Consider the following 1,081,076-nt stretch of genomic DNA (forward strand, 5'->3'; position numbering starts at 1 on the left):
CGAAATAAGTTCTGAACTTGTGGTATGACATGTTCAACTTTCTTTGGTTTAGCCCAAAGAAGAACCTATGGAATGGAAATAAACTCTAATTCTAGCTCATATCTTTATTTGTTATGGTGAGAACAATGTAAAATAAATAACATTAATAAAGCAAATATTTAAGAGTGTATAATAAAAATGAAGCTATTTGTTTCTGCTTGTTAAGTATAGAAATTTTTGTATGTCTTTGTTTTTAATAATTAGTTATGTATACTGCCAACTGATGGCGAGTCTGGGTGCAAGACAGTTTTCCATAACATGTTTATTATTTCAGTGGTTATTCGTCACTATTTTTTTTCTCTCCATGTAACCAGTGATTTAGTTAGTCTTGTTTCTCGAAGTAGTGTGAATTGTGCTGCGTTCATTAATGGCTAGAATTTGTTGATTACTTTGTATAAACCATGAAATAGTGCTCATAATTGAGATTCTTCAGAATTGTGTACACAAAATAACGTATGTATTACTGTTTCTTTTCTAAACTGCATTCTAATTATTTTCTTTGTTACTCTTGTCAATGCCAGAGCAGTAGAGCACATTTGTGCTTATGGTTTTCAATGGTATTTTATAGTTTATGTTTTATTGAATTTGTGGTTTTTCGTTTAAATGGACTGGAAAAATAAATGTAATTTGTAATCTACACGTTTATATTATTGAGGGTCCTGTCGCATTTCTGTTTAATAATAAGCCATTGAATATTTTGACCTTTCCTGCTTGACGGCATTGTCAGTAGTGACTGACATTGTAATGATATCGAAGTTTGTCAGTAAATCGCTAAATATCGTACGAGACGTCAAAAATGAGTTCAGACGCCTCACATGACTTTCGAACAGCAGTAATGTAAACATTTAACAGTAATACGTAAAGCTTGTGAGCAAGGAAACGTTATGGTTTAATTGATTGGATCTGTTGGGCACAAACTGTTCGAAGGGTTTTGGTAGTTCGTACACTCGTAACATGAGGGAACAACATACTGACATTAAATGTGTGAGTAAAACTGAATGTCATTATGAATTTGCAATGCATATGTTTTTTGAAGGATTAAGCGAGGTTATCTTGCAAATATATTGATGATGTGAATTAGTACAAATTATTATTAAAGTTGTGAGGTGTGAGGTGCTTAAAGCAGTGAAGACAACAGTTTTCTTCTGGGCTTGGACAATGAAATGTCATTAAAGTTGATTTTGAACTATTTTACACAGGATTTTGCAAGAGTTCAATATATTTCTCAAGTGCTGTTCTTGTATTTGTATATTGTAGCTCTGTGTGCTTCGAATGCTTTAAATTAGATTTATATGTATTTTAATTTTTTACTGATGAACTTCAGTGAACTGTGATTCAGTTCAGTGCATGGAGGCAGTCATATTTAATCAGACATTGAAAGAAGATTTGTATATTATCTGTGTAGAAGTGGTGTCAGCATTGTTTAAAGTTCATAAAAGATCTGTTCTTTTCTGTTATATTCATCATCTTCATTTTCTTCATGCATGCGAAAGTAATAGTAGCTGAATTTCTGTGTCCAGGTGTTTTGGTGGTTTCATTTACATTGATGAAAAAGGATGGAGTCTCAATTTTATGAAACTATTAAAATATTAGCTAAGGTCCCATTATACCAGTGCGGGGCATGGATATAATGTGTACTCATTTGGAGAGGCAACTGGCTGTTGACTGTACTGATATAAGTTTTGATTTACTGATTTGTGAGCTTTAATTAGTTTAATATTTTCTTGTTAGAATGCATTGATTCAGTACTGTTGAATCAAAATTATACTGTTGTCTTTATTCTGTTCCAATTTAATGCAGCCGACAGTATCACAACTCAAGTGCTGTAAGTAATGCAGAACTTGTGTTATGTCTTGCCAGTACTAATTATGGATGTGATGCATATTAATATTGACAATGAAGATTGCTGTCTTCTGGTTATTGCGCCATATAGTGTGGCAGATTTCCACCAATGTTTCAGAGGTGTTACTGCCTCTGCCCTGATGACAGAGGCAGTATGACATCTGAAATGTTGGTGGAAATCTGCCGGACTACACAGCGCAATAACCCAGAAGACAGCAATCTTCAGACTCGCCACTGTGAAAACCTGAAATCATACATATTAATATTGTTTTGCATGTATTATGGTAACTTCCACAGTTTAGGAAGGACATTTGGATGGTTCAGCATGATCATAGTTTGTTATTTTGCAATAGAATGTAGAATGAAGGATTAGGTTAACAAAGTGAATACTACATATTTTTGATACGAAAATTATGTTGGTTTAAGGTTAGACAAGGCAGCAATCCATATTATTTGAAGGTTTATTTTTGAATCATAATGCATTAAGCTTCAGCTTGAAATTATATATATATTTGTTTGTGTATTTTGAGTTAGTTAACCAGTATTACTCCGGCCGCAGTGGCCACATGGTCTGAGGCATGGACCTCATGCACCTGGCCGCTGAAACCGTGGGTTCGAGTCCCACTCAAGGCATGAATGTTTGTCCACGTCCCCTCTCTTCCAGTCTGTTGGATACAGACTGGCCATGGAAGGCAAGGCAAAACCACTGTGGTATCTTTGCAAGAAACAACCCCAAAATGGGGTTGCTAACCAATCCTAGGATTGATAACCAAAAAAAACCAGTATTACACTTTGCCATTATTTTAAGTTCACAAGGAGAGACCATCTGATTTGGGTTAAGGATTTCAGTGAAAATGATATCAGTGGAAAGTAAATTGAATAGAGAGGAACCTATTTTTCTTTTTTTGCAAACAGTCCTTAGTTTCTGAAGTATAGGATTCTAAATTTTTCCATTTGGTAAGTGTAAAGTTGACTAATTTTCAAGTGAGGCATGGTAGCCAAGGTGATAAGGTTGTGGACTTGTTAAGTGGGTGTCAAGGTTTGATCCCATATGCATTTGAATATTTTTTTCTCTTTTGCTCCAGTAAACATTCTAGAAACTATAAAAAGTCCTGTATATAAATTTTATATGTTTGTAATACTGATAGAATCACCCATGTCAACTTGATGAAGTTTCAGGGACCATCTTTATCACCATCATCAGGGTATATGACGTAGCAGTGGAAGCCAGCTGTCTTTTATCTATACGTGCCTTGGGCCCATGTTTGGATCTGTCCCACATAGACCATGCTGCACTCTCAGGGCACAGTATACCCCTGAAATTTAGAACCAGATTTTCTTTTTCAGTTTAAGCATTCTGGAAAAGGGCCTGTGTAGTTTAGCATCAGTTGGTATCACTTTGTTAGGGGTGGGGGGGGGCATTAACTGGGCTTGTCCCCAGGGGTATCAGTGTCCAGAAGACTTCTAGTTACTCGGGGGGGGAGGGCAAAGCCCATTGGGGACTGTCCAGGTTATCTGGAGGTCTACTCTCTACCAGAGCATCAGCAATTTGGGGGGGGGGGGGTCCCCCCAGCCCAGTGAAGGCAAGGCTAAGGAATGACAATAACAATTGGAACAACTGTAACAGTAGGAATGGGGATAGGAATAACAAAAAAGTAAGATCAGTAATAATAGGATTAACAATAATGGTGGGTTCCCTTTGTAGTGAAGCTGTTACCTCCAATCATGCACGTTGCCTACCTCCAAGTGAAATGCAATTGATAGGCAGACATACAGGCTAGAGCATAAAGAACATCCAATAAATTAATGGTGGCTTCTGCATTTTTTGCCATTTCACCCATTTCTTCACAATCTAGTGTGAGGTAAGGGCATCTCATGGGCCCGTCCATATGTCTGTCTGTCGAGTTTTTTGACGTAAATACGTCTATAAGGAAGGGTCATTCGGCAAAAACGAAAAAGTGTAACAATGGTTACCTAGGGAACGTCGTCTGTTTACTCGGCATTATTGTTACCTACGAAACGTCGTCTGTTTACTCGGCATTATTGTTACCTACGAAACGTCGTCTGTTTACTCGGCATTATTGTTACCTACGAAACGTCATCTGTTTATCAACAAATAGATACATTACCTTACCTTACATTACAATACATTACCTTACCTTACCTTACATTACATTACATTACATTCATCTACCACAGACCCATCTTAAGCGTAACTAATTCAAGTTGAATAAGCAATGTCTTAATCACACTTTACTCAATTGTAAAGCATGTATAAAGGAAATATTTAGAATAAAGCCAATATATAAACTTCCTTTCCGTATAGACGTATTTACGTCAAATTCTCCGGAACCGTGGTTCCACTGACAACTTTTTTTTGCTGTGAACTAGGGAACCCGCATGACCCTGCGTCATTGGAACACATTGTTGCAACAGTGGGATCTGTGGTCATTGAACACATTGTTTCAACAGTGGGAATCTGAGCCATTGTCAAAACATATTTTTTGCAAAAATGTCAGGTCATTGTACTCCTCGCCAAATATAATTAGATTAATGAAGTAAAGAAGGATGAGATGGGCAGGGCATGTAGCCTGCATGAAAGAGATGAGGAATGCATAGTTTTGATGGGCAAACCAGAAAGAAAGATGTAGGTAGGAGGATAATATTTTAATGGACCTGAGAGAAATAGGATGGGGTGGTATGGACTGGATTAATCTGGCTTACAACAATGAACTCGTCACATCGCAACAACGACCTAGGATACCATTGTTGTCTTTAATAAATAAATATACCGTGAACGACATACGGAGATGTGAGCATAAACGCAGGTGGTGTACAAAGTTACTTGTGACTTGGAGGTTAAATAGAACTTTGTTAATGAAACCTCTGAATGGGTTTGTAGCTATGTGATTAGTTTGTAACATTATTTTTAACGGCATTGTCAAAGTTTCGATATGTTATGTTTTGGTGGTAGGAATTTAACATCAGGTCTACAAATAGGATTGTCAAGGCGTGGTGGAGAAGTGGGGCACCCTGCCATGGACACTTGTGTATTATTGTGTGATATTGAGACGTTTCATATCAAAGCATAATTAGATTATTGCTCTGAAATAACGTGCAAGATCTACAGATTTATAAAGGATAATGCCTATCAGATATAATGGTTCGTCGTGACAGTTGCTAGGGTCAGTTCAGTGACACCGAAGTTAAGATATGTATTGTGGCGTGGTGCCCAATCTCAGCACGAGCTATCGTGGTGTCTACCACAATGCGTGCAGAATATCCGCCACTGATTACAGACAGCAATTGCTTTCGAACTTATGAGCTGGTCACGGTTAATTGTAACACTTCCAGTGATTCACCATTTTTCTGTCCTTATTTCGAAAATTTGCAGGAAGTTTATTTGGTTTGAGAATCGTCTAGGCTACCACTTCTTGCCATTCCTGTGTCGGCACGCTTGGCTAGTGCTTGTACTGTATGCAAACAGTGACTGACGTCAGACTTTTTTCGAGAACGTCACAGGAAACATTTGCATTTTACCAGCATCGGTAAGGCTAAGTTGCTGCATTTAATCTAGAATTTAATGAACTGTCTTGCGACTGTCCGAACGTTTTACTTGAGATGATTTTTTAGTAATTTGTCGTGCTTATTCAGTTTTAACGTGAACGATTTACACTATATAAGTATTATTATACAAGGGGTTCCGAAATTTTAAATAGCTAATGATTCTCTTCAGAAGAACAATGACAAGTAAATTTATCTGGTTGATTTACTGATGTAATGTAGAAATGTCGTAACAGCACTTCTTAAACTTGATTTAACGTTTAGTTTGTGCAAATGGGTCTTGATTTTACAGTTATTTATTTCTAAGTACCGGAACGTTTTTCAATGTGTTGAAGTGCTTGAATAACAGTCAAAATGTGTGAAACTAACATGTCGACCACCAACAACTCATGCCAAATTTAGTGCCAAATAGAGACCGAATCCGTTTATTGAATTGGTCACGTTGTGTGGGATATGTGCCACCCCCACAGAGTAGTGTAACATCTCCAGTTAAAATTTTGATGCTGCTGTAACGACGTAGAAGCAACTGTAATGTGGTTGAGGACGTGAGGTGGAAACTAAAATAAACCTAGCCTCAGTTAGCTGGAGGGCTTGACTAATATAAACCGTCCCGAGGTAAGGGAACCAAAATGACATTGAATGTTTTCGGTTTCGCTATTGTAACATACAAGAGACAGAATTAATGGCTGTCTGTAAATGTGATAGTGTTGCCGCCAGCTCGATCTCCTGTTAAAGTTTATCCATATTTTGATGTCCACGACCAGAATGAAATTCCTACGTTCGGGAAGAAATTAAGAACATATTAAATTCCCGGAATGACTGCTGCCATTCTGTTCAGAATGTCTTGTTCTTCCGTGTGGTACCTAAAACCCAATGATTAAAACACACAGGACTATAACTTCATCTATCGTTGTATGTGGGTGTAAAACTAGGTCTCTCACTTGAGGGGCAGAACATAGATTGTGGGCGTTTGATAGCTGGGTGCCGAGGAGGATATTTGGTCTGAAGAGGTATGAAATAACAGGAAGTTGGAGGAAGTAGCTAAGTGGGGAAGAACTCGCACTATTGACCAGATAGTTTGGAGGAGGATGAGATAAGATGGCTGTCTTCTGGGTTGTAGCGCCATGTTGGCTTCGTGTTAACCGCCGTGAGAACCTAAAGTTCACTGATTGAAAGAGACCGCCTCGGAAGGCTACAGTTGTACCATTTAAAGCACAACGCAACAACAGTTACGATACAAAATTTAAACCAGAAATAGGTTTACCCCGTGTTATTATACTCTCCCAACATCTTCCGTGACTCTCGAACAAGGTCATCCTGATTTATAGGCCTTTCGTGAAGCATTTATCAATGACAAGGAAGTACTGAGTAAGACAGTACACCGACTGGTAACAACATGTCGGAACACAGTAAAGGTTTGCGACAGGAAACGTCAGGCGTCAGATAGTGTTGACAAGCGAAGGATTGCTGGTTTCAACCTGATGAGTCGACGGCCCACACTGCGAATATAATTGCTTTACTGCGTGAGTTCTCTGGCGAGGGCAATGTTGGGTGTGCCCTTTGAAAACTGTGATCTTCAGGCTTCACTCCACCAGACGTCTGTATGTGGGGATGTCTCAAAGAAGGAGTTAATTCCAGTAACACACGGAGGAACGGAAGAACTCCCAGTTTCAAGCATTTGCCCAGAAACATTGCCTTCAGTACTTGGAAAGTATTTCTACAAGCGATGGCCGCAATACGGTCGAGAGGGGGATATTAAGAATGTACTATTATATTTCCGTTCCCTTATGAACGCTTCCCGGTCATGTAACGGAATCCGTCATTTAACGTGTTAAGGTATTTGAAATGAAATATTTATTCTATTTACTGTCAAAATAAATTATTTACGTCATTAATGGTCTGTTGGTTTACCGATCAGACATGATTATATGCGACGCCACTGCTGGCTGTTCCACCCATATCACAGTCCGTTACTGCCTATTCCTTCCGTTTCGTGCAGCGCTTTCTCTAGTCATCACGCGACACTCTTGAACTTCACAGTCAGCTGTGCGAGGCCAGAGACTGAAATTCCATAGGTCTTGCAATTATTGTAGAAAATAGGAGATGTTTCCAGTTTCTTCCACCATCAGCCAGAGGGTCACTCGTGAAAAGTCGGGATGCTGCATGTACAGGCCGACGTCACTTGTCAGTAATAGTCGAGACGACAATTTGGAAGCGCTAAAGTTAGCTAATGAATTGGTTTGTGAGCTTTAAACTCTGATTTTTACCTTTAAACCGAATTATATTAGAAATGAAGACCTTATTTAGGATTTGAGGTTTTCACTGCGGTGACTCTGAAATGTTGGTGGACTTGTACCAGACTGCAACAACCCAGAAGACAGCAATCTTCAAAGGTGCGCGACAGATGGTAAATGTGAAAAGTTATCTGTAGCTTAAGTGTCTGGGTTTGATATGGTCGATAACAGTATCGGAGAACACGTTTGTTCTCCGCTTTGATATGTAGGAAAGTATCTGATAGTGCATGAGGTGTGACAGTTAAAAAACCGGATCGAATCTTTAATATGAAGCGTGCTGAAAAAGTATTGCACTGCGCAGGGACTTGGATAAGATGAACGTGTTTTATGCTCAGGCATGGACACAATTCATTACATTGCTTCAGTAGTTCGTAAAAATCGTTGATGTCAGAATATTTTTGTCATGTGTCGATGCTAACGAGAACACAGAACAACGCACGTGGTTTCAATTTAGCTAAAGATCGGAAAGACTGCAAGTGAATATTATCAATTGGCACACAACAAAAACTGTTTGAGTCTGTAGGCTTGTATCTGATTTATTTTGCACAAACCTGCTGAACATTTTTAATTACGGGCTAATAAATATGGATAAACGGTTGACCCAGTAGAAATTCCCTTCTTTGCCAAGATTGGGGAGAAAGAATATTTGAATGGGGAAGCAAAAGCAAAATTATGCTGGTTATTTTCTTCGATTGTGCGGGTGTTGTGTACCATGAATATTGTCCACAAGGTCAAATTATTAATCAGCATTTAAGTTTATAAGTGCTGCCACGTGTACATGATATGGTGTGTCGTAGGCCTCAGACACGTTTCTACCCAGTCAACTGCGACAGTGTTTAGCCAAACACGGACGGTATTCCACAAGTGAGACAGTTTCCGCGTCCATCACATTCGGCTGTAGTCAGTCACTAACGTGATCTTTAATTTGATACCCATTCCAGTTCCTTGGCTGTGTCTAGAAACATAGCTAGAAATCGTTTTCTTAATTCCGTTCCTGCCTCTCATCACATTAAGTAGGATTGAGGTTCTAACGACGGTGAGTACGAAGATGGTTGTAGGGCCTTGTAGTCTTGTAGAAGTTTACCAACGTTTCAGAGGTTGTCTGGCAAAATTATGCCAGACCACACCTCGTTACAACCCAGAAGACAGCCGTCTTTATCATCACATTGTCATGAATATCTTTCAGGGCTCTCAAATTACGTCGTTTCAAGGATGTAAAACAGCGTTTTTCAACGATTGCGTTTATATAAGCGTTAGAAAATGTCAAGGCAGAGTGAGTGACTATTTGACTTAGAGGAACAAACTCATAAGGTATGATTTTCTTGGCATAAAACCGGCAGATCGCATGCTTGTAACATTTGATTTTGATATTCTATGTTTCGATTCTGCCTTTCAGATTTGGATGCTATTTTTCAGGGCCGTGTTTGAAGACCTATGTTTTCACCAACTATAATTTGTGCAGCGAAGAAATGCATGTGACGGCTTCACAAGCCTATAATTTATCGTTAACTTGATATCACGTGGACCTAATCTCCACCTCAACTTGATATGAGTATGGTCACACAGATACCTGCAGTTCGGCAGAAATAAGCGTGAGAAAAATTGAACCCCAAATGAGCTTGCAAAGTTTAAAAAATACAATTAGGAAAACCCTAGGTCTGATATCGTCGTTACTTGACTTAGATATTTACTGTTCGACAGTAATAATTGTGAGAAAATTGGAAAGATCGTTCAGTGATTTCACATTTGCTGCCTGCTGCAGTCGTTCCTGATACGTTCGTCTTCAGTTTCTCTCCCACCCAAATACCATTTTTAAATAGAAATCATTCCCATCTCAACACAGAAAAGATCAGCAGCCTACAGATCACGGTCTTGAGTATGTTCCTTGTTGAATCAATGAAGTACTTGAATGTTCAAAACGTCAGAGAATTTGGTTCAAGGCGGATGCACAGGCTAAAGATAGATTTCACGCTACTAGCAGTTGGATAATGCACAGATATTTTGTTCCTTGCAGTGTGACCTATAATTTAAGTCAAAGTTTGAATTGTTTATTATATTCAAAGGCTGTTATTCCCATTGCGTATTACAATTCTGTTTCGAAATTGTAGGCCAGTTTTAGTTCAAACCTTTGAACGGCCTGTAATTCGAATTTGTTCAAATTTCGTAATATCTGAGTGTCTGATGTCAGTAAAATGTTGAATGTAGTTGCTGTTTTATAAATCACAAATTTGTCCCTCTGCTTACACATCACGCCATTAAGATATGAGGGTGGAGTCGACGCGTTCTTACCGTCGGCACTAGATGAAGATTGGTAGTAACGTTTACGTACCGGTCGCAAGCTTTGCCTCTGAGGTAAAAGCCACCAGTAGAGTTTCCAGATCTAATCTGGACACAGTGGTGAAGAGACTCTCCCTGTCTTTGCCGAGAATTGAACTCCAGTCATGCATCCTGCAGCCAGCAAGTTATTTGGACTCATTTCTGATTCCACATATATTTATAATTTCAAATCAGAGTCGAGCAATTGTGAACGAGGAGAAATTGTTGTGCTGTGCAAACAGACTTTCACGAATCTGATACAGCGCAGGGAGCCATCTCTAAATTTAGGTGGCGTTTGGCCAGTAATAATTTAGTTTCGCATATTCTGACCCGATAATCTTCGTTTTATAGGTGGCATTGTGCAGTTTATGAGTGTTGTGACGACTTGTCAACGGGATATTGTTGGTCTGTTGTTTTTTTATGCAATTTCCGTAAACAGAGTCATTTTGTCTCTGACTTGTCGAGAATGTGTGATTGTACACGCAGTCACAACTCACATTATCCGATAATCTGTGAGTACGATGGACTAGCTAATAAGACTTGATTTTCTGAAGATGACATTCCTCCCCCTTCAAAACTGCTCTGTCACCGTTGTGTAGTTAAAAGTTGATAAAGTGAACTGCTAGTCCCTTCATGTATCACCCATTCGCTGTAGTGGTATTTTCCAACGCAGTAATAGTACGTACTGTAAAGTGTGTGAGTCCTGCACGAGCTTAAATTATCTTTGAAGCCAATGTTTACAAATTATAGCTTAGACACGTCACAGGCACTGATGATCATGAACATAGCCAACATGAAATTCGTAATCCCAACTTACGGCCGAATGGTTAGAATTCCTGCTTTGTATTCGGGAGGTCCTGGTTCCGATATCGGGCCCGCTATCCTCACTGAGGTTTTCATGGGTTACTTTGGTCCCTCCAGGCAATTTACTAAAATTTGGCAGGGGCTTCTTCCTTTCATGACTTTTCCAATTCATTGATCATTATTCGACGCTATATAGTCGGAACTACTGACACCGTCATTAAGCAGACCATAAAGCCATCAAATGCTAATCTGCTCTTTACATAATAATGACTTAATAACCATGTTGCTTCTTTTATGAAACGATCAGATGTTTATACAAAATATGTGAATATGTGTTTAATATAAGTTATATCAACACTTTAGAGCTCAGTGGTTAGCAATATGCCCCACCTTTGTAACACTCAGTAAGTTGTAGGATTTGAGGTTTTCACGGCGATGAGTTTGAAGATGGCTGTCATCTGGGTTGTTGCGCCGTGTGTCTGGTAAAAGTTTACCGACTTTTCAGAGGTCCGTACTGCCTCCATCATCAGGACGATGATGGACGCAGCAAGGACCTCTGAAATGTCGGTAAACTTTTACCAGACTACATGACGTAACAGCCCAGAAGACAGTCATCTTCACTCAGTAATTTGCATTCTCAGAAGCTGAAGTGTTTTTAGCAAAAATTTACTGAATTACCAACTTCCCAGAGTTGGTCGCTTCCTTCCGGGATAGTCTGTGTATATGTGTGTCTGTATATAATAGAAATGTTCCAAAGTTTATGCTTCTTTACAGGAACTGTGGGAGATTTCTAGAAGCTTGCAGGCTGCCCAATTAGAGGATGTCTACTCACTCTGCAGTGGACAGCCCCAGTCAGTGCCCCTATATTGGTAAGCCACATATCGAAGAGTAAAATGTTGAATGTTGCATGCAGTTTTGAAAATCTGTGTTCTGTTTTGGAGTTATTTATGTGCTGGAATATAGCTTTGAATTTTAGGGTGCTTTTCTTTGCCCACAACAAGGAAATCTCAGGGCCGATATTTGAACCCGGTCCTCCAGAATACGAAGCAGGAGTGTTAAGCACTGGGCCGGTTAGTTTCCTTTATTACCATAAATCTATAGGATCTGCCATCATTTTAAGACTTGACTGTGTCATCCTGTAAAATGATTTAAATCTATCATTCTCTGTATAACTTCCTGGGTACTATAAACTGCCAAGTTCACTGCTTTTGGTGAAGGACGTATGCATCCTGTATTTTCTCGTCGCTGTTTCCTTCGGTAATCTGTTCCATCAGAAAGCTAATAGGCCTCATCTGATGACATTTCGAATAGCGAAGTGTTGTGTGTAGTCATGAGTGGATCGTTTTCTTTGTGGTAGGGCCGTATTGTGTATTACCGTCATTGCGTCACCAGAGTGTAGTGCGAGAACGTTTCCACTTGCAACATGGTAAGTGTAGTATCTATGTTATATGCGTGTTGGATGTAAAGAAATAGCTCTAACGGTATAATTGACACAGTTTCTGCAATCAGTATGCACCAATGATACCTTTAAAGCAAATTTCGGAACGTATGTACCGCAAGCTTGTTCCATTGTTCCACCACATTGGACGAGGTCCAACGTGCAGGGAACTTTTCAACGTGAATAGGATAAAAATGGGATGCATATTCATGTTACGAAGCAGGCACATTGCACCGCCAGATTTCATTTACACGTGGGGGGTGGCAGAGTCTCAGAGATGGGAAAATACGTTATATAACATATTATCTTGCACAGGAATACGTACACGTTGTGACAGTGCATTCTGATAACTGGCTGTTATTGCTGCCATTTAAAATCCTTGAAGTCCGAAGGAGGAATTTGTTGTTGAGCAGGTTGCTTTACCTGAACTGGAACAGGGACAAGAATTACTTGAACGTGACTATCTTTTTGTGGTATTTTATTATATGTACTACTGCTGCTGCTGCTGCTGCTGCTGCTACCACCACCACCACCATCATCATGTCCTCTCCACATCTTCATTTTCATGGTCATTTCACCATATCTAAAGCTGCTGTTTTTGTATTCATGATGTTCTCGTTGCATAACATGGTCAGCTCAGTCTAAAATTGAATTCTGTAGTATTTCCTTTAAACATCTTAAGATCAAACTGTAAATTTACGGCTTCATTCCCTATTCTCTGTCTCTTGTGCATCTGAATCACTTGCAAAGAATTTCATATCAGCAGTATTGTACAGTTTCTCATATTTTGCCGTGATCAGTTTCAGTTCTCTGTTGTTATTGTTATAAACTTGGCTTACAAATATTTCTCAGCTGCTAATTTTGTTGTGTCATTTTTTATTCTCTTATTTTCCAAGGTTTTATCTGAGTAACAAAGATTGTCATTGCATCTCAATTCCCCACTTAATACAAAATAAAATCCCAATATGAACATAATGAAGGTACAGTTTGAAGAGCTCAGCTTCCCCCCCCCCCCCCCCCATATTTATTTGCATGTGGTTTTTATTTTATTTTTCTGAATTCAGGTTTGCTGATTATCACAGTACAGAGGTAATTTCCCCCTAAATTATGGAGGATAGGAAACAACCTGTCCCTCAAGAAATTGCTCTTGCATCAGATGTGTTTGATCAGTTCTGCAGTTCCTCTACACTGAAAGGCATCTTAGGTCATCACAGACAGCTGTGTGAACTTCTACGCATCAAGCCTACAGTCTTCCCTCATTTCTACCCGAAACTGAAGGTGAGATTTCTGATTTGATTTGATTTTAATTTTTGTATGAACTAGTAGTGCCTGTTTGCATAAAGTCTGCAGGATCAGTGTAATTAGACTCAAATTGGTAGCAGTAAGATGATTAAAACAAAATGCATGCCACTGTACTAGAAGAAGTTGTAAGGCTAGTCTTGAAACATGCTTAAATCATATGTACAAGCATCTACTCATGTTTTTCTTAATTATTGCATGTTCTCATTAATTTATAGTAAAATATTATATACTTTTGAATAATATAATATCTGAATACAGAAAGTATGTTGAAAACCGAATCTAACAACTTTTTAATAATGATATATTGAATTACATGACAAACTGAACTGTGTTACCTGCCCTCATGGAATAGACTGAGGTTATGTGTTTTGAGTGTATATGGGCCTTTGTTCTTTTGATTATCTTTCACATGTGTGTTTATATTGCAGTTTTTATGTATCATTTTATTTTATGTAAATAAAAGAGGCACCAAATGTATAACGGAAATTCATTATTTATGGTTTATTTTCGTACAGGCAAAACTCCGCTCTTGGAAAGCACAAGCTCTTTGGGCAAAATTTGACAAGCGAGCTAGTCACAAATGTTACAACAGAGGTAAAGCTTGTCCAAATACTCGAGTAAGTATGAACTAAATTTCGTATGTTATGTACTTCACTAGGGCAACAAAATGTAATCTCAGTTCTTTCATTCAGTGGCTATGTTGTGGTAGATGGTGTTAAAAACTGTCATTAGTATACATCAGATTTTTATGCACTAGTAACTGACAAAATGTGTATTCATCTGTGTTGTAAGAATTACAAAGAATGTCATCTCAAAAGGTAAAAGTATATGTACTTAACATAACATACATAAGTTGATGATAATGTCTCCCTATATAGGTTCTTATCTTCAAATTTTTTCTGACCTTAATTTGTCTTGCAGTATGTTACATTGTATTTTTATATGTTTTGTAGAAGCGTTGCAGTAGCAAGAAGGTTGCATTTTCTGTTTTATTAATGTTTTTCTTTAGGTACTGAATTTTTTAATTGCTGCTACATGGTACTTGTATTTGAATGTTGTTTCAGTTGATACATTTTCTGTCATTAAATTTGTTTTCTGTGTGGTTGGCAAAGTGTAACATCACAATAAATGCTGTGTTTTCTATTATTTCTAGTCCACTGTGTTAAATTTTGTTGCTTGACTTGATTTTCAAAATGTTAATAAAAATAACTGCAAGAGTGAAAATATGTACTTCCAGATCTTTGCACTATTCTTAACTGAAAATTGTTTATACTCTGTTATGTTAGTGGCTTAATGTTGACAAATGGCCTGCAGTAAAAGGAACAATATGTCAGTGGGGTATACAGTGCTGTTGAAATGTGTTTTTTAAGTAGTATCTTAGCTTTTTCTCTCATTTTTGATTTCTAGTGCTTATAGTGTGTGTGTGTGCGCTGATGTTCAGATTGATTGTACTCATATTTTTTCTAGTATTTTGATACATTGAAGGTAAATAACAGCATACTGCCATAAGGTAAACAAAAGTGTTGATAGTATGAACTCTTGAATCATAGTTTTGTTGGCTGTAGGTTCTTATTATTGGAGCTGGACCATGTGGCCTTCGTACTGCTATAGAGGCACAGTTGTTGGGAGCAAAGGTTGTGATAGTGGAAAAGCGTGATCGTATCTCCCGGAACAATGTACTTCATCTATGGCCCTTTGTAATTCAAGATCTTAGAGCTCTTGGTGCTAAGAAATTCTTTGGAAAATTCTGTGCTGGTGCTATTGATCATATCAGTAAGTATGTCATTAGAAATTGTGGTGTTTTCATGGTGTCATAAATAAAAATAAATTAAAGCTTATTTATATACCTTTTTGTTTGTTCTTTGAATAGGTATTAGACAACTTCAGTGCATTCTTCTGAAAGTAGCCCTTATCTTGGGAGTCGAAATCCATGAAGGAGTCAGTTTTGAACATTTGCTTCCTCCACCTGATGCACAGTCAGATGAAAGTATGTATAAAAAAAATTAATGCTGTTTTAAATGTATTTATTGTATTGTAAAACAAATACCACTTATTTTATGTTTCGTAAACTATTGTCTTCTAATAGTCAATTTACTTGATGGAATTTGGCATTTACCAGCAATATAGACACTACTTAAAAAATGTCCATTTGATTTGCATCTCTGCGTCTGAGTACACATATTAAAGGAAACTAATGTATGTATGTGTGCTTTTTTTTACCTTACTATTTGATACAAAAGAGAAATAAATAATTTGTTTTTAAGCTTGCATTTCTTGAGATTGGAATTCCTTTTATTTCTTCTGTTTCCCAAATGTGTTGTATTTCATTCAAGTATATATTGAACAAAGTTGGAGATAGCGGACATCTTTGCTGTACTCCATTGATCAGTGAAGATACAGATAATTTTTAATTAAATTTGATCTTTATTTTATTTTCTGTTTAAATGTCTAGTATTTTTGTCAGTAATCTATTTGGCATATACTTTTTTCTCAATATGTCAAATAACATGGGTCTCAGTTCACTGTCAAAAGTTTTTTCATATTCTGAAAATAGTAGATGTGTTTCTATATTATATTATATTCTCTTCTCTTTTCAATTAGTAGTTTGAGACAAAATACAGCATCAATGCAAGAACAATTTCTTCAAAAGCCATTTTGGGCTTCAGATAGGAACTCATCAGAAAATTTTTATAACTTTTTATTCAAAAGTTTTGCATATATTTTATAGCAGAGAGATTATTGTATTCTTTAATTTGCTTGTGACATGTACATTATTATTCTTGTAATAGCTGTGCAACATAAAGATAAGAGTACCATTACAGATACACTCTAAGGGACTTGAACATCATAACATAGTTCTCACAGCTACATGGTGTTTGTGTTCACAGTTTTTCAATGGCAATTTCTCCAATATCCATTGATTTTTAAACATCATTTTGTGTACTCTATGAATGTACCAATGTTCATGTTCACATGTTTTGGGACATACCATAGAAATTTATTTTTGTAGTTTTCCAGTTGTTTCTGTATATTGTTTTGATTCATGTCACTCAAGTAATTGGACGTTAAATGATGTTGAATTGTTACACAAAATAATAAGTATATGTATTCATTTTATTAATAAAGTAAGAACAGATCACAACAGATTTCACTACATTTCTTCATTTCATGGAAGTACAACACACAGAATTAATCCAAAAATTTTACTGAAATAAAATCCTAAAGAACTAAGATGAAATCACAAGTAATGGTATACTGATGAAACAGTTGAGGATCATGCAAACAGTGGTAAATAATAACCTGTTACATCTCTGGTATGGGAAAGCATGGTTAAAATTAATATTAAAGTGCAGTTATTTACATTATAAAACATGGAATGAAATCTTTCAGAGATTGGATGGAGAGCAAAAGTGAGTCCTTCAGACCATCCAGTGAGCCAGTATGAATTTGATGTCCTCATTGGTGCAGATGGAAAAAGGAACACATTAGATGGTGAGATGAATTTCTTTTAAACTTCCACAACTTATCAACAGAGTATGGATATATGAATTTTGAAGTTGAATATTACGAAACCAGTAATAGGACGTTGCTGTTATACTTATATGTTGTGATTTTCCATTCATCCAAATTCTTCATATGAGGTGCATGGTTTATAACAGTAACTTCTTAAAATGTATAGCAATGTGGCAATGTACCCACACTGCTATATCGATTGGAATACTGGATACGAAATAAACAACAAGAGAGCTGAATTTAAATAGCTGAATTTAAATTCATAACAACTGTTACATGTTACAGGAGAACAGACTGTGTCAGAAACCAAGCAGCCACACAAGAATTAAGCATGTTTAACATCCTAGATAAAAATAGCTGAACACCAAACATTGGTTTCACCACTTAGAAAGAATGGATGAAAGTAAATTTCCTCCTAGATTTTACCAGTATACCTCAAGATTAGGAAATAGGTGGCAGACCATATAAAAGATGGAAGGACAAATTCTCAGTTGAACCTTGGATTCAGAACTATCCAATAAAACTGATTTTTGTGGTGGTTGTGATGAACCGTTATATGATACTTGGTGATCATCAATATTTATATTAAAATTTACAGGTACTGTTGTTGAGCCGCAAGAATATCTTTATAAAAGTTGTTCACAGAAATATTTATTTTTTGCTTGTCTGTTTCAAGGATTCAAAAGAAAAGAATTTAGAGGGAAGCTTGCCATTGCCATCACAGCAAATTTCATTAATCGTCGGACAGAAGCAGAAGCCCGTGTTGAAGAAATCAGTGGCGTTGCTTTCATTTTCAACCAGAAATTCTTCAAAGATTTATATGAAGCAACTGGAATTGATTTGGAAAACATAGTATATTATAAAGATGAAACACATTATTTTGTCATGACAGCCAAGAAACATAGCCTTATTGATAAAGGAGTGATTTTACAAGTAAGGAAAGTGTGACATTTTCCTCTAATTTTTCTTAACCTTGTAAGAAACCAAGTAGGATTTGAGGTTCCCACAGCTGTGAGTATGGAGATGACCATCTTCTGGGTTGTAGCACTGTGTGGTCTGGTAGAAGTTTACCAACATTTCAGAGGTTCTTCCACCCTGATGATGGTTATCTTCTAGGTTGTTGTACTGTGTAGTCTGGTAGAAGTTCACCGATGTTTCAGAGGTCTTTGCATCATCAGGGTGCCCTGTTGATAGATTTGTTATAATGAACTTTAATATAATTAATCGCCATAAAAATCATATAATGTAAATAAGTAGTGGGATTGAATGACGTGCCAAGTATTGTTGGCTAAACCAGCCCCGATATATGTTTGCATATGTGAGCAAATAAAGCAAAATGAAAGGTATAAAAAATTCATTGAGTCTGAGTTTACTCTCAGAGTAGTGGAATATATTTATAAATGGTTCATTAGCAACAAAGACTGTTCATTCTGAGGTGATAATTTATGTTCTTTTTCATGTGAATTTTCAGCAGCATTTTCATATTGTAAATTCTAATGAATTGTGGGGTACATTTCTAAGTTCTGTTTTGTTTTAAAAATGTGGAAAAATAATGCACAAATCTTGTTAGCTTATGTATAAGTCTTGTATATTTGCCCAATTTTGGAAGTAATATAGTTGCTCTTTGTAAGTGACATGTCTTCACTGTTGGTAAATTTCTCATTTGCTAACTTTCAATGAATGTTGGGAGTACATATGTTCTTTGTAAAAAATAATTCACTAACTCCATGTAGTTTGTTGGAAGTTAAATTTATAGCAAAGGGCAGTCTCAAAGAGTCACTGTATCCACACAGTGTTTACATGGTGACTAATAATTGGAGTTCAGGCTTGCACAGGGAACAGTAAAATTATGGAGGTTGTGTGTGGCAGAAGTGCTGACTTCTGAAAAGTTATTTTCTTATTACGCTATTTAAACATTTATAAATCATCATATTTTCTTCTAAGTGTATTGACTTAATATAGTGATATCCTGTATATAGATTGCTTTGTTTCCTGTACTTGTTCAGGTTTTTTTCCTTCTATTAATATTTTTGCTAATTCATTTAATTTTCTTAAGAGTTTGTTGAGGGTTATGCTCATAAACTGCATATGCTGAATTGTACTAGTGTTGCCGTATGTAATAAGTGCTTTCTGGTAAGAAGAGGACTTTTCTACTGTACTGTTCTTAGAAAAAAAAATTCTGTAACTTTTCTGCCATGGCAAACTTTTTACTACATATCCTAGTAATTTGATCTCAGATAGTTAGTTTTGTCTTGATTTAAATTGTGAAAAATGTTACTAAAATGTGCTTTCCTATTCTTCTTTGTATTCTTACACTTCTTTCTGATTGTAACTTTTTGAAATTAAATTTATATGTTTAATTTTTTTATCCCTAGGACTATCCAGATACAGCAAAACTCCTTGCACCAGAAAATGTTGACAAAGATGCCCTACAAACGTATGCCCAGGAAGCAGCTGATTTCTCAACTGAGTATATGCTCCCTCACTTAGAGTTTGCAGTGAACCATTATGGACAGCCAGATGTAGCCATGTTTGATTTCACATCGATGTTTGCTGCAGAAAATGCTAGTCGTGTTGTGGAAAGACATGGGCATAGATTGTTACAAATTTTAGTAGGAGACAGTCTTTTGGAGGTAAAGTCAGTTTTATGAATGCGGTGATATAATATATATGGTTCCATAAGTCTGTTTGAGAATTGCTTTATTTCACCTTCAGTATACTGGAAGAAAGTTGTTTTTACTTTCCTTTACTGGCATTATTTAACTGGTATGGAAACATGGCTTAATATGGGTATGTGAGATTTATCATGTTTCCTTTAGGTTTGAAGGTATGTGTTGGACTTAGCAAGTGTCTGAAAGTGTAGTGTTTAACATAGTAAGCCTGCCTTTATAGGATTTTATGGGATCAGCTGTAAAACTGGAATTATCGAGTTAGTTTATGAACCAAACCAGCTCATAGTCTCATAATAAGTAAAATAATTATGTATTGAATTTTTGTGTGTGGTCTCAGATGAGTCAGATTTGAAAGATCTTAGATTCTGTTACTGGTATGTACATAAAAGTCCAAAAATATTTATCATTTAGGTTCAGTCTGACAGAATTACAACACTTGACAGGTAACACAAAGTGTGTAAACTTTTTTAATCCTGTCCATATTATGTTCATTTTGCATACTGTGTATAGGCCTGACGGTTATGTTCTAATGCAACATGCCCCCACTCTTTGTGGTGGATAAAGTGGCACTGGAACAAGGTTTTCTCTGAGTTGTTTGTTTTTTGTGTCAGTATCATTCCTAAAAATACTCTATATTCATTCATGTATCATCTGGAGATGGACAGTGGGCACACTAGTGGTTGTAGTCCCATGGAGATATAGTCTTATCCCATACAAACAATGAAAAAGAGTAGCATATATTGTTTTAGTACAGATTTACAGTTCAGAGTTTTTTCTTTTGCGAGAGACTTCGTTTGATGTTTGATGGAACAGCATCGGTATGATTATAACTTACAGGCTTGAGGCTTTGGACAGTAATATGCATGTAATTGCACATTATGTGAATTTTAAAGTGGCTTAATATAATGTATTGGAAAAAGGTAAATACAGTTGTATTGTAATGGATATTTTGAATTAATTAATAATAGATTGACAAGATTTGCAGCACACTGCAGAACAATATACATTGCATAGTGTAAGAATAAACCATTCTGTAACTGTTCAATTTATCTTTCTAAAATTGTTCAACACTTTAGGCATATTTTGTAGATTAATTTTCATGTTCATTCAAGATTTCTATAAAATATTAGTGAAATTTGAAAGACAAGATTTCACCTTACTGCAGATTAATGTGGTAACATTTTATATTTCAGCCTTTCTGGCCTACAGGATCTGGTTGTGCTCGAGGTTTCTTGAGTTCAATGGATGCCTGTTGGGCAGTGAAAAGCTGGGGTTGTGGTCAAACAACACCACTTGATGTTCTGGCTGAAAGAGAATCTATATACCGACTCCTGGGTCAAACAACACCTGAAAACCTTCAGAGAGACACAGCTTCATACACATTAGATCCTCACACAAGATACCCAAATCTAAATATAAGATGTGTTTTACCAATCCAGGTGCGAGGACTATATGATTCAGATGACCCAGCAAGTGTGGAACAATGCTTGGTCTCTATTGCAGCTCAGGAGATGCCGAAGAAAAGGCGGAGAAAGGGTAAGAGCTATTTAGTAGTAATTACTGCTATTTTGATACCAAAAACTTTCATGTTGGAACTTATTTTCAGCCTTAGACTGATTATTTTGATCAATGTGACACCACTTGCAAGCTGTTTTACTGCCAACAAGAAGAATATTTAATGATTACAAAGATTACAGTGATTTTTGTTTGCTTGTTTTGGAGTTTATTTTCTCCTGTAGTCTGAATGTGTATGCTATTTATTTATACAATTTATCTATAATAAATACATGACTGTAAGTAAATAGATTTGGAAGTATATATCTGAACTTTTAAAAGATACTTAGTCTTCTTTTGAAGTTTCCTATTAAAAATTGGCATTTCTCTCCTTGCAACTGATCATTGAAATGCCTCAGCATATGATGATAACAGCTGACAAGTCGGGGCTAATGAAAAGGGTGAGAGGGACTTGAACAGCTGTTACCATTCTATGTTGTTTCCTTCTAAAATTTGCTTGAATGAATTGGAAAGTGTATATGGACAAAACTTGTGCTTTGCCAGCTAAGATTCCAATTCTGAATTTAATTGTTGAGAGGGTCTTCTTCTTCTTCTTCTTCTTCTTCTTCTTCTTCTTCGTCTTCGATTTCTTCTTCCTCTTTCTCCTCCTCCTCTCCCTCCTAGGAATATATCCATGGAGTAGATCAAGTGGATCTTAATTCTGGATGTATCACATTTATCTTACAGATATAAGATGATTCCGTTTCACAGTTGAAAGTTTTGAGGAATAATAATGTTATTTAGTTGTCCAGATGAAATTCTTTGGCATAATTCTGGGGCACAAATATAACCCTTTTCTTCTTTTCTTTTCACAATGGCCTGTTCAATAAACAGAATGGTCTTCCAGTAAACCTTCCTTTTAGCACTTGTTCTTTGCCATCTTTCCATTGTCACAAACTGGCTCCAGACAGCTATGAAGTCTCTTATGCATATTTGATAACACTTAATATGCAGCTCATGAGAACTAAGAAATTTGTGGATCAAGAGATGTTTTGCTACCGTGTGTCCTTCCATTATAGTATGGGATTTATTGACTTTTGTTTGATGTAAACTTTTAAAACAGAAGTTCTAAGAGAAAGAACATCAAACATGTAACTTTATTCTGTTTGAAAACAATATACATTTGAAACTGTGTTTTTATAATAGCAGATTTTTATGTAAATAATACATTCTGAATTATGTATGCCATAAATTTTGTTTTAAGTGTACAATTTTATTTTTGTGTGAGACACTAAGAATGAAAACAACTTTCAAGGTGTTCTGTTCACACAGGAACACTTAAAATGAAGTACATTTATTCAATGAATACAATAAAATCTTTTAACACTATCATGAGCTAATCATGTTCAAATACTGTTTTTTTATTCAGCTCATTAACCTACCATATATAATTATAATTATGACAGTAGTAAATATCAAAAATTTGGATTGTACTTTCACTTAATTTTGTTTTAAGTAGAAGATATAGAAGTGAAATCTAATCAACTGATACACCAAATATCTATCATAAAAATATATCTAACATGGGAAGGCACATTTTGAGCACTTATTTTTGTTGTCCATTTCAAAAAATCTCGACTTTAACAAAATATCCTTGTTTGTATGGTGAGTACTCAAACTTGTGTTACTGTATTTTTTCCCTTGTCATTTTCTTCTTTACAACATAATGAAATTAATATTTGTTTTCTTTTTTATGATACCTGGTAACCATGATGAACTGACTCCATTTTGGTGTGTGGCACATATGATTCACAGTTAAGGGTGGGTGTCAGTATCTTATGTTTGCCAAGCATGCCGTAAAACTTTGTGATATTCTTTATTTTAAATCTAAAAATTATAATTTTAAGTTGCATGTTGATTGTGTTCTGGGACATTGTGCCATGTGGTCTGGTAGCAATTTACTGAAATTTCAGAGGTGCCTACATTCTCCATTATCAAGTTGGTGAGTAAGCCACACATAAAAAAGTACAGTAAAGCAAAATGCTTGCTATGGGGCTTTGTAGTCCTCCCAACCCACTTGGAAACATTAAGTATGAGGAATTCTCATCTAGTAAAATCCTTCACTTTGTAAAATTAAAGGGACCAAAATTCTTTTAAGTTGCTGTTTGAGAGTCTGTTCTATAAAAGCTGCAGCTCATGCAGCAGAGTAGGAAAGGTTATGATATATTGCCTGGCCAGGCTTCTACCTTTTCCAACCTGCTTCTGTATCACAACACACTTTCTCACCTGGAGCTTGGTCATTGGCCTCATGGAGGAGGAAGTAAACATCTCTGAAATGCTGGTTAATTTCTACCAAATTATACCCTGCATATAACCAGAAGATAGTAGTTGTCTTCATATTTGCTGCTGTAAGAACCTGAAATCTCATCTGTATGCGTCATTTTAGTAGTTTTACAATTTTATGCTTGATAGTAACAATGGTGGTGTTGTTATGTGTGATGTTATCCATAGGTAATAAATCTTCCTGTTTTATTGTATGAGCTGCAACCTATATAGAATGGACTCTAATACAGCAATATAAAAGAATTTTACTCCCTGTAGGATTTTTATGTATTGTTATTTATTATACCTACTATTATGAAGTTGGTTGGGTCAGCTTCTAAGCCCCTTAGCAAATATTTTGCTTTACTGTACTACTTTCCAAATACCTTTTTTCATTCTATTGATAGATCATTACAAGGCAAGCTGTTCGAAATAAGTGACAGCATTTTCCCAGTCTTGAACTCTTCTATTGAAACCTGGTAAAATTGTTAAACATATACGGAACATATTTCATACAAAACATATGATCTCTGGTCCCAATGCTTTCAACATTAAATGGGGATTATTAAAAATATAACCATCAGTTTTTTCAGTAAATACTATGAGACTGCTATTGCACTAAGAGAGTTGAATTTGGCATGATTTGCAAGCATTTCAAGTTGTCTTTCATGTGCTGAATGACAACCCTGGATTAATGAATAGGCCTTCATTGTCATGGTGGCAATTTTTCGTCCTCTCAAGTCTACATGGTAATTCATGGGAAATAGCTTAATTTTGTATTGAATTAATAAGAAACTTATTAGAAGCAGTTTATATCACAGATACATATTATGTCACACTTGACTGTATGACTGCCCCATTTGTGTGATGCAAAAAAAAATTGAAATTAAGTTTTGGGTTTGGTGACTGATAACAGAAAATTTAAATGGGACTATGGTTGTGCCTGTGGTGGGATTTGGTGGAGTGTTGATTCTGGAGACAGGTACATTGGCTTTTTGTTGATGCGTTTGGCAGAAATCTAGCTTCAGTCACTGAAAATGTTCTCGCATTTAGTTTAGTTTATGAAGAATTTTTTTAGATTTTTTACTTTAATTTCAATTTTTAAAGTTAATGCTGAAATATATTGTATTACTGTTAAACACAAAAAAGGTTCATTCCCATTAACTCTGATGGATAGTACTATGCTAGTAACAGTAGAATATGCTGCAAACTGCAAACATTTTTCCAACAGTGTCTGAAAACATATTAAAATTGTAATCATGATTTATAAATCCCCTTCATAGTGGATGATTCTAAATTACAAATGTGTTAAGCAAGTGCTTAAGAGTTCTGTTTTTTTAATCCATCTTTACAATATGGTGCAGTATGACAAATTTGAGAAAGAAAGAAATCCACATATTATCACATTCTTATAAATTGTGCTCTTTGTATGGTCACCTGTTGCACCATCCTTTGCATGACTGTGGCCATAGTAATAAGGGTATGATTATACACTGCAGTTTGTAATAAATTGCATGTGTGCGGCTTAGAATGTTGCATAACAGCATTAATGTTGTATTCATACATATAAACATTTGTTTTTTGTGGTATAGTATGAAGAGAAAATTTGGTTTTTGTGGCATAACATTATTTTAGGAAATATTTATTGGAGTTTGCCTTCAGAAGTGTACATACAAGAACATTGCTTTTTGAAAATGGTAACACATTGCTGTTTGTATGGTTAAATATTAATTCTGAAGTAATATTTTGAATTATAATTGATGCTGCAATTTAAACAGTTCACTTATTTCTAGTCCACCCAATCAAGAAATTACATAATCGATTGTGGTATGTTTGTGTCCATACATGCTGTAGTGGTTGAGACTTACTAAGTTCAAGAAAATCAAGAAGTTGCATAATTTTTTAAGTCACCAAGGTATATTGTTTGTATATTAATTAAAACCTTAAATCTAAATAATGATTACATTTCAGATTCACAAGTTCATCCAGATACGTTACTTCATTGGTTGAAGAAACAAGTTGCTTTGTATGACAATGTGCATGTTGAAAATATGACTCATTCTTTCAAGAATGGGCTCGTCCTTTGTGCAATAATACATCGCTACCGACCAGATCTCCTGGATTTTCATGCCCTGTCAGCAGAGGACATAGCTGCAAATAATCAGTTAGCATTTGACTCTTTGGAACGGGAACTAGGTATTCCTCCAGTAAGTACAGTAGTATATTGATATGAGCAGATTTCTTGACTTAGGTTTAAATGGTGGTTGATAAATTAATGTGGAAGAAAGTTTTGAAATGCTGCAGATTAATCTAAGTATATTTAAAACTGAAATACTTCAATAGGATATTTTCAGATATAGACATATTTCTAACCTAACATTTTTACAAATAAGTGTGAAACTAATTGTGATATTTCCTTTTACTTGTAGGTAATGACAGGGCAAGAAATGGAACAGTGTGATGTACCAGATAAACTTACAATGCTTTCCTATCTTTCACAAATCTATGACACTTTCCGTGGGGAAATACCACACATTAAACATCCAAAATTGGTGAGATTTTGGTTGCCAGTTGCTTCTTTTTATTGTTTGAAATATATGTTGCTGAAATTCTATAAAATCATTTTGTTCTCTACATACAGGAAGAGTCAGAAGTGAAAGAGGACCAGTCTCCATCTACCAGGATTGCTCAGTTACGCAATCTGACTCCAGCACACAAAGTCTCACTCGTAGGTCGCATTGTGTCGCAGCAACATCACCACCACCATGCACGTCCTGTACAGATTCGCAAGCCAGTAGGTGTAATCAGTTCTCCAACAATTAATACAGGGGAGAAAAAAGTTGATTCCCTTCGCCGGCAACGTAAAAGAAGAAGCAATGATAAGGACAGAATAGGAAGCATGGACAGAATAGGAAACACAGAGAGACCTAGAAATGTCACGGTAAGCCCACAGTAATAAATTTGATCTTACCTGACTCAGTATAAATATATGTCAAAATTGTAAAATCCTAAAATAGTGGAATATTTTTGTCCCAATTTTTTTACTGTAACAGGAAACAACAAAATGACACTTTTTATGTCTTGTTTAATGATAAAAATTTTAGAGTTTGAAATTATGATTTTTGAAGAAACAACATTTAAGCCACCAGCGATTTGTATAATTTTCCAAAGGTCTTGTTCTTGTTCAGTTTTGCCTTTGCATGTCTTATTAGACATAATACTATTCATAAAAATGGAAACTTTCTTAACACAAATATAAATTGTATGTAGAGTTCTTACAGGCAGTATATTCATGAATTGGTAGATGTCCTAATAATGAGTTTATTGCAGTTTGAAATTGATACCACTGAATCTTGATGTTGTATTAATATTGATTTAGGAAGTTTGGTCGCTAGCTATAAACTTAAAACTTTTTATATTACAGTGAAACCTCGATGCATCGTTTTCGGCGGGGGTGGGAAATAAAAACGATGAATGCGGGAAAACGATAGATGCAGGAAAGCATTAAAAATTTTAAAAAAAAAACAATGTTTCTCTTTCAAAGTTACTTCTTTTTACCAAAAAAGTCTTTAATGGACAACTGGTTTGTCGAAACTTTACGTTTTAGACCAAACAGAGCACTTTCCACGTTCAAAATGTTTTCCTCGTCACGTTCACTAATATTAAGCGCATAAAAGAACGACTTCACTTTCGCCAATGCAGTGTGTGCTTCGGCAAAACTCGGCACAGCTTCGGGCTCGCATTCGTCGTCTTCCTCACCACTCCCACCCTCTTCGCGAACAATAACAGGAAGAATGGAAATACTATTACTGCCGAACTCAACGAAACGTAGCTGTAGAAGACCCAGAACCGCTGGAAACGAGATGAACCAGAAGAATGAAAAGTGCCGCCAGCCTTTCCTTTGTACTTGTAATAAAAGCATTTGTGAAGAAATTCACACTGCACATGCCATCTGGCATCGCTGGAACGAAATATGAGTGCACCCTAATTAAAATCGTAAAATTTCTGACAATGAGCACCGTCATTCACTCCAACTATCACCCCTGCACCGCTGACCCTCATTCCAAAAGAATGTGCTGGTTGGGCGACATAACAGGTCACAGCTACTGCGTATTCCAAAAACATTGTGCGTGTTTCGGTATTAATTTATCTCAAAACCCAGCATTTTAAATTCTCAGAAACGATCATTGCGGGAAAATTGTGGGCCGGGACTAAGATTTTTGAACGATCGATGCGATAAAACGATAGTTCGAGGAACGATAGAAGTGGGAAAATGTAACATTATTTTATATGGGATGTATTCGGGACCGAACAAAACGGACGATGCATCCGGGAAAACGATAGTTCCGGGAACGATGGATAGAGGTTTCACTGTATAACTTCCAAATTTGGCTTAAAAGTTAGGTAGTCTTGAAACTGTTATGGGAATCTTAGTATTAAGATTTTACTATTAGTATTTGTATTCAGGGAAGCCATTTACTTTTAATATGCTTATGGTGAAGATTTATGGTGTTATATTCTATTCATCTTTAGTTTATGGAGAGCTGTTACACTCTGTTCCCATTTGTATTAATTACATTTTTGTTATAAGTTTAATGAAGTTTTCAGGTAGTTTGATAACATGAATATTTGTAATGTCAAAGAATGCAATATAAAGAAAAGCCATAGATTTAGGAATAACACATGCCACGTACCCAAGTAATAAACATACAAAATTACAATTATAACAAAACACAATTCATCAAGCCAACTATTTATTTCTACATTGTGTTTCTCTGGAGTTAAAGCAGCCAGGGCTTGAATTTGATTATTCACCTCTGTGTAGTGCTGAGATTAAGAGAGCATAGATCTTTATCACCACTGTTCTTGAACAGCTTCATAGCATAATGGTTGTACACATTGTCATATTGATCAGTCTGTCAACGTTTACATCTTTAACCATGTATTATAAATATTCCAATATACCTGGAAACTAAGGATGATTGCTAGGGTATTAATTGAATACTGAAAAAGAAAAGATAAAGTGGGTGAAGCTGAAGTCTAATGGCCACAAGTTTTTATTTTATTTTATTTATTTTTTCATAGGACTGAGTACCTTACATTACCAGAAACAGCTTCTTAATTTGATAGCAAGTGGCATACAGTTTCTTAGGATAAAATCTGTGTTGTCTTGTGATCCACAGCATTAATATTTATGTTCAAAAGTGTCATGTCTTTGCTATAAAACATTAAATAGATCCTGACTTTCCTTCTACTCATTCTTTTCTAATGAATACATTTATCCTGATTTATGCATCAGTTTTATTAGCTGTATTTATTTTGGAATTTTAAATTTTAATTTAAAAAAATATAATGTGTATATAGCTTTTCTTTTAATTAACTGATATTTGGTTCTGTTTTGAGACAAATTATATTTGTTAATATTATGTAGGAAGAACAGTGGCAACGCTGGCAAGAGATCAGGCAGAACCGATCAGAGAGGCAGATGTGTAGGAAATACATGCTTGAGCTTGCAAAAAAGCACTTACATAAAAGTATGCAGATGCTCGAGACAAATGCTAAATGTGAAGACTCTACACCTTTTGAGGACTATTCTTTATTTGTATATCGTCAAACAGCCCCTGCATTTCAAGATCGTGTCAGAGATTTGGAACTGAAACTGTTTTATCCTGTAAGGCAGTTTGCGTTGTGATTTATGTTGTGTTCATGGCTGAAGCATGTTACTTCTATATAAAAAACTCCCCTATGTGCATTGATGTTTCTAATTAACTAACCAAAACTTAGGCTGTCTTAAAATATGACTTCAGATAAATGAACCAATTTCAGTGACTGATTCTTAATTTCATGAATCATATCACAAATGTTACACTTCCATGTGCAATAAAAATTACAGAGAAAATGTCAAAACTACATGCACAACTGTTGGAATTATTTTGACAACAATTATTTATCAATAATGTCCCATATCATCTTTCAGTTACAGTGTGGATATTCAAAGGTAAAAATTACTTTTGAGTCTTATGTCTGTGTCATGAACCCTTTTTTTAAAAAATGGAATTATTTGAAAAGTTTTGTACTAACATTGAATAAACACTGCTTACGTACTATCATATGAAATTTGATCTACATTAGCTAGATATACACTGGAATTTTAACTCATGTTTAATGTACATTGTAATTGAGATCAGAAAAAGGAAACATTAGACCCATTCTGAGTGCATTTAGCATGTATTCAAGATGCTGAAATAGTCTGCAAATGAGGAATTTAAGGATGTTATAGAATGTAATAATCAAATTTTTTTGTATGTATTCAGAACTCTGTATTTTTTGTGTTTGTGACAGCTTTATACAATTAACATTTTGTGTTGAATTACACTTTGAATAAAATTTTATCTCTTTGCCATTGACAAAACCTAGATTTGTGCTAGTTTAGTAGTAAAGTCATTAATAGAAACATTAATTTGTTTGAATTATGACTAGTTCTCATGTGTGGGACATGGAGTAATAATTTTCATGTAAGTCATACACATAACAAACTTTTGTTGTCTTTAATGCAGTGTAATGTATACTGTATATCTTTATCTTGAGTGGGACAGACTGTGTTCACAATCAACTTCAGAGTGAATAATATTGTTTATGGTTTAAGAAATGTTATGTAGTTGATAATTTTCACAGTAGTTGGGCACTGAAAGGATGGTTTTTAAATTTGAAAATTATAGTTATTTTCTAAGAATAATATGTGTTTTAAATATGCATGTGTGCTTTTCTGTTTTTCCATTTAATTGTGCAAAACTGACTTATTGTCATACAGAGTGATAATATCTGTTGTTGAACCATAGAAAACATAAATTTGTTTTTTGTTTCAAACAATAGGATCAAGAAACAAGAGTATTACTAGAAGCTCGCAAGGGTGCTGTGGATAAAGACTTATCAGGTCGTATCAGAACTCTGGAGGAGAAATTGAAGGGTACAGCTGTTGACAAGAAGCCAAAAGACCTGCGACGTGCAATAGGTACAAAACAATGATAATACCATTTATGTTATTTTGCAGGATATGCAGTATTAATGAAATCTAATTTACATTTCAGGAAAAATAGAAAAGACAGATTGGAATGTAAGAGAAATAGAGAAGAAGATTCTTGAAAATAAGATGGGACATAGTGTAAAGCATGAAAGACCAGAGAAAGTACCCAAGTGGAGTCGTGAGCAGTTTGATGACAAGGTATATTTCAACACAGAATTCAGATGTTGCAGATACAATATTTAATAATTATGCAGCATATGTAAATTAAAACTACAGTGGTTTGGTCTGAATATACGAAGGTTAATTACACTTAATTTATGAGAATGATGTCAGTTACTTGTTACTGCCAGTGTTTGTCTTACGTGATGGATATGAAAGAAATGTATATTGAGGGCATCATGTCATAAGGACATACTAACATATTTCCATAATTGGAGATATTTGGTCTAATAACATAAAGTAATGGGATGTATGTCATGCCAGAAGGGCATAATGCTGATGCTGATCTACATAGAGATATAGACATTTACATTTGGGTGTATGAACACTAATAATATGCATATGTCAAAACAGTAAGCATAAGAATTTAGTCTGTATAAATGTGTCATTAATACAAATTGTCTCTCCTTTCAGGTAATGTGAACCTTTAGAGCTTTGAATGTATGCCTTACATTGAATGACGTATGGCAATGAAATATGTTATAAATTTGTCTGTCATTATTGATTTTGTAAGATTGCTTATGTATTTAATATTAGTATTATTGTTATAATTTTATGATAAATCTAAATAATTTTTGTGATACTTTTGTAGTTTCAAGCAGTAAAATCAAAACTTCAAAGGAAAGGCCATGACAAGGAGACTCCAAATAAATATGCTGATATTGATGCAAGTTTCAAACAGTTGGACAGAAAGCTTAAGGAAGGAAGTGTTGTGCAAATGGGACCACGTGGCAATAACAAGGTTTCAGCCATTGCAGAACAGCTTTCTGGGCGGAACCAGGAACCAGAGAAGCCCAACATACAGAGATCGGTTTGTAGTCACAATTACAGATACAGAGAATTGTACTAGATGTTGCTTGCATCTTAGAACAATTTTATTTGATGTCTCATGAAGAAAAGTGGAATGCAGGATAATAACATTGAGACTTGAGAATATGACAGAGATAAACCTGTACTCAGTTGACACTTGCCAGTCAGTATGCAGCATTTCATTTTTCTGCATGTACTTTATTGTGGGATTAACTGTGAAATTGATTTTGATTTATAGTTGTAAATGTCATTGCTAATTGCAAAACATCTGCTGAATTTTATTAATTACATGAACTAATCAGATGATGTTTTGCAGGAGTGAGTGCTGCTTTTGTATAAGGGGTACTAAGAAGTAGAATTTTAATTCTTATAATTGAATTATTTTTAACACTATCATATAATATTTGCTTAGAAGTGTTTTCAGTTGTCCAGTGTATTACTTTATGTACATCTGAGCTCTGCTTCTTCTAAAATGTTTCTAGAATTCAAAACCTGCACTCTTCCTGCCCACTCAAGGTGGCTCTGAGTCTTGTCACTTCTGTGGGAAAAGAGTTTACCTCATGGAGCGGCTGAGTGCAGAGGGTAGGTTTTTCCATCGGGGCTGTTTCCGTTGTGAATATTGCAGCACCACCTTGAGACTGGGTATGTAATTCTTGTAGCGGTTTTCTGTTTTTTTTCTCTTTAAACTCAAGTGAAGAATTGTGATTTAATTATTTTTAACAAGTATTTCTCTAGCTTTTCTCTGGTCTATTATTTAATTTTGTCTCTGTAGGAGAGATCCAACACATCTAACATAGAAAGAACTTGCTTTTAAATAATGCGTTCTTAAAAATAGTAGTAGTAGTGGTGATGGTGGTGGTGGTGATGGTAACAACAACAACATGCATTTATAAGGAATAACTAATTCTGACTCAGTTTCATGCTTTGTCCATTTATGCATGGGTTTAGTTTGTTAACTCAAGAACTAATTGGCATTGTATTGTTGGATTATAAACTTCCATTATCTAAGTATAACATTAATAACACAAGATAAGACTGAAAGTCTTCGCTGTAGGAAATTAAATTTTGAGTTCTGTCTTTATCTGCAGGTTTTCTGTATGTACTAATGGGCAAGAGTATTGATATACAAACTTAGCAGGTGCTATGTTCTCATACATTTATTCTTGTGTGTTCATTTTAATTTATTGTTAAAAATTATTATATAGTTTGCAGACATCAAGGGTTTTATCTGTATCAGCTAGTTATTAATTTAATTTGACTAGGCCAAGAATATTATGCAGAATATTTAGAATGATTTACATTACATATAAAGAATATGAAATGGAACAAATGAGAATTCAGGATCTTGATTCTAATTTTCATAGCAGCTAATGAAAGTGACATATTTGAAAAGGAATTCAGATTATTGGTATGAGAAAATGTGGAATATCTAAATTAAGCAGATGAAGTATGATTAACTGTATGCATAAGATTTTTTTATGTTTCTGTTCTTGGTCCATTTTGCCTGCTCTGAGGCATTTATTATTTTGTGTTTTTTGTTTCTTGTTGTATATATGGACTAAAGTGTCATTGCATTCTGTCAGATTTCCATCTACTTTCATGTGAATTAAACAAACAGGAGTTTACCATGGAAGGTCTTGTTCATACTTCAAGAGAAACTAAGTATACATATATGATAAATCTCATTAAAGATGGTGTTTCAGAAGGTCATTTCAGCAGGAGAAAGGTTCTTTGAAAGCAATTAAGATTTTTTGAACTTTGTGCAATACAAAGTGTGAGCAAATGACACTTTTGTAAGGAATTTGGAAAGTTCTTTTACTCTATCAGAGGGCTATGAATGGGTCACCGAGACAAGTCCCTTCTATTGGACTCTCTGATGAAAAGATAGACTTTATGAAATTAAAAGTATATGCAACAAAATTTGAATAAAAGAGATGTGGTGTGAAATGGTAATCTGCCAAGGCAAATCTATGGCTACTTCTTCCTTGAACCAACCTGACTCAAGATTTATTATTATGCCAACTTCTAAAATATCTTAATAGGCTGCACAGCAGAAATATTCCTTTTTAGCACACATTTGTTGTAAATATGTGTGTGTGAATTTTAAGTGAATGATTTCTGGTTCTAGGTAATTATGCATTTGACCGAGAAGGTAAATTTGGAAGTAGATTTTTCTGCATGCAGCATTTTGGTCTTCCGGGGATGCAAAGAATGAAGTTGAGGAGGAAGAGTGAAGAATTTAGATCTGGCCTTGATAAAGAAAACATCCCTGCCGAAGCATCACCAATAACACCAGAGAAGGTAATTGTTTTTTGTTTTTTTAACACGGTGACTTTGGGTTTATCATCCCAATTTTTCCGCTATGCAAATAACATTGAAATGGAGTAGTAACTGCATTAATGTATTTGGAAATATTTTGTTTAGTTTATTTCACTATTGTGTAAAGAAGAAACCCAGGCAGTAACAAATATATAAATTTTTTATATTTATTTTCTGAGTTAATAACTTTTTTTAGTGTTTATTATTCTAGATTATAATATGAGTATGAACACTTGAATCAAACTGCAAATATTTAATTTTCTTAAATGTGTCTATCAAATATTCTAGTTGTTTGCTGAAACTTTCACGTCCACGCTTTTCCCTTTTGAACTATCCAGTTTTTGTATATTTTAATTGTTTAACTTTTCAAAGGAGGATGAAGTGATGGCGGCTGGGGCATGGAGCATGCATGAGAGAGATGCAAAACATGAATAGAATTGTTGTTGGAAAGCCTGAAAGGATGACACAGGTCAGGAGGGTAATGTTAAAATGGATCTTAGGGAAATTGGGTTTGAGGATGTTGGATTGGATTCATGTGGCTTTGGATAGGGATGAGTGACTGGCTCTTGAGATCAGTGCTGAACCTTCAGGTACAATAAAATGCAGGACATATTTTCACTAGCTGACCATACACATAGCTTCTCAAGGACTCTAACCCATGGAAAAACAAACATAAATAAATACAATACTGTAATTAAATATTTTGATTTCCTTCAGGCAAAATCCTTATCAGAGACTGTGGACAGAATGACACTGACAGGACTGGATATATTGGATGCAAAGACAACACCAGAGCGAATAGAGTTTGAGAATCTGACAGCAGCTTCTTCAGATATAGAGGAGGCTCCAAGTGAAATGGATGAAGATGAATGGACTGATCGTAATTTTGGGGCATCTACTGTTGAAGGGTCCAGTGATTCCCTTTCAGATCTAAGGTATATTCTTTGTATCCTACTTCTTGATCAACCCTTCAGCTGCATAGAACATTTAAATATTACTCACTCCTAGTGATGGAGAATATTTAAGTATATCTCTTTGGCTTTGCAGTTTTGTTCTGTGAACCATTATTGTAATATGATTTGTTTAAGAAAGTAGTGTGGCTTAATATTTCATTGTATACCTCTAAAAGAGTTTAAAGGTAGAAATTTGAAGCTTTTAGGACTGATTAAAATTGTTCGCTATTATGTCTATGCCAGTTTGCATTTTCATACATTGTTAAATAACTAATAGTCAGGAAAAAGAATGGCATGTCAGTTTGTACACCACTGGCAGTTTTATGGTCTCTTTTGCTTTATCTGTATCCTTTAGATCAGGGGTTCTAAACCTTTTTCACTGGCATACCACTAATTTTAATTTAACACATTAAATGTACCACTAACCAAATGTGTTCAAGGAAAACTGTTATTTATGTTAATATTAACTTTTGATTTTCTTACTTCGTTTGCGTACCACTCAACATTGGCTACAGTGGTACACGCACCATAGGTTGATAAACGCTGCTTTAGATGATAGCAAATGTATTGGAATCTCTTTGATGATGTTTGGTAGTAGTATGAAAATTGTAAGAATGGTACATAAGAGCTGTACACTAATAATGCACAGCCATTTTTGGTTATTTGATACATCTGCATGTTGTTCTTCCTTTTGATTCTTATCACATTCATACTGATCAATCAGAGTGCATCTACAAAACACCACTAGAAATTCCATAGTTTCAGTTTTTATTATGCATATGGTATTTGCTACTGTGTAATGAGATATAACTGAACTAACTAACTCCCTGGTAGTAGAACCTGCAGATTCAACACCGACAATACCAAAGCCCACCACCGGCCACGATCCTGAGCCAACTCCATCCATTTGCCATCCTCACAGCTCACCTCCCTAAGATCCATCATGATGTTATCCTCCCTTCTCCTTCTTGGTCTGCCCAGTGGTTGTTTTCCAGAAGGATTCCCTACCAAAATGCTGTATGCACCTCTTGCCCCTTGCCCCCCCCCCCCCCCCCCCATGTGTGCTACATGTCCAGCCCAATGGAGCCTCCTAGATTTCACTATCCTCACTATGCTAGGTGACCCATACAGTTCACACAGGCAGATTTTTGGACCAGGTCCAGGTCTGAGGCTAGTTCAATCAACCAGGGGGCCCAACAGACAGATTTTCTGCCCTCTTCCCCTATTTTCTGTCTGAAGATGGAAGCAGAATGTAGCTTTCAAAATGTAGCTTTATTACCTTATAATTTAGACAGTGGAAAAACAACAGTTTTATGTTGGTTTAGTAGAGTGCTCCAAATCTGTGTTCAGAAACTACCTTGTTTAACTATTCACCTCATTACAGGCTGTCCTGGCTAAGGTTTCTTGAATTTATCTTCAGGATAGTACAGTTTTTCCTTTTTCTCATTTGTGTGTTATGATACAGTATGACCTTCGGAATAAATTTGCTCTATTATTTATTCTCCATTCAAGTGATTCTGAAGAAGAAGCAAATGAAGTTTTTGAAGAGGCGATTGAGCAGCCATTGACTTTAGATGAAACCCGCCGCCTGGCTGAAACATGGACACTGCGGTATTCAAAGACTCCTGAAGACAAACAGAATGGTGATGGTAAAGGAGAAAGACAGGAAGGGGAAGAAGAAGAAGAAGAAGAAGAAGAAGATAGTGAAAGTTATGAATATGAAGAGAGTGATGAAGATCTCAGCTATCCAGAGTGTGAAAGTGAAGGTAAGCTGTCCTGTGGGTGCATATTTATAGAGCATGTAGGTTTGAAAGTTTCTCCCCTGCACTTAATGTGTTTGACTTTGTAGTGTCTTAGATTAACAACTTTATGTCAGCTGCTGCAAGATGAACAGAAACTAGAAATTACCAAGGCTAGTAAGTTCAGTTTTATTGTTCATAACATTATATCTTAAAACAATACATTTGTTAACCATTGGAGTGTAACTTTATTATATGAATTATCTGTACTCACATTTCATAGTTCATCCAGACTGTTTATTCATGTAATATGTTGTACATTTAATTTTTTAAAATAATAATGACCCATGTTTTCAATTGGTTGATTATTTGCTAACACCCAGATGATGAAAGTGAGACAGCGACTGAAGGTGAGGATGAGATTCGAGCACGTGAACTGCGGAAACAGGAAGTACATCTGGAAGTGCCGGAGAGACCAAAAGGAAAACAAGACTCGGACACTGGTTCTGACACTGAGGTGAAGACCCAGAGCCTTCTTACTCCATGCAGCAAAACTAAAAAATGCAAAAATAAGAATTGTGCTCTGCAGTAATCTTATATGATGTAGCACTGTGTAATAGATGTCAAATTACCATATGTATAAAATTTATAGGAAGTATAAGTACAGTGAGTTCAGTATGATAATTAAACTATTTGAAATATGCATAGTTCAAAAGCTAACTTAATGTTAAGTAAATTCCTTTCAGTTGTGAATTTGACACTTTTGTAAATTGAATAGGTAATGTGTTTTATATATTGGTAATAATCTCATAGAAAGTGTCCACATTGAAAACCAATCAGATTAAAAGCTATCATGTTCTTCCTTGTACTGTTTTATTTAAAATTTTAATGCTGTGCATTTTGTAAGCTGCGTGGTGGTTGTGTTGAAGTGATTGTTAGAAACAATGAAGATAAAAGTAAAAGATACAAAGGTAAATATGATTTATAATTTTGAATGTTCCTTGTTTTTGTGTGGCTTCATAATTGGTATGAGCTGTTTCTCTTTTTTACATTTAGTGTTTTAACATACATTGCTTTCTAACAAAACAAAATATATTCATATAATTTCCAATATGTTCTAATTTTCCTCACGCCACCACCAGCTAACAGTTCCACTGCAAGTGGAGAAGAAGTGCTCAGTTTGTGTTTTAAAATTTACTAACATGAGCTATGCATTACTATTAGGCAGTTCTGTTTTATTCTTGATCATTGCACTGATGCTGAATCTTTTACAATATGTTTTGTTGTTTGTTGACAAATCTTCTTCAATATTAATTTGGAATTTAAAGTGAAACCAAAAAGGACTAAAACTATCCGGAGATTGTTCACCACCAGAAGTCACTTCTCAGTATGGATAAAAGATTTCCCTGACAAAAAGATGGAAACTGAAGTTTAATAGTAATTAATAACATCCCATTTTGTGTGTTTAGTTTATAATTTATGGTAGAATCTGGTGTTTAGTGTGTGTAGTCAGGTCTGATATGTTTTAATAGAATAAACTGTGTTGTACATGTTAACTGATTTTACTTGTATGAAAGTTTGTCAAATGGGTATTAGGTCTGTTAGTTGTGCGGAAAATGTTTCTGTGAACCAATTCAGAGAATAATTAGGAATAATCAGTAAACTTTGAAACATTAATGATAGTAGCACAATAAATTTCTGTAATGTGTTGCTTGTTTGCATGATTCTGATAAGTCACTTTATCCCACAACTTTCATTAATATAATTTTTGCAATCATGTGTTAATGCTTGATCATTATGTCCAATTGTTAATGGGATTTTTACAGGGTGTTTCTATTTTACAATTTTTATAATTTAAGGAAATTAAGCATTGACGTAAATAAAATTGCTGTCGTGTCTTACATAAATTATCCAAATAAAGTAAAATTTGTACACAACTTCGTCAGATAAGGATAATATTAACGTTTTAAATGTAAACTGTGTTTGCTTGACTATTATAAGTTATGAGCATACAAATCATTTAATATTCTTTGAACACAGTGATAATGAATAGATGAAATGGGGAGGTGTGTTTTGTAATTCAGTATATTTGTAATAAGATTCTTTTTCCTTTGTCAAAGGTTGCTTCTGATGATTATACATCAACTGAATCTGAAAGTGAGGAGGAGGAAGAAGAAAACTCTGCAACAGAAATTGAGACAGATTCTGAGTTTGAACATGATGGGACAACTCCAGCACATCATGATGTTCCTTCCATCTTGATAGATGACAGCAACATCACTTACAGACGCCATCGACGTGTGGCTGAAGAAGCCAAGAAGGTGCAGGTCCGTACTGGACACATTTTACGCCCCATAAATGGCACTGTTCTTAAAGCTCCAGTTATTCAGAAGCAGGTACATGGTGGAGTGAAGCTTGAATTCTCTCCTCTCCAGCCAGATGCTGAGTCTGGCAAATCTGCAAGTCTGTCCAATCTGAATGCAGGAAATAATATTGATAATAACAACACAATCAGAACACTGCCTGTAGTAAAACCCACTCCTCTCATTAATCCTCGTCGAGGCGACTATTTTCTTAATAGAACCCACTCTACAGAAGGTATTGCTTCAAAGATGTCACTTGAACTTAAAAAAAAATACCTTCTAGGAGCTTCAGGACTTGCTGGCTCTGTAAAAAAGTCAGGTTCAGCCTCCACTTTGGACTCAAAATTTAAGAGCTTTGTAGATATGATCTCAGAGCACCAGAAGCTTTTAAACCCTGCACCAGAACCAAGTCCCACAATGCAGGCATTTCTTCAAGGAACATCCAGATTGCATGCCTCCCCTGCTGGTTATCCTCTGTCACCACCATCTCCCACAGTTCTCAGTTCTCCATTGAAGCTTCCACCATCACCATCTCAACAACCAGCACTATTGTTACGCAAGCAGAAAGTGTTGCCTCTTAACGGTGATGGGTTTGAGCATGTTTGTGGTTTGGGTAAAAGAGAAGAGGAAGTGAAAATATCAGATGTAGAAAGTCATGACAAAATGAGACCAGTTAGTGTGACAGGGGTTAATCTTAAATTGTCTCATGGGATTGCCACTAGTGACAATGTAGATCAATGTAGGACTCCTAAACTCAGTGGCGCAGAAGGTGAAGAAGTGAATGCCTCCTCAGAACAGAATCTTCCAAATGTTAATAGTCTAGAGAATGGTACTGTTCTCGAAGTGGAAAGTAAATTGAGTGCTGATATAGAGGTTATGGAACAGCAGCCTGAGGAAGAATTTGATTGCCGGCCACGTAGTCCAGCACATGAGACTTCAATAGTAGTACCTGAAATACCATGGAAAACTGTTCTCAGTGATACCAGTTGTCATGTCAGTGGTGATGATAATTATGATGATGATGATGGTGGTGATGATATTGTAAGTGATTCACTGTCATCAGGTAGCAGTGTTAGTGATTTGGAAGGTGGTGAAAATGAGCATAAAAACAAGTTGTCTTCCAAAGGAATTGTACATGAACGAACTCCGCCAAGAGTAGAAATTCATGATTCCAGTGGTGAGCTGATGACTGAGGCATCTTTTGAAGAGAGACCCAAGACTGATGAATTCAGTTGTGGAATAATGAAACCAAGTGAAACTATTTTATCACAATCTGTAGACTTTATCAGTTCTGTAGGTTCTAGTGCTGAGGGAGGCAATAGAACTACTGAGACTGCAGCTAGTGAACATAAATGTTCTAGCATGACCAGTGATCGAAGCAGTCCTTCAACTCCACCATCTACAAGAGGTGACGACTCTGAATCCTATCACAATGAAGCCACTCTTGCAGAGACAGAGTTGTCTGATTGGGCACAAGATGCTGATGCTGTTGTTTCAGAAGATCTTGAGGACATAGAATTCAATATTGATCCTGAATATGTTACAGTTCGCCGACACAGGAAGCCAAAAACCATTAGGAAAAGTGACAGTGAATTGAGTACATCTGCCAGAATTGCTAGAAGTGAAGATTTTGACTTTGATGATGATCCTGGACATATATGTGGTATTAATAAAAGAATTATAACTGGGAAAGAGCTCAGTCAAGAAATCTCTTCTGATACACCTTCACACCTTCTTACAAATGTGGATAACATTGAATTTATGGACACTGGTGAAGAAGAAAGTGAATCTGATTATGTGTTAGGTGCAACAAATAAGGCACTTCTGCACAATAGTGGTTATATACAGTTTGTAAATGTCATTGATGATGAGGACATTTCAACACCATTAGTCGAAACACCAACTATTGCTCATGAGCTACTTTCCACATCCACATCCATTCCACCATCTCTTGTGGTAAGTGAATGTGAAAGAGATAGTGACAGCTTGGAGGCCATGGATGTGCTTAGTCAGGTTGAGGCTGTGAACAAGGAAGTATTGGTGGCATCAGCAGGTGAGGATGAAGAAAGTTCTCTCCAGCCAGAGGGTACCACCACAGAAGAAACTACAACCAGTGAAATAGTTACAGTAAAAGACAGTCCTATAGATGTTCCACAGACTGAGACCTCTGGCAGAGATGACATATTTTACACACCTGTACAAGAACCTATAAAATCAACAGATGAGACATCTGTTGGTTGTGTTACATCAGATGATCCTACTGGTACAGTTTATGAGGAGTATGTACGTCGCCTGCAGGACCGTATATCTCCATTTAGTAATGTACGAGACTCAATAGATGTTAGGAAGTCTAGAAGACGGAATAAAGGTGTGCAGCATCACTCTGGAACACAAGTACTCATTGCAGAAGAAAGTGAAGGTACTTCACCTTCACGATTTGTTGGTACAGGTTTCAGTTCTCCTGGTATATCAAGGAAACTTGAAGCAATATCAAGGGAGAGATCCAAGCAGAAAGACCTTATTCATGAAATGGTCATGGACAAACTCCTCACACAAAAAAAGTCACCTCAGGAAAAGAAAAGTAAGAGACATACTCGTGGACCCTTGAACTCTTTTACACAACCACAAACCTGCCAACCTGATACAGAGGTAACTTCTGAGGGATTAGTAGGTTTGCCCAAAGAAGTGCCTGAAACACCTGGAGATGTGAAAATATCAGAAATCGAAACAGATGAAGATGTAGTTCTTCAGTCACCATTTGTGGGAACAAAGACTGATAGTGAACAGCATCATAATGTCCATCAAAACCTAGAAGTGCCTTTTGCAGATGATTTAACTCCAGCTGGTGAATACACTGAACAGTTCTATACACCTATGACATCCTTTAAGAAGCAATCAAAATATTTGCAGTTTAGGCAACGACCTTTATCTGTTCACTTATCATTCAGGTCTGGTGAACATGCTACAGGTAGTGTTTCAGAAAGAAATTCCTCTTGCCTCCCCAAAACTCCTCTTACAAATCCAGAGGCATTTTCATTACCAGATATCAGGAAAGCTTTGTTCGCCACTTCATTTGAAATGTTAAAAATTCCTGTAGTACCAGCGCGAACACGAAAGGAAGAGACCAGACGTGCTGTTGAGAGGGAACAAGTCAGGGAAGAAGCCAGAATAAGGGCCCAACTCAAAACTGATGAAGAACTGGGCCTAAGCCCTGAAGATTACATCAAGATGTTGAGGCAGAAAGTTCCCAAACGGCACGCTTCTGATGCAGGCATTAATGCCAAGCGACATCTTATACTTCGAAGTCTATCTGAGCCTGGTAAAGAGCTCAAAATGGATGATTGTTGTTCTAGTTCAAGTGTACAAGAAGAACCTTCTCTATGTGACTCCAAGGAACATTCTTCTTCTACTACTCCAGCTGTCAGTAGACTTTCCCCAAGTCCTGTTGATACTTCACTCTCAGCTTATCAACAGCTGCAGACATCACCAAGTGAGGCCAACAGTGGTGCTGCTTCACCTTCAAGTGCACCATTATCCAAGGTAATTAAGGAATATCAAGTAGACTTGCATTAATAGTTTCACAATACACAATAGACTTGTAGTTAATATGTAATCAAGTAACACTTTATTTGCTGCTCTATACCTTAGTCATAGGGAGAGGCAAAGGAACAATATCAAGTTGAAATTTCAAATAGGTTTCAAATTTTAGAGACAAATGAAGATAATGAAAGTGTGGACATCAACAGGGAGTGGGAAAATGTCAGAAACTGCATCAAAATTTCAGCGAAAGAGAAACTAGGATACTACAGGAGAAAGCAAAATAAACCGTGGTTTGATGAAGAATGTTCTTAATTAATAGATCGAAGGAAGCAAACACAATTTCAATGGTTGCAGGACCCAAACAAAACAAATGCGGATAATCTATGTAACGTGAGACGTGAGGCTAGTAGAACCTTTAGGAATAAGAAAAGGGAATACCTGAAGGGCAAAATTGCTGAACTTGAGACAAATAATAATAAAAAAAAATATCAGAGACCTGTACAGAGGCATTAGTAACTTTAAGAAAGGATATCAACCCCAGACCAATTTGGTAAAGGATGATAGTGGCAATTTGCTTGCAGATCCAATAAAAATTGTGAATAGGTGGAAAAAAATTTTTAGCGAGCTCTTAAATGTTCATGAGACTGGTGATATTAGACAGATTAAAATGCATACAGCTGAACTGTTAGTGCCAGAACCTAGCTTAGATGAAGTGGAACTAGCCATTGGGAAGTTGAAAAGTTATAAATCTCCAGGTATTGTTCAAATTCCAGCAGAATTAATTAAAGCAGGTGGCAAAGGGTTGCATATGAGGATCCATAAGCTTATTCAGTTAATTTGGGATAAGGAAGAGATGCCACAACAATGGAAGGAATCCATAATTATTCCTATTCATAAGAAGGGGGACAAGACTGAGTGTGGTAATTACCGAGGAATTTCGCTGCTATCAACCTCATACAAAATTCTATCCAACATTCTTTTGGCAAGATTAACCCCATATGCGAATGAAATTATTGGGGATCATCAGTGTGGGTTCAGACGAAACAGATCAACGATTGATCAGATCTTTTGCATTCGTCAGATACTAGAGAAAAAATGGGAGTTCGTACATCAATTATTTATAGATTTCAAAAAAGCCTATGACTCTGTGAAGAGAGAAGTGTTATATAATATTCTTATTGAATTTGATATACCAAAGAAGCTAGTGAGTTTAATAAATATGTGCTTAAATGAAACCTGTAGCAAAATTCGAGTAGGTAAATATGTATCTAAGACATTCTTCATCAAGAATGGTCTAAAACAAGGAAATGCTTTGTCTCCCTTGCTCTTTAACTTTGCGCTAGAATATGCTATCAGGAAAGTCCAAGATAGGCAGGAGGGTTTGCAATTGAACGGGACACATCAGCTATTGGCATATGCTGATGATGTTAATTTATTGGGGGACGATATGAATACAATAAAGAGGAACGCAAAAGTTTTACTAGAAGCTAGTAGACAGGTGGGGCTAGAAGTAAATTCAGAAAAAACTAAGTACATGGTAGTATCTCGTCATCAGAAGACAGGCGGGCAAAATTATCTTAGGATAGCTAAAGGGTTACAAAGTTCAAATATCTGGGAACAACAATAACAAATCAAAATGACACTCATGAGGAAGTTAGGAGGAGATTAAATTCTGGAAATGCTTGCTACTTTTCAGTTCAAAATATTTTGTCTTCCCGTCTGATTTCTAAGAACCTGAAAATTAAAGTATACAAAACAATAATCTTGCCTGTTGTTTTGTATGGGTGCGAAAATGGTCTCTCACTCAGAGGGAGGAACACAGATTGCAGGTGTTGAGGAGGATATTTGGGCCTAAGAGGGAAGACGATGGGGCATGGAGAAAACTGCATAATGATGAGCTTAAAAATCTATACTGCTCCCCCAGTATTGTCAGGGTGATTAAGTCGAGAAGAATGAGATGGGCTGGGCATGTAGCTCGCATGGATGGGACAAGAGGTGTGCACCGGGTACTGGTTGGGAAACCTGAAGGGAAGAGACCGCTGGGGAGACCTAAACATAGATGGGAGGATAATATCAGGCGGGATCTATGGGAGATAGGAGTTGAAGGAGACTGGATTTTGTTGGCCCAGGACAGAGTCCGGTGGAGTGCTTTGGTTAATTCGGTGATGAACCTTCGGGTTTGGTAAGCCATCTAGTTAGTTAGTTATACCTTAGTCATAAAGAAATTTTGAAAAGCAAATCCCAAGTATTACATGGCCATTATATATATGACTTTTCACATAATAATATAAAAATTAGGTAAAGCACATTATAACAATTTTCACCTGCACTGTAGACTTCCTTTATTATTACAGAACATCTGTTTTGGATTATTGTTGAATTGTAACAGTGCTATTGTTATTTAGAATTTTTTTCTGTATGTGTGTATAAGTCGCTACCTTGTTCCTCACATCTTTGGCATGAATTTTACCTGCATGTGTAAAATATTTCAGAACATATTAAATTTATGTTGTTGAAATCAAAATGAGTGTTTTGTATGAAGGAAAGAAATAGGTTTTGTTTTTGCTAAGGTTGAAACAATTTTGTTGCTTGTATATTTATGGCTTTAAGTCAGTGACAGACTTGCTGGAATTTGTCTTTCAGTTAACCTGCAGGAGCAATCAAATCTAAATATAACAGACCCATCAGAATGCAAGTACATGATCATTTTAATTTCAGTTCAGTTCAGTTTAAATAAAATAAAATTAGCATCTTTCTTAAAAATTATGGAACATGTCTGCTTGTAATATCCTTATTGTTATGTTCTTTGTTAGACAATCAGATCAAAGCTCATTCTCTCAAGTGTAGTGGTTTAGCAGAATGCTAGTGTGACCCAGTCAGCTGGGTAATGCTTAAGCTGTGGTGCACCAAAGATAAAAGTTAAACCTACCCCAGACATTGGATAGTGTCCAGTATAAATACAGTGTATCAGAGCAATGTTGTCTAACATAGTAGTTGTTCTTGTTGTTACTAAGGGTATATGGTGCATGACTTAGTCATTTTAGTAGTGTATATAGTTTTGTTTTGTAGAGAAAAAAAATTAAAGTCAATTGATGGAGTAATTATAACATCCATTTATAACATCATTGTGTATTATTCAGTGATTTCTGAACTTTTACCTTTTCTATGAAGTATTTTAATAGCAAGTACAAACATTTTCATGTTTCTAAACTCATCGAGTATGTGACTGCAGTAATTGTAGGCAGTTTACTAGTAAAAGGTACCAGAATTATGTGCATGCTGTCTTCTGGTCAGTTACTACATCAGAGGCCTAGGGAGTAAGATCAAATGAACACAATAATAACCAACTTGTCTTCAGTGCCTTGCTTCCAAATTTTTAATTTTGGAAAGAGTAGGCAGGAGTGGCCATTGAAACTTGAAAGTATGTTTGTTAATTGCCATGTTGGTATTTTTCAGCACACAAAAAAAGGTTTAATTCAAAAGCAGTAGCCTCTGGCCATTCTATGTGTCATTCCAGTTTATCTGTGCAAATCTGAGATGCAAATAGATCACTTTTACAGTGACTGTAATGCCACTTTCTTCTTTATAATACAATAACTCTAACAAAACATAACTATGTTTTATAGATCCTGTTTTGGTTTTTCTTTGCTTTCTGCTGTATGTGTTTTGTTTCTTTGTTTGTTATAATGTTAAATTTTTTTGTTTTTCCCAAGACACACTTCCATTTGGAGCCAGATTCCATCGTGTGTTTGACACAAAGTGAGGGTGCAAAAGATACAAGAAAAAAGTCCAAGGACCGTGAACGTCGAAAAAGTATTATCCAAGCTGTTTCAGACTTCTTCCATAAAAAGAAGGAGTCTTCTAGAAGTCCATCCCCACCCAAAATACCTCCGGGAAGCAGTCATTCTGCTAAAGATAAATTTTCAAGATTCCGGTTAAATAAACATAAGGATAAAGGGAAAGTGAGTAAAACTGCACATTCATATTTTATGAAAGAATTTAATGTATGTCATAGTTTTAAATTTTTCTTTGACAGAATGTATAAAACAATAAATAATTCCACTTATGCTGATTAGGCTTTTTTAAATACATGTTCTTATTAAACAGCAATTTTTTATGTGGAAAGAAAGTATGTCTGTTGATGTTATGAGAGTGTATGACCATTAACCAGCAATGACTTACGTTGTGAGGTGGTGTTGTCATTATTGGAATACTCATCATTTGCTCTTCTCCATGCATTGTTTGCTAGAGTTACCATGTTTATGGCTGGATGACAGCTTTTTTTTGTGGCCCTCACACTAGCCAGCAGAACAGCTATGCCAGATGTTAAAACTTGTAGTTAATTTATTTCTTGGTCATTATCAGTAATTGATGACTATGTGTTTCGAAGTTTGCAGTTGAAATTCCACTGGCGTTCATTGTAAGATCCACCAGAGAGAAAATTATTAATACTAATCCAAAAATTCTAATTCAAATTTTAGGATAATCATCTTTTTTAGAGAGCCATGTCTGTATGTTTTCTCCATAGTGGTTGTGCCAATGGTATATTCACCATGCCAGTGAAGAAAAATAACCTCAGGAATTGCTACTCATACTGTGATTCTAGTAGTATGACATGCTTAGTTGATACAGAGGACACACAGTTGTATCTGTGATCATAACCATTCAGCTTAAAGGCTGCTGCATTAGACCACATAATCATGTACACAAAGCTTGACTTACTGCATGTCTGTGTCAGCAATACGTGAGGCTTGAACCATCCAGTACTACACAGTGAACAACACTTGCTGCCAACTCACCATGTTATCACATGGAAGAACTTTCTGTTACTGTTACTGGTACAGATATGTAGATAATGCCTTTGTTGTTTAGGCGTATGGAAAAGAAGAGCTCCAGGGTTTAAAAAAGTTATAAAGTTTCCACTCTAACATCAACTTCACAATGGAAGTCGAACAAAACAGTATACTCTCCTTCTTAGATGTCCTGGTAAGCAGAAGACAGATGACTCATGGAGTCATACCATATACAGGAACCCTACACACACACACACACACACACACCAGTATCTCCACGCAAAGTCTGCACACAGTCTGGCACAGAAGCAGGCAGTACTTAAGACAATGGTTTACTGGGCAAGGACTATATGTGATCCAGAGAGTCTCCATAGCGATATTGACTACCTAAAAAAGACGTTCAAACAGAACAGATATAGCAAGTGTGCCATGGCTACAAGACAGAGGTCGCAGACACAGAAGGAGAGACTGGTAGGCACAGTGATGATGATAAACTAGGCTACTGAGATCAAGCTTTTACCCAGGAACTTTAACAGGGAAGGAGGCTTCACACTTGCTCATTCCTGGGATCCATTGATCAACATAATCAAACAGTTCAGAGATCCACCATTCAAAAGAAAAGCTCAAGTGAAGGAAGCGATTGACTCTGACCACTAGCCCTCCCATTGGCTTGCACTTAGATCTGTGCACTAGCAAAAGGCAGGTATATATGTGTTGCTTACAACACACAGTATGAGTAGCGTTGAGGATGAAGACAGAGATGGTCCTCAAAACATCAGCAAGTTTTAATCATCTGACATGGCTGATGGCCCAAGAAGATTTTATTTATGACTAATAAAGCTGCAACTCTACTTCAGATTATATTATGCCCACTTTTTAGTCATTGCACATTTTAAAAAATTACGTCTTAAATGTGTGTCTTTTGCAGAAGGTGTTTAGGATTCCCATCCCTTTGTACTACTACATTTATAAATTATAACCCATTATAGTAGTACTGTTTATATTATTGTGCATCTTCTCCAACAGTTGTGATTCTAAAATGTCCTTTCAAATCTGCTAGTATGAAGGTTTTGCACTTATTACACATGATACCTTACTTTATGCCTCGTGTTTCTTTTAATTTTAAGTTTCAGAAATGGTATTTTATTGTTAATAGAGTAATCACATGTAAAACATAGCCTTTTTAAATAGTATTGACTTGTAGAATGAGATAAAAATGAAATACCCACACTTTAGGATTGCATAAAGTAAAGATTCACAATTACTGTTTTTATTTAAAAAAAATGATGAATCTAATATGACACATCACACCATGCAACAACTACAGGATGACTACTTAAAGAGAATATTTGAACATATCTTCCAGTGATTGTTTGTTATTTATCCTGTTTGTATATTCATTTTCTAAGCCCACAGTAGCACCAAAGAACACCATACTTATATACAATAATCAACAGTATCTAAAGCATTATGACATGAATATGAAAGAACTGTTGAACTTCTTACAGCCCTGAAGACATAAAAGATCTTAGTTTGGTTTTTTACAAGACACATTACCATGAACATTTAGGTTTGATCAGTAACACCACATGGAGGCAATATATTTCAGCTTTAATAGGATTTGAGGTTCTCACAGCAGCAAATATGAAGATGGTTATCTTTTGTGTTGTAGTACTGTCCTGATGATGGAGGTAGCAATTACCTCTGAAATGTTGGTGAACTTTTACCTGACTACATGGCACTACAACGCAGAAGATAGCAATCTTCATATTTCACCTTTGTTTGAAAAAATGTAAGATTTATTGCTGAGTATCACTCTTCAGCTGTATTGAAACATGGATTTATTGTTTACCTAGTTAGGTATTTAATGCCTTCCCAATTTTTTTTAGGTGAACATCCTGTGGATTGTGTTTGGAACAACTTTAGTTTTTATTAATTTAACTTTCAGTATATGCAGTATTCTGAATAAAGAATGTCTGCACAAAAATTTTGTACCATGTTGACTTCTGGTCAACAAATTATTTTTGAAAGGATGATAAGAGATACGTTATATTAAAGTTAAATGTAATGATTTCTTCACCATGGTGCATGTTTGGGATATAAATTTTGGCATTAAGAACTGTTAAAAAATAGAGCATAACTTTGAGCAACTAGTCATTGCCTGTTTGAAGTTAACTATATTTAGTTACAATGTTGTCAGTCACGGTTGTCTTATTTGAGCATTTCCACTGTATGGCTACATGATTACTTTCCCCCTCTTCCCTCAGTCACCAGTTGTTTTTCATGATCTGTAATAAAAATTGGTTGTTCATATAAGAAAAAATCTAATTCATTCCGTGTTATATACAGGTATTTCAAAAAGATGTATACACACAGGGTTAATATTCCGTATTGTAATGTGTATACATCTGTTTGGGACACCTGTATATATTGGAATACACAATTCTTTGATCACAAAGCATAATTTGTTGAATTTTGGTGGAAAAACTGTGCATGACACTTGGCATATTGCATTATATTGCTTTCTCACCATAAGTTTGCTACCAGAATGTTGTTTGAATTATATTAATTAATACATATGTTTTTGGAAGAAGTCATTTCTCGTTCTGCATTATATTTGTGTGTTGAGGAATTTTCAGTGTTTCCATATGTACAATACACAGTGCAGTGCTTGTAGTATATTTTTATTTAAGATAAAAATGACTGGTACATTCAGATATCTTTTTTCAGTCAGAGAAAATCTCGTGGTCGGATGACTCAGATGTAAGCATTATTTCATTATTTTTCTTCTTGATTGTAAAGGTCGCATGGAAGTATTAGTATTTTTAAAATTTCTGTTTGGGTAGTTCTCATTGGATTTGTTCAGATAACCAAACTATAGTACTGGTGAGATAATTTGAAATGCATGATGTGTTATGTATAGTATCCATTATTTTCAGAAGTATGTATGAATATCTTTTGATACTGTAACTACATATATGATTCTACCTCTGACATTATGTCTACAATATGATCTTTTATTTATTTTTGTTTACATACTACATTTGGTTGTACGGAGGTATGTTTTGCACCATTTCTCATATACTTTCAAATTCACTTGCACTATGCTGTAGAATGTATGATAGATTCCAACCTTATTGCATATGTTTTGTGAGTATGTTATACCAATCAAAACTCTCACCTGAAGAAATAAGTAGTTCCTAAAACTTTACATTTAGTCTAAACTTATTTACCCATGCACCATGCATTTTGGCTTCCATGCAATAACAATGAACCTGTGGAGGCTTCTGATTAAAGTAAAAGTATTATATTTACTTTTGTAAAATTCATTTATAACCCAATGATGTCATTAGAATGTGAATTGTGGTCTTTTTCCTCTAAAACATTGGCAGCCACTTACATGACTGTGCACTGTGGCACCCGAGAAAGTCACAGTCCACATTTTTACTGCCATGAAAACCTCAAATCTCACATGTATATTAAAATATTCTTAATTAAGGCCCATTTTACACCTGAGCTTGGCAATGTTTTAAGTGTAATAAATGGAATATATGTTCATGTTATGTATACAGCAGGAGAAAGCCCCACTGGTGCCAACTGATAAGCAGTCCAAAAGTGTTGGTGAGTCTACTAGCAAGCGTCTGGGTTTTATTGCCACTGATGGAGCAACTCCACCACCAATTCCACCACCCCCTGTCAACTGTCAGGGTGGATCTATTCCAAGAGTCTCAGGTTTGTCTGGTGTTTTGCCAAAAATTTTATAATCACTGTTTATAGGGGAGAGATGGGTAGCTCAGGCAGTATAGTGACTGACTGTGGGCTGGACAATCAGGGTTCGATCTCTGACAAGGGACAGAGGATTTACTTCTATCCTGTGCATTTGTACCAGCTCTGGGGCCTGCCTAGCCTACAGTGGATACCAGGGGTCCCTTCCCCAGGGATAAATTGTGCCTGGGGCATGATGCTGACTACTCACCCCCATCTAGAGCTGAGGTTGAAAATGAATAGGAGCTATATGTTTTCTCCCCTCGAGCGCCTACATGGTGCATAGGGGGATAGCTTTACTTTTTTTTAACATACTGTTTTATATGTCAAAAGTTTTCCTTATATTAAAAAAATATGTGAGTGTGAAAGCAATTCAAAATTTATTGCTTACAAGCTTGTTGTTTGTATGAAGATATCATTTAGCTTATAGCATCTGTCATTTTCTCAAGCATTGTGCTGTAAAGTACTTTATTTATTTTTCATAATATTAGCATTAGTAGATATATTGTGAATGTGAAAGAAAGTCCCTTTAGCAGTTATTTTATCACCACAAATTCCTTTCATTTGCAAGTTTTAGAAGGGATTCCAATATGTAGTAATCATTGTAGTCTTATGAAAGTGTAATACAGGGCTAAGTATATTTGGTCCCTTTAGAAGACAGTTACTCAGAGCCAGAAGAAGACTCACATGCCACAGTCCTCTCTACTCCTACACATGACACAGCATCATCTGTAGATGGGACTGCAGCAAGCTTTAACAGGCGACATTCAAGGATGAATCGACGCATGGCTCGCCAAGTTCAACTTAAAAGGTAACATTTTTGCTTTCGTTATTGCGGCAAGAGCTGAGCTGTGATTTGCTTGTACAAGAAGTGCGTCGTGGAGTAGATAATTTTGTGCTGGTAATTTAAAGTAATGTGCCTTACATTACATTACCTTACCTTACCTTACATTACATTATTTTACATTATATTCAGCTACCACAGAGCCATCTTAAGCGTAACTAATTCAAGTTGATTAAGCAATGTCTTAATCAAACTTATCTAAATTGTAAAGCATGTATAAAGGAAATATTTAGAATAAAACCAATACATAAACTTCCTTTCCGTATAGATGTATTTACGTCAAATTCTCCGGAACCGTGGTTCCACTGACAACTTTTTTCTATAAAATATACATTTTGTCTTGTCATCAGTGAAGGTGTATTTTGTTGCAAGTAATTGGTGTTTTAATTAGAGTTATATTCATACCTAGGTTACGAATGGCTCAAGAAATTCAACGTCAACTGGAAGAACTGGAGGTCAAACAGAGAGAATTGGAGCAGAGAGGAGTCAGTGTGGAGAAAGCACTGAGAGGAGAAGGCACAAGTACATTTATTTTATTGTAACTGTGAATATCAAAAGGTTGACAAGGAATGTTTGCAGTATATAGCTCTGTTCTAAATTTGTATATGCAGTAGACATCAAGTTAGTTCTAAATGTTCATATGTCTGGATCTTACAGTGGATTGCTACTCACCAGCTGCTTAGGGGCAACAAACAAGTGTGTGAAACTGTAGGATTTCTTTTGTGGAGGGTGGTAGCAGGCCTCCCAACCAATACCCTGTAAACACCCCTCCCCTTCTCCATGCATGCTGCATGTCCTGCCCACTTCATCCTCCTCGATTTAATCGCTCAACAATATCAGGTGAATACAGGCCGTGAAGCTTATTATTATGCAGTTTTCTCCATGATCCTTCTTCCTCCCTTTGGGTCCAAATATCCTTCTTAACACGCTGTTCTCAGAGACCCTTGATCTATGTTCCTCCCTCAAAGCGAGAGACCAAGTCTTGCACCGATACAGCACAACTATGGATAAATAAAATTAAACTTATTATTAAAGAGTTTTCTTTTGTTAATGTAAACAACACTGACTAAAGCTCTAATGAGAGCTGTTCTTCTAAAAGAATGGTTATATGCATTGTTCTCCCAGGTATTTAATTTGTAGACCTCTGTATATAATCAGATCAGTTCTCTAACTGAAAGTGAATCAGATCATACTGAGATGTGGAGATTTACATAGCCAGGGAATCCTTTCTGTTGTAAAGTGTGACTAATGTCTCTTAATTGCCACATAAAATGATGATAATGGTATTTAAATTATGATGAAAGGTAAGATGCAGTTCATTGGTACCCTTTAAATGTGGCTCTATGATTATGAGGATTTCTATACCAATGATAGGAATGTAAACTTTAATATCTGCACATCTTTGTGTTATTTAATTAGATCAGTGTGAAATGTGGTTAATTAAGTTATAGAATCTAATCAGCAGCTTTGGCATATGATTTTAGATGCTGAATGTAAAGAAGAATCAGAACTGTTGAGAGAATGGTTTGATTTGATGAGAGAACGCACCGAATTACGACGCTATGAGCGAGAATTGATGGTTAGAGCTCAGGAAATGGAGTTAGAAGACCGACATGCACGACTTCAGCAAGAACTTCGAGATAGGATGAGCAAAGATGGTGAGAAAAGTACTGTACTTTCAGTGTTTGGTCATGTGTTTGGCTGGATGTCAGAAACAAGTTGCTAATGCTTGTAAATATTTGAGTTCCAACATATGTAGGTTAAGGGAGAATTAGGCACTACATTATTTGAAACAGCAAATATTATATTTACATACATAAGTAAAGTAAGTGGCAGTTTTAAGGCCAGTTGAAATACGAATATTGTGGTTTAGTGCATGTATGATATTTCTTTTAGACGATGGAACATGTTATGACCATTTGCACTCCTCTAACCAGCTGAAACTGAAAGATAACATAATATAAGACCTACCACTCACCATCAAAGACACAACTTACCAGCTTCATAACTTCACCCCCATTGTATTGTGTAAGGCTGGAATCAATTAGTATGTTTTATTAAGAGGCTCTGCCACAACTGGCTTATAACCCTAAGTCCTGTTATTAAAGTGAAGTGTTGTATTTTTACCCATTTAGTTTCATAAAGAGGGCATTACAAGGCTAAACAATTGTTGCCAACTACACTAAACACAATCAAATCTGGTAGAAGTGAAATCTAAATAGATTTATGTGATACGGAGTGGGAGTTCCCCAAGGGTCAATTTTAGGGCCCTTGCTTTTTATAATATACATAAATGACCTTCATCCAACAATAAAAAAAATACTTTAACAGAACCCATAATATTTGCTGATGACACAAGTGTCATAATTTCTAATAAAAATTTTGATGATTTGTGTTCAACATCAAACATAGTTCTGTATCATATGAGTAAATGGTTTACTGCTAACAAGCTGGCTCTAAATCTAGATAAAACGAATATAATAAAATTTATAACAAATAACTCGCCACAATACGCTTTAAGTATTGGTTATAATGGGAAGTACAGGTAAACCTCGATTTGCGCCGATTCAGAGTAATGCAGCTTTTGAAACCAGCAAGTCAAAAAGTGAAAAAAAAAAAAAATTACTATTATTTGTAAGGTTTTACAATGTTTCTCGTACTGATTCTTATATTAAATCGTAATTCTTACATCGCTGATTTTGAATAAAAATTATACATACAGTCACCTCTGCACTCATTGCTAAGTAGTTGCCAGATAATCTCCTAAAAATCTGCCAACATTGCGCAACAGTCACGTGAGCATTGGTCACTCTTCACGGTGAGTCATTTGCGTTCAGCCTGATGAGGGAGTAAAACAGTCAATGCAACAGGCTACGAGAGTAAGTGCAACGCAAGTGAGTTGTAGCAGAAGTAAACTTTTAGAAAGAATGGAGAAATTACTGTTGCTATGGGTGGATCACATGAATCGAAAACACATTCCCTTGACTGAAATTGCTATCACGGATAAGGCGAAATCAATTTTTGAGGAACTTAAGTTGTCAATGTTTGGGTGCCAGGAACGCATGTCATTGACTTCCCATTGATTTACATTATGAAAAGAGTTTCAATTTATGCCGATTCCATTTACGCCGGTTCGTCCAGGAATGCATCCCCATTGTAAATCAAGGTTTACCTCTATATACAGGAGTCAATAAATACAAAATTCTTGGGTTTGCAAATTGATAATCACCTAAATTGGACAAATCATATTGATAAACTGATACCTAAGTTAAGTGGCACATGTTATGTAGTTAGATCTCTGTTGCATGTCAGCAACACTGACACACTCAGATCAGTATGTTTTGCCTATTTTCACGCTATAATGAAGTATTGAATAATTTTTGGGTAATTCATCAAACAGTAAAAAGATATTCACTTTACAAAAGAAAATTATAGATTATTGGCTGGTGTCAAACCTAGAAATTTATGTAGAAGTCTATTGAAGAGATAAGAGATCTTAGCTCTATCTTGTGAATACATATTCTCGTTAATGAACATTATTGTAAATAACCAAGAACTCTTTCAAACTAATTCTTCTGTACACTGTCAACACAAGGAATAAAAATCAGCTTCATAGACCAGTTGCCAACCTCTCATGCTTTCAGAAGAGTGCATATTATGCAGGAATCAAAATTTTCAATAGTCTACCATCAAGTCTCACAAGTCTTGTAAATAAGAAGGAGCAATTTAAGGTAGCATTAAAAAGATACTTAATTACACACTCCTTTTACTTTGTCAATGAATTTATGTTGTTTACAAATAAGTGATAAATTTTCTTCTGTGTGTAATGGGTAGATCTATTTGTAGGTTATCATTTCTTTAGGTGAACCCTTTGTTTTGTATTATGTGAAATTTATATAATAGTACGAATTGTACTTTATAATATGTATTGTATTATTATTATTTTTATTATTATGACTTTTTCCACATCCTATTGTCATCTGACTGTCTTATGGATCCATGGAATGTAATAAAATATTATTATTATTATCCCATCTCTTCACCACTTTATGGGGTATGTACTTCCATGTACCTGAGACAGACCTTATCCCTAAGGTACATAGGGCAGCAGCTATTCCGGGATACATATTGTTTTTAGCAAGTGCCACATGTATTATATAATTTTATTTTATGAAAGCGTCTTTCGGATGATGTTTGAAGTTCCCAAAATGGCGGTCTTCTGCAGTTCCCTGATGTCATGTTCACCTGGGAGGTTGGCCAAATATTTTCTGAGCGACCTGGAGACAGTTCCTGTCGCTCCTATAACTATTGGAATTATTTTTGCTTGAACGTTCCACATTCTCTGTATTATTGTTATTATTATCCCATCTCTTCACCACTTTATGGGGTATGTACTTCCATGTACCCGAGACAGACCTTGTCCCTAAGGTACATAGGGCAGCAGCTATTTCCGGGATCCATATTGTTTTTAGCAAGTGCCACATGTATTATATAATTTTATTTTATGAAAGTGTCTTCCGAATGATGTATGAAGTTCCCAAAACAGCGGTCTTCTGCAGTTCCCTGATGTCGTGTTCGCCCGGGATGTTGGCCAAATATTTCCTGAGTGACCTGGAGACAGTTCCTGTCGCTCCTATAACTATTGGGATTACTTTTGCTTGAACCTTCCACATTCTCTGTATTTCTATGAGAAGGTCCTTGTATTTCAGTATCTTCTCTGCTTCCTTCTTAATCACATTCCTGTCAGTCGGTATTGCTATGTCAGTTAAGAGGCAAGTTCCATTTTTGTTTCTGATTATAATGTCTGGTTTATTATTTGGGATGGTTCTATCTGTTCTGATTTGTTGGTTCCACAAAATAGTTGTTGTTGTTATTATTATTATTATTATCCCATCTCTTCACCACTTTATGGGGTATATACTTCCATGTACCCGAGACAGACCTTGTCCCTACGGTTCCTGTCGCTCCTATAACTGTTGGGATTACTTATTATTATTATTATTATTATTATATATAATAGAATGTCTGGAAAGTTTTTCCACCATCTGTGTAGGGAGGTAATAGGTTTTGGGTTTGAAAATATCAGTAATGCAATGATCAAGATTTTAATCAAAGAAGCATTGAAATTAAAATCTAAAGGTAGAATTTTTTAAGAAATATGTATTAGATTTCATTACACATAGAGACAAATGTTTTTTTGAGATATACTGTTTTTGACAAATTTTCAGTATTATGTATTTTAATGGCATGATTTATCTTTCTTATAAGCAAAAGAATGGATATATATGAGTTTTTGTGTGTGTGTATATATGCATATGTTCATTAGTTTGTATTCTTTGCTATACGTTGTAGCTAAGGACTTGCAGAATTATTTTTCTCTCATCTTGTAGATTCAAGCAAGTCCAGTGAAGATGTTGTGAAGGAAGGTCAAATCCTGAGAGAGATGCTGGAAATTGTGGAGCGACGAGATTCACTAATTTCACTGTTGGAAGAGGATCGACAAAGGTGTGGCCATCCACTGAAGCATGGATGTTTGCAACGAAGCCTGTCCGGTCCTACTGTCTTACAACATTTTCAGACAGCCCTGCCACAGAGTGTGTCCTCTAAAGAAGGCTTTTCTTTAATTTTCATATTAGTGGTTTTTGTTGTAATGTGGGCCCTGTCCTATGTTGTAGTTGGCTAATACTTCTCTTTCTCTTTGGCAGGGGACACACTTTAATGTTGCATGAGGCTTGCATTGTGTTTATTTTTGTCTTTAATATTGCTTATTTTTTATCCTTCCGTGCTGTTAAAATTAAAGTAAAAAACTGTATTTTTGCTTTTTGTTTCATTGGCAATGCATGTAGTCTAGTCATATGTTTATAATTGTTTTTTTCAAAGATTTAAAAAAAAGAATTGGTGAATACTTGAAAGATGACCATGTTACATTCTTATTTCATAACCAATCTTCAGGACTCAGAATTTTATTGTATTTTTTATTGTTAGATCATATTTGTCCATACAAACTTCTGGAAACTTTACATCTTGTACTGACTATATTTTGTCTTTCTTTAAAAATTCTTATGCCAATGTTTCTGTAATTAATAATTTTCCCAGACTGAGTTTTGGCTGTTTCGGTCATAGTATTATGTAATTTAGGCAAATATGGAGGAATATAGAACCCTAAGTAGTTGTCCATTTCCCATGTGACATAATTATGATCCAAAGCAGTAAATTTGTACAAAAATAGCCATGAAAATTATGGATCCGGCAAGCATTCTGGTTGATAAGTCTCAAATATACTTCTTATATGTCTGTATAAACGTAAATGCAGTCGCTCTGAACAACAGTATTGCAAAAAGAATCTGTGACTTTTGTTTGCAAGAATATAGTGCTGTGTGATTAACCTAGTAAGTGCTATCAAAGGTACATATCAATAAAATTTAAGTGGAGGATTTACCAGTGTGGTCCATATACAGTAGACCAAATCTAGTACTGTGGCTTTTGTGCATCGTCCAAGCTTTTTCCATTCCAGGACAATAGAACTTTATTAGTACAATTTTCATAGAACTGTGGTAACATGTTAATGAAAACAGGACACTGAATATGTGATTATACTTAAATATATTAAGTGTGTGCGAATTAAGGAGTGAAGTAGTAATGATTTGTGTTTAGGTGGTACCAGCTCAGAGTCTGCGTTAGGTCATAAACCATTCTATTGATTATATTTTTCTTACACCCTCCAGCTGAATGCTGTAATACCGGGTCTACAATTTATGAGGCTGCGGTTGTGCTTGCATGCTTGCATTGCATGGTTGGCCGGTGCTCTGTTGATGTGGGCGGGAGTTGTGCGCGTTCTTCCGGTGGGTGACCGGTGAATCAGTTTCAGTGCCGCTACTAACAGCGAACTACGAATATTTCTCATCACTAATACATGTTAGTACATTAATTGTTCTTACCTTAAATCACAAAAGATGTTCTAAGTGACTTACTTGTGCTTGCAGGCAACTTCACATTTCGTTAACATGTTTCGAAATACTTGACGAAGCTCTTCTTGGGAAATTACCGAATATTTTCTTTAAGTGCTTCTGCAGTGTGCGGATTGTTTACGTAAACTTTGTTCTTCAGCATACCCCACAGGTAAAAATCGCACGGGTTTAAGTCTGGGGAACCACTGATCGATAACTTGTTCACCAAGCACTTCTCTTAATGCTAACATCGACTGATCAGCTGTGTGAGCTGTAGCATTGTCTTGCATGAAGAAACCGTAAGTCTTTTTTTTTTCGGTCATTTCTTGGAAAAAGGGTCTAACTATTAAATTTACATAAGGTTCACAATTTATCTACACACTGCAGAAGCACTTAAAGAAAAAATCGGCAATTTCCCAAGAAGAGCTTCGTCGAGTATTTCAAAACATGTTAACGAGATGTGAAGTTGCCTGCAAGCACAAGTAAGTCACTTTAAACAACTTTTGTGATTTAAGTTAAGAACAATTAATGTAATAACATGTATTAGTGACGAGAAATATTTGTAGTTTGCTGTTACTAGCGGCACTGAAACTGATTCGCCGGTCACCCACCGGAAGAACGCGCACAACTCCCGCCCACATAACAGAGCGCCGGCCGACCACGCAATGCAAGCATGACTGCAGCCTCATACATTGTAGACCCGGTAGTAGTATCTTGGTCACTTGTAAATAATTTCAGGAACTAGCCAGTGATCACTTTTTATTTTTGTGTCAGAATTCTTTAAAGATAACATTTTTATGCTAATATTTAAGTGTAAATCAATTTCTTTCAATGTGTAGAGTTTAGATTGTTATAAATTAGTTTTTAAACAACTGTGGCATGGGTATGAGATGGAAAACATCAGCTTGTGAGAAGTACATTATCAAGATCTCAGTCTTTTTCATACTACCCCATGAGACTACTTTGTTTACTTTTGTATGAGAACCAAATAAGTTGAGGTTGAATGGTTAGGGTTGTTGCTTTATTTTTGGGGTGTGTGTGGTAGGTACTGGTTCAGTTTTTAACGTGGATGCCAGCTGTCTGGACTGAAATTTATTATTTTCATCATTTTGTTCAGAAAAAATTGATCACAGTCACTTTCTTTCCATTTCTTCATTAATATCTGTCTTCCGATTCAGCACTATCTAACCTTTGAAGTTGAGAAAGTAATGTTAAATAAAGTAGGAAACATGTTTTTCACTTATTCAAAATTTTGATTGCATCTGCCAGTAAGTTCCCATTATTATCTTTGCCAAATTAGTCTGATGTTGATACCCTTTCTTAGAATCATTCATGCCTCTGTACAGATCTCTGATATTTTTGTCCTTACTGTTTGTATCAAGCTCAATAATTTTGCCTTTCAGATATTTCCTTTTCTTATTCCTAAAGGTTCTGCTAGCTTCATGTCTCACGTTACATAGATTATCCTTATTTGTCTTGTTTGGGTGCTGCAGCCATTGAAATTTCATTTGGTTACTTCTAGATGTTCCATATCTATACATATATTTTATTTATATTTTACTTGTGATGTTGGGGTAAAAAAAACAGGATATATTACCTGTAATCTGTATGGTTGTAAGTCTTATTTTTATTTGATAATTTGTCAGTCTGTAAATCTGACACCTGAGTGAATTGTATTAATGTTTTGCCTAACAGGTTTCAAGCTCTTTTTCTGTGTCTGTTATCTGCGTTCATTCCCAGACCATTTCTTTCTGATAATTCATCAGCATAGCTGATTGCACAAGTCAAAAGTATATTTTTTATAATAATTTTAGGAATATGTATGTTTCATGATGGTGGTTGTTGATCTATATTATAACCACTGCCACTTGTTTATGGAAATTTACAAGTATTCACTAACAACAAACAGCCTGAAAGCCACTACAACTAGGCCTTGCATGCATTACACTTGTTTTTGTACAATTTAGATATAATAAGTAAAGACTCTGTGCTTAATTAAGAATTGCAGTGAAGATATTGGGGAGTAGAGGTATAGCTGCATATGTTCTTTTGTAGTATTTAATAAGTCCCTTTAAATTATTTGTTATTTGGCATGGCTGTTTGTATGTTGCATGCACATCAGCTAAGCTCACGTTATGAGTAAGTACTGTACTTGCTAGCAGTTACCATGTTGCCTGCTTAGCAGAATCAATCTTTATGTGCATGATTTTTATTGTGCTCTATTTTGTTGGGTAAAATTATGAGCACTGTTTCACATCTATTTTGAAGAAAGAATAATTTCTGGTGTTGTATCTGCACATTCAAACCAGTAAAATCCTAAGCGACTATTTAATTTGTATATTAGCTATATTTTCTACATTTCCACTCTTGCATAAGAAATAATAATTGTTAAATAGAAACAGGTAAAAGAAAGTGATTGTAGTGAATTTTTATTTGGTATCGTACACTTCTATTTTAATTTGGAATTCTCCATCAAGAATGTAACTTCCAAGTTTTGTCAACAATTGTGTGCATGAATTATAAGAAGCAAATTAAAATAATGTTGGTTGTGTCTCCTGGGTTGGTATGCCATGTAGCTATGTAGGTGGTAACCTACACTTTCACTACCTTGCGAATTTAATATCTCAATTGAACACAAGTTTGTAAATGATTAGGGAGAAACATAGATTGCAGGTGTTTGAGAATAGGGTGTTGAGGATATTTGGGCCTAGGAGAGAAGAGGGTGGGGATTGGAGAAAACTGCAAAATGATGGGCTTAAAAATTTGTACACCTCCCCCAGTATTGTCAGGGTGATTAAGTCGAGAAGAATGAGATGGGCACGGCATGTGGCGCGCATGGATGGGGCAACAGGTGTGGAGAGTCTGAAGAAAACCATAAAGAAACTAAGAATATCTAGAAGCCAAGCTGAAATTTAAATCAGTTGCCTCCCAAATAGAAGTCTGGAGCTTTACCACTACACTATCCATCAGCTCTAATTTCCAGTTTAATTTCTACATATTTGTAATTTCACTTTCTGTGTCTTTGCTACAGACCTGTGGAGTCGTGATAATTTCAGGGTGATAATGAATCATGAATTAGTGAGGAAGAGAGTATTACTTCCAGTAGTATCTTTTTTCATCTGAGTTCAGTCAGTAGTTTATAATTGGCTTATCACATATCTTCATTCAGTGAAAGCAGCCATGTAGATGACAGTCCATCACTATTTCTCCCATCCACTACATTTATGTAATCATCTTAACAATCATCTTCTGTCTCCAGTAGTACCATAGTAAGGCATAAGGTGTTTTAAGTATGTGAACAGTATATTCATCTTACATCAACACTGAAATTCTATAACATTCATGAAGGTCAGACTATAGTTATGTTTGACATTGTAAATTTTCTGAAGTATATTCGATTTTCTTTAAGCTGAGTGACTGTTACCTTCTTAAGTGGGATTTTTTTTCCACTGAAATTAGTTTATAAGTATTTGCTTTGCCACACTTTTGAGTGTTTCATTATCTAGTTTATAGTATGCAGAATTTTGTGCATGTGATCTGATATTTTCAAAGCAGCAGGAATTCAGATTGTTGTCTTATGGGTTGTGATCCTGTGTAGTCTTGTAAGTGGTTTTCAATATTTTTAAGAAACCTGCTACTTATATCTTCCGGATGGGCTATACAGATAAATTAGAAAGGGAAGATGGAAGAATGAGGCTAAGAAGATGGGCCAATCAGAGCCACAGAAGGGATAGGGGCATAGAGTATGTAACTTCTATATATGTATCATTAATTGCCTTCAAGGTATAATCCCCCATCTATGCTTCATTTAACTGGTGATTTACATCTTTTAAGAAAACTTCTGAAAATGTGAATATCATTACATCTGAATTTTTATTGAGAAGTGTAAAACATGAGGTGTTGCAAAATTAATTTCTTCAATAAGCAGATAAGTATTTAATATGTATATCATCACAGGTTGTGTTTAATTTCAACATGAAAGTTGACAGTTACTTGAATTTATGAAGATGGAGGAGATAATGAGACTTGGTTGATGTAGGATTTTTGGTTTTCATGGCAGTGAGTCTGAAAATTGCTGTCTTCTGGGTTGGTTGAAGATGTTATTGTGATAAAGTTCAAAGCCCTTGAGACATCAAAAAAAGTTTCAATTTGAAGTATTACCTGAGACATATTTGTTTGTCCAAAGCTTATAACCTGAAAGTCTGATTTCAAATTGTAAGGTTCTGAAGTCATTTTTATGAATTATATAGTCTTCCATATACCGGGTCTACAATTTATGCTGTAACGGCCTTGCTTGCATTGCGTGCTCGGCCGAGTGCACTGTTGGTGTGGGATAGAGATAGCGTGTTATTCCCGTGAGTCACGGCGAATCAGTTTCAGTGCCGCTAGTAACAGCGAACTACGAATATTTCTCGTCACTAATACATGTTATTACATTAATTGTTCTTACCTTAAATCACAAAAGATGTTCAAAGTGACTTCCTTGTGCTTGCAGGCAAGCACCAGTGTCAGGATTTGTGAATCTCTGAACAACAGTGGTCTTATATGGTCGCAATTTCAGAAGTCTCGTTGCTGTGTGAGCAGATCCCAATGACACGCCAGATTGTGCAGCTAAACGTGCCAAAGATTTCCTTGGACTTTTTTCTAAGAAAGCCCCAATTTCATCCAATTTCTCTTCCGTCAATACACTCTGTTTCCTGTTCTTCTTTTTATCCAAAACTGATCCCGTACTACAAAATTTTTTTATTAATCTCTCTATCGTGGGCCTGCTAGGAACACTTTCACCGGGAAAATGTCTGCGATATTTACGGCGGCATCTTCCGTAGGATGAATATTTGGCATATGTTTCGACTAAGAACACACGTTGCTTAATACTGTACACCATATTATCAACGTCAATCCGCGACGAGAGACGCAATGAAACTGATTCACCTGTGACTCACGGGAATAACACGCTATCTCTATCCCACACCAACAGTGCACTCGGCCGAGCACGCAATGCAAGCAAGGCCGTTACAGCATAAATTGTAGACCCGGTATTATAGCTGTTTTATGAATAGTAATGTGACATCACTTATGGTCTAAAATATTGATATGTTTATTGTAACTCACACTGATTAGTAATGTTTGTGAATATAAAAGTATATACTATTTTAACTTGAAGTAAGATTTTTATAGTTAAGGTGAAAAAGAAAATTGTTTTGGCCATTGCCATTTGAACATAATAATTCTGAATCTGCTCAGTTGTTTACAAATAAATGCTTCTTATTTCAGGTACCAAGAAGAAGATCGGGACCTTGAAGCACAGATGCTTGCAAAGGGGCTTCGACTGACACCTTTGAGGAAAGAATCGCATGTGTAATTCTATGCTGTGTAAGGGTTTACTTGCCAAGTTGTGAAATGTATGTATTTTTCATGTCCTAAACATAATGCTTATATTTTCCTTAAAAATGAAACCATAGGAAGTTTCAAGGATTATATATCCCTTTTTGTGATAATGTGCAGCATGGATGAAATGTACCATGGCATTGATGGTTGTTAAAGATTCTGAAGCCATAACATAATTACAAACAAAGATATAATTAATTAGTTTTAAATAGAGGCAGAAAATATTGTACTTGAGGAATACATACTTCATTTGTTATAAGGCTGCATATGTGTATATGTGTGTGTGTAAGGATACTGGATAACACACAATTCTAAAAAGTTGTGAAACATAATGTTGTGTTGTCCTTCATATTATTTTGCTTATATTTGTGACAACTGAACAGAAATGATGGCTGAGCACACTAATTCTGCAATTGTACAATCACAGAATTCAGCCATTTGTTATAACAATAGATTTAATTTTCATTACCTAATGCTACCTACTGTCATTATAATCCAAATATATCTCTCTATAACAAACTATTATGTGAAGCTATACTTGCATTACTGCATTTATCCTTTTATCTGTCTTTTTTTTTACCAAGATTTAAAATTAATTCCCATTGCCTTGTTTTGATATGCGCAAAGGGTTAGCTGTCAAAATGTATATTTCATTATATTCATAATTCCAGAAAATGTGAGTTGTAGAACATGCATTCATATAACAAAATTAGTAGTTTTACTATGTGAAAAATACAGGGTAGTGAGCGTGTGTGTGTTTGAATGTCTGTTCGCCTGTAACAGTATTGCAATATTTGATAATATTCCAATTGAAGGTTTTTCACAATGATTTTATGATTCACAGGTCATATGACTGTGCCCATTATTTGTGCTTACAGAAATTCCTACTAACATTTGTAGAAATTTTCATCAGTTTTGAGTCCTGCAGATAAATAGTGTCTCATTCTTGAATTGGTGTCAGTCAGTCTTGATATCTGGCATAAGAGTAATTACACTTTAGAGTGATGAACTGTGAGAAAGACTTGAATGGTTTGATGTGGTAATATAGATAAACAGTAGCTGAATATTGTTTCATTGAATATGATCAGCAAAAAAAATTACAGGTGGAGGAGCAAAATATTGCTGTTGGGTTTTCTTGCTTGTAAACCATCATTGTCTTTGAAGAGGTTAATTCTGGTATTCAGTTTTTTCTCTCTGTTCAAGAATTTATGCTGTTCTACATAATGTGCATGGGACTATTCTTATCTCTGAATTGCAATGTGGTTACTACATTTTTATATATGTATATATTGACAATGGAATGAATTTAAATAACTCTTGTATGGTTCACTGTTGCATAATTAATACATTTAATTATTTTATTTTATTTGGAGAAAAATGTCTCAATGAACTTAGAATTTTTATGACATTTAAAGTGAAATTCAACACTCTCATCACTCAGTGATCTTTATTATATTTTATTTGTAACAGTAAAGTCCCAGTGAACCTGCCCAAACTAATTATTTTATTATACAATTTACAAAACAGAGATGTTAACAAACATTAATTTGCTGTGTGCCTCTTTTTTTTAGAAATTAAGCATTTCTGTAGGAACTTATACAATTTCTTTTTCAGTTTTCACTTTTAGTACTTAATGACATAATATGCTAACATTTGTATTTACTACATAGTGTAAATTTATTTATAGCAATACCAAGTGTAAAAATAATTTTTCTGCTCAGAAGTGGCACTCATGAAGTATGTGCTCTAAGAAAGTTGTATAATGAAATATTGAAATCAGTAATAAAATCTGATTGTTTTGTTTATGTTGTGGATCATACATGTATGATTTTAAAAGTTGTATTGAAGAGCAGCTTTGTATATTCATAATTAAAACATGCTAGTCCGTTTCATTTTTTAATGTGTTAATTGCAACTCAATATTTTTAATCAGAAACTCTTTAATTTTTAATCTGTAAGGTCATTACAAAGTGCTATCACATAAAAGACTTGTAACAAGTGCAATTACATCTATTTTACTTTTCAGTTGTGGTGTACTAAATGATACTCATATTATTCATCTTTTTTATGACTAGCTGTAGGAACAAGGTCTGAAGAACAAATATGTGCCCATCTGTTGTGATCTCAGCATAGCTATGTTCTGCCTGTGCTGTCTTTTCCCCACTTATTATATTGACACCAAATATTAAGTATGCTTAAGCCATTAAGTGTGGAGATTAAAGAATCACTTACAAAATAGTTTTTTGTTTATATATTTTTAATTTCATGAAAAAGATATTTAACATTTAAACATGCCACTTTTTGTATTATGTCAGGTGTTGTTTTTATGTACAAGAAGAGTTAGATCTGCTGATTTTGTTATGTCTGGTTATCATACTGATGATGATTGTAGTAACTTCGTGGTTAACTCTTCAGTGCCAGCCTTCATACCTGATAGACCTCAGTTTTATCACATGATACCAGCCTGTATACATGGTGTAGACCAGGTATGTGGGGTTTAAATCTCCTGTGTCACAGGGTAGGACACCATTAAAATATCTGCTATTACTGAAGGGTTAAGGAAGCCATAGTAAATCGCATGTAAATTTCTCATTATCCTGTATATAGAATATTTGCTTTATAGACCAGTATACATGCCAACACTATCTATAGACGTTATGAACAGCCCATGCAACATTCTAACCCAGGATGTGATACTTGAAATTGACCAAAGATGATGTCCCAACCAGTTTATACTTAAAAATTCTGTATCTGTTGTAGCACATCTGTAACGTTTTATCAGCACTGTAGTTCTAGGATGCAACATCTTAACATATTTGTAAATGTAAGTTTTCTGTACCATAAAATTAAATTTTAAATTCCCTTTCCATTAATCTGTATATTGAGTACATTGCAGTCAACACTTGCAAGTGCGTCTACTGAACCACTGCCTTCAGGCACACCAATATCATAGCCATGCACATTATTGAGATAAAACGTGATAAGCATTAACAAACCTTAAAACTTTACTGATACAGTGAAACCTCTATCCATCGTTCCCGGAACTATCGTTTTCCCGGATGCATCGTCCGTTTTGTTCGGTCCCGAATACATCCCATATAAAATAATGTTACATTTTCCCGCTTCTATCGTTCCTCGAACTATCGTTTTATCGCATCGATCGTTCAAAAATCTTAGTCCCGGCCCACAATTTTCCCGCAATTATCGTTTCTGAGAATTTAAAATGCTGGGTTTGGAGATAAATTAATACCGAAAGACGCATAATGTTTTTGGAATACACAGTAGCGGTAACCTGTTATGTCGCCCAACCAGCACATTCTTTTGGAATGAGGGTCAGCGGTGCAGGGGTGATAGTTGGAGTGAATGGCGGTGCTCATTGTCAGAAATTTTACGATTTTAATTAGGGTGCACTCATATTTCGTTCCAGCGATGCCAGATGGCATGTGCAGTGTGAATTTCTTCACAAATGCTTTTATTACAAGTACAAAGGAAAGGCTGGCGGCACTTTTCATTCTTCTGGTTCATCTCGTTTCCAGCGGTTCAGGGTCTTCTACAGCTACGTTTCGTTGAGTTCGGCAGTAATAGTATTTCCATTCTTCATGTTATTGTTCGCGAAGAGGGTGGGAGTGGTGAGGAAGAGGAAGACGACGAATGCGAGCCCGAAGCTTTGCCGAGTTTTGCCGAAGCACACGCTGCATTGGCGAAAGTGAAGTCGTTCTTTTATGCGCTTAATATTAGTGAACGTGACGAGGAAAACATTTTGAACGTGGAAAGTGCTCTGTTTGGTCTAAAACGTAAAGTTTCGACAAACCAGGTGTCCATTAAAGACTTTTTTGGTAAAAAGAAGTAACTTTGAAAGAGAAACATTGTTTTTTTTTTTAAATTTTAATGCTTTCCCGCATTCATCGTTTTTATTTCCCACCCCCGCCGAAAACGATGCTTCGAGGTTTCACTGTATACAGTGTAACACATGTTTCATTATGTGTTTGGACACACAGTTGGACTTTTTAAGGATTAAGAACATTCAGCAGATAAACAAGACTGTTATGTAAATATTGTGAAATAAGGGAATGATAAAACATTTTATTTAGCATAAGTTTTTATTAAATGTATAAAGCATTCCAACTGAATGTTTTAGCCATAGTAAACTGACTGACATTCTCATTGAGATGCATGTACTTTGTAATATACTAATTTAATTATGAAACTGATTGAAGACATCTAATATTAAACTGTTAGTTTAAAAAATATATGTTGTATTTCACTGAAAATGACAGTCATGTGGTGAAACACTTAGTGACTTAAGAAGTAAGATTTATATGTGGGTAAGTTTTGTATCAGTAATGTTTTAAGGTCTAGGTTTATTATTAATAGTATTATAGTTAAAAAGTATGAGTATATTAAAACACAAACACTGTTATTTGCAGATTTATTGGTTCATAGATCATTTAGTAATACTATATCAACTGCATAGCTAATTTGTGCTGAATATAATGAGAAACTGAGTATATAGAGTAAATTATAAAGGATGTGATAAGAATTGATTACGGTCTGTTTTTAAGGTAGTATTTAGGGCATGCTGCCAATTTAACAAAAGGCTTGCTCCAGCAAGCCATATTTTCCTTTTCATTTTGAATAGTTTTAAATAAAATCTGGCATTTGGAAGTAGGGATAGGCAATATATATATATATATATATATATATATATATATATATATATATATATAAACATTTTTATACAAGTGTATTATTTGTATCATTTGATATTTCCTGTACCAGTAACAAAGGGCTTTGATAATTAACCAAAAAGTAGCTAAGATCTATTCATGAACTCCTCCAAGTCCCTGCAGCACATGTCTGGTAATATTCCAGTTTTAAATTGGAGGGACTCAGGAAAACAACTGAAAGCTTTTGTCAAGGTATTCGGTTCTAGACCAGGATTTAAATAGGATGCCTCTTAAATGTGAGTCACATGCGTTATTACTACTCTTCATCGCATAAATAAATATGAAGTTGTATATGATAATAGAGCTTTAGAAAAAATTAACCTTCTGTTAACACACTTCTTTAAACAAAAAACAATAATTCATTACTTGTGTAATATGTAGATTTTCTTCCAAGATTTTGTTATGATAATGAAATATTGGAGCTTCAGTGGTGAAAATCTATATCATTAGAATTATGAAAATCCAACACATTTGGTATGTAACCTTTGTTATGTGCTGAACCTTGTGAACTTGTAAAGTCATGTGAGATTTGAGGTTTTCATGATGGTGATGTTGATGATGATCTTTTGGGTTCTGGTATCATGTGGACTGGCCGGTACATGACAGAATTTTGGATAAGTGTACAGTCTCCATCTTCTGGGCTGAAGTGACAGTGCCAGGAATCAGAAGGATTATATAGGTTGGCAGGGACAGAAGTAGTCTGAAGGAACAGGTCAGTCAGGATGGAAAGTGGTAAGAGATTGAACCAGGTCAATGGAGAGCCCAATCACTGGAGGAGTAGGGGTGGATGGAGGGGAGGGGTAGGAGGGAAGAAGACACTCCTTACAAGGGCCACCACAGGACAGGACAGATTGCTTGGTGAGAGAATGTGCCATTCCTTCAGGTCTCGAAAGAGAAGAAGAAAGGCTTCCATGCCCAACTAAAGGAGAAGTTCAGGATAATGTTAGTTACTTACACACTTTAATGCAGCTTCTCTTTCTTCCACATAGCAACTGTAGAGTGCTCGTCCAGACTAGCATTCTTTGATAATCGTATCTTCTTTTTATATATTAAGGAAGATGTATATCAAGTGTTAATCATTGTAACGTCTCTTACAGTTACATTTATAATTATAATGCAGCTTATGAGGGATATATCATTCATTACTGGATACATGATTTCATTGAAATATAAAAGTAGCTAAGTATATGCGTAATTGTCTTTTTTTTTTTTGTAAGTTGTGTAGAGTAATTCATTCAGTTGCTGTATTTGGCTAATAATGAATAAAATGCTTTTATACTGTTTTTAAAACAAATATACTGCATTTGTTTTGGGATACCTACCCAGTAAATTAATAATATACTGCAGGCTATGATAGAAAGTTTCTTTTTATAAAGAACTACTTACTGTATCATTGAACAGTATACTCCACTTTGTGGTACACATATTTTTAATTTGAAAATTATGCTGGCCTTGATTTCATTGAATACAGGTTTAAGTATATCTGCACTGACAGAGCTAGCCAGCAGTGCAAATACTATGCTACATAGACTCAAGCTTTCTGTTGTTGATGCATAGTGCACTGCATACAGGGATAAAAAATTGTTGCTTGTATTTAATTGATCTTAACTGTATGGGAAGAGGGTATTCAATTTAATGTAATAATTTATTGAGTTCTCTAAGCATGTCTTACTCGGTTCTTATATTAAATTTATTTTGAAGTTACTCTGCAAGGAGCATTCTTTAGGCCTTTACATAAAAAGGGCTTAACAAGGATGAAGGGAATGGAAGTTTTATATGGAATCTAAACTCTCCAACATGTATATACTAGCTCACAGGTGGTGATGTACTTTTCTTAAACAAGTTAAAAAGCATTTTAAATTATCTTTGTAAACCTATAGCAGAATGTTTCATTTATGGTGACATTAGTAGTAATGATCTTACCACAATGTCTAAGCTCCCTCCTAGCATCTTCCAATCTCATGTCAATAGTTAACTTCCCCACAAGAATTCAAAATTACTCCACTACTGCCATTGACTGTTTTTGCAGACAGTTCCAGGAAAGATCATATTTCTAGTGAATTTGTGGTAAATGGACTATCTCATCATGATGTACAACTTCTTGTTATAAAAAATGCAGATTCAGTGTCCAATAAACATAATCGCAGGAAACAGGTCAGACGAAAATAAAGATGTTAAGAAATGAAAACTGGGACTCAGCATTAAATGTCCATGATATAGATTCAAAATTCAGCTCATTCTTAAATATCTTTTAAGAAATACAGACATCTTTATTACATTCCATGAAATGTTGAAGCAAGCAATGGACATGTCATATAAACAAAACAAAACATGTCAAAGGACTTCAAAATATATGTAGAGGTCCATTTAGGCACATTAAATAAAATTATGTGAATGAAACTGACGGTAATATTAAAAAAGAGCCAGTCTCATCATCACCTATTAGGACTATAAATTTAAAAATATATACATACAATTCAGCTAGGTTCATCATAAAGAATTAGAATGTTTAAAGTGAATGAAACTCGCACATTTCTACTCATATAAGAGAAGTACCACATATCAAGTTATATCAGAATTTGGAAACAGGTAAGAAATACATAAAAGTTTTATTTATGCTCTCAAAAATGAAGTGTCTGACTGCCTGTACCATGAAATGAAGAAAAGTGCCCTTTTATTAACCAAACGTACATACATTTAATTGTGTTCTATTCTACTAAACCAAATTGATATTGCTCAACAAAATTATTCTGCCTAACCAAATTCAGAGTCAACCCAATAATTTGATCTGTGTTGTTTCCAGGAAGACGGACATGATAAAAGTAATTAGTGTATTTCAAACGCACCTAAATTGCTGTCAATACCATAGAAGATAAGGTATTTTGACACAGACAACAGCAAAATAAAAATTAGCATGTCCAGTTCGTTGGTATGATGTGAAATGAAATGGTAGACAGCACAGCCGATTGAGTCATCAATATCGGCTTTTACTGTTATTTCTCCTTGAAGAATAAGATGGCAGCACATATTACACGTGGGTCAATTTGCGAAGATGGAGTTACGTCCGTTTAGTGAATAGTCATAGCATCGTAGAAAGTGGCAAGTGACGTGATTGTAGATTATTAACAAAGGAAGTAATGAGAAAATGATTCGTTGTATGCAGTTAATATGCATTCAGTTTAAATACAGGCAACCTATTGAGTGAAATATTCTGATAATGGAAGCAGATTATCAACCAAAATTTAGTCCATCTCGAGCTTTGACAGGTAGGGTTCAGAGCTACGTAAAGGTTAAATGCTGTAGTTGTCTTCGTGACGTGCGGTTGTAAAATATTATATGTTTGTGTACGTTTTCTGAAGCACTTTCTCCACATTTTAAGGCACGAAACTTTTCATCGATTGTACTCTTGCAAACGAAAACTTTACAGTCAGATATTTCTGTTTGACAAATTTTTGTTGTACCAGTGGTAATGCCAATTTGTGATTATTCCTGTGTTTGTTGTGTGTCTCTATTGCGTCAGATATGTTTTGTTTCTTATGTCAGGGATACTTAATATCTTCTGCTTTCTGCAGCCACTCATAATGATCATGAGGATCCATATCCCAGTTTGTCTGACTACCATGACTACGAACCTAATTTGGAATTTGATGATACAGAACTTCAACATGCAACGGTCACCAGTGGTAAGAGTGGCATGCTTTGTTTAACCCTGCATTGCTACTCTTAACTTTGTTAACTTATTTGTTCATGTAGAGTTTTTGAGACTTTTTTTTGCTAGTATTTATAGTGCATGCAAAATTACTAGCATATTGCTTAGGCCTGAAGATTTGCTGGTGCAGGTCACTAGGCTATGCTCTTGGCATTATGTGGTTGTGGAAGGATCAGTACCGTATGTAAGTTCTGTAACTGACAAATTCAGATTTAAATTTCAGTATCAGCAGCCTTGGCTGCTCTGCTTCTGTATTGTCTTATCCTCCCTGTTTTCCATCACTCAGACTTCAGTGGTTAAACTCCTGTTTGTCCATGTGATACAGTTCGTGTAGTTTATTTTACAACATGTGGGAATGAAAGCAATGATATATTTCTCTTTTATGGTATCTGTATTGATATTACCTATGTTGCCACACAATTGGAGACATTAGTGGGGCTTGGTGAGCACTGCAGGAGCATGGAGAAGCAGCTACTTGCACATGCAATTCTGGAATTTTACTGCATTCAGAATTTATTGAACATCTGTGGAACATATCACATCCTCATTGTTTTTAAGAGTGCTAACTAAACTGTCAAATATGAAGTAACATACTTTATTTTTGACCTTATTTCATAATTTTACTCTTATCAATACTTCTTCTGAATCTTTCAGTTCATAATATCTTCTTGTCTTTTTCCATATTTTCTTGCTTTTATATAATACTTTTGGGTAGATTAAAATTAGAATAAAATATCCTGTTATTGGTAGAATTTGAGGTATTACCTTTCATACTAAACATAACATGATATCTCATGTAAGATTTGAGGTTTTCACAGCGGTGAGTATGAAGATTTCTGTCTTCAGGGTTGTTGCGCTGTGTAGTCTGGTCGATGTTTACCAACATTTCAGAGGTCATACTGCCTCCGTCATCAGGGAGATGAATATTCATTGCCCTGATGATGGAGGCAGTATGACCTCTGAAATGTTGGTAAACATTGACCAGACTACACAGCGCAACAACCCAGAGAACAGAAATCTTCATACTCATCGCCCTGATGACAGAGGCAGTATGACCTCTGAAACATTGGTAAACATTGACCAGACTACACAGCGCAACAACCCAAAAGACAGAAATCTTCATGATATCTCATGTCAGAAATCAGCCCTAATATGGTTAAAAATGTCCAAATTCCATGCTCTGAACTTTACCAAATGGAATTTAAACGCAGCCTTCCAATACCAAAATTAGGCATCAAAGAGACAAGTCTAGTCATAAACTGACTCAATGGAGGAGATTCCTGTCTGAGATGCTGATAATTGTAAGCTGGTCAGGAAATTCCTCGCCTTTATGGAACCTGAAGGTTCATTACATTGAAGATTACTGTCTTCTAGGATGTTATGCCATATAGTCTGGTTGAAGTTTACCGACATTTCAGAGGTGCGTACTGCCGCCATCATCAGGGTGATTACATTCCTTATGATGAAGGCAGTAAGTACCTCTGAAATGCCGGTAAATGTCTGCCAGACTACATATCATAGCATCCCAGAAGACAGTCTTCTTCATACTTACTGCCATGAGAACCTGAAGCCTTACTGTTAATTACATTGTTCACAAGAGCCCACAATGAGACCCTCTGTAAAATATTAATACACTTTTTTTGAGGTGAGAAGTTGTTACCCTCCATCCAGTTTGAGGACCACTGCTTGTTGGCTGTCCATGACTATAATATATTCAGTATACCCATGGCTCCCTCTGTATCTGGACCAATTTATGTGGATTGATCCCCAAACGCAAACATAGAAAGACGGGGAAGATGTGTTCTGTATGTTGTTTGCAAATATATACTTGGTATGTGTCTTCCTGAATTTATCTTACCTAATCTGACCAAAAAGGGGCACTTGTGTAGAATTAAAAGCTGACCAGAAACAGTGGAAAATTCAACAGTATTGGTAAGTACTATATGTATGTGAATAATTGTTACATAAAAGGCTGTGACTGTATAAATGATTTGGTGATGGGGGGACATAAGGTATGTGGTGCCTCTTCTTCCATGACCATGAGGTTGTATTCTGTTTATTTGATGCCAAATTTTCTCCCATGACCAAATTGATTTAGAAGGATAATTTAATTGGCATCACATTCTTGAGTGTGTGGTAGTAATGAAGATATTCTGGATGTATCCCATGAGGTTTAGGTTAAGTCCAGATGTGTGCAAAGGATTTTAACATTTTTATTGAAAATAATGTCATTTGTGACCTTGATTTTTTAAATGTAATGAAATGCGTCCAGTAGATGAAATATATTGGAAGATCTGAAGGTTCTTTTCCAAGTCTTATTTCTCCACAAATAATAGTTAGGAGATGCCAACTCTTAACTAAAAGCAAGTTTCTGAGTTACAATTAAACTTCATGCATTTGTGTTCATCTTTTTAAGCGAAACAGTTACATATAGTCATCCTTCCAATTATCCAGAGTTTAATTGCATTGATTTGTTCTTTCAATAGTTAGAATTATAATAAGGAGGTGTTTCAGGAAATATACATATTTTTTGAAACTTTGTATGACTGATCAGAGTTTAAAGTGAACACGCTTCGCTGAGGTAAAAAGCCATGGAGGTGTGAGTATATATATATGATGGAAATTCAGAATTTATCTGGAATATTCATTGGTTTTATGAAGAAAACTGTAGATGTGTATCATTTCACAACCCTGAAGACCATGATCCACATTTTCACCTTTGTGGAAACCTCATGTATAATTGTAAGAATCTTAAGTATGATACTTATAATTGAACAGTTATTCACTTTGGCTGGTTTATGCTGGCAACAGAAAACGTTTTATTATTCATTATTTTTCTTTCTGATCTACCACTAAACAAAAATAATATGTAAAAATCTCGAAAAAAGTTGCCCCAGAATTTGAACTTATCACTTTAATGACCCTTCACAATGACTTTTATTTTTCTGGGGAACCATAAAGCTATCCTCGCACAATTTAATAAAAAAATCTGAAGGGAAGTTTTCTCTGTCTTCTAAGAAAACTTCAGTATGTAAATTAGACCTTTTACAGAACCTCAGGAATGCATGCCTTAACCAGGGTAAGTTTTAATTTGAGTCTAGATTTATTGAATCTGATAGCAGTCCTAATCTTTTTGGGCCACCATGATATATGGGGCATGTGACTTTTCCACATGAAATTTTTACTGATTAGTGGGATGCTCGAAAATAGTCTGTAAAATAGTCTGTTCATGGTTTTGTATGCAAATAATTTGAGTTTATCTTGCACAGAATGTATTTCTTATACGAGGCTCGTCCACAAAGTAAGTTTCCCTGGGGCCGTTTACAGAAACAAAACACAATTTCATGGAAATATTTATTGCAACAGATACAGCAAGTGTCCAGCTATTTTTCAACATATTCGCCACCGGAATTGAGACATTTGTCATACCGTGGGACCAACTTTTGAATACCTGTGTCGTAGAAGTCTACCGCCTGGGATTGGAACGCTGACGCTGACCGGACAGGAATTTCTTGAGGTGTAGGAAAAGATGGAACTCACTGGGAGCGAGGTCCGGGCTGTAGGGTGAATGATTAAACACCTCCCAGCTGAACTCCTGCAGGAGACTTGCTGTCCGTCGAGCCGTGTGCGGTCTAGCGTTATCACTGACCGCACTTCACAGTCGGCGGGAGCTGGAATAAGAACCTCCATCTTCAACAGCTGCAACGATGCTACTGTGAGAACGCGGGAAGTACCGTTAGTGCATGCGCCATGCTACGTCATTGCTCTATCACGTACGCACAGTCGCTTCGCGCAATATAAGGTTTGCTAGCTGTGGGACGAGTGGGAAACTTACTTTGTGGACGCGCCTCGTAGTAACAAAGTTACAGAAGATTTTTGAGGATGCTTTTATTCAGTCTGAATTTTCTGCCTTCTTCTCATAAGGGTCCTTAATGTTTTGCCTTTGTTAAGCCGTTATTTTAGATTGATTTGTTGAGACTAATAATGTTTGAGTAATTTTTTAGCAGTAAAATGGTTGTCAAGGTCAATTGGTGAGATTGATGCAAAACATTTTTAGTGTGTTTTCTGCACAAAAATGATAATAACATTATTATTTGTAGCTGTTTAGAAATAAAACAATTCTAGTTAACCTAGTTTTTTATTTTGTATATACACTTACCAGCTTTTCTGTTATATAAAATAAAGTAAATGCATTGTTAAAGGAACTAATGGACTCACTGGGTGGCCAGAATACTTTCATATTTAATTTCTTGTAGATATGGAAGAGAAAATTGAAGCTAGTGGTCTGGATTACCTTGAGTCTCCTGTATCAGATGGCACAATTGAAGAGAACTTTGAGGAGGAGTTGGTTAATGCTCCGGTAATTGCCACAGGGGTTGATAGTCTATCTTACGCTTTTATGGATGATGAAACAGAGGAAGATTTCTCAGAAGTTGCCAAATATGGAATTGTGGAAGTTGTGGGAGATGACACATATGGTCGTAAAGTGATTGTTGTTTCAGCTTGTAAGCTGCCTGGGAACAAAGAATTGGATCATGCACTTTTATTAAGGTAAATAGTTTATATATTTTTAATAAAACAATAAAGGGTTAGTTTATATGCTGTGATTCATCACATTTTTATGGTTTTCTTTTTGTTCCAACATTTCATAACCAAAGCTCTGGATGCATGACTTATGTGAGGTTTTATAAAAATGGTCTGCCATGGAAAAAGAAATCACTGTCTCATTTGAAAGTGAAGTATCTGTTCTTTGAAAAACTTACATGAGTCTTGTACTTAACATGAGATTTAAATCATACACTGTCAGATTTCCCAGAAACAGCCCATCATACAAAAAATGGACAGGTTGAATTAAATATATATCTTTAAGATCTGTTATTTGGATTTATTTATGCATTTTTATAAAGTGTATATTTAACACTATTGGGGATTATCAGTCTGGATATTGACATAGATCAGTTACTGAACAGATATTCTGCCTTCATCAGATATTGGAGAAGATCATGGAATATAGTGGCACAATACTTCATCTGTGCATCAGGAATGTTTATGGTTCAATTGGGAGAGAAGTATTGTACCATATTCTCATTAATTTCATAGACATGTAAAACTAGTTGAGGTGATTCTGTTGTGGAGTAGAAACCTTACTGTTTATAGGGTCTGCAAGTTATAGATAGCCTTACATCTTCCAGGAAATTAATTCCAGAACAACAAAGAATGCTAAAACACAAAATGCATTTGAAAATTACGTATTGAGAAGTATTGGTTCCCACCTTCGTTTTATGATGTAAAGATGCCAGTATGTTGTATGTTGTAGGTACTTGATGTATACATTGGATAAGTTTGTTGAGGAAGACTACAGCCTTGTATACTTTCATTATGGCCTGACAAGCAAGAACAAGCCTCCATTATCCTGGCTATGGCAAGCATACCGAGCATTTGATCGCAAGTACAAGAAGAATCTTAAAGCATTGTATCTAGTCCATCCAACCAATTTTATAAGAGTGATATGGCAAATCTTCAGAGCAGCCATCAGGTGTGTTATTATCAAACTAAAGACTTATAATATTTTAATATTGATTTTTTTATTTTCACTCAGTGTACAAAAAGTAGACCTCTTTAATTAGTAAGAAACACATGAATTTCTCCAAGTTCTTGTGTAGTTCTCTGTGACTGAAGAGTTTGTATCAGCATTAGTCCATATTTGTGATATATTTGTATGTATATTTCAGAAATATTTACTCTTCATGTATTTTAGGTACAATATAGACTGGAAAGGATTTACAATATAATTTAGTCATTGATACATTTGTGTGTTGGTGTTCATAGGGCATGCCTTAGAGTAGATTTTATCTTTATTATTTTTTTCAGCGCAAAATTTGGTCGAAAGGTTATGTATGTCAATTATCTTCATGAATTGAAACAACATCTTCACTTAGATCAGATCAGCATACCACAGCCTGTTCTGGAGTGAGTATGTTTTATTGTGCTGTGTTTGACAAGCTGCTTGTTGAATGGGATAATAGTTATGAGTAATGAATAAGGAAGGATGTTGAATGAAGGAGGTCATGGTGCATTTTAAGGTATGATATTAGTATTTGCATTGAATGACTGAGTAAAACCATGAAAGAATCTTACATTTGTTCTCTGAACTTACAAAGCCCTCATTGAGTCAGTAAGTCAGGACAGTTTCCATAAATTTGTTGAACTTACCTCATTCTGTGAATTAACATCGACAGAACTTTTGCAGGTGGGCCTGTAAAAAAATTTTGGACATTCTTACACTTCTGTTTGAGTATAAATTGTGTAGAGTTACTACTCTCACTAACACCGGAATGTCCATTGGGCGTTGCCAGACACGGAAATAAATAAATATAACATGGTCCTGTTTATGCTGGTTAAGCAGAAATACTTTGTATTATGGAAAAGAATCAAAAGCTGATATATTCTGGTATTGATGTTTGTGCAAGTCAGTTGATTCAAATGGTTAAGAACAGAAATGTGATCCTGCTTCTTTTTTCTTTATTATATTATATTTATATCAGTGAGTTTTCTTAATATATGTTTTGCAGGCATGACGAGCGACTGTTACAGAAAAACAGCCGAGTGGTACAACCACCATCAGCACCTCAACAAAATGCCAAATTTCACACTCCTCTACAAACACAGCAGTTTGGTGTATCACTTCAGTTTATTAAAGATAACAATAATGGGGAAGTGATTCCACCAGTAGTAAGACAGTGTGTGGAATTTCTGAGTCAGCCAGATGGTGAGTGAGTAAGTGTGTGTGTGCGTGCGCGTGTGCGCGGGCACACACACGTGCATAACTCATATTCTAGACCCTTTTCTTTCAGTTTGAAAGGCAGTATTTTCCATAGTGCTCACCAATAATTTTTTTGTGAGTGCTTTGTCACTGCACTTTTTTAGTATATGCATACATGTTTCAGCTCCACATGAATGCATGTCACAGTTAATCTGTTATAACTGCAGTTCCTACGATTTTCAGACTGTTAAGAAGTATATAGTAAACCAAATAATGTGGCTAAATCAGGGAATGCATGCAGATGTTTGATGGGAAGTCTGTTGGAAAATGGCCACTTGAAAGACTGAGGAAGAGGTTAATATTAAGATGGATCTCAAAAGAAGATAGGTTGTTTGGATTAGAAGTGGCTGGAACTGTCTCAAGATCATGTCTAATGGCAGGCTTTGATATTAGTTATGTTGAACCTTTGAATTGTATTACCATGGTGTTAGTCAGTCAGTCAGTCAGTTAATTAATTAATTGGTTACCGATGGTTCATAGTAAATACATATCAGATCAGTATGAAGTTTCACATGGCCCTTATTCTTCTGTTTGGTGTGATATAGAAATTTTGAATTGCTGCTTTGACTTTTTCTCAGTATGATTAAACATAGACCATTAGAGGTTTGTTATTAGGGTTATCATATGTATCTGTAAAATAATATCAGTGTATTATGATGTTAAACACATTTTATAATGGAGGCATTTATAAATTCATATTCAGCAGCTTAAATATGAGAGTAGTTTTTTTTTGAGGTGATTATCCTACTCAAAATGCAGTTAATATTCTTTTATTTAATCTGCATATTTGTTCCATGTATAAGTCTCACTCATATAGAAATTCTGAACTTGCAAGTTAGATCAATTTTTTTCTTGCTCCAGCTCTGGAAACAGAGGGCTTGTTTCGGAGATCAGCTAGTGTCCAGCTTGTGAAAGACCTGCAGTCAAAATATAATCAGGGTCAAACAGTGGACTTTCATGGTGATGTTCATCTTGCAGCTGTTCTTCTGAAGACGTTCTTACGTGAGCTAGAGGAACCACTTATGACCTTTGACCTTTATGATGAAATAACACAATTTCAAAGTAAGTCATATGTATGTTATTTCATCATGTCCAAACATTAAAGGTGTATTTATTTATTTGTGGTGAATTTGATGCTGTCAGTAGCACCTGCTGCGTAGTGTCAAATGTGAATAATGGATTAGAAAGGACATGAAAGGAATTTATCTCTATTTGCCTGTAGGGACTGTACATATTTATCATATTCCATGGATCCATAAGTAAGTAACATGACAGTAAGATGTGGAATAAGTCATAATAATACAGTAGATATTTATCAGGTACAGTTCAACTTATTATAAAGATTTAGCTTAGAATAAGCAAGTTTTACATGAAGTAGTGATATATTACAAGTAAATCCACCCTTTACATACAACAGAAAAATGTATAGTGTATAAAGACAAGAAACCGTGATGAATGTTATGAGTTATTTGTAAACATTAGAAATTTAACAGAATATAAGGATTGTGTAGTTAAGTATCTTTTTAATGCTACTTTAAATTGTGCCTTTTTATTTATAAGACTTGAGACTAGATGGTAGACTGTTGAAAATTTGATGCCATCTTCTGAAAACATGAGAGTAGTAATTTGCCCATGAAGCTGATACTTATTCCTTGTGGTGACACTATGAAGTTTATTAATGAAAATATGTATTCACATGTAAGAGCTAAGATTTCTAATCTCTTGGACTTCTACATGAATTTCTAAGTGTGACACCGGCCACTAATCTGACAGTTTTCTTTTCTGAAGTGAATATTGTTTTTCTGTTAGATGAATTATACCAACAAATTATTCCATATTTCATTATAGAGTGAAAGAAGCAAAAATAAATTGATTTAAGCATGTCATCGTTGTTGACATCCAATGTAGATCTAAGTGTGACATGCTCCACTTTACATAGGAAACAATTTATCGATGATTTGTCCAATTTAGGTGGTTATTAATTTGCACTCGCAAGAATTTTGTATTAACTTACCCTTCTATATACAGTGGATTCCAGTTAATTGGGACACATCGGGACTAGAACACTTTGTCCCAATTAAGCTGGTGCCCAATTATACGAAGTTCCGCGTAAAGAGTTAAAAAGATTTGTTCTTTAAGATTTGTCTGAAATAAATGGCTGCCCCGATTTACCAATGGCCCAATTAACTGGAATCTACTGTACTTTTCCATTATAATTAATACTTAGGTGTATTGTGGTCAATTATTTGTTATAAATTTTATTATAGTTGTTTTATCTAGATTTAGGACCAACTTGTTAGCAGTAAAATATGTTCCTCACCTAATAACTTGCTTGCCTTCTGTAAATATTATGCATCTATAATGCGTTATTTTATATATGGTACTATTGGTATAGGAAGCTGAAAAGTTATTTACTTTTGTGACTGCTGACTGCAATGGCTCATTAAGGAATATATTATCATTGCTCCAAAGCTTTGTTTTCATGCCAATTACAGATTAAGATCAAAACACCACCAACAGATGAAGTAGATTTTATAAAATATTGACATTTTGGAAATAGATGCTTCTGTGATTCTTTTTACTGGCAACTGAATTAAAATCTCATGATTTGTACTCATTGTGTTTACTGTATGTGCATTCTTATACTGATCTTGAGTCTGAAATTTTTATAAACCTTTTCAGGTATGTCAAAAGAAGAGCGACCACGTCAAGTTAAGATATTAATATTAGAAAAGCTTCCAGAAGATAATTACCAGATTTTGAAATATATTGTACAGTTTCTTTCAAAGGTTAGTATGTGATTCAAGTACTGTATGTAGTGTTAAATAGGCAAGTCGTATAAAGTGTACTCTTAATCATTCTTATTATTAATTAATTAATTAATATAAATACAAAGGAGGATGAGATGAGTGGGGCATGTAGCACACCTGAAGGAAAAAGAGAGCTTACACATAGGCATGGAGAGGAGGGTAGTGTTAAAACAAATCTTAAAATAGGGCATGGGCTTTACAGTCGGTTACCAGATAGTATAAAATACAATCTGTTTGGGATGGCATGGCCTGATTTTTATAGTTTTTTAATATTTTTGGGACTTTAATTTAAGAATAAGCATACTAACATGTTCTGTATAACAAACATATACCCAAGCAAGATGTAATATGTTTATATCATAACTGCCATTCAATTATAATTTTTAGTAAATTAAGGCTGAACTGTTCATTGATTAATATAATTTTTCAATCTGTTTTCTTATAGAAACATTTGTTACATAAGGGCCACAAATAATCTGCAATTTAATATCCTTCACCTTACTTTACATAAACTTAGTTACATAGAAACTTGATCTGCAGTAGTTATTTCTTCAGCTAATATTTTAGCTGCGTACCATTGCAGGGATCTCCTGAAGTAGTAAGCTTGTCATAAATTATGCTGTCTTTAAGACAGCCCCTGTTCTTATATCAGATTAATTCTTCAATGGATGAAGAATAATATAGTTCACCAGTACTTTTCACAAATCATGCATTGGCATGTTGAATTTAACAGCCCTTCTGCTATATCCATGGTTATTATAGGTGTCCTATATTAACCTTAAATATTACTGCCTTGTTGAGGTTGCTCATATCTGGATCCGATTTAGAAAGAACTGTTCTGTCCATGTTGTTTCCTCAGACAGGAAATGAAGAGAAATTGAGAGTATTTGTTGAAGGAAGTGTTCTGGAGGTATAAGAAAAATTATCTCTTTCTCTTCTGTTTTAGGTAATGGACCGAAGTGATTTGAACAAAATGACTTCATCCAACCTTGCTGTTGTATTTGGTCCTAATCTGGTATGGGCACAAACTGGTCAACTTTCATTATCTGCCATTGGCCCTATTAATATGTTCACTGACTTTGTTTTAACACATCAGGACCAGATCTTTATCATTTAACTGGTTGATGAAGGTATGTCTAACTCTCTTCCTGTGTTTCTGTGCTGGTATTTTGAATCATTACTGGTAATAACAGTTGATTAACTGAAGATCTAAAAGTCACTTTGTACTAATACTATAATAACAAAGTGACTGCAGTCAACTAAATTTTTAATTTATATACCAAAAGAGAGTCTTACCTCAAGATAATTATTGAGTGAATGATGGCAGGGACTAATGTTTCTTGCTGGTTGCAGCAAAAGTGTGATGTACAGGGTGAAATTCATGTTGGAAAAATATGGCATGGATATTTTAGCAAGGAATTTTGTATAATGAATTATTAAAAAGTCTAGTTGTATAGCAGATTATTAATGCCAAAGAATTGCTAGGGGAAAAGGTTATGAACTATTACTTCACAAATTTATGTATTTGTAATTAATCATTATACAGAAAATTATAACACATTTAATGACTTGATTTGTACATAATTGAAACATATTCTGCAGCCATTTACAAAGTTGCTATTTTTTCTTTCATTGGTAAAATAACATATCTTGAAGTGTTGATGTGTTATTGTGACTGGAATAATTTAATGTCATTGAGGCTACACTGAAATATATTAAATCAGTTTACAAATACAGTAGAAACTTGATTAACTGTTCCAGAAATTAGTCATGAGAAAGATGGATAATCTGGATATTTTGTTACAGTACAGGTAGCATTGTTTCTCCATTAGGTCTACAGATAAGCTGTGTATTCTCATGCTTTGCTTTAATTTGCTGCATTTTTTGGAATTCTATTCAGATTATAGTATTCAGTATTGATGTATTGTTGAACTAAACTAATGCTATAAATATGTTGAATTGTGCTTTTAGCCCTTTCGTATGCAGTATCAGGACTTCTGAAAATAAGTTATTATTTTATTTTTATTGGTGCACTAAGTGTTATTGTCAACATTATTTTTTTAATTGTTTGCTGTTCTACTTTAGGTTAGGTCTAAAAGAATTTGAAAGAGCAGCGCTAGAAGTTATAATTTCCTTACTCCAACTTTTGTAACTGAATGTTTTAGACTTACTGCACCTGTAAATCTTTTCTAATGTGAACAAGCACAGTAGTTCTTAGTGTGCATAATATTCCCATGCTTTGTTTGATAATTGATCATTCAGTGTAATTAAGAACACTCTTGCTTGCAACATAGATCAGTATAAATGCACAAATATTGGTTCTCTTCATTTTATAAAAACACTGTGGCTGGTGAATCTCCAATGGATTGAGTGACTTACAAGATGTCAGCTCGTAGACGGCTAACATCCATAAACATCTGGATAGGATCATAAACCAGCTTACAGCTACAGTTTACTCATAGTGAGGGAATGAAATGCTTTTTTTTCATATTACCTGAAAATCCCCTATCTCAGGACACTGCATCCAGAATTGCATGATGAAAATACTATATTTCGACAGAAGAATTTTATGACAGTAGTTTTTTCTCCCCATTTTTCTGCTGTCTATAAGTAATAGATGTATTGATTTGGGGGGTGGGAGGATGTGTTAAGTATCTTAATACATTTAATATGCTGCTGTCTATAACATGAGCTGACAAAAGACAGTCATCTTTATACTCTGTAAGATTTGAGGTTTTTACAGCGGTGAGTATGAAGATTTCTGTGTTCTGGGTTGTTGCGCTGTGTAGTCTGGTCGATGTTTACCAACGTTTCAGTATGACCTCTGAAACGTTGGTAAACATCGACCAGACTACACAGTACAACAACCCAGAAGACAGAAATCTTCATCTTTATATTCATCACCATGAGAACCTCAAATACTGTTGGGCATATGTGAGTTGTAATGGACAAACAAGTTTCTACTGTAAGCAATGCAAAGCTTAGAGAGTGAAGTCACAAGTTCTGTAATGTATAAAATGGAGTAGGATTAGAGTAAATATCTCACATTCCTTCTGTTTTGTCCATAGTTACCATGACCACTGAGTTCTATATTACATTATAAAAAGAAAATACAATTTTCTTTCTCTTTGTAATTGGAATGCAGATGATCTTTAATGTATTTCTTTGCATAGTTGTTAAGATTGTGAATGCACACTTCCACTGTTTGAACATAAAATGGAGGAATATTGTAATGTTTGAGTAAAACATGTTTGTGTAATAATACAGTCCTGATGGTAGTTGTCACCTAATGTATTGCTGCCATGTTGAATGTTCCATTTATTTTTTATATATGTATGTGTTTGCAATTGCAGCATTTTAAGGTAAGAAAATCATTTTAAATTATTTTGTGTGTGCTACATTTACTTGGAGTTGAAAGTTACAGAAAGAATTAATTGGTTGTTGGAGAAGCAGTAGCTCTATACTATACAAACTTAGAAAAGAAAATGTTTGGTGTTGTTATGCTTGTAGATCTTTTGTATTCAAGGTCACTAATTTAATTTCCCATAATGTAAAAACAGTATGAGTCCAAAATTGTAAGATGAATTAAAATGAAAATCCAGGTACAGGTGATTTCTCGTAGACTGTTTCGATTCAGTGCAGTTATTAACTGAAAATTTTTATAAACTGTAAGTTAGAGATTGAGGAAGGAAATAACTCCTGACTTACCAGCCAAAACATAAATGGTTCATATTGCCAAATTTATAATTGAGACGTTGATTGCTAGCATTTAGTAGCACTGCCAAGCAGTAACACATAAATGACAGAAATGTGTGCATTCTTTCACATCTTATATGAAGTATTAGCTATAATGCACTTTCATGGCAAATGCTTAGTTCATAAACATGCCCACAGCTAACTTTTAATTTACAAATGGGCCCATGACCAATATTTTGTTCGTCACTGAATCAGCATATAATTTTCAGATCATTGTGGTATATGTACACTGCTTTTTTGAAGCTTTGCAAGTCTGCATTTGATATTAACTCAACTCTGGAACGTTGGATTTGATATCAGCTTGTGTGAACATGTGGATGCTGAGACTTAGAAAAATCAGTATCAGTATTCAGCAACATTAGGTCCCTTTAATATTGATGGTAAAATAGGAATATTTCTTCCACCTAACAATCACTTTCACTTGTTTTGCTAGTCTGTATTTCATTCTTATTTTGTGCTTTGCTTAATTATGAATTTTTAATATTCTGCAAGGTGACATCATGCAATATCATGGACATAATGGCTTCACATTGCTGACAGGAATTTTTACAACTGTGGACAACTTCAGTCAGGAAGATACTGACAGTATTATTTGGCTAAAATATTGAATAGGTTTGTTCTGCATTGTCATATCTGACTGGCATTCAGGAGGCACATCTTGGTTGTGACTGATTAATCTGAATGTTCTCTATTTTGCATCTGCTCCCTATTTGCATTGTCTTCAGGCAGGTCTGTGGCAGTTCCACAGAATAGATTGTGATATTACATAATTCTCAAAATGAATACATCACCATTAGATTCTCTATGCAACAATCACATTTAGCTGCCATAACTACTAGAGACATTTTTTCTAATCTGATCATGATGGAATCATTCTCCACACAATATGCATTTTCCTGTGGATGAATGGTACATAAATAAAGAATTCAGACACAATTTTTTTTTCTAAATTTTTGTACTTCCGTCTATTACTATCCATTACGTGCACAGTCAGGAAAGCAAGTGAAATTTGGCCTGTATGTAAAATTAAAACCTAAACAAATTGTTTTTGAGTTTCATTTTCAATATAGTATATTATAATTCTGATTTCACATTTATTTTCATGTATAAAATTCACTTAATTTTTTTGACTGCAAGAATTATGACAGTCTTTTTTGTAAAATTAACCGTTTTAGGTTTGTAATTTACAGCACATCAGGAGATATGATTTCATCCATACAAATATTGGAATATTAATAGCAGTTATGCAAGAATTACAAGTCCTTAAATTCATTAATTAGTAACAACAGTTGCTTGTTTAAGACTAGTACACAAATGGAATACATATCTTCCATTTTCACTGGTCATATTTTAATTAAAATCTGAAGAGTAATATTAAACATGTAGCAGTTACAGCTTGCATGTAGGAAGACATTATCTTGCATGCAATGTTAAAATTATCAGTGTTAGGTCAGCTTAGACGTCAATAACGTTATGATTGTTTGATTACTCAGTTAAGAAGCTTAATAATTTGAAAAGTTGTAAAACTCAACAGAGAATAATTTCTAGTATACATGCTGTGGTAATATTTGTTTCCACATTTATTATCATAAATTATTTGCATCCCTTTGAAGACCATTTTTTTTCAATACTGGTATGGAATCTGCTACATATTCAAAATTATTTAGTGTTTATGACAACACTGACCATGCACATTCATCAGTATGACTGCATTTGCCTTCCTTATTCTGATTATCTTTGACTGAATATGTTATGATGTAATTAAGTGCTTACCGTGACTTACTATACTATTATACATAAACTGGCTATGGTAGTCCATAGCATCAGCCTCATTTCTGTTTTGTATTACTGCTAGTGGAACTGCATTAAAAGTTTAAATACACTGAATGCATAGTACTGCTGATGATATAACATGTTTATTCTAGTAAGATATCTTCTCAAAACATGAATTGCATATGACCCTTGATATTTCAAGTGGTAAGTATGAAAAGATACTCAAATTATCTGGATAGAGACAGTACTGCTTTAATTCACATGAAGTACAAGTGGAGGTAAAGTATTGCAGACTTTTTTAATAAAAAATTTTAAGTGTATTTTTTTTTATTTTCTACTTATTGTTTGTATCTATAGTAGGTGACCTGGGACATTTCACTGTATTTTGCAATAGTAGTAATATAACAATTTGGATATACTCCTAGCAGGTCATTAGAACTTGTTATTAATATTTTCATTTGTTTTGAACTTATTATAATAAATCAGTAAACAGAAATTAATATAATAATAATAATAATCATTATGATCTTTGATTCATTCAAAATGGATTGCAAAGGCAGTATACAGGTAGGTCTGCAATGAGGTGGGGAGTTACAGCAAACTAGTCACAGGACTACAGTATACTGCATTGTTCTTGTATAATGTATTGCTCTTCATATATTCTTATGATTCACTAGTATCATAACTTCTGTCATGTATCCATAGTTTGTCTGTGTCTCAAAGGTGACAATCACCATCATTCTGTCAGTGGCTGTGAAAAAGGATTTCAACATAGCAATTATAATTTGGTGTAGAGGGTAGGTAGTATGTGGGGTATGAAGTTTAATATGTCATGAAAATGGAAGACCACAAAATATTGCTTTTTGAACATTGTTTTCAGCTTGTACTGAGTTAGTTTGACCGGATTTTGAAAATAATAAAATGCCACTCACTTATTAAACTATGTGCAAGTTGTTATTTGTTTTAGTTTCATTGTATGCATTTCATAATAACATTAAAGAAACCCATTTTTGTTATTTCACATATACTTTTCAATCATGTAATAGTAATATTAGACTGACTGGCTTAAAATGGTTGTGATGCAGTAGTACTTTGCAATGAAAGAATATTTTTGAATTCAGAACTCTCATGATTTAATTGACTAGATTTCTGATAACATTTCCTATCATAATAAGTGTTTCATTCAGAAAAAATAAATCATTACTTATGGGACAACTGATGTCTATTGTTTGTCAGAATATGACATTTAAAAAGGGGTAAAGGCAGAATCTCAATAAATGTAGGATGTCTGGTTACACTTGTCAAATACAATAATTTTGAAACTATTGCTTTCATACTTGGTGATAACTGCTGAATCTTCTGTATTAAGAATAAAAATAATGGGAACTGCTGAAAGTTATTTCTTATCCAGAGTTTCTGTTCCAGCTGAATAATATAATGTCCTGCTGATTCTACTCCACTAGAAAACAATATAGAAATAATTTTGTTTTTTAATGTACATTATTTAATTTCCTGAACTGAAGATATTTTGGTTTTCATCATGTTCTTTAAAGGAATTGGTGAAACATCAATTCATTCTGTTGCAATGGCAAGACTTGTTCTGCAAAAACCAGTGTACTGCAATCATTGTATGTTTACAGATTTATTTGTGCATATAGAATAATATTAGGCATGTAATTATATTTCTTTTCAATGTAATGAATGTCTTCAGTCAAATTTGCTTTACTATGAACATATTATGTGAACAGTTTCATTCCATTTTTATGTTAATATTTTTGTTGCTATCTATTTTAAATAAATTGTAAATTAACTGAATAAGATATTTTGTTGTATTTTCTGTATACAGTAATACCCCGGTTAACGCTGCCCCATTTAGCACTATTTTGTTATAGCGCTCATTGGCAACTCCCATGAGCTTCTGCCATTTTAACTTCATTGCTAACACTCATGTGTATATCACAAGAGTAACAACCAAAGTAAAATCACTAGAACCTTGTAATGTCTATGAGTCACAACAGTGATCTTTGAAGCACATGAAATTTGAGGTTTCTATGATAAAACTGTGATTTATGGTCTTCTGGGCTGTGTACGTAGGTTTCAGAGGAATGTATCATCTGCATTTTCAAAAATAATTTTGAATGCCTGGTTGACTAGACATTATGTGGTGATAAACAAAATGACTTTACACATTGCTCCAGATATAGTATTATATGTCTGAAGTAAATATTTCCAGCATATATACCCAGCCTCTTAACAATAATGAATGCATTCAAAATAAATTACTTTCACTTTTAAAAGAAGGTATATTCAATATAATTTAATCTAGACTCCATTCAATACCTGAACTCATGTATAGCAAGACACATCTGCATAACTGATTCATTTATGTGATCAGACCCTGCTGATGTTCAATATTACAATGGTATTTTGAGAAGGTAACCAAAACTGTATGATAAATGGCATGTTGATTCAAAACTAATAGCAGGTACCAGAAACATCACTTTGGAGTAAGCTGAGAAACTACAGCTCCAGTTTACACAAGTTTACTTTGTGAGATATGAGGTTTTCACAGATTTAAAATAGGAATCACAGGTTTTCCCCAGAACTTCTTGCTTTTTCATGGGACATTGCAGGTATTTATTTCTGTTGCAAACTGAATGTGTTTTATTTTGGTTCACTGGTGTGACAAAGTTTCATCACTGGCCACCAGATGTATAAGTTTCTATTGAACCTTACTTGTACATGAACATGTGCATGCCCCCACATAATGTTTAAGGGATTAGGAAGTTTCAAATATTCATGTTGTAAAACACCTTTATTTTGAACATGATTCAGAAGTTACATTTTAAGAATTCTGTATTTTGCTTAATTTGTCTCTCAGAACTTTAACTACAAGTGCCATGTTTGCCCTGTTCTCTGTTATCTTGGCAACTTTTCCAACAAGAGAATTAAATACTTTAGTTTTTCCAGCACAAAACTGTTCCACCAGCCTTGGATTTTGTTCTATCACCGCTGTACAAACATCCTCAATTTCACTTGAATCAGTGATTTGAGCCCATCCATACTTTTCCACCATCTGCAATCACATATAAAGGACAAAGTATTATTCCTTATTAAGAGCTCCACAGCCTTCTGAAGCAGTGAAAAGTCAGGGGAACTGATTGTTTCACCTACTAGCATAGCAACGTTATTATAATTATTTGGTCTAGTATTGCTACAGTTATTAAAATTAAGGAATTAAATATTACTCTGTTTTTGGTACACCCAACACACTCCCATGATGAATTCAGTGCAATACCAAGCATATATGGAACTGTAGTGTTAGGTACAATACTTCTTAAAAGTATTTTCCTGAAGTCCATTATGTGTTTCAGAAACAAAATTTACAGGTCCTATTCAGTGACATGCCCTGAAAATTTCTATTATGTGACGAATAAAGTAACAGCACAAACCTGTAGTGGTCCATTTTTATGTTTTTATTTATTTCTGGAATTACTTTATCATATTTTTGTTCTTTCCATATATCTTAAGTACCTATCTGATGTGTTTGATAAACCTGTGGTAGAACATATTTCAGACAAGTATTTTCATATTCAAGTGTTACAATGACTCATAATGAACCAAGTCTCCAAACAGCTAAATGAAGGCATGGTGTCCCAAGAACGTGCACTGTACATTCTATTGTCATGGATGTATTAGACACTTCTGGTGTAATGAATATTTCAGTTCTCATCAGTATCCTTAAGAAGAATGGGTTGGGTAGGGCTGTAGCATGCACAGGAGAGATGAGAAATGAATAAAAAAGTTTTGTTAAAAAATCTGAAATGCAGAAATTTTGTGGCATTCAAGAGGAGGAATAAGTAGTCTTACAGCACCCTTGCATTTTTCCACTCGAGGCCACAAAAAGGTGTCTGATTATGGACTGCTTATCAACTGGTAACATGATAGTGAAGCATCAAGTTATTTCTTTCTCCAAGTATACTTTTCCAACCTGAACTTGACAGAATGGTTATCATTATTCATGTATATGAGTACTGTCTACCACCAATGCTAATGATACATTATGAGCCTGAATCACTAATATTAAGGGCATTTGTGTAAATAATGGTAATAAAATTGAAGAGCGACAATCTTGTATGAATTACTCATATTATCTGATTGGCAAAGGAAAGCTGAGGAATGTTTAAATGTTCAGTAATGAGTAAAATAGGCATTGAGGTTAAATATACAGTGTTTAAGTTTTAAAATAGCACTAATGCGGCTTTTTTAATTATGATTTTGGCAGAAGAGTGCAGTCCCAACAAAATAAGACTGATAATTAAATCCACTCTTCTATTTTGCTTTCTGGTGGAGTTTATTTGTTAATTTGTGTTAGCTCATGTCTTCCATTCCACATTGAACATTCTATAAGTGAAATTTCCACGTCCATTAAAATAGTCTACAAACTTGTGTGTACAATGTTAACATTCAAGTCTTATAACAAAAACAGCGCTATAAATTAACAATTCTTTGTGTTCCTACCTCTGATGGAGACTGAGGATTGCCAGAAACAATTTCCTGAAGTAACTTCCGTGCAGTAACCAGATTTACTTTCTTACTCTGTAGAAGATCCACTACTTCTCCTAGGGAATAAGATGAAAATGGACTGCAAAAATTATTCAGAGAGCTGTAGTTCGATACGGTATGTCAAATTCCAGTGCTTAAGAACAAACTTCATAAAGACCAGAACAGAGTTACAAAGTCAGACATCAGAGTTAACAATAACAATGGCCATCCTACTTCACAGACTAAAAGACAACCAGCAAAGAATGTTTATTACAAAGATTTATGTGGCATGTGTGTAAAATAAAATATGCACATAAAATCAACATATGAAGAAATCCAACTTTAAATACACCATGTACTTGGTTTAGAAACTTTCTACATCTTAATGTTCCTATTTAATAGTATGTACATGAATCCTGCAAAAAAGAGCCTGTGTTTAAATATCACATAACTCTATTATAAGGTTCTGAAAGTAAAGAGGCTTTATGAAACTTATACCTAAAATATTTTCCTCCACAATACACTAAAAGTGAGGTAGTGCTGAATCTTGTATTTCTTCAAGGAATATTTAGTGAACAAATCACTAAATTACATACAGTGTACTTTTAAAATCTTACCTAGTTTCCAGTGATAACTTATTCTTATTTAATATAGTAAGGAGTTCCATGATTAGAATATTTGTTGACAGTTTTGGGTCACGACTCTTCTTTTCCCCCATTATACCATAAAAATGTTTCAACAAATTGTTTTCATTCTGGAATATAAAATATAATAATCAAATATTTGGAAATGTTTGAACCAAATACTCTGAGGTTATTACCATTACAAGTCATCACACAATGCACCAAATGAAATTGTAATAGGTAAATAGGAGGGAGAAAGTAACAGCCAATGTTCAGTACCTCAGGTTCTAACTCATGTTATATACAAATAGCATCAACCAAGTACCTGCAGTCTAGTCCACTCAGTCACTAGGCTTTAAAGGATAATATTTATGAATAATGATAGACATCAGCTATTATATTAGAAGCAAATGTGTGTTATTATAACCTTTGCCAAAGTAACTTATGACTATGTGTTTACTATAAATTTTCTTATCATTTTTGACAAGTAATTTACAACTTCACTCATAACATCTGTATGGAACGGAAAAAGCTAACAAGGTTACTGAAAAAAGACAGTATGTGCAAGCACAATTTTATTAACTTACCATTACATGTCCATGATCATCTTTTACAATGAGATAGCATTATAGTTTTCATTGCATAGTTCATTCAGTACCAGGTTCTGTATTAAATGGTTGACATGCTAACCTGTACGGGATATGTACATTAGCCTACAGAGGATTAAGGCAAACACACATGCCAACACAAAAGGCAGTTATGCTAATTCACATGAAGGTCAATGCAAATTAATGTATCAGCTTGCAGCCAGTTGCTTCTGAATATGATACTAATACTACAGTAGCTGGTGTCTTCACTTTTGTGACTGAATTTCTTCAAATTAAATAACAGCCAGTGATTTAAAGATATGATATAATAAAAAAAACATATGTGACATACAACAAACTGATGATAACTGTAAAAGCCTATAGTGTTTATTTAAACTGTAACTTTCTAGATTAATTTAATTCTGAGAGTTTACATAAGAACATTACATTATAGAAGACAGTAATTTGACACTAAGTTATACTCACAACTAATATGACTGCAGATTCTGCTGATATTCCATATTGGTTTATTAGCTTCTCCCTGGTTTCTCTAGGCAATTCTGGCAATTTTCTTCTCAAGCAATCAACATTTACACAATCCTTCTTAATGTCTGGTATTGCATGTTGGCCATTCAACAGAACTCGTAATGGAGGAAGATTTGGTTCTGGCATGTAGCGGTAGTCCTGTTTTATTCAAATGCGTTATTATGTATCTGAAATGTGGTCAGTAGTTAAAACTGACAAATTAAATTATCTACATACATACAATATGTATGACACTACATGATAAGTTTCATTTTCAAATATAGAAAAATGGAGATTACATGTAATTTAGACATATGGCAACTGTGACATATCCAAAATATTTCCAAAATGGTAATCAATAAATCTCATTATAATTAATATAACAATACACAATTTATCCAATTATATATTTCTGGAGCACTTAAATTACATCTGGTGGTTATATTTTTTAAGTTATTTTATCACAGTACAAATTCCACCACGTGCAGGACTGTATGTCCAAAATATTTATTACCAACAACAAAAGAGAAAGTTTCATTTTCAAATATAGAAAAATGGAGATTACATGTAATTTAGACATATGGCAACTGTGACATTTCCAAAATGGTAATCAATAAATCTCATTACAATTAATATAACAATACACAATTTATCCAATTATATATTTCTGGAGCACTTAAATTACATCTGGTGGTTATATTTTTTAAGTTATTTTATCACAGTACAAATTCCACCACGTGCAGGACTGTATGTCCAAAATATTTACTACCAACAACAAAAGAGAATGGTATTTGAAGCAGAAATATTTTTGCTCAACACAATTGCTAGATGTTGCTTGGTTTGTGGATGCATGTCTATCCTTTCTGGATATTAAGAATTAATTTAAGGTGTGAATAAGTATTAATACTGAGCTGAACATTTATACATAATTAGCGCTCTTTGTTAAAAGAATTCTAATTTCTTATAGAAGTGTTTACCGTAATTTTGTCTAGAAAATAAACTGTTAATAAATCATGTGACATGATCATGAGAGACCACACAGAAATAAGACAGACTCTTGCTATGACTCATTCTTGAAAACTGCATAATGACAATTTTAAATTAGCAGTCATTAGGTATGTTGAAAAGACATCAAAAGTTACAATATTTCTGTGGTCACTGTCAGGAGATGAAGGAAAGCCAAAGAACAATGACTATGTGCAAGTTTACCAGAAAAGTAGGCTATGGACCTAAAACAGGCCATTATGAGGTGATGTGAAAAACTGTTTGCCAGAGAAGTGTACTTAAAGACTTCATCTGGTATGTAATAAAATAATTGGTCCTTAAAATTCTCCACTGGGAAAGGGGAACAGTTGGGCACATATGGTATCACAAACTGCTACAGAGAAATCCTGGTAAGAAATTGTTGTGGGCCAATCTGAAAATTACGCAAACCATACAATAATATTTCTTACAGCTGAAGGTGTGTGGGCTTTCCTTTGTGCATATATGTTGTTTTATTCATCTTCCATGTTCTTGTAGAACATTATATTACACTCACGATCTCATTCTTTGTAATATGTTTCAAATATCTTATATAAACAATCATAAATACAGTACACATAAGATATGTATGAGCTGGAAAGAATAAATTACTGTTATTTATGCTTAAATGTAATTCTGTTATTAGAATTGTAACCTGTTTCTCTTCCTTGTCTCGCATAGGAACAGTCTGCCGACTGTCAGTATCCCATGCACGAGTTTCATTAACAACAACTCCTCCTGATTCAAGTGTCCTAACTTGGCGGTCAATTTCATACTTGACAGCATGTGCTACTGCCCTTATACTTCCAATATTCTTCACCTCACTCCGCACACCTAGTGGTTCTCCTTCACGATGAACTGAGACATTTGCATCCACTCTTAAAGCACCCTCTAGAAGAAAATGTTAACAATGAGCTGCAAATTCTCCAGGTGTAATACATGTGAACATAATAATTTTTTACTTTGTTTTCTGTATAGTTCTCTTTCACATTCCTTATGACATTATACTTGTATGTGAAAAGAAAGGTTATTATTTTCCAACTTCTAACTGAATTTCTAAACAATACATTGTCTTATGACAGTTTGCTTGTTTCTAACCATGCTACTACTTGATATTCCATGCTGAGCTTGCTGAAAATGCTGCGTACCTTCCATTTTACACGAACATGTACCTAAACACTGCAGAATGAGTATCAGTTCTTTAACCAAAGCTGCTGCCTCTTCTCCATCCTCAAGATCAGGTTCAAATACAAGCTCCATAAGAGGTATTCCTGCACGGCTCAAATCAACCAGGCTCCTGGTTAAAGAAGATTAATTTGTTTCAATATGTACCATGAGTCCCACCTCTAAGCTTATTAATACATGAAAACTTCAGATTCTATAACTGTCAAGTCATTCACATACCTACAAGCCTCTTCATCATGAAGTAACTTGCCACTGTCCTGTTCTAATTGAAGCTGCTTGATGCAAGATTTCTTAATATATGGCTTATGATGGACATCAGGAATAAAAACATGAAACTCTAATTCTCCTTCTTGTGCCAGTGGAAGTCTGTGCTGTGTGATTTGATAGCCAGCCTACAAAAAACAATCTGTAAGAACAGACAAATAGATTGAGGGACTGAAATTTAAATTCTTGCAAACTTAGATTTTGATTTCACTTCAGTTCAGTAACATATTTTGATGTTTGTTATTTATGTTGTTTACCAATAAATTGAATTACAAGAATAAATCCTATTTTTCTTTTCTAGTGGTTTAGAGCTGTGTTACTTTCACTAGACTTTATTATCTTCACTGACTACACTAAGTAAATGAAGGGAAACAGACACATCACAGTGAAAACTATAGCATAATGAAAGTCAACAACAACAACAAAATCCATGAAAAAACATAAACAAGATTGGAAAGGTGTTCACTATATAGTCAGATATTGACTTTCATGGAATTTCCACAAATGATTAAAATAAATATTGTAGATTATAATGAGATTTATTATTATTTATGTCATGTATAAATTTTGTTGTGCAATGTGTCATTTTGAGAACCTCAATAAAGTTTGATCTGAGCTCCACAAAAAGTAGGAACCAAAATTTCAACAGAATTTGTTATTTCAGATGAAACATAAAGATGGACAGACACAGCCTCCATTTATTTTATGTACTTTGTCCAAAGAATACATAACAATTAGTGATGAAACACAAGCAAAGCATACAAACATTAAATAAATAATGATTTACTTGCACTTATGAAAATAATTTTTGTATAAATACATACAGGAAGATCAGCGTAGAAATAATGTTTTCGGTCAAAGACAGAAACAGGATTCACTCTGCATGAAAGAGCTAAAGCTGTTAATACTCCAGCCTCAACACATCTTCTATTCAGCACCTGCAGAATAAATGTTGGCACCCAATTATGTAATATAGGAGGGCTGTTTAATAAAGACTGAGAATTACTTTTTATAAAGTTTTTGTAAGTCTTGAGGGAATGTCCATTTATGGTGGGTGGTAGCACTGACTGGTATGAGTCAGCATCTGCAGTTACAAGATGCTGCGTGTTTAGTTGATTACAAGCTACACCTGTCTTGTCTCCGAAGTCACACATCTGTCATAATGGATGTTAAAGCAAAACAACATGCTTCACTTAAATTGTTACCACTTAAAAAAACTGCAAGTGAAGCACACAATTTATTAATAGCTGCTTATAGGGATGAGGTTTTGCCTCAACAGCACTTTGATGGTTCCAAGAATTCAAAGGTCAGTTGTTCAAGAAACTGGGTGGGCTGGGAGCTCCTTCAACTGCAATCAACAATGTAACTGTGAACACCACTTGTTATAGTGTATGAAGATTGATGAGTTACCATTAGAGAGCTGTCTGATATGCTCAGAATATCTGTAGGGAGTGTACACACTATCATGAAAGATCATTTGATCATGTCCTGAATTCGTGTGAGAGAGATGGATTCCTCGACTTCTGACACCTGAGCAATAAACAAACCACACTGAAGTCCTCCAGCTATGAAAATCTTGCATTGCAGAACAGAGAAACAAGTGGTTACAAAATGTTGTAGCAGGTGATGAAATCTGCGTTAGCTGCATGATCCTGACAGGAACCAGCAAAGCACCCAGGAGGTCTCTTCAAGCTTACTACAACAAAAAAATGCTCTTAAAAATATATTAAAATTGGCCGTCAATCACAATGTAAGATAATTAAAAGATTAAAATATCGAGTACTCGATAAGGAACGTAAAATGATATTTTAATCTTTTAATTATCTTACATTGTGATTGACGGCCAATTTTAATATATTTTTAATATCGAGTACTCGATAAGGAACGTAAAATGATCTTTTAATCTTTTAATTATCTTACATTGTGATTGACGGCCAATTTTAATATATTTTTAATATTTAATAAATCACAATATGACGCACTTACAATATCTTAAAAAAATGCTCATGTCTCAAAGTTATGGTGACAGTGTTCTTTGTCATGGAATGATTTACACCCACATAATACCACCTAAAACAACTGTCACTGGAGCTTACTACTGTTCAGCTCTCAAAATCATCATGAACCACATCAGAAGAAAACACACAGTTAATTAGACACTGGATGCTTCGTCATGATAATGCCAGACCACATATTGCAAACACTGTCATTCAATTTTTGACAATAAATGAATTCAGTGTATCCTGTACCCTCCCTACAGACGATTTAGTGCCTTCTGACTTTTAATTTTTTGTTTCCACACATAAAGAGGAAATTTCAAGGACGGCACTTCCAGACCACAGATGCTATAACCAAAGTTGTGGAGGCAATTTTAAAGGTGATGTTCAAAAATGGCTTCAACCATGTAATTGATGAGTGGCAAATATGATAAGATAAGTGTATTCAGTTCATGGGAGCCTATTTTGAAAAGGAATGCAATGATTCAGAATGAAGAAGGTATTTTTTAAAAAGATAATTCTCAGTCTTTATTGAACAGCCCTCATAGTAAACACCAGTTAAAGAACCTGGGATTAAGAATTACAAAACAAGGAACATGTAATGGCTTGCAAACTTGAAAATACAGAATAAAGATATGATGAGTACAACATAAACTGTGAGAGTATAAAGAAGCTTTGAAATCAATCTGCCTCCAGGCCAGTTGGGATCAGGTCTGAAATGCATTACATTACCTGCTATAAATTATAAAATTTAGCCTATGAAAAACATTGATAGGATCGGAGGCAATGGGAGGCAGAGATGGTTTGGGGTGGTGATGAAGAAACATTCCTACCCTGTTTGGAATCAAACTTGTCACAGTGCCAAGAGCTAGTCCTTCTGCTGACTGAGCCTTCCCATTCTATATGCAAGTTTTAAAATATCTGCCACATTAAGCAGTCTTAATTTCTGTGTGAAAAACTTTTTGCTTTCCTCATCATGGGAGGGGGAGCAATGTCAAGTAGGGGGGAACTGTGATACAACAGCTGGTGAAGCTGCAGCAGGTAGAGGAAACTGTTTTTGTAACATACTACAAAGCCTCTGTAAGAAACTTTATATGATGGAGGGGAAAAAAAGTGGATACATCATAGGAAGCACAAATATGTATTAAGCCACTTATATCTTCAAAAATCAGCAGCTCTCTTTTCTGCTTCACTTAAAATATCCTTACAGGTTTGTATTTATATTCATTAAAATTTCCTAACTTACAAATTTCATAAAATGGATTAGAGAGATATTACTACCACAGATGTTAGTAGATAATGGATGGACAGACAGGGACACACTGACTGTGGTCATATGGATTTTGACCCCATGTAGTCTTGTAGGTGTTATGAATGTTTCTGAGGAACATGCTGCCTCCATCTCCTTGGTAGCCTGAAGATGGAGGCAACTAGTCCTTCAAAACGTTGTTTGGATGAATGTTCAAAAATAAAATGTCCTTACAGGAAGAGTGCCAGGGATGGCAGCATCAAATAGTGATACATTTGTATTCACTGGGGCACCAAACTCTGTCCCAGCTCCAGAAAACAGTTTGGATGTTGATGTAATCTGAGCATGAACTTCTAGTCCAACAACGGCCTTCCAATGTGACCTGAGAACATAATCACGCAGGAAACTGCAAGTGAATTTCGTGTAATAATTCATATTATCCATTCTAACGTCCGACAAATTCTGAAAAATTAATAAACGTAACATCTTGCCAAGATAAACTAAAAATAAATAGAGATAAAACCACACGACGAGCAGGTTGTGGTCAGATTAAGTTACTGGAAACGAATTAACGCACACTTACCGCGTTTTATTCTTAAATATTGCTTCGTTTGTATATCTAGCAATTTGAGAACTGGAAGGCTTAACATTGCGTAAAATAAAGTTTCCTGAGTCAGTGCTTACATTAGTGGTACAGAAGCTACACCTACGAGTGAATAGTGTGGTAATCGCAAAGGCAAATGCATATTTCCTTCCGTTATAAATTACAGTCATAATTGTAATCACTTGTATTCGATGTTTGACATTTTAAAACAACGACCAGAAAACATACTTTCTATATCCAGCAATTAAAGTCCTTATCTACGCATGCCGAAATAGTTATAAAAAGTCCTACAGGTCTTATTACAGAGTTTGGCATCATCAACAAGGCTATGATTCTTGGCGTATGTAGTCTACATGGAATCAAACTGTTATGAAATTAATTAACAATATGTATTGAAAGAATTGTCGTTGATCCATTAGTAAGTGAAATTAAGTAGACTAAATGTACGTGTTCAATAATAAGTATGCTTTACATTTCTTTGTGAAGGGATATATTGATCGATTAGTCATGCAGTATTTTGCCACATTTTAAAGCCCGCCATGTTATGTCGATGAATCACGTGACTGTACAACATGTCATTGGAGTGAATGTGCCGGGTTAAACTATCCAAATTGTTTTCAGTATTTAGTTCACATTTTATTTATAAACTCTAAAATTCTTGGAAAATGGATACTCGAAAGTTGACAGATGTTTTGCGTGCCACAATCGATCCGAATCAACGACAGCAAGCGGAAGAACAACTTAGTCAGGTATGTACTAAGACATGTGGCTCTAATGACCTTCGCCATGAATGAACGTATGGATGATACCCAAGACAATTCCAAAACTCGTGAAAATATTCATCGCAATTTTTACAATATTAACTTTAGAAGAATCACCCGGGTTATAGTACCCGTGAATCGCAACATTATAAATGGACTTTCATCCACAGTGTCTTGCACACTAATTTTTTTAGCCTGTGGCACACTTCTGCAGAATAATTTTAAATTTTAGTGCCTAATTCATATACGAAACTTGTTTTTAGTTATGTAGCACATTTTAAAATAGCCAAAATTTCACAATTTTTTTGAGCTATGATGGACCACGTAGGCTGCATTATGGATGACCATGGTTTGACTCCTGGCAGGTACAGGGATTTATGTCTGCTTCAGAGCATTCATTCTAGCTCTGTCCACCCAGTCGATACCCACTTTCCACAGAGGTGAAGCAGTTGGGGTGTGAAGCTGGCCAGTCACTTCCATCTGATGCTGATATTAAAATGCCAGGAACTGTACATTTGGTGTGCTTAATTAAGTACAAAGATACATTTGTATGGTTTTGTAAACACTTTGTTCAGTATCTGTATATTAGAAAATTCACATATAGATTATTTGTTTGAATAATAATATTTACAAATGCAGAACTTGACCAATTGTCACATTTGTTTATTCTACCATCATATTTTTTCACAATAATGTGGTCTTAACTGTGTGTTATGTTTTAATGTGGTACTTTTCAGATTCACAAAATTATTGGTTTTGTACCTTCCCTGTTGCAAGTTGTTATGCTGTCTGATGTTGACATGCCTGTGAGACAGGCTGGTAAGTTGAACTTTTAATATAAGGGGGTTAACCTTTAAGTTATATAATTGTGAATTCATTCTTGATGAGATGAAATGCTTATGTATACCTCTTCAATTGGCATAGTCTTTCCAGGTACATTAACATGTATTTAGTACCCAGTATCCTTTATAACAGAATTGTTTATTCACACACTATGAGTTATGTGGAAGTATATGTGTATATAGATAAATACAAACAGTTAAACAAAGGATGAAACACCATCCAGCACCAAGGACCTGTGTTGGTTCCCTACCCCAGTTTCCAATCCAGAAAAAAAAAACCCAGTTTGGTCCGAAATAAATGCAAGCGACGTGAAGCTTGCTACCACCAGGCAGAGATTGACTCACACTGGTCCCTGTATAACTTAAGAAAACAACAGAACACCAGGGTGCACTCTTATGGGGAAAATAATGAAGGTTGGGAACAGGTTGACACGAAGGAAAGTAGGTAAGGTACAGGGTGACAGGGAAGGAAATGCCACAATGTATTGTCATTTAGAAAACATTAATTCCTTTTAAAATGAATTTGTTGAGGTTAAGGTAAGTGTGAGTCAGCATTTTAAAACAGGGCCATAATAGCAATGTGCCAACCTTCCCACCCACAGTGCATCTGTACTCATTTTGTGTGTTTGTCATTTCTCATTGAATTTTATATATGTATGAAGCTGATGCTAATTAAAATGTATTTAAATGAAACCCATATTAAAGTATAACAGGTAAACATTTCCTGTTCAGAGTTGCCTGAAACAAATCATATGGCTTAATCTGCATTATTTTTTATCTTTGCTTTAGGATATACCATCGGGAAGATGTGAGAAATGGAGGGATTAAAATTGAATGGAACAATTCAGCATCTGGTCTATGGTCTGTTTATTGGGTGAAAACATAAAGAACAACATAGTTCTGTTAGGTGCTAGTAAGGAAGTTGCTCTAGTATTAAATGCAGAGAAAATTAAGTGTATGTTCTTGTTGTTGACACCAAACTGCAGGATAGATTCATTATATGTAGGTAGCTAATAAATCCTTTGTGGCAAAGTTTAGATATTTGGGAATGGCAGTTACAAATAACAGAAAAACTGAGCTCATGAAGAAATTAATAGTAGATGGAAGTGTTGTCTTCCATTTCAGAATATGTTATCTTCCTATTTGCTATCTAAAAATGTAAACATTGAAATATACATAACTGTAATTTTAGCTGTTGTTGTTGACTTAATCTTTCACATTAAGAGGTGAACCCAGATTTAGGGTTTTTGAGAACAGGGTGCTTAGGAGATTATTTGGACATCAGATGGTTGATCTTGAGAAATTTGCATAATGAGGGCCTCTATAATTTGTATTCTTAAGTAGGTATTATTTATGATGGTCAAATCAATGAGGATGAGATGGATGGGGCATGTAGTGTGCATGGGGGCAGGTGAGAAATGCTTACAAAATTTTGGTTAGAAAGCCTGAAGGGAAGAAATAACTTATAAGACCATTGCTGTATTATTTACCTCTGTGGCACTGTATAATGAGTACTTTATGTATCATAAGACTGGTAAGAAGTCAGCTTACAAACATATGGGTTCATAAAAGGTGGGCAGTATATTGCACTGCTGAAGATATGGTGATGTTTGTAACTTTCAGCATATATAAAACATCATTTACTGCTTAAGCTATGTTCTCTATCTCTGTCTTTACCACATCAGGATATTTCATACTGCCTCTTAGAATGAATGTGCTCTTTATTTGTTTAAAAACAAGGTGTAATCTACCTGAAGAATCTAGTAACACAGCATTGGGCAGACCGAGAGGTGGAACCTGGTCAGCCTTTACCATTTAGTATTCACGAACAAGACCGAGCTATGATCCGTGATGCCATAGTAGATGCCGTTGTTCATGCACCAGATCTTGTCAGGTAGAAGGAATACCTCTTAAAATTAGATGATTATTTTAAAACCAGGTTTTCATTTGGAGTAACATTATTCTGTTTCTTAAAAGGAAGAAAGGCAGAGACCCATCTGCTGATGTCACTAGTGTTACCTTTGTTTCTCCCTAGTTTATAGTAGTATTGTAGAAGATAACATTAAATGAGTAGATAATTTAGATTGTCCTATTTATTTGTTGGAGGTTGACATGACGTATTAGTTATGTCCACTAGAGAAACGTTAGTTTGGTGGAAAGCAGTCCACTTTTGTCAGAACCAACTCATTTTAGTAATATTGATGTAAGAGACCTTCCAGGAGACACATGGGCTACATTACAAGGGAAGACATTGACATCAAGCTACTCTGTTGCCACAAAGGTGGCTTCTCAGAGAAGTTGCAGAAGCATGTAATGCATGCATTAAAGGAACAGAGAAAGTTATTGCAGGCCAGTGAAGGTATTGTCACCCCTTGTTGGTCTTGAGGCCTGTATCTGTTTTCCCTTCATTTAGACTATTTTCCTAGTGTTCATAAAAATATAAAAATGTTTTTGTTTTCCTTTTTTTTTTTTATTCCTTCCCCATTTATTCTGATGTCATCCTATTATCAGTATAAATGCACCTCTACCCTCCAGTCCTTGTCATTTCTGCCCTAAAGACTAGATGTTTGGTTCTTCCAAAGCATTGGGACCTGCATGTCATTGTAAGTCAGATGACTAGATTTTCTTGGGAAATACAGGGCTCATTAATGAATTATCATTAAATTACATTTGAAGTTGGAGTGTGATGTGCCTACAATATACAAGACATTTTGGATGATTGTTACATCTGCAGAATATGTATCAGACAGGTACATAAGACAGATTGTTCACACTTTTTAATACCTTACTGGCAAAGCAAATTAGTTTGACTGTTTTCAAGAAACGGTTACATATATTACTTGCAATTCTGGATGCAATATGTTTGTCAGTGGGGTTATAAGTCATTTTTAGGTCTTCACAGTTAAATTATTTAAGTTTTTGTAAGTATTACTTTTGGGGAAGTTTGAATGTTATAGTATATTACAATAATTGAAATTTGGAGTATGAACATGAAAGTATCATAGAGCATCGTTGTCAAACCTTAAAAAAAAACTCGATTTAATATGTCATGCAGACTGCCATTGAATGTGCCATAATGTGAAACCACTTCTGTTACAGTTGCATCTCACTTTCCTAATTGTATTAAATGAATTTCTTCTTCTTTTCAGAGTTCAGCTTGGTATATGCGTGAGCAATATAGTAAAACACGACTTTCCTGGACGTTGGACACAAATTGTAGATAAGATCAGCATTTATTTACAGAATCCAGATGCAGCTGGTTGGACAGGAGCACTAATGTGCTTGTATCAACTAGTGAAGAATTTTGAGTAAGTTTTTACACAGAATAAGAAGATGGAATCACATCATGTGAAGGATTGTTTATAAGGCTGTGTTATGATAATTTTATTTACTTATAAATGTGTCACACTGGTGTACAAGACTGTCTGTTGGTTGATATACTTAATGCTTATGCTTCTACCTGTGAACTTGCATTTGGCTGCCCTTGTATGTGAATACGTGCCTTTGTTACTTCTCAATTTTTTTTAAGCCCTCATACTTATATTTTAGTAGTACATGTGGTAAAAACCCATTATGATCAGTGTCACAGTAGAAAATTGTTAGTAACAACAGTTGTTGACTTAGTGTTAAGTATGGTTCAGTTTATGTTGCAGTTTGAGTACATAAAAAAAGTTTTTTTTATTATATAAATGGAGTCATGTTATCTGCTTGTAATAGCCACATATTAGAGTTTGATCAGATTCTTCTGCATGTATTGCCTCATGATTGACATACAAAATGTGGGCTGAAAATATTGGTGACATTATACATTATCCATTTCATCTAATAGGAACATTACCCCATAATTAGGGATTCGTGTATATGAAGTTAAATTTGTTTTAAAAGAAATACAATTCATCTTGCCTAGGATGGGGACCAGTGGCTCTTATGATTGTAATAATGGACATTTAGGTTCCATAGCAGGTGGATTTCATGATGAGTATAACATCTGTTATCTTCTCAATAAGGTCTCTGTTCTATGGAGTTAGTGATTGTGACATGCTAGTTTGTAAGACACATTTTTTCAAATAGTTATCTTCATATTAAGGCATGAAGATTGGTATCTGTGACATTGATGTAACATAAATGCTGTGTTAATGGTACTGACAGAGGAATCTGTATTTATGCACACAATAGAATTTGGAAATCATGACCACAACCTTTTATGACTCGTTTTCCCATGATGTATTTTAGTTTGTTATTATAATAGCAAAGCATTGTACAAACATTTTTGATACACATCATATCATTATATTATCATCGTAAATAAACATGATAATGTGTGAGAAAGTGAACTGATACATAGAAGTAAGTTATTTGGTTTAATTTATATGTAATTAAATTATTTACATTCTCTGGTAGACAAAGTATAATTTGAAGCTTTACCTTGAATTCTAATGTAATTTGATTTTCTTACAGGTACAAGAAACCAGAGGAACGTGGTCCACTGAATGAAGCAATGAATCTTCTTTTCCCTATGATGTATCAGCTGTGTGTTCGCCTACTTCCAGATCAGTCGGAACAATCAGTTTTACTCCAGAAACAAATACTCAAAATATATTTTGCATTGACACAGGTATTCCTACAAGACAGTGTTGCCAGTTTACCATGCAGTTTTTTAACTTACTAACTGTTACAGCTAGGCTTATGAAAATTCATATGGTTATGGTTACTCTGTTTACTGTCATTTATTGTGGAAAACTTGGACAAATTTCAAAGAAATACAGACGTACACAATTTAAACACAAGCTGTAAATATGACCTTCATATGCCAAATACTAACCTCATCTGCATTAAAATATTACCTCTTAACTCACCGCTACTCCGTAGATGAGTTTATCTCTGTTGAAAATGCTTCTGCTTTATTTATATCCATATGTGAAATAAATTCTGTGTTTGTATTATGACATGTTCCACATTCTTTGGTTTAGCCCAAATAAGGATCTATGGGATAAACATAAACTGTATGTAACTAACAATAAGGTCACATTTACAATTTTTTATGGAACATACTTTTGTTTTGAAAGGGTCAAACATTGAGATTACATTTTCAGTAGAATATAAACCTGCCTTTAGGAACTTTTGACAGACTCATAAAGTGTGTGTGTGTGTGTTTGTGTACGTATGCACATGTGTGGTTGCACATGCTTGCATATGTATATAAAAATCAGTCTGATGGACATTGTTGTACAAGACCATACATACTGCTTTAATTAATTCTGATGATTTGTTGATTTTGACAGGTCCTTACATGTACTAATTCTGTGATTGCATAACACTTTATTGCAGTACTCACTCCCATTGGACTTGATATCTCGAGAGGTATTCTCTCAGTGGATGGAAATTGTGCGTGCTGTGGCAGACAGACCAGTTCCAGAGCAAACCAATGTGGTAGATGAAGAAGACAGAGTAGATTTACCATGGTGGAAATGCAAGAAGTGGGCACTTCATATCCTCCATAGAATGTTTGAAAGGTCAGTTTCTCTTACACAGGTGAATAAAGGCTAGAAGTCCATTGTAATGAGAGTTCACTTCATTCAGAAAGAAAATACAGTATGTTTGATCTGAATGCATGAGTATAGCAATGCATTGTGCTTTCATTTAGATGCTAAAATATTTTAATGTGTTTACTTTTATTTGTTACTAATTTAATTCATAAGGTATTCTATCTTCACTTTTAGATATGGTAGCCCAGGACATGTCACCAAAGAATATAAGGAATTTGCGGAATGGTACTTGAAGACGTTTTCTGCAGGAATTTTAGAAGTTTTACTGAAAATACTGGATCAGTATAGAAGAAAAATATACGTGTCACCACGTGTTATTCAACAAACAATCAATTACATAAATCAAGGGTATGCAATTTAATATGTTTAAGTGTAAGTTTAATATTTTTTGTTTCTCTATATGAAGAATCAGCACTATCATAACCACATGTTCAGAGTTGGACACAACAGGCATCTTTTCACATGTCACTGTTACGTTCTTCTTGCAAAACACTTTTACGTTGTGCGTAATCTTTATCATTCACTATGTCAACATTTATGTCAGTTCTGTGACTGTTACAAAAGAAATCAATAGTAAGGCCATCCGAGACTTGTTAGCTGGGTGGATGGGCCAGGCATCCACATCTCAGAGATGATGTCAATTGAGCGGGTTGCTTAAACCTTTAAAGGAAAGAAAGTAGTACTGAGTTGTTTTCCTACACTTGTTTTTTCATGGTATTTAACAGAAATATGATATATTTGGAAGACAGAAGAACTGAAGAGACTGGAAGCAGAAAGTTGTGTAAGTTTGTGGGAAAATGCTTATTTCAGTGACATGAATTTAATTGGAGTTAATTGTCAGCTTGTTACTATAGTGTGTTTTATGATAGTCTTATTAATAATTTCTCTCAACTACTATGAAGATTTCACTGTGGTTTACCTCTGTAAGTACTTCCCTATTCCATATGTCATTTGAATTAAAGTTGTTGTAATTTTATTTATGTTTTGATTACTTTCAGAGTTAACCATGCCTTCTCCTGGAAGTTCCTGAAGCCACATATGTTTGCCATTGTTCAGGATGTTCTGTTCCCAATTCTGTCATACTCACAGGCTGATGAGGAACTATGGAACACTGACCCATATGAATACATACGAGTAAAATTTGGTAAGAACATGTCCTGTGTATTTCTATGTACATTACCTACTTTCATCAGATTGTTACACACACTCACAGAGGATTGTCAGAAAGAAAAATTAACACTTATCATGTGAAGTAATAAACTGATTGTGCTGATTTTTCTTTTGGAATATCAGGAAACTCAGATTTGATAATTATTTTCAGTAGACTTCAGTGTTTATAGACAGTATTCTTATCCTAACATTTCTTAAAGGTTGTTTTTTTAATGATGGTCATTCTTCACATTTCTGTATAACCCTTACAATATCTAAATTTTGTATTGACGCTGTATATAGTACAGCTCTATGTAGTAATTCCATTAACAACTTGAATACTGTAATATTATGTCTGTAACTAATTTGGTGTTCACTGTTACAGACATATTTGAAGACTTTGTATCACCTATAACAGCAGCACAGACACTGCTCCACTCTTCATGTAAGAAAAGAAAAGACATGTTACAGAAAACAATGCATTTCATAATGCAGGTTTTAACATCACCAAATGCAGATCCTAGACAGAAGGATGGTGCTTTGCATATGGTGAGAGTAATTATTATTGTAGTTGTCTTTAAATGTAAGTCCTGCAAAAATGGGTGACTTGTTGTTCCTTTATGATACATAGATTTTGGAACTGTAACAAACAGAAAAATAGCAACTCTCAGTTATTTCTGTGTTCTTTACATGAATTAACACAGTCATCTATCTAACCGCATATAATTCCAAAGTAATGAATTTCAGTCAGATGTGGTATTTAGGAGTCTATGCTAAAACTTCTGTGAACTTAATTTTTGTTTAATCAGTCTAATATAAACCTCCTTTATATGAAGCTCAAATCAAGCTTATTATTTTTGTTAAAACCTTCTACATGCAAAAAATGTTTACTTTATATAAAATATATATGTCTAATAAAAACATATCAAGACTTAATTCTTATCTCAGACAAGTTATATTGCATAGAGTACAGCTGCCCTCACATGTCCCTGTGTATCTGAGGAGTGTTTTCAGCTCATTGCATTGCTTCTGTCCTTCATGGTCATTGTTTAAAATCAGGCTGTCATATGTTGCAATAATGTCAAAGAGTACAGGACAATGCATATGCATTATGTTATTTCAGATTGGAAAGACAGCAATCAAAACTTGGCTGTTTATGCAAATGCTATTTGAAGATGCAACAATAATTGCATTCTTGAGTGGTTATGTTATTTTAAATAGGAATGAATATACATCAAAAGTGATGAGTTCCAATATTCCCTACAACCAACAGAAATGCTGTGTGCAGGACCTTAGATTTGTATCTTTAGTAATAGATTAGTAGTATAGTATATAAGTCACAGGAAAAGGTAATAAATTGTGCTGTGTAGTATGAATAGTTTTTCAGCAGTAATTTGTATATGTTGGTTATTGTTAAAAAGTTAGATCAGTTCCATCATTATTTCCAGTTGCTTTGTGTTTTAAGTAGTGGTATTAAACTTTGGAGACAATGTCAGTCACCCCAGGCACTTGGCCACAGGTAGGTCCATTGTTTACCCCTAAGCTTGTTAGGATCCTTCAAAGAGTCCTCACTACATTTATAAATCCGGTACCAGAGTGACTGATGTTTTAGGTATACTAGCTAATTTGTTTACTTCTGGTTCAGCTTTGATGGAGGATGATTGCTGTTGGTGGGAAACTAAATTTATATCTGCAATAGTAGATTTGTTTGAATGGTACATAAACACCAAAAGAATTCAGTATCACAAGGAATACACTTCAGATATTTGTGTACTCTAGTTTGTAGTACACCTTTCCAGTATTCCATAATCATTTGTAATTGTAGTTTATGATAATGTTGTGAATCAAGGTTGCTGACTGCCTCTGATATGAAGTGACTCATAATGAGCAATTTTCCCTTGTCTTTATTTCTACTGTTACTTTCAAGCACACCAAGGCTAATATATTTTTGTAAGTTAATTGCTCTATTCCGTCTGACATGATTAATGATTTCTGCAAGCATAATTTCAAATGTTTTATTGAATCATACATTGTAGGTTGGTACCTTGGCAGATGTTTTGTTGAAGAAAAAGTTCTACAAAGAACAAATGGACGATATGCTATGTCAGTATGTTTTCCCTGAATTTACCAGTCCCCGAGGGCACATGCGAGCTAGGGTGAGTATTCGAGTATTTTATTTGGACATAGAAAATATTATACAGTGAAACCTCGATGCATCGTTTTCGGCGGGGGTGGGAAATAAAAACGATGAATGCGGGAAAACGATAGATGCGGGAAAGCATTAAAAATTTTAAAAAAAACAATGTTTCTCTTTCAAAGTTACTTCTTTTTACCAAAAAAGTCTTTAATGGACGACTGGTTTGTCGAAACTTTACGTTTTAGACCAAACAGAGCACTTTCCACGTTCAAAATGTTTTCCTCGTCACGTTCACTAATATTAAGCGCATAAAAGAACGACTTCACTTTCGCCAATGCAGCGTGTGCTTCGGCAAAACTCGGCAAAGCTTCGGGCTCGCATTCGTCGTCTTCGTCTTTGTCTTCCTCACCACTCCAACCCCCTTTGCGGACAATAACAGGAAGAATGGAAATACTATTACTGCCGAACTCAACGAAACGTAGCTGTAGAAGACCCAGAACCGCTGGAAACGAGATGAACCAGAAGAATGAAAAGTGCCGCCAGCCTTTCCTTTGTACTTGTAATAAAAGCATTTGTGAAGAAATTCACACTGCACATGCCATCTGGCATCGCTGGAACGAAATATGAGTGCACCCTAATTAAAATCGTAAAATTTCTGACAATGAGCACCGCCATTCACTCCAACTATCACCCCTGCACCCCTGACCCTCATTCCAAAAGAATGTGCTGGTTGGGCGACATAACAGGTTACCGCTACTGTGTATTCCAAAAACATTATGCGTCTTTCGGTATTAATTTATCTCCAAACCCAGCATTTTAAATTCTCAGAAACGATAATTGCGGGAAAATTGTGGGCCGGGACTAAGATTTTTGAACGATCGATGCGATAAAACGATAGTTCGAGGAACGATAGAAGCGGGAAAATGTAACATTATTTTATATGGGATGTATTCGGGACCGAACAAAACGGACGATGCATCCGGGAAAACGATAGTTCCGGGAACGATGGATAGAGGTTTCACTGTAGTTGGTATAAGCATGTGTGTCCTCACTCATGTTAAACTTCTGGAATTCATAACAGTTTTTCAGGATGTTGAGAGAGGTGAAATTGATTGATTGTTTATTTCAGGCTTGTTGGGTTCTGCATTACTTCAGTGAAATAAAATTCAAACAGGAAGCAATCCTTGCAGAAGCCATCAGACTGACTACAAACGCTCTCCTGACAGACCATGATTTACCTGTTAAGGTGGAAGCTGCTATTGCTTTACAAATGCTGCTCAGTTCACAAGAAAAAGCACAGAAATATGTGGAACCACAGGTACAGACTTCTAAATTAAGGAAACAAGTTCATGGATTTTATAGTTCGTTTCCTAAATGTGGATATGAACATTCAGATTGTTTTATGTGTATTACTATGATAGTAGGTATCATGTCAAGCAAGTACTTTCTGACCTATGTATATACCAGTATCATAAAAGGTGCAGGCTACCATTTTTACCTTTTTAGTGTTACACTTAAGTGCACTATATGTAATCCCTGAATAGTTATTAATTGTTTATGGTAATCTCCTGTAGTATCTCAGCTTCAGTTTTGTATATCCCACTACTAATTTTATATGACTTTTTCTTTTGTTGCAGATAAAACAAATAACTCTTGAACTACTGACAATAATCAGAGAAACAGAGAATGATGATTTGACAAGTGTGATGCAAAAGATTGTGTGCACTTACACCGAGCAGCTAATGCCTATTGCAGTAGAGATGTGCCAGCATCTGGTAAAGTATAAACTCCTATGGGAAATAGTCACACTGGTGAAAGCATTTAATACACTGCTACAAGTCAGAATCATTTTTGGCCTCTTGATGTTATTGTCACAGTTACATTTTTACACACATAAATTTCCACTGTAGTTCAGCGCAAAATGAACACTTGCAATAAGAGTGGGAAGTAATGTGTGTAAACAAGTGACTTCAGTAACAATATATGTTAACAGTTGTACTAAACTGGCTTTTCTGTACATCCAGCAAAGTTTAACTTAAAGATATGAAAGGCCCACATTGAACACGTTTCACTGTTGTTATTATACTGGTGCAATGAGAATGAGTGAAAAACACAGTTTCCATCTGAAACAAACTGTCACAGGTATGCGTATTAACATTCTGTGATCATTTAAATGTGCAGAATTTGAATGAAATCCTGATTTGTAACTTAATGAAAACATATAATTTGTAGGAAATTAAGAATGTGTCACTTTCTGAACTTCAAAAAGTCCTTCTGGACATAATTGTATTTTACATTATCTGCTTATACATTATGCACCAGATTTTTACAGGGATTCTTGTCATCTGTTCTGTTTTCATTCTTTTGAGTAAAACATAGTCTAAGTATGAATTACATCAAATAACTCGTGTAATTCTGAGTGAATAATAGCAGTCACTACATCACTATTAGTTCTGGCTATTTTTCATCATGGCACCTACTCAAAGGAAAATGCATTGATTGAAGAATAGTCATGTTTCTTAAACCAGACTTTGGAAAAAAATTGTTAAGTGCATGGAAGCACAGTATACTACTAGTTTTGTAATGTAAAATAGGGAACAGCTATTTTACTAGAGGGAGTATTATGCAGGTAAGTATGGTATGGAAGAAATGAACTTGTGCATATTATTAGAATACAAGGGAAGGTAATAAGAAGAATTAGGATTATAAAAGTGTTGATGTTGGTCTTCTGGATTCATTCCTGAAGATGGAGGCAGTTTGTTCCTCTGAATGTTGGTGTTTATCTATTAGTCTACATGTTGTTATAACCAAGCATCTTCAGTGACTTGAGAACCTCACATCTCATCCATTAGTATGAACATATTTATGGAGTAAAAAAGTTCATAAAGCAATATATCAGTATATTGTAGACAGTTGAACCTACAGTTTTTCAGCTTTAGAATGTAAGCTAAAAAAATTTGTGTCCACCTGTAGTATCTTAGGAACACATACAAAGTAACACACTTCCATATAGATAGAAAAAAAGAAATAGTTCTGTCAAATCAACAATAGCGTACTGTATAGCAGTATGTAAACATTACATTACAATCATTCAGTTGCATTGCCACTGGCTGGTTGGGCTGTTTTACTTCTTATGGTCTTGCAATTAAACATTTTTTCCAGTTGGTCTTTAGTGATTTAATTACTCATATGAAAGCTTTTTTTTAAGTGCATTTCAATAATGCTGAAAAGTTTAATGCATTGACTTCCTGTTTTTGAAGGCAACAACATTTAGCCAAGTGCTAGAGACTGATGAAGGTTCAGATGAGAAGGCCATCACTGCAATGGGCTTACTGAATACTATTGAAACATTGCTAACTGTGATGGAGGACCAGCCAGAGGTCATGGCACAGCTACAACCCACGGTACTGCAGGTGGTAGGACATATCTTTTCTCAGAGTGTTATGGGTAAGTATTGCGTTTGCTCACTGTTGTGGTGTTGAAACCCTTGTCTAATTATTGGTATGTTCCTTTACCTCCAGACTTCGGTAATGCTTATAGCTTTCTCTTGATTACAGAATTTTATGAGGAGGCACTGTCCCTAGTTTATGATCTAACAAGTAAAAGTATTTCACCTGACATGTGGAAAGTCTTGGAGCTCATGTATCAGGTAAGTGACTGACCAACTCCATGCAGCAGAGTTCTTGAGAAGCTAATATTTGGTCAGTCAAATTCTTCAGCTTTTATGGAACCTGGAGTATATTTACCATGTTCACGAGTTCGCTGTCCTGAGCCAGATGAATCCAATCCAGATCCCAACAGCATATTTTTTCCTAAGATCTTCAAGTTCCCTAATAGGCAAGGAATTTCTTCACTCTGTAATAAATGAAGTTAGTACATTAATTTACAGACAGGCTCAATATTTTTATATATGTGCACAAATCTGGAGATTCTCAAACATCACTCGATTGGGAATAAAAAATTATTTAGGTTTCTAAGGATTTTCTTTTGTTTCTTAAATCACTTTATTTTAAAAATTTTATGTGAATTTTGTGTGTAAGTCTGCCTTATGAAGTTTACATAATAAATTTCATAATGTCTTTTCTCCGCTCATAACTCTGATAGCACTTCTCCTTGGCCATTACTTCTCTTGGGATTTGTATTCTAACATTCTAAAATAAACTTGTCCTGGTCTAAAATTTAATATTTGTTGCATGTTTGGAAGATGTGTGTCAAGATACAATTTACATGCTAGAAATATTATGCAATGTATAAACATGGAGTATGAACCATTTTTCAACTCTTGCTTCTGCTTGAATAAAATGTTCATTGATCCTGTTATTCACATGTAAGAATGTGCAGTGGTAATTGTATTTTATAGTAGTCATTTCATTTAACCCTGAAAAAAATAAAAATCTTTTGTATTTGCAGGTGTTTCAGAAGGATGGTTTTGACTACTTTACTGACATGATGCCTGCGCTTCACAACTATGTAACAGTAGACACACCTGTCTTCTTATCGAATGAAAACTATGTATTGGCTATGTACAACATGTGCAAAGCTGTAAGTGTCTGATAGCACTGTTACTTTAATAAGTACAGGTAAACTGATTTATGCCGGGAATGCGTTCCTGGACGAACCAGCGTAAATGGAATCGGAGAAAATTTAAACTCTTTTTATAATGTAAATCAATGGGAAGTCAATGGCACGCATTCCTGGCACCCAAACATTGACGACTCAAGTCCCTCAAAAATTGACTTCGCCTTATCCGTGATAGCAATTTCAGTCAAGGGAATGTTTTTTTGATTCATGTCATCCACCCATAGCAACAGTAATTTCTCCGTTCTTTCTAAAAGTTTGCTTCTGCTATAACTCACTTGCATTGCACTTACTCTCGTAGCCTGTTGCATTGACTGTTTTATTTTATATGAATTTTTCATTATGGTAGTCATTGTGGAAGGAGGCAACTTCATACTTCTGCACACATTACGACGGGTATCACCACCTTTTATTCTACGAATTACGTCTATCTTATATTCTTACGCAATAGACCTACGCAACTTCTTAGCAACACATTCACTTCTCTTACCAGGCATGGTGGCTCTTCTACAATTTATAAATATAAAACAGTTGCTACTGCAGAATAGTGGTCGAACAACAACACAAACACATTTAGCACACAGTTTTCAGCACATTCAATGTGTCAACAAGAAGCGAAATGAGCGCATTTTTCCTTACTCCCTCATCAGGCTGAACACAAATGACTTGCCGTGAAGAGTGTCCAATGCTCACGTGACTGTTGTGCAATGTTGGCAGATTTTTAGGAGATTATCTCGCAACTACTTAGCAATGAGTGCAGAAGTGACTGTATGTATAATTTTTATTCAAAATCAGCGATGTAGGAATTATGATTTAGTATAAGAATCAGTACGAGAAACATTGTAAAATGCTATTAATAATAGTAAAATCTCTATCTCTCTCTCTATTGGGGGGGGGGGGGGGGGCCTTGATGGTTTCAAAAGCCGTATTATTCTGAATCGGCGCAAGTCGAGGTTTACCTGTACTGTGTTTTCCAGTGTATAAGGGTACATTTTCTCTTCAAAAATGCTCAAAAAATTTGCCCTACATTTTGGATATCCAAGGTTCCTCTAATGTGGTAAAAGAGTCCAAACATTTTCAGTACAGTAGAGATAGCACACAGACGTGGATGTTGAAAAATTATTTTGAGTTTTGAATTAACTATGTGTTAAAATGCCACTGGCATCTCATTGTCCCATGAGATGTGCCATAGTCCTGACCAAGCAGTACAAGTCCTGAGTTAGGCATTTACTCTTTGACCTGGCACTTGGCTTTATGTGGAGTAATACTAATTTTTAAAGATATGTATATAGATAGATAGGTTCATTGGCTGATAGATAACGTACTTAGATACAGAGATCAATTGATACAATCACGTTACCACCTACTGTTATTTTCAGGGGGATTTTTTTCTTTAATATTTTACTGATGTGTATATCCATTGTAATATGAGTATATATTAAATACAGCACTGCAGATTCACCAAAATATGGTTGAGATGCTTGCTTTAGAAGTAAAGCTGCAGTGTGAAACTGACCAGAGGGTGCAGCGTATGGTCAGGATGTATAAAAATTATGTATATCGTGCAGTATTTGCTATTCATTGTACAGGTGATCATAAGTTTTGAGTTTGGTCAGCTCTCTTTTTGGGTTTGGGGGGATGGCAGGGTTATTATTCAGCCTGCTTTATTGTGCAGATGCAGTAACTTCATGTTCGAGTTTTGGATTCTGTGTTTTATGTTACATTTAATGTAAGATATTTGTACATCACTGTTTTCAGATCCTTACAGGAGATGCAGGCGAGGATCCAGAATGTCATGCATCTAAGTTGTTGGAAGTTATCATCTTGCAGTGTAAGGGGCATATTGATCAGGTAAAAGCAAAATTATTGTTTTGTAGCAGTGTGTTATGTTCAGGTACAGCTCCTCTTCATAGGTGATTCCTTTCAAATTTGATGAAAACATTAAATTGTGTTATAATTGTAGCTGTTAAGGGAATGCAATGAAATTGTGAATTAAATGTCACTCATTGGTATATTTAACTTAACTCAATTTCTGTGTTTTACTGGAGTATCATTTGTGATATGGTGATGTGTTTTCTTGTGAAGAATGTTTCCGTACCTATGTTTGCTCTGAAGTAATATTCATACTAATTTGTATATATTTATTGTAACTGTTTCAGAGGAAAATTTGTTTTATTTCAGTGCATACCGTCGTTTGTTGAGCTTGTTCTACAAAGACTGACACGTGAAGTGAAAACATCTGAATTACGTACAATGTGCCTCCAAGTTGTTATAGCAGCATTGTATTATAACCCTCAGTTGCTGTTTGAGACACTGGAGAAACTGCAGTTAGCTGTGTCTCCCACAGAATCCATAACATCACACTTCATCAAACAGTGGATTCATGACACAGATTGCTTCCTTGGGTAATGGTGTCATAGATTTTATTACAGATAATCAGAGGTTTATTAATTTTAAGTTGGCAAATTCATTCTCATACAATTTGGGGTTTCCATGTGTAAACAGTTTTGTTTGTATGCATGATTTTATATATTTTAGATAAATATTCAACACTGCATGGTATGCAAGGTTTTAAGTTTCCACGTGGGTCTTCTGGGTTTGACACTGTGTGGACTTGTGTGTAGATATGTGTTTTTCAAAGAAACATGCTATCTCTATCTTCAGCCCAAAAGATTCAGACTGTTTCTCTGAAATATTAATTTTCTGCCTATAAGTCTGCATAGAATTACAAGCCAGAAGACCAGTGTCAAATCCTTTGTGTTCACTCTATTATACTTCTCAGAAGTATTACAAATATGAAATGGTTTTACATATTTGCAGTTTGTATTACGTAGATTTGTTTGGATGTAGAGAAGAGTGTGTTGCCTATTTTAATGGCATGGAAAGTTATAAAAAAGATAAAGTAAAACTGTCCCACTAAATGCCATGTAGGCACTTGGGGGGAGAGGTGGTATAGCTCCTACTCATTCTTGATCTTGGCACTAGATGGGGGTGAGTGGTCAGCATCATGCCCCAGCTGTGCTTTACCCCAGGGAAAGGACTCCGGTACCCATTGGATAGGAGGCTGGGTGGGACCCAGAACCTGTCTGGACACAGAGGCTGGAGGAAAAGTCCTCTGTAGCCAGTCACTATACTGACTGAGCTATGCAAGCTCATATAGAAAGTTACATTGATTGTTAAATTTTTCATGGAGCTGAGATGAAGATACAGGATTTTAACACAGGACAGTCAGAAGAACAAATTTAATTTCCAGTTTCTAGTACATTGACAGTTTCTTTCCCCCAGGAGCTTGAAAATTTGAATCCTGATTATCAAAATGTCTGTAAGTTAATAAAGTGTTCCTTAATATAAGTATGCAGTTTAATACATACAATTATTTTGTCTTCAACATTTATCTCAACATTGATTATTTGCAGCCTTGTAGTATTTTTCTTCATTGTCACCCATGTGTTTGTTCTTCATGTTATGATTGCTGAAATATATACTGCAGTTCAGATTATGTATAGTTGTGAGTCGTCGGCAATAGGAACTATTCCATTATTTCAGCTTATTGCATTTATTCAAAGTACTCTGGATAATATAGTAAAAAACTTATATACTTGTCTGTAATGAAGACCTTCATACAACAAAGAAAATGCCAAGTAGGGTAAAATACTATATTTACTCTGGCTGTGTGTTCCCTATAATGAACTTAATAGAGAAGTTAAAAATTGTTGGTCCCTCAGTTTTTATCACATAGATTTTGCTGTCTTTATGTTTCAAAACATTATTTTACATATAACGTGGTGTTTTAGTTTGGTCATTAAGAACTGGTAATTTATGTATTCAGCATGAGTTATAGACTAATGGAAGAGGCCTTTTGGAATTCAATGGGGAATGATTTATTACACACATATATCTACTTCCCCTTTCTCACACCTTTCCCTTGATGTTATTTAGAAGTCTTTGTCATTCAAGAAGTATTTATAAACACTGCCTGATGGTAGCCACACTTGTAAAATAGGACATTCTGCCATCTGGCATCATAATTGATACCTGTAGGCCTCTCAGAACATAAGCAAACACAACCATAAACATCAAACTGTTCTTTATATCAGTACAGTATAGATTAAATAAATTCTGTATTTAGCCCTAGTATGCTACTTAACTAAATTATTTATTCCTTCCGTATGTTTATATTGCTAATTTCTTTTTGACCATTAAATTCCTTTTTACATTACATTAAGCATTGTATGGTATGTTTGTTTTTTACTGCAGAAGCAGCGATTTTTTTGTGTGTGTGAGAGAGTTGTATGTTTCGATAATTATCAAAGTAATGTAATTAAATTTAAGGTGTTGTTTGCAATAGCCTCCATGACAGAAAACTCTGTGTGCTCGGTTTGTGTACACTTTTGAACTCGTCTGCTGCTCGACCCCTTGCAGTGAACGAGTGTGCTGCACAGATCATTCCTTCACTCATCCTCCTGTTTGATGGCCTGAAGAGAGCATATGTAGGTTAGTTACATTTGTATTTGTATATGCATAACAAGCACTATGGCAGCTCAGATGCATAATAAAGCACTGTGGTAGCTTGAAAGCTAATGTTTTTTAATGTGTACTATTTTATGTTGCAGCCAAGGCCCAAGAAGGAGAAGAAGAGGAGGAGGATATAGAATCTGACATTGATCAAGGTTCATATCAGATTAGTTTATATTGTTTGTTGTGTGATGTGTTATACACTGTTCACCTTTCTATTGGTAAGAAAATTCCATGTGAATGCTTTGAAGGATTGACCGTCCATATATATCTGATGGAAATTTTGGTGGATGTTCTGAAGAGTGCATGGTAGAGGAAAGTGGCTTTTGTCATGAGCAGTACAAGAAAATGTTGATTGGATTCTGTATTACATTGTATGATTTAAAACAAAACTGGATGCATTAATACACAAAATGCAAAATTTTGAGTTATGCAGGATTCTTGTATCACAGTTCCAGTTCAACCACATGAAGATACTTTCTTGTGTAGGTCATCTATTTGAATATTCTACCATTTTCATTCTGAAGTTTGTTTCAACCTGTCGGCAGCAGAGGATTTAAACAGCTTGGGGTCAGATATAGCAGGGCTTCAAGTCCACAGAAAGTCTATGCTTGGACTAAATGGCTGTAACTTCTCTGATATTAAGAACATTTTGTCCAAATTTTGTAGAATTGTGCTTTTTTGCATTGTGCTTACAAAAGGAATATTGTTTCTTTTTAGCGAAAAAATAATTTTGTGGCTTGCTCTGTATGTGCACCACAATATGATTAAGGGCATTATCCACCACGGTAATATTCTTCCTGGCATACTTTGCATAAGTTTGTGCCACCCATTTTTCAAAGTTTCTAGAAACTGATTTTGAGTGATTCTTCCCTGGACATGACAGACTCAAGTCACCTGCTGTTTTACAAAAGTCTTGTCACAGTCTGTTCACATGGAATACAGAAATTTCTTGTAATTACATCACGCTTAACTTCATTGGCTTGGGTTACTTCATTGCACTTATTAGTGAACTCCTAGTAATTTCTCTTGGGAGAGGATTTTTTTTATTGGAAGCAGCAAAATTTACTTTTCTAAGTATATATATATTATGATTCTACAATTGGTTTATGTTAAGGACTTGGTGATGTCAGATCAAATATCTGCTTATACTCTGAATGTCAGTATACATGATATGAAACCCCAGTTTTATTGAAGGCCATATAACAATGTTATTTCTGTTTCAGAAGTTTTGTCAAGTGATGAAGATGAAATAGATGATACGAATCAGGAATACCTAGAAAAATTACAGGAAAAGGTAACAAAAGGCAGAGATGGTAGTCCATTCAACATAACGGCTTATATTCAGGTATGATCTGGTATTGCATTCTTTGAGGAAAAATTGCTGAGTAGATTACTACAAACAGTTTTTATTCCCTATGCAGGTTTGAGAGCAAATGCTCACACATCTGCTTGATAGATATGAAATACATCTGCCTAGAAATTGAAAATTGTGGTTTGTGTCCCATCATGGGACATGTTTTCGTTGAACGTTGAGCACAGTATTGCATATTTGGTTATGAATTTAGACTGCATTAATTAAAAAGAATAATCTACTGGAACTCATTAGTGCCATTGAATATTGAACAGAGTTCAGCATGTAAGCCATGCTGAATGTATTCAAAATTGAAAGGACATTCTTTAATAAGATTATTTGATTGCCAGTTGTTGGCATGTCTTACCCATATTTGGGAGTATGTATGCTTTATTCTTGAAGCCAGCTGTTCTGACTGGTTATTTTGTTTCATTAATTTTTTTAAAATATTTGTTTGGTGTTTCCACGGTCAAAATGCTGGGTCATTACCTAAAAATAGGCCAACATTGTTTCTCTCATATCTTTACTGAATGTCACGTGTTCAGTGCTTTCTGCAGTAGCATAAGAATGGTATTATAAAGTCTGTCTCTGAGCTGTTATGTTTTTGGATTACTCTGTGGATAAAATATGTTCATTAGAAATATTTTGAGAGATGAATTAGTGTTACACTCCATTAATACCACAGTTATGTTACACATTGCCATTTGAAGCACAAGAAAAGTATGTCAGGGTGGTATACATTCATATTTATTTATGCTATAGATTCAAAAATTTGATATTTTTTTGGTATACATGCATGTCCTTTTACTTAGTGCATGGTACTTTGCATTGAAAAGGCAGGAGACAGGAACAATCAATTATGGCATCACCACCAAGTGAGTGTTCAAAGAAACGTTTGGTGAGTATGTGGAAGATGTGCTCCTAATTATAACACTATTGTTAGTAGTATCAGCAATTCTAAGATGTGGAAAATGTTGTTAAAGGACATTTATCCAACAGATCAAGGACATCACAAGACAACATTGAACATGTGAGGTAATCATTTTATTTCAGCCCAAAAGAATCCATCCAGCAGACCAGTAGTCTGTTAAGCATATGAATGATCATACGTGGTTCATGTGTATTTTCAACTTCTGTACATTTAGTTGAATGTCTGAAAATCTCAAGTTTGTGTCATTTGTGCTGGAGTAGATCAGTGCAAATGTGAAGTACTTCAGTAACATTATTTTCAGAGTTGAGGTCACTGCTCTTTAGAAACAAGTGGTGTTTTGAACCACAACTACAAATGAGGGAAGAGTCTTATTTTGATAAATGAGATATAACTTTAACATAGCAAAATGGTAGCTATTATTGTGAGCTTTATTTTGAAATGCTGCAAGTAACATAGTTATATCTTTTGCAGAATAGTATTGAAAAATGTGTTTCACTGCTATTACTATTGTAAAGCTGGACATAAATCAGTTCAAAAAAAAGTGATAGTGGAACCAGGGTTCTGGAGAATTTGACGTAAATACGTCTATATGGAAAGGAAGTTTATATATTGGCTTTATTCTAAATATTTATTTTATACATGTTTTACAATTGAGTAAATTTTGATTAAGACATTGCTTATTTAACCTGAATTAGTTATGCTTAAGATGGGTCTGTGGTACCTGAAATATGTTTTAAATTTGTGCACTTTAAAGTATCAACATTTCGTGCAAACACCATATCTATACAGGATTTTGATCTAGTAGTACTACATTCAGGATTTGACATCGCCAAACGTTTCCTCCATAAATGTGACAAAGCTTTGATTTTCCTCCTTCTTTAAATCAATGTTAAAATCTCCTGTCCATATTATCGGCATTGTATTAGGATCTTCAGTGACCATAACTGAAAACATCTTTGTATAATTTCTCAAATGACTCAAAATAAATCTCTTACAACCATCAATAGGTGTGTGGTTACAAATATACAGGGTTACAATTAAAACTTTTTCACCATTGACCATACACTCTGCCACACATATATCACCTCTGTTTTCAGCTGCAGCTATTCTGTAATCTACTCCATCCTCCTTAGGTAGCTTCATCAACAGATGTGGGGTAGCCATGGTAGTTGCTCCATGTTTCTCGTACATAGCCACTCCGCCTGCTCTTTGTTCCTCACGCATAAATTGCTTATGAAAATATTCTGTTGCATTGTCATACCTTGGTTGTGCGATTCTTGTAGGAACGCTTGTACTTGCTAATGATGTGGAAGCATTAACTTGCACTAATTGCTTCTAGCGATTTCTATATTACCTTATACGTTCAGCATTAGTTTTTGGTATTTCTTTGGGAACCTTGGGTTCATTATCTAATACTTCTATTTTTTTTACGTTTTCTGTACTGTCTCATATATTCTGCTTTATGGAGTCTTTTAGCATCAATGTCATCCATCTTGTACATAGTATGACACAACAAACTAACGCAACAACAGATTACTTAATAATTCTTATATAAGATAAGTACTTATGATATTGTAAAACGTTTTTACCAGCACACAATTATCTACTCCACGACCCATTTCTTCTATAAGCGATTCACAGCTCAGTTCTTGCCGCAATAACGAAAGTAATGTAACACAATGCCAAGTAACGTTTCCTAGGTAACACAACAATGCCAAGTAAACAGATGACGTTTCTTAGGTAACAATAATGTTGAGTAAACAGACGACGTTTCGTAGGTAACAATAATGCCGAGTAAACAGACGACGTTCCCTAGGTAACCATTGTTATTGGATCTTTTTCGTTACACTTTTGCCGAATGACCCTTCCTTATAGACGTATTTACGTCAAAAAACAACTAGTGTATTGCCATGGATGGTTCAGAAGTGCATTAAGACAAAATATATGGCATGGGCAGAAAGAAACTCTGCATTCACAATGGCTGTAGATTCATGACACCAGCTACATCTTCAGTATTTTCTTCTTCCATCCCAAAGAGGGAAGTTTGGGACGAGAAATGTTTCCATTTACATTATATGATATTTAAGTGTTTGACATTCAATATTTTTGGGCTGTTACTTGGCAACATAACATTTTCTAGGTCTAAATTTATATTACTTTGTCGTTTTCATTTATGTAATCTAGATGGTTGTGAAACATGGAGAAGAACGCAGATTACAAGTAATTGAAAACAAGGTGCTCAGGAGGATATTTGGACTTAGGAGGGGTGAAATAAGTGGGGAATTTAGAATACAGCATAACAAGAAGCTGTGTGAATTTTACGGGTTACTAGCATAGTGAGGATAGAGAAGTCTAGGAGGCTTCGTTAGGCTGGACATAGCACACTCAGGGAGGCATCCCTTGCATACAGAATTTTGGTAGGGAATCCTCCTGGAAAATAACCACTGGGCAGACCAAGAAGGAGATGGGAGGATAACATCAAGATGCATCTTAGGGAGGTGGGCTGTGAGGATCGCAAATGGATGGAGTTAGCTCAGGATTGTGACCGGTGGCAGGCTTTGGTGTTGTCAGCGTTAAAGCTGCGAGTTCTGTTACCAGGGAGTGACTTAGATCATTGTAAGACTGCCCACTTTTTTACCTTCTTTTACTTCTGTATCATTCTTCTCTTTCCTCTAAAGAGTATGTATACCCAAAAAGGGTTGTGGAGACAAATAGTTTCTGAAACTCTGCTTTGTAACCTCCATAACTTTACAAAATCTTGTCATTTTTTGTATCGTTGCTGGTAGAGATACATTTTGAACATGCACTTAAATTAATCTTTTGAAGATGTCTTAAATATGTTATATATTACAAATAGTAATATAAGTGATTTCATGAAAAAAATACTTATTTTCTCTCTATAAATGTATTCATCATTACTTACACATGGTTATTCTTTAACAGGACGAAGATACGGATGATGGTAGTGATGATGACTATGAAGTAAATGAGGAGACTGCTTTGGAAAGCTATACAACCCCTCTAGATGAAGGAAATTGTAATGTTGATGAGTACATTGTATTCAAAGAAGTTTTGCAAAGTAGGTATTCTTTAAAAAAAAATATTGTAGGTGGAGCTTAGTCCTACCAGAACTTCTCAATACCAATGACCTTAATAGGCCTGTGAGGTTCATTGTTTCACAATTTCTTAACATAACATTGTTTTATAGGCTGCTCAGTTTTTTCAAAGAAGGATATGTCCATAAAATTTCAGGTGCTGTCATTGTGTGTTTTTCAGACATTCAGGCTAGTGATCCTGCATGGTATCAGATTTTAACAGCCAACTTGACCACAGAACAGCAGAAAGCACTACAGGAAGTAATGGTGCTTGCAGATCAAAGGAAGGCAGCTGCTGAAAGCAAGAGGATAGAACAAAGTGGAGGCAAGTAATTGTGGAAACAATTTTTAATTTGTTGCATTGAATATTTCATTCTGTTGAAAAATTCAAATGACATATGAGACAAGACTTCCTAATCCTCATACCACAATGTATTGTTGGCAGAACCCAAAGTTCAGCACCACAAATACAACCCTGAACTAAATCAATCCATCTCATAACCTATGCCTTAAGATACATGTTATAAAATGTCCTTGTTGGTCTTCCAGGCAGATATCCTACACTTACCTACAAAATCTGCTTGTATTTCTTGTCTGCCCCATCCTAGCCCAGCCCAGACAATACTAGATTATGTAATATCCTAATTTGGCCTCATACTTTATCGTTCTTAGGGCCAAAAAATTTTCTCAGCACTTTGTTTTCAAATGCCTGTAATACAGTGAAACCTCTATCCATCGTTCCCGGAACTATCGTTTTCCCGGATGCATCGTCCGTTTTGTTCGGTCCCGAATACATCCCATATAAAATAATGTTACATTTTCCCGCTTCTATCGTTCCTCGAACTATCGTTTTATCGCATCGATCGTTCAAAAATCTTAGTCCCGGCCCACAATTTTCCCGCAATGATCGTTTCTGAGAATTTAAAATGCTGGGTTTTGAGATAAATTAATACCGAAAGACGCACAATGTTTTTGGAATACACAGTAGTGGTAACCTGTTATGTCGCCCAACCAGCACAGTCTTTGGAATGAAGGGTCAGGGGTACAGGGGTGATAGGTGGAAATTGTCAGAAATTTCACGAGTTTAATTAGGGTGCATTCATATTTCGTTCCAGCGATGCCACATGGCATGTGCAGTGTGAATTTCTTCAAAAATGCTTTTATTATAAGTACAAAGGAAAGGCGGGCGACACTTTTCATTCTTCTGGATCATCTCGTGTCTTCTACAGCTACGTTGAGTTCGGCAGTAATAGTATTTCCATTCTTCCTGTTATTGTCCGCAAAGGGGGGCGGGAGTGGTGAGGAAGACGATGAATGCGAGCCCGAAGCTGTGCCGAGTTTTGCCGAAGCATTGGCAAACGTGAAGTCGTTCTTTTATGCGCGTAATATTAGTGAACGTGACGAGGAAAACATTTTGAACGTGGAAAGGGCTCTGTTTGGCCCAAAACGTAAAGTTTCGACAAACCAGTTGTCCATTAAAGACTTTTTTGGTAAAAAGAAGTAACTTTGAAAGAGAAACATTGTTTTTTTTTAAATTTGTAATGCTTTCCCGCATCTATCGTTTTCCCGTATTCATCGTTTTATTTTCCCACCCCCGCCGAAAACGATGCATCGAGGTTTCACTGTATATGTTGTCCCTTCAAAGAGATCATTTCTCACATCTGCACAAAATGACAAGTGTGGCATTGCCTATACCCATATCTTACACTGTTCCAAACACCTGCACCTGTCATTGTGACTTCCACGTGTTTAGTCATGACGCTGCTAAAGGGCCATAGATTTTGTTTGGGTGATGATGTCAAAGCCACACACATGGTGCAATGATTCAATAAAGAACTCCCTGTTATGTATCAGTACAGTAGCAGTGCATAATTGTTATTGGGTCGTGTTTTAAATGGTAGATTCTGTATAATAGATATGGGTTTCCCTATGACTTTGGAAGTTTTTAAAATTGTGAATTGAATGCATCAACACCCTCCATATAACTATGTACACTTCTCTTGGTATCATGTATTCAATTGTGGAATATTCATGCCTTAATGCATAAATTGTTTCTTGAGGGACTTGCAAGCCTTTTGTAAATAATGACTGGAAGTTTAACCGTGTACTTGGTATTATTTTTCTATTTCAGGTTATGTATTCAATCAACAGACGGTGCCTGCTTCTTTTAATTTTGGTGGAACCCCCTTGGGACGATAGAGTATCTTCTGATGATAGTGACAGTTTATATATTGGACATCTGTGACAATTTGCAGCACTTTTTTTACTGTCATGCAAGAGGGAAATGTGTTACATGTGCATAGATCCTAGTGAAATTTTTGTCCATTGAACATACTGTAATTAAATTAAAAGTATGTAAAAATACATTCACATTGTGCAAAATTTAATACTACAGTAAAAGTATACATTCATGTTACTTCTGAAGTGCAAATATAACAGAAGTCTCAAACAAGTGAAGTTTCATAAATTGAAAATACATTTTAGAAGAATGTATAATACTGAATGTATCAGGATATTGTAACATTTTCCAGTGTGTCTAATTATTGTCCACTTATGAATGTTTATGCATGGAGTTTAATGGCTTTATATTATTTTTCTCTTTGAAACTGACTACTTGTAACAAAACAAAGTATTGGCTCCCTGCAATTTTTAATACTCAATTGCCACCCAGCATGTCATTTTTGCCATTGATTTCCCACTTACATCATTCAACACAGATTGTAAATTAAGTAGGTACTATTAACTTTGAGATCCTAGTACCTAAATTTGTATTATTTATTCAGTCATATTTATTGTGGAACTAAGCCTGAACCAATATAAATGTAGAGGCTAAAGGATGAATTGGGGTTAAATGCAGGTTACAGTTTGGGTTCCTATATCTGAAAATGCTTCATAAGTAGTTTTAGTCTGTGACAAAGGAATTAGGCTTGAGGTTGTTTCCACCAATATCAGAGCCCAATATGATAAAAGTGTACAAACATGGTGTGATTCAGGTACTCAACATGGTTGCTGACATGCTTAAATAAATATGTTGAAGGCCTGTTTTAGAATCAAAGGAATGTGCCTTGGATGAGACACCACTGTATAAAATTAGAATTCTGGACCTTATACTAAAATACAGTTTCAAAGTGAAACTGTAGGTCGGAAAGTAGGAGTACTTGCAAACACACCACTAGGAATATTACATCTCCACCGTACATGGAGTTATTCCTGTTATATTTAAACATAGATTGTTTAATAAGAAAATATTTATGGTAGATCACTGGTGTATGGTGCTTCAAAATTTAGTTCTGTAAGGTTTTCTACTTCAAGCCTATACTAGCTTGACTCTTTTAAGGACCCCCCCCCCCCTTTTTACATAAGTTGTATCATATCATAGCTGCATTGAACGCTTTGTCAGAATTATATAATTGGCACTTCTTAGATGTTTCTGATATTCAATATGTCTTGCTTAATATTATAAATTTGAAAGAGGGTGAAAACCACATGCATTGGAGTGATAATTATGCTTAAATATCTATTTTCTGAACTGTATAAAGTAACTTTTATCCAACTGGCTTTATATGTGTGCTGTTTAAATGCCAAAACATGGTGAACATCCATTATTAGTCATGAGGTCTTGACACTTGAATAGCTGTAAACAAAACATTGTAAATGGCAGGATTCTGACAAGGATATCATGGATCTGGACTGAGCTTTTACTTATCTGAACATAATAAACAAAGTGAAACTAAACACCCTGTCAAACTTTTATCACTATCAATTTATTTGGCAGAATAAATTTATGAAACAGCCTACAATGTACTAATTAGTAGCCAAAGAAATGCATTAGCTTTGGTAACAGGCTCACTGAATTTTGACAGTTTGAAGCTAAAACAGCAGATTGAAAATTCTTTTGATAACAAAATCTTAACTTTATTCCAACAGAATGAAATCCTACTGAAACAACCATTCATTCTCCTGGGGAAACTACAGACCAAGAAACCACACAAATATTAAACAAAAATTGTTCAAACACAAAGACCATAATTTTCATAAACATAATTAAAATTCATTCAATAGGGATGCAGCATTTGTGTGTGCAAACTGCTTACACACTTAAAAAGGCTTTCTTCATTGCAGTTTATGTAAGTGAATTAAAAGTATGCACAACAGTTCTGTCGGTCTTAACTTAGAAGATGACATTTCCTAGTGTTTATGGTTCAGATATTATGTGTAAAGCAATTATATGCACAAATCCAATACTGCTCACATGTATCATCCTGCAATGGCTGAAACAGGCTCCCTTCAACCTCTAAGAAATAAGTTGCAATTTCCTCGGGTAGAATCTTGTCAGCCATCAACTGTCTTGAAATAGTTCATTTTCTGTGTAATACCTATCACTTTAAACACCTTTCAAAGTACACTGAACCAACATAGCCACCCCTCATTGCTTTCTGAACATTTTGTTCAAAAAGGCGCCTGTTGTTCTGAAGCACTTCTGCAGCTTCCTTGTTCAGTGGATCCTCGGGATTCGGCTCCTATGTGAAAACAAAGAACTGTATAATTTACCTTTCCTTTATGCGTGCTACATTGTTTTTAACTTAAGTAATGTCTTTCCTGAACTGGTTCTGAATTCTAATGTATATGCGTCTTAACCCTTTCATTAGTGAAATTTTTTCCCATTAAACAGACTGTCTGGAAAAAGTAATCAACTTCGATGACTTACCAAAAAACAAGAATATAACAAATGTCCTAAAAGATTATGTACACAGTAACGAGCAAAGTATAAACAATCATTACATTTATACGAATCACAGAGTGTTATATGTAATCCAGGAATGCTGTTTTATACTAATCACTTTTGAATTTGGTAGCAGTGAAAGCACTTATGTAATTATGAAAGAGAAATGGATTCAGTTTTGAGGAAATAAAGTGAATATAATTTCAATTTATCATTTTATACAATATGAATTATTATTAAATTTCATTAAGGCTTGATAATAATTAGCAACTAACTGCCTGATTGATTCATACTTGGGACTGAATAATGTGTACAGCAGCAAAATATGAACTAGCATCTGCTTCCTTCCCTGTATAAGCATTTTAATTAATTTCTCTTAAAAATATAAATGCATAGATACAAACTGACAGCTTTGTCTACCCTATGCAGTCAATTTAACATCAGAATTTAAAACATTATGACATTAATTTGTTCATCTAACAGTATAAGTGTTATGTAAAGTCCTTTTTAGCAGTAGTCTGATAAAAATCTTGGGGATGGAGGAGTGGCAGCAACTGAAATATTAAATTTACATGATAACCATAATAAACAGGGTAAAGTGGGCTTTGCTTTTGGTGTAACAGAAAATACTTTCAAAATACAATATTTTAATGGTACAGTGAATCCTAGAATACTCCATTGAAAGGAGTTGGCTGTGACTGTCACTATATAATTTGGACACACACACCTTCAGAGTGTTTTTTTTTAATTTGCTCAATCAACTGATGCTCATTAATTATACATTTACATTTTGTTTTCAGATGCTCTTTTGTCAAAATATCCTATACCATTTGTGAAATCTCTGAATTCTGTATGAAGTATATTTTTACATAAAATGTTCTATAAGAAAGAAACAAATGTGCTCAGTAAATAGCAAGCTATAAAAAAATGGTAAAATACATAACCGTACCGTGTGCATTGCTGAACAAGTTGTTATCACTATACTGATATAGACTAGTTTAATAAAATATAATATATGCAACATTCATACATGTTAATTGTGTTATTATGTTTCACTCTAATATGAGGATTTGTTACATATTTTTTTACTGAATTTAATGTTCAAAGTTTGCTGCATTTGTTCAACATTTCACTAGCCAGAAGTGTCTGACACATCTTCCAGTTCTTGCCACTCAAGAATTGCATACTCCAAGAAGAGTTTTATGGAACACAGGGCATCTACAGTTACAGTCATCATCAAGCTGATGCAAATAATATGATAAGTCATTTCATTCTGACCCAAGATGTTTCCTGAAAGAGCTCCATGTTTATGAAATGCATGTTGATATGTTTGTCATACCAAAACAAAGAACTATACACCATATGAATCAGGATAAAAATGAATGGCAATAAAATATCACACTTCATTTGTTCATAAAGTTACTTACAAATCAATATGTTGAACCTTGCAAAGAAGATGTAAAAATTATTTTCTCATTCAGAAATGATATTGGTTTTGAATGTAAATATGTAATTACTAATTTTATTTCCACTGATAATTTATAAATCGCAAAAAGAAAATTTAATATTCAAGAACCCCTAATATGAGTTTCTGTGGAGTAAACTGTATGTGTCCTTACATTGTGAAAGTCATTTGCCAATGACTTAATATAATCTGTCCTTACAATAAGAGAAATGAAATTACATACTCAAAGTATACTACTTACTGACCTTGTCTGAAATGTCTGGAAACTTGATATATAAAATGTGCACTGAAAGAAGATACTAGCTACCAGAGCAGTATCTTCTTTCTGTCCCCCACTTAAGTATGCCATTGAATTAAAATATAGAAGGACTGTAAATACTATTTACGATATTAAGTTGTTTAAATCGTATCAATGGCTATATTGATTTCCTAAAGTCTGTGACAGTTATGTTATGAAAGCTGTCCATTGTCTCCGGCATGTTTGAAATACATGACATTTTTGGAGTTGGTCCTGATCTAGTAGTTAGTGTACTAGCCTACTATACTAAAGTTCCAGGGTTCAATCCCATCACCACTAGTAACAGAATAAAGAAAGTTGTCACTATTACAAGCAGTTGCATGAAGATAGGGGCAGAGCAACATAATATTGATATAATAGCTCTAGTATAATGTAATGAGTCATGCTCCATCTTTTAATGTTATTAAATACACTTTTGGAGGCAGTGATCAGTATTGGGACTCATAAATGGTGAACGGCACCTAAAATCTTATTCAAAGTAGGTATGTTCTTAATAAACTGGATCTACAACAACGTGATTGAAAAAATCATGGATTTTCTTGCACATTGGCATCACTCAAAGTTAGTGTCTTTAAATAATGATCACAGAAAATTAATAAAGAGTCCAGCTTTTGTTAATATGCTGTTTTCTAGGGGAACAAAGCAATTTTCACTTACTAAATTTAAATTTGTGTGCTAGTAGCATTATTACAATATAAGTTGTAGCACACAAAGTATTAAGTTATAATTCTGTCAACAACAAATAATTTTGGTGTTTATATGAAATGGAAATTGTAATGTGGAATGAGATGTATTCTTTTCCCCTACATTTTCTGGATTGTGTGCATAATTACCAGACTTTTTAATATCACTGCATGTACTCTATCCAAACACAATGTAGGTAAAGCTCTAAAAATTTCAGAATTTAGCAATTTTTACAAAAGCAGGGGCACCTATATCCTTTATCCCCCAATACCTACTAGCCAGGATAATGGATCATCCCATGCCAGAAATCCAATAATTGCACTACCCTATCTTACTCTCATTCAGTGTAGCCAATCGTATGCTTACTGTTCAGACTACTGTTATGTGCTATATACGTATATGTCAAAGTCACACTGATCATTTACATTGGAAATTTTTGAGAAAAATGTATTACTTTCAAAGATAAATTCTTATGCATAATCCCTCCTTCACAAGTTTAACTTTTTTCAGTCCCTTTTTAGTGGAATATTTTTCTCTTGGAACGTCCACCTTGTAATTGTTCTATGTCATCCTGTTACCACATAATGGCCCTATATCCTCAATGTCCCATAGTTATCAGTCTTTAGCATACCTGATGACCATAACTGACCATCCTTTCATAAAATGTAACAAAAATGTTTAAGCACTGATTAAACTTTGATCTGCAACTTATCTGTACACAAATTGCAAGTTGTGACAAGTTCAAAGCACCTTTCCTTCTCTTTTAGTTAAAGTACAATGCTGCAAAAAACAATGAAATTCAGATAATACAATACAAAGATTCTATTGAACGTTGACATCTGTAAAATATTTTGCCCATTGCCCTTCCCAGATCTCTCCACCCTGCACATGCAGAAAAGTCTGGTGCAAATTAATATGAACAGAAACAGTGTGTGTCGTTCTTACTGAAAGATCTCGAAGCTAGTGTGTCCTTTAGCTGGTATTAGTGATTATTCTGAACTCAAGAGGAGAGAGACAAAAGAAATACAGTCTTTAGAATGTGCCAAGTACACATTGGATTATTCTGAGAACACAGCTTATTTCTAATAAAGCTAGGCACATGCATGTACTATAGAAACTAGAATTTTCTGCCACTTAGTTGCCAGAAACTTGGTATGCAGAGAACAAAATGATACCACAAATATTTTAAAACAGAATTTCACAAGTTAGTATTTAAAACATCTACCAGTTATTTTTAAGTGTAAATCTTGTTCATAATATTGATTTATCCACTATACTACCTTACCAGAAATAAATATTGCAATCCATAAACTATAGAGTTGATTGTGAGTACTGGTTTCCAGTCTTCTCTCAAGATGTTCAGACAAACATTGCCTTCCAGGTCAATGTTTGGATGGTACACTGGAGTTTCACATTTTACTTTCGGTGGTTCATGTGGATAATTTGGCCCAACTTTGAAGCTAAAAATGAAACGTCCTCCTCTGTAAAAGCCCTGAAATTAAAGAATTTTATCAATAATGCAATGAAGTACTTACACAGCCCTTAAAGTTTTGTTGCGGATTAACATATTCTGAAAAATATATTTTAAAGTTTCAAGCATGTAAAAATATAATCTTATCACCTCAACTTTACCATGCAAGCAAAAAATAATTTTAATGATAGTTTATTCTTTGTGGAGAAACATTTACAATTCTAACTGTGGTAATCTTTATTTAAAAAAACTAATAAAATAAAACATACGTATATTCCTGAATATATGTGTTCAGGAGTTTGAATATGTTACCAGTCAGGTGCTGAGATATTCAGTTCTGCCTTACAGGTACATTATTTTGGCTGCACTAGACACTGGTATAGCCATGTTATGGTTAAACTCCAAAGTCTGGCTAATGTTGAGGTCTTGCTGGATGATGCTGACAATGGCCAGATTGTTTGGACTATGTCCATGAAAACAACAGACATAGGGAACTCATTATTTAGCTGTTTTATGTTGATAGTAGCCAGTAGGACATAGATGAAGTCGACCATGTAACATTATTTCCTCTATGCATGTGCTGAAAGTCATGATTCTAAAGTTATTCAAAGTGCACATACTTAATATAGCCTTGCCTAACAGCAAAAGCAGTGGGGCAATTATGTTGGTGTTATTACACTTCATGAAACAAACTGGATTTATTTATTCATGGGGTTACCATTAATTATATCAATGAAATATTCATGTTGGACAACACCCACACTGGTAAGGCTTATGTTAAGATTATGTGGATATCAGACTCACATGTCTGCCATCTTGTTTTGAACATTACCTGTTATTTTGGCTGATGCTGACACCAGCTTGCTGGATGATCTTAATATTAGCAAACTTTTGAGTTTATCCGTAACATCCATATATGTAATAGAGAGGTTACTCTGTCACTCATTACAGTAATATTAAATAAATTCTGCTAAAATATATCCCAGTGCAATGTTACAAAACATTTCACAGGACTGCCAAAGCTATGAGTATTAAAATGTATAATCTGAATAGGAACTACATATTGATTATATTCAGCAGTTGAAGAAGCATTAACAATCTGTGTACTGGACCTAAGCAAAAGATAAGCCCTAACTTCTTATTGTAAGTTATGTGTAATATTAGATTTTTCCTGTATTGTTTAATATTTTCCAGGCTGCTATGATAATCCCAATGTCCCAAGTAATGTAATGGTGGTGAGACACTTTTAATTGCAAATTATATGTAACTTGCATCACCTGTACACTTCTAAGTCATTTTCGTCTTCCTTATTGGGTCTATAATCATGTACTGGAAAGGTCATTCACTCAGTATTTTCAAACCAATCATTTATTTTTTCAGTCACTTGTTTTCAAACTGATCTGTGAAATAATGTGACCCGCAATCAGCATGATTTGTCTTTAACCTTTGGTAGGGAACTCGAAAAATGGGCTGTCATTGCTTTCACTGATGTATTTTTTTTCCTCCATTGATGTATCAGGAGCAAGGATCATGATTTTTACTTATTCACTTGCAGGCCAGTCTTTCTCAAGTTTATAAATAAATCAATATACTGTAATGTGGGACGGCATTGCGACCTTGATTGTCAACCCTGATTTATTCAAGCCAAATTAAATCAGTTACAGAGGTCTGCACATACAGTCAACTCTCTGCCACAACAACAGTATCCGAGTCTCTTTTCCCTGTACACACACATGTCAATAAACAGACAACTAAACTGTTTATTGACATTGTTGTGCTGCTCTCACGGCAACACGTCATAATACTGTCCTGGTGGCAAGAGATACGTTTTATTTTTCAACTGGTACTTATATTCTTTCTTAGTTTGTTGCTATGTCATTTGCATAGGCAAAATATGTTATTATTCACATGTTCCCCCTTTTCCATCATTTTATGAGTATGAAATACATTTTATGTTTTTAAATGATGTCCTGTCACTAACTGTGTAACTACGTGAAAGACTTGCTGCTCAGGAATATCCATCCATAGAATATCATTCACAAGCCGAGAACATTCATGTCAAAGCCTTTACATAACTACAAATTCTCTGTACAAAATCAATTAGCAATGATATGTTTTAACAATATGTTTTGTAACTTACCTCGTCTGGGCATATAATAAGCTTGAATGTCAACAAATCATCTGGATCTGGAAACTCCGTATTACATGTCTTGGGTAAATTAAGTTCATTTATATCTGAAATTGAACACTTTAATTTAGGTGATGACATAAAACCCACTTTACGGCAACGATAAATATTTTGCAGCACTGAGGTTTCCAAGATTGTATAATACATACAACTTCGCTGGACTTAATTTTAGACTGCTACTGGAATGAATCCACCCACCTTTCGTAATTCGTAACTGGGCTGCTGAAGCTTTCTTCTGGTTTCCAGTTTTTGGAGCTGATTCACCATCTTTTTTCTGTTGCTTCAAGGAAAACAATTTTATCATTGTAAAGAAGTTTACAGTAAGCAGTTACACTATTGCTGAGGCATACGCGACTATATTCACTAGTCCAGTGCCACAACGAAATAAACAGTTATTTTCTAACAAGCAAAAATTTTCGTCCTGAAAGCACTATATGGAGAAACAAAACACCAACTCCTTTGGCAAGAAGTTGGCGGTGAGAACCTAGTGTCACACTCAGTGTAGCCAATGTAGCCTGCCCATGAAATAGCATGAATTTAAAGTTTCTTAGAATTCGAATGTCATCGTATTGTAGCCTGCATTTTAATATATTTCAGTTGTACTCCCAAATTTATCTATATTTTATTTATAAATATGTAATGACTGTAACAGTTTACAATTCTTGCTTCCTATTTGCAGCACTGAATTAAATCAGCTGTTTGCATTTCACGGTTATTAGAGAGGACATGCCATCTCTTGGCATTTCCCATACAGAAAATTTACGGCATGTGTAGTGACATCTATGAATCTACGTGTGATATATTTCTCTTCGTCAGGACATCGGCGTTTTCTGGAGTGCGCCTGTCTGTACTCTCTACAATATTTGTTCTTTTTTTTTTTCTTTGTGACTTGGACAGAGCACTGATGCTTGATGTCTCTTCCAACCAAAAATACTTCCTGTCTTCCTTCATACAGTAGAGTCCTGATTATCCAGCATTCCGTATTATCCGATGTGCCGTGTCGGAATACTCCATTTAACAACATTTAGCTCAGCATACAGCGGAATAAATCACTACCTCACCACGCACCGCCTACATTTTATGAGCTTGGTGTGCATTCGGTACTGGCTTCGATTACACAAGTGCAGTTGTGCTTTAGTTTTTGATAGAAGCTACTAATTTCTCACAAAGTAGTGATTTTTTTAATTACGTGACAAGTCAAAATAGAAAGTGGTTGTTTCCGTGTAACAAAAACAAAGACTAGATAAAGACGAAACAATGAAACAAAAAATTGAAAAAGAATATGGTGTCAGCCGTGTTACCCTCGTCTTTTTTTAATTAGTCTCCCGTTTTTTCCGACATTTTCAATTATCCGACCATCCTTCGGTCTCGTTTAAGCCGGATAACTATGACCTGCTGCATACTCATTTCGGTTGTTTCCTTTTTTTTTTTGGTTAATATGTTATTTGCGATTGTTTCTTATGCATAGGTCAGAATGGGCCTGATAGCACTTTAATTTATTCTCGCGTTTGGTTGACTATGTAAATACTTCTCCATGTTACATTATTTGGGTATTGTAGTTCATGTGTCAGTTCTGTTTGCTTTATTTTCCTATTATACAAAATAGATATTCTGCTATTGCCAGTCCTGTGCCTGTATGTGAAAGGAGGATCGTAGATCCACTATGTAAAATTGATCTAGTTACTAGACTGAGTCACTGCAATTTTACCATTAATTCTAATACTGAGGAAATTCAGTATTCTGCCAGAACATATTCTGCTGAATTTGGCGAAATTGGGTTCAAATCGTTTCATAACAGATTTTCACTAAATATAATTGTTGTTGAAATGAATATTAGTCGTCACACATTTCCAAATTTTACTTATAAATGCAATTCATCAGATAAGAGTTACGCATCGTATCTTTCTTGGGGTGACTGCTAGAGTGATAGAACTCTTAACGCGTTTTAATTGTGGGACAGAAGAAATGGGAATAATAGATGCTTGAGAAGAGAATTAACTTCTTCAGCCATGCACTTGGGTCAGTGTCTAGCACACAGGCTTCTGACTTAGTGGATCCTAAGTTTAAGACCCGTTTGTGCCACGTGAATACTGTGGTGGTGAAGTTTTCCTTTCCTACGTATTTTCATTCATTGCCCCAGTATCATGAATGCCAAATTGCTTTGGTAGTAAATACAGAGTCTACAAGGAAGCTAGCTGAGGTACGTCGACGGAGCGCTGTGGTCAGAGCATCGCTAGTGGCTTACGCTCTCTGCCTCGAGAAACTGTGCCTAGAGCAGCTGAGAGCGGCTAAATCTGTGTTGGTGGGATATCGGACAGGCATGTAGGAGACGGGAGACGACCGCCGTCATGGGCAACACCCCGACCAAGGGGCCACAACAGAAGAACAGGCGAAATAAGAAATATGTGCACTGGGAGCAGGCAGGTGAGTAGCGTTCTTTGCGTGCTACCGCTACGTACAAAATACCAAGGCAGTGCGTGTGTATATGAGGCACAACGTTCGTAAAGTGAAGAAATAGTTCACTCAATTGCCTATTAGTTCCGCTTACAGGATGAAGCGATGGAAATTCTTTTCTGCTCTTTCTCGCTTCCATTACGACGTTTATAAACTATGATTCGGTTTCGGAGGGATGTGAGATTTTTCAGTCTGCTGCAACGTAATATTTTGCCCCGAAGGAACAAAAGTACAAATCCTTTAAAGTCAATATCTACTTTTATTGAGCGTAGGTAGTGCTAACAGTAATATAGACCAACAAACCAATTACGTAGAGCAGCGTCCTCCTAGACAAGTTGGTACTTCCTCAGATGGTCAAGAAATTTTATTTTGTGGGACTCGAGGGTTCACTACTGTGTTCTTAAAAGACAGCCATTGAACCCTAACATGATGCAGTTTAATCCAATCTATATACACTCTGTTTCTTTACGTTTTTTATTATCCTCGATTAGCAATGTGAGTAAGGTAAAAATATTTCACTGAAACATCTGTGCAATCATCCGTGTATTTTCAAGTTAATTAGTAGTTTCCGAACCCGACTTAAATGTGCAAAAATAGAGCTAGAAATAAACTTATAGAACGAGAGAATTAGCAAACGTAGAGTATTGTTAATAGGCCTATTTATTATTTATTTTAGTGTTCTGTCTGACGACAGGTCCATATGAACAGGATCCTTCCATCCTTTTCTCGGACTGGGACCTGTTCATATACGTTCTTGGCAGATGATCCAGAAGTGGTTTGCCATTGCCTTCGTCTGTGTGTGTAATTGTTGGGATGCCACGGAGAAATCGGGGAAGCCCCCAGAGGAAAACTCCGTGTTGCCTAGACCACGGCTGTAATTTTGACTAGCACTTTTGAAACTGAGTCCTGCTTTATTTCATTGCCACGTTATAAATAGGCATTATAAAGAAAGATTGGGATATGCGTCATCAATAACGAAGACAGACTCCAGTTTCACTGCAGTAAACAGTAAAAATGACGACCTCGAAACGACAAATTATTATTATTATTATTATTTAGACAGCTGAAAGACCGAATGAAGCACGTAGACAAATCACAGGACTGTCGGTTATTTGAGGTGGCTCCCAGTACTGCCAAATCGGTTTGGAATAAAATACTGTATTATCCAAATATGTACCAGTGTTGGCGTAGATTCAGAAGTTTTGTTTTATAATGCAGTTTCAGTATCAGTTATCCATGTTTCAGTAGGTGTGAACATACGCTTGTGATTAAAACTCCCTCTTCTAGTGGGAAGGCAGAGAAAGTCGCGAAGAGAAAGTTCTGTGAATGTAACAGTAAGAAGAATCCGAAGCCAGTTTTGTAATACCGCAATGATTAATGCTGTATTTGGCCTACTTCAGTTATCTGAAGAAATTATATTTTGTAAGAGGCAAATGAGGTGTATTCATCAAAATTAAAAAGAATTATTGGTGCAATGCATTGCTGTGCGCTAGGTAGGAGTGTCAAACGGGTTGCTTTTTTGAGCATTATCGATCCTTAGACGTGAGTGACCAATTTTTAAACAAAAGACAGCAAACGGAAGTAAATTTTTATACGTTTTAATCCTTAGGATTTCATGTGTGTTTATAAAGGCCTTACATACTCGTTTTTCGTCGTATGTATATGCTAACGTTAAAGTCGAAAACAAGATGACACCTGCGTGAATCGCATAGACTGCACCGCCTAGCATGTACGTCAGAGATGTAGTATCACTAATTGCCATGGAGAGAGGAAATTAGGTTATGTGATGGAGAGGGAAACACTGCAGGTAAAATTTATTTGCAGATTCAAGTAGCATTTCCGGAGGTGAATTTCGTATTTCTCGCTTCAAGCTTATATTGACCACCAAGACAACGGCTTCGGGACGAAGAGGTTTGTTATTTGGGGACCTTCCGATTGCATATCGCTCATACCAACGTTAATGAATGTCAACGTCACAGGTGATGGCGTCCATCCTCCTTGTCGGGAGTACATTTTCCGGAGGTAAAGCCGGCCTAGCATAAACGCAACGACTCGCCTGAAATCAGTTCACGACAAAACTTAGAATAAAGTAGCAATTTAGAATTATCGTCTGCTCATTTAGCCCATAACCAAGTCTTTTGTAACATCGTGTTTATGGGGAACTAAATACTCAACATGTATTTTAGTTCCTGTATTGACATTTCCTGAACGGGCAACTAAAATGTTTCGATAATACGCCAGTTCAATAGCATCTTGTGAAATTGTTCTAACGTGAAAATCTGCCATTCAGACCTATTACACATGCTCGAAAGTACTGAGTTAGTACATACTTTACTTTACTTTACTTAATCTTTATTCTCTTTTACCCGCAGGTGTCGAGGTTTGAGTTAGTACATGCTCCGTCAAAATAGCTGCGTATTTTGTACAATCGAGATAACCAAATTGCCCACAGTGTAGCCATATTAAAGCATCAACGACATTAATATTTATGATTGCTTGAATTCGTAACATTTATGTGAATGTAGTAAGGCCTATATGAATAAACTATCCGCCTGTGCCTCCTGATAGCTTTAAGCGTTTTAGCAATAACATAATAAAATTTATAAATTAAAGTAGGGTTGGGAAATTTTGCCTGTGTGCTTCATTTTTGAAGTTCTGTAAAATTTGCACTCCGGTAACTTTTAACCTTTCCGTCAAGCCTTAAGAATTACATCTTTGAAATGTTCAGCGTCATGGTTTCTGAAATTTGAGGTTTTCACGGTCGGCCACTTTGTATTTAGGTAGTTATACTGCGTTCCAGCATTGTTAGCCCCTGAACTTTGTGAATTGGAACCTCAGAGCGAGTCAATTACCAGAAGTTCACTCGAAGGGATGGCAGCAGGCCACGTACAGTACATTCCAAATAAAATATCACCACGGTATGTAACACAGAAAAGTCGATTTTACTACACTACACATCACTAGAAAATTAACACTGCTGAAAGTTTTAGATAATTTTATCTTATTCACAACTCTTCGGTCCTCTTCCAGTTCTTCCACTCCTCACAGACCATCGCTTTCTGACATCACCTGATTCATCGCTACCGCTGCTGCTGTTCATTCCATTATGTTCAATTATATATATTATATAAATAAGTGACAATGCGTAACTAGGCGTGACCTCCTTTCAAAGCGTGACAAGAGGACACCTTAAGTGTTAAAACACCAGGATTTTAAAAGTTTGACTAAGCGTGACGTACTATAACAGCGTGACGAGATGTGGCCATAAGTGCCGAAACGTGACGAATATTTTCAAAACGTTACCTAATCTAACAAATTAACCTAACCTAACTAAACCTAACCTAAACTAACCAAACATACCCCAACCTAACCCAATCCAACCTAACCCAACCTATCCTAACCTAAACTGTCGTAACTTCATCTAACGTAGTGCAATGTACCAAAAATTAACCGAGCCGTAAGGAACATGACGTAAGCGTGCCGAAACGTGACTTACTCACCACGCGTGTCCAAGCCTGACAAAGCGTGTCCAGGCGTGACCAACTTTAACCTCGTGACAAGAGATCACCATATGTGTCGAAACGTGACGAAGATCTACAAAGTGTGCCCAAACGTGAACGAGCGTGACAATGCGTGACAAAGCGTGACTAGGCATGACCTGCTAAAAAGATGTGCCGAGATGTCACCATAAGTGTTAAAACACGACGAAGTTTTGAAAAGTGTCTAAGCGTGACCAAGCGTGACTAAGCGTGACGCATGGTAAGAGTGCGACGAATTGTGGCCGCAAGTGTCAAAACGTCACAAAAATTTTCAAAACGTTACCTAACTTATCCTACCCTGTCCCAACTAAACCTAACCTAACCTAACTTAACCCAATCCAAACTAACCCAACATAAACTATCCCCAACCTATCCCAAACTAACCTTTCATAACTTCATATAAAGTGTTGCAAGGCAGCTAAAATTAACCGAGTCGTGCGTAACATAACGTAAGCGTGCCGTAACGTGATTTACTGACCACGCGTGTCCAAGCGTGACAAAGAGTTACTAGGTGTGACGTGCTAAGACGGGGTAACGTGAGGTCACCATAAGTATTAAGATATGATGAAGATTTGAAAAGTGTGACCAAGCGTGACTAGGCATGATCTACTGTAACGGTGTAACTGGATTTGGCGACATCTGTCGAAACGTGACGAAAATGTAGAAAGCGTGACAAGGCGTTAGTAGGCGCGTCGTGCTGTAACGGCGTGAGGAGATGTGGCTTTAAGTGTCATCATAAGTGGCTTCGTTAGCATGATACATCGTTCAGTTACTAGGCGAATAAGCAGACGCGTGGGAATGCTGAAGTCTGTAATAAGTTATTCTCGCTTTAAAAATGCATGATGTTTAAAATATGTTAGTTATTATAGATACTACTGTGAACTTTAAAATTGTTTTTAATATAAAGTAACGCCATTGACGCCATGTAACTATAAAAATTGAAAGAGTGTTGCTAATAAATGAGTAATTAACTAATCACGTGATCAAATAAATAATTTAAAATTGTGGGGTACTGGTCTTTGTCCCTTATCACATTTGTTAAATTCCGCAACAGATCTATCCGTAATTAATAGAAATTTCAGCCATATTGAGGAAGTCTCGCTTTGCTGAACACTGGGGAGATGCTAGGCGTCTGGACGAAGGCAGAAGCTCGTTCTGTTACACAGAGCAGGTCCCGAAATAAACGGCGCTTTGGCATCTACTGTAGCCCTAGCAACACGAGGCAGAACTTCTCCAACCACTATCACGACCGCTGTTACTTAGCCAATACCAAGATTAACTTGAAAAGTTACATTTCTACGAACAGCGCGTTTGCAGATAAGTAAAGCAGTTTACTTGCTCAGAGACACGCGGGTTTTAATGATAATCTCTAACTGCTTACATGAACCTGACAACCAATCCGTTTGCATAATACCCGTAGCGTTACTAAATACTCCACGTTGAGACAGTGGAACGTAGTTCGGAATTTAGTGTACTTAGCTGGACGCTGAATTGTACATATATCGAGGACTGTCATACCACTCAGAAAAAAATTAAAAATGGGATGTAGTGGTTTTCCTGTCTTATTCCGGTTCATAATTTGAAGCCCTAAAAACTTTTGATACGTAACCTACTTAAAACTAGGATCATACAAGTTTGCCACGTTGAGGTGGCATGTTTGTCAGCTTCCAGACCACTTACCTAATTCCGATAAAATGTTTTATGCCGAGGGGCTGATTTAAATATTTCGGGATAATTTTCGGTTGATAAGTTTCCGAGGACCATAGCACCTGATTTATAAGAAGTCCAAGCAGACTTTTATCAGATTCCCCAGACAATTCTTAGAACATAAACGTTTGTTGCGATACAAAGTACAGGTGTAATCGAGACCTTTATTTGTAGACATTGTTCATAATGGTAAATAATATATAAAATGCTAGATAAAGGATCTTATAAAAGTACAGAATATGGAACACGCGAGCACCACACATATGAGTGTGAGACATACTGTTTTAGTTCTTTTTTTGGCTTATCTTTGAAGCAATTCAATGTTAGGCAACATAAATATTACGTTAGGTTACAAATATAGGTACATTGGTGACGTCAGGCTTTCCGTTATTCGTAACGCTGCTGTAACCTGTATAAATTTTTGGCCAACTCAAAGGAACAGTGCTATTTGCCAACAGGCATTACAAGCTTTGTTATGAATGAAAACTGACTGCTTATAATTTTCCACTTATCATTCTGTCTGCTTTACGAAATATCAGATATATCAATGTAAAGCCGTAATTTTGTCAGTGATTTTATAGACAATCGGTGTGAAACATAGACTCTGTCCTTAGTGGTAAGAACGTGAAGTACAACTGTTTGGAAAAGTACTTGGAGCTAAAAGTGATTACGTAATTGGGAAATAGAATGTAACGTAACGAAAAACGCAGGAGTTACACAGGTTAACTATGTTGCCAGTTTAAGTAGGTTACAATTAGTTGGACATGTATATGGTAGAACATGCATATAGGTCTTTCTAAGAACCCCTGTGGGAAACGATCACTTGAATGTCCGAGATGATGAGAGGAATTTACGAAGGAAGGTGTTGATACATTCTATGTTTAAACTCAGACCTGTCGAGACTAGCAGACGTCTAACATAAATCAAGACCTTACTGGATCCATAAAGCTAGGCCTCTATAGATTTAAGCATCCTACGATATTAATTATAGCAATTCTGAACAAACGAGTTCTTCGCAATTTGGCATTATTGCCTTTAATGTTTATTTACTGCTGATATAAATATATAATTTTAAATAGATTTACACCGCAGATACTAAACTGCACAAAATCACTATTTTACGTCACATTTTATGAAATGTAGGCACTTCTCAAACATTTTTTCCCTTCATATTTCTGTTTTTGTAGGAAGAGTCGCTTTTTAAAAATGTGCCATCGTGTCATTTGATCTTAATGTCAAGTATTATTAGCATCAGAACCACACAGACAAAGTACAAAATTCGTTCGATCAAGTTTAGATAGTCCCTTGCACACCTCCAATACTAAATCACAAAAAATCGTCCAGTAGTTATTTTTGTAGTTGAATTGTGCTGATGGACAAACAGATGCACTTATAAACGTCATCGACCTTTCCATCACCCTCATGATGGAGGCAGTAAAGACTTCTAAATCATGGTCAGTGTCCCAAAAGACAGTAATCTTCGTGTAACGTTTGTCTGTTTTTCGAAACCAGAACAATGCGAAGGAATATTACTGTTTCTGCGAGTTGCTTTCTCCTTTACAACATGAGCATAGCCTATGTGACGTCATACGGTTTCAGTTCCACCGTGGCCACCCGGGAAACCGCACCTCGTCCCAGGCTCTCCGAACAGCCAGCCCAACGTCGTGACCATTCGGTGGGACCCACCACCTGATGATGGAGGTGCCCCCATCACAGGTAATCACGGATACATGTTATTGTTAATTTCCTTTGGTCATATAATTATCTTATATTTTTGTGTTGCGTTTTTATGTCTCTTTTGTTGATTAAGTAAATAAATCTGTGACGATTATTCCATTTTAACTTAAGTGCCCATACCCTTCAGGATCTAAAGTTTCATTCAAAGTCACTGTTTATGTATTTCCTGTATTTGTTCTTGTTTTCCTGTTGATCTGTTTCGTGATCATTTATTCAAGCTTTTGACCAGATTCCATAATTGGCCTTCTGGCTGTTCAGTCAACACCTTAATGTCAAATAATTCAATTATCACCCTCTTATTATTCCTGTGTCTCACACTGGCTCTCCGGAGCTTACATGTAGACCTATAGAGAAAACAATATGGCTTATTTTTTACGAGACTGGTGACAGAGACCCTTTTCTCCTGAGTTGTTTTTAAAATAGGCCTAAAGTGTACTGAAGAATAGGAAATCCCTTACTTTTTAGGCCAATCTTTGTAAGAAATATATAAGCCTAACCTAATTGAAAACTCAACATGCTTACGTAACGCAAATTAACTAATTCGCCCATTCACTTCCACATCTACACATTCGATCAGTGGGTGAGTTAGAAGAAAAGACAACTGAACCCACTTCCTAGAATATAATATTTTCTGGGTTAAACGTTAGACAGAACAAACTTTGCTGACAACTTCTCAGAATCTGGCTTCTACATTTTCTAACAATTCGCTTTAACGCTGTATGAACTTCTATCTTCTGTGTAAGTAAATTATAGGTTAATTTTGTTTCGTTACATTCCATTCCAGTAGATTGTTATACAACTAACTGTATCAAATAACCCACTGAAATTACAGTGTGCTAACTGTTATGTATAATTTAAAGTGTTTATCAAAATTCGTCATAAACCACCGTAGTCTCATAATCCGTTTTCTTGTTATGCTGGTTCTTGGACATTCAAAGGTATTTCATGATTATTCGAAAGCCATTGTCGGTGCTTAATTCGAAAAAGGTTTTCCATTGTTATGTCGAACACTGCATTATCTGAAGTATATTGATACACATGGTGTTTCCGGAGTCCGCTCTGCTCTCTTCTTCGGTTGATTTGTTACCATTACACCGACAGATATCTCATTATTTTTTATTTTAAGATTAGTTTTTGTTGGTACTGTAACCACTACACAGGACGTGCGTACTTGCAGGGTACGTGGTAGAGCACCGCAAGACTGGTACGCCGCACTGGATGCGCGCGACCACGGACCTGGTGCTGCAGCCAGAGGTGGAGTTGAGCGGCCTAGAGCCAGGGTGGCGCTACCAATTTCGGGTGACTGCAGAGAACGCAGCGGATCTCCTTTCGGACCCTGGCGAGCTTTCGCAGCCTCTAACTGTTGCCAGGGCATACCACCCGGCTACTATGGCGCCACAGTTCAGTCTCCAGCTCCAGGACACTGTAGCCCTCGAGAATGAAAAGGTAACCTGTGAGGTCGGAGGTAGATGAGAACTCGGAAATCTAAAGAGATGCTGTGTTACGGATTCTGAGAAATGTTGTGTATGAATAATCTTTATAATATTACAGACACAGAAATTTTCTAGAAACAACAGAGAAAGTTTATTGGGTAGATGGTGCTTAAATGCGACTGAGTATCAGCTCATAAATAACAAATGTTGTAGTATATTTCCTTTTCAGGCTGAGTTCACAGTTAATTTCCACGGGATTCCCACTCCCAAAATTGCGTGGTACAAAGACAGCTTTGAGATTTTTAGCAGCAGGCGAATGCGAGTGATCGTTGAGAACGACCTGAGTGCTCTTATCATCCACCAGACAGCATTCACTGACGAGGGAGAATACAAATGTGCAGCCACAAATCGGGCGGGTCACGTTATCACCAAGGCCAAGTTACGGCTAGAAGGTACGGAGGTAGTGATGTGTGGTTTGTTAACAAGATAACTTCACCTAACACTAAAAAGCGTGTGCCTACGAATTGAACACTTTCTTTTTATATTACACGATACTTTTCAACTTTATGAGCTCCTTGACATTAGTAGGATTTGAGGTTCTGACGGCGGTGGTCGTCTGAGTTGTAGTGCCGTGTAGTCTGGTAGAAAATTACGAACGCTTCAGTGGTCATTGCTGCCTCCATCGTCAGGGCGATGAGTAAGCCACAGGCGTAGAATAGGTTTGAGATTCAGGGGCCAGTTAATCAAGGAGAATAGGGTCAGGATCGGCCTTGAGCCTGCAGGAGAGGGGGAACCACAGCCTGGCTAGAAGGAGGGAAAAGGATTTAATTAACACATCTGCATATTTGGGAGGTTCTCATTCGGGAAGTCATCGCTTCGATTTTCGATCCGGAGGGAGACTGTCCTGACTACGGCATTTTGTAGAATTTTGCACACTTCAGCATTCACAAATATCTTTCCATTCGACAATAATCTGTGTGACTGAGAAAGTGTCGTTAACAAAATGTTATGCGATATCAGTCAGTCATGCTAGGGCCTATTTTGCCGGCCGTGAAACTTACCTCCTGAAGTCAAAATGAACAACAGATAAACCTGTAGTAAACTTCTGTGAAAGTTTGATAGTATTGGGTAGACATTTATCTTTAAATTTTTAATTTAATGTAAATATATAAATTTTTATTTATTTTGTGCTGTGATTTTGATTACTTTAAATATTGTATCATTACATGAAAGTAGCTAAGACGAGGCTTTGCCCGAGAAGTCCGAAGTAAGTGCAAGTGCACTTAAGTGGTGGGTATGACTTCTTTTCTTGCTTGTTTCCAGCGCCTCCTCGCATTCGTATACCTCGCCAATACGAGGACGGCCTAATATTTGAAAAGGATGAAGTTATTCGCTTGAAGGTGTCAGTGGCAGGGCGTCCTTTGCCCCGGGCCACGTGGTACCACGACGGTGAGCCGATTCCTTTCGGTGGGCGCTACGAGGTCAGCAACACTGACCGCTCCTCCGGACTGCGGATCTCCGAGGCTCGACGAATGGACCGCGGGGAGTACCAGGTGCGTGCTACGAGCCGGCTCGGAGAGGATACAGTGTCCTTCCTGGTCACCGTCACAGGTGAGGAAACCGGGAGCAGAAAATTCGGCTGCTGCTGTGCCGATCGAATCCCGCTCAGAGCATGAGAGTTTTATTACCTTATTCTCTGTCGCTTTTGGAAGAGGTCTTTTGATGGGCTTATCCCCTTCATACGGCGTGACGAATGTATTTGCTGTCTCCAAATTGATAATGAGGTGAAACAGTTCAGATGCCTTAATCCATGAACATCGAAGGAGAACTTGTTAATGTAATTAAATATTGTGTTTTGAGTCTTTAAATACTTTAATCCGTCGAATCTTGAGCAATTCAACGCCGCCTTTCCGACTGAAAAGGTTGTATCATTAAGAGTAGTATAAGGACTGTGTGGATTGGAAAGAAAGTGGAGATGAGTGGTCGTGGCTTATTTAATCTACTCTCCCAGAATTTGCCTAGGCGGAATGAGAAAACCCAAAAGGAGCCACTGTCAGAATATCCGGCCTTTAGCTCAATATTAGAACCCGGGACCTCCAGAATATAATCGGAAGTGCTAACCACTATACCTCGCCCTTCGGTTGCTATTATAAAGTCTTGTTACACACACACGCACATGAAATAACAAGTAAAATTACAGACATAAGCTTGTACTGAACATAATAGCCGAGGTGTTAGCACATCTACTTCGTAGTCTGAAGGTGCTGGGTTTAAATATCGGCCCCGAGACCAGTTAATTTGACGAGTTCTTTCGTGGTTTTCCTTAGCCCCTCCAATAAAACGTTGATTGTCTTATCATTCGACTCTGTGTATGAGCTACTGACAGCGTAGTTAAAAAAATCGCATGACTATATATTTTGACCCTAAGTTTTAAATAGGTGACGGGATGATGAAGGACCTGGAATTGAGTGGTAGAAACTTTCGCCGAATTTAATTTTCCCATAAAGAAGCTAGTGAGTCTAATAAAAATGTGCTTAAATGAAACCTGTAGCAAAATTCGAGTAGGTAAATATGTATCTGAGACATTCTTCATCAAGAACGGTCTAAAACAAGGAGGTGCTTTGTCTCCCTTGCTCTTTAACTTTGCGCTAGAATATGCTATCAGGAAAGTCCAGGATAGGCAGGAGGGTTTTCAATTGAACGGGACACATCAGCTATTGGCATATGCTGATGATGTTAATTTATTGGGGGACGATATGAATACAATAAAGAGGAACGCAGAAGTTTTACTAGAGGCTAGTAGACAGGTGGGGCTACAAGTAAATTCAGAAAAAATTAAGTACATGTTAGTATCTCGTCATCAGAAGACAGATGGGCAAAATTACCTTAGGGTAGCTAATAAGTCCTTTGAAAGGGTTACAAAGTTCAAATATTTGGGAACAACAATAACAAATCAAAATGACACTCATGAGGAAGTTAGGAGGAGATTAAATTCTGGAAATGCTTGCTACTTCTCAGTTCAAAATATTTTGTCTTCCCGTCTGATTTCTAAGAACCTGAAAATTAAAGTATACAAAACAATAATCTTGCCTGTTGTTTTGTATGGGTGCGAAACATGGTCACTCACTCAGAGGGAGGAACACAGATTGCAGGTGTTTGAGAACAGGGTGTTGAGGAAAATATTTGGGCCTAAGAGGGAAGACGATGGGGCGTGGAGAAAACTGCACAATGATGAGCTTAAAAATCTGTACTGCTCCCCCAGTAGTCGAGAAGAATTAGATGGGCTGGGCATGTAGCGTGCATGGATGGGACAAGAGGTGAGCACTGGGTACTGGTTGGGAAACCTGAAGGGAAGAGACCGCTGGGGAGACCTAGACGTAGATGGGAGGATAATCTCAGGCGGGATCTATGGGAGAAAGGAGTTGAAGGAGGCTGGATTTTGTTGGCCCAGGACAGAGTCCGGTGGAGGGCTTTGGTTAATTCGGTGATGAACCTTCGGATTCGGTAAGCCATCTAGTTAGTTAGTTAGTTAATTTTCCCACAAAATCATCGTGAATACAATGAATTCTGATTTCGTAGTGAAATGGTCATCAAGGGGTGCAAGAAAAATAATGCATTACGATTATACAGGTACACGGTCATTTCAGGTACACTTTTACCCCCTTGTGTCTTTCGCTCTATAAGTTTTTGAATACTGTACTGCAATCGGAAATTGTTTTCGTAAACAGTATTTGGTCATTGCTCGATTCTTCTCCAGACCGACCAATGCCACCAGGAAGAACAGAAGTGGTGAAGGCTGCAGGTCGCTCTGTGACCTTGGTTTGGACTGAACCAGCTGACGACGGTGGCTGCAAGATTGGCAACTACATCGTCGAGTACTATAGGGTAAAGTGGGATCAATGGAATTATAGATTTTGATTAATTTTAATGTAAATGCGTAGAAACTGAATGCGACTTGAACATTCGGCATGCACTCTACAATCTATTGACCTGTATTTATAAGTTTTATGATTTTTGGAGATCACTTGTTTAAATGAATTATTTAATTAACAGTTAAAATACAGAATATAGAGTAAGCAAACCAACAACTATTAAAACTATAATAAGACACCATTGCCATACGCGTTTCGACCTCAAGGGGTCATCATCAGTGGCATCGGGGAAATTAATACATTTAGTCAAATGGTTCAAACTGGATTCCGAATTAAAAATGAAAAGGTATTTGACAACATTTTTTGAAGTGACACTGCACTAGATGCTGTTATTCACAGGAGTAAAACTTGCACTTAGCTACTGATCCCGTTGTTCGGTGGCCGTAGCTGGTCTCGGCGAGCTATAGTTGCGTCGTCTGTACCTGTGAACTCCAGAACCGTGGGTGAGAGCTCTCACCCATTGAAAACGGCAAGACGTCTAAACTTAACAGATCTGTTATGACGTGCGTTCAGCAATGAGTTTTAGTGTACGATGGAGAAGAGTAATTACGCATTCTGAAAAACCCATATGAAATTAGGAATAAGTTATTGAAGTCCTGGGAACTTCAGGCACTCGTTTTGTTCACAGCTTGGATGGAATGTGTGGCTGAAGGCTGCCACCTGCAGACATCTGACAGCTGCCTTGTCAGATCTGATAGAGGGCTCCGAGTATAAGTTCCGGGTGAAAGCAGAGAACCCTTATGGTGTCAGCGATCCAAGTACTGAATCAGAAGTTGTGTTTATTCCTGATCCAAAACGAGGGTAAGCGAGAGAACCGTGCTAATAAAACACTCGCTGCAACACAAACAAATTGAAAGGCAACAATTAAATAATTCGTGCAGTATATTTGAAACTGTGTTTTGCCGTACATTGAGGGAAGACATTGATTACGTAGGTTTTTTTATTTATAAATAATAGCAATTAAACATTTTTACCTTTCCGGTAACGGAGCAGAAACAGAAATGATGCGTGGATTTCTCTTTGCCTTATTTATTGCTACTTTGAATGTGTCTGCTTATTGATGACTGTAATTTATTTAAGTTGTTGAAATGTGTTTTTGTGTCGCTCCTAGGTTGTTGGAGCGCCCTGTTCGAGCCATCGGAAGCCAGACTGACATTCCCCTTCCTGACCGACAGGTTGACAAGAAAAATGAACCTTGTCACTCAAAAGACTCGAAGGATTCCTCAATGGGAAAACATAGTGAGACAAAAGAGATTAAGAAGAAGAAAGAATGTGACAGGAAGAAGTTAAAGAGTGAGTTGATGGAAAAGTTACAAGATAGGCATTCTGTGATACAACACGAAGTACCAGACGTTGCAACAAGACATAATAAAGAAAATTATGAGAAGAGGTCAACTGAACTTCCAGAAGATTTGCCAGAAATTAAGAGGCAAAGAAAACCCAGTACAGGTGAACTGGAAGTAGAAGGATTCCCGGCATCGCTGTCGTGGAAAACTCCGACGGAGTCCGAGAAGAGCTTGAAGGCGTCATTGCAGTTCTCACTTGCCAAGCGAAGAGGAAGCTCTGGAGAACATGATTCTGGTGTGTCGGAAGGAAGTTTCAGTGAGGGCAAGCAGAGTTTCATGTCACCGCCCCTCCTGCGTGAAGACGACAGCCTTCTGCATGGTAGTTCGGAATTGATGCTGGTTCTGCTGCCAGAGGCTAGGAGCATGCAAAGAGAAAAAGGTAATAATATTGACAACAACTGGAATAGTTGGCTTATGTTTGTCATGCAGGATGATATAAGTACACAAAATTACATAAAATATATCCTTAAATAACAAATGTAATCAGACAAATTCCAAACACGTGTTCAATACAAAGGAACAATATACCATTGAAGAAAGCTCGTCACTAGCTGCCACAGGATCTACAATAATGAGGCCAACTAAATCCATCAGCAGCGCTAAAATACAGAGAAAATACATTTTAAATGACAAATACCTCGGAAAACGAACTTTATTGGATTAAAGGAATAATCACTGAAAATGTAAATTACAACAAGCCAATTATAACCCCAACTAGAATGCAATAAAACATTTCTGACAGAGATATCTGCACCAAACAATAAATGGAAGCCTTTGACAAAAGAACCAGGAAAAGTGGACAGAACCTATACCACCATCAGAGTAAATAAAGCAGTTGTGACACAAGAATCGAGTACGCATGGTTCCCATGCTTCTGTCTTTCACTGGAAGGATAAAAATCTCTCTTCAGTGAAGATGGCTGTCTTCTGGGATATTGCACTGCGTAGTCTGATAGATATTGACCGACGTTTCAGAGATTCTTTATTCCGCATGGTTTCGAATTTATCATTCACGTATAATTCTCTTATTCGTTACTACAAAATCCGTGCAATTTAAGTGTCATAAAATAAACCAAGAATCAATTATTGATTACATTTGCTGCAAGTAGCATTACCAAAATAGAATTTTAAACAATTTTATTAATAATATTCACTCAGTTCAATTCCATAATTCAATTATTTATTTTATTCAAAGTATTTAATAACAATTCAATTCTTTATTATTAGTGTGCTGTATCAAAAGCCAGAAGGCCAATTACAAATACAGCACAGAGATGAGCACACGAACACAATAAGAACATAAAAGGTAAAACAACAACAATAATAATGACTGTATGAAGGAAGGAGTGCAATTAAATTTTGTTTGCAGATGCTGAAGGCAACTCAGAGTTCGCTATATTTGGGGACTCCAGCGTGCCGCCCCCGCTGTCTCTGTCAGCTCCAGAACTTGGAAGTGGCGAGCCCTGGGCAACATCTTTACTGCGAAATGCCGTCAGCTCCACAGAACTCCTACATGAGCAGGCAATGGAGAGGTTCTACCAGGCAGTAGCAGAGGAGGAGGCTGAGAAGAGTCGGAGGAAAGAGGTGATTACGGATCACAAATCAGTAGAAACGCCTACCAGGTCGACGGAGACGGGAGAACTCTCGAGGAAACTACGAAGAAATAGTCCGGAATCTACACACGAGGAAGAACACGCGTGGCACCAAAGAAAGCACAAGGAACTGCAAGACAGGCAGACAGACAATTTCGAAGCCGCACTTCAGGTGAAAAGAGCTTCACGACAGTCTGAATTCAATACGGAGTCGATTCTAAGGCGAAGGGAGCCCGTGAAACTTTCCAGTGCGGAAGAAGAGCGAACCACGTTTGAAAGAATGCGCATGGAAACGGTAACAGAGGCCGAGGAAGGTAAAACTAAGGAAGAGACAGAATTGTACGAAAGAGAAGAAGAAGAGGAAATTCAGGAAGAAAACGAAGAAGAGGCAGAGGAAGAGGAAGAACTAGAAAATGATTCTTGTGATAATGAAGAATTAGAAGAAGAGGAATCCTCAGAGGAAGAGAGCAGTGAATTTGACGAGGAAGAAGAATTGTATAAGAGTATGGAAGAAGAAGAAGAAGAGGAAGAAGAAGAAGAGGAAACATATCATCTTGGTAGCACAATCACACGTCACATTGACAGGTTTGCTGAACAGGAAGACGACACATATCATCCATGGAACATGGTTCCAGCAGCGTCGAATCTGGAGTTTCCTCTGGCCGGTTCACGCCGGCCAGAGCGACAGTTCACACCACAGTCGAGCGTCGATGCCACTGCCGCCATTAAAACAATCCTGAAGCACAACAGCAAATTCCAAGATGACTTGGAAGACATGATAGAAAGAAGACTGAAGCTGCCATCACGAGATCTTGAACGCAGTCCTCCGAAGTCTTTTCGGGAAACTGTGCCAAAACAACTGACGTCATCGTTTATTTCTAACACACGTTCTCACTCGCCTTCTACTCGTCCCGAATCACAGAGACCAGGACCGTCTCAGCTTGATGTATATAGTATGGATGAATTTGGAATGAACGATGACAAGATATCTATTTCCGCAGAAAGTGCCCGATTCCTCGAAAACCACGCTAAAAGCAATATTTCATCGCCAGAACACACTAAACCTTCGGTAGATCATATCATCCGTATATCAGCACCTGCTCTGTCAGCCGCTGAATCTGCCAAGCAGAAACGAAGGCTGATACGTAAAGCTTCTGTGGAAGAGGATACAGAAGCAAGCAAAGCAGTGGCCGAATACTATGGAGACATTATTCGTGACCACGCTCGTCCCAAGAAACCCGTCAGACAGTTCCTCAACACTGCCGAGATGAAGGCTGCAGCAAACGTATCACAAAAGCAGGAAAGCAACACGCAGGAAACGGAACCTAAGTTATCACACATACCACGGCCAGAACCGGAGACTCGAATTAGTGTAGGGGCGCAGGTATATGCTGCAGAGCAGAGTGCACATGACAGACACACTGCTCCAGTTCAGCGACCACAAACACCACTCAAAAAATCAACAACTCCTGATCTCGTCCTCATTCGAAGTTCTTCAAAAGATCGCTCCCCTGTGCCTTCCACAGAGAGGTTTTCTGCCAAACGGTTGAAACAGTTTTCAGAGGTCGCACGTCATTTCTCCCCAGAGCGAATCCAACCTGAGAAACCCCAGATACCTTGCCCCATCATTCCCAAACAGGATGAACAGTTGCAAGAAACTGAAAAGAAATGGCGCTCTCTTCTCAGCTACTTGGCGGATCTCGCGATGTTCTTGGTAGCGTGCTGGCTGTATGCCTTCAAGGATGAACGTCTAGCAATTCCAGTCCTGGTTCTTATGGTCTACCGACAACTGCATGATGCCATCAAGAGAAGACTGAAAAAATTACCTCAGTTGCCTTGGAAACGAAGCAGTTAATCCTGTAGACACTGCCCTTACCTGTAACTTTGATCGCAAGTGTCAAGTTTTGGTTTAACATATTCCACTGAACTAATGTTTGTGCACAGAATAGAGGGAGTAACCAACAAAGCACCTAAGTGCATGCACGTGTCTAGTGGTCCAATTAATGGTAATTTAAGATAAAGAATGGCACCGAACTTGCTGCAATCCAGTATGGAAACTTTTTGAGACAATTATACTTTAAAAATCTCTTAAAGTTTCGTTCCATTATTAAAGTTTTTCTCCAGTGTATAATGCTCAGCTTGCTGAAGGTCTAAAAACTGGTTGGTCTATTTAGAATGATGTAGGATCTAATAAAATTAATATAAAGTCGATAACTTATTCGTTAATCAGGAATAAAACTGCACAGTGCCTAGGTAAAATATAAACATATGTAAGAGTGCAAAAGAGCTTATAATGCTCCTGATTGTTTCTACACATATTCCAAATTTACGTTTCGAAGTTTATTCTAACTTCCACAAATACATCAAATTTTCAGATAGATACCGAGGTTTCTCTGGGTTACTCAACTGATAATGTTGAGAGGGGATGCGTCTCTGCACTACAATGCCTTATTCTGGCTGTAACAATGATATTACTAATTATGATTTATGCAGTAATATTTTACGTAGTGCCACATTTACTGAAGTTTCTGCAATATTTGCCTACTCGTCTCACATCAGTGTTCTGCCGTTTTAAAGCAACTGGATAAAGGAATTGCACATTCTTTATAAAAACAATTGTCAGCAAGATTCATCTGTACTGGTGTGTAATTTCCGACAGTTATTGTACCATATAACTCTATCCCGAGGAAAGAAAAAGCTTGTCAGATCTACGTAAATGTTACCAATTCTAACACAGAGTTCTTTCCTGTTTATCTATTTAGTTTTGTGGTGGTGATGTTTTGTCAATTTAAGATATTTTAGCGGATTTTCACGAGATAAACCGAATTTAGCTGTTCGTCTTTGCAAGGAAACATGAAACAATTTCCTGTCAGTGGTAATTTAAATTGCCTGCGAAAAAAAGACAAACTGTAACAGAATGGATTTTAAGCCCATGTTCTTAGAGAAGAGATTCATCAGACTAAATGAATATGTATGTCCGAAGTTGTTTCTACTCCCTAATTGAAGAGTAACAAAATTACATGTTTATGTAAATCATCTATTAATATGGCAAATAAATAAGTTGTTAAAAAGAAAGGCAATATTTTGTTTCTTTTAACGATTCTATGTCACAAGTAAATTATATTTCAGTCGGTGTTTTGCTTGCGATGTAAATTTTCATTTCTTGCCAGTGTTTTGTAACCAGAGAGAAAGAAGTTAAGGAATTACTATGGTGGGGGCTATAACGTAGCTTTTAGAACTGGTGTCATCATGAATAAAACAGGTTGCTGAAATAAACCTTACCCTCATTAGTTTTCGAACCCGAGAACCCAACATTGGCTGGGCATAGATTACAGAGCTTTGGATTCGTATGTCTAGAATCAATGGATATTAGGAGGGCCTAAGGTAGATTCTAGCTGTAACAGTGCGGTCAGGGCTCTCTGAAGGGTCCTAACGAGATGACGGGTTCACAGATCGAACTGATTTATACCAAACATTTTATAAAGTTTATAAAAAAAATATTTTCTGTGGGTTCTACTAATGTCAGAACAGTGACGCCGGGCTATGACCTAAGTTATAACTCGACTTGAACAGGAAGTGCATCATTTCTGCAACGTTGCTGTCCTTCAAATTAAAGGTTAAGCTAGCTTCTACCGCTTGAAAACCCTCTTTTTCTATCTTCCTAGAAACGATTTTAATGCGCACTCTAATACTTCTCAAATGTTAACAACCTCCCCACCTCAGAACTGAAGAGATATTTTGGCTTTTTGCACCTATCGGTGGAATGTTTTAACGGCACGTCACCAGGCGACGTTATGTATTACTGCGCTTGCGTATGCCGGTTTTAGCTCTAGCCCGTCCATTACAGGGCGCCACCGTCGTCACCACCTCTGTTGTCGACTGGACGGTGGTGTGTGTTCTCGCATCTTGCGTGGTGTGGTATTCCCCGTGTGTGCCGTGCGTGCGTGCGTGTGTGTGTGTGTGTGTGATGACCCACAAGACAGCTGGTCTTACCTTTCTTCTTCTACTGTTTTCTAGTGCAGCTACTGTTGTTGACCCTTGACATCACATACAAGGAATCATGACTATAGTTACTGCAGGTAAAAGCAATGATCTTTTGGAGTTATTCACGGTCTAGTACTACGATAGGCTGCCAAGACATGACTCCATCATGCGCCTGCTTGCCGAGCGACAGACCCGGCCAAATAAAAATAGACAACCGTAGATTTCTAGCTCCTTACCATGACATTGATGCATTCAAATGTCCATACCTTTGTGGCTAGAGCCTTTAAAATAAATCTGGAGGGGGTAAATGATGCTCTGTTGATACAAACACCCCACACGTTCAGGTTCGGGGATTCCCGCAATGAAAAGTAGCATTCTTCGTCAAGATAACTAAAACCTTATTTTCAGTTTTACTATGTAAACGATACAGACCATGAGGTCATGCCATCACATAATAACGTTTACTAGCAGAGACAATTTTGACGTAACCAATAAGTCAAATCATGCCTTGATATGTTGACATGGCAGTATAATTTGAAAATAACCTTTCAAAGTAAGATTTTTAAGTAGATTTATATATATAGAACACATGCAGATTGAACTACATGAATTAGAGCTTAAGCTGTAACATATCACAATTACAGCAGCAAACATTGTGAACGATATTTTAGAAGATTGTATCGGTAATGTCACATGTCGTTCTTCATGGTACCCATTAGTCTAAATTGTTGCTGTTCCAATTAAGTCAGAAGCTGTTTCACTTGAATAATGTATCTTTCACACTGCTATTTACCACAACAAGTAGGTAGCGCTAAATTACCTTAGTAATGCTATAGTAAAATTTTAATCGTATTTTTATCTTCTTCTCGCTTTTCGACCAACCTTAGCCGGTAGGATCGATTTCATCCTTGCGGACTGAAGACGTAATAGACGGTAATAAACAAAAATGCGGGGAATTCTAAATGTGTATATTTCAACAAACTGTTCAGGTCAGCACAGTAGAAAATAAATATTTTACTAATATGTTATTCGTATGTGACTAAATGAAGTTCGAATGAACCTTTTAACATCCCACATGTGAGCGCCATATTGTACATTAAGACGCTACCGGAAAAGAACGCCTTCTTCCAGACCGTCCCCTCCCGTTCTTCGTTATCTTCTAAGTGCTCCAGCTCGTCAGCCGAGAAACAATGCAGTTCGCTGCGAGGTTATTAACAGTTGGGTAAATGAATTAACCCTGTTTCTGGATTCGTTATTCATTTTCCAATCCAAATAGTATTGCTCTTTATTATTACTGAATTGAGTTAAACCGACAAGTTTAAATACTTTACTTCATGATCAACGAAGAGATATAATAGATGCCGGAAGAAATAATATCCTTAGAGCCCAGTATAGATAGATGGAGGACAGGTGAACTCAGCTCGCTGTGGGTAGAAACCATTTGCTCCAACTGTTTACCGCGACTGTGGCCAAACGACCGACTTCTAAGTTATATTTTTAGTCATGCATGTAGTTCTTTCAGTGAATTGTAAGAAGCAAAGCTTTACCCCAGTGTTACTCGATGAGGCTATAAAACATTTTTTCTGTTGCTCTCCAGAAGGAATGGAAAAGAAACCTGTTACGGGTGGCAATATACAGCCTCCCAGTTTCTTAGGGGATACCCAACAATGTGTTACAGCACGAGAGGGAACTGACGTCACCATAACAATAGAGCTGGCGCCTGCTGGTGGCGCTCCAACAGCCATCTGCTGGTGAGTAGTGTACACAAACCATGAAACCTGGCGACAAGCAGGCGCAGGTTTACTAAAGGACAACCGATTTGATTGGTAGAGCTTTCTCCACGCCTTCATGTACCAGTTAATTGACCAGGCACTCTATAGAGACATGTGGTCCATGATGCGGGAGTCAGGTGCGATAATTTAGATGCGTTGTATCAACATACGAAGAATTTGAATTTTCGTTTTCATATCTGAAATAATTCGAGGACTAGAGCTCGAACAACAGAAATAATGGATAAGTGAAATGATAATAAATCATAAGCCCAAACGAACTCGCAAGCTTATTTCTATTTAGTTTCGCATGAATCCAAGTAAATGATCAATTATATTAATTCATCATTCACGGTAAAGCTATGAGTGACGTTTACCTGCGCGAGATCTATGAAATAGCATTATTTGTCCGCTGGTTACATCGGATTTTAAGGATGGCACATTCAATTTTAATAGAGGACAACGAGTTATTGGAGAAAGTGCGAATGTGGTATATTTTGGTACAGAAGAACTGGCAAAGACGTGAAATGATGTTACTGTTGTGACTAACATTTAAGGGTCCATTATATTGTATTAGTGGTGCTGTGACATTCACAGGAAATATGTACAGAGTATCCTTCAAATGCCTTCTATATAAATGTGTTATTAGTGGCAACAGTGGGGATCGAACCACGGACTTTTGAGTGCTAGTGGTTGACGTAAAAACCTAGCATTCGAAAGGTCCCGCTTTCGATCAGACTGTTGTTACTAATAATACAAAAGTGTCAATATAGTGACAACCAGTCACCTGAAGATGGGAGTAGAGCCAACTCCCTAAACGTCGTACATATCAAATACACTTTAGACAGTGGACAATGCCCAACGTAGGTTTCTTATAACTACCTAAGAATATGAGTAGTTAGACATACAGCAGACGGTGAAGGTTGTTTCCAGCAGCGTATCAGTGTGTGACTAAAATGTGTGTGAAGTTCTGATAACAGTTATTTATCAGAGCTACTCCTTTGTAAAATTAATTATGGCTACTTAGAACTTATCCTGTTGCGTTTAAAAATTAGGCCTGTCCGAATAAAAACATTAAATAAAATTAAATTTATTTAACTCATGATAGGCTACACTGCGCCAACAGTTTGGCTGGTCTTCATAATATGTCACAGTATTATTTTTTATTATTTGAACCATATATAGAAAAATGAAGATTAAAATATACAAAATTATAATTAAACCTGCTGTTTTGTATGGATTATTCACCCGATTGTAATAGGAGGGTGAAATAATTGCATAACTAGGAACGTTATAAGTTGCACACTCCAGAAAAGACAAAAATTGTAATGTAGGAAATCCGAACCATGGTCTTTTAGCCCATAGACAGTTTGACTTCTGATCTTGTTTTCCTGGCTGAGTAAGCATATATATATGCTTCTTGTCCAAACTGCAAGTCAGATATCCATGATACACGTGTACTCTTATTTCAGAGAAATATGCGTTTCGAGTGTCCTTACTTTTTTCCCCACTTCTCTCCGTTATTTCTTCTTTTCTCCAACAGACCATTAATATATTATATATGTTTTTATTTCTTTCTGCTTACAACAGAATTGTTCTAAGACACATGGCAGGAAGCAATACGGAACAAAATAATGTACATCGAAAACAAAACAAATGAAAGTGAAATTCTTCCGTAAAATTCCTGTTTTTACATTAGTTTTCCCTGTTCCACCCATTAAATGTAATTTTACATCGTTTTAATTCCACATTATCGGCAAAAGATAAAGTTTACGGTAGGTTAGGTTTAGTTTCTTAATCCATATTATTTTCTGTATATGTCGCTTAGATTAAACTTCAAAATTGTTATCAGTAAAGCGACATATATTGTTTATCAATGCTTAGCTCTGATATACGCCAGCCCATAGCAAGATTCTCCTCTGATTTACCCGTTAGGTTGTATATGTGCTATTTATAACTGTGGTGTATTGTCATGCCAAGATCTCAGCTGATTTAACCCCAGGAATGCCCGTCCTCGTACTTAACTATCTGTCCTATCAGTATGCAACAGTTTTGTGTTGCGAAATATCTACGGCAGGGATCGCCAAACATATTTTCATGGGCATTTTCATGCCCTCGGAAAGGTTTATAGTTTCCCGCTAATTTTTGTAAATATTCATAATAATTTATTGATTAATCACATATGATCGTAAAACACTTAGCGATTTCCATGTCAGTTGCATCTCAACTGAGGCAGCTGTCGTGGCCAACTTAAAGTTACTCTCTCTACAAAGTCCCACACTGACTGAGAAAAAATACAAAAACTTCATACTAACTTATGCTTCGTTCTAGATCGGAACCGAATGCAAGGTAGGCTCCTTTCCAATATTTTGAATCTTGTGAGTAACGCATGCATGTCTACACATGTCAGTTACTGTCCGTTTTCTTAAGGTGAGATTAATTTAGTGCAAAGGTTGCACCGGATCGTGTGCCTCTAATGGCGACTGTAAGTGTACGTTCAAACCCTGACGCGGGAATGTGTCCATCACCAAAACAGATGCATCTTTGCTATGCATTAGGAAGGCGCTCCCGTAGGAATTAAACGGGGCTGGACCGGCATTGTGACCTTATGCCTCAATCTGACGCTATCCGAGCTACGCAACAGCTGAGTGATGCTCTGGTGAAGGCATACGCATTGTTATTCTTGTCTCCACAGTTTAGGGGATTAATGTCTGTTCCTGTCTGAAAGTCCTCTGGAATTTCGACGTTTGTGTGTGAAAAGATTTGTGCCTTGGAATATTATACTTCTTCAGTCGGGTCGCCACTAAAATACAGTTTTAAATATAAATGACAAATTATTTAAACTATGACGGAAATAAATACTTCACTCGTATTGACATCCGACCGTTGCCTTATGTGAAAATATATTTTCTTGTTACTTCATTCAACGCCCCCGGAAATAGTACACACATCTGTTCCGGCGCATTACATTGGGCTATTTGCGTTTCGAGAACTGGGTGTGTCTTTTAAACACAGTTTTATTCGAACAGCTATCCGATTATAAAGATTTTGGTTGATTAATGGCTTCCCATTCTGTTCGCTTGCTGCCAGAATTGTTTTTGACTTCACGTCTATAGAATACGCAAATAAAATTTAGAAGCAGTATACTCAGAAAGTCCGCACCAGATGTAATTGTTACGCCGTCATTATTTGATCGATTAAATTCTGAGAACGACTTTTACGCCGCACTTGATGCAGTGATTGCATAACCAACGCAAACTCTACAGATCATGGTTTATAGCAACAGAGCGAACGAGGTGGCATCTGAGTGTTCGTTACATAAGCGTTCTTAAATTACGGGCACGAGGAAATGACGTAGACAAATTTTTTTACCAAAATCTCTTACTCTCAAACAGCACATTAGTAATTTATTACGCTTACACAATAAATAAACAGTGGTGCAATCGTTCGAGAGTGTTTAATCTCTGTTACGCGAAGAGCTTATTAACATAAATTCTGTATCAATTTAAATCACTAACAAATTACATATTTTATCTAGTTCGCGTAGAGAATTTCAAGAACAGGCAGTTAAGTCTCATCCAGCACAGTTCACGACGAAGGCGCTTTTAGTTTGTCTGTTGTGTTTACAAAGAGCCAGTTAAGCAAAGTACGACTGTATTAGCTGTTTCCAGAATTAGGTTACGCATGTCCCTTGGGCCGGACTCCTAGTCCCTCCAGCTAACATCAACTGTCGTGTCGTTGCACCGCTTCAAAAGTAGAGATGGTTAACGTGGTAGCCATTCAACAGGGAAAAATTGGCCAGAACTCACACGAGCGCGGATAGAGCAGTAAAATGGAGTCATTGATGTGTTAGATATCTTCAGGGGTTTTGGAAAGTCACCTTAAATTGATTGATGTTCCGTAAAACAAATAGTTTATTTTAGGTCTTTCTTTATCGAAGGAAGAAGGAGAATAAGTAGAATCAGGGCCTTAACCAGAATATTATTGTTCTATTTTGAATTCTTGTATACAGAAGGAAGAATTGTTTGTGTTGCCTTCAAAGACAGGTATGAACCTAATGGGATTACATTGTATTGAAAATATAAAGAGGACCAAGTACCAACCCTGAATTCTCGTCACCGATTTCCGGTAGAACTAGCACAGACTTCCATTTATTAAAATCTTGTGCTCCTAGTATCATATTTATTAATGAGAATTCATAATCAAACAATAACTTGCATTTGCCTGCTGGGCTCGTCACATGACCTAATCGTTCTCAAATCTGAAATATCTTATAAATTTAAAGCTGTAAGTGTTTCACACACTAGCCTTGTTGTTGATGCTTCTTTTTCGTAGAAAAATTCATTATTTGAGAACAAATTGTGTATATATTAAATTTGTTTTGCGATTATCTCGTCACTATGTTGACTTGTACACAGTATTTACACAGACGCTGTATGTATTCTGAGTTACTAATATCGCAGTTAAATAAACCACAGCAAATAAACGCATTATTTGTAAATATATTTATAATGTATCTTCATACAAAATGTTACTTCCTAGCTCCAATGGACAAATGAAAATTAATTGCGACGACAGCGCTGTTTTACACTCTACAGAGAAAATCATTTAAAATGTAGCATGTCTTTCGAAGGTCATTAGTATACGTTATTTTGATATTATGTATTAAGCAGAGGTAATGCCCCTCCCAGTTTTAAAATTGGCGCGTCAGCCATGTTATTATTGATTATGGGAAATTACAATGTAGGACGTTGGAGTGACCTCCAGTGGTCTAGTATCCATACTGAATTTCGTGAAAATCGGTGAATTGGTTTAGTGGTTGAAAGGAAAATACACACACAAACAGCCTGGCACGTTCATTAGACTCTTCTTTTCCTTTAAATAAATAAAGTGTTCTATAAAGCTGCAGCCAAATAGACCTGATATAACGTCAGCTAGAATTTGTGGTTGAGAAACATTGTCGCAGTAGATCAGAACAACATGTACATTATGTCACGGGCAAAGTGTGGACAGTGAACACGAGCAGCTGTTGAAACAGTCGCCAAATCTCCAGTAACTGCAGTATTTGTATTTAGGAAATTTGTCGCAGTACTGATAAATTGCATTGCCTGTCTGTTCGGAGTCTGTATGGGGACATCTTGTTGAAATGAAATTATTATCTTAAGAATGTTATTTGATTAGGCCTGCTGTTGCAAACAGGTTCGCATATTGCCCAGTAATTTTCTTCAGCGAAATCTGTCGTTAATTCTTTAATGCGATTCACATTAATTCCTACTACTTTTCATCAACGAAACGCGTGCCAGTTCCTGGTTTGAAGTTCTTAAGCTGAAAAGTTGTTCACACTGCCATTTCAAGACGGGATTTTTGATATCAGAAAACTGTTTTTTATCGTACAAAGTGAAGTATTACTAAAAATGTACTCGGGCCCCTCATATCACGTCAGCGGGCTTTAGTTTGAGAACCCCTGATTTAGACGATGGGATGAGGAGCCGATCTGGCACACAACATTAGATAAGGACAGAATGTTGGCAAGTAGGAAGAAACCTCCACCTCAACCATTCCACGTCCAATCTCGCTGTTTTAAAGTTAGTAACGTGGGCGATTACAAGTTAACCAACTGCCACCATGGAATACAGTCCTTTATGAGAAAATGAACAAGGAAGTGTCCTCTTTTATCTAATCCGTAGCAGGTAGGTTCATTATATGTTCACTAGATCCCGCTACTGGACCCAGTTCTGAGCCAATTGAATCCAGTCCACACCTTTTACCTTTGCGATCTATTCTTTTAACATCCTCTCATTCACAAACTTTTCCAAGGTAACATTTTTATTTCCGGTTTGTCGACACACGTATATAAGTTATAACACACAGGTCAGGGACCTCCAACCTCTCTTGGCTGACGGACGACGACGAAGAGCTTATAATTTATAGCGGACACGCACCGTCAGAAGCTACATAAAAATGTAAATTGGAATAATTATACTGAAATTGAGTCTTGCATCTGCACTACCAACTGGCTCAGGAGGAACTGTCGCGAGAGTGTGACAAATACAATTAAAATGTTAAACATTTGGAACTCCTTGTGCATATTTCAAAATTCTCGCCGGCGCCACACGATCAGGGTGCCCGCCGGCAAACTGTTGGCGATCCCTGCCATAAGCCTGTTTTTCCTCTTAGTTAAAAAATGTAGGCTAAAAATGTATCTGTCGATGACGTAGCTCACTACTTGTGCACAATAGTTTGAGTAGTTTGTATTCAGCGCAGAAAGACATATTTGAATGAATTTGTCTTCCGATCCAAGGGGCGATAAGGTGGTAGATACTGCTTTGTTTCGTAATAAGCGCGTGCCGAATTTGAATCATCACCAGGGTTTGGCTAACCTGAGTTGTGTTTGCCAGTTCTCACAGTCACTTCACTATAATCGCATCTTAATGTCTAGGATAATGATGTATGCTTTTTATTGTATTAATGTCTTTAAATTACATGTGAAATACAAGTAAAGAAGTTGGTGCTCTGTTAATAAAATCCAGTGGTAAATAACATGCATTTAAAGTACATATATGTTTCTTTTAAGTTCTGTTTCCACATTTACGTACAATTTAATTGGTATTTTAGAAGCGACAGATTGTCTTGGGGCCCATGGGACTATATATAGATCGAGTAAGATTGTTTAAATTATTCGCGAACCTTCGGAAACCAGTTTTTGATGTTCGATATTTTGCTCGTTTGATGACTCATTCAGAAGTGTGTTATTCTAGGAATCTTTCCGTTATATTTCACTGCGGTTTGTGACTATTTTAAACCTTAGAGCACTGCAGCTAAGACGTTACTAACTCAGTTATCAGCACAAAGTTTGCAGATCTACGCATCGAGATTTAGAAAACGCCAGCGTCTGCTGCTATCTAGCAGGTTACTTTTGAACTGCTAACATACTGGCAGTCGCTGTTTTACATCGCTGAATCGTCGTCATTGACTGAACATAGTTTTTTTACTCTAGGTCTACATTATAATCGGCCATAACTTTTAGTCTGCATAAAGCTCAAATAGTTGTTCATAATTTTTTTAAAAAAGCGGCTTGTACAAAACATTAGAATATGATATAAAATACAGAGGCGTATATCTCATTGGCACTTTTATTGCAAACACATTTACGTTTGATGAATATTCAACGAACAATTTCTTTCTCTGTGCAGTGCGACTTCTGCAGTTGTAGTAACCTAGTAAAAGTAAACTTATGGCCATACCTAAAGAAATAGCTGCTATTTATTTACAACTTGGGATTACATTCCACCAACACGCTACAAAATTATTTGTACAACTATACAAATGTTACTCAATTCTCAATACGAGATGCCATGGCAGTAGTTTCGGCGAAGAAATTTTTCGAGCAGATAGACGGATTGACGTACAATATACAAATTCTTTCAGCAGTTTGTCAGTCGTCGACATAGCTGTTACACACAGGCTGGCACTGACATCACATTATAAAATTGTCTCGTTACGAACTTTGTCTTTTGATTCTGCTTAGGTAACTCGGAATTGGCAATGAGATTTTGTTGTATCAGTGGTTGAGAGTTGCCTTGTCTTTTCATTCCGTGTGATTCCATTTGCAAGCTCTGACTTAACCTCACATGAAACTTCATAGCCATACAAGAATATACATTAAATTACGAAATTGTCCATCATATATGAGAAATTTGTTTCCAGTGGTTCGATTTTCGCGGAAGTTCGTAATATCATAGCCTAAAAATCCTGATACCTGAAACTGAAGGTTGGTTCAGGTAGATAACTACACTGACAGGCATTTTCACTTCGCTTGTAGGATTTTACAGAAGGGAGAAAGAAAGAAAGAAAGAAAGAAAGAAAGAAAGAAAGAAAGAAAGAAAGAAAGAAAGAAAGAAGGGGAAACCGATCGGAAGAAGACAAGAAGAGAGAGAAAAGAATAGAAATTAAATAAACAGAAAATTGAGGAAAAAAGAGAGAGACGTAAATAAATGTTTATGAAAAGAGTCCAGTAGCTGAGATTTCACGCTTTCTAGCGGAAGTATTTGCTGGAAGTGCGCACAAGTCTGAGGACAGGCAACAAACAGCAACTGTGTGCAAGAAGCAAGTGTAGAACATCGCTGCAGAGGTTTCCCGTCACACAAACTTTGAACTACGACATACAGACGGCAGTTGTGGACTATTTTAGTCTCTGTTCTAGCTGACGTCTTGTGTGCACAGGTAAACCATAAGCAAAAGCGTCCGACGAAAGTCCGAGTTTAATAATATGAAGAGGGTAAAGGACCTGAACAATCGTCGTACGTCTGCGCCATTTTCTGCTCACGATGCTTAGAGCGGAAGAAGCGTAAATATCCCTGTCACGTGTTCTTAAAGGAAAAGAACAAATAGGCCATTTTGAAGTAACGTACTCGGGCAATATTTGTTGCCAAAGAAGGAAAAGGCAGATAACAGAGGGTACTGCATAACAGGGAACTTTATAATTCATGTAGCGCACCAAAAATTGTTGTCGTCAAATCAAGAATGTTTTACGTTGGTACGGAGCACATAATGAGAACAGAATGTGACATTCGAGGTTCTCACGGCGAAGATGTCTCTGTGGGTTTTAGCGCCATGTTAACTTGTAGGTAGATAACAAAGTGTAGGAGGACACAGTGTCTCCATCTTCAGAGACGAAACCAGTTGTTACTCAAAATGTCTCATTCACGCTAGAATTAATCTTCTGTAAGGGGCTTAGCATGACACGGTCCACAATACTCTACAAGTCTGCTGATGCCTGTGTGTCGTTCACTTACCTAAGGATGCATTTTAGCAATTGTTATTCTATTTTACTCTTTTTATATTTGAAATATATTCTTGTAAATATTTTTATCTGTACAACTCAAATGTTTATAAGGTATTTCTTGACTATGTAATGCAGAACTCAGCGTCGAGCCACCATTAACAAAATTCAAAACAGCAGCACTTCTTGAAACAAAATATTGTTATTTGTTACCATTTAAAATATATTTATTGCTAATGAATCAATACATTCGTTTTCTGTACATTTGCCTAGATCGTGTATTGTGACGATAAATAAAAACCGTCCTTAGCTGCGTAGTGTGCGTTCAGGACGAGGGATAAAAGGAGATAAGAATGCAAAGGTATTAAACAATTTATTTAACTAAGTTTACACATTTGTTTGTTTAAAAATTGTGCTTATAGTACATTAAACAATGAAAATTTGTTGGTACTGAACGGCGCAAAAATAACGCAGTCTGTTTTTCCAGAGACATTAGAACGAAAGAGAATGAACATCGTATTCGGACAAAGTAGATGAGTTGTTCAAAACTCAACCAGACGTTAATTTGGTTCATTTCAACAACAGCTCTCCGTATTTCAATAGGAACTGGAAGGTACACACCTTTTGGCCGATTTTTAAGCTGTCTTCACTACAGAAATAGCTCCATGTAAGCAGTAAATACTCTACAGTCGTTGGAGATGATGCGTTGGAATGCTTTTTCGTCTCTGTTCGTAGCCATTCCGCTTTTCCTCGCTCGAGACAGACAAAAATATCCGTTCACGGACTCGGGTTCGGGACTGGGGCAAGCCGAGTGGCAGTCGGTGTGAGGCTTTGGCAGGAGGCGGTGTCGAGGTGTGAGACATGTGAGGTTCTGATTGGATTTCAAGTGCGGTGAACTTACATCCTTTTCACACGGAAGCGCTGGCATGGGTAGCCAATGCTGCAAGTGCCAGTCGTCCAACAATAAGCCAACCTCATCCTCCTCTACGTCATCGTATTTAGGGGAACCACTGTAGGTCCTTTCTCCTTTCAGTTCTGTCGCCTTTAGTTTTAAAACAGTGAGTGATGGTCAAGTGTTGTTGCTTACGAATGTGAAATTTTTGTATCTATAACAATCTGTCTGCAGAGAGACTGTCACGTGCCTCGTGGTCTGCTTCTGGCGTAATATGTTTCACATTTTGTATTTAGGCTCTGTTGGTTTTGCAGCATTGCGAGATGTACTAAGGTAATGGCAAGATGTCTGAAGTTTCGCGTGAAATGTAGTACTGTATGTTTGAGCATGCCCAAAGTTGCCAGTCGTTTTCCTCAGGAAACAAGCACCAGTTCTTATAATGTAGAAACATGTTATCAGATAACCCAAGCGAAATAACATTTGAAAATATTCACTTCGGTAATGTGTTAACACCTGTTCCTTTCCGTGATGTAACGTTGCTGTGTGTTAACAGTTTCATGTTTAGGTATAGGTATATAGCCATTTTGAAATATCAAGATGGCTGTCTTCTGGATTGTTATGCCGTGTAGTCTGATAGAAATGTACCTACGTTTTAGAGGTTCTTGCTGCCTCCATCATCAGGGCAGTGGGTTCTCATCGCTCTGCTCTCTGACAAATACAAAATATACACAATTTTTAGGCGTCTACATTCATGCATAGGGGCAAAACAACAGAACTCAAAGTTTTTATGAAGGCATGAAGATTAGAACCGACGTTTGACTCAGTGGGTCTAGTCTGACTTATATCAAGGACGTACCCAGTTCAAAATTCAGTTTGGTTTCCAATCTCTTGATTGAAGTTTCTCGTGGTCATCGACATTCTCCCCAGATGAATACCGGGAGATTGTTTTTAAATAGGCTACGACTCCCGCACCTTAGTTGCTAACCTCCAAAGATCTTTGTCCGATCTCGTTTCGACCGTCGAACTTGAATCGTTAGCACTTTTGTTTAATATTTGGGATGTTACGATTTCGAGTCTCGGCACGGGATCCGGCTGTGCTGACAGGTTGTTCGTAGCTGTAATCAGTTACTTCAGGCAAATTCTGAAATAACACCTTAAAATATTCCGTTAATTGTTCCTTCCGTATTCCTCAGAATTTATTATTTATACTGTGCTTAAAGAACTTTGTTATATTAACAAAAGTCAGTGAGCCAGTTACATGTTTGGATGCCGTTCGAATCTAAGAAATCTCTGCAGTTGAAACAGCATTGAAGTACTCAGAGTCAGTGGCCTTTTATTTTGCTCCATTGTTAAATACCAGATATCTCGTGAAAATCAATGTAAATTAACAGACATGTCTGATGAGTAGGCTTTACAGCAGCACAGATGTCAGAAGGCCAGTTTTCCAAGATTGTGAACGTTTTAATTTTCCGAGCGGTGGTAGAAACAAATGTAGATTTGTTTCTTAATTGTCAATTCAGTTGATTTTGTTTGAAACAGAGAAATGACAGCAACATCTTCAAGTTACCAGTGTGTCACCATTAAAAGTATTTGACATTTAGCCGTTTTGGGCTGGTTTGTGACGCGTGTTAAGGATTTAAGTTTACAGTTTATTGTACTAAGTTAGTAAATAGTGCTGAATTTTGTATAAACGATTTATATTCTCACTTTAAACTAAAGCTTGGCAATCTTGCAGCTTCGCAACATATGATAGATCTGTGAAGAAATCGATTTATTCTTACGCGTACGTGAAATATGTGATCAATGTTCAGTGTTCTTTTTTCAGATGGGTACCACGCTGTTCTCTTTTAAAATGAAAATGATTCCTACAGTTATTTCTTTATACGATAAGAATGTTGCTGAAGATATTCTTACGGGTGTTTTATTAAAAATAAGGTATATGTGTTTTGCTATGCCCTTCACTGTCCGTGCGTTTAGTTTCGCTCTGAATTGGGAACAATTACGTCATGTGCCAGTAACGGGTGAAGGGTGATCTAATTAAATATTTGGAACCAGTCCACCATGCTGAAAAGAGAGTAGTGACGTTTCTTATTACGTTGACTAGTGGGCAGAAATCATTTTAAAAACAAATGCGTGGCGTAGAGATTCTTTGAAAGTTTATAAGTTCCTTTGCAGAAAGGAACGATAACAGAGTATCTTGCCGGAGAAGCACCTGAACTTAGCCCATCTAACCACACAACAGTTTCACACTTAAATTAATCATTTAGCTGAACCAAACAGAAAAATCACTGCATGTACTGTGTAAAGGAAGGTGAAGCTTTGCGTTGCTGGTGCCAAATTTACCTCAACTTCTCTTACCAATTCCGCAGTGGCGGCGCGGTCTGAGGCGTGGGCCTTGTGCCGCTTGGTTGCTCGGACCGTGGGTTCGAATCCCACTCAAGCCATGGATGTCTGTGTTGTGCTGTCCTGTGTACAGGTAGAGGCCTTGCGACGGGCCGATCGCTCGTCTAAGGAGTTCTACCGAATGTCTAATAGATCGAGCCAACGAAAAGTTGGGACCCGCAGTGCTCTTATTACTGCACATTTGAAGGCAGATTTTCATTATTTGACATATATGTGTTTCTTTTCAGACAGACACAAAAGATACTAATTTCTTATGTGATACGGCTTTTTAATTATGGTTTCTTGTTCTTCACAGATGTAAATAATTAATAATAAGTAGTTTCGCAAAGAAAATAAATGTTTTATCTTATGTACGCATATTTCTCTCGGTTCCGGGAGCATAATTTTTGGTATTCGAGGTGAAAAAATAAATTTCGCTGTTCCTGAACGTGTGTTGCAATGATCCCTACCTAGTCAAAGTATTCAGAAGGATATATACTGATCATAGTGTGTTTTTTCACCATTCTATTGTGTACTATTCAGTCCATGCGGGAATTTTGGTGGACAAAGTGGTACTGGAACAGGATTTTATCCGAGTCCTTCGACTTTCCTCTGTCAGTACCATTCCACCTTGCTCCAAATTCACTCATGTACAATCTGGAGAATGGACAAAGGGTTTGTTACAGACCCAGTTCCCCAAAGACATAATCTCACTCCATAGCAACAATATTGGACGTTGTTGTGAGAGTAAAAACCATGTGCACATCTTCAGGTCACAGGCTGTCGTACGGACAGATATTTAATTTGTTTTATTTTCGATGTTAATGATAGTGAAAATCGAACCCTAAATCACTTGAATACTAGGGTTACCCATTGTAACTATTTTATTTGACAATGATAACTCTTGTACATTTGTCCATAATTATAGAAATAAGTTGGCTTACAAATTTCAGACACTTAATATTCATTACAGTAGGAAGAAGGCAAATCTGCAGGTAGGAATACCGAAGAAGTAAATCACATAGTTGACAAATATATTATCGAATGCTTTTAAACTTTGCGCCGTGAGATTGTTATGTTGGTACCCAACTCCAGTGAAAGATGGCGTGTTTTGATAGCGCTGGTTTCAAGCGTTGTGTGAAAGAGTACGTTTTCTGGTGTTTCTGTTGATTTCACAATCACAGTTTGTAAACACTGTCTGCCTAAGAAGAGTTTTGATCGGTTTATTGAAATACATCCAATGAATACTTTAGAAGTAAGCGATAATTAACAATAATTGCTTGGATCAGTGTTTCTAGAGTATGGCTTGGAAAACAAGTGCAGCCAACGTTGAGTTAAATTACACACCAGGTTTGTGCGTGAACTCTGTACGCTTATGGCAACACGTTTCGATATGTCCGCAGGAGGCGTGGCGATCAGGAGTTGGTGGGTGAACGCTACCGCGTGTCAGAAAACAACAACACAGTGCTGCTCAACCTACACCATGTGACGAGAGACGACGTCGGCCACTACTCGCTTACAGCAAAGAATTCTGCTGGGGAAGCTCGTCGCGCTATTGAAATCAAAGTTGAAGACGCCACGTCAGATGTCCCCGTGTTCCTCAGGCGACTCAGCGATCTTGCTGTGAAGGTGGGCACTCGAACTCGTTTCCTGGTCGAGATTCGCAGCTCGTCTGAAGTGAAGGTGAGTGGCATGTGTCACCTTTTGATGTAGCTACTTATAAAAGGAATTAGAGGTGAACATATTGCACTTCGATAACAGGAAATTCCGGTGGTGGAATAAATATAATGTAGCGTAAGGAATGTAAGAAAGAAATTAGCTGTTACAATATTATTCAGTTATTATATCCGCTTATCTTACAGTGCCAGTATCAAGGTGGCGCTATTTTCTTGTGTCATAGATTTCGTCTTCATCTCTGGAATAAAAAATCAAGAAAAGGAGTTAATTCATAAAATGTAGTATTTATAACATAAATTGTACATACAAGATTCGTTGAAAGAAACCCTTGTTTCTTTAAGTAAAATTAATTGTAGATGCAATGTAGGCCTATCTGTACGCTTGTACCGAAATTGGAGGTACGCGTTTTCCTTTCTGTTGTCATCGTTAATCATACACGCAGTGATTAACAACATGTAGATTGCATGAGGAAAACTATTTTATCCAGCTCAAAATTTGTTTGGGATTAAAGTTACGGAACTTAAATTGATACGTAATTTACATTGGTTTAAAACCATAATTTTATTGTGCATGTAACTGTATGATGTTTTTAATAATATACGTTTCTATTCTTGTTTGTGATGATAAGTTGTACGCCATTTAACGATGGCTGAAGCGGTTATGTGGCGTCGAAGGAAATATAGGAATGATAATGAAAGTTGCTTTAGGAGTAATGTAGAGGAATGGGTCTAGGCCTTTCCTTGGCAGTCTTGGCGTTCATTTCGAAGAAAACAGGAAAGCTTAAGAACATTTCATGACAAGCGGTTCTCTATCGTAAAATTGAAACGACTACTTCATAGAAAAAGGAACGCCTGGCACGTTGAATGTGATTGAACCCTCTTCAGTTTGTTTCTTAAGCCGTTGTGAGATGGGGCAACCAGATTCGTGGGTCAGAACATTGCAGACTAACGAGTTCCGCGGAAAAGAGAAGTTGGGGCCCCATCTTCAGCCAGTTGAAACAAATTCACGCTCTATTCGCGTATAATTTTTGGCTCACATTTTTGGATTTTAGCAGATGTGGATTGTCAGTATTTATGTAAGTTTCTAAAGAGTTAATTTACGAACTCAGTGGTTAATAATCTTTCTTGAAAAGTGACCAGTAAATGGTGTGACAAGAAATACAGAATTAAGATAGCTGTTTCCCTAAATATAGCACCATGTAGTCTGGTAGTAACTGACGGACGTTTCAGAGGTTTGTCACACTGATGATGGAGACAGCAAACTCCTCTGAAACGACGTTTAATATCCATCTACTTGACTACACGGTGCTACATCCCAGAATACAGCCGTCTTCATACTCATCGCCGTGAAACCTTCAGATCTCACCAATTACAATATATATTTTTTTGTTTAATATAATACATGAGCTTGTCAGGTGTTTATAAAGGGTCGCAGATGGCATTTGCTCGTTTATCCAGACAAGGTACGTTATGAAAATGTTTAAGTCTCTGATACAGGTTTAAACGGCTGGTCCCATTTTAAACTGTAATGTCAACAATCGACTGTTGAGTGTGAGGAAACACGTGATCATGACCAAACTTTTCAGCCATGCACATGATAAAGTGGGAATGCAGTTCTTTTAAACGTTATGGGGCTCTGTATTTGCCGTGATGACAGATCGTATGGTATTCTACATCCTGTACTTGAGCAATGTGACGTCATTGGATCTGCTCTTTTTATAGTCTGAGCGTCCGCGCTTTTTGTTACGTTGTTCAACGAAGTTCGAATGAAGGTACATACATGAGTTTCTTGGACCTTGTCACCAACGCACTTTATATTGGAAAATCGTCGCACTTGCAGATCAGCGAATCCGCACTTTGCAATTAATTCCACTGAGCATGGAATCCTTCATCTCATCTGGCCAGGAAATTAATTCGCTTATCATACAGCCTGAAAGTCCGTCACCATCGGAAGATGAATCCAGTCCACACGTTGATGACTTACCGTATTTATTTACGACCATTTCATACGTATTATCCTCCCACCGACGGTTAGGACTCCCAAGTGGCTTTCCGTTCATGTTTCTCATTTCTCTTATGTTTGCTACCCTTAGTTTGATCATGCTGATATCACTATATCTGGCAAAGAGTACAAATTATTAAGCTCGTTATGTAAATTCCTCTATTATTCTGTTACAACCTCCCTCTAAGAACCAAATACTCTCCTTAACCATTCGCTCTCAGACACCATGGAGCTTTATTCTCTCTTAAGGTGATGTTCTGAGTCTCCCCCCCCCACCCAGTCAGAACAATAGATTATCGTTTTGTGTATGTTTATGATAATATGGTAGACACTGGGCTGAACTGTGGCAAGCATTCCTCCAACTTAAAGGTTTTTTTCTTCTTCGTGGATGTAAATTTGATTTGTTACCGTTGTTCCTGTACTTCCTGCATGTTTGTTTAGCTTCCTCATGAGGTCATGATAGATGTGAGATACAGGTGACTTTCTCTCTGTATGCAGGGGATTCCTTTCCTGTGAATTGCCGCGTATGATAGAAACTGGTAAAACGGGAAACGTGTAACGATCGTCTTTTGATGTTACACTTCTCTGATAAGTCTGGTAACAGGTTTCAAAATTTGGCAGCAGATGGAATATTGATGCTGCTTGTGATACTGAAATAAACCCGTGGATATGTGAAAACGCGGACATCAAAAACGCGTATAACGAGGGTCATCCGTAATACTTCGAGAGGATAGTTTACCGAGGCAATGTTTTTACCAGGCGCCCCAGCAGTAGTGAGTAACACCTGACTGTGACCTCAGGTTTCATGGCACCGAAATGACGAACGCGTGCTGGAGGGCGAGAGGTTCCACTTCGTGCACGAGGGCAACTTCTTCTGCGTGGACGTGGCTCCCGTCGTGGTTGAGGATGGTGGGCGCTGGACCTGCATGGCGGAAGGTGCCGGTGGAAGAGCTTCATGTTCCTCAAACCTCAACGTCTTGGGTGAGTCAAAACCTACAACGTTCAATCTCGCATTTAACCGAACATGGCGTTTGCTTCATTCTGTGAACATACTGGGTTGAATCTCGGATCCCCTAAGCATGCTATTTGCTGTATGTGCGCAAGCGCGCGAACGTTCAAGCCAGTCAATCCGCAGAGTGAAGGAAAACACGTACAGACTGTTAAGTGAATTAATAAGCAGGTGAATCCCGCATCTCGTACAACAAAACACAAGTACTGTGACGTATTTCTTTTAATATGCTACAGGATGAGCCTTCTGCCTCCTGTTCAAGCGGCTGTCTTGCTCTTTCGATGAACTGTCTCATTCTCCCACTGAGAAGAATGCCACTAATTTCTCTGTAATCTTAGCTGAAGAAATGCAGATACGTTGAAGAGGGCATAAGATAAAGCCCTAAAACGACTGCCTCTTTTATGGCGGCACACTGGTCGAGTAATTTGTACACACATATTGTGCGGTTTCTATATGCAGAATCTGATATATTGACCCCTATGTAGCATAAATACATATTACTGTCACAGTGCCGAAGGCGTACAAGGCCCCCGAGTTCCTGGAGGAGCTACAGGCCCTGCTGACAGAACAGGGCACTGTGTCTCTGGAGTGTAAGGTGGTTGGCGTGCCCACCCCCGTGCTGCACTGGTACAAGGATGGGAAGGAGATCAAGGCAGGGGACGTGTTCGCACTGACAGCCAACCCCGATGACCCAACATCTCTCGGCACTTACACCTGCGAAGCTGTAAACTGCATGGGCAAGGCGTACTCATCCTCCAGAGTGCACGTGGTGGGAAAGGGGAGCCGTGAGGGTTCACTAAAACCAGCTGACAGGTCAGGAATTACTTGTATGTCTTCTAGTTACTGTAGTCATTTGTAATGGATGTGTGCTGAGTCCCAGCTGATCTAAGATCAGATAAGCACAACAAATTTGTGTCTAATGTTACTGTAACACACCCAAATTCTTATTCTGGGAATGGAGCAAGTAGTTGGATTGCTGTTGATTGATCCAGTTGTTTAATATCTAACCCAATCAGTCTCCCTAGTACCAGAGACAGAGTTTCTACTAACTGCTGTTTTGATTCCAGATATCTGTATAATACAACAGTACTTCAAAAAACAAATAAGTTTTTAATGTTTTATATCTTGTAGTATGAAACCTGTAGGACCCCCTCCAGTATTCAAGAACGAGTTACGTAATGAGAAAATAAAGATTGGGGACACGACGACACTGGCCTGCCAAGGTAAGGATTATCTGCATCATAAAATAATAAGTAACTGCATTGAGCAGAGTTGCTCTGTCACCCTATTTATTTAAATTATTTCAGTATTATCTTTTCAGGATTTTTTCTGACTAAAGTTTTCTGTACATTTCTCATCTCTTGTCCATTTTATGCTCTGTGATTTGGTCACATTTATTTATTTGGTGAAAAATATAAATGAGAAGCCACTTCGTATGTTTTATTATTGTTAATGTACAGTGCTCCTCTTGCTTCCAGCCAAGTATTCTTCTCTCTCAAGCTAGAGACCAGGTTTTATACCCATACAAAAGCTAGTAAAATTATAGTTCTGTACCTTACATTACACAAGAGAGGCATTCCTTGTTCAAGCATACCCATAAGGTTAAGATTCTTGTGCCTGAAGACAGTAACAAAACTGGTTTCTAACACAGCATTTTAAAAACTATTTTGATTAATATATTTTAAGAAGTTGTAACTAATTGTGATACACCTTTTGTCATAAACATTCAAGAGATGGTAGTGTTTTGTTTTCCTAACCTCAAAGTCTGTACTGTGCAGTTTCTGTGCCACCCTGGCCACAAAGCATTACATGGTACAATAAGGAGGGACGGGTGGAGGAGAGTGAGAAATATCACGTTATGGCAGATGGACTCGGTGGCTACATGATTGAGATCAACCATGCCGAAGTGGTGGATGAAGGCGAATGGAAATGTGTGGCCACCAGCAATGAGGGTGTCAAAGGGATCTCCACATGTTCTATATTCATGACATGTAAGAGACATAAAGTCGTAATTACTACTATTATTACTTCTTGCCACTACAACTCAGTTCTAGCATTTGCAGTTTTCCAAAGCAGTAAATCTCCTTGAGTGTGAGATGAAGTTATCTCCTGCTGCTACTAGCATTACTGCTGTACTAGATATCTGGATCTGTGGTTTGAAACTCATGTTATTAAAATTTATGCACGAAGTAAATTAGTAACATTGCACAGTTTGCATAATATTTAATGAAAATATGGTGTACTTGTCTTCAGCGACTTCTGCACTATCACATGAATTTATAAGTAATGTTGTAGTTTATGAAGTATGATATGGTTTCCCATCAGATCCAAAGAACTACCGAAAGCCTCGTTTTCTGGAGAGTCTGAAGGCAATCCTGACTGATGAGGGTTTGGTGTCCTTTGAGTGCAAAGTTGTGGGCTTTCCAACACCTCAGCTTCGATGGTTCAAGGATGGACAGGAACTGAAACCAGGAGATGTATACCAGCTGACAGGCACCAACTCATTGGGTAAGCAGCCAGCTATTAACCAATGGATTTCAGTCCTTCAAAAGAAACTAACAGTCACTCAGTAGGTAAAGAAATTTCTCTTATGGAACATGAAAGTTTATTATCATGTTTAAAAAGCCCAGCATTTAATCCTGTCCTGAGCCATATGAATCCAGTCCACACACACTCATAACATATTTATTTTAAGTTACACTTAAATATTATCCTCCCATCTGTGCCTAGTTTTCCCAGGTTGTCTCAGGTGGTTTTCTAACCAAACATTTTTATGCATTTCTGATCCCTTTCATGTGTGCTATGTGTTACTTTTTGATTTGACCATTCTAATAAAACTTGAGGAATGGTATGTTAGGAGGCATAATTACAGATGGTGGATAATATTAATATACATTTTGAAAAAAGGAACTGAAGTTATGGACTCAATTTAACTAACTTTGTATATGGTCCATTGTCAAAATTTTGTGAACAGCATAGTGACATTTTTCACCAGGTGAGTAAGTATAAATTTTTCAGTTAACATGCCATATGTCCAACTTGCCTATATATCCTAACAGAGAAAGTCTTAATGTCAAGAATTTATCTGGCTGCATGACTGTGTGTTCCAATGTTATCACTCAGTGAAGACACCTTCACAAATGCAAGCATAAAACAGCACTGATATATTCCAGTGTCCTGGCGACTATATTATCGGTACTATGACTTAAGCACCATAAATGGAAAGGAGTAATGCTGAAAGTCTGGTACTGAGACTTTTGTCAGCTGTGTCATGTTATAAGCAGAGTACTATCTTTAGGTTCATACTCTTGCATTGCAAAGAATTGCATGGGAGAAGCAAGCAGTTCTGCAGAGCTCACAGTGGAGGACATCCACAACCAGCTCAATGAGGAGGAGAGACTACAACTGTTCTCAACAAACCAACCACCAAAGTTTATCATGGGCCTCAAGAGCTGTGAAGCAAAGATCACAGAAGACTTCAGGTTTACTGTCCAAGGTGGGTTAGTGATGCAGAATTGGTAAGTAAGAAATGTGTAGAGGCACTTCATTATATAAATTTAAGCTGTGTCTTGGTATGAACTCTTGCTATTACTGTGTTATATTGAAGTAGGGTAATACCTATATCATGTATTATTCTGGCATGAAAATTAATTATATCAGAAAGGAGTTTTGAAAATGCTGTAAGCATGAATGAATTTAAGGGGAGCTAGATAATGTTTTTGCCTCCTTTGAGAATGCCAGTATAAATTATCAACTCCACATATAGGAATAGTGATGTGGCAGTTCCTGAAGTTCAAACTTCTGTAGTACAATAAACATGGAAGACGCCAGCAGTTACAAGTATAATAGCAGCAAAATAGAAATACTCTGTATGATTTCAGAAAATATAGGAGAATATTATTATGATTTTACTAGGAAGTATTACAATCTATAAATACCACAACAGCATTATCTTTATTACTGGTGGTTACAAAGTCTGTGAGCAGGATGGGTTCTTGTTTCAATAACAAAATCATGTTCATATCAAGTTTATACATCAAATTATGCTCATAAGTAAATGGTTGTATTGCTGCTGTGGAATTTTGTCAATCTGAATTGATTTATGTATATGAAGTCAACTCCAGTGCACTCTTTATTCACATTTATAAATACACTAAACAACTTATAAATAAACTTGAAATAATCTAGCCTGGCATACTTCTTGGTAAAATTATTTTTGTTAAGAGATATAATGTTTATATAGCTGTGACATAGTTGTCAGAATCTTTTTTGTGGAAACTCTATGCATCATGTTTACATTAACATAGAAAAGGCTCGATAAGATATATCCTACCCTTTCAAATCATCAATCCAAGGACTTTTCCTATTCTGGCTTCTTGGTGTTAAATTTTGACAAAAGGTAGGCTTTTTGCAGAAAACATACCTATGTGCAGATAAGTATAAAAATTTAAGTTCTCAGAACCCAGAAACACTTGACCCTGGAATGGCTCACTACTACTCTAGAAGTCTTCTATGAATGTGGTGTGGACCGAGACAAAATGTGTTTCAGTGACTGTCTCCCCTGAACCCTCCATTTCGTGGTATCGAGATGATGAGCAAGTTGAAGAGACCAGCAGATACAGTACATCCCTTGAGGCACTTGGCACCTGTCATTTAAATATCCACTGCCTTGAAATTATCGACCAGGTAAATACAGATTTTAAGTAATGAATAATGATTTTGAACATGAAGCTTTCTGAACCATGTTTCATGCAAAGATGAACATCCTATCCCACCCTACAAAGATATGTAAAGTATGTTTAATGAAAACTGAAGTAAAGGAGCAGCTATTTGATAGTACAAGGAGAAAAAATCATGAACAGCATGCTTGATTTTAAAGATTAAGTTTGTTATGCATCTTATTGACTCCTTGTAAGTTGTACAATAACTAGCATTTAAATGACTTACATAATTCTTTGAATTCTACTGGAAGTTATGAGATTGTTTTGTATCAGTTTGAAAGTCATTTTTATGGAGTTCAAATACACTTAAATAATACCAATAAGAATTTATTCTGTTGCATGGCTTTGAATAAAGGGCTGTTTGTATATTGAGCATCTTATTATTTTATTTATTTTTCAGGCTGAATGGAAATGTGTGGCAACAAACGAATTTGGGCACAGTGTCACATCATGTTTCCTTAAACTGATCATACCAAGACATTTCAAGAAGCCTCGGTTTCTTGAGTGTTTGCGAGCCATACTATCAGAGGAAGGGGCTGTCAATTTGGAGTGCAAGGTGAAATGCAATGGGCTGACCATATTGAAATCTGCTGCAACATTTTGGAGAAATAGGCTGAGTCTAGACAACAGTATTGTATTGTAACTGCATATGCATCTGTTTCAGAATTGAAGAAGTCAAAAATATGTGTTTCTCTTGAGTTTCCTCTTACAACTGTGCTGCTAAGTTTACAAAAAGGATGCTGGGTATTCAGAATGTAAATTAAATCCAAACACCATCAGAGTAATTATCAGACAAGGCAATCTGGGTCTCTAGTCCACACAATGAATACCTAAATCAAGAAAGAGATGCTGCAAATGTGAATGTGTGGTGTGCACTGACAGACGCATGAAATAAATATTCTTTTTACAAGAAGTCCATAGACAGTAATATCTGTTGGACATGACAAAAAATTAAGCTTTCCACATCTTCAGGGATGTGCTGATATCATCTTCCATTGAGATGATGCACCCCAACATTTCAGTAACACCGTGCAGCAGTAATTCAATGACCTGCTTTCAAATAGGAGGGTAGATAGATGTAGACTGATTTCTTTGTCTCCCTGGTCACCCTATATCAATGCAAATTGAAGTAGAGAATATTGTAAACTACAGGTACAGTGACCCAAGATATATCAAATCACAATTGGAAGTTGTTAAATTACAGAATTACAGGTTGAATAGTTGCAAGCTACAAATGGATCATTTTCAAAACTGTACACCTGAAATAAAAATAATACTCTAAATATTGTCATTTGTATGTCACAAATAGTTTTGTTATGCCATCTTTGTTGAGTTCAATAAATACAGTGTTTAACTAACATTGCTTTAAGAAAACACTAAATCAAGACAAGAAAACAAAATATTCTTTTAGTAGAACACTCTGAGAAATACAGATGTGTGTTTATTGTGCAGGTTATTGGAGTTCCTCAGCCAGTGCTGAAGTGGTATAAAGATGGTGAGGAGCTGAAGCCAGGTGATATACATCGCATCATTTCTGGCGAGGATGGCACATGTTGCCTGGGAACATACACTTGTGAAGCATACAACTGCATGGGCACTGTGGCCAGCTCTGCTTCTCTGCTTGGCTTTGAAGGTACATCACCACCTTTAACACCATGGACAAGATGTTCTTGAGAAGTCATTTAAAGTGCATTATTATTATCCATTTTTAACCAAATTTGATATGTGTTGATAAATTCAAGTATAAAATGTAATGATAATCTCAGTATGTTCCTGACATGGACAGTCAAAACAAAATTGAAAGGTGCAATTTTGCAACTTCATTGTGAATATACCAAATCATTAAAAAGAGACTGGAGAAAACTGCATAATGAGGAGCTTCATCAATTTTTCTTCAATTAGGGTGATCAAATCAAGGAGGATTAGCTGAAAGAGCATGTAACATGTATGGGAGACATAAAAAATTAACACAAAATTTAGTTTGAATCTCTTGGAAGAACCTGGTACATGTTGAAGGACAATATTAAAATGGGCCTTTGTATCCAAACATACAGGCTTCAAAGTCAGTCAGGTCAGCACCCAAATGAAGATTTGCTGAATGTACTGTTCTGTTCAAAATTTATTTTGAATGGCGAACATGTGCACACCAGAAACTGACTTCTTTAAAAGAACAGACTTTTGAAGAAATCTGAACCATAGAGGATGTCATGAACATCAGTAGCCAGTTTGAACCTGTCTCTGTTTTGAACAGTTACACTCCATGAAAAGTTCTACAAAAACTTCAAATGTCCCTGATGTTCAAACTTTGACAATTAATAATCATGAGACTTGCCTACCTCCTGTACCAATTACTTGTCTTAAGTAAATTCAGAAAAAACTAAGTACATGTTAGTATCTCGTCATCAGAAGACAGGCGGGCAAAATTATCTTAGGGTGGCTAATAAATCCTTTGAAAGAGTTACAAAGTTCAAATATTTGGGAACAACAATAACAAATCAAAATGATACTTGTGAGGAAGTTAGGAGGAGACTAAATTCCGGAAATGCTTGCTACTTCTCAGTCCAAAATATTTTGTCTTCCCGTCTGATTTCTAAGAACCTGAAAATTAAAGTATACAAAACAATAATCTTGCCTGTTGTTTTGTATGGGTGCGAAACATGGTCTCTCACTCAGAGGGAGGAACACAGATTGCAGGTGTTTGAGAATCGGGTGTTGAGGAGGATATTTGGGCCTAAGAGGGAAGACGATGGGGCGTGGAAAAAACTGCACAATGACGAGCTTAAAAATCTGTACTGCTCCCCCAGTATTGTGAGGGTGATTAAGTCGAGAAGAGTGAGATGGGCGGGACATGTAGCGCGCATGGATGGGACAAGAGGTGTGCACCGGGTACTGGTTGGGAAACCTGAAGGGAAGAGACCGCTGGGGAGACCTAGACGTAGATGGGAGGATAATCTCAGGCGGGATCTATGGGAGATAGTAGTTGAAGGAAACTGGATTTTGTTGGCCCAGGACAGGGTCCGGTGGAGGGCTTTGGTTAATTCGGTGATGAACCTTCGGGTTCGGTAAGCCATCTAGTTAGTTAGTTAGTTAGTAGAGTTTTTACTTACAACATTATATATTGAAGCTAGATGTCTTTCACACGAACTGATCCATATAAATCAGTGTGCTGTAGACAAAATTTTGGTTTATCTAGCATTTCAAGAGAAATTACACAAAACCAAGCCAGTAAGGTGCAGACATTCAAATATTTGCTTAGTGGAAGGAATTGTTTTGTAGTTTGATATAGGAGTGTGAATGCTACATTCTGCATGTGCTTAAAACTAAATGTTTTGTTATTCCTCAATGCAATATGCAACTAAATTAAAGCAATTGTTTTGGTTAATTAGGTTAAGCTCTGTCTAGTAAAAGAACTAGTTTCATTTATGTGTATCTTCAGAACGGTTGATGAAAGGAGCTGCTCAGCAAAACCTGGACCAGGGTGTAGGCCACATGATTGCAAGGAATCCATCCTTGTCAACCATCCATGAAGAGAGGACTTCCCAGATGTACGACACACCTGCCACTGAACTATCTACCACCATGGATGAACGTGCTGAGGTGTCTTTCTCATTTGATGGAAAGGAGGTGTCGGTTTCACTGTATGAGACCCCAGACCTCACAGAAGAGGAGGCACTGCAGGTGGTTGAGATGTATGCTGACCAACTGTCAGAGCACGTGTCAGGTGAGCTTTGCGATTAAACTTACTCCACGAGATAAGATGCAGTTGAATGGACAACTTAAGCACAGTTATAACAGCAATCATGAAGAAATTTAACAGACATGGGTTTATGCATTTTCACTGTTTTAAGTGTGCATATTTCATGAGTCAAGTTTCTGAAATCAATATTATTGCTCTTTAATGCCCTTTGTTTATTTTAACTCTCTGATCACCAGTTTAATTTTGTGACCCTGACCCCTGTACACACTGCCAAGTCTTTATATAGCCTGGCTTTGTTGCTGCTGTTATTACTTTTGTTATTACAGGTCTAGTGTTCCATCCTGGTAGGATACAGATTAATTTAATAAACAAATAAGCAGATAAAAAGCAGCCATTTCTGACAGTGGTCCAGTGATTAGTATCTTAGCCTAGTATTAAAAATATCCCATGTTCATTTCAAATGATGGCCATAAATCTTGATTTAAATTTGCCAGTTCAATGACAACTGATTACCTGATGATAGTGCTAGAATCAGCTCTTACAATTTTGTTTGCAGATATATCAGATACACAGGATCGGCCAAAGCCCTTGAAAGAAAAGTTGTGTTCAAAAAGTCTCATTGCAAGGCAAGAATATGTGGCTTATTTTGTTAGCCAGACACATCAAGTTTGTCTTTCATGTGTGTCCAATATCACATATAAAATGTGTGTGCCATTTACAGTTTATTTTTTGTTGAATGTTCATTTTGTTTAAGAATTTTGGACTCATATACTATATCAGGGATGTTTATTACATTAAAAAATATTTTGAGAGTTCTTGTTATCAAATTTTGATTTTGGCAATATTTAAACTCTCTTAGGAATTACAGAAATGTGTTTTCCCACAGAGCACAATATAGTGGAACTTCCACCTCTGAGATTTATGAAGGAGACTTCCAATACTGGCAAACTGCTGATGGAAGCCATTGTCATTGATGTCACTCACGATGCCTTTGCCTCTGCTGAGGATGACCTTCGCACAGATGCTGATTTGGAGGAGTTTTCTATCACAGATGACAATGGTCAACAGGCTCCTCCCTTACCTCAGGATGTCGGGGAGGAGGACAATGCTATATTTAATAAAATTAACACTGAGTTCTTGGAACGTGTTTTGGCACCTACTGTGATATATGAGGAAGTTGAAGAACCTGTTGCTCCCAAACGACCACCCAGAAAGAAAACTGAGGCCAGTCAGAGAGCAAGGCCAGACAGTGACACTTTTTACAGTCTGTCACCGGTTAAAGGACAATCCAAGGAAGGTGACACCTTTGACAGCATGTCTCCTATAAAGGGAGCCCACACACCAAAGGATGATGGAGATCACAGTGATAACTTCAGTGACACAGCAGCATACGTATCTGAGCAGGATTCACGGCCCGATTCTTATGCCAGTGCTCTAGGCAGTTCAGGAGAAGGTAGGGCATTTCAAATAGCAGCTATTGAAGTGCAAAGGGCAGATGAACCACAATCCACTAAGAGCAGCCCACCTGAACTAGTACGGAACATAGAGGTGGACACAGGGAAGAAGGATGTGGAGCTGCAGGTGGCTGAAGTACAGCAGAAACAATTTACTAAAGAAGTAGAACCCAAAGAATTAATCTCACAGCCAGGATCACTGAAGAAGAAAATGCGTTCTGTGGAGAGTGGGTTGGGAAGGTCATTTGAAGAGAGTACAGAAGACAGAGTTCCAGGGGAACCAGCAGGTCATAAACCTGAACGGCCTGCTAGGAAAGGATCAAAAAGCAGGAATGAGAGATCAATAGAAAGTGGACAAGGTGGGTCATTTGAGGAGAGTGGGGATGACAGAACTAGCAGTGAGGCATCAGTTTCTGGTCCCATATTAGAACACAGACAGACTCAGATGAAAACATTTTCTTCGGAGGTTGGTTCTATTGAATCTCATATGAAGAAAATTCAAGAACAAAAAAAGGTACTGAGAAATGACTCTAATTCTGAAGAAGGTGATGGAATAAAGATAGCTAAACCTGGAGAAATTAAAAGATCTATTGGCAAAGAGAGATGTGTATCCATTGAGGTACAGACAGAAGGAAGCCTAACAAGGAAACTCCGTGAACCTCACCGGACTATATCCATGGAGGGTAAAGTTTCAGAAGACACTGAAGATACAGTTGAAATGACAAGAAAGAAACAAATTCTAACCTCATCCAGTGTGGATCTTCCAACTCTGCAAGCTGCAGCGGACATGAAATCAGCAGCAGAAAGGGGAGAATGTTTGCTTGTAGAGTCTCTTACTCGTTCTTTGCAAGATATTCAGAAAGGACTTGCTTCAGTTGAAGAGCAAGTAAAGCTGCAATCTGAATCAGAACCTGGATCTGCAAAGTCAAGTATATCTGTGTTAGAAGCTCTAACGCAACCAATTCAGGACAGTTTAGCTTTAGTGGAGGGACACACAACTTCATTTACATTATCTGAAGAACATGCACCTGGTAAAATATTAGAAACAATTTCCCAGCCAATACAAGAATTTCAGAAAGGTTTAGCTTTGGTAGAGCAGCAAGTAGAAGTGGAGATGGGTGAAGAATCTTTGCTGGAGAGGACAAGTGTTTCAATACTAGAAAATGTGGCACATCCAGTACAAGAGCTGCAGCGGGATATTGCTCTCATTCAGCAGTTTACTGAAAGGCGACATGATACTTCTGTAGCTGTGGAGGAGGACGTTTCATACCAGACCGTCCAGTGTGCCCTGCAGATGATAACCCAGTCTCTTCATGAAGTTCAGAGGGGAATTCTGGTGCTTCAGCAGAGCATTATTTATGAAGATGCTGGAGAAACCACATCACAGATAGACAATGCTTCCATACTGGAGACCTTGAGTCATCCTTTGCACAAACTGAGACAAGGACTGGTGGAAATAGAACAACAAGCTGTGCTCAAGACTGCAGAAGAATCTATAGGTCACACCATAATAGAGGCAGTTGCACATCCTCTCCAGGAACTTCAAAACGTCTTAGAAATTGTTGAACAGCAAACACTTATGGAAATCAGCACTTTGCATGCGACAGATCTACCCAGTAAAACCGTACTACAGACCCTAGTTCAGCCAATTGATGAGTTACAAATGAGATTAACAGAAATAGGACAAGCATTTTCAATTGAAATAGAACCAACAGAACCACTTCCAAGAAGTATTTCTATGTTAAAAAAGCTTCAAACATGTTTTAAAAATTTACAGCATAGTGTTGAGTCCATATCTAAAATCGCCACTTCAGAAGTAATGTCGGATAAAGTGGTTGTTCATGATATGGCCAAACTAAACACTGTTGCATCATTGGCCAAGCCACTTGTGCAGTTGCAGATGTGTCTAACAAATATGGAGATATGTGAATTTAAATCAAAGGGGGAGCATCCATTAGCTACTCAAGAAAGAGCACAGTCCCTTGACAAACTGGTAGCACCATTATATGAATTCCAAAATCAGTTAACCAAAGTAGAAAAACAAATACTTTTAGGGCCAACTGAAAAATTGGCATCACAGAGTGCACATTTTATAACAGTTCAGTCTTTGTTGCAGCCTGTAAGATATTTGAAACAAAACATTGACGTCATAGGAGAAGCTATGATATCAGGAGCCAATGAAAGTAACTTTGCTGTTGTGGAAAATTTGGTGCAACCACTGCAACAATTTACAGAAACATTGATTAAAATTGAGCAGCAAGCAGTTCTGGAAGCAGCATCCAAACTAACAGAGGATTTCAGAAGTCTGTCAAATGTAAAAGTTCTAACCCATTCCATTCAGAACTTACAAGAGACATTCAAAAAGATTGACGATGAGAATACATTAGGAGGCCAAGAAGATCCAGGAGTAAAGGCAGTATCAATGATGACAGAATTGGCACAACCATTTTCCCAACTCAAGCAGGGATTAGTTGAAGCATTGCAGGCTACTTTGCTGGAAGAAAGTGAAGATTTATTATCTAAAAGTACTCATGCAGTATCTGTAGAATTGCTTGTACATCCCCTGGCAATATTGCAGAAAGTATTAGTTGAAACAGAGCAACAGCTTGTTCTTGCAATGAAGAAAGCTGAGATAGCAACAGTACAGTCAACTGAAATTTTACTACATCCAATCCAAGAACTGCAGAAGGGCATTATATCTGTTCAACAACATGTGACTGAATCAGCAGTTGACACTCCCAGTCTCTCAGTGTTTGAATCATTAGTTGAGCCTCTGCAGAGTTTACAGATGGCAGTTACAGTCGTGGCACCTAAACAATCAAGTCTTTTGATTCTAGAGAATATGGCAGAAACTGTGGAGGCTCTGCAGTGTGGAGTTTCTGCAATAGAAAAGCAAGTACTTTTGGAAGCAATTCAGGATTCAACAAGAGCTGGTGTTACAAAGCTAGAGACGCTCATAGGGCCCCTTAAGGAGTTACAAAAGGAATTGATCCTTGTAGAACAAAAGATCCAGTTTGAACCAGAAGAAGAGTTGGCTTCAGAAATATCCAGCATATCTGCACTGAGAAGTCTTGTGGTACCACTGCAGGAATTGCAGACAGGACTAATCCAAACTGAGCATTTTGCTATGAAACAGGATGCAAAGCCCACAGCAGTGAAGGCTGCAGAGATGTTAGTGGAACCTATTATGGAATTGCAGAGGGGTATCAATGTAATACAACAGCAAGCTATATTGCAAGCTGAGACAGCTGTAAGTAGGGGGTTTACCATATTGGAAACATTAGCTCAGCCTCTGCAGGAACTACAGCGAGGTCTAACAATAGTCGAAGAACAGAATGTTATTACTTTGGAAGAAGCTCCTATATTTCAGAAAGCTGCAAGTCTGGCAGCCTTGGAGAGAGTGACGCAATCTGTGCAAGAACTGTACCATGCAATAACTACAATTGAGCGTAATTTTGTTGTAGAAACAGAGTTGCCACTTACTGAGCTTGCGGGTTTGTCTGCTTTGCGAGAAATAGCTAAGCCATTGCTGGACCTTCACAAGGGTTTGATACAGGTGGAAGATCACATTTTTGAACCCAGAGAGAAACCAGTGCCAGACAGAGCAAGCATTCTTACCTTAGAGGTTATTGCAAAACCACTTCATGATCTTACTAGAGGTTTGTCTCAAGTGGAAAAGGCATTAGTGTTGGAACCAAGTTCAGAACATGCTCCAGGAAAAGTAGGTGTTTCTGCTCTTGAAACTTTAGCACTCCCATTGAAAGCACTACAGGAGGGCATTGTAGTGTTTCAGCATCAGACAGCTCTTGCAACTGAGACTACCACAGTATTTCAGGCATTAGACCAGCCATTCCATGATATGCAGAAAGCTTTGGCAGTTATTCAAAGACACGTTGTAATGGAGCCATTGGTAGAGCCACTAACTGAAAAGCCATATTTGCATGTTCTTCAGACAATTGCTCATTCCATTGAAGAAATCCATAGAGGCATAGCTCTTGGAGAGAAAGAGAACATTCTTGAAATACTACAGGAACCAGTGTCTGAGGAAACTGCTGCATCAGTTTTGGAAACCATTTTACATCCATTGAAGGAACTTCAGGAGAATCTTGCACATGTGCAGCATCAAGATTCACTGGAGGCCATGGCTGAACAAGAGAGCAGTGCATCAAAGCTTATGGCATTAGCTGTTCCTATACTGGAACTGCAGAGAGGACTTGAATTGATAGAAGAAAGTACCTTCCTAGAACCTGGTATAAAATCCATGACAGCTGTCGCAATTCTACAAGCTGTAGTAAAACCAATACATGAAATTCATACGGCCTTAGCTCAGACACAAGAGCAAGTTGTATTGGAGGCTCAAGGGATATCACTGTCTGATACATCACATATATCTCTTTTAAAGGCTCTTATCAATCCAATTCAGCAACTGCAGAAGAACTTGGCTGTGGTAGAGCATCAAACCATTTTTGAACCAAGTGAAGAACCACTGCCAACAAGATTGGATGTATCTGTGCTTCAGAAAATAGCACAGCCCTTAGAAGAACTACACATGAATTTAGTTCACGTTGAACAACAGATACTTCTCGAAGCAGGTGAGAGATCCTTGTCTGGAGAAGCTGGAGTATCTGTACTGGAAACCTTGGCACATCCTATACAAGAACTTGAGAAAGGCATAGCCTTTGTCCAGTATCAGGTTGCCCTGGAAGCTGGAGAGGTTGAAATGTCTGAAAAAACCTCTGTATCTGTGCTGAAAACACTGGCAAGGCCATTGCAAGAATTGCGGCAATGTTTGGTTCAGATAGAACAGCAAGTGGTGATGGAAGCCAGGGAAGAGCCACTGTCTGAAAAAGCAGAACTGTCTGTTCTTAAAACACTTGCACAGCCTATCGAAGAAATCCAAAAGAGTATTGCTATAATAGAACAGCAGGCAGTGTATGAGCCTAATGTGGAGGTCTTGTCAGAAGTAAAAGGTACGTCCATATTAAAGACCCTGGCACATCCATTACATGAACTGCAACAAAATTTGGTTCAAATTGAACAGCAAGTAGCGCTTGAAGCTAAAGTTCAACCTGTATCTGAAATAAGTCTGTCAGCATTAAAAGATTCGGCCCAGCCAATTTATGAAATCCAGAAATGCATCGCTCTAGTTCAACAACAAGCTGCATTGGAGCCCAGAGAAGAAGAAATGTCTGATCAAACCAACCTGTCATTGTTGCAGACATTAGCGCAACCTTTGGAAGAGCTGCAAAAGGGCATAGCAGAAATACAGCAGCAAGTTGTGCTTGAAACAATGGAAGAGGCAGTGTCAGAAAATGCTAGCATATCTATTTTGCAGGCTGTAGCCAAACCAATTCAACAACTCCTAACAGGCATTGCTCTGATACAAGAGCATGCAGTTTATGAAGGCGGAGTTGAATCCATAACAGACACAACTAGTGTGTCAGATTTGCAAACATTGGCACAGCCAGTACAAGAAGTGCTTAAAGCCATTGCTGTGGTACAACAACAAGCGTTTGTGGAGCACGGAGACATACTTTCAGAAAAGGAGGATATGTCACTTTTAAAGACACTTGCACAGCCTGTTGAAGAGTTGCACAGGGCCTTATTACAAGTGGAGCAACAAGTTACGCTTGAGTCTGGAGTAGAGAAGATACCAATGGAAAACTTTTCAGTTTTGAAAACATTAGCTCAGCCTATTCTTGAATTGCAACGAGGCATTGCTTTGGTAGAAAAACAGGCAGTTCTGGAATGTGCTGAAGGTTTAATTTCAGAAGAAGGAAATTTATCTTTGTTGAAAACACTAGCTGAGCCTCTACAAGAACTGCAAAAGGGTATTTTAATAATACAACAAGAATTGCTTGAAGGTCCTTTGTCTGATGAGGCTACCAACATTTCTGATTTGTCAACATTTGCGAGTACTGTCGATGCTTCTCAGGTTCTTGGGGTAATTCGTGTTGAGGAACAGCGAGCTTTGGAAGGTGACGTTGAAACTTTATCTGACAGGACTGACCCAAGAGAGCTGGAGTCAGCTGCATTTTTACAACAGGCGCTAAAGCAGGATATAGTCATTGTACATGAGCAGACAGCACTCGAAGGGAAAATATCTGAATTTACAACTGAATCAGCTGAATTGCAGGTAGCATTAATTAGTCATGAGACAGATCAGGGATCAGCAATTGTGACAGAAGGACATGTACTGGATGCAGAATTAGCAGCTGAAACTAAAGGAAAGGAAGCATCTGTAGACCTCCTTGGAGATTTAAGTGATAAAGAAGGTAAAACTAGAACTGATCTTAATGAAAGTACAAGAGCTGGCGATGTGAGCGTAGCTGAAGAGGAAGAAATTAGTGAGGAAGAAAATAAAAAAAGGCTTCAAATACAGGAGGTGGAGGTAGTTGGTCATAATATTAATGCAGAGGAAGAGACTACACTTGCAAAGAAGGAAATTAACTCATCTTATCTAGAGGAAGAACATGAAGGTAAAAGAGAAGAAAATGTAGTTGGTCCACAAAAAATGGGTATGGTAGATGAAGATGAAAGCAAGAAAGACAAAATGGGAAGCACAAAGCAACAAGAAGTTGAATACCAGAAAAGTTACCAAGAAACTAAAATAGAAGAAAAGCAGCTTGAAGGAACGGACAACAAGAATGAGGAACACGAAAATGTTAATCGCAAGAAAGGAGAACAGAATGAAGCAGAAGATCATAAGAGGAGACATCAAGAAGAAGCTGAACATATGAAGCCAGATAAAACAGAAAATGAGAGACAGAGGACAAAGGAAGAGGCTGAATGTACAAAGAAGGAAAAAGAAGGCAGTGAACAGACGAAAAAAGATGTAGTAGAAGATGAACATAAGGAGATACGAGATGAAGATGAAAGCAGGAAGAAGGAACAAGAAGTCGAACTTAAGAGAAAGGAACAAGAGGAAGCTGAACTAAAGAAGAAGGAAAAAGAGGAAGCTGAACGAAAGAAGAAGGAAAAAGAGGAAGCTGAACGAAAGAAGAATGAACAAGAGGAAGCTGAACGAAAGCACAAAGAACAAGAGGAAGCTGAACGAAAGAAGAAGGAAAAAGAGGAAGCTGAACGAAAGAAGAAGGAAAAAGAGGAAGCTGAACGAAAGCAGAAAGAACAAGAGGAAGCTGAACTAAAGAAGAAAGAACAAGAAGAAGCCGAACGAAAGAAGAAGGAAAAAGAGGAAGCTGAAAGAAAGAAGAATGAACAAGAGGAAGCTGAACGAAAGCAGAAGGAAAAAGAGGAAGCTGAACGAAAGAAGGAGGAAAAAGAGGAAGCTGAACTAAAGAAGAAGGAAAAAGAGGAAGCTGAACGAAAGAAGAAGGAAAAAGAGGAAGCTGAACGAAATAAGAATGAACAAGAGGAAGCTGAACGAAAGCAGAAAGAACAAGAGGAAGCTGAACTAAAGAAGAAAGAACAAGAGGAAGCTGAACTAAAGAAGAAGGAACAAGAAGAAGCCGAACGAAAGAAGAAGGAAAAAGAGGAAGCTGAACGAAAGCAGAAAGAACAAGAGGAAGCTGAACTAAAGAAGAAAGAACAAGAGGAAGCTGAACGAAAGAAGAAGGAAAAAGAGGAAGCTGAACGAAAGAAGAAGGAAAAAGAGGAAGCTGAACGAAAGAAGAAGGAAAAAGAGGAAGCTGAACGAAAGCAGAAAGAACAAGAGGAAGCTGAACTAAAGAAGAAAGAACAAGAAGAAGCCGAACGAAAGAAGAAAGAACAAGAAGAAGCCGAACGAAAGAAGAAGGAAAAAGAGGAAGCTGAACGAAAGAAGAAAGAACAAGAGGAAGCTGAACGAAAGCAGAAAGAACAAGAAGAAGCCGAACGAAAGAAGAAAGAACAAGAAGAAGCCGAACGAAAGAAGAAGGAAAAAGAGGAAGCTGAACGAAAGAAGAAGGAAAAAGAGGAAGCTGAACGAAAGAAGAAAGAACAAGAAGAAGCCGAACGAAAGAAGAAAGAACAAGAAGAAGCCGAACGAAAGAAGAAGGAAAAAGAGGAAGCTGAACGAAAGAAGAAAGAACAAGAGGAAGCTGAACTAAAGAAGAAGGAAAAAGAGGAAGCTGAACGAAAGCAGAAAGAACAAGAGGAACCTGAACTAAAGAAGAAAGAACAAGAGGAAGCTGAACGAAAGCAGAAAGAACAAGAGGAAGCTGAACTAAAGAAGAAGGAACAAGAAGAAGCCGAAAGAAAGAAGAAGGAAAAAGAGGAAGCTGAACTAAAGATGAAGGAACAAGAGGAAGCTGAACGAAAGCAGAAAGAACAAGAGGAAGCTGAACTAAAGAAGAAGGAAAAAGAGGAAGCTGAACGAAAGAAGAAGGAAAATGAGGAAGCTGAACTAAAGAAGAAGGAAAAAGAGGAAGCTCAACGAAAGAAGAAGGAAAAAGAGGAAGCTGAACTAAAGAAGAAGGAAAAAGAGGAAGCTCAACGAAAGAATAAGGAAAAAGAGGAAGCTGAACGAAAGCAGAAGGAACAAGAGGAAGCTGAACGAAAGCAGAAAGAACAAGAGGAAGCCGAACTAAAGAAGAAGGAAAAAGAGGAAGCTGAACGAAAGAAGAAGGAAAAAGAGGAAGCTGAACTAAAGAAGAAGGAAAAAGAGGAAGCTGAACGAAAGAAGAAGGAAAAAGAGGAAGCTGAACGAAAGCAGAAAGAACAAGAGGAAGCTGAACTAAAGAAGAAGGAAAAAGAGGAAGCTGAACGAAAGCAGAAAGAACAAGAGGAAGCTGAACTAAAGAAGAAGGAAAAAGAGGAAGCTGAACGAAAGAAGAAGGAAAAAGAGGAAGCTGAACGAAAGAAGAATGAACAAGAGGAAGCTGAACGAAAGCAGAAAGAACAAGAGGAAGCTGAACTAAAGAAGAAAGAACAAGAAGAAGCCGAACGAAAGAAGAAGGAAAAAGAGGAAGCTGAACGAAAGAAGAAGGAAAAAGAGGAAGCTGAACGAAAGAAGAAGGAAAAAGAGGAAGCTGAACGAAAGAAGAATGAACAAGAGGAAGCTGAACGAAAGCAGAAAGAACAAGAGGAAGCTGAACTAAAGAAGAAAGAACAAGAAGAAGCCGAACGAAAGAAGAAGGAAAAAGAGGAAGCTGAACGAAAGAAGAATGAACAAGAGGAAGCTGAACGAAAGAAGAAGGAAAAAGAGGAAGCTGAACGAAAGCAGAAAGAACAAGAGGAAGTTGAACTAAAGAAGAAGGAAAAAGAGGAAGCTGAACGAAAGCAGAAAGAACAAGAGGAAGCTGAACTAAAGAAGAAGGAAAAAGAGGAAGCTGAACGAAAGCAGAAAGAACAAGAGGAAGCTGAACTACAGAAGAAAGAAGAAGCCGAACGAAAGAAGAAGGAAAAAGAGGAAGCTGAACGAAAGAAGAAAGAACAAGAGGAAGCTGAACTAAAGAAGAAGGAACAAGAAGAAGCTGAACGAAAGCAGAAAGAACAAGAGGAAGCTGAACTAAAGAAGAAGGAAAAAGAGGAAGCTGAACGAAAGCAGAAAGAACAAGAGGAAGCTGAACTACAGAAGAAAGAAGAAGAAGAAGCCGAACGAAAGAAGAAGGAAAAAGAGGAAGCTGAACGAAAGCAGAAAGAACAAGAGGAAGCTGAACTAAAGAAGAAGGAAAAAGAGGAAGCTGAACGAAAGCAGAAAGAACAAGAGGAAGCTGAACTAAAGAAGAGGGAAAAAGAGGAAGGTGAACGAAAGAAGAAGGAAAAGGTGGAAGCTGAACTAAAGAAGAAGGAAAAAGAGGAAGCTGAACGAAAGCAGAAAGAACAAGAGGAAGCTGAACTAAAGAAGAAAGAACAAGAAGAAGCCGAACGAAAGAAGAAGGAAAAAGAGGAAGCTGAACGAAAGAAAAAAGAACAAGAGGAAGCTGAACTAAAGAAGAAGGAAAAAGAGGAAGCTGAACGAAAGCAGAAAGAACAAGAGGAAGCTGAACTAAAGAAGAAGGAAAAAGAGGAAGCTGAACGAAAGCAGAAAGAACAAGAGGAAGCTGAACTAAAGAAGAAGGAAAAAGAGGAAGGTGAACGAAAGAAGAAGGAAAAGGTGGAAGCTGAACGAAAGAAGAAGGAAAAAGAGGAAGCTGAACTAAAGAAGAAGGAAAAAGAGGAAGCTGAACGAAAGCAGAAAGAACAAGAGGAAGCTGAACTAAAGAAGAAGGAAAAAGAGGAAGCTGAACGAAAGCAGAAAGAACAAGAGGAAGCTGAACTAAAGAAGAAGGAAAAAGATGAAGCTGAACGAAAGAAGAAGGAAAAGGAGGAAGCTGAACGAAAGCAGAAAGAACAAGTGGAAGCTGAGATTAACAGAAGGGAAAAGGAAGAAAATGATCGTAAGAAGGAACAGAAAGAAACCGAGCTTAAGGAGAAAAGAAAAGAAGACGATGGCAAAAAAGAAGAGAAAGAATTTAGAAAAGAGGAACAAGAAGAAACTCAGTGTAATACGAAAGATATAGAAGAATCAAAACTTATTAAGCGTAAAGAAGAGTCTGAATGTGAGAATACTGAGGAAGTTGAGGTGATTGCGAAGAAAACGGAACATAGCAAAACTAAACAAGATGTTAAATTGAAGATAGAGGAAAAAGAAGCTGATAAGAATATTGAGAAACAAGAAACCAAATATAAAAATGAACTGTTGTCGGATCTTTTGAATAAGGAAGAAGCACCAACTTCACAAAAGAATGTGGAGCAAGCAGAACCCATCAGTAAAACGATTACAGTTGAACAAATTGAATCACGACAAGAGAGAGAAATTATGATAGAAAATAACTATATAAAACAAAAACGGAGATCGGATGAAAACAGTTATAATCAAGCTGAAGGAGAATTGGAATCCGTCTTCCACATCACTTCAGAGAACGCTGACAGCTCGGAAGGAACTGTGCCTTCGCCTCGACAGAAGAGAAGTAGACCAGTTGCTGAGAATGCCAAAGAAGACGCTGCTATAACTACAACAAACTCCTTACAGAACGAGCAGGGAAAATTAAGCTCTGGGGTACAACACTCCGAAGTACAGTGGGTTGCTGGGGGAATAACCCAAAGAACTCGAAGTTTTGACCAGAAACCATGGGCTGAGGAGGAGACATTGAGCCGCCAGCGACAGTATGACGACTCACTCGAGAGCAGCGAAACCATTACGTGCAGCTCCTCATCCAGCACTCTGACCCCCACCTTGCATCAGCAACCCCGAGAGAGAACGGAAGAAACCCGACGAATCGTAATCAAGGAAAAAGTTCAGGTGAGCTAATCGAGTCTGTTGCTACGCTTATTTAACGAAGCTGTTTCTGATGTACAATTTATACAGAGTTGAATGAAATCGGAAGATTATCGTGGATAGAGAGCGGGTTGCCGTGGTGTGTTTGAATTGGCTATTGCAGATTTCGACTGGAATTATTAGCCCTAGCCATAATATCTCATTTAAACAGCGATAATCTGGGAGATTCAAGCCATGTTCCTCTCAAATACAAGTGCGGAACGCTTCCGTTACACCATCCTCCTTTGTGCCATCCTTTTCATCAGTCAAAATTATTCCTACAGTTAAACTTTCGTGCGACTGCCATACCAGTGTTGTTGGTGGTTACCAACAGCTTCAACGCTGCTGTAACATTCATACAGAGGTTCATGAAAATCTGCTGATGTGATAGAGATACACATCGCATGCCGATATACTTCCCCCTTCCTTTCGTGACAGTCTTACGAGTTAATTGCCAAATACAAGGAAGGATCGCGACTTTTGTTCATCTGTCCGCATGTTTCAGTTCCAAAATCACTGACATATAATTTGATTTAATTCTTGACCAAGTCATTGTGTACACCACAGCTCAATGCCCTAATTGACGTTATTTTTGTGTTTTTGGAAAAGGCTTCGTATAACGCATGTTCAATTAGTGTTTTATTACTTCTTTTTAAAACATTTTGTTTAATCACAAATTGCCCAGTATGCCTTACCTCACCCTCTGCATTTCGCTGACACGTTCATAACACTGCCGTGAGTTGCAGTCAGGACCGAGGGATGCCAGGAAGAAGCCAACGTTTGCTACTCGTCTAACGGACCGATCGGCGGCACAGGGATCCCGCATCAAGCTGACGTGCAGCGTCCTGGGCAGCCCAGAGCCAGTCGTGGAATGGCTGAAGGACGGCTTGCCCTTGGTGGGGGAACAGCGTTACAAGACTCGCTGCGAGGACGGCCTGGCCTGCCTCGAAGTACTCAATGCGTCTACGGGAGACTCCGCGGAGTTCACATGCGTGGCTCGCAACCGGCATGGCGAGGCCTCCTCCTCAGCCACTCTGAAAGTATTCGCGGGATTCGAACCGGCTCCTTCACCACCCACGTTTACCAGACCCATCAAAGGTATTTTAACACAAGAAGAGTCGACCTTATTGTTAATACACGTCATCCCCTCTCCGATCATTTCTTGGTACTTGTGGGTTATCGGGACACATAACTTTAAAAATAGGTTAGGTTAGGTTAGTTTAGGTTAATGTGTGTGGACAGCAATAAATAACTGAACTAACTAACAGATAACAACAACCCTAACCTAACATAACCTAACCTATTTTTAAAGCGATGTGTCCCGATAACCCACTAGTACCCATTTCTTGTTTTATGTATCTCTTTGAGCTAGGAAAGTTGTATAAGACGTGAAAGAAATCAGTATTCAATAACCAGGAACACTTTAAGAAGAAACTGAGGTAAACTATTGAAAATATCCAGTCAAGAGTTTAGCTCAGGAATCCTAAATTCAAAGCAGGGGAGGTAGCTACCACCCTGTGACTTTTATTATGACACTTTTTCCTTTCAAAATGTTGAGTACAATATAATTTGAGGTTCAAATGGTGGTGAGTATGAAGATGGTTGTCTTCTGGGTTGTAGCACTGTGTGGTCTGGTAGAAGTTTACCAACTTTTCACAAGTCCTTGCTGCACCCATCGTCACCAAGATGACTGAAGCAGTAAGCATATCAGAAAACTTCAGTCAGTTTTTACCATTCCACATGGTGCAACATCCCTTAAAATTCTCACATTCTTCTTCATATGTCAAAGGAATAAAATGCAGTGCTTCACAGTTCTGCGTTTGGTTTGGCAAACACAAATGGCCAGACCAGAACGACTCGATCAGCAATTTATTTTCTACGCAGATTCATACCGCTTTTCGGATGACGAGTTGATCTTGGAATGCCGGGTGCGATGCCATCCACCGCCCAAGATCACCTGGCTGAAGGATGGCGTGTTGCTGCAAGGAAGCAGCCGGTTCCAGCAGAGTGAGCTGACAGATGGGGTGTGTCGCTTGGTCATCAGCAGCCCTGAAGCCACCACTGATAGTGGGCTGTACACATGTCGTGCAGAAAACAGTGTGTGGAGTGACCAGATATCCTCAACTGTCCACTTTGCAGGTACTGAGGCTGTTACAGTGAGAGTTGAATGAAGGAATATGAGCCACATTACCAAACAACGAAGTCTGAATGGAGGTGCTTATGAGCTCTGTTCTAGTTCTCACACATTACTGCAGATGACTTTCTTATTTCTGAAACTTGCTTTTGGCAACCTTATTTATTGACAATTATATTGTGAAGGACACAACTACCAAAGATTAAATGTAAAGCACTGTTAATTATAAAATGCTTTGTGGTTTATGTTTATGATACAGCCATACTTTGTGTCTGCTGCTGAACTTAATATTTGCTTCAGGTAATACTCCACCTTCAGATGAGGTGTGCTTCTTAGAATTTACAGCCCTGTCCAAGTTTTGTTATCAGAATTTGAATTAATTTAGATGACTGAGCCTGGAAAATGGGTGCATGCATTTTAGTAGACTGGAAGTGGCCAAGGAGATTTTGTTATTAGTACGTGACCTATAATATGAAGTTTTAAGTTACACATTCTCAGAAAAATAAAACAGCTTTGTTTTTGATATTTCAGAATTATTATTGTTGGTCTGTGATGCCGTGTAGTCTTGTATGTATTTACCAACATTTCAGATGAATTTATCATCTAAAGACCACAATCGATAAGATTTATATTTCTTCTCTTTGCCCTAAGCAAATGTATTTTTTCCTTTAGTTATTCATATTTGTAGATGAGATTTCACACCACTTGTCCTGTTCCTGATAAGTGTCAACTTTCTCATCCTGCAGGACGTGATAGCTACGCTACTTCAAAGAGGTCCAGAGGGACATCTCGAGTGTCCCGAGATGCAAGGCGCCCTCACATGTCCAGTGTGCTTACTGATCATGTTGTGCCTACTGGTGGAACCATTGCCCTCCAAGTTGAAGTAAAAGGTAGGTCATTGGCTTCTTCCGGATACTTTGGTTTCACTATTAGTTTCCATCTTGTGACTTTTCTGGATATGATCTAAGTAACTCCTAACATGGAACACCGTAATAAGATTTATGAGAAATAAATGTCAGAGTAAACGACAAACTCAGCTTTCTAGCTGAATCTACAAACTTCACAGATGGAATTCAATTCTTTTGGTGGATTTTTGATTTCTCTGAAACCCCTATGCTATGGACACTGGGTGTACAGGTGGTCAGGGCATGAACCTGAGCTTCCTAGCTTCATGTATTTGTTTTGATTTGAATAAAACCTTGCTCAAGATTGCATGCGCAGTGGTTCATAATTTTTACACTTGACACTTTTTGGTTTTTGTTGTTGGTAGTTTACAGCTTCAGAACTGCCTAATTTTTCCACAAGTATCCTAAGTTTTGGTCTACAATGTACACACTTTTATTTCTTCTAAAAAAATGTTTACAGTGCCTAAAAATCATAGAGCTTAAAGAATGTGAAATTAGGCGCACCTATCAAGTACACACTATGACAGAGGGGGAGAATGTTTATGTGCCACATTCATGTAGTTTTATCCTGCGTTAATGTTTTTATATCTACACTACATTCCACTACCACTGGGCATTGCTTAACTGTAGTTATAGTGTACCTGTGTGGCAAGTTTGTCCTGGTCACCTAATTTTTATTTGAGTTTGGGCTATTAATAAAAGTTCTGTTGAATGAACTTTTGTATTCTTACAAGGAACAAACAAGATTTTGACTGGTAACCCTTATAAAAGTAATTACTTTGGGAACCAATTTGGGAAATATATTGTAATGGACCTCATAGAATGAGATCTGGATTGAAGTGGTACTCCTATACAGAACAGACCAAACAGCCAGCTTTACGAGTTAGGTGATTTACCTTTGGGTTCCACTGCAGGAAGATTTTCTGTTATAGAATAAATACCAAATATTCAAAAAGACCCTGATACACAGATATTTCTAGTTAGTTGGTTGGTTGTTATTTACTTCTTACTTAGTACTTGGTTCATAATAACTTCTGGGTTGTGCTGTGTAGTCTGGTCGATGTTAACCAACGTTTCAGAACATCGCCCTGATGACGGAGGCAGATGACCTCTGAAATGTTGGTTAACATCGACCAGACTACAGCGCAACAACCCAGAAGACAGAAATCTTCATACTCACCACTGTGAAAACCTCAAATCATACATAATAACTTTGTTGGCTGGTTGTATAGTAAGTCAATTGTTTGGTTATCTTAGTGGCTACTTAGATAACTAATGAGTACATTTGTACATTGGTTGCTTGACTAAGTTTATTATGTAATTAGTTACTTCATTAAATTGTTGGTTTTGTGAGTTAATGGTTCTTTCATTGTTAATATACTTGGTTCGAATACTGTATTTTTGAAGCAGCATATCCGTGCTGGCCGTCATTCAACTTCACTCTGTGGTACTCTGTGCAGGAGCCCCAAAGCTTGATGTCACATGGCTGAGAGACAAAGAGCCACTTCATTTCTTGACCCCAAGATTCCGAACATTTGAGGAGTCGGGAGTGTACACCTTTGTGATGAGTAATGTGACAGAAAAGGAAGCAGGATTCTACACGTGTCGAGCTTCGAACACTTATGGACATGCGGACACATCAGCCACTGTAGGGATTGTGCTCCCTGGTAGCGTGCGTGGTGGCAAGCCGGCCATGTTCATAAACCGACCAGACACGGACATGTCTGTTGCTGTTGGCGAAGATATCTCAGTATCCTTCAGGGTTACTGGGGACCCAAAGCCAAAAGGTAAATTCTCATATAGAATGATTTTTTATGAAGTTTGTTTGAGAAAACCATTACAATGATAGGCACCATGCAGGCATGTACTTGTGCAATATAAAATAAAAAAATAAATGTTATAAGAAAACCAAGTTATATGAGAAATATTAGCCATATTATCATATTATTCTCTTTTTTCGTTCACAAACCATTATGCAACGAATGAATTACAACAGATAAAATGAGAATTACTGAATCTCTTGCCATTTATTATGTATCCTGTTTGCCTGCTATCTTTGGCAGTTTGTGTTCTTTGTACTTTCAGGTGGCATTTTTTCATGCAGTTAGAGGTTTTACAGTGTGAGTCCTTTGACTCAATGCTTTACATCGTTTATTTGTAACCAAACTGCAGTACTTTTATTCAAAAGCAAGCGAAGTACACATTCTTGGCCCTTTATCTAAACAAATTGTAATTTTCTTACAGGTGACGAAAGAATGAGTCTGTACATCTGATTTATTTATTTATTTATTTGTAATGATGTCACATGGAAGTAATTCCATACAAGATTCTGACTGCTGTAGTTTTGTGTGGTGAAATAACATTGGATCTGAGGATGGAAGGAAAAATGAGATTTAAGAACTGCCATTCTTTAACACGCAGTGACACTTAATCTTCTTGTATGTCTCAACAGTTACGTGGATGAAGGGACTACGAGACATCACGAACAGTCAGCGTTCTTTGAAGGAAACGCTGGATGATTATGTGCGACTTACACTAAAACGAGCTCTAGCATCAGATGCAGGGACATACTGCATCTTAGCGAAGAATGTTTATGGCTGTGACAGAGCCTTCTTCACCGTTACGGTAAAGTTTTCTAATGATTTTGCTACTTTAAAATAGTGCAATTTGATTGATACACCAGTAAGTTCAAGAAAAAATCAAACATAGCCTTAAGTTGCAAAAACAAAATAGAAATTTTTTAGACATAAAAAAGGATGATGTGACTAATTTTGGGCTCACCTTCCAGATATTCACAGAGTTTACTCTTTAAATCATAAAAATATCAATCTGAGGATCCAGGTCCATGAATTAATGTAAACTCTGTCTACAGCTTGTAAGTGGCTACCTGCTCTTCAACAGTAGATGTCCTACTGGGTTTAGTGATGCAGTTTATTATGTCATTAAAAAGTCATTAGATTCTATTAATATTTTCAACCACATTAGGTTTATACTTCTCTCACCAGATGGCAGAGGGGTTCCATGGATTATGTAAAAACTAAGTTTCATGATTATTTATTAATTACCTTATTATTTTTGTTTACAAGCAATACATTCCTGATCTGATGTCAAACAAAAATTTACAGTATTCATATTAATATATGCGGAAGGCATACAAAAAATAATTTAAACCAAGTAAGGAATCCTGTCATTTTGCTTTTTTAGACATAGGCCAATACTAAATCCTGTTCGTTTCATTGAAGCCATTCATCTGTAACAATTCTTATTACCTGCAGAATGTTTAACCAAGACCAAACTCTCATTCTTCACCTCATGATTTTCTTTCTTTCACTAATGTAACCTAGCAGAAATTTCATCGACTGGAATTTAAAATTGTTGAAACTTTTCAACTCATAAAATTGTTATTTTTATTGTTATACATGATTCAATGCCCATTACTGGAATTATACAGTGTTTCAGAAATCTGAAAAGAGGATTAGGAATGATAATGGGTTAATAGGGATTTTGAATGAAGCGATTATATCTTATCTTTCTTTTCTGCTTGCCACCTGTAGCTACTTACTGCATTTCTGTCAAATTTGATATTAAGGGATTTATACTAAAATTTGTTTACATGTTAACATTCTGGATAAGATTAGCAACAGTAATGCACACTTTACATTTGTTGTCACATTTTAACCAAAACAGAAATGAACTAAAAACTGCACAATATCAAACTTAATGGAAATCCATTCAGTAGTTCGTGAGTTGTTACATGCAGAGAGAGACAGGTGTGGTGAAACTAATAGGAACATATTTTAGCCTTTTTCTTGATTTGTAACATGCAAATGGATTGACAATGACCTACAGACATACATGGCAAAGGTAATAGGTACAATTGTACAACTTTCAGTTTTGAATGCACCAGAAATAGAACAATTAATCTGGTATTATGGTTTTAACCATAGTATGTATGACTTCGCACAACTTTGATCAATTCTTAAACTTAATGTGTGTGCGATTCCAGATTCGGCAACGTGCAAGATCGCTAACACCAAGTTTGGAATGGAACTCTCAGGAAACTTCTAACATTCTGCGAGACATCAGAGACAGCATCGAGATGTCACGTATGAAAGGTAAGTCATAATAGTTATTTTTATGTGTAAAGATGGCTGACACAAGAATATTCAGTGCCAAATTGCAACATTAATTGGACCACATACCTACTTTTCTGTCGATTCCCAAAATTACCAGTGGCTAATTGACTCTATGGTGCAAACCCTCTCTTTAGCAGTTGGCAGTTATTCAGCTGCTGAAGAAATGTCCTGTTTTTATTGAACCTGGAAAAACTTGCCACCAAGTCTTATCCTGAGCTGTTAACATCTTCAAAATTACTTTGTCTTAGGTCCCCACTTTCAGACTGCATCCCTCCAATGATCTCATCTCTTGATGTTTCTGACAGAATTTTCAGATGCATTTCTCATTCCCCGTCTGTTCCGCCACTCTCATCATTTTAGACTTATTCTCGTTAATGATATTTGGCTTGTAATTTTCTCCGGTCCTTTTGCATTCCATTTCTCTTAGGTACAGAGATATCCTTGGCATTTTACTCTAACATTACTCATAGACAAAGATGAAGTTTCATATTCATGTCAATCATAAATACATTTCCCTAATATTTCTCTAAACATAAACATAAATGTGAAAAAATGTTTCAGATTTAAGATGTATTTTGTTATATCTGTCATTGGATGCGGTTGTTCGTAGTTTATTTAGTGATGCTTTTTCAGCTGCGTAGGTTATGTGGCATTGAATATTAGGATGATTTATGATCTTTGCATTTGAGGTTTTGATGAAAACGATGAATAACCCGTCAGGGTGTTAGCCCACAGAAAGAGAGTCAAACTTGGGACCTTATGAACATAAAGCTTAAATACTAAACAGAGACCTGTGGTGTTCAGTTGTTGTTACTTTCAAAAAGTCCTTATGTTGAAATGTGCAAATTGAAAATGAAAGGTATTGGGTTTATTTCCAAGTGAGGTTGCATTCATTTTTTTTCCCCTGAATAAGAGAGAAGAGGTCGTAAGTAGCCAGCTCTTTAAAATAGAGCTGACCTTGAGGTCGTATTTTTAGCATAAACAATGTCTTGAAGCTGCCTTCAGTTCAGCAAGCCTGTCTGTTTACACCTAAACGAAACAAATCAGCCACTCGACAATGGCAAATTCTGGTCTACAAGTCAGGTCATGCGGTCCGATTCCACATAACCTGGCAGCACTGAAGGAACTATATTCTCACTCTTTTCATGGCATCGCTCCAGTTTTGCTGTGCACAGATGTTTGAGTGGTCCAACAATTAGTTGCGAGAAAGAAAAACATTAAGCTTAGTGTTAAATTTTTTTAATCGGGGCCAGTTGCTGTGCGATTGTGAATGAGGTACCACAGAACACTTATCTCAAAAAAGAACAAAAGCAAGAATTTACACCAATTTCCCCCCCCCCCCTCCCCACACACACAAAAACACAGTCGATGCTGCCACGAAGGTGGACCGTGTGTTCCTTGGGTCTGTAAGAAAACTATTATTAGATCATTTCCCCACAGAGATTATTTTATGCCTTCCTCCTTAACACCACGTCTGACGTACTTAGATCTTAGCGGATAGATTATTTTAAAGAACTGTTTATTTTGTTCCCCACTACTGCTAACGAGGTGACACTTAACTTTTGTGGAACCGAAGTTTCATTACAGTTCCCGTCACTGGCCTCTGTCCTGAGGCACATGAAACCAGTTCACTCTCTCACGTACTATTTAAGTTCTATTTTAATATAATTTTACATCTGCGACAAGGCCTTCCAAGTGATTCCTTCCCCTCAGGTTTTTCAACCAAAAATATTGTACCAAAACGTTTATTATTTCCATCGTGTGTGTTACGTGATCTGTGAGGCGTGGACCTTGTGGGCTTGGACACTGGGACCGTGGGTTCGACTCCTACTCAAAGCATAGATGTTCGTCGGCGTCTTTCTGTAATGTGCCGTCCTTGTACAGGTGGAGGCCTTGCGATGGGCTGATCATTCGTCCAAGAAATCCTACCAAATGTCTAAACAGATCAAGTAACCTCCAAAATAGGCGGCCAAGACCCACATTGGGTTGAGTAAGAGATGAGATGAATAGTACTCGGTGGAGAACACAAATTATGAATCTTCAGACTCACCGCCATTGAAACCTCAATCTTCATTATCTTATTTGCTCCTGCTTCCTGCGTGAATGCGCCGATTTGTTTTTAATTTCTGGTGCCGTCTTTGAGACAAAAATTTTAAAGAAATTAGGCCGCAGATTTTGTCCAGCGTTCCTTGTTAGTATTAGGGATGAACTATGGGGAATCGGAAACGTAAAGATAAATTGCCCTTCAAATACATTATTTTATAACACGAGTGGAAATATGGTCATTAGTTCGACGCACATGCACACATGTGACAACCCCATAAGATCATCATTTACTATATTACGAGCTTAGCTGCTTTCACAATTGACTATTAAGAATTTATAAAAAAGTCAAACATTCTAATGTCATATCGGGAATTGAAGGTATTTGACAGGGCAGTCATGTTTGAGAACCGATGAAATCTTGACCACGACTGTAGACGAAATGAGCGTAAAGGTAAGCAAATACGCTGGGACGAATAAAAAGGAAGTTGTTGGCAACGTGAGAGTGTGGAGAATGCCAAATTAATTACGCCACCACCTCCTCAGCAAGCAGAGGAATGCAAGACCTAGTATTTCCTTCATGTGTCTGAATTTGTTTTGGAGCGTTTTGAAAACTTCCGAGCGAGTGATGGTTTAATTAATAGCATACAGGCCTATGCCGTTTTAAAATAGCAGGGTCTTTGTAGGCCACACTAGAGACGCCCATCCCCCTGAATTGCGAGATAGGTAAATATACTCATCAAGAGATTACGCAACGTCAGAAAATCACCCAATAACAGTGAGGTGGAAGCTACATTTTGAGAAACGTATTCTTTCAGCATGTGAATGTTACCTTCACCCACAATCTCACCCTCCAACTCCGCCTTTTCTGACTCTTGAGTAAATTTTAGCTCATGAAAGAAGCAGAGCCCTTGCTATTTTTGCATAGTGCAGGTTAGCTTAGCGGTAATTCTCTAGACTTGTATTTGTGAGGTACTCAGTTCGAAGCTCGGCTGTGTAGGTTAACATGCCTGAGGCAGCTCACAGTTCCTTCTGGTTCTTTTAGCAAATGAGTATACAGTACATTAAAAATAGGCCACGGCTGCCATATTCCACGCCATTATCTACAAAGTAATCATCCCACAACGTTTGGTGGCAAGTAATTAACCTTTGCATATGAAACACCGTCGCTAAATAATTTAAGTACAAGGGAGACGGTACACTTCATAGCGCCCTGAAGCCATTCTCGTAGGCCACCAAGCTTATGTTACTGTTCCCTAAGAGTCGGAACGACATGCACCACCGAAGTGGCCGATGTGGGTATCGCGCCCCGATGTAAGGGCCACGGAGACACCAACTCGATCCTGAAAATAGCTCGTGAGTGTTGTGAGACGTTCAGATGTGACTCAGCGGCAGTCACACAGTTAGTCATGTGTTCTAGTTTATTAAACGCACGTCTGGTTGATTAAAGTATTATATACAGAAGAAATAAAACATCTAGCCTTCTGCCACAATTCCAGATGGCCGAACGTCAACAGGTGTGAACAACTAAGCCGAGTCACACTATGGTCCACCAGCAACAGCAGCAGAAGTAGTATTTACGATTAGTGGAACTGAACCTGGAACTTTCAGAAGCTGTGGCGACTACTGATTAACTTACTAGCATAGTATTCAAAATGTCCTGGGTTCCATCCCAACCATCGCCACGAATATTGCAATAGAAATAACGATATATTGACAACCAATCAGCGGAAGACGGAAGTACAGCCAGGTCCAGAAACATTGTGTATGTCAAATATGCCTCACATCAGGCAAGGAGCGGTGTCCAACTCAATATGTTAACACCTGCAACAGAAATAAAAAGAAAATACCTGCTGACTGAAAGGCGTTAGAAAAACTGAGACGGCACGCCACCTACAATCCTCATCCGTGCGCAGGTTATATTTAGTGCCCTGCTGGTGCAAGGGGTTGACTTTGCGGATTTCAGTTGAGTCCGCGGCTACATTCCCGACGTTCCACTATGCCTGTACTGGCGGCAAATGGCTGCTGCCTTGATAGCCAGCAGGAGGAAGATACGTATATTCTGAAGAACTCGTGCTATCCCGGGTATGCTTGTCAGGGTAACCTTCAAGGCTTGAGGAGCTGCTGGGCTGCTAGAAATTGTCTCATCTCGGAATTCCTACTCTACCTCACAGACTATCAAGGTGAGAGGGCACTTTCCGAGTGTCTAAAGCCATTAATTCAGCAGACGCTCCAGTATCTTACGATCCACAAATGTTGTAGCTACCAGCGTGAATGGTCATACACCAATACTGTAACGTACCGTTGTATTTATTATGTAATGTTCTGTAAAGGTGCAATAATTTTAAGAATATTAGTGCTCTGGATATGTGTTGCAATTGTTATGACGTGTGAAGTGTATAGGTGATTCTTATCGTGTTTTGTTTTGAAATATTGTCTTCAGCTCTCAACCGCCTTCCTTGATGGTAATATTCATACATGTGGTTGGAATCTGAAGGCGGGCTTTCGGGATTTCATAGACACGTTTAAAGAGTCAAGATCAGAGCTCAGAATACGTTTTAGTTCTTAAAAATGAGTGATGTTCAAGTTAATTGCACCTATAGCTATAACAGTGTGTTGATTTCGATGAGTGTTGGGTTCGAGTGACTCAAGATCAGATTTCAGTGACTGTCGCCTTGAGAAAGATAATGGTTGAACAAGTCATTAGAATTTTCTTATTGCAGCATTATTCTGTGCAAGTGGCAGGCAGCAGTAACCCTACGTCTAAAACGTCGTATAGTATGGAAAAGCTTTTAAATCCGAATCTGAAAGTCGTGGGAACTAACTTTCCTGGACAGAATTTCGCTCCTTACTATTTCACATTTAAGTAAGACCAAAGTGTACACCAAACGACAGTATTCAAATGTGTATTGGAGAAACAGAATGACAAGTTGTGAATTGAACTGTCTTAGAAAATAGTTCAGTCGGTTGTAGAATGTTTTAACGACTTTGTGTTTACTGCAGTAGGCTATTTATTTAGAGTTGAATGATGTACGAATAGGAAGAATAAGATAATAAGAATAAGAAGAGGGTGAATACGTTCGGTAAAACTGGAAAGACTGTGAAGGAAGCGGTCGTAGCCTATTTCAAGATTTTTTAAGTCTGTTTGTTGGAACTAGTTAATTTCAGGAATAAGTAAACCAGATAATGAGGTCGTTAATAGAACTCGACGACAGTGATGAATTGCTCAGAATATAACGCAATCCTCTTCTTGTGTTGAACAAAGAAAAACATGTTTTCTTTGTCTCCTTTTCAGTTGGCACAAATTCACAAAATCCGTTGCCTTCATTGCGTCCTGTTTCTTAATGTGGTGGTCGTTCCGTATAGTGTACGAGCTTATTGGTCCGGTACAACTTTTATAACCACATTATGCTATTTACTAAATAAATTTTAGTTATTTTACGAAGTCCCTAGGTTATTTTTATCCGCCTCGCCTGTTTTAGCTTACGGTACGTCATTTGTAACACACCAACAAATTTTATATTTACGAGTCGAAAACCGAGATATAATAATAAAGCGAACGCGCCGGAATTGCTGAACAAAGCATACGTTTCTTAACTTGTTCATTTCCGTACTTATCATTTTCATATATTCTGCTTACATTTTCACATTCTTGCAACAGATCGTCACGGAAATTTACTTGTAGTTTGAGAATAACCCAGAGTTTGGTTTTAGATATAATAAACCTGCCAAGAGCTACAGCTTTATTCTTCCTTTCATACACCGGGTTTCACAGTAACATAGTCCGTCCTGCAACATATTTGACAGCAATTTTATTAATGTTTCACACAATATTAGTACATTATTACAAATTGTTGCCATTCGAAGAGAATCGCAGAGTGGAATTTCGTGTAATGTGCTGAATTATAGTTGAATCAATTGTCTCATTTCCACTTCTTTAGATACCGGTTCTTATTCTTCCTTTGCCGTTCTGTAAACTGATAGCAGCTTAAAATTAATATATTGTAACCCCGGCTACCATGGCGACAGCGGTTTCAGATAAGCGCGGTCTGTACTTTATTGAAGATGGCTGTCTTCTGGGTTGGTGCGCTGTGTCGTCCGGTAGAAGTTTACCAACGTTTCAGAGGTCCTTACTGCCTCCATCATCAGGACGATGAGTCATCAGACTACTGAAAAGTTGGTAAACTTCTACCGGACTACACGAAGCAACAACCCAGAAGACAGCCATCTTCGGACTCACCTCCTTGAAGACCTCAGATTCTACCAGTGATAATACTGGTGCCAGTAATTGAACCAGGGGCAATTGAGTTCCGTTTCTTTGTGATCGTGTAAGTAAGCGTCAGTTGATTTCACAGGCGTATGTTTCCACAGTGACATTGCCGATAACCACCTTACTGCAGACGAGAGTCATTATTGTGTTTGGGGTTTTTGCCGATCATGCTGAACAAGTCTCAGGAATTTCATCATGAAGTTATTAGGAACATGACAGCGTACCTAACATTCTTTCACATAAATTATAGTATATATTGCTGTTAACAGTTCCATTATTTTTTTTTAACGGAGGTAATTTCATTCAAGTACACATATCATACGTGGCAAAGAAACCTTGTAACGGCTACAAATTGGAAAACTCTCTCAATTACATGCTGTCTAAGAAAACATATGTCGCTTAAACGCATCGTTCACTTAGTGCCGACTTCCTTCTTTGTTATCCCAACTACAAAAAAATCAGTGTAGCTGCAAACACTAATAACATGTAGCTCAAGTTGTTTGTTGAAGATCAAGATTTCCGTACTTCAGTTTCTTGCCGACCGATTAAGTGAGCAGGCTAGAGACTGTGCAGTTCAGTTATTCTTCCTTGTGATACAGCACTGGATTTAACGCTTTGAAGCTCATCTAAATAATTTGTTAATATTTAGTCCCTGCCTCCATTACAAATATTAACTCTTTTATGCTGTTTAAAGAAATCATTTACTTTTGCTTTGCGAATCATACGAAATCCATATAAACTCGGGTAATATTCAGAATTATTGATTGTTTAAGCGTTTGGTGCATGTATAGGATGTACCATTTAAAACGCCACCCAACAACAGACAGTTCTACGACACAAAAATGTCAGAAGCTGGTCCAGCCGCGTGTTATACACTTCTCAAACCTCGCTTATAACACTCCAGTCAAGGCCACCCTGGTAGCTAGGCCCCTGATCACGTCAGTTGCGCAAAAGCTGTGAAGGTGCGAACACAGTTTATTCACTGGCAGAACGTGTGTTCACATACTACATACATCCAGTCTTCAACTTCATCGTCTCAGTACAGACTGGGTTCATGTCGAACGTAATACACCGAAAATGAAAATAATACTTATTTGTATGACACGACTTGTTTTATCTTTCCATCATATCGCATCGAAAGAATTATTTCGCGAATAGCCGGTCTACAGGTGATGTGTATCTGTCTTCAGATGTTCCCGGCCCGGTCGGCGGGCAGCCTGTGGTCGTCGACAGTGGTCGCAACTGGGTCACGCTCTCCTGGCCCAAGTCTGAGGTCCGTGGAAGTGCCCCGGTCCTGGCGTACCGTGTGGAGGCGTGGATCCTCGGAGGAGACGGTGGAGCCCGCTGGATCGAGGTTTGTGTTCAAGAAAAGTACAGACGTTACTCCGGACAGAATTTGAGGCCATGTTTACAGGTTCAGCAGCATATAAGTTACACATAACATGGTTTATGTAATAGCATGTGGACTGATTTTTTCAAGGATTTCCGAAATTAAGACACTGTTACGTTAAGGGGAAACTTCTGAAATGTGTGTCTACATATTTCTGAGTTACTTAATTACTTTCTGTGCGTACTGCACATTTGCCGATTGCAGTCCTACTGGAATGTTTGTTTTTCCTTTGACTTTGTTTACTTCTCAGCGATGATATGAGTGATCAAAGGCTGTAAGCCGAATGGGACGGTTGTAGCCTACTTACTTGCACTGTACAAGCGGTTGTTTGGAGAACAAAGAAAACCCACAAAATACCTCTGTCAATGAAAGTGTTTTGAAGGTGACTGCGCCCAATCGATGTTCTTATTCCTGGCAGATGGGTGTTTCCCCAATCAACACTTTTGATGCGTTCAACTTGAAACCTGGAACGGAGTACAAGTTCCGTGTGACGCCAAGAAACCGCTATGGCTGGGGAGAGTCCGTTGTCACCACGGATCCGGTAACGGTCGGGCGTAAAGTGGAACTGCCGGAATTCACCCGGATCCTGCCAGGACAGCTCAAGGCGCTCCAGGGCTCCAGCATCCGCCTGGAATGCCAGGTAACAATGGCGCAAATATTCTCGTGTATGTATCTACCACGACACGTCATCTCTATTCTCTAGAAATGAAGATTCTTGTTTTCAAATTTTTTATTTTTACGATAAATACATTTTACGATATTTGGAAAACACGTACTTTTTACAAAAGTACGCAACAGTTCACAGAACATAGAGAACCTATTTCCTATGCAGATAAATTATTTCATAAAATGAGTACAGGGTACGTATGCTGAGGTGCATGTGGGAGGATAATATTAAAATAGATTTCAGGAGATGTGAGGCGTTGCAGGGCTCTGGTGAACACGCTGATTTACTTTCGGGTTCCATAAAAGCCGGGAAATTTCTTGACCATCAGAGCGACCGTAAGTTTCTACATGTCGTAGGTAGAAGCAAGCGGACAGCACCTGAAAGAATCTCAAATAAAGATGAAAGTGAGTTGGTTCTCGCAGGGACAGACAGATCGTAAATGTGAGGAACTGTTGCAGGTACGTGGCGACCCTGTGCCTCAGGTGCGGTGGTACCGCGACGGCATCGAGCTGAACGACCCGAGGTTCGTGACCAATTTCGACGGATTGCGCACCTGCCAGTTAAGCATCCAGGAACTGAGGGATGAAGACTCTGGCCGCTACATGTGCGAGGCGACCAACAAGGTGGGTCGCGTCTCCACGTTCGCGCGGCTGTTCGTGGTGAGCGACCCCAAGATTCTGGAGGCGGACCATAAGCTCAAGCGGTGAGGAAACGTTATTCTGTGTACCGAACCACCGTCTTATGTTATATTATCTTCGGGGGTTTAAGGTGTCAGCAAATGAACCAAACAAAACTGGTGTAGTGACCTGATGTTTTTTCTTGCAGTGGTATCCAGGATGACCAGGATGCGGTCACCGACACACCGCCACAGTTCACTATGCGCCTTCGTGACCGCCGAGTACAAATGACGTATCCTGTGCGTCTCACCTGCCAGGTCGCCGGGCGCCCACAACCCGAACTGACGTGGAGTAAGGACGGAGAGGTGGTCAAACAAGACGGTACGACGGCACTGGCGAAATTCGATCCAAAACCCACCTGAAAGCGACTTATAAACCTTAAATAATAGCTACTTTCCGCTGCAGTTTGTGACCTGAAGACTGAAAAACTTATTTCCCTTCTATGAAACATTTAGAAACTATTCTCCTTGCAGACTGCCATGTTTTCTGGAGCGAGGAGAGTTTCCATACGCTGGAGATGAGCCATACCAGACTGGAGGACTCAGGGTGCTACTCGGCTACCGCTCGGAACGCGAACGGCGCCGTGTCGTGTCGTTGTCATCTGGTAGTGGACAAAGGGATCCGGGCATACGTCGCTCCGGAGTTCCTGTTCGAGCTGGAACCGGAGCATTCCGTCCGAGAGGGGGGCGAACTGCGGCTGTCGGCACAAGTGGAGGCCTACCCCTCTGTGGGCGTCATGTGGTGAGCAGGACGATTGAATTCAGTAAACGCCCTGACACCCTGATTACATGAAATACTCCTACCTACAAGCGTGAACGGCGACTTCCGAGGCATCCAGTCACATCAGAACCCTGATGATCGGGACAGAGTTGGTTTCCGAAACGTCGGTTTACTACGGTAACCAGTTAACGCGGCTGAATGCCCGAGAAGATTTTATTGATTGTACTCGCCGCGAAAGTCTCAAATCCTATATGATATTTAGTTCTTTGCAGTCATATCGAGTTTAACGCTCTGAAATCGAAGGTTGGACAATTGTAGATTTACTAGTACCTGCCTCGTATGTAGGCTGCAGTGGCGCCGCGCCAGGTCAATCTACCCCAGAAATCCATTCATAGCGGAACTTTTCTGGTATCGAGGTCAGTTTCATGAACTTGAATAGTATTACGGGACAGACAGACATTCTCGCCAAAGAAACCTTTTCATTTTGAAGCAAGGGCAGTACCGGCCCCGAGTCGTGGCACTGTGCCTCGGACAGATGGTTATCTCTCCTGGTCCGTTTACAGCAACTCGTACGTCACTCGCCATTGCGGGTTGCATTTTAAGATGCAGTAGGGGCCGTGTGTCTTTAAATTACCTGAGTGAAGTATTGAACTGTAGTCACTGAATTCGAAGCTGTCAAGCTATCTTTTAGAACACTTTTTCGCACTTTGTTCTCGCAGGCCTGTGTGTAGGCATAAGCGAACTGAACAACCACATTGAGCAGAGTTGTTGTTGAGAAGCTAATAATCGCTCAGTTAGCCAAGAAGTCACCCACCTCCTATGGAACCCGCAGGTCCATATTCCCACCTGGTCCTACCTACGTCGAAGTTTTTTCCTTTTAAAGCTTTCCAAATAATGCGTGTATTTTCATGCGTGCTACGGTTGAGACTGAACCCGGTACCTTTTTGAATTGTAGCTTCATGCGCTAATAAAATTATCGCCACGTCTCCATTGCCCTAGAATTATGATGGTCTCTGCGACAGGTACCGGGACGGAGTTCGCCTGCGCCCAAGTCGTCGCATTGTGATGACTCTGAATCACGACGGTACCGTCGAACTGGCACTGGCTGGAATATCGGCGCGCGACGCCGGCGTTTATAGCTGCACGGCAACCAATGAGGTGGGTCGCGCCGATACCTCGACCCGAGTGAACGTTCAAGTGATGGACGCCCCACCCACCACCAAGTTGCCGACTGTAATTGGACCCGAGATCCCGTAAGTACCCTTCAAGATACTTCGTCGTCTTCACCGCCGTTAAGAACTCTCATATCTCATTTGGTAACGACGTCGGACACTAAAATTGTAGGAATGCAAATTCAATATTTTGCTGTATAATACAACAGCTGCCGTATTATTATTAAAACTTCCTTGGTGTTGCGATAGTTCAGGAGATAATCCCCGCACAATCGACTTTAGATCAAGATTCTCCGCTGAGTGAGTGTTTTATTCCCAATCGTCGTTCTTCTCTGTCCGTCTTCGTCTTTCGCTCCTCTCATTGTAACAGTTTACGTTATAATCTTGCCTTGACATAAATTTGTGTGTCCGTTTAAATATTCCTCACAATTAGTAAGCCAAAAGTTTTGGTTTAGGTGTGTCGTGGCGATGGAAACGTTAATACGTAATAATTAATCTGTTATGGGACCTGAACAGAAATACGCGAAACGTGAAATTGTTTTCGACCGTTAAGAAAAGTAAAATTTAGACGTAGGATCCAAAAAAAAAATCGGAATATTATCAGATCTCACAATATCAAGACACACACTAGTTTACATCCGTCGACATGTATGAAATCTCTTTATTTAAATGAATGTTGTCTTGCCGCACATTTGCACGGCTTGTAACGTGTATATTTTACGTTTTCTTGGTCTAAAATTTACGTTTGGATTCGTCATCAAAACACGTACAGCAGCCGGTTTGCCGTTTTTACGACAGGAATTGCCTATTGTTCATTCAAACATTTTTAAAGAAAATGAAGATGTGAATAGTTTTACAGTAACAGCAGAGTCATTTAAGAGTTCCTCCACTGGCCGTATTTTACCGAGTTCTTTCTAGTCCGCTGAATAGCCTTGCATGTATGCGGCACCGAAGTTAGATTCAACACAAAGAAACTCGAATATATCAATTAGTTTTTGTGTTAAATCCAAATGAACTGAAGGTCAGTGAAGTGTTTATTCGTAAATAAAGAAAAGATTACGTTGTCGAGAATGGTATAAAACGCGCTGATCAGCTTGTCCCATTTTAGTATAAAAGACTTAATTAATATTTCAGATACTCCAAAGTGCCATTGTTCGTAACGAAGCCGAGATCGACTGAAGCCGTAGAAGGGGACACGGTCATTATCCTATGCGAGGTCGTCGGTGATCCCAAACCCGAGGTCATATGGCTCCGGGACTGGCTCAAGGTATGGTCGTACCATCTTTATGAACTTATGCATGACTATTGGTTAACGGGAACTAGTGCGGGGGAGGGGGGTTCTTGGTCTCCGGGTCCAACGGTAAGAGAAGAAAAAAGTTCTACCGCCTCCGGAACGGGATCTCAACTCGCGTATAATAACGCACTATGAAGTCTGAAACTCTGATAGCCCATATTTCTAAAAGACTGAGACATTTCACACTCACGAGGTAACGAGATGCGTTACGTGTTATGATGAAACTCTGCACCGCTAGTTATTTACCACGAAAGGAACGAGAGTAATATTTATTGTAGTGTTAGTCTTGAGAGATTTAGTAGCCGAAGGTTCTTCGGTGATGGATGAGGTTGCTTATGAGAGGTGAAGCTGGAAAGACGTGGAAGTTGTCCACATTTAAATGGAGGAACCGAGGAACACTGAGTTAACCTCATCTGTTCTTCCCCTAATTTCGTATACAGTCGTGTGCTGTCCGAAATGTTACCTGCTGGGTAACCTGGAAATAACGAAGTTCCTCGAACTGTGATATAATCCGTTCCCCCAGGCCGCGCCGTAGCTCAGGCGGCCAGTCGCCGGCTGTTGTTTCTTCCATGAGCCCGTTTTTCCCGCTAATTTTATTCTCGATGTAATCGCCTGAATAATACCAGTACTTCATGTAATTTTCTGATACTTTATCTGTCTAACGTTCAGATATTTACTTTAATTCTGTGTTCTTAAGCGAGCTTTATGCGCTAAACAACTAGCAACGATACAGCGCTGCTAAAAATCGTTTTATGCATTATTACACCACTGGCGTAGTATGATGAGTCGAAGTTGATGGGAACCAACGTCTTTTGTGTTGAACAGTTTACGATTTATTGTAGTGTTATCTTTGCAGATTGCACTGAAATTAGAACAATTCTTTAGAAAATAAATTACTGTGAAAACTTTTCCGCGATCGAAGCTAGATTCTTGCCAAAAGCATCAACACAAAACCGACTGCCTCTCTCCACATTCCGTACTCCATCCAAACGCAGACTCCAGCAGACCCCATCATAGGTTTCAGCCTAGCCGCGTTTGCATTTCTTGCTACCATAGTTGCCACCGTCACTGCCACTACCATCGTCCGTCGTCATAATTATATTCTATTGTGAAACTTTACACTCAACAAGTTTTCAACGTCTTGTATGGACTCAGGTAGGTTGTAAAATCAGGTTATAAAATAGCAACCATAATCTACGTATACTGTTTGTCTTTTTCTAAGATACTTGTTAAGTTTGTGAATGAATAAGAGGGTTACTAGTTCCTTGGAATGACATCTGACACTTTCAGTGCCGGCTTATTTACGGACACTTCACACAGACCATTTACTTGCGTCGTTATGAACGTCTGATGTCCGCGCTATCGCTTTAGTAAAATAGACTGCAGATGTCGTGTCCCGGAACTACACGTCTCGAGCCGATGAACTGGTAGGGAATTGAATCGAGAGCTTGAGGCGTGAGACCACTTCGTGGACCCCACATTATGAGGTGGTGGGAGATCCAATTACCGCATGTTGGCCAGCGTCCAGATCTTCTTTGGACACCATCAGATAAGACGTGCTGTCACATCACAGGTGCAAACAACTCCGAGGCATCTTTTCTTCAGCCACTAACATTACTGTAACAAAAAGACGAGTATCAATTGGACAGAGGTCAGCTTATTCCCGCGTTTGTCTAATAATTTGTTCGTTATAAACAATAAGAATGAAGAGGCGAAATCCATGGGGTGTTCATGATATTATTACCATTGTGCACACCTCATTGTAGGTACCTGACGTTAATGTATCGCAGACACAAAATTCTTTTACTGCAGACATCACATTGCACAATCATAAATGATCTTTGTTCGTTATAGCATTAAATATTCACCGATCGATAATTGTTTCCCATACACGAAAACCAAATTATGAGGTCTTACTTTCTGTACAAATCTTCGGTAAGGGGAATGATTAAAACCGTGCAACTTTGTTTAATGGAATTAACCTAATTCTCTGTATGAAAGCTCAGCTAGCTGAGGGACGTACGTTGAGAGAAACGTTCAGAAACTATCTTTATGAAACACTACGTCAAGAATTTTTGAGCTCATCAGCTGTAAGAAACAACTTAATTTAATAAGTCGGCTAATAAATACTTTTGTGTTCGTTGACGGTATCAGAACCCCACATAACACACCCTACTACAAATGCCAGTTTCTCTTTAAATAAAATTGTTAAAAATATTACTACGTATTTTGTTATAAAATTGTATGAAAAATGGTGTCGGCTGAGGAGAATGTTTGGACACAACAGAGTTGAAATGACAGTCTTCCGAAACATTCACATTTATTTGTAATTGTTTATTCTCCTGGGGTCCACATAGAAACAACTTACGTAGGCTACGGATCCAAAATTCTTTATGTACCGGTGTGTTATAAGGACCATGCAAGTCTTAGAACGGCCTTTTCTTCCATATGTACCTATCCGGAACTTGCCCAGTTAAGGTTAATGAACCAGTAATTCATTCTTTATACCCAAGTTGGCAGAGAAAAGAAACATGTGGTACTGTCATTTAATGAACGGTGTATTATACTTTTATGCAAATTGGCTTCAAGATATTGATCAGTTGCTACGACTGTTATAATAGCAGCAGTGTAGCTGCGGGTTAGCGAGGGCGGGCTGGCGCCAACTCCTCCACTGACCCCGTGTCCTTCTCATGGCTTGCCAAATAAGGCAGTCCAGGGCAGCGTAAGGTTCTTGCAGGGTCGTGTCGTCGTGTCGTGTCAGGCCATTGAAACATCACTTATACATTGACCAGACAAGTTTATTTCTTTATGTTTAACCATTTAGTGACGAAGAACTGTAAAAGTTGTAACACTGGCAGAAGAGTATGAAGGTTCAAACACTGCAAAAACTACGACTCGCAGTTGGACACGATTCTAAGCCAATTTCATCCAATTTTCATTCTCATGCTGCATTTCCCTAAGATCCATTTTTATGTTCTCCCATCGCCTTCACAGTCTTTTAAGAGACCGTTTAAAGAGGTTTCCCAGCCAAAACTCCGCACGTATTTATCTAATATTTGATAAATTATTAAATATACATATATGTATATATACACATATTCCATAAATGTTCTCCCACGGACATAACAAATACCTTTCATCCATTTCATCCAACCTCGGCACATATCCAGCCCATCATAGTCATCTTGAACAGTTGAAAAAATATAGGCCTGCTATTCAAATTATTTGAATGTCGTTGATTCCCTTTGTTACGATGAACACTGAAGTGGTGTTATTCTTATGAACGTACACTACCAAAATTAATCAGTGCTAAGGTCAACAACTTTAAGATCTCTAATATGTTCCACAAGTGCCCATTACTATTCTCCAGAGGAAATTAACAAAAAACGAACACTTCACTGTGTATTACAGCAATGTAGAAAGTTCTGAATTGACAACAGTCGCTTGTATGAGTCTTATCCACTTATTATCTGAACCTATAGCCAATTTCAGAAATGTAACATTTCAACCTGAAGATGGAGGCGGAATTTTGCTTCGTAACATCAGTGTACAGCCAGAAGACTACGCGGCTTAACAGCCCAGGATATCTCAGTATCATTTAATAAATGCTTACTACGTATTTACAGACATTCTTAGGAGCATGGCAGACTCCAAAACTATGAAGATAATTTAGGCCTGCTAACATCAGAGCTAAAATAATACGTCTTCTTGATGTATGTGGAGACCCAATTTGTCTTCCTTCAGTCACAAAGTGTAATTGCTGTTGAGTTATGAAAAGACTAATGATGAATCATACGAGCAGTTGCTTTGACACCCAGAACTCTGGTCTTCATGCGGACCCCACGTGGGCGCTACAATGAAAGTAATGATGGGTTTCATACACGACGTTTAACAAGAGGCTGTTGAGGTTGCTTTCAATCACATACTGAAGGGGTCAAACGGCACGCCCGTTTTTCAGTGTTATTTTACCTTCAGCTTTTACACCCGCGATTATAAACTACGTACAACAACGGAGCATTTTTCGTGACTGCTTTATAGCTTTATTCATGAACATGTGTTTAGTGGTTGTGAAAGTATCTGCGACTTGGCTGTACGAGTTTGTGAACACGTAAGGATTTCGGCCTGTAATGCTCTGAACGTATTCTAATCGGTTGTGTGAGTATGTTATGCTCGCGATAACCGATACTGCACATTCTAGTCGAAAACAATTGTGGAAACTCAAAGCTTGTATGAAAGAAGTGTTTTTGGTTCCGCACTCCGATTTAATTTTGAGTTCTGTTGACACAATTTAGACCGCCGTCGTGGGAGAGCGTTCATTAAAATGTGCATTAAAAAGGAACAAAGTTTCGAGAAATGTTAGTAATTTGGTATTGTAGAATGTTAAATATTATGATTACGTAGATTGTACCTTCGTGAGTTGAACATTCTATCAGTAATGTATCCATATTTAAGCAGATATAAGTTTCAATCACTGCGAAGTCGGTATATGTCAACCAGCAAAGTAACTGGCTCCAGGTTTGAAGACCAAACTTCGAATCTTGGCAGGATAGCGGGGAGTTTCTTGACCGGCTGAACAAATGTTCGGTTTTCAAGAATGACCTTACACTATAGTTAGTTAATTTGATGTCGCGTGTTCTATACTTATGAGAAACAGCGACTCGCTTTACGAAATTTCCTTTTACGAATTCTCGTCAGGAACGTACCTAGCAGTAGGAGCGGTGACTGCCTGTGTTCGAGAACACGCCGTCGCGCCTGCATCTCGTTACTGACCTTAAAACAGATCCAGCCGCTAACATTGGAACCGACCATTATTCACGACTGAAAAGCTTGTATTAATTAATGTCTGCACAGTGTCATATATTAGGCAGTGAAACACAAATCATACACGACAGCTGTTTGAAACAAAACGTATTGCTTGTCAGTACAAATGTCCCTCCTCCCACCCTGGCAGTTCAAACTCGTCTAAATGTATATAATTTGCTTTACTTTAATTGACTCAGTCTTAAAGTAATGAACGGAATATAATTTATGCTTCTTTACTATCGGGAATTTGCTTCTGAAGATCGTGGCTGTTAGAAGAATAGATTTCTTGGTACATATATCATAACACATTTTTTCTGACAAATAAATTTCAGCACCGGAATAAATAAGTAAATTAAAGTGTGTAATTTTACCGCCCCTAAAAACCCACAGTTGCATAGTGTGCGGTCAATACTGCATACGAATTACTTCGGACAGGAAGTCCCTCTCACAGATTGCAGTATGAGGAGCAGATTCGCTTACGGCGAAAGCACGCTGTTTACGACGTCACCACAAATGGCTCTTACTGTTCTTGGTCTTTTTTATTTGTGAGATTTATGCGCCGTTAAAATGAGGGCCGCAAGAAGTGTCCTGCGGCGATCTTGAAGACACAGCTGTAGAATCAAACGGTTAGTTAGGGCGCCGCGGGTGACTTCCTTTTCTGCCTTTCTGAATTTGTTGCGCGGTGAAGTGATTTTGAAAGCTTAATGATAACGGCCTTTGCCATTTTACAATTTATATTCACGTTCAGTTGCTTGTCATTTTGTCCACATATTCCGTTTAAGGATTTCATTCAGTCCTCGTGGCAAATAGCTATTATTTTCCTAACCGAGTGATATCTTCGGTGAATTAACTCCACGTAGTACCAGAGTTCTCTTTGAGAAGTTATCCAAGAAATTTCCCTCCTTGTATGGAATCAGAATTCATTACGTTGTTCGCGAGAACATTATGCACTACTTCTCTCGTACCTGAATAATAATAATAATAATTTCCATGAAATCTATACACATTTTTTTCGAACGACTGCAGTTGGTGATATATTGCGTCAAATGCCACACTGATGATCCCCAACAATTTTGTCCACGTATGGAGTTAATGTGCTGGCTGTTTTATAACATTTTAGCACAGCATTAGAGTAATTAGTAAATTTCTCCTGCAAGGTATTTTAACCTGTAGTTTTTCAAGAAAACAGGTTTTGAAATTTTTCGAATGTTGTCATAGGTTTATATCGCTGTAACTTACCTTTAAGTATACATTAATTGTCCTGCAAAGATTAAACACAATTATAACAATGCAGTGTTGGTTGCTGCACATGTTAGCCTGACTCATACCTGGAACTATCAGCCCACAAGTTAATATTATTCTTTCATCAGCGTCACATCTTGGAATCCTTTCCAAGCTTAGCATCGCGAAGCCTCGCTTGCCCCTTTGCAGTCCCTGTCAACTTTCCGTTATTGTTGTCTCCCACGGAGTTTTTGTGAGTTCTTTGCACAAGGAGCACGGAGTAAATGCGGCAGCTCATTCCGTGCCCTTTTCAGTTCTTTCACTTGTCACAGTCAGAACTGATTTGGAATAAATCTGATTTTGAGGTTTACGCAAAACATTATCAGGCATATTTAATTTTGGTTAGTATTGGTCCATTATGGCATTTAATGGTAAATCTTATATCGAGGTTTGTCGATTTTAGTGGTTTTTGGGAAGTAGCGCAGGAATTCAAAGTGGAGAAATATTTCAGGTACATAAATGTTCTGTACCGTCTGAAACAATTTTGCCCCCGCATGACGAGCAGAACGAGTTGCTGGAGGCATAAATTGTCTATTATTCTGCCATTCGTTTGCGCGGATAAACGTTTATGAACTTGAGTATCACACCAGCGAAGAGAAACATATTGTAAGTTAACCAAATTGATTTTATTAAGAGGTACAGAAAACGCCACAAAGGTAAAGAGACTTACCAGAGTATCGTAAGCATTTAGACTCTTTTTCCTCTGAGTCTGCAACCTCTCATTGCATTTTTCGTAGCTTCCGTAGTGAACCGTTACAGACAATCGAGCACATTCTGCTGCATTCTAGCGTGCAAGTGGGATCTGTGTGCGAGAATGCCTTCTTCAGAGACCTAGATACTCGAACAAGGAAGGATCCGCGGCAATGAAAAAGAAAACAATGATCATCTTACCGGCGTGTGTTTGTCTCAGTCTCTTTGCGCATGGAAGATTGTGATTGTTTCACTAATGTCTGTTTTCTTGAACTTTGGTTCATATTTCGTCACTGGCCATCTGGCCATCTTTTTTTAATTTTGCTGTTGTAATCGCTATTGCGCGGTCTTCTAGCTAACCTCGTCGCTATGCGTGCATCACTATTAAATACTAGAACCTTGATTTATACGCTTCTATTACATTTACTAGGACGTAACTCATCTGTATCGTCTTAATTAGCCTCGCAGCAAAAGGGTGGGGAATTAAAGTGAAGTTAGAATAAGAGGAAGTAATGAAAGGAGAGATCACGTTAGTGTAAATTAATTGCATAATTAATTCCCTGTGTGCACTATGTCGCACCAAATGAAACTCAACACAAGACAATGGACCGAATAATGATGCCCAGATAAGGAAGTTCAAGGCCCATGGACCACCCGCAGTACCTTCCAGCTATAATAGTAGTCCGCTGCCGAGCAGGGATCTACGCACACCTGGAGACGGGTAGCGACTTCCGATGTAAATCCAGCACGTAACATCTGTCTTCTGCGGCATTTCTATCTCATTTACACACATAAGGCAGTATGAACCGTCACTAACAACACAACATATACGAGTTGATATTTCAAGTTCTCTCTGCGACGAGTGTGGCAGAAATAAACTGTTGCTACGATGGCAGTCACCAGGGGTAAATGCATCGGTCCCAGACTTACCGCGCGTGGGCAGTGACCATAAGAAACCACTGAAACTCAAGCGACTTCAAATCCGTCACCCCAGCACTGGCATATATCTCGCCGACTTTGTATCGCCTACGACATAAATGCCAGATGACTGAGATTTGAAATCCGAAACGTCGGAGAGTCATATTGTATTGATGCGACTGATAGCTCAAGAAGACTTCGTTGCACGTGTATGTGTCTCCTTTCAGCGACAGTAATGTGTAAACAATCATATTTCTTGCTACGAAACATGCAAGAAAATAACTGTCCGATCTCTAGTGATGGCTGATTAGTTAAGTGGCATTTGAAACCAGGCGTGCATTGTGAGAATAACACACTGTGACTACTAATGGCAAAAAGCATCAACCAACATAGAAGCAAGAAAGTGGGATCAGGTGAGGTGAAATCATGGCGCCTCTTCTACACATATAGACAGATCTCACAGCGCCAGCAGATCTCCTATAGTTGTTCCTGCTGACATGCACAGAGGAGTGTTAACGAAGTCAAATTCAGACTACGAAGTATTGACTTTTACTGTCAGGCAATGCTAACAACCAGTTTAACATCTCATAACAGAAGATGGCTGTCTTCTGGGTTGTTGCGCCGTGTAGTCCGGTAGAAGATTTCCGTCTTCTGGGTTGTTGCGCTGTGTAGTCTGGTCGATGTTAACCAACGTTTCAGAGGTCATACTGCCTCCGTCATCAGGGCGATTCATCGCAACAACCCAGAAGACGGAAATCTTCATACTCACCGCTGTGAGAACCTCAAGTCTTACATAGTCTGGTAGAAGTTTACCGACGTTTCAGAGCTTCTTGCTGCCTCCATCATCAGGGCTCACCGCCGTGAAAACCACAAATCCCACATCACATAACAGTTTAACGAGAGTGTCTATGGTGTCCCTTTAAATAGACTCTCACAGCCTTCTCTATTTCTGTCCGTCAGAATAACATTTTAATTCATTTCTTGCTTGTTGGCCCCCGGTTGGTGAAGTTTGAGCCAAGTGTCTCTTGAAGCCGATCAAGAGTTCAGGAATAATAGAACTATACGTCTACATTGATGTGTTTAAGTAGATTTGCTGTCGTCAGGATAGAGATTAGTAGTTATTTGTGTCACGCAGGATTTAGAGTATTTCGCATAAGCTTCGTTGTCCTCTCTGTTCTGCCATTGAACTAAGATGTCCCCGTACAAACAACACGCGAAACATTCAGTCGCCGAAGTGGCAGAGCACGTGCTTCCTCTGTGATAATATTGGCCTGCTACACGTAACAGCGACCGTTGCTAGTCTGTCTTATTCAACGTGCCATTTCGGTAAGGTGTTGGTGTCAACTTCGTTTAAGACAACTGTCAGTCATAATAGTCGAAAATAGCACAGGTTCGATTAATCAAACTAGACAACAATGTATGTCCAGTCATCTGGAGGACATATTCGGACATAATTATTCATTTCGTTGGATTGACGTCAAAATCTCTAGGTCTATTGTTGAAGGTGACGATGAAGTAGAAAATGGTTGTGATTAGTGTACGTCGTTATTCCTTCCATTGTTATGCCTTCATCTTTAGAAATAAGCATTAATTATTTGCGTCTCGTGAACAATAGAAACTGAAGATTCCTGTCTTCTGGGTTGTTGCGCTGTGTAGTCTGGTCGATGTTAACCAACGTTTCAGAGGTCATACTGCCTCCATCATCAGGGCGATGAGTATGAAGATTCCTGTCTTCTGGGTTGTTGCGCTGTGTAGTCTGGTCGATGTTAACCAACGTTTCAGAGGTCATACTGCCTCCATTATCAGGGCGATGAGTATGAAGATTCCTGTCTTCTGGGTTGTTGCGCTGTGTAGTCTGGTCGATGTTTACCAACGTTTCAGAGGTCATACTGCCTCCATCATCAGGGCGATGAGTATGAAGATTCCTGTCTTCTGGGTTGTTGCGCTGTGTAGTCTGGTAGATATTTACCAACGTTTCAGAGGTAATACTGCCTCCATCATCAGGGCGATGAATATGAAGATTTCTGTTCTCTGGGTTGTTGCGCTGTGTAGTCTGGTAGATGTTTACCAACGTTTCAGAGGTAATACTGCCTCCATCATCAGGGCGATGAGTATGAAGATTCCTGTCTTCTGGGTTGTTGCGCTGTGTAGTCTGGTAGATGTTTACCAACGTTTCAGAGGTAATACTGCCTCCATCATCAGGGCGATGAGTATGAAGATTCCTGTCTTCTGGGTTGTTGCGCTGTGTAGTCTGGTAGATGTTTACCAACGTTTCAGAGGTAATACTGCCTCCATCATCAGGGCGATGAGTATGAAGATTTCTGTTCTCTGGGTTGTTGCGCTGTGTAGTCTGGTCGATGTTTACCAACGTTTCAGAGGTAATACTGCCTCCATTATCAGGGCGATGAGTATGAAGATTCCTCTCTTCTGGGTTGTTGCGCTGTGTAGTCTGGTAGATGTTTACCAACGTTTCAGAGTTAATACTGCCTCCATCATCAGGGCGATGAGTATGAAGATTCCTGTCTTCTGGGTTGTTGCGCTGTGTAGTCTGGTCGATGTTTACCAACGTTTCAGTGGTCATACTGCCTCCGTCATCCATGATGACGAAGGTAACAACCCAGAAGACAGAAATCTTCATACTCACCGCTGTGAAAACCTCAAATCTTACAATAGAAACTGAGTTGTCAAGGAGACATAAGAACAAAACAAGCTGTTAGTTTTTCTTTTAGAAGCCAAAATTTAAAGGGTTCAGAAAACCATAGCATTTCTCAACACGCTGGTTGTGCCTAATCGCAGGAATCTGGAATAGCATTATCATCTTACAGTATTTTCTTAACTCTGAGTGCTCTATACATTGCGGACATGGAGATGAAGCCGTTACATGTGTGTAGGGGCAGGAAGCAAATGACCTTGATAGGACAAATTGTCTGTACTACAGTACCGTATTTAATCATTGGGCTTAATCGAACGAGTAGCTTCTTCCTCCTGACTTGCAATAATTACAAAAATTTTGGTTGCTGGACCTCGCCGTTGAGCTCATTACTGCCAAACTCGAATGAAATTCGTAATGGCTATTTCTTTACTCGGCATTTTAGTTTGTGTATTGTTACCTCAAGCGTCGTACACAAAGAGTTATCTCGTACAGAATCGCGTGGGACTTTCTGAGAAAGGATTTGAAAGGAAATTGTGAAGTTCGCAGGAATGGATTGAAATAAACGTTAATTACAAGGAGCATAAATGGAAACGTACGCACCAGGTGGTAGTTGACTAAATGACGTGGTCACAACCATAGTCGAAGTAATCCAGCATGCATTGGAAGCTCGAGAGATCCATACAAGATCACTGAGTGGCTAATAATTTTAAATGTATGCGGCGAAGTTAACTGTGAACTTCGTTGTATCTGCGATAGTTTCAAGATATTTAAATCGAGTTACATTACAATCAGATTGCTGTTCTTTGTCGAATTTGCCAAATTTCTTTTTCGCTTCACACTACTATCACGAAAATGTTCCTCTGCCTCTTCCTTGTTTTATAACTTAGGGTGATTATGGAAATCATTTGAGGAAATGTGGGACTAAACATATAATTCGAACCAAATTTGGCAAGAGTAAAGTGGAACTCCTTCCGGGAAATTAGTTTGTGTAAAGTTTAGAGGATTCTACGTGCCAAAATTGCTGTCTTAACAAAACAAGATGTAGTCCTTGTACTTAACTTTGTGTGGCTGCGGTTAAGGTAAAATTTCCTATATAATAGCTACAAACCTAATGTATTGACCGAGTGGTTAATACTCCTGCTTCGTACTCAGAAATTCGTAGGTTAAGCTACGGCCCGGAAATAAGTTATATTGACTGAGCGTTTCTGTGACTTCTGAGTCAATGCAGGCAAATGCCGGAATAGTACCAAAAATCACTCCACGACAACCGACTTACTTAAACTTTCTGATATGTCATTCACTAACTCTATCAGTCGATGCATATAATCAGAACTTCTGGAAGCGTCGTTTAATAAAACACAAATAACTGAAAATATATATACAAACCACTCATCCACAGTTAAATTCTTTGCGTAAAAGACCCACATAGTTCTGATTACAATATCTTGCAAGAAGTGTTTATTTACATCTTAAATGTCTAAATTCTTTGTTAAGACAGTTTTAAATTATATACGCCTGACGTCGACCTGCATGACAACGAAAGTTATGCAAGACTTAAGAGTTACCGTTTGTGTGGTATCGTGTGTCGACGTAAGATCATCGTTCATACAGTGCCACCTAATGTCGTCGTCTTTTCTTAACACGACACTTTCATCAAGGACTAACGAAATGTGGAAAGCGCGCCTGTGGACATTAACAATGTTGTCCACAATCTATGAACGAATGTAAAATATAAGAGACCACATTTAGGTTTTATTGCCAAGTTTCGTTCTGTGGCCAAACGTAAATGAAATTGCTAGTGCCATTCCTAGCACAATACAACATACTTTATAGTTTACAATTTTCGTAAGTGGTCAAAGATAGATTATACAGAATGATTCAAAAGGTTAGGGCCAAACTGAAGGAGCGTATAGAGGGACTCAGAGAGAACAACTTTCGAATAGGAATCCATGTCCTCCGAAGTTATCCTGAGTCAGTCGAGGCCATTGAAGGTAGGGAAGTCTGATAACATACCGCTGAAATAATCGTACTTTGCTATTCTCCTACTAGCTTAATTTTGTTTTCTATTAATGTACAAGGATTACATCAGCAATCTTACAAACCAAATTATTCATCGCCCTGATGACGGAGGCAACAGTATGACCTCTGAAACGTTAGTTAACATCGAGCATACTACACAGCGCAACAACCCAGAAGACAGAAATCTTCATACTTGGATGTCGTTTAGAAACTGTAACACACAGGACGTGACGATGGAGAGAAAATATAGGCCTAGACTCTCTGAATTGAATTTTACCTTCAGAATGAGGAACAGAGTTTTCCTCCAATTATAGACCTTCGTATGGGCAAAATCCTAGTTTTTTATACTAACAAGCGTTTCCAGAATTTTGTATCTTTTTTATTTAAAACTCATTAACTGATTGCTTTATTGGTAAGCATAACTATTCATTCCGTGGTTCTAGAGTTGCTACATGTAGACAAGCGTATTTTTGCTACTTTTATTAGTTACGAAGGCTCCTAGAACAGCGAAGAAATTAGGAAATAGTTCGGAAATGTGCGGAAGGTCAAATATTTGTAAACTGCGGTAGTAAATTAAAATTTAATTCGCGAGGACATTAAGAGCAGATTAAGTTCGATTAAAGCTTGCTGTGATATGGTTCAGCATAATCTCTCTGCCTCCTACATAGTCCTGCACTACTACAGTAAATAATGGTCGTGCTGGTCGGTTGTCGATTATATTGGCTCTGTGGTGCAGTATTCTTCGAGCAACTGACAGATATCCCCTACTTTTGTGCAAGCCGAATGTTCGTTTCAGTTAGTCCCCACCTTTTATGGAGTCATTAAGCTAATTACCGTCTTCACAAGAGACACCCCATCACTGGAGCATATCCTGAGACAGTTTAATCCATCCAATACCTTCACTCATTATTTATTTAAAGATCCGTTTCAATATTATCCTCCCATCTACGCCTATATTTCCCAAGTGGTGTCTTCCCTTCACATTTTTCGGTCTTAGGTTTGTATAAATTTCTAATTTTAACCATTCGTATCACCTCCCCTCCCATTTCGTCCTCCTTGGTTTAAACATCTTTACATTATGAGGCGAAGAGCATAAATTATGAAACGTTTCTCTGCGTAAAGGATTGGATCACCTGACCTGAATACAACTTGACAAATGTGTGTATTTGTATTGATGTAATTCTCTGGTTGTTCATTTCCTTGTGGAGAGGAGGGGGTGACACGATAACACCCCCCTCCGTATCTCTGCCCCCCTTCACCTCTTCAGTTTCTTGTCTGTCGATTCGAGAACATGAAGCAATGAGGAGAGGTCGGCAGTGGTTTTGCACCAGCTGATGGAGCAGGGCTCAAAAACTGCCGTGTGTCTGTTTAAACCCTCCCCACCCAACAGAAGAGGACGACCTTGTGGTGAAGAGTGGCAGCCGCAGTGGGTGGTGTCAGTTGTAGTGTGTACCCGTGGATTACCGACTCCTTGCGGGTAGCTCCGTTTCTTCGTCTGCCAGCATTTAAATAATTAGCTGAAGCATCTACCTGACACAGCGCAATACTTTGCTAGGTAAGCATTTGAATGTTTTAATTAGAAACATCTTCCAGTCATCGGTGCATGCGAAATCACGAGATGTACAACCATCTGGCGCTGTCACAGCTAACACTGCGTGACCTATCCAAGTCAGCTGTTGCGTTCTTTCACAAACGGCATAAAAATCTTGCAGTTCTACTAAATACGGCTTCTTTAGAGATGTCTTACGATCCAATCTTATTCAGTGTTTTTCCATTTCGCTATCATGAATAATTATGTGATTCTAATTAGAACCATTCATAGTCGGTGAAATTAGCGGTTCTCACGGTGGCGAGTATAAAGATTACTGTTTTCCGGGATGTTGCGCCGTGTAGTCTGCTAGAAATTTACCGAAGTTTCACATATGCTTATTGCCGACATCTTCAGGGCGATTAAATTAAAAAAAAATAGATTCAATTTCTAGTTCTGCGTGAATAATGATAATTTTTTACGTGGACCGAAGTTTTATTTACAACCCGGCATTTTTACTGAGTATGGAGTTGTCACAATATTTTGAAAATAAATCCGAATCGATCATTGCTTTTACTTCTTTAACTTCAATGTGACATTAATTCAGTGTAAATCTTAATGTACGGTATTAGCGAAGTCCAGTGCGTAAGTTAATTTCCCGTTATTCAGTGTAACATATTTTAAATACACTTAATCACACGCAAAAGCCTGTATTGGTCACTGCCAGCTCCATGGTAACGTTCTTGTTGAGAAGTTAATAGTTACTCATTTAGTCAAGAAAATTCACGCCTTTTATGGATCCCGAAGGTTGATTACGGGTTTCACAAGATTCCTCCCCTGAGCCAAATAAATCCGGTCCACACCTTGATGCCCTTTTTATTTAAGGTTAATTCAAATTTTATCCCACCAGATGCGCCGAGTTCATTGAAGTGGTCGAGTTATAATTTTGGACGCGCTTGTCCTAGGCCATGTCTTTTTACTACTTTAAGGACTGAGAGGAATTTTACACAAATTGAGACACCTTTATGTTACATACGACTTTTCGGACATTGGATACACGTTCAGCATTGTCTTTGCTTACACTAAGAAATCAGATTTAATTGAATTGCATTTCTTATTAAGATGTTTCAGAACAGCATCTTAGGACAATATTTGATCAAAGGAGGAAAAGTAACACGAACCTGAACAAAACTGAATAATTAATAGTTATCAATATAAGGTTCCTATACAGGTTACATAAATTATGCTCTTTGCCAAAGACTTTCTGGTTGATCAACTCAAGGTGTGGGCTTTAAGGTAAATGACGCATGACAAGACAATAAAACATATGACATTTCAGTAGGAACACTAGAAGGAAAGAGACCACTTAAGAGAGAAAGTCGTAGATGGGAGGCTAATATCAAAATGCGTCAGAAAGGAAGAGGATGCACTGGATTCAACTGGCTAGCCCAGGACAGGGACGGGTGGATGTTTTTACGAACACAAAATGAACCTTCGGGTCCCATAAGGAGAAGGAAATTTCTTGACAAGGTGAGCGACTGTTAGCTTCTCAACAAGGACTCCGCTGCATGAAGTCATTTCCGTATGGCTGTGGCTCACTGAAATAAGGTGTATCAAAATACACCTCAGACAGTGGGCAGTATGTTCCACAATTAAGTCATAATAAATCAATCACTGTCACAGGCCGTCTGAGTACGTCGCAGAAATTGTTTCGAGATCTCTATGCGCATTCGCGTTGTTAATTTGCCTGGAGTAGGATAGAATGCTGATGTGTTTCTGTTGCGGTGATATAGATTTTTTGCGCAATTCTATAAAGGACATTGGGGGAAAAACCTGGTTCACCTGTTTACAGACAGGCCCACTGCTTTAGTACATTTGTGGTAAATTTTCGACAAACAGAATTTAATGCTTCTGGATCCGCAAAATTGTGCGCGCCAAAGTCCAAAATATACTCGACTCCCCTTGAGAGCTGTAAGCTTTTTTCATGATTCATTGCTTGCGTTAAAACAGCGAACAGCTTAGGATGGAAACTGAATACAAAGCGTATAATGGAAATATGGTACGTGAAGATTGTTTCAGTGTAATTTCATGTAGCAGTTTAAGCTTTCGCTACTCCTAAACCAGTAAACATAATTGAATTCTGGATGTTGCTCAATAGTATCGTTCACTAATGATGGGTTATTATGAATCAGAAAAGACAATGTTTTCGCATTACATTGTTTCGCTGCGTGCACTTCGCATATGAGTGGAACAGGGGTAGAATGAAACAGCTTTTTCGTTGAAGATTTTTGTCTTCTGGATTGTTGCGCTGTGTAGTCTGGTAGATGTTAACCAACGTTTCAGAGGTCATACTACCTCCATCATCAGGGCGATTCAGAAACGTTGGTAAACATCTACCAGACTACACAGCGCAACAACCCAGAAGACATAAATCTTCATACTCAATCGCCCTGATGACGGAGGCAGTATGACCTCTGAAACGTTGGTTAACGTCGACCAGACTACACAGCGCTACAACCCAGAAGACAGACAACTTCATACTCACCGCTGTGAAAACCTCAAATCTTACAGCTTTTTCGTTGACACGTAGAAAGAGTTTTGTGATTGGTGTACTTATTAGACCCTCTGCAACGATGAAGAACTTGCCTTTCTTCCAGGAATAACCGTTGTTAGAGTTTTCATTCTTCAGCCGCCTTCAACTTCGCGTCTTCCATACTGGATGATGTACGCCGTGTCGTTCACTGCTTTCGCGCCTGCGTCTCCATCCTGCTCCTTACCGATGCTGACAACAGCGGAACTCACTATCCTCCGTGTAGAACATTTCCCCTTGCTAAAAATAAAAGTGACTTGCATATCTCGTATGTATTGTGGCTTATTTAACGACGCTGTCAGTAGCTGAAACTGTATAGCGTCGAATCATGGAATGATCAATGATTTGATGAGTTGGAAAGATCGTGGAAGGAAGCGGCCTTGGTCTGATTTAATATTCCAACATTGCCTGGTGGAGCTGAGGAAAACCACGATGAACCTCAGTCACTGTAGCTAGTTTCAGACCTGAGATTTTAGCACAGACCTCCCGATCACGAAGCACGGCGTTCGGTTTTTGTTTGAGAAACGCTCTCTTAATTTGAGGGAATAGCGTGTTTGAAAAGAAACTTCTCAGGAAAACATTTGAAGTGAGCAAAGTTTCGTGAATTGTACATGTCACTACTATTGTTAGGATAAACCTAGGACGCCACGATGGGCTGGACATGTAACTCGGATTGAGAGACGAAAAGTGCAGACAATAATTTTGTGGTTTAACCTCTCGAAAACGCCACCTTGTAAGAAGGAGAAAGATACAGGAGTATGATATTAAAATAGGTCCTAGGGAAATTGCTTGAGAGGATATTATGTCGATGGAACTGATTCAGGATTACGCATATTGGTGGGTTGTGGTTTTAGAGATGTTGAAGCTTCAAGTTCTTATGCATTAAGAGTTAGTGCAATTAGTTACGTGGGGGTTTTAGTTGGTTAGTTTAATATTAATTAATTACTTGATGTAGTTAGTTGATAGGTATTTTTATGCGAAGCTTGACACAGGCATGCTGTGGGGAGGTCCGTCTACCTCTCTCTCCTTCCTCACGTGTCAGTCTTCATGATATGTTGGATATCCTACATATTTTTGCAGCAAGTTCTTAAGCCTTAAGACAGGCTATGAATCACAGGTGACCCAGTGCCTCGTTTCATACAACACAGAATGACAGAGAAGACGAGAACATCAAGTTTTTAGTTCTTCTTAGTCTGTGTTATAATTACGAAGGTTTTGATTGTTTTAAAAGCGACGCCTGAGGTTGGTAAGGTCATTGTGATGAGTCTGCAAGGATAAGGAACGTTCATGGTCTATTTTCACGAGTTATCCGGCGTATCGTGAGGGAATGATGAATAACACGATGAGGAAATTCAAATGAGGTTAGATGGCCTCAGTTGGGGTTCGAACCTGGCACCTTTAAAATGAAGAGCTGACGCTTTCCTTATGTGGTTGCTTGTAATTCGAGTCCTCTTTCAATGATGTCGATTTGTTGTTTATCATCTACACAAGCATCGTGATTGTACTCTCAATTTTCATTAACACGTTTGTCTTTAGAAGAGAATCTCTTTTAACAGTACAAATGCAGTACGCAGGCGTGTATCAAAATACTCTCCGCAATGGAACTATGACAAAACTTTTAAATCATTGCGAAACGTTATGCTGTGGCTGCTGGCCTCTGTCGGCTGTGACCCATTTTCTCAGTTAGTCACTCTCTTGATCCACTTTATTTAGACCCCCTCTCTCACACACACATCTTCCAACATCTGTTCACAACAATGTCGATTTAATTAGTCCAGGTATAGGTAACAGTGACACCAGCCTAACAGTGTTGTTGCCTGGGTGTAAAATGTCTGCCGACGCGGAAAACATTGTCCTGTGTCGTCCCGTGGACTTTGTGGCCCGTGTAACAACTTGAGGAGGGGTGGGGGCTGTCAGTAAGTTGGAGCGAGAAATGGAGAAGAGTGATCAATTACTTCGGACGTAATTTGAACCTTGAAACTTCCTAACGGAAGAGCTCGAATCAAGAACTATAATAGTTCCGTTGATTTGGAAGCAGTCCTATGACCCCACAAACGTGCGAACATAAGAAGGTTTAGAATCATATTCTATCCGAAATGTTCAGAATATTTAATTCAGCGTTTTAACAGAATTATTTTAAAATGTCTGTTTACTTGTATCAATTGCCATCACTTCTGTTCGTAATAATGATATTGGCGCTGCCGTTCGAGACGATTTACGAATTATGATTGGGTCGCGGTCGTACTCCGAACATTTTTTTTAAAGATGGCTGTCGTCCGGGTCGTAGAAAATTGACGTCTCCTTCTTCAGTCCAGGTTTTTACTGCCGTGATAACTTTATACTATCTCAAATATATGCCCCAACTGTATCTTTGCATTTTCCAATCAGTTACTTGTGAACATGTCGAATATTTGTTCACACTTATACTGCGTGTGAAGTGTTTACAGCTACTGCTACCATTTCACATGAACATCCTCGTTGCATTTAATAATTTAGCAGTTTTGTTAGTAAAGTAGCTTTGCTGTTGTCAGTTTGGTAAGGTGAATATGTTCATGAGGCGACCTCTGGCTAATGTTAAATCTTCAGTTATGTCGTTTTTTCGTGAAGCAGGCTAGAAGAAACATTTTCCCTCATTTTCCGACTCACATTTTAAGATGTTCAGTGACCATATTTTTTTGAGCACATTATGGGTTTTCTTAAGCTGGTTAGACATGACTATTTCTTTGCTTTCTTCTTCCTACATCTTGCTGTGTCGAATATGTTTCTTGTGAAGACTCTGTGGTTTTTGTAAATCCTACAGTTGGCTCAGGCCTGTATTGCTTAAGTTCAAATAAAGTTTTCTTCCATTCGCAATATAGATGATGTTATGGCTATCTTAAATGAAATAGTTTGCGGCATGAAACTGGATGCAGACATTTTTCTCACACTTTAAAAAATACTTTTATTGTGCTTGGCGGAGGCCTGTTCCTGACGTTTAACCTCAAACAGTGCAATGAAGTGTACTGTAATGCATCTGGCATCAAAATACTCGGTCTAGCCGGGTGTCGAAACTATGACCATATAGTTCCGCCATTTGTGTAGCGAGAGATTGAAACCCTTTTCGGTAGGACGTAGTAAAGTGAATTTTTCTCCACCGCTTAATGTGTTGGAACGTAGAGTATAAAGGTAAATTAGAAAGAAAAAGGACAGTGAAAGAAGAAAATATGGGAAGAAAGAAGGAAAGAAAGAGGGAACTACCTGGATTCATTTCACAGCATCTGAAGCTACTTTGCTCAGATCGATTTCAATATTATCCTTCCTCCTGCCTAGTGTTTCTAGTGTCCACTTTATAAAGTTTCTCCATAATAATTCGCTCATTTCGTTTTACACGCCTGCTGCAACGGAAGAAGGGAAGAGACAAGTAAACATGTCAGATTGAAGGCAAGGAATGGAGTTGGAAGGGAGGAAATGACAAGAAATATTAACTGCTCTGAGTTTGTAAATTCAGCAACAAGCGGAAAAACAGTTGGTGCATGCGTGGATGCAGCAGCAGTGAGACAGTGAGACCTCCGCCTATTTTCTGCTGGGTGTGCTGTGGTGTGCTACCGTACAGGGAAGATAACACGGCACGCCCCGCACGCGCTCAGCTGGAGCACTTCATACGACGTGGAACACATAAATTCGTACAAGTAGGTCTCGTCGTCAAATCAACAGTTTGGTACGTCTGTGGCTGGTGTCAGACGTAAATGCACATTATTAATTTTATGCGTTCCGTCCGTTCTGTTTCTGCTACCCCGCGTAATTATATCATTGTTTAACATTTTATCGAATCTTTTGCAGTTTCCCTAATTTTACTGTCACACACAAGCAACGAATACGGAGATTTGAGAGGAAGTCTTAAAGTAATCCTAATTTTCATATTGCACAGACTTCCAGTCCTGTAAATATTTTGTTATATTTGCGTATAAAAATGATATGCAGTTTAGCCCATTTAGTATTGTGCCCTACTTGAATCAGAATTGTATTATTCCAACAGTAATTGTAGTTACTGTAATAATAATAATAATTATTATTCCATTTATTCACCATTTTACAGGGTATTTACTTCTGTGTACCTGAGACAAACGTTGCCCCCGAGGTACATAAAGCAGCAGCTATTTCTGAAACACAATTTGTTTTTTAATACCTGTTACATGCATTATACAGATTTCCTGTAAGGCATTATATATTTTACATCAGCGTCTTTCGAATGATGTATGATGTTCCTAGAATGAAGGTTTTCTGAAGTTTTTAAATTATTATTATTATTATTAATAATATACTTATAGTCATCTTTATATTTTTTAGGAAGAAATCATTACTTTAGTAGGCTTACAGATTCTGTCTGCAATGAGTTTTATATTCCTCGCATTCGTTGGCTTGTAAATAATATTGTGTAAAAATGTTTGTAAGACTAGTTACAAATGTTGAACTGAAAACTAAGTGAAATTTGTCTCACATCTGTCATATTGTTTATCGCAGTTCTTGTTGTTGTACATTTTACAGTAATTGTTTTAAATTTGCCTATTATTCGACAGTTATTTCCATAAATAATTTGAGGACCCTGCGTTAAGTTTTGCTAGTGGCAGTTCCACCTCACAGATTATCGTTGTAATAAATTAAAAGTACGTTGTTAGGGTGCTGCAGATGACATCACTTCCGTGTCATGTTTCATTAAACTCGATCAATTGGAAGGTGGAACACAGACACAAACTCAAATTTTTTCTTAATAAAGAAAATAGAATAAATATCAGCTCTAGGAAATCAATAAATAAGTATTTAATGATGGGTTCAAGTCTCTTAAGTAGTTTTACCCTTTTCTGTGACCAATTATGCTATGACACACCAAACAGGTTTGTGGTATAAATGTAGCGTGAATGTTTCACACAATTACACATCTTTATGAGCTAAGCGTTGGCCTCAAATGGACATACGTATCGGTGGACATATGTGGGTTATACCGTCACATGAGAAGAGCCAAAAAGTAGAAACGTAGGAACATTAGAAAGGAGAAATGAAATACGCATGTTGTCATATTCCGTATTCCATATGCCATATTCGAAAAGGATTTGTTATCAGCCCTAATGTTTATTCTCCGAATTACTTCTAGCTAGGCTAATTATTTTTACATTACTGTGTGTTTTATTCACTAATTGACACGCATAAAGCTTTCATAGTTATTTGTTGTTTGCGATGTTCGATGTAATGATTACAACGCAACATGCAGAATAATATGACGAATTTGAAAGCAGCTTTGTCGATCCGCCCGGGTCCCAAGCGTAAGAATTCTTTGTGGAAACAAGGAGTTGCCCTATCAGATTCACAATGCACGTGACTACGTGATGATGTGGTAACTCGTAGAGAAGAGGTATGTGGTGAACGCAAAACAACCATGTTTTGTATTAGTCACGGCTTTCATTGTATTGTCACGAATATCACGGTCATTCCACTCATAATTATTCGCGCGGCCCTTTTGATGTACCACCCTCTGCATAGCAAGAACTAGCAAGTTCTTCCATCTAGACTGCTTATCGCCATATCTGAAAGTGCATGTGTCCCACGTCACCAGCAATGCGTACAGAAATCCGTAGGACACACGTACCAATGAGAAGTGTATTGCCAGTGCTATCTCTCATCAGAGAGGCTATTACTGTAATCTTTCTGTTAATAACTGGTGGCCCTAAATGATGAGTTGGAAACGACGCGGCGGAAAAAGGTCGTGACGCATTTTAGTTCATGGCACTTTCCAAGAAACGGATTGGGTCGGCGAGAAAACCTGTCCGTTTGCAAAAACTGGAATTCGGGAGGTTCACAGTACAAAGCAGGAATGCAAACCACGATACCATGATGTTCAGTGCTTGATTAGGACAGCCTGGTACTTTGCCGTTAGTACTTCGCAGACGTTCCAAGTTAAACTAAACTCGCTTGACAGCAAGTCCTTCTGAAAAGCTGAGAGTCACTGACATTGTCGAATATTTCTCTGTTTTTATGGTATCAAAAGTTATTAACCCCGCCAATTCGCCATATACCAAGCCATTTGAGTCTAGACTACTCTGATCTATTTTGATTTCATTAACACTCATTTTAATATTATCCTCCCATCTACGTTCAGATCCCCTTATAGTCGCTTTCTTTCGAATTTCCCGTTCAAACTTCATGCATTTCTCACCTCTCCATTCGTGCTACTTTCCCTCCCATCATATCCTACTCAATTTGATTGCCTTAGTGATACTTATTTATTGAAGTGTAAGTCTACAAATTATGAGGATCCTCATAAATCAATTCCTGTTATTTTCTCTGCCATACTTTAAGATATTATCCTTATCAGCTGATACGCTTCAGTGCTTTAAAGTAGGCTATAACGACTTTTCAGTTGATCTAGAGAGGTCCACTCCTTAAGCCTTGCAGCAGAATCGTGGTTCGAACGAAATTTAACTACATAGTTTCATATTCAATAGACACACGTGCAAACGAAGTTCCGTGCTGTACGTACAGAGTCCCTGAAGCACACATACTATGTATGACTGATCGTAAGAGAACACGCGGTAACCGGACTTTGACGGACATAAAACCTGCAGCCAGTAAGCAAGCTTAGATTGAGGCGTGTCTGAGAAAAGATTAGAAACCAATTAGCGGACTGCAGTGATGTCAGGTCCACTCTGTAATGTTCTACGCTTTGTTGCTTTTTATTGTTTAATACATTTATTTATTTTATACTTTTAATGTAGGTGCGTTTTACATGAACAGGCTGAAGTGTACGTTACTGGCAATAATTGTTTTTCTGGATTTCGTCTTGTACTGTGCGCTTTAAGACAGCGTGCTGGTCCTATGACAATCGAGTATTGCTCCTCGAATTGCCTGCGGAGATGGAGTCAGGATCCTTACAGTAGACATAAATCATTATTGTGACATTTATGTCATGTTATAAAAGATGTAGTGGTGTATCATATGAAAGGAGCGGTCCAAAGCTTTCAATAAATCAACACTCTTAAAGTAGCCGTACTGTGGTTCCCTGTTGTGACTTTTTATTCTGTAACTCAGTATCGTAATGTTTTTTCAGGTTTTGTTAAATGACGCCTTATTAAATTTCACAAAAAATGTATTAAGTTCGCTTCTATAAATAGTTCTAAAAACAACAGTTGGTTTTGCTATTTCTGTCTCTGCCCGTTTACAAGAAACGGAGCTCAAACTGTAAGAGTGACTTGGACTATTTAAACTTGGTGTGGTAGATCTACACTAAATTCTGTCGAGTCATAACGTATATACCAGCTGACAGCATATACATTTGTCTACACTGCCCACTCATTTTAGTCGGCCACCTGATTGTATAGTTGCTATATATCCGTGCCTGATTTACACTTACAACAACGTGAAAAAGTGGAGGGCTCTTACAAAATATAGACAGCAGTATTTTTATTCTAGTAATTTTGTGATTGTGGTGTTTCCAAGAACAAAACAAAGTGTATCATGCGGTTTAAGATGTGGGTCTTGACCGCTCGAACACGGTGATCGTGGGTGCGAACCCCACTCCAGGGAAGGATGCTTTCCCACGAGTTTTTGTGTTGTTCTGTCCCGCGTAGGAAGAAATCATGTGTCGGGTTAATCACCTGCCTACCAAAAGTCTAAACGGGTTTGTGATTTTAGAATTACATCTGAATTGGAACAAAAGTCGAAGTAGTATTACACTAACCATTACTTAGAAATGTGAACGAACTAAAGAAGAAGAATGCTGACCCGGGCGTAGATGTCACGCCTGGCGTCATACGTCGAGTGTGGTAAGATTCTGCTTTACAGCTGGCAGCCACGCTCAGATATTGTATCCAGTTCGCCTTATTCTCTATGACCACATTTCGATGGAATGGAATTTATTATTTACGAAAACACTGTTTTCTTTTCTTTTCTTGAAGTCTGTAATAAATTCGTCGCTCACGCTTTATAAAGTTCCGTAAAGTATCCAATTTGTTTGGAAATAAATAATCGTATCAATGTATAAAGCTTACAGTCTGGAGGGCTAGGTCACTCAACAGTTACGAATTCTAACATTTAATCATCTGAACCAGTTCCTGCAAGTAGTTATAAGGCAATGTTATCACGTAAGCAATTTTAAAAATAGATAGGCTAGAATTAAAATGTTTTGTTGCTTGAAGGTACACACAGCTGCGTCCTTGCTAGAACTTTGACCCTGGGAAACACAGAAAAGAAGCCGTACAAGTTCTGAATCTTGGCGTGTGTAAGTTCATAACCAGCGTAAACTCTTACTCCGATCAGAAATGTCGTCGTTTACATGGTGCTGTCATTTGAACACGGTAGTGAACGTTCAGTTTGCATAAGGCACGTTGGAAATCCTGACAAGACGTCCTTTAGTGACTCTAGGCAGATTCTTCTCCATGGAGTTATGTCTTTGAACTTACAGGCCTCCCTCTCATCAAAAGCGAAGGGCAAAACATGAAGCAGGCGCCTCCATCAGAGCTTGAGGTATTAAAATATGGATAACTCCATAAAATCTTATTGGCATTACTTGTTTCTCTTTTTAAGTATTTTACTTAATACTAAGAACTGCATACTTAATTTTAGCCGGAAACCTGAAGGAAATAGACCGGCGTAGTTGGCAGGATAATATTAAAATAGGTCACCATGAAATGTGATTTAGGGGTATAGATAGGATTTAACTGCTTCATTACAAGGCCCAGTTACAGGTTATTGTGAACACGATACGAACTTCCGGCTTGATAAAAGGTAGGAATTTTTTACTAGCTGAGGAACTACCATCTTCTTAGGATGGACTATGCTTCATGGAGTTAGCAAGTTGATTGAAAATTGTGTCTGACAACATTCAGTGCCGCGAAGTTAGCGACTGTCTCACTAAACACAACGTGGCCTTTGTTTGTGACCAAATTGTGATGATTTCTGATGACAATTTGTGTACGTGTGAGTATGGCAGCGACGTGACCATACTGAAGCAATGAGCCGTCTTGAGAAACCTGCACTTACTTTACAGCCTGTATTAATCACTCGAAGCGGGTCTTCTAAATAATATTTAACAGTTCATCACACACTGCAAAAAATATACGCCCCCTCTCCATTACAAAGATGAATTGGTTATTGTAGTTTAGGGTAGTAATCGCTGTTCATTCTGAGAATCATGAGAAACCAATTAATACACTCTGTGAGAAAAATTCAGAGTTACTGATTATTTAAAAAGATGGTTGAAATAGTTAACACTGGGCTTTAAAAGGTTAAGATATACAAATGAAGTTTCATAGTCTATATGTCAAATTACTTTTCTGTAAAACTCATACTTTCACAATTGTCAATTACCTGAACGGCATTCAGACTCCAGTTTATTGTCATAACAAAGTTCATCTGAGCTGTTGTCCTCAGTTCTTTATAATTAAGCATGACGCCACGTAGAAGTATAGGGGAATGGAGTTATTGTTCCACACATTCGTAACTTCGACGCTAGATGACGTTGAATGGTTTGTTTCACGCCCCGGTCGTTTTACCCCCCGAGGAATGAACCACAATCCTTTTGGGATATGAGCCTGTGGGTCCACCGGAATGTACTAGACTACTTTGCTCACATGTAGATCGAAAAAAAGTCTCTAATTTTGCAAGTTATAACTGAATTTTACGACATTCTTTGTTAGATGTCCTGTTGGCAGAGGCGAAAGTAAACACATATGAAGTGTAGATTACATGGCCAACCTTGGCCATATTTTCAGCAAGCTGACTATTCACCAAATTCGCTTAAAAAACATTTTCTTTTCTGGTTTCGACAGTATCATTTATATTTCTTTTATAATGACCGATGCAGCATATCATAGTAAGCATTTGAGAGGTACGCGCTCTGAAAGATATTGTAACAACTGTGTTTGACGTTCGTAGTGGCGAGTTATTGACAAACAAATCGCTCCAACAGGTGTGTCATTCTAAGTAGGACTTTACGACACGTCGGAAAAAGAAAACAACAAAGCTTAAAACTGGCCATAAACATATCACATCGGTAGGCTAAGAGGCAGTTCTTTGTCAAGTTTTAATGGAATTGATTATTGATAGTTTTCGTTTATGGTTTAATAAATATTTAAATAGATATTGTAATATATGGTGTTACTTATAATTACCAGAGGGAACGAACAAGTGTTCATAACTGATTCTTTACTCTTCATGATTATTCTATAAGAGGTAAAAATTCGTTTCTGTCTGGAAGAACGTGTCTAGTATGGCTCTCGAACTCCGATCCAACATTTTCCCTTTCTTTCTTCATTCCTTACAGATAGGGGAGATAATATTAAAGTGTATCGAAAAGAATGTGCAGGTGTGGATTGATTTAATTCGTATGGCAGAGGACTGAGCCCAGTTACCGGTTCTTTTGCACACGGTCGTGAATGTTTGGTTTGAACAGGGTACAAAGGTGGTGAATTTATTGGGTAGTTGAGCGACTATTAGTTTCTCAAGAATGCTTTAACAACTGTGTTATTAGTTGATTTGTTTTGCATTTTTGAAGGCTTGTCATGATACGCTGATCGCATTCCGTACAGCTTCTTCAGTTAAATTAGGAATGCAGTGACAGCCGCGTAATCAGGCATCGTGTGCTGACTGTGACCTTCCGCATTCCTCATTCCGCACGCTGTTTGGAATGATCTGCAGAAAATTAATTACATTTTCTGACCGGTTCCCTTGTTGGCTGTGTTTGTTGCTCAGAGCGGCAGTAATCCGTTTCAGCGGCTACTGTTTTAACCAACCTCACGCGGCGCGTTGCGTTTGTTTCCGTCCGACGTGATGCACCAGAGCTAAATTATCTCCAATAAAATGTGTGCCCACATTCCAGCAAGGCCAGGTGTGGAATTAAACATGACGAGTTACTTTTTTCGCAATTGCAGCTATATATTGTCAGCGTAGATTGTTTAGTGGGCCTGTATGAAGGGAAAAAAACAATTTGAAGTTCGTTCTCTTCAGAGTTGTATGTCGCATTTTTTGTTGCAGTCGGATGGCAATCCCGCTTAGTAATCGGGATGTCCCGCGTTCAAATCTCTTCCGAGAGGACGGCTATCCTAATTGAGATTTCTTGTGGTTTTCTGAGTTTCTCCATGCAAATTAATGCACACCTAGCAGCTTCATTTCATGCCCTGAATTAAAGTTTATCTGAAGGTATTTAATGCATACTTCGGCCGTGCTGGCTTCTCATCACGGATACCCGCATTCGCGTCAAGGTTAATCCATGTCGGATTTGTGAAACTTTGGTAAATTTCTACCAGACTACACGGCGCTACAACCCAGGAGACGGCCATCCTTGTCTGTCTCCACTCTACGGTAGTAAAACATTCGAAGTTACACGTTGCCTTTGGTTATAAAATGTAGTCCTGTTGATTTTATCGAGAAACGAGTTCTGACAAACACTGCCAACTACCAGAATTAAGTGCAGGGCTTGTTAAACACCCATCTGTGTTGTATCAGAGCAAATGAGACAGAGTGATGAGTGCAAATGAAACATGGATACGATATACAGACACGTCCGTGCAGATTCGAACTAGAGATCTCGGGACTGGAAACCGTCAGCAGTAGCCAGGCACCAAGAGGCCAGTACAGTGGAAACTATATTTTATATCGTATGTGCCTATTCAACACCGAAATGTAAGATCTGAGGTTTTCACAGCGGTGAATATGAAGATTTCTGTCTTCTGGGTTGTTGCGCCGTGTAGTCTGGTCGATGTTTACCAACGTTTCAGAGGTCATACTACCTCCATCATCATATTCATCGCCCTGATGACGGAGGCAGTATGACCTCTGAAACGTTGGTAAACATCGACCTGACTACACAGCGCAACAACCAGAAGACAGAAAGCTTAACACCGAAATGGTTTTTCGTACAAGGAAATTCCGGCCTTATGTTTTGAAAATAAGCCAAGTATTTTTTCCTCCCCCATTCTAGCCGGTATCGACACGTGAATCTCACTAGACACTAAATAACCTCCGCAGTTGATATGGCGCCGTTAAATAACATCTGCAACAGTTAGCCTTGCGTTGAATTGTTGTGTCGTGTCGTGTCTCTCATTTCGATTCCTGTGTGCCCCTTGTACGAGGTTTAGCTTTAAAATAACTGCAGTGGGTTTTCTGTGCCCCGACTGCAAGAATTGAAGTGAATCTGCGCATATTGGATTTGGTGGCCATTTTCTGTCAAAGAGCCGTTGGCATTCTGTGTGTATCGTAGTTGCAATAAGTCACAGTGTTTTGCTTTGTTTATCAGAATATGAACACGACAGCCAACATTCCTGTTATATAAAAGATGGATATCTTCTTGAATACCTGAGCTACTATTAGCTTCTCAATGAAGACTCCACTCATGGATTTATTTTATGATATCGGACTCATACAGGGGAATTCATTTGTGCATTTTGTGAATAATTTCTTCTACCTTCCAGCACTTAACGTGTCCAAAAAGACTGAACAGACTTTGACGAGATTTAGTTATGATGGTCTGAACGGAAAGTTGTAAGTGTAGGCCCTAATTTTGGTCCGAATTGATTCACTTAACCCTACTTTATTTTTTTTTTATTTTATTTGTAGTGTTCTGTCTGACGACAGGTCCATATATCATGAACAGGATCCTTCCAACCTCTTCAGGTTGTCAGGGACCTGCTCATACATATATACATTCTTGGCAGAGATGATCAGAAGTGGTTTGCCATTGCCTTCTTCTGTGTGTGAGTGGAGTAATTGTTGGGATGCCACGGAGAAACCGGGGAAGCCCCCGGAGGAAAACTCCGTGATGCCTAGACCACGGCCTTGCCCAACACAAGTTATAAATTTGAGCACCACCGGGAATTGAATTTTTAAAAAGAAAATATTCATCGTAAATATTTGCCTCATGAACCGGGATAGCTCAGTCAGTATAGTGACTAGCTACGGGCTGGGTTCGATCCCCGAGGGGGGCAGAGGATTTTTCCTCTAGCCTGTGCGTCCAGACCGGCTCTGGGGCCCACCCAGCCTCCTCTACAATGGGTACCGGGGTCCTTTCCCGGGGGTAAAGCCGGCCGGGGCGTTATACTGACCACTCACCCCCATCTAGTGCCGGGGTCAAGGAAGAGAGGAGCTATACCTCCACTCACCCCAAACGCCTACATGGCGTATAGTGGGACAAACTTTACTTTTACTACAAATTTGCCTCATACCCTCACATTCGCGCTGTCACCATGTTTGTAAAACATGTTTGACAAAAATTGTAGGTACAATACGTATGTTCCCTATCTGCATATGAAATTTCAGATTTAACACTCCTAGCGTCAACGTTTTCTACTACTTTTAAAAGAGATAACTAGATTCACAGACCGCTGTGTTGTTCTTTTACATTGTAAACAAATGCTACAATTTATCAAAAGTTTCATATTTTTCTAGCGTATCTTGCCGCACAACATACCAGGTTCTTACGTCTACGATGTTCTAGTATCGATTACATTTAATAAGTTCACAAAGCCGCCATGTTTGTGTCAGTTTTGGTAGGGAATTGAGCAGTATAAAGGTCCAATATTCCGAACAGAACACCTTTTTCAGTAACAGATTAGCTTTTTCTAAGGTACTCTATATAAGTAGTACTAATTATTGACTACCATCCTTAGAACCCTTTAGAAAACAATATTTTCCCCAGTTGACATGTATTCGTAGTAAATTAAATGAAGATTTGTCCACTTGTTCGGACATAATTAAGGGGGACAAACAGCTCGGATATAATGGTACCACAAACCTGCTGTCTGATACAAAATAAGGAAAGCAGGCTAAAAATGGGAAAGGAAACCGGTGCCGCAAGGAGTGGACAATATTTATGCAAAGTGTGCGTAATTCTGGGAGTAGTATTATCGTTTATACTCTGACAAAAAGATAACACCTTATAGGGGACAATAGCTAGTTACCAGGCCTGGTGGTCTAAAGCCTGAAGATGGACGAGACAAACATCTTAGCAGGTAGCTCTTAACGTTCAGACAGTGAAGTAGCATCCTGCCGTCGCAGTTCTTGGTCCAGCTGAGTAGAACCCTTTTCCCTAGCCTGAAGGCGGAGATGGTGCCAACTCCGAAAAGTTGTACATGCTTATAATTTTTATTTTGACATGAACCATGAGAGCAGGAGTCTAACACGTTTTGTCGAGGAAATTTTATGGTTCTTGAAAGAATCGATATCACAGTTCGATCCTCGTAGGAGCAGAATATGTATGACACACGCCATCGCTAACTTTATGCATCGTCAGTTGATTATAAGAAATCATCAGATCACAGTGTTTCAGAGGAGGAATCTTCCTGCGAAACGTGATTTGGTAATTATAATTAACTGACGATGAATAAAGTCCGGGACAGAGTACTTACGAGTATTTTTTCAAGGAGCTTCTTATTTTCGGGAACTTTGAAATGTAATACTGGGACAGGCGAGTACTGTGGATGCTTCAAAACGGTTGTAAGTCGCTCCAACGAAGTGCTTTGTGGGATGCGGCATTGTCCGTGAATGTTCCTAAAATGGGAATGGTAGTCTGTTCGCTCTGAAGAAACTAATGTGTAGTTCCTTTGACAGGAATCATGCTTTTTACTTGATCTCGGAAATTATGGACTTTCCTGTTGGAGACCTTCGGCGTTTAGTTTCTGTGTCGTAGGTACTGCACTGGGCGACCCAAATCTCGTTAGTACTATCACTCAGTTTGCCCCCCCCCCCCCCCCCCCCCCAAGGTCGGGTTCTTCCGACAATCTTGTTGAAGTTTTGGAATAAATTTGCGTCCTTATAAAAGAAACAAAAAGAAGGGGGGAACGTTGCACCAATAAAACACTTGAAGATTTCTGTCTTCTGGGTTGTTGCGCGGTGTAGTCTGGTGACGGATGCAGTATGACCACTGAAACGTTGGTAAACATCGACTAGACTACACAGCGCAACAACCCAGAAGACAGAAATCTTCATACTCATCGCCCTGATGATGGAGGCAGTATGACCTCTGAAACGTTGGTAAACATCGACCATACTACACAGCGCAACAACCAAGAAGACAGACATCTTTATACTCACCGCTATGAAAACCTCAAATCATACATAATAAAACAATTAGTTTAACCACGAAGCCATCAGAATCCGAACGCTTGCGACTGACAGTAGACTGCTTAACATGTGATACCGTGATCTGTCAAGTGCCAACTCACCAATGTTGCGAGTTGTCGCAGGAAAACGTCAGTCCACTTGTTTAATTGTCAGATTTCATGTCTCACTTATTTATTTAATATTAAATGGTAACAAACACTCGTATCTACACACAAATCTTGTACAACAAGCAAATCTGCTTCTAGAAAACATTTGTAAAAAAGGGCACTTCGGTGGTGATAATTCTGCTTGAAATGGCTCTGTACCATCTTAATGTAGACATTAAAACAAGAAACAGGAATAAAAATCCGCTGTCTTAGTAGCCAAATTACACACACATGCAACCTCAATGGAATTTATTGTTCATAATGAAACTGGACTTGGTTCAATGATCGGACTGGGATCAATAAAAAGAACGAGTTGTAACGCGGAGGGAAATGAAGTGGTTTTCCCGGTGTACTCCAGTCGGGTAGGTAGTGTCTCACCTTGGGAAGGCTGTTTCTTCCTTGCCATCAATTTTTATCGCAGCGTGGTCACTGCACGCTCTGGTACTGATCTGTTTTCTACGTTGTAACTACGCTGACATTTCAAAGGAAGTGTAGACAGTGAATCCCATACAGTCGACTCTCGTTATACGCGGTGATTTCAATCCTGCGAATAGCCGCCTGAAACTGAAAACGGCTAGGCTTAAAACCAGAAATGTGTAACATGTCCGTGGATTTTCTGAGTGGTACCTCATGAGAGACCTTAATTTATAACTCCCGGAGTCAAAATGTGGGGCGAGTCTGTGAAACTGCTCACGCAACTCAGTGGGCCTACGCGGCAGCTTCTACATTAACCGCGGTTAGGATATTGTTGTTCATGATACTGAAATAAATCCGCGGATACACTAAAACGCGTTTAACGAGTCGGTTGTAGTGATAGGAATGAAATTTTGGGCCGAATCTGGGGGGGGGGCCTGTCCGGTAGCCTACTAATTATCGAGCTATTGGTCAGCGTGATAGACTGAAGGACTTGAAATATGTGTTTGTATGTGGGAAGCATTTTGTAGCCAATCAATAAGAAACGTACTATGATAAAAGAGAGTATGGGTAGGCCTGTTTATAGATAATGCAAAACTGAACTAAGGGAAGGGAGTCTTCACGATGTGAACCGTTGAACTAGATCAGGAGAGACTTTGGTTTCACAGCTGTGAAAGTGTAGACTGTCATTTTATAGGTTGCGACACCGTGTGGTCGTGTAGATTCGAGGCTTTCACCGCGGTGAAAATCTCAAGTTTCACTTAGGCCTGTAAAACCCTGTGATCACGTACATGACAGCATGGCTAGATAGCATCACAGAAGATCACAATCTCAATGATCGAGACAGTAGCAGTTGGCAAGATTATGGATTAGTTATGATGGATCTTTGGATTGCGTAACACAGAGATTCCGTGAAGAATATGTAGACCCACCGTAGTCCAAAGAATAAGAGATTGTTATGTGAAACTGAGGTTCTGACAGCGATAAAGCTGTCGGCTTTGGTGTTCTCGATAGGAACATCACTTGAACGTGTAGTAGATACCAACATTTCTGAGAAATCTTTAAATCAGAATAGGCGGCAGCATGTTCCTCCGACACTTTGGTAATTTACCCGCGGTTCGAGTCTCACTTATCTTGCCGCTGCTTCAACGTGTGTCGTTTTGTTTTCCTGCATTTTACTGTTTTTTTTATTTTGCCCAGAGTCAAACTTTCGGTTGATATTTTAATTTTGTGCTCAGATTTCTGATGATAACTTATTCCGTTACACAGTCTGTTATAAACAGATATTACAAGAGTATATTTGTGATATTTGTTGCTTTGACTTTCCACGACTGCGTTCCCGTATCACCATTACTCTCATACAATATTAAGTTCGTCCAACGCGAATTGACCGAAACTTATCTCCTACTTTGGAAGAGGGTTTGATACATACGATTATAAACCTGCTGGTAACTGGCCCATAAAATAGCTTTATTAATGTTACCAGCGTTAGTCAGAATAATAGCCCTGGTGTGGGAATATAAATTCTATTACATTCTTGAGGACGTGGGAGAATTAGCCCTTTACTTACCGAAGGTCTTTAATGTTCAGAAGATTAAACTTAAAAATATCTCAGTTGTTTGATTAATGATCTCTAACAGATGACAGGCTCCACACTATGGTTCAAAATAATAATCTTCAAAATATAACCAGAAGTTGTGTAACTGGTTTCAGAGTGTCTTACATCCTGCAATGTGTTTATAAGCCATAAATAGTTCTGACACTGCGGAGAAATGCTTGACGTGAGTGTTGCAATTAGAAAGAACTGTTGGAAGCAAACAGGAAGAGGTACAGAGAAAACATATGGTCATCAGCTGTAGTAATTAAGTTATAAAATGTGCTTAATGCACGTCCAAAACGCCTTCTTTCTACAATGTGATTGGAACGATCTCGTTGGAATGTCTATCACCTTAAACGGCTACGAAATCTTAAAGTAACGCTTTATTCGTCTGTCTATAGTCTTGCGGCTTCCACTGCTCTTCATTGTACTTTTCCGTTGGTATTTTGGATCCTCCTAGGACCCTCTTGTTATTTATTTATTTATTTATGTGCTGTTGATCGAGATATTTCACAGTGGTTCATAACTATCAGCACGACATAGTGAACTTTTCTGCCATATATAGCCTTATACAATCGTGGTTTTAATGGTTTTATCGAAGCATTAGCGTTTTTGGGGCAAATTATAACTTTGTACCACATTTTGAGGCTGGGGATGGTGGAAGATATTCCAAACTTATGTCTCGCAACAACACTGTGTTGAACAGGAAGATATTTGAGTTACTCATCGCCCTGATAATGGAGGAAGCAAGCAAGCACATCTGAAACGTCAGTAAACTTTTACCAGACTACACGGTGCAACATCCCACAGAAGAATCATCTTCATAATCGCTGCCGTGAGAACCTGAAATCTCTCTTTCTCATTCTTAAAACTCCTAGATGGTGCTTGTAGCAAAGATTACACGCGCTAAGAGATAACTAATCAACGCCAATTTATCTTCGTTGCTGTTACTGTACGTCTTCTCTGGCGGTTTTCGTAGTTATTTCTGTTATGTTGTTATTTTGCCACTATCCTCTTAATTGTCTTAGATGTAACATGATAGAAGCACTTCTAGGCGCTAAAACCATGTTACAAACCTTTCCCTCCTGTTTGTACACATCTTCTAATTACGTATTGAACTAGGCGATAGGATTCTTTAAATGATGGATCGCACACATGACTTTTCCCGTAACAGAACAATGTAGGAAGACGCAAGCAGGCAATCATGTCCTGAGAGGGTTATAGACCCGCGGTTCCCGTGTTCGATCTGCGTGTAGATCACGTGATTACCTGATCTAATAAATTAGTAACGAAAGTGTGTTTCTGTAAATTATTAAACGTAGCCAATGAAACGTTTACAAATTCTAACTCATACGGGTGATATCTGGAACAACAACAACAACTACTGCTTCTAACCACTGCTCCTGCCCTGCTGCTACCGCGAAAACGTCTGCTACTGTTACTAAATCATACTTTTAAGCTTGATCAGTCTAGTCCAAATCGCCACAGCTTCGGTAACTTAGTGTCGCTACTGTCAGATCAGGTTTTTCTTAACGATGTCTGTGATCGCCAACTGTTCGTTTTCACCATGACGTCAGTCAAACTACCTAATACCAAATGGATTAATGATTAATGGAGCCAAAGTCGACTCTGCTGCACTGGTTACAAGCGTCTGTCAACATATTCAAGTACAAATCAAATTACGAATTTAAAACTATACTTGACTACACATAAGCCCAGTGCTTGGCAGTTGCAGCAGATTACACTTTCCAGGACTTCTTGTATTCCGTAGCACAGTTTTGTTCATTTAGCATACAGTGATTACACCGCCATGACAATTTTGACGGAATCCGATTTGTGTAAACGTGGTCACACCCTGATGACGGCAATGGATTTAAGGCAAATCGGCTTTATATTTTTCGTTCTGCTCTGTAAACTGACAAGTATGATATTCATACGGAACCTGAAGATTAAGTTTTGTGTTCACTACAGACTTACGAAGCAAGTGGGCGCACTTTTTAAACGTCGCTGGGAACTCGTCTGAAATGGCGTGGTAGGCCGACCACCTGATCTGATCCAGACAAGAAGCGAGCCTTAACGTTTGCATCTATATTGCCTTGATTGTAATGCTGTGATACAAGGATGACTGGCTAAACTTTACTTCACGTGGTGATAAACGATCAACACTGACAGACGAAGCAGCCTGTCAACAAGTTACACATTCTCAGTTCGACCCCCATTGGCTCTGAAATACGTCTCTTACGCAAATTTTCCGTGTCTGGTGTTTCGTAATCAGTCCTCGTTCTCGACACTGATGCATGTTGAGCGTCTTTCTAGCTAATAGTGTTGGGTCCAGTTCACACTCACAACGTGTGAATCGACGTTTCGAAATATCGTTCTCATTTAAGATGCGGGATATCCATTGTCGACAATTAATGTTCTTCCCCTTGTGTTTCTCACTGATACTACGGTACACACCTTACGTAGTATTCAGCAATGTCGAAACTTGCTGGGACATCCTGGGAATTAATTCTTTTAGTTGTTTTGTCACAGCATTACGAAAGTAAAATTAATACAATGGATTTCAGGACACTAGACAATGAATAAGTTATATTTATCGATACGGCAGCTCCGACCCCATATTTTCAATACACCGATCCACTGATAAAGTATTATATACACACATAGAGGATAATCTTGAACGATTTACTATCAGTAATGGTGCAGAGACTTCCCACATTTCTGCTTCTCCTATTTTTTCTTCTCGTCATAAGTATTTCATAGCCTCTGACAATTTAAAATGGAACTTGTTTCAAGAATTTGGTAATAGTTTTCATCTGCGCCTATTTCTTCCTCCTTTCCATTTATGCAACTGAAATTGTCTTTCAGTGAGTTTAAAATCCCTTAAGTTTTACTTTTCATAAAGTCACTTCGACAACATTTCAGCCGTTTTATATCATAGGCCCACTTAAATTATTCTCTTATTTAGATTAGGTTGATAACAGAAAGAGGTACACAGGCGTCAAACAGCCACAGTTTTTGTGAGCGACCAGAGCACACGTATCGTATTCATATAATTAGAATTAACACTTTCTTGGGCCCATTACTCGTATCGAAACGAAACGTAAACAACTAAAGAGTTTCATTCAGTAAATTAGAAGTCGTGATTACCGGCTGATACACACAGGCGGACACTGCTATTAGGCTGACACCGACAATGATACATTATAGATCTGTGTAGATGAGGAGGGCAAAATGTACTGCCTGTGGCCAGTGTAACATAACACGTCGGTTCAGTTACTCCATTCACCACTTAATTAATTTATCTATTTATTCGGCTTTAAGAGTGAGTTATTTTTCTCGTGACATAATTGCGCATAGCTTCAATTTCCTCCTTATTTCACACGCATTTATTGGCATAGCCTATAAAAATAAGAAGACTCATTCGCATTTTACTGTTAAAACAGGAATTTCTATAAAGAACTTATTTCACCACCATTTGGTTTCTTCTTGTGCTTAAATGTAGATGATAAAGCTGTAAAGATATATCAATTAATAATTACCGGTTTGCAATTTAGTAATGCATTTCTCTCTTTATTTTAGACCAGTGAATCTTCTGACTGGAAACGTTAAAACTTCAAAGTTTTACAACATAGCCGTTATTTGAATTGTTGATTAGGATCGCTATTTTTTTCCTCTACCAGTATCAATGTAACATGAGCCGGGATAACTCAGTCAGTATAGTGACTAGTTACGGGCTGGACGACCGGGGTTCGATCCTCGACGTGGGCAAATGATTTTTCCTCTAGCCTCTGCGTCCAGACCGGCTCTGGGGCCCACCCAGCCTCCTCTACAATGGGTACCGGGGTCCTTTCCCGGGGGTAAAGCCGGCCGGGGCGTGATGCTGACCACTCACCCCCATCTAGTGCCGAGGTCAAGGAAGAGAGGAGCTATACCTCCACTCACCCCAAACGCCTACATGGCGTATAGTGGGACAAACTTTACTTTAGTATCAATGTAACATCGAATCAGATACAGGACAACCTCCGAAACGCAGTACATATATTTTTATTTTTATCCAGGCAATTGAAACGGAACAAGAAATTCGTCTCATACAACTAAATATATTCATGGAACAGAATTCTAATAGAGAAGTTAAAGGAGTCGCTCAGAGGTACAAGAAATCTAGCGCTTTTTAGTTGCATTTTAGTTCTCAATTTAAATTCATGTAACCAGAGACAGAAATTTATTATACACCTTCACTATTTTCACTGTAATTTTAAAACAGCTCGTTTGTCATCAAATCTCTTCGAGCAAAGAGATGTGAAAATGTTGCCTAGGCACTGCTGTCTTAATGACATGCTATCCCAGCGGTACAGATAGAATTGCTAAGTTCTCCTTGTAAGGCATTCTGATTTCCCTCCACGCATTTTACGTGTTGCTATGGAAGTCACCCCATGGAGTGATAGATGTGCTCTCAGCTCTTACTGGCGTGGACACACGCAAACTGATTTTATCTGTAGCAAAGCCAAAAAAACAGATGTCGGTGTTGCAGTTACCTTCGTGGAAGATGGCAGTCTTGCACAGGTCGTGGTATTGCAAGATGGCTCAAAGAGACTGAAAATATGTATTAATTACTTAACGATAATTTAATGCAACATTGACTACGTGTGGTGTATATGTGTACTGACATCTCCCAGACAATGGTTCGTGTACGTCGTCTTAGTCCTGGTGTCGAGATTCACTGAAAATAATGTTTCGTGAATGTCAAAAGACTTAATCGAAGGCAGATATGGAGTCAGATGAGCCATTGCTCAATATTTAAACACGAAATTATGGAAAGAACTTATGATGCTTACTTTAGTTCATATACTTAAGTTCACTTTATGTTAAGACTATCATGAACTCTAAACTACGATTTACAAAGTCCAGTGACTTAGTTCGGCACCATTATTACAGATATCTACATTCGAAGGATTTATTAGCTGTCTTTATGTTATGATTTTATCCTTTCATTCTGAAGATAAGGCACGGACATATACCTGGTTTTATATGTATTTATTTTAGAGCGTTCTTCTTACTGGCATCTTATAGAGCTTCTGTTATTTTCTTCTATTTATTTGTTCGCCCAATATATTAACGTAATTATCATATAATTTGACAAGTAAGTCTACTATATTTTTGTTTCTTTTGAACAAGTTTTCTCTTCGTATTCATGCATATATTTCTGCTTCATGAACTGTGAAGCTGATATCATATTTTCGCTGATGGTTTTAAAGACTGTTCATGCATTCATATTCGTTTTGTTAATGTACTCCGACGATGTGTTGGTAATGAATTTGGAACTGTCAACACTGGTTAAAGTATTAGTTACATCGTTATATAGGAAAAACATCAGAGATTATGGTGGGGCAGGTAAGAGCAGGTGTCCGTGGTCTTTTTTTCATACCGAGTACGGGCAAGATGGTCGGTTGTACGGGGGCTCGGTTGGACTGGCAGGACGTTAACAGCGAAGTCTTCAGAACCTTCAAAAGCGGATATCAAGATTATGTCTGTAGTAGACTACGTTTTAAGTTACGTGGCAGATGGATTTAATTATAGTAATACAAAATCAGTTCTGTAACAGAGAAATATGTGGAAATGTACTCCGATGGAGTACGGTACAAAATATTTTCATAAATCAGTATCGTTCGCGTTTCTTTAAATATTTAAACCAATGAAAAAAAACATATTTAATAGAAATTTAACCTTAATTGAGACCATATTTTATGTTAATTTTTCTTTAGAATGAGCCTTTTTATAACATTCGTAGTTCTGTTTGAGCTTAATGAAGAATTGCTTGTGGGTCTAACCGCATACACGTATCCCCAGTTAGGCCAGACATGATACCTTAATACCTTAATTTTACGCACTTTGTGCAAAGTGCGCATAAAAAACCACGGATTGTGTTACATTTGGATCCGGCTTTGGCCACGGCGTAGAACAATATAAGGAGCTTGGTCATGTTTGGGGATACTTCGGCTGACTAAATAATTTCAGTGGCACTCAGTTGGATGTAGGGTGTATTAATTGGAATCGATTTCTTAAAACCTTAAACAGAATGTCGAACACTTCGGCTTGAAATGTTTTAATACTCCTGTTGGCCATACGAAATATAGCACAAGATACCTCACGTAGAGCCTGTTTCTCTGTAGCAAATTGACTGTAATGGACTTAATGCGTTTTATGTTATAAATTGATACAATGACAGATGTCGGTACTGGAGCTTGGTGTAGTGATGCGTCGAAGTAGCAGGTTCTTCAGCTGTAGGTGTCATGTATTTGGGACCAGACCCAAAGGCTGTTGTTTAAAATCCAACTCCTCCGTTAGGATGGGAAACTACTTCTGAAATCTACGTTGAACTGGTGCTCATTTTCCTTTCCCCCAAGATGACATGTCTGGATAAGAACTGGTTCTTGTGTTTAATAAACGTTCTGTTTAAAATTAAGATCAACTTGGTTGGTTGGTTGGTACTGAAACGTTCGGGGGGGGCTGCTCGATTGTACATTTTTACCTTTGCAGAGAGTGGTTTATATTTGTTTTTCTTCTTTATTTTAGTGATTTACTTTCTGTTGTGTTTTTTGTTAGTGAAACACCTATTTGTGTAGCACAACTTGTTTTCCCATTTCTTGTCCATGTGAGTCCTATCTTGTTTATTATATTTTGTAGTTTTATAAATTCATACAGCTTCATCCCAGTACCTAGGTAAGCATGTATTTATAATACGGTGGTGAGTTAATACACCACATTTGATTAACTGCCACGCTGATATACAGTCTGTTATTTCGAAAACTTTGATGTGCCTCCGTAGGATAAGAGGTTTTCACGGCGGTGAGTCCGAAGATGGCTGTTTTCTTATCGCGTTATCTTTAAGTCATCTTAAAGTAACTAAAACTTAGCAACCAGATTTAGTTCTGCATTAGGTAAAGTAACGCTGGGCATATGGTAAGTTGTGTTGCTATAAAATGAAGTGCGTGTGTCATGTTTAGTCAGCACAGGCATACATTATGCGGCTCACGAGACACACTTAACCCTTACAACCAAAGAGAGAAAGTTAGGAAGAAACTCGTGTACAAAATATTTAAAAGTTAAGTCCCTATCTATCACAAACATGAATTGTGATGGTGGTCAGTTTCTCTGAATATACTCTGGACAGAATGCAGAGTTACTGAACGATAAAGTAGGTGTTGTTAAAACCGTTTAGAATTTGATAAAGTAGGTGGTACACAGAGTTACCAGGATTTCAGTTTCTCACAATATTTGCGTTTCAGTACAGACCAAAATTACCCATAGACCACTACAAGATCATTGATAAGAAGGTCATGAAGCGTTAGAAGTTCAGTGCTATTCTGTGAAGGGCACATGAAGATTTGCAAGCATTTACCCGTTTCTGTAGTGCATATAATTTCTGACGCTTTATTTGTGATTAGTGTAATCCATTAAAATATCACGGAATTGTCCCAGAATTACATCACCAGCCAATTTCTGTATTTGCCATAAAGGCATACTGATCGCCTTAACATTAATAAGGCATAAACTGCAAGTCGTTGGAAACAAAAGTTGCCGTGGCCAATATTAATAGGAATCATGCACTGGAATCTGTTCTTTCAGAATATATAATGATGATGATTCTAAATATAATCAGTATGAAGGCCAGAAGCAAGCAAGTCGTGACCATTCTGAAGCTGTACACCCACATATTTATAGCTGGCGCCGTCGTGAGTGGAAAACCGCGACACCAGATGGCGCTTTGACCCACATCAACTATGACACACGCGCTATTCATCTGTTTTGATTCACTGCATTCTTTCGTGTCTCATTGAGGACCCAGTCCGTTTTCTCCAGAAGTGGGACAGAGACAAAATCCAGAGGCGAATCTCAAAGCGGAGTACCTCATGATCGCTGCTAGAGTTGCCCATATTCTACGAATGTGACGAATGCTTGGAAGGCATCGTGATTGGGTTTTTGTGTATCGCTTTTTTCTCATGCCCATAGCCAACAATGCTAACACAACTGAGCATTTGCATTGCATCAGGATTTCTATATTTATGTTAGTGTGTGAATGGCCATGTATTTTGATCATATGAAAGCAGAGAGAAACAAGCGCGCTTGGCCTATCTCGTGGTATGTAGCATGTTGATTTACAGCATTGCAGTACTCGTGTGCAGATCTGTACGGCTCGAGTTTTGCGCCCCGAGCGACGTCATCTTGCGATTTTCTCCAGTAATTTATGACCTAAGCTCGTGGCCAGCTCACTACGGTGTAGCTGAATCCGGGTTGGGTTGTCTGATGTCATTGTTCTGTCTCGATTTTTCCCAGGCTGTCTGCGTCAGGTGTCTGTTATTTCGATATCCGCCAACGCTGGTTTTCAGATCGTGCCAGGAGACCGTGAAGAATTAAAAGGAATTGCTTTTTTAGTTGAAAGTGCGTTCATAATTAAACAGACATTTAATGCTGTGCGATATAATGAACATTTAAATACCGAAGCAATGAAAGAGACTACTAGTGAGAAATAACAGAAGAAGCGATTTCAAAATGGTAAATTTCATCATTAGACCTCGAGCTTCGAGAGCAGTCATATTATTTAAGAGGCTGCACAGTTTTGCGTGCTGCAGCAAACTTGATTGACTCCACTCAGAAATTTGCCTATCAAGGAATGTCAGTTGGCTGTGTACGTGAGTCCGGAATTGTTGGGGTTGCGATGTTAACGAGTATTATGAAGCATCGGTTGTTACATGGGCCGTAGATTTAACGTATAATGTGTAAATTATAATTTATAGTCATCAGGGCTATATAGCGTAGGTAATTAATTCTATTATATAACTGTGTAAAACTCTTACTAGTGAACGAAATTAAAACTGTTCTGTTGTGTATAATACGTACTAGCAGCTTATTCGTATTTCCCAAAATATTTCCCGCTTTGGCCACATTATTAATTTCCATTTTTGAAATTATTTTAATAAATCGTAGGTCGTAGTTTAAATTCCTTTGCTGTGTTTCGCATTACCGACGTGTTGGTATTGTCGAATGCAGACAAAAAATGACGTACGAAGGTGAGGTTGCCTGGTTGACAAAATGTCATAAGGAATTTCCACAAAAATCACTCACTTGTTGTCCACAACACTGTCACCCGTAGTCTGAGAGACGAACATACGTGAACATATTAATGAATTGAAGCTTTCGTGATGACCAAATGAGAAAAAAAATCTTGTCGGACGATTAGCCGCGTCAATATGGACCCGTAGTCCAACGTTTCAGATACCTCTGACTCCATCAAAAAATTAAATTAAATCCGTGGCGTAACAGCTCCAGAGAGCCAAAGCCGACTATCTTGACTGCTGGCCTCACGTTCACATGCCTAAGCAGAGGTGAACGATCATCCAACCAAATATAGGGTGACGTGTGGTCAGCACGACGAACCCCCAGCCATTGCTAGCTTCCGGCATAATAAAGCAGCAATCATTTAGTTAATCATCTACATACAGCAACCGTATCTTGTCTCTTAGCCGCATTTGATTTTGCTGGTGAGAAGCTTCATCAAGCTATTTTTGGAATAATGTAGGTTCATAACATAAGTAATACTTAATTAGAGAACTAGAAATTACGGTGACATGTTATACCTACGCAGTTCATTTATGAGACAACAAACGAAACACTAAAAGTATTATAATAATAGGCCAGAATTAATTCTAACGATAAAATCTACACTTCGAACCGATTAATGAAAGCGTCTATTAAAAGAAACGAGACAGAAATCTTACTGGGGATACTGGGAACGACCCGTTCTTCAAGTGCCTGAGCACTGCGGGTCCCAACTCTTTCGTTGGCTTGATCTATGGACATTCGGTAGGACTCCTTGGACGAGGGATCGGCCCGTCGCAAGGCCTCTACCTGTACACAGGAGAGCACAATAGAGAAAGACGTGGACAAACATCCATGGCTTGAGTGGGATTCGAACCCACGGTCCCAGCGACCAAGCGGCCACTGCGGACCCCGACAGAAATCTTACGTGGCTATAATAATTTTCAGTCCTTACATCCCAATTTACAAAACCATGTTTTGTTTTGTTTTTAGTGCACAACGTAAGCAAATATTTTAGATAGAATACAATAATAACAAAATAAACAGTACAATACAGGAAATATCGTAATTAGTATAAGCTGATAGTGCACTACTTTTTGAATAACGCGTCCAATCCACAATCATCGGTTTAATTTAGTCATAATTTCAGTTTACCAATGTGGCAGTGCTACACAGTGATCTTCAGGGAAGGAACTGCGTCTAAACGCATGTGATCTGCAGTTTAATTACATAGCAAGTTCAGTAAATCTTCTCGGGTCGCTTCGCGTAACCAATTGACGCAGTCGATTGCCCGAGGAAATTTTAACGAGTTTACTCGCCGCGAAAGCTTCAATTCATATACACAGCAAGTTGTTTTTCGTGTCACGTATTGCGCCGATGAAAGTGGTCAGTTCTTAAATTAGTCTACGTCGCCCTTAATGTTTGCGTTGATTAATTTATTCGCTAAACTGAAGCTAATTCATTAAGCGAAGGCATCATTTTTAATTTCTTACTTGTAACACCAGATCTCAAAGGATCTTAGCCTCTTTTCGTTGAAATCTTATTGATCCTTGATCTTTGCCAATCGTTTCTGTCGGATTTTTTTTATTGAATTTGAATCTCCTGTAATAACTTTCGTGGGGGTTTCTTTTAAACCCTGATCTGCAAATCTGTCACTGAAGGGTTTCTGTTGAACCGTGATCTCCAGAACTATCCTCAGACTGTTTTATATTAAATCTTTGTCCTCGACAATCGCCTTTTGTCTGGTATCTCTTTAATCTTAACCTCTGGTAATAGCCTTCAGCTGAGTTATTTAAACTCGATCTGCAGTTAACACTCTCGACTAGGTTTGTTGAAGCTTAACGGGTTTCTGTTAAACACTGATCACCCTTCATCTGGGTTTTGTCAAACGACATACCAGACTACACGGTGAAACAACCCGGAAGAGAGCAGCATCTTCACTAGATGCCGCGAGAACCTGAAATCTCACGAGAGAGCTGTTGTTTTGCGAATGTGACTGTACTCAGGCGCCCTTGCAAGGACGGATTCTATATCCATAAAGGGTACTAGTGACCTTGAAGGAGACTACCTAAGTGTGTCATGAGAAGGTTGAAGAACTGTCTGCGCTGAAAAACTTTTTCTGTCGACGGTTTGAAGTGAGGCTGGGCAGCAAAATAAATTATGACAATGTTCTTCTGGGCTGTGATGTGTAGACTCGCAGACAGTTGCCAGTGTTTCGGAGAAGCATACTGTCTCCATCTTCAGGGCTGAGATAGCGATGCTGGGAAGTGGAGATGTTTATATACGATGATAGGAAGGAAAGGCTAGACAGTATGCTTCTCTAAAGGAATTACTATCTAAAGGCGAGTCTACACAACGTCTCAACCCAGAACCTTATCCTCACCGACGTGAGAACCTCAGATCTAAACAAAATAAATATATTTTGGCTAAAGCATTAGAGTTTCGAATTTACTTCTGAGCATAGTTTTCAGAGTGAATACTTTAGTCAATATATGAAGAATCTGTGACGATATGGAAACACCTGCCTCAGTGACGAAGTGGCAGAATCCGAAAGCTTAATTATGTGATTCTGTTATCTGTTACGTATGAAAACATCTGCATAATCTGGAGTCCTTTAGTGAAATCTCGTAAAGACACATGAAATCCTTTCTATAGGCTGTTCGTCTATTCTGTTAAGTAGAAGTAGCACTCTTAATGAATCGAGGCCTATATTTCATCAATATACAAATATTTATTGTCATAATTTGGTTTTAAAAGAGTCTGTGAAGTCATATTTGAGCTTCATATAAAATGGTATGTACTTTCGAACCATATGAATAAAATCAACTTTGTCCAGCGACTTTTATAGACTATGATACGAAATTTAATCGTAATTTTCGAAGTTCGGGTAGTGAAGTAGATGGCAAGATAGGGAGATTAGTAGTAAAGATTGAAAATGAATGAAACTGTCGCAAGAACGTGTCTAATGGAGGGTTTTATTAGTAGTATTAAACCTCAGATTTTACCACCAGAGATTTTATAATCGTTGTTATCACTACTGCTCTGTTGTTAACGGCATCCTTACACTGTCAGTAATGCTCCTTGCTCTGTACACACGCTGCAGGCCTATTTATTAGTACATGAATGGCGTGGATTAATAAATTGAACGACCTGCAGAGGTTTTGTTACTACTTTGTCAGCTGACTGGAATGCACTTTACTTCTGCATGGCGTTGTTCGTGTGCTAAGCACGCACCACCGTCTCGTACTGCTTTCTGCTGGTCTGAATAGAGTTGTCAATGGGTTGGACCTGACAAAATGCACAGCAACATTTTCTTATAACAGGTAATCGATAAATGTCCTTTCATGCGTTTTTACACAAAGTGAGTCAAGTGAAGACATAGCTACTGGGAGGCTGTTACCTATCATTTACAAAACTACTGACGGTTTTGGATGAAATTTGGTAATGGTACAGTGTATATGTGGTATACTGAAAGCTTTTGAAGTGAGTTGCAGTAAGGAGGCGAGTAGTTCTACAGTAAGTGCCTTCTCTGATTGTTATGGTTAACGTTTTATAGGCTATATATAATGCAGATATTACATAAATTCCTATTTGATGCTGGCTGCCGTATTCGCTCGGAGAGGCCTGAACGTTCTGTTCTACAAGTGCTGCCCTTTTTAGACAAAATGTTGAAGTAACATAGTACGTAATACGGTTTGTACGTGTCGTTATTTTTCCAAGTTTAAATATGGAAACGTACTCTGAGAAAATAATATGATAAACATAAGAAAAGGTGTGGAAATAAAATAATAATAATTCGCTGTTGTAGGCTTTTTAAACAGCGCCCCCCCCCCCCAAAGTAACATGTATGAGTCACCTGCTCTTCCCTCCTCACTGTGTAGAATTCGCTTATTTTGAGTTCTCTTCTAATGTAGAATGGGTTTGAGTTATAATTTTAGAGCGAAACTCGCTCACACCCATGAGATGCGTGATTCTTGACGCAGATCGCAGTTTCTTTGCTAACTGAGTTACGTGTTACACCGTTACAATCAGATGGCTTGGTTGGATTGCCTTAGAACGATCTCATTCAGGTTTGGGCACATCTCAGTTGCGTTTACTCTTCGATTTTTCTTTTTGTTCCACATGCCAGAGCTTTAGACTTGTCACAGTTCTCAGTCATCGAGTTTACATTTTGACTAGGTTCTTGATCTTTCTCAGAAGAAGCAACCACGTCCGCTTTCACTAAGGTTAAGAAAATCACTTAGGAGAGATCAGAAACTCTGTTAATAACTAATTCTTCACGGCAAAGTCCTTCTTGTGAATCTGACTGTCGCTCACCTTGTCAAGAAATCTGCCGATGTTCATAGAACGCACAAGGTCATTATCGCATTGGCAAGACACCTCTTCTAGACCCTGTCCTCCTCAGTCCAGTAAATCGAGTAGTCCCTACCCACAGATCAATGTGTTAATCACTTGTCTTCCCCTTAATGCCTGATGCTAAGTGAGTCGTTCACACAGTGATCAGTTATTAGTATACTTAACGACTGAGCATATTGAAATTCAAGTCTTTCCGAGCGTGTTAAGCACTACGCTTTTGTCCATATGATATTAGTATAAGAAGTCCATTTTAATTATTACATTATTCAGGGCATCGCCCTAATGATGGAGGCAGTAATCAATTCTGAAAACGTCGGTAATTTACTACCAGACTACACAGCGCCATGTCTAGGGAGTCACTGATCTTCGTATTCTCCGCCGTGAGCACCTGAAATCTCATCAGAGATCTCTTGGACAAAGAACAATCTGTAGGCCTGTCATTAACTTTTGTTTGGCGCTTGATTTATTTAAAGACGCATTTTAAATTGCTTCGGTTTTATATCGTCGATTGGTGGGATGTATGTGGAAGTAAATAGCCGTGGCCTATTTAAGGCGCTATATCGGCAAATGACTGAAGGGAACACCGGAGACGAAATTGGAATGGGTGCCTGTCCCTCGATTGCGTCGCCAGGTTGTTATAGTTCTTCATAATGTAACATATTTCATAAGTGACATGCTTATTTTTTTTCCTCTCACAAATTATTGGCCTTCCTCCTAGAACTTTGTTGTGTTTAAAGGAATTTGCTCAAGTGCACAGTAGGAAGTCTGAGCTGGATAAGGATTCCTGTGGCTTTTTTTACCTTGAGAAGTCAGAGCCTCCGATAATGTGCATAATGTGTGTGACGTTACATTTTCAGCCTGACTATTATCGAGACGCCCCGCAATTCCGCCGAGTGGGTGACGGACCGCAGTACCGACTGGAAATCCCGCGAGCAAAACTAGACTTCACAGGCGCCTATTCTGTCATCGCCCGCAACTGCCATGGAGAGGCCAAAGCCGTGATATCCCTGCAGATCTACGCGAAGGGTAAGTACGCTTGCTTCTGTAGTAACTTCTCAGGTTATGCAGCGTCGCACTAGATACAGATCTCACTGAGTGGTTAACACTTTTGCTTCGTAGCGGGAGGTCCCGGGTTAAAATCTTACCTCGGAGACCGGGTGTCCTGGCCTACGATTTTCGTGGTTTTCCCCAGTCCCTACAGGCAAATGCCGGGATATTATAGAAGATTAGGCTACGACAGCTTCTTTAATATTATTTCCAGTTCATTAATCATTCTATACTTAGACGTTGTGTAGTCTGAAATATTGAAAGCGTCGTTAAATAAACCGAAAATAAAAATAAGGTCTCCTGACTCACAGAGGGGTTTCCCTGAAGATCATAAGAAGAAGAAGACCTGTCTGTCCTGTTCCGACTTCGTAGCCATCTTTAAAAATGTTCCCACATGCTGGCGAAAGGGCTCGTTCTTTGCCCGATTCTTGAAGATTCATATAAGAACATCTGGAGAACACGTCATTAGTATATTTATCAATGCTTTGTGCACAATCATTCTGCTGCGAGTGTTTCCGTTACTAAACACTACAGTTGCTGATATTTAACATCTACGAGATCCTTTGGTAACATGTACTTTCATCCCGAATAAGGTTTCATAAGCTGCATCGTTCGACGTCCGTAGTGAAAAACTGTGCCTCTTTGTTTCAGCAAGAACCTAACCTATCCAAGTCTGCAGCTAAAATACGCCCTACGCTTTGATGCTGTTGATAATACTTATATGGAAATAGCTGTACATGTTCAAGCTTAAACAGCATGAGCTTCATAATTCTGTGTGAGCGCGTGCAGAGTATCAGCTCAACACATTTCACATATATTAATGATGTCTTACAAGGAATCTGGCAGTCGCTCATCTGATCAGGAAATTCCCGGCTTTTATGGAACATATATGTTCGTTATTTTGTTGATAACAGTCCGCCAGTGGAACCCATCCCGAGACAGATGAATCACTCCATATCTACACAACATATTTCTTCAAGGTCCGTTTTAATACCTTAGTTCCATCTGCTATTAGATCTGCCAAAAGGTCTCTTCCCTTCATCATTTCTGACTGAAATTGTTCATGCATTTGTCGTCTCTCCCATGCGTGATATAAATTCTGCACATTTCGTCTTCCTTAAGAAATATACGTATTCATATTCCTTCTCCTCATAACTAATCATCACCAGTATCATCGTTTAATTGCCTGTTCCGAAAGCATCTTCAAGTAGATGGTCGGTCTTCGCCTCAAAGGTCTGGTCTCATGTGCCTTCTTTTGCACTTTGTTACGTAACTAGACATTCTTAATACAAGTTTAACAGGCCATCAGTCTCTCCAGGAAAATGTCGGCGTAGAATTTCAAATTAGGACATGACCGGCGCATCCTTTCATACCCATTCCAGTAATTTATTAATTAATTATCACACAGATAACGATTTCTGAATTACATAAACTTCTCTGCCATTCACTGCTTGTCAGTAACAAATGAATAGCAACGCATCTGTTAACCTTTCACTGTATTGGAGTTCAGTTACGTGATATAGAATTCACGTGTTGTAGGCTGACCTTGTTGATGTTAAGTTCTTCTCGGTATTAAGTTCTGCGACTTGTTGCTGGTTGCTGAACGTTCTGTGTCCGTGTATGGAAGTCGTCGTGTCTTCCGGTATAGTGATCTCACGCTGATGATGAAACAATTTACACAGTACTTGTCTCATTAAAGGAAAATCATGTTGGCTGGACTGTTGTTTTATATTTTAGACGGAAATCCTTGGAAAGACCAAACGGGGAGCGCACTGAACAACCAGTCATGTGACGAACGACGAAAGATGGAGAATTATGTGATATACACAGTGTTATCTAAAATGAGCTCCAAAACACACAAATTAATTGCGTTCTAGATTACTGAACGTTTTTCTCCAAATACATTGGTTAACCAATTATTTGTGTAGTCCCGGAAACTAAATTTAAGTCACGTAGTATGTACACTCGAAACTGTAAGCTACGATACTATTGTCTGTTTCGAATTTAAAAGAGTGTGCGCTCGTGAAATTAAGCGTTGATTAAGTATAATATTAAAACGAATCTTTAAAAGATAGGGTGTGAAGATCTTGAATGTATTCACATGGCTCGGAGTCCAGTGGTGGACTCTTGTGAAAACAGTTATGAACATTTTGTTCTAAGAGGGCGAGGAATTTCTTTATTGGCTTCTTACGTAGGCCTACGAGTGTTCTTCTAGGAGTTATATGGAGTAAGTAATATACAAATATTCATATATTTTAATAGCGTACTTATGTGAAACATAAACTTGTCTGGGATGGAAAATATTAAGGTCCCTTGCAAGGTTTCACTGTGTAATTGGTTTAAATTTATTAAAAGATGCATGTGCATAGGCACACTCATTTCATGACTCATCTTGCGTAATGACATATCCATAAATACCACGAATAAATTATGACATTTACGTCTGACTTCCTGGCTTGCAATGAGAAGAGATAACATTATTTTTATTTACTCCGAACAGCGTAACGCCCAGCAGAAATTATGATCCGGTCATTTAGATCCATAAATGGCTAGAGTGGAGAGAACGAATGCTTATCTCTGTAAATGGAAACGAATGTATAAGTCTGCAGACAGAAGATGTTTTCATGGTTAGTCTCCAGTGTGATGTTCTCCACATTTCACGCGGTGTGTGTTCTGTCTGGAGTTCCTAGTTCGAAATGCTTCTAGTAGTGTGCTTTGCAAACAGAGAGACGTGTGAGCGAATTGGCGTATTTCTTGCCGTTTCGGTTCCAGTACAGACGAGTAGCACAGCATCCTGCTTTGCCACACAGCCTGTTTGAGTGTGTTGGCTGGGCCTGTGAATTTGGTATTTTCCAGTTTTCAGAAATTGTCTCTTTGTCTTGTAGAGTCTGCTGCACCTGGTAAGGTCGTCCGTGACGTTGGTACGTATAACAATGCACGCATCACAACCCAGAAGATCACAATTCACTTGTTCCCCAGATGTGTGGGCGTCTTTGTGTATGCCTTCTCAGTGAACCGAATGTTTTTGTTTGCAGGTCAGGGCAAAGGAGACGGCATGGACCACAGTTCCGTTAAACACGGGTAAGTAGAATGCGTGCTCATGTAAATCTCCTCATGAGTAATGCCCTTCGATTTGTCTTCTGTGCAAAACATAGTTCTGTTTCAACGGTCGGCCCACAACTTCAGATGCAACAGATGATTTCTACCACTGAAACTTTTAATTCGTAACTGATTTTAAAAATTATCATGGAAAAGTCAGTCAGTAGAATGACTGGCTACTGCCATGACGGACAGCCAAGCGACGGGCTAATTAACTAAATTTGATTGTCCGTGAAGGCACGATATTTCTTTTTGCTATCATGTTAAAACCGGCCAGAGGCCATCAGATATCACCGAGGGACAGTGATCCTGATAGGGCTTTCTTGTTGCAGAAAGGTACAGACGCTGCCAGTTGTCAAGCGGGAGCTGAAGGATCTTCGTTGTTGCGACGGAGACGCCGTGACGCTAGAGTGCTGCGTGCAGGCCACACCGGCCCCGGACATCCGATGGGAAAAGGGCGGCAGAGTACGTACAACTTTCGGTCTGAAATGCTGTGGTCAGTGCCCTCTTGTCAGACAAGTGATTAGTTGGCGGAAGATGTTTCTGTGATGTATAGCTGATCCGGGTTGTTGTATTGACAGTGTGGAACTTTCGGGATGACATGTCATATGGCTCAGTTGTCCTGGGATTCGACAAATAAGGGTGATGGCTGTTAGTCCGAAGGTAGTGATGACCGTCATGTGGTGAGCGCTAAATCAGAGTCCGTCTGTCTGCATCAGATACCGTACGTCAGTGTTTCTCAGCCTTTATGGTACCATGGACCCTGTCCCCAAAACTCTCATATGTTTTGATTAAGTAGAAAAACGCTATATTAATTAAAATATGAATAGTAGAAGTAGCCATGTTTTTAATCCAAAGTGGAAGTAGAAAATGTGATGAAGAAATCTTAAAGCTTACAGTAATACAGCATTAAAAATAAAATGAGAATTTATTAAATTCGTAAACCCCTTTTGCAAAAGTTCCAGACCCTCAGGAGTTTGCGAACCCCCGGTTAAGAAACATGTCTGTACGTTATGTCTCGTGACTTGTACAATTAATATATTAATAAAGTCTTATCGGGCAATCAACATCTAACACGGCTGATAGCCCGAGAAGACTTTATTAATGAAAGCCGCTGTGAAAGCTTCACATCAATTAATATATTCTTGGTGAAAACAAAGTGGTTCTGGTGACCGTTTTGATTTTGTGAAGCTTTCCGCTTAAAGGACCAAATCATCAAAATATGCACCGACAAGCTAGAGAACTGGTTCTGTTATTTAAATCGAGCGTGAAAAAATGGACTGGGGCGCTACTGATGCTTCTAAGATTTGACTGTCCTAAGTCAAGCTGAATATCTGACAACATGGCAGTTGCTGCCACTCACTCACCTTCTTGTTTGAATTTTGCATTTGGTAGTTAATATTCAGACAGGATCTAACGCAGTCGTCACCTAATTGTGTTTGGTGTTTTGTCTTCAGCTGCTGCCGTTGGGCGGGGACTTCAGTGCCGAGTTTGACGGAGATACGGCCCGCTTGCATATCAATCAGGTGTACCCTGAGGACGAGGGTGAATACACCTGCGTCGCCTACAATGAGTTAGGTCGTGCCCTCACCTCTGCCTGTCTAGTCGTTGATGGTAAGAAATCACCTAATTAAAGACGAGGTGTACATATCTGAGATGTGAGGTTCTGATGGCGGTGAAGATGTGTTCTAGGTGTGTACTACACAGCGTCACAGCTCTTAAAAACTGCAATCGACAAGGCGTACGCAATTTCTAAGTGCGCGATTTGCTTTCTTGGGCTATCCTGAAGATAGGTACAGTATGTTCTCCGAAACGTTGGTATCTACCTGCAAGTCCACACGGCGTTACAACCCGGAAGCCCTATTTGAGGTTTTCACGGCGGTGAGTCTGAAGATGGCTGTCTACTGAGTTGCGCCGTGTAGTCTGGTGAAGTTTACCGACGTTTCAGAGGTCCTTGCTGCCTCCATCATCGGGCGATGATATTCACGATCATGAAAGCATCAAATCTCATACTTTAAAGTAATCAGAAGTTAGATTGGGCCTTCACACGTGTAACCTTCTCACCAGAGTATTGCTATTCACGTGCTACTGTACAATGCGTCTTCCGATAGCCTCATTACATTTGCAAGCACCCATCAGGTAGTTTGAAGAAACCAAACCCTTTCTGAAAAGGAAGTGATGAATATACGGCCTGCTACTGGACGCAAAGTTTTATAAACGAGCACAATTTATTGAAATACTATGGCGATTTATTAAAAATCATACAAAATTAAGCGTGGTATTGTAACGATTAAGATTTACTCATTAATTTTCCTTGACAGCATCAGTCATCGGCCACACATTTGACATCGCCATTCTCTTGAATATTCTTTCAATATCAGGCTTTATTTCTTCTGTTAGAACTTACATGCATCCCTTATGATGAAGAAGCTTAATGGTTCTTGGTCTGACGGTTGTCGTTAAGCAGAAAGCTGCCCACAGCGATTGTTACTGCCAATTACTGATGACATTTACAAGACGTGTTTTCTGATGTGCCATTATCTGCAATTTCCACTGTACGCGTATGCAGGAAACAACATTGTACTTTTTGCAGTACCTGAAGAGAAGGAGACGCTCCTTAGCAGGCAATTGTCTCGACCACCAGGACTCTTATCTGCGGGCTCCACCCCAAGGTCGACTCCCAGGACAACTCCATCTCGCAGCAAGTCACCGTCCATACCTCGTAAGTATTGATGAACTACGGCCATTTCTCTTAATCTTCAAGCGGTTATTCTGGAAGTTTCTTGGTAGATGGACTCGCTTCTGTTACGGAGAGATGGGGGTCTAGGCGCGAAAGGTATGCACTGAAGTAAGCTTTCTCAGGATAGGGTCTGGTGGTATACTGATGGACATTTTTTGTCAGTCGAGTTTCTATAAACTTTAAAAGGAGCACTGTACATAGTACAATAAAGCAAACAGTTTCTAGAACCACCATCTCCTGTCCAATAGGAACTGGAGGTCTTGCCTTTGATAAAGGTGTAGGAGCTTGAAGCTGACCACCCACCTCCATCAATGCCGGGGTTAATGATGCACTGTCTGTAAAGGCTTAACAAAGGGAAAGACTCTGTTTCAGGACATCGTGATCGTGAAGGAACGCCCTCCCGTTATACCTGTGAGGAGAGCAGGCCGCGTCGGTTGAAGGCTGCAGCCCCCAAATTCTATGCGGTTCCTCACAACCGGGTTGCAGAGGAGGGTGAGACCGTGCGCTTCCAGTGCGCTATCGCGGGCCACCCGACACCCTGGGTTACGTGGGACAAGGACGGCCTCATGGTCACCCCCAGTGCCCGCCTCACCCTGTCGGAGCGCGACGACCTGAGGATCCTCGAGATATCCGAGGTGACTGCCGAGGACGCGGGCTTCTACCGCATTACCCTTGAGAACGAAGTGGGCCGCGTGGAGGCCAGCGCACGGCTGGAAGTCATCGGTTAGTGGAAAGCAGTCTTTGATATTTTGTATCCTTCATTTATTCTTGGGTCTTTTCAAACCTCTTCTTTCTTTCAGATGACATTTCTTCCTCTCTTTTTCATCGTTTTGTACACAGGCCTGCTTCACCATATCTGCTTGGCTGTCACAACAACCGCCCTTCTATGACTGGTTGTTGGTTTCTGAACCTCTAAATTTGGCGTCAGGAACTCAGATACAAAAATATTGACTTGTAATTTAGAAAACATGGGTCAATTATAATTTATAATCTAAATAGTCTTCTCTTAGGCCTGTTTTGATTTTGTTGATGGTTTATGTAAGTGTGTAATGTACACGAAGTCCATGCATTTTGTGTCGAATGATACCAGAATATAATTAGACCTAGTGGCCCGTGGCGTCTTGTTCATGTATGAGTACGCTGTATTTTTGGCGTTCTGGAGATCTTCGTGAGAATACGTGTTGGAAATTGGAGATACGTGAACCAACCTAAGTTATTTGAGCTAGCCTAGCATTTCCCTGGAGGAAGTGAGGAGAAACTCACTAAGAACGCCAATTAGAAGAGCCATCCTTCGGATCAGAAATCGAAGTCGGAACATCTTGAACACGAAACAGGAAGGCTAACCTTTGAAACGCCACGTTTAACCGTGGAAGCTGAAGCGTAGAGCAAGACACGGGCTGTTGTCAAGTTGGTGCAGCGAACTATGCGAGGATATTGTGTCCTTCGGATTCCTAGAAACATTTCTTAAGTAGGCCTACAAATAAGAAACGATGCAATGACGGTGACGTCTCTTGATGTGGACAGTCTGTCCTCGTATCCTGACGTATTTCAGAATTGTTTCCTGTGTCGGCACATCTCACTGTTAATGCGAAAGATGAGTCACATCCGTTACGTTCGTGATTGAACTGGAAAATGCATCATTTGAATGAATTCAAAATACACAGCCGTCAGTGTGTCCGCTGGGAACTGCGTAGTGAAACAAACTGTACTTGGCATCGGCATTATACGAAACTATTTAAGTAGATGTTGGAAGTTAATACTTTCTTTGTTTTGTTTGTAATTTGTTGTGTTTTAAGTCCTAAAACCTTAAAAGCCATCACGTTTCGAAGGATGACTCTTCCTTCGTCTTCAGGTAGAAGACATTTAAAATGAGAGTAACGAAGAAAAACCTCAGTCAGTGCAACCAATCTACATTTTAAAAAATGAATCCTTGATTTCCTGAATAAGAACCAGGAGTGCTAACCACTTGACCACGCAGTCCGGTGTAATTATGATGATACTGGTGACGACAATGAGTATGGGGCATCGTGTTAGCGAAGCCAGAGTGTCATTTTGCGAACGACAAATTCCTAGGATAGGTCCTGGGCATCTCTCCCTGAGCCATGGCTGACCATCTGTACCTGTGCTTCGCATTTTACAATTCTGTCAACAGAAGCATACGGGGAAGTGGCGCTGAAGTCTGAACTCATTATTTTTGTCAGAAGGAAAGAGAGACAAAACACGTGATGCCTGTTTCATTATGGTCTGTCTATCCCAGGAGACTTAGTAATGTGGTTTTTGAAAAATATTGTATCGTTATGAGTCATTCGCCATGCAACAAGTCGCAGCTAACCTCACTTTCACCTACTCTTGCGTGCACCTGAAATACGATGTCACATGATTGCAAAATATCGCAAACTTTTCCGTCCGGATTTCGCTTATGAAGTAGGTGTACGCAAATTGCGCACGTGTTGTTATTATGTGTTCTAAAGTTAATGCTGACAATGGGCATAAGGAGTGAACATAATTTCTTTACTTTGCAAGCCTAACTTGATGTTTTTGAAAGAAAGGATTGTGTTTAAATGCATACAGAATGTCACGAACTTGAATAAATATTGAAGACCTAATTTTTATCCTTTCGGATTAGGTAGTTATATGCCTTTTCCAGCCTCAAAACCATCTTTATACGTTATTACTCTTAGCTCTGTATGTTCGTAAATTCCAAGCTGTTTTCAGCTAACTTCTTCACCCATTCTGTCCACGTGGTCTTTAAATCATTTCCTGTGCGTAGGAATCTATTTATCTGTTTATTTAGGAGGAAAAGAAGAATGGAGTAAAATGAGAATTGAAAAAGAGAACTAAAAATTAAGTTGAGAAACAAAAGAGAAATGGAAGAGAGACGAAAGGGGAAAAGAAGGAGACGAAACAAGGTAAAAAGATGTAAACGAAGAAAAAGGAAGCAGTGATGATGGGAATCGTGTCGGAAACAAATCAATCATTTGAGGTTTTTCGTTACAAACAGGTTTTACAGTGCATCCAACTTGACTTCCCTATACTCTGTTCATAAGACTCATAGCAAAAGTGTGGTACTGCATAATCAATGTTACCACAATTTTTGTTCAGGTCACTACACCGGGAGGTCGCGCGTAGTGAGGGCGTGGAGTGCCTCTCCCAGGACCTCCCCAACATTCGGACGGCGTCTCATTGGTTCAGCGGCTCGCGTGGGTGGGAGACTCACCTTGGCCTGTGACATCAGGGGCTCTCCGACGCCTGCTTCCACGTGGTACAGGTAAGGACGTGTTCCACTCATTTCCAGTCGCACTTCTCAGTAAGGAATTTGAGATATAAACTGGTGGCACCAGTCCGTTATTCCGTACGTCTGTTGGGAATCGGTTTATCGGTTTAGGACATTTTAAATTGCAGGGTACTTAATTTTATTAAGGCTTCAGTGCTGTAGTTATGTCTTACAGACTTGAGACTTAAAACAAACTGTATAACTTAAAACCTAATTAAAGCGTCTTCAGTTGCGATGTTGTTTAAACGACCCTTCTTTAGCTTCGTAGGTTGTGTAGCCTTGAGTAGAATGTTGATTGTGATGACGAATTTACAGAAATGTGGAAGGAAACGGCCGTAGCCTTTATGAATGTTCTCACCCAACATTTACACAAATTTGATGAAGAAAACCAAGCAATCGTAACAGCCGACCTCGAGCCAAGAGTCGAGGTCGGTGTCTTCTGAGTGCGCTGAAAAACAGTTACCGAACTGACGCACATGTTAAGTACAAACTATTGATAGGCCCTATTTGAGTCTATTGCCTAAAATATCATCCAGCTGTCCGTGCAGTATCAAATGGGGTATGAAAGCGATCATAAATGGTGAATTTGGAGAAAAAGGGAGGATAATGTCGTGGCCTGTTTTAGGGTATTAAAAAATTGACAGTGGAACCACGGTTCCTAGTTAATGTTGAATAACATTTAGCTGTAGAAGTATATTTGTACTGAAATAAAATTTTATATACACATTATATACCTTTACATCTTATCTATACGTGACGTCATTCGCCCACAGCTTATCTATGTGTTGCGTCATGTACTCAACACACACACTCTAGAACCGGTCTTTGTTACCAAATAAATGGCCAAAACTCCTAAACCGTGAGAGTTAGCTCAAATCTGTTTGCAAATTTGAAAAGCTCGTGTTTATTTACGTATTTCACTCGCAATTCGTCCCGATCTAACTCTTACGCTTTAGACGTGGCAAGCGGTTGAAGTTAAGGAACGAGGGTATAGTTATTACATGTCTTGGGTAATTATTTTGACAATGTGTAAAATATGCATTATAGAATAAAGTAAACATCATGTATAAAAAACCCTTTATTTACTCTTTAATTTACATATAGGTTTATATTCTCTATCTTACATAGATCTCGACTTATTGGCGTTTGAAGAAGTTACACACCAGCGTTACCTTACATCTTACAGTTTCCGTCGAGTGTGTCGTGATTTTATAAACGTTTTTCAACGTTAAAACATTTCAATGTTCTGTATTGATGACCAAATGTTAAGTTATATTTGTACTTAATCTTAGTCAGAATAATTGTTTATTTCAACTTTTCATAACCAGGAACATGCATTTAGTATTAAGATTTAATTATGGACGACAGTAGTCATGCACGGGATTTTAGCCCGGCCGGATGATGCGATCGAGGGAGGTGCCTCGTTGCTGCTTTGCGTGTTCGGGCGCCCAATTTTACTTCTTTTAAAGGCATTTTAAGTAAGCGTCCCACGTGCGTGCTCTGTGCCCCGCCCGGCCCCATTCATCACCTTCGTTTGAGTAATTGCAGCAAAGATTACAAGTTATGAAGCTCCTTACATTATATAACTGTTTAACTTTCTTCGTCCTCCGGTTACTTGTTACCTCTTATTTGTTCAGACACCCTCAGTCTATGTTCTGTCAGTTGTGTCAAATATAACATAAATATAAATCAATTAAAATTAAAATAAGAATACAGTAGCTAACCTAGATACTGTTAGTGGCATTTCCTTCCCACCAGATGGCGTACTTCCCGTCGCTACTCGGTTAATGAATTTCCTCCTTGCCAGGTGTAATCATTGTGTAATTCTGTAAAGATTATGTCTCGCAGCAAAGGCGTGCACCACGGAAAGATAATGCGTGTTCTCACGTCCTGCACGTTGAATTGATTCCGTGAGATATTTTGACTGCTGTCATCAGTATTTTATTATTCCAGACACTTTTCAGTAATAATAGGCCTTGATTCTCAAAAATAACAACGGCTCCATCAATGATCGTTGCTAAAACATGCTTAAACTATTGTGTCATTACACATGTTTCATGTATGAGAGATAAAATATTAATTTCGGAATCATTTCGCTTTCCTTGTCACTGATCCTTTGTTTTTTAACAGACGGAGGACCTTTATTTGTTGAAGGATCTCAGACCTGTTGTACAGCAATGCCGGACTCTCTTGTCAGAGTTGTACTACAAGAGCTAGTGGTGTGGAAATTTCTTGGGGTATTCTCGGCGTCATTGTCCCGCGCCGTGGCCGCGCGGTCTGAGGCATCATGCTTCGGACCGGCGATACGGAATGCGCGCTGGTTCGAGTCTCGGGGAGAAGAAATTTTCTCATGAACTTTCGACCAGTGTATGGGACCGGTGCCAACCAAGCATCGTGAGGAAATTGGGGAGCTACAATGAGTAGCGTAATCCGGTCAGGAAAGCTAGCAGTGACTGGGGGTTCGTCGTGCTGACCACACGTCACCCTGTATCGGGTTGGATGATCGTTCACCTCTGCTTAGGCATGTGAACGTGAGGCAAGCAGTCAAGATAGTCGGCTTTGGCTCTCTGGAGCTGTTACGCCACGGATTTAATTTAATTTTTAATTCTCGGCGTCATTACTATAGGAACAGACATGGTGAACTTTATACTTTATTATTCGAACATTATCGGTTATTAGCAGACATTTGACCGCTGTACATGTGATTGTAGGAACGGAGAGCTGGTGGTGCGTTCGTCCAGAGTTACTCCCACGTGGGACGGGCGTACTGCGCGCCTGGAAATTGAAAATCTGGAAATGGAGGACTCAGGCATGTACACGTGTGTGGCTGAAAACGAAGTGGGGAAGACGCGATGTTCGGCCAGATTAGTTGTCCTTGAGAAGGACGACCCCAGTCAGGAAGATAGGCAGCCTCCTGTGTTCTTGCAAGGTCTGCCTCCAGGGACAGTGGCATCGGACGGCGATGTGCTGGAACTCCAAGTGCGGCTACAAGGTGAGTTCTGATGATCTGATTAGACAGATGGTGCTTTACAGCTTCTCTGCTCATTAGCCGGTTTTTGTGTGATTATACATGCAGCTAGCTCGAAAGAAGGAATTCGAACAGACCACGATTCTTGTAGATCAAATTCAGTTATGCATTTGTTTACTCATAATTTCCTTTTGTGTAAATTTGCAGCATTCAAAGTCTGTCTCCGTACAAAAGACGTTCAATAATTTCTCGTTGTCTGTGTCTTTCTCTTGTTGCATAAATGCCTGTGTTTCTACAGGAAACATACCCCCCTTTGAAGTTCTGTTAGGTGTATAAGTACGACAAATATCTTTTAACCGAATCAGTTACGTTATTCGTGTCGGGGAGTGGCTGTGGTCTATTCCGTGACATTGTTACAGAATTTTCAAAGAAAATAATTCACGAAATTCTGATGATGAATGATTTAGGCTGGAATTCGAGTCTCAGTTCCTCTTCACAGCAAAGCAGAAGCTATGGAAACGTACAGTACAGCAAATTACAACCGAAAACCAACCATGGTTAGCGCACTGGGTCCTTTAAGATGAGGTCCAGAGGTAGGGATAGTGGGAATGTACGGCGTAGATCAAACAAACATCTAAAACACATTCATTTTTCTATTCGACGGTGTGTGAATTATACAATTGAGAAGGCGTTATTACGTAAACGGAAGTGAGGTTAATTTTGAAGAACTTGGTTTTTCGTATGTGAACTGATAGTTGTTCTATTGTGTAGTCCTGTCACGTGATACTTTGTTGATTAGATAGGTGCACTAAGCCCTTATCGGTAAAGTCGTAAGTCGATTCACATGCTAGAGTGTTTCTGTGTGAGCACGCTCAGGTGCCACTGTTCGCGCGTAAGGACAACAAAGTCTACGGCCGCGTTTCCACAACAGTGTTTGAAATATACGGGTAAGTTGATTTGTGGTGCGAGAACTTATCTTAAAGTGCTTAGTCGTCTCCCTTACTTATTCGTGTAATAAGTTTCTTGGGTGGATAAAATTACATATTGATGGACTTAATCATTTAAGCTGTTCACCACATCATGGCTATATTCTGGGTTGTCTGGTAGAAGTTTGCTAACGTCTCAGAGGTCCTTGCTGAATTCATTATCAGGGCGATCACACACCTCTGAAACGTCGGTAAATTTCTACCAGAGTACGCGGCGCTCCGACCCAGAAGACAGCCATCTTCTGTCTCACCGCCGTGAAAACATCAAATCCCACTTCGTCGCCACATATTATTTGGGCGGTAAAATCAGGATGGATGTGATTGGTGGGGCTTGTGAGGCATTTAGGCTTGAACAGAATTGTCCTCGGAAGACACCACCTGGGAAACCTGGGCGTAGACGGGGTGGAAGGATCTTAAATGCATAGGACGTGAAAGTGCCCACTTGCTTGTTGTTATGAACCGTCGGGTTCGATTAAAGGCAGGGATGTACATGCTCTGTTCAGCTACTGTTTGCTTTCTGGATTCAGGGTTGTAGAGGATTTTGTCCTGTAGAATTTTTAACGTCTTCGCACTGAATTGACGAAACACGTACAGTGTGGGGAGTAGACAACAGTGAATTTCGTGCGTGTCTTGATGAATTTATGAATTTTCGATCGGAATTGCAGGTGTAATCATACAGCGGACCTTTAACATTGTAAAACATTACAGTATGAGGATAATTTTTTCTATGATGTAATTTGTAACAGCGTACTGTCACGGACTGCGAGAAAAATAAATGTGTGGGCAGAAGACGTATTGTCTTCTGATACTATGTCTGCTGTCTTCACATTACTGTCTGTCGATAACATACTAGCAGTTAGTCATGTACGTTAATATATTTGGATAAATACTTGTCAGTTGTACGCATTCTTTGATAAATTTATCTTGTGTCGTTTCATCAGAATTGTACTGAAAACATTTATTCAACAGGTTGTCTCAAATATTTGCGAGGTGTGTGTATTTCGAACCTCTTGGTTCTGTTGGGGGGGAAAAGGTAAAAGCGAGAAAAGGACGCAATTAATAACCGGTACAAAGCGTTTAGAAGGGACCATACACAGATTTACATTTTAGCCCACGACTTTATATTCACCAGCTTTGCGGTTATCTCAGGAATGCATCTCGCGCGCAAAATTGTATCCTTTTCTTTTCCATTCCGAAACTGTTCGTGTGTCTCTCTCTCTCCCGCCGCCGCTGGAATCGACAAATAGCGTGACTGACACTTCCTTCTGTTTCGTAATGGCTCTGCGTTCCTTCCTGTTATCTCGCATCTGTTAATCCAGACGCACGAAGGTCGGACTGACACAGCATTTCACTCATCTTAACGTACCAGGCTTACGGACGTAAATCATGGCGGGTAATTCAAGCTACCTAGGGGTGTGGAAACTAAAGAATATGGCACACACAACAAGAATGCGTTTGAAAGGCGGCTGTAATTTTGCCTGGAGTGTTTCTGTGCTTCTTTTCATTACAACGTACAAACTTCCAATTTTATCTGCTATTTTATACACGTGGCCACAACCGGTATGCCGAGAATTTTTGTAAGGAATTGTATATTGGCATATAGAAGTTAGAGAAAGGTTTTATCTCGCCTTTTGTAACTATAATTAGAATATATATAATCACACACACACTGGTTCATCATCGATAGTTTAATTCAACATGGGTTATGTTTTGTTCTCGTATGCCTGCATTCTTATAGGGCAAAGATTATTTCGTGATGCGAAGTTTTGTGATATACCGTCATGTGTCAGTCAGTATAGTGACTGGCTACGGGCTGGACGACCGGGGTTCGATCCCCGACGGGGGCAGAGAATTTTTCCCTCTAGCCTCTGCGTCCAGACCGGCTCTGGGGCCCACCCAGCCTCCTCTACAATGGGTACCGGGGTCTTTTCCCGGGGGTAAAGCCGGCCGGGTCGTGATGCTGACCACTCACCCCCATCTAGTGCCGAGGTCAAGAATGAGTATGAGCTATACCTCCACTCACTCCAAACGCCTACATGGCGCATAGTGGGACAGCTTTTTTAGCTTTTACCGTCATGTGTCCAACAAATTAGGGTGTTCCGCTGGCCAAATAAATGTTTCGGAACACTGTTTTATGCTGATTGAATTCAAATTGTTTGTTTGCTACCGCAAATGTATGCTGTGCTCCACACGTACAACGGCGAATTTTACTGCGTTGCTATTTGGGCGACTAATGACGGACATCATTTGAAAAGCAATACAATTTTTTAAGTTTTCCTTTTTCGAGTTCGTGCTTCAAGTACTTTCCCTCTGGTCTTCGCAGGCTCGCCGCCTCTGGACGTTGTGTGGGTGAAGGACGGCTTGGAGATCCCTGACTGTGAGGATTTCCGGTACGTGGACCGGGGTGACGGTCGCTTCGGTCTGCGCCTGGCCGACGTCTTCCCGCAAGACTCCGGGGAGTATCGTTGTGAGGGGTACAACGAACACGGAGACGCTGTCACTAGAGGCGTCGTTTCCGTCAGAGGTAACTCTGCTCCACTTTGCTTCTGTACTCAGATTTTTCACGGCACTCCGCGAGCAATTGTGGTTTCATGCTTTAAAAAATTGTGACAAGTACAGACGTTCTTCAGAAATTTTTAGCTACTGATATCGCTGCAGTTGATGCGACATCATTAAATAATAAGAAAAATACGTGTATAAGAATATTGGTCCATCTTACATACGTCATAGTAATTTCATTTAACTACTAACAATTATTTACAGGCAACCTACTTCGACTTGACAGCCATCATCAAAATCATTCACAGTGCATTCGATAAAATTAATTTTTCAATGCCATTATGTTGGTTAAAACAAGACGTTCTTTTCGCACATAGACGTACACCATTGTGGCTAATAATTTTTGGGAACTAGAGATCACATTGATTAAAATGCAAAGAAATTATTTATAGTAATAATATTAAAATTTAAGTCTATAATGTCAATTATCTTATGGCTTGTTCGCTGTGAAGTATTTTGGCAGCATACCAACGCTTCAGAGGAACATGTGCTCCAATCATCGGGACATCGTCCTTTGGAATGTTACACCATTCAAGCGTACGAAACGGTTGAGTCCACTAGACTGTCACACAGAAAAAAGGTGGACCTATGTCTGTTCTACCAGACTTCACCTTATTCACGAAAATGTTCCCATTCTAAAATCAGTGCCCCTCCCTTTACCAGGTTCACAAATTGTGACTTCCTCCTACATTTCGAAAATACTCAACTGTAAGGTTTACAATTTCAATAAATGAATACCTTTTGAAATTCCACAGGGATTATCTTGGTCGCAGTGCAAGGGTGGTGGTATATGTTGGGGCGCTGTATCGGTGTTTAAGCATAAACCACATGCGAGTGTTTGTTGTGTGTATGTGTAGAGGGCAGCACGAGTATGCAGTTCAGCAAGAAGCCGACTCCAGTGCTGGCGTCTCCAGGCAGAACAGCCACATTCTGCGCGCGGCTCCAGAGCTCCGACAGTCGCGCCGTCGTCTTCTGGACCGTGGCGGGAAGGCCTCTCGATTCCTCCCGGCACAAGGTCAGTACAACAGAAAATGGGCGAGTGTACGACGATCAGAATTGGTGCAGTTGATTTAGTGTTTCAAAAGCGAGAACACCTGTTCTTTCAGACTTAAGGTAGCTTTAACAGAGCAAATGAACTGTGGTGGCGGTGAAAGATGACAACTCTACCGTTTCAGAGGCTACAGTTCTTAAAAAAATTAATCATAGGACAAATTCAGCAGAAAATCGAGCTGGTTTATAGAAATTAATTAATTAATTTCAAACCAAGGTATCAGAATTTTTGTTATGTGAACTATGCATGATTTAACTTTGGGGATTACAATGCCATCTATGGATACAGTAAACGTCTCAAGCCAGTTCGTGCTTTCGTACTACCAATCTTCCAATACCTTGTGTCGTGAAACCTAGCTCTGCCACCCCCCCCCCACCCCCCCAATCATCAGTTTAACCCGAAATGACAATCTGGAGATTGTCACTAGTGTTCAGAGGTTTAAAAACGTGAGATCTGGAGACACGTTTCTTGTATAAACTACGTAAGATGAAATCATTCGGAGGAGGTACTCTGTGTTCATTCGTTTCTTACTGTTTCAAGATACCATCTCGGCTTTCGTCTGGAGGGCCTACGAAAACCCACGAAAATCTGTCAGAATATCGGGTTCCTTGCTGGGATTCCAAACGGTTATCTTCGAATGCAAGTCACGTCCGTGCTCCGTGAATGATAGATGATACCGCAATTGTGAAGATTCTGCCCCTTTGTAAAACTCTCTCTCTCTCTCTCTCTCTCTCACTCTTTCTTCACAGTCAGTGATTTGCATCTGAAACCGCCTTTAGAGGCCCAGAATTATGTTTGTGACGTTCATAAATATGTTGTTTCCACTTCGATTGGTTGTCCATGCAACTCCTTAACTATATTTGTGACTCCAGACGCTTCGTATTCCACTAGTAAGGACAGTCACAAGGCACGTGGAAGAAACTTAATGTGTGCTAACAGTCTTGAAGGATCCAGTTTATTTACAGAGCTCACTAAGAACTTTGAAACAATGTCATGAAGTCTCCTCTCATGCAGTCTAATAAATGCATGTTTCTAACTGGAAATCTAAAACTGTTCTCGGCTGGAACGTTCTTGACAAACTCAGCAACTTACTTAAGCTATTTCGAGTTCTCTTTGGGGCAGTGCTGTCAGATGATGCTGTTTATACAACAGATTTATCAAATTAAACTTCGTGTAGTACATATTGACATCTTAATTGTTTAATTTCCTATGTGGCGTAGTTTTACGTTTCCAGTAAAATATAGCACGTAAGACGTCACCTCCCAGGGAGGCGGCAACTGACATGAGAGTACTTTGATCGAGAGGTGGCGGACCGCTGGCAATGCGCAATGCACCGGCAGCTTTGGGGGCTGGTGTCCTGTGTAAATCACAGTGTCTCGGAGTTAGCCTTTTCCCTTTGGGCAGTATTAAAATGAATTTTGCTGTTAAAGAATTGCGGTGTGGAGCTGGATTGAATTATCTCAGCATGGGAATTCTTCGGTTGATTACATTTCAGGTTCTCACGGCTCCGAGGATGAAAGTGGGGCAGTCTATAATGTTTCACAGTGTTTTCTGGTAAATATTAACCGACGTTTCAGAGGAGCTTTCTTTTTGTATACCTTTTACTTATTCTTGCTTGGAGGTTTATATATTTTTTTCTTTTAATGTATCATCGGGGCGAATCTAGCCGACTACACGGCTCAACGTCCCAGAAGACAGCCATTTTCATATTGTTAAGTCATCTCTTACACCTGTCACCGTAATTAAGATGATGGATTACACATACTTAAGCGTACCGCATATGAAAGTGTTTATACGACTTAAAAATATTATTTCCCGTTGTTTTTGTCTGTGAAGGCTACAGAGAATTACAGTGACATTCACCTGTCTCGCCAACTTTATTATCAATGTTACTTTTAACTACTCATTTACTCTGAATCTGCGAGACCGATATTGAGACTCAGACGATTGAAAGAAATTCTTATAATGACAGTCCAGATATGAAACAAGGGCGTTTCTTAGATGCTGCCTGTTCAACCGGTTTTATAATAGTGGCTTCCCTTGCAAGTCCCGTTTGTTCCATTTTATTACGACTGTTTTGCAGTGCAATGCATGCTAAATGCGCGAAAAGAGATTAGCGAGAAAGGGAAACAAGACAATATCTGGAAACCACGTGCTTTATTGTTTTGGTGTTCGTCTGATCCTAAGAATAAACAGCGATTAGTTTACCAAACAATATTAACCACCTGTTATTTTTAATGGAGATGCGGTGTGTTTTCTGTGGTGTAGGAACCAAATTCTTAATGTTATTTAGATGAATTCCGTGCTCCAAAGGGTTAATATTTCTGCGGATGTTCCCAGTTTCGGCGTTTCTTAACAGTGCTCCAGGGTGCGCCTAATAAAGTCTGTGTAGGCCTCGGGAGTAAGTCACCGAAACTCCGTTCCGTCCGAAATGAAAACTGAGTCGTATTCAATATACATACTTTATTACTTTCAGTGTACGATAAAAATTGCATGTCAGGAACTGTTTTATCTTCATTTTATTGTTCTGATCTTGAGCACAGACGTGTGGCAACACATGGCGCAAACAGATGTCGATCTGGTGACGTAACCTCCAGGGCAAAAACTTACGAGCGTCACTGAGCAGATCTTGCTCGGAGGCGCTCACAACACTACGCAATTTAATAGAAGGCAGGCCGTGAGGGATTCCGTACGTAAGTTCTGTAATCTGACGAGTGACAATTGCTGTGCTGGAGCTAAATGTATGAAATTTTGTTTATTTGTAATTTATTGAGCGATGCTGACAGTAGCCTACAGTATATAGCGTAACATTCATGGAAGAGATGAGAAATTTATGTCAACTTTTAGCTAGAAAATCGGAATGGAATTGGGCGCTTGGGAGACTATGCATAGAAGAGATGATATATTAAAAGGGCTCCTAAAGATATCGGCTGTAAAGGTGTGTACTGGATTAAAGTGGCTCAGGATAAGGCACACTGACAGATTCTTGCAAACACGGTACTGGACCTTCTGGTTCCTTACCAGATTTCAGGACTTCCTGATCACAAGTGTGTCACATTGTGTGTGTGACGGATTGAATGGAAACGATTGAACGCTCATTGGTCCATATTTGGAAAATTTCTATGGAGTTAAACTTTTATAGGGTACCGCAGGAAACCGGTTGTCGGGCCCGCAGGGTTGCTTTTATGTCGGTTTTAGGAGTAAGGGAATTCATGTGAATGGAGCATGCATTTGGAATAAATTACATGTAAACATTATGGTGTGTGGAGTACGTGGCCGCTAATAAAGCTGTATGTGTAGACTGCCTTGCACGATAATTCAAGAGGTTCTTATATCATCGTGAACAAAAAATGGAACTACAAAACTAGCTTAACTACCATTAAAATCAGATGGTTTAGATTGCATACAGGTTTACAGATACACAAAAATTTTGTGCGGAAGAAATTATTTCATTATTCAACCAATGCCCAGCAATTTGTTGAACGCAGTTTTCTCGTTAAAGAAATTTCTTACGTATATCAAATCTAAAAGTTCGTGACGATGGTGAGTTATTTGAATAAAAATTTATTACGTATTCCCACTTTACAGGAACAGTTGAAACTTAATCTTTTAGCAGTGTTGAGGCAGAAATGTACAATTTGTCACACTGCAGCCTCTTCATGGTAGTCTATAATGCTAAGACGGTGTTTTGGAGGAAATAGTTCGTCTGTAGCATGGAGAGGGTTCTTGGAACCAAGAAACCACTCATTGGGCTACGGTTTGTTGTGTTTGCAGGTGGAGTCAGACGGAGACGTACATATACTCCACATTTGCCCAGTGGAACTGTGTGACAGCGGACAAGTGACATGCGTGGCGCGTAGCGGGATGTCAGGCGGTGAGGAGTGTGTGGCGAGGACGGAACTGGCGGTGAGCGATGGGGACGACAGATACGACGAGGTTGGGCAGGCGGCCGTGTTGATCCGGGGGCCTTGCGACACCACAGCACTCCGTGGGGACAGGGTCGCTTTGAAGGCGACGTATGCCGGAGTGCCCCACCCTCTCGTTCGCTGGCTGAAAGCGGTAAGTACCTGTTTGCACTGAGGAACAGATAAAGCTCTCGACTTGTATTCGGAATATTTGCCAGGTTTCCGCCCATCCTGACAGAGAGTTTCGGTTTATTCCTTTAGTTTTTCCAGGCGATTATTCGGAAAGCATTTTAGAACTGACCAATTCCTCCAGGCTCATTCGACACACTTCGTGCGTTACAGAAGTTAGTCGTTGCCATCAGGATAGTGAAACTGCCTAACGTCGCACGTGAAATTATTCCACGACCACTTCCTTCCATATCGCTTCCAGCCCAGCAGTCAGTGGGCGACCGCCATGTTGCTTGTCGTATTTTGCCTTTGCCTACAGAGACAGTTTGCGTGTTACACAAAGTTGTGTAAGCCGCTTTGTGTTTGGTTCTGTTTGCATGTACACACAGAATAAAACCGGATTCGAACTGGGAACCAGACCAGAAATGTTCGTACCAGATCTGGTTGCAACTTGAAAACATCGTCTCGTGTTGGGCACTGACTGGGTTTCATGCGAAATCATTTACTCTGTCCAAGGAGAAACAATGAAATGCTCATATGGGCGGTTCATAACACCACGAGCATGTCATTGAACCTATCACAAAGAAATATGAGACTTTATTAATTTTGTTGTATGTAATGAACGTCAGAGGAAAGCACGAAAAATGGTTTATGAAAAATGTTGCATTTTTAATATTATAAGAATACGAACTGTAGTCCAGAAAAGGAAGAAAATAAATCACTGTTTCTGACTCACTCATTTCCTTCTGAACGTAGGCCTAGATGGGAGGATATTATCGGAATGGGTATTGAGGAAATAGGGTGGGAGGGATTCATCTGGCTCGCGATAGGGTCAGGTGGCGGGCTTTTAGGAATATGGAGCTACATCTTTGGGTTTCATAAAAGGAGGGGAATTTCTTGTGTGTCTGAGCGACTGTGTAGTTCTCAAGGACTGTATGGAGTTAGTTGTGGACAAATCTCGTTTCGTACAGGGTGTGTGCAGGGTGCAAAGTATGTGTTCTGCAGCTCAACACAGACCCAAAGTTGGCGAAATTTAAAGCGAATACTGTTGAAGAAATCCTCTGTGCACGACAGCTGTCAAGACTGCGTGAAAAGTTCTCTTTTCTCCTTTTAAGTCAATCTTGAACTCGTGTTTCCCAGTAATTGCAACGAATGGAGGTCAACACCTCCGCCGGCTGAAGTAGATCTTGACATTCATTGAAGCTGTTGATGATAGAGCTTCTTCTAAAACACAGGGTGTCTCAAAATGTATACACAGCAGCATCTTTGGTATCTTCTGTCAAAGCTGACGGTGGTCATTTGAGCACCTGCACTAAATTCGATAATTGACTAAGTGCCAGTCCTCACGTATGTAATGGTTGGGTTTATTTAAATGTCTTTATTTCATTCACTGAATGTATATATCTTTTTGCGATTTCTGTATTCTCAAAATGTTATTACTGTAATTAAGCACGTACTCATTAGTTTCACAGCACCTCACCAGTGGCGTATGCTATACGTAGAAACTAACTTTGTAATAGATAATTTCAAATTATAAACTCAGATCCTTAATTAGTTCTCGCCTTACTTTAGTAGGCCACTAGGTCACACTAGGCAACACTGCGAATACCAAAGTTCGACACATGACACAATTCTGAGCCCTGTGCATGTTTCATCCACTCACACCCTCACAACCTAATTTAATCCATCCTCATCTCCGTATTTCCAAGAGCTGGCCTGAGTTACTGCCAAGAGATTTACACATGAAACTTCTACACGTATTTCTTGTCCCAACACTCGGACCCACTTCGAGTTAATTGTACGTTCCTTCATGTGACTGCCGAAAACAGTCCTTGGTGAGCCAAGTATATAATGGAATAACGTTCTTTAAAAATCATGGTTGGCCAGCTGATCAAGAAATTTCCCTTGTTTTACGGAACCCGAATGTCCATTTCCATGTTAAATTTGATCTCGTCGAATCCAGTCCACATACTCACTCTCCACTTTTAAGTTTAATTTGAATATTATCCTCCATCAACGTGAAGATTCCCTAGAAACGTTTTCATTTTAGTTTATCGTACTAAAGTTTTGTGTGAATTTCTCACTCCATTTGTGCCTCAGTTCTTGCCCACCTCTCGATTTGTTGTCCTACAAATTATGAGTTCTTCATTCCGTAATTTTCTCCATCCTACCGTAACTTATTTTCTGTCTTGGTCTTATTCTGATCAGCACATTGTTTTCTAAGATCCTCAGTCTTTGTTTATTGTGGTTTATTTAACGACACTGTGAGTCAGACTATAATAGTATCGACTGATACAGCGGTTAATGAATAATGTTTGAATAGTAAATGGCAGTGTGCGATCGTAGCTTACTTTAAAATATTGTCCGATAATTTTCCTGAAGGGACTAGGGAAAACCATGACCTGGGCATAGATGAGAGAAAATATTAAAATATATCGTAGAAAATAGAATGGGAAGGTGTGAACAGGATTTATCTAGCTCAGGACTGGGACCGACGGAGGTCTTTTGCGACCACAGAAAAGGGCGGGTAATTCTCGAGTGCCTAACAACTATCAGCTTGTCTGTAAGGAATGTGCTTCGTTGAGGTCAGTTCATGGATGTTGTGCAGATACGAACTAGAAAACCTGGCCGGACGGACAACGTTTAGGGGAGATTTCCCCGCGATGAAATTTGGGGACAGATGGAATTCTGCCTCTGAGATTGCCTGTGTGTCTCCTCACAGTGGGCACTTGTACGTTTCTCTGCCCTTGGATAAACCGCACACAGCGCGGCTATAAGAGCAGTCGTAAAACTGCATGTAGGAGGAGTGACGCAGTACAGCAATGATAGGATTCCAGGATCTCTGCTCGTCATCGAATGACGACAAGTGCCACCCTCTAAATGCGCAGTTCAGAGCGTATTACCTTTTTCTTCCCAATTTCTAAGTTTACTAAAAGAAGCACAAGGAAACTAATTTCAGAGTGCACAGTGTGATACTTAGTCGCATTTTCTACGCAATAAATTAATATTTTGGCCACTGAAGTATGAAAATAGTAAACAACAAATTATTACTCTTCTGGTCACGACGTTGAGTCTATAAATGAGCTGTTTCGCCCTTCGGATGTTATAAGTCTAGTAGTCGTTCAGACTTTTCTTGTTTCGACTGGTCTCTAGTCAAGAGGCTGGTTTGGGTGTCTGATTTGTTTTTGCCCTTCTAACATGATCTGGCCAGTTTTGTTTGTGTTGTGCTAATTTATTTTCGATTGGGTCCTTGTCGAGTTTTTGCAAAATATATATATATGCGTCTCATGACTTTCATCGCTGGTGACATAAAATATTTTCTTTTAAATGTCTAGATGCTATGTAAAAGTGATGAGACGGCTAAAATATAGGATTTCAAAGGAGATTATCTTTGAACCGAAGCGGGTTTCTTAACATTGTCTGGAATTACCAAAATTGGTAAGTTATGGCTATTTCATACGAAATTTTACTTGTTCCAGTAGGAAACTATTTATTATCTATTATAATTCTGCTTCTGTTTGGAACCTGTTTTTAAATTCTATTGCTTTAGATTTTAGTAGGCCTATCAGAGTATTTGAAACGCGTGTACTTCATTAGAGTACACCATTCAACTTTTTTATTCCACACGTAATCTTCAACGAAATTCGGACCCAGTTTAACTGTCAAGACTATTTATATATGAAATGTGTTTATATGGGCCTTGTTATTTCTTTCGGGGAATTTCTGGAGGAGTGGCTCTTTTCGCAGGGCCACGAGCTGAGTTCTGGCGGTCGGGTGACGATCACGACGGAAGACGGAGTGTCCTGCCTTGCCATAGAGAACATCACTGCGGACGACAGCGGGAAGTACGTGGTGAGCGTGGAAAACAGCCTGGGGGCAGACTGCCAGTTCGCTTCGGTCGCTGTGGAAGGTAAAGCACTTAATTTATTGCACAAGTATCTTGGCACTTCTGTAACACTTCATGTGTTTTTATTAATTTTGTTTAATAGTTTTCTGTAAACTCAGTTGTGCCACAGAACCCCTGAATGAAGCTTACGAGCCGATGGTGTTCTGAGGAACACACGTCTGGAACCTCGTGTATAGCGAATCAACCATTGCCACGAGGCCCCAAATACCATATTTAATATGGCTTGAGGCTTTGTAATTTCGGTGTGAGACAGCTATTGAATTATTAGTTCCTAGCAACTGGCACGGTCGCTTTACGAAACCACATTCAGTGAGAAGCCTGTAGAGACCAATATTATTTAAAAATCCAAAGTGTCTGCATCAAAGAATGCACAGAAGAACTTTATTTTCAAATAAATTTATGTCTCGTCTACATAGAAAGACACTGCACATTCGACGGCGGCTTGGAATGTTTTGTGACTGTCCGTTACTAGACGTAGCTTCGTTGAGAGTGTACAAGTGTACCGGATTGTTTTATGAAGTAGAATTTCACGAACGTTAGTTCCTGGTGAGAATTCATTAAAATAACACTATCATAAAATTAAATCAGTTGTTTTAAATTACTTATTCAAACCACTCGTTTGTACTGGCCAAGTATCCCCAAATATGAATGAAGAAGTTATTTTGCTAAACGAGCTATGATCTGAGTAGGAACTGTAATGGCGATGTGGTTCTTGGGGTAAAGCTGCTAGGCCACAGCAGTAGACGTGGTTGTCATGTAGTTCTGTAAGTACAGAGGAGAGACAGGTCGTTTGCAAGTCGTGAGGTAGAAATCATGCTTTGAGGATTATCTCTGAGGTGGATGTTTGCACAAATGACATGGTATCCCTGCTCTGCTATTGTGGTCTTGTAAATTCTTTACCGTGACGTTCTAACTGTTCTGAGCCACGTAATTATGTAGTTCAGATGTAAATGTGCCTTAATGTAAGTTACTGAATATGAAGAAAGGTTTAGATTCATAACGCTACTAAAAACTGTCGTCGTCAACGATGCAAAAATGTGCTGAATATGGCGTACTCGTATTTCCAGTTGCGTTCTTTGTGATGATTATATATCGGATTGGATTTACTACTCATTCAGTGCTGATAAAGGTAATGTATCGAATCAATTAACATTGATTAATTCTTGACATCATGTTGATATAATCTGTGAAACAGGTTTAATTTATTTACTTGATCAACGATATCTTGTATTTACCGTCTAATTGTTGCAGTTTTTCTCCATTCATACACCATCCATTTTTAAGTCTTTAGTCGGTAAATATTACAGTTACAGGCTGATTCAAGGCTTCAGTACAGGATTTAAGGAGGTTGTCAGGGAGATCTCTTGGAGCAGAAAATGTTTCTTTTTTTCAGATTCGACACCGTTTCCCAAATTACAGCGTTTTTACGTTGATGTAGCTTTTATTATTGTGACTTCCGTTTTTACAAAGTGGAAAGTTCGTTTCATCATGAGTTTTTTTTTCCAATGTTCGCAATGACAGAAAGAAATAAAGCAAATTCTGCCGTTTGTAGCTTTTTCAGTCGTCACTTTAGAGTAATTCTTTTTTCTGTCGTGTGGTGGGGACTGGTGAGTGCACAGAATGTACGAGGTGCGATCGAAAGGTTTCCAGACTGCGCGTATAAAAACCCGTACACTTATCTCAGGTATTAAATTCATCCATCACCCTCGAAGTAGTTCCCCTGGGAGTGAACACAACGATCCCAGCGCCGCTGCCAAGCCTGGAAGCATCCCTGGAAATCTTTCTTTGTCAGCCTGTCAAGCACCATCTGCGATTATGCCTGAATCTCTTCTATCGTCTCAAATCTCCTTCCCTTTAGCTGAATTTTCATCTTTGGGAAGAGGAAGAAGTCACACGGAGCTTAGAAAAGAAGTTGGGGTCGGTTCTTGCAAGATCTTTGAGCTCCTGACAAACGAGAAGTCGATTCTGCTTCTGGTCCTCAGACAGGATGCGTCGCATGTGGAGTTCTTCCTTTAGAATCAGCTGACAGGTCCCATAGCCTATCCCAACAATGTCGCACAAGTCGTTGATGGTACGACGTCGATCTTCATGAATGGCCTGCCGAATCTTCGTAACATTTTCGGGCGTTGTGCTCGAAGATGGTCGTCCAGAACGCTCGTCATCATCGACAGAGGTTCGGCCATTTTTAAAACGTGAATGCCACACAAAAGTTTGTGCACGACCCATTGCGGACTCCCCAAATGCTTGCTTTAGCATTTCATAGGTTTCCGTAGCCGTTTTGGCGAGCAAAATTTGATGCACACGCCATTCCGAAATCGCAGGAGGGTCGGTGTAATGCACTACCAAAACGCCCGTAACTAAGAAACAAATGCTAATTCGATGATGACGGCTGGCACACTGATTCACTATGAATGTAGGCCGCACCCCCTAGCGGCAGAAGCTCGTACTACATCCGGTTAGCCCTCTATTGACACAGTCTTTAAACTTTCCGATAGCACCTCGTATTTATGTAATCGCAACAGATGCTCGAAGCGTACTCCCCCAGCCTCAACACATGCCTCACCGACGTTGAGTCGAGCCCCTGACAAACTAGTAATTGTCCAGGTACGATGTCTGCAGCAGCCACCTCAATGCGAGTAATCACATCGTCGTGATGCTGAACGTCTGTGTGCATCCCCGCAAATAGTTTTGACGGGGTCAGATCTGTCCGGAAAGCTGTCAAGCTAATAAGGTGCAAATCGGGGAGGGGCACTGCAGTGCCGAAGCCGCAAGAAAATCATCCTGTTGCTGAATATTTGTGGCGAGTTCTGGTTCGTGGGTTATCGTGTACGATATTCAACAGACCCTCCTCATCCCGCACACTGACTGCGTCTTCCGCGGATGACATGTGAGTGTCTGTTTCCCTCAGACTACGAGGCACCTTTTCAAATACACGTCGTTAAGGTTTTGCCTCCGATACGAACATCGACACGGAAAACCGCGACAGAATGTCCGTCGCAAAAACAATATACTCCTCAGTAGCAAATCAGTAAATCCAGGCTTCTGTGTTGTAACTGCGCTTGTTATACCACTATTAGTGCCCAAGCCTGATAACTGCGCCTCAGCTGTCTGCACTTCCATGAACTCTCAGTGCGACCCCCCCCCCCCCCCCCGGTCAAACGATCACAAGAATACAAAACGTCGTCAATCTCAAATGATGGCGAATTAAAAAGAGAGTATTTGCATTTACTGCTTCAAATTTTCTCCCGAACAACCTCCTTAAAACTGTACGACAGCTTAAAGGCGACCTTTGTATGTGCCTGCTTAATTTCCATTAACTTTAATCACATATTCAAATAAATTATTATTTAAATATACAATACGTCACTACGTGCCCTAACTGCGTAGTTCCCAATAAAATGAAGACAAGCGAAGGAACGACTCTGCGTAGAGATACAGCAGCACTGCAAGTGCAGGTTCGTAGTCCATGGTTTCACCACACCGACATACAAGTCAGTGACACGTCACTGCTGACGATGACTGATGCCCTGAAACGCGGACCTAACATTTTTTAGATCCGGAACATTCTATTATACTACTGACGATAGGTCGAGACGGAAGCAAGCTCTGAGGTCCTGTTTACTTTAACGTCTTATCTTCTGTTGTGTTACGTCATCCAACGTTCTAAAAGCCATACGTACTTCACGTCCTGAATTGGTTTAGTTTGTCCGGATGTTCGCTGAGCACGAGATACCTAGTGATGAGAAATCTCCAGGTAAGAGAGTGAGAAATGGGTTTATACGATATCTATAAAATGTATTCAGTCGGTGTGAATAATTTATAGGACGGTAGTTGTTGCTAAGTATTCTAAGTACACGGTATTCCTAGTAGGGTTGTTGATTAGTATCGGCCCAATATAACCCCATGTTTACTTGAAACTCGGACCGAATTTACCGATTTTCCGAAACAGGCTTTTCATGCAACAAGTTGGTACATTCTATGCCCAATTAACGTCGGCGATGTGTTCCATAAAGGCTGAACCTGAACGAAACGACGTAAAGAGAAGCAGTTGTTCTCGTTTGTGATTAATTAGTGATGGGTTCATATTGCACTTTTTCTCACAAATGTTAATGTTAGAAAAGTAGGTGAGGATGTGTTCGTATTGTCAAGAAACCAAGTGAGGCAATATAAACTTTTAAGACATCTAAAGTTTTACATATTATTACAAATTGAAAAATGCAGATGAAACCGTTAAAAAATAAATAGCTTATGCAATGTTCGGTATTCCGAAGGAAAACTTGTATAACTTGCAAGTGAGAAAGACGATTAGAATAAATGCAAGACCGGGTTCGATTAAAAATGAAAATTTTCAAATATCATATAGGTAGCGACGTGAACTCCAGGAACCTGCAACATTGTGAGAAACAGAAAAACGAAACAACGTTGTACATGACTTAAAATGCTTCATTCAGATCAACTTTCGTTAATATTTTCCTGTGTGGTGAATATTCAGTGAAAGGCAGTGCAGTTCATCTGTTGGGTGATAGTTTTGTGAAAATTGGTTTGTGTCTGCATTAAATGAATTTCGAGGTAAAACAGGAAGGGAAAAAAGATGTGCACTCCACTGTAGTTGCCCTACATTATATTTATTCATCTCAAGGCCTGTGTTTCGAAGTGACGCATCGTAACAGAGCTACAAGTTGAAGACAACCTTGCACAGCTGATTGCCTGCCTCTATCAGCTGTCGTGACTGGACATTTAGTACTAAATGCATATTCACCTTACTTCCTCCACAAAGCTTCTCCGTAGATTTCAAACTTCTGTCATCTGAGAAAATTTGAATGACATTGAAAGATATGTTAAATTGTTCTTTTGGACTTTGGCCATCGTCTAAATTATAAAATAATAAAACTACGTTTCGGACCTCAGTCCAGGTCTGAGGCTGGCCCAACAGATAGGCCTTTTTGACCTCTTTCCCTCTTTTGACTGAAGACGTCTTCCGTGCAGTTTGGTAGGTTTCCATCCTTTCCTCAGAAATATGATTCAGACATATAAAACAAACACTGTAGTATCAAAATCCGAAAGTTTAATACCACTAATACCGAAGCCCGCCACTGTACACACCCTGAGCCAGATTCATTCACCTCTTATTCTATCAACTCTCCTCTTCAAGATGCATCCAAACTGCAAAGGTTTGTGTTCCGTCTCGTTAGCCACCATAAATATGGATGGGTTCACGAACCTGAGCCATCTGGCAGCCACAGTTCCACAGAAACATAGTCTCACCTCATGATAACAATAACAGCTACCTCTTCTATTCTGAAGTATGAGTTAAGAAGAAAATGATCCCAGCTGACAGGGCCCAAAAGTGGCCTCTCTGTATGTATAGAGTAATACAGCATTCAAGTGTGAAGAGGGAATGAAATATGATACATAAAACTATTTTAATTGAAGGTCATGCTGCAAATTAAGTTTCTTTGTGTAAGGTCCCACCTTTCATCAACATTCTTTTTGTAAATAATGTGCTGTGAGAATTCCAACCAGTTGCAGGCGTTACTTCATAAAATCCTGTAATCTTATAATTGTTTCTTCAACAATGTGAAATATTCTGCAGTAGTTTAGTTTTGCACAATTCAGTTCAAGGTCATTTAGACCACAAATGTATGAAGGAAACCTCACAACACTGTGACTACAGCTAGAAATTTACCTGCTTTGAACTTTATAAAATAAAAGATCATCATTCTGGGTGAATATCAGTAATTCTGGCCAGCCTTAAAAGGGGGAGTGTCCTGTCTCTCATGCAATATAAATGTGTTTGTTAGGACCAGCTGATCCACCAGCAGGCAAGCCCTCAGTGTCTGGTAGTGGCAGTTCTGTGAATGTGGCGTGGTGCAGCGCACCATATGATGGAGGCTGCATGGTGACCGGGTACTGTGTGGAGATGAGGAAGCAAAATGAAACAGAATGGCAGTTGGTGACAGACAGGTAGGTTTGAGAAAACGGGAAAATAACTCTTCAGCAGAAATTGAATCAAATCTGGCGCGCTCCCTGAAAGCCATTTTTAGATTACTTTCCATTAAGTTCTTACTTATTTTGCCCAGTTCTGTGTTAAATTATTTCCATTTAGTTAGAGGTAATTTTCCATTACTTTTCACTTTGTATTTTTGGTGAGAGTTCTTTCTGATTGAGACAGGTTCCATTTTACGCAGTTTTTGTGTTATACGTATATACTCTAACTCCTTGTCGGTAGGCTGGCCATTCTTGAGCGTGTAGTATGTCTTTTGTTGTAATTGGAGACCCAGCATTGTTTTATGTTTTCCAGGTGTCATTCCTTATCTTACATGGTTCCTGGCTTAACTCCTGGTGAGCGGTATGTGTTCAGGGTGCGTGCAGAGAATGCCCATGGTTTGAGTGAGGCAAGCGTGGAATCCGAGCCTTTCCAGACGGGTTCAGATGGTAAGTAATCTGACAGCAACACAAAGAATTACATGATTCTTCAGATGAAACTTCATACAAATGCTTTGAAGATAATGAAACCTGAGGATGCACTGCAGAGGAACCTGAAGTGTATTGGCATGAAATTTGCATTAACTTTTGACGCACTATCACCATGCACGTATTATGTGTGGCCCGACTGACTGTCCGTTGCAGTAGCATATTGCTGAATTTTTAACCTTCGAGTTAGTTTCACCAGCAGCACCAAAGTAAGTGGGGTTTATATCCGTTCCCATACAGCAGGTAAGATGTCTGCCACAGTCAAGAGCAAACAAGGGAAAGGGACCCACTCAAACTTTTAAAAGTATAAAAAATGCATTCTGTGAACTTCCCTAGCAAGGAGTTTACATTATTCCAATATGTGTTTACCTTACGGAGTTGGAGAACCTGGTAATTAGTGGGCCAGGAACTGAACTCTCAGGTCAGAGTTGTCTCGTTTGAGATAAGATAGCTCCAGTACAGATTTTTTTACATCAGCTGTCTGACTGTCCATTCTGGTGAGGTTAAGGTATTGCGAATGTGGGGAATATGAGGTCTGACAAATACTTGGACTCTGCATTTGAAAATATACTGAGTCAGTCTTAGTGAGTGCAGTCACCCTCGAATTATTTTGCCTTCTGTCTGTATATAAGCGTTCCAATGTCTCTGCAATGCCTGGACACATTACAGAAACTTGTTTTCTGAAAGTCCTGTTGTCACATATTCACTGAATATTTTCTTCGAGTTTAAGAAGACTTATAGTTTCAGAATGTGGAAATGTCACGTGGGATCAAATCACACTGGTATTTGTTTTGGGCCAAAACTTATTTTACTGATTGTGCTGTATGGGAAGGTTCTGTATCACTTGCATTGGCAAATCTTTTTATCTTTATTGATTAATCCGCTGCCTTAAACATTACAAAACTTTAAGGTAGAATGCTTTGTTCACTATTTATCTTTTTTTCTAGGTCATACTGTATGACACAAATCTCATCACAAGTTACTATTTGTTCTGAAAGGTGGGATTCTTCTGGCACTTCACTGAAAGATATGAGTAATGTTCTCAGATTTTGCTCACTGCTGTGATTGGCTTCGTCATTCTGGCAGACTTTCTTCAGTTCTAGATCTTTAGTCAAAATGATCTCACAAGTCAATCACACTGTTTCGCTGCTTATGTTTACTTCCTCCAATATCTTTGAACACTCATTTTAAGATCAGTTGTCACCATTTATGTAACTCTTTCCACATTTATCATTAATTCTCAGACCTGAAGTCCAGCTTATGGTTCACAGTCCATAGTATTTAGTACGTGGTTCCTGTCTCCTTTTAGCTTAATCTGTGAAACTGAACAGGAATGTGCTACTGTTTTATCGTGAGCATTAGAAAGGAAAAAGAAGGAACGTTATGTGATTCATTCAAGTATCATTAAACATATCTGAAAAGACATATTCACTTACATCCCACATTATCATGTGTTCACAGAGGAATCCTTCGTGCCTGTATTTGAGCCGCGAGTGGTGACAGTAGCTCCTGGTGAGGAGTTTAAAACCTGTTATGAAGTACTGGAAGAGCTAGGAAAGGGTCGCTATGGAGTAGTTCACAAAGTGCAGGAACGTGCTACTGGACAGAAGTATGCAGCAAAATTTATCCGCTGCATAAAAGCCAAAGACCGGGAAAAGGTTCAGGAGGAGATTGACGTGATGAATGTCTTGCGGCATCCAAAACTTCTGCAGTTGGCAGCAGCTTTTGAGAGCCCTAGAGAAGTTGTTATGGTGTTGGAATAGTGAGTTGACACTTTACACAAAAATAAAAATACAATGGCTGTAATAAGTTATTAATATTAGGCATTTTTAAACAAGAAAAAAAAATCCACTTCTCTATCTGCATAGTAGTCCAATTTTGATTTACACTTCCTTTATTAAAGCAGAAAATATTAAACTTAGCATATCGTTTGTAAGCACTGCTAAGTATATTCAAAGTTTTGGTTGTTTGTATTTACACTGGATATGTTGGGAAAACGCGGCTAATAAATGTGATTGTCCTCATATATTATTGTAGATGTGCCCAATTGTTTTAATTTTTTAAACTATTACAAAAAAAATGAAATCAGATACTTTCCCTAATTACATGAGACATGTCTTTTTTCAGCATCTCTGGTGGGGAGTTATTTGAACGGGTCGTGGCAGATGATTTCACCCTCACAGAGCGAGACTGCATCTTGTTCATGCGTCAGATCTGTGAAGGTGTAGACTACATGCACAAGAATTATATTGTTCATTTGGATCTGAAGGTAATGGACAACAATTTTCTTATGAAATCTTCCACATACAATGAACGTGTCGTGACTTAATGTTGGGTTTCTGTCCTTGACAATTATCGTCTGCTGACACCATGTAGTCTTGTAGGTGTTACCAATATTATCAGAGGGGCAGATCTCTATTTTTGCAAAGATAGGTAGGTAGGTAGGTTGGTACCAACACTTGACAAGAACACATTGCCTCCATCTTAAACCCTGAAGATTACTTGAATTTCATGGAATTTCTTCACCAGCTAAGTAAATATCAACTGCTCAACAGAGACTCTTGACAATTCTTTCCACAACTGGCTGTGGCTGCACAAAATATAGAAAGGAATGCTTATGCCACTTATTCATTGTCATAAAACATTTATCTTTATTTCAGCCAGAAAATATAATGTGTCACACACGGACATCACACCAAATCAAGCTCATTGACTTTGGACTGGCCCAGAAAATCAGTCCAGACACTCCGGTAAGAGTTTTATTTGGCACCCCAGAGTTCATCCCTCCAGAAATTATCAACTATGAGCCAATTGGGGTGGAATCTGACATGTGGTCTGTGGGCGTGATATGCTACGTTTTGTAAGTATTAGCAAAACCCTGATTTTGTGATTTTTAAGAAAATGAAGCCAATGATGATTATTATTATTATTATTATTATTATTATTATCTATTCAACCCAGCTGTTTTCTCTATGTAACACATTATCTTGCCCAGTACTGTATGTTACTGGGCTTGCAAGATTTAAGCATATAATCATTTGAGATGGGAACTGAAAATGAAATTGATTAATCTCTGAAATAATTTAATTTTTATAACTTGAAAATCTCTTTATAGGGTAAATCAAAGTAATGTTCACAGTGAAATTGTCAGTACAAATTTCCCTATGCTCAGTTTTATGACATTTATATTGCTTCATGGACCATTATCCACAACTCGCTTTGGAAAGAAATTTCAATCCAATTGTGTGTCTTGAGGAATCTGAACAACTTATTCCCATATTGAATTAGCTGGATATTCAATATGATGACCAAGAAAACATAATTATCACAGAAATTTTCACATCTCTTTGTTATTTTATATTCTTACTGTCTGTTACATTTTTTTTCTCTTAACCATTTTTCCTAACCATTATATTATTATTTCCTTTTATACATTTAGCCAAATTTGTCCTAGTTTCATTATTGTTCATATTTACATTTATTCTTCCCTTTTCTAATACTCAGCATCATTACTGTATTGCTTGTATTTATCTCTATGATACCTCTTCTTACATTTCAAGTAATTTTAGTGTATTTTTAACTCTGTAAGTGTCCCACGTATATTTTTTCACAGAAATATTGTAAAATCCATGTTTTCTGGATTTATAATGAACTGTTTGTATCTTAGGTTATCTGGGTTATCTCCTTTCATGGGAGACACTGATGCTGAAACGTTTGCCAACATTACCAGAGCAGACTATGACTTTGATGACGAAGCTTTTGATGCCATTTCCCAAGATGCCAAAGATTTCATCAGCGCTCTTCTTGTAAAGAGGAAAGAGTGAGTACATAATACAAATGTGAAAATATTCTTCAAATAATGAGGTAAACTGTTTTCTCTCATAATCTGTAGATGAAAGAAATGGTACTTCATAATCATTATCATCATCAAAATAATGAAGAGGCAGATATTGGTGTTACTGACAGGAATTTTGAATTGGGAAAAACTCAGAAGGGTTGTGTGTTTGAACCAAAATGTACATTGTAGAATTTTCAAAGATATATTATCAAACAAAATGTAAGGACACTGCATTGAAAGTCAGTTCCTCTGGCCATAGACAAATTTCACACAATTCCCATGATGGTATTACTGATTACAAAAAATTAGGAACTGTAATGATTGAATGGCCTACAGTGGCACGGTTTTATACCAGGTTGCATGAAATACTCTCATTTTGTTAAAAAAATGTATTAGGGGGCACAACACGTGGATACACAAAGACATAATACAAGAAAATCAGGCTAAAGGTCATTAAGTGGTAATAAATGTGTGTTATTTTTTTCATTATTTGTGAATGAGGTAATTTTCACCCTTTACTCGGTATGGTTTGTATGGACAAGTGTATAAAATTTGATTTATGGGGAAATGCCTAGACTAATGCGTCATTGTGTGCAAATTGTAAGTTAGACTTAGGCTTCAGTCCGCACCCATTTGATTTGTTCGTCATTTGTATGTCTCAGGAAAAGGTTAACAGCCAGGGAATGTCTACATCACACGTGGCTGACGCAGCATGACGAGAAAATGAGTTGTGTCAGGTTGTGCACAGATAAACTGAAGAAGTTCATAATTCGCAGAAAATGGCAGGTATGTCACGGAGTGGTTTTGAAAATTGTGGACAAACGTTGTTGTATTTGTATGCTGTTTACGAGATACAGATCTCCTGCTGCTGATAATCCCTATACATACATGGACGTTATTAGTTACTCAGGCAAATTAAGAATTTATTGTCATTTCATTCTCATTTATGTAATTTCCTGTGCCAAGCAGCAATTTCCTTCTTCTGACAATATTGTATTTCTGTTGAGATGAAGTAGTGCTGTGTTTGAATAACAATCTAACTGCATTTCTGTTATGTGACCATAAAAGTTTGGAGACATATATAGTCTAAGAATGTCTTTGTTTGATATTCCTGTATCTACTCCAGAAAGAGTCGTGCCACTCATATTCTGGGACTGCTGGAAGGTCCTCTTTGTATTGAGGGTTTGAAAATGTCTGATCATTGGTAATAAAGCCGTAGGATTGGTGGTGGGACACATGTACCAGAGGGTTTTGCAGGAAGTACAAGTGTTTGCAGTGTAAGAGGAATTTCTGTTGTGGAGCAATTTCATAGAGCGCTTGAAAAATGAAGGAAGGAAAGAAAGAAGCCATTATAATCATCTGAACACTACTGGGCCTTTTAATTTTTATGGGAGCATGATGTTTCAGTATAACATTTGTAGGTCCGTGTCCTATCGCATAGGACAATGTCAGACACTGGGTTAAGAGTTCCAATTCCTTGTGTGTAATTTTCCCAAATATAAAAATCTATTTTTACAAAGTTGATTCTTTACGAGCAACATTTCTCTCTTTTAAATGTTCACATTTGAGACTGATGACCGTGTATGCCAACATAATAAATAAGATTTGTAACAAAGTCACAGTTTTAACAATGCATGTGATTTTGTGTGTGTATCTTAAACTGCATGTTTTGTGTGTGTTATTGCTGTGAAATAACAGAAAACAGGGAATGCCATACGTGCCCTGGGACGCATGGCCACGCTATCAGCAGCTACTCGCCGCAACTCAAATGCCAGCTCTACGTCCGGCAGTCCCAGGCCTAGTTTATCTGGATGCTGCGGCACTGTATCGAGGATGTCGAGTCTTAACGAGGAAGACCTGGAACCTGCGGGCACTAACACCTCTAGTGACACTAACAGTGTGATTAATGGGTTCAGTGAGACGATGCTGACTAAATCTGGCCGCATGCGACAGTGCAGTGAGCGGAGCGACAGCGGTATCAGCGATTGCTCTAGCATTACTACTCCCTCCCCTCACAGCCATTGTCAGTGTCCACCAAAGCCTTTACTCAGTAAGAAGTTTTCTATAACAGAGGAAATGGAAAAATGTAGTGAGAAATTGAGTGAAGTGATAGTCCGTGGTAGAGTCTCTTCAGTGGTAGGTAGAAATATTCAGTCTAAGGTCTGCCATACGGTTGTAGGTTCTAGCGAGGGAAACGGTAGTAATGATACAAAGTCTTCAGATAGTGCCGTTAGTAATATCTCTGCTTGTTCTTCCTCTTCAGCTAAATATAATGCTAAAAAGACAGACAGCTTAAAGCAGCAAAGTTCTGTGGATTCTGGTGTGAGTGTGGACGCAGGAACATGTCCGTCGCCAGACATCCTCACTGGGAAAGCCAGTGCCTTGAAGAAAGAACTGGCTCACTTCCAGGAGCAGCAGAATGAAAAGGACATCTGTGATAAAGCTTTGCATAAAGTGAGTGGCATTGTCCAGGCAAGAAGCTCAGCTTTATCAGCAGCCCAAAAAGAAGAATCTAAACCAAAGTCCACAACTCACAAGAAAACGCCTCTTAATCATCCACCTCCCATTTCAACTTCAAGTGAACATAGCATAAATTATCAGAAGGCTATGGCATTTTGGAAACGATAGGGTCTTTATGTTTGGGATAGAATTAATTTCTGTCGTGGGATTTGCCTCACTGCACTTTAAAGATGTTACAAATCCCATTCCTGAAATTTCATTCTCCCACAATTATGTCATCACCAGTAGGCCTATATATTTTGTATTCACCTAACCAAAATATTTATTACAAAGAACGAATGGTTTGTTTTAACATAAACCATGATTTACTTTAATATTTTTTACAAAAAAATTGTATTCCCGAATAGTTAAGGGCCTTTATTGTTAGCTATCTTCAGATAAACTGAACTGGTTGATGAGAATGTAGTGAAACAAAAGGAAAGTGTCATAACCAAGGTATAAAGCTGTAAACCACTAAACATAAACCAATATTAAAACATTCAGAATGAAAGATTTTCCTTGTGTTTTGTATATATAGCAATTAGTTATTCTGTCACGGTATTTCAGTATTTGCACGTAATGTATCTGCTGTTATGTAGGGCTAAATAAAATGACACTCTATTTATGTGTGGATATTTTTTCTGTGGATCTGCCTCATGTCCTTGATAAATTAATTTCAATCCATGAAGTGTATTATGGAACTGAAATTCTGAGGGCTGGGTTGGGTTTAAGGCGGTTGGTCTGTGTGAGTAGTAAGGGGTATTTATTTTGAGATCGGCCCATGGGTTGGTATTCCATGTGTACAGAAACCAAAGCATATGTTTCAGTGAGCATTTTTATCGTGCTACATCTTGCCTTGTATAACGAATAAGCTGTCTCTATGCAATTACTTCAAGTGGCTCCCATATGTTTTTCCTCTGTTGGCCGGAGTGGCAATAATTCCTTCATCCAAAATTTTCGAAAAATACAACACTGTCTTACCGACCCACCGGAGCCAGAAATGACGATCCCACGTTCAGCATTGTTTTTGGGGTGGGGTGTCCCTTATGCTTGAGAGTGAGCGAAGAAAATCTTATGAAGTTGTATGTATGTCTGGCGAATTTTCCTGCGGGGTAAGCAACCTGCATGACCGAGTGTTTGTTGTACAACAGCGGCCTCGGATCATATTAGGGAAAGAATAACTACGGCGCAAAAATGACCTACGTGATGTGGCGTGAAGAACACTTTTGGAACGTCAGTGTACTCCAAAGAGTAAACACGTCCAATCTTGTAATATTGTTTTTCGCGTTTATACACAGTAATGTACACGAGTCATGATGATGCCTTACTTTTAACTGACTGAAATATGAATCATGTGCCCTGTTTCAGCGCATGTTAGGTTAATAAAACCTAAGCTGAGATGAATTTATTTAACAGGCCTACTATCCACTTGTTATGTAGAAGCGAAGTGATGCTGCAAATTCAGGGTGTCAAGTCTCCCGACGGAGTTTTGAACGGGAGACCTCCAGTATACAAAGCAAGACTACCAACTGCTACAACGCGAGGTTCAGTACGCACTTTGTACCAAGTCGATAAATCCTGACATTCCTAAGTTTTAGAGTCGTATTTTTTTTTTCGATACGAAAATTCTGAATCACTAATCCTTTGTACATTACTCTGACATAACTGCCCACACTCATTTTCAGGTTACAAGTGAGAGTGTGCTACGCTGGACCAGTAAAGAATGAGTCCCGTTTAATCCGAATTAACGAAAAGGAAGAATGAGGCAAGTGTAGCCTAGTTGGTTCGTAATAATGCCACGAATCATGCGGAACAAAAAGAGAAAACAACAGGAACGTTAAATCAGTTAAAAAGAAACATGCTCGGTATATATAGCAGCGCTTGACGGGATTTAGGATCAGTTGTGAACAGTGAGTAAGTGGCATGTCATGAAATAGGGCAAGAAATGACTCGCTTACATCATCGTGTGAGTACATGAAGTACAGATTAAGTGAAGAAGGCAGAGGCTTTTTTGAAATTATATTTCACTGAATACAGTATTTACAGATGTGCCGGTTTGTTTATTTTTAGTGCAGTGAAAATATTCACCACACTTTGACATAATGTCCGTTCAATTCTTAATCACGTGTTATCCAGTTACGGTGCTCTGCCTTTCATTCAGTTGTTCTGTACCTTGGAACAGAACTCATCGAAACCTCGTCCAGAAACACGCCCTTCCTCTGCCATTGTTAAACCGGTTGTAAGTTCGTCCTTTACGTGCAACCAAGGTATCAAAGAGGGAGGTTTACGTTTGCTATTAGTTGACATTCAATAACTGATACTGTACAAATAGTGATTATTCTGCTAACAAAAAGGTATATAACATAATCGAATGAAGACTAGTTTCAGTACTACAAGTGTTTTGATTGCAGCCATATAAAATTAAAATTATATAAACACTGGTACCTGTAGATGGCATTAGTAACATCGAATCGTATATAATACCAAAATACTGAGTCACAAAAGTTTTAGCCAAGTTAAATACAATTTGAATCTTTACGAATGTCATGGTCTCTTTTCTAAAGTTTCAGTTATTGCTTTTGAACTCGACATAAGCGAATAAAAAACCCTCAAATCTTACAGAATAAAATTTTAATTTACAGACGTTCAGAACAACAAATGCATTTCCAACGGCAACTACACGGCAGTCTGTGAACAGAATGGTTGTAACTGTATAATTCATTATAAAACATGATAACGAATTATAAATGCTGTGTATGCTTATTCATATGTGTGTAGTGTCTACATTTTAGCTTCCAAAGTATTTCATATGTTTTTCGCGCAAGTGTGTAATATTAACTCGCAATGGGGACATTTCCATGTCAGTTTGGAATTTTTTTCTCCGAAACAACTGCATGAATTCTGACGAAATGTAACATTGAGAATAAGCACCATAATTGCTATATTTCGGTTGGTCTGTATTGGTCCAAAATAAATCTACTTTTCGTGACGCTGAGACTTAAACATTTTTTAAAGTTATTCTTAAAATAAATGTCACATTTCAAAAACCATAGAAGTTAGATATTAGCATATAACGTAGGCACAACTGAAAATTTTTCCTGTCAATTTTCTTGAAGGGTAAAAAAGTAGTGACTTCGAGTTCTATAAAAAATGGAGAATAAACTGCTTGAGCCACTGTTATCTTCTCAAGGACAACGCTACCCATGGGACCACCATGCTTTTAAACTACTGAATCAGTTTATTAGTTTTCAGGATATTTTGCAAACTTTCATGCCATTAAAGGTCACTCCAAACTCGTACTTTTTAAATTCCTACAATTAGTAATAACAATATGGTAGACACGCGAACTTGTGAGGTGGGAGCGACATTAGCCTAATTTAGTGCAGATTCGTGAAGTTCTGTACGATAATAGAACTTTTAACTATGCAAATATTTAAGGCAATGTATTTGTACAACATGGTGGCAATGCGAAAATGTTTTGCTTTCCCTCTCAGTATGAAAGTAATAACTAATGGGTCATTAACCCTAAGAATATAATACTTATTATGAATATAGATTATAAACATTCTTAAAAATGAAGCATGTAGTATTCTTTATAAGTCAACAGTTACAAACTCGGAGGTTATATCCGACGAATTTAACATAATAGAATTTGTAGGTAGACATGTTGGACAATAAGTTTCTCCCAAGAATTAGAAAATAATACTAATAATTATTATATCTTAATCAAATATTTTCTCAAACACGTATTCACACGATAATTTTGTTGTGCTTCTGAACGACCAAAAATTTATTTGAAATGGTTCGTAGACTATGTAGCCCCTATTTGTTTTCTGATTTCGTGAAGTGTGTTCTTAATAACATCAGCGCATTTTTTTAAAGGTAACTCTTGTTGAAAAATTTTGAGTTCCTGCATTAAGTGGCGCCAGTTTTGCTCTTTCGAACGTTTGCATAAGTCTCGTGTTTATTTCAAGATAAACACTTACAAATTACTGATTTCTGGTTTCACAAAAAGTCGCAAAAGTGTTTTAAATGTTATCACAAAGGTCATATTTACGACTGAATTTTTCCTCCTATAAGACGTTTCTTGTTTTCTTTAAGTCGCAGTAAAATGCATTACTGGGGGATGGACTGAAATATGTCTCATTGAGATCTATAACATTCGTTGTCGTGGTAATATTTAACGATGTAACATTTGAGGTTTTCACAGCGGTGAGTATGAACATTTCTGTCTTCTGGGTTGTTGCACTGTGTAGTCTGATCGATGTTAACCAACGTTTCAGAGGTCATACTGCAGGGCCTGATGACGGAGGTAGTATGACCTCTGAAACGTTGGTTAACATCGACCAGACTACACAGCGCAACAACCCAGAAGACAGAAATCTTCAATATTTAACGAATTCCAAGGAACAGTACTTTTTGAATGCACTGCTGTTCATATAGGCCTAGTATGTAGTGTAAGAAGCTACGTAACGAATGAGTTGTATTGGAAACAAAACTTTTGTATCTGTAATAAATTGCTATAAGGCCGATGAAGTACGACAATTCTAAAACAACATTGTAAGTACCTGCGAGTGTGTAGTATACTCTTTTTTAAAAGAATAATAACAGGACTGTTGAACATCTAGAAAACGTAATTTAATAAGTCAAATGTCTTGAATGGAATTTCGGAATGCAAATCAAATTTAGAAAGCTTATGCTGAGTGTGTAACCACAGTTACTCTGTTCCACAGCGCCAGCGCTTGCCTGTTCTCTGCTTTCTTCTGTTTCTACTGCAAGAGTTGAGCGGTAAGTCATGGTTCACAACACGCGAGTTTCATGGACCCATGCCTAATTGTGCACAATATCAGCATGAAGTAGCAAATCCGATCTTACTATCTGTTTTTCGCTACTTTTATGCTTGTAATCAAAAACTATTTTTCCAGTTTGACTCAGAATTATACAGTACTTGACTACTTTATTTTGTAAAACCGAAGATTTAACGCATACCAAATCATTATTGTCACTATGAAGCAAATTACTGAAATAAGTAAGATTATACAGTGACGAAGAGGTCTTTAAGAAATATGTTAAGGTATTGCATAAATGTTTGTAGATAGACAATTCAACGTAGTCCTCTCTCGCGAGTGTTACAGAAAATTAAAGAGAACAGAAGTAAAAGAACGAGAGAGGACATTAGAAACAGACTACTTATTCACTGCAAGTAGAATTAGTATAACAAATTACGAAATATACACTTGGCGTAACAGTTCTGGCACGTTCGCTGTTAACTAACTAACTAACTAACTTATAATGCTGTCATAAATGGCTTAAAACAGCATAGTGAATGAGCAAAATTTGATCAAAATTAGAGTAAAGGTTCACGAATCACGAAATAACAGCATACAAATTCATTTTTTAATTATCTATAAAACTTTAAGAATGTAGAAAAAATTTACTAGGCGTAAAATGTTTCATGATTTTGCAATTTTTTCTAAACATTCTTTACTCCAACAAAGAATTCTAACTTCGATATTAACAATATTCATTGATGTTATTCTTGTACAGCATAACATAAGTAATTGAAAAGTGTAACTTGTAGACAGTATTTTCGGTGTTGCAATCGCATGTTATTATAAATGAATGAAACTTATTTGGTTTTTATTAAATTTAAAGGTTTGTGACGATGATGTGTTGTTAACACAACGAACTCTGGAAATTTTAGATCGTCTTGATTTTTATAATTTGGTTTAAGTTAGAATGTTTGTGAAAATGGTGCGTTACATTAGGAAAAATGGTTTCCTTTGGGGGGGGGGGGGGATTTTCCATCATCTAAACTATAAAATCATAAAACTACAACGTTTCGAAAGCTGGATTCGGCTTCCGTGTTCAGGTAAAAGGTGGTTGTAAAAGAAGGTAAAAATCGTATCTGTTGCCCCCCCCCCCCCCCCCCCCCGGTTGAGCTAGTCTCAGACTTATTCCAAGACAACGTATTCAAACTTATTTGTGTCTGAGTTTACACACTGCAGTACTAACCCCTGTTAAGTTTTCACATACAATGTGATTGTCAAACGGTGTTATGCAGGCAGCCTACGTTTATTCGGCCCGTCTATTACTTACTTTGAAACAAACCACGACCATCTGTTTCCAGATCTTTACCTGCTGACTATCTGTGATTATTTTCCCATTTCATCTTAACGCTATACAGCCTATACGGCCTAAACAGCAATGTTAAATAACTTCAAAATTAATTGTCGGTCAACTAAGTTAAATATACGAGTTAAATGTGGCCTGATCAGTTTTCGTAATCCATGTATTTTGAAAACGGCTGTCCTCTGGGTTGTAGTCTGGTACAAGTTTACCGACGTTTCAGAGATGACGATCACCCTGATTATGAAGGCAGCAAGCACATCTGCAAAATCTGTAATCTTCTACCAGCCAACACGGCGCAACAATCCAGAAGATAGTAGTCATCTTCACACTCGCCGCCATGAGAACTTAAAATCCCACTTAATGTATTTTTGTCGTATTTTGAGGAATTCTAGAAAAAAACTATAATATTAATTCATACATTCCCATTTATGCCTGATTAAAGTTGACAGACATCAGGGTGTTACCTCCACATTCCTTTAAGTTCAAGAATCTTCTACAGAGTTTTTCCTTCTTCCATGAAAGATTTAAGTGTATTTAATTTCCACTAAATCCATGTTAATTCGTCAGAAATAAGTGTTGAAATCCTCGTCAACCTGACCTATGAATCTCTGATGTGGAACTGGGTTGTTGCTTTCACTAAACACGTCGCACACGGTCGCCGTTTGTCTCTTTCATATTCAGTCAAAAACTTATGTGTCGCATCCCGTACTCATGAACACTTCTTCCATTTCATAGAAAATGTGAAGGATATTTCTGTCTTATCCGCTCTAGAAACGTTGGTTTAATGTGAAGTTCGTACGCAACTTCACTGAAATACATCATTTAATATTTTGTCATTAGGAGTGGTACTGATAATAAGATTTTAAGAAGCTTAAATTTAGATGTTATTGCATTTTTCAATTCATCAAACTGCGTCACAAGCTTAAATCAGAAGATGACTATTTTTTAATGTTGCGCTATGTAGACACCTTCTTACTCGTGGCCGTGAAATTTTGAAATGTCGCCGGTTTTGAAATATAAATATTCGGAGACAATAAATGTTTCAATTGCCTGCTTTTTGCCCGATGCTGATATAATTTGTTATTTTATTGGTTACTGGCGAGTTGGGATCTGCGCTTGACTCGGTGTCCTGGCCCGAGACGTCTAGAAGCTCCGATGGGCCGGTGACCCAGCACAAGAAGGTTCGCTGCTTCTCGGAGAACGTGAAGTTGGGCGACGACAGGAACTATGAGATCGAGCAGATACGGAAAGACGTAAGACATTCGTGTAATAAGAAAATGCTCACACCGTAGAAGAGTTACTGAATAAGGTTTTGCAGTCAGACTGACTACAAATTTAATCCTTCGTGCCCGAAGCTCATCTAAACAGTGTTTAAAAATCCACTTCTAACCTCAAAGACCACAACACTTCTGCATCACAAACATCAGTTAATTAATGCTGTTTAAGTCCTTGCTGCCGCCATAAGAACCTCAAATCCTAATTTAATTATTCGCAAACAAATGTTATGGGTGTAATTCTCAGGTTTCTATTTAAATTTTCAGGAAGATATAATTGAATCCGTGGAACGGTCGGGGCGATCCACAGATTGCGTTGTCCAAACAGACGTAACAACAGGAAACAAAGCTGCAGATGTGAGCACGAAACCACTTGAGGACATCTCGGGTGGAACCCATGACGTCTCCGGCATGCCACCAGATATCACAGGGCTAGACAATTACAAAACTACTGGGTTCGATCCTCCGAACATCCCTACACTGTTCGAGTATGGGAAAAATGCAATTGGAGGATACGACGTCCCAAAGAATCCTCCCAATCTGCAAAACGATTACGGAGGTCCTGACAAGCAGGAGTACGGCCAGGAGAGTGAAAAAAGCTATGGCACTTCGACAAGCATGAGACGCCAGGAATCATACGATCACCAGGAGTTCTCGCACGAGAAGACGCGAACGTTGCCGGGATGGCGCTCCGGCTGGGGAGGGGGCGAAGCTCCGGAAGACCCGAGATGGAAAATCAAGTACGATACCAGCGCCAACGAAATCAACGAAGTGAACAGGAGCGGACACTTCACTGGAAACCTGTTGATCGCATTCCTGCTTGAAGTGTTCCTCGTGTATGTCATGCTCTAGAGTACCATGAAATATTGCGTCGTCAGTTTTTTCACTCAATCCAGCCTCATGAAATCGGAACACTCTTCTTTATGAAACAACAATTTCCCTTTATATTTCTCGCCGAACGCGTTTTTGAAGCTGTGATATATCACAGAAAAAATGCAAGCGGTGTGCTTTCTGAATTGCACCCACGCTTTCAAACTTTTTTCTTAATTACTTTGAAACTTTTTTCGCGAATTAAGTCAACCATGACCATCTCTTGGCTTCTACTCAAAAACATGCACGTTAAAGAGCAAACATTTCGCTAGTTGCGTAAACTATCTTATTCAAAATACAGAACGTAATGGCAAGATAACTTTCATGTCAGGAATTTGAATTACATTTCCAAAATACATAATGTAGGATACAAAATTTCATTATAGTTCCCCGTCAACCATTCAGTGAGCACAGGAATCGATATAGAATTTTCGAATTTCTGATTATTACCAACAATATTCGTCTAATGATGTCTTTGTTTTTTTGTTCCGTTTCCTACAATGACCGATCAGGACATTTTCAAATTATTAGATTTAATTTAATACATATTTAATGACATTTTCCTTTTTATTGTTTTTCACTCTATTGCAATCCCACAATTTTCTACAGAATAAAATATTCGAAATTTTCTTCTCACTGTTAAGGAATAATACACTTTAAAGCAATGAATTTTCCAGGTATTAAACGAAAATATTTCCCTCAAACCTATTCAGAATTGATAATCGCGACCTTAGACAAATAGTCGACTATTATTTTAGTCCGGTTATTATTATATTTCTTAATAAATGTTTGCACATTCAGATTTTTCGGGACAGGTAATCTCGTGTTTGACGCAGACTGTAAAAACACAAGGTACACTGGATCTTGTGACAACTTTAGCTTCTGTTACGATAAATATATCCAGACATTACTAAAGAAAATATTGTTACAACTGGAGTAATGTATGCTAAAATATAACTGTAGTTAATATGATTTATACCCCCAAACTCATACATTACTCCTTGATTTTGTTACTTGTTAATTGTGTTTAAGTTTGAAGCTTGTTAGTAAGTTTTTTATTTCATTATCCGTTTTCAACACAACGCTGTTAATGCTGGGTTTCACATACTAGTATAAGAAAGCGTATAATTAGTCACGTCACTTTCTTGTTGTATCAATATTATCGTGAAGTTGCCTAAATGATTCTTGGTCTACACTTGTTCTACATGCACTGTAAACTGCTTTACCATGTAATGCACAGCTCTGTTATTAAAATCACATCATGTTACTCCCACGTCTTGTAATTTATAAAACCCTGAGACTGCACAGTTGTGGTGTGAAATATGGCTCCTACATCATTAACTCATAACGCATGGCTGCAGACAATACGAGTATACACAGATCAGATCTGTCGAGCAAAGCATCCATATATTTCGCGAACGCCAGTGACCTTTACAATTTGCATTTTTCAGCAAATAGTATTACGGTGTTCAGATCCACTGGCATAACGTGCAGGAGCAGATACAAGTATTGCATACACAATTTTAGCCGGAAGATTCCATTGACAGACGTAGGCTTCGAAAGGAGCGATTGTATTAAACCACATACTAGAAAAATAGTGAGGGTGTGGTGTGAGTCCATCTTATCAGGCCTGGTTGCAGTGACTTACCCGAATTTCCCTTGTGAACAGTGTAATAACTTCCGAAGTCCATAAATGCGGGGGATTTTTTAATCAGCTACGCGACTATCAGCTTATAAATAAGAACAGTGTCATAGACTCCACCACGGTATTCTATAACATTCTGTCTTTGTGTCTCTTTGTTAATGATGGTTGGAAACCTAAAGGAAAGAGTTTAGTCAGAAGACGTAGATGGAAACGGAAGAATATGAAATTATTCAAATGTAAATAATGTTTAGGGTGTGAATCGAATTCATATGGCTGATAGAGACCGGTAGTGGCTTGTGTATACGTTAATTAACTTTCGGGCTATACAGGGTGATTCAAAAGGTTAGGGCCAATCTGAAGGAGCGTATAGAGGGACTCAGAGAGAACAACTTTCGAATAGGAATCCATGTCCTCCGAAGTTATCCTGTCAGTCGAGGCCATTGAAGGTAGGGAAGTCTGATAACATACCGCTGAAATAAACTTACTTTGCTATTCTCCTACTAGCTTAATTTTGTTTTTTATTAATGTACAAGAACTACATTAGCAATCTTACAAACGAATTATTTCAGCGGTATGTTATCAGAATTCCCTACCTTCAATGGCCTCGACTGACAGGATAACTTCGGAGGACATGGATTCCTATTCGAAAGTTGTTCTCTCAGAGTCCCTCTATACGCTCCTTCAGTTTGATCCTAACCTTTTGAATCACCCTGTATAAAAGGAGGGAGAATAAAAACAGAATCATGAAGATGCCCTTTTAATAATTTTTATGTAAACAGTGTGTAATAAATATGTCGTTAGTTCCGCAGAAAAGCTGTGTCGCAAACTTCTTACGGACACATCCGTGTGATAAAGGCTTCCATTGTGTTCCGGTGTTTTCATTAAGACCTCGGTGACAACACACACACCGCAGGGAGGGGCAGATCGTAGACGCTGACAATTATTCTGTGTAAAACGCAGGGAAATTTCGACATTAGGCCAATGAAAATAGTACCACGTATACAAGAATCCATCCGTTGAAGGTGAACAATGAATAATTCTTTTTTCAGGCGGGAATAATTTGACGGTGGTGAGCCAATAGTGGATATGTTCTGTAAGAATCAACCTTGCGTGTTGTTATTTAAGAAGCTGCGACAGCGGTGAGGTGCTGGCAGTGCGTTCAAGAACGTGGAGTAGATATGGATATTTCTTCTGCTGGGATTCAGGTAGGCTATGAAAGTAAACGTGTGTACGTATAAGCCGTGGGTAGACATTAAATGGTGTTCAAATTTTACGGGAAACATCATTTCAGAACTTCAGTTCTATACTTGTTATATTTGAAACTGTTATTCATAGGCAGTGTTTGTTGCTGTTAATTCAGAATATTTTATCTTCCCAGCTCATATCTAAAAGTGCAAAGAACAAAATATACAGAGCTATTATTTTACCGGCTTCTTCTTTTCATAAAAGCGAAACTTGATCTCTTAAAAGACGTGAAGAACACAGACTGATGGTACTTGTGAAAAGAGGATTACCGAGGAGAATATTGGATTCTACGAGGAAGCAAGTAACAGAGGATGTAAAACGTTGTATGAGGAGCTTAATAATTCGTATTATTCACCAAATATTAGTAGGGTGATCAAATGAAAGGGGATGATATGAAATTTGAAAACCGTAAGGTAAGAGACCGGATTATAGCTTTCGTTTGTCCATTAAAGCATATGACGGGATAGTACGTGCCTTGATTTCGGCTTTTTACAAATTCAGATGAATCGATATCCCAATCTCATATTAGTTCCACTAACTTCATAAAAATTACCGGAGGCAGAGTACAAAAATAACGCAAATTATATGAATTTATGACAGAAATCAATTCGTGTTACATATGTAGACTTCATCATATCATTACAAAGAAGAACATATTTGTAGTTTTCTTTCTTATTTGTTATGCATTCCATTTATTAAAGTTTTCGGGATTCTTTCCCGCAGTCCGGCTACACTTTTTCCCCCGTTGTGACAGAGGTTCTCCGTCCCAGATAAGTTCTTTGTAGCAGAGTAGAGAAAAAGATCACATAATAATAAATATTCAAGCATGGAATCTCCACTGCTCCTCATTTCTGCGTTTAGCTTTTTTTTTCTAGAAGTAATTTTACGTTGCTTTTCGCTAATTCTAAGGACCACGGACATTCTTTTAGTGAAGAGAGCCTTGCGTTCGAGAAAGGATTTTATTAACAGGTTTTTCTCTACAGTTTATGTCGTGTAGGCCCACATTAATTTATTGCTACTTAATTTTGCTGTTTTTGTTATCTTTTATTTATATACATTATCATTCACGTGCGGTCTGAGGCATGGGTTTTGGCCGCTTGGATACTCAGATCGCGGGTTAAAATCCCGCTCAAGGCATAGACATCGGACATCCGTCATTCTGTGTTGTGCTGTCCTGTGAAACCAAAGGCCTTTCGACGAGTCCTGCCAAATGTCTAAACCGATTAATAATTTCATAAGCGTGCTGACCACACGTCACCCTATATCTGGTTGGATGATCGTTCACCTCTTCTTAGGCATGTGATCATGAGGCCAGCAGCCAGCTAGTAGGCTTTGTCACTCAGAGGGCTGTTACGCTACGAAAGTAATTCTAAATTAAAACAGACCGCAAGACCTAATCCGTAAATGTTGATGAACATGGATACCTTATTAGTGCGCTGTGTAGACGGGGAAGACATTAAAATCATGTTTATAGGTGGAATAAATATTTGTTCAGCAGAACTGACTGTCTCAATTTCTCTGGTAGAAAAATGTCAATTTTTAAACTGAAGCTTTGTGCTTGTAGCATTCAGTGGAGTACTTCGTAACAACTGCCAATACAAAGGAACAAGGTATGGAAGTTCTCCTATTCTCAGGAACTCCACAGAACAACATCCTTGAACTCAAAATAACAGTCGACTTTCTATTGTAAAATGAACTCACGAAATACTAACGTGTCTGTTTGCTTTCCCTTAAAAGTGTGCTGGAGTCATCCTGTTCTTCTGCGGATGTATGCAAGCTGTGACAATAACCTCGCTTCCGTACAGAGGTAAGTTCATTTCAGCACCTCCTCAAGGTCCTTTAGCCTCCGTCACACATCACGTAAGATGTTTCCGTACAGAAACATACATACACTTACACTTACTTTGGAAAGGTTCTAACCCACAAAGTTCGTTTAGACAAGATAAAGCCTACTTGCATAATTGTCAATTCTGTCATGTAATATGTTGCTTCCTTGAGATGACAAAGGCAGAACATCACAATTATGTAAATATGATCTAACAGACAGGTCTTGTTGAAATAAATTCTATGCTTTTTACACCCTCCGGTTAATCATTCATCTTTCCGTGACATCAGTAAAGCGATAATTTGCCCCACATATTAAGTTCACTAGAAGTCACGCGCAGAAATCGCTGAAATAACAGTGACACAGTGGCTCGGTATGGGGCAAGGTAGCCGGTTTTTGTGAACACTGTAATGAACCTTCAGAATTCTAAAAGGACGGGGAACTTCTTAAACAGTTGAGCGACTGTCACTTTCTCAAGATGGACCCTGCTCCGTGAACAAGCAATGTTTTAAACACGATACCGATGCAAAACAGTAGCTTACATCTGCTGTACCCTCTCACAACAGATCTTAGCATTGAGTCACATATTTTTATTATATGTGCTTCATGTAAATTTTGCCGTACATTTTATTTGTCGTGAAATATTCTTTGAGATCTCAGAATTATGTATTATTTCGCCAGAACAGTTTGGCGTGAAGTGTCTTTAATTGCGCTTGTTGCATAATTATAACACAAAAGTGATTCAGCAACAACTTGTCCTATTGTCTGGTGACTTTTACTACATCACACCATGACGCAGATCATCCGGGTTGTCACGCAGACTTCAAGATGAAGGCACAAAAACCTTCACTGTCCAGATGTCCATTTGTCAACATCTGATTTAAATCTGCGAGCTGTAAACTATAGACAAAATGAGAGTTGAGGTTCTCACGGTGGCGAGTACGAAGAGATGTCAGTCTTCTGAGTTGTTGCGCAGTGTAATCTGGTAGCAGTACACGACGTTTTAGAGGTGTTTGCTGCCTCCATCATCAGAGCGATCATGGAAGCAGCAGTTGCCTCTGAAACGTCGGCGAACTTCTACCAGATTACACTGCGCAACAAATCAGAAGACAAACATCTTCAGTAGATAAGACAATCGTTACTTCCAGAACAACGGCGCTAATCACGATAATGTTTCTATTAGTTCGCGGTCCAGGGTCTCTCTTGCTTAGCAGACCAATCAAATTTTCAACTTTCTTTTTCATGGAACCCAAAGGTCCATTACCGTGTTCACAGTAACATTCCACTGGTCCCTATCCTGAGTCAATTATACACAAACTATGACGCCCCATTTCTGTAACACCCATTTTAATATTATCATGCTACTACAAGCTTGAAATGGATGTCTCAATCGCTACGTGAACTACATGTCCCTAATATTTTCCAATTTGTAAAATATTTACTGTCCTTTTCAGGATTACGGCCGGTTATACGGCTTGAGCTAATCACAACATTTTTGTTGCACTATTCGTGAGTTTTAACATACGTGGCGTAAAAGCATTTGTCTTGTGTTTGGGCCCGGTTCATATCCCAACTGGCAGATTTTACTGAAACCGCAATTGATTTTCCAGTCTGTTCTGGCAAATTAAGAAATCGTACCTTAATATAAATCACTGTCTCATGGCAGTTTCATACTTTTCCCAACTCCGTTCCGCTGGGATAGCATTAAACGATGACCACACATTGGCAAATGGATTACACCTTCAGCTGAATTACTTGCCGAACTGTTAGAAGTTCATACAATCCAAAATATGGTAAAAGAGTTATTTAAAAGCGCCCAGTTCTTAACACCTACGTTAGCTCAGTCTACAAAGTGGCATACCACCAACACCCCATGGACCCACCCAGCCATGCTCTCTTTTCGACCGAAAAGTAATAAAAAGATTGTGGAAAAGCACCGGATATTAAGACGAAATATTTTAAATACTGGACAACACATGCAGTAGGTCTCTGTCTGTACACGTGTTGCTTTCGAAATGTTGTGGAGATATTAAGCATTTATTTGTAAATATTTTAATTAATTTTACGTACGAGTACTTATCACATTTGCATAAGGCACAACATGATTTCAAGTACTTTGGTGAATATCTAGTACTTTAATTAATGTTTACTCGTATTTTAAGGAAACATACATAAAGGAATCATTTGGACCCGGGGCGGGGGGGGGGGGGGGGGGGTATATATGCCTGTGCCTGTTTGTACTGTTGGTATACCAAACTGCAAAATGATGTGGTTTTCGAGGTATTAAATAGACCACGAAAGAAACTATCGTTGTCTTAAATACTGAGACTGTGTTCTGTACACCTCGTGTTACGCAACGCTGATGGAACACATCACCGCTGTTGGCTGTGTGGGCCGCTGGGTTTCACACGCTATGCTGGCTTTCCGATGGTAATGCTATCAGACAATAGAAATGTATCATTACAGCTTACAACAGACTTTACGATAATGAAAATATACTTCACGGAACGTCTGCACAAGGTCATAACAGCCGTCAGTAAGTTTTCGTGACGACCCCAGCGTTGAACTTCCAGTCTCTTCGTATACCAACCGTCTACAGTGTGTTCGTTAATATGATGCAAAATGACGTGAAATAAAGCGACTTATAGCCAAGGTGCAAGCCTTAACGGTAGTGATACTGGATGTTTAAACTGGTTCTGCTGTGTTCCAGTGTATGAAGTACGTTCTAGTGAACCACGTTTTCCAAAGTGTTAGCAGGGCCAAAACGGTTAACATGCGATGTCTGTCCCTGGACTCTAGGTGTTGTGAATGGCGTCTCAACAACACATTTATATCTGCAACGTAACAGAGAAGACTATGGGATTTCATTTATTCTTTTATTTTTGTTACTAATAAAATACATTATTTCGTATTAATTACGTAATTTATTTCTGATAATTTAAGGAACTTTTTCGATAAGGTACTGAAAATTGATATAATTCAGTGCATTTATAAAACTGAATCAATGTTCTTGCTGAATATAAATAAACGCGAGATTTCAAGTTCTCACGGCGAGTATGAAGATGACTGTCTTCTGCTATGCTGCGCCGTGAAGTTTGATAAAACTTCTACCAGACTATTGGGCGCAACATCCCAGAATAGAGTTATCCTAGGAAATCTTACGTGTTAGGTGCGAAGGTTATTAAGCTTGGTCACAATGAATTGGGACAGTGGCTCAAGTTGTTATTAGGAGACACGCCAACTAACAGTTCAGGAAACGGCAATCATAATCTTCTGCAAAAATTCATGGACTCTGTAAGATTTGAGGTTGAATCGCCCAGATGACGGAGGCAGTATGACCTCTGAAACGTTGGTTAACATCGACCAGACTACACAGCGCAACAACCCAGAAGACAGAAATCTTCATACTCATCGCCCTGATGATGGAGGCAGTATGACCTGCGAAACGCTGGCAAACATCGACCAGACTACACAGCGCAACAACCCAGAAGACAGAAATCTTCATTCATGGACTCACTCGACGGACTGTTAATCAGGCTTTTTGTTCTCGGTTTTGAAGACGGAAATAGTCAATGTAAAATTCACCTAGTCACATTTTAATGAGGATGAAACAGACATTACCCTAGTGTAAAACAAAACCAGTAAACTTGCAGGTTTGAAAGTAGAAAGGCAAATCTAAGTGTCTGATCAGCTGAGCGGGCAGCTTTGTTACATGCATGAGCGCATTCGATCATTTTGTGTACCAGTTTGTTGTCTTATCCACGAAATAAGAGCTGGACAATCAGGGGTGGGAAATTGCTTTATTTGGAGGGGCTGCGGGCTAGAGGGCCTGAGAAAACAATTTAGCATTTCAGAAACTACAGTTGTCAATTGTCTGTCCCTTTGAACATAATTTATAGGTACATCAGAAGACATAAAAAGTGGCATTATTGATAATTCATTCGGACTGGATATCTTGAACACTAATCGGTATGTCACACATTAAATATAATCTGGAATGAGTCCCACTGGACCTTCTTATATGTAGTTGCAGGTGTAGTAAATACATGAACCAGGAGCCCAACATTTTTATTTCCGTAAAGTTCTCGATTTCATTTCTCTGTACTATACTCGTACATGGGAAGTAGTTTTCTCATCCCTGTTCTAGACCGTTCACATCCTGGCACGATTGATTAGCCCGTCGTGTTAGATGACCACCATTATCACACCACCACATCAGGTATAGAGACGTTATTGAGATTAAGATGGCTGTCTTCTGGGTTGCAGCGACGTGCAGTCTGGCATAAATTTACCAACGTTTCAGATGTCTTTGCTGCCTCTGAAACGTCGCTAAAGTTCTACCAGACTACACGGCGCTTCAACCCAGAAGACAGCCATCTTCATACTCGCCGTTGTGATAACCTCAAATCCTACTTAGTTACTGAGATGGATTTCAATAATTTAGTCACAATTATTTTCTTACCGTTACATTCAAGACTTGATGTTGCATTTATAGAATTTAAAAGTTATTATGCCGAAAAATCAAAATGTTGTGGTTAAAAATAATGAATATATTATAGTAAAGGGCAATTTCAATAAATAATACGCAAGTGTGTCTAATATTTATAAAACATCTGCTTACACTTAATAATTAATATTTTATTAGTACAGAGTGAATCACTTCCTCTATAGCCCTAGAGTTCTGAACATTTATAAAGACTGGGTAAAATTACTTTTACTGCATTTGAATATTATCGTAACATTCTTTTCGCGATGTTGAACCTTTAGTCGGATTTTGTCCATCTGTGTTATATTTACAGATACACTTTCTGCAATTCTTCAGTTATCTTATGTTAAATCCGCCACTGACAATGTCACATAGCAGAAGCCAACGGGAATCCCCACAGAGGTTTTTCTTTTGCTACTGGTTATCTTTAGTAACCAGACATCACGACAGGCGAACCAAGCGGCCACCCATCTTTTGTTTTTGTTACACGGCGATGACGATTACTTTCTGAACCTCCTTTGTTCACATAATTCAAAGTGACAGTCATCTAAACATGTTATGTAACATTACAAGCAAAACTGTGAACTGCAACTGTCTAATCTGTGGTCTTAGTTCGTGTAATTAATTCTGAAGAAGTTTTGAAAACATTTGGCTGTTTTAAAATGTGCGCGGGCGCGAAATTTCTTGCCTCAAATTGTACCTTGTTAAATTTGTTATTGTACCAGCAATCAACAGCATTTCGCACGACTGTAGTCTTCAGTTGTCGGCTTTGGCAATAAACAAAGAATGAAAAGTGTTGATTGTAATTGAATTTTATAGTCGTAATAAAGTAATTATTCTATTATAGACAGGGAAGAACTACACAAAATAATTTCACACGGAATACAGTCCTTCTTTAACGCCTACGTTATTCTGATATCCACATAAGACAGAGTGACGGACCAGGGCTTTCATGTTCCCAGTGCAAAGTAAAGAAACTACAGTAATTCAATTCTTTGAATATCTTTGACGATGGTGTTATATTACTACTGACTAATTGTTTTGGGCTTTATTCATCTTCTGTTACAAGTTTCTCAAAAATTACAAAAAAAAACTTTTCGACGGATGGCTTTTCCTTCTTCTGTAGGTAAAAAGGAGGAGACACCTGCTCTTTTGGATCCCGTAGATCTAGTTTTACTTGACGAAACGTTGCAATTTTTTTAAGAAACAATAGACTGTGGATAAAGTACAAAACACAGAAAGTGGTCCAGCGTTTCAGTCCCTCACAGAATGGGTTCGGTTTCACCAGGAAATGAACCAGGTTTCAGACTTCCAAGAGGCACGGCCACGTTTCTGGAGCAGGACGAAGGAAACAGAATCCGAAGAGAGATGATGGCTGAGAGGGCAACTCTTGGTTTCTACGGTGGCAGTGACTACGACGCGCATGGCTACGACAAACAGAACTACGACGCTAGACGTATCTACGATGATGGAAACAGATATTTCGGCAATGAAATAGACAAGGACCTGTACCTCGAGAAGAGATTACGAGATTATTACCCAAATTACAACCCTGAAGGAAGTTCCAGTAATACTCGGGGTGAGTAATAAAGTGTAACTAAACAATTGCGACAACAATGTTCTCGTCGGCACTAATGGGACTGCATTCCTTATTCATTTCGCGTGCAGAGATCCACATTTTTGAACTCAAATTTTGTAGCTTATACTTTGAACTGAACTTTCAGTCTTTCGCTTCAATCCTGTAAACGCGGGAAACAGTTGTGCTTCATCAGACCATGTTTCCATCTACAATAGAAAGGTATACACATTTCTTAAATTCCTTATTTGATATTAAGTTCATTCGCTCTGAGTAATATTTATTGCAGATCACTCGGATTTTCCGAATAAAATTTTGTATGCATGTGTCGTCTTCCCTTTGCATGCCTTCCTTGTCCCATTCTCCTTGCTTTGGTTGCCCGAAATATGCCTTCCAAATCACTCGATAAAAATAATAAAATACATTGTTTACCACACCATGAAATATGCACCAAATTTAAGTGTAGCATTGTTCGGTGAAGAGTACATATGACGAAGCTCCTCGTTACGCGATTATCTTCATTCTCCTGTTACTTTCTGTCAGATCAAGATATTCTTCTCAGTCACCCCCAGTTTATGATTTCCCCTCAACTTGGGAGACTACTTTCAAGTCTGTATAAAACAGCAGATAAAATTATTGTTTTTATAATATTTAGGTTTTTTGACAGACGGGAACGCAAAAGATTCTGAACTGAATGTTAGCAATTGATCTTCGAAATTAATCTGCTCTCATCTAATTTCATCCGGGACATTTATTTCAGAACTGTACTGCGATCCACGAGGAAGGCCATATGACAACCGTGGAACATCGGGCTACAGCTCGACCAGCGGTGGGTACAACAGCCGTGGAGGATATGAGGACAGAGGACGTGGAGCGTATAATGGAGGCAGAGGTCGAGCATATGAAGATCGCAACAGAGGATACCAGCCAGTGTATGACAGAAACAGAGGCGGTATTGCAGAACAAGAAGATAGACTGACTGGCGGAAGAGGATATTACAGCAACAGAGACGCAGCTGATAACGTTGGAGAAGGGACCGTTGGATTTTACGGGAGAACTAGAAGGCCATAGTAATTTTTCTCAACTCAGGAAGTTCAAAAGTCAGAAAGCTGAACAGATAACTTACAATTTGCGAATTTCAATAGTCTACTACAGTATAGAGATGATAATCGACGTCGATAATTCATTTTAAAGCGATATTTCTTAAATAATTTAACATGTGACTTATTTCACTTCGCTATCACTCATACTCTCACCCTCAACCCGACGATTATGAAGGGGTTCATTTAGGTGCTATCCCACACCATAATAAGTGACGAGCGGGGTAAGAGCTCCAATTAGTAGCAAAAATCAGATTTCCATCTCTGTCGAGATATACAATCAGAGTCACCCAGGATTCGTCAAGAATGTTACAGTGAGCACATTAACTCTGAGACTATCCGTTTGGTGTTAAAATTATTCATGTGGACTTTCACTTACCCGAATTCCCACCTTGTGCTGATCCACTCTGCCCGACAGATGCAACATCGCCCGTCACTGAAGTAGGATGGGTGTAGTTGATGAACGAGTCGGTCGAAGTGAACGACTCATTCGTGAGAGCTGCGAAGTCTCCTCTGTGGAAGAGACGTTCATGAACGATGCCTTCCTTCCTGCCCACGGAGTCACAAACGATTACAAAAAATGAACGAAGGTTGTCGATTCGTCAATGAATTGTTGTTATAATGCTAAGACTCAAAACACGCAATCGCCGCCATGCTAGGTGCACACTACGTTACTCAAGTGAAACATATGCTACAGCTCTGGAAACTGCATTTCCCAACAATTCGTTTTTTAACTGGTCTCGTTTAATAAATATGCAATATATAATATTAGTTAATTAATAAAACACCAGTTTAAGTTGTTCTTTGTTGTAATGTACATTGATATAACTTCGTTTATTATTTATTTGACTTACTATTGAGAAACGAGATATGAGGCCTGTGAATGGACAAAACTTACCTACGAGGAAATGGCCTACTGTCATTGTAGTAAATCGCATATGGATAAAACTTGGAGCTTGACTGATTAAAAAAGAGCTCTTATTAGCAAAATTATTACGAAGTACAATTAGGCATGTTACACACGGACTGCTCGGTGCTGACACCTGGAAACAAACTACTGTTTTAAACGAACGCGTTCACGCAAGACTCTTGTTATGCCTGCTAGTGAACAACACAGAAACACAGCTACGGTAAAAGTTATTTTAAAATGTTGTACACTTTTCAAAGCGAAAATGACAAAAAACATTACTGATAAATTCACTTTGTTTTACCCTCTTTACATTCTATACGTATTTATTTAGCTTCATTCTGTACATATTTATTTACTTACCGTTTATTTAGGATTAACATAATATCTAAAATTATTAGGGTTCTTTTTGAGCCTGCTACAAATTGTTAATGCTGGAATCTAACTTAAAGCTGATAATTCTGCTTTTCGAAGAACGGTGGCAGCAATGATCACTACTGACTGTGGGCACCTGTACAGACCACTCGGTGTCGCCACCTAGTAGTTCTCAAACAAAATAAATTCTCAACTAGTTCTAAACCAACTGACGGGCGGTTCGCACCATGACTATCACGCCCTGAGTCACCGACACTTCAGGAAGCTTCTTGATATTTCCGGCAATGTTTTCAAGGAAAAGATGCACAAGCGCCGAGGATCACGAATTAATAGGTCGTAATCGTGCTACCTCACGCATACGTCATGTTGGTTCTACCGAATGTTGGAAATAAAACAGCATGAGTGAGAAGCAGTCTCCAGTGACATAACGTCCACACCGGATTTCATGGAAATCCGTTTGACTCTTCCCGAAACTTTTGTTCCTAAGGCTACCGAGAAGTGGCAACACGAATTCAGCCGAAAGTGCGACTGACATTAAAGCACAGAGAACTTCTAAAACTAATATTGGAGTGAGAACTGGAATTACGTTACGCCCGACGTGTCTTCAGAGTTTTAATGATAAATGGCTAGATGCCGCTTTTAAGAATTCTGCTTAAATGAACAGATGTGCACCAACTAGAAGTAGGTAGGCTATTATTAACTAATTTGCTCACTTCATGGTAACTCAGCTGGTCTAGAAATTTTCCGGTCTTCATATAACCTGGAAGGTTTATTTTTGTTTTCCAATAGCCCTCCACGTTTGCTTTTCTGAGACAGGTGGATCCAGTCCACAGGATATGGTTTGTCCTTCCACATTTGTGTTTTTTGTGCAAGTTAAAAGGAGTCGTGACATCATGGCATGACGGGTCTAGACCTGTCTCGCACGTAGACGTTGAAATACAGACATAGAACGGCCTTCTCACGTCTGCACTCTGTCCATGTTTCGGGTTCATTGACATCTGACGAGAATCTTAGTCTTGAGTCGGGTTTAACTTTCTATGTTGGTAATGCACATTATATCTGGCTGTTAATTCTGAAGCCTCGCCGACACAATTGCCGTCCTGGGGCCGTTCTGTGTGTTCCTATTTTCGATGTAGGCCTACAGAACGATTTTTTAAAACCGCAAGTAACTGGATGATCACCTTTTGACATTTATGAGTACTGTATTTTTCCTTTATGTTTTCCCAGGTGAAGGTAGGAGAGTCTTAGTAGGCATCCCTCTCTCTTACGTACACCAGAGACGGTGGACAACATCCAAAGTAACAGTTGAGCTTTTTGTAACACACCTTCGTCAGAACCTTTGTGACTTAGCGTTACCTTTGTTTTTCCTATACAAATTCATGATATGTTACGTGTTAAGAATGCTTGGATATTTACCTCCATTCGTCTTCATGGCGTGGTGGATCTTTCAAAAACAGAAAGATGAAAGCGTTTTAGTTATTAATATCACCAAGCATGTTCCTTATGTTGTAGCGGTTGAATTATTTAGTGACTGTGCTAACTGCAGATGCTGTACCTTCGGTCGTAGAACGTTTGAATTGTATTCGGGAAGTCAATAATTCAAATCTCAGCCGATCGTAATAGATTTTATTGTGATTTTTCCGCATGTCCTCTGCACAAATTGCAAGATAGCCTGCTACTTTAACAGTATAGTTGCTTCCTTAAACTTCCTCGTCCGTCATGCTCACTATTCTTATATATCCGTTTCCTCACCGGCTACAGCCCTCTGACGTCGAATTGTAGTTGGATTTTTGCCCCGTATTCAGGTCTCTTATTCGAGTATCGAACCCAAGACCGAGAGTTTTTCGTGATTTTCCAGTCTCTCCATTTAAATTCTATTGTACTAGCCAATACATACTTTCGTAATCACTTCTCATTTGACACATTTATTAAATACACAGAAACACAAATAGTCTTTACCGTTATTAAGTCTTATTTCGAAAATATTCATTTCATGAGGTGGAAAATCTGCGTCGAGGCTTTCAAATAAAATTCTTGTTGTGACGTAGACATTGGTCTCTTCTTCATCACCCAATATGAACTCTTTTCTCGTATTTTTTTTTTTTTTTGGGGGGGGGAGGTTGAACTATAAACTCTACTCTCAACCGTGGAGTTAATCTCACGAAAATTCTTTTATATGGACAGTGTCTATGAAGTCAAATGTAATTTTAATCCTCTACAAGAAGGTGGGCAAATTACGATCTGCAAGCAGGAAGCTTTCCTCAGCGATGTTCTATATATTATTATTAATAACCTAACCGTGTTGTGGATTATGGAAATTACAGTAAATAAACTATTAGAAGCAGGGATGTTGATCAAAATGCACGTGTTGGGGCCAATACCACACTCAGACGTTAATAATCTACACTTACCGTATTTACATCTGGGCATGAGAACATCAAATTCAGCCCATCTCATATTCCGTTTAACTCATGTCTTAACATCTCGAAAAACAGCCAATAAGGTTGAACGGTGTATCAGAAAAGAATTATTAACGAATTTATCTTTTATACCTTCTGATGTCATTGTAAATCCACAATTTTTCTTTTGAGGCTTTTCCGTTTCGACTTCAAACTATGCCCTTCAAGCCTCCGAGCAATAACAAATAATTGTCCGCTCTTGTTGTATTGAAATGTAAGTCACTCGCTCCAGAGCCTGCCTTAATTTTACCCACTGAAATGGTTAAGTTGGATAGTGATGATGAAATATCAACACCCCGCCGTTGGCGGAGCAGCTGATTGTCGTCCGTTTGCCACAAAATGGTTGATTACTTCACGAATCGACTGAGTGTACGAGAGGAATGTAGGTTCAGTGAAGAAATTTGTTCCACATTTCCATTCTCTCCTGAAACATTCCGTTAAATTCTTTAGTAAAGAAGATGCTAATAGAACCATGAAATGTGTGACGAACTGTAGCAGAATGACCCAGAGACCGGCGTCCTATTTTGCCTTTCATTAAGTGAGGTAGATGTTCCTGCTGTGTTATTTAGAGCTGACTTCAGCAATAGACGAATTTCTTTGAGAGAAAATATTTATAAGTGGTATGAGTACGTAGGCCTACGATTGTTTATAAAGTATAGGGGAGAAGGGCAAGTTGTTATATTTTAGTTTAAAAATCACTCATTTGCAGCAGCATCTCACGAGTCTCGTATCAATTGCGTCTCCCCTGTGCGCAGTTCTACCCGAGATATGGTACTTGTAGCTTGTGTATTACGTGAGCTAGGTTGATTTAAGTGTTTTTACCAATAAAAAGTAAAACAAATATCTGACTTTGGCTTTCTTTAAAATTTCCTTAGGCTCTTTATATTAAGAGCAATGCGTGTACTTCGTTCTACACTTCGGTCGAATATTGAAACTGCTTTGACCGTAAAATCAAAATGGTGGTCCGTGGTGGCAGTTGTTACACTAGACAAGGGGCACCTTGTTGCAGACCTATATCTTTTGAAATAACTTGCGTTGGCAAATGATTGCATTTTATTTTTTTATCATGAAAGATGGTACGAACGTACAAAAGGAAGACTAATAGAGGTAATACAAGTTTGGAAACGTTTAAGTTAGCAGCTGATGAAGTCTCTTCTGGAAGAATCTCGTTAAGGCAAGCTGCTTATATATGATGAAAATGTTTCATATGTTTGAAGTTAATTTCTGTAATTAATTGTTAATTGGTATATTGTCTGTAATTAATTACTTAATATAGGTCAGAATTGTTCCTTCTGTTTACTAATACAGTGTGTTGTAACATTTTTCCCTTTCACTGTAACAACTAGTACCATAACAAGGGCACATTTTTACAAACCGTGATGAAACAAATATGAATAGGCCTTTGAAAAAATGTTATTAATATAGCAGAATAGTAGTAGTACCTGAAGCCATAATTGCTAACTTTGTAAATTTTAAGAATAAATGCACAAAAAATCGTAATTTAAAATTGTACGAACTAGCCCCCTTCGCCCCTACATATTCACGCTCAATTATTATTTTTCTTAAAAATATTTGACTAAATGTCCTATGAAATATTCAGCGCCAAACTTTCTTTTTACACAAAGTAATTCCGACGTTTGAACGAATTTTAGAGATTCTTGGAAGACATGTCTTTTCTTTCCAGCGCTATTCCTTAATGCCTGTTACACCTACATCTCATCAGTCTATCGTTTTCTGTATCCTAAAACGTCTATTTACAAAGCGGTTTATACGTATTTGGGTATTCTTTTGACTTCCATCTTTAGGACCTGCTCTATTCACTTATTTCTGTAATACAAATAATTATAAGCTTATCAATTCGTGTGTGTTATTTATTTTCTGATCGATTCCACTACCAGTGCACGGAGAAAGTCGTTTTAATTTTGCGTCGTTCTATCACTGCTTATAAAAGGGAAATTAATGCCAACGAGTGGTCATAATTTTAGGAAATAAACAGACTGCCTGGTATTGAGCCACGTCAATGTAGTTTCAGACGTGTTTTTCTAAAAAAACATTATGACGAGTCACTTGAAAAGCTTCAAGAAAATAAATTATAAACGCTTGTCGATGTTTCCACTAAGATGATTCAATTTCTATGCTCTTATTTGGAGACCGAGAAGGAGATGCAGTGACAGTGTTACCGATATTCATAACTTCTTTCGTGCCACATGTCTTCTGTATTAAACAATATGAAGAAATTTGTGAGCATCATGAAGTGGCCCAGTGATATGTAACAAAGGAAGTGATTAATGTAAGATTTGAGGTTTTCACAGCGGTGAGTATGAAGATTTACGTCTTCTGAATCGCCCTGATGACGGAGGCAGTGTGACCTCTGAAATCTTCATACTCATCGTCCTGATGACGGAGGCAGTATGACCTCTGAAACGTTGGTTAACATCGACCAGACTACACAGCGCAACAACCCAGAAGACAAAAATCTTCATACTCATCACCCTGATGACGGAGGCAGTATGACCTCAGAAACGTTGGTAAACATCGACCAGACTACAAAGCGCAACAACCCAGAAGACAGAAATCTTCATACTCATCGCCCTGATGACAGAGGCAGTATGACCTCTGAAACGTTGGTTAACATCGACCAGACTACACAGAGCAACAATCCAGAAGACAGAAATCGTCGTACTCATCGCCCTGATGATGGAGGCAGTATGACCTCTGAAACGTTGGCTAACATCGACCAGACTACACAGCGCAACAACCCAGAAGACAAAAATCTTCATACTCATCGTCCTGATGACGGAGGCAGTATGACCTCTGAAACGTTGGCTAACATCGACCAGACTACACAGCGCAACAACCCAGAAGACAGAAATCTTCATACTCATCGCCCTGATGATGGAGGCAGTATGACCTCTGAAACGTTGGCTAACATCGACCAGACTACACAGCGCAACAACCCAGAAGACAGAAATCTTCATACTTATCGCCCTGATGATGGAGGCAGTATGACCTCTGAAACGTTGGTTAACATCGAGCAGACTACACAGCTCAACAACCCAGAAGGCAGAAATCTTCATACTCATCGCCCTGATGACGGAGGCAGTATGACCTCTGAAACGTTGGTTAACATCGACCAGACTACACAGCGCAACAACCCAGAAGACAGAAATCTTCATACTCATCGCCCTGATGATGGAGGCAGTATGACCTCTGAAACGTTGGCTAACATCGACCAGACTACACAGCGCAACAACCCAGAAGACAGAAATCTTCATACTCATCGCCCTGATGATGGAGGCAGTATGACCTCTGAAACGTTGGTTAACATCGAGCAGACTACACAGCTCAACAACCCAGAAGGCAGAAATCTTCATACTCATCGCCCTGATGACGGAGGCAGTATGACCTCTGAAACGTTGGTTAACATCGACCAGACTACACAGAGCAACAATCCTGAAGACAGAAATCGTCGTACTCATCGCCCTGATGATGGAGGCAGTATGACCTCTGAAACGTTGGCTAACATCGACCAGACTACACAGCGCAACAACCCAGAAGACAGAAATCTTCATACTCATCGCCCTGATGATGGAGGCAGTATGACCTCTGAAACGTTGGCTAACATCGACCAGACTACACAGCGCAACAACCCAGAAGACAGAAATCTTCATACTCATCGCCCTGATGATGGAGGCAGTATGACCTCTGAAACGTTGGCTAACATCGACCAGACTACACAGCGCAACAACCCAGAAGACAGAAATCTTCATACTCATCGCCCTGATGATGGAGGCAGTATGACCTCTGAAACGTTGGCTAACATCGACCAGACTACACAGCGCAACAACCCAGAAGACAGAAATCTTCATACTCATCGCCCTGATGATGGAGGCAGTATGACCTCTGAAACGTTGGCTAACATCGACCAGACTACACAGCGCAACAACCCAGAAGACAGAAATCTTCATACTCATCGCCCTGATGATGGAGGCAGTATGACCTCTGAAACGTTGGCTAACATCGACCAGACTACACAGCGCAACAACCCAGAAGACAGAAATCTTCATACTCATCGCCCTGATGACGGAGGCAGTATGACCTCTGAAACGTTGGCTAACATCGACCAGACTACACAGCGCAACAACCCAGAAGACAGAAATCTTCATACTCATCGCCCTGATGATGGAGGCAGTATGACCTCTGAAACGTTGGCTAACATCGACCAGACTACACAGCGCAACAACCCAGAAGACAGAAATCTTCATACTCATCGCCCTGATGATGGAGGCAGTATGACCTCTGAAACGTTGGTTAACATCGAGCAGACTACACAGCTCAACAACCCAGAAGGCAGAAATCTTCATACTCATCGCCCTGATGACGGAGGCAGTATGACCTCTGAAACGTTGGTTAACATCGACCAGACTACACAGCGCAACAACCCAGAAGACAGAAATCTTCATACTCATCGCCCTGATGATGGAGGCAGTATGACCTCTGAAACGTTGGCTAACATCGACCAGACTACACAGCGCAACAACCCAGAAGACAGAAATCTTCATACTCATCGCCCTGATGATGGAGGCAGTATGACCTCTGAAACGTTGGTTAACATCGAGCAGACTACACAGCTCAACAACCCAGAAGGCAGAAATCTTCATACTCATCGCCCTGATGACGGAGGCAGTATGACCTCTGAAACGTTGGTTAACATCGACCAGACTACACAGAGCAACAATCCTGAAGACAGAAATCGTCGTACTCATCGCCCTGATGATGGAGGCAGTATGACCTCTGAAACGTTGGCTAACATCGACCAGACTACACAGCGCAACAACCCAGAAGACAAAAATCTTCATACTCATCGTCCTGATGACGGAGGCAGTATGACCTCTGAAACGTTGGCTAACATCGACCAGACTACACAGCGCAACAACCCAGAAGACGGAAGTCTTAGAAGTGATTAATGTTTTTGACACTGCTGTTTTAGCGGGAATTCCGTCTCTTGTATTCTGCCAATGGAATGAATACACAAAATGAACGATCTTGTTTATTGTAGACAGCCAGAACACCATTTTGCTATACAAAGGTACTTCACGGCCTGCTTCACTTACTCTACAGTGTAATTATGAAGTTACTTAACAATTTGAACAGTTTATAACTCAGACTTTAGTTACAGGCTGTTAATTAGCAGAGTGTGTCTTTAAGGCTAATGGCAATAGCTCTGTGTTTGCATGGTTACCGTGTTCGTGTTTATGATGACCTCTAGGTGTTCAGTAGAAGGATGTTGATATTTCCGTGCCGATTGAAGATGACTTCTTCTTGGTAATTGCGCAGTGTAGTCTGGTAGAAGTTTACCAACGTTTCAGAGGTCATACTTCCTCCACCATTAGAGTGATCATCACCCTGATGATGGATACCAAAAGATAACTACAAAGGCAGAACAGGCTTGAGCGTAATCTGTGGGAGGAAAAGGGAGAATGAAACGGTGTATCTGTCAATACGCTTGGTTAGAATATTAGCCATAATCCATAACATTACCTCCACAGAAGGGTGTGTGGCCGCACGTTATGGTCCGCTGAAGGTCATCGGGGACAGGTCAGTTACAGTTTCGGAGCACACATTACTACATGAAAGCCAGAGAGTCTTAAATCAAATGATGTGTTTAACCCAGACAACGACCTGCACTGGTCCGACAGGCTATACTTTCTTGGTCATCCACGGACGTCGACCTCGACACTCAACTCCAATCACACTCAACTTGAGACTTATTTGTTCCGATCATTTTCTTCTCTTTCATTTTGTTGCTCAGGGTGATCATGACGTCGTAGAATTGCGAGTTGACTAGCGTTGGACAAAATAAGGGCAATAATAAGATATATACATGAAGAAAATAATAAGCACTTTTTTAGATTTTTGTTGAAAATGCGCCTAAAAATACATTATTTTATTAAATTATGGCAAATGAAAACTAAAATATAACAGTTACAAATTGTTTCTGCCATGTTAGATACTAAACCGTGGGAATCATCAGATCATCAAACAGATACAATGTAGCCGACAATACTATCTTACACTTGGTCACCATAGACACGATTAACTGTTGTGGTCGGAGGACCAGACTTTGGCTCTAGCTGTAAATAAACAGGACATGTATGGAATGTTACTATAAAATCTCGTACATAATACTTGGTTGCAGTTTTTAGGAGAAAATATGTTTTTAAATGTTAATTCACAGGTTATAAACGACACAGTATAGTGTTTAGTACGGCCACGGTGGTCTAGCGGTTAGAACGCTGGCCTTGTAATCCTGGGGTCTCGGGTTCGATTCCCGGCGGTGCCCGAATTTATAACTTGTGTTGGGCAAGGCCGTGGTCTAGGCAACACGGAGTTTTCCTCCGTGGCATCCCAACAATTACTCCATTCACACACAGAAGAAGGCAATGGCAAACCACTTCTGGATCATCTGCCAAGAACGTATATGAACAGGTCCCAGTCCGAGAAAAGGATGGAAGGATCCTGTTCATATGGACCTGTCGTCAGACAGAACACTAAATAATAATAATAATAATAATAATAATAGTGTTTAGTAGGATGAAAAAATAATTATGAATGTCGAGTAAATTAGTACTTGGAAGGAGGCGTCGTAGCCTATTTCAAAGGTTGTATTTTTTTGTGAACTTGAAAACGTCACGAAAAACGAATCTCTCTGAGATTCGAACCAGGTACAAGTCTCTAATTTTGCCGCTACACCAACCTGTTCGTGTTAACTGTTCATGATGCGAACGTCTCCTGAAAGTATTGTGACACTGTGCAGTCGGTCAGCCCGGCTGGGTGCAGGGCCCCAGCTTTGAGCTAAAGTTGACCCTGCTGCTGTGTCAAGGAATGAGAAAATCCCGTTCTCTGTTTCGGAATGCTGTGGGTGAGAGGTAGCCAGCAGCTGGAGGCTGGGGCAACAGATCTCGACCAATGAGAAGACAAGACCCTCTGATGCTTTAACACGCTCCATCAGTTTTCCAGGTGATTGTGGTCTCCTTCAGCTTTAGTCTGTACCAGTGTGTTAACAGTGCAGTGTGGTGATGCATTGTTGGCGATGAGGAGGGTTGCTTCTAGCACCACGGTGATACGATTAACAGGTGACGTCGTGCAACATACGGAAATTAGTTTTAAATAAGTCATCCACACAAACACGTAATAATTAATTGTCTTATTGAGGCGACGTTTCGTTAAATGGATACATTTTTAAAATTTTATTTTATTAATATTCTGCAACACTTCATCTAAGTAACTGACATTATACGTACGTCTGAAGATAATGATTTAAATTTCACCGAAACATGTCGCCTCAGTAAGATAATTTATTATTATAGGTTTGTGTGAACGGTTCAATGAAAATAATTTAAGTGTCATTGCGTTTTCTTATCTATTACGTGTCAGTTTTAACTAATTTATTTTAACTTTTATTATCTGTGTGGTAGAAAACAATAGGCCTATAATACATGTTATCAACATTGTAACAAAGTATGTCTGCCCACATCTTTATCTCGATTTTTATGCGCGCCCTGCACAATGAGCATGAAGCGAACTCAGTAATGCACAGAACATCTTAGATTATTTCCAAATTTTTGTCATCATTCTAATGCTCCAAATCAGTTGTTGAATTTTGATGAAATGGGTATGGAAATTCTGCACTAATAGCTGTTGGGCGAGTTTCACTCTGTTACAATTAAGTAAACTTTAACTCTACTTTACACGAACTTATTAATTTCTCAGAGAATTCTGCCATCGTACAAAACGGGGTATATTACGAAACATAGACACATATTCTGCTCGTGAAATTCGAAAGTTCATTATCTTGTCGGCGTTAAGCAAAACGTGTTACCTGCCTGCTTTGCCGAGTAGACAGACAGGCAGTAGTCATTAGATGAGGTAATAAATCAAGACTAGGAAAGCCATGGATTCTGCATATGTGTCTGTGCATATCCTGTCTTGCACTTTACCACATTTGCCGTCAAATTGAAGCCATCGGAAAGTTTCAATACTGCGCCTATAAAAACCCGTACACTTATCTCAGGTATTAAATTCATCCATCACCCTCGAAGTAGTTCCCCTGGGAGTGAACACAACGATCCCAGCGCCGCTGCCAAGCCTGGAAGCATCCCTGGAAATCTTTCTTTGTCAGCCTGTCAAGCACCACCTGCGATTCTGCCTGAATCTCTTCTATCGTCTCAAATCTCCTTCCCTTTAGCTGAATTTTCATATTTGGGAAGAGGAAGAAGTCACACGGCGAATAAGGAGGGTGCGGGATGACGGCCATGGTGTTTGAGGCCAAAAACTGCCGAACTTTGAGGGCGGTGTGCGCTGGCGCGTTGTCATGATGCGTCGCATGTGGAGTTCTTCCTTTAGAATCAGCTGACAGGTCCCATAGCCTATCCCAACAATGTTGCACAAGTCGTTGATGGTACGACGTCGATCTTCGTGAATGGCCTGCCGAATCTTCGTAACATTTTCGGGCGTTGTGCTCGAAGATGGTCGTCCACAATGCTCGTCATCATCGACAGAGGTTCGGCCATTTTTAAAACGTGAATGCCACACAAAAGTTTGTGCACGACCCATTGCGGACTCCCCAAATGCTTGCTTTAGCATTTCATAGGTTTCCGTAGCCGTTTTGGCGAGTCTTTGGCAAAATTTGATGCACACGCCATTCCGAAATCGCAGGAGGGTCGGTGTAATGCACTATCAAAACGCCCGTAACTAAGAAACAAATGCCAATTCGATGATGCCGGCTGGCACACTGATTCACTATGAATGTAGGCCGCACCCCCCTAGCGGCAGAAGCTCGTACTATATCCTGTTCGCCCTCTATTGACACAGTCTTGAAACTTTCCGATCGCACCTCGTATTGCCGTTAATATGTTTATTTTACCAAAATATAAGAACCAACGACTAAAATGGTATCTTGGTAAAAAAAGAAAAATTGAACTTTTATTTGTCCCTGTTGTTTCATATCTCAGTCGGTCATACGCCTCTTTATCGCCACAGAGCCTCGGGCTCAATCCTAGGGCAGTACAGAGGAGCATACCGTTGCTTATCATTGCACCAGTGTCTCATGGATATATTATCTGATCATCGCCAGTTCCTGATACAATACAGCCGGTTCAAGTCGCAGTTAAACAGGATTCAGTCGCATCCCACTCACATGCAATAGTAAATCGACATTTGAACTGAAATTCACAGAGTTGTTGTAGGTATGATACATTGAAATTTTTATCAATGAAACATAGCTTCTTGCCTAGGAGAGGATGGAGGCAGCCGACGTCCTGGGAGCGCTGCATGCTGGGAACGCCACGGTTCCGGGAGGCAGAGACCTGGAGGGCCGCCCATTGTTGGTGGTACCAGTACCGTCTGAGACGCAGTTCTGGAACAAGGATCACTTGGACACTGTCCTCAGATACTTTATCTTTATATTCAGGTAAACTTTTCGTTCACTTATTTCTTTTATAGCAGATGATTTTTCATGCTGGCCCAAGGCTCCGTAATCCTGGGTGAAAGATTGCCATCAGGAGCCGAGTGTTCATGTCAACCGTGTTAGCACGGCTAACACTTTGAAAAACAGAGAGTATTGCTTTCGTGGTTTAGCGGTACTCCATTCAATGAAATACACAAAATTGATCAGATAAAGTGCATCGTTAGCCATCTTCATGGCCGTAATCTCGTACTACTGGTGACATGAAGAGTGTGGCGCCGTAACTGCTTGTCCCAGGTAAAAAAATTCAACACTCGAGAATGGAAACACATTTTTTGCAACAAATTTTGCTTCTTACATTTTTCTGTGTCATGACAAATAACTGAGGTGCTCTATTGTCTAAGACTTACGGGACATCTGTATATTTGCAAGAGTGTAATATAAAAGACTTCATTACTTCAGTTCAGTTCAGTTTATTAAAAAACGGCTATGTACGTAATATAAAACTTTCTTTCAGTAAGCTTATTAATATCGGAAACAAATGTTAAGCAAGTGATGAACACACTAAGACTAAATTTGAAACGTTTCGCCTGGGGCTTATTTTTACTTGAAACAAAGGTTGGAGGGGGATGATATCTTTATTATTTCTGACAAACTTATATAAAATATCGAAAGGTGGGTTAATGTTTTTGTGTAAAATTATTTAATGTTTTTTTCTCAATCTCACGTACTCACCATTACTTTTGACCCTTTGAAGGCCATTGGTGCTTTAAAATTCAGTGGGTTTCGAATGGTTCTCAGGATAAAGAGTGGTTGTTTACCTGAACAGCGTTTGTCAGCTGATCTTTGTAATGGTGGAGTGTTATGTGTTTTTTTAAGGGTTTGATGTAAATGCTTAAATATTATTTTCATGAGCTTCGGCTTCAACGGGTATTTCAATGGAAAATAAAAGTGTTTGTGTACAACATCCAATTCGGTACGTGTGTTTGTGCTTGAATTTTGTCCTTTTACTCTTTTCAGTAACCTGATAATTTGTAATTCCATTTCGTCTTCTATGTTCGTAGCCTATAGTAGAGGAATACGAACTTAACGTTCAGCCTATGTGCTTACAGTGCCGAAACTCGCCGCAACGGGCTTACTTTGGTACTGGACGCGACGCGAAGCGCCTGGCGCATGGCGCGTGCCTGCATAAGGCAGGTGGAAGTCACGATGGGCGCAGACGCAGCCGCCATCTTTGTGCTCAGGCCGGAGGCATTCTGGGACAAACAACGGGTGGATAACTGCGCACGCACGCAGAAGGAGGGAGAGGTAAGGACGGTACAGTCGGGCGATGGGCACGACATGTAGCACGAATGGAGTTGAGAAACACATGCCTAATTGTGATTGGAAAACATGAAGCAGAGTTCAGTTGGGAGACCTTGGCCTAGAAGGATGTATAAGAAGCCATCACTCCTGTGCTAAATAAATTACTGATGAGCTGTTATAAACATGCTAGTGATCATCAGCTACCCCAAAAAGCAAGGAAATTTTATTGACACTTACACAACATTCCATTATTTTTCATGTTTCCATTCTTTTATTTCCAAAATACATGTTTTGGCCACACCTAGTCTGCAACAGTTACAGCATATTACAAATGTTACATGTGAAAGCTATACATTTATAATGAATGATGTACTATAAACCATAACATACACCATGAGGTGCTAATTTTGAAAGCTAGTTATGCTGAAGCTCAGATCACACAAACTGTTGCAGGAGGTTCATAGCAGTTGCATCTGGTGGTACTCATAACTGAACAAAAAATACCAGTGGACAAACAGTTGGTGAGACAAAAGAGGCATGGGTAAAAGAAAATGACAATGTGAAATAAATAGGACAACCGTTGGACTGGACAAAATTAAATGTGGATCAAATGCTCATTTATGTAACATCTGGGAACCCGAATTCATATAAGTTATAACAGATACGTGCCAGTACAAAAAAGGTACATTTACAAGAAAACTGCTTGCAGGAAATGCTTGTGAAAACTGTGATTGTAATGAACTGCTTCTTATTTATGAGGTGGATTAATGTATTGGTACCTACTTTTAGAATGCAAATGTTCAGAAATGAGCAGTGCCAAACCCAGATTTACACATGTAAAGAGGAGTCTAGCAGTTAAACTCAAGATCTTCATGGAGGGACAGACAGTGTATTATTCTTGTGGCAACTTTAGTGGACAAGCATAACAGAAAATAAAACTATTTGTTTGTGATTTAATGTTCTGTTTATATTCCAGCCGGTGTACATTCCACTTTGTAGACTCCATAAGTACATCGACATGTCTCAGGTTCCAGAAGACCTAGGAGGCACCTGGCCGTATAACCACAATCAGTGGATACAGAACCGCATTGTATGTGAGCTGCTGGTATCTGAGATTTCTACCCTATAATATTTAACAGACTTGAGAGTATTATAGAAAGTGCATTTTTATGATGTGTTAGGTAAACATGTCAGTCAACCTATTTATTGACATTAATTTAATTTCTGATTAGATAAAAATTGAGTTTTGAGAGTTGTGTTTGTTGTATGTTAGAAACAGAGTAGGCTGTAGTCAACTGGCTAAGGTTAGGGCCTAATGGCTGGCTTTTATGAAGAAGACATTGAATCAACTTATTTCTGTTGGATTTTGTTTATTGTTCAAGATGTATTTAATGTAAGTTACACAACTGTTTAGTGTTGTTTCTATTCTTAATTTCCATAATTCTTTATTTTTTATATTAATGGCAGTGTGTGGGATAGAATCCAAACCATTAAAAACTAAACTTGTATGATAATTAATTGGGGGTGGCCTGACTGCTCTCTGTTAGCATTAATATATTCAATATGAAAAAAAGAAATCTACATGATCAGCATTGCAAAGGTGTAGTCAACACCACTTAACTGTATTCTATAATTTCCAATTATAAAAAAATATTTAAATGTAATGTAAACTAAGCTGCAGAGGATATTAAAGCCCACTCAGTGGTAATTATTATTCTTTTCCTCCCTTGGTTTACCTGTCTCTATACACAAGGTTCTGATAACATAGTCGTGGCAGTGTAACCATTATATCCATTGATTGGAAAGTAATCAGTACTTGCAATAGTGTGTAGAAATCTATGACTGTAATTTTAACCAAGTTACTTTTGCTTTACATTTAGTATGTATTGCTTGTTTTATATTTCTTTTGTGGGTACTGGAGTCCTTGAGTGTGGAGTTGCTGAATGATGTCCTCACAGCAAACCACTTTTTTAGCATGTGGAAGCATTCATAAAGGAGGCTGAGGGAGTGGTCTCAGACCTGGAAAAACTGCGACAGCAACTCACAAGGTTCCATGCTGGGGTGCGAGTCAGCAGTGTGGAAGAGGCACTCAGCTTCAACCGAGAGATGTTTGATACCACAAAGGACCTAACCCACAAGGTCCTGGAGGCAGGTTTGTTTCCATTATTTAGTGCCAGTGATACCATGGTAAGAGCAGAATCAAAAAAGAATTTACAGTGACGAACCTTGCCAAGAGGTCTATAAGAACTGACCATCCAAAGAATAAATTACCAGTATAATCTCTCTAATCCTCTCTTTCCAAGTTCTTGCCTAATTACCGTTCATAAACATTTTTATGTTGCATTCAACACTATATCTTAAAAGGACAATGTTTATAACTGTGTGCATCTGTTTTGCAAAACAATAATTGTAATTGATTCCACGGTAATACTGATAAGAGATTTTTCAACATAACGGGATATTTAATGACTACCTGTATGTGTTTTCTGATTCAGTATTTTTACCATTTCCATTGTAATATTTTTAAGAAATTCTTGGCCTTAGGGTTTTCTATAGGCCTACTGACCATAAAACCCCCACCTTCTGCATCTGCTAACAATCTTCATTGCCTACATTTTTAGTGTGTGTAGTTCTTGACAGGGTCTGTTACTGTCATACATGAAATATGCTGGTTTCTTTAGGGGTAAAAATAGAGACCTATAGACTTTTAATGACTCTCAGTTTATTGTTATTTTTAATAAGAAGGCATTTGCAAATGGGTCTTGCAAGAAATAGTTAAAATTGTAATACTACAATGCAGTGTTTGCTGATTCCAGGCAAAGAGTTGCTCCAGCAGATTGTGGCTGATGAAGACCACAGGCAAAGGAAAGAGGTCCTGACACCACAAGATGTTCTAGATACAAAGGACAGGGTGAAGCGCCTGCTAGAAATCATACATGGCAAGGAAGCGCTGACTGAGGAGGCCTGGCTGGACATGGAGAAGAGTTTTGTGGATGCCAAGGAGATCAGCAGTCTTGAGGAGGGTGTCACCCGGGTCACCAACTGGATTCTAGGTCCAGCAGAAATGATGCTGAATGATCAGCAGGAAGTTGGTTTTGACATCATTTCTGCAGAAGAACTGAGGCAGGAGCATGAGACCTTGGAGCTCCAATGTAGGGTATGTTTGAGCAAAATGGGTTTTCATGGGACGCAGTCACAGAAATTCTTCTAAAAAGGTCTGATTGTGTTTCTCTGGACAGATAATAATGAAATTCAGTAGGGGTGTATGCCATTGAAAATCACACCAAAATCACAGTTTTCAATTTCCTATAATCAGTAATGTCAACATTCATTATTTAGAGATCAAAACTATTCATAACTGCTAAGAACATTCCAGAATGTGAAGGTGCAAAAGAATGTGTGCTGAAACACTCTATACTCTGACATGAATTGCACCTTTAAAATCTTATTTTTCAGGGCATTGCATGGAAAGTGTATGCCTGCATATCTTGAAAGGTGATTCCCACCATCCCAAATATCCCACTCACCTATCTCAGTACATTTCCTGCTTTAATAGAACCAAAGTTAATTTCTGCATTCACAAAGTCTGTCCCAGGATCTGTATCCTTAGGCATTTAAATCCAGTCAATTGTTTTCTTTCCCTGTTTCTTTGTGACACCATTCAGTATTATCCTCCTCTTTACTCCTGGTCTCCCAAGAAGTCTCTTCACGTTACATTTTCTGGCTAAAATGATCACTGCATTTCATATTCCAAATGCATGTCAAAATACAACATCTGTTTTTACCTTCCACTCTGTGGTGTATACTTTTGTCAGAAATACTGTTAGCATTGTCATATAACTACTTACTGAACATCATAGCCAAGTGATTAGCACTCACATTTCATATTCAGTAGGTCCTGGGTTCAAATCTCAGCCTGGAGACAAGTTACCATGAGGTTTTTAATGGTTTTCCTCAGTCCCTCAAAGCAAATGCCAAGACAGTACCTTAAAATGGGCTAGGACCACTTCTTTCCAATCCAGCATTCATTAATTGGATTGTGACTTATTCTACATCCTATTGTCATCTGACTAACTTATGGATCCATGGAATGTAATAAAGATGTATGTAAGTCATTCTACTGTATATAGTCTGAGCTACTGACAGTGTTATTAAGTAATCCACAAAAAACCCAAACAAACAACCACATAGTGTAGAGTTTAGTTGCCTGGTTTTTACAATGAGATGAAAAGTAGGTCTAAATAATGTCCTGATCGCCACAGTTATATATTCAGGGATGTGATGAGTTCACCTTCCATGCTGTCACAGGACACATATGGTCAATATGCGGAGCTGCTGCACAAGATAGACAGACTTCCACACTGTGACATCGCACTGCCAGAGGACCTAAAATCACAACGAGACTTCATGGACTTTGTATGCCGCAGTTTTGCAACACGGCTTGAGAGGCGCCGCAATGTGCTGATCACTTCACTCAGATTCTTTCGCCTTGTTTCGGAGGTTAGCTCTCACTAGAACTGTAGGCAGTATGCCTGTAGGCAATTGTAGAACTGTAAGCAATATGATTGCCATGCCATTACTGTTGTCAAGTTGAGCCTCAATGAAATGCTTCCAAGCAACTCTACTCCAAGGAGTTGTCAGCAGAATATTCTGAAGTGCTTAAAATATGTATAAATAGTATAGTGGATGTTATGTTGTGATGGGGTCCACAGTGGCCGCGCGGTCTGAGGCGTGGGCCTTGTGCCGCTTGATCGCTGGAACCGTGGGTTCGAATCCCACTCAAGCCATGGATGTTCGTCCGCGTTTTTTTGTGTTCGGTTGTCCTGTGGCTAACGAAAGTTGGGACCCGCAGTGCTCAGGCACTTGAAAAACAGGTCGTTCCCAGTATCCCAGTATGGTATAAAAGCTACATAATTAACAGGTTTTTCAGCACTAATGGCCCTCACTTTTATTTGAGAGGTACTTGTTTCAAGACTATTTTTGCTGAGATTTCTTTCATTCCTTCCAGGTAAACATCATTATACTGGTATTAAATAGGATTCATAATAATTCTTTCTTCTCATTATTCACTAAATAGATAAAAAGTTCTGTGATTAGTATGCCATCATATAGTAACCTATACACTAGCCTAAATTTAATTAAATTACAGTATTATAATTTAGGTTTCATTTCAGCATTATAATCTTCAGTGCAGTAAATTTTGCCAGCATTTTTATATCACAAGCTCTGCTAACATAAAATAGGCAATTTCTGTTTTATGTTAAAAATTTTGTGTGTTTGATTTCAGTATTTTGACCAAACAAATGAAGTGTTTGAATCCTTATTGAAGTGTGATGATGTTGAAGATTTGGAGTCAGCAGACACAATGTTGGTAGAACTACAAGAGAGTCACATAAATATTGGTATGATTCTGCCTTAAATATGGAGTCTATTGGTATTGTTCTCTGAATCAGATTTTGTATGTATTTTTCACCAAGAGCATTAAAATATTGTATATTTGTTATGGGGAGGATTTCTGTCTGTCAACTTGTGTCATCTAAGGACATACTCAAGAGATTCTAATTAATGATTAAAATTAATTTAAATTGTAATGTGTAACCTCACTACTATAACTATATCTTGTACAAAATGTCATTCTGAAATAAGACGAATTTCATTTTTTCATAAATCTTCTATATTTGTATATTTTATTGTATTTGTATTTCATATGACATATTAATTTAAGACTTGAATAAATAGGCCATTTATAACATTTATGTTGAATTACAACCTTTTTAAATATTTCCAACAAAACTTAGTTCACTTATAGAAATCAGTTATTACTTGAAATATATAACCATGTATCTTTTTAAAATCATGAAGAAAAACAAATTAACAACTTCTGCTACATTGCAGACGAATAACATTTTGTCTTACATAGCAGTTTACATTAATTTTTTCTTGTATTTCATTACATACCAACCATATTGAAGCATATTTAACATGAAAGTTTATTATCTCAATCAGACACATATTTATGTTCTATACAATATTTTATGAGTCATTCTGAGCAAAGTTAGTAATTTAAGTTTAATTTGAGCTTGATGTATTATATAGATATTTCATCAATGTGAACTGAAACTTAGTAGCTTGACAATATTTAACGTAGATATCCACTATCAAATTTCATCAGGATCCCTTTGGCAGTTCTGAAGATGAATCATGTGGACTCATACCATTTCTCCATTATGGATTAATTTATGTGCATTTCACAAAACACACAATATGTAGCCCATAACAAGTTAAACAAATATTCACACTCCCTTGCAACTGCTGCAGTTTGTGTTTAAAACATCAAAGAGTAACACAGTATTGCAACTGAATGTGTGATATACCAGAACTCCTGGGACGAGAGGCGATGAAAGAAGGTGAGAAGCTCGCAGACATCCTGTCTATGCCCGTGAAGGACGCGCTGGGTCGGGATGTGGAGGTGAACTACGAGAGTGATATTGCTAATGTACTGGAGCTTCTGGATGCCACGACAGCCAGGAAGAACATCTTCTGTGACAGCGTAGAACTGCACAAACTGACCTTGGCACAGGTGTCACACATTCAGGCCTACGAGAGGGATGCGGCACAGGCTGTACAGTGGCTTGATGACTTATTCCAGGTCAGTGGGTATTTACTGGAAGCGAGAAAAATACGCACTATGTTTCATGTATGTTGTGTCAGGACATGCTGTACGCATATGAAGAAACATGATCAGCAGTTTGGAAATAATGTGTAAGTGCACATTTTCTTCATCTTGCCTGTCGTGCATACACGTGTAATAATATTTCTTTGATGTGCAAATGTTGGTTAAATGTTATTTATGATTTTTGAGGGAGAAGTAGATTGGAAAATTTCACTTGTTACATGACAACCATTTATAAGTCCTGCTGCTTACCTACTATTATTAGGACATTGAAATTTAGGAGGTAAGAACAGGATGAACATTTTGCTTGGATGGAAGAGACATGAGTTGCATATAGAATCTTGTTGTGCAGATCTTTGGAAAAGTGGTACAGCTGGAGGAGCATGAAGGAGATAGTGTGAGTTTTAGATAAAAGGGTTGTGAGGATAGGAAGTCAGTAGAACTGCTTGGATAGTGTCAAGTGATGGGTTTTAACGTTAGTGGTGTGGAACCTTTGAAGTTTTGTCAACAGAAACTTAGTTGTAAGTCTTCAACAAATGGCATTAACCAAATATACTTTTAATCCCAATTGAACAAAATTAACTACAGGTACAGTTTTACTTTTGTGTCTGTGTTAGTTTCCTGGATTGTACGAACTCTTAAGTAAATGTCAACGTTTCAGAGTAACATACTTCAGCACAGAATATACTTTCCTTAGTGTCTGAGATACCAACAGACATGAACTATCAATTTTTAGCATAGACAACTATGAAACAAAGTTATATATACCCTCATGATACAGGTCAAATTGATGTGGGAGCAACAGTGTGATATATTATAAAGCCACGGCATGTGCAAACCTGTTACTTTGCTATTTTCTCTGTAGGTGATGCTGAAGTCACATGTGCATGTGGGTTGTAATGTTTATGAGATACAGTCTCAAAAGGAGGAACACCAGTCCTTCCAGGAGACAGCTAAGGTAAGAGACTGCTATCTATTCAATACATTACACCTCTTCTGGCATTCAGCTTCCAGTGTGTGCAAAAGTAAGAAAAAGGGGGGGGGGGACATGCAGTCATTTTCTGTATAATCTGATTGGCTTGCAAACTGGACGTGTTAGTATTGTCGATTCAATATGCCTATGCAAAAATTAATTTAATGATACATTACAAAACGTTAAATAGGCCTATGTAACCCATCTCATATGAGTGCGGACTTGGAGAATCTGCATTAGGAAATGCACACATATCCTGCAGCTGTTCTCAGCACACCAGAAAAAGAGACTTTTAATTTGAATTTCCTTTGTTTCCTGCATCACAATGTGTTATCTTCTTAGAAATCTGAAGTGTTTGTTTTATATTTTGGATTATGTCAATTTATGTTATGTTAAAACAGTCTCATGGACAAAAGAGGAATGAATGGGATATTCCAGGCTGGTCTTGCAGATCTGGTTTAATTAAATTTTTAATAAGTTTTGGGTCCTGAACCCAGATAGCTGGAGGATAAAATGACTGGTACATGTAGCCTACTTGAAAATAATGAAAAGTGTGTACAAAATTTTTATCAGGATACCACAAGAGAGGAGAATGCTTGTGAGACCTGGGTGTAGATAAGAGTGTACCATTAGTTATGGAAGTGCATCTCGTCTGTCTGCACAGGGTACATATGAGTACGGCCATCAGCTACTGAGTGCTGCCCTGGCATTGCGGCAGTCCTGCAAGCTGCCTACTGATGGCAACAGTGAGCTGTCTCAGAACCTCTGGCATTCTTGGAAGAGGCTGCAGATGGTGGGACAAGAGCAAATGACGCGCTTGCGGGTCTCTGCCGTCTTCCATCGCAGTGTTGAAGAGGTACTAAGAGTTCTCAATCTGTGACCTACCGATGTTGTTTGCACAGTCTGTGTACATTTAGTGTGACATTGTGTCTTTGTTTGATGAGAAATAGTTATCTTATATCAGGAAACTTGTTTTATTAATGTTTTTATTATTGGTAGTAGCCTAACTATTATTGTGAGCAATTGTTCAGCTTAATGTAGAATATGAATTCAAGAAGTAAGACACATTTTACTGATGAACACTTGTTGGGAAGCAATTTTTTTTTCTTATCCAGTACACACCATTCAGCATGGTGTGCATTGGTGGTTAACAGGATTCACGACCCATCAGTACATGGGTTCCATCGGGACCGCAACATTTAACGCCCCAGTATTACAAGCCCAGCGTATTAACCACTAGACCACCGTGGCGGTGCGGGAAGCAAATGAATCCCATCCTAACAGAAATTAAATTTGATATTGTGCTATCACTCATGTGAAAGCATTGCCAAGTATCTTGCTAGAGACTGACTTTGTTAAAGAAAATGACTGAGTGAATGGCCTATCTGAACTTGTTTACAATAGCAGGCCTAGTTCAGTAGCATGTTTAATAAATAAAATTATCTCGTTTATAATCTTGTCGCCCACAAGTGAATAGACAAGGGTGAAGGCAGTCCCATGTCTGGAAAAGTTTGAGAACTCCTGCTGTAGCACATTATTTCAGATATTTAAGAAGTTAGGTAACTTACACTCATTAACGCACTACTGGTGCATCATCTTTTGTTAGACCTGTTTGGTTCACAAATTTAACGTTGCAGTGTGGACTGTGTATGTTGTGTTTTGGTGGCAGCACTGCAACCAGCTGCAAGAGTTGACAGAGTCTGTGAAGGCACTGTCCCATGGCTCTAGGCTTCACAAATTCCTGAGCAGCAGGGAGCGCCTGCTGTTGGAAGTGGGCCGCATGGTGCGACTGGGGAGGCTGCTGCGGACACGTCTGAGGGAACCGCTGTGTCCTGAGCAAGTGTAAGTTGGGTTGATTGAGTGAACGAAAGCAGCTACAGTGTCCCGATGGGGTATAACTTGAACTCGGATTGATTGGCTGGAAAATATATGTAGCCTTTTTACAGTTACCAGATCCTCACGTCACTGAGATATGAGAGGCTTAAAGACGCCTGCCCGACTGCTGAGCCTCAGGATTCTGTTGAATGGTTTCTCAAGCATGTGAATGATTTTAGACTAAGCATAGGCCTATGTAGACGTAAAACCATTTGTCATTCAATGTTAAATAATGTTTGTAGTTGGCAAAGCGCCAAAACGTTTCGTTAGTAGACCAAAATTGATTTATTATACTTGGGTTGTATTTCTGTAAAGTAAAGTAAGGCAAAGCTGTCCCACTATACGCCATGTAGGCGCTTAGGGGGAGAGGAGGTATAGCTCATACTCATTCTTGACCTCGGCACTAGATGGGGGTGAGTGGTCGGCATCACGCCCCGGCCGGCTTTACCCCCGGGAAAGGACCCCGGTACCCATTGTAGAGGAGGCTGGGTGTGCCCCAGAGCCGGTCTGGACCCAGAGGCTACAGGATAAATCCTCTGCCACCGTCGGGGAACGAACCCCGGTCGCCCAGTCCGTAGCCAGTCACTATACTGACTGAGCTACGCCGGCTCTGGGGCCGTCTTTCTGTATGTCCCGGAAAGGGGATACAGCCGTCAGTACCCAGTGAACGCCGCGTCTCAGAGCCTGTTTTGTCGTGATGAAGAACAGACATGCTGCGAGATTTGAAGTTTTCACGGCCGTAAGGATGATGATGCTGTTCTTCTGGGTTTCGGCGTCTAAGGCTTCGGCCCTGCAGATAGAGACAGCATGTTTCTCCCAAACGTTGGCATCTACTAACGAGTCCAAAATTCGGAATAGCAGCATCACGAAAATTCTGCCTTTGTCGGAGAATGAAACGCCAGTCGTCCGTCTCTTAGTCAGTCAGTTTACTGGCTTTCTCCCCTGCCTTGTGAACAAGTAAACTACTTCAGACACAGAATATTTTCTTAGCAGTACATAACCTGTAAGCCGGGTAGGCAGTGTTTTGGATTTCGTAAACTCTGGACCCGGCAAGGAGGCGAAGAAACTGTGCAAGGGAGAGAACTCTGAGAAACGTCGGAATGCGTCCTTTCTGGACAGACTTGGCACCGACCCTGGCAAAAGCCTCCAATGTGAAGGAAGGAAAGATACAATCCTAATATAAACTGCCTCCCTCTGCCGTGCGACCGACGCAACAAGACGGACTGCCCAGTCGCAGTGCAGGAGATGGAGCAAAGCGGATAGGAAGGAGACGCCGCGGAATAATGTAAGTTGAAGAGGACATCAGCCGCTGTTGATTCAGACCGAGGCTTTTCACATTAACGCAACGGTTATAAAATGAAATCAAACGACTTTGCCTGTGCATGCACCTGCACCTGCTTATCTGCCGCTCCGTTAATTCCTCCCCTACATTTTTACCCTCTCCACAACTACGAACTATTTGTGTACTGTTATATTACATGGCATAAATCGTCAACCAAATAATGTATTATTACAATATGTATTATAAGTACAAAGAACAAAAAACTAGTTTGTTGTTTATGTCCGTATATATTTGTTGAAATTTGCTCATAGTAAATCGTATGATGAAAGCGATTTGTTAACAGGTAAAAACTGGATATGTTTCGCTTTAAATTATCAGGCATCTAAAACACATTAAATTACATGACATTGTTCATGTCTTTTAACAGAGCTATTTCTTAATTAAACTGTCTTTTAGTCCGAGAGTTTAATTTTATAAACGATTAAGTTATCCCAAATATGAAGCATTTTCAAAATCTGAATACGCCTGTACAAATTCCTGAGGCTTTAATACTTGACGTCGATTACACTTTTATTTCTTTACGTCCTGCAGTAATTTAAACGAATTTATTGCCATCGATTTGACGATGTTGATTGAATAGTTGGATAATTCTGAACATTCGACGCCGCTCATCGCCGAAAGTAGAAGTTGTAAATCGAACAGAACGATTTTATGGTAACACTTAATCTACACAAATTTAAGTCCAGAAGATGATAGGCACTTTAGACATAATTTTCCTTAAACTAGAGAAAGAAATTATATCCGAAGGTAAATTTTGAAACAGTTGATCTTTATGTCAGCGTAGCCTAATGCAATATTAAATCAACTTTTTAAATGTTTTACAGGTGACTTGGACGTGCCCTATTTAACACATGTGAAATGTTTACATAAACAATAAGTATTGATTCAAAGTTTCTCGAAGACTGTTACAAACATATTTTTTTTGTTTGTTAGATAATCAGAGCATTGTTTGGAAAGTGCTATGGCTTATAAACTTTCTCGTTGTATTGTGTTTACTTCTTTTACCACGTGTTTTGTCGTATTATTTAATCCGAACACCACAACCACCTTACGTTGGCAACATTGCTGTGACTTTCGCAATTGGTTTCTATTTCCAACCTCGTTACTTCTTTTTATAATTTTAGCTGCGTTGCTTTAGGAGTCGCTGATGGATATTATGACGCTAAGTGAGTTAACGCATCTGACAACATTGGAGACGACTCGGCTTTAAGACATCAACACCAGTGATCCACTTTGGAGCCACACATATTTTCCAAATTCGACCTTTTAAAATCTGGCGCATTGCCAGCACCGAACTTAAATGAAAAATAAAGAAAAAGCCCAAAAAGTAAAATGTGAACATACTTAAAATAATAGTTTATATAAAAGCATTGTTTGTTTTTGTGTTCTTCCCAAACACCTTCAGTCTCTTTAAGAAACCAATTTTCACATCCAGTCTGGCAGTAAACGAAAGTTCCATTTGCAGGGACTCGACAATGATAAAACAATTTCTGGTCAAGATAAATTATCTAAATTAAAATGCACTTCTGGATATGCTTATCATAATCGCCGAGAGTCCGACAAGGCGTTAAGAAATTCAAAGACGTTACATACGAGAAAGCAAACAGACAATAAAGTTTCTTATTTGCATTTATTTACTTAATATATTTCACATTCTTATGGCTGTGCCCTGCTATAAGAACCTTCTTCATTGTTTCTGTGCCCTTGTTCACAGTGTAAACAAAATTACATGAAGAAGTTTCTAAACTTCTTAAGAAGCGTGTTAACAAATTCTGAAAGAAAATAACTTTCGCTTCAGTTAAAGTATAACGTTAAAAATTATACGATTGTGTGACTTATTTTAAATGTCAATTGTACGGATTGAATGTACAGGTTCAAATAGAGTGTTATGTCAGTATTTCACCTCTAATATGCGGACAGAGGTTCAGAATTTAAACTGTTTAAAGGAGAATTATTGAATTCTGCCTCGTTACTAAGTTATTTGTCGGCATAGAGGAAGAGGAATTGGATTAGAAGCGCGAAGTGATACAGACACACAGAATTGATTGCTAAAGTACGATTTGTTTCATGAGGTGTAACGAGAGGGCTCTCCGTTGCAGGTCAGTAGACGGTGGAGGCAATGCGACGGCTGTGGAGGCGATTTCCGATAAGCTGTCCGAGGTGACGGGTCTGGCGGAGCAACTAGACGCGTCCCTGTGTGGCGCGCAGCACGGCTCCAACATCAAGCGGATCCTGGATGGCACAGCGGCCACCACGCCTGAGGTCCGTACACGGGAACCTTGTTTCTTTTTTCCCCGCGAAACTGGAAAACAGGGTTTATTGCTCATAAGGAAACGTGTATGTGGAAGTTTTGTGTTTATTCTTTAAAATCACGATCGTTCAAAGCATTTCCTTAATCATGAGCATTACAAAAATTACCTTCTTTGTAGCACAATAATTAAAAATCATATGTCACTTGTTTCGTAGAATTGACATTGAGCGTCGTCGTATATCCGCAGGAATGGTACTCCAGCCTGAAGACTCATTCGAAGACTGCTTCTGCAGACGACAGTAAGTCCGACGACGATTTCGTCACGGCTTCTGAGTGCACGTGCACACCACCTTCGAGATCGTCGTCATTCCACACGGCATCAGAATGTGGTGGCGCATCTCCGTGGTGGGAAGTAGACCGCCAGTCCGACGGGGGGACGGATGACAGCGGCCAAGAGAAGCGTCAGAAGGAAGACGCAAGCAGTGATCAACCTTCCTCCCAGAGCGAGGCGGAGAGAGCCGTCGTAAGAACGGTTACAGAGGTGAGTTTACTGATATTGGCACGTAGCCTTGTGGTACGGCAGAGCAGATGAGGGCTTCGGTGTTTCAGGCCTAGAAGGGTACAATGATCCTCAAGAAATAGATTACATGTTGAAACCAAAATTATGTGGGGTTTGATTGGCGAAAGTTAATCAGACTTATGTATGATTCGATATTTTATGGCACATGGTGTTTTATTTGGGAAACAAAAGTTTGCATGTTGATCCTGTTTTGGAGGGTTGGCGATGTGTAGAAGCACATGGTATACAATGACATTGAATCACTTTAAAAACCTGAAATATTTAATGGTATTTTATGCTTCTTGTATGTAAAACACACAATATAACATCACACTAAATTTATGTGCATGCTGATTTTGTGTGTCTACATGTGTTTATACAAAATATGGCTCAAAAGGGATTAAAGAAAGATGGCAGATTCTAGTTGTGCACATTTAAATGCAAATACCATCACAATTAAACTGGCCGCTGAAGATTGGGACGTGAAACTTTTATTCACTTTACGTCATTTTCATTGCCTGTCAGGTTACAACAGATGTTGTAATTCACGAAGTCACGGAGACAACTCGTCTGAAATTATCTCACGGAGATACATTAGGAGTGACGTCATTTACGCTGACAACTGAACGGGTACAAAGTGGAGGAGTTGGAGGACAGCGTGACGAAGACAAGCCGAAAACCTCGAATGACACCGCGAGCCCCTCGGACCTCGACGATCAGCTACTCGGTCAACTGAAAGAGGTAAGGCAGTCTGATGACAGGGCTCAAGGTGACTCAAGGCACTGCTATCATCAGCATATAACAAGACATGCTGTGAAGGGAATTCTTTGATGGCTGCATGGCTCATAGCTAAAACTCACCAGCTGGTGCTTAGTTACTGCTCAAAAAAGATATAAAAGTAATTACATACAAAAACTTCCCTGACTAAGGCCACAATAGCATCATCGTGTCTCCTGCCCTTTCTAGTGATCTTGTGTTTGTTATATAAATTATGAGCTTTCTTTAAAACAGGAAAACTACCTTTGATAGAGGTTGTTTATTGCATCTGATTCACATTTGTAACATCTAACAGGTTATTGTTCCTTATTTCGTTCTAGATTTGCGATAGTCCGTGAGTTACAGAATATAAGGATGTGTCAGATGCCTGTATTTTAAATATACACGCGATTCTTGGGGCAAATCTCATGAAATTACAGAACATGCAGATTTTAATACTGATCTGTCCAGTGTTTGTGTTGGTCGACAGATTTTACTCACAGTGCATTATATTTGAACATTATTTTCTGTTGTATTTATCCATTTAGGCCATCTTGGCGTGTTTAAGTCTCACTAACAGGACCACTCAGATTTGAGCAATCACGTATGGACAGAATATTTAGAAGTCTTTGCCTAATACATTTTATACACAGAAATAAAGAAATCACACAGCCTCCAAATTATGAGAATATAACAAATAAGAACATTTCTGAATGCAGAATATAAGTAGTTGGATGTGTCGTGCTTCTCCTCCTGCCCAGTACGTACTTTGTCATTAATAGTTAAGTTTGAAAAAGTTGAAAGTTCACCCAATTCAAAGGGCTGCAGTACTGACATTTTAGTCAGGTTGCAGGTTATGCCTACTGTGTTGGCAACACTGCTTATTTAATGATACAGTAACCAAAATGTTCTGTCACTAATAATAAATGATCATAATTCATTAGCAAGACATGAGTGGGCACTTTCTGCCCATTTTGTGATTTTAGTCTCACAAAAGAACTGAGATAATTTTTGTGTCATAACGAATTGCGTCGAGAATCAAAACCACTAATGTTTACATTTTAACGAGGTCCTCTTCAGCAATCAGCTGTGTCAGGCGGTCACAGAAAAACTGGCATTACGAGAACAGTCTCTGTCCTCATCATGAGGGATCTGATGTCTGTGGATTCGCAGACATCAGATTGCTGATGTTGAGGACTGAGACGGTTCTCACAACGTGAGTTTTTGCAACCACCTAATGTGGCTTATTGCCCATGACGACTTCACTGAATTTTGTTGCTCTGAAAGATATAGCAGATTATCTTGCATTTGGAAGATTATTTCTTCCGTGTAAATTGTGCATTTCTTTTTAATGTTTTGTTTGTCTACGTGTGACATACATTAATGATATTCGAACACAAATCATTCTTTGCTCCAATTAAGAATAAGTTACATAACTGAATAATGTTTAGTGAAAACGATGACTCAATAAAGTAGTGATAATGAAAAATATTATCTCATATATATATATATATATATATATATTCTAACTATAAAATGTGAAACATACCTGACTTGCCTGTGTAATAGCCAAGAAAGAGGACCAAGTTTGACAAACAGAATGCCTTCAGAAACGTCACATCTTAACTTCGTAATGTCCATCCTCACTTTAAAATACTTGTATTTTCATTAAATATACTGGGAATAAGGACGTTTATTTATTTTCAAGATATTAATTTATAGGAGCAGAAAATTCAGTTTATTCAGTCGGCTGTTTCATATGTGAGAGATTACAGGTTACAGCGCTTCATTTATTATAAAATATGTTTTGTACCTCGCATGATATTTTATTTGAAAATAATTTAAATTTTTAAATAAATATGGCACTTCTTTTGCACTTAAAATGTTAGATTGTCACTTTTGCAGTATATCAGGTCTACAGCGGATAAACACGAGACTGAAATTTCCGATGGAGTTTTTAATATCTGACGTTCTACTTCATGCAGATTATTACATGATCTATGCACATAAGTGATGCCATATAGCTTAGAACCAGATATGTCTTCATATATCAAGACCATGTAACACATATAATTAACACTTATAAATTATATTACCTGGGAACTGGAAGCATTCAGTCAGTTTACAGATAACGATGCCCCACAGTTGGATATAGAATTTTGTCATGTAACAGACTCATTACGAGACATGTTTCCATTAAATAGTAAGTTAAAACTCACATTTTAAATTGTTAATTTATATATTGGTTTATTTATGAGATTGCTAGCATTTAAGGATTTGGATGTTTCTGAGTGCCATTTACAGTACCATTATTAAGTAGTTGGATATTTATTATGACAAAGATTTGTTTATTTGTTAAGTTGCTTTGTTTTTAGTGCTCATATGTTGGAGTATAATAGTTTATATAGTAGCTAATATTCTACAATTAACCACAAGCAAAGAAGGCCTAACTACACAAACTACATCATATAATATTGTTCATGTGGTAATCTGGACATCCTCTAACACAGGACAGTTTTAGTTCAAATTTTGAAACGAACTAACTGCTGTATTGCATATTTTGGGTTTTCTGTTTCCTGACTCTTAGTTGTGTTTGAGTCCAAGTGAGAATTAAAACTGTTGATCTTTTACATTTCAGTGATCAGAATCACAATTTAATCTCAAAGTGTTAATTGTCGTCTTCTGGGTTATTATGCCGTGCAGAATTCTAGTTGCTTAACAACGTCGCGGAGGAAGGCGTTGCCTGCCCTTTAGATGGAGGTGATAGGTTGCTCTGCGACGTTGGTAAGCATGTACAAGGCTACCCAAAAAGCCACTGTTAATGTTTTCACTGTCTCGAGAACCTCAAATCTCATGTTATGAACCAATTAATTTGCATTCGTCTGTTTTTTTCAATATAGATTTTCAGTAATCTTTATAATCATATTAATTTCAGTTAGTGGTAGATGAAATGTCAATGATAATATTTTTAGAATCCCGCCGCTTTTTATCGTTACATTTTCAGACACCGAAATGCTGAAATATGTCCTAAACTATATCTGTTTGAACTTCACTGAGCTAATTTTCGACCTGATGAGTGTTGAGATTCTAATTTCATTACAATGTATTTACATTCAGATATATTTATTGAATGGTCTGTAAATTCTATAAAATAGCAGTTTAAAAATAGAAAACTGTAGACAACATGAAACCTGTGAACAAAACAGGAACTGGAATAGACCGTGTTAAATGTGATTTTATAACATAATATGCTTCGCAAACTATGCATAACAAAATTTATTCGTGTGTATGGGTCATCTTTACTTGTTCATCAAGCTAATACACACTGCCTTTGTGTTGTTTTGTCCGAATGCATGGAATGGTAGCATATTAATGTATTGTTAATTATATGTTGTTTATACAATAAAATATTTTTTACAATTTTATCTTATTATTCCTGCACCCAGTATTTTATTAATGATTTTAAATAGAAGTAAAGAAGGAAGAATGAAACTAACAGATTGTCTACTTGTATTTGCACAGAATATCTTGTGTTTTGTTTTATGCATGTAATAACCACAAATTTGACACTAAATTCAAAACAACGTTACTTATTGATAGATGTTCAAAAATGGTCAGGTGCCTGCTGCTCTTTTCATCTTAGTTGTGGCTTCATGATCAAAATTTTCTTGCTTTTAAATTATTTTTTATTCCACAGGCAACTGCTTTACACTGTTACTGGTATTTTTTTAATATATGGGTCAGAATTTTCATTTTATTTATCACTAAATTTTTCCGAACTTTGTTTAATGTCCACAAAATGACTGCAGTAATGAATTATCTCAAAATTTTTGCAGAGTGACTGAGGGAAACAGAAAAATTACACGTTACTGCAGAAAGTTCTAAAAATAACTTATGATTCCAAATGAATGAACATGAAGCCCAATGAGGGTTACAGAATTGCAAAGAATACACTTTGAAAGTGGATACTCTGAGTGCTTAACATCAGTTATGCTCCTTTAAGGACACATTTTTCCCATTGTATTGCCTCTTCTGTTCCTTCCAAATTGGTCCTGTGCTCCTGTTTCATTTTACTTTTATATTGTGGTAAGACTGATGTAGGAAATTGATCATTTGCCTTTGGTCAACTAAGTATAACACATTTGTATTTTGTGGCAATACATTCTGCAGAAATATTGGACAGATTTAAAATGGTTTGCTTTCAGCTCTCTTTGGATCAGAATTATGTAAACACCGTTATACACTGAAAGAGTAGTTTTGACTTTAATTAGGAAACATAAACACGAAATACCCGACATGCGACGGGCAGAAGGTAACTTAAAGTTTACGTCAAGGAGCAATTGATTGAAGAATCTGCCAACGCACAAATAGTTCTCAAAGCGAAATCACGTGAATCTGATAAGAGATCGCCAAGGCCCTGAAGAAAACTGTCAGAAAAACATATGTAATTTATATTATAATTGCCGATAGTCGGTCTTAAATAAAACAACGCTACGCTCCACCCCCTGATTATTTTCTTCCAATCTAATCTAAATACATGGCGATGCAGTTTCGAGTAAATCGTCGGATGATGTAACCGGGCCCAAAGTCCTTGGTTCAATTCGACAGAAGTTAGTGGGGCATAGATGCACTTCATTTTGCAGAGGATTTTGATTTTAGCTTTGATTGAAACATTATTAATTACATTCACTTTTGCTTGTTTCAAGGCCGATGTGCCACAACTTGGCGAAAGCTGTGCTTGAAGCAGAAGCCATCATAAAGTGAATCGGTCAGTAACCATGTGTAAATTTAACCTAGAAGTTGTAACAAATTCACAAGTGCTCGAAATTCAGCATGCTGCCTTTTATTGGAGAATGGGGTCTGACATATGCATTCATTTCTGGACTATGACGTCAGAAAGAGGATTAATTATTCAACTTCAAGTTTGTTAGAATTTACCCTCATGACCTCGCCCCACCCCTCCTTCCTTGTTGTCACTAGCCATTAATTAGGTTCCACTGTAGGAGAAGCTCATATTGTAAACATAGTATCGTATTACGCAATTCGCTTTCGCTTAACTTTGGCGCTGTTGAGAGTGGCGCCACGTAGCAGTGTGCACGAGGAACTGCCACGCTCAGTGTGGGTTGAGTCGCTGACTTGTGTGGTTGTGTATGACGGAGCATGCCTAAAGTGTGACAGTGCTTAACAATTAGTGGAGTGCTGATGATCATGGATGTGGAGGAAAAGTCCACAGAGGCGGTGCAGCAGCCCCGTGCCCCCACTACCACCATCAGCACCATCTCAGTTCACAGCGGCGATACAAGACTCGTTATCGCCCTTCTGCAAGTAAGTTATACACAGGTCCTGTCGTACTGTTCTTTTCAATTACATTGGAGGGGAGAAAGGACTTGGAAGTCGCAAAAACACTTCACAATTTGCCTTTGCCATAACGTGTTTGAAATACCCAACAAATTAAATGATGTAAAAACAAGATATATAGTATTTATTGTTCCATTCAATTACTGCAATCATTCCGTCTATTTTTAGACGCAGACGACCGGGATATACGTAACAGTAATTTTGCCAATTCGTGTGAAACTGGTCCTTAATTGTGCTGGAAAAAGTACATTAAATTGCTTCCAAACAAATAGCACGCAGAATTTTAGGGTTTAAGAAGTATGACGCAGATGATCAATTTAGGATAAGACATAGTAGCGAGTGTTAGGTCACCCGGTGTAGTTCTGAGTAGCGAAAACGATTACGATGTGTCGTGCTGGACATGTTTAGAATGCGGGAGACGAGGCAAGTACAGGTAGGACTCGGTTTACGCAGCTTCACTTTTTCACCTCTCATAGATCACGATTGATGGGGGTGATGAATCATGACTGCCCAACTTCCTAGACACAGATGGCCCCGACATTGTAATTCATTTTTTCGCTGTCCGTTGTAAGTCAGCAAACAAGACGGCCTTACGCAGCACTAGACAGACTTAACAATTTACCTACAGGAAGCTAATTGTATAATTAAATAAGAACTACGTCATGAGGAGTTATATAACGTGTTCTTGTTTCAGTTTTTGCATGTTGAGCCCTTTGGCCTGATCTGATTGAGAGAATTCGTTCAGAAGCAGTGTGTCCATAGATTCTGGCATTAGGAGGGTCGGCCTATTATGAAATGCCTTTGTTTAGAAAAACGAAAACGCAGATAACAGTGTCAATCTCCGAAAGATATACGAACCCACGGCAGGACAGTTCGCGCCTTTGAAACCGCGTCGCCGCTACTGCGGTCAGCACATTTCTGTTGAACCTTCAAAGCCCAGTGGTAACTATATGTACCACCTGCTTCAACAAACAGTAACTCAAGATTTTGCCCACAGATTGTATGTGTGGGTTTCGTATGATTTCCGGAACAAAGAGTGATTATTTCATTAAGCGGCATTAACCAATTAATATTTAATTGACGAAATGTTTTATTTGAGCTGTGAACCGAAGTTTTAAATATTACGTAGAGGAACGAAAGCTTCAAATGGTTAATCGTTCAATATTCATGTGCTGATTATCATGGAATTTGAAATAGTCGGGAAATAGGCAAATTAGAAACACGTAATTTACAGAATTTTTGGACAACAAATGTGAAGGGAAGATTCCACTTCGAAGAACTAGGTAAAGATGAGGGGTAATATTAAAGTGGATTTAGGATGAATAGGATGTGAATATGTGAAGTGGATTCCCCTGGTAAGGGGAAGAGCGTTTGTGAAAGAGTTGATGAATTTAGGTTCCCGTGAATGTAGGAGATTTCGTGGTAATTGCTCAATTTATACTCCAGAACGAATTCTGTGGTTAGAGTAGTTAATTATAATAACGATTAATTGAAGAGGCGTTGCGCTAAATTCGAGAAGAACAAGTTTGGTTGTCTTTGTTGGCGGGAGGATAGAGGTGGGGGGAATTATTAATTTTAACAAGGGTCTTCAGTACAACACAGCATTTTCAAGTTCAGTGCTTTAAATAAGAATGGTCAGAGTGACTTGACGATATTGTGACCACATTTCTGGGCGTGTTTCGCTTGCACGCGAACGTCTGTGTTTACTTACTCCAACACCACACAAACTGATGCATTTTGTTACCAGATTATGATTTTATTCGCAACTGTAAAAGAATGTCTAATTACGACCGAAAATATGCCAACTTTTGGATTATGGGGGCACAAACATTCAGAAGGGAACATGGAATCTAAATGTCATGGGAGTAAAATGGGAAAGTTATTCGTCGCCATATTACAAAGATTTAAACTGGAAAGCAATGTGGCGTGTAGCGCAGCAGTCAATTGAAGTGATCACGAGGGTAGAAGTAGACGTGCGAAGGTGGGAGGACAATATGTGGAAGGATCTTAAAAGACAGGGTGGGTGTGGACTGATTTCTGTAGCAAATATTAGTATTATTATAGGATTTGAGACTTTCGCGGCGAGTACAATCAATAAAATCTTCTCTGCCAATCAGTCGCGTTAAGTCTGTTAATAATTTATTCGTGGAATTTTGACGTGTTCACGTTAATTCTGACATTATTTATTATTACTTTACCCCGAATTGTGTTCGGTGTTGTGGCCAGAATAAGTTCTGTGCCAATCAAATTATCGTAGGTTACCGCAGTTATCGTAGGTCTCGGGTTCGATTCCCGGCGGTACCCGAATTTATAACTTGTGTTGGGCAAGGCCGTGGTCTAGGCAACACGAAGTTTTCCTCCGTGGCATCCCAACAATTACTCCATTCACACACAGAAGAAGGCAATGGAAAACCACTTCTGGATCATCTGCCAAGAACGTATATGAACAGGTCCCAGTCCGAGAAAAGGATGCAAGGATCCTGTTCATATGGACCTGTCCTCAGACAGAACACTAATAATAATAATAATAATAATAATAATAATAATAACCGCATTTGTGCATCTGGCAGGTGATCCTGTCGCACTGTGGCTGTGTTGTATTACCACTTGACTGTGCGTCACGACCCGTTCCCAATTTTGGGCCGTCGTAAACCCCACAACGCGGTCGGGTCCTTCACACACAGTGATTCTGTTTTCAAAATCACCCCACGACCACTCTTGAAGCCATCCTAAGAATAAATAATCGATATGGTTAAAAATAAACACTGCATCACGGAATGTCTGCCGGCTGGACTGTCTTGTTTGGTAGACGTATCCTGTTTTATTTTACAGTTTATCTGCAGGGTGTAGAAGCTTTAGAAATGTTGATTAGGTCTGATCGATCGAATATGAGTGTTCTTCCTTTATTATATCTGTGAAAACTTAAAACTTCCTCATTGGGAATATTTTGCTTGGAAATTATCTCCTGAAGAATAGTTTTATAAAATATCATCTACGAATATAAAAATAATGGATTTTGTAGGAAAAAGCTTCTTTTCTGAAAAAATAATTCCCTTAAATTTGATTACACAACACATTTTACATTTTAACTGTTCATGAAGTCGCATTTATTATTCTGTGATGTAAACCGTGACATATGTTGATATCAAGGAATTTGATCGGCGATAAACACAACATTAAACGACAAATAAGAAAGAAACAAAGCAGAAGTTTCCAACTCGTGCTTGGCCTTTTTGCTGTATCCTTAACTTTATGCGTGTGCATTCAACTGTTCATTATGTGCTGAAGCAGCGTTCTTTTATATGTAAGCAGTGGTCATAAACGTTTAATTCCTCGAAGTTAAGTGGGAGCACATATGCGTCTCTTGTGGAGTGGATCAGCGGTCCTTAAAACTAAGTGTAAAATTAAAATAAGGAACTGGCTTCCATTATAAGCCGTGTGACTCAACTACTAAAGAGACACCTGCTGCCCGAAGGACACTCGTGATGTGGCATTTTCGTTTCTTGGCCTTTAACGACATTACATCAACTTATTACTTTACATAACATTGAATGAGAAATGTCGCTAATTAGGAAAAGAAGTGGGTGTTTCGGCAGCTGAAGCTGGGTAAAATCTGAGTCAAGGTAAAGTTCATTTACGTCTTCAAATAAAGTAGTGCATAATTTGACAAACACACAAGAACTGAAAGAAATGACAAGTCAACGTTTGAATTGTCCTTGTAGTTTGGTAGCTGTTACCTGCGGACGGACATGCAATTAATGGGTGATTAACATTCTAAGAACTGATTTAATTAAAATTCTCTCACCACATTGGAATTTAAAGCTTGTTCGCTGATACATATCAAATACAGTTTTTTAGTGTTGGTATGCATGAGGTACATTAAACGAAATCATAATTTTGTCCGGCTCCATGTTGCTTCTTTGAAACTTCTCGGCTAATTTAGATTAGACTTCGTATTGAGCGTTTAGATTGAAATTAGCTGGGAAGTATATATTGACCGGTGTAAGTCTTTAATAATCCCAAATTTACATTAAGTTTTGAATCGGACTTCATCCAGTTTTCTTCCAAAAACACACACTTCGGTCGATTTACATGTACCCCCGGTACCCATTGGTTTGGATGCTAGGTAGGCCCAAGAGTCAATGCGGGCTTGTTGGCGAAGAGAAAATTCCTAGTCCTTGCCGGGAATTGAAACCAGGACTTCCAGCCCGTAGCCAGTCACAGTACTGAATGAATTGTCCCAGATCGTACAAAAGGCGCTCTGGTTTACCTGTGTAGAAATCGGTCTTCATTACGAAGTTTCCGTCCGAGTGTGTGTCTGGAATAGATTTCCTTGATGGACAACCTTGGTTTCGCTTGGCTGCCAACCACCAATAATGAACTGAGCAAGCAAAGTTTATGTCACTTGCTCTGAATGGTTGTTGACAGTTGCAGTCATTTCCTGCGAAATTCAGTGGCACAATTAATGGGCTATGTTTCCTAAGCAGCAACTAAGCATCCATTATTGTAGGGCAGGGATGTGTTTTGTGAGGCCCAAACCCTTTTTGTAATTTTCATCACAAAAATCAAATCTGTCGTGATTGAATTGTTAGGTGTTCTTCACGTTCTGACGTGAGCTAAGAAGTCGTTATGGGCCGTTCTATATCTGCATGTCCGTCGGTCGCTTTTTTTTAGTAGGCGGTACGAAAAGGCTATAATTGTGCAAAAATGATACAGCGCTCACATTGTTGTAACTCGTCGATTCAAATTAGTGCATCCTTTATGTAAGGAAATTGTTTGGAGAGATTGTTGTCTAACAGCTATCTGGGATGACAGTGCAAATAATATCTTCGTGATGCGATGTGAAAAACAACTTTGGAATGTCCGTGTGTTGAAAGATTATCAAGCGAGAGCAGTGTTTAATGTGTTTAGTGGCTGATTTTGTTTCTCATATTTTTTGAGTAATATGTGAAATTGTTTGCAGTAGCAAGTTAGCAGCGTTTGTGATAAATTTCCGTCAAGTTCATTTATAATCGGGCATCCGACGAGTCCGTATGAAAGGGTGAATGTCAGTGGCGAATTCCGGTGTAGAAGCTTGTGTTGCGGAAATGCGTTATTATTAAATCCCCTCGACAATCGCACCGTTGTTCTAATGTTTAACAACAATAATAATAATATGGTACTGTTGCATTTTGTAGTAAAATGTTGCAGTTGTAGTGGCCTTTCGTCACTAGTGAATGTGATTCTTCGTTTACAAAGGGCCCACACACATATATGTTGTAGTACTTACTTGGACGACCCGTTCTTCAAGTTCCTGAGCACTACGGGTCCCAACTTTTCGTTGGGTTGATCTATAGACATTCGGTAGGACACCTTGGACGAGGGATCAGCCCGTCGCAAGGCCTCTACCTGTACACAGGACAGAAAAACGCGGACAAACATCCATGCCTTGAGTGGGATTCGAACCCACGGTCCCAGCGACCAAGCGGCACAGGGTCCACGCCTCAGACCGCGTGGCCACTGCGGACCCCATATCTTGTAGTTCTGTTATGATTCTGATTAATTATACGCGTTAGGTTCAGAGCTATTTTGCTTTTATGGAACCCAAGGGCTAAATTTCATATTTCTTTAGAATAAACGCCTCTGTAACTTTTTACTTGAGAATTTCTGACCAGAAATCTGTATAAATTTCTTTTTCCTATACGTGCTACATGTCCCGACATCAAATCCTTCTTAATTTAAGCAGCATAACAGAATGAGGATAAGTTAAAATTGTGACTGTTCGACATTACGTAATTGTCTCTATTCTCTAAGAGACTCACTTGAAAACAGTTAGTGACATTCAGATGCCTATATTAAGGGGTTTCGGAAGAGGCCCGTAATTTATAGTAACGAACACAGGCATGTCAGAAACGGGCTAGAAGCCGCGTTGAAGGTGATCATACGCACAAAATATTTGTGACACCATTGCCTTTATAAGAGAATCAGTCCGGTTATGTTTGTCAGACCTCGTATTAAAGTAAATGTTTTGCAACTCCACAGCCATCTTCTTAACGGCCTGCTGTATATTTCTTTGGTTTGTAGTGAAGGGAAAATGTTAAGTTGGCGCTCCGGTAATGTAAGTTAGCTGTTATATTTTGGGATACATTAACTTAAAAGGATTCAGTGAATGGTGCGTTATTCGCAGAAAGCCCACATACTTTGAGAAGTATTACAATATGCCAACTGGCCGTGGGATACGAACTGCGGAGCTCTTGATTACGAAACTGGCGACGGGTAATGATCCAGAGCGCTGTGCCACTTATCAGATCGCGCGTCTTAATTTAGTCGGGCTCTACCAGGCGTCTGGCGGCGGACCGACGTAGATTTACACATCTCGTTGAAATCCTGGCTGTCGTTCTACAATCTAGATGGAAGGTAGTCGGCCGAACGAACGAACGAAGTCACTAACTAACCTGCTAATCACTTATAAATTAATAATAAAAATGAAATGTAATTAGGTTAATATGCTTAGAATATACCATAAAAGTGTGCGCTTGGGAATTTTGTTCCCATTCTTAACAGTCTGCTCTTGGGCAATAGAAGTAGGCCTAGTAGGTTTACTTGTTTTCACTACACAGGGCGTATTTCAGGAGCACAACTACGGCAAGATCTCGCTACTGTTATGGGCCAGAATAATCAAGCACACATCGTTGTTTCCTATACCCTTAAATATACCTTTTAATAGTATGCTCTTGTGTACATAGGTAACAGTGTAAAGTTAAGATTTGCATATGTCTCGTAAAGTGGCCTCTTCCCACCATATTTCCCGACGAGACGTGTGCATTTCCCATGCATGCCATCGCCTCAGGTTCGTTGGTTTACTCGAATATTGTTTTCTGAGGAGTATATTTTATGAAGGTCTTCATTATGTAATTTTCTTTATTCATCTGCTACTTTTTCTCCCTTGGGTCCACATATTCTGCTAAGCATTATTTTCTCAGATACCCGCAATCTGTGTTCTTCCTGTAATGTAAGAAATCAAGTTCTACCTCCATACAAAATAACTGGTAAAATTCAGTGCAGCCAGAACGCTATGCACGCAGTGTGACCGTTAGTGAACGGAGTAGTTGGCGTTTCTCTTATTTGACACAGGAATACGAGTGGTCGAAAACAGGTTCAATATTAACTATCTAAACCGAGAATCTAACCACGCACATTGAGAATACGAAGTTTGAAGCGACAGACAAGAAAGTGAGAAGAGTAAATCACACTTGTTAATAAACCCTTTCGGGTGGAGACAAGATGATGATTAAATAAAACTTGGAACGTGTCTTCGCTAATTCGTTTTCATCGGTGCGCGAGATGCATGACGGGATTTCCGCAGTTGTCATGGAAAATAAAGATGATTACGCAGAGCCCCTAGGTTAGGTTAGTTTAGGTTAAACATAACCTAACCCAACCTAACCCAAAACAACGCAACCTAATCCAATGTAAATTATCCCAATCAAACTTAAACGTATCCAAAATAACCGACCCGCATAGAATCAAACCAACCACCGCTTAAGGATTTCCACATAACCTTCCAGGACTTCTTAAGCACTTCTCCATGACCAATGAAATTCCGCATAAACTATCCAGGACTTCTCCGACACCACTCTTGGACGTACCTGAAATTTCTCGAGGACTTTTCCAGGAATTCTCCAGCACTTCTCAAGGACATCTCCAAGTCCACCCGACGAACACACTAGAAATTCTCCAGGACAATCTAACTTGTTGCAGAACAACACAACCTTATCTAGTTTAACCCAAACTACCTGACCTTACCTCAGCTGACCTAACCTAACCTTCTTCTTCTCCTATCGACTCCGGATGTTGGCGATCAGCATGGCAATTTTAACTTTACTGGCTGTTACTTGAAACAGCCCTCTAGTGGATATCGAGAACCATGTTTTTGGGTTCTGTGGAAAGGAGATTCTCGGCCTGCCAGGTCCTCTCTTTCCGAATACTTTTACGGGGATTATCAGGTGAAGTAGCTCGTATTTATCACTGTATCTCATGATATTACCGAAATATTCCAACTTTCTCTTTTTATGGTGTTAACAACCTCGACGTCTTGGCGGAGTTTCTCGAGAAATATTTTGTTGGTTACACGGGCAGTCCAGGATATTCTGAGGACAACGCAACTTTTAATCGAATGTAACTAATGCGAATCAAACATAAACGAATCCAAAATAACCGACCCTCATAGGATCAAACACACCGCCGCTTGAGGACTTCCACATAACCTTCCAGGACGTCTCCAGGATTTCTCCAGCACTTCTCCATTACCAAAGAAATTCCGCATAACCTATCCAGGATTTCTGTAGCAATTCTCCAGGATATCCCCACAGCCACCCGATGAACACTCTTGAAATTCTCCAGGACAATCTAACCCATCACAAAACAACACAACCTTATTTATCCTAACCTAAACAACCTAACCTTACCTTTGCTAACCTAACCCAACCTTACCCAAATCGCAACCTAATTCATTGTAACTAATGCAAATCAAATTTTAACGAATCCAAAATAACCGACTTATCCAGGACTTTTCGAGCACTTCTCCAGGACATCCCCACGACCACCCGATGAACACGCTTGAAATTTTCCAGGACACAACCTAACCCATAAAACAATAGAACCGTGTGTCTGAGCAGTGGTAGTGCTGCCCAAGGGGGAAGAATGAAAATAGTTTTTCAACACATAACAATATAAATAAGTGAAAAGTAAATTTACATCTGGAGAAATCCCATACTAACTATTTGTAAGTCCGGAAAAGGGCGGCCATGATTTTTTATATCATTTTTTTCACTCAAAGACAATTTAGAAAAAGTAATTTGCCGTAACTGTGAGACACTTCGTTTGCTCATTATCATAATTAGAACAAAATATAGTGAGCACACAGAATTATTGATCACTCATTAACAATAACCACGAAACAGTTTGTGATACAGAAACCGGTCTAAAACACGTGGTACCGGGAAAGGGTGTTTACTATAAGGCGGCTGCGGGGGCTGCAGGTCCGATACGCGCTGTACCAGTGAACTGCCCCTCAGTCTAGCGCCCGCCGCGCTCTCTACTTTTGACCGGCTAACCGCGCTGAAATCATCGCAGCCTGGTGATAGCCCGTTCTGCTTCGCACTCCTCGCCCGTGGACTTACTATCAGTTCAGCCGATTAGTCTATAATGATATAGAGGAGATAAAGTGTTACAAATTACATAAACACAAAAACTAAATTTTTGAATTTTGAAAAATTATAGGGGATGCTGCAGCTATGCAGCCCTTATGGACGGGTATCCACTGCGCAGGGGTCAGGATGTTGCCGGCGTATGAAATTAAACGGACGGGTCTTAAGTTAGATTCCCACAAGAAGAACGTCTTGTAATAATTTCTTAGGTAAATAGGTAACAAAGGTGCTATAAGAGCTACTTAGCATCCTTGCGGGCTTTGCTTGTGTGCACAAAGCACGGACGTGTACAGTCTTATTTTCTGAAGGTCACCAGGTTGAATTAGGTGTCAACTCATTGCTTCCTCTCCCTCTTCATAGAATAGGCTCCTCAAAACCTCATGTTCTAAGTTTTGTCCATCTCTAAGTCCAGTCGAAGGTGTTCCTGTGAAGATGGCTGTCTTCTGGGTTAAGGCCGTGATGATGGAGTTTGCAAGGACCTCAGAAACGTCGGTAAACTTCTACCAGACTACACGGCGGAACAACCCAGAAGACAGCTGTCTTCAGACTCATCTCCTTGAAAACCTCAAATCGTACTTGTTCCTGTGAGTTTCCATATGTGGACAGATATTTGGAAAACTGGCGGAATTGTGGAAAATGTTCCCTTCCCGTAATATCTACACGAAGGATGTGAGTGAGGACGCATTCTGTTGGAAGTTCCAAAAGAGAAGACAGATTAGTTGCCTACGAGTGAAATTGATCGAAATTAGCGAAAATCACAGCTTGAACATGAAATAAATAGCAGAAAGTCCATGTTGGGAAAACTTGAGTCTAGTAACTTTAAAAGAATAGTTGAGACCGAAGTACGTACCATGTTATTTTCTGTGAAAACTGCAAGTGACTGGAAACGACGACATTAACTGTGTGGTAGAATTGTGTAAGAAGATGTAAATGCGATTCCAATTTTAGGAACAATATTCAAAGCACAACCGAAAGCAGGATCAGTGAAGGATATGGGCCTGAGGACATTGCTGAAGGTTAAGAAACTGTTTTTTTTCGGTTGATTTTCCAATAAAATGTGTCTTGAAGGCGAAGAGTAAGTTGGCGGTAAATTTATTAAAGAAGTCACGAAGAAATGTTAGGAAAACCTGCCTGCTAAAAAGAAATAAGTAAAAAAGATTTATGAACATTCGGTGCGTGTTAATAGAAGGTGACAGTTTTACAGTGCACATTTTCAAGTTACATATTTTATAAATACTGTAATAAATGTTTATACACACAGTTGGGAAGTACTAATGTTAACTTAGACCTCTTTGTTGCTTCGTAAGAACTTGAGTGAAACGGAAATTTCTACAGAAGAAAGAAAATTGTTTCTCCCTTGTTCCGTCGAATCTTCGATGGATCACGCCGCAACATCCACCAGGTTTTGCCTGCCGTGTGCTAAGACGCATTCCTCTTTTATTCAAGGTCGTGAAGAACCTTTTGTATAATACCTGACCCATAGCTCGTGGCCTGTTCTGCCTCTCGGAGAAGTGTCCAAGCTGCGTCTGGTATTGCGCGACCTTGTACCCAGCGAAGCCGATTGGAAATCGAACACGTGTCCGAATGAAAGGATCGACCCACCGGATGGAAACGATCGTGGTTTCCTCACTTGAGGCAGCTGTAATAATCCAAGGTCTGCTTCGAATGCAACGTACCCTAGCACACGGACCATTCTATAATTCAGGGGCTTGTGGGTGAAGAGCGAAAGAAAAACTTTCTTTATATGTCCCTTGTAGCTACTACCTTACAGAAGGGGAAAACATATTACCGGGGAACATAAGTACCATTAACCCACATATTTAATGCTTTTGTTATTTTGTATAAGTGTGTACTACAAAGTTTGGTGGGGCAAAATCAGGTTTGGTTTAATGCTTGTCTTCACTAACGTCTTGAAAACAAATGATTTAGTTTTTCGTGGCCGAATAAAAACTTAACTTAATTTTAATGTAAGGCCTTCGTATAATTAGTCAAAAATCCTGAAGGGAAGTGACTACATGGAGGACCTGGACGTAAATAGTCGAGTAATGTAAAATGCGAGGAGAGTTTTGAGTGAATGGCTGTTGGCTTCTACATAAGTACTGTGCCTCATGGAGTTGGCTATGAAATATGCCCACTCAGTTTGAGTAATTTATAGGTATTAAAACATTTTAATTCTGTAATGTAGCATCCTGTTGTATGTAATATCAGCTTTCTTCAGAGCCTTGATTAAGGGCAGCTCGTGAGTAAAACTTATTATCTACATGTGCCCTGAGTTGTAGTTTAATATCGTGAAGCTGGATCAATGTATCAGATGATGTAAGGTCTAGATAAACGATAAATTATCAGGAGGTTTTTGCACCACGCTACGAAGACGTATGAGGGATATGCAGGGAAAGATTCACATAACATGGATCTCGGTAATAAAGAAACCAGAGTTGTCAAATGTAGGTTGAACGACCCGGTTGCTACCTCCAGAAGGGACAGTTTATGTCTTTGCCATTACGTCAACCAAAGTTCTGGGACCCACGCAGTCTCAGTGACTTCCCCTGGAGAAAGCGGCCGGAGGGTTAAATTGACCACTCACCTACATCTTGTTAAGAATGTGAAGAGCCATTACCTATACACACATTCATACCTTCGTTCATTTACGCAAATATAACTTCATCTTTTATCTATGAAGTAAAATTGCATTTGTATGTGCACGTATACAATGTTTGAGCGGCCTCAAAAATTGTTAACGTTATGGAGGAAAATTCTTTTTACCTCGACACAGATGACTTTACAGTGAGTAAGTACAAACCTCAAATTTCATTAACATGTTTGTGATGGAGCGAAATATTCTTCTTTGGTGAATTTATGGCAGTTTTTATATCAAAGACATAGGCCACTCATCGTATAGGAATTGTTTGATACCTTTGTGTGTAATTGGACTAACACTACAAGAAATGAGACGAAAATATGCTTTCTAGCAATCGTATACTTAAGGTATGAAACATACAGCAGCAACTTGTTCTGATTATTTTAGCAAATCTTAAATATCAGATTTAATCTAAATCCGAGAGGTTGTTCAGCAGCTTAAACATGTGGACGAACGATAATACGGCATTCCCATTATACATTAATTTTGTGCACTTATGCTGAAGAAGCATAAAGAGTTTACATAGTATTCCCCATGCTTCCCATAAGTGCGGACGTGGAATAGAGGCTAGATATATGCAATCTTAAAGTCTAGGAAGATGGAATACCACGCATTGGCAGCCCAGTTTTCTTCCGGAGTTAATATGCCAATCATCCTCACAAGACAAGTGGCCGTTTTACAAATGATTTGTTTGCCAAATTCTGTATTAATTCCTTGTCTTGCCATTTATTATTGTAACAGTAATTCTGTGACCTATAGCGTGTAACTCACGAGGTTCTGTGCTGCGTAATATTCTAAATTTGTCACTTACGTCACTCATCCTCCTTAAACCACAATTTATTTCTTCCCACAGGGATAGAGACTACTGTGCATTGTCATATAAAGCAATTGACCAAGGAGCCTGAAACTTATCTAAATAAATTTAAATAGTTCTTACTTCAAAGAAGACACAGCGCGTCTGCATTACAAAGACCAGTTCGAAAAGGCTTTATTAAGAAATAATCGCTGGTTATTCTGATAATCGTGCAAAATCCGGATCCTTTCGGGCAAACAGCAATGATTGTGTACTAACAGGTAGGACCGACACTGTAAGAAAATATCAACACCACTGCCATATTTACTTTTACGTGATCAGACTACGAGATTGTTGTGCCACGCAATTGTAAACCGTGCACCCATCCGCTTCGGAGAAAAGCAACTGGGCAAACTACGAGTACAGTTTTAGTGATCGATGACGAATGTATTTAAAGGTGCGAGAGCGTCTTAAGGCTATTTGCGCGTATCTGAAACATAAAATATTGTATGTAGTAGGTTCAGTTGACATTTTAGATTCGTATTTGTTTTATGCGTAGGCCTAGACAAAGACATGAACGGACTGACTACAGAGGCAGCAACCACCAATGCCCGTGGTGCTATCGCGAATGAACGGTACACCGTCGCATCGTCCCAGATTCTTACACAATCGTCATCAAATAACAACTCTGTACAAACTTAACACAGTCTGTGAAGAAACAAGTATTTCGGACGATATTAGACTTACATTTGAGCTTCAGATACCGTTGGGGCATTCAAGAGGGTGAAACGATTCACGACGAAGTCCCACATGAACAACTAATTTTCGACTCTTCTGTTCAGCCACGACAGTTTTCGACACGAACCCATTTGTGTCGTTCCCACAGAAACGGGCGATAGTCATTTATTTATTTTCTTTGTGGTTTATGTAATGACGCTGCCAGTAGCTCAGACTGTCTATGGCAGGTGTGGCCAACCCGCGGGCCGCATGTGGCTCGCCTTGAACATTTTTCCGGCCCGCGAGATTCATCACACTTTTACAAAATATATTTATTTTATCATTATTATTATATTATCTATGTTTACATGTAAGAATAATAGTAAACACAATAATAATAACTCATTATGTTTCAATTTTTCACTCCAAAAAAAATGTCTATAGTGTATCTAAATCTAATATGGGGATATATAATTTTATATGTGGCCCGCGGAGTTATGATGCATTTCCAAAGTGGCCCGAAAGATCATTTGGGTTGGCCACCCCTGGTCTATGGCGTCGAGTTTGTAGGATGATTAATGAACAATGAACTGGAAAGGAAATTGAAGGAAGCGCTCACGACCTAATGTAAGGCAGTTTTACCGCTGGGACTGAGGAAAACCTCAGAGTATAGCCGGTCTCCAGGCCGATATTTCAAACCAGGAGCTCCTTAATACGAAGCTGATGTACTAACCGTTTGCCTGGATTTTCGATTAGGGGTTAGGTTTCCCCCTGAACGCCGACATGGCGCTTAGCGGGATAGATTGTACTGCCGGGTCGGAGTCTTGTCGTGCGTTAAGTTTCACAGCTTGTCTGCTTTGCCTTCAGTGACGCAGTTCACTTTCCACGCTGTGTAATTACTCATTCCCATTGTTTTCCTTTTGTCTCACACACTTTGAAGAAGAAGAAAAAGGTTTTGCATTGTCAGTTTTCACTTCAACTTATTCGCATGTAAATGTTTCAAAGACGCATGAGACATTTTTGTTTCGGTTTAAAATACGAAGTTTGAAAAAATGCGTCGTGTGTTGTTTACGGCGTTTTGACATGAAATTTTTAGTGCTTGAGGCTTGGTAAAGTTCTAAACCTGTCAGTGAGGCAGTATCCGAAGATTTGTTTTCTAGCTGTAAGAAAAGACCCTCTTTTGATTTGTGCTGTTTGGTACAGGCTACGTGTATTTATGAGACTGTCTAAATATTTGCCGCTTTGTAGAAACAAGGCGTCATACCAAAAGTACTGACGTTTTACTTTCTCTGTGCTCAAGCATCATGACATGAAGGCGTATAGAGGCGTGGGGGTGATTCAATCTTCCCGCCCGCCATCGTTGTAGGAGTACCAGATGAGGCCATAGTCGTTCTCGACGAAACGATCGAAATAAAATGGAACTCAGATTCTGACCATCTGCTGTATATAAGCATAAATTAGGATGTTTACAAATTTACATATCTGCTTTCATATCACGTAGAACTTAATAAGGCTCGCAGTCTGTTTGAGAACACTGCTGTGTTGGACGACCAGCAACTGCCTGCCTGCATTTGCGAGTGCCTTCGTAGTACAACTAGACGCCTTATTAAGTTCTATGTGATATGAACTCCGATATATAAAATGTGTAAACATAACTTATGCTTGGTTGCAGTTGGTCACAGTCTTAATAGACGGTATCAAGGATAATTAATGGATATCACTATGACTCCCATGTGATCAGGTCAACGTTTTGGATATTCGTAACGAACACACTGCCACTTAACTAACTAACTAGATGGCTTACCGAACCCTAAGGTTCATCACCGAATTAACCAAAGCCCTCCACCGGACCCTGTCCTGGGCCAACAAAATCCAGTCTCCTTCGACTCCTATCTCCCATAGATCCCGCCTGAGATTATCCTCCCATCTACGTCTAGGTCTCCCCAGCGGTCTCTTCCCCTCAGGCTTCCCAACCAATACCCGGTGCACACCTCTTGTCCCATCCATGCGCGCTACGTGCCCCGCCCATCTCATGTAGCGCGCATGGATGGGACAAGAGGTGTCACTGCCACTTAGATGTGTATAAACATTTGGCAGTCCGTCATCTAGAATTTAACGTCTCGTATGCTCTTAATATGAAATGATTTCGTTACTAGATTCAGTTTTAACGCGTTTGCGAGTATTATGTACACACCCAAGTTCAGCTCATATTTAGAGAAGCTTTGGGAAGAAAAAATTCGGGTTAGGCTTCGCTTGGGTAGCCTTAAGTACATCGAGTATTGCTGCTCCGAGAAATAATTATCGGGTCAGGTTTTCCTCAGATGTTCGTGAGCTGAAGGAAACAAACCTCAGGCCTGTTTTTCCTTGGGTGCGTGTGGGGTATGTCTTACGTGTCCTGGAACTCCTAAAAACTGTGGCATAGGTTTGTCACCGCGAATTGATGTTTCTTCAGATGCACTATAGACTTGGCCCTACAAGCAAAAGTCAATACTACCCATGTCATTATTGGCTAATGTTGATTCGGTGCTAAATTGGAAACAGCAATCATCAGCAGCTGTTAGCAGGAAATTGCCCGTGTCTGAAGTTGAGTAACGGTGAAAGTGAGAGAGATTCTCTACACGTGGCAATCACCTCACGTGGCTCTGGCAACACGAACTGTTGTTTCGGTCTAAATTATCACAGTCGTATTAATGAGAGCACAACAATGTTTGATGTTAATGTTTTTTCTACCCTAAGACTGACTCAGTAGTTGGCGCATTGCTCAGAAATGACACAATTCCCAGTGATGTCCCAGCCACGAGTATTCTAACGTTCCGTGACGCAACCGGTCCCGAGGAAATTTGCGTAAGATTTTGCAACTAAACATTTGTAGGCCTTCGTGTGTACTGTTTACTGGGCGTACAGTCACCGTCAGATTCGAACAGCGAACATGCTGAGTGAAAGGAGACGCGTGGTCTTCGCTGTCACGATTTAGCGGTGGCGTACGAAATGCGTGGAGAAAACTGCGTAATGAGGAGCTTCACAACTTGTACTCTTCACTGAATATTACTAGTGTTATGAAGTCAAGGAGGATGAGATGGTCAGGCATGTAGCATGCATGAGAAGAGATGAGAAATGCGAACAGAATTTTGATTTTAAAGCCTGAAAGTAAGAGATTACTCGGAAGATAGGCGTGAAGATAATATTGAAGTGGATCGAACGGAAATAGGATGGTAGGGCGTGAGAACTTTGAAATTCTGATACGAAATGTTTCAATTTCTTGTCCTTTGAACCACGCAGGCGGTGATGAAATTGTGACTTATAATATGGTGTTACATAACCATGAACCTTGTGACCACACCATTCGAACACTTCAGTATAGGCTTTCGAATGGTGAGGTTACGTTGTGCTCTACACAGGGCTACAAAAAATGCATACCTATTTGTTGGGAGAAGCTCTTGTAAACCGACCGCTTGTAAGACAGAGAAATGGATGGTAGGACAAGGACAATGTATTTTAGAATGATTTTGGGAGTGAAAAGGTGAACGGATGCCCAGGTTTGTTCACAGTGGCGAGCCTAGCGGCGTTGAACCTTTTGAATTATGCCACTAGCATGATACAAGGATAATTATCAAGAAACTTTTATGGTGACTGATACTGAAATAACAAACTCTCGCTTAAGGTGACATCCTTCAAGAAGGGAATGTATAAATAATTATGAATTTTGATAAGGATGGAGGAATGGTAGTGGGGAAAAGATAATATGTAGTGTACTATTGAAATATAAATATGTTTTATTTTAAGAACGATCCTTGGCAACAGATGAGTTAATCTTTCGGTCGGTCCTTGACCTGTACCTCATTAACCCTTCGAATCACGATGTTCATCTGTATAATACTTTCTACGTCAAACTAAACAACGCGGCTCCATTTTAAACATCAATTGGTCGATACTGTTTAAGGAAATATTCGCTGTTAATTCTAACGATCATGTGGAAACTCATTGCGGGTTTCCAAAGGATTTTTGGTACCTTTCGTACTCCTATAAGTACATACGTATAGCCTATAGTACGCATGTCACTATACCAATTTCACATATTCCCGTTAAGTGACAGTATTATGATCGCATAAATATTTCGTGTTGTTGCCTTATTGGTGTTAGAAGTATTTCTGAAATACCCAGGTTTTTAGTATACTACTTTCTTTCAACCGCTCAGTTGGGTGGTCACAAGGCCAGACATATTTGTTCACGGAAATGAACTGTGCGTGTATCAGGGCGCGAGCAGACTTTGTTCATAGCGACAGGCGCCCGGTAAAGGAGTGCGTGAACAAAATTCCTTAACTGTCGTATGAATGGCTCTGTGGACTATAAACGTATCTCAGGTGGTTCTGGCGGTAAGTCCGAAGATGATAGCGATGCTGATAGCGCTGTTAAAGAAACCATAAATTAATGAAATTAACTTGTAATCAATCAGGGGCAACTAGGCAAGAAGGAAATCGGTCCAAACGAAGTAGAGAACAGTAATTTCTTCGCGTAGGAAGGATGGGAGTATTTCGAAACCACTGTTTGCCGGAGAGTGCCACGAGAAAAGTCTATATTTTAACAGTAATTGTTAAACTACAGACTTATATGATTATTGTAAAGTAGCTGTTAGTTTTTCGAAATGGATGAACATGACGGGTCAGAACTTAGGGGCTGATCCAATTTAAAATTACTTTTGACATTTTTAATCCTGTTAGGTATTTGGTAGGACTTGCTGTGCGGGTGACTAGCCCTACGTAAAGCCTTCACCAACACATGACATCACGACACCGAAGAGCGCCGACAAACATTCGTGTCTCGAACCTACGATCCAAATGTTTGATGGGTCAAGACCCACGCCCTAGAAGCGCGCCCTGACGCCCTCTGTGACCGTCTTGGTTTTATTTCGTGTGATTACAATACGTTCTTTATACTAACGTACGAAAATTTAAAAATTGTTAGGCCGCGGACCGGATTTTCCCCCCCGTTCTCCGTTGCTTGATTTTTCTCCCAACACAAGGCTGTGTGTAATCCGTCGATTTTATGACATTTTTGTGCCGGTGAAGTTTTATCTTTTTTACTAGGTTTTCTAGTGGCACCACACCTTGTCATTTCGATTTGTCAAGCCACAAAATTCTACGTGTTCAGAAGGCTATTTGCATGTAACTATGTTGGAAGAACGTTTTTGTTACACGCGGTACTTTTGAAGTTTAACTCTCAGCGTCTCCTCTGTGTAACGACTTACGTAAGTCGCACTCTTTGTCCTAGTCCCTACCTACCTAATGCAGTGTTCTACGTGCCCCTGCTGAAATAAGATTTGTGAGAAGTGGTCGATGGTTCCCCGTGAGCATATTGAAGGGAATATGGTCAGGTTGCTGCCATTGTCATACGTTCACAGACTGTCGTCAGAAATCTGCACGAACATCGGCTGATTGTTGTTTGTTAAGTCATTAAACCGATACGACGTGCATGGAGCACAGTGCTGTGTTTGTTTCCTTAAGAATAATGACAATAAAAGGTCGGTATTTTTCACAGAAGCAGTTGCTTGCAAATTCAAGAACCTTTGTTGAATGAAGGTCACTTTTTCCTTCCTGTTTTCCTGTGTCACAGATGGCGTGGAGAGCTGAGCTTCACTCTAAGATTGGTCCGTTATTCGGTTAGGTAAGAAGCGTACTGATGATGAAGTCACCTTCTCCTTATGGAATAGGGAAGGTTTGCCATAAGCAGTCGGCGTTACTCTGTTGCGTCACTTTGTCCTGCTAAGGCGTTTGCCTTCAGTTATATTATTTTAATTCGTTAAAGCCGTAAATACGTAATCGAAAACATAATTATTGTATTTTTCGTTCGTAATTTGTTTGGAGATACGAGTCTGTATGAATTGTCTCCTATTTTTAAATTTTACAGACGACCTTCAAACAGGAATTACTAAAAGTTCCCTTTTATTTTGTAAAACTTTCTAAAATATGTCGTAAAGAAGAAGTACGTGGTTGCTGGCAGCATTGGGTATTCTAAAAGTTTCGTGGTATTTCTCAGTACCTTCAGGCCACGACTTCTTCATTAACTCATGTCACATTCCACCATGCACGGCTTTGCGCGTGCTAATGTTGACTGCCTACAAGAAGCAGACTTCGCGTGCACCACAGACAGCCAATAGAATGTCGGCATTTATAGCTGCTGCTCGACCTGTGTTTACCTTAATTCCACAGACAATGTGGTGTGACATGCATTCAGTAGCACCGGACGAGTCAAGACTCTGAAACCTCTTTTAGTGGACAAAACACACAGCGTCGCTGCATTGTGTAGCCACTGTATAGTCGGCGCAGTTGTTTTTGGCCGGTGGAGGAGCTGGCGGACGGGCCTAGTCTGTGTACCTGAGGTGGCACGGTCAGTGTATTTCTTTTGTTTGGGCGTTCAGTCCGATAAGCTCCTCGATGCAGTCAGCATTATACTATCGCAAAAGAGACTCGCTCCTAGCCTTCCCCTTGAAAATTCCACCGGCCAAAAACTACTGCGCCGACTATACTCCCTTATAATGAAGGCAGATGTAACGTTTCTACTTACTTAGTAACGGCGAAGTAATACCGTCAATTTAGAAAATAATGTGTGCGAGGTCCAACCAAGAGTCCTTCTTTCGGCCATGACGTAATCAAATATGCCTTGGTCTCTACGAGTTATAGGACTCGCATGAATGAAACGCATTGAGCGTAACTGTGAGCGTTATCTCATAGTTCTTATCAGTGAAGAGTTCCAGTTCGTGTGTCACATAGAATGGGAGATTGATTTTGTCATTGGATACAACGGCATCCAACAAAGCGGAAGGAGACAGAGAAAACTGCGTAAGTAGCTTCACAGTTTCTTCTCCTTACCAAACACTGTTGGGGGCCATAAAATTAGGGAGGAGGAAAGGGACTGGTCGTGTAGCACACGTGGTAAAAATGGGAAATGAAGGCCTATGCATTTTGTCGCAAATATCTGTAATATTTAACGTAGTGGAAATTTCTGTAAAAATTAATCACGCATTACAGACCTTCCTGTTGCAGTTTTACAGTGCCCACTGTACGATAATGCGATCAAAGACTTACTACCGAAAAAAAATGAATTGGCTCTAGTTACTACAGCTAACCAACCAAGTAACCGACTACCTTCTAAGGAACCGCAATTGACATTCTTAAAAGGACACTTGAACTGTCAGCTGCAAAGAGAAACCAGCCTCTGCTGTAGTATGGAAATTGCCAACTTGCTGCATTCTTCAGGAGCATTCCTTGCTTGGAAGTGTGTCTGGATTTAAATTCATAAAGGAAAACAAAAACAAAAGAACGAGCGAACAGGACCACATTCGCGTGAGTGAGGTCAAAAGTAGTCACGTGACATCAATGACGTAATCTCGCCACATTCCCCTGAGGGCCAGTAATCGAAAGTAAATTACGACCCACTGTTTTTATCTAAATGGATTTCATTTGAAGTGAAATCGGCAGTTTAGTTTATCTTGTAGCTGTCTGTACTGCAAACAACAAACCAGTCAAACCGGCCACAACGTAATTTTACGAAGTCCGATGTGTTTGTATTATTTCAAAAACGAAGTCCTGAATTGTAAAGCGTTTCCATATAATTGTGAGCGATTAGCAACAAAATATTGTCTGAAATATCAGCATTAAGATTTTGATAATTTGATTTTGTACTCTGCTTTGTGAGTTTCGAAAAAGACGATCACAGTAGGATCTGAGGATCTGTCGCCTCGAAAATCTCAAATCTCATCGCGAACCTAACATTTTTAGCGACAAGAGAGCACGCATTTTACGAAAACCTTTTCTTCAGCGGTGCTTGTGAATTATTGCACTCGAAAATCCGTTTTAAAGCTGTTCAGTCTCTCTTTCAAATGACATGTGATTGGGTTAGGTTTGTCAGAACGTGGCATAAATAAAAGGCGTGATTTATTGTCTGTCAGCGTCCTTCCCCACCGCACCCAAGTAAAAACCCTGGGACGAAAATAACTTGATGGTGCTGGGGTTAACGCAACAACCGAGCGGTACCGCGGTCAAACGCTATCCTGTTTTCTGCGGAATACCAAGTAGTCTCAGAGGCTTTATTATATTGGTAATTTCAGGAAAAAACCTTCATACACAATAGGCGTTCATCTCGATAGTTAATACTTAAAATATCGTCATTCCGCAATGTTCAGTCAACATTCATACAGTATAAGGTCCTTGCTGCCTCCATCATCATGGTTGGTAAAATTCTATTAGGCTATAACCCAGAAGACATACATCTTCGTATCCACCGCCGTGATAACCTGTTTTCTATTAAGTCGCGCAGTGCAGTCTGGTTAAAGTTTACCGACGTTTCAGGGGTCTGTTAATGTAGGCAGCACCTCTAAAACGTCGCAGAAGAATCAGTTTCGCATTTGGATTCTCCTGTTTGAAAAGGTGATAGTCGCCTAGCTAATAACAGATTTTCCGTTTTTTATGGAACCCGAAGGATCATGAGGACTTCTGCGTCCACCATTTGTATCCGGTCCACAAATTTTAACTCTATTTTCTCAACGTTCAGTCTTGTTGAAGATTTCTGTCTTCTGGGTTGTTGCGCTGTGTAGTCTGCTCGATGTTAACCAACGTTTCAGAGGTCATACTGCCTCCGTCTTCAGGCCCTGCAGTAGGACCTCTGAAACGTTGGTTAACATCGAGCAGACTACACAGAGCAACAACCCAGAAGACAGAAATCTTCATACTCACCGCTGTGAAAACCTCAAATCCTTCAGTCTTGTTATTAACCTTCCACCTGTGCCTAGATCTCTTGGTTTTCCAACGCAAATATTGCTCGCCTTTCTCATCTCTCCCATGCGTGTTCCATGTCCTAGTCGTCGTTCATAGCTGCACGGCCCACAGGTCAGTATGAAGCTGTGATGTGGCCTCAGGCCTTCAAGAGGTAATAACGCCTGCTTTAAACGTACATGCTGTATGTTATGACGCCACGTACAAGAGATGGTAATGGCGCTATGCAAAAAGGTGTTGAGTAGCAGACAGGAGGAGGGAATATGGTGGGGACGCTGCAGTAATTACATTCACCCTTAGCTGTTTTCCTTCAATCCATGAGGTCCACTTCGTGTTCTCTATAATAACAACAATTACATTCACCCAGAAGCAGAAAGACAGATCAGTAAGTTATCGTCTACTTATGTTATTTCTTCGGTGTATTAGGTTCTTCCCAGAACTTCTTGTTTAAAACACGACGTATAAATAGTCAGTGACGTGTGAAGTTTGTGTACCACGATGAGAAGTGTGAGATTACACAGCCTCAGAATGACGGAAGTACCACGGACAGCTTGAATTTTATTTAACACGTAAAATAAACAGGGATGTTTAATTTAACACATCACTAAACACATGTCTACAAAGATGTGCTGCAGTTTGAAGCACTAAAATATACAGGCCTAATCCAGTTTAAATGTACTTAAATAACTCGTTCTCGTTCCCCAATTAATCCTCTCTTATGACACTCGAAATGCGTGGATCACGAATTTAAAATAATTAAGCTAGTTGAGGTGTAAGTCTGTGCTACAAACATGGCGTGCCAAAATCCTACACTTTGAGCTGCATCACTATAAGAAAATAAATTGGGTATTATAAAGACCGCCCCAAGAAACACCTGCCAAAATTCACGACGTTATTAAAACGGCTTATTTTAAATAAAAATGTTATTTTATTATTGGTGAGAATCTCAGCCGTTTGGAGCTACTGCTAAAAACTGAATAAAAAATCTACGTCTGACGTGATAGCGAAAGGCAAAATCCCTGACTTCCGGGAATCAAATCCCGTTTTCAAGCCCGGCCAGTCGCTATACTTACTTGAGTTATCTTGCCCTAACGCCGGGAATACCAAACAACAAAGAAACAATTTCATTTTTTTTTAAATTTTCTTTCTGGAATAACGTTAAGGTCAATGGCGGACATACCAGACATGTAGCCACAACTCCCATCCTTCATGCAACCGTGGTTTTACTTTTTCATATAATTGTTTACAAAAAAGTTACGTCAAATATAACTGTCAGCCCTTTATTGAATATCCTGTACACAGTATTACTCATAACATAACGATTTGCTATTACAAATTATTATGTATAAGGCTGTTCGTCAAAATTACTGCGCGCGTCTTTCGTTCCAATCAATCCGCACGAAATTTAGCGCTTAGCGGGCACACAACTTTAGGGAACTTGTGTAATCTGCGTATCTATATCATCTTCACGAGAACACACTTCGAATCTAGTCCCAGCAGATTCTTGGAGTGCCTACGTGTAGCATTGTTTTTTCGCAACACAAACCAAGAAATAACTGTAATGGCGGCAGATGAACGAGGCTGACACGGCGAACATTTACGGGTTTCATGTCGACTCAATAGCGGCAGGTATTCCAGTTCTCTGATTTCTTGTGCTAGCGAGGACAACCTTGACTAGCCTCTGTACATTCAGACAATGACAAAATATCAAGCCGGCACATCGAATGTTACACGACGGCACCTGCATCGAGGGTTGGCTCGCGTTTATTAGCCAGTGTTACCGCCTGGGATGGAAAGCTAATTTTTGAATCAAAGGCTTTAAGCTCTGAGGTGAGGCACACGCAACAACTGGTCCCATAGTTGGTAATCATGTTCGCTAAAACATTCCTTTACAAACCAAATTAATCTTTCGTGTCTGCTGATAAATATCTTTTGTGAAAGTGCACCGCGAGGTCAACAAACCGAAACAGAATCTGATGTGGTCCCATTTACGGCACAGCTGAAGAATTTCAACTTCACAGACCCCACAAAACAATTCGAATCTTGCGTTAACTGTACATTCATATATTCCTGCAATAAAACTCGTCTTTTGTGCAGGATTTTTTATAGCCCGCAGGCACTCCTCCTTCACACGCAACCGAAGGGTTTGGTTAAGCGGTAGACTTGAATTCGCGAGGCACCTGAGGCTAACTCGGCCAGATTATCGACTAACCTGACAGAATTCGTGACTTTTCTAAACCTCTTCAGGAGAATGCCGGGTTAGAAATTTGTTTTGCAATAAGCTAAACCCGCCTTCTGCTAATCATTACATTCATTCACAAAATACCTACCAATTTCAAGGACATTTTATTGAAGATGGCTGTCTTCTGGGCTGTAACGCCGTGTAGTTTGGTAGAAGTCTGGTAAGTTCTACCAAACTACATGGAGTTACAGCCCAGAAGACAACAGCCGTGAGAACCTGAAATACTTTTTGTTCGAATTCATATTTTTGTTTATTTAATGTGTTTTGTGATTGAATAAATTTAATATAGACAGGTACTTATGCATATGAAATGTTCGCTTCCTCTGCCATAAGAATACGTCAAGGTGATTTGTGAATTTATGTTATATGCTGCATAAAATGCAGAAGTCAGAAACCAGGGTTTCTCAACCTGTGGCATGTCAACGCATCTTGTACCGGCCGTGTAAAAACTGTCACTCTGTATAACAAAAACTACTAAGGATTCTAAGACGCAAACAGGTCTTATGTTGATGACACCCTGCCATGAAGTTTCAATAATTTGTCCTCATTAAAACCGCATGACACGCCAGAAGCTAAGAAGGGTGGATGTGACTCCAGGTTGGGAAACGTTGATAACCCCTGAGCGAAATGGCAAAAGTTGGTTCCATCTGTACCAACTACCAAAATACAATGTTTCCTTGGAATGTATTATCAACACGAGCATGGTCGGAGGTCCCACACAACAAATACCACGTGTTATAGTCGGCGCAGTAGTTTTTGACCGGTGGAATTTTCAAGGGGAAGGCTAGGAGCGAGTCTCTTTTGCGATAGTATAATGCTGACTGCACCGAGGAGCTTATCGGACTGAACGCCCAAACAAAAGAAATACACTGACCGTGCCACCTCAGGTACACAGAGTAGGCCCGTCCGCCATCTTCTCCACCGGCCTAAAACTACTGCGCCGGCTATACAAACTTGTATGTATGTACAGCTTTGGTTTTATCCTTCGTTTCAGCAAACATTGCAGTTGCTACTTCAGGATTAATGCGTAATGGTTAGGTATTTTTGGACGCTTTATATAGAATCTTACCACGTTGAGAACAACTTGTGTAAACCTCTGCAAAATCATTGCGATGATGCGAATGTTTGAAATTATGCTTACAAATGTCATATTGTGGGTATCTTTACTACGGAATATTAGTACAAATTACGCAGAGAAATATATTACAAAGTTGTGTAATTATTAATTTAAAATTTCTGCGAGTTTTAGTTTGTTTTTGACTTGAAGATTCATTCTGTTCTTCCAAGGATGTCTTATTTTTTGTTTTTGTGTCATTGCCTTCGGCGAAAACCTGTATTTGAGTAACTTTATGGCAGTCAGAAACTTTACACTGGTTTGTTTAAATCCGGGCGTGATCGAAGAACTGAATAACAGGCATTGGTTTGTGGCATGAATCACTCCTGACTTTAGAGAACTCTCTCACGGGCTATTTCGGTTTTGCTGTGTGGCTGACAGAATGACAGCACCCGGCTAGTCCCTGCGCTGTCCGGCCCGAAGGCTAATCGTGCCTTGCTATAATCAAGAAGACGACTGTAAATGGATACCTACCTGAAGAACCTGAAGGCTGGATGGGGAGTTTTATGAGCGTGCTAGCGGATTCCACTTATCTAATTCGAACTCATAAGCGAGGGGGCAGTCTGAATTACAAAAGGGTCGGAATTATAGATCGTAGGCCTCTAATCTTATACTATATATAAACATTCCAAGTCATAGTTTATAAAAGAAAGCAAATACAGTGAAAATTCAACAACGAATTTTGACTTACATGTAGATGCTATTAGGGCGCAATTGTGAGTCTTGAGGGCGTCTAAAAGTAGGTTGGTAATCGGGTGTCCGGTCATGTTTTATGTTGTGGGAACTTGATCGTCTTGTGCATGGCTGAACTGAAACCAGGTTTTAAACCTAGTGGCTGTGAATGTAATATTTGTCACAATGCCTTTGTATTCTTTGTCTTCTCATGCAGAAGTGACTACAAGATCAATTTACAAACTCTCCAGGACAGTCGGTGAGGCATTGTTCTTCGGTACTGACATCGCATTAAGGTCTAAAACAGGAGATAGAGGTTTTCTTTTGAGCCGTTATTGAATCATGTGTCTACCGAGTGTTTTGCCCAAGGTAAATTGCGAAGCTACCGAACTGCCTCTAACGCCTGCAACAAAGAAATGTTACTTCATTTCATTTACTTGTTACTTGGGGATGATTTTCAGTTTATTGTCTAGAATGCGCTGTAGGTCTTAATTCTGATTTGGCTTGAACTAATCGATTTATAAATTGTTCAGGGTGCCCCACTTTAACGGGTCTGGGAAAGTGAACTGCGGTGGATTTTATATTTCCAAGTACTTTCTTGCGAAGTTTCTTTTGTGTGTGGTCTTGATGTTCATTTGTTGCAGATACGCATACAGTATTGTTAGTGCGGCCCTTGCCACCGCGACGCCGCGCGTCGGTGGCGAGGGAGGGAGGGAGGGTAAATGGAAAAAAAATTAATAAGCGGTCGCGGAAAGTGGACAAGGCGTGGTTCTGCCACTTGGGGTTTGGGCGGGGCACTGCACTCCTCACCGTAATAGATTAGCACATTAGTGCTGTGATGCTTGGCAAATTAATTACTTTTATAAAGATGCTTCAGCCTCTTGTACTTCATCTTTTACAGGTTAGAGCCCTGTGGCCCTTTCCAAATCATAATAGTTTTAGACATGTGGTAGGACTCCTTGACTGGGATAAGCCCATCGAAAGTATAATTCATTCACTTTAAAGCAAAACACTGAAATACGCGGACATTGGTCCATGCCTCGATTTAGATTAGAACCGACACTCCCAATGTTCGAGCGACTCGAGACCGCGCGCGATGTAGACCTTGTTACCACTGCGAGTAAAAGTATTTTAATACTGATGATTGTTTCGATGCAGACCTTAACGTCGTATCAAAAGTCCGACACCCCTCGAGAGCCGAAGTTGCTCCATCCGAGTCTTAAAATAAGACAAGTGTTGCCCAGTGACAGGCGCCGAGGATATCTGGAAACCTTTCATTTGTACTATGGAGGACAGATTGAGCATGTGTGAGCTAAGATTACGCAGGTGAATGGTTTGTGTTGCGTGAATAACAAACATCGCTTGTATCTCGTGACGCAGACCTCGTGTCTGAAGCAAAATAGTTACAACCCACACATTTGAAGCATCGAACAACTAAATCCATGGAATGCAGTCGTTGATAAGTTAATAGTGGCTCAGCTGGTTAAGAAATTCCCCTTTTGTACAACCACGAGGTTAATTATCATGTCACAAGAGCCCGCCACTAGTCTCTATCCTGAGCCATTTGAATCCAACCGTACAGACCTTCACACCCTCTTTCTTTACAATCCGTGCAGTAAACCATGGAAGCCAGTGAGGTATGGAAGGTTATATAAAAGTCATTTTGGAAATATGTTCAGCCTAAGCCTATTCTAAGACCTGTACCACATGACTTGTTAGAGAATTATAATTTACTTAGTTAGGAAGCACAAAGGAAATTAAGGCAGATCGAAAGTGAACTTTATGTCTGCCCTGTTACATGTATAACTAGCGTCAGCTGATTATTCTGTGCTAGAAAATGATTGTTTTTTATGTTTCTTAAAGGATTACTTTTCTACGCAGTTGAACTGGTTCTACGCGACTGGCAACACACTAATTACAAATAAAACAAAAACATTGCACATTGGAGAAACTGTAAATCCATTTAACCATTTTATTTATACAATCGCTTTCTCGTAATGTTTATACCACTGTGGCTTAGTGTTCTGAACTTAAACAGTGGCATTTTCTCACTCCAAATGTAGTGGTTTAAAGGCCATGACTTGATTTGTGGAATGAACTAATGACATTTCCTTCACACTAGGCGCAATTACTACGTTATGTCTGTGTGTTTAGATTTCTTTAATTAAAGAGGCTAGTTCTATACTTCCGTGAATAGGTCCACTTCATTAAGCAATTCAATTTCTTCGACAGCGGATGTAATTGCTACACTGCCATGATTTGGTTTCTCTTCTCTTCTCTTCTCTTGATGTAACTGTGAAACTCTGTGGCTTTGGATCTTGAACTGACTAGTGTAATCTTCTGCTCATTAGGCGCAGTTTTTCTGCTGCTGTGATTAGATTTCACTAACTAATAGTCTTCTTCACACCGAATGTAGTGAAATGGATCTTTAACTCTCTTGCCAGAACCTCATTTGCTGTGAGTCAGAGGTGAACTTTGTAACCCCTAACAAGAGTTCGCAAATGAACGCGTTTCGGATGTGTGTCATGTTACCGATTGTGGTCTCCTGGTTGTTCCAGAGCCGACAGTGGTTGCAGCTGAAGGTGCTCGAGGTTCATCCTGAACTGACGAAACTCGGTGCTAGTCTGAAGGAGGCCGTTGAACTGCAACAGGCGCACGATGAGGTCCTGATGCAGCTCCAGGTACAGATGCATTGGAACGAGTGGACATAGGCCTGAACAAAATGACCACAACTTAATAAAGACTTTTATTTGTTGCTTATTTTAGAGTTTTCCAACAAATATTTTGTATGTATTTCTCACCTGTCCCTTGCGTCGCCCATCTCGCCTGGCTGGATTTATTCAGGACTTTTTTCTTTGGGGTGGGACACGAGTATTGGTTCTGCAGCTTCCAGGGAGTTTCAAGGTTCTGGGGACGAAAGTGCTAACAGGCACTTGGTGGAGAGCACAAATTACCAAGCTTCTTATTATGGGGGTTTCTGTTGCCTTTTGTTGACGTCCACAATTTTTTGATGTTAGGAGATGAAGGGAAAAACTTGTAATGTCTGTGCTTATGTAGGAAGGTAACTTAAAATAAATCTTAAAGAAATAGGATGTTAAAGTGTCTACTGGATTCATCTGGCTCAGGATAGGTACCAGTGGCAGACGGCTGTGAAACGGTAACGAACCTTCGGGTTTCATGAGCGTCGAACAGGATCTAGACCAGGTGATTTCAGAAGAGATCTCTGTTCCATCGAATTAATTTTATGCTTAAACTTATGTAGAAAAGTCTTCATTTCGCAACGAAGTTTCGTACAACATTGGAATATGTCGCAGCGGCCTAGGGTTAAAATTGACACGAACACACTAAATTTTATGGCGGTAAAGTTCATTTGTTGCAGCGATATGGGCCCAGTAATTATTAATTATCGAAAAGATCATAAACGAGACCGACATTACACAGACGTAAGATTTCTCTCCTTGTATTTCTCGGAATACTTTGATTTTGTGTAAGTATTGCATTCCATATCAAATTTAATCGAAACCTGTCATGTGGTGTGAGAGATGACAGCAATAAACACACGCGTTCTCTCTGCTGATGTGTTTACTTGTGCACTGAGTGAAAATTTAATACTTGTAATACGACAAGAGTGATCATATTATTATTTAAACAACATGAACCTGATGCTGGTTCCGCTTTTGAGTGACGTTGAATAGCCCTGTTTCATAGTGGAGTAAACTCGAGTGCAGGGCGTGGTAGGAAGTATACAGATGGAGCAGCTTTATTTATATGGGCGGTTTTAAGAAGAGAGTGTATGGACCTAAAAATAGCATCTCCATTCCATCTCCAGTTACCGCCCGCGAGACATACTCTGCGGGCTTGCAGCTTGCCGTGCTACCCTTTTATGGCAGATGGAACCTAGTTCGTACTTGACATGGCGTCACCGGGTGAAGAACTGATAAAAAATATTGACTGAGCAAATTAGCTCAGGGCATATTACAAGATTTCCCGCCTTCTTTTGTCTTCTACAGGCCGTCCGAATTGTGAGATTTTACATTAAACCACAATTAGAGTAGATGAAAAAGATTCTTGGGCCTTACATCAATTTAAGTCACCGCGAAAGTTTCACTTTATACACAATGAGAATAATATTCAAATAGAGAGGATTACGCAGGTCGAAGTCCCCCTGATATAATTGGAACGAAATTTTAATAAAGTCCATATCCCATCGTTATTAGTGTCCATTTATTGTCGATAAAAATCTCACAACTCTTTGTGCAAAAGAGATTGTAGTGAAACCAAATGATTTTAGGGTATGTACCAATTTCTCTTGTTCTTATTATGCCTTTGCGGACCGGCCCTGTAAGGTCGGCCCATCCCAAGGCCCCTACTTACACCGCAGAGCGCCCATGCTTATACTGCATACGACTGTGAAATCTGATCTCTCATCCTGAAGAAAAATCAGATGGGACATGTAGCACACGTGAGGTGATAATTGCATAAAATCGAGTGGAGTAAATGTGATGTGAGGATGTGGACTGATAAAATTGACTCCAAGTAGGGTCCGATGGTCGTGGGCTTCTGTGGACACGGTCATGAGCCTGAATGTTCCTCAGATCGAAAAGGAAGTCTCTGGCCCTCCGATCACGTCTCTGTAGCAGTTCCCCTCCCACGCCTGACGGAGCGGCCGGAGCACTTTGATCGTCAACCCCCCCCCCCCCCCCCCCCCTCAAGTACCCAGTCAACCCACCCGCTGCCCTCCGGAGCCTGTAACGTTCTGTAGTGAAGTCTGCGGTGTTTCGGAATTTTACCTTGAGGAATCGATCAAATGAGTCACGTTCATCGCGAAATTTTCATCTTTAAAGGGTCCAGTGAAAACGAATTTTTGGTCAATGTTGATGGAAAGCAGAAAGAAGCTCCAGACAACATGGCGCAACAACCCAGAATACAGAAATTTTCATGATTGTCGTGAAATCTTCAGAAAGTGTCTGTTATGTAGGCCGAGTCGCATCTTTGCTGCCGACAACGCAAACATCTGCTCCAGGCAACATTTGGATCACAGCCATACATGCTCATACATGCTACAAAGGATGGCACTAACTGCTTGAAGAAGTCATTCAGACGTTTATAAAGTCTATAAATAATTGATATGGACAGTGGAACCAAGCAGCACTACCGAATCTGTTCAAAGCTTCCTCCAAATGCATTGCCGTGGAATGATAGTTTTGATTGGCATTCCCCTGTATTCGGTACTGAAGCTCGTCTCTCCTGAGCGGTACGTTTCAGGACAAGTCCGACCGCCACAATAAATTTAAAATTCTACACGCAGCGAAGCGTTGGAGTGCATTCTGTTTTACTTGTCGATGACATCCTCTGTTTACGTCTGGTTCCTGTTCCATTTGCCTTCCCCAAACACGTTCTGACAATGGGTTTCCAGAAAGGAGCTTTAGGAAACCATTATCTGTGTGTAGTTCCTAGCATATACAAGGTGTTAGGTGGCTGTAAGCAAAGTAGGTTTGATTGAGTGACTTCCAGGCGATGCCTGGCGTAGCAGTCACGTCTTTGACGGTCTCTGAAAAAATCCAGCTATTATGTTTATATTTCAAAGGGCTGTACCAGAATAAAGTTCGAAAGTCGTTGTTATTGGACGTCATACACATTTTGATTTTGATTAATGCTTTCGCATCTACTCCATTATTTACAAGCAAGTTATAAAGTGTGTGGCAGTAACGCAAGATGGGGTGTCGTGTCTATCCGCCTGTGTGTATTCGGCTCCAAAAGTACTATTTATATTCAGTTTGGTATTGGGGTCTGCAGTAAAAATTGTAAAGCTAATTTCATTAGTGTCTGTGTCCGTCAGATATAAACCTACTTTACTTGAAGCTGAAGTCAAATGTACCCATTTACTCAGAACCAGCTCTGTCTGTAAACAATCAGAATTACAGTACGCGACTGTAATCTTGAGACTTACAAGGAATGCAGGAATTCCGAAGCGTTAAAGGCAGACGCTATCTTTCCTCCTTCACCCCACTTCCTCACCCCGCAAGTCTCAAGATTACAGTCGCGGACTATACACATTGACACATTCTGTTGCATCTGCTAACCTAATGTCTGCATGTTGCAATGTCTGTGTTCCTGAATGAAAAACATTTTAGTAATGTGTATGTTATTGTTTAATACAAGAACTTGTAATGGAAAAAGAAATGGAAGAGTCATGGAAGACATTTTCCCTTTGCACACAAAACAGTCTTACAGATTCAGTACAGATTTGAGAGTGTAAAATGCCCTTCTTTCAGAGCAAGCAAAGTCCAGTAGAAGAACTTCTCCGCCAGGCAGACCAACTGATCTCTACACAGAAACCTCGGGCTGAAGTTTACGCTGCAATGGCCGAATCTCTGGGTCTGGCTTGGAAAGATGTGAATTCACATTTAGAGCAAAGAAAACTCATTCTTGATCTCAATGTTGCATATCAGAGGTGAGTATCAGGAATATGAAAATTGTTTTCTTGACTGCATAAAATTCTATCCTGTGGCTTTGAAGGGAATTTTTACACATGTTGCATGTTATGGAAATTACAGAAATTAGAAATTGGGGAAGTATTGGCAGAAGTCTTCTGACTCACATACCGGTTTAAAACAGCTGGTAGGAGAAAATTCAAAGAAGAGTGGTGCAAGGAATTATGACTTGTATTTGATGATATCACAGATAACACCTTCAGAATTGATATAGCAGCACATTCATTCAGGCTTCTGTGTTACTGTACAAAATCTGTTATTGGTTAAATTTGTGAATTTTTTTGTCAGGAATTATTCAGTCAATTGTCCAATTCATGTCATATATTTCAGTGCTTCAGAGGAACTCTAAAACTTTTTCAGTTTGTTATTATCACAACTTAATTAATGTTTATATATTTCAGTCGAGCTGAGGACTGTGTTGACAGAATGAGAGCTTTGGAGATTGCTTGTCAGGACTCTTCACTGCCAGTAGATATTGATGCTGTCAAACAGCTCCTCACAAAATTGCATGATTTAAAAAGACTGATGCTGGAGTCTCTGATGGCTTCATTGCAAGATGGTAAGGTACTTCTGGAAAAGCTGAGGGAACTGTCCACTGAAGCAACGCTGGATTCAAGACCGGGGCATATTAAGACATCTGCAGAATATGGTAAATGTCACAAATATGAAAGAGCACAGTCTGCATGTAGCATAAGAATTCAGATGCTCTATAAAAGTAAAAACTGATTTTTTTTAATGCAATATATTGAGTATTGTAGAGTCCTTCTACTGCAGTGCTGTGCCATGTTCAGTAAGGCTGCTGTCACAGTTTCTTCATCACCTGTGTATTCTAGTCCATCTATTGAAATTGACAGTTTGTTTGAATGTAGATGAGCTGGAATTGGTTTTGAGAAGTATCTGATTCAGCCCCCACTGCCTTTTTTCAGCTGTTTCTCAGGTTGAACACTGGCTGGAAAATCTTCATGATCGTCGAAGGCTATTGGAGATTGCGTGGCAGAATCGTAAAACATACCTGGAACAGTGTCTGGCTCTATCATTGCTTGCCAATGATTTAAAAGGACTGGAAGAAATTTTGCTAGACCGCAAGGAAACTGTAGCAAGAGGTAGTGATCAGCTGGGTAATTCTTCAGCCAGTGCTGAGCTTTTGCTGCATGAACATAAGAAATTGTTACCGGAAGCAAAGGTAAATGCAGTAATTTCCTTTTAGTTGAATGATTGTTAGGTTTAGTTACTTCAGTTGTTAAAATTACTGTGTTGTCCAGTTTTTCATATTTATTTTTTGCCTGTGACCAAACTTCCATTCTCTTTTTCTAGCTGTTGCTGTTTGTAATATGCACATATAAAAAGAAGTGTTTTTCTTATTAATTTTCTGTAGCTGTTTGTCCATTCAAAGAATCATTTTGTTGGCTGGGGAGGATAATGTCATTCAGCTGCCCTTTTCTGTGATCTTAGACATAATTTATCTAATTCAATTTGAAGTTTACAGTATATGGAATACTTCATGTTTTGTACCCATTTTGTTGTGACTACAAATTTACAGAAAATACTGTACATGTCAGACTGCTTTATCATATTTTACAGAATGAAATAGCTATGTTCTGTGCAGTTTAACTGAACATTGCAAATTATATCTCTATTGAATGAAGATAATTTTGAGTGTGTTCACTATTTCTAGATACATGTCAGTCATTTAGACTTGATATATGACTATCACTTCAAAAAGATCCACCCCATGGAGTGAGGGAGTAAATGATTGAGTGAGTGAGTGAGCCAGCCAGTTGGTCAGTCAGTAGTGAGTCAGTCAGTCAATGAGCCAGTCATTTAGTTCGCTTGTCATTTTCACTGTCAACTCATGAATAGAAGATTAGTCTGTGTAATTTTTTTCACAGTATCACAGTTTTCTGTGCTTTCAACTTGTCAGTGATATATGAGAATGCACAATTTGCAGGAGCTACAAGATCGAGCCCTGAAGGTAACGAAGGCAACTGAGCAGCTGGTATCTTCAGGACACTTTGCAGCAGAACAAGCCACTGCCCAAGCATACAGTGTTCTCAATTTGAGTGCTGAGTATTTGGATGTGATCGAACAGAGGGAGGCACTGTTATGTCATGCAATTACATTCTTCCGCTCCGCTCACACTGTAAGTTGAAATACTAGAAGAGTTTTAGAAAGTAATGCAAAGTTATTACTTTAAATTTCATTATCAGCTTCATTTTTTTTTTAAAAATTTTTGCTCCTAATAAGGTCCTTCATTTATGAAGATCTCTACATTCTGCAATTCTTAATGCTTATTTAAGTGTGAATATGTTATGTAGTTTTCCATTTAGTATAGCTCATGTTATGAAGATATTTTACCCATTACAGATATGGCAGACAGTTTTGTGGATAGAACATTATGGCCATTAGGCAGATGGAAAGTAGTCACTGTATCATATAGAAGCCTCAACTCCTTTAGTGTTATAAAAAATGAAAGTAGATGACAGACAGCTTGCCGTATTGAATTACAAGGAATAAATAATTAGTTTAAGCTTGGGTGTAACCCAGCTTAACTGTTTGCTGTTTGTGTGCCTTTGTATCCACTTGCATGCAATTTTAGAACTATTTAAGATTTTTTTTCTTTTTCATTCATCTCAGGATTTATAATTTCTTCAAAGTTTTACTTTTACCAGTCTCCATGCTTTTCTTTTCCTCCCATTTTACAGTGTATTTTAAATAAACAACATTCTTATGCTGAATATTTTCAAGAATAAAGCTCTAAAATAAGGAAATGAAATTGGAATGTTTTCTACTTTCAGATATGTTATATGATAATTTCGACACATTAGAATTGGAGTTAAGTCTTTGAAGCAAAAATTTCTTTGCTTATGTCACTGAAGAAAAATATTGATTATGTTTTTATTTGAATTTTGAAGTGCCAGTTTTGCTTTGTACTTTTTCAGAGACTATCAGAAACAGATGAACATTATTCAACATATTTTGCTTGTTCTTATTTTGTATACATCAGAAATTGAAATGTTAGCCCTGGAGTTTTTACTGAATGTGTGTAAAGCATAAGATAGTTAATTCAGGGACAACTGTTTTACTTTAGGCCCTGACGAAACTGGATCAACTCGAAGTCCAGGTAACAACGACAAAGCTATCAGCTTCTTCACCACAGCTCATTCAACTCCATTACCAAGTTTCTAAGTCCCTAGATGAGATGACTTCAGCTCCCTTGCAGGAGGGCTATTCCCTCCTTGAAACTGTTGGGAGAGGGTCACCTGGAATAGAGGTAAATATAGTCACTGTTCCAGTAACTTTCAATATTTTATTATCATGTTATCTCTTTTTGGCATGAGATATTAATGGTGGAGGTAAGAGAGAGTTGGAGAGATATCGAAAGTGTTTTGAGACTGTCATACTGCAACGAATGTTTAATTCAGTAGACAAAATGTCCCCATCAAGATCCCACTCACTATCCCTTTTGTAGGTATACAGGATATTCAAAAAATCATTCAACCTATTCATGACACATGTTCTGTATGTCAAAAAATAAATTTAAGCTGTTGTATAGTCACAGCAGTATTGTGTTTTATATAATCCATTCAAATTGTATAGAACTGTGACCAACAATAAGCATTTTAATAGAAAATTAATTGGGTTACTTGACTTTTCATTCATTCTGTACTTATGTGACAGTTTATAATCAATTTTGAACCACAGTTAAACACCCAGTAGCTGGAGGAAAGTTATAGAAGGATGACTTCTTCTTCATGCTTGTAAGGTTCTTTTACATGCTGTAAATCTATTACATTGGACTGCTGGCTTTACTTCCTCTTTGAAGGAAGTTGTGCTACAGATTTTTATCACCCTCAAAACTCCATCAATCTCAGTTGGGTTTGAACCTGCAAACATTGGGTCCAGTGGCAAGCACAACACTAGACTGCCGAGGGCAAATGTAGGATGACTTATTATAAAAATATAATACTGATTTAAGTTTGTTGCTTTAACCAAACTAATTTAATGTAGCAGAGGGAGTGTCTGCTCCAAAAATAAATACTTTGGTGACTGTAGCGCCCTTTCTCTAACCAGATGTTGATTTATTTATTCAGGGAGTCAAGCGTACTGTGGAGGAGATAGAGAACCGTAAAATCCATCTTGGAGAACTGTGTACAGCTCACAGAGAAGAGAATGTACGCTTATCCCAGGATTTCACAGCATTTCTTGAAAAACAAAATGAAGTGAGTTTGTCTTGTAATTGTGTAGAATTTTCTTGAATGGTAAAACTCTGAAGGCAAAATAGTTTTCGGAGTTTTACCATTCAAGTAAAGTACATACTGATTCATTATGTATTAACCCTTGAAATGGTAGCTGATGTTTAATTTTGAATGGTAAGACTTCTAAAAGTGACACTGTATGTTTGTAACCAGTTAAGTATTTTTATTTGTATTTTCTGAGAAAGAGAGAAACATTTAAGTTAAAAAAGAAATGATCACATTCCAGATTTTGCAATCTTGTTCATTCTGTACTCATTGTAATCAATTGAAAGTGTCATTTTTGCTTATTTACAGTTGTTTTCTTGGCTTGTGAGCATTGCTGAGGCATTTTTACAAGGTCACCAGGATATGGGAAGTGTTCTTGCAATGGCAAAAGATTTTCTAGAATTACATCACCAGCTACTAAATGACTTACAAGTAAGTCAAAAAATGTAGAATTAACAAAGTTTCACTCTCATGATTCATTGGTAGAACTTTGTCCATTATCTTTTATTAGAATTCTGTAGAATTTGTTTTAGATAATAGACATTGGATAACTTCTTACAGAAAAGCCATAATGGTGCTAGTGTATCATTGTCAGAAATCTTTAAAATGATAAAATGTTATTTGCAGTACAAAATTCAGCAAGTACCATATGACCCATTTTTCTTATATTTTTTGAACAGAAGAAAGGAGTAGAAATCAATGCACTTCTGTTAACCCTGCCCCCCATTCTGGAATTCTTGGACGATGAACAACGAGAAGATGTGGATCAGAAAGTGGATGCTCTCCACTCTCACTGGTTGAATCTCAAGTCTTTGCTTGAGTCGAGGATTGATCTGGCTGTCATTTATGTAAAATTTCACTCACTGGCAGTGCAGTTGGCCAATGAATTTGATATTGCAGAGGAAGAGTTTAAGAGAAGCTCTGATGGTATTAATGAAGGCACAGTCAGGAATGTTGAGCAGAAGTGGCTGTCCATCCAGCAACTCTATGGTCAACTGACAAATGTAGGAAAGAATTTCACGGAGGAGGCATCAAAGGTATGTTAATTAATTGCCTTTCTACATGGTTTTATATATACTGTTATTCCTAAACTGATTATTTTATGCATTTAGCAAGAAGTAATGGACAGAACAAATGACATGTGTTTTCACTTTCTACACCTTTGTTACAGTGAAGAAAGTGACACTTTCAACATAAGTTTCGTAATGGAAAATTTGTAGACCTACTATAATATCTTTTCATTTAACTTTCCAGTTTTATAACCTGTAATGTTTATTTATTATTATAAACAAAAATAAAATCAATTTATATGCAATTACCATGTTGTTAGTTTTAATTTTTAACACAACTTTTACAATATTCATTTTTGCATTTTCAGAATTTCTTGATCAAATGCTGAATGACATTTAGTAAAACAGATTTATTATAGACAAACTCATTCTGTGTTGAGCTTATTTGCACCAATTAATATTAAATAAAAGAAGCATAGTTAACTAATTCATGACCATTTTGAGTAAGAATCTTTACTTTACGAATAAGAATCATTACTTGTAAAATATGATTGCACAATGCTTTAGAGAAGATCATGTTTGACACTTGAATCATCTATAATAATGATTCTTAGTAACTATATAGGCAAGGGACACAGGGTAGTTTATCACAGGACATGTAAGACTTGAAATGGTAGAACTTTTATGTGAAACTTGATACAGCACTACACCAATATTAGTTCAATATTTAATTTCTTGGCTATGTCAGGTTTTCTGTGAGCGTAAACTCTGTGTGAATGGTTATGTTTATGAGAGTCTAATTTGGAACTCTGGCTGTGCTCCAATTTCTATTTCTTCTCCAGGTCGGGGACCCATATCTAGATATCAAGCGTGCAAGCTTATGTGTGGAGACTCTGTTGGAACACTTTGGCAACCGGCAGCTTCTGATCTCAGAGTCATGGCAGACATGGCAGATGAACATTACAGTTGAGAGAGAGTTCAAAGTGCAATGGGAGATGAATGTCACTGAAAGCACTCGGGTAAGTCTGTGCAGTTTTATTCTATTGTGTTTTATCCACTGATAAACAAAGTGAAATAGACTCCACTTGAGGACAGTGACATGAAGCAGTGACAGATTATACTTATGTTTCTTGATTAATATAAAGGTGAAAAGATCAAGTTACCTCCATACCTAAGTACCACACTGAGAAAACATAGGGTCTGTGGAGCAACACTGCTTGTATTTTTCTAAATAAACATTAATGAAATATCTGACTAAGATGTTTATTCCAGACTGTTGACTGGGTATCCAGGCTGGATGGACAGCTATACCCAGTGCTGACCAGCAATACAAAATCTTCAAAAGCACTTGCTAGAGAATTAGAAGAGAAACTGCAGATTGTATTACCAGAAGTTAAGAGAGCTCAAGTAGAAATTGAACTAAGAATTAAGACTACAGAAAGTCTTTCTCAGAAAGGTCAGTGTATTTAGTTTCCATAGATCTCATTTGGGTTGCTCATCTTTTAAATCTGCAAGCTGAAAAAAGTTTCTTTCCATACCTTTATCAGATATTAGCAATTTATTATTTTTAAGATGTTCTGTTTGTCACTGAAGTTTGGATTTAGTAATACTTCATTGTAAACCATAGTGAAAAATTTCCATTCAGTATTAATTCTGAAACATTTCTCTTACACATTTGTTATTATTTCCGCTGGTGGCTTTCTGTGTTTTCCCAGGAGACACACATGGACAGAAAGAGGCTATTGTGGATAGATTAATGGAATTACACAACAAATTACAAGTTATTGTTATGGACTATCAAATACTGTTACAAATGTTGATTTCATTCTTCAGAAACCTGGCTGAAGTAAGTATGCTTTTTATTTGAGATTATTATAGACAGTTTTATTATGTGAATGATGTCCAGGGGAGGAATGTTCTAAATTTTATATCCATTATCTCTGCTTAAATTATTGGGAAGATGATTATGTCAATTTGTTCTCTTCCATCCCCATATCTTCTTTAAAATTTGATGTTCATGTTAAGGATCAACCAGAAATATTTTTAAACTTTTATGGAGTATTTTTATAGTTGAGTTCAGAATGTAATGTTTTCATATTTCTCATTTTGTGTACACTTGTAGTTACTGCTGTTTTCTTTATAATTTACCCAAATTTATTTTTGACAACAGAGATTATTATGCATTTACATGTAATCTGTATTGCAGCTTGAAAAGACAATTGAGAATCTACAATCACAGTATCAGCTCACTCTACTGCCAAGTGCAATTTCAGAAGTAGAACTACTATTGAAAGAACATGAAGCATCTCGACAAGCCATTCTTGAGTTATTCAAATTCACTCAAAATGAGAGTGAGCAGATCATTACAAGGATAAAGCAGCAGGTAATTTTCCTTGATGTGACCAACTTCACTAGATATAATTTGCTGTTATGTTACTTTTGATGTTCCAATTTAAACATGTTGACATGAAGGAATGCATAAGAGTAATACAATCCAAGTAATCTGTTTACAGGGACCAGTAAAACTTTATCCTTGTCAGAAGAGAAACTTATTTCTAATTTGATATGATGTTAACAAATTCATGGTAGGGAGGAAGTTTTCTGCTTTGAGGCTTTTACTCTATCCAACAGGAATTAATAAAAGTTAATTTTGTGCCATGACAATTTTGAAAAATTGCAGTTCATTTCTGCTTGCTCCACCAAAATCCCATCTCTCCCCCTCTCTCTCTTTAGAAACTATAGAAAAATAGATCATCCAGGTAGCTGATGTATCAGGTACAATAAACTAAAGATTGTCTCAATAAGTTATGCAGTAACAAAGAAAAATTTTAATTTGGCTTTATTTTCAGAGTGTTGTGGTGGCTATTAGAGCAGGTTTCTCTGTAGGAAGGAGAGTTTCTCATAAGTTGTCACTCTCAAGTGTGTTACAAAGCAAATACTAAACAGTTGAACATCTGACAGATAGATTGCATATGTTATGTTTAAAAAATGCTCATTACAGCAAGTATTACTTTAAAGAAGGTAGCTGATACATGTTTTGGTAGACATTACACTGTCCAGTGTAAGATTGTCCTAATTGGTGTAAAGACCTTTATCTTTATGATTTTTATAGAAAAACTGGAATATTTTACAGTGATCAGAATGTGCAAGTTTTCATACTTAATGTTAGATTAACAACTCGTCTACACACGTATTCTTGATTATAATTTCAGTGTTTATCAAGAATTCACTACATGTTTTGATCTTAATTGGTCATCTTCAGGTGGTTTCATTCAAGTGTTCAAAGCTAATGTATATGGCTGCTAATTTGTATATACTTCTGTTGTTGATTTCACTATATAATGGATTGTGTCTTAAGCAGCTTACTCATTTTAGTGGAGTGGACTATGTAGGTGTAGTTACCGGTTGAAAGCTGTAGCTGAACTCAATACATACTTAATTTTCATCTTACCTGTTTAGGAGCCTGAAATTTCTGCTGAGCATGATATTCAGAGAGTGACTATTCTGCTAGAAGAGAAACGTCAAACCTGGGAGTTAGCGTGGACAGAATGGAAAATACGACTGGAGCAGCACCGGCAGCTTTGCCAGTTTGACTCAGATCTTCACCAAATTAATTCATCTCTTAATGACCTTAGCACACAACTTTCTGCTATTCGAGGCCAGTATGGAGAATCGTTGGCAAGTGCCAGAGCCACATCTCTAGCTTTTGTGTATTTTGAGAAAACCATTGAGGTTAGTAAATAATATTGACTTATAGTAATAGGAAAGAGTTTGTAAATTATACATATATCTACAGGATGTCTTTAATTTACCTGTTACCTATTTAGGGTAGAAATAGAGTTATCAGAATTCGTAAATTGAACAACTATTCCCCAGAGTGAAAATTGTTATGAAAGTAACTTTCTTTATGTTTCCATATTTTGGCTCTGTGGACTCTAGAATTGCTTAAAATTGTCCTTTTCTTTCTAAGTAATTCAGTATAAATTTCTATTATTGCCAGCTTCTGCAGCTCCGTATTCAGACCTTTGTAAATACAGCCAATCAAATGCTGTCATCAGACCATGTTTCTTCACCACACATTGAAAGAGAGCTGAAGATGCTTCAGACACGCTGGACTGCATTTTACAACCAAGTTGTAGAGAGTCGGCGTCTCATTGACCTTAGCATAGAGTACTTCCATTTAGTTGAAGAGGTAAGATTAATTCCACAGTATATAAATATCTTGCAGTTTTGTCTTTTGTGATAATATTTTTGAATGGTTGATATAGTCTGTAATGCATATGTGGAATGCTATATCATTTTTGTCTTCTTGATCAGGCTGAAGAATGGTTTCGTGAGGGTAGTAAATTATTACTCACTATTGCAAGAAAGTCTACCACTGTGAAATTACCAGAAGAAGCTACACAGCTGTTAAATGAAGTCGAAATCTTTCTTAAGCCAGGAGAAACACGGCAAGATGAGCGAATCAGACAAATATCCAAGTTAGCCATTGAGTTATATGGTAAATACGTTTCTTTCACACACATGCTAAGCATGATGTGCCAAGCCTTGATATTTTTTCTTTTTATTATTACTTAGTTATGTATATGGAACATATATTTAATTTGGTGAATATTAACAAATGATACCCAGACTTACAAAGCTTTCACAATTCCTGTAACCTCTCCATGTTTCACAAAATACTACAGTTTACAAAAATATCATAATTTTGAATCCAAGTTACATATACACAAATTTCAAACATGAAGTTTTTCAACAATATCTGTTTAACCAATTAATACTACTTTCTGGTGTGATTTGACTGGAAGCACTCATATTTGTAGGGTGGAATTTTACAGGATAGATTTTGCAAAGAATACAACTCTTTCCTAGACAGGCAACTTTTGAGTTAAGTTTTTAGCAGATCAGCACTAACTGTTGGTGATAACAAAAGATAGAATTATCCCTATAGTATGTAGAATACCGTAGAGGAAATGGTCAATGTGATGTGGTTACATGTGACATAACATGTTTTACAGCACAACTGTCTTAAGATCAACAAATGTTTTCTTTCATATGCATTATCTTCCTTTACTCCACTGTAATATTAATTTTTTAAATGTATGGATCTTTATGTATACCTGTTTACATTTTATCATTAATGTACTATGTATTTGAATAGGTGAAGAGCGATCAAAACAAGTGACACTGGTACTAAATGAAAACCGAGAAATGATGGATTCATTTACTGTGATCAGTCTGGAACTTAGTACTCTGGCTAAGAACCTGCAGTCTGCTGAGGAACAACGTAAACAACAGAAGGAGGTATCTTATACCTACACAGAATCATATGTCAGAGTACTGAAGTATGTAAGGGATTTTTCCACATCTTACATGTGTCGGTGCTATTGAAGTTCATACGTTCATATCCTGAGAAAGGAGAAATACATAACTGAGTGACATGAGTAATTCCTATATCTTACAAAAGTTATGTGCATGCTGTAAGGCTTACTACATACCAGTATCAAATTGTATGTTATACCTGTAACATGGGGGAAACATCATGTGAAACAACTTTTATGTCGGGAAAGAACATAAGAAATCTGATGTCTTCTAAGTTATTTAACCCATCTGTATTGTAATTTAGAAACTACAGTACAGGTAGCCCTTGATTTACGCCGGGGATGTGTTCCTGGACAAACCGGCGTAATCGGAATCGGCATAAATTGAAACTCTTTTATGATGTAAATCAATGGGAAGTCAATGACACGCGTACCCAGCGCCCAAACATTGACGAGTAATGTATTGGCATTATATTTAAAGCTCTGAAATAACGTAAATAAAATAAAGGGAATTTAAAAAATATATTTTATACACTTATCGGCAATTTGTTGGTCCCGCGATTGACTGTGATTCTTTCTTGTGATTGATGTGTACAGTCATCTCTGCTGTTATGCGATAGTTGCATTCATGTAAGACGCCGACCTATAGAAAATCGCATAGTGAAAATAACCCCGGTACCTCCGCAGAGATTAAATTAGTCCTTTGAAAGTTTAAAGCACCAGGTATGAAATTGCACAAGAGCAAACTCGCATATGCAAAAGTTTGCAATTTACAAACAGCTTTTACCGATTCATCGATCTCATCGGGGCAAATTCGCGTTAACGAAACACGTAATTGCAGAGATGACTGTATTTATAATTTTTATTCAAAATCAGTGATGTAAGAATTACGATTTAGTATAAGAATCAGTACGAGATAATTGTAAAAGGTTATAAATAATAGTAAAATATATTTTTTTCTTCACTTTTTGACTTTCTGCTTTCAAAATCGGCGTTATTCTGAATCGGCACAAATCGAGGGTTACCTGTATCTATATTTTGGAGCAAGGAAAAAAGTCTTCTCACTTCTCATTGGTCTACAAATTGGTTGATTTTAAGGGATTTTCCCCCCTAAAACTATGTATATGTCCCTTGTCTCCTCCACCCTTGCTTAATTTCAAGCACATTGTAGCATCCTAGATTTCATTATGCTAACAATACTAGGTGATTGTACATATATTATATCTGACATCAACTGTCTGAGGTATATTTGATATTCATGATAGTTGTCTCCCATGTTAGTATGTTCTATAGGTTAGAGTTCCAGTCTAGTATTCAGAAGGTAACATTTTTGATCCCATCCATCACCACTAACATGATTGTGAAAAGTTATAAATGTACCTGCATAATGGCAACCTATCACATGAAAACAGGTGTAGAACTGACTCCAGAAACACTGTGAAGGTATCAAGGCCTGTGTCAAGTATGCTGTGGGCAGTATAATATTGGTATAATGAATCAGCCATCATCATGTACCTTTAGAGAATCAACACAAGGTAATTAAAAGTCAAATAAAAAATAGGAAAAGTGCATTAAAGTACAGCATGATGGAATTTTTTCTTCCCTCAACCCACTTTACTGGGATTGGAGGGATGTTTGGACTACAAGGTCATGGTCAGTGATACAGTAAAACAAATTCTGATCAGGCTAGTCTCTATGAAATGCCTATCAATATAGAAATGAGGAATTTTAGGGCACTAAGAAAATATGCCAATGCAGATGACTGATAGAGCTCCTGTATGAACAACAATAGATTTCTCATCTAAATATAATTCTTTCTTTCAGATAATGTTGTTATTTTATGTTTCATTCATTGTATGCTTTATGTTTAGGAGCAGAAAGAGGTGGATGCTAATCTTGCTGCAGCTAGGGCTGAGGCAGCTGCTGCTAAGGCTGCTGCATCTGCTGCAGAAGAAGCCAGGAAAGCAGCAGAAACAGCAGCTAAGGCTCTGCAAGAGGCAGCACCATTCTTGCAGAAAGTAGGTTTTAATTTGCATTCACCTTTTAATAAGTATGCACATGCATTTCAGTGTAGATGAAAGTGGGCTAAAAAGAATTTGTATGTGCAAGTACAATGTCTATCTCTTCTTCATTTAGAATGCACATTTATGTTTGCTTTGTTCATGCTGCTAGAATAGATTATGTTAGGTTAAGCAGGGTTGGCTTAAACAAGCCTTGCACCTTAACAAATTATACATTCCCATTTGTTTACCCCTCAATCAATTCTACATTGTCAGAGGGGTGTAGTTTTGTATAATAGTCACTTTTCATCATGAAATAAACTCTTATATGATGACGTGAGAGCCACAGTGGTCTAGCGGTTAGAACGCTGGCCTTGTAATCCTGGGATCTCGGGTTCGATTCCCGGCGGTGCCCGAATTTATAACTTGTGTTGGGCAAGGCCGTGGTCTAGGCAACACAGAGTTTTCCTCCGGGGGCTTCCCCGGTTTCTCTGTGGCATCCCAACAATTACTCCATTCACACACAGAAGAAGGCAATGGCAAACCACTTCTGGATCATCTGCCAAGAACGTATATGAACAGATCCCAGTCCGAGAAAAGGATAGAAGGATCCTGTTCATATGGACCTGTCGTCAGACAGAAAACTAAATAAATAATAATAAATGATGACGTGCTAGTCAGGCAAGGGACTTAAGAGTGAGGCTGTGTCCTCTGTGTTCAGACATTTACTGCAAATGTGGATTATCTTTTTATCTGCTAGTTTCATCTGGAGTATGTGTCCCTTTAACACCTCAGCACCATCTGAACTACTCAGTAATCCATTAACACTGCTACATTGAGTGTCCTTTGCTTTATTAAATGTTAAGATATCATGTCATTTGCTGCTGTCTTTGGTTTTCTTGTTAGATTAATTTATGCTTATATGCACTAAGAATATTATTTCAAAGTGGTTGAATCTATTATTGTTTACTATTCTAGATGGCAGTACCAGAAGCACTTCCAATTCTGCCATCTGAACATGAAGATCAACAGAAATCTCGCAAGTCACCAAGCCCTCCTTTGAAGAAAGCAAAATTTATTGATGAGACACCAAAACCAGTAGCACCTGTATTCACTGTTCCACTACATGATGCAGTTATACAGGAAGGAGACAGAGTTACTCTTGAATGCAGGTAAGCAAAAATGGCCCTCACATTTTATTTGTTTATGCTTGTTAATCTGGTCAATCAGGAGTCATTCCTGAGCAGTTATTTTTATTATGATATTGCTAATAAGAGACAAATATATAAATCGCTGTAAAATCATTTGTTGTGATATTTCTTATCATACAAGGCAATTCCTAATAATGTAGAGAAATACTAATGTAACTGGTAAATGAGCCAGGGTTTGTTTCCAGCCACATTATTTTTATAAGATTCTGTAGTATTATATGTAGTATATTTTGTACCACATTCAATGCAGGTAGGCATGGTACAATGCAGACGGTTATCATTCTCTGCTTGTGTGAACTGGCAAAGAGCAGAACACGGTTTCCCATAAGGTCAGTTTTATAATTAACATTGCCAGTCGTGATGTAGTAAAGGTATTTGTAAAATAGAAGGTGTTGAACTCAATTCAAGAAAAGTTAATAGGACACCTTCTTCAGAATAGTCTTGGTTATCATGTTCAAGCTGTTTGAAATGCTTAAATTGCTTTAAAATATTTTTTATGTAACAATAGCTCTCTATAACTACATGACATAATTCAGACTGAGAGAAGATGTGATGTGAGTCATTGATGAAGGGTCACAAAAAGCGAGCAAATGCAGTGAAAAGTAAATGTTGTCATTGGAGAACTGGAGTAATAGAAAACAATGAAAACTGAAAGACTTTTTGTTTTCTTAGCATACACTATGATTACTAGTACTTCTTGACAGACTTAAGAGTGTAATTAGACAAGTGACCTTCAGGTAATTGCAGTTTCCACAATTTTTCTACATTTAATTTGTTATTAAATTACTGGCTGCTGAAATTAATTTGTATTATATTTATACAAGATGCAAACATTATTTCATTGGTCTCCATGTGGCCCGTAATTGGATGTTCCTTTCCAACTCCAATTGCTTTCCTTTTCAGAGTGACTGGCTTTCCAGTACCAGAGGTAACTTGGTACAAAGATGGTATTGCAATACAGAATAATCCTGACTACCAGACCACATTTGATCAAGGTGTCTGCACACTCACTATTGAAGAAACATTCACAGAAGATTCTGCTAGATTCATCTGTAGGGCCATCAATGCTGCAGGGACTGCCGAAACAAATGCTACACTCTCAGTCAAAGGTTAGGAAGATATACGTTTTTAAATATTGAATTACCCAGACTGCTTCAAACTAAATGTTCATTATATTACTTAAGATACATGCCTTGTACATGTTATGGTGTGACCATTCCTTATATTATTTATGAACTGAAGAATGTACATATCTTGTACGTTGTCATGGTAAGGTCTGTGAATTGAATTTTTAATCTTTACTTGCTACCTGTAGTTCTCACAGAATTATAGTTTTTGATTATTTTACTATCTTCCTGATATAAAGTGTAATTTGTTCAGAATAATGTCATATTAGTAAAACAGTGTGTTTAAAATCAGAAGCGGAACCAGAGGAGCAGTTGTCACCACCTCTTTTCATTAAACGTCTGGAATCAAGCACATCACAAGAGGGCTCTGCATTTCAAATGGAGTGTAAAGTTGAAGGAAATCCACTGCCCACAGTCCAATGGTTTAAGAATGATGCATGTATTGACAACTCACCTGATTATGTCATCACGTACAATAATGGAGAGGCAGTATTACGGTTTGAGGAAGTTTTCCTTGAGGACCAAGCTGAGTACTGTTGCAAGGCTTCAAATCAACTTGGAACTGATTTGTGCAGTGCTAAACTTACTGTAGAGCGTAAGTATCATCTCCAGTTGGAACATTATCAACTCTGATATTTTGTATGTATTTCTAATTTTCTTCATTCACCCAGCATGTACTGCTCACTTCATCCTTGATCTTCTTATTCTTGCATTGCTTCTGTTTTGTACGGTTTGATGGATTTGTCTTATTTAGTCACCCTAATTATATTAGGGAGTTCAAATTATGAAACTCCTCACTATGCAATATTCTCCTTCCTTCTTCTTTAATAAGTCCAAATATTATCCTCAGCACTTGTTCTTAAGTAGTTGTTACATTTAATTAATGTTTCTGAATTAATGCATTAATCATATTATATTGTTCTGTACAGCTCTGGAGCCAACAGAAGCTCCTTCATTCATCACTCCTTTGTCAAATGTGATGGCTCGAGCTGGTCAGAAAATAAGACTGGAATGTGAAGTAACAGGATTACCAACACCAGAGCTTAATTGGAGTCATAATGGGAAAGTAATACAGGAAACTCATGATATCAAAGTGAGTTAATCTAATCTGCAGCAAGCAAATATTTTTAAGTGTTAGTAATTAAAAATTATTTTTTAACATCAACTATGACTGTTGTTCACAGCATAAGTATGTGATGATATGTGGTTAACAAAGGAATTTATAAGATGTACTTCCCCTTGTTTGTTGTTTGAAGAAGTTTTAACTTTTTCAACGTGTATAAATTATACATGCAATAATGCTTTTCATTATGTATTACTTGATTACTCAAAGTAGATGAGATGAATTTTGTGTTGACTTTAAGCATACTGTTTTGAGTTGGGTAATATGAGGTTTAATACCATGGATTCAATTTTATGGTATTGTTTCAAATCACATGGAAATTTTTGCTGTTCTAAAGGACTCTGTGGTTCCTTCAACTTTAAAGTATCTTCCTATATTTTGAGCCTGTTTTAACTACTTGTGTGATTGGTAACATCTCTGACATGTCTAATGTGAAATATTTAAAATATTTTTTTTCAACAGTGCACACTATACTAATTTGGATTGTGTTGCTTATTTAATCTGTTTAAACAAGAATGGGTTGCCAGATTTTCACAATTGTGTATACAACAGTGATTAAACAAGGAAACTTATAGCAGTGTTGTGACTGAATGTGGTCAAATTGATTTCAGATGCAGTATGATGCTAATAAGGCAACATTAATTGTAACTGAGGCTTTTCCAAAGGATGCTGGGGTATATGTTATCTCCGCAAAGAATATTGCAGGTGAAGCCACTAGTTCCTGCAATGTTTCTGTAAAGGGCCGCCTGCCAACTGAAACATCTGACTCAGAACTTGCTAGTGACATGGAGCCTATCAAACCAGCCATTCAGCTGCCCCTGAAAGACATATCAGTGTTTGAAGGAAAGCGAGTCAGGCTTGACTGTATCATTGTTGGGCAGCCTGAGCCTGAGGTAGAGTATTCTTTATCAGGAGAGACTTCTTACTTATTTTAAGGCATTTTTCATATTCTCATATATTATATATGTGCCTTATTTCACACCTTAGAATATTTAAATTTGACACATTGCTCTTTTAATTGAGTAATATAATCTTATTATTATTTTATAGGTTGACTGTTGCATATTTTGATGCCAGAATAAAACAGAAGTTTGGCATTTGGTGTTTGAAGATGATCCCAGTTTCTCGTGTCAGCACTGTATATAGCTGAATTTGCTTTAAAATATTTTTGTTTATTTACAATGAAGGTCATTTAATTTAATATTTCAGTTCCACTATAATGTTATTGTATCACAAGTGTAAGATATGAAATGCTTTTTGCAGGTAATTTGGTACCACAATGGCCGCCCAGTAAAGGAATCTACAGATTTCAAGTTACTTTTTCAAGGAGACCGATGCTCTCTTATTATCCAGGAGGCTTATCTGGAAGATTCTGGGGAGTATAAAGTTGTTGCAATTAATTCAGGTGGTGAAGCATCAAGCAGTTGTAGCCTTTCTGTGAAATGTAAGTAAAAGTCCACAAAAAATACTTAATTTTATATCAGTGTTAGTTACAGATTGGGCTTTTAGGCACATTTTTACTCGTCAATTGACATGACATTGATTTTAGTACACTTTGTATTCCATAGCTCTGCTTATGACATTTTGTGTCATACGCATTGACTGTTAAACTAAAGTGCTTGTTTTTAGTGTATGACTCCGTGATGGTGAGTAGGTGCAATAAATTGAACATTTCTAAATAAATATGCTTTTACAGTAGTATGATATAGATGACAATGCATTTTTATGCACACTGATATTTATTTTTCATTTGGTCTTTTCTTAACAAGTTCTAACAAAAATATGTTCAGTGTATTATTGTTTGAATGGAGTGGGATGCATAACAATGTAAAATTAGAGCTGGGGTAGCTCAGTCAGTATAGTGACTGGCTACGGACTGGATGACTGGTGTTTGAACCCCAGTGGGGGCAGAGGATTTTTCCTGTTGTCTCTGTGTTCAGACTGGGGCTGGGGCCCACCCAGCCTCCTATCCAATGGGTACTGAGGTCCTTTCCTGGGGGTAAAGCATGGCCATGATGTGATGCTGACCACTCACCCCCATCTAGTGCCAAGGTTAAGAATGAGTAGTAGCTATACCTCATCTCCCACTATATGTTTACATCTTATGCACATGTATATCATATTGATGGATGTTTTTTGGCAAAAGAGTGTTGATTAAAAGTGACTGTATAGAGCTTAATTCTTGCTAACTTTAGTATACTCTACTATATCTGTAAACTTCTTATGATTGAATAAAGAGTCTTTGTCACAGTCAGAATCCATGTTCTGTTCTAGCTATAGGTGAAACAGATCCAGCAACCAGAGCTCAGTTAATTGATGTTGTTGAGCTGGTGGGCGTGCCACCCAAATTCACTAGACTGCTGACTGATATCATGGCTCCGGAAGGGGATAGGGTTACATTTGAATGTTGTGTTAATGTAGACCCAAAACCTGATATTAAATGGTATTTAAACAATGAAGAAATTCAGGACTCTGAACAGATAAAGGTAAATACAGATATGTCACAGTTAGAATCTATGATTTCTGTATGGAAAATTGTATGAATAACAACATAGATGTTATCCTCATATAAAGATTTTAATTTTTTTATTTCTATACTGTTTATAATTTTTTTGCCACTCCAAAATGATCGTGTTATGTCCTTATCTAAAGCCACAGCTTTTAATTTTGGTTTCAAGTTCTGTTTGTTTCCTTTACAAAAAATTGTTTCATGGACAACAGTGATTTACAAGCATTGTAAAGCAAATTTATCTTTCCATTATATGTGATCCTGAGCTAGTTCTTGCTATCATCTTTCTTCTCAATGTAGCTCACTAAGATTCATTTCAGTGATATCTTACATTCAATTCTAAAGGGTTTCGACGACTGTAGTTTACACTTTAAATTATTCATTGTCAGGACTTTTTCCATCGTCTGTTCTTTAAAACCATGACGTTTCGGAGGCTGGTTCTGTCTCCGTCTACAGGTGAGAGGTACCTACTCTATTGGGTCCCTTAGATAGAGCTAGTCTCTGAAACGTTGGTTAACATCGACCAGACTACACAGCGCAACAACCCAGAAGACAGAAATCTTTGTATAATGCTGGTTATTATAATTCCCATTAGAGGCAATTATATTTATTTAATTTAAAGAATAATGTTTCTTTTGTGAAAGCTATAATGAGTCAGTATTTTTCAGAATATCTGGTTTATTATTATACATTAATAACAATTTGATTTTATTGAACTTTTTTTACGAATATGTTGGTACATTGAACTTCTGTTGTTTTGTGTTACATGTGGAACAGATATTATCAGTGTTCTGTCTTGGATATATATTTCCCTTAATCCGAGTTTGTTACTAAAGAAAGTCTCACAGTATGTATTATTGAAACTTCATTATATTGATAGATACAAGTTAAAAATGTGTGCTTTAATTTAATTAAATTAATTTTAAACTAATTTGATTTATGTATGCTATTTATTTTCAGCTGAATCATGATGAGGAAGGAAATGTTAGTCTTACTATTCTGGAAGTTTCACCTGACCATAAAGGAGTGTACACAGTTAAAGCTCGCAACCCATGTGGTGAAGCAAAGTGCTTTGCCAATCTCATAGTTAAGACAATTAGCTCACCTGAGATCAAGCGTAAATCAGTGGAAATAAAGGAAAAACATGTAGCTCCAGCATTTCAAGAACTTTTTGCTGACAGAGAAGTTTATGAAAATGAGACAACAAGGTTTGAATGTGTTATCACTGGCAAGCCTATACCTAAGGTAGGTGCATTTCACAAAATATTGTTTTATTTGTATAGCTTTGAATGTAGTAAAATATACAATAATTAAGAATTTGTACTTGAAAACTGGCATTTAGCCATGTCACACTTCCCATTTTCTTGAATGTGTCAATTCTGTTTCACAACTGATGGCTGACTGCTAATGTCTGTGTATGCTAGCAGTCCACCAAATGGATTTTATATGAACAATGCTCACATATTAACCAGATTTTACCTTGCTAGTGCAGTGTGGGTATTTATGTGTGTTTGTGTGTGTATATGTAATAAACTTTTGCTTTTTTAGTGCTTTGGATTATTTATGTATTTAATGCACTTTAAAAGGAAAGTGAGCTGTGTTTATAGCAATTCATCATTCTAGTTTTAAACTTTTTTATGTAGGAATAAATACCTTTAATTTTACATGCTGCAGTGTGTGGGATTTGTGTCATTTGAACAGATATATCTTGGATTGTTTATTTTAATTTGTATTTAATCGTTCAGAAGTATAATTTGTGGTCTCTGATGTATCAGGCACTGTGTAGTTTCATAAATAAAACATATTTCATCTTTAAATTTGTTGATAGGGATATAAATTTTCTACTAAAATGGGTATGTAATTGAATTCAGGTGGAGTGGTATTTCAATGAAGAGTTGGTGTCGGGTAAAAATTTCTTGGTATCCAGCAGTGGTGACAGGCATTCTTTGGCCATCTTCCAAACATCACCAGAGCACACTGGCAAAGTGGCTTGTGTAGCAGAGAATGAAGTTGGCAAAGCAACATGTGTTGCCAGACTGGATGTAAGAAGTGAGTATAAACAATCTTTGTATGTCACATGTCAAATTGCCTGTGTTTTCACAAGAATTTTGTAGTATTTCTCAGTGAATGCTAACCCAAAAGTGATATCAGATTTCTTTCCTGTATTGTTTTTATGTGGCTTGTTATTTTATTTCCTATTTATTTTTCACAAATACAGTAATGCCCATGAGGGTAATGCATTGCAATGCTATGAATTGCTTGAATGTATAAATGACATGCTATCTTACTTAATGTCCTAATGAATATTGCATTTCAATGAAAAAATTGTGTGCTGTGCAAACCTACAATCTCTTGGTTAACTTTTATCCCCTTGTAACTTTCGAGAACATAGAATTCTGGGATGCATATTAATATTAATATGTACGTTTGTGTATGTGCATGCATGCTGTTTTCTGAAATTCTTAACTGCTTAGAAATCAGCTTTAAATTTGAAAATTAATTGTGTATATGAGGCATTTTTCCCAATTCATTATTATCCTTGTTATTTAAATAATGGCTGCACAGAGTCTTAGAAGCTTCTTCTTTACTAGTAAGTTCAGAGCATACAGAATTACAATACTGTTCCTTTTGATGTTTGGGTCACCATGTCTGATTTTAGAATCTTTTGACACAGTTCCTTTTGGTCCACTGTAGACTATATAGAGCACAGCACATATAGACTGATGAGTAATCATAAGTTGGATATTTTAAACTCTGCCTTCATTCCCTCACTGCACAGTGTTGCAACCCCAGCTACTATGTTATGCTGCTGTGGAGCAAGTCACATCACAGCGAGAGGAGGTTGGGTGTTGAAGTCTCTTTTGGTGGCCTGCGTCTTAGTCACTAGAAAATGTCACATTTTTGGTGTTGGGTTTAGTGTGCATGAATAAGTCATTTTCAGTCTTCATAATTATTAGTTACTAGAGAGACATACATCATTAACTTTATTACCATAATAAGAAAATAAATGAATAAAATTAAAATGGTTTAATGACAAACTAATGTAGTCTGTAATAGAGACTGTTGACATTTTAGGATAGAATCCATACATGGATTTAAGTTATTTAAAATAAGGAAGATCTGTATGGTGAAGCAGTGAATGGATATTTCATTGTTATAATGTGTGCAGTTAAGGAAAGTTGTATTTACTTACTGCACTGAACACCTTGAGTTCTTTGACTGTATCTTGTAACATTTAGAGAGCCTTAAAATGATGTCTTGATGTAAGTTTCTAACTGTAATTGTTGTAATTTAAATATTTTCTCAAATTTGTATACTACATAAGATTTTACAGATGCATTTATTATTTTAATATTTGTTTAATAGATGGCATGGACATGTGAAAAAATAGTTTTTATATCTGCATGACTGCTCGAAAGAGAAGTAGTGATCATCTAAATTAAGAAAATAGGGAAGTTTAAAAAAAAATTATGTGCAGTTGTGTTGTGGTCTCTCTGACTGATGTTCAGATATTTTTAAGATTTCTGTCTTCTGGGTTGTTGCGTCGTGTAGTATGGTAATACTGCCTCCGTCATCAGGGTGCGACAACCCAGAAGACAGAAATCTTCATACTCACCGCTGTGAAAAACTGAAATCATACATATTCAGACATTTTGTCTGGCAGTTCATTTATAAATCAAACTGGGCCATGCTAACAGTTCTGAAAGATGCTATAGTTACAGACATAATATAGCACATTTTTCTTGAACATTTCTCTTCTGAAATTTTTATCAGTAACTATTAAAATAATGAATTCTTATTTTCTAATGTTCTGTCTTGAAGTGTCAGTATATAATTGTATTAATTGCAAGTGTTTTAATTCACACAGCAAAGTCTCCTGTAGAGACAAGTATTGCACCATATGAGAAAGACACCATTTCTGAGTACCAAAAATCTTCATTATTTACAATGAAGCGGTCTGTGATTGTTCAATCATCATCAAGCCAAGTAACATCATCATCATCAACAGTAAATTCAGAACCTAATGTTCAAGTTCACAGTTATTCCTCACATTCTGAAGAAAAATTTGAACAGACTGGAGATAAGCCTCCTGTGCAGGTAAGTGAACTATTTACAAAACATATTTTCACATATACATACACAAACACATGCACAAGCATGTGCACACACTCTTTTCTTTTTTCTTTTTAATTAAAAAAATTTCACCCATTTATATCTGAACCTTCTACCATGTATGTTGGTAAATATACTGCTCGGTGTACTTGGCCGGAGAACAGCGGCTCTTAGCTCCATCTGTCTAAATTATGCTTATGGGGTACAGATGAAATTGAAAACCCAAGTGAGATTAGGTCCAGGATTATGTTGTTGCTTACTGTAACTTACTTTCTGGATAAATTGATTTTACTTTCTACCACTGATTTATTATATGTGGAGTATTTGAATTGGCAAACACCGGTTCTGTGCTCCTGTGAACCCCTTGAGCAATATTCAAACAGGAAAATCTAGAAAACCATAGGAAGAGAATCCTTTCCCATTTATGACCTAAACCTTTTTATAGCTTTCTAGCGTATAAAGCAAAAGACTTTCAAAGGCCAGTAGCCTCAAAACTATATACAATAATTTAATTTGCTTTATAATTAGGTTTAAAATAGCTCGATATATTATATGTGGCACTGTATAAATTAATTGTAACAGGATGTTGCTGGGCTATTTAAATTACGTGTGTTTTATGTAGTACATAAGGGACTATTGATAATGTTCTGTTGCGTTCTGTACAGGAAGGGTTTAATTTTAATTGATGTCTTTCTTATTCAGAAATTTGCCTTCTGTAGTATTTCCTTGCTTTGAATTAAAACTGCTCTCTACAATCAGGATCCTACCTTTCTTCATAAAGTGCATGATGATTTTGGTCCTTTTATTTGATTTCATTGATATTATTTATTGTAATATCATGTAAGTTATTTCAACACACAACTGTCAAACTGTTGAAAAACAAAATGATATGGTACATATATTGAATTTATGGAATTCAGTTTGGTCATTGGCTACATCCTCACAAGCAGTTCGAAAATATGGATTATATTGTGCTTAATATGAGTATTGTTGTTTCAAAGATGCAAAGTAAGAAGACCCAAGAGTTCCATCAACAAAACCAAGATAAGCCAATTATCCATCAACAAGCAACTCTTGAAGTGGTGAATGGAGTTGCAGACCACCAAAAGACTGTTACAGCTACTGCTTCCACCTCAGTATCTTCACCAAAACCAACCAGAAAATCAACATCACCAAGATTTGTTTCACCACTTAATGGAAAAATAGTTGATCAGGGGGCAGATGTGATCTTGGATGCTATTGTAGATGGTAAGTGCATACATGAGCTGTTTCATATTACTTTTGAGAAACATTATGTATATTATGCCATTGAGGAAAGTTGTATCAGAAGGGAATAGCAGATGCATAATAAGTAAATTATGTAAGTGAGAAAGTGAATGCACATATTAATGGGTGTAAGAATGTTCTGATGAGATTTCTGTTTCTCATGATAGCAAGTATGCAGATACTGTCCTTTGTAATCTGGTAAAAACTGACTGACATTTAAGAGATGCTTACTGCGTCTATCATAAAGAGGGTCAGTGGAGGCTGTAAGCATCTCTGAAGTGTCTGTCAAATTATACCAGACTATACAGCATAACATTCCAGAAGATGGTGATTTTTATAAGCACACATGTTACAAACTAATGTAGTGCTCTGTAATATAAATCTAAAACAGGTAAAAATATTCAAAAAAATTTCATTACAGGAGAACAGAAATGAAAAATGTGAAGTCAACTGTGTTTTTCCAGTTTCTCTAAAGTCTTCACTCATTTATATATCACATCTTTGAAAACAAGCAACACTATCCATCTGCAGATATTCACAGATCTCTTTTCACTCAACTTTGTATATAATCTTCATTAATTTTCTTCATGTTGCATTTGTTTTTAGTCCCTCTTACAGTCTGAACTAATTTTAAACTTTTCTTAATTTTTCAGTTCTGCACTTCAACACAGTTTTTTAGAAAGTCCACTGGTATTTTGTTATGTTAATTTTCTGAAAATATGAAGTGTATTATACCCAGAACTTACTTCCTCTGTATACCCAGGAAAGTTATTCTCAAAATATGTACCCTATCTTATAACACACTACTGCAAAGTATGTTTTAGTATCTTGGAACTTTCTTTCCCATACACCACAGCCATCAGTGTGATAATAGCTTTAAATTGTATTATTATACAAAACTGATACTTCGTCAAGTACAGATGATTTTTACAACCTTTTACCAGTAATTGTAAATTCATTATTTTTATAAAGAGTTCTAAGTTATAAAATCATGTACTGTTAGAACCAGACATGTTAGTTGTATGTTGAAATTTATCAACAGAATAATTCTGTGTGATTACTTATGGGGCTAGTGCTTGATGTTGACCTTTTCCTCTGTCTTTTCCACAGGTTATCCTCAACCAATTCTCAGTTGGCATAAAAATGGCCAAGAACTGAGTCCCACAGATGGTTATGTGATAATAAGTTCCGAGCTGAACCATGCCAGACTCGAAATAAAAAATGTTACAGTGAAAGATGCAGGCCGCTACACGTGCAAGGCTATCAATAGCGTGGGCTCTGCCAGCAGTACTGCTGATGTTGTTGTTAAAAGTAAGATTGCACTTTGAATAATATAAAATTTACTTTAATCTTCTTCAGATATTATTGTAATTGTTTCATGTTATCTTTCTGACAAAACTGCTTCTACATGTTTCTGTCCTCTTCAGCTTCAGTCCATGTCTGTTCAGCATCCTATCACTTCCTCCCTCTTAGGTTCAAATATTCTCCTCAGGACCTTGTTTGTGAAAACCTTCAATCCATGTTCTGACCTTAATGTGTGTGAGACCAAGTTACACACCCATACAAAACAAAAGGCAAAATTATAGTTTTGAAAATGTTGATCTTTGTTTTTGGTGTTATTTTCTTTCATTTTGTTCTCTGTTTCGGAGTGACTGAAGGTTATGATAATGAAGTGTGTTATAAGGATCCAAATACATACATTGGGAAAGTAAAAGTAAGATAAAGTTATCCCTAGTGCTTAACTGATCAGCACACCATTATGACAAATGGGGGACTGTACTTCAAGACTTCTCTTCATCACTACCATTGGTACCTACCTGACGATCCATGCAGGATAATTGTATTCAGCATAAAGTTGGCATCACCCCACCACAAGTTCACAGGCCAGGATTGTTCTGTAACATATTTTTATGACAGTTCACTGCTTATCTTTGCTGTCTTGATTTAAGCACATGCTGAGGGATCATTTATAAGATTTACTCCAATTAATTATGTGTGACTCTGTGAATGATTATGTTAAATTGTGTTAAAATATAAATGTTTGAAAATAAATGTGTAGTATATAAAAACATCTGTATATATTTATACTCGTATACAGACAAAATTTTGTGTATCCACAGAGACCATATTCCCACCAGTATTTGGTCGACGATTGCAAGCAGGAATGGCTAAAGTTGGGGAGCGAATCTCAATGAATGTTGAAGTCACAGGAACTCCAGATCCTGTTGTGACCTGGTACAAAGATGACCAGCAAATTTTAGGAGCAATTCCAGGAGGACCATTGAGAACAAAGATCCAGGGAAATTCTTATTCTCTCATTATTGAGAAAGGTAAGAAATGAATTATGTATTTTTAGAACTGTTTTCTGTATTAGATCTCTGGGAACTCAATTCCTGCTCTGAAGAATTCTCATTAAAACAATATATTGCACACTCATCATCTTGTAACATCTTTTGACACAGTGTTTTTCTTTTACACATCTGATGACCTGTCTTAAACATAATATTAGAAACTTTAATTTTTGTCTTTGAAACTGTGAAAGATTGTATGTGAATATATGGTATGATTCAATTTGACTTTTCAAGTTATTGCCCATGATCAGCATAAAGTTAGTATGAAGTTAAGTATTCCATAAGTAGATAATCATCTAACAAAATAATCACCTTATTTAATTGTTCTGTTGTAACTTTAATTTATATTGGCTTTATAATCAAGTATATTGAGCCTGATCACCATTCTTATTGTTAATTCATAACAGTCCCTTTTGAAATGTGGTATTTTTACCACATTTGAATTTGATATAAAGGCTGTGTGCTTTTGCAAATGCATACATAATTCAGTAATGTAAAGTGTGTTATCAGATTTTTGGAAAATAAGTTGCATTTGAGGTTTTCACAGCATTGAGTCTGAAGATGGCTGTTTTCTGGTTTCTAGCACTGTGTAGTCTGGTAGAAGTTTACCAGTATTTCAGATGTCTTTTCTGCCTTCATCACCAGGCCTGATAATGAAGGCAGCAAGGACCTCTGAAATGTTACTGAACTTCTATTAGGCTACATGGTGCTATTACCGAGTAGATAACCATCTTTGGAAAATGAGTTGTTTCTTATAATGTTACTTTGTTTGTAGCTACACCAAGCCATTCCGGTAAATACAAAGTGAAAGCTGAGAATGCTGCAGGTGAAGCCCAATGTATTGCTGACTTTATTGTACTGGAGTCAGAACCACACATGGACACACAGACTAAGCAAAGCTTGCAAATGATGACCCATGTTGTATTTAAAGATAAAAGGGAAGAAAAAATCCAGGTAAGCTTTTTAACTAACAAAAGTTTATGTTAGTTCTTTGATAATATTGTTCTTATTTTCACTTTAACAAGATAAGGAATAAAATATTTAACCATTATCATATGCAGAAAATATGGCAGCACATGTGTTAGTATGATGTGTAATTTAAATGTTCTTAGTGATTGTAGGAATGGGATTTGTTTAATTTTCAGGCTTTCTTCACCTTGATTTATTAAAATGGTTGTGTGAGCAATGCAACTTTTATGTGAAATTGTGTAATTAGAACATATAAATATATTGGAGATTTTTAATAGAGTTATATTTGATAGAAGTATAAGTGTGTGTGTGTGTGTATATATATATATTTTAATGCTGTAAGCAAGCATTAAATGTAAATTTACTAGGCTTGCCATTGACAAGTTGTAAATTTGGTAATTCTTAAAACATATCTCTGCTTGTAGGATTTGAGGTTTTCACAGCGGTGAGTCTGAAGATTGCTCTTTTCTGGGTTGTTGCACCATGTACATCTGTGGACATCTACCAGACTACACGGCACAACAACCCAGAAGACAGCAATCATCATATCTCTGCTTCCTGACTGTTGCTATAAAGCACATGTATTTGTAGTACAAAGTAATGAGTTAGTCAGTGCCAAATGAAATGCTAATAATAATGTCACAGAGGAATGCTTTGATCATTGATTAATATATTGAGTGTGTGTGGTAAAGGTCAGCTTTATCAGTAATGCGAGTACACCTTATGAAACTGGTCTGACAACTTCATGTCTCTTAATCGTTGTGACATGGTACAATGTTGTACTGCTGTGGGAGTCTAGATGTATTGGATGTATCAAGTTTAAAGTGTTTTTACACATACTAACAGTTTGCAAAGTATGGCAGCAACAATGCAGTCCTTTACAGCACTGTTCTGTCATCTTATCAGTCTGTAGTGTTGTTTCTTTCTTAAATTGTAATTTTTCTGAATTATTTGTATTTGTACTCTTGGCATAATATGTTAATTTTTTATTGTAAGGTCTCAGAAAATATCTACTGTTCTTTTTTCATATGTGTTTTGGTTTTAACAGTTTTATTCCATTTTTAAAGTTTATTTATATTTGTTACACACAACATTTTTTCAGAATGACCCATTTTAGTCTTTGTGTTTTATTTGCTTGTCACTTTTTTATTTATTAATTGTTCTTAAAGTGTTATTATTGTTAAATTTTTCTACCAACTATAATGTGAATTCCAAAGTAGTACATATAAATGAAAAGCTTAAGGGCAATACATAATATACAAACATTCACGCGTGCACACACCACACAATAAAAACATGCTCTGGTGTGCTGTGATATATTGACTGCAAAGTATTATTTTATATGATATGTGTACATGGAATGAAAGTGGCCAGTACTCACATGTGACAGAGAGTAGAGTCATTTCTAATTCCTTGACAAAAAACCATATCTGTATATAGGTTTCATAAAGTAAGTTATTTTTTATTTCTATGTTTTATGAAGGAAAAAAAGGCTACATGGTGTGCTCTTGTGTACTGCCAGTAAAATACACTTGAACTGTACTTTAGTATGCTTCCGTATGGTAAAGGTTGAGAAACACTGCCAAAATGCAGTGTAGATTTTAATTTTGAAATACGTTTTTGGAGGACTGAATTTATTCTTATTACTAATTTGCATCACATTCTGATCTTAAATATTGTAAGTTGTTTAATGCATCAATTTGCAATGGATTGTGTGCAGCAGAGCGACCGTCATCACCAGACCACAACTTCGAAAGTTACAACAGAGACGGTTCAGCCGGAGATCATAAAACCAAGCACTACTGAGACAGGCACATCTCCCATCTCCTTGTCCCCACAGAGAACCTATCCTTCAATTGGAAAACCCCTTACTACAGAGTCTACATCTATGACAGAGAGTATGAAGACTGAGAAACTGTTCTCAATCAAGATGGATCGTACACCATTGCCTGCATTCCATAGACCTACAGAGGAAACTAATACTGCAAAAGAAGTACAGATACCAGTTCATGTTGAAGAGAAGCCTGAATCAGCTCCCACCAATAAAGAATCAGAAATGAAACAAGTTCAGATACAAGTCCTTGTTGAAAAGAAGCCAGAGTCAGATGCCACTGTCAAAGAACTAGAAAGAAAAGAAATTGAAATTCCAGTACATATTGAAAGGAACTCAGAGTTATTTCCTACAATTTCAGAAACAAAAGAAATTACAGCAGTAATTGAAGAACAGAAGTCTGAAAGAAAAGAGTTTGTCATAAAAGAAGATTTGAAAATGATTGAAAAACAATTTATAGAACAAATGCCACATGAACTCATAAAAGAGCAAGCAATTCAAAGTTGTGATTTTCAGAATGAAGAGACAGGAGTTGAGAGTGGGTCTATTAGTAGAAAGAGTGCTTTGGATTTTTTTGTATCCAAACTAAGTGAAACAGAAAGTGATGTTTCAAAGGATAGAGTTAAGGAACCAGAAATCATACCATTGAGAACATCAGTGAAGGAAAACATTTCTCAGTTTGAAGAATTACATGTTAAGGAATCTGACCAGCATTATCCATCAAAACAGACTGAAGCTGGCCCTTCACCAGCTGTGCATGAGAAAATTGACACTGAAGAGAAGACACCTAAACCTTTTCCACCTCATGCTGATTTTCTATCCAGAGAGTCACCATCTTTGTTTTTGAAGGGAGATAATGAACAGCATTCATCAATCTTTCAAAGTGAGATTCATAAAGAGTTGCCATTACTAGATTCACAAAGTCACGAGTCTTCTCATTTTTCACAGCCAGTAAAGTTTAATACATTTCCATTTCAATCTTCGACAAAGTCTCAGTTTCACACTGAGAAATCAAAATTTGAGAAACACATAACACAGCAGTATGTTCATCATTCTACTTCTTCATTAGATGAATTTAATCTTCAGCCTGAGCCACCACCAGAGATGGGTTACATACCTAAAACAGAAGTTCCATCAAAACTTCGTTTGGATATGTCAAGCCGAGTGAAAAAGCTGGAAGAATCTCACAGGGTTTTATCACCAGTGGAAATCCCATCAGGAGCTGTGAGGATTTTTCCAGCACCAATTAGATCAGAAACACCCACAGCGGAAAAACGTGAACCTCAAGCAAAGTGTGAAACACAATCTAAACCATTCACAGAGATACAAGCAGTTTCAATGTCAGAGGAAGTAAAAGAGGTTGAGGAAGATCTTATCCGGAAGGAAATTGTTGAAGAAGTATCTGTTCAGAAAAAAGTTTACCTGCCAGGAACTGAAGATTGGACATGCCAGCACTCAGCATCTGCAGTCAAACCAGTACCAGAAAAGCATGCACCATCTAAACCAGTCTGGCCACCACAGCCACCTGAAGAGGTTCAAAGTCTTGATCAGTATGCTTCAGACTTACTACCAGTAAAGCCCAGTACGATAATCCAACCACCTGTGCTTAAACAGTCATCTACAGAGACAGTTCAGGTACAAATGTCCACAATAAAATCAGAACAATCAGTGACAGAATCTGTAAGATCTGTGTCACCAAGACCTTCAGCACAGGCACTGTCAATGGAGAAATTGTGGGCTTCTCGTCGAACACCAGAGCCAGAGGTTGTTGGCCTGCCAGTTGAACCTGTAATGGACATAAAATCTCCTAAACCCCTTATCCCTGACTTACCAGATAAATCGGTATCTCCTTCCATCACTAAATCATCAGTGCAAGAAACAGACATAAGATGTGCTACATCTCCAAGGCCTTCAGCAGAAGGTGTTGCTATGGAGAAATTATGGACTCCTCATAAGACAGCAGAACCTGAGTCTGTAATTGCCAAACCTGTATCAACAGACCAAGAGCAATTTGAAAAAGCCATGTCTCCTAAACCATCAATGGAAGGGCTTGCCATGGATAAAATATGGGCACACAGACATCCAGATTCTGCTCTGAGGAATGCATGGCCTCCTCCACAACCAGTAGAGGAGAAGCCAGTCATACCATGGGCAGTGAAAGGAAGCGTTGAAAAGACGTGGCCTCCAACAGAACCAGTTTCTTCTGTGAATCAAGAATCTGATACAAAGTCACACAAAGAAACTCAAGTGCAGCAAGAAGAAACAAAGAAGGTTCAGGAAAGGCCACCACCACTCAAGGCACAGCAGCAGGCGAAGGAAGTAGAGATACCAGATTCTGAAATAATAACAAGAGATTACAAAAAAGAAAAAGTAGAAACCAAAAGTAGTATCTTACATGTACATTCAACACCTCCATCTGTTCCTTCAAATATTCAGCATTATGTTGCAGAGGCTCGTGTGGTTCACTCATCAGCAGTGAAGGAGAGTGAAATTCAGTCTGTGACTACAACCACTGAACATGTGGAAATAAAGTCAGAACTTGCAGAAGATTCAAAAACAATTAGTTCTATTCTACCAGTACCTGAAGTACCATCTCCACCTGTTGTGGAAGAAAAGGTGCTGCGGCCATCAGAAGCAAAGAAAATGTGGCCTCCTGGTTCTAAAGATGAATTTGAATTGAAAGCACCCCCAATACCAAAAGATTTCCTACCAAGGAAAGAAACATTGTCTAAACCTAAACCAGTGCAGGAAATGGTTATTGAGACATTTTTAGAGCCTGGACCTCCTCCAGAAATTGGATTTGCACCTGCACCACCAGTTCAGCGTCGACAATCCCTTGTTGAAACCATTGAACAGGATCTAAAAAAAGATCTAGAGAAAGAGCCATCTAGACATATAGTAGGAGCTGTGAGGACTATACCTTCACCACTACAAAAGGAAAAATCTGTACCACCTCCATTACCACCGAAAGAAAAGTCTGTACCACCACCCTTGCCCCCTAAAGAGAAAGTATTAGAAGTGAGACCAGTTACACTACATAAAAAGGAGGCTAAGAAGCCAGTTATTATTGAAAAGCCATTTGAAAGGTTCCCAGACTTAGAACCATTTCCATTTAAGCCTGATGAACCTGTACCCAAACCTGTAAAATGTCCACCACCCCCAAAACCTTCAAAATTCATTAAAGGAGAATTTGCCAGTAGTGATTATGAGAGTGACATTGAATCAGTGTATATCTCATCAAAATGGAGACCATATGAGAGTGAAACAGAGGAAGTACTAGGGTACAGGAAAGTAGTTCCTCCAGCTTTAAAACAGCCTAGAAGACCAAAGTCAACTGACCCAGATCCACTTCCTCCATCTAAATTTGACCATCCTCCTCAGTTTGTTGGACCTCCACGACCAACAATTGACAAAGTGCAAGCTAGTAAGAAAGAAATTAAGGAACTAAAGACTGAAATCACTAAAGTCACGTCAAAGGTTGAAATGAAGACTGAAAAGGTTAAAAAGTATCACCACCACCACCATAATCATGCGTCAGAATCAAAAAAGAAACATTCACCTCCAACTTTAAAACCTGGATCTCCTCCCATTTTTGTGCAACCTGGTGCATCACTTACACAAGATGATGTTAAACCTGTAGCAGATCAAAAGAAAAGTGAACCTGTAGCATCCCCCAAAATCAAACCAGATTCTCCAAAGTTAAAAGCAAAAACTACTCAAAGTGAGTTTCCTGAAAGTGGATACATGGCTGATACTGATGAACCAAGACATCTAAGACAGACCACTCACAAGTATTCTCATTTTAAACATGAGGAATCCTCCAAAACAACTGTTGAGCATACAACTACTGTTAGTGATAAAGTATCTGAACAAAGTACACAGTCAGAGCAGCAACAAGAGAAAACTGAAAAACAGCTTCCTGCAAAACCTTATCCATCGCCTAAATTTCATCACAGACATTCTGATCATAAGTCAGAGAAGAAAGTTGTGGTATCTTCAACAACAACTCCCTCGAAACCAAAGAAGGTGCGCTGTGTTGTGGATTTGTGTTGCTCTTCTCCCACCTATCTGTTGTCTCACCAACTAATTTCCACACTTAATTCAATAATGTGTGGTTTTATTTTTTGTGTTTCTATGTATGTAGTTCAATTTCAGCTCATGATGTTAACATAAACATCATTATGAGTTTTATCAAATGACACGATTATAATGCTTCTTAACATCCTTTTTTTTTTTACAGAAGCAAAAATATTTTTATTTCATTCTAACAGTTTGGTTCTTTAACACCACCAGTTTGATCTTCCAAGAGTGAAAATTATACTAAATATTTACAAATAACATTTAGTTTATAATACTTCTTATTCCATATCATGTTTGATTGCAGAAAGTAAAACAAGTTATGTTTGTCTTAATTATGTTCAGTATCTATGTATTTAATGATGCAGTAAACTTTCCCTTATGTACTCTTTCTGAAATCCAAATTAAATGAGAAAATATTACTGCTGTGCATGCTAATGTAATCTAGATTTATTTGTAATTTAACTTTGAAATATATTTTAATCCTTACTCTTCTGTTATTTAGGAAGTGCCTGTTCAGACAACAGTAACAGATGTGATGCACACAACTGAAGTTTACAAAGGTGAATATAACGCCAATCTAGAGCCATTCCCATTTAAAGCTGAACCACCACAGCCTGCATTGAAGAAGCATGTTGTAGGGCCTCCTCCTCCAAGCCCATCAAAATTTGTGAAGGGTGAATTTCGTGAAAGTGATTATGAAAGTGACTATGATAGCAAGATTTCAGCAAAATGGCATCCATGTGATTCAGATGCTGATGAACCATCATACAAGCCTGTGAGACCTGTTCTAACTCCCAGCGGGAGAAGAATTCATTCCCAAGCATCGATGGAGGTCAGAACACCAACACCACCAACTGAATTTGATAACCCTCCTCAATTTGGAGGCCCTCCCAGACCCAAATTTGAGCCAATTGAGAAGCCATCCCCTTCAGTTAAGTCAGAAGTTAGAACACCGGAAAAGCCTCAGAAAGTTTTCAAACCCACACCAGTAATTCCAAAACCCCCCTCACCAGTTGAATTGATTGTTGCAACCCCTGCTCTAAAGGTACAAGATATTATCCTACAGCCAGGAACACCACCTGAATTGGGTTATGCTCCTCCTCCACCCAGAATTTCTTCCTATCAGAATGCTACACAAATGGAAACATCAAAGGTGATGAAATTTGCTGAATCGACTGAGCATAGCCACAGAGTTGTGAGCGTTCAACAGACAACAAAAGTTATTAAATTTGGAGACAAGGAGAAGAAGGTATCATCAGAATCAAAACTAGAATCATTCCCCTTCAAACCAGAACCAGAACGCCCGCGTCGAAGAAGTGTTCCACCCCCCACCACACCCAAAAGATTTATCCCAGGGGAGTTTCGTGAGAGTGATTATGAGAGTGATTATGAAGGAGCCCGAATTAAGCCCAAGTGGATTCCAGGTGATAGTGACACAGATGAACCACATTATCGAAAAGTTAGACCCTCACCTGTTACCAGATCAACAAGTGTTCCTGCAAAACCATCAGACTCTGTGCCTTCTCCTATGGAATTTGATACAGGACCAGTAGTGCTTCCAAGTCCAGTGACAGTGACTATAGAACCAAAAACAAAATCAGTTACTGCTTTGGAGTTAGAATCAGAAAAAAAGAGATTAAAGCGTGTTGAAGAAATGAGGAATAGATTCAGTGAAAGTACATCATCAGATCAGAAGATGACAGTTTCTACAAAGAGCCTGGCATCTGTGGAAGGTTCAAAACAAATTTTTCTTCAACCTGGAGAACCACCAGAATTGGGCTTTGTGCCAGCATCAGCATCATGTAAGTAATATAGTTTTACCAGTATGTCACATACAGATGTTCTCTGGTTTTTAATATCATAGGAACATCTCACGTTATTTCAGAACTCTAGAGATAATTTGAAAGAAATATTAAAATGTTTTAACAGACAGAACTGTGTACAGTGTAGAAGTTATAAATATGATCTGGAAATATTAACATATTGTAAAGTAAAGAGCTATAAGTCATTAGGTTGCTATGTTTTATTCTTAAACGTCTTTGAAAAGGAGTATGACAGAAACAGAAACAAATTAGTTTTGTGGCAGTTTCATTATGCCAGTGCATTGGTGCACTGTGTGTTCTCCCCTACATATCTATCCCCATTGTGTCTTCTTTGGTTTCCCTTGGTTCTTCTGCAGAAAATAGCCCTTTGTTCATTCCTCCCCAGCATTCACAAAATCTTGTCACCACTTTTCATGATACAGAAATTGTAAGTTATATCTTAATTGCGTCATGCTTGTGTTCTTCAATATAATAATTTTATTCACCGTCTTTACACAAACTTATAGATTGTTAAAATCACATAAAATTATCCAGAATCACGATATGAAAATTAAAATTGATTTTGCAGATTTAAGGCATCTAGACGCAGCCTCCAAATTTAATGGAAGAAGCCTGAAGGTTAAACAAATAAAATCTAATGGGTAGAACAAATCAGTATACGCAGGGCAGCAAGTGCAACAGATTTTAAATTTTAATTGATAGACCTGACGATGATGGGATGAACATCGAAACATGTCGTCATTTTAAAATGTAACAATATCAAATGAAGAAATGTTATAATTTTATGTGATTTTAACAATCTATAAGCTTGTGTAAAGACGGTGAATAAAATTATTATATAGAAATTGTAAGGATGTTAAATAGTAGATGTCTTTGAGCATATCCTGATAAATTGTAGAATTTAATAACAGACTATAAAAAGCATGATAAATTATCTGTTTAGATGTTGCTTCGAAACAAATGAGTGAGATGACAAATACATTTAAGTCCAAAGCCCAGCAGTTTGTTGATGTTATCATGACAGATGTGAAATCTGTGAAGGAAAATGGTCATGGGGAGAAAACAGAAGTTCCCATTGTGCCTGATGGAAATGATCCTCAAGCTTACAGAGAAGAATCTAGAGTTGCAGAATATGGTAAGTAAATCTGTTTATGCCACTACTGTGCCTATGAAACTGAGTAACATAATTTTTATTGAAGGGAACTAAATGTGTGCAAAATCCGTATGCACTTTTAAAATGTAATAATTTTTGGCTTGTATGTGATGGGAACAAACCTCAAATGCCTTTTGAAAGAATAAGTATTAAAATATTTACAGAAATACATTATACTTCCTAAGTATCTGTATAACCTCCTATTTTTAAAAAAAAACATATTTAAGTTTAGTTTTCTAACTCCTTGGAAATATTCCCCAATCACTGATGAGTGATTTTGTGAATTTGATTTTTTGTCTTTACCATAAGTTCCTACATAGAGTGTGGTTTTGGTGAATACATATGCTTTTAATATGAACCCGAACAAAGTAGTCCATTGTTTAGAGGTCAGGTGAATGAGGTAGACAAGCAATTTGTCAACCTTAACTGATTCATTATTCTGGGGAGATGTCATTGAACAACTGTTGCTTATTCAAGTAATAATGGCACTGAGCATGACCTTGCTGGAAGAATGTTGCTGTTAGAGAGACTTAAAGTATATGCTGTGAGATTTGAGGTTTTTGCAGCAACAAATATGAAGGATGATGATGAAGGCAACATCTGAAACATTAGACAGTTTCTAGCAGGTTGTCAGACTAACATGTAATTTATTGTTCAGTTACATTACAAAAACACAACCTTTTTAACACAAGCTTATAGGACTGCATGTGTCGTATGAAGGCTTTGTAAGTGCTACCTAGGACCCCTCATATGTTTGGTGAATTGGGAAGGATTATTAGGAAGCAGTTATGGTCAGCATTTACCTTTAATAACAAGAAAACCACAAAGAACCTTAGTTATAGTTACAGATGAGGTTTGAAGCTGGTGCCTCTCAAGGCTTATGTGAACTGAACCAGTATGTTCAGAGCAGTTAGTTGATTATAAAAAAACATTTCTTCACCGACAGTATGTTGTTACACCTCAGTGGGAACATTGTGAGTGAAGAGAGACATGCTCAGTGACTTAGGTTTGTTTGATGCTGTTACTACTGGTCAGTTGGCTTCCTTGACTTGCTTCCACTCACTGGCTCTTGCACTTCCTAGTAACACTACAGTAAGAGTGTCTGCTAGTTAAAGGATTGTCTGTGAATGTTGAAGTATTTATTGTATACAATTTAGTATAAATAACAATATCAAGAAACGTGGAGAAGCCATAAATGTGAAATGGTTCCAAAAAGCAATTTTAAGCTATTGTCTTATGGGAAAAAGATCAATAACTTGTCTGATGAAGAAATGGGCTAAACGTCCGTGACTGTAACATGCCACAAGGCCAAATACTTGGTAGGAAGGGGAAGAATAACAATGTTAACTTTCTAATGATGTTTTAAGTACACCACCATCTTCAACATTTTTAAAAGTAAGTAAGTAAATAAATAAAATATATTTATTATGACTGCCTTCTGCTAACTATATTGTATTTATTTGACTCTAGTTAGGTTTAGTTTGGTTTATCATTGAACATATGGTTAGCTTTTAAATGTTTAATGCTCATAGGAACAAAACACATCGATCCAGACACTGGGCTTATTTATTTTAAGTATGATTTTGGATATGAATTTGGAATTGTACTTCCTGGTGAGGGTGACAAGAAACCAAAGCACACGCAGACTGAGAAGAAACGAGATGATGACATTGAAGTTCCTATAATCCATGAGACAACTGGCTCTGAGAAGAAGAAAGCAATAGGACCTCAACCTAGTACAGATTCAAGAAAGGTTCCTCTGTTCCGGCCCAAGAAATTTTCTCATTTCAAAACTGTGAAATGGGAGCCCATGTCAGAAAGCGAGATTTCAGAAGCTGAAGGAGATACTACACAGCAGTACAAGAAACGATATAGCCTGCCACAACCCCCAGCAGCCATTTTTCAGAAAGCACCTCATATCTTGATCCCTCATTCATCTCGGTGGGATCAGGCATCTCCAAGTCCACTATCTCTCTCACCCAGCTTACCAAGTCTATCTCCACATTACAGTGGACAGGGTCCTCATTGTACCATGTCTGGTGTAGATTCAACAGGTACATAGTATATGAGTACTGATTGTGTGGTGATGCTGTATGTCTAACCACTAATGCTCATTATGAAATAAATATGAAAGCTCTTCAGCATGTCTGTTATGTAATTAGTTCTTTGATTGAATTTAGGCTTTATGTATATGATTTCTTTGTGCAGTCCACAGCATTTAAACTGCACTTGCTTCCTTTCCAAACTGCTCAACACATCCATACAGATTTATTTTATTGATGATTTGCCACTCCCTTTTGTCTCAGGTGTGTTAGTAAAGAAGGTAATTGATTGTATTTGTATAACTTTTCCCATTATAAGCCATGTTGCATATGATTATTGATGGTCATTTGTTACTGATGTTATTACATTTACGTCATGTAATGAAAGTAAGGAAATACTGATATAAAGCAAGTCATGTGATTGTTTCATGTATAGGATATAATTATAAAACATTTCCAAATTTCAACCCAGCCTGTGGTATGAAATAGAAATTGTTCTATGGTTATGTTCACTTCAACATGTTTTAAGTCCTGCGTCCAATGGGAATTAGACCTAACAGTTGATTTGGCCTGAAGTTCTTATTCCCATGTGTTGACCTTCTGGCACTGTACCACATGGCCTTCCTAGCAGTAGTGAAATGTGCTATAGAACAGTCTTCCCTGAGACTACAACTTAATACTGATGCCACTACATTTGTCTCTTCTCTGTTACAGAATTGTTCAAAACAATATGGGAAAAGAGTAATGCTGTTTTTTTAAAACTTTGATTTTCTTATGTATCATGGTCAAGTTTAACATTTTGATATGCCGTCTATTTTGTTACCAAGGATGTTTAAAGAAACATTTGGATAAATGAGGCTAGAACAAGCATAACATGTGGCCTAACTCCTTGACTGCTAGATTGTGATGATGGCAGCAATGATGATTTATTGTGATATTCTGAGATAGTACTAGACATTATATTAGGCATTAATTGACAAGTTTTATACTGCTATAAAATTTAGGAAATGTTTCCATTAATTAGCTTTTTTACCTATCTAAGTCCATGTTTTGTTTGTTGCTAATTCATAAATTTTATGTGACTGTGATACAAGTTGGAATGTGTGTGTGTGTGTGTGTGTGTGTGTGTATATATGTATGTATGTATGTATGTATGTATGTGTGTGTTGTGTATTAATCCTTTCAGTCCTTTTGTAGAGCTTTGTGTCTTGAAGTTCAGTCAAGACTCCAATAGTTTCTGTTTATTTTGTCATATGTTATTCTTTTAATTGTAATTCTTGTCATTTAAAGTGATTTATTTTTACTGAACCTTCCTCTCAGCAGGATGTTTTGTTCTTCAGAAGGTAATTGGATTTTTATTTAATGGCTAATTTTAAACCTTGCCTAGAACCAATTTTCACTTATTTGGATGCTGTTCTTATCTTATGTATATCTTAATGTTTTTCGTTTATGACTGTATGTCTCTCTGTGTACATACACTGATACATGTAGTAGGACATGTTTGAAACTGATTTAAATGAAATGCACTACTTTGAACATAGGAAATAATGATTTTAATTTTCTAGTGTCACCAGGGGGTTCATGGCAGGGTCTCAGTCCAAATAGAGTACCACGTTCACAGGGACGAGGAAGTACTCCAACACCACCTAGCACACCTAGTACTCCAGGTAGTACCCATGGTTCAGTTGGAAACTTAACTCAACCTCGAAAACCTCCAACTTTCATCACCGTAAGTACTTAGATATTGAGTTAGTTTACAAATTGAATCATAACAAAGTGGATTCAATTATATTTGATAATGAAGGGGAGAACTGGCATGGATATTCAAAACAGAGTTGTGTTCTTTATTTGTAGAATGTAAAATTAAAGCAAGTGATAAGTGAAATGCTAAAGCTTCATTCTAACATGTCACAAGAAAATGTTATTTGTCTTACACTGTAGAACTTACAATATAATACTTCAGAAAAATTAATGTAGAAAGTTTTGGGGATCATTAGAAGAAAACTTTGAAGTTGTTAGCTGGCTGTGAAAAGAATTGGTTGAGAACAAAAGTATTTTATTTCTCAAAAGCTGAGTATGGAAATATAGTGCAGAGGATGAAAAGTAAAATGTTGAGATGTATTTGTGTGCCTATAGGTTGACCTGCCAAAAATAGATGGATGAAAGCAGAAATTTTTCTCTTTTTGAAAAAAATTCAGGAAAAGAAAAGTGGGATGCTGTAAAGTTCAGAATTCTGTTGAATTATGTATCTCAAAAGAAATGTGATTAATAAAAGTATTTCATGTTATAAATAAATATACTTCTTTTGATAAGTGGAACTCACATAAAGTATATGATAGTCACATAATATTTTGTACTATTTATGTAGAGAGAATTTAGTTATTCTGTAAAAAATTGTCTCAAGCTCTGTTTGTAGAACACAGCTGTGGCAATTAGATGAAGAAACACATTTCTGTTATGGTATTTTAAATTTAAAAGTATGGACAAAGCTGTGAAAATAAAGAATTGTTTTCTTTCTTATCAGCCTCTACGTGATATTGCTGTTGTCAGTGGACAGAATGCTCGGTTTGAATGCATTGTCCAAGCTGAACCCCCACCAAATATTCTGTGGTCAAAGAATGGCAGAATCATTGAGAATTCACAAAATTACCAGATCCAGTACAGGAATGGAGTTTGTCGTCTCACCATACCACATGCCTATCCTGGTATGTATCACAAACTTTGTAGTAAATACAGGTTATGGGATGGTAAACTTAAGAAAATTAACAGGTCTCTTTCCATGTAAAATGAACAACTTCCTGCTGTTTATTTAACTGAAGGAATTGAACTGAACTTTTAATCTCTTGCTGTGTTAAAATGCTTGTAGGAACTTATATAAAACTTTTACATTATTATTCATCAGTATTTTAGCCCCATTTGAGGGATGGCATTGCTTGAAGCACACCAATGTCTCATTGCCACATCACACTTAAAGCAGGTTGCCTTATTATTTAAACTTTAACCACTGCGTGGGACAACACTTCCATGCCTCCTGTACTTCTGTAGCATCTAACTGCAGATACATAATAAGCTTACTATAACAAAAGAGGTCAGAAGTGTTTGTACCTGTTCAATATGATCCATGGCTTGTATGTTGGCTATCAGGCTAACAGGATAGTACGGAATTGGGTAGGCAGAAGGATTTTATGTTATAGATATTTGCACCTGATTTTAGTACCCTAAAAGGGACACTTTTTAAGAAAGAAGGGAGAATTCCAGAAAAGGATTTGAAAATGAACATTAAAGGAAAATGCCCAAGCGAGAGACAAATCAAGATGGAACCAATATATATCATAACAATATTATGGAAAGCCTTAAGATGGCAGCATGAATAATTAATAATCTGTCACTCAAAGAGGTTAGTGAAGTACATTTGGAAGCATAAAATACAGGTTTACCATTCAGTATGGACATCCATTCATATACCAACTGGAAGTGTTTTGTTTTTACTACACCCCACATAGCTGATCCACAGAAAACTTTAAGAACAATGAACTCAAATTAGGAACATGGTGGTAAACGTTTCTTCACTCTCACCATTTTTTATATATTAATAAAGAAAACAAATGCTTTAAATAAGCACACAAATTTACTAGGAGCAAGAGAAAAGCCTATTCTTTGAAATCATTTCATTACATTCTGAATTACAGCATTGAAATGCAAGCATGTACAGGTTAAGTAAGGTGCTGTATAGCTCAATATGTCTTATTGATGTCGGTGGCATACTGATACTGGCATCAAGTGGCTAAACACATTTCATAGGGAAGTAAATGTATTACATTGTATCATTGCTGCTCATTAAGAAAGGCATAAGTCAATGCAAATTATGATTGACTTCAGCCCTTTTTACTGAGTTTGAAGAAGACAAAGACATTTTGCAGGAAATGGTGAAACACTAATGTTTTCTTTTGTTTGCAGAGGATGCTGGGTCATATACATGTACTGCAACAAATATGCTTGGTACAATTGGTACTACAGGATCTCTGCAAGTTCCAGGTGAGAGACGATCAATCCATATATGATTCTGTTTGAAATGTTTCTACAAAACAATTTGATATTATGTTTTGAAGCAGTCACCGAACTTCAGCATTTGATTAAAGGTTAGTTTATGTGATTTTAAGGTTCTAGTCAGTGAACAAATGTCAGGCAGATATATGTATCAACAAATTAATTTTAAAAGTCAGTTTTTCAGATATTGTTAATTTATATTTTAAAATGCATTAGCATGTTATACAGAGTGTAGTAGTTCTGCAAGGGTGTATGTTGATAATACTAATGTAAATGAAGTTGATTTTCTTCTAGTATGTCAAGATACACAATTCATATTGAGGTTTTATGTGCAAACTATGCAAATAATACGATCTACATGCAACAAATTATGAACATATTACAGACAATTTGTGCCTCTCTTTAATATAAGTTTTTAATGTATATTTATATTGAATTTTATACTTAAATTATAGTGATTGCATTTTTGAGGTTTTGGCAGTGTATTTGAAGATGGAATGAAGTGAAAGTGGTGCTGGGATTGCACGTTGGGAAGTGGCGCATGTATATTGCGCGTAGTATGTAGATTGGTGATGGGCTTATATTATATGACTAATTCATGATTAAATATTTGACAGCAGAATGGAGGCTTCGTTAGATCATGAATTTTGTTTCTTTTTTGCATATTAATTTGGTAATTATGTCAAAATTCAAAGTATATGTAACATAAAGTAGATTTTTAACAGCAAATTTGCATTTTACTTCATTTAAAGAACTAGTGTTTACTGTGTTGTGACTGTAGCATTATTTCATACAAATAAAAAATAAAATATCTCATTTATGAGAATGTATTCATTCCAAAAGCTGACAGGTCCTTGCATCTGCTGGTCTTTGTCATACAGCCACATCTACAACCAGAGTCAGTCCCAGAAGGAAAGGAAGATAGATATATGCAGTAGATGCCATTATTTATTTGCCATGAAGAGATATGTTTTAATTTCAGAAGTTTCAATAAACCTTTGCTAATGCTGTCATGGCAAATGCATTTTGAAGAATAGTCATGTCACCATAGAAGAGATGAATATGCTGAAAAAATTATACAGAATTGTTAATGATAATTTGGAAGCCAAGTCTTGAAATAATTTAATAGTTTGAACCCTTTTCCAATAAATGGCAGAGAATAAAGATTTCCATTATGAATTATAAATCTAGCAAGTTTTTTTTAACTACTTGGATAGCTGTAGTGTTGCAGAGGCATAATGCATTGCCAGCAGCTGTCATTACAATGCAAGTGAAGGGAATAAAACACTCCATTCTTGCCTACCACAACATTAACATACTCACTTCTGCTAGGGTTAAGTGAAATCTATTCTCCATATCATGTGCTCTCATTAATTAGGATCATTTTGCACCATAAAATTGATGTTGTTTTCTCAGAATCTAATAGAGAAATCATTAGAACTTGTCCTATGTTTGTTATGATTCTCATTATAAACTTATGTTCTGTATAAGAAGTACAGCAGAGATTATGATTATGCATACAGATATCTTATACAACTAGACCATTCACTGTGCATGTGCTTTTGTTAAAGGTTAATACAGCAATCAATAAAATTACTCTTCTTTCATACGCTTTGAAAATGTCAGTGCATTGTATAGCTATGAATTGCAGACAATGATAATTCAGTGAGTTGATGACTAATGGTAAGAAGCTTGCAATCAGTTTGGCAAGAAATGTGCTTAAATTTCTTCTGTGTAACATAAAAGGGATTTCTGTACCACTCTGTACAATTTATAGTTACATTTTACTTACTATGAGGGACAGCATTTGGTTTCATAGCGTAAGTTCTCATATGATTTATGACTCTAGTGGGACTTGACTTACTTCTAGATAGTGTTTGTTCTCTGCTTTATTCTAGAAGTTTGTAAGTTTCTGATAATACTGTTTACTATTAAATAAACAGTTCCTGACACAAATATATTATGTATCACAAAAATAGTGCTGTGCATAGTGATGTTTGCAGTATAGCTACAATCCAGGCTTTGCCTCCCAATGCATGTTTTCTAGATTAAATTAATAGTCTTCCCTTTGCTGCAGACAGCAGATACACTTTTGTATTAAGCATTTTTAAAACATTCTGTGTTTTGTGTAGCAAAGGACTTGGTTAGGTTCTAAAAACAGTAAATTTACATTCAAGGTATGGTGAGTATGCTGTAATATATTCTGTCCAACCAGGTGACAGAACTGTGCAACTTTGAGTTTTGTCCTCCATTAATACTATGCAATCCAACTGAGTTTAAAATGTGATTGTCTATAAAGGCAGTTATTGTCTTGACCTTGGAAATGCACATAACAGGATATGCCATCAGAATTAATGATATGATATTCAGAATAATTCCTTTATTATTACAACTAATTAACTGTATGGAGTGGGGCCCTTCTTGAGAAGCTGATAGTCAAGAAATTGACCACCTGTTATAGAACCTGTATTTTCAGTATTATGTTCTCTATAGTCCACAACTGGCCCCAGTTCTGAGCCAGACGAATCCAGTCAAACCCTATTTTTCTAAGGTCCATTTTAATAATGTCCTCCCATTTACACCCAAGTCTCCCAATTGGCAGCATATTTCCTTCAGGTTTTGAGACTTGTATCATTATTATGTAATAGAACAGTGCAATTACACTCCTTGAAGAATGTTGTATATAACCTGATATCTATATTACAGTGATATTGCTGTCAAATACAATCTGTTTCTGTTATTTAAATTGGTTTAAAGGACATGTATATTAACTGTGAATTAAAATTCTTTATTAGTAATACAGATTTTATTCATTAGGCAGATCCTTATTAAGCAATGTAAAAGAGAGGTAAAGACAGTTGACATTCACTTGAAAGTGATCATATATACGGGAAATTATTTTATAACTCTACATATTTTAAAGTCCCTTTGAAATATTTTATTTTGTTTGAAATATATCTATTCAATATAGATATTTTATTTGTATTCATTCTTTGTGTTTTGTTGGTTTTTAATTTTATATCTTCAAATGTGACAAGTCATGTAATGAATGATCTGTAGTTTCTGCACACAGTTTGTTCAGAAATTTATTACAGTGTGGTAAAGTAATTAAAGATAAATAAAAAGCCTCTTTTGAGCAAAGTATATGAATTTATATTAAAGTAATGTATACAGTCTTTGAAACAGTAATTTGTCAATGGATGCAAAGAATAAAACTGGATAAATCATAGTGTAAAATGTAAGTTACATTGTGTGACAGCATTTATCTTGTCCTCTTCAACAAGGGCATCTTGGGAAAATATTTGCACAGTAGAAGTATTTGCCATAGTTGAAAAAACTAACAGTTTTATTAATGCCACATATATTTTCACCAAGTGAAATCAAATGAATGTATTTTTAGAAAGATGCTTGCAGGAACGGTATTTCAAACAGCTGTCAGTCATGTCTAAACAATTGGACTTTGCATGTTAAATATGCAGAACTGTATAATTTCCCTACATTGCTTCAACACATACTGCATGAAAATGGATGGCATTAAGCATTTTTAATGGTATCATTCTACATTATTCTTCTTGGTGAAGGGTGCCTGAAGTAAAATAAGCATAAGCAGGTAAGTGTTTATTGCAGGTATTTTAGTATATTTGTGAAGTTAAATTTGAGTTTGTATATATTAATCTACACATTACATTGCATTGTAACAATTTTTAGGTGTTCTTCATGCTCTGGGCACAACCATGTCTGTCTGCCTATCCAAGTATAGAGTTATGATATTTACCAGTTATTAGTATAGGAGATTACAGTAAATGTATATGGTGGATGTACTACCTTCAGAATGTTACATTCAATTTGCTATAATGTACAGTCTTGTCTGATGTACAAGATTTGATCTATTGATAGGAGTTTTTATTTACTATTATTTTTCATAAAAATTAATTACATCAGTTTTAAATAATACTAATTCTTTTTCATCTGTTACTGAGTGGTTATCATTCATACTTTGTATTTTGGAGGTTTTGGATTCAAATCTTAGCCTAGAGGCCACCTACCTAGACTGAGGCTTCTTCTGGTTTTCCTCAGTATTACCAGACAAATACTAGGTTTTTACCTAAAATTACTCTGTGAATTCTTCCTTCCACAACCTTTCCAGTTCATTACTAATTGGATTATTATTTTATGCTGTGTAGTCTGAGGTAGTGAAAATTCTTTAAATAAACTTGGAATATTTAAAATTATTCTTTGTCAGGACTTTTTCCATCGTCTGTTCTTTAAAATCACGATGTTTCGGAGGCTGCTTCTGTCTCCATCTTCAGGTGAGAGGTACCTACTCTGTTGGGTCCCTTAGATAGAGCTAGTCTCTGTCACTGGACAATATAAATCATGCAATTATTTCAACTTATCCACCCAAGTACGGGTTCTATCAGTAGGTTATAATACTTCAAAGATAAAATAAGAATTATAAGACCACTCATACAGCTCTGTAAGTGACCAGTTCTGAAACCGGGGAGGAAGAAGAAAAAGGGGGGGATAAAAAAAAGAAAGAAAAGAAAAGAGAGAGAAAGAAAGAGAAGAAGAAGAAGACGACATAAAATCTCTGCTAAAAATGTTTGCATCCAAGTCGTCAACTTAGAATAAATGACAACTGTTTTTGTGATTCAGTCTTATAGAGAATTCTATAAAATGCTTCCCAGTTTGGTTAGTTCCTCTTCGTGATATCAGTTTAAAGTGAAATTATTTTTTTTTGTCGTGGGCTAATGATTGCAAAAGTTTAAAATAACTTGTTAAATGAAAGAGCTGACACGAAGAGTGGAAGTGTAGCCATATAATTTACTGCTTCATTTCCTATGACTCATACAGACATGCATCCTGACTTCACACGTTGAAAATAGCAAGCACTATGGATAAACGCCCATTGTCTTCATACAACACCTGCCTAACCCATATGTTTTAAAGTTAAGCTTTATGCAATGAACAATTACATACATTTATTTTATCATTATAATTAAATTTCTGTTAGTGCTTATCCTAAATTTTTAAGTATGTTTCATTCATACAGAAAGTTTGTATTAGTATATTTTTTTAATTTCATTATATTTTTACCTTTCAAAGCACAATCTGGCATTCATATTCAGAATACTATTCTTCAGAACAAGAAGCTTCTAGAAAACTTCTAATTGGGTCAAAATCATACTTATTGTTATAGTATAATTAATTACATAGTTAATAACTTTTTTTATGAATTGTGCTGCAACAGACATGATTCTTCTTCTCTATATTTAGTAGTCTTTTCTTCATTTGTTCCAGTACAAGTTCCAACAAGTCAAGTTTTTGGCATCATGTGTGTGAAAATATAAAACTTTTTCCCATCTAAGTTTAGTTTAAGAATAAATGTTTTCAGATATTTTTATCTTTCCTGTTATGAACAGTTGGATAAATGCAATGCATCCTCTTGTTAATGTTTTTCTTAGATAAACAGTGAGATGATCATTGAATAGCAGATTCAAAAAGATATAGAAGGAAGCAGTTGTGGCTTAATTTAGGGTATTAATCTGTTGGAGGGACTGAGGAAAAATTGTGGAAAACTTAGGATAGCTGGTCTCCAGTTTGGAATTTTATTCCAAGACCTTCCAAATACGACTGTCTGAGGGATTCTTTCAAATGCTTAAAATGTTTCATTGTTTCAAAAGTTATTTCTGAATCAGAACAAACAAATGAGACTAATCCATAGAAGAATAAAAGAAAAATAGAATGAATGGAATTATAAACAGAAGAGGTATGTATTTGCTGGGTTTGCAGACTGTAATAGTTGCCACAAACATGGGTTTGTCAGAAGCTCAGGTGATTGGTTTTTCAAGTAACAAAGACTCAAATATTGGGCAGTTATATGTCCTGACAGACTTTCAGAAGTAATATGAAATGGGAATGAAATGAGACAGCAGTACATACGTATTGAGTCAAGGTAGATGAGGCAGTAAAGCAACTGGCTTGTAGGCCAGATGACCAGATTTTGAGCCTCAGTGAGGACAGGTCTTTCTTTTTTGCCATCACATCCACACCAGCTTTGAGGTCTACTCAGCCTTTTGTACAGTTTATACTGCACCCTCTTTCTTTAGGGATTAAGTGAATGGAGCATGAATCTGGCTGCTCACTTAGGTTTAGGTGGCTTGTTTCTTTTCCACTCCACCTGTATGTGCTTATGAATATAACTAGGGTTTCTTTACCTGCACCTTACTCATACATACTTGTGGAGCTTTTGGAAAGTGGGAGTACATTATGATAATGCATTTAACTGTGAATACAATTCTGAATGTTAGGTCATGCTTCATTGATGAAATCATTTCATTGAATAGTAAACTCACTGTCAGCCTAACAGGCAGATCTGTTAAACCATCATGTTCATTGTGTATTGTATAACTTTTAGGGATGAGCCACATTGGATGTTGCAGGTGTTCTGTTTCAACAGACATTGGAGTTGCAATGTTTGGGAAGAATATGTGTAGGAGGTTTTAGGATGTCTTATGTAGGTGGAGAGCGGGATGTGAAGGACCTGATTGGCAGGATAGAGAAGTGGCCTACAATCCAGTTGGTAATGAGAATGCGGTTGAGGTGATCAAAGAAGTTTTGATGATCATATGAATTAGGAATGGAGGTGATTAAAAGAATTTAGTAACCACATGGTTAGGAGAAGAGGCAACACCACTTATATTTCTATCTACAACATATCATTCTGTTTGTGTGATGAGATAAGTAATTAAAAATATTCATTTTATGCTCTATCTATTAATTGTATACAATTAATACTCAGTATTTTATCTGGCACTGGTAGATTACATTGCATTCCATTTGGAAACAAGAAAACATTCTCTCATTTTGATTCACAGATAATTTTAATGCAATGAACTGAATAACAAATAAATTGAATTTATATGTTACAACCAGCTATGTGTCTCACAATTGGTGCAGTTCTCACAGTCTGTAGTTTGGCATTCTCTGTATTGAGCTCTGGGAGTTTCTAAATATAACCCTTTAGTTATTTCTGTGACTAGGCTCCCAGGAGCTGTGCATGACAAATGCTTGGCACTAGAGGAATGTTTTCCTTGTCATCTCTTGCTGCTAACACTTGTGTGGGTAGCAGAATCTGGTCTGCAAGCTAGGAACCCAAATGATTGAATTGAAGCTTTTACTCTGCCAGAACTTTGAATGTGTCATCTCCTCTGACTAAACAGAAAAAGTATGAGTTTTAGGTGCAAGATTTTCTTTCTAATACAAGTGCTGTCTAATGTGTTATGTCCACTCATATTTTGAACTTTCAGCATTGGTAGGCATATATATCAGTTTGAAATATTGAGAATGCATGTCAGATTAATGCAGTTCTGAAAGTTGTGTGTTATGTGCTGAACTTTTCATGGATAAAGTTGCTGGAGTGTGAGGTTGGCAGATCAGGTCAATGTAGTGCCAGGATTAAGATTGTATGAGGCTTTATTTCAGATCACTTGCTACATCTTTATGACATGGTTCTTAGGCATGAGTTAACATTGCCATTTACTGTTATAGTACCAAAGAATATACAAATAAAATACTTCTCTTGCCTAGTATTTTGGGTGTTTAACGTTCTTAAACCATGATGCTTTAAGAAATGTTAGTAGTCTACACATCTTCATTATCATCATCATTTAACAGTCAAGGAGTTGGGCCACTTGTTGACTTGTTCAGCCTTAATCATCTAAGTCTCTGTAAGCATCATCCTCAGTTTCTGAAGTGTGAACATCAAATAAACTAATATGAATATTAACCATATCATCTCTCCAAGTGTTTGAAAGTTTTAAGGATGCAAGCTATGGACTGTAACTGTTGTATTAATTTACTAGTAACTTCCAAATTTTTATTTATGAAGATGGCTGTCTTCTGGGTTGTAGCACCATTATTGCCCTGATGATGGAGGCAGCAAGGACCTCTGGTATGTTTGTAAACAACCAGACTACACAGGACAACAACCCAGAAGACATCCATCATTTTACTCACCACTATCAGAAGCTCAAATCTGTTTTATGATCTTGAAAATGTTTGTTTCATCCCTCATGAAGCATTGAACATTATGGCTGAATGATTAGGAGTCCTGCTTTGTATTTCAGAGATCTTGGATTCAAATATTAGCCTGAAGACCAGCTGTAGTGACAGTTTTTTTTATCCTTTATCCCTTCTGGCAAATGCTTGGACATTACCTTAAATTAGGCCATGACCACTTCCACATGGTCTCCAAATAATTATTTATTTTTACCCTATTATTTGATGTTATAAAGTATGAACTACTGACAGCTTCATTAAATAAACCACAAATAAAATTAATCCACTGTTTTACTTCCTTTAGAACCTTTTTGCAGCCGGTTGCAGGTGATTTGTGGAACGACAGAACAGAACTGCTCAGTATACCTTCCTTGAAATAACAGAGAAATGCTAACATGTGACATAGAACAAAAAAGCTTGAAGAATGTACTTCCAAACAATAGGTTTCATTGACTTATGGGACAGGTGAATAAAATTTGTTCATGAGGTACAGAAAACAGGATGAGATTTAAAAATTGATATGGCATTCAGAAGGCTGCATTTCAGGGATAAAATGTGGGTAGAGATGCTACAGGTATATGTGAAATTTGTAGCTCCTTTAAGAATTTTAGCAAAAGATAGTCTGAAGTGCTGACAGAACTGAATTCTTAAGCATATTCGTGATTAAATACTACCTCTCATGCTGCATCTGGCTAAGGGTTTCATTTCAGGAAGTGTAATTGCTCTGTGTTAATACCAGTACTACCGGATTTCCCCAAATAAATTATTAGTTGCATGTTCTGAAATTGAAAATCTGGAAATCTTGATGCAGTGTTATCTTGGAATATGTGGAAGGCTGTGAGAGAACTTGTTCTGATAACATTAAACACTGACAAATGAGACTGGCCATTCAGAATGTGGTTACAAGTACTGGGTGACACTGAAATCATGTAGTGAGCACAAATTCAGGCAACTTAAAACAGGTAAAAGCAATAACAAAGGAATACCAATTTCAGAAAGTACAAATTATATTTAGTATGTTTAAAATTCAGTAAGTTAATTTATTTTATTTTATTTATTTATTTACAAGTTCCAAGAATCCAATAGTGGATATAGAACACGTCACAAACTCAAGTATAAAAACATAAAATACATACATTAAAAAATTACATCTAGACAAGCAGCGTACTAAATTCAAGATAATATAATTAGTATTTTTATTACAATAGTTATCCAATTAAGTACTCATCTACAGTGTAAAACGAGTGAGTAATTAAGAAATGCCTTAATGCAACCTTGAACTTTTTAAAATTATTTGAGGTATTCTTAACCTCTGTGGGTAATTTATTAAATATCTTTATACCCGCATAGTGAACTCCTTTCTGATAAATAGTTAAATTGGCTTGGGGTAGATACAAATTTTCTCTCTGTCTAGTATCAATAGTATGAGAGTCAATGTTTGATGGAAAAAGAGTTTTGTTTTGTAATACAAACAATAATAAAGAAAATATATATTGTGATGCTAACGGTAAGATATCTAATTCTTTGAATATATTTCTACACGATACTCTATTGCTACATCCCATCATTGTTCTAATTGCCTTTTTCTGAAGGAGAAAAATAGTGTGACTACTAGATGAATTTCCTCAGAAAATGATGCCATAGCTCATTAAGGAATGAAAGAAAGCATAATAAATTGTCTTTAGTACTGAAATAGACATATATGGTTTTATATTTCTAATTACATAGCAAGCCTTGCTCAATTTTTTAATAAGTAGATCAATATGATTCTTCCAAGTTAATGCACCATCAATCATAATTCCCAAGAATTTAGTACAGAAGATATTATTAATGAATTTATTATTATAACTTATTGTAACAGTATCTGACATTTTTCTCTTAATTTTAAAATTAATATAATGTGTCTTATTAAAGTTTAGTGATAATCTGTTCATTCTAAACCATCTATTTATATTTTCAAATATTGCATGAATGTGTTTATTAAAGTCGTTTGTATTAGAATGAGAAAATAGGATGCTAGTATCATCAGCAAAAATTATAGGTGTAGCAAATTTAGTTATTATACTGGGTAAATCATTTATGTATAAAAGAAACAACAAAGGTCCCAATATAGACCCTTGTGGAACTCCATATCTAACTTTAAGCCAATCCGAGGCTGTATTGCTACTGTCATTAGTATGTAATACTGTTCTAATGTATCTGTTATTTAAGTAAGATTCATAAAGTGCGTGATCTTTCCCATTGATACCATAAAATTTAAGCTTAAATAACAAAATTTCATGATCAACACAATCAAAAGCTTTTTCCAAATCACAGAAGATGCCTCCCACTATTTGTTTGTTATTCATGGCATTTAAAATCTCTGTAGTCAATTTATAGATTGCATTATCTGTTTTTAATCCTTTCCTAAATCCATATTGTTCAGTACTTAAAATATTGTATTTATTGAGATGATCCAAAATTCTTGAGTACATTATAGTTTCAAATATTTTTGAAAAAGATGTTAAAAGTGATATAGGTCTATAATTAGACACATCACATATATCACCATTCTTATATAATGGTTTTATTAATGCATATTTTAATCTATCCGGAAATACTCCTCTCCTTAACATTAGTAAGATTTATCTGACCCCTGTGCAAACCAGGCAGTGCCTTTACTTTTGATCTTGTTGTATTCGATTGGTATTTTTGTTTGGCAACAGGGATAGAGCTATTGAAATTGTACCCTTGACATGTAAGGGATTCTAGATCACCTCATAAGAGACAATGTATTGAGGACACTGCAAGTGGCATGCTTTATAGTTGGTCCATTGCCATTGTGGATGGTGATGACTTGAAATCACAAACTGCTTAAAACTCTCAACAACAGTTTTGGTTATGCATTGGTTGCCAATGTAACTGGATCTCAGATAGAATCAAACACTTACTCATGACCAACTGTCTGTGAAAGATATTTTGCTTTCTGTACTCAAAGTGGATAAAGGAATCACATAGTGGGAAGGGTAGGTAGTTTGTCAGTCATTGTGCACATTTGAAGTCCATAACAAATTATCAGATTTAAATTACATTTTGGTATTGGAGGTCTACCAAATGTTAACCAAATTTCATTTTGGTTTACTCCAGTCTGATATACCCCAATTTTACATGAAACTCTGATTAAACTATAACATTTCTTGAACTTTGTCTTAACACAAATGGATATGTAACAAAATGTTGATATCACTAAGTTTATCTTTTTACCTTAAAAAGTTTTCAATAAGATGTAAAACTTTACAGGTAGAATAATAGGTGTCTATACAATAGAATCTTGTTAAATATATCAGCAATAGAATTTATGACTCTTTGTGATGTAGTACTTCAACTGTTGATAAGCTTGTATGATGGAATTTCTTATTTAGATAATTGATGACTAGCTAATTATTATCTTTTTTCCACAACATTTTTAATTTACATAAATGAACTTTAGATCAATATGGAATGCAAAATTGCAAACAATGGATCTGGAAACTCTTTAAACTACAAACTGGAATACTCCTTTCTGCTGTTATTGAAGTAAGAATAATCACCACTAATTAGTAATAAAGGGCATATTTCCTCAGCTTGCAACATTATTCCAATCATAAATCATGCTGTTTCATTTGATAATGTTTATACTGCCTGATGTATTGGTATTGAATTAATTGAATTGTGTAGAACATACACAATTGTCCAATTCCACATTACGTTTTGGTTATTTCAGCTTTAATTAGTACATCATGTACATTTTTAGAGAACAGATTGATATGTTGGTGGTGTTGGTAATGCCATGTGGACTTGTAGATACCAATGTTCTTCCAAAACTTTGATGTCTACTTTGAAGTCCACACATTGTTATTACTCAGAAGACCAACATTGGCACCTTCACTGCTATGAAAACCTCAAATCTCAAACAGATTGATATGTTTGTTTGTCTTTCTACTTTGTACCATTATCTTTATTAGTGATTTTGTTAAACTGTTTCCATATTGTGGGCATTTCTTCCACATATGTCAATTTAAACAAGTGATTATATATGTGCTTGAGAAGAAGTCCATTGTTGCAATGAATAACCTTCTTAGGAATAATTTTATTTTGGCAGTTTATTTATTTTTTGCAATTGAAATTAGCACTGCAACCTATGATCTATCAACTCTCTGCACAAGGGGCACCAACTTTTTACAACTTACCCTCTGGAACCCTTAACTTTCCACACATTGATACAATCAGTCTACAGTGTGGCATGCCTCTGTTTTCTTTCCATTATATTTGTCTGTATTCCTCTCTTCCCCAGTTTGTTTTCATACAAGAGTAAACAATTAGTGATGTCTCAATTCTATTCAATGTAATGTGCCTATCATTGTCATTAAATTTGAATTTTGTAATACTATATAATGTGTTGGTGTTATACAGTTGAGAAATGTCATACAGGAATATGACTAACTATATAACTATGATGTAGTTAGGCTTATCTATAATTCTTTTAGCTTGGCAAGACTTGTGTTTTCTATTCAGTGGCTTTCCAACCCAAATAGGACCTTTGTCTGAACTGTCATGTCAGCAAGATGTGTGAAGACGTTGGTGTATTTGACCAGTAGTTGTTAATTCAGCTCCACTGCACTGGTATACACAATTATTAGCATGCTAAACGGATATAACCAGATCTTGTTGTTGGTGGTGTTTCTTCCACACCAGGTGTAAAGTTTATACTGATTTGACTCATTCCAGAGTCTCATTCATGATATCAGCAAGCACTGCATGAGTGAAGTTGTCATTAATGTAAAAGAGGCTTTGTAAAATGCTTTCTGTTCATTGTACCTCATGTAGAGGTTTAGTTGTTAGATGATGTAATTGTGCAATAAGAGAACTTGGGAAGCGGAGCATGGTCCATTTTGTTATAAGAAATCTCTCTGAAAATTGTGAAGAAATTATTTAGTCAGAATAACTGGTGCTTGTTGAAATTGGAACCAAATACCTTCTTAAATACAAGTAAAAATATTCTACAGCTGACCTAACCTGCCACCTACATGTGTATACACATACAGCTATTTCAGTATGAACTTGACCTTCATCAAGTAGAACAGTGAAACTGGTGACTGCGTAGTTGGAATTAGCTTTACATAAACAGTGCATTTTATCTGGCAGAAAATGTTAGACTCTTTCGAGAACAATAAAATAAAAGTTCCCATTTTCACATAACCTGTAACTGCATTAAATTATTTTACACTGCATGTTTGGTGAAAAAATATTGATTTGCTACAGAAATGTCCTTTTCAGTTTCCACAGTGTAAACATATATATATTTTTTAAGTTGAAATTGTGATCTTTAGTTTCAAGCACAGGGATTCCGCAAGTCTAAAACATGATTATGTTGGACACAATTAACTTGGATGCTTTATGTAGGGACCATCTTGTATCCTGACCTTTTATAATTGAGTCAATGTCTCCAACTTAATTTAACCCTTTAAAATAGCAGAATATATACAGGGAGACTGAGTATACATTCCCTGGGTTTTCCATTGGACAGATTCCAAGCAGTACTAAAAATACCCCTGTAAGCAGACATGTCCAGGGAGTAAGAAATTGTAAGGTGGTTGGGCATGATGTTTGTTATTTTGCAGAAAAATTTGGCTCAAGTTCCTTTCTCTTAAAAAAGACAGAAGGAGAATTAAAAAATCAAATGTCATTTTAAAACATGACAAAATACTATTTTCTTACTTTAATAAGTAATAAATTATTTTTTGTTTTATTATGTTAGCAATATATTCTTTTGCCTGTGTACAACTTTTCATTCTTCTGTTGACATCTTTGAGGAAAGACATGGACAGTAAAATAACTGTAAAAAAATTATCTAAATATGCAAATGAATATTTAAGATTTATGAGAACAAATTGAAACTGTAAATCTATTGACATCTTCAAGTGATTATTTTGTTGCATTTAAGATTTGTTTATTTTGGAATGTTAATATTGATTTGGATTTATTGCTGAAGCACTAGTGTTAGTACTGTATATTATATGGACACACAGGCTATAAAATCACATTTCAAATAGTTGATCTTGCTACATATATAGCTGACTGATATGCTATAACAAAGGTACAGAATTTAGTAATTTATAACAATTTTCAGTGAAGAAAAATACTTATATTTAAGGTTATGTTGGCCATATATTTTATTTTTAGGAAATTAAATGTCTCTCTTTCATTGCTAGTGATTATCAATCATCTTAACCAATATTTATCATTATCTTTCAAATTAATACATTGATTACATGAACTTCTTAAAATCATATGTTTATAGTAAAATCATCAAATGTTGTTGAGTCTGAAGTGGTAAAGGTGACAAAAAGTTTAAGGGCAAAATCTTGCCAGGCATTCTTGGAATAACAGACTGTGTAATCAAGCAAAGCATAAAATATATTATAAACACTTTAGTTCACATTTATAATGCATCTTTTGTTATGTACATCATTAGTGTATCTGTGAACTAAATTATCTTTTATTTCTAGGCATTCCCTCTCACATCACATATGGTACATATCGACAACTTCAAAGTGAACTTCAGTCCTACAGTGACTGGATGACAACTGTATCCTCCGTTATGACTGATGTAGCAGAGATCAATGATATGGGTAAGTTTATGCTGATAAATTTTCTATTTACTTGTAACATATGTCTATACATTTGGTTCTCTTGTTTCTCTGTTCCTCTAATGTTAGACTATGGGATGCTGTACTTTAATACGTAAAGTATATACTTTTAAATAACATAGGGATATAAACAAGAAATGTCCCCAAACTTTCGCAAATTTTCCAGTCCCTAAAAACAACTGCATTTTATTCTTAATAATACTGTACATATTGTACCAAACCAATTCTTTCTCTGACACAATAAAAGATGTATGATTGTAAAAATAATAGTAAAGTCATCTGTAATTGTGCTGAAAATGTTAGCAAATATATAGAAACACAGATAAAAATGGGTTAGACTTTTTGGCCAAGTACTATACACAAATAGTAGTTGCTTATTTGATGAGAATTTATGTGGTTGTGTCATATATAAACTTCTGAAAGAGAAGACCTATGGCTTTTGTTATGTGATACAATTAGCTGGAAACATAGTTTTTATATGACTTTAAAATATTAAGTACACATTAATATGAAGGTCATATTTTGTTGGAGATTTGTAGCCAAGTTCACAGATTTGTTTATCAACATCACATAATCTCAAAATTCAAACATTTTGCTATTAACAATATTTTGAAAGTACTTTCGGATCATCTCTTTAGAGAATGTTTCAAAATGCTCTTGTAAATGTCCATAATTGTTTTCTATTTTATTTAAAATACATACAATAATCTTTTCACTCTTTTCCATTGAAGAGTACCCAAAATATAGTTTTAGTAAATTCTGTCAGAAATAAAGTCATGAATAAAACTGTGGTGAAATGTGGGGTTATGGAGGACATACAGGGTTGATCACCTGTAAAGCATAGCATAGTATTAATACATTTGGTGCCTGCAACATCACTCTGCTTTCTACACACTGGATAACTGACTGCATTCAATCATGATTAGTCTGTATTACATGGGAATAGGGGATTTAAATCCCCCAGTTCTATGGGTTGCTGGATGGGCTTTAACTCGGAGGTTAATGGTTTTATGTCAAGCTGAAACATACATAAGATGTGTCACATGGATGATAAAGGTTTGTTGGCTGCATTAATGAGCAGGTTATTAGATACAGTTATGGCTTAACATTGTGTGTTTAAATATTAATTTAATTATAAGAATTATTAAGTTATATTAAAAAATACATAATGAGATAGTCTTATAACAGCATACTTCTATAAACCTTTGGATATAAGAAGGAACTAACAGAAGAATGCAAAATATTATATAATGAAGAGGTTCATAATTTGTACTGTTCTACAAATATTATTAGGGTGATTATATAAGGAGAATGAGGTGGGATAGACATATAGCACACATGGGAGACAAATGCATACACAATTTCAGTAAGAAAACCTGAAGGAAAGAGACCACTTGAGAGACTTATGTATAGGGGGGAGGATCATATAGAATCTTAAAGAACTAGACTGTGAGGGTGCGGAATGGATTAAACTGGCTTAGGTGAAATCATATATACAGTCCTTGATTGTCTTAATCCTTCCACTGTTGATGAAGTGACATATCAGGCTGCTGTTTTGTTGCAAATATTTGCCCAAATATTAGAAGCTATATGTTGATGCAGTATTAAATTTTTACACATTGAATGTTTTGTTTGTTTTCCTTTAAACTTACTTTCTTTTCTTTTCTCCTATGGAATTTCTTGGAAAAGAAAGTTTGTGTTATAGTACTGCAGGAAAGGTCAAATTAATAAGAAAACTTCTTAACAGATTTGTTTTAATAATACTAGCACACAAACCTGTTTCTAATACAAATCTATTAATATGTCAGTAATGGTTTGAGCCAGCAGTGTGCAGACAAAATTATGTTACATTATAGATTTAATTCTGAAGTGTAGATGACAAGGTTCGAGTTACAGTGTAAAGTCAGAGCAGAGAGCAGGTAATATTTCACTTATCTGTGAATTTATATTACAAAATTGCTGTACTATACTATTATTCCATTATGTCTGTTGTGTTTAAACCATAACTGCAATGAAAGTAATGGAAGGTAAATTTCCTGGACAGTTTTTGGAAATATTTTTATCCATACAGCAGTTCTCATATGGTGGTTCACTTCCCGCTGTGTGGATTGTGAATACTTGGCATGGATATTTGGCTGCATGTTAAGTATGAATCATTTTTGGCTGACATCCTTGTAATGGCAAAGATAAAATATCCAGATTTACTCCTCTGAAGAAATATATATGTCATTGATCACTGCTGCACACTTACAGTTGAAGATTTTTGTATGTGTGTAATCACACTTTCAAATTTAGTTGAGTCACCAGTGTAATCTTGCTAACTCAACACACTCAAAACTGGGTCTGGTAGATGGTAAACTTCCACGCTGCATTTGACAAACAAGTAAACCTCACCATTAGCATGATTTAAAATAGAACACACTCCTTCCTGACTCTCCACACTTCTCTTTTCACTCAGAGGGGCCGTGGACTGCGCAAATTCATCACTTATTACTCATGTTGCTAAGTAAAGCTCTTGCTGTACCTACACAGGCTTTTCAAATTTGAAAGTGTTTGATAAAAGTTCAGTCAGTATTATGATTAAGAAGTTTGTTCAACTGTCTACAAAATCTTTTAAGCGTTTTAAGGGACATATGTGTGTCCTTCATCAGCATTCAGTTAGCAGACTGCCTGTATCTTTCCAATCCCTGTTTAAAATTTAGATACCATTTTATAGGTATTAATTACCCATTTTCTAATCATAAAACTTGGTATGAGACTTGTCTTTATCCTGATACCTTTGTACTCCTTGTTGTCAACAATAATGGCAATTAGGCTGGGTGCTTTGGGGACTTTGAGGTGGAAACAAAACAAGCACCATCCAGGGTAGGTTCTTGAAGTTATTTGCTAAGTTGTATTGGGTGGCTTTGGTATATCAGAAAATATTTTAACTTTAGAATCTCGTAGAAAGTAACATAGAAATATAATAGCTACTGAAGTTGTTATGGTACTGGTAGAGCAGAGCAGTAATCCAGGGCCATCAGCTGAAGAGGTACACCAAGTTGACTTTGGTAGTTCATGAGAAGTTGATACATCTCTGTAGGTTCATTTGTATGCCTGAAAAAAACCTGTTGAGATCGCTCTGTATATTTATCCAATGCATGTAACAACTTAAGAGTGGCAGACTGGATTTCCATTAAATTTGATGGGTTTTACTGAAATTTGTCAACACGTCCCAATTTCAGTTGAGATTTGACAACAATAACGGGTATTTGCATGGAGACCTATAGTACGTGTGTTCTGCGTGGCGAATTCCCACGTGGTGGATTAGCTCCACGCATTTTTAACGCTGGCTCTAGATGGATGTGAATGGCAAGCTTCACGCCACAGTTGCTTTGACCCCAGGAAAATAGCCCTGGAACTTATTGGATACTGGATTGGTCGAAGAGCCTGTCTAGTCGAATTGACTCTGCCGGAAATCGAACCACTGTCGTCCAGTTTGTATCCTAATCATTGAGGTACCCCGCTTCCTCACCGGGCCATCTATGCAGAGGCAAAGCAGTCAGAGCGTGAAGCTCTGCTTCTAGTGCTGACGCCTACATTCGTAGATTCTCTGCTCCTTCATGCCAGTTCACGATGAAAGCATCGGTTGGCGATGTCGAATTGCGCCTACCGAAGTTTGCCATCAACGTTTGGAAGTCGTTGAAAACATTGCCTTGGGGGAAGAGCCATGGAGTGCGTAGAATCAGAGTCCTGAATTTTTTGAACAGAATTAGGACAATCTATTGCAGTCTTAATCAGGTCCCAACATAGAACGTGCAGAGTATAAAAGGCCATCGATTATAAAAATAAATGCCAAACTGATATATGAAGTTCTTACCGCGGCGAATATGAAGATAGGTCAGTATTCTGGGTTGTTGTGCCGTGTAATCTGGCAGAAGTTTACCGACGCTTCAGGGGTCTTGCTGCGTCCATCATCAGGGCCTCGTCCACGCCCGAAAGACAGTTATCTTAAAATGTTACATTTTGCACTTCATCTTCAACCCGTTAACAAAAAACACGAAGTTAATTGAAGTACAGTCTTCCATGACAGAAGAGTCGCATTTTTATTTGCCAATGATTATAGATTATGTTCTCAACCGAAGAAAATTGGACGAAGTAAATTTCGTAGCGTAAAGCGTTTTTGCTGTTCTAGATAATGCCCCAGATGTATCTTTTCTTGCACATAACATGTATATTTCAGCACTATTATTAACTTAACTGCCTCGACCCAGTTTCTAGTTCTGCAAGATCTATCAGCACAGTAGCTTAAGAACAGTCACAGTGTGTTCAATATGTGGAGGAACATGTATTCATATTTAGTTGATTGAAAATAACCCGATTAGACAGATTGGATGTATGTTAAACATCTGAAAGAACGTTTATATAGAACTAACTTTAACAATATATATTGTTATTAATGTCCATTTAATATCTGGCTGGCGATGGTCCTTCGACTGACTTCCATAGTCTCAATTTGACGATGCCATACGAAATTTGTTCCCGACAGTGATATTCTGGTGGTAGGTTTTCCTTTCGGGATTCTGACAACGCCTGGTTGGCTGCAACTAGCTGACTTATTTTATATGGTCGATTTCACCGTGTTTCAGTGTTTTCAGTATCACTGAACCATGAAAGTAAGACAGAAGACTTTATTTTTCGTTTTTCGAGGTGTTGGTTGCGTTAACACGGCTAACATGAATGCTCCATCCCTGGTAGCTACTACTCACGAATCGGTTAGCCGACTGCAATGGGCCAATGGTTACTTCCATTCTGCTTGTTAGCCAGACGCTGACATCAACGCTCTGATGTAGTTAACCACTGGCCCTTGTCAGAATGTATATTGAAATGTTTTGAGCATGATGCCATTTAACCGCAATTTTCTTTAAGAGTGAAAACATGAAACCACTTAAAAGACGTATAGGACTACGTAGATAGGATGATAATATTAAAATAGTTTTTAGGGAAATGGGAGGGGAGGGGTGTGCACTTCATTAATCTGGTTCAGGACAGGGATCGTTGGCTGGCTTTTGTGGAGACGGTAATGAACCTTGTGGTTCCATAAAATTCGACAGATTGACTACCTAAGATACTTAGTTTCTGAAGAAGGACTCTACTTAGTGCCTGTTGCATAGAGCAGTGGTTCCCAAAATGTCATTCACGAATTTGTTTCCAGAAGAATCAGATAAGCAGTTACTAACTTTTACCTACAGTCACTGAAACATGTTGCTTATTTCCAAGGGGCTCGTGGATCACGGTTTGAGCTATTTTGCCACTTCATCTCGACTGTTCCTGTGTCAGCTCTCTTTCAACTTGACATTCCAGACGTTAAGAATGGATTCTATTTTAGTATTTGAGTTCTTATATCCTTAATTTTTTACCGTCTACAGTTGGATCCTCCGAGCGCGTTATTTATAGCCCATTCAACAAAGACCTTTGTCACGCCCCTCAAGTGGAGACCTCAAGGCGTGGACCAACACTGTGAAAGGCGTTATTGGAGAACAGGGGTAGTCGAAGTCAGAAGGTTTCTGATGATGGTGATGGCGATATGTAAAATTGTTCTTTTGGACTTTGTCCATCGTCTAAATTATAGAACTGCAACGTTTCGTAAGCTCTTCAGTTAGTGAAGGCGGAAGAGGGCATCCCGATTCCTCATGGAAAAACGTCGCTGTCAGATCTGTAAAACATGAATTACGTTTCATAGTGTTCTTTAGTAAAACGCATCACCTTTTACCCGTTCTCAATTCTGGTAGATTTACTTAAATTATTTGTTTTATTTCTTACTTGTTTATATTAAATCTTGTCCGTCTAATCACAATACTTATTATTAAATATTAAAATATTACAATAATTAACATTTTAATATTTTAAAACATTTAAAATATCTAAAATATTAAATGATGTTCTTTATCGAAATATTCGATTTACATTAGACCATCATTTTTCATGTTTCACGACATGTTTCAGTTCCTAAAAGAACCATCCTCAGGTGTATATAATTATATAAAGCTTCAAAACGATAAATAATTCAAATACAATTTTCATACATTATGCTAGCGTACATTTTTATCAATGATATACACCTGAGGATGGTTCTTTTAGGAACTGAAACATGTCGTGAAACATGAAAAATGATGGTCTAATGTAAATCGAATATTTCGATAAAGAACATCATTTAATAATTTAGATATTTTACATGTTTTAAAATGTTAAAATGTTAATTATTGTAATATTTTAATATTTAATAAGAATTCTTGTAATTAGACGGGCAAGATTTAATATATACTTATTATATCACAATATGACGCAACTTTGCCATCTTCTTACTTGTTCTTATTTTTGTAAGATCAGTTAACGACGCTTTCTGAATCTTTTAAATCGAATGGAAGGTTGTTGTGAACGTTGAATGGGTCATGGAAGAAACGTCCGTGGCGTGTTTTAAGATACTGTCCCTGCATTTGCTTAAGGGGCCAAAAGAAAAAGTTTAATCAGTATAGTCAGCCCTCTGGCGGATGTTGGAATCCGTGACTTGTGTTATACGAATCAGTAGTGTTTTGCCACTGAAACATGGTATGTTTTAATGTCTTGAGAGGGTAAGATTTGTATCCGTGTACCCGGATGTGCAGAAGTGAAGCTTAAAGACGACGTAGCTCGGCGCTTTCAGCCGTTAGTGTGGGATTTGTTATGACAGTCACACGTACTTGAGTTGTGTTAGGGCGGACCGTCTGCAACATCATCCTGGCGTCAAGCCACATAAAAATTGCGTGTTACTTGACATCGAGTGCACAGAATTAAATTCACAATAAAAATAAACGCGGTAGACATTGCCTGCTGGGACAGATGTTTTTTGTGAAAAAAACAGATTCTTCGGTACTTCTATGTAAAATAGGTCTTATTCAGTTAGTATTTGCATATTTTTGTTTATAATATATTTAATTTGGCAAGCATTACAATGATTGAATTAACAGCAGGCAGTAAGTTAAAACACAAGAGATCAAACTGATATGTTTCATCGTCACTCTCATTTAACTGTGTTCAATATCTGATACAGAACGTGTATAGGGCCATTTAATCCAGGAATCTAGGTGAAACAGCCATTTAGTTGGATTTAGACTAAAGAAAGTTCACTTTTCAGGTGAATGTTCTATAAGTTTTCAAAAATCATTAAAATAGACTTAATTGTTCGTAATTATGCATTCAAATATTGGTGTTTTGTTCATGTTATAAAAGCAGTTGGATTGGAGTTAATGATTTGTGTTAAGTAGGCCGTTTTACGTGGTTATTCTCTGAGTAGTAGTCGCTAATGGACAATGATATCTTGAGAGATCAGGTTTTCGCGGCTGTGATGACGTTTCAGAGGTGCCTTCTGACTTTACCATCAGGGCGATAAGTAAGCCGCTGTACCAACCGACCAACCAACAAAGCCGTTAAGGGTGGAATCTTGCTGCAAGACACAGTTGTAGGATTTTAGGTTTTCACGGCGGTCAGCCATTTTAAGACACAATTGGTTTAATTTCCCTCATTCATCTCAAGCCTTTCCACCAAACTTTTTTAATTTACTTAGCACTCATACTCCATATTTTGGAGGTCCGGAGTTAAATCTGTGTCCGCAGACCGGCTATCATGACTGATGTTTTCGTGATTTTCCTCAGGCCCCCAAACAAATTCAGGACAGTACCATAAATTAGGCGACGACCACTTCCTTCCATACACGTTAAAATTCATTATCAATTCGACATCCATCATTTGATGCTCTGTGGTCTGAGCTGCAGACAGAGTCACTAACGAAGACACAAATAGATAAATAACGCCTTTGCTATGTAAACACGTATGCCGTGTTAAACACAGTTGGGGGCAGGATGTGGAGTCCGTCTTCCAATTGCAACCCTCGTAACTTCACGTGCTGCTTCGGACTCGGCACTCGACTTGAATCTTCCCGAAGAGCAACGTCTTTCCTAAACATTCTCGACGAGGTAATTTGGCATGTCTGAGGTATTTCTCAGCCAGATAACAATCGCATTCTTTGACTCTAAGTCTAAAGAGCGTCACGTGGATATCATTGAAGTGTCGTAGGACTGATTGCCCGTTCTTTGATGCTTCCTCGAAGGCGTGAATCTGGATTCTTCCTCAACAATATGTCAGATTTGCGTAATTTGATATAGGCTAGAAATAGCCACGTCGTTAAATTGCTACTGCTATCGTGTAGGAACATTCCGATGTTTCCGCATTTTATATTTAGTCGACATACGAAGTTTCGCTTCGTCTGTAAAGATATTGGATGGAGCTGGCTATGTTTGTAATTTGCGGATGCTCTGGTTGCTCAGAATGCTGCAGATTATTTATATTGGAACGTTTGGCATTTCCTACACTTCTGCCTCACTTTACGAACCCCATTTCTTTTTGTTCGCTTTTACTTTAGTAATTCTCAGAAGACCATTTCCATGGGCTGGCACTGGATGGAAGTCAGTAGCTAAGTTCTCGGATAAAAAATACAACACACTTCCCTCCGAAACTAACAATATTTAACTAAGCAAGCACAAATATAATACGACGGTAAACGAAACTAGAATTTAAAAATCTTGAAACTAAGAGACAGGAAATCTGAACGAACCAATTTCATGAGCAGAGTTCTTCTTAAGAAGCTAGGAGTCTCACAGCCAGAGGTTGCAAGATCCCGCCAGCGGTCCTAGTCCGGAGTCAGATGAATATGGTCCACTCGTTTCCATCATTTTTACTTGAGATCCACTAAAATATTGCCCTTTCTTCTACATCTAGATTTTGTGAGTGGAACGCATTTCTCATCTGCCCATGCATCCTAGGTACCCCGCCTATCTCTAAACGAACGTTTAATTAATAAAGCAGTTAACACACACTGTAGAAAGGCGGCGACCATGGGCTATTCTATGTTAACTTTTCTTATGCCTCACATGAAATATAGGCCTATTTTAATAGCAATTTTAGCTTTCTATCACAGATCCTTACGTATATGAGAGTGAAATAGCTACGATTCAACTATTTGAAGTACAAAAGTAGGTACACCTGGGTTTATATGTGCACCACGTGATTTGACATTTATTAACCATTTAAAACTTGGCGGTAAATATATGTACAACATGCTTTACCAATCACTAATTGTTCATTTTGTACGTATGTTTTTTCGTACTGTTTTTAGTGTAAACAGGGATTATTTATTTATCTTTTAATGGTGAAGTGTTGTGTTTTATTTGCTGTAAGATATGAATAATTAAATGTTACTTGAACGAGCTTAGGCTTCAGAGGGCCAGCTCAATATATTATTGTAGTTTCTTCTGTTTTATTTGGTTCTCACAATAAACCGCTACTATATTCCTTAATTTCCTGTCAATATTCTCTCCCCTTAGCTACTTCCAGGTTTTGTAAACCCAGTATTAGGGTGTAGTGGTGTTTGTAGCAGTAGTAAACTATGAATCCGTCTGTATAGTAAAGCCTTCAGCTTATGTAGAACACCATTTCGTCTAGTACAGGCGTTTAGTTTCCATGAAGATAACGCAAGTTCTTTAAAGCAGGGTATTTGTTTTTGTATGGAGCGTGTCGAGCAGAGACTTCAGAGAAGCACGGTCTATTATGAATAGCTTTCACTACCTCTTTTATTTCGCTGCATTTTAAAGGGCCATCTTTCACTGGTGTAAATGTGTGAGCGCTTCAGAACACAACAGTGACAAATTTCAGTCCTTTTCAGTGAATTCTGATGGGACGTAAGAGACGCCAAACGCCTTTAAGAATTCGCTTAATGAATAATTTCCTGTTACAAATTGTTCAGCCTAGAGTAAGGGGAACGAACGTTTCGATTGAGTGGTCCTTACTCCTGTTCCGTATTCGGGATGTCCCGAGTTTAAGTCACGGACAGTTTATCCTGATTATTTTCGCGGCTTTCCTCAGTTACTCTGCGCAAATACTGGAATAATACCTTAAATTGGACCACGACCGCTTCCTTCCATACGTATTTCAATCCAGTATTCACTAATAATCAGATTTGTCGCTATGCTAAGAGTAACTGAACGCGTTTCGAAATTAACCAAAAATGATTGAATAAAAGTCTACTAAAAGGAGTAAACAAAATTGCCGAGGGGTTTGACTCCTCGGTTGGGCCCTTGTATGGTTTTTCGAAATTAATGGGGACAGGCGACATTTATTTCTTTGTTTATTTATCTACGCCGTATATACTGGACGCTCTACATGGAAGGATGAGGAAGGAAGCGGTCGTGGCCTACACTAAAATAATATGTAGGCATTTTCAAGAGACTGAAACAGTAGTATTTTAGGTATTAAAGCAGTGATATATGACGGTGATGACCGAACTCGGTATAGGAGTTAGTGACGGGCTTTCGCGAACACAGCGGCGACATTTTGGGTTCTATAAAAGCAGAATATTTCTTGACCATCTAAGTCATTAATTTTTCAAGGAAGTCCGTATCTTTGAGATCGGGCGAAGAGATGCTGCAGACAAAAGTACGTTTCGGAAGGAAATACCAGCCTGTATTCTTGAATTTTATAAAATCATTAGGCCTGTTTTCTGAGTGACATTTGAGGTTTTCACGGTGGTGGGGATGATGTTCTGAGTTCTTTTTTTCGCCGTGTAGATTAGTCGGTAGATGCTCTATAGAGTGTCTTTATGAGTCTGAAATTCATTCTGTCGCTCTGAACGTGGAGCAGAGATTGAAGTTAGCATAACGTAACACAGCGCTTTATAAAATGTACACTTCACTTACTAGTTAATATCAAATTAAGTCGCAAATGAGAAACAATAAATGCATACAATATTTTAGTTAGGAAACAGAAGTGTGTGGAAGGATACGTATGTGCCATCTTCAGACTCACTGCCGTGAAAACCTCAAATCTTACGTGCAACAATCTACTACAGGCTGGTCAACTTTTAACAAAATTAACAAAATTCGATTTGAATTTCTTATAAAGTAGAGGTGATATAATGTTTGCTAAAATCTGTTGGCAGGTCCATAAACCTCCCATACCAGATTTAATAGGAAATTACCATAAAGTTGATTCAATCGTTTTACTTAAATATTTAATTTGCTATGTAAGATTTGAGGTTTTCACAGCCGTGAGTATGAAGATTTCTGTCTTCTGGGTTGTTGCGCTGTGTAGTCTGGTCGATGTTAACCAACGTTTCAGAGGTCATACTGCCTCCATCATCAGGGCGATTTTTAGTATGAAGATTTCTGTCTTCTGGGTTGTTGCGCTGTGTAGTATGGTCGATGTTTACCAACGTTTCAGAGGTCATACTGCCTCCATCATCAGGGCGATTCTTACTATGAAGATTTCTGTCTTCTGGGTTGTTGCGGTCTGTAGTCTGGTCGATGTTTACCAACCTTTCAGAGGTCATACAGCCTCCATCATCAGGGCGGTGAGTATGAAGATTTCTGTCTTCTGGGTTGTTGCGCTGTGTAGTCTGGTAGAAGTTTACGGAGGCAGTATGACCTCTGAAACGTTGGTAAACATCGACCAGACTACAGAGCGCAACAACCCAGAAGACAGAAATCTTCACTTCATTTGCTGCTCGATGCCTGTTTTAGAATGCGGGAGATGCAACAAGCTGACTGACAGGTGAACAGACACATTTCCATTGTGCATTTATCTATGTAATTTGTGCAAAGAACGCATGAAAAGCGCGCAAGGCACCTTCCGTCCGTTTAGTGGTCTCCTACCCACACCCCCTCTCTTTCCTTCACGGCTCGGGTGCTGTTGCATGAACAGACAACGCTGGTCAGGCGCCATCAGTTCAGTAACAGAAGATTGCGATGCGAGGAGAGAAGAAACGGGCTTACTGTAAACGTCACCGCGTGTGCCGTAATGGATGCACGTATAGACTGTGTTGTGGACGTCAGGATGTCTTGTGTTGTGTGTGGGGCCACGTTCTTCAGGGGGGAGTGTTTTACTAGTAGAAACTGCTGGGCTTTGGTTTCTCAACTGCAGGATTCAGGAGTCGTTAGCTCATAATCTAAAATCAGCTCACTGGTATTTTTGGTGACTTCGTGCCTCCTTGTCTCCCACTTACACTGCTCGCTTCCCCCTCTGCCACGGCCGATCTTGACGGTCGACAAGCCTTCGGAGGGGCTAACACTCTTCGCTCGTAACTCGCATTCGACCGACGTCTTACAAATATATCGAATTGGCTCGGGGATGAATACAATTATGACTTGACTTCTGCTAAATGAAGCCGTGGTTGGCAGCTAACGAATATATTTATATATCATATTTATTCTCAACAGACTAGTCACAAAGTTTCTTTTTTCTCTTAGTTTTAATTAATTTTGTTTCTAATATCGAAGCGTTTAATTATTTTTTTAATTCGTGTGTTGTGTGGTCTCGCGTGTGAAATAACAGAAAATGCAGCGACAACAGTTTAACGAACAGCAGCAAATTTCCCAACAGCAACAAATTACCCAACAACAGCGGGTAAGCCGGGTGGAACAGCACGTAACTCGACAGGTCACCAGCCAACAGAGAGGTCAGTTTCAATAAGTACCTTCGCTCTAATCACTCTTAATTCTGAACGTGGTTCTTAGTATAAAGTAAAATATTTTTTTTGTAAATAACGGTGACCGTTTGTTTCAGTGAAAGGTTAAAATAATTGGGTAGGTTACAGGAGTCCATTCTCCTGGATTTAGTAATTGTATGAGCCAGAATCAGTCATTATCCCAAGGGTAAAGCGGTTGGAGCGTGAAGCTCACCACTCACTCTCGTTAAATGTCGAAGTGTCCCCATGGCGTGGTGTTTGATCCCAGGAACAACCATCTTTACCCTTTTTCCCGTAATTGTAAATAAATCTCTTGTTTAGCCACAGTTGTGTTGGTTACCGCATTGTAAAGCAATAAACGTGGAAGTTGTAAGTAAATTATTATATTTACTTTATGGTTTTTTAAGTAATACAGTTATTGTAATATTTATTATGCAGTCGCCTTTTTGTTCCTGTGCATTAATTTAAACATTCAATATAATACAAATTAAATAAATTCCTTTCCAATAGTTAAAATTCAGTGGGTTCAGACGTACCAAAAAGATTAGATGTATGTTTAAGAGGCCTGTTTCTTGACTTGGACCTATTATAAAATATCTTAACCTATACATTTGTCTTCAAATTTATAACAGTTATAACATTTCAACGAAAGCGGTGAATGGATCGGAAAATGCAAACACTTGCTTGTAGGCCTGCCTATATGCAGGGGCAGGTGCAACGAATAAAATATGGTATACAGCTCAAAAGTGTGAGGACAGGAGTAAAATGGATTGGTAGGTGGTACAGCGGGTTTTAGAGTAGGATAATATGACAATGTACAAGAATATAACAACCGTAATACATTAGCCTACACCATAAAAGGTAACAAACACAATATATTTAATCGATTCCCAAATTTCATTTTAGTTTTACTGCGGGGGTGTGGAATGATATTTGCAACTCCATATATATATATATATATATATATATGATCCACACTCATGGAAGAACATTCTTTGAGAATAAACTTAATAGTGCTGTAGGTCGAAATACCTAATCATTTTTTAAAACATATTACGTATGTCGTTTTGTTAAAGACTACCAGAATGTAAATACGTCGATCACATTTCATGCAGGATTATGTATGAGTCTGCAGACTTGTAAGAGGTAATATGAAGTACTTCAACAATAAAAAAACTATGGGCTGTATCTGTGAGAGACCGAATATCTTGCAACCAACCACTAAATTGAAAGGAGAACGCAACCACTGAGCCTAGTGCTTAATCTTTTCATGGAGCGTAATGGAACATGAAATATAATATTAAGATGTATCGCAGGGAAATGGGATTGCAGGCTGTAGCGTGATGCTGACCTCTCACCCCTATCTAGTGCCGAAATCCAGAATGAGTAGGAGCTACATCTTCTCTCTCCCCAAGTGTTGCGGGAGATCTTTGATTTTCTGACTAGTTGAGGGATTATTAGCTTTTCAAGGACTATTCTACTTCGTGCAGTTATTCCGTGAAGCATAGCCATTCATGAAAAGCTGATTGTCGTTTAAATGGTCAAGCAATCCCTTACTTTTAGGGAGTCCGATGATTCATTACCTTGTTCAGAAAGCCCACATATGTTATCTGTTACAGTAAGTCCTCAGTATATGAAATCTAAAACTTCTTGACGATGGTGAAGAGTCAATTGAATAAAAATTTTCTTGGATATTATCCATCGTCTAGTAAATATAAAACGTAAAACGACGTTTCGGAGATGGGACTCTATCTCCGTCTTCAGGTTCCTACACAGTTGGACCCACTAGATAGAGCTAATCCCTATCTCCGGACCGGATAGGGATTAGCTCTATCTAGTGGGCCCAACTGTGTAGGAACCTGAAGACGGAGATAGAGTCCCATCTCCGAAACGTCGTTTTACTTTTTATATTTACTAGACGATGGATAATATCCAAGAAAATTTTTATTCAAGTCCTCAGTAATTTCCTTAAGGAAATCATCTGCAGGTTGTCGGCTCATATAGTCATTGTTGTGTTTCTCACATTTCAAGTGTTCCGAATATTGCGTTATTACTGTGTTGTAATTTCTGCTGTTCTCAACATTAAGAAAATAAAAGACCTACTTTGCTTTGTCTTAAATTATAGACAACCGTGGGAATTTTGCCATGTACATATTTAAATATGCAAAGGTGTGGAGAAACTACACGTGACCTTAGTGAGCCTTGCTAAACATGCATGTAATGAAATTCTACGTAAAAATGCACATAATTGACGCAGTTTCTTCAACCTTGTTTCCATACTCAGCTCATTATTTAAATTACAGTGGATAAGGGTAGGAAGAGCTAAATATCCGGCATTTAGTTTAATTTCTCTCTAAACATTCTAACCTTGTTTGCGTTACTTACTTTTTCCGCCTTTACCTTATCCTCATTTGATACCGACAGTTTTGAACTTGAGGGGTACATGTACCCCCAGAACGTGTGTGAAGCCTCATCATGGGGATTGTGTGATTTCCCACATCCGACGTGGAACTAATGAAGTTTGCTTGGAATGAGAAAGTGTCTGAGTATCTCGTCGTTTTTGTAATAACATGATTACTTGTAGTCTGAGATAAAAGTGTGGTTCCCATTCAAAAGGGGAACGTGAAGTCTGCTTGTAGAGTAAAGGGTACGTTGACTGAAAAAGGTCGTCGATTATGAAGCAACGTGTTAGGAAAGCCCAGCGGAGGTCTCAGTATTGCATACAGAGCTACAACGACCAGGGTCCACAGCGTAAGTGTGAAGTCTTAAAATTGCTTAAACAAACGCTCTTTTCTGAAGAAAATCCCCTCAGAAGTGTGTTGGAAATTTTACTCCCTGCAGATTTCCAAGTCCTGGTAACCACTCCTTTGTACGTGTACACTCTGTCCACTGTCGCTTCCATCCATGTTCTTTCACGATCCCCGTATTATAATCCGCCTCTGCATATGAAAAACGTCATTAAATAACTTTCGATAAGTCTGCTATGAGCAAATTATCGACGCTGCGTATGCATGCGTCTGCAAATCAGGGGACATACTCAATTATTGCTGGGGCAAATCTTTAAGCTAGTACCAGCCACTCCGCTTTCTTACATGGCGTTAGTTTTGTTTAAAGATTAGCTTCGAGTGGACCACAAAATTGGAAATCAGGCTGGGCTGGGCTGATCTGAAACGTTAATTTACCAAAACAATATTGTTGCTACGTACCCAAATGTAGATTCATTGCAACGGAATCAAGCACTTAAAATGTTCAGAATCCGAAACCGAAGTGATGTAAGCGTAAAGTTGGCGTCATAATTTCAGTCATTTGTAATGTTGTCTTGACCTATATGGATTTTCTCTGCCTTCCATTAATTACCATTATTTATTCCAGATGTGTATTAAGCAAATACAACAGGACTAATATATCTGCCTGTTTTATAAAAGAACTGTATATTCTTTGGTTGGACGTTCATGTTTGCTGGTAAGGAAGTTGCTAGGGTGAAGACTGGCGTTGATGCTAAGATCACATACAGTTCGAGACCTATTGTCGGAATGTGTTTTATGCTGTATTCGCAGAAAGACACGTTTAAATTGTGCTGTTGTACGTTATTCAACTATATGTTGCAAAATTTCCATTTGGAACTCATACCTAGAGCAACTGGAAACGGATATCGAAATATGTGGACTGCGATATCCGAAAGAGAAGGATGTGCGTAGTCCAGAAGCATTTTGTTAATGAGCAAAAAGAAGTCGTTAGTGCCGTCATTTGAACTGTGTGAGAGATTGATCAAAAATATGGATCGTGAAAGAACTGGGAAAGAAGTGACTGTGGCAACAAATTTACCCAGCATTCGTTTGGGTGGACTACGGAGAAACTCTCTGAGGATAGCCGGTCTGTGGACCCAGAAACTAACCCGGGATCTCCCGAATGCGAAGCAAGAGTGCCAGTCACTCACCAACGAGCAGTCTCTCTGTTGGGTAGACTGTGCGCTGTGGACAGAGTTGCTGGAATAACATGGTTCAAAATGCACTTGGAAACGCCGGGTCCACTTATTATCTTGTTGAAACTCATTCCACAGAACTTGAGTTAAGAGATCCTGTTATTGAGGTCAGTTTATTTTCTCAGCAGAACATTGGATAGGCCTATATGAAATACGTGCGTATTGCATGGCGTTTATTTAAGAGTTAAACTTGTAATGTCGATTCTGAAGGGTTCCGATGACGGTGTATTGCAATCAGCAATCGAAGCTTTTAACGTGTCAGACATGAAGAATGCGGTTAATTTTCTGGCAGTTTGAAGTACGAAAAACAGGAACCAAAGGCCAAAGTAAATAACTGTAAAAATGTAATACTATTTACTCATAGTCTTCTTTATTCATTGCCAGTTATCATCGACTACAAGAAAGTTTAATTAGTGACTGAATAATTGCCTGTCATGTGTTTAGCTGCTTTGAAACTCTCTTTAAGCAGCCGAGCCACAGAATGAGTTTTTCTATCTCATATTTCGTCACTTACAAGTAGGCCTATATTACATTGATAATAGGTTTTATGACACTGTTGTGACTAACTGCGTAACAAAACATAGACGCGCTGTGTAATCAACGAGGGGCGTGGCTCTGTCCTGCTTTGAAGACATGTTTTAGCTTTCTAAATGTTTGGAATGAAACGTGTATGTTTATTAATGTCGACTTTTTCTGTAATTTATTGTCTGTGGAGAGTGACAATTTTATGGGTATGAGAACTGCGACTCGCTGAAAAGCATGTTATTTTCTTTTGTGCTGTAATACTTGCTTTTGTAAGACATCTTTTAAGACTCAGTTACAGTCAGTTTACTTCCAAAAGAGTGGAACCTGTGTCCATGAAGTGAAAGGCAATGAATACATGACATGGCATACTGTATGCCCTTCACAAATCTCGCTCTTGTCTCGTCCTTCGTGTGACTATTCGCCGCTTATTGTGCTTTAATACATAGAAATGTTTCGTCATCCACTGGCTTATTTTGATGAAAACACTGAAGTCAGCCTTATAAGAAATTGCGGGATAAGGAAATTGCAGCCGCTGTCAACACATCAAAGCCTCGATTTACGTGTTTCCTTACTGAACACAAGAATTCATATAATTTGTTTGGAACACAAGAAAGTGTTACAAAGTGGCGCGCTGAAACACCACTCTGGATGCCGTTATAGATGTCCCGCCGCGGATGCATTAACCTGCGTAGGCCTACAAATGTAAAACCGCGATTTGAGAGGGATTGCTGTGGTGTAGAGTTTTGTCTTAAATACGAAGGAGACAAATTCATACATTACAACTGTTAAGGAAATTATCTTAAATTCATACATTACAACTGTTAAGGAAATTATCTTGTAGTGTATGAATTGATTTGGATACGAAATTAAGAGGGTGAGGGAGGTAAAACAATTTCTATTATTTATTCCGTTTACTTCTGTGTTGTTTTAGTCCCTCTGGTTCCGTTCATTTGCATCGGATGACTTAATTGTGAATGGGAAACGCACAGGCTGCGTAAATACGCACATGTGCGCATAAGATAGCCAGAGGGCGCCAAACCTGAGCACCGTCGCTCTCTTGTTTAAATTTCGCTGTTAATCGAGCGCTGTGTCTGCGCCTTGTATCGAAACTGTGTCATCAGGTCAGCCAGATTTTTACACTTGGTCAGTAAGTCCGTTTCGCCTTACCAAGTGTACAACTTGTTCATTTCTTCTAAATAGCACGCACAGTACAAAGTTTTATCACAGTAATTCATGGCTTGGGAAGTGATTTACGTTCCGTGTCGTAATCATTCTCACCAAGTGGATCCGGGTTCGAGACCCTATCTGTGTGAAACTCGTTGCTTATAAGACGATATATCACTGGTTGAGAACAGGGCTGTTGAAGACAGCGGGATTTCTTGACCAGTTGAAGAGCTTACAGTTTTGCCATAGAGACCCTGCGCTATAGAATCAGTTGGTGGCAAAGCGTGGGAGCTTCTCTTACAACTGTAGCTACTAACAACGTTATTAAATTTTTTAAAAAAAATCTTAAATGAACAGCTTGTTGCAGAACTTGAAGCCGAGAAGAAAATCAACGGTCCTCATACGTGAATATTAATTTTACTTGTACGTATACACACAAATACGAAGTATGTCAAACCGTGCAAATTATCTCTGTTCTGGAACGACATGAGTCTACTTTCAGGATCTAGACGCGGACCGTAGATTGTCATTGGTAGTTTCTGCCGTTAGAGAAATGCAATTGTTACTCTGTGGCCGAAAGAGCTAGGTTAGGTCAGGTTAGTTTTCGTTGGGTTAGGATAAAATGTTTTCTCGCAGTGCAAAGTCATTAATCTATAGTTACACAACTCTTTCATTTAAAACGTTTAACTTATTTATAGGTCTAATGTTGTAATCATAATACTCAACGTTATGTCGAATTCTATAATTAAGCCACTGGGCTTGATTCGGTTGAAGGAGTGTCGCTAGAAGAAGAAATGGTCTGTATAATGTATTCATAATCATCAAAAATCCACAAGAATTAACCAGCCATTCTTACTGAGCTTGCTTATACCGCGGACTTACTAATAACGAATATTTATACATTATTTAACGACGATATTTCAACTGTAAATTTGTGGCGACCAACGAGTGTGATTCAAGAAGAATTTTGAAGGGAACCAGTTTATTTGCAGTTGCAAGTACTCTGTTAAGTTTCTTAAAATATAAACACTTGTTTGACCTGAAGAGCTTGGAGTCATCCACTTTTCTATGCTGAAATACTTTCCACTGCCGGATTGCTGCTGACTAACCGTTCGTCGTCACGACTTTCAGTGCATTCTGCTTGCCAAGTAACCGGACTATTTCGAGTTCGACTCCAGATAAGGTTATGGGCGTTCCCACGCGTCTCATCGTGTGAGAGGGAAGTGACGCGTAATGCAGGTTGTTGCGTTGCATTTTCTTAGAAGAAGTGCTTGTCTCTTCAGAAACGGCACTCGCTTAATACCTGTCGCGGCATGATCATCGCACAAAAGATCTGCCATGGCTTTCAGATTGCATGTATTCTGTATCCTGTAAGTCGTCAGAAACACAATGAATACAGACAGAAGGACACTATTAAAATTTTACTGTCACTATAACATGAACATTAATTGTACATAAACATGACAAGGCAGGTTGGTGGAGGTCGTATGTAATAATGTTTGGGACATACCCGTTTCAAATCTCGACCTGGTCACAGGCTGTGCTGTCCTGACTGATGTGTCTCGTGGTTCTTCTCAATGTCTTCAGAAGAATGACGGGATGAAACCTTCAAAGAGATCAGGGCTACCTCATTTCATACCCTTACTTCCCCCCCCCCCCCCCCACTCATGTTCATCTTCTGAAGTCGTTTAACGCTGCATAACTTTTTCAGTCGAAACAGTGTTGTTAAATGCTGAAGAATTGATCAATGGATACAGAAGAAGGTTCTTCGAATGTGAAATGGATTGAAGCGACTCGAGACACCCATTAAGTTAAACACGTATATGATTTGAGGTTTTCACAGCGGTGAGCATGAAGATTTCTGTCTTCTGAATCGCCCTGATGACGGAGGCAGTATGACCTCTGAAACGTTGGTAAACATCGACCAGACTACACAGCGCAACAACCCAGAAGACAGAAATCTTCAAGTTAAACACGTGTTTCAGATTCGGCGGTTTTAAGAACGAGCTAAGCGATTAAATTAATGCTATAAATTTAAGTTGAACTAAAGGGAACAAAATAAAAGTAATGAATTGTGAAAATCCCTACAGCGAGCAAGGAAGAGGTGAATCAAGCAAGTATAGGCCTGTAGTTTCTTCTGGTAAACCTTCAGCTTTCACGGATTAGGCTCTCTGGCCTTCCCAGATCCAGAATTAATTATAAATTCTTTAGATATTTGGTAGCATTCCCTGGACGAAGGATCGGCCCATTATAAGACTTCCTGTAACAGGACGATGCAATAATCACGCTGACTTTCAGCTTTACAGTTAAGAGGCACCTGAAAAATAAGTTTTACGAAGTCTTCTCAGAGTTAATTTGCTAGAACAGCAGTTATCAGACCCGAGCGTCAGCTCTTCGTACTTTCGTGAATACAGCAAAATGGAAGTAACCGTTTTTTCAAAGCTTTGTGCTTGTATTTCGTTTCTTGCCCGACAGCACACACAAAAATAATCTGCTGTTACACTTCATAAATTGAAGCTTCTTACGAGTTTTGGAACGTCTGCATCAGAGTGTTAGGACTACGAAATGTTCTTTGTTCATGAATTCAGCGTCTGCGAATTTTTGCTCTTGAATGAATTGTTTGAGTATTTGCATTGAAAAGGTCGTAGAAGCAACGTTTCAATTGGTTAAGGGACTGTTCGCTCATGGTATACGATGTCGGTTATGCGTTGTCTTACGAAAGCCGAAATGGATGTGTTACAACGTTTTTATGGAGCCAGTTTAAAATTAGCTAGAGCATTTCTGCGTTCGTTTCCGATTTTCTTGGGTGGTACTTAAAAAAATTAGAAGATTTCTTTCAGAGAGTTCAGTGACACCATTAGATGTGTTTTATGTGATTTGGAAACCATCTTTCACTGTTGTCGTAGCAGAAATATTTTGATCTGGAAGTTGTCCAATGTCCGGGTTCAAATTTAATCCAGAAAACGTATGCAGTTAATCTGCCTGGCAGTTATCTGCCTAAGATCATTTTAGCAGGCCTGCGTTCATGTGACTTTTCCTCGTTGGAATTCGCGTTAAATTTTGAACTTGCTGATATAGTGTCTGCTTCATGTCACTCGTATGTCCAAGTATCTCGTTCTACATTTAATTTCGTAGAGGAAGTGCATAGGCCTTTTTTACATTCAGGGGTTATGATATACACCAAGCACAAATATAACCAGTAATTATTTTGGTCCTTATGAAAGAAATACAATTATGCCTATGATTTTCTTGCATTATAAGATCTACTTAGTTCTGTTTGCGAGTGATGTGTGTCTTTAGAAGGAATCTCACAAGGGATAATACTCATATTCCTTCTTTTAATTCCAGAGTGCGAAATGGAAGGTGAAGTGCAGTGTTTAACACAATGCAGAATTAATTTATAGTTGGTCTATGTAGTTCATGACTAAACAGGTCTGTGGTGGTAGAAGACGAAAGTGAGGCTACTAATGATTCATCATGAATTATTATGTTCATATGGCCATTTGCTATTAAACGTGTCTCCCAGTAGTGCTAAAATTAGTGCTATTCTAACGTACAAGGCTGAGGTTTGCGCTCAGTGGCGGACTGTTGTGAGTAAAATAACGAATCTTGGGGTTTTAGGCTAGAAATTTCTTGACCAGGTGAGTGACTATTGAGTCTAATAATTCGGAGCCCTGTAAATACCATGTCGACTGGGGGCGATTTCAGCATTTATAAATGCTTATTTGTGATAGATGTTCTTGTTACATGACACTCAATAATTTTAGTAAGATCTTTTAGTAAGTTGTGGCCTCTTTTTTCGTTGACCTTTTCTCTGGTTATGTGGACTTGCAGCTGACCGAAACCTGTTCCCTTACATCTTGTTGTCCACTGTCTACCAGTTTACAAGTAGGCGGGTGGGTGGGGGCAAGGCCGCCTCTATCTGGGGTACAATCTGCGCCGTCCTATACTGCAGGGCTATACAACCAGTTCGAATCGAACAGCGTCCTTCTGTATCTCTCCAGGACAGCTATTCTCACAAATTTTGTGGCCTTCGTCAGTTTCAATCGTCGTACGTGTACACGAGTCCTTTCAGTAGACCACAATTCTCTCCTCAGCACTTGTCGTTCATTCCATTCAATTCACTCCTATAGATTCTTCTGTTAATAAATTACATATTTTCTTACAAAACTTAGTTTATTTAATTTCAAAAGCCGTCGGGTATTTCTGCCTCAAGGATCTGATTGATAGCGTGTCTTTCATAACCTGATTTAGTAATAGTATTGAAATGGTACTGATGTCGTGATACAGATGGGCGACGGACGTCAAGAACGATGCGATTTGTGTATTGTGTACATTGTGCCAAGAGAAGCCTCTGGGGCTATTTATAAATTAGTTTGCATTATCCGGGTGTAGACCGACTTCAGCATTTTCGATGGAGTGATTCTCTGTCCAAGGAGTAATACCAAATTTCCAAATGACTCATTATAAGTCTGATTAAGAAGCGGTCGGAGGGCCTAACGCATTATTTATATTTTTGTATATTTCAACGTAGTTTGACTGCTCAGGCGCCCAGTGGCTGGTTTATTGTTCGGACGATTCCAGTTAGTAGCAACCCCAAAGATGGGGCTGCTACTGCAGAATAAATGTGTTAGGGACTTTTTCACGCGATGCTTTGATGTGCACTTAATTTCCAAGTGTCAAACATCTGTTACATTCCGGCTAAGTATAGGCCACTGTTTACAAATGTATTAGCGAAACGTTGTCACAAGGTTGAACATTGAAGGAACTGGTAGGAAGACGAAGTAAAGTAGTAATTCACACACACGTTTATTGTTTTGGACCCTCATTACGGTACCATCACATATTTTATTATTATTTTCAGCAGAAGTTTGCAGCCCTTTGCTACTATCGTTTCCTCCCCCAAGTGCATTACAGCTATGCTGATGCTTTAGAGTATTTAAAACTCCATACCCTGCGTAAGAGAAGGCATTGCAGTGATGCACTGTTCCTTGCGCAGGTTACCGCGGTTTTAAATGCTGTCCTTCCCTTCTGGAAGCTGTCGGTCTCCGCATCCCTACTCGGAATCTGAGAGATTTTTCTATGTTCAGTTTTAGCCCTTTGATCAAAAACAGTCCTTCTGCTAGATGCGCATCAGCTGCTAATGTCGTCTGCAGGGATTTGGACATATTCGAGACGAAAATTGTCACACTTCTTCACATTTTATAATAGTATAATTTACTTAATTGATTCATGTTATTTTTACAAATATCCTAATATAGTTAGTAGTAATTTTTGTGTATTTTTTCCGTATCAATGTATTTTATATATTGCTTGTTTTACCTTTTATGTTTTACTGTGTTTGTGAGTTTATCTCTGTGCTGTATCTGTAATTGGCCATCAGGCTGTTGATACAGCACACAAATAATAAAGAATTGAATTGAATATTAACTGCAAATGGGTTTTTACCCGGTGGCAGTGGAGCTACAATAAGACACAACAAAACCATTTCTCAGAATACGAACATTAATTTCTGTCTTTTCAAAGAACTGACTATGGTACCTAAACTGGCAATGTCAGCGCGTTGTTAATATTCATTTGTTGCTAAAGGTGAGTGTAATGATATAGCCTGCTCCATTCCAGACTCTCTCTTTACAATTTTTAATATTTCACTGACTTTGATACAACGTGTAGATTAGATATAACTGATAGTGAACTATGACGGGCTCTTGTGAACGTGGAAATAAACCTTAGGGTTCCATAAAATATTCTTGACTAAGTGAGAAAGTGTCACGTTATCAGGAATAAGCTTTGTTGTGGTAGTTATTGAGCCTAGTTGAAGGTCTATAGTTTATGTAAGTGTAGATTTGGTCCTTCTTATACAATTAACAATTTTTTTACATCGTTAAAAAAGTTCATTTGAACTTCGTAAATGTAGAAATATTTGATGCCAGTACGAACCAAAATTGAACTCCCCCGGCAGTTTTTATTGTAGGACACAGTGTCAAAATTCCACTGAGTAGTTTCGGAAAGTAATACATGGGTGGGCGGCTGGATAGAGTTTAAATTCCGAATACCAAATCTAATTAAAATTCTTGCATAAAATCTTGAGTCGCAGACCAGGCCCTGTGTTGTTGGAAACGTCTTCCTCTGTTTGTTGCAATACAGGGTATAGTCATCAAACTAACTTTATGCAGCGGAGTCCTTAATATGCTGTCACTGCGTTCAGATAGACAAGAAATCGACTGTCTTCTATGGAGCACGATAATTTATTACCTTGTTCGCAAGAGCCCGACTGCGGTTCATATCCTGAGACAGATGGATGCACAGACTCCCAGCATGTTTTTCTAATACCGTTTCAGTATTATTCTCTCAGAAACGCCTAGCTCTTCCGAGTGGTCTATTCCCTTCAGGTTTTCGAGCTAAAATCAGAATTATCTACGTGGGATTTTGAGACATAGGCCTACGCATTAATGGACTTTAAATCAGTTTCTTTTAAATTCGTGACTTTGCAAGATTGCCCTTGGACAAGTAACGAAACTGGAATAAGTTGTATTTGCATCAGGAATTAAATGGAAACCTCACCTTTGGAAGGTCTCGCACCTGCTTTTCACAGTTTGAGGCAGATCTATCTCTGACACTCTGTCATTGTCCCAGATTGCATGCGATCCTTATGACAAGAGCCAACTCAAAGCGAACTATTAAGTACACTACGGCCTTCACTGAGACAAACGGTCGAGGTGAGTGGAAACATGCACTAAGGCTAATGAAAAAATATGACGTGTGATAGAGCTGCAAATTTCTTGTGGGTATGCTAAACGTTCGTAACAGCAAGTGAGTGGAACTTTCGTTTAAAATGTGCCTCGCAAGTATGCATCAAGCAAGTTTAATCACAGCCAATTGCTAGATACGCCCTACTTGAGTCACATGTCAATACACTGCAGAAAACTGTCAGTTACAGGTCTTTGAATCAGCATCGTTTTTCGCTAGCAGGAGGCGAGTTTGTCATGGAAGATGTCTCCAAATTTCATCACTAGTGGACCACTTGGTCAAAGAAATTCTGTGCTGCGGACCGGACTACAAATGTCGAAACATCTTTGAAAATGTACACTCGATGAACTGGATAAATTAATATTTTTTCAACCACCATCTGACCCGCAGACCGTACTTGGCGGACCGTGATCTTAGGGGTATACTACATGCCTAAGACAAAGCATAATAGATAACATGCCTACTAAGTCACATAGCTCAGTTAGTAAGGGAACCGACTTCAGGTGTTCGGCGTTCAATCCCAGACGACTGTCAATTTTTTATTGTTACGCTTTGAAACGTTCAAGTGACCCATTCAGATTTTGATCAACTTGTGTTGGGCAAGTTTTCTCCGGGGGCTTCCCCGGTTTCTCCGTGGCATCCCAACAATTACTCCATTCACACACAGAAGAAGGCAATGGCAAACCACTTCTGGATCATCTGCCAAGAACGTATATGAACAGGTCCCAGTCCGAGAAAAGGATAGAAGGATCCTGTTCATATGGACCTGTCGTCAGACAGAACACTAAATAAATGATAAATAATAAGTATCAGGGGGTAAAATGTAAAATGGATGGAACCGACACTCCTCTCCCATTTATCTTGGCATCGTTTCGCGAGATATGTTGTGATACAGTCGATAGTGATTCGGCTTGTAGGAGGGATGTATCCAGTTCGTATCTCGGTCGTAATACACAACCTTATTTGTCGCTATATGATCTGTGGAGGTGCTAAAACATAACAATAAAGCACACTCAACGAAAAGTATTTTGCCATGTTTGGTCCATCTCATTTTAAATGTGAAAGTAAATTCAGAAGTAACAGTTTCAATTTCATATCCTGAATTCCACTCGATCACAGAAATGCAAGGGTCCGCCACTTGTCTTGTAGGCCAACTTGTTGGCACACTCATTGCCAGAGTGTTTGCTAGGTATTGATTACTGTCGACACTTGAATGAAACGAAGCGTTTGGAGCCGTCTGTTGTTAGGCGCAGGAAACGAAGTTCCTGGCCCAGAATTGCTAGACTTTCTAGAACACACCTTCCCGGATGGATGGTTCATTAGAAATTTCCCCCAGAAGTTAGAGATAAATGATTCTTTTCTAAGTGTATATTGCTGGCAAATTATATCAAGGAGGATGAGATGGGCAGTGTATGAGAACTTATGGAAGAGATAAGAAACGCGCAACATTTTATTCGAAAATTCCGAAAGGAAGAGGCCACTTGAAAGACATAGGTGTTGGTGAAGGGATAATATTAAAATTCATATAATCGAAGTATAGGATGAATGAGGGTGTGGACTGCATTCATCTTGCTTAGGATTGGGGCTAGTGGTTAGCTTTTGTGTGCACGGTAATTAACTATCGACATGTATAAAATGCCGGTATTTTTTGTTGAGAGACTGTTGGCTTCTTATGAAGGACTGTGCTTCGTGAAGTTTATTAGTTCGTGTGCAGAAATAATTAAATAATGAGAGAAACTAAATTTAGACACCACGTTCATGCAAACGTGTTAGTCTGGCTAACACTTTTCAAAACGAAAAATAAAGTGTTATATCTTAATTTCGTGGTTCAGAGGCATCTCATGTACTGGAACATAGCTGAATCGATCAGATAAAACGCTTCGTTAGCCAACTTCAGCCAATCAGGCGTTGTTTGCTAGTTAGTTGTGGCTTACGCTCGCGATGTTATCTCCCCTCCCAGCTGAAACGGTGATCCGGGGTTTGTCCTTCAGACAATTTTTTAATAGGAAATTTAAATATAAATTCTGCATCTGAGGTGGAACAGTCAGGTTGAATTATGCATTATGACAAAGAAAGCATAACATAATATATTTTGTAAATAATTTATTATCACAATTTCATGAAGGAAAGTAGTTGTACAAAATTTTAAGTACACAAGGCTCACGTCCTTTGGGAAACAATGGGCTACGGACATTTATGTCTAAATCGGAAAGAAATTGAAGAACCACCATTTCGATTATAAACAGACCTTAGTTGTAACTGTCATATCAATTTGCTTGGTGAAATGCTTGTTCATTAACGAGAATGTATCGTCAGTGTAGGTTTAGAATATTATTTTATAAGTTTTTTAAACGTGGAAAATCTTTTGTGATTAGCATGTGCACGGTCTCAGTTGTCGAGCCAACGTGAGATTACTCAGTAGTGAATAAAGTATCAGAAGTTCAGATGTTTTTAGAATAAGTTTGAGTTTACTAATATACTAATAACAGTGAGTGGATCCAGCCACCTTTGTTAAACAATTTAAGTGTTCTTCACGCTCCAGCGTGAGTGAAAAGCATGTTATGGGCCCGTCCGTGTCTTGCGTTTCTCTCAGGAACTAGGCAACCTCATAACCCGAGGTCATTGTTGGAACAAATGGTTGCAACAATAGTCTTGGATGCCATTTTTGCATTTCAGACTATAGTTGTGTTTGTTGTTTAGGGTTGCCCTTCTGACGTCAACACCCGTGATGTAGCGTGAAGAATATCTTTGGAATTTCATTGCATTCCAAAGAGTAGCTACACCTTTCGAATCATGTCTTTATTTTAGCCGTAATTCGAGTAGGCCTAGTGTTCTGTAATTTTGTTCTTTCATACGTCTATTGTGGTTGCACTAGAAAAGAAATATTTATATTACTTTTGGGACATCATCTGTAGAAAATATCTTCTGTGAGGGAGGAAGGTATGTGATAGCACATGGAACCACTGTGTAACGTAGCTGAAAGTGTCACATTTCACTCTGAACGCTATCGAATGTTGGTTAAACTTCTGTTTTTGGTCGGAATCTGAATCAAAAGCAATACGATTTTCAGGATTTAGAAATTCTTGTTATGGAAGAGGATACGTAGAACTTTCTTTGACTTATATTTTTGTACTTGGTGCAAACAGGCGGCCCGTTATTGTCTTTCCTGGTATTTGCAATATTCGTGTAAACATGTTACTGTTTGTCGACGTTTCAGAGGTCCTTGCTTCTTCCGCCATCGCCCTAGTGATGGAGGCAGCAAGGACCTCTGAAACGTCGGTAAACTTCTATCAGACTACACGGCGATTCAAACCAGAAGACAGCCATCTTCAGACTCGCCGCCGTGAAAACCTCAAAACGTACTTATGTCACTGTTGCCAAATTACATCTTCATAAAAGTTAATGTTCTGAGAATGTGATTTTATTTCAATGAACGTTTAGATTATTGATATTTCATTTCCACAGAACCCGTATTTGTCAAATGAAGTTAACACAAGAGATTACGAATGTTGGTTTCAATTATTTTCGATTACATAGTACGCCTAACAAACAGGCTTACGATTTTCATTTATGCTTTGTTATTGTGCTCGTATGTCCGACTAATCAGCGAGGAGAAACAATTGCGCTGTCACGTCAGGACCCCCCCCCCCCCATCCCCATATTACCGTTCATGGAGAGGAATAAGTTTATTTTTGTAAAACACTTAGTGGTCTGTACGACAACCTGCTCTGTTTCTGCACACCACAGCACTTCCTTAGGAGGATCGTCGCCCACCGTAACCGGTTCAGAAGGCTTCTTGCCATGTACGGTATAAGGAGTAACGTTCTCTGCAGTCAGCAGAACCGCGCGTTTGTATGCTTTTCTACATCACTCTGCCTGAAGACATTCTTGATACATCGAGTTTTGAAATATCGCGTGCTCTTATACCAACTTTTCGAAGGAACGTATCGACTCCATGTTCAGGGTAAGGTAATTGTGATCTACGGGCCTGCTTATTGTGCTAATAAGAAAGAGAAAGCAAGTGAAAAGCAAACCATTTACTGTGTATGTTAGTCATTCGATGCTTTGAAACACCCCATGCCTTGCTGTTCACGTTTCCACGCGTGATTGTGAATCTGTTAAGAAAATGGAAAAAAGCAAGGACCGTGGAGGCCTGTGTTTGTGTGCAAGTCTGAAGTTCATGTTAACATGTAAATGAAACACAAATAGAATATAAAAAACTACTACATGTAGCTTATTGCGATGATTTAGGCTAGGCCTGCATGCAAATTTGATGTCGTGCTTTTCGCTAGCCGTTCAGTTGTCCTGGTTCCCAGTCTTGCCTTTCTCGTGCTCTGCAAACCACGCTACGAGTAATTTGAATCAGAAGGAAAGTGACGTGGTATATAAGATTTCTGCTAAAAGCAGGTGGCTTTGTCCCATGTGGATGTCAGTAGGCCTATTGTGTTCATTTAAATGTTGGACTACGCACTCGATGAGGAGTTTCGCCCTTGCGAGATGTGAGCATACAAAAACATCATAAGACCGAAGTCAGCATAGAGCATATTACGATTGGTTGATTGAGTGGATGCCTGTTATTTTTCTCTTCTGGGACAGAGCTGGGTGGAAGCACGTTTTAAAGAAGGGTGCAACCATATAAAAGGAAAGAACATGATCATTGAAAATAAATAAATAAATAAAGAGGAAGTTCACTCGTACGTATTAATTGATAAGTCAATGAAGAAATGTTTTGTCACTGAACAAGAAAAACGGACCAGCGTTGTTCCAAAATGAACTGCTGTTCTAACTGTGTTTAATGAACAAGGCGTTTGTATTAGACACTGTTTGTTATACTCATAATAAGTTAATTTTAATTAATGACGTTCTAAAAATCGATTGTCACTTAGCTCTTTGTACATTTCCATTGAACATGGCTACCTGGCAGATAGGCTGACGGACACAACCCCGTCTATACTCGTTCTCGTAGTAGTGCACTTTGATAAAATCACGCATAATTATAACTGGGAACGTTTATAATACGTAATATGTGAATAATATAAGGAACAAGGAAACACAAAAGAAATCATATCCCCACATAATATTTGTTTAACACACAGGCCTATCCCACGTGGAATGATTGATTCTTTCGACGGATGCATTATCCAGCGTTATGCCCGACTTCACTTCTGAGACAACTGAATACAGGGACATTACTGGTTGAAGATAAATCATGAGAGTAAAATTTGTTTAAATTACTCAGTATTTTCCAAGAACCACTGTTCACACTATAACATAAGTGTTTTTTCGATTGTAGGCCTGTATTTTTAACATAGAAAGCTTTTTAGTTTTTCATAATGGATGGTGTACATACAAGAAGACTAACTAGGACCCCATCTTGGTACTTAGTGTCATATATTTGCGTAATGCGACGGGAGATGAAGCATGTTTCTTATTGGTCTACGATGTGCTGGTATACGGGGGGTAAAGATAGCCCTGCTCCTAAAATGGGACCCTGTAATGCGATCCAAAGGCGCCTGGAAATAGTCCCGTGAGCTTGAGCTGCCACTGCGCTTGCGCCGTAGATGCCTACCGCTGCCGCTAGAGGAATGAAGCTATTTCCTACTTCATCCGCGTATTCACTCTACCAAGAGAAGAAAGTCATGCATGCCAGTGTTACATACTTTTATAACAAACTATATTATAGAGTTATTTGCCTTAAGATATTATGTGATACTGAAATGGCCCATGTCTTACTACCAGGAAATACGGTAAAATGGACTGGAATCAAACCTATTGAAGGCACCTGTTAGCTACAAGGATCATAAAAAGTTTAAATAATTTTGACTTACGTAAGGAATCACTGTGATTGTATCTTGCGTAGCATAGAATGCAACCGAAAGACGTTGTTAGATTACAAACATTTTTAAAGCAAAGCCATTGTTCATTTGATAGAACTGTTTTTTAATACCACTGTAATTTCATATTGTTTTGTTAAATTTAATATGGTTTGAACAACGGAACAATGTACCTTAGGGAAATGACGCGATTTTAACAGTATAGGCCTACGTCTACAACATTTTTGTTTTATTAAAGTTTATATATTTGCGATTATTTGCCGTTGCGCGCAGATGATGTGCACTTGTTCCTCAGTGGTCCTTCTTGCGTTCGCTAATTTCCTAATCATGTGATGGGCTGCATTAGAAAAACTGTGAGGGTTACATGCGGTCCGCGATTGCAGGTTGCTGATGGTACATCAGAAAACTGTTTCTCTGATTTGTTATTACTAGGGTTCTGATGTTCATGACCTAAAAAACCGAGAAATATGCATGCAAATATGCCCCAAAAATAGCGAAATATGACCCAATTTGTTATGAAAAAATATTCTCTAAAATTTAAAAAAAGCGTTTTGTATTTCAATCATGTTATTTATTTACATATGCATGTACAACTATATTACATTACTTGATTTCCTAGCAATTTTAATCAAAAACTTCAGTCGCTTTAAGTTGTAAATGCCTCGTTTTGGATCAGCATCAGATTTTGAGAATATGCGCCCCTATCAAAATAAGAAAAAGTTTAAGAAAGAGCCTTTCATGCATTTCAAATTATTTAATTACAAATAAATAAATAAATAAATAAAATAAATAAATAAATAAATAAAACAAAATTAAAAAGTCTCAGTGGAACCACGGTTCCGGAGAATTTGACGTAAATACGTCTATTTTTTACGTTTTCTGTACTGTCTCATATATTCTGCGTTATGGAGTCTTTTAGCTTCAATGTCATCCATCTTGTACATAGTATGACGCAACAAATTAACGCAACAATAGACTTCTTAATAATTCTTATATAAGATAAGTACTTGTGATATTGTAAAATGTTTTTATCAGCACAAAATTATCTAGTCTACGACGCACTTCTACAAGCGATTCACAGCTCAGCTCTTTCCGCAATAACGAAAGCGGATTGTTGACGGCAGTAATGTAACACAACAATGCAGAGTAAACATATGACGTTTCCTAGGTAACATAACAATGCATACAAGCTGACCAAGCCACGGTGGTCTAGCGGTTAGAACGCTGGCCTTGTAATCCTGGGGTCTCGGGTTCGATTCCCGGCGGTGCCCGAATTTATAACTTGTGTTGGGCAAGGCCGTGGTCTAGGCAACACGGAGTTTTCCTCCGTGGCATCGCAACAATTACTCCATTCACACACAGAAGAAGGCAATGGCAAACCACTTCTGGATCATCTGCCAAGAACGTATATGAACAGGTCCCAGTCCGAGAAAAGGATGGAAGGATCCTGTTCATATGGACCTGTCGTCAGACAGAACACTAAATAAATAGATAAATACAAGCTGACCATTGTTGTCAGTCCATATTTACAAATTGTTGATATTTCCTAGGTAACCATCTTACACTTTTTCCTTACACTTTTTCGTTACACTTTTTTGCGGAATGACACTGACCCTTCCATATAGAGGTATTTACGTCAAAATATTACGTAAATTTCTTCATTCTCCTTTCTTGGCAGCATTACTATATATAACGATGTGCATTTTCAAGGTCTCAAATGAAAATCTTCTCAGATTGTCGCACAATATGGCCTTGTAACTTGAGACATCACAAACGTTTCGTGGCGTTATCGAAAATTACAGCGATAGAGGAGCGGTTTACTGTATCAAGAAGGAATAAGTCACCAGGGCGGTCAGTAAAGAGCGTGCCAATAGCGACATAACAGGCAGGCACAGTTTTTTCGTAGTGTTGATTCGTCTGGAATTAACTGAATCATGTATTTCTCCAAGAAAAATTTTAACTGCTCATTTTTCACTTTGTTCAGTTGGCAGACGCCATCATTTCACACAGGTCCTTTGAAAATTCCGATGTCCTGTTTGATGGTGAAGTTGTTGCAGTGTTATCGAACAGAAGTCGGTGCTCGCTTTGCTGACTGGTTTGTCGGCTCAAATTATTTTTGTTTTGCCATATCACTATGTTGTTGCACATTAAATCCCTTACCAGCTGTAACTTTAACTTCACAAAGTTTACAGAACAGAATTGTTCCAACAGAACTAAAATATTCCTCGCCGAATTCTTTAACGTAACCTCTTTACTTCGCACTTTCAGAACACTTCACTTTTGGCATCTTAACTAACTAAAGGATTCACTGTAAATGCCTGAGAAATGTAGTTACAAGTAAGAATTTTATACCCAAAATATGAATTTTATCCTCAAAATATAACCAAAATATGCATTTAACTACAAATATGACCAAGAACATGAAAATGACCTAAATATGCATTTATATGCAAAATGAAAACAGCATAATTGTGATTAGAATAATCCCGTTAATGTTTAATTTCAGTTTAGAATCAAAATAGAAGCCCCAATAAAAATATGACGTGTCATGAACATCCAAACCCTAGTTATTACCCAACTGAGGCACTGCCCTGATGATGTAGGCAGCATGTTTCTGTGAAATATCAGTCCTCTTTTACACAGTGCCAGCACTGAAAAATTGAATCAACATTAAATTTTAAGTGTATTGTTTGGTATATTGGATGTATTTTACTAAGCACTGGCATCATAACTATCACTTTCTGTGTTCAGGTCTCAGAACTGTAACATAATTCTTCTCCTATAGAAAGTTTGAAAGATTTTTTCAAACTTATTATAGTAATTTCCTGTATGTAGCATATATGGTAAGGTAGATGATGATTAGCTTTTCACATGTATGCTGTTCAGACAGGGCAGGGGATTTTCCTTCTAGCCTCTGCATCCAGACTGGCTCTCGGGCTCACCCAGTCTACTGTGCAGTGGGTGCTGGGAACCTTTCCCAGGGTTAAAGCATGTCCGACGCTGGCCACTCACCCCCATCTAGTGCTGAGGTTAAGAATGAGTAGGAGCTGTACCTCCTCTCCCCCTAAATGCCTACATGGCATGTAGCAGGGCAGCTTTACTTTGTTTCATGCTGTTCAGATTCATTATTCAAACTGATTTAAACTGTGTCAGGTAAATTTGGATAGGGGACCAGAGAACCTAAGGAGTTTTGAAATTTTTACTGAGTGCTTTGTAGTGAATAATTAAGTATAAGAATCTAAAAATAAGCCATCTCACTTCTTCCTCAGTCCTTTCAGTTCACTCTAAATTATCATCTCATCTGATATGACACTAAATAAAATGTATAGTGAATCGGCTTTGTCAAATGAACTGTATGCAAAATAACCTACCTCTCAAACTTTTCCATTCTTCACATTTAGGCATATTGGCGTTTATTAGGTGCTTATTTCACAGCAAAGTCTTGTATATTAAGGATGGAACATAGCTCATTAGTGGTATAAAATGTTAGCTTCGTATTGAGTTTGTATATTTCTACGTTCCAAATCTTTGTTTGCACTTGCCATAAAATAACCTTTATTAATTCAGTGGAATGTGACAAAACTCACTTTCTTCTTGCAGTCTGTTTGGAAATTTTTACTTGCATTAATGCATAGCATTAAATATATTCGTGAAGTTGAGTAACCTTTGTATTCCATTCTGTGCTGAGCTATATTCTGACATTAATTTCTTCAGTGTTCTTGCTGCAGAGTGACTGAAAAGGTCATCAGACTGTTAGAAGTAGCAGTATTCAGCAGGTAGTCATTCAGATTTCAGATAAAGCACAAGTTGTGATTCAGATTGTTTCTTTATTTTTGTCAGTAACTCCAGGTGAATTTTTAAACAGTACCTTGAAATAGCCATTGGAGGTTTCCTCTTCAGTCACCCTTTTATCTGGGTGCAATTTCGGGTTCTCAATTTGGTGATCATGATGATGACTATTCTGGGATGTTGTGCCATATAGTTTGGTATAAGTTTTGTGATGTTTCTGCAGCAAGTATCTCTGAAACACCAGTAAACTTCTGGCACAGCATCCTGGAAGACAGTCATCTTCATCCTGTCCTTTAATTTTATATTACATAGCCTTACAAATAGTAGAGAATTATTAATTAGCATACTGAAAAGATATGTAAGCTTTGAATCTCAGATCATGTTTACTGATTTAAATGTGGTGAGAATAATGATATGCTGCTGAAGTTTAACTTTTTGTTCTTTTCAGTTCAAGAAGTGGTTGTCCAGCAGTCTCCCTCACAAATCACGTAAGTATTTGTAATATTAATTCCGGTGCATTGTTCTAATGTTTTCTTATTGAAGGTCTCTGAGAAGAAAATTATCTAGCCAATGGCATTGTGGTAACATTAATATTTCTTTTTAAAGTATTTTATAATCTTTGGCCATTCTAGCACTAAAGAGAACTAAGAAATGGTTTTAGTAACTTTAAGGCAAGTTATGTTTGTTATAAAATGAAACAGCTCTTTTTATGGAATCCAATGAATCCTTACTATGTCCATAAGAGCTCACCACTAGATACTGTTCTGGGCCAGAAGAATCAAGTTCACACCACATTCTGTTTCATTTAGTTCCATTTTAATATTGTCATCTTATCTGTACATTGGTCTTCTCTTCAGGTTTTTCAAATAAAACTTTATATTTATTTTTCTTCTTACCATGTAGATCACATGTCCTACCCATCTCCTCCTTCTTTCTGACTTTCTAATTTTTGGTTTAGAGTTCCATTTGTGCTTTCTGATGCCAGAAGTGTTATTTGGACAACATTTATGCAAAATACTGATATAAAGTTAATTAGTTTTCATTGTTTTAATCATATATTCAGATTGTCATTTGTGAAAATGTAAAGTTTTGGTAAGGGACCAGTGATTATTAATGTTTGTCCATTTATGTTACCATGGTGTGCATGTAATTCTGAATTAATGGTTTGATTTGTAGGTTTAGTGGAAGACCAGGTGATGTTTCACCCCCAGTCTTTGAACAGATTTTCCAAAATGCCCGCTTTGCTCAGGGTGGCAATGCTCTCTTTGAAGGCAAAGTCCGGGGGAATCCCAAACCTGTTGTGTCATGGACCAGAAAGGGAGCTCCCTTAATAGGTGAGATATGGAAGCTGTATGAAATAATGTACTTCTAAGTAATTTATAGCCGGCACAGTGACCACGTGGTCTGAGGCATGGTCCTCGTGCGCCTAGCCACTGCAGTTTGTGTTAATCAGTTTTATTTGATGTGCAATATGTTCTTAAACATTCTAGTTGATAGTTCCTAAATTATCATATTTATAATAGAAATCAATTTATATATGTATTTTATAGGTATTAAATCTGTGCATGCATTATCTGTTTAGAATCTAACAAATACAAGATGAAGTATGAGGAAAACACTGGAAATGTTTCTCTACTCATCAATCACATTGGTCCTGGAGATGAAGGAGAGTACACTTGCACTGCCCGAAACCAGTATGGCGAAGCCATTTGTTCTGTTTTCATTCAGCCAGAAGGTAGGCAATGGTTACACAGTCCAGTATTTGACTTGTGTGTGAAGTAAAACATAGTTCTGATGGAATCCTTTTTCCTGTTTCAGACCAATTTTCATTTAACACGGGTGTTTGTTTCTGGTACAAAATATTGTACACACATACCCTTTGTATTTATGCTCCAAATCATATTACAAAGATTTATGACACACGCATGCACACAGTACTGTCACTAAAAAGTACACATTTTAAATTGTGTACTACTACAGATTACTTTGCCTGTGTCCTATTCATTTCTAATACCAGCATGCAACCTTCTGAAAGTCAGGTGGTGCTCTAGAGTATGATCCTGAAGTGTTATTTGTTAACAAATATTCCACTGGTTTGTCACTAAGTAACTTGGTTATAAATGAACTAATGGAATACTAAGCTTTGAAATAAGTTTGATTGTATTGACAATAAAGCACATACGTGTATAGCGAGAAATACATGAGTTTATGTGAAAAAATCACTGTTTATGGAGTCTGTAATGTGAGTAATATGTGTGTCTGTAATTGCTGTGAACAGGAGTAGGGCAGTTGGTGCAGCGTGGTGGTTACCAGAAGGAATATGAACAAATCTATGAAACCTCTGAACAGAGAATTTCAGGAACCCAAACACAATCTAGTTTCCAATCTTATCAGCAAACTTCAGGAAAGACTTCATATGCCAATGGACATGCTGTGGAAGAGGTAAATACATGGTGGAGAAAGGAAAGTGTTTTAAATGTCTTATCTGCTCTGCTGTTTCATTTTATTTGGAATTTATTTACAGTTCTTTGCAATGAAACTAGTAGGCCAGTTAATGTACGAAAATACCGTTTAATCATTACCTTTTACTCCTTATAGGTATAGCAGCATAGATTGGGTAGTGGTCAGATATTGTGCATTTATTGAATGTTGGAGAAACATGAGCTTATGTATTTACTGAATTTTTTACAATATGATTATAAGTTAATTTGCCATGAAGCATGATTTTCTATGCATGAATCATGTACGTATGTACATAACTATTCCTTGCTGTTCAGTCAAAGAAGCAAAGTAGGATAAAGGCATTCCTTTCTCTTATATTTATGAAATTACAGTTTCAGTTATTTACCGTCAAGCTGATTACAATATATTATGAATTTTCTTTATGAATTGTTTCTTGTGTTGCATTTTTGTGAGTAGTGCACCTTCTTAATCAGTGATGTTTGGCATCAGAAGTGAAACGTCATAGTATGAAAGATAACTTTTTATTCTATAGATTAAAATAATTATTTGTCTACCTGATTTGTTATTTTTATGTTCCACCCAGAAAGTACATAGCAGTTTTGTTTAATTTCATTTCAGGACTTCAAAGTAGACACATTTGAATACCGCTTGCTACGAGAGGTTGAGTTTCGTGAATCACTAACACGTCGTTATGGTGGTGAGATTGATACACAGATTGTAACAACTATAGACCGTTCACTGGGGCCTGTAGCACCACCTCAGATTGCACAAAAACCTCGAAATTCCAAATTGACAGAAGGATCTAATGCCATATTCCAGGCAAAGGTTACAGCAAATCCTAAACCAAGAGTAAGTATGTAAGACTTGAGGTTCTCACAGCGGTGAGTATGAAGATATCCGTCTTCTGGGTTGTTGCGCTGTGTAGTCCAGACTACACAGCGCAACAACCCAGAAGACGGATATCTTCAAGAGTAAGTATGCTTTTTCAGGAAATGGATGGATATTAAATTTGTTCAGTTCATTGATGAAATAGCAAGCAACACAGAGAATTACATGATAATCTAGCAGGTAAACACTTAATATGAATCGTGTTTCATTCAGTATATTTTTATGCGTTTGTCTGATACTGGAAAATATATAAATAAAATGAAAATGACTGTTCTAAGAACTGAGAAGATGTAATATTGGTTATAACTTTTGGGTTTAATTTGAATATACTTGTAAGATTTGAGGTTTTCACGGCAGTGAGTCTGAAGATTGCTGTCTTATGGGTTGTTGCGCCATGTAGTCTGGTATATGTGCACCAGCATTTCAGAGGTCATGTTGCCACCATCATCAGGGTGCAAGAACCCAGAAGACAGCAATCTTCAGACTGACCACTGCAAAACTCTCAATTCTTAAGTTCTAAACTTACAATTAAAATTTAGTTTTGTATTAAAGTGAATAAAAATGTTTTAAAAATATTAGCCAGACATATGTAACGTGTATTTTTCTAATATTTTGTGTGTTAATTTTATGGATAAAGATTATGTACAGTTTGGTTTGAGCTCTTTAGCTATAAAGGATGAGGTATGGAGAGAGAGAGAGAGAGAGAGAGAGAGAGAGAGAAGGTGGAAAAGGAAAACAACAGAGCCTGTCAGTAGGCCTCTGCTTATCTGGTGTATGCAGCTGTTACTGGCCCTGAAAATGTTTGACACTGGCCTGCTCCATAGTGAGAAGCTGGCAACTAATAGCCTATGCTCTGTGACATTTTCAGAATATGCCCTTAATGAATTATGTTCCCATTTGCTAATACTTGACAAGTACTAAAGGAAATAAGCATGTAGACTTCGCAGGTAGAACAAATGTGAACTTGGTTAATATATTCATACTGTTTGTGGTGCAAGTCCATATTATTGAATACATGCACGATGTCAGATCTCTCTGCATTTAAGAATGGTACCACATTGCCCAAAGTGTCCAAAATGATTTCATCCTTGAGAGTAGCATGCATTGCTTGCAGCCGTACAAAGACAAATACTAATTGGTGAAGATTATTAACAAGGTTTTTTATATGAATGTTTATGTTTTTAGATTAAATGTAAATAATGAATATTTCTAATTCTTTTTCAGTTGACATGGTTTAAGAATGGCCAAAGGATTGTGCAGTCACAGAAGTTCCAGACAAGCTTTTCAAATCAACAGGCCACACTTAATATTGTGAATGCTCGCTCAGAAGATTCAGGCCACTACACACTGCTGGCAGAGAACCCCCAAGGTCTGTTTTTTTGTTATGGTTTCTTAAGCATTACTCACATACCTGATATCAGCTGACAGCCAACTTTATTACATGGTAGCTTAAAGTAGTTCTGAGATAGAAGCAAATACATTGTGGCAGGTATGCACATCACCAGGGTAATTACCCTGATGATGGATACAGCAAGCACCTCTGAAATGTCAGTTTCTTTCTATCAGTCTTCATGGTGCAACAACCCATAAGACAGTCATCTTTATACTTACCACCATAAGAACCTGAAATCTCATGAAGACTGGATGATTTTGCATGAAGTGACTGTAGCACATCACTTGTATGTGCAGTTATAACTTAACCAAGCATGATACTGAGGTGAAATGGGAAACACTACTGTGCTGTTTTAGTGTGGCACATGCAGTTTGTATCTCTTTCTGCTGATGATTAACTCATTAAAGGAAAACTGACTTCAAAGATTGCATTGCAGGAAGCCGTGTGTAGTTGTGTCCAGAACTGTTATGAACAGCTGTATGCACATTGACAGCATTTTGAAGGTAGTTACATTTGAGGGCTTCTTACTGCTGTCGTATTTATATGTCTTACATCACAGAACTTTTTGAAGCTATCATTATATCAATATATTTGTCCTGAACTAATATACTGAGAAGACTGCCCTTTGGGAAACTGAGGTTTGAGGCTGAAGTGCCATAATTAAGTAGAAATATAAAATTTGAAGTATTTTTATATAGTAAATTTTGTCTAACTGAATTTTTAATTCTTGTAAAATATATTAATTTATTTTATGATCTAACAGTATGCAACATCCAGTTTATTCATAAAGTTTAGTTTTATTCTGATAATCTGTGTTTATCTGTTTTTCTAATTATTCAGACTTTACATCCATATGCCAATTTTAGTTACATAAAATAAAAATATCTTTCAAATATAGGTTGTGTGGTGTCATCAGCATACTTAGCAATTGAACCTACTGCAGTCCAGGATGGCTTATATGATAGTAAACGGTAAGAAGACATTACATGTTAAAGATTAGTAATGAATTTATGGCAAATTATTTGCAAATTTTCAGTTACTTGTATTATAAAGTAATACAATTTTGTTTTGCTCCTAGTCCCCTCCTTAGGCATACTTTATGCCATGCCATGCCATGCCATGCTAGATGCACCAATATGGTATTTTTTGCACTGCTTTTATTACTGACATTGTCTTAATATTTCCTCACAAAAGAATTACCAGAAAAGGTTAAGTGTAGCCATTTTTAATTGTGATCAAACACTGACCAAACTGTCCTCCACTATCACTAACCTGTGTAGCCAGTCCATTTCATGCCAGTTACACTCATATCAACAACTTATTTAAGGATGTACAAATAGATAACAAAACTTTATAACTGGTAAGAGAGCCTGTAGATTCAACCCATCAAATACAAAAGTCATCCCTTGGACATGATCCTGAGGCACTCCAGTTCAGTTACGGTCCTCAGTCCCTATATCACTAACATTTGTTTCTGTTTTATCTTACATTCACCTTCTCAGTCCTTCAAGTTGGTGCTTTTCACTACTATTTCTTGATTCCTACAATTTTGCTGTATGCCCAAGCCTTTGTAACTTTCTTTATTTGATTTCCCATACATGACAATGTTTTGCAGTATACTGACTGTGTGGGAAGGCAAGACTGTGATGATGACAAAATGTTTGTTGAAATATGTTGTGTGTTATTACAAACAGTATAATAAAATTTGCAAAACATTTTTGTTTTTTAGTTGTTCTTTTGAAATATTTTTGAATTATTCATTATGTACAGAATAAATATTCAGAGTTCTGTTATAAAATTTGATTTGTACTTCTGATATCAAGGTGCAAGAATCAAAGCTTTAGCCTTGATTGTACAGAAAAAAAATTGTTTATCAGAAGTATATTAATTTGAATATACTAAAGTAATGTGAGGATATGTAAATATTGATACCCTTGTGGAGTATTAAAGTAAATAAATACTGATGCAATGTTTAAGCTATTAACAGAATACTTCATTGATTAATTAATGAATTTGACATTTCAAGAGTTAATGCATCTTTCTTGTTACAGAGCATCCACTCTCAAATCTACTCAGGTGGAGAGCACGACTGTAGTAGATTCTTCAGATGGAAAAACTCTGGCACCAAACTTTGTACGTGTGTGTGCTGACCGCGAGGCTTCAGAAGGCAAGATGACCCGTTTTGATTGTCGTGTAACTGGACGTCCATATCCTGAAGTTCATTGGTTTATCAATGGCCGTCAGGTATCAGATGATGCTACTCACAAGATTCTTGTAAATGAATCTGGCAACCATGCCCTGATGATCACAAATGTGAGCCGCTCTGATGCTGGAATCATTTCCTGTGTTGCTCGCAACAAGTCAGGAGAGACTTCTTTCCAGGTAATATTTCTTTTTGTGTGTGTCTTTCATTAGTGATATGAGAAATTCAAGAAAGTTTTGTTTTGTGAAATTTTTTTAAATTTAAATGTAACTGAACAAAACATTAATTAAGAGCAAAGAGGGAAAAAATCTTAAGGTGTAAACACTTAAATATCAAGTCAGGGAGGATGAAATGGGCAGGGCATGTAGCCCACATGGGCAAGAAGATGAATGCCTACAGGGTTTTGGTGGACAAACCAGAAAGAAAGAGACTACAAGAAAGACCTAGACATAGATGGTAAGATACTATTACAATGTGTCTTAGAGAACTAGGATGGGGTGGTATGAACTGGATTTATCTGGATCAGGATAGGTACCATTGGTGGGCTGTTGTAAACATTGCACCTTTGGGTTCCATAAAATGTTTGGAACTTCTTGAGTGGCTGAATAACTGTTGGCTTCTTAGGAAGGACTTGACTTCATGGAGTAAGTATGTAACGCTTGAATAATTTTGATGTGGAAGCTGTGCTCAGTCCAGCTGAATGCTTGATCTGCTATTAAAGTAAAGAAACAAACAGTAGCAAATGATATTCAGATTGAATCTGATAAGTAATGAGCCAATAGAGAGAATCTAATTAGATTTTTCTGAAGATCCTTATTGACATATCTGTGAGACATCAGAGACATGTTTTTCACAAAAGCTGTATTTTTAAACAGAGTTGTTGGAGAGACATGAAAGATCTTTCTGAATATATGTTGTGAAATTTTTAGGTAGTGTGTTTTATGACATTTGACTTCTGTTATATATATTTTTTTGGAATGTCATGGTAGCTGTAATAGATCATTCATATAATTAGTCAAGGTCCAGTTAATGAAGTTTAGTAATTTGAACTAACCATAAATATTTGCTATAGCACATATAAAATCATTTTATAAAATATGGCTAATGATTGAATTTTATGTAATTCCAGTGTAATTTGAATGTGATTGAGAAGGAACAAGTAGTGGCACCCAAGTTTGTAGAACGTTTTACTACAGTTCATGTGAAGGAAGGAGAGCCAGTGGTTCTTAATGCAAGAGCTGTTGGCACTCCTATTCCACGAATCACTTGGCAGAAGGTAAATGCAGTTTTGAGTTTTCGTTTATATATATTCTGCAAAGTTTGTATGAGCATATTTAAATTGAATACATGTAGTATGCAGAATTAAGAATTACATATATTGGTATATATAAGTCATACTAAAGTAGATTGTCTATTTTAATGTTGCATGAATCACCTAAGATATTACAAAACTACAATGGTCCTTTTCAAAAAGTTGATATTAAGGATGTATGTAGTGAGACATTGCAGTATGTAATCTTACTGTCTCTATTGATCTGTGTACTTCAGTTGAAGTCCTTAGCTGAATGATTGTATTTTTCCCTGAATAAAATTTGTGTATGCATATGCTAATTAATGTTAAGAATGAGTTGCAATACTTTCTTTCAGGATGGTGTACCTATTGTGCCCGGACCTGATGTACACATAGCTATTGACAGTGGATCCTCAACGCTGGACATCCCGCGAGCCAAGGCGTCGGATGCGGCCTGGTATCAGTGCACCGCTCAAAACGTTGCAGGTTCCACTGCCACACGGGCTCGACTCTTTGTTGAGATACCAAAAGGGTCAGTCCCTGAGCCAAGGCGTCTCAACCTTCCAAAACCTACAAAGGTCATCGAACCTGAGTAAGTCTGCTGAGCAGATAATGAGTAACATATACAGAATTCACATCTCACATATTGAATAAGTATGTTTGACAATGGCAGTGAATGACTGAAGGATAGATTTCTTAAATGCTAATTGATGCCACACTTTTTAGTAAGGATTTTTCAAATGTAAAGGTAGATGCATGAAAGGTGAAGAAAACTTGTGTTTCTACATTACATATTGATAATACATCTTACACAAAAACAACCATACATTTTGACATACAAACATCACACAAGGTCATTCGAAATGAACAGAGAAAAATTTTGTGCTTGGTATGCAATATTTTTGTAGTAAAGTCTTTAACTGACGTACTTGCAGTCTGTCCACCTCATGCTTGTGCCATAACCTGTACATTAATGTTAGAGAAACTATCTCTGTTGACTGGCTAGGAGGATCCTTTACAGCCTAATATGCCTTTTCATTTTCTAGAACATAGATTTTTGGAATAATTTCATAACTCTAACACTTCGTTTGACTGTCAGGTCCCTTTGCAGCATAATTTTTAGCATTTGTTTAATGTACTGTGTTCTGTTTTGTGTATGCTAAGTTGTATCCTAAATGTCATTCTCAAGACTTTGTTTTATAATTGTTCAACACAGTTACCTTATTTAAGGCATATGCTTTTTTTATGGTCTACCCAGTATAATGCCCCTTCAGAGTCTGGTAACATTTAAAATGAGATCCTTTTGAGGAGACTTTTAGTTTCAGGAAAATTAAGAAGTCAAACAGGACCAAATGAAGCGAACATGGAGAATCACTTTACTGAAAGTACTATGAGGATAAGTGCAGTGTTATTATGCAAAATGTATTTGTCTGGCCAAAGATTTGGTATTTTTCATTGAATCTGCTACTGTAAATGTTGCAAAACTTGAACACACAATTCTTGGTTTACTGTTAGTTTCAGAAGATAAATATTTTTAATGGGTAATTTCTTTGTTATAAAAAAAGTATGTCAACATGAATAGGCCACTGGTTTTGACATACATGCTGGTTCCTGTATTGGAGACTCTGGACTTTTCATTGAAGATTGGCATTTTGTTTCTGTCATACTAAAAGACGCAAGTCCCATTGCCAGTCACTTTTCTTTCATAAAAGTCTGAAAGATCTGATTTCTGTCTTCATTATTACAAACAAACAAATCATGATGCCATAACAGCCACAAATCAAACTAACTGCCAACAACTGTTTTACACAAAACTAAATTGTCATGTAATCACATGATCCAGTATGGACCAATGTTGCCAGTTGCTGCTTATCAGTTCAGTTATTCAATTCTTTGACTTGCATGTTGTTTTGTTTGGAAGTTGAGTCTATATATTGAAAAAAAAATTGTTACAGAAGTGGATAATGCACACAAGAATTGCTTTTGAGGATTGTACAAATTTATGTAATGGTTAAATTGCAGTTTTAATTATATGTTTTCTTACAGATTGGCTCCTGGGCCTGAAGTGATTTACTTGCGTCATGTGGAGCGAGCTAAACCACATGTGCCTCATGCAGAGGAGGATCGTATTTACCCTCCTCCACAATTTATTATCCCACTACGTGATGTGTCACAAATTGAAGGTGGGAGAGTTCACTTTGAGGCCCGCATTGAGCCTGTTGGAGATCCAACTATGCGTGTTGACTGGTTTTTCAATGGCAGACCTCTGGAAGCAAGTGAGTCTGCTTTTGAATAAATGTCATTATTTACTTTAAAACTATTTGTTCATAGCTTTATGGACAATGTATAAAGTGAATGAGATTATCATGCTATATTTATTTTAATTTAATTGAAGAGATACATTAAGTGGCCATTATCTGAACAACACTAACTTGATATCTAGTTAATTTAGTGTACTGAGATTTAATTTCCTTTACCAATTAGTGGTTATTTTTTTATAATTGTACGCACATACTTGTGTACAGGTAACAAAGCTATAGTCAGTCAAACATTATAGTAATATGTTTTTTATAAAAGAAAAAAATGAATGCAAAGTACTCTTTAAGAACAGTAAGAAATTTAGAAGATATTGATTTACAATTCATATCTAAACTGCAGTAATATTTTATCTAATGCTTTTCTTTTACAGGTTCCCGTACTACTACCACATTTCGCTTCGGTTTTATAGCGCTGGATCTTATCAGCATTATTCTGGAAGACAGTGGAGATTATGTCTGCCGTGTGACAAGTCAGTCAGGCTGTATTGAATCACAAGCCTTACTGAGTGTAACAGGTAATGAGCATTGTCAAATCAATAGATTCTTTAAAATAAATTGTTATGCTTGTGGCTGCAGGGAACCTAATTAATCCTTCATATATCATATCATTATCATATAGATATTGTGAATTCCATTCAGTAATTCACAGGTGCCATACAAATAAATTAAAAGATTTTATAGGATATAGAAATATAATCTGCAGTTCTTGGCCATGAATCTTATGATATTGGTGTAGGGGCCTCAGCATGAGTTGGAATGTCTTGTTTAAGATATAAAATGTTTGTCAGAGAATTGAATATTAACGTTTACTGAAGCAGCTAGCTGCACATCATTGGTGTCCAGGTTCTCGTTGTTTTTATATCCTGGGATCAGCAGTAGTGTTTACCTTCTCATAAATATTTAACCTTCAGGTCGAGTGTCTATTGAGCAGTCCAGCCAGTATCCAGATAGTTTGCAGTTCATTCAACAACTGGAAGATTATTCACGTTATCAGCGCACTGAAAGTGTGGAGGAAATTTCTGCCCAACGACCAGCATTCATCCGACCACTCCATGATTTGGGGGAGTTGCAGGAAGGGCGTAATGCCCACTTCGAAGCGCAGCTTACCCCAGTCAGTGATCCAACTATGAAAGTGGAGTGGTACAAGGATAGAAGACCTATCACAGCAAGTTAGTAATATTTCTACATATTTATTATTTACTCTTCACAGCTATAAATATTTAACCTTTATATATAATAGGTGCTTTGAAACCCTGTAATAGGAAATTGTTAGCTCAACTTTAACTCTGGGGTTAAGAGTTAGCAGTTATGCTAGTGTGATATGTGATCAGCTGGACTGCCTTTAAGCCATGGTGTAAATACAGTACAGGTAAAGCAGGTAGTCAAGTACTGGAGGCTAAGTGACAGCTTGGCACTTCTATTCAGATACACATATGGATAACCAGGTTTGGTGAGAAGAAGTAAGTTTTGTATTTCAGAGATATGAGTGAATTTTTCCATTCATGCAACTGACCTCTCTACCGCTCTTACTGAAATTGTCTGTGTAATCTGAGAAGTAATATTTAGTCTAAGTAAAAAAAATGTAAACTAGTGTAGAGATGGCTGTAACAAATAAAATAATGGATTAACTTTTTGTTGACATAATATTGACAAGGAAATTGAGGACACACACACTCTGTTAAAAGTTAGTGAAAGGACCAGTCTTTGTGTATAAAATGTTCTTTGTTTAACAAAATACCTATGTAATTAAAAATGTTTGCTCTTAGTTGTATAGTATAACAAATTCAATATGCTGGGTTATATGTTATGGAGCTTTACTTAAGTGAACCACTACAAATCTGGAAAAACTCTCATTGCAAGGCTGTTACATTTCCAGACTTTGCAAGCAAAAGGACGCTTTTTGCTTGATACTGTGCCTTTGCCATCATCCGTAATTTCCATGAATCACATTTTGCACATGTACAGAGTACTGCATAACAAACTCCCAAGATTAACCTTTATTGTTCAGCATTTAAATTCCTGTGCATTACACTTGTATATGAATGTGTCTGGTATTTAAACAGACGTAAAGTATAGAATATTACAAAGTGCAATGTATTTATTGTCTTTTTAAGCTCAAAGCTTCAAATAAAACCTGCTTTTTTAAGAACAAACCCAGTTACCTGTATATGAAGTGTCATAATAATCAGTCTTTATATACACTCAATTTTTGCTTATTTTCAGTTGTTGAAATTACTTTCACATGTTTTAATTGTTTATTCTTTGAATTTAACCCTAATAATGCAGATATACAGTGCCAGAAAGCCTTGGAGGTGACTATACTTATCTGTTTGGTCAGTGCTCACATTGAAGCCTCAGAATAAGACATAACCTTGGAAGAACATTCAGTTATTATTTTATATTTTATGAGGTATTTTTGTCATACTCATAGCCATCAGCTGATGGTAAAATTGTGACCAATAAAATTTGTTGATACTAAGAGCATGAACAATGCACCAGTGGTGTAAAATCGCATAAACTTCAAATCATGATTACAGGCTCTCGTATCACCACTATCTTCAATTTCGGATATGTCTCCTTGAACATCATGCACCTACGGGTTGAAGATGCTGGAACATACACTGTGAGAGCTGTGAATCATCTGGGTGAAGCAATCAGCACATCCACACTAAGAGTTTATGGTAAGCACATTGTAACAAGAAACTTCAAGAATATAAATAAATGAAAAATGGGAATTGAAATCTTGGAAAAGATAAGAAGATAGAATGTAGATTTGTTGTTGTGATCTTTATTACTAAATTGAAGTTTTAAGCCTCAATGGGAATATGTTCTGGATATTTTCATCATATATTATTTTAGCACGAACAAGTGTGACTGGTGACCTGGGAATTCCTGAGCAACAGCGCTATATTGAAAAGGTTGAGGAGCTGGAAGCCTATCAGCAACAGCAACAGTACAAATATGTACAGGAAGTGCCTGAAAGCACTACTCCACCAGAGTTCAAGTCACCAATCAAGGATCAGACCAACATCCGTGAGGGTGGATTTGCCCACTTTGAAGCTAGACTGGAACCTGTAGGTGACTCAACTCTCCAAGTCGAGTGGCTCAAAGATGGTCGTACAGTTGAAGCAAGTGAGTGCACATTACTTCAGTTCTTAAGTCTAGTTGTGTGAAATATTTGAAAATATGACAAATTAGATTAAATATAATTTTTATTGATATACAGTAACTGTATTTGAGCAGTTAGTATATGGGTTATGATGACATGTTTTGAACTTCATTGTCCACCTTGCATAGAGTTCAATGCTACCTGAGATATGTGTATATCTGACTTTAATTGCTTCTGATTACCATTTCAAAGTCAGGAAAATTTTTCTTTTGTATTCAATTGCAAAACACTAATAATGTGTAGTAATGTGTGTTTAATAGATGTAATTAAGGAAGTGAGTGAAGGATAGTCCAACTACATACAAAACATGTAGTGTTATTTAGATATAGTATTGACTTTTTATAAATTAGTTTTTATTGTCTTCAAAATATTAGCATTTAAATATGAAGTGCCATTTTTTAAATTCTATTTTCTTTTGAATACGTGTATTATTTTCTGTTGTCAGTAAACTATGAAGAGACTTGAGTTTTGAAATTTCCACAGTTGTAATGATTGACTGTTGAATATTTGTGTTATAGCACAATCTGTTTTAGAAGAATGTAACTGTTCCATCTTATTGGTAAATTGGAGGCAGAAAGTTCTTTGAAAATCTAAATGTTACTCCAAAACAGCATAGTGCAACAATTTAAAATACCTGTATTATGTAAGTGATTGCATATTTTTGTCACTTACCTCCAGGTTCTCGAATTACTACTTTCTTCAATTTTGGATACGTGGCCTTAACAATCAAACATGTGACTACTCATGACATCGGTGTATACACTTGCCGTGCGTATAACCGATTGGGGCAAGCGGCTACCTCGGCTCAACTAACTGTTGTTAGCAAGAAGGATATCATTGTAGACAGCCAACATCCTGGTGGGCTTGAAAAGATCCAGTACCTTGAAGATGCTAGGTGAATTGTATTGACATGAGTATATACTGATGCAGAATGTTTCTCTTGGAGTTGGAGTAAATGTTTTTCATTTAATAATTATTTTTTTTCTTTTTTTAGCCGTTATGGTCGTACTGTACAGGAAGAAACTGCAGTAACCCAGAAACCAAGGTTCTTGGGCCCCCTTAAGGGAACAAACAAAATTGTAGAGGGGCAGAGGGCTCATTTTGAAGTCAGAGTAGAGCCACAAAATGACATCACCTTGCAGGTTGGTAGTTTTATTTAAGGATGAACAAAGAGATTTCTATTCAAGACAGAGGGTAATAGATCACTGCACACGTTACAAGTTGGACACTGAATTGTTTTCTTGTGATGATGTGATCTGATTCAAACAGATGTCTCTTATATTGTATTTATTTATTTTTTAATTTTATTTTGTTATCTCATTTGAGCAGAATACTGGTGATAACTCATGTCTGCATGTCTTTGAAGGTTCTTTTCTTGTATATTCTGCAAACTATTTGGATAGGACAGGCTTGGTTGTCAGATGATTGACATAAGATGGAATGTTTTAGGAAGAAGAACAGATGAATATCTATTTTAGGGAAACCTGATATCCCTAGATTTTTGGGATAATTGATCTCATTTCATGACTGTTTTTGGGATGGTCTGCTGTTACAGATTTTTAAAATATGTTTTGTTATTGGTTGAATTATAACTTTAATTAATGGGATTTTTAGGTTCTTTTATTTCAGTTATTGAGCATGCATTAAGAACTTCTGGTTTGTCTTGTCTTGGTAGTTTTAAAATTAATGTTAAATAAAGTAAATCTTTGTGTTCACAGTTTATTAATGTAAGATTGTTTCAGTTTGTATGAGTATCTGCCAAATTTTTTTCATTTACGGTATCTATGTACTTTGTTAAATCCTGTGTGATACTCAGAATTATTTTATTTCACCAAAATTAATGTAACTGTATGCTGTTCAACTTATATAATGCATATTCAATTTTTATTGCTTGCTAAATCAACAGCTTTCAATTCTATGTATTATACATGTCAATAATAAATAACAGTGACAACATACATAATTATCTTAATTTTCTACCAAACGTAGTACAATTTTCATGTCCAGCAGGTATCATATTTAAATCCTGATGAGTATTGACTGTTCTGATAGAGGAGTTTTATGATTTTACTCAGTCCTTGGTGGTACAGCGGCTTTCATTAGACTATGGCCACTTTTTCTTGCTTCCCCCTTCATCTCCTTATTTTCTTTCATAATACTATGACTGAGTGCTGTATTTCTCAAGAATTTTATACAGGTTAGTTGATTTGATTGTGAAACATGATTTATAATTTATGGACACTGTAAGTATTTTATTGTCCACATTCATGTCACTGTTGTCTTTTTATTGCATTATAGACCTCAATAGTTATTATGATACTGTCAGTGCAATTGTTTTGTTTACATTCATAGTTAGTCATCTTTATCTTTCAGATTGAATGGTACTTTAATGGTAGAGTCATCCAAAGTGCCAACAGAATTCAAACATACCATGATTTTGGCTATGTAGCCATTGATATTTTGAGTGTACGCTCAGAGGATGCTGGAACATACACAGTTGTTGCTAGGAATGCACTTGGAGAGGCACAACTGTCTGCAACAATGGAAGTAGAAGGTTGGTGAACACAGTTATTATCAAATTTGGTTTTGTAATTATCAAATTTGTATTGTAGGTTTCCCTTTATATAAATTTCGTTATGTAATTACTATTTTCTGTGGTCTGCATTGATGTTTGATGTCATGGTTACACTTTTAGAGGTTTCAGCCATCTCTCCTCCATTCAACAAATAAAAAGATAAGGGCTCTATAAAATCAATTGTCTGTATTTTACACAGTACACTGTGGTCCAGATGCTTGGCTGCAATTAATTATAATTATTTGCAGCCAACACAAAGGTGACTGCAGTTTGTTTATTGTATTGTGTACCTTATATATTACATTTATTCTGTAGTATATGCTACTAGGATTTAGTTAGAATGACATTTTTCCTTTCTTTTTTTCTCTCAGATGAGTTCTTGAAAAGAGGATCTTGAAAATCAGAACATAATTTCATTTTTATGTCAGGTTGTGTGTTTCAGATTTGTTATTTTGAAAATCTACAGAATATAGCCTCTGAAATGCATGAGGTTTGTTTTAGTGTATGCGGTTGGTGAAAATGCTTATCATGAAATTGAATTTCAGTTCGTTCCACTATTGATACAACGAGCATGCACCGCTCCACAGTGGAGAAGACTCAGCAGCTGGAAGGCTCAAAGTTTGTTGAGCCACAGTATCACATTGAGGAGATTTCCAAGTCAAAGCCAATCTTTGTGCAGCCACTTTCAGATCCTAAACCTGTTAATGAAGGGAAGAATATTCATCTGGAATGTCGACTGGAACCCATGGGAGACCCAACCATGCGTGTAGAATGGTTCTACAATGGCCGACCAGTCACTGTTGGTAAGTTAAAGGTTACTTATAATGAATTTTTCATAATTCATGAACAGTAGAAGCTTATGTATTGTCACTGAACAGGTTGTAATGACCATAGTGCTTTGACTTGCATTCAGGAGCTATTTGAATCTCAGACAGGGATGAGTTAATGTGACAGGTTTTTATGATTTTTTTTTGCTCCTTCATGAAAATGCTTTAAGATAAGTAGTTTTACCCTGAGCTCCTTGTTTATTTGAAGTTTTGCTGGTCCTTCTGTCAGATCAGTGTATATGGAGTAGACTACATACCACCTAAAATAGCATAAAAACCTAATAAATTGAAATATATTACATGCATTTTACCATTTCAGGGTCACGTTTCCGTACTTATTATGATTTTGGATTTGTTGCTTTGGATATTATTCATGTAACTTCATTGGACTCTGGTGAATATACTGTAAGAGCTACAAATCATCTGGGATCTGCTCACACATCTGCTTGTGTGAGGGTAAGAACTTGTTACATATAAATTTGATGACTGCAGTATTTAACATACATACATATTATAAGTTTAGCTATTATTAACAGGTATATCAGTAATAACACATTTTTGACATACTTTTGTAGGTGATCAGCAGATCAGACATTCTTACAGACAGCCAAAATGAAGCAGCATTAGAACAAATTCAAATGTTGGAAGATTCTTCTCGCTATCGAAAACATGTGACTGATGATGTAACAATTGTACAACCACCTCAGTTTACAAGACCATTACACAACCTAGAAACTATTGAAGGAACCAATGTGCATCTGGAATGTCGTCTTCAACCTGTTGGTGATCCCACCATGAGAGTGGATTGGTTTGTTAATGGAAGGCCAGTTCCTACAGGTGAATATAGTAATTTGTTTCAGTAGCAAAATTTTATACACTAGATTTTTTCCTTTTTGTATACATGTATCAGCTTCCTGTTTGTCATGTGCTTTAAAACCTCAATTACTTCTTACAAAGTTTCCATTGTCAAAAGGTAGAATGTATTATTTCATTGAAATAAATGCTACTATACAATCGCTGTTTGTCAGGTATTTTAAATCAATAGGAATGAAGCATAACTTATTCACAATACAGTTACTCTCTAATTGAAAGACTATTGGAATGTTTGTGACTTTTTATTGCATAGTTATAATTTTAGTTTTTTTAACTCATCTTTTGAAGTAATTTATTTTAGTGATCTTGAATTCAGTTTGTCTTGGTTAAGTTGGGATATCAGATAGAGGGACTGAAATAAAATATTGAACCTCTTCTTTTCTCTGCTAGGTCACCGATTTCGACCTGCATATGACTTTGACTATGTTGCCCTTGATTTGCTGAGTGTCTACCCAGTGGATTCTGGAGTTTACACCTGCCAAGCACGAAACCAGCTGGGTGAAGCTGTGACCTCATGCTCTGTCAGGGTCATTGGTAAGTAGTTTTAGTGATTAGAATTATGGATTTACAATTTTTGGTTACATCCAAGAATCTTTTAAGCATAAGGGTAACTGCTTGTCTTTTATCTGTGTTGTAATGTTGTCCTGCTGCACCACAGACTTAACCCAGAGCACTTACAGAAATATCACTAAATAACTGAAGAACCAATCAATACATATTTAACAGACTTTCAAAACTCTGAGGAACGTTATGTTGGTGCTGTACTAAAGCATGTTATGAGCTTCTGTAGTCTTTTGTCATCCTTTCAACATCCCTGAGTAGTAAGTTGAACAGAAATTCCCCTACTTCTTACAGAGTATTCACTATGTTACATTACATGTATTGGATGTTGGATTAAATATAGTAACTTTAAATTATGAAGTTCAGTAGCAAAATAATATGTCTATCAGACTGGAATTCAAACAGACATATTATAAGTAAAGTTTAGTTTGTGTATTCATATCGTGGTTACGATATCATTGTGATTCATCTGTCAGGGTGTCATGAAATTGACTAGTGTGATTTTCCAAATAGCCAGGCTGCATTGAGAATAAAAAACAAATTTAATACAACTGGTATTTCTTATTATTCTGTGTATTTTTTCATAGTGCCAGTGATTGTGGTAAATGATAAAAGGCCACAGTTTACATAGTTAATGAGATATGGACATATAAAAATTAATAAACCCACTTAGTATTAATATGTATTTGTACCAACTTTAAATCAATCTTGTTTGAGGTAAATATTTTCCATGTTTCAGCCAAGAAAGATCTTCTTCTGGATTCCCAACACCCATCAGGACTTGAAAAGATCCAATATTTGGAAGACTCCTCTCGGTACAAGAAATCTGAATATGTAGATGAAGTGGTGAACATCAAACCCCGCTTTCTCGCAAAACCAAAAAGCTTGGAGAACATGAGAGAAGGACAACATGCTCATTTTGAGTGCAAGTTAGAACCTGTTACTGACTCCAACCTGAAAGTTGAATGGTACAAGAATGGCCGGCCAATTACAGTTGGTATGTTTAGAATTTACTTCTGAAACATTTTTTATAAATACCTGTGTCCATATTGTATTAATACTGCAATGTAAGGTTCTGAATATTGTGTACAGTACACAAAGATGATCCTTATGAGATGCACAGTACTTACTGCCTTTGTCCTTAGTTGAGGCTTTTTCTTCTTTGACCTAACACTTCAAAATTAATGGAGTTGAGAAGGATAGTTAAGTTTAATTTTTTGGAACTTTAAATAAAAAAACAGGAATGAAAAAGAACAGCATTTGCTAGTACTATTTATGAATACTAATTGTAAATAAAGGTAAATAAATTTATTTAACAATTTTGTATGGCAGAAATGGGCTTAGATGCAGCTGACAGATTTTAAATTCTTGGAAATTAAAGCTTTACTGTACAGTCAAATCCTTTCCCCCCCCCCCCCCCCCCCCCCCCCCCCCCACTGTAGTGGTTATAGAAATTTTATGTTATGAAACTGAAATTTACACATTATCATATGCCAGTACTGAACATAACAGTACCCATTTTTGTTTGCAGGCCATCGCTTCCGCCCAATTCATGACTTTGGGTATGTGGCATTGGACATAATTGACTTGATTGCTGAAGACTCAGGAACTTACACATGCCGTGCTGTCAACCTTGTTGGATCAGATGAAACCACTTGCACACTTATTTGCCGAAGTAAGAGATGCTTATTAGTCTCAAAATAATTTTAGTCTTCTGAAGAAAAAATATTTATTAATATAATTTATTTTATCATTCTGTATATCATTGTATTCATTGTTTGCATTTACTATAAATCTGACTGTCAAATATAAATTTTTTATTCATCTCACTGTACTTATGACAGTGATATGTACACAGTGAAATCAATATTTTGCAAGTGATGAACTCATGCTGGAGACCAGATAGGGAACAGACTCAGTCTACAATAGGAATAGGACAACACGTGCCAATCAGTAGTAAGTAAAAGTTGTATAGTGTGAAGATTAACAGATAAATAATTAAGCAATTTCTAAATGAGAATAATATATATATGTTCATATTGCAGGAATAAGGAACTCAGGAAATATAATAAAACACCAAAGCAAGGCAGATGATGGCCAGTTAATAATAAGCAGTAATTGATTATCATGTTTAGTTATGTGTATAATATTATATGAAAATACATATTAGTCATTAGTAAGTAAAAGCTTGTGTGGCAGAGATAATGTTAGCTACTCAACAGTCCTAAGTTGTAAGGAATTTTTTATTGATACTGTGGGAATACAGGAAGAAGGAACAGTTAAATACACAAGAAAATGTGCAATGATATCATGAAGGAATGAACAATAGCAACTGCTTAGCATAATGGGCACGTAGAAAAAATGATTGAAGGAGAATGAGATGGAAGAGTCAATGTTTATGTTATTATAATGACTGTTTAGTAGTTTTAAATTTATTTTAATACCACTGACATTCAAACACATTCAGTAAAAACCTTCAATGATGTGTTTTAATTATTATTACAGGTTGGTATTAAGATGTTAAATAACCCTTAATAATATGTAACATCAAGTGAATAAAACAAAACATTGCTTTGAAAGTCGCAGTTATAGTAAATACAGTTTGTTTTCCTTAACAGGTAGTGCTCAGATTTTGACAGGCACCCAGAATGAAACAGGTCTTGAGCAGATCCAATACTTAGAGGATCGCTCCCGCTATCAGCGCTCAGAATTTATTGAAGAGACAACAAAACAAGCACCAATCTTCACCACTTCACTGAAACATATTAACATCAAAGAAGGGCAAAGAGCACACTTTGAGTGTCGTCTTATTCCAGTATCAGACCCTACTATGAAAGTAGAATGGTTCCATAACAATGTGCCTGTCAAATCAGGTAGGTTACAGAAAATATTGTGACAAACATGAGCTGTTAAACTCACAATGCTCTTTTTTAACTCACAGAATTTTCTTCTTCATTGAAAAAACTGGTTATTCTACATGTGACTTCACATATCTTCCTAATTATTATTGGGATAATGCTTTACTGAAGTGTAGACAATAGTTCAGATTTTCTTTGTCTTTTAAAATGTGTGCTAAACTAATTTCTATTCTTATTAATTGAAGATAGCGAGGAACAGGCATTTAGTGAAGGCGAACAACAAATTGTCCTGCTTATGTTTGGTTGTTCCTTAGATTTTTGAGTATGTGATAGTCTCTTCTAGTTCATTATAATATGTCATACCACTTTGCAAATATCTTTGGATTTCATTTTAATTTTTTAAGAGCATGAAATTTGATACATATATTTGAACTTGTAACAAACCCTTAATCTTATTTTACCCCTTTTGAAATCTCGTTTTTCCAAAGACCTCTAATGTTGTTCCAAACATACTTTTAGCTGTTTTACTTCTCTGTCACAGAAAAGTTTACTGCATAGGTAAAATATCTAGTATTAACCTGTTCTCAATGTTATCATGCATTTGAATATTGAGACAGAAGACTGAGATTCTAGTATACCATTTAAATTTTATTTTGAACAGATAGCTCTGTTGTTGGCATGATCGTAATACCATACAAACTTATTAATTAAGACTGTGTAAGCATTTTTATCATGCATTTATATAAATTTTATTATTTTCTTCTCAGGTTCTCGCTTCGCGGAGACAAACAACTTTGGATTTGTTGCTTTGGACATCTTGTACTGCTATCCAGAGGACTCTGGTACTTACACTTGCCGAGCAAAGAATATTCTTGGAGAGGCAGTTACTTCAGCAAATCTTGTAGTTCACTGTAAGTTATTCATAATGACTACATTGTATTGATATTTAAATCCATTATTTAAAACTTTTTTCAGAAGCACATATAGTAATATTTTATACATTTCATAAAAGTTTTAGGTAGTTAAAAAAACTTGGATTTTATCAACATTTTATTCAGCAGATTGCTCATTTAATTACAACATTTATTGAAGGAAATCTTTGGTTTATAAAATACTATGTAATAAATTTGCTATTCTGAAGTACCTTTTTCAGTCAACCATGCATTGTACCCTGAACCCCTGATTTAAAGTCGGCCAGCAGCACCATAATACAAGGGTTTAAACCCAATATTTCCATTATGTTTACAAAATTTTCTGACAGAATGTGATGAAAGAAGAGACTGTAGGTATATGAGAGCCAAGTCATAAGAAAAGAAGAGATGGGAAGAGAGAATAAAATGTTATGATTTGTACTGTCTTCTCATATAATTTGGTTGAGGTGGGCTAAACATGAAGCACTTAAATGAAAAAAATGCTTATACATTTTGGTTGAGAAATGTCGTGGAAAGAGCCATCATAGTGAGCAAGGAGTAAATGGATTTTGAGAAGATAAAGAATCAAACAAAGATGTGACCCATTAATGGACTTTTATGTTGAAAGTCTTAGGTTCCATAACAGAAAGGGTATTGTTACATACATACATACATCTTTATTATATTCCATGGATCCATAAGTTAGTCAGATGACAATAGGATGTAGAATAAGTCATAATAATACAATACATGTTATACAAATACAAGTCATACTATTATATAAATGTCACAAATACAAAGTGTTCACATAAAGTAGAGATAATTTACAAATAAACCCACCCATTATATACAATAGATAAATTATGACTTACTTGTAAACATTAGAAATTCATCGACAGAGTAAAAGGAGTGTGTAATTAAGTATCTTTTCAATGCTAGTTTAAATTGTGCCTTTTTATTTACAAGACTTGTGAGATTTGATGGTAGACTGTTGAAAATTTTGATCCCTGCATAATATGCACTCTTCTGAAAACATGAGAGGTTGGCAATTGGTCTATGAAGCTGATTTTTATTCCTTGTGTTGACACGGTGTATAGCAGAATTAGTTTGAAAATGTTCTTGGTTATTTACAATAAAGTTCATTAATGAGAATATGTATTCACATGGAAGAGCTAAGATTTCTAATCTCTTAAACAGACTTCTACATGGATTCCTAGGTTTGACACCAGCCATTAATCTAACAATTTTCTTTTGTAAACAGTTAAACAACTGATAACTGTTACTTGTTCAAGGAAGACCAAAGAGTTAACAAGGTGAATGTGATGATGTAATATTGATTCTTGGACTTTGTAAAATTATGGGAAATGTATTTTATCCTGATGTGTTTAACAGTAACTGAGAATCAATAATTTATATTTGTCTTATGTGTGTGTTATTCAGCTAAGAAATCTATCTACCTTGAGTCACAGCATGAGAGTGCTTTGGATCGTATCAGTTACTTGGAAGATTCATCACGCTATCATCGACAGACCGCACAAGAAGAGACTGTATCTCAAGCTCCAGTATTTACCCAACCAATGAGAGACATAAAGGTTGCTGAAAACCAAGCAGTTCACTTTGAAGCTCGGCTTATTCCTGTTGGAGATCCTAAACTGAAAGTAGAGTGGTTACGCAATGGTGTACCTATCCAAGCATGTGAGTAATATATGTTCTGTGTTATATGCATATTTTATCAAGACGCATAAAACATTAATAAAATTGACTTGTGGAAGCATTGTCAAATTATTTGATGTTATATGAATTGTTAGTTATAACGTTATGTGCTTTACTGAATAATTTACTATTATTATTACATGTGTATTATCATGTAAAATACAGTTTTTATTTATTTCATTTGTATTCTTTTTCTTTCAGCTAACCGAGTAACTACTATGCATGACTTTGGTTATGTTGCACTCAACATGAAATATGTATATCCTGAGGATTCAGGCACTTACACATGTCGTGCTACCAATGATCTTGGAGAGGCTGTCACTTCATCTTCTCTTGTTGTTCACTGTAAGTTGATGTTTAGTATGGTGTCTTGACTAAATGCTATGATGTTTAAAAGATTTAATTTTTCTTTAGATAGCGTAGCTTTAGGTAAATGGTTAAAATGTCACAGAGTGAGTTTTAAACATGTCTGAACATGCAGTAACATGTTAGTAGACGTTAATGATGGCTGCATTGCTCATTCAGATTTGTTCTTGCTAGTATTTTACAATTGGTAATACCAGTTTGACAGATGCTAAAAGTTATGAGGTGGGAGTATTATCATCTGTGAAAATACTACATGATCCTCTGCATCGCCAGTGATGACACCATCACTCATAATGGCGTTAATGACTGCTTGCATATAATAACTTCAGAATGGTTGGATGGATATTTGTCTGGTATGACAAGATACCACTTGAGGCTAATGCAAACTAGTAATTTTTATTTTCCTACAATTGGTTATATAGTTGTTATAATGTGATTGATGTTTAAAGTCATAAGATGGGAAGATGATCCTTCGCTATGATGCCATTACCCATGATCCTATGCAATGATTGAAGACATCTTTGCCCATAAGCATATAATAACTCTTAAATGGCTGGGCAGATTTTCATCAAATTTGGTTTGGATATTATGCCATTAGATATTATTACAAATTCATACATTTGTAACTTCTTGCAAATTAATTTTTGAATGTGATGCTCAGACTTGTGAGACGGGAGGATGGTCCTATGTACATCATTACCCATGATCCTTCACAATGGGTATTACTGTCATTAGTGATCATGTTAAGTATTCATGCTGCCATATATCATTGGCGATGTGAACTATTTGACATCCCTGTCATATGTGGCATAAAAGTACGTTTGGAATATTTGCGCATTTTGCAGAGTACACTTTGCAGTCTTTTGTTACTTTTGGAATCATTATATATGTTTTATCACATACAGCCAAGGCCTCATTGTTGCTGGAGTCCCAGCATGAGGGGGCTCTCGAGAAGTTGCACTTGCTGGAAGATTCTAGTCGCTATCATCGACGCGAAGAAGAGGAGATTGTTGTCACTCAAGCACCTCACTTCACAGTACAGCTTAATGGTCCTACCAACCTTATGGAAGCCCAAAGTGCTCATTATGAATGCCGCATAGAGCCATACCCTGATCCAAATTTGAAGGTGGAGTGGTTCCACAATGGAAAACCATTACAAATGGGTAATGTATCATATTATTTAATACATTTTTTAAGGAGCAAGCAAAATAAATACTGTAAAGATTTGCTAATGTTTGACACATGGAAACTACTGTACTTAGCACTTTGGAGGCACAATAAAGAGCAGTTATCAAATTCTCCAAAGAACCTTCTTTCAAACTCCCCTAATCCTTAACCCTTGAAAACTGAAGTGGACAGGACCTGACACCTGACAACAATAAGGCTTTTGGAGTTCATCAACTAACTGTGGTAAAATTTGTTACCAAAGTGCCACTATGGTGAAAAATTGTACATAGTGCAAAGTTTATGAAGAGTGTTAGCAAATTATGTTTTTATTGGTATTAACAGATAAAGAATGAGTTTCCTTTGAAATAACACTTATTGAACTGCATTAAAACACTTTCTTGAGTGCCAGTATCAGTGCTCATCAAATTATTATGTCAATGTTATATGACTTAAAATAAAATATGTCTATATAATGCAATTTAAAATTTTTCAGGTCATCGTTTCCGAACCACATATGACTTTGGTTTTGCTGCACTTGATATCTTGTCAGTGTATCCAGAAGACTCAGGAGAGTACACCTGCAAGGCAACTAACAAGCTGGGAAGTGCTACATCATCTATCATACTCAATGTTAAATGTAGGTATTATTTTAATAAAATAAAACTGGTTGGTTGGTTGGTTGGTGTAGCAGTTATAATTTATTGTATTTGGGAAGTATGTGGTTTGAATTTCAGGTGCATTATTGGCTGTCTTGAAGTATTGTTCCAGTTTTCTTAAAAAAATGTCGGATTAATGTTTTAATCTAGGCTTCATCCATCTCCTTCAAAACCCTTACCAGCTCACCATTTATGATCATGTTACTTATACTTGATTCTGTATAGCCTAATGTCTGTAGCTGAAGCAGTAGTGTTAAATAATAAAAGAATCAATCATTGACAATATATTTTTAGTGAAGACAATTAGACATATGACATTTGCTTTGTGCTTGTAAAGATTGTATTTGCTTGTATTAATGGCAATGTGGTAACTAGTATTTGCATACTTATAAATTGTTATATGTTTCAAGGCTCTTATATAGAGATATGAAGTTTGACATGGTAACAGCTTCTTCACCAATTTACTGCTGTAATGAAATTAATTTACCAATATTTCAGTGAATTAAATTAGTAGAAACAAACTTGATATTGATTTCAAATACTGGAAACATTTTAATGCACCACTGTGTTCGTTGTTTTTACAGCTCGATCATCCATTATTCTTGACTCCCAACATGAAGGTGCCTTGCAGAAGATTCAGTATTTGGAGGATGATTCTCGTTATAAGCGAACCAGAACAGAGGAAGCAGTTTATGCAGAGAAGCCACAGTTTGGCCGTCCACTACGTAATGTTGAGCATTTACCTGAGGGTCTTAGCGTCCATCTGGAAGCAACATTGACACCTGTTAATGACCCTACTATGAAAGTGGAATGGTACTGTAATGGACGGCCTATTCCTCAGGGTTAGTAGCTTTACAGTAATTGTAAGTGCTATTTAGAATAGAAATGCATTAAGATAGACAAGGGCATATTTAAAAAATACTCAGACTTCTTTAAACTTTCTGAGGTACAGAGCATTTGATTATATGTATTGAAGAATATTTGGTAAGTGACTGCCCCCTTGCCTATCTGTTTCCAGAATCCCTTCTAGCATTTAAAAATAGTTAATAAAATATATCATTTTTGTTTAACTGTACAATTGATGTGCTTGCATGACAGTTCTGTTTCTTAATATTTAGCTTATGACTGATTCATGACAGTCAAGTCACATATTTTAGTGTAATTAAAATTATATCAAAATATTAATTTGAAGAATATTATTGCTTTTGTTCTGAACGTTGTTTTTCATGCTTATAATGTTGTAATGCTTGGGGTAATAAATTAGAACTGCTTAATGGTAATTAAAAGTGACAGTTTTTTACACTTGTTATGTGAAAGTTCATTTTTCTAAAGAGGAATAGGCTATGCTACTTACCTAGAGCCTAGGATTTTTTTTTTACATTTTTATAAAGAGGTTTTTAAAGCAGTGTTTCACTTTCATTTGTCAATAAATATTTTGGTTTCTATAGGCCATCGTTTCAAGACAACATATGACTTTGGATTTGTAGCTCTGGACATTTTATATGCTTATGCAGAAGACTCTGGAACATACATGTGTAAAGCCAAAAATGCTGTGGGTGAAGCTGTTACTACTTGCTCTGTAAAAGTTGAAGGTAAGCCAGACAATGCAGTGGTAGTTGAATAAGGTAATATTTTATAATAATCATGAAGTTACTTTAAATATGGCTAGGTCACAAGTTTCTAACTTTGGATTCTTTAATTTATTAAGTATTTCATTCCACTGTTCTCTCAGTTCTTTGTTAGTAATTAGATTATTGTTAAGTAAATGATGTAAATCTTAGAATGAGAACAGCTGATTACTGTCAGATCAAGAATTCACTGATACAATGATGGAAAGAAAATTCAGTTTCATTCTAAACAAAATATAATAGTAAATAGGCATTTTTAATTGTATGTGTACCTGTATTACAGCCAAGGCTGGCTTGTACTTGGATACACTTGATGAACAAAGATTGAAGAAGATTCGTGATCTGGAAGCATATGAACGCCCATCAAAGGCTGAAGTTGAACCTCAGGCACAGAAACCAGTATTTATTACTCCACTCAACAGGTAATCTTAAGTGATGAGAAATGTATATGATACCAATTTTAAAGTTTTGCAAAAAATGATCCATTGTTAGCCTACTTTCCATACTTCACAGAGAATGTTAAGTTTATTGTATCACCGCCACCACCACTACATCATCATCATCATCATCATCAGTGTGTCAGTGTGCCTATCCATACATAACTTATGAAAAATTGGTGTATTTCCATGGCATATGGTGTGATGATTATGCCAGTAGAGGCCATTCCATCTCTGTACTTCTTAATTTTTAACTATGAATATCACCAAGAACATGGTGACTATGCATCCATCTTCATAAAGATAGATGTAAATGTCTACTCTGAAGATAGAGGCAATATATTTTACAAATTGTTGGTAGTCATAGAGAGGACAATACAGTGCCACAACCTTGAAGGCCGTATTCTGAAATCTCACTGTTACTTCACTTCACTTGTACTTAAGAAGTATTTATTTTAGCATTTATCATTGCTCAGCAATTACGTTAGTCCTGAATGGTGATATAATGTACACATTCTGCAGTGAGTTTATTGTTACAACTTACAGACTAAATGAAAACAGTTACCAAATGAAAGTTAGTCTTCAAAGTTTTACTTTGTGTTGTGCTGTGTGTAAGAAAGAAGATTTGAGACAGGAAATATCATTTTGTAACTTGGAATGCAGGCTATGACTTCAACAAAAATATTTTAAGTATCATTGTAATATCTTCTATTTCCTTATAATTTAACCATAAAGTTGTTAAATGGATTTCACAGTCCTCACAAACTTCTTCCCATGTGCAATATAATTTTAATGGATTCTTTGGTCTGCTTTTTAGCTTGGAGAATCTAAAGGAAGGTGACCATGCTCATTTAGAATGCCGTGTGGAACCAATAAATGATCCAAACCTGAAGATTGAATGGTTTGTAAATGGTGTTGCTATCAAAACAGGCCATCGCTTCAGAACTACACATGATTTTGGTTATGTGGCACTTGATGTTTTATACACATATGCTGATGACTCTGGAACTTACATGGCCAAGGCTACCAATCTTCTTGGTGAAGCTGTGAACACTTGCCAGATTACTGTCGGAGGTAAGATACACGTGACAATTTTGCCATACATTTGAAGTTCATTGTAGATATTTAAAAGGAAATAATTTCCATTTGAATGCATTGGTTATTTGGATTTGAATCCTGCTCAGATTACAAGTGTTTTTTTTTTTTTTGGGGGGGGGGGGGTGTTCATAATCATGATATTTTTTCATGTCATCAGATACTTCAGTTGCCTATTTGATATTGTATAATGTGGGTTTTAAACCAGTAGCTGGTCTAATTGTACTTGCACAGTTCCTTTTGTCAGCATTTCATGTGTACGTTGTGACATCAGGTTTCAGTACATTTAAGACAGTTACTATGTCTAGTAAATAATCTACTGGTATCAGAGAATTTAAACAAATGTAAATAACCTAAGGAACTGAGGAAGGGGTGGAAGGAGTTTTTAGTTAAAAAAGTGTGCTTTTACTAAAATGCTGTAACTTTCACAAATTCAACCATATTTTATCGAATTCATAAGTGGTGTGGCATTCAACAGCATGATCCATGGGATGGCCGAGAAAGACGTATACATACATTTTATAGGCAAGTCCTGCATATGAGGGTATGATATCCATTCATTGCCTTCATAATTTAGCTTGGTATAATAATCCCCGAGCACTCAAATCAGGGGCCAATATCCCCAGTAGCAGATAAACAACCCAAGCACAGTACAAATTTTATTTGCTCTCAGTGATCTTGAAGGCCCAGGGAAGATCTTTGATTGAAAACACTGTACATTTTGATTTTCTGAATTGTTACATATAATGGTTGGTATCAGTTACTGTATTTCCCAAAATTATGTATTAGAAAGTAGGTCTTAAATTTTAAAAATATCATATGTGACCATTGCTGCACACTGCAACTCTTACACCCTATAATTTTATCACTCACTTCAGCAGTAACTAACTCTGAATTTTTTCCACAGATTGCATTTGTGGGTTTTGTATTATTCTCAGAGTAGACTGTTTCCCCCAAACAACATTACCCAGTTTATTTTTAAATGAAACAGTGTTGTGTTTTCTTTGAGGCAGGGACTAAATTTTTATGTTATTATGTTATTTGGCTCCTAAGTGTTATTCATTATAGTATGGCATAGGGATTTTAAACCCTTATACTATGGGGTTTACAGCCATACTGTAGTTCCAGAGTTGACATTTTAGCCATATGCTGCTGTGACATATGGCCAATTGTACTTCTCGTAATCTTCAATGCACCATCATACCCTCAATGAAGTATTAATACACAGAGTGTATGGTAGAAAGCTTATTCTAAGTATTTTTTAAATTTATAGCTCGCCGCAGCATTTACCTAGAGTCTCAGCACCCTGAAGGCCTTGCTAAGATTCGTGAGCTGGAGGCACAGGGCCGACCTGCTAGGTTGGAAGTGGAGGAACCAGTTGCCACTCCACCTCACTTTGTTACTGAACTGAGGGTAAGGTAGCAGTAAACTATAGCTACAGAATATTAAGGTCATTTAACTAGACTACTAATTGTTACTACAATTTTATTTCTTCATAAATGTAGAGGCTGCTTCACCACTTTCTTTTAAATATGAACATAGGTATTTTGTTCTTCAATTTTCAGTTTTGTAATAAATAACTTGCTGCTGCCATATATGCATCATTCACTTTGCATGTATTATTCTAAAACTCATTGATAATATTCAAACAGTGAGACCTCATTACAAGATATTGACTATTTTAATTGTATTACAGTTAAAGGTAGCACATTTGCAGGAAATGCTCAAGTATGTGTCCATCTTCTCTCAAAAATCTGACTACATATTCTGCTTGATTGTTGTACTGCATTTAGCATTTCTGCTATTATGGCCTTACATGTGTACACTGTACACTGTACATACATTGTTTGAAGGCTTCTGGAGATACAGGTTCTATGCAACACACCTTACTTCTTGAAGTATTAAAATAATTATTTTACTAATGCCCTCCTCAGCCCTTCTAGATACAAAGAAAAGGAAACCTTGTAGTGGTAAATTCTGCCACAAGAGGAAGCATCCTCCAACTCACATGTTCATATAACCAAAATAATAATCTTCATGTAACACATATCACAGTTATATTAATATGTTTTGAATCATAATCTTGTGTACAGAAGTTACTTGTTTTTTATATTGTTGCTTTGTTTCCAGTTACATGGAAAATTGAGAATATTTTTCATTGTACAACACTTGGATGCATTTTATTTTACAGGGCACAACTGACCTGTTTGAAGGACAGACAGCTCACTTTGAGGCACAAGTTGAGCCCCTCCATGATCCTAATCTCCGCATTGAATTCTATCACAATGGAAAGCCACTGCCCTCTGCTTCACGCTTCCACATCACATTTGATTTTGGATATGTTGCTCTGGATATCACTCATGTAGTTCCTGAAGATGCTGGAGAATATACGGTGAAAGCTATCAACAACTTGGGACAGTGCACCTCATCTATCAGTCTCAGAGTGCAAGGTATGCACTATAGGAATTAGCAGAATTAATAGGAAAGTGTCTGATTCTTTAATCCTTTAATAAGGGTTAAAGAATATATGTTTAGTGCCACATAGCTTGCATGGAGTATTAAGTACCCATATTTCTAAACTTTTATTGATGAGGACTGACATCTGTTGAGGACTCTCTCTCTCTATCTTGTTCTACAAGGCAGAAATTACATAATTGGTAGGATTTAACTGTGAGAGAAAAGGAACTCACTCTGGCAATGTTTTCAGGCCATTAATACATCACTTCTAAATGGATTAAGAGTTCATCTATCAGAAACTGAAAGTTCCTTAATTCAGTGAAAAATTTATCTTGTGTTTCCTTGCACTGCACAGACTTAGGCATTAATCATAAATACATTTTAAATGTTAAGAAATCTGTTATAAATGGATTGCGTTTATTGAAATTACACAGTGAATTACTTCTACAATATTCATGATGTTTCTCCAAAACATCTGTAACCACCTACAAGATTGCACAGTGTTATAACCCAGAACCCCACAATCTAGAAGAGGCAATCAGTTTGTTCAGTCAGACCACTGAAATTTAATACCATTCCTGTGGTTATGGTGTTCATGATATTTCATAAAACTGGCATGTTTCAGTTATGGATCAAGATCCTGACTGCCAAACATGGTCTGTGGAAGTAATAGTTATTTTTATTGCAATGTACATTGTTTGATTTACAGCTTTTAATACAGTGTGGTTTTATATTATAGCAAAGGGTAATATTATACTGGATTCACAACGTCCAGAAGGTCTGGAGAAGATTCGTCAACTTGAGGGAGCAGCACCATTTCAACGCCCTGAAATACCAGAACCACAGACCCGGCAGCGTCCTGTATTTACACAGCCTCTTCAAAACATTGATGCTATTGCTGAAGGACAGACAGCTCACTTTGAATGCCGTCTCATCCCTGTAGGAGATCCCACATTAAAAGTGGAATGGTTCAGGAATGAGAAACCTCTTGAAACAAGTAAGGCCATGTTACAGATAACATTTCACTTTTTTACCCAAATAAAGTTTGGAGCACATTATGGTTACTTCAGTAAACAGGATAGCTGTTATGCTGTTAGGATTGTATTCAGACTCTTTTCACTAGAAATTAATTTGTGGGGAGGAAGTGTAAAATTGTAAGCACAATAAATTTATGGCTAAGGACAGAAGGAAACAATTAAGAATGTGGATTTTCTGGCACTGCTTCACATTGGGATGCTGATTCCAGTATGAAAACACTATTATTATGAACCCATCAAGGGATAGTTAGACTTCTGAACACAAAATATTTCAGAATTCAAAGTGAAAGAAGGCCACACTTTTAAACTGAAATTTGTGTTGTCATATAAACCATTTGTCACTCTTGATGGAATAGTGGTAAATGTACTTGCCACTGGACCCAAGGTTCGTGGGTTGAAATCCAGCCGAGGTTGATGGATTTTTAAGGGTGATAAAGATCCATAGCACAACTTCCTTCGGAGAGGAAGTAAAGCCGGCAGTCCCATGTCTTAGATTTACAGCATGTGAAATAACCCTACGAGCAGGAACGAGATGTTTCATAAATAAAATTCGGTGGCCATTTCTTACCCAAGTCTCTCCTGATTCACTACTAGTTGGCTCTGTCAGTCAAATGAGGATTGAGTAGAATTGTGCAGAGTCAGTGGGTTGGTCACTCACTACTCACATATGCACACTTGAAAGACTAGGAAACCTCTGAAAATGATGTGGCAAAGACCCACAATTGGATTGTAGAGCCAAGGAAGAAGAAGAAGATATAAACCACTTGAATGAATCTCTGTTTAGATTATAATGATGTCAGGAACTGCAGAGCCAACCTGCACCTCATTAAGGATGCTGTATTTAAGTTACAAATTGTTTTTTTATATCTCTTTTTTTCTGCTGGCAGTTTAATTAGAAATAAATGTAAAGATGTTCAAGTCTGTCATGAGAAACATTGTTGAATAGTTTCACACTGAAGATGACAGTATTTCTTCTAATGTTGTGTGCCTTTGAAATTCTTGACTACCAATGTGGTTTACACCATTTCTCATATGTTGCTATCTGGAAACTCAACTTTTTCCATTCCTTCCTTCGATAGTGGCCTCAGGAGCATTTATGATTGGGACCTATAAATATAAGAGATATTTGTAAATTCAATACATTTTAATTTTTACTGTAGGTTCTCGTATCACAAGGACCCATGACTTTGGTTTTGTTGCTTTGGATATGACTCATGTTCGAGGAGAGGATGAGGGTGTTTATATATGCCGAGCTTCTAATGCACTTGGAGAGGCTGTAACCACAGCATCAATGAAAATCAAAAGTAAGATATTGATTTATATTCTTAAAATCAGTAGTATTCTTGTGGTACAATACAAAGAAATTATGTGAGGGGAAAGTGTGAGTAAATAAATTTTGTAAGAATTAATTATGCATTAATGGTTTTCTGAGTTTGTAATATCATATATATCTAAATACTGTATGGCCCCAAATAAGACGCACAACCCAATTTTTGTAGTGTTTTTAAGGAAGAAAAATAAAATTTTAATTAAGCTAATAGTGAAGACCAAAAAATCATCAATTATGTTATTCTAGCTAGTCCCACTCCAGAAATCCATATAAGCACATGTTGTGGCTGATGAAACAACAGTAGCATGAACAATTAATAAAAAGTATGCCATTGTGGCATGTTTCATTGGTACTGTCACTGCTGTTTGAATTTATCATCATTGACCAAACTATGAACTGATATGTTTGAAACACTACCATTGTTTCTTCATATGCTTGAGGAAGCCTTTGCCCAGTGCTTTTTTGTGGTCTTATGCAAAAATTATTTAATTTAAAAAAATTCTATAACCAACCTTGGCTTGCAGTCCTGGATTCAAATTTCTTTCATCATTTCTAGTGCTGTTAACTGGCACATATCACATGACACCACATAAACAAACTGACACCTCTCATTTAAATATGAAAAAAGTTTCCTTCTGCTGCTGGAAAACTTGCATTTTGCATATGGAAATCCTGCATGTAACCATTTTTCATATTGGATACAGCTGTCACTCACTTCAGTCTTTCTGGTTATGGTTCATTTGCTATTAGTTTATCTTATCTTAAAATATTCATTTTCTTGTGGACAGTAAATAATGAGAAGTAGGATATCTAGTTCTCATGGCAACAAGTATGGTAAAGAGAGTTAAAGAAATACTGTTTCCATGTGTGACTAATAGCAATGGTTGTATTTTGTAGCCAAAGCAAGTATTCAGCTTGAGACACAGCATCCTGAAGGTATGTGGAAGATAAAGCAATTGGAGGAAGGACGTGCCCCTGCTCGGCGAGATGAACCAGACCGTGCATTTGAGAAGCCTGTCTTTACCCAGCTGCTTACTGGTCCATCTGAACTGTGGGAAGGACAGCATGCTCACTTTGAGTGTCGTGTTGTTCCTGTTGGTGATCCAAGCCTGAGGTTTGAATGGTTCGTCAATGGCATTGAACTGAAGATGGGTATGTTCTGAACTTTAATTCAGTTTCTTGGCTGAGTGTACTGTATACTCGAATGCTTAATTAAAATCTTGTTGCAATGTAATTTATAACTAAAGTTAACTCGTGCTGTAAAGCAGAAGCTTGGTTGTAGTTTTTGTGCATAAAAATCCAGTTTTAAATTAAGCTAACTGTGGTTAACTCATGCATGCATATTATCTTAACATAACATCATTACTTACAAGGTTATGTCTTTCAGTTCTTTCCAGTTGTGTGAATTGTCCTTATAACAAATCAACTAAGAAACAGGATGATGTTAGGGAGCTGATTAAAGTTTCTTCAACAGATATTTGTAAATGGTAACTGATTCATGTGACTATTGCTTTCCAGATGAATTTGGGTATATCCTGAACACTCAACTTCCAGGTATTGGTAACGCCACTAAATTAAGTTATGGTGGAGGCAGTTAATTAAGAAACCTAAAGTCAAAGACAAGTAAGAGAGAGGAAATAACAATATTATGGGGACAATTTTTATAATATGAATTCTCTTAATTTTTACTCTTTACAAAATATGATTGGGTGTATGAAATTGTGGATAAGATGGATGGGGGATGTAGCATGCATGGAAGAGATAAGAAAGGCATACATAACTGTGGATGGAAAACCTGAAGGGAAGGGACCACTTGTAGATTTAGGCATAGTTGGAAGGATAATATTGAGATTAATCTTATGGAAATATGAAGTGAGGTTACAGACTGAATTTATCTGGCTGTGGGTAAGGTCTATTGGTGGATTCTTATGAATTTGATAATGGAACTTTATATTTCATAAAAAGCAGGGGATGTCCTGATAAACTAAGCAGTTAAACTTCTGAAGGACTCTGCTGCAAGGTGTTGGTGTGTTGCATTGGTTGAGGAAGATAGATATTTAAGTAGCATTAACTTTGTAAATGCATCATGTTTTATCCTTGGCTTGGTTGCCATTTAACCCAAGATATGTTATTTAATTTTGTGTACTCTTTTCCCTGAATTGTGCTTTTGTATTTCTTCACTTATCAATCACAAAATGATAATGCAGCATGGTTCAATGATAACATAGTGGAAGATAAAATAACATCAAATAATTAAGAGATTAGTGTTACATCATAAGTGACATATCATTAGATGTTAGCTATGAAAAGTAGTAGTATTTGTATGAGAGGTAAGCAACTGTTCATAAGTGAATTTTATGTTGCATGTATTGGAAAATACTATAACCTCATCTGCCAATCAAATCTAGAGAAACTCCCATTTGAGATTACTAAATGTTTCACTTAGCCCAAAATAATATTTCATTTAGGATGATTTCCTAAGTGGAAGAAAATTGAAACAGACCTATGTAATGGTTGTATCTTAGTAAATACATGATCAGTAGTATATACTGTTCGTGACTGTAATCTTGAGACTTGCAGGGTGAGGAAGTGGGGTGAAGGAGGAAGGAGGAAAGACAGTGTCAGCCCTTAACGCTTCGAACAGTATATGGTAGTAGAAAATACATGACTGTTAATTTCGTTTTGTTATAATCTGTAACTATACAGTTATTACTTTTTGTTATCTTTTCAGGATCTCGCTTTCATGTTACACATGACTTTGGGTTTGTTACTTTGGATATTCATTCTGTGGTTACCGAGGATTCTGGAGTCTACATGTGTAAAGCTGTAAATAATGCTGGCGAGGCAGTGTCCTCAATATCTCTTAAAGTCAAATGTAAGTTTTATGTGACAAATGTTTCCATATACTAGGTGCGATCGGAAAGTTTCAAGACTGTGTCAATAGCGGGCGAACCGGATGTAGTACGAGCTTCTGCCTTTAGGGGGTGCGGCCTACATTCATAGTGAATCAGTGTGCCAGCCGGCATCATCGAATTAGCATTTGTTTCTTAGTTACGGGCGTTTTGGTAGTGCATTACACCGACCCTCCTGCGATTTCGGAATGGCGTGTGCATAAAATTTTGCCAAAGACTCGCCAAAACAGCTACGGAAACCTATGAAATGCTAAAGCAAGCATTTGGGGAGTCCGCAATGGGTCGTGCACAAACTTTTGTTTGGCATTCACGTTTTAAAAATGGCCGAACCTCTGTCGATGATGACGAGCGTTCTGGACGACCATCTTCGAGCACAACGCCCGAAAATGTTACGAAGATTCGGCAGGCCTTTCACGAAGATCGACATCGTACCATCAACGACTTGTGCAACATTGTTGGGATAGGCTATGGGACCTGTCAGCTGATTCTAAAGGAAGAACTCCACATGCAGCGCACACCGCTCTCAAAGTTCAGCAGTTTTTGGCCTTAAACACCATGGCCGTCATCCCGCACCCTCCTTATTCGCTGTGTGACTTCTTCCTCTTCCCAAAGATGAAAATTCAGCTAAAGGGAAGGAGATTTGAGACAATAGAAGAGATTCAGGCAGAATCGCAGATGGTGCTTGACAGACTGACAAAGAAAGATTTCCAGGGATGCTTCCAGGCTTGGCAGTGGCGCTGGGATCGTTGTGTTCACTCCCAGGGGAACTACTTCGAGGGTGATGGATGAATTTAATACCTGAGATAAGTGTACGGGTTTTTATAGGCGTAGTCTAGAAACTTTCCGATCGCACCTCGTACATAATGAAATTTGAAGAGGAGCAGTTGAAATAATTATCAGAAGGCCTAAAAAGGAGTTTTGATCCAAACAGTACATTTTATTTGGATATTGATACTGCTCATTCTTTGTGTCAGGCAACATTGTTTGCTTCAGCAAACTGCTCATGATAGTGGAATAAAGGTAGGAAAGTATGCTATGTAAAGTTTGCATTAAATATTTAGTTGATTTACATTATCTTGTCAAACCATTAATTTTTACCCTTTCTAAGTTTATTCTTGATATTTGGCTTTTGTGGCCAGTGTCTAACTTGACGCTGGTTTCCTGGTTTTAACTGTGCCACATGTTTTTCTTTTTGTGTATTGGAAAATGACAATTAATTTTTCCAGAATAATGGCTATAGTTAAACTGGAGACATTGCATAAGACTGAAAATCAAAGCTGCACACTGTTGAAGTGCACCTTATTAGGAGGAAATTTGTTTTATGTTGTCATTGAATACAGTATGTGGTAGAATCCAACATTATTATTGTTCAGAACATTGCATTAATTAGGTTCAATGATTCTTTCATTCCTTGTTAAAAGGTTAACTGTGTGGAGTATAATTAAAAGTGTAACTGATACATTTGTGATATATTTTAACAATAACTTTTACAATAACATTGGATGGTAAGTGGAAAATTGCTCTTCTAGCTCGTTCATCAATTGTGGGTGAGCCTTTACAGCCTGATGCATGGCAAAAGATTCAGCTGAAAGAAGCAGAAATGAACAAGGTACCAGAAATGTTTGTAGACACAACACCACAGCAGGCACCAGTGTTTACTACTCACCTTGTGAGCCATGATAAACTGGTTGAGGGGCAGCATGTCATGCTTGAGGCGCAAGTGGAGCCACGTGCGGATCCAAATCTTCGAATAGAGTGGTTTAAAAATGGAGTCTCCCTCACTACTGGTATGTATTATAATATTAAAGTTCCCATTTTGAGTTTGGTATAAATTTTGAGGGTTATAATTAATGAATGGTGTAAAACTATGGACATTTTTAATTTTTGCTTACTGAAATAACAAATACTTTTATAATGAAATAAAACTACAAAGTCAAGAGTGGGTTGTTTTTATTTTTTGAGGGAATGAACAAAAGATTATGATTTAAATTTAAAATTAGTATGTTATGATGCAGTGAAAAAAATTTGGTGTAGTGTGGTACTAAATTAGTGAAGTAGGATCGAATATCTGTGATTTATTTACTTAAAAGAAATAGAACTGTAGCTTGCAATGTTTATAGTAGATCTTTCAGTCATAAATACAACTCTAAGAATTGTAACCTAAAAAAATTAATATCTTTTTAATACCATTCACCCTAAAAGTGACATTTTTCACCTGCTTAGTATATTGCTGCTATGGACTTATTTTCAGTTACAGTATTTGAATATTTTATATGTGGAACTGGCATATTTGTGGATTGACAAGCTTCTGGTTTTCTATGAATATTTCAACCAGTGTTAATACTTCCACATCACTCTATCTATGAATCTTTCAACAGGTACCCGAATCCGAAGTACATTTGATTTTGGTCTTGTTACCCTGGCTGTTAATGGTCTAAGACCTGATGACTCTGCAATCTATACCTGTAAAGCAACAAATTTACTAGGAGAGGCAGTGTCCACATGCACACTCAAAGTAGAAGGTAATAAAAGAAATTCTCCTTTACGATTGCTGATAGTGAAGGTAATTTGTGTCCATGTGTTTTATATGTTTTATATTGTGAAAGGAAGGTTTAGTTCTTTATAACTTAAGTGTTTAATTTTAGGAATGTCAACTGTAAAAAGATTTGACTCATGTGTTGTGTGTTTGAATAAAGTCTGTATATGTCACTTATTTCTCAGTTATTTTGACCTATATGTCAGAGAATGCACATGTATATGCATGTGCACACACACACACTATAGGTTTTCTTGCAGTAAGTTTATTTAAAATGTACATTCTGACTGTTTTTGAGATCCAACAAGAATACAGAAATTGATAATCATCAGTTAAAAGTTATTTTGGTTAGGCCTACATTTTGAATTTATTGCAGATGTTAGTTAGAAATGTAAATAACCTTTTTATAAGAAGAAAAGTGTAGATCTAACAGTGAAATCAAGTATTTCAGTGTAACAAAACAATCAGTTGATTACAAAAGTAGACTTAATTTCCTAATTATATGTTTACATGGTATACATTTACTCCAGTTTCTATATGCAAATGTGTTTATTGTGCTATTTGCCAAACAATTTTTGAACTAAATGTTGTAGCCTTAATGAATCAATGATAAAATACTTTGTACAGAAACTGATTGGCACACTTTCAAATACACTCTCTGAAAATTTTATTGAAGATATGGCTCTTTATAATAAGAACCTTGTGTGTATTAATTAAAATATTTTGTGATGAAGTTATACACCACACATGTTGCTGTGTTTCGTTATTGTTCAGATGATTCTTTTCAAAAAGTAAAAGATTTGTTTAGATCAACAAGTACAGAATACAGTAACTAAAACTGCATTGGTAATTTTTAGATCGCCACTGGTTGCTAGGTAGTTCATTGCGCCCAGAAGCTCTCCCCATCATTGAAGATTTGGAAGCACCAAAAGGAGGGCAACCAGAATTGCCAGAACCTGTGTATGAATCACCAGTGTTTATCACTCATTTGAACAATGTGGAATGTAAGGAGGGTGATTCAGTGCACTTTGAGTGTCATGTTGAACCATCTAAAGATCCTACACTTAATATTGGTAGGTAGCATTCTTTATAAATAACTGTTTACATGATTGATTTTTGGACTTTATCATAATTTATAGTGTTTCTTGACAAGTAATAACTCTGTAGCATGTTTAATTATGTTCAGCTCATTGTAGCTGTTTCTTAACACTTTTATTCAACCATACAGAATGGTTTGTGAATGGCAAGCCACTTCCATCTGGAGCCAGATTCAAATCAACATATGACTTTGGATATGTATCTTTGGACATCAATCATGCATATTCTGAAGATTCTGGAATTTATATGTGCAAGGCAACCAACAATAAGGGCCAAGCTCAGACCTCAGGCACATTGAGATGTACCAGTAAGTACTGATGAATGGTATATATTACTATTTTATAGAAAAATAAATATATTCAGTGCAGTGCCATTGAGTTGTAGTTATTTTTATATATTATGCTGTAAATTCTCTTGTAGGTAAGGCTGATATTTACCTTGACACTCAACATCCACAAGGCAAGGCTGGTTTGGAGAAGGTTCAAGAAGCTGAGGATGCATATCTTTCAAAATATCAGCGTCAAATATCAGGACCAGAAGCTACTTATCCCAAACCAATTTTTATTACTCCATTGAAGCCAGAATTCTCTCTTGGGGAGGCTGAACCTCTTCATCTTGAATGTACTGTTGAACCTAAAGAGGACCCCAACCTCAAGGTTGAGTGGTACTTTAATGGAAAAGCGTTGGAACATGGTGTGTTGTTTGTAGAGCATATTAATTTATTAGGATCTTGAACTATATAATCCTTTTAAACAAAGTTAATCATTAACTTCCTTAATTCTGCACTTGTAGGTTCTCGTTTCAAGATGACCTGTGATTTTGGATTTGTTACACTTCATTTGACTGATGTGTATGAGCGTGACCAAGGTATCTATACATGCAAGGCTTTCAATCTGGCTGGAGAGGCTTTCACTTCCACCACTATCTATTGCACAGGTAAAAACTAGACCTCCATTAACACAATGTTCCATTTATGTCAAAACAAAGTGCATTTGGATCTGAAACTCACATAATTAAGTACTAGAACCAGAACAAATGAATCTAATTCATTTAGTTTTCCATATTTTAAAAAGCTTTAGAATATTTATGTCAGTGCTGTTCACACATAAACTATTTGTTCATTGGTACAGGTAAAGAGGGTCTCATTGAACATACACAGCATCCTAAGGGTGCAGAAGGCCTGGAGAAGATCCAAGATCTAGAAGAATCTCTCAGAAGACAGGAAGGAGTCCTACCTGAAGGAGAAGAAGGACATCCTCCAGTGTTCACATCTCAGGTATGTAGAGCTACACATAATTGAGGTGGGCAATAAACTGATCAACTGCATGGAGCAGAGACCTTCAGAATTCCATAGTGTCTCAATTGGTCCAGAAACTCCCTACCTTTTATGGAGTTTTATTACTGTGTCATACACTCAGCCAATTTGTGATTTAAATTGCTGTTTGCTGTTACAGTTGCTTCTGTTCTGATTTTTGTTGCAGTTCCAAAATCTGAGCAACTTGAGTGAAGGTGACATTGCTCACTTTGAAGCTTCACTGACACCTGTTGGTGACCAAACCATGGTTGTAGAATGGTTCTACAAAGGAGAGGTACTCAAAGCCAGTAAGTATTTCTGTAGATGTTAGAAAGTATGAATTTATGTCTTCATACATGCTGTGCTCATATGTGGAATTATATGACTTTTCTGTCATTTTAATGCTTTCTTACAAGGTAAACAAACATGATTCTGTTAGAAAAGGTGAACCATGTTTAGTGTCTGAAGGATGAAGCATTGCCTAACTGTAATCCATTGAAATAATGACGTTTGTCATATGTATGCAGATTTGTAAAATAAAATCTCATTAGTCTGAAATTTATGGGATAAATTTGGATTACAATGTATAGTTGATAATATAGGATTCAGGACTTAATTTTGTTCAAGAAAGCATGGACAACAATTTAATTAATTTAAGGCTTAAATAAATCTTGTTTCCTTGTAGGCCATCGTACAAGAACTGTTCATGCTTTTGGTATGGTTGTGTTGGAGATCCTAGGCACGAAGATTGAAGACTCTGGGACATACACATGCCGAGCCACCAACAAGTGGGGCAAGGCTGAGATTAGTGTTCAGCTGGAGTGTGTGGAAAAGTTGAAGGGTCAGAAACCACAGTTCACATCACACATCCAGGTAAAAGCTTGGTTAAAAGAGTGAATAATTCTTACTGAAAAATCAGATGAGATAATTGCTTTGTGCTATGTAAAAAGTGCATAATTTTATCACTGTTTTGTTTATAGAACCTGGATGGATTGAAAGATGGAGACTCTGTTCACTTTGAATGTACACTGATTCCTGTAGGAGATCCAAATCTGAAGGTGGAGTGGTTCCATAATGGCCAGCCCATAAGACACTCATCACGTATCAAATCTGTGTCAGATTTTGGCTTTGTTGTCATGGATATTTCATATGTTCAGAGTCATGACTCTGGAGAATATGTTTGCAGAGCTAGTAACAGGTAATGTTTCTCTTTCTAAAGTAAGAATTGTCCTTTGATGAAAGTAGGTAAGAAAGGCAATGGAACATGTTTACCATAGCAGAAATGTGCATTTGATTTATCACTGGGTCTGCATTTACAATTGTCTCTAATTTATATTTTAGATGCATGTTTTCTTTGAGGTATGACCTGAATTCTTAAATAATAAATTGTCTGGTTTTGGTTCAAAGGGGTTAATAGAAATCTGGCATAATTAATGCAACTAATGGAAGGTCAAAGAAAGCCATACACAGACAAATACAAGGAGATTTGAATGGCTGGAATTTTGACAACAGTTATATGCTTATATTACTTTTAGTTGGAGCCTTAGAAAATTTCAAGCACTTGATTTTTGTTACACAAAGTGTACATATATACCACATTGATGCTTGTGGGCAAGGTGCTTATCTATACTTGTTTTGACAAGATCAAGTGATCTATTCCTACTTCATTGTCTGGAAACACATTTTACTGCAGTTTAATTGAATTTTCATGTAAGTTCTGAGTTACGTTACGTTATGTAATGTTAGACATAGTTTCACACTTCTTTTATACCAAGAAGAGTATGGGAAGGAAATAACACCCAAAGTTTAGATAGTTAAGTTTGAGAAAGGCACTAACCAAGATTATTGTAGCAGAGGCCATTGTGTTGTAAATGCTTCTCCCTTTTCCAAGAATGCAAGTCTCATAATATCTCATAATACAGTTTCTAACTGTGAATGCCATTGTTGGAATTAATAGGCATTGTCCATATTTTCCGATCTTAGTTTATTTTGATATTTCTTTGGAGGAGGGGAGTTGAAGATTAGTTCTTGTTCATTATTACAGATACGGTGAAGATTTTACCAGAGCGACTGTCAAGTGTACTGGTAAGGGAGGTGTGTATCTAGACAGTCTTCAGCCAGATTCACTTGCTAGAATCCGAGAACTGGAGTTGGGACAAGGAGGACAATCCCAGACTCCCACAACACCAGTTCTGGAGCCACCGAAGTTCATCACCTACATCTCAGATGTCACTCAGCTGGTGGAAGGACAAAGTGCACACTTCGAGGCTAAACTTACACCAGTCAATGATCCTAACCTAATGGTTGGTATTATTCATTGTTGTGTAGAATTGTTACACTACCTGCAATACTTTTTATTTTTCTGAATTTCATATATGAAATACTACTCTTACTCACTTTCAAGAAAATAAGTCACAAAAGAGTATGTTTTTAAGTTGTTTTACAATTCTTTTTCTGCAGTTAGTTTATTTGAATTATGAATTAGTTCTTTCAAAGAATTGAAATCTAGGGTTTATAAAATTATAATTACAAATTTTGTTTGCACTGCCACTTGTTGGCTTGCTGATTTTTATATACCTGCACCTTTAAATTATAGGTTGAATGGTTCTACAATGGCAGGAAGCTTCCCCATGGCCATCGCTACCGAACATTCCATGATTTTGGCATTGTGATCTTGGATATTTTGTATTGCTATGAGGAGAACTCTGGCGAATATGAATGTCGTGCTGTCAACAAAGTTGGTCAGGACTCAACCAAAGCAACACTGAAGTGTGTCTCAAAAGCAAATCTCATTTTGGACTCCCAGTTACCAAGGGTATGACTATAATTTACTTTTAGGATGGAGTTCAGAATAAGGGACATCTGAAAACAATCCACAAGAGAAAATTGTGAATGATGGAAATTATAACATTGTAACAAGAACAAAACATAGGAACATCAGAAACTCCATCATAATGCTTATTTATTTTGCCTTTTAACATTTATTTTTGCAGTATGGATGTAATTTTAATATAAAGTTAAAGTTACAAGAAAGATTTTATTTACTTTAAAAAAATTTATACACTAAATCCTCATTTTATAAAAAACCCGTGTTCCACTAGCAGTTCAGATAAAATTATTGGAGGAAGTAGTGGAAAAAATTAGGAGAAATAGAATTAGAAACGTATAGTAGGTGGGAGTTCAAGCAGGAATAAATACAGAACTGGAGGAGGATAAATGAAATACAAGAATGGGAAGATAAAGATAGTTGGAGACTCCTATGCTGAAGTCAACCCACAAGTGTGGAAATGATTTAAGGAAGAAGAAGAAGACTAACTATGTCAATTTTGTCAGATGTAACTTAAAAAATGTTACACCATTGTCGTATTTGTAACTGGTGACATGAGGTATTAGTAATCTTTACTTTAGTGTATGTGTTACATAATATATTTTTGTACTTTTTTTAATGCAGGGCATGGAAGGAGGTCTTGAAAAGATTCAGAACCTGGAAGATTCACTAATTCATACTCGAGATGAGAGGTCCACAGAGAGCAGAGGCCAAGCTCCTGTTTTCACTGTTCCATTGTCTAACATTGACAGTTTACGAGAAGGAGAGAATGCTCACTTTGAGGCCAGACTTACACCAACAGATGATCCAAAACTGAAGGTTAGTTGCTATGGAAATGCTTGTTCTGCACAGTGACAGAATATTAATTGTGTGTAAAATTATCACCTTGTTCAGCAAAGAGACAGAGAAAGACTTCACTTCCATCATTAATTTAAAAGTCAGGAAATTTTGATAGATAAACATGGGAAACTGTAATGGGTTCATAATCATGTGATATGTAAAAAAAGTGTGTTTATGAAATAGATTGTCTGTGATACCGTCCATAGATAATGTGTTGTTTGTACATTAGTACAGTGCAAATTATGGTTCATACATGTAGTAATCTTACTAGAAAGTTTGGACATATTATCCATTACCTTGAAGAAAAGTGTTATATTTGAAAAAATGTGTATGTAAATAACATATGTAAGTGTGCATGTGTGTATATGTATTTATATATATGAGACATTTGAAACACATTTCTTAATAAAGAGGTTAACGAAATGTCATGCATTCAGTTAAATGATGGTGAAAGTAGGATTTCCAAAAATAATGTGTCATTCATTTTCTGTCTTTATACATTAATTAATTTGATTGGCTGAGAGTGTGTTGCATACAGTAGTGATGCAAATAAGAGAGGGCAGTATTTACAAGATTACTACCAAGGAAAAATATAGAAGAACTTGCATGTAGTTAAACATGAAGGCTTAGTACAATAGATATAAAATCCTGCTATTGCACATGATTCCTATATAGCTCCATCTCCCTCACAGCTTATTTCTCTAAGTTCCATCTTCATGTTATTCTTTAATTTCCTTTCTGGTCTTCCAAATGGACTTTTACATCACATTTCCTCTCCAGATTTCTCCGTGCTTTTTTATGTCTCCCCATGCAAGCTACATGCCTGGTCCATTGTGACATTCATTTTGCCACTTGAACAATACTAGATGACCTCTATAAATAACGTAGTTTTTCCCTTCTGTAATGTTCTAAATTATCTTCTTGGATCTTAGTAATTTCCTGAGAATCATGTTTTATGAGATTTATGATTTATGTTCTTGTGTTACATTAGTTTATTTTTCATTTATTCAGGGAGATGAATTGGAACTCTTGAAGAAAATGTAATTTTTACACATACCATAAAATTTGACAGTTAATTTACTTCTTAGTATGCATGCTTTCATGGCTAAGTTTTAGTGTTTGTCAGTTTTGTATTTTATTTCTTTTTCATTTATTAGCAATCTTCATGACATCAGTTACTGTATAATGCTGTATTATGAAGTTTTTACTACTGTAACTAATGTGCTTTGCACCTTTTCATACATAATTAAATATCTGATGTCATATGGATTAGGTGGAGTGGTTCTGGAATGGAAAACCACTGAAAACTGGCTCCCGTTTCCGCACCTTCTGTGACTTCGGCTTTGTGATCCTTGAGATTTCTCCAGTATACCCTGAGGATTCAGGAGAGTATTCATGCAGAGCCTTCAATGATTATGGACAAGCTGTTACAACTGCAACCATGAAAGTTCAAGGTAACTGTAGCTTCATATTATCAGAATGTTAAGCAGCACAGTTATGGAATCCCAAGTTTTGTTATGATGGAAACTGAAAGTGTGTTGCAGCTTATAGTTAAGTGATGATAAATTATCAACACAGTTTGCAAAGAAGCTTCCAGAAAGATTTATACTCAGTTTTGCCCTCACTGACTCATATATGAAGATTTGGAATTCATTCTGTAAACATTTCACTGATTATCAAACTTTGGAATTATAGTATGAGGGGTATTGTGAAGTAACAGTGACTTGACAGTCATAAAGTGTATACAGTTATCATCTAATTTTACCCCCAGAATATATTAGTAAGTGTATGGAAAATAACAGTGTCAGGCATAGGGACTGTGCAAAAATTTACTCAAACAAGGCATTGCCATATTGGTTTATTTGAGTAAATTTGTGCATTGCTATTAATTTTGATGCTTACAGTTTTCCTACTAATCAAGTAAAATACTTATACCAAATGTCACTAGAAAGCAGAAATTTTCAGCTTTTGATACATACACAGAATTTGCTACAATCTAAAGGAACACAACAGAATTTCTTGGTCAGAAACAAGATTTGTGAGTCACTGGTGGTATATTAAACACCTGGAAACAGGAAGCCAGGGAATTGCTGGATCCTTGAGCCAAAAAATAAATAAGTAAAAACAACAACATTTAAAACAGCTAAACTTGCTTCATCTCTGAATTGTCTGACACCTAGGAAAGCAGGGTACTTTACAAAATGAGTTTTTGCAAGATGTCATTCTCTCAGTAGACACTGCAAAATAAGCACTGGTAATTTGAACAGTATCTACCGGATAAACTACATGTTAGGTTAGTTTAAGGAATACACTTAGCAGTGTGTATTGTAAAGTGGCTGGCAGACACCAAGCAGATTTAGTGTGAAAGTGTTAAGAGTGCATGGCATTGCCAGTTACAGGAATTCTATAATTCAGTGTATTTTGTCATGCAGGCAAGAGGAGCATTATTTTGGAGTCTCAACTACCAAAGGGTATGGAACGCACCATTGAGAAGATTGCTGAGCTAGAGGGTCTGGGAGCCATACCTGGCCAAACCTCTCCTGAGGAAGATTCTGGAAAACCACCTGAATTCATTACAACTCCTGCAGATCTTACACTCACAGAGAACTCACTGGCACATTTTGAATGTCAGTTAACTCCAGTGAATGACTCCAGCATGCGTGTAGAGTGGTTCCACAATGGGAAGCCTCTGTCTGCAGGTTCACGCATCAAGACCATCAATGACTTTGGATTTGTTATTCTAGAAGTGGCTGGCGTGTATCAACGAGATTCTGGTCTTTACACATGCAAGGTATTGTTATTAAAAACAAATTACATTGAAATTCTACTATGCACAGATCAAACTGACAAACTAAAGTAACAAATTAACTTTATGGTCTTTCTTAAAAAGTTTAGATATTCAGCTGGTAAAAGGGTTCCTACTTTTATGCAACCTGAAAGTCCATAACTCTGTTTAAAAAAAGTTTTGTATTGGTTCCTGTCTCGAAAAAGTTGAATCCAGTTTAGAACTTTACATTGTGTTACTTTATAGATCAAGTTTAATACTTGCATTTTTATCTTTGCTACATCATCCAAGTGGTCTGTGCATGGATCCATCTAGTTTTTCTTTTTCTTTCTCCCTGTTTTTTTTTATTTACTGGGTTGTTGCTGGGTGTTTTAAATTCTTGCTAGCATTTTGACTATACCATACATTCTAACTTGGAGGGTTATTTTCTCCTGCTCACTTTTACATCATATAAATAACTCCTGTCATTATTATAATATTAATTCTTCTTCTTCTTCATCATCAGATGGATCAATAGACAGAAAAGTGTCTGGTGGCTATTTGATTTCCCACTTAATTATTCTTTTCAAGGACTACATATATGTGTACATGCTTTTAATATTTCATTGCTTTGCTTTTTAGTTCTGTTTTAACTGTGTTTGACAGTTTGCATCATCATACTACACGTTCACTACTAGCACAGTGTCATGCTTACAGTGACTAGTTTTAGGCATATTTCCAATCAAAAGTTGCAAAAATGCGCCAATAAACTTTGCGACAGGTAACAACTTAAGAGTAACTGATAGATTTCATAAAATTTGATATTGGGGAGTTTCACAAAAATTTGTCACCAAATTATAGTTTTGATTACAATTTGGTAATTATTATGGGCACTTTGCATGAAGACCTGTATTTGTTTCTAGAAGTAGAAGTAACTGGGTGGGAATCTCCAGTCAGCCACACTATCACTTGGATGAATCCCCATGAGAATCTTCTGTGATGATATCACCCAGCCAGACATACATACCAGGCACCCCAATCATGCGAATGTTCACTTATCCTAGATACCTTCAACCTTACTGGTATCACCACTAATGCTACTTGTAAGAGAACTTTACAAATTGAAAATATAGAAGCAGTAACAAAGTGAACTCACGAGAATTATGCTGTGATATGCATATATTTCTAAACTTTCTTTATTTTTGTCAAATTCAGTTATTGTTTTTAATTGGATTATTATTTTAGGCTACCAATCGCCATGGAGAGGCTACTGTATCATGTAAACTACAAGTTAGAGGTCGTCAGGGTATTATTATGGAGCCACAATTGCCGGTCAACTTTCGTACTGGAACTGAGAGTATCCAGAAACTGGAAGAAGCACTTTACAAACGTGATGAGATCTTGTCAGAAGAGGAGAAACCAGACCCACCAAGATTCACTGTGGAACTCAAGGTTTCTAGGAATTTTGAATACTAAAAACAAGTCCTTACAGCTTATGATTTTTCAGTACACTTGTAATTTTACAATGTGATTGTTATATTTTGTATTTAATTTTCCTATAACTGATTCAAAACTGCTGACTTATTATTTGTAGCTTCTATTTTGCATTGAATCCTCAAAGTAAATGGAAGTAGAAGTCAGAGACTTTGATACAATATGCATACTGTGACTACAAAATATGAAAGTAATAAAACTTATCACAAAGCATCAAGTTTTTGAAAGAGATTGAAAACTTCAGCCTTAATAAACTAGCAACAAGTATGTGTCAAAGGAACATGATATCTGTTTATTAAATTTTAACATTAATTAAAATTAATTTTGTATAGGACTGACTAATTACCAAGAGTTCATATACTAAGCTGGTAAGGGAATGAAAACTATTTTATCAACTCGAGGAACTGATTAATTCAACTTATATTTTGTTACAATTTTACTGAATTGGATGATGCAAATGATTTTTCTTTTATAGAACAATATTTTTTATTTAATATCAATGTGAGTTAGGCAGAAAATGTTGGAGAATGTAAAAATTTGGATGTTCTCCATACCTAATTTACAAGGCTTTTAGAGGAACATTATCTCAAGAAAAACTTTCAATGTTACAGGACATTATAGATGTGCCTGAGGGTGGTGCTATTCACTTTGAATGCAGAGTGGAGCCAGTTGGTGATTCTACAATGCGTATTGATTGGTTCCACAATGGACGTCCATTTGCAACTGGGTCTCGTGTCCACATGCTCAACGATTTTGGATTTGTTGTGCTAGATATGGATTATACATATGCTCGGGATTCTGGAGAGTACATTTGCAGAGCCACTAATAAGTGGGGATCAGCTACAACCAAGGCCACACTGACATGCACAGGTACATTACTATTACAAAGGATTGTGTTTGTATTGTCTTTGTACAATGGCATTCCTTCCACCCTTCTTTCCTTCCTTCACTGGAGGATTTTAAATCTAAGCCACTTGTATAAAATAAAGATCTCTATAATATACTTTGTTTAATGTAGTATTAGATGAGATTTACTTACTTTCACGTAGCACATTCATGATTGTACCTGGCAACACAGTGTGAACATCATATCATACTTACATGTTCTTACCTGTCACCAGATGAAATGCAAGTTTACTACATTTTGTTTTCACATATCATAATACCAGAACATTTACCAAAAAGTTTCTTGTAACATATTCATGTTACAGCTAAGCGAGATATTGTCTTGGACTCTCAGCTACCACAAGGAATGAGTGGAGAGAAATTGAAGGAACTGGAACGTGGACCAGTAAGCCATGCTCTTCCTGAGGAAGCTCCCCTTTCTCCACCCAAGTTTGTTACTCAGGTTAGTATGAGCCATGCAATTAATCATCCTGTTAGAGCACTGTACAGCTTCCAAGACTCTGCATATGGAGTTTTTTTGTTATACTAGAGAGGCAGGTTATGATACAAAAATGTTTCTTTAAAACAGATCATTATTTGGAATTGTTTTAGACCTCTTACTGTGATACAGATTATATAAAAATTGCAAGGCTACTTGTAACAAACTGATTAGTATTCAAAATTGAGATTCCATGGCAGTGTATGAGGCAGAAAATGGCTGACTTTAATTTAGAATGTGGTGGATACAGTTCTCATCCATAAAGCAGACATTCTTGACTAATGATTTTTTTGTGATTTTTTTATCTTGCTAGGTAAATACAGGGACACTTCAGCTTCCTTCTACATCCTTCGCACTTTATCATTCACATTCATATCTCATTTTTTCATTTCCTAGCACTGCACAGTGTAAGTGAGATGAAGGAAAGCATCACTAGTTTATCGATTTGTATAAAACTATGAATGCTTTGCTTATAAGCACTTCATTCATCCCTTCAGATTAATTTCCATACACATTCTAAGAAAATGTCAAGAGTAATGGAAGAAGAGAACTGTTTGGAATATTTGGCAGTGTTAAGAAATTGCATTATATTGCTGCTGATATTAAATTTTTGTTTTAAAATGAGGGGTACTTTCATATGTACATAAACCATAAAATTATGCAAAATTTTTATGTCCAATATGACCGTCATAAGTTCCAGTATGAAATCTGATTATTTGGTGTGAAAGATTGTATATAATCCAGCCTGTGAAGCATAATCATTAGCACATTAACAAATTGCATGAACCTGGAGCACTGGACAGAGCAAGAAGAGTGTGTTAAACTCAGTGATTTTGACAGCTCATTTGAAATTATGTCAACCTCTTGGACAGTGTTTCATTTATGAATGTGTTGTGGTTACACTTAAGTGGATATGTAAGCAGCTAGCAGATTTCAATATGGGTAACAAAAATTAAATGTTTTCCAATATGTTCCATTACACTCTGGAAAGATAAGTGTATGGTGTGCTGTTTCATATAACTATGTTTTCGGTGCAGTTGTCTATGTATACACTATAGATGCTAAGCATTATCAAGAATTGACTGTGCTGTTCAACTCATTACTAGATGAAACTGAATAGAATTGCTTCTTATATCGAGATAGTGAAATAGTGCATATGGCAAACCCCTCAGTTGCAATGCTGGCACTGTTTTGTAATGACCACATAATTTTGAACAATTTGTGGTCATTACCATGTCCAGACTGTTATCATTAGTGTCATTTAAAGGATAATGTGTACATAAACAACCATCATAAGTTTTAACTACAAGTTAAGATATCCGTTGATTTTGATTACTTTTTGATTACCCTCTGTGTGTGTGTGTGTGTGTGTGTGAGAGAGAGATAGAGATAGAGATAGATAGATTAACTTAAATAAAGTTGCTCAGAACCTTCTAAATAGCAACATTGTACATTTCTTCATTGTTTCAATATTTATTTGAAAGTATGTGGGTTGAAGCAATTAGTGTCTGGTGTTTCTAGATTGAATCAGTGGGCACTGGTGAAGGAGAACCTGTCCATTTTGAGTGCCGTGTTGAGCCAAAAACAGACCCCAAATTGAGAGTAGAATGGTATCGCAATGGCAAGCTCCTTCCAACTGGTCATCGTTTCCGCACTTTGTATGATATGGGTTTTGTGTCACTTGATATTTTGTACACTTATCCGGAAGATTCTGGTGAATATGTCTGCAGAGCTGTCAATGACCTGGGAGAGGACACAACAAGAGCTACCATTTCATGCAAAAGTAGGTGGTTTGTACATCATTAGCTCATACCTGGTATTATTTTTATTGAAAAAATGTATAAATTCAATACTTTCTAGCAGAAAGCACATACAAATATTAATGATCATGTGCTATAATATAGAATTATAGATAATTAAAGTTTGCACTATAGGGAAATTTTAAGGATATATTGACATTCTTCTGAATTGAATTAATAAACTATAGTAGTTAAATGTAGCCACGGTGGTCTAGCGGTTAGAATGCTGGCCGTGTAATCCTGGGGTCTCGGGTTCGATTCCCAGCGGTGCCCGAATTTATAACTTGTGTTGGGCATGGCCGTGGTCTAGGCAACACGGAGTTTTCCTCCGGGGGCTTCCCCGGTTTCTCCGTGGCATCCCAACAATTACTCCATTCACACACAGAAGAAGGCAATGGCAAACCACTTCTGGATCATCTGCCAAGAACGTATATGAACAGGTCCCAGTCCGAGAAAAGATGGAAGGATCCTGTTCATATGGACCTGTCGTCAGACAGAACACTAAATAAATAATATAAATATAATATATAGTAGTTAAATAAAGAGCACCTTATTCTTTATTTTGTATTTAACAATTCATTTAAGATAAAAGTAATTAAACAAGATAATTGTAGTCTTTATTTTGGGAGCAAGTTTGGTTTAACCTTTGACTGTGTGACATTGCTTACTTGTGATCCAGATGGCTGTGTTTTTGCAGTGAAATACTGCTAAATTTTTAAACCCTGTAGTTAAAATCCAGCTGGCAGCCCTTTAGTTCAGGGATTTAATGTATGATGTATGGTGAAGGTTAAAAATAAAGATATTTACGTGGTCAATATTTCTCCAGTGCTTCATAGCTAGTAATACTATAAAAATTATTAAACATGTCTTGATGTAAGTTTATCCTTAATTTAATGTTCAGTTTCAGTGATCTCAAGTCAGCAGAATGAGTGTCAAATCTAATTTAATGTTTCTTTCATCACAGTGTTAAAATGCATCCATTCATCATCTTTGAGAAACTTGAAATTATATTTCACACTGCATGAATATTTTATTTACATGAAGTGTGGAACATAAATAAAACATTCCTTTAAATTGCCTGCTTGTGTCATCTTCAGAGTTGCCAACCATCATACTTCAGAATCAGGTGCCAAGGGGAATGAAGAAATCTGAGGCATTGATGCAGATGGAGGCAACTATCAAGAAGTACACTTCGGAAATCTTCTTGACTGAGGATGATCTTTATGACACTGAAAAGAAGCAGCCACCTAGGTAAGCAAACAAACAGTGACAATCAGACAGTATCTACAAGAATTTATTGCACTTTTAACCCAATGCTTGTGAAAGGGCAGTATTTGAATTATAATATCTTTTAATTACAAATATAGAAGTCATTGTAAATTAAGTATAGATTGTTTAAATCAGGTCAACTATATATTCTGTATATCATTTAACTCTTCAACAACGTTTGACGTATATAGCACACAGTGATTTAAATCACATGTTGCCATCAGACATACATAGCACGCCTAGTGCAGGGGCAAGCTCCAGCTCACATTTTTAATAGCTGTTTTTTATGTAAAGTAATTCTTTTGGTGCAGAATTAAAGAGGAACTTATTTATTTTAGGTTTGTAACTCAAATCCAAGATCAGATGTCATTAGTTGAGATGCAGTCAACTAAATTTGAATGTCAGTTGGCACCTGTGGGAGATCCTAATATGAAAGTTGAATGGTTCTTCAATGGAAAACCCCTTCCTCACAGTGAGTGAAGAACTAATTGAACAATAAAAATATATAGTATTTAATTTTGTTAAGAGAAGGTGTAACAATCATAATGACAGTATAACATTTCTGCAAATAGGAAGTGTACTTTCCGTTCAAATTAGACAATAGAATTATGAGAAGATGCCATACAGGTCTTCATGTAATAGGCTGTAATAGGAATGTGATGTATTTTGTTAAAGAGTTTTTATTTTATTGTGTTCTATATTCATCCCACAGAAAACCGATTTACACCCATTTATGACTTTGGTTATGTGGCCATGAACTTTGGCTGGGTGTATCCTGAGGACAGTGGTGAATATCTCTGTCGAGCCACCAACTTGTATGGCATGGATGAAACTCGTGCCATCATTAAAACTGCTGGTAAACCTGGCATTATCTATGAATCACAACTTCCAAAAGGCATGAAGAGTATTGAAAGAATCCGAGAGATGGAAGCAGCATGGCAAATGTAAGTAATATAATAGTTACTGAGCACTGAGAAATTCATAATATGGACTCACAATTTTGTCTTCTCCACAGTAATGTCACATTGCAAGTTACTGTCTGTATGAAAAGTTACAATATAGACAGGGTGTTTAACTGCACACAAAAGTAATGCACTTATATCAAACATGGCTGCCAACACATTTTTCAACCATATTTAATATCTTCTGGGTTATATTTTGCTCAGTTATACTAATTTATTTATGTTTTTGACAATCTGTATCTTAATGTACAAGTTTGACTCTGATAATATGGCATAAACTTTATCACTTACTTTGCTAATGAATTGTTATGAACACCCTACCTGCTTTTTGAAAACATTTGTTCATAGATTTTTCTGTCAAGAAATATGGATAGACTTAGGAGAAATAAGTTTTAATCTGTTTGTTGAATGTTTCTGAAAGAGACTTGTAGAAGTGTTACTGTCATTTTGAATTACATGCAATTTCAATGGAAGTTATATGCTGCTAAATTACTCTTATATTTCATTAGGATCTTAGCTGAAGAAATGAAAAAAGTTAGGACACTTCATGAGATTGCAGATTTTCAGTGAGATGAGTATGGTGATGACTGTTATATGGGATGTTGCAGCATGTAGTCTGGTAGATAATGGAGGATGTTTCAGAGGAACTTACTGCCTCCATCATCATCAACATGCAACATTCCAGAAGACAGTCATCTTCATTCTTTGGATATTTCCATCATTCAATTTTTGAGTATATCTTTTACTGTAAAAATATTATTACAACAAAATGAGTATTGTGGTTTATGAAATTTTATTGTAATTAAAATTGATTTAACTGAGAGTCACAGTTTTAAATTAATCTTATGGTTACTTGTAACAAGTTTCTTTCACCATATATGTATAGTGTTCCTGAGGAAGCTACAGAAGATCTGAAACCAAAACAAGCACCAGCATTTGTTACAAAACCAGAACCATTCACTGTCACGGAGGGAGAAATGGCTCGATTCTGCTGCCGTGTAACTGGACATCCCAAGCCTAGAGTTATGTGGATTGTGAATGGACACACCGTGGTCAATGTAAGAGTCCTTGCTTATACAGAGTGAACATAAGGTTTCTGTGCACTTACTGTGACTGTGTACAGTAAGTTTTAAAATACATTTTTTTACTTGTTTGAGTTACAGCCCCCACACTGTTTCTAGAAATGCATTTACACATTATATACTTTTTGGCATATACATGACATGGATGGTTTCAGAGGAATGTATGAAAGCCATGAAAATTGTGTTTGTATGCTGCATTTTTTTGCAAATTAAATGGTAGGAAGTCACTCAATCTCAGTGGCCAAACAGTTTGAATCTATTATTTCACTGAAAATGTCACACAGTAGTGTCATGGGGATAACAAATATGTGTATAGTAGCACCATCCTGTTGGAAATAGTCGATGGCAGAGGAACTGGGAATGAGGGTTGTCAAGATCATGATGAAAATTACTGTGATAAAATGTCACATACACTATCTTCACTGGCATTAAAAGGTTATACAAAAATGTAGGTGCTTATATTTACAAAAGTGCACAGAGACTTCATGTTCACTCTATATTTTTGTTTTCATGGGAGCAGTGTGTGTGTGTGTGTGTGTGTGTGTGTGTGTGTTAAGTATAATGACATAGAAATAACTGGTTATACTTCTAATATAAAAATACAAATTATTTCAGGGTACAAGATACAAATTAACGTATGATGGAATGTGGCATTTGGATATACCAAAGACTCGGCAGTATGACCATGGAAAAGTAGAAGTGATTGCTCGTACCTCAGCCGGAGAAGCTGTTGCTGTCACTGACCTAACTGTGAAAGCTCGTCAGGATGATTATCGTAATGTTCTGAAGAATTCTCCAAGGCGTAAGTCAACCCATTGCTGGTTAAGAAACATAACTAATTGCATATTTATATTACAGGATTTGTGGAAGTGAGCCACATTTCTCCACTGTTTGGTATGAAAATATTGAGAGATGGTTGTGAGAAAGCAGCTGTTGAGCTGTGGAGTTGCAGAGTATGTCTCATATTAGAACCATCTCTTGAAAGTTTCATTTTGCTGAACATTGAAGATAGTTGCCCATAACCACTAGTGATAGCAGTTTTTCTTGCAGCTTCTGAAGATGTTCCTGGTTCCAGACTGTCAGATGTTGTTTCATAATATGTATATTTTTAGAACAATATTTAAACATAATACATAAAAACCAAATGTATATACTCAAATCACTTTTTAAACCAACAAATTATGACATAAATGCTATGCTAACAACACCAGGTTTACCTAAACTGAAATTTTACACTGCTTCATTTACACTGGATTTGAAAGTGCATTCCATTAATCATTTTCAGTACTTAACTTGTAGTACTAGTTATTTTTCATTTCCAGGTTATTAATTGCAGTTTAGTAGATATTGTAATGTTGTGTGTGCTTACTCTGTATTCTTTTAATGGAGTGCACTGGCCTATTAACTAACATGCACATGAGACACAGCTTGCACAATACACCCAACACTGCCTTGCCAATCCCTCATCCCTTGTGCCTGCTTCGCTTAATGGTGGGGGCAGATTGAACTGAAACACCCATTTGCTTCGGATGGGCGGTGTCCTAACTGATCAGAGTGATGACTTCTTTGTATGTCTTCATGCTTCCAAACAGGGATGTATAAGCAGGTATGGAGATTTTTATATAACTTTTTAGTTGTTGTGTTTTTATATAGTTTCAAATTTTTATAGCTGTATTTTACTATAGAATTTTTATAACATCCACAAACTTTATATTGCTTTGTACAGTTTCTTGCATGTTAATTTTTTTAAAAGACCTGAAAAGAGAAAATCTGCATGCTTTTATTTGCTTCTTGATATTTTACTCTTTCCTATTGCTAGATTTCTTTATTATTTTATAAAGTAGCATGATACTAACTATATAAACTAAACCATTCTAAAATAAATATTTTTCTATATGTATTAAGAGTGACATGTATTTTAAATGCATTTCAGAATAATTATGCAGTTATTGCTGTATAAGATATAATCCCAATCAGCAACAATCTCCTCTCTATATTGCATTGTAGTGATTGTACCCCAGTCTTGTTTGCACCTTGCTTATTACTGTCTTCCATCCATTTAATAATTTCTATGTATTGAAAATGTTTTCATTACATTTATATACCAGTACCAAGAGGTAACTCATAATGATCAGTGCAGTATTGTAACTCTGTAGCTGACATCAGAACTTCCCATGATAAACATCAGCATGATGTATGTTGAGAAATATTAATTTGAATGTCAAAATCCTATGAGTATGTTTGTGTGGTGCAGCGTGGTATGACTATGAACTCACACAGTATCAAAAAGAACGTCAGGAGACAGAGTTGGAAAGGATATTTGAAGAACGCAATTCATCAACACAGCAAGTGGAAATTGGTGAACATTTAAGCAAACAGAAAATCGTGAAGGAGCCTGAAACAGAATGGCAGCAGACGTTGAAAAAGAAGAAGGGTGAAGAATACTACTCCAAATTGAAGGAGGTAAGCTCCATTCCAGAAGCATTCTCTTCCTGTTTATAATGTGAGAGGTTAATATGGGTTGGATTTTGTACTTTCTGTGCTGCCATAAAGATATTTGAATTTTGAGGTTGATGCATAATTGGTGTCAATTACTTGTGAAGATTGTTTATGATTGTTTTCTTCTTCTTCTTTTCATAAGATCCCTCTGTCTGTTACTTGGTTACATTCTGAGGTAACACTGTCTCATAAACTGTGTTGCAATAATGAACTGAAGTTGTTAAGCAGTAGGTATTGACTATCAGTCATTATATGAATTTTGCCTTTCTAAAGCATAAAACTCTTTTAACTGAATCTGTTCATCAGTTCTATCATGCATTTTGATATGTCATTTTAAAATATTGTAATTAATTTCAAAAGGGTTTAAACAGTCTCTAAGTTTTAAAACCGTGTTGACTAGAAAATATATCTGTGGCATATGTTATTTCATACTCATGATGAAGGTAAACATGGTGGGAACTCATTACACAGAAATTTTGTGTCTTTAGGGCATAATGGCAGGACTTCAGAAACAAACTTTATATACAGCAAACATTTTTAGCAGGGAACTTGTCTGAGATTCACTGTATATAAGCATTATGAAGAGGAAAATTAAACATGAAAAACTTCAGAATATACAATATCACTTTCATATTTTCAGTATTTGTACATGTGCAATACTTAAAGGAGATACTCTTATTTTGATTAATTATTGTTCTTGATTTAAAATTTTTCCTGATTTAACATTCACTTTCAGTTATCAAAAATCAGTAGTTTCAATGTTAAATTTCCTTGATTGGAGATTTTTCTCTGTTTAGTGTTTTAATTTACTACTTTCTAAAGAAACAGAAAGTGGGGATTTCATTGCAGTTAATGCTGTTTGATATCTGTTTAATCACTTGCCTTACTAATCTTTTTCTGCTCTTGAAGTGGGTACTGGCAAGAACACTTTGATAAAAAGATGTTTTACTTGAAGATGATGCTGTGGTGTTGTGGAGAATTCACATAAATGAATGAATGTTGACTGTTATATGTGACACTGTAATTATCTTGTTTCACATTGGCTGTTCAAAAGTTATTTTGGCCCATATATCTCTTTGAAAAAATATATTTTTTGGGTGTAACTTTTATCATATTGGAATAGAGCATTTAATCCCCTGTACTATGGGGATGCCAACCATACTTTAACTCCTGGGTTAACAGTTTAGCGGCATGCTAGTGCAATGCAAGGTCAACTGAATCATACATAAGCTGAGGTGCACAGGATACAGTATTATATATAGTATACAGCAAAGTTATTCACAGAAAGAATAAATCTTATGAAGGTAATCAGTTGATAAGCTTTGGAACAAATATGTATCTTCTGATTTTAGTTGGAGGATGAGCAAGTGATCAAGGAAACAAGGCTACGTGAAACATCACATCAGTTTGCAATTCCAGGAGAAAAAGTAATTCACAAGTCCCTTGCTAAAGGAATGGCTCAGAGCTATGAGGACAAGCTGTAAGTGACTTATATGAACTGACAAATTATGAGCCTTTGAAGTACAATAGTTCTTTAAGTAAAAATAATTAATTTATTTTATCACCTTTAGGGACAAGCAAGAAGAAACACCTGTATCCCCACAAGTAGTTAGACGTACAACAGGGAAGACTGTTGACTCACAGTCAGTGACCGAAACTTCAGAAACATCTATTGACTCTCAGAAGGTGACGGGAATTCCACCAGAACCATCTGAGTCAGCAATACATGGACGAGAGGTGCATGTTGCTAAGCAGAAGCAGACTCAAAAAGAAGTATGTATTGAAACTTTTCATATTGCATGTACTACTCTTATATATCTCCCACATACTATGGAGAAGAGTATAGCACGGAGCAATGCATTTGAAATTTATACAAACAAGCCTGAATACTTGTGTAAATATAAACTGCATTCATGTATGAACCACACCTGAGTTGTAAGATGTTTATAATGCAGTAAAGTGCTCCCAGGATGGGTGTAGAATAACTACAGATAAAAACCTCTCTAATGTATGGAAGTAGATCATGTAACAGAATATTTAAATAAAGTAGTAGAGATTCTTTACAGTGGTTACCTATTTAATCTTTCGTATTTTAAGGTTGTCCCACATTCAGGTTTTCATTCCTGTAGCCCAGTCCCCATTACTACATTGTTAATTCCCTCCATATGAGGATTTTTTTAGTTTTAAGTTCAAATCCATTATCCCCAAGGGAAATCTGAAACAAGTTTTGCTTTACCCCCAGTGTCAGAGGATTAAATAATTTGAGAGAGATCTCTGTCATACACATGGAGATAGCTCAGAGATTTGAATAGTACTCCAAAATATTTATTGCTTTCATGTCCACCTTTTGAGATCTGTTGAATTTGGTATTTTATTTCAGTATTGATACATTAGCTTTTAATTTTCAGGTGAGGGGCGATTTGGAAATTACTCGTAAGATCACAGCAACTGAAACTACAGAAGTGGAGCACAAAGCAAGGACCCAAGAGCGAGTTGTACAGGGTCAAGTGGTAAGTTTTCTATATGAACTACATCATTACATTTTAAATATTAATTCTTATAGATTAAAACAGTAGTTTTCCATTGGAGATGTGAATATGGCAGTCAGTAAAACTCATTCTGCATTTTTATTCCCCACTGCAACAGTATTTAATTCTGTTGCCTTCTTATAATTTTATTTGTTAAAACTGAACAAGAATTATTTCCATGTGTTGGATATTGTGAATGTCATACAGAGATCAGATATCATTCACTGTCCTTACTGAAGTGCTTGTTGCATTTCACTAGTTCATCCATATAGTGTAAAATAAATTGAAAGAATATAAAATGTATTGAAAGTTTCATTGTACTAATGAAGTTCAACATTAAAAATATATTAATTTTGTAACATTCATTAAAATTTAATGAATGGTTTCCTTTGTAGTGCCAATATTAATTACTTCAATGGGGAAAGACTTAAAGAAAAAGTTGACAGTGGAACCATGGTTTCAGAGAATCTGACGTAAATATGTCTCTGTAAAGTAATGTAATGAAATATAATGTAATGTAATAATTCTTATATAAGATAAGTACCTGTGATATTGTAAAACGTTTTTACCAGCACAAAATTATCTAGTCTACAACACATTTCTTCTACAAGCAATTCACAGCTCAGCTCTTTCCGCAATAACGAAAGCGGATTGTTGACGGCAGTAAAGTAACACAACAATGCCGAGTAAACAGATGACACAACAATTAGTTTCTTAGGTAACAACAATGCACGCAGGAGTTCATATAAAAGCTGATCATTGTTGTCGGTCCATATTTACACATTGTTGATATGGATCTTACATAACTTCGTTACGCTTTTATTGCCGAATGACCCTTCCGCATAGACGTATTTACGTCAAAGAACATGTAATTCCATGGTCAATCATTATGTTCTTCTGTGTATGACAGTTCCGTCAGTTGGTAATGCTACACACTTCTTCCATTTATTGATACAAGCAGAAAGGTGTAGGGAAATAGCAAAAATTTCATTTGTGAATAATTACAATTTGACAGTATTTTATTGTAATTTTTTGTTTGTCTTGGTCTTTGGAGGATGTGACTGAAAGGTTTAATTAATTGATTATGATTATGGTGATTTTAACAATAATAATAACATTGTATTCATACTCATGACAAATACACACACACACACACATATTTTAGCTTTTAACTTTAACAACATAGTTTATTACTACATTGGACACAAAATGATTTTGATCCTTTTTGACTATCACAAATACATACATGGGAGAGGGGGAAGATTGGGAAATAATGGCACATATGGAGATTTAAATATGTATGCAAATGAGTGTGTGCCTAACTGACTCTTGCACCACGACAATTTCTTGATCATTTATACATCCCCATTTACTTAAAGCACTAGCATCCCCATACCTCCCATGAACTACAGTATACTACATAGCAGTATGTGGTAATTGTCTTCTCAGCTTCCCTGGGCTGGCTGACACTATCAGCTTCCCAGTGTGGTATTCCAGAACTGCTGGCTCCCTGCTGATAAGAACCAACTTTCAGATGAAGCTCTTTGTTAAAGAGCTCTTTATTGGAGGCTGTAAGGGTCATAGGGTCTTTGGGGTGGGTTCTTCTTCTTCTTCTATGGCTCTCCGGTCCACATTCGGTTCATGGCCTCCTCAATTCTCCTCTTCCATTTGGTCCTCTGCTAGGTCTGTGTGCCCGAGGCTTTGATTGAGGTTTCGTAACATCTTCCTTTTTACGGTGCAAGGTTATTAGCCTTGCGACCAACCCCCAACCTGGAGGACCAGGGTACCTGTCTTAGTCTGACCTCTCCCCCTCGACCAATCTGGCTAGGGAGGCCCTACCAGTAGCTATGCTACCGCCAGCATAACTCTTGGGATCACTGAGGTACTCAAGCCCCACCACCACGACAAGGTGCAGGTACCATTAAGTGGGGCTTTGAAGTGGGTTAGCCTTTTTAATTAGGGTACTGCCCTCAGTCCAGGGCTACTAGGCACCCTGGTCAGGGACTCTCTGGTGCAGAGGTGTGACTCAATCCCCCCCTTTTTTCCCCATCATTTGTGAAATTATTACATTTAGTCTGTAGAAGTAACACATACAGGTTAAGTCATGTGCTTGCATTGCTAGTGTTTTATAGGCCCTTTGGTTTACAAAATGATAGCAGGTCAGATGATAGAAATGGTATTGTTTTTGCTCATCCCTGACAAAAGGGATACATTTCTTAGTTCTTATTAATTTATTGAGTTTGATTTAATATATATATATATATATATATATATATATATATATATATATATATAGATATAGATATAGATAGATAGATAGATATATATCATGCCTCATTATGATGTATGTTATTTAATGTAATGTTTGGAGCAGATGTTTTTATTCATTATCAACTTATTTTCAGAAACCAACTAAACCACCATTCTTTACCAAGAAGATTCAGCCATGCCGTGCATTTGAGCAGTCACAAGCCCGATTTGAGGTTGAATTTGATGGTGATCCTTTACCAACAATTAAATGGTTCCGTGAAGACTTTCCAATCCAAAGTTCAGCTGATCTGCAGATCCACACCTTTAGCACAAAGTCAATATTGATTGTGCGTCAAGTATTCATGGAAGACTCAGGAGTTTTCAGTGTTGTGGCTGAAAATCGAGGGGGTTCAGCCAAGTGTAGTGCCAATCTGGTGGTGGAGGAACGTAGACGACATGGTAGAGGTGGTGTAATCCCACCAAGCTTTCTCAGCACAGTCCAAGACACTAATGTTGCAGTAGGACAACTGGCTAGATTTGATGCGCGTGTGACGGGCACAAAGCCACTTGATGTCTACTGGCTAAAGGTGAAGACAGTTCATATGTTCCATGTAGACAGGAATACTAACCCATTTACTTACAATTTTTGTATTAAGTTTTTGCTTATTTAATTTTCATACTATTGTGACTTTATTCTTCAAAACTTCCTCACTCTTTCTTATTCACAAGAACAATAAAAACACATTTACCTTTTTTTACAAGAAAATAATCCTTATTATGTCACTAGTATCTACTCTCTTCTGAATTAGTCACTTTCAGTTTAGCTATCAGACTAACTGATCTAAATAATTGCATTGTTAGAAGAGAGTTATATTTCCACCTACCATAACTTGACAACACCACAATCTGGAGGACTCCCCAGTCAGAGCTTCTTGTTGTCAGTTTGGCTTAGAAGAAGCAGGAAAATCATAAAATTATTGCTGCTGTTACATTGTAGTTCAGGAAAAAGTGAAAATTAGTTGCTGTATAGTTGCAGAAGACATCACTTGATAGACATTTCATATTGACTGAAATTTGAAAGAATAAATTACTCAGGCATATCATACTTGAGGGTGCTCTCCTAGTATTTCCTTGGAATAGCTGAGGAAAACCACAAAACCTGATTAAGCAAGTCTCTGGATTGAGAGTCAAACCCACAGTGTCCTCAATAGGAAAGAAGTGATAAACACAACAACATGATGTCTGTCTTTATACTCTTGGTATGTGAATGATATGGTAAAGTTACTAGAATCTGATGTTTTTTCTGTATTAAAGACTTTTTCATAAAGATTGTTTTTAATTTTGAAACATAACATGCATATGTAAATCTCTCTTCCAGAATGGAAAGAAGATAACATCTGACATTCGTTACAAGACCCTTGAAGAAGATAACACATATACCCTGCTTATTATTGAGGCATTCCCTGAAGACTCTGGAAAATATGAGTGTGTTGCAATTAACAGCGCAGGTGAAGCTCGCTGTGATGCTCAGTGCTTGGTGCAACAGCCCTCATCTGGCACACCGAGTAAGGTGCTGTCATCTAAACCAGCCACACCTGGCACTGAACAAGCTCCCAGTGTTGTTGAACCTCTTAAAGGACAAGTAATAAGAGAGGGCCAAGCAGTTGCTTTTAGGTGCAAGATCTCAGGCAAACCAGGTGAGCAGAAGTAATTCTACACAAAGTCTTTATTTTCATTCTCTTTACCTTTTACTACAATTTTTATGTAGGCAATTTTTATGTGTTATTTGCACAAAATGAATAAAATATGTTCTTAATAAGATATTATGTCTGTTTATCCATCTGCTTACATGTTTCACCTCTGAAAGAAAACTATTGAATGGATTAAATTGAAACCAGAGTAGATAATTTCTATAAAATTGATCATGATACAGAAAATTGGTATACTACATAAAATATGAATTCATTAATTTGAAAACCTTTTACTTAAAATAATTTTCAGTGTGGTACATAACATATTAAATACAATGAAAATATATTATTTATGATGATACATTGTCATACGAAACATTATAAGCTTGTGACATAGCCTTACATTCACAATAAGAGATTTTATTTTATTTATTTACAAGTTCCAAGAATCCAATAGTGGATATAGAACATACAATACAATACATGAGAAACAAGGCCAGTAAAATGTACAACATTGTAAAGAACACATTTGGCTTAAATGGCAAGCAGCCTCACAGTATGAGATTTTAAATATCCTTTTCTTGTATGATAAAGGTAAAGTAACAGAAATGTTTTCCAGTAACATATGAAGTGTCCCAGATTTTGTATAAAAAATTTAAAAAACAACAACACAAAACTCACTCATGTTCATAGTAAGGCTTTGCAGACTATATTAACCTATGCATACAATTTGTATCAAATGCAAGTAAACATGAATTTATTATTCCAAGTAATTAAATTTATATTCCGATTTTACTTTAAAAGTGCAGAATTGTCCAACATATCAGTTCTGTGGGCTGTGGTAGAAATATCTTGATCTTCAATGAAGAAAATGCTGGCCTGTAGATTTATTATAGCCATATCATTGAGGGTCAGAAAGTAAGAGTGCCATAAGTATGTTTGATACATATCAGCAGGATAAGAATTGGAGATACAGGATATAAATAGGATATCCAATTGATGCGTGGAGCGTGTTACATTATGAGTACACATTTTATGATTTACATTTATTACAAACAAGATTTTGCTTTTTTTTCAGTTCCGGACATTAAATGGTTAAAAGGAGACAGGGTGATAAAACCATCAAAATATTTCCAAATGCTGAAAGAAGGTGATGTGTATATCCTGCGTATTTCTGAGGCTTTCCCAGAGGATGAAGGGGTCTATAAATGCATTGCAACAAACTCTGTAGGAGATGTAACTCTCTCTGCTGAGTTGCGTGTGCTTGGTAAGGAAATGAAATATAGTAACTTTTGCATATTTCACATTAATGTGATTTTATAAGGATTTTTTAAATTTAATTCATTTATGACTAAAAAGCAACTGAATTAATTTTATAAAAAGTATAGTTAGTTTATGGCTAAATGAGTTCTATTAAAATTAAATTAATTATGTAAGTAAAGACTGTAAAATTAAAGGAGTAACAGAAATTTTGTTATGACCAGTCTTGAGAACACAACTGTTATGTAAATTTAGGATACCGTAAAAAAATCATTGTTATTACATATTTACAAGCCCATTATTCATGTAATTGTTATTTAGATTGAGTTGTAGTTAAGAGATTTTGATAAAGTTTTAATTTTTTGACTACCCTTGTAGCAAACATTGATTTTAATGTTTCCTTATTGACTAGTAAATTATTGAGTTTTAGTAGCTATGTTGTAAATATGCTTGGATGATAGCATTAATTATGAAATGTGATATGACTTAATTATGCAGGAACCTTAACAGAATAATATGAGGACATTTATCAAATTCCCAGATTACTTTACTTTTTGGCCTTTAGATGTTGCCCACCCAGTTTCAACTAAGTCTGAAATTGCACATACGGCTTCTACAGAATGTTCTGCAAGTCTTCCAACTTTCAGACATAAATTTTACTTGACAAGAATTTTACATCTAATGAAATCTTGATGTTTGGAACACAGTTGCCTCTGCACTATTTTACTGATAAATTCCCTTTCTTTGCTTTATTCTGAACACTTGGCATTGGCTGTCAGGTAGGATGGTTTTTCAGACTTGTTCATGACAAGTAACCATAACTTTTGTTGCTTTGTGTGCTGTATCTGTCCTCAATTCTTTCCTCCATTGCCTATTCACTTTTAATTGCCAATGTTGTGTTAGTTACATTGTAAAACAATGCTGTTTTACTGTTCTGTGATGCACATTGTTTCAGTATTAGTGCACAATTTTGATGCCAAAATTATATAACATTTCCAGAACTGACAATCAAGAGAAAAAATCACCAAATCATTTCTTTTTTGTTTCACAGCTCCAGACATACAGGAAGTGACTCCAACTTTGAGCCCAATGCGTGATGTCATTGTATCTGAGGGAAGCCCTGCCCAGTTCCGAACCCAGGTTTCTGGCAAACCACAGCCAACCATTCAGTGGCTGAGAGATGGACTTGTAATTCCACAGTCTGCAGACTTTCAGGTAAGAATCCGTTTTAATTATGTGCAGTATTTTTCAAATTGTATAGGCCATACTCAGAATGTAGAATTTTGAACCAAACACAGTATTTGAATCTTATATCATTTTTGTGTAATAGTAGGATTTAAGTGACAAACAAAAGTTGCCTTACAAGGTTGAAATTAAATTCTTCAGTATTGCAGACTTGTTTTTTAAAAAATACCAATATTCACTTTCTGTATACATTATACATTTCCTGCCACTTCTTCAGGGCTGAACAGAAGAAGAACTTTTCTTTGTCAATGAATCAAGGTAGTGTACTGATTTTTTTTTTTTTTTTTTACTTTTTTGAAAATTAGTAATTAGGTTATTTTTGTTATTTAAAATTCTACTTAAATAAAGAAGTTATATTTATCCAAGTACCACATGCATCTTATGCTCGCATAAAATAAATTAATGTGTTTTATATTTGTGGATTTTATTTGGGTAACAAAGTGCTATGCATGGGAGTGTAGTACAAGATGAATTGACTTCGCAACTTCATTTGCATGAGCTGTATCAGCCATTAGACAAAACAAGAATCTTGAATTTCAAAACATTCCCATTTTTTCTTGCTGCAGGAAGTCACTGAAAAACAGTCTTTTTCTGAATACAGCACATAGCATTCTTAGCTACATTATTCCTTCACATTCAGTGTTTTTCAGTGGTGTGTGGATCACCTGTAATTACAGTTGGTAGAAATAAATTAAATAAAATGACTGGGATCATTTACCGAGAAACTGGATATAGTAAGAGAAGCAGAAGAAATATGTAATCACAAGGTCCAGTGGCAGGGTCTTGTGTAGACAGTTGAGAGCCTATAGTTTCCATAGTATTGATGAGGTGAATAATATTTATTATCCCAAAGAAGACCCTGTTATACAGAGTTCATGGCAGTATTAAGTCCTCTGGCTGAAACAGGTGGTTATTGGCTGTCCAGTCACAGTTGCCATCAAAACTTACTGAAGACTTACCCATATAGACATAACAACTGTTCTAAGCTTGACAATGTGTAGGCTTTGTTTATGTCTAGTAGATTTATTAGATCCTTTTGAATCATATGCCAACTTGACAGAATTGCCAGTTGCTACATATAAACATAAGTCAAGTTATTTAATCTGGTGGGATGTTGTGGTCTTGTGGTAAGACAGTGAGCTCTCATTCACAGGGTTCTGAATATGATTCCTAGTCAGGTTTCTCTGCTCATAGACAGAAGCCTACCCTTTGCCTATGATAAATCAGGCCCCCACTAAGCTTAGAAGCCCTTTATCAACTGTAATCTTCTTGATCACCCTGATACTTGGGATAATGGTCTCTACTCTGTGTGTTAGGAAATGTCACCATAGACCATTCTTGAAATATTAGAAACTAACTACACAGTTATTAAATCTATTTGTATACTGTAGTATAGTAGTATAGTTCTGGTTACATCGCTGTGAAGCATTATTGGATGAAAGTTTAATAGATCACTAAACACCAGATCTAGTAATTATATACAGAATTTTTATAAAGAGTTTTGAAGATTTATTTTTAAATATTTGACTTTTGTTTGTACAGGTATATTGAGAAGTTAAAATAGTGTGGGTTAATAATTAGATAATGTTTCATCAGCTTCTGACTGGCTTTCAACAGTATAAGAGTGAATCATAGCAGATTATCTCAGACTTGAGCTTACTGTAAATGGAGTGTGAAATCTGGCACAAGATGAAAGTTCACAGCTTCAAACGTACAATTCATCCTATTTTTTTTTGGTGAAATAAATTATTATATATAACTAAAAGACATCTTTTGTTCAGATAGGGAGTACTGTTTAAGAAATTTACTTGCCCGTGGGATACCCTCCTCATTTTAGTCTTTCATATTCTTAAAGGGGTAAGAATTTTCTGAGGTTTTATTGCTTCGATTTCATGGTATTTAATGTCTGGAATTATATGCTTCAATTGACTTGCATTAATGGAAATTATCCCAAAATATAAAAATTACATTATTGTTTATTTTTAGACCCACCAACATGTTCAAGTGTAATAATTTTTATACTGTACTCAGTGTGAATGCTAATATTCACACACAGCCTCAAAGCCTGCCAACATATTAACATGAGGTCTTACAAATATATTGACATAAACTTAAGAACTGAAGCACAGTCCATTAAAATCTTATTAGTATAGTTTTCAGGATTATTGTTGACTGAATAATGTGTTGTGAAAAGAATTTTGTTTTTGTGTTTCCTGCAGTGATGTGCTGCAACAGTATCCCCCCCCTACACCACGACAAGAAGAAAAACACCTAATGAAATTTGTTCAAAGATATATTAACTTCTTTGTACTAATTTTTGTTGTTTTCTTTTTTGAATAGATCATATTGTTTTCAGTATTTTGATTTTTTTTGTCAAAAAGACATTTGCAATCATGTCTGAGTATTTTTATATTACTTATAAAAAATCTATTCTTGATTTTAAAATATAGATCATTTGTAACTTTATGAACTTTTTTTTATTTTTCTTCTTCTATGATTTGAAAGTGACAGTGGCAAAGAAAGCTGTCATTACATGGATCTTGAAAAAGTGTCTGAAAATAGTGAATACTGTGGGAGAGATACTGCAAGATTATGCAAGCCATCTACTTACCCCATGTGTCCATTGATATTGTTACAAAATTCCAGTTTCAGCTAATTTTATTCATAAAGAAAAAGAAAAGTGAATTTTTAATACTGCCATCAGCAGTACCATAATTTATTCTTTTAACACACGTAAGTTCCACACATTACAATAATGTGTTTAATCAACACATTTGTGATTCACATTTGCTTTTATCATTCCTAATTATATGAAGCTATAAATAAATAATGGTGTCTTGTTGCAGATGATTCATGAAGGCACAAATGTTGTACTTCTCATTGCTACCACATATGAGGAAGATTCTGGCACCTTTACCTGCTGTGCTACCAACTCAGCTGGCCAGGTGGAGACATCTGCCCAACTTATCGTCAAAAGTAAGAATTAATGAGAGCTTTGTTGATTTAACATTATTGTTTTATTTGTTGGCTGTTGTGTTTGTTTATTTTCATAGTGTTTCTTTATTTTGATCAGTTCTCTTGATGTGCACATGAAACAAGATCTGTGATAAAATAAAATGGAAAATTCTGCATAAGTTTTACCGTCTCCTGACGTTGTCATGGGTGATTATGTAGGCCAACTTACGAATATTGAAATTTCTTTTGAAAGAGGACCTATATTGTTTTTCATACAGCTCACATGTATGTTGTATAGAAGTAGTTGTTTTTCTTCTCACAGAATTAGTTTCATGTGCTAGTACAATACATTCAAATGAATTTAAATAATGTGTGAAACAAAAAATTTTAAAGGGTAATGCACGTGTGCGTGTTACCTTTTATTAACATTCTCAGAATTATTGAGCATCATGGGACCAAAAGTTCCTTTCACCATTACCAACCATCAAGGGCATTGGCAGAAAATATTTAATAAGTGACATCGTGTATTACATGTGAAAATGAAAACATAATATCTATAAGGAAAATTAAATATGTGGGGAAATCATAAAACTTGGTAACAAAGGACTTTTGGTCAAGTTCATGTGTAACTGAAGTGTAATGTAATTAATGGAGCTCTTATTATTGAACTTGATATCTCATATTCTCTGTCAGAAGTAACATATGAGAATGGTAAATCTTTGGTGGGAGTTAACGAGAGTAAAACTGTATGGCGATTTATGTTTAAATATGAATGAAGGCAAAATGCCAGGTATATTGGGTGTCCCAATAAAGTGCTCCAGGTTTCATTGCACTTCATTTTCAGCCACAGGGATAATTTATTGCTGATCAGTAATCGTTTAAATATTTGGATCTAAACACCAATCTCATTGAAAACTTTGACTGATTCCATGTTATTTTCAAGTAGCCATTTATGAATGAATATCTCCTTTTGCTAGCTTAGATCATTCTTTGTCCTGTTAGCATTGTATTAACAATTACCAATTTGTATGCAGAACTGCTAATTCTGAACATAAACAATGATTCTAGTCATTGGCACATAACTGCAGAGGAAACCAGTTATCTGATTATATTCAGATATCTTTGCTTAATAATAACTTCAATGCAGTATTGTTTGGTTTACTTAAGAATTAATAAGATTGGTGTCAGAAATAATTAGTTTAGATTAAAGCATAAGTTTTCTTATAGATCTGTCATAATTTCATGGTGTAGTATAATTGTAGGAACAGCTATATTTAATCATTGCTTTCTACTAGGGGAAATGTGGTTACTAAAGTTACATACATCATTAAAGGTTTGTTATTGAAAGAAGCAATTATCCATGACTTCTTTTTACAAGGATGGTAATACATTTGTCTGATAATACTGGTGATTTTTTTTCTTTTTGCTGCTGTAACTATGGAGAGTTTGCAATAGAGGCAGTACTTTTATGATTCCCCAGCTGTAAACTGTGTTTCTATAACATTATCTGTTATTACTGTGTTCTTGTATAAACTACTAAAGACTGCAATAAAATATAGCAATTACATGAAATCTTGACACAACTTGAAACCAAAAGCATATCCTATGATATTCAGGTCTTAAAACCCTTTGTGTAGGTTACAAATCAAGGTCTATATTTCCTTGCCCATTCAAAACATTTCCTCAGACTAAAAGCAAATTCTTCAACCTACTGCAGTTATTCCATATGTACCTATATTATCATTCTAACAGTCAGTATAATATTTTTATATACCAAGTGTTTTCCTGTCACTACTATCTGTTCCTTGCTGGATGGTTCCGTGTGCACACTCTCTGATGTCACGGGCTGTGAGGCTATAGAGTGAGCTATTTTTATCAGTCTCTTGCCATGCTTGGTGTTACATTACCTGCAGCTAAATTTGGAGCTCTGTGTGAGAGCTGCCATGCCTACCTTCCTACCTCCAGCCTAGTTCAAATCCCCTGCAGCGAAGAAATGTAGAGGCATATGTGCCATTATATCGTGTGTATTTTACGTGATATGCGTTGCCTTGGTCTGTTTAGTAACTTACTGTGAGATTGTCACAATGTAGCATACACCGTGACAGCAGTAGATGATGAAAGAGATTGAATGGGAAGTTGGTAACAAAACAAATAAAATATATCAGTGCGTCAACATAGTGAAGTATCCCCTAAATCTCCCTGTGTAGGTTTTTCCTCATTCCTTGATCACTGCTGATAGTAATATCAAGAGTACGAAATTTAAGATTTTCTTTTCTAACTGTGAAGACATCAGTGCATCTAACAACAGTGCCTCTGACAAACATAAGAATGAATTTTATGGTCCTCATTGGTATTTCTCATAAGTCAGTCAATTAATTTCATAATGTCACATCCCATAACTATGTTCTTAGGAAATCAAAACTGCATTTATGAAAAAATTAAGAGTAAATTACATTTGGGGAATGCTTAAGTTCAGAAGTTTTGCAATCATATTACCTTACTAAAATCATAAGGATTAGAATATATACAATTATAGTTTTACCTATTGTTTTGTAAGGGTGTGAAATGAGGTCTCTCACATCAATGGGAGAATTCAGATTGAGTGTGATTGTGAATACAATGCTGAAGAGAATATTTGAACCTAAGAGAGGCTGGAAAAGACTGCATAAAAAGGAGCTTCATAATTTGTAATATTTGCTAGATATTATTAGGGTGGTCAGATCAGGGTGGATGAGATGTATGGGACATGCAGAATAAATGGAGGAAATGAGAAATTCATTCAGAATTCTAGTTGGAAGATCAGAAGGGAGAGACCACTTGGAAGATCTAGGAATAGATGGGATGATAACATTAGAATTGCTCTTAAATAAATAGGTTGGAAAGGAGTGGACTGGATTAATCTGACTCAAAATGGGGACTAGGGGTGGACTTTGAACGCTTTAATAAACTTCTACGCTCCAAAAAAGTGAGGGAATTTCTGACCAGCTGAGTGACTATTAATTTCCTAAGAAGGACTGTGCTCCATGGAGTTGGACATGGGGGTAAGACAGAACTAGCATTGTAAAAGTAGGTCTACTTGCTGGTGGCACAATGTTATTTTGATAACATTTATGTTATAAGTGTCAACTGAGATTAATACAAAATTAAGGAGGATTTGAAGTTTTCATGGCAGTGAGTCTGAAGATGTCTGTCATCTGGGTTGTAGCACTATGTAGTCTGGTACAAGTTTACCAACCTCTTAGAGATCCTTGCTGTCTCCATCATCTGGGTGTTGAGTCACTCAACTAACTTTTCCCAGACTACATGGTGCTACTACACAGAAGACAGCTGTCGTCTAATACAAAATTGTTTGTTGTATAAGAAATAAATATAGCTTTAATTAGTAACATTAGAGTTATTTATACATGAAAGACAAATATATCCAGAACTGAGGAAAACTTAAATTTTGGACAAAAAGTTCTTATAGATATTAATTATTGTGTCCTTCTAATTGTCATACATTGACTAACTCCATGAAACAGAATTCTTCTTGGGAAACCTCAGCTAGTAAACAAGGTTCATTATCATGTTTACAAGAGCCCACATTGTTTGAAATTAACTGTGCAAAGATGAAATCTTTTTATTGATCACAAAAATTCTTAAAATTCTTATCTCATAATTATTATTATTCATGTCAAATCTTTACTCAAAAATGTATTGCACAAAATTTAGCAAATATTTTGGTCATTTTAAGTGCTTAAATTGATACTCAGGCAGTTTTGTTTAAGCATTTAAAACACACAATTGTAATAGTTACGTTTTGTCACTTCCAAGCTGTAACACAATCAGTCATTTATGAAATAGTTCAATTATAGACAAAATTGATACAAGGTATGTTTTATACTCCTTCAATAAGTGAAAGATTGTACAGCACAGTTCTGTTGCAGTTTTATTTAAATAATAAATTGTATACCAATAATACAGTATCCTCAGAAACTCTCGTATATGAGGTTAAAAAAATTGTAATTAATTTTTGTGTTTTTAATTGATACCATTAAAATGATGTAACAAATATCAAAATAACAGATAAATATCCAAATTTTAATATGTGAAAAGGAAAGATATTTATTTACCAGACAATGATGGAAATGGAAGGAAAGAACAAAATATTTTTTTATCTATTCCTTTACTGTTTTCATTTGTAAATTTCTCATGGTTCTTGATTTTCTGCTTCACACATCAAATATTCCATATAAATATACAAATAAATACATGAGGAGGCCATCTGAAAACGCTTGCAATAAATATGAGCAAAGATTGTTTTCACCTGCTAACATTTAGTTCCTTGAGAAAAATTTGATAAGGGTAAAGATTTATCTCAATAATGTAGGTGAATAATGGATCTTGGTGATAAAACTTGAGCAAAATAAAGTAGCAGTGATTATATTTACACAATGCCCCTTCAGTACTTGAAAGGAATCAAGATGTTGTATTTACTATATCCTATATTAATTTTGTCAGTGTCTAGGTGCTTTGGTTTATATGTGTACTATATATCTGAAGTGTGGAATGGAGGTATGGAATAAAAAAACAACTGATTACAAATTATATGTTCATTTACAGCACTTACAAAAGCCGTAGATTTCAGATTCAGTATTTCAAAATTTATGTTGAATTTTGTGTAGAATTTATAGGAAAGACTTTTTGACACAAGGGATAAATGTTTTTATAGAGTAGTGTGACTCAAATACATGGAAATATCGAAGGACTGAGTCTCATCACCACAGTAGAGAGAGAAGTAGGATTTGAGGTTTTCACGGCGATGGGTTTGAAGATGGCCCTCTTCTGGGTTGTTGCGCCGCGTAGACTGAATGAAGTTTCAGAGGTCCTTGCTGCCTGATAATGGAGGTAGCAAGGACCTCTGAAATGTCACTAAACTTCTACCAGATTACACAGCACAACAACCCAGAAGACAGCCATCTTCAGAGAGAAGTAGATCATATTGTATTTAACCTTCTTTAATTTGATGTTTACATCTGATATGTGGAGTTTATGAATTCTACAGATTATTTATTTATGCTGTTATTACAAATATGTGTTATAAATTAAGTCATGTTTTTCAAAATCTGAACCTTGTCCAATGTTTTGAGAAGGAAGAACTATGGAAACATAACTTGTGTAGGTTTCAGTTTATTTCAAGATTGCATCACTTTCATAAAGAACTGTAGTAAAAAATCCAAATGATTTAATCATGTTTTGTAATATTATATAAAAATATTGTGAATATGTTGTTATTATTGACTTATGTACAGTCATGCATGCTTGTAAGGAGCTACATGGATGTAAGAATGAGTCATATCTTGGTTTATTTTGAATGTGTTTACTCTAAAGGGTGTCACTTTTGTGGGTATTCTGGCAGGCTGTGTAGTTCTGAGTCAGATGCTAGCTGTGCGTGTTTAGTGTTAACCCCTTCTTCCCCTTCTACCAACTTCTTCCTCATAGTGAAGACTCTTAGTGAGTCATTATGTTATAAGCAGTTCCGTTCATTTAGTCCTGTGTCACTATGGTATTTTGGAATGAGCTTGACATGGGGACATCAAAGCCAACTTGGCTCATATCAGGTTGGCATAATGCCATGTTAATCATAATTTATTATACATGTTAATTTGAAGAGTAAGTTAAAAGTTAAGCACATCTGCCTCATTTCTGCTGCTGCAATCTGTAGTCCATTCTGCACCAGTCCATTTATTTGTAAAGTAAAGTAAAGTAAAGTAAAATTTGCCCCGCTACGTGCCATACAGGCGCTTGGGGTGAGTGGAGGTATAGGTCCTCTCTTTCTTGACCTCGGCATCACGCCCCGGCCGGCTTTACCCCCGGGAAAGGACCCCGGTACCCATTGTAGAGGAGGCTGGGCGGGCCTCAGAGCCAGTCTGGATGCAGAGGCTAGAGGATAAATCCTCTGCCCCCGTCAGGGATCGAACCCTGGTCGTCCAGCCCGTAGCTAGTCACTATACTGACTGAGTTACTATTGTACTATTACATATTTAACCTACAGTGTATGAGGTATTAGATTATATGCTCAAGAAACATTTTCTTCCTCATACAGTTCATTATTTGTTTTATTAGTTTCTTATTTTACAAATTACATAAATACAGTTTATCAAACATTATCTTATAAATCACTTGCGGCTGTCATAGGTAGCATGTCAGTGAATGTGCATGCAGAATAGCAGTCAAAGAAACCTACACACACTCTCTTCCCTGCTGATGTACATCCCTGCACATGGGAAGCACAGTTCTTAATAGCAACTTATGTGTTATGTATGGTCTAAAAGATATGTGTGTGCCAGTAGCCTACTTCTGCCTCATTGGTTAGCCATAAAAGAGGAGCTATGGTACTTGCTTTTTCTTTCACCTACCCACTCTCTGTTAGTCATCTGGGTCATTTGGTCTTTGGGAATAGGTTAGTAGGATGAATGCACCTTTCCCATGTATGGTGCTGCAATACAAACACAAATTTATGTGATGATCTCTCTGTTAAGAAATCAGGACATCAAGTAAGAACATTTTAACTCTTTCTTAAAATAATGTGAAATGAATTTGAAATATTAAGATTATAAATTTATACTTCTTAATGTATCATATACTGCACTTTAATATAATTAACCTTATCTATTACATTTTGATAAATGTGTATTGTCCTGACAAATGTTTCATGAGGACTCTAAAGTAATTGTTCTAAAGACATTCTTTATTTTTGTGAAATTGTCATTTTGCTAGCAAAATAGAGCAAACCATCTTAGGTGTGTAGCTGCTTAATGAGCAACAAAAGATTTTTTCTCAAAATCCTTCCTTAAATTTGATCATCTGGAGTATACACAACACTGTTCCCAAATTAGGTTTTTCCATGTTAAATGAGTTGTTATTACTTCTTTATGTAACATAAATTGTATGAAGATGGTTGTCTTCTGGGTTGTAGTACTGTGTAGTATGGTAGATGTTTACCAACATTTCAGAGGTCTTTACTGCCTCCATCATCTCTCTGATGATGGAGGCAGCAAGGACCTCTGAAACGTAGGTCAACTTCCACGAGACTACACAGTACTACAACCCAGAAGACATTCATCTTTGGACTCACTGCCATGAAAACCACTAATTCTACATAAATTGTATGAATTTTACAGTAACACACAATTGGTACTTGTAGATTACATTGCATCAAATACTTTACAACAATTTAAAGGGCCAACTTCCAAATAGTTGTGATATGCTTTATAATTATAGTACAAATAAACAGTTTACAGCTGATGGATCATTGTTTGATAATTCTGGGACTATTTAACATTTTGCATTAATGTTAGTTGTTTGTTTTTCACATGACTGTAATTACATTCTCTTTCAGCATCTAGGTTAATTCAGTTATTTGGGCCATGTGAAATTTCACATTGAAGAAGTATCCACCCTCCAAACTTGTTAGCAAATTCAGTTCAGTAATTTTGTTTAACAGTATCACAAGTGAAATATTATTCCTTAATTTAAAAGAAACAATACATTTCTATGGAATGTTGTTTTATTTCAAGGCAGCAATGACTTTCTTTGCAACAGCATATTGTAACAATGGTGAAAATGAAGTCTGTATGAGCTGCATATTGCTACAGATTTTAAATCATGAAAATAATGCCTCAGGAAGAGGATAGTATAATTGTTTTGAAATGCTTAAATCAATAAAGACAATAGGTATTATATTTTAACAGTAAGTTTAACTTATTATGTTACTTAATGCAGATAAAGTAGTTTTATTCGTTATTAATGTGATTAATTTTATACACATTTTTCTAATTAAATTTATAGCACACATTTCATTGTTGTGTATATGTGTACAAAATTACATGAAATGACGAATTTGAAATATTAAATAAAAAGAAAATGTTTGTTGATCTGCACTTTCAATTTAACAATTTCACATGGCCTAAGAAGTGAGCTATGTATGACCTTTATGCTTATTTAGGTTTGAAGAGGTATCCTGTAGTTATTTTCTATGAAGTTTATTCAATTTGCTGTCTTGTTTCATCTGTCCTTATATGCACTGACACTGAACACTGTCTTGAGTATCCTTAAAAGTGAACATTGAACAATGAGACTAGGTTTGCTAGCTGTTCACCACAGACTGACCACACTACCACTCCACACTGCAGCACTGTACATTCTAAAGCAACTGCTGCAGCAATCATTTTGAGACCCAGCTCTTGTACTTCAGTCTATTTCTCTCCAACCAAATCTTTCAAGTGAGAGGAGGAGGAGGTGTGGCATGATGTCATATTCCCCCTCCTTTCATTCCCATTCTGCCATTCTGAGTTCCCTCACTTTCCTCCTTCCTTCATTCCTCAGTTCCCCCCCCCCCCCCCTCCAAGTAGTCTCTGCAGCTGGGGTTTCAGACTATGTTTGATAGTATGCCAGTGTGTTAAGCTAGCACAGCAGTCACCAAGTGGATCTTTTAGTGGAGAATAAATTAACATGACACATTATTATTTTTCCCCATATCTTTAGTATCCTAGGTTTAAATGTCTTTGTTACAGATCTCTTTAAAATGTTCATTATATATATTTATGCAACTCAAGAAGTTAAACATCTTTGTTCTACACTTCTTACTTCTGTACTCAAATTTCATTATTACAGTTGATCAAATCATCCAATATTAAATTAGATGGGATCATTGAACTAATTTCATTTTCCTTTAGTAGTAATTAATGCTTTAGATGACGCAGTAAGAACTTCTGATGACCTACATAGCAACAAAGCAGTACAAGAGTTGATGTGCTGCACCAAATACTGCTAGTTTAGTTATATGTGACACCAAAGATAGAAAAAAGATAACATAATTACAGTTGTTTAATTACTTTTTCATTTAATTACAGATCATATTTTGTTATATTTATTTCAAAGATTGTGTTTAACCTCTTCTTTCTTTTATTTAATGCATTTCATTCTCCTTTCATAATGATGCTTTGAGTAATGGAAAGATTATTGCCATCTTCTGTCATGAACTGTATAAGGTATTCATGGTATTTTAGGTAAGGTATTTAAGATCTTCAAAATGATGTGAATAGAAAGTATATTTACTATACTCAGTTGGTCATAAATAATGGCAGTACAGAATGTTGTTCTTGTTTATTACAAAAGTACTAGATTTGTAATGGTCAAGCTGTACTGGCTACAACAGTACAATGAAGATGATTATCTTGAAACCTATTTTAGCCAATTTGTGAGAACATTTTCCTTGTGTATAAGGCTCTTCTCACTTTTTACATTAACCTTCATGAAAAAATACACAGTGTAATTGGTTGGTTTTGTTATATTTTATCTGCTGACAGAACTGTTGTATTTTTTATAAAAATTCTTACTCTGAATGTTTAATATTAAAGCACAAATGCAATCATTGTCTGAGTTTACTCTGATCCATTATTATGCACTCAATAAATAATCCCTAGGGAGCAAGTATGATTGAGACTGGGAGAAAATCATTTTAATGTTTACAGTCATACATATTGTTTTGAGACTTGTTTTAATTCAGTAAAATACTGTTTATTTTTTTGGATATAATTGCAATTTAGAACATTGTACCTGAAATATATATACTTAGACAGAGAATGTGCTTATTACTTTTGTAAGAGACTATAATGCTTTCTGAGAAATATGGAAAAGGAGTCAAGTTACATCAGGGGGTAGTCAATGTCATGTTTTAGTTCTGTGTTAGGAGACCACTCACCATTTTCATGTCTTGGGTCAAATATAAAACCACATGAATAAATTAATTAAATGTTGTACACTTCACCCCAGAAAATTGAGAACATAGAACAATTAGGAAATAAAATGTTTTATTAACACTTTTGTATATTGGACAGGAGGGGCAGAGAGAAGGGTGTACTAGAACAAGGGCACAGTAACATTGATGAAAAAACAATACCAGTTATTTTGTCTCAGTTGTAATCTCCATCAGTTAACATGCAGAAACATTTGCAACTAATTGTTCATTTTATTGACCATGACTGAAAATTTCATTGTTTGTGGATGTGGGATATTATTGAATAAATTGTAATAGCAGTTGCAAACAGCATCCCTAGAAAATAAGATACTGGTGCTTTTGGTTCCAGTAATGCATTTTCACTTCAAACTAAGTATTTTACCACACAGATTAATCATGAAAGTCTAACAGTAACTGCAGTATCCACTTCATTTGGTGTTTATAGTTGACAGTTAATTACTGCTCTGTGAATTAAAAATAAAGTCTGCTAGACTAGTGAAACCTGTTAGCAAGAGAGTTTATTTGTACTGTGCCCACCCACTATGTCATTGTATGGTTTATTTTTGTAACTGTTAAACTCAAAGCTTTAGTATCAGTGTGGGTTAAAAGAAGGTATACTGAACCTTTCCCAGAGATGTTTTGATCTCATGCCTTTGAAGTCTCATGCAAAGGAACTTGAAGTTTTTTGCAGTGGAATTCAGAACTCTGTTACTTTTGTTTAGTGCATATGCTGACTCATAACTCAGAAAATTTCTATCATTTATTTATTTAAAATTACAATTATATGTTGTATGAAATTCAGTTTCCCCATTGATTGTCAAGCTCTTTTTTGGTACATATTTATCCCTTGTGGCGTTTCAAATAATAATTATAATATTACAAGGACCTTCTCATTGAAATACATCGAATGTGGAAAATAAAACAAAAGTAATCCCAATAATTATAGGAGCAACTGAAACTGTTTCCTATTCACTCAAAAAATATTTGGCCAACATCCCGGGCAAACATGACATTGGGGAACTTCAGAAAACTGCCATTTTAGGATCATCATACATCATTCGAAAGATGTTGTCATAAAATATATAGTCTTCCCTCACAATAAAACTATATAATACATGTAACACATATTAAAAACAAAATGTATTTCGGAAATAGCTGCTGCACTGTGTACCTTAGGGGCAAGGTTTGTCTAAGATACATAGAAGTAAACACCCTTTAAATTGGTCAATAGATGGAATAATAATAATAATAATAATTAATAATAATCTTGAAGGGAAGAGACCACTTAGAAGACCTATGCATAGATGGGTGATGAAATGGATCTTAAAGAAATGGTATGTGAGGGTGTGGACTCGATTCATCTGGCTCAAAATAGGGACCAGTGGAGGGCTGTTATGAACACAGTAATGCACTTTTAGGTACTATAAAATGCAGAAAATTTCTTTACTGGCTTGGTGATTATTAGTTTCTCAAGAAGGTGTCTGCTGTGTGGAATTAGTTAGTGATTGGTCTGTACATACTTGAGATTAAGAACAACTACTGATATTTTACCCATATGTTCTCAGTGTGAAACAGATATACATCTATCAACTGCTCATCTGTGAAGTTGTCAATGTATGATCATTATATGATGTTTAAGCATGTCTTTAGTCCTGTTTGGTGCTTATCTTCTTATTCTTAAGATATTTCCACTTCTAAGTGTTTTTTCTGACAACAACCAAACCTCTACATTATGCTGTGCCTTCTCACTACTCCATATTTGTCATTCCTTCCCATGGTCTTCCTTCCCTTTGTGTGGTATCTTTCCTAAGCTGTTACCATGTTGATTATCTTCCTATTTGGTGTTTTCCTTTAGCTTTTAATTTCATGTCCAAAATCTTGTTGTATATTGACTTGTCATTCATAAAACATTACCATACAATCTCATTTTGTTCTTATTGCTGTTGAAATGTAGAGTGATTGGTAACATTTGGAGGAATCTGATTTGAATCTCAGATGGGAGACCAGCATCCTGAAGTATATAATGTTCTTCCACAGTCTGAAAGGCGAAAGCAATGAGAGTAATTTAAAATAATCTATGACTTCCTTCTGCCCTTCTTCATAATTCAAAATTTATAATTGTCTGATAATTTATTATTCTGAACTGTGTATTGTCATTAAATGAATTTATGATTAATGATTTTGATGTTTTTTATTAATTTTTGTTTGTGAAGATTCATACAACACTGAGTTTATTAATAAGCATATCAGGCAAAAAAGGGCTGATTTTTATTTATTATTCTAGTATAAGTGCAAATGTTTTCACTATATCCATCTTGGTTTGTTTCAGTACACAAAAATGTTTTCTTAAAATACTTCTAGGGCTAGTCATATTTACTATATTCTAAACTTTTGTGAAATCAGTATGCAAATATAAATTTTGAACAGTACCATGCTAACACTTTCTGCTTTAGGGATAAATGTCATAAAAGTTAATATTTCAGAAGATATTGTACTTACATTATGCAGACTTATGCAAATTTTTAGTATCCTACGTTGAATGGCACAGTTTTGTATGTCTTGTTGGTCTTAATAATGATCATTTACTGCTGCTATAAAATCTGTTGGCTGTTGTGCGGTGCAGCACAAACTTTGGAAGATGAAAGCTGGTCATACAAAATATATACTTGTATTAGTACATTTGCTCATTATAAAAAGTTACATAGTCACATGTATATAATCTTGCATTAAACTCTACTCCCCACAATCATAGTGTTTTCTATGTAGTCTGTATTGACTCACTTTTTGTAGTGCATACAGAAGTACAATTTAAGTAGATGGAGCAGTGGCCTTTCGTTGCATTTCACAGATTATTATACTGTCACTTGAAATTTTATAACATTACTTTTAATTTATTCAGCCAGGCATTCTAAATTGCTATGCAGACTGACGTTTTTTCATGGTTTATTTTAGCAGCCTCCCTAGCATATAGTAACCTAGAACAGACCATGACCATTTCCATATCCTTTGTAACTCATTATTTACATTCAGTTTTATATTCAACATTGTATGCCCCATGTTGTTGAGAAAGTGTCACAGATCTAAGAAACAATAATTCAGGGTGGATGTCTGTGTGCAAATATTTGGAGTATTAATAGGTATAAAATACTGGAGGTGAAAAACATTAAAATAATTATTAAAAAGTTTCTCACAGAGTTCTGTGTATTTGGCCCACTAGGTAAAATGAACTGGGTCTGATAAGATCCTCATTAATGGGCAATGTGAAATAATGCTGACATAATTCGGACACAGTTCTACAGTTTCAAGACACATTAGTTTCACAGATATTTGTTTCTGTGTTCCAAAGTTTGTTGTGTGATTCTTACTACAACCTTATGTATTGTGTGTGTGTGTGTGCTTGTCATTATATGTTCTGACCACAATCAGCCAGATGCACAAATAAAGTGTATCTTGAACTTTCAGGACAACACAAGTTAGCCTATGGAACACCTGTCTCGGATGAAAAAGAGGACAGTATAGTTAGCAAAACAAGAGGTATTCCAAGGTCTTCTAAGGGAGGACTAGGTCAGCAATTTGAAATTGATGGTGCTGGATCAGCAGATGATGAAGTCAGTGAAAATTTGAATGAGACAGCAATTCCTCAAGGAGATGAGACATTGCCATGGAGAAAAAGTAGACAACATCAAAGCAGACAAAATGCAACACCGTGGCGCCATGCATCTAGAGACAGGTCCACGGAAAGTAAACCAATTGATGGTGAAATTTACCCAGGTGCTCCAAAGTCTATCACACCATGGACTCAAGAAAATGTGAAGTTAAAGAGAGCTCCAAAGGAAAGGAGAGAGCCCGAAAAAGAACATCTCGAGGAAATACAACTGAAACCAACAAAGAGAGAGAAAAAGGAAATTCCAAGAGAAAAACTGGAAGGTGTGGATCTAAAGCCCATCAACAGACAATTAGGCGACCAAAGCAAACCAGAAGATATAACGTTAAGACCAACTCAGAAAGAGAAACATCATTCAGATGAGACAGATGAAATTAAACTGAAACATTTAAAGAAAGGACAGAAGGAGTTGCCTGAAGCATTAGAACAACTACCGTCAAAGCAAATTCCTAAGCAAGAAAGAACACCGAGATTGAAAGATACAGTACTTAATCTAACAGAGCAGGAAGACACCATAATAATGGATATTAATAAGACTGAAGAAGAAGCAGGCAGACAAACATTCCACAGTCAGGAAAAGAAAGGAATAACTCCTCATATTGATGAGGAATTACCCAAACCAATTCCATGGACTCAGGAGGCTGTCAGACTTAAAAAAGCACCAAGAGAAATGAAAGTGCCACAGGTGGAAAATCTTGAAACTGTACAACTAAAACCCACAAAAACGGAGAAAAGAATAATTCCAAAAGAAGAACTTGAACAGGTTGATTTGAAACCTTCAACACGAGAGAAACAAGATATTGACCAACCAGACTCTATAACTCTAAAGCCAGTAAGAAAAGAAGTACCCAAACCTAGTGAGAGAGAAGTACCAGAAGAATCTAGAGTAATGAAGTTAGGAGAAGATGATACAACATTACTTCAGATTGATGGATCTGTGGATGAAATTATTGAAATGGAAGAGACAAGAAAGGATGAAATGCAGCATGTAAGAACAGAGGATGGGCAAGTTCAGAAGCCAGGGCTTCTACCTTGGACAAAAGGAACTGTTAAACTGAAGAGGCCACCAGTTCAAAGAAAAGAACTTAAAAAAGAAACACTTGAGGATGTACAGCTAAAACCAACAAAACGTATCCATAAAGAGCATTCTAAAGAAGAAATTGAACATGTTGATTTGCATCCTGTGAAGAAAAGGCCTCAGGAGCCTGAAAAATCTGATGGTAGTACCTTGCATCTTGTTAAGAGAGACTCACTGACTCCTTTACAGGTTGAAGGCAAGACAAAACCTGAAAAACTAATAGTAAATGAGGGCAAACCTCAAGAGAATCTAGAAACAAGAACAGAAGAAGAAGATGTGACCTTACTACATATTCAGAGATCCCAAATTGCATCTTTACAAACAAAAGACAGAGTGAAGGAAACTCCAGAAGAACAGATCGCAGCACCTTGGAGATCACAAGAGGACACAACTCAGAGATTGTCAGAAACTGAGATAGAAGAACAGACAAAACTTCCTGAACATATACCATGGACCCAGGAGGCCATTAGGTTAAAGAAAACTCCAAATAAATCTAAGGAACCTGAAAAACAGAAACTGGAGGAGGTGCAGCTGAAGCCAACCAAACTAAACCAGAAAGACATTCCAAAGGAAGAACTGGAGCATGTTGATCTACAGCCTATCGGAAGGAAACTACAAGGACCAGAAAAGCCTGCAGGTATTACACTGCATCCTGTTCAAAGAGACACTCTGGCTCCTGAAGAGGCTGAAGAAGCTCACCCTGAGAAGATGAAACCTGAAAAATCTGGAGTCATTGATAGGAAACTCCAAGAGAGTCCAATAACAAGATCAGTGGAAGAAGATATAGCTTTGCTGCAAACTGAAAGAACGAAAGATACAACTTTACAAAAACAAGAAAGGTTCCAGAAAACTAGGGTAGAAGAAGATTCTAGCTTGCTAATTATTGAGGCAACAACAAAGGAACAGATTACAGAGGACACAACGCAGAGATTTTCAAAAACAGAAATAGGGGAACAGACCAAAATTCCTAAACTGGTACCATGGACTCAAGAGGCTATTGCACTGAAGAAAGCCCCAAAAGAAAAGAAGGAACCTCAGAATAAGCAACTGCAAGAAGTGCAATTGAAGCCAGTGAAAAAGTCCTCAAAAATACACATACCATCTGAAACAGAAGGAGTTGATCTGAAAGCAATACAGAAGTTGGGACCAGAAAGGGCAGATGTTGTTAAACCACATGAAGCTACAGAAAAAACAGTTATTTCAGAGGAGTCAGTATCAATGAAAGCGACCCAGGATACTGACAAACAACTCTCACGAACACCATGGCAGGAAGTGGAAGATGTCACAATGATCAATGAGCAAAAACAGGAAGAAGTTGAGAAAATTACAGATTCTGTTAAATTACCAAGTACTGGCACCCCTGGAAATGATGTACTATTCAAGAAACCACAAGGGCATTCACAGGGACAAGAAAGGAAACAACTTGTGCCAGTTCAGTTAACAGATCAAGAACAACCAATAGAAGACAAACCTTTCCTGAAATCAGAGTTTCCGTGGCACAGAGAGGATAGACCTGAGACAGTTCCTAGACAAATGCAAATTGAAGATACAGTAAAGGAGAGATCTCAGGTACCATCAGATAGAGGCAAGAGACTAGAAGAAAAGGCACCTGAACCTGAACAAGTTATCCTGAAACCTGTATCTAAAGACAAACCAGAAGACGAAAAGAAACTTGAAGAAGCAAATAAATCGCAAGTTAAATATGAACTGCCTTGGCAGAGAGGTAAGAAATCCAAAAAAGAGGATTTACAACCTGAGAAAGTTGTGCTCAAACCTATCCACAAAGAACAAATACTACAGAGAGATGAGCAAGAAGAAAATATAAAACTGAAACCTGTTTCTAAAGAGAAGCCACAGATGGAACAAGTTGTTCCGAAACCTATTCCAAAAAGAGAAAAGCCAGAGAACGAAACAAATGAAATTCAGTATAAACCGCTGAAACCTGTTACAGATATAGAAGTACCTACCAAAGAGGAAATACCCATATCTTCTCTTGTGGCAGAAAAGAAGCCAGAAGAAGAAGAATTACAATGTAAGTCTGAAGTTCCGTGGCGCCGAGGTAAGAAACCTATAAAAGAAGCAATACAGCCAGAAGTAGTCACTCTTCAACCAGTTCACAGAGAAATATCCAGTGATGTTGAACAGGGAGAGAAGGTGGAGCTGAAACCCATCCCAAGTGAGAGACCACAGTCTCCAGAGATAGGAAAGATAACACTGAAACCCATTAAAAGGAAGGAAAGGCCAGAGGAAAAGGAGGAGAAAGAAATAGTTGTATTGAAATCTATTCCAACAAAAGAGAAACTTGTGGAAGAGAAGGAAGATGTGAAATTGAAACCTATTTCAAGGAAAGAGAAACCAGAAGAAGAGAAGGAAGAGGTAAAGTTGAAACCAATCCCAAAGAAAGAAAAGCCTGAAGAAGAGAAGGAAGATGTAAAGTTGAAACCTATTTCAAGGAAAGAGAAACCAGAAGAGGAGAAGGAAGAGGTAAAGTTGAAACCTATTTCAAGGAAAGAGAAACCAAAAGAAGAGAAGGAAGATGTGAAATTGAAACCAATCCCAAAGAAAGAAAAGCCTTTAGAAGAGAAGGAAGATGTGAAATTGAAACCTATTTCAAGGAAAGAGAAACCAGAAGAAGAGAAGGAAGAGTTAAAGTTGAAAACAATCCCAAAGAAAGAAAAGCCTTTAGAAGAGAAGGAAGATGTAAAGTTGAAACCTATTTCAAGGAAATTGAAACCAGAAGAAGAGAAGGAAGAGGTGAAGTTGAAACCAATCCCGAAGAAAGAAAAACCTGAAGAAGAGAAGGAAGAGGTAAAGTTGAAACCAATTACAAAGGAAGAAAAGCCTGAAGAAGAAGAAGAATTACCATATAAGTCGGAAGTTCCGTGGCGCCGAGGCAAGAAACCTATAAAAGAAGCAACACAGCCAGAAGTAGTCATTCTTCAACCAGTTCACAGAGAAATATCCAGTGATGTTGAACAGGGAGAGAAGGTGGAGCTGAAACCCATCCCAAGTGAGAGACCGCAGTCTCCAGAGATAGGAGAGATAACACTGAAACCCATTAAAAGGAAGGAAAGGCCAGAGAAAAAGGAGGAGAAAGAAATAGTTGTATTGAAGTCTATTCCAACAAAAGAGAAACTTGTGGAAGAGAAGGAAGATGTGAAATTGAAACCTATTTCAAGGAAAGAGAAATCAGAAGAAGAGAAAGAAGAGGTCAAGTTGAAACCAATCCCAAAGAAAGAAAAACCTGAAGAAGAAAAGGAAGAGGTAAAGTTGAAACCTATTTCAAGGAAAGATAAGCCAGAAGAAGAAGAAGAATTACCATATAAGTCGGAAGTTCCGTGGCGCCGAGGCAAGAAACCTATAAAAGAAGCAACACAGCCAGAAGTAGTCATTCTTCAACCAGTTCACAGAGAAATATCCAGTGATGTTGAACAGGGAGAGAAGGTGGAGCTGAAACCCATCCCAAGTGAGAGACCGCAGTCTCCAGAGATAGGAGAGATAACACTGAAACCCATTAAAAGGAAGGAAAGGCCAGAGAAAAAGGAGGAGAAAGAAATAGTTGTATTGAAGTCTATTCCAACAAAAGAGAAACTTGTGGAAGAGAAGGAAGATGTGAAATTGAAACCTATTTCAAGGAAAGAGAAATCAGAAGAAGAGAAAGAAGAGGTCAAGTTGAAACCAATCCCAAAGAAAGAAAAACCTGAAGAAGAAAAGGAAGAGGTAAAGTTGAAACCTATTTCAAGGAAAGATAAGCCAGAAGAAGAAGAAGAATTACCATATAAGTCGGAAGTTCCGTGGCGCCGAGGCAAGAAACCTATAAAAGAAGCAACACAGCCAGAAGTAGTCACACTTAAACCAGTTCACAGAGAAATATCCAGTGATGTTGAACAGGGAGAGAAGGTGGAGCTGAAACCCATCCCAAGTGAGAAACTTCAGTCTCCAGAGATAGGAGAGATAACACTGAAACCCATTAAAAGGAAGGAAATACCAGACGAAAAGGAGGATAAAGAAATAGTTGTATTGAAGTCTATTCCAACAAAAGAGAAACTTGTGGAAGAGAAGGAAGATGTAAAGTTGAAACCTATTTCAAGGAAAGAAAAACCAGAAGAAGAGAAGGAAGAAGTCAAGTTGAAACCTATTTCAAGGAAAGAGAAACCAAAAGAAGAGAAGGAAGAGGTAAAGTTGAGACCTATTTCAAGGAAAGAGAAACCAGAAGAAGAGAAGGAAGTGGTAAAGTTGAAACCTATTTCAAGGAAAGATAAACCAGAAGAAGAAAAGGAAGAGGTCAAGTTGAAACCTATTTCAAGGAAAGAGAAACCGGAAGAAGTAAAGGAAGAGGTAAAGTTGAAACCTATTTCAACGAAAGATAAACCAGAAGAAGTGAAGGAAGAGGTGAAGTTGAAACCTATTTCAAGGAAAGAGAAACCAGAAGAAGAGAAGGAAGAGGTAAAGTTGAAACCAATCCCAAAGAAAGAAAAGCCTTTAGAAGAGAAGGAAGATGTGAAATTGAAACCTATTTCAAGGAAAGAGAAACCAGAAGAAGAGAAGGAAGAGGTGAAGTTGAAACCAATACCAAAGAAAGAAAAGCCCGAAGGAGAAAAGGAAGATGTCAAGTTGAAACCTATTGCAAGGAAAGATAAGCCAGAAGAAGAAGAAGAATTACCATGTAAGTCGGAAGTTCCGTGGCGCCGAGGCAAGAAACCTATAAAAGAAGCAACACAGCCAGAAGTAGTCACACTTAAACCAGTTCACAGAGAAATATCCAGTGATATTGAACAGGGAGAGAAGGTGGAGCTGAAACCCATCCCAAGTGAGAAACTTCAGTCTCCAGAGATAGGAGAGATAACACTGAAACCCATTAAAAGGAAGGAAAGGCCAGAGGAAAAGGAGGAGAAAGAAATAGTTGTATTGAAATCTATTCCAACAAAAGAGAAACTTGTGGAAGAGAAGGAAGATGTGAAATTGAAACCTATTTCAAGGAAAGAGAAACCAGAAGAAGAGAAGGAAGAGGTAAAGTTGAAACCTATTTCAAGGAAAGAAAAACCAGAAGAAGAGAAGGAAGAGGTAAAGTTGAAACCAATCCCAAAGAAAGAAAAGCCTGAAGAAGAAAAGGAAGAGGTAAAGTTGAAACCTATTTCAAGAAAAGAGAAACCAGAAGAAGAGAAGGAAGAGGTAAAGTTGAAACCAATCCCAAAGAAAGAAAAGCCTGAAGAAGAGAAGGAAGTTGTAAAGTTGAAACCTATTTCAAGGAAAGAGAAACCAGAAGAGGAGAAGGAAGAGGTAAAGTTGAAACCTATTTCAAGGAAAGAGAAACCAGAAGAAGATAAGGAAGAGGTCAAGTTAAAACCAATCCCAAAGAAAGAAAAGCCTGAAGAAGAGAAGGAAGATGTAAAGTTGAAACCTATTTCAAGGAAAGAGAAACCAGAAGAGGAGAAGGAAGAGGTAAAGTTGAAACCTATTTCAAGGAAAGAGAAACCAGAAGAGGAGAAGGAAGAGGTAAAGTTGAAACCTATTTCAAGGAAAGATAAACCAGAAGAAGAGAAGGAAGAGGTAAAGTTGAAACCTATTTCAAGGAAAGAGAAACCAGAAGAGGAGAAGGAAGAGGTAAAGTTGAAACCTATTTCAAGGAAAGAGAAACCAGAAGAAGAGAAGGAAGAGGTAAAGTTGAAACCTATTTCAAGGAAAGAGAAACCAGAAGAAGATAAGGAAGAGGTCAAGTTAAAACAAATTTCTAAGAAAGAACAGCCAGAAAATGAGAAAGAAGACATCAAATTGATATCTGTTTTAATAGAAACGCCAGAACCCATACAGCTGAATGATGAATCTCAAATTGAAAAGGAAAAGTCACCTGAGAAAACTGAACTTCCATGGCGCAGAAAGAAAGCAAAGGATCCACAGCCAAAGCCAGCCAAGCATGCAGAGGGATTAGAAGAAATTACACAACCAATTCAAGCTACTGATCAAACCAAACTTGTGGAGGTACCTGAGGAGAAGAGAGTTGCACCTTGGAGAAGAGAAAAGGCACTACTGTCTGGAGATACAGTCTCTGTACCAATTTCTGAGGAATCCATACCAGAAATAATAGGAGTAGTTTTGGGGAAAAAGAAACCAGAGTTACCGGAATTGAAACCTGTTCAGGTTGAGGATAAGGGAGAAGAATACACTGCAGAGAATAAATCAGAGGCACAAGTTACTCTTTCAACCATACAAAAGCAACTTGTTCTCAGGCCAAAACCAGTGCTTGCTTCAGAAGAGAGTAAAGAAACCGAAGAGACACAGGAAATTTGGCAGAAAGAGATGAAAGTGGACACAGTTTCAAAGAGGAAGGTGGCACAGGTTAGGAGAATATCTGTTTCGGAGGATGAGGATAGACCCTTAAGAGAACTAGAGATAATAACTGCCAAACGAGTGACTGAAAGTGTGATATACTTACCAGAGGAACCAGTGGTAGAGGATGTTAAGGTGCGTGAGGATCGACATACAGTGAGTCATTCTTTGGTACAGGAGACAGCTGCTGAAGTCACAAGTTCATCAACAAAGACTCTCCCACCTCGCTTCATTCAACGTTTGCAACCAGTAATTGCTGAACATAACAAGAATGCACTATTCACATGCAAAGTTGATGGTTATCCATTCCCTGAACTGACATGGTATCATAATGGAGTAGAAATTCAACCAACATCTCGTACAGTTTTTAAAGTGTTTGCATCCACCGCTACACTTGAGGTCAGCGATGTCACTCCAGATGATGTTGGAAACTACACTTGTCAGGCCTCTAACCCTGCAGGTGTTGCAACTTCAATGGCCAATCTTGTCGTTATAGGTATGTCTCAGTGTGTGTCTGTAGCAGTGTTTGATGATGTGACGTGCATGACTACTGTTTCTTTGGAGTTGTGGTTATCTTAATGAAAATATGGCATACAGGTTATTCAGTCAACAAATGCTGTATTTCTTATCAGTTTTTAGTCTAATTACAGTTTGGAAAATATCCGTTTCAATCAATATTTTAAGCCATTCTTCTATTTACACTTTATAATGATTGTTGTAGGTTTAGCTATTGATTTCATTGAATATTTTTACTTTGTCAGTATACAGTGGACTTCTGCTTAACCAGCAGTAAATGGGACCATGTGGTAGGCTAGTTAGCTGAAAAGTTGTTCAATCTGTAGTTTTCATTTTTATTTGGAAAACTAATTAATGAGTAAAAGGTGATAAATATGCAGTATGCAGTGAAAAGTCATCACTGTTATTTATGGAGCATAGCATTGATATATCAATTAAATCTTCATCATACAACAGTAATCTATAATGACTGTGGTATTAATGTAACGGAAGTTATTAAATTTAATCAGTGAAGTAGTATAAGTTTCTTTCTGGCATGGTGATAATGGATGTTTTTTGCCACATAGCCCCTTCAGTATTTAAATAGTAGAACATATCTGTCTATGTAGGTAAATAAAAAATAAAGGCCTAACTGAAATGTTGATTATTATAATTACTATAACTGAAGAAGTCGCTGGAAAAATGTTGGTTAAGCTGGACAATTGGTTAAGTGAGCATCAGTTAAGGGATATTCCACTGTACGTTTTGTTGACTTTAGATGAAATGCTTTCTTCATTCAAATGTTGCAGAAGAAAAGTGGATAAGGATAGCTAATTATCTATATATAAAATGATTTGTAAATTTCTGCAAAAATTTATCACACATAAAATATCATGCCTGTTGTTAGAATAGGGCAATGTTTTATTTTATGTGTTTTTTAACCCAGAGTGCTTTCTTATATGACACTTTAGTGCTTTTCTAATATTTTGTCTATGTGATAAGACTGCATAACATATTAGAAACCTTCTTATATTTTATTAGCTGTTAAAATTAGTGACAAAGTCTGTAGTAAAAGTTGCAAGTGTTTAAATAGCTTGAGCAGAAGGCCAGGTCATTTGGCCCTAGTGTTCTGACCTCTACAGCATGGGGCTCATTGCCAGGAAAAGTCTCAGTTGCCTTTCAGCTTTGCTTTGTACAGGAATCATTTCCTTAATCCACATAACCATTATGTAGCATATTATTTTCATAGTATAATACATTAGTTTAATATATGGCTGTTAGTTTTACACATAGTAAGTTTAATTATTGATCATATATGCATGACTTTTTTCAGTGCTCTATTCCCCTCATGTTTGCTGGTTGATTCTAAAATCCAGTTTTAGTAAGAAAATAGGTATCTTAAAATAGTTACAGGCACAAGAAGGCAAACTGATATTTATACTTGTATCAGTTTAAGTTGTGTTTCTATTCACACATTTTCCTATGATGGTTATTAACCCGAAGTTGGCATTGCTGAACAGAGTGTTGCCAACAAATGTCACTGGCATTTGACCATTTACCTGTGTCACATGTGAACGGCTTGACTTGGAAAGTACACAAGCATGTTAAAGCATGAACTGTCTAGTCATTTTTTCCAGACATGGGATATCATGTCCTTGTAAAGAACAGAATATATATGTGAAGAGTTGTATGAATTGTGCATGGTTTTGGAACAGTGAGAATTGAATTATTGTTAATTTTTAAGATAAATGATTTCATGTGTTTCCATTTGGCATTGATGTTTTCTCTAAAATGTAGAAAAAGAAGAAAGTGGAATGGCTCCTCACTTTGTTCAGCCACTGAAGCCTCAAGTGGTGCAACCTAAAGAAGTTGCTACATTACAATGCACAGTGGTTGGTAACCCTACACCTACAGTCAAATGGTACCGTTCCAATGAGGAATTGAAGCCAGGAAAGAGTCGAGAAATCAGCTATAATCCACAGACTGGAATTGCAACTCTAAAGATTTTGCAGCCAACCAAGCAGGATCAAACTCTGTATACTGTCTGTGCTACCAATTTTAATGGGCGAGCAGAATGTCGAGCTAACCTCATTGTTGGTGAGTGAACATAGAGAACAAAGTGTTTAAAGTACAAAATGCAAATATTTAATGCTTATAATTGCAACACATGACTTACTGTTTTTCAGAAGAGACACTTACAATACTTAAACCAGAAGTGCTTCATGCCCCAAACATCATCAAACCAGTTCAAGCGAAAATGGTACCAACTGGAGAGGCAGTTACACTTGAAGCAGAGTTTGAAGGAGTGCCAAAGCCTGAGGTGCAGTGGTTTCACAATGGCAAGGAGATAATACCAAGTGAGAAAGTAAATATAGTGATGCAAGAACATAAGACAACATTACACATTCCTCAAGTGTTTCGTCCTCATGGAGGGAAATATGAAGTCCGTGCAATAAACCCTGCTGGAGAGGCACGCAGCTCTGGCACAATTTCTGTTACAAGTAAGAGCTCACTAATGTTTAATCATCCCAGAAGACAGTTATCTTCACATTTGCTGCCATGTGAACCTGAAATCTCACCATGTTTCCTTTTTATTTTCAGCTGGCCCTGAACCAGAGATGGCTGAAGTGGTTCCTCCACGTTTTATCGAAGCTCTGAAACCCCAAATTGTAGCAGAGGGGGAGGTTGTGATCATGGAGACTTGTGTTGAATCTCATCCAACTTGCTCATTCCAGTGGTTTCAGCACTCTGTTCCTGTCAAGGTTAGTATTCTTGACTTAAAAAAAAAATATATATATATATATTCTTGATTCATTATATCATATAACAGTACCAATACCTAGTAAGAAACATGATGATAATCATAACACTTTCAAAACAGTCATCTCCAGAGTTGCGGGTGGTATCAGCTGATAACCGTTCAGTATTAATAACAAGAGAAGTCCTACCTGAACATGCTGGCGTCTATACTTGTCGAGCAGAGAATGTTGCTGGATCTGTGACTTGCACTGCTACACTTAATGTTGTGCCTGACACAGAATGGGAGGATGTAGCAGAACTTGTGTCCCCCACCTTTGTCCAAAAACTGGCTAATGTCCGTGTGATGGATGGAGAAGAAGTACGTTTTACATGTCAGGTTAGTTTATTTAGTTCTTTGATCCCAGACTGATAGTAACATTTATTTTTTTGCTGTATGGTGAAATGTGGCTGTGTTTATAAAATTTGTCACTTTAATTTATGTTGATCTTAATGCTACAGGTGACTGGAAAACCAATTCCCAAAATTATGTGGTCCCATAAAAATGAACCAATAAAGGAAGCTAAAGATGTTACAATATACCAAGACTCTAAGGGAGTATGTAAACTTGCTATCAGTGAAGTATTCCCTGAGGATGCTGGTGAATATACTTGCCATGCCATTAACAAAGTTGGTGAGGCTGTTTGTGCTGCATCTCTCATTGTTGAAGGTCAGTATTTGACTTGATATTTGATCAAAGTTTGATGTTTTCCAAGTTTTCTTTCAGGTATTAATCTTCACAGATTATTTTCATCCACCTACTAAAAAATGTTCAATTAGACTTCATCATGCTTTTGAATATTTAGGTATTGTCCCATTTGAACAAGAAGCTCCTTCAAACACATTGTTAACAGGTGTTTAATTTATTCTACAGCATATGAGTATGTACCTGATGCAGAGATTGCTTCTGCTGCAATTGGCACGTCACTTGTCATGGAACAAAGTGTTTCTGAAGAAGACCTATTGACTGAGAAGGTAATTTATTGGAGGTCCATTTATGATGCAGAATATGGCACATGATGTAGTACCATGACATTGTCATTTAGTTTGGATAATTACCTGTAAGTTAAGAGGGGAATTGGAGCAAATAATTGATATTCAACGAATTTAATGCTTTGTGCATTGTCATCTTTTTGCACATCCAAATGCAGTTTCATTAAAATAATTATGAAAGTTTTTTGTAATGCCTAATGTGGTATCGGATAGTTTAGCTTGTATGCTTTACATGTTGGCTTATAAAGACTGAGCTTATTATCTTAAAGGTGATCCTTATTATTTACATTAACACTTTTACATATACTAATACAGAATTAAATGAATCTGTATATTTTATATAGATTGTTGGACTGTTGTTTGGAGAGTGTACTTATCTATGTAGAATTCTTTTAATAAAAATTGTCATAAACCTGTGATAACAAATTACTTTTACACTGTAATACAGTATTGTACAATAACTAAACAGTAAAATCACTTGATTCCTCCATATCTCAACAAGTAAACTTTTGTAATTCTTTTTGTGTGAATCGAAAGTAAACTAAACCAATCCAATCCTTTTATTTTATATTGCAAATGAACCATTCTTTCTAACCACTGCTTGTATGCTGCTTTGATAAAAATTGTGATAAATAGTTGAAACGTTCAGTGAGGGTATTCCCTCACAAAACTCATGTTCACATCTTAATTATTTTTATATAATGTGACAACAATTTGTAAAATTATAGGTACTACATGAAGTTTCATTGTTAACAAATGATAATATCTTTGAGAGAAAATTATTGGATAATGGAATAAATTAAATAAATGAAAGTGAGGATTGCAAGAACAGTTCATAGGTTAAAGTAATAATGTCTCAGTTAATAAAAAAAGGTTCAGTAATTTATTGATATTTACACAATCAGTTATCGTTTGCTTGTGGAATTTGTTGTGACTGATTGATATACCATGTATTATACCAGTGTTCTGAAGTACATGCTGGAATACATGAGATTTCTTGTACTAAAATCTATTTTAAAATCATATATTAAATAATACTTATATACGGTGGTAGTGTTTCATTTGCAGTATTTTTAAATAATTTACTTAGTGACACTTCTAATTGCTATGTCTCAGATTTGTATTAATTTAAAATGAGTAGTAACCATTGGTTTCAGTAGCTATTTATTTATCATTTTGCATTATAATATATTTAATATAATAACTTATCACAGACTTAAGTAATTTGGTTGATGCATTATTTATTTTTATTAAGAACAATTACTTTAAAACTGTGGGGTTTATTTTATGAGGTAGATAGTTGTCAATAAAAGATCTGGGATTTTACACTACATAAATGTTTTGTATGTTATATGTATACATATACAGTTAATAACATGTAATCTATTGATGCTAAAAGAAAAAAGTTTAAGTAACACCATTGATATCTATGCTGCTCAAAATTTTATTCTTTTCTCTTATTAATTCTCTAAAAATTTAGCATGCTCAGAATTAATATATTTAACAGAGATATCTGAGCTCTTCTCAGCACCAAAATATTAGTGACAAGTAGGTGTCATCAAATTGCAGAGTATATAAATAATTTAATTTGCATGTAATGGATACTAATTTCCTGTGCATAGTGCTTGGACTTCAGCTGTTTTACAGAACTATTTCAGTGGCATGGCTCATTCACATTTTCTTTCAGCATAAAGTTATTAACATTTTGATTTAAGTTTATTTTGAATTTTGACTATATAGATTAAATGAAGTGCTTCTGCTGATGTTTATTCCACTGTATTAGTCTATGAATCAGCATGTAGGTGCTTGGTGATGTTCAGTTTCCGCACAGTCAAAACTCAGAGCAGCTGCCAACAGACATGATATCACTTAATTTTTTCTAATCGTCTTTCTACTGTATTGTGAAGTGGTGCCTCAGTGCAGGAAATCCTTCACAATCTTTTATCCTCCTCTGTATTCCATGGCACTATGAACATACACTCTACCAAATAATTGGGCATTGAAGTTGCATAATTGTTCTGCTAATTCTTGTTTGTGCTTGTAACTCATCTTGGTTATATTCAGTAACACGCTGCTGATTTCACTGCTTGTTGTTGATAAAGAAGATGGCATAGGAATCAAGATTGGGGAGCATTAGTACTGCCATAGTTGTCATGGTAAAGGTTATACTAACAATGTTTATATCTTTAGCTGTAATATTGGGCTTGTTGAAATGAATGAACCTGTACTTTATTAACATAAAAGGAACATTTTTGTTATGGGACAAAGAAATACCTTGAATACTTAATGTTATATTAAAATGTTTGGTATATAAATCTCAGAGGCAAAGTACACTAATTTTGTACGTGACAAGTTTAATTACTACAAATACTCTGAACATTAATTTCTCAAAAATGTTTGTGTTTTTATACAAACCTGGGAGCCATTTTCTTTTGTCGTATCCATTGAGTTTGTGAAGGGTGGTTTTTTTGCAGTTTAAACTGATTAATCTTGTAACAAGCTGTTTGAATAAGTGATATACATTCCTTCCAAATTTTGTCTCTTATTTGAATCTTATAACTGCTTGATAATGATTTTTTGCATCATTCTCTTACAATAAAAACAAAATATGCATTCACATAGTAAAGTTGTCCCACTACAGCCATGGTGGCACTTGTGGGGAGAGGTGGTATAGTTCTGAAGCTTTCTTGAACTTCACATTAGAAGGAGGTGAATGGACAAAGACAATGACTATGCTTTACCTACAGGGAAAATATGCCTGGAACCCACTGAATAGGAAGGAGGCTGGATGGGCCCCAGAGCCAGTCTGTATGCAGATGTTTGAACTTGTATGCATCCACATGTTCAGAATTATTTGAATAATGTATGAGGCAGATCTACTTACTTCATACATTATTTTGCACTTTGTCCATCTATTGGAAAGGGGTCAGATCTTGGCAGTAGCCTGCTAAGTTAGTAGATTGCTGAAGTACAAAGAATAGTAATGTCGTGTAAAAGATTAACATCAGTAACTTCCTACAGGTCATGTACAATCTTTCTGTTATTGGTGTCTTTCTTCTGTACTTTTCTCATTGACTGATTAGTCTTCAGATGTGATGTTACATATTTATGTTTTAGGAAACTGTGTCCAAGGTTTCGGAAGAGAAACTGAACATTGAAGTTCCTCAACAAGAAGAAGGAAGGGCTCCAAAGTATATCACTTCATTACAAAACTTGTATCTTTCTCGTGATGGAGAGCTTATCAGGTAAGACTAAGCATCTTGTTTGATGCATTTGAATGTTTAGTTTTATTTCAGGCTATAGGAACTCACTGATGTGTATAACTGCTTTTATTTTGGAACATATATGGCATAATGAAGAGTATGTAGCAAAATTTGAGCATAAACACAAATGTAACTTCAGAATGGAGGATCTATTCATTAACCTTTATTGACAATGTGTCACAGGCCCAGCAAACAATGCATTACACTATCATACTGCTAAACCATTAACTTTGGAGCTAAAATCTGGCTGGCAGCCCCATAGTACAGCGGTTTATATCCCCTGCTGCCCATGATGAATGTTAACAAAAGGGTATCAGACCAGTTGGTGTAACAATAATGTTCTGAAAGTGTATAAATTCTGAAATTATTATCCACATCATTATGGAGCAAAAATCCAGTTTTCAGAGATTGCCATTGTCTCCATCACCAGGGACCATGTCCTTGATTGCCTAAAACTTTACTGCTCTAGGTTTGTGAATGGAAGGTGTGTCAATCACAAATTGTAAGATCTCCTGCCTGAAACTTTTTTTTGTGTTTTCAGGCAAATGCCAGGATTGCATATTTAAATAGACCATGACTGCTTCCTGTAAAAACCTTACTTACTTACCATTTATGATTGTTATGTGTTCCCTTTAATTATTGTAAAACCTCTGTAGTAGTAACAGAGTTCTTAAATAACTTAATAACCGGTAAACCTACAAGAGTGTGGGGATGGGGTTGTTTATTTAAGATCAACTTGGGCTCTATATTCCAAACTTTGGTAATTTTAATGACAAAAAATTAATTTACATATTCAAAGATGGTAATGTCCATAATCATTTAATTACAGCATTATGAAAAATACATAAAAGCAACATAATATCTGTAAAGGTGAAATCAGGAATTTATGAATTTAGGCAAGTATTGAAAGATATATGAAGCAAAACTGCTGCCTGTCACCAGAATTCTTCATTATGTATATGAATTAAACATGCAGAAATGGATCTGATATGGAAATATACCATCAACACAAATTTTATACTTAATATTTTGTAAATATTATGTTTTGTAATACCTGTAACAGTCACTGAATCCTGATACTAGAATGTCTTAATTAAAGACAGGTTTATAAGATAGAAGTTGTAGTGTACCTTGTCCTTGATATTTGGATACTGAACACAAATGTTAACAATTAAACTGATTACCTGTAATTTGAATTCCAGATCTACTTACTTTTCCTTGTCTTCTATTTGTGTACCTTGCCTGTTGTAGGTAAAACTCCATTATAAAATTGTCAGGGCTAGGAGACTACCTTATTAGGGAAGTAGGGAGAAAGATGAATCTCAACACACAGAAACCCACTATTATATCCTATCCTGAACCAGTTCATTCCAGGCCCCACCTTTACATAGTATTTCTTCCAAATCTACTTTAATATTATTTTTTGTATCTGATGTGGCTTCTTCCTGATCATTTGTCACTTCTGCATGTATGTTTTAAGTCCTGCTTATCTCATCCTTCTCAATTTATTTACCTTAATTATATATGATGAAGAGTACAAATTATGTAATATCTACCATAGTGCTGTTATTTCCTGTCTCTTTACAGTTTATGTAAATAATCCTAATTTACAGTCCTTCCTGAGGAAGAGAGAGCCCAGCTTCCACACTTATACAAAAACTATGGGTTAAATTACTGTTTTTGGCAGGTAGGCTATGTTATACGTGTTCAACGTATGGCAATATTCATAGTATCTTGTGTTATTGCAGGATGGAGGTAAAAGTGGATGGTAAGCCAAAGCCCAAAGTGAGGTGGCATAAACAAGGTACTGAAGTTCTTCCCTCTAGGGATTTCCAGGTAGAAGAGTATGAGGATGGTACTTCAGTACTGACAATTCCTGAAGTATTTCCTGATGATACAGGAGAAATTACATGTGTAGCTGAGAATGAATTTGGGGTTGCCATTTCTTCAACTGAGCTTGTGGTTGAAGGTATGTCAGTGACACATTTGAATGATCTGTTTGTATATGTAGTCATCTTCCATATGTCAAACACAATACTTTAAAGATCTTTCATTGCCTGTCAAGTTTCATTAATGCTATGCTTGTATTCACTTTATCTGCAGTTGTCTATAAAGAAAAAAGGTTTTGTAAAAAATAAATTACTGTTGCTAAAATATGGAAATGTCATATTATTTATAGGCTTATATATATTTACCTTAAATGTGCAGTATTGTGTCAAATCTGAAAGTAGGTAATTATTTCTACAGCTGCTATGTAAAATTATGTATGCTTTAGTTTTTAAATGTTACAGGAAAAGGCTCCTTTGTTTTTCTTTATCCGAATAGTTTGAAACTTATTCAGTTGTTACATCTTGTATACTTATTGTCTTTGCAGAAGCAATGGTGATATTATATGTGATGTTTGGTTAATATCTCTCTTTCTAAATGACAGTTTTTTAATTTCATAATCATATTCCTGCTTTTGTTTCCAGCTATAAGTTGTGCTGTTCGGGAGATAACTTATGTTGCTGTTAAAGATCTTTCATTGCCTGTCAAGTTTCATTAATGCTATGCTTGTATTCACTTTATCTGCAGTTGTCTATAAAGAAAAAAGGTTTTGTAAAAAATAAATTACTGTTGCTAAAATATGGAAATGTCATATTATTTATAGGCTTATATATATTTACCTTAAATGTGCAGTATTGTGTCAAATCTGAAAGTAGGTAATTATTTCTACAGCTGCTATGTAAAATTATGTATGCTTTAGTTTTTAAATGTTACAGGAAAAGGCTCCTTTGTTTTTCTTTATCCGAATAGTTTGAAACTTATTCAGTTGTTACATCTTGTATACTTATTGTCTTTGCAGAAGCAATGGTGATATTATATGTGATGTTTGGTTAATATCTCTCTTTCTAAATGACAGTTTTTTAATTTCATAATCATATTCCTGCTTTTGTTTCCAGCTATAAGTTGTGCTGTTCGGGAGATAACTTATGTTGCTGGCCCTACAAACCTGTTTCTCCACTCGTTCTGCCTCTTCCACAAGCAAGCAAACATTTTGCATTGCCAACATGACATCCATCCACACAGTACCTCTCACAATCCACAGCCACTTTCATACAGTTTACATAACATTAACTGAATATGTATACTTTTTAGACTGATTTATTATTTATGTGAAGAAACTTTAGACAATAGCACACTATATTTAGTATGGGATTTATTTTCTGCTTGTTTGCATGGGTGTAGTTTAGTCATTAGCCATTTGGTTGGTAGGTCATTCTTTAGTTTTGGAGTTTTTATAATTCTGATGAAATAATAATATGTTCTACAAGTAACTTATTTAGACTTATATCCAGAAATATTGTATATTTGAGGTACTGATTTTGGTACATTTGAACCCAATATAGGTTACATCATCAGAAAAATGATCACAGTATGAGAAACATTTGCTTATAATGGATTCATTAAAATGGAATATTTACGAGTTACCAAATAACATATTTATGCTTGTAACTTATCTTCAATTATTTCTTGGCAGGCATAATGGGAACTAAAGAATACCGCAAGCCTGAATGGGTGACACAAATGGAGGAACTTCAGGAACAGCTACGAGGTAACGATGTTGTGACAACATGCATGCCAGAGCATGGTAGTAGTGACAATGATGTGATGTCTGTAGACAGCTTGGAGACAGGAAGTGCACACTGTCAGCATGTTGAAGATGGTTCCATAATGAAGAGAACTGAGGTTCAAGTTGGAAGTGTAACTTCATTGGGAACTGTGTCTGTTGCAGATGATTCCCTTTCTGTGTCTAATGCCAGCTCTTGTTCTGAATGTCTGAATACAATCACCACACTTACAGTGGTGAAATCAGCTGTGCATGCATCTGCTACTGCAACTCCTTTCCTGCTGGATCCTCCTCATTCTTTACAGGAGGACAATCACCTCAGTGCTAATTTACATTCATCTCTGCAGATCACATTACCCAAAAATGAAACCATTACTAATGTGGAGACCAGAAATGTTGCCACTGGGTCTGACTTTGCACATCTTATAATATCAGACTATTTGAACTCACACAGGCTATCTATTACTGCTGCTATAGAAGCTCTTGACACTGATGAGGTAGTAAAAAGTGATTCAGTCAATGACAAACAATCAAGTGTTACAAAGAGCACTTCACAGGCCAGTAGCAAGGTCATTGAAATTCAGAACAGTCAGAGTGGAATTCTTGAACATACTGAAGAAGTTGTGTCTATAGAACGACCAATCTTGTACCTCCATGAACGCAAGGAAAAGTCTGAAGAAGTGCTGGAAATTATATATGTCTCTGAAAATGAAAACTGCGAAAAAACTCTTCCAATGGCCAATAATTTATCTCTCTTATCTCCCATTCAGGAGAGCAGTGAACCTTCAATGGAAAGTAGTTGCAATGGTGGTAGTAATGACATAGGATTTCGCAAGTTAGATAGGCCAGACCACTCAGCTGTGAAACTTCTGTCTGCATCATGTGAAGCCATATCTGTGCCAGATGCCAGCATGGTTTCCCATAATTTGCAGACAAAGTACCAGACATTTCCACGTTCAAAGATCCCTGTTCTTAGTCCCATGCGTACAAATGCATGGTACACTGTACCTGTAGATCCCACAATGTATCCTCTTGAGCCACGTGAACTGGATCCAGCTAGCTTCCATCAGCTTCATATGGCTGACAGTCAAGAAGAGCTTCAGGAATTCTTGTTGTTGGAGAGTCAATGCATGACAACAGATGGACAGGGATTGGCAGCTGCATTTGTGGTTTCTGATGATGAGCACAGTGATGAAGATGTTCATTGTACAGTGTCAGGTACAGCATAGCTTCATCATGTTGTGTACTGCCACATCACACATCAAGGCTAATGGTTGTAGTGCAGATGACTTTGGGATCTTAAGTTACTGGCTAGGTCTTTTATATTGTATACACTATCACTGACTCAAAAGAACTTATAAAAACTACATTTGGGAACTTTATCAGCATATCTTACCCCGACTTCAGATTATAACACCACAGTGCCTTCATTCCAGTTATACTTATCCTTCTGCCCCATAAATTACTAAACCTGTGCTTTTAAAAATTAGTCTGTGCTTAGGTTGGTTAATATATTTAGAACTAAATAAATTGTATGTAACAATTTAATTGTTGAATGTCTTTGTCTTAATTTGACCTGTTTGGTTTTAATTGTATTATGTTTTTGAATGCCTACATTTGGATTTTTACAAATGTTCCAAATTATAACAAATTAATAGCATGTTTGCTGTTTCATGTATCACTTAGACCACTGATCAGGAAGCTGTTTTGTGAAGCAGGCTACTTGAACAACTCTAGTCAATAGGTAGGTGACTCAACTTGTAAATGTGATATGAATTGGTCAGAAACTGGAAACAATTTAGAGCAAACATATCAAATGCCAAAACTCTATTGTTTATAGTGGCTGTTAGCAGATGCTCTCCACTTTAACAATGGAGGACAATTCTTCATAATATTATTCTTATTTACATTCTTTCCAGAATTCTTATATATGAAGTCACTTGTCCCCATAAATTTACAGCATTGTATGACCATCTTCATAAAATTTAATTGAAGCCTACAACATGTAAGTTATACAAGCATGAACACTTACATTATATGTATTGCACTATACATTTTGATTAGCAACTAGCTGTTTATTAATATTAGGTTATTAGGTCATCTGAAAGTTATGCACATGCACACACACCAGGTGTCCATAAATTAGCAGCCAGTTTGAAAGGCTTGTAATTATTTATTTATAACACATGCAAACACTTATGAACTTCCTTGACCACATGTGAAGAAACATGAATGTTGTGTGACTGTGTTGTAGTACATAAGTTATTTGTATGTGTTATAAATGAATAACTGTCCCGCGCTGTAGCCATGTGGTCTGAGGCATCATGCTTCGGACCGGTGATGGAATGCGCGCTGGTTTTAGTCTCAGGGAAAGAAATTTCTCTTGAGATTTTTGACCAGTGTATGGGACTGATGCCAACCCAGCATCGTGAGGAAATTGGGGAGCTACAATGGGTAGCGTAATCCGGTCATGAAAACTAGCAATGGCTGGGGGATTCATTGTGCTAACCACACGTCACCCTATATCTGATTGGATGATCGTTCACCTCTGCTTGGGCATGTGAATGTGAGGCCAGCAGCCAGCTAGTTGGCTTTAGCTCTCAGAGGGCTGTTACGCCATGGATTATTATTATTATTATCCCATCTCTTCACCACTTTATGGGGTATGTACTTCCATGTACCCGAGACAGACCTTGTCCCTAAAGTACATAAGGCAGCAGCTATTCCGGGATACATATTGTTTTTAGCAAGTGCCACATGTATTGTATAATTTTATTTTATGAAAGCGTCTTTCGGATGATGTTTGAAGTTCCCAAAATGGCGGTCTTCTGCAGTTCCCTGATGTTGTGTTTGCCTGGGATGTTGGCCAAATATTTTCTGAGCGACCTGGAGACAGTTCCTGTCGCTCCTATAACTATTGGAATTATTTTTGCTTGAATGTTCCACATTCTCTGTATCTCAATGAGAAGGTCCTTGTATTTCAAGATCTTCTCTGCTTCCTGCTTAATAACATTCCTGTCAGTTTATTATTATTATTATTATCATCATTATCCCGTCTATTCACCACTTTATGGGGTATGTACTTCCATGTACCCGAGACAGACCTTGTCCCTAAGGTACATAGGGCAGCAGCTATTTCTGGGATACATATTGTTTTTAGCAAGTGCCACATGTATTATATAATTTTATTTTATGAAAGCGTCCTTCAGATGATTATGATTATTATTATAAATTAGAAACTACTTACTTTTCAAATTTTCTGCAAATTTATGGCCATTTTGTGTATGTGTGTGTATAAAACACAGTTCACTATAATGGTTTAGAATTATTAATATGAATAATGCACATTAATATATGGTTTGTGTAATGTGAGTGTTCACAGCTGTGAAATGCAGTCTATATTAAGAAAAACCACAGTATGCAAAGACTTGAACACATTAAAATGTATGTGTATATGTCTGTAATTATCAACTTTAAAGAAACACCCTATTTATTTCACAGCTACCCAGTGTGTACCAACATTTGTTAAAGAAATTGTAGGTGTCAGAGCTGTGGAACTTGAAGCAGTAACATTTGAATGCCAGTTCTCAGGCACTCCCACACCTGGTAAGTTTTATATTTCATTGAACTACCACCAGGCACCATTATACTAGTTAAACTTTATTCATATATAATATTTAATCCTGTTTCTCTCACTGTATCATGAAGGTATATAGAGTGCTTGGAGGTTAAACTCCACCCATTCTTGCTGCTTGTTTATTTCTTGAATTCTGTAATGACATTTTCTCACCTCTTTAAATGATAGAATAATTGTGAATGTTGAATTGGAAGGTAAATAATTGTAGCCTATTTTGATATTTACCTTGCATTTACTTGGAAGGATGAAGGAAAAGCTTGAAAACCTGAATCAGGATATCTTGCCCCTGAGCTAGATCAATCCAGACCATTCCCAGGCACCCTGTTTCCTAAAGGTTGTTTTAAATATTATCCTATCATCTTTGCCTAGGTCTTCTGACTGGTCTTCCCTTCAGACTTTCTATCCAGAGTTTTGTGCACATATCTCATCTACCCATGCATACAACAGGCCCTATCTATCTCATGTTCCTTGATTTGATCATCCTAATAATATTTGGTAAAAGATGTAAGTTATGAAGCTCTTCATTTTGCAACCTTCCCCAGTCTTCTGTCACTTCAGTTTTCTTGGATTGAATTATTATGCTCAGCAACCCATTCTCAAACCCCTCAATCTGTGTTCTTTCGTTAAAATGACAATGGATTTCATTCCCATCAGAACAACAGGTAACATAATTCTGTACATTCAAATATTTATAATACATTTCTAGATAGTGGTCAGGAAAGCAAACATTTTTGAATGACATGGTATCGAGAATTCTCCAAAAGCCACTAAGTACCACTTATTACATATCTTTATATTATTAGTTGTTCCACATGCTGATCATGAGACATAAACATGTCTTGTGCGTTCATTTCAAGATGTAGCATATAATAGAACTTCAGTGTTCTCTAATGATGAACATATATATTTCTCTGTGTTTACTTCAAGCCCTAGTATCGCATATAATCTCTATGTGTTCTGTATGATATTTATGTTTCTGTCCTGATCAGAAGCTGGTGTGTCCCATTAATTTCAGTCCTCTTTCATTTTCTTGAGCCTGCCTAATGGCCTATTTCAGAGCATAGTTGAAAAGTAATGGTCATAAAGCACATCCTTTTTCAGACCATGGTGAATAGGAAATGTATTTGAGTAATGTTTTCCAAAACAGGCTTTACTATAGGTTTTATTTAAATGCCTTGTAACTAATTTAATGAGTATACCACAATCAGTGACAGAGTGACATTGTTGTTTAATACTTCCCTCCTAACTGACATAGGCTTTCTTGAACTCTCAAGTAGTTGATGTTCTGTCCCACTGCACTCCAATTTCTTTCTGTAATAACTGATGAATGTAGAGTATCTGATCAGTAGTTCATTGATTAGATCAAAATGTATACTGATCCCCAATAATTTTATGTACAAATGGAGTTAATTTTTGCAGTAGAATGTTGGTTAAAATTTATCTTGCAGCTGATAACTGTGTTATTTCTCAATAATTACTAGTCCGTTTTTATCACCCTTCATGTAAATAGTAGTAATAATACACTTCTGCCACTGTTATGGCAGTTCTTCTTTATTTCTCACAGAATTAATAAGTTTCTGGATCTCAGGATCTAACATTTCACCTTCTGCGTAGATTAGTTCTGTCATAAGTTTATACAGTTTGTGGTATTTTTTCCTTATAAACTTTTCTATAGCAATTTCAGCCATGAAAAACTATGCTAAGTTTTAATGGCTCAACACTATGTCTAACATCATTAACCCCATATACATTCAATAGGTGGCAAGAAAGTCATTCTTCTAGCAATTCAAAATACTGTAGGATTCTGCAGGCAAATCACAATTCTCATCTTGTACCAAGCTAGTTCCATTTTAGTCATACTTAAATTTATTTATCCCTTTGTACAGGTCTCATTCTCACTTTCTGTTTCAAGCTCATTAATTATGTATTTCTTATATTCCCTTCTTTGTCCCTGAGATGTTTAGTGTTTCAATAGTTTAGTGAAATCTAATGAGAAATGGTGAATCACAACAAAAAATGTGTGAAGCCCAAATTTTAGTACACCTTTTTCTTCTTAACAATCAAGGGTTCACTGCCTATTCCAAGTCTTAGTGCTAATCAGCACATCTTTTTCCAGGCCTCCCAACGTTTTTTTTCCCCTGAGATTTATATAATAATGGTTTCTTACAAAGCCTTGTTCTTCATTCATTCCACATATATTCTCCATTGCACTTATATTTCTCTATATTTTATAATTTATTAGTCATACCTAAATGATCTATAATTAATTGATTGTACATAATATCCCATAATGTATATCCAGCAAGCAATCTGAGGAATTTTGTCTGTTGGGCTTCTCCGGTTGTTAATTTATAAAACTGTATTTTATATATTTAATTAAATATATCACATAATTATATATAAATATATATGAGCAAATATGTACTTTTCAGTAATAAATTACATTACTTATTATCTTGCAGATATTGTTTGGTATCGTAATGATCAGGCAATACGAAATACCAAAAATGTACAAATTAGAATAAAGGAGAACAAGACTTCTTGCACCGTCTTGAAAGTGACCACTGAAGATGAGGGAACATATGTCTGTAAGGCAAGCAGTGAAATTGGAATGGCAGTAACCAAAGCAAAACTCGAAGTGAAAGGTAATTTTTTACTTAGATAAACTTTAACTTACACATTTATGCACTTAGTTATGTTTATATCAAACATTGATTTCTGTACTTTCAGTGGTTACATTTTATATTTCTTTTGTAGAACTGCCAGTGGAGCGTAAGAGGGAACTTGCTATTCAGCAAGCCCATGAGGAAAGAGAGAAGGTTAAATTGGAAAGAGCAGTGATAGAAAAGAAACGTGAGGAGAGGCGTAAGAAGAAGGGAGTTTATGCTTATGAATTGGGAAGGTAGTGCACAATTGCTGACTGAAAGTGACTTAACAGTTTATATAAATTTGAAAACTAAAGTGAATATTTGTTCATTCAGTGTTTATGTTATGAAAGTCAAGAAGTTGATTTAAGGAGGAAATGGAATATTTACAAATATTTGTTTTGTGTTTAAGACAAACTGAAAATAGAAATATATTGAAATAATTGCTTAGTTTATTTGGTCAGAGGCATTTTAGTGACAGTTTTGATTATTACGTAGGCTTTAAAATGTTTACTTCATTTCTTCACTGTAGGGACCCAGAATATAAAATTTAATGAACAATGGACTTTAATTTTCAGGGAAACTGCAGATGTTCAAGAAGTTCAAATACTTGAATCCACCACACAGTTTTCTGAAAAAGCTGAAAAGGTAAAGCTAATCTTTTTACTTTATTATTAATATTCATCTGCCCTCTCTTGATATGAAACTAACTGTGATCTTATTTTACTGACAGGTCCAGGCAGAGAGGGTGTTGTCTATTCAAGACTCTGTTTCGGTATCTGCAGTAGCCTCCTGCAAGAAGATTGATGATGATATTACTGAGAAGTTAGAGAAACCACAAGAGAAAGCTAAGGAAATTGTGCCTGTCCAAGAGCCTGTTACAGTATCTGAAACAAAACCTGTGGATGCAGTGGAAGATTTTAGATCCAAACGAACAAAACTCCGGAAAATTGCTACAAGCACATCTCCAGTCCAACAACCAGTCACTATATCTGAAGTTCAGGATGAAGGGCAGGTTATGGAGTTTGTGCAGATTAAAGAAGAAGGGAAGGCTCAAAAGATTATGTCAACACGGGAGTCAGTGAGTGTTTCGCAGATCACATCTGAGTCCACTGTCGAAGACTTCAAGGAGGAACTAATAGAAGAAAAGGCTGTTAGGAAGATTTCTGGACAAAAGACTGTTACAATATCAGAAGTTCAATCTGAATCAACAGTTGAGGAATTCAAACAGGACAGACCAATTAAAAAGGCAGAGGCATTGTTGCCCATTCAGGAATCAGTCATTGTTTCAGATATTCAGTCTGAAGCAACTATAAAGGAACTACAGGAGAAGAAACCTAAGACAAGACGTGCAAAACCAGAAAAGAAACCTGCAGTGAAAGAGATTGCATTTGTAACTGAAGTAAAAACCTTGACTGCAGAAGAAATTCTTGAGGTGGAAGAAACCAAAATGGCCACAGAAGTGGAAGAGCTAATGAAATTTGTGAGAGCCAAGGAATTTGGTCCTGGAGAATCTCCTCTGCGTGAACTAGCACAGATTGGTTTTTTGGTGAGACAAGGTGTGTCAGTCAATGAAATTACAACACTGTATGAAGCCGACCATTTCCCTGCATTGCGTACTCCTGAAGCACAGTCAGCGATGGTTCAGTTGGTGGAACGTGAGGGGCAAGGCGCACTCATTTCCCAAGTTCTTACTGAAGAGTCAACTGCTGATGAAGATCTTGTGGCTGCTACTGTTGGCTTCCGAGCCTTTATGCGCATGGTGGAGCTAAGACATGCTGCAGTTGAAGAGGTTATTATGCACTTTGCTCCTGAAGATTTCAGACCTCATGCATGGGAGACTTCAGAGGCAACCCAGGTCAGTTATGAATTAAATATTACTGTTTGGAAGTTGAATCTGTTAGTGTTACTGGGTTCAGAACAAGGATTAGCTTTGATGATGATTTTGTTCTTGGTTGTGACACTATGGACTTATAAGTAGATAATGTTTATGAGAAATATGATGTCTCCACCTTTAAGGCTGAAATCATTGTAATCTTTACTGTAATGAGAATCTCTCAGATATCACATTGATCAGCTATGTTTAACAGGCTTAAATGAATATGTATTTTCTCTTCCATATTTTTTTATTTGAAGACAGAGACAGAACTAGACTCCAAAACTTTGTAGATATAATCTCAACTGCAGGCAGTGGGCAGTGTCTAGGAAATGTCCTCACATGATGATACCAGGTCACTATGGCAGATCTTTAGCAGCACATTATAGCTTCTTTGTTATCAGTTTAAATGGAACAGGAAACTTTACTTAATAATGTGCATAATCTTAGACTTTCACTAAATCAGTCATTGAATATTAACATTCAACAGCAGTTGTTATTGGTTACACTTTCTACTTTAATATAAAACAGTGATATTTAAAACAGCCACATTTTCTTCTTGAGGATCATAAGCCATATTTTAATGCCCTTAATCTTTTGATGAGTATAAACATACTGGTCTATTCAGCATCACATCTGCTAACTGGATTGCAATCATACCCATACTTTCCTTATCCTCTTGCATGCAATTGTACAGAAATGCAGTGTGAGTATATCTGAATGTACAATCACACCACCATTTAACTAGTAGTAACCTCTATTAAATTTTGATTCCCAGCAAAGGACATTCCTTCTATAGGTTGCATTCAAACACTCAAATAGAAGGATGTAACCTGTATTTTATGTTTAGGTTTTATATTTGTATTTGTTTTAATGGAAGTAAATTTGACAGGTTGTTACCAAAGACTCATCAACAGAGAAGGTGGAAGTCACGGAACAAGCAGAAGTGTATTTCCAAGGTATGAAGTACTTGTTAATATGGCATAAGGCACTGGAGATAGCACAGTAGTGTTTATAAATATAGGCATGATTTTTAAAAGTGCAGAACTATATGTTTATTATTATTATTGTCTTGATTTAAACATTAGCTACAGTGTCATTAAATTTAAGCCATTGTTTAGTTCATGTGATTTTTCTTTATAGCTTCCAAAATATTTGTACATACAATTTTACAAAATAGTGACAGATGGCAGGCACTGTATTGATGTAACTGAAATTATGTAATGCTTATGGTACCATTGTGTAATAGCGTCATAAGAGTATGTTGTGTGATGGCAACTTAAGTTTTGTTCCACTTTAATTTATTACTGTAATGCTAACACTTATGCTCTGTATGAAATTACAATATTACCATTAAAATTAAAGAAGTTTTTGCTTAATAATTTATATTTATGAACACTTAAGTTTTTTTAAAGTAGATATCCAGTGCTATCTTTCATTGCAACACTGGATGTTTCTTATAATATGTTCTCCAGAATAAAAATATTTTGTTTGTAATGTAGTTAATGAATTGTCTACAAAGCTATGTGTTTTGATGTTAATATAGATATAATTATGACTGTCAAGTTTGTTTTGTTTTAACAGCACGGGAACCTGATGATGGATCTGTGTGCATGTTCCTTCCCAACTTCAAGAAGTGTGTATTGTCCCAGTGCATTGCATTACTAATATTGTGTGTGCTGGTTCTGAGACTGTTTTCCTGGCTACTAGCAATATATGCCAGTAGAACTCTAATATAAGCACTAAAGCTATTCCAATGTTTGTGATAATCCTTTTATACTCAGCTTTAAGTTATGTAACACTGACATTCCAAACCTATATATGTCATGAAGACATTTTTATTGAATGCAAATTTCCACTTTAATTATTCAATCCTCCAGAAATGTCTTTACAGTTTGTTGTTATGAAATCTCTGGATTTAAATTGTTTGACAGTTATGGACCAATGATCAGATTATCTTTTATTATTGTCATAAATAACCTCATTTTCATACAAAGTTCTTGTGATTCTCTTTGTGCTGTACAATAAATATATTTTTCATTCTGTAGAGCTTTAAATTCAGCACATTTTATAAACATTCTTAATTGAAGTAATAACCATTGCTTACTTGTTTCACAAATCATAATGCCAAAGATATTTTGGAGAATTCCTGAAATAAATTGAAGAAAACTCTATATGATGGCCAGGGATGGGAGGACTTTTATCAGGTAATAGGTTTGTAAGAAATGAAAAAGGGAAGGCTAGACAGACATACCATATAAAGAGAAAGAATTGATATTGATCCATATGTTCATATCATCTCATTGTAAATATCTGCAATGTTTGAAATGTACCTGATGTAGTCTCTTGTCATTTTCCTATAAAATTCTTTTCTTCTCATATGTACCCCTGACTATTGTAACTATCCAGGTCTTTTAATGTCACAGAATAAACTTGGTTTATGTTAGTTGTTAATAAAGTCTTTATTTGGATCTTAACTCTTAAAGCTGTATAAAGGTTATTAACTCTTAAAGCTGTATTATGGGAGTTATTTCAAAATTAAGCAAAGTAATTGTAAACTCCATGCTTCCCAATGAAGATTTGCGTTGGTGGCCTGAGAAAATGAATTGGCCACATTGTATTTCTATGCTGAAACAAGGATTATACATATATATATATATATATATATATATATATATATATATATATATATATATATATAATTTTAAAGTCTCAGACTGCATTGCTAATATATTTGCATTCAATAAATGCTCATCATACATACCATAATAGTTAACACATGTTGGTATAAATGCCCATACTGTGCAATTACCATGTATATTTATATATCTTTGAATTAAAATAGCTTAATGAAATACTACACTTTACACATAACTTTAATGTTTATAGAACTAATGAGTTGACATAATTCCTGTCCCGTTATGTGTAAGTACTTTATGTTGAGTATTTTAGATAGTCTTGGGATGAAGCAGAGAACATATTCCTTGCACATTTCTTATTGTTTCTTCTTTTTAAAAATTCCTGTATAAAGTAAAAGAAAATGCATAAGTGATTCCCTGGTAAATGCAAATGGATTTATTAAATAATATTACTTATAAGAAAAATATACCACAAGGATTGATATATGCAGCATGAAAATTAATGCTGTAAACATGGATGAAACATATTTCTGCATCTTTTTATACTAATGGAAACAGCATTTTGTTGTGTCTTACTCTTTTCTTTAAATTGACAAAGGCATATAAGTATATACTAAGTGACCTCTCATTAGGGGCTACAGTTCTTCAGCAGTAAAACCACTAGTTTTGCATTAATGATGAGCAGTGTTACAGGTAGATACTTCAGTTATTCTAAAACTGCATCTCATCACATAAAGTGCTGAAAGTGTTTGCCCCTGGTGAATATACATTGTAACTTTTCTGCAGCAATGGTTGCAATTTCCCCTTGGATTTCTTTGAGTTTGTTGATGGTATGAGGCTTGTTCATGCAGACCTTACCCTTCAGTATATAATATAAAAAGAATCTGGTAGAGTTAAATATGGAAAAGAATTGAGTTTCAGAAAAACTGGGGTATGTTTCTACAACATTTGATCACCATCAGTTCATAATTGATGGTTTTATCACTGAAAGACCATGGCCTGTAGTGAGAGGATCACTGTGTTTATTACTACTGAAAAATTAATTTTAAACAAGTACATACAGAAAAGTTCTTGACACCTCTCTATCAGATTGCAGATAAAGTAAATAAACAACTGAACTCAGTAAGATATGTAGTAAGTATTCTTTAATTTTATTGAAGTTGAATTACATTATCTTAAAACAACTTTAATTTGTATTCCATGCCATTGTATCACTTGATATATTTAAACACTACATGCTGTGTGTGATAGTTGATTTTGTGTTTATGTGAATTAAATTAGTTTGATCTATAGATATTGTGCATATAATCATAGAACTCTGTCAATGAAAGTGTTGTTAGTTCACTTCCAGATATTTCCCAAATGAATTTAATACAAAGAGGGTTGTTATTTCATTTTGTGTACATCTATATGAGTTAGCAGTGTGGACTAACAAATTAATTTTATTAGCAAATAGAAGCTATATTTTCCCCTGTAAATTTAATATTTTTGTTTTTAGAAGTAATGCAGATAATGTGACTAATGTTTAAAAATATATATGCTTCTGTTATAATTATATGCAATAAAATTTTAATTTGGTATAAAAGTGCATTTGAATATGAAAGACAGAAATTTACGTAAGAAAGTAAGCTGAAGCTATTCTACTGTATCACACCTTCAAGTTATCCAAACAGTTTTCTTTTTCTGTGTTTTTTTGCTCCTTTCATAGACCAAAATGGTAAGAAACTTGGTGTTTGGTTTGAGTATGTGCAAAAAATAAAATAACTATCAAGTTTAAAAACAGTTATCCTTGATTCTCCATATTATTGTATTTTATAAAAAAAAAACTCCACAAATGCTTCTCAGTCCACAGAATATAATAATTTTTTAGTTTTCATATCTAAGGCTACAAGAGAAGTAGCTCTTGTATAAGTGAAGGCAATAATATTATTTTCATAGGATTCTTAAGGTAGTTATAGCAGAATGCCCTGAACAAGTCTGTGTTTTCACATATTTTTGGTATTAGTCAAACTTTTTAGCCATAAATGTATCATTCTGTAAAATTTTCATTATCTCAACTAATGAAAATGTTCATCCTTCATTACATTCACAACTGACAGTTTTAAATGTCTGAAATATTTCTATATATGTAACATGGGACTGAGCACCGGGAAGCATGATGTTTGCAAAAACAGTGAACAAGGACTTCTTTGGACCAATCAGATGTGCTGAAGCCACAAAAGAATAGTTAGGAAACTTGATTTTCTAGTTTTGTTCTTGGTTTAATCTACCTGGTAATTGGCAAGAAGCAAGAAAAGAATTAATATATTGCATCCATCAGCTTGTGCTGTATCGTGTTTACTAATATTAAAATCTGTATTTCTGGATGATAATAAACATGGTCAAATAATGGATCTAAATTATAAAGTTATTCCTATACAAAATAATGGTTCTAATATAATTTTATTCCTTGCATTAAATTACTGTTACAAGTAAAGTAAAAAGACATCCTGACACTCTGTACATTGTGGACAGAATGAGAAGTCTGTGACTACTAAGTTAATGTGTACAAAATACATAACAAACATCATTTATAGTTGTGGTTAGAACTACAAATATAGAATGAAACATTGTACTACTGAAGGTCCACTATGTTACATCTGGTTGATTAGAAAGTTCTCTTACATATTGTTGGTAATTTTGATATTTCAGAGACAAAGAAGGTAACAAAGAAGGCCAGGACAAAGCACGAGGCGGAAACAGAAGGTTTGATAAAGCACACATGTATTTATTGATATTAGAATCCCTTAAATGCCTATCAGTAAATTATGATTTCTGCATGATAAAAAGGCTGAAATACTATATATTACAAACTTCAACTAGACTGGGAACAATAGTGTGTAAGCTCACACACCAAAATAGATCAACTCATTTGCAATTTTCAAAATTTTGTTGGTGTGATATAGCTAATCATTACATCAGAATAAGGTAAATACATTAGGCATCTACTAATATTCCTATCACTGCGAAAGATTATGTTATTATGTTTAATGAAATTGTAGTTTTAGTACATTTTACCAACACATTTCAAGGACATGAATTTAATAATAATGTGCATTTATTATGTTAATTGATAGTATTTTAAGTATTAAGTAACATTAAAAAATGTCACTAAAATATGGTAATATCAGTGTATACAATTAATTGATATTATTTTGCAGCATTTAATTTATATAAGTGATTTATTTCCTTGGCACTAACAGTTTTAGAAAAGCATTACATTACTTTCTTTCTGCAGAATGTGCATATCTCACGTACTACTTGATGCAATTCTCACCAAATCATTAATACAACTTCAATTCTTTCCTATCTGATAAATTATGAGTTACAGAAAATGAATTTAGAGTAGATTGAGATTGATAAAAATTTAGTCATAGTTTTTAGTGTAGTTTAGTTCTCAGAGGCTGAAGTGTGATTGTTGTTGCTTATTTACTTCTATCTATCTTCTTTTCCAGTTTCATTTTTCAACTCTGTCATTTAGTTTGTCTGCAGCCTTATAATTTAATGATCTACTGGTTTGACCTCCATAACACAAAGAAACACTGACACTTACTATAATTGTAACATGAACACACTTTTGCGTATTTATGCCTTGTTAATATTTGCTTGCTGCTGCTTTTGTGTGGCTTCATTTTAAGAATTGAGAGGATTATGTTTGCACTTTTATTATCATTTGAAGAAGAGGTGAGTATTTGGTATAACTCAGTTTACAATACTTTGCTGATAGTTAAAATGAGCATAAAGCTGGGTCTTATATTGTGTATAACAGATATTTATAGAAGGGTTTAATTTTTCTTGGTAGAACAAAATTTTTGATGTGGTTATTGCTTGATTATTTTTTGTAGCGCAGATCATATTTTTGTGTAGCAAAATGTTTTGAAATGGTTTACAGAAGTGTCAGATATCTAATTGAATTGTATAATAATTACTTACAATAAAGGGAAACCATATCTTACCATTCAAGTTTTATGTTTTAAATATATCCCTTGCATTTTCTTTTTTCTTTTTTCCCCTTTTTAGAGTAGTTTTTATCACGGGGTGTTGTATTGTCTCTGTTATTTATTTTTGTGTTTTTCAGATGTATATACTGTAATCTATAATCTGACTGTCCAATAGAACTTCTGTTGAAGCTCTTAACATCTTAGCAAGATAATTCTTGTAGCAATCTGTCTCCAACTTCTTTCACTGTCTCTTCTACTCTCTATTACTTCAGAACACTAACATACTGATACATGCTTTGGCACTTCTGGTTTGACCGCTTCAACATGGATGCTTTTTCTGTACAGTAACATAAATCTGCTTCACGTCATCACAGTACTGAAAGTGTTTCAGAACTCAGTCTTATTCATTAACAGAACATTCCAATCATTTTACACTAGTGTATACTGTTGCTTGACATTAACACAGTCTTGAAGACTTATAGCACAATCCAAATGCTTCACATTAATGTAGCACTTAAACCTGTGTACTGTTGCCTCACATTAACATGCTATTTAAAACGCTTCTAGATCATTCCAAATGCTTTACAGTAATACAGCATTCAGACTGTTTTCTCAACTTATGAAACAGTTGCCACTGACTGGTTTAAAGCATGGTACTGCCTTAAACTAAACAAAACATGGATATGTAGTGTCCATAATTAGTACACACATTTCAATCATTTATTAGTTGTCATGTGTATCCTGGATTATGGATGACTTGAAATTAAAATCAGCCATGGGATAGTCATTGATACTTGTGTGTGTTGCCTGGTCAGCTGAAGATGTCAAGGTGTAATATTCTTTTGAAAAGTATCTGGCATAAGAGAAATTTGTTATTTACTTTTATCAACCATGTGTCACTGTTTACATGGGATCCAGCTGGTGGTGCACCTCAGTAGCATTCCACTAAACTGTTCACCGCACTTTTAAAGTCTGGCCAGCAGCTTCATAGTACAGGGGTTTTTCCCCTATACTAATATGATGAAGTTTAACCTGAAACATATAGAAGTATCTCTTAAATTTCTTTCTTTTTTTCATTGACTTTCGGTATGGTTGGTTTAATTAATGACATTGTTTCACAAAACAAGTCCAAATGACACATTTACATTGACATACTTTCACAGAAACCCTCGAAGAAACAGACCACCTACGCACAGCATCTGGGACTGCTGCATCCAAACCACAAGAACACAAGCCTTTGAAACATCTTGATAGGGAAGAGGGAGTTACTATTACAGAATTACCTTTAAATGAGCAAGAGGTGGTCACAGAGCAGTCCCTTGCAATTGTCACACAACCCAAGGAGGAACAGGTCAAAACAAGTCAGAGAAAGGTGCAGGAAGAGGAACAGGATGAAGAAGAGCTGATCATCATAGAAAAATCGAAGGGTGGTGAAATACGAAGACAGAAAAAAAAGAAAATTTTGAAGCAGGAGTCAGAAGAAGTAGAGGTAGAGGTTGAGATTGTGGGAGGAAGTAAAAGGAAGGTGAAGAAAACAATAAGGGCCAGGCAACCAGATACTGAAGAGGAAGTAATTGATGAGGAGCATGTAGAGGAACTGAAACCCTTTTCAGTGAAATCTTTTAAAGGGCTTACTCTTATCAACTCTCCCATACATTTGGCTGAAACTGTACCTGCAGGTATTGTTACGGAGATAATCACAGATGGTAAAGTGATACAGGAGCAAGTTAAAATCAGTCTGATAACACACACAGCCATATCAAAACAGCAAGTAGAAGCAGAAGAACGTGAACAAAGTACAATGCAGAGAATTCTTCCTGAAGGTGCAGAGGCAGCACCAAGTCTTGATACTGTTGAACCTTACCAGGTGACAGAACATGATGTCCATGCAAGAGCAGGTGAGTTTGAGACAATATTCAAACCAGAAATGTATGAGGCAAGCAAGACTATTGTGTCTAATGAAGGTCTTCTTATTACTGAGACTATGCCTGATCATAAAATGGGTGTGATTCAAAATGCTTCAGAAGTTCAAAAGACTCATGCAACCATTTCCCTATCTTCAATGGAAGCTACTTCTGTAACTGAAACTGAAGTGTCCTTGAAGGAAGGTGACATGAAAGCTGATAAGTTGCCTAAAAGTCAACATGCAGATAAATCCTTGATTCCTCAAGAAGGATTATCTATCACTGAAGTGACAGAAGGAACATCAGAGGACAAGTTAGATGTCCTATTAAAGCCAACTCCTGTAAAACCAAGAATGCAAGTGCCGCCTTCAGAACCTTTGGTAGTTAGTGAAGTGTTTGCAGAGACTAAACCTGGAAAATATTATCCAGAGCTATTTGTGGCTACAGAAATGGCTACTAAGACCTTCATAACACAGCAACAACTTACAACTCATGAAATGAATGCTCCAGAAATGGAAGGTGAATACATTCCAGGGCATCTTCCACCTTCACAACAAGCTGGACTTGGAGTTATGCCTGGTGAAAGTGTACTTGTATCTGAGCTAAATATACAAGAGAAGGAAGGGGAATTGTCACTTCAGCGAAAGCCTGGAGTATCAAAAGCAACAGAAGATGTAACAGTGGTTGAGGGTATATGTATCTGTGTAGTGGAATCACAGCATCATGAACACGATCTCACTGTTAAGGTGAAAGAGGAAAAGACAGCAGGTGTAGACTTCACTCAACAGGAGTCATTTATAACCACCCAAACAATGGTTGAAGAACATGAAGGTCAGTACATAGCTGGGGAAACACCACAAGGAAAACAAGCTGATACTTCTGTTACTTGTCTGGAGGTCTCTGATGTGTCAGTGTCAGTCATCCAGGAATCAGAGGGTGACTTTATACCAACAAAAACACCGACAGGTGCATGTGCTGAACCAAATATAAGACCTGAGGAATCAGTAACAGTCTCGGAAATCCAGACAGCAGATTTACCATCAGATTTTTCTGACTTTCTGCGATATCGCACAGATGAAGCAACTGCCAAAATGGAGACACAGGAGACAAAACAGATAACTTTTATTGTAACACAAGAAAAAGAAGGCATTATTGAGAAGACAGAAGAGCTTCAACCATGTAAAGTGGAGGCTTCTTATAGACCGCAAACAGGAATCAGTATAGAACAGAATCAGGTAGTGGAACAGGAGGGTGAATTCCCTGTTCATGAATTACCAGAAACACACAGAGTAAAGACAGTTCCTTCACATCCTTTGCATTCAATTGTTGTGGAAGAAACTCTACCAGCAGGTCTTACTAAGGAACTAATAAAAGAGAAACCACAGTCTGGTATTGCAAAACTGGACCAGGAAATCTGTCAAGAGATGGTTGTTGAGGAGACTGTTATAGGAGAAGGACTTAAAACATACAAAATAGGGTCAAAACCAGATCATAAGGTTGTAGATGTGACTGTTTTACAAACAGAAGGAGTGACAGTGACTGAAATTGTTACTGAGGACAAAGAAGCTAAATATACAAGACCTGAAGTTCCTAGTGGATGTTTTGCTTTGCCAGATATATCTCCACAGAATGTTGCCATTAAAGTTGAGGTGAGGCCTGAATCCACTGCAGGACCACTAATTGAGGATATTCCAGCCAAGAGCATTGCTAAATCAGAGCAGACTCCCCTAGAAAGTCTGCTGATCAGCCTTTCACAAATTGTCGAGAAAGAAGGAGAATTTAGCAAAGATGTGAAACCTGATACAAAGCAAGCCAATGTGGAATGGGTGGAGAACCTAACAGAGATGTCAGTAATGCAAATATTTTCTCATGACAAGGAATCTGACTATGTTAATGAGAAGACACCAAATTTAATTACAGCTACACCCAACGTTCCTGGACATGAAGTTGCTCTCAAGTCTGAGACACTGCCTGACTTGCATCTTGGAAAATTGGACTATGACTCACCAATGCATGGACATGCAAAGCCTGACAATGAACCTCTTCAAGAGCTCCTGGTGACTGAAACAGCAGTTGCTGAAGTTGAGAGAGAACTGATTGCTGATATAAAACCAAGTCAAAAGACAGCTGACATTTCTATAGATGCAGGGCAAGTAATTTCAGTAACAGAAATTGTTGCAGAGCATAAGGAAGCCATTCTAGAAGCTTTAGAATTGCCAAAACAACGTAAAGCACTCATGGATATTTTTGGGCAAGAAGTAGCTGAGAAACAAGAAGTAATAACAGACCTGGGTCTTGGAGACTGGAAGCGCCAGTCACCTGTAAAAGAACAAGCACATCCAATGCAAGAAGGCTTGGAGTGTGCTATATTTTTACAACCTACTCTTGGTGAAAAGGAAGGTGATTATACTAGTGACTTAAAACCTGATCAAAAACAAGCTCAAATAATATTTCAAGAAGGTCAAGTGTTGAGTGTAACAGAGATTTTAATTCAGGATAAAGAGAAACCTTTAGCTCCAGAAGAAACACCTGAAAAGAGAAATGCAACCTCTGACATCAGTACTCAAGGAGTGGCACTTATGTCTGAAGTGGTTGCAGATCAAAGTGTGAAAGAAATTATACAAGTTACACCAACTTTTGCAGAAGCAAAGCCTGATCAGATACCGTACCAAAGTGTTATTCAGAGTGAAACAATAATTCGTGAAAAGGAGGGTGAATACATGCATCATGTAAAACCTGAAACAAAACAAGCAGAGCCTGGTTTTGAAGAAGATCAGGGAATAACTGTTACTCTAGTAACCCTGGAAGATAAGGAAAGCAATTTAATTACTCCTGAAAAACCAACAGAGATGAAGGCATTACCCGAGATTGTAGGACAGAATGTAGCAGAGAAAACAGAAATTATTACAGAAAGTAGCATTGACAAATTTTCTAGAGAATCTCCAGTTCGTGCACAGGCTTTTGCTGAGCAGTTGCCATACCAGAGTTTAATTCTGTCAGAAACTGCTCCTGGAGAACGTGAAGGAGAGTTCAAGGAATGTCTCAGACCTGACTCCAAGAGTGCAGATGTCTTATTTGAAGAGGGAAAAGGAATTTCCATTATTGAAGTAGTTGCTGATGACAAAGAGGGTCGCTGTGCTTCTCCTGAAAAACTTGAGGGCAAATTTGCCAAACCAGATATATCAGGCCAGGAAGTGGCTCAGAAGACAGAAGTTATCCCTGAGGCAAGAACAGGTGATGTTGTTGTGGAATTCCCTTCCCAAGTGAAAGCAAATCCAGAACAACTGACATTTGAAGGTGTTGTTTTGTCTGAAACAGCTGTCCAGGAACATGAGGGTGAGTTTAAGGGAAAGTTGAAACTTGAAACTCACAGTGCAGACTTGGCATTTGAGGAGGGTCGCAGTGTAACAGTGATGCAAGTGACCTTAGAAGACAAAGAAACAGACTTTGTGACACCAGGTAAACCAAAAGAGAGGATTGCTCATCCTGATATTTCTGGTCAGGAAGTTGCTCAGAAGTCTGAGGTGCTAACTGAAGTTGGTATAGGGAGTGTTACTTTGGAGAGAGCAGAGACTGCTAGTGCAAAGCCTGAGCAATTGCCTTTTGAAAGCATTGTGCAAACTATTTTGGCAGTGAGGGAAAGTGAAGGGAAGTTTACTGGAGCTATGCAACCATTTTTAACAGCAGCAAAACTGGAATTTGTGGAAGAGAAGGGAATTACAGTGACAGAAGTCACTTTAGAAGATAAGGAAGAGAAATACTTGGTACCAGAACTTCCGCGGAAACGAGTAGCACAACCAGATGTGTTCCCACATGAAATACCACAGAAGTTTGAGGTTGTAGCAGAAGTGACAGTTGGTACTATTCCAGAAGATATTCCAAAAATGGCAACAGCTGAAACACTGCAACTGCCTTTCCAAAGTGCAGAACAAAGTTTTACAACAGTTGGAGAGGCAGAAGCTCCATTGAATTCCTTTGTACATCCAGAAGTAAAGAGTGCAGAAACTTCATTTGAAGATGCTAAAACTGGAGTAAGCATCACTGATATCACAGTTCAAGACAAAGAAGACATTTATGTGACACCAGAAAAACCAAACCAGTATAAAGCAAAGCCTGAAATAACAGCTCAAGAAGTGGCAGAGAAAACAGAGATAATTACAGAAAGTAGTGCTTCCAAATTTTTCAGAGAATCCCCAGTGCGAGCACAGGCAATTGCTGAGCAGTTGCCATACCAGAGTGTAATTCTGTCAGAAACTGCTCCTGGAGAACGTGAAGGAGAGTTCAAGGAATGTCTCAGACCTGACTCCAAGAGTGCAGATGTCTTATTTGAAGAGGGAAAAGGAATTTCCATTATTGAAGTAGTTGCTGATGACAAAGAGGGTCGCTGTGCTTCTCCTGAAAAACCTGAGGGCAAATTTGCCAAACCAGATATATCAGGCCAGGAAGTGGCTCAGAAGACAGAAGTTATCCCTGAGGCAAGAACAGGTGATATTGTTGTGGAATTCCCTTCCCAAGTGAAAGCAAATCCAGAACAACTGACATTTGAAGGTGTTGTTTTGTCTGAAACAGCTGTCCAGGAACATGAGGGTGAGTTTAAGGGAAAGTTGAAACTTGAAACTCACAGTGCAGACTTGGCATTTGAGGAGGGTCGCAGTGTAACAGTGATGCAAGTGACCTTAGAAGACAAAGAAACAGACTTTGTGACACCAGGTAAACCAAAAGAGAGGATTGCTCATCCTGATATTTCTGGTCAGGAAGTTGCTCAGAAGTCAGAGGTACTTACAGAACTAAGTGTAGGTCAGTTGTCATCACAGGTTGCAGCTACATTTAAAGCTCAGCCAGAGCAGAAGCCATATGAGAGTATTGTGCAAACACATACAGTTATTCAAGAGCAAGAAGGGAATTTGTCTGAACAAAGCAAACCAGATGGTAAATTAGCAGAACTGACATTTGAAGAAGGTCATGGTGTGACAATAACCACAACCATTCCAGGGGACAGAGAAACTGAATACATTGCTCCTGAGAAACCAAAAGAAAGAATTGCTTTGACAGATATTCTGGGACAGGAAGTAGCAGAAAAATCAGAAGTCATTGTAAGCCTCAGTTTTACTGAACTGAAACAAGAGAAACCAGTTTCAGCTATGGCTAATTCTGAGCAGTTATCATATGAAAGTGTGATTCTTACAGAAGGGGCCATTCTTGAGAGTGAAGGAAGATTTGGTGATAATAAGAAACCACATTCCAGGCAAGCAGAGCTGGAATTTGAACTTGAGCACAGTGTTACTGTATCTCAAATTACACTGGGTGACCATGAACTTTTATATACTGCTCCAGAACTGCCTAAAGAGAGGAAAGCCTATCCAGACATTAGTGAAAGTCAAGAAGTAGCTGAACAGACACAGGTGATGCCTGAACTCACCATAAAGGATCTTGAGTGTGTGACTCCACTTTCTGAACAAGCTCGTCCAAGTCAGATAACACTTCAGAGTGTGGTTGTCGTTGAAGGTCTGGCACAGGAAAGTGAAGCAGAGTTTAATGGAAAGTTTAAACCAACAACAAATAAAGCTGATATATTTGTTGAAGAAGGAAAGAAAGTACAAATTGTTAGTGAAGTCCTTGTGGAAGACAAAGAAGGTAAAATTGATAAGCTTAATATGCCACAAGGAAGGAAAGCACAGACAGATATACTTGGAAGAGAAGTGGCTGAGAAAAGTGAAATATTTCCTGAAATGTGTGTTGGTGATATTGCTGCAGAATTACAGCAACAGCAGCTTGTTGCCAAACTTCAGCAGCTTCCATTTGAAAGTCTTCTTCTTTATGAAACCATTGTTAGTGAAAGGGAAGGAGAAATGAAGTCTGACCAGAAAGTAATAACAAGAAGTGCAGAGATGGTATTAGATGAGGGTAAAAGTGTGATGGTGACTGAAGTGGTGTCACAAGACAAGGAGTCTGTTTATGTTTCACCAGAGAAACCAAAAGGCAATGTTGCCCAAACAGAAGTTATTGGTAAAGAGGTTGCAGAAAAAACAGAGATATTATCAGAAATGGGAATTGTGGAACTTTCAGAGGACATACCTTACACTGCCTCTGCAATTTCAGAGTCTATACCATTTGAAGGAATTGTACTCACTGAAGCTGCTGTTCAAGAGCATGAAGGTGAATTCACCGGAGCCTTCAAGCCAATCACAAGGAGTGCAGATGTAACAATTGAGGAAGGTAAAGGTGTTATTATAACTGAAATAGTAGCAGCAGAAGAAAAAGAAGACAAATCTATGATAACAGAAACACCCATGGCGAAATTAGCACACCGAGGTCTATCCACACAAGAAGTAGCCCAGAAATCTGAAGTGATGGCTGATATCTGTTTGGGTGAAGTTATTATTGAATCACCTCAAAAAATAAATGCTACACTGGAACCACTGCCTTATGAGAGTATAATGCAGACTGAAGCAATGATTAGGGAACATGAATCTGAATTCAAAGAGGAAATGCATTTGGTAAAGAAGAGTGCAGACTTTACCTTTGAGGAAGAAAAAAGTATCAATGTAACACAGGTTAATATTGAACTTAAAGAAGGTGTCTTTGAGGCTCAAGATGCACCAAAACTAAGACTTGCACAACCAGATGTGATAAGTAAGGAGTCTGTGCAGTTAAGTGAAGTTTTGCCACAGATGCATGTTTGTGATGTAACATACACAACACCAATTTCAGAGAGAGCTCAAGCAGGTCAGGAAGCTGTTGAAGGACTTATCATTTCAGAAGGACTTGTCCAAGAAAAGGAAGGTGTATTTGACAAATTATTTAAGCCTTTAGGCAAGAGTGCTGAAATTCAGTTTGAAGAAGGAAGAGTAGTAACAGTTTCAGAAGTTTTAATAGAAGATAAAGAGGATGAATACAAGACACCTGAAGGCCCTAAGCAGAGAATAGCAAAACCAGATATCACTACTACCCAAGAAGTTGCGGAGAAAACAGAAGTTGTTGTTGAGTTTGGTATGGGACAACTTATTAGTGAGACACCATCTACAGCAGTAGCTAAACCTGAACATCTGACACTGGAAAGCCTTGTCCAAATGCAAACATCTGTCAGTGAAAGTGAAGGCGAGTTCAGCAGTGTGTTTAAGCCAGACACCAAGAGTGCTGAGTTAACGTTTGAAGAAGGTAAAAGAGGGATAACTATTACTCAGACAGTTGCTGAAGACAAAGAAGGAATTTGCCTGGTTGTTAACATACCAAATGAGCGCACTGCTCAACCTGAAGTTCTAGGACAGGAAGTAGTCCAGCAAACAGAGGTGATTACAGGCCTTGCTCCTGGAGAAATTACATTAGATACGTTACCACAGAAAGGCCAAGCTAATCTAGAACAACTTCCATATGAAAGTATTTTGTTGGCAGAAGCAATTGTAAGGGAAAGTGAGGGATTGCTAAAGACAAAAGCAAAGCCTGAAACAACAAGTGCAGAACTTTCATTTCAGGAAGAGCAAAGTATCACTGTTACAGAGGTTATGGTTCAAGACAAAGAAGGAATGAAAATCATCACAGGAGTTGCCAAAGAAGAAATAGCTCATCCAGATATAACAGAAAGAGAAGTGGCCTTAAAGACAGAAATCTTTCCTGAAAATTTGGTAGGACCATTAGATATTCAGGCTCCAGAGTCTAGTAAAGCAACACAAGCTGTTCCTCAACAGCAACACAGCCTGGTAATAACTGAACTTAGCACTGGAGAGCTGGAATCTATGCTCCCTGATTTGGTGAAACCATCCTCAAAAACCATCAGTATCTCCCTTGAAGAACAGGAAGCTAAACTTCTTGTAACAGAAATTCATCCTGAGGATCGAGAGGGTGAGTATTTAATGGGATCAGAAATTTCAAAACAACATGGAAGGGTAGAATTAATATCTAACCAGGCACTAGTACTGGAGGAGATAATTACAGGGGTAGATGTAGCCATATTAAGTGGGGACAAGAATGTAACACAACATGAACATGCTATGGTTGGGCATTCCATCAGTAGTGGGGCAGTGTTAGTATTTGAAGCAACATCAGGTGAGCGGGAAGGTAAGTTTAATGAATTAGTGATCCCTGAATTTAAAAGTGCAGAGTTAGGTTTTGAAGGCACAAAGTGTGAAGTTACAATAATAGAGATGAGGCCCCATGACACTGAAACAGATTTTAAACCAGAATTAATACCTATTAAACATGCAGCAGCAGGTTTTGTGCATGCAGAATCAGCTGTTGTGCAAGAGATAAGACCAGAAGAAAGTCTAGGTGATGTTCAAAGATTAGTCCCCAAAGAGCATACTGTTCAGGTAAGCCATGACTTGAGGGAGGGTGTTACTGTTACAGTTCCAGAAATTACGGAAAATGAAACTGAGAATGAGAGTATTTCATATGATGCTGAAGCAAAATCTGCAACAGTGTCTCTTGCAGAGAGCAAAAGTGTTACTATTAGCGAAGCAGTTTCACAGCAAACTGCAGAAGAAAATCCTGTGACCTACAAAATGAGAGAAATGCAAGCAACAACAAATGTTGTTACTCATGATGCAGCAGTAATACAGGAATCAATTCCTGGCCAGTCAGTGAATAAACTTACACTTCCTAAATTAAGAGAAGGAACAACAGCTAGTTCAAATCTCCTTTCTCAACAAGCAACCATTATACAGGTGATGACAAGCCAGCAGCACATTAAAAATCTTTCTGCTTCTTTTGTGCCGGAAGAGATACATGCAAAATCAGAATTTGAGGTGAGGGAAGTGGCAGTAATAGAAGAGTCTGATGCACAGTATAGAACAAAAGATTTTTTTCTAGATATCCCTGTAGAGTCAAAAGCCCATCCACATGTTGTAGCTCAGGAAGTAGCTGTAATTCAAGGTGTAGTGCCTGAAGAAAATATAGGCGATTTTATTGCCACCGCTAAACCTGTGGATTCACTAGCTAAACCTGGGGTAGTTATTCGACAAATTGCGACTACACAAGAGGCAGTGACTGAAGAAGGTCTTGATGTTGTTATACCTGAACAGTTAAATGAAACCACTGCTAGATTGAAGGTTACCACAAGTGAAGTAGCAATCACTGAGGAGACTGTTTCTCAGGAAGATATAATGAATCTTATGACCTCAAGTTTGAAAAAGAGTTCTGCAGCAATTTCAGAAATTGTTACAAGAGAGACTGCAACAATTGAACAGCCACAGACTGAACATTCTGTAAGAGAATTCACTGTAACAGAAATGTCAAAGGAAGCCGTTGCAAAATTTGACATTGTCACATCAGAAGCTACAATTGGACAACAGCCACATGCTGAACAACATGTTTCTGAATTCCAAGACTTTGGGCCCATGAAAACATTACAGGCACAGCCTGCAGTTGTTTCCCAAGAAGCTGCAACAATAAGAGAGACGTACTCAGAAGATAATGTACCTGATATGAAGTGTACTGAAACAATGATGGAAATTAAGGCCAGCACTGAAATAATTACAAGTGAAGCTACCATTACAGAAGAAATGCATACTGAACAAGATATATCTGAACTGACACGACCAAAATTATTAAAGGAATCTCAAGCTACATCAGATGTAGTGAGCAGACAAGTTGCAATTAAACGAGAATTTATAGTTCAGCAAGACACAGGTGTGTTTAGATCATATACTGGAAAACTATCACAAGCAACACCAAAACTTCAAACACTACATGTAGCTGTCACGGAGTTACCACAGACAGATCACAGTGTCTCACACCTGAAGCCTAAAAATCTACAGAAGCAGTCTTGTGCTGTACAGGATATGGTTACAGTGGATGCAACGATGACAGAAGAAACCCAAGTGGAACAAATTATTACAGAATTAGTAGTTTCTGAACCTAAGAAAGTGTCACAAGCAGTTCCTGAAGTTGTAACAAGAGAGGTGGCAATAACTTTGAAGCCACTTCCTGAAGAAGATGCAACAGACTTGGTTGTTTCTGAATTACAGAAAGAAATTACAGCAAAATCTGAGATTGTGGTCAGAGAAGTGGCCATATCACAGCAACCACATACAGAAGATAGGGTATCAGAACTGTTTGTATCTGAGCTGCAGAAAGAGACCACAGCAAAACATGAAATTGTGAGTAGAGATGTCGCAGTATCACAGCAACCAATCGCAGGGGAAAGTATTTCTGATTTTGATGTTATAGATTTCTACAAGGAAATGAAAGCAAAACCTGAAGTTGTTACCAGAGAAGTGGCCATATCACAACAACCACTCACAGAAGAAGGGACCACAGACTTGATTATATGTGACCTACAGAAAGAGTCTACAGCAAAACCTGAAATTGTCACTAGAGAAGTGGTCATATCCCAACAACCATTCATGGAGGAAGGGATCTCAGACTTACCTACATTAGATAAACATAGAGAGATGGTAGTAAAACCTGAAGTTGTGTCCCTAGAATTAGCAGTTTCACAGAAACCATTCACAGAGGAAAGGGTTTCAAATTTGATTTTACATGATTTACAAAAAGGAATTACAGCAAAATCTGAGATTGTGAGTAGAGAAGTTGCTATAACACAACAGCTACTGACAGAGGAAGGAGCCTCAGATTTAGTTGTTGCTGAATTGCAGAATTTGGCAACAGCAAAACCTGATATTGTGAGTAGAGTAGCAGCAATATCTCAACAACAGCTAACAGGAGAAGATGCCTCTGACCTTATGTTATCTGAATTGAAGAAAGAAACCAAAGCAAAGACAGAAATGTTGTGTAGAGAAGTTGCTATATCAGAACAACCACTCACAGAGGAAGGGACTTCAGATTTTCTTACATTAGATTCACACAAGGAGACTAAGGCAGTACCTGAGATTGTGTCTAGGGAAATAGCAGTAGTACAGGAACATTTTGCAGAAGAACAGGTCTCAGACATAGTTGTTTCTGAACTGCAGAAGGGGACTACAGCAAACCCTGGTGTTCTAACTAGAGATGTGGCTATATCACAACAACCACTGACAGAAGAGGCAGCTTCAGATTTAGTTCTCTCAGTTTTACAGAAAGAGGTAAAAGCCAAGCTAGATGTGTTGCCACAAGAAGCTGCAATGAGTCAACAGTTATTATTTCATCAAATTGCTTTAGACTTTCAGGTGCCTGAATTAAAGGAAACCTCCAAAACTACTTCAGACTTTGAAACACGGACAGTTGCTCTTACAGAAGAAACCCAGTCTCAAGAAAGTTCTTGTGGTCTGAACATAACTGACTTATACAAAAAGTCACAAGCTACACTTCAAGTTGTAACCAAGAAAGTTGCATTGACACATGAAACAGAAATTAATGATGACACGCCTGACATGACAACACAGAAAATACCAAATAAATCAACTGCACAGTCAGAATTTCTTGCGAGAGAAGTAGCTGTTAGCCAATTATCATTCCCAGAGCAAGATATTGAAGAACTTTTTGTGGCTTCAGGGACAAAAACGTCAATGGCTACATCAGAATTAGTAACACAAGACGTGGTAATCTGTGAACAACCACAGACAGAGCAGATAGTTTCAGAATTACATGTTAAAGAACTTTTAAAAGAGACACAAGCCAGACAAGATTTTGTCATGCGAGAAGTTGCAGTAATTGAAGAATCAGTTTCACAACAAAGTACAATTGATTTGGAACTTCCATATTTGAAAAAGGAATCTAAAGCCAGATCAGAACTTGAAACTCGTGATGTAGCAATCACAGAACAACCACAGAGTGAGGTAAATGTAGCAGAACTTAATATTAGAGAAATGGCCAAGGAAGCTATTGCACGATCTGATGTCTTAACCACAGATGCTCTAATTACTCAGCAATTTCATGTTGAACAGAATGTTTCAGAATTAAATCTTTTAGAACTTATTAGTGAAACAAAAGCCCAAACACAATTTGAAACTAGAGAAATTGCTGTTATCCAGCAGCTTCTTGCAGATGAAGGGACTTCAGGCTTTGTTACATTTGAAATTCCTAAAGAAGCACAGGCTGAATTTGGTGTTACAGTAAGAGGTGCAGCTATTACACAAGAGTCTATTTCTCAACAATTTACTGAAGAACTGGTAGGAATGGATATTAAACAAGTTTCTCGTGCCTCACAAGATCTTGTGACATTTGAGACAATAATAACAGAGCAACTGACAATGCATGAAGGCACAGAAGTTCTACCTACCCCTCCAGTAACTAAAGAATCACAGGCTAAGCCATGTGTGGTGCCCAGAGGAACTGCAGTTACACAGCAAATTGACACACAACAAAGTGTTACAAACTTTGAAGCCTTTAAGCATAATACAGCATCACAAGCTGACTCTAGTGTTATAACACGAGAAGTGGCAGTAACTCAAGAATCTCATGCTGAACAAGATACCAAATATATGGAAGCCAAACAGCATAAAGAATTTGTAGCTGTTGCCAAATTTGTAACAAAGGAAGTTGCTGTAACTCAGGAAACACTCCCTCAACAAGGTATACAAGAACTTTTAACAGAAGAGCTTAGAAGGGGTTCCCAAGCCATGCCACAAATAACAACAAGGGAAGTGGCTATAATTGAGCAACCTGAAATTGAACTCTCTGTTTCAAATCTGTTAGTTGAAGGTCAGTTAAAGGAAGCAACAGCACAGTCTGATATTGTAACAAGAGAGACTCTCATTACTGAGCAACCTGTTACAGAACACAACATATGTAAATTGATAACAGAGGTGCAAAGAGAAGGTATGGCTACAGCCAGATTTGAAGCTAGAGAAGTGGCTTTATCACAAGAATCAGTTTCTCACCAAGACACAGATTTCCTTGCACCAGATATAAGGACAGAGTGTAATGCTAAGCCTCAGCTTGAAACAAGGGATATTGCAGTTACTGAACAGCCTCTTGTTGAGACCAGTGTTGCGGATCTTAAAGTGGGAGAACTGCTGAAAGAAACTCAAGTAAAAAGTGGCTTCACAACAGCAGAAGCAGCAGTTACACAGCAGATATTTATTCAAGAAGAAATCAGTGATCTGGTTATGTCTGAATTAATTAAAGAAGTACAGGCTAAGCAAAATATAATTACTAGAGAAGCTGTAACCATTAAAGAAGTTCAAACTGAACAGTCCACTAAAGAACTTGCTATCTCAGTACTGGAGGCCAGAATTACCGCTACACCAGACGTTGTTTTAAGGGAGACTGCAGTTATTGAACAGCTTCATACAGATCAAAATATATCTGAATTGACAGTGTCACAAAAGTTTAAAGAAGCAGCAGCTGCTGCTAACATGACAAATCAAGAAGCCACAATAACTGAACAGCCACTGACAGAAGAGCAGGTTACAGATTTAATTGTATCTGAAATTCACAAAGAATCAAAAGCAAAGCCAGAAATTGAAGTCAGGGAAGCCGCAGAAACTAAAGAAACTCATCCAGAGCAGCATGTTACAGATCTTTCTGGTTTGAAATGTCTTCCTGAAGCTACAGCTATATCCAGCATAAATGTTAGAGGGGTTGCAGTAGTTGAAAAGACTGAAACCCAACAAGAGGTATCAAACCTACAGGTGGAAGAAATGAAACAGATTCTTGCTAGTTCAGAATTCATAAGCCAGGAAGCAATGATTATTGAACAGCCACTTACAGAGGAAGGAGCAGCAAATCTCATTGTTTCAAAATTAATGAAAGAATCACAAGTCAAACCAAAAATTGTAACAAGAGACAGTACTCAGACTGTTGAAATCCAGGCTGAAGAAGATGTTGTGCAGTTGACTGCTTCAAAACTGCCTATAGCAACAGCCAAATCAGATGTCATAACACAACTTGCTGCCATAACTGAGCAGTCCCTTATTGAGCAGTATGTCTCAGATATGACAGTGCATCAGCCAAGAGTGACTAAAGCTACAGCACAAATCACACAGCAAGAGGCAGCAATAACTGAACAGCTTCATACAGAAGAACAGATTGAGAAATTAAATGTTACTAAGTTGCTGGAAGAATTCCAAGCTAACTCACACTTTGTTACCAGGGAGGCAGCAGAAACAAAACAGGTTCTTACTGAAGACAGTTTTAAAGACCTGCCAGATGAAAGAGTAGCTGAAGCTATTGCAAAGCCTGATATTGTGGCAAGGCATGCTGCAATTACAGAGCTGCAACAAACAGAACAAGGAATTTCAGAACTGAACCTCTTTAAAAAATCAGTGGAAGGTGTGGCTATAACCAACATTACAAGTCAAGAAGGTACAATAACTGAAGAGAGACTTACAGCAGAACAAGTTCCTGACTTACATTTGATGCTTTTGCATAAAGAATCAACAGCCACACCAGAAATAGTGACAGCAGAGGCTGTGGAGATAAATCAGGTCCTTACTGAACAACGTTTTCAAGAAATGACTGTGGCAGTTTCAGTTGAAACAAAAGCCATACCTGACATCATAACACGACAAGCTGCTATTACTCAGCAGCCTTTAACAGAACAGAATATTTCAAACCTGTCAGTTGTAAACTTAGCACCTGAATATAAAGCTGCACCAGAATTTATAAGTCAGCAGGCCACAATAAGTGAACAGCCTCTGACAGCAGAACAGGTTCTTGAGTGGACTGTTTCTGAACCACTGAAAGAAATACAAGCTACATCAGATGTAATGACTAGAGAAGTTGCTCAGACAATGCAATTACAAACTGATCAAAATGTCCAAGAATTTTCTGTTACAGAATTAGCAAAAGAAGTGACTGCAAAATCTGATTTCATAACAAGGCAGGCTCCTATGACTCAGCAGTCTCTTACTGAGCAGACTGTTACAGATCTGGCAGTTGTTAAGGTAGTTCCTGCAAAGCTTCATGCCACATATGAACTTGTAACACGAGAAGCTGCAGTAAAACAACAACTTCTTTCTGAAGAGGAGGCTTTTCATTTGTACCTGCCTGAAAAAATGAAGGAATCAAAAGCTATAGCTGGAGTATTTCCGAGGGAGGCCATACTGACTCAGTACAAACAGTCTGAGTATGATATTTCTGAGCTGGTAACTACTGATGGCAAAAATCTTGAAAAAGTTAAAGCCAATATTTTGGCACAGGATGTGGTTATGACTGAGATGTCAGTCTCTCAGGAGAGAGCCACAGAATCTATTGCTGCTCATACCAAGCAGAAAGAATTTACAGCATCACCTGAGATTGTATCAACAGAAGTTGCAGTCAAAGAGGTATCATATACAGAGGAAAATGCTGAAATTCTTGTGACTGTGTCGAAAGAAGCAGATAGCAAAGCCAAACTGACTGTCACTGAAGTAAGAGAGGCCCCTGTTATTGAAGAATACATTCCATCCTTTGCCCTTGGAAGTATGGTAAAAGCTATACCTGATGAGAAGCAGGTTGCTGTCTTGGGGCAAGAGCAAGTTCATACTGTAATAGACATAACTCATAATTTTCCATTTGAAGTAGAGGGGACACACATCACACAACATGAACACCTTCATAGAGCAGGTGTTACTATTCAGTTAGGGGAGGGAATCACTATCACTTCAGAATCTAGTTCAGAGGAAACAACAATGCCATTATTTGAGGGAAAGTCACCAATGAAACTGGCTAGCATGATGCTGACTAGCAGCAACAGAGGGGTAGCAGTTCAGGAAGAGGTTAATACATCCTGCATGGTCGAAGGGGAGTTTGTATCCATAAAAACAGATGTTAAAAGTGCCATAATCAGTCCTTCAAGCCTAGTCAGTACTGCCCAGGTGTGTGAGGTAAGTTTACATGAGAGGGAAAATACCCTTTTGCCTCTGCCAAAAGAGCAAGCACGACTGCTGGCAGTGGCTGAGGAAAGTAGTGATGTAGTGATCACTGACACAAAGCACAGTGATGATACACACACACCAGCACATAACAGAACCATTGGCACACCTCTTGAAGAAAGTGAAACACATATTACTACTGCAGAATACAAGCAGATAACACAACAATCTGGTACAGATGAGGACACAACAGCACTGACGCAACAGAGCACCCACACCACAACACTTGAGCACGAACACCAACACATCACCTCAACAGAGGTCAAACCAGAGCCTAGCAGCCAACACATGCAGCATATCACCACCGTGCTCTCGCCTCACAAAACCATTGACATTTCAGAGATCCTAGCTGAGATGGCCCCACAGACAGCTCACACAACAGCCATGCAATCCTTCGATCAGATGCCAGCAGTCATAGTATCTGAAACCACAACTGAAATCAGGGAAGGTCAGTATGTCACAGATGTTATGCAGCAGGCTTCAGCTACAGAAGTGGTAGAAGATGTCACAACTGTCATATCATCTTCTGGAGGAGAAGTGATGAAACGAACTGTAAAGAGAGTAATAAAGGGGGGAAAGAAAACTGTCCTTCAGCCTGAAGAAGCAGAAGAAGGAGGAGTATCCATTGAAGAAGTTACAGAAGAAGGGGGCATTCCTGAAGCAGAAGAAATAATACCTGCAATTGTTGAAGAACTTCCAGAAGATACATCTATAACTAAAGAGAAGTCTGAAGTTATTAAGGAGAAAAGAAAGAGAAAGATACTACAAAAGGTGACCAGAAGAACGGGAAGCAAAGAAGAGATATCAATAACATTAGTTGAAGATGATAGTAAGAAGCCCGAAGTGATAGTTTCAATGGATTTAGTACCAAAAGCAATACAGGTAGCAGAAAGGCCAATTGTTGAAGAAGAAATTATTGTTACATCAGATGAAATAAATGTGGTTGAAGAGGAAACAGTAGGCATTCCACAGACTGAAGAAGAAATTCCTAGTAGAACAGAGGAGGAAAATGTTAAAAAATCAAGGGCTATGAAAGTTGCTGAAGACAAAGAAGTTATTCCAGAAAAGTCTGAGGATGTTATTGCAGTTATTGAATCTGTAGAACATTTACCACTGACAGAGGAAAAAGAACAAAAGAAACCAGAGGAAAAGGTGCAGATTCCAGCAGAAAAGTCAGATAAATTGAGAAAGAAACCAAAGCGGATACCAAATGAGAAAGACAGACCAGAGATAATTGCATTAGAGGATGTAGAAGAAATAGAGCTTCAAAAAGAAGAGAAACTAGAAGAAGTAAAACCACAAATTATAGAGACAATAAAAAGGAAAAAGAAAACAAAGCCAAGGGAACCTAAAGAAGAAATTGCAGAAGTTATAGACATGTTACAAGTTGCTGAAGAAACAACAAAAAAGACTGAAGAAGGCATTCAAAAGTCAGATGAAATTCAAGAAATTAAGAAAAAGAAGGAACTAAAAAAGAAACCACAGTCCACAAAGGAATTGACTGAAACTGTAGAGGATATTTCAGACACTTTAGGTAAAGAGGTTGAAGAAAAGACATTCAGGGAACAGGAAACTGAAGACACTGTGGGTGTAAAAGAGACTGTTGAAAAAGCAGCAGCTAAAATTGTAAAGAAAAAGAAGAAAGTAAAAAGTAATGGAGCCGAAGAGATAAAAGCTCCTGATGAGCAGCCTTTACCAAAGAATCTGAATGAGGAACCAACAATAGAGAAATCAAAGGACAAAAAGGAAGGTCCTGAGAAAGTTAAACCACAACTAATAAAACTTGAGCAAATGGAAGTAAGACCAACAAAGTTAAAGGTGGTAGATGTTTCTAATGTTGAAGGACTTCCTTTATTTGCACAAATAAAATTGAAGAAACCAAAGATAAGTGAAAAGAAAGAAATAAAAAGTGTGGAACTTCCAAAGATACTGCTTAAAAGCCACATAAAGCATATACATTACCCCCCAGAAGAAATTAAACCATTTGTTACCACATTAAATGTTAAACCTGAACATGGAATTTTGTCGCGGAATACCGAGGAGGCGTTTAAATTACAAAAAAAGAAGACTCGTAAAATTAAACTGCCAGATACAGAAGAAACAGAACTTGATGAAACACAGTTTGAAGTTATAGAATCAGAGAAACCCACAAAAGAGGAGGTAGAAATTAAAGAGTCCTGGGAAAAGTTACCAAAGAAACCTGAAGACAAAGAAGATGAAGTATATAAATTGTCAATTGGTAAAGGACAGTTACCAGAACTGGTAAAACCTGAAGAGAAAGTGACGCTCAAGAAAATACCAGAAAGGGTACAGCAACCAGAAGAAGAGGAAGAAAAGGCAAAACTAAAGAAATATGTACCTGCAGATAGTAAATACAAAGAAAAACAAGACATTCCTTTGCAGTTACAACCAATAGAAGGTATTAAACTTGAAATAGAAGAACCAGAAAAATCTAATTCTTTACCAGAAGAATGTAAGAAGTTAGAGCAGGAAATATCTGAAATAGAGAAATTGAAGCAACCCAAACCAAAGAAGTCCAAGAAACAACCAGAAGTTATACAGATACCACTTGAGAAAGGTGAGCCCAAGAAACCCCAACCAGAAGAAGATAAAGATATTTCAATAAAGAAAAAAATGGGTGAGCCTAATAAAGAGAAACCAGAAGATATAACCTTGAAGCCATTTGCAAAACAGAAGCCTCCAGAGGAGGAAGACAAAAAAGAATTACTTATTGGGAAACCAGAACCTATGTATACAAAGAAGCCAGATGCAGAACTAATTCCTCAGACATTTGGGGATGAAAATAAAAAAGTGAAACCAAAGAAGGTCAAGGAAGAAACGAAATCACACATACCACCTGAAGAAGGTAAGAAATCAGATGTAACATCAGAGGAGATAGTAGAATCTGATGTTCCATTAGAAGTTCCTACAACAAGAGTTGATTTGAAGCCTGATATTATATTTAATCCTACTGAAGAAATGGTGACATTATTTGTGGATGACAGACAATTACTAGAAGAAACAAATGCATCAGAAATTCAAGTTGACTTTCACGTTCAGGAGGCTGAAATTCAAAAGAATTTAATGAAGAAGAAGAAGAAAAAGAAGGTCACTATTGTTGAACATGTTCAGTTACAAAAGGAGGGAGCAGAAGATCACATACCTTCAGAAGAAGTTGAAAAAACAGATGACCTGGTTCTGCTGGAATACAAAGCAAGTGAAGCCAAGCTAATCTATGAAAAATTGGAAAGCATGGAGGTTGCTCAGACTGTACCAATGGAATTGACTGAGGACATTTCTAAGAAACCTGAAACTTTAGAGCAAGCAGAGTCTGAGCTGGGCATGCAGACTGCAATAACTATTGAAGAGGTCACAGCTCAAGACCATGAGTTGCCTTTGGAACAACAAGATAGGTTGAAAACAGCAAGGTCTACAATGGATGCAAAGGAACTTGAAGTGGTTGAAACATCTGAAATTGAAATAAAATGGAAAGAGGCAGAGAGGCATGATATAAAACCTCAGGAAGATCATGCTTTACAAGACACTATTTCTCAAGAACAAGTTTGCACATCAATTGTTCAGACTGTGGAGAAAGCTGAACCCCTTCAACAAACAACTGCATTCTACAAAGATACAGCTCACCTTGTTATTGAAGAATCATCTGTGACAAAAATTGCACAGAAAGAAGTTGTCTCTGCTGAGCTTTCTGTTCTAGATAGAGATACTATTGCAGGTCTACAAGAAAAAGAAGTAAAAGAAGAAGAGCAGAGTATTCAAATGAAGAAAAAAAGCAAAAAATTAACAAAGAAAAATAAACCTTTTGAAGCCTCAACAACAGAAGGAACTCCATCTGAAACTGCTGAAGCTTTAGATGTTAAGGCACCCTCTATGGAAGAAGCTAAACCAATTATTACTCCAAAAGAAGCTTTAGTTGTTGATCAGGTAACGACAGAACAAACTGCAAAGGAATTTATGATCTCAGAGAAAGAACAAGGAAAGCCAAGTGTCAGTGTTACCCTTACAGATTCTGTTTCAGTGACTGATTTTTCTGTAACACATGTCACAGAAGAGATTAGAGCATTTAAAAGTCCTGCTGCTGAAGGGTTAAATATTAGTGTTAGTGAAAGAGAAGTTGCTTCACTTCAGGAAACACACCCTGTGGAAGTAGTACAAGAACTTTCAACCCAACAGAAACCAGCACATGAGACAGCCAAGACTATGGTCACACCCCAGAAGATATTTACACTCTTTGAAGTTCAGCCACATGAAACAGGTGAGATTTACATTCCACAGGAGATATCCAAGGAAACACAGGCTAAGACAATACTGTCTGAAAATATGTCAGTCACTGTGAAACATGTAGAAACATTTGAAACACACACACAGTTTGACCAATCTGTTTCAACCCCAGAGAACATACAGGTCACTGTTATACCCCAATCAACTATTTCTGTCACACTTGTAGACACAGAACACAAGGAAGGAGTACTTTTGCCACAAGAGAAACCATGCAGTATGTCAGCAACACAGTCTCTTCCAGAACATGATTCCATAACAGTCAGCCAAATTAAAACTATTGAGATACCATCAGAGTTTGGGATATCAGAGACACTTGGCGAGAGTGCGGTCACCACTTCAACACTCAGTACAGTGGAGCCTGTGTCAGTAACGGTGGTACAGTTGGCACAAGCACCAGGTGAGGAAATCATTCCACAGAAAATACTACAACCTAAGACAGCTCAGAGGAAACTCTCCACACAGGAACCTTTACAGATACAAGAAGTTACCACGGAACAGATTGCTACAATTATGTCACCAGAAGAAACACAACAGGTCACAACACAGATGCACAAAGTCGTCCAGAAACGACAGCTTGCAACCACAATCACTGAGGTATCCACAGACACAAAGGAGGGAGAACTTGAGAACTTCACAGCTACACCAGAACAAGCTACAGTTACCATACCAGAAACAAAACAACACTTAATAGTAACTCTAGTTGATACTGACCTATTTCCAGGTGAGGTACCAGCATCATCTGAGCCCACCAAGGAACAGGTAAGCCCTACTGTACTCCAAGAAAAACAGTCTCTTGTTATTGAGGTTGTGGAGACAATTGTGCAGGAAGAACCACTAGTAGAAGAAGAGGTGCTCAAGATTCAGATAAAGGAAACAGACATTCCAGATCATGAAATTCCCAAACAAGAAGGTATTGAATTGAAGGAAGTTCCTAAGAAACCAAAGGAAAAGAAGGTAATTTCAGAAAAGACAAAAACTGCAACTGAAGAGACATCTGAAGAAGTTACCACAGAGGACTTCATTCCAGCAGAACTACCCTCCATTGAAAGGGCAGAAGAATCTTTCATTCCTCATGAGGGAAGAGAAACTGTGGAAGTCACAGAAAGGGTGACGGTGACGGAGCGAAAGAAGTCTAAAGAACATCTTCCAGATAAGGCTGAACAAACCATGGTTCTTCATGAAGGGACTGAAACTGTACAAGTTGCTGCAGAAATTATGACAGAAGACTTAGAGAAACTAGAGAAACCCACTCCTGAAAGTGCAGAAAAAACTTTTCTACCCCATGAGACCACAGAAACTATCCAGGTCATTACAGAAATTACTGCAGAAGAATTAAGAAAGCCTGATGTACTAATTCCAGTAGGAGCTGCATCTTTAGAAGATGATAAAGTGACTGTAGCAGAAATAGATGTTAAAGCACCTCTGAGAAAACCATCAAAGAAGAAGAAAAACGAGCCTGAGCAAGCAAAAGCAGGAGATGTTCAAACTAGGGAGGAAATTCTTGAAGATCTTATTCCAGAAATCAAACCACTGCCAGAGAAAGCAGAATCTGCTTTTGAAGTAACCAAAGCAGTTGAAGTAGCTGAAGTTACTCCTGAAACCACAAGTATAGAAATTAAACCTGTAGAATCTGTTACTCAAGTGGCAAAGCCAGTGACAGAAGTAAAAGAATCAGTACAGGTTGATGTCAAAACCCTAGCAAAGAAACCTTCCAAAAAGAAATCCACCCAACTCATCAAGGAAGAAAGTCCGGTTAAAATAGATTTAAATGAGGAGGTGGTAAAGCCAGTTTTTAAGGATAATGTGGAATTAGGAGAGAAACCTGTTGTAGGGAAGAAACTTTCTGAAGACAAACCTACTGACAAAAAGCCAATTTTTGAAAGAGTTAGACCCCAGTTAATGAAGATTGAAAGGAAGGAAGTTAAACCAACAAAAGTAAAGGTAGTTGATATCAAGGAAGACATGCCATTGTTTGCACAGGTAAAGCTGAAGAAGGCTTCAATTCAAAAGAGAGAGATACAATCAAGTGAACTACCTAAAGTATTATTGAAGAGTAACTTGAAGGTTGTAGAATATCCTCCAGAAGAAATCAAACCAATTATAACAGAATTAAATGTGAAGTCAGATCATGGTATTCTATCCAGAAATACCCAGGAAGCTTTAAAACTGCAAAAGAAGAAATTTAGGAAGGTAAAATTGTCAGAAAAAGAAAATGTGGAACTCGAAGAATCAGCATTTGAAATTGATGAACCAGATAAGTCAGCTGAAGAGGAGGAAGAATGTAAGACTTCATGGGAAAGAATACCAAAGAAATCTGAACCAGAAGAAGATGAAGAAAGAAAACTTGTTATGGGTAAAGGAAAGATACCAGAAGCTGAAGAAGTGGCTGAACAAGTCACTTTGAAGAAAATTCCACAGAAAACACAAGAGCCTGAAGAAACAGTTATTATTAAACCAAAGAAAATTGAACCTCAAGAAGTAAAATTACCTGAATCAAAAGAGGAAATACCTTTAGAGTTAAAACCATTAAAGAAACCAAAAGCACATAAAGATGTACCTGAAGAAGTACAGCTTCCACAGTTGCATACAGAGAAACCAGAAGAGGAGAAACCAAAGGAAGATAAATTAATAAAACCCAAACCAAAAGAAATCAGACCAGAACCTGAAATAATTAAGATACCACTGAAAAAGGGTGTGCCTAAGAAACCAGAACCAGACGAGGAGAAAGGTATAACTCTCACTAAAAAAATGGGTGAACCTGAAAAAGAAAAGCCACAGGAAATAATTTTAAAGCCATTCAATAAAGGTAAAACAGAAGAAAAAACAGAAGTAGAAGAGATCAGAATTGTGAAACCAAAATCAAAAGAAAAATCAGATGATCAGGACATTAAACCTCTGGTTCTGAAACATGATGAAGTCCCTGACATACAGGAAATCAAACTAAAGAAACCCCCACTTCCAGAGCCATCAGATGAAACAGCAGAAGAAATAAAACTGGTCCAGCCAAAGAAGCCTACAGAAATGGGAACAGCTGAAGAGATAACATTAAAGAAGGTAAAACCAGAAATAACAAAACAAGAAGTCAGTGAAGAAACTGTAGTCACAGAAGTAAAGCCTAAGAAACCAGAAACTGAAGAGAAGTTTCAAAAAATAATTATTTTGAAGGAAGAACCTGAGAAACCAGAAGAAGTAGGTGAAGAAAAAACAGTTAAGAAAGTTAAAAAGCCAAAGAAACCTGAGGAGCAAGAACTAGCTAAGGACATTACCATCACAGAAAAGAAACCAGAGACACCAAAGACAGAAAAGGAAGTAGCTGAAGAACTCACAGTCAAGATAATACAGCCAGAGAAGCCAAAGGAAGACGAGCAGGTTAGTGAAGAAATAACTCTGAAGAAACCAAAGGAATCTGTGATAGAAGAAGTGGCAGAAGAAATCACAATCAAGGAAACAGAGCCTCAGAAACCAAAGGAAGAGGAGCAGGTGAGTGAAGAAGTTACTTTGAAGAAGGTGAAGAAACCGAAGAAACCTGTGGTGGAAGAAGTGTCAGAAGAAATCACAGTCAAGAGAATAGAGCCTGAGAAACCAAAGGAAGAAGAGCAGGTGAGTGAAGAAGTTACTTTGAAAAAGGTGAAGAAACCAAAGGAACCTGTGGTGGAAGAAGTGTCAGAAGAAATCACAGTCAAGAGAATAGAGCCTGAGAAACCAAAGGAAGAGGAGCAGGTGAGTGAAGAAGTTACTTTGAAGAAGGTGAAGAAACCGAAGAAACCTGTGGTGGAAGAAGTGTCAGAAGAAATCACAGTCAAGAGAATAGAGCCTGAGAAACCAAAGGAAGAGGAGCAGGTGAGTGAAGAAGTTACTTTGAAGAAGGTGAAGAAACCGAAGAAACCTGTGGTGGAAGAAGTGTCAGAAGAAATCACAGTCAAGAGAATAGAGCCTGAGAAACCAAAGGAAGAGGAGCAGGTGAGTGAAGAAGTTACTTTGAAGAAGGTGAAGAAACCGAAGAAACCTGTGGTGGAAGAAGTGTCAGAAGAAATCACAGTCAAGAGAATAGAGCCTGAGAAACCAAAGGAAGAGGAGCAGGTGAGTGAAGAAGTTACTTTGAAGAAGGTGAAGAAACCGAAGAAACCTGTGGTGGAAGAAGTGTCAGAAGAAATCACAGTCAAGAGAATAGAGCCTGAGAAACCAAAGGAAGAGGAGCAGGTGAGTGAAGAAGTTACTTTGAAGAAGGTGAAGAAACCAAAGGAACCTGTGGTGGAAGAAGTAGCAGAAGAAATTACAATTAAGAAAATAGAGCCTCAGAAACCAAAGGAAGAGGAGCAGGTGAATGGAGAAATAACTCTTAAGAAGGTGAAGAAACCAAAGGAACCTGTGGTGGAAGAAGTAGCAGAAGAAATAACAATCAAGAAAATAGAGCCTCAGAAACCAAAGGAAGAGGAGCAGGTGAATGAAGAAATAACTCTTAAGAAGGTGAAGAAACCAAAGGAACCTGTGGTGGAAGAAGTAGCAGAAGAAATAACAATAAAGAAAATAGAGCCTCAGAAACCAAAGGAAGAGGAGGAAGTGAGTGAAGAAATAACCCTTAAGAAGGTGAAGAAACCAAAGGAACCTGTGGTGGAAGAAGTAGCAGAAGAAATAACAATAAAGAAAATAGAGCCACAGAAACTAAAGGAAGAGGAGGAAGTGAGTGAAGAAATAACTCTTAAGAAGGTGAAGAAACCAAAGGAACCTGTGGTGGAAGAAGTGGCAGAAGAAATCACAATCAAGAAAATAGAGCCTCAGAAACCAAAGGAAGAGGAGGAAGTGAGTGAAGAAATAACCCTTAAGAAGGTGAAGAAACCAAAGGAACCTGTGGTGGAAGAAGTAGCAGAAGAAATAACAATAAAGAAAATAGAGCCACAGAAACTAAAGGAAGAGGAGGAAGTGAGTGAAGAAATAACTCTTAAGACGGTGAAGAAACCAAAGGAACCTGTGGTGGAAGAAGTGGCAGAAGAAATCACAATCAAGAAAATAGAGCCTCAGAAACCAAAGGAAGAGGAGGAAGTGAGTGAAGAAATAACCCTTAAGAAGGTGAAGAAACCAAAGAAACCTGTGGTGGAAGAAGTGGCAGAAGAAATCACAATCAAGAAAATAGAGCCTCAGAAACCAAAGGAAGAGGAGGAAGTGAGTGAAGAAATAACCCTTAAGAAGGTGAAGAAACCAAAGAAACCTGTGGTGGAAGAAGTGGCAGAAGAAATCACAATCAAGAAAATAGAGCCTCAGAAACCAAAGGAAGAGGAAGAAGTGAGTGAAGAAATAACCCTTAAGAAGGTGAAGAAACCAAAGAAACCTGTGGTGGAAGAAGTGGCAGAAGAAATCACAATCAAGAAAATAGAGCCTCAGAAACCAAAGGAAGAGGAGGAAGTGAGTGAAGAAATAACTCTTAAGAAGGTGAAGAAACCAAAGGAACCTGTGGTAGAAGAACCCATGAAGACCCCAGCTGAAGATGTAGCTGAAGAGTTTACTATTAAGCCACGGAGGAAGGGCTCAAAGAAGGAATCAGTAGAGGAGATAGCAGAGGAAGTTACCTTGAAGAAGCTAAAACCAAGGAAGAAACCTGTTCCAGGTGTTCAGGAAGTTTCAGAAGTAGAAACTGTAACTATAGTACCCAGTGTTACAAAGACCAAAGAAGAGATTGAGCAAGAATTTAATATTCAGCTCCATACTTATGAAGAAGAGGATATTACAATGTCAGGTAAAGTGCGCCTTAAGAAGCAACGTCCAAAGACATTTGCTGAGGAAACAGGGGAAGAAACAATTAGAATCACTCAAGAAATTGAAGGCCCAGAAGTGGTTGAAATTGTAGAAGAACCTGAAGATGAGGAAATGGTACAAATACTTGGTATCAGAAAACACCCTAATTATCAAGTAGAGGAGCCAGAAGAAGAAGAAGACACAATACAGCTGCGCCCAAGAACAGTGTTTGAAGATATGGAAGAGAACTTTCAATTTCAGCTTAAGCGCAAAACATCACAAGATGTACAACAGACATATTCAGTGCAAGAAATTGAGGAGGAAGTCCAAATTGGCCTTAAGAAGAAAAAGCCAGCACCAGAAGGCTCATTGTATGAGGAGGAGTCTTTGGAGCTCAAGTTGAAGACCAAGCAGAAGCCATCTCGGACCATACAACAAGGTTATAAAACTGTTATTACTGCTTCTTTGCCAGCTGTAGTGAACAGAGTCCACTGCTTTTATTTCTGCAATACTAATGCAGTACTATAGGGTATTTAGTTTATCATGAGTGTGGGTTCTGCACAGTGTTACAACAAGCTCTCTTCCTAGCTTTGCTGGAAAGGCAATTTTTTTCTGTCACACCCCAATATGATCTACCTTCTAGCCTTGAAGTGCCATATATTTCCTTTCAGTTCTCATAGAAAATAAGAATTATTCTCATACCCTTTATATTTTAGTGTGTCAAATACATGAAAGTCACAAATATTTAAATCAGATGAGTGGGCAGGCAACAACCCTTGACTTCTCATTCATTCACCAAAAGCTTCAGCTAATTCATTCTTATAGTTATTAGCTCTGTGGGCTATAACATTATCCTACATAAAATACCCATTTATGTTTTTTGTCATCAGTCTGTTGATAAAAATTGTTGCCATAATTAATCTTGCATAAATTTTGGAATTTATTGTTTCATCAAAAGAAGTTTCTATTATTCCCAAAACACTATTAGTGCACCATTCTCCAACTTTTCTATTGTGTACAGGCACACTATTCAAAGAATTACTGTGCATTGATCTGAGCCAGCAAGTGATTTATGGTATTTTTCTGGGAAGAAGCAGATTTTAAGGCCATCATTCTCATGGTAAACTGGAGCCCCTATTTAACAGATTGCTTATTATAGCTTATTCTGCTTTATTGTATCACATTTAAGTGTCCCATAACACTGCTTATTGCACTCAATAAAGTAATTAGCTATTTTTTTCATTGCTTCATTGCTCAGTCTTTTAGCTTTTAAACAATACAGAATTTTGCTTTTTTATTGCTTGTTTGTATAGCATGTTTTTTGTTTACTTTTATTTTGTATTGTGAAACGTCTTGTCTTTTAGAAAAGGAGATTGTTCTCTCATCTGGTATTTCTTCAGCAGAAATATACTGTGCATACTCCAGTACTTATATTCTGTATACCAGCATAAATATATGATGTTTCCATTAAAGTAAGTACAAACAGCAAAAAAGGAAAATGCACTAACAAGTTATAATGCTTTGTGTAAATTCAGCTTTATTGTGCAAGCATGCTGTTCCTTTGTTTTTTTAAATATGTAATAGATATGCTGAAATTTGTAAGTGGACGCAATTCATAATGTGTGGGTGTGTGTGTGTGGATATATATATTGTTTGTGTGAGAATTCTTTATCATGAAGTAAAGTTGCATTCTTTTACAAAGAGAATAAATTTAATTGTGAGTGACTGGAAATTGAATGTTTTGTAAGCAGTTGTTTTGATATATCTAGTAAGTTGTGCTTGTACTTGCAAATATTTGAATTTGGATAAATTCATGGGAAGTACAATTCCAATATTTGTTATTCATTTAATTTTAAATTTGTTATCAGAAAATATGCCTGAAGTATCTTTAAAACACAATTATGCAATGCCAGAACTTACTTCATTTAGTGTCTTATGAACAAAACATTTTGTGTGGTCATGGCATATTATGAGGCAGTGGGTGGATAAGGAGTGTAAGTGTGAATACATTCTGTAAGGTATTACAGGTTGCTGGCAAAGTGATCATCCAGTTTGCGTATTAGGCATGAGACTAACAAATCCCACCATTAAAAAGGGCCAGCAGATATTATATTATGCAGGGTCCTGTACTTAGTTGAATTCTTAGAATGACCTAAACAACAAAAAATGGACATGAGATTTGGAACTTGTAATGTCAGGAGTTCCTATAGGTCAGGTTATTTGAAAACAGTATCGAGAGAATTAAAAAAATATTAGATTTAGTTGGAGTGCAGGAAGTGAGCTGGCATGATAGTGCCATTGAACCAGCAGGCAAGTATACATTCTTCTATAGAAATTGGAATTTTGTTCATCATTTAAGGACAGGCCTTTTTATTCATAAGGAGATCATATCAGCAGTTAAGAGGGTAGAATTTGTTAGTGATAGGATGTCACATATTATAGTAAGAGGCTTTGATTGTTCTGAATGTGCATGCACCAACCATGGGTAAGTGTCATAATACAAAGGACAGCTTGTATGAAGAACTAGGAAATGTATTTGATCAGTTCCATAAGTACAATGTAAACATTTTATTAGGAGATTTTAATGGTAGGTCGGGGAGGTAAGATATTTTCAAACTGACAATTCAGAATGAGAGTTTATACAAAACTAGTAATGATAATGGTATTAGTGTAGTAAACTTTGCTGTATTAAAATATCTAGCTGCCAAGAGTGCAAGATGGATCACATCTTGATAGAAAATGACAAGTATACTTGATGATATTTTAGAGGGACTGACTGTGATGCTGACCACTATTTGGTGCTTACAAAACTTAGGGAGAAACTATCAGTAAGTAAACAAGCAACACATAAGTTTGATATTCAGAGATTTCATCTCAGTAATCTAAATAACAGGTTTGCAGCTTTACAAAACTTGGATGATGATATGGACTTCAGTAGGGTTTGGGAAAATATCAAAATTTCAGTGAAGGAGAACCTTGGGCATTATGAATAGAAGTAGCTTAAGACATGGTTTTGTTAACAATGTTCAAAATTATTAGATAGAAGGAAACAAGCCAAATTGCAGTGGTTGCATGTTGTAGTTTCCTGACATTTTAGAGAGCCTCACATCTCAATTCCAAGACACATTTTGTCAGTTTATCAAAGCAACTTACTAGATATTACTCTGTTTCCTGCAGTGAATATAGTGTACTTTCCTATCTGTGATAAATCAGTAATATCTGTTCATAGTTACTGATATTCATGCTTTGACAGTGGTAAAAAAACATTTGTAACTGTATGTGTCATTTTATTTTACATCTTTGTAATGAATTTTTAAATGTAAAAAGCAATGTATTTTAAAGTTCAGTTTGATCAATTGTTTTAGTTTTTAATTATTTATCAGTTTTATAATAAAGTGATAATTATATGTAAATTGTTCACATTTATGTTTAACAGCCCTTCTATTTTCATAAACATTGATAACTGTTTTATTTTTAATGTATTTAATCTGTAAAATCACATTTCAGCCATATATAAGTATCATACCTATTAACATTTATTAAATATCTTACAGGATTATTACATATTAATACATTATTTTAACATAATGTTTTTAAAATTCATTTTCAGAAGCAGTCTCTCTTAGCATAACAAAGGAAACTGAAGTCTTTGAAGAAGGTAAGCAATAATTACGCTTAATTTGTCAATTCTCATTCCATGCATGTTCATTCTTTACATTCATCAAACGTTTTGAATCTGTATATTATCATCTGATCTCCATTTCATTTTAATCCAACTTGATTTAATGTTTCAGAGTATATTCTGAATGTTACAGATATTCTTGTGTGTTGTGATAAGGTGAGATAATGTGAGGGTTTTGAGACACTAAGGGATAGTTAATACTGCAGAAAACTTGAAGATAAACAAAATAGATGGAAAGAATATGTAATCAGGAAGTCACCACTTTGACTTCCATGTCAAGCTTTTTTTATTATGGGAAACAAGACCTTGTTACCTGTGGAAAAGTTGGAGGGAACAAACAATTTAGCCCCTGAACAGATTTCTGGCCTAAAACTTGGTGGGAACAGGAGGTTGTACTTCCTGCCTACTGAATGGTTAGCTTATGAGAATATTTGACATGAAGAAAATGAAACATTGTTAAAAATAGAGGTGCAATACTAGTTCAATTTGACCTGTAGTTTCAAACATGGCATGTAAATAAATTGTTCTACCTGTGTTATGTTTGACTTTCTTTTCCAGACACTTTTCCTCTACATGTGGAACAAAAAATGAAAAATATGAAATCACTGTGCAAAAATAATGCTGATCCTCAATACTGTTTATGAGATACAATGAGATATATGATTTGAGACTTTCACGGCGAGTACAATCAATTAAATCTTCTCGAGCAATCAGCCGCTGATTGCCCGAGAAGATTTTATTGAAGATACAATGAGAATTTTAAAACAAATTTGAATCTTCCTTTTATTATGAATAATAGAGATTTATATGAGTAGGTCTCCAGTTTTTATAAAGAAATGATATGAACTAAATTGTATCATTCAAAGGAACACAAAGAGAATGCTATGGCTCCTCAATTTTGGAAAAAACTTTCACAGCTTATGTATGGATTACAGAATCAAAATTATACCTTGGTTTTTGTTGTCTATTTTATGAAGTAATAGAGGATTCATTTTCACAATAACATGCCTTGAGCAGTGCTCCATGCTGATGGGCTAAATACAGAACTTTGGAACTAAATTTGATCTAATTTAATTTCTGCTGTCACAGAAACTTCCTATTACTTTACGAAAATCAGTTTTATTTTAAATACTGTTTTGGTTGTTCCTGTTTGTCTGAAAGAAGATGTCTGAAACTAAAATATTTGTTATATCGTTTTAAATTTACAGACTTGAAAGAAGCTGTGATAACAGAATTACAAGAAGGTGACCTGTTCTTCTCAGTGACCTCCTATGTGGGAGAAAATAAAGATGCCATTAACCTTGTTGAAGGTGAACGTGTTTATGTGCTCGGTAAGAACATGCTATTGAATCTGACATTGAGTTATAATGTAATGACATTCTGTAAAGAATATGCTAAATGCCAGTCTAGACTTAGTTTATCTTGCTTTTTCCTTAATTTTTGCACCTCCAAAGAAATTAAATAGAATTAAATTTAATATGTCATACCAGAGGTCATCAGAGTTCATAAGAACGTGCTTCCATTTTATACAGTATTTGTTTTTGGTCACAGTAGACAGTTTACCACTGATAAATTTTATGTGTACTGCAGAGCAACATAACTCAGACTGGTGGTTTGTGAGAAAATATCTGACTCAAGAAAGGGGTTTGGTACCAGCTCATTTGCTCCAAGATGAACCCAACTACACAGCCCATGTACAAAAGAGAGTACATCAGAAGATTGACAAGTTGCCAGTGTTTGAGAGTAAGTGTTTATGAAAACCTGTGGGTATGAGTGTCTGTGTGAGCTTAACTATTTTTTTTATTCTAAATTAAAGCTACTGTACAAAACATCATGGCCTGGTGTTTAACACTCCTCCTTTGTATTTTTGAGGTCCTGAGTACAAACCACAGCCTGGAGACTGACTATTCTAAGATGACTGAAATCCTACACTGGATATCCTGTCTGAGATTTTACATGGTTTTCCGTGGCCTCTCAATGCATGTGTAGGGATAGTAACCTCAATTAGGTCACAATCACTTCTTTCCATATATTTTCACATTCATTATTAATTATCCATCTGTCATTCAGTGGTATATATTATGAGCTATTGACAGTATCATGATTTCATCTGTCCAGTTCCTAAACCATGCTCTACGACTTTCCTATTAGATTAAGTTTAGTTCATGTATTGTCAAAATACATGCCCTTACATTTTACAGGAGGTAAATAATCAAACCAGGAATACCAGAACATTTAATAAAACTAGTTATAAAATCTTATTGTGTTAGTATTAAAAGGAATCTGTTCATTTTGCAGACTACTGCAACCAAATCTGTTTTGTATATGTCATAACATGCATGTCTCTCTTTTGAGAGGTTAATTTTTCAACACTCATTTCCAAATACTATTTCTATAATTTTGAATTAAGAAAGTCAATTGTTTTCACAGAATTTGCTTATATTAGGTGAACATAAATGTACATTTCTTTGTTATTTACATTTTAATTTCCTGGAATCATTGCAGAACCACCATCAGGTGAGCAAGCAGCTGCACCCCGCTTTATACAGAAGCTGCAGCCAAAACATGCACAAGATGGCTCAACATTGCATTTTGAATGCCAAGTTGAAGGAAATCCAAGACCACAAATTACTTGGTTCAAAGAAACTGCAATTATTCTCCCATCACAGGACTTCCAGGTTAGACTTAAAATTGAAAGATTATTTCTTCCTCTGTGTTCTGCTTCATCCTTTCTTCTTTTATTTTTTCCTTCCTTCTTTATTACCTCCCCACATATATGAACCAAAAATATGCATGTCCCCCCCAAATATTGTTCTTCTTTAAGCAGAATAAATCCCTTAATGTCACATTGTGGTCACTTGTGGCCTAGATTCAGTAAATGATGACTGTTTTATTATCAGTGTAGTTGTCTTTGAGGATGAGGAATAGCAACAAGAACTTATTTTGAAAAGAAGGGAGGTATCTTTGAAATACTGAGATACTATTTATATTAAATAATTAAGCCTCCCTCATCATTTTTACCTAATGATTAAAAAAGCATAAATTGAACAGATGCCCCCATTTTCCATCATGAATTGCTACTGGAAGTTTTACTATAATTTTGTCTCTCTTAGGGGTGGAGGCAGGCAATATATTTTGTTGGTGATATGTAATGGATCAAACATTTATTATATTATTTACACTGGAAAACATATAGCCCCATGTTTTATGGTTATTTATGTAATTAGCATACTGGAGCAAGTAATGTTAAGAAGGTTAAATGCCAATTTGCTAAATAACATTAATTTGGGTAACATCATCTATTTAGCAAGAAACTCTTAAACTTAAGAATAGCCTGTTATTTAAAAATTTTATGAAATTAGCTTACGCTACCAGTTTAAAGTTTCATGATACTCTACTATTTAACAGTGAATTCTCTTGTAGCCTCAGTACTGGAATATTGGAGTAAGTGTCTGAATTATGTTGATGTCTGCTCATTTCTACAAATCTTGGAAACAGTGGTTCATTTCTTATTTTATATATACCAAGCAGAAAACTGGTTTTTATTTTTTAGCAAAATAAAGAGTATTGTGACTTACTATATTGTGATCAAGGTGGGTGGGGCATGTAACACTAATGGGATGATGAGAAATGTGTATACATTTTTGGTTGGAAAACCTGAAGTGAAGAGACCACTTGAAGTACATAGATGATTCAGGTAGGGACTGGTGGCAGGCTGTTGTGAACATGGAAATAAATTTTCAGGTTAAAAAAGAGGTGGGGAATTTCTTGACAGAGACAGTATTAATTCTCAAGAAGACTCTGCCTTATGGAGTTATTTAGTTCTTATTTCATTTACCAAAAGAAAGAATCAAAACTTTTGGTCAGCACAAACAATAGCAATTCTATGGAGGTCATATTTAGTTATAACAGCAGTTTATTTTGTCTTTATTACAGTGTTCTAAATCTTGATTACAGTGTACACAGACAAATCAGACTTAGCAAATACAATGTAAAAAGAAACTCAGAATAGTTGTTACTTTAATGAATTCTGTTTTTTAGATATATTATGATGAAGACAATGTTGCCACACTTGTAATCAAAGAAGTATTCCCAGAGGATGCTGGAAGGTTTACTTGTGTAGCAAAGAATTCTGCTGGTTTTGCATCCAGTACAACAGAGTTGGTTGTAGAGGCCCCTTTGTCAGACCATGGTTCTGACACAACAGTCTCCATATCAAGAAAAAGCCTTTCGAGGTAATTATTTTCATTACAATTGCATGTTTGTTGGAATGATCATAGTACATCCTCCATGCAGCAAATTACATTTTGTTATATATGAGCTCTTTATTTTTGTGTATGATTACAGCTGCATTTCTCTATTGGATTCAGACAATAATTATATAAAGGATGCAGAATGTGATGGTTTTCATGTGGTACACAAAAGACAAATACTAAGGTACCTGAGAGACATGTTTCTTCTTTCCTGTTGCATAGTCTAAAAATTCTGGAAGTGATTTAGGGGCTGAGTCTTGGTAGGGTAATATTCTGTTTGATTTTCTGGAAATGTATTAGAAAAATGTAATTTAATGCGGCAAGGTAGTGTCTAGCTCATACACACTTTGACTTAGTATTCTTTAACATACTATCCCAGAAATAAATAAATGAATATAGGATTTGAGACTTTCTCAGCGAGTACAATCAATAAAATCTTCTCGGGCAATCAGCCGCATCAACTAGTTACCGTAGTACCAACTACAGTAACCAGTTGACATGGCTGATTGCCCAAGAAGATTTTATTAAATTAAGGAATGTTTATTGAATTATTATTTCAATAAAGAATTAGAAGTGATATCAACAAAATTATAGAAATATTGTACTGTCATGCCATTTTGGCTTTCCTGGTTTCAAGAAACAATTTTTAATCTAAGAAACTTCATTTCATAAGGAATATTGTCCAAAAATGTTAATGCCTTTACCAATCACTTAAATACTAGACAGTATAAATGGAAACTTTTTTTAAATTCATATAGTCTTTTTGGTAAAAATATATACAAATTATCCACAGTCACTGCCATAAATACCTCAAATCCTACTACATTGTAAATAATTGGATATAAAAGTGAGCAGGATTCATGTGTTCATTATAAGGACTCACGGCTGAATCTGCATCTTAATTAGTTGTTTACTGTCTGAAGAATAAATCCACTCACATATTTACTATCAATACATCCTTAATATGATGAATATGCCTACAACATGGTGATTTCTTACATGGGATAAAATAGACCATTAAACATCTGGTGATTCATGAGGAAGAAATCTCAAGCAATGTTTAGACAGTATTTTGTTTTCACCACTCTAATATAATTTACTAATTTTTTAAAGAAAACATGTGGATTTTAATATACTGGCAACAGAAGATAGAAATTATATTGTTAAACATGTTTACTGTAATGGGAATTATCACATTTTAAGTTTATTCCATGTTGTATTTTAGCTTTTGAACATTATGGCTCAGTGGTTAGTATGTTTTCTTCGCATTCAAGAGGGCTCAGACACCAGCTATCCCAGCTTAACTTTTGTGTTGTTTCACAGTACCTTGAGGATAATTTTGATTTAGTATCATGACCACTTCCTTTACTATCTCTCCCATTTGAGATTAGGTCTTTCAGATAGTCTGTTCTCTCAGATTTTTTGACTAAAATATTGCATGCATTTCTTATCTGTTGCATTTATATTTCATGTGTTACCCATTCCATCCTCTTTTATTTTATCACCTTAATAATATATGATGATGAATACAAATTATGTTCCTCATTTTACAGTTTTCTCCAGTCTACTCTTGCTTTCTCTTGTGTAGGTCCAAATTTTCACTAGAATTATGAAATTCCCTTCATAATTTTTTCCATGAAATTTGAGCACTCTTTCTTTTATATTTCAGCAGCTGTATTCAAATCAGTCTACACCTGCATCCATTAATAACTACATGGAACACTTGTTTTCACAAATCAAACTTTTGAATATCAATACATTTCTGCTGTAACCATTGCTGTCTTTCCTTGGGAATAAATGCAGCCAACCAGCCACATAGTATCTAGATTAAAAATCTTTACAGATATTCTTTAACATTCCCCATATGAGTTAATGACATGTTTAATACACACATGAATTATTTTATATCTTTTCTATCTCCAGCAGTTCTTATAGTTTATGTGAATTACACACAGGGAATCATCTCTTGCTGACATTCTGGAAGGAATTCCTCCCATGTTTTCACGAAAACCAAAACCTGTTTGTGTTGATGAAGGCAAAGATTTGGAACTTGAGAGTCGGGTAGTAGCTGTTCCTGAGCCACAGGTGACATGGTTTTGCAATGGCAAGGAAGTCAAAACATCAGGCAATGTTACTGTGATCTCTCAGTCAGACATACACATGTACACTAGTATTGTGTGCATTAAGAAGGTAAAGAAAAGCCAAGAGGGAAGCTATGAAGTAATTGCCAGAAACAGAGAAGGAGAAGCTTCTGTGCAGCTGACAGTGAAGGTAATGCTGATTGGGATGTGAAAATATTAATTTATGAAAGACAGACACAAATCTTTATAGCCCTTTTTTAAGTGCAGTGCTAAATTGCTGTTATTTGGTTTTAAGTTTTATCTTCAGTCACATATGGCATTGAAACATACGCACAAGTGGAAATGACAATGGATACTTCTCGTAGTGTGGTGCATTAGTAAGTGATTTGATCAGGGTGGCTAAATTCCAGAAAACAAATGTTTACTGAGTGTAACAATATGTAGCAGAATGTAACACTATATAACCCAGTCATGGGAAATAGTAAAATCATGAGTAAATATTGGCAGATAATTGAACAATATAGCATGTGAGTGCCAAAAGGTAGGTTTGCATCATCAAATCAGATACTTTTGTTCATTGTGAAGAATATACCTTCATTTGAATACTGTGTGCTGCATTGCATTCATGATAATTTACTGTGTAGTCACTTCATTTATGTCCTCTTAAAGGATTTTCGTACATTTCTGTATCCAGTAGTATAACCCAAAAATATCAACAAACCCAAAATATGTTCCCTAATTTCCATGAATTTGTTTTCAAAGAAAATTCTAAAGTGAATTCTGAAGTGGTTGATTCAATTGAAAATTAATTTCTGGCAATCTGTGAAGCCTTAGAAGCTTTTTTATACACAAGATGCTATTCATTTGAATGTATACAAATTTTAGCTATATCATGACACAGAAGGATATTATAGTCTGATTAAGCCAAAATCATACAACTTTTAATGAGACATATATGTCCCTTTCATCCCTTAACTTTATTATATACTGGCTATTCCAGCCATTTGTATGATTCTGTAATTTTGCTGAGATGTACTCTTCCTTTAACTTATTCTTCAGCTACCTATTGAAGCATTTCAATGTCTCTTCAGGTAAAGAGTGGTGAACAGGAAGCTCCACAAATCTTGGAGCCATTACAGAGCCTGACAGTTGAAGAGGGAGAGACAGTGGTGCTTAGTACACAGGTTATAGGTAACCCAACTCCGAAAGTGACATGGTTCAAGAATGGCAAGTCATTGACAGACCAGCCTACCCATAAAGAGGGTGATACATATACACTGACACTGCTGGAACCAACACCACAAGACTCAGCGCAATACACACTTCAGGCCAAGAATAGTGTTGGTCTTGCTGAGACTACTGCATCTATTGTAGTTGAAGGTAATCAAATGGTCTTTGTCACTGTGGTATTTATTGAATAATAAATTACATTAAAAACTAAGTATCTTCTTACTTTAGCAACAGTTATTTAATACAACAGATGGTAATTTTGATCAAGAATGGTATACTTCCTTAAGTCTATGGAAACAGTGATTTGGTTATCAGGACAGCTTTCAGAAACACCATTAAATGTAAAGCTCATACAGAATCAATTTGTGTGGTGTATCTGTATGTCTTCTTCTATGGTAGTATATTTATGTACAGTTTAATTCTTGAAACATAAGTAACATCATTGTTTGTGCCTCAGAACCCTAACTTGTGAGAGACACATAACACAATCTAACTCCATCCCTAATGTCACACTTAAAGGAACAATATAATGCTACTGTGACATCATCTGTAGAAGACAGACCTAAACAATTGTAAGGAATGATTGTACAGTTTCTGCTCTTTCACCATAGTTTACTTTCTTAAGAAAAACGTAGACTTGTGAGACCAGTGTACCATCTGGGTGTGCATGACCCCTATCAACTTTTGAACCAACTGATCAGTATTCATGAATCTTTATATAAATGTTATCAAAACTTTATATGTTTTGATATCCTATGAACTGTGGTAACAGTTTAGCACATACATAAACTTTTGATGTTGGGACATTAATAGTGTCAATTAGTGTAGGGTCCTGAAATGCTGAATGGTAATATTCAAAAATGTGCAGCTTTTGTTATTGTAATTCTTCATAGAATGTGAAACAGTAACATGGTGTGCTTCTGAAAATGTCATTTTGGTTTTCAGTTTGACAACAATAACTAATGGATCACTGGAGACTAGAATATAAAATATTATTTGAAGATAGGTTATTAATATTCCAATAAATCATGTATTTAATATTATAAGTCAACAGATGATTAAATACTTCAAAAAGTTGTTCTTGCCAGAAAATTGCTAATTACTAATTTTATTTCTCAATTACAGAACTACCATTTGATAAACCAGAACCTCCACTATTTCTGGAAAGGTTTGAAGAAGAGAAAGTTCCTGAGAAGGGAACTTTACGTTTATTGGTTAGAGTGACTGGAAATCCTACCCCAGAGATCACATGGTTAAGGTAATCACAAGAATAATAAAATAATTAAGAAACTTTTAACTTAAATTTAGAGATTGTTTGGTAATATGAGAAGTATTCAGTCATAGATTCATAACATATTTCTTGAAGACATAGTACTATTGTAGCAGACTAGAGCTGCAAGAATAAATAACCTAAGTTAACACATATAATACCTTCACATACTGTGCAGATACTATTGAAAGCATTTCAGTTTAAGTGATTAGTTTGTAACCAGTAGTGAGCTAATTTCTGTTGTCTTGTAGCTGATTGTAAGAACAATTTTGAGGCATGTTATATAATGTACTATGGAAGTAGTAATTTAAAACAAAATTTATGAAAGTGTTATATAGTTTCCAAAATTATGGACTCTAATTGTTATTAAAAGACTAGTAATAGTGAGTAAACATCAGAACAGTTTTTGATTAATTTCAGAAATAAATTGAAAGGAAGTCAGTATTTTTGTACAGTCAGTGAATAATGGAAAATAAAATTGTGAATACTTGTGTGTCTGGTATTCATAAATAGATGTTCATGAAGACAATATGACTGAGATAACAGGACATGGTATAGTAAATATTTAAATTTCTCCCAAAAAAAAGGAACAACAAAATCTAAATTTATGGTTGTATTATGTTTATATAAAAATTTGCATAAGTTCATATAATATGACATTTGCAGAAATATTTTAAGCATGAAAGTTTCAAGCAGTAAAAATTTTGATCTTGAAAATAATGGCTTTCATTATATCTCTTCAACAGAAACAATGAAGTCTTGAAACCATCTGATAATATAGCACAAACATTTGATGGTGAAACAGCTGTACTAGAGATACGAAATGCAAATTCTGAGATAGATGCTGGTGATTACAAGTGCTTGGCCAGCAATCCAGCAGGCAAAGCATCACATGGAGCAAGAGTCACTGTGGATGTTGATAAAGTGTAAGTATTGGACTACTGTTGCACAAATTAGAAGGAACTGTGCAGCTATCAGTAAGTAATGCTCTGTCACTGATTTTATGCCTTACCAGTTAGTACTTGTGTGCTAATTACAAAGTTTTAAAACAGATCCCATGATTGAAAACAGTATATTTACAATAAAAAATGTAAATTTGTATATTTTCCACAGATACACTTGAAAGTAAATTTCTTCATCTAGTAGTTGAGAGTTGTTCAGCTGATCTAGATAATTTTGTTATGGAACCTGTTTCTTGTACATCCAAAATAATATTATTCTCCAAATTGTATCTATGACTTATAAGTGGCCTTTTTGCTCAATGTTTTATTTTTTGAACTTATTCAGTTAGCATGTTTATTTGAAAGACTCGCAGCAATCTACAGGCCTACACACTTCTGTAACTGAGAATTCTGACTCTTACTGTTAAAACTTGGTTACTGTTAAAAGTCTGATTTTTTATCTGAATTAATAATGAGTGTATAAACGTTCTTAATCTTCTACTTCCCCAAGTAATACATCTTTTACTTTCAACATTCTGTAATAATGTGACAGGAGAGCAATGTAACAAATGTAAACATGTAACTTGCTATACAGGTGCTTTAATGACTACAGTTTACATAGCTAAGTTAATATTTTTCAAACACAAAGAATTTAAAATAAATATCAGACATGTCATTTGTATTCATCATAATTTATTTTCCATAGAGGTTTTTATTTAAATTATTGTCAAATTGACTTTTATATTAATTTCATAACAAGGTAAAAAGTTACAGTGGAACCACGGTTCCGGAGAATTTGACGTAAATACGTCTATACGGTAAGGAGTTTATATAGTGGCTTTATTCTAAATATTTTCTTTATACACGCTTTACAATTGATTAAAGTTTGAGTAAGACAGTACTGCCTACCTTGAATTGGTTACGCTTAAGATGGGTCTGTGGTAGCTGAAATATGTTATAAAATTTGTACATTTTAGAGTATCAACATATCGTGCAAACACCATATCTATACAAGATTTTTATCTAGTAGTACTACATTGAGGATTTGACATCAACATTAAGCCAAACGTTTCCTCCATAAATGTGACAAAGCTTTGATTTGTCTCCTTCTTTAAATCAATGTTATCTCCTGTCAATATTATCAGCATTGTATTAGGATCTTCTGTGGCCATAACTGAAAACATCTTTGTATAATTTCTCAAATGACTCAAAATAAATCTCTTACAATCATCAATAGGTGTGTGGTTACAAATATACAGGGTTACAATTAAAACTTTTTCACCATTGACCATACACTCTGCCGCACAAATATCACCTCTCTTTTCAGCTGCAGCTATTCTGTAATCTGCTCCATCCTCCTTAGGTAGCTTCATCAACAGATGTGGGGTAGCCATGGTAGTTGCTCCATGTTTCTCGTACATAGCCACTCCACCTGCTCTTTGTTCGTCACGTGATGCATTTATAACCTTCCAAATTTACAGTTTCATTGTTGTGCATCCACATTTTTTTAAATGTTGCCCTGATTGCTTATCTGTTTGCTGATAAATCTTTGTGAGTTCCTATAGTGTTAATAATACATGACAGTGAGCAAGCTGGTCTAATGATAAATTCTAGAATTGTAATCAACAGAATCCTGTTTCAAATCTTTGTCCATTTACTTGGTAGCCTTGTGGTTTCCTCAAGCTCCAGGCAAATGCTGAGGTAGTATGTTTGAATACACCATGACGTCTACAGTTGAAACAGCAAAACAATACCTCCTAACTTGATTACTTTTAAACTCTTGTTCCTGAGAATACAAAGCAACAGTCATTACCATATAGTTTCTACAGAGCCTTTTTATCTGTCAAGGCCAGAATTGAATTTTAAACTTTGATTCTTGTTGTATATGTAAAGCCATAAGTTGTTTGACATCTTCACATAAATAAGGGAAATTAACACAAAGTAGCAAATAATGCTTCTTGTTTTAGCACCTTTACAAAGAACTTGAAGCAAACTGTTGAAGTGGAGGAACAGACAACTTTGAGCTTAGAGTGTGAAACATCACATTCCATCTCCACCAAGTGGTTCCATAATGGCAAAGAGATAAGTGGCATGGACCACCGTGAAATAATTCAAGAAGGACGACTCCACAGGCTGGTCATCAACAAAACTACTGCACGTGATGCCGGAATATACAAATGTACTGTCAAGAATCAGACAACAGAGAGCAAAGTGACAGTTAAAGGTATTGAACTTGATAGACTACACATGATAAATTCCATTATCCATTATGTCATTCATGTCATTATTTCACTATGTTTAGAGCTCCTTATGAATATTCTAGAATTCTTGCAGGTGTCTGCAGGCATACAGTTGTCAATTTCTGTACTAGAACTTGCAGTGTAACATTTGCATGTTCAAGAAAGAGAAAGCATATGATTCCACAGTATAATCCTTAGAATAGCTTAATATTGTAAATAGTTGCAATTAAAAGGTGACCTATTACACTCTCCTCCATGGGACTAATTTTTCTATTCACAAAAAGACATATAATCTTGGACATTTATTTACATAATTTCTTATTTAGGTACTTTGAAATGTATATATATACCATTCTCTCTCGAAAATATCTGTTTTTCAATCCATATCAATTTGTTATGGCCAGTAATGGATGAAATGCAGGTATAATGGAAGTAAGATATAGTTTTGCCTTATCCCCTACAGTGTACTGGTCTAGATGTGAGTTCACCATGCAAGTTTAAGACATTTCCAAATATGTGGTAGAACCAAAACAAATAATTAATATGAATAAATTTATTATATCTATATTATTATGTCCACTTGTAGCTTCATAGAGTTTATATTGATGTGATTGCAGAGTTGAAACCAGACTTTATAAGGAAACTACAAGACTTTGAAGTTAAAGAACGGGAAAGTGCCATTTTAGAGGTTGAAATATCTTCTGAAACCGCAGATGTCACATGGCACAAGGTAAATTACTGGATGCTACTACTAATAGTCCTCTTACTGTATTTATCCTACTTTTCTTAAAATGTATGTTTATTTTTATTAACACATTATATATTGCTTCTCATATCAAATAAAACTGTCCAAGGATAATGATTACCATGCATCCATCCCAATGATATATCAAGTATTAGGTAATCATCTTGTAGAACTCCATAGTCTGTGGGTAAAACCAATCATACCAATTGTTCACCACTTCATTGTAACTGGAGCTGGCATCCTTTGATTGCCTTTGGTGAGACTTGGATATATGAAAATTGTGATGAGAGAGACCAAGACTGTATGAATTACATACAGGGAAGAAATAACAATAGCTTTCATCATACCTTTTTTTGTAAAGTGTAAAACATTTAGTAGTTTACACATGTGAATGCCCTTGTGGAATGCAGGATTTAAGTCCAAAACCTGTTGGGCAATCATAATTTGTTAAAGGTTGTATTGTATGGCAATTTAAGTTAAACGTAATTGTGGAAGATTGATACAACGGTAAAAATGTCCACTCTGAAATTATATGAAACACTTCCCTTTGCATTTAGCATAACATAAGCTTGATGGTGTTGGATAACTAATTTGTGGAATAAAATAAGCAATATGAGCAAATGGTGCACTGTAGGCATTTTTCTATTGAACCTACCTTCAGAATATACTTGTGGTGCAAAATATTTGAGCTGTGATATGAATAATTTAGGATGGTGAGCAGATCCAAGAAATACCTGATAAGTTTTTATTTGAGAAGCAAGGCAATGTGCGGAAGTTGTTGATCAGAGGCACATCTGTTCATGATGAAGGGGAGTATACCTGTGCTCTAGGAGAACAGGAGTGTACAGCCGAGGTCACTGTTGTAGGTAAGCAAATATTATTACAATTGTATTATACAATTGTTTTATATTTATTTATAGTTTATTTAATGATGCTTTTAGTATCTTGACTACATAGCTTCAGATGAGTGGATAAAGTGAGTAATGAATTGGAAAGAATGTGGAATGAAGTGGTCATGGCCTGATTTAAGGTATTATGCCAGCATTTTCCTGAAGGGACTGAGGAGAACCACAAAAAATCTCAGTCAGGGTAGCAAGTCTGCAAGCTGAGTTTTGAACCCAAGATCTCCCAAATACAAAGCAGGAGAGCTAACCACTCAATTATGACAAGCTGTGATGTGTGGCCAATAAGTGTTAACATTAATATTTACAGTTACAGTTATTGTCATAAATTTATAGATAATTATTATAACTTCTTGATCTTTCAGAACTTCCTCCAGAGATTATTACTAAGATGCAAGATGTGACTATTGCAAAGGGTGAGAGAGCCACATTTGAAATAGAACTGACAAAGGGAGATGCACTTGTGCGCTGGTTCAAAGATGACAAGGAGCTGCAGTTCTCAGAACACATCCAGCTGTCTATTGATGGCAAGAGACAAAAGCTCAAAGTATATAATTCAGAACTTGAAGATTCTGGTGTATATTCTTGCCAAGTTGGTGAACAAACATCCTCTGCTAGACTGAAAGTTGAAGGTCAGTGTATTTTATTAAATATGCCATTTACATAACTTAAAACACCATAGTGTATGCTCCAAATAAAAAAACTTCGTATGTGTATTAACAATTGATACTTGAACCAGCAGTAATATTGAAATTATATTAAAATTAAAGTATGTTTTAATTTGTCTTAAATTAATGTGCATAACAAAGCAATAACAAGATTTGTTAACAGTGTATAAATATATAGTAATATATGGTATTTGAAGATGCCTATGCAGCCATATCATGTCATTTCAGCTGAAGATGAATCATAATAATTTAATTTTATTGTAAACAGCATGAAGTTTTGAAAATCATATATCAACCAACCAATATGGATACCCTGAGTTGAACAGAGCCATAGATATTACAAGTAACTTTCACAGAGTAGGATAGTTTCTAAAGGTTGTGTTACATATTTGCAGAACCTGTGGTAGAATTCATCACTAGACTACCAGATGTGACACTGATACCACTGAACACAGATGCAACTTTTACTGTTGAATTGTCAAGACCAAATGTTGATGTGAAGTGGTTGAAGTAAGTAGCAATAAATCTGAATACTTACAAAATAATTATACAAATAACAAACAATCAGTACAACTACAGATGTATTACATTTACCTCAATGAGATCTTAAAATTATATTAAAGTTTCAAAAAGAAAAAGATGGCTGTAAAACAACATATGCATTTATATTTTTCAGGAAAGGAAAAGTGTTGAAAGAATCAGAAAGGCACATTATTACAGCTGATGGCACAATACGAAGATTAGTGATAAAGAAGACCACGCTTGAAGATCAAACTGACTACACTTGTGTCGCTGTGAATGTGAAAACAAACTCAAAATTGAAAGTTGAAAGTAAGTATCTCAAATTATATCACTAATTCACCATGGATTAAGCTCTCTGGCAACCCATCAGACCTTCATAGGACTTCTACATGCATAAATACTTATAACACATTTTTGTGTGAAATACATCACAGTGTGGAGATATGTTTGAGCTTCTTACTTAAGTAGTAATCTTTTTCCTAAAAGAAAGTAATAATAAGAGTAACAGTTATAATTTGTAACTTATTTTCAATTGTAGTTAATATTAAAATCCTGATTCAAATACAATCTTGTCCTCTGACCATTCTATACATGAACCTAGCATACTAAACCCATCGGCTAGCTCGCAATGTATTGTTGAATTGTTAACTCACATTACCTAAATATAACATTACAAAACAAGATTAGTAAGACTGGAAGTCCCTGCAAATAGGCTTTACAAATTTTACCTAAAACTTCTTGTTTTTTAAGGAAGGAATGTAACTTAATAGTTAAAAAAATTGTATAAATTTTATACATGCATGCAAGGATGCAATTTTGCACTATTTATCTGAGGGGAAAGATTGGTGGGATATATGTATTCATCAAGAAATCCTAAAAGCTTTGTTATAGGATATAACTACCACTTCTGAAGTCCACCAGTCAACTAACCTAACATCTTTAATTATTTTTATAAGGCCAGCAAAGAAGTGTGATTTGTAAGGTTACACAAACATGGACACAGATTCAAATAAGTGAAGAGTTGTGTTGTTATCCTGGTAACATAAGTAATAAACAATTGTATGCCAAGTAAAAGATACAGGTACACTTTCTGGTTTGGATGACATAATATTCCACCTACACTGGCAGAAACTATAATCAGTATAGCTCCCTGTGATCCTCACTTATACATTTTTATAGCCCAATGTAGTAATTTTAATTATGACAACACATTACTTCTGAAGGATGTGAGCAACATTATACCAAGAATATGTTTTCTTTACTTGTAGTTATTGAAACTGCACCCAAAATAAATGTGGACCTTCTTCAGAAAGAGTATAAGGTGAAGAAGGGTGAAGATGTAACCATCACAGTGAAATATACATCTACGCCTAAACCAAATGATGAATGGTTTGTTAATGGCAGACTTGTGAAGAAGTCCAAACGGGTAAAATATTTACTCTTATTTTAGATCTTCCAAAATGCATACATGATATAATATTTGTTGTTCTGTTACAAAAATAATAAGATTTTTTAAATTACTGTATGAATTTATTTTCTTCCTAGTAAGATGATGACTAGGGACTTACTGAGGTTTATAGAATGTTCAAATTGAATTGTAACTGTCTCATGTTTTGTTTATCTATCTGTTTAAGGAACCTTGATTCCAGTGCTTTCAAATTTAGAACTTTATATGGTTGTAAATGTTGCATTGATCACCTGATAAACCCGGATTTTAAGATTTTTTTTAAATTTCAGATAACTCAAACATTGACTGAGACAACAGCGAGTTTAACAATTAGAAAAGCAGAAGAGGAGGATGTTGGTAACTACACAATTAAACTCAAGAATAACTGTGGAGAAGCATCAGCAGAGCTTACACTTATCCTGATGGGTATGTTTGCATATTCTCAAAATATATGTTTCACAGTATGGACAATAGTGTTTTTCTACCATTTAATTTTTGCACATTTTTTGTTAGAAATATTTTATGAATTATGTAGGCCTAATTTTCTTATAACAATATTGTGATAATTAACATCTTATGTCCTAATTAAAATAACATTTGTGTGGCCCGAAAACCACAGACTAACTGAAAACAGCTGTATAGAATAATGGAATATCTTTCTGCTCTTTCTATGCGCCTACAAGTCACCAAGAAATGTTGTACTTCTTTCTTTTCTTATCTCTTCATTATTTATAACCACCTTTGTGCTAGAGACAATTTTACTTTGTTCATTTGCAAGAATATAAATTTTGATTTGAGTAGGTAGTAGAATGCATAATTTTCATATGTGCGTGCGTGCTACAGAAGTCAAATTTCGTTTGTATTAAACCAATAAAAGAGTTTATTATTTGTTATCTATAATGGACATTACAGAAGTACCGTCTCAACCTGGAACACCAGAAGTAATTGAGGTCACAGATAACACCATAACACTACATTGGAAGGCCTCAGAATATGATGGAAATTCACCAATTATTAATTACGTTTTGGAGTATCATGACAAGAATGATTTCACGTAAGCTATAATTTTTAATGTTACTCTAAGTTCATAACATAGAGATACAGGCATGCAATGAGAATAGAAACAAGAACTGCAACAAATAATAGCAACTTGTCATTATCATTATTTACTTTTCTGACTTTTTTTTAGTATCTCATGAAGTTAAAACACATTCAAATTCTAAAATGGCTAAATTTCTGATCTTAGTTCAAGTTTAAAAGTCTTATACAGGGTAAATATTGTAGATAAATTTAATGTTTGTATTTCCAGATGGATCAGGGTAAATGAAGATTTCAGTATAGTGGAAACTACTCACAAGGTAATAAACTTGCAACATAATGTAGAATATATGTTCAAAATAACTGCAGTAAATGAAGTGGGTCCGAGTCCTCCATCTCATGGGACTCGATACATAAAGATTTCAGCACCGATTGCTGCAGAATCTCCAACGATTCAAGAACCTCTCAAGAGTGTTGTAGTTGGTCTTAAACAGACTGTTACACTATCTTGTGTCATTGGTGGTGTTCCAGAACCTGAAATCAGATGGTTAGTATTGTATTTATTTTAAAAATAATGGAAGTATTAATATGTATAACTTCAGTTTTTGGGATGAGCTGCATAAAATGTTTGAAATTATAAAACATTTTGGAAAACACTGCAGTTTCCATCTTCAGGTGAATATGCAGCTCATCTCCACATTGAACTACAGCCGCAAAAGCCTAATGACAAGAGTGGGTATTAATATTACTGGGACAATACAGGATATAAAATGATCAGTTATATGTTGGATAATCAAGTTATGATTTCTGTTAAGGGCATAAATTTTTCTTTTCTTCACCATATCCAGAATGTCTGAGGCATACCATGCCTTTTCTGCTATGGTTATCAACAGCTCTTAATTTGTAATTTAACTTTTATTAACCATGTATCTCTTACATATGGTCTAGCCAGCTGTGAATTGCACTATCATACTTTCTAAACTGTTAAACCCCATAGTTAAGTTTAGTAATAGCTTATGATAAAGGTTAATCACTTGAAGTAGCTAGTTAAAATCTTGGCCAGACTACCAGCTTTTCTGAAAGGTTTCTCATAGTTTTCCCCAGTTTGTCTAGGCAAATGCCTGTATAACAGTTTGAAATAGACCCTGTACACCACCTTCCAAATCCTTACCTACTTTCTTATCATAATCATCTTTTAATCTGTTTTATACTGTATAACCTCTGCAGTTAAAACAGTATACTGAATAATTTAAAAATCAGTTAGTTTATTGATCATTAAAGAAGATATCAGAGTTCACTGCGGATCATCTAGTGCCAAGGTTCAGAGTGTTATGAAACCACTTCCTGGTCAAACATGTGTCATTCTTACATAATTTATAGACACAAGATTAAGTTTGCTTTTAGATGTAGAGTAGCATTCGTGTCACTAATTTAACCTGTAGTCACTTCGACAATTTTATTCAAAACTGGGATATCTGCTGCTGCAATGATTCGTAATATTTCTAAGTATGGGAAGATACAGTAACTGTTCATAAAAAAGTCATTAAATTGTACCTTTATAATTTCCATGTTAAAAAGAAAAGTGGAATCATTAACATTATTTATATTTGTTTTGTATATACATTTCTTAATCAGTAAAGCAGATTACATAATCAAATTTAATGCACTACTTTCCATACCTGTATTTATTATATGAAATTGAATAATGTTTAGGCTTAGGGATGGAAGAGCGTTCAAGAACAAGAGCATGACTTATGAGAATCGCGTAGCAAAATATGTTATCACTGAAACTACAGAAAATTCAGCAGGCACATATTTCTGCCAAGCTAGAAATGATGCTGGTTCAGCTGAAACATCCTGCCAATTGAAAATTCAAGGTATGTATATAACTAATTTCAAATTGTACAGGTTTTACTTTACTATCTTTCTTATACACAAACTTTCAGTCATTCTAGTGATATTTTACTATTTAAAAAGTTTTAAAATGATTCTTTATGAACCTCCCTCTTATATGGTAACTACACTACCAGTAACTTCTCTTGAAACACAACAAATTCCCCAGTGCTAGAGATGTGTAAGTTACAGTCCACAAAGGCATAAACAAAAGATGTTCATTTCTCTAATAAAGTTACTCCTTTATTTACAAACATTTCAGTTAGTGAGTGCCCAGCACTGAATGTGTAATTTCTTGTCTAAGCCCAGAGTATGACACTAATGTATTATTACTTTTCCTCTTCTTTATTCTGTATAGAACTTCCTAAACTTGAGGTAGATGATAATGTAATATCACAAAAGCTGCGTGTAAGAAACCAGTGGAAGGTCGATGTGAAGATTTCAGGATATCCTGCTCCTGAAGTGTTCTGGAGAAAGAATGGTGATGACTTACCTTCCACTAAACATTGCAGCATTTACACAGAAGAAAATTCAACAGCAATTGCCATCTATTCTCTGACTAAAGAGGACTCAGGAACTTATACTGTCACTGCAAAGAATGAGGCAGGCTCTGTCAGTGTTGATCTCAGTCTGCGAGTTATAGGTATGTACACTCTTTCATATATAAAACGTATAATGTAAATTAAATCTAATTCAAATTTTATGATTTGTACTTCCTCAACAGAAGTAAATTAACAAGTGATACAAAAGAAAAGGTTGTGCAGACAGATTTTCAACTATATGGCACTGTTTTCTATATGTTATGTGAAATTTTGGTTTGTGTCTGTTCCTTGCTAAATATGTCTAAATATAATTCCTATTAATGTATTTCTGTAATTTATTTAAACTGAAAACATAACTTTTTCTTATACCATGTTTGCTCCTTGTGGAGAATATGTGCCTCCTTTTGGAGATTTCTTGAACTATTAGACATTTGGTAGGACTCTTTAGATGAGTGATCAGCCCATCACAAGGTCTCTACCTATATACAGGACAGCACAACACAGAAAGACGTGGACAAACATCCATGCCTTGAATGGGATTCGAACCCATGGTCATAGCGTCCAAGCACATGAGACCCATGCCTCAGACTGCATGGACACTGTGACCAGTGAAAACATGACTTAATAAGACCAAAATAATTCTTGGGTTAATTACATTAGGGAAAAAATGCAGTGAACAGAGTATGGGCAAGTAAAATACTAAGTTGTTACTTTAGTGTTGTCTGTTGGAATATATTTTCTTTCTTTTTTCTTTTCAGTATAAGTATATTTTATAGGCATGCTGTAAATCACAAATGATTTACAGAGAAAGTATATTATTTTTAACTTCAATAACAGCAAGAAATTATACACATGATTTCTCACTACAGTCAGACAAGGGGTTTACAAGTGCATAAACAACAGAAAGCAAACAGATGTTTAAAAAATGATATTTTTGCATTCACTTTTATTAAAGCTTTATTAATTACTAATTTCAAAACTGTCCTTTATCTTACTTTCTCACTGTCACCCTTAGTGAGGAACGAGTTGAGTAAAAATATGTATAATAAGAAAATACAATTGCATTTAAAAGAGGCAAGAACTAAAATGATCATTTACATTTTGTGTTGTGTTATTATATTCTTGATACAAATGCAAGGATTCATTACAGAGAATGCATTATTTTCATATTTAATTTCATATCTCCCCCCTCCCATAAAACATTTGGAGTAAAATCATAAGAGCTTCATAGTAGCTGATACATACAATTTGACATGACACTTTACTCAGAGAAACATCATGGGAACATTTCTGCAGATGTAGAACAGACCAGAACACCAGGTAACAAGAAAAGTGGAGGCTGTGGACACAATTATGTTTCATCATCTCAGCTCATTTTGAACCAATGTAACATTAAAATAAATATTTGCATCACTGTTCATCACATTAGAAGCATATTTCAACAAAAGATACTGGAATTGAATAAGGGGGCTTATGTATAGAGGTTCAGGTGCTGTCTGTTAAAAATACAAGAGAAAACTGTATGTTTACAAGACAATTTTTATTTTAACAGCCCTTGCATTGGGAAACTATAAGCACAAAAAGGGGTATCACTAAGTATGTGGTGACAGACTCACTCATACATTATTTCGAGTACAATTTGTGGATGTCTGATTTATCCCATAAGATAATTTTACCACTGTGAATACTTTTGATGTATCACTTTGTGTTAAGTCATCTTCAAAACTTCTTTACTGAAATTTCTTTTGAGATTTAGGAGTCTTCTCTGTGATGTGACTTATAGTTTGTGTTGCAAGATTTACTGACTAGATTGGCTAGAGGAAGCCAAAACACATGACAGATCACATCTTCTGTGTCACACTTTTGTTACAGAAAAAAAACAGCCTTATCAGTTTAAAAATGACTATAGATGAGACACATTTTCTTTTATTAAATGCATTCATAAGTAGTACATTTTCTGCAGTTTCTTTGCTCAAATTTCCTTTAAAGTTTAAAAATGTAAGCTATCTGTATATAATAATGCAATTACACAGATGACTAGTCTGTTCATAAATCTTGAAAATGCTTTTTTTTACAACACACCACCTATCTCAAGTGGTTATTAAAATATAGGCAGTTTAACAAATGGAGGCATGAAAAGAAATTAAATCTGTTTATTTTGGGTGTATATTGTCCTTTAAAATGTAAATTTATTAATACAAATGGAACTGACATCATAGCTCATTTAGTATAGTAAGTAAAGAAACCAGTGCCACAAGGAACAGATTCAGTGTTTTCCACAAAATTGTAGTTCTTTTCACTTAAATATTTCAGTTATACTTGGAACATTTCCATGGAGAGCTGCAAAGCAAAACTTTAAATTGAAGTAACTGAAGTTAACAGTCTGCATAACCTGTTATCTTATATAAATTAAGGTATTAAAACATATTTTAATATAGTATTGCCATAAGTATGCATTTAATTTGCTTAAAGCTTTATAGAACTAAAATATATTGTTATTTAGTAATGTTTCATATAAATCATAAAGGACTAACAGTAGTAAATTGCTTGATTTGTAATAATGCAAATAACCTAAAAACTAAAGTCAAAATTATAGGAGCTAAAATAATAAGAAAAACTTCGCTAAACTTTCTGTCTAGATGATACTGGGCGCAGAAGCAAAACGGGGTCTCCAACTCAGGAACTGATCGGTAAATACTTATCTCCTGTGGTTTGGGGTGTATGATTACAAATACACATAAAACATATACCACACACCACTCAATGGAGACTGAGTTCATTTTCCCTATTGCCCATTCTGCATGAAACTTAAACTCACAGGAAAGAACTGTCCTAAGACAATATGTGGAAGTATTTAACAGACAGAAGCATGAAGCATCAGAATATGAGTCTACAAATTAAATTCCAACTGTATGCATCAATATCTAGTTGCTGTATAAACAGAAGCTATAATTTCTTTTCTGAGTAATGGTGGGAAGCAAACCTTAGAGGATAACCATATTAAGTGAGGTAATTCTTACTCATAAAATGATAACATGTCATTAATCTTTATCAACCATGCATTGCATCTTATGGATGGTCCAGCTGGCTATGCAATCACTTATGCAGGTAAAACTTATTAAAATAATGTAATAGATTTGAAAAATAAATAAAAATTAATAAATTCATATAATTATAATAATACTCCTAAGCAAGAAGAAAGTATTGATTTTCTGTTCAAATTTGAATTTATAATACATTTTCATGTCAGATTTTAAATTTAAGCTGTAAAAAATTATGATCTGGTTCAATAAGTGATTTGAGTTCTTGCAGTGACAAGGCTTATGATTTCATTAAAGGGGGTGGTGGCCCATGAGCCTATAAATTGTCCACTTACACATTCTTTCATCATTTGTAAATTTTATTTGGTGAATGTCAGTTACAACATTGTCAGCTGTGTCTTTTTCCAGGTCTTAGATATGGAATTGTTAGTTTTATTGTCAAAATAGACAAATTATTTTTAAATTGTAGGTAAATTTTTTACTAAATTCAGATAGAAAAACAAGTTTGTATAGTTTGTCATCTCACAGAACAGTAATGTTCATTGTCTTTGTATTCACAGTTTTTACATCCCTGATCACAATTTAGATTTGATATTTCAATTCAGATTTGTTATATATGACTTGCAAGTGCAGACTCCTCTGTTAAAATCTGTCTAGATCTGTCTTTAATGAGGAGCCTCTCAGTTTGAAAAAACTATTTCTAAAGATCCAAATTTTTTCTGCTTTCACATAGCTAATGTTTTTCTCTCTTAAAGCCATTTTGCATAACATAAATAAAACAAAACTTTTAGGTCTTTAGAAGAAATATAGTTACACACTATTATCATTTTGAAACAAAACCACATTCTACGATGCTCCATTTGGGAGCTTTTTTTACAATCTGTAGCAAGAGAACAATTTAGTAGTCAGTAATCTCTTGTGTGTCAACATGTTCTCAAAGTGCTTTTCCAGCAACTGGAAGCTGCTGGGACAGGGGATATGAAAAACTTGAATTAATTTAATCAGTAGTTTTACAAAAAAAATAGGTTTCACTAGGTTCAAGAATAGGAACCACAGAATTTGCTTATGTTACTATATCATTTTTGCTCACTATCTGGCAGTGAAAATCTATTACAATAAATCTTATAAGTAATCAAATAATTCATTTTCTTTAATTTTTAAATTAAACAGCTTCACAAACTGTAACATGGTTTTAGCTCAGAATATATCACAGATACAAATTCAAGCACTAGTGCTTACCACACTTATAGTGTAAAAAGTGGCCACTTTATATAATAAATTCTGGGACAGTTCTTTCAACAGAAATGCACCAGTGTGACACTATAACACCCACTTTACTGTCAATAAAATTATTCTAGAACATCTTGTCTTCTTTCTACAGTGTTGCATGTATCAATTAGAATTGCACACTGTCACATCTTACATATTACAAACCTTATAACTTGTCTGTATTCTGGAATCCTATGACTTGAAATGTCTATCTTTTATTGCTGTACTGTTCATCCTTTTGGGTTTTAATTTCTTAGCAGGGCAGCAGCTTACAGTGAAATTTATATGTAAACTGTATTATATGCATAATGTTTTTTTTACAGTGTGTTAGGCTGTACTGAACAAATAAAAAAGATTAATAAAGAACTGAACTAAACTTAAAATTGAGTTAGTTACAATTGTATTTTAGTTCAATTTACACTGATTTATAACAGATATTCCGCAGATTACTTTACATCAATAAACTTAAAACCTTGCATACCATCCAAATATATAAAATCATGTATAAAAACAAAACTGTTTACACTTTGAAACTTTGAAACTTAAGTGCCAAATGTGTTTTGACCTCAAGAGGCCATTATCAGTGGCAAATAAATTAATCCATAATAAATCATACATTTCATAAGATGGTTTGTTATAAAGCATAAAAAACACACTTTATAAAACCATATTTTATGTAATACCACACTGGGCATTAATTGCACAAGAGTTGGTGTATTATCCAAATTGAGTTACTTAGCATTATGGTCACTGACCTAAGTCGAGGTTTCCGCTGTTGGTCTATGGTGAGCCGTAGTTGCGATATCTGTGCCTGCGAACTTCAACATCAATAAAGTTAATCATTCCAGTTAAGTTTTAGCAGAATTTTGTACATAAAATGACAACCAAACAAACACAACTATAAGTAGTAGGCCTATGTATTAGATCAGGTGGCAGGAAAACTTTAATTAAATCATCTAGTCAGAAGAGAAATTACTGATGATCAAAAAAAATGGATTGCATAGTTAATTTCTGCAACATGAATTGTTTCGATATAAAATGTAATACAAAATAAGTTAGTTATACATGTTTTAATTATGTGAGAGCTGAGGTTTCATGGCAGTAAGCATTTGTATTCCTGTGTTTTGATGCTGTGTAGTCTGTGCTATATGAAAATTATTTTTCAATAGAATTCAAAAGGGCTTGGAAGTTTTAAGAATAGAATCTAAAGTCATTGTGTTTTATTGTATAGTCATTTAAATACATATTTAATTACTACTAATTGTGCATAAACAGAAAAGTGTAATTGTATAATACTCTATAAATTCTTTATTTAACTTTCTTCAATTATAACCTTCAGTGTTCATCTTTCATTCTTACCTGATATTTTATGTTTAGACTGCAAATTATAATCTGTACTAATAAACTACTACTAATGAATAACTAGCATAATAAGTTCTTATGTATGTCATTGTGTGTGTTTCTGAATATTTATTCCTGTCTATACAGCTGTATGAACTGAGCTTTTACCATATGTATTATAAGCCAGTAGTTCCCAAACTGTAATCTCCCACATTTGACACAGGTTGCATTGAACTGAAGCAGTGTATAATTGTTTAAAATTTGTTCTTCCTTCAACTGTGACATAACTAAATATGATTTATTACACAGCACATGGATTTTTAATTGCTAACATTGCTGCACATATGTCATTGAAATTGTAAGTACTTAATTACTGAAGTTAAAATAATTTTGAAACATATGAAGAGTACACTTACATTAAAAAAATTAATCTAGAGAGTATCAGAATGCTGTTATTTTCTGCGTCCCAGAAAAAGAATTTTCATACTAAAATTTGTTTTGCAGTTGAGTAGTGTTGTATCAAAATATTACATTTAATTTGAAAACAAATTAAAACTCCCTCAATCTCCTAAGGCTTGTGTGAGGAATATACAGGATATCCCAAACAGATGTATATGCACACATTCAGTGAATGAGATAAAGACATTATAATAAACTAAACCATTATGTACATCAGCATTGCCTCTTTGTAAATTAACAAATCTAATTTAGATGTTCAAAATCAACACTGTTAGCTTCATTGCACAAAAATATTCTCTTTGTGTGTTAAAGAATACAAAAGTAAAGCACATTCGGATAACATCCACAGAAAAATTAATAAAATTTTCAAAGAAATTTTGGTTGCATTTTCTTAATATTTGAAGGGATTCTTCAAAATTAATCACTCATTACTGAGCAGTTATAACGTTATTCTCAATGTGTGAAAATATATTTTAATATGATTAAAGTGGTACATTTCTGAAATATGAAATATCAAGATCTTCGCAAAATACTAAAGAAATATAATTACACAAACAAACAATAATTCTGTCTTTATTAGAAATTACCTGATATATTGACAATAAAGTTCATTACAAAATATTTTCTGACTCATGCTCTTTTCCCATTCAGTATTGAGCCTAGAGAAGGATAAGAAAAGTTAGCACCAATCAAGCACAAGGAAATTATTATTTTATAGTTTTCCTTTCATTCAGATTTAAGACTTTAAATTATGGATCTTCTGATGTAACTTAAATTTGCCAAAAAAAAAAATACACACACACGTGCGTGTCTTCAGGGGTAAGGGTTTAGAGATACCTAGTTTAGCATTATAACTAGTACAATCAAGTTGGCTTAAAATCCAACAATCAGTCAGTCAATCAGTAGTACTGACTAAGTTGTGGAAAAGTTAGCAATTTCCTCTGCTTCAGAGATAAGAGCAGTTTCTTATAAGCATGAGATTATATTTAACATAGATTTTCAAATGTAAAGAAAAATTATGAACTGCATGTATTACACTTTGTGACATTCTATTTCTGGTTATTAAACTAATAAAATTGTTATAAACTTTCAGACAAACCTAGCAAACCTGAAGGTCCAATTGTTGTGAAGGATATCCGTAAAGAATCAGTAACCATTGAATGGAAACCTCCTGCTGATGATGGTGGCCTTGAGCTTTCAAAATATTCTGTTGAAAAGTGTGATGTTGAGAAAATGGTGTGGATGAAGGTAAATAAACGTTTCAAATATACTCACTGTTTGAGCCAGTAATATGTCATTTTACCATTGTCATAAAAAGTTATCTGCTATTATTTATAATAGTGTCTCTTATAACCCTAAACCATTTTCTTTTATATTTTAGCATTTCAGTGTGTGTACTGCAATGTGTACATTTTGTTTTTAATGTCTGTTCAGATATATGTAATGCAGGTAATTTTAAAAGTACTGTCAATTTGTGAACATTGTCATGATTTATCATATTATTTACAAATATGTTTATGGTTAAGAAAAAAATATAAACAAATTTTGTGTCATATTGTAAAAGTTATAATTTGAAAAACTTGTAGCATATCCAGTCTATTGGTCAAGAGTTTCAGAAAAATTTACAGATTAAGATTCTGTAGCTAGAATTTAGATATAAAATGTAAATTTTTGTGAAAAGTTACTCTCTAAATGTTTGGCTAAATTGTTGTTCTCTTATAGAGATTTAAAATAGTATGTCCCTCTGGAAAAATGGTATGAAAAAAGGAACCAAACATATGCAGCTGAGTAGTTAACATTCCTTTTTCATGCTCAGAAGGTGCTGGGTTCATATCCCTGCCCAGAGACCAGCTATTTTGATTGAGGTCTCTCATGATTTTACTTAGTCTCTCCAGGCAAATTTTGAAAGTGTTCCATAAGTGAGGCTATGACTTTCCTTCCATATCCTTTCCAATTCATTACATATTAATCCCATTACAACATATATTCTGAGTTACTGACAGCATTATTAAATAAAAAAGACTAAGGCATTCTAGAAGTTTGATTTTATTTATTCAGGTTGCTGATGTGGAAAAAGATGTCTCTTCATACTGTGTCCAACGCCTTCGTGAAGACTCAGAATACATGTTCCGTGTGATTGCTGAGAATCCTGTGGGAACATCTGAAGCATTAGAGAGTGAAACAGTTACAGTTCGCAGCAAGTTTGGTCAGTACCATCTTTTAGAACTCTCGGAATGATCCTAAAGTAGCAGATACAATTGCAGTATTTGTTTAACCCTTGCTGCATCTCATAACATTAAACCATTGGAGTCTCCAATAAATGCCTTGCTGCTTGACCTGGAGTAAACATTTAAATCACAGGGACAAAGCAGGTATCATGGCAGATATCTGGTATTATGGCTATCCAAGAGTAGAGCACCATTGAATACCACAAAAAACTAATTTTGTCACATGTGATACTATTTTAGATCACTCAGTTTATTGACAGGTAAGACAAAGAATACACATACCTTTTCTTTCAAACATAGAATAACATGATAGAAGAACTAGAAGTATGGCTGCTATCTATGCTGCAAACTTATAAAATTATTAGACAGATAAAAATAATTTTCATAAGAAAAATTGTATGTTGCTTCCTTTTCCAGACAAACCATCATCACCACGTGGACCATTCGATGTGTCCGGTATGTCTGACACTTCCTTCACACTGGCATGGCAACCCCCGGAGACTGATGGAGGGTCTCAGATTCTTGAATATATTGTGGAGAGAAGGGAAGTTAACAAGAAAGCCTGGCAGAAGGTATGTGACTTCTGTATCCAAACCTCTAGGTTGAATACAACAGAAAGAAAACTATTCTTATAATATGGTGAAGATGTTGATGAGGATTGAAATAAGCTTTTTTTATAAGCTATTCCAATACAAGATTTTGAAAAACTTTATTTGAAATAAGAAAACAGTTAAATTACAATACATTTTTGTTATCATTGTATGGTAGTACAGAGTTGAAAATTTGCTTTGGGAACGTAGAAAACATTGTCTGCTGATGCAATGAACTGTGAAAACTGAATGTGAACATTTATTTGTACTTATTCCTGTAATATAAAGTTTATAAATAAGTCATAACTGCTTTGTCCACACCTTTCCACTTTATCATTTACCATCATCCTCCCATTTGACACTACATGACTTAGCAGTTTAGAAATAGCATTAAATAAAGAAACAAATACTCATACTGCTGTAGAGCTTCTACCCCTTTCCAGTGAAGTCTGGTAAAACAACATCTTAATGAAATTCATAATTACCTTGTTGCATAGCCATGTGCATTTGGTATGGAACATGTGTTGCAGGTGGGCATCACAACTGCAGAAGAAACATCCATTGAAGTAACAGGCCTGAAAGCTAACACTTCATATCATTTTCGAGTTACTGCAAGAAATGACATTGGGCACAGCCTTCCTTATGCCCCTGAAGAACCAATCACTGCTGGTAGAAGAATAAGTGAGTATAATTTTACTTTCTTATTGCAGAAAACCTGTTATTACATTTTTTGTTGTTCCTTTCACTCCATGATGACTCCAAGATGTTTAGATTTTGCATAAATAATCATGTTTTAGTTTTCAAGTAGTGACAACAAATTCATTACGTTACTTACATTTTGAACCACTTTCTTTGTGAAGTTTATTTCTAATTAACTTTTTCTTTATTGTCATTTCTTAAATTATTCTGAGCCATTTAAAATATAACCAACACATATTACCCACTAGAATAAATACCTATAGGTCCATCATCAGTGTAAAATAGTAACATTTTCATATGCTTTTACTTAATAAATCTCTACTTCTAATAGCTGCAATATGTGACTAACATATATCAACTATGGCTGTGGTCACGTATGTACCAGACCCCCCACCCCCCATACCCACCTTAGTTTAAATTTATTTAGCCATGTGTCAGCTTGTGCATGACCCAGCTGGTCATGCATTGCAGTAACATGCCACTAAACCCCAGTATTACAGACTGGCTAACAGCTCTGTAGCATGGGGATTTAAATATTTTATTCCTATACAATATAGATTTATATAAAAGTTGTTACATTTTAGGAGTGAATTTAAATCCTTTCTAACTTATTTTAACACTGTACCTTGAAGTACTGTTACCTTACTCACAGAATATTTTTGTTACATCATTTTAATAATCAGTCACCACAAACAGTGCATTCAAACCCCAGTATGGACATACTGCTGTAGACTTCAGTTCAGCATACTCATTTTCTGAGCATGTTCTATAAAATGTTTCTTGCCTCACTGGTGGCATTGATTTTTTATGCAAATCTAGTAGCAGAACAATTGAAATGTATTTATTCTTCATATCTCAAAATTCAAAATTGTATAGGATATCTCCTTTTTCCCACAAATAAATCGATTTTAATGGTTTTTTCATGTACAGTGCTTTAAAAATTCATATTGAGTTCATTTTCAGAAAAGAAGGAATTGCACAAATATCATCTATAATTTATTACTAGCCAACTTTACAAGAATTCAATCCCAGCAGTTCCACCTGTATGTCTGTAATGTGAAATTCTCTCTAAACAGATTTTTATTAAACTTTGTATGAAGATGTTTACTATATCCAGTTACCAAAATATGGAACAACTGTATAAACAAGCATGTTCAAAATGAACTTTACTTTTATTAAGTACTCTCTTTATATGCAGATGATCCCAATGTCATACATAATTAAATCTGTGTTTATCATTCATTTCAGTTTTTCTATGTGTGTATATTCTTTAGTCCTAATTGCTGCTTCACTAAAACTAGCATGCATAAGCTGTTCTGAAAATGTTGGTATGGTATTGTCTGTGTTCTTTGCTTGTTGTTTCTTAGGAACCAAACGTTCTAAATCATCTGTAGGGAAAGCATTGCTTACATTCCTTGGGGTTTACCCCTCTGCTTTGAATATTGGTTCTCGTGAGTATGCGATGATGTGTATGTTGGATGTGAAAGGACCCCGGTACTTATTTCCACTTGTAATGTAATATAGCTACAGACTGTCACCATAGTAATGATCGACTGGTGTTGTTTGTTTCCACTGTTCTTAGTATCATTGTTACAGCTTTTTTGTCTCCTGAAAAAAAACTTCTATGTTAGTGGCAGAGCACAGTATTATTTTGTGTTTTTCATTGCTGATTTGTTTAATTTTCAGTAAGTCACACCTAAAGCATCAACCACTTCTCTTATTATCCTGAATTAACTCAGTTTGAAAATTTTGCTCTGAATATATTATCCCAAGCTAATGCATAGTAGTTACAATTTTTCAGCTACACATTTAATTTATTTTATTGCTAACAATAATTTGAGTTTGTTCTTGCTAGGTAAAATCAGTGTTCATTATTTGACAGATATTTGCCAATTTATTTTATACTCATCTCTATTTGTGTGGTACTTATATACATGTTACACCTTCATTTAGCAAGATTTTCAAGTAGAATTGATCTCAAATGTGATATACATTGTTTAGTGTTGGCTTATTATCATTTTCAAGCAACTCTTAACAGTTATGGCCTTAAAGTGCAAGACGTTTCTGTTGATGAGTCTGAAAGTAATATTTCTACAATAGAAGCAGAAATTACTGACTCAGATTCAGAATGTTCTGTTGACATGAAAGCTGGACAAGGTATGAAAGTGAAAATATTATTTTTGTCACACTGCAAAGAACATGTAAGCAGAATCCATGATAGAATGGGATAATAATTGTGCTTTTTATATGAAGATTTTATGCTATAATGTAGTTTAAAAATATCGCTCACCTACATTGCTTTATTTATGTTCAAGGGCCACAAAAATAAAAACAATATGCTTTCTTGACTCCAAATACAGAAAAAAACAGCAAGGGAAGTGGTTAACACTAGTTAGAACATGGGGGGGTGTCATTTAATTGGCTCTACTGTCTACTGCTGTTCTGATTACAGTATATTAGGATGAGGAAGCAAAATGAGCCATTATTTCATTATTTGTTAATTTTGAGAGATTAAGTGATGCTGTTTCAACTGCAGAGGTTATTCAGTGTTGTGTGAGATAGGATGGTGAATAAATAATGATTTGGAAAGCAGTGGTCACCATCTCGTTTCAGTTCACTGTACCAGTATTCACCTCGAGAGACTGATGAAAATCATTGAACACTTCAGATGGTAGCCAACTAACATTTAAACTGAAAAGTTCCTGAATTAAAGTATAGTATGTTACTGCTGCACCAACCTACTTGCTACAGTTAGTACAGAAATTAGTTTTGACTGTTATTATAATAAAGCTTCCTATTATTAAAAATGTTCACAAATTAAGTTTCTCTTTCTGTATTGCAAGAGTGACTGTGCAGATTCCCATAAGCAATTTACTCCATTCCACTGTTTTCACTGCTATTCTGCAGATGTGGTAAAATGAGCAAACTTCATGCACTGGGTATGGTACACTATTAAATATAATTATTGCAGAAACAGGCAAACAGAAATTATAATTTTCACGCCAGCTCATGGGTTAGTAGTCAGCCACTATATTCTGCATTGCAGCATTTAGTAACTTAATGAATCAGAGTGTAATACAGAAGTAGGTTACAAAATAACTGTGCTGTGCCATTGTAGGATTATATCTTTCCAGGTTTTGTACAGTGATATCATCGAAACAACATATCTAAATGTTTGTACTGCCTTTATGTGGTTTTTCATTTTCCTAAGAAATAGAGAAATCATGTACATTATACTGTGCTGTCCATGTTGTCTTCATATTGCATATTCTTTTTTCTTTGTAGTGTTGACCAAGTACATTATAATACCAGTTTTTACATTTTAATACATTTTATAATAGAAACCATGTATATTCTTACTAAAAATTAAATGTCTGTATCACATGACTTCCTAAGGGTCTTATTCTGCCACCTCTCAGACACTTGAGATGTCTATGTAGTCAAAAATTTTCGTATTTTATTTAAGTTAGTTATTTGTTTAAATGTTGTAAGATAAACTTACTGGTAACAACAATGCAGTTTTCTGTATCAGTGTTTTTTTCTGGAAACGTGAGCTACTGGTACTTAGATGTGACAGAGTAGGGAGGGGGACAGAATGAACCAATGTAAAAATTACATGGTTCCTGGGAAAGGGAAGAAACATCAACATAAAAATTAATATGTTAACAAGCATCACATCAGTTTTAATTACATTGATCAATTTTATAACAAAGGTAAAAAAAGAAATAAAGTAAAGCTGTCCCACTATAGGCATGTAGGTGCTTGGAGGGAATGGTGGTACAGCTCCTACTCATTCTTGACTTCAGCACTAGATGGGGTTGAGGGGTCAGCATCACACCCCAGCCATGCTTTACCCCCAGTAAAGGACCCTGGTACCCATTGGATAGGAGGCTGGGTGGGCCACAGAACCGGTCTTGATGCAGAGGCTAGAGGAAAAATCCTCTGCCTCTGTCGGGGATCAAACCCCAGTCATCCAGTCTGTAGCCAGTTACTATATTGACTGAGCTACGCCAGCTCCTCTAGGTATTGGCACAATTTTCTGTGTCCTGTTGTGTACCATCAGAAAGAAAGCCATGTTTAATATTGCCTAATCATTGTTTACAACTTAACAGAATTAAATTTGTTATTCTCTGCCTGATAAATATCAGTATTACACCATCTTACACTTGCCTGTTGAAACATATTTGTGGGTTTCCAAAAAAGAGAAGTAATATCTGATTATATTAAGGGTTAAATGGCCAGGTACTGTATCCTGTAAAGTAGAGCAACACACCCTTCCACCTCCTACTGCAGATTTCTTACTTTATTTGATAAAATTTTGAAATTCTGACATTTTAATTGCCAGTTTTATAAACCAACAATGAAACATGGGCTTGTAGGAAACCACATGGTCATATTTTAACAGTTAAATTCTAGAAATAGTATAAACTGACTTACACATACAAAATCTCAGTGTTAACATAAATTCCTCATCTTCTCATTAATTAAAGAGAATTCATGTATCTATACTCCGTCTTGTGAGTAACGGATGTACTCTCACTTTTTCTGAATTTCCACTACCCACTATAATATCATCAGTGATTGGTAATGTAATTGGTTATTTGGTGATATAAAATTAATTGAGCATGTCCCATGATCCATGTCTTCATATTTGTCTCCCTCGTTTAAATGTGCCTTATACATTTTATTATTTATGTATTACCAGATTTGATTAATGTCATATACATGGAGGTGTTTGAAGTTCGATCAGAGTATCAAGACTGAATCTGTATCTCAAATAAATATGTCATGACATGTTTCTGAAGGTCCAGGCATGTTTATGGCTGATTCCATTGCTTCTGTATTTAAAGTCAGTGTTTTTGGTATGTATAGGTTTAACAATGCCCAAGAAAATAGAACAGTACATATTCGTTAATGTTTGCAAGAAGATTTAAAGCACACTAACTGAAACTAAATAGCCTATGCTAACAGCATTTGGAAATGTAAGCATGAGCTTTTGAGTAGTTTCATTTTAAAGACAGGCAATGTCCATTCAAAGTGATGAGCATTCTGGATGCCCTTCAGTCAGTAGAAGTGATGAATCATCATCTCAATTATGGGATGTAGCACAAAATGGCATAAGAGGTATGAATTTCTTGTAGCTCATGTGAGGCCAACTTACCAAGAGACTAGAAAATGTGGAATGTCTCATCCACCTTCACTTTACAACTGCTAATGTAGAAATAGAAATAAACTGGTTGTCTGTGGCTTCTGACCTGTCTGAATATGCAGAATTTAGTTAAAACTTCATTTAAAATTTTGGGAAGAGGCTAAGCAAAAATCCTCACAATGGACATTCCACACAAGGTTCACAGCTGAAAGTTGTATTTGATTACAAATGTGTTGTGCACTATAAATGTGCTCCATATGAAAAAAAAAATTATTTACAAGTTTTGTATGCACCACATTGTAAATGGCTTGAAAGTGGGAATCTGAAACATGGCAAATTCATGACAATAATGCAGCTACCCTCTCAGCACAGTAAACACAGTATTTTAAGTGACACAGCCTCCATACTGTCTGCTGCTTTTCTCTGTTCCTCTTGTTGTTTGAGAAGTGCATACAGCACTGGCAGGAACAGTGGAATAAGTATTTACATGCTGAAGGAGCCTTCTTTGAAGTAAATAAATCTCCTATCCATATAAAACTGGTAACAGTATTTCAGTTTTTAGAGATTCAGCCTCAGTACTTCTGATCAAGCCTTGTAAAAGAATTTGTAGGCAATATGTAATTTCTTTTTAAATATAACCACAAATAAGTTTATTATTTCCTTTGTCAATGACATTTAAAACTTAGTGTCTTCTATTGAAACATTTGTTTTTGTATAAAGATTACCAGTTAAGATTTGAATAAACAATTAAAGAACTGATTGAAGAATTGGACAGCTTATATATTCCACTTTTTTTGTGTTATTATTATCCTCATTGAAATATTTGACAACTCTTATCTGTCTCTGTAGGTTCCCCTTCAGCTCCAACAAATCTGTCGGTAGCTGACATTACAAGCAAAAGTGTAACACTCCATTGGGGTCCTCCACTAACTACAGGAGGAACAGAGCTTACAGGTAATTTTTCTTATACAACATGTATAAGATACAAATATTAATGGCATGGTACTAATTATGATCATTAAGAATTTATTATCTGATTGGGAAAAGGATAACTTCACAGATGTGTTGTTCTATAAATATGTTACATAAATAATATGATTAATTTATTATTTATTCAGATTATATTATTGAGATGAGGCTGGCCTCTGAGAAGACATGGACAAAGGTTGTTACATTAGAATCATCCATAACTCAGCACTGCATTGAGAACTTGAAGGAAAGATCCAAGTTGTTCTTCCGGGTGTACGCTGAGAATTCCATTGGACTGAGCCCACCAGCTAGTACAGACATTGTCAGTCTTAAAACACATGCTAGTAAGTAAACATTTCCCTTGAGGTTCCACAAGCCCCTCAATGATGGAGGACATTTCTTACTAACTCTAGCATATGGGGGAACAGAGGAACAGAAAATTCTGGTCAGAAAATCTCAAGGAAAGAGAGTGTTCGGGAGATGTTGGCATAGATGGGAGGATAACATTAAAATTAATATTATAGAAATTTTATATGGAGGAATAAACATGGTACTGAATCTTAAGTTTCACAAAAACAGGGAAAATCGTGACTAAGTAACTTACAGATTTTTAAGAAAACGATGCACATGGAGTTAGTTATATCTGGTTTTCCTGCAAATGTTTTAAGAAATGAAAATATGAATTACTGTGCTAAAACTATGTCTGTTTACTTTTCAGCACCTCCGTCACCTCCTACTGCTCCACTTGAGATACGTAGTGTTGGTCCTAATTCTGTCATAATTGAATGGGGAAAACCTGAGACAGATGGAGGAGCACCTCTTGTAAGCTATACCATTGCCATACGAGATATCAAGAAGACTATGTGGATGGAAGTTGGTCGAGTGAAAGCAGACATACAGAAACTTAATATAAAAGATCTACAAGTAAGTTATTGTTATAAAATACAGTATCTGATTGCAGACCACATTCAGGCAGACAAAAAATCCCAGCTAATCCTCATTTTCATTACAGTGTTAAATGAGTAATTCTGAAAAATTGTCAATAAGTTAATATTGATTTGATATAGTGTAGTGACACCGAAACAAGTAGCTGTTCTAGACATGTGACTGACTGCCTATCTTGTAATGAAGAACAGTTACTGAAAATTATATACCCCATTTGTTTATATTTGCATTACGTAAAAATCATGTTATATAGTAAGGAGACTGTTATGCATTTGACAGTTTTAGGTTTATAATAATGAAAGAAATAATATTTACTGCTCAACAGGAAAACCATGAGTATCTCATAAGAATATTTGCACGAAATGAAGTTGGACTTAGTGACCCACTTGAATCAGAGGAGCCGTTCAAAGTCCTTCGTCCTACAGGTGAGTTTACTTTCATAAACACGTTTTCAAGTTCTGTGAGAATTTTTCATGAACATAAATTGAAAACAGTTAGCAAATAAAATGGATAAAATGAAATGTTAACATGAAATGCACATATGTTCAGTCTGTTCCATCATGTATATTTTTCAGTGTATGATCTTTGTTTAATAAGAAAAGTGTAGTGCAAAAATATTGTTTAACCAAAAATACTTGTCAGCCTTTAGAATATAAATCACTGCAAATTTTTTGAATTATTTGAAATTTCCCCAACCATTCCTTTCCACTCACCACCAGTTTCTTCTTCCAACCCCATCTCCACTCCCCAAATTATCTGTTAACTGATCAGTACTGAATAGTTCATTCCCTGCTCCTCTGTACCCCTCTGTCACCAAAGCCATTAGCAGTGTAGTGTCCTACCTATAATCATGGATGCCTTATCACAAGGCTGCTGCCACAAGCATCCAAGGTGAGACTGATAGACCATCAAGTGATTCTGTTATATCAGTCATCTTGGCCACAATAAATAGATCCATGAAAGAGAAGGGTTTGCAAGCTCTCTGTGTGCTTCTCATCATTGTTGTGATTGTAGGTTTCTCCCAGTACCTACTGGTCACCTTATTATTTCCAGTCATTCATCAGGATAATTTTAAGTAGTAAATTTTGCAGTCAATGTGTATTTGTTACATACCTATATTTCCTTTTAACAGAAATTGAGTTTCTGGAAATTGATAAGGCAGAGACAACTGCTCCAACACTCAGCTTCAGCACAGAAACCACAACATCATGGATGAAAGAAGCTGGAATGGATGCAGACATTCGTTCATATGCACGTGGTTCTCTGCTCAGAAGAGACGAATACTTCTTCCGCATCTGGTACTATGCTCGCCAACTCTTCAAATAGAACTAGACTTGAAGAAATAAGTTCTGAACATTGTATTTATAATTACTGTTAGACAAAATATTTAAATAAATTTTCATTAACTTCAAAATTGAATGGGCAGAAAAAGAGGCTGTTATTTTTGTTATTGTAGTAAATATATTATATAAATAATTTTCAGTTCTAGTCATCTGAAACTGTAAAGAAACTCAGGAATATTTAAACAGTTACTTTAAAAAAAATAATCTGCCAGTTTGGGAAAATGTAACATTGGTAAAACAGATTGGCAGATAGTATAAATTAATGTACCTGACAAATATCTTAATTTTTAATACTTTTCTCGAGTCTGGATAAATGTGTTGATGACAAATGACAAACTCTTTCTCAGGATACTTCTTTGCTTTCATTGTAATATCCCTAGGCAAAGCAATGTTATGGGGTGACTTGATAAAGATGTTTTCATGGTCAGCAGTACAAGACAAAGAATTTACTGCACAAACACTGAGGCTTATGAATAAGGACCAAAACTGTTATACAGTATTGTTGAAGTACCACTTCTCCCCACTGTGTGTACATAAAGAGATTTAGAGAATGTTGAGTACTTTTATCTGTAATGTGCCCAACATACACATATTCTTGAAGTAACAGTTCATAATTAATGTGGACTGAAGGAAATTAATTGTCTGTATGACCTGTTTTGTTGTAACACAACTGTAGCTGCTGCTATTTTATTGAATCCAGGATTTCCAGTCAGAAGTATATTTATATGATGATAAATTGTTACGGATTCCCCCGGTTTATATATGTTACTGATGACATGAAATCAAATGTGCAAAACATTTTATTTTATATATAGAATGCTGTGATATAATTTTATGATTTTGGTCATAGCTGAAGGGTGTATTGTATAATTTGCATGCTTCATTCCTTCTGTGTGGTACATGAAACCAATATAATTTATTACTTAAAGGTGCTATTGTGCTACCTGGTATTTTTTTGTTTTCTTTGTAAGTCAGCAGTGGTGGTATTTTTTCCACTCCCATAGTTGTGTCACTTGTTCTGACTGCATGTAAAAGAAAGAATATATGTTATTGTTCACCATGTTTCTTCTCTGGTTTTAGGAATGGAGACATAATATAGGTGCAATTTTTTTCAGCCTGAAAACAGGGAAGAAAATCTGGTGTTCAAAACCAAAAGAATGAGAAATAAAATTATCTGTACACTGTAAACATAATGTATGTGAATCATTTATTAGTGTAGTATTGCATGTAATATAACCTGCTGCTAGCAATGAGTCATGGTTCAGAGAATGTCATATCAGTGTCACATTTTATACTGAAAATCATAAGTTTTAATAAACAACGATTAATCTATAGGTGACCAGTAAATGTCTGTACTTTGTTGGCTGTGTATTGATTTTCTAAATGTCTGGCCTGTTTTACAATGGCAGTGAGTTAACTCTTCAGACATTTGTATCATTAAATGACCACCCTGGTCTCTTGGTATGCATGTTGACAAAGTAACAGTAGACAAAAGTCTAATATCTTCAGTATTCCCTAGAGTATGACAGATATAGATCATTATCCTAGACCCTATGCTTTGAAAGTTTAAGTTGATGGTTTTACTAAATATTAGCAGTGTAGCCTAGTTTGTGAGTATAGGGAATACCAACAAGTATGTGAAGTTCATATTAAAATCAGAGAGAATATAAGAAATACACTTTACACTTTACATCCCGGCCACAAAGGCACTAATGTCATGGTGTAATAGACACCACTGCTTTACTTTTTGTGCTGATTGCTCTCTTCCCAAGAATGAGTGTCCCTCAAATGGCTACAGGTTCAAGTCAATACAGGAGATAAAAGAGGTTTTGAAAGCAGCTCAGAAGGCGATTGCAGGAAAAAGTATACAAGAGTGAATTCAGAAGCTGCTGACAAATGTGATGGTGGAAGGGAACTACTTTGAAGATAGTTTGCAGCAAAGCTTACCTTGGTGATAGGTAAGCTCACATAAGCATTCTTACACCAACTTTTGACTGCTATATACATGCCTCTGTACTTGATAAAATATCATGAAATAAAAACTAATGGCCTGTAGATGTTTAAATGATAGCCTAGTTGCTAGTATCAATAATATTTTTGTATTTTTCTGGCCAACCTTGTACTTCAAACTTAGGACCAATTATCAATATTGTCACAATAATGTGCATATACAAAAGTAATTTGCAACATTCATTGCAGAATTATGCATAAATGATTTTTGATACTTCTTTGTGCTCATATACTGTCAGTTTTAAAACATTTTATTAATGATGATTGTACTGCTAATAGTGACCATAAAAGGAAGATTACAGATTCATATAATTCATAGGTACTACCAAAATCTACAGTCTTTTAGTGATAATTCTGCTGTAGGAATAATTAATTGACCCTGCCATAATGCCAGAAATTTCTCTGGAGAAATAATTTGTTCAGAAAACAGCAAGTTCAGAAATGTCTTGCTTGAAAGAAAGTGAACTTATCAACTAGATTACATTCCCAAATGCTGTTCATGTTGATTTGTGTTACAAAATAAGTTAATGAGTTCTTTACACTAACATATTCATTGAGTATAGTGACTAGGCTATGGGTAGCATGATAAGGGTTGGATTCCCAATAGGAACAAGAATTGACAGCAGTTGTCGACTTGCGTAATCTGTTTTGAATAATTGGAAATTTTCGTAGTAGTAATTCTTCTATACATTGCAAAGATGTTTCTACGTAAGCTGGCAACTTTCCTATATAAATTAAAGTAGGATGCTATCTATGGTATGCAGAATCGATAGGACTGTTTTCACAGATGATCTACAGATTGGTCCATCTTGAAAATATTACCCACCTCGTTCAAGAGTTATTATCGGTTTCTTGCCTTCGTCGACTTAAACAGAGTAGGCCACGGATTACAAGGGGGGACCCCCCCCCCCCAGGCGTCATTGTACAGTAAGGCCGCCCACCAGACTTGCGCAAATCTGACGTCATTAGAAATTACACTGGCGTCATTTGTAGAGTTTCGGAGCTTCTATTAAAGGGGAACCAGCATAGAGTAAGAATTTTGGAGGTAACAATGTTTTGATGTTTGCATGGTCGCTAAACCTGCTATTAACTTCCTGTGTAGTGACAAGTGTGTTTTGTTTATGGAATACTTAATATTCACGAAATTTTATTAGACAATGAATAGAATCCTTTTTTTCAATACAGCCTGTCTGCCCATCCCCCAGCAACGAATTCATAGAGTAGGCTAGGTTAAAGTGTGATTTGATATGTATAAATACAGTCGTTCAAACACGTGTGATCTTCCCTTTTTCACTTCCAAAGTATAGTGACAATACTATTGTGTCATCTGCCAGTGCTAATACAGGAAAATTATATTCTTCTGACAGAAAGTATTGTCGAATATATAAAAAAATTCTAAGCCAATTTGGCTCTTGTATGTGCAGTACTTTTGGGCAAGTTAATGTAAAGTGTGTAAGGGTAGGTTTATGTCATACATTTTTACTTAAATCATAATTTCTACCAGCTTTATTCATTAATGATTCTTTAAAGGTTTGTGACTATGGTTGAGTCATTATAGGAATAGTATGTTGCACATTTCCCATGGCTTAAGGCACATTTGATATACACTGCGTTTTGGAAGTTGGCTGTACTCCAGTCTTCTGGTGATTGATGGTTACTGTACTGACTGATTTATAACATATTTTAATTATTCACCAGAAGGGGGAATTATTCCTATAATTCTTCATTGATGCAACAAAATAATGGTACAGTCTTTGTGACAATCTTCACTGCACTGATTTGCAGGGCATTTTCACCACATCTTTTCCATAGATGCCACAGAATATTTGTGTAGAAGTGTTGATTTGCAGCTTTAAGATGTAGTTTTCAATAGCAATTTTTACTAATGTGAAATAGAATTTTAGCTACAGGTGCTGAACTTTAACCTCTTATCATTCTGGAATGGGATTTTAATCACCTTGTTGTAGGTCTGCCAGCTGGCCTTAGCTGAAAGGGTTGACAATTTTGTGGTATGCTAGTGTGACACATGAACAGTTCGATCACGTGTAAGTCACGTAACATGGATGATAAAGGTTAAAATCTACAATTGTTTGAAAAACAATAATTGTGTTTAGCATACACAAAACATTATTTAATGACATGTCATTTCTGAATAACACATCTTATGGTTTTAAAATTTGGAGTAAATGATTTCAACAGATTGTGTTTGAACATAATGTAACAATTTCAACTTACACTTGCAGTCAATTCAGAAAATATTTGATCACATATCATATTTGTGGAAAATAAACTATTGGGACAAGTATAAAATGAAGTATTATTTGAATATGAATTATATCATGCGGCCCTGTGATGTATGCCTATTGTCAGAAATTTATCACTATATGAAAAATAATGGATGAGTGAATAATAATCTGCTTGCAGATTCCTGCATAGTTTTGAATAGGTAGAAAAATTACTTTGTGTTATTAAATGTGCACGGGTAAGAAAAAAATGTCTTAGCCCAAAGAGAATGGTTTTGAATTTTCTGATATCCACTTACTTTTTAGGCTTTTGAATGCTGTAACTGTTGTGTGAAAGGCTGTCATCAAGCTGTGAATGCATATTGTCTGTCTGTCGATCCAGTGACAAAATAATTACTCTAGAAGAAGCAATTTGTTGGGTTGAAGGTCTTGCTACCTTGTAGGGTTTTTGGTTTTCATGGTCATTGAAATTAAGATAGTGGTCTTCTCTTTGTTGTGCTCTATATATCATTCTCAAGAACATGATGTCTCCATCTTCAGAATTGAAGTCTGGGAGGGTTGGGAACTTGGTGAGTTCTATACAATTAGGTTAATGATGAGGCCAGGAACATCAGTAAATCAGAGCCAAGTAAGGGGAAGGGAGATGGTGCTAGTTACTTGAGTGTAGAGTGCTTGAAAATTAATTTCCACGTCTATTATAGTGTTATTACCGAGTGTCACTGTGTAGTTTGAGGCTAGCTTTTTGAACTATAATGTTCATGATTTGTCTTTGTTTGTGTCAGGTACATGCTGTGGTGGTATCTATTTAACATCCATTCCAACTCACCAATCGTAATCATCCTTTCATTATTCATTTAATGCTAAATAATATAGCTGTTCAGTTGATACATCATTCTTAAAACAGACTCCAGTCCAAACAATGCTCAAAGAAGCAGTGTTAAATAATGGTGATAGGAAGTTACAGACAAACACGTTCCACAGCTGTAGAATGTTACATGCTGCTATCTAATTAAAAGTCATAGTGGTGTGTTCTCTATTTGTGGGATGCTCACAAAGTGGAATGTCTTGCAATATTCCATTCCCTTGCTTATTGTATCATGAAACCTGTTATGTTAAAGTATCATAGATATGAGTCACAGTGGTATTACTGTACTTTCTACCATTACATTAGTTTTGTGGCTCTGTCCTGTACAGACATAGTATAAGCTGTTCAGTATATGTGCATACATGTGTACATTTTTGTGGTCTATATGTACAGGCATGCATTCATTCCACACAGAACTTTTCCATGTTTCTCAGTTCGTAGTAAAGCCATGTATTTATTTCAAGTGTATAAAGTATATAAAACCCAAAATTTAAAGTATATAAGATATAACACAATAACTTGTAATCTTCTCAGTATTCTAAGGTTGAGGGTTTACTAATACTTAATTCTATTTCATTGTTTTTTTTGTCATTTATCTGGTTTCCTGACTATCCTACCATTTCTTACTTTGTCCTCTACCACTTCATGCAGTATCAATAAATAACTTACAAGCACCGATTGTAACTTTCACTTTTAACAGCTTTATCAGTATTGTATTAGTTATGTGTATGTTGCTGTCTTTGCAACAGAGAAAATTAAAATTTATATTCCTTTTATTGTTATTATATGCCATAATTGGCTAAAAGTATACATAATACACATATTGTAAGGAAGACTTTCCTACTGATCACTTGTCACATTTCATGTGCTTTGAATGAAGAAGACTAGTGATACCAACTTGTTAAGGTTTGTGTATCTTATGTTTAAAATCTCTCTTAAAACAAACATTAAATATATTTACTCTTTTCAGATTACTTCTTAAACAAATAAGAAGTCAGTTATGTCAATACAGCAGTTTTGTTTGCGGTGGAATAATCATCAACCAAACTTCATATCAGTCTTCACAAACCTGCTAAACAATGAATCCTTGGTGGATGTCACATTGGCAGCTGAAGGAAAGCACTTGCAGGCTCACAGAGTTGTCCTTTCAGCATGTAGTACATATTTTCAGGTATCCTTAATTTCTTAGTTTTACAGCAAAATGCATAAAAGATGGTGAATTTTTTGAATAGCCGAGTGACTAATAGCTTCTGAAGAATGACTGCTGCAAGAAATTGGTTAATTGAGAATTAACATGAACGAGAATTTTCTAAAAGACAAATGTGTGTTGTGATTTTCCAGAAGTAATTTGTTACATTTGCATTAATTTGACTATGTGGCACAGTCTCTCAGAGACTCGCTAGAACATTTCAGTATATTGCTTAATTTCACACTTATTGTGAGGTTGTATTTCTATTGTATCTTTTGTTTTCAGTAGAGCCCAGGGGATCCTTTAGATTTGCCCAGATGTATTAGTATTAAAATAAAAACTGTCTTATAGGTTTTTAATGTGTATGTTGATCTTAGTTTTCATTACATAGTGACTTATGTTGTCACCAAACATACATTATTGAGGTTTTCATGTTTGGTTTTTCTTTTCAGACATTGTTCTCTGTGAATCCATGCCAACATCCTATAGTCATTTTGAAAGATGTGAAGTACAGTAATCTCAAGACAATAGTGGACTTCATGTATTATGGCGAAGTAAATATTTTACAGGAAGATCTTACAGCTGTTTTAAAGGTACGGCATCAACACTTATAAATCCTTGTTTTTCCATTTTCTAACATCTGGCATTTTATGTGGCTTTGCTATAATACATGCAGTTACTTGCCAACTTCTCAGCATGGAGGTCTAGGTTCAGGCAGTCCATAACAAAGTACCACTTGGACAGGCTTTTCTCTGATTTGTTCAGTTTTTGCTGATTAATCAGCTTTTGAAGAAGTACTCTGCTCCATGGAGTTAATTCTTTTACACATAAATTAATGTTGTAACAGTATGATTAATTTTATCATAATTACATTTAGTAATACTTTTAAGTTTGTGGTAGGAGTTAGTAACTTTTGTGCTTGTGAAGGAGAATATTGTTGATTGTTGAATCCTAAAAGGCAGATGTTCTTATCAATACTTTGTACTGTAAAGCCCACAGTATTTGGTATGATTGATAAACATATGATTATTTGTGAAATGTATAGTAATAAGAATTGTGATTACTTGTAAATAATAAATTCAAGTATTGTGCTTTGAAAGGTGTACTTAATCCAGATAAATACTCTTCTCTCAATAGCAATATAATAAATAAAATGATATATATAAACTTATTGTGTTCTTATCATGCTAAAAATGAGGGTGATGTGCACATGTAACATCATTACAAGATGCTGTTTCAGTTTGTTTTTTATATATTAATTTTTTATTATATTAAATTTGGTGAACTTCACATCTTACTTTGTAATCTGTGCAAGTTTGGTGTCACCAAATAATGTGTTGTATACATGTATGCATTTAAAGTGATTTTAGCTGAATGCTAAATTTTTGTAATAGAACCGAGCCATTTGCTGGATCCTGGTAATTCACATTATTTAAATACACTGCATATTTTATGACAGGAAATGAATGAAGAACATGTTTAGAGATAGGTCTCTGTGACTGTGAGATTTTGTATGTCAATATAATTTCTTATAACTGATATTCTTAAAATATTGGCAGAGCCAGTTATTTGCTAGTATTTTAAGCATTTTTTGTTGTGTTCTTGCCTTAGACAGCTGAAATGCTGAAAATCAAGGGATTGGCAGAAATTCCGCAGCAGAATATTGCAGAACAAATGCATGTGAACAAGTCCCTCAGTGTATCGTCTGATAAGGGAGAGATGTTAACATCTAGTGAATCAACATGGGGTCCAGATTCTCGTTGCAGTCCTGCTCCATTGTCCCCATCTATGCGCAGGAAGCGACTGCGCAAGTCTTCCACAGGTTCAGGTTCTGGTTCAGCAGGTATGAAGCTGTTATGAATATGCTTTGTAATTGACACACTGCCAGAAGTAAGAGTGTTGTAAAATATAAATTTCTTATAATTACATTAGCCTTTATTGCACTAAATTTAAGGTTGCCACATGTCTGTGTAGGCTGGTGGCTGGATTTGTCAGTACTGTCTGTTACAAGAAATTGAAATACAGTGAAACCTCGATGCATCGTTTTCGGCGGGGGTGGGAAATAAAAACGATGAATGCGGGAAAACGATAGATGCGGGAAAGCATTAAAAATTTATAAAAAACAATGTTTCTCTTTCAAAGTTACTTCTTTTTACCAAAATAGTCTTTAATGGACAACTGGTTTGTTGAAACTTTACGTTTTAGACCAAACAGAGCACTTTCCACGTTCAAAATGTTTTCTTCGTCACGTTCACTAATATTAAGCGCATAAAAGAACGACTTCACTTTCGCCAATGCAGCGTGTGCTTCGGCAAAACTCGGCAAAGCTTCGGGCTCGCATTCGTCGTCTTCCTCTTCCTCACCGCTCCAACCCCCTTTGCGGACAATAACAGGAAGAATGGAAATACTATTACTGCCGAACTCAACGAAACGTAGCTGTAGAAGACCCTGAACCGCTGGAAACGAGATGAACCAGAAGAATGAAAAGTGCCGCCAGCCTTTCCTTTGTACTTATAATAAAAGCATTTGTGAAGAAATTCACACTGCACATGCCATCTGGCATCGCTGAAACGAAATATGAGTGCACCCTAATTAAAATCGTAAAATTTCTGACAATGCGCGCCGCCATTCTCTCCAACTATCACCCCTGCACCGCTGACCCTCATTCCAAAAGAATGTGCTGGTTGGGCGACATAACAGGTTACCGCTACTGTGTATTCCAAAAACATTATGCGTCTTTCGGTATTAATTTATCTCTAAACCCAGCATTTTAAATTCTCAGAAACGATCATTGCGGGAAAATTGTTGGCCGGGACTAAGATTTTTGAACGATTGATGCGATAAAACGATAGTTCGAGGAACGATAGAAGCGGGAAAATGTAACATTATTTTATATGGGATGTATTCGGGACCGAACAAAACGGACGATGCATCCGGGAAAACGATAGTTCCGGGAACGATGGATAGAGGTTTCACTGTATAAAGTTTTGTTAGGAAATGAAGTGTGTTATCATGCTATAAAGTATTGTTTAACAGAAAATGTTTGCATCCTATGGATGTGTATAGAAGCTTGGAATAGTCTAAAAATATATTACTAGATTATGTATGCATATAATAGGTCTGCAAATAGTCCATATATTGTGGTGTTCAAGGTCTGTACAGTGCTCAGTAGTTCATACTTTTTATATAATCTGAAACATGTATGTCCACATCCAATCCATATGCTGATTTTAATATCCTGTTATGTCGTAAACTAGTTAAATTGACTATTAAATCAGATAGATTGGTTTGGTTAAAAACTATTGAAGAAAATTTGAAAACCCAACCAAAGCACTTTTGGAAATATATTTCTAATTTCAAAAAGAAAGACCAGTCGATTACACAAATTAAAGTTGGAGAGAGTTTTATCACGGAACCGGAGTCAATCGCAGAGGCTTTTGCTGACCGCTTTCGTTCTGTTTTTAACTCCTCTTCTTGTGTTAATGTTACGACTAGTTCTGATTTTGCCTATTCTGATGTTTTGAATATTCCACGTATCTCTGTTGATGATGTTACGCGGGCAATTAGTCGTCTCCGTTCAATGAAATGCGTCGGACCCGATGAAATCCCGACTTTCGTCATAAAAGGTTGTTCTGAGATTTTGACTCCTCTTTTACTCCATATTTTCAACCTTAGTTTATCTAGTGGGAACTTTCCTTTGTTATGGAAGCGTGCGGCTGTTGTGCCGATTTTTAAGAAAGGCAACAGCGCCTTAGTATATAACTATAGGCCTATTTCGATCCTTAATAACCTCTCCAAAATTTTTGAAAGTATTGTTCATGATCACCTTTCCTTTTATTTCAAATTCAAATTACACCCCAGTCAGCATGGTTTTTGTAAATCAAAATCTACGGTAACTAATTTAGTTACCTACCTTAATGATGTTCAGCCGTCGGTTTGTTCACAGGGACAGATCGACTCTGTGTATTTTGATCTTAGGCAGGCCTTTGATTCAGTCTCGCATTCTATTCTTTTGAAAAAGCTAAATAAATTTGGACTATCTTCTCCTTATGTCAAGTGGTTCCAAAGTTATTTATCATCCAGATCTGCCTTTGTTCGCATTTTAGGACAGTCTTCTTCTTTCTACGCGGTGTTATCTGGAGTTCCACAAGGCTCTACCTTGGGACCTCTCTTATTTAATATTTTTATTAACGACCTTTGCAACAAAATTAAGTATTCAAAATTTCTCTTATTTGCTGATGATTTGAAACTATATTGTGATATTAAATCTGTGAATGACTGCAGAGCTCTCCAAGCAGATATCCATTCCGTACATGAGTGGTGTGATAATAACAATATGGAACTTAACATTGATAAAACCAAAATTATATCGTTCACACGTAAAACCAACAGTATCCATTTTAATTACATTGTTAGTGATATTTTAATTTCTCGTACTGACTGTATAAATGATCTCTGTGTTTTGTTAGACAGTAAACTGTATTTTCACTGTCATGTAAATTGTGTTCATTACCAGGCACTAAGGACCTTAGGGCTTATTCGTTTCATTACATATAATTTTTCCTCTCTAGACAGTCTTGTTGTTTTATATAATGCTTTAATTAGGTCAAAGCTTGAGTATGCCTCGGTCGTTTGGAATAATCTTACACAGACAGATTCCAATAAATTAGAAAATATTCAAAGAAAATTTGCCAGTTTGTGCAATTACCGATTTTTCCAGTTTAATATCCCCCGCAAATATGAACTGATCCTATCTACTTTAAATTTTAGAACACTTTATTCCAGACGACGACATCTCGATGCGTTATTTCTTATTAATGTATTTAAGTGCAAAATAAATTGCCATTCCATTATGGACGCTGTTGGTCTACGTGTGCCGGCGAGGCAAATAAGAGAATTTTCTACTTTTAGTGTGAGCAGTGCACTAAGACATAGTCCTTCAGCCAGGTGCGTCATCGCTGCAAATGACGTATGTAAATCTTTGGACGTATTTAGCGGAAACATTGTCTCCCTTGAGCGAACGTTCTCAACAAGGGAAATGATATAGCTTCGTTATCTGTCTTTTTATATTCGTTAAAGTTGTGCAATTATATTAGTGTTCCCTAGGTGGATTATTTGTTTTTATTTATATTTCTTCATTTTTTGCTCTGTGTTAATATTGTTTCTATTTTGGGTTTGCCTGTACTTGGCAGTTACATTTAATACTGTACATGTATAAGTTTAGTTAATCCGTTTGTTTACTATTATCCATTATTATTTCATTATTATTGTATGTATTATCTGTGTTTGCCTGTTATTGGCTTCTTGCTGTTGGCAAACACGTAAATAAATTAATTGAATTGAATTGAATAGAATAGAATAACTTCAGAGCGTCTCCTGCAGAGAACAGAGTTACCAAATCCACAGTTAGTAACTACATCATAGCACTTTTTCTCTCTATAATAAATTTACTTCTTTGGTGTGAATGTGTGCATACACACACACACACACACACACACACACACATATATATATATATATATATACACACACACACTATATGCATGAATATGTGCATGCGCACACATATACCAGTGTATATAAATTAGTGGATGATTTGAAGAGTGTATAATTATTTACTTATAATGTATACAGAAACCTATATACTACAAAACAGTCACACAACATTCAAGTTTTTTCACATGTTGTCACAGAAGTTTATTAAGTTTCTGAAATTGTCTGCTAATTTATAGACACTGTGTGTGTGTGCGCGTGCATGTATACATTAAACAGCATTTCTTGGACTTTAAGAAACGTTACAAAGTTATGCACAATTATTTTTACTTATTTTTCTAACAAAAAATTATGGGATGAACTTAACAATGCCTGCCTGCTGCCTTAGTTCAAATGTTCAGTCCAATTGAATCGATGATTTCAGTAACAGTTTAAGTCACTTGGAAATCATGCAAGTTGGTCTAGTGTTTGTGTTAACCTGTTGACGCGGAATTTTAAATACCCAGCATATACCGCTGTTGTGCTGTTCCGGCGGTAGTAATTTTTAAATGCCCGTTTACATTTTGCTGTAAAATACGTTTTTTTCCATAACTTTTGAACTATATGAGATATAATTATGAATTTTTCACTGAAATCCTCTTAAAAGATGGTTTTGTAATCTTACCTTATAAGATGAGCTCTCTGTGTGTGACCAATGGGAGCAAATGGATCAGAAGTTGAGAACGGAGTGTACAGCAGCCGGTTCTTTGCATAATAAGATCTGATTGTAGGCTTTTGAACAATGCCCATCAACATAAATAGAACCAAAACCACGTAAATTTCGTCTACTGTGACATCTTGCCACTTCCTAATCCTAGATCGAAATGTGAGAGGATGGGCACTTTTAGAAATTTCTTGCTTAGCATATCTGTTGGTTTCATCTACAATGAGCTGCACAAGAGCTGTATCGAAAATGATTTCGAATGAACTCACGACATCTCGTCCAGCCGTGTCGAACCGAGGACCATATACATTACAAAATGCTTCTCTTGAAGCAGTAAATGGTTCTATATTTTCCCACATATACTTGCCGGAAACAATACCTGAATTTGCTTCTACAATTTCTTCCTGGCTTTCGCCACCACCATTGTTACTCTCATTATCACTAATCGCTAACGTTCCCGGTGTCACCAACTGTGTATAATCAAAGTCTACACTCTCAGTGTCCGAGCTACTATAATTGTCACTTCCAATAATTCGTCTAGAAGTGCCCTTTGTTCAGCATCAAATAACACACGACTGCTTGAAGGGTTCTCCATTGTAAAACTGAGGCCAGTCGTCTATTTTTAGACTCCCAGGTAGTCCTTTAAGGGTTTGTCAACAAGGTTGCCGGATCTTCACACACAGAAAACTTTCCACAACAGAGTGCTACAAACCTCATTGCGCTGGCATTAATCGTTACAAAGTTATGAGCTGAAGAAATTAGGCTTAAAGCCGGACGTAATACTACGCACAGCTGCAATCCCCAGGATTTAAAGGCCGGGCGTAATTTTACGCCACTCGGCGGTGAGGAGTTAAACCAGGTGTTTCCAGACTTACAGCCAAAAGAATTCTGTTAAAGTTTGATATGAAAGCAGGCATTTATAAAAAGGCATTTCTGACCAGTGTAATCCTGGTAGGACTGCCTCTAATGTCAAACTACTACTGCTTTGTGAACAAAGTGTATTCTTAGGAGAAGGTCCCCATTTAATGTTGAAAGTGGGAATACATGAAACCGAAAGAGCATTTTCATCTATTCCTTAACTTTTTACAATGGTCTTTATTAGAGTGACTAACCACTGAATGCATGTTTAATATGTTCAAGTTTATTGGTTTTATTTGTATTTATTTAGAAAGGACTTCAGAGGATTTGCCAAGTGAAATTACCTTGGTAGCATCACCAGCATTGGTGAAACCTGAACACATTCCAGTCACTCCTGATGGTGAGAGTGGTCGAAGTGAAGGATCTTTACGAAACAGTACACAGGAGCCCAGCACTGATTCAGAACCCCGGGAAGGCTCTCAGGACAGTGTGGAAGATGAACCACTAACATTGGTTAGTAATCCATTAGCTGTTTTATGTCTTATTTTGAAAGGCATTCAGATTATTTGTTTGAAGAATGTTCAGTTAGATTTTTTTTTCAAGGGCTTAAGTTTGTGATTTGATACAGTCATTTAGTCAAAAGTTGGTTTAAAATTTGAAAGCTAACAAAGTGTTACGTACATTGTAAATACAGAAATAATATTGGAATTGGACTGAAGATTTCTGTCTTCTGGGTTGTGCTGTGTAGTCTGGTTGATGTTTACCAACATTTCAGAGGTCATACTGCCTCCGTCATCACAACAACCCAGAAGAAAGAAATCTTCATACTCACCGCTGTGAAAACCTCAAATCTTACATTGGAATTGGACTGTTAAGCCATAAACAATATCTATTAACAACTAAGTTGTTGTTTTTACAAATTGGCATATTTCTGCGTATAGATGTTGATGTATGAAGAATTAGAAATTATGTTCATTTGTATGACCATTTGTAATGTTCATATTCAGACATACTGCTGCAGAGTTTAAATTTAGAATGCAACTCTCTTGTACACTTACCTATGTATCTTTTTACAAATTTTAAATGAATGGGATTATTTACAAACATTTTGTAATGATCTGTAGAGGGTGCATTATTGCAGAACTCTTACTACCAATATATATGCAATGTGTTTATGTGCATGTGTGTGTATGTACGTGTGTATGCATATTTGTAATGTTGGATCGATGAGTGAAAACTATTTTGATATTAAAGCTACTGGTAACATTTTACTGTGTGTATATGTGTAGGCATGTTAAATAAATACTGAATGTCTGGTTGACTTTCATTATTATATCCTGAAATATTTTACAAATAATGTTTTGATTATGACAAATTTAATAACAGTAGAAGCTTTTTATAATATATGCTGTTCAGGATTTGAATAGCCCTCATGATAATATGGACTAAATATTTCAGAAGATTATTTAATTTCAGGAAGACACTGACTGCATTTGATGTAGGATTTGTCTGTTTAATTATGTAATGTACCCCTTTTCACCCTTACTGTAGAATGAGGAGGATAAATATGCATAAAGGTTTGTTGCAAAGATAAGACTGATATTGAATTATAAACAGCTATGTTATTACATCCTCTGACCAAATATGAAACCTTTCACAGCTATCTAGCATTCATAAGATCTGAGATATATGTTTCTTCTGATTTATAGCAAATATCACAAGACAGTAGTGCAGGGGAAGTGGACCCTCCTATAGCAGACACAGGACCATCAACATCACAGCAGTCAGCAACCCCACAAGGTAAGTAGAAACATTAACTCATTTCCACTGCTGTGTAGATGTACCACAGTACAATAAATTGTGGTAGATCTTAATACAGTAAATTCGTAGTTTGCTTTGAGATTATTGAATCTTGGTTTTCTTAATGATGACTTTTCAGCTTCATTGCATCAATTGGTATGATTTTTTTTTAAGTATGAATTGAAAAGAATGTGGAAGAAACCATTCATGGCTAATTTAAGACACTTCCCCATCATTTTCCCTGAGGAAGAACACAAAAATTCATGTCAGAATAGCTGGCCTCTGAACTGAGATTTGTACAATGGACCATGAGAATGTGAACCAGTAAACATGTCCTTTTGTAGGCTGGATTGATGTGGCTCAGGATAAAGACTCGGGACTAATTGAATGTAGTACTGAATAATTATGGTATTCACACTAAATTTATACTGTTGAGGGGTCATGCACATATTAAATGCTTGTCTCTTTTCCCCACTAATTCCAGCCCTATCTATGATGCACATACTTCTCACATCTGTGATGTATATACAGCTTTTTTAAACATTTTTAAATAGCTGAACCATCAGCTGGGATGTCTTAGTCATTATAGTGACTGTGCTATGAGCCGGATGACTGGGGTTTGGTTTCTAGCAGGAGCAGAGGGTTTTCTCTTTGTCATCATGTCTAGACAAGATGGTACTCTCTCTCAAGCTCGTGTCTTGTGGATACCTGGGCTATTTCTCCAAGTCATAAAGTGGCCAGTGTTGCACTGACACTTCCAATTATTGTCCATTCACTCCTTATTTCTAACCAAACAAACCAGTTTGTTTTCCTTCTGCATTACATTATGGTGACTAGTGCTCTACTTTACTGTATTTGACTGCTACTGTTTCAGAACAGAAATGAAATATGGAAATAAAAATTAGATAGGCAGAACTGGTGAAATGGACCTTGCCATAATGCAAGTTAAACTAGGAGACTGAATTGTAAATGAGATTGTTAAAAATTCCCAGGCAAATTGTGGAATCTAAGGTGGATATACTATGTGTATATCAGGTTCCATGGTGCAGTGAATATCTATTTTGCTGGAGTCCTATTAATTTAGTACTGGAGCTGGATTCCTGTTTGAATGATTCATCAGGAAATATACCAGTATTGCACACAATAAATTCAGTCGTCATTGCAGTGTTGTGCTTGTTTGCTTAATTTATAAAACTAGATACTGCCATATTTATTCTTCTTCTCTCTCTCTCTCTCTCTTTTATTATTATTATTATTATTAAACCTGGAAAATATGTTGTAAAATGATGCTACTCTAACTCTTCCCAGGACTATTTTCAACCTGGAATTTCAGATTTGACAGTTTTAACCTTTATTGTCAGTTAGTAAAGACACACATTCATGCCTGTGCATCTGCAGTTTTAAATAAATTGATTGTTTTTCTGAAATAAAATAGTACTGCTTCTGTTTTTTGTGCACTTTGTGCACATAATGGTTTCATCATGTTGCTGACTGCTGGTCCATTACTGTGTTGCATGCTGTTGATAGAGATAAGTAATATTTCAGTTGCAAAAAAAAGTAAATATCAGTTGTTTTACTGGCACAGATTTGTTGTAGTATCTTAATATGATTTCAGTCTTATGTATAAGAATTGGTATAATTGTATAGGATATTCTCAGGGTTAAGTCACTGTGTTTCATTTTAAACCAAAATCGTTATTCTATGCTTCAGAACAGTTTCAGCAGTTACTTTCTTTTTGTGAGTTAAGTTTCACATACTGAGCGTTAGAAAACCATTTTAGCAGTGCGTCCATTTCTGTCCCTTTACCTGCACAGACTTTATTTCTTAATCCAGAAAATCCTAACCCATTTACATGGCGCACAGATACTTCACATGTCAGTACCTATATTGGCATGATTTAATTTTTTATTTTTTTGTTGATACATATTAAAATTGGATACTACTACAATGTATCTGTGCCATGTAAATGCAATATTCCTCTTTTTTCCCTAATACCTGTTCTACTCCTCCAGGCTTACAATGGGCATTGCTGGAGCATGGTTATCCCCGGTTTGCTCTGTCGTCGTGTCAAGCTAGTCTGTCAGTTCAGGCTTCATCTGCCTTCTGTGCTCCAGAGCCCCCTCCCAACCCAGGAGTTGTTCGAAGGGATATCCCTCAATATGCTGGGCATGCATACCAACCACATCAAATGCTGCCAATGTCCTCCTGTGCTGTTATGAGTGCATATGGACCTCCTTCTGCAACACCTCCCAGCCCATGTCCTAGCTCATGTCCAAGCCCTTGCCCTAGCCCATGTTCAAGTCCAGTTTTTATATCAGCTGGCTCAGGACAAAATTCTCCATCTCGTCGAAAGCGCAGTATTAATCCCCAGTCAGAGGAGAATTTCTTACGAGCACTGGAAGCTGTTCGTTATGGAGGTATTGGATTCTGCAAGGCTGCCCGCATGTATGGTGTCAACAACCGTACTCTTTGGCTTGAATATAAGAAGCGTGGGTACCCAGTAACTCGACCCAGTCTCAAGGCACGTATGAAACAAGATCTGCCTTCATCTATGCCACCTCCAGCGTCTAATCAGATGGAACTTTCTCCAAATGTAACTGCAACTTCAGTTATGGGTCCTCCACCACCTGCAACAAGCATGCAAGTTGGAGGATTTTTGGATTCACATCATGTTGAATTTACACATCCTCAAGGACCTCCAGCCCCTTCAAGACAAAGGCCACAAGATAATGCCAGCAACTTGAGCAATTCATCAGCAAGCACTCATCATGGAATTAATAGTAATTATAATCAGATATGAAAGTGATGAAAGAAACTGGGTTTTGTGCTTTCAGTGGTGTAGCTTCGTACTGGTTATGTTTTAATATCAGATATGAAAAGATGTAAAGGTGTATGACAGTGTATCATAGTCCTTTGATATGAAATAATATGTTTTATTATATATTAGATCTGATAATTATATAACTAGACTGATGATACGTGCAGCAACTCATAACACTGGTGAGGTGGCATGTGTTGGTTCTCATGACTGCATGATTCACCAGTTCAGTTTTTGGAACCAATTTTGTTTTGTGGTTGTGGTAAGCCACAGTGATTTGATAGATGATTATTTATTAGAACATAGAATTAACATTAAATTTTCAGTTGAAACTAGATAAAAATTCCACTGATATTTACATAAAGTTTTTGGAGAAGGAATAACTTCGGATCTTCCAGTATGACCCGCAAACAAAATGCATACATTTCCAGTGGAAGTCCAGAGGCTGTGAGACTGAAAAGGGTGTGAATTCCAGAATTAATGGTCAAATCATGGTGGTCTGTATTTTTTATATGAAAGGAATGTGTTTATCATTAACAAGAAGTCTGCCAAGCATTCTAATTTCAAGTTTGGAATTCTTATAGCAGCTTATTTAAAAAGAAAACTAAGTCTTTGGCAATGCAAATGAATTTTGCATCATGGTAATGTGTTTTTCCACATGGCACTTTTCAGTAAAGTGAGTTTTGACAAAGAAAAAAATACCAGTATCAGAATATCCACGATACTTTCCTGACTTTTTCATGTTCCTGAAGGTAAACATGTATGTAAAGTTAAAGTGTTTAAGTGTGAATCCTTGAATATGCACTGAGCAATGTTTCCAGACAAAGCAGATGTGTTGCAATACACGTGTAAAGTTAGAAGGCAATTATTTTGAAGTTAATCACATCCTTTACGGGTAATGCACTTACATACATTTAGATCTGTTACAGATTCAGTTTGGTTATTTAATTGCCAGACCTGGATATGTGTTTTATGTTTGAGTCTGGCCTTAAGTAAAATGTTTGCTGTTGCAAAAGCTTTTAAATGCTTCCTTGGGAACTGAAGCTTGTTATGTTCAGTAAAAAGTTGAAAATAAAGGTAATACTTGGAATGTTCATCGGCCATAGCATCATTGTTTGGAAATGAAGATTATGGAGGCCTCTATATTTAGTTTTATTCTATTAGACATATTTTTACTGGGTGTGTGATCTTGAGACACCAGATATGTCTCTTTGGTAGTTCTGTGCTGAATTTACTGACAGTAGGTAATACATAAACACATGGTAGAAATTTTAAATAAAATAATATTTATTATCAGTGAAGACTATCTTATATAACAGTCTTGCATAATAGACTATAGGCTTTTGAAACTTTTAAGAGAATTACTTCTGAATTGCACAGTTTGTATAGTTTAATGATAAAACATAAGAAACTTGTTTAATTATGCATTCATGTTGTTTTGAAGTTCATAAGAAAAAGAAAATATGAATAAAAATGACATGACAATTTTAAAATATCAGGTTCATTTAAAATATGGTTTTTCTCTAAAAGTGCATCCAGATGACTCAGGCTCATGCTTGCGTGCTATCTAATGTGCCTCCATAAATGTGGACAGTTTCACAAGCCCAAGCTCAAACTAGAGCCATGGGGTGAAAGGGTTTACTACAGTATCTGCAGACACCTGGCAACAATGGCCTCGAGTCTCTGCACCACAAGCACAGGCAGTCTTGACCAACCTCTACAGGCTACTTATTTTCCCAAACTTATCAGCCAACAATACATCTAAGTACAACATTGTGATTTTTGCTTTCTGAACCATGTGCTAGCTAAAGAAGTATCTTTCTTGTATGTAATGCTAAGAACATTTTAGAACTTTTCCATGCTTGAAACAAAACAAACAAATTTGTACTTTCAGTCATTTATTGTTTTATGCATGTTTTTATGACATATATTGGATGTAGCATGGTTGGATCATAAGAGAAAGCTGTTTCCATGACGCAGATGTGTGTTGTACGAGGCGCGTCCCAAAAGTAAGTTTCCCACTCGTCCCACAGCTAGCAAACCTTATATTGAGCGAAGCGACTGTGCGTACGTGATAGAGCAATGACGTAGCATGGCGCATGCACTAACGGTACTTCCCGCGTTCTCACAGTAGCATCGTTGCAGCTGTTGAAGATGGAGGTTCTTATTCCAGCTCCCGCCGACTGTGAAGTGCGGTCAGTGATAACGCTAGGCCGCACACGGCTCGACGGACAGCAAGTCTCCTGCAGGAGTTCAGCTGGGAGGTGTTTAATCATTCACCCTACAGCCCGGACCTCGCTCCCAGTGATTTCCATCTTTTCCTACACCTCAAGAAATTCCTGTCCGGTCAGCGTCAGCGTTTTGAGAATGACAGAGAGGCGGAGATGGTTGTCACACAGTGGTTCCAATCCCAGGCGGCAGACTTCTACGACACAGGTATTCAAAAGTTGGTCCCACGGTATGACAAATGTCTCGATTCCGGTGGCGAATATGTTGAAAAATAGCTGGACACTTGCTGTATCTGTTGCAATAAATATTTCCATGAAATTGTGTTTTGTTTCTGTAAACGGCCCCAGGGAAACTTACTTTAAGAACGAGCCTCGTATATAACACAGCTTAAATAAAGCAAACAAAAGAAATTCGGAGAAGTAAATCATAAACACGTGTTTTAAAGGATTTCAGTTTTCATTGTTTTCTGTTTAAAATTATCATCAAACACTTATGCCAGAGTAATGTATTCAAATTGGTAACATGATTACCTGCTGTAGACAAATTACATATGTGATGGTGTTCCCGATCACTCAACCCCTAACTCCCTAAATCCAATTGAACCAGCAGCTTCTTTTGCAATTTTTTCCATAACATGGTGTTTTCCAGGAGTGGCTATCATGTTATAGGAGAAATAGTTGTATGTTGTGCAGGATTTTCCCTTTCCCTCTTCCATTTGTCTTTGTTACTAAAATCCACAAGCGTATAATGATTAGAAGCCAATAACAGTATTCCAGCCGCATGAGAACGAACAATGAATAAAGCTCATTTTATTATTTTTTATATATACCCATGATATCCATTTTTCAGCTATTCATCTAAATTCAGAGCTAATTTTTCACATTTTGTCTATTTCAGAGTCAGTAATTTTAACAAATCGGGAGGCAAACACTGGAAAGAATACATTTACTAAATGCACTCCTTATCATGATTCATCTACCTTTTCTAGTTCTGATTCTGTCTGCCCATCTTCTGTTACTGAAAATCATGATGATATTTAAGAATTCAATATTTTTGCATATTTAATGTCTTCAGTATGTATATCATCAATCAGGACATTGATTTTCCTATTTCACTCTGTTTATCATTTAGAGTACAATAATATTATTCATTATACCATGGTTTTGGATATGCTACATACATGATCATGGCCCCTGTGTTAAGTTTAAATTTATCAAATCGGTGTTAAACATTGATGAAGTCTAAAGGTATCTGACAGTTGTGTGTTATACTCAGTAAAATGTTCTTGGACTGTTTTTTTTTTCTAAATTACAAATAAAATCATAACTTTTGGAAGTTGAATTTTGCTTCTGTATTCAGGAAAAAGTAATAGGACAGAAAGCTTATCAGTTGGGTCGCCTGGTTGAGACAGCCTTAGTCCAGGTCTGAGGCTAGCTTAACCAAGGGGCCAAATAAATGTTTTCTGTCCTTTTGCTTTTTACCTGAAGAAAGAAGCAGAAACTAGGTTCCAAAACATTGTGACTTTATTTATAATTTAGACAATGGATGAAGTCCAGTAGAACAGTTTTACAGAGGTGAGACATTTTCTAAAAATGTTTTTAGAACTTTTGCAAAAATATTTCATATTACGAAGTTATAGATATAGAAGCCAATAGAGTCTTTAGAAATGTTTCTCAGTCTGTTATGGTGTATCATCTTCTGTACCTATGTTTTCTGGAAATGTAAGGTTAATTTACACTGTTACTGTATGTAATTTTAAGGTAGCTTACAAAACACTAGGAATGATGGGTACAAGGTGTAAGTAGCCAGGCAAATCCTACCTGCCCAGATCCAGTGAGAACTCTGTAGTAGGGTAAAATATACCTTGATATAAAATATAGGTAGTTATATCTATAATAAAGATGGGAAATCCACTTTCTCATAATTTAGGATATGTCCACTGTGAATATAGTGAGTAGGTCACAGGCAGAGAAGTTTATTAAAAAGTAAAGCATTCCTGATACACTCCATGTAGGTCACTTGGGGGGGGGGGGTGTAGCTCCTACTCATTCTTGACCTCGGCACTAGAGGAGGGTGGTGGTCAGCATCATGCCTCGGCCATGCTTTATCCCAGGGAAAGGACCCTGGTACCCATTGGACAGTTTGGGTGGGCCTCAGAGCTGGTCTGGACGCAGAGGCCAGAGGAAAAATCCCCTGCCCCAGTCGTCCAGCCCATAGCTAGTCACAGTATTGACTGAGCTATCCTGGCTCATTCTGAATATCCATTACATTGTAATTAGAACAATTGGTATGAAAAAAAATTAATAACAGTGGGATTGATATCTGTTTATCTTCATTTTTCCGTTATTGAGAAGTTGTGTTTGATCTTTGTCAGTGATTATATGCAACTGTAAATCTTTACTGTTTTTACTTACATTGACCTTCCTATTAAACAGTACATGATTTCTTACCTCACATTCATTAACACAGCTTAGAAGTTCTGTACCATCAGTATGATGGAATTTTTAAATATGATATTTATAATTTCTGATGGCTAGTATCATCACTTCTCATTTTTATTAAATAAAAATTTAAGTCTGTTGTGGTCAGAATACTTGTGACATGTTCAGTATGTAAATTACACATACAGGTTTAGAAACCTATATTATGTAATGCATATGCAGATTCTGGAATTTCAGACAGGCATGTCCCTTATTGACAATTTGCAATTAATTAGGTTATGGAAATGATTTTGGAAAATACGGCAGAGCAGTTATATAGACAGTTCTTAACACCAGTCTTTAAAAGAAGCAAGGCAAAAAACTGGTTAGGCTGTGATATTAGTTGTGTGCTCAGTGAGTCTTTGTGATCATTTTTGTGTCAGCATTGGGCAGAAAGTTCTCTGGGTAAAGTTCTTCAGCAGAATATTGATTAAGGGAATTTGAATTATCAGGTATCTGAAAGCCATTTCACAGACAAACCTCAGGCCTTGGAGAAAGCATTGACATTAGTATTTATTATGAATTAAATAGAATTCCAAGGATAATAATACTGAAGGTGAATTTACTTTAAGACTTTTTGTATAGTTTCATACTGAGGCAAACTTTGGTTGATATTACTACAGTAGAGCACTGAATTTCTGTGGCAATTAGGGAAGCAGGTGCCTGGATAATCAAAAAACACAGTTACGACAAATTATATTTTATTAGAATTATCATCATTCATTTAAGCAACATGGAATACATATCTGTTCTTAGAAACATGTGTATTCATATTGAAAAACATATATAAAAACTACTAAACATTCTTTCTTTAAGTCATTTAATCAGAGTTTCAGTTTCCTGTTTTGTTTTATATTTTTATTATGTATCCATGAAGGAGTGGGGGTGATGAGTTGAGTTGAGTTGCACTCAATATAAGACGCTTGCAGGTAGTAAGAAAAATATATGACTTGTTAGAGACATTATGAGCCCACAGATACTGGATAATTGACACTGCTGTATATATGTAGGATCATTTAAGGAAGATTTATAAGAATTTAAACCTTTGTACTGAAAATTGAATTATTTTATTCAAACTGACATTAGGCATTGAGACAGATTTAAAATAGAACTTAAGTAATATTTCATTAAATATTGTTTTTGTGAAGCTGATAAAGGTGCAGTAACCCCCAAACAGCAGTAAATGGAAACTACATTGTTTACAATGGTAATATCTAAATTTATTCAGTTTTTACCTTCTGTGGTGTATTTCAAATACAAAACTATGGTGTTTATTGCTGATTAGAAATCGTTGTTCAAGTAAATATTGAAAACCTTAAAGGTCTGTTATCCTACTCTGTGCTCATACTCTATTCTTCTCTTATTATTTAACATGCATTTTATGTTGAATGATGTTAGTTGATTCTTCAAGAGGCTGGTTTAAGAAATGAAACTGATAGTGTGAGAGCATCAGCAGAAGGTTCGTTATTGCCCCACATATTACACATTTTAAATTATATAGTCATCCTGTACCACTTAATGTATCACATGCGAAGGTCATAAGCACAAGTGATGGGAAGAAAGTTATTGTCAGCAACAAAGGAGTTCCATGGAATATGTTCTGGATTATTTGTGCCACATAGCTTGACAAATTTACCATAAACAAAGCAGCTGTCATATTTTGAATGCCCCTGTGCACTTCATGGCACTGTGTAAAGCTGTTACCATTCTGTCCAGGTAGAAGAGCTGAGAAACTTTCTTACTTAATTGTTCCCCAGATTGCGTTAGCCCATTAGTACGTGATCCCATTAGCCAATGTGTGTATAGTTTTGACAGTTACATTTTATACAAGTCAAGATTTGTAATTTCCCTTGTATAAATTATGGAAACACAAAGGTGCTGTATTTTTAGACGTGTGCCTAATGTAATGCTAGAAAATATTATATTTTATAGTGATAAACAATCTTTGTAAACATTTAGTTATATTTTACATGAATAGGTTTGACTCCAGAAATTAATTTCTAAAATAATGCTTTCCTTCTTTGAGATATTGTTATAAGCTCATCCTAAGTTCTTAGACCGGGTGCTTACTGCTCCATGTTTTTCATTGACAGACTATGCGCCATCATTCCGGCAGACGGGCAGTCGTTCAGTTCTCACCTCTCTGTCCCAACGCAAAACGCAAATCTTTAGATTGCGAAAAGGAACAACCCAAAACTTTTTACAGGCCATTGAAGATGTTCGCAGTGGTAAATGTAGCTTTATAGCAGCTGGCAAGAAGTACGGAGTGAGCCATATGACTTTATATAGATATTATTTAAGTATGGGATACCCAGTGAGCTCTAGACCCAGTCAGTATGTTGACACTGTTCACAACTGTAAGACATTTCACTACCAGTGAACTGTGTAATTGAGCACCATTGAGTGTGTTTGTGGAGAGGTTTCAGTGCAGTTAAAAATGACATTGTTTATCACTTAATACACAATAAAATACATTAAATTTGTCGCCCTTTTACAAAGTGGGTACTTTTATAGCTGACTGATATTAAATAAGTTTCCAGAAGTGCTCTCTATGACTGTAAACATGTTGCACTTAACATTTTATAAAATGTTAAATCCTATCTTTTTGTTGCTGTGTAGAAGGAATAGTAATTGCTCTATTTTTAAACAAAAATTTTATGACTTAAATTAGGAATTAATGCATTATGAGGTGACTAAAATATGTGAAAGGAATGTTACATCTTTATATTTATTGTGGTTGAATACTGATACCAAAATCTAAATTTGTAAATAAAGAGGAAACACTTTTTGGACTCGTTAATAAATAGTGCCTAGTTATTTCCCATGGATTATTTGTATTGTCTGGACATCACCTGAGTGGTAGACCTCACAAGGAACCATAAATAAATAAATGAGGGTTAGTGAGTGGGACTTTGAGACAGAATTACAGATGTATGAATACAAACTCTTTGAGCATTTATAACATTTTATCACATTCATGTACTTATGTTAGAATTTCAGGTGTGTTGATAAGTTTTGCCATTCTTGTTTTAACCCCCTTGGGAAAGAATTTTATGACAAATAAGAGAAAATTAAAGTGGTATTAGTATTGTTAGTGTTGGTCTTTTGGGTTGAAATGCCATGTAGACTTCTAGGTTGATACCAACTTTTTGGAGGAACATTTTATGTACCTACACGTCCACATAGCTTTACAATCCAGAAAACCAACACAGACATCCTCACTGCTGTGAGAACCTCAGATCCCATGTAGTATTCGTATTTTTACATTGACAGTGAAACTTAATTTTCTCTCGTCCGTTGTTGTGTGCAAGGTTATAAATACCAAGTACAACTGGTGTTTTCAAGATCATACATAGCTAAGTTGGTAGGCACGTTAGCATCTTATATAGGAGTCTGGCCTCTTCATGGGCAAATGTTTAAATGTGAATATTCTTTTGAAGAGAATCTCTTTCCAAACCCCCCCCCCCCCCTTCCCCTGGGTTGGTCTCTTCATGTACTGTTACTTTAGAACAGGTCATGACCACATCATGCTGAACCCCCTTAACCTTAGTCATTGGCACCTGTTTATAATGATTGCTTTGTTTCTTGAGATTATAGGATTGTATCATACTCAGTACAGTGACGTTTCAAGATTTTTTTCATAAGAACCTTGCCTTAGTCTAAAAAATTTTACATAAAGAAACTAACATTGCCTCACCTTTCAATTTATCACATAATTTCTAGGAACCAAATGTTTGGCTTTGATAAGAAATTGTGTACTAATGGGATTAAATTGCCAGAGGATTCATAAACAATTTCCAGGAAACTGCTAGTTTGGTGTGATTACCCTCACCTATAACATTAAAATCACATTATTGGTTAACCGTACATTGTACCATTGTTTAAACTATATAAATCAAACAAAACAATATGAAAACTACTGTGGTATTAATACATTTTTATAAAATTAACATTGACTTGAAATTGTAATTGTTTGAAATTTATCAAATGTCATTACATTAAACTCAGTTGTATTGAGAAATATAGCTGTTAGTTATTTTCAATTGAATACCATCTATACTCTTTATGTTAAAGAAATACAGTTACTGTCCACAACATTATTATTTTTTTTATGAACCCCCCAACAAAAGATGTGAATAGCCAGTGCAACCCATAGTAATTAAAAGGTTGCTGACCTCTGTTTTAAATGACTTTTGTTCAAGCAACACAATAGCTAAAAATGTTACCCTGTGGTATTGCATTAATGCTTTTATATTTTTCATGCAAGAGCAGTTTAATGCCCATTTAAGAGAGACAGTTCTCCCCTTTCGCCCCAATACCTGGTTTGTCTTTTCCTAGAGAGTAATTTATGCTCTTTACAATGTTGCTGTCAGATGCAACCTTCAGAAGAAACAAGCCTGGAATGGAATTACAGGTAATTGGCTCTTATATATAAAAATATTGCATTGTGAAAGTTGCTTCAATAGGATATCTTAATGGAATCTGAGATTTCTATGTTGGTATCTGCGTATAGCCTGTGTGACAATATAATTTAAAATATTAAATAGTACTTTTCAAATTATTAGGTGCTATGTCTCCCTGACCTGATGAATGCTGAATCTGTGGATGTCTTTATATAGTATAAGTTGAACATTAACATTTTTCCCACACTGCTAGAAATTTTGTTAGTTATATATTTAAAGATTTGTTGACTTCATTGATATTTTTGAAGATGTCTACAGGAGAGGAAATACATGAACACATTTTAAATTTTAGTATCAGAGAATAGGATTGTGCTAATCCTGCAAGACATTGTTAACTATTTTTTAATCAATAATAAAATTATTTCGGCACTATAGTTATTTTACAATAATAAATGGCTTATTCCAATTCAGTTTCCAAATACTTGTGAATACTTTTTTAACCTCTTTTTGTTGTTTTCAGCTTACTATTTGTCAGGTTGAACTGTTAAAAGAGTGGAATAATCGTTATTCACTAACATATATATTACTCATTTTAATACTGTTTGCATTCTATTATCATTGGTTAAAATCACCTTTTATTTGACATGTACAAATTTGAACATTGTTCTGGAATGTATGTTGTATTCACTGTAATTTTCTTTAATATCTTGAAGCACAAAGCTCATCTACTAAATATTTAAAAATGCAGTTCCTACATCAGTGAAAATTATATGCATTCTTATTACAAAAATCTGTTGGTTATTTATGTTTGGGAAAATAATTACAGAAAAAAAACAAATACATTCTGTGGGCAAAATTCAGAGGTGTTGAATATTGTACTACATGATACATATTACCACTGCTTTAAAGGGTTAAGTTAAATGTGCTGTCATTCCCCAGTATGTCGTTTATGGTTGTTTTATGTTGTATTTTGTGTTGATTAAAAGTACATCAAAATGATGTTTGTTGTATTTTCTGGAGAGCATGAAAGGAGTAAAAACCACCACCAGTTTTAGGTGATTTATCAGAAGATTATGATGGATGTACCACTCCCATAAATCTTCCTCAGTTGAAGCACCTGAATTTACTTATACAGTTTTGTGAAAGTTTATATGTACTTATGATAGTGATGCAATATTTAAAGCTTTATTCTCATATATACACTAAGAAGTAGAATCACATTGTACCAAAGGAGAGAAACAAGATGTCCATCAGGGCACCTTTCTCCTTCCAAGATAACTTTGTAATTCTTGTAGGGTATATTACATAAGAGTTAAGTATCATGTAAGTTTTGAAGTTTATGTGGTGATAAACATTAATGGAAAATTATTTATTTTAAACTGCAGTGTTCACCAACTCCAAACATCAGGAGATTCTTCTGGCACAGCATGGAACTGCAACCCAACTGACTTCACAATTAGTTTAGTATGATGTTGTTCAGAATGAAGAAACCACCTTGTCTGATAAATAAAGTCAAAATATACTTTACATTTGTAGTGTTTCTTATTGTAGGGTTTTGTGAGTGCAGTATTTGACTCCATGTTGTTTCAGCTCAAGTTCCTCCAGGCAAACCAGGGAAGCGGCTCCTCATGCGACAACACCGCATCAAAAAGGAGAGTGATCCTGCTCACACATCCCCTGACAGTGAGCCTGGATCACCTCATTTTGCTTCTGGCAGTGGTCTGCTTAGTTTACCACCTGTTCGAATTGAAAGACAATGCTCTGAACCACCACTTTGCACCTCTCCTTCTCTTCAGCAAAATCCTGCCACTCCTAACCTTCTTACTGTGCCTCAGCCAACCTTTCTTGTCAAACAACATTCTCACCCACTTTTGCCTAGCCAGCAAAGCTCCACATGTCCCGCTTCAACAACACTGTTAGTCCAACGCCAGCTATCGCAGCCTGCACCTGGACAGACTTGTCTTGTGCCACCTTCTTCACTTCATCATGTCCAAGTGGTGGCTGCTCCTGTGCAGCCGCCACCCAACCAGGAACCAACAGGCCGTGCTGTTAGTCCATCTGTTGTAATTGAACAGTTGCCTGTGCTACGACTTGTAAGTGATCAAATAACAGCCAAGATCATTAGTCATGGAGGACTTCGAGTTCGATCAGATGAACTCAGGCGAGCTTCTTCCTCTCCACAGGTATAGTGGGTGTTCTACATATAGAATATATAATTTTTCTCAAGGGTCGAACTTGAGACAAGAAATATTGATTGTTTTGACTGTTCACTTGGCCACTTCAGTCTGGAGGCAAAACATCTGCCACAGCTGTAATATTATAGGACTAGCTTTCTTTCATTTTGAACTGAGCTTTTTGACAGGCCATGTTGAAATTAAAGGCAACATATAGCATTGCTAAAGAAAATAGTTGCCTCTTCTTTAGTATCTCTCCACTAGCACAAATCATCAATGGTGATTACAGGCAAAAAAGATAGTGATTACAGCTTATTTTTCAAACTACCTGCATTGTATTGCTGTTTTTATATATTTTTAAATTTTAAATATTGGGTGATGGGAAGGACAGTTAATATAGGCCTATTACCTTTCTTGATTATCAGGAAGTTATAAAAATTAATTACCTTTATTTATATATTTAATGGTACAAATGCATGTAGCATGCATAGGAATATGCATGGTTGTATAATTGAATTTGTTATTTTTCAGGCATCATCACCTAGAGAAGCTTTTGAGTCGCAACGTTCTGGGCATTGCCCTGTTTTACGACCTGGCCCAGCATTGGGATGCAATTTTTGCTGGAATACAATTGATGGTCATGGCCGTATCTTACGTCGCAAAACCAAGTACCACTGCCCTGAATGCAAGACCAACCTCTGCATTGTGCCATGTTTTCAAGAGTATCATGAAAGGCAACATGCTGGGGGAAGCAGAGAGACAGCAGGTTCTGTCTCACCTACCATCATGAAGATACTTCCTAAAACCAGTTCTATATAACTTGAAGGTAGGGCCCTAGAAAACCTACTAGTCTTGTATGTCTATATAAAATGCATTCAATTCCAATATTTTCCGTTCACTTTTCTGTCCCTCCATACCCTTTATCCTCAGACTATTTTAGATAAGTTTTACTCATGTTAAAGGCATATTTTTTAATGAAATGATGAACCAGATAATTAAAATGGAATACTGAGATATTGTGAATACTAATCCATCCTGTGCCCCAGGTTACATATAAGGTTGATAGAAATTTTAGGGTCCCAACATTTGTTTTCGTGTGATCTGTGATGAGACTAGATATGCTTTTATGTTGCAAGTGGTGATTTTACTTATTTAACTTTTGTAGCTGCCAAAGAAAAGTCCTTGACCCAGCTGCAAATGTTGTATGTGTAGAGTTTCACACAATAATATTTTTGTATTGATATTAATGAGTCGATATATTGGCTATATTGATATTCAGGTGTGATATGGTCCATAACCAGTATAATTTTCTTAAGTTTTTAATTAGTAAAAATAATGTGGTGTATATTGTTTAGTTGCAGAGTTGTTTATACTTGGTGAATCATTTTGTAAGTTTGGACAATTTTTATTGTACAAGCTTAATAATAAACGCTTCATGTTATTACAGAACATTGCATGTTATGAGAGAACATTTTATTCTCTTTCTCTTCAGTTTCCATATGAATTAATGTTTATTAATATTTTGTAACTTGTATTTATCAGATATTGATATTTTCATCAGTGTTATATTGATAAACCGATATATCGACTATAAAAATATTTGTGGATCAACTTGTCTCTTTATTCTCCTGAAACATACTGTTATTAATGTGTGTGTGCACAACAGTAATGCATACTCATGCTACATATTTTTATTTTTAATAGTGACATAACATATTTAGTTAACAACTACTTGCTAGTGTCAATAACTTTGATATTATTACAGGCAACTTGCAGTACTGGTATATACTGCCTTGCATTAAGATTGAAGGACTGGTTTCTTTAGGGTTTTTTATGAAGTTTGACAAACTTGAAAGTGAGCGTAAGGAAATTTTCAGCATTATACATGCTGCAGCCATCATTTGTACCACCTAACATGGAAACTTTAAAATAATTTTAGCTCTGTACAATGGAACTATTTTTTTATATTATTCATTATGTATATTTATATTAGAGCTGGAATTAATTCCAGGAAAAAAAATTAAAAAAGCAAAGAATGTCCCAATAAAATTGTTAATTGGTCATTTAATTTCTCACTTGAATTGTATACAATTAATATATAGCTTATATTATGCAATGCATTACAAAAGTCTCCTGTCAGATCTATAATATAAATAGATTACCCTAACCAATTTTTATAGTGCATAGATCTTCCTATATCTAGTGTTATTTTGTTGCTAGGTAAGTATTTAATGCTTAAAGTAAGCGCTGTGTAATGTCACAACAGTAAATAGACTATATATATCACATGCTTTCAGACTTTTAATATTAATTTTTCTTTTGTCAGTGGACTGTGTTCTGTCATTATAAATATGGAATTTTATTATTTTCATACAGTTTACTTTAAGAAAAATTTGTGCAGAGAATACTTTCATCCTGAAGAGCTGGTGTGGGCAGCCGCTGCCCCACAAACACTTTTTATCTGGCCTAAGTAAAGTTTACTTTTTAAACACATTATTTAATTTATGATTGTAATCTGTTTGTTGTATAAAATATCAAGGTGTTTTTTGGTTTAGTGTTGACATAAATATTTTTAGTTAATCATTACACTAGCTTTAATTTTGGACTAGCTACTGGTAATAACTTACTTCATATGTGGCTGTGATGAGGAAACTAAGTCTGTCCCAAGGCTACTTGAGGTTACTCATGCCTATTGTGGAGGTCTTTTCTGTTCTGTTTATGTAAATCAGGTTTCATTCCCATACAGGAAAGCAAGAGTATTTGATTTGCATATCTTTTCTGATCTTATTCCTTGTAAGTTGTACACAGATAATTTACATTTACTTTTTTTCATTTTTATTACAGTTAATCTTCTTATGTGAGGAATAACGAATAAGGATATCAAATTATCTCACTTGTCAGATCATTTCTTTTTTTATAACTATTTTACTTCTTGCAGTGTGTTTCTTCTGAATATTTTTTTTCTCCCCACTTTCATGGAGGCATAGTGTTTTTAAATATACAGCACCACTTTAGGGGCATATTCTGTGCAACAAAACAATAAAATAATGTCTGTAAACATGAGTATTTAGACACTCTTTTTGAGCTATTTCTCATTTGAAAAGAGAAGCCCCTAGCACTGTTTATGGAGCCATCTTAAAAGTACTGTGTGTGCTACAGCAGTTAATGATGTAGCAGAACTACAACATAGGGTCGAAGACCGATGTAAGTTAATTTTTAACATACCTAGAATCTTTTAATACATATGACAGTCTTTAATGGGCCATGCAGTGTGATGTGTAATGTTAGAATCAGTAGCTTTTAAATAAACTCTTTCTGTGGATGGGTTTATACTTCATCTTTTGTAATTCTCCTGAAATAAAATCGACCATAACCTAAAGATAAAGCATTGAAGGACCCATTTGTACATAGACTTTTCTCATTGTTTTTTTGCATGAAACATGCACCTAAAATAGTGATGAGTGTGTATTTTAAAAATATGCTGTGTAATTAAATTATAGGTTTTTTGTAATTCCTTTCAGCTGGCTATAAAACTTGTATTCCCACTGCTGACTCTTATTAGTTCATTATTTGAAATCAGTTAGGGCTTACTGTATACTAAAATCTTTATGCAAAAACAGTAGCATTATTCTGTTTCCACAACATATTTATATTTTCTAATATCACCAGTATATAGATCAAATGGAATCCGTGAGATGATGTGGCTTTACCTTCTCCAATGTTTATTTACCATGTGATTTTTTTTATTTTGGGATGTTTAGTTATTTCATTACTTATACATTCTTGCAACTCTGATTAACAAAAACCTTTGTCTCTTCAGTTGTGAGAGATGTTTGGTTTGTCCGTTAACAGATAAACTTCGTAATAGAATGTCATGATACATACTTTCATATGCCAGTGCTGCAGTTGTGGTCTGTCATGCCCCCCCCCCCCCCCCAAGTGAGTTGTTGAGGCAATGTTTTATTGTATCTGGTAACTAAATATGTTGTGTCATTTTAAAAATAAAAAGTTTGTTTCAGGAACCTGTTTAATAGAATCTTGAATATGAACTTTCATTTTTGCTCATTCCTACAGTTGCATGAACGGAAAACAAATGGAGGCTTGGAGCAAACACTTCCTAGTGTTTGTGTGCAATTTCTGAGATATTTTATTCAGTAATAGTTTCTCTGCCAATACTTTTGAAATCATTTTGTCATACTGATCATGTCAATTTTAAGATTCCATTACTTTATTCCCAGCACTTCTAGCAATAATGAATTCTCCTCGGGCTACCAGCTGTGTCTGGTGGTTGAAAGGTGAAAACACCAATGTTTCAAGAATCATCCTCGGCCTCGGGGTACTGAAGTATGAAGATGGTCCTTGAAACATTAGTGTTTTCACTTTTCAACCAGCTGACATGGTTGGTAGCCTGAGCAGAATTCAATATACTTGGTTGCTGTGAAAACTTCAGATCATACTTTCAGCAATGATTCCATTGTCCCACCCCACTCTCAAGTGAATTCAGCATTACATGTAACATATTTTGAAAATGGTGCCTCACACTGTAATCATAAAGGTTGGGTAACTGTTACCATAAAGCTCCCAGAAAACCACCATCCTTCTGCTTGTTACCATTCTTACAACATCTTTGTGGATTATGAATTGTCATTGTTGTGCTAAGTATAAATCACAGTTAAAATATAATTGGGAGGGAATGTATAGTTTATACAATTTCTCTCCTAGAAATATGATGTACATATTGTTCAGTACCTGTCTTTACATGTTGAACATGGTTTAGGTGTGCTTCAACTAGACTGTAAATAGGTAAATACAATTTATTGTCACTATTAACATATTAATAAAATATTTATTTGTTGTTAAAATTGTTTAAGCATCGAATTAAGTGGTTATATACTATATGCGCCACCTGACAAACTGAAAAAGAGGATGATATGGAAATGGTAGTGCTTTAAACATTGTTGATTGTACAAAAAGTCCAAAAATGTGACATATTGGATGTGCATTTATAATTGTTGACATTTGTCGTTCTTAGATCAGTAACATAAAAATACCTGAAATGAGTATATATATATATATAAATGCATACATATATTTTTAAAATTTTTAAATCTGTCATTCATAATACAATCTTCTAATTATTTGTATATGAAAGGTTGTTAACATGTGATTTGTTGTGCATAATCATGTATTTTTAAAAAATTATCAGCCATTATTTTTCAGTCATGTATGTTAGAGAAATGCAAAACTATTGCTCAAGTGATGTTGTTTTTTCTTGAACTTTAATGAGTGTTACAGTCATGTATGGAGCATGTAGCTTGACTTAATCCAGTAGTTTACCATGCTTATATAACTAAAATTAATTGAACCAAATTCCACACTACACATAACTACATTATCTTGGGCCCTCTATTGCTTATGATATGCCAAAAGAATATTATGGGAGAAATTGATATTAATATTTCTAACAGGGAAGAAAACTTTAAATTTAAAAGAAAAAGTCTCCAGTTCAGTCTAAAAAGAGACCTTTTATTAAACATCACCTGGAGTAGATTAAAATGAACAAAGCATGACATTTTTCCCATTTACTGGTATGTTAGATGTGCTCTCATTTAGCCACATGCTGAGTTCTTTTATAACTTAAGGTAGGTGAGTATTCATTCATCTGTCACCTGTATGGATCAAAACTTGTTGGTTGTCATGTGTTGGTTGGTCGTATATATTAAGCAGACTTAAAAAAGTTAGTGTAATCGAGATGTTTTCCATGTTGTCAATACTGAGCCACCAGAATCTATAATTTCTTCACCAGCCTGTTTGTATTTATTTTCACTCTTTATACATATGTCATATTCTACAAAGTATAGCAGTAACTTGCACAGCAAATTTATAGCCAACACATTTCTCATAGCTAAGTCAACATGGTACCTGAATATTTGTACACGAAATCTTAGAATCTTGTATTAGCAAACTCATACAAATTTACGATACCTGTCACCAACATTTGGAAATATATTAGACTGGGGTAAGGAGAATTATGAGTCACTGCCTACTAGGCTAATTTAGTTTAAGAAATATTAATGAGTAATGTTATAATGAATTTGTGTATTTTTAGGAGGCAGCCCTGTTTTAGTGAACCCTGTACCTTTTTTCTTCCATTGCTGTTTTAATTATTCAGTCATATGGGAGACATGGAGACAAAGTTCCACACATTCTAAGCCTTGACACTAGACGACTCTGTCAGAAATAATGCTGCTGAGAGAGATTGTAAACTTGATAATAATCGTTGGTCTAGGGTGTGCATAAAGTAAGTATGAAAAATAACTCAGTTTGTTTTGCATGAAGTGTTTCCTGAACTTCTGGAACAGTCCAGTTAAACAGTGTTGTTCAAAGCTGAAAGACTTGTTCACAGGATAATTATATTATAACTTACATAAAGGTGCCATGCTGTTGTGACAAAGGAAAATAGTAAGACTGAATACATTTAATATGTTTTATGCTTAAGAAAGCCTATGATTCAGTTGAGAGGGAAGTACTGTACAACATTATCATTGAATTTGGTACACCTATGAAGTTAATTTGGCCAAATGTGTTTGAACAAAACCTGCAGTAAACAGTAAAGTCTGAATAGGTAAACATTTTTATGATGCATTTCATATTTAGAATGGTCTAAAGAAGAAGATGCTTTATTGATATGCTATTAAGAAGACTAAGAAAAGCAGGAGGAAACTGAATTGTAAGGGACAGCTTTTGGTGTATGCTGATGATTATTTATTGGAGAAAAAACATACTGTATAGATGACCAAATGTTGCAACCGATCATGTCTTATGTTATATAGGTCCTGGGGCTGATTTTCCTGACATGTTTTGTGATTTTCCGCAGTTCATCCAGGAAAATGCATGCGGTAGTACTTTAAATTAGGCCATGACCACTTCCTTCTGTCTTTCCAATTCGCTATTTGTTAATAGTTCTATCATTTAGCACTCTATAGTCTTACCTGCTGAGGCCATTATTAAATATATTATATATTAAAAACAAATAATAAATAGAATAACACAGAATCTCCATTATACAATAGTAAGAATGTTGATCTAGAATTAAATGCAGGGGGACTAAGCATGTGTTTGTAACGTGTGACCAGAATGAAGACAAAATCATAATGTAAACATGGCTAATAAACCTTTGAAAATGTGGCAAAGTTTAGATAGTTGGGAACAATAGTAACTAACCAGAATCTCATTCAAGAAAAAATTAAGAACAGATTAAATTTTGAAGATGGCTGTCTTCTGGGTTGTGCCATGTAGCCTGGTAGAAGTTTACAGACGTTTCAGAGGTCCTTGCTGCCTCCATCATCACCCTGATGATGGAGGCAGCAGGGACCTCTGAAATGCAGTTCATTGGCAGGTTCATGTAATTCTCAAAAAAATTGTTTCAGGATATTTGTGTATGCTATCAGTGTTACTGATGAACTGGCTAAATGAAACCCGAAGTCTTCCCACAAATCTGAATTGATATGATGTCATAACATTTTGTAGGTTTTTCTTTATGTATATTTAAACCAAATCGAAATTTCTCTCTTCATAATGCTATTACTGCTATGAAGAATTTTTCAGTGTCTGTGCTCTCTTTACAATGCCATGTTATGGCAGTTTACATGGAAAATATATAAAATAATAAATATGATAAGATAAACATATTTTCCAATTAATAAGATAGGGTTAGGTTCCCAAAGACGTGTAAGATGTAAAACCCGTAATATTCATCTGCTGTACACTTCATCATTTGGAGTCATGATGTAATCTAATACATTCTATTACATATATATCTGTGGACTTCTTTCTAATTGGAATATGTTTCGTGGCAAATATTGGAAAAATTTGTGATACGTTTCTGTATACTTTTTTTATGAAAATGGCTGCCTTATGGGCTGTAGCACCATGTATCGTGGTGTAAGTTTATTAGGGTGCCAGAGGTCCTTGCCTCCATCATCAGGGCCCTACACAGTGCTACAACCCAGAAGGCAGCTATCCTTATACTCACTGCCATGACAACCTAAAATTCTACTTTATTAATGTTTATTTCTCCCATACAATGATTAATGTATGTCACTGTTAAAATTCCAAATGCTGTGTCATTTTCATCCTGCTGTAAATATATTCAGCATCTTGACTTGTCTATAAATCAAAGTATATATGTTCATATTGTACTATTTTTGGATAATATGTATTTTAACAGTGAAATTAAAGGGAAGAGTTAATACAAATTCTTGTGAAATAATATCTTATTTGTAACTATGTATCATATATGTAAACAGCTTTAATATATTTTGGTTTGACTTGGAAGATGCTCAAATATGTTACCTTTGTTTGTTGGTAGAACCCAGCAGCCATGCACTGCTTATAAAACAATGCTGAAAAATGTTATTATTTAAATTAAATGCAATGCAGCTTTCCAGATTACATGTATTTTTTGTGCCTGTGCTATGTGGAAGTAACTACATACAGATAAAGAATGTGTAACACGTGATTACTTGTAGGTTGTTTTTTATATCATACTTAAAACAACACATTTACTAAAATCTAATAACATTTAGTTATGTATTTTGTACTTCTAACACAAATTTTCCTTTAGACATAGGTAATGTGTTTCAGAAATTATTTTATTATGTAAATAGAAAGTGACTGAAAGTGAATATACATATATCATTTACAAAATATGCAATAGGTTGTTATTAAAAGAAGTTTAATATGATTTATATTGTTGGATTCATTTTAGAGGTTGTTATGCAGATTACTGTTTCAAATGATTTATGTAAATGTTGACATACACCTTTGCTCTTACCACTCTACCTCTGATTCAATATAAGTGGGGTGCGGTTATAGATTGGTACCAAAGTTTGTTCTGGAATAAGTACCTCCATTTTTAATTTTTGAAGAAGATATATTAGTTATATTATTTGCTTATTGTAAACTTACATAAAACTGTTTTTCAGAGTGTATAGTTTACAGCAGTTTCCTTTTGGTATTCAGACTAAATATTATGGTTGTTCCCTCAGTCACTCACATTGATAGTAGCACTTCTCAGAAAAAATTTCCATTTTCTTCCTTTGCCCATTAGTAAAGCATGGCAGCAAGAATGAAGGAGCAAAGTGATTGGTCTCTGGCCTTCTTTATATATTTAGCTTTATTATGAAGTTAATTTCTATAGAGTATTGGTGTTGGATGGTATGGAAGAAATAGCTGCTTTGATAGGAATCACTGGTGTTGATACTGTGTTCTGTGTTTCTGAAACTTACACTCAAATAGGTGTCAGCAGGCCAAGAATAACTTTAGAAGTGAATTGTCATGGCACATAGTGTCATAACCTAGAAGACCACAGTCTGAAGTCTTGCTGTTGTGAAAACCTCACATCTGATATATATTGCACTATTTTCAATTCCTGATTCCATATTCAAACTTCAGTGGACACTATGTTAGTTCCACGATAAACTTGTATTTTCTGAGCAGTCGGAAATAGTTCAAGGCCTGTCTTCATTGGCTTTTGAAACAATTTCCATCACTTGATTTCTTATTCTCTATTGTGACCCTGAGAATCTCCCCATAATCAAGGTTGTGTTAAGTCGCTTCTCCCATATTATGAACAAAAATGGGTGATCTACCACAAATTCCAGGGGAGGCGGTCTCCAAGAACGACTTTCAAGAATTACAGCTGAAATCATAAGAATAATTCAGTTAAATTCAGGTCTTTTATTAGAGTGTTGGTGAACAGCAAAGAGCATTTAACTTCATACACTAATAGAAATATACACTAACAAGAAATAGAATGAAACAAAACTAAACTAAAACAATCACTCTAGACTTTCCCATACAGATAAAATGTCTTAAAAGGAAATGATGTTTTTGCTAAATATGTCCAAAAATGTTCATGTCATTTGCAATATTGGCACACCTAGCTGTCTCAGCACACTGTTCCCAATTTCATTCTTACTTGTCCGGTACTTAAGAATGTGTTCTCTTCATCCATTCATGTAGCTGCATTTCAAGTTATGGTACAAATTAACAATAAGTAGCATAAGTTTCTGATCATGACTTACCAGAAGAAGCACCAGCCTCAGTTCCCAGTTCTGTAACCTCCACAAAGGCTTTTTGGAGAACATTGCTCACATAAAGCTCTGCAGAGCCAGTAATGCCTGAGAAATTTGCATACCGCCGATCGAACATGTCCTTCATTCCAAGCTGTGGATAAAGAGTGTACCAAGCATGGCTTCAGTTATATGATCTTCATAATTTCATGCGCCTTACTGAATTTCAGATGTAAGTCTGTTTTTTCATGTGAAACTATATTGTTGTAAAGCTATCATACTGTAGATAAGCTGCATAGTAATGTTTTGTTTCAGACACAAAACATTGCTTAGGGATGGAAGCATTCTTCTTTACTTTGTGCACTTTGCACAAGGAACACATAACATGTACATAGGATATCAGAATGCAGGAACAATTCATTGGAACAATCATAAACATAGGTGCCTGAATCTGTAAAAGTGTGAAAAATGTATGTATTATTTAAAATCTTAAGATATATGTGTGTAAACAAGTTGAAAAGCTGACCTATAAATTGTAAAGTAATGTTTGTCCTCCTGAATCCCACAGAATGTTCACACACATTTAAAATGTTGGATTAAATGGCAAATGTTGATTTCATAATAGTTCAACAAATGTATACAATGCTTTATTAAACATAAAAATTATGGACATCACTGTTGCCATATTTTATATCCTTCCTACTGCCATTTCACTAGATTTACTGTTATGCAAGTTATGGAAAAGTTCTGTCATGTACATGATTATTGCAATTTTTACATCATAGTCCTTATAATTTTTATGGAAGGCATGTATGTGATGAATGTGTATTTTCTGAATATTGTGTTGATGTGTTAACATTGGATATGACTTATTATGGACATTTTCCATCATATTAGTTTTTCTGAAACATAACATTCCAAAAGGAATCGTTCATCTCTTCTTGCCTGATGACGGAAACGGGTCCAGTTTCTGAGGTGCTGTGTTTGAGAAAACTAAGATGATGTACAATGTCCATAATAACTTATGCTTATTCAATGAAAAATCTGTCTTAAAAAATCCCATCAGCTATAATAAGTACAACTCTATTACACAAGTATGTAAAATACACGGGTCTCACTCATGAAATGTACTTCAGCCAAGCCCAAGTTGGTAAGAATGTCTGTGTAAATAATTCTACTGACAGGAAAAGTGGCTCAGTTTGTTTCGCTCATTTTGCTGCACTGCAAGAACTGAAATAAGGTTCTCACCTCCATCAGATTGTTCTTCAAATTCAATGAGGTTTCTGTCTTGAACTTGGGTAGTGTGACATTGAGCTCTTCTGACTGCATGTCCCTGAAAGTGCTTGCTAGTTCAGCTGCATGAAGGCCAGCCTCTAGATTGGAGATGCCCTCCAGGTCATCGGGCAGCAGTATAAACATGCTCATCGTCTCTCCCTGTGACAGTTCCAATACTGTTTGTTAAATAAGCCTTTGTGTCTGTTGTCTTACTCAGTACTATAGACACAACTTCATGATTTTCCATGTTAGTGGTCAATAGGATTGAAAATGTTAATGTAGGTTCATGAAATGTTCATGCTGAAAGGTCTGTCCACATAATATTTTATGAAAATTAAGAATAACTACACTATTGAGACCTTTATAATTGTACTCTTCAGCTAATACTGTGTGGGTGACCAAATCAAAGAGGATGAGAAGTGTGAGACATGTAGCACACATGAGATGGATCAGAAATTCAGGTTTACATGGGAGGTAATATTAAGATGGAAACGGTGGATTGAATAAATCTGCTTCAGGATAGTATCCAATGGCAGGTTTTTATGAATGAGCAACTGTAAGCTTCTTAAGGAGAACTCTGCTCCTTGTATATTTCAGGTGTTAGTTTTTAGTGGATTCTTGTAACTTCTTTTTCAATTCTGTGCTGGAATTTAATAGTTAGCAGTTGGCAATGAAAGAACTTTTGTGAATATTCTCCCTCTAGCAGTCCACTCAATTTAATAACTTAATAATAGTCTCATGATATACAGAATATAAGCAAAAAAGGTAGACAAGTACTAATGAACTGACTGGCTGACAGATGCAACTAATCTAGTAAGGAAAGGTGTCGACTTCAGGATAGTTTTACAACCTAGGACTACCAAAAAGAAAAATGACAAAGCTACCAATGTCAGTGTACCTGTTTAAGGTAAGGAACAAGTCCTGTTGTCAGAAGTATTTTACATTCATATGTACAGAGCATGCATACCTCATATGGAAGTTCCACTATTTTTGCACTTAAATTTTCTGAATGTTTAAAGCCAAAGAATGTCTTCATGTGCATCATTGGGATTTCAACCTCTTCATTTCTGCTGATATGGAACTTCTCCAGCTTAGTGTCCTCACTGTTGAATGGCTGTAGCCACTGGGCCTTCAAGTACACAGTATTTACAAGTACCAGGCGAGTGAATACATTTAGCACACCTGAAAGACAGTTCCAGAAGTTACAAAATAACTTAAAAGTCCTTCACACAATAGGATGACAAAATTCTGGCCAAAACATCATCAAGAATTATGAGGACAAATAAAATGAAGAACTAAACAGCTGGATGAATCACACATCCATAAGCTGGTGCTACAATTTGTGGATTCTTAGAATTTGTAAGCCTGGGAACCAGTTTCATGTCTCATTACCAGAATGCAGGATAAATTACTGTAAGGATAGCTAATAAATAATTTGAAAATGTAAAGTTCAAGTATTCGGTGAAATTTCAGGTTTTCACAGTGGTAAGGAGATGACTCTTCTGGGATGTTGTGCTGTGTAGTCATGTAGAAGCGTACTGACATTTCAGAGGTGCTTGCTGCCTCCATCATCACCTCTGAAGCATCAGTAAACTACTACATGGCACAATATCCTATAAGACAGCCATCTTCACTTGAGAATGATTGTAACAAAAATTAAATTCATGTTGAAATTATGAGTATATTAACAAAAGGAATTTCTACCATTCACAGGTTTCCCATGACCTGAAATCTTTTGCTTTGGCACTTGGTATCTTACTGAAAGGTAAAAACAGATCAAGAGTTTCCAAAAGAAGTGCTGAAGAGAATATTTGGACCTAAGGAAAATCAAGTAACAGGAGGATGAAGAAAGAGCCATTGTTTAATTATAAAAGCTTATTGGCCCATATGTAAGTCTGGCTTCATATGGCTCTTCAAATTGGAAGGAGCATCCCATAAAATCTGTGATACTTCCCTAATGTTGGATTTTCTACTGTTGAAGAAAGGAATATTATATGGGTGTACAGGGAGAGAACCATGACAGGACACATGAGTTTTTCCATGCTCTAGTTAGTCTTAAAGCCTTCTTTAAATGAAGCTCAAATTAAATGTCAATTTTATTGGAAAACTACCCATACATAATGACTTAAATACACATTGCATAAAGACCTGTAACGTTCATATGAGCTATTTTTATGCAATGTACACAAAATAAATTCAAGGAAAACTAATGCCAAAATAGTAACTGCTGTATTTTTCTTTTTATGCATTCCTATAAAATAGCCACAAAAATTTGTTTAAACCCATCACATTTACAAATTTGAGAACCCTGTGAATCCTGCACTGAATTTAAATATTTTGAATAGTCATTCTGTTGGTATGATTTTCACAAAAATTGGTCTACAGTATTAAACCCCTGAAGACAAAGCTTGTTCAAGTAATTGTTAATAATTCAATCCATACTGCAAAGAAAACATAACAGTCCTCCATTACAAAAATCAGCTTGTTAATACTATTTAAGGAAATAATCCCTGTATACACTGAGAATAATTCTTGAACCCATAAATACAAAATGCAGAGCTACTATTAAAGCAGGTGATGCATAATAGTTTGCACCAGACTTTAAAGGTTTGGTGATATAAAGGGATAAACATATATACAATAATATTATTATTGTTATGGGAAACATATTTACCTGGTCCAATCATCTGTATTATCTTGTGACTTGTTCTCTTCTCTACCCAGTTATTGATGATCCGTCTTGCCTTCTCAGAGTTTTTTTCAAAATCCACTTCTTTTGTATCTGATCCAAATGACTTCCTGATCACTCTACGAAAGTCTTTCAGAACATTAAAATTGGTTTGCAAGTACATTCTGTTGGCTATCTCCAGATTCACACTTCTGGAACTCTGTGAACGAAATTGTACTTTTCAATAACATTTATTGTAAAGTAAGGATTTATGCCCCTGCAATAAGGGGCTGCCATCTGGACTTCAGCGCTGGGATTTTATGGTTTAGGTATATACTAGACCAGTGTGATGCATTATCAGTTGGACTGCAAGTAAGCTGTGAGACATAGTCAGTAACGGTTAAGGTGTTACTCCTGAATGTATGACCTTTGTCATAAGTATGATCTTAATTCCAGGTTGTCTAAGTTTGAAGCCTTTACACATTTCCTAAAAATATATGTAATTCCATACTGTATTACTGGTGTTTCAAGTAATTCAGAGAAGTGTGTCAGTTCACCTTCATATTTCAATAATTTCACTCTCCTACATAACATTCTAATAAATATTGCCTAATAGAATGGTTGCTAGTCCTGGATCACTTGACATGGGCTCAAGCCCTGATTAGGGCATGAGCTTTGTCTGCAATTTTATCCTTTTCTGTGAAGGAAGAGGTATTGCAGTGGTCTGATCCTGACTCCAGATAGTCCTAATGCTTATCTAAATGAGTTTTTAGAAAACATACTGTACAAGAGATCTGGGTTGAATCAGGCTGGGCAAAAATTATGATAAATATGGCCAACGGAAGTGTCTAACAGACATTCAAAAATGAAACATATAATCAAATCTTGGAGATGTGTCCATGCTTTACCGTGTTTATGGTAGTGTTCATATCATTCATTTACCTTTAGAGAACCCAGTAACTGTCGAAAACCTGTCTTGACAGTATCTTGGTCTTGAGGTAAATGCAGAGCTGCTGCCATCTGCTCAGCTGTGCGTCCCCTAGCACCATGATAAGCTATTGCCAGAGCCAAGTGCATGCTGACTGGTGACATTACAAGGCTCCCTTCAGGAACCTGGCTGCTAAGTGTCTGCAAGACAAACACGTCAATATTTCATGTACGATCAGTTGGCCATAGTGGTTATTCATTCAGCTGAAAGAGAGGTTATTAAAATTACTGTACATTACATCACCACTGTACTAAAGAGAATTAACTGATTGTTCGCTGTTTATTATGAAATGATAATCTGAAGGTAAATAACTGAATAATTCTGTATTTCCAGATAATTAGTCCACACCATTTCCAAATTGCAGTCAGGTACATTATTCAAGCTAGTTCTCTATTGGGTCTGATTACTGCCTCACCTTGTACAAACTGAGGGAAAACTTGTTGTTGGCACTGGCTACTGCATGAACTGTTGTTGGATCAGACTGTCCATATTTCTTCTGTTTAGTAACTGAAATACAGGCACATAGTTACATCTACACCTTTTTACACAGCACTGTTGTAATTATTTTTCTTCCCTTTCAATTGGTAAGGAATTTTGTTCATATCACTAAACAATATTTAAAACATTCTTTTTCCTGACAGAAATAATTGAAATAAGTAATAGGAAATGGGTAGATAGAAGAACCATCTGTTAGTCACAATGAAACTTTCTTCGAAATTGATGCTAATGGGGTCTCTACTCCCGCTTCAAGGATATCAACGAGTTTGTTACTTACAGCTTTGGCCAATCAACTAGAATTCTCAAGTTTTAAGAAGCAGTATGCGTCGAAGACATTATGACCATGGATAAAAATTAAAATATGGCTACCATTCCATTTTCTCAATTTGATGGTAATTGTTCATGAACCATTGTGGTGATTATTATGAATATACAAAAATGTTGACAGAATTTCTGTACATACAGTTTTGAACATCTATAAGACAACCATAAAAAATAAGAACACGAGATCTGATATGCACAAAAGGTCCATGCAGTGTCTGTCGTTGGCCGCCTTGACCACCTGCACGTGACCTCGGAATTCTAACTTGTGAGCTATATTGCATTTCATTGCTTCATTACAAAATTATATTTCCTAAATAGGTCTATTACATTAATAACACAAGACTTGTGTGTCTAAAAACCCTGCAACAGGGAAGTCAGTTCATGAGTTCTACCCAGAATTCTATTCCTTGTTTGGAATTGGTAAGATTTTAATGAGGTAAGCATATTATGTTCATTTATTCAATAAAACCGTCAATAAAAATAAAAATGTTTAGACATGAAAGACGTGACAAAACTAATAGACAGGACAGGGGCATGAAAAGTGGCTTGAAGCATATGTAGTGAAGTTTATTAATGACAATGACAGTAGTTCAGAAAGCTAATGCAACACAAGTTGAACAAACCAATGCCTTACATGCTGTGTCAAGAAACCATGTTGTGAAAGTACAAGAGTTTGAAGCATGATCATCAGAACTGCAGCTGCAGGGACAGCCATGATGTCAGCTTAGGGAAAACCTCAAAATGATTCTTTCATATTTCTCAACTTTAATTGGTACTTGATCTTTGGTTGCCTCTCATGTTTAATGTTATGTAGATGAGTTGTTTCATGCAACAGTACGTCTGCTACATTTGTCTTCCTTCAGCCGCACATGCCCCAAATTGTCAGACACAGTACAGTATAAGCAATAAATACATGGCACAGGCGTTGGGGTACAAAACTTCATTACATTCTTTTAACGTGTCTCAGCGCTGTAGTGGAAAATATCTGCGCAGATACATTGGCCTTGTTTTGTTTTTTTAGTGATCTTTCGTTTTGTCAAAGATCGACCTCGGAAAAACCAGATGACGTGACTACGTCATGACGAAATGACATAAAGATAGTAACTAAAAAATTGCAACGATCTGTGCAAATTATATTTTATATTTCGATTAAAGTGACAAGAATGAGGCTGCTCTCTAGAGCGGGTAGTCGGTAACCACGACTGATATAATTGTCCTCAGTGATTTCAATTTTAATTACTTCTAGTTCATTTGACGACGCTTTTTCAGTTGCTCAAACAAAAACTGTCGAATGATAGGATGATAGTGAATAATGAATTGGATGGGATGTGGAAGGAAGAGGTCGTGGCCTAATTTAAGGAGTGACTGAGGAATACCACGAACAACCCCAGTCTGGATTGCCGGTCTCCGGGCCTAGATTTGAACCGGGGAACTCCCGAATACGAAACAGTAGTATTAGCAACTCGATCACGACGTTCAGTTCAGTGATTTCAAGGACAGTACCTTAAATAGTCCACAACCACTTCCTCACCAACCTCTTACATTTAAGCTATAAATAGCCTCTATGGTTCTTCTCTTTATCACAACGTCGAGGCCGTTTCCGAGGAACTGCCCACCCTCGTATTCAACGAAAACAAGTGTTCTTTCTTCGGGGTTAAAACGACCGAAGCGTGAAGGTAACCACTCACTTCCATCTAGTGCCGAGATTAAGACAGCATCCCCATACGTCTGCATGTTGTGATGCTTACTTAAAGCGTCAGGCACAAACGCGTCTGTTTTTATAACTTGGGGGCTTCCCCTATATTTGCTGCCCTGACGGAACAAGTGAGTTTCTCTTTTAAATATCCAGGAATAATGGGAAACGTCCCAAACTACCTCCTCCCATAGTTACGAAATAGTAGGATAAGGACGAGAGGGGATACTGCCACAAAACTTTCCACTGCAGATAAAGACCGATGATTGAAGACTGAAACCAGATTATCCCTAAATGGCTGCGTTAAAACTTATTTATTATTCCGTACGGGGTCGTACACATCAACAATGATTGTCGGCGAACAGTGTTGGCAGTTTGCAAATATGATTCGTCCGAGTTTCGAAACAGTCTCCAAGCAAATAAGAGATCTCAAGAGAAGGATCAATATCAAGATTTAATTTAGACGAGAGGATAACATGACCTCACCTGCAAAGTCAGCGATGGCGGCAGTCAGCAACAGCAGAAGTAGCAGCAAACACGTTCTGGCCATCACGACGCTTGGAGCTCAACTGCCGCTCCTGCCGTGGCTTCCGTCACACAGCATCACGTCTTCCAAGCAAAAAGTGTGCAATCCCCCATGCACACGAGGCTTTGCACGGGACTTCAGAGCGCAGTTAAAAGTCGCGCAAATGCCCTGAGCCTTTACACGTTCCGTATGACGTCGAAGTAAGCGATGGGTTTCAGCTGACGAACACGTATCGCAAAGACTTAGTTCAGACTGAATTAACACTCAGCTGCTGTCAGCTCCATCCAGGCTTCTTTTTTGCCCGCTTTTACATCCATGAAAGTAGGACAGACACTTAACCTGTGAACTTTCGTTCTATGGTGGCTTATCCCGAGATGCAACGAAAGATACTTACCAGAAGTTTTTTTTGCGTAAATTGCGACACTTTGTACTGTGAACAAGGTGATGCAAATAGAGATTAATTTATTTCAAAAAAAATGTTGGGAACTAAACGCGACGTCATCCGTTTTTTTAAGGCTAAGAAAAATGACGAAGAAAACAAGTCACTTTTGCGTGGACTGAGCGTTATCGCAGATGAACTTCCATCACACACACACAAAAACGCGCGCGCGTAATATTTTGTATTTTCCATTTCCCTTCTTTCTTTCCTTTCATATATATTCTTCCAACTTTCTTCCTTCTTTCCTTTCATCCAACAGATTCTCCTAGTCATTAACGTAATAATGTCATGAAATTATAATATTGACTATTGACATGCCCAATTTATACCATGGTTTATACTTATTTATTTTATTATTTTTCTTCTGTTTTTAATTTATTTCTTAGTATGGTATGGTAGACGTAGTCCCTACAGCATTTTACGTGTACTTGTAGTATGAGTCAGGTTACAACAGTATGACAGTCATCAAATTGTAATTTGACACGGGGTAATCAGAAACCGAGTATAGACCTACAGACATTATTACAGTAAAATGGATCTTTATAACAAACTGCCCAAATGTGAATTGGGTAGAAGTATCTTAATGTCGTGTTCTGTTATGGTTTTTGTGATAACAGAGCTGAATGTACGTCTGAACCACAGAAAATTTTAACTTAATATCCCAAGTCGCTGTTAAATACTCAGTAGGTTTATGCCATGACGTACGTTGCCCTAGATGACCCCCCCCCCCCCAGTTATAAAATACTAAATTTCAAATGAATAAGCAAGCTGTTACTGTAGAAGATTCAGGAGTTTACGCGGCGTTAATATTATTGGTCATTAACACTAATTGCATTGTTTGAGCCGCTTACCTGAAAACTACAATATTTTCTGATATAAATTTCGCGGTTTGGCTGATTGAAATGAACTACCATGGACTTCAAGAGGCGACTTGAAGTGTTATGCAAATACACGTGTTATTATCAAAGTTACATGCCATTCATTATAACCGCAAACATGTTTCTGTGGTTGCATTTAAGTAGCATATTACTTATTTTTAGATCGTATGTGCTGTTATGCTGTAACACAAACATTTTCCTTGTGACCGTGTGTGTGTGATGTGGAAAATTATACTAATGGCCCGAGTGGTTCGTGTCCACGTTCCAACGTCCACGCGAGTGGATCTTTCCAACGTTCAACGTCCATGGGACAACATTGCAGGCGTGACGCACAAATAGCAACGGGAAGATAGTGGTGTATTAATACCGAGGATATGCACTGCTTAATCGGGTACGTGAACCAAATTCCGTCGACATTTAATTTATTATTATATCAATTGGTCTTAAGACAGGGTGACAATAACAGAGAAGCATGCGAGGCAACATTCCAGAAGACAGGTGTCAGGTAAGACAAATTTGTAAATCCTGTAAATGTTATTATGTAAACGCCCGTTTCTAACTGCTCTCCACTGTACGTGTGTTTGATGTTCAAGACAGAATTAAAGATGCATAGAATCAATCAGCTGTCATTTCCAGTTAGCCTTGACATGGAAAAACGTGTTTATGAGCAGAGTCCGAGAATCCAGCTTCAGTATTCGACCACAGAGTGCACAAGTTGTATGTTCAGTCGATGTTTCGAATGCATTACGAACAAGAACTAAAAGATCGTTCAATATTAAAAACATTCTCTCAGCGACTACGAAATGACGAACAGAAGGCCTGCTTAATTGACTTCTTTAGAGCTTGAAACAATTTATCTAGCGACGTATTTAAATGCGTCTGTAGTCATTTTAAACATGCTCTTTAGATATTTCGAAATGTTGCGCGGGTGTTATTTTGAGGAGCAGTTTTCTTTTAAAGCTGTTACAAAGTTCTTCACATAATACTGTTTCTTAAACTAATCAGAATTGGGTTTAACAACGTAACTAGCATAATGCTCCTTGTAATTGTCTTGTTCGTTATGTATCCTAGAAGTCTTTGTTGTGATAAGAAATAACCCTACTATATATACCTCTTCACCTTATCAATAGGCCTGTATCAGAATCGCTTGTGTGACCTGTGCAGTTGAGTGTTTCTAAAATCACTGCAATATTAAATGTGTTCTGATGTAGGCTAAGAGGCCTACGAATAAGATTTCATAGTGTCGGAATTATTTGTGTTAGTGCTTAATATGAATGAACTGAAAAGCAGCGAGTAGGCGAAACGTCCAGTTATCTTGTTTGTATTTTCTTTTGCTGTTATGACCTGCAAAAAGAAAGCGAGTCGCTGGAAAATTATACTTCGTTATATGCATATTCAGTGGAACGTTACAAAAAGCTATGCTTGCGTCATGATATTAACTCGAAATTCCTCAGTTTCTCGAAGAACGGTTGGAGCTCGTAGGATTTGAGGTTTTCACGACGGTGGGTCTGAAGATGGCTGTCTTCTGCAGTCTGGTAGAAGTTTACGGACGTTTTAGAGGTCCTTGCTGCCTCCAGCATCAATGGAGTGGAAAACGCGCGATGTGTTTGGTGTGTCTAATGATGTGTCTGAGGAGACACAAAATTAGTGACAGTTACCCGATATAACCTCAAAAATGATCTTTACACATCACAACAAATTATCAGTTATCTAGTTTACTGGGTCGTTTCGACCGCTTTTACCTAGTGTAACAATATTGCAGTGAGCGTTATAGAAGTAATTTTCCCCTGGGATTTATAATCACAACTCCTGACTGCGTATGGCGGGCGTGGAGATATCTCGGCAATAGATAGTGGTGAGTTATCACCTTCGCTGATCTGTCTCTTTTCCTCCGGGGAAATAACCCCTGGTAACCATTTGATATGGTCGGTGGAACTAAACGCCGGTGTAAATGTGACGCCGAGGAGAAAATCTATCTTTACGAGGAGTCAGACCCCGGTTGACCAGCACCTGCCATCTTGCTTTTCGCTGTTTCGATTTTAGTGGACGTGGAGGTGTAGACAGGGACTTCACGGCTCCTTTAACAGCGGCCACTAACTGATACATGTCCTTATGTAATGGTTGCTATATTAACCACGCATTTCACAGTGGGTTACTTGCTCATTTCAAAGCGCGCGCCTACCGAAACCACAATTATGTAACGATGTTTTCACAAATTTCTCTTCAGCGCTTTGCTGACAGTGATCCTGTTATGAGTTCAAGAACTCCCACAAAATTGTTCATGGTTCACAGAGGATGAAAACAGAATATGTTTTGCCCAGGCTTTCTCGTGCTGCTTTACGTGTCAGGAGGAAGAAGTGGGTGCTGTAATCCCTTTTTGCTGTTTTCTTAAGGACTGCGTTCTCCGTAAACGAGTGGCAAACTTAAAGCACTTCTCAGGAAATCGTTATATTACGCCTTAAAGAAAAAGAATTCTATGTTCATGCATGAGGTGCAGAAGTCAATTAATTAGCTTCGTTTATATGTAACGTTTGCAATCTAATACGCGTATCATTTTGAGGCAGAAGATGACAGCCCTGTGGGATATTCAGGGCTATGAATCACAATACAAAACGGCGCTCCAGAAGATCAGAATCTTCATATTACCACCGCGAGACCTAAAATCTTAATCAGATAAATATTTACCCACTTAGCCTCTACTCGGACCACCGCGTTTAAACTACAGATAGGGATTAGCTCTATCGATTGAGCCCAACTGAGTATCTCTCTCTGAAGACGGCCGAAACATCGTGGATTTTATAATTTTATTTATTAGGCGATGAAAAATATCCAGAAAATTCTTTACTTCAAGAACGCACCATCGTCATAAATTTTTAGAATCGAACTACTTTCTTCGTTACACGAAATTCAATTAGAACATTGCAGAAGGCAACGGTAAACCACTTCTGGATCATCTGCCAAGAACTTATATGAACAGGTCCCAGTCCGAGAAAAGGATGGAAGGATCCTGTTCATATGGACCTGTCGTCAGACAGAACACTAAATAATAACAGTACTTATCTTCTGAGCGAGTGACAGTCTTTCCTGAAATGTGAACGTATCATAACATATTAAGAAAACTGTAAAACAGATTTCATTTAAAAGAAATCTGTATTAAGCTTTTCTGTTTGAAAGCAGTTAGTACACAGATGTATAGGACGCTTTTGTGTGAAGGAGGCGATGGAGCGGTAAGATTTTTACCAAATATGCGTTTTGTTGTGGTGTTTCAATGTTTCTTATTTTATTTGTTCTGGTTGCTTTCAGAATTTAAGATGGCGCTGTGTTGCTGAGTATAAAACTGGAGACATAACATACTAAATCACACTCCAGCATTCGTGTCGCTCAGAAAGCTTTGCTTAACTCAACATGTTCTACAAGCTGGTAAGTATCATATGTTATACAATGGATAGTGACTATGTGCTTTGTTAAGAAGTCGTGGAATCAGAAATCCTACAGGAAAACTCTAGTTCACGTCTCAGATAAATGAGATGAAACCGAACTGAAAATGCAAACGTACTTGGCATTAAAGGTACATGCAGTCAATTCGATATATAGGTGTTTCGAACAATTATGATTAAATAATTCAACATCTTAATTTTAAATACATATTTTATTATTTTGTTCAGATTTCTTACCCCAACAACTTTGCCATGTGCACTTGTGATAATTCAGGTTGCTACAATTTGTCATAAGCAGTCCAATGTATCAGAAAGACGTAAAATATATTAATTTATTTAGATTATCCGGTTTAAGTATGTGTACTACGAACGCTTAGACTACACCATATCCACATTCCTGGATTAAACTACGAAAAGCCAATAAAATAAAAGGGAGTATCTAATGCACTAAAATAGCATTAAAAATTATATTGTTGTATCAGCTGTTCCCAACAGAAATTGGAGAATTCTATTTTTTTAAATTTTATTGATATTAAAATTAGTTTTACTTTATTTGTATTCTCCAATTTTATTAATCCCACTACTATGATGTATCTACATCATTTCAGGGATGTAAAGTGTTTTCTTGAGAAAATTTCAATAATGGGGAAATATGAAAGGTGTAAGTACCAAAGAAAGTGGACTGTGTTCAGGGTGCCATCAGCGAAAAAAAATATTGAAAGCTATTGGTTATAATATATATTTCTCGGTCTATTTTATGGAAGGACGCACTCAAACCATCCGCATGCAGCTAATACAATTGTGTTCCACTTCAGGTTCTGTTCGCTGCAGTCGCGATGGTCCAGGCTGAAAGGTACCCTGCGGGGTTGAACCCGGGTCTGTGCCCCAACTACCCGTACTGTAACTCAGCCGCTTCCTTCCACTACGCTCCTCATGCTGCTTCAGCAGCCCACAACTACGCTCCTCATGCTGCGGCAGCAGCCCACAACTACGCTCCTCATGCTGCGGCAGCAGCCCACAACTATCCCGCAGGGGTCAGTCCAGCCTCGTGCCCCAACTACCCCTACTGCAGCCACCATGTGCCAGTGGGCCCCCTCCCGGGGTATCACGCTCGGCAGTACCCCGCTGGAGTCAGCGCGGTCACTTGCCCCAACTATCCGTACTGCCACTAGCCGAACTAATCCAACAAAACTTATGCTGTCTTCTAGCATTTAGAAATAGCCAGGAAAATGAATATGAATTATCCTTCTGAGACAGAAACGTTTTCATGCTTTCAGGAACGACGACAGAGGACTCGACTATTGCTTGCGTGGGATGTTATTACGACGGCTGTCAGAGTAACTACTTCCTTCTATAACAGCAGCAGACTGCGAATTTCTTTAAATGTTATATATCAGATACACATTTATGTACAAACCATGTCATGTCATGCTAATACGTAAATATAGGCCTGTGTTCAAATGTGTTTCCTTATTTAATACCCCTGCCTACAAAACTTTAAAGTTTTATTATAGATCAATGTAATCAACAGCTGATACGCTGGATACAAAGTTAGAATTACAGGCTAGTATTTCATGTGTTAAACTGCTCAAATAATTCCCTCTTATCATGAAATCCAAATGTTCATCAACAATATTACAAACTCCCGCTATTAATATTAATTTTTACCCTGCTACACTAACACTACCATATCCGAATGTGTCTCTCAAATGGTCTACTAACTGAAGTTCAGTGTTCAGCGCAAGAAAACGAGTGACGTGCTTACTAAGAAGAGCTAAAGCCGTTGAAATTACGTTTGACTCAAGTACTTCTTAAAGAGCGTCAAATGTATGTAACTTATGATTCCCGTTTGCTGTCTGTGTACCTACATAATCATAATTAGGAGACCTTTTTGCAACGAGGGTTAGTTATCGAGTAAAGGGTGATTTTTGCCATTCTGGAAACCGACAATGGATTGTGACTGGGTACAGTTTCAACAGTTCTCAGGCCGGTGGCTAAATGCGAAATACCTCTTGTCATTACAGTAACAGGTCGGTCTGGTGATAGGTTGGCCCATGAAATCAGTCACAGAAGCTGCGCGCCAGAAGATACCCCTACTCACTGTCTACAAGAAATCCAGAGGAGGATGGAACAGATAAATATTTTCAATGTATGATTTGAGGTTTTCACAGCGGTGAGTATGAAGATTCCTGTCTTCTGGGTTGTTGCGCTGTGTAGTCTGGTCGATGTTTGCCAACGTTTCGCAGGTCATACTGCCTCCATCATCAGGGCGATGAGTATGAAGATTTCTGTCTTCTGGTTGTTGCGCCGTGTAGTCTGGTCGATGTTTACCAACGTTTCTGAGGTCATACTGCCACATGAATCGCACTGACGACGGAGGCAGTATGACCTCAGAAACGTTGGTAAAAATCGACAGACTACACAGCGCGACAACCCAGAAGACAGAAATCTTCAAATCTTTTCAAGGTTCAGACAGTAGCCCTTCCCGCTCCACATCAATACTACTTATGAAATAACAGTTAAGTAGAACACCAGCCAACAATAATGACTGGAGAGTGTATTACTTTACAAGTTCATTATAAAACTGACAATGTTTGGACGCCGTTTGCTTCTATTTGCAAGAAATTAAAACTCTGCCTCTTTGAGCATGGAGGCAAAACTCCATTTATTCTAAGCTAGAGCTAATCGATCAGCTTTTACTCTCCGAACGAAAACATGGCCCTGTTGCAGTGTTAGACGAGAGAAAGCTACTTGTAACCAGTCAATCGAAAATCTATCATTAGGTTACGTGACGCAATATTATACCATATAAAGCTGTAATTACCATTTACATACAGTAGTATGGTGTTCTGTACAGGAACATCTCACTTCCCTTGTCATTATAGAAGGCCTCTTGTCCCGCCCTCGAAATGCAGTGAATAATGTAATCAGAATAGGTATTTAGTTTACGTAAGCCTCATGTAAAGTAGGAAGCATTGACATTCGCTCTGTCTCCTTCTTTCTCAACATGGCGTTTACTTTCCGGTAATCGAACCCGTAATACAGTTTGTAGCAGTTCATGTTACTTGTTCGTCTACCTCTGTTTCATTACTTACCAAGTCTGAACTCTATTCGTACTGTACCTCCTAACATGTACATCAGATGATAAATGTTTTTGCTATTCAACATTTTATGGAATTTTGCGATTCCCAAACCATCTGGCCTCTTCTATCTTCCTTATTTGAACATCCCTGTTGCACACGTAATCCCCGTTCATGTGTCAACATTTCAGGAGTGTGAATTATGAACTAGAAAACGATCTTAGCCATTTTGAATTATTCGCAAATGCCAAGGAGGAGAAGTCATGTCATTTCCATACACGGCATCACAAAAGAACACCAGTTCTATCAAAAGCATCGGACTTTGACACAATACAAAACTGTCAAAGCGCAGACATAGCCTTATTGAAACTTTCATATTTTCCACTAATTCTCCGATATCTTTCCATATATTTACGTGAATAAATACGTGGGTAAAGGAGATGCAGCTGCCTGACGACCTGAGAAACAAAGGACCACTTGGTCTCATCCTACGCCTTGAGCGCTGTGGCGGAATGCTATTGGATGCCTCTGTGATGACCAGAGCCTGGCGAGTTCTCATCTACAACATCTCGAAGGCCCTCACGGTATCTTGCATCATAATAGTGTCTATGGGATTCGCAGTGGAGTCCTACCTCACTCGAGACAATCTGGAGGAATTTGCAGAAAGCTTCGGTCTCTTCATGACACAGATGAAAAACTCGATAAAACTCATCTCTCTCTTCGTGCACAGAAAGAAAGTACTGAAGATGATTAAAGACGTTGAAGAGAACTTCTTTATCCACAACAAGGATCTCTTAGCCGAGGAACGTTCTCTGATCAATGGTTATCTGAGTCGTGCCAAGATATATGCTTTCATGTTTTGGATCCAGTGGGGAGTGTGTATAGTGTTCCAGATAACTTCCAAGAGGGTATCAGACAACGCTGTGAGAGAGATGCCGATGAAGATGTGGGTCCCTTTCGACACAAAACACACCCCTTACTACGAGCTGGGCTACGTGTACAACACGCTATTTTGTGTTGTTATCTCTTGGAATGTAGCACTTACAGACACGCTGTTCTTCGCCATAATCGTCTACACGACTGCACAGTTTGAGCTTCTCGGGATGTCTCTCAGGACCCTGAATCAAGAACACGAAGGTATTTGTTAGAGGGGGTGGGATATATCGTATTGAATATAAGCATTTTTAACATTCTATAATATAATGGCCCTTTAGCATTGTGATATGTTTTTAGGAAGTTTATATTTTATTCTCGCAGAAGGCCTTAGATTTTGATAATTTCTTTGGCATGACTTAAACTGGGATAAGATTTGTTGGTGTTTTAAGAATGGGGAGGAGGGGATATGTAGCAACGAATTTTGTAAACTACGTTTTATAAAGGCCACAATCTGGAAATTAAAGTTGAAGGAACAAACTGATACACTTAGAATTACTAACAACTTATGTGTAAAGGACTAAGGCAGAGTGTAGATTATATCTATAACTTCCGTTAATATGAGTCACTTAACCTTGCGTTGCTTAATAACCATCTAGTGTTCAGCAGTAACATAACCTAACATCTCAACGTTAATAAGACACCATTGTTAAGTCACTGTCATATCGCTGTGAACTCATCTTGAGCATTATATGTTTATCAGACTCCAAAAAATTAGTTCTTTTAATCATAACACAATTACCCATTGTACTTCGGTCCTCGTTGACAGTCTTCGTTCCAAAATCTCCCGACTCACAGATCCTGCACTGGATGTTTGGATGACTGGCTGTTTTGTTAATTACTAAGAAAACAGATATTTGGTACGGGTTTCGGAAAACTGAGAATCAAACTGGTAAATAATCATACCACTTATTTTGCAGGAAATCAAGAACTGGCGGCTACTTCGTTGGTGAGCAGAGAAAAAAGCACAACTAGGTGAGAGCTGTTTAGTGTAATTCAGTCCTATTAATTTCAGTGGTCAGAACAACTAGCCTGTGTGTGTGTGTATATATACAGGCTCTCTCTCTCTCTCTCTCTCTCTCTCTCTCTCTATATATATATATATATATATATATATATAGTACTGCCCTTGTAATATGAGCCGGGATAACTCAGTCAGTATAGTGACTAGCTACGGGCTGGACGACCGGGGTTCGATCCTCGACGGGGGCAGAGGATTTTTCCTCTAGCCTCTGCGTCCAGACCGGCTCTGGGGCCCACCCAGCCTCCTCTACAATGGGTACCGGGGTTCTTTTCTCGGGGGTAAAGCACAGCTGACCACTCACCCCCATCTAGTGCCGGGGTCAAGGAAGAGAGGAGCTATACCTCCACTCACCCCAAGCGCCTACATGGCGTATAGTGGGACAAACTTTACTTTACTTTACTTTTACTGCCCTTGTAATTGATTTTCTGCAGAACCTGAAGTTTCGAAGCCGTAATCTGTCACTGTCCTGAGCCAGCTCATCATATTACGACTCTCCCTACTTCATTCCTTGTCATTAATGTTCATGCTAAGATCTCATTTCATTCTTGATCTTCCAGATTGTCGATTTCATAAAGTTTTCAGGACGAAAATTTCTGTATTCGTGCATTACTCAGGATGAAAAGCGTTCCATTTATATAATCTGTACTCCCAATTTATCGTCAGTCACTAGTGTTTTTGTGTAATCAAATAAAGGGGGGGGTGCTGGAGTACAAACCACACATGGGGTAATAGAGAACCGAAGTTCTGGTAGGAAAATCTGAAGGGAAGATACTGCTTGGGAGAATTCTGAGCAGGTGGATGATAATATTAAAATGATAATGCTTCGTGAATCAGACGCAAATAAGTATATTTCAGCCCTTGAATTTACTACATTATTACTTTGATACCCAAGCGTCTAACAGATCCTACACATAGGTTTCATAAATTAGAGGAATTATTTTCCCGACTGAAAGACTGTCAGCTTCTCAAGAAAGAATCTGCCTCATGGAAATGGTTTGCTTGTGACTCCAACCCCAACCATATGACCATGAAATTATGTCTTCCCAGTTTTTACTCACAATCTCTTAATACTTGGTGCTACGTATGAATAACGAGAGAAGAGCTAATAAATTGTACAACTGCTTCATCCTCTCTTAGCCCCAAATATTTTCTTGAACATTGTTTTCATTCGAATTCTGGATTTTTTGCCTTTGTCCGCCGTCGAAAGTTTAAGGTAACATAAATTGGATTCTTCTTGAAGATTTCTGTCTTCTGGGTTGTTGCGCTGTGTAGTCTAGTAGATGTTTACCAACGTTTCTGAGGTCGTACTGCCTCCATCGTCAGGGCGATTTATAAACGCTGGTAAACATCGAGCAAACTACACAGCGCAACAACCCAGAAGACAGAAATCTTTATACTCACCGCTGTGAAAACTCAAATCTTACATGGATTCTTCTTCCGTCTTCATGAAAAGAGGGCGAAACAAGGACTCGAAGCCCGTCTGTTGGGCAGCCTGGTTGAGCTAACCTCAGACCTGAATATTGTAGTTTTAGTATTTTATAATTTAGACGATGGGCAAAATACAAAAACAATTTTACGTATTGTTCTCACTCACTTGAGCTTACTACTGTATACGTCTGCTGGTCTCTACGCGGGCTATAAAACAACATGAAAATTATATCAAGTCCTCTTATCTGATCCGTCGTAGGTAGCTTGTAGATACACAAATGTATTAGCCTTTACGACTACTATGAAACACGAAGTTACAACTACAAGCCGCAAAATGATTGGTTACCTAGATACAGAATTCAAGAATTCGTTCTTTGCGATTTCGAATAGGTCTACCTCATTTGCTTTGACATTCATATATTGTAGACACAAATCTACTATTGCGAAACTAATGAACGTAACATGTAATTGTGTAATCAGACACGCATTATTTTTAGTTGTATTTTATAAAATATACAACACATGGCAGAGTGTTTTATATTTATCTTCCAGAGTTCTCTTCTTCTGCGTATTTCTACATTTATTCAGTCCCTGTAGCAAAACATTTTTAGGACGGGTTCGTATCCAATTTTAAAATCGAATAAAAATTTTAATTCCGAATTAAATACTATTGGCGAGTTATCAGTTCCGTTTGATAGGTTCTTATCTTGTCTCTGTCACTCCGTACCCATGTCTAAATATCGTGTTTTACAACTGGTTTAACAGATATTTTGTAAAATTGTAGATGTGTACTCCTAGATATTACACGCCTGTTGCCACTGTGTTTTGTAATTAGTGCACTTAAAAGATTAAATGTTTTCTTTAAATCCAGGGCAGATCCCGTGCAGGTGGATCGACAAGATGACGACCAGTATCTGGCCCGCTGTGTGCAGTATCATCACCGACTCTTCGAGTAAGTGTACAAAGCCAAAACGGCCGAGGTTTCCAGTCCTTACGCTGGACCGGCTGTGCTGAGGAGGAGTCGTGAGTTTCTCAAGGAAAATGTCGCGAAAGTTCGTCCCTTCCCAAACCGTCATTCAAAATCTCTTGTCGGTTGTCATTGACCTCTGCGGAACCCAACCAGGTGACACTCCGTCCTTACACAAGGTGGTCGAATAGTCCTATAACCCATTCCTGACACATGTTCTATTTCTTCAAAGAATAAATTACATTGCTACCAAAAACCAATGTTATACAAAGTGTTGAAATGTTCACCGTGTTCAACAATAAATGTATCCACACAAAATATCGCCAAACACGGAATGTCGACCGGAACGGTCTGTCTTGTACACTACCTGTGTCACGGAATCGGTTTACCATTTGAGATAATGTAGATTTCTTTGCCTCAGGAGAATCGAGAAGATTGTCCCCAGACTCATTCTGATCAAGTATCTTGTAAGATGTTTAATGACGCCTTATGTTGCTGGAGAAAATAAAAACTTATCTTGAATAACTGAAATGTTACAACCCTAAACCTAACATAGGCCTGTTGTCCATTTAATTATGCAGTGACCTGAACTTTGCAGCTTTTACTTTATAGTCTGTTTTCCTTATTTTATAAGGAAAGACAAGCGTTTGCCATTATGGTGTCTATGTATCCTCCTTAATATCTTTAAAACAAATTTATGATTTTAATTAAATCTGGCATGAGTAGGCTTTTCATTCCACTAGGAGGCATATTTGAACTTTTTACTTTATTACTGTCAGTAATACAAACAAGGCGATCTGTAAAATTCTAATTTGGAAGTGCCACTTTTTATGTAGGGTCCTGAACTTATGAGTGGCAATAAAAATTGAAGAATGGATTTGTAATATTTGAGGTTTTCACAGCGGTGAGTATGAAGATTTCTGTCTTCTGGGTTGTTGCGCCGTGTAGTATGGTAGATGTTTGCCAACGTTTCAGAGACGTCATTAGGGCGATGAATCGCACTGATGACGGAGGCAGTATGACCTCTGAAACGTTGGTAAACATCGACCATACTACACAGCGCAACAACCCAGAAGACAGAAATCTTCATAATATGGATATTTTGTTAAAGCGGGGTCAGTCTAGCTTCTTTCTTTTTCTTCTTGTAGCAACGTAGAGCTCCTGAACTCGGTGCTGAGCCCCATTGAGTGCTCAGAAATTCTCACTGCTTCAGTGCTATTAGCCTTCGCTGGATTCCAGATCACGGTGAGCAAAATCCCACATGTCCAGTTCTATGATCTCATAACCGGACTAAGTTCAGGTAAAAGCTATAAGATTTACCGTGCATGATATTTAAATGGGCGTGTTTACACGCTTACATAAAGAAAGTCGGGCTTTGTCAGTAAAAAATAAGAATACTTTCAAGTGAAATTGGTGTGTTATTGTTCACAATCTCCAATCGACTGTAACTACGCAGTATCTCACTGAGCGAAATCTTACTAATTTTTTTTTTAATTTCACTCTAAATCTCCGGAATACACATAGAGTAGCTAACTGTTGTCTTTCCTTTGTGATGTGTGAGTGCCTCTAAATAGCATCGGAGACAGAATAAAAGCGTCAGTTCCCTTCATTCATGCATTCATGCACCACCACTTCAATTAGTTTAAGGTCAGTGACTGCTTCGTTTTGTCAGGGTGTGTTTTACGACCTCTGCAGGTTGTAGCCGACCCCGTTCACTTGCCTCGGCAGATCTCTTTCCTGGCTTTGGTTGTGTTGGAACTGGGCCTGCACTCCTGGTTTGCCGACAGCCTCACTGCCCAGGTAAGCAACAGTCAGTTCTCAGAACGAAGTATATGTTTACTAGTTGAGGTTTACACGACGGCGACTATGAAGAGAGCTGTCTTCTGGGTTGTAGCGCCCCGTAGTCTGCAGACGTTTATTAACGTTTCAGAGATACTTGCTGCCTCCATCATCAGGGCGACATCACATTGATAATATTTGTGGTAGGAAATTTAAAAGTACACAAATAGGAAGCCTGTAGTTACATCGGTTGATGAACAACAAACTAGTTGGTCGGTAAGCTACTTAGTTACTTGTTTTAAATATCAAACATTTGCCTCGTGTAATTTCAGACATTTCTCATAGTTGCCATGTTTTTTTCGTTACCGTTCAGACATTACTGTCCTACATCGTATAAATATTAAAGATCTGTCTTGTGTTTTGAACGAACAGAGTGAGGCTGTGTGCCAGGCTGCATACTCCAGCCCCTGGTTCCAGCACTCGATTGGCGTTCAGCGGACCGTCGCTTTCGTCATGATGCGGGCACAGCGTCCCGTCAGAATCAAAGCGGGGCCCTTCGCCAACCTTTCACTGGAACTTTTCGGCGCGGTAAGACAATAGGGGTATGGGTTCGAGACCAATTTTATATCCCATGGCTCTCCTTTGTCAGATAGAGGAATGCCGAAATGGTTCCCCACATTCGTGTTACTAGTGTGTTCTTCTAATGCAGCCCTCCTAAATACAAATATCAAAATTAACCTCTGCCTGACATGAAGATAGATGCAAAATTTGTCTTCAAAATTTTACCAAAATAAATATGGTATCTGCCACTTCTTTGTATTTACAGTTTTCACTCTTGTTCGATTCACAAAATTCGGCCATGCCATTTAGTTTTTAGGATATAATGACAAAACCTGTTTATTATCTTGTAACTTAAAAAAAAAACGAACGTAACGTGTGTGTAATGTTTCAACGAGCTGGAGAAGAATAATAGTTTCAACACAAATATTTTCTGTCCGTAAATGAAGTAAATTTACTAACGCCACTGGTTCTCTTTTTCAGATCATGCGGACATCATATTCATACCTGACGCTGTTGAGACAGGTTTACGACGAGGATTAAGTGGAGTCCTCAGGCTGAGATGGCATCCTCAAAATTAGAAAAGCGATTTAATTTGACAAGTGGCTGTAATTTGTCAATTAGTAGATAGCTTTCAATCAATTATTCTCCGTTATTCTGACACGTATTTTAGATACAGCCTGTAGTCGTAGACTATGTGTGATTTTACGTTTTCAAGACCATAGAATTATTCAGTAAATGGGGCATTTTTTATGTATGAAGCAATACAAAGCTAAATTTTATCTAAAACTGAAGCTACCCCTTTTGTGCACTGGACAACTAAGTTTTGGTACAAAAAAATCTTACGTAAATAAGGTAATAGCATAATTCTGACACAGTAAATTCTGATGAAAACGGAATGTCAAGAGATCTGAATAACGTTTCCATGTAGCACTGAGCTTTTGTATACAAACACTTCACAGTGCATTTATGATCGAAACTGTAATACTATTGGGTCAATATCTTACTGCACTTCGGATCACTATTTTGCCATAACTGACTGCCCTTGAAATTTTGATAGATTCTTAACTATCAAAGAAATTCCCCACATTTTATGGAACATCAAGACCTATTATTATGTTTACAGTAAGCTCTCAATAGACCTTAACTTCAGACACACGAATAAAATTTTTCGAAATTTTAAGTAAAATCAGCGTGAAGGGATGTCTCAGTGATAGAATACAGGTGTTGCTGTTGGTTTGTCATAAGTAGTTACCTGGTGTAAAAGTGTAAGATTTTATTCCAGCAAGAGGAATGTACATATTTGAAGAAGAAAGAATGGAAAATGCTGTTTGTTAGGACTTAACAGTAGCGCCGCTTCTGACGGAGCGGACCGAAAAGGAGTTCGCCGAAGCATAATTCACTGAAAGCAGTTAACTGCTGACTGGTTGTGAGCCCCTGGAATCAAGCCTGAGTACCACTCCTGTCAGTGATTCTAGCACGAGGACCACCGTGAGGTCAAGTTGGTGTGGAGGGTTGGATTGCAACAGTCGATACCTCCTCAGCAGGGCCGAAAGGATTGCCTTCATTTCAAGCATTGCGAACTTCAGGCCTGCAACGTAAAATGAAGTTGTAAGGGAATTGGCTGGTAAGGAAAATTACTTTTCGTCTACCGTAGGTCCTACCGAGTTTGATAGAAGTCTGTTAGGTATTTTAAACAATACTACGTGTGGACTGACGCGACATTTTCTGTCCAGGCATCTAACGTAGGAAATTTATTTATGTCCTTGCCCTAATTAAAACATTAAGTGAACTCCTACTTCAAAATCCCGTGTCATCAAAAACTGAACGAAATATTGTAACTTATATATGGTCAAATAAAGCTGTCGGGGAGAAATGTAGCTCCTACTCGGTTTAGACATCAGGAGGTGAGTGGTCAGCATCACGCCCCGTCCGTACTTTACCCCGCAGAAGGAACCTTGATATCAATGGATACGAGGCTGGATGACCTCAAATTTTTTGGACACGAAGGCTAGAGGAAAAATCCTTTGTCGATGATCAGACCCTGGCCGTCCAGTCCGTAGTCTGACAGAAAACTGACTGAACTATACACCATCTCATAGATAAACAAATAAATCCTGCAGGGTTTTCAGCTTTTAACCATACAATGCACCACATACCTAAACAGTTTCTCGGGCCAGCGCTAAATGGTATGTAGCAGTAAGGATGTCTTCCCAGGCAGTTTTCCGGCAAAAATCGATCTGGATCGAATTTTTCCGGCTCCGGAAAATATTCCGGGTTCCGGTGTAACATGTAAGGATTGAAACCGACGTTGCAGCCGGCAGGAAGTACATAATCACCTGAAAGATGGAACGGTATCTTACGTTATTTATTTAGCCGATAATCTCACAGCGTTATGTAAACACTGAAATGTATTTGTACTTTTAAATTTTTACTTTTCGGGCGATTCAATTTGTGTGGATGACGTGCACAGGCATGCAACATCCAGAGAGGAGATGAGGAATTTGTACAAAACTTAAGCTGGGAAAGGAGGGAAGATATCGCTGGAAAATCCGAGGCATAGATGGGAGGATATTAGAATGTTTCTTAAAGAAATAGAGTGGGAGAATGTGGACTTTATTAATCTGGACAAGTGACCGGTTCTTGTAAACACTGCAATACAACTACTTCGTAAAAGACAGGGAATTACACCAACTATGAACTTATTAACAGGGTCTATGCTCCATGGAATTTTTTTACAACAGGTTGCTTTATGAATGATGGATAGGGAGAGATATGGAACAAAATTGTCGTGACCTTGAAGATATTGTATCTTATTGTCTACAAGAACAGAGGGAAATCACGAAAATCTCCCAAATGTATAAGTCTGTCGTGTTGCCTGAACTGTAACAGTTAACACATACCCATGGGCAAGTCTTCGGTTACAAATCGTCCGAAGACAGGCACACTTGGGAACAGCCTCAGCGTCTCCTTGATCACCTGCTCCAGATACTTCATTTCCTGGAGGTCGCGTAAGGTCGCGTCGCGATTCGAGTCACCAAATATCTCTCTTAACTCCGACACTACTTTTTCCTTAATCGACAGAAAGACATGTAAGATATTAAATCAAGTTGAATTATTGCAGATCTGGCCACTAGTCAACTGTGAACTCGAATGAAATGGGAATAGCCGTTTCAGTATTGTTGTTGTTTTTATTATTATTATTATTATTCCATTTATTCACCACTTTATAGGGTATTTATTTCTATGTACCAATCTTCTCGTAGGCGTACAGTTTTTAGTCCAAATACATCTTGATTTAACAGTATAAGACCGCAAATTTTGAGTGAGTATTTGCGTAAAAATAATGTAATCATTAAAAAATATGCAAAAATTTTACTGGAACATTCAAATATAATCTTCGCATCAACGCTAGAACCTTACTATACCAAGTTGTCTAGTACCCAGTACGGAAAACCTAGCAAAGTGTAGGTCTCCTTTCTGCCTGGGAACTGTTTCAAAAGTATCGGAAAAGTCATGAGCATTAACTTACGTTTCTCTTCAGAGAATTCAGATATTTTGGTGCCTTTGCCTAATAGACATCTGGTACAAATATATGGGAAGACAAATAAAAGTAATATGCGGACAAATACGACGTAAATGATTGTGACTGGAAGTATGACGCCATCTGTACGCTTACATCGTTTCCGGGTTGGGTCTCAGAAAGTTAATGCCCTTGATATCTTTGCACAGAGGGCATAGTGATTTCATCATCCTTATGCATCCATGATTTGTAAAACTTGCACGTCCGTCCCATGTAATGACGCTCTCTGCGAAACTCTTTCACTATTTCCGTAGTCTGAGCTTCCTTGTATGATGTTATAAATTTGGATACACCTGTTCATTTATTGTACTTTGTGTTCTGTGAAGTTTATGAACATTGGATCACGTAACCGACGACTCTGTATGTGGTATAGTGCGCTGTACAGTTCTTCCTTTCGCTCGCTGCAAGTGTTATTCATTTCGACGTTTTTGTAATTTGTGATTCATTACTCACCATTTATGTGGACTGCATCTACAAATGACATTTAAAACCCTTGACAATGAAAAGTGTCTGTATTAAGTGTACGTAAACTTATTGTTTCTAAGCAGTGCAATTAACGTTTGTAAATGTTCACCTTGAAATTTATTTATGGCTATTAGTAAAATTGGTGTTTTGTCATTTGTGACTGGGGCATTCGTACTCTGTGAACGAGCAAAAAGAAAAATTCTACCCACCCGTATGAATTCATGGCGTGCTGTTTGATTAAGTGTGAGAGACCTTTACCTGTACTTTTGATCGGATACTTAACAGTAAGTGAATTAATTGATAGTTCACTTGGTTGGTTAGTCCGTTATTTAGAGCTGAATGGATATTTGGGTATCGGGTTTATTTTTCAGTTAAATGTTTTCTCTTATCTCTGTGTCACCCGTTACCTTTCAAGCAAGTGAGAAGCAAATGGCTACGAGTTTTCCGTTACCTGAACGTCTGGATTTTCCGCAAGGCACCAGCAGCTGAAGCTGAGAGCAGACGTTGTTGTGTCGTGGCCCTGTATAACATTAAATTTGTATCATTCAACATTATTAATCTGTGAAGAACACGGACAGACTAGTGTTATAGATTCTTATTTTCATATTTTTCTGAACATTTGGAATCTTAACTCGTTGATTAAACCTGTACGTTTGACAAATTCTGAGAGATTTGAAACATGTTTTCGTTTTCATATAATAATGGATATTTAATATATATGAAGGCAGTCCTACTGGTTCTGTTGTTTAGCCGTTGTATTCGTCCTATAAATTCCTAAGTTTTCATTTCTTCTTTGATTTTTTTCCTTACATAATTTATACATTATTCAAAATAATAATAATAAGTTTTTGTAAGTATTTACGATACTTGTTTTGCTCAAAATATTTTCATCTGTACAGATTTGGTGCAGCCAAATTTCCAAATTTATAAACTATACGAATCATGTATCGATAATTATAAGCTGTAATAGCTCAGCAGTAGGTTACCATATTCCACACATTCAGTAATTGGCTTCACGATTGTGTGGTTTACATTTCTGCTTCGTATTCTACAGTTTCCAGGTTAAAATCTCGGCCCGGAGACCGGATATCGGGACTGGCATTTTCCGTTGATTTTCTCAGTCTTTCCGGGTAAATGTACAGATAGTACGTTAAACTGAGCGACAGTCGCATCTGTTCATGTCTTGTCAGATTCCGAGATCGTTAATTATCCACCATTCCACTCCGCATAGGTGTACTCTAAGGAAATTTAAGGCGTCGTTAAATAATCTACAAATCAATCATGTGTTTAGTCAGTCATTGCAACCAAGTTGCCAATATTTAGTTTGATCGTTGTGCTGTTAGTTTCTTTTTTCAACAGTTAATAAAAGACAGCCTTAACGTAATTTTTATTTTACCAACTGCAGTAGATTAGCGCCATATAAATTTTCAGGACATAAACAGCTTTGGCTCAGGTGTTACTAAAGTGATGATGGGAGACACGGAATGTGCAAATGCAGGATAGCATACAATTTCATGACATCTGCAATTTATATAACATCGTTAGACCAGCTCACCGCCAACATAATGGTGTCTACTTCTTCCTGCAGCTCTTGGTCCGTTAGAGTAGCGCCATCCCTTACCGCCTGAATCATCAGGTCAAGGAACGCGTATTTCTGCTTTGCCCCTGAAATTAGAACACACGATCACCAGCCTGGCAAATAGTAGTTTTGTAAACGCGGGAATGAACTTATGATTTTCATAAGAGGCGCGGATTTTTTTAGTTAAAATTTACTACCAGCCTCTCAAAAAGGACTCTCCTTCACGGAGTTAGGTGCTTAGTTGCCGAAACGTCAAAATCTGTACACTTCAGTGAGGTCTGTATTTTACGAGTATATCATATGCTGTTTGAACGAAAAGAACTTTTGTAGATAAAATCTATAAACTTAAAATTATTCATTGTCAGGACTTTTTCCATCGTCTGTTCTTTAAAATCACGACGTTTCGGAGGCTGATTCTGTCTCCGTCTTCAGGTGAGAGTGACAGAGACTAGCTCTATCTAAGGGACCCAACAGAGTAGGTTCCTCTCACATGAAGACGGAGACAGAACCAGCCTTCGAAACGTCGTGGTTTTAAAGAACAGACGATGAAAAAAGTCCTGACAATGAATAATTTTAAGTGTAAACTATCGTCGTCAAAACCCTTTAGAATTGAAAATCTATAAAGTTTGTTTAAGCCAACGAATTCTCTGTTAGACTTTTCTGGAGATGTAGGTCAATCAGATACCAATGTCGTGCAGATCAGTTTCTTGTTCCCCCGTCTCGCTGTTGAGTATCTGTTCCTTCCGGCTCTTGATAACTTTCTTGGTCATTCCGTGCAGAACCGTGAGGCACTTCTTCTGCATGCGGCCCAGAGACGAGAGGGCGAAGATCGAATCTAGATGCAGCCATGGCATGAATGCCCGACGGAACATGGCGTCCCCCAGACTGCAAGAACCAGCGATTGTCACTGGAGTGACTGGGAAGAACTTTATTCTAATCGGAGTCGACTACATTAAAACATCGATCGCAAGTTTTTCTCGATGCTTTTCTAGTGATTAAAACAGGCCTATTCTAAATAATCATCGTGAAATAATTCATGCAGGTCTACCCGTTTTCCATAATTCTGTTTCTTACATCTGCACACTGTTCACATAGTCCGAGGAGCTGTCCAGCTGAGCGTTGATTTTCACGCCCATTGCAGATTCTGCAACGAAACAAGTTAGACAGCATCACGCATTGAGGCACAGTGCATATTTAATTTCCATAATTTAACGAAACTATGCGTGTCTGTTTATATATTCACCCTTATTTATTTTTATTAATTTATAAGTCGTGATAGTTATAAAAAATTGATGATTATGAGCGGAAGGGTTGTGTTTGGATTTTCGGCAGGATCAGGGATTTTACTCTCCCCCATATTATTCTGAGAGATTCTGAGGCCACTCAGACTTCTGTTCTGTGAGTTTCGGGAACTCTTTCTCCGGTATAAATCTGACCACCCATCTGAACCTGACGCCGACATCTAGAATCTGTAGAGTTTTAATTTTACCGTCAGCAAGAAAGACGATATCATGATAAACAGATATAAAATGAATCATATAAGAATGTAGTAACGTTCAAATATTTGTGAAAAACAGTAACAAATTTAAAAAATACAATACGTGGATAGATTACTGTCATTCAGCAGAGAATCTGTCGTCTTCCCGTCTGTCTGAAACGTAAAGATTAAATTGAGCAAAATCTTAAGTTCATACCCCTATTTGGCTGTGGAACTTGGTCAGTCATAGTAGAAACAAAGCCACAAATTCAATGTAAGAGAATCAGGGCTTGAATCGAACCGAACCGTAAACCATAAACCGAACTGCATAATTCTGAACGGAGAATTTAAAATAAATTGTCTAAACCATCAACCTGAACGAACAATTTCTTAAGAATCAGTTCAAATCTTTAATATTTTTGACATGAAAAATCAGATATTTCCTGGACCTGTTTCACCTGCAAGTATTCCAAAAACACAGATAAACGAAATCCAATTTGTAAAACACACTCTCTTTCGGTTTGGCATTTGCAACTTTACGTGTACATTATCAGTAACAGTTCTCTTGCTATGCGAAAAGTTACTTTCTATTGGTAATGGTTTGAAAGTGAGCTGTTGAAAGGAAGCTGTAATTTGTTGGCCAGGCCGGAAGTACGATAAACTAATGCAAGAAAATCAACTGTTTTGTGAGCTGTTAACTGTCTCTGCAGAGTGGATGGATGAATCATTATCGTGACTACAGAGTGGTTATAGTACTGTGCTGGACTGCAGAAATTTTCTGTGGTAGAGTACCAGTAAATTAAATATTTTTTTGTAAATTGTAATCACATAATTTAGCAATTTAAAGACAATTTTGAAACAGTTTTATAATTTAATATGATGGTCCTATTACGATTTAGCAATAAAGAACCCAGGATTAATTGGTTCGTTTGGATTCGCAACGATTTGTTCTTCATTCGGTACAGTTATGCATATCATAAGACCGCCTGACGATCCGTCTGTCCACCCATGGCCTAATGCTAGACCCTAAGCATTAGTATTTCTGGTAGAGGCTACACGATTCCTCCATCTGTGGAGATCTACAGTTAGTTTAAATTATTAATGGATCCTACTTATAAACGTGTTAGTTGACGCTAAGGCTGGAATACGACTGTGTTGTCACAAGGGAATAAAAACAAGGACAATAAACCGAATTTAACATTCTTGCTTCGTATTTCGAGACCGGCTCTTCTGACTGAGGTTTTTGTACTTTTCCTCAACCAATTCAGGTAATGACAAAATAGCAGTACAGGGCCATTGGTTCAATTCCAAGACACAGCTATATCCCAAGTGGCAATAAATGTTATTATTTATTACATAATTTCCCCAGAGCTTATACTTTTATGCCAGTTTTGCGAATTATCATGTGTGGAAGGAAATTCTCACCTGAAACTGCATGTTGCAATCAAATTAAAACACGTCACTGTCCCGAAATCATCCTCAGAACCTATGTCTTACCACCGACATAAAAATGGACAAAATGAATAAGAAGAATATCCAGCTTTAACTAACTGTAATTTTGTTGTTGTAGCAGTTGCTCACCACAAATGACGTCTAGCGTGACGAGGTTCATGTAGGGGTAGACGTCGAACCCAGGACCGCCTACGTGTTTAGCCAGACGGTCCAGCAGGATTGCGGAATTTGCGTTGAATATATGCACGAACTTGTCCAGGATCTTGACGTGGAATGCTGGCATGATGATTTTGCGGTGCCTCTTCCACGTCAAACCTACAGAAAAGTTACTCCATCAATAACTGGCTCACTTTATTTCATCCGTCTTGGATTAAAAAAAATTTCAGAGAATTTTGTAATAATGTGTTCTTCTTTCTGATAATAGTCCGCGTTTCACACTCATATAAAATAACTGGTCACATTATTAGACTAGTCACGTATTTTACCTTGATATAAAGTTTTTGGAACGAGCCGAGAACATCCAGCCAGCGATATGACTGGTAATGCTTGGGTGACCTTAGTTCGTGTCCCGGCAGGTCAAGAAACTTTTTCTTCTCTCCTGTTTTGTCCAGACTTCCTGTAGGGTTATTAATACTCGTATCTAATTGGTGCTAGGGTAAATAAACTGGATCTCGAAGATTATCACTCTCCTCCATCTAATGCCGTGGTTATGAATTTACTTCTATTCCGCCATGACGTGGTTCTTGGCTAAACTTACCAGAGTTGGTGAGCATCCCCTTTCCTAGCCACGGCTCCCCGAACTTGTAAAGAATTGCCTTGTCTATAATTTTGTTGCTTCCTAGTATTATCTGCAAACAAAATTTAGAATGATACCACTCGCTTCTTTTAGACAGTACGAGTATTTTATTGTATTAATTTATATTACTTCACTAATATTAAAAACTACCCGCATTACTCCATGGCCTTAATGTAATTTCTGAACGGGAATTGGCCTGCGAGGAAAAAAGCCTAAATAAAATTCGTAGGTATCTAAAAACTACAAATATACGAGGTGCGATCGGAAAGTTTCAAGACTGCGCGTATAGAAACCCGTACACTTATCTCAGGTATTAAATTCATCCATCACCCTCGAAGTAGTTCCCCTGGGAGTGAACACAACGATCCCAGCGCCGCTGCCAAGCCTGGAAGCATCCCTGGAAATCTTTCTTTGTCAGCCTGTCAAGCACCATCTGCGATTCTGCCTGAATCTCTTCTATCGTCTCAAATCTCCTTCCCTTTAGCTGAATTTTCATCTTTGGGAAGAGGAAGAAGTCACACGGAGCTAAGGAGGGTGCGGGATGACGGCCATGGTGTTTGAGGCCAAAAACTGCCGAACTTTGAGGGCGGTGTGCGCTGGCGCGTTGTCATGATGCAGCAGCCAGTTGTGGTTGCGCCACTTTGACGGCCGCTTCCGTCCTTTAGAATCAGCTGACAGGTCCCATAGCCTATCCCAACAAAGTCGCACAAGCCGTTGATGGTACGACGTCGATCTTCGTGAATGGCCTGCCGAATCTTCGTAACATTTTCGGGCGTTGTGCTCGAAGATGGTCGTCCAGAACGCTCGTCGTCATCGACAGAGGTTCGGCCATTTTTAAAACGTGAATGCCACACAAACGTTTATGCACGACCCATTGCGGACTCCCCAAATGCTTGCTTTAACATTTCATAGGTTTCCGTAGCCGTTTTGGCGAGTCTTTGGCAAGAGATTCAGGCAGAATCGCAGATGGTGCTTGACAGGCTGACAAAGAAAGATTTCCAGGGATGCTTCCAGGCTTGGCAGCGGCGCTGGGATCGTTGTGTTCACTCCCAGGGGAACTACTTTGAGGGTGATGGATGAATTTAATACCTGAGATAAGTGTACGGGTTTTTATACGCGCAGTCTAGAAACCTTCCGATCGCACCACGTAATCTCATACAGTGCCTTCCTTTTCCCTGTTTTTTTAAATAAAATACCGAAAACAGTTTTGCAATGATACGAATATTTGCCAGGGTTTCAGTCTTGACCAACGCAGCGGCGCTGAGTAATCACTTGATGGATTAAATTGTTGCTAAGCAACGAAATATCTGTGAACATAGATTGTCTTTGGTACTAACAAGATATCCAGGTGGAAATATAGACAATTAGACGATTGCATTTTATTGATGTGCATAGGCTGAAGATGCTGAATATCAGTGTTTCAGTAACTTAACTGTGCGTCACCTGTGTTGTCCGCCTTCCTCCCAATCCTCATGTACGGGAGATTTGTTTAAACCTGGACAGTAGACATGAGTAATGCCACATTCAACGGCGCTTTGGTCATATGTTAAGAAGAGCTGAATGACTTACTCACCTCGATATATTTAGGATCTGCCAAAAGGACAGCCAGTACTGGGCCGACCCAAACACGTGCAATTGGCCCGTGTGTTCCAGTCAGCCACATCATGTAGTCAAAGAACTCTGGAAGCACATTCAGAACACGTCATGTCAGTACCTATCCGATTCAGATAATTCTGTATAATGGATGAAGAGTTCTGAAGGGTAGGGCCATGTAAGTGTTGCATCCGCGTAGAATTTATGCAGACCTACATGTTGCATGTCGTGTTGTAAAGCTACATGAGAAGTAGGTCATCAGACCAAAATTTCTGTCACTGTACATGTCTCTAAATACACATGTCATCTATTGTTGTATACCTCATCGTCATTCCAGTGTCCAGGATTTCAATATTTGAAACATGGAAGAGACAGACCTACTTATTTCGCTAATAGTGTTACAAAGAAGGGCATCTTTTCCTTCAGAACTCTACAATGAGACTGCCGCAGTAGTAAATTTTCGTTTGCGTAACAATGAAGTCTGTTTTTCTGTGTTTTGGTGCCATGTGGACTTGTCAGTAGACACCAGCATTTCGGAGAAATATACTTTCTCCATCTTCAGGACTGAAGATGGAGACAGTGCACAGCCGCTTTCTCCGCATCCTTTCCAATTCATAACACAGAAAAGGAAGCACAGTGGATACCAGATGGTCGGGGTGCTAGGGTCGTTATTCGTCAACTTCTTATTCATCCGCTGAAGACAACTTAGGAAAATAAGAACACCACAAACAATTTGTAGATTTGATGGCGATAATTTTACTCAGTTAACATATCACGTGATGGAAAAAGGATTGAAACGCTTGGAGATCAGTGAGATCCTAATTCTTTATTACTCTTTAAATTTTAGTTCGAAAATGCTATTACTAATAAATTAATATCAGTTGTACAATATTTGTGAAGTGTAGTTACCCAAGTAAGACGCGTTACATGAAAGTTATTAACTAATCATCCTATAATTTGACACTATATGCATTAGGCATAGTCTGAGCTGCTGATAACAATATTGAATAAACCACAATTAATTTATTCTTCTTTCCTCGTTTAAAACCATCCTGTAACAACACGCAGTTGATAAAACTTTGTTTAAAATGGCTTTTCTTAATTCGTAGTTTTGATCTAATGTCAAGGAGATAAATCTCACGGACTATGTAACACGAAAATGTGTTGTGTTATTGATTGTGGCGGTTTTGGATGGTAGAATATCTAGGTGATGCATTCTTATATTCCTATATTGTTTACTAGTAAAGTATTGACATGTTGTTGGTATTGAGATGCCAGCTTGTACTACCAACAAAGTGCCCAAGATGGATGAAGTGACAGCAGGCCAGAAACGTCACATAATGAGGACCTCCATACTTGGAGTTTTACAAAATGGGCCTATTTTGAATGACCAAATCTAAGGAGGATGAACTTGGAGGGCAGATGAGAAATGTGTGTAAAATTTTGATTAGGAATCCTGAAGGGCTTGGAAGGCTGATGAGAGAGTAAAAATAAAATGGAACTTAGGAAAATGGATTTGTAGGGTGAGGATTGAATTGAGTTTAAGACTAGGATTAGTAATAAGCTTTGGTTTACATGGTAATAAACCTTTGGTTCCATGAAGTGCGGGTGAATTTCTTGATTAACTGAGACTGTAATATCAAGGATTCTGCATAATGGAGTTAATGAAACGCCATGTTAAACGATGAAAGAGACATTTGTTTATGGTAAGGAACTACTAGAATAGGATTAGTACCGCCAGATTGCAACATAGTGAGTGAATTACTTGCAAGAAAAGCAAAGAATTTCACGTTACGTTTCGTGCTGGTGCCGAATTTCAGGGCATTTCCAAATAGCGGTTGTGTCTGAGGTCCCGGAATCTTCTCCGCTTTCTCTACCAGGGGGCGCATTTTGGCACGATAATGTTGCAGTACTAAGTAGAGGGCAGCAGCCACCAGACTGAGTAACAGTAACAGCATCTTGAATCTGAAACAGAAGTCACGTGTTTGAAATACTTAAATCTTTTCTGAAAACCTAGCTCCGTTTGACAAGCTTTGTAACAAACACTTGCAGTTTCCCGTCACGTCTACGGAACAGAATTAATAGAATGGTTGAATGCTCCAGTTTTTGCCGAAGTTTATCTTTTCATCATTTCATAAATGGAAAGAAGTCCTACTGGTACTGAGCAGGATCTTACATTTGAACGAGTGTTTTGTTGTTATGCAAACGTTCGTTAATGTGCAACCGCGTCCTTTTTGCACCCAATGCTTCAATTACACAAAATCCATTGGAAGGAACTCGTTACTTGACATGTGCAGTTTGGTTCCATGGCCATACTGATGACTTACCTACAAATTATGTATACGCCGGAACGTCTCCTTTCTCTTTCTCTCTTTCTCTCTATCTCTCTCTCTATCTTTTTTTGTTCGTTACAACTTCGCAACAGTTTGGAAGTTTTGAGAATTTGTCTTGCAACTTTAATGCAGCTATAACTTGAAATGTAACAGTCATGAATCACATATAAGTGCGCATTGTTACTTCCCGTCGATAGGCAATCCATAGAGTTTTTCTAGAAATGTTGGTATTGTAAAACTCATCTTGCTGACCTGCAAACTATTCAGTAAGCAAAGAGTTTTTTCGAAAGTGCTCCATATCTCAGCACGTGTCTTGATAAGTTACATACTTAAATATTTATTCAAGCTTCCAAAGAAATATTCATTGAGGAGTTTAACCGGAAATTTTCCCTACATTCACTCGGCGAAACCGTCCACAATTTTTGTGTTGTGTTCTTTGAAAAACGTTAGTCGTTTAGCTCTACCCAGGAGCAGCCCCGCAGAAAGAATTTAGCGTCGGTAATATTTAAAACAATTCTTTAAATATACATGCGTACTAAAATATCTATTTGTAAATAGAATTTCTTAGAACACAGGATTCTTTCCAAAAAAAATTCCAGAATACTTCGCTACTAAAAATTCTTCTCGCTTGATAATGCAACATAACCTTCCCGTAAGTATCAGTTTAGGTACATTTAGGTTGTGCATACAGTCTAATGTGTGGCTCTAAACTTTATGATATATGTACTTTGCTACCTTCCAGTCTTTTTTTTATAGTTCCTTATATTTATCCGCCTTCTTGTCTATTTTAAGTATAGGAAGTCATTTTAGATCCGCTTTCGAACTACATCCCGTTCACTACAGTCTGTTCTACAAATATTTCCGCTCGTAGAAGAGTATGTTTTATTGTAAAACACGCTCCCAGAATTGGTGATAACTTAGAACAAAACTACATAGCACCGAATGAAGCAAGTCCTCACAAATCAAAAGCAAAATGTTTACAATGGCGCCTTCTTAATAGCAACTATCTTATTTTCTTATTTGCGAAGCACCAACCTCCTTCCGAGGGCAGAGCGTCTGATTGTCAAATATCGAAAGCGGAAGTAAACTTAAGATTATTATCCTGTAGCTACGGTGGCTAGTTTACGAAGTAAAACGTTTGAATTAACGCTGCTGCTGCTGTTGCCATCATCACCATCATTATGGGATTCATTAATAGATGTTTTAAACTGTTCTCTAGAGGGAAGAAATCACTATTCGGAGTGAAAACGTTAGTAAACTTTTTTCTGTAGGAAATTTAACATTTCCTCGGAAACTAAGGTTACGTCTATGCATTAAGTACAAGCTCATGAAAACCAGTTTGATCGAGATGTTAGTAATTCTACTTCGCGTTAGGGAAATCTGGGTTCGAATCTGGGCCTGGTTACTGACCATCCTGACTAAGTTCTCAGTTAATTTCTTCAACCAATACAGGTCATTTCTGGGAAAGTTCCTCAGAAAAGGCTAAAACCGACTCCTTTCACGTCGTCTCCATTTGTTAAATCCAGGAAAGGCGCGTTTTATACAATTATTAGATGTTATGTTGGAGGTTTGAAATATGATATTGGCACGTGAACCACTGAAGCTGCTGGCCCATGCACCTTGGTATATAGAACGAAGGTTGAGACTTGGAGCAATATAAGATATTTTCCACTGAACGAACTACGTACCCTCATTTCACCGACCGAAACGGCTGCTGTGGGATGCAACACATTTCATGATTCGTAATCGCCCCAACAGTCGACGCCATAAGTCCATAACATATAGCTGAGAAAGCGTCTCTTTCGTACAAGCAATACATTGTATGTGTAAAAGTGTCACAATATAACATATTAATTCCATTGGTGTACGAGGTGCGATCGGAAAGTTTCTAGACTGTGTCAATAGAGGGCGAATCGGATGTAGTACTAGCTTCTGCCGCTAGGGGGTGCGGCCTACATTCATAGTGAATCAGTGTGCCAGCCGGCATCATCGAATTAGCATTTGTTTCTTAGTTACGGGCGTTTTGGTAGTGCATTACACCAACCCTCCTGCGATTTCGGAATGGCGGATTTTCATGAACAAAGAGTGTGCATCAAATTTTGCCAAAGACTCGCCAAAACGGCTACGGAAACCTATGAAATGCTAAAGCAAGCATTTGGGGAGTCCGCAATGGGTCGTACACAAACTTTTGTGTGGCATTCACGTTTTAAAAATGGCCGAACCTCTGTCGATGATGACGAGCGTTCTGGACGACCATCTTCGAGCACAACGCCCGAAAATGTTACGAAGATTCGGCAGGCCATTCACAAAGATCGACGTCGTACCATCAACGACTTGTGCGACATAGCCTATGGGACCTGTCAGCTGATTCTAAAGGAAGAACTCCACATGCGACGCATCGCAGCCAAGTTTGTGCCAAGGCTCCTGTCTGAGGACCAGAAGCAGAATCGATTTCTCGTTTGTCAGGAGCTCAAAGATCTTGCAAGAACCGACCCCAACTTCCTTTCTAAGGTTATCACAGGTGATGAAAGCTGGGTTTACGGGTACGATCCGGAAACGAAGCAGCAATCTTCACAATAGAAGAGATTCAGGCAGAATCGCAGATGGTGCTTGACAGGCTGAAAAAGAAAGATTTCCAGGGATGCTTCCAGGCTTGGCAGCGGCGCTGGGATCGTTGTGTTCACTCCCAGGGGAACTACTTCGAGGGTGATGGATGAATTTAATACCTGAGATAAGTGTACGGGTTTTTATAGGCGCAGTCTTTAAACTTTCCGATCGCACCTCGTATATAATTTAGGCTATCTGAAACGTTTTGCAATCCCCTGAAACATAAAACCGTCCTCACACAAGGTCACTACTAGGTGTAACCTTCATTCAGTCCACATTCCCAAAAACGTTTTTATTAATATCCACTTTAATATTGCCCTCACAGCGACGTTCTGTTTTTCTAAGTGGCCTCTTTCCCTATCTTTTTGTAAATGAATGTTGCGAGTCCATAACCCTTCTACACGTACCGCCAATGTCACAATGCTTGATTTATTGGCAAACGTAAAACATGAAAGTTAGATTAGGGAAACAAACAATGAAGAAATATGTGTTTCTGTTCTTTTGTGGAGTTACTGGCCTACTCCAGCATTTGTCTCTCCTCGAATAGTTTGCAGACTAACTAATAAGTCATTCACTTTGTTTTGGTTTTTGCTGTGACTGTACTCTGCAGTCTAAACTCGTAACTCATGCATAGTTGTGTCAACAAAGCAGTTGAGAATGCGTTATTTTCACTTTACAAAATAAACAAAGTGTTACTTCACAAACTGTAAAAGAAAGCATGATTCAGTTATGTGCCGACAAGTGTTGACAAAAAAATAAAATAGATGGCATGTCTTACATCAGAATTCCCGAACTGGCGATCCGCGGACCACATCCTGCCCGAGGCCGGTTATAACCAAGTACGCGAAATTATTTGTTAATGTATTACAAGTTATTACAAGTATTTTTTTTTTATTTTTGCTCTAATTGATTAGAAGAAGTCATGATTCTTACCTGTCTGCTACAAGTGCCACACATGCTACTGACTTCAAAACCCTATTGTAAAAATGAAATCGTTCCAGATAGAAACTGTCAGATATTATCTATTACAGGATAATATTTCAGATAATATGTACATCCATAGGAATTTGTGTATGTTTAATAAAAGTGTATTTGAACATATACTATGGTAATATGTCATTTCTGAAGAAAAAAACAAAGTAATTCTAAATGTGACGAAAACTGGTTATTTGTCTTCAAAAATAGTACCACAAGGAGTTTCTTGGCACTTGGGTCTAACACGAAGACTATTATTCTGAGGGAACACACGTTATGGACCATCCCAGTTTATATTATAATTGTGTATGCACGACTAGGCATTAATATTTCAATCGGTGGATCAAAATGGACCACACAAAAACCATATCCTTGAATAATATGCATTATGCACGTTCCTGTCATATAATGTGTTGTTTTCAAGATGTTTGTCTGATATTGGCTATTAATTGAAAAGGCATTTATCGTCAAACACCCACACAGCAGAATGAAACTCTTACCTGTGTACGTCTTGGTTTACAACAGCTGGTCTGCAGAATCCATGAAGTCCAACTGACTCCCTACCGAAAGCTGAGGTAACTGAAACTAGTAGAAAGTGGCGCAGAGTGATAAACGGGGCCAGGAACACATCGCAGCTTCTCAGAATTTACGTAATTCGATGTTCCGAGTTCGAATCAGTTCTATGGGTATATTTCACGTGAAGGTTAAGCCAACGAAGACTTAAGCCCACACTAAAAACTCGTTAATTCCAAGCTATTAGGCCATTTAGTAAATCTGAATGAAGCACTAAAATATTTTGTCCTTTATTGTGTCAGAAATTCTTCGTAAGACTCCTTGTTAGTGTCTCCTTGCAGTAGGCTTTACCGACGTGGAAGTGGGCTATGAGGTATTATTGCAACGATAAGGTTGATACAGAATTAGTGCTGCCACGTTTTGTCACGTCCAGCTAGCTGTTAGTTGCTCACAAGGTCGAGATCCGAGGGTCTGTGTTTTTCATTTATTGTTCACCAATATTTTGTCTCCGCCATTTACAACACGCGACCTGCAGTCCTTTCGCATAACGGAACATGATCCCATCCGTCTGCATAATGAATCCTACAGAATAGGTGTCGCCCCACCTTTTTACCTGAAGAAGATTGAAGATCCAGCCTTCAGAACGTAATGATTTTTAAAAACAGACGATGTGTAGTCCAAAAGAAACAAAGTAGTAAAAACGCCTGCATTCTTTCGGTGTCAACATGCTGCCTTGTTTCAATGGAGGTGCAGACGCAATAAGATGTGTCTGGCTGCACACAACCTGGTCAGTGGCCGGAACATAATAAATTTTTTCAAATCAGAACCACGCCCTCGACAACATTTCCATCAGTCCTGTGTAAGGAGTCTCACAAATTATTTTGGCCTCACCTCAGAGGTTTGCTGTGTTGAAATATGGGCAGAGTCACATACCGAAACCAACAAAATTCTTGAGAATCGTAGTGGCTGTCATCATCAACAGACAAAAATCAATTCGGCATGTATGGAAAAACTTTCTCAGGTCGTGATTTGAGAATATTTTGACTTAGGGTATGAATGTTGAAAAGTACAATGATGTAAGCCTATAATTTTGTGTGTCAAGGATATTTTTAATAAAAATCACAGAAACCACAACGTAATGTTATTATCTTATTTTAGAAACTATTTGATTTGTGTTTCTGTTCAACCTCTTATCTTTCGCCACTCCAACTCCTTTATTTGACAAACAGAAAATGGTAGTCCTAACTCTGTCTTAGGACGGATGAGGTCAAGGTGGTGTCCGGAAGAAGATACATAAGGAGAAAATTTTTAAAATAACAGTTGGGTCTAGCTTATTCTGGTTGTTTAATAAGGGAATTGGTTGAACGATGAGGTTTTCGGTTATCTGGTCCCGGTGTACATTCGTACACAGAAACAGACTTCTTAGAAGGCTGCATGATTCACAGCAATAACACCGGTTCTATGAGGCTAGCATCAAAATGAAGCTTCACGAAACTAACAAAATCCCACGGTTTTAACTTTTATCATTGCACGCTGTTAGACTACGTGTCTCGGAAATGAACACGGGCTTTGTACGATGACGTAACACTGTCAATCCTTTCTCTCTTTCTGGTTACTTTTCTTACTTGTATTTATCGTTGGAGAAATTTCTAGTTAAACAACTTTCAGGATTTGGGTTATTCATTTTTTTTGTAAAGGAAACGTATACAGATACATAGAACAATGGGATGGGATATATTAATCAGGTAAGTGAATGTCTATTGGCTGGTCGACCAACATTCTATTCCCAGAAAGAGAAGAGACTTATTTTAAGACCTCTGTGTTCAGACTGGTTGTGGGGCTCATTCAGACGCTTGTACATTGGGTAAGATACCGGAGGCTCTTGATTCAAGGATAAAGAGGTCAAAGTGTGTAGCTAACCACTCCCAGAACACAGTTCCAAGTTTAAGACCTAGTGGAGTATTACCTTCTATTCTCCATGTGTATTCAACATTTGACGCTTAAGCACAGGAATACCTCACATGATTAATTCGAAAAATAGATTGCTGCAGTTTTATGTGGAATACTTGGGCACATTTTACCTAAACGTGTTGACTTCTTCATCTACTTTGGCGCTCTTACAAATAAAGCAGCCAGACGACGACGTGATTGGGCCATACCAGAACACACTGCGTAAGTGCAAGTGAGATAAATAAGCTACTTCCTGATGATAACAAAACACTAGACTGCAGTGTGGGACGAAACGAATGGGACTCGTAACTTTTTTGTAATTGGTGAAAGTTCCCTGCATTGGCCGCGAAATACGTCACTGTGACGTATCGCGTACAAAACACGTGTGGTGCTCTCACGAAAACTTGTTTTACCGTGCTGACAACCTGAGATTCATTACGCAAAAGCCTAGAGAGTACTTGTGTTTGGTTAGGTTAGTGAAGCAACGAAATACATACGTCAAAAAGCAACTCCTCGTTTGCACTTAACAAACATCGCGTCCTTGGTGACACATGTTGGAAGTAACTCTAAACATATTTTGAGGCCTTCACGTTTGATGTCATTGCACAGTTTGGGCAAAATTTATATTCGGTTAGTCAGAGTCAGAGGTGAAGTTTTACAACAACACAAAGTAAAATGAGGTATCGTTACATTTTGCATGTTTTGATGTTTCATTTATGGAAATGTGACCTCAATGGGCACACAAAGACTATTTCCCGAATTCAGTCTTCTCTTTAATTTCATCATGGCTACAATACTAATTTCTTATTCTACTTTCGAACAGGCTCAATTGAAAGAAGTCAGCAATTTTCATATTCATGTCGTGAACATAAATCATCTACAAGAAATCGTGAAGATGTCTGTCCTCAGGGTCGTCGCGCCTTATAGTTTGGTAGAAGTTTACAGGCGCTACACTGATGCAACGACCCAGAAGACAAGTCATCTTCATATTCGTTGCTGTCAGAACCTGTTAGCTACGTCACTAAGTTGTTTCGAATAAATCAGTGCATCGTTACTGCAGTTGGAAATCCGTTTTGGAACCAGTTCCTGATGAGTCTTCAGGAGTTGATGAATACACTCCCTGCATTTATGAAATACGATTGGTACAGCCAGCACCTTGAAGCAAGTCACTACTGCTATCTTCATACTCATTACCACTAGACGTTACATGGACTAAACTGCTTTTGCTTCAGAGACCAGCAAATGGCCGTGTCGACGATCCAAGACATGACACGCGACGTCGTTCAGTAGACTAGCCAACAGAACCCTGTCTGGGAAGCTAATAATTATTAATTATAATTAGTTCGTCGTTCTAGTTAAGAAATTTCCCAAATTTCATGGAACTTGTAGGTTCAGTGCCGTGTTCACAGCAACCCACCACTCGTCCGCATCATGATTTAGATTAATCCAATCCACATTCACAAAACCTATGGCCCTAAGGTCGATTTAAATATTTTTATCCATTTAACAATCGAACTACGAAATGCTTCTCGAGTTGCTCGGCAGTCGACGGGTTAAACTAATCGTTCCTTTCCCGTTCTTTTCCACTTCCCGGTGAAAGTGCGTGACACGGACAATCACAGCGCCCAGCATTGTCACTTCTCTGACTCTGCAGTTTCCGAAATGTTAGGTAGGTGCTGGCAAGTATACTCTCGGATGGGAAATGCCCTTTCCGAGATAACTTACACTAACAGTCGGTTACACTCGGGATGGCTCCTACCCCAGGCCAGAGTATCAGGGATTTATGGTTGACGAAGTCCCACTGTGATAGATTTGTCTCCAAATAAATATGTTTTACCCGGCAGTCAGCATTTCAGTGTGTTAGTGGGTCAGTCAGCGTGCTCATTGGAGGCTATTCGGGAAGTCTTGCGAACATACGTCGCTGTCATTTAACTGTTTGGAATGCCCTGGGTTCAAATTCAAATAGCCCGACCTGATTGAGGTTATGGTGATTTTGCTCAGTTCCTGAAGAAAAGCGTTGGGGTAGTTTTTGACGTGAAAACGTCTTTAAAATCGATGCCGGATGTGGGGAGGCAATCGCGCCCAAATGAGCGACAGTTTCTGTCGAAGTAATTTCAAACTTCAATAACTCGGCTAAAAATAGATATAGCGCCGCCATCTTAGTCTCGTTTTAAAGAGGAATGATGAAGGATGTGTGCCAGCACCGCTCTGACATTCGTGGCGGCCGGACGTCGCAAACTGCGCACGCGCAAAGTGAACCCACGATTTTCGACTTTCCGGATTCGACACGTGTCCATAAACGGAATCATATCTCAGAGACTAATTATCCGATCCGAGTGAACCAAGTGTTGTTTTGAATAGGAGTGTATATATTACAACTCATCCTGGCCCCCAAGTGTGTATCTAAAAAACTCAAAAAGATACGAGGCTGTGAATTTGAAAAAGTTTGAACATTTCCCGATTTTCTTAAAATGTCGCGATATATGAGGGCAAAGTAAAACCAGAATTACAATAATCGGGTACGAATGCGTAGAGCACAAAATTTCAAAGAGAATGACACCGAAAACGCCGGGCCCAGACCAAAAACCAACGCGCAGTACTGCCGCGAATATAGGCAACGTAAGCGAGCTCGGACAACTCAGGCGGCATCTGACGAGCCTGGGTCAAGTATGAATGTGTACCAATTAATAAATAATCATTTATAAAAATGATTATATTTACAATATCCCTAAGTTAAACTATTAATTATTAACTAATATTTTCGTTAAGAAAAAATAATATAAAAGAACATTTACACGATTGACGTTTTCACGAAAATAACTGCGGCAGTGTCCGACACTGCCTATCAATTTTTTTCAATTAAATCACGACCACTTCGTTTCACATCGCTTCAAATTTATTCATCAACCTATCATTCAACGCTGAGCTAATGACTGCGTTTTCAAAAAAAAAAAAAACATAAATAAATTGTGTAGGATGGGGTTGACTTTCGTCCCACTAATAACTTTTCTGAAAACGGTTTTTGTGGGTTTTCTTAGTCCCTTTAGGAAAAAACTTAGATGGTGCCTTAAAATCGAGATCGACTCTTTTATCTATCCTTTACATTTCATCACGACTATTCATCCATTCGATTTTATACCACGATTCAGTTTATAAAATATCGTGAAGTAAATCAATAAGTGATCAGCCATGATGTCGCTACCTCACTGGGTCAGTTTGTCAGTCAGTCAGTCAGTCAGTCAGTCTGTCCGTGATTGAGTTAATGCCTCTGTCAGTCAGTGGGTTGTAAATTAGTCAAATAGAAATGGGAAGACCAGGGGTCGTCACGATCAGCGGCGAGAAACCAAGACTCGCTTTTGTACAAAACAAAATTTCACTTTCATACATTCACAAGAAACGCACTTCCTTCGGTGAAACGGACAATTGAGCGGATTCGTGTCTTGAGCTGTGCTCAAGCACCGGTACTTGACACTAAGCTCTCAAACAGTTGCATAACTCATGCGTGCCGATTGAAGTATCTGCTCGAACCCTGAAATCGTTTGCCTGAATCCCGCTCGAGGCACGGATGTCTGCGTTTCTTCCTCTGTTGTGGAGGCCTTTTTTTATACAATTTGGCTGCACGCGACAGAGACAAGCGACCGAGGCAGGCGACAGAGTTACGAGACCGAGACTGGTCGCTTCCTGTCTGCTCTCTGTACAATCGTATGAAGTACAATTACGAGCGCGAGACAAAGACAGGCGACAGAGACAAAGCACAGGAGACCGCTCTCGGACCAGTAGTGTCTCGCGACGGCCTCAGGCAGCACGTGTGTTGTTGAGTAAAATAATGGCAGAAATTAAATTTACTGGTGACCAAGATGAGCAATTGGTAGAATTAGTAGCAGAAAACCGACCACTGACCACCGACAGAAAGATCCTTCTTCGCGTCTGGTTTTGAATATTGAACTCGTAGGTTTTCTTTGTTTCTTTCGCAACAAATAACACAGCAACACATCATCTTCTTCTTATTCTTCTTCGAGTCACCTTTTTAGAAGCATTTTTGTACTCATTTTTCACAGAATATGTGCACGTATGTCTCAACAAAACAAAGAAAACAAACACTTTGCCGCATGTCTCGGTCGTCACCTCAGAAGTGTGTGGCGACAAGCTGCGATGTGTCCGTCTCCCGTCTCTGTCGCCTGCCTCGGTCGCTTGTCTCTGTCGCGTGCAGCCAAATTGTACCTTTACGGTGTGCTGCTCATCCGTCCAACGAGTCGTACCACCATTTCTAAAGTAATCAAATTTGAGAATCGTTTATGACCTGGAAAATGTCACATGGACGAAGCCTTACAAATTACAAGAACTTAGATACATGACGTTAAACACTACTCGTGCAGATGCAACCAAAAGACGGGGGTGTAATAAACTGCTGTTTCATGAGCAGTCACAAATTGACCCTATGATTCTGTGACGTAAAAAGTAAAAAGGTACAGCTGTCCCGCTATACACCATGTAGGTGCTTAGGGTGAGAGTTGCATAGCTCCCACTCATTCTTAAACTCGCCACTAGATGGGGGTGTTTCTGCAGTATGTTAACACTAAGTCTTGTGAGGAACTTTTAATGTGGTATTTACCAATACAAGTTTTTGTCAGGCTTGCCCCAGAATACAAGTTGGCAAGTGATGTTACACAAACACTAAATGTCAGTAGCAGATAGCAAAATAAATTGCAGGTATCCGTGACGGACATTGTGTGTTATATTAGGAGCAGATATTTCGAGATATCGATGATTGTTTCAGACTGCCATCTACCAGAATATTGTGAACTACGCGATGTCTCTTCAGCCACCGTAAATCGGAACCGAACAGTGTCTCCATCTGAAGATGCCGCTTTCTAGCCAAGATGGTCACGCTTCATGTGCTGTGCATTGAAAGCGAATAAAGCCTATTCATTAAAGTCATATTCTCCCTCAAGCAGGATCACCCCGCATGTTTCCAGACTGTTGTTTATTGCAGAATAATGGAAGCTTACTAAGTGGATCCCAGTTCGTAAGTTTTAGTCTACTTTCCTGATGAACTTCATGGGGCATAAGTCGCTAAGTTGGTATAGATTTTTCCCGCCTGTTACGTGACCCGAAAGTACTTTATCGTGCTCATTAAACCCAATTTTAAGCCATATAAATCCAGGCCACACCCTAACAGGCAACTCACTTTTATATTTTCCACCGATCTTTTTTTGAATCTCAGGAGTGGCCTCTTCCTCGCAGGATTCTGTATGATTTTCTTATCAGCCCCAATCATGCTACACATCCAATCCATCTCATTCTCTTTGGTGTGATCACTAACATTATACTCAATGGAGAGTGCTGCAGCCTCCACACGAAAGGCTCTATTTATCACTGCCGCCCACTTCTACGCCTCCGCCTGACTTCGGCTAGTCGGAAGGTTCACAGCGACAAATCAGATTATTCGCCTTAGCGATTGTGAACAAGGAAAGATTCGGCAAAGAGCATGCCAGTTGTAGCTGTGGGGTAGGTTGATAGGTGTGAATGTTGGGTGTCGAGTTATGTCTTTGAAAATGAAAATAAAAATATCGGGGCTTAATTTTCTTCATGGAAGTAGGCGTTCATTCACTTCGCAATTTATAATCATAATCATTCACACAGTGTAAATACCACGGTCTTAATGAAGCTGTCACACTATTGCATGTTATGTTGTAAATCAAATTCACGGAATTTATATTGTGAGAGTCAGTTACAATATTTCACAATTTTGCAACGACGTTTCTACAATCGTTTGGTCTAATGAATCTCAGCAGTTTCCTTAAACGACAAAATTTGCTTCTACGCAAGGTGACGGAAGTCCCAAGACTAAAAAGTCTCGCGTCTCCCTCGGAAGTTGGGTAGAAGTAATCTTCCTACGAAATAAAGCCAAATTCCGTTTCCTAATCGGAGGAACTTTCTGAGTCTTCAAAATTTCTGGAAGCTTGGTCTGAGGAGAAAACCTTCAGAAAATTCCCCAGACCCATGTAAAACATAAGGTACATGGGTGTTTTTGGTGTGAATCTACGAGGTGGCAAAACTGAAGAAATTAATTAATTTAGCATTATAACAAAATAATTCTAATAATACGGATCGGATACAGTACAAATTGTGAAGATCGTTACTACGCACATTTCTTAACTTTTCAAATACATTCCTCTGAACCCCACTGAACATGATATTTATCGAAATTAATATTTTAGTAATACATTATCAGTTTTACCAGTGTTGACACTCAGAGTTGTCAGCTAAACTAATAAACTTCAGTGCAATATACATCTTGCGCAGTCAGCAAACTGTGTGAATTTCTATGAATTGTATAATTTGCATCTAAAATTTTTTGGACCTACAATTATATTTTCATATTATGTTTGTAACTGAATCATAAACGTTACTAGGTACAGGCAAGATGAACGGAGATAAATTATCTCAGGCGTTCCACCACTGTTTACACACCGCCTCTGGGTCCCACTCGTACAGGGGGCTGCTTTTCGGGGTGTAAAGCAGTCGGAGTCCCTTCTAGTTTATTCGCTGTATGGATATGATGTTAGAAGACGGTGCTGATCCCGTTGGCTCGCGATCATAAGCTGCTTGCGCACTGCCCTAGCGGGTTCGAAACCCATCGACATTGCTGATATTTGCCCGCGTTTTCTATGTTTTCGTGCGAAGGTGTGATCTTTAGATGGGCTGATCCCACATCCACGGCGTTCTCCCACTTGTCTTAGTAAGCATTTAGAAAACATCTGTTATAGAAGAGGTCGGTTGGTTGATGTTTTTAAAATCGAATAAAATACAAGCGTTATTCGCGACAGCCAGCGTATGAAAATTATCAAAACTTAAGCTTAAAAACAAATATATAACTCAGGTATTTGTTTGGTGCTTGTTTCTTGTCAGTGGAATTTCCTGCACGGTATTGTAATTACATTCGTTACGTAAGCGTGTGATCTATCTATGTAACCGCCTTAATTTCAGATGTATTTTTGAAATTGTTGAAATATTACCATGGAACCGAACGTAAAATATAAATTTCCCTCCACTGCAGTGTTGTCATTTAACGATCTTAAAAACTGACCACAACTAAAGATGCGTGTTATTTTTTGCAACTTCACGATCATTCACAAACTGGCTATAGTTTGTATTTGATGGTTCGCAAATAAAATCGCAAAGGTCGGGCAACTTCTATTGGCATGTCGTTTACACCATACTTTTGTTAAAGTTCGTACATTGACTTAAAAGTGACGCGCACGCTGATGTTTTCCACACGGCCAGTATCAGGATCCTGCACGCAGCATTATCGAGCGCTGTGAGCCCCAGGGTTGGTTTGCTTTTCGGCCGATAGGCAGTGCATCTGCAGGCTGGCTGGGTAACTTCGTTCAGTCCGGCTGAAGCGAGCGAGCAGTATTGTTATTGGAAGAAGATTAGCAGCATGGTAGCGGATTAATATGTAATAACATTATGAACTGTTCGTATTTATATTTAATTTGCTTTGACAACGCATGGTATATTGGTTGAAATGAGTAAGGTTCATAAAGTTTCCACAGTGAATAGTATAAGTCGTGTGTTTAAATCGAAATAACATTTCTGAGTGTCAATAAAACAAGGAAGTTAGACCGAAGTAAGCAATTCCTTTGTGCTGAAGTGGATTCCATAATATTCAGCTTCAAGTGGGTTCCATCAGAAGTCCTGCTGCCGCACCAAGGTAAACAAACACATGAAGCTGTTGTACAAATCCCGTAAATTTAAGAGAAGGAAGCATCGACTTTAATATGTTTGATTTTAAATTTAGATAAAGGGGCGAGTTTATTAGGGCAGATGATATCCATAGACAAATAGCGATGCACATCGAAACATCTCAGCAAGAAAATTTGAATTCTGTACGTTTTGAACTGTATTGTAAACAAAGTTCTGCGTTGAGAGACGGTGACCTTACGTAAGGTGGATTCGTTTGCAATTGGGCCAGTGAGTATTAAACAAAACCCAATTTAGGTACGTTACAGTAGCTAAGTTAGGATTAAGGTCCAGTAATTGTAAGTGAAACTCTAATTATGAACAGTTATAAGTGGTTACCGCATTGTAAAGTTATTCAGCTTACGTTTATCACAATTTAGAGTTTTTCATGACATTTTAAAACCAGTATTGTCATTGAGTTTGGAAGTTATCTGTATCTCGGTGTTGTGCGTAGGTGATGAATCATGAGCAGAGGTTAAGTGAGGTTAAGTAGTGCAGTAAGTGAGAGAATTGCGAGTTACCATGGGCTGCGAAGGGAAGGGAAGCGACCGCAACCTTTTCGAAACTCGTCTATCTTCTTCGCCCGGTAAAATGGTTATGAACCTCCAAAATACTGTTAGCCGAAGGGTATTCTTCTCGAATACGAGATAGAAAAAGCACAGTGTGTGTTGTGCGTATTAATAGCATGGCCAATCTGTGTAGTTAACTGTGCTGTGTTGCTGCAGGTCAGTTGAGGTAATTTAGAATTGTCAATGAAAGGACGACTGTCAGGCCAGAACATTTACCCAAACTGATTTTAAAGTGCAGGCTACATCATACAACCAGGATACCATGTTTCAGATGTCAGTAATTCCTCCATCGATTTGTCCAAATAATAGTAGTATTGATAATAATACAACCCCTTTTTATAAATTAATTTCTTTTGTTAAAGAGTTTGCCAACAGGAAAGAGTCTTAGACAGGCAGACACTAATAATATTGACAATAACAATAATAATAAATACAGCATCGGGTTACCATGTGAGGAGGACTAACAATTTGTGCTGGACACCTTATAATGCTAGGGTGATTGGATTGATTAACACCGTTTTAAGCACGCGAGGGCTTCGAAAAGCCGGTCTCTGAACCGAGAGTAGCACAGATGACGTCCTTGAGTACAAAATAGGAATGCTGACTGCTACATAGTGAGGCTTAGATTGGAGAGCATGTGTCGAACTAATGACCGTGAAGTACGCACGTTGCATGATAGACTGTTAAGGTGGTAAAATGTACTAAACTTGCATCGTTTCTGCTAAAATGATGAAGAACTCTGTCCGTCGACGTCCGGGGCAAAAATGTCGTGCAGACTTTTAGGTAGATAGATACCAACGTTCGTTCACCTCAAATACGGAGGCAAATTTCTACGAAACGATGGAATCTCCTTGAAAGTCCTCATGGTGTTTAAACCCAGAAGAATAATATCGACATCTTTACAGCCCTGAGAACATGATATCTCACTCACCGAAGAAAGTTAAAACTGGACAACTTTTTCCGTGACTTTGCCTGAAGGCCCAAGTTTATTTTCAAGACGTATTTCAGAAAACATTTGCTGACTGTATAGGCATACAAATATTTCGTCCTGTGCACATTTTTTGTATGTTGCGTCGTTTTAGGGTATTCTTCACGCCCTAGCCTGAGGGCAGAACATCTTATGGGTCTAACCAAGTCTGTCTGTCGAATTTCTCTTAGGAGATAGGCAGTCCGCTTGACCAAACGTCATTTGTGCGCAACAGTGGGAGCTGTGGTTCCATTGTTAGAACACAATGTCAATCAACAATGACCCAGGGAAGCATTGTGGGTACAGTGACCTACCGACATAGCTGGAACACATGGTTGCTCTATAATGACCCAGGGACACAAGAAATTCGCAAAGAATTTTTCTGATGGCCCACTGTTCATCCGGTTCCTGTACCACTTTCTACGGGTGAGAAACCTCTTAGGAAGATACATTTGGAAGATCGAAGTAGGATAATGTTAAGTTTCGTCATATAGGAAACGCTTTGGTTCTAAACAGTGTCGATTCCTGCCATAGAGTTGGGTTAGTTGCTTTTATTAACGTTTAAGTTTTGTGACAGGAGCTTAGTTTGCATTTCCCCTGCACGTAAAGTTTGGACACTGAAGTGATATTTTAATTTCCTTGCGTTTAATCGCGTCCATCATATTGAGAATTAGCTGCTGCGTCTGTATTTTTATGGAAATTGTGTCAAATAACCCGTGTTATTGATATAGCTTGCGGCTGTTTGTTACACACGCCATGTTTATGAATACACACTGATGTACGCACATAGGCCCTTTATTCGTTGATACGATGTTGGCAAAACAGAGTGACAGTTTCATGACTTAACGATTGCCAAGGAAGATGGTGAATGTAGGCCACTTTTGTGCAATAAAGATCAATTGTGGTCACGTGGGGGTCAGCTCAGTGACAGATCAAAATTGATAGCATACTTACATCTGTACGCCTATGATTATGAAACCCAGTTTCACGTTTGCTGACTTTGGTTGCGCTCACAAAGACCTACAATTTTTCTGTAGTGGCCCAAGGTGGCAAAGTATTCTTTCTTACAAATTCTGCTGTCATTAGAACACTGAAGAACTTCAGTCAATACAGGTGAAGTTCGGCCAAGAATCGAACTCTGGACCTTCCGAATTGTAAACACTCAACTACAGGATCCGGCCATGTTTTGTTTTTCCCTGTGCTTGTTACATGCTCAGGACTCACATCTCGTTAATATTGGCTCGTTCATTCTAACGACATTACATTTTCGAGATCTTAGGCTCTCGCGGCGACAAGTATTAAGACAGCTGTCTTTTACGATGTTGCGTCGTGTAGTCTGGTAGGAATTGACCGATATTTCAGAGGTGCTTACCGCTTTCGCCGTCAGAGCTGTGATATTTGGGGTTCTCTGAAACGTTGGTATCCTTGTACGAGTCTACACTGCGTCACGACCCAGTTTAACAATATACTAGTTTATTCCCACCGTGATGCTGGAGGCAGTGAGAACCTCTGAAACGTTGGTCAATTTATACCAGCCTGCGCGTCTCGGCAACCCAGAAGACTGCCACCGAAGTATTAAATTAATTTTCCTTGCCCCAGTGTTTATCAAAGTGTGATTCGCTAGCGCAGTCAGACTTGTTGGCAGAGGGACACTGACAACTACTACGTTCTGTGTTTGAGGCAAAGTTTATTTCAATTTGTGTCTACAAGAACAAACCATCACCTTTATTTTTAAACTTGTGGTTGATCCGTCACCTGAAAATAACCGTTTCATTTTTCATTATTTGCAATCATCTAACTAAATCCATGATAGCTTAGTCATTAAAGTGGCTGGTTACGGGACGGGAGACCGGGAATCGATAGCTGACAGGAGCACCACAGTGCTCTGACCGGCGATGGAGCCCACAGAGCCACCTAGCCAGTGGATACCGGGGCTGTTTCCTCTGGTGTAGTGGCCAGGATGAGAAGCTGAACAGCCCTTCTCATCCCAGTCTTGTGGGGAGAGTATGAAAGCTTGGAAATTTATCTCCACTCCTCCATACGTATTCATGGTGTGCTGCGTCTGCATGAGAAACTTTGGAGTGAAATGCGTGAAACAGTGATTTATGTGTGGTACACACTTTTGTGTTGGGGGGGGGGGATTGGATGTTTGCTGTTTGGTTTGAGCCCCGAGATCTGAATTTGTATGCAATTTACTTTTTCTGGAAGTACATTAAAATATGAAACCCATATTTTATCGACGATCGGACTTAATTCTCTCCCATCCTTGAAAGGAACGCTGCTTATGCTCAGGACGCTAATTAAGAGACCTGTACAATGGATACTAAATAATAATTTATGCAAACTTCATTTCCTGTTTTCCTGATAAACAGTTTTCGTTCGGTTCATTAAAGATAATATAATTTTGGTATTTGGTATACATTAGTATTAATTTTCCTCTGTTTTTTTGTGCGTGGATATGAAACATGGTCGCTCACAATAAAGGAATAGCGCAGATTGAGTGTTTGAGTACAGTGTGTTAGGAGAATATTTGAACAGAAAAGAGATGAATTGACAAGAGGATGTAAAACATTTCGTAGTTAGCAAGACGTCAAGGTCGATCGATGAGATGGGTGGAGCATGCAGCACACATGTGGGAGATGATACATGCGTACAGAATTTTGGCCTATTAAACCTGAACGGAAGAAACCACTCGGAAAACCAGGGTGCAGATGGGAGAAGAATTATAAATGGATCTTAGGGAAATAGGGTTTGGGATTGTAGATTAAATTCATGTGGTTCCGGATAGGGAGCCGTAGCAGGAAATGTACCTCCGGGTTTCATAAAAGACGGGGAATTTCTTGATTAGTTGAGCTCCCCAGGAAATTCTCTGCTACGAGTAGTTCGTCGGTACATCCATTTTCTTCAGACACAGTATCTTCTTCCGATAAAGAAAGGTTTCCGTTACAGTTTTACAGTTCTGGCAGACGGGCTGTAAAGTTTACGTCGCGTGATGAGTGCAGACTGCAGTAAGCAACACAAACACACATTTGCTTTCAGCTGAATGAAATTTCTGACTGGCGTCTTTTATTATTTTCTCGTCGTCCCAACACGCGGGAGCGATAATCCTTGTCGCTGAATTAAATTTCTGGCTGCAAAGTGCAGTCAGCACAGCCAAAATATTATAGGCCTAACGCATGTGAAGAAACCTAAACACAAAAAATGTGGTTTCTGGTATAAACCTCCAGTCTCCGAGTTTACCTATCGTTCAGTGGCGCTGAATGTCACGGCCAAATGTTTAGCAGCCGTGTTTCGTCATCGTGGGATCCCGTGTTCGGTTCTCAGCCCGGAGACCGGAAATCCTGAAATTTTATGTGGTTTTCTTCAGTTGTACTGGAAACATCGGGGCATTACCTTATATTACGCCATTTCCATATCTTTTCATTGTCCATTAGCCTTTTGAAGCTTAAACTCGTCTAAATGATAGTTAAGAATTTAGTCTGTACCGCAATGAAAACAACACTTCAACATTAGAATGATCCATTGATCGCTCTCAAGATAGTATACCCTGAAATAAATTTTGGAAGCCAGTAAGTCGCTGAGATTCGAACCATTTGCATCCGAAGTGTAGAACGTTACTGTCAATTAACGTGTAGGGTGCGTAATTACTGAAATAAAAAGCAGTTTACTTCAGAATCCAACACTTCAATGCCACCGTCAGATTACTAAAAGTCGCAGTACGTTTTTCCTGAATCGCCATCGAGTATGGCGGCCGGATGGTTATCACTCCAGCTTCATAAGTTTGACGTCATATAGTTTGAGGTACTGACGCTATCGTTAAATAAACCACGAACATTTTACCCATGTCTGAAATCTACTTTTGATACGACCGGCCACAAAGATGGGGATCGCACTTGGTTTGATAGAAGTGACTTCCCCACATGGACACACAAATTACGAGTATCTTAAAAACTACGTGATAATGAATATAACAAACAGCATTACACAGTATTTTGTCATTTGTTCGTATCGTAGTTACATCAAGTAAGTTGTGTTGGGTTAAACACGTAGCTGGTGACGGTACTGGATAGTATTGGCATAGTAATGAGAGTAATGGTAGGTCTCGATATTTGCGTTGTCGAGCTTTCGGGCACAGAAATCATCGAGTCAGTCATCAGTCGACGTATTACGATTGACGAATCGTATGGATTCAGAGCGCTTGGAGATGGCTGGGCTGTGTCTCCGTGGCTGAGCGTATAAAGGGAACAGGTGAATTCCAATAAGTGTCTGCATCTTGATATCCACATATTTTAAAATATCCACTGTTCTCCACAGCTGTTTCAGTTCATTGCTTTTTATCATTTGACACTTCCTGTATTGAATACTCTTAATCTCAGACTTTCTGACAAGTTTACTACTATCTGGAGCCGAGTCCTCGTATAGAAACTGGTTGCCGCTCAGCTGGTTAGTACATGCCCGACCTTTTATGCGAACCTATTTGTTCTCTCCCAGTTCACAAAAGTCTGCCATTGGACTCTCTTGAGCCAGATGAATATAGTCCACATCTTCACACCTTTTCCTTTGTTAATATTAGCCCCAATTTTGGTCTCCCAACAGGTTTCTTTCTTTCAGATTTTTCAACTAAAATTTTTGTATAATTTCTCATATCTTCTGTATGTAGGGCTGTTACATCTCATGCTACTGTAGACGATGAATCCAGTACTGTTTTGTAAAAAGTACGTCATATAGCTGCCTCCGCCCCCTGTTAGGTTCAGATATTTTCAGCACTCATCAAGACAACGGGTAAAATTACAGTATTTAATATAAAAATTCTGCGGTGGCCATTGACATGTTTGCTTAAGGTTCCAATGTGAATTAGGCCTAAACGTTGTGGTCAGTCCAGAATGTACATAAGTGTGCCGTTTTGTACACTTGGTCTAGCTACCCTCTCTCAAAACAGTGTAGGCTGCTCTATGCCGGGATACAGTCGGGCTCTTGTTGTACTGCAGGCTATAATCACCACTGAAGAGGAACTTTTTATGGTTCGGCTGAGGAATTTATCATACAGTTTGGCGCAAGGCTAGTTAACCATCATGCCGTCACTAGTTCGAGAATCCGTTGTTCATATTTGTAATTGTTCGGTAATGAAATTATCAGACGATGTAACAGTTACCGATCGAGTTAGCGTCATTCTTCAGAGGAATTTCAGTACAGTACATCAGATTAGGCCACAGTCGCTTCCGCCCGCATCTCTCCAGGTTAATCATTTAACGTTATGTAGTATTAAAAGTTATATTGGCTTAATTAAAACGTGTGTGACCATTCGGCGTAAGAATGAATCGATTAGTAACGACAGCAGAGCGTGTGGTCACGCCGAATTGGTTGTCATGGTAACACTGTGTGCCTTTGTGAATCGAATACCTGGCAGTCTTCACTCAGAAGTTTTAAAAATATCCAACATCAGAATGCAAGTTGCATGGCAGGGCAGATCTTTTGACTGGAACTTGTCCAAAATTCTTGACCCTTACTGGCGTATTCTTATTTCTGTTCCAAAATGAAAGCGGAAGGGAGGGCAGTGCGTCTAAAATTAAGTGATATGCAAGGGCACTGACGTCTTGGTCACGGAATTCTTGCGAACCAGAGGTCCTTGGACCATGCAGATTTATTACAAAGCTGTCACATCGGCTAGCTAATTCAGCCTGCTCGTTCGTGAGACTGAAGGTAAAGTTTATCTCGGTACATTGGTATTAAGTTACGTAGCATTAAATGCAGACGAATCCCGCATTCCGTGTGCACGCCTGTATGTACCGCTGTGTAATGGACAAATCACATGACTTCTGCGCGGTATTGCCAATGAAAAACCAAGCAGCGACAGATTACCTTCTAGCCGAGAAACTGACTGTACACCAATTTTTGTTTGTTTGTTTGTTTGTTTGTTTGTGACTCTGTCCCCGCTTCAGACTTGAGAACAGGTAGGCAAACTGAGCAAAAGGGAGCCTGTAGCGGAAGCCGGCCGTTGGGCACCACCTGATCCCGATGGTGTTACCTCCTATCCCAGAAACCTGTTCTACGAAGATCCATTTCAATGTTATCCGTCCATATCCTCTAACTGTTAAGTGACTGCGTTTCAAGAACATTCTCCAGCAAGATGTATGCACTTCCTTCCTGTCTTATGCAACTTTCATGTTCGTCCCATCCTCATAGCTTTTTGTATAGCGTTTATTGCAAGCCATAACGAGTATTTGCTTAATTAATTTGTTAAAACCGGCACAGAAGTTTTAACGGTCTTATGTGCAAGTAATGAATGTTTAATTCAGAATAAGAAACTTCAGATGCGAGCGAGCTTCCGCTAACAGATAGTGATTAGTAAATGGAGCTGAGTACTTAATGAGAAGTTCATACTCCGGGTGCAGAGTCTTCCTTAAGAAGCTGATAGTCACACAGATAATAGCAAATTTCCGGATCCCCTATTGAACTCAGAAGGTTCATTAGCCTGTTTACAAAAGACTTTCACTCTATCCTTTCCTTAGCGTTCGCCGTGTAGTCTGGTAGAAGTTTTCCAACGTTTCAGAGGTACTTGCTGCCTACATGATCAGGGCGACTTATCGCCCTGTTGTTGGTGTTCCAACCCAGACGATAGCCGTCTTCCTTATGCCCTTCTTGCGAGACCATATTCATATGCAGACTCCACGTTTGCATGGCGGTCAAGCTCGTCCCTTCCTGGGGAAGGACAGCATTGACCCCACTTCCCTGTGATGTATGCAACCGGAGACAATATCCGTGACAAGTGAAATTGTCCATGGACATTCAGCTCTAACTTGTACTAGAGCCTTTTGTTGACACTGTGCGTACGTTGAAACGCACAGGCCACATCGTGACTAATTACGAGTCATATTTATCAAGACATTTTGAAGATGACTGTCTTCTGGGTTGTTGCGCCATTCAGTCTCTATAAATTGACCGACGTCATCAGGACTCGTCAGTCTGATGATGGAGGCAGCAACTGTCTTCTTGCTGATATTTATGCCACTCTGTGTTAAACGTGAGAACTTGTTTCCTAATAGTGAAACTGGTAATTTCTGTGTCGAAAAATATTTTTATAATAACGTTCTTAAAAATTTAATCCTAGATATCACGATGTGTCGTTTCCTGAAACAACTTCTTTATCTGTTTATTGGAAATCATTTTCCTCAACTTTGAAGGTAACCTCAGAAAACTTTTAAGTTCTTATTGTCTTTTTGCGTTGTCAATTACAATGTATTTCGTTACATAAATATGTCATTCCTCATTTGGCTCTCCAGAGTAGGATTTGTGGTGTTGATCTGGGGATAAAAACCCCGCACACAGTGACTTTTTCTCTGCCTGGTGGACGTGGCTTTATATGAGAATGCACAAACAATGGAAAGAAGAAAGTAGTGCATTCCGATTTAGTAGTGAACATTATTAAATGCAATTCCATAATGGGCACACATGTTTATTAACTTGCTTTTCCGACAAAACTGAACATAACATGGAGTAAGGCGATGAGGAGCCGAGTCGCTCCTCCAGGTGATGTGGTTGAGGGAGGGGTAAAGACCTCTGACATAGTCGGGCCCGACGAAGTAGCAGAAATGCTGGCAGAAGTGGGGTGGGAGGGGGGCAGAAAATCAATATTCGTGGTGGAGGTGGTGGGGCCCCAAGCCCTGCTACAGCCCCGCCGCTTCATTAAGTATAGAGCAGGCCTGTGTGAGGTGGAGGAGGGGATGGAGTTATTACCGTTATGCAGCATTGCGATATATAGTCCTCTGCACACGAGAACCGACTTCGAGGAAGAGTGTGACAAATGGTATGACCATGGCTTCTTTATATTTCCTTTTCCATTGCCATATTTTGCCGAAAGTACATGCAATCGTTTAAGATTTGAGGTTTTCACAGCGGTGAATATGGAGATTCTGTCTTCTGGATTGTTGCGCTGTGTAGTCTGGTCGATGTTAACCAACGTTTCAGAGGTCATACTGGCTCCGTCATCAGGGCGATGAGTATGAAGATTTCTGTCTTCTGGGTTGTTGCGCTGTGTAGTCTGGTCGATGTTTACCAACGTTTCAGAGGTCATACTGCCTCCATCATCAGGGCGATGAGTATGAAGATTTCTGTCTTCTGGGTTGTTGCGCTGTGTAGTTTGGTCGATGTTAACCAACGTTTCAGAGGTCATACTGGCTCCGTCATCAGGGCGATGAGTATGAAGATTTCTGTCTTCTGGGTTGTTGCGCTGTGTAGTCTGGTCGATGTTTACCAACGTTTCAGAGGTCATACTGCCTCCATCATCAGGGCGATGAGTATGAAGATTTCTGTCTTCTGGGTTGTTGCGCTGTGTAGTTTGGTCGATGTTAACCAACGTTTCAGAGGTCATACTTCCTCCGTCATCAGGGCGATGAGTATGAAGATTTCTGTCTTCTGGGTTGTTGCGCTGTGTAGTATGGTCGATGTTTACCAACGTTTCAGAGGTCATACTGCCTCCGTCATCAGGGCGATGAGTATGAAGATTTCTGTCTTCTGGGTTGTTGAACTGTCTAGTATGGTCGATGTTTACCAACGTTTCAGAGGTCATACTGCCTCCATCATCAGGGCGATGAGTATGAAGATTCCTGTCTTCTGGGTTGTTGCGCTGTGTAGTCTGGTCGATGTCATCAGGGCGATTCATCTACACAGCGCAACAACCCAGAAGACAGAAATCTCCATGCAATCGTGTTTGGAAAGGCGTATTACATTCAGGAAACGTGTTTCAGTGGCCACAGATTTCCAAAACAGGGGCAACATCGGATCATAAAATATTCTTAACTGTCCGAATAACTAACTCATTGTCAGGTCAGGATGGCACAGGACTTTGGTCAGCAGTAGGAATGAAATTCTGATGAAGATAGATTCATAACCGTTATCACAAATGCTAAACTTACATCGTTTCCTGAACCGGCTCAGATTTGATTGAGTGCAGTTTCTTGGCACCAGAAATGCAATGGCCTTAGCAGGGTCAGGTCAGATTTTCAGTTACAGAGAACGATTACATTGATCGGAAGTGATGAACCGCTTCAAACACGCAAACGGAAGCCTGCATGTTTTTTTTATGTAGCAACTCCTTCCATTATACTCTCGAATTTTGGTAGTGACATTAAATGAAGGTCACTTGAATGGCTTTATTTCAGTGACATGTAATGTGAAGTTATAAAAAACAGATTCATGTGAAAGTGTTTAGATCCAGAAGAACTGGCTGATAAATGTAAGCGGCTGCTACAGAAAAAAAATTGCTTCGATTACAACGCTTTGTCAATTATATATGTTACATAGCCTAGAATCATCTGAAAGTACTTAAAACACCGTGGTTTCCGACGGGAGGTGTTTTATTTCAGTTTTTAAACTCTTGTTTTGTAACGTTTATGGTTGTTGGTCAAACTTACATTCAGGAGCATAAAGTCGAATGTATACCTGATCATGGGGCAGCTTTCTGACATGCTGGCCCGTCCCACATCGTCAGAGGAAGATTTCTTTGTTTGTTGAGCGACAGTATATGTTGCCTGGACTATAACCGTCGTTTGATAGTAGTTATGATCCTAAACGTTTGGAAGAACTGCATGCGTTTTCGCAGGCCTGATAAATTGTTTCGTGTCGTTTTCCTCCTTTATAGGACACCTAGTTTTGCTTTGAGGCTTTTCTCTATGAGGTCTGCTGTGTCAGTCCAGTCCCGGTAGCAAGTTCTTCTGTTATGGGAAATATCGCTAGTTTCTTACAGAATGTTGCGATGAGACGAGACTTTGTAGAAATCGACAGCTAACTGTCCTATTGGCCATCCCCCAGATGATATGAGTGAATGTTATTAGCGGCGGATTATAATGGAAAATAAAGCCGAAGAACCCTGGAAGAAACCTGCCGCATTGCCCACATGAACTGATCTGAAAGCGAGCCAAGGCTTCTGCCGTGATTTGTCGGCGACTAACCGCCTGGGCTATGGCACAGCCTCTCAGCATCGTAGGTAGGACACTATTTTTGTCATTCTATAATATTTTCCACCATTTGCCTTATTATATGTATGGGTGTATCTATGTTCGTGTTATGCACTCAGGCATGCATCATCTTGTGTCAAATCCGTATGTGTAGATTCATATGTAGCCTCTGTGCCAATTAGCGGGGTGTTTAGCATCGGGTGCATTCGAAAGCATTCTGTAGAAACTACTGTCGTGTGAGAATATTCTAGGTATGTTCCATCTGAGATTCGAACCGGATGTATTCCACTTGCATTGCCATTTGTCTTCAGAATACACACGCCGATGACAAGACTCCGTACACAGCTCGCTGGGCTTTGTGCCTGTTGTTGATATAACGCTATTAATTGCCGCTGCTAAGATCGAATAACCAAATCTGACAAATTGCTGTCTGCCAGTACAGAAGTGAGCCGTCTCTTAATTTGTGCAAAAAAATAGGTTGTGAATTTTGTCGTTGTTCAGTTTTCTCCGCTTTGTTTGTGTAAACGTTATCAGAATTGTAACAGAACTATGTAGCACGCTACTACTTCAGATGTTTGTACCACTTATGAACATAGCTAGTGGGTGCATTTTGCTGATTAGAGATTGATCTACTCAACGCAGTACTGAGGGAATCGATTGATAAATCACTGTGTGCTCTCCGTCATATTATTGGGAAGTGTTTAGTGTTTGTGGTCTATCGGTGGAATTATCAGAACCATCAAACTTGCAAAAGAGTCGTGTTGTGTACTTCGGGTAGCGGCGTTTGTGATGTATTCAAACGTCGGCCTGAGCTTCACATTTTCCACGCGGTTCGCAACACGGTTTCTCAAATGAAATGTTTCCAAAACATATAATATAATAATGTATCGGTCAAACAATAATTCTGTCTGCTTCCTTTGTATGAAGCATGGTCTCCTGTTTTGAAGGAAGAACGTGTAACAAGCGTGTGTTTGAAAACGATTGTCAGGGTCATATATGGATTAAAAAGATGAGTTTTAGGTTATTGTCTAACGGGGAACAGTGCGAGTTCTGCGGGTCACCTGTATTGTCAGGGAACTAAAGCCTAGGATCTGAGCATGTAGCTCGGATGAGAGACGAATCAATCCAGAATGTTCGCGTGAAATCTGTGGAAAAGTGACCAGTCAGTAAATCAAGAAGTAGACGAACACACGAGATAGATCTTGCGGAAATAGGTTGTGGGGATGGGCGGTGAATGGGGCAGGCTCAGGATTATGCCCAATGGCGTACGTTGGTGTTAGTGGTGTTCAACCTGTGGGTTCTGCTGTGAGAAAGTAATGAGTGGATACTAACGTGGAGTCTTAATCCTAGAAATCATTGTAAAATAATAGGAGATTTTTGCAACGAACTTATTAAGGAGAATGTGAAGACCCAACACAGGATGGGTATATCGACTATAAGGGCCTTAAAGGGTTAAGGCTGTTAACGTCCTTTCACATTCACACTCTTACTACAAAACGAATGGAGTGTCGAATATTCTTTGCATTGTCGTTAAACTGATTAAATCACGAAGGAAGACACAAGCGAAACTTTTGGTACATGTAGCGGAAATGTATACAGTTTGATCGGAAAGCCAGAATCGAATAGAGCATTTGTGAGGCATAGGTGAAAGTGGGAGGATAATAAGACGAATCTTGGTGAAGTTGGATTTATTAACGTCGACTGGAGAGAATTTTGCAAAGGAATCGTCGAGCTCTTAAATGAATACGGTACCAAATTTTCGTATTCATTGAAATCATGAAATTTCATTACCAGCTGAGCAAATACGTTTTCAAAGAAGACCCTGACGTTATGTAGTCAGTCCCTTTATGCAAAGGACGCATAGAAATGTATGTATTTAACACGAAAATGTGGAGATGAGCCCGTTTACCATATACTCGGCAGTTAAATGTTGTTGAGCGCACGCAAACAGCCGCGGGTGGGTTTTGCGTGTGAATTTCATCTGATTTAACACGCTGAAATAAATCCGTTTTGTCTGGTGGGAGACAACTGAACAGGACGTCTATCTGACTAGCATGAGCCCTGCGGCCGTGCGTTTCCCTGCTACCAGCTCTCAGCATCTTCCACAGCGATCCTCAAGGACTGGGACATTGAGGTTAAGATGGTTTATAAAATCTGGGTTGGGGAGCTTAGTGAAGGGAGTGCACTTGATGGACCAAGACGTGGATGTGAGGATGTTTTAGGGATGAGCAGTGCAGTAAAATAGCTGGGTAATGACGGGCTTATGATGGTGATGAAATGTCAGGTTTTATAACAACGTGGAAGATACTTAACTACTTTTGACTCCATGGGGAAGATTCTACACCAGGGAAATAATATATATATGACACTAGTATGGATGGTTGGGTTGTTCGTTCTGGGATGCCAAGGGAAGTCTTAACATGGAAATGGTGACTGATACTGGTACTCGTCTACGGCCCTCTAAGGTTCTTCTTTTCGACCTTTTCCTGGAAAGATGGAAGGAAGAATGAGTAAATGCGCAGAATTCTTGTCTTTCTATATTATCTTAAAACTTTGCATACTATGCAGTGTATTGATATATAAAATCATGCATACAAACAGAACTGTTTACACATTAAATAACACTTTGTACCAAACGCGATTCGACCTCAAGAGGCCATCATAAGTGGCAAAAAGAACATTAATTCATTAGTCTGTCTATTAAAATCATACAATTCGTGTTTTATAAAGTGCGACCTTTACATTGCTTTATAACAAACCATCGTATGAATTTACATTCACAAGAGATTTCGAGTGTAATGTGTTTTAAAAAATATAAACTGAAAGGATTTTTACTGACCACCCTAATAATAAAACAAGAATGGAAAGTTGTACTCTTTAGAGTACACTGAATTTCCAAAGGTGTTCTTCACACCACATCGCGGGCGATGACGCTAGCATGTTAACCAAGGGAATAACAAATCAACAACGGTGTCAAAGATCATTGTTCCAATAATGTTATCCGATGTCATTGACAACAGTGATCTCGCTTCACATTATTGCTACCAGGATGGTGAAATTACGGATGTGTATTTGTAAATAATCGTTAATAGGTTGTGAAATATACATAGTCTGTCTGTAACGGTTAACTTAAAAGGATTAAAATTGTGCGAAAACGATTTAATATATTCAGTGACACATTCTTTTAATTTATAAATAAAACTAAACAAAGGAAAGAAAAATAATACACAGCAAAGCTGCTTTCGTGATCAGTTAGGGATAGCGAAATAAAAAAATACATTACAATTTAACGTCAGGTAGTCACTTCTTTGCATGTTTCTATTCCTCGTCATTTAAATGTGCTATTACAGTTTTGTAAAATACTTAACCGAACAATAATTTGATAGACAATAACGCCACTAATTGCCAGTCATTCCCCTTCACGTGTATCGCTTTGTCTACCTGCTATTATCCACCCTGAATCAGGGGATGTTTGCTGTGGTCACCCTGTGCAACACTCTATCCCTAATGGTGGATGTTCTCTCATGATCTGAGTCCTCCCTGCCCTGGTTTGTCACAAGCGGCTGAACCCTTTCGCTATCAGATGAAACTGTTTACATATCAGAGCAGTGTTCCTCGCATATTTCAAGGGAACGAATAGTCGATCAAATTTAAAATTTCCTGCCCTTCATCTATGCCGTAGAATGAGATAAGTATGAAAAACGACAGCTGGAGGAGAACAGAGGTTAAATGATTGATTGTTGAAACTATCGATTATGAGAGGGTTATATTATACGTACACTTGCATCGTGGAATAGGTGGGCGGAGATGAGAGGAAGGCATTTAGACCAAGGAGAACATGGGACAGCGATGTCGAAGAAGCTGTGGAACTTTTGTGACTTAGGAAGTCGGCTTGCCCGAACAGAGAACAGGAAACCAGAATTTGTGTGAGCCGTAATCCGACATTGGCATATACGTCAACAAATACCAGTATTATGAGTTGTAATTGCGTTGCAAAGGCCTGTGTTTTGCCGATCCACAGGTCTTGTATGTGCTACCTGAAAATACCCTAAACCCATTTAAACTAGTTTTTCATAGGCAAAACCTAACGCAACCTAATCTGTCAACACTGCCAACAGTGACAGGAGTTTCTAGTTCTGCCTAGGGTGTTTCTAATAACATGTATAAAGTCTTGTCCTTAGGTTACAAACTACAGTCTTACTTCTGCAAGAAGTTGTATGTGTGACGTATTGGAGTTCGTGTAGCCGCATTCGAATGTCGACCGGGATACCAGTTACATAACATATATTTTGATGTCGTTGTTTTACTCAGTTCTTGGGGCTATTGGGTAACATAGAAACTTCACACCGGCCACAATTAATTTATTTCTGAACTATAGTGTTTATTGTTTATTTATCGATGCTGTGAGTAGCTAAGACTGCATAGCGTCAAATTATAGGATGATTAATTATCAGTGAATAATTAATTGGAAGGAATATGGAAGGCGATCGTGGCCTAATGTAAGGTACCTTACCAGTTTTTACCTGGAGGGACTGAGGATGACCATCAAAACATCAGTCAATATACCCGGTCCTAAAGCCGAGATTTTAATCCGGGACATCCTGAATACGAATCGATAGTGCTAACCACTCGACATCTACGTTCGTTTCTTTCTGATCGTTTTAGTTTTTCGATAGACTTACAAAAATCATGTATTCTGATGATAAATCCCCCTTCAGTTGATACATATTTATTAAATAAGCTACCCACATACGCTTTTGACATGAAAGGCACGTATCATGGTAGATGTGTGTCCAGACCGAAATATTTATAGTAACAATGAGAGTTATCCATCACCGTCTCTCTAGTGGGGGACGGGTACAGGGCGAACATAAAGTGTGTACGAGTAGGTAAATGACAGACCAAAGCAAAATCATCGTCACGAGCGGCGAATTTCTTGATTAGTTGAGCGACTGGTCACTTTTGAAAGACTGTTTCGAGGAGTTGTGATTTTGATACTTATTACACTAAGTTAGTAGGAAGTAGTAAGAACGTACGTTTTGGATGTGGGTGTTGAAGAGAAAGATTTGGAGTTGAGAGAGAAGTAAAAAGAGGACAGAAGAAACTAACAACAATGAAGAGCTTTATAGCTTGCAGTCTTCGCCAAGTACTGCTAAGGTGATCAAATCGACGGGAACGAGATGGCGGGCCGTGGAAGAGGGATACATAAGAAATGTGTACAGAATATGAACCAGAAAACCTGAAGAGAGGAAACCAGTTTAGGGGGCCTATGCATAAAAGGAAGGTTAATATTGACATTTATCTAAGTTAAAATGTGAGGGTATGGACTGTATTCAGTTGGTACAGCGGTGGGCTGTTGTATATACGGCGATGAACCTTCAGGTACCATATAGGGTGATTTCGTCTTGACCAGCTTGTAGACTGTCAGCTTGACAAGTAAGACTCTGTCCTGACAGGAAGTTGTTACTCCTGCAAAGCACCGTCGCACAAGAAGTGTGACATGTCTCTCCAGCTGAAGGTGTGCAGAAGACTGTTGGATGGCGTAGCCAAACGCGACCACTGCGGTCATGTGCACATGTTTTACGCCTGTATTCGGGTATTTGGTTCTGTGCAGATGCAGTTTCATGGTAATGGATAGCAGAAGATAGCTTGAAGTAAAAGCTGGAGGCTTCAGAGATTGAAATGTGTGGGACACTCAAGTTTTCCCACCCGTTCCTAAAGCCAGTAGGCCTGCTATATTCAACTTAGGATATTTGCTGCTTGATATTACAATTTTATAAAACTTCGTGTCGAAAGTTTTATGTAGAGGACTACCATAACTGCTTACAATATTAAAGTCACTGCCACCTTTGTTGATAACATGTTCGTCGCCGGGCACCAGGCCTGGCTCAATGTGAAACCCCCGTTGAGCCATTGAGCCAGGCCTGGTACCCGGTGACGAACATGTTACCTAGTCGGAAAGTTGGTTTAAAAATAGCGGCACGTCACTCCGCACACTAGTCCCTATTGGTTAACGTGCGGCCATGAATATGGGACTGGGGCTGGTATATAAAGAGTACGGACAGGATCACCAATGAATCAGTGCTCTGAGGAGGAGGACTAAGATGTTTCTGAACACGTCGTTTTCTCCATTTAACCACTTGACTCGGCTGGTAGCCCGAGTAGAATTCATTATACTGCTTTTAGTAGGCCATTTTTAATAGCAGCTCTGTTTATTCTTCATTATCTGTCTCCTAAGTGATCTCTTCACCTTAGATAACCGGACAAAATATTGTCTGTTTGCTCTGCCTTCGGGATTGTGACGCCGTGTAGACTTGCAAGTAGATACCAATTGTTCGGAGGAAACTACTCTCTCCACTTTCAGGGCTGCAAGTCTGCAGTGCGTTACAACGGGAACACCAACACTAACCTTCACCGCCCTAGGATCATCAAATACTATGGCATATCTTCTATACGTTTTGAATGTCGCACTGATCTCAACATTCTTGATTTAGTGATCCTGGCAATTGTAAAGCTCCTGATTATGTAACTTCAGTCCTTCGTCACGTCCTCTCTCGTTGATCCATATATTCTGCACAGTTGTGTTGATTTGGTCTGATACGCCCTCTTCCCTCACACTTTGGTTGTCATATAAAAGATCCCCATTAAACACAGTGCTTTCCGTATTGTTTCTTGTAGGAGCATGTGATACGGCTGGCTGCTCGCATTCTCCATGAAGTCGATCTCGGTGGCAAGTTCTGGCCCCATTCTACAAGTCCGAGGACCGGAAGCCGCCGGTACAGTTCATTCTCAGGGATTCATGGTAAGCAAGCAGACCTTGACAATGGAGACTGCTTTTCACTGAAACTTTGGCGGCTTCTTATTACCTTCTCCTACTCAATAAATAGCCTGCGATTTTATTCGTGCTGGGCCACTTTTAAATATTTCCGACTTATTTAAATGTGCAAATTTTGTAGATTCAACTCCTGACTTGCGCGCCGGTTGTGGTCTGTGACAAGTGAAATGTCCGGCCCCGAATTTAAAGAAGTTATCTTTCATAAAATATCTTGATATGTTCTAGAAGTTATTGAAGTAAATTTTATGTGTAGTATTCTTAGACGACCGCATTGGATACAGATTGTTAGGCACATTACATTCCAGAGATGGGGCGGCAGTTAATCGGTAGAGCCGCCAACTAATCTTCTCGTCAAAGTTGAGTCCGAAAGTTTTTCTGTAAAGAATTGCAGAACGGTGGTCTGCATTAGTGTGGTTTGAAAGTATACAATTGTTTTGAAAGCTTTAATTCAACAGTTCTTTTTTAAAGAACAAGTAATAAAAACTTTTCAAACAGTGACGATTAAAAAAGAAATGTAATGTGGTGTTAGTTAAAGTGGTATACGTCAAGATGAACTGCAATAAAAGAAACCGGAATTTCGGGCAGTGAAGGGGCAGTAGAGGAACTCGCTCGCTGCGATAAGAGCGACAGGGGGACAGGGGCGGAGAGCCCAGGCCTGCACATGTGCCAACATCCACTGGTTGAACATCCGTCGTGTCTTTATTTAACTAGTCGGATTTCCGTTTTCTGTTTTCATTTCGCCCTTTTCCATTTCTTCGTCAAGTTCTTTGTTTGACTTGTGTTCGTCTTTACTTTTTCTTCTCTTTTCTCGGCCTTTCCTGTAGATGTCATCTTCCTTACTCAAGTCATTTCTTTGTAGTCTCTATAATGGTTGGTGTTGAACCATGGGATTGAGTTACCAGAGACTTTGAGGACTTTGTTATACCATAAATTCGTTATAAGCCCGTTCGAAAAGCCAAAAACTAAATGTGGGCAGGTGCCTGTTGTTTCCACCATCTTCTGTTAACTCGTGACGAGATCGCAAAGCCTCTGCCACATGGACGTGTAAGCCTTTATCAACGGACAAGTGACAGAATGGACGGCAGACGCGTCAGGGGATAAAAGAAATATTCCCAGATCACTACTGCAAGAAGTCGAAGTTGGCTTAGTGAGGAATTAAGCCACCTTACACGGCTGGTAGCCCGATAAGAATGTATTATACATAGTCCCCGTGAAAGCTTCAGATCATACAAATCGAACTACTGTCGTTCAGGTGGCGGCCACAGGATGCGAACTGATGTCTTTAATGTAAACCATAGGGCAGTGTTACTGTAAGGGCTGGCAGTTGCTGTCACCAAAACGGATGTTCAGTTCTTTTTCTGGTTTTAAAGTTTTGAACTTCAAAAGTAATATTTTAGCTTGAAACATAAGTCATGAATCATAAAGGAGTAGGAAGCAGATTTCTGTTCCACGGAATTTGTTAATGCACAGGACATGCGTTTCACTCTAGACAGTTATCTAGACGGATATGCACGCAAACGCACGCACAGAAGCTACAGCGCTATTCGGACCTTGGCCTCAACTGTTAACGTTACTTAAATCCTTAACATTGACCCTACTGTCCTATAGGACTCCTTGGATGGATGATCGGCTCGCTGTAACACCAGAACACACAACAGGAAAACGTGGATCTGATTTAAAAGCGCTATGTCAGCGTCTTGAACGGCCAGAGACCCCACGGCCGCTAGGATAAAGTTCAGATTATATATTTAACGAATAAGAAGCCATGACGTTTCAGTGAACGATTGGACTGGAGGAATACATTAGCCTGGTCAGAAGCTAAAACAGGTCTACCCTTGAGTGTAATTGCGGGTTTGTAAGCGAATTGCTTTGATTTGATTTCAAGTGCAATAACTTCCTCTTCCATTCAACTGCTTTCCGTCATGACGTGTACGAGAAATTAACTGCATGAAATCGAAATGAGAAACAGACACAAGCCACACATTCTGTGGTCTGATGCCAGTGTTTGTTGGTTTATGTTATGACGCCTTGTGTAGTGCATTGCTTGGAAATAGGGTTTATACAAAAACCGACTTTTGAAAAAACCGGTTAAACCGGTTTTAGAATTTTTACAAAAAAAATTAAAACATTAAAAAAATATTTATACTTATTTTAAATTTTTTCAGTTTATTTAATATTTATGGAAGTACAAAAATGTAACAAAATAAAATATACTCTATACAAAACCAAATAAAAAACTAAGATAACTAAAATCCGTACAAAATATGAATTATAAACTATGTCGGTTGTTAGATCCAAGTTAACAATTTGTAGTCTCTCAGAAACTAATTCTAATGTTTTCTTAGCATCGCAGGAACTAGCTATTGGAACTAAGCCCAAATTAAAATCTTCCGCAAAATGGTGCACGTTGATATTAAAATATCTGCGATTTCTTTTGCTAGTCCACTCATCTAAAGTTATAGAAAATGTTTTCCCATTCTTCTTAATACAACCCAATTCATTTATAATTTCACGTTTGGCATTGTCATAAAACGCATGAATGACATCCATTACTCGAGAGTTGTTGTTTGGTAATAAATATCCTCCTTTGTTGCAGAGACTCTCGTACGAACGTGCTTGTTGTAATGCTATTAATGGACAATCCATCCATTGCAGCACTTTTTGGTATAATTTCTTCTAAACTGCTCTTTTTCACGAAATTAAAAATAGAATGTGTTTGTGGATTTGCATGTCAAACATTCGCCTGACTCATGAAGATTAGTTTTACTACAATATGCTTGTGCCCGAGGTGATTTCAAGTCAAAATATTAACGTTTTTAATCAATTAATTAGCTAATTTTTCCATATTAATTCTAGTATCTGAAACCGGTTTTTTAAATTTTAAAAATCGGTTTTTCGATTTTTACAAATTTATCAAAAAAAAAACGGTTTTTAAAAACCGACAAACCCTACTTGGAAAGCCGTAGGAGTACGAAGTGTCTGTATTTCTGTTAGTAATTACACGAAGGATTGCTACACAGGAACAGATTACTTTTTGCTTCTAATTGTAGGGCCATTTCAATTTCGTTAAAATTTGGCAACAGTAACGGGCACTTTGCATGGAAATCTGTGTTGCAGTTTTGCTTACCGAAATGACTGGTTGCGGAATTCGGAGCCGGGAACTGCGTTGTAGGAAATCCCAAGCCATTTATTTTACAAGATCAGATTCTGGCGACCACTCCAAAATTGTTTTGCCGTGCTTACATTTCGTAACTTTTTTTATATATTTGTATTTCTTACCTTCATTATGCGTATCTCTTTTTCTTTAACCTTTTTGTTTCTTTTGTTTTCTTTCAATTGTAATTGCTCTTTCTTTATTTCCTTATTGTCTTGCTATCCTTCTGTCAGAAACAACAAAATAAATCTTGAAAGCGATGTATTTGTTTTCAAACCATTAACATTCTGTTACACGTTGCTGTAGTTAACTCGGTTTAGAAATCTGATCCTACAGTTCATTTCTTCAGTGTTGCCTGTGTGAAAATCTGGCCGGCCGGCCAGCCGACAAACGAAATATTGATCGCTGTGAACGCACGCTAGCTCAGCTAATCGCGTTATTCCGATTCAAAGCCAGATAGTGCCTCCAGGGTTGCTAACCCTTGAGACAAGCACTCTTAACTGGCGCACAGCCTTGCATTAAACTACACTAATGCGTTGCATTCCTGGTAGCCAGGCAAGGAAAATAGCTGATCCCAGACCACATGCACCAGTCATTCTTTGGCAGACCTCTGCTTAACGCAGCCTACACATCGTAACATAAAATTAGGTGGATGTAGGCGTACTGCAATTGGCTTAACGTTCTCCACATTCGTTCTCTGCTGTTTTGTACATCTCATTTCCGCTGGTGTTTACGAGGTTCATTGCAGATACTAAAAAAGTAGGTTGTCTTTACAAATTTTATGACCATATGATACGTCAGTGCGTCAAAGTCACACAGTATTTCCCCCTTGTATTACGTTAAATGCTTCACGACTTCAAATAAAAGTAATAGGCGAGATCTTGACGAGAACTGAATTCTGTGTCATGTACCAGTATTTTGTGCGATGAAGTTCAGTCTTGACTTCGAATGTAAAGTAGGAAGTGCTATAATGGAACGGTACACTGAGTAACCAACTCTATGGATCATCTCCCTGAAATCTTAATAGTTACTAAGGTAGTAGAGAACTTCCCAGCCTTATTTGTAACCTGAAAGTTTGTTACCATGTTCCTATTCAGTGCCAAATAAACACAGTACACATCTTCCGGTGTCACTTCTTTGAGGTTCACTTATTATCTTCCCACCCACACTTAAGTATTCCAAGTAGTCTTCATCTGATTTTCCAATATGTACTTTGAAAACATTTATCGTCTCTTCTATGCGTGCCCTGGCCGTCTTGTCCTCCGTGATTTAATCTCTTTGATGAAATTTGACGAATAGTGCAAAGCATGAAGCCGTTTATTATACACTAGTATTCACATTCCTCCTGATATTTATTTCCTCTTAGTTCCAAATATTATTATAAGCACTCTGTCCTCAACCCCTTCAGTTTATGTTCTTATTTTAATGTAGAAGACGATGTTTAATCCCCACAGAAAACACAAAATTGTATTCAAGTATATTTTAATCTTTAGGTTCTGCGATAGCAGACGGGAAGTCTAAATATTCTGAATTGCGTGATAGCAAGCATTCACCGGTTTTGTTTCGCTCTTAATTTATTTCTGAATATATCTTTGATTGGCTGCCGTCGTTCCCAAATACGTTTGCCACGTTGTGAAAGGTTTTATTAACTGTCTTCTTATAATTTTATATCATTATCATATGATTTTGTTCTGCGATGTGGTGATGAGATATGAACTTAATAGGATATACTTAACTGTTTAAAGCCATGTGTAACTGAAGGTACTACCTGCTTTAATAATCAATAACTCTGTCCAGTGTATTTATAGGTTTCGCTTGGTTCTCGGAATGACAGTGGTATTTCTCTAAACAGCATTAACCGGTTGATGTGTGTACTGAAGAAATGTCGTGTTGTGTGGGGGGTGCGGACTGAGTGTTTAAATATTATTGAGAAGATCTTTGGCTTCAAAGCATTCGTTTTCTGGGAGATTACTTCAAACAGGAGCTCCTTACTTGAGTCAGGTAGAACTTTGGTATTTTTAATTGTGGTATTTGTGTTTTTGCCCAATAAATTACAAGCACAAGCCAAAGTTTTCCAACATATATACAGTTGAAGTTGTAGTTTACATTTATAAACGTGTAAGGCCCGATCCTTCCGTTTCCATATTGAGTCGCCATACTGACCCGAATCAGTGAACCCAACGTCCGCTTTTCCTATGACCGCTCTAGTACAGTAATTTTGTTTATTTTCAACATTTGTATCTCAGATTGAAGAGTCAACACAGCGCCGGTGAAGTCCAAACTTTTAAGTGTAAATGTGCTTGAAGTCTTTTTTTTTTACATTTAATTAATGAGAGATAAGCGGGACATATAGCACGCGTAGGGAAATTGGAAAGGTTTAAAGAATTTGTAGTGCAAAGAGTCCACTTGGACGATTTAAACGCGTGTAGGATAATATTGAAAATAATCTTGGATTAAGAGGATATGAAGAATGAACTGTCTCATAATAGATTTCAGTGATGGGATTTTGTGAGCACCTTTGGGTTTATTAGTAGGGAGTTCATTGAGTGAGTGAGTGAAGACGTCAGTTTGGAGGTCGGCACGTCTGTGCTGCTGCAGTGTGTCACAGCGAGAGGAAGGGGAATTGTGGCAACTAATACGTCACATTACATTAGCGTTAATAGGAAGAGTGTGGTTTATGCGGCCGGTAATGCTGCATGCTGCAATGAATCTCGTGAAAAGGCGCTTGTTCTGGTTCCTCTCACTTTCGTTGCTACTTCGACTGGCATTTATCAGATTGAATCCTTTTTATTATTTGTATTGTCTACATGTAAGAGGCAATTACACATCTGTACGAGTGTCAACATCTGTCCAGCATCTCTTTCTGTCTTTTATTATCCATGCTGTATACAGCGCTATGTCATTTTTGGCCACGTGACTTAATCCGTTCTATGTACGTGTTTTTCCCCCCATATATTCCTTTATGTCTCTAGGCTGTAGTACATTCTCTTCAACTATATTATCGATCTTAAATCTCTCATCTGTCAGTATTTGTGTCTGTCATGTTGGCGTGTTGTCCAGATAAGGGTCTTAAAAGTTATTTCTGCTGCTTCCATACTTTTCTCCCTGTCCCACCACTTCCATGTCTTCTTGTCGTATTTTATCACTGGTTTATTTCAAAGTACCGTGTCCTGCATTCCTAGACATTATGTTACCGGTGTATCGGTACATTCCGTTCATAGATGTGAATGTTTGCCTTTTATTTCTCAGTGCTCTGTCGCTGTCTGAACATAGTAGCAAACTGCTTGGTACAAAATATTTTTTAAAAGCTGATAGTTACTAATCTGTCTAAGAAATTCCCATGTTTTGTGGATCCCGAATATTCATTACTGTGTTCACAGAAACATGCCATTGAATCTTACGCGAGCAACTTCGGACCAGTCTCCACTTTCATATCTTGTTTTACTAATATCCATGTTATTATTATCCTCCCATCCCTAAATTGTCTTATCCCTATAGGCTTTAGACTAGAATTTTGTATGCATTTATCATCTATCCCATGCCCTGCCCAACCCATTCTCCCTATTTTGGACACCTTAATAATAGGCTATGATATTAGATACAAATATTATGAGTTAAACAGACTGAATAAATATTTGAATTCACGTGTTCTGTTTGTTTATTTCCTGTAGCGGTAAATCTGGTTAAACGTGAACCTCCTCGTTCGTGGTTGTGGGGACCCGTGAAAATGAGAGATACCAACACGAAATGACACTACGAACATTTATTTTAGTACTCAGGTTTCTCTTTAATGTGTTTAACGCGAAGATAAAATATTTTCGTAAAGTGAGTTCTTTAGACATATTCCAAAACTTTTATTTCACAGCAGTGAGCACATGTAATTGTCGACTGGCTTATTTAGACAGCTATTTCAAAGTGTTTTACGCGCTAAATTTTGATGTGTCCGAAACAAGTTGAAATTGGCGTAACTGAGGAAGAATAAATACATTTTCTGGGATGATGCTTTAACACCCTGACTGTTGGAATTCAGTCGCCTATGTACGTAAAGACTGAATCTCGCTCTGGCCGTAAGTTGGTAGTACACGGGACTCAGCAGATCAAGGGGATTGTTCGTGTTGTTTTAGGTAAAGTAGCGCCTCACAGCGACGGATGGTAAGCTGTGAAAATAATGAATACAAATCAGGACTGCAATGAAGCCGTGTTCACACTGCAACGAATTCTCGTTCGTCTTTGGCATTTTCGCAACTCTGCGGAACGTATGTTAAAATTACTGCCTTAAAATAGGCCACGACTGAAATCCGTGACTCTCATTGTGCGCTTGTCCTGTCATATTTAGTACAAATTTGACCTTCTTACTTTGAAGGTAATATTCAACAAGCCGCCCGTAAAAGCGTCTGTAAAACAAATCCAGTATTGTTCATCAATGAAAGGAAAATAACGCCAGTGCTAAAAACTCACGCAATGTATTTATTTAACGACGTTGGATGCCGTGGTCAGGTTTAGGTACTCTTAGAGTCTTGAGTAAGAAAACATCTTGGAGGATGTAATCCTGACTTATAGGCCTATTAATTATCCGACAATTTTTCACGAAACGTAGCAAAACTACGATAACTCAGGAGAGCCTGATTCTAAAATGACGGGTCTTGTTCGAACACGGAACCCCTCGAATAGGAACAAGAGAGCTGACTTGTACACCAGATACTGAAGTGTAAAACTGTACTGAATTGTGATTCTGATAAGCACAACGTGGTAAGAATTTATTGTTCCATTTTGTGCTCTTACGATTTGTACGGGAGGTGCCACTACAAACTGGACTTAGCAGAGCTGACCTTTCACCTTATGTCCAGCGTGCAAGATATGGTCTACCGATTGACATTTAGAAGTGTGGAGTAAACGGATTTCTCGGCGTATTATCTCGGTGTTAAAGCGTCTAACTTGAATACGGGGAAGTTTAGATAAGTTTATCCCTGTGCTTAATTATGAAGTAAGATGAACAGACGCACAACTCCACACATTTCAGCCCCTACACTAGACTGAGGTGAGTCGTCAGCTTCAAGCCCCGACCGCTTTGTCGCTGAGGAAAGTTTCCGGTCCCATTGGATACGAAGCTCGGCGGTCCATGAAATAGTATGGACGCAGTGGTGAAGAGAAAAAATCTTTCTTCCATGCCGGTAATAAAACCCTGGTCATCTAGCTGTTAGCTTAATTCGGTTTAAATCTAAGCGGGGGAGCTAGCCATTCTGAAAGTGTTTTCATAGTTTTCCTCAGCAATTCAGCAAGGTTACAAATTAGTGATGAAATAGTGATAATATTAATAAAGAACCTTGCAGATATGGGGCACTTCTTGAAGAAATTCGGACCGTCTATCCGCCTATAAGTGCCGATGTAAGCTTCAATAATTCTGGGAAGTTCTTCATTACCAGATAATTGAACAGACAAGCATAATAAATCCATTAGATCTTTTAAATTGACATAAATGCTGATAAATCACTGAGAGAGACTTTATTCTAATGAAGAATAATAAACATTAAGAAGAACATGTAGCTTGTTCTGAATAAGATTGTACAGCACTTGGATGAGAGTTTCAAATCTGTGATGGCCATTTTTTTCTCTTGTTCTCACAATAAACACCGATTGTTATGCCAAACATTAACAGACATGTTTCGACGGAGATGCGTCTTGTCTCGGACATATGAACCCATTTCTTAAAGCAGACTATTATTTAGACAAGCATTTGTAATTTAGAATTTGTAAATGGGTTCCACATTGCTTGTTCAAATACTTTATTTCAGAAGTAATTTTATGACGTATCAGCTACTGAGGTTGCAATGTTTTGTATCGGAAGGGATGTTTGCGGAATAGACCATGGGTTATTTTTAATTCTGGTACTATTACATAAATTGCTTGGAGGAAATGCCTGTTCCCAGCCTTGCTACGTTTGGGTTTGCAAAGGAGTAAAAAGGATGCCCCCCCCCCCCCGCCTAATGCAATAAACGGTCCCTTGCTTCTGATAAAGCAATTAGGGATATCGTTCGGAACCTGCTCAAGAAGGCCACAAATATGTTCATGCTCAATTCTTCAGGGATTTACTTTTTGCCGTGGTCTGGGTTAGTTGAGAGGGTTGCTAGTCGGCAGGCGCTACTGTGAGTGAGCAATCAATAGACGAATCACCGGCCATTCCGTAACTATAGCAGGGCTGAATGTACAGACCCTTCCGAACACATCATACACTGAATAAATTAGCTGCCGAAGTGAATATACAGAACGTTCCAAAAATATCGTCTGCAAAAGACTTGTCAGTGTATCAGTAGTACAGTTGTCGGAGATAGTGGCTGACTTACGTCTCAGTCTGATCGGAAGTAGAAATTGTTAAAAGTCCACTATTTGACACGACTCTGAGATATCTGCATGCACTACACATTACCACAACCTAAATATTTGTAACACGTTATGATATTATCGCCCCGTCTCAGTTGGGCCTTTTAATAGTCTGATTTCAAAGAGGTTACCCCAATAAAATTCTCATACTTTTTTCGTTTATTCTGTGTATCCATGTCATGGAAACTCCGTATTTTCTCTACCCTGGCAGTTTTATGTGAGCTGCACAAATCACACATTTCACTGTTCTGCAATATCCTAAAACGTCATTAACATTGGACAAAAGAGTTTTATAAGAAGATAAATTGTTGCCAACATACCAGCATCAGAATTTATCGATTTATGTATTCGGAAGACTGTGTCTGCTTAACACCTGGTTTAAATCTCGGCTCGGAGACCGGTTATCATGACGGGTTTCTCGTGGTTCTCCTCAGTCCCTCCAAGTAAATGCCGGGATGGTACCTTAAATTAGGTCACCAACTTTTCCTTCTACATCCTTTACAGTTCATTATTCACTATCATCCTCTCATTCCACCTGTATAATCTGAGATACTGAAGGAATGGTCCATAGTTTTGACATACCTATTTCTAGTGGCGTTGTTCTGCTATACTATAATGAGTTTCAGAAGTCGTCAATCATAAATACAGTGAATCAAACAAAATGTTTTATTCATAGAGACTTGGGAAATACATTTAACGTTACATCATCGCAGATTTTGTTCTTCGATATATATCGATAACTGTGACAAGGCCAACTTGGGTTTATCATTATGAAATCTAGCCTGGTGTCGGTTTAAGGAGTGAAACTCTAACCGTGGACCAAGGCTAGGTTGACGTGCCGCCTGGTCCGACCTGTCGCACCTCAGGAACGGGGATGGATAAGTTTGGAGCGTTGGTGAAAACCCAAGAACCTGCCCACAGTGCCAACCTGTTCTGAAGTTATCCTGGAACTGAACCCAAGCCTTCGACCTCACCAATGGCACGACGCCTACTACAAGCCATTTAGTCTGTTAATGGTTGGGTTTCTTGGTTTGTCCGTGTTCTCGCTTCACCTTCCTGATAACAGGGTAACCGGAGTGCAGTGTTCCAATGCGGGATTCAAAGCAAATGCATGATGGTGCCCTATGCCCCCCTCTCCCAAGGGCCCCCTATCACGAGGGGGAGAGCCTAGGGGAAGATCTGACAACTGAGCACTGGATTATGTGCGGGGTAAATGTTCTAATACGTTACTGGCCTATATGTTTCAGTGTGCCCACAAGTGCAGTAAAATTAATTTATTTTAAGACACGTCTCCAGTGGCGGTTCCTGTACAAACATTCACAACTGCTTTGCTCTATTTATGCATCTATATTAATCCTTAGGGTATTTACTTACACTGTAGATGCTGCATAATATCGAATTAGATGAGAAGATATTTGTGAATGATGAGTTCGGGCACGTAAGGGTTTGGCCTTTTTCAAAGTACTGTCCTGGCATTCGTATGGTAAGACTGAGGACAACCACGAATACCTTTACTCGGAGTAACCTTTAACCCACTTTTGTTCCCAGGGCTTCATTAATCGTAGACGTGGCAGAATTTACCGCTATGACACAGGCAAGCTGCTATGGCTTCTGTGCATACTGCACGTTCGGATATGGTGTGGTAGAGCGGAGATAGACGATGAGAATAGTATCCTGACGCTAGCAATAAAACTGCCTCATGAATGAACTATACGTTTATTGTCAGGCTCTTCATTCGAAAACAGATTACACTGATGGACGTTTCACTACTTACTGCCATTTTCAAGGTTTGGTTTTGTACGAGTCCTTAAATGCCATTTGCATGTTGGGGTCTGGACAAGACGGTAAAATCAGCGTTAACGCGCCTGACATATTCATATCCCGGTTATTCTGAGACGACGTGCCATTTCATTTCTTCCAGGCAAATGCCAGAAAAATTCCTTATAATGGATCACGAGCGGAAAACGCCTGGTCGCTAGTTTGTGCGTCATTTGTTTCAAACCTGAGCAAGTGATGCAGCAGCCAACCAGTACCCGTGTTTTGACTGCCGTTTCCCTGGCTGCGTCAGAAGCCGCAGGGGCACTGCATCAATCCCATTAAACGGGGAGCCGGCCGCAAGCTCACGGTTGGGACAGCCCCTATATTAAATTATGCTTCCCGCATTGTAATCGTTACAAGGAACTTTGTAGCAGAATACTTTCTTAATTAATAGGCAAGAAGCCACTAGACGACAGCTTAATAATTAATACTTTCTCTCCCCCTAACCGCCTGTGTGACGTGTAGCGGGACAGCTTTATATTCTTTTCTACTTAACTGCCAGGTTCAACTCCCAAGTTCCACCATGAATTGCTATTGGACACACTAGACGTTTAATTAATAGCAAGTACTGGTTAACGTTGTGTATTCATGTGTTTATTTTACAGCTAGATACAGGTTATGTAAGTCTTGTTATCGACCCTTTTGACAGATAGCAGTTCTCCGAAACGTCGGTTTTTAGTCCAGCTTTGACGCTGACTGATCACCCGAGATTTTAGGACATGGATAGGTTATTGCTGTTTTAAAACCTGATATTTTCTTGTTTTTCGCCTAATTTTAGCCACTGAACACTTTGTGGTGAACACTAACTGATTTGTTCCCTCTTCCCGTTTTCTGCCACTTAGTATGACCGGCCGAATGGTGAGAGGGATTGCGTGGAATTTTAGGGATCAGTCGCTGTAGCCTTCGGAAAGTGGAAATCAGTACGCTGGTAGTTTATGTCTGAGATATTATTTAATATGCGCTTGTGCATAATTTTTAATTGCGAATGTTTAGTATGGATTATATCTCTTCTATATAATACCACATAAAGGCGTTAATTTTTGTATTGTAGCTAAAATAAATGAGTTTATATATATATATATATATATATGATTTGTATACTGTTGTAGTGTACAATGTATTGTTTCTCGCAAAATCCTTTGTTCCTTTAGCTGTCCGTGAAACAGAAAAGTTTCAGAACCACAAAAGATTTAACGAGATAAAGTTTTCTGTGTTGTATTGAGTGATTGTTAGACGTGATTTTTTTTCGTCTTTACGATAGATTGGATATATAACAGGAATATGAGAAACAAGAAATACAAGCAGATAATATTAAAATGGAGGATTTAGAGAAAGTAGTTTAAGAAAATGTGAAGTGGATCAACTATCCTTGCCCCAGAATCTGGTTTCATGATTGGTCTTACATTAACGGTGTTAAACCTTTGGGTTATACCATATGGGACATTCGTGGTCAGCTAAAATAGTTCCTATTTATGTGGTTCTACTTATGGCTCATCCCTGTGGTTTATAGGGACTTAGAACCGTTATAATAACAGCATCATTATCCAGTTATATTCAGTTAAAATTATTTTGCCCTTGTCTTTTTAGCTTGTTCCCGCCTTAATCTCTTGGTCTGATGAATGATATAGCCGACAATTTTTTGTTTGCGGCAGATCTTAAATTGAAATGGACTTGAGATATTTCATTGTCGCAAGATGTTTGGGGCGTGTTTACATCGTACAAACTCACCTTCAGAGATACAATTCTTAATGCTGGGCTCGAACTCTGGCGATGTGGAAACTTGGAACATCATTATCCCCATGGTTGCTGTAATTCTCCGTTTCGTCGTGTTGTGAACTGGGTTGCAGGATTAACGCAGCGACTCAGTAATGTTGGACCGGGGCGCAATCATAAATAAATACCAAGTCTCCCTTTATTTCCTTGTTCCTTTTCTTTACTGTCCGCTTATTTTTCTTGTCTTTGCATTCCCTTTCTTTTCTTTCATTTGCCTCTTTATTTTAATGTTAATCTTTTTGAAAGTCCTCTTCTGTCTCCCTTTGTTCTTCGTTGTCTTTTTCAGTATTTTTATATTTTTTTCTGAATCACTCTTCTTTTTCCCCTCAGTTATTTAGTATTGCTCATTCTTGTTGGTCCAGGGGCGTTTTCCCAGGGGATAAAGCAGCCTTTTAGTACCGTATTGTAGAACGCGTGGAGCTTTATTTACACTCCTACATATGCCACAGTGGCATGGGCATGGTGCTTAGACACAGGAGCAGCTTTATCTTTTAACATACTATATTATGGGGTTTAGGTCTTGGGAATCAGAAGCTCCAAACAGGTTTCTGAACCGTCGTTGTTTTATGCGAACAGTGTGATCGGTTATTCCTAGTGCTGAAATTGTACGCAAGGGCTTTTTCTTGTAATTTTCCTGTTATACTTTCTCGCTTTCTTCTGAACTTTTATCTGTATTTCCTTCCTCTATTCTTTTCCAATTTCTTCACAACCGCCCCCCCCCCCCCCCCATTTATGCTGTTTTCGAAACAAGTATACAGTCGACTGCTCAGTGGGTATCAGCTGCACATGAACACAGATCATAAACACACGATTTCTGTATTATATATTGTCGTTATTCCTCAAAAATTATAAACATGTGAGGTTAGTGGGAATAATGTACAGAATCTGACCAAGGTGTTTGCGTACGGATTTTGACCAAACCATATAAACTCCATAAGTTTTTCCAGAATATTATTGTTATATTTCGCTGCCGTTTTCCCACAGAACGTGGATTTCTTGGTGGCTCGAAGTAGTCTGAGACTTTAAGCGTGTGTGTGTCTGGCGACATTGAAATCAAATCTAGTGCTCTTGTGTTTCAGTTGTCTTGATGTGTGAGAACGTGCCGCCATGCTGCTGAGGCTGGCAGTCTTTCTGCTCGCCACCACTCTGTTACTGGCGCCACCGCGGCAAGCCGTTAAACAGGATGGTGAGTGAAATAGTAATTTAATATAACGTACTGATATTATTAGATCCTTGCAGAGGTGTGAAACTATGCATCTCCCTCTGACTGAAGTCGAAAAGTATTTGCACGCCAAGCGATGAGGGAACTTGGGACTTCTTGAATTCCAAGTGAAGTAACCTGCGTGAAGAGAATTAGATAACGGTTTTTATGCGCGTTATTCTTCATCTTCAACAGAAATTCTTGGGCAGGACGTGGGAAACAAAAATAGAAAAGAATGGTTGCACGTCATGAACAAGGATGTGTACTTTTTTATGTCAGGGCACAGAACTACTGATCAAGATGGAGTTGTGCAACGAGGCAGTTTCTGAACACACCCCACACACACTCTGCATTTCAGAGATGGCCGATTTTCTTTTGTATTCTCTGAAATAATGGCCAACTTCCGTTGACATCAGACGGTATCGTTCGGGCACCTTCCACGAAAATCGAATACCGAAGAAAAGCCTTACAAGAGTGTCGATATATTTTCTTTAGAAATTACTACTTTCTTTGTTGAGGCAGCACCATTGAATAGTTCAATGGCACAACAATATCCCGGGCTGTTGAAAGAAGTTTTAGCACTTAATCACTGAAACAGCGATCGATACGAATCTACACTGAAGTTGCACGGGAATTTGTTGCACTTTCTCGAGCTGATTCCGCGACCCTTGGGCAATCGGAATGAATTTCATTCATGGACTGAAATCACTGGCCGTCGGCGTAGACGATTTAGGGTTCCGAAGAATTGTTTCTTGTGTGTTTCTAATGGCACTGGTTGAATGATAGATGCATTCACTTGATCATAGGCATTTTTTATGCCATGTTATTTATTTATTTATATCAAATGGCAGGTACATAGAATTTCATCTTTGACCATTTTTTGCCAAGTTTGTAGACCACTTTGCCGTTAGAGACGTTGCCCAGGGTGCACCACAAGGAGGTAGGTCTATCATTATTATCATTCATTAATACCAAGCCAAAATAGTTTTGTCGTAAAAAGCAGGCTTCTATTAATAAAAGTAGCATGTATTACTTTTTATTATATTACCATATAAAACTGCTAAAAGACCATAAACTGCTGTTATTCTCGCCTTTCATGATCATGAAACAGTCATGTTACTTTTCTTGAAGTCTGAGGGAGTTGAATAATATGTAGGTGGTTTCAAGGTTATCCTGTCTGTGCTTAGGTTCTTGAATTCTGGTCATTTAGAGTCTATAATACTTATGTCCGATATTTAATCAGGGGACATATATATCCACCCAAGAGTTAAACCATCCGTTCGTAAATTTAAAATGTTTATGTGCTTATAACGGAGTTTTACTAGACCTTGGCACCTTACAATTTCACAGAATTCGAATTTCAAAATGTTTGAAAATTCTTAATTGGTTTGCTTGCGATCTCTTTATGATCCTGTTCTAATGGCTTGTCATGTATGACTGTGTGTTTAAAAAGGATGCCTGAGTGAATAAAGTTAATTTAATTTAAAAATGATTTCAAGATAGAGGAGTTCAATCCAATACATCCCAGAGAACTAAAAATATTGATCATCACAATTTATATTCCTTTAAACCCAATTTTATGCCTCCTGTGACTTTCATTTGTAGAAAAAACTGAAAATTCTTGGCTGAGATAAAATGTGGAACAGTTATTCTTAAAATTGTTCGTCTCGCACATGCTCTCTCCGACCTCCCGCTTCTGAGCTTGTAAAGTCTGTACACTGGTTTCCGTTCCAGTCTCAGCGATGATCTTAATTCCGTCTGCGGGACTTACTAAGCCCCAAGATTGTACTCAGTCTTTGAACTCGCCTAGTTCGTCACGTTAATTGCTCTCTCATTTTAAATCTGAACTGATGATGCGCGTCGGTAGGATCCTCCAAGCCTGCATCTTGTGGTCACATAATTCTGTCATCCAGAGATAAACGTCCTACGTGAATAATAAGCCAAATATAAGGAAATCTTCCCTGTGTCTCACCTTCACGCATTCTTAATCTCGGCACTGGATTTAGGAGTGAACGATCAGCATTATGTCTCGACTGTTTTACCCACGAGGGTCGAGACCCAAACACCCATCGTTGGCCTGTATGAAGCAGGATTGATTAGAGTTGATCTGTACAAAATGGTGATGAATCTAACCGCAGCTCTGTAGTACCTTAGTCAGTCACTTGCCCTTCTAAGTACGAAATTTCTGTGAACAAGATCGGAAAGGTGTTTGCTTTGGAGTACACTAAAATTTTAATGGTGCTCGTTACGCCATATTACAGACGATAATATATTTTGATGATCCAGTCCACAGAATATGCCCCGTGCCGTGTTTCCGGATCCTTTTTGATTCTTCGGCTCATTAGATGCGGCCACTGTTTGCCGGGGTCAAGGTTTCTCGGGTTGTGGATAATGAAAATGCAGTTTCCTTGTTTTGCATGACCGGCAGCTTCTAACAAAATATTCTTTCATATACACCCTCCCCCTAATCTTGTAGGGTGTGAGCTTTACCGGTTCGATATCGATTTCCAATTAGCCCTCTCCGCCTCTGCTGCTCCCTTCCCGAAAAAGTCATGGCTCCTGTAGCAGCCTCTAGTTGTGGAGGCTGCACATTAGTTCAGAATGAGATGCTTTCGGTGATTCTGCGACCGTCGAAGAGAACTTGGAAAACTCTTGTAATTATTACTGCATTTAACCTGTTACAGCCGCAGTATTATACTGACACTTATCGTGTAATGGGGTTTACATAGTTGATGAAGGATACGGACTAATATGAAATTAGCTAAAATTCTGAAGCATCCCCTACCACAATGAAACCAGCTTCTGGCAGCAGAACCGTCACGGATTCCCGCCATTGGACACGATTCTCAGTCGCCTTTGTTCACCTCTTATCCGCACAACCTGTTTTTCCAGTATCCATTCTTCTTACAACTTAAACTAGTTGCCCTAGGCAGAACTCGAATAAATTATTTTTACTGAAACCTAACGTAACGTTGCCTAACTACGACTTTTTTTTAACTAAGTGATGTGTTGTGACCTAGATGGTACAGAAACATCAATAGCCACTGCTACGATACGTTACGTTTCAGTAGTAATTACTTATTTTTGTTTTGCCCAGACGAACTCGTAGTTTAGACAGATTTCGGATATTTTCGGTAAGATATACAAGACCAGTTCCTACTTAAAAGGAAACTTAACGCATCTGTATTCCAAAAATCACTATATTGATTAATGGTGTTTGGGAAATAATCGCTGTTTACTTTGAGAGTTACTCGAGTCAAGGAGGATGAGATGGACAGGACATGTAGCGTGCATGGGAGAGACAAGGAATGCAGGGTTTAACGCCAGCCTTCTTATTGGTAAACGACGATATTTTCTGTAATCGCTCTGACTATTGTAGCGTTTGCTTAGATTTGCAGGGCGTGAAGACACTGGTATCGTCTGCCGCTGATCTATAAATGATGATGTTCTCCACTTCTCCCTGAATCTCATCGCATTTCTCATACATTCTAATCACTTCTATGTTGCCCCACGAGAGACTGGTGACGGAGCTAATACAACGTAATCGGAGTTTCGGTCGTGCACCTTCTTATGAACTTTCCCCCTAACATGGCACATCTGGTATTTAGTACGCGCCTTTTGCTTATTTATTTTACTGTTCTGATGTTTCAGTTAACTGTTTTCTTTCTTTCACCCTATCACTGACACTGGTTGAAGTATTCATGAAATCCTTCTAAAGTTTTATGATGATAATATAAGTTTACAGTCAATGAAGACCCTTTATTAATGTCTGTATCAGTAGAAGCTGTTAGAAACCTAAGGTAGTCCAGCAACTTTGACAAGCGGGTTGCAGAAGCAATCAGCAAGCAGAAACGTAAGGACATACCGGCATCGTTTCAGTACCTTATAATGAGAAACCTGACACCATCAATGCTTCCTCGCATATAATTTCGAAATGAAAAGCCACAGTGTGCTTAGTTGACATGTCGTTGCTAACCGGACCAAGGTTGCCAGTACAAACTTTGCACTAAGTGCCTACGGGATCTACCCACATATCTGCGCCCCTCCGCTGAGGTCCGTCGTCCCCTTTTTATCTTTATACTAGCATCAGCCAGCGTATAAAACATTGATTTCCATCCCCCTGGCTTCTTCCCTGCAGCGGAGAGCATTCCATTAGATAATGACACAGTGGGGCTGCATGCACCAGAAGGGTCCCCGGTCTAAATATGGATTAAATTTGTACTCTGCGGTACGAATCATGTAATCCAATTATGAGATATTTCTCTTCAGAGTTTTTGCGTCACCATTCTGGTCGAATGACACGCATATCGAGAGAGATCGATATCTTGGCGCTATATGCAAAGGTTACAAGTGTCATGGACATCAGTTGGGTCTGGGAGTAAACAAATTTTAAAACATGTCATTTTATAAACAAGATATGTCGCTTAGTAGCCTAATACTGACACAGATATCGCGTCTTAGGTCACAGTTATCGTACTAGAACTTTACTTTCGATTGCCATGTTCACACACATAAACTAACTTCAGGACCTGAATGCGTGAGAAGCTGATAATTGGCTGCTCTCAGCAACAGTCAACGAAATTTTCTGCGTTTTATGAAACCCGAAGATTTATTACCGTCCTCTCAAGAGCACGCCACCAGTCCCAGTCCACACTCCCCACCCTGTTTTCCTAAGATGCATTTAAATAATGCGCTTAAGGTATTCTTTAAGAGTTCATCCAGTAAAAGTTGCATGCTTTATATAATTCTGTACAGGCCTTTACTATTCATACCGGCTTTCGCGAAAATGGCCAATTCTCATACTGTGACAGTATTAAAGCCTGAAACTGAAGCACGTAGGCAGACACGCAGAACGCGAGCAGGGATCCGCAGTATAAAAATATGCATACACTACACGGTATGCAAGGTTCTAAGCTCCGAAGTAGTTCACTTTTGTCTTCATAGGACTTTTTCGGCACTTTTCCACCTGCCACTCGTCCTTTAATAAATAAACATTTCTGGAAACTTATTAGAAGCTGTTCGTTGTTTCTAACATCATCAATATTTTCCCCTAGAAAGCACAGTTTGGCCTTGAGTTTTTGTCCGAAGAATAACGAAACGCGGAGATTATTCACAAACCGATACACAGACATCCTAACTGTTGTTTATTGATTCTGATGTTATTTAACGACATCGTTTAAACTGCAGAGCTTTTTACAATCTAATGGGTTGGAAATGTGACAGTGAACGGTTAGTGGAGATGACTTGGAAGAAGGACGTGGCCTGTTTTGAGGATTCATACTGGCATTCTTCTGGAACTACTGAGGGAATCCACGATAATTGGCTCAATGGTTCGAATCCCTTCCGAATGTTCTGGCTCCACCGTTCAACTCATAATTTGCCCGTCCATTGTTTGTATGATCAGTTTCTCATTCTCCTGCCTTTCGGTGCATAGTCTAATGGTAAAATCTTTTAGCAAATCTTTCGTCCATTCTTTCCAAGTAGTTTAACAAATTCGTTTGATATTCAGCTATTTCATTTATGACGTTAAACATATATTTAGTTGTCTAAATTTGTGGCCTCTTCTCTTGTAGCCACAACACTCCTCAGGAACCTAATTTCAACTGTTTCATTTCTGTCTTCTTGTTTAGTTATGGTCCAGCACGATCCATATAACAATATGAAACACCTGTTACTTCGTTCAGTTTTCAGTAAGCGTCTCTTCTTTTGCTACTACTCGTACATAGCGTTCTTTTAATTGCGACAGCTTATAGCCTGTTGAAAATTTCTTTCATATTGAAATCATTAAAATGTTTAAGATCTTCGTGTTACATCACTGATATTTAAACACAGTGACTCATTCAGTTCGTTTGTCGTTGAACACAAATCTGGCTATTATTGGTTGAGAGATGTATATTATTAAAAACGTAATGAAGGGATATAGGGAGTATATCCTCGTTCGTTTCTACACCAGACGGTGCATTGACTCTGAGGAGACAAAATTCATCAGTTCCCCCTTCCGGTGCTTGTGCTTACCACACAGTTTGAACGAGTATCCTGTTCGAGATGGTTGGTTACAGCGTGATCAAGATGCAGTCGATGTTTTCCTTCGTGTAGACATGCGGTGATGAGGCTGCTCGAGGAATGTCATGGTGTTTCAAGATGTTGTCCACAGGGCATCGGACTCTGACCTCGTGAGCCCGAGGTCACCCAGAGGTCATGACAGTCGCTGCCAGCGTGTAGCAGCTACAAGAGAGGGGTTTGGAAAACAGGCCTGTGATGGTGGATGGAATAATTTCAATAGAAAATTAAATATGACAATAAGCCGTGTATGGGTTGACGGAGATATTTGAAAAGCATAAGTGGCAGAGTAGTACGTGTAAAGCTTTATTATCCGCTAATGTTGCCGGCTTTATAGATAACCGTAGTCATAAAGGAAATTTTTTTGTGCTGCTAATAGCACCAAAAAGCCTCGAACCGTACTTTGAACTTTCTCTGTATTCTTGAGAGCTGCATATACATGTGTTTTTATGAAAGGCCGAAAGCGCCCAGGCAACCAAAGATAGTTAATGAGAGGCACCTTGATTAATCGACATCCAGAGAAAAAGCAAAGATTACAGAGATAAGAGAAAAACAGAAGAAAGACAGGCAGCGAAACAGTCGTAGAGATGCGGAACGAGTCTGACCAGTTGCATAAAATTTATTTCCGCTACCCGCTGTAAGGAAATATACAAGAGCAGTGGTAAGGTGTAATCCACTTTGCAGTACACGGGATTTGAAACCCCTTCTACCTTATTTTGCATCTCTCAGTGATGTTGTTGGTAGTTTGTTGCAGACATGATTTGTGGATGACAGATCTAGACAAGAGAAGAGATACTAAGCAGTTTCCGGCCAAGCTGATCATAGCCAAAGACGTTGAGTTGTAAGGGGAAGTTGCAAATCTTAAAAAATAGAGCTATATTTTATGCTATAACTGAATTGTTGGTAATTCAGATGAGCCTTTGAGAACGTCGATAAAGTTTAATTTGAGATTTGTACAAAGTTAGGGTGAGATTGGCCCTCCAGGCTACCTGCCAGCATTAGCTTATATGTAGATTTTAACTTTTAACACAGACATCTAGTAGTCGTTAGATGGTTGCCTTCTAGGATGCTGCGCTGTGCAGTCGAGATTTTGGCCGACATTTCAGAGGTGGTTATTGCCTGCATCATCGGGGCGATTACCCTTCATACTCGTCGCCGTGAGAACCTAAAATCTCACAATAGTCTCTGTCGAAACCTGTGGTTACATTTGCTTCTTTGAAGTGTTCTTACCAGTCGGCGGGCGGACTGTATCAGACTAGTAGTCTAGTTTCAGTTTCAAACATTTCTTGTTTGTGTACTTAAAGTTATGGAATAGGCCTTACAAGTAAATTAGCCCAATTTTATTCGACGGAATGGGCTAGGAATGTCACTTTCGTAATTAATACTAAATGTATATGTTCTATTTACATCAAAATCCGTCCACATTGAGCGTGGCTGGTGCAGGGAGTTCAGACTGACACAAAGGAAAGCTGCCTTTGGAACACCTGGTCTGACAGTTTTGACTATCGTGTCCCTTGAGATTATGTTAATGGCGAGACACGCCGAGCACTTCCTTTGTTTGTGTTTCCATGGTAACAGGTGTTGAGCCGCGGGCAGTGGTTCTTGTGTTTTCTGAGCTGCTTCTTGACGCTGTCAGACATCAAACAGAGAGTATGCTTATCTATCAGATGCTGGATCGTAAGTTAGATGTCTCGTTAGTGGCAAAGAGAGGATGACACAACAGAACGCATGATGTACGATGTGGAAAATAACGCAAGGAACTCAACTTCACTTGATAAATGATTCTACAAAGGAGAAGAAAAAATGCTGTCAGAAATTCTTCATTATTCCTGGTTGTTTCCAGTTGCATTACATTAACACAGCATCTCTGGGCCCTCAGAACGCTGTGCTGAAAATGGACTGAACTTTGTTCTGAACCCCTTTCAAGTAGGCAACCGGGACGAAAGAATAGCATGCTTATCGCACACATTGGGCCGACAAACGATGATGGACAGGAAGAAACGAAAGAATCTTCCAGCTTTCCCATACCAGTCGGAAAACCTGAATGCTTGTAGTTTACTTCAGTTTCTCCAAATACGTACTGTGATAATATTTAGAAGTAGGCCACGACCACTTTGTTTCACTGTGTTCCATGTTCATCATTAACAGTGGGCATACTATACTACTATTCGAATGTAAAAATGCGTGGAATTGATAAAGCGTTCTATGCTTCATAGTTTTCTGTGGACTGTTGTTAGTTGTATTTATGTAATTGCAAACTTACAGTACTTACGCAGTATTTGCGGGTTTCTTCTTCTTCTTCTTCTTCTTCTTCTTCTTCTTCTTCTTCTTCTTCTTCTTCTTACAAGATTCGTGTTTTGGCCTCATCGGGTGTTAATCTTCATTGAGACAAGGGGCAAGCCATTTCGAGGGCCGTATGCCGTCACTGGAGTGCGCCTTCTGACATCTATATCTAGTACAGAATTCGAACCCGTGATCCTAGTGTTGAAAGCTGCCTTACGAAACGCTGAAAATGCTTGTTTTATAATTTCTTGAAACTCCCTTGTTTGTATGTGACCCACCTATAATGAAACTTTACATAATTCGTACCTCGTGGTGAAATTTTGTTGCGTAGCTGTTGCCATGTGTTTATTAATGAGAAAGAATTTAAAATATTACTTAATATTCTTTAGAATGACCCTTGATATCTGTGGGTCATTAAGGCGACTGCCTGCTGCCTGGGCAGCTGTGGTCCAACTCAGCAGGAAAAATGTTTCTCTTATCACCATTGTGTCCAGATTATCTTTAACTGTAGCGAAGCTCACCAGTCGCTTTTATACTGTATATTGCCGAGCTCTAGAATGCATGGGGCCTAACCATAATGTTTACGTTGCTCTTAAGGCACAACAAAAGGTTGGTTCGAATCCTGCACAGTGTCGTAACATCAGTACTTTCAGGTAACGTGGACATTAATCTCCGTGCATGATAGACCTCAGTGTAAAAAAGATGAATAGATTCGCTTCACGATTGCTCTTTTCCCGATAAGAAGCGAGTGGTGCCCATTGGATAGGACGCCGAGTGGATTCAAGAGCTGCTCTTAAACCCGAGAATTGAACTCCGTCCGTTCCGGTCTCTTTACTGCGGTTTTACACCTCATTGATTCCGTGGCCAGTTGATGGCAGCACTTTACTTTGCGTGTAACTACGCTCTTGGTTTACTGCCCGCAATGAAAACCATCTGCAGGGATACAAATCAAAAGAAAACAATATATTGCACATAAGGCAGACATTAGTTGCCTTAAATTAATTGTTATGTCTTGAAGAGGGTCTTGTGTTGAATGAGCAGCGTTTTTATGACTGAAGAACGATTCGACCGTCCTGTATGAAAGTAATGTTTTGACATAGAAATATTTTCGTACAAAGCGTTTCATCCTAAATCTATCTGCTGGACCAGGTTTACTGTACAGGTACATTCTGAAAGAGGCTGTGGTCAACGTCTCTGCTTACAATCGTAGAGACCAGTGATCGCCAGACTTAGATGAAGTAAGTCAATTTGTATTACGATTGTGTTCTTGCGTCTGCTATACCAACTGACTCCAGAGTAAATATAACAAGTTATCAGAAAATTCGAATATCTAACATACAAAGCTGCTGATGAATATTCTAAAATACTAGCGGACATTCCAAAACCCTCCCGAGTACACCAAGGTGTCCGCGGGCATGTCGTTGGCAGTGCCTGTGATAGAATTTTGTTCGCCCAGCGATGCCTCTGCTGCAGGATAATGCCTTCTTCAGCTTGATGTCGGCGCAGACCAGTTCCAGAATTGAACCTATGATTCTCTGGATGAGGTGTTTGAAGAGCGTACAACGTTTATAGACGAAATGATAATGTCCAATCGGACTCAACATGACGTGTGAGTTATGCACACCTATCGTGAAGCCGGGAAACTGCCTGGCGGAGTTGTCAGTTGTTTCAGGTAAAACGTGTTGCGCCCCTCCCAGAATAAACAAGCGGACCCCTTCCGTCTCTTGGGGTGCATAGCTCGGTGCATGAGAGACATATAACATGTGACTCCACTGCTGTTTGTGGGTGCTCCGACTCATTCTTACATGAAGAATCGGAGAAGGTAGGGTCCATCAACCAGCACTAGCACTAATAAGCTAGAGCTGGGTTTGTTACGTGCACCATCTGGGTACCCAAGAACACACTAGAGGTCAGAAAGTCAAGAAGTCCTAGCAAAGCCGGCCTGCGAATTAATATGGTCATATCCTGAGCAAGCTTACTGGCTTGAGTGCCAATTTAGAAAATTACGGTGCCTTAATTAAAACTGTGACTGTGGTCTGAGCGGCGATGTTTGCCATCTCTGTTATTTCAGCCCAGTGTGTGAAAAAGGGAAACTGAAAATTTGACTTTGTACGTGGTGCTGTTGTAAGGAACAGCCTATTGGCAACATAGCCTATTCTTAATGCTGGGTAAACCACAGTTTAGCACTTTCTTTTTTAGATTTTCTATCAGTTTCTTGAAGCCTAACTTCTTAAAATCTCTGCATGTTTGATTCTGATAAGTTTTTTTAAGGGAGTGGAGTATTTGTGACCTATCCCTTGATGTTTTATTACTGGCAAGCAGGTACAGAATGACTTCCTAAGTTTTATAAACTGGGTGGTTAGCATTTACCTGCGGAACAAACGGGGCTTGTGCGGATATTGGTCCCAGTGTTTAGAAAAACCACAGAAAAAATGGCATGGCTCTAATAATATTAAGGAAAGATCCCCTGAAAGTCGGCCATTCTGCCCTTCTAGGCTGTTTGCATCTGTAGGGAAACAATCGTTGCTTCTTGTGAGAACCAGAGCAAACATAAATGCGAGCATAAAATGGCTGTCTTCTGGATTTTTTGCACCGTGTAGTAAAGCGGGAGTTTTTGCGTCATTTCAGAAGTGTTTGCTGCTTTCGTCATTAGGGCGATGAAATCTCTCAAAAATACCGTTTGAAGCCAAAGTTCGTGTTAAAAATATTTATAACTGTACTGCAAAGGAAACACTTCTCATTACAAAGGCCAATTGCTAAATGCTGTTTAGGGAAATAAAGAGCTCTTACTATTTACTCTGGTAATCATTCAAAAACCATATGTACATTTTGGATTACGTGGCTTTCATATAAGGGATCGTAATTTTCCTAAAAAAAAACAATGACAGATTCCTGGCCAAACTTTGTTTCCGAACACAAACAGGACTTTAAATGATCTGCTAACGAGCCTGTATAGTTCAGTCAATAAAATGGCTCACTATTCGATTCCCGGAAGTTGTAGCAATTTTTCTCTTTGCTCGCATTATTTCTAGACCGCTTCTGGAGACCACCCAATTTTCCCTCCAATGGGTGGCAGTGACTCTCTCCCGGAGGATAAATCGGCAGAAATGTGGAGCCTTATTTTCAGTCCTTTCGTACGTTTTCATGGCCTAATGCTTTGTCACAGGAACAATTCTGTCAGTTTGTGTTTAAAATATCCTGTGTACCACCAAGCAAAGTGATGAACGTGCTGTCGGATTTATGTCAGTGTAAGCAGGGGAGGCGACAGTGTGTTTTTTGTAAGGGTGTGTTTCTCCGTCGTGTCATTTGCAGGAATTCTCTGCTCATGACGCAGCCCAAGGCTCTCGCTTAAATAAATACGCACTTCGAGATAAAGCGTCAGGGTTTACAAAACATTTCTCAGGTTGACACTTGACGGTCGTCGTTGGAAATTCAGACGCGCGTTCGGTAGAATTCTAACCAACCGATACGAAACATTCCGCTTGAACTCGAAAATAAATTCGTCACTGCACGACGAAACGCAGCTTTGATTTTGATCCGTAATTTCTATACAATACTTTGTGGTGTGGTATATATTTAACGAAATACTGTACTGTACGCAGAATAACTAATTTTTATTTATTTAGTGTTCTGTCTGACGACAGGTCCATATGAACAGGATCCTTCCATCCTTTTCTCGGACTGGGACCTGTTCATATACGTTCTTGGCAGATGATCCAAAAGTGGTTTGCCATTGCCTTCTTCTGTGTGTGAATGGAGTAATTGTTGGGATGCCACGGAGAAACCGGGGAAGCCCCCGGAGGAAAACTCCGTGTTGCCTAGACCACGGCCTTGCCCAACACAAGTTATAAATTCGGGCACCGCCGGGAAAATAACTAATTAACCCTTAAAAAATGAGGTTAATTTTATAGGCCTGTTATGGAATGAAAATTATTTTCACGAAGAAGCTGAGAGTATATTAAACTGTAGAATTTCTTCTCGTTTCCTGTCTAAGAATCTGAAGACCCGTGAAACTTCAGGCGGACAACGCATAGAAATAACGTGATTCTCTAAAGGTTTGTGACAATGGTTGATTCATTATATGAACATATGTTGAATATCCATTGTCGGATTTAACTTTCGAAACGTCGTGTATATCAGATTTCTCAGACAATGTACAGTGCTCAACTTAATGTTTCATACAAATTTGTTATATTCCTCAAAATCTTTAAATGGTTTGTTAGTCTTATCTATCCTTTCGGTGATCTTACTGCTCTTCTTTTATTCCATTACTTTTCAGTTTCTGAGTTCTCCTTCATTGTTTTCTTATCTGAAGGCAAACCGAGCAGACCAGCCCTTGGCTGGTACATTAACTTCATTCGCGTCTCATTGCCGGAGTCGCCTTGCTTTGGAAGCGCTGTGGAGGGGCTGTATTGTATATTTTATCACATTCCTTGGCTCTTGTTGATTTTCAAGTTGTTCCATTCAATTCCATTTTCGCTTTGATTTTTTGGTTTATTTTTCCTCGTCTAAGTTCTTGTTCAATCACGTGGAAGATGGAATATAAGATGGCGCCCGGTGAGGGGGGAATATAAAGAGGGTCGAAGTTACGGAATTGTCACTCAGTCATCATTCAGCCCGCCAATTTCCTTTTTATCGACTGATTCCGCGATTTGGAATAATGTGAAATGTCGTGTTACGGTACAAGACATTTCACACAGACGGATTGGCATGTTGTTCGGTCCGTCCGTCAGTCCGTCCATCCGTGCCTCACAAGAAAAGGAATCACTTAAACATTAGGATCGCATATTCGAATCCCAGCAAATTCATGATGTTTGTGTGGTTCTGTGAAGGTGTAAGCTTCGCTGTGGGCGGTTTCACCACTGGAGACCTATTGCTGGGTCTTAATAAAAATTCGGAAAACTGCTGCAAAGACGAAGTGAGCCTGTGGAACTTTTAATTATTCATCAGTGTAGGAAGGACATTATCAAATAATTTTGTCGACTGTGTGAAAGAAGTAAACTACACGTGACAAGGATCCTGGGAGGTGGAGTACCTAGACCTTTCAACGCGTGATTGTTTAATTATTCTAGCCCATTAAAATATGCCATACTGTTAAATGTGTAGCTTTTTAATATAGTAGTATGTCAGCTGATAATGGTTAGTTGTTATAAATTGAGTTGTCATAAATTTGTTCTGTAGATGGAAATAATATTTAAATCATATGGTTCAGCAGGATGCCTCACTTCGGGAGTTATCTTTGTGAAGACTGCTTGTCCCTCTGGCTTTCATATTTATTTATTTATTACTGATACAAATCTACTTTTCTACACAGACGATCACTTACCCTTTGCCAATGTACAGCCGGAAGTAGTCTTAAATACGAATAGTGAATTTAGTGACGGAACTTGTCATTTAAGGTTTGAGAGTGAGCGTCATGTACTGTATAGCCTATTCTTGCGAGTCGGAATGTTATTTTCTCTGAGATTTGCTTACGAATACCATTGGCTTTGATTCACCAATTACTGGTACATGCCTGTCCTGTTATTTCAGATGTAGCTATATTTTTCTTCTACATTGTTGAGCCAGAAGTCAGCTGAATTAGCTGTTTGTACATTTAAGATCTGTAGAGACTATACATATAGTGACAAGTCACTCACTGAGGTGACGAACATATATTTTGTTAAATGTTCAACAATTGCAAAGTGTTCCAATTAAAGCTGTAGAAAATAATCCGGTGTATATTTTATGTTACGTACATATGTTTGTGTGATGAACCAGTTTTAGGAAATCAGCCAAGTTTTACTTGAGTTTTACGAAACGAACGAATGCTAATACCGTTAAGACAATTCTAATGAAGACGCCCATTATTAAATTTAATCTGAAGCCGTTCAGTACGGCAGTTTCAGGTGTGTAACTTGCAGACTACATCCTGGAATTCTGCAAGCATGTGATGGGTCTGGGAATTAATTATGATATAAATTGATTCTGGCCAATTGCAGAATTCTCAGGCCCTCATTTAGTTCAATATGGAAGTGGTCACTAGAGCTATTATGGTACGCCGGCAGTTCATCTCATCCGCTTAACAGCCCTGTTGAAGAAGGTACGGCGAACCACAGGGAACAGCACCAGGTCGTTGCACGCGAATTTGAGTGCTTAATCACTTTTAGCACGGCGGTAATTGTATTCTTCAACGTCTTTTTTCGTTGAGTGCTTCTTTGTGTTTCCAAGAGAATGCATTGTATTTATTTGGTTCTCAAAACCGAATCTCTAAATGTAATGAGTCATTTGGGATAGTAAGGCCCTCCGACAGATAGGTGCAAAAGGCCCAAGTGCTTTGTTCACCCGGGCAGGCGCTGTGCTCTTACCGGCAGGCTAGATCCCCGCTCGGACACTGCCGAGACATCTCCCTTTAACGTGGACCGAACTTGTAACTATTATTGATGTATGTTGATTGATAAAGACAAAAAGCTCTCGGCTGCACTCCTCTTTATTAGAGCCATGCGCTCCTCTGGGGATTTCTGTGGTTTCCCAAAGGCTTAGGGCAAATGCCAGGGTAGTCCCCTCTCCTGCAGTTATGTAACCTTTATTTTTCCATCTGGTTCACTTCTTGTGAGGGCTTGCCTAATTCGCCCACCGACGAACTCGTTCGTTGCCTGAGCAATTTCTACACGCACATCAACGAAAACTTCTAACCTTTGAATCAACCTGGTAGTTCCTGCTACGCGACCCACCCTCAACAAGTTGCGAGGTTACGAGAACCATAAAAACGTACACATCATTTTTAAATCACGAGATCTCTACCAATGCATCCAGACTGGCCGTAAACAAATGCCATGCATGAAGCCGACCTACCAAGTCTTCGGCCTGGTACCGAATGTGCCCACGCTGTGTGTCTGTTTCTCTTGAAAGACGATGAGCCCAATGAATAGTGCATGTAGTACGATTACAGAAAAATACGAAAAGACGTTTCTACTGTTCACTAAATATTTTCTGGCAAGGATATTAGTGTATGTGTAGCACGGAGATAACTAAGAATGTCCTGTATGGAAACCTGATGGAAAGAGACGATGGATAACGCAGCAGACTCTGGCTTCCTAAATTTCGCTTCAATTTTCGTCCACAGTACCGGCTGTCCTGCCCAAGATCTTTCTCGGGTTTACTCAGGCCCTTCAAGTGGGCAACTTCTTCCTGTCAGTTCTCCGTACCTAACTATGGCCTCGTCTCACGTGGCACTACTGATACTTTATTCGTACCATCCTTGAAGATAATTAAGACAAAACTGCGTCATTACAAGTAGTCGCATCAGTAATACAACATGAAGATGCGTGTGTGTCCGAGGTGAGATATCACGTTCTCGAGGCGACGCATATGACGTCTATATCATATTTGCTTACGCGTAATAAACCTGCCTTATGAATGTGCCCTATTTTGCTTTTCCTCCTTTTAATTTTTCTTTCTTTCTTTCTTTCTTTCTTTCTTTAGCTGTGTGCTTCTCGTGCTTATTATCGACTACGGTCCGTATTATTATTTCTTAAATAATACAAGCGAATACCATTAGAAATAAAATATCAAATCCTTATCTGATAAGTTAAAAGCGGTAATTTCATTTAACTACCAAGAAAACTAAAATAAGTTTTATTTTTCGTCAATAGGGTGAAGGACAAAATAATAATGTGAAGCGATCTGATAAAAAATCCAAAATTACGATAGACTTTATATATTTGCGGACGGCAGTAAAATCTAAATTGCATCAACAAAGAAATTAATATAACTGAAGATTAAATTACGCGAGTGCCTGCTACCAATTGGTTCAGAATCCTTTATCTTCTAGACACTCAGCTGTCAAGATTAAAATACACAAAACTGTAAGTCTAATTATGCCTATTTGTTTGTGTGAAATTTTGTCTCTTACAGCATGGGACAACACAGATTTAGAGTGTTTGGGAGCAGGTTGCTGAATACGATATTTGAACTTAAGGAGGGGAAAATAAAAGGATTATGAAGAAAATAGCACAGTGAGGAGCGACATAATTTTTACTCATCAAACACTATTAAGAGGATGGAAATAAAGATGTGATGGGCGGGTTATGTAGGGCGCATGCGATCAATGCGAAATGCACTTATTTTAGTTTGAAAACCTAAAGAGAAGAGACCGCTTGGGATACCTATGCACGGGATGTAGGATAATATTAAAGTAAATCTAAAAAATAAGATGCTGTTGACTGGATTTTCTCGTTCAGAATAGGGGGCAGTATAAGGGCTTCCCTGGAAACGGCAATGAACATTTGGAATCCATAAAATGCTGGGAGTCTCCTGACCAACTGAGCGACTGTTTGCTTCTCAAGAAAGTCTCTATTCTCGTACTTCGGCTCTTGAGTGCTATGTAGAGTTCTATCTCATCTTAGAATGTCGTTGCACGTTACAAGATACAACCATTGCCCAGTCTTCTGTGAAATACTGACGCTGCTTTGGTCCCCCAAACAATGTGTGTTGTTACGTTCCGTATTTATGTATGAATTCATTGAAACCAAAGCCGATAAAACAGTTTGAATCATGGAACTACAGCTGGACTTCCGACAACTGTCGCTATGGAAATTCACTCACTGTTGCATAGTTCTGAACAATGACCATGAGAATTCCACACAAACACTAGTTCGTTATAGAGATGTTTATATGTACATAATATCAGTGTTGACGCATTTGAAACGAACTGGTCGACTGTCGCTAGCAACAGGAAAGTTTGGCGTTAAAAGATATTTCCAAGACCATGCACCCCGGAGTACTCTCCGCACGAGTTGACCGAAGGAACTAATAGACTATTGTTACTAACAAAGAAGATATATTCAGTGGTGCCACCTTTATGAGAAATTAACAGAAAGTCGTGACTAATAATAAAGATTTTCCACATATGGGAGTATCTTGGTTGAAAGGCAGTTTATAATGTTATTACTTGGAAATGTAAATATTTCCGGTTAAGGTAAGGTTGGTAAGAAGTTGTTAAACATAGATGCGCAAGTAAGTAGGAATGTATTAGACTTTATTTCCGTAAGGTAGCTAACATGGTACTTCGAACGTAATTTAATAAAACGGGCGATAAGTGATTACTTATTTTTTAAATATGTTGGACTGACTTGAATGGCCCGCGTAATGTATGTTACTAGGCATCAGCTGCAGGAGGAAGATCAGTTTCTGTTACAAGAAGTGAGTGTTTCCTGGTTGGATGGTTGGCTGTCACGTGCGGTTGTCAATGGATTTTATTTTGTGTCTTACATAACAATATAATAATACATGATTGTATTTATGAAAGTGCGTGTTGTTTCCGTGTCCATGGCATGGTGGTTATTTGTTGTTGTGGGATTTTAGGCTTTGTGGAATAATATAACTCTTGCAGCGGTAATATTGTTAAGTGATGCCTGCTGTGTACACAAACTACAACGCAGCACAGTTATTATAGCCCCGATATAAGATTATATTTGAGATGGTGGTACATGAAATCGTAATATTCTTTAAGTAAGCAAATATAATTAAAATTGATTTTTTAACGCAACACTACTTACTTTTCATCTTTATCAGCTGCTCTGTAGAAACAATGCACCGAAATACGACACTCTTCTCTCATCCACTGCCTGCTATGTATTATACATACGAAAACTTGTTAACGTGTAACGATTTTCGTAATTAAGCAAAGACGACGCCATTACCCAGCGCATGCGCATCACGCCTCTGATGACGTCATCGCCCGTGATATCCGTCCGTATGCATTTAATAACTAGAAGATTACTACGATTTTTATGTTATGGAAATTATGCCATCGTAGACAACTCAGAACTAATACTTTTTAAATTCCTATCATTGTTAATATCACAGTGACTGTTGCTCAAAAATCGTGAGGTAGGGTGATGACGCATTTACCCATGGTCATCTGCGCATGCTTATCACGCATCTTTAAACGTCATCGCCCTGATATCTGTATGTATTCAAAATCTAGAAAATGGCTAGACGGGGTCTTATGAAATTCTTATGGACGTTATGCCATTGGAGGGTTCTGCAGACTCATTCTTTTTAATTTCCTGCACTCGTCCCTGCCGACGTATTATTATTATTATTATTATTGTTGTTGTTGTTGTTATAATAAAGTTAAAGTTTACTCCAGTGTGAAATGTCTGAGGCTTGATACCAGATCTGTGAGTGTGTTCAGTTTCACATTTCGCTTGCTTTGCTTTCAAATAGTTTTCAGAACCCAGTGAAATAGTATCTTGATTGATTCCGAAACCGGACTGGTCCTTTTGACAGTTATAAAACCCCGTCTGCAGCTGGAAATCTTATATCAGACGTCGGGCCACTTAGTCATTTACTCACTTCACTGCTTCACCTGACAATTATCATCATCATGACATTGCGGGATAGGATTTTTAGCGTTCTTCTATGTATGGTGGCGAATGTAGTGATGATAATCGTATTATACATTGGCTACAGGCATGCGTGTCTGTGGCGAAGATGTATTGCAGGGACTAATGGCAAAACTGTGTTCCTACCTTGTTTGTGTTTGGTTACAGCAATAAGGACACTAGAGTATGCTTTCGTGTTCCAAATAAATGCAGCAGGAATATTTAATTTATCTGCAACATGATACAAATTTCTCATTGTTTATTGTCTTTATAGTCTTGTATTGATTCTGTTAGGCCCTTCTGTGTAAGAAATCGTAATCACTCTAACACACCTAATAGTAACACAATGAATATAAACTGCTCGAAGCGTCAAATTTCTCACCCTCGTGTAAATTGTATTCAGGCTAAACTTTTTCCAAGCCTAACTCGTAGCTACCACTGAACTCTTCACACAATTAAACACGGTACTGGGATCTGCTGTACCAGCATCGCCAGGGAAAAAAGTTGAAAAATTGAGCACGGGACGAAACCAGTCCAAGATCATTTGCACTACCACCAATGTACTTTCAAGGCATCCACGTACACGGATCTTTGTTCTATTTTAGGCTTGAAACCCAGTGTATGTGGCCTTATTTAGACCGTGGTAATTTTTAGTTAACCGCCCAGTGAATTTGACCGTCTCTGCCAAGCATTACCCGAAATACTGCATTCCTGACCAAGGACTAGAAAACACGCAGGCTAAGTATCACCGATAGCCGTAACAGCTGATGCACCTTGTAAGCACACTACTGTGTAGCGTATATAAGCGGCCCCTTTGCCTCCAGATTCTCGGCAGTAGATCATTAAAGTCACTGGCTGCGGGCTGGGTGGCAGGGGTTCTGTTTCCACCAGACGCAGGGCATTTCTCTTCGGCTCTGGGGGCCACCCACCTCCTGACCGATTTTGTCGATGCTTGGGAGTAAAGTTGCTGGCTGTTGGAGCGTACTAGCCCTTTCATTTCCAACTGGTGCAGAGGTTTATCCTATGCCCCCAACACAAATGACACTTTGGCACAGGGACAACTTCACATGTATCTTTGTCTCGATCCATGTGTTATGCAAACTTTCGTAACGTCAGATGTGATTGGATCTTTCAACAGAAGTGTGCCGTTTCCCTGGCAAATGGGAGGGCAGCTGGTTCCAGTCTGGAGTTCGGCAACCGATAATAATCGAGCAGAGTCGCCTGAGCACCAAGGGGCGATGCATCGCATCGGAGGGCGACAAGTTCGTCGTGGTGGATGAGTAAGTAGGAATGATCATGGCGTGGAATTAAAACGCCACTCATTAACCCTGTCTTGTTCACATTTCTTTGTACATAACTTATATTTCCCCTGTTAGGTTGTTGAAGCATCAAGAAGGATGTGGTGGGATAGATATGTTGCACGCATGGGAAGATGAGACGTGCGTAGAAAATTTTAAATTGGATGGTAATGTTGAGATTGATCTTGAAGAAATAGAGCGTGTATTGGATTCATGTAGCTTGGGGCAGAGTTTAGTTGTGGACATGGTAGTGGGCATTCGGATTTCCTAAACGTCGGGAAATTTTATTAGTTGGGTTAATTGTAGCAGCATGTCAAAAACTGTCAGCATTCTATCCCTTCACTGTCACGTTGCAGCTGTTTGCGTATTGGCATGGTGTTTCTTGCAGCGCAGTACAAGTAAACAGGTTCATCATTTAAAAGGTTAGGTTCAACAGTAGATGAGGATGTGTGATATTCACACTACGGCAAGCTCCGTTGCCGAGGAAGAACCCGGTACTGATTGAACTTGTAGGTTAAACTCCGTTTCTTCCTCAATTATTTTGTCATTCTGTTCATTTAAGCTAAATATACTACACTGATTGACAACTGAACTTTTCGGATGTTTCTCGCATGCGAGAATCGCTCTCAGTTTGATGATAAACTTTGAGTTTGAATGTTTTAAAGTGAGCTGTGGAAAACCGAAATTTACAGACGCGGAAACGGCTGGAAACTAAGACAAGAAGAAGGTAAAGTATGTTAAAAAATGGAGTAAGGACTCATAATTGCTGAATACGTTCTTTGCACCTTATGTTACCACTCTTTATCCCCAGACTCTGATAATCGTAAGCCTTTGTTGCACGACAAAATAATTTGCACAGCTCATGCCCAGATCATTAGTACAGTTATGAATATAATCCTTGGTGTCAGCTGGGAATCTCCATGTAATAGGCAGATTGCTTTATAACTCAGCTTTGTAATTGTTTTTAAGTTATAGATAAGATATACCATACACGAGGAATTCTGTTCTGGGGATTTGGAACAGCTGCAACACAGCAGAGGTCGCCGTGTAGTTGGTAATCACCCGTCTGGTCAAGGCATTTCCTGCGAGATTAATTCAGTCGATGCTGTTCTCATAAGATCCATTCTAATATTGTTCTCCGAGCTACGCCTCGGACTCAAAAGTAATGTCTTCTCTTGAGATTCGCCAGCTTCTGTACTGGCATTCCTTCATGGACTGTTGGAGTGAAATACATTATACACGTGGTTCAGAAGTGGAGTATGTGCAATACTTCGTTAGGTTCAGTTGGAGACTGGGATGATAATTCACACGTTTCTTTTTTATAAGCCTGAATTTTTGTAACTTCACACATCTCCAGATTCTGCGGAAAGAGTTTCTCATTTGCAGCTTATCTCTCGGGTTTCGCTGAACATGTACTGTCTACATGGGGGAGGGGGTGGCCCCTTGCCCCTACATATTGGAGAGTTGTAAATTAAGAAAATCCCGTGTTTTGAATTCACTTTGAAGCACTGGATTATGTACCTTCGTGGGGATTTTTCAGACATTTAGATTGCAGTTGCTGCAGAAAAGTACTTTACGCCATCCTCGAGGTGTCATGTGACGAGTCTGTAACGTCATAAAACACCGGCGGACGTTATCTGTTTCGACTATGATTAAGACGAGGAATTGTGCGATATTTAGAGACCGAGCGTCGGCACGTTTGTTACAGACTGCGTGGCTCTGCGTCTCTTGGCGAGCCCTTCACAGACGTCCTCGGCAATGCGCCAGATTTATTTTGAAGCAAATTCGTGTGTGTGTGTTTGTAGGCGTATGTATACGTGTGTGTGCTTCTTTACATATATGAAAACGATGTATTATTAAAGTTCGTTTATATTGCACATTTGAGATGCACAACCCTGCTTCACTGTACATAATTTGGTCTGTGAATTGTAATTTGAAAACACCTGGTACAATGGTGGAAACGAATTAGAGCCTTGGTGACATCTGGTATAATGATACAAATAAATTGGATATTTGGTGACAGGGTACGAACAGGTCGGAGGTTTTGACCATGTGGTTGATCTATAATGGTACCAGCTGTGGAGATTTGAATATGGTAGAGTGATACAAGTAAATTTGACATATCCGGTACAGTGATACGAATGAATTTGAGATATGGTTAAGCCTGGTATAATAGTACGACAGTCTTTGACAAATTTGGAGTTTTGGTAACATCTGGTATATAGAGAATTGTCAAATAAATAGGAGATTTCTACCACCTGGTATAATGATACAAGTAAATTGGCAATGTATATGTATGGTCAACCATCATGGTTCTGACACCATGGTGGACTACAGGTGGGAACCACACTTTCGGGGGAACGTACTGCCTCCATCTGCCGCTCTTAAAGGACACCTTCACCACCGTGGGAACCTGAAATCTCAAATAAATGGAGATTTTGGGTCAGCCCGTGTAATGACACAAGATGGAGTTTTAGGGTCACCTTCTCTACGGCCTTTCTGATGAGTGCTGTGTGTCTCTGTTGCAGCAGGGGCGGCTGTTTCCGGTGCGTGGTGATCCACGAGAAACACACTAACGTATTGCAGTACAAGGAAAGTAAGTGCCTGCTAAATCCTAGATAATTCGGTGCTTTTCACTTGTATTGTTGTATAATGAAAGTAACTTTATTACGTTCAACGCTAATCCTGAATCAACTCTTAGTCCGAATGTTTTCGACACCCCGAATGCTATAAATTGTTTATGTAACTTCGATACGTTACACAGACACATTTGTTATGAAACAGCTGCTCAGGAAATTGTTTTTGTATAAATTAATGAGGGTGTAAATTCGCCTTGAAGTTGTCGGATCATTAGCCTCTATTATTGTAATCTTCAGCACAAGTTTATGAAATTGAAGTGCGGGGCAGAGAATTTTGAAGATAATTAATTTAATTTTACGATCTCCCATTATAAAGCTTTAGACTTTTGCGTGCGTTTTATCGACGGCAATGTGATATCACTTTGAAGCCCCAAAGATCATTATATTTATTTTAGAACTTCACTTAATTCCACTCTGCATTTAATGAAGCTGGAAACGTGGCTGTATTTCTGGCCATCTCTTTTCTTTATGCCTGTAGATAATTTTGTAAATATGAAACTGTAACAATTATTTATACCTCTCATGCTGAAAGGTCAATCCTGGGACCGAAATATTACGTCCATGTATTGCAAAATTATATCATTTCTTTTTACAAACGCTTGAAATTCTGGATTTGATATCGCATACCACATTTTACAATATAAGCTGTTGGCAGTAGTAATCATAAAAATAATTCTCTGTATCTGGCCTAGATAGCGTCTCACGGTCGTCATAGAACTTGCCCTTTTTGGGCGTCTTCTGAGTGGCATGTGAGTCTTACGAAATGTGTTTTTGCTGAAAGCGGCTGGACAGGACCCTATTTGGGAATTATCAGCTCCGAATCCCATCTGGGTTCAGATATCCCTCAAGACAAATCCGAAATAGTACATATCAAAACATGCTGTTACAACTTCCTTTAGATTGTCATTCGTTCTGTAAGAGGGAAGTGTATTGACTAACTAAGCGACTATGAGCTTCTCAGCAAAGTCGCTGTTCCTTGGAGTTCGTTAGTATTTTAGGGTGAAACACTGGAAGTTCAATTTGTCGAAATGTTGTGGCAGATATTGAAGCTCTTGAACACAGTCTTCGCGCGTACTGCCAGGCTACCCCGTCTGTTACAGCTTTCTGCAACACACCGTAGTCATCAGAAGTCTGTGACTGCTGCGTTGGTATACCCACTGTCAGGCTGTCTGTCTCTTCCTGTTACAGCTTTCTGTCACGCGCGGGAGAGCCTGCAGAGCCTGTGCTCGCTTATCACGGGCGATGCGTTGCTGTACTCCATGTTCCGCGTGGAGGCGACCCCTGTGGAGTGTCCCTTCAAGGGCCCGCTGTCCTTCACATACAACCGAGGGCACGGTGAGTGTCGTTCACCCGTCTCCAGCATCGACTCATGCACTGAGGAGTCTCGGCTGCTACTCCGCTACCAGGCGTGTCCCGACGTACATGGCACAGAGAGTACTGGTAAGGAAACCATCTCAGTTACATTTTGATTCAGGGCCACAACGACAGATCTGAGTCCTGCATAATCCACACATGAAGCCCAACATATCCCATGACAACAAACCTGTATTTTGCTCTCACAGTTACCAGTTGTTGGAACTCATATCTGGCAACATAGACTTTGGAATTCAAATGAAAATAAATGCAATTCTACTTGTTTATGAGTTATATGCATAAAATGAAGTGGTCCTTAAAATAAATTCAACTAGACTTGAACAAAAATAGTTTGGCACAATTTAGTGTAGGCCCACCTATGACGTACCAAATAAAAATTTGTCACGTAGTTCATGCGCCGTTACTAACGGAGAGACATACCTTGAGAAACTAGCGAGTTAATGGGTCTTCTAAACGCACCTAAAATGCTATAAACTGGATTGGAATTTTGCCTTCGTGTACTTGTGTATAACACCAGTTGGTGCAGTGGAGGGAACGAAAGCAGTTTCCAGTTAGTTTCTCTCCATGATGATGACACGGCAGTAAAAGTGGGTACTTGCCCCAGTTCCCCACTGCAGTAATAAAAGCGAATTGCTCCTGAGAAGCCGACTGACAGACGTAAAATCGTTCTGCGTTACGTCGAGGACCAGGTGACTGCGCGGTGCAGCGTAAGGAATGCTTCGCTTGTTGCTGTCCGATTATAAACATTTTTACCCTCTGAAGGACGAAGCTCATTTAAATAGAATATAACAATTCCGTTCCTTCCTCAAATAAAACACAACGCCCATCCACTGTAACCACCAATTAATCAGTGCTACTATAAGAATAATCGATAATCTTATGACATCTACAAGAAAATACAGTCTCTACGGAAAATGTAATTTTTGTTAAGACGGGCGGTGTCATCTGTGCGTCGAAGAGCAAACTAACTACGTTAACCGGTTGAGCAGACGTGTAACAAGCCGGAGTATATAGCACGCTCCCTGGGTATTAAATTGATAGAAAAATTATCTTAATTACCAGTGTTAAACTCCTACACAAATAAGTTTGGAGGAGCCTTGTCATTTGTAACTTGCAACCAACAAAGCATTTAAGTTTGATTTGTGTACAATGAAATCTTGGTGTATCATATTCCTGTGATATGACCCTGGCGATGTGAACAGATTAATCAGCAGTCTAATTAAACATGGAATGGCCTAACGTGACACAGATTGGAACTGTTGGTAGGGACAACAGCTTCAATTCTGCACGTGGCAGTGATACCAGTACACTCCAATAACAATATTTCTCTTTCTGCACGTACTCCAATATCAATGTTATAACAAAGATCAGCAAACACGAAATTCGAAGCGAGGATATTTCTCCAAGATTAATTTTGACATTATTCTTACACCCACGCTATGGTCTTCCAAATGGAAGAGGTTTTCCAACCAAAATATTACAAGCTTTTCTCATTTTGTACGTGCGTGTTACTTGTTCGGTTCATATCTCCCTCGCCTTTCTTTAGTGATCAGCCAATATTAAGTGAAGCGTGAACACGATCAAGCTCCTGATTATGTAATTCTGTCCAGTTCTTTGTTATGTAATCCTTTAGATCCAGTTGTTTTCTCCATCCTTTTTCTTTATTTTTCTTCAGACATCTCAAGTTTATATTCAAATCCTTCTCCTGGAGAGACAGACGAAAATATAAATAGTTGATGTCGGCGACGATGGTCGTTGCAGCGAGAAGGTTGTAGTCTTCGGTCGCGCAGTTGCTGGTTTTCGCCCCGCCTGGTTGTTTTGCCTTGGAATAACCACTTCATGCCCCTACTACACACAAAGTATGTCCTTATCAGCCATTGTGGTCATATCCTTGCTGTTAATACACGAACAAAAGGGTCATCACTCTTTCCGAAGATGTTCTCACGTCCACTTTCCGTGACCTTGGGGAGGGGGTCATGCCTAGTGCCAGTGTGTGGATCCAGCTGTATGATGCTACCACTTTGCGAATCAGAGCGCAATGACGTCAACCAGTGGCGTTCTTATTTATTTTTATTTTATTTAACGATTTCAGTTGCTCGGATAATTTCTCGTCGAATGATAGGATAACCTTTTTAAGGTATTTCCCAGAGGGACTGAGGAAAACCACAATAAACCTTGGCAGGACAATGGGTCGCCATGTAGATATTTGAACCCGGGACCTCCATTATACAATGCAGGAATGCTAATTATTCAGCTGCTACGATGTTTAGTGACGTACTTACTGAGTAGTGGAAGTGACTTGGAATCCTAAACATTGAATCCTGTTCTTTCATGCAGGTATGAAACATCCTCCTTCTAAGAGGAAAACGTACACACGGTGAATGACAGCAAAGTGCAGAAGAGAATTATTAGGACGTAGGGACGCGGAAGAAAATCAAAGCCAAAGAGAATTGCACAATGGGGAGATTCATCACCAATCAAGGAGGATGAGATAGACAAGCATATAGCATGCATGGGGACATAAGAAATACATACGGAGTTTAAGTTGTAAACTAATGTAAATGGGAGGGGTCTTATAAAAATAAGTTTTGCAGCCATGATCCAGGTTAAAATGGTTTGTAACAGGGTCCGGATGTTGGTTTCTTTGAATTTTGAACCTTTGGGCTCTTTAAAAGCAGGTAATTTTTTAGCCAGCTGAATAAGTATCAAGTATTGTACTAAGGTAACTGATATGTATATAAATACGAACTGAGGGTATGATAATGTACTGCTTTGTCAGGACCATCACACACCTCATAAGTCAGTTACAGATAAATATGGAGCAGTGGTGGAATGATGATAGCACGGACAACCAAAGAAATCGGAGAATAACCTCCTTCATTGAATACAAATACCAATGAGAGATACAAAACTGCAAACATCACATTTCAAAACATTCTTGCACACACTGAAGTACAAATTTTTGCTGCTGTTTTCAGTGATTTGTATAGCCTTCCTTTCCATGCCTGTGCGTGTATGTCCATCTTAAAAATGTTTAACCAAGTAACTTATTTTAATGTACCTTAGTAGAGATGTTATGTTGTTAGAGACCACTTTCCACTTTTACCTTTCAGTCTCCTAGTAGAATCAGTAACAGTAATGTGGCGTTTACACCGACTTCTGAGGTTCCATGTGTTGTATGCTCCAAAGAACTTATATAGTAAAATGTTTTCAAGAAATATGAAACTTTTAAGAACTATGTTCTGTTTGTTAAAACTTACAAAAATGTTGATGGAGCAAAGGTCTGTTGTTGTGTTACAAGTTTCAGGCAGATGCCTGCACTAATGACCTATGAGCTCAGAAGTGACTCACAGGTATGTTATTATTAACTTGCAGTTCCTGTGGGAACTTATGAGTTCATAGCTTCTTTATTGTATAGTGGAAGAACTGCAGTGCCTTGCCACATGGAAGGAAGGTTCATCACGCTATCTGGTGGGTAAAATCCACCATAACCATGCCACTTCAAATGAGGACCGCTACAGATGCTTTGTGTATGAGAAGTCAACTCTACCTGGAGTTTCTGGGACTGGAGAACTGAATGGGGAGGGCTTGTATCACCCTCTGGAGATGAGGAATGATGGTGTCGACTACCGAGTGGCCCAGTCAGGGGATGCCACATGCAATGGGCTCTTCAGCCCCATGGAGGGGTCACGGACTATGACTCTCCGGAAGGGTGTGCACTGTTGTTTTGTTGTTATTATTGCTATCAAATTATAATTTAAAATTTGTTTTGTATCTAAAAGCTTGATATGGAAACTTTATCCGAGGCCTGTAAACAGTGCCCAAAAATGTCTCAGAAAATTGCATGTCAAGAGAAAATAGTTTTTTGTGTTTCATAGACAAGGTTCTGTTTTAAATTGAATCTGCGGTCCCACAGATCAAGAGTAGTTCAATCTGCCACATCCGACAGAAAAGTTCCTCTCTCCTCCCCATCTTTGACACTCGAAGTTGAATAAATATCCATCCATCAGTACCTTTGCATCTGATCATTATGATAAAATGATGGTGGATAAAGTTCAAAACAAAGTAATTAGCTGATCTTTGTTTAGTTAGCAGTATTTCCTCCACACCAGATTTAATGATAATATTGCCAATACTTTATTATGAGAGATTAATTTTTGAATATGGGGTGACATGTGATTGTGATGATATTAAAGCAGGATAACCTTTTTTGGGCTTCCAATGCCATGTGCTGCTCTTCAGAAGAAGTATTAAGTATATCCTTATTTCTGCTTTCTTCTGAAAACTTCCCCATTTCTGGTGTGATAACTAGAGCCATGAAACTAAATTTTGCTGTTGCAGCTGCATCCCCCAGCAAGTGTAAGTTCCCATTGTGGCTGACAGCATTCCAACATTGGCATACGTTGGACTATCGACGCTCCTACTCGTTCCACAAGCACAACACTACACTCAGGATTACCAACACAACAGCACAGCCAGGGGCCAACCAGCATGCAAGTAGTGGCGGCACTGTTCAGGGGTACGTAACTTGCATTACAATATATAGTCTAATCGATCCATGGTGGTAAAAGTAAGGTGAGTTGATGCACAGCTTGTGTGATGTGGAATGTGATCATCTTCCACCATACAAATGAATCAGCTCAAGAATTGATAAATAACCCAGTAGTAATTACATTTAATATTGGAGAATTTTACAAAAGAATTGTTGAACCTTATCAATTTTCATTTATGTCAGATAATTTAACAACCACTTTATGTAAGATCAATAGTGCTTTTATGACCTTATCCAAAATACTTGTAGAAGAGTTGCATAAACTATTAATTTTTCTTACTTGGATAAAAATTCAATACAGAATTTTTTAATTCAAATGTATCATTATGATCAAAGACAATGTGATGTGCAGTTCAGTTTCCATCTTTCATTTGCTGACACCTTTATTTTCCCCTACAAATAGGTCTTCCAAGGTATATGCTGTTTGTATGTTCCTTGATGTCTCCTTTTTGTCTTTATTCATACTGCTGTTTCAGATACCATAACAGTCATGGGGTAGTCATGTCTCTGGGTCTGACAGGTGATGTCAGTAGCAACCACCAGCATCAGGAGATGCGAGTTGTGTGCACTGAAGTGAAGCATGCCTCCCACGATATAGTGCACCTTGTCACACACTTCACCATGGGTTGGTGAGTCATGTGCATGTGAACACCCTATGTCATCCAACTGTTTAGCAACTTGAGCTTTTCTTTTGTTATTATGAACATAATGCTTTAGTAAAATATTTACAGCTATGTTTGTTCCACTCACCTTCTGTTCTCCAAATTATTTGGTTTTGGTGGTGGTGTTGATGGCAGTGGCAGTCATTTAAACACTAATTATCCACATTTGTCAAACCAGATTAGCATAACAATGTCTCCTGTAAGTCGGCTATTTAGGTAATACGCTCATCTGGCATGATTCCCTCAATGTGTAGTACAACTTTAAGCCCAGGCTGAGGGAATTTTGGTGGCTGCAGTTTCCCTTTTTCAACTTCCCCCAGCCATTGTTAAGCCAGTCACAGCAGTTGGTTTATTAGGGGATGTGCAGCTAAATGATCTCCAAACATCCCTCATCCTCTCATTTAAACACAGCCCGCATCTCTCTCAAGAAAGTGAAAACAGTTTTGAGGGGTCCTGGCCTAGTGACTGTTCTGACAAATTGGGTTTCTTTGCATTTCTGTAGACGTAAATGTTTCATGACTTCTTCAGATATTACATTTATCATTGTTATGACAATGAACGCTTAATTTCAGAAACTGACTCAGGATTCATGACAGGTTCTTGTGATGAGCCTTAGATGGAGGAGTAGGGATAGATTCCCAGAAGTGGCACAGATTTTCTCTTCATCATCACTGTACCCAGATAATGTTTGGTGTCCATACAATAGGTACTGGTGCTTCTTTCCTCAGGGATAAATTGGTCAGAGCAGGACACTAACCACTTATCTCCATAAAATTCTGGGGTTAAGAATATGTGGAGCATTACATTCACTGGCCCCATACATCATTTCATGATGGTTAGGTACAGGGATAACTTTGTTCCATACCACTTTTATTTTGACAACCAGTAGAACCCCTTCAATGGTAGACCAGTCCATCCGGGTCTCATCTTTCACAGAACACTGAAAAAACAGACATTCATAGTGCAGGCATTATTTGAACCTGTGATCCACATGATTCAAGTGACCATTACATCCCTTCACACATTGCTACTTTCAATAATTTGTGTGTTGCAGCCAGAGTGGTTATGTCTGTATGATGTTCTATCGGAGGGATGGCCACGTTATAGAAGTGCAGACAGGTATAGTATGCCTTTTGTTTTAGTAAATTAGTTTCACCAAGAGTCAAAAATAAAAAAAATTTGGGAACGACTACACTTTTGTGAAGTTTGTAAACATATTCATACATTCTCTGCAAAAAGAGTGTGAAATTAATGCATAATGGTGTGATTATACATATCTTTCCATCTGCATATTTTCTCTCTGGAACTGCTTAATTGATTACAGTTAAATATGGTATAACTGGCTTGAAACTAAATGGTACTTTAGCTTTCATGTTTCTGGAACTGTAGGTGGGTAGAAACCAGCCTTGGTGAGGAAGACATTCAAATTTGATACTATAATCTGAGGACACTGTGTTTCAGGTTCCCACACAAGGAGGCCAGAGGATGCATGTCAGTCCATGCACTTTGACAGGAACACTTTGCCATTTATTACATTAGTCAGTGAGTATATGGCTTTCAGTTGTGACCATAATGTCAGTGTGAGTATGGCCATATAGCTTGAAGCACAAAATCACCATACAACAGGATTAACCAATTTTAGTTTAAAAACCCGGTGCACACCATTGTGTAAAGATTGAATACATATTTATGAGTTTTAAATACACAAATGATTGCATTAGCTAAGCTGCACATGTAGTTATTAAACACACTGGTCATTGTGGAAGCAGCCACACATCATCATTCTGAACTAATTCCACAGAATGACTGAATGATTTTATTGTTCTACAAACACAACCACTAGGTACTCTGTATGTTTGTGTCAGTTAGATTAAACACATTGTGAAAATAAAACACAGTAACTCTTTCTGGATACCTGTATTGCTAACCTGGCTTGCTTAACCTTCTCAGACTAAGGCTACCTAAGGGAAAGAAGTGTTACCTTGAAAGAGACACAACACATCTACGAAACAAAGACGATTCAGTTTATGTGGTTCAAAGCAATAATCGTTGTTTATTCACAGAATCATCTTGAAACCCATAAATACAATATTTGAGCAAAATGTAGAGTTTGTGAATGATAAAGTTTGTGGTTTTTGTAACTATTTCTGTCACCTTCCACTTACCATAAGTATTTTTTTATCTGTTATAGTGAGCCTGATGATAATCTGAAAGCATCAGGCATTTCTCAGTTCTTGCAGTTAATAGAAGGAATACACTTTCCATGGGTCACTTCAGTTTCTCTCCCTTTTTTGTATAATTCAGAATTTGCACACATGAACATTAATGTTGCCTTCATAAGCCTCACAGCATGAACTGTATATGCAAGAAGTAGGATACAATTAGAGTTTAAATAGGTCTAATCCTTTCTCATAATCTTTTCCAGCCTCACGACCAGAGCCCAGACAGTGCCCCTATTTGGGCAAATTCAGTGTCACCGGACTCAGCCGAGATGATGGATTTGTGAGGTCTGCAAGACAAAAGAGGTCAGAGAAGTCACAATTACATCAAACACAAGGTGTCCTCAGCGCAAAATCACAGAGCAATGTAAGAGGTGGATCATACCCATACAAAGAATTTGATTTTAGAAGACGAGTCAAGACTGTTTATCGGAGCCCTGAAATGCTGACCCGCAGTGTGAGATCCATAGAATGGTACATGCGGGCTAGTGGCTTTCGGAGGTCTTCACGTGACCTGGATGGCCTTGTGCCTGATCCCTGTGCTGAGGAGGATGACTTCACAACTCTGGTGGTGGGCTGCAGTACTATGGACACAATGGAGTTCCATTCTGAGTGTACATCAGCTGATGTAGTTTCAGGTATGGTTAGAATATATGAGAGTTTGTGGATTTGCATTTAGTAAGTGTAATTAACAGAACCTAGTTTCCAGTAGCATTCCAGATATTCTCACTACAATTTGATAATGCAAATACAATGGTTCCATGAAAATCACTGTCAACTGAGATGATCATTAATTATGGAGACTAAGTTTTATCATAAACATGCCATTAATCTAGAATGTATTTTCAGTATTTCACCTTTGTAACTAATAACTTCTCAATATCTGAATAACTTGATAACTTTTATTTTAAAATGAACACTCAGCTCAGATCCTGTGTAATCTACAGATGTGCAGTAGTTTGGCCTCACCTGCAAAAAGAGACTGGGACCACTCTTTAATTGAGCTAATAATAATCACATTACTCTTGTGTTTAAATGCAAAATTTTAACTTATATTTTCTAACAGTTTATTCCTGTCATGGGCGCTGGGAGGATAATGGAACCCACTATCTTATCACAACTCCACTAAGTCGATCATCTAGGGGGCCTCGCCGATACTGCTTCATGTATCGAGAGGCACAGGATGGGGTGGTTCACTTCTCAAGCAGTTCAGACAGTTGTAGGCGCAACATCAGCCCCGGCATCAGTGGTGTAATGGCATTCAATGTGACGAGCACTGGTAAGCTGACTGCTAGGTTCAGTCTCGTATTTTTGTTACAGCATTAAATTTGATTGCCCTCAGGTGTAGAACCCTCAAAAATATTTGTTCTAGAAAGTTTATATTTATATATATATATATATATATATATATATATATATATATATATATATATATATATACACACACACACACACACACACACACACACACACACACACATACATACACACATATATATATACATACACATATATATACACACACACACACACACACACACACACTTATATATATCCCCTACTGTGGAAATTAAAGTAGTAATCTATCCTCAGTTTCACTCCTTGGGAAAGTCCTACAAACAAAACATATTATTTTACTCTAGATCACTGATTAATGCCATTCCTTCACTCCCCAGGCTCATCACTTGCATATACTGTTACTTCCTTATAGCAAAGAATCATGGTGATTCATTAAAGTAGCTATCTCATCATCATCAAACAGTCAAGGAATTTGGTCATGGTGACCTGTTCTGGCCTCATAGTCTAAAAATCTCTTCTGCGGTCTTCCAGGGTTTCTTCATCCACATGGTGTATAGTTTTTTAATAATTTGGGAAGTCTGTCTCTCCATATTCTGTTAACATGTTGAAGCCAATTGATTTTATATTTAAAAATTTTGTGCCGGTCCCCAAACCTCTGATGCACTACCACTCCCTTGAACCGGCCCGCCTTTCGTAGTGCCAGGCCTTGTTGTTAGGAAGAGGCGAGTACAGCTGGAGGTTCAAGGCCTGGTAGTGGGAAGGTTTTTCCACAGTACCTTTATTATATTTAAATTTTTTATAATTCATTACTAGAGAGCATTATTAAGAAAAATTTTGTTCCCTTACGAGATAAAGCAAGCATAGCAGATGCGTTAAAGTCTTAAAAAAATGAAGCCATTAAGACTTTAATTCATCTACTATGCTTGTATTATTTTTGTTGTGTTTTTGGGAAGTCACAATAAAGTTGCAATCATTTTTAAAGAGCATTTATATGAAGATTGATAGCTTATTTGTCTTTGTGCTGTCTGTAAAAATCACTACACTTCATAGCCATCTAACATAAAAGTGACAGTTAAATAAGTGAAAGTGCTCAAACACTGTACAATATGGCAGTAAGCCCCACAATTCTTATGGCCTGCAATATGTGTGATGGTCTTTCACTTCTTGGCATGTGTAATTTCAGTAGTATACTATGTGTAGGTACAACTAGGCTGACATGATATAACTAAAGGGTTCTAACAATTGTACATTATGTTCAATATTACTGATTTTTTTGGACGTAATCCATCATTTAATATCCTAAGACAAGACCACTATATTTATAAGCTAGCTCTGCTCCTATCTTCAAGTGAAAATTCTATTCTGGTAAATCTGATAGAAAGGGTCATTCCCAATCGCTGGAATAGGATTTTCACTTACAGGTAGGAGCAGAGTGAGCTCCCAAAGCATGGTGGTCTTCTCTTAGAATATTAAATTATGTATGAAGTTCAGAAAACAGCAATATTGAACTTACGAAAATTCAGTTTTCCCATGTCGAACTTGTAGTTAACAAGAATATCTTGTTGACAGCTATCAGCCTGGATACCATCAGACTTGAATGAGACTTTACTTGATTTTCCTCAATGACTCCAGACAAATTCTGGGAAAGTAACCTTACAATGGCACAACCACTTCCTTACACATTTCTCAGTTCTTCATCCAGAATCATCCTCTGATGCATTGCTGGAGAACGTATGTAGTTCAAAAAGCATCAGTAAATAAACTATTAAACATCCTGAGGTCAGCCTTCAGTAACTCCTATGTTCTTCAATTTTATCCTCAGGTTGGAAAACTTTTACAGCTCTGCTCCTAATTGTGACAGAATGAGAAAATGTTCTTCCATTCAGCACATATCTTAGTATGAGAACTGTTCTGTCATAATTGCAATATGTGAAGCCTAATGTCTTGGAAACTTAAAATGATCTATGTAAACAATGTGTTCATAACATCTTGTTTGCTTCATGTTCAGGACAGTGTATTGAGACAAATGGAGCCCCACAGCTGACCACAATGTACCTACCAGCCACAATCGCTATTCTGGCAGTTGTGTTGGAGACTTTACTGAAGCTGCTGAGTCATGTTGAGAGATGATCACAGTTCTCTTGACTAGCGCTCAAAGTTGCCTCAACTTGGGATGACCCACATGTACATATGTAAGCATGCCAGAGTTGTGAGACCCCATGCACAAGCAATCAATAAGTCTGTAAATATTATGAGTACAAACATGAAGTTACTGCAGGGAGAAGTCCACAAGAGTATGACATGAATGTTGTCAAGAATGAAGCTCTATTGTGATTGATTCAGTGGAATGGTCCCAAATATTAATGAATAACAGAGAAATGGAATTTTTACTTGTAATGAAATTGTATCAGATATTTTGACAATCTGCCTTCTTGTCAGGGTGTTCAGGTGAGACCCAGTGTATGCAGTTATAATGAGAACTGGATGGGGCTCAACTGTGATTTCATGCAAAACATTTAAACACTCCAGATCCCTCGGTTTTTACTTCAGCACATGCATTAATTTCTTTTCACAGAAACCATACCGGAATATCTGAATGACTGCCAATTAGCTTGATTTGTTTTGTACAGTCTGGTAATGTTTAAATGTTCTATATTGACTACAGCATTGTTTAAACAGCCCATCCGTAATATGGGACATTCCTTTAGAAGTCCTTCAGTTACATGATGAATCAGCAAAGGCATGTGTATATACGTTTGTAATATTTATACTGTGTGTCCGCTTTCACTTACAGTAAAACCTTGTTGCTACAAACCTGAGCGAAACCTAACAAAGATCCCTGATAACTATGTGCAAACCTTGCAGCTTCTTATTTAGATGCTGTATATCTATTCGCAGTTTTCAGTGCTTAAATTTGTAAGAGTTAGTTAGAAATGTTTAAATTAATCAATTTAACTTTCTTGACATTAATATGTTAGAATATACTTCATACATTGATGTTAGAAGGTTTGAAAATAATCTGTCACTGCTCTTGCTTTTGACAGATGTCATTAAAGTGACTGACATGAACAAAGGTAGGTGGTGTGCAGAGAGAGAGAAATTGCAATGTTTTGCTCAGTAATAATTTTTTGCATGCTTTCAATGCTGTGCACATCAGCCGTACATTCTTGCACTTTTGCAACATCATGGACCAGCATATCAGTGTCTGTTTCACATTGAAGTAAATGAATACTTTATATGGGCAAAAAAATTCTAGGTGACTAGGATGCAAGAAGTGGCCAAAAGTGTATAAACCACTCACTATGAAATGGAATGAATACTTTATACATCAGCTCTCTAGCTTGTCTGTGTGGAAATTGCTACCTGTGACATTCACCTTCCACATTTTAATACACCAGCTGTAGATTAATGCTAATTAGGCCGAGGCTTGACTTCGGGCTGTCGCGCAATAGAAGAAGATTAATGCTGAATATCAAATTTACTTTATGTAAACATGACATTCACACAATATACCATAAACACAATATTCACTTGTAACATGAACAACACTACTACATGAGTGAGCGTATAGCAGGTGACTGGTTCACAAAAGCATTTGATGGTAGTTTTGCAAAAGTATCCAAAACTCAGCTGTCATTGTTCATGTCACACATTTTAACAGTTATGTTACTCGGGGCTGTAGCATACACAACACATCAGTCCATGTGACATTTGAATGAACAAAAGTACAGGTATTTCTTAAGAGTTTTTATTTGTCCCATCTTTTGTCACTCATTCCAACATTTTCTTAATTTTTCTTCATAGTTGTTAAGCAACTATAGTCTTACATTTTAGAAACCCACTGACCAACATTTTTCTTCTTAAGACCGAAGGCTTTGATAATCTTCTTACTGGTCAATTATGCTTATCTCATATACGTTATATTTTGCTTATTTTATGGATGATATAATTTAAATGCAGGCTTCTTGCATACTTAACCTCTTTCTGAGGAGAAGAGAGTTGTTCATCAGAGAAAAGTAAATGTCTCCAAAAGTTTGTCTCAGTACCATGCAATAACTTATAATGCAGTTAAAAATAATGCTAATTTCAGAATAATAACAAAAGAGTGTCTTGTGGACATATTTTGCACAAAGCAAAATTAGAATAGGTGATCATGTGGTGAAGGTTTTATATAAAGCAATATCGTAACAATGAGGTTTTACTGTACTTCGGTGCACCTGTGTAGCTGACAAGCAAGGTAAGTGCTGTGAATACTGTCATAATTTTACCTTGGTATGGATGAGTGATTTCTTGTTAGAAACCACGAACTAACTTGGAAGAAGTGTGTCACGTCAGCACTTGCATAGGATTAATGGAAGCAGGTTGGCCGACAGTGGGGGCTGCATTCACAAGTCCTTGCTGAAGTTGAAGGAAAAGAAAAGGCTTATAAAGGAATCCATTGTGCTCTGCTGGTCTTCAGCCACAGAATTTCAGCATCTTATCCAATACCACCAGGTTCCAAGTTTCTGAAACTCTTCAGTCCTCACCATTCTAAACCTTTGAGGTGTGGAAATTTTCTTAAATACTGTAATTGACAGTAAAAAGAAAACTAAATTGTGGTATTCTTAAAAGTGGATCTTTTACATTACAAAAATGTCAGCTACCTTCTTTACTGAAGTAAGACAATTTTGAAAGTAACGTATAATTTTATCTTTCATTATCACCCTGAATTTTATATTTAGAACCTCTCATTGTGATTTTGGTGTGGGGAAACTTGCTGTTAGCAATTTGGTTCCAGTGTCAGAAATATTGCCAGTTCAGAATTACTGTAAATCCTCTAATTATAAATCCAAGATGAAAACAGTTCACAAAATATATGAGAACCATGCTACATACCAAACGTCACATTTATATTGTTAGCACTACTGCTTTTTATTTTGGAAGTTCTGGAATCAGAGCTCTGCCCTAGATATATTTAGGTGTACTGCAATTTCACCAGTCCCACAAGGGGAATGTTGGGACTGTACCTTAGAGTATGAAAAATCTACCATTCATTGCTATTTAACCTATGCAGTTGGAGAAGCATTGTTAACTACCATAATAATTTTTTTGTTATAAGAATGAATAAGTTTGAAGCTGCAAGGAAACATGCCTGGTTTACAACTTTTAAGAAACAGCTGACGTGTCATACTTCTGTCTTAGGCTCATGTTTTAATCAGTGTTTTTGTTGAAAATATTTAGTGAGGATGATTTTGTAAGTTAGTGCAGATCACTTAAATGGAGTGGTATATGGGTGTTTTTCAGAGTAGATGATCAGAAGACAAGTAAATGAAAGAATGCTACAGCTCAGGTGTGAGTTGAACAGTTGAGTGTGACCTCCCTCATCCTGGACAATTGTTGTAACAAGTCTGGGTAGCTACAACCCAGTTACATCCCAACCAAGGTGAATGGTTATGTTGCATATACAGAACATGTTGCTGTGTGACCTTGCTGTTTTGTTTATTAGCCAGAGACTTGAGTGCTGTCATGGGCTAGATAATCACTGGCCATTGTTACAGTATACCTTAATTTTCAGCAATGATGTACAGAGTGATCAAAAAGTCATCCTGATGCTAATATGATTTTACATGTATAAAAAATTATAGTTATGATTGTCTTTTTCCAGTTTTTGCACAATGTATATATGATAAGAATGAAACTTGATTGCCTTATATACCTTCCATATGACTTTTCACAGAGCATACTCTTTCAGATATATTCATAGAAATCATGACAAACTTTCATGGATGTTTCTAACAAATCTATCACTTGACTCTGAAGTGCGTCAGGAACACTTATTCTTCACACTTCCTGTGTCACAAAAACATTTAATTAAATGAAATAATATTAATTTATCCAGCACATGTAAACCTGGAAATTCTTGCGCAAAGTCACTCTGGCAGGCTAAGCAAGAATGCAGTTTTAGGTCACAATGTTTGACAGTAAATATGCACTGTGCTTGTGTAAAAGACATCCTCACTCTTCAGCTTCTCACATAGTAGTGCAAGCCATGAACAATTCTGACACATTACAACTTGTGTGGGGTTATGTATAAGTAATGCTACAGACAGCAGGGTTTAGCGCTCTTTCAAGCCATTTATAATTGCTTTTGTAATAGACTACATGGTTTTTTCCATCACTCTGTACATTTTGGCAGCTCAGGCACACCTTCAATTAGATACATGGATGCCATTTGTGCCATTTACCACAACTTTCATTCCAGTGGTGTTATTGGACTAAATATTTAGTGATGTACAAGAATCCAAACGTTACTATCCAGGTCTTCAAGAAAACTTTCAGGCATTTTGAAGGTTATGAACACACAATATTTTTGGTATACATATAAAAAACAACCTAATTTAGGAAGCTGTTGAATAAATTAACACATTCAATAGAAATTATTTAATTCAAGCCCAGTGCATAATTTTAATATATACATTAATGTAACTAGTGTGTGTCATGAAGTAAATCTCAACTAGATTCCAAAATTACCGATGACAGAATCTTTTGTGACCTGGTTGTACCGGTGCCTGTATTGTTGATGTATTTTGAATTTGTATCCAGACAAAGCAATTGGTTTCAAAGCTTTTATTGGACATAAAAGGATTCTGAAAGTCCTTTAGAACTCTTGTACTGATCTTCTAGTGTGTGACTCAGTCATGACCAACAGTATGACAATCATATGATTATAGAAACAGGTGCGGTAGGACAGGCTAGTCTTGATAATTTAACAGAGAAAACAAATGCATTATTGCAAAGGCCACACCTTCATAAGGGGCAGTGTGTTATGTTAACAGAATGTGTATCTTCTGAGTATGATTATGGAGACAGCCTGAGAGTTGATTCACATGAGGATGATGAAAATAACATATTCATAGCATCATAATATATGTGTTTAAAGTAAAATAAGATAAGAAATGTGAAAAACTTAATGCCATATGTTGGAGAACCTATATTTTGTGTCCTGCAACAGAATGTCCCAGCTTAACTACAAGCTCTTGGGGTCATTTTGAACCAAAAATTTCAAATAAACATGGGTCCGATCTGCAACGATTTGTCAAAAAAATGGGAATAAGCATTTTATTGCATTTGCAACTTTTACGTTACTTCCTTTTAATTTTAGGTTAAATTATCGTTATTATTTAGACCACACTAAATTCCATTTTAAATTACGTTATTAAGTGACTCAAAATGGACACCTTGATTGTCGATGCACAGTTGAGCCCTTCGTGTAATTGAAATAATAGCCCTCTTCACAGTCATGATCATTTTTGACGTTAGCACCGGATTTCATTATTCGATTCAGCAGCTCAGGCCTATTGTTTGATTTGATGGCATACACCAAGGATTTCATGTGACCCAGAGAAAGTAGTCCAGAGGCGAAAGATCTGGTGACCTCGCTTGCTAAACAACTGGACCACCTCAGCCAAACGGTCTGGAAACTGTTGATTAAGAGATGCAGTCACCTGCCTACCAAATTGAGGATGTGCGCCATCTCTTAACTGGTTAGCAGACGAGCATCTTCCAATATCAATAGGTGCTCTAAGTAGCACTGAGATGTCACGCAGTCTACAAGCACTGACTGCCCTGTGTGTCGTGTACGTGCGCCATATGCACAGATCAGCAGATTAATCAACTAATTTCTCAAAGGCACGCAATGCATATTGAGTGCGGAGTATTTTCATGACAAATCTTTGTAGTTTGGACCCACGTTTATTTGAACTTTTTTTGACTCAAAATGATCCCAAAAGCACGAAGTTAAGCACTGAAAATTCTGTTGCAGGACATCCCGTATACTCTGTATTTCAAATGGGGAGGAAACATTCAATCAACCAGTTTTGCTGTTTAATATTGATAAAGGTAACAAACAGTTCATCCATCTTTGATGTTAACAGATTCTTTGCCATGGTAACAAGGTAGAAATGCATTACAAATAAGGCAATAATCTGTAAATATTACCTTTTGGAGTCTTCAAATTTATAACAACAGGAGTGAGCACTTTCTTTTTCCTGTTAAACATTATCATCATGACTTACTCATTATCTAGCATGCTACTAAACACTAGAGTTAAAGTCTAATTATTAGCATCTTAGTGTGGGGGTTTAAATCCCCTGTTCCAGGATGGTAAAATTTAATAATGTTACCTTTTGGTTTTATGATTTGCATATAAGCAGTCTGCACTGATTACAAGAAAACAATGTGTATGAATTTGAAAATATAATCTAAAACCTTATGAGATTTTTTGCCAAGCACTTGCAAAAGTAGATTTTATTTTCTAAATAAAAGTGTTTCATTTGTGTTGAAGCTTGCTGGTTGTCTTTTTCAGTTATATCTTAAGAAAAGTAACCTTCACTCTTTTGATTTTACTTTCTTGGCAGATTTTTGTTTCTTCTATAAGTTGTTTAAAGTCTGTATTTATTAACAATTTGATAATGTTTTATGCTTTTGATGCCAAAACTGCTGTATCATGAGAGGAACATACAGTCCTGAAGGTTTTATGCCAGAACACTGCATAATCACTAGAAGATGTGGGATAAATCTTTCCAGGATATGTCTTTTGTAATAATTTTAAAATATGTGTTGTTTTCTGGGATATTGTACCATTCTTGAAGAAAGTGACCACTATTTCTGAGGTTCTTACTGCCTCTATCATTAGAACCAGACTACATGGCACAGCATCCCATAAGACATTCATGTTCATATTCACTACCATGAGAACCTGAAATCTCAGTATACTGTTTTCTGATTAGTAACTGGTAACTAAGATATTGTAGGTGCGTCATATTGTGATTTTATTTAAAAATAGTATTAAAATATATTAAAATTGTCCGTCAATCACAATAAAGTAATATAAGATAATTAAATGGTTAAAATATTATCTTTTGTTTCGTATCGAGAATGTTCCATATGTAAATCGAGTACTCGATACGGAACAAAAGATAATATTTTAACCATTTAATTATCTTATATTACTTTATTGTGATTGACGGACAATTTTAATATATTTTAATACTATTTTTAACTGGTAACTAGTTACACCCTGTTTTTTTATGTTCCTGTTATTTAGTAAAATCTGTACAAATTATTTGTAGACCAAACCTTTGTGCCATTTAGGTTAAAATGAAGGAAAATGTGATTGTATTAAGCAGGTGTGCTGTACTGGGTGAAACTCTATAGAGGTATCAAATATGGTAGGCTGAATACTTATACTGTGGGCAGACCATATAGCAAACATGAGCAAGATGAGAAATGCCTACAAAATTTTGGTAAAACAATCTGGAGGGAAGGGACCAATTTGGAGTCATAGGTGTAGATAGGAGGATAATATTAAGATATGTCTTCAATAAATAGGGTAGAGCAGAAGCCAAACAAGCTTGCTGGTGGCCTATGATGTTATTATTATTCAGTGTTCTGTCTTACGACAGGTCCATTGCTCTGCCCAAAAAGAGCTCTCCAGTTTTCCCTATTCTCGGCTTCTCATTTTAATTCCTGGAACGTTTAATTTGGTTTGTATGCCCAACAGTCATAGTGGGGTGAGTAAGTACTGGCCTCTAGTGGCCATCACATTAGTACATAGCCATCTGTCATCGTGTCCCAAACTTCCCAAGCAAGACTTTGTCAAGTCTGAATGAAGTTCTGCACACCTTCCACCATTAAGCTTATTTGATGACTACTCTGTGAGGGTGTAGACTGGAATTGTATGGCTTTGCTTAGGATTCAGTGATGGGCTCTTGTGAATTTCTTGACCAGGTGAGTGACTTTTCTTCTCAAAGATCCTGCTCCATGAAGTTACTTTATACCACAGAAATGTTCACAAAATATAAAGTGCATTAAGAACTTTGTACAGAAAATTTAAATGTGAAGAGAACTTCAGTAATTGTAGATGGTGTGGCCAGGTATGATCCTGTCAATCACTGTGATTCTAAAACTGTCCCAAATTGCTGTGGCCAGTGTGTGATTCACATTCCATAACTTTATCACATGGTTGGCTAGGAACTGAGAAATGTGTAATTATACTAACCATATTAAAATATTGAAGATCAGTGCAGTATTCCAAGATTGCAAATTTAAATATACACAATAAATAAACAAACTAGGTGAAGTACAGAGTTGTGGAAGATGAAGTATGTTTAAAAGGTGAAAACAATATTTAAGAAGTACATATGTTGTAAGTTACAGCAAGATCCCTAGATTTATGAGATCCCCAGGTTGCCTGATCACTAACTGTGAATTGTTAGGCAGGATTCACACCAAAGCAACAAGCAGCAGGTGATAACATGGTAGATGTTGCTCTTAGAAATGGCTTGTAATACAGAATAAAACATTCACACCACAATGATAGCAGCATTACTTTTGAAACTACTGCTCTGTGACAGGTGTAGAAAGCTACTTTTCTATTATATTACCTATTGCTATGGAGGGAGTGTGCTTGTAGTGGCTTTTTGCATCATCCAATTAAATATAAAGATGGCTGATGAATAAAAGAATGTTTAACTTCATGCAAATATACAAAATGTCGTATGCAGTTGTCATTTCATTCACCAGCATTTTCACAAACTAACAATTTGGTTGCTTAAGTATGAATCCTGCCTTATGGCTGGCAGTAATAATTACTCAAGATGATGATAATATGTTTCACCCTAAGTACTGATAAAAGCAATATTTAACTGGCCATAAATTAATTCTTTATATTTTATTAGTTGAATTGCCATTGTCTTCTGGAAGGAGTGGTCAAATGAAAGAGTTTACTGAAATCAAAATGCAGAGTATCTTTATTTTTAATTAAAAGTGCATGTAATTATGTGAGACTGTTGTAAGTCAGAGAGTCAAACTGTAATTGAATAATATTTGAGTTTTTATGCAAACTCTAAGTATGAATCTTTGAGATATTTCACAGGTTTATCAGCACAGAAACAGGAAGTCACTTTGCTGTGAACATTGTTGCCAAGTCAGTGTAAACTATGAATTTGGGAATATTGTTCATCTTGTTCTTTTTCCAAGCACTAATTTCATGACAACTTAATTGTTGGAAATTGCATCTAGTGACTTTCTGCCTTCCCTTACCTGTATAAAAATTAAACTTCACCATTAATATTTGACAGTCATAGTAAATATAGAAGTGCAATGGGAGAATGACTATTGAAGTTTCATTGCATTGAACATATGAATATAATGTGACATGCAGGGGAGTCAATAAAATATCTGTACATCCAAGGTCGGTCTAGTGGTATTGGGATTTTTCTGTCATAATATCTATCAGCTTAAGGTACAACCTGCCTGTTATCAGGAACAGTTCCCCCAAAAAGTCTAATGGTCTTCGAGACAGCTTATAATGCACATGGAGACTTCTTGACAGCTGTTCCACAACATGGTTTTTTTCACTGTGTGAACACTTGTCTTGGTTACTGCTTTGCCTAGTTCGTCACATGTGGTGATGTTAAGACTGCAGCAACAGTGTAATGTGAAGTTTACATATCTGTATTACAGAGGTAACGAAATATTCCCCCCTGGCTCAGATTCATTTCCCACACCTAAACAGATTCTGGATCACATTCTATGGTGTTCTTTGGATTTTTGGGACACTTAAGAATGAACGATATCTCAAGAGATGTTCTTTTGCATGTGGATTGGTTTACTACATTCTTTCTTTTAAATATCCCCACTGACTGAAGATAAAGAGTTCCAGAAATTAAGTTTACATACTGAATTGTGTGGATGCAAAGACTTAATAACTGTGGTTCTGTAAGGTTGTAGTTTCAGTACTTTTGTAGTGGTTCCCACATTTCTTTTAAGGGTATAGTTTCTTGTGCAAAGCATTTAAGAGACTCACCAGGCAAACCCGGAGGCCAAGTTTAAATATCTTCAAATTTTCCTCTATTAATAGGTTACTTTTGGTTTCCTGTCTGTTAACACATCATTTATTCTTGGTTGACATGAATCTGAATTCCCTAAGTATTTTTTTATGTTTGGAAGAATTAATAATGTTGCCTTTACTGCTATATTCATTACATTGTTGTTCTGTTGGAGCTTCCTGTCTGCTGCCTACTCACACTGCATGCCATGACATAATACAAACTTAATCTTTGCTGTTTTTTGTTGTTTGCGTCATATTTCAATATACATTGCCAAGATTAATATAACATTATGTAATTAAATGCTAATGACTTGCTGCAGATACGAGATTACTTTTACATTGTGTTACTTCTTCCCAACAGGTTTAAACCAATTATGAGAGAGCCTTTCATTATTGTGCATTTAGCTTCACAGTGGTATTTGAAGCTACTTTAATTTAGATCTCTGAATATTCCAGTTGAATGAAAGTCTTGAATTTTAATTATTAAAATGTTGCCCTGCTGAATGACACACCATTCTGTAAATAATATGCTGCCAAAATTGTCATTCTGTTGCTCTTTTGACCAATTTTAAAACATCAGAAGGCTAAAAGTTAAGTTGTCTAGAATGTCAGATACCTCAATCCCTTCAAGGATAAAAAGAAGTACAGTGGGACAACAGAGACAAATTTTTTGCTTTTTGTTTCTGACCCACTTATTTCCGGAAATTATTCAGAACTGGTGTACATGTTGGGTTATTGTGGTCACTTTCAAATTTCCAAATGCAATTTTCTGTGAATGCTATTTATTACGATTTTAAATTATTATCATTATGGCAAACCTAGTTCTGACATGGCTACAACATTACTTTTTATTTGTTATAGGAGGATTTTAGTATCACAAAATCATAACATACAACCTCAATGTAAATCCCTGGTAGCAATGTAGAACATTTTACAGTGTCCTTGCTGTTGACCTTATAGAGTTGTGTTAATACAACAGTGTTCACCAAAGATGTATTTTAGGTTTAATGAATATGGAATCTGCATTCTTTACATGATGGGAACCCTTTTCTCAAATATCTTTATCCTTTGTGCTGTAATTTTTAATTTAAAATGTAAATTTCAAAATATCATTGTAAGATGATGATATTACAGATTATATTGGGCTATATCAAGACTGTCTCTGTTTATGGTACAGGATATTCTTTGTAAAGTCAATTGTTATTCAGCTTGTCAAAGAATAGCCCACTTTCTGTATGGAACTGGAAAGTTTATCACCATGTTCACAAAAGCCTGCCACCAGACTCCATCCTGAGCTAGCTGAATCAAGTTCGCTCCATCGATCCCTATCTCCCTAAGGTCCATCTTATCATTTTCCTCCTACCTACACCTAAGTCTTCCCAGCAATCTCCTCCCTTCAGGCCTCCCAACCAATACCCTGTAAACACCCCTCCCCTCTCCCATGCATGACACATGTCCCATCTACCTCATTCTCCTTGATTTAATCACTCTAACAATATCAGGTGAGGAATACAGATAGTGAAGTTCAACATTATGCAGTTTTCTTCATGATCCATCTTCTCCCTTTTAGGTTCAAATACGTTCCTCAACACTCTTCTCAGAAACCCTCAATCTATGTTTCTCCCTCAAAGTGAGAGACAAAGTTCTGCACCCATACAGCACAACTGTCAAAATTACACTTCTATATATTTTTTTCGTTTGGGTTTTTATGTGAGACAGGAGGACTAAAGGTTTTGGATTGAATGATGGAAAGTATTTCCTGAATTTGATCTGCTCTTGAATTTGTCATGAATGCTGTTCTTACTTGTTGGTGTCATCCTCAAATACCTGAATTTTGTCACATTTTCAAATGGTTCATTAGCTATACTTTTATAATTATATTCTGGTTCTCTCCTGAATTCTGGTGCTGAGAAATGATCATATACTTAAGACTTTACTCAGTCAAATACTTGTAACTTTGAAATTTATTAGGACTGATTGTTGTTTCATCATAATGCATATGTGATGTTTTTCATAAGCAATGAAATTGAGATGCAGTATTAAGTCTGATTTATATATAGCCTCTCTAGAGAGTAGCAGACCCAAGGTAACTGATGAAATGTGTCATTCTTTCTCTTTGTAACTGATTAAATTTGACGTGAATAAATCAGGGTTGACAATCCAGGTTGCAACGCCGACCCACGTTACAATATGAAGCATTTTACTTTACTGTTTTATAACTCGTTACATGCACATTTAGTTTTGGTTTGAAGACTGGTAATAAAAGAATCACTTTATGAGGATCAGTTTGACTCTCTGGCAAACTAAAAACTGATTAATAGAAAATAGACTATACTAACATGGTACTTGAAAGCTAGCACATGACAGTGAAGGACATGTTGCCTTCCTTTGAGTGCACCCATGGCTGTAAAGTGATCAATATTGCATATAGATATCCTTTCCCAATAAAGTAAATTTTAACAGTTACTATCTTTATTTACAGTTTTACCTTCCTGTAGTCCATTTAATAAGATGTCCATTCTAATAGAGTGTTTCTGTATGCTATTAGTACTACTCTCCATTCTGGGTAAGGTAACTTTTCTTGTAATTATTGTTGTGATATGTTACTATTTATCAGAAATGTAATTCATTCTCAGTTGTCATATCATAAGTTATATTAACATGATATCTAACATAGATTATAAAATGTGTTTCCCTTTCTTAACAGAAAAAGTATTGCTGACAGTTTAAATGCATTTTGTTTTTGAGTATTTAAGTATTCTGCTGATTATTCATAAAGTCACAGATGCATGGTAGCAAGCTGTATTCAAGGTACGTTGAAACTGAGAGGACAACATTGCATCTTGCCCTGATCAAATGTAGAAGTACAAATCGTTTGTTGCATTAGTAAGTTACTTCTCAGAATTTTTTGACAGGTGATTTTGGAAGATGGATTACTTTTATTGGTATGTGTATGATAACGTACTTTTCACATTGTGCTTAATGTGTATATTTATCTAGCTTTAAAGGCAAAGTAGCCGTAATATGCCACAATCATTTCTCGATTAAATATATTTGATGTGCAAGAGGTCTCAAAAAGGTGTATAGACAATATGACATGGAATGCTGACCTTGGTATTGAACCTCTTGTATTGTGTTTTAGTTAATTAAAATGTTTTTCCTTCATTCGTTGAATGTGGTCATACATCTTTTTGAGATATTCTGCATATGCTGCGAGAATGAGGAAACCACAATGATGAAATATGGGTAGGTCAAAGTATTTTTTATGTTTATTCTTTGGCCATTAATGCCCAGTTTGAATGGATTATTCGGGTATGCAGAATATATAGCTTTGGCATAATAACTAAGTAACTAGATGGCTTACCGAATCCGAAGGTTCATCACCGAATTAACCAAAGCCCTCCACCAGACCCTGTCCTGGGCCAACAAAATCCAGTTTCCTTCAACTCCTATGTCCCATAGATCCTGCCTGAGATTATCCTCCGATCTACGTCTAGGTCTCCCCAGCGGTCTCTTCCCTTCAGGTTTCCCAACCAGTACCCGGTGCACACCTCTTGTCCCATCCATGCGCGCTACATGCCCAGCCCATCTCATTCTTCTCGACTTAATCACCCTGACAATACTGGGGGAGGAGTACAGATTTTTAAGCTCATCGTTATGCGGTTTTCTCTATGCCCCATCGTCTTCCCTCTTAGGCCGAAATATCCTCCTCAACACCCTGTTCTCAAACACCTGCAATCTGTGTTCCTCCCTCTGAGTGAGATACCATGTTTCACACCCATACAAGACAACAGGCAAGATTATTGTTTTGTACACTTTAATTTTCAGGTTCTTAGAAATCAGACAGGAAGACAAAATGTTTTGAACTGAGAAGTAGCAAGCATTTCCAGAATTTAATCTCCTCCTAACTTCTTCATGAGTGTCATTTTCATTTGTTATTGTTGTTCCCAGATATTTCAACTTTGTAACCCTTTCAAAGGACTTATTAGCTACCCTAAGGTAATTTTGCCCGCCTGTCTTATGATGACGAGATACTACCATGTACTTAGTTTTTTCTGAATTTACTTCTAGCCCCACCTGTCTACTAGCTTCTAGTAAAACTTTTGCGTTCCTCTTTATTGTATTCATATCGTCCCCCAATAAATTAACATCATCAGCATATGCCAATAGCTGATGTGTCCCGTTCAATTGCAAACCCTCCTGCCTATCTTGGACTTTCCTGATAGCATATTCTAGCGCAAAGTTAAAGAGCAAGGGAGACAAAGCATCTCCTTGTTTTAGACCGTTCTTGATGAAGAATGTCTCAGATACATATTTAGCTACTCGAATTTTGCTACAGGTTTCATTTAAGCACATTTTTATTAGACTCACTAGCTTCTTTGGTATACCAAATTCAATAAGAATATTATATAACACTTCGCTCTTCACAGAGTCATAGGCTTTTTTGAAACCTATAAATAATTGATGTACGGTCCCACCGAACTCCCATTTTTTCTCTAGTATCTGACGAATGCAAAAGATCTGATCAATCGTTGATCTGTTTCGTCTGAACCCACACTGATGATCCTCAATAATTTCATTCACATATGGGGTTAATCTTGCCAAAAGAATGTTTGATAGAATTTTGTAAGAGGTTGATAGCAGTGAAATTCCTCGGTAATTACCACACTCAGTCTTGTCCCCCTTCTTATGAATAGGAATAATTATGGATTCCTTCCATTGTCACTGAATAAGCTTATGGATCCTCATATGCAACCCTTTGACACCTGCTTTAATTAATTCTGCTGGAATCTGATCAATACCTGGAGATTTATAACTTTTCAACTTCCCAATGGCTAGTTCCACTTCATCTAAGCTAGGTTCTGGCACCAACAGTTGAGCTGTATGCATTTTAATCTGTCTAATATCACCAGTCTCATGAACATTTAAGAGCTCGCTAAAGAAATTTTTCCACCAATTCACAATTTTTATTGGATCTGCAAGCAAATTGCCACTATCATCCTTTACCAAATTGGTCTGGGGTTGATATCCTTTCTTAAAGTTATTAATGCCTCCGTACAGGTCTCTGATATTTTTTTTTTATTATTATTTGTCTCAAGTTCAGCAATTTTGCCCTTCAGGTATTCCCTTTTCTTATTCCTAAAGGTTCTACTAGATGTTTAAAATAAAGATAAAGTTGAAGATGCCTGTCTTTTGAGATGTGCCATGTAGCTTGGTAGAAACGTCTGGAACGTCGGTCATTTACTACCAGACTACATTGGGCCACATCCCAAAAGACAGTAATTATACAAGTTGCTGTTAAAGTCTAAAATCTCAGAAAAGTAAAGTTGTCACTAGTGTTTAATTGAACACCACATTATAAGGATGCATGAGGAATGGAGTTAGAGTTCCACAAATTCTTAAACTCAGCACTAAATGAGATGAATGGTCAGCTTAACGCCCTGGCCGCTTCATCCCCTGTAGACAAAGATCTCCTGTATTCCTTCTCCAGACAGATGGGTGGGCCAAAACACTGGTCTGGATGCAGTGGCAACTAGAAAAATATTTTTCCCTACCGGAAGTAGAACCATGGCCTGTGCACGATACTCACTGGCCTATCTTGCATAGTAATGTGTGTAATAACATTTAATTTACCTTTGGAGCCGGTGCGACGGTTAAAAATCTTCCAAACTGGAGACTCTTTTCCAGGCTTTTTAAATTTTTCGAAAATTTTCCCCACCTGATGCATTGCAGAACCTGTCTCTGTCAGACTGTTTCCTATGTACTGTGTCTCTGAGGAACGCGGTCGTTGCTTCACACGCCCTCTGACGTGCAGCCTCTGAGAAGCCAAGGTACGGCTGACATCGCGAAGAGACATGGTCGGCCACACACCGAATCGTGCAGAGGCCGGGAGGTGCAGACACCTTGGCAGTCAGCAACCGGGTGATATAGAGGCCGTGTCCGTCAGAGACAGGATGTGGCATTCACCGAGACTGGTATGCATCTCCTGTGGAGAGTTTTGAAAAAAGTTGAATATTTTCGAAAAATCCTGGAAATTGTCTGAGAAGCGCACAAAATAAAAAAAAAATTAAAAATTTTGAAAAAAATTTAAACTGAAATTTTTCAAAAATGTCCCTGCCCGTCTCGGTATCTGCCTTACGTGTTGCATCCCGCACCTCGGCTTATAGACGACGGCACGTAAGAGACCGTGTGAGGCACAGACCGCGTTCGTCAGAGACACAGTACATCAGACACAATCTGACGGCGATCTGTCCAGCATGGCATCAGGTGGGGTGAAATTTGGAAGAAATTTTGAAATTTTTTAAAAATTTTCGAAAATTCAAAAAACGCCGGGAATTGTCCAAAATGCGAACAAAACCAAAGTTTTTGAAAAAGTCCACTTTCAAAATTTTTTCAAAAATTTTAGTTTTTGTGCGCTTCCAGACAATTTCCAGCGTTTTTTGATTTTTCGAAAATATTGAAAATTTTCAAAAACGTTCAAAACTCTCACCAAGAGATGCATGCCAACTTCGGCGAATGCCTCACCCTGTCTCTGCCGGACTCGGCGTCGAACCTTTCCGATTCCTGTCTGCCTCGGTTTCTGCACAACCGGCCTATACAGGGCTCGATGTGTGGTCGACAGTGTGCCTGCAAATCTTGGTAACTGCCTTACGTGTTGCATCCCGCAACTCGGCTTATAAAAGACGGCACGTAAGAGACCGTGTGAGGCACAGACCGCGTTCGTCAGAGACACAGTACATCAGACACAGTCCGACGGCGATCTGTCCTGCATGGCATCATGTGGGGTGAAATTTGAAAGAAATTTTGAATTTTTTTCAAAATTTTCGAGAAATCAAAAAACGCTGGAAATTGTCTGAAAAGCGCTCTAAAATTAAAATTTCTGAAAAATTTTCAAAAAAATTTGAAGGTGAAATTTTTCAAAATTTTGTGGTTTTGTGGAGGATGTCGTCGGCAGACAGTTTGTGGCTTTCACCGAGACTGGTATGCATCTCTTGAGGAGACCTTTGAAAATTTTCAAAATTTACGAAATATCATAAAACGCTGGAAATTGTCTGTAAAGCGCACAACCAAAAAAATTTGAAAAATTTTGAAAAAAATTGAAGCTGAAATTTTTCATTTTTTTGTGGTTTTGTGCGCTTTTTGGGCAATTTCTAGCATTTTTTGATTCTTTGAAAATTTTCAAGTTTTTCAAAATTCCACCACCTCATGCCTTGCAAAACCGGTCTCTCTCGGACTGTTTCTGATGTACTGTGTCTCTGACGAAAGCGGTCTCTGCCTGTCTCGGACTCTGCATGGACCGGTCTCTGTATGACACGGATCTTACCTGCCGTCTCGGAGATGCCCAGGTACGGAAGACAACACGTGAGGCAGTCACGGATCTACAGAGACCAGACACCTGCAGAGGTCGGTTGGTGCAAACAACGAGGCAGGCAACAACTGGGTGAGATGGAGGATGTCGTCGGCAGAGACAGCTTGTGGCATTCACCGAGACTGGTATGCATCTCTTGAGGACACCTTTGAAAATTTTCAAAATTTACGAAATATCATAAAACGCTGGAAATTGCCTGTAAAGCGCATAGAACCAAAAAAATTTGAAAAAAATTGAAGCTGAAATTTTTCATTTTTTTTTTTTTTTGGTTTTGTGCGCTTTTAGGCCAATATCTAGCATTTTTTTATTTTTTTAAAATTTTCAAATTTTTAAAATTCCACCACCTCATGCCATGCAGAACCGGTCTCTCTCGGACTGTTTATGATGTACTGTGTCTCTGACGAATGCGGTCTCTGCCTGTCTCGGGCTCTGCATGGACCGGTCTCTGTATGACACGGCTCATACCTGCCGTCTCGGATTTCCCCAGGTACGGAAGACAACACGTGAGGCAGTCACGGAGCTACAGAGACGAGACTCCTGCAGAGGCCGGTTGGAGTAAACAACGAGGCAGGCAGCAATTGGGTGAGATAGAGGCTGTCGTCGGCAGAGACAGCATGTGGCATTCACCGAGACTGGTATGCATCTATTGAGGAGACGTTTGAAAATTTTCAAAATTTACGAAAAATCAAAAAACGCTGGTAATTGCCTGAAAAGGGCACAAAACCAAAAACTTTTGAAAAATTTTGAAAAAAATTTGAAGGTGAAATTTTTCAAATTTTCTTGGTTTTGTGCGCTTTTTGGGCAATTTCTAGCATTTTTTTTATTTTTTTAAAATTTTCAATTTTTTTAAAATCCACCACCTCATGCCATGCAGAACCGGTCTCTCTCGGACTGTTTCTGATGTACTGTGTCTCTGACGAAAGCGGTCTCTGCCTGTCTCGGGCTCTGCATGGATCGGTCTCTGTATGACACGGCTCTTACCTGCCGTCTCGGAGATGCCTAGGTACGGAAGACAACACGTGAGGCAGTCACGGAGCTAAAGAGACCAGACTCCTGCAGAGGGCGGTTGGTGCAAACAACGAGGCAGGCAGCAACTGGGTGAGATAGAGGCTGTCTCCTCAGAAACAGCTTGTGGCATTCACCGAGACTAGTATGCATCTCTTCATGAGACATTTGAAAATTATCAAAATTTTCGAAAAATCAAAAAACGCTGGAAATTGTCTGAAAAGCGCACAAAACCAAAAAAATTTGAAAAATTTTGAAAAAAACTTGAAGGTGAAATTTTTCAAAATTTTGTGGTTTTGTGAGCTTTTTGGGCAATTTCTAGCATTTCTTGATTTTTTGAAAATTTTCAAGTTTTTCAAAATTCCACCACTTCATTCCTTGCAGAACCGGTCTCTCTCGGAATGTTTCTGATGTACTATGTCTCTGACGAAAGCGGTCTCTGCCTGTCTCGGGCTCTGCATGGACCGGTCTCTGTATGACACGGCTCTTACCTGCCGTCTCGGAGATGCCCAGGTACGGAAGACAACACGTCAGGCAGTCACGGATCTACAGAGACCAGACACCTGCAGAGGCCGGTTGGTGCAAACAACGAGGCAGGCAGCAACTGGGTGAGATAGAGGCTCTCGTCGGCAGAGTCAGCTTGTGGCATTCACCGAGACAGGCATGCATCTCTTCAGGAGACATTTGAAAATTTTCAAAATTTTCGAAAAATCAAAAAACGCTGGAAATTGTCTGAAAAGCGCACAAAACAAAAAAAATTTGAAAAATTTTGAAAAAATTTTGAAGTTGAAATTTTTCAAAAATTTTTGGTTTTTTGCGCTTTTTGGGGAATTTCTAGCATTTTTTGATTTTTTGAAAATTTTCAAGTTTTTCAAAATTCCAACACCTCATGCTTTGCAGAACCGGTCTCTCTCGGACTGTTTCTGATGTACTGTGTCTCTGACGAAAGCGGTCTCTGCCTGTCTCGGGCTCTGCATGGACCGGACTCTGTATGACACGGCTCTTACCTGCCGTCTCGGAGATGCCCAGGTACGGAAGACAACACGTGAGGCAGTCACGGATCTACAGAGACCAGACACATGCAGAGGCCGGTTGGTGCAAACAACGAGGCAGCCAGCAACTGGGTGAGATAGAGGTTGTCTCCTCAGAGACAGCTTGTGGCATTCACCGAGACTAGTATGCATCTCTTCAGGAGACATTTGAAAATTTTCAAAATTTTCGAAACATGAAAAAACGCTGGAAATTGTCTGAAAAGCGCACAAAACCAAAAAAAATTGAAAAAATTTGAAAAAAATGTGAAGGTGTAATTTTTCAAAATTTTTTGGTTTTGTGAGCTTTTTGGGCAATTTCCAGCATTTTTTGATTTTTTGAAAATTTTCAAGTTTTTCAAAATTCCACCACCTCATGCCTTGCAGAACCGGTCTCTCTCGGAATGTTCCTGATGTACTGTGTCTCTGACGAAAGCGGTCTCTGCCTGTCTCGGGCTCTGCATGGACCGGTCTCTGTATGACACGGCTCTTACCTGCAATCTCGGAGATGCCCAGGTACGGAAGACAACACGTGAGGCAGTCACGGAGCTACAGAGACCAGACACCTGCAGAGGCCGGTTGGTGCAAACAACGAGGCAGGCAGCAACTGGGTGAGATAGAGCCTCTCGTCGGCAGAGTCAGCTTGTGGCATTCACCGAGACAGGCATGCATCTCTTCAGGAGATCTATGAAAATTTTTAAAAATTTACGAAAAATCAAAAAACGGTGGAAATTGTCTGAAAAGCGCAAAAAACCAAAAAAATTTGAAAAATTTTGAAAAAAATTTGAAGGTGTAATTTTCCAAAATTTTGTGGTTTTGTGCGCTTTTTGGGTATTTCTATTATCTTTCAATTTTTTGAAAATTTTCAAGTTTTTTAAAATTCCACCACCTCATGCCTTGCAGAACCGGTCTCTCTCGGACTGTTTCTGATGTACTGTGTCTCTGACGAAAGCGGTCTCTGCCTGTCTCGGGCTCTGCATGGACCGGTCTCTGTATGACACGGATCTTACCTGCCGTCTCGGAGATGCCCAGGTAAGGAAGACAACACGTGTGGCAGTCACGGATCTACAGAGACCAGACACCTGCAGAGGCCGGTTGGTGCAAACAACGAGGCAGGCAGCAACTGGGTGAGATAGAGGCTGTCTCCTCAGAAACAGCTTGTGGCATTCACCGAGACTAGTATGCATCTCTTCATGAGACATTTGAAAATTATCAAAATTTTCGAAAAATTAAAAAACGCTGGAAATTGTCTGAAAAGTGCACAAAACCAAAAAAAATTGAAAAATTTTGAAAAAAATTTGAAGGTGAAATTTTTCAAAATTTTGTGGTTTTGTGAGCTTTTTGGGCAATTTCTAGCATTTCTTGATTTTTTGAAAATTTTCAAGTTTTTCAAAATTCCACCACTTCATGCCTTGCAGAACCGGTCTCTCTCGGAATGTTTCTGATGTACTATGTCTCTGACGAAAGCGGTCTCTGCCTGTCTCGGGCTCTGCATGGACCGGTCTCTGTATGACACGGCTCTTACCTGCCGTCTCGGAGATGACCAGGTACGGAAGACAACACGTCAGGCAGTCACGGATCTACAGAGACCAGACACCTGCAGAGGCCGGTTGGTGCAAACAACGAGGCAGGCAGCAACTGGGTGAGATAGAGGCTCTCGTCGGCAGTCAGCTTGTGGCATTCACCGAGACAGGCATGCATCTCTTCAGGAGACATTTGAAAATTTTAAAAATTTTCGAAAAATCAAAAAACGCTGGAAATTGTCTGAAAAGCGCACAAAACAAAAAAAAATTGAAAAAATTTTGAAGTTGAAATTTTTCAAAATTTTTTGGTTTTTTGCGCTTTTTGGGGAATTTCTAGCATTTTTTGATTTTTTGAAAATTTTCAAGTTTTTCAAAATTCCAACACCTCATGCCTTGCAGAACCGGTCTCTCTCGGACTGTTTCTGATGTACTGTGTCTCTGACGAAAGCGGTCTCTGCCTGTCTCGGGCTCTGCATGGACCGGTCTCTGTATGACACGGCTCTTACCTGCCGTCTCGGAGATGCCCAGGTACGGAAGACAACACGTGAGGCAGTCACGGATCTACAGAGACCAGACACATGCAGAGGCCGGTTGGAGCAAACAACGAGGCAGCCAGCAACTGGGTGAGATAGAGGTTGTCTCCTCAGAGACAGCTTGTGGCATTCACCGAGACTAGTATGCATCTCTTCAGGAGACATTTGAAAATTTTCAAAATTTTCGAAACATGAAAAAACGCTGGAAATTGTCTGAAAAGCGCACAAAACCAAAAAAAATTGAAAAATTTTGAAAAAAATTTGAAGGTGAAATTTTTCAAAATTTTATGGTTTTGTGAGCTTTTTGGGCAATTTCTAGCATTTCTTGATTTTTTGAAAATTTTCAAGTTTTTCAAAATTCCACCACTTCATGCCTTGCAGAACCGGTCTCTCTCGGAATGTTTCTGATGTACTATGTCTCTGACGAAAGCGGTCTCTGCCTGACTCGGGCTCTGCATGGACCGGTCTCTGTATGACACGGCTCTTACCTGCCGTCTCGGAGATGCCCAGGTACGGAAGACAACACGTCAGGCAGTCACGGATCTACAGAGACCAGACACCTGCAGAGGCCGGTTGGTGCAAACAACGAGGCAGGCAGCAACTGGGTGAGATAGAGGCTCTCGTCGGCAGAGTCAGCTTGTGGCATTCACCGAGACAGGCATGCATCTCTTCAGGAGACATTTGAAAATTTTCAAAATTTTCGAAAAATCAAAAAACGCTGGAAATTGTCTGAAAAGCGCATAAAACAAAAAAAATTTGAAAAAATTTTGAAGTTGAAATTTTTCAAAAATTTTTGGTTTTTTGCGCTTTTTGGGGAATTTCTAGCATTTTTTTTATTTTTTTAAAATTTTCAATTTTTTTAAAATCCACCACCTCATGCCATGCAGAACCGGTCTTTCTCGGACTGTTTCTGATGTACTGTGTCTCTGACGAAAGCGGTCTCTGCCTGTCTCGGGCTCTGCATGGATCGGTCTCTGTATGACACGGCTCTTACCTGCCGTCTCGGAGATGCCTAGGTACGGAAGACAACACGTGAGGCAGTCACGGAGCTAAAGAGACCAGACTCCTGCAGAGGGCGGTTGGTGCAAACAACGAGGCAGGCAGCAACTGGGTGAGATAGAGGCTGTCTCCTCAGAAACAGCTTGTGGCATTCACCGAGACTAGTATGCATCTCTTCATGAGACATTTGAAAATTATCAAAATTTTCGAAAAATCAAAAAACGCTGGAAATTGTCTGAAAAGCGCACAAAACCAAAAAAATTTGAAAAATTTTGAAAAAAACTTGAAGGTGAAATTTTTCAAAATTTTGTGGTTTTGTGAGCTTTTTGGGCAATTTCTAGCATTTCTTGATTTTTTGAAAATTTTCAAGTTTTTCAAAATTCCACCACTTCATTCCTTGCAGAACCGGTCTCTCTCGGAATGTTTCTGATGTACTATGTCTCTGACGAAAGCGGTCTCTGCCTGTCTCGGGCTCTGCATGGACCGGTCTCTGTATGACACGGCTCTTACCTGCCGTCTCGGAGATGCCCAGGTACGGAAGACAACACGTCAGGCAGTCACGGATCTACAGAGACCAGACACCTGCAGAGGCCGGTTGGTGCAAACAACGAGGCAGGCAGCAACTGGGTGAGATAGAGGCTCTCGTCGGCAGAGTCAGCTTGTGGCATTCACCGAGACAGGCATGCATCTCTTCAGGAGACATTTGAAAATTTTCAAAATTTTCGAAAAATCAAAAAACGCTGGAAATTGTCTGAAAAGCGCACAAAACAAAAAAAATTTGAAAAATTTTGAAAAAATTTTGAAGTTGAAATTTTTCAAAAATTTTTGGTTTTTTGCGCTTTTTGGGGAATTTCTAGCATTTTTTGATTTTTTGAAAATTTTCAAGTTTTTCAAAATTCCAACACCTCATGCCTTGCAGAACCGGTCTCTCTCGGACTGTTTCTGATGTACTGTGTCTCTGACGAAAGCGGTCTCTGCCTGTCTCGGGCTCTGCATGGACCGGACTCTGTATGACACGGCTCTTACCTGCCGTCTCGGAGATGCCCAGGTACGGAAGACAACACGTGAGGCAGTCACGGATCTACAGAGACCAGACACATGCAGAGGCCGGTTGGTGCAAACAACGAGGCAGCCAGCAACTGGGTGAGATAGAGGTTGTCTCCTCAGAGACAGCTTGTGGCATTCACCGAGACTAGTATGCATCTCTTCAGGAGACATTTGAAAATTTTCAAAATTTTCGAAACATGAAAAAACGCTGGAAATTGTCTGAAAAGCGCACAAAACCAAAAAAAATTGAAAAAATTTGAAAAAAATGTGAAGGTGTAATTTTTCAAAATTTTTTGGTTTTGTGAGCTTTTTGGGCAATTTCCAGCATTTTTTGATTTTTTGAAAATTTTCAAGTTTTTCAAAATTCCACCACCTCATGCCTTGCAGAACCGGTCTCTCTCGGAATGTTCCTGATGTACTGTGTCTCTGACGAAAGCGGTCTCTGCCTGTCTCGGGCTCTGCATGGACCGGTCTCTGTATGACACGGCTCTTACCTGCAATCTCGGAGATGCCCAGGTACGGAAGACAACACGTGAGGCAGTCACGGAGCTACAGAGACCAGACACCTGCAGAGGCCGGTTGGTGCAAACAACGAGGCAGGCAGCAACTGGGTGAGATAGAGCCTCTCGTCGGCAGAGTCAGCTTGTGGCATTCACCGAGACAGGCATGCATCTCTTCAGGAGATCTATGAAAATTTTTAAAAATTTACGAAAAATCAAAAAACGGTGGAAATTGTCTGAAAAGCGCAAAAAACCAAAAAAATTTGAAAAATTTTGAAAAAAATTTGAAGGTGTAATTTTCCAAAATTTTGTGGTTTTGTGCGCTTTTTGGGTATTTCTATTATCTTTCAATTTTTTGAAAATTTTCAAGTTTTTTAAAATTCCACCACCTCATGCCTTGCAGAACCGGTCTCTCTCGGACTGTTTCTGATGTACTGTGTCTCTGACGAAAGCGGTCTCTGCCTGTCTCGGGCTCTGCATGGACCGGTCTCTGTATGACACGGATCTTACCTGCCGTCTCGGAGATGCCCAGGTAAGGAAGACAACACGTGTGGCAGTCACGGATCTACAGAGACCAGACACCTGCAGAGGCCGGTTGGTGCAAACAACGAGGCAGGCAGCAACTGGGTGAGATAGAGGCTGTCTCCTCAGAAACAGCTTGTGGCATTCACCGAGACTAGTATGCATCTCTTCATGAGACATTTGAAAATTATCAAAATTTTCGAAAAATTAAAAAACGCTGGAAATTGTCTGAAAAGTGCACAAAACCAAAAAAAATTGAAAAATTTTGAAAAAAATTTGAAGGTGAAATTTTTCAAAATTTTGTGGTTTTGTGAGCTTTTTGGGCAATTTCTAGCATTTCTTGATTTTTTGAAAATTTTCAAGTTTTTCAAAATTCCACCACTTCATGCCTTGCAGAACCGGTCTCTCTCGGAATGTTTCTGATGTACTATGTCTCTGACGAAAGCGGTCTCTGCCTGTCTCGGGCTCTGCATGGACCGGTCTCTGTATGACACGGCTCTTACCTGCCGTCTCGGAGATGACCAGGTACGGAAGACAACACGTCAGGCAGTCACGGATCTACAGAGACCAGACACCTGCAGAGGCCGGTTGGTGCAAACAACGAGGCAGGCAGCAACTGGGTGAGATAGAGGCTCTCGTCGGCAGTCAGCTTGTGGCATTCACCGAGACAGGCATGCATCTCTTCAGGAGACATTTGAAAATTTTAAAAATTTTCGAAAAATCAAAAAACGCTGGAAATTGTCTGAAAAGCGCACAAAACAAAAAAAAATTGAAAAAATTTTGAAGTTGAAATTTTTCAAAATTTTTTGGTTTTTTGCGCTTTTTGGGGAATTTCTAGCATTTTTTGATTTTTTGAAAATTTTCAAGTTTTTCAAAATTCCAACACCTCATGCCTTGCAGAACCGGTCTCTCTCGGACTGTTTCTGATGTACTGTGTCTCTGACGAAAGCGGTCTCTGCCTGTCTCGGGCTCTGCATGGACCGGTCTCTGTATGACACGGCTCTTACCTGCCGTCTCGGAGATGCCCAGGTACGGAAGACAACACGTGAGGCAGTCACGGATCTACAGAGACCAGACACATGCAGAGGCCGGTTGGAGCAAACAACGAGGCAGCCAGCAACTGGGTGAGATAGAGGTTGTCTCCTCAGAGACAGCTTGTGGCATTCACCGAGACTAGTATGCATCTCTTCAGGAGACATTTGAAAATTTTCAAAATTTTCGAAACATGAAAAAACGCTGGAAATTGTCTGAAAAGCGCACAAAACCAAAAAAAATTGAAAAATTTTGAAAAAAATTTGAAGGTGAAATTTTTCAAAATTTTATGGTTTTGTGAGCTTTTTGGGCAATTTCTAGCATTTCTTGATTTTTTGAAAATTTTCAAGTTTTTCAAAATTCCACCACTTCATGCCTTGCAGAACCGGTCTCTCTCGGAATGTTTCTGATGTACTATGTCTCTGACGAAAGCGGTCTCTGCCTGTCTCGGGCTCTGCATGGACCGGTCTCTGTATGACACGGCTCTTACCTGCCGTCTCGGAGATGCCCAGGTACGGAAGACAACACGTCAGGCAGTCACGGATCTACAGAGACCAGACACCTGCAGAGGCCGGTTGGTGCAAACAACGAGGCAGGCAGCAACTGGGTGAGATAGAGGCTCTCGTCGGCAGAGTCAGCTTGTGGCATTCACCGAGACAGGCATGCATCTCTTCAGGAGACATTTGAAAATTTTCAAAATTTTCGAAAAATCAAAAAACGCTGGAAATTGTCTGAAAAGCGCATAAAACAAAAAAAATTTGAAAAAATTTTGAAGTTGAAATTTTTCAAAAATTTTTGGTTTTTTGCGCTTTTTGGGGAATTTCTAGCATTTTTTGATTTTTTGAAAATTTTCAAGTTTTTCAAAATTCCAACACCTCATGCCTTGCAGAACCGGTCTCTCTCGGACTGTTTCTGATGTACTGTGTCGCTGACGAAAGCGGTCTCTGCCTGTCTCGGGCTCTGCATGGACCGGTCTCTGTATGACACGGCTCTTACCTGCCGTCTCGAAGATGCCCAGGTACGGAAGACAACACGTGAGGCAGTCACAGATCTACAGAGACCAGACACATGCAGAGGCCGGTTGGTGAAAACAACGAGGCAGCCAGCAACTGGGTGAGATAGAGGTTGTCTCCTCAGAGACAGCTTGTGGCATTCACCGAGACTAGTATGCATCTCTTCAGGAGACATTTGAAAATTTTCAAAATTTTCGAAACATAAAAAAACGCTGGAAATTGTCTGAAAAGCGCACAAAACCAAAAAAAAATTGAAAAAATTTGAAAAAAATTTGAAGGTGAAATTTTTCAAAATTTTTTGGTTTTGTGAGCGTTTTGGGAAATTTGCAGGATTTTTTGATTTTTTGAAAATTTTCAAGTTTTTCAAAATACCACCACCTCATGCCTTGCAGAACCGGTCTCTCTCGGAATGTTTCTGATGTACTGTGTCTCTGACGAAAGCGGTCTCTGCCTGTCTCGGGCTCTGCATGGACCGGTCTCTGTATGACACGGCTCTTACCTGCCGTCTCGGAGATGCCCAGGTACGGAAGACAACACGTGAGGCAGTCACGGAGCTACAGAGACCAGACACCTGCAGAGGCCGGTTGGTGCAAACAACGAGGCAGGCAGCAACTGGGTGAGATAGAGGCTCTCGTCGGCAGAGTCAGCTTGTGGCATTCACCGAGACAGGCATGCATCTCTTCAGGAGATCTTTGAAAATTTTTAAAAATTTACGAAAAATCAAAAAACTCTGGAAATTGTCTGAAAAGCGCACAATACCAAAAAATTTTAAAAAATTTTGAAAAAAATTTGAAGGTGAAATTTTTCAAAATTTTGTGGTTTTTTGCGCTTTTTGGGTATTTCTATTATTTTTCTATTTTTTGAACATTTTCAAGTTTTTTAAAATTCCACCACCTCATGCCTTGCAGAACCGGTCTCTCTCGGACTGTTTCTGATGTACTGTGTCTCTGACGAAAGCGATCTCTGCCTGTCTCGGGCTCTGCATGGACCGGTCTCTGTATGACACGGATCTCACCTGCCGTCTCGGAGATGCCCAGGTAAGGAAGACAACACGTGTGGCAGTCACGGATCTACATAGACCAGACACCTGCAGAGGCCGGTTGGTGCAAACAACGAGGCAGGCAGCAACTGGGTGAGATAGAGGCTGTCTCCACAGAAACAGCTTGTGGCATTCACCGAGACTAGTATGCATCTCTTCATGAGACATTTGAAAATTTTCAAAATTTTCGAAAAATCAAAAAACGCTGGAAATAGTCTGAAAAGCGCACAAAACCAAAGAAATTTTGAAAATTTTTGAAAAAAATTTGAAAGTGAAATTTTTCAAAATTTTGTGGATTTAAGCGCTTTTTGGGCATTTCTAGCATTTTTTGATTTTTTGAAAACTTTCAAGTTTTTAAAATTCCACTACCTCTTGCCTTGCAGAACCGGTCTCTCTCGGACTGTTTCTGATGTACTGTGTCTCTGACGAAAACGGTCTCTGCCTGTCTCGGGCTCTGCATGGACCGGTCTCTGTATGACAAGGAACATACCTGCCGTCTCGGAGATGCCCAGGTACGGAAGGCAACACGTGAGGCAGTCACGGATCTACAGAGACCAGACACCTGCAGAGGCCGGTTGGTGCAAACAACGAGGCAGGCAGCAACTGGGTGAGATAGAGGCTGTCTCCTCAGAGACAGCTTGTGGCATTCACCGAGACTAGTATGCATCTCTTCAGGAGACATTTGAAAATTTTTAAAATTTTCGAAAAATCAAAAAACGCTGGAAATTGTCTGAAAAGCGCACATTACCAAAAAAATTTGAAAAATTTTGAAAAAAATTTGAAGGTGAAATTTTTCAAATTTTTTTGGTTTTGTGTGCTTTTTGAGCAATTTCTAGCATTTATTGATTTTTTGAAAATTTTCAAGTTTTTCAAAATTCCACCACCTCTAGACTTGCAGAACCGGTCTCTCTCGGACTGTTTCTGATGTACTGTGTCTCTGACGAAAGCGGTCTGTGCCTGTCTCGGGCTCTGCATGGACCGGTCTCTGCATGACACGGCTCTTACCTGCCGTCTCGGAGATGCCCAGGTACGGAAGACAACACGTGAGGCAGTCACGGAGCTACAGAGACCAGACACCTGCAAAGGCCGGTTGGTGCAAACAATAAGGAAGGCAGCAACTGGGTGAGATAGAGGCTCTCGTCGGCAGAGTCAGCTCGTGGCATTCATCGAGACAGGCATGCATCTCATCAGGAGATCTTTGAAAATTTTTGAAAATTTACGAAAAATCAAAAAACGCTGGAAATTGTCTGAAAAACGCACAAAACCAAAAAGAATTTGAAAATTTTTGAAAAAGATTTGAAGGTGAAATTTTTCAAAATTTTGTGGTTTTGTGCGCTTTTTGGGCAATTTCTAGCATTTTTTGATTTTTTTAAAATTTTCAAGTTTTTTAAAATTCCACCACCTCATGCCTTGCAGGACCGGTCTCTCTCGGACTGTTTCTGATGTACTGTGTCTCTGACGAAAGCGGTCTCTGCCTGTCTTGGGCTCTGCATGGACCGGTCTCTGCATGACACGGCTCTTACCTGCCGTCTCGGAGATGCCCAGGTACGGAAGACAACACGTGAGGCAGTCACGGAGCTACAGAGACCAGACACCTGCAGAGGCCGGTTGGTGCAAACAACGAGGCAGGCAGCTACTGGGTGAGATAGAGGCTCTCGTCGGCAGTCAGCTCGTGGCATTCACCGAGACAGGCATGCATCTCTTCAGGAGATCTTTGAAAATTTTTCAAAATTTACGAATAATCAAAAAACGCTGGAAATTGTCTAAAAGCGCACAAAACCAAAACTTTTTGAAAATTTTTGAAAAAAATTTGAAAGTGAAATTTTTCAAATTTTTTTGGTTTTGTGCGCTTTTTGGGAAATTTCTAGCATTTTTTGATTTTTTCAAAATTTTCAAGTTTTACAAAATTCCAACACCTCATGCCTTGCAGAACCGGTCTCTCTCGGACTGTTTCTGATGTACTGTGTCTCTGACGAAAGCGGTCTCTGCCTGTCTCGGGCTCTGCATGGACCGATCTCTGTATGACACGGCTCTTACCTGCCGTCTCGGAGTTGCCCAGGTACGGAAGAAAACACGTGAGGCAGTCACGGAGCTAGAGAGACCAGACACCTACAGAGGCCGGTTGGTGCAAACAACGAGGCAGGCAGAAACTGGGTGAGATAGAGGCTCTCGTCGGCAGAGTCAGCTCGTGGCATTCACCGAGACAGGCATGCATCTCTTCAGGAGATCTTTGAAAATTTTTAAAAATATACGAAAAATCAAAAAACGCTGGAAATTGTCTGAAAAGCGCACAAAACCAAAAATTTTTGAAATATTTTGAAAAAAATTTGAAGGTAAAATTTTTCAAAATTTTGTGGTTTTGTGCGCTTTTTGGGCATTTCTAGCATATTTTTATTTTTTGAAAATTTTCAAGATTTTAAAATTCCACCATTTCATGCCTTGCAGAACCAGTCTCTCTCGGGCTGTTTCTGATGTACTGTGTCTCTGACGAAAGCGGTCTCTGCCTGTCTCGGGCTCTGCATGGACCGGTCTCTGCATGACACGGCTCTTACCTGCCGTCTCGGAGATACCCAGGTACGGAAGACAACACGTGGGGCAGTCACGGAGCTACAGAGAACAGACGCCTGCAGAGGCCGGTTGGTGCAAACAACGAGGCAGGCAGCAACTGGGTGAGATTGAGGATCTCGTCGGCAGAGACAGCTCGTGGCATTCACCGAGACAGGCATGCATCTCTTCAGGAGACCTTTGAAAATTTTCAAAATTTTCGAAAAATCAAAAAACTCTGGAAATTGTCTGAAAAGCGCACAAAACCAAAAAAATTTAAAAAATTTTGAAAAAAATTTGAAGGTGAAATTTTTCAAATTTTTTGGTTTTGTGAGCTTTTTGGGCAATTTCTAGCATTTTTTGAAAATTTTCAAGTTTTTCAAAATTCCACCACCTCATGCCTTGCAGAACCGGTCTCTCTCGGAATGTTTCTGATGTACTGCGTCTCTGACGAAAGCGGTCTCTGCCTGTCTCGGGCTCTGCATGGACCGGTCTCTGCATGACACGGCTCTTACCTGCCGTCTCGGAGATACCCAGGTACGGAAGACAACACGTGGGGCAGTCACGGAGCTACAGAGAACAGACACCTGCAGAGGCCGGTTGGTGCAAACAACGAGGCAGGCAGCAACTGGGTGAGATAGAGGCTCTCGTCGGCAGAGACAGCTCGTGGCATTCACCGAGACAGGCATGCATCTCTTCAGGAGACCTTTGAAAATTTTCAAAATTTTCGAAAAATCAAAACACTCTGGAAATTGTGTGAAAAGCGCACAAAACCAAAAAAATTTGAAAAAATTTGAAAAAAATTTGAAGGTGAAATTTTTCAAATTTTTTGGTTTTGTGAGCTTTTTGGGCAATTTCTAGCATTTTTTGATTTTTTGAAAATTTTCAAGTTTTTCAAAATTCCACCACCTCATGCCTTGCAGAACCGGTCTCTCTCGGAATGTTTCTGATGTACTGCGTCTCTGACGAAAGCGGTCTCTGCCTGTCTCGGGCTCTGCATGGACCGGTCTCTGCATGACACGGCTCTTACCTGCCGTCTCGGAGATGCCCAGGTACGGAAGACAACACTTGAAGTAGTCACTGAGCTACAGAGACCAGACACCTGCAGAGGCCGGTTGGTGCAAACAACGAGGCAGGCAGCAACTGGGTGAGATAGAGGCTGTCTCCTCAGAAACAGCTTGTGGCATTCACCGAGACTAGTATGCATCTCTTCATGAGACATTTGAAAATTATCAAAATTTTCTAAAAATCAAAAAATGCTGGAAATTGTCTGAAAAGCGCACAAAACCAAAAAAATTTGAAAAATTTTGAAAAAAATTTGAAGGTGAAATTTTTCAAAATTTTGTGGTTTTGTGAGCTTTTTGGGCAATTTCTAGCATTTTTTGATTTTTTGAAAATTTTCAAGTTTTTCAAAATTCCATCACCTCATGCCTTGCAGAACCGGTCTCTCTCGGAATGTTTCTGATGTACTGTGTCTCTGACGAAAGCGGTCTCTACCTGTCTCGGGCTCTGCATGGACCGGTCTCTGTATGACACGGCTCTTACCTGCCGTCTCGGAGATGCCCGGTACGGAAGACAACACGTCAGGCAGTCACGGATCTACAGAGACCAGACACCTGCAGAGGCCGGTTGGTGCAAACAACGAGGCAGGCAGCAACTGGGTGAGATAGAGGCTCTCGTCGGCAGAGTCAGCTTGTGGCATTCACCGAGACAGGCATGCATCTCTTCAGGAGACATTTGAAAATTTTAAAAATTTTCGAAAAATCAAAAAACGCTGGAAATTGTCTGAAAAGCGCACAAAACCAAAAAAATTTGAAAAATTTCGAAAAAATTTTGAAGTTGAAATTTTTCAAAATTTTTTTGTTTTTTGCGCTTTTTGGGGAATTTCTAGCATTTTTTGATTTTTTGAAAATTTTCAAGTTTTTCAAAATTCCGACACCTCATGCCTTGCAGAACCGGTCTCTCTCGGAATGTTTCTGATGTACTGCGTCTCTGACGAAAGCGGTCTCTGCCTGTCTCGGGCTCTGCATGGACCGGTCTCTGCATGACACGGCTCTTACCTGCCGTCTCGGAGATGCCCAGGTACGGAAGACAACACTTGAAGCAGTCACTGAGCTACAGAGACCAGACACCTGCAGAGGCCGGTTGGTGCAAACAACGAGGCAGGCAGCAACTGGGTGAGATAAAGGCTGTCTCCTCAGAAACAGCTTGTGGCATTCACCGAGACTAGTATGCATCTCTTCATGAGACATTTGAAAATTATCAAAATTTTCTAAAAATCAAAAAACGCTGGAAATTGTCTGAAAAGCGCACAAAACCAAAAAAATTTGAAAAAATTTGAAAAAAATTTGAAGGTGAAATTTTTCAAAATTTTGTGGTTTTGTGATCTTTTTGGGCAATTTCTAGCATTTTTTGATTTTTTGAAAATTTTCAAGTTTTTCAAAATTCCATCACCTCATGCCTTGCAGAACCGGTCTCTCTCGGAATGTTTCTGATGTACTGTGTCTCTGACGAAAGCGGTCTCTGCCTGTCTCGGGCTCTGCATGGACCGGTCTCTGTATGACACGGCTGTTACCTGCCGTCTCGGAGATGCCCAGGTACGGAAGACAACACGTGAGGCAGTCACGGATCTACAGAGACCAGACACATGCAGAGGCCGGTTGGTGCAAACAACGAGGCAGGCAGCAACTGGGTGAGATAGAGGTTGTCTCCTCAGAGACAGCTTGTGGCATTCACCGAGACTAGTATGCATCTCTTCAGGAGACATTTGAAAATTTTCAAAATTTTTGAAAAATGAAAAAACGCTGGAAATTGTCTGAAAAGCGCACAAAACCAAAAAAAATTGAAAAAATTTGAAAAAAATTTGAAGGTGAAATTTTTCAAAATTTTTTGGTTTTGTGAGCTTTTTGGGCAATTTCCAGCATTTTTTGATTTTTTGAAAATTTTCAAGTTTTTCAAAATTCCACCACCTCATGCCTTGCAGGACTGTTTCTGATGTACTGTGTCTCTGACGAAAGCGGTCTCTGCCTGTCTTGGGCTCTGCATGGACCGGTCTCTGTATGACACGGCTCTTACCTGCCGTCTCGGAGATGCCCAGGTACGGAAGACAACACGTGAGGCAGTCACGGATCTACAGAGACCAGACACCTGCAGAGGCCGGTTGGTGCAAACAACGAGGCAGGCAGCAACTGGGTGAGATAGAGGCTGTCTCCTCAGAGACAGCTTGTGGCATTCACCGAGACTATTATGCATCTCTTCAGGAGACATTTGAAAATTTTCAAAATTTTCGAAAAATCGAAAAACGCTGGAAATTGTCTGAAAAGCGCACAATACCAAAAAATTTTGAAAAAATTTGAAAAAAATTTGAAGGTGAAATTTTTCAAATTTTTTTTGTTTTGTGCGCTTTTTGAGCAATTTCTAGCATTTTTTGATTTTTTGAAAATTTACAAGTTTTCAAAATTCCACCACCTCATGACTTGCAGAACCGGTCTCTCTTGGACTGTTTCTGATGTACTGTGTCTCTGACGAAAGCGGTCTCTGCCTGTCTCGGGCTCTGCATGGACCGGTCTCTGTTTGACACGGAACTTACCTGCCGTCTCGGAGATGCCCAGGTACGAAAGACAACACGTGAGGCAGTCACGGATCTACAGAGACCATACACCTGCAGAGACCGGTTGGTGCAAACAACGAGGCAGGCAGCAACTGGGTGAGATAGAGGCTGTCTCCTCAGAGACAGCTTGTGGCATTCACCGAGACTATTATGCATCTCTTCAGGAGACATTTGAAAATTTTCAAAATTTTCGAAAAATCAAAAAACGCTGGAAATTGTCTGAAAAACGCACAAAACCAAAAAATTTTGAAAATTTTTGAAAGAAATTTGAAGGTGAAATTTTTCAAAAAATTTTAGTTTTGTGAGCTTTTTGGGCAATTTCTAGCATTTTTTGATTTTTTGAAAATTTTCAAGTTTTTCAAAATTCCACCACCTCATGCCTTGCAGAACCGGTCTCTCTCGGACTGTTTCTGATGTACTGTGTCTCTGACGAAAGCGGTCTCTGCCTGTCTCGGGCTCTGCATGGACAGGTCTCTGCATGACACGGCTCTTACCTGCCGTCTCGGAGATGCCCAGGTACGGAAGACAACACGTGAGGCAGTCACGGAGCTACAGAGACCAGACACCTGCAGAGGCCGGTTGGTGCAAACAATGAGGCAGGCAGCAACTGGGTGAGATAGAGGCTCTCGTCGGCAGAGTCAGCTCGTGGCATTCACCGAGACAGGCATGCATCTCTTCAGGAGATCTTTGAAAATTTTTGAAAATTTACGGAAAATAAAAAAACGCTTGAAATTGTCCGAAATGCGCACAAAACCAAAAATTTGTGAAAAAATTTGAAAAAAATTTGAAGTTGAAATTTTTCAAAAAATTTTGGTTTTGTGCGCTTTTTGGGCATTTCTAGCAATTTTGATTCCTGAAAATTTTCAATTTTTTTAAAATTCCACTACCTCTTGCCTTGCAGAACCGGTCTCTCTCGGACTGTTTCTGATGTACTGTGTCTCTGACGAAAGCGGTCTCTGCCTGTCTCGGGCTCTGCATGGACCGGTCTCTGTATCACACGGATCTTACCTGCCGTCTCGGAGATGCCCAGGTACGGAAGACAACACGTGAGGCAGTCACGGATCTACAGAGACCAGACACCTGCAGAGGCCGGTTGGTGCAAACAACGAGGCAGGCAGCAACTGGGTGAGATAGAGGCTGTCTCCTCAGAGACAGCTTGTGGTTTTCACCGAGACTAGTATGCATCTCTTCAGGAGACATTTGAAAATTTTCAAAATTTTCTAAAAATCAAAAAACGCTGGAAATTGTCTGAAAAGCGCACAAAACCAAAAAAAATTGAAAAATTTTGAAAAAAATTTGAAGGTGAAATTTTTCAAAATTTTGTTGTTTTGTTCGCTTTTTGGATATTTCTAGTATTTTTTGATTTTTTGAAAATTTTCAAGTTTTTTAAAATTCCACCACCTCATGCCTTGCAGAACCGGTATCCCTCAGACTGTTTCTGATGTACTGTGTCTCTGACGAAAGCGGTCTGTGCCTGTCTCGGGCTCTGCATGGACCGGTCTCTGTATGACACGGATCTTACCTGCCGTCTCGGAAATGCCCAGGTAAGGAAGACAACACGTGTGGCAGTCACGGAGCTACAGAGACCAGACACCTGCAGAGGCCGGTTGGTGCAAACAATGAGGCAGGCAGCAACTGGGTGAGATAGAGTCTCTCGTCGGCAGAGTCAGCTCGTGGCATTCAGCGAGACAGGCATGCATCTCTTCAGGAGATCTTTGAAAATTTTTGAAAATTTACGAAAAATCAAAAAAACGCTGGAAATTGTCTGAAAAGCGCACAAAACCAAAAAAATTTGAAAAAATTTGAAAAAAATTTGAAGGTGAAATTTTTCAAAATTTTGTGGTTTTGTGCGCTTTTTGGGCATTTCTAGCATTTTTTGATTTTTTGAAAATTTTCAAGTTTTTTAAAATTCCACTACCTCATGCCTTGCAGAACCGGTCTCTCTCGGACTGTTTCTGATGTACTGTGTCTCTGACGAAAGCGGTCTCTGCCTGTCTCGGGCTCTGCATGGACCGGTCTCTGTATGACACGGAACTTACCTGCCGTCTCGGAGATGCCCAGGTACGGAAGACAACACGTGAGGCAGTCACGGATCTACAGAGACCATACACCTGCAGAGGCCGGTTGGTGCAAACAACGAGGCAGGCAGCAACTAGGTGAGATAGAGGCTGTCTCCTCAGAGACAGCTTGTGGCATTCACCGAGACTAGTATGCATCTCTTCAGGAGACATGAAAATTTTCAAAATTTTCGAAAAATCAAAAAACGCTGGAAATTGTCTGAAAAGCGCACAAAACCAAAAAAATTTGAAAATTTTTGAAAAAAATTTGAAGGTGAAATTTTTCAAAAATTTTTGGTTTTGTGCGCTTTTTGGGCCATTTCAAGCATTTTTTGATTTTTTGAAAATTTTCAAGTTTTCAAAATTCCACCACCTCATGCCTTGCAGAACCGGTCTCTCTCGGACTGTTTCTGATGTACTGTGTGTCTGACGAAAGCGGTCTCTGCCTGTCTCGGGCTCTGCATGGACCGGTCTCTGCATGACACGGCTCTTACCTGCCGTCTCGGAGATGCCCAGGTACGGAAGACAACACGTGAGGCAGTCACGGAGCTACAGAGACCAGACACCTGCAGAGGCCGGTTGGTGCAAACAATGAGGCAGGCAGCAACTGGGTGAGATAGAGGCTCTCGTCGGCAGAGTCAGCTCGTGGCATTCACCGAGACAGGCATGCATCTCTTCAGGAAATCTTTGAAAATTTTTAAAAATTTACGAAAAATCAAAAAACTCTGAAAATTGTCTGAAAAGCTCACAAAACCAAAAAATTTTGAAAAATTTGAAGGTGAAATTTTTTTGGTTTTGTGCGCTTTTCAGACATTTTCCAGCGTTTTTGGTTTTCCGAAAATTTTGTAAATGTTGAAATTTTTTTCAAAACTCACCAAGAAATTTATGCCAACCTCGGCGAATGTCTCACCCTGTCTCTGTCGGACTCGGCCTCGATCCTTTCGGATTGCTGACTGCCTTGGTTTCTGCACAACCGGCCTATGCAGGGCTCGATGTGTGGCTGACCGTGTCCCTGCCCGTCTCGATATCTGCCTTACGTGTTGTATCTCGCACCTCGGCTTATAGAAGAGACCGTGTGAGGCAGAGACCGCGTTCGTCAGAGACACAGTTCATCAGACATAGTCCGACGGCGATCTGTCCTGCATGGCATCATGTGGAGTGAAATTTGAAAGAAATTTTGAAATTTTTTCAAACTTTTCGAGAAATCAAAAAACGCTAGAAATTGTCCAAAAAGCGCACAAAAACAATTTTTTTTGAAAAATTCCACTTTCAAATTTTTTTTCAAAAATTTCAATTTTTTTTGGTTTTGTGCGCTTTTCAGACAATTTCCAGCGTTTTTGATTTTTAGAAAATTTTGAAAATTTTGAATTTTTTTTCAAAACTCTCACCAAGAGATTCATGCAAACCTCGGCGAATGCCTCACCCTGTCTCTGCCGGACTCGGCCTCGATTCTTTCCGATTGCTGACTGCCTCGGTTTCTGCACATGCAGGGCTCGTTGTGTGGCCGACCGTGTCCCTGTCCGTCTCGGTATCTGCCTTACGTGTTGCATCCCGCACCTCGGCTTATAGAAGAGACCGTGTGGGGCACAGACCGCGTTCGTCAGAGACACAGTACATCAGACACAGTCCGACGACGATCTGTCCTGCATTGCATCAGGTGGGGTGAAATTTGAAAGAAATTTTGAAAAATTTTCAAAATTTTCGAGAAACAAAAAAACGCCGGAAATTGTCCAAAATGCGTCGGACTCTTTCCTATGTACTGCGTATCTGAGGAATGCGGCCGTTGCTTCACACGGCCTCTGACGCGCAGCCTCTGAGAATCCTACGTACGGCAGACATCGCGTAAGGTAGAGATCGAGACGCGCAGAGACACGGTCGGCCACACACCGAATCGTCCAGAGGCCGGTTGGTGCAGGCACCGAGACAGTCAGCAACCAGGTGATATAGAGTCCGTGTCCGTCAGAGACAGGATGTGGCATTCACCGAGGCTGGCATGCATCCCTTCGGTAGCGTTTTGAAGAAAGTTGAAAATTTTCAAAAGTTTCGAAAAATCGAAAAATGCTAGAAATTGTCTGAAAAGCGCACAAAACGAAAAATATTTGAAAATTTTAAAAAAATTTGTAAGTGAAATTTTTCAAATTTTTTTGGTTTTGTGCGCTTTTTGGACTATTTCCAGCATTTTTTGAATTTTCGAAAATCTTCGAATTTTTCAAAATTCTCCCCACCTTATGCCTTGCAGGACCGATATCTGTAGGACTGTTTCCTATGTACTGTGTATCTGAGGAACGCGGCTGTTGCTTCATACGGCCTCTGACGTGCAGCCTCTGAGAAGCCAAGGTACGGCCGACATCGCGTAAGGTAGAGATGGAGACGCGCAGAGACACGGTCGGCCACACACCGAATCGTCCAGAGGCCGGTTGGTGCAGGCACCGAGACAGTCAGCAACCAGGTGATATAGAGTCCGTGTCCGTCAGAGACAGGATGTGGCATTCACCGAGGCTGGCATGCATCCCTTCGGTAGCGTTTTGAAGAAAGTTGAAAATTTTCAAAAGTTTCGAAAAATCGAAAAATGCTAGAAATGGTCTGAAAAGCGCACAAAACCAAAAATATTTGAAAATTTTAAAAAAAATTGTAAGTGAAATTTTTCAAATTTTTTTGGTTTTGTGCGCTTTTTGGACTATTTCCAGCATTTTTTGAATTTTCGAAAATCTTCGAATTTTTCAAAATTCTCCCCACCTTATGCCTTGCAGGACCGATATCTGTAGGACTGTTTCCTATGTACTGTGTATCTGAGGAACGCGGCTGTTGCTTCATACGGCCTCTGACGTGCAGCCTCTGAGAAGCCAAGGTACGGCCGACATCGCGTAAGGTAGAGATGGAGACGCGCAGAGACACGGTCGGCCACACACTGAATCGTGCAGAGGCCGGTTGGTTGCAGACACCGAGGCAGTCAGCAACCGGGTGATATAGAGGCCGTGTCCGTCCGAGACAGGATGTGGCATTCACCGAGGCTGGCATGCATCTCTTGGGTGGCGTTTTGAAAAAAGTTGAAAATTTTCAAAATTTTCGACAAATCGAAAAATGCTGGAAATTGTCTGAAAAGCGCACAAAACCAAAGATATTTGAAAATTTTGAAAAAAAAATTAAGTGAAATCTTTCAAAAAATTTTGGTTTTGTGCGCTTTTTGGACAATTTTCAGCATTTCTTGATTTTTCAATAGTTTTCAAAATTCTCCCCACCTGATGCCTTGCAGCAGGGGTGGCCAACCCAAATGATATTTCGGGCCACTTTGGAAATGCATCATAACTCCGCGGGCCACATATAAAATTATATGGATGCACAAATAATGTATTTCTTTAATACATTGGTTTTCACTACTTTGGCCATTATAAAATAAATATATTTTGTAAAAGTGTGATGAATCTCGCGGGCCGAAAAAATGTTCAAGGCGGGCCACATGCGGCCCGCGGGAAGCGGGTTGGCCACCCCTGCCTTGCAGAACCGGTCTCTGTCGGACTGCTTCCTATGTGCTGTGTCTCTTAGGATCGCGGTCGTTGCCTCACACGGCCTCTGACGGGCTGTGTGTGAAAAGCCCAGGTGAGGTAGACACCACGTAGTGTAGAGTCTGAGACGGACAGAGACACGGTCGGCCACACACTCAGTCAGCAGAGGCCGGTTGTTGCACACACCGAGGTAATCAGCAACCGGGTGATATAGAGGCCGAGTCCGTCAGAGACAGGATGTGGCATTCACCGAGGCTTGAATGCATCTCTAGGGGAGAGTTTTGAAAAAAGTTGTCAATTTTCAAAAAATAAAAGAAATGCTGGAAATTATCGGAAATGCGCACAAAACCAATTTTTTTAAAAAATGGAAAAAAAATTGAAAGTGGAATTTTTCCAAAAAAATTGTTTTTTTACAATTTCCGGCATTTTTTGATTTTTCGAAAATTTTCAAAATTCTCCGCACCAGATGCCTGTCAGATCTGGTCTCTGTTTGCTATGTACTGTCTCTCTCAGGAGCGCGGTCGTTGATACACACGGCCTCTGACACGCAGTCTGTGAAAAGCCCAGGTGCGGCAGACACGACGTAAGGCAGAGACCGAGACGGACAGTAACACGGTCGGCCACACACCCAGTCAGCAAAGGCCGGTTGTTGCACACACCGAGGTAGTCAGCAACCGGGTGATATAGAGGCCGAGTTCGTCATAGACAGGATGTGGCATTCACCGAGGCTGGCATGCATCTCTAGGGGAGACTTTTGAAAAAATGTTGAAAATTTTAAAAAAATCAAATAATGCTGGAAATTGTCGGAAAAGTGCACAAAACCAAATATTTTTAAAAATTTGAAAAAAAATTGAAAGTGGAATTTTTTTAAAAAAAATTGTTTTTGCGCTTTTTGGACAACTTCCGGCTAGCTAGCTAAACCTTCTCCCGAACAGGAGAACCTGGGCCCTACCTGTAACCACGTGGTCCGTGGTTGCCGCGTCATCAAAGCCAAGGCAGCGAAAAACCCCGCCCCAACGCCGCCCGGCGCTGTTGAACGGACTGAGCGGCGAGCTGTCCCTAAGGACGGCAGTGCTAAGCTCGCTCGTCCTGTAGTGTCGGTGGCGAATCCCACCGCACCCGCTCCCAAGAGGACTGGCCCCGTCAGTCGCCCCTCCAGGGCATCACAGACCTCCTTGAGAACCTACCGACCCAGGCCTGCGTCGAGTTGACACGCAGTCTTCTCGCCGCGGCCCCTTCCCTTCCATCCATGGAGGCCCGTCCGCGAGCCGTCTTCAAAATCGTTATCCTCTTCGTAGCCGAGTATGACTGCGCGGCCTAAGAGACACGGAGGTAAGGCCTTGCGGCTGGCTTACTGGAACGTCGACGGTGTTCGCGGAAGGAAGCTGGAAATGGAACAGTTCCTCGGTGACCACGGAGTCGACGTTTGCCCCCTGAACGAGACTCACCTCACGTCGGGTCGGGCCTTGAGGTTCGCTTACTATGTTTGCCAACGGACGAACCGCCCGACGCAGGGGGGAGGCACGGCGATCCTTGTCCGCAGGGGCATAGATCATTACCCGCCGTCACGCCAGATGAAGCATACCATACTTGGTATAACGTTGGGCACGATGATAGAAAATCGACGCTGAGCGTAACGAAGTTCTTGAAGGACGTATTTTTAAAGAAGACGCCAACATAAACTAACATAACCTAACCTAATCAAACCCAACCCAACCCAACCTAACCTAACCCAACCTAACCTAACCCAACCTAACCCAACCTAACCTAATATAATCGACGCCGAGCATCGCGACACCATCTAATAACACAAATGATACCAAAGATGTAGTTAGACAACACTGGAGACAAGAGTAGAAAATCGACGCCTAAAACTGCGACGCCCCATCATATCTCCAAAGTTACCGAAGATGAATTTCAATATCACTGCTGATGAAACTAGAAAACCGACACCTGGCGTCGCGACGCCATCCGCCGTCACGCCAGATGAAGCATACCACCCTTGGTATAACGTTAGGCAAGATGATAGAAAATCGGAGCCGTGCGTAACGAAGTTCTTCAAGGACGTAATTTTACCGAAGACGACAACCTAACCTAACCTAATCCAAACTAACCTAACCCAACCCAACCTAACCTAACCTCACCTATCCCAACACAACCCAACCTAAACTAACATAACCCAACCCAAAGAAAAATAACATAACCTAACCTAACCTAATCGACACCAGGCGTCGCGACGCCGAGCATCACGACACCATCTAATGACGCAAAACATACCGCAGGTGTAGTTAGACATCACTGAAGACAAGAGTAGAAAAGCGACGCCCGGCGTCGAGACGCCTACCGTCACGACGGCACCACTAAACCCTGGAATGTGACTCAAAGGATTTTGATAACATCAATTACAATTTTAGGAAACCAACGCCTGGCGTCGCGACGCCGAACATTGCAACGCCCTATCATGGCGCCAACGTTACCGCAGATGAAATCAAATATCACTGCTGACGAAACTAGAAAACCGACGCCTGGCGTCGCGACGCCATCCGCCGTCCCGCCAGATGAAGCATACCACCCTTGGTATAACATTGGGCACGATGATAGAAAATCGACGCCGTGCGTAACGAATTTCTTGAGGAACGTAATCTTACCGAAGACGCCGACCTAACCTAATCTAACCCAACCTAACCTAACCTAAACTATCCTAACCAAACCTAACCTAACTGAACCTAACCAAACCTAACCTAACCTAACCTATCCTAACCTAACCCAACCTAACCTAACCTAACCTAACCTAACCAAACCTAACCCAACCTAACCCAACCGAACCCAACCTAACCTAACATAACCTAACCCAACCTAACCTAACATAACATAACCTAACCCAACCTAACCTAACCTAACTTAATCGATGCCAGGCGTCGTGACACCGAGCATCACGTCACCATCTAATGACGCAAAAGATACCGCAGATGTAGTTAGACATCACTGATTACAAGAGTAGAAAAACGACGCCAGGCATCGCGACGCTTATCGTCACAACGCCACCACAAGACCCAGGACTGTGACTCGAAAGATTTGGATCACTTTGATTACAATTTTAGGAAACCGAGCTTGGCGTCGCGACGCCGAACATTGCGACGCCCTATCATGGCGCCAAAGTTACCGCAGATGAATTTAAATATCACTGCTGATGAAACTAGAAAACCGACGCCATCCGCCGTCCCGCCAGATGAAGCGTACTGGTGCTGGCAACCAGGAAAATAAAGCTCGTGGCGGCATACCTCTCGCCCACGCGGCCCTGGATTGAGTCGGACTTGACCGAGTGCCTGAGCGGGGGTATCCCGGTCCTATTGGCTGGTGACCTCAACGCGAAGCACACGGACTGGAATTCTAGGCTGATCTCTGCGAGGGGTTCGCTCCTGCGGGATTATGCCAACAGAAAATCCTGCTTGATCTACGGACCGGATTCCCCAATCACAGCTCCCTACACACACAACGGAACCCCCGATGTCCTTGACATTGTGCTCATCAAGTTCTTCGTCCTATCGGTGTATCTGACTGTCTGCCCCGCGCTCAGCTCAGATCACCTGCCCGTCCTCATCGACACCACGTGCCGATCATCCTATCAAAATCTACCTGGCCGCCCGGGCTTCGCGAGAATGGACTGGGGTGCATTCCAGGCTTGCATCGAAAGCAGACTCCCGGGGATTCCCGTGGTAAACGACGAGGAGGCAATCGACAAGTGCGTCGAGGAGCTGACCAGTGCCAAACTTGAGGCCACAGCGGCGTCCGCTCCCAAGCTTCGACCCCGCGTTGACAGGCGACCGCCTCTGCCTGCTAGTATTCAGGATGAAATACACCTGAAGAACCGGCTGAGGAGACGGTGGCAGTTCACGAGGGACCCCGCTCTCAAGGCCCAGGTCAACCGACACCAGAGGTCGGTGACCTATCGGCTCAACAAGTGGAGGAACGAACAGTGGAGCGACACGCTGGAATCCTACACGAGCGAGAAAATGTCGCGCGAGCTCGCAGCGAACTCGCAGCGAGGAAACCCGTGACAGTGCACACGTAGCGTCATCGCTGCGAGTTCGCCGAAAAACTCCCACCCGTACTAGATTGGATGGCAACCTAAATGGATGTGTACAGAAGAAAACGTGTAGTTTTGCCTATTTCGTTTATGAATACATCCTTAAAAAACGGAATAGGAAGTTTAAGGTTTACATGCGTCATGTTTGTGTTTTTGATTAAAATATATAATAAAATTCAGGTCAATACACAAAACTTTATTTGGATGTTAAAATTTAAATGTTAAAATTTTAAATTTTAAATTTGCGCCATTCATCACTATAAGGATGTTACATTAGAGCACTTTCATTCATTTCACAATATGTTTCGATGTAATACATCATCTTCAGGTGTTGTTTTTTAAAACTATTTTATATTATAATGCATGCCTTTCAATATATTCAATTCAATATATATATTGAAAGGCATGTATTATAATATAAAATAGTTTTAAAAAACAACACCTGAAGATGATGTATTACATCGAAAAATGTTGTGAAATGAATGAAAGTGCTCTAATGTAACATCCTTATAGTGATGAATGGCGCAAATTTAAAATTTAAAATTTTAACATTTAAATTTTAAATTTTAACATCCAAATAAAGTTTTGTGTATTGACCTGAATTTTATTATATATTTTAAGGAATAGGAAGTATTGGACACACCCGTTGGTTAGTTCACGGCTGTTAAAAGGGGCGTTCGTGACAATGTTTATAGATTTAAGAGAAGATGAAAGTGAATTTCATAATTATTGTCGTATGAGTATAAAGTCAAAGCAGCAAAACTGGATGCATCCAACAAAAGTAAAGATTCTGCGATGAGGCTTGCAATACCTCTAGAAATGCTGGTTGTGACTCTGAGCAGTTGCGAGGGTTGCGAAGCACGTGTGCACTGCCCAATGCTTTCACACAGTCTGCTGCTTCGCGGCGATCGGCGAACTCGCTGCGAAGCAGCAGTGGTTGGCGAGCGCAAATTGCTCGCCGCGTCCTCGCGGCGTCACCGCCATAGTGTGCATTGCTCCATTGCTTCACATGTACTGCTAAAACGCGCGAGAAAATGACGCGGCGAGCTCGCGAAAATAACTCGCTCGTGTGCATCGAGCCTTAGACTGCGAGGACCAGTCGCTTTGGAAGATGACTAAGCGGGTGATGCGAGTCCCCACTCCGTCGCCCCCCTTGCTAATGCCTAGAGGACTGGCTGTCTCGAACTCCGGGAAGGTAGAAGCTCTGGCTGACAACCTTGAGGTCCAGTTCCAGTTGGTGGACAATCCGTTGAACCCAGCTGTTACTGACATGGTTAACGAGGTGATGCGAGCATACGCGTATGCCCCCGCAAGTGAACCGAAATTAACCAGTCCCTCGGAGGTCATTCAGGCCATCAGGGGACTCAAGGCTGGCAAGGCTCCGGGCCCCGACGGTGTACCGAACAGGGTCCTGAGACATCTCCCACGACGCGCGGTAACCTTTCTCACGAAAGTATTCAACGCGGTCCACCGCAGGTAGCACTTCCCCTCGGCATGGAAACACGCTCGTGTGGTGTCCATACTGAAACCAGGGAAGGACCCCACGCTACCTTCTTCCTACAGACCCATCAGTCTTCTTGACACGGTCGGCAAGCTCTGTGAGAAGATCCTATTAACAAAGGTCCTACACGAGGTCAGCAAACGCGGGCTGCTGCGCGACGAGCAGTTTGGGTTTCGACCCAGACACAGCACGACGATGCAGCTGGCTCGCCTCGTTGAAAGGGTCAACAGGAACTCTGACGAGAGGCGGCTAACCAGCGCGGTTTTCCTGGACGTGGCCAAAGCCTTTGATACAGTCTGGGTCGAAGGCCTCCTATACAAACTGACCGTCCTCAACTTCCCGTCGTACCTGATGAAAACCATCTCTTCCTACCTCGCTGGCCGGACATTCCAAACGTCCTTCCAGTCGGCCACGTCCACACGTCGTGCCATGCGGGCCGGAGTTGTGCAGGGCGGACTCGTCTCCCCTGTGCTCTTCAGTCTGTCTGTCGACATACCCACACCGTCCCGCCACGTCGAGTTAGGACGAAACGGCTCTCGTAGCCACATCCCGTAGCCCAACGCTTCTCGTCGGGTATCTAGAGACCTACCTCGGTAGACTGTATCTCTGACTCAGGGCCTGGAGGATTGCTATCAACGTCTCGAAGAGCACCGCGGTTCTCTTCGTTACGGCGAGGAGTCGCATCCAACAGCCCAGAGTAATGCAGTTTCTCGGACAGCCGATTCAACGGGTCAAAACAGCGCGGTATCTAGGGGTCACCCTTGACGCCGGGCTTACCTGGTCGGCGCACGTCAACCAGATGGAAAGAAGGCGGCGCAACGATTAGGTGTGCTATGACTGTCTCTGACGTGTCGTCATAACAAGGACACAGACTGGCAGAGACCAGGTGATTCACTGCGTGGGGCAGAGAGCGGGTGACGTAGAGACCGTGTCTTGCAGAGTCTGTGTGCGGCAGAGTTCGGGTCTAGTAGAGTCCGTGTTTGGAAGTACAGAGACTCGTAGTCGTGTTCAGGTGATGATCGGATGGGAAAAATTTTGAAAATTTTTCGAAATATTAAAAAATCAAAAATTATGGAAATTGTCTAAAACGCGCACAAAAACAAAAATTTTCGAAATTTTTGAAGGTGAAAATTCTCAAAAATCATTTCGTTGGTGCACCATTTGGACAATTTCCAACAATTTTTTGAATTTTCGAAAATTTTCAATAGTTTGAATTTTTTCAAAAATCTCCCCACCCGTTATCTGCCAGCACCGGTGTCTGCCGGATACGATCTCTGACACACACACTCTGATGGACGCGGTCTCTGTTGGAATCTGTCTCTGCAAGATCCTCTCTGTGTATGACCATCTCTGACGTGTCGGCTCTGCAAAAACCTAGAACGGCAGAGAAATCGAGAATTTATAACTTAAAATTTTCAAAAATTTCGAAAACTTTTGAATTTGTGCGCTTTTTAGACAATTTCCATCATTTTTTGATGTTTCGACAATTTTAAAAATTTTGATTTTTTTTAAATTCTCCCCACCCGAACATCACCAGAACACGCCTCTGCTAGTCTCCGTCCTGCCACACCCGGTCTCTGCATCACCCGCCCTCTGCCAAGCGCAGTCTCTGCCTCACCCGTTTTCTGCCAGACTAGGTCTTTGCAACGACTCGTTAGAAACCGGGTCATACACAGACCGGGACCCTCAGAGACGGGGCATCAGAGGCCGTGTCCGGTATACATCGGTTGTGGTAGGTATCGTGTGGAGAGAATTTTGAAAAGAAATCATAATTTTCAAAAAATGCTGGAAATTGTCCAAAATGCACACAAAACTATTTTTTTAGAATCAACAACTTCAAAACAAAATTTCAAAGATTTCGAAAATTTTTGGTTTTGTGCGCTTTTTAGACAATTTCCAGATTTTATTTTTCGAAAATTTTGAATTTTCTTTTCAAAATTCTCCCCACCCGATCTCCAGAACACGTCTCTGCTAGTCTCTGTCCTGCCACACCCGGTCTCTGCTAGATCCCGACTGTCGCACACATACTCTGAAGCTTCGGTCTCTGCATCACCCGCCCTTTGCCGGTTTCTTCCGTGTTAGGCGTTTGCATAGACGGCTCTCAGAAACCGGGACATACACTGACCGGATCGTGCAAAAACAGAGTCCGGGACTGTCAGAGACGGGGCGTGTGAGAGACTGTGTCCAGGAGACACCGGTTCTGGTAGATGTCGTGTGGGGAGTATTTTGAAGGAAATTTTCAAATTCTTAAAAGTTATAAAAAAATCAAAAAATGCTGGAAATTGTCCAAAAAGCGCACAAAACTGAAAAATTTGAGAATTTTCAACTTTCTCTCCATCGTCCCGCCCTCTGCCGGGAGCAGTGTGCCTCACCCGGTTTCTGCTGGACTAGGTCTTTGCAAAGACGGCTCGTCGGAAACCGGGTCATACACAGGCCTGATTGTGCAAAGACCGGGTCCGACAGAGCCCTGGTCATCCAGACCGGGTCCGGTGTCGGCTCCGGCAGAGACTGGGTCTACGAGACAACGGGTGCGTCAATCTTGGAAATTCAGAAAGACTCAAAAAATTTAAAATTAAAAAAATAAGTGTTGCAAATTGTACAAAAAGCACACAAAACTAAAGATTTCTGATAAATTCCAATTTCCAAAAATCTTTATTTTCGTTTTTAGGACATTTATGACGTTTTCTCTTTTCTGATGATACAAGTATCATTATTACACATCCAAAATTGAACTATCTTCGAAAGATCATGTTATCTTTGCCAACCTAAAGAAATGGTTTAAATCTAACAAATTGACACTAAATTTTGCTAAAAGGAACTACATGAAACTTGCTACTAAGAATAAGACATATCCCAGTAATATATAGGTTTTGACAATAAATTAATTGAGGAAGTAGAAGCATATTAACACATTCAGTTCTTCCTCCCAAACTATACTTTGTATGCTTCGCCACCACTCATTACAATAGATACTTTAAAATTAGTTTACTTCACTTACTTCCAGTCTGTACTGTCATATGGATTAACCTTCTGGGGAAACTCAACAGACAACAATAAAGTATTTTACATACAAAAGGAAATACAGTCAAACCTCGGTTTACGAACTTAATTCGTTCCTGAAGGTCGTTCGTAAACCGAAACCATTTTCCCCATAGGAATTAATGTAAAATGGATTAATCCGTTCCTGGACCCCAGATGATTGCTTATTTAAAATTTTACAACGGTACTTTGTGCACAAGTTCTTAACACAACATCAATGGAAACCATTAAATCTATCACAAAAAAGATAAACACAACACTAAGCAGATCAAATATAGACGAAAACTTAATTTAGTTTCACCGTACCTGTATGGAGGAGAGTTGACGGCGTAAGTGGAAGGTGGTGAGGAAGTGAAATGTTTTTGTTTGGAAGGGGATTCTTTTTCTTTTTTCTGTCTCTTGGCACCACTCGACTCTGCATCGGACTCACTGGGCCTTTGTCTCACTAAAAAGTTGTCCAATGTGATTTGTTTTTGTCTACGTTTTAAAATGTTTCTAAAGTGCTACATGGTATTATCACTGAAAATGTTTATTCTGCGGCTTGCTACTGCTTTATCGGGGTGATATCGTTCCATGAAACATTGCACCTCACCCCATTTTGCACAAATTTCACGGATCAAAGAAGTAGGAACATCCTCCCTCCCTTCCTCTTCCTCTGAAGACATTTCCTTCACAATCGCCTTTTGTAGCTGCTTCTGTAGTTGTTCCAGTTCTTCCGTGCTGAGTTCATCTTTGTGGTCCTCTAGTAACTCCTTCACATCTTCATTGTTAACTTCCAAGCCCATGTTTTTGCCTAGAGACACAATATTATCGATAAGAGCAGAATATTCATTGTCAAAGCCCTCAAAGTCTCTGCCTGCAACACATTCTGGCCACAACTTCCTCCAGGCTGAATTCATGGTCCTGTAAGTCACTTGCTGCCAGGCTTTGTCAACGAGAGTTAAGCAATGAAGAATATTAAAATGGTGTTTCCAAAAGTCTCTGAGTGTTAATTCTGTGTCAGCGGTTACCTCAAAACATCTTTGAAAAAGTGCCTTAGTATAGAGCTTCTTAAAGTTTGAAATGACCTGCTAATCCATGGGCTGTATTAGAGGAGTCGTGTTAGGAGGCATGTTGACGGCTTGCGTGTTCGTAACTCGAGACACAGACGTCATTCGAGACGCTTTGTGTTCGGAAAATTTGTTCGTAAACTGAATTGTTCGTCATCCGGGGCGTTCGTGAACCGAGGTTTGACTGTAATCAGGATAACTTTAGGTGTTACAGAGTCCATTGTAGAAAATTATTTTGGAAGTTTACTATACTTCCACGTGCAAGTGAACGAACACGCATACTCCTTACTGTAAGTTGTGGTAAACTTTCATATGCCAAATACTAACCTCACAAAATATAAAAAAGGAGTATACTACACAGGTATCAATTAAAAGATTAAATCATGATATAAGAATATTTAAGCCTGCATTAAAAAAATTACCACTTAACTCAATCTTTCTACTCTGTTGACAACTTGTACTCATATTGAAAATTCTTAAGTATATGTATATCTGTACGTGAAATAAGTTTTGTATTCGTATTATATGTTGTACATCCTTTGGTTTAGTCCAAAGAAGGATATGTGGAATGTAAATAAACTTTAACTCTAATCATTTTACAGCATTCATAACTGAACCATGGTTAGACTCACTTCGGCTGAACATTTTTTTTTCTATGGCTTCTTTCCACAACCTCTTAACATTAATTTCATTGCTTTATGTGTTTATTACAAACTCTCTAATATCTCAAACTTGGTGAATACAATACAGACTAATTTATAATTTTAGTTTGTTTAAGCACTTGTTACGAAGCTAGTTGAAAGAGGTGGGAAATAAATACCACACATACTTAATTAGCTATATTTCTACATTCTTCTGATTTTTGCCAAAACACATTGACATTACAATTCAATACAATATATGATAATTGCATTAACAGCAAGTTACACAAGACACACTAAAACTAACAAATACACATTTTGGATGCCATACTCAACATGCCTTCAAATCCATCTTCAAACTTTGGAAGAACTGTCCCTCTTTCTGGATATATAAAATATGTTAATCTTTACGAAGATCATAAACTGTACACAGTAGTAGGTCTGCATATTCAATTCAATGTGACAGAAGCCAAAGTGTTTTGATTCATCGAAATGAGTACCACTCTAGCCAAAACAATTACCCTCTGTTCTTACAAATAAACAACTTTATCAATGTGAAACATCACACTACAGGCAAATCTTACATCCTTTAAACTGTATTTCTTTTCAGTATTGGTATGGTTTACTGCCAACCAAGAACGTCTAGTTTACATTTGGTAGAAAAAATATGAGTATGACGAGGCAAATTCAAACTGCTGTCTTAAAACAATTAAATACATAAAAAGGACTGATAATTTTAATAGCTTAACTCAACATAAATATCAGGTCCATTCTAAAAAATTACAGAGCAGCTGATTACAAGCCATGTTATGTACTAAAACTGCAATAAATTTTCTCCTTGCTTTACAGTGTAAATGTTTCTTATAAATGTCTCACACAAAGGATACTATAATTACATAATAACAAATAGAAACATTTTATACACTAGTACTTATATACAATGATTCAGCTTCCAGTATAGAAACAGCAAATATTTATGAATACAGCTATATATAGAGTTCACCATGCAGCTACTCATTTTTCCTCATAGATAGAGTGCAGCAGGTTTTGAAGGCACAAGTAGCTTTCCAAATTATTCTAACTTGCAAGAAGAAACAGATCTTCAATCATTTCCTGTATTTCTTTTACAAATACATAAGTGTGACTGCACACTTATAAAAATATGGAGTCACAGTACAAAAAATCCATGTGGTTCATTTCTGGTCTTAATAAATACTAAAATTTCTACCAATATTTTTGAGTCTAATTGCAGTTTTAAATACTAACTTCTGATGATTTCAGAAAATATGACATAAGTGTGAACTACAAAATTTTAAACATAGAAATAAACTTGTGAAACTCGCATTTGCTCACTCAAATTATCACCACTATTTTTAACAGGATACCATCATACTCTATTTTTAATATTTGTTTAATAACTTTCTGTCAATTGCAAATCTGGGCCATCAACATAACCTTTTGTGCTCTTCTCCTTGGCTCTGTTTCACAATTTGATCTCACTGTTACAACAAAAAATTTAGTAACAGAATGAGTTACAATTTTTTCATGTTTTTTAGATCTGTCAAATTCTTTACTAGCTGAGTAACAATCACATTGCAAGGAAAAAATGGAGTAAGTGTCCATTTAAATCTATTTACTCTTTAAGAGCTCTTTTCAAGATGACTGTTCCTCTCACATTCAGGAGGGAGAGACAATGCCATCTAATCACCGAGGAAGTACCTGCAGAAAAACATCGTGCAATGACTACAAAAGCTGGTTCATTATACAATGTGAAAGCATATACTGGGGGAGGGGGGCCATGTACTTTCAAAATTTGCAAACGTATTAAAGGGATACAGAATTAATACAACCTGGTTTCAAAAAGAAAAGTCTTACTCTGCATTCTCTTGGTCATTAGAATGCTTCATTTTTTGTTGATAAAGTGAATCAAAATGTCAGCATTTTCACATTGCCACTTTGCTATTAATAAAGGGGAAAGTGGTAACCCAAGTTATTTTGTATATCAACAGAACTACTATCTTCAACCTCTGTTGCAGTAAAATACAATATTTAAACACACTAAAATATAGTGTATAAATTACATGGACGAACAGTGGTAGGGTACAGTGAATGTAAGTAGTGTAATAAAAGAATAATTACCTAGGGAAATCTCGTATCACACCCAACAGTAACATGATATATAAAATTCCTGTAACACATTACTAAGATGCAACATTGGCCAGTCTGAAATAAACTGTTGTTCTGAATTTCAGACTTTGACTGGCTAATATTTGTTAATGTATCCAATGTCCTGACTGGATCAAAAACTATGGAAATTGGTGGATTCAACAATGAATTACTGGTTTCAGAAGTATTTTGTGTTTGTATTTAAATACTACACTTAAATTTAAAAATACTGAATAACTGAATATGTCACTAATAAAAGAACTGATATTATTAAAATAATTGATTACAATAAGCAGTAATACTAAATTACATCTTCACTTGTTGCAGTACCTGTTCAATAGACCATTTTAACTGCATGTAAGAAATGAGAAGTGGAATATGAAAGCAATGTAGAATGGTTTCACATGCCATGGTTATTGGTTGGCCCATGTCTATTTTGGCCATTTGTAATATGTAACTTTTGATTGTTATTGACAATGGCTAATTTCAGACAGTAACTGTTGCTTCAAAGATGTCTGATAAAACATCTTTTACTGGTAAGCCAGGTTAACTATTAAAAAAAAGCAGCACAATAAATTTGCATTCCTATAGTCAAATGTTTTCAGAAACAGTGAAATGTCCATTAATTAATTAGTAACATACTTTCATCAAAACTTAACTGAAGAACACAACATAAATGAAGAAGCAAATGAATTGTAATACTTGAAGATGACTTTCTTCTGGCATGTTGTGCCATGCAGTCTCACATCATCCCAGAAGACAGTCATTGTCATACTTACTGCCATGAGAACCTGAAATCTCAACAGTAATTCTTCCTTTCAATATTTACTTCAGACTTCAAACCAGTTCCAAAAAGATTGTTTTTATGGACACTGTCAGCACAGACTTTCCCATCTATCCTTAACCATGAATACGAACGATGTCAAATAAAATAACGAGAGCTGCTGAACAGTCACCAGAAGCACATACTAACAAACACAACTGTAATCTGGTACAATGAAATGACTATCAATACACTGCACAATGATAAATTAGACAAATATAATTTTGGCTAAATAAGAGTATTCTGAAAATTATTTAGTAATTAATGACAATTTCCATCTGACTTGTCAGCAAGAGAATTTAACCTTTAATAAATTCTTATTTTATCTTATGGAACTGAATCAATAATGTTTGTAATGAACCATATCCAGACCCATCAACAATCTATGAAACAAAGTGCATGAAAACAATAGGTCAGTTCAGTAGCTTACAGGCTGAATCGGGTTTTCTTACAGAGTTGTGAATGAAGCTTAATTAAGCAGTATCATCACAACATTCACTCATCTGCAGCAATGGATACAACAAAACCAAAATTCAACTACTTTAAGTCAGCCTGAAATGCTGCAATGCTTCACCTGAAATGGAAGCTTTTAAAAGTGTACCTACATGTTGGTTTTTGAATCTACTGAGGCATGACAATGAAATGGCCTTAAATGTGCATGCTTTTTCAATTGCATTAAAGAGAAAGATAAAGAAAAGGCCTGCAATTTTCATTATCCAGAGGCTAATTATGGCAGGATCACTTGTCCTATGTTGCTATCCTGCATGCTGAGAATATTAGCAGTACCGTTAAAAATTTGGGTCCACTTTATAGCAACATCAACTTTCCAGGTGCAGAACCTTCTGAACTACTGTATTTTCAGTCATACTCAACATTAATAAATAATGAATAAACCTACTGTTTGCTATAACCACGCATCGTGCGTCCCTAGTCACCATGGCATGGAACATCCTCAGGTTGTGGATGGAGGAGACAGCCTCTAGATATGGAGGGTCGCTGTGAATATACTGAATAAGCAGTCATGGACAGCCAACAAATGTGTTTAAACAAAATATATAAAGTTCACGTAAGTAATAATTGTCTGACACATTTCCTATACAAAATGGTCTAAAACAAGGAAATGCTTTTCAACTTTGCTTATAATATGCAATTATGTAGGTCCAAGTAAACCAGGTGGGACTGAAATTGAATGAGACACATCAGCTTCTGGTCTATGCTGATGATGAAAATCTATGGTCAATAACATAAATACCATGAATAAAACCACAGAAGCTCTAAATTGGTTGGTCTAGAAGAAACACAGAGAAAACTAAGCATATGTTGATGTCTCGTCACCAGAATGCAGGGTAAAACTGAAACATAAAGATAGCTAATGGATCCCTTGAGAATGTGGCAAAGTTTAGACATCTGGGAGTGACAGTAACAAAACAAATCAAAATTTGATTCATGATTAAATTAAGAAGAGATTAAATATGAGCAACGCTTGCTACCAATCAGTTCAAAAACTTTAGTGTAGTCTTTTCATCTGCTGTCTAAAAACAAAGATTAAAATAAACAAAACTATAATTTTGCCTGTTGTTTTGTATGAGTGTGAAACTTGGTCGCTGACAATAAGGGGAGGAACAAAGACTGAGGGTATTTGAGTACAGGCTGGTGAAAAGAATATTTTGACCAAAGAGAGACGAATTATTAGGAGGGTGGAGAAAGTTGCATAATAAAGAGCTTCATAAGTTGTACTCCTCACCACATACAATTAGACTGATCAAGTCGAGGATGAGATGGGCAGGGCACGTAGCCCACATAGGAGAGAAGAGGAATGCATACAGGGTGTTGATGGGTAAACCAGAAGGAAAGAGACCACTAGGAAGAATTAGACGAGGTGGGATGATAATATTAAAATGTGTCTTAGAGAAACAGGATGGTGTGGTATGGACTGGATTCCTTTGGTTCAGGATAGGGACCAAAGCAGGCTCTTGTGAATATGGTAATGAACCTTCAGGTTCCATAAAATGTTGGGAACTTCTTGAGTGGCTGAGCGACTGCTGGAAGGACTCAGCTCCATGCATTAAGTACTGTTTGTTATAATTTGGTATCTTCATGAGATAAATAAGTTTATTCTTGATTATATGGCTTGAAACTATCAATAAAAATAAAAAGCATAAACATTTAAAATACAGCCTTTTTTTCTTAAAACAAGTCTGCAAGCAATAAAAATATATTCAATAAAATATGGTCTGTTATGGAAAACAGCAATTTGCTGTTGGTTTGGGAAGCCCTTGCAGGGTTACGCCAACTTGTGTCATTTAACCAGAGTTTTCCTGCACATCTGACACTCCCATACTGGGCTTCTGAAGCACATTACAAAAGCCATATCTTCAAATAAAGAAATTTTGACACTATTTTGGCCAAAAGATATCAAAAACCTCTCTTCAGTGTACTACAGGAGAAATATGGGAAGTATTTAAATCTGAATGACAACCATCTGTGCCATAATATAAGACACACTAACACGGACACATAAATGTATGTCACAACCAAAAAAAAAATTATCCAGTTACAATCTAAATTATAAAATTATTTTAAAACTTGTTATTTTAACAAGAGACCTATGGCAAACAAATTTCAGAATATAATTAAATTTTTACTCCTTATATTCCATTATGTCTAAATTGCTCCCTTCAGAATGACAGGAATTTGAAGAAGTTAAGACATCTTAATACTTTATTTGATGTATGAACCCAATAAATCAGAACTCCAATGCTGAATTAACCGCCTATACTGACTAACAAAGGCAGATGACACAGAAAGAGAAAGAAAGAGAGATAGAGACATCTCATGCCCTGGTAACATAACAGACTAGCGGGCCAGCATCTGTTACACGCATGAAGTATCTGAATACTTCACACACCAACTCTCTGGCCTGCCTATGCAGAACCTGGCACCTGTAATGTAAACCTTCCATGTTTTAAATATTCAAATGTGCATTTAATGCTGAATACCAAAAATTTGTTTCGTGTAAACACTATATTCACGCAATATACTACAAATACACAAACACTATTGCCTCAGTGAGTACATAGCAAGTGACTGGAACTGCATAGCTCACAAGGGCATCTGACAGTAAATGCGCAGGAACATCCGAGACTCAGCGGTGATCCGTCACGTCATATATTTTATCAATTGTACAGTAACCTAATATTATAGCGCAGCATTAGGAAGAGGTCCAGAATATTAGACAATACTCTGGTTCATGGACAAAAACAGAATTTCTTCTGACAATGAAGGTCCATTTACACAAATGCTCAGTGCAACCAGTAAAAGGTTTGTAATATATTAAAATAGAGGCCAGCATGCTCTGAATACTTACAATCCACAACCTAAATGACTAAAGTGCAGCAGACAGACAAGTACTCATGATCCACAGGATATGGCAGTCGCAATATTAATGGACATGTTTTTGGATATTCGACGATCACAATGTTGCCATACTTAATAATAAATGCCATTGTCACACTGTTTGTTATCTACAGATCTGTCAGCAAAGTGATGTTCTGACATGGTTAGTAGCTGACACAGGTCTCTCTACAAATCACTTTGAGTCCATTCTTGCTCGGAGTTTGGCGTGAATCTTCATGAATTCTGGTTCTCCAGGTCTGCATTTCTTATTGTCTTCTTCGGGTTTCTCCAGCTGAAAAATGTAACATACTTTAGATGACATCCATCATTAACATTTTTTTCAAATTCCAAAGGGTGCAAAGAGAAAGCTTCGAAGAAGGAACAAGAAAAGGGAAGGGATGGCAAACCTGTTTAACATTTAACCATAGTTTGTTCTATATCCATTATAGTATTTTTCCAACGAAGGCAAACACAGAACAATCAAAATTCCAAGTGATAATATGAATGAATTTCTGTTGTAGGAGGTAATTCAATAATTTTAAAATTATGCTCAGATCAACCTATTAACAATGCGGACATGAAGGCAGAAATCTAGTAAAGCAGTTATGTTACTAAGACATTAGAAATGTGTCTCTTGACCCATCCTCCACAAAATACAGTAAACATTTAAAATATGTTTAAAGAGCCATGTTGAATTCTATGTGTAAAAAAATCAAACAGGAGAGTTGCATCTTCACTGTTCTGTTTCTTAATCTGAAGTCATTTTCATTATATTCTTAGGAGTAAGAGGGACAAAAGAAAACACTGCTAAAATAACATTTTTATAGAGTAATTTTCAGAGGTTTAATAATAACAACAATATTAAAAGTGTCAGTAAAAATACATGACCTAAAATATTCCCTGACATGATATTATTATAAACCACACAACTGGTTCAGAACTTACTGTTAAGTCTCCTGGGCACACATAACTCATACAAATTCATTCTGTCAATCTGTATTTATACAGTTAAGCAGCATCTAAAGTTACTTACTGAAAGGTAAATGAGCCAGTTTTAAGGCAGTTGCAAGAGGTTCAATATTGTGAACCACAAAATGAAAGTTTCTGTGCACTAATGGCACAGGTAATGAATTCTAACAGAAACTGAGCATGTGCTGGATGGCGTGGTTTAGCTCACCACAAATTGCACATATGTTAATTGAGTATTGCCCAAATAAAACAAACTGTATCAAATGACAGAAACGAAATAGATCCCAGAGAAGATGGTCATTACCGTTTCTAGCTTCTTGGCACGCTCCTCAATTACCCTCTCCAAAGCAGACTTGTTCTCTTGCTTTTGCTGCTCAAGCTCTTTCTTTATCTGATGTTCTTTGTGTTTTTCAAGGGCCCTCTGCAGCTCTGACTTCTGGTTCAGCACATTTTTGCCACTGTAACAAACAACTTTAAAACTTTATATGAAGTTCAGACTAAATCCACTATGTAGTTTACAATGGGGTCTAAAAATTCCCGCCAATGCCAAGAATCAAATGACGGCTGTTTAAAAAGCAGTCAGTCAGTTCACGCACTGACAAGTCATCCCAGTTTTTTAATAAAACACACACACACACACACACACACATATACGACAGAACTTACATTTTCTGGTTGAAGAGAAGTTCTCTGTGAAGATTCTTGTGGTCTGTTGACTCAAGGCATGGGTTCTGCGGTTTTCGAGGTACAATAAGGCCCACAGGGTTGTGAGGGGGCAGTGGTGGTGCAATGGGCCCGGCATTGTTCCGCCGGTTACGTTTTTCCAGATCTGTACCAGACGTACACAACTCTGGCTCAGGTATCATGTTCCTTGGAAAGAATTCACCTGAAACAGTCAGAGATCGGATTTTACACTTTGTCTAAATTACCTCTTTTCAAAACATGACTTATTCTTGCACAGCCCGTTGTAAAGAAGGCAAATTTTTAAGCCGCTAACCCGGTATTAGTATATAAAGAACGGGGTTAAACGTCGGCCACGATATCTGATGCTACGTCCGGGATTAGAACAGGCTGCATTTCGAAAACAAATCAGCCGTATTTCCGATTCACCTTTGGTTCGGCTCCGGGCCAGGTGGAAATGCTAACAGCATTCTGGGTTTTCTCGGGCCATTCTTTTCCCGCAAAGAAAAACTGATTCGTAGTTGCGCGTACTTTTAGCTCGTAACACAGTAAGACTCCGGTAACAAGTCCCATAAATCCTATTTTCTCGGGAATTGTCGCAGCTCCCCTCCAGTTCGAGAAAACACCTTATAAACTTCGCATATGATATCTCTGTACCGTCCCCTAAATAACCTTAGATGTTTAAAAGCGCCGTTAAATAATTCAAGGACTAGATGCATTTAATCGTGAAAAGAAACGTATTAATGATACTACAGTCAAGACAGACTGTAAATGGATCGGACATAATTCGTACCTGACTAAAACGAAGCCAGACTTAGGTGGGCTACAGGAAGCATTTGAAGATACGCTTCAGGGCCCGTCCAAATGGTCCTCGGGCGGGGAAAGGGCTAAAAGGAGTTACGGTCTCAAGAACTTTCCTTGGCGCGCTTTCATTCAAACAGAGTTGGTGGTGGAAATTACATCTTCATAATTACGAAGCGTAGTTATTTTGTGCGATTTGCAGAGAGCTGCCTTATCAACAGGAGTAAATGAAATGTGACAGGTGCGCGGAAGGCACGGCGAACGTGAGGGAATTTCCCTCCCAAGAGCACATTCACCTCAGTTCCTGTTATTAGGCACATTTCTTACAATTCACCGGCACTCCTATGCACATATGGGAGCAAAGTGTACCGGGTATTTTAAGTCATGTGCCCATGCACGTAACACGAAACGTCATTAGACCCACTTCAGCGTGGGCTGCAGTCCAGAAAACCACAAACCCTCTGTCAATTATCAATTACGGCGCCAAGGGTTTAACTAATTTTATTATTTGATTGCATTGCGAATTCAGCTCTGAATGTTTATCCAAATGCCAAAATATAATAACAAGATTGGAAAGAAATACTCTTCGGAGTACACGAACATTCCAAATGTGTTCCCCACTCGCACACTGCTTAATATTACTTCCTTGAACATCTTCTAGCTATATAAAATTAACGTTCTGGGCATATATGCTCACTTTTAGATGAAGACGCACCAAACTTGACATTGTTATTCCTTAAGACCTGCAAGCGAACATAACGACGGTCAAAAGTCTAGAAACCCGTCAAGAGTTCGAGTCCCGATGAGGCCGGTTTCTGTAGTTCGGAAACCAAGCACGATAGGACAAGACCAAAGTTCTTTGTTTCTAAGAGAATACAATAACAAAGACGCCCTTCACATTTCCTTCCTCGACCACTGCGACATTCTCTGCGTTCGGGTATGTCCTACAGGCCTAAACACGTAATTTTGGTTGCAGGCTGAGCTAATACAGCGCTACATTAATAAAGCCGCATAACACGTTCCGCAAAGCGGTCTATCTGCAAGCTTGGAACAAAGGGAAGATGTCTGTCGCACTGTGCAGTCTGGTACAAGTTCATCGACGTTTCAGAGGTGCTTGCTGCCCCCCCCCCATCATCCTATGAAACGTTGATAAAACTTCTACCGAACTTTACAGCGCAACGACCTGGAAAAACAGCCATCTTCGGACACGCCGTCGGGAGAACCTGAAATCTCACTCATAACAAAGTGTTTCGTCTTTCTTACTTGGATCAAACTTACCACTATCCACGGCTTGCCGGTCATTGCAGTTTTCGAATGCCGCCATTCTTTCTAAAATTCCCACACTGGGCTTGTTGCAATTCGGCCTCCACATTTCTTCCACTTTCAGTACCACCAGTTCTTAATGCCGTACTACAAAAATTTACGGGTTACTAGAAAGAGCATGTCGATAAATCAACTCTTTGCACTCAAGCTACAACTGACTAAGAATAATGGAGGATATTCTTTATCAAGGTCATATTAAGGCATTGAAATTAAGTCTGTATGCCACAATTTATGGAACACAGACACCCAGTGCGAATATATAAGGTTCCTTCAACGTTAAACCTACGTGAAAGAACAGGAAATTATCCGAATTAATCTTAATATTTCGTAGCAATTATATTTACATTAATTAAGCATCTCCATTAAATCTGAACAAAATCGATACAGTTTGGTAAAATATTATTTTTTATTGCAATAATACTTGATATGCTCTTATAATCGTATGAATACGATTCAAAATACCTTAATTTTACTGCAAGTAGATTTATGGACAATTCCACACTTCATCTTCTAATTCTTCACAAACGTAAGTTCAGATAAATAAAGCAGTACCCCCATTAGATTCACGGAACTGGAATTTCTTTCACGTTACCGCGCCGCTTCCTAAAATATATGACAACAGAATAAACCGTTCAATAATTTTTAAAAAAATTGATATTAAGGATGCTTAGAAAGATCGATCTGTACAACTTAGCTGCCCACGTGTGTATGAATCATGCTGTACAGACTTACAGAAGAAACTAAGACAAACACAACATATTCTAGACCTTCGCACTAGTTAGATCTTGATATTAGTGATTAGCTTTTCGATCCGGCCGCTTTACCCCCTAAAAAGCCGCTGGTACCCAAATGGGCCCACCACTCGTCTGAACAAAGTCGTGACGAACCGGAAAATCCTATCTCGCTCCTGCGCGCTCATAAATATGAACAGTCACATTATTACTGAATTGTCAGTGATAACCAAAGTTCCCGTCTAAACTTCGTTCAGCACTAAACCCTTTGACACGCAATGTTCAAATGGCGAAGCACTGAGAACACGACGGGCTTAAGTTCCAAACGAGAAGACCCACAGCAACGTAATCTCATCAACGGGTTTTCCGGTACACGTCACGACACAATTACAGGTTTAGACGAATCCTTACGATAGTCCGAACTGTCTCTTCCCCAAACTATACTAAATGAAACAAATGTGAGTTGTAGAATATACTTCAAATTAGAGTTAACAAATTTCCCAAATGAGTATTTTGTGATTTTGTATACCTCATTGGCCTTACTGCTGTCACAAATCCTGCAGCACGACAAACAAAAGTGTTCTCTCTTTATTTCGTGGTTCGGTGGTACTCCACACACTGGATCACAGCAGAAGCTACAAGAACAAACTCTGTTCCGCCTCCTCCAGACAGCCATGTGCTGTTAGTCAGCTGAGACTTTCGCTTGCCACGCCATGGAGAGAAGTGGTCGTTGCCTGTTTGAAGGTGCGTATTAACTGTTGAAATGTTAGGGAACCTTCCGATTGGAAATTACAGTTTAGCCAATAGACACGCGTCGTACGTAATATGAAGCATTTCTGACTTTGGGACAGAAGCGAACCACACAGAGAGGGTGCAAACCTAAAGGTGGCGACTGACTTGTAACATTTACTCGTAATGTAACATTCGCGGCGAGCATGTTACATTACACCACAACTGGTGAGGCGCATCGAATGCTCGTTTTGAACGCTCGGCTCGACTGTGCTCGTGTGTGCTCCATTCATTTCATTCAATATGTCGGACGTGGAGGTTGTGTTATCTTTGTTTCATTTAATACGCTACTCTTATCTAAAGAACTCGTGAATGCTCTTTACGACGCCGCTCGACTGACTGACTGACTTGTAATGTAACACTCAAAGGGATTCGCGAAAAAACCGACAACACGATGGAGCGCCCGCGAGCGTGAGCGGCTCGCATCGAGCGGCTCCGTTCGCTGTCTTCACTTGTGTAATGCTCGATTTGTAACACGTTACATTACAGGCAAATGTTACAAGTCAGTCGCCACCTTAATACGCTACTCTTATTTAGGTGGCGACTGACTTGTAACATTTGCCTGTAATGTAACGTGTTACAAATCGAGCATTACACAAGTGAAGACAGCGAACGGAGCCGCTCGATGCGAGCTGCTCACGCTCGCGGGCGCTCCATCGTGTTGTCGGTTTTTTCGCGAATCCCTTTGAGTGTTACATTACAAGTCAGTCAGTCAGTCAGTCAGTCAGTCAGTCAGTCAGTCAGTCAGTCAGTCAGTCAGTCAGTCAGTCAGTCAGTCAGTCAGTCAGTCAGTCAGTCGAGTGGCGTCGTAACGAGCATTCACGAGTTCTTTAGATAAGAGTAGCGTATTAAATGAAACAAAGATAACACAACCTCCACGTCCGACATATTGAATGAAATGAATCGAGCACACATGAGCACAGTCGAGCCGAGCTTTCAAAACGAGCATTCGATACGCCTCACCAGTTGTGGTGTAATGTAACATGCTCGCCGCGAATGTTACATTACAAGTAAATGTTACAAGTCAGTCGCCACCTTAATGGGAATGAGATGGTACGACAGCCGGATTTATAGATGTGAGCAAACAACTTGGCGTGTGGGTGACGTAACATTTCTAGGAAACTGATAACACGCACGACTTGAAATGCTATCCAGTACTAAAACCTGAGATAAATTGTTTGGCTGAGAACTTCTTCTCCCACAAGGCAACCTGTAATAATACAGGCCTACCACACATATTAAAGTGTAATAAGTCTGTGTGCACTGCCTCTAATTCTGGATTACGACTAGAGGCGGGAATATCTGACGAGAACTATGACAGAGAAATCGGTCACTTTTCCCAGCAATGCAAAGCGAGCCTTCGCGCCCGCAGGCAAAGTGAAGTGAACGGCTCAAGAGTCTTCTCCAAGACGCAGAAATAAGCAAAATCGCTTGAGATGAAGCAAAGCCTCCACCTTCAGGAACCGTTTCACGTGCTTCCAGCGCCTAACTTATTTACGCTTCGCCTAGCGCCGCCGTCCCATCTCCTTGCTTATTTAATTTTAACGGGCCTCAGGAGGTACGAAATTAGTTTCCATGTATATCGAAATTCAGCCACGAAGACATACCGCGTGACCTGAATGATCTTTCACATCGACATTGCGAGGCAGAGTCGCTGTCTGGAAAAGAACTTCGAAAACTAGTCTTCATTCTTTATTTATTTACATTCTTTCCTTTTTCCCTTGTTTCTTTCTGTTGTCCTTATTTCTTCGTTAATTATTTTCTTTGCCGTTTATTTCTTTTTCCTCTTTTTCTACATTTAATGTTTCCTACCTTTATTTTCATTCTCTCATTCATTATTGTAACTTTATTACGCCCTTTCTTTGTGACAAACGCTTTCGTGCTTTTCCCAATATTTCCAGAAAATAACAGAACAGTAGGTAAAATTTCAGGTTCTGAGGGCGACGAATATGAAGTTGGCTGTCTTCTGGGTTGTTGTACCGTGTTACCTGGTATGAATTTGCCCTGATGATTGAGGCAGCAAGGACCTCTGGATTTTTACCCGACTACACGGCGCTACAACACAGGAGACGGCCATCTTCAACAGAACATTCGTTTAAAATAGGTCATAACCTTTCGCGCCTCTCTAAACTAGTCATTCATAACCACGTCGCCATTTTATACTGGAAGCTCCACAGCCAACAGTCGTTAGAAGGAAAGACAACACATCCTTCCCCATTTGGGGGATGCGTCTTTTTCGACAGGTCACGGCGGAGGAAAATGAACAACAATAAGGCCGAAAAGTAACTCGGTAATTGGGCATGTACTCAAGGTCATGGGAAAAACTCAAGCTGTGTTACAGAAATCACAAGACTTCTCAAAGAGCGGGCAGTGGAGAAACCTGCTCCAGTGTTACCACAAATCCCATAAGAAATGCCCTAGTTTTGAACACGGGACGGCCACATAAGCAGCAGACTTCTGATCACCTCAGATATGGCAGGGCCTCGAAAATAAAGCACTGCCGGTATCGCGTACCCACGTTTTAGAGCTAGTTTTGTGAAAGGGTAAGGACGGACGGAGAGCTGTATGCGTTCAAATTCACTAGAGTAACACAATATATATGCGCACATCTTGTCCCCTAACAGCCATAAGTTATTGCATTTAAGCCAAAGTCTATATTGTAAAGAAAGTATTCACTTCTTTAGACCACATTTTAACAAAGTACGCGAAACACCGAATTCCTGTCGACCAAAGGAACAAAATGATAATAAATCGATCTTCGTGCACGATTCAGTCTTTTACCGTGAACGGAATTAGGAACGGGACGGTAGAGGCAGCACCCTGGGCACACGGCCCTTCACTCTTCTAAGGCACACCACCCACTTTAACACTCAACAACAGTACTCAAGGAATGTATTTTTGGATATCGTATGATTCTCTGAATAAACAGCGATAATTCCCCTAAAACAACAACAATGAATTGATATTTGTAAGGGCGATGCGCTGTTTTTTCTTTGGGCTAGGAACTTCATTTCTTGAGTTGGAAGAGAAAAGCATGATTTCATAACAGGTTCCTACGCTTTGCCCTGTCGTCTTTCTGATAAGAGTGACGACGTTAATATTCAAAGAAGAATTAGGCCTATGATTGTGTTTACGCTGGAAACAGGAATTTAAGCCAAAACGATAAAAATATGAGGCCTGTTCAAATTAAAAACGCTGGGATGTTTTGGGCGAGGCCGTTAAAAATAGTTCCCATGAGCGTTGAGGCAGGCACCGCACTGACGCACCAGACGATGACTGCCTCAAAAAAGAAACCTGGTTGCGCCACTGCACCACCGCGGCCTTCATGTCTTCGACCGGAATCTACGACCCTTTTTAGCACTTCCTCCTGGGAGCCGAACACAAGGAAATTACCAGTAACAGGACCCGAATGTACGAGGGACGATTTAGCGCACCGAACGCCGGCATCAGCGGACCGCCAAAGTCGAAGAAAAGTCAATCCTGTTTGGACGGATTCCGTCTGCAACAACACGCCCCGTTCTGCTGCACAGCTCGTGATCGACTGCCGGTGTCTGAAGCACACAGCCGAGTGCTCAGCCGCGATTGGCCGTATTTACGAATAGAGCGCGGAAAGGTTTAGTTTGAATAACCTTATTAGAACTTGTGTTGCACTCGGTCCACCCCGTCTGTTATTGCTTGGATTGAACTGATTATTTAAAAATGTAAATGGTATGAATAGCAAACAATATAAACAAATTACAGCATTCACAATTAATTCCATAATAATTATTTCAAATAGGATATCGTTCGTGATTGAACGCGTTCGTGTGTTGTGTGTTTTATGAATATATAACATCTGTTAACAAAATGTTATATTACTTACTGTCATGGCGTACTATAGTGACCATGCTTTGCTCTAAGCTGTTGCGGAGAAACTCAACAATTAGACATAAATTGCTTTTGCAGGAAATTCCCGACTACAGTTGCCTACCAGTCGGATGAGGGATGAAGGAACAGAAATATCGAAATGAAAGGAATTTAAAAAAATGATATTCAGAATGTCGACCTACAACAACACGTAGGTCAACTGTTACACTCTGCGGTTATATCCACTTGTTTATCAGTTACAAGGACGAGCTAAGTTTCGAACACGATATCGGCAGATATCATTCATTATACATTCTGCCTGACATACGAAACTATTTGATTTTTCAATAAATACTTTTCTGCTGTTACACTAGTTCATGTTTAACATTAAATACAGTCACAGAAATCACAAAGTTGTATAGCCCTTTGGATACCACATATCAACAAATTAATCGGTCTACAAAGAACTGAGATTTCAGTAGCCTTCTCAAAACAAAACAAGTTTCATTTTACTTGCTCTCGAAAAACACAACACAAGGCAGGAATAAAAAATCTGCAAAAATCTGCAGCAGCAGATATCTCATGAGTCCACAAGGCGGTACTGAAGGAACTTGGAGGGTTAGCACAATTCCTTGTTGGTAAGTATCTTTCGAGGTACTGCAGACCAGTGGTCCCCAACGCGGTGCCCGCGGGCGCCCGCCTAGGCTTTTTTGGGTGCCCACGTTGTTACGGAAAGAGGTTATACTGAATGATGAAGGCCATTCAACCACGAACATTATAAGATCAAAGCACAGATCTCGACTTACTGATGCCCATCTTGACGATTGCGAGCAGCAACATCATCCTACACTCCCAACTTTGAAAAACTGGCCGATGAAATGCAGCGCCAAACATCACACTAACTTCCCACTTGAGTAATAATAATTGTACTTATAAAACTACGTATTTTTGATTGCGTAGTTTCTTGTATTATTAAACGTCGTGTTGTTTTGTGTATTATTTGGTGTCCATATCTTCTTTGTCCAGAGAAAATAAAATTTGGCTTTGTTAATTGGTTGGTGCCCGCCACGATCTCATAAACTCTCAAATGTGCCCGTAGGCACAAAAAGGTTGGGGACCACTGCTGTAAATTATACTTGACACCAGGTAGCGAAAACGTCTGTCACCCCTCATCCATAAAAATAACTTCGGTGACAAATAAAAACGTTAAACAATCATTACGCACTGGCCCATATGTCTATAACAATTTACTGTGTGATCAAAACTGTTTCTCCACTTTACGTCACAAAGACGTCGATAACAGTTTAAAAATGAGACAGACAAATATGTTGCTTATAAACATGTTTGACGGCTGTCAGAATGCAATGGCTTCAACTACCGCCCCACAAAGTGCGCAACAGCCCTGACCAAAAACACACTTTCACTGACCTGACCCAAATGGTCATTATCACTGCCCATTCGCCTTGGTTTGCTGCCACAAAGTACTTGACGTCATCGCTCGATGAGTGACGTAAATACCCTGTGACTGACGTCACACGAGCTGGGCGCCATCGGGTGGGCTCCTTTCGCGATACCAGGAATCAGCAAACTGGAGGTGTTTAAGTGCAAGAAAAGCTTATTTGATCTATTAGATATCAAATGACACTCTTACATGAGGAATTATAGCAAACAACAGTATAACAACATGACCACAGCATGACTATGAAAAAGTACAAAGTCAACAAAGTGGTTAGCACCACAGGAGTCTCCAGGTTATACAGCGCCAATCCCAAATTGAAGATTTGCCATTTCCAAATATTTCTGATTGAACCTTGATAAAAACATCCTGCATCAATTAAAAACAATCAAGTATACATCAGAAACAATTACATGGTTTCATTTTTCATTTAAAAACGAAAACTGAAAAACTGTACCTACTAACGTACTCTAAAACTTCGAAGTGAAGTCAAAATATCGCCAGGTCGTTCACACCAACTTTAACCGTCTTATGGTTCACGGGCTATTTAAGGTGGTGAAGACACCAAACGAACATCTTTCTTCAAAAAATAAATGAGACTAAGGAAGACGACGCATAAAAGTTTAACAACAACTGCCAAGTGGTGGCTGGACAGACCAATCGCAATCCTCAGAGAGGCGGTTACGGATCATTACAGACTTCACCCACAAATGCTTCCCCTGTAACATCACTCCGTGACGCAGACAGTCGAAACGTGACAGTGAATGCGCACATAAGACACGTACAATTCCTTACATTCTGAGAAATCCCGTAGTGCCAAAGTAACCTGTCAGTGAGAAACCCGGTCGAAAAACTTAAAAAATAAACTAATAATGGATATATTAACAGAATAACAAGACAAAACTGGAGCTGTCAGCGGGAAAGAAAGTGAAGGAATCGGGTACCCTCTGCCCGCTTTCTTTGCTGGCGACCCGTTAACCCACTTCAGTCGTCACAGGTCACACGCCCACATCAATCTTGTGACGATCACAAGCGACGTTCCCCAAAAACAGTTATGTAAATATTAACATACGATCATGTCTCGAACTTTGCAAATGTGCTTTTATTTGGAAAAATATAGATTTTCTTCCAATGCACAAACGAAATGAGTTTGTTACGACGGAGAAGATGTCGATGTTGTCTTCAGCGATGCAACGCCGTGAGGGATTGCAGACAGACACCGAAGTGCTGAAGGACCATACTGCCTCCATATTCAGGGATGAGATGAGTTTATATGTGGAATTATTAAGCCAGGGGTCTTATAAATATATTTTAGAAACAAACTGTGAAAGGTAGGAGCGTTCCTCGGTAGCATCTACATTAATGTCGCACTTCATAATATTAAAAATGATTCAGCGTGAAAAGACGCAGGCTTACATTACATAAAACACAATTTTGGAAAGAGACCATTTGGAAGACCCAGACTTTGATGGATCATCCTGTTCGCCAGGCCAAAAGGACTCCAGGTAGCTTGGTCGCCAATAAGCGAGATCGCCATGTCGCTACAAAATAATTTATCATGGTCGCCAGGTAACTAAGTGAACACATTGAGAGGTCACCCGGTCGCCATGAACAAACATCGGAAGAACGCCTTGCCGCTTGGTTGCCACTGCGATAGGTCTCTCTTCAGCTGATCGCCAAGTCGCCCGCTAAGAAGTGCCCAGGTCGCCAAGTAGGCTGGTGGTCATGTAACCACCAGATGGACAACTCGCCTGGTGGCCTGGTCGCCAGGCCACGAGGTCTCCAGGTAGGTTGGTCGCCAGTACGCGATATCAACAAATCGACACAAAAAATTTAGCATGGTCGCCACGTAACCAAGTGAGCACATTTAAGGGTCACCTAGTCGCCACGAACGGATATCGGAAGTACGCCTTTCCACTTGGTCGCCATTGCCAAAGATCTTTCTTCAGCAGGTCGCCAAGTCGTCCGCTAAGAAGTGCCGAGGTCGCCAGGTACGCTGGTCGCCATTTAACTACCAGACCAAATCGACAAGTCACCAAGTGGCCAGGTCGCCAGACGACGAGGTCTCCAGGTAGCTTGGTCGCCAGTACGCTAGACCGCGTTCCATCAATGCGGCAGAAAAACCGCTGCGGCCCAAACCGCTCGTGCTAGCAGGGATGTACAAGTTGTAGGATTTGAGGTTTTCACGACAGTGAGTCTGAAGATTGCTGTCTTCTGGGTTTTTGTGCCGTGTACTCTTGTCATTGCCGTGTACTCTTGTCATCGCCCTGATGATGGAGGCAGCAAGGACCTCTGCAACGTCGGTAAACATCTACCAGACTACACGGCCAAACAGCTCAGAAGACAGTAATCTTCGATGTAAAATTTGCTAAAAAGTGCCATTTGTTTCACGTTCTTTGTAGAGAGTTGGTGCCCTGTCGGCGCGATCAGAGGAGGTCGTGTCCGAATGATGTAACTGAACGAATTTTGTTGAAATCTGGTACTGGGAAGAAAGACCTACATCGCCCTGATGACGGAGGCAGTATGACCTCTGAAATGTTGGTAAACATCTACCAGATTAAATAGCGCAACAACCCAGAAGACAGAAATTTTTATACTCATCGCTGTGAAAACCTCAAATTTTACAAAGACCTACAACTTTCTGAGAAAGATTTTTCGGTATTCTGAATATTTAATTAAATATGCCCACAAGAAAAAAAAATTGCTATTTGGTGAAACATCTGCCGTACGACGAGCTTTCTAATAACTTCTACTGAAGAAAGCTGAAATGAGTTTTGTTACTAACATCGTTCATTGTCTTTCCACTACTTTACCCAGGATAACTAGTCCTATACTATTGTCGCCAAATTCAGTTTTCTTCCGGTTAAATAATGGCGAAATGTAGTTTCCGACAGAGCTGAAAAATATATTTGTATCAGAAATCAATAATCCGACATGCGAAACACCAGTGAACGCATTACTGTTCTTTTCGAAACTTCCTGCATGTGGTTCCACAGAGACAACAATTCACAGCCGACAACAAAATGGATAAATCATGGCAAATAACTCCTTGGTACAGTCTTTTACCAGGTCAAGAATTTCATGAACTCACGGAAGGGACTCACACATTAACACTACAATCACAAAAGTCAACACTAAATCTGAGACTGTCACTTGAACTCAGTTTCCAGCACTTCTTATCACTTATTACAGCCACAGTCCAATAAATCAAATTGAGAAGTCGAGTACCTCTCATGGAGATAACGTCTCTCACCAGCGAGAGACCCTTGTCCGCACCACTACACATCATATGTGGCGGACACTGGGACAATAGACTCGAGGGCAGACACCAACATGTCGGAGAAACATATTGCCGCCGTCTTCAGAGACTGATATCTACCTACGAGTGTACACGGAGTCACAACCCTGTCTGTTATTAAACTTGCTAGAAACGCTTTGACTATGTTTTTAAACCCCTACCATACTCCATTACCGCGGTCGCTGTCGGCGAGTGCCACATGTGAACGTTTCCTGCGGATACAGGAGTCGGTAATGCTCGAAACTGCGTACGATCCGTTTCTGGCTGGACGGAGTTGAATAAAATGCGTTAGATCACACAAAATTCTATCGACTCGTATGATATTCATTTGGTGTTGAATCCCTGTCGTTGCAACGCCTTCAGACTATTTAAGCGCAAGATGTATGACAAGGCAACAGAAACTGGCATAAACACCGCATAGTCCGAATGAATGCATAATTACGAACAATATTTCAGAACGCTATCATCCCAGATGTTTGAGGAATTATTTTCTAAAAAAAGAAAAAGGTCATGAAAGGACATTCTTGCTTTGATAGTTTCTACACAGAACTTCACAGTGTAGTTTTTTTAATATACTGAAAGAATGCTTCACACAAAACTTGTACGCACATTTACGATCTGTACCTATACATAAATTCACACGCGAAGCTTCAGACATTTATTAGTTATCTAAATGTAGATACAGCGCGGCAGCCATAATGTTATTGTACACTGTACAATATACCATCGTGACAAAATGTACTCATTCTTCGACGGTCTACCATCACGTAAAATATTTCAGGATCTTAAGGTGAATGACGGCAACGTCGTCTTATTTTAGATGCTGCCATCTGTTTTAAAACTATTAGGGGAAACACGATCATACTATACAACTCAATTCCTTTAAAGACGATCATTCGTTTCAATAGCAGCAAATCGACGTTCGGCTGTTCGATAAACAATTCAGTTGAAATAAAACTATCGCCATAATAATCCCAGTAATCTAAACGCACTCCACTTCTAAATGTCTGTTCCCTCTAGTTACTGATGACGGAGGCAGTATGACCTCTGAAACGTTGGTAAACATCGACCAGACTACACAGCGCAACAACCCAGAAGACGGAAATCTTCATACTCATCGCCCTGATGACGGAGGCAGTATGACCTCTGAAACGTTGGTTAACATCGACCAGACTACACAGCGCAACAATCCAGAAGACAGAAATCTTCATCGCCCTGATGATGGAGGCAGTATGACCTCTGAAACGTTGGTAAACATCGACCAGACTACACAGCGCAACAACCCAGAAGACAGAAATCTTCATACTAAGAATCGCCCTGATGATGGAGGCAGTATGACCTCTGAAACGTTGGTAAACATCGACCAGACTACACAGCGCAACAACCCAGAAGACAGAAATCTTCATACTCATCGCCCTGATGATGGCGGCAGTATGACCTCTGAAACGTTGGTTAACATCGACCAGACTACACAGCGCAACAACCCAGAAGACAGAAATCTTCATTAATGTTATTTTAATGGTGTTACAAATTTACTTATTGTATACGATGGGGTGAGACTGTCTCTGTGAAACTGAGGCCGCATCCCCAAGAAGATGGTGTGAATATGGAATTATTGCGACAAGGAAAAACCTGCCCCAACGACACATTGTCCGCAACAGAACTCACATGCACTACCCTGGGAGAGATCCCGGGCCTTTGCGGTAAGAAGCCTATAACTAATCGCCCGAGCTACGACACGTTCTAAATGCATAAACTGCAGAAGACTAAGCAGGCTACAGAACAACACAAGCTTAGTAAGACTATCTCGTCATTCCGTTTGATTAGGCATTAGCTTATCACGGAGCATGAGCGGATGAAACCTATGAACGGGATGACACATACATCTTAGCCTGCTCGAAGTATCAGCATTATAAACAGAACAATTCCGCACTGTCCTATCGAAACCCACTAACCTGAATAAATAAGGATGTTTCTTAAAAGTTCCGGTATGTAAATATCAGCAGTAGAAACAACAAAAATGACTTACTGTCACAAGCAGCTGCAGTAGCATGAACATTACTGTAACGATCGAATATTTATTTATGCAATGTTACGACATGCAACCTATTCTTTGTTTTCTGAATTCCGGAAACGCGGGCTGTTATTTCATTAGCATGACTACGAGGTACCACAGAAACTGCGCCAGACCACGCATCAGGTTGGCCTGCATTCATCACATTAATGTATTTCCTTCTTCCAAAAAACTACTATGTATCACAGTTCTGCTTCTTACTGGAACATCTCCCTTGATTACCTCAGATTCTGGTGAAGGCATCTTTAGTCTGAACGGCTTTCTAGTGTTGTGTAAAGTATAAAATGCCCCAGGTCTTTGACTTCCATTCTATTGGCACATTTGTTGCCTTATTTTAATGTTAGTGGCTACGGTTGAGACACGTTTCTCTTCAGCACCTCCCACATAGCCTCCGATCCAACAGGTGTCGTGATCTTCCCCGGGAGCAAAGCTGTCGAAGCGTGATGCTGACCACATGATTCCATGTTGCATTGAGGTTAAGCGTGTGGAGTTTTACCTCCGACAAGTTTGGCTGGTCTTAGCCACAGGGGCAGATTACAAGCAGGTGACAGGAGATCGAAGTCGTTCCTCACATGAACAATTTGCTTTCTGGTGTGACCCATGACGAAAACCCAAAGTCTCATAATGACAGTAGAAAAGATAAGCATTTCTTCGGTTTTGGGGTACGGACTGACCCCTTTCAGACCCAAGAAATAGGGAATAAGGCTACTTCGCGAGTGATGACTTGAAACGTTCGCGGGTGCTGCTGCTGTTGTTGAAGCAGTAGCCGCTAACAATCATATGCAGACATTTCTACACCTTGAGGCGCCGCGTTATTGATTTCGCGTCAGCCGTCACGTCCTTATCGCTCTGTTCTGTTCCGCTCTGCTGTGTCTCATAAAATTAGGCTGTGGTTGTCACTTGTCATACTACGCTTGAAAGTGAAATTCGTAGTCCATCATGTGGAATCAGGCGAGAGCTGAGAGCCAGATAAAATCATGAAATGGAAGGCACGAACAGTGCTTGCGAAGAGTAGGTCCTCTGAAAGTCAGTTCGTCAAACGCCCAATGTCCATTCCGAACTCCATAAATTTATTCAAGGGACTGGTGTTAACGTGAATTACCTGGCTGTATAACGGACAGATGTATTTCTCGGGGCAGATGGATCTAAAGACACTGGGGGCCGATTCTATGAAAAACTTACGACGTGGTGTGAAGGGCCGGGCCGTGTAGTAAAAGCGCGAGCTGCTTATGTGTGTACGTCAAATAGGTCAGCACGAGTGCATCTGCCTACGAACGACATGCAAGAGTTGCGGAAACCGGAACCGGAAATCACATGTAACAGTCGGATATCGCTCAAGCACGAGGATCCAACTTGTTCGATTTGCAACTGAGGATTATATCGCTGTCATACCCCGCCCAACTCAAAGTCAGAAACTGACTATCTGAAAACACAACAGCACAGGTTCAACTTCATTCACAACAAAACCGGCCAACTGCACTCACCTCCCATCCTCACTACTTCCTCCCTCCGACCTCCTCGCGCCGTTGTCAAAGAGGTTTCTCCACCTGCAGATACGTATTTCTTGTTCCATCAGCACGATAATATTCCTCCGTCGGGATAAATTCGATTTGTTGTGTAACGCAACTCAATAAAAAATACCTTCTAAAGAGCCGTCTCTTATCCGAACAAAAAATTGTTTGTCCTTTCACAGAAGCCAACAAGAGTCCTCCACTGAACTCACTTTCTGAGTCAGCTGAATCTTGAACAGACCCTGTTTCTATCAAATTTATTTCAATAGCCTCCCATGTATTTAAATTGGTCTACTCATTCTGTTCAACGGCATTAGTGCCATTTCCTGAAGTTAAGTAGCATCCAAGGAGAAATATTTAAATAATGAACATCGAAAGAGAAGACAGATGAGACAACAAAAATGAATGAATTTCCTTACTTGGAAAATACGAACATGAACTTCATACAAAAGTGGTTGCAGCGGAGATGTTAATAAGATATCTTAATCGGGAAACGGCACAACTAACCTGCAAATCACAGCCAGTGCTATTTCTCTTACCTTGCCCTGCAATGTCAGCAATCCGTTTGCGCAATTCGCCAACAACTCGCAGGTTGGCTTCCTTCTTGTCCTGGAATAAAGAAAAGAACAATTTAAAATTGCTGATTATGTTGGACTTTCCCCCTGAAAGAGGCTTTACATCCACAACTTTCCTCCCCATGCACACAGTTTTCACCGAATAGGTTGAAACAGCGGTTAGACGTTCGAATATCGTTTCGGGCATCAGCCATCTTCATCACAATAATGCTTTCGTAGCTCATTCGGTGCCACAGTTGACACAGCCCTCTAACAGCCAATGTAAATAGACCACTGGAAACAACCACAAACAAAGCACTAGCAGCCCTGGTACTGCAGCACTCTAGACTTAAGTAAGCTGAATAAAACAATTTTTTTTAAATACGTTGTCACAAAAATGGGCAATCAAACGGGGTAATTATTTACAACTGCCTACTGTTTTCGCCATGATTCATTGTGATATACCAGCCACTCACCCAGTCTAGAAATTCACCATTTTACGAAACTTAGAGGTCCAGCACCAAGTTCATGAATTACCGCCACTGGCAACATCCTCAGGCTACGTCAAATATTTCGACCCAATTTACACCACCACAACCGAATTATGCGATTCAGCATCCTCCAATCAACGTCTACATCTGCCAACGAAGTTCCGAGCTCATTCTGAATGTTACATATTGATGTAATCAATAAATGACACACAATCATTGATAATTAATTTTACAAATATCAGTTACCTTTCTCTTAGTGGAGAGCGAATGCCGTCCGACAGGATGAACCCAACTCACTCTGTCAAGTGCCAGGAAATTCGTGATTAAAAAATAACCAGTACCACAATACCTTTATTCACTGGAGAACTGGAAGACGTTGTGTAACATTCTGCCACATGTTTCGACTCTGTGAGAACACTGGCTCTTGTTTATGTAACCAACAGAACTCTTCCATGCAGCCATCCTAAGCAACGAATCTCGTACGCACGTAACCGTCCTACGCGCTATTTATTGTCTTCAATATCCTGAACACAGATTCCTACCACTAACTAATTTATGTATATCAGGAAGACAAAGCCAAAAGGAGAAGCAGGCTTTATAGAGCTTACAAATTCCATGTTCTAATTTGTACGTGTTCTTTGCTCGAAAAACATTAACTTTAATGCACAGATGGAATGTCTTATTTGTGTGTCCACGTTTAAACCAAGAAATCATCCAACAGAATTCAATTTGATTTCGTGTTCTGAGCCTACGAGGTACGATCGGAAAGTTTCTAGACTGCGCCTATAAAAACCCGTACACTTATCTCAGGTATTAAATTCATCCATCACCCTCGAAGTAGTTCCCTGGGAGTGAACACAACGATCCCAGCGCCGCTGCCAAGCCTGGAAGCATCCCTGGAAATCTTTCTTTGTCAGCCTGTCAAGCACCATCTGCGATTCTGCCTGAATCTCTTCTATCGTCTCAAATCTCCTTCCCTTTAGCTGAATTTTCATCTTTGGGAAGATGAAGAAGTCACACGGAGCTAAATCCGGCGAATAAGGAGGGTGCGGGATGACGGCCATGGTGTTTGAGGCCAAAAACTGCCGAACTTTGAGGGCGGTGTGCGCTGGCGCGTTGTCATGATGAGTCGCATGTGGAGTTCTTCCTTTAGAATCAGCTGACAGGTCCCATAGCCTATCCCAACAATGTCGCACAAGTCGTTGATGGTACGACGTCGATCTTCGTGAATGGCCTGCCGAATCTTCGTAACATTTTCGGGCGTTGTGCTCGAAGATGGTCGTCCAGAACGCTAGTCATCATCGACAGAGGTTCGGCCATTTCTAAAACGTGAATGCCACACAAATGTTTGTGCACGACCCATTGCGGACTCCCCAAATGCTTGCTTTAGCATTTCATAGGTTTCCGTAGCCGTTCTGGCGAGTCTTTGGCAAAATTTGATGCACACGCCATTCCGAAATCGCAGGAGGGTCGGTGTAATGCACTACCAAAACGCCCGTAACTAAGAAACAAATGCCAATTCGATGATGCCGGCTGGCACACTGATTCACTATGAATGTAGGCCGCACCCCCTAGCGGCAGAAGCTCGTACTACATCCGGTTCGCCCTCTATTGACACAGTCTTGAAACTTTCCGATCGCACCTCGTTCGTTGTCGTCTGCCCAATACAACTCGTACCTTACAAAATAGCTCAAACACAACTTCATACAGACCTATAGGCTTATTGTAAAACAATATGTGACAAAACATAGGCCTAGATTTCATAAACGTTTCTTTTGAATGTTTATAAACTCAGAATTTTTAGTATTTTAAGGAAACCTAATTTGTCGCTAACATGTAATGTGATTAGATCTGCCCATCAGATTTGTATATGTAATTAATGAACATTAAGTTCACCGAGCTACAGCCAATTAACCATTTGGAAAACATGTTATTCCAGAATCAATATGAAGTTAAACCTTAAGGACATACGTTATGAGCAATGGTTGTTTTATATAAGAAAGCTAACTTGAAAACTTTATGAACTGGAAATTAAAGGACTTTCAAGAAACACACAGATGGAAAATTTAGACCAAAATATGGATGGCCAAGGAACAAACTTATCACAAAAATTAATCAACAATTTGAAGATAACACATCATAATTCATTGGGTTTCAAGAGCATAACTCTGTCAGCCGATTCGATGCACCTGTATATGAGGATGTGGACTGACTAGAGATTCTCTCTCATGGCGGGATTTGGTACTAGCGGTGTTGAAATTTCGGGTTATACAACCAAAGAGTTGTTACTTACTGACGCAATATCAACTGGAGACATGATGAAATGTGGAATGCACGTATGAAAATAACCAGCTCTTACTTCAGCTCACCCATTATAACACACTTGCAACGAGAGACAGCAACATACGTTCAGGAATTTCCAGATATTATGAATTACTTAACGCTACCTGCAGCTCGTGAGGATTTCCTCAAAAGTAATTAAACGTTCTGGCAAAACTCGTATGTCCAAAGTTGCAAATATGACCAAAGGACGCCCCCGATGTGTCACTGTAACATTTCTATTCGCACATATGTAGGTCAGAGAAAAACAGTTGCAATTCAGATTCACATAATTGTTCAGTAGACAGCTGGAGTTGCCTTTATACTTACCATGTGACAGTTGAGACTGGCATCTTTCGCATCGCACGTTACAGATTTCACTAATACAATTACTGGTAAATGCAAGCAGATAAACATTCTAGCAATTTTCTGAGAACAGTCATTAGTGCAAAAGTCTGAACCGAAGCCAAGCCTCTTTCCTTCTGAGGTGTTTAACTGCAATTTTCCAGGATTCCGGTAAGATTTACAAGAATTAGGAGACGTGCGGTTCCAATAATAAACCAAAACACGCCTCCGATGAGCATACGATCGCTTACTTCCTCAACTGAGCAACAGCGGCAGAACCCAATGGCGAAACATCCATATTAAAGAATGAGGTAATGCGCTCCTAACAGGAGTCAATTGCTCGGTCAAATTATATGACCTTCAGAAGTCGTTGTCCTTTGTGACGGCACAAAACGCTCCCCTTATAAAATGACTTTAAGAAAGAGGGGATGCAAATGGAATAATTTAACCATATGATCATTGTTTTAATACAAGAACGAAATAAACTGTTCTCTTGTTGTCCGCATGTTTAGTCTCCAAAACTGTTCCATATGTTTTGGTTACCGGTACCTGCATAATCTATTAGGTTAGGTACTGAGGGTCTACACTACAACAGGTCCACATCGGTCCAACATAACCCCTACTTCAAGCACAGAGCTTTTTTCGTTAGGTTTTATAATTGTCCCATAAGAACAATCATTAAATGCGCCCAACAGCGTTTAATACAGGCATATATCCGGAATACCAAACTAAATCCCAATTCATAGATTAGGTTCAGACACAAACGTGCGGACAGACGTACACGACCTTCACATTATCATTTCATTTTATTCCCAGGAAGAGTAACAACCTAACGGCCGATGAAAACTTTCACGTCTTTGTTCAGCATTGCGCAATGAAACACGAAGAGCCACACTGCTCAGTGAAAGTGCAGTCAGTGCCTGTCGGTTCAAGAGCTGTGGACGCTCGTCACGCTGGTCGCTGCGCGCACTTGGACTGCAGACCCCGGTTGTAGGACCGAACCCCTCGAAAAGAAGGCCATATTCTTCATCAGCGTCCATAATCCCCTCAATTTGGTGTTCCGCCATGGGTTGGCCCCCACAGACAAAACACGGCTGGGGAATTAGTCACACGATTGTGCCAAACTGGACAAACTCCGGAAAAACATCACAGAAAAAAACAAGTACCTTCTTTCTGTCAAATTAATTCTTGCAATGTGCATCGAATGTGTATACTACACTTCCTCCATTCATATGAATGAGTAGGACAGAGGGAGCAGGGCAATGAACCATTCCATCAAAGCAGAGGATTTCTTGGCTATCCAAAACCTTGAACTTCTTAAGTTCTCTTTGAAGACTGCTCGGTCACTGCATTTGCCACTCTTTCGCAATTTTCATATGCGGTTGACATTGGGTTCGCTTCGGAGAATTACGAATAATTCCAAGATATGAAACGACTACGTAACAATGCAGGCAGGACCGAGAGAGGAACCGGATTTCTCATTACTAGCCAGCCGGATTACAAGTGTGCAGATCCATCTGGTACGTAGTTTTTTGATGACAGCGCAAAGCGGTAAGTCTCTGAGTAGTACGTAATTTGGTGACAAAGCTTTTAATTTTCCACCTGTGCATGAGAAATTTCGTTGTAATTTGTAAAAAATAATGGGTTAATGTGCGGCGAAAACACAAAGAAACACAAGTAATGACCTCGGAATCGTGTTCTAGAATAGTCCAACCACCACCACTACAGCGTAATAAATCAAATGCGATTCTGCTACTCACTTCATTACAGGTAACAACAAAAGCAAATCACTGGGAAAGCAGCGCCTGTTATCGTTCTCCTATAAAGAAAATACAAGGGCTTTCATTTGTCGCGACTGTCGTGCTGTAAACCCTGTGGCGTAGAAATTTGACAAATTGCAGACGCAGGCCCATTTCAATAAGCAACATACAACTGACGGGATGACATCCAGAGGCATGAAATAAATTACCGAATTTTATGTCACTCAGCCCACAGACCTACGTTTAAAAGTTATTTGTTGGTAACAGGCCTGCATACAGCATTCATCGGCCTGTATGGTTATTTTCTAGTCTGAATCTGCCACGACTTCTCCAGACTCCGCAACAAAGGGAAGGAGACGAAACATGGAACTGGGGCATCATCTTCCTGGCACTGTAGCCCGCTTCGAACCTTCACCTTTTCCAGATCCTTATTAAGACAAGGGGCAAAACTAGTCAACCAGACCACTGAACGGCGTTACCGTCACAGGACAACACAATGATGCGTGACACGTAACGTGGCATCGAACCACTTGTTTCAAGATCATCTAGGTTTCCAGTAAACTGGCGTTGTTTGTGATAATTTGAAAGCGTTGTACACTTTCATAGTGGCCTTAATAGTTTAGAAAGTAACGGAACATACGTTCCAGACCATGTAAATTGCCTTCGCTACCACAAAACTGTTTCAAATGAAACGGAACCGTAAGTTCCCTTGTGGCTCATAACTATTTAACCACAACTGGAACGGAACATCATTACGCCTTAATGTGCCTCTGTAACGCGGTGCATCTTAACCCAGCAAACTGGCTCAGTGCTAATATGACCCACATGCAGCATTATGGAGATATTCGGTTCGAATCTCGAACGGGTTACAGACTACTATGACTAGCGCGGTATTAACAGTAGTACCAGAAGGGTCAACATGAGGAGCACAGTGAGTTGAAGCAAGCTTTCAATACTCGCCGACAAACGGCGCGTTATAGGCATACGGGTGATGACAATATAACAAGACTCCGACGTCAACGCGATTGATTGATTAATTGCGGATACCACGTCCTATATAAACACTCGAGGAGTTGAGTAAGGCTCGATGCACACGAGCGAGAAAATGTCGCGCGAGCTCGCAGCGAGGAAACCCGTGACAGTGCACACGTAGCGTCATCGCTGCGAGTTCGCCGAAAAACTCCCACCAGTACTAGATTGGATGGCAACCAAAATGGATGTGTACTGAAGAAAACGTGTAGTTTTGCCTATTTCGTTTATGAATACATCCTTAAAAAACGCAATAGGAAGTATTGGACACACCCGTTGGTTAGTTCATGGCTGTTAAAAGGGGCGTTCGTGACAATGTTTATAGATTTAAGAGAAGATGAAAGTAAATTTCATAATTATTGTCGTATGAGTATAAAGTCGTTTGATGAGCTAGCAGCAAAACTGGATGCATCCAACAAAAGTAAAGATTCTGCGATGAGGCTTGCAATACCTCTAGAAGTGCTGGTTGTGACTCTGAGCAGTTGCGAGGGTTGCGAAGCACGTGTGCACTGCCCAATGCTTTCACACAGTCTGCTGCTTCGCGGCGATCGGCGAACTCGCTGCGAAGCAGCAGTGGTTGGCGAGCGCAAATTGCTCGCCGCGTCCTCGCGGCGTCACCGCCATAGTGTGCATTGCTCCATTGCTTCACATGTACTGCTAAAACGCGCGAGAAAATGACGCGGCGAGCTCGCGAAAATAACTCGCTCGTGTGCATCGAGCCTAACTGTACTTCATTACTATGACAAGTGTAACGAATAAAAAAAAACATCGTCGGAAAATGGTTTATCCTTCGCTTCTCCGAAAGTGTCTAAAATCCTCTTTGCTCGACATCTTCTCCTGTGCTCATTATTAAACATAATTCTTTCTTTTTCTTCGTCTTCATCATCATAATTATCCGGTTCTTCTTTAAAAAATTTCACTTTTGTCCTCAAATTTTTTTCATATTAGTGAGAGGTCTCACGGTGGCGAGTACGAAGATTTCTGTCCCTACACTGACCTCTCACTGACGTCCGTGCCTCCTGCTAGTCGGTTTATTGGAATAATCGAAATAGTGTAACATAGCAACGAACCTAAGACCATACAGTTCGCAGCTCAGACACTCCAGTCAAATCAATTTGCCTACAAAACGCTTTGTTGGAGCATTACGCTTCAGTGAAACCAGTTCCTCGGCCTACTTCCACGCAAAACTAATTCCTGCTCACAATAAAAATTATTTCCGTATCAACGACTGGAAAAACTAAAACCTGTCTGATTGTAAGACATAATGTATTTCGACTATAAATTAGAACTGGTGTGCCCTGGGTAAAGTTTTTCGTGGTTTTCCTCATTCCATCCATGAAACTGCCGGGATAGCTACGACCGCCTCCTTCCACAACCGTTTCAATTTATTGTCCATTAATTATCCAATCATTCGACGCTGCTGAATGGTTCGTTAAAGAAGCCACAAAAATAAATACAACCACAGATAATGAAACGACAATCAGAGTACGGTATGGGAACCCTTACCAGAGAACGAGACCGGGGGCCCTCTTTCCCTCGGCACTCTGTTCATGCTAATAAAGATTGTGGTCAAAAACAGAGCAGACAAAGCTCCAATCAGAAAACAATGCACAAAATTGCCCTGTTTCAGAAGCGACATTAATACTGAAAGCAGCGACGTGTCCCGCTTTTAGTCTAAACACTGACATGCAGGGGAACGGTGTGAAAACTATCGGTTGACGCGCCGGAAGTCGTAGCATGTCAATAAAGAACTACATTCCGTGTGATATCTCAGTGTCAAGGTACGTGGACGCTACTGCAGAAACTTAAGCTGCAGAAATATGGTTCGTTTATACTGCAACAAACATAATAAAAAATGATTCAATACATTCCTTTTTAGACTCGAGATGGCGTATCTAGTCTAAGATATCAGAACCATGTCTGTTACAGCCGATTGTGTTGGTACACACTGCAACGAGATATTCGCACTAAATATAATGCGCTGTGTACATAAAAATCAATGAGATACAGATAACTCCGAACCAATCTATGACGAAGCAAGATCAATTGAAAAGCCGATCTCAACACCAAAAACAAAGTAGCCGGCTCCAAAGCAGATGTTCATAAAGAAGTGGCAATGACGACTGTACAAACCATTTCATACCAATTAAGCACGTCATGTAACTACGCAGTCTTCAAACGCAGCTCATAGTCAGTCTGCTGGCCAAGAAATACCTTACGATGACTGTCTTATGGTATGATATGCCGTGTGGTTAGGAAAAAATTAAAGGACGTTTCAGTGGTGACCTGACGATGGAGGCAGCTAGCACATCTGAAACACTGGCCAGTTTCTACAGGACTACACGGCACAGCATCCAGATCATCTTCAGATTCGTCACCGTAACAACCTAAAACATAAAAAATCCCTACTACGCTAAAGGGACTCCGTATCTGTATAAAAGTCATTTTAATATTTTATCTCATGTACGCTTTCGATTGCACGCAGTCGCTTCGCTTGACGTTTTCCAACTATAATATTATTCGTATTTCTCATTTCCACCATGTATGCTACATTCTCCGCCCATCATGTAATCATCAATTGCTCCCATTACATATTTCGGCCTTATTTCAGTAGGTAAATATGTATCGGAGACATTCCTCATCAAGAACGGTCTAAAACAAGGAGATGCTTTGTCTCCCTTGCTCTTTAACTCTGCGCTAGAATATGCTATCAGGAAAGTCCAAGATAGGCAGGAGGGTTTGCAATTGAACGGGACACATCAGCTATTGGCATATGCTGATGATGTTAATTTATTGGGGGACGATATGAATACAATAAAGAGGAACGCAGAAGTTTTACTAGAGGCTAGTAGACAGGTGGGGCTAGAAGTATATTCAGAAAAAACTAAGTACATGGTAGTATCTCGTCATCATAAGACAGGCGGGCAAAATTACCTTAGGGTAGCTAATAAGTCCTTTGAAAGGGTTACAAAGTTGAAATATCTGGGAACAACAATAACAAATGAAAATGACACTCATGAGGAAGTTAGGAGGGGATTACATTCTGGAAATGCTTGCTACTTCTCAGTTCAATATATTTTGTCTTCCCCTCTGATTTCTAAGAACCTGAAAATTAAAGTATACAAAACAACAATAATCTTGCCTGTTGTTTTGTATGGGTGCGAAACATGGTATCTCACTCAGAGGGAGGAACACAGATTGCAGGTGTTTGAGAACAGGGTGTTGAGGAGGATATTTGGGCCTAAGAGGGAAGACGATGGGGCGTGGAGAAAACTGCACAATGATGAGCTTAAAAATCTGTATTGCTCCCCCAGTATTGTCAGGGTGATTAAGTCGAGAAGAATGAGATGGGCTGGGCATGTAACGCGCATGGATGGGACAAGAGGTGTGCACCGGGTACTGGTTGGGAAACCTGAAGGGAAGAGACCGCTGGGGAGACCTAGACGTAGATGGGAGGATAATCTCAGGCGGGATCTATGGGAGATAGGAGTTGAAGGAAACTGGATTTTGTTGGCCCAGGACAGGGTCCGGTGGAGGGCTTTGGTTAATTCGGTGATAAACCTTCGGGTTCGGTAAACCATCTAGTTAGTTAGTTATTTCATGTCCACCCATATTTCCCCCTAACACACTGCTGTTAGTTTTCAACTTCCTAATTGAGATACAGCATTCTGTTCTGGAAAACGAACATTTTAGCGTCACTTAATGCAAGGCCCTGATACAACAGATCTATTATGTGGCACCTGACCATCGAAAAGTAAGCAACTTTTATTTTGGTATTTTTCGTAACAAGTAAGACAGGCTACTTCCCGATGTCTCATGTTTTTCATCCAAAGACTAAGCTGGTGCCTGTTATGTTTCGCTTCTTCTAGTGTTTATTTAAGTTCAAGATATGAGGCTTATCCTTTAAAATTCAGACTTTATCAGTGATCTTAACTTTAAACACCTTGTTTATTAAAGAGTAGAGAAGAAAGACCAACATTAAGGTTTAAAACATGTGTTAAAGATTTCAGCGACAGATATAGTAATAGTGAAAACTAAATGAATATGTATGAATTGAGGTTTTCACAGCGGTGAGTATCAAGATTTCTGTCTTCTGGGTTGTTGCGCCGTGTAGTATGATAGATGTTTACCAACGTTTCGGAGTTCATACTGCCTCCGAAACGTTGGTAAACATCTACCATACTACACGGCGCAACAACCCGGACGACAGAAATCTAAATAAATATGGATTCCACCTTTCCAATCCTGTTACGTTTGAAGTCCTGAAGGCATTCTATATAAACGACTTAAGGTATGTTGGCGACGAAAGTCCTTCTCAGGGTTCTCGTTTATAAAAGTAAATTTCCTGTTGTTATTACATATCAGAACGGACAAAGTCTGATGCACGCGTCTCTTGATACGCCGAGTAGCCTAAGAGAGCTTTGGAAGAGTAAATAAACCTAGTCATTCCATAATTCCCTGTCTTCCACAGCCCTCCTATTTCCTTTCCGCTCGCCTGCAGTACACTCATATTTTCCATGCACTTCATTATTTTTCCTTTCCATTTCCTGTTTCTCATACATCATAACAAGGCTCCCTGATTGTAGACAGTGTGCATGACAACTTCTGGATACGTATAAGCCTGCAAAATCTTCCACGGTAGGTTCTACACCAGACGTTCTCAACTTTTACTAGACGTATCTTTCAGACTCGTAGGCAGCAACATTATAAATTCGGATGTTTATTCACACCCCATTGTAATTTATCAACAACAACAAATGCTAGCCTACAAATTACGTTTTATACTACAAATAGGTTCACATAGACGTATTACTATATCATTATTTTTAACAAAAATCAGCTATCAGCGAGATATTTAACACTGATCTTGCTTGAATAATCTTTCAACGAATTGATGCAATTACCATGCATACACTCGTAGGTAGTGCCAAATGCCGACTACATTAACAAAACAAAGAGTTTTCTCTGATATCAGATAATTAATTGTTGTCAAATAGTGTAACACAGTATTACGATAAATGTAAGCGGGCCGCGCGAAATAAATTCTGTTTGACATGCCGTAGTCTACACGTAGTGTAGCTAGACAGTTCCGGCCTAAGACATGCTTTGTCCTGGTGGTTACTTGAAGTTTGCATCTGTACGATTACTTACAACCGCAGCAATGCATCATCACGTAAAGGATGCACATTTGTGAGATTTCAGGTTCTCGCAGCGACGAGTGTGAAGACGGCTGTCTTCTGGAATGTAGCGCCGTGTAGTCAGCAGACACTGAGAGACGCACCTCTGAAACGTCGATTAATTTATACAAGACTAGACGGCGCAACATCCCATCCATCTGCTACACGTTTCGACCTAACCAAATCATCTTCAGGCGTGAAGACTCAAATTTCAATGTCGTATTGTGCATAGATAAGCATATCTTTACGTACCACGCGTAGGTCCAAACCCTGGACTGGCGCTAGCTCAACTGTGGGCCCAACAGATGGGTTTTCTGTCTTCTCCTCCCCTTTTTATCTGATAACGAAAGCATAATCCATCTTCCGAAATGTCAAAATATTATGATCTTCTAATTTGATGATGGACAAAGCCCAATAGAACAATTTTACACAGAGTTGTATTGCATTGCAGTTAGACTGTTGTACTGTTTGTCTACTTTGAAATCAATCGAGTTTAACAAAGATTCTACGGCCTGTTAAACTACTTCCGGCACGCGAACACCGGCTCTGCTTACACATTTTATCCAGATCTGACATGCGTCTCCACCCTCCTCCTTGCTCTTGAATCCAATCTTCTCGACTCTTCATAGTCTATAGCCTAAGTTACGTGTGAAATAATCTTTGTCCCGGCTGTACTCCGAAGTTCTTACAGAAGTTTCCTTTCATGTGAGGGGAAAGGGGCTACCAGGTGGCTCCCTTCATCAACAGTTATCAGTCAGGATACCTGCTGGAGGGTCGACATGTGCCACTGCTGCTACAGGAAGACCATCTCGAACTTCCACATTTCGCTGCCTTTGGGACAAACAACGGCGTTTAAAATCCAGGCAGCGACTTCTCTCGTCAACATCACATTCAGCAGAACAACAGTAAAGACGACCACATCATAAAGGTGACGACTCACTTGCAATGAGCATGTGGAGCTTATCTCACTCTCCCTTCGTAATGCAATGACGTCTCGCTGCAGGAGCACCCCGTTTCCCTCGAGAGGTCACGATCCAAACAACCGTCCAGTCATCACCCACCGACATTAAATGATGGCTCATTACAAACAATTCAAAATTCTGCTTTTGTATGAAACAGTGCGTCCATTGTCTTTCTGAAAATATTTGAAGCTCAATAACTGGTCAGAAGCCCACTTGTTTTCCTGTCTCGTTCTTCTGTTTGTAGTTCAGCGAGCGTCCGCTGAGAATGTCTAATCAAGACTTCTCTATGTTCGATACTTCGGACTCGGACATACGTTCGTTACCTTGCAGCCCAAGATTATCCCTAATCCGATAACTTCCAAACTTTTGTGTATTTCTTTGCCAGTTTATCGTATTACACAAGAAAGGATAAACTTGTGGTATGAGTGATAATTTTAGCTTGTGTCCGGCAACACTGAAGTTCTTTTAAATCTGTTATCAGCATCAGTTATGCAGAATCAACATGCCGGTTATTTTCTCAAGAGTCTCTGCATTCACTAAAGTATCTGAAGGAAAGAAAGCTCTACTTCAGGAACTTACTACAATTTATGCCAACTCATGGTCTGCGGAGTTGTGTACAACAATAAGCAGCAAAGCGTCTCTCTTACCTACGTCCACCAATAATTTCATGAAGATGGCTGTCTTCTGCGATATTACCCCGTGTAGTTTTAAACAGGTTTACCGACGTTTCAAAGATACGATCATGTACTTCTAAATCCCACACTCCCAACTACAAATATCTCAGAGATCATCCAAATACAGATCTAACGCAAATGACACGTAACTTACGTTTTAAAATTGACCATACTAGGATGTTGCATATATGTTAAGGTGTTTTGTAACAAAAACATTCAGCACCCTATTTTGCTCCCACCTTACATGAAGTTCTCACGGTCGCTGTGTTGGTAATACTGGTGGTTGGGAATCAGTAAGTATGAAGGTGGATAACCTCTAATGGTAACATTAATTTTAAATAAAATCGTCAACTACTTCAGAAGTTATTTGACAAACGAGCGAGAGTACCAATGTGTACAATACAGTCCGTGCGCATTGGAACAGCTTGTCTGCGAGCGTACTTTGTTGTTCAGAGCTGTACTGGGGCAGGTGCTGGGTATAAACAACAAGGAATGTCGCCCTCCAACCCAACTAGCTGACCGACGCGAAATTTCATCCGTTCGTCTTCGTACGATTATTACACGTTCCTCGATTCAGCTGCGACGCTTATTTTTTATGGAATCGAAAGTTCACCGCCGCCATCAAAAAACGTCCGCATGCAGAACCAATTCAGATTATAACTACTATACCTCCAGAACGTGAGTCCACTTCGAAATCTGAAAGTCGCTCAGCTGGTCAGAATATTTACCTCCTTTTACGAGAAAAGAAAAGAAAAGAAAAGGAGGTTCATTGCCGCTCGCCACTTGATCCATGCTAAATTAGCTAAATGTAAACCTGTTCCATTAACCAACTCTCTTGTTGTTGAACCGGAAAGATCAACAACACCGCTAATACGACAGCCCGCCATTGGACACTTCGGTGTGGAAACGAAGCAGCTATGCAGCGTCCGTGCCCACAGGTAATGGCTTTCACAGGGCACAGCGTTCATTAAAAGCACGAAACACGTCCACAGCTCAACTGTTCCACTTAATTCCTTCGGTCGAACAATTTACAGATTTCTGTGAAGTGAAGCCAATCCTCTCCCTCTGACCCTAGTTTACGTCCTACCTACTGACTGAAAATCTGCACAGAGGTTGAACTACAAGCGAAAATTCATCTGAATGAAACACGACAAATTTCGACGTCCCGCGCATTACGAGTTTCTTCACTGACAGAATTAGGTGCAAAATGCCGGAAACGGTATTTACCGTACAGCAGTTTCAAATTCTACTAATACGTAAAGTAGTTTCTGATTCTATGGAATGTTGTGATCAGCCTCAAACGTCGGAAATGTTGCAATAAAAAAAGATAAGAAGATTTCTGTCTTCTGGGTTGTTGCGTTGTGTAGTCTGGTCGATGTTAACCAACGTTTCAGAGGTCATACTGCCTCCGTCATCAGGGCGGTGAAGATTTCTGTCTTCTGGGTTGTTGCGCTGTGTAGTCTGGTCGATGTTTACCAACGTTTCGGAGGTCATACTGGCTCCGTCATCAGGGCGATGAGTATGAAGATTTCTGTCTTCTGGGTTGTTGCGCTGTGTAGTCTGGTCGATGTTAACCAACGTTTCAGAGGTCATACTGCCTCCGTCATCAGGGCGGTGAAGATTTCTGTCTTCTGGGTTGTTGCGCTGTGTAGTCTGGTCGATGTTTACCAACGTTTCGGAGGTCATACTGGCTCCGTCATCAGGGCGATGAGTATGAAGATTTCTGTCTTCTGGGTTGTTGCGCTGTGTAGTCTGGTCGATGTTAACCAACGTTTCAGAGGTCATACTGCCTCCGTCATCAGGGCGATGAAGATTTCTGTCTTCTGGGTTGTTGCGCTGTGTAGTCTGGTCGATGTTTACCAACGTTTCGGAGGTCATACTGGCTCCGTCATCAGGGCGATGAGTATGAAGATTTCTGTCTTCTGGGTTGTTGCGCTGTGTAGTCTGGTCGATGTTAACCAACGTTTCAGAGGTCATACTGCCTCCGTCATCAGGGCGATGAAGATTTCTGTCTTCTGGGTTGTTGCGCTGTGTAGTCTGGTCGATGTTTACCAACGTTTCGGAGGTCATACTGGCTCCGTCATCAGGGCGATGAGTATGAAGATTTCTGTCTTCTGGGTTGTTGCGCTGTGTAGTCTGGTCGATGTTAACCAACGTTTCAGAGGTCATACTGCCTCCGTCATCAGGGCGATTCATCGCAACAACCCAGAAGACAGAAATCTTCATACTCACCGCTGTGAAAACCCCAAATCATACAAATAAAGATAAGTCCACCGAGATATGCAGGATACCGAATAACATACTTCAAAAAAAAGTGTAGCCATTTAGTTTGAATACCCAGTCTTTCCATTCTTGTTTACTGATAACCATGTCAACAACAATTAGCACCACATAATTTTTGTTTTCAATCACGATTCACTATGGCTTCTGAATGCTGTTAAAATAACAGTTGTAATTATTAATTCAGTAATTAATGCACGCGAATCAGAGAGTGAGAGTTGCTATAAACTTCATTACAACGTGCCGGAGTGCAGCGAAATTACTGATCATGAGCACACGCAAAAAAAAAAAAACTGTAAACAGAAAAACAGAAGAAAATATCAAGACACTCTTCCTTTCTTTAAAAAGAGAGTTGACTACAAAAAGCAGGCATCCAGAAGTGAAATAAAGGCAAAAACAGACACAATTCTCACCACTTTCTAGAGACTGCTGCATCTGCTCTGCGCCCTCTCGTTTACCAGCTACACGCACAAATGTACACAGGCCACCACACGTAACAGATGTCTTCGTCCGAAAACATCGTCTTTAAGCATGTAACGCATATACAGTTTAAAAAGACATTCTAGAAATACGTTGCGGCACGAAATTCCCTTCAGATGCGGCAAAATCCATTTTCTTTACAAATGCAAAGGCTTTCAGAAAGCTTGACAAAAATAAAAATTATAAAAATATAATCTTGCCGACCGCAACAGACACAGTTATCTTACGCGATCTGTGATCGCTCGAACATTGGGATCGTGCCTTCGATCCGCAGTCGAGGTATGGGTGTCCTGTCCTGTGCTGGTAGAGGCCTTGCGACAGGTGGAAAGCCTGTCTAAGGTGTCCTAACAAATGTCAGAAATATTCAGGAGTTCAGAGGTTGAATTTAAACCGACCAGAAAACCAAAACCGTAAACGCTGAAGACAAGCGCATCACTCCCATTACTACAGATTCCTCTTACATTAGAAGTCGTCACACGTAACCTAGAAAGCTCACTTAGTCACCTTGTACCCATCCTGACACCGAAACACTCCCTCGGAAGGGTTTGACGGAAAAACAGCTGAAATCACAATGCTAAGTGATTCCAAAACATCGCAAACATTTAAATATTCATAATTTTTTAACGAAACGACGTTTCGAATCTTCTTTCAAAGCTTATCAATGCTTAACTTGGCTTAAATGTTCCAATAACAACTGCAGCCACTTTATCTAGTGTCGGAGCAAGCAAAAGAGACTATGTCCACGAGTGTGCGTGCCTTAGCAAAGTGGAATTTAAATACACATCTGCGTGATGACGAAAGCCAAAGATAACTAATTACATCTGAGCCTACATATCAGCTGCTCCACTCGAAGTTAATACCGGACTCCACCTATTCACACAGCGATAATTTATGGTGACACAACGATGAAGCCTATTTTAAAGCGAAACGAACAAATCAGGCAAAAATTCGCAATGGAAAAGGCCTACTCGTACAATGTAAGTTTGCCTTTTTAAGATTCATTCCGAAAGTATCACAAACGTTAATGAAACCTGATGACGGAGGCAGCATGACCTCTGAAACGTTGGTGGACATCTACGAGACTAAACAGCGCAACAACCCAGAAGAAAGCAATCTTCAAAAACAAACTGATTTCACCAGAATTCGATTCCATGACCCCAGGCGCACAAACCCAGTATTTTACCACGGAGATGGAGCGCATTATGTCATAATGTTATAGACTTGCATTACTTCAAGACTTTAAGGAATACAACATGATACGTTTAGCTTTAAACTAAGGTTATCTAAACAAGATAATGGCCGTTATCTTCTAAAAACAAATGCTCATTCAAAAACCAACAGGTTAAGAGACATTTCATTCTATGTCGTTGGCTAAGCACCGCAATCATCACTCTAAAATTCAAAATCAAGGCCCTCTGAATCTATGCTGTTCCGCCAAAAAACAACTTCGGATCAACAGCAGAATTAGTAGAGAAAAAAGAAAACTATTTAAAACGTATGTTAAAGCAATGCAGTGAAAACTGTGAGAAGTACATATATTAGATTTCAATTAGCTCGTTTTGTTAACAAGACGGATTAAAAAGAAGATAAGTACGTAAAAGTCAGCTAATCTTACGTTGAAGAGATAAGCCACGCTTATATGCACGACACTGGTGGTAAAGCTTCGTATTTCTTACTTTAGACATGAGCAATCAGTAATCAGAACTTGCAATGAGCGCATGCGTGTTCCTGTAAGGCTTACGTTACGTATACCAAACACGTTCAAAACAATTTGTCGTTAATTCCTTCCAAGCACTAGCATCCTTGTTTGCTTATAAAACCAGCAAGACACAATTCACGTTATCACCACGGCGACAGAGCAGATAACTTCACTCAGCAGTCATTCTGAAAGCCAAGTCTCTCGGCAACTCACGAAATTACCAACCATTTATGGAACCTAAATGTTCATTACAGCGCTTACAACAGCCAGACACTGGTCCATGCCCCGTGAGAAATGAATCCAGTCCACACCTTCCCACCTTATTTCTTTAAGACTCATTTTATTAATTTCCATCTACACCTAGGACTTTTATTTGGTCTATTTCCTTCAAGTTTTCCGACCAAAATTTTGTACTCGTTTCTCGTTTTTCCTATGCATGCCACATTCCCTATCATCTCATCCTCATTGAATCGGTCATCTCAATAATACTTGGTGAAGCGTACAAATTATACAGCCCTCTAGAATCTATAACATACTAGACGGGACACGTGAGACAAGGCATCAAAGAACGTTTGTTACGACCGACGAGATCTAAAACCAGAAATAATAATATTATTGAATAAAATATTAGTACATACGTCCAAAAGATTAAAATAGGAATTGCCTTTATTGGCATCTCACAGGAGAAGAAATTTAACTACATTACAGGTCCATGCCAGAAAAAGGGGGGGAAAGAGGGACATAATTTGTCGCGGTGGTGCCGTTACAAGTAAAAGAAAACAAACTTTCGATTAGCTGCCGTACTCTAAGATGTGTATGAGGGTTTGTACCTTGCGTGAAGTAAACAGGACACTGTCCATTTCAAGCTTTGTGACTGCAGTGACTGGCTCACATTTTTCTGAATGTGATGCAACGGTTCAACCATAAAACGGAACGAAAACTTCTGTACTTTTCGTTCTACGTCAATGACCGAGTTCTTACGTCACCAGTGGATGGGGATCCATGTAACAAGCGTAGAAATCCGTGTAATTTCAAGATGCGTGCTGTACCGTAACATCGCATTCGGGCACTCCAATTATTTAAACTGTAGTGAATCCGAGTGAAAACTCAAACTAATGCCTCAAAACTAACTCATGTGTAAATTACGGTTATCAATCGAATAATGTTCTAAATCTATTAACTATTTAATTATCTGGTACCAGAACACCAAGGTTCCACTTCGCCAGTGCTGGGATGATGGGAAGGCAAACATGACAGCTGCCTACGGCGCAGCGACTAATAACACTGTCTTTAATACCAGTAAACTCCTCCTTATGGAATAGACTTTAGTGATACATCAAGTCACAGGTGTAAAACTGATGGTCATGTCCTTTCCCTGGACATATGTCCTTCTAGCAGTGAGTACGATATTACCAAAACCATTTATTTAGATGATGTAATTGATGAATTTGCATGTTAAAAGCAAGAAAGTTACACTGTAAAATTTAAATTGTACATTAAAAACATTAATCTCCAATAAATAGCTCTAATGAGAAAGAGAAGGCCTTCTAAATCTCCTACTTATTTCTTTATAACTCAAGCAGTCCTACCTATCTAATGAACGCGTTTCTCTGCTACGAAGCTGCAAACTACACGCATTCTTACCAGATTGACCTACAAGCAGGCCTACATAAATTAAAAGTATCAGAATCACACAGGATATCCTGAATTGTTGATAAATTATGCACGCAAAGGAAGCGACAAGAAACTGGCGAAACCGGGAAATTCACGAACATGTGGCGTTGTGTATCGACCACTGCTACGTTATCGATACAAAAAACAATTTATTTACGCGAGTTTTTCATTCAAAAACTTTATAACCGTATTATTTGTGTCACAGAGGGCATTCATTTCCTTTCCCTGTGGACCTATAGTTCTCGATGAACCCTCACCGCCACATTACGTGAGGTTTCGGAACAGTTTTTGGACAGCAGATTAGACTACTTGGACGCGGGGTCTGCCCGTCGCAAGGGCAAACATCCATGCTTATAGCGGGATTCGAACCCACGATCCCAGAGCGCAAGCGATCAAGACTCACGCCTTAGACAGCGCGGCAACTGAATTCGGCAAAGTCACCTCAACGCCCCCTCAAATAAATCAAATGTCTTACACGCAATTAAACCACAGACCCAGTCGGAACAGTCGTTACAATCCTAACCAGGAACATTGTCTCCCTGAAGCAGCAACCAGCGCTTTCACTCACTCGACCAGCTGACCTTGTTTCTTTGTGGCGTGGTCTCTGAAAGCTCTTCACAATTTACTTTTTAGGAGACTCTATTATTATTGCATTTTGTTATAATCACGAGAATTCCTTGTGATTAATGAATGACACACGGTTTATCTCCCAGAATAATTGGCCTTCGCACGGCATTTAAACAAAGGACAATACATCACCCACTCAATTCAAAGCATTTAAGATAAACACGGCACGCTTGTGGTTCAGGCATATCCACTCTGCCAAACTGCGAAATTTAATAAAGAAGAATAAGTTAAGAGTTTGCTCCTATTTGCAGTTATGTTCTTTACAAATGACTTCAAGTTATCCGCAATTTGATGTATGTTTTAATACTCAGCAACATGTCGACCGCGCAAAGTTGTGACGTGCGAGCAACAACAGAGTCTCACAAATTCTACGTGGGAATTGAGCTTCGAAAAATGTGCAAATTTGTTACAAAAACATCTTTTACACGAGCGTAGAATACAAAAATAAATGTCAGGCAGCGGAAAAATCTGACAGTGACAACAAATGAACCATTGGGTTTAACACATTACGCTGTAGCGGCACAGGGCATAAATATGAATTGGGAGCATTTTTATAGGTCTATGTTAAGACAAACATGGTTACTGAGCGAAACTTACAGATTAAATCTGACAATCTTTACATAATGGAAACTTGAAGCTTAAATTACAACCTTCGTAGGTTATAAATGGACCACTGATCGGAAAACGAAAATTCTTGGTGACCTCACGTAACAGATTAAGGATCTGAATGTGAGTAGGCATTTTGAAGTTCACTCTAAACTTCTTGTTTATATTTTACATGTAGTTTAGCGTGGCGGCAGGCGGAATCAAAGACAAGGCTCGTTCTGGGCTAATACTGGTCCACGCTGAGAAGACTATTAAAACAACACAGAAAAAGGAGCCAAATGCAAATTCAACAATGCAAATACGACACCAAAATCTGGTTCGGGCCCACATTCCAGTCCTTCTGCCTTCTACTGAATTCAACCAAAAGAATCTCAATAGTAGCGTCTAATGTCTGCATCATCATCCCGCTTCAAAGACCAGGGATGTCATACGCGTGCCCCACATCTCGGGCATTTTATAACGACAATATCACCACTACAATGGTGATACTTGTTTTACACAATAGCCTCACATTTCATCACCGAAAGTCTTAGCCAAGTAATCAATAAAATCTTCTCGGGCAATCAGCCGCGTTAGCTGGTTAGCACTCCTGTTTCCAAGCCCGTGAATCCTGGATTTAAATCTTGGCCCCAAAACCGGATATCCTAAGAGTTTTCATGGTCATACTCAGTCACTCTACGCTAGTGCCAAAATAGTCCTATCTTAAATAAGGCCAACACCGCTTCCTTCCACATCCTTACCAGTTCATTAACAATCACATCATTCGACATTATATAGTCTGAGCTACAGACATCGTCGTTAAATGAACCACAAACAAACAACACATTCCAGTCAGTTACTGTATACATGAACATTTTTAAATATTTATAGTAAGGCACTTGGTACATCCCGTACCCATCAATCAACCCCATCTGCAATGGTTTGTCGCCCCATCTCATGTCTAAAAAGGTTATATTGTATGAAGCTCTCACCCTAAGGGAAAAGGGTGCAGAGGAAACTATTTCAACCTAAGACAGAGCAAGCGATAAGAAGCTGGGGGAAAAAACTGCATATGAGAAGCTCCATCATTTGTGCTCTTCAGCAAATAATATTAGGATCATCAAATCAAGGATGAAACTAGAGTATACAGCGGAAATGAGAAATGCGTTCAAGATTTTGGGACAAAAACCTGACTATTCTAAATATCTAGGTATAGAAGAGGATAATATTAAAAATGGGTCTTAGGAAAATAGGGTAGGAGGGTGTGGGTGAAACTGAATTGGTTCAGAACATGTTCGAAAGGCGGGATCTTGTGAACTTGATAACCAACCTTCGATTTCATGCAAGTAGGAAATTTTCTTGACTCTCTGAGCGACTATTAGCTTCTTAAGACCTCTGATCCATAAACAATACAAGCACGAATAAATGTGTCTTATGCGAACGATATAGAGCGTCTTTTAAAGTAATGTGACATTCCGTGCCTGACGTATGACCGCGACCACATTCCACTCTCTCCTTAGTCGTTACATCGTGCCGCCCAAAATGTGTGCGCGTGTAACCTGTCCAAATATTAATATAACAAATTAACATGCAAGTGATTCAACAGCGCCGCGGCACAATGGAAGTCTCATGTCACCACTTTCACAAGACGACCCTAACCTGACCTCGTCTTCAGCTAGAACTGATTCCAAACGGCGTTTCTCGTTAAGAACTTTCACTATTTCAGAAATGGCTTCCTTTTGTTCCCAAGCAATTTCAAGCAGGTGCACACACTTTAAAGAAAAGAAAAGTAAAGTAAAAGGAAGGTGTGACGACATTCAAGCACCCTCCATTGGAAAACGGGGTTGATAATTATTCAGCTGACTCTCAAGCACGAAGAATCGACAGACATCGATTTAGACAATAGTGACATTTGACAGACTTGCGGGGCATATAGAATTATCCTGATATTCGCCACAGACATTGAATAAGCATCAGGAGTATTGTTTTCTGGGTCTGGTTTTTAAAATACAGAGTAAGAAAAGTACGTCGCGAGGTTTTTCTGTAATAACTCGTTTGATAATGCACTTAACAGAAACACTTTAGAGCTCACTGTTAAACTTATGAAAATGTCTTTCTAACCGTGTATTTACACACCTAAATCATCTTAAACCTTCAGAGTTGCATGTGGTCACATTTTATGAAGTTGAGAAATTAATTGCAGAAAAATAGCTTGAGATTTGTTTAAACCTTGTCACAAATATAAAAAACAAACCCCTCACAAAATGTGCGAAAAAAAATAATTTTGGGACCACAAGAATTTTGCAAGCTGTGATAAATTTGTCAAATAAGTTGCACATTACTTCAGGTGTTCCATTACATAGTGCTGTACATAAACGTAACTGAGTAGTGGCCACTGTATACAGAAACCAATTTTGTATTAACTGAGGTTCAAAGTCGAGGACATTCATAACTTTCACGCATTCAAGTGTGTTCAATAAAATGAATTGTTTTTGAGTTCAATGTTGAATTTCATATTATTACAATTACAAAAACGGGACAAGAAACACATCAGTGTGTGTTTTACGGGATTTTTTCTTTTGTTGTTTACATTTCATAAACATTGTTTTCAAATCGCTTTAGCAGCTGCGATGCATGACTGCCTTCTGTTGAGTTCAATTTGTAAGTTCTTCCAGTCGAAGTGGTTCACTGGAGAGGTTAGCTCATCTAGTTAAACAGGGTATGTGAAAGCTGCTGTGAATCTATTTTTTTGGTTCAATGGCCATTTCTAACCTAAAAATACCCACTTTCGAATTTATATAATGCTAATGAACAGCAAATTTCATACGGAAATAAAACTCTGCGTTTCCTTGCACAGAACAAGTAGAAGGTGATCTGACAGCCGGGCCAACAGGATTTCTCAAAGTGACAAGGCTTAACACAAACAGTACTACAGTATTTACGAAAATTATCAAGATTTGACCCAAGATGTAATTCTGTTTATCTGAATAGAATTTTAGAAATCCTTTACAGTAAATGGGGCGTGGCTCGAATCGGGCTGCAGCGCTAACTAGAAGAAGGAAATTATGTGGCAATATTTTTGTCTAATTTGTCCATTTGCCAGTAGTATGTGTGTATGATGATTTTCCGTCACGTAGACTGGTCCTACAGCGCAACTAGTAAAGTAGCCAACTACAGAGAAAGAATAAATTAAAATGCAATCGTAACAGTGTCCAACAACTTTAAGGGTTAATATCGAAAAGAAAAATTTCTTGAATTAATTTGGATTTATTCTTTTTGCCATTAAACACAGAACGATGCCACAACCTGTTGTAACATTCTCTTTTTTAAGCACGAAGTCTTGACACCTTTCACTAACACTACGTCTCATCGTTAAAGAGGTTCATACACGATCAGCAAACACACCAAACTACAAAGCTTTTCTTTTGAGCGTGTGGTAAGGGATCTTAAATCGGGATCTCAAACTAATTTTGCTTCAGTGGTCATCTTCTTCAAGTCCTCTTCGTCTTCTTATTCTTCTTTTCCTTTTTCTTCTGCACTGATTAGTCCTAATCGAGCACTGACCACCCCTTGGATGGGGCATCAATCTGCAGCAAATCCTTTACACAGGCACAAACACGCTCATGGTCCGACTACATGCATCGGAGGGCAACGTTAACACAGATTTTACACAAAATTGGGTCCGAAGGTGTGGGCTAAATTCGTATCAAGTCAAATGCGGCTTTTATGTTAAAGGTGATGAACTCTAGGGTTTTACAAAGGAAGAGAACTTCATGACGGGTTGAGTTCAAACCCAAATGCTAAAAGACACGCTACACGCCGAGTACACAGCGAATGTCAACGGCTGAGGCTGGGACAGTGCCAAAATGCAAGCAGACGATAAAGCGCAATGCTGATAGTGTGCTGATAGCTTATATCAGTGTAGTGACTGATCATCTCGCAGTAAATTAACTCTCTGGCAGTCGAATCAGAAGGTTCAATAGCTCTAGAAACAAAGCTCACCATTAGCACAAAGCGGAGACAGTTCCACCCACCTCCCTTCCTCTAGATAAGACATTACTTGTTATCTTCCAACACCCTGTCGTCTTCCCTGTGGCCGCTTTCCAAAAGTTCCCCCACCACAAGTTCATACTGAATTAATTTCAAATACTGCAGTAGTCTGTCAAAACTAGATCGTCTTCGAAGAAGGCTGTCTTCTGCGTTGCAGCGTCGAACAGTCTGTTAGAAGTTTACCGACGTTTCAGAGGTTCTTGCTACCTCCACCATCACGAAACTCTCATGATGGATACAGAGTTCCTATCAAACGTCGGTAAACTTCTACCAGGCTACACGACGCTAAAACCAAGACAGCCATTTCCACTACGGCTGCTGTGAAAACCTGAAACCCTATTATCTCTTGTTCATTTCATCACCAACAGACTTGTATAGGCTTATATCACTCACTTCCTCGTTACATAACATCCGTCATTCCCCACGTAACTCAATATTCATAATTCAAAATAATTTCCTGAACATTCTGTTTCCAAACATCGGTCTATACAAGATTTATGTTATTCCGTTAGCGAATGACGGCCATTCAAAACCTGTCTTAGATATCATAACGATCAGTGTTTTAATTAATACAAGGATCACACAGAAAGTTGTCCTGGAAGTTTTATTGTAGCAGTTCACACAGGAAACGACAAAACTTTTGTTGCTGTAGAGTTCCTGCATCTGAGTACAAGGCTGCAATGTGTTCCAACACAATCACTCTTAAAATGACGGATGACACGATGTACGTCATACACAAAAGCTGAGTTTGCTTCCTCTGATTGCACTGCCCGCAGAAATAAGATGAAACGGTAAAGTTGTCCTTGGTGCTTAATTACGCACTATGCCATAAAGGGGCATGGGGAAGTGGAGGTATGTCTCCAAGCACTCTCAACCTCGGCACTCGTACATGGAGGTGAGCTTTTACATTCTCGCCGCGGCCGCTTTAACCCCGGGGGAAAATTGACAGTGTCTTTGCATTGGAGGCTGGGTGAGCTTCAGAGCCGGTCTGAAGTTGTGGCAAAGAGAAAAATCCTGAACTGAAAGGAACTGAATCCCGGTCATCCAACTGTAGTATCAGTATTCTGGCTCCTCGACAAAAAGAGGTCAAATTATGAAACGTACCAGGAAGCACATTACGAATTCGTTTGTATAGTTTTACGTAATGCATAGAATGCATAAAACACATAATTTACAAACCCCAAAAAGAGATCTTGCGGTGTTGGTAAATTTCAATAAAACAGAAAATGGCTGTCTTCTGGGTTGTTGTGCCTTGTAGTCAGGTAGTTTGCCAATACTTCAGACACCCTTGTTGCCTCCATCGTCGCCTTGATTATGGAGGCAAAAAGCACCTCTGAAACGTCAGTCAATATGCACCACACTACACAACGAAACACCCCAAAAGTCATCTTCGTACTCGCACCCTGAGAACCTGATATCTCGCCTACATTCCAGCAATGATATTTAGCAATATAAACAGGAAAGATTTTAAAAGGTTCACTGTTTTTTATTGTGAAACTGACAGTTTAAAAGTAAAGGGGCCTAATTCATTAAAAACATTTTTATAAAATATAGTTATATTAAAAACCATATGAAGTACACAAATAAGTTAATTGTTCCTTTTCATATTTGTGAAAGTCTGAAATATCGCGGGGGGCAATTTTTTCCCCTCTCAACTTTGAACTTCGTAAATTTAAAGTACAAGATACATTTCTAATTTTCGTCATCAGATGCACTTTGTTACGCAACGAATGCAGAATCCCAAATAAAATGGCCAATACAGACGCCTATTGTGAATTTCTGTTCGTCCGATGCAAAATCAACAAACAGCACATGACGATATTAATTTAAAACCTAGTTATACACATGCACATATAATGCCCTGAGTTAATCAGCTCCATCATAAAGGCCTGCCCGCCTATCCTGAGCCACTCCACATCTTCACACACTATTTCCCCAGGACCCACAAACTTCAGCTTTAGGAAATAAATCCTACGCTGATGGTAAGAGACTGGATGCTCAGACTTGTTAAATGTGCCATCAAATGAGAGACACGCCATGTTTTCTGTCGGCAACTCAGATGTCCGGGCAAAGCATTCCGTTCTTATCTGATCTCTCATCAATCGCACAGAAAAAGTGACGCCTGTTGCACGTTGCCTTACATAGTACATACAATTTATTCAATGTTGTTTCTACAATTTGCTTCATGATGTCGCTCATTCCATGTTAATTTTTAATTGCATCCAGTTTGTCGGTTTCTCTACAGCAGCAGGAGATTGTGGATTGCTGTGAAGCACCAAGGTTCTTGGAACTGCTGGGCACTGTTAGCGCCTTTGTGTTAAGACCCTTTGAATCTCAATTAGAGATGAATACAAACACTTCCTTCATCATTATTCCACTGGAAATCAACTTTATTATGACGCAAATACTAAAAAACCTAGACATAATGAATGAAATTGTTGATGTACTCCAATACAGGTTTCGAGAGTGACCAACCTACTTAACTCCTTGCTAATAAAAGAAACTACGGCTAATTGCAATCCAATTCTCTTATTTTCCATCGTTATCAGTACAATACATCAACATACGTTGCAAATTCTCTTTCGTGATTCTGTGATAAATTATTTTACTTATTTATCGGGCACTAATTGTTGAGAGAACAGCAAACTTTCAAACAGCGGGCCTTGACTTCGTTTCTACCTTTCGGACTATAAATGCAATACAGGCCTATATCTAAAGATACACGCAGAATTGTCTCTCAACCTGTTAATTCTAAATAAAACGTATTCATAACATAAACACAAGTTATCCTTTACAAATCATGCATTCTTACTGCCTTCTTTAAAACAATGCAAACACGCTATGACACACTACAATTCAAGTTGTTCTACATATGATACCAGACTCCTAAGCAAATGATCATGCGATCGAATCCTGGTTTAATCGAATTCCTATTTTATGGCTGTCTTACATTATACAATGGATTGCTGTAACAAAAGTTTATAATCCTCGAAGGTCTGTTACCATATACACCATTTCGGCACACTATATCAGAGGCGCTAGTGTCGTTACTGGTACTACCGATTAATGTAAATTAAAAAGTAGATTTCGGTGTAGCCTCCAATAGCATAGCGTCATAAATAATCAAATTCATCTAGAGGTTCTCGAGTCTAAACTGTCAGACGGACGGACAAGCATCATTTGTCCTATACGCGTTTCTTTTATGCACATTGTGCAAATAAGAAATAAGAAATGTGACTGAAGAAGTAAAGAAGGTTAACCTGTGACTCCAAAGGGAATCCTCCGCAAACAAGGTTTATACTGCGAGATTACGTATGTAACTAAATGAACACACAAATTGTAACTGCCTCGCTATAAGACCTTCATCAGCAACCAAAGAACATACGTGCCCACGAAGTAAGCAAAATCTCAAAGGACGCATTTAGCAAAACAAGTTCTTGTTTCTGATGAAAAGAATCTTGATAGGAAATGACGTGAATGGAGCCTTCTGAGCACATTGGCTCACAGTTCTAGGTTCCATATACAACCTCCCAGTTACATAAGAGGCAGGGGATGTCTTGAATATCCAAGTGACTATCAGCGTTTCATGAATTATGATTCATGGAGCTATTCATTCAATACCAAACCATATTTTCAAAAAACCAATAAACAGAAATATCGTTTTATTATAAACGCCCAGAAATCACGCATGTTGTTGACTTCAACTCTTTACAAGGCAACTTATTTTGAGAGAAAATAAACCCTCCGTCTTGTATATTTCTTAAGACGAAAATACCGGTTTTTATCATTGGTACTACACCAACAAACACACAGAAATAGTTCAAATTTGACCTTGAATTTTAATTGTTTGGAAACAAATACGTGGAACAGTGTAATTTTTGCAGCCATTTTAGTCAATGGGGAAAGTATGTAAATGAAAGGAAAGAGCACGAAACAGGTAATATCATTTATTGACATGCCATGGTCAAAATTCGACATATAATTTTAACTACCTGAGAACATCGTTATGCAAGGTTTATGAAAAAATTAGGAAAATAATATATCCCGAAAATGCTCAGGCGTAATTACAGTTGAAAAACTATTAATCAAAACGCTAAAATCAGCATTACAGGATAACCTTTTCTGTGGAACGTCGTATCTTATTTTGTCGGAGGAAAATACCCTTCCTACATTGAAGCTGCCCCTAAAACAACAGCTCAGAAATTTATGTGAACCTCAGACAGATGAAGGAAGTGGGCAATTCAAACTATTACATAACGAGGAATGTAGTGATTTATACATACCACGTGGTATGTTAGGACGGTGAAATCAAGAACACTACGACGTAGGGCGGATAGCTACAAATGTTTACTGCTTGGCAAACTGTTTCTACAGAGATTAAATGAACAAACGGCTTACGTAACTCTTCCTCGTAACGAAGACTACAAAGACTATATCGGCAGGGACATGGCTAATTAATCTATCAAATAAGCCATTTCTTTATGCACTGAAGATACGAACGTAGTAACACTATTTGCTTTCTGGTATCATTCCAATAAGATAATTATTAAACACCTCGGGAATTAATGATATCTGAAGAGGCGTATTACACAACGCGATAAGTCATATTTCTGATTTTTACGGGAACTGTTTACAAATCATCGAAGCGTTGTAACCTGAGAAAAGCCTGTTGTGTGGTACACAACTGACGCCCAGATATTAATTATAATTAAAATATTACAACTATCCTTGGGGTTACTTTTAAAAATAAAATACTTTCAAATTGCGAGGTTTTGGCTTTGTGCTGTTTGGAAGACATTAACTGTTCTCATGCTGCTGCAGATGTTTGGTGATGAAGCAATGGTGTCTCAGTGAATTGTATTCACTGCCACACAAATGAATTCCTTATCCCTCCACTCAGGCGTGGCCTAACTAACTTATTAATTAATTAATTGATTAACTAACTAACCAACCAACCGGCTTGCCTTCCCGAGAACGAAATAGTCCCTGAGAGAGCCGTATGTTATAAGTCATGATGAAGTAAAGCAAAATATGTAACACAGTTTTGAGGACGGTACACACAGCCAGCAAACAAATTCACTTTATAGCACAGTCGTGCTCATTTCAACACACAAGTGTTTAAAATCACTTAGCACACATTACGCAACACAACAATAAACTAAGGTGGCTGTCTTCAGCGGCGTTGCATCGTGCAGTCTGGTTTCAATTGATCGACGTTTCACAGGTGTCGCCATCATCGTCCACTACTGCAAAATCGACCCCATGAAGAAAGAAGTAAGCAGCTCTGAATCGTCCGTCAAATACTACCAGACTACACGGCGCAACTTCCCAGAAGACCGTCTTCTTCAAACTCGCCACCGTGATTACCTGAAATCTCTCCGAGTAATAAACTTGACAAACATTACTACAGGGAAACAAATAAAACCTCGTGCACATGCTATCTTAGTCCGCTGACGGAAGCGAATACGACGTGTCGAGTAATAAAATGTGATGTTTAAATGCTGAAACCCGAATCAGAAGTTCAACGACAGGTACAACACATCATCATACCTCAGCACGTAAAACAACCTTGTGAAATGGATGAGAACAGACGAACTGTTTTGCCAGTGTTTCAGAACTTACGGTGACCGACGTTTGCTAGACACAACCCTACTGGCTCGTATAACCATTAATATCTTATCGAATTAAGCACAAACAAAAATATACGCTAGACTGATAGCGACAGTGATGTTAACCTTGTCTTCGTATTCAAATTGGAGATAACTGCATAAAATACATGCTACAATATTTGTGAAAATAGTTCACTTCACTGATAATCTGATGCATGTAATCTTCTCTAAATATTGATTGTACACCATAATTAAGACCGGTAAGACCATTAACAGCTACAGTAGTGTCTGACGCCCCGCTCATTACCGACTGGACAGCGTAACTGGGCGACAAAGTAGGTATATTCACCGGCCAAAAAAATATTCTGAGCGGCGGTATTCGCTCCATTATTTGCACATTGCTCATTTGGCCTGTATCAATTTACTTGGCGTCCGAACTCAACAGTAGTGATTTTTGCTCAGCTCGTTACGGTTTAGTTTCTGAAACGGAACAGGAAATCAGGTATTCATTTACCACATGAGAGTGCGCAACATGGTCACTCAACTGTTACGCGGTGCACGCTGCTCATAATGTGCAGACAAATGCAATTTTGGACGGTACTACTACGCAGAGCGTGTCGCGTGAACCTTCCTCCCTCCCCTGTCCATATCTCAAAAACGCCAAGATGAAGGACGCAGGTAACAAAGAAATTTTGCATTGGACAGCAGTATTGAGAATAGCATAGACAAAGTATAGCACAGTAACTTCACTTCCTCCCACCCACACTGTAATTTGCAAATGCTGTAAATATTTCAGAGACGTAATAAATTGTTATAATGGCCAAGACCATGATAATTCATCACGACGTCTGATACTTTGCAGACACGACCTCTCGTAAGAGATGCCTCAAGATGACTAAGACAGCAACTGTCACTTTCAAGACCACAAAATTTGGTCGACACTAAGACGTACCGAGTGACCGACAGTCTTAAAGCGACTCTGAGCACAGTCACACAGGCCTACATCTTGGCATTCTAACACATGTTCCCCACAACAAAGTTGGCAAATCTTCGGTGTGTGACCCGGAAGTAGGCTTATTGGTCGCAGAGCAGACAGAAGCAGAGCGGAACGTACTTACGTTAATACTAAGTCACAAGTTTCGAGGGTCATGATGTCCTCCTGGCCAGAGTTAGACAGGGGTACGATCCACGCCCAAGACCCAGAACTTCTTACTTCGGTATACGTATCAAAAATTACCTCCGTACTGACAGAATCTCCAAAGAAGAACAATTCCAGGAAGAACGTCTACAAAGAAATAGCTCGGGCCAAAGTTACGCAACACGTCACAATCAATTTAAGAGACGAATGTGGTGTTACTCAGAACGAAGTAATCTGGATGGTAGCAAAAACGATGACAGTGACGAGTCAATGGCTGATTCGAGTGTTTTTGTGATTACCTATGAAGACAATCGATCACCAAAAATTATCACAGTTTCGAGAACAGGAAGAAGGCAATAATATATTACTTGCGTGCTCCATGCTCTAGTAATTTTGTACATACAATGAAGGGCTACTGATATGAATCAGTGACGCGTTTGAACACGTCACCAATTCGCTCTCCTCTGTCACCGCCAGTTGGGCAGGCAACCCTGCCACTCGTCGTCATTGCTTCATCGCCACACGCCGTTACATTTTCGGGGTTGGCATAACGTAATGAAAGATAGAAGAACACACGGGACTTCTAAAAATGTTGATACATTCACTCTACATATTATTGTGTATAACCAGCAACCTTCTTCAATGTTTATATTGTTTTATGACAAAATAATTTGAGCCCATGGCCCATCATCATTGCCAGTTAAACACGATAGTTTATATCGATTCAAAAAACTGCAGTCAGAATTTAACATTGGACAGAGCAATTGCTGACATTCAAACCACATTAGATATTAGACAATCAACATAAAAAATTGTACAACTGACACAGTTGATGGCCCGAGAGCTCAGACACGGCTGTCATAAATAACGAATAAGTGAAAAAGGCTGTTGGTTATACACAAACATGTGTCATAAGAGCGCACGGAATGGACGCGTACAACATTAAATTCACTGTTCAGTTTCTTCCTACACTCTGGCGTATCAATAAACTACGACTGAAATTGATAAGGCCACTCGAAAAGGCCATGACTTTCACTTCGAGGCATCACAGGTGTAATTTGTTGAAAACAGATTGTCAGCATGTACGTATACACGTGTTTACTACAATATGGAGGCCAGTCATACCCCATTAAACGCCAAGTATGCGTTCCTGGACACGAGTACTCTATATGATCGGCGTTATGTGGGCTCATTTAGTACAGAACTGATTCAGACGCGTTCCTAAAATCGTAATTTGTCATTTAAATTCAACATCAGAATTTCACAGGGTTACAAAAACCATAACACATATCTAAGCATGATCTTATTTCATATATGAATTTGAATAATGTAATTATTTTTCTTTCAAAATTAATTACAGAACACGTGGAACAGGTGTGCCCGGGTGTGGCTCGTCCTCTATAGAATTGTGAGCCGTATTCTTGAAGAAGACATCAAGAATTTATTGCATTGTCTAACGCCTTTTCCAGGAAGTATTTGACTGCAACAGGATATACCAGCATTATAACGAATCAGCGATCTATGGAGCAGTGTTGGTCGAGAAAGGCTGCTACTATAATTTTAAATAGGTCTGAAAGTTATGTTATATAAATCTATATGAATATATAGGGCCTACATATTAAATTAAGCTTTTAGCATGGAATTCTGGACTAGATACGTCAAAAAACAGAGAAATTAACAAAATTTCACACATTCATTATTTGCCTGGAGGATGAGATGCGTGTACGCAGCAGGCATATAGATAGAAGAATGAGATATATTAAAAATGTTCGTTCCATGCCGGACATTGTGTGGTTCTCACGAATAATTTCCCATCAGACTATTCGGCAATTATTTTCAATGAGACATAAAGTCGGTAATTACATAATCATCATGTGTTTGATGATTCACAACTCTGCAATTTGTATGTCAGTATCACACTGCAGATAACCAAAGTTGCTGACAGATATGTCAGCGTATTTCGCAAAGCCAACGTGTCGACGAAATGTGCATCATCGGTTATCGATGTGACACTGGAAACTGTAGCAGAACCTACATCCAGACACGATGTGTACCTTATGCCCTTTGTGTGCCACGCGAAACATTACTACAGATAACATTCTTCAGTTATTTAACGACGCTAACTGAACAGGACAAGTTATGTAGCGTTCATCCAAATAGCATGATCAAAGAAAATAGGTATTGAGAATCAAATGATTAATGTTTACTTAAAGAGGTTATCCGGAATTTTACCCCACATACAGCAGAACACCAAAATCACATCAGCAAACGTAACCGGCCGACCAGCTGAGATTCGTCATCTCCTCTCGTCATTCATAACCATTCTGAAGGGCTTACAGCCTATACACGTGGTTAACAATTTTACACTATATTTCAGGGTCTCATCTGACCAGTTAGTAAATAGTTATTTGGCTGGTCAAAGAATTCCCTCCATTTATAGAACCAAAAAAGTCAACAAAAGTGTTCGCAAAAACCAGTCATCTTACTCTATTCTGATCCACTTGAATCCATTTCCATCTTCCTAACCTATTAAGACCGATTTTAATTTCAACCTCCCATCCACGCATGCGTCTCGTTAAGTGGTCTCTTCCCTGCGGCTTTTCAAAAGTTATACAAATGAAATAACTTAGTCACAAAACGCGATAGCACGCCATCAGCAACGACGCGTAGCTGCTGGCTGGCGGACACAGGTTCGAGACAGTACTGTATATAATACGCAATGATCGGACTGCTTCGACCACACGAATGTCGCTCCGCGTCATTAAAGGTACAATTTGGCTGCACGCGACAGAGACAAGCGACCGAGGCAGGCGTCAGAGTTACGAGACCGAGACTGGTCGCTTCCTGTCTGCTCTCTGTACAATCGTATGAAGTACAATTACGAGCGCGAGACAAAGACAGGCGACAGAGACAAAGCACAGGAGACTGCTCTCGGACCAGTAGTGTCTCGCGACGGGCTCAGGCAGCAAGTGTGTTGTTGAGTAAAATAATGGCAGAAATTAAATTTACTGGTGACCAAGATGAGCAATTGGTAGAATTGGTAGCAGAAAACCGACCACTGACCACCGACAGAAAGATCCTTCTTCGCGTCTGGTTTTGAATATTGAACTCATAGGTTTTCTTTGTTTCTTTCGCAACAAATAACACAGTAACACATCATCTTCTTCTTATTATTATTCTTCTTCTTCGAGTAACCTTTTTAGAAGCATTTTTGTACTCATTTTTCACAGAATATGTGCACGTATGTCTCAAGAAAACAAAGAAAACAAACACTTTGCCGCATGTCTCGGTCGTCACCTCAAAAGTGTGTGGCGACAAGCTGCGATGTGTCCGTCTCCCGTCTCTGTCGCGTGCAGCCAAATTGTACCTTAAGAGACTCATGAACTTGTCGCGGGACTTGGTTTCTCTGGTGAGATGTTTTGTTTTCGTGACTTTTGGGTGCGCGAAGTTCTGCATATGAAGCCAACACCTGCTGCAAATAAGTGCGCCTATTAAATTTGTTTGAGTCAGATTGTTATCCAAACTGAACTTGCAATAAAACTTCATATTCTTTTCCTCCTTCTTGGCCGACATTTTCGCTTTATGTCGGCCGCCTAAAAGTACGAATCATCTGCAAGAGCAAAATGAAAAGGGGAGCTAGTTCCTGGCGCCTTCAAGCACTTCGAAGGTTGTCTGTGCCTTGAAGTTAGGTAAGAACTGATAAGAGCGCTTACAATTAAAGGCTGGCGCGGCTGGTGAAGCTTTGACGTGCCCAGAAACCCAACAGTGAATTTTGAATGTTTTTAAAAACAATCTAGCCTCGAAAGTATCAAAAACTTCATACAAAGGCGTAATATAGGCTTACATACATAAAATAACTTTTTAAGGTGCATAAGCTTAGGCCTATAAAAAGTTTATTACTAATCTCAATTAATGTTAAGCATACAGAAAACTGTTTGTAGCCACTAATAATACGAAGAATATATACATAACATTTTCTTCACAAACAATTTTCCTGTACAGATAACAACAAACAGCAAGTAGTCTTCGACTATGGTAAAACGATGTCGGCATACGACAAGGGCTTTGAAACGCTTTTATCAACCGATGCAAAACACTGGTTCTACCAGGGTCACCTGTGAGTACAACAGTTGTTGACGCAACAACTCGAATTGCTTCATACGTCCTACAAATTCCACGTAAACTTCGTCATTCTCATTAACCTTGGCATAGAATACAGAAGAACCAGTCAGTTGCCCCTCATCCGTCTACTTACTTGTTTACCCTTCACCCTAATTATAACCGCTGGTATGATCCGGATACTTGCTTAATATCCTCCAGTCAAGGGCGCAAGAGTGGAACATGAGCTACGAAAGTAAAGTGTCCAGAAGTCGACATGCTCATGGTTTTCAGAGACACTTCCGGTCAAAAGAGTTCGAAAGTAGAAGGCATCCATATTTTTTCGGTGGCACTTTGAAGGTGAAAAGGGCGATACGTTACGTGATTTTCCCTGACGGTATGACATACGCAGTGCCTGCAAAAATGAGACCTTTCGTTCCTAGTCAATACCCTGTGACTGAAAAATCATTAAATGAGTATATCTCAGGAAACCAGTCATGTCGACCTTTTTAACTGAATAACGCGATCGAAAAATACCGTCTTCTTAAAAGTGATTGCTGAAACTGAGCGAACAATTCGAGGGCTACGAATAGAATTGGTAGTTTCGTCTTTTGTTTCATAAGCCTGCTGTTTAGAAGGAACGTTTATTTCGATTATATTTTAAAAGCTGTGGTTAATATTAATAATTTAAGAGTGTTCTTATTTTGTACACAAGACGGTAAGAATAATCATCTTTGTTCTATTAAACGTTTCTCTCCGACTTACGACCACGTACTGTTCATCTTGTGTCAATGGTAATTACTGATACCCGGTACTCGTGAAATAAGTGGAACAAGTCCCAACAAAATGTCGGCGACTGTGTTCACAAATCGCACTTTTCATCGGTCAAAATACCAACCGCAAAGCCTTAAGAAATACTGGAACAGTTCTAAAATACATCATGGGTTTCTTATATCGTACAAAACTGGCAATGATCAGGTCTAGAATGGGCGCAATGTGCCAACCTGTAAGAAAATGTGAGTGAAATAATTTGGAAGGAGGGAAAATTTGAATATATTGGTCTATCTGAAGGTACGTCGACTATAGGACAGATGTCTGGAGGAACTGAGGAAAAGCATAAAAATCTGTCAGAATAACAGATTCAAACCAGGTACTTTGCGAAGACGAAGCCAGACGTGGGTACGGAAGGTGAAGAAAATAAAGGACTTTGGTGGTCACATTGTCTTCCGCATTATCATTCCATTCCCGGCACACAGCTTACGAGTTTACACAATATGTTACACATTAAATGCCTCGAATACCAACGGCATAGATTGACGTCGACCTGTACACACCTAGAATGTGACCTTATAACAGAGACAAGTAAATCAAGGTCGATAACATCATTTATTCACTGGAAAGCAATTTTATCCAAGCGTTCGTAATTGCAAACTGACAACCCAACATCAACAGACTATGTCCTAATTTATTTAACGACGTTGTTTGAAATACTTGGACTTATCTCTTGTAAAACTGCGATTCGACGTTTGTTGAAAATAAAATCGTAAAAGTGACTGCTTGATTAAATGAGACTGCAAGAAAAGAATGTGTCATTTTCAACAATAACAAAATCCGTATGTCAGAGGCACACAACCACAACTCCTAGTTACATATTTCCCATTGATTATTCCAATAAAATCATTTTAATGACATTTAATTGAACATAGCAGTAGCCTACTGCAACAAATCAATTTCGACTGTAATTTGGAAAAATGGCATAGAATGACAACCATGTGTTTGTATTAAAAATGTACCTTATTGTGAGTTATGATAATTTAACTCTGAGATAGAGATACATGCCTAAATAAAATTCAACAATATTTATATGAAAGCAATGTTGGTTCATACACGTCCGAATAACAAAATAATGTGTTTTCTGCTTGGACATTTGGGTGACATGTCAAAACAATAACAATGAGGTTTTAAAAATATGATGGATTCAAACTAACGCCTTGCACGACAAGTATTTTCTGAACAAAACACATAACACCGAAGTAAAACCAATTGATCTGTAACAATCTTACCCAACTTCCTCAGGCAAAATCAAGAAAATGTCTTCCTGATCATTCCAATGAAAGATTCTGTCACAGAGGTCTTCTTGCGATTACAGCATTTTATATCAAAATTCGAGTTAAACCAACACTTATTCCGTCATATTCCACACGCGGTATGACGATTTACAAATTCGGTAGAACTACAAGATCGGCAAGACTTCAAAACTTCGAGAGAACAGCGTATACATCCAACACCAACGGCCGTAGCAACTCGTCTGTTTAAATGAGTGCTTTCGGGACAGATGGCGTGCACGTCTACCAAACATCTTAAACAACAAAGACCACCCACTCACCGTAATCAACAGTGACTGAATTTCGTTAGTTCATAGCCATCAAAACTGTTACACTGAGCACATGATCAGTGAACTGAAGAAGCCTACGTGCGGGATCAGAACCATAAATATTCACAATTATTATAGCGTAAAGTAAAGTTGTCAATATATACTATATTCAAAATATAGCATATACTATAACGTATTGACAATAATTGTAAACGGGATACACGTGCATAATCCTTATTGGTTTTGTGCGGCATTTTCTGCTCACAAAGAGATGGGAGCAAGATTATCGTGAGTCTATAAGGAATACGTCTATGGTACAAATATTGCTGCTACGCGCTGACTCTTAAAGAAACAGGTAGTAGTAACGATTCGGGATAGTTCAGGACAGTATTAAGAGTCGGGATCTAATGAACACGATAATAAATTGTTTCTGCAAAACGCGGATTATTTATTCATGACAGGTGGCTTCTGAAATCCATTTATAGTCCACTTGTTTGGACGAAAGTTTAAAATTATATTTCAGGAGTAGGCTAACAGTAATAATAATTATGATGACGACAACAATAACATATTTATTTTCTTAGATTTTATCACTTTCCTGCTCTCTAAACAGAATAGTGTCCAATTACAGTCGAATGTTAAAGGTGAAATTTCAGGTTCTCACGGCGGAGAATATGAAGAGATGTTACACCGTGTAGTCAGCCCGGCTGAAGTTTACCGACCCTAACAACCCTGATGATGGAGGTAGCATGCACCTCTGAAAATTAGGTAAACTTCTGTCAGACTACATGGCGCAACACCCTATAAGACAGCCATCTTCTATTGTTATCGGTTTCCAAGTGCGTTAACAACTAAAAGTTTTAAAATGCGCCTATCCCCTTTGCTATATGGTTGTCTGTCTGTAAAGCGTACAAGTGGGCAACTTCTTAAAAGTAAAGAAGAACATGTTTCAAAGTGTTCAATTAATTGCATTAAAAATAAAATTCCTTAGAAAATAACAGTAACTTCCAATGTTTTTGAAACTCTTAAGACAAGACTTGAAGTTTACACAGATTGGTTAATGTCTTTGCAATAAATTGTCCAGGTAAGTTGTGTACGGTAACTACATTTCTTGTCTTATGAGCAAATGTACCAACCTCACGTTGACGTTAAGATTTGGGAGGCCGTGTGAAAGGTGCGCTTACAGTGTCATGCCTGGGACGCGTCCTGAATTATCCCAAAACACGTTCCGTTGCAACACCGTCGTCATAACAGCAACAATCTCATTATTCTTAGCATCAAACCTTTGCTATAAATTACGCAAATATACCAGGAACAGACCCCAACGCGTCTATTTCCGGCAGCTGTAGGCTAATTAGACAGGCGCGTAATTCTTTTCTCTTCCGTAAGGCCTCTCTCTCTCTCTCTCTCTCTCTCTCTCTTGTCCACAGTCCGAATCTTGTACACGTGACTGGCCAAGCTTTATACCCTTTCCCGTTTTCGGAATTTTTACTGCGAAATAATCAAAGGCTAGACATTTCCATCCAAACTTCAGAAATGACAAAGGACAGACCTATTCATTTCCTTGATTCAGAAACACAAATGGCCAGCATATACAATAATTCAATGACAGGCAAATTTTGCGAAAATCCCTCTAAGGAAAGCTTTCACTCGGAATATGAATCCTTCAATAACAATAGACATGTCTACTGCGTTTTATTAATCTGTGTGAAACATCTACATGTCGGAACAAAAAGAGAAAGTGATAGTTGTTGCTTAATACGCCATTTTTCATCAGAGTCTCAGCCTGTATGTTGGTCCCAGACCTGCTGCGCACATACGATTTCTTCAATTTCACACCCCGGGACTGCTCCGTACCTCCAGAAATTAGCTACGGATTGGAAGACGGGATCCTGTTTCCGGTGAGGATTATGACGTGATACCCACTTAGCCGCCTATCCAATGGGTATATACCGAGGGCTCTTTCTTCGGTGGTAGAGCAGGCGGAGCGTGAAGATAAACCACTCACTTGCAACGAGTGTGGGGGTTAAGGTGCGCCGAGCTTCACCTCCAATGCCACGTGTTTTCATGGTTGATGCACTGCTTGAAATGGATACGGCCGTAATTTCATCTGTTCTGTCGCGGGATGAACACTTGTATCAGACAAACATTTTGCTACGAGTCCGATTATTTATAAAGTTTGGCACTTCCTTGTCTAGACACACAATTCTAGATGATTCACGGCCAAAATAAAACGATTACATGCGAATTAGGTTAGAGAATAAACACATATTCTGCTCATGAATACACCATATTCGCATCTGCGCAGCTTTTGCGTAACAGGCGTCAGCATTGACCTTGACTCGAATATCACTCGGGAGGTTGGGAGAGTTTTAAACGGGGATGGACCTGCTTCTGGTTTCACTTTTATGCTGTACCTACGTGAGTGCTTTAAATAACAACTCTGTATTAGCCTGCATGCCTGGGATTTGATGATATGAATCTGAAGCTTACCTGTGAATATGTGTCCAAAGTCACTTTCTCAGCAGCATGGCTCAAGAAGTTGGCTGGTACGAAGCCCACAGCATCAGTCTTCGCCGCCCGAACGGCCCACCAGAACACGTGCTCATCCTTGCTCAAGACCTACACGACAGAAAAAATCGTATTTCAAATTGCAAAGAGAAATTTCGAAATGAGGTGAAACGAACAGAGACCGCTGCTACAGCCCTAATAAGATAAAACTCCTTTTTACTCTTTGTTTACGCGTTTCAGCCTCCGGTGTACTTGCAGTTTGGAAGATAAGTTTCTTTTGAACATAGTTTTAAACACCATGAGGCTAATGTTATAAATTCATTCAACACATTTCACTGTTTCATGGAAAAGTTTGGTAAGAATATTTAGGCCATCTTGGCTATTTTCCATTCTCCATTCCGGTTTCGAAGACGTTCCCAGTGAACATATTTTATGCAGTCTGCTAGTTATTTTAAAAATTACAATACTTCCTACATATTCCCTAATTTTGTTTAGGAGGCTGGTAAAAAGTATTTTTTGTTTTATTCTACTTCAGAAAGAAAGTACTTTATGAATATTTTCTAAAAGTTCATTGTAATAAATTACAGACCGTCATTATAAGCTATTTATGGATGGTAAAAACACTTTCATTCTGTTTTATTTCCTCCCGTGTTAACAGTTTGGCAAATATAATAATCTCTAAGGGCTCTAAGTAAAACTAAAAATTCATGAATTTACTTTCAGGAAACAGACGAGGAAAAATAAACCATTTTGTTATTTCCAGTTCTTCTCTTCAACTTGCCGGAAGATGGAAATTATAGAATAAACTAGTACCACCGGGATTCAAACCGATTTAAATTGTCCTGGATTGATTACAATAAACTATCCAGTTAATAACACAACATAAAAATAGAGATCTTGAACATGTGGCGCTCTGTCGACTACTCACTCCAAGGTTCATCTGACTTTAAAGTCAAGTGAAGAAACAACACTCAAATTTATAAATGAAGTCAGGAGTCTAGCCCCTTACTGTTTGGTACTCCAATTAACAAAACCACTTCACACAAAAAAAACAATGAAAGAATCCAAAGTATGAAAATAATTACCGCAGGATAATTACTATGGAGGAGTGGAGATTACAAGAACACATCAAGATTACGGCTGAGGATTGTAGTCTCCTGAATTATGACACCGGGAATTCTTGTAGGTGTTTGCCAGCGTTTCGGAGGAACATACCGCATATACATGTTTCTTCTAATTGTCGGTAACCACATAAAATGAACAGCGTTCGTCATATGCCAGAAAATCACAACCCACATAGAAAATCTTAGAAAGTGTACAAATAGGGATATACCTGAAATGGCACTGGTACTTAAGCATACAATGTTATAACTGTTGACAACCGGGTTAAAAAGACAATGCAGCAGTTTTATACATTACTATAATCATTATTCTAAAAGACTACTATCAGATTTGCAGAGCTCAACAAGAAGGCTACTTCTTACCTCAAAGGCGTCTCCTTCGTCGAATGCAAGAAACAGTCTCTTTTGTGACTGCTTCAGGCAGAGAGTTGAAATTCCCGCCAGTGAATGTTCTGACTGCGAACTATGCCATGATGAGCTTGCACATTTATTAGACTTCTTCTCAACGTCTGCACTGCCCGTTTCTTTTGAAACGTTAGGCTCCGAGTTGCATTTTTCAAGTTTAGCACTCATAATAGGAGATCTTAACATTGCGTCTGATGCCATCTTGGCAAAACACTTATTGAGTTTCACCAGCTGATCTGTCGTAACTTTATTATTGTTTTCATGTACACTTCTAGTTGGACTAGGTGAGTTTGGAGTTGATTTTGTTGGCTGAATATCACAAACAAAACAATCTTCGAACCCTCGAAATGAATATTTTGCCTCATATACTTCACTCATTGTGACATCACAATCAATAATCACAGTCATAAAGGCGCTAAACAAAGACTTGTTTTCCAAGTGCTTAGTTTCGGCTTTTGGAACTTCGTGGTGTCTCATAATACTTTATGGAAAAACATTTTATCTACACTCACATCACATATTGACAAAACTATCAGATAAACTGCCTCTCCAATTTCACCGGTGAATCATTCTCGCACGTGAGAATAAAATGCGAGATTCGTCTACACCAGAGTCCTCTTGCGTGCTTAATCGGCAACTGAAATAAGACGATAGCCAATAAAACCTTGATCTGCGAACCCTAATGTCCCCATCACTGAGTTTGCAATCTAACCCCCTTCATTGAAAACGTCTGCCATCTGCTGCACATCAACACAACTAGCATGAGGTCTTCTTCTTCTTCTTTTTTAAATTACAGATCAATGTTGAAATTCACTGTGTCAGCCATTAATCAAATTGTTGCGCTTGTCCTTGTGGACTGGAACTGCCATCGAGTATTTCACCTACTATGTTTACATTTAACTTACCTTTGAGTCGATCAATAATTCTATGACTTTTAAACCGTAACTTGTTTCATGGCACGAATTCCGAACTCACATAGTTCTAAATATAAGTGCATTATTAGCCGTCGTTTCGTTCAGTGTAATTTCGTTCCCAGATCATATTCAAACATTAAATCTTTTTCTTTTTTAATTGTGTCTCTGCCTTTTTTTGTAAAGTGTAAGCTTTCTTTTCTCAAATTTTGACATCCATTTTCCTCTTTTCACTCTGACGATATGACTAGTATCAATCTCTCTACGAATGAAGAGGAATTTCGTAACTGCATGTACACTGTTGCTAATTATTAAAAATATTCAGTGCCAGCAAAAATTAATCTCCCCCTCCCACACTACGTAGACTATAAAAATAATACTGGAACAAATTAACAATCTTGTGTTTTATCAGAAGCGACCATCATTTTCCTCCTTTCCACTATTAACATTTATTAACATATGTTGGACAGATTCATCCAAGATAAAATGCAAAGGTTGCGTCCTTACCAAGTCGTCAATCATAGTTTTGATTAGGTAGACATACACACATACAGCAAGTCTTTTAAAACTACACATATAGTATGCACCAACAACAAATTTCCTCAATCTACTTTATTACAAATAAACTTTGATGCTTTCTTCAATATTTCTTGTTATATTATTGAATATCCCAACATACTTTCTTACAGAACATGACAAATGAAACACTTATGATGGTATGAGCTAAAACATGGTGTAATAAGGTACTTATAAACATTATGTGCGTATAGAGTGGCAGCAAAGCCAATAGCGAGACCTCTTAAGGAAAAACAAACAAACATTTAAAGCATTTTTGGTGATTTCAATTAATACAATTTTAATGATTTGAAAAGTACCTCTCTAGAACTGACTCAACTGTTTCATGCAATTCTTCCCTCTTTCAGCTGTAAATCCTAACATGAGTAATTACTGCATTAACAATACATTTCAATAGTGATAAAATGAGTGAAAACACATAATCAATATTCAGTCAGGAAAAGCATTTTATGGAAGGAATTTTGAAAATTGTCATTTACTCTCCATAGGCTGTAGCATAGTCATTAGATTGTTAATGTCCTTCTGCAGTTTGGACCTCTATATTATGCAAAATTATCTGAAATCAAATATAAACAATACATTTTTATTTTACCTCTCTGCCCAAATACCACCTACATATGCAATAAAAACATTCAGATGAATTCAGGATGATATGACAGGATTTGGAATCAGCTGACAGCAAAAATACAAGACAATGTAAAAGGAATGGGTCAAAGGGTTACCACCCTCACAAATTCATCCAATCACATTACTAAATATATTTATTACTGTTCTTAAATTCATGTATAATGGCCACATTTAAAAAATTCTTGAAGATTACAATCAAAATGTCCCAAACTATACTGGCACATTCATCGTTCTAACCAATAAACATAATAATAATAATAATTACATTTAAAATTCAGATAATCAAAAGTGGTGTTTAATTCTTGCCTTTGATTTCTGATACATAAAGTTCATGAAAAGAATGTTCATAAAAATATTAATATGTACCAGTATCTAAAAATGCACTTAATGGACTTCTCACATTGTCTAAGTTATTCTTTTTAAGTATCTAAGTTTATTTAAATATCATATATGAAATCCTTTATTGGCTGTGTGGTTTCACATTTTAAAAGTCTCAAAATATAAATAACTCTGTTTTATGGTGCAAAAGTAATATAACTATGAGCAATGGGAGCCATTACTAGTAGATATAAAAAACATGTAACCACACTGTCCTTTAAACAACAAAATAAACTGAATTAAGAACACTTTGGTGCATATTTTATCACCAGAGTGGCCAATCAATTCTATAAAACAAAATCACATCTGACAATGACTAGGTCTGACAATAATACTACTGTCATATACATATATATATATATATATATATGTGTGTGTATTATTAATAATATAAATATTTAAATTTGGTTGAAAAACAGTGACAAGATATTTTATAACTGGTGTAGTTTGGTATCGCAGGTCACATTTCAAGTTGTAAGTAAAGTTGTAAAAACAGTCTTTCCTACAATATGAGTCCTATATTCAAAACTGTCTGTCATATGATCATTATTCTCCTTTAATGTTTCTATATTATCTTTGATGTACTTCACAATAAATTTAGAATTCAGTTTTCCTAGTTTACCATTCTCCATGCTGATATCTACTCAAGCACTTTTTCTTTTAATAAATTGCATGGTGACATATAGTTTATATCATTGTCATAAGCAATTATAATGTTGGTGATATTTCAGGTTCTCAATGTGGCGAGGTTTTAGACGACTGTCTTATGCAATGTTGCTCCATGTAGTCGGGTAGGAGTTTATCGATGATGTACCAGATTAAAAACACATCATCCTAGAAGACAGACATCTTCAATTATAATGTTGAGAGGAGACATCTCTCCCACTAAAGTATAACAACAAATACATTCAGAACATAGGGGCCAAATACCTAAATCAGAGAATGGAAAGTGTTAAATCCATACCACGTTGTGCAAAATAGGAAAGGAATAACTAAATCTGCAAACTAGTAAAATGCCCCTGTGCAGAGCATGGCAAGTACAAATATGTGGATATGATTATTAATTAAAATATATTCAAACAGATGCATGAAGTAAATGTGGGGTGTTCCATTTGCCAAACACAAGGGATAATTGACAGCTACACTATATCACTGGCCAGCCTGTCTTAAAATTTGTTTGTTTCATCTGAACTCAAATATTAACAAATATTGCACACACTACAAAATTAATCATAATGGCAATACCAAGGAGGCCACAATATAAAAGGTCATATTACCAGAAGAAGCCTGTTCACATCATTCTGGCTCATGTTGTAGGAAATGCACACTGATAATGTATCCCAGTTATAATAATCTTGTAGACATATACCCCACTTATAATGAATTGTTCTGAAATGAATTTATATTATATAGGTACCAATTTCATAGAGGTTAAGATGAGAGCAAATGGATGTGTAAATCACTGTTCATTACTACAGTGATCATTGTTTCACCTTCTTTCATTGTACAAAGTTAACAGAAACAAAACTTCATGGACTGGAAGGCATGACATATCACTGAGCTGCAAATGAAAGAATACAATATAGGCGAAGACTAAAAGCCTCTAATGATAAAAAAGATGCCTATTTATCAACAAACTTACAATATCATGCAGTATTTACATACATCCTATAGTATTAGCATTAGAATGGGTTACAATAATAAATTTATCTAGTCATTAATATCATGGTATAACCCCAGCTCCACTCTCCATGCTCTAGAGGTATGGGAATGATTAAGCTATGTATGTATGTATGGAATGATATGATGCTTATGGAATTATGTTTGTCTTTAATTATTGGAAGGAATTCTGGATTCAGGAATCAATATTACCCACATAATACACCACTTTCAACCTGTTCATACAACAGAAACACAATGACTGAAACTTTCATGTGACTTTTAACAAATATCATAGTTTGGAGCAGACATGAATAAAAGAATTCCCTTACTACTAAAAAAGCTGATAAAGGGAAAACATTAGTAATTCTACCATTAGAAACACATTCATTCATCCTGAAAATGGAAATTGCAGTAATTGCTAAAATGTAGGTTGACCTTCAAAATTTGACAAAGCTCATCCCCAAAAACTGAAGTCACACACTGAACACCAGCCATGGAAAGTAAAGGACATATGCTGCATACCACAGGTTTATGGCGTTCCTTTGTATCTAACGTTTTAGAATACAAAAATAAAAAGAGTATTTTATGAGGTTCACAAAGATACAAGAAAGGCTGGCTGAATACACTAATGAAACTATTACAGATGAAGTATTCACTTTTCAAAATTTCTCTGAAGTATCTAAGAGTCCTGAAAAAGCTACATCAATATGAATTAAAAGTAATTCTTTTAACTTCATAAATGCTAAATATAGGTTCTTGTCCCATACTTTTGCAATTTTTCTTTCCCAATTGATGCAATGGCTTTAAAATTTTGATATTTACAGTCACCAAAGTTGAGCTGCTAAAAGCAAAATGCAGAGATTTTGTTTAATTTACCTGCACACACATAAACACAAAAAATTGGATCCTGACACACAAACTAAAACTTGCTGTTTCTATTGACAGTAACATCACTCTTATAGTGTAAACTAGTTTGTTGTATTTATAACATATTAAAAGTTCATATTTAATTTGCAATAACCCTGCAAACTTGTAGAGAATGAAAATCTGAATTGAATGAAGACAAAGCAAATCACTCACATGACATAACGTGCTTCTGTTGTAAGGACTAAGGTGAAGGGTTTGTCGTGGGGTCCTCAGTAAAACACACAACTATAACTATGTATGCACGCATGTGCACATGCACACACACACACAGGGGCTGTAAAGAATCACCTTTTAGCTCTATGATACATAAGGCAAAGTTTTGCTTCATGTAATATCAATTAAATAATCAGTTCTTGCATCAAACATTGTCGAGTTCTATGTGTAAATCTTTCAGGACACAAATGAAGATCATCGCAATTAACAACACAGTCAATAAACCCATGAAAATACTACATTCCTTCATGCCATGGCCACATAATTACTAATCACTAAAATTATGCAAAATATTGTTGCAAAAGTTTTATTTAAATAACAATTTATGTAAGATTTGAGGTTTTCACAGCGGTGAGTATGAAGATTTCTGTCTTCTTGGTTGTTGCGATGTGTAGTCTGGTCAATGTTAACCAACGTTTCAGAGGTCATACTGCCTCCGACATCAGGGCGATAAATATGCCAATAAGTTTATAGGCATTTATTGGCACATTCATCGCCCTGATGACGGAGGTACTATGACCTCTGAAACATTGGTTAACATCGACCAGACTACACAGCGCAACAACCCAGAAGACAGAAATCTAAATTACAATTATCTGTGAATTTGCAATTGCAATTGTCTTACAAATGTATGTTCAATTTTGGCTTATCTCCAGCATCAGTAGTACCATTTGGGGTTTCAGTGTAGTAAGAACTTGCGATATGTACACCATGTAGATATCCTAGTACCTAAGCTGGTATATTGGAAACTTGGCAGTACACCACAGGTGAAGGTGAATGGCTAATTTCATGCTCCAGCTGTATCAATAAAATTAAATCACAGTACCTCTAGATAAAAGATTTTGTGGGTCAAAGGTAATTTTTTTTATATATATATATATATGTGTGTGTGTGTGTGTGTGTGTATATATATATATACACACACACAATATACTTCATCCATGTCATACCATGTACCCATCATAATTATACAAACCAGACTATAATAAATGCCACAGTGGAATGCATCCTGATACCATGTCGTATGTATTTCTAAATAAGATGTTGCAACAATATCAGCATACTACATGTTAAGAACATGTTCTGCACTGACAGCTCTTCAAACGTGACCAACCTAATGCTCACTCCATATGTTAGTTCCAAATTCATTTCGTCTGAACCTGTCTTGTAACTTCACAAACACAATATACTAATATACTAAGAGTTACACAACTTTATGTGTACATTATGATTAGTCGTCTCTTTCACAGTAATGTGCTAATTCCATTAATGGCTGTCACTAAATGTATTCCATGACTTATAAAACACTGTGGGTATGTTTGTGGAGAGCACTCAAAAAGCTTTCACAAACACTTGGTCAGGAGATAAGGCAGAATAAGTCAAAGTTCGAAACCATAACTTTCTTGACCTAATTCACACTGAAGTGAAGTTCCAAACACAATGTGCATGAACTCTGACAACACTTCATATTGAATATTTTGGCCCAAAATGTATTTGTACTTTCAGTCCATATTATCCAGTCATAGTGGCCTAAATGTACTTCTTAACATGAGCTGCATCAAGAAGACCCTCAGACAAAGTTTGTTTAGTCAGTCAGGTAAATATTTTGTTTGTACTTTTTCCTGACATAATGGCTGCTTTTAATAAAATGATTGTCAAAATCTAAAGGGATATTCAAACAGTTTCTCTATCAACAATTTATAAAGTGCCTGAATTGTGTTATTCTTTACAGAAGATATTTTCTAATTTGTTTCTATTTTTTTCTAATTTTTATAAATTCAACATTTTTACTATTCTTTAGAATCAGCCATGAATATTTTCTCAATATTTTTCACACACAGACAATTGCTACAGCTGAAATGTATTACATACATATTACTTGTGGAAAAGAATGTAAAAGTCCTTTCACATAAAATTAAGTTCTACTTTAGTTTAATGTTTCACATTCTGATTCATATTCAGATACTATTAATAATAAAGAGACAACGATAGATAGATATAATTTGGCATTGCTGAGGCTGTAAGTTGACCATCTGAACAGAAAAATGTTTCCAATGAAAATGTACTGTGTTCCTAGCTGGGGTGGAATAATACTACTACTTTCAGCCTAACAATTCATGAGTTTGATGACTGATACCGTTCATCTGCTTTTTTATTTATAAATTTCATGCAAAACTAATTCAAATATATATTTTTTAAATTAGTGTTAACATAGTATTTGTTTAAGCACTTTTGGGGATTTAAATGCTAGTAATCAAAGGGTTAAGTACTACTCCATAAAGGTGTAATTGGAAGCTGCAGTAAAGCTCTCTCTCCACACATCTCTGGACTCAGTAATAGATGGAAATGAGTTGTCAGCTACCTGCAAACTTATGACTTTACCAGTCATTATGTCTATTTGGTTTCAGTATTGCTTGTGGCTAAATAAACACATCAGACAGTCTCTAGAGGTTAAAGCAGTGAAAAGGTAAAAAAGCAACAGAATCTGGACTATCTCACTTCAGAAATGTTTGTGGAAACTTTCAAAAGACCATGTCAGATGATTCCGCTGCCCAACTAAACAAGCCCAAGTTTGTTGTTTACAATAAAAAAACAGACTCAAATATAATTCTAATAACAAACACAGTGTTTTCAATCCTACACACATTCAAGATTTCTGTAAACCTGAGCAATGGCTAAAAATTTAAACTTTTTTAACTACTGGTACATGATGTAAATACATATTTATTCTAGACAGACCAATATATGTAAACTGTTATAAATATGATATGCAGTTTACAGTACTCATGAATTAATCAAATCCTTTTCAAAGATGTGCTTAAATTTTGTTTATGAATGCACATCTGGTGTACTACTGACTGCCGGGTGCATGTCTCCTAGTTCAGGAAAGTACACACATCACTCTGAAGCAAAGATCATTCTCTTCAGGTTATTATAATTTAAACAGTTCAAGATTTTGAAACACACTTCACATTTTGTGCATAGTTATTTTATTTCTTAAAAAGTAGAAAGAATAAAATTTCTTACTTCACTGTGCAAGTTCATTTACTTTGAATAAAATGTCACATCCAAAGGCAGAAATCTCAGATATTTTCTGCTGTACCATTGTCTAAGATGTTTATTACATAGCAAAGAAAACCACATCTCAATTAAGTAAAGTAATGTGCTGATTATCTCCTATTCTAAGTTCACTGTGCAAACATGTGTCCTTCCACTGTAACTCATCTTCACCAAGCCATGGTTCCTTCTGTACTCTATTGCAGTCTTGAGTTCATGACTAGTGCAGATCGGACTGCTGTCACTCAACAACGGAACATCCAGAATCAAACACAACACTTGTATGGCAGAAGCAGACCATTTTCCACTGAACTAATATTAACAGACAGACTTGGAGCAAAGGAGTCATCATGGACACAAGAGCAGAGGTACGGCACCTATCCCAATCTCAAGTCATTTCCTCAAACCTTGCGCTCATGAAGGACTGTCTCCCATAGCAGAATTCTGTGTTTGAAGTCTTGGAACTGAATAGTTTTCCACAGTGCTACCAGGGCTGCCACCATGTGATGAGACCCCAAAACTGTTTTCTACCATAATAGATGAAGAACACTTGACCTGGTCTAGTGTTCCATTTGGAGTCTTGACAGTGGAATCAGGAAGGGAATTGGGCATAGTCAGTGCTGCAGGAAGAGAGGAAGGAGGATTGAATATAGCTTTGGGTGGTATTGGAGGAGGGGTTGGGAAAGACTGAGTACGGGGAGAAATAGTTGGAGGGGAAATGTTCATGATGTTGGTGTTATCTCCACTCCCCATCCGGCGGTGTGTGGGGAGATCAAAGTCTTCATAAGACAAGTTGTTAAAATTGTTGCTGATACTACTGCTTGGTGTCTGAGAGAACTCTGAGTAGCCTGAATCACGCAAGTCATGGCCATCACTGTTTGACTCTGGAAACTCTGATGTGGATGACTCCAGGCTGATATCAACCACTGAGTCAATGCTGAAGACCCCTGATGATCCCTTCAAATAATAAGAGCATCTTATAGTTGCACTGATTCTTAAAAGTAACATTTCTCAGGACCAACATGGAATTTAGTACTTCTTACACTAGTACTAAAATGAAACTATGTATATATTGATATTTAATAAAGAGGTAATGTGGATGAAAAGAGCAGGGCATAATCATAATAACATCACAAAAACATGCTGTTTCTTTAGCATCTGTAGTGGCCATCTAAAGAGTCCATTCCTATTTCCTCATTAAAAAAACTTGATGGGATATCACATATAATACAATTGCAATATTATGAACAAAATTTGTTTTGTGCATATGAAATCAAGAAAACATAGCAACTGAAAATGGTCATGTCTAAACTTCACCTACTTACCTTCTTCACTAGACGTTTGGGAGGAGCTGGTGGTGTTTGACTGGTATCGATGAACAAGCCTGTGTTCCGCTTGTCAGGTGCTGAACACAAAACACAGAGAACATAATTTAATGTTTGAAAACATTCCTATATGAAAAGTATACAGCATGTCTATTAAATTAAATGTATCCATGTTTACAGAGGCTTTTCAATAATAAATAGGAAAATACTAATTTCTCATAAATTTCAATAACTGGTCTAACTGCATGTGTAACATCTGTAATTTTATTTACAAATTTAATAAAATGGTGTTATGAAGTTAAACTAAGTGTTCAAAGGCACAAACTGAATATGTTTTGGAATCTGTAGTGGTGGAAATTATACAGAGAAGTATGAAATATACAACCTACATAATGTAAAAATGTCTTAGGTAGAAGAATAAGCGGAACTGTTACCTCACCATACAGACTGAAACATTTTAAGACAAGCAGATATTATATATTCTGAACAGAAATTCTTGTTTTAAAAAATCAAGCCATATTAGCAGACAGAGGAAGAAGATAATGGCAAGAAAACAATAATTAAAATAAATTACAAAAATTGTTTCATGTCAGTTTTGGTAAAAATTTTATATTGAAAAATAATGTAAACTACATACTCCAGCCCAATCAATTTATAGTATTAGGCAACAAGTTATACAACATGTCTATGGGAACAAGCTATGGTATTTTCAAGGGCCACATGTACTAATTTCTATTCTCAAGTAGGCAATCAAGCACAGGGACATGACACTCACTTTGCCCTCTAGGAGGAAGCGGTGGAGCCTCCTCCACACTAGACTCAGACCAAGAGTTGCGTAACTGCAATCCATCTGGTGGACTACCAGTACTGATTATTCCAGATGAGTTGTTAGGGAAGGAGAATGGTTTGCTGTGGGATCGCTGATGTGTGGGTTTGGGTGGCCTAGGGACTGGGCTACCATCAGAATCGAGACACTCGCTGTAACAGAACAAAATGCAACTTAACAATACATGAAAAATAAAGGTTCAGTCAAACAAAACTGGGCCAAGGTACAATCTACAAAACTCTTAGTGTCATTCTCGAGAAGTAATAGTTGCTCATCTCTTGAAGACATTCTATGCTCTTATGGAGCTAGATGAGTCCAGTTCACACTCTCACATCATATCATGTAATGATCCATTTTAATATTATTCTCCCATGTGTTCTCTTGCCCTAAGGTTTTCAGAATAAAGTGCTGTATGTACTTGGCATCTCAGCCATGTCAGCTACATGCCCTTTCAATTTCCTTCTCTTAGGTTTAATCACCCTTACATATTAAATAAAGAGTAAAATTATGAAGCTCCCCATTACATACTTCTCCCATCCTCCAATCACCTCCTCTCTCTTGTTCTCATATACCCTCAATCTGCATTTTTTGCTTCAGATGGGAGACATATTTTCATATTCATATATAGCAAGTGGTAACATTACAGTATTGCATATTTTAATCTTTAAGTTTTAGATAAAAGACAAGAAGACAAAATATTCTGAACTAAACAGTGGAAAGAACTTCTTGAATTCAATCTGCTCTTAACTTCACCACAAATTCAATACATATTTTACATTTGCATGATTCAGCTGTAAAACAGGACTGTACCATTCAAAACAGGACGTATGGTAACCAAAAACATACAAGGCTTTCAATAAGTGGCCTGCAGGCTAAATCAGGTCCATATATAGCATGTTGACAAACAACAAAATTATCCAGGCACACCAAAAAATAATATTAACGATGGTTATGAAGGCTATGTTTGCCAATCAGATTTATATAATGTAATTCATGACCATACTGTACCTTCTTCTGGGATATGACATGAAGAGACTGTCAGAAATAGCAGAAAACTACTATACATACATGTGCGTAACACACACAGAAAACTGAAATCACAAAAGCCTCAAACATAAATCACTACCCACGGTACAAAGAATCTACTTGCCGTGATGATCGCATGACAGGCAGGGAAGAGTAGTCATTTCCTCCTCGTGTAGGTGTCCTGGCCAATGTGTCAGTGTTGGAAGACATCGTGTAACCTGCAGATCGTGGTCTAGTCTCTCTCTGTGGGATTGGTGGAGGAGGGGGCAGAGTAAGGGACTCTCTGTGACTACTTGGGTAATGCACGCTTCCATTCATCCGTTCCAGTAGCTCCTTCACACAAGACACGTTACATCACAGCAAAATGACCCATAGCAGACATCACAATAGTTATGGCAGAACATAAGCACGCCACAATCCACAATGCTTAATAATACATACGGGAAAAGGCACACTGTGAAACTGCAGCTAGACTAAATAAACAAGAGTATTAAATCCAGCTGCACAACATAATGGTGAGGCAAACTACTGCCTTAAATTTAAATTTCAATGAACTGAAATAATCCTCAGTTTAACTTTAACATTATCAAAATATTTTTGTTACACAGAAGGAAAACTGGGGTCAGTTTTTATCCTCGTTTATGTTTAATGGTTGGACTTAATTTCACACACATTAATGCATCTTGCATGTATTGTTTTAATATTAACCTTCGTGAACTTTATATACACATCTTGTAGCAAAGCAATGAACTCAACACAGTACTATTATAAAAAATAGAAACATTTGAAAATACTAATGCATTAACAATTAATAAAACTTATACATTGCACATAATACCAGAATTAGAGAAGGCATATTTAAATTAACAAAGAAATAAATTATATACAAAATTTAGAAATTAAATACACTTATCTTCATCATTAAATCTCTTTTCAAAATGTACTTTAATCAAAGCGCATTTTCATGGAGGGTTTTAATCTGCAATATTCTGTGCCCAGAACACAGAAGTGCCATCACACTACTGTATTACAAACGTTTTCTCTTCTTACCCCATTTGACAAGCAATAGTACAGTTACCATTGGTTTGCTGTAGATGTCTTCATCATCAGTACCCTGCTCCTCTGTGCTAAGGAGATGTCCATATGCACTGGTGCTAGATGCTGATGATCTGTTACTTGGGGTTTCACTACTACATGCTGCTACTGGCTTCTTCTCAGTAGGCAAAGGAGGCAATGGTGTGCTGCAAAATAAGATGTGCAGTTCGTTTTACATGTTATTTACGCTTTAGCATAAGCAAAGAAAATACCTCATGGGCCCATCCCTGCCTGTCTGTCTGTTGCATCTTTAAGCTAGCCCCACTGAGGCCATGCCTAGGAACTAGGCAACTCCAAGTGATTCCTCAAAGGCCAAAGTGATCCCTGGGGCTTGCACTCCTGGGGTTTACAAACTCTTGGGCACAGAGCGGGTTTTACTAGAACTACTACTGAATAATCTGCTTCATCTGAGTGTATAACTGGAAAACACATTTTTACAACTACATAAATGACATAAGCAGCATAGTCAATGATTTTCACTTTCAATCAGCATTGCTTTCACACAACAAATTATCAGTTAAGTCCCACTTCTTACACTATCTCTGAAGTGTCCACTGATGTTGACACTTGTCTCTGAACTATGTGTCTTGAATAGAAAATAGTAATTTTCAGATTCATTATGTGTACCCAAGTCACTGCACAGTTAATGAAAATAATTATAATTGATGAACAATTAAGAATGCTACACAACAGAATTAAACTTCCAGTCAAATTGTAAATTCATTAAGTAAATGTGTCTGGGAAACATGTCATGAGGGAGTATGGGGAAGTGATGGTAAAGCTCCTTGCATTCCAGTCCTTGGCACTAGTATTAGCATTATACTCTGGCTGTGCTATCCCAAGGGAAAGAGCCCAAACAGGAGGTTGTTTGCAGCCCAGAGCCAATCTGGATTTGGCAGTGAAGAGGAAAAAGTCAAACCATCAACCATCCATCCAGCAATTACTTTGTTGAATGAGCTATCCTAGATCACTATGAATATTACACCATTTAAAATCCTTCAGAACTTTTCAATCATCACAAAATGTGTTCATAAATCAACCTCTCAACATAGAAATTTGAAGTCTGCATTACTGCACACCTGAACAAAGGAAAAGAGTAGATGTGTATTAACACAATTTCCTATGTTGTCTTCAGAATTTAAACACACTAAATATTCACTATGGACACAACAATAATTTGATACAATTAGAATACTTTTAAATATTACTGCCAGTTATAAGAACAGAATTTCATTACAAAAGCACATTATTATTCCATCACTCACTTTATGATACTTGTAGTTTGGGAATTGTCAGACTGGGACTTGCCCCGACTTCTACTGCTCATTGGGCCCAGATCCCGAAGACCCTGTTTCAACTGAGCAAAGCGTTCCTGAAGACGGCGATGAAGGGGCTGTACTCCAGGTGGTGCCAGCTGCCCATGCAGATACAACCCACTCTCCAGAACTTGGATCTACAAAAGTCACACTGGGATAAGTTTGGAAAATACTGCTATTTAAGAATTAAAATTCTGTTAAGCATAATATTTCTGATTTGAAGAAAGTTGACAGCATTTTTTTATATGGGCACTAAATTTCCACTAATGGAAAAATCCAATAAATAATTACAAAGAGAATCTACAGAGCCAGGAGATCTTATCAACCTGTATGGATTTGACAAAAGTCACTGCAAATTAAAGTGATGTCATATTAAACCACCACATGTCCACTTCAGTATAGGGACAGGACACTTGGATAAGGACTAAGAGAGAGAGATCAGCAAATTACATGTAGTTTCTAGAGCATTAAGGAATAAGCAAGAATGGATAAAGTCAAAAACAAGGACACGAGGTAACAAGGCATAAACACTAAAAGAAAAGTTGTTCAAATTAGTGATCCAGTGAAAGAAACCCACGCTAGGCATTTCTTATACAGCACAAAATATTAAGACGACAAATAAATAACCACTGAGGAGATCAAGGTCAAAGTGATGAAAACAAGTAAAGGAAGATATACACAAGAGATCAGGGAAGCGTAGACACAGACAAGAGGACCTCTTATGGAAGGACAGACAGAAATGAAGAAGGCTTGTGACAGAATGACTGACCCTGGAGGAAATTTCAACGAATTATCACAGTTATACTGAACACAGCATGAATGTGATCCCACTTATGCACCTGGTCCAGTATGAGAGTCTTGAGCCTGTAGACATGATCTGTAAACTCCGGGTGCTGTCTGCTGAACTCTTGTGTGAAGAAAGCTTGCTGGTACTTGGAGATGCCACCCATCACGTTTGCATCAATTATACCCTGCACCAAAACAGATAAACTACTGACTGGCATTATTGGTCATGATAACTCTAGCTGGGTGGGATGACACAGAAGAAATGAGGTAGCCAATTCAAATCCTGAACATAAACCTGCTATTCTGGTGTGGTTAATTTTAATCAGCTCCTCCATGAAAATTCAGGGTGTACCTTGAAATCGGCCAAAAAGCCATATCATTTCCAGTTCACCACATGCATTCATACTTGCATTTCATTCAGCACAAAATAACCTCTACCCACAGTAGACTGTTGTTAAAGCTATACCTCAGAAGTAAATAGTCACAAGTACAGTTTAGATCCTTTTCTACTGACATTACAAAAAATTCTTTAGAATGACATTTATCTGGTATTAATAATACAAGGCAATAACTAGCACTTTAAAATACCAAAATACACTTTTAATTGTCACTTGGAACATGCCAGCTCTATGTTTCTACTAAATACATGCATGGTTATATGAGTTATGTTTGTTTCTCTCAGATGTACACAAGTAGAAACCATCATGCTAGGGACAGTTTAAAATATGAGCAATGACCAAACAATGAGGTATTTACCTACAATATGGAGATATGACTGAAATACAAGAAACTGCAGGAGTGTATAGCAATGCAGTCTGTAATTACCTGCAATCTCATGCTGAAAGGATTGATGTTTCTCTTTCTGTCCAGAGTGTACTGGTTGAAAAGCTGCCGCAGTTCCTTGTTCACACTTTCCATTGTCTCACATGCAAACTGCACTGGTGCCACTTCCTTCTCACTCTTTTCTATCACTTCAAACCATCGCAAGATTCCAGGCAAGGAGCTAGATGTCACCAGCACTGTACGTTCTATCCAAAGGCTCTGTTCATGCAAGAAAATGGTTCAAAGAAAAACTTCCAGGAATAACTTATGACGCCTATTTGCCTTCAAATGCTACAGTCTATGAAGAAAGCCTAGTAAGAACTACAGATTAATAACCATAAATATAATGGTGTAAAGAATACCTTTGGAACTTTTATGTACTCTATAGAGTATTACCTTTCCAGTCTTCTTCACATACTGACATTAGAAAACTGTGTCAGTTGAGTTCTATTACATACAGATTTTACTGTTATAATATATCTTGCACCTAAGACAGAGGTCTGGACTTTCTAAATTGGACCTCAAGCAAAGAAGAATTCTGTAACCATCTCCATGGAAGTGTTTTCTTTTCAAGGAGCTCATAGTTTCACAGCTAATCAAGAAATTCCCCACCTGTATAACACAATGTTCAAAAGAGCCCACCACTTGACCCTGTCTTTGTCATACATATCCAGTCCAAAGTCTCATACCACAGTTATTTAAGATTAAGTGTCCCAAGTGGTCTTGTCCTTCAGGTTAACCAATTCAAATTTTTGATGCTTTTTTCATCTCCAAGTGTGCTGTTTACCTTGTCCATCTCATTTTCCTTCATTTGACCATCCTAAAAAAATTTGATAAAGCACACAAATCTGTGGTGTTACAGAAAAGAAGATTAAGTAACTAAACATTTTTCAGGAGAATAAGAAACAATGGTCATGAAATAATTACTTAACTCTGTATTTCACTGTCACTGAACTGAAGACATTGTGCTTTAATGACAAGACCTTCACAGTAATGACAATGCAATGTTCTAATTTTGACCAATTCCTGACACAACACTCTTTTCCACAACAACACAGAAATTGTGAAGCTCCTCAGTATGAAATATTCTCCATCCTCCAGTCACTTCTCTCTGAGGTAAGAAAGGTCCTTGCTGCTGTTTAATAGTTTGGCAAGGCGCAGTTGATAGTTTCGTGTTCTAGATCTTGACAATTGCCATGGCTGATGCATATCCAGTAACAACTTTTACACTTTCCTACTGTTTACTAAGACACCCTTATTTTCAACACTCACCTTGAACTCATTATCTTTGTCAACAGGTCCTTTGTGAACAGGACGGTCCAGCTGGAACCTTCGGACATCATTCACCTGGTAGAAGCTTGCAATCTTTTCTGGAATATCTGTGCCAGCTTCAACAAAGAGTGGATTATCCTCTGGTATCGGTTTCACATTGCAGATCTGGATATCTGAAGATCTATCTAAGGAAATTCACAACTCATTTCTTGCCTTGAGTCTACATCCACTCACCTTTTTTCATTTCAAGACAAAATACTTTTCAATCACACAACAAACTCACCTTCTGGTATTTAATATTTGCATGAAGATAACAGAAAGCCGTAAGCAGTTAGTTATATTATTTGAGTGTCAATTAATGGTAAGAGCATATTTATACTGATATTATGAAACACTGACATTAATTAGAGCACATAATACTGGTGGTTCTGAGCCAGACATCTTGTTCAACAAGAGTTATCATGTTCACCAGTCATGCCTGGTGCCATATCTAAAACAAAGCATAGCGCTTTTCATATGAAACAAACATATGTCCATCCACTCATCTGCATATTTAATTTTGAACACTACATAATTACTTTCAACGGAATGTAATACTTGGGGTGTTATATAAGAAGTAAGCAAGCAAGTTTTATTCAGACGTGAACTGGTCTCTTCATAACACATGATTTACATGGAACAGAAGTTCAGTGTTATTAAATTCAGCATAAAAATGGCTCATAATACAAAATGTAAGTTCATATTATAAAATACAAAGTCACTATAGTCTATCGTTTTTACTTAGAACATCTTTTCAATATGGGATAGTAGTTTATGCTTATGTAGTCTTTTATAACTGTAACGATAATGAGATTTTGTCAGCAAAAGACCTCAAAAGGAAAGATCACCTGCGAGACAACGGCACATGCAAAGCAAAAATAAAAATGGATCTTATAGAAACACATTTCAAGGTTATAAATTGGCTGAGAAAAGGGTCCAGTGATAGGCTTTGTGATGATTGATGTTACATAACCATTTGATCAACTCAAAAAATATCAGCTATTCAAGGAATATGATGCAGTATTAAAATACGCTCTACAAGCCAATAATAAATGGATAAAAAGTGCTGTCTGAAGTAAAGAAGGATACACTGTCCCTCTGAATTGATGATGGTGTCATCTGGTGGCGTGTTCTTCATAAGGATTTGTGCTGATGGAAACTCTGTCTGCAGCCGCTGAGTGAATGCACCAATTCGCTCATACTCCAGGCCTCGGTACACAAACAGTTTATTCTGTGGGTCATTAGATAGTCATTAGGGAAAGCTCTGAAAAAACAGAACATTCTGAGAAAACCAACTACAACATAAAACACAGTTTTAAAGGCCTTACAAAACATAAAGCTGCATCTCACCCTGACAAAAAGTGGAAAGCTGAGTCCATAAAATCCAACTCTAAAGTACTCTGGTTCAGGCCTCAACTGGGTCAGGATGTTGTCAAAGAACTTGGCCTGTGTCCGGAGTATTTGGCTTAATTTGGCATAGTCAAACAGACGGCGTTCATAAAGTTCTGCAAGCTCCTTGCAAAGGGGGATGCCTTTCTCCCAGCACTGAAAAAACATGACATTAAATTCTCAGCAATGACATCACTTCTTATTACTCTTGTCTGTAACATGCTAGTGGTTTTGTATCAGCTTGATCTATGAATTTTCACTTTTCCCACCACTGAATAAATTTTGTAAAACCAATGCAAAGATTTCTGAAACCTTCATATTCTGCTCATCATGTTCATAGTTCTGACATCCCATTCACCCACTGAGCAGACCTAAAGTTTAGTCTAGATTATAAGGAGGAAGCTGAAGCATTTACCAGCCCATTTATGTAACAAATTTATTAAAAAAAGATCTTGACATTGTAAATATTTACATCAGTGACAGTCATGTGAGGTACAACAGTCCTGGCAACATCAAAAACAATCTTCTGACATTTCCAGAAATGTTCAAGCCATTCTGACACCCTGGATGGTGACAGACACCTATCAATTAATTTGAAAACTGGAAACTCACTCAGAACTGACTTCAGGATAAACACAGTCCTGCTGCAAATATACCTGTACCATCATAATCTTGAATAATGATACAAAAATAATTTAATACTAAAATGTATACTACAGCATTAACTGACAGACATACAGTAGCAAATTCTGGTCTATAAATCACAGTGTGTTGAAATTAAATATTATTAAATCACTCCAACCATTATACCACAGTACAAAGTTATTTTAACATTAATAACAAAGATGACAATAATGTCATTATCACTGTTCCTGCATCTACTGCTGTTATTGTTGTTGTTGTCATCATCATCATTATTATTGTTATCATCATGATTATGCCACTACCATGCAAAACAGTTAAACATTTCCTTTATACTACTCTACATTTAATGCCTAGCCATGGACTACTATCCCAACCAAAGCATTTGCTGCTGGTAATGTACCAGATCTCATCATATCATTTCATGTGCTCCAGAAAAAACTAAAAGTTTGTGTATATTGTACTCTCTTAGTACATCAATGGGTTTTACATTCACCTTGCCACTATCAAAGTACTTGATGATTTGATGATACAACTGCTCCTTCCTCTGCCATTCCTGTTGTCCTGGATAGTGTGGGTCTGACACAAGAGTGCGGGCTGTCCAGCTCAGCTGATCAGCGTAAAGTTTCATGGTGAACCCTGCCTCAGTATAGTTTTCTGCTGGGAGGTGGAGGTCATGTAGCTTGTAGATATAGCGCAGATACATCTCCTTGCGGTTTATTTCATTTTTGTAAAAGTTCTGAAAGAAAGATGCTACATATTAAACAAAACACTGAATAACTGGCAAAGGAAAGGTTGTTAAGCTATAGTTGACAATTTTACTTTTCTGCAGAGGAATCACAACAGTTATAACATCAATTCAGATTACTTCCTAGTAATTATTATGATAAAATCATTAACTACACTGGTAAAAGTCTGAGGCCCTGCTGTGTAACATTTTGTAACATACTGACTTTTTACAGAGAGAAGCCCTTTTCCCCCTGCCAAACATCCATGCTGGGGGAGACCACCCCTTGATGGCTGTCCATGATTACTTATTTAATACATTATAAAATCATTACAATGAGATATCTTTTGAGGGGAAAAAAGCAGTAAATCTTATCACTGTTCCAACAGACTTAACATACTGCATATCAGATTTGAATACCCATGCTACAGAAATAACATGCAAATAATATCTTCATTCAGCACAAACCATATAACATGAAACTATTAGAAAATGTTCACAAAGGCATTTAGCAAACCTTGGAGAGTGCAATACCTTTCAGAATCAATCTCTTTATATATTCTACAAGTGATATCCTGGACCAGTAGACACCATACAGGAGACCAAGACACAGATGGGCAGAATGGTGACTGAATAATACTTTATGGATATAAGAAGTTATTATTTGAACAAAAACAATAAATAATTACTACAGAATCATTCAACAACAAAACAGTCAGCAAACACTGGCGAGGTATAACAACAGTATGTCTAACAGAATCAGCTTGATTGGCTCAATCTGTTCACTGACAGTGCAGACTATGATCATGTCAATATATACCAGCAAGTTAACGGTGCAGGACATGCGTTTGTCCCGGTTCTCATCACCCTGTATGACACTACGGTAGTCCAGTAGTCTCTCTAACAGTCTTGTAACAGAGCTGATAAATGCTGCCCCGCTTTCCTTCCAAGCTGGATCCTCTGATTGGACACGGTCCAATAGCCTGAAAACAGAAGTTAATTTTAATGGAACTACAAACAACTCTAAAATGGTAAAGTCAATTAACATTAGAAACTTTTTAAATTCTATGATTGCATTTTATCTGCGAGTATTAGCCAACCCTTTGAAGCCAAAGCTCATCTAAATAATAGCACAATGAAAAACAACACATCTACACTACAAAAATCAATTAGTTTTCGGAAATAATTGCAGTTTACTCTGAGAATCATATGAAAGCAACAATTACACTCTGTGGACAAAGTGCAGAGCTGACTGTTAAAACAAGGTAGTACATACAATTGCCATTGGCTTTACATGGTTAAAAAATGTGTGCATGAAGCTTCAGGCATGCATACAGCAATCATAGACTGAATTGTGTGAACAATGAAGAAAAAACATTTGATGCCATACGATAAATGGAATGACAAAGATATGAGTGCATTATTGCCATGAATAAGAAAGTTTTAAGTCCCTGTTAAAACTAAAAGATGGAGGAGAGAAAAGAGAGAACTTCAGTTCTGTTAGTAAGTATGAAAGTGTGCTACTCCAATATAAAAACTGATTACTCACACTGCACTCAAATGTTCCCTGGTTTGCAAGAAAAGATAAAAATATTACAAGTAAACTTATGTAAGTATGTCCATTTCTTAAGAACTTAAAATTAATTATACAGAAGTGAGTAGGCAGTCACAGGAACTCACATGGTATTGAAAAGTTGTCTGTACTCATCATCTCCTTTGTTTTCACTGATCAAGATGTCCAGCTTGTCTATCAATTCAGATTCAACTTGCTTGAAATTTCCATGGTACTTCTGTTCACACTCCATCATGTCAAAGAATATGTGGAGTGTGGCCTTACGAAGCTCAGACTCTGGAACCAGCGTGACTTCCAAAAATGGACCCACCATTGATGGGATGAAGTTGATTTTGTGTTCACCTGAAAAAAGAAACAAACAGAAACTTAAAATGGTTCACACTATGTAGTATTTTAGTCAATCCTCTTACAAAATCACCATTTGATTAGCAAAAGTTTTTATTCTTGTTCTTCTCCAGCTTGTAGTATACTCTTGAAGCAGACGTACTCTCATAATTAGACACCTGTATGTTCATGCAGCATATAATCAATCACTTTCAGTGTGTATACCCCTGATGAAAAGACCGGTGGGCCAAAACATGTTGGGAAAATACATTGCTAATATACTTAGTTATATTGTGATGTTTTTTTTTTCTTCAAGTAACACTATAAGATCTGAACCTACACAATTGTGTACTGAAGTTCAAAAGGAAGACCTATCACTCCAATGTGCAGAAACATTCACTGATACAAGAAGTACAACCTTCATTTATTAGTGTGTGCTTTGTGCTTTATAGCAGTCAAAACAAAATAAGGTTTTATATATATATAAAAAGATCCAGAGGCTACATACCAAGGTTGGACCACATGGACAGAATCTGGAATCCCATTAGAACCCTCATGTCACCATATTTTTCAATGATCTTCTCTCGCTTCACCTCGCTAAATTTCTCCAACTGCAAGGATGGCTGTGTCAGGAATGCTACAGCCAGGTTGAAGTAGTTACCCCACAGCTGAAATTACAATAGTATATATATCTGAGAATGTAAACATTTTACAAATAACAAATGAACGGAATGTAACAGAAAAATAACAGGACTCTTCTTGTTGTACTTTACTACAAAGTTACTAAAAAATGTGAAAACATTTCACGTCCATTTTTACATGATTTAAACAAAACTGTGACACATTTCTTACATGTAACAGTACCACACTTGGAGCTTACATCAGCCAATAACTTCAAGCAGCACAAATTGTAATGCATATGCATAGTGTTTAAATGAACATAACATTCAATCTATATGGCATATATTAGTATTTTCAGTGTTACTATTACAACTTGTCTAAAAGTGCTTAAGAGAATACTATATTTTGAAACACTGTTGAATGTGTAAAAAAACCTGTTTTTCTTGCTGCCATAATGCTTAGAGAAGTATATAACCTTTTATATTTTTTCAATTAATTTCCTCTTATTTTATTCTTATTAGAATTATTGATATCTGTCAAGAGAAAAGTGAACTACAGAAACATCATGAACAAACTATTATATATATAACATGACTTTTATATGAACAATTGCATTAACTATATACAGTTAAGTGAAGTCGGGCACTGTAGTATCAGGTGTTCAGTATGTCCATCTCTGATCCTTGATATTATTTCAGAAAGGAAATTAAAAATTAAAACAGTCAGTCCTTTTACGAAGACCATGTACAACCGTTAACATCTCATATTGCACAAAAAGTAGTTTCCTGTTCCCCAGGTGGTTAGGGTCTTGAGTCACATAAGCAGGAAACTAACTTCTGAAATGATTTGAGTTAAATATAAAATTAATTGATTACAGTTTTACTGCTCTTTTAAAATAAAAATATTATACTAAAACCTTGTTACAAAAATGTGCGCTAAAGCAGAATTGGAAGTAACATATTTTAGTGATCATAATGTACCTGACTGTCAAAGTGACATCGTGAATCTAAGAAGTTAAAGACGAGAGGTTGTGCCAGTTCCTGCAGAGCATTCAATATGACGTTGTTAGCAACCATTTTTATGACAAGCCAATCTGGAGGGAACACCTCTTGTTTCACCAGATCTCGAAATACCAAGAAGACTCGCAGGAGGAAGTCTTTCTTGGGTTTGCGATCTGCAAGCTCTTCCCACAAGCGTTTATAGTGGAACTCATCTAGCAGTTGGAGCAGACCAATTAAACATGCCACCAAACAGCCCTAGAAACAGTTCATGTCTCAGCATTATAACTGTACTAGGTATCAGTTAGTATCATAGGTCTTGTATTCTCCACCTAATATTGTTACAGATCTTACCAGAACAGCAGATGAACGATCTATAATGATGAGGACAGTCTGTATGAGCATGTCCAATGTTGTGAGACACAGAATCTCCACATCATGATGCAGGCAGTTGTTCACCTGAAACATAACATGACATCTAAATTGCAAACTTTCTAAAGGTCTGCAGAAATGATTCATTTGTTGCACACTGTCAATTTTCTGACATACTAACATAAAAACTTTCTACTATATTCATGTAAATGGTCTCTTATTAAACAGATATAAAATATGTTAAAACTTTTGTTTGTAAGATTAAATTTGGAACTTCTTTAACAGGAGACAAGTAACTACAATACACCCCAAGGTAAGAAACAAAAATATAAAATTTGACTTTGTACATATAATGCCATTTAAAGTAATATACCATGTGACAATACACTCTATTATTAATGCTGAATATACTAGAGCTGCAACAGACAACGCATATGTGAAATGAGATGGCAATTATGAAATGATTTCTTACATAATACCTACAGAAATGACATTTTCTCCTCTCTGCACCCCAGTCCATGGGTTAACAAGCCAATGTAGATCACTGATTGGTTGTTAAATTTTCATATAATCTAACTGATGGGTTGTTAAACTTGCATATATTCTAATTTGAGTGGTTTTAAATCTATGGATTGTGAGCATGCCTTGCATGAGTTGCAAAGTTAAAGTAAGTAATTATATTGTGCCATATTTTTCAAAGCGAAAATAATAATTTTAGAAAAAACTAGTAACACCACTTTGCTCAATTGGTTATGTTTCTGTCAGTGAAAAATGGGTCATGTAGTAAATAAGTTTAAAAACCCACTTCTAACCTACTTTCCCTGCACTGTGAGTGACAGCCTTATGACAGACTTTGCTTCACATTCACCTCTACATTGCCTCACCTTCCCTTGCTCTTGTGTCTGTCGTTGCTTGAAGAGGAAGCTCAGGATTTCACCAAGTATCTCTGTGCACAGGCGCAGCTCATCACGGTGAGCTAAATGGACACGAAGATGCTTACAGCTTGTTGAGAGCAGCAGATTACGAGACTCTGTAACATAATGTTGGGTACACTGATTTATTATTATTACGACAATGTCTCTGTGGAACTGCAGCCATTAATGAAACTACTGTTCAACCCTCAGATGATAGAGTGAATATGAAGCAGCGGTGAAATGATACTAACACAAGAGAACTAAAGGAGAAAAGCCTGTCCCAGTGCCATTTTGTTCACCATAAATCCCACATATACTGCTCTGGGACTGAACTCCAGCTGCCTCTGTGGTAAGAAGGTGGTGACCAACTACCAGTGCAATCGCACAGTCAGAGTACATGTTTCATGAAACACTTCACATACTTTCTGTGACAATAAACTTGGCTGTATAATTTGTGTAAGGATTTATGAAAGTGTTCTATCCTGTAAAATATCATTCTGTACTTGACCTGTCTATAAAAGTGAATCATTTTCTCCAAAAGCTGGGTGGGCCATGCACAATATTAATTGTTAATTAAAGATAGTGCATCTTTTAACTAAACCCTTCCCGTATTTATTCACTCAATCATCATATCATGCCCATCATGTTTCTTTAGCACAGCACACCATCCCATCTGCCTTAATGTGCATGACTGTAATCTTTCTTATTAAACTTAAAAATCAAATATATTTAAATGTAAATAGATAAAAGAAATTACTCTTCCTATACAATACTTAGAACGTTTTTAAGATGAGTTTATGTGCCATCGACTATTTTAAAATAGTTTAAAATAATATGGTAGGGGTCACCATAAGCATAAAAGAACTACTCAAACATAATAAACCAAACTAAATAAATCTAAACCAAACCCAACCAAGTAGCACTGTGGGAAATAGTGGAAAATCCAAAATACATTCTGAAATTTGACTCAACATTTTCATATATTTATGCAGGTGTAACTTTATGCTCTATCTTCTAATTATGAGATATACATACCAGAGACAGAACAATTATGTGACTCACCATCATCAGTGAAGAGTTTACTTGTAACCAAGTTGCGAATGGCTGTCAGTTTTGCCTGGGTCAGCTGGGGCAGTAACTCCCTTGGCAAACTTTCCAGCATGACTGTTGCCAATTTGGTAATCTTCAAGATGGGTAACACATGAATCAGCTGTTCATACACAGCACTTATGCTGTGTAACAAGGCAACCTGTGAAACAGAAAAAAGTAACACTGCTTCATAACAATTAAAAATACTTCTATTACAACTATACATAAAAATGTAAAAACATGAAGAATGCTAATCCTACAATTTTCAAAACTTATTCAGCCTTTTCTAGTTTGTGTTGACTCAGCCTATCAGAATGCTGCATGATACTTAATAACTTAATATATCCAGCTGCTACCAGAAACCAATTGCATCCATCAACAATGCTTTCAGTTTCTTCCCTAATGTAATCATAAGAGATAATGTCTGCTTTCTGTGTCTTACAAACTTTCAAATACCTCAACCATAATGTGGGAATGAGTCTGAATACTTAAAAAGTTCTGGCAATGTAGCAAAAGGTTTACAAAAGGGCATCACAAAGAATGTGAAAATGGATATGCAAAGCATGTTGTTATTTGTGTGTGTGTGGGGGGGGGGGGGGGGGGATAATTCTGCCAGACAATTCAAACACATGCTGCAACAGAACCTTAAAACATGCCACAATAGCTCATAAAAAGTCATTAAATCAACCAAGAAATAAAATAAAAATAGTCTGTTATGTCAATATACCTGTGTTGGCAATATAACATCACTAGATGTGGCCAACATTTTGTTTAGTGCTGTAAACACACTATAGAGGTCCTTTTTGAAGCTGTCTTCATACTGGCCACCAGTCGCTCGAGAAAATAGGAGCCGAGACTGGATGATGAACTTAAAAATATACTCCAGTGAGCGAAAGCACTTCTGAATTGGCTCCTGCTTGTCGGTGGAACTAACCCACTCAGCACAATGCTGCACACTGCTCAACAGCCCTCTGGAAGCAAATAAGCTCACTATGTTCATGGTCAACACAAACTCCACATCCAGAGCCAGAGTGAGTATTCTTTGGAACTTATCCATTCATGTGACATTTGAGGTTTTCACAGTTATTACAAAAATTATTATGTTTTTCTGAGTTTCAGAGAAACACACTGTCTCCATCTTCAACTGAAGGCATCTGTTGGCTTCTACTGATCAGACAACACAGTGCCAAAACCCATAACATCAACATTATTCATTCATGTTTGCTTTAATCAGAATAAAGTGTGCAGTACAAATTCTTGCACACATACTTTCCTTCAGAGCAAAATCAAACACACTGTGTGATAGTACAACACTGTGCCTTCAGGCCATATCAAATCCTAGGTATTAAGATGCATCAACTGTAAAAACATAACCATAAAAACAGGTAGACTAAAGATTAATTGCAAAAATATTTTTGAACAGTGGAAAAACATCTTTAGGGAAGAACATTATAAAATATGTAATTCTTACACAGGTATCTGACTATCATGGAACCATGAGAAGAGTGACAAACAACTGTGTGTGTGTCTCAAGAGAACAAGAGAATAAAATATAAAGATGGCTGTCTTCTGGCTTGTAGCAATGTGTAGTCTGGTAGTTTACCAACGTCTCAGAGGTCTTTGCTGCCTAGATCATCAGGGCAATGACTATATGGTGCTACAACCCAAAAGACAGCCATCTTTGTACTCACTGCCATGAAAACCTCAAATCACACAGAATAAAATATTTTACTAGTAGTGTAGCAAACCCATTGAAATTCAACAGTGAATGATTTATTTCATATCTCCATTGCTCACAGTCTTTTCTCCTTTTGTAAATTTCACATGTATCTTTATCTTCTAACTCTCCTTTCTCCAGTATTCCCTTCCAGTCCTTTAATTTCTCTGTCCTATTATCATTCCTCTCCCATTTCTTCCTTTTATTTACCACTGCCATACTTCATCTCCTTCCCTTCAAGATATGCAATCAAAAGAGTACAATGAAAGATATCAAATGTGCTACATAAAACATTATTTGAGTGTTTTCATTAGGTCCTCACCTATCTAAATATTTCCTCTGTGAGCACAAAAAACAAAAATACATGAAACTGGTTTTTATATGATAGAGATATGTAATAGCTCTCATGGCAATGGATTTTTAAAATGAAACTACGTACACAGAGGATAACAAACTGTATAATCTTAAACAACAGAAAAAATGTTTTGAGAGACAAACAGAAACAAATGAACCATTCTCATGCAGATATCTAATAGTTATCAAGGAAATGAACTCCTTTTAAGTATCAAATATTGTAAGCTACTATAATGTAATAAAAGTTAACTCATTAACTTCACTAATAGAAAACTTTAAACATGAAAACTGAACATGTCTAATGTCAAATTGTGAATAAGATTTGAATACTGGCATGTGAAGTGTATCTAGGTGAACAATACTTTAAAAACTACATTTCACACGAAGAGAAACAATCTGTTATGATTATCAAATTACAGCCCAAGTATGTAACTTACTTATACACCAGAGCAGCAGCAAAGTGGCCTTTAATGTAGGCATCCATGACAGGCTTGAAATGCTCAAACTTGCTATCATCCAGGAGACTGAAAATACTGACCTGCAAGACAAACAGCCACAATGAAAAGATGGAGTAGAGACCTGAGCTATAATTAACCTTCTGGCAGCAAAACAATGCCAATAAATTCCGCTATTGGAAAAGGTTCTGAGATACTTTAATCTACCTCCCATCCTCATTCCAAAATTCTCTATAATCCATCTTAATTTTATCCTCCCATACTGTTCCCTGTCTTCCAAGGGCAAGGATTTCCAGAGGTTTACCCCACAAAATTATGAAATTCTTTTCTCCTCAGTCTGAGCTGTATGAACAATCCCTCATAATCTTCCATATTTCACTACCTAAACAATACTACATGGCTTTTACAAACCATGAAGTCCCTCATTACATGCAGTAATATCCTTCTTAGATACAAATAATTTTCCAGAAATTTACATTCTTCACTCAAAGTCTTTTAGTAAAACATCAAATGACATATACTGCAGTCTATATTGTGCATCTTAGCCACGTCTTCTAATCCTCTGCTGGAAGTTCAATACACTGGACACCTTGTGTTAAAAAACAGTGAGAGAAAAGTTTCAATTCTTCAAAATTTCTTGAATGACTCAGATCTCTGCACAGCCTTTTCTCTAAAGGCTGGTTACTCAGACTCTATCCCTTGGGTAAACGTGACTGGAGAATGTCAACTTGCATTTGTTTAATGAGCCTACCTCTGCATCTCCCATAGACCTTCTTGGCAAGGTAACTAGGCACAAAAACAACTTACATAAACATTAGAAACACCACCACACTCAACACTGTTGACATAGCACTCCACTGTCTAGGTGTTATTGAAGCCACAGAAGTTGGTTCTACTTCCCTCTTCAGGTAAAAGGAGGACAAATGCCTAATCTGTTGGGCTCCCTGCTTTAGCTAGTCTCAAACCTGACTTCATCGACAAAACATGCCACTTTATTAGTTATATAAGAGTAGCAATAGAGGATTTGTTAGTGCCGACTAAATCGATCCTTTGTATCTAGTTCGTGGAACACTTCGCACTGAAACATGCAACTAGTTGGTGGCAATACAGGTGATGACAAAAGGAAATACAAGACCTGTGTTTCAATTATAACAATTTAAATAGAGGAAATATAAAAACGATAAAGACTTATCAGAACATTATATACATGTATGGTCTTGGGACACTGGAATCAAAAGAATTCAATTACATGACATAAATCATCCTTTTTACAAAAACAAGAGGGTCAGCAGCATTTGACTGAATGACTTACTAATACATGGAAGACCAGTCCTGAGTGAGTTGTGGAGTTTCCATCTTCTGTAGAGAACATTGAGAACAGAGCATCCAACACATCCTGCAGAAACTTAACCAATTCTTCTCCATTAAGACGTAGCACACGATTCAATGCTTCTTGAATCATTTCTGGATGCTCCTTCCACTGCAGCAATGACAGCAAATCCACTGAGAAAAACATAAACCCAAAAATAAAACATAAAGCAGCAAACAAACTGATGGTTGAATGGTAAGCGACTTTGATGCAAAACATGAAAATTAGGTATGAGCCGGGATAGCTCAGTCAGTATAGTGACTAGCTACGGGCTGGACGACCGGGGTTCGATCCCCGACGGGGGCAGAGGATTTTTCCTCTAGCCTCTGTGTCCAGACCGGCTCTGGGGCCCACCCAGCCTCCTCTACAATGGGTACCGGGGTCCTTTCCCGGGGGTAAAGCCGGCCGGGGCGTGATGCTGACCACTCACCCCCATCTAGTGCCGGGGTCAAGGAAGAGAGGAGCTATACCTCCACTCCCCCCAAGCGCCTACATGGCGTATAGTGGGACAAACTTTACTTTACTTTACTTACATGAAAATTAGGTAACCATTTCAGAAATTAAAAGTCATAGTATAAAAGCTTTTGTCTGAATAACTAACTGCATGGTGCTAGGTTGCCATTTAGAAGTTGACTGCTAACCAGCTGGTAAAGAAATAAATTCATGAACACTCAGGCATTTATTCCCCTTGCAAGAGGGAGGGAGTGGACACAAATACCAAAAAGGGTGTTTATGGATGGACAGACAAGATTAAGATGGCTTAAGGTTAAAAATGTCCCTAGTTCTTAACCAAATACCATGCCTTCTAGATGTACTGGGGACTGGAGATCTCTCTCCATGCATTCTTAACCTCAGCACTAGATGGAAGTGAAAAGCTTCATAAGCCAGCTTAGGAAAGAGTCCTGGACATTCTGTTGAAAAGTAAACTGCTGCCCTGCTGGGAACTGAACCCTGATCATCCAGCCTAGTCAATAAACTAACTAAATAGTGATTGTGACACTTTAAAAAATATTCCAGAATGAAATGCTCATGTGAATTCAGAGTTGGAATGGCTTACCATTCTGGGTAAGTTTTGTTGAACAGAGGAGTGTGTGTACATAGACAGATTCTTTTGAACTCCGACTAAATGCTCCAGCAAGGGTGGATGCAGAAGAGATATGAACACTAGTATCCCTTGCGCTGCTTGGCAATTGGAGATAGGAACTAGATTCCAGCCTCACTCTGTCCTCACACTTGTAAATATAAAGCTCATGTGTTCCATCCCTTAGTGTTGCTCCTCCAGCCTCCATCAGCCGAGCAAACGAGAAGCCAAACAGCTTCTTGTTATCTGTTTTATCACGAGCTGAAACAAATAATTTCCCAGTAGTGGTCACATATAATAAATGTCATAAATGTCCATACAGTATCTCTTTAAGAATATACATATATAATTAATTATAAAAAAAAACTTCAACTTGTTATGAAGATATCTAAAAACCAAAACTGTTCATTTTGGTTTACAAGTAATACTTTCCTGATCTGAATACTGTTAAGTGTTAGTTAAATATCAGATTAGGAAAGTATTGTTTATAAACCAAAATTTTGAGGTATTTCATAATGAAAGTAACATATATGTGCCACACTGTTCCATGCCTGTCATATTTCACAGTAGTACTTACTTGAGCAATGCCTGTACTCCAAGCGAATGTGAGAGCCATAGAACTTGTCTATTGGAACAGCCAGTCTGATTGTTTCGGACCACCAAGGAGAGTTGTGATGGTACACAATCATTGACTGGTATTCATTAGTCCCATCCATGCCTGAAGCTCCCCACAGACAGTTCTGGAGGAGAAAAGTAGATGGTTACATATAAACATAAAGAGGTTAAATAGCGACAATACAGTAAATTCTATGTGGGATGTTAGCAGACTGAAGGAATATTCCACTGCAAGAGTAACTGCAGCCTTACTATAGCCTGCAACCAAGAAAGTCCTGGGCAGCTTTTCTGAGTGCTGTGGTACTACTATGGCATTTTATTTAAAGAAAGTGATGCCAAACATAGGTGCAATACCAAAGTTCAAAAATATCTAAGTTCCCCTTCCCCTCCTTCACTGTGTGCAGCATACTCATGCCTGTATGATGAGTTTTTCTTCTTAATTTTAAAAATTACCATAGAATGTTATTATATTAAGAAAATTATTGTTAATTCACACCATATCTACATATAAGTATATATGAAGATATCTGTCTTCTGGGTTGTTGCGGCGTTACGCTGAAGCCCCGGTGAGTAGGAGGGGGCGGTGGTGTGCACAGAAAGGTCCGGGCGCGAGCCCACCTGGAGCCGCCACTGGTGCAGATCTTGGTGGTAGTAGTGGTTTAGTCTGGTCAATGTTTACATCGACCAGACTATACAGCGCAACAACCCAAAAGACAGAAATCTTCATACTCACCACTGTGAAAACCTCAAATCTTACTAAGTATATACATGTTCTGTATGGAAATTTCAGCATTTATTTTAAAAGTGTCATGTTATTATTGTAATATTGACACAAGTTAACATTTTGAATGCTCACTAATAATAACCTACTCTTCACTGGAGTCTGCTAGACTTGCAAAAAATATATCTGAGGTTCTCACAGTGGTGATTACAAAGAAGGCCATCTTGCTGCCAGTAAGGACCCATGAAATGTTGGTAAAGTTATACCACACTACATAATACTATAACCCAGAAAACAGCTATCTTCACACTTCAATATGTTTGTAACAGATGGCAAACTAGCTACAATCTGCAGGTGACAGTATTGGTGTCCTAAAAAAACAAAATTATGTATGTTACAGATTAAAATGGCCATGTCATAACTTAGGCAGTCTGCTGGCTTCTCACTGTGGAGGCCCAGCTTCAATCTCAGGGCAGTCTCGATTTGTAGGTGGACAAAGTAATATTGGTTCAGATCTTTCTGAAGTATTTGAGTTTTCCCCTGCCAGTCATCAATCCCCCATTCCATACTTATCTATCACCAGACTCATTACCATCAGGAATGATGCAACAGGTCCATTTGTGACCACCAGTACCAACAGACTCAGTATAAGCATTCTAAATACAAAACTGGCGACTACAAAAACCAACAATATAACATGACTCAATCGTGAGCATATGGAAAAAATACTATACTGACCTCCAACACCTTTCCTTCTGAATCTAAAACTAGGATTGTCACTTCTATGTTCTTCCCAGTAGATTTTCCACCACGTTCAAACTCTCCTTTCTCCAAAGTCAGGTACAGATCATTCCTGAAAAATATATAACATAAAATAAAATGAGGAAATGAAATATATATGACTAAGCACGAAGCATTTGTTACACATGGATGACAAGAGGATTCCTTTAAGGGAATCAACAATTAAAATGATATGCAATACAAAATAGGGCAGCGTACATAAAAAGAGTGTCGAAAGAGGGATGATCCACCCTGGTAGTAACTTCAATGAATGATAGTTATGAAGAAAAAAAAATCTAAATTATACTAGCATAAAACTATTGTGGTACTAGAGAAACTGACCTTACATCACCAGGCATAATGACATCAGAGAAACCAAGTTTCTTTGTAAGGGAAATGTTCTTAAATATCAAAGGATTCTCCTCTCGGACCTGAAGCAGCTCTCCGTGAAGAACTTTCAGTGAGATGACAATACCTGAAACAAGTAATGAGGTCAGTTCTGATACACCCAAAGAGTGAGGATGTTCTGACTGCAGACATAACTCTATTGTATGCTCAAAGTAAATTCACTTTAAACAAAAGTCAAAGACAGTGATAGCATGCATACTTGTTCATATAAAAATAAAATTATAGGACAGCAGTTAAATGAGTATCTACTTAAGAATTTATTTTATTCTGGACATGAAGTATATAACTGAAAGATAATGTCTGTGTTAATTAACATGTTTTACTTGAAAACAACTCAATAGATTTAAATTTAATTTGGTATTTTATGATTTCTCAAAGTGGGACTGCCAACCCTACATTTCATTACCAATACTACAGATACATAAAATAAGGTTTCTTTCTTACGTGGTTTCAAGCTGAGAGATTTCTGCTCCACCTAACAAGATTAAGATAGTTAACATCTAAGGCTAGTGAGAGCACAAAGACTGGTCCTAGGAGCATAAGTAACTAATATTCAATGGTATTTTAACATTTATCATAAACAAACAGGGGATTTGAACCCCCAAACTATGGGACTGCCAGCTGGAATTTTGACTCCAAGGATAATGGTTCAGTGGTACGCTACTGCAATGCATGGCTAGCTGGACTGCACATTAGCCATGATGCATAGCCAATAAAGGTTAACTTTAAATTTATTATAGTGCTAAACCTAGCACAAATGCATGTTCAAAAGAATTAGAATTTCCACCCATCACTCGTCAGCTTATGTCAAGTTGCACTCACCATAATTTGGCTGCCCTGAGAGAGGATTATATTTGTTGCTCTGCTTTTTGATAATCAACTCATGAAGCTGATGGAAGTCTTTCTCCTCTCCTTGATAAACTTTAAATGTAAACTCTCGCTCATCATTAGAGCCCCCTGGAAGTAAGTCCTTGTTTAAAAGAATGTCATTAATGTTGAGTACTGCACATCCATGTGGCCGTTTAAACAGCTGATGCGCTGGAACTGAGTGACTGGATGAACCTGATGACTTCTTGGATGAGTCAGAATACAACATGCGGCCCATCCTCATCACGTGAGCCACCAGCCACATATCACAGGTGAGATCTGCATTACCTAGGTCCTGCAACATATTGTCTCAGTGGACACAGCAGCATATGTAAGTTCCCAAAAATTACACTCTCAAGCTATTATGAAGTACTGTTATAACCATGCTACAACAATTCATATCCCAAGTTAAGTAACATCCAGCTAGGTCATTATTGAGATGGGGAGACTGCTCATCATCATTCACAGTCATATCGAGGCTAAGCACCATTGAACTGGGCAAGGGTTGGGTTGGTGGCTGCTTTCCTGAGCTCTATAAAGTCTATATGTTGTTCTTTTATGCCACTCATCACATCATTTCCTAAAGATGTATTCTCTGTATTAAAGTAGCTGACTGCCTGAAAAGACTTCTAAGATGTGTAATAACATCCCCATAATTCTAAGAGGCAATAAGACCTTGAAATTATAAACTCCCCCTAAGTGGGATACTGAGAAGGACATGAGAAAATAATACTGAAATGGATCTTAAGTGTGGTAGACTGTAACAGTGGGAAATATATGGAGTGGAATTTATTCAATTGCAAGCTTTAATTTTGGTTGGTTGAACCTTCAGGTACTACTAGCAGAAACTTAGGCAAACATCAATAACTCTTATCATAACTTATTGCTTACTCAAGATAAATACTTAAAGATGACTTAATCCTTTTACTGTCAGGTTTCTCCCTAACCATGTGACCCTTCCAGGTTCAGGTTAAAAAAGTTATGGCTACATCACAATTACTATTTGTACTTCAGATTGTGTTTCTCTCAGGTTATAATAAAACGTTTGTTGGTCAAAACCAAACTTTATTAGATTCTGCTCTGTATTATGCAACACACTTAGATAAATATAAATTCAGAAAACTGCAGATGCACATGATGTACTAAGAAAAAAAATTAGGATGTTGTAGGCAAAAACTTTTAAAGTAGCAGATTAAAATGCTGCTAAAAGATGTCAAAATCAATTGCTGGATTTATTTTGCCAATGTGATGTAGAACATTTTTTAATTCAACAGCCAGTTGCATCATGAGACTAGGGAGATACCATGCACAGATATAGAAATATGTGCCAAGACAGTCAAAGAGATAAGAAAATAGAATACACTTTTTATATACAATCATATCTACACAAGTTACCACTGAACATAAGAGGTGAGTGAACTTACTGTAAAAATAGTACAGTTGCTGTGCAGCTTCTCAACATAGTTGGAGAAACCCTCCTTGGATATCCTGACTAGAAAACGTTCACTGTAACAGCATTATATTTATGGATAAGGATAATTTATATAGCTTGTAACAAATTAATATAAATGTGTAAATTTTGCCTGGATTTTTCCAGATAAAAAATATTAGTTTTATGTACATCGTACCACAAACAGATCATGAAACAAACTTTCCACCTACTGATTTTCTTTAAGTTAACAAAATACGTGTAACACATAGCATTCATCAATGGCTACAGCAAATTTTTAAAATATTTTTATGTACTTTGTACTTATTAAAATATATTCAAAAAATGTATTTAGGCATTTATATAAAGCGGCAGTCAGTGCAGTAAAAAACATCCAACAAAGTTTTATAGCTCATGTCTACAGCACCCACAATAAAAATGATGACATCAATATAAAGACACTGGTTGATCAATCACTATGAAACTCAGTGTAAACATCACACCATTGCATACCTAACTGGCTATTTTGGTATCTCACAAATCCCTTACCATAAACAGTACCAACAAAGTGGATGTGGAAACAACATGAGCCACTCCGTACACAAAATTTCTGGAATACGTCAGAGGTTATGAAAGGTCTATATGGGGACACATGTTTAGAAATTGTTCAGATTTTATCATGGTACTATTTTTGTAAAATTAAACAATGGGAAAACTTTAGCTTGAAGACAATAACTGATGAATTATGTAACATGTATGACTTATATGGTACAATGTTATTCGTTTTATTACTTATAATTTTTCCTCTTTAGACAGCCTTGTTGCTTTATATAATGCTTTAATTAGGTCAAAGCTTGAGTATGCCTCGGTCGTTTGGAATAATCTTACACAGACAGATTCTAATAAATTATAAAATATTCAAAGAAAATTTGCCAGTTTGTGCAATTATCGATTTTTCCAGTTTAATATCCCACGCAAATATGAATTGATCCTATCTACTTTAAATTTTAGAACACTTTATTCCAGACGACGACATCTTGATGAGTTATTTCTTGTTAATGTCTTTAAGGGCAAAATAAACTGCCATTCCATTATGGACGCTGTTGGTTTACGGGTGCCGGCGAGACAAATAAGAGAATTTTCTACTTTTAGTGTGAGCAGTGCACTAAGACATAGTCCTTCAGCCAGGTGCGTCATCGCTGCAAACGACGTATGTAAATCTTTGGACATATTTAGCATAAACATTGTCTCCCTTGAGGGCACGTTCTCAATAAGGGAAATGATCTAGATAGGTTGTCTTGATAGATAATCTAGCTTCGTTATCTGTTTTTTATATTTCTTTAACGTTTTACAATTATATTAGTGTTCCCTAGGTGGATTATTTGTTTTTATTTATATTTCTTCATTTATTTTGCTTTGTGCTAATATTGTTTCTATTTTGGGTTTGCCTGTACTTGGCAGTTATATTTAATACTGTACATGTATAAGTTTAGTTAATCTGTTTGTGTACTATTTTTCATTATTATTTCATTATTATTGTATGTATTATCAGTGTTTGCCTGTTATTGGCTTCTTGCTGTTGGCAAACACGTAAATAAATTAATTGAATTGAATTATGCCCCACTAAAATTGTTACAAACATGTTTTTTCATAATGTGAAACAATGAATTTACCTTATATATTTGGCTTTCTTAGTATCATACAATGAGAAGTACATTTCTGTGTCTTCTCCAATATGGTGCCCAAAGTCTCGCATGCAGAAATACAGATGGTGTGTGTGGACTTTTCTCGCTTCCTTACGCTTCATTGTGCCTCGTGCCTGCAAGAAAACACAAATAAGAATCAAGAACAGTGACCTGGATTTATCACAGATCTTTTATTATTGGGATATATTCTGGACATAATCCATTATGTAATTTCCTAATCATTTCTCACATTTTCTTTATTTTAACCTTTCCCATAATGACTTTCTTATTTAGAAACCTTCTCCTGTTAATATATTTCTGTAATAACATATTAGTTCTATTGCTGAGAAATCATTAATAGATTTAACTGTTGGGAGATAGCATAGTATATTTTTTTCATTGATCTTAAATACCAGATTCAGACCATAGTGCCACTAAACAAAACATCTCAGGCACAACATTAACTAACTAACTATCAACAGTTGACTTGTATGTTGCTCTGAGATATGAATTTTTAGCATTCTGTCACAGTAGATTTGTATACAGAAATACGTACAGAAGACCACGGTGGAATGTAAATTACAAATGACATAACTGAAAAATATGTACATTGCATTCAAGTACACCTTCCCACTTTTGTTACACAACTTCACACTGATGTACATGGGACGTGCATAATTGTTAACACTAAATGTCAGACTGCTATTTTATGTATTAAAGTGTTGTTATACTCACTGAGGCCCCTTGTGAGTTTTCTGCACTTTGCACATGCTGTAAAGAAAAAGGAAACCAATGGTAACAGTTCTGAACACCTTGCCCACTCCAAAGTAGGGGCACGTATTTTAACTAATGTTTCAAAAACATGTTCGGGAATGAAAATGGATGGAATCTTTTCATGATTAGTGACTTACATTTTCCTACAAATGAAATGCCAAAATATATTCATTTCTGTTAACCTTCCCTTGACCAAAATATTCAGGTTATATGTTGAAGACAGTAACAGAATGGACAAAACACAAATAGGAATTTTTTTAAAAATTAACAATGCAACAGCTTGTTATGAATGTTTACTGATAGAATATGTCTTTCACCCTTTCTGTGCCAGATTTCCTCTATTATTGAATTTCATGGCAAAGTATAATATATATTGCTGAAAAGCCACAATGAAAGTTGCCTTTTTTTTAATGTCATGCAGAAAATAAAAAATGTTTACAGAGAAGAATTAGACTGTATTAGACAACAAGCCTACAGAACAAATATGCAAATTCAGATATAAATAAAAACATCAAGATTCTTTGATAAAAATACAGAGATAAAAAAAGAACAGTGAAAAAACAGGAGAAACTTTAGGTTAAAACTAGTTTCAGAGACTACAGCATACAGGAAGAGATGGAAAAACCATATTAAAATAATTGGCTAAGATAGGTAGCCAATGATAAGAAAGAGTTATAAACATTCAGGGTACGAAGCAGATTAAGATGACCAAGCAGACGGTCAAAAAGAGCTTTCAGGTTGGTACAGGTAATAAATTACATATCTCTAAAGACATGGAAGAAGTGTTGCAGTTATTTTTTCAGAAGCTGATTAAAGGAAGGATACAATAGTGGATACTTGCTCCAGCAGTTATGAATCATCAGATTTCACAGCACACAGACCTAGTCTCTCAACCAATCAATAAAAATTCATTATAACTCAAATATTTATGCACAAACTCACCACATGATACAATTCAACTACACTCATTGTGTCTGGATCAACCATATGGGCACCAACACGGGGTACCAGGTCCAACCCGAGCTTCCTATAACAGAAACAAAAGGACAAAATAATACACAACAAATCTTAGCCCTTTCCATGCTAGATTTTCAGGAGAAAGACATTCTTTTGTTTTATATTTTTATGGTAACTTTGCTATAAACTGCTGCTGCTGAGCTTATAATGTCAACAGATGGCAGGACTGGTTTGTTTTCACCAATAATGCCAAAAACATTCAGAAAGGATCAATGTGAAGGGATATACGTAAATTGTTTGCAGAATGGGAAATGTTAAATGCATATGTCACTGCTGTGGTACATTACAAAGTTCTGAAAGATTTCTCCCTGTAGATTATAATATCACTCCAACTACCAGAAAAATGGTTATAAGAAGTCAAAATATAAATATCACATATCAGGTCACACTGACACATCTATTGTAATAATTAAATATTTTGTGCAACTTATATGTTATTTTATGCATACTTACAAAATACCATAATTAAAGCAGACATTTTTAAAATAATGTCATCATACAAAGTTCAAAGGTAAATTCACTTTTCTTTTGTCCAAATAAAACTTCTGATGATGATTTCTATCTTCTGGGTTGTTGCGCTGTGTAGTCTGGTCGATGTTAACCAACGTTTCAGAGTCATACTGCCCTGATGATGGAGGCAGTATGACCTCTGAAACGTTGGTTAACATCATTCATATTCACCGCTGTGAAAACCTCAAATCTTACAAAACTTCTGATCTTTAAACTATAATGATTCTTTTTCATTTGTACATGCAATACTTCATAATGCAAGCTGAGTTCTAATGTAAAGGTTCTCAACCTTTACCAAACCAGGGATCAAAGTCACACTCACTTTCAATGAGAGGGTCAAAAGATTATAAGCGAGAACAATTTATTGAAACTTCTAGTCAATGTATTAAAAATGTTATTACTGAACAATCATAAACAAGTACAAATAACACTAAATTTTTCACTAACAAAATCAGTCAAAAGTTACATCTGATTCTGGTTTTCCTTTAGTAATGATTCAATATCAAGCGCAATGTCTCTCATAGTGATTCACATGTATGCTTCAGTAACACACATCCTAGTTCTTAATTTGAGATGTACTTTATTAAGCTATAGCCTACATTGATTGCTCTTCCTTGATATCAGCAAAATATTTTTCATCATATAGATTGACATAGTTTGCATATTATAAAAAATATATATAGAACACACAAAACACACTGCAGGGCTGCATGTATGCTTGCAGACCATGGGTTCAGAACCACTTTTGTATAGTAATGTAAATACATAACCCTTCCTTCCCCAGTCCCACTACCAGAGATGAGAAGCGTGCAAAAGTGGAGGACACATTTTCCAAATGTTTTATTTGCTATTTTGTTTATCTCATTGGTCTTGATGGCCATTTATTGCAGATACAGACATAGCAGTTTATTTTCTGAATTTTTAAATTCCTGGCTGCCATGCTGTAATTATGGGTACATGCACTTACTTGGCACTGCAGACAAAAAGGCACCTTGGACTATGTAAGGCTATCCACTTATCACTTTAAAAATAACAGCATGTTACAAACTGACAGAGATGGCCTCAGATTTCAACAGATCCTTTGACAAAATATTTTCAATCAAGAGAAATGAAGCATCAAATTTATGGAGATAACTGCATGACAGAGAGTTTTATAATTCACATTCCAAACCTAATATCATTACAGTGATTACATTAAGGACTTGATGGGCATGTCATAGATGATGCATGGAATAAATAATGAACTTGTAGTATAGAATTCATATTAAAAAATGGATGGAGAGAACCTGCTTGGGAGACACAGGCATAGATGTGGGAATACAAATAAAACTGACCTTAGAAATACAGGTTGAAAATGACAACTTGATTCAAGTGACTCAGGCTAGAGTCAATAGCCAGCCTTTGTCAACAACAAATCTTTGGGTTCCACAAAAACATTGCAGTCTTTGACCAGGAGGAGATACAGCTTCATTAAACCATCTATGAAGAATGATCCAAAGTATATCATCTTCTTATAGCATTTGCACATGACTGTTCCTAAGTTGGCAACTGTGAATAACCTACTTCCATTCACATGATAATTAGATGTGTGGTCCTGTTATATGCTAACTGCTTGAACCATCAAGAAAACCCATCTTCGCTTGACTAACGTCTCTGCTTAGAAGCAATACTTCATCCTATAAAGATTGCTTTAGTGTCACAGATAAACAGGTTTAGACACAAAATCCATCATAGGCCGTTACCCTGGAAATTCACGGATCACACACTGGCGAATTCTTGCTTTCTCTCCTTCTTTTACCTAGCCTCCCATTCTCTTCGTAATAATCGAATTTTGTTTCTACCTTCGTTTCGGCGAAAACTGCCTTTACAATCCTCATAGTGAGCTCTGAGATTATTATTACTGATTGGATGTTTGGTTAGTTAATGTCCACACTCTTTTTAACTGCAGAGGTCACATAACGTTAAATAATATAATTATTACTGATTGATTATTAGGGCATTTAACGACGCTTTTCAAATGAATAGGTACACAGAGTGCAATAACATGATAATATTGTTTCACTGATTATTTAACGAGACGTTCTAGGCCACGATCGCTTCCTTCCATATCCTCTGCTATTCGTTATTCATTAATCCTATCATTCGACGTTATATTCTGACCATTTGTGTGCGCCATTAAACTACAACACAGACCAAGCTGAACGAATAAACTGACTTGTATTCGGGATATATCATACGGAGGACAGACAACCCTGACTGAACTGTCTCTGAAACGTCAGTAAACTTCTACCAGACTACAAGGCGCGACATCCTAGAAGACAGAATGTTCATACCACCACAAAAACCTGAAATGTCACCATTTCCTAACTTGTTTCTGTTTGGAAGAGTAAGCTAAATCTATAAAACAGAAAGGGTTTATGCTAGATGCAGCATAGCCGTGTTTATGACGTACCATTTTACACGGAATAAGGGACAAAAGGAGCTTCAGTCAGTCCAGGTAAGCTCCAAACTCAAACATCGAATGTGCTACAGGGATGGTCACGGTCTGTGTCCGGAAATGTTGGGTGTGTGTGTGAGGAGTGTGAACAGGAGGCGGTCCCATCCACATTATATGTCTCATCCCCCGCACCAAATGTTTTATCATTAGTTTCAATTAGTGATTAGTTCCGTCTGCAACATAAGTTAAGAAGAGTTTGATAGAACACGTTATTCTGCATTTCATTACCTACTCGGAGCACAGTCCTTGATGACGTGATAGCCGCTGAAGTGGCCAAGACGTTCCTCACATTTAATGGAACACATTGCCGTGTTCACAAGAAAATATCGTGAGCCTGTCAAATCCAGTCCATACCCTCACATTCTACCACCTATTTTAATATGACCCCCTCACCTATGCCTAGGTCTCCCAAATGGTCTCTCCCTCACGGTTTTCCAACTGAATTTTGTATGCATTTCTCATCCCTCCTACATGCCCCGCCCATCTCAGCGCCCTTGCTTTCATCGCCTTAATAATCTATTATGAAGAGTATAAACAATCATCGCCCTGATGATGGATGCAGCAAGGACCTCTGAAACGTCGATAAATTTCTACCAGCCCACACGGCGTAACAACCCAGAAGACAGCAGTCTTCAAGAGTATAAACCTTTACTTGCGTCTGAGATCTGAGGTTCTCACGGTGCTGTACATGTCGACTATTGTCTTTTGGATTACTCGTACATAGTCTTGTAGGTGGTTAAAAAAAATTCTAAGGAACGATGGTAACCACCACACTTGGCCAACTACGTTAGTTAATCTACATTCAGTTAGTTATTTATACCATTTAACATTTAATATTTCATTTAGCAGTTACGAATGCTGGGCAGGATATCTAAGGCGCACAACTAATAATTCGATCTCTTCACTGCAGCCACGTTCCTGAAAATGATAAAATATTACATTCCAATTTTAAAATACCTTAAAATTTGTATTGTTTGGACACGACGAGTATTTTTGAATATATAGCCATTGTAGATCCCACATGTGCAAAGCAATTTAATGAGTCGTCTGATTCAGTGGTATGTTTGTCATTTATCTCCGACGACCTCTAAACAGAGTAGTATTACTACATCTCATGGTACAGGCCACGTGACACTATACAAGGTCCAGCGTGATAGTCTCGAGACGCTGTACAGGCAAACAATTAAAGCTTCATGACCGTGATCACAAAACCTCACCACTGGATCCTATCTTCAGCAAATTTAATTGAGTTAACACATTTATACACAGACCCATTCTAATATTATCTTCCTAATACCACCTAGGTCTGCATAGCATTCTCCTCCTTCAGGTGTACAGAAGAAAATTTATGAGCATGTATTCAGTTCGTAGTAGATGCTTCATCTAGCTCATACATATTATTTATGAAACTAGTTGAAGGGTATAAATAACACAGCGGCATGTGACGTACGGCCTGCGACTGTTCTGAATTCTCAATCTGGTAGACCAGACGACCTAATCCGTGAAGAATAAAGACACGAATGATGAGCTACTATTACATCGTATATAACCATTATGTTAGACTTGTCCATCGTCTAGAGAATTTTTAAACCACGTTTCGGAAGTTGGGTCTGCATCTGTCTTCAGGTGATCGGTAGTCTAGCTAGTCTGAAACCTGGTCTAGCAGAATAACTATACACAATGGCATCACTATTACAGTGTCATTATTAAACAAGTTCTGACTCTGGTGCAGTTTTATGTTTTCTGAACAGTAGTAGCAATCGGCTTTCAGTCTGTAAGAGTCGAGATTTGTTAAAACAGGTTTCCTGCACTGGTCTCCTATACCAGCAGACGCGGTAACCCCTCCATCAGGTAAGTGCCCTACGGGCCGTTGCAACCTTGGGAACAAGAACAATCTATTTCTGAGTGTTGGTGGACAATTAGGCACGGGCATACCATCTCAATGGTAATGTGTTATTCAGAGTGACTCAGGCCTCTACTTTGGGCAGTCCATCCAGTCCAGTAGCGTACCAATAGCTATTTACCAGACACATTCGCCTATCACCTAATCTGATAGCCAAATCATCACGCAGTCTATTTTCTAAACAAAGTAAAAGAAGCGAATAAGAAGATGGCTGTCTTCTGGATATTGCGCCGCGTAGTCTCGCAGAAACTGGCCGACATTTTAGAGGCGTTCAATTTCTATGAAACTACACAGCGCGACATCCCAGAAGGGAGTCATCTTCAGCACTTTTCATGTTCCAGCTATTTCAAGGTGGCCCCCACTAAATACGCCCCTGGCCGACTAGATGGAGCTTCACGCTCTGGCCACCTTTACCTGCCGGGAAGGATTATTGATACCTACAGGTGAGGGACCTACGCACAATTGTGGCAAAGAGAAAAATTCTGCTCCTATTTTAAAACCACATGAGCCGGAGTGGCTGTCAGTGCAGTATCTTGACTACAGACTGGGGAACTAGGGTTCAGTGCCCGGGAGGGACAAAGGATTTTTTTAGCCTCTGCGTCCCGAGCGGCTGAGAGGCCCACCCTTAGCTTATCGAAATAAAATGAGCAACTGACAATGGCAAACCGCTTTCGGTTCAAGGGTAAAAGTTTCGATTTCCTAAAGAAGTACGGTGGAGTGCTGGGTCTTATTCAAATAAACCTTATATTATGAAAAAGTTTCACGGTAACATAATTTGAACTGCTGAAAATACACGAAACGTTAGCTTCACATGTTGAGAGATGGGGGACTCATTTATTTTATTGAAGTTACCAAAAATCAAATTAACCGAGACCATAAGGGTCTGTGGTGCTTAGTAACATCTCTCTTCATTGTGTAAACCATGTGGTGAAATAAGAAATGTAAATAACATTTTTGGCTAAAAATCTGAAGGAAAGAACGACACGTAAATAGAGGAATAATATTAAAATATATCTTAGAAAATTTGGTTTCAAAAATGTAAATTGGACTGAAATCACCTGTGCCATGGAGTCAGGTTATTTAGTTTCCTGCCACATATTCAGTTCCTGCAGGTTTATCGAACACCTAACAGCAGAGAATGACAAAGAAGCAGTCGGCTTCGAATGTTTTGAAGGCAGATTGACAAGACAGCCAGCCATATTAAGCAAGCCTTCGAATGGAAACCGCACGCCTGAGCGCGCTGCATCAACATGCGATGTGAGGTTTTGAACTGTGGCCGGCATAAAAAACCAGAAATAACACAAATCAAAAGCCACATGAATGTCAGCTGAAGAAAATTGTTCTTGAAATGTTACGTCTCTTTCTTCTATTTTTTACATTTATTTATTTCCCTTCTACTTCTTATCCTCATTTATTTCTCCTCATATTTACTTCTTCCTTTTCTCCTTCTATTCTTCCTTCATTCGCGTCTTCGTCTTCTCCTTATCTTGAACATTTACGTCGTACTCCTATTTTCTTTAAATTACTCATTTTCTTCTTCAGATTCATGTGTGCACCAAAAATTGGTCTTGTACCACCGTGTACCACCATTCAGACTTGTGATCTGCAGCTCAACTCCGGTTGCGGTGTTTGATTCCAATAATGGGCGATGCAAATGCCCCCTCCGAATTGTCTTATGGCCCAGTCAGTGGGAACTGTGAATCAAACCACGAACCTCCATTTAGTGTTAAGGTAGTGCTGTACTTGGCTTATCCCTACCCTTCTTTATGCAACGAAGTTAATTTCTTTGTTACCAACATTGCACAAGTGCCAGATAATTTCCCTGAAGGAGGTTTCTATTAACGCGGCAAACACAGCAATGGTACTTGCCTCATTCTTGCTCTGTGACGTCGACACTTACCTGCATACCTGCACCTGCACACGTTCTGTCTGAGTTGAACATACCAACTCTTTATGGAGAGCTGTCATGGTTATTGCCTAGATAAGAAATATGTAATGACATTTCGGAGGGTGGCTCTGTCTCTGTCATTAGGGAGAAGGCAAGGGTACCTTTTGTGTGAATCCCTTCAGATGGCATTTATCACCAGGGAGGCCGCCTCTGTGTATAGTCAGAAGGAAAGGGTACCTGGTTTGTGGGATCGGATATATATATATATATATATATATATATATATATATATATATCCGTTGTTCAATGATCACCTTTCGTACTAATCGACGTCACATAAGTTCTACTGTTCAAAGAGCGTCGTTATGCAATTAGCAATCCGGGAAGCAGCAGTTAATCATCTGTTCACGACACTGCATGAATTAAAGAAGTTACTTTGGATGCACACTGCCACAGTGGTAAAGCGTCTGACGTAGTGAAGATACCTTAAAATGGGCAACGGCCGCTTCCTGCCATGTACCTTCCTACTCGTCAATCACACTCATCCAAGTGCGTGTAATAAGACACAATGTCAGACAAAACATCGACAAATGAACAAACACACGGAATTCGTGAGAACTACAGTGACACTCCTGCTTCCTACTTGAGAGGTCCTCGCTGAGATTTCCTGTTCTTCCTCAGTCCCTCATGCGAGCCGGGACAGTTCAATCAGAAAGTGCTTGGCTACAGGATATAAGCCCGAATTTCGATTCCTGGTGACGCCGGTATGTCCAGACTGGCTCTGGGTTCCGCCCAGTCTCTTTCCATATGAAAGCCTTGGACTTTTTCCTATGGGTTAATGCAGCCGGAGCCACTTTCCCATATGGTATGACACCTATAAGTGTCTGGAGAACTATTTACCTTTGATGAAACCCCGTGGATACCTGCACTTACCTGAAACAAAAGAAATCAAACATTAGTTAAACTGCGAATAAACAAACTGCTCAGTACAGCGGAGCGAAGTTCGTTGTGAGAAATGCCAACACTACACATGCAGGCTTTTGTTTACACATAAGCTGGTGACCAGAATTCGAAGGAAATCGCAGCCTATGGCCAATACCCTCTCGGCAACCTGCCGGCGACAACTCTTCTGAAACCCAGGCATACCAGCACCCACAAATGTACAGACCGTCTGAAAACACCAGTCTACGTACAATCAAACCAGAAAGACTGCCCTATTCACACCATATAAACGAAGGAAAGACACAATGTTTACTTCTAGTTTCATTTAACGACGCTGTGCTAACTGCACAGATTATAAATCACTGAACGGAAAGTTATTGGCGAATGATTAGATGGAAAGAAAGCTCCAACCTCTGTCGAATCCGGAGCGTCTGGATCAGGGCAACAAAGCAGACGTGTTAACAACAACACCGCAATGTTCGGTGGGAAAAGCAAATGTTCCAGAACAGATAACTGTTGTTTTACTTTCGCTCCTAGAGATCTGGGTTCGTTCTTAAGAGAATCATACTTAAATCGTATCTTGGGCAACAAAAGAAAGGATCCCCCGGTTACCCAAACCCTGAAACTCAATAGATGCGTAGTGCTGTAATTTCATGACACAATCCTGTATCCAGTAACAACGAAAATAAATTTCGTGATGAAGTTAAAATGAGCATAATTTTATGAAACGGTTGTTAAAAAAACTGTTATTATTCTGTCTACTTTGCAAAGCATTAAACATGAATACAGTCACTTCACACGATGTTGTGTGTGGGTGTGAAATATGTCTATTACGTTCTGGGAAGATCATAGACCTTATGTACGTATTTGGAAACAAAGTGTACAGTGCCTAGGAGGGAAAGGGCCCACATGTCAAGGATCTCTGCGACATGATGAGACCAGGCGGTATTACTAGCAGAATGTGATGGGCTCGGGATCGGGAAACAACAAATGTGTGCAACATACTGGTGAGTAAACCTCGGGCAAGCGTCCTATTCGAGACAAAGACGACAAGATAACATTAAAATGGAAATGGATTATAAAGATATGGATCCGAATAAATTGATTCACTGACAGTATTATTAACAGAGGTTCGCTGCACTGAATTTGACAGTCAAGTACCGGATAACCGTAACATTTAATGCATATAAATTATATGGCGGCCGCAATACCCTCTATAAATGGAGAGAAAATATAATATATCGAAAGCGTAATTAAATAAATCAGTAAATCAAATATCGACGCATCTTCTATCTACTATAAAAATTTGTGATTCCTCGTTGTCTTCAATAAATTACGTCATCAACAATGTCAACAGATATTTGTTTACTCGGCATTGTTGTGGACCACAACAATGCCGATTACAACACAACAATGCCGAGTAAACAAATAACGCTTCACTACCAAGCCAGTCGCATTATCACTGCTCCAGAAGCAGCACGTTGCATTATTAAAAATTGACTGACAGTTGGCCTAAAACATCAGAAAAGTGAAAAAAGAAGTTATCAACTATTTGAAGTACCAAATCCAACAACTGCAACAAGGTAAACTGATACTAATAATACTACTCATATACTCTATATATTACGATTACGAAAACTATTATGATCGATTTTAAGACGAAGATTTGCAAGGGTGGGGCTGGACGTAGAAAGTTTACTGACCAAGAACAGTTGGCCTCTGAACAGCGACGTAAAGAACTACTACATCAGACCTATTTAAGAAATAAAGAAGAGCGAAAGAATACTTACAATGATAGACGAGACCATATTAACGACACACGTAGACAAACTTATTCGGTAAGAACAGAGGAGAAAAAAAAACAAGACGCTGAAAAAGAAGGGGGGGGACCAACCCAACGGAAGGGAGGGTTGGTCAAGTGTTTTAACCCCCATTCGGGGGGTTAGTTTAGTTTCTTACTCAAGGGTTAAAACACTTGAATGAGGAGGGATAGTTTAGTGTCTTCCTTAAGATTTTGAAACGCAACTAACCCCTCCGAAGGGGGGTTGGTTGCGTTTTAAACAATTTACCACCACCCCGGAGGGTGGTTGGTCAAGTGTCTTAACCCCCATCCGGGGGGAAGTTTAATTTCTTACTCAAGGGTTAAACAACTTAGTTTAGTGTGTTACTTAAGATTTTAAAACATTAAAACACAACTCAATTCGGGGGGGGGGGGGTAGTTTAGTGTCTTACGTAAGATTTTAAAACACAATTCCCCCCCCCCCCGAAGTTGGTCAAGTGTTTTAACCCTCCATTCGGGGGGTTAATTTAGTTTCTTACACAAGGTTGGTTGCATTTTACAAACTTGACCAACCCCCCCTAGGAGCTCCGAAAGGAGCGCTCTGCTCTAGTACAATAAAATTAAAACCATTACATTGAAAAAACCAAATATCAGAAGATTACTATGAATCTACCCTCTTTAATTGTCCTTTAAGTACGCTATGAATTTTTCTAAACATTTGAAATACAAAGCTCATCTAAATAACAATTACTGCCACCATCTTGCAACAGGGAAACTGATCAGGATTTTCATTCTGGAAAGTGACAGAGCGTGAACTCAACAACACAAAATATATCTGGGTAAAAACGATTAACGTAACGGCCATTCAAAAACTATAACGACACATATATAATGGTTTGAAGATCAAAAATACGGCCCACGAGCCGCAGGTTGTACATGCCGTCTTATTTTAAACCATGTCTTCACTCAGTATAAGCCAGTTTCTCATAATCACTCAAAGTAACGGATAAAAATTACGTAACTAAATATGTTAAGTTCTGGCATTTCCACGCGATCATTCGCAAATTTATCAACAGAAATATTTTCTTGGTTGGAGCTTTTGTAAACAAGGACCAGGGTGACTCCAAGTCATCACTGTGATTGGAACTTCTTGTTGACCGACGGTGTACGTTTTGATTCTGACTGTACCCACTGTTCCATACAAAACTTAAGTTTAATGACTTCCCCTAGGTCTTCCCCCACTCCTCGACAAGTTTTCCCCACAAATCTCCAGCCACAGCAACAGCGTTCTCTTTCCACCATCAGTGCAGCAGACTCCCGTCGCCGTGGAAACAAGTAACACGCGCGGCCATTTTGATCAAGCAGTAGTTATCGGAATCAGTGGATCTAGTGATGTGGTAGCTGTCTTCAGTCTGGATACCTGTTTGTGCAGTCTGTTACGTGCTCGACAAAGGTTTGGTATATATTATCGCAGATTCTCTGTTGTACTTGGAGAAATGATAAAAATTATAAACACAGAACAAGGTAAATCGGTCACAAGGAGGAATTTACCGAAATGCGTTCTACGCACAATAGTTATATGAGTGTCTTTTAGTCATCACGTTGCGTTTGTAACAAAAAATTGTAATGCCAAAAGTTAGCCTAAATCTAGAAACAGTAACGGAAACAAACACAGGAGTCTGATGGTGAATTATGGTAGACCTACGATTCCCGATTTCCATAATGTGTTCTGTAACTTTTCGCAGGACAGATGCTAATTATTGCTGAAAATAGCTGGTTGTAGTGACGGTCAAGCTGTTTTTTTAACCGGAAAGAAGCTTTTTACAAGGTATAGAAAATAAAGTTACCAACTATTCCTTCGTCACGACACGAGTGACCGAATTACTTTTCTGTTCGGTATACTGGGATTTATCTAAGAAAACCCAGGCCTCCTACTGTGGAAGACATCATTATTTCTAAGTAACAGGTGTGTAAATAACAGCCAGTCAACTTATAAATAGAAACTCTTAATACTACTTGTTGGAGAAAGTTTACAGAAGGGCTGTAGAAACTAAATGTAATGTGAATTTCGTTGTTTCGTCTCTCTGAGCCACAACTTCATGAAATATAAAAACAAGCCTAAAAATACATATGTATATACGAAATAATTTAATGGACACTGGCACCTTACAAGTGTGTTTTATAAACTAATAAATTTAAAGACATTCAACGTTGTGTTAACACAAGGGTTTTATAAGTCTATACGAAAATCAGGCAAAATAAAGCTGCACGTGTTTGTATTCTGGGTTGTATTGCAACGTGGACTTTAGGATGTCTTCGGAACTGAAGATAGTCGGTATGTTCTCCGAAACGGATCTCAACGTACAAGTCCCAAGGCGTTACAACCCAGAAGGCAACAATCGGCATTTGCACCGCTGTGAGAATTTAAAATGTAAAGAACGAAGTTTCTCGTTTTTGACGTAAATACGTCTATAAGGAAGGGTCATTCGGCAAAAAAGGGGAACGAAAAAGTGTAACCTGGTTACCTAGGAAACGTCGTGTTTACTCGGCATTGTTGTTACCTAGGAAACGTCAATTGTTTACTCGGCATTGTTGTTACCTAGAAAACGTCATCTGTTTACTCGGCATTGTTGTTACCTATAAAACATTACCTTACCTTACATTTCATTACTTTACATTACATTCAGCTACCACAGACCCATTTTAAGCGTAACTAATTCAAGTTGATTAAGCAATGTCTTAATCAAACTTTACTCAATTGTAACGCATGTATAAAGGAAATATTTAGAATAAAGCCAATATATAAACTTCCTTTCCGTATGGACGTATTTACGTCAAATTCTCCGGAACCGTGGTTCCACTGTCAATTTTTATATTCCATTACTACAAAGAAACGAAGGCGATCCCGTTAAGTGGATGTAGATATTAACATTATTGCACAGACTTTGCGCTGTATATTTTGTTGTTAATGTTATAGTTGGATAATGGTGGTTATAATCCAACAATGAAATTCAATTTAGTTCATGCACAGATGGTCACATGACTATCCCTCTCGAATCTGGGATTTTTGTTTTCAACTTTAAAAATATGAAGACTATTATTACCGGTATTATTATTAATTTCTTTTTCGGAATAAATGAATCTATTATATAGCCTACAGATTCTATGTTAAATCTGTCGGATATAACCTCAAAATTTCGCACCGTGAAATGTTTGTAATTGTTGACTTTTAACAACATTCTATACGTAACTGTAGGGATATTTTTTTATTTATTTTCATGAAAATATATTCCCGTCATCAGTGATCCATTAGTTATCGCTATGAAACTCTAAGAAAAATGGGAAATTTCTAAGATTTATTGCAATACGCCATTCCAGGACTTTATTTAAGTGACAGCCTTTCCAATTTCATACGCCCGCCATGTTGTTATTACTGACTGTAGGAAATTTACAAGTACGAATTTACGGTGACCTACGTGTCAGACCTAATTCAGTCAAAACTGTCGACTGGATCACAAGTTGAAATAGGTGGACAAACTGCGTCGAGGTTAAAAACGTCGGTCGGTTAATGCTTAGGGAAACAACTGCTGTTTATTCTGATAAGTACACGGAACACAAACATTCTATGGGCGAAGTCAGTGGAGACAGCTTTCGGGAAGCTCTGCAGTTTGAATCTGGCGGTCATTTATTTATATTCTCGTGGCTAATTTTTGTCCACTTGAAAGAAAGCCTGCATCGTACCAAGAATGGGTCATTACTTCTCGATCTAAGCTCGTTCCGACAATCACAGTGTTTGTAGTTGGCCTAAGGTGTGTCAGAAACGCCGTGTCAGTTCTTGACCATCGAATGCCAGTTCAAGTGCGGTGTTGCCCAATGCTGGCACAAAGAAACGCCAGAACGAGAGGTGAAAAACCTCAGGACGAAAGGACAGTCGTGGCGCAATCATTACCGTCAGCGATAATAACCGTCGGTGCTGTTTAGGCCACACACAGGCACACCACTGATCACTTATTATGAAACAAGTATGAATGATACGTGTTTGAGGAAGTATTTAAAATGGCCAATTGCAAGAACGAGGGGAGTGGACGATAAAATTAAAATGGATCTTGCGATGCTTGGAAAAATATGTTGTGAGGATGGAAGCTAGATAGAATTGGATGGTTCATGATCGTGGTCAATAACGGACTGTGACAGATTTCGTGAGTTTGTTAATCCAGTGCTACTAAGAATACAATTACAGCAGTTTAACGTACAAAGGTTTGGGTCATTTTTACGCTGGAGTTAAAGGAAAAACATTTTCGTTTTGGATGTGAGGACCGAACTAGTAGAATACTGATTTAATTCCCGTTTCTGATGTAGGAGAGGCAACTTATTTATTTTCTTTCTTTTCGAAGGGTGAGGCAGAGGGTACAGCAAAGTAGCTTGCTACCATTGCAGTTCAGAATCTTTCGTCTTTCCGTCTGCTATCTAAAAGCATAAAGATTAAAATATGCAGAACTATAATTTCGCCCGTTTTCTATCGGGGTGAAACCTATTCTCTCATGGTAGTGAACTCCAGGGTTCCATTAAATTTTAGGGATTGTCTTTACTATCGCCGAACGACAGTGGGCTTCTTGAGGAACATCGAACATTTTGTAAAAGAAAAAAAGAAAAAGAAGAAGACAGGGCTAATAAAGGGAATAATTTATGACAGCCTACACTTTCATAGGATAAGCCTTTTTCGGAGAAAGATAGTAAAATCCACACAAGCTACATTTTGTTTAGTTTCCAGTTGCCAGTCCTCAGATACCTGCATCCCTCCCTTTCTGCCTCTGGCTTATGTAAAGACAGACGTTCCAGGGGGTAGAACAATACATGGCAACTGCAATGTTTGACGAAACGATGGTTAACACCAGCCATTCGATGAGACTCACTCGAAACCCGAAGTTGTACATACAACAATACAACGCAACGTGCTGCATTCTGAGAAGCAAGCTGTCTTTGCTCACTCATTCCTTGTGAGAACCCGATCGCGGTCTCTAAATATCTGCAACATTACACAGATTTTTCTTCTGACAAAATTTAACTATAAAATAAATTATTTATTACAACAGGCCCAATGTATATCAGAATCATAGACGACTTAATTTATGTAAGTCTCGGGTTCGATTCCCGGCGGTGCCCGAATTTATAACTTGTGTTGGGCAAGGCCGTGGTCTAGGCAACACGGAGTTTTCTTCCGGGGGCTTCCCCGGTTTCTCCGTGGCATCCCAACAATTACTCCATTCACACACAGAAGAAGGCAATGGCAAACCACTTCTGGATCATCTGCCAAGAACGTATATGAACAGGTCCCAGTCCGAGAAAAGGATGGAAGGATCCTGTTCATATGGACCTGTCGTCAGACAGAACACTTAAAAAAATTATATCTTTATATCGATTTAAATACACGCCCCCGAGCGAAATGAATCCGAGGCACATTACAGCCTCGTCTGCCTATACCAGGCCTATGAACACGCGGAAGCTGTCAGTCTGCAATCTAACTCTGGCCCTTCGGCTACTGTTAGCACGCCGTCCCAGTATTTTTAACGCTCCCAATCACTTCCTGGATGTCCACTGAAATCCAAGACAGCTGCTAGCTGTATTCCGGCAGGACACAGCTGCTATTACCGAACGCAATTTACCAACCTCTCGCTGATAAAACACCTGAATTTCTATTTATGTTGAGATATAAATTAAGTCACTCCAGTGGCAAATACTTGTCAAGAAGACAGATCGCGCGGAAATGCAATATTATTAAATTCCCCATAATGCTAAGGTGTTTCAATAATAATATGCCGCCATTGTGTTAAACAGTAAAACATTTCTTTCTTTTTATATCTTCAGTTTTAGTTGGCTGGCTACACCGGAGCATTCGCCAGTAATTAAAATTTTACACACAGGCCTATAGTACATCTGGGCTCAAACACATCAACCACAACCAGACCTTTTGTCACAAAAATGTTTCTTTAATGTTTTTGAAAGGAACAACTGTTCTCGTTTAGTTCAAAGCATAATTATATGGAAGACAGCAAGTCCTTTGGAGAGGAAACTTACAGGCCTAGAGCACATCTTAACAGAAATCCAGGCTCATCATAATCGCCCCTTTGTGCCAACCCATGCATTGCTGAGGACAATGTCTGCTCCAGAAGTGCCTGTGCCGTGCTGTTGGCTGGGTCTCGGTATCGTTCGGATAGAGTGGGCATTACGGCCTTAAACGATGTCAGTAGCCACTTGATTTCAATTATGTGTGGACTGACGAACAGCTGGCCGTTTCATTTCCTCCTGTTTGTACATAACCACACTTGTGGTTCATCTCTTCACATTGCTCCTGAACTTACTTAAAATTGCGACCACTACAACTGGAACAGTTCTAAAATGTGTAATTTTATTTCGCAGGTTTTCGCGATTTTTGAACAATTTTTTCTTTGAGTAAAAGTAGGTTTATGACATATACCCATGTGTGTGTGGCCCTCCATATTAATTTTTAAAGCAACTGACGGAATTCATTATACTTCATGCAACTACAGACAGTTCCGCTTTTTAATTTTCAATTTTCTCGCATAAACAATACCAATTTGACTGTGCACGAAGCACTTTTGGGTTGTCATGTAAAGTAAAATTAAATTTGTTGCTGATGCTATAAAAACTTGATTGTTGGAATCCGTTCCATTGCAAATTATTCATTGATTGGATCCCTAAATTGTATGACTTTTTAATTCAGAGTTCCTGATAGCCTCACCGTATTACTGACTGAAGCTTTTGAAGGAAAATGGGCATCATAAGCTCTTCCAAGTAGACAGTCAGACCTGTATAATAAACAGCGCTGTGCCACCCCATCACGTAGCGTCCACAAATGCATGCATTGTCTCCTACGAACGTTAGTACAGATTCTGGCCTGAAATGTTCACAATGAAACACGTCCAATCCCGGTGCGTGAGGCACAAGCTGATGGGGTCCGAGGTCAAGTAAGCAGACGCCATCAGACATTCCTATGACGCACTTACAGTAAAAATCAGGATTGTTACTGGCGGGATGTGAGAGGAAGTGATTGCAGCCTACAAGAAGGCACAGTTACTACAGTAAGGATCGTTAGGTACAAAAATACATTAATTTCTGTTAGCAGTTAAAGCCACATTTTTATAACTAGGAGTGAGAAGAAAAGCGTACATGTTTTTTCACAGTGGCACATTCAACGCACTCATTCTGGCAGTGGTAACGCGAACTAGGAGTGGAAATAAAATACCCTGCCGAGAGTGTCTATATCATCACAAAGAGCGCCTGACCCAGACACGGCTTGTAACTGTCAGTATGTACTGCAAAACTAGTAACTTAACCTTTCCATACCAATGCTCTACTTAATCACATAAGTAAATATTTACCATCATAGTGGGTTGATTCAGTAGAACATGCTAATACTCGGGCTTTACCGTGTAAGTAATAAACAGAAACTACATAGTCACCCCTCTACATGACGAGGGACTTGGACAGTTTACTCAGTGGAGGTAACGAGAAGGGCGTTGAACATTTTGATCTGAAGACTTGAACAGCAACAAAAACATGTTTCTGAGGGCGTAATATTAAAATGTATGATGGAAAAATAAGTGGTGGCGATGTGAACTGGTACCTTGAAAACACTCATAGAGAGGGATGTGTGCCACGTAGCCCTAGAGGCAGAAGACCTACAAGCTTTGATACGGAAGTCGCTAGAAATGCGAAAGCAAATAAAAACCAACTCCATGGTACAAGGTCTTAGTTAATGAAGTAAACGTAAGTAAAGTTGTCCCTAGAGCTTATTAAGCATCACTCCAGGAAGACATATGAGGAGTGGAGGCACACCTCCACTCATTCTCGACCTCGGCACTATATGGAGGCGATTTATAAACTTCCTCACGACCCGTCCGCTAGGCCACCGAGAATACAGCCTCCGTTAATCATCGCATAGGAGGTGAGGTGGGTCACTAAGAGAAAAATAATTTGGCCCTTCCGGGAATCGAACCCTCGGTCGTCCAGCCAGTAGTCAAATCAATGTACTGACTGAGCTACCCGGCTTCCGTACATACCCAAATTGATTAAAAATACCATAATTGAAACTAAAAGCCGATCTTCATGGCTACAATATCTCACCATTTCCTTCTGAGCCTGTTCTGCCAAGTTCATATGAACGCAACATATTTCTCCAAACTCTGTTTCAGTATCACCCTCCGATAAGTGTGAAAGTCCTCACAAGCGGGCCCTTGTCATGAACGTTTCCTGTAAACATTTGTTATTAATTTTCCCCACGCGTCGCCCTCCCGTCTCGTCCTAACATTAGGCGAAGCTTTTCCAGGGATTCTGAACGCTCCCCATCCCGACGTTGTGATATAGGGCCGCTATCCACCTGTTTGATTATGAAGCATTATTATTACGCCGTGACGTCAGTTGTAAGTTGCACTAATTCGACAGCCACTACAGCCAGTGGCAGGTGGTAAATATGTTGCCACTACACTACAAGCGTGGCTTATGTAAGAATACATTACAATAGGAATGTTAATGGCATTTAACAGTCTAAAGCACAAAGCTTGTGTAAACGTTATTCCAACATCCGTATTATTCTTCTCAGATAACACAACTCTTCTCACAAAGATAGGTTGGTTAATCGCTGTTTATTGTGAGAATCAAACGAAATGCACAAATACATTCTGTGGGAGAAATGCAGTTACTGAACGTTAATAAAAGAGGTGGCCACACACGTACAAACGTAATTATCACTGTGGTGGCGAAGAGAAATTCCTGCCCCTGCCTTAAAAAAACCGAAATATAATATTGCCTCTATTTTCCAAGTGCGTTCTTGCATCCTTCATAAGCCTTCATGTGCGGCCTGTATCAATATGCTGACCTCGGATTTAAGTAAATATACACCATATCGAAAAACGGATAAAACTCTTAGAGCTTAATTACGTATTTCACTTTCTGATAATTTCTGTATGAAGTGACTAACTCCAGGAAAGAGGGACCTTGAGAAGCTAGTAAAACTTTCCTTTTATGGTGCCAGACGTTTTACCCGTTAGGTCTTTCAAATGGTCTCTTCCCTACAGATTTACCGAAGAAATTTTATGGAAAACCTACAGAAGTTCGATTTTGTCCAAAAGAAAAGTCCGCTAGAAATTTTAATGGAAGCCTCCAATAACAATTTTAATCGAAATCCCTACTATTTCGGTAATAAAGGATGCGCATAATAACGATCACACAACGGGAAAAACTATATTTGTTTCGTAAACAAAGCAGTAATTTGAAGAGAGACTATCAGAAAACTCGGCATCGTAAGGTTTGGTTTAATTCGGTCTCCATTTGCTCGGCAACAAGATCGAAACAGCAAGTGGATGCCTGGCAATCTTTAACGCCGTGTCGATTAGACAATTTCTCTGCCGGGTATGCTACGCGGGTCAGTCTAAATTTGTCACACTGAACTCGTATAACGGCTTTGCCACTAATCGAGTATCTTGCTTCATTATATATCCGACATTATTTGCAAAAACCAGTAGAAAATTGATCGACAAGAAATAACAAGCAGCGAACATTTATACTGTAGCGTGGCTATGACTTTCGTATCCACCAACAAACGTCCATATTTCAGCGATAATGTATGGGCTATACATTGCGTTCGTTGGTCAATTTGGAATCTGTGCCGTTCTGTCGGATACGCATATCTTTTACATTTACTGCAATCTAACAGTGAACCAACCAACACCTGTCAGTTTTATATACAGACAGATTGTTTCGCAGTATCATTATATACTGCCAAATCATGTATTGTTAATAAACAGCTGTTATGTATCCTGGTCAGTTATAAAATGACGGCCAGCAGAGACTAAATTAGTGGTACGTAGCTTAGCAAAGAGAGAACAGGATGCGCCCGAAACCAAGGCCGGAAGCGCTGTCGTCAGTAAACATTCCTTGTTCTTTACCTGGAGGTGTAAAGTCGTTTGACAGACTAGGTGTCGGAGGTTCGTTACTGAAACCTATCCTGAGCCAGTTCAACCCACTTCACATCAATCCGACCAGTTTTAATATCTTTTCCTTCCACTTACATCCATGTATCGGTCTACCTTTAGGTTTTCCAACCACGATCTTGCGCATTTTCGCTCCATCATATGTTCTACATGCCCCAACTTCTGTGTAGATTCCCAGGCGGAACAATATGCCTATGTCTCCCAGGGCCTAGAATCGAAGCCCTGCTTAATTTTTCTTTGGATCCAGCACTTCGCTCTCTGACATCCTCAATGTCTAAGCACCGCCTAGTCACGTAACATTTCTGAAGTTCCAACACCTGGATCCATCCAACCAAGACAAGACACGTCATTTGCTGTAGAGACAGGAAACCGCGCATTAGACGAACAGGTACTCCACTAATTAACTGTGTCGATAGCTGCTTTGCGCATCAACACCTCCGAAAGTCAAGAAGATTTTTAATGCATTCTTTACAGCTTGGCATTTATCTTCTGCTTTCCATGCTCATTTATCGCAGACAAAAACCTATTGCTGACATCTTATCAACAATATAGTATTTTCTAATTGTTCAGTTGGTCAAGAACTTCCTCGCTTTTTATGGAACTCAAATACCAGACCTCGGTGATCCAGTTGTTAGCAAACTAGCCTAGTTTTCAAAGCATTCTGTGTTCGATCCCAACAGCTGCCAGTCGGAGGAGATTTTATCAAGATACCAGCAAGCATAAAACATGCTTTTAGTGCTGCCTTTACAACCTATAGGTATAACGAACACATTTCAAACTAGGGCCCATCCAAAAGGCTGCGCGTGTGGTAAACACAATTGGTCACTTATCTCCATAATTATAATACCGAAGACAACACTGCGTGGACCTTTACCTCTTACATGCATTCAAAGTGTGCTGTGAAAACACAGGGACAGGTTTTGAGTTATGGAGCGGGAAAAAAACCAAGGCCACATGGCAACAGCTGTCTTGTACTCCACACAGCAGTGATTCTACAGTGTGTAATGCTGCAAGTAAGTTACACATATCCAGGAATTCATAAGCCAGTGTTGAAACTATTCTGTCTGTATTGTGTCAACGTTTACTTAGCGCCGCTGCAAATTTTATATGGGATCGAATTGCGTAAATGAGAATTCATATCGGATTTGATGTATTCACGACGGTGAGTACGAAGATGGCTGTCTTCTGTGTTAACGCCATGTAGTCCGATAGAAGTTTTACCTACGTTGCAAAGGTCTTTGCTGCCCCCATCGGAGGTAGCAAGGACAGCCATCTTCGATAATTCATGTGTTGCAATGAGTAGCAACAAGTGGTGGTGGCTTACTTTACGAAAGAAATGGAGGAAAACGGTCCCCAAGAAAATCCACACCGGCCCGCAGCCCAGTGGTAATTACATTACGTACCATGTTTTAACACCAGTAACGTTGCTTACTGCATTTCTTTAAACAGCGTTAACAATTTGTTCTTTGAAATGGAGAAATGTGGTGTTTCCTTTGAAGTACTGCCTGAATTGTTAAATATTAAGTTATTGTTAATTTTATCAGGTGTACTTTTCCCTATACAGTAGAATAGAGAAAGTCTATGTTCCAACGGTAATGGTCACATTATCATTTAGTGACCCCTAAACTTGAAAGAAAGTCTAGTTGTACCAACTTTAGATACGGTTCAAAGCTCTTGTACCTTCACCGGCAAGTGGTAACTATATCCTGTCCAAATCAATTATTAATAATGTTATCAGGTTCTCATTCGAACCTTTGGGTTCCATAAAAGCAGAGAATTTGTTTACTACCAGAGTGACTTCAAGGACTCTGCTCTGTGGAATTAGTTTAATGTTATACTCGTGTCATATCAAGCATGCTGTCACGGTGAATAAATAATAGTTATTCTAACATGCGGTCCAAATGAAAAAAAACAAACAGTTTCGGGCAGACATGGCGAAGCAAACAGGTGCATTTTTGCTACATCACTGCTAACGCATCTAAAACAAAAGTGTTGAAATTTACGCGGCAGATACATCGGTGATTGCATTCCTGAAATCACCGCTTCAATGAAGTAAATTACGCGTTGTGAGGGCTCTGATCCCATTTGTTAATCCAATGTTATTTTAACATTTAAGAGACATGATCTCCATCAACGCCACACCTTCGACTGTCATGTTCTCACTTAATGGCCGCGTAATCGTGTTGAAGTTAGGATTAAAGCGACATAAATGACACACATTTGGAAACAGACTTAAATCTAACATGCATGATAAATAGGGAAGTGGCTGTAGTTATGTACATTTGAATCTTTAGCTTCTTGGGTGGGAGGCGAGAATACAAGAAGATTTGGACCTGAAAGATTGCAAGCATTTGCTGAACATAATTTGCTGTTGAAAATTAACCACATAAGCTGTTGGGTCTGTACTGTATGTTGGGGCAGAATGAACAGTTATTACCACAGGCGTTGCCGTAAACAGTTTTTATGGCTTCGTTTTCAAATCTTTCTGGCAACGCCGTCAGGAGTTGTGTTTGGAAGGAACAAAGCATCTGGCAGGTAAAAGGAGACTGACTCAGACTGGGATATGCAGGCAATTTCCGGACCCAACACTTTCCTCACGTCTCCGCGTACAGACCACCACGAAGTTACCAGCATCGTTCATTTGCAACACCGAATTACACGAACATAAACACAGTATACACTTATCGATACAGTCTAATTATTTTATAAGAACGCACGGAGTTAAAGTTATAACTAAACTCGCGGAGAAGCCAGTAGTTGCTCAGCTAGCAAAGAAATTCTTTGCATTTTGTAGTGCCAGAAAGTTCATTACCGTGTCCATAAGAGTCCATCGGTTACTCCGGTTCACATTTCCCCCCTCCCCCGTTACCTCAAGATTCGTCGTAATATTATCGTCCCATATACACCCAGGTATCCCAAGCGGCCTCCTCAGAAGCACATTTTAAATAATCCCAGTTTTATACAGTTAAATTTTATACTTTTGACAGCGTATATGACATACGAAAGGTGATTATTCACATTTCAGACTCAAGTGACAAGCTTGTATGGATACATATGTACTTCAGTATAATCAGATATGTTACATCGATACACGTGTGATCGTATAAGGGGTGCAAAAAGGAGGATTTCAAAGAGGTTTTAAGATACTTATTTTAATACAAGGCAAGCAATTACAAGAATTTAAATAACCACTTAACATCTTCAGAGATTCAAACGTCTGTCATGAAGTGGGGCAAACTTTCCCATACCGGTTAAGTAAAACGTAGGATCCTTCCTATTTAAGTTTCTTACGGCAAGTTCCACATCAAAATCGTTTTAGAACTGTCTGCCCCCAGAGCATGGTCAAGACTCTACGATCATCATCCGTGGAGTCTTCGTCTGTTTGTGACAGCAGCCATCTGAATTAAGGGAACACTGGGGGAAAGAGTGATCCAGTCTAGTACCACGATACAAGACCAATAAGGTAATAATGCAAGGTAATTAATGTTTTTTTTCGAACAACCTTCGTATTTAACGATGCTACATAGAGGTCACTTCCCGTCAAATGGGGTGAGATCAATGGGATGAAGCTGCTAGGGAAGTTTTAGTAAAAGTAATGCACTGAGCAGGCATTCGCTTGGAAGGACTGCGGAAAAACCTGTGCCACTGCGGAGATTGCCTCTTCGATTTAATCGATATTTCAAGCTAAAGTAAAATTAGCTGTCTGTGTGTCCAAGCACCATGCATTTAAGACGTACTGACGAAATTGAGGTAACGATCCACGCATTCTTAACCTTGACACTACAGTAGCTGGAGGTCGGTGGTTAGGTTCAAGGAAAGAATCAACAAACGGCACATTTCATCAGTACATTATATGTTTATATTAGATCGTCAATATCGTTTCACATATCCAATTTTCGATGCCGCTTAGTGGTACTGTGTCCAGCACACAACTGTTCATTCGTAACTTACGTTAAGTTCTTCTGCAGTTTAACTACAGAACCGTCTTTATCTCTAGCCGATACAATGAATTTATGGTCACGTCATCACTGGATACCTACGTATTCCATTAAAATAAACCTACGAAGTTAACGTCAACTGAAACGCAATCGAAGGCCGCGCTGTAGAAGCGCAATGGAATACTAACGGAGGAGTATTAGCCGGCCAAAAATCACTTTGAACTGAGAAGGCAGTTCTGAAGGAACACAAACAACCACTCGAGAAACACGGTTCTCTTCGAACTATGAACACCAGAAACATTTCTCCGCCTCAGCTGTTCCCCCTCCATTCTTCCGAATCCTGTTTTATTTTGTGTACCATTTCTCCACTCCGTTCGTCATCTTGTGGTTTCAATTTCGTGCAGGAGGAATCACAAAGAGCATTTACAAGGAATTCAACCTTCAATAATTCAGATCCCATTATTCCACCTGCATTGAATTCGCTCCAATAGTACAGTATTCAGTGTCCAGCTAGGTGTTCACTGGGAGAATTTCAAAGTGCAACTCAGTGCCAGTTCAGCATAATTAAACTTTCTCGCATTACACACTGATCAACAAAGCCGTAATAATTCAATTCACGCAGAATTCCGAAGAAATAAGTTGTGACTGTGAAAACTATATTGGATGATTCATAACAGAGTTCAGTGACGGGCATTTGTGAAAAGTATAATTAACATTTTAGTCCGATAGGAACACGCCAGTTGTTCATAGCTGAATAATTATAGACTACTCAAGGAGTCCCTGTGCTGTTCAGTTAGAGAATAGACAGCACAATGTCTTAGTGTTTATTAGATGTAAGTAGATGAATAGAATGCAGCAAAGCCAATGCATTCCCAACGAGGCTGTCTTGTTTATTGAGACGAAATACATCATAAGCATGTAAATTAGTATTAGTAAAGTGATTCCTGTTGAGTGTCAAATCACACAACTCCTGGATGTTTACTGCTGATATGCATATGATAATGAACCCAAACAATATCAATGTGCAGTAAACAAATTCTATCAATATTAAATATTTGGAAAAATATGAAGAGCCAGCTACAATAACACGACATTATCTTAAAATTCTCAAAATTAAAAAAAAACTTGGTGCCAACTAAGAGAAAGTGGAAAAATTCTTTGGTCTGGGGGGAGGAGGACAAGGATGTTTCTAAATGATGGTTTACTAATGACACGGAAGCTTCAGGATGTCTGTATGAGTCAAGTAGGTCCAATGAACACAGGTCTGGAAATGCTTTGTAAAAATCTTAGAACCTTTGATACCATGTGGTAGTATAGTAGAAACGTTACATAAACCAACCACTTTTCTGTTTCATGAAGCCAACATCAGTGCCTATATATTAAAATTTCTGTATGTCTGAAGTAGTGTAGTAATAACGTTGTATTACATCCTGGTAAGGTTATGTGATATGAAAGGCTGCCTTTGTAGCACAGCATAAGCAAATTTTTGTGCTAATTCCATTTAAAATTCTTTTTACATCTTTTACTTTGTCCATATAACTGAATGACAGAAGAACAAATTTATAACTGTAGTACATACATAATGTGTTGAATGTTTGGAATTTAAGCTTGCAACAAACAAGAAAATGAACCAAGTCATTGTTCAAAATTCCACACGAACTTTGTTTCATTTAATATATCCTTTCAGATGTACTACTTTTACATGGTGCTGTGGGATACTGTTAACTTGAACTGTCCTCTTATATTACAGTGAGAATTCACAAATAACAAAATGGCAATATTTAACCTGGTGTCGTCGGTTGCCGGATTTATTAAAGTACGATTCCTCATCGATAAGGCAGTAATAGACAACATGGTGTTCAGATTCCATTACCGCATCACAACTGCAATATTGTTTGTTTGCTCCATCCTGTGCACTGCAAACAGTTTAATAGGTGGGTTTAAAATATTGGTTTCTTATATGAAAGGTTTTAATTTCTAAGGAATCATCTGTTTTTCACATGGAAACTTCTTTATTGCTTAATGAATTATTTGTTTCCTGTAAGAAAACTTATAATGCTGAATAGCCAACAGTTTATGAAGCTCACCACTACAGCTGGTCTGAAATATGAGAGCTTTACTTCAGTATCTCCATACCAATTCATATCAATTTGCGAAGTCACCGGTAATTTATGATGCATACTTAAGCTAGGAACTGTGTCTGCCATTTTTCCTTTCAACTATCACCGAGAGAACTGCTGCTGCTTGCAGGTGATCCTATCAACTGCATCGCAGACAATTCCCTCCCTGGACATGTGATCAACACTTACTGCTGGATCACATCCACATTCACACTGCCACATCAACAAGGCAAGCCTGTTGGAACCCACGTAGCCCACCCTGGAGTAGGGACATACGTCGAAGGTGAAAATGAAACTCGGTATCACTCCTACTATCAGTGGATTCCCTTCATGCTCTTCTTCCAGGTAAGCCTTTAGAGAATGATCCATGAACAAGCTGATGGCTACCAACAACACCAGACTGACTTATTTGTATACGTTTCGGTGTCCATCACTGTGCATAGTTAATAACACTGTTCCGTTCTGGCTGTGGAATTACAACTGTCAAAATTGCTGCATGATTATTAATATAATCAGCACAGTAGCGAATAACATTTGTTACTGGCAAAATTTGAAATTCTGTTGTTGTTTTTTTTCACTTTCTTATGGGTGTAACATGCTGTCTCATGAAACACATTTTGGTTAGTACTATTTTACTCAAACCTTGAACGTAACAGAACATTCCATTAATCAGTCTTCAGCCAATAAGTTATACATTCAGTGGTACAGATGCTAACTTTTTAAGCTTTTGGACAGATATTATTATCTACAGAGATGCACAGCGGCATAGGTTGCTCTTGAAAACCAAAGGACTTGCAGCTATGTGTATATAAATAATTTCAGTTTTGAAAGCAACAGATATGCACAGTGTGGCTTCCAAAGTATGTTTTCGTTGAAGATTTCTGTCTTCTGGATTGTTGTGCTGTGTATTGGCATATTCATCACCCTGATGATGGAGGCAGTATGACCTCTGAAATGTTGGTAAACATCGGCCAGACTACACAGCGCAACAACCCAGAAGACAGAAATCTTCATACTCATCGCCCTGATGATGGAGGCTGTATGACCTCTGAAACGTTGGTAAACATCGACCAGACTGCACAGCGCAACAACCCAGAAGACAGAAATCTTCATACTCACCGCTGTGAAAACCTCAAATCTTACATATGTTTTTGTTCTTTCCTAAACCCAGAGGGGTTAAGAAACATTAATAAAACGCTGTACTGTAACTAAGATTCTTATGTCTTCAAGTTCATAGACGATTCCATGTTGCAGGGCCTTCTGTTCTACATACCTCACTGGATATGGAAGAACTGGGAAGAAGGCAAGGTTCGAATGATCAGTGACGGTATGAGAGGATCCATGATTGGTTCAAAGGATGACAGACGTGATCGGCAGGGCAGACTAGTTCAGTACATGCTAGATACGCTACATCTACACAATACGTATGCTGCCGGCTATTTCTTGTGTGAGGCCCTCAATTTCATCAATGTTGTAAGTTTCTTAAGTAACCTTGGTGTCATAAAGTCTCTACTGAATTTAGAATCATTAGCAGCGATTATTGAAATTAACAGCTAGGTGTTAACAGATGTACAATGAATTAAGCCACACTTAAAATGCAGATTATCCTACACCTTAAGCAAATGTATTAATTTCCACCAATTTAAGGAACCCTTCAGAAACATTAACATATTTTGCTTACACTTCAAAAAGGTTTGTTTGAAGCTTCTGTCAACAGATATGCTATTCATATTAAAAAAATTATGTAAAAATATTTAATAATTCTTTGAGGAAACAGATTTGGGACAAGGATAGTGAATCTAAATATGATTCCTCAAGCTGCAAATGGGATGAACTGGTTAAAATAATTTAGCACTGGGGGAACAGCACAGCATTTATCAGATGTGAAAGGTTAAAATTTCATATGTATTTCAAATTGTGGTTATTTTCTTGGAGTCCTGCATGAATTTGAAAGCTAAATTAGAAAATTTTGACTGTGAGAGGGTTACCTTTCTGCAGGTTCTAGCTATGGCAACCATAGATTCCTCAGTGTTGCTACCAAATAATATGGGCGCTGCACTTGCTCAGATCAAGGTCGAAAGCCTGTTTGCTAAACACAGAAAATGAACAAATGATGTGACTATACGGATGACCGACATGAGGTGACGTTTGACCTCATATTATAATTGTGACAGTTATACCCTTATATCTAATGGAAGTGGTTTTTATGCAGGTTGGCAACATCTTTTTTGTGGATGTATTCCTTGGAGGAGCATTCTTGAAGTATGGAACAGACGTAGTAAGGTACTCGGGTTTGAATCAAGAGAACCGAACAGATCCTATGATCGTCGTCTTCCCTCGCGTGACCAAATGCACCTTCCATAAATTTGGTCCCTCAGGTATGAAAACTTCGTAAAGCAGTTGTAATTCAGAATATAAAATAAGTAAACAAACAACTACTAACTCTATAAAAAAAGACACTATTGCCATATGCACTTCAACATCAAGATGCCACTGATGATGACCTCTTGAGGTTGAAACGCGTATGGCAATAGTGTCTTTTTTTATAGTGTTAATTGTTGTTTGTTTACTTATTTTATATTCTAATACACTACACGGTATGCAAAGTTTTAAGTTGTAATTCAGTTTTGTATAACTTTCCAAATACAGTGTTTCCAATTTTTGAGTGTGAAATAAATGCTTCTTTTCACTGCATATTTTCAACTTCATATTCAGAACTCCAAGAAGTGGCCATTCTTTTACAAGGCGCAGTGAAAAATAAATTTATGTGGAGTTTGTATACTTATTCAACAAACCAGTGACTTGAGTAGACACATCTTCATGCAACCCACCGGATAGTCACTTAATCTTCTTCATAGCCATCGCCTCTTCTAATTTCCATGGCAAAAGCACTCAGTGTTCACACTTCAAATATGGAGTTTCATGTAGATAATTTTGCAAGGAAAAGTAATATATATATATACAGCATGTCCAGACATAAGAGATGCGATACTGTTGCATTTTCAATCTTTCTGACACGTACACACACTGTGTAATCCAAACAGAGATAGTCGCGGAGCGATTTGATATTTTGAATTTATACACCTGCCTTTGTTAGTACCAACACAAGGAAACATGACATGTCATATAATGCTGTTCACAGGCTCAATTCAGAAGCATGATGCCCTGTGTGTCCTGGCTCTAAACGTCTTAAACGAGAAGATCTACATCTTCTTGTGGTTCTGGTTCATCTTCCTGTCTGTGCTATCTGGCCTTGCCCTGCTTTACAGCACGGTCATAGTGGTGCTTCCATCCATACGCGAGACAATACTGAAGAGACGTTTCCGATTTGGCACCCCTACTGGGGTATCGGCTGTTGTGGACAAGACACAGGTGAGTATCTGAACTGACATTACGTTGTCACATTCAGAATGGTGTGAGCTACATTTCCCCTGTATAAGAAATTGGCAGCTGTACTTCATACAGTGTGTTTTAAAACTGTCATCTGCATCCATGAGACAGTAAACCCAATAAATGTTGGTAATAAAACTCAGAAAGAGTTCTGGTTAATGCACTTTTCTGCTAGTGATGGCTTATGATTCCATAATTAGTATTCAGAATATTTTGTATTTATCAACAGATGTCACCCAATTGCCACATATCTTCATATACTCTAGTTCAAGCTGTGAGGAATTGAAATGAGTCAGTTTTGGACATACATAAAAGAGAAGTGTTTCTCCAATCAGAAATTCTTGTGCTAGTCTGTTGTAGATATGGCTATCAACAATTTCCTGTCTAGGAATTTGATCCTTTAGGCACATAGCCAGCTGTTTCACTGAGTAACATCTTAAATGGGTTCTACTATAGTATCACTTTTATAAAACTATACTAAATTAATTTGGGGGGGCCATAACATAAATCCAATTTAGTTTTTTACATGACTATATTTTCTTTCCATCTTGAAGGTCTCAATATTTCTTAGTGTCTTCTTTCCAAATCAATTATATGCTACTACCATTAAATATCCACTTCCCCCCTTTCCTTATGAATTCACAACTATATGTAAACGTAATATGATTGAATTATTGAAGCAGAATGGTTACCACATCACAAAATCAGCAATTATTAATAACTGAATATTCACTTAATGCAATAATTTCAGAATGCAGTAATTGATATAATATAAACTGCACCCAATCAAATTAAATCTGTTTTGAGGTTGCAGAGCAGTCACGATAGTGTGGGTGGCAGCAATGGGAGATGAATCAAGTAACCTAGGAATCTACCGTTATCTGTGATTACTGTGAAAATGATGGAAACATAAGAAAAACATCTGCATTAAGTAATCGGTCCCATCACATCTAACATTTCATGTATTACAGGTTGGAGACTTTCTACTGCTCCATCTGCTAGGCCAAAATATGAACATGGTGGTGTTTGGTGAGATACTGGATGAACTGAGTCGTAGACTGAATGACTACATGCATAACAATGTTCCTACAGCACCATCTACCCTAGAGATGTCTCCTATATACCCTTCAAAGGAAAAGTTCCCAAAAGAGACAGAAGCCTAGCATCTCTTGAGCTTTGAGGAGAATTCCAGTGACTGACAACTGTAAGAAATAAAATGGATAAAATGTTATGATCATTACTGGAGCACCTCTTACTTTTTTGGTTCATATGTTTGAAGACACAGAGCATCTGGATTCCTCAAGACAGTCAAAAACGATGAAAGTTAAGCTGAAGGAGGAAACACATCTGCTTCCATTTCAGGTCTACAGGTTTCCACATTAGTCTCTAGGAATTATCATTATTCATACATATATTTTCACTTCTATTTAGTATGCCTCAAGGTTTTAAAATTCAGCTATACTTTACAACGCAAACTACAGTCATCAGTTGGGACTAATGTCACTCTCTGGAATTATTCTCAAATGCTGGAACTTCCTGTTTTGTCAGGGTGATATTCGATACTGTGAAAGTGTACAGTAACCTTACTGATGGATTAAAGAATGAAATTTGCACAATTTCAAAATCTAAATCTAAAATGATTAAGGTTGAAGAAAGTTCTACAGATCCAAAAACAGTAAAGGGATCTGTAGTTAACAAAACTGAAGAAATTTGTTCAAAGAAGATAGCATAATACTAGTTTTAATATTCATTTTGTTTTGACTATTGTTGCCAACTAGCCTAAGATTTGTTAGATTAGTTATTGCAGGTTTTCGACAACGAATTCGCGTTTTCTTTTGTGTCAACAGAAAATAGGTAGCTAAGTAATGTATATTATAAGCAAGAAGAGGGTTTTTAATTGAAGTGTCTTTCCTAATAACATTCCAAATAAAGAGAAGCTTGTAAATGCTAACAACAATTGTTAGTTCTATCTCATTTTGTGGCCAGTGCTACCCATGACTGGCTGCCACAAGGCTTGAGTGGGTACGCATACTGTTTGTCACGTATTCAAAACATACTTTTGACTACTTAACTGACTGGCAAATGTGCCATTATCTTTGCAGAGTGATTTCTATGACAGGAAACTTAATTAAGCACAAGACACTGTTTTCAATACTGTCAGTTTTGTTTAAAGATATTTTTGCTTATCATCTTACATGATTTTACATTACCTGCATAAATCCAACAGTGAAATATTGCACAACAGTGACTTGTTTTATGTGAACATTACAGAACAACATTAATTCATCCTGTTCTTATCCATGAATATTACTGGCTTAAGAGGTGTTATTTTTATTGTTAATTTGGCACAGATGAATATGAATGAGTGGCCTAACTACGTGAATGTTTAAAATGAAAAATAACACCGGATGTGATATATTCAAAGGTTATGTGTAAACATATGTGATTTTGGATCTTGTTTGTATATGCCATAATATACTTTGCATGAAGAGAGTTAAAATTATAGCACACAGCATGAACACAATAATAGCCACAAGTCTAACACTATTCTCTGAATGTCTTTGGTGATGGTACTGCATTACTAGTATCTTTGTTTTGGACTTCATCCATTTTCTGTTTTTAAAAAACCTTCAAAAATCACCATGTTTCCTTAGTTCTTCAGGTAAAGGGGACAGAGACCTATTCAGTTGGATATGGTACACAAAGCTATCCTTTAATGTGTAATTCCTTTAGATTTTATGATAAAGATTTTTAAAAACAGATGATGAATAAAGCCCAAGGAAAGAAGCAGCAAGTATAACATATTCATATACAGAGTAATTAAACAAAAACTTGTTAAATTCCAGCTTGGAGCCAGGAGTCTCTTTCAGACAGAAGCAATGCTCAATTTTGTGTTTATTGTGGAACAGACAGCGATGATAGAATTTCTAAATCAGAATCAGAAATTGTGTGCATAATGCTAACATTGTGAGGACAGCAAAGTTTAATTCTACAATAAACCATAAATGTATTATTTTTGTGGAAGTTTATAATAATAAATTGATTATATTTTAGAGTGCAGTTTTATGGGGTAATGAAGACATGCTGTTCCTCTTCATGGAATTTTAACTTGAGATGTTTTGTTGCATCTGCATGTGATAGATAATCTTTAATATAAGAATGATACTAAATCTGTAATCATAAGTAGTGCAGTTTGTTTCTGATACATATTCTTGTTTATTGTTTCATCTTCTGTCATTGTAACAGGTTGACATACATAACAATAGCTCAATCACAGTGATAAAGTAATGTCAACAACACTATGTAATGATGTAGTTCATTAAAACTGCAGACAAAGTTTCTGTCTTGTGATTTACAGACTCCTACATCCCAAATGAACTAACTTCAATGGTGCATGATGTCATCACTCGCCTAGCCAAATTCCCTGCTTCTTAAAGGTTCATTACCATGTTCACAAAAGCCTCACACTGGATCTTACCCTAAGCCAGCTGAATTCAGTTACACAACATTTCTCTGTGACCCATTTCAATTTCCATTCATCTCTAAGTGTATCAAGTGCTCTGTTCTCTATTAGTTTAACCAACGAAAATATATATGAATCTGATTTCCTACATGCATGCACTGCAGTTAAATGCAATCTACTTTAATTTTGGCAATTTTTAAGTCTTGAAGATTTCTGTCTTCTGGGTTGCTGCGCTGTGTAGTCTGGTCGATGTTTACCAAGGTTTCAGAGGTCATACTGCCTCCGTCATCAGGGCGATTGAGTGTGAAGATTTCTGTCTTCTGGGTTGTTGCGCTGTGTAGTCTGGTCGATGTTTACCAACGTTTCAGAGGTCATACTGCCTCCATCATCAGGGTTATGATCGCAAGGACCTCCTAAACATCGGTAAACTCATACCAGACTACACGACTCAACAACCCAGAAGACAGCCATCTTCAGACTCACCGCCGTGAAAACCTGAAATCCTATGTATGAAGATTTCTGTCTTCTGGGTTGTTGCGCTGTGTAGTCTGGTAGATGTTTACCAACGTTTCAGAGGTCATACTGCCTCCGTCATCAGGGCGATGAATCACCCTGATGACAGAGGCAGTATGACCTCTGAAACGTTGGTTAACATCGACCAGACTACACAGCGCAACAACCCAGAAGACAGAAATCTTCATACTCACCGCTGTGAAAACCTCAAATCTTACATTTTAAGTCTTGGTTGGTTACATTTCTAACTGCAAGTACATGTTTGTGCACACTCTGTAGCTCCTGCTCTCAGTTTTTCAAACCCTTTCCATACTGAAGTGTTTAAAAAGTAAAGCCTGCATTTGTAGTTTCCATATACAAGAGCTCATAACTGACAGTATGAACCGTCAAAATAAGGCAGTAAAGGTTTGAATCTGAAAAGCATCCAATTGACTTGTGTTCAAGAAGTACATTTTTACTGATAAACAAATTCAAACAAAAATAACAACTTATAATTGATTCATGATTCATTCCTTACTTTTGTGCCAGTTTTAAGTAGTGATATTTCCTCCATCCTAGATACAAATGTTTCAGACATAATTTATTGGTATGTTTATAGTTATCTAAATATAACATTTCACACACTTAGCTGCAACTGTTCATCAGTTATTGCCATTAAATTAACTGTTTCTTCGAGAATTTATAAAAGTACGATATGAGATTCACGTATGAAGTAGTGGTTGCTGGCTTACTGAACTGGAATGGAAAAAAATTAAATTTGCTCAACAATTTGTAAAGTAGACTCCCCAAAGCAAAATTTAAACGAAATTGTTGAGTGGTTTCAAAGATGAAACACAGATGGACAGGTATAATTTTTCTATTATGCATTCATTTTATGCACTTTGTGCCAGGAATACATACAGTACATACAATCAAGCATTCTGACTTGACTGCCAGTGGTGAGACGAGTGGTCAAGGGCACACACAGTTCGCTGAGAATTCATTTTGCTCTTGTTAGAAGTGACCATGAGAAGAGGCCGGGATGATGGAGAATCTATCCTCATTCGGTCTTCCTGCAAAGCGTATTTCTTTGTGTAATACTTCCTGGAATACAAGAGTGCACGCCTGATTCTTATCGGTCTCCCCGGATGTCGTCACCGGGGCTTCCTTCCCAAAACCACAAGTGTCCTGACATGAAAGCGTATGCTATAAATTGTAACTTTCGCTCAGTGAAAATGGCAACCGATGAAAGAATTTCTTTTCCCCATGTGACTGAAAAAGCTAGAATCAACAGATTTATAACTCAGCACGAGTCGCACTACTTAACACTAAAACACCTCGCTCGCGACATTACTGTTGGTCCTTGACGCTTGGTCTATTGCCCATCTATCTCCCATCCATGAAGTACTACTGTTTATCTGAATACGAATTCATAAAACCTTTACAACTGACGAAAAGCGGGGATGTCTGTTACTGAAGTTGGGCACCAGGGTTTGGCTGTCCGGCGGTGAATGGGTCACCCCTTTCTTCGTTAAGCCCACGCCCAGGCCGACTCTAAGAGTCCAGCCTGTCGTCTATCTAATGATACCAGCGCTTTTTCCGAGGGGTGGCATGGACCGAAACTTTACCCGTTTACGCCTCCAAGCCGTGACGTTTACGCAAAGCAGCAGAAACTTTTACCTGTAACGGAAGAGACCAAAGGTCGAATGGCGTTATCATTATAGCCCCGATTATACTAACCTGCAGGGTAACTGCAGAGGTAGCAGATCTAACATCAGTCTTTCCTCGTGCAATTTTTTGCAACCTGCTGGATGGTGCAAGCAATTCCAAAAACAGTTGCGTGTTTCAGTGTTTTTCTCAGAAAGAGAGAGGGGAAATACCCGTTTGAAAAGACTGTGCGATGCTGCGGAGAGAAGAGGCTAGTCCGCGTTGCGTGTTGGTGGCATCGAGGTGCAAGGTAAGGAAGTCTTCTGTACATATTCACTGTTTAAATATCTGTTGTGTTTATCTCGCAACTCTCAATTCTAAGACTCGCAATAAGAATTTAAGGATGCGCTGTCACAGAAACAGTGTCTTTAGTGACTGAGTAACTTTAATTTGACGCAGTTCATAAAACTGGACAAAATAATTGGGTAGATAACCCCTAAATTTGACATGGCTTTACTTCTAAAATGGCTACTCCGTTCACTTATAAGAACTAACTTGCCACCCATCCACATGTTTAAACCCAGAAAATGCTGTATGCATCTTGACATTTTGAGACATAATGTTTGTTCGTTCGCTACTCACGCAAGGTGTACGAACTGAAAGCTAGCCTGCAGCGGTCAGGATTTCATGTAATTTTCTTAATAGCTTCCCGAATGCTTCGTGTTTCATAATAATATCTCTGGCTCCTTTTAGAGTGATATTATTGCAAACCAGTTGTGTATCAGTGTGACCTGGCCAAGTATGTGGTGTGGCTACAACACTCCACCTGAACATCGACGAAACAAAAACTATTTAAGGTACTGCTGACTGTTGTCTTTGGGTTGTGATGTCATGTAGTCTTGTAGGTGGTTACCAACGTTTCGAAAAGCAAGTATTACCTCTACTTCCGACCTTTAATCCGCGACTTAACATTTCGGGATAATGGGGCGGGGGAATTTGATGAAAAGAGACACGCTGGATAGTTTTGTTTTTGCTTGCCAACGTTAATACATTATAACTGTGAGATGTAATGCACTGTTTGACAGAACACAGTAGAGGAGCGCCACAATAATATAAGTGAAGTTTAACTTTGCATGTTATTATACTGATGTTGCTTGGGGTGAAGATGGTCGCGAACATGTCTAACGGGCCTGCGTAGTAGGTCACGAAACAGCCGAATGGCGGCGTCGGCATCACAGCTGCAGTTATCTTGAAACAGAGATTACGGGAAAGGAACGAAATAGGGAATTCTATGGGAGACAGCCTGCGGAATTCCTCGACCCGGAACCGCAGAAAACCGCATTGCGTCAGTCTTGGGAAATGCGTAGTGATAAGTGGGGTGGGATGAAGTATCGTCTTGCAATTTTTCAGTGTTATCATTAATATTGTCAGACACACTTCTTTAATACAAGAGATCCAGGTAAAGTTATTTATACTTTGATTATTAACAAAATACAGTAGTTTCAGTCTATAGCTATTTTTAATATGGCGGATGCACATTTTCCACAACTTTGTTTACAACAATATTGAGTTTACTGGGCTGTGGTGTCCATGTCCCTTTACAGATTTGAACAGACAGACGGAAAAGATTTGTTACAATTTTATTTTTACTTTGCACCATCCTCTTCATTACATGACCTCAAACGTCTGTACTATGTTTTGTGTTTCTGAGTAGACACCTATTGTTGCAAGTAATCTTTCTGTCAATTCCTACGTAATATTTAAACTCTTGAATTTTACATTATCTCTTTAACCTAACGAGTCACTCAGCCTACGTTTAATTACAGCTCATTTATTGTATTTGTTTACTGCACCCTTTAGTCTAATTTGATTCCTATACACGCTATTTACAGGACCAGTTTGTGGCTCTGTAATAAATTTGGAGTGCTTGTTATTACATTTTACTTTAGCAGTGATGACAAGAACGGAACCGCTTGTAACGTATCGAAAAGGACGCTGTACAACACGTAAAGCTGGGGGGAGGGGGGGGGTTTATAGCTGCTACTCATTATTGAGAGCGTTTATTTGAAACTTTTCGGGATATAAAGTATATCTAACAAAATAAATATTTGTACCTGCAGTAAATGAAGACCAGTACTAAAGGCAGGACAGGAAAAGATTTGTACTTTCAAGACCGAGATGGGACAAGAAGGAAAGTCCAACATTTTATTTGCTTTGTTCACATAATGCCGTTCTGGGGAGCCGTATACACAGGGAGGGTTATGGGTTCGACCCTCTATCCCTGAAAGGGCGCATTTTCCTTACAAAATGTTGTCGGTAACGGAAGCAATTGTGATTAAGGGGTCAACATTTGTGTCGAAAGCATGACGATATGTGAATTGATATTCTGAAAAATCAATTTAATCAAGTCAATACTGAAATATTATATACATTATTCCGTGAACGTTTTAAATGTTGATACAATAGCATGAACCACAAACCCAATTTTAACGTAGTTCATTTTACAAGATTTTTCAGAATACCCGTAAATGATACACACTACATGAATAATGTGTTTTTAAAAAGTGGACTGACATTGGGTGAAGTTCTGTACCTGTCATGTTCTACTTTAATCCCCCTCCCAAAATATCGTCGTTTTATTGCGTCACAATAAATGAAACCCAACTCGATAGTTCAACGTGACTAACAAAGGAATGGTCCGGTTGGTCACGCCGAAACCTCACCTGAAATTGTGCTCGTCCACAGAGCCCTTCTAGTAATGATTGTACACAAAATTTCAGCTGCTGATACGCTGTGCAAGGGTGCGAAAAAACTGCTCAAAATTCGAATGTACATTTAAAATTCGCGCCATCGCGCACGCGTCTGACTGCAGCGCGCCTAGCAGTGGCTCGGTATTCACCGGTACATTGCATCGGAGAGCATTTTTAAATAAGGGCAAATGGAATTGTAAAATTTTCTTCATGCCTCTTTCCATTACTTTTAAATTTATTTCATTCTTATAGAGAAAATATTTAATATTAATTTATGCTTTTTACAGTTAGGATGGAATGTAACCAAATTATATGTTTGAGTAATTTTCTTTGTACTATTTTTAACTAAAAAGAATGTGTAAATATAGAACGACAATGGTCAGCTTTTATATGAACACCTGCGTGTACAATATAATAAGAAGTATTGGAATTTCTAAACCACACGTGCGACAATATTGACTGAGCATGTCGTAAGGCTCATTTCTTATGCATGCCGTATAATAGACTGAATAAACCGTATTGCACTCCATTCCTTTACTAATTGTTACGTCATAGTTTCCTTCGGCATTGTCGCGTCAACAATCCGCTTTCGTCAGTGTTGAAAGAACTGAGCTGTGAATCGCTTGTAGGAGAAGTGTGTTGCAGACGAGTTACTTTTGTGCTTCTAAAAGTCTTTCACAATAACCAAAGTACTTATCTTCTGTGAATTACTAAGAAATTCTTGACACTGTCCTTCACTCTCTCCATTTTATTTTGACGGTGGAAGAAAGAGTGAGATAAGGGCATCCTATTTATTATTATTATTATTGCTTATAACATTTACAGGGTTCCATTTACATTTGTGAGCTCTTGGAAGAGAATTAGGCTTGTCTTCTTTCTAACACAAATTCAGTTTTTTATTCCATTGACTTCTGTTTCTTTACGGCATCATTTATAATAAAAGAATTCATTTAAACAGTGTGGGATTCGAATTTCTAAAGCAACAAGACATGTTGGTTGGTAGCCGAAATTCTTGATGAAACTGTGGCGCGATTTTTAAATGCACATTCGAATTTTGAGCAATTTTTTCGCACCCTTGCACAGCATATCAGCAGCTGAAATTTTGTGGACAATCATTACTAGATTGGCTCTGTTGACGAGCAAAATTTCAGGTGAGGTTTCGGCATGACCAACCAGACCATTCCCTTGTCAGCAAATTAGAACAGTTCATGAAGTCTGAAAGTTTCTGAAAATGGTGCATAATGATATGTAAGATTGTTTTCTTGGTCTTTGTTCATTGTGATTTATAAAATAAAGAAAATCCAACATTTTGGAAGCTGGATTCTGCTTCTGTCTTCAGGTGAAAAGAAGGAAGAGGCCAGAAACCCTATACGCAGAGCCCCTGGTTGATCTAGCCTCAGCCCTGGTCCTGAAATGTTATGGCTGTTATTTTATAATATAGCGCATGGGCAAAGTCCAATAAATCAATCTTACATATTAAAACAGCTTACACTAGATCTATAAATTGTAAGTACTGTAAAACTTGGATTCAGAGGTTACCACATTGGGAAGTCCATATAATCACTGTTTTATGAGGCATGCCCAAAATCCTGATGGGGAGAGGTCAACTTTTTTTTCTACTTAATTTCAGAAAAAGTCCTGAAGTATCTTAATTTTTTGATGTTAGAAATATGATATCTGCTTTACAGACACTATGTTCTAATACTTGAAATATATTACACAACACAGTCAATGAAAAGAAAATATCTTCAGAAATTTTAACATAACTGTTCTGATTTATCAACAAGAAAACTTAATGCTATCATGGAAAGAATTAAGTTCTCTGTGACAAACCTCATCTTTAATCCCATCTCACACCACGCAACACCCATTGACGTGCGATCTGACATAAAGAACTTTAATATTTCTTGTCCACTTATATTTACAGTGCTAGCCAGGAGACAAGATGTCACTAGTTGGCCTCTTATCAGCATTGGCCGGATTCGTTAAAATTCGGTTTCTAGCTGACAAGGAAGTTATAGACAATGTGATATTCAGATGTCATTACCGCTTCACATCAGCCATACTTTTTGTGTGCTGTATCCTTTGTACTGCAAATAGTTTGATTGGTAAGTATCTTATTATACTTACACAGCGTGACAGCATAATGTTGACACATCTGATATGTAAGTAAACCTCCAAGCATTCTCAACATTGGCTTTAGGTGGAGACAAGTAGTTAGCATCATGCTCTGACAGCTTTGCCCCAGGGAAAGATTCCCTGGTATACATTAGATACATATATAGCCTAACTGAGCATTATAACAATTTATATTTTGCTTTACACTGATTAATGTTGATAGATAAATTTTTTAGAAATTCTTATGAAAACATTTTGCAAACAGAATTTAGGGTAAGATTTGAGGTTTTCACAGCAGTGAGTATGAAGATTTCTGTCTTCTGGGTTGTTGCGCTGTGTAGTCTGAATATTCATTGCCCTGATGACGAAGGCAGTATGACCTCTGAAACGTTGGTTAACATCGACCAGACTACACAGCTCAACAACCCAGAAGACAGAAATCTTCAGAATTTAGGGTACTGTACATAAAAATACACACTAAAAGCTGTAACATTTATCTTCATTACATTGCAGGAAACCCCATTGAATGCTTGAATTCTCAATTCAAAGATAAAATTCATGTGATAAATACATTCTGCTGGATCACATCCACATACACTATACCCCACCTACAAGGTCAACAAGTAGGGACTCATGTGGCTGGCCCTGGGGTAGGACCCCATGTACAAGGGCTAGATGAAGTTCAACATCACAACTACTACCAATGGGTCCCCTTCGTGCTATTCCTACAAGTAAGAACGTCAACTGGCATGGGGAATACTTTGCTTTAATCCATCATTATAAAATCAATTAAAATATTTAAATGTAAATACCTCGGAATTGTCACTAAAAACTGAAATAAGAATATGACTGTCCAGACTATTCAGATTTTCATCTGTCAATTCCTAAATACAACCAACATCACTAAGATTGGTAGAAATCCCTCATCTGTAAAAATACATATGTAGGTTAATTCAATAATATTCTATCAAAAACTAACACAAAAATGGACAGAATATGCCAGAATGCTTAACAGTGTTCAAGAACTTGTAATTAATCATTAAAATTTGTAAAGTTGAAAAATATTTGAAAATTCACTCTCTTTTGACATAAATCAGATTGTATTGTAGGAAATGTTATGACACATAAGAATTATTGTTATACTGTCTTTCCATTATAGGGTCTCCTCTTCTATGTACCACATTGGTTGTGGAAGAACTGGGAGGGTGGCAAAATCAAGATGATCAGCAAAGATTTGCGAGGGTCCACAATCGAGTGCAAAGAAAAGAGACACAATAAACAGGACAAACTTGTTCAGTACATCAGCTACTCACTTCATACTCATAATGGCTATGCATTTGGATATTTCTTCTGTGAGATACTAAACTTTGTTAATGTGGTAAGTGAAATGTATCATCAATTTACATTACATGGAAAATAAGAATGTTTAAACAAATAAATTCCTTGTAATTTGCAGCAACTCAGGAATTGAGAATTTTAACATCAATCTGCATTCATTGTAGAATCTTTTGCTCATTGCATCATGTTGTAATGGTAAAGTTACTGAAATCATGGGCAAACCTGCTGCTGTTAACTTTATAATTCTGATGCAGTGTAATAGCCAGAAACTCGTCATCATCACTATCAGGGCGATGATGGAGGCAGAAAGGACCTCTGAAATGTTGGCAAACTTCTACTAGACTACACAGACAGCCATCTAAGTAAAAGTCTTCAGATATGATTTTAAATTAATGTATTCTTGTTGACAGGTTGGCAATATTTTCTTCATTGACAAATTTCTGGGGAATACGTTCTTGAGTTATGGAATAAAAGTTATTCAAATGTCAAGCAATGATGATCTGCATCGTACAGACCCTATGATCGCCATATTTCCTCGACTAACCAAGTGTCTCTTCCGCACTTATGGAGCCTCAGGTATGTGTGTGTGTATGCACCTTCCTTGATTGATTTATTTATTTATAGTTTATTTAACGACACTTTTTCAGTAGCTCAGACATACAGCATCGAATGAGAGGATGATAGTGAACAATGAATTGGAAAGGATGTGGAAGGAAGCAGTCATGGCCTAATACCCTCCTTGATGTTGATTTCCATGTTTACTAATTTGGTTCTTCTAATGTATCTGTACTGGTCTTTACTACTCAAACTAATAAATTATTTTTAAAAAAATTTATTAAACAGTGATTAGAAATCAATAGTTTAGATGATTTCTCAGGCCAAACATGTTTTTAAAAATGGAATAAGTATGAATGTAATTGTACGAGACAAACTCAACACATTAAAGCATTCCACAGTATTTAATCCATAAACACCTTCAGTCCTTTCACACACTATAAAATTACAACCTAACCATCCATTACTATCGTAACATTGTGGTTCATTAGAACTTGTGTGCTTAATGAGTGGCACATGGGATCAAGGACATCTCTTACTGACTACTAGCCTAGCCACATCCATCTTTCATAAATCCACATTAGACTACATAATCTACCTATTTTCCCACTAACATCCTCAGGTGTGTTATTAAGACAAGTGTTGTGAGGGGTCAGTTACATTTAGCAGTCTAGATGCTGTTCCCATCTCCAATAGAAGCGTAGTCAGCTATGTCAAAAAAGTGACAGTGAACAGCCAGGGTCCAATTTCTAGCAGGGGCAGAGATTTTCTCTTTCCAACCAGTGTATCCAGACTGGCTCTGGGACTCATCCAACCTCCTACCCAGTACTGTGGGTCTATTCCTAGGAATACAGATGCTGGAGTGTGAAGCTAACACCTCACTTCCATCTTCTATCAATGTTTAGAATGTGTGAGTTTTATACCTTCACTGTGTGGTGATGAGACTGTTTACAAATGCTGCATTACTACTACTGCTACAGCTGCTAATGATAATAATCTAAACTGAATTAAAACTGCACTGAAACTTGGTTTACAGGTACCATTCAAACACATGATGCACTGTGTGTCCTGCCCCTCAACATCCTCAATGAGAAGATATTTATTTTCCTGTGGTTCTGGTTCATCATTCTGGCTGCGCTGTCAGGCCTTGCCCTTATCTACAGCATTGTTATAGCAATGTATCCACCCATCCGTGAGACAATATTGATAAGACTCTTCAAATACAGACCTCCGGGTGGTGTGGACAGAATTGTAACAAAGATACAGGTCAGTTTCATCGACATTATTCCTAAACATTTGTACATGTTTGTCATGGATGTCTTCAGGCTTTTTAACAATTTTTTTGGGTGGTGATATGCATACATAGACGAAGGTCTCCTAAACTTTGCACTACTACATTGTGACATCATCCAGAAAATGATAACATGAACCCCAAGTTAATCTTTTCCAACTAATATAGATTTTTTTTCACTTGATCTTATGAAAATTATGTACAGTACAGTACTCAAGATGTAACACCAAAGAAGGCTTAAAATAATTTGCTGTACCTCAAAGATTTTATGATTTGTACAAACTTAACAATACATTAATGAAGGAACTGATATGACAAAGATACAGTTATAACGACAAATCCCAATGCTGACCCCTGTGTCAGAAATCATCAAAATTTAAGTGCTTTTGCTAATGAAATGCGGATGGAAGAACATCACCTCCCCATTGTGCATGCAAAGAATGTATAAAAATTAAGTTTTTGGGTAACAGATGGGGTTTCATATGTTCCAGGTTGGAGATTTCCTCCTGCTCCATCTACTTGGACAGAACTTGTGCTCGTCTGTGTTTCGTGAGTTGCTCATAGAAGTCAGCACCTTGTTGAGTACGAGTAATTTGTATCCAACACTGCCATCTTCCCTTGAGATGGCGCCCATATCTCAGAAGGACAAGTACATAAAAGACCCTGATGCATAATTTCACTTAGTGAATTTAATGTTTCAGAGTAATGCAAGGGAAATGGAGATACTTGAAATCATCAGCAAAGAATGTGCTTCCTTCGTATAGCGAGCCTAAGAGTGTGTTGGACAGAAGCAAAATTTTAGGAACTACAGTCAAAGACTTGAGTTACTCAAGTGTAAGCTTCCAAGTTTGCAGATCATTAAAGATAATCTACTACCAGGTCTCAGGCAAATTACACAAATTTTATAGTCCACATTTTATCTTCAATTGCACCTATTTGAACTACAACAACATTTCTCTAGCTCAGTACTCTTACTTCACTCATTCAATATTCATTTGGAAAAGGACTGAAAGCAAGCAGAGAAATGGTTAACAATGTTGTGATGAGAGTATGAAAGTACTGTTACATTTTCACGTTTGAGTTGTCACTTTAGCTCTAGAACTGTCATGTTCATTATTATTAAATTTTTCTACATTTTGTTTAGTGTAGCTGTTCACAAATTTTGTTAGGAAGATGTTTTAGGTTGCACATAACACAAGCATCCTATCGTCATCAACCATGAGGACAGTGTTTTAATTTTAATTTTGTCCTTATACAGAAAAGCCACAATAGCATCATGCCCAAAATACAGAGTGAGATGCTGTGTTAACACTAATGTATTTTTCCTATTAATGTTATTGTATCATTAAGTTTCATATAGTGAATATTGAGAAAACTTAAGCAAATTCATGGAAATATAATAAAGATAAAGTCATTATCAAATCTGTATTCTAAGTTTAGATTTAGGTTTCCAAGATTCTTATAAATTCTAAGGAGAGTGAAACTAGCATTGTAACTGATATTATTGTACATAATTTGTATCATTCCAAATAAACATTGTTTATAACAAAGACTTGAAGACCTATCCATAAATAATTCTCTGAATTTAAATTACACTGGTAGCGAGTCCAGCTGAAGCTGCTCTGTGTGTCAGTCAACATTACAGTGCAAAGTTGACTAACACAAAATAAAATTTACATAGAGCATCCCCATAACATTAACCCATCCTAAATCTTTACAGGAAATGTTATATAAAAATTCCATTATGCCTGACTGCATGCATACACAGCAACCAACGCAATGAAACAGATCCATCCATCCAATGGCACTACAGCCCAAGTTCAGGCCTTCGCTTCCTCCCTTGTGGGAGGTTTCCTGGTCCTTGAAGTGTGCATTTGTGAGTAGTGAGTGACCAGCCCACTACCTCTGCACAATTTCTACTCAATCCTGATTTTGTCTGCTAGAGTCATCTAGCAGAGAATAAGGAGAAATATGGGTGAGAAATGGCTGTTGAATTTTGCTTACGAAACATCTCATTTAAGCTCATAAGGTTCTTTTACATGCGGTAAATCTACGACATGAGACCGCCAGCTTTACTTCCCCTCAGAAGGAAGTTTTGCTAAGGATTTTTATTACCCTTAAAAATCCACCAACCTCAGCTGGGTTTGAACCCATGAACCTTGGGTCCAGTGGTGAGCACGCTAGCCACTAGTCCACCAAGGGCGACAAAGAAACAAATAAATGCCTAATATTATTCTCTCTCCTCAAAAATGTTACAATCTTGAATGGTGACATTCAGAATTAGTTTTTTAGATAAAAAGCAAAATTGTTCTAAGATCTACATGTTACTGACTATGGAAATTAAATCTGTACACCATTTAATCTTGACACAATGACAAGCATGATCAGTAAGAAAATAAGTAAATAATAAATAAGTAGTAACCCTCAAGTACCCAGTGGGAAGGAAGCTAGACAGTCCTTGAAATCTGTCCAGAGGTTTAAATGAACAGAATAATTCCAGTCCCTTCCAAAAATCATATCCTGGTCTTCCAGACAATAACAATTCAACATATATAGCCAATCGCTTTAACGACTTCACCATCTCAGGTCATCACATAAAATGCACATTATGCAATAATGTTGTGTTCACTTAAGCCTTTATTGCTGTGAGTAACATGTTAAAGATTCTTCACAACAGTTGCATATATGCTGTATCCACATTCATCATACAATCATATCTATACTGTTATTTCCCCGTGTCAAGACGTATGTGACATACAAATAACCTTATCTGTCAGTACACTTATCCATCTGTAGTTTCAGTTATGAAATTTATTGCAATATTCTGGGGCACAAATATGAACTGAAGGCACTGAGGTCTGTGTAATGCAGAATAACAACATGGCAACTGCACAAAACACATATTTGCTTTCAGCTGCAGAAAAGTAACTGATAAGTGTAGTTAAGATACCAGAAGAAACATCACAAAGGGTACCTTTGAGGCTCTGTTCTGATGTCTTCCAAGTAATATAACGCAGCCAGCATTAAGAATGTACTATCAGGTATTAGAAACTCTTACTTCCAACATTTCTAACCGTACAAAGTAAAAAATTCTGGTTCTGTTTTATCGTAATTACATTTATTCTTTTACAGTAGAGTGGAAACAATTCATAGTGTTCTCATTTTGACAAGAGTTTTTAATTTACACTTATATTACTGTATTCCTTTGTTATATAATCAATACTTGGTAAATATACCTTTTCCCCACTGCATTGTGTATTTGCATATCACGTTAGCTCAGACTAGTACACCGAAAATTATAAAAAAAAAAACCTAACACTTTTCTGTGTTAATGTGGTAAAATAGAGATTACAGATACTACTTTTGAAATACAGATAATCTCTTCATGTAAGAGCAAACCTACCACAGCAGCCCAATGATAAGATTAGAGAGGATGATTTTAAAATATGGTTGAGCATGCTCACCAACTGCAAGTCCTTCAACTTAACAGAATCATCTACCAAGGACATACTGTATTTTCACCAGACTTCATCCACATGTTAGCTTCCATGAATTACATTTTACGTGTATTCACAAATATTATGTTGATAAATTATAGCATCTACCAGTTCCTACTTTACCACGAAGTAGCGGCTGCCCAAGCACCCAGCCAAACTGTTGTCTGCATCTATTAATGCATTTCTTTATTAAGCATTCAGTATTGTGCAACATGGCTCAAGTGATGTTTACTATCGTAAGATTTGAGGTTTTCACAGCGGTGAGTATGAAGATTTCTGTCTTCTGGGTTGTTGCGCTGTGTAGTCTGGTTGATGTTAACCAACGTTTCAGACTACACAGCGCAACAACCCTGAAGACAGAAATCTTCATGTTTACTACTGAACAGCATGTATGTTAAATGAAACTCTATTTCAAATATGAGTCTGCCAGAGAATCTTAGAGAAAATTTCAGGACAAATTTCCATAAGCACCAGTTTTGAATAAATAAAGTACAACCTAGTCAATAAGCTGAAAACAACAGAATCATCGCTAGACAAAAAGCCAGAGAGGAAACAAACTGTGCCGACAGAAGATATATTGGATTACACTGCTGTTAGACTTAAAACAGTTGGGTTATTGGCAGTTTTTGAGGAATATTTCACCACTATTTTCAGAAGATGGAGGCAATACATTCCCTAAAAACGTTGGTAAACACCAATAAGACTAAAAGGCATCACAACCCATAGCATCCACAACACAGCAGTAGCTTCCGCAATTTCTAAGCCTGTCCCTTGTGCGACTTCAGTTATCCTAACCAATGAAGAGAGGGAACCTCAAAGCAGCTCCTTACATAATTCACTACAAACTATCATATATATATTTACAAATTTCCCTCCCAAGCAGTCCAAGTAGTATATGTGCCTATAAAATCAAACCATTTAACATAAAGCAAACATAATTTGTTTTTATTTTTCCCCACATAAATTTATGCCAGAAATTCCAGACTTACATAGCAATTTTAAGGATATGAAAATTATAATAAAAAAGGGATCCCATACAATATTGACTGACACCTTGGTGCATGGTCTTCCTTAAAACGTTAGCATTTTCTCAGGTTATCAAGAAACTTTTGCTGTTAAGGAACCCAAAGTTTCGTTATCATGTCCACACCTGTCCACAGCTAGTTAGATTCAATCCAACTCTTCACGTCCTATTTTCCTATGCAAAGGGCATGTTACATGGGAGAAATAAAAGCACATGCAGAACTTTGGTGAGGAAACATAAGATGAGAGATGGCTTTTGGACACCTCAATGGTAGGCTCTTCTTCATTTATGTTTTGTTAACTTTGATCTGTCCTTTTTCATGCAGGACAGTGCGAGATCAAAAATTCTAACTCAATAGTGGCAAGTGCTTTCAAAATTGAATATGCTCTTAATATCATCTTGAATACATTTTAATTTGTTACAATTATACCCAAGTACTCAAGCCTGACACATTTTGATGGGATTTATGAGCCACCACTGGCAATCAATCTGTATACTCAGTCTCCAAATAATCAGTTTTCTGGGACAGGAGCTGAAAGAAGGGTTAGTGTTTGTTACGTCTATAAAGAGAAAACAGAGTCATCACATCCTACCTGTTTCCCCAGTCTATCTTCGACGTGATCTTCAGTTTCAGCTCCCGCATTTGGTCTTGTGTCAGTGTCCCAGTCAGAAGCTGGCGCCTCCAGTCAAGTAGCTCACGCATAACTTTCCACAGAGTTGAGAATTTGTACGTTTCCCGGTCCTAAAATGATTATACAATATATATTTCAATGCAACACCATTTATGTAATAAACATAAATAAAACATTAAGGACTTTTTCTAAGTTTCCACAGCTATGTATAGTACAGTGTCCAAATGTTTGTCGTACTGGTACATGAATATAGAACAAGGGTCTACAGTCCTTTATGAAGAGAATATAGAAATATGCACCAATTATACCCAATAAATCTAAGTCAGAATTCCATTCTGAATAAAGCTTAGCCCTTATTGGCTGATAATTTTTCTTTTATTGTATTCCAAATCAGTTATGAAAATTTTTCTTCCCGTAATAAATTCCATTTTAAAGTTTTTTCTATCGTTTGATTATAAATCTTTCCATTTACAAACGCAAGTTTATCATGAAAACACTTGAAAATGATTGGACGGCAGTCGGAAGGTGGAAGAAATCTGCAGACAACAGCAAAAATCATAATGGAATAGTGTCAAACACTTTGACACTGGGCAGGAAATTCTAAAGTTCTTATCATCATGTATTATTCTTTTCAATAACTTCCTGAAATACTCACCACAAACAGCCTCTTCCAGATGTTGCCCCATTCTCGAAGAACCAGCGTCACCTCTCGGACAACTGGATCTTCGATGGGAATTACCGATTCAAACAACCTGCACAGACAAATATCCCTTGATGTAGTTTAAAAAACAAAATGTACCCCATATCAGCAAGAAAATGTGGTTTTTGGGCTCCTAGTGTTGCACATAAATACCATTTATTAAAATTATCTACTCAATAAATGCATGCAGCAATACAAGATGACAGGCACATAGCACATTAAAGATCACAGTAACAGATGATGCTACTATATGCTTTACTGTGGCAGTCAACATACAAAATCCTAAAATCCCTCTTTGTATGTTTACATTACAGTTGTAAAATGGAATAATACTGTTCCATATTTGGAATACCATTCCTCTGCTGTGAATTCTCAACAGTATATGTATCTCTGGAAAATATGATTTTACTTAAATAAAATAAATATGTAACTTACCCTTCATTATCAATCTTGCAGAGCTTCAAGTATATGTATGATGCTGGAAATATGCCCTGTAAAAACACAAGCCCTAATGATACAGATCATAACAGAGAAGCAATTCTGAAATAAACATCCATGTAGCACAATAATAACTATAATCTGCAATCTTCCATTTCTCTCAGTATCACTGCATACTAATTCTGATAAAACATCAGTACCTTTCAAAATGGATATGAATGCACATACCTTGATTGAACGATTTTTTGTAGAAAAACCTCGAAACCATCCTGAAAAACAAATACAGAATACTATAATTTGCTCAAAACATTTCTAGAACTGTTATATGGAGAGTCAAGTTAATATTCACTTTAGCAGCATCCTTCCATTAACTCCTACGTCTCCAAACAAGACTTCTTTTACATTAGATTTACTGATTAAAATTTTGTACGCATTCCACTTACATGCATACTACATTCTCCATTATTTGATAACCAAAACAATATTTGGCATTAAACACAAATTATTATACACTGTATACACAATATTCTCCAGTAAACCAATGTGTGTGTGTGGAGATGTGAACTTGCTACTTATAAAGTATGTAGCATTAGAACTTCATATATCTATTAATGATCATTTCACATAACAGCATTTTCTCGATGTAATCTTATTTTTACTTAGCTCCATCTCCTCAGCACTTTGCTCTGAATAGTCCTTAATCATGGTATTCTCTTGGCAAGTAACATCAAGTTTCAAACCCACACAACAGAACAGATAAATATATTAGTTTGTTTTTAATGCTTGTGTTTTTATATCTGATAGGGGATGAGAACAGATTCAGGATGGAATGGTTAGTGTAAAAAAAATTAAAACACAGTTCATAATATATCCCTATACTACGATACCGAATCGGTAACTTAAAATAATTTCCGGAATAAGTACACAAATTTTTTAAGTACATTATAAAATCAGTTTTAAATAAAACTATTTCATCTGTCGTTGTTCCATAAAATTACGCCACTAGGTGGCATGAGAGACCTTGTTCGTGCTGCCACTTAGAGTTGCCTTTAACAACTACATGTACATCGAAATATGTTACAGCATTCCTGCAACCTGCCGGCAGCACACTGTACTATAAAGATACGATTTATTTTTGCACAAGTCTTTTACACAGACGTACCACGTACATAGAATGGGGGAGGTCACACAACATTTTTTACTCCCCCACCCGCGTATATACCCGAGTGTAGCTAAATACAACAACTCGAAGGCAAATCTGCAATAAACAGAACGAGGGTATGTTACACTTTCCAATTTAACTCAGCTTAGCGAGAGACCCCATTTCATGCAACAAATTTTTAGCGCCCTTTCCAGGATATTATGGGCGTCTCACATGTAGCCAACAAACAAATGGTTTTACTGCTGTACTTGGACCAACCTTTCTCCTTAAAACTGAAAATTTCATTATCCAGCTGGAGATAAGTGAGCTTTTATAGTATGGACGATACGTCCAAAACCTGAGGTATTTATTTAATTATCTGAAGGAAGAGAAAGGGTATTGATTTCTTTCACTGCCTCCTCATAGGATACTGCAGTCCCGTGTACCAGTAAGACGCAATGCTGAAGACTCCGTCGCCAGCTGATAATTATCTATGTTTCGTGGGGCAGCAGCTCCCTCTCATTCATACTGCGGAACTCACCTGCGCATTCCTCCAGGATCTGCACTGTCTCCCCGATCTCCAACGGTAACCCATACCGCGTCTCTCCCCGCCAGTTGTACACGGCTGCAAAAAGGAAGTAAGTTACGTAAGAAACAAAACGTTTTACAGGGCTGTTACAGTAAAATGCGACAGGGATAACCAAAGATGTCAGGTCACTGGGAAATGAATATAATATTTTAAGGGCAATCTTCCATAATCACAATTTTTTGATACTCGGCAAGAAAGATTGGCTTTTTATAGAGTAAAAACTGAAATTTAGATTAAATGTAAAATTTCTACGGCGTATGTATAACCCTTCTGACATCTGCTGGACTTAATCCACTGTTGTGGTGTCAGAAACAACCACAATTCGGACGCTGGTTATACTTAACATCTTCAGGCGACCAGTTGGAGGACAAACCCTACTGCTTAGTCCTCTGGTCGTGCTTGCCAAGAGGTGAGACTAACTCGACCACAAAGCGGTGTGGTGGTTGAAATAACTCCAAGCGAAAGTAATATAAACAGACAGATCTTTTTACAAAATACGGTACATTGTAATCTGTTCCGTTAAGTTTACAAGAAACGTAGCGGCAGAGTGGTTATCACTCCTGAATTCTTGACACCGGTTTCATCAGCACTGCCGGAACGGTTGACGCTGTATCGCCTGAGCTACTGACAGCGTTGACAGATAAATAACTAAATAAATAAACAAAGGTAAAACTTTAAAAACCATGGAAGACATCCTCGCAATCCACAAGTTTAAAACAATTACAGTAGATTAATAAGTATCTGTAGCTTAACAAATATCCGTGTATATTATTAACCAGATGTAATTTAAGTGATAATGATGATGTTTAATAATAATAATAATAATAAGTAATTCAAATTAGTATAGGAGCAACTGGAACCGTGTCCAAGTCACTCGAAAAATATTTGGCCAACATCCCCCGGGCGAACACGAAATTAGGGAACTTCAGAAAACCGCCATTCTAGGAACATCATACATCATTCGAAAGACGCTGATGTAAAATATATAGTACACATAGTCATGCCTCACAATAAATCTATATAATACTTGCAACACGTATTAAAAACAAAATGTATTTCAGAAAATAGCTGTTGCACTATGTACCTCAGGGGCAAAGTTTGTCTCAGGTACATATAAATAAAATGGTGAATAGATGGAACAATAATAAAAAATCTCGTCAAAAAGACACACATAACGCATGAAATGTATGTGTTTCGTTCAGCATCCCCTGGTCCACACTCCGGCCCGCGGTCTGTACTAATCGCCCACCAAGCAGTCCCAACGACTACCTCGTACCGGAAGTAGCAATCACGTGCCGCGATATATGGATGTGTGTGGACGTCGTGCTAAGCACTTCGGCTTCCTGTTCAGAGATCGTAATAATACCGGGTGTTCACAAGCATTCTTACGAAAATCACTGGAAGCATTAATGGACTGAGGGTTAAAACTAACCACCTTCACTTCGGGAGGTAACATAATGTGAATGTGAAGAGGTGGAGTGAGGAAAATCTCTACAAACTCAGATGTGGCAATGGATGGCGGATAGGGGCCAGATTTACTCTACGTCCGCTCTTACCTTCCGGCGAAGGAACCTTTACAGAACAATTCATGTTAATGCTTTTGACTGAGCAATCTTCCAATAACATTTGATTTCTGTTACTGCAATTCGCATGCATCCAAACATTTATCAATTAGATGGATCCTCGATTTTGAGAGAGACATTAACAATCAATGTTCTCTCACATCAGACAAATATTTTTCATTATACACGTGACAGTCAGTTACTAAAACCGCCGGAGGATGGCACGCAGCCCGCGGGTTGATAACCCCTGAAGTATCCTCTTCAGTTCGATATCCACCTGCAAGCGTAACGGAACCATACAACGAATAAATTAATTTAAAATTATGCAACTACGTTTTATAGTTCTTACAAATGAAACTACTCAGCTAAAGACTACTACGCGTTGAAGTCTCTTCGTTCCAGCAGTTAAACTTCAGGTAATGAAGAAGTCACTCCGAAGTAACATCCTGGCCTATGCAAATCAATTGAAGACTCGAAACGGGTCGCTTAATTGCTAATATGGCTCTTCCTCCCTAAAACTAATCGGGCGAGCATGAACAAGGCCCTAATCTTTGATGTGATCCCGGAATGCATGATAGCAAAATGTTTACCCTTCATGTTATCAACTGCGAGAAGGTAAAAAATACATATCAAGCAGGTAGCGATATTATTAAGATTTGAAAGATGCAATTAAGCCGACTGTAGCATCAACACAAGAAACAATATCACATAACTTTATAAAGCAGCTTCAAGAAATAGAATCAGAGAAAATGTTTTCTTTAATAATGAAAGTCGTTCTGTTAGTTACGTGCTGCATCACAAAATCATTCTTTTTATCTCGTAAATAAGAACAGTTCCGTGAAAAAACTCATAAAGCATACGTAACTTCTACAGCCTGCACTTTCGTCGAGATTAGTCCGTGGCTTTGTCAGCGATGTTAGTCCACATCTAACAACCTTGGAAGTAATGTCTAGATAATAAGTTTATAGTCCAAACGAGTTCGTGTGGAAAGTCTGGGTGCAAATGGCAACAGGATCTTACAAATCACTGTTTCCTTATTGTTCTTAGCAGTTATAAATATGTCACATACAAAGTCACAGTTATTATTATCAACATAATTATCATATTAGTCTTGTTAAATTACAGGCCCTGAATACGTTAAATTGATCACACATAACCCCATGCATTTCCACCCATGTTCACGAGTGTTGACATTTCACAACGTTCGACAAAATTTGTAGGTATGGGTATAATCTGTCGACATACCGATCTTCATATTCTTAGTCCCAATATTTTATCAACTATCGCTGCCAATTCTAGAGGTAAATTTAAAGTGTTAGCACAGTCATCACGCTTATTTTCGTTCTACAAAAAAAGGTGCCTCAACAAAAGTTGTACGTTTAACGAAGATGTATCACTTCCTGACCCCATGTAAAATGGTAGGCCCATTAGCGTCACTGCCACTACACTGGTTTACTACGGTAACCAGTCAACGCGGCTGATTGCCCGAGAAGATTTTATTGATTATGTGTGTATGCGTTATCAGAAATAAATTCTGGCGTTATGGTTACCTACTTGGCATACTTTGTTCTATAAGCAAATATGCTCGGAATATAAATGCGTCCTTGTTCCGACTGTGTCTGACCTCCCTAATAATCTATAGGTAAGCATTCTGTTGTTCTTTTTACTGTGGGGGACAACTAGCTGTAACATTTTGTATGGCACTGGATCTTAAAAAATATGCAACTTCTGTCAAAGAATCTTTCGTAGGATTACAAAAAAGAAAGATGGCGCGAGTGCGATATCTTTAGTTTTCGGTTCCTTGGCGCTTAACATATCAGATTTTGCAAGGATATAGACCATAAACATACCAAAAGTTTTACATATTTTTTTCTGTTGTTATAAATTAGAAGCATGGCTGTACACAGTGGGAACGTTTGGGGTTATACAAATTTAACGTGATCGAAATATGTGCCAGTGAAAACAGTATAAATAAATACATTCCAAATAATATTATTACAAGCAAACGAACAGCACAGCCGCTGGTATCTAGGTATCAACAAAAGGAACACAGCTTCACACTGACTGTAATAAACCACGTTCCCAATATCTTTAGGGTGGACGTACACATAGAAAGTGCAAAGTGAGCAGAGGACTTTCATGGCCTTACTCAGTATCTCCAAACACGCAGAACCACTGCTTTATGATAGGCCACTACCGCTTCTTTCAGCATCCACATCGCTACACAAACTTTGAAGTGATGAAGGAACGTTAAATAAACTGAGAAAGAAACCTCCACGAAGAACGTTTCATGCATATGGATGGGCGGGCAAACGACAGTCATATCAAAGCAAATATGCGCTAGCGAATACCCTGACATCAAAGCAGAATGAAAAGACAGTTCTTATTATGCATATCGCCTATTCAAACGCCTAAACACAGAAGAAAAGAGGCTGTTACTTGTTGAATTACTAAAGTGTGTACGTTCCATGCCATATCTTTACAAGGGCAGGTACAAAATAGGACTACACTTCTCGGTTTGTAGAAGACCGGAATATTAAAAAGTTATCTGATACTAGGGAACTGCAGAGAAACAGTGGTATTGTTTACGAGTCTTAATATTCTCGTGGACCAATGTTCTTTTATTTACCACCGTTGCGACGGACAATTATCACCACTTTATGAATTAAAAGGATTCAGAGCAAAGAAAGAGTAGTATATTGCTTTTATATCAAAGACACGATTAATAGGTGCTTAGCAACAGATCGCAGATGGAAAGAAATGGGCGGAGAAACATATGACAGGACATTGTTAAATACGCGATGATCAGCATTACTCTTAGGTGCATAAAATAAAAAATATTTTATTAAGTTCGTATGTGAAAACACTGGTACTGTTCTCCGCTCCATGATGAGTATTGTTGGAAATGAATGACTTTCACACATTACATTTCTACTGACAATGAACACTCCTTTAATCAAGTAACCTAGTTGCGATATAGAATTTACGATGCTTACTTGTTTTCAAATGTTTCCATCTATAAAAGAAGCTAGCAAAAAAACAAAAATACAACTCAGTGCATAATTTTCACAAGCATGTCTCAAAGTACGTATGTTTATTATGCATTTTCATACAAAATTTTACATGCTATTGGTTCATCAGACATCGGAATACGAGCGAAAGATGGATTCAGATTTCGAGTGGGTGCAATATTGCTGTTGAACATTCCATGAAAATAAAGTTTTCCGAACAAAAGTTATACATTCTTTCGATATCTACTGCCATGCAGAAGATCAGTAGTGCATGATTAGGGTTATAAGTTTCGATACCACCTCAAACTTCCTCACGGGGAAGTCAGTAATACTGTTACTATAAATTTAAAAAAATGCACGTGACGTGTCCTGTAATGACTGTCCACATCACGCTTTATGAAAATCTGTTTACTGGTTCAATACTTACGAGGGTAAAGCAACAATATGGTAGTATCACACGCCGTTCATTCCATATTAAATAAGAAAAATACGATAAATTTCGCACTATTTAAATAAATGCTCTAAATTAAATATTAGCAATATGGTGGAAAGACGAACGCCCTGCACTGATGTATCCGTCGTACAAACAAGTCTTCGGTGTCCTCATAAAAGTCGCAACATGGTCACAAGAGAAAAAAATTTCGGCATATTCCCTGATACTTTCTATACTACTCTCTAGTTATACTGCGGGTTCTCAAACCTCGGCCGGCGGGTATGTTTTATGTAGCCCAATTCATTATTTAAAATCACTATAAAATTCCATACAAGGAATAGCATAGCGTATCTCTTTCAACAGAAAATATATTCACTGACTTTTAGCTACTAATCTTATGTGTGATTCATACCGCGACAAGATGCACTGCTGGCTGCTTTGAGCGACTGAATCACACAATTATCTATCATTACCTAATGGAAACACGCAGCGAAACAATGAGTAGACTGTAATGACCCTCAGAGAGCCACACATCACTGCTATAGTCGGCGCAGTAGTTTTTGGCCGGTGGAATTTTCAAGGGGAAGGCTAGGAGCGAGTCACTTGTGCGATCGTATAATGCTGACTGCATCGAGGAGCTTATCGGACCGAACGCCCAAACAAAAGAAATACTCTGACCGTGCCACCTCAGGTACACAGAGTAGGCCCGCCCGTCAGCTCCGCTAGCTTCTCCACCGGCCAAAAACTACTGCACCGACTATACTACACGCTCACTCGGATTCGGTCAGAGATGAGGTTACAACGGAGATCTCTGTCCCTCAAAGCGGACACCAAGAAACTCTCCTCAGTTTCTGGATCCATCATTATGAGAGCTAGCGCTTATGCTTATGAATCTTTCGTTAACATTTTATTTTGATGCCTGCCAGGGGTAAGGATTGTTATTCCCTCTTCCACCAGTTTCCACATCATCTCTGCGGCCAACACATCTCCTATGCAGCGCGCATAAGTATCTTGAGAGTTGAAAGTTGTTTTCCTAGTTGCCACTCTGTCCGTCCGGCGACATCAAAGGTCGGGCAAACAGGCAAGAAAACATCAGTGGAGTCTTCCGTCATTATTAAAAATCTCCCTCCCCTCAGTAACTGTGAACTGCTCTTTTAAACTGTTTGTGCTAGTGTTTGCCATTAGTAGCGTGTCACCTCTTGCAATACTATGAGCACGAGGTCGAAGGATCTTAGAGGAGCAAACTCGCACATACCCCATCCCCTACCGTCCCTTATTTGGCTGCCAAGATTACATACTGTACTGTACCAAAACTCTTCCCTCATCAGGGGACTCATCGCCCTTATGATGGAGGCAGCAAGCACCTCTGAGACGTCGGTAAACTTCTACCAGACCACAACCCAGAAGACAATCATCTTTACTCGAGGCCGTGAGAACCTAAAATTTCACATGGAGTATTCTTGTCCAGATGCCATGGTCATAAGCACAAGGTCGTCCGTCGCGCTGCACTGCAATGCAACTGCAGTCACTTGCATCTGCAGTGGCGGCATTACTTATGCTGGATGTACTCGACTTACTGAGCTGAAGACCTTGATTATCGGGGTCTCGCTCCTCGCCGGTCATGTCTCATTTACTACAGACACATCTCTATTGCTGGCAGACTTGGCAGGCGTACTGCATAACGTCGCAAATCCTTCTGATGACAAAGTTATCGATCTACCAGCCACTCCTTTATATACAGACACAAAATTACTTATCCTTGTATATCGTTAAATCTACATATCGATAAAATATTTCAATGCAAGTCTATACGAAGACGAAATGACTCGGAAATAAGAAATGCATACAAAACTTTGGTATTAAAGATTCAAAGGAAGAAATCATTTGGCAGAACTGAGCGTAGATAAGAGGATAATACTAAAATGGACGTTAGCGATGCAGTATGTGATATTGTAGGCTGGATACATCTGTTTCAGAATAGGTTCCAATGACGAGTAAATACGACAGAAGCAGGGATTCTCTTGACCAACTGAGAGATAAAATATCATGCAACATTTATGTGAACGAGGATAAATTGCGAACTAAATGCCATACCACGAAGACATATGGAGAAGTGGAGGTACAGCTCATTAATTAGCAACAGCATTAAACGGGGGGGGGGGTCCAGCATTGCGCCCTGCCTCTTCAATCCCGCAAAAATAAAAGAAGCCACTAAATATGACAAACAATTTTTAAGAAACAACCAAGAATTATGACATGGACTTCATGTAAACAGGATTTATATTGGATCGACACGGATATAAACGAGCTATATCAGGAAAACGCTTAGCACAATGCGGTTTTGTTTTCTAAATCCAGTTTTAAAGCGTGACAAGAAACGACCAACGTGAGTTGCCAGTTAAGCGCACAATGAAAATGACGCATAAATTCAGTGACCATTTACACTATTTCTCTTTTCACCCACGTGCCAGTAATGTTCGGCAATTCACATACGTAAAATGGATGTGTGGAATTTGTCTACGTCTTGTACGAAACAGCTAGGACAGAAGCGCATTTCACGAGTACTTTTTCTTCCACGGCCTTCTGGGCATATTTGTCATCGGGAGCACATGTTATGAATGATTCATACACAATCTTCGAACTAACGCATTAGACTGTTAGTTCATATACGATTATTTAGAAAACATGGACAGTGATATTCAGTAACGCGTCTACGGTTTAATTTCTAAAAGGGAGGGTTTGTAAAAATCAGTTCTCTTTTTCCTAGCATCAAGAATTCTGTTGGTCCTTCACCGTAACAATTTTCTGACCTTATCAGAAGAAAGAAAACTTCACACAACCCAGAAAAATCTGAGGAGGGAGTGAAATTGACTCATAGAAGCTCTCCCTATATACATTCACACCCCTGAACCAGTAGTAAGGAAATGAATTAGGTACTATTCTTAATGCATGCTAGATGGATGTAGACAATGAAATCCGTGGAATGCGATCCACTTTTGACCACTTCTTACAGCAGTGTAGTATGCCTATACTACCAACACCAATAACAGGTCTCATGATAATAACAACATAATGATTAAAGTGAAGATGGAAAATTACCCCCAGAATCATAAGAGCGATCAAATCAAAGATGATGCAATCGCCAGGACGAGTAGAATGAATGGGGCAGATGAGAAATGCACACATTTTAGGTGAGGAAAGTCCACCTGGGAGACCGAGGCGTAGATGAAGACAGTATCAAAGATCCTCTTAAACGCAGGATGCGGGTTCTTTTGAACAAGTTTCCATAAAAGATGGGAGAATATCATGACTAACTGTTCTGCTATCAAATTCTCTACTCTCTTAAGTTTGTCACTGAGAAAATGTCTGACGTGATAGCTAGTCTAACCTGTTCGGTAAACATTCATCTCAAGAACGGTACCAAGGCAACATATTGGCGCGGTCGGCATTAAGTAGACTACACAGCGGCGAAACATGGACTCTCCCAAGGCCGCAGAATCCTCTTTAATTATTACACAGACACCAAAGTAGAAATGTAGATTCCATTCGTCACAAACACTGAACGCAAATGCACTGCTCGACGGAGAGAGAACGAAGGCAAAGCAAACATGGCAGCTGCCTAGGGCTCAGCCCAGTAAATTCTCACTCTGTGGAATATACTTTCGTAACACATCCTTTCCCTGGACATTTGTCCTTCTAGCAGTGAGGGCGATATTACCAAAACCACTGATTTCCTAGTCCAGCTTCTACTGTCCGATATTTTAGTCGTATCCAGTTGTGAATGGTATGAGTAATGCTTGAACTGTGTCATGCTCGTCTGTCTGTAACAATGATACGGGAAACGGTGACCCATAGCAAGTGAAAAAGTTGACTAATTCACAGGCTTTGCTTACATGTCGCTCCCCTCCTACAGTCACTACAGTGTTTGCAAGTGGATTTAAAATCCAGTGTGCAATCTGTTGTGACTAGCCACATCAATAAATACGCCTGCGACTGTACAAGTTCATATTGAAGGCACGATATGCAAATAGCTCAGTAAGAAATTCGACACTTTCTTCTTGTAACAGCCCATCTTTATCAATCTCAATTGTCTCAAACTTTGGGAGCACATCTAACCGTGCAAAAACCGGTGACACGAGCTAGCACACTCCGTTTCTCAAACCACTTCACTTTATTTGACTATTTAGCACGCTGATGAGACTGCTTTTAATTAAGTTGTGTTTGCATTCTGAACCTTCGTAAACACAAAACTGCTGTATCATATAGTTTCGATCTGTTGTGCCAATGTACTTTCTTTCCACAAGTTCTGTGCGCCTCTCAGCAAAACCGAGCAGGACTTTATTTCACACGTTTTATACATTCATAAAATAGCGGTATAATATCCGTCACATAAAAATCATGAAAATATAGTGTGATTTATTTTGTGTACTTTCTTGAACACCCACGAGCTTATCTTTCAAAATAGAGAAGTGATATTTTCCCGGAGGTTCCTCTCCGGGTTTTTAGTTTTTTTCTACTACGCGCCGTTTCGGACAGAGTGTAATGGACGGATTTGATTATTATATTTTGGCTTGTCGATGGATATTGAAAGGGAAAGAATTTCTGAGTACGGCTCTACTACTGATTCATGTTACAGAAGAACAGCGTACACTTGATCACCGCTGGGTATCGCCAAGGTATTAATAGATCGACTAATTCTTATAGTTGATTTGCTGTTAAACTGAAAAGGATATGCAACGCTAAACGCAATGCAAAAATTGTCATAAATAGGGGAAGACGAATTAGTGTTATTTTCAGGCATTAAGATGGCATTAAATATTACGAACTTCCGGCAACCCAGTTTGAATTCGATCCACATATCATCAAAATGCAATTTAGCTGCCTGACACCGAGGAAACCCTCCAAGGCTGATGTGGAAGTAAACTAGACGCAAAGTAAACACACCTTATGCAACTGTCCGTTGCCACACAGTTAACTGCAGAAGGAAAGAAAACTTCGCAAGTTCTTCCTAGAACTTCATGTTATGAATCACTCCAATAAACGTATTCTTTTGACTTTTTAAAGGACAAAACTCATCTAAACAATATTTAAATCGCATTTGTTACCTACAAGAAAGCATTACATCGTTACAGTATGCAAATACATTAATGGTCTTTAGGATACTTTTTTCTCTTTATTCTGAGAACCAAATAAAATGTCACAACACAGAAGGCAGCCATGGATATCGCCACCGCCGTGAGAACCTTAAGACTCAACGGAACTACTGACTAACAGCGTCACAAGACGCGATTCCGAAACACTTCCATCCACGCATCGCCATCAAAACTCATTTGCCCAACACCCACCTCAATATCAGCCTTCATTCTTCTTAAATCGACATTTTACTAACCACCTTGATTTCAAAGATGAATCAAATACGCGGTACCTATGAGATAAAAGCATAACTTCCAAGCAATGTCTAGGCGATAAAAACCATTGACGGGCATAAAATGATCACCACAGCTTCTATCAAAATTCCAACAAAAAACCTTCTTTACTTTGAAAAAAGAAATACATTACATATTACATGTCAACAGTTAAAATTTTCATCCATCCCTTGTGGGGATCGAACCCACGACCTTTGGATTAGAAGTCCAACGCGCTATCCTCTGCGCCAAAGGGACAAGCACGAACCAGCCTTGTAAACTTGCTAGCTACATTAGAACTAAGCACTTCGTCGAACATAACACGTGAACGTATTTCAATAGGGTCGGAAGGGGGGGGGGGGGGGGGGGAAAGCAGCCGATACAGGTTCAGAACACGGCAAGCTGCCTATATTCCAGGCGCCTCCAATTCGACGGCTTATGATTTTCCTCCTCAATATCTTCCTAATTTCATCAGATTCTCATACCTGATAATCACTGCAGTGTCCTGCTCCCCATTGCCTTCGAAATTCCCTGTAACCCACGTGCCTTTGGATCCATCAAAAAACGTTTTTTTATTCTGGTATTCCTCGTTCTCCTCCTGCTTCTTCCAATCCTCCATATTAATTTTGTTCACGGCTCATTATTTGCATATCATTTTCAGAAATGTTTTTCATGTCATCGCTAAAATTTCCGGCTGAGGGAAGTTCACTCGTCTCTATTCCATTGACCATAATATACCAGAAAAAATTTCATATCCCTCTTTCGTCCTTTACATTGTCAGCCGTGTCTGAACCCCTTACCTCCATATAAGTCTTTACTCCAATGGCATTATGTTTCTGGTCCATTAAATCTGACCAATTCAAGACACTTGACGATTGGAATTCGGTTCCCGGCAAGGGCACAGAGGTGCTGACGTAATGATGTGTGGACCTTGCCTTGACTTCATGTTCGTCTCCATGACACGGTGATTGGGCACAGGAATAACTTTTGCTTTACTTTATAAACGTGTTTTCGTCCAGTGCACGAACACCAGACCTGCAGAGCATGGCGACCTCCAGCCTAACCTTCTTCGATACAGTCGCTCAACGAATCGAGAAATTACATATTCGAAATCGGTCCCAGAACGAGTTATTTTTAGTTTTTTTTTACATTACCTTCTTTTAAGTTCAGAGCTAAAACTATCACAGTCAAACCTGAATCAGAAACAAGTTATATTACCGTATTTACCCGATTTAAGATGCACTTTTCACATTGTAACATTTATGAAATTGGAGTGCGTCTTGCACTTGTTGGTGTCTTGAAATCGATATAGTGTTTTTCTTTTTCAGAAAACCTATTAATAATCGATGGAGTCTTAAAATCGAGGAAATACAATAATTCTAAAGGGTTATAACGATGTTTAACATTGCTCTTCTTCAAAACTTCATCCATCGTTTAAAATACTACAATTTTAAAGGACAGACGAACTCCAGAAGAAGAGGAATACTGAAGATCTACAAATCTTTCATAAGTCAGTAGCACCTTAAGAATTTGAATCAGAAAAAAAAATATATACGGAAAATGAGGGAAAATGTTTTGTTCAAAATGGGGCACATTCTGGCGTACAATGCAGCATTCAAGCTAAACAATAGGACTTGTGATGACGTATGCCCCGCCGTGAAACACAGAGTATGTCCTGTGTCTGTTACCTTTGCAAACTCCCAATCTCATGTGAAGAAATTACAGAGATTAATATCTGGAAACCCTGCCCACAAGCGTGACGAAACTGCACGATAAACCACAATAAAATACAATCCATTGTCGTATTAAGGTTCTGAAATGAAATGAAAGGCAAAATAACTCCGGAAAATACGTATCGTCGAGTCTTCACTTCTTTCGCAGAACTTCCGAAGACATAATTAGTATAATTTGAATTCTGACCGTTATATACAGGAATTTAAACTTCATCTTCATTTAAACCTAAGTTGCTGAGGATAACATTTCGACCCAAGAGGATCAAAAAACAAAAAGGTTTATTGTTGAGATCACCGAACAAAGGATGAGGTTGCACCACAATTAGCAAGTTCGGCAGAAACAAGAAATATACTCAAAATTTTGGTTAGAAAACCTTATGGAAAGGCCCGAACGCACCCTCGAAAATGTAAACAGGACTATCTGACTGGTTCAGGTCAGGGTTCAATAATGGTAAGACACTTCTAATCCTGCAACATCTGCATGACCCAGGGCTCAAACCCTATTCAAACGATACGTGATACGTTGAGTGGTGGAGCGCCTCCTTGTGGGAACGGGACAAAGCAATAACACCAGATATGTCAGCTACTTCCTGTTCAGACAACATGCCGAAAGCCACAATTATGCTCCTTCTCTTGTTCCCTCCTATCATTATCAGAGGCGTTTTCCTAGTTTTCGTCCTCTTCTTCTCCCCAATCATCCATTTCGTCTTCTCTATCACCATCATCACCACCTTAATCCTCTTCTTTAACACGTTCCAGCACAATTCGAGGCAGGGATTATTTATTTTATTGCAGAAGTTTAAAATTCCTAATAAGACAAGCTTGGATGAATGAACAGACCAAAGAAAATCCTCTATCATCACAATTCAGTGTCTCCATCAAGGAAACAGGCTATCAAGATGTGAAGTGGATCGAATTGGTTCGGAATCGTGTAGGCTACAACGGTGGTTCGTTGATTTCTTGGTTATTTGATGACGTTGTTTCAACTGCAGATATGCGTATATGTATGTGTGCGCGTGTGTGTATAACCTAAAGGCGATTCAAACCTTATACCTCCGGAATACAGATACGTATACAGCGCAAACGCTACCGTTATGTCAAAATGCACGGTGTACTATGAGTTCGGATGAATTTCTTATCAGTGAGTTTAACAATTACTGCCGCAAACTGGCATTCCCCGAAATATGAAACAGAAAATGTGGCAGTCTCACTTCTCCCTACGAACGATCTGAGTTTCATGGTCACTGAGCAATTCCTATTAACACGTACTAAAAGCTATAATTGTTCGTATTTGGGGGCCACAAACCCGCGGCACGCTTCGCGCTCTGAAATGTTTCCCCGTTACAGCAACCGAACAAACATTTATCTGACGAACACGCAGTATTTACTTAACTTCCCTTTCCCACGAAATAATTAACGACTACCAATTGCTAACTACTGAAAAGCGTCCTTTCACGTTAAATTTCTCGTAAAATGGATATTTTACCTAAATTTTTAATGATTTAGGCGCGCCATGTTTCGAAGGGCTATAAACTCTTAATTTTGCTTATTGAATGCATTAATTAGTTTCCTACAATTCTCAGAAGAACGCCAATTTCCCTGAACAGCATTAACAAAATTTATCTTTGTAATAGACACAAGTTGCGTTTTATTTGAGATAGAAACTAAATATTTAACTGTTATTTCGATGAACTCGGTTCTTCAAAGGGTTAAAGTAGTTTCAGCTTGCAAAGGATGCCTCTAAGTAGTTATTACGTTTAACGAGCTCTTGAGAACTGAGCTCCCTCCCACACGAGCTTGAAGGAGCTAAATTGGGGCATCCGTCAGGCTACAGAATAGAAGGCAGAAACTCAAGAGGCTCTCAGTGTTGCTGCTTGCCCCGCAGGTCATACAGCCGTGTCTCTCGACCTTTCTTCTGCGCGGCACAACTCGATATCTCAAGGCACACCAAATCATGAATAAAATCCTGTATGCCAACGCATAGTGCATAACCTTAACTCTTTTACAAATTTTGTGTGTGTATAACCAAGCATGATTATTACTTGCACGCAATAAATACAACGATCGTTTTCAACTCCTAAAATCCAGCCAAACATTTCGTACACTCACATGGTGACAACCGCCTTATTAGCAAAAACTGGAAGCACGAGAAAATAAAAGGAAGCAGTTAACGCATTTGAGAAGCGCCTTCATTTATTACGTTTAAAAACAGCGTCTTCATGTTTAAAAACTTCTGGAAATTCTCGCCGCTATAATGAACGAATAACTGAGCCCCATGCTACCAGAAATTTACGGTAGGCTGAAAATTCCAGGCTTGTGTCACAGCCGCCAGAATCAAAGGCTACAACTCATCCCGCGCGTTAACTCCTTCGGTGGAAACTGCACCCTTCAGATAGCCCCAGATGGAAAGATATTATTAAAATGGATCGCGAAATAGGATGTGAAGGATGAGCCTTGATTGAACCGACGGAGGATATGGTACACTGACGGGATCTTTGAAGACAGTAATAATCTGCGGTATCAGGAACGGCAGTGAATTTTTTTAACTGCGTAACGACTATGAACGTTTATAGGACGGCATTGCACTATGAAGATATTCAGCTAGGTTTAAAAACTGTGTAATTAACGCTATCTCTGCTGCATGGAGTATTTAAATCTGGAGGAGTAATTGCCCCTCATGATCGTTACTCCACCTAGCAACAGTTATTTACACAGGCGATGATAGTTATTTCCGTTCGTTGTATGTCATATAGTTTCAACACAAGTTCACAGATAACGTTCTACCACAAGTAGACAAACGTAACAGATTTTAAACACTTTTTTCTTTTTCAACTACAAAAAGTGAAGAATTGGGGGGGGGAGAGAGAGACAGAGCCGGAACTTGCATGTTGTTCCACAGCATCAGACAGACAGAGAACACAAATCCAATTTCCGGGATACTACACACCATATAACAGTTTCCATGCCGAGTTCATCTTTAGCTATGACTCATTAAGCCTTCTGGCATGTTAAAATTCAAAATTAATTCTAAAGTTATGAATCCTTTCAGACATTCGGTAGGTCTCCTTCTTGAGGACAGGATCGACCGATCAGTGTACAAAACAACACAGAAAAACATATCTACCGAAGTTTTACTACTCAGAACTGTCTTATTTTGTTTGTACAAACCAGTGGTTATAAACCACGGCCCACGAGCTGCATATGGCCCACCGATGTCTTCTGTGAAACCTGCGGACATTTACAATGATGCAGTATCGCTATGAAAAGTTACCACTTAAAATAAATATTTAATTTTAAGTGAATAATTTAGCGTTAACAACAAACTTTTTACACAAAATTAGTGAGTAATATGTGAACCTGATTTCGAAAGATGAAATTCCCCAAAAAGCATTGGTCGACAGACGAAGACAATACAGGTAAGCACTTGCCCGAATCGATGGGGATTTTGTGTCAAGGGAGACTGACGATTAACTTCATGGCACGACCTTAGCAATTGACAAACGTTTCCCGTTTTCACAGAACATAAAGGTTCATCACCGTCTTCGTAAAATCCCGTATTAGTCATTATTATAAGCTACCTTAATTCAATAAACATTTTCCTATCCTACTTCTCTGACACGCGTTATGGTTCTTAACTTTCCATCAATGTCTTGATTTCACAAGTGAAAATATGCTCTGAGGATTTCCTAACAGAACGTTAGTCATATTTCTCATTTACTCAAGGCGCGCAACATACCATACCCATATAATAAAAATATCAGGCGAAGAGTACACTTTACAAGGCGTGTTATGTAATTTCTGTATGTCGTTGTCACATCATCTCATAAGCTTGTCCTCAAACTGCGTGTCCTTCCAATGAAACGGTAGGACATGCAAAAATGCTTAATGACTCATCCGAATGAAATCCGCGACTAGGAAGTGGTCTACTGACGTATATGATCAAAGTCCCATGCCAAGCACAGCAGGACTGAATCAGCAATGGCGCGCCGGGGTAGTTCTATGGGTTGGAAAATGTTGTCTGGGGTAGCAATCAGTGCCACAAAAATACCAATCGATCCAGCATCAAACATTACGGTCCTTCGAGGTCGCTCTGCGACAGCATTTCAAATGTAGCCCTTCCCATATACAAGTTAGACATACAGCTTACTCAGAAGCACTAGTCCTTACGGTGTGAATTTATTTGAGGTCAGTCTTCAAACTTCACGTGATCCTCTTCAGTCTTCCCAAGACATAACCGGCATGGTGAAAGGCAAGACTATCCCTGGTACTTAACTAAGCATCAAGTCTTGCAAACACGGGGTGGGGGGAATGAAGGTATAGCTCCACGCATTCCTAACCTCGGTACTAGATGGAGGCGAGTGGTTTAGCTTCACACTGCGGACGCTTTATCCTTTGGAAAGAACCCCGGTACACACTGGATAGGGGGCTGGGTGGGCCCCAAGCAGGTCTGGACGAAACTTAAATCATCGCTGGTCGGAAAACCTATAAATAACAAATAGTGGCTTCCCAATAGCAATGAAGTTCCAGGAGGTAAACACCCATATAACCAATGTTTATCCATTCGCCTTGCGGGACTTGAAATCGTGAGTTAATTTATTCGACCAAGATGTGTATGGGGAGACAAATGCTACGTTCCACAGAAACAGGGCCCTGTCTCTAAATGAGAGTAGGCGGTTTCAATTTCTGATCGCTTAAACTCCAAGAGACAAGTCCTAAGGAAAATACCATGGCGTATTTTAATGTACTATAACAGAAACTGTATAGAGGGACTGAGGAAAACGAACAGCTCAACCATGATAAGAACTCCTCGGCTCGGATATTTACAGAATACAAGAGGATGTACAACTGTATCAATTCGCCGGTGACTGACTCACACAAATGCAGGCGCAATATGTACTTTTCTGTCCCTTTCTGTGGCATCATTCGGCACTGCAACATATTCCGAGACCTACGGCTGCAATCTCATGATCTCATCATAAAACAGTACACGCAGACAATTGTCAGGCTACTTGCGGGAAAGTGAAGCCAAATGGCCTTGTAACTTCTTAAACATCATTCGTGAGACCATCACGAAATATTACTTTTCTACATGTGAAGAAAAACTGCCCTTCAGTACTATCACTCTGCGCGTGAAACCCGGCCAATCAGTATTCGCAATAATGAATATGGAGACGATCACATGCAGGTCACAGCAGAGTTCTAAAGGAGCAGATTCTAGACGAAACATAGCCACGTGAAACTCACCAAGAAGATAAATTATGGCCAAGCGAACCTCGCTTAGATGTTTCCTCGCACTTTTCAATGAACACGAATGTCACAGAACGTCATGAAAAATCCAACCAGTCTCTTGTGGATTTAGGCTGAAAGATAAGAGTGTGACTCCAAACACGGGCAGTGATTGTTTTTGGTACCAGCGAAGACCAATTCTCCTATAACATGGGCATAGGGGAATGCGGCAGAGGCGTGCAGCTCAACTGTCGAGATCTACAAAGCGTGGAGATTTACCTCCACGTATCCAACACACCTTCATGGCGTGGCGCGTACAGGAACTTCACACCTGTACATTTACGCCAAATGTCGTGGTTGAGTGGTTAACACTCTTGCTTCGTATTAGGGAGGTCCCGGGGTCAAATATCCGCCCGGCTGACTGGGGTTGTGGTTTCCCTCAGTCCCTCCAGGTAGATATCGGGATAGTACTTTAAATTAGGCCAGGACAGCTTCCATCCACATGCTTTCAAACTAGAAATAAATATACTTTTATCTTAACCAGTCACTACGGTAACAGGATCGGTGCGATTTGAAAAGTGTCTTGACTACTTTCTCTTCACTCCCCTCTTGCAAGGCCGCGACAGAGGGTCTAGGTCGGAAATGAGGTAAATGACCTGCAGTCACGAGGCATACATACAAGCCCGAGACTCTAGGTCAGCGATCGCATCCGAACCTGGCAAGGACAACACGCTCAATAGTTGTTTTGTTTATTTATGGTTCATTTAATGACAGTGTCAGCAGCTCGGACTACATACCGTCGAATGAATAATTAAATGGAAAGGAGATGTAGAAGGAACCAGTCGAGGCCTAATCTGAGGCACTATCCGATATTTACTTGGAGAGATTGAGGAAAATTACGAAACATGCAAACATAGTGTATTCTAGAGAAGATCGTGTTCATTCCAGAATTTTGCTTTGAATCGAAATAGTCTGCTGCTGTTCGTGAAACATTTAGCAGAACACTCACTGGTGACCGCAAAGTCGCACGAAACACACCAGCAAGGGTGGATGCTGGTCTTCGAGAAGGTAGTAGACATTTCCCAACATCTGCTGCAAAGCTCTCCTATAAGATCTTCCTAATAAATGAAACCAGAAAACAATTCTGTCCATCTTGTTATACTGATGCCAGCAAAGATTACAGATGATGTAATTAGGGTTGGGTTTTAAATGAGGAATTCTGTATGTCGCAAAATAAGAAAGGAGAGATGTAGGGCAAATAATTTGTACGCATATCTACACAACTGCTTCTGGACAGGGTCCAATACAAAAGCGTTAGTAAACTGCTCGCTACCGCCAGCTTCTTACTTTCACTGATGCAGCGTACGCACTTCTTACATTCGCTATCAAGACTGATTGCATATGTGCACGTATTGACAGCAGCATGAATTAAAACAGGTTTTGATTCGCTGTGGTGATAACATGAAATTTCAGTCATACACTGCAATCTTGTACCCAATTCGGCTGTCAACAACCAAAGCATATTTATACATATTAGAGAAACAAATTAAAACAAACACGATAAGATAAGTTACTCGTAACTGAGCACGTGGTGTACCGATATCACCACACACTTATATTCGGAAGGTATTCAGTTCGAATATCAGCCGAATTACAGGCTATTTTAACGGAGGATTTTAGTGGATTTACTCAATCCGTCAGGGCAAATGACGGGACAGTGCCATCAACTGGCCAAGACTATCTCCCATAAATTCTTGCCTACCTGTCATTAAAAAATCACTTTCCATCTCATAGGGCGAGCTGCAGACTGCAGTGACGGAGACGAAACATACCATAATTGATTTTCCTTTCGTCCTTCCTCTAGCGTTTGCTACATATAAGTCACCACAGTCGCACCCAAATGCATGCTTATCTCGGTCGACGTTATATAACCTCTTCAGCTGAAACAACGTTGGTAAACAACATGTCAATCATCAACAGCTGCTGTATTCAGACAATAACACCCAGTCCCCAAGCCAATCTACAGCCGGCCGAGGCGCATCTCATCTGGTACTGACAGCGGCTAAAACGACAGAAAGGATGTCGTCCATCAAGGAACGCAAAGACAACATAATCATTAGTGACGTAATATTCCATCCAATGGACGGCCAAGTCCCGCGTATGACCATGCTGAAGCAGCAAGAATGTCTCCAGACGTGCTGATTTAGTTTGGCTACTAGCCCCTTACAATGACTGGAGGTAAGAGCGTGTTAAGGTACAATTTGGCTGCACGCGACAGACGTTGGACAATTCCCAGAATCTGTTGTGGCGATGAAGATAGCTTATTTGCATATGATGGTTCAACTGCAGAACGTTCACAGCGTCAGTAAGAAGTGCAGATTATTTAGTGCTGTGAGCAAATCCGCAAAGAGTGATGGAGGTTGACTGTTATACGCAGTGCTTAATGAGTGACCCCAGCTTCTTACAATCGTGACTACAGCCTCACCTTCATTCTAACTAACTTAGGATCTTCCTGACCAGGTTGTAATATTCACTCTTTTCTATATAGCCCCAAAGGAATGAGGGTAATTCAGCCAACAGGTTACAGTGACAAACTACGGACTGAATGACCAGAGTTTGATTCCCAGCAAAGGCGGATATTTTATCTTCACCAATGGCCAACTCGAAGCCAGGTCTGGTGTCCGCCCAGTCTCGTGTTCAACGGGTTATTACGAGATCTCTGTCGTTGCCTAATTCAAGGTACCATCCAGGCATTTGCCTGGAGGGACTATCGAAAACAGAAAATAACCATGTCACGATAGCCGGTCTGCGTCCCGAAATATGACCCTGGGACCTCCCGAATAAGCAGCAGCTAGGCTACGACGTTCGATAGTAACTTGTATAAACCATCAAGTTCATAGTTGTATGTCCTAAATTGCTCACTTAATCGTTCTCAGGTCAAAATATTTTCCTGGGCAATTCTACTTCAAACACTCGTGGGCCTAACAGTTATTTCCTCGAGGTAAATGATCGCGTTTCAGAGGCATACAAAGCAACTGGTAAAATTATGCCTATCACAGTGGTATCGGAAGAGATTACAACCGGCCATTCTCGTTCTTAATTCGAACTGTTTCTCCCCCTACACAGGACGACCTCTGCTTCCCCTTCTTCCATGCAAATAATCAATACTAAAAACTCCACCCCATACACGAAATGTTTGTTATACACACACGCACAACCTAGGATTAGATGGGGAACATGGACGGAAGGACGGCAAGCTGTCTGTCAGATATCAAGCCTTTCTGTGTGAGAGTGACACAAGTCCTCTGTATTCTATTCACCAATCAAGATCCGTTTTGTCTCACCGTACTCCAAGATTATGACGAAATGGTGACAAAATATTGTTAGTGTGTTAGCTGCGATGGGGTGAGACTACGTCTCTGTGAAACTGGGCCTCAAATGGGCCCTTTATGGTAACAGAGTAACTCCGTTATTCAACTACTACTTGCCAATTACTGCTATTACAACAAAGGTCTACTGCTACAGTTTCTGCTCCTAATGATCCTGCCAATGCTGCTGCTACCGGTATTCGAACACCGGTCGTACAGACCGTGGCTAGTCATCACTGGGTTGCCACAACTCACTTCCAGGTTTTGGTGGGAAGGTAATTACTGACTAATTCTTTATAGATTTATATCAAGAAGTTATTAACACATCTGACAGTAAGAGCACCTACCATTAAAGACGTCATCCTTCATCAACTGCAGAGTTAATACAACACTGATTATAGTAGTAGAATAGTGAATGATAAATTTAAAAAAACACGTCAAAGCGATCGCAGACAAATTTAAAATAGTGTCACAACATTTGCCTCGGTGAGAACAATGTAAACCATCAAATGTCTCAACCATGACATTCGGTCTCTGGGCCGAGATTCATGAACAAAATGTAAGTGCTAATCATTACGCCACTACGGAGAAATTATGTATACGGAACTGTAAATGAATGGTAATACCTACCATTCCAACACTCGCCTGCTATAACTAAGGAAAACCACAAAAAACATCAGTAAAACTAGTGCCCTGACAAAACTCGATTTCAGTACCACCCAAATACAAGGCACAAGCGTTATCGTTTGTCGGTATTTCGAAAGGGTAGACCCCGATAACCCTTTTGAACAAGGTAATGAAACAGCTCTATTATTCTAGACCTTTCCAGCTGAACACTTATTGCACAGACAAACGAAAAGAATGACAATGTTCTGTCAATAACTTCTTGTAGAAAGATGTGGGCGAAACATATTTTACAAATCAGTTCTTTGCCTCGTGTCATTTACGGCACATACAAATCCAGAATCACCTATCCATCTAACCCAGTGGTATTCAACCTTTTTTGTTCGCGTACCCCCAGATGTAATTTCTCTTTAACTTTGTACCCCCAAAGTTGTTGGTGTATAATTCAAGTTATACATAGTATATAATCTACATCTAAAATAAATTAAACAAATTACATTACTGATTATTCAGTGTTTATCATAAAACATTTATATATATTTTTTTAAAATTTCACGTACCCCCTAAGATGTCTTCGCGTACCCCAGGTTGAATACCACTGATCTAACCAACAGCCTTGATTTCTCCTCGGGCGTAAAGTTCCCAGAACGTGAAGCTGGCCACTCATCTCAACTGCAGACTTGGAAATTTTCCGTCGCTTTTCCCAGGCGTGGTGCTTACCCACTACCATTTTCACTTCATTAACCAGTCTACCATTCGACACTACGCAGCTCGCGCTGCTGACAGCGTCATTAAATAAACCACAAGTTATTAAACAATGCTCATCTTGGTCTAAATATGACTGCCTTTCGGCTGCTTCAGGAGCTGTCGGCACTGAAGATCTGTGGCTGAGAACGACTTTCAACGAAGTCCTTAAAAAATAGCAGCTCGCCGAAGAAACTGACCTTGTAGCCCAATGCATGACACTGATCACTTGAGACACATCATGTCACAATAAGAACTGCTAATGCAACCGGTGACCTAAAAACCTACTAATTTATCTCGTGGGATATTTCGAAAAGTTCATGAACACTTTTCCGACGTACTGGGGATTATAAGTTTCAGTGCAGACAAGAATGTGTGTTACGTTGGACAACACGTTACACTGAACATGCAAGCAACGTCATAATTTTTTTTTCATGAGGATTTAGGATTCAACTTTTCTAATACCACTTACGTTGAATAAGAAAATATCAAACGTGATGTGCAACATATAGCATTAAATAATAAGATTATTAATAAGAAAGTAAAAGTATATCATGTGATTTTCGTTTTGTTCTAAGTGAACCTACTGTTCAATACGACATAAAAAACTTTGAAATGTCAGATAATGGGGTTCCCTACCCAAATGGTCAAGGGCCAAGCAAATATTTGTCTACAGAAATACAGCATCTCTCGTGCACACCTTATTCCCTTTTACACACTGTCCTTAAAACAAACAAAGTATTTTGTCAACGAAGACTTTTACCTACATGCCTTCTTCGTGGGGTAATTAGGCCCTGCAAAAAACAAAAAAAGTTTCAAACTTTCACGGATGATCAGTGGTGCAAGTTTCTGGGTGATAGGACTGCATAGATTTGGACTGCACTGGCAATGCTTCGGAGATCTTAAGATGAAAAGAACCAGTCCCTTTTTGAAAGGGGTGAATGAAAGGTCTGAGCGGTTGTCGGAAACGATGAATGTCCGACATGGAAGGTGCAGGCAGTCAAGGGGGAAACCGGGCATAGAAAAAAGAGCGGAAGAAACGTGGAAGGCAGGAGAAAATACAACACAAGGGGTGAGTTGGGGTTGTTTTATTATCGGATAGTGCCAGGGGATTAAATGTAATTCCCATCGACGTGTAGACGTGTACTTGAAGTATGTGTAGGCATCACTAGGTAGTAATTTTGCCTTGTAGATGGCCACAATATGGTTCTCCGAAACATTGGCTTTACAATCGGCACCATCCAGAAATAGGGTCTACATCGTATTAATATTTAATTCACCTTGAGAAATAAGTCATGTCGCGGCTTACATGGAATCTGCTACAGTCACAAAACATAATGGCAGGAGGCATATCATTCTTCAGGATGCTTATTTACTAGCTGATAAGAGACTGATACCAGCTGATAGCACAGAATACGGCTCAGGATACGTGCCTCTGCCATGTTTCAAAATCTACGCAAATAAACTTAAGTTCCGCCAGCCTTCAACCCTCACTACCTCTTTCACGATTAATGGGCATTAATTACTTGACAATGAATATTTTTATTCCATGAAAGGAAAGAGGGGACCGCAGTGGCCGCGCGGTCTGAGGCGTGGGCCTTGTTCCGCATGGTCGCTGGGACCGTCGGTTCGAATCCCACTCAAGCCATGGATGTTTGTCCGCGTTTCTCTGTGTTGTGCTGTCCTGTGTACAGGTAGAGGCCTTGCGGCGGGCCGATCACTCGTCCAAGGAGTCCTACCGAATGTCTATAGATCAAGCCAACGAAAAGTTGGGACCCGCAGTGCTCAGGAACTTGAAGAACGGGTCGTTCCCAGTACTCAAGTAAAGGAAAGAAATTTCTTGATCAACACAGTGAATCTCCTTCAAGTTCTTCCAAGCGGACACTTCCCAGCAGGTGTCACCACATAAATGTTATGCATTTCTTGTCTCTATGAGTTGCATGTCTGGTCCATCCAACCTCCACGATATCAACGCCTTATAATACCGGGTATCTGTGTAAATCATAACGGTTCTCATTATGAAGTACGCATATTCTCCGTTCATTAGCCAGTGTGCGAACTGAGCTCCTCCTGAATGCAAGTCAAGACTGCTGAAAACCTGGTTGGCAAAGGGCACGTAACAGAATAATTTCCAGCATGGACTAAGTATGAACTCTCTATTTACAGTCACAAATGTTTGATTACTTGACCACTGCCATATTATTCCAATGCCAGTCTCTACCTGAACCTTCAAGGAACCGAACACCGGCCACCAAGTCTATAGACAGTCACTTTAATGACTGAGCAATCCTAGCTCACTACGAGCATAGCATTTGTCACCATGTACATTTAAACAGAAACGTGACAGATATTACTTTTCTTTCAGTAAACCACATACAATTTTTCAAAGTGTTCTATGAGCACACCTTTTAACGATATCTACACATCACTCAATCAAGACTGACGTCGTCAGGGGACACCAGGCACGCGCAATTACGGGAATGACGTCATATCCGCCACGTTTGTATTACTAATTATAGAAGATTATAAAGTACGATTTGGAGAAGCCTCAAACATCAAAATGTTCAAAAGTAATTTCATGAAAATCCATCCAGCCATTCTCGAGTTATTTATTATATGTGTACAGACGGACATCATCCGGTCATCAAAGCCAATAACGTCGTCGGGGGTCACGCACACAATTATGCGTAACGGCGTCATCAGCACTCCACTCTGCCACTCATCACATTGGTTACCGTGGTAAACCAACAAGCTTGGAACTGTGCGCTCTTTTGGAGCATACTGTAATTCCAAATGTATTCTGCACGCCACAAACGGGTGTTGACGTCAGGATAACAACCAAGACGTAACAAACGACTGTAGTTGTTTTAATGTGATCCGGGGCCACTGTTGAAATAATGTGAGCCAACAATTGCCCATTTTCACATCGCTGATTGTTACAACAATGTGTTCAAAAAATGACCTCGAGTTATAGCAATTCCAAGGGAAAACGAAGTCTCATTGGTTGTTCTTCGCTCAAGCTAGAGTGCGAAAAACACCCGAATAACTGCGATTTTTGTTGGCCTCAAATGGCATTATGTCCATAACAAATTTCACGAAAATCCGTTCCCAGTTATTGTTGGCTCAAACTAGTTTAAGGTCATCGATAGATGACAACACACCGTCTTCGGCAAGAAAGACGCGGTCCCATTAGTTCTACTCCCACTTGACGCCAGAGCGTAAATAACACCTAAAATCATAACTATAGAGAATAAAATCATTCCAAATGTCAGAAATAAGGTTTGCATTTCTCCATCTTCATTCCAACACATGAAGCACGACTCCGTTTATTGGTAACTTGAACCACAATTTCTTTAAATCTTTGAATGTTGTCATGCTATTTGCAAATCAGTATATCTGAAATAATATGTTCAGAATACTGTCGTCTTTCAACCCTTAAACCTGTCTTCAGACTTCAAAGTAATTTGATACTGAAGGCCATTACATGCTGGCAATACAGACACAGTGGCCCATAGCACAGGATTTTTCCTCTAGCCTCTGCATCCAGACCGGCTCTGGGGCCCATCCAGCTCCTATACAATGGGTACTGAGGAACTTTCCCAGGGGTAAAGCACAGTCAGGGCCTGATGCTGACCACTCACCCCCATCTAGGGCTGAAGTCTACCCCCAAACAACCTACATGGCATATAGTGGGACAGCTTTACTTTTTTTTTACTGTGGCCCATAGAGGAATGGTACTTTACTTAAAGATCTAAATACAATGTCACATTTAATACACCTAATATTCACCAAATCAAATAAATATTTAACATAAAACTTACAGATCCTAATGAGATAAAAAGTTTGTTACGTACACATTTCTTTATACTACACAACTAAAAGCTGTTAGATAAAATTTAACTTTAGTCAGAATATCTATTAATACTGCCATTTGTTCACTTATAATCCCAAACCAGTTGCCATAGTTTAAATTATATTAACTGATCTAAAGGAACACAAGTGTATAAAATATGTAGTGAAACAGGACAAGATATCAAGTGTAAAATAAAACGACAATTTCTTATTGTCTACAATGTGTTAAGGTGTACAATAAAAAATGGCAAGACATCTCATGTTGTTATTAAAACAGTTCACTCTGTCAATTACAAAATAAAAGTGTAACTACTTCTCACACACAGTAACTTAAGACTGATCATCACTTACTATTGTTTCATAGGATACAAACCTGAAGAAACTAGTCTGCAATAACTGTAGTCCACAGCATTTTGAGTATGTTTATTTGATCTAGTATTTCATTCTGCTCCTATCAATAAAATATGTTTGAAGCATTCCATTTTTCATAACAGTAACATAGTTAATTCTGGCAAAAATGTGACCAACAGGTTTTCACACCTTCATGCTTTTGCATAAAAATGTAGCATTATTTTGAGGTTATGTCTGACATTTTAACTAAATTTTTATATTTAGAAAAAAGGTGCCGGTATTGTGTAAAGCTACAAAAAAGCAATGATTATTCTTCTGTTGTGCATATGTTAGATATGTGGACAGGCATTAGGCTTATTCAGATTTCAATACCCTTAAATACATTATGCTGCTTTTGAAATTAGATAATAACTACAATAACACGGTCAACAATATTTGTATTATCTGTTATTCTACCCAAATAGAACACATCAAGAGAGTATAACCTGATAATTTCAAACGAAAAATGTAACGTGTAAGGGTGTACCATAAAATTTACTTGTCACAGCTGTGTAATCAACTGGAAGAGTCATCGCCTTTAAAACGTAACACGTGGTTGTACTCAGTTCATTTATTGCTTTGTTACAATACACTTCACACTTCTATTATTACCCTGATTTATTTCACACAAAATTATGAAAACCCGAGAGGTTTCTTATAGCAACCTACATACACACATATAGGTACTTGGGTTTTAATCTCTTTAATGTGAACGTGCATGCTAACGAAATATTTGATTAGCTTTCACACCAGGCACGGAATATTGGAATCATGTACAATTGGCAAACGCTACAAACGTCATTGCATTTAACAGTAGTGCCGTTGCCTGAATTGAAAACGATTATACAGCACAACAGCGAAGGCAATTTTTTCAGGACTTGACTTACCAACGCCATATTTCTTTGTTTTAGTCGGTGTCCACATGCTGGTCAACACCTACAGTAATATTATTCTTGTCAATCAACCATTGTATTTCACAAGAAAATCAATAACACATAACATTTTACTCGCACAAAACAAACTCCTACATTCACCTGCTCACACCACAACCAGACTCCACGACTAACTAGTTCCTTATATGTAAGTCAGATAGCGCTATCGTCGAATGAAAGAAATGACTAACTCTATGCGTGAACTACACATTGATAATTTATTTCAAAGACGAAAAGGCAACAAGTTATGTACAATTACAATCGTTTGGTATGTTCAGTATTTTGAGTCTGACAAAACGAACATAAAATTATTCAATTTGCTGGTTAGTCAAGAATTATTTTGGTCATTTCAATATATACGTTTCCCAATAAGATGTATACACAATGCTGACATGTAATGGCAAATATACATCTTTTTGGGACATTCGGTATAGTCGAAGTTTCCCCCTCACCCAGGTTTTGTTGACATATATACTACTATAAAACCAACACCTACTGAGTTTTATGAATCAGAGAAAATTTTACTTACGGCCAATTTTTCCATATAATACAGATTATAGGCTGGTTTTACTGTATTGTCCTTGTATCTACGGCTTATTCACCCAAATTATCACCTCCAGTTTTTATAACTAAAATACTGTATGTATTTCACTTCTCTCCAATTCATGCCCAACATACTTATCATTCTCCTTGATTTGGTAATCTCAACAATATTTGGTGAAGAGTACAAACTAGCATACTCTACATCTCCCACCAGTATCCTGCTATTATTTCTCTTAAATCAACACATTTTCGCAGCATGTCATCTTGTAACACCCTCAGTCTGCATGGTCTTCCATTGTATTAAAATAATATGAACTTTAAAGCATTACTGTTATTTTTCCTAACCAATAAATGAATAACATTATATAAGGAGGAAACAGTTACAAATAAAGAAACACCATTTTCACAAAATTTGTTATCTATTTACAGAGACAGGAAATAAGTATAATGCTGTACAACACTTCTTTCCCCCAAAATTATTTCTCATAGCCCCAAGTACTTTGGTCCTTAGCTTTGGTCTTCACTGTCACCAACTCTGAGCATGAAAATTCACATTTCCAATACAAATTTCATATATAATTTATTTTCAATGTATAAAGTAAGGGTGTGGTGCAAAAATGGGGTGGCTCCAGTTTTGTCCAGTTTAGTTATCAACTATTTCATACATAAAAATATTCCTTAATTTGCTGGCAAATGAATGGTGTGACTCAAATAATTTTATACTGTTACAGTGAAAATGGAACCATGCCATGTTTTAAGAATGAACAAACATGCTTTGTTGTGTTGTATAAGTTTGTTAAAGTGGAACCACATACTTCTGCAATTTTTTTACTGGACCCTTAAATTCTTACAAGATATCTTTGTAAATCTACTGGGTCTAAATTAATTTTTATGTCTGAAGAACATATTTCCAAAGTGTTTAAAATATACAGACTTCACGTTTGTTATTCTGACACCAGAAATCAATGACCGCTGTAATACATGTTCAAACTGTGAATATCTTCAATTCAACACGACTGATAAATGTACAAATCCATCCCAACTGAAACCCACTACTTCAAGAGATGCATGAGCCACAACTGTCTCTCCATGAGACAAAATGACCATAACATCCCTTTGAATAAATAGGGTAGTAAAATCAACCAATGGAAAGTGCTGCAGTTAAAAGTCTTATCAAATTTTACATCAGCCTAAAAATTAATTGGTTTTCCAAAGGCTGATGCAACGTTTGCTTCTCTGAAAGCTTCTGAACATGTCTGAAAAAGAAAATAAAGACAAATTATTAGTACAAAGAGAAAGTTCTTTCATGTCATATAAAAGAAAATAAGAAAAACTCTAGCCAAAACACAAAAGACTTGCTAATAGGATACAGCATAATTTTTATGGAAATTACATGCCATGTCATAGATAATTCCATACTCTAATTAAAAAGTTGACAGTTATACAGCTGGTCAAGAAATTCTCAGTTCTTGTTGAGCTCAAGGATTCATTACCATCTTCACTAGGTCCACAAATGAATTATATTTTCTGCCATTTTAATACCTCACACTTTACTCCATTAAGATAAACCCTAATATTATCCTCCCACCCTTAACTATATCTCTCAAATGGTTTCTTTTCTAGAGGTTTTCTGACTAAAATTTCTTTCACATTTCAAATCTCACATCCTTTGACTGTCTTTGTGCCAAAAGTCTGCCAAAATCAGAGACTCTTCCTAATATTTCATAATGTGCTAACTTTTTATGATGCACTGGTCTTGGCCACTTGCCCAACTTATAAGCTGTGCATGACTCCTTACTCAATATATTATTTTCCAATATCACCCATATTTGAAGTCTTTCTCCTCCATATACAACTCATACCACACCATACCTTTCCTATCATAGTGTGACTGAGGAAGAATAAATATGTTCTGTGCAGTAGTAGCAGGTTTAAAAAAGCATTTCAGGTGCTATAGGTACTGCAGTTTAGCTGTTCTTTCATATTATGCACAAACTGTTCCTACAGTCCAAATAAAACTGGGCCCAAGCAAAAGAATATCCAAAAACATTATCTGCTGGTAAAATCTTAACTTCATACAACAAACTTTCTTTGAGAAGCTGATAATCATTCAGCTAGTCAAGAAATGTCCCACATTTTACAAAACCGAAGGTTCATTACCATGCTCACAAGAGCTTGGCCAGTAGACCTTAACCTAAATTAAATTAATCCAATTCATACTGTAATATCCTATTTGTGTAAAACCCACCACAATACTTTCCTCACATCACTACTATCATCAGCATGGTTTGTTCCTTCAAGTTTTGTGACCAAAATTTTAAAAGCATTTCCTATAGTGTACTGCATGTTTAGCCCCTCTTATCCTCCTTGACCTGATCACCTCAATAACATTTCCTGAAGAGCACAAATAATGAAGCTCCTCGTAATGTACTTTTTTACAGCTTTCTGCTCCTTCTTTTCTCTAAGGTTCAATGATATCCTCATCACTCTGTGTTTAAAACACACTCAATATGTCATACCTTTCTTTAGGTTCCAAGACAAAGTTTCAAACCCGTACAAAGGAACAATCTAACTGCATGGAGGAACACAATCCTTAGTGAAAAGCTGATAGCTGACCGGCTAGTCAGGAAATTCCCCGCCTCTTATGAAACCTGAAGATTCATTACTGTGTTTTCTCCAGACCCACTCCAGAGCCATAAAATATAAGAATTATAGTTTTCTATATTGTTGGTAAAATCTTATATGAAATAAGGATATACCACACACATGCAAGGGAATAAAGTGATGTAAGACACTCTCTAGTAATAAAACCAATGAGAACTTACAGGATGTGCATGGCAGGTCCTTGCAATATCTTCACATGATGCACCATACTCCATGGCTAACACTGCTTCAGCTATCAGTTCACCAGCCGACTGCACACCAAAGTAGGAAAACATGAATATAAACTACCACTTACATATACTACTACATTTTTCTCACATAACTGAACTTCATTTAACCAAAATTTTTAAAAGTTGTAGCTATACTTCTGTCACTGCCTTACAACAGACTGATCCTCCCATAAGCAGTCCTACAGCTTGTATGAGTACAATGTAGAACAGTGGTCCCCAACGCCGTGCCCACGGGCGCCCGCCAAGGATTTTTTTGGGTGCCCGCGTTGTTATGGAAAGAGGTTATGTTGAATAATGAAGGTCGTTCAATCATGAACATTATAAAATCAAAGTACAGATCTTGATTTACTGATGCCCATCTTGACGATTGTTTGCGAGCAGCAACATCATCCTACACTCCCAAATTTGAAAAACTGGCCGATTAAATGCAGTGCCAAACATCACACTAACTTCCCACTTGAGTAACAATAATTGTACTTACGTATTTTTGATTGCATGGTTTCTTGTATCATTAAATGTCGTGTTGTTTTGTGTATTATTTGGTGTCCATTATCTTATTTGTCCAGAGAAAAGAAAATTTGGCTCTGTTAATTGGTTGGTGCCCGCCACAATCTCATAAACTATCAAATGTGCCCATAGGCACAAAAAGGTTGGGGACCACTGATGTAGAGGAAATCTAACCTATGATCTGTCCATCAATAAGAGAGGATATATTATGCCAACTGTGTTCCAGCAAGTAGCAGAATAGCAGTTCTAAGCACCTGTACACTTAACAAAGGCATAACTGCCGACTCTCTAATATTAGCTTCACTTAAACATAATGGCACAGAAAAACACAGTTAATATATTTTGGAATAAACTGAGTTGATCTCATCTGTAAAGTTAAAGTAAAGCTGTCCCACTACATGCCATCAAAGCACCTGAGGTACAGATCCTCATAACAACAGTACTAGATGGGGATGAGTGGCCAGTGTCATGCCCCAACCGCTGGGAAAATGATCAGTATTGTAATCAATATCATCAGGGGTATCATGCGCATGCACAAAGATCATGGACAATGGCATCACCATCATACAATTGCACAGATTTGAGTATCTGTCATGTTTTTATTACTGAGTACAGGAAATTAGAAAGTATGAGTTTGAGGTAGTCTCCAATTGCATGACATCAGTACCAAATTCCATGAAGATTCATAAAACAATTCTTAATAATTGGACACATAAAGACAGATATCATGGGATGAAATCATAAGAAGTGTCACATGTATGTGCACAGGATCATGGGCAATGGTGAGAATACTGTCCCACCTCACAAATTTGAGCATTCACCTTGTTTGAATTATCGACTGTAGGAAATTAAAATATATTGAGTTTGGAGCAGTCTAGTCGTACCAGTCTGTACCAAATTTTATGGAAATCCATCCAGCCATTCTCTACTTATTAAATGCATGTAGGTGAACACAGGGATTATGATGCCATTATTGGTGATGACATCATTAACAGCATCAAGCAAATGTGCAGAGCATCATGAGTAATGACATCATGTCCCATCTCATGACTTTAAGCACCTATCATGTTGGTATTATCAACTATAGAAAATTAAGAAGTATGATCCTGGATGAAAGGAATGACAGACAGGCAGAGAGAACAGGCTCATAAAGTGTTCCTCAGTTAAGATAAAACATAAAGAAAAACACAGTTCACAGAATCTGCTATAATGTAGCCAAAATGTGAAAGAATGTAGTGCTGGAATTTTCTCTCTAATGGGATAAGAGCATTAAATCTTTTAACCTATGAACCAGTTGTGCATCAAGATCAAGAAGGGGTTAAATCTACCAACCTCCTGAAAAGATGATGACTTCTTATATGAGACTGGATATAAAACTGTAAGAGTCCAGTTTTACAACTGTGGCTCAAATTGACTTACAGGTCCAATGATGTGTGCTCCCAGTAGCCTGTCCGTCACTTTATCACCAAGGACTTTCACAAATCCATCAGTATCATTGTTGGTCTTCGCTCTGCTGTTTGCAGCAAACGGAAATTTGCCGACTTTGTATTCAACACCCTAAAATGAAAAAGAAGAAAAAAATGAAAATGGCAAACCTACTTTGTAGGTATCCATTGTAGAGGAGGCTGGGTGGGCCCCAGAGCTGGTCTGTATGCAGAGGCTAGAGGGAAAATCCTGTCCCCGTCGGGGATCAAACCCCGGCTGTCCAGCCTGTAGCTAGTCACTATACTGACTGAGCTATCCCGGCTCATAAAACTATGATGTGATGGGGGTTTATAACTGACAGGTCAGCAAACCAGCCTGCTAGCTATGACACTGTCATTATCCACGCTATAAAATGATTTAAAACTTAAAGATAAATGATACTATTTTCAGTTCATGTGAGATTTGTGATGGAATAAGTCATGTTTCCTGTCAGCATCACTCCACCTTAGCTCCACAGTCAGACATATATATCATCTGGGGTATGGTCAAAGGGCCCTTTAGAGGCCCAGTTTGACATAGAGTCTCACCCCACCAAGACAGTAACAAGTACTTTCCATCTCTAATACAAATGGTCTTTTGAAAAGTTACTTGTACCATTATACCATCATACATTTACCAGTACTAGTACTGTTTCAATATAAAAACTTCAGATGACTACCTTGTTGATACTGTTATAGCCAAGGATTTAGATTACAGGAGTGGGTCAGAAGCAGGGTCCAGAAAATATCTTGCCCTAAGAGTGACGGTGCACGACAATTTATACGGAACACCCTGTCAAACCAAGGTTATAGCTGCAGGGCAGGTGACTGTGACAAGAATACAAGAGACAGAACAGAACTTTGTGGGGAAATGTATTGCTAAATGGCTACCTGAACAATCAGAGATCAGAATAAAATATTATGGATTTAGGGTAATAGACTGTATAGATATGATCTGGAATGTAGTAGTCCATTAGGTTCCAATATCTGTAACTTTGGTTCTGTTATACTTACATCGTTCTTCAGATCTTCCTCTGTGCGTCCAACCCAGGCAACTTCAGGATGTGTGTAGATAACTGACGGAACACAGTTATAGTCGATGTGAACTGGGCCCCCAGCAATACCTTCCATACAAACAATTCCCTCATCTTCTGCTTTGTGGGCCAACATTGGTCCATGAATACAGTCTCCAATAGCATAGATACTACAAAAACATGCATAACTTGGCATTATTAGGAACTAAAATTAAAAATTATCTTAGAAAACAGATATGTCCTAAACAAGAATGACAGGAAAGACAAGAAGACCCAGACAAACCTGGGATAAGAATATTCTAAACATATTAAAATAGAGAAAACAATAAAAAATAATTCACACTGACAAGCATGATCAATCAGAAGATTTAGAGACAAATACCATACAAATCTTGAAAAAGAGTATTCTGAACATATTGAGGGGAACAAAAATAGGATAGAAAATAAAATGTACCCTAATAAAGCATGAGGGAAGACAAAGAAAGATGACCTAGAGGAAGATCATGAGAAACCTTGGGATAACACCTCCTGTGCAATTAAGTAAAAAAAGAAAAGACTAAATATTATTCAAGGCTAATATTAAAGATCTAATGAATAGTTTACATGATTTACTACATTCATATATTAAAGAAAATATGCATACTTGGGAATTACTGTTTGGAATCGAGAATTTACAGGAATGCGACCTTTTTCATCACGTTCGATACCCAGTTCTTCAAGTCCAAGGTTTACAGTGTATGGTCGTCGACCCACACATACCAGCAACACATCACAATCCAGCTAGAATGGAATGAAATACCTTATGCACTGCATTTCTTATACATCGTGCTAAATTCTCACAACTCTATTTACGGATGTGTAGGCACCACCTTAAATCACATTACCTCTACTTATATGCAACAATTACCCATTAATTTTATGCAATAATTAATGGGGAATTAATTTTAATCTCAAGGCACTCATACCTTACATAAAATGAGAAGCTAGTGTACAGGATGAACTAACAAACAAATATGATCATTAAATTAAATATTTCCATATAACACATTTTCTGTGAACAAACAGCCTTTCATCCCCATATGTTGGAACATACTGCAAGAAACTTTGTATGGGTTGGGTCGTATATATTATTACTGGTCATTTCATGAAGAGCTCTGAATCTGCTACGAATAATAATAGTCTCTTAGTGCAACAATAATTAAACATACATTCTTGCACTTACACCGCAGAAACAACAGAAGCTGCCACGAAATTAAAACGAATGCAACTTAAGTCTTCTCACCTCATCTTTATTTGAGGGGTCCTTAGCATTTTCTACGCTAACTTTGATGCTGCTCCCTTCTTGGCGGGCACCTGTCACCTTATGACCCAGCTTGAATTTCATCCCTTGCTTCCCTAGAACTCGCTGAAAAGTCTTGGACACTTCTCCATCAATACCGATTCCACCAATAGAATTCAGAAATTCAACTGCTGTCACTTCTGCTCCCAAACGGCCCCATACTGAACCCTGCAACAAATAAGACATTTAATCATGCCTTTAATATGTGGAATGATTGTAAAGTAAAATAACATGAGCAGTAAAGAGGAAACTAGAGAAAGAGAAAATATTGGAAAAACACACAGTCTCACCAATTCAAGGCCTATAACACCAGCTCCAATAACAACAAGTTTCTTGGGTACAGCAGACAAGGAAAGCGCACCAGTCGATGATACTATGGTCTTCTCATCAATCTGCAAAAATCAGACACTATCAAATAACTCTGAGATGGAAAATTCTTTTGTGACAGAGAAACAATTTGTATGAACTAAAAATCTATTAAAAATATCACTTCACTTCAGATTGATACAAGAAATTCCCTTTAGTGGCAGAGGTAAAAAAGCTGCAGCGCCGGGAAATATATGGTAATTGTTTCCCTTCTAAAAAAATTAAATTCAAATAAAACTTAAAAAGAAATGTTCAACAGTGCTTATTTAGGAGATTGATACTGAAAGGGTTAAATAATATTTGCATATGCCCACTGCTCACTTCACAGTGGGAAGAAACAGTAGTGGAATATAACAGATTATTTCTAAATTCAAATATCCATTCATGCTCACCTCTATCCCTCGGAAAGGTGTAACTTCTGACCCAGTTGCAATTACTATATTTTTAGTTTTAACCACCTCACTTGATCCATCCTTTTTTAAGGCTGTAACTTCATTGGTTCCTGTTATCTTTCCATGGCCTTTCACAAGAGTAACCTGTTAATACAACATTTGCACAGATATTTACATGACGAGATGACAAATTTAATAAAAACTGATGACAACAAAGCAAAATATTAAATTATGCAATACTCTAATTTTTCTAACTATAAAGCTTACTTCAAGAGGAAACGTGCCCCAAATTTTGACCAAAGACTTTCTTATGCTGCATAGTTTATATCAATTAACTTACAAAAATAAATAAAATTATAACTTATTTATACATACATAAACAAAATAATTTTGCCTGTTGTTTTGTATGGGTGTGAAACATGGTCTCTCACTCTGAGGGAGGAACATAGATTGCAGGGTGTTAAGGAGCATAGTTGGACCTAGGAGAGAAGAGGATGGGGTAAGGAGAAAACTGCATAATGATGAGCTTAAAAATTTGTACTCTTCCATTTTGTCAGGTTGATTAAGCCAAGAAAAATGAGATGTGCAGAGCATGTGGCGCGCATGGATGGGGCAAAAGGTATGCACCGGGTATTTGTGAGGAAGACTGAAGGGAAGAGACCACTGGGGAGACCTAAATGTAGACGGGAAATAATATCAAGCGGGATCTATGGGAAATAGGAGTTGAAGGCGACTGAATTTTGTTGGCCCAGGACAGGGACTGGTGGAGGGCTTTGGTTAACTCAGTGATGAACCTTCGGGTTCCACAAGCCATCTACTTAGTTAGTTATATAAAAACCTTTTAACAATGATCATAAAACATTTATGTTCTCATTTATAACATATAAAAATAAAACTGTCACTGGTACACACCTTGGAGGCACTTTGGGGGGAGGAGAGAAGTTATAGATCCTACTTGTTCTCGACTTTAGCACTCAACTGGGATCAGTGGTCAGTACCATTCCCAAGTTGTGCTTTACAACCAAGAAAATGACCCCCAATGTCTACTTGAAAGCAGGCTGAGAAGGCCCCCACAGCGTATCTAGACATATATGCTACAAGAAAAATCCTTTGCCCCTGCCAAGGATTGAGCCCCAGTTGTCCAGTCTGTACTCCATCACCATATTGACTGAGCTAATGTGGCTCCTATTTATAGCATGTAGTATACAGTAAGAGATATGATGTTTACCTTATTTTGCTTAAACAAATGCACAATGCCACCAGTCAGTGCTTTAACTGCTGCTAATTTGGCACCCATGAACTTCTCCAGATTCAAAGATACCTGAGGAACTTAAAATCAGAATTTAATTAGCCACTTACACTATGACACAAATTATATTATTAGGACAATATTTAAATTGTAGTATGTTTACCTTCAATTCCTCTATTCTTGAAATCATCAGAATGGGCCATGTGATAATAATGTGAATTGTTTAATAATGCTTTAGAAGGTATACAGCCAACATTAAGGCAGGTACCACCAAGTGTAGCCTCCTTTTCAATACATACAGTCTGAAACATTCATGCATATAGTGCTCACAGAGTATCTGTTATTTTTTAAATTGCTGTCACTTTATAAAAATTAATTACATATATAGACAAAATTACTGGAGATCATCAATATGGGTTTCTATGTAACAGATCAGCTACTAAACAGATAACGCATTTGTCAAATAGTGTGGAAAAAAATTAGAGTACATGTAATGGGCCAGTACATCAACTATTTATTGACTTCAACAATGCTATGACTTAGGAGAGAAGCACTGGTACTGTACAACATCCTGTGTCACACTGATCTAACCTTTTGATTCCACTGAAATCTGGATCTGAGTAGCAGAGATAAGAATGGCAGACCTTTAATACATGATATTAATAAAATTATAAGCCTACTTACATTCAATCCAAGCTGTGCTGCTTTAATGGCAGCAACATAACCACCAGGACCTGAGCCAATGACAACAACATCTGCTTCTTGACCACTTGAATATAACCTGTTCTGCAGAGCTGACAGGGATGGTGCCATCCTTTTGCAATGTTGCATACATGTTGGCTACAAACAAGTTAAGGTTATCATATATGTCCAATACAAACAGCTCTCTCTTCAATAATATCAATGATACAAGAATATTAATAATAACTGCATTTCAGAATAAAACCGGACAAGATTAGGGTACTTGCTATTACTGAAGGAAACACTTGTAACAACAAAAACAAAAAGGCTCCAGTTTGAAACTTCATATAATCTTTAGAACTGGAATAAGCAGACATTAAAATTCAACATTCTATTAATGTCGGTAAAACACCAACAACTTTCTAATACAAAGAAAGAAAAAGACATAATCTAAAAACTATTGTCTTACCCAACCTTCTAATCAGTTGAAGATTTCCGTCTTCTGGGTTGTTGCGCTGTGTAGTCTGGTCGATATTAACCAACGTTTCAGAGTTCATACTGCCTCCATCAGGGCGATGAATATGATATATCGACCAGACTACACAGCGCAACAACCCAGAAGACGGAAATCTTCATACTCACCGCTGTGAGAACCTCAAGACTTACATTCTAATCAGTTACTGAACTGGAAGGTTGATTGTTGTAAATAGAAAACAAGCACTCAAAATACCTAACCTTAGTGTATTAACCACTCCTTGTATTATACCAATGACCGTGTCTTACAAAACCGGAGAGGAAGAACTAAACGTAAAAGATCTTCAAATAAGAACCATTACAAGCAGTTTGATATATATCATCAAACTTGCCCTAAAACTGCTAATTGGGTTTTAGTTTGTGTCAATTTTAATTGACTGTACTTAAAAACCCAACTGAATACAGCAGTAACCCAACAAGAGAAAATAAGGTTTCACTGTACATTTATTAATACAGCTTTATACGAAATATCCATTACCAAAACATTGAAATTAATGAACAATCCCCATTACTAACTTTTAATGTAGAGGAGAGGCGGCTTAAAACGTTCGATTGCATTATTTTAACCGTCCCACAAACGACCTTACTTCCTTTTCTGCAGCACGAAAAGACCTGATAAGCAGCTACCAATATTAGATTAATAAATATACTACTTAGAACTAAAATTCACAACAGGAAATTTGCAAAGTAACTATTATAATTCATTTCCTACAACATTGCATTGGATAAGTAACATCAATTATTCTACACATTACATGTACGTATTTTTCAATGGTATTCGTTTATTGGTATGTTATATAATGTCACTTTGGTAATCCTGAATGCACATGCCAAATACGCTGGTTATTTGCCATATATGTGTGGGCACAGGTGAATAAGGAATGTCTGTAATACGAATTGTACATATGTTGGTGTTATCTGTGATGGGTGTTATCGAATACATATTCGATAGCGAAATGCAGCTGTCGACATTTCTCATTACAGTAACTCAAACCGAGGACATTATTTCAGGTGTTATGAATTGAATTGAATTGAATTATTATCATCTTTGTTCAGGGTTGTGTACTTTGTATCTGTAGTTTCCTCGTAGATACAGAATGCAGTTCTTATCTGTCTTTTCCTACCGCCCTTTGTATGCAAGGCACAGAAAACACCAGGACCCATTTTCGGTGTTGTGCCCCTTGTTCTTCTAATCTCACTGAAACAAAAGACTTAGGTCATAGCGCTGTGCTTAGTTTCCAAGCTGCAGAAACCAGCTACACTGGGACAGGAACATAGGTTTGGTTTTCATTTCTGCTATCTCCTTTTCCAAACAGCTTTGGCTTTGGTGCTGTTCAGCTGTAATGTTTAGGTGCAGAGCTACAGAAACCACTTTCAAAGGGACTTGAATTCAGGACACTTTTGATCATTGTAAAATGTTCTCAAGCTATGAATGAACTAAGGCTTCTGTATGTAAGGAAGGAGGGGTGATACTAAAAGTTGAATTCTTAAAACTGATACGTGATGTTTTGTTGTTGTGGTGGAAGCTTTATACGTAAGAACAATGAAAGAATTTGGAATGAAGTGATCAAGGCTCTTAGAAAGTACAATCCAGCAAACAAAAATTACAAAAGCCTGTTAAGTTCCTGGTCCTCTGGCTGGGAGTTGAACCAGAAAACTTATGAGCACAAGTCATCTGCATTGCCACTTGAGATCAGTTAAAATTCTTGTTCCCTGCTGTAGGAGGAACTAAAAACATCACAAAAACCCACTGGGCAAATTTTCTTTGATATGTATCCAGACCAGATACCTCTAGTCAGATGAACTATCTTTTAGTTATGAGCCTAACTGCTGCAATGCAATGCTTTCACTTAGCAGTTCATAGTTATTCAGCAGGTTACTATAAACAGACTGATCTCCATGATCATCCTGAGTCACTTCCACCAAGTTCACATCCAATACTAAGATAGCAGAATCTGAAGATTCAACAATACTATACTAAAGCCCATGATTGGATACAATCCTGACTTAGATTCATTCACCTCCCATCCCTCACAATCTACCTCCCATTTCCTTCTTGGTCTTACAAGTAGCCATTTTAAACTTCCCCACTACAATTCTGTATGTAGTCCTTGACTCTATGTATGCCCCATCCTGATAACATACAGATTCCATCAAAACCTCCTCTGTTTCACTACCCTGTCAATACTATATGACCTGTATAAATAATGAAGTTGCTTGTCATGTAATGTCTTTATTTGCTCACTTCATAACGAATTTCTTGAAGATATAAGCATAGATAAATACTGAATTTGTAAGTTGAAGAGAGTCAAAGAAGTGAGAGGTTTACAGACTGAGGAAATCAGGCTTTTAGGGAATCAAAATAACAAATTCCAGATTCCATACATGAAGATAGAATGAATACTACTATGCAATTCTTTGCTACACCTGTTCCAGTAGAACACAGTAAAATGAACTACCCCATGATACTTCATGTACTGTATACAAGACATTTAAAATGAGTGATCTCAAAGCACATGGATGCAGAGAATTTAAGTGGGTCAACTCAGTAGAATTATTAGACCAGGCACAAGGAAAAGAATTATACAGTTATGATAGGAGTAACACAAAAATTTGAAGAGGCAGGATCGGGAAAATGGTTTTTAGTGAAAGTGACAAAAAGAATAGCATTATTTTAGTTCACACTTAATGTGGAAAGGTTTTGATATTAGGCTAACAGCAAGGATCCATGTCATCACAGAAGATTCTGTACTGCTACCAGGTAGGCTTAGCTGGAGAAACGGAAAACATGCTGCAAAGAACAGAAGAAACAGGGCTTGGAGAAGTGAAATGTACATAACCAGGAAGGACAAGGCTTTATGATTCATAGGTTACTTAATAACACTGTAGATTGCATAATGTAAAATGCAATTTGAAGATCACAGTCCTTTGGATTGTGGCAGAAGCTGTTGTGGCCTGAACGAAGAGAGCCATAGGAAAACCAGGCAGGATTCAAACTGGGCATCTCCTAAATACAAGCCACATGCATAAAGATAAATAAATTCACTGGACACACTGAGAAAAAACAAACCCAAATGACAGAGGTTCTGTAGTCTTTAAAATGATTTATTCATAATGTATCAACTGCCAATATTATTTATTTCTATGCTAAGTGGTTTATGAAAAGAAATGAATTTCTTTTGACATAAATTATAGTAAAGTCTATGATAAAAAGCAATATGTATAATTAGACAAGTTACACAAGACATTAATGACAAAATATGTCTGTTGCTGATTAACATTTAGAACAGAGCCACAAAAATGCCTACGTGTTAAGACAGTATGAGACTAGTTGTACATGTAATGAAATACTCATCAAACAACGGCTTCTTGAGTGATCAGGATATGAGAATGGAATTAGATTTCAACATTTTGGAAACTCTTTTCTGACCTCAATTCTTGATAATGGAGGAAGAGACAGTCTGGAAACAAATGCCATTCTCATGTCATGCTAATCATGGCTGATTACCTACAAATACTTCAATGCATTCAGTCACTATGAAAGCTTCATATCTTATAAATGAGCAATACATTCTTCAGTAACAGTAGCTATATCACAAGTAAGCCTCTCTTGAAAATATTTTAATCCTTTAAGTGTAAGTCTCCAAATATCCTATATACAGAATATGCCATGCAAGTCTTGTAATAAAATATACTCTTCACAGTTTTTATGAAATGAGGCTGAAATTTTGTTTTGAACTTCACAGAAACTTGTACTTAGTTTCAGGTTTTAAAAGTTTGTTTCTCAAAGATTTATTTGCAGCTACTAATAATGGTACAATGGTTTAAATTTTAATGAAATTCTCTATTTACTTGCTTCAACAAATTAAACAAATCAAACCAAAATAAATTTGTCAACTTTTACCTACATTTTCTAGTGGCTTTCAGGGAACTGTGCATACCATTCCTTTCATGGTCTCATATGTCTTGACATTTTATGGTTAAATTCTTCCCTAGTTCAGTTACAAGACAAACCATTCTACTATAACTATGTCTGCAGCCAATATTCACCAAGTCCAAATTTTTATAGCATTTGAGATTTATGAAAGAACATGAAATTATTGTCAAGCTTGGGTGCTTATTCTCCAGCAACATATGTATGTTATGTATTTTCTTTATTGAATTACATAAAATATCAAAGCAGGCTGCTACCTATATAGGTAGATCTATTTCAGTTGTCAGAGGACTTGGTGAGTTTTGGTTGGCAGATGATACAATATGTATAAAAGAAAGTAATAAAACTACACTAGAACATTACATCCACACATTACCCTCATTCAAACCTTGGATACAAATGAAAGAAAGTTGGTTATCAGGTACATTTTTGGTGAAAGTCCACAATTAGTAGTTTTAACTTGATGGACAATATTAATTTTGTTCTGTATATTTACTTGTGTGTATTTCACACTACTTATACTTCCTATATTAAAATGTGACTGGGAAGAGTATGAAACACAAGCAATGATATCTGAAATCCAAATCTTGTTAGATATACAAAATTTTGCCATCATAAGCTAGCAGGATCACATCAAGGATTTCCTTTATTTTTTTTTTATAATTCTTTCAGGTACAATTTTCTGATTTTTCAGGTCCATTAATAAGGTATAAACAGTTGCTCCAGAATATAAGATAATAACTGGCATTGGGTACATAAATAGCAGTGTTTCTCAACCAATTATTCATGTACAGCTGCTGGTCCACAAATTCTTGTTAGCACTAGATTATAGTTATTTTACCACAGCTAGTAATTATATTAAACTATCAAGAAGACTGCTAACAGTAGGCAGCATTGAAATTCATGAGCCAACATGCTGAAACTTGCTCGAGGTAATTTTTAACTTGGTGTGTCAGTTGCATTTGGACTGTGAACATGGCTGAACCACTGTCAAATGCATCATGGAAGTACAAAATGCTCTGGTTTGTTTTGAATGAACAAAAGGCATGGAAGGGTTGAAAGTCACAGGTGCAAAAATAGAGAGAAAGATCACTGTGGGGTGTTTTGTTGCTCAACAATGCCCACCCTCATTCGGCTGCTTGTATAAAGGAAACCCTTCAGAAACTGAAATCTGAAGCTCTCAACCATCCACCATACAGTCCAGACCTGTTTGGATGCTTGTAGGAAACTGAGAAGCTGCCAGTTTACAGGCGATGACAAAGTGAAGGAAGTGGTGCATGAATGGTTATGTACTCAAAAGAAAAAAAGTAAAAGAAAACTCATGGACTGTAGGATGAAGTGTATTGAGAAGCAGGAGGAATGTGTTGAAAAGCGATAAAACTGTAAAACATTCAAAAACAAATAAATTCTAATGAAAAAGAATGATTGTCAATAATCTGTACTATTATTTTCTTGGACTTTGTCCATCAAGCTTCCAAAACATTGTGATTTCATTTATAATGTGACCGCAGAAAAACTACAAGAAAACAGTTTTACAGATTATAATACACCATTGTCAGAAACCTTTGGACTACTTCAATAATTGTGAGCACTTTGAATCTCTCTTTTATAACAGTGACTATCTCATTTCCTTTTATCAGCTAAATAGTTTGTGCTGAATATTACTACTTTCTCTCCTTTCTACTTTTGGAATGTTTAATAGTGTAACTGGCAAGTGGTGAGGAAGACAGCTTTATAGCAGATGCTGCAAATGTCTACTAAATTCTCAAAGAGAAGCATCCACTTTGTGCAACTTGCAAAGTGTTTCTGGACCAGTGGTGGCAATTCTGTTCAATATTGTGCTTCAACTCCTCAAAGCTCTTTCTTTGACAAATCCCCATAGAAAAATGTCTGGCAGGATGAAATCCAGAGATCGTGGTGGTGAAAGGCAACACTCAATAATGTGCTCAACAGAGAACTTCTGCAGTAAAGCTATTCTTGTATTCACAGTTTGGACCATCACCCCAGCATGTCAAAATCAGCAATCCTTTTCATTTCCTTCCAACAGAGAAATAAACTGGGTCACAAGATTCTGATGCCATTGAACATCACACACAAATCTTCAATGAATGTTAAATGCTTCATGAACAGCAACAAGTGACTTAGATGTTAAGTAATGTCCAAGAATGAGCACACATTCTGCTTACGAACTTGCATAGCTTCCATGCAACTGGCATGAATAGTGGCCTACAAACATGGTCACCTTCATTTGAGTGTCATGGAGTAGGTTTGGAGAGTCTGTTGCATGGAGGTGGACCTGTTTCTAATTTGATTTTTGTACAGTAGTACGATTGTTGCTGTTTTGTGTTGTAAATGGTATACTCTGTATATCACGATACTGACAACTGAAATTAATGAATATGCCTTTATGTATAATTTTTAATTCTGAATGTTAAGTGTGGATGATTATTGGTGCTTCTGTGCAGAGAGAAGCGAAGGTCATCACAGATGAGTGAGTGAGAGAGAGAGAGAGAGAGAGAGAGAGTTTGATATATATAAACTCCAGATCCTTAGAAAATGGATATGTCTGACAAATTACTTTATGTGCCTTTGCACATAATGTTTATAAATGCTCAATGTGGGTGATTATGACATTCTTTGATTTTAATACCACATAAAGGTATTGATTTTTATATTGTAAGTAAATATGTTTAGACATGTTCATAATAATTAATGTGTACACTATTATTTGTATTTTACAATGTACTGATAATCAGAAAACTCATCACTGGTTCATATGTGTGGGAATCATAAGAGGTTTCAAATCACTGGTTCATACATCTGAACCGAATTTTTCTTGCACAGATGGATTGAGTCCATCCTGAACACAACTATATGGCTATCTGTACACTTTCTTATCTGTTCACACTGTGAGATCTTCCATGTATGAATTTACAGATGTCTAGACTCTACACCTGAAGTTTCAGGCTTGTCACAAAAATCGGATTTTAATATGAAGCTCTCTTTTTATTTATGAAATGCTCAAACAGTATGTACATTCAGTATAAGGTACTCTGCTCACTGTTTTGTTTTCTGACTTCCCACATTCCTAAATGATCAAACATTTCATACAAAATCTAGTTCACAATGCATTTAACAGAACTGAACAAGAGACAATATAGAGGCATCAGCACACATACATACACACCCAGTACAGTAATTCATCAGTCTTCTTGGAAAATCCATTTGATCGCATTTGCTCAGCTAACAACACAATCAGAAATATATCAGTGTTTAATCTGTGATGGGGCCTGCCAGGACTTAGAACCAAATGTCTTCCTTGACAACATTGTCTTTTACAAACTTTAAGTTATTTTTCTAACTCTCAAAAGTTTAATCTGTACACACAAGGCCACAGTCAATGGGGTTCAACAGAGCATTTGAAAAATATGCAACAATCCAGTCTCATACAAATATTCGGAAAACTCTGATGTAATTTATCTCACAAATTAATCACTGGCCATCATGATTCTACTATGTCCTTATTGACACAATGAAATATATGAGAACTTCAAATACACAACTGTTCTCAACTACTACCACTCTTATGCAAAGAAACATCAATAACAAATTAAAATTAAACCATTAAATATATATTATATACAGCAACTGACATGTGAGATTCGAGGTTCTCAGGGTGGTGAAGATAACAATGTTCTGGAGACAGTATATTTGTCCAACACATTGTTATCTACCTGTCTATGAGTCTACACAGCATCATAAGCCAGAAGAACACTGCCAATTGAAATATACTCACTACCAAAGTAAGGAAATACAAAATAAAACAACAACATGAATTTGGTTGTATTATATGCAGAGTGAGATACAAAGTCAAGATCACTGAGTTGATTACAGATGGTTTCCCTTCCTTGATTGTCTACTATGAAGAACACAGAAATTTGAAGCCCTCTGACAAAAACATTAAAAGAAGCATATTGTCATTATAGACACACATTTTACTCTTTTGCTGCTGTATGAAGTTTTTTAAACAGGACAGCTTCTGAAATTACAATGACAATGGCTAACTGGGATTCAATTTCAGGAATTTTTCCCCTTACCACAATGTCCAAACCAGCTCCTGTGCCCACCCAGTCTCCTAACATCTGCATGGCATGGTGTTCTGTTAAATTAAATGACAAAATTAATAAAGTTTAATAATATTCAAATAAATCCATTTTCTTTGTCTCTCACAAGCATCACGTTTTTACAACTGCTACAAGCATATTACAAAAATGGGTAATATATTACATAAATGTAAATGTTGGAATTAAATTGATACAAATTACAACAGTAAAAAAGAATTAATATCATCTATAATAATGTGATATTTCTTTCATTTCAGGCTATGCTTCAGTAATGAAATAGATATGTAGTGCATTTAATATAGGTGTATGTTCCAGAACAGGACCATGATACAGCAGATGAAAAATACCTTGCTTATGAACATGAATTCACATATGACTCAACTTCTCATGTCAGACACAAAGAACAGAACACAAGAACTATCCAGTATGCTCTACATTTATCTGGAACTTGATTATAAGATGACTTTCACTCTGTATGAAGCTGAGGCCAAGTTTTTTAATCTACTTGTTGGGTGGTGATGTATTAATTAACCTGAAAAAGTATATTAAGCATTGTGTCTTCAAGAAAAGCAGTGGACTGACTTTCAGTTATCCAACATTCTATTTTATCTGATGTATTAATTAACACTTCTTTAAAAAACACCTTCATTTACAAATTTACATTATGTTAAATACTATTTTTCTTTGTGAGATTTTTTTATTTGATGCCATGTTGTATTTTCTTTGTAATTTAATGATATTGTAAATTGAGTTACAAATTGAGTTGGTATTTACCCTTGTCTTTTTTATTAGTCTTCTGTATTATCTGATACTTTCAATTATCTGACCATCCTTCAATCCTGTTTAGGTCAATTAATCAGGACTCAACTGTATACTGTATTCACTGCATTACAGACAACACAAAGATACATGTTTTTAGTTAACACCTGAAAAAAAAATTAAAAATAAAAGATTTTTTGGGGTTTGGGTGAGGGCAAGGAAAGGTACTGGTATTCTGACTTTTCAAAATTCAATGAATATCCAGTTCGTTTCATTGAGTGGTTTATAGCTGCAACCCCCCCCCCCCCCCCAATCAAAAAAATACCCTTCCTGAGAAAAGTTAACAGTAAAATGAATTTAAAAAGTTTCGTATTTACTTGGACTTTTACATACAACTAGACTGCATTATATTGATACAAACCTTATTGGCAGACTGTGAAGAGGGTTGAAACAAAATGAACATAATCAATAGAAGCTGACAATTACACATATCATATTTTCTGTAAATTTAAAGATAATACATGCTACATGCACTTGTGTACTGATATTTCTGGAAGTTTTGGCACAAATTAAAAGTTTAGGCTCACCTATATAATATACATTGTACCTTCACACATCCTTATCCTACCCAATGCCATCCTTACACAAACCAAAAACACTGAAATTGACATCAATTAAAACTGCAGAAACCTTTTTTCTCATATTATTTTACAAATGTCAGAACAACTTGGTGATGGTGCAGTTACAAGAAATGATGAGAAAGAAATGTGAACGTTGTCAAATGCTGATAGACATGAAACAGAAATAAAAAAGGGACGCAAATTTAATAATATATTAAGTTAAAGTACAGACTGCCTAAATGCAGAAAGAGGTCCTGTGATGCTCAGGGCCTGGGAATGGTCAAGTCTCCTTTTGCTGTAATACCTATATCCTTGACTACATGGTAATGAAAAGGAATGGTAATTTTTCCCAGAGCATTTTCAGGGGTTAAATTTACATAAAAAAGCAAGTTTTATTTTAAATACTAGTAACAGCATAATACCATAACTGTATTAGCACCATTTTACAACAAAGGCTATTTTCTGAAACTACTTAATTAAAATTTCAATTTAGTATTCAAATTAACTAGTCTCCACTCCCCATTCACTTCATATCACTTTGGTATAAATATTTTCATTTAGTACTTTCCTTTCAAAGCTCTTTGATGTATATTACTGCTGTTTGTTCCTTGTTCTTTTATAGCAGCATTTGAACTTTTGAAGTTATGTAGCATCAAATGAAAGATGGGATGATGATCTGTTAACAACAAAGTAAGGCATAAAAATGCAATTTTGCCACAAAACTTCCAACAGAAAAAGTAGTTACATCATAATTTTAAATCATACCTTGATAATTTTACATTTAAAGTTAAATTTTCATAATGAAACCTACTTTACTAATTAAAAACTAATTCTCTGCTAAACATGATTTGCTTCATATAAAAGGAATAATCGCTCTGGCCCAGTAATACATATATTTATAAAACTGGAATCCTGAAGTAACTACCCCATGGTGCAGAACCATTTACAAATTATGATTTGACAAAACCACTAATCTGTCACATGGAACCTTTCTGGAATAACCATATAGTTTAAATGACTGTATCTCACACTCTTGCTGATAGAATAAAATATAAATTAACCTTACACTCCAAGTTCACTTATAATTAAATACATCTTTATTACAGTTTTTTAAGGGATGCATCCTGTATTATGCTAAGTTGAGAGTCCATATACACAATGATTCTCGATTGTATTTTCAATTTTTATTACGAATCCATTACATGTTTCGACCTTAATTGATCGTCTTCAGGCGGTTCTCTTTGAATGTTCAAAATAGATATCACTGCTAATTTGTACACACATTTTCTGTTGTGTAAATGTGTATATAAATTAGCTGTCATATCTATTAGTTTTGAAAACTTAAAGAGAACCATCCAAAGATGACCAATTAAGGTCAAAACATGTAGTGGATTCTTAACAAACACTGAAACTATAATCAAGAATCATCGTGTAGACAGACTGTCAACCTAACATAAAGCATCTTTGTTATATTGAGATTACTTGTTCCAAAACTCCTTACTCCACATGTTAGTCTGAAACAGACAGCCTTGTAATGACTGTAGCAAAATGGAAAATTGCATAAGCTCCAACAATGGACTCCAATCATGGAGTTTTGTCAACTAAGATTTCTATACCTGGCACAAGTGGCCATTATAACAATTCAATAACAGATGCAAACCAAACCTAATTAGTGATATTCTCAGTTGTTGCACCACGCAATCATATTCTGGCTGATAAATCTGAAATGTCAGCACACAGTCAGAATACTATATTGTGTAACAACCCAGACCACCATCTATATTCACATCATGACAACCTCAAATCATGTAGACAAAGTCTTTATTATGAAAGTGCATTTTATTATTTTCCAAAATATAATAATACTTATAATATAAATATGTTTAAGAACCATACGAATCATTATAATAATTTAAAATGGGGATATATAATTACAAACCTGTTTTTAAAAACACCACAAATACTTTGGTCAGATATGCTTTTTTGGAATGCTAATTATTTTCCTTTTCTTTATTTACAACAATCAGGTTCTTCAATCCTGTTTTGAGGTACGGATTAAAATGGTTTTTCTATGTCTTATTATATTCTTTTTCCTCTGGAAGCATGTATGTAAGCCATTTTAGGGATTCTGTCTCCTTGCATTCTGTCTACATGTTGTCTCCAATTTACTGGATAATTCTGTGTCATAAGTTTGTTTCTGGTTTACACTATATTGTGTAGTCTGTCTCTTTATAACTGTAAGAAGTTACAACCAATAATAATTTAAGGAATCCCATGTGTGCAGCTGCTATTCTAATCCTGTCACTGTTTCTCATAACCCACGTTTTGATTACAGTACATAAACTATGAATTTCTTAGGTACAATTAAAGATCACTGTGTTTTTGAATAATGTCTGACCTTAAAAAAATTACCTGTTTTTGTTTAAATGTATCCCACTTTCAACATGATCCCAAAAATAATCATTACACTAAGACAATCTAATAACTAAATAATTTTTATCTAAGTAGCTGTATTTTCCACTTGGGGCAGACAGACAGAACTAATTTCTATACGTAATCTATGTATGATAACCGCTATACATCAGATACAGTTCTCTTAACCATACAAGGAATGTTTAGTAGACAATGGTGATTAAGACCTTTTATAACTTTTGACAACAGAAAAAATGGGATTGTTACAAAAGCCTGGACTTGAAATTGGTTTCTCAGGGCACAGTTACATATTGAATTAGTTCTTTTTAATTGTCTGATTTCTCTTACTTGACTGACTGCTGGCAGCAAACAATACTGCTTCAAGCAAATGCAGATATTTATAAATGCAGCAACACTTGGTAATCAGCAAACCAACTCAGATTAATGTATGTAATCAAGTTGAAATATACATTTGGTTGTTCCAACATACATTAAAAGTATGAGTAAAATTATTGATAAGTGAGGCAACTGGTACTGCATATAACCAAGTGATGCAAACAACCTGTATTCAGCTACTTTGCGTTAGCAGGAACTTGACTCCCTCTGTCGGTATAGGTCCTTAACAGCTGATTACATCTGCAGGATCAGCCATTTCCAGTATCCAGATGTTATCTGGTAGGTAGGCATTTGGTCTGGGAACCAATTTATATAAAGAAATTCTGGGCTTGCCTTTTGATTGTTTCACACAGAGCCACTGGAATCTCCAGGAAATACGAGGGCATTCTCTGCACAGTAGGATGGTGATGGTGAACATCGTGCATCAAATGATGCACGACTTGCAGAACTAAAACTGCTGGAGCTAAGGTCTTCATAACTCGCCAAGGACTGGCTCCCACCTAACAGGAATAAAGTCAATTTTTAGCTCACACAGATGATATACAATGACTTGAGCCTTATTTAATGAATGTAGGGACACTGGAAGCACATATTACCATGTCTGTTCTACCCATCACTGTGTGTTAAACTTCTGAGTTTCAACAAAACCTGCATTAATATAACATGTCATGTTAAATCCTGTAAAACTGTCGGCAGGCTTACAAATATGGTTAAAATGGTCATTCCTCTGTTGGTATCAAATGCCCCCAGATGGTCTATAACAATCTTCTCTGGCTCCTGCTGACCCCAGGCAAGTCTATAATCTACTTACTGTAGCATGATTTATGACGATAATGGTTGGCAGAGAGAATCTACAGCTAAATATGCTCAACATACCACAGAGTGGGGCTGGAAAATTAACTCCTACGAGTTTCTTAATTCATGCATGTGAGCAGAAAAATTTGCATGTAAATATGACCAGGAAATAAGTGCAGAACACTGAATGAGCATCCAGTATCTTACCCCAAAACAAATGAGTCCCATACGGTTGAAAAGTCAACACTATAAAAGAGCAACTGGTTATTTAGTCACTGGGTAAACAAGTGCAATATTTTTAATGAAATTTCAATTTCACATAAAGTTGTGGCATACTTTGAGTTAATACTTTCATACCTACCATCCAGGAACATCACAAATGAGGAAAGAAAGAAAATATGAGCAGTGTATCACCTTGCATACTGACAAACATATGCAAGTAAATTGCAAGAACTCTGTTCATACCTAACAAATGCATGTTTCTAGTAAATGACAAGTTCCGGAAAGAAATCTTTGATACTCAGAAATTAAAAGCTCCTCATAAGTG

The 1,081,076-nt window shown here is 37.8% G+C and overlaps 21 protein-coding genes, 5 long non-coding RNA genes and 1 other non-coding gene across 87 annotated transcripts; 16 read left to right on the forward strand and 11 right to left on the reverse strand.

Moving 5' to 3' along the window:
* Window positions 1-337: 337 nt before the first annotated feature.
* Window positions 338-68,729, forward strand: LOC110827699 (Molecule interacting with CasL). Of its 8 annotated transcripts, none has more exons than XM_087352132.1 (32): window positions 4,686-4,775; window positions 5,276-5,429; window positions 11,634-11,728; window positions 13,362-13,575; window positions 14,115-14,216; window positions 15,165-15,372; window positions 15,470-15,586; window positions 16,990-17,091; window positions 17,789-18,045; window positions 19,488-19,745; window positions 20,978-21,320; window positions 25,572-25,807; window positions 26,030-26,152; window positions 26,242-26,541; window positions 29,032-29,271; window positions 30,474-30,612; window positions 30,689-30,822; window positions 31,436-31,654; window positions 32,136-32,295; window positions 33,782-33,954; window positions 34,690-34,907; window positions 36,438-36,691; window positions 37,048-37,181; window positions 38,785-42,567; window positions 46,281-46,529; window positions 50,091-50,123; window positions 50,933-51,092; window positions 51,780-51,936; window positions 52,379-52,491; window positions 53,454-53,627; window positions 57,360-57,563; window positions 64,191-68,729. In XM_087352132.1, the coding sequence occupies exons 4-32, from the start codon at window positions 13,405-13,407 to the stop codon at window positions 64,247-64,249; spliced, it is 8,820 nt and encodes a 2,939-aa protein (XP_087208258.1). In that variant the 5' UTR covers window positions 4,686-4,775; window positions 5,276-5,429; window positions 11,634-11,728; window positions 13,362-13,404; the 3' UTR covers window positions 64,250-68,729. The 8 variants fall into 8 exon arrangements, with proteins under 8 accessions (XP_087208257.1, XP_087208262.1, XP_087208261.1 ...); XM_087352133.1 differs by having other exon boundaries at window positions 4,692-4,709; XM_087352131.1 differs by lacking the exons at window positions 4,686-4,775; window positions 5,276-5,429 and adding an exon at window positions 338-492.
* A 3,293-nt stretch (window positions 68,730-72,022) lies between these two features.
* RhoGAP68F (Rho GTPase activating protein at 68F) lies at window positions 72,023-89,721 on the forward strand. 3 transcript variants are annotated; one of them, XM_022059643.2, is made up of 10 exons: window positions 72,023-72,296; window positions 72,603-72,713; window positions 76,996-77,290; window positions 78,057-78,275; window positions 78,611-78,709; window positions 79,312-79,508; window positions 80,424-80,624; window positions 82,245-82,351; window positions 83,319-83,502; window positions 86,621-89,721. In XM_022059643.2, the coding sequence occupies exons 1-9, from the start codon at window positions 72,248-72,250 to the stop codon at window positions 83,487-83,489; spliced, it is 1,449 nt and encodes a 482-aa protein (XP_021915335.1). In that variant the 5' UTR covers window positions 72,023-72,247; the 3' UTR covers window positions 83,490-83,502; window positions 86,621-89,721. The 3 variants fall into 3 exon arrangements, with proteins under 3 accessions (XP_021915335.1, XP_021915334.1, XP_021915337.1); XM_022059642.2 differs by having other exon boundaries at window positions 83,319-89,721; XM_022059645.2 differs by lacking the exon at window positions 72,603-72,713 and having other exon boundaries at window positions 72,024-72,296; window positions 83,319-89,721.
* Window positions 89,722-90,697: 976 nt separating this feature from the next.
* GatB (glutamyl-tRNA(Gln) amidotransferase subunit B, mitochondrial) lies at window positions 90,698-100,784 on the reverse strand. 4 transcript variants are annotated; one of them, XM_022059639.2, is made up of 10 exons: window positions 100,483-100,782; window positions 100,134-100,281; window positions 97,478-97,591; window positions 96,609-96,781; window positions 96,353-96,501; window positions 95,860-96,095; window positions 94,143-94,340; window positions 93,064-93,200; window positions 92,423-92,546; window positions 90,698-90,977 (listed from the first exon to the last, which is right to left on the reverse strand). In XM_022059639.2, the coding sequence occupies exons 1-10, from the start codon at window positions 100,671-100,673 to the stop codon at window positions 90,747-90,749; spliced, it is 1,701 nt and encodes a 566-aa protein (XP_021915331.2). In that variant the 5' UTR covers window positions 100,674-100,782; the 3' UTR covers window positions 90,698-90,746. The 4 variants fall into 4 exon arrangements, 3 of the variants coding, with proteins under 3 accessions (XP_021915331.2, XP_087208289.1, XP_021915332.1); XM_087352163.1 differs by having other exon boundaries at window positions 100,134-100,305; XM_022059640.2 differs by having other exon boundaries at window positions 100,584-100,781.
* A 256-nt stretch (window positions 100,785-101,040) lies between these two features.
* On the forward strand, window positions 101,041-129,146 carry msk (importin-7 msk). 2 transcript variants are annotated; one of them, XM_022059634.2, is made up of 23 exons: window positions 101,041-101,252; window positions 102,002-102,083; window positions 103,847-104,000; window positions 105,256-105,414; window positions 106,565-106,721; window positions 107,435-107,619; window positions 107,827-108,000; window positions 108,651-108,796; window positions 109,187-109,350; window positions 110,838-110,957; window positions 112,068-112,256; window positions 112,576-112,713; window positions 114,199-114,385; window positions 114,496-114,587; window positions 115,349-115,480; window positions 117,275-117,367; window positions 117,698-117,921; window positions 119,865-120,010; window positions 120,130-120,186; window positions 121,258-121,379; window positions 125,260-125,395; window positions 125,593-125,736; window positions 127,543-129,146. In XM_022059634.2, the coding sequence occupies exons 1-23, from the start codon at window positions 101,169-101,171 to the stop codon at window positions 127,608-127,610; spliced, it is 3,153 nt and encodes a 1,050-aa protein (XP_021915326.1). In that variant the 5' UTR covers window positions 101,041-101,168; the 3' UTR covers window positions 127,611-129,146. The 2 variants fall into 2 exon arrangements, with proteins under 2 accessions (XP_021915326.1, XP_021915329.1); XM_022059637.2 differs by having other exon boundaries at window positions 121,258-121,328.
* LOC147873275 (uncharacterized) lies at window positions 107,992-125,261 on the reverse strand. Of its 6 annotated transcripts, none has more exons than XR_015536016.1 (3): window positions 123,906-125,261; window positions 114,685-114,793; window positions 107,992-108,312 (listed from the first exon to the last, which is right to left on the reverse strand). It is a non-coding gene; the product is annotated as an uncharacterized LOC147873275 (long non-coding RNA). The 6 variants fall into 6 exon arrangements; XR_015536014.1 differs by lacking the exons at window positions 107,992-108,312; window positions 114,685-114,793 and adding exons at window positions 119,589-119,991; window positions 121,753-121,874; XR_015536013.1 differs by lacking the exons at window positions 107,992-108,312; window positions 114,685-114,793 and adding exons at window positions 119,589-119,991; window positions 121,875-121,999.
* Window positions 129,147-129,156: 10 nt separating the features above from the next.
* UbcE2M (NEDD8-conjugating enzyme UbcE2M) lies at window positions 129,157-136,912 on the reverse strand. The gene is made up of 4 exons (XM_022059646.2): window positions 136,439-136,912; window positions 136,193-136,287; window positions 133,867-134,073; window positions 129,157-129,931 (listed from the first exon to the last, which is right to left on the reverse strand). Exons 1-4 carry the CDS (start codon window positions 136,542-136,544, stop codon window positions 129,791-129,793), a joined length of 549 nt encoding a protein of 182 aa, XP_021915338.1. The 5' UTR covers window positions 136,545-136,912; the 3' UTR covers window positions 129,157-129,790.
* A 1,527-nt stretch (window positions 136,913-138,439) lies between these two features.
* MnM (myomesin and myosin binding protein) lies at window positions 138,440-157,059 on the forward strand. 3 transcript variants are annotated; one of them, XM_087352166.1, is made up of 9 exons: window positions 138,440-138,664; window positions 145,540-145,656; window positions 146,855-147,123; window positions 147,340-147,562; window positions 148,434-148,721; window positions 150,868-150,995; window positions 151,671-151,843; window positions 152,154-152,767; window positions 153,757-157,059. In XM_087352166.1, the coding sequence occupies exons 1-9, from the start codon at window positions 138,589-138,591 to the stop codon at window positions 155,832-155,834; spliced, it is 3,966 nt and encodes a 1,321-aa protein (XP_087208292.1). In that variant the 5' UTR covers window positions 138,440-138,588; the 3' UTR covers window positions 155,835-157,059. The 3 variants fall into 3 exon arrangements, with proteins under 3 accessions (XP_087208292.1, XP_087208293.1, XP_087208294.1); XM_087352167.1 differs by lacking the exon at window positions 138,440-138,664 and adding an exon at window positions 140,578-140,716; XM_087352168.1 differs by lacking the exons at window positions 138,440-138,664; window positions 145,540-145,656 and having other exon boundaries at window positions 146,988-147,123; window positions 147,324-147,562.
* LOC147873276 (uncharacterized) lies at window positions 151,893-153,760 on the reverse strand. Its single transcript, XR_015536017.1, has 2 exons — window positions 152,917-153,760; window positions 151,893-152,743 (listed from the first exon to the last, which is right to left on the reverse strand). It is a non-coding gene; the product is annotated as an uncharacterized LOC147873276 (long non-coding RNA).
* An 850-nt stretch (window positions 157,060-157,909) lies between the features above and the next one.
* LOC110827701 (uncharacterized) lies at window positions 157,910-303,312 on the forward strand. Of its 2 annotated transcripts, XM_087352165.1 has the most exons (48): window positions 157,910-158,058; window positions 159,561-159,714; window positions 173,192-173,471; window positions 176,267-176,447; window positions 176,985-177,288; window positions 177,607-177,698; window positions 178,254-178,466; window positions 178,801-178,983; window positions 179,774-179,971; window positions 181,025-181,161; window positions 181,597-181,752; window positions 182,649-182,829; window positions 184,633-184,917; window positions 185,780-197,571; window positions 198,333-198,684; window positions 199,471-199,725; window positions 200,467-200,610; window positions 202,086-202,412; window positions 203,078-203,250; window positions 204,632-204,740; window positions 212,265-212,428; window positions 212,883-213,104; window positions 213,590-213,834; window positions 213,957-214,129; window positions 214,282-214,549; window positions 215,551-215,781; window positions 216,835-216,967; window positions 265,030-265,198; window positions 268,255-268,300; window positions 268,651-268,783; window positions 269,776-269,932; window positions 270,912-271,040; window positions 271,431-271,781; window positions 274,161-274,326; window positions 277,044-277,324; window positions 280,610-280,810; window positions 281,703-281,860; window positions 285,671-285,955; window positions 289,717-289,879; window positions 295,678-295,840; window positions 296,178-296,311; window positions 297,812-298,112; window positions 298,478-298,619; window positions 299,011-299,210; window positions 300,018-300,170; window positions 300,851-300,974; window positions 301,887-302,274; window positions 302,410-303,312. In XM_087352165.1, the coding sequence occupies exons 1-48, from the start codon at window positions 158,040-158,042 to the stop codon at window positions 302,814-302,816; spliced, it is 21,222 nt and encodes a 7,073-aa protein (XP_087208291.1). In that variant the 5' UTR covers window positions 157,910-158,039; the 3' UTR covers window positions 302,817-303,312. The 2 variants fall into 2 exon arrangements, with proteins under 2 accessions (XP_087208291.1, XP_087208290.1); XM_087352164.1 differs by lacking the exon at window positions 301,887-302,274 and having other exon boundaries at window positions 302,452-302,734.
* A 1,108-nt stretch (window positions 303,313-304,420) lies between these two features.
* Window positions 304,421-312,230, forward strand: LOC147873277 (uncharacterized). The gene is made up of 4 exons (XM_087352169.1): window positions 304,421-304,653; window positions 307,421-307,474; window positions 309,917-310,072; window positions 310,361-312,230. The coding sequence occupies exons 1-4, from the start codon at window positions 304,633-304,635 to the stop codon at window positions 310,943-310,945; spliced, it is 816 nt and encodes a 271-aa protein (XP_087208295.1). The 5' UTR covers window positions 304,421-304,632; the 3' UTR covers window positions 310,946-312,230.
* On the reverse strand, window positions 308,599-323,505 carry LOC147873278 (uncharacterized). The gene is made up of 2 exons (XR_015536018.1): window positions 323,220-323,505; window positions 308,599-310,044 (listed from the first exon to the last, which is right to left on the reverse strand). It is a non-coding gene; the product is annotated as an uncharacterized LOC147873278 (long non-coding RNA).
* On the forward strand, window positions 313,507-323,642 carry LOC110827674 (uncharacterized). 2 transcript variants are annotated; one of them, XM_022059530.2, is made up of 4 exons: window positions 313,507-313,813; window positions 315,591-315,660; window positions 321,465-321,743; window positions 322,501-323,642. In XM_022059530.2, the coding sequence occupies exons 1-4, from the start codon at window positions 313,787-313,789 to the stop codon at window positions 322,809-322,811; spliced, it is 687 nt and encodes a 228-aa protein (XP_021915222.2). In that variant the 5' UTR covers window positions 313,507-313,786; the 3' UTR covers window positions 322,812-323,642. The 2 variants fall into 2 exon arrangements, with proteins under 2 accessions (XP_021915222.2, XP_021915221.2); XM_022059529.2 differs by having other exon boundaries at window positions 313,508-313,813; window positions 321,453-321,743.
* Window positions 323,643-333,660: 10,018 nt separating this feature from the next.
* LOC110827690 (uncharacterized) lies at window positions 333,661-669,320 on the forward strand. Of its 22 annotated transcripts, none has more exons than XM_087351727.1 (180): window positions 335,878-336,053; window positions 337,160-337,355; window positions 338,329-338,457; window positions 339,327-339,504; window positions 340,169-340,509; window positions 341,661-341,852; window positions 342,640-342,754; window positions 343,730-344,001; window positions 344,891-344,983; window positions 345,663-345,854; window positions 346,668-346,840; window positions 350,315-350,477; window positions 350,714-351,007; window positions 351,551-351,766; window positions 385,830-385,952; window positions 389,547-389,725; window positions 390,167-390,414; window positions 390,692-390,948; window positions 391,714-391,905; window positions 392,854-393,036; window positions 393,857-393,985; window positions 394,316-394,438; window positions 394,687-395,043; window positions 395,859-396,035; window positions 396,289-396,472; window positions 396,732-396,862; window positions 397,223-397,399; window positions 398,476-398,748; window positions 399,017-399,208; window positions 399,334-399,517; window positions 400,178-400,320; window positions 402,209-402,355; window positions 403,316-403,509; window positions 404,452-404,657; window positions 404,968-405,270; window positions 405,605-405,768; window positions 406,410-406,691; window positions 407,062-407,242; window positions 408,073-408,284; window positions 409,268-409,552; window positions 410,179-410,356; window positions 412,176-412,405; window positions 413,422-413,668; window positions 414,797-414,997; window positions 415,807-416,016; window positions 416,813-416,991; window positions 418,727-422,863; window positions 423,420-424,719; window positions 425,684-425,875; window positions 427,426-427,947; window positions 429,501-429,664; window positions 430,460-430,640; window positions 431,893-431,970; window positions 446,571-446,693; window positions 481,736-481,775; window positions 482,464-482,621; window positions 482,870-483,022; window positions 483,566-483,729; window positions 484,369-484,599; window positions 485,863-486,007; window positions 486,930-487,002; window positions 488,083-488,413; window positions 489,364-489,510; window positions 489,882-490,117; window positions 491,572-491,801; window positions 492,215-492,358; window positions 492,755-493,012; window positions 494,381-494,524; window positions 494,703-494,975; window positions 495,691-495,907; window positions 496,007-496,154; window positions 497,386-497,566; window positions 498,133-498,390; window positions 498,734-498,870; window positions 498,990-499,251; window positions 499,678-499,821; window positions 500,588-500,845; window positions 501,380-501,523; window positions 502,467-502,721; window positions 503,474-503,617; window positions 505,058-505,312; window positions 505,532-505,675; window positions 506,602-506,859; window positions 507,357-507,500; window positions 508,104-508,361; window positions 508,968-509,111; window positions 509,431-509,569; window positions 510,402-510,658; window positions 511,953-512,092; window positions 512,871-513,129; window positions 513,876-514,133; window positions 515,334-515,477; window positions 516,401-516,655; window positions 517,022-517,057; window positions 518,235-518,378; window positions 519,945-520,202; window positions 520,794-520,937; window positions 521,809-522,024; window positions 522,180-522,356; window positions 522,470-522,742; window positions 522,842-522,985; window positions 523,180-523,325; window positions 523,531-523,651; window positions 524,029-524,216; window positions 524,324-524,541; window positions 525,388-525,646; window positions 525,940-526,158; window positions 526,795-526,989; window positions 528,284-528,464; window positions 529,443-529,801; window positions 531,020-531,226; window positions 531,880-532,138; window positions 532,480-532,616; window positions 534,174-534,435; window positions 535,549-535,702; window positions 536,059-536,192; window positions 536,433-536,664; window positions 537,569-537,740; window positions 538,380-538,566; window positions 540,019-540,227; window positions 541,616-541,743; window positions 541,835-542,036; window positions 542,672-542,773; window positions 545,197-545,628; window positions 546,420-546,738; window positions 547,811-547,999; window positions 549,044-549,207; window positions 552,084-552,213; window positions 565,436-573,538; window positions 575,335-575,634; window positions 575,724-576,038; window positions 576,139-576,299; window positions 576,419-576,673; window positions 576,796-577,003; window positions 577,208-577,308; window positions 580,444-580,571; window positions 582,338-582,558; window positions 584,110-584,184; window positions 587,701-587,805; window positions 590,299-590,481; window positions 590,594-590,738; window positions 591,060-591,129; window positions 591,215-592,339; window positions 593,250-593,316; window positions 597,688-597,741; window positions 600,140-608,719; window positions 616,952-620,884; window positions 621,632-627,079; window positions 630,251-630,298; window positions 631,531-631,653; window positions 631,913-632,065; window positions 632,828-633,000; window positions 634,364-634,557; window positions 636,531-636,846; window positions 637,748-638,036; window positions 639,012-639,144; window positions 639,903-640,082; window positions 642,065-642,321; window positions 642,955-643,067; window positions 643,792-643,948; window positions 644,350-644,616; window positions 645,048-645,162; window positions 645,329-645,483; window positions 646,443-646,600; window positions 646,912-647,047; window positions 647,534-647,675; window positions 647,931-648,206; window positions 649,373-649,536; window positions 649,911-650,195; window positions 652,734-652,784; window positions 657,298-657,452; window positions 658,263-658,410; window positions 658,850-659,004; window positions 659,553-659,703; window positions 661,089-661,172; window positions 665,720-665,824; window positions 665,989-666,183; window positions 666,558-666,763; window positions 667,110-667,209; window positions 667,917-669,320. In XM_087351727.1, exons 1-180 carry the CDS (start codon window positions 335,884-335,886, stop codon window positions 668,108-668,110), a joined length of 65,274 nt encoding a protein of 21,757 aa, XP_087207853.1. In that variant the 5' UTR covers window positions 335,878-335,883; the 3' UTR covers window positions 668,111-669,320. The 22 variants fall into 22 exon arrangements, with proteins under 22 accessions (XP_087207865.1, XP_087207853.1, XP_087207851.1 ...); XM_087351725.1 differs by having other exon boundaries at window positions 423,420-423,477; window positions 423,667-424,719; window positions 616,952-627,079; XM_087351718.1 differs by having other exon boundaries at window positions 616,952-627,079.
* On the forward strand, window positions 661,179-665,496 carry LOC110827691 (uncharacterized). The gene is made up of 2 exons (XR_002542457.2): window positions 661,179-661,406; window positions 662,335-665,496. It is a non-coding gene; the product is annotated as an uncharacterized LOC110827691 (long non-coding RNA).
* Window positions 669,321-671,035: 1,715 nt separating the features above from the next.
* On the forward strand, window positions 671,036-708,138 carry BtbVII (BTB-protein-VII). 3 transcript variants are annotated; one of them, XM_087351741.1, is made up of 8 exons: window positions 671,036-671,182; window positions 674,216-674,416; window positions 674,887-675,027; window positions 676,046-676,277; window positions 681,799-682,001; window positions 683,198-683,288; window positions 696,809-697,401; window positions 697,924-708,138. In XM_087351741.1, the coding sequence occupies exons 2-8, from the start codon at window positions 674,246-674,248 to the stop codon at window positions 698,209-698,211; spliced, it is 1,719 nt and encodes a 572-aa protein (XP_087207867.1). In that variant the 5' UTR covers window positions 671,036-671,182; window positions 674,216-674,245; the 3' UTR covers window positions 698,212-708,138. The 3 variants fall into 3 exon arrangements, with proteins under 3 accessions (XP_087207867.1, XP_087207869.1, XP_087207868.1); XM_087351742.1 differs by lacking the exon at window positions 671,036-671,182 and adding an exon at window positions 671,196-671,595; XM_087351743.1 differs by lacking the exons at window positions 696,809-697,401; window positions 697,924-708,138 and adding an exon at window positions 685,301-687,999.
* LOC110827733 (leukocyte elastase inhibitor) lies at window positions 705,832-715,663 on the reverse strand. The gene is made up of 8 exons (XM_022059654.2): window positions 715,401-715,663; window positions 712,815-712,906; window positions 712,354-712,539; window positions 711,418-711,631; window positions 709,711-709,925; window positions 708,717-708,902; window positions 707,481-707,622; window positions 705,832-707,095 (listed from the first exon to the last, which is right to left on the reverse strand). The coding sequence occupies exons 1-8, from the start codon at window positions 715,462-715,464 to the stop codon at window positions 706,962-706,964; spliced, it is 1,233 nt and encodes a 410-aa protein (XP_021915346.1). The 5' UTR covers window positions 715,465-715,663; the 3' UTR covers window positions 705,832-706,961.
* Window positions 715,664-717,011: 1,348 nt separating this feature from the next.
* Window positions 717,012-721,655, forward strand: LOC110827734 (uncharacterized). Of its 2 annotated transcripts, none has more exons than XM_022059656.1 (3): window positions 717,012-717,148; window positions 720,061-720,177; window positions 721,010-721,655. In XM_022059656.1, exons 2-3 carry the CDS (start codon window positions 720,163-720,165, stop codon window positions 721,364-721,366), a joined length of 372 nt encoding a protein of 123 aa, XP_021915348.1. In that variant the 5' UTR covers window positions 717,012-717,148; window positions 720,061-720,162; the 3' UTR covers window positions 721,367-721,655. The 2 variants fall into 2 exon arrangements, with proteins under 2 accessions (XP_021915348.1, XP_021915347.1); XM_022059655.2 differs by having other exon boundaries at window positions 717,030-717,262.
* Window positions 721,656-723,159: 1,504 nt separating this feature from the next.
* Window positions 723,160-731,110, forward strand: LOC110827703 (odorant receptor 49b). Its single transcript, XM_022059592.2, has 7 exons — window positions 723,160-724,411; window positions 725,128-725,182; window positions 727,531-727,611; window positions 728,775-728,871; window positions 729,322-729,426; window positions 729,838-729,993; window positions 730,447-731,110. The coding sequence occupies exons 1-7, from the start codon at window positions 723,715-723,717 to the stop codon at window positions 730,504-730,506; spliced, it is 1,251 nt and encodes a 416-aa protein (XP_021915284.1). The 5' UTR covers window positions 723,160-723,714; the 3' UTR covers window positions 730,507-731,110.
* A 114-nt stretch (window positions 731,111-731,224) lies between these two features.
* On the reverse strand, window positions 731,225-747,473 carry LOC110827723 (cytochrome P450 4C1). 2 transcript variants are annotated; one of them, XM_022059632.2, is made up of 12 exons: window positions 747,324-747,473; window positions 742,704-742,873; window positions 740,889-740,995; window positions 739,277-739,367; window positions 738,649-738,834; window positions 736,665-736,734; window positions 736,276-736,475; window positions 735,567-735,676; window positions 734,463-734,531; window positions 732,867-733,035; window positions 732,123-732,302; window positions 731,225-731,554 (listed from the first exon to the last, which is right to left on the reverse strand). In XM_022059632.2, exons 2-12 carry the CDS (start codon window positions 742,864-742,866, stop codon window positions 731,376-731,378), a joined length of 1,524 nt encoding a protein of 507 aa, XP_021915324.1. In that variant the 5' UTR covers window positions 742,867-742,873; window positions 747,324-747,473; the 3' UTR covers window positions 731,225-731,375. The 2 variants fall into 2 exon arrangements, with proteins under 2 accessions (XP_021915324.1, XP_021915325.1); XM_022059633.2 differs by lacking the exon at window positions 747,324-747,473 and adding an exon at window positions 743,085-743,209.
* Window positions 747,474-756,654: 9,181 nt separating this feature from the next.
* On the forward strand, window positions 756,655-836,774 carry LOC110827676 (uncharacterized). Of its 4 annotated transcripts, XM_022059534.2 has the most exons (15): window positions 756,655-757,003; window positions 775,200-775,323; window positions 789,559-789,665; window positions 809,532-809,673; window positions 812,220-812,287; window positions 813,519-813,770; window positions 817,123-817,416; window positions 818,046-818,223; window positions 818,733-818,885; window positions 819,973-820,037; window positions 820,380-820,460; window positions 821,344-821,443; window positions 821,546-821,775; window positions 822,204-822,416; window positions 824,445-836,774. In XM_022059534.2, the coding sequence occupies exons 3-15, from the start codon at window positions 789,587-789,589 to the stop codon at window positions 824,564-824,566; spliced, it is 1,977 nt and encodes a 658-aa protein (XP_021915226.1). In that variant the 5' UTR covers window positions 756,655-757,003; window positions 775,200-775,323; window positions 789,559-789,586; the 3' UTR covers window positions 824,567-836,774. The 4 variants fall into 4 exon arrangements, with proteins under 4 accessions (XP_021915226.1, XP_021915224.1, XP_021915227.1 ...); XM_022059532.2 differs by having other exon boundaries at window positions 821,344-821,775; XM_022059535.2 differs by having other exon boundaries at window positions 813,519-813,665; window positions 821,344-821,775.
* Window positions 836,775-874,134: 37,360 nt separating this feature from the next.
* LOC110832449 (uncharacterized) lies at window positions 874,135-940,371 on the reverse strand. Its single transcript, XM_022069466.2, has 6 exons — window positions 939,734-940,371; window positions 938,232-938,360; window positions 898,353-898,422; window positions 881,970-882,189; window positions 881,608-881,761; window positions 874,135-880,626 (listed from the first exon to the last, which is right to left on the reverse strand). Exons 1-6 carry the CDS (start codon window positions 940,250-940,252, stop codon window positions 880,528-880,530), a joined length of 1,191 nt encoding a protein of 396 aa, XP_021925158.2. The 5' UTR covers window positions 940,253-940,371; the 3' UTR covers window positions 874,135-880,527.
* Window positions 940,372-942,005: 1,634 nt separating this feature from the next.
* On the reverse strand, window positions 942,006-1,057,278 carry spg (dedicator of cytokinesis spg). 5 transcript variants are annotated; one of them, XM_022069436.2, is made up of 38 exons: window positions 1,056,443-1,057,278; window positions 1,029,160-1,029,243; window positions 1,027,706-1,027,746; window positions 1,027,475-1,027,530; window positions 1,026,995-1,027,091; window positions 1,026,301-1,026,449; window positions 978,480-978,564; window positions 977,499-977,534; window positions 976,752-976,897; window positions 975,074-975,155; window positions 973,605-973,944; window positions 972,717-972,849; window positions 972,333-972,447; window positions 970,836-970,998; window positions 970,235-970,519; window positions 969,121-969,311; window positions 967,791-967,891; window positions 966,010-966,253; window positions 965,256-965,442; window positions 964,164-964,309; window positions 963,262-963,366; window positions 962,890-963,165; window positions 961,797-961,956; window positions 961,072-961,306; window positions 960,941-960,958; window positions 960,212-960,374; window positions 959,161-959,403; window positions 957,984-958,178; window positions 957,723-957,864; window positions 956,595-956,767; window positions 955,326-955,541; window positions 954,554-954,685; window positions 953,664-953,851; window positions 952,382-952,544; window positions 951,428-951,636; window positions 950,227-950,429; window positions 949,452-949,531; window positions 942,006-949,083 (listed from the first exon to the last, which is right to left on the reverse strand). In XM_022069436.2, exons 1-38 carry the CDS (start codon window positions 1,056,477-1,056,479, stop codon window positions 948,541-948,543), a joined length of 6,162 nt encoding a protein of 2,053 aa, XP_021925128.1. In that variant the 5' UTR covers window positions 1,056,480-1,057,278; the 3' UTR covers window positions 942,006-948,540. The 5 variants fall into 5 exon arrangements, with proteins under 5 accessions (XP_021925128.1, XP_021925129.1, XP_021925131.1 ...); XM_022069437.2 differs by lacking the exon at window positions 960,941-960,958; XM_087352206.1 differs by lacking the exons at window positions 942,006-949,083; window positions 949,452-949,531; window positions 951,428-951,636 and having other exon boundaries at window positions 950,259-950,429.
* LOC110832440 (innexin inx3) lies at window positions 987,736-1,010,868 on the forward strand. 5 transcript variants are annotated; one of them, XM_087352207.1, is made up of 9 exons: window positions 987,736-987,877; window positions 989,305-989,527; window positions 1,001,404-1,001,547; window positions 1,003,773-1,003,956; window positions 1,004,273-1,004,487; window positions 1,005,397-1,005,615; window positions 1,006,355-1,006,520; window positions 1,007,285-1,007,514; window positions 1,008,504-1,010,868. In XM_087352207.1, exons 4-9 carry the CDS (start codon window positions 1,003,794-1,003,796, stop codon window positions 1,008,693-1,008,695), a joined length of 1,185 nt encoding a protein of 394 aa, XP_087208333.1. In that variant the 5' UTR covers window positions 987,736-987,877; window positions 989,305-989,527; window positions 1,001,404-1,001,547; window positions 1,003,773-1,003,793; the 3' UTR covers window positions 1,008,696-1,010,868. The 5 variants fall into 5 exon arrangements, with proteins under 5 accessions (XP_087208333.1, XP_021925140.1, XP_021925139.1 ...); XM_022069448.2 differs by lacking the exon at window positions 1,001,404-1,001,547 and having other exon boundaries at window positions 989,305-989,532; XM_022069447.2 differs by lacking the exon at window positions 1,001,404-1,001,547 and having other exon boundaries at window positions 987,737-987,877.
* Window positions 1,013,167-1,022,738, forward strand: LOC110832441 (innexin inx3-like). Of its 3 annotated transcripts, none has more exons than XM_022069453.2 (7): window positions 1,013,167-1,013,444; window positions 1,017,812-1,017,992; window positions 1,018,516-1,018,733; window positions 1,019,162-1,019,380; window positions 1,019,751-1,019,916; window positions 1,020,932-1,021,161; window positions 1,021,678-1,022,738. In XM_022069453.2, the coding sequence occupies exons 2-7, from the start codon at window positions 1,017,830-1,017,832 to the stop codon at window positions 1,021,858-1,021,860; spliced, it is 1,179 nt and encodes a 392-aa protein (XP_021925145.1). In that variant the 5' UTR covers window positions 1,013,167-1,013,444; window positions 1,017,812-1,017,829; the 3' UTR covers window positions 1,021,861-1,022,738. The 3 variants fall into 3 exon arrangements, with proteins under 3 accessions (XP_021925145.1, XP_021925146.1, XP_021925147.1); XM_022069454.2 differs by lacking the exon at window positions 1,013,167-1,013,444 and adding an exon at window positions 1,014,386-1,014,593; XM_022069455.2 differs by lacking the exon at window positions 1,013,167-1,013,444 and adding an exon at window positions 1,016,479-1,016,573.
* Window positions 1,028,584-1,030,373, forward strand: LOC110832442 (uncharacterized). The gene is made up of 3 exons (XR_002543917.2): window positions 1,028,584-1,028,755; window positions 1,029,045-1,029,256; window positions 1,030,055-1,030,373. It is a non-coding gene; the product is annotated as an uncharacterized LOC110832442 (long non-coding RNA).
* On the reverse strand, window positions 1,039,804-1,039,876 carry TRNAR-UCU (transfer RNA arginine (anticodon UCU)). Its single transcript has one exon. It is a non-coding gene; the product is annotated as a tRNA-Arg (tRNA).
* A 152-nt stretch (window positions 1,057,279-1,057,430) lies between the features above and the next one.
* LOC110832439 (dihydrolipoyl dehydrogenase, mitochondrial) lies at window positions 1,057,431-1,068,144 on the reverse strand. The gene is made up of 12 exons (XM_022069446.2): window positions 1,068,006-1,068,144; window positions 1,066,959-1,067,114; window positions 1,066,438-1,066,576; window positions 1,066,254-1,066,354; window positions 1,065,026-1,065,169; window positions 1,064,558-1,064,659; window positions 1,064,211-1,064,435; window positions 1,063,572-1,063,708; window positions 1,062,909-1,063,098; window positions 1,061,851-1,061,988; window positions 1,059,856-1,059,945; window positions 1,057,431-1,058,286 (listed from the first exon to the last, which is right to left on the reverse strand). Exons 1-12 carry the CDS (start codon window positions 1,068,045-1,068,047, stop codon window positions 1,058,221-1,058,223), a joined length of 1,530 nt encoding a protein of 509 aa, XP_021925138.2. The 5' UTR covers window positions 1,068,048-1,068,144; the 3' UTR covers window positions 1,057,431-1,058,220.
* Between the last annotated feature and the right edge of the window lie 12,932 nt (window positions 1,068,145-1,081,076).

The sequence above is a fragment of the Zootermopsis nevadensis genome, unplaced genomic scaffold, assembly GCF_977971745.1.
Source record: "Zootermopsis nevadensis isolate Lab colony 2312 unplaced genomic scaffold, Znev_1.0 Znev_ptg000020l, whole genome shotgun sequence".
Taxonomy (NCBI): Eukaryota; Metazoa; Arthropoda; class Insecta; order Blattodea; family Termopsidae; genus Zootermopsis; species Zootermopsis nevadensis.

What these genes read in the sequence shown, in the direction of transcription:
- LOC110827674 (XM_022059529.2), top strand. Translation starts at nt 313,787, where the DNA reads ATGGATATTTCTTCTGCTGGGATTCAG. An exon ending in TTTCTTCTGCTGGGATTCAG is followed by an intron (nt 313,814 to 315,590) that starts GTAGGCTATGAA and finishes TTCCCTTAAAAG; the next exon opens with TGTGCTGGAGTCATCCTGTT. An exon ending in AAGTTCCAGTAATACTCGGG is followed by an intron (nt 321,744 to 322,500) that starts GTGAGTAATAAA and finishes CATTTATTTCAG; the next exon opens with AACTGTACTGCGATCCACGA.
- msk (XM_022059634.2), top strand. Translation starts at nt 101,169, where the DNA reads ATGGATACTCGAAAGTTGACAGATGTTTTGCGTGCCACAATCGATCCG. An exon ending in CATGCACCAGATCTTGTCAG is followed by an intron (nt 104,001 to 105,255) that starts GTAGAAGGAATA and finishes TCTTCTTTTCAG; the next exon opens with AGTTCAGCTTGGTATATGCG. An exon ending in AGGATGGTGCTTTGCATATG is followed by an intron (nt 109,351 to 110,837) that starts GTGAGAGTAATT and finishes CATACATTGTAG; the next exon opens with GTTGGTACCTTGGCAGATGT.
- LOC110827676 (XM_022059532.2), top strand. Translation starts at nt 789,587, where the DNA reads ATGCTGCTGAGGCTGGCAGTCTTTCTGCTCGCCACCACTCTGTTACTG. An exon ending in GACTATGACTCTCCGGAAGG is followed by an intron (nt 817,417 to 818,045) that starts GTGTGCACTGTT and finishes TTGCTGTTGCAG; the next exon opens with CTGCATCCCCCAGCAAGTGT. An exon ending in CGTTATAGAAGTGCAGACAG is followed by an intron (nt 820,038 to 820,379) that starts GTATAGTATGCC and finishes ACTGTGTTTCAG; the next exon opens with GTTCCCACACAAGGAGGCCA.
- LOC110832440 (XM_022069448.2), top strand. Translation starts at nt 1,003,794, where the DNA reads ATGGCAATATTTAACCTGGTGTCGTCGGTTGCCGGATTTATTAAAGTA. An exon ending in CCCTCAATTTCATCAATGTT is followed by an intron (nt 1,005,616 to 1,006,354) that starts GTAAGTTTCTTA and finishes GTTTTTATGCAG; the next exon opens with GTTGGCAACATCTTTTTTGT. An exon ending in CCATAAATTTGGTCCCTCAG is followed by an intron (nt 1,006,521 to 1,007,284) that starts GTATGAAAACTT and finishes TGCTGTTCACAG; the next exon opens with GCTCAATTCAGAAGCATGAT.
- LOC110827723 (XM_022059632.2), bottom strand. Translation starts at nt 742,866, where the DNA reads ATGCTGTTACTGTTACTCAGTCTGGTGGCTGCTGCCCTCTACTTAGTA. An exon ending in AACTGATCTGCACGACATTG is followed by an intron (nt 735,677 to 736,275) that starts GTATCTGATTGA and finishes TTCTAATTTCAG; the next exon opens with GGGCAAAGCAGAAATACGCG. An exon ending in CGGAAAATCCAGACGTTCAG is followed by an intron (nt 733,036 to 734,462) that starts GTAACGGAAAAC and finishes CTGTCGATTAAG; the next exon opens with GAAAAAGTAGTGTCGGAGTT.
- LOC110832449 (XM_022069466.2), bottom strand. Translation starts at nt 940,252, where the DNA reads ATGAGACACCACGAAGTTCCAAAAGCCGAAACTAAGCACTTGGAAAAC. An exon ending in CTTCTCTTCAACCAGAAAAT is followed by an intron (nt 881,762 to 881,969) that starts GTAAGTTCTGTC and finishes TGTTTGTTACAG; the next exon opens with TGGCAAAAATGTGCTGAACC. An exon ending in GTGCCAAGAAGCTAGAAACG is followed by an intron (nt 880,627 to 881,607) that starts GTAATGACCATC and finishes TACATTTTTCAG; the next exon opens with CTGGAGAAACCCGAAGAAGA.
- LOC110832441 (XM_022069453.2), top strand. Translation starts at nt 1,017,830, where the DNA reads ATGTCACTAGTTGGCCTCTTATCAGCATTGGCCGGATTCGTTAAAATT. An exon ending in CCTTCGTGCTATTCCTACAA is followed by an intron (nt 1,018,734 to 1,019,161) that starts GTAAGAACGTCA and finishes TTTCCATTATAG; the next exon opens with GGTCTCCTCTTCTATGTACC. An exon ending in TACTAAACTTTGTTAATGTG is followed by an intron (nt 1,019,381 to 1,019,750) that starts GTAAGTGAAATG and finishes TCTTGTTGACAG; the next exon opens with GTTGGCAATATTTTCTTCAT.
- BtbVII (XM_087351741.1), top strand. Translation starts at nt 674,246, where the DNA reads ATGTCAATACAGCAGTTTTGTTTGCGGTGGAATAATCATCAACCAAAC. An exon ending in CATGTAGTACATATTTTCAG is followed by an intron (nt 674,417 to 674,886) that starts GTATCCTTAATT and finishes TTTTCTTTTCAG; the next exon opens with ACATTGTTCTCTGTGAATCC. An exon ending in TTCAGGTTCTGGTTCAGCAG is followed by an intron (nt 676,278 to 681,798) that starts GTATGAAGCTGT and finishes GTATTTATTTAG; the next exon opens with AAAGGACTTCAGAGGATTTG.
- LOC147873277 (XM_087352169.1), top strand. Translation starts at nt 304,633, where the DNA reads ATGACTCGCTTACATCATCGT. An exon ending in TTCTACTGCAAGAGTTGAGC is followed by an intron (nt 307,475 to 309,916) that starts GGTAAGTCATGG and finishes TTATTGGTTACT; the next exon opens with GGCGAGTTGGGATCTGCGCT. An exon ending in TCGAGCAGATACGGAAAGAC is followed by an intron (nt 310,073 to 310,360) that starts GTAAGACATTCG and finishes TTAAATTTTCAG; the next exon opens with GAAGATATAATTGAATCCGT.
- LOC110827701 (XM_087352165.1), top strand. An exon ending in GTGGAGCCCGCTGGATCGAG is followed by an intron (nt 212,429 to 212,882) that starts GTTTGTGTTCAA and finishes TATTCCTGGCAG; the next exon opens with ATGGGTGTTTCCCCAATCAA. An exon ending in CCTGCAGATCTACGCGAAGG is followed by an intron (nt 265,199 to 268,254) that starts GTAAGTACGCTT and finishes TTTTGTTTGCAG; the next exon opens with GTCAGGGCAAAGGAGACGGC.
- spg (XM_022069436.2), bottom strand. Translation starts at nt 1,056,479, where the DNA reads ATGTGGACACCGACTAAAACAAAGAAATATGGCGTTG. An exon ending in GCTTTCCACTTTTTGTCAGG is followed by an intron (nt 957,865 to 957,983) that starts GTGAGATGCAGC and finishes AATGACCCACAG; the next exon opens with AATAAACTGTTTGTGTACCG. An exon ending in CATCAATTCAGAGGGACAGT is followed by an intron (nt 956,768 to 957,722) that starts GTATCCTTCTTT and finishes ATAGATCTTCAG; the next exon opens with ATATCCAGATCTGCAATGTG.
- GatB (XM_087352163.1), bottom strand. Translation starts at nt 100,673, where the DNA reads ATGACTGTAATTTATAACGGAAGGAAATATGCATTTGCCTTTGCGATT. An exon ending in CCATCCCTGGCACTCTTCCT is followed by an intron (nt 97,592 to 100,133) that starts GTAAGGACATTT and finishes TTTATTCTGCAG; the next exon opens with GTGCTGAATAGAAGATGTGT. An exon ending in GAGACAAGGAAGAGAAACAG is followed by an intron (nt 94,341 to 95,859) that starts GTTACAATTCTA and finishes TGAATAAAACAG; the next exon opens with GACTACCGCTACATGCCAGA.
- LOC110827699 (XM_087352131.1), top strand. Translation starts at nt 13,405, where the DNA reads ATGGAGGATAGGAAACAACCTGTCCCTCAAGAAATTGCTCTTGCATCA. An exon ending in ATCTATTCCAAGAGTCTCAG is followed by an intron (nt 51,093 to 51,779) that starts GTTTGTCTGGTG and finishes TGGTCCCTTTAG; the next exon opens with AAGACAGTTACTCAGAGCCA. An exon ending in CGCCAAGTTCAACTTAAAAG is followed by an intron (nt 51,937 to 52,378) that starts GTAACATTTTTG and finishes ATTCATACCTAG; the next exon opens with GTTACGAATGGCTCAAGAAA.
- MnM (XM_087352166.1), top strand. Translation starts at nt 138,589, where the DNA reads ATGGGCAACACCCCGACCAAGGGGCCACAACAGAAGAACAGGCGAAAT. An exon ending in TAGCCCTCGAGAATGAAAAG is followed by an intron (nt 147,124 to 147,339) that starts GTAACCTGTGAG and finishes TTTCCTTTTCAG; the next exon opens with GCTGAGTTCACAGTTAATTT. An exon ending in GGCCAAGTTACGGCTAGAAG is followed by an intron (nt 147,563 to 148,433) that starts GTACGGAGGTAG and finishes GCTTGTTTCCAG; the next exon opens with CGCCTCCTCGCATTCGTATA.
- LOC110827690 (XM_087351718.1), top strand. Translation starts at nt 335,884, where the DNA reads ATGGAGGCAGCCGACGTCCTGGGAGCGCTGCATGCTGGGAACGCCACG. An exon ending in ATCTAGAGTTGCAGAATATG is followed by an intron (nt 425,876 to 427,425) that starts GTAAGTAAATCT and finishes TAATGCTCATAG; the next exon opens with GAACAAAACACATCGATCCA. An exon ending in AGCATCAATGAAAATCAAAA is followed by an intron (nt 515,478 to 516,400) that starts GTAAGATATTGA and finishes TGTATTTTGTAG; the next exon opens with CCAAAGCAAGTATTCAGCTT.
- LOC110827733 (XM_022059654.2), bottom strand. Translation starts at nt 715,464, where the DNA reads ATGGCCAGAACGTGTTTGCTGCTACTTCTGCTGTTGCTGACTGCCGCC. An exon ending in CGCCATCGCTGACTTTGCAG is followed by an intron (nt 712,907 to 715,400) that starts GTGAGGTCATGT and finishes CCTGTATTTCAG; the next exon opens with TTACTAAACAGAAGAAATAT. An exon ending in TGAAGAACAATCTGATGGAG is followed by an intron (nt 707,623 to 708,716) that starts GTGAGAACCTTA and finishes CTTTATCCACAG; the next exon opens with CTTGGAATGAAGGACATGTT.
- LOC110832439 (XM_022069446.2), bottom strand. Translation starts at nt 1,068,047, where the DNA reads ATGCAATCGAACGTTTTAAGCCGCCTCTCCTCTACATTAAAA. An exon ending in CACCTTTCCGAGGGATAGAG is followed by an intron (nt 1,064,660 to 1,065,025) that starts GTGAGCATGAAT and finishes TGATTTTTGCAG; the next exon opens with ATTGATGAGAAGACCATAGT. An exon ending in GAGCACACATCATTGGACCT is followed by an intron (nt 1,059,946 to 1,061,850) that starts GTAAGTCAATTT and finishes TTTGGTGTGCAG; the next exon opens with TCGGCTGGTGAACTGATAGC.
- UbcE2M (XM_022059646.2), bottom strand. Translation starts at nt 136,544, where the DNA reads ATGATAAAATTGTTTTCCTTGAAGCAACAGAAAAAAGATGGTGAATCA. An exon ending in TTATTATATGCCCAGACGAG is followed by an intron (nt 134,074 to 136,192) that starts GTAAGTTACAAA and finishes CTTTAATTTCAG; the next exon opens with GGCTTTTACAGAGGAGGACG. An exon ending in GATTGCAATATTTATTTCTG is followed by an intron (nt 129,932 to 133,866) that starts GTAAGGTAGTAT and finishes GTTTTCACATAG; the next exon opens with GAGCCGAATCCCGAGGATCC.
- LOC110827703 (XM_022059592.2), top strand. Translation starts at nt 723,715, where the DNA reads ATGCAGCTGCCTGACGACCTGAGAAACAAAGGACCACTTGGTCTCATC. An exon ending in AGAGAAAAAAGCACAACTAG is followed by an intron (nt 725,183 to 727,530) that starts GTGAGAGCTGTT and finishes CTTTAAATCCAG; the next exon opens with GGCAGATCCCGTGCAGGTGG. An exon ending in CACTGGAACTTTTCGGCGCG is followed by an intron (nt 729,994 to 730,446) that starts GTAAGACAATAG and finishes TCTCTTTTTCAG; the next exon opens with ATCATGCGGACATCATATTC.
- RhoGAP68F (XM_022059642.2), top strand. Translation starts at nt 72,248, where the DNA reads ATGGAAGCAGATTATCAACCAAAATTTAGTCCATCTCGAGCTTTGACA. An exon ending in ATACCACAGCCTGTTCTGGA is followed by an intron (nt 78,710 to 79,311) that starts GTGAGTATGTTT and finishes TATGTTTTGCAG; the next exon opens with GCATGACGAGCGACTGTTAC. An exon ending in TTGTACAGTTTCTTTCAAAG is followed by an intron (nt 82,352 to 83,318) that starts GTTAGTATGTGA and finishes CTTCTGTTTTAG; the next exon opens with GTAATGGACCGAAGTGATTT.